This window comes from Thermobia domestica, chromosome 2 (genome assembly GCF_964235325.1).
Source record: "Thermobia domestica chromosome 2, izTheDome1.hap1.1, whole genome shotgun sequence".
Taxonomy (NCBI): Eukaryota; Metazoa; Arthropoda; class Insecta; order Zygentoma; family Lepismatidae; genus Thermobia; species Thermobia domestica.
Genome location: NC_137455.1, coordinates 294,484,034 through 295,490,528, shown reverse-complemented (window position 1 = coordinate 295,490,528; position 1,006,495 = coordinate 294,484,034). Strand labels below are relative to the sequence as shown.

General features: G+C 35.6%; 2 protein-coding genes, 1 long non-coding RNA gene and 1 pseudogene across 9 annotated transcripts; 1 reads left to right on the top strand and 3 right to left on the bottom strand.

Moving 5' to 3' along the window:
* Positions 1 to 64,730: 64,730 nt before the first annotated feature.
* On the top strand, positions 64,731 to 884,831 carry LOC145678589 (uncharacterized). The gene is made up of 12 exons (XM_081748923.1): positions 64,731 to 64,852; positions 400,931 to 401,039; positions 541,938 to 541,966; positions 600,420 to 600,462; positions 620,163 to 620,252; positions 745,611 to 745,801; positions 764,495 to 764,617; positions 796,885 to 797,013; positions 856,619 to 856,769; positions 876,688 to 876,873; positions 879,725 to 879,826; positions 884,442 to 884,831. The coding sequence occupies exons 2-12, from the start codon at positions 400,955 to 400,957 to the stop codon at positions 884,651 to 884,653; spliced, it is 1,341 nt and encodes a 446-aa protein (XP_081605049.1). The 5' UTR covers positions 64,731 to 64,852; positions 400,931 to 400,954; the 3' UTR covers positions 884,654 to 884,831.
* On the bottom strand, positions 313,280 to 318,605 carry LOC145678588 (uncharacterized). Its single transcript, XR_014130408.1, has 3 exons — positions 318,444 to 318,605; positions 316,952 to 317,091; positions 313,280 to 313,497 (listed from the first exon to the last, which is right to left on the bottom strand). It is a non-coding gene; the product is annotated as an uncharacterized LOC145678588 (long non-coding RNA).
* On the bottom strand, positions 747,118 to 755,963 carry LOC145678927 (uncharacterized; annotated as a pseudogene).
* A 28,104-nt stretch (positions 884,832 to 912,935) lies between the features above and the next one.
* LOC145678587 (uncharacterized) lies at positions 912,936 to 956,585 on the bottom strand. Of its 7 annotated transcripts, none has more exons than XM_081748918.1 (12): positions 956,434 to 956,560; positions 947,455 to 947,562; positions 943,596 to 943,675; positions 939,666 to 939,818; positions 937,563 to 937,760; positions 935,094 to 935,258; positions 932,445 to 932,592; positions 927,724 to 927,819; positions 925,001 to 925,141; positions 917,549 to 917,686; positions 915,314 to 915,426; positions 912,936 to 913,168 (listed from the first exon to the last, which is right to left on the bottom strand). In XM_081748918.1, the coding sequence occupies exons 3-12, from the start codon at positions 943,638 to 943,640 to the stop codon at positions 913,007 to 913,009; spliced, it is 1,359 nt and encodes a 452-aa protein (XP_081605044.1). In that variant the 5' UTR covers positions 943,641 to 943,675; positions 947,455 to 947,562; positions 956,434 to 956,560; the 3' UTR covers positions 912,936 to 913,006. The 7 variants fall into 7 exon arrangements, with proteins under 7 accessions (XP_081605044.1, XP_081605045.1, XP_081605042.1 ...); XM_081748919.1 differs by lacking the exon at positions 956,434 to 956,560 and adding an exon at positions 955,988 to 956,266; XM_081748916.1 differs by lacking the exon at positions 947,455 to 947,562 and having other exon boundaries at positions 956,434 to 956,584.
* Positions 956,586 to 1,006,495: the final 49,910 nt, after the last annotated feature.

The window sequence follows — 1,006,495 nt, the reverse complement described above, 5'->3', positions numbered from 1 at the left end:
CCAAGTACTATATATAATGTACCAAGTACTCTATACTATAATGCTAGACTGTACACCAGATATTTCTGGTACAAACAAAGGATCGTTCGTTTTGTACAAATTACATACAGTAATGGAGAATGGCTTGTAAAAATTTGCGAATACTTTCTTGGTTTCGTACCAGTAAAAGACATCACTGGTCTAGAACTGACAGAAGTAATAATTAAACAGCTAAATGAAATGAACTTCTATCGAAGCCATGAAGAGCCAAAGATATGACAATAGTTCCAATATGAAAAGCAAAAATAAATTCCCAAGCCTTCTATGTTAGTAGGGTGGGGTCACTTGGGGGCATTTTTTCCTACTGCGCATGCGCAAACCCTCGACGCTGATTGGCTGGCGCAGGTCACGTGACCCCGCCACGCCCCTTGACGCTGATTGGCTGGCCACGCCCCCGGCCACGCCCCTTGACGCTGATTGGACGGTGCAGGCCACGCCCCCGGCCACGCCCCTTGACGCTGATTGGCTGGTCACGCCCCTTGACGCTGATTGGTCGGTGCAGGCCACGCCCCCGGCCACGCTCTTTTACGACCTCCTATCTACTGCGCCGACTGGCTGGCGCGGGACCCCCGCCGATTGGCTGGCGCAGGAGCCTCCCGCCCCGTTCACGCCGATTGGCTGGTACCGGACCCCTCCCCGGCTCCGCCCACCGTCCAACCACGGTCTTTTAGGAGTGCCGCGCTGATTGGTCGGTGCCGGACCCAGCGTACATGCCACATACCATAGCACGTAATACATAAGATTCGTTCCCTTTTATGAGCACTTTACGAACACATAGCAGATCGATAACACATTCTCTATCCATCTATTTAACATAGCACATATTACATAAGACTATATAGCATAGCAGGGGTGTACTTGTTCTCTTTTATGAATACTTTACAATCACATAGCAGAGCTAATAAAAGACTATGGCTTATTTAACATAACATAGCAAAGATTCGTTCCCTTTTATGAGCACTCTTTTAAACATAGCAGAGAATAATGGGGGTGTATTCGCCCTCCATTTTGAGACCAATTTTTGACCTACTGCGCATATGCGCAAAACTGTTCCGATTCCGCCGGAGCAGAACTGCCGCTCTCTATATCAATGGTACCAGAACACACACGCACACACACACACATCAGACCGCAGACTGTTCCGGTTCAGGGGCAGATTACGGCTATGCGCAGAAACATAAAATAAGACATAACACCCCCGTTCTCTTTTACGACCACTTTATAGCAACATAATAGAGCAGAGAATAAAAAAATAACAACACACACACACACACACACACACACTTGATTGCTAATGCGCAGTAAAATTACATTTCCAATTAATTACACATTGCACGCATGCGCAGAAAAATTACACTAGACTACAGCCTGTTCCAGTTGCAGTGCTGGTTCCGGTTCAATAGAGCAGACTACGTGCAACAAGCAGGTCATAAAAGACTATGACCTATTTTTCATCCCCTAAATAACATAGTATGCACCCACACTTGGTTGCGTATGCCAAATCCGATTTAGTACAAATAACACGCATGCGCAGAAACATTTTACATTTCCGGTTCGACCATGCTGGTAAAGAATACCACACTTATTTCTACCAGGGTCTTATAGTTTTTTTGTGGGATACGCCCTTTCTATGATAATTTTAACCGATTTGGATGAAACTCGGCATATGGGGGTTTTCGACCATGCTGAGTACGAATATCATACTTATTTTTAACTGGGTCTTATGGTTCATGTGGGATACGCCCTTTCTATGACGCTTAAAACCTAATAACACGAAAACGGAGCCACATATTGAGATGGTGTTTCCAAATCTAGTAATTGGTCATCAGGTACTAAAAGTTCCAAAATAATGACCATCGAGGTCAAAGGTCAACATACTTAAAACCTAATAACACGAAAACGGAGCCACATATTGAGATGCTGTTTCCAAATCTGGTAATTGGTCATCAGGTACTACAAGTTCCCAAATAATGACCATCGAGGTCAAAGGTCAACATACTTAAAACCTAATCACTCGAAAACGGGGCCACATATTGAGATGCTGTTTCCACATTTAGAAATTGGTCATCAGGTACTACATGTTCCAAAATAATGACCATCGAGGTCAAAGGTCAACATACTTAAAACCTAATAACGCGAAAACGGGGCCACATATTGAGATGGTGTTTCCAAATCTGGTAATTGGTCATCAGGTACTACATGTTCCAAAATAATGACCATCGAGGTCAAAGGTCAACATACTTAAAACCTAATAACACGAAAACGGGGCCACATATTGAGATGGTGTTTCCAAATCTGGTAATTGGTCATCAGGTACTACAAGTTCCAAAATAATGACCATCGAGGTCAAAGGTCAACATACTTAAAACCTAATAACACGAAAACGGAGCCACATATTGAGGTGCTGTTTCCAAGTCTGGTAATAGGTCATCAGGTACCACAAGTTCCAAAATAGTGGCCATCGAGGTCAAAGGTCAACATACTTAAAACCTAATTACTCGAAAATGGATCCCCATATTGAGGTGGTGTTTCCACATTTAGTAATCGGTCACCGACTACTACAAGTTCCAAAATACCGATCATCGAGGTCAAAGGTCAACATACTTAAAACCTAATAACACGAAAACGGAGCCACATATTGAGATGGTGTTTCCAAATCTAGTAATTGGTCATCAGGTACTAAAAGTTCCAAAATAATGACCATCGAGGTCAAAGGTCAACATACTTAAAACCTAATAACACGAAAACGGAGCCACATATTGAGATGCTGTTTCCAAATCTGGTAATTGGTCATCAGGTACTACAAGTTCCAAAATAATGACCATCGAGGTCAAAGGTCAACATACTTAAAACCTAATCACTCGAAAACGGGGCCACATATTGAGATGCTGTTTCCACATTTAGAAATTGGTCATCAGGTACTACATGTTCCAAAATAATGACCATCGAGGTCAAAGGTCAACATACTTAAAACCTAATAACACGAAAACGGAGCCACATATTGAGGTGCTGTTTCCAAGTCTGGTAATAGGTCATCAGGTACCACAAGTTCCAAAATAGTGGCCATCGAGGTCAAAGGTCAACATACTTAAAACCTAATTGCTCGAAAATGGATCCCCATATTGAGGTGGTGTTTCCACATTTAGCAATTGGTCATCAGGTACTACAAGTTCCAAAATAGTGACCATCGAGGTCAAAGGTCAACATACTTAAAACCTAATAACACGAAAACGGAGCCACATATTGAGATGGTGTTTCCAAATCTAGTAATTGGTCATCAGGTACTAAAAGTTCCAAAATAATGACCATCGAGGTCAAAGGTCAATATACTTAAAACCTAATCACACGAAAACGGAGCCACATATTGAGATGCTGTTTCCAAATCTGGTAATTGGTCATCAGGTACTACAAGTTCCAAAATAATGACCATCGAGGTCAAAGGTCAACATACTTAAAACCTAATCACTCGAAAACGGGGCCACATATTGAGATGGTGTTTCCACATTTAGAAATTGGTCATCAGGTACTACATGTTCCAAAATAATGACCATCGAGGTCAAAGGCCAACATACTTAAAACCTAATCACTCGAAAACGGGGTCACATATTGAGATGGTGTTTCCAAATCTAGTAATTTGTGATCAGGTACTACAAATTCCAAAGATAGATTATTTGTTGAAGAATACGTTGTGTTGAATACGATCGTGAAAACCCGGTGTCACAGCGGCAAAAAATAAGCCGAATATAGATTTTTTTAAAAAATAAGCATTTTTTTAACTTTGTCAAAATTTTCGGTGGTGGTTTTGCAAAGTAAAATTCCGTTTTTTTTCTATTTACAGGTTTAGAAAGAATACGTTATTGGGAAAAACCCTAATTGGTGTTCTATAGTTGGAACAGTCCCAATTACTTTTTTCTTGCAAACACGTGATTTTTCCGAGAAGAATTTTGCAAAATATATATATATATATAAGCATTGCTTTACAGTGAATAATTGTTGATCGTTAAGAATAATACGTTATTGGGAAAAACACTAATTGGTGTTCTATAGTTGGAACAGCCCCAATTACTTTTTTCTTGCAAATACCTGATTTTTCCGAGAAGAATTTTGCAAAAAAAAAAATATATATATATATAAGCATTGCTTTACAGTGAATAATTGTTGAACGTTAAGAATAATAGGTTATTAGAAAAAAACACTAATTGGTGTTCTATAGTTGGAAGACATCAATTAAGATAAAACAGCAAGCATTAACGATTTTACAATATTCTAAAAGTTAGATAAACAGCAAAAAAAATGGAGAGATTTAATATAATATCCGAATCTCAGCAATATTATAGACAGTTTAAAGATAACGGGAATTTACTGACAATTGAATTAACTCCTCCCCCCGAGGGAGAAAACCCCCTTGAATGGGTAGAAAATGGTATTAATGATTTGGTACGGTATGTAATGAGAGGTGTGCTCCCTCATCATCGTGTAGGGTTGACTTTTATAAACCAAAATCACCCAGATAAACCATTCTATTTGTCGTTTCGAACTGCTAATAATATGACCGCTGAAAATGTGTGGGGTGCGTTAGAAAAAGTAATTCAATCCAATACTTCATTCTTATATCAAGATCGCTTTATCCTCTATTTTCACCATGTCGAACTACCTATTGGAATGGGACGGGTGAAACAGAATTTTTCTGACATAAACGAGTACATAAAACATAACAGAGGTATTATAGTCATTAAAAACCCTGAATACTATTGTTTGGGTCAAGCTCTGGTGGTAGCTATAGGGCTTATTGAACATAAAAATGATACAAAAGAAAGAGATAGATATCGCCATCAATGCCCAAAAATTATGTTTCAAAAGGTATCCGAACTAAGTGAAAAGGCTGGTGTTAGCCTAGAGAATGGCGGGGGGATACCGGAATTTAAAAAATTTCAGGCATATTTAGTGGACTATAAAATCACCGTGTATGATGGGTTATCGGGAGAAAAAATATTTTTTGAGGGTCACGGTCATGGCAAACAGATTAATTTGTTATATATTAACAATCATTATAACGTGATCACTAGTCTGACAGCAGTCTTTTCATGTGTTTACTACTGCGAAGAATGCCACAAAAAATTTCAGACCAAAGACAGGCACGTGGGGAAGTGTAAAGCTTTATGCAATAAATGCCAGAACAGACCACCATGCACAATTACGAAAAGTGTAGTATACTGCCGGGAATGCAATAGATGTTTTTATGGGGCTCAGTGTCTCAAAAACCATAAGGCTTCATTGTGCGCTATTCTGAAAGTGTGTCCTCAATGTCGTAAAGCCTACGCCGTGAAAAAAGGGCGGAACCCACACGTCTGTGGGGAGGTATTCTGCACAGGGTGTAATAATATGATGCCGTCAGGGCATTTATGTTATATACAACCATGCCGAACGCGTACCCCACAGAAATGGCTATTAGTGTTTTACGATATTGAGTGCCGCCAAGATAGAGAAGTAGCCGGTGGAATTTTTGAGCATGAGCCCAAACTGTTAGTTAGCCAACAGGTGTGCTACTGTTGTAAAAACAGTGAGACTGAACGGTGTGGTGTATGCGGCGATAGAACACATGTATTTTACGGGGACAAATGCATCGGCGAATTTTTAGACTATTTAGCACAAAGACGTTCTGAAATAAATAAAATAGTCGTTGTAGCTCATAACGCAAAGGGCTACGACGCCCATTTTATTTTACGTGCAATGATGCTTCATAAAGAGTGGACGCCGCGAATAATTATGCGGGGGTGCAAAATTTTATCGCTGGAGTACTTATATTTAAAATTTATCGATAGTCTAAATTTCTTGCCGATGCCTTTGGCCAAATTAGGCGACGCGTTCGATTTGCCCGTCTCGAAGGGTCATTTCCCTCATTTATTCAATGCAAAAGCTAATCAGGAGTATAGGGGTGCTTTACCGGGTATCGAGTATTACGATGTGGGGGGTTTGAAAAAGAAACAGAAAGAGAAGTTTTTGCGTTGGTACAATGAGGAAAAGGAAACACTTGGAGAGACGGGTTTCATTTTAAAAGAACAACTTATAAAATATTGTATGAACGATGTGGACGTGCTGCGCAATGCTTGCGTAAAATTTCTGAACGAGTTTGAGGCTATATCCGGCGTCAACCCGTTCCTCGAGAGTATAAGCATTGCCAGCGCGTGCAACTTAATGTATCGAAAAAAGTTCCTGCGACCAGACACCATTGGTATTATCCCACATAGTGGGTACAGGTGGCGTGATAACCAATCTGTCGGCGCCGTTCAGTGGCTCGTGTACGAGGCCGACAGATTGGAAACACGAATCCAGCATTCTGGTAACGGGCGAGAGGTTGTGGTGAGAGGAGGGTATAAAGTGGATGGATATGCACACTATAACGGAGAAGAACACGTTTGGGAGTACCAAGGGTGTCTATTTCACGGGTGCCGGGAGTGTTACCCCACAGGCCGTGACAACCCCATATATAATGACGCGTACACTACTTTCAATATGCGTTATGAAAGTAGTGTAAACAAAATTAATCGTTTAAAAGAGCTGGGGTATATAGTCCATGAAATGTGGGAATGCCGGTGGCGTGAGTTTTTAAAAGAACACCCACCGGTGAGTATATTTGTAAAAAACCACATCATGACTAAAAAAGCCCCAATTCACCCGCGGGATGCCCTGTATGGTGGTAGAGTCGACAACGTGAAACTCTACAGAAAGACGAAAGAGGGAGAACGTATCATGTATACAGATATAATCTCCCTCTATCCTTACTGTTGTAAGGTGAAAAAATATCCTGTGGGTCATCCGAAAGTTTATGTGGGTGATGACGAGTGTCCCGATATTTCAGCGTTTGAGGGAATAATAAAGTGTTCGGTTTTACCCCCGGCCGATCTCTACCACCCGGTGCTGCCCTATCGGAGTTAGGGATGCATTCGAGTCGAGTCGAGTCGAGATTTAAGCCTGTCTCGACTCGTCTCGAGAAAATGTTGTCTCGACTCGTGTCTCGACTCGAAAATATGTTTCTGTCTCGACTCGTGTCTCGACTCGACAGTCTCTGTCTCGACTCGACTCGAATTCGAGTCGAGACGTCTCGAAATTCGAGTCGAGACAAAATATACGAGTTAAAATATACGCACACATCAGCCAGATCATCATGACTACCTACCTAATTGTCAGTAAGTCGACTTTTGGCATGGATAAAAACGGCGACACGTCTTGGCATACACGCAATGATCCTTGATAGGTCGCTGGAGAGAGCTGGCACCACATGTGCTCACTCAGGTCACCTAATTCCCGTAAATTCCGGGAAGGGGGGCGATGTGTTCTGACGTCACGTTCAATCACATCCCACAAGGGACATCACTCAAATGTCCGGCTCCAATTTCAATGAAACTTTTTTTTGCTGATAGAAGGCAAGTATGCATCATTACTTGTGATGACAAATTTTTGCCATGGTGCGTTTTCTATTTTTTTAAATAACTTTTAAGAATTGTGATATGGTTATTAGAGATTACTACAGAAGTCCCTTACTACCCTTTGTAAACGGAGCGTTAATGAAGAAAAGTGAAGAAAAACCATGTGGATACATATAAGTCCTGGGGGAAAGTCGTATGGTAGTTATGATTTTGATGGCAGCCATCTTGAAATCCGCCATTTTGAATTAAGGTCAAGTTTTCAAAATAGCAATAGGGTAATATGATACAAAATTTCGGGCTAGAATTTAATTAGAAAAATAATGGTGAGGTTAGTTTTAAGATACACCCATTTGGGGGAAAGTTACAGGCATATTAATTGTTTTTACTTACTGTGTGCGTAAGTCCCTTCTTACTTTCGTCTCAAGGCCTGTAAATCGATCGCAACGGCAGAGCCCGGTTTCGCACTAGTGTTTAGAAATCTTTAAACTCACTTGAGGCAATATTTGTGGATTATTGTATTGTATTTTGTCTTTAATTAAATTTGAACCCACTTCATGATCTTGTGTAAAGTATCACTAAAAGAGAATTTCTGTTTTTATGGAGAACGTAAGCATGGCAATTATAAAAGGTGAGTAAGGTGAGTATGTATTTATAAGAAAGTTTATTTTACGAGTCTTTTGTGGTTCCGTCAACCTATTCTTTAGTTGTTTTTTTTAAATACTCATATCTCATAAATAAAAGAGCTATTATAAAATCTCTTACCACTATTCTTTAATACTTATAAAATTTTATTTATTGTAAAAGCACTGGCGAGATATTTCTTATCGCCCACTAAAATTATGGTGGAGCTCCTTCGTGGCTAACGGTTAGCATACTTGCCTTTGGCGTGGGAAACCTGGGCTTGATTCCCGGTGGGAGTTCATGTGGTTCGGATTCCACGTTAATCAGTAGGTCCACGGCTCACATAGCCTCGCTGCTGAACGGGACGTTATCTCAGAATCAATTCAACTCAAAATTATGGTTTTGACTTTATTATGATGTCATTAGTTTAAACGCCCAACTGCCCAGTAATTATAAACATTGACTACATTATAAAATTGTAATTTGTGACGACTAAAATATCAGAAATTAAAGATTATTCTTTGGGTTTTGGAACATTTTGAAAAACGTGAAAAACTGGTACTGCACCGATACAACACACCTTTTGGATTTATCATAACATGTCTTACATAGCTTTGGTTCGATTCTCAACACGGACTGCAACTACCCGTTAAATTGTGCATACGAAAGGCACTCTTTGTTAAACCTCGCTTATCACCGCTCATCTTAATAATATATAACTTCACCGCGAAGCAAATATTGCATTTCTCTCTTTCATCCTAACACAAAACAAAACTAACCACAGCTGTGACACGAAGGAGCTATTTCCAAAAGAAACAAGCTATGCTTCATAGAGATGTGTACCAAATGATAGAAGTATAAAGTATTGTTTTCTTTACTGTTTATTGATATCAGTTGGTGTTCTTAATGAGTTTACTCATTAGTTTAGAAAGAGTATATATGGAATTTGGACATATGTTGTACGTATTCTCCTGAGAAATTGATGAGACCAGAAAAGTTATAAGGACAGATGGAATAGGTTTAAGCGCATCTACGTGACTTTATCAAATATTTATTCCCCATAATGGTACCACGCGGAAAACTTGGTATAGGCCTACTTTTATCTTTGCCTCCCTCTGTTAGCTGTTTCGTATCATATATATCGGATGGTTTTGATATTTCTTCTGATCATTAAAACAACAATGGTACCTGTGTGCGTGCAGAAATGCAAAAGCACAAGGTAACTTCCTATTTGTTTTGGAAACAACAAACCCATTTCACGTGTGCGAGAGAAATTGAGCACAGCGAGATCGGGTGTTTACTTATGGTCAGTTCGCAGCAGGAGTCCATGGTAAAAGATTTGGCTATCTCGAAAGCACTCGCAAAACCTTACAAATACAAAAGACTGCGCTTCAAAGAAAGTTTAGACACAGATGTTTCAATTTTCTTTTAGCATCTTTCTTCAGCAAAAGAGTCGGTTCATTGTATTCGAAAAAGGGAAGGGAGAAAGGGTGAATTTATATTTTATGTGGGGGGTAACGTGGTAAGTAGTATAAACAATACATACCGCTTCCGACTCTGTACTGAAGCACTTCCTTTAGCGGTATACCACTAGATCTATTCTGACCCTCATCCCACCTCAAGTTGTAAAGTAGAAAGGGACAGAAGTATTCAACATGACTGCGCACTTGAGTTTCAGTTCACAATACGAAAACCAGTGAGCAAGTAAACAGTCTTTTGTAGGATCGTGTTTTACTTCTTGAATTTATTTTTGAACATTTCTGTGAATTCAACAACAGAACGCAGTAGAAATACGGACTAGTTTTTACTCCAACCATTACTTTCGCTCCAACCCAGGGATGCCACATTTATGATTTCGTACTAGATTTAGTGATTTTACTATTGAACTAGTGATCTAGTACGTACTTTGGGTAAATAGGCACATTCTAGTGATTTTTTTGCATTTTTTTCTGATGCAGACAAATGAGAAGGAAATGATTCTTAAAATAAAAGGAAGAAGTATATTGCAGTTCAAAACAAATGTAGAAACCTTAAATTATTTTTTCTTTTCCCTCTGACTGAATGAAACCCCTGCTGTGTAACGACCTTAGGTAAACAACGTCTATCTTTGGTCCGCTACCTCCTTTTGTTAGCCGACATGAGATGTTTTTTTTCTGGAAGAAAGTGAAGAAATAATTATCCAGTACATTTACGTTTTGTCAGGCACACAGGCGCAGTCTGCATTTGTTTCCTAACGAATTTTAGCAACATAACATAAATGAAACATATGTACCAGAAAATAGACGCAGTACAAACGGAAATTTTCATCTGTGACACATTTGATGAGAAATATAGTTAGATGTCACGTGCAAGCACTCTAAACATGTCCTATCCTGTAATTCTATTCGTATGTTTATGTAGGTGAGACTGAGAAATCAAGAAACAATAATAACTGGTTTTCTTCCAGGGGAAAAATCTAAATGTGAAGGGGTGTTACACTGGGACTTTAATTGCGTCCTTTGTACAAGATTAATAAGTAATAGCAATTTTTTAATTTATTTTAGTTCTTGGGGAGAGGAAGATGGAAGCGAACCCTCGTAAGGACCTCTGCAAGGAAACATGAATACTATCCGCCACTGTTTGTTACATTACACAAAATAGTTTTATATATATATATTGAGTTTTAGTCAGGGTTTTCATTCTGCAGGAGAGGGGGGGATAGTAATACCTGACGAACATTTTCTATTCTCAGAGTGTTGCAATGATAGCATTTCCTCCATTATAACTTGGCCAAGCTAGTTGCATTATATGTAAGATTAAGTTAGCCTAAAAAGCTTAAATTTCTATGCCTGTTTTACTCTGTGCCATGTTATATCTATGGTTATATGAGGCATGGATCTACAGTTTAAAGTGGGATACCGGTAACAACTTCATGAGCTTCCACCGTAAATCGAAGCAGAGTCTCCCGCGATCAAGGCGTATGTGTTAACCATACAGCCACGAGGAAATTCACATAAGCACACACACATATATATTGTTGAGTTGATTTCGACTTTACCGTCTCTTTCAGCAGGGAGGATATATGAAATGTAGACCTACTGATTAACGTGGAATCCAACTACATGAGCTCGCGCCGGGAATTGAGCCCGAGTCTTCCACGGCAAAGACGCGTACACAAGCCGCGGAGTTCACACACACACACAGAATCAGAGTCCTCACACACCAAGGGTGAGAGCTGTGCCACTGAGTCACAGCGGCCACGGGGCTAGGTCGAGTCCACTTTACGTTCATAGTTTCTTAGTACATAAATGTTACGATTATGAAATAGATTTTCCTTAATGAGCTGCACAAAAACAAGAGCTTTCGAAATGCATTAAACAATTAGCTCGATTTGAGTGTGAACTTAAAGTTATATCAAAGTGTAAATACGGATACGCACCAAAGCTCGAAAACTTAATACACTATTTCTCCTATATAGTCAGCATGTATCAAGCAATCGTTCAGCTTTCATTTGAGAGGATGGAAATCGAAGGCCCCTGAACAACTATGTTACTAATGTGAGGAATGTATTTATCTTACAGTGAACTGCTTTGATGCCAAGTGGCTTAACTCCAAAATTGAAATTTTCCAGGAGTGAAAGTTGAAGTTCAATATCTCATGAACAATCCATATTTCTTTTATGTTGGGAACCAAAACCATAACTACTGTATGTAGTTCATTGTTTTATAACTTAGTGTTTACAAAAATCCTTTTAAAAAATACCTATTCATAGAAGTGAATGATACTTATCTGTACTAGTTCTTGGCATCCAAGCAGTCCATTTATTGTAATACTAGCTTAATATACCCATTCTTCGCATGGGGGCTGTATTTGGAAGTCAACACCTGTGGAAGTATCACCATTCATTTCAGTGACCGCGAAAACTATGGATTTGACACTAGTATCAATCAATATGGGCTATTTATACATGTCTCGGTATTCCTCACCCGCTGACACCCGGCCCGCATACAGTAGTAGCTGAATTAGCAAGTCATCGCTGATGGAAGTGTCACCATTGATCTCAGCGACCGTGAAAACTATGGATTTGACACTAATGTCGATCAATTTGGATTACTTTTACTACATGTCTCGCTAAACGCCCCCCTGACACCCCCTGGTTCCAATTTTGACAAAAACGCTTCGCCTTAGACTGGGGCCTGGACCAAGGTATCCGTGACCAAAATTTGGTAACTCTCGGTCAACTTGTCTGGTCCCCAGGTCGGTCCCAGTAAACGTCCCCCCCGAGACCCCTCTGGTTCGAAATTTAAAAAAAAACGCTTCGTCTTGATCTGGGGCCTGGACTAAGGTATCCGTGACCAAATTTTGGGATCTCTCGGTCCACTCGTCTGGTCCCCAGGTCGCACACAGACAGACAGACAAACACACAAACAAACTCTTTTTTTATTTATATTAGATAAGATATACTATGTAAAATAGTCTCGTAACATAATATGTGATTTACAACAAATGTTACATTATATATTATCCGTAGCTCGTGATATGCTGCAACATATTAAAGCCTCAGAATAGTTGGGCAAGCGAATAATCCAGAAGTTACGTAACCCTATTGCGTTCATGGGAACGAAAACACAATAATTATAACTATGCTAAATTACTATAGACTACCAACTGCTCATTCAGAGAATTTATGAAGTTCACTTTATCGCAATAGTTTTATACAAACTAGATCTAGACTACGGATAATAGTTTTATACAAACTAGATAATCAATTATTATTATTATTATCATTATATTTGCAGTACAACCAAGTACAACGACATTAACTATTAGTTCTAATTAACTGAATTGAGCTGAAAATTAAATCTTGATCTTTAAAGATTAACTATTAATTTTATGCGTTCTGTACCTTTCTGAAGGAATAAAAGCTGGAATTGGTTTCAGGGATGTTTCTGAGTGAATACTTTCTTCAAAATAATCTTAAAAATTATATAAAGATTTTCGAGACATTCGAGTCGAGTCGAGATTTTTAAGAGCCGTCTCGACTCGACTCGTGTCTCGACTCGAAAATTCGAGTCGAGAAATACGTTTGTCTCGACTCGTCTCGAATTTTACAAAGTGTGTCTCGACTCGAATCTCGACTCGAATTCGAGTCGAGTCGAGTCGAGATTCGAGACATGTCTCGACTCGAGCGCATCCCTAATCGGAGTGGTGGAAAATTATTATTCCCCTTATGCCGAACGTGCGTGGACACTCTGAATGAAGAAGAAGAATGCACGCATTCAGAAGGGGAAAGAGCTTTGACTGGAGTGTGGGTTGTAGACGAAGTGCGGGTAGCTGTCGAGAAAGGATATAGAGTGCTAGAAAAACACGAGGTATGGAGCTATGAGGTTGTAATGTATGACGCTGAAAAGAAAGAGGGCGGTCTTTTCACGGAATATATTAACCTGTTTATGAAGATCAAGACTGAGTGTAACGGTTGGCCTGCAGGATGCGTCACCGAACAACAAAAAGACCATTTCATACAGGAGTATTATGAGAAAGAGGGTATCCGATTAGACCGGGAAAAGATTATGCGCAACAAACCTAAGAAACGAATTTCAAAGCTAGGAGTAAACAGCCTGTGGGGTAAGTTCGCACAGAGAGAAAACATGGAGCAAATCGCTATCATTAAAACTCCCGAGGAGTATTTCGATAAATTAACAAATCCAAATATTGAGGTTAATTCGTGTATTCCAATCGGCGACAAATTCCGTGTGCTCAACTGGAGTGTTAATGAGAGCGTTATTGCTCCTGCTAAAAACATTAACATGATAATCGCAGCATACACCACGACACACGCTCGCCTCGAGTTATTTCGTTATTTGGATTTACTTGGCGAGCGTGTGTTATATTATGATACCGATAGTATTATTTACACTCAATCGCCTGGTGAGCCACAGTTAAAAATAGGAGTGCATTTAGGGGAATGGAAGAATGAGTTGGCAGAATATGGTCCGGATGCATATATCGAAGAATTTTGTGCTGGTGGTCCCAAATGTTACGGCTATTCTGTTGTTAACACTCTTAATGGTAAAACAAAGACAATATGTAAAATCAAGGGAATCACACTGAATAATAAAACATTAAAATATGTTAACTTTGAACAAATGAAAGATATGATTTTAAATAATTCGCCTTCTATTAGCGTTCCTCTCGGTCAACAAATTGTACGTACTAAAGATTATAAATTGATTACTAAGCCTGAGGCGCATAAAATCTATCAGGTTACTGCTAGTAAAAGGAAACGAATAGAAAATTTTGATACACTTCCCTACGGGTATAAAAGAAAACGAATAGGGTAAATACAGTATTAGTAGAAACGATAGTTTTTAATTAAGTAGAGATAAGGAGAGAGTAAAAAAATGGATAATCAAATTTTAAATCATTATTATTATTATTTCAATGAACTCGAGGTATGTGTTGGTCTAGCATACGATGATGAGGGAGAATTTTCTGTTATTATCACTTTACATAATTACTATGATCGTATTCGTCTTTCACCTGATGAGTGGTATACTTTTCTATCATATTATTCATATATTGAAAACTACTTTAATGCTGTTACAAATTCTTCATTGCCTACACAATTTTTCATTAGTGAAAATTATAAAATATCATTGTCAGATACTCTTAAAGGTATTCGTCAGTGTTTTATTCACTCGTCAGATGACGATAGTAATGGTCAGGTAAATTTCTGTGTTTGTACATGGCGAAAACTTCAGCTTCATTTGCCGTGCATTCAGCGGACCATAATTACTTGTTCTCAATTATGTAAAGCTGTAAACATGCCTGAAAAGTAATAATAATAATATGTTATTATATTCATAATTATTTTGTGGTGTATTAGAATATGGAGTTTCAACATCCATTTACTTGTATTATAGCTGGCCCCACTGGGTGTGGTAAATCATATTTTGTAAAAGAGTTTTTAAAACATTATGCCGAAAAATGGAAAAATATAGTATGGTGTTATGGTGAGTGGCAACCTCTGTATGAAACTCTATCCTCAGGTTGTACATTTAAAGAAGGGCTCCCCAAAATAGATGATTTTCCAGCACAAGCTGGCCCCCATCTGGTAATTATTGACGATTTAATGCGAGAATGTGATACACGAATTGTTGACTTTTTTACTAAAGGTAGCCACCACCGAGATTTAAGTGTTATTTTTATAACACAAAATGTTTCATCAAGCTAAAGGTATGCGAGACATATCATTAAATTGCCATTATATAATATGTTTTAAAAACCCCAGAGACCAGGCTCAAATTAATTATCTAACACGCCAATTATATCCTGGTAACACAAAATTTGTACAGGAAGCCTATCAGGACGCAACACAAGATCCTCATAGTTATTTGGTTTTTGATTTAAAACAGGGCACTCCCGACGAACATCGTGTTCGAACAAAAATTTTCCCCTCAGATTCTTACAATTATGTTTATGTACCGGTAAAAAAATAATCTCAATAACTGATATGTTTTAATACTCAATTTTAATATAATAGCTACAAAAAGAAAAATGATTAGCAAAGAGAGTGCACATTTACTAAAACTTTTAGCAAAGGCAAAACCCAAAGTACGCCAAGCAATTTTACAAAATGCTGATCCCGAATTAATTCGTTCTATTTGTGAAGTTCCTATAACGTATTACAAGGAAATGTTCCGTTAAATAAAAAAGAGAAAAATAGATTAAAAAGATATAGAAAGGAATTGAGGTATTTAGCGAAAAAAGGTCCATCATTAAAACAAAAGAAAAAACGAATAATTGTACAAAAAGGTGGGTTTCTTACTGCTTTGCTTGCACCTATTATTGGAGGTATACTATCTACTTTAATTAAATAATTATGCAGCATGCACAAAAGCTTGTTTTAATTGCACCAGAAAAATTGCACCAATATCAAACTATATCTAATTTAGATGATGAGATGAAAAATATTTTAAATAATAAAAATATGAGTGTTGAAGAAAAATGGATACGCTATAAAGAGGTGTTACAAAAATATTTACACATTGTGCAAAAATCTACTGCAACAACATTAACTAGTGTTGGAACTAAGAAGGAGAAGGATGAGGACGGGGAGGAAGAGGATGAAATGCTATCTACTCTTCCCGAAAATTGTCTGCGTAAAGCAAGACCTTTATTACGTAGATTAAAACAAAATTCCAACATTCATTGGGATGACAATGGTAATGTTAATATTTATAATAAATTAATTCCTGGAGCTAATATAGTAGATCTAATAGCAGATTTTGTCAGGTATCGCAAGAAAAATATTCCCCCTACAGGTTGGGAACCCTTTGCTGTACTGTTAGCAAAATCCAATATACCTTTAGAGTATATAGGCAACCCACAGCGTATAGAATATATTCGTAAGCTATCATCTGCCGCTGCCGCTGATCCAAAACAGGAAGAAGAAGAGGAGGAGGAGGAGCCACCACGTAAACGTAAAGTTGTCAACAGATGGTGTGATTATAAAATATGAAGAAGCTGGCCGATATTTATTATAACCCTTCACACCCTGCCTCGTTTTCAACCGCAACGTCATTATGGAGAGCTGTGAAGAAATCTATTCCTTTACACAAAGTGCAACAGTGGGTAAAAGAACAGTCGGCTTATACTCTGCATAAGCCAGTACGTAAAAAGTTTCCACGTAATCCCTATTTAGTGTTCAATATTGACGATCAGTGGCAAGCTGATTTAAACGATATGCACAGTCTGCAAAAGTATAATGATGGTAATAGGTATATTTTAACAATGATTAATTTGTTTAGTCGTTACGCGTGGGCTGTGCCTGTACGTACAAAAACTGGTGAAAACATTATAAAAGCATTTAAGCAAATATTTGCATCTACCCGTCGTAGACCCTTACGTCTACAAACAGATAAAGGTACAGAGTTTGTTAATAAACCATTTCAGTTATACTTAAAAAAGCAAAATATTAAATTCTTCACAACACAAAACTCCGAAATTAAGGCAAGTGTGGTGGAACGTTTTAATCGAACTCTTAAAGAACGAATGTGGAAATATTTTACAGCAAAGAAGACTTACCGATGCATAGATGTGCTATCGAAACTTGTTCAGGCATATAATTCTAGACCACATAGAGCTCATCAATTACCACCCGCCAGTGTGAACCAGGACACTTTTCAACAAGTTTGGAATAAATTAATAAAACCGATGCCACATACTAACACTGCAAAATATAAAAAAGGTGATACTGTGCGCATTACTAAAGCAAAACGGCATTTTGAAAAAGGGTACAAGGAAAAGTGGACTGTAGAAATATTTAAAATAAAACAGGTGATACATAAGGAAAAGAAAGTGGTTTATGTGTTGGAGGACTTAAATGGTGAAGTAATTGATGGTACATTTTACGAGGAGGAATTACAAGGAGTGCCTCTGCCTAAAGTTTATGAAATAGATGAAATTTTAGAAGTTAAAGGTAAACGTGTACTTGTTCGTTGGCGGGGATATCCCCCTTCCTTTAATTCATGGATTCCTGTGTCACATTTAAAAAACATTTAGCCACAATACAATATTATAAACATCTGTTATATCTGTGTATATAGGAAAAAATAATAATAATGAATGATCCATACTTTAAATATTATACGCACCAAGCAGGAGGTGGCTATAACGTGTATAGAGGTGCACCATATCAAGAAGGTTATGGTATTGGAAGTTTTTTAGGTGGTTTATTTCGAAGTGTATTTCCGTTAATTAAACAAGGAGCAAAAACTGTTGGTAAAGAATTGTTACGTACAGGAATTAATGTAGCTGGAGATGTATTAGGTGATAATAGACCTATTGACGAAGCTTTAACATCACGTTGGCAAGAAGCTAAAAATAATTTAAAAACTAAAGCTCAAAATAAAATAAATCAAGTGTTGGAAGGATCTGGAAAAAGAAGAAAACGGGGAAAAGTTCATTTTGCAAAGACGACTGGTGGTAAAAAGAAAAGGAAGAGTGATATTTTTGATTAATATGGAACAGACTAGCTTTTATCTTACACTACCGAGTAACAGTTCTATGGAGTATTTTCCACAAAATACTTTGTCATGTTATACTACCAAATTATATCATCCATTGGTGCTAGAGAAAGGTGAGTGGGAGACGGCAGTTGTTGAAGTACATTATACAAATTCATTTCAGAATGTTTCCAAATATACTAATAATATTTATTACCGTCTCATGAATACAGAAAGCTGGAACATAACTAAAATCTTACCAGGACACTATTATAATGTTGATGATATTCTATCTCAAATTAATCATAAAAGTGATATATTAAATTTACAATTAAAAGTTAAAGCATCAGTAAAACGAATTGAAGTCAGTAGAGTAATAAAAGATCAAGAGAGGCGTATAGAAGTACGTCTATCTCCTGAACTAGCCAGAATACTAGGTTTTGATCACATACAACAAGAAGATATTGCAGTTGTGCATCATGCTCGTTATCCACCTGATTTACAAAAATCGCTACCTACACTTATGTATATTTAGTGATATTGTAGAACCACAAATGGTGGGTGACACAGTAGCTCCATTGTTACGTATTATAAATACAAATATTACAGAGTATGGTATTAATAATGTACATATTTTTGACAATCCTCACTATGTCTCCGTGCAACGTAAACAATTTGATCAGATTATTATTGATTTAAGAGATAGTACAGGTAATCCACTTCCTTTCCAACATGGCAGTGTATGTGTAAAATTACATTTTCGCAAACGTAATACGGTATTATAAATTTTACCATGTGTGAATATTAATAGAGAGAAAAATGCAGTGTGAGTGTATGAAATCAGAATTAGATTTATTTGCTGGTTTACCCACTCAAACCAGTATTATAGGTAATAAAATAGTTCCATATAAGCCTGTGGCTTCGATAGCTGATAATGCACCAATAGAATTTGTTGTCCCCGGTCATGGGGATGACTATATTGACTTATCGCACACAATGTTTTATATTAAAGGTAAAATTACTAAATCAGATGGTTCTAATTTAACTTCTGCCGATAAGAAAATCGGCCCTGTAAATGATTTTCTCAATGCAATGTTCAGTGAATTGCAATTATATTTAAATAATCAACTTATTTCCTACTCTTCACACACATATCCATATCGATCGTATATTGAAAAACTACTAAATTATAATGCTGAAGCTAAATCAACGCATCTTCAAACATCAATGTGGTTTAAAGATACTGCAGGACATATGGACAGTGTGACCGATGCTAATGTAGGATTTAAACAACGTTTTCTTCTCACTACTTTAAGTCAGTCATTTGAATTATTGGGTTATATTCATGCTGATATATTTAATCAGGAGAAATTTTACTGAATGGTGTACAACTGCGCATTAAACTAATTCCAGCTAAACCTACATTCTGTCTAATGGGTGACGCAGATGCTGATGGAAAAGTTGTAATAACAGATGCAACATTGCTTGTGAAAAAGGTTGATGTATCACCAGCAGTTAAAATAGCGCAAAATAAAGTATTACAAAATCCTAAATTTAGAGTAAAATATCCTATAACAAAAGTGCAAGTGAAGACTGAAACGCTGCCACAAGGAATTATGGATAGTACACTTCCAGATCTATTTTCAGGCATAGTGCCTAAACGTATTATTATTGGTTTTGTTAGTAATACTGCTTTTAATGGTACTTATCAGACAAATCCGTTCAATTTTCAGCATTTTAATATGTCATTTTTTACACTGTATGTTGATGGAACGCCTGTGCCTTCCAAACCATTACAACCTGATTTTGATAATAAGCTATATATACAAGCATATTCCACTTTATTTACAGGTTCAGGTATTTATTATTCTAATCAAGGTAATAATATTTCACTAGCCGAATATCCTAATGGTTATACTCTGCTGGTGTTTGATTTAACTCCCGATTCTAGTGCTAGTGCTGGATTTCATACTAGCCCACAACGGCAAGGAAGTGTACGCCTAGAGGTTCATTTTAAAGAAGCACTGCCATCTCCTGTAACAACAATTATTTATGGTGAATTCTCTTCAGAATTAGAAATTGATTTCCAGAGAAAAGTATATATTAATTAAAGGGAAAAAATGTTAAATACAATTGAGCTTTATGAAGCATTACAACAAAATTTGCCTAAAGATCATTTTATTGGTGTGTATGCCGCCGATGAGTTACCTTTGTTTATTCATACATTTCCAGCCGCCATAATTATAAATACTGATTCTAGTGATAAGCCTGGTGAACATTGGGTTGCTGTTTATATATCTAATATGTGTGTGGGAGAGTATTTCGATAGCTATGGTATACCTCCCTATATACAACATCATATAAGGTTTTTAAAACGAAACTGTCTGTATTATACATGGAATAATAGACGTATTCAAGATGATTTATCTCGATTTTGTGGACATTACTGTTTTCTATATCTAGCATGTCGTGCATCTGGTTATTCACTGCACGATTTCTTAAACAAATTCTCACTCACCACTATTGATGCTAATGATATTATGCTTTATTCATTTATGAGAGTATGATGGTATTATTTTTTTAAACTCCGCCATTGCCGGTCCCAAGCCCTGGATGAGAAAGGAGGAGGGTTGGGGGTGTTGCTACCCCCGTAAAAGAAAATAAGCCATACTCTGCTATGTGCTAGGATGAAGAATGTGATATCTGCTCTGCTATGTGTTCGTAAAATGTTCATAAAAGGGAACGAGTCTTTGCTGTTTAAAAGAGTGCTCATAAACGGGGGAACGAGTCTCTGTGTAATATGTGCTATGTTAAATAGGCGAATGAAGAATGTGATATCTGCTCTGCTATGTGTTCGTAAAGTGCTCATAAAAGGGAACGAATCTTATATGGCATGTGCGTGGAGGGTGATCCGGTGCCGGTCGTTCTGCGCGGACTGTGCGCGTGGCCGGCCGATCAGCGTCAAGGGGGCGAGGTCCGACGCCAGCCAATCGGCGGGAGTCCCGCGCCAGCCAGTCAGCGCGGTAGATAGGAGGTCGTAAAAGAGCGTGACCAATCAGCGTCAGGGGGCGTGGCCTGCGCCGACCAATCAGCGTGAAGGGGGCGTGGCCGGGGACGTGGCCTGCGCCGACCAATCAGCGTGAAGGGGCGTGGCCAGCCAATCAGCGTCAGGGGGTGTGGCCAAGGGGGCGGGGTCACGTGACCTGCGCCAGTCAATCAGCGTCAAGGGTTTGCGCATGCGCAATAGGAAAAAAAACTGCCCCAAGTGACCCCTATCTACTTATGTTCCTTTACTAAACTTTGTCGTTAACGATGCAGTCACATTATCTCAGTCCACCGTTTCATTTTTTTGTATAGTTAAAAAAAAGTTTATGACTTTTTTCTGCGTCAGTTCAACGTTGGGCCATACTTAAGGAACATATTAGCAGTCTCACTTTAAAACCATTCAGCACCACAAGATGGGAGAGCCGAGTTGATGCTCTGACTCCACTTAGATATCAAATAAAGGTTTATGATACCTTACTTTAAATAAGTAACGACAATAGAATAGATAGAATGATCGCCCATGATGCTCTGTGTATAGCAAACCAGCTGCGTGGCTTTACTTACCTTTGCTCACTCGTTATCTGATATGACTTTTCACTCCGCATAAACATAGTAAACAAAAGTATCCGTGTTGGATGCAGTCGGGTTTCTTCAAAATATATCTAAGTACTTTGAGAGGATCAGAAATTATGCGACGTTCAACTTTACTTAGTTGATGCGATGGAGTTGGCATCAGCATTAGATATGGATGACTCACGGATAGGTAATGCAGTGCAAGCTCGAAGTCGAAAGAAGAAGAGACGATTTCAGTACGAGCCAGAGGATGAAAGATCCACATAACAAAATACAAGATAGATTTTTATTACAAACTTCTAGACGTGATTGTGTTAGCTTTAAGAGAAAGGTTTGAACAACTTAAACATCACTGCCAGTATTTCGATTTTCTTTACGATACAAGTAATCTGAACGATACGCCACCTAAACTTTTGTCTGAAAAGTGTCTGCATTTTAATACGCGAAGAATCGAAAGATATTAACCCGTGATTTGAAAGACGAACTGAAACTATTAACCGCTATAATTAAGCCTAAAAGTTCACCAAAAGAGACTAAAATTAATTAAGGAACATAACTTTGCTCCCAATGTCAGTGTTTCACTTAGAATTTTGTTAACCTTACCGGTAACAGTGGTAAGTAGAGAAACACGTTTTTCGAAACTTAAGCTTATTAAAAACTATCTACGTTCTTCCATATCTGAAACACGTTTAAGTGGTCTAGTGATAATATTAATGGAACATTAATTGGCTGAAACATTGGCCTACGCGAATGTGATAAAGGAATTTTCTCATATCAAAGCAAGAAAAGTTTTTTTTTTTTTTTTAAATTAAAGTATGTTAAATTTGTGTATTTCTATTGTGTTTTAGTACATTATGTCTTAAGCTAAATACTCACTTTTGCCGTAATATTTGATTCACTATATTATCTTTTTGCTCCATACTCTATTGGAAACACCTTTTGATATAAAATAAGCTTAAAAATTAAAATTCTTAGTCGGACTAAAGCATATATTTAATTAAAAAATCTGTATGCCCTGCTGTATATCACGTACAGCGAAATCGAGCATACTGAATATTGTGACATGTATGGAGTCGTTTAAATGTTACGTAAGCATTCGAGAGAGGTAGTTCATTTTTTTGTTTAATTTTCCTTTTCATATATGTTTTTAAATATGATATCTTACTTTTCTTAATACTTGAACGTCTTCTATCAAAATAAGGTTTGCGGATTAAAGGGGCGGCATTTGAAAGTACCGCCCAGGGCGGCAAAACTGCATAGCAGTTACAATTGGTAAATATATTTTTCACGTTACTTTGCATTTTCAAATTTTGTTTAGATGGAGTTGGAATGACGCCGAATGTTAAGTGTAGGAAAGAATTACAAACATGACTATTGAATACTTTTCTTTCAATTGTCACATAATGCATCACAAACACATTTTCTTTCCTTATCACTCATCCTCAAGTAAGGTTTTGGTATTTGAGGATGAAAACAAACTCACAAACTCGTATCAAAGGCTACTAGAAAGAAGGATTGCGATATGAACATAGTCGCTTCTGCCCTCGCTTGCATGATGTCACTATCAAGAAGCGAGTGAGATATTGATACGTAAGAAGGGGCAAAACCAAATATATGTATAGAAGAATTTCTTAATGCGATTTTATTACCGGGAATTAATAATACATTATAATGTTCACTTATTTGTTTTTAATGAAATAAAATAATCTATCATTTTAATTACATTGTTAATTTATTTATATTTGATATGTTAGAAATTACGCATGCAAAATCACAAATTGTTAGGTTACTGTTACCAGGGTCATCCTGGCAATCTGTGAGGCTAGAGGCGAAAATTGTGGGTCAATGATGTAGGCAAGATTCCATATCAAGCTTGATTAAATTCATCTCCACTTATATAATCATAACATAAAATAACAGATTATCAGCACATTCAGATGGGATAAATCCTTTGTTGCCCAATTGTGACAGTTGCCTTATATTCATTTTGTATTTAATTTTAAAAATTAATTTAATTTAATTATGCATGTTATTAAAACAATTTTAACGAATGTCATTTTTAAATTTTGTGTGAAAAAAAGCAAAGCGAACTGAAACAGTATTATTTATTTTCTTTCCCTATCCAAATATAAGATGCTTTTTTTATTCAGTATACCTGTAGTTGCTTCAAGGAATTCAATCTCCCTTCTTCTGTCCCTTAAACAATGCTCTGCCGAAGCTGTTAGCTGCGCGACCACTCACATATACAGAGGGCCGTTCATGAACCCAAGCAAAGAAACAGAAGGGCTTTTAACATCTTTCTGCAAAAGAGGAGAAAAATAGAAAAGTCTGTTCAAATTGAATAGAATCGAAGTGCAAAAAAATTCCTGTGAATTTGTTAGACTCACTTTTCCGTCAAGCTGTCTCCACGTAAAAGTTAGATAACATTTTTGCACAGATTTGTAAGTTGGTCCAAAAGCACGAACCAGGCGAGAAGACCCCAGATGAACTTCCATAAAAATTTTAGATACAACTCGATGAACTCGTGACATTTAAAGAGATCACGTACTTTGGAAAAACGACGCTCGACCACCGTAAATGGGCGGACACGAATAAAAAATAAAATTGAGAACGCAAAATAATTTGACGAACGAGAGAAAAAGGAGGAAATAAAAAAAAACAGTTAAAGGCTTGTCCTAAAAGATCGACGAGAGGAGAATTCAAAATTCCAAATCAGTAGTAGTTAGTTGGAAATAGGCATCGGAAATGCGTCGCAATCATTCAATCATACACCAAATCAAACTCACACTACACACTAAAATATACAACGTGTTAAGTAACACATACCATGACTAGCTAATTTAGAAAACAGCCCAGTGTACCGTGTTAGGCTGCACTAAAGTATAGACATTTATACCCAAATTTTCGGAAACTAGAACTTTAAACTTCGAAAAAACATTAAAGTACGAATGTGGGCTGATAAGTTCTCGGCCCGACCCAGAAGGACTTGAGCTGCAGGCATGAAAGTGTGAGGCTATTCAACATAGTCCCCTCGAAGGTCAACACACTTGACACTTCGATGCTACAACTTCTACAACCCCTCAAAAAAAAAAAAAAAAAAAGATTTTTCAAGGTTTGCAAAAGATTGTTCCGCAGCTGTTATCACCTCTTCATCACGGGAGCATTGTCCTGCAAGAACAAGACACATCGTGTTAACTTTCCCCGGCGCTTTTCTTTAATAGCGTCCTTTACCTTAGCCAGCAGACTGCAGTAATACTCTGCAATTATGGTTTGGCCCTTTGGAAGGTAGTCTGAGAGCAAAACACCATCCTTATCCCAGAATATTGAGGCAAGCACTTTCCTTGCGGACTTTTATGCTTTGCATTTTTTGGGCCTTGGAGATCCTGAGTGGCGCCACTCGCATGACTGCTGTTTGGTTTCCGGATCAAAGTAATGCAACCACGTTTCATCCTGGGTAACAAGCCGATTCAAACATTTCTGAACCACGTTTCTGATCCGCGTTCAAACATTTCGGAATCCATTTCGCAGAAAGATTGCGCATGTCCAACTGATCATGGATTATTGACCCAACACGTTCTTTGGATATGTGCACTTTGTCAGCTATCTCCTGAAGCGAAATCCGTCTGTTGCTCAAAATCAGGTCATGAATCTGGTCCACTTTTTTTCGGAGTTGACACTGACACTGGCCTGCCACACCTGTCACCATCTTCTGTTGAAAATTCACCATGCTTGAAGTTCGTACACCATTTCTTCACAGTGGAGTATGAAGGACACTGTCTACCCAATGGGTCTAGCATGCAATCATGGATTTCCTTGGGCGGCTTCTGTTGCAGGAAGAAGAACTTCATTACACCCTGCAACTCCTCTTTGGTAAATTTGACATCTGGCTCAGGGTAGTACATTCGGAAGGGGGTCGGGTCGAGAACTTATCAGCCGATCCTCTATTTACAGACATTTTGTGTGGGTGATACATTTTCACGCACAAACACTCCAGACAACAAGTGTCAACAGACTTGTTTAACTAAAATTAATAAGGAGTCAGGAAAACAAACTTAAAAGTTGCTTACACATCTGCAGAAAACACTTAGACTAGCCTTAAGAATAGACGATTAGCTTGCATTGCAATGAGCATTTCTTAAAAGCACTTAATAAAAATAGCCCGTGCAACACTACACTCACGATAGAAAGAGTGATGTTTGTGTAGTATGATAATTGGAAGTGCTAGTGCAGAAAAGTGCGTTGTTGAAGAGATGGATCGACCGAAGCCCTGTTCCAATGGACAAGGACAGACCAGAGCGCGCCACCCCTTGCAGATTAGGAGGAAGGCACAAGTCCCATGAGAGAACCCAGGATCCAGGACATTTGTCGCCCAGGCACGAAACAGGGAGACACGAGAAGCTCTGTGTATGTGTGGTCAGCACAGTGGGGCAACAAAAGGTAGGACCCACCTAAATTATTTCTTGATGTTGAAAGGTCGATTTTCGCCATTGAGTAAGGATGCAAGACGTTCGCTATACAGAAATATGAAAGCCAATTTCAAAAACTTAATTTCATCGCATAGAAAATAGGTACTTTATTCCGAACTTTAGATGCCAAAAAGTAAACCTTTTACCTTAAAGTCGGCTTACATTGAAGTATAGAGACACTTTAGCAATTTTATTTACATATTATGTGATATTAGTGATCGCATCTTTCCTATTAAAGAAATATTAATTCCTGTATTTTTTTCTTTTTGTCAGTGATGATTCAAAATTGTGGGTAAAGAAAGATAAACCAAATCTAAATTAAATAACATGTAGACTTTTAGTAGCTCGAATTGTGAATTTTTTGATAAAAGAAGACAATCTAAGTATAACCATTAGAATGTTGAAATTTGCATAGAGTGAAAGTGTGCCATCTACGCTATTGACAGGCACATTTTGGAGGTGCGTGAAGTTGGCAGGACCACTAACAGCTCAAATTCTGAAACTCGGTGCAGAATTTGAGTAGAATTTGAGCTCTCAGAAAAACCAACCCCAGAATTTGACCTTTCAATTTAAAGGCTCTAAGTCCATGTGAAAGGTGGTCCTGCCAACTTCACGCTGCAGAACCACCGAAAGCTCAAATTCTCAAACTCCGTCCAGATATTCAGTAGAATTTGAGCTTTCAAAAAAACCAACTCCCGAAATTTGAGCTTTCAATTTAAAGGGTCTAAGTCCACTTAAAAGCTGCAATTTTGAACACATCGTACCAGGACACCAACAGCTCAAATTCTGAAACTTCGTGCAGATATTGTGTAGAATTTGAGCCCTCAGAAAAACCTACTCCCAGAATTTTACTTTTCAATTTAAAGGCTCTAAGTCCATGTGAATGGTGGTCCTGCCAACTTCACGCTGCAGGACCACCGAAAGCTCAAATTCTCAAACTCTGTTAAGATATTCAGTAGAATTTGAGCTTTAAAAAAACCAAATTCCGGAATTTGAGCTTTCAATTTAAATGGTCTAAGTCCACTTAAATGCTGCAATTTTGAACACATCGTACCAGGACACCAACAGCTCAAATTCTGAAACTTCGTGCAGATATTGAGTAAAATTTGAGCTCTCAGAAAAACCAACTCCCAGCATTTGACCTTTCAATTTAAAGGCTCTAAGTCCATGTGAATGGTGGTCCTGCCAACTTCAAGCTGCAGGACCACCGAATTCTCAAATTCTCAAACTCCGTTCAGATATTCAGTATAATTTAAGCTTTCAAAAAACCAATTACCGGAATTTGAGCTTTCAATTTAAAGGGTCTAAGTCCACTTAAATGCTGTAATTTTGAACACATCGTACCAGGACACCAACAGCTCAAATTCTGAAACTTCGTGCAGATATTGAGTAGAATTTGAGCTCTCAGAAAAAACAACTCCCGGAATTTGAGCTTTCAATTTAAAGGCTCTAAGTCCATGTGAAAGGTGGTCCTGCCAACTTCACGCTGCAGGACCACCGAAAGCTCAAATTCTCAAACTCCGTCCAGATATCCAGTAGAATTTGAGCTTTCAAGAAAATAACTCCCGGAATATGGGCTTTCAATTTAAAGGGTCTAAGTCCACTTAAATGCTGCAATTTTGAACACATCGTACCAGGACACCAACAGCTCAAATTCTGAAACTTCGTGCAGATATTGAGTAGAATTTGAGCTCTCAGTAAAACCAACTCCCAGAATTTGAGCTTTCAATTTAAAGGCTCTAAGTCCATGTGAAAGGAGGTCCTGCCAATTTCACGCTGCAGGACCACGGAAAGCCCAAATTCTCAAACTCAGTCCAGATATTCAGTAGAATTTAACCTTTCAAAAAAACAACTCCCGGAATTTGAGCTTTCAGTTTAAAGGCTCTAAGTCCACTTAAGAGCTGCAATTTTGAACACATCATACCAGAATACCAACAGCACAAATTCTGAAACTTCGTGCAGATATTGAGTAGAATTTGAGCTCTCAGAAAAACCAACTCCCAGAATTTGAGCTTTCAATTTAAAGGCTCTAAGTCCATGTGAAAGGTGGTCCTGCCAACTTCACGCTGCAGGACCACCGAAAACTCAAATTCTCAAACCCCGTCCAGATATTCAGTACAATTTGAACTTTCAAAAAAAAACAACTCCCGGAATATGGGCTTTCAATGTAAAGGGTCTAAGTCCACTTAAATGCTGTAATTTTGAACACATCGTACCAGGACACCAACAGCTCAAATTCTGAAATTTCGTGCAGATATTGAGTAGAATTTGAACTCTCAGAAAAACCAACTCCCGGAATTTGAGCTTTCAATTTAAAGGCTCTAAGTCCATGTGAAAGATGGTCCTGCCAACTTCACGCTGCAGGACCACCGAAAGCTCAAATTCTCAAACTCCGTCCAGATATTCAGTAGAATTTGAGCTTTCAAGAAAATAACTCCCGGAATATGGGCTTTCAATTTAAAGGGTCTAAGTCCACTTAAATGCTGCAATTTTGAACACATCGTACCAGGACACCAACAGCTCAAATTCTGAAACTTCGTGCAGATATTGAGTAGAATTTGAGCTCTCAGAAAAACCAACTCCCAGAATTTGAGCTTTCAATTTAAAGGCTCTAAGTCCATTTGAAAGGTGGTCCTGCCAACTTCACGCTGCAGGACCACCGAAAGCTCAAATTCTCAAACTAAGTCCAGATATTCAGTAGAATTTGAGCTTTCAAAAAAATAACTCCCGGAATATAGGCTTTCAATTTAAAGGGCCTAAGTCCACTTAAATGCTGCAATTTTGAACACATCGTACCAGGACACCAACAGCTCAAATTCTGAAACTTCGTGCAGATATTGAGTAGAATTTGAGCTCTCAGAAAAACCAACTCCCAGAATTTGAGCTTTCAATTTAAAGGCTCTAAGTCCATTTGAAAGGTGGTCCTGCCAACTTCACGCTGCAGGACCACCGAAAGCTCAAATTCTCAAACTAAGTCCAGATATTCAGTAGAATTTGAGCTTTCAAAAAAATAACTCCCGGAATATGGGCTTTCAATTTAAAGGGCCTAAGTCCACTTAAAACTGCAATTTTGAACACATCATACCAGGACACCAACAGCTCAAATTCTGAAACTTCGTGCAGATATTGAGTAGAATTTGAGCTCTCAGGAAAAACAACTCCCAGAATTTGAGCTTTCAATTTAAAGGCTCTAAGTCCATGTGAAAGGTGGTCCTGCCAACTTCAAGCTGCAGGACCACCGAAAACTCAAATTCTCAAACCCCGTCCAGATATTCAGTACAATTTGAACTTTCAAAAAAAAAACTACTCCCGGAATATGGGCTTTCAATTTAAAGGGCCTAAGTCCACTTAAATGCTGCAATTTTGAACACATCGTACCAGGACACCAACAGCTCAAATTCTGAAACTTCGTGCAGATATTGAATAGAATTTGAGCTCTCAAAGAACCAACTCCCAAAATTTGAGCTTTCAACTTAAAGGCTCTAAGTCCATTTGAAAGGTAGTCCTGCCAACTTCACGCTGCAGAACCAATGAAAGCTCAAATTCTCAAACTCCGTTCAGATATTCAGTAGAATTTGAGCTTTCAAAAAAAAGAAGAAAAAGAAGAAAACAATTCCCGGATTTTGAGCTTTCAATTTAAAGGCTCTAAGTCCATGTGAAAGGTGGTGCTGCCAACTTCACGCTGCAGGACCACCGAAAGCTCAAATTCTCAAACTCCGTCCAGATATCCAGTAGAATTTGAGCTTTCAAAAAAAAAACCAACTCCTGGAATTTGAGCTTTAAATTTAAAGGGTCTAAGTCCACAGAAAGCATTTGTGTATTTGTGCTTGTATTTAAGTGTCCATCTATGTGCCGACAATAATACGTCAACGTTAGGTTTTTGTGTTTGGTAAAAGTCTAGCATAGTATATTCATTATTACCTATAAATAGACACAATAGTTTATATCTCTAGACAGAATAATGCGATTCACATGAAATAACATTATTTATTAAGTAGACATAAAACTATGTTTTAGTGCAGTTTCTGTTTCTGTATCACTATATACAAATAGCAAGTTGAGACAAAAAATCTTATAAACTACTACTACTACTACAAGGCGGAGTAAACCTACACAATCGCCATTTTTGGGCCGTGGAAAACCCATATTAAATTGTCGTAGGCCGCCACCAGAGACAATTTAGCGTAAACGTGTGGGCAGGCATAATCGAAAACCAAGTTTTAGGGCCATATTTCTTCCCAGGGAATTTAACTGATGAGCTGTATCTCAATTTTCCACAACTTCTAGAGGATGTACCATTGGAAGTAAGACGTTCCATGTGGTTCATGCACGATGGGGCTCCTCCTCATTTGCAGAGGCAAGTTTGCGAACATCTTGATGTTGCATTCCCAAGCAGATGGATAGGAAGGGGTAGTCGATATGCATGGCCTGCTCGTTCTCCCGATTTAAATCCTTTGGATTTTTATTTGTGGGGACATGTTAAGGAAGTAGTTTACGCAACGGAAATTCATGATATAGACGATCTGAAAGGAAGTATCCAGACTACTTTCCAATCGATTCGTGATACCGGAAATACCGGATAATGTTCGTCAGTCATTGCTGCGTCGTGCCCATGCGTGTGAGCGAGTTGGTGGAGAACATTCAGAACATCACGAGTACACAGGAACGTCTAAGGCGGATATTGGAAACATGGAACAGCAATTTGGCAAATAGAACCTGCTTATGGTGAGTACAATGCAGCTATAGTCTATCCTTATTTATTTAGTTTATTTTGCCACATATTGGATACACATTTCTCTTCATTTTTGTATTTACTACGGTGTTCATGTGCATGTTCGTTTTAATAGCTTCTCATATTCCCTATTTTTTTGGTTACTGCACTTTCTTTTCATTCATGTTCCCACGCCAATTCCTATTGCAGGTATACACACACTGTGCTGCTGCTATTCACCTCGAATGGCCCGCTTCTCTCACTTATGGTAACTAAAGCATATGTTTTTACCTCTTACTGATGTTGCAGTTATGCAAACCCACATAGCTAATTACAAAATTCCCACGCCATGTTGAATTCGTTGAAGATATCACATTGCCAACAACGAATTACTATTTGCTGTTTTTATATTCTTCGAACCACGCTAATGTATACCTCTCTTTCTCAAGGGGAATCCCTTGCGCACGGGTTTCACGATTGCTGCATAAGCATTTTTGGATAGAGCACACTCGATGTCTTTGACTTGACCATACCGCCTTTGCTCTATCGTTTAACACAGCTATGTGCAACAGCCTGCCCGCGGGCCATACCCGGCCCGCTTCAGTCTCTCTTGCGGCCCGCTACAGGGTGTTTCAAAATGAATTTTGGGGTAAAGGGTTTGTAGTACTTATTACATTTAACGTACAATTATAAACAATAAATCAAGTAAAAGAGCAACTCAAACAGTTTTTTCTACAAGTGTTCAGTGTGAGCACCGTTCCTCACACAACACATATCGAATCGATAGGCGAGAAAGGCCCATAGACTTTCCGCCATATGGCACAAAACACATTCAATTTTGGGGAGTCTCGTTGCAACTGACGATCTCCTGAGGATTTACTAACTCCCAGATGCGATCATTATGAGTGTTCATATTAGCACTTAGGTGAAATGTCGATTTATTACAGAAGATGACGTGATCCAGAAAATCTTCATTGCCATGCAGCAATATTTCATTTGCAAAATTGGTACGTAAACCGTTTTCGACAGGCTTTAGTCCTTGTAGCAACTGCAAACGATAGGGACGTAGTTGTAAGCATCTCCTTAAAATTCTTCAGGCAGATGGTTGCACTGTAATTCCAGATTCAGTCTTTGCAAACTTAAAACACGAAAAGCTTTCTGCTCTCTAGTTGCCATATTTGATACTAGCTCTTCCTAACGGCAGACAGAGGAAACAGTGTATGCGCATGCGTGTGTACAAAACTTTTTGAGTTGCTTTTTCATTTGGTATTATTCATAATCGTTACTTAATTGTAATTGATACTACAAAGTTTCAAAACTCTAATATTAATTTTGAAACACCGTGCATTGCTTCAAATTATGTCATCCTATATTCATGTCTTGTATGTACATATCAAGGTCGGCTCTAGGTAATTTGTTGCCCCGTGCAATGGCATCATTTATCGCCTCCCCATTTCTCCAGAAAGTAAACAAATCTTAAAGATCGTGTTCTTAAGAACAACGAAAGGAAGGGAAGTGCACTCGCACTCAGAAAGGTTTAAATACTACAAATACAATCTCGTTGTGTCTGTTTTTTCTTTAAATAATAATCTATTACGTTAGTGAAAGATTAAGCAAACATACCCGACAGATGGTAACCCTTTTTATAGAATTCAATATCAAGCTTCAATCTCAATATATCAGTTTGAAATTCCAGGGCAACTAGCTTTTTTATATTTACTTCTTGATTTTCCTGCTACCCAGGGCAGGATTAAAGGGGGGCTGTATCCCCGGGCCTCCAAATAGACAAGGGCCTCTACTCTGAGCAAGAGATTACAGCACCCGGGGCGAAGTAGAATTCGGCGCCACCTACATTCACCTTACCAAGCTTTTCTTTTTCTTTCTTTCTTTCTTTCTTTCTTTCTTTCTTTCTTTCTTTCTTTCTTTCTTTCTTTCTTTTTCTTTTTTTTTACATATAAGAGAAGCATCTTTTGTTAATTATGCTACCTGAATTTTTTATCAAGCTTATTGGACAGACATTGCAACAGACAAAAGAGATTATGCATTCTTTTACAAATAAGAGCTGTTTTCAAGATTTTTTTCAAGAGTTATAAGAGTTTTTGTTAAACCTGACAAAATTACCTTTGGTTGTATCAGGTCCACTTGGAGAACAGCTATGGAACTTTACAACTATTTACTATGTTACATACTATCGATAAGAAATGACATTTCTAAAATATATATTAGAAACTATATGTTCTTGTTAAATGTTTGAAATAGATGACAGCATTAATTTCCAGTACTAAACTTTTGTAATAATTTTATTTCGAATGTGAGCACAAAAATATCTTTTTAATTTCGATTCTTTTACACTAAAATATATTTGGTGAAATGTAACCGAAATTCAGAAGGAACCTTCTTTGCGAGTTTCTCAATGTTGATCAACGGAGGTGAAGAATATTTTTAGTGTTTGTATTTAAAATCCAAAATATAGTTTGGTTGTTACATAAGTTTGAAATTATACTAATTACTTAATTTCTTAATGAATGGAAGTTCTGAATTTAAGGTTACTTATCTATTACTAATTAATATATTAAAAATACGCTAATACACACACACACACACACACACACAAACACACACACACACACACACACATATATATATATATATATATATATATATATATATATATATATATATATATATATATATATAGATAGATAGATAGATAGATAGATAGATAGATATATAGCCTACGTATAATGTGTGTATATGCTTTGTATGTATGTAGATAGATAAAAATATCACACAACTAAAAACGTATGCACAAAAAAAATATTCTGGCGATACAAGTAGTTTATGGAGAAATGATTCCAATAAATTCCTTCAAAATGGAAGCATTTCATATGTCAATGCAATAAAAAAAATCACTTGTAGTGATCAGTCTTTGGAAAAGACGAAATTCGTTCAGTTAAGTTCTGACCCCTTAAGCCTTTATTCTTAACTGCTTCAAGTTCGAAAATGTTATTACTCTCCTTGTTTATCTTCATTTGTAATATTCCCGTGCAAACAGCAACTTGCGTGTGCTTGTCTCTTTTCACTCCTTTTTTTTCATACCTTCATTCTCACCGTCGTGATTAATCTGATTGAGTAAAAAAGCACGATTGACTGAGCAAACTCTTGAAAATGCTGGTGCGTCCTCTTTAAGTATACTCAGCACCTTATATGTATATCGCATGGTCATTAACATATCATAGCCCTATATAATAACTTCTTTAAGTAATAAGTAAGAATTTGTTGTGACTCTTATTGAAACGTTTGGGCTGGGAGCGAAGCGAGAAGAAAATTTTTACCAAATCAATTTCTTTGCAAACCGACAATAATATTGATTTAATAAGACGCCAATATCTTTTCGGGGATGCACATCGTTACTCATTTCGAACTCTTTTTTTCCTGGGGGGCGCGGTGGCTCAGTGGTAGAGTGTTCACCTCTGGTGCTTGGGGTCCCGGGTTCGATCCCAGCCCCCGCCAAGTGAACTTTGTGGTGGACAAACACCGTGCTCATGGGTTTTCTCGGGGTTCTCCCGTTTCCTCCCACTTTCTTCATTCCACCATTTCACTCATCTCTCATTATCACCGTCTCCTTTAGCCTAATCGGCATAAGCGTGGGACGTAAAACTCAAAGATTTCATTTCATTTTTTCTTTTTTCCTTTCTTGCTCGTTCGGGGCCCTCTTGCTATCAGCGCCCGGGGCAACCTCCCCGCTAGCCCCCCTAGCTACGGCTCTGAGTATGTTACAGACTTTGACTCAAATTGCAAACTATTTACTTTTACAAACAAACTTTGTTGTGTTAATTGCGCTTTTTTGTTGTGCCTATCCCAGCAGGACGTGATTAGGAGCTTGAAACCCATACAACATGAGTTGTAAGACCAAACTGTCAAAGTTTACACGTGCTAACCAAAGTTATTGCAAACCTATCACAATTTTTATTTCTCTATCCTATAAGTAGAGACACGATCTTTTGGTGACACGCGCAAACACGATATGTATAAGTTTTTTTCGAAAACGTTGTATACTTAAAATATATAATTTTTCACCATTTGTTAGGCCATAAAACGCTCGCGATTAAACGCGAAATTCTGTCGAATTAGCGAAATTTGCAACAAGTCCCGATCTTCCACGAAATTTACTCAAAAGTGACAATTTTTCAACGCAATGTGATGAAAATTCTCATTTTTGAGAAAACAGCCCACCATGAATTTTTGAAGTTTTACATGTGAGCTCCAAACGGTATCTACGGGTGAAGTGGATAGGAAGGAAAGAGTGTTGCGCGTTATGTTAAATGAGCATTCAGTAATCGCTGGAAAGTGTGTGCAACTAATGTACACTCCTGTCCAAAATTATTGTCGCATGTCTATAAATATGTTGTTGTAGGAATATAATTTGATAACGAATTTGCCCAGTATTTATTACATTTTTAGTATGTGTATAATCGGCAAAGACATGTATGTGACACATTTCAAGTCAAAAGAGTAGTAAATAAGAACAATAAAACGAAAATAAAACTTTCTTGTCCATTTACCAACATTTTGTTTCACTCATACTAATTTTCCTATTTATAATTGTTTCTCTATGAAATTTTCCACAAATATTAATTTCCCGATTATACACATAGTATCAGTATTAAAAGTATCCTACAAAAGCATTATCAAATTATGTCTTACAAGAAGACAGTTATAGATACACGACAATCAGTTTGGAGTGTACATATCAGTTTTGTTGATCTGGAGAGGGCTCTCTCTTCTTACAATGACATACTTAACGACAGTAGGGTACGCAGGAATTTATTTCGGGGGGGGGGTCCAAACTTAATATGAGGGTATTTTATATTAAAATTCCTAAAATTGCCCCTAAAATTAGGCTAAATTTACACAAAAGTCGAAATTTCGGGGGGGGGTCCGGACCCTCAGGACCCATCCCCTGCGTACGTCCGTGCTTACCGACAAAAGAACAAACTTAACACCAGAGAACATTGATACAATGCTTAAGTGTTATTTGCATAAGTAAACTGTGAACACACAAGTTATTTTTTGTATTAATGTTCTCTCTGTGTGTGTTTTTTCTTTAAATGATACTTTTATTCAGTGAGGATGCTTAGTGTTAGACTATTTTTTAAAAACACAAATATTGTTTGATGTAGTCATGCATAAGCTCATATCATGGTGATTGATGAGTGTAAATTGAGGTGAAATAAAAGGTAACTAATTGTAATTGCTAAGGAAAATAGTGTTCTTACATTGAATTTTTATTCACGATTTTATCCCGCTTTACGCGTATTTTTTTATAATGAAATTGCGAATTTTTATTTACCACAAAATCGTGTCTCTACCTTTAAGCAGTAGTTCCAGTACACAAGATAAGAGACGTGAAGCTTTTCTTGTGCATAAAAAAGTGACAGCCAATATCTTATTGCATTCAAGTGTTAGTGTGCATATACGTATATTACAATACATATACAGGGTAGCCCACAAGTAGGTATACAGTACTGTGCTGATCAACTTATTGCTTTTTATATAATTGTTTACTGTTATCCATTAGGTAGACTTAGTTTCTTTATTATTTGTTCCTAATGTCTTTTTACTTATATCTTAAGCTTGGAACAGCCGAACCAAATAAACCTATAAGCTAGAATGTTATACTTGATCAATGCAGTGGCGTATTCCTACTTTTGGGACACCCTGTATATTATCATGCTCTTGGCATTAAACAGGAACAAAATAATAAATAGTTTATTCGTGCAACAACAGCTAAACTATATTATCATAGTCTTGGAAACAAGACTTCTACCAACTGTTTAGATCATCTAAATTTCACGGTTTAGTCTTTACACGGGAAGAGAAAGTAATAAAGATCTTCAAGCGAGCTACAGTTTGCACTCATCCGAGAGTGAGTGCAATGAAAAACAACAAACAAGGAAGACTAACCCTTTAGCTAACTCTAAAAGGTAAACTTCTGGCAGAAGTTATAAAAATGCATGTTCTGTGTGAATATAGTGTAATGTAAACAGTCAGTGTCCGCTACTTTGGAGTAAATTCACGGTAAGCAACATTCTGGTGTTTGGGTATACTGTGTTTCTGTCTTTGACCAACTAAAGTAAAAGTTACTCTATGTATGTTTCCTTACAAGAACAACCAAGTGTACCGTAATAAATTTGGCATTTATGACGCATCTCCAAAGAGTAGAAGAAATATTTACCCACGACCTTATAATTATGTTAGTCATGAGACAAGTTAAGAGAGGTAATTAAACCTTATATATATATATATATATATATATATATATATATATATATATATATATATATATATATATATATATATATATATATATATATATATATATATATATATATATATACAGGGTGTCTCAAAAGTACCCTGGCATAGGGTAACTCTATTATTATAGGAGTTACAACAAACTATGAGAGAGGAAACCGTCTCCAAATATGATGTTTTCAATCTAAGGTGAAGGATTTTTTTTAAATCGGACGGGCCGTTTGGGCTGCACACTATTTATGCACCCAATGTTGAAAATGAAAATGCAACGTTGCCATTTACCTGGACCCATAACGTAAGTAAATGAAGTTACTGTCTTTTACACTAACGTGTCGATCGCCTGCCCCCATTTCAAACATGCCCCCGTTCACTTTATGCTGTGGTCTAGGTAAATGGCAACGTTACATTTTCATTTAACATTGGACGCATAAAGAATGTACAACCCAAACGGCTCGTCCGATTTAAAAAAAAAAAAAAATCCTTCACTTTAGATAGAAAACGTCATATTTGGAGACGGTTTCCCCTCTTACATTTTGTTGTAACACTGATAATAACAGTTACCCTATGTCAGGGGACTTTGTATATATTAAATAAGGTTTAATTACCTATCTTTCCTGCAACTCCAGAGTAAGTATTCCAGGAGAGAATATTTTTATTTCTTTTATTTTTTAATGATTGTTAATCTCTCCTGTTCTTTCTTAGACCATTCTTAATTTCGTATACAATCTTATGCTTGTTAGCATGATTATTATAAAAAATAACTAATTACCTTATTCATTAAAGTTTCTTTACATATGATTTATCACCTCTCAACGTAGGTGTTCACACAGGGGTTCACATAGGTATCATTTTGAATTATGACATGATGCTGTTATCATGGAACCATTTACGCAACGAAATATGCACAAAATTATAATAGGCATTTCCGTATAACGTTGTCCAAAGAAAGCTCACCCCAAAGAGTGAACTAGCATCCATGATTTTTCTTATGAGGAATGACATATCATGAGTGAACTAGAATAGTAAAGTTAATGAAACAGAATAGGTTCAGTTTATAATATGAATTATAAATTACTTCTATTGTGATACCGAAAACATAAAGAACATCTTCTATAGCACGTTACAATAAGAATATTATATTAAACTTATTAGTAAATAAGTTTAATATAATATTTAAACCTGGCGACATAATTAATTTATTATTATACATAATTTAATTTAAATGTTATAAGAATAGGTCTATCACATTGATTAAATTTTATAAAAATCTACCAATTGAAGTAAACAACACGCATCTTTGAATTAATTGTAGCATATATATTTGTATTTGTTGAATATAAATATATTTGTTGAATATATATGTCTATTGTAATAATAATTGGTGAAGCATGATGGGAAAAAATAAAGAAATATCCAGTTCTAAAGGATGTTAACCTATACAAAAATGAAGTCTGATCTGATGAATTATTCGAAATAAAAGTTTGAGACACATACTACTCGTACCATCTTTAGGTGACATCATCGATTAATCACCTCGTTTGTCTTATTTTTGCCTATTAACAGTGATGCATTGCTGGAATTTTTGGTAGATATAGGCGAAAGTTTTTTTTCAAAATACAGCATATACCACTGTTCTCTCCTCCATTCTACCTTGGTATACCTGATTTAAATAAAGTGAATATAGGCTACGCTGAACTACAAAAAATAATATGCGGGTATATGCAGTATATGCTCCATTACATCCCTAGGAGTAGTTTTGCGGATAGTATCTGTACATTTCCATATATATTTTATATTATAAAAGATGTCATACTAACCACACTTCATGTATAGACCCTAATAAATATCAGGTTTATTTCTCCTAAAAGATTTACAGGTATGCTCCATAGATTACCTACCATGTATATAATAACGAAGTCCGTAACACTGTTCTACTTTTCTAAATAAAAACCCAAAGGCAACTAAATAACCATAGCCACGAATATCAGAATAAAGATCGTGTATCACCGGTGGCACACGTCGGAAAATAAGGAAGAATCGCGTGCGGTGGCGGATCTACCCCCGGGCCTAGGCCCCTAAACTCATGATATATCTATCATAGTCTGGGTTCAGGTTTGCACCCCAGTTCTTACCTTCTAGATCCACCACTGATAGCGTGTACCACCGGTGGCTCAATACGGGATTTTCGAAAAGCATAACGGACTGTCAGATGTCGAGCTGAAAGCGTTAAATACCAAGAAAAGGTTATAATTTATGAATCTTCACAGCTTATATGTAAATACATGTAATTTAAGGCTGCCTTGAGTACAAAATACACCACCTGTTTGAAATGAATGGATTGAAATACGTAGTTTTCTTTCCAAAAGCTAATTCGGCCTATGAAAATTAATTTAAAGCTTATTTTATTCTATAAAAAATGTATATAAATATTCCTAACAAGAAAGTAATAAAAAGAAGCATATTGCATTCCAATTTTTCATACAGAAAAGAGCCCTCTAACTTTAGTGAACTAAACTTCAGTTAACTCTTTGAAGTAAAAACGTTGTGTAATATTAGTATAACTGTGCATCAAAGAGTTAAAGTAACTTGCAGTTCAATTCGTTTATAGTTACGCAAGTTGTGAAGAGGCGGAGCCTTCAAGGCTACTGCAAAACACAATGCAATGTAACTGTCTTTTACATACGTATTACCTTTTCTAACAGTTTTAAATTACTTGACTTGTGTCTAAAGCACAGGTTTTTGTACTCATCATAGTAAAAGCAATTAATAAAAGTTCCTCATCACTCAATTATCAGCTTTATATTATCTTCATATCATTTGGCTTCTCGTAATATTCTGTAAAAAAATTAAATAATATCTGAAATTTAAGTATACCAGCAATCTGAAGTTCCATTCAAAATTAATACTCGAATATTTAGCAGATTTCACAAAATAACATGGTGTTATGTGCTCTAATGAAACTTTGAAACGAATTTCTTGTTATGTAACGTTTTACTTCTTTTTACGTACTTCTTTCGTTTCGTACTATTTATAGCCCACAGTTCGAATACTAGGTATTAGTCCCACTAAGAACTAATGATTGCACAAACATGAAATTAAAATAATCACATACACATCACAATTACCTTTTTATTTTTCAAAATCTCCATTAATTTATTTTCAGTTGTTATAGCAAACAGTTATTTGTAATTACTGCTCCTACGATTACTCATTAATTATAGGCCTCAACAACATATTAACTATTTTTCTTCTTCTTCTTAACAACAGATTGTGCACTATTAAACACCTTTGCCCACAATAGCTAGAAGAAAAATGAAAGTAATTCACATGAAAAATAATGCACAGATATACAATATCGTTGTATATATGACTCCCAACTAGGACTTCTTTAATTGGTTACAATTGAAGAAAGAATCCTGGACCTTTACGTATTTTACATACGTGGTCACCTTACTTTCCGAATATCCCTCACACATAAATTATAATACATATTAATTTCAGTTTTGTCTCAATAATATTCTTACGTTCCTGCTAGTATAAAGTATTCCTGGTAGTATTTATTGGTTACTTACCTTATCTCATTGATCAAGGTATTGAACATTTGTTTTTAAAGAATATTATGGTAGAATTCATGTAATTAGAACACGTAAGCATACTGTAGAGGTTTGATATTAAAATAAAGCCCCTAAACAATGCGGTAGGTAACTTTACTTAAATGGGCCAATAATAATAGAATTTAGTAACATACGCAAATGGACATTTTTTTAAAGGGGCACCTCTAGCTTCCTGCAGCCGAGGGCCCCCAGAGATGCCAGACCGCTCCTGATCCAGATATTAGTTCGACGCGGACTCTTTATAAAAGCCGACTTGTGTATCCCTTTGATGTGATTTGTGAATTCATATGACACACATTTCGGAGATACATTGATCGAATTTGAATTCAACGTGAAGAGTTGAGCCGAAAAAAAATTACAACAGTATGGGAAGCATGTATGAATCTTTTATATTTCCTTGAGCATGAAATTCCATATCCTCCTCTGCTCAAACTTTATTAAAAATACACAGAAACAGTGTCAGTTATTAAACATGTACGGAAGTGGGAAAACTCTTATCAATATCAAAATATGTCATGTCATTGCCCTTGGCACTTTTACGCATCTGGGAAGGAGTTTGACATGTACGTATCTGGGAATGCACGCATCTGGGAGGTAATCCTTGCTGCTCCTCGTTAATAAGCCGTAGATTACAGAGATTATCAACGATCTAATCCTTAGAAAAAATTTGCGCAATGTCGTTGCACCAGATTTAACGGAAGTCTGGTTCACCGAATTTAGAGGGTTCTCTTTTGTGTGAAACATTGGGATGCAATCTAGATGTCTTCGCTAGTTTCTTGTTAGGAAGATTTGTATAGGTCTTAAATATAATATACAAAATAAGCTTTAAACTAATTTTCATATTCCGAATTAAGTTCTGGAAAGAAAACTAATTTAACCCATTCAACTTACACAGTTGGTATTTTTTGTACTAAATACAGCCTTAAATTATTTATGACTTCGATTTTCACTAATATTTATACAAATTAAGATAAGTTAAGGTTTGTAGTTTATGTACTATTTTAATACATTCAGAGTTTCAAAAATGTGTTCAATTTTCAACCACAATCTTCTATTGAAACCGGAAATGGTAGAATTTCCACTAAGGGTTTCAAAGTATTCAATAGTTTCAAAATACGAAAAGAAAACTACTTGCTTTAGATACAGAACGGAAGTAGAGATATCGTTCCTCTAGTTGCTTGTGCGTGTGTCTTTTGTACGCGTGGTACCAGCTTCAATTTCTGGTGTAAGAACACACAAAATTTAACTTCATATTCCTTTATATTCATTAATCATCCATCTCCATTAGCCTAAGGGGAGCAACTGTGGGAGAGGGGGTAGTTGCCATCCTTTGAATTTTGAAAGAGGTTCGGCACTTCGAAACAAATGTCAAGACATATTAGATTTGCTTACTTAACCATTACAACAGGATTCAATTTATGTTGTACGCTTGCCTTAGAGGTGACTGCATTCTCATGGGTTAAATTTTTGGTAGACATCAACTCGTGCGTTTTCAAATATGCAGCGTATATGTATGCTACGTAAATTTAGGGTGAATATATAAAACTGTTAGACGTGCGTGTACTCTTATATTCCCGTACATGTCTCATTAAATCCCTCGGTATGTACGAAGGTAATTAGAGCCTACTCACTCTCTGACTACATTGTAACATTCTCGGGTGTTCATTTTATTGGATTTAAGTGCATGGAAAACTAGATAAAATGTTATTTCAATGAATTGAAGAATTATATCTAACAAATTATAGAATGCATTGCAATTTAAGAAAAAGGAAGCGAACCATTAGGGGATTTACAAAGATCCATTTGGCATATCTAGGACCACGGAAGTCAGGCGCGTTGTATATAACAAAATAATATTGTATTTAGTATGACTGTAGTCCGTTACTCTACACTCCATTTCCTGAACAGAAGCGAATTTTTTAATTCTTTTCTTGCATTTGATGACTAGGGTGATTGTCTAGACTGATTTCGTTAATGTAGTCAACCAGTAATCTTTACAAATACGGTGACCTTAACGGTGGCCATCCACATTACGTTTTCTACCATTGAAACAAAGGTAGTAAAAGTTACATGTCGCTTCGTTAGCAAACGAACTCCAGTGGTTGACATCTACCGGAGGAAATTGAAACTTATAGCGCGTGATCCTTTCTACTGTCTACCAGAGTTTATTTGGAAGTTTAGTTGACTGTAGTTTAGCGTCTATCTTCAGCTATATGAGGCTTTATGAGGCGGATTCTAGTGTTTAAAGTCGTATCCGAATTTCTCTTATTGCTTGTATCCGAAGACTAGTATTTGCAACAAATGGAACTTGCGATCGCGTTAGCCACTTAAAGGACACGATGGTTTAATTATCAAGATAAAGGTTGTATTTTATTTTCAGGCATGTAATGGAGCGTACACGGCATATACCCGCACACCATTTTTGTAGTTCACCGTAGCCTATACACACTTTACTTAAACCAGGTGCACCTAGGTAGAAGGAAAGGGAGAATAGTGGTACACATTGTATTTAAAAAAAAAACTCTCCAACAATACGTCTCTGTTTATAGCCAAAATTAAGACAAACAAGATGATTAGTCGATGATGTCACGCAACGAAGGATATAATTGTCACGTTCCCCGAACTTTCATTTGGAGTTATTCATCAGCTCAGACTTCGTTAGAAATTTTAAGTTAATTTTTGTATGGGTAAACGGCCTTTAGAAGTAACATTTCTTTATTTTTTTCCCCGTCATGCTACGCCAATTATTATTACAATAGACATAGATTCAACAAGTATATTTGATGCTACAATTAATTCAAAGATGCATGTTGTTTACTTCAATTGGTAGGTTTTTTTAAAAATAAAATCCTTGTGATAGGCCTATTCTTAACAAAATTTCTTTTAAATTTAAATTAAGGTATGCATAATTAATAAGAAATTAATTATGTCGCCGGTCGCCGGGTAATAAATAACTTTAGTAGAGTATTTTAATTCTAACGTCATATAGAAGATGTTCTTTATGTTATCGGTATCACAATAGAAGTAATTCACCCCAATATTATAAACTAACCTCTTCTGTTTTATTAATATAACTATAATAAAATGTATAAGTCATTTCTCAGAAGAGAAACCATAGATAATTGTGCACTCTTAAGAGGTGGGATTTCTGCGGACAATGTTATACGGACATATCCACTATAATTTAGTGAATATTTAATCGTATAAATGGTTCAATGATAACAGCATCATGTGATAATTCGATTTGATACCTATATGTGAGGGAGAAAGTTTAGTGTGGTGGTCTCTAACTCTCATTTATTTTGTTTTGTTTCATTGTCAACCTACTTGCATTTTAAAATCTTATTCAGTACTTCCAGGGACCAAACGAATGTTTCATAATTTAAGATTTACGCTTATATCTACTTAAGTGTTAGGCCTACTATTGATATCGCAATATGTACTGTATTTTGCTTCTCAAATCTTCAGCATTTTCCTTGTTTGTTTATTGTTCATTCAAGACCATGAGTGTTCTTGGTTATTTTCATTGTAGTGAAAGTGAAATTTCGAAAATAAGGAAAATTTCACGAATTTCCCCCCGAAAATCCATTCATTTTTTTTTTATTGACAACTCTGTACCTATTCCATAATATATTTTTAGAGTGTTTAATTAGAATAATAACGAGTGTTTAACATAGAATGTTTAATTACAATCATATGTAAAGTGAAATCTTTTAGTTTTACATCCAACGGATTCCCTCGAGACATAATTACCTCCAATCTCCTTTCACTCTCCATTCCCCACTCAAAAACTGCGTTGCCATGGAAATCTTTTTTTTTTTTTTTTTTTTTTTACTACATTCAAAATATTAAAAATAGCGTGATATTTCTACCACTTCCATCTTTAGAAGAGAGTTGAGGAAGATGATATGTATTTTTGGGAACCATAAGCACTTGCAGCAAACCGCTTCTCCCTATATATTACCGTTTTTGCTCTAAAGTGATCAAGGTTGATTCCGACCACTTCCGGTGGATGGAACACCTTCCTCAACGAATTCGATTCCGGTCCTCTATCTTGACCAAAATTGATAATGATCTATCAAGAAGTCTTTGAGATCTTATATCTCCCGGACTAACACACGGACAGACAGAGTAAAGGAAGTTTTGATAAACCAAACTCCTTTAAAATAGCCACTTCGAAAACTAAACAGGTGAAACGTTATTGAAATATATTATCAAATAGTAGAACTAAACCCCAATGACTATTGCTCTAAAATAAAGAGGCCAAAATCCTCACAGTGGCGTATTTATTCTATTTAGTCTTTAAAGGCTAACACTTTTTAAGAGGAAGCGAAATTTTGATATTGGTCCAGAGTAGAAGTGATGGGTCACCAAACCAATGTCTCCATGTTTCTTCTCTGGTTTTATACACAAGATCATTATTATTACATCTGACTCGTCACCTCGACTTTTTTTTTTTCTTTACAAAAATGAAATCTTTAAGCTTTACGTCCCACGGTTATGCCGGCTAGGCTAAAAGAGACGGTGATGATGAGAAATGGCGGAATGAAGAAAGTGGGAGGAAACGGGAGAAATCCAAGAAATCCCACGCTCACGATGTTTGTTCACCACAAAGTTCATTTGGCGTGACCTGAGATCGAACCAAGTACTCGATGCATCAGAGGTGAACGCTCTACCACTAGGCCAGCGTGTCCCTCTTTAAAAAGAATATTTTTCACCAAAATTTGTACTTTAAAATGTGATATGTGAACCAGAGAGGAGATCTTTCTAATTTACGTTGAACAAAGAGATATTTCTATGTACGATGTATTTTTATATTGATATATTTAAATGAGAGAATCAGCGAATTGCTCTGAGGAAACATGAAATGCTTATTTATTATTTTATAACTCATACCATAAAAACCCAGGTACATTTTCAGCTGTCAGCATGTTTGTATTTTAACTTGAGCAGCTACCTTTGTATATTCGCTACCTCTTAATTTGATTAATTATTACACTGAGAAAAAAAATTGTAGGTGGCGTATTTAAAAAGATAGGTTACATGTGTAATTCCTGTAGTTTTTGGACTTAACGTACAGCAGACGTATAACTGAAAACGCATGTTTTACAATACTTTCTGTATAAGTGTTCCATCTATACGCACTTTACGTATGAAACAATGTAGGCGGTCAGGATCTCACATACAAATGGACGTATATAACATATAGCCGACCAAGGTAACATAAGTATATGTAAGTGATATACGGAAAACTGTTAGATGTTAGACATCCTGCAACGACATGATGTAACATCTAAGGGCAGTGCCTATGTAGCATACGGATAACGTATGCTCCGTACTGATTTCTATAGTAAGCAAGAGGATACCGTATATTTGAAGAATATACCGCTGTCCGGAGAACGGATTTTTCTCAGTGTAGTAGTTCCGTTTCGTCAGCCGAAATAGTATTTTAAAAGTTTACATTTATTAGATCTGTCCATGGTGGAAAGACTACAAGGTGGATGCAATGCAGTGCTACATTCTTGTCGCTCTGGCGCATGACGTCATCTTGGTCCCAGACGTGGCCAGCGAGAGTCAGATGAACTTTTAACAAGCGCTTGCTCGCTGCTATCTTACACGCAAACTTCTATTCTATTTATAGTGATCTTCAACGAAGCAAAAATTTTAGTACATACAATAATTATATAAACGTAATGTAATCAATGCTTAAGCTAAGTGAATTCAAAGGAAGATGTTTACAATAGCAAAAGAAACAGCAATATCAGATCATATTAAACAACCTTGAAGCTTGAACAAGCCAATATTACTCACTACATTTTCTGCTTTTTCTTTCTGTCTTTCTTTTCTTTTTTAAACATCTGAAGTAATACACTCGAGTATGTATAGGCCTGAATAATCTATAACACAGTGTGTCGTTAATGCATTTCATTATTATATATTTATGTATGCTCAAGTATGTTTTCGTAACACATCGATCGGTTTTGATTTACTATTATTATTATTTTGCTTTAAAGAGTATTCTTTACTGATTATCCCATATAAATTTTCAGAATATCTCAAGGGAGAATTCATGGTTTTCGTAAACAGAAATGTACGTACGTATATTTTCGTTATGCTTGGACAGTTTTTTAAGAGGTTGCTCCCACGTAAGTTTAGTCAGAATCTCAGGGAGGTTAAAAACTTTATTGAGCACGGACGCACGTATTTAATATTTTAAACGTCGTTTTTATTTTTGAGTTATAAAAATCATCTTATTTGAAGTCGCTGATCGCTTATTTATAGAATTTATATTTAAATTAAAGGTTTGGTGAAACTGACAGTTCTCTGAATATTAGTGTCAAAATTTACGCCATAACAAACTGTATTATTAAACATTTGTACGAAATAAAACGTTACATATACTATTGTGTTCTAAAAATATATAGAAATAAATATGTATATACAAAGCACCTCAAACAAAAAAAATTGCAACTTGACTATTTCAAGCAAGAAACAAAGTACTAGGCGTAGGTGAAGACGATGTAGGGGTGTTACAGCTAGACTAGAAAACATATAAACCATAAAATTACATAATTTTCTTAATTTTCTTGATAAGTTTTCTCTTTTCTGTCCCGTGAACTAAAGAAGACACAAGATAAATGTAAGTGAATGATTATGTGGAATTTGGTTGAATGAGAATGCGGGAGTACCCCGAGAAACTCACGGACACGATGTTGTCCACCACAAACTCACTTGACCGAGAAGCGAACCAGTATCCCTTGCACCAGAGGTGATCCTTCTGCCACTGAGCCACCATGCTTCGTTGATTGGTTGAGAATCTACCATATTTTAAAATTTACTGCAGTCATTCTTAATTTTGTAATTCTGGAGGGACCCCCTAAATATGTATATGTAATTGTCCAAAGTTATGATTAAAATGAACAAAAGTTTCAAAATCTGAGTGTAAAAATGTCCCGACAATGTCGCCCTGGCATGGTAGGTGGATACTGATTCTCTTGATCTAATACATTGTTATATATCTTTGTAACCGTTAATCGTTATTACGAACCTTCCATTCGTTAGTTAATTTGAAGTGCAACGTCCCGTTTTAGCACCGAGGCTACAGGGAATGCAGACCTCCAGAATGAAATGGGACCTGAACTACTTTAACGCGTTCAATGCTCTCCATTTGCGTAACTCGAGGGAGGTAAACCTCCTAGATCATCGTGCCTCTTTTCTCAAGTTACATGCCTGCCTCTGTGAGGAAAATTTTGTTTCAATATCTTATATAGAAGGAAATGATGATAGAAATGATCACCTCTGTCGGTTCCCCTCCCTCATGATTTCGAATCCGGGTCTTGCCTCAAAGTTCGTCTTTATAAATCGTACTTTTGGATTTTTGTATGCAGAATCAATACAAGCTACTGTAGCCCTATATACTATTATTACATACTATTAATACTAAAAAGAGACTACATAATGAAATCGTTTTTTTTATAATTTCATTTAACATTGAATTTATTTATTACTTTTATGTAAAACTTACCATATTTTAGGTTTATTTTGTCCTGTCGCCTGCAAGCTAAAACCATTTCTGGAGACATTCCCCCTCTTTTTGAGAAAATCTAAAGGATTTTATATTAGTTCCCTTAGTTTTTCTGTAATAATTACTACAGCCGTGCACTGCACAGTTAGGCATTCTCGATATCATTTAACTAAACAAAATAACAAAGAATTTCCACTTGTCACTTAAAGCAGCGCCTTTTCCCGTTGTCTCTTGCAAACAAGATGACGTCACAGCCACGACAGCGCTCCAGGCGACATGCGCATGCAACCACCTTGTAGTCTTTCCACCATGGATCTGTCTTTAAAATATCTTGCTGTTTTTTCTTCTTTCGTTTAATATCTAAAAACGAGGAAACTGGATACAAGAAATGTTAATGATCAGCTTTGTATTGTCATTAAAATGAAAAATGTTTATTAAACAGTCAATAGTTGTCCTCAATCAACTAAAACAAACATTATTTTTTTAAAAACTTATATAACTATCTTTGATTCAGATTTTAGAACAATCTATCGCATTTTGAAAGAAATAAATAAGAACTAATTTCAGGAAAGTTTATTTTCGAAAGTTTTCTTTCGCTAACTGAACGTTTTTTTCTTAATATGTGATGATGTATAAAGGGGTAATATGTTTATGTACTGTACTTATAAATTACACATATCACATTGTAACGTACCTACTACCCGATATAAGTTCAGACTTCGGTATCGTTCCTGGGAAAGGGAGTGTTTAAAACTCCCTCCATATTTTATAATTAATAATAAAGGCAGGTATGGGTCTATCAAAAGGAATATATATATTCTAACTGGGTTAACCAATCCCCATAAACTATCGCAAATACGATAAATTCCGTTCTCTTGTAGAGACTGCAAAGTGAATTGATTGTTATACATAAATATATATATAAATCTAAAAACACAATGGATTCTAATTGAGGAAAAAGAAAAACTATATCCATGTGATTTAATAACAAATTTATATGATTAAATATCAAAATTGAGTAGATTCAACAATAACTTTGACGTTATCTTGTTCAAATAGGACCTTACAAAAAGCCTGAAGGGCTGGTTACTACACCTCACTTAAAAAAATATATATACAAATTGGTCCCAATTATCTTACAAATTAAATATTTTAAACAATAGCGATATAATATGTAAATTTTACAACTTACCAATACTGCAGATTAAATAAGTACGTAATATATGAAAACTGTGCCAACTTACTTGCTTCACACTTAACAACACCAAAGATTTTAATTTAAATATCACATCTTTTAATTTTTCCACACATAACTATAACTTTTAAGAAACGTATACCATATGGAACTAGGATGAACTACACATGAGTTGAATACACAAATAAACAACTATACACTTAACTTTTATGCTTATATTGTGTTTTATAAATTTGACTTCCATTCCATATCACAAACGTAGACCCGAAGGTAACCATGAACTAGTACAGTAATTCGACGTAATCCATTATTAAGGTCTGATGTTCCCAGTTTGAAATATAGCTTCATTATGACGCTCGCCTGTTATACACCAGATCATGTACAGGATAGTTCATCATAACGCCGCTAATGGCGCTACTAGTTTTCCACTAATCGTAACAGGAATTTTTTTCTTTTTTTTCCGAATAAACATGTAAGTCATTACATCAACTAACACCCCCCCCTTAAAATCATTATGATTTTCCGGAAGGATGATAGTCTAGTTGTCGACATTAGTCATAATTAACCCAAGAATCTATTCTACTAATACTAATTCCAATTCATTCTACCATTAATTCCAAATAATATATAAAGAAAATAAAAATATCCCCCTAATAATCCATTCACGCAAACATCCATTCATCCTTACATTCTATCTACATCTATACCTAGTATTAGTAAATTCTAAAGTCCCAGGTCAATACCTTCCTAGAAATTCATAACCTTACATGTACAAAATGAAAATAGAATATATATATCCATTAACCAACCATATACATTATAAATAAATAACTTACTTTGAATATCCATAGTAATCCAAACAGGTCATGCATGACGTACATATATTCATAATATGACACATACCAATCTAGGTTACAACTCCAGTATTCATTCCTATTACAATCCATACGTATATCGAAAAATACATATATGATATTTTCCACGATTACAAACATTCAAGGTTTAAGGATTTTTCCAGGCCTGGAATTTAAAAACAGACATTAGCACAAAATAACAAATACATTGACAAAAACATAATAACAATATTTATATTTTCTAATATAATTAAAATTCAAAAACACATTAAAATCCTCTAAAAACCATTCATTTGAAAGAAACTAATTAGAACTGACTATTTATCGCCATAACATCTAGTTGCAATTATTAAATAATAATATAACCAAAATATTATCCATACACACATATATATGTATGTATAATTAGACCAGAATTAAGAATATACCCAAAATTTATTATTGTTTATCGAAATACACTTCATGTTACACCTGCGTTACGAGGTTGACGGTACAGTTTTGTTTGAGAAACATGAGCCTTCCTAATATCCAATGGATCGTCAACAGATTTTAATTGAATTGAGTTAGTCCCCAATAGTCTTTCGATCCGATAAGGGCCCAGCCACCTTGGGCACAATTTCCTGGTTATCTTGTCAGCCAAAGACGACTTATAATGCGACTTTAATAAAACTTGGTCACCCACTGAATATGAAGTAGCAACTTTAGACTTATCATATATACGTTTGCGTCGAGACCAAGCTAGTTCCATGTTCTTCATGGCATTGGCCCATACATTAGGGTCCTTTTTACGTATATCTAACTCATCTATTTTCCAGCGGATATCTAATGGGTCGCACACATTATAATTAAATGTCATCTCCATTGGGGAACATTTTAATTCCGAATGTTCGGCAGAATTTATTGAAAACTCTATTTCATGAATGCCTCTGTCCCACATCGTCTGTTTGTTGGAGAAATAAATTCTAAGACTATCGCCCAATACTCTTAGATATCTTTCAGCATTATTAGAAGCACAATGATATGGAGAACTACGAATATCCTGTATACCATGGCTATACAAGAAATCTTTAAATCTAGCTGATACATATACTGACCCATTATCATGACTGATCGAGTAAGGGAACCCAAACCTACACATGATCTTATATAGCTTATTAATGATCGCTTGACTCGATAATACTCTTAATGGTTCCAGCCAAACTCGTTTAGAACAAGAGTCAACTATGATCAAACAATATATTCCCGATTGGGATTGACATAACGGTCCATAAATATCAGTGTACCATCTTCCATTCACAGTTTTATCGAAAGTGGACACTAATTGACCCATTTTCTTACGATTATCGCTTTTATTGAGCTGACAAGATTTACAACAGTGGACATATTCACGTACCTGATCTACCATCGAAGGCCATGTATATCTAGCTGATATTCTACTGATAGTTTTCCTTGCTCCCGAATGATTTCCCGGCAATATCGAATTATGATAAAATTCTATAATAGGTAATACAAGTTCTTTCGGAATACAAACTTTCCATGGATTCTTTTGCGCTTTAGTTTTCTTACATAATGTACCTTTAATTAATTTATAATCATCAATTTTTTTCTTTCTTTTCTAACCTATCGATTATATTCATCAATTCTACATCTTTTCTTTGGTGCTCATTAATTGACATACAAACATATGGCATATTCCACATATTGACTAACAACAAATTCTTTACCTCATGATCGTGTGTTTGATCTATCTCCATAGGTTCGAACATTTCTCGATCATGGACCCTTGATAGGTAATCTGAAGAAATATTTAAATTAGATGGTACATGTTTGACATCAAAATCGAATGAAAACAATTGATACAATAAACTGCCATATTTCTTAATACGCTTAATATTTCTTATGGCATACATTAACCCTAAATTATCTACTCTCAGTTCGAACTTTGAGTACAAATAGGTACTAAAGCGTTCAATAGTCTCAACAGCTGAAATAAGTTCCAACAGATAGATTGGTTTATTTAAATCATAAGGTTTTAAACGTCTGGAATAAAACCCAACAGGTCTTAATATATTATTCTCATCATATTGTTGTATCGTTCCGCCCAAACTTTTGAGTGTTGCATCCGAACTGACGAAAAACTTAGCATTTAAATCTGGTAATTTCAGAATTACATGAGTCTCAAATAACTCCTTAACTTGATCTAACGCTCTCTGTTCTTCATCACCCCACCTAAATTGTACTTTAGGAGACCTCATTCTATTTAATGGTTCTACTACTTCTTGAAAATGAGGAATAAACTTAGCATGGTATTGTAGAAAACAAAGAAGGCTAATTAATCCCCTTCTATTACGCGGAGCTGGTAACTTTCTAATTACTTCAACCCTGGAAGGATCCAGTGACATATTCCCGTTCTCTAAAATATATCCCAGATAAGATATTTTTGTCTGGAAGAATTTTGATTTATTCAAAGAAATTGTTATACCATACTCTTCAAATTTATTTAAGACCTTATCTAATAGTTTCTTATGACTCTCGACATCGGGAGTGAATAATATTACATCATCGTAGAACCATTCAAGACCTTCATTTTTCAAAGGATATAAAATGTCAGTTAATACCTTGGACAACATAAAACTACCAGAAGATAAACCAAAAGGTAAAAATTTAAATTCCATCAGACCTCGGTGAGTCATAAATGCCGTATATTTATACGAATCTTCTGATAATCGTAAATGTAGATACGCTTTTTTAATATCAATAGCGGAAAATACTTTCCCACCAGATACGTTAGCTAATACATCCTCTATACGGGGGGTAAACTGCGGATTTAAATATAATCTCCGATTAAGACATTGGTAATTAATAACAAGACTTTTCTCTCCAGACTTTCCTTTCACTAAAAAACATGGGAAAGACCAATCACTATTACTCTTTTGAATTATTCCCTGTTTTAACCAATCATCTAAAATGGAATCAAGTTGTTTTTGATCACATCTACTCATAGAATAAGCTTTCTTCCTTATAGGATCCTCATTGTTCACCTTAATTTCATATTGATATCCTTTAATTTCACCTATTTTATCTTTAAACACACTAGGAAATCTATTAGGGAGACCATCAACATACCTTTCCAATGAGGGATCATCTTCAGCTAGCAGTGAATCGACCAATATCTGATTGGGTGGCTCTTTTACTTCCGCAACTTGAAACAAATAATATTCCCTAGGACATTCCATATGGTTGGCAACACTGCTGGTCTGCTCCCTTGTTCCTTGTACCTTATCCCCTCGGTCTGCTATAGAAGACTTTAAATTGCCCATATGACTCGAATAGCTACGGAATAAAAATTTTACGGCAGAATCATTTAATTCTTTAAAGTCACTATTAGGATAATAACTTATGGGAATGACCACTTTCTCACTTGCCAGAACTAATTTGTTCTCGACTAAGTCTATAAATGCACGCATATACTTTAATTGCTGAATTCCAATTATAAAAGTGGGCTCTAACTGGTCCATCAAAAAGAATTTAAGTCTATAAACTTTAGAGCGAAAACGTATTGGAATAATCACATATTGAGTCAATGTTATTGTTTGTCTATTAACACCTGTCCCTGTAAACTTTTCATTCATCACTCTAACAGGCACTTTCAATTTAGTATTCCAATCCAAAAACTTTCCACGATTTATAATCGAAACCGACGCACAAGTATCAATTCCTCCAACATAGTCATTCCCTAAGACGTATACCTTTATAAATACTGCTACCAATTTATCTGAACTGTCCCTCGGTTTGCTAGTCGCATTATTAAGTTTATTTAATGTTGACCCTGAAGCACTAACATCCAAAGGATCATTCAATTGTCCAGTCAGTTTACTATCTTTTTCTCCCTTTAAAGTACTTGTACCTAACCACTGCACCTTTCTCCTCGAGGTAGTCAAGTCTTGTTGTTGTTTTAACCGCCTACGTAAATAACAGTCTTTTTCCCTATGTCTTCCACCGCAGGAATAACATTGAATAGGTTTTTTCTCAGGAATCTGTTCCATTCTAGTAATCGCCTTGTAAACCTCAACATTCTTTTGATATAATTCATAACGCTGCACTTCACTTATTAGTTCATATAAAGTTGCAGGTTTTGAATAACGGAATAGTTCGTGTTGTATTTCCGGTTTAATCCCTTTCCATACATACTCAAGTATGTCTCTATCATTACGTATACCCATACATATAGTATAACTATCTACTATACTGTTAATATAAATAGAGGTCAACTCTGTAGGTGATTGTAACCTATCTACATAACTATGGATTAATTGCCTTTTTGCCAAAGGCGATATAAACTTATCAAATAGTTGACCACATATCTCAATCCAATCATGAGTAATACAGAAAATATTCATTAATTCCTGATGCAAACAATTACTAGTTTTTCCTAATGCAGCTATTAATACAGACTCAACCGGAAATAAGTTCTGTTTTATTATCTTATAAACCTCAATAGCAAACAAAAACAATTTGTGGTGCTCTGTTGCATCACATTCTGGAATTTTATTTATATATTCCTGAAAACTATACTTCGCTGCATCTACGGTCAGTTTAGAAAAAGAAGTGCAAAAAGGAACGAACGGGTTACTAGTATTATGACTTGGAAATTCTTTAGTTTGATTATTTTCAATTCCTGAATTCCTTTTCAATAGACTACCAGAACTAACATTTCCTAACAAGCACCTGCTTTGTTCTTTTTCCTGACCTACCGCAAACAGTATATCACCACCAGCTGTTTCCTGGGTCATCGCCCGCTGAGTCGTACCAGCTAACACCTGCGGGCTGTCGCTCATCGCAGTACTTCTCCCCACCCCTCTTTCTACAAACGAGGTGTTTTCCTGCAAAAATGCTAAATCCCAAACATCGTCTGTTCTATCGACAAACAATCCATGATCACCATTATCGAAATTATTTAAATTCAACTGAGAATGAGCCATAACTAACAATAAACATATAATCTTAACAACCAACATATAAATCTTGATAATTTATACAAAATACAGCTATATTAATATGGATGTTATATACGGCAATCATATATACTACTGTAAATGAAAACTGCAACCGAATGTTGAGCTAGTCTCTTTCTTATTCTTTCAACAAAATGATAATTGATTACTGTCAATCGGTAAGGTATTTCTATACTTTTCCTTCCACTAATGCAAAATCCATATAATAGTATCAAATTCCATATAATGTACCTCATAAAACCCAACCTGCTTCTAACTGCAAAAATGTAAGCAGTATAGAAATATAATGAAGCTATATTTTTATGTAACGTACCTACTACCCGATATAAGTTCAGACTTCGGTATCGTTCCTGGGAAAGGGAGTGTTTAAAACTCCCTCCATATTTTATAATTAATAATAAAGGCAGGTATGGGTCTATCAAAAGGAATATATATATTCTAACTGGGTTAACCAATCCCCATAAACTATCGCAAATACGATAAATTCCGTTCTCTTGTAGAGACTGCAAAGTGAATTGATTGTTATACATAAATATATATATAAATCTAAAAACACAATGGATTCTAATTGAGGAAAAAGAAAAACTATATCCATGTGATTTAATAACAAATTTATATGATTAAATATCAAAATTGAGTAGATTCAACAATAACTTTGACGTTATCTTGTTCAAATAGGACCTTACAAAAAGCCTGAAGGGCTGGTTACTACACCTCACTTAAAAAAATATATATACAAATTGGTCCCAATTATCTTACAAATTAAATATTTTAAACAATAGCGATATAATATGTAAATTTTACAACTTACCAATACTGCAGATTAAATAAGTACGTAATATATGAAAACTGTGCCAACTTACTTGCTTCACACTTAACAACACCAAAGATTTTAATTTAAATATCACATCTTTTAATTTTTCCACACATAACTATAACTTTTAAGAAACGTATACCATATGGAACTAGGATGAACTACACATGAGTTGAATACACAAATAAACAACTATACACTTAACTTTTATGCTTATATTGTGTTTTATAAATTTGACTTCCATTCCATATCACAAACGTAGACCCGAAGGTAACCATGAACTAGTACAGTAATTCGACGTAATCCATTATTAAGGTCTGATGTTCCCAGTTTGAAATATAGCTTCATTATGACGCTCGCCTGTTATACACCAGATCATGTACAGGATAGTTCATCATAACGCCGCTAATGGCGCTACTAGTTTTCCACTAATCGTAACAGGAATTTTTTTCTTTTTTTTCCGAATAAACATGTAAGTCATTACAACATCCACAGCTAATGAACTGTATGATTAAACCTATTTCACTGATTCACCCAGATATCATGGAGGAACGAGAAATAAAACTTAACGAATATTTTAGATGTTACTTGCTTCAATTCAGATTCAAAAGTACGTGCGTTTAATGTGATAAATATGACATGTTTTGTTCATATGTTAATATAATGATATAATACTTAAATATTAGTACAATGAATTACTTATCTTAACTTGTTTCTGCAATATTATAATTATTTGTCCACATGGTTGCTAAACGATCACACATATTGTCTTCGATCACACATAAACTGAGTAGCACTCTAAAACACTGTTAAGAACATGTAAATCTTGTATATTTATTAACATGAGTGTTTTTTTTCTAAAAACTATGAATAAATATACTTTTCTAAAACTATGAATGAATATGCTTGCCTAGTTGCACTTCACAGCACATTGTCGAATGCACAGACACAACTTGAATAGAACACTGAAGGTGAGCTCCCTCGTGGCTAAGCGGTTAGCGTACGCGCCTTTGGCGTGGGAGACCCGGGTTCGATTCCCGGCGGTAGCTCATGTGGTTCGGATTCCACGTTAATCAGTAGGTCCACGTCTCATATAGCCTCGCTGCTGAACGGGACGCTAAACTAAAATCAACTGAACAGAACACTAAAGGCACTGTTACCAGCCAATGCAAACACAACTCACTAAAACTCATCAAAAATCACTAAAAGAATCACACGAATTCACTAAAACCACTAAACTATATACAAAAAATGAAACTAATATGAATAAAAATAATGCACATATGCAAGCTTATCCAATATGTAACAATTTAAAACAGTTTTTAAAAGGAAGTAATAATTATCTTATACTCAATTTTCTTCTTGCAACTTGAGAAGACAAAAAATCCATTTGATCCAATTATTTCGATCTTAAAATTCAATATAAATTAAGAACATATAAAATTCTAAGTGCTTTTCTTCTTGTGTTTGCTATTCATTCATCATACGATTTGTTTTATTACCACGATCTACTAAATCAGATTAAAATAATTTCCAATTTCTTTCAAACAGAAAAAAATTGAAAACAGATTTTTAAACGAAATTAAATTTTCTGTATCGCAATTTTATAATTGGTGCAAATATCTTGTTTTCATGTAGTTAGTTGTTTGCTCATGTGGTTGCGTCTAACACAAAATATCCTCCTAAGAATTTATGTCGTCAGATTGTCGAGGAACAAAGAAAAAAATCATGTTTCGAGAATTGATTTTAAAGTATTAAAAAATATGAATTCTTTGTTTTGAATATATATGATAAATTCAAAGTTTTAATTCTGAAAATGGATCTTCATTTTTTTAAACAGAAAAATTATGAATTCAAGTTTTGAAATTAAAACTATGAATTCTTGTTAAAAACAAAGAATCTAAAACAAGCCTCAATCATAGTAATTGGTGCAGAATCATAACCTCGCCTGGAGGTGAAATTTATCTCTATCCCTTGGTTATTAAATTTGGCACCTCACCTCATCGTGAGGAAAAATATAGGCTATTGTAATGAAAAATGATATTGAAGGAAAAGTTATGTGATAATTTAGATATATTACTGTGTCTGCAATCTTCTAGGCCACTCCTATGGTATGGTATCCGAGAGGTAGAAAAGTTTTATAGAGAAAAATGTGAAGTTCCCATTGATTTATTTTCTTTCTTTCTTTCTTTCTTTTTTATACATGTCATTCTTTCAATTTCTGTTTTTCTTATAATTTGCTATTCGATATTCCCATTCTTATTCCATTCGAATCTTCATTGTATGGTCATCGATCTATTGTTTGGGATTGGAAAGACATATCCATGATTCTCAGCTTCCGATTCCTTGGATCACTATAGTAGTTTGGTCTACGTTTTCCTGAGTCCATTCGAACCGTATATTTGCGGCGACAAAGACATGTTTTTGTATTCCAAAGGTGTTATATCAGTAAAAGCTTTTTAACTGGACAAACCATTTTAGGCATGTCTTCATCCAATAGTCAACAGTAAAGAATAATAGTATTTACACTGCAATAATATCGAATCCTTGTTACAATACTGTTTGTTCAAATCTTGGCAGTCTCCATTTTCCGTAACATTTTTCCATAATATTTTTCCATACTCTATCTGTAGTAGTTGTTAGGGGAATTCAGATCATGGCAGTATTAGGTTAAGTCACACCGGATTACTTCTGGGCACAGGTAGAACCTAGCCAGCTTAGAAACCTTGAACCAATAACTCTAGAATGTTTAGATTTTTAGTGTCGTCTGACTGTTCAGCCGTCTTAATTAAGACAGTTCCAATCAGCTGTCAAAGACTTAATTGATGTTGCTATATCTGAAATCTATGTCGTTAACCTTCAAAGCAACCACGCACCGTATCCAATAGAAACTTCAGTCACTGGGACCGATAAAAGGCACCATGAACCTTTAAACTAATCCTTAAGAGAAGAGCACTTTTACGATTACAAAAAGAGTTACTTCCATAGACAATCTAGCGTCGAATACCAGAATCACAATATAGAATGATAATTTGATCGATTGTTACATTAAGAATGAAGGCTTGTGTGCAATACACAATATTCATAAAGTTTCAGCATGTACTAATATGGAAACGATTTGAAAACTCATTGTTTACTACGTAACTATAACGATATATTTTCTCATGAAAAACACTAAAATGTAAAAAAGGCCAATAAATAACTGAATCAGAATTTACATTGTTGTGTCTATATACTATGCTAGCATATGGCTCCACGTATTACTGGAGAAAATATGTTGCTTCCTTCTTTCTACACCTTTCATTCCTCTAGAGTTCGAAGTGTTGAGCAAAATTCGAACGACTCATATGTTACACCTCTTTTTCTTCTAACCCCTTTTCCTTCCGTAATAGGTCAAAAGTAAAAAAAAAAAAAAGCTAGTTTATTTAATTATTTTATTATTTTAAATAAAAAGTCCAAGTACGAAATTTTATGTCTCTAAACTCAAGGGATTCCGAGATGACAGTATCTTAATATAGTAATTGCTATATCCCACTTTACTTTCTTTTTTCTTCCCTTCTAGGTCAAAATATCAAAGAACACCGAAACACGAATTCCATTATTTTAAGTGAAAAGTCTAAATGTCAAATTTTGTGTTTCTAACCATAAACAATTCCAAGATATGGACATCTTATTATAATAATTGAACCTTCATTGTCCCCTTTCATATCGAATTTACAAAACTCTTTCGTTAGTGATACTTTACGTCACAAATCCTATGTTCTGTACAAATTTCAAGTTTTTAGGTTAAGTAGTTTGTGCTTATCAGTCAAGGGTGATTTTGCGTTATCTTGTTGCAAAAGGCCACGTTTTCGGTTCACCGATGTAGGATATTAATTGACGTAGTGCAACATACTGTACATCTGCTTCAACTGTTTGGAATAAACGCCGGCATTGATGGCAAAATCGTTAAGAATGAACTCGAAGTGAATTACCCATTCGTAGTTCTACTGCACACAGAACATTGACTTCAGTCCTGTTTGACGACCAACTTCTGGAAGTTGGCCCGTGTTTAACCGCTGTTTTTGTATATATATTTGGATTTAAAAAGACATGTTTCGTCGCATCTAACAATCTGTTTCAGGAAACGCATATCACGGTGCTTTTGCAGTACTTGTTGGCACACATCCACTTTCCTTGGTACCTGAGTTAGGGTGAAAGTGACGCATTCCAGTGAACTAGTGTATGCCGAGTTAGTTTGACACTCGTTGAGTATTGGAGAATGCATTTTTCTCAATGGCGTGTACTATGATCTCAGAATCAGTTAACCTCGATTGTCTGGATCTCTGCTGAACTTCGACATTTTTAGAACCTCTACGAAATTTCTGGAACCAACAAGTTGCTGTGCTGTGATACGCTGCACCTTTGGCCTTTTGCATGACAAATGTTTCGGGTTGCTGCCACAGCGTTATGCTCGAGTTTGAACTCATTCAGTGGTTCGCGTACCAGACATGGTTGAGCACTCATCGTCACTGCCACCAAAAACTGACTGAAGATACCAATGGAATGGCGGCCTCCGTACTGAATAGTCCGCTTGCCACGCTACCTCTTGGACCGGTGTGACCTTGTTACGGTCGATTATGTCGTACACACGCACCTGCTTTTTGGACTGTAAAAATATTGCAACACTTACGATTTTTCTTTGTATTAGAACATAATATTATTGTTCAACTTGTTTTCAATCCGGGAAAATTGTTTAATATTCCTCATATATAACAGGAAATCGCAGTACATGGATATTAGTAAGTAGCTATTGACAGTGGTGGATCTAGCCCGGGGCTTGAGGGGTCTAGCCATCTCAGTTTTTTGAGTAAAAAAATAAGCTCTTATTTATATATTTTTGAAATTTTATAATAACATCATGATTTCATAGTTTGGATTCTAGTTCCCCCCCCCCAGTTTTTACTTTGTAGATCAGCCTACACAGAGAAAAATCCGTTCTCCGGACAACAGTATATTGTACAAATATACGGTATCCTCTTGCTTACTCTAGAAATCAGTACGGACCATACGTTATCCGTATGCTACATAGGCACTGCCCTTAGATGTTACATCATGCCATTGCAGGATGTCTGACATCTAACAGTTTTCCGTATATCACATGCATGTACTTATGTTACCTTCGTCAGCTATATGTTATATACGTCCATTTGTATGTGAGATCCTGACCGTCTACATTGTTTCATACGCAAAGTACGTATAGATGGAATACTTATACAGAAAGTATTATAAAACATGCGTTTTGTGTTATACGTCTGCTGTACGTTAAGTCCAAAAACTACAGGAATTACGCATGTAACCTATCTTTTTAAGTACGCAACCTACAATTTTTCTTCTCAGTGTATGGCTATTGACCGGTCGACGTAGAAGTTCAAAGGAAGTGCTCATGATCCATTATTTTTACAATTATTTCTCTTTCCTCATTGTTGGGAACATGTATGGAACTTTCGTTAATGATAGTTCTTCGTAACATTAATGATCACCTATAATGACCTAACATCACTTTTAACGTTTAAACAAGCAATAACATTTTCGTGAACTACTAGATAAAAATGTCAACAGTATAAAAATGTTGAGAAATAATAGTACTTAAGTTTAATAATATACTTTGTAGCAGTTAAATCCCACTTTTAAGTGATTAGGTGGGCAACAAACAAAAACAATTCAAGTGGTTAACGAGAACGCTATTTCTGAAGCCATGTTAGGTCAATAAACGGAATCCATAAATGCAAAAACGAATGAAACTTACGTGTAATTGCTGTGACTGTATTGATACATTGCAAATTAGTCGAGTTTCGGAGTAATCCTTCTGTTTTATGGATTATCTTTTCTTCTGTTTTTGCTTTCAAACGAGTGAAGCTCCACATAACCACAAGAACTTTCCTCCGAAAAGGTTTAACGATATGATCCTTTTATTTTGATTGATCAATTGCGTGTCTTTCAAAGTAATAGGGAGAGAACTTGAAGTGAACAGCAAGGAGTGATTTATAAAATAGTATTTATCGTGTTTAAGTGAAATGTACAATGCTTGGATACCGGGATTTAGAAAATGAAACATTAATTAAAGGGAACAATTACTTCAGAATTTTACCACTATAAACGGATTTTTGGAACGAAAAAGAAGAGAAGAAGAGGGGAGGCAATAATTATATTAGAATTTTTATATATAGGAACTTCTGGAGCTTAGAGATATAAAATTTAGTGTGTGGATTTCTCATTTGAAATAATTACACACGTGTTTTGCGTTTTAAAATATATCTGTCTTAGAAGGGAAGAAGAGAGCTTGCAGTTTACAATTATTATAAGAGTCTGTTACTCAGAATCTCTTAAGTTTAGAGACATAAATAAAACTTTGGTATTTGGACTTTTCATATAAAATAAGAAAGCATGTATTTAAGTGTTTTTTTTTTTTTCATATTTGATCTACCGATACGGATTACCACACTAAAGTTACTCAATTTCATATTTCTCAATAGAATCATATTATGCTGTATTCATTACGAAATACGAACCAAGTTAGGCATTTTCAGAAAATTTGGTCTGAAGAAAACTGAACCTTTAGTAATAAACTACTTTCTTGTGGATTTTTTATGAAAAAATAATTATGTCGATCTGAAGTACAAACAAAATCTAATGAGTCATTTTTGAGAAAATTGTTGAAAAAAGAGAATGACCCCCTTTTCGATACATATATTTTCTATGAGAAAGGTTTTATATCATATTGTAGTGACATTAATGAATCGCTTAATTATGAAATATGAACAAAGTTGAACAATATGCATAGTTTTGAGACAAGTATCTAAAAAAGAACTCATCACAAGAATAAATTACCCTTTTTAATTTCTTTTTCAGAAAAACGCCTTATCTATATCTATATAAATAAATAAATAAAGTACTATGTGACTTAATAACTCTTGAACCGACCGACCAATCTCGATCAAATTTTCCACATAGATGAGGTTCGAGAATGGAATAGATTTTATCGTTTCACTTTGACGGTGTAACTTTGCGGAGGGGGAAAGGGATATGATCAAAAATGACCGATATTAGTGTCGAATCCATTGTTTTCGAGGTAGCTGAGATGTACAATGACACTTCTGCTGTCGTTTAAATTCAAATTCAGCCCCGCAACTTGAGAGAGGGTTAGGATGGATATAAATATAAAACTGATCGAAAATGACTGATATCAGAGAGCGCTTCAATAATAGTAAAAAGTGGCTGACTAACGGAACATATTACTGTCTTTTTTTAACAAAGCGAATCGGGTAATAGACACTAGTAGTATATAATAATGCTGATAATGGATATGAAAATAAAACGAAAATCATAAGATCTATTTTAACGAAGCTAACATTTTTCTTAAACATTCATTTTTCAAGTTTCTTAATGTTCGGGGCTAGGAAGAAAAATTAGAACTCTCCCCTGGGAAAATCTTATAAAAACATTAAGTTTAAGATTTGGACTAGATACACTATATAGTATGACTTCTCGGCAAGTGTTTTTACATTGAGAGAAATGAACACATATCAAAAAATAACTTTTCTGGTATATAGGGGCTATAAAGCATGTAAATCCTTTGAAATCTTGAATTCACTTTTTTCGATCATCGTATTTTCTTTTCGGTCATCATCTCTCAAAAGTGAAAATGAATCATATATTTTACATTTACAAAGAATTAATAAAAAAGATGTAAGTAATTGTTTTGACAAAGCAAATTTAATTAATGAAATGTATGGTTGAACTTGCAAAAAAGTAGGCTAAATATCGTTGTGTTAAAACTGTAGTTAACTAGGTCGCACTAGAGCACTGAGAGAGACAGTTTGGAAAACCCTGTTTTAAACTAATAGCAAAGATAGTAAACTACTAACATTATTATTTTTACTCAAAGGTTTGGGCAAAACTGTGTGCATTATACACGACATATATAGGCTGCTGATTTTTTAAACTGCATGATCTGTGAAATAACGAGTTTTGTACATCCTATAAATTTAAATCTTCTAGTGTTTAACCACTTTATATAATACAGTATTAACATAAGATTATATACCTATTTAATCATACAAACAAAATAACTATTTGGATACTATAGCACATATTGTGGTGTGAAATTATTGTAATGACTTATCGATTTTTCATGGTTGATAAAATGGGTCGATTTACACTTGAGAATTCGCAATTAAACCAGCTGTTTCAATAGTTGCAGGTGAATTGATTACATATTCTCATTTTACACATAAAATATTATGTACATAACTCGTTAATACGTTATCACAGTTTAATATTACAGCTTTTCGAAACAGCAATATGATTACAACTCGTGTCGACGCTATGGGAAACACATGACGTCAAAGATAAACCTTGTCAATCACCTAATACCATTCATGAAATAACTCTTGCTTCGCTGAGCTGCCTAGCGACGCAGACGCCAACCGAATGAATCAATAGTTATTCAACTCGTCGTGGAGCGTCGCCACCGTCTACGTTCGGCGCCAGATTGCACTGAGGACTGCCAGTTCGCTCTGAATTTGTGGCGAGTGGAGCAGTAAGAACAATCGACCCATCTTCACCCTATCGCAGAACTCAACGGGGATAACATCATCTTCTGCTTTGGTATGTACTTTTACAACTTTTATTTTCTCCCTTATGTTTTAAATTATCGAAGGACAATTATAGTAATTGTTAATTCAATGTCTATTTATCATATATATGACGATATAAAATATGTGATTTTGAAATATAAATAAAGAAACGAAGAAAGTATTCAGATTTTGACAGATGTGTAATTTCGAATGAGGCGCTCTAGATACCTTACTAGAACTTGGAATGTTTTTGTAATATGATGAATGAAACTAGATAGATACATTACTGTAAGACAAACAAACGAACTTTTACACATATTTAGGCCTGATCCTCTCACGTGTCCTTACTGTAGTCTCAAATATGGGAGGGCCGCGGCTCGATTCTTGATTCATCTTAATCACTCGAAGCAAATTTCAGGACAATTGTAATAATTAGAGACCGGATGTTAGGCAAAATGCCTATTCTTTAATATTAAATATATGATCAAAAAAACGTTTTAAAGTTTATATGGGGGGTTATAGTTTCAATTTAAGACAATTTTATTTTGCCTATTTCCCCCATTCCTGCCTAAATAACTGCTTTAGTGCCTAATGTTGCCTATCCTATGCATTTTCTTCAAAATAAGATTTTATTGGGGAAAATGTATGTTAGTATTTCAAGAAAGGATTATGTCTCTTTCGAGAAATATAAGTGTTGTTTGTAGTGATAAGATGCCGTAAAACTTTGGGCTGCTATCTGTGCCAATAGAGTGCTGTATAACTTTGGACTGCTGTGTGTACTGATAAGTGTATAAAATTTGGACTGTTATGTGTAGTGATAAAGTGCTGTAGAAAATGTATTTACCAAATATACATGGAATACATGTCAAGTTTCCATTGTATATATACAGTAAAATAATATATTAACAAACAGTTATGTTTCTATATTCTTTAAACATTATCTATAGATATATATGACTTAAATTGATTTTTAATAGTATTGAGTATCTATCTTCATTATTTTGAGTTACATTTTAGTGCCTATTTTCTAAATTTTAAGTGCTTATTTTCCATGTTTTTAATGCCTAAATATCCGGTCTCTAGTAATAACGTTAAACTAAAAACACTATTAGAAAGTTGGTAATTGTTTATACCACAAACAGCGAAAAAGAAGTTTAAAGTCAGGATATGGATCGTTAAAAGTTGATTGTCTTTTCCCTTGAACAAACGCTGAAATTTTAATTGTCGCAAGCTTTATGAATCTATGGTCACTTGCAAAGATGGATATGCATTCCATATTCTTTTCGATCAATTTGTAAGTGATTTTGGATACTATATAAAAATTATATGAAATGAAGGTTATTAGTTTACTGATTGAAATTTAACATTACATTTCTGCGCCGAGACTAAATGAGACGGATCTACACTTTAAATTCGAGTCCGGACGACTCACCGGGAATCGAATCCAGGACCACGTGTATAGAAAATGCCCCGTTAGCCACTCGGCTACGAAAGGACACTAATCCAAAGTTATAGGGGAAATAATACGTATATAGATTCGGATATACACTTTTGCAGTCGACTGTACAATGCATAAAAAATATCGCATCGATTCTTCTAACATCAGTTAAGCTGAGTAACCACACGCAGACACTGGAGTACACATGGAAAGCGAAAATGCTTCCACTACAATTTTGATATTCTACAAAAGTCCAATGAACCAATGCACTATTTTAAGTAAGTCTAAATCTTACTTTTTCTGGAATGGCTAATGGTTGAGGGTTTAATTCCTTCTAATCTGGAAATCTGCACACGGTTATAAGTACACGCAACTCAAGAATGTTAGTAACATATGTGTAGAATATTCCATTAGTTCTGCTGAAATATTATATTGAATTTCTTCAGAATTATGATATATTTGAAGAATTTAATCATTATTCATCCTCATAATATTTGCAAATAAATATAAAACTAATTGTAAATCTAAATGATTAAAATAGAAAATAAACGTAGTCAGTGACGTCATGTGGGTCTTCAAGGGGGGAGGTCTACAAGTCGTCAATTATTTGATGAAGGATCGTATCTCAAAATCTCATTTTTTCAGACACAAAGAAAGAAATAGTATTTACGTGGACAGAAAAACAGTTGTATATGCAATTACTCGTCACCCGATGTAGATAATAATTATGTGGAATTATTGATCAATTATTGCATATTTAACTTTTTTCTCCTCTATGGAATTATATTTCTTTCTTTGTGACTGAAAAAGTGAGATTTTTGAGATACAACCCTTCGTCAAATAGTTGACGAATTGTCCTCCTGAGTTTGATATGTACACAATTTCTGAAGAAATTCGATAACATAATAATCTACGTGTATAAATATATAACGTTTCTATGTTTGCGGGAGTTCTTTCGACAATGAGATCTCTGAATCCACAGTTCTAGAAATGTGCAGTTCTCATTGATCGATAGCAAATTTTGTGTAGATTTGCCAATACTCATTCAACTTTTCAAGAAAGACTATTCCTGTATTTCTCAGTTCAATGTTTTAGGAGTTATCGCTTTTAGGAGACGAAATGCCTTGAAGTTATGCAATTTTGCACGACCATCATGCTGTGCGGGTTGTTGTCGTACAAGGTGTTTGAAAACTTCTCGCAAGTAGATTTATCTTATTAGTGTTCAATTCGTTTCCACAATTATTAGACTTCCAAACTATGCTATGCATAGGTATCGGAATTTTTATAGAATGAGTATGTCCGTCCATCTATCTGTCTGTTTCTTCATTCGTTAGGTATCAGAGAAAAAACGGTAAGAGAAATCGAAAAGAGTTTTTTTTTTTTGGAGTCGATTCAGCGTCCCGAGAACAGATTCCATCTCTTCCATTAGCTCTCTACTCAAACCGGAAGTGGTAGAAATACAATTTCCAGTTTCAACATTGATCACCATAAAAGAAATACTGTAATAGAGACAGACAAGTATTTTTTTTGAATCGATTTAGCGTCTTAAGAAGGATTATCTACACCGTAACACTCTACTGAAACCGGAAGTGACAGATATTTACTAGTACTTCCGGTTTCAATATTGACGCCATATAATAAATACGGTAAGAGATATTAAGAAGTGGGTTTTCGAAATCGATTCAGCACACTAAGAATAGATTCCGTCTCTCCGTCGAAACCATCTACTAAAAGCGGAAGTGGTTAAAATTAACCATTTCCGGTTTTAAATTCGACTATCAAGAACAAAAGTGGTATTAGATAGGAATAGGCGATTTTAATCGATTCAGCGTCGTTAAAGAAAGATATAATCTCCACTGGTATTGCTCTACTATACTATTTCCGTCATCACTAAAGAAGCACGGTGGCTCAGTGGTAGAAATTCTTATCTCTGGAGCGTAGGGTCCGTAGTTCGATCCCCATCCAAGTAAGTTGGTGGTGAACAACATTGTGTTCGTGGGATTTTTGGGAATTCTCATTTCCTCCCAAATTCTTATTCCACCAATTCTTGAATCATCATTCATTTGCCTTCATCATTGTCTTTCTTAGCCTAAAAGGGCATAATCATGATAAACTGAAAGATTTCCTATTTTTCGTCACCACTTGTGCATGTAAAGAGACATGAACAGTTGTAATGAAGAAGTTGCAAAGAAATTCATGCTCATATTAAGAGTGATTTGCTGTGTAGACAGCGCAAGTTTAGCTAGTATACTCATAGAAAACATGAAGATATATCGGAGAGTCTTGAAAACCCAAAACAAAACCTGAAATAATGCTAAAGGTGGTCTCCCTCTTTCGGGTTAGGATATGAAGGTCTACGGGCTGTTTATAGGGGTAAAAGCACTGACAACTTCTTGACTTCTTCACTTAAAAAGCTGATGAAGTCAGAGTCGTGCTCCGGGTTTTTAACCTCTTCAGGTTGTTCCAGATTATCCGCTTCAAAGAAGCTGAGTGAACCTTACATACGCATTAGAACAAAGATAGAATGAGAAAAGCGTCTCGTCGGGGATCAAATCTGAGCCATCAAGATGTCAGATATCGACTACGCCGCCACAGCAATAATAGAAATTACCTAAATAAAAAAGCCGGGAAAAAGATTTCTTAAATGTTTTCTGCGAATATGGTGTTATATAGTGGAGAAGGTTAAGCATTATCAAACAGTGACAAAGAATGGAATGAGCACTTTTAAGTATGGATATTTTTGTTGAAGTTTAGCGTCTCATTTCAGCACAAGACTATACGACAAGTAGGTCTATACTTTAAAGTGGGATCCGAACAACCACTCTTCCACCGCGAATTAAACGTGATATTATGTGCACCAAAGGCACACGTGCTAAGCACTATTAAGGCAGGGAGTGCTATGAATATTGGAAGGAATGAAAAAATATTAACTGAAAGAAACGGGAAATCTTCTAATAAGGAAGTGAAAAATAATGTCAAAAGACTAGTAATGGAATCATCATGACAGCAACAAGAAATTGTATTGCGATAGGAAATGAAATGAAATCTTTCATTTCAACGTCCCATAATTATTATGTTCTTTAGGATAAGGAAGACGATGATTAAATCAAGTAAATTATGATAGAAAAAGTATGGAATGAGAACGTTGGAAGGAACGGGAGTACCCAGAGAAAACCCACAGACACGATGTTTTCCACCATAAACTTACTTAGCGGGGGATCGAACAAGGGATTCCACAAGCCAGAGGTACTACTGAGCCTGAGGTGTCCTTTTATATTGTGTTAGAAGTGGTAGAAAATATGATAGAAGGAAAAGAAAAGACAGAAGAAGAATATAATTCTATCAGTTAAATCGTATGTTATGTGGTATCGATTAGAGGAAAATCGTTTGAAATGATAGTAAGTGACATGGAAGGGGGTCATAATAATGAATACTATTGGTTTAACTTCAAACTAATTCTATGGCCTACGGAAAACGTACGGAAACCATACAATACAATAAGCATAATTATCGTTTTATATATTTTAAGCTTCAAGTTCTTCGACAGAAATCGAGAAAAAGAATATGGACTGAATAATATTGAGTAATTTCTTCGTGAATGTAGTTTTGGTCTCTTAACTTGTGTAACTTTTATTGCTACAAAATACTAATAGAAATTATTATTATTATTATTATTATTATTATTATTATTATTATTATTATTATTATTATTATTATTATTATTATTATTATTATTATTATTATTATTATTATAGACTGAAAAGTAGAAATCACTTCACTTCTAGTGATTCTACATAGATGAAGACAAAGCACTAACATTTACTCATAACTTTGTTCGAAAATAGAATATAATAGAGGTCAACAATAAAAGTTATCTATTGACCCCTATTACTGTATATTCTATTTTTCTATTTTCCTATTATATCCTTTGTAAATCAATATCAACTTTAGGAATACAAAAATGTGATGCTAGCGAACAACTTTTTTTCCGTGCTTTCTTATACAGAAAACAAAAACTAAAAATAAAAATGAAGTGTTTTTGTTATGCCAAAAAGGAATTTTGTTAGGATCTTTATGAAGTGAAAGACTGAAGCAAAATAAATAAGGTAGTAGTATTCAAAATTATCTATGTTTTCGTTTTGAACAGATAGTGTAGATACTCATTCAATTAAAGGTTTAGAATTTGACCTGACAAGCATAGTTGAATAGGTGTATTCACATTTTTCCTAATTCTAATTTCACCTAACGCTGTCATTTACAGATAAAATTCGCGTGTAAGTGCAATTTCGCATTTGACTTAATTTTCATTCTGTCTAACGATATTATCACGATATTTCTTGCCTAAAAGCAATATATTTGGAACTGCTATCACTCTTTACTTCATAACAATTTGTAAGTTCTACGACGTTATTATTCAAATTTTAACATAGTATTCTATTTTGTTTACATTTATTTAGTAAATGCTCTATCACCTGTGAATTTCGCTTTCCTGAACATGTGATAGTTGGGTCATACATCCAAAACCTACATTGCAACACTGGCGTCTCTAGTGGGGGACGAGGGGGACGCGTCCCCCCAATATTTTTAAGTACAAAATATTCAATATTGTATAACTAACTAACTAACTCTATGGCCTATGGAACCCGGAGGTTCAGTGCCGCGTTCACAAAAGCTCTCCACTGACTTCTATCCTTAGCTAATTGGATCCAGTTTCTACTTTGTATTCCTATCTCTGCGAGATCCATCTTAATATTATCCTCCCATCTGCGCCTAGGTCTTCCTAATTGTCGTTTTCCTATGGGTCTACCAGTCAAGACTTTGAAAGCGTTTCTACTTTCTTCCATTCTAGCTACATGACCTGCCCACCTAAGCCTCCTAGACTTGACGACCCTAACAATGTTGGGTAAACCGTATAAACTATGTAGTTCCTCGTTATGAAGTTTCCGCCATTCCCCATTCTCGTTCCTCTTGGGTCCGAATATTCTTCTCAGGATCCTATTCTCAAATACTTTCAGTCTATGTTCTTCCCTCAGAGTAAGCGACCATGTTTCGCAACCATACAGAACAACAGGCATGATTATCGTTTTATATATTTTAAGCTTCAAATTCCTCGACAGAATTCGCGACGACAAGAGATTTTGAACCGAATAGTAACACGAATTCCCTGCTTTTAGTCGACATTTAATTTCTTCGTGAATATGATTTTCGTCTGTTAATATTGATCCTAAATATTTGAAAGTATCCACTTTATCAAAAGTATTATTTAATTCGTATTAAATATTGTATTTTAATTTAATTTACTTACTAACGACAGGTTAACATATAAACAATAATAATTACCGTATATTTATTTGGAATATAATACTCAGGCTGTGAAACGATTATGACAGATTTCTTGATATGTCTCAGGGGGTCCGTAAAGGTAAGCAGAAAGGTAACAAATGGAATCGAAGATTTTTAAACAGGTTGGGCTAGGTACTATCATTTAAATTATTTTCTTTGATGTTCCCCCCGCAAAAACTTTATATGCCAGAGACACCAATGAATTTCAGGAATCTTAAAATTCATGTTTCTATTTGTTTTCCCTTCAGTATCACAAGATATCGTTCGAATATACAATTATTGTTAATAGCTTGTTATTAATATGAACAAACCAGATTATGTTCTACATTTTAAGAGTTAAGATCAGCTGCTTGTCTTTGGTATGGCAAGATTTTACCATATATTTTCCTCTATTCTAAAGCTACCAAAAGTTCACTTGGCGCGAGCTGGGATCGAATTAGGGACTCGATGCACCAGAGGTGAAGGCTCTACCACTGAGCCAGCACGGCCCCTTGGCCTTGTTGTATTTCGTCAACAAGCCTTTCACTAGGTATACATGTATAACTTCTTATACATATAGGGATAAATACACTATAAGATTTAATATATCGAGTGTATTTTCTCCTTGATAAGATCGTTAGACGGAATAAGGATTAGGCAAAATGGAAAGGTGGAAATGGCCAATGTGACTTTTTACTTGTAAATGACAGTTGAAGAAGTGTTAGACGAAGTGAGAATTAGGTGAATTGATGAGTAGGTTGTTGAAATATTAGAGTTCTCACATCGTAATTAGAGCAGATCTCGGTTCGTATCTTGCGGATAACTATTCTGGACGGATTTTTTGTAGGTTTTCCTAGTGTCGAAACAAGCAAAAACTAGACTGAGCCTTTGAATGTAGGTTCTGTCTAAATTTATTTCCCAAATTACTTAATAAACGAAATCTTTCATTTTAACATAGCACGATTATGCTCTGCAGGACAAGGGACATGGATGATTAAGGCAAGTGAATAATGATGAAAACATTGGTAGAGAGAGAATGTGGAAGGAAAAAGAAGCCCTTCGAGCAAACGCACGGACACGATGTTGTCCACCACAAATTTATTTGACCGGAGATCGAACCATGGACCGTACCCACCAGACCTAAGCGCTCTATCACAGAGCTACCGTGCCCCTTTTTCTTAATAAATAAATGTCAACTGTTGGGAAAGACATTGTCTTATCAAAAATAAAATTCGCCTAGCTCTTTTCGTATATTCATAAGGAAATATAGTGATTTTTGCACTAGTGGTGCTGTGTTCTGTGTTAATATTTCTGTCGTTTCCGTTAGAAAGTCAACAGTGTTATAAAAAAATAATATAGATCGCTCAGTTGTGGTGTGAAAAGTTCCCGGTTCGATTCCAGACCATGTTAGTTTCTGGTGGATTTTTAGCTGTTTCTCCTCTCACATTCTCATTTCACTAACTTTTTCATAGACATAATCATTTACTTGCGTTAATTATCCATTTTCTTTAACCTACAGGACATGTGTGGAATATAAAATTAAAATATAAATCATTTACTTTTCCTGTACTCTCATCCATAAATGGAATTAAATAATAATTGAAAATTAAATGAAATGAAATTTTTGAGTTTTACGTCCCACGTTTACGCCGGTTAGGCTAAAGGAGACGGTGATAATGAGAAATGAATGAAATGGTGGAATGAAGAAAGTGGCAGGAGACGGGAGAGCCCCGAGAAAACCCACGCACACGGTGTTTGTCCGCCACAAAGTTCACTTGGCGGGAGCAGGGTTTGAACCCGGGACCCCAATCACCAGAGGTGCGTTTGTTCAAGTGATAATATCCGATAGTCCTCCTCTCCGCTTTATGATCCATAAAAATTACTATATGCTGTGTTATGAAGCAAATAATTCTTGGATGGTTGAGAATTTTATTTTTAAAATGAATAATTTTCGAGAAATTTGGTGAGTCTAACGTAAGGAGGACGTGCTCTTTACTTATATTACGAGTTCAAACTAAATCATTAAAAAAGTTAGGTTCCCATTTAAGAGGAAGGCTAACGGTTTTGATAAAAAAAAATCGAGTGAACTGCTTCTAGTTGCGATTTAGAGAAATCTCGACTATGGGAATTTAGAGAGGAGAGTCAACAATTTTATTGAAACGAGATAAGTATACAGTTTTCGGAGGAAAGAAAGTGATTTAATTAGGTCTTGATTTTGGAAACACTTATTTAGGAGGAAAAAAGGACTAATTAAGCTCATCATTCATTTCTCCCTTTTCCATATCGAGGAAAACTTGATTCTCTAAATGTTAACTTTGTTAATACGAATGAGATAGAGAAAAACAAAGTCTGAATTATAGTCTAAAATTTCGACATTTTTTTGGAGACCAGGAATATCATGCAAATTCCTGCTAAGTCTCTTTTTTACTTTTCTTTTTTTATTCTTTTCTATCTTTCTTTTCTCCCGTTTCCTTTCGTCGTCTAAATCTTCTTTCGTAAATCGTAGTTAAGACAATCAAATTCCCCCATTCTACTATCAATTCATTCTAGAATGGCTATGTAATACAGCATTTATTTTTGTGTATAAATTTTCCATAAATTCTAAATTACGACTAAAGATAGATTTACTTGAAATTCACTATTCATTTATAATTCTGAACATCATATTAATAGTTTTGATTACAGTTGGATAGCTTGGCTTACGGCTTTCATTTCATTACTGACGTGAGTAGAAAAACCCGGAGACAGTCATTCTATTATGTTATCATCGTCATAAGTGAAGTTGACATGTTATTGCATATAAAATGTAACCTTAATAGAATGGTACTTCAGTGAATAATATGGCATTGAACTAGGGGCGTCATTGAGGGGATTCAGAGGGGAAATTACCCCCGTCTGAGTTTAAAATATAAACATTTTAACCAACAGTATAGTAATATACAAATGGAAATCGTAAATATAATTAAGTCGTGAAGAGTCTCACTACCTCCACCGTTACCTTGAAATACAGCTTATATTCGGTGTGGTATTTGAGGTATGGAACAGGTAAATCATTTCCAGAAGAATAGTGAACTACTTTCGTGCGGTGCAACAGTCAATTGGTAAGCAATTCCCCTTGATCTCTCTTATAAAAGGGATCCTAATGGACTGATTGATCGACTCCTAGTCGAAGCTCGTGAAGCCAAAATTTGATATTTTGGACAGGACATAGGATTTGTAACATAAGATACCATTAAGAAAGAATTTTTTGAAAATTTTATGTCAAATGGGGCTAGGAGTTGCAACCATTATAATAATATGTCCATATCTTGGAATTCCTTAAGGTTAGACACTAGAGATTTTTGATTTAGAATTTTCATATAAAATAATTAAACACATCTTTCGGCGTTACTTGATGTTTGTCCTAGAAGGGAAGGAAAAATGTTGGGTACCAAAAGGGCTGGAATTGGCAAATATTGCAATATGACAATCATACCTTGGAATCCCTTAAGATATATGAAATTTTGTATTTGGAATTTCCATTTTAAATAATTAAACGCTTGTTTAAGCGCTTTTAGATATTTCACACCTAGAATTTAATAAAAAGAGGTGAGGGACACTCACCAAGATACTCATATGGTCCAGAGCATACGTATATGTGATCATCCATCATATATATGTAAATCCAGACTATTATTGGAAATAGGCTAAGTAGAAATATGACTTATCAGACAATATTATTTTCTCCCAATAACCGTATTCCATGTTTTATGTTCTAGGCAACATTTTTTGATAGCTTCTAGTGTCACGTTGGCTTCTAGTGTTGCCTATGAGACGCCTAAACTCGAGATGATACTAGAAACATGATAATTTTTGTTGTTTTCGAGAGTAAACGAGAAATTTCATGAGTCTCGTTGGGCAACACTAGTTCTCCCAAGTCTTACTTAGATCTGGAACACTATTTCAGCAGTGCTACATGATTCATTGTATATAAAAACTACAAATTAATTGATTGTATGGACGGAATGAAGAGACTTTACCGACGTTTAATGATATGCAAGCAATTATATGATTTACTTTAATATTAAATATGGTTTGAGTGTCATTATATCCTACTTTTCGTGGGCCTCTCGTGATGCGGAAAGATTCTGTTATCGTCTAGATGAAATTAAGAAGAAATAATTAAAGCATAAACTTTACACATAAATTTACGAAACAAGACAGTAAAAATTCTTCGAAAATCGAGAGGAGAGGATACTTGTACGAGATGAGACAAGAGATCCTTATTTCTCATCTCATGGGCAACATTTATTGAGGAAGGTGATTAGAGGTTTCGAAATCTCAACTCGAATTGCAAATGTCAAAGTGTTACCCTTCTTGTGGGATTGTGATTGTGAAAATAATGTAGGTTGTTTCAGATGGCTGCAATTAGTTTAGCCACACTACCTGTATATTTCTTTGTGACAATCGTGTTCAATGCTTAGCAATTCTTCTCACCAAGGCTTGGTTTCCATCCACTATTCTTCTTCCCTGATAATGTCTTTTTACGAGCGTGCTCACAATCTGTCCCCTTTAAAAATGGGAAAGGTCTCTTCCTTTCCATCACCAGTATCTGGTCTATTGCACACATGAATTCGTACCACTTTCTCTCGCATACTACTCACTATTACTCAACACGAGACTGTTTCAGCAGAATTGCATGTTTTTTTTTTTTTTTTTTTAAAGTATAGACGTACACTTGTGTCCAAAATGGTTGTCGCATATCTTTAACTGTCTTCTTGTAAGAATATAATTTCATAGTCATTCTGCAGGGTATTCTTAATACTGATACAATGTGTATAATTGGGAAATGTGTATTTGTGGTAAATTTCATAGGAAAAGAATTATAAATACGAAAATTAGAATGAGTAATTATAAATACGAAAATTAGAATGAGAAAAACAAAATGTTGCTAAAATGGACAAGAAAGTTTTATTTTCATTTTATTCTCCTTATTTACTGCTCTTTTGACATGAAATTTGCCACATACAGTAGAGCGTCGATTATCCGAAGTAATTGGGGGACATGGGTGTTCGGAAAACTGGTTTGTTCGGATAATCGAACTGTACTGTACTGTACTGTACTGCACTGTATTGGACTGTACTTCTACAGCCAGTGCCAAACCGACAGAAGTTTGCTGATTGTTGAAACACAGTGACTGGCGGCTTGGCCGGTCAGCAGCGCCTTATGAAGGCCCCATTAGAAGCAATGTTCCGCCAGCGGTGGCTCAGTGCGGCGACTACTGTGGGAAACTTGGTTTGGGAGTGAGGGGGATGATGGACGGTAGGGTGGGAGAGTAACAGGTGCGAGCGAGTACACAGTTCGGTTAAGCGGTCGTTCGGTTGACCGACGTTCGGATAATCGACGCTCTACTGTACATGTCTTTGCCGATTATACACATACTAACATTATAAGAAATACCGGGCGAATTCGTTATCAAATTATATTCCTACAACAACATATTTATAGCCATGCGACAATAACTTTGGACATGAAAATGAAATGAAATGAAATTTTTGAGTTTTACGTCCAACGGTTATGCCGGTTAGGCTAAAGCAGAGGGTGATGATGAGAGATGAATGAAATGGTGGAATGAAGAAAGTGGGAGAAAACGGGAGAACCCCGAGAAAACCCACGAACACGGGACTTTGGACATGAGTGTACCTGCTCAGAAAGATGTTGGAAACTTAAAAAACGAAGAATAGAAGAAAAAATCTTTGTAAGTAAAGATCTAAAGAATCATGCCATTAGTAAAAATTGTCAACGGGTAGAAAATTCTCTAATTGTGCTTTTTATACTACGCAATTTGAGAATGCTGAATTATTTTTAAACGTGCGCTCTATGGGGTGCCTAGTAAAGTGATCTCAAATTTTGAGGTATGAATACACAGTATGTCGGAAAAATAACGGAACTTTTTAAATTAAAAAAAAATTAGGTATTTTACCAACTGCAGTTTTTTTTTATTCAAAATACATCCCTTCCGCATCAATACATCGCTGGACACGTTCCATCAATGATAGCAGAGTTTTGAATGTCCTTTTTCGAAACCGCCTCAACGACCCTCGTCACGGCAGATTGGGCGTGTGTAACACTGGCATAAAATGTTCCGTTCATGGTCAATTTTAATTTTGGGAATAGGAAATGGGCACAGCGATAAATCAGGAGAATACGGAGGATGTGGAAGCACACATATTTGGTTTTAACCGAAACGTCACGAACTGCGACGGTTCTGTGACACAGTGTGCGAAACGAATCGAGCACAGATTTTCAGTTTCTTTAAATCCTTTGTCAAGATTTCGAGAATCATGTCTTTTGTCGTATTAAATTCCTCTATTATCCATCTCACAGTCGAATTCACATCGTGGGCGATTATATCAAGCACTTGTCCCACCAACTCATCGCGAATTTTGTTTTTCGATCTGCCTGGCTTTGAGTCATCTTCCAAGGACTCACAATCGTACCGGAATCGCGTATACCACTCGAACACATGTGTACGTCATAAGCACTTATCACCATACACTTGTTTCATCATTTCCAATGTGTGTGTAAATGTTTCACCTAGCATGAAACAAAATTTAATACTGGGTCTTTGCTCCATCGTGCTTTTGTGACGAAGTAAAACCATATACACTCAATTTTCTTGCTATAACTTGACACTCCGTTAATCAGTTCTCATGATTGTTCTCTCGTTTTGTTGAGCAGATATCCATCTTTTCGATCTTTTGTTGCTTCAATAGCTGGAGCTATAGTGGTTATTTGTAAAGGAAAAGAGTGCCGTTACTTTTCCGACGTACTGTGCAGACATAAATATCCCAACTTTGGGGTAATTTTTCCCGTGAATCAATGAACGAACTATGTTGCTGAAATAGTTCAATTAGATGCAGTATCCCTAAATTAGTATAAAAAGCACAATTAAAATTGCATCGAAGCGTGGATACTTTTACTATGAAATAGGCGTTTTCTCAAATATCCTAATTTCGAGGTCATGTTTCTCATGATTTCATGGTCGATATGTTTCAAAATAGTTTTATTGGATTCAGAAACCTGAAATTTGTATGAAAAACACAATTGGAAATTAAACCAATCATAGGTATTTTTTACTAGTGGCATGACCGCTAGTTCTTTCGTTGTCATTTATTTCATTTCGGTACCCTTTCTACAGTTTATTTCTGGATCAAAGTGTGGAGCATTATCCTTATGGTTTCCAACTTCGAGGGCGTGAAGAACTAGGGTGCAAGTTACTAACAGAAATGAACTGTGAAAAATTATAAATAAAGCACACTAATTGCAATGACTATTTACAATTTACTTTAGCATACTTCACAGACGCATCATGTTTGAGATCTTGTCTTTAATACCCCCACATCATCATTATTATTACTGGTACTTCGGGAGGTCAATGCTGTATTTGAAATCACAGAAGGGGGCCAACAAAAAGCACTTATGAAACAACCATCGGCAGGCATGAAATTAGCAGAATTTACGAAGAGAGGTATCAGATAAACAAAGTTAGGAACTTGTAAAAATGCTAGATAATACAATCCGTTTTGGAATTATGATTGTATTTACGTTTACAGTTGCGATTGTTGTCTATTTGGTCCTATGGTAGTTAGTTGCTACCATTGATTAGATTCAGGAAAATGAGCCCTCGCACCAATTTTATTGGAGGATCTAACTGAATATCAACAGGTAACAGTAGACCCTATTAACATTTTCAAAAATGAATTGAAATGAAACTTTCTAGTTGACGTCCCACGAGTATGAACTTTAAGCTAAGGGAGACAAGTGATAATGAAAGTGAACAATTATGAGAGATTTAGTGGAATGAGATTGTAGGAGAAAATGGGAGAACTCCGAAAAATCCACTGACACGATGTTGTCTACCACTAATTTACGTTGCCTGAAATCGAACGAGGGACCTATCACACCAGAGATAAGGGCTGTACCATTGAGTCACAATGTCTTCTCAAAATTTAAAATATAATAAATTTAAAGTAAAATGATAATACAGCAGAACAATCTTCCATTGCCAAATTTTATATATACATACTATAAGGATAAGTAGTGCCCGTTGGATATAAGTGCCCGTATATAAGCGCCATGTAATTTATGTAGTTAGAAGATGAAAAAATATATATTATTCTTTATAAATATAGAGTTTAATTATTGAAATTGAATGGTATGTAAAAACAAATGTAATATCTAAATTATTAATCTAATTTACATATGTTTAGAGGTGGAATATAAATAAATGAATTAACTAAATCTCAAATTGTGTTGTCACGTTTAGTGTTATAAAATAGTGGCCTTGGGAGAAATAATATATAACGAAATTATTATGGATTTGAGACCTGAAGTCTAGATTCTTGGACAGAATCAGACGATTCTACTACTTCCCGTTGATCATTATTTCTATGAAGGGGTGCATCAACTTCGACCTGGTTATTTGTGGTTGACACATGTGTTGTTTGTGCATGTTTCTGATTCCTGACAGTTTCTACTTCATTTCGCAAATCGTAAATATGGCTACGATTATATTCAACTTGCTGCTGAATTTCGTTAACAGTTTTCCTCAAAATTTCCCACATCTTGCTGGAAGGTGTGTTGTGTGGTTTGTAATTTACGGAATACTCGTTCTTCCAATTAATTATTTGATTAGCCAATTCTCTCGTCTATGTACTCCTCTAATCTTCCAAATTTACTATTAACTCATTTCATTTTTTCAAACTGCTTAGCTGAGAGCTCAGTTATCTTGTAAAGATTGGAGGAGGTTTTAAAAATAACTTTCCGTGTGAGTATATGTTCAGGCATTGGATCCTACTGATAATATTTCTGATTCTTCACTTCCATTTGACGATACTCGGTCTGCGACATCCATATTGATATATATTCTTTTCTTTTTATTTCTTAGTAGATGGTAATCCGTGATGTAAGTTATTTGAAACTGTGTTGTCCCTTTAAAAATATGAATATTTGTAATTCTACTAAAATTCGAATCAATACTGTAAACAATTCCTTGGTTATGGCACCATTTTTTAAAAATATAACGTTAATTTCAATATATAATATTTCTTCCAAGTCCACTATTTTATAACATTAAACGTGACAATACAATTTGAGACTTAATTAATTCATTTATTTATATTCCACCTCTAAACATATGTAAATTAGATTAATAATTTAGATATTACACTTGTTTTTATATATCATTCAATTTCCGTAATTAAACTCTATATTTATACAGAATATATTTTTTCATCTTCTAACTACACAAATTACATGGCGCTTATATAGAGACACTTGTAGCCAACGGGCACTACTTATCGTTATAATACATTAACTTACAATATAAATCGGTTTATAAATATACAGTACATTATCTTAAGTTCGTAACTTATTTAGCTCTTTTGAAGAACCAAAGTTCACATTTTAATACTAAAGTTAAGAGTCACATACAAAATTCATTTGCTTAAATGAACCGAACAATTAAAGTACATTGCTTCACATATTTGCGTAATTTACATGACATTGTATACGAATTGCGCTATTAATTTCGAAGTAATAATAATAATAATAATAATAATAATAATAATAATAATAATAATAATAATAATAATAATAATAATAATAATAATAATAATAATAATAATAATAATGTAGAAATTGACATTTGAATAGCTATTTATAAAGTGCACCACACTTTGATAATGAGCTATTCTGAAAATTGCATTATTTTTTTTGTATGAATGAAATAAAAAGTTTTAAACAAATTCCTTTAAAAAAAATCAGAAAAATCAATCTTAAGCTTGGTTTGCATGTTCTTTCGGTATAAATAGGGAAACAAGCTGAATATAACAAAAGCGTTCAACTGGATGATTGACGTTCTACATGGAACGAAACGCAATAACAAAATTCTTGTTTTCCAGAGCGAAAGGACAATGACATTATCAATGCTTGTAAGGGAAATCGAAAGGAACAGTTTACACATGCAATAACAGCATACATAAAAGTTCAATTCTTATTTTAATCAATGTGATACCACTTCTTGTATACAATATATTAAATTCATTTCTGTAACATGTCGTAAGAGATACATATTGTAAAATCTGTGCCAAAAAGAATACAATCTGTACATAATGAATTATATTTTCTTTTGTTAATGAGGTTTTTTAAATGTGCAATTTCATTTCCATCCCAAGATGGGCGAACCGCAGAAGGTAACGCCTTCTCTTGGACCATGATCATAATTATTTTGTAGTTCCATTGGGAGATGGGTGACAGTATTTATTTATTGATTGATGTATTTATCTGATTAGGCATGTAGAAAGTGATCTGGGCATGGTATATAATGAATTGACATACAGAATGATATAGGATGGTAGTTACGACAAGGGTGTTAATCTTCTATTCTGGGAGCTCCTCCGTGGCTAAGCGGTTAGCGTACGCGCCTTTCCCGTGGGAGACCCGGGTTCGATTCCCGGCGGGAGCTCATGTGGTTCGGATTCCACGTTAATCAGTAGGTCCACGTCTCATATAGCCTCGCTGCTGAACGGGACGTTAAACTCAAAATCAACTCAACTCTTCTATTCTGGGGCTATTCAAAGCGGGTTCAGACACTTGGAGTCCTGTAAGTCATCAAACGAAGGAATGTATTACTGAAATTATGTGCAATGCATGAATGGATGGCGACAATATATACGACGACGGTGGTTACAGTGATTAGTGGCCTGACCATGTTCATGAATAGCAAGAAGACGATCTAACGGTGAATATGCGTAACGTGATAGAGCCGGAGTCTGGTCTAAGAGTTTACGAAGAACCAGATGAGCGTCTGCTATGCGGCGTTGAATATAACGAGAGCGAAGACTGTACAGATGTGATAAGAGTGTTGGTATAGGTGTGCAAAGTAGACCTCTTGTGTTGACGTCCATGGTGGTAAGGAATAAGCAATGCGTAACACATGGCGTTCCAGGACTTGTAATTTATCATAAGACTGCAGTGGAGCCGATAACCAGCAACATATCCATGCGTAAGAGCAGAACAAATACTTTATAGGTATGAAGAATGAATTTGGTGTTACAACCCCAATTCGTCTCTTTCAAGCTATGTAATAAGTTGATCCAAAGGCGAATGTTAGCTTGTAAATCGGAAAGCTGAGCATCCTAAAAGAGATGTTTCTCGAAAGTACATCAAGGTATTTGAGGCTATTTTGCAATGGTAGTGTTGAGCATATAATGCAAGATGTAAACGTCCTGGATTTTGTGTTAAGCAATACTTATTTCGTTTAGGCCTAAATAATGTCATTTGAGTTTTAGATGGATCTAATTTAAGTTTTCATTTGAGATACCAACTAACGAGTTTATCAATTGCTGGTTGTAATGTTGCGTTTATTCGGTCAAATGAGGAACATAAAGCTAGACATGCCATATCATCAACAAACTGAAGTTCGTAAATGGGTGGTTCTGGTATTGACATATCAGCAACCTATATGATATATACTGGTGGTGACAAAACAGAACCTTGAGGAACTCCGGTCTGTAGGATGAAGTAATGGGATTGTGCCTGATTTACTTGCATAAAAGCTGAGCAATTATGAAGAAAATTGGCTGTAAGTTGAAGTATGATAATGGCAGAATATGGAGCAATTTGAAGAGATGATCTTGGTGCCAGACTGTGCCAAATGGTGCTCAATATCGATGGAAATAAGGACAGATGGCAATTGTTTATTGAAATGGTTAACAAGATAGCTCAATAATTTAACAGTTAGTTAGTAGTGTTAAATGACGGTCTAAAACCTGATAATGTCAAGATAGATGAGAGGGAAAAACGTTCTTTTACGTATGGACAAAACTAACACTGCTCAACGTTTGCATCGTTTTGAAATGCTGTATCATTATGTATTTCAATGAATGTTATTTCTTTCTACACTTATTAACATTTCAAACGGCGCGGACCCAGGGGGCGATCGGGGCAATCCCCCCAGAAGAGGAAATTTTCTTATTTTATATATAAATAAAACCAATCCCAGAGTGTGGAGCTCTTAAAAGTTGCTCTAAGTAGCACTTTACAACCCACCGCCCCCCAGAAGTTCGTCCTGGATCCGCTCCTGATTTCAAATGTCTTATTGCACTTAAGAAAGCAAAACACATCGGCACAAATTTTTCGCAACGAAAGTTGGCTTGGGGGCTCAAGCCTGGCATCTTTAGTTTGATGTTTACGAAAATACTTAAGTTGGATTTACAGAATTTTCAGCTCAAACAGCGTCAACCTTTTTGAAATAGGATGTACATTAAAGAAATTGGACAATTAGACCTTTTGTCCAGTGGAAGATGAATATTCAAATCTCTCCTGAATTTCGGAAGTTCCATTCCAAGTGGGTTAGGAGGGGCTTATTGAGAAGATGAAAATTTAGATATTAAGTTGGTGCCAATGAAATATCCGCTTTCACAATTGCTGGGAAACTGACGTCAGCAATACAGCACAAGAATGGATTAAGGTCACGTGCCTAATGTCACAAACTCAGTACACATCCAGCAAACTATACATATACCACATTGACTTGATCCCTAGTCTTCTGTTGCAAGCGCTGCTATCGGCTGAAGGAACTCCACTCACTTTCTCTCGCTTAGCAACAGCTGAACCCTTATTGGCTCAACACGAGGGTGTGTGAGGGTGTTAGCTTTAGTTCGCATTTTTGCCACGGCTCAAGACATTTTGGCAGCACAATAGATGTGGTACCCAGAGAGTCAGAAGAGGCATTTCTGAACAGTCATATGAAGTGCACCATGGAGAACACACAATTGGAAATGGGACCCGAGCCCTCCTCCAAACAATATCCTGATTTTCCTAATGAAGTTCGTATGCTATGTGCTTATTAAACTTATCTAATATTTACAGGAAACGAAGAATGTTTGTGATAGAATTTGAAAGAGAACTAGTATAGGCCTAATAGTCTGCATTTGGAATTGTGTATTCACAGTTAAGCAAATGAAAGTAAAAAAATGGATGATCAATTTTATTTGTTTTACTCGTTCTTGTTTTATAAATAATACTAGCTGAAATATCCATTATTCGCATGGGTCATATAAACTATCTAGGTAAACAAACTGAACAAGAAAAGGAAAAAATACCGGTCATTTTCTACTACTTTTACATATTCCGGTAAATCCCCCCTGGATTGAATTTTAAGAAAACACCTCTGGCGCCCAGCCGACGGGGGCTGCATTTGGAAGTCAACGCCTGTGGAAGTATCACCATTCACCTCAACGACCGCGAAAACTATGGATTTGACACTAATGTCGGACATTTTGGATTATTTTTACATGTCTCGGTATCCGCTCCGGTGACCCCCGGCCCACAGCCTAATGGGATGAATTTGGAAGTTAATGCGATCGGAGTTTCACCATTGATCTCAGCGACCGTGAAAACTATGAATTTGACACTAATATCGGTAATTTTCTACTACTTTTATATGTCCCGATAAATGCCTTCCCCTGAGATCCCGCTGGTCGAATTAAAAAAAAACGCCTCGTCTTGGTCTGGGGCCTAAACCAAGGGACCCATGAGCAAAATTTGTAACTCTCGGTACACTCGTCTGGTCTTCAGGCCGCACACAGACATACATACATACAGACAAACACTTTGTTTTATTTATTGCATGATTGCATGATTGCATGATTGCATGATAATATCTGAGTTTGTTCTTATTTTTTTATTCGAGATTTTTAATTTTATTTTTGTCCATTCACACTCATATAAACGCAGGATGAAAGTAACAGATTTTCATAAACAATTTTTGTTTTCTTACGAATAGTTGATTAGCCCTCGTACATTTTCTTCAAATGTGATTCTATCTCTATCCCCTGTCATGAACCATGTTACAATAAGGAAATATACTAAAAATACAGGATAATAATAATAATAATAATAATAATAATAATAATAATAATAATAATAATAATAATAATAATAATAAACATTTTTTAAGTTTAAGATGCTATTATTAGGTACCAAGGCTTAGGGAGACTGTGAAAATGTGATGTATGACAATGATTTTAGAATGAATAAAACAAGAAGAATCCGAGAAAACCTATGTGCATGGCATTTTCAACCACAAAGTGCGCTTGATTGGAACTAAGATCGAACCAGATACTCCCCACGTCTGAGGTAAACGTTCTACCACTGAGCTACCACGGTCTATATGCATGTATGTGATATGTATGTATGGATGTATGGAGACTTATTAAAATTTCGTATTTTGAAAGAAGATTTTTGGTGTGCGTTTAATACTAAAATGTACCCCCCCTAGAAAAGTCATGCTTCCCCCTAGGAGAACATGCTGTTTACACTGTTGTCGTGTTATGACTAGTTTTTCTCTTATTTTCCATTGTACGTTTTGGAAAGTATTGTATAGTTCAAGGTATTCTGATTATAAGTCGCTTCTCTTCTCGGTTATTTTTAGCTACAATAATTTGAAATTACCGTCTTATTTCTTTTGCATATACATACCATCTTTTTTTTTCAGGAAGAAAAAATATGATATGTTTCCCAAAGGCATGTCCATAAAATATCAAATTAAATTCGTTGTCTGCCAGTTTCCTGAATTGCTTCCGAGAAATAATTTCCACACCAGAGGGAATATCTCACTCACATGAACACACACATATTGAAACACAAAACATATTTTACAGAAGTAATTCGAAGTTTATGGTTAGTTCGGGATCTGTTTGAGTCTTATTGACGATTCCAATTGGAAATGAATGGGTTCTGGACTCAGAAATGTCAAAGAAGCAGAAAAATAATATGGATGTCTCTAATAAAGTTGCATATTTAAAGAGATAAGAGAGGTTCTAAAATGCCTACTACGTCAATAGAAGCTGTAAACTTCAAATCGTTTTATTTATTTTTGCCTTTCTTTATTTCCGAGCTGAAGTGCTATGGAATTCCTCTCTTCCATGCGGCTATCGTAGATTATTCCACCCCACCCCCGAAAAAAATCTATTGTTCATAATTTTGAAATCTAAAAGCAATTTTTACCAACAATCACTTCTTCCTCACGCTGTGCTTTGATTTACAGTAGTTTAATTGATTGATTTAGTATTCTGCCATTTTAACAGTAACACGATTATATAGGGCGAGATCTACATAATCACAAGTGGAATCTGCACTAGTGTAGCGCATTCGATGTTCTCCCACGGTGGATCGAAACAGAAATTTGAGAGGAGGTCGATAGTATTGATAAATAGCATTACGCCATTCTATTCATTTATGATATTTATAAAATCACAGGCTAAAAACTATACCTATGTATGAGTATTCTTTTCTTCCTGTTTTTTTTCACCTTTTCTTTTTCTCCTTTTAGCAAACTACTAATTTGAGAATAACTTCAAAATAATAGAGCTTTATACGCTAAAACCCTCTCTCTATATCTTTCCACTAAAGAAATATGACCAAGATTTATCTTTTTCAAACACCACCAGACTGAGTCACGCTAAGTGAACCATTTTATTGTATACTAGCTGAAATGCCCATTCTTTGCATGAATCAGATAAAATATCTATGTAAACAAACCGAACAACGAAAGGTAAAAAAATATCGGTCATTTTCTGCTACTTTTACATATCCCGGTAAACGTCCCCTGAAACCCCTTAGTTCGAAATCTTAAAAAAAAGGAAAAAAAGCCTCTGGCCCCCAGCCGACGGGGCTTATATTTGGAAGTCTATGCCTTTGGGAATAACACCATTCGTCTTAGCGACAGCGAAAACTATGGATTTAACACTAATATATGTCATTTTGGATTATTTTTACATGTCTTGGTATCCTCCCCGGTGAGCCCCGGCCCCCAGATTAATGGGGTGAATTTGGAAGTAAATGCTATCGGAGTTTCACCATTGATCTCAGTGACTGCGAAAACTATGAATTCGACACTAATATCGGTCATTTTCTTCTACTTTTACATGTCCCGGTAAACGCATTCCCCTGAGACCCTCCTTGTTCGAATTAAAGAAAAAAAACGCTTTGTCTTGGTCTGAGACTGGACCGAGGTACCCGTGACCAAAATTTGTAACTCTCGGTACACTCATCTGGATCCCAGGCCGCACACACACACACACACACACAAACAAACAAACAAACAAACAAACAAACAAACAAACAAACTCTTTATTTTTATTTATATTAGATTAGTGATTTTAGATAACGAAAATGAGGATGGTTAAACATATTTACTTCTTGCGTAGTGCATGATATTTATTTCCATCTGATGTTTTCGTAACAGAAAAAGTCTGTGGATGCTTAGAGATTTTAGTAAATTAATGACAGAAAATCAATGAATTTATTCATTTTTGCAATACAAACTGCCATTTTTAATAGTTGTTTTCCCATTTTGTCTGCCATTTTAGGTGTTCTATTTTGTCACAACTTACTTATCAGATACATAGTATCAATGTTGTCTATTTTATTAATCTCCACACGCTTTGAAGCTAAATGCATATGTTGTTTCTAACAAATAGGTTAGATCCGGAGAAATTCAATATATTACATCCCCTTTATGTGGCGAGTTCTGGGTGACAGAGTGTAATTCAGAAAGAGCTGCTGAAGTGCACAATATGGAGGAAGAAAATTGGATTCCGCCAACGCAACTAAAGATCTCATTTTTTAAAATTAATTATTCACGCCAACACTTGTCACTTACAGCCAAGTGTGCATAACTTCTGTGAAAGGACAACTTTATATTTCATAATTCTACATAAAGGAGAAAATAAAAGGGTTTCACGCTTAACTGAAAATTGCTAACATCTGTGTATATAGAGAAAACATTATGATCTTAGTTATTCTATTTTTTCACATCTCTAAGTCCCTGGATGGGTTTGTTTTTCACTGTTTCTATGTATGTTTGTTTTGTTCTAAAGCAGCAGTTCCCAAGCTTGATTATCTAGTGCTTCTCTTCGTGAAATCTCCATACTTCATTTGACCTTTTGCGACTTCAGATGCAGCTTTAAGTTGGCAAATCTTCAACAATAATGATAGTAATTTTTGACCTGTACCAGAGGAAATACAATCTGAATATTCTTGTGAAACCGTCCCGTTCTATTACAGAAGCTTTCTCCCGGAAATGGTACCTCTTAGATGATACATTATTCTTTTTTTTTTTTTTTTTTTTGTTAATATCATTTAAAGTTTATATTTTCCACGTTATGCATTTATTTCTGTTTAAGGTTGGTGTAAAGGGACAAGTTTTGTCAATAGATGTCACTACGGTCTTCGTATCTCTCTTGTGTATTTTTTACCTTTCACGAAAATATACAATTTCTCTTACAGATTTCAACCTAGAGATTTCAAATTTTTAGAGGAGAAACTTCATAACATATTGAAGGCAACAATCAGTGCCGATTTTGTATTTATAATTTTCTTCATTGTTGAGACAGTTCCATTGTTAAAGGTTAGGATATCCATTTCAACAATCAAGCTATTTCAACAACGAAGAAACTACAAATAAAAAATCGGCACCAACTGTTACCTTCGATAGGTTATGAACTTACTTCTCTCGAAGTTTGAACTCTGTAAAGTTGAAATTTATAAGAGAAATCGTGAAATTTTGTGAAAGGTAAAAATTACATGAGAGAAGTACGAAGACTCTGGTGACATCTATCGGCAAAACTTGTCCCTTTACACCTACCTTAATTGTATTATTCTAAAGGGGGCTACGGCGGCTCAGTAGCAAAGTGCTTACCTCTGGTGGATGGGGTCGCTAGTGCAATCCCCGGCCAAGTGAGTTTGTGGGGGACAATATCGTGTACGTGGGTTCTCTCGGGATACTTCCGTTTCCTACCACATTCTCATTCTACCAACCAGTCTCCTTTAGCCTAATGGACATAACGTGAGATGTTAAACTGAAAGATTTCATATCGAAAATTTTGTTATTCTGCAAACGGTTCTAATAATGTATTGTTTTGAATACACTGTATGTGTATCAATGTTGTCATAACTTTAATATACGTGTATATCTACATTGAGTTTTAAACTATGTACTATTGAATTGATCAAAATGGTGGATGTTATGCAATTTTAAGTACCTAAATTACAGAATTTTGACTATTTTATAATTTTTTTAAATCCTGGTTTCTAAGTTTTGGACAAAATGCACTCGTATTGGTGAACATCTAGTTAATGTAACCAAATGTAGCAAGGTATTAAGGTAGGATATCGTGACTGTGTGTCACTGCTAAGATGTGTATATCAATGTTAGAAGAAACCATGATCTATTATTTAACAAACTATTTATTTTACATTATACAGTGCATAAAATATAGTTAAGAACAATCACGCATCCAGAAATTTTTGTTCGTAAAGGTGCAATACTACAAGCCATCTATGTAGTATTGAACGTGCATTACGTATTCTGCACTCAAAAAGACGATAGGTAATTGTATAAATACTTTCCCCTATAGATATTTTCAGAAAAAAAATGATAGAACTAGATTGCTTTTATAAGAGAAAAAAGTACAGATGAAGTGTAAGATCATATTTTCATACTACATCAATCATTTCCCTCTGAAACAATTGTAGTTTTATTAAGAAAGTATATAAATGTATGTTGAGTTTGGAATTTTGGGGGTGTTCGAACCAGGTGCCCCCCTCCCCATGGGTACGTCCCTGGTTAAGAACAATGTTGCAGTGGAACAATAAATTATTATTGGCAATGGACGTCTTGCTTCTTAGCGCCATAAAAGTTTGTTTTTGTCCATTTTCTCGAAAAAAGTATCAGATTTTAATTTTTCCTATATGATCTATTCATTGATGTATATTTTACCTTTGGACAACATGTTAGTCAAATACAAAATAAAGTTCATGAGTTATTTATAATTCCGGGCTTCATCTTAACCATACCATGTACTGTTATGCTCCTGGTGTCTTAATGAAGATCTTCATCAGTGTATATTCCCATCTTAATAGTTTTCGTTCAGTATCAAATTTTAAGTTTACAAAATGTCTGATTTTTCTTCAATTTTCTCGAAAACTACGCATGAGTTTTTGCACTGACGCGTATCATTTTCTTCTACTCAGTGACATCTATCTGTTTATATACGAGGTTGTTAAAAAAGAAACCGAACCTTTGAAAGCGCGTCAGCTGGTACAGGGAGCGCGCTGGGGCTAGTGAGCGCACCTAGCGGCAGGTTTAGACAACAAACTCCTATTTGCCACGTTTCGTTATGACCGTTAATTGGTAAGCTACAGCCACAGAAATGAGGATGCGCGCAAGCTGTTCGTAGGATTAATGATACAGTGGCAATGAAAGGGCTTATAGAAGAACGTGTGAAATTTTGCTACAAATTTGGCAAAAATATTGAGAGAGACATTTCAATTGCTTTTCAATTCATTCATGGTCTCTCCAAAACAAGCACGCATAAGTCGGTCAAAGATCAAGTTGATGTTGGTTGTGCTTTTTGATTGGACAGGCATTATCCATCATGAATTTGTATCACGCAATCAGATGGTAAACAAACAATTGTACCAGGATATTTTAGCGCGGTTCAGGGATGTTATACGCAGGAAGAGGCCTGAATTGTGGGAGAACCAAACTTTGATAGTGCACTATGCCAATGAGCTTACTCATGCTTCGTTCCTCGTCCGCGGTTATCTGGCAAAACTTTGGACTCCTGTATTGCCCCATCCATCCTATTCCCTTGACCTAGCTCCAGCACAATTTTTTCCTTTTTTTCCGGGTTTAAAATCACTTTAAATGTAAGTCGTATTCAAATCATAGAGTAGACGCAGTACAATATGACAAGAGACCTGCCCACCCTCCCAGAAAACACGTTCCGGAAGGCTCTCCAAAAATGGGAATGGTGTATTGCCAGTAGAGCAGGGGTAAAAGTGAGGGGAAACGCGGCGGGACGCCGTCGTCCCACCTCCGAAAAATATGTACGGCGTCTCCCAAGTTCCTAAAAAAATACAATGGCCAAAGATAGGTAAGAGGACAGCGTGACTTCATGCCGGTACCTACCGTCCCCCTTCCTTTTCAGATCCATTTTTACCCCTACAGTAGAGGGAGCTACTTTGAGGAGGAGAGCGCTTAAAATGCTGTACAATGAGCAATAAAGATGTTGTAGTATCAGTTTCTTCTTTGAACACACCTCGTATGTCTTTCAGACATTTTTTCGTTAAACGCTAATAATATTTTGAAATTTAGAGACGATTTCGAGGGATGGGATTGCGGAAAGGTTTCTTTGACAAATTTAGATCAGATTTCGGGATACTCCCCCAAAAATATAAATTTTATCTTAAAAACGAAACTAACGATTATTCTCCTTTTCTATGAGAGAAAGTGGTTCAGCTAGCGACTAAAAAAAGAGTCACTTTGGTGTCACTTGCAGATTTACATAAAACTCTTCGGGAAATTACCTGTGGCACCTTGTTTTATATATATATATTACAGTTTCCAATATAAACATGTGACTGGTATTGGAGTTTGTACTTCTGTAGTATCATAATTCAATATGCATTACGCGACGGTTTTCCTAGTGTAGTCTTATGACAAGAATTACATGATATGATATCTGTTGCTTTGTTTAAAATTCTGATATTGATTAGAGAATTAATATATCTCTGACTAGCTGTCAACTACACGGTGATGATATTGTTGTCAGAAACGACGTCATCTGAGATTAATATTTTATCAGTTGTTAATTAAGGTGTTTCAAACATTATGCTCCGCTATCTAGCTTGTCATTGTATTATTATCAGTGGTGTGAAGAAGAATCAGGTCTCAGCTCTTGACTCCCAAAGTAGTATGTTTCTAACTGACTTTACTAGGAATCAGATTATACATCAAAACAAATTTTAGATATTATTCGTTTGTATAGTTCTTCGACATATGTCTTAAGTGTCACGTGAATTTAAAAATGAAATGAATTGAAATATTTGAGTTTTACGTCCCACGGTTATGCCGGTTAGGCTAAAGGAGACGGTGATGATGAGTAAGGAAGGAAATGGTGGAATGAAGAAAGTGGGAGGAAACGGGAGAACCCCGAGAAAGCCACCCACACGGTGTTTGTCCACCACAAAGTTCACTTGGCGGATTCTTGGATCGAACCCGGGACCCCAAGCACCAGAGGTGAACGCTCTACCACTAAGCCACCGCAGCCCTCATGTGAATTTGAAGTTTTAAGAAATAATATATTTCGAATCCGACGCTTCACATGAAATTCGTTTACTAGAATATTTGTTCCACTATTGTCAGTTTTTAAGAAGGACCAGTAGTGGGTACAGCTAGGATAAGTTAATCCTTTTCCGACTGTCAGGACTTTTAAGTCCCATTTTCTTTGCTCATACATTATTTTTTCTGTGCGCGTTATAATGTCAAAAGGTTATTCGCCTGACGAAACTCCTGAGTCCCTTTCCCGTCAGCATTATTGAGCAACAATAGAAGCAAAATTTATTTTTATATAGTCTGATGTACCCACAATTTACTATCATGTCAAATGATATATTAAGAATCATATTCAGTAGGAAAAGGGTTAAGACCTTAGGTTTAACATTGATCATAAGCATTTTCCATTATACTGTATAAACGAGGAGGATACTATAATGATTTACACTTTCATTTTTTCAGACACATTCATATAGGTTACACAGCAACTGATGTATCCACTTTCTTAATAGTTCTTTGGAGTCCCACGTATCTATGTTTGGACAACTTGTTCAAGTTCATGAGCATTTACAAAGTGACAACCAGGCAGAGCTTTTTTTTTATTGTTCCGAACAGGTGTAACCTCTGGGAGACAAGTCCGGAGAATAGGGAGAGTGTGGCAGCACTGTAAACCCTAGTTGATCAATGACAGCAGGATTTACTGATTGGTGTGAGGACATGCATTATCACGTTCAGGAAGCAGTCCTTTCCCCCATTACCATCTACACTAGTTGTTTCCAATTGCATGTTCTGTAACGTCACAGTGTGCGGCTCGAGTTCTCAGTAATCATACATAGACAGAAAGGAAAAGGCAGCAAACCTAGCATTGGTAAAATACTGCGGTGACAGACAAAAACGTTCTAGTTAATGATTGTGCAGATACACTATTCGTGGATACGTGACTAATCGAACCCTGTCAACACCTGTTTTATTCCATTCCATCTATCTCGTTTTCTCCCTTTCTTTCCTTAACCTGTTCTTTATCATGGTTGTGAATGAAAAAGCCCACTCCTAGGTCGTAGACGGGAAAGTTGGAAATGAGTGGCCTACAAACAAAGTATTTGTGACAGCCGCCGTACAGGGTGTATCAAAAGCACAGAGCCATAGGCCAACCATGTTATGAATAAAGACCGAAAAAATAGAAAGAAAATTAAGTTGTTAAAAATAGATGTTCACTTTGAAATGGTAGAAGTTTTGGGCTTCACACTAGGAAGGTGCCTATGTTAAATAAAACAGCAGTGTTCTAATTTAAGAGGCTGTTCGTTTGGGACCTCACCATACCAGCAATACAACATTATTTTAAGGTCCCTCATACAACAATGCACACATTCCCCGTATCAGTTTTGCGTTATTTTAAGTTCCATTCGAACAGTTTGCTAATCTGGAAACGTTGATTTTAGATTATTATAGGTGGCTTTGCCAGAGCGTGCAAATGGCTGCTGCGATTGGAAAAATTCTATCATTTTAGATTTAAAAACCTGCCTGTTTTTGGCAACTTTCCTATCTATTATTTCGTATCTTTACTAAAAACAGAGTTGGCTTATGGTCCCACACTTCTGATAGGATGGCACAGTGGCTCAGTGGTAGAGGTCTTATCTTTGGTGAGCGCTTATCTTCGGGGGCCCCTGGTTCGAAACCCCAACCAAGTCAATTTGTAGTAGACAACATCGTGTCAGTGGGCTTTCTCAGGGTACTTCCGTTTCCTCCCACATTCTCATTCTACTAAATCTTCCTTCATCATTCACTTGCCTAAAACATCGTCTCCCTTAACTTGAAGATCATAATCGTATAACGTTAAACTGAAAGATTTCATTTGTCATTTTCGCACCTTTGATACACAGTACATTTGCGTAAAACGAAAACAAAATCTACAGCATAATCGTGTATTTATGTTGATGTGTATTTGTGCATTAATCTTAATTTGATACTATTTATGTCATTTGTGTATCATTTAATGTGATTACAAAGAACGGAAAGGTTACCGAAACCATCTAAAGAAGGAAGTTCATTTCACCCCAGGCAAGTTACGGAGAACAACATCGTGTCCTTGAGTTTTTTCGACGTTCTCTTGTTTCTTCGTATTCCACCTTTTTTCTTAAAAAAAAAACAAACAAACAATCTCTTACTTTTATTATAATATCCTATTCAGGATAATGTGTCCTACTAGGCTTTAATCCTGAGTCTTAGGCTATAATTTCAGCTATCTGTGTACGTATAAGAATGCAGTCGACGTTGTCTGCGTCGTCTCGACAGACATATGATCTATTTGAAATGATTTTTTGAACATAGTACTTACCTCGAAGGGCTTTTATATCATTTTAATTAAAATTAGTATCTAAGTGAATGAAAATTTATTTAAAAGTACAGCATTTCAAGAGTGCCTGAAGCTAGAGAGCTGTACTTTTAATACTTTTAATAATATAATCCTACTTGTAAAGGAAGCGATTTTTATAATTTCTTTCTTCGACGTTCAAATCGACAATTTTTTGTCTCGTCGGTGATAGTGAATCGGAGTTTAGAGTCTCATAAGAATGTATGAGACGTGGGATCCTAACACCATAAGCTCCAGCTGGGATTCAAACGCGCGACTCCTTCGAGGAAGACGGGTACACTAACCTTGTAGCCACGATGGAGCTGTTTCTACTTATATCTTACCACCACGGAAAAATAGTAATCTGTTTGAAATAAATTTTGCAACACAGTACTTGACTCGAGGCAGGTTTTTTATATCACTTTCATTAAAATGCATGTTTTAAAGATAGATGGCGGGAAGTTTCAAATTATGCCAAAAATTGAGTCTCTCATTAGGAGCCACTCAAGATAAATACATGAAACTCTGTATTTTATTTAAAAAATAATAGGATACATTTCCTAATATTTTCGAAAAATTCTAAAACGGGACAATTTATACAATACTGTATTTTAATTTCTCATTTTATATTCATATAATAGCAAAATAAATATAAGCTTTTGAACAGCTTAAAATGAATTTTTGAAAATAACACTATGGTTGCAACGTTTTCAGCTGTAGCCAACACGTAGTCAGGATATTACAATATATTTCAAAATTTTTCCTTAAGCCCATTCTTCCTGTACAAAAGACGGGTGTTTCCATTAGTGCTAATAATGAACAGTAAAAGTCTCACTCTGTGTGTCTAGCCCTAGTAATGAATTAGTAGAGATCTCTAACTGCGCTATCGCTTGCCTGCTTGATGCTCATTGATATCACTACTTACGCCATTGGTTGCCTATGTAACGAAGTCCTTCAATACAGTGTGAGTTTTGGGACAAATGTTTGGCAAACTAAAAAGGAAGAAGTACTATATGTAACTAATTAGAGCTTTTAATTATCCATGATTTTTACTTTTAGTACAGCGGAGCAAAAACTAGGGGAAGCAACTAGTTTTAGACTTCCAAACTATGCTAAGCTTAAGTGCTGGAAGTTTTATAGAACGGTTATGTCCGTCTGTCGACGGGTACCAGAGTAAAAACAGTAAAAGTTATCGAAAAGTGGTTATTTGTAATGGATTCAACGTCCCAATGATAAGTACCCTCTCCTCCGATAACTCTCCATTCAAACAGGTTTTCGGTTTCAATGTTCATAGCTATGAAGAAAGAGGGATAATAGATAAGAGACAAGCAGCTTTTTGCAACGTCTTAACAGAACATACGATCACAACTCAAACACTCTACCGAAACCGGAATTTTTACTTCTGGTTTCAATATTGATTATCATAGAGCAGAAATGGAAAGAGATAACTAAAACCTCTATTTTTTTTTCAATCGATTTAGCGTACCAAGAATAGGTTTTGTCTTCTCCGTTAACCTGCTATTCAAAACGGAAGGGTAGAAATCAGCCGTTTTAGTTTTCAGCGTTGGTCGCCATAGAACGAAAACGGCAATAGATGGCGACAAGCTGTTTTTTTAAATCGATTTAATGTTTCAAGGGAACATACCATAACCACCCACAACCCTCTACCAAAACTGGAAGTCATGGAAGTGTATTAGTACGAGTACTTTCGGTTTCAATACTTATTTTCACAGAGCAGAGACAGTAAGAGATATTGAAAAGAATATTTTTTTTTTGTCTTGACTATTATCTATCTGTTCAAACCAAAAGTGGTGAAAATCTACGATCTCCCCTTTTAACACTGATTACATTATGAATAAAACGGAAATAGCGGCAACAAGCAGTTTTCTTATATGTATTCAATACAGTAAGAATACACATGTTTCACCTCTGATTTTATTTCTCTATTGCTATTGGAAGTGATAGACATTAATTAGCACTTCCGGTCTTAATATTAACTCCTTGCGTACCAGTGACATCCATGTGTATATCATAAAATACTTTGTTGCAAAATACCAGTGACATCCATAGGGATGTCATGAAAACGTATCCCTTATTGAGGATCGTATTAATCCTGGAGATGATGAAATTATTTAGTGGATGCAAGGCTAGAGTTAGTTCTACTACCTCTTCTTAGGTGACAGCACCTTACTGACAGAAAGTGTTTTGTCTCAGTAGGTGGCAGGCCTAAGGGAGCATTCAATTACAACACACATGTGTTAGTTTTCACGATGAACAATTAGCAATTTCGAGATTGGAAAAAGAAAAAAAAAACTTTGTTTTTGATCTCCGGTCAGTGTTGCCAACCTGAAGCAGCATAAAACCCATTCAGTACATCAAAATTTCCCTTTTTCAGTCCAAGTGTTCCACAATGCAAACAATTGTTTTTATCAGTAATGTGAATGCTCTCATCAAGCGTGCACAATAACTTTGCCCTATGTAAAAGTTTAGATAGTCTTTTAACAATAAATGAAAACCCTGGTATTATAGCACGCACATTGGAAAGTGATGCCTGGAACAAAAGGGGTTAATCTCCATAGATCAAAAATACTAAGAAATAGCGTGTAATGAGTTTTTGAGCCTAATGGGTTGAGCGTCTGAGGAACAGGTCCTATCTTTGATTTTAATCCTTTATTTCAATCATTAGTTATAGATGTACCACTTCAAATTTGGGTATTGGAATCGCGTAATTTGGAAGCCTACGGTATAGTTTCACACTGTGAAACAAAAATCATTGTTTATATAAAATAATGATCTTATGTAATCGCGAGCTAATTATACTTTAGTTTTTAAAATTTATACTCGTAGATGGGAATTTATTATTAAAGATTAGTTGTTTCTATTGTACTAACAAATCATTTCCTGAATAGAAAAGATTTTTTTTAAGCTTATGTAACAATAATCTACCTTTTTCAGTATTACGTCTTCAACAAGAAGTAGAAAAAGAAGAAGAAAGAATATCTTAAATCAGTAATAATCAGAATAATCTTTCCACAACATTAACACTCCCTATTTTATTCCTTATCCTTCTACTGTTTAACAGTGTGATGTTCATTTGTCAGAATGAGCTCAAGTGAGAAAATTTGTAATAAAAATATTTATTCAAGAAACATTGAATGCTGGCAAAGTTTCTCATAATTATTCAGTAAACTCTGATAAAAAAGCGAGAGAGAGAGAAAAGGGATTTTTAAAGTTCGTGAAATGTCAACCATGATATAAGAAAGTTTTGAAGTGTTGAAGTAGTAAGTAAGTTATGGAAGTAAGACGCCGTCTTCAACCAAAGTGGAAATCAACTTTGCAAGTGCTTCTCATTCTTTACGGATCGATGACTTCTCAGCACCTTCAGTGGAATCAAACTTTCTTTCAAGAAACTTTTGTTTGTTCTTACAAGAAAATTACTTGAGTAAACTTACGAACCTACTCTATACCTTTATTGCCATTTGCAATTTCCAACTAAATTGTTGTAGGTTACAATACATAGGGAGTGGTATGGGTGATCTTCGTGTGTTGCAGGCCAATAAACCTATAGTAGCTTTGGTGGAATAGCGCCACTCGTTACGTCATTCACCTTACTTGCTTATAACAAAAGTAGCGAAGCGAGTGCCATGCCGTGTCTTCACTGTGAGTCTCTACAAGTTTATTGTGCAGTTAGATTATGTGAATGCTGGATGCTGATTGTATTACAGAACAACTTTCGTAATCAATTGGAGGTAAGTGTTAAGAAAAATAGCGTATTTTTAATACTTCTGTCATGTATTCTTTCTTGTTACGCTATGTAGTTTTGTTGGAAGTGCAAAAGTTTCATTTTCTTACCTTCAGGAAGGTTGACTCAAGTTGTTATGACTAACGTGATAATCGTGAAGTATCGTGCATGCATTAACCACACTCCACCAATTCATTCTATCTATCGTCTTATATATAATGGTGATATAAGAATTCGATATTTTTTGTCTCTCTTTCTTATTTCAGATGGGAAATATAAGCGTTAAACACAAATGACTTACAAGAAGCAGTACAAGTTTTTGTCCTGTTGCACAATTGAAATATCTAATAAGGAATCAGAAGTTAACGCTAACAACTCAAGGCCTGCAGAGAAAGAAACGTCTGTAATTACATCTGTGAAAAAAGAGTTGAGTGTATGCCTATGTCTAAGGAGGCAAGCGTTTCTTTCCATGATTTAATACCAACTCTCAAAAAGATTGTTAAAAAAGTATCCAGTAAATCTATACCTAAGCAGCGTGCTGAGATACTAACATTTTTACTGTTCACAAAGCATTATTAGAAAGGGATCGGCAACGTAGAAATCAGTAGTAAGTTCAGAAGACCTGACGGAAGAAAAGAATATGATGAAGATGAAGTAACAAAAATATCAATAAAAACGAAATGATCGTTGGTTTTGCAGCATTTCCTATTACTACCCTTTGTCTTCATCCTTTGGGTACTGGATATGTTGCTACAAGTGCAAAGCGTGATATCATATGCGATGTGTTGAAGGAGAACAAAGGAAAATGTTTGCTTGTGGACGTTGTCTCAGCAATCGAGCAACAGAACGAAATAGAAGTTCCAAATGAAAAGTTTACTGTTTTCTGTTATGCAAACTGAAGTTTTGCTTTTGTGTACTCTTTTCATATATGATATAGGCTAGGCCTATAGACAAGGGTTAATTAACGATTTTTTGCTGATTAAAAAAAAAAGAGAGCGTTCGTGTTATTATTAACAGACTGTTCAAGAATTTTTAGTTTTCATGTGATTATTGTTCTACAAAAAGAAGGTATTAGGGACCACTTATTTGTGTTGTGTTTTCTTAAGATACATTGGAGAGAAACTTGTTCCCACCCATATATAACTATATGACTTTATGAACATGTAAATCTATCGCTTACACCATCTATAATTCTGAAATATTATTTATACGAATTGTACTCTATGTTTTAGTATGACTTTACAATTGTGTGTATCTTCAATTCTCTTAATAGGTGTGGCCCTATTCACCTTACGAATGACCCTATTCACCCAGATATGATAGAATGAATAGGACCATTCGAGGTGAGTGCATATATATATATATATATATATATATATATATATATTTAATATATAACATTACACACTCTTCGAAGAAAATTATTTTATGTGAACTTTGTAGTAGAGATATGGTATATTATAATTCTGTAAAATGTTCTTTAATAAAGCACTAATTATAGCAGTACAAGGTAATTTTCTTGAAAGTGGCCCTACTCACCCTAATCTACTCTAATTGATTTCGTCAATATTGCAGTCATTGGAAATAAGGTTAACTATATAGGTTAACTCAAACAATAAATAAGAGTAATATTATGTTATAACGACAACAAAAGCTCTCACCTTATTTCGGAGCATGACAACTCCCCAAACTGATGGCATGCTCCTCTAAAAGTAGCATGACCTGGGTCTTGGTTTCCATATACTCATACCGAAATAACTTAATGTATTTCTTCTATTTGTAAGTTTGCGTCTTCTAACCACCAACTGCGTACATTGTTAAATTTCCTTAGAGAGCTTAACCCTCAGAACACCAAGATCGAGCTAATTTTGATCCATGGATTTTTCTTGCAACAAATGAATCGTTTTCTAGAATAGCCGCAACATCATTATAACACAACACCCTTACTTCAAGTGGCTTATGAAGAATTAGTGTGGCTATTTAGGAAAATAACTCAGGATTAGGATTAGGAATTAGATTTCTGGGCTTTCGGCATCTAAGGCCATTTAGCTCGTCACGTTTTGAGGGATGACGTTCCTCCGCGAACACACTATCCGGGGAAGGGAAAGGAAGGAAGCAGCCTGGAACCCATATATTAGGTACCATCCCGGCATTTGCCTGGTGTGAATAAGGGAAACCAGGAAAACCTCACTCGAGATGGCTGGCCTGAAAAAGCTGAGTTATACTTTTTCGACCAAGTGCCCCCACCGGGAATCGAACCTGGGACCACTCGCACCAAAGGCAGAAAATAACTCAATCTTGGGTAAATTTCATGGGTAAAAAAATGACTTGATCTTGGTGTTCCGGGAGTAATTAACAGAGGAAATAATTAGATAAATATTATCATGGGAGATTTTAACCAACAAAATAAGACAAAAAGAATCAAATGAAAAATCAATAGGGAATTTCTAAGATATCGTAAACAAGACGAACATTGAAACCCTTTATTAGTATTCACAGAAGCTCAATATATGTATGTAATAAACTTTTTCAAGACAGAGTAGACAGAACATGGAAACAAACAACAGGAAGGACTAGCGAAATTGACACCATGTCAGACAGAAGTTACATGATTGAACACTGAATTGTTCTGAAGAATATTGTAAGTGACCATCAAATGGTAAGGAGTAAATTATACCTGAGATCAAACTGGAAAGAAGTAAGCTTGTAGGACAACAGAAATGTGTAGAAACGAATATTCTCTCAGAGTAATATTACTATTTCAGCTTTTACTGAAATAAATACTGTTGTATAAATTGCTCCTTGAACTCGAAGGGATGGAGACTTCATTCATCGATTTCATCTTTACCACCTTCAAGAGTCCAGCTATACACGGAAACCAAGCCGTCTTCAACATCAAAGCGTTTGATCAATTACCTTGGGGTTCATTGTTGCTTGCAGCAGCATTGATTCCATGACGTCACTCCAAGAATAAACAGCAATTTAATTTTTACCTTTGTTAAAGATTACCGTAAAGAGTTAATTCTGTTGTTACTGAAATTGAAAAAAATCGATAACTGTAAATTACAGTAATAAACTTTAGGATAGCAGCAATTTCCTGGACATAACAAATACCTTGTTTTCCTTATCTACGATAACTCGCACTTATATATTCACGGCCAAGTTAATCACAACTATGCTGCTGCATTGTGTCAAATTATAGGGATGTCCCGTTTGTCGGTAAAACAGCGTATAGTCTGTCCATTTTATTAATTTATCTCTAACATGGTACGCAAGTCAGTAACAGTACTTAAGGTGAGATTAATACGGGAACGATTGTCTACGGAACAAATAGGTAGCTAAACAATCAGATTGCGTTGGAGGAGTTTTTATCTCTGATATACGTAGTTTGAAGACAACGTTGTTCGCGGTGGGGCGAGATTGTGAGATTAATGCAATCTATCAATGATTTTTGTTCAAAGCTCATTGATTCATATACGTTCTTTTAATATTATCTTTCTTACTTCCTTTACTAGAGTTATTTATTACTATGTTTACAAGGCAGTCTAGCGAAATTTTTAGAGTACCATATAAAAATTACACAAAAGAAAAAGGAAATATTATTCCGCATATAACAATATGATAATCCTATCAGTTATTGCGTGACGCCATTTTAAATTTTGTGACAAATAACTAAGAAAAATTTATTGCGTCCCACCTGTCGTTGTTTCAACCACCAGAACACAGCTGGCAATGAGCATCATCACGCAGTGAGCCTTGCTGAATTTAAAATCTGTTCAAATCAACAGCACAGCAATAAAATGATTCTGCAAGAAGTTTCCGGATAGTTTTCCCTCAGAATTGGCTGTCCGATAACATTGAAGCGAAATTTGTGGGAGGAAACGAACAATCGCGTGAAGAACGCCTTTCACTCAGGTAAAAAAAAAAAAAAACTTGTTATGGAACGTTTCGGTCGTCTTTTTCGTTATGAAAAATTATATTATTGACGTAATTTCTCTTGAGAAAGAGCATTTAAACGCATTAGCGACAGAAACAATATACACCCAGAGGACTCTACTGACTGGTTCAGAAGAATGTAACCCTGTATAAATGCTACTGAAATGAAACCATGACAGTCTTGACCTGAGCTTAAATAAAATGGATGACTAATGAAAGTCAATAATTATGGAGGAATTGGTGGAATAAGAATGTAGAAGATTTGGAAAAACCACGAGAAAACCTACGGACAGAATGTTGTTAAACCCAAGTTCACACATGACATGCGATCAAAATAAAGGTCTCTTGTACTTGAGTTGAGCACTCTACCATTGAGTCATCCTGCACTCAAATGCTACCAGGAGATAATGTAAAAGTACAGGTATTATCTCGTAACTTAAGTGACTCCCCAATTGCCTCTCGATGCTAGGCCAATAGCGAAGATTTTGTGTTTCACTAGAAATCGAATCCAGATTGCCCGCACACACGCTAGCCAATCGCCCTCACAGAAACACATGAACTCCTAACATACAGGGTGTTTCAAAACAATACCGACAACGTTTGGGAGGTGATTCCTGAAACCAAGATAAGACAAAAAGTATAGATCAACCTGGGTGCACAAATACTTCCTTTCGAAGTTATAGGCTGCCGAAAACATTAAAAAAAGATGGACTTTTAAAGGTCCATAACTCCAAAACTGGAACCTACCGCAGCCGGATCAAGACTTCACTTAGGAACTAGTATGTACCCTATTAAAATATCCAAGTTTCAGAATTCGGTGGTACTTCAGCAACAATTTTTGTGAAGGTAGTTGATGAGACCTTTAAAGTTCATTAAAAAAAATGGTTTCGGCAGCCTATAACTCCGAAAAGAAGCATTTGTGCACCCAAGTTGGTTTATACTTTTTGTCTTATCTTGGTGTCAGGGATAAATTCCTTACAAACGTTATCGGTGTTGTTTTGAAACACCCTATATAATACATGCAATAGTCCTTTCTTTATTAAATAAATAATCAAATTGGAAGTTTCATTTTATTATAAATAATGGTTAGTATCAGATAGCACTGTTCTTACGATAAACATTTTTAATAGCCTACCAGCTTCCTTTAGACTTTCACAATCGACGTTAGTTTAACCTTTAAGTCAGCTTTCTTTCAGGAATCAATATTTCTTTTTCACGAATGAAAGGCAAAGAATATTGAAACAGAATGATATTTTTTCGTAAGAACTTCCACTACTTTCTGTTTCTATATCCCCGTGGCTAGGGGAGAAAGGCCCTACTTTGCAAGATGATTTCTATTCTGGATTTCGTTACGCATGCGTCATGTCCTCCATTGCTTGAATGTAAATTCCGTTGTTGACCCGGAAACTGTTGAACGTGGGAGAGAAAGAGAAAAAGAGAGAAACGTTCCTGTTGAGACGGAAGCTTCTTCTTGAAATTTCCATACCTTTAGCTGGAAGACGGAAGCAAGAAACTCGAATTTCTATGCATCGTACAAAGGCATTAGAGATAATAACAAGTACTAAAGTTACAAAGAGATTGCTTAAAAGAAAGAACAACACTAGAAAAGACAAATGCTGGAAACAAATAAATATTCAAAAGGTCTTCAAATTACATTAAAAAAATTAAGTGACAGAAATCTGGATAAACTTTTTGACGGATGAATCTGAAATCTTTTAAGTTTTTCATTATGCTGTTATGCCTTATGTCAGATAGCAAGATGCAATGCTCATTCTTTGAACAAAAATAATAGATTTATGGAAAATATTTGAAAGTTGTATTTGAACCCAAATTTCCCCCTTTAGAATGCGTATTTGAATCGAAATAAAATTAATAAAACCTAGATCGATCCAAGTACAAAAATGTGAAATTAAAATAACTAACTAACTATGGCCTATGAAACCCGAAAGGTCAATGTTGCATTCACAAAAGCTCTCAATTTACTTCTGCCCTTAGCCAATCTACTTCGTATTCCTATTTCTGCGCGATACGTCTTAATATTGTCCTTCAATCTGCGCTTAGGTCTTCCTAATGGTCGTTTTCCGATTGTGTTTCCAGTTAAAATTCTGAAAGCGTTTCTACTTTATTTCATTACGGCTACATGACCTGCCCTCCTGAACCTTCTAGATTTGATGACCCTAACAAAGTTTGGTAAACGGTATATATATTATGCAGCTCCTTGTTATGAAATTTCCGCCATTTCCCATTCCCGTTCCTCTTAAGTCGTCTCAGGATTTTATTTTCAAATATTTTCAGTCTGCGTTCTTCCCTCAGAGTAAGCAACCATGTTTCGCAACCATACAGCACAAGAGGAATGATTATCATTTTGTATATTTTAAGTTTCAAATTCCTCGACAGAAATCGCAAAGACAAAAGACTTTGAAATGAATAACATGAATTTTGTATTTTCTGTTAACATCGATCCTACACATTTGAAAGTAGGGTCTATCTACTTTGTCGGAAGTATTATTTGATACTTTGAAGCATGTGAAATTAAAATATTATAGAAATTTTCTTTCTTCTCTTAGAAAGGGGAATTTTCGTAGTCAATTTCACAAATTCCTGCTAATTTTGAACAAGGAGTTTATATGGAGAATTTTATCTTCATAGCTTGAGAGAGTCGCCAGTTCCTCTAATTTTGGCATAAATTTTAAACCCCTCTTCTCTCTTAAGCTACGGATATTAACCAAAATGGCATAATTAAAGCCCAGTTTGAGTTAAGTAATAATTAGATATCGGAGTTTTAGGTAAAGATTTTTTTCCTTAGCTCAGAATGAAAAATAAAGTCGTATATGAAGGTTTTATGAGAAATTAAAACACTAGCACCAAATTTTATTTTGCCTAAAAATGCCTACTTTAACGTTAGATCCTATTTTTGCCTATTTTGCGCAAAGTAAACATGTAAAAATTTTCGAAATTTTAAACATGTTGCGTCGCCACAGCAGGCAGGTGGCAAAGATGGTAGTCTATGGACTAATATAGGTAAGGTGAGTATAATTCGGGGGTACCAGATTTCCTTCAAACCACAATTGTACTCGTACCTGAGAACTGCGAAAAACTGATGGCCGTCTCGGAACGGTAGATTTCAAGATGGCGTCGAACCAAAGATGGTGCCCGAGTCGATTTATAAAACTGGCAATATCTCGGCTCCTAATTATCGAATATAAAAGTATTGTATCCCAACAATCTTCATGAGAAGAAAGTGTTTCTTGCCTATACAGATGCTGCATTATATATGGTTGTTGCAATGAAGTTGCTAAAGGTGTTCTATCCCTCCCTTGTGTATGTTACATGTCTCGTTCATTTTTTAAATTGTGTTGCCGAGGAGATAAGAGTAGAATTTCCAAAGATCAACAAAATGATCTTTACTGTAAAGAAAGTTTTTTTTCTTAAAGTTCCATCAAGAGCAGGGTTCTTTAAAGAATAGCTGCCAGATACCTCTCCGCCACCTGGTTGAATGCTTACACGGTGGGATACCTGGTTGAATGCAGATAAGTACTATAGTGACCATTTTCCCGTAATAAAGGAAGTCGTTGAAAATTTAGTAAAGGATGCTATAGCGTTACTGCTGCGAAAGAGTTAATGAATGATACTACTATCCCTGCTGATTTAGCATACATCCGATCCGCACTACACATTTTTGTTCGGGTTATTGCAGAATTAGAGGGCTCGGGAATACCACTTTCTAAGAATATTGAGCTTATTCAGGAAATTAAGGTAAAACTTGAAAGTGTATTGGGAAAGAACTTGGGACTGAAGAGTTTGTGTACAGCAGCAGATATTTTGGCTGGGAAATAATGTGAATACAAATGCAAAATACCAATCGAACATGTACCCAAGTTGAAGTTTGCCTCGATCATGTCAGTTAATGTGGAAAGTTTATTTTCTGCATACAAGCTCATCCTTACCTCACCAATTGGCAATTGGCCTAACCAACAAACACCACTACTTCACCATAGAAAACCTGGAAAAAGAACTTGTTATTTACTATGAGGCCAATTACGGCTTATGTGATGGAGAAATGTGAAGGTGTTGTATTTTGTACTGAAGAGTTATCTACAAGCATATAGTTTTATTAAAAATTCATAATTTCAGCACTATTTCAATATTCAGTAGGTTAAAATCTAAGGTAACATGACGTGTGTGCGTACATTTTTGTATATTAACGTTTGTATTCAGATCGTAATGCATCATTCCATTCAAAAATGAGTATCTTTTATAAGAACCTATTTTTTTTCATTTTTAATGCCTAATTTAGTATTTTTGGTTCCTATTTTAGGCACCTAAAATATACTTTTTTAGAACCTAAAAATCCGATGTCTGGTAACAACTATATTCTAAAATTCAGTTCAAATGGTTCAGCCATTTTCCCGGGATGCGGTCACAAATAAGGCTACTTTTATTTTTTATTTATAGAAATGGAAATTAGATCTGCCTAAAATCAAAGAGTGAATCACAAACATTAAAGACTACTAAGAAGTCTACGGCTTGGATGCCTCTGGTAGAATGCAGAATACATATATGGACTGCTTGGATGCCAAGTGCCCTAATTCCAAAAATGTTTCTTTTTATATGGACTACTAGATGTTTTTTTATTTACTTCTATAGATTGGTACATTTAAAACAAAATATTTTTGTAAATAGTAAATTATAAAACCATAAATTTCCTAGTTATGGTTTTGTTTGCCAACCCAACAGAAATATGAATTGTTCATGAGATGTCTAACTTCAAATTTCATTACTGGAAAATTTCCATTTTGCAGTTTTACTACGTAGCATTTAAATGGTCCATATGAAGTGCATACGAAATGATTTCCGTGTTTGAAAAGTCATCAACATCTGTTTATTTCCCTTTTTGGAATTTTAGTTGCGTTGTCAGATTCATTTATTGACTTTCTATTTGCAACATATTCATCATAATTACTTTTCTATTTGTTGAATTTTTCAACATTTTATTGGATTGTAATTCCTTTGTACTCGACTTAGGCGTTTCTTTATCAGGATACTCCTCCGAGATGCCTGAACCGTTGTTAACTAATTTGACATGGTGATTCGGTAGCTCGCACGTCCAGATCGAACATACTATTGAGGAATAATCACCGAAAAACTGGATCGCCGAGCCATTCTTCACTTTGATAACTCTTGAACCAAACGACCGATCTTGATCAAATTTTCAACATAAATGAGGTTCGGGTCTGGGATAGGTTTTGTCATTTCACTTTGAGGGGAGGGGGAGATATTTAAAAATGATCGAAAATGACCGATAATAGAGTCGAATCCATATTTTTCGAGATCGCCGAGATGAACAGTGACACTTACGATGCCATTTAAATCCAAATTCAGCCCTGCATCTTGTGGAAGGAGAAAGAGGAGATATATATAACGATGCTCGAAAATGACCGATATTAGTGCCGAATCCATAGTTTTCGGGATCATTGAGATGAACAATGACACATTAGACGCCATTTAGATCCAAATTTAGCCCTTTAGGTCCAAAATGAAACGTATTCTCCCCATGCGAAGAACGAGTATTCTGCTAGTTCTTAATATCTATATATCGATCCATATATTCCTAGAACTGATAAACTCCAAACAAACAAATACAATTTCAGTGATAGGTATTGAAACGTTCCGTTTCACTTGTCAAGGGAAATTGTTAGATGTTCCTTTAGAAAACGCAATTTTGAATACAAACAAGAAAGTTACATTAGTTTGCTTTTCTTCCAATAGATATCGTTCGTGTCGCTGTCGTTCTCTAAACAAAGAGTGCACACGTGTGTTAGATGTGTACAGCAAAGACAAAAGGACTTACAGGAAAAGAGAATTCGAAAAAGATGGGATTGGGGGAAAAATAGAAGGAAGATGAAGCAGAGAAAATGGGGTGATTTTGGTTGAGTACAGCAGCGCCACGACAGTTGTAAATTGGTGGCGGTTTTCGCACACAATCTGTGCAGCGGAGAGAAAACTTTCGGGTGTTAGCAATAAATCCATTTTGTGTGTCAGACAAAGGCATTCTCTTGTAGAGCGAGTTTTATTCAGCCACGAATAGGAAGATAACGGACCCTGAACTACTGGAAGGGAAATATAGTTTATAGAGTTAACCATGAATTGAGGGAAAAGGAGAGAAAAGAAAATAGCTAGAGAATTCGAGGTAGTAGAAATACATCACACGTTACAAAGAACCTCGACAGTTACGAAGAATTGAGAGAAGTTACGCTTTCTTGCGGTTAGAAAGCCATCTTGAAATGGAATTAGCCATTCGCGTAATGCATTCTTTTCACAGTTGTCAAATAGAGAAAAGAAGGTGTCTATCATACCAACTGTAATTTAATCCAAAGAACCCACATAGTTTGAATAACGTTCATACAAGCTTTAGAGAAAATTTGGTCATATTCGCTTCAGTAGTTGCTGGTATTTTTGCAGTGCAATTTTAACTTTAAAGAATGCACGAAATCTTGCCTCCCAATCTACGTATAAATCGCACCAATTCGTCTAAATGTATGTAGGCTATAATTTTTTTTTGTTCTGAAATGAAATCTGAGCTTTACGTCCCATAGTTATGCCTAGTAGGCTAAAGGAAATGGTGAAGATAAATGAATAAAATGGTAGAAAGAAGAAAGTTGAGTTGATTTTGATTTTAACGCTTGTTTCAACAGCGAGGCTATATGAGGCGAGACTTCCTGATTAACATAGAATTCGAACCACAGGAGCTCCCGCCGGAAATCGAACCCGAGTCTCCCACGCCAAAGGCATGAAGAAAGTGACAGGAAACGGGAGAACTCCGCGGAAACCCACGTACATGGTGTTTGTCCACCACAAAGTTCACTTGGCCCGAGCTGCGATCGAACCAGGGATCCCATGCACGAGAGATGAACGCTCTACCACTGAACCACCGCGGGCCCAGTAATTCTTTGTTCTTCTTTCAATTCTCAACCATTGTTACATGATAAATTACTTTGTTCTCTAAGAATTGTTACGGCCGTTAAATTAAATAATAAATAACTTTCAATATATTCCACTTTTAAAGTATGATTCGGAAATATGTAAGTATGTACGGATGACAACAATGTCCTTGCGTATTTCTTAAATATTCTGTGGCTCTCCTTCCCTCCCGTCCTTCCGTATTTAATGTATGTTAGTCGGCGGAGTTAATGTAAATATCACCAAAATATTTCCCTTCCGGACACCAAATGCCATTTTACACAGTGATTATGTACTCCTATAGTCCGGTTTAAATATCATATCTCAATTAACAAACATACTATTATGATGTTTCAATACACCATTTGAAATATCTTGAATTAAGTTACAAAAAGGATTCAGTAAGCTTTTTTATAACACGAGCAATTAAGAAGGTATAGTGGTGAAGATTTGGAATTGAGTGGTATACTGGTGAATATTTCAGGTAAACGCTCTGTAACACGATTTTAACGGCATTTTTGAGACATTTGGGCAACGTGTATTTTTAGGAATATGTAACGAAGCTCTGCTGAACACGAATCCCAATGCTTTTAAGTAGAATTTTGCTTCCTGACGTCCAAAATCAAAAGATGGTGCTAAATGGTTGCTACACAAATTTGTTCTTGAAAATACCTACAAATGTTACCGTGTGATATATCATTTTGTAGATTTTCCATTCTAAGAAATCCACTTGTAACCTTAGCTAAGTAGCTCAAACTACCATGAAAGCTAATATAGTAACCAAATTCGAGGAGAAATAAAGGTGCTGTATATTAGAGTGTGAAGCACGATTTCCCATGTTTCCAGAGTACAGGATCTCGTTGTTGATGCTTAAATTCTGATGCTGACACTGGAAGTGCTTAAAAACTCAAGCTGGTTTCTAAAAGATATTCCAATTTATGGAAAAATTTATGAAAGCTCCAATAGTACAGCTTCCTTCTGAGAATAAACTGAACACATCGCTGATGGTGCACATCTTTCTTCCCTGGCTCCTCTTTCCTTATACTGGGTTGAATTGACTCCCAGACAAAATTCTCGTCTTCCTTGAAGTTACGGGCAAGATATTGTAACGTTTTAATATACCGTTTGTATGATATTGAATTAAGCATTTAACATTATTCTCGCCAGACGAAGGATTTAAGAGAAACTGCGGCTTTCATTTGAAAAGGAGTGAAAAAAAGAAACATACTTTCTATGATTGCGTTTTAACCTCTACATTGAGATGTACAAACGAAAGTTCAATGTAAATCGGTTTTAAGCATCGACAATAATTGTACCTCTCCTTGATTTGCATGGTAGAATTTCTAGGTTTTCTATAATGATCTCGGCGTTAGCTGACCTGAAATCATCTCCGGCTTTTTTCCCATCCTCGCTCACACAGATTCAGAAGGTGAAAATTTCCTTGGAGACAATTTGTCCACAAATTGCACTGGAGGTGGTGCAGCAGAACATTACATGTCGATGGAATATTTTCAATTGACCTATTTTGCTGCGGAAAGAGCAATCGTCTGGCCTCATTTACGGCCCCTATTGGACTTGGGGAATAGTATATTGGAACGACGAAGCGCTGCAGGAGTAAAAATAATTCACCATTTTCAGAGATGTCGGAAACTTTAGAATAGTCTGGAAAAGCTTTGTCTGAGTCTCGCAATGTCATAGACACCGTGACAGCTCCTGTGAAGCAGTACAAAAAACGAAAACAAGAAAGAGAAGAAAAAAAAGAAAACAGAAAAGAAAAAAGAAAAAGGTCTAATCTCCTTGCAGATCCTTGTCCTGAAACAAGTGAATGGGAATGTATTGAAGATGTTTGGAAAGGATGGAAAATTGTCGGAGATAGCTACAAGTCCCTCTTATCAGCTAAGGTCGAGAATACTATACACATGCAAATCAAAGATAGAAGCAATTATTGTCAATGCGTAAAATCTGACTTAAATTGTACTTTGCATTGTAACTGTAAAGCTCAATGTAGAGATTAAAATACAACCATAAAAGGCATGTTTCTTGTTTTAACTGACTTTCAAATTGCTGCCGCAATAACTCTTAAGCAGTTCGAGAGCTATTTTGAGTTTTTGAGCACTTACTGTGTCAGAATCAGAATTAAGCAACATCAATGAGATTCTTGACCCCTAAAACATAGGAAACGATAACTCACACCCTAATATTCAGTACTTTTATTTTCCATCGAATTTGGCCACCATCTTGGATTCGATTATGGTTTGAACCACTTCCAGTGGTCGGATTTTAATTCTAAGGTTACAAATAGGTTTCTTCACCTCGAAAACTCAGCTGTATATATACTGTATCACATAGAAATATTTGTAGTTATTTTTCAAAAATAAATTTATATAGCAAACATTTTGGCATGTACCTTGAATTTCATCATAAGGAAGCAAAATTCAACTTGGAAACATTCACATTCCTAAAAATACACGTTGCTCAAATGTCGTGAAAATGCCGTTAAAAACATTTTAGAGAGTGTTTTCTTGACATTTTCACCAATATACTAGCCTCTTCCAAATTTTCGCCGCTGTAACTTCTTAATCATTCGTCTTACTAAAAAGTTACTGAATCCATTATCAATCACAATATTGTGATATTTCAATGCACCGTTTAAAAGATCTTGAAACATCAGAATATTGTGATTGATAATGGAGATATGACAATTTAAACGGACCAATCGCTTTACAGTATGGCCATTTTGATGACGTCAGCACTGGGGTATACTCTATACCCCACTCTATATACTCTAATACTCTAATGACCTCTTATCAAGTGTTCTTACAGTTTTTATTCTTTGATATGTACACAAGCACTGTGCAAAATGTCTTACTGATATTTGGAAGTGAAATATTTTTGAATTAACTCCACTGGCCATGTAAATTATATTGATATTCTCTGAAGCTAAAGGCTCAAAATACCAGATTTCGTGTACATACTTGCAACTGTTCAAAAGGAACAGTTTAAACCCACACAATAGGTCCTATTGAAATATCTAAAATGTGTATAAATTTCCCATATTCAATGAAATTCGTTTATTAAAGAAAATTCATCGTTAAATGTATTCTTTCTAAAAGGTTAATTCAGCCCTTAACTTGGGTTTAACCTCCAAACAATCATCTCAAACAAAACACACGCCATGTTTTATGGAAACGTGAAAATATTGAAATTTCCACAAAATTTATTGTGAATCGTATATTGTTTTGAATGCAGTAAATTCTTTCTTTTACTCTTGACCGATATCAACATTAACCAATGTAAATTTTAAAAAATAAAAAAATAAATAAAGTACACTGTTTTATTAAATCAACTAGGTTTAATGGAAGTTATCGTGAAACACACATACACACACAAATAGATGGAATGTCACCCACTTAGGCTCGTTTCAAATACATGAAAATATCAAGCGCTATATTGTAAACTTTTAAAAAAAATTCTTTATACTATACATTTTATTTAAAACGAGTGTAAAAATAAATATTATCCTACTATATATTCAAAGATCATAATACAGCGTGTAAAATAAAATTCAGCACTTATAATACACGTTATAAGAATAAAATAAACACGAACCTTTTATAAAATTTGTTAATATTTATTTTTAAAAAATATTCTTAAATTCTAGCTGCGTCTCCTTCATAAGAGAAATTCTTTATTTTCTGTTAATTGTGTCTTCATTTTTCTACTCTGTATAAAATATATGATGAAGTACGGTACTTCAGACCACAGAATAGTTATTGACTAACAAGAATATCATAAAATTGGAATCTGAAGATTAATTAACAAGGTTTTTGGGAGATTTAATTATAGGTTATTCATGAATAATTTTCCTTCTCTATGGAATGCAGTTAATTAATGTTGTTGATCAAAAATGGAAATAGAAAAAGAAAGAAAATTAAAGGGATATTAAGGAAAGATATTAAACGTCTATATAATAGATTGAAAATCATGTGCCGAAACTAACAGAAGAATACATGTTTTGAATACATTGCTAACAAAGATGTTAATCTTTCAGTAAATAATTGAATTCAAATGTTTATTTTATACAAATTATTACAAAAAATATTTAAATATTGTGAATCGTGTTACACATTAAACGAATTATATTTATCGATCTTATAATACCTTCTTATCATTGACGCCCGAAGAAAGTTTCCTAGGGGGAGGAATCTCCAGGCTTGCTATATTAGTCTGATATTTAATATAGCCTACGTGGTGGGGGATGCCCCTTCTTCGGCACCCATGCTTCTTCCCTTTTTTATTATTATTGATTGCTATGGAATGCATTAAATCTCTACATTATTTAGAACTTTTAGCTAGGTATACTCTAATGAATTTGTTTCCATTTCATTAATTACTATGCAGTATCATAAAGTGTAAATACATATGTCTAATTAGTCTTTTGTTGAAAATGAACAAGTTCTAATTAATGCGAATAAATATTTTACATAAACGTACTCTGTTTAGTGGTAGAATAGTAAACGAGTATTTAATTTTCCATATTTTTCTTTCCTTACATTTGACATAGGCATTTGTTAATATTTAATGACTATTATATATATATATATATATATATATATATATATATATATATATATATATATATATATATATATATATATCTTTATCGCTACAAATTTTTTGTAATTAAATTTTGTTTTCGGTTGTTAATTATTAATAATGTTAAATGTATCGTTAATATTAACTTTCAGATTTCAAAATGTTTCTAATTTGGATCATAGTGGCACCTCTCCTTCGGTTCGACAAGTTTATGTCTTAGAACAGAGATTCGCAACTTTCTAGGCTCATCGCGCCCCTGGAGGCATTTCGTTGGAATTTAATTAATATTTTTATTTCATAGTCCTGTGTCCAACCAATAATTTGCTGTCATTTGTCAAACATAATTTAAAGTGTATGTTGGTCAACCAACAATTTGGCTTCATTCATCCAACAGTTTCGATCTTGCACTTCCAATTGCAATTGCACTTCTTTTGGAGCAAGCTGGCAATACTCTGCAGGACCACGTTAGCAATTAGGTTCATTGGTAAATATTCGACAAATGACAAACTACGATGTAGAGCCAACGTTGGCAATCGGTTGGCTCATCGTTTCCCAACGCTAGGCCACTGTCCTTGCTGATAGGGTAATTATAATTATTCCTTCTACTCCAGCTCTTGGTTTGCAGTTGAGCTCCCGTACGCGTCTTTGGCGTGGGAGACCAGGATTCGATTCCCACATTAAAGTGTAGGTCTATGTCTCATATAGCCTCACTGCTGAAAAGAATGCAAAACTCAAAATCAAATTAAATCAAGTTGGTTTTCACTTTACCATTTATATATTTTTCAACCAGTAAAAGGAGCTAGTCTCTTTATTCCTACTTGACTGATTATTAGCTCTCTTTAACTACTTTAGAATAAGCGGACTAACATTCAGTCGGTGAACAATCACTCACTGTAAACACTGATTGGAGAATGTAGATCAATAGAAAGGACAACAGTCTTCTGCATGAGTTAACAGTTAAAACAAGAATAATCAGATTGAATGTATCATAAATATAGCAAACAGCAATTAGTAATTACGGACTTTTTTTACCAAGTGTGTGCATTTTGACTTTTCTCGCATTCTGCTGAAAGCGGCATTCTTCACCAGTGCTGCTGTGGGTGTGATAAGATAATGAGTCACAACTAGAGTAAATAAACAAACTTGAGAGCCTTGACTGGACTAACCATCCATCCTACTTTATTTTACTTCTCAACAACGAATTTCCAGTTGAATTTGTGAACAAAACATTTCCTAGAGTATGACGTCATTCCTTAATACTTTGAGCCTCTTCTGCTCAGAAACACAAAACGCGCTGTTGCGTGTGTTATGATATATTAAAGGAATAACTATTCCCAAAATTTCAGATTTTTTTTAAATCCACACCCATTGGAGATATTGGATAGCGAAATATGCTGAATTGGCATAATTCCTCAACTTCACGATTTTTTCAGGACTTTGGGAGCAGTTACAGTTCTGCAAATTTTTGTGTATAAACTTATGTCCCCTGACTACATGCATACACAAACTCAGACCTCTACGTCAGTTTTTCCTCTTCCCAAACATGTCTTTAATGTCCAAAAAGTTTGCTACTGTAGGCTCTGATTTCACCCCTTTTAAGTGGTTTTAGGAAAATATGTTAAGAGATCAAGGTTTTAGCTCTGCAGAAATTGGAGACGCCAAGCAATTTTCAATATGCTTGAACAAATAGGTGCTGAGATATTCAAAACAACGTAAACGCCTAAAACCGAGAAAACTCATAATGGCTGCAGCCCCTGCATCACCATTGAATGTTGTAAAAAATAATTAATTTAATTGTGGTTTTGAAGAAGTCTCATATCGACTCAACATTACTGAACAAATTCGATTTTTTTGAAAAGGTTGAGAGGCAATTTCTCTTTTTTATCGATAACTTAGCATGGATTAACCCTGTATTGATTTTCATGTACAATTTCTTTATTCACCTGCACAAATAACGTTATTGTTTTGTTCTCGCTATTTTGAAGTACATATTGTATGTTTATCATCATGTTCTCGCTATTTTGAAGTAGACATTGTATGTTTATCATCAATTAAAAAAAGTTTGTTTCATAGGAAAGTAAGAATGAAACGCTAAACGACTATAGGAATATTCAAAGTCTCATAAATATTTTGAATACCATAAATATTGTACTAAATTAGGTTTAAATTAATTTTAAATTAAATATTCCATTTTCGTTTTAAATATTCATATTTGTTCATTTATTTGAAATTAAAGTTTATTATTACAAGTATATACAATATGCTGTCATTTATCTAACGTGGTCTAAAGTATATGTTGGCCAACCAACAATTTCTCGTCATTTATCCAAAGTAATTTTAAGTGTATGTTGGCCAACCAACGATTTCCCGCCACTTATCCATCATAGTTTAAAGTGTATCTTGGCTCAACAACAATATGGCGTCATTTGTCCAACATGGTTTAAAGTGTATGTTGGACAACCAACAATATACTGTCATTTATCCAGCGTAGTCTGAGGTGTATATTGGCTAACTAACAATATGACGTCATTTATCTAACGTAATTTAAAGTGTATGTTGGCTAACCAACAATATGTCATCATTTATCCAACGTAATTTAAAGTGTGTGTTAGCCAATCAACAAAATGCGTCACTATTAAGGATATATACCTATGTATATGTTTCTGTTAAGAGAAGACAAGCAAACATAAATACAATCTATTACTTGTCCATCTTTTTTTTATATATGCTTATACAACAGTCTAGTGTTCTAGCTCCACGCTACTTAATGTATGCATGGAGAGCATGCCCGTGGCTGTTCAGCCTATTTGATGGACAGGTTTCGCCAAACAGGCACCATTTTCGTAGTTACTCTCTCTTGTTCTTAGACCTCGTGCATGAAGTGCACCATCAAGATCTATCTCTCGATCTTGAAGCCTTAGCGTGTAACCCCTATTCTCTAAGGAAGGTGGACAAGCTCACTGCACGACAGAACCGAAGTCCCACCTACGCGTACCAGTTACCTACTGATGGAGGCGGACTGCTAGCGAGCCAGTCCTCCCATATTCTGCAGGTATGATGCCCGAGCGTTAAAAGGCAAGCTCACCTCGCGCCCATGATCACCGTTCCCCAGATTTCTGAGATTGGCTCCCATGAGCTATCGAATCCCACGGTATGAGCAAGCCAGGCAGAGTTCAACCCAATACGGGAGCCCCAGGCATGCCCGAGGGGGCTTGTTCAATCCCGGCCCTGCCTACCTCTAATGTTCAACTGGCAACCGCCTTCACGTGTAAAGGTGTGCAGATTCCACGCACACGTCGATATACTCACTATCTCATCCAGGATCCAATGGTAGTGTTAAATCACCATTGGATCCAGCCCCTCCCTTTGACCGGATCAGCAACCGTTACTAAGAATCTTGGTATTGGAACTTTCTCAGTCGCCGTTCAGTTCCCCTGCAGGCAGGAACCTGACACTCCCATTCCGGTACGATCATCCAAGCAATACGGCACTTCCTCTAATTGCGGTAGAGGTAAACCGTGCATTACCACAGTCAATGACTGATGTAGACCGTCTTCCGTAGCAGACATTGCCATTTGAGAGCAGTGTCTCCCTGGGAAGCTGTGTTTTTCCTGGCAGGCATGTCCAAGCAATACGGCACTTCCTCTAATTACAGTAGAGGTACACTGTACATTACCAGATCTAATGGCTAATTTAAACTGTCTCCCTTTAAAGACAATGGCCATTTAGGAGCGGCGACTTCTCTGGTACGGTCGTGAATTCCAGCACAAAAACTATTCCCGGCCTGGGGCAACTGAATTCACTTCCTCAAATTTTGGTAGAGATATACCGTACATTACCAGACCCAATGGCCGATGTAGACTGTCTCCTTTTAAAAACAATAGCTATTTGGGAGCGGCGGCTCACCTGGTATAGTCGTGAATACTACATCCAGTTAGTGACAACCAGAATGCTGCAATACTACCTCAGCGCTCCTGAGGTACGAGTGTGCGTTAGGATACTAGGTATTCCATCCCGAACACAAGAGCACGCATGATACGCTCTTTGAGGGTACTATCTACATCATCCTCCCGATAGGTGGTTGGATCAGCCTCCTGGACACACCAAATACCCACTCCTTCATACGTGTTGGGGCCAGAGTTGGCGTGGGCCAATGAAAACTTGACCCACGACCCACTGACTCACCACCCACCGTGACCGACTCTGACCCATGACCCACCATGACCCACCACCAACTCTGACCCACTCTGACCCACCACCTACCATGACCCACTCTGACCCACCATGAACCACTCTCATCCACTGTGACCTACTCTGACTCACCAAAATCCATCGTCATCAACTCTGAACACGATCAACGGCCCCTTCTACACTGACTAAAGAGTTTACAGTTGTAATAAAACAAGACTGTGAAATTGTCACTAATCGGAGTTTGAATTTCTAGTCAATCGCTCAAGCACCACTCTGTTACAATAACGGTGGATCTGACCTTTACGATATAAAATGGTAAAGTCTTGGCCAGTGAGGAAATTGAAACAGTTCGAGATGGGGAAAAATTAGTGTGTGCCTAAAATACACTTGCACTAAGAGAGTATTCTTGCAAGTGTTAATTTCTAAACGCATTCCAAAATAAACTTCTATTTGCAGGAAAATATCCCTGTACAATATGGAAAATGTTATGGTTTCTCAGTTCACAGTATTTTTCTCACAAAAGACTTGAAAAATAAGTTTTTCATAGTATAAAGGTGCTCGGGTACCCTATGTGAGAGCATCTCCATAAAGTAAGCTCATAATTGTAATTTGTGTAATCACTAAAACACCATGTTAAATTTAAGTTACAAATATGCATAATTACAATTATTATGAATATTTATTCAAAGTAGTTTACCTAAAGCAAAGAAGAGACTTACTAAAAATTAGGTACAAAGTTGAATAACACAAATAAGCCATTAGTAATACAAGTATACATTTTCCATAACTCGTAATTTTCCACCTTAAAACAAATCTGAAATCGGGTTTATTTCCTGTTGGTAACTTTTTCGTGGTAAATCATCCGCAGCGGAATGATGTCTATCCTTCAGCCAAGAAATAACTAGCTCGTCTACTTGAGCTTGTCTAGCAGTGGGCCATTAACATTGATGAACAAAAAGTTAGATCATCTTTGAGCACTTTGTCTATTTCTAATATCAGTCATCTGTAAATTCATAAGGGGAAATCCCCATTCGCACTCTGTCGTGGAAATTGATAATACTTCTACCCGATTTCTGCAACTTCTCATCGACAATCTACTTGTTAGACTTAAGTCTGATAACGATTTTTCTTGGTCAGTTTTGAAATACTCAGCAAGAAGTATCATCTCTCTATCACCATACAACATCTTTTCCATATCGACCATGTCAGTTAGTAATGTCGACTCATGGAGAACAGAAACTTCATCTACCACGCCTTCGATAGGGAATCTTGTGAATAAATTATCAATTAAAGCCTGATAAACTGATGATTTCTTATTTGTTTATAAATTTAATTTTTGTAATTATACATAAAGGTTTGATGTCATTACCAAGTTCCCTACCCCGTCTAGAAAGCGAAAGGGAACGAGGTTCCTGAAAAGTGTTCAGAGGTGAATGGGAATTTCCCTCCTTCTTCCCCTTCAATTACCACATTGCTGTTTGCCATGTGACAAATTACGATGAATTTCAATTAAATTATCATACTATAATTATTTCCTTGTTGAATCATCGATACTTTTCAGTGGAAAAAAGGATGAAATCTGAAAATTCCAAATCAAGGTAAGTAGACCAACGTAAAAGAGGGAAAAAGTGTAAAATTTTCCATATAATTATGCGTACAATCTAAACTTAAAATTTCCGTGTAATTAAGCTTACAGTACAAATTTTATGCATATTTTTTCTCAACTTTATGGGTTGATTGTCCTGTGCTGTAACCGCTCCATATAATAAATATAAGCTTCAGTAATTATTATAGTAGAAAGCAATGTATATATGAAGCCAAGCACTGTATTTTTTGTTTCTGATTTTTTTCTTATATAACATCGATCATTTTTACAAATCAACTCACTACAAATTCTCCATATATAGAAAGTGCCCCCCATAAAGAAGAATTTAAAAAAATGCTAGGATGTTTATTTTCAATAAAGAGTTAATACACTGAATTTCAGATCCGTAAGTTTAACGGCTTGCGAGATACTAATTTTTTTCCGCCAAAATTCGGATTCTCACTACCTTCTTAGGATATTATGCATTATAATGAAAGCAATATAACATCCCAGTTTGGATTAAGACATAACTATATACCAAAAGTAATTTAATTTGACTTTGCAATTTGACCGTGATGATCAGGCACACATAGTTACATTCATTTTTTAAAATAATTTATATATTACAGTGATTGAAAAATGTATTTTTCCAGTAGTTAGCTCCTCTAAAAACTCTCAGGTCTCGAAAGCCAAGTTGTAGTGTAAGTCCTATTGCTATTATTACAATTAAAAATATCAATATCCAAAAGTGCCTGAAGTTGTTTTTTCACTTGGTTAGATTTACTTACCTCAGGTAAGTAGACAGAAACAAATGGAAAAGGAAGGGAAATGAAGGTCTTGAAAGTAAAACGAAGACAAATTTACCAGTCTTCAGAAGATACTGTCTACAATGCAGTGAGCAGCGTGGGTAGATAGATCATACTGAGTCGATGGGTCACAGTGGGTCATGGTGGGTGGTGGGTCGCAGTGGGTCACAGTGGTGGTGGGTCACAGTGGGTCACATGCTATTGACCCTCGACCCACTGACCCACTCAGAAAACTTGACCCACTTGACCCACTGACCCACTCCTTCTCTGGTTGGGGCAGCACGTAGCTTTATCTCCCGGACCGAAGAGCACGGTTTAGTCGCCCATTTCGGAGGATAGCCGAAGCCTCGCGTTCACCTGTAGGTTGTTATCCTGATACGCACTGACAATTAATTAACGTTGCCAGCTCTTAGCACAGGATATGCAAGAGTTATGCGTGTTCCCATGCAACTCCTGTTACCTATCTCCCCCTGAGGGTTAACCAGGTAACGACAAGGCATGTAAATTGACACAACACAGGAGGTCCCGGCTTGGGACCGGCCATTACGGGTTACTTACTTATATAGTGCATAAATAGGTAAATTATCTCTTCCAGCAGAATAAAACTGGCAATTATTAAAGAGAACGAACGACATACTTTTCTTTAAACGGCATTAAAGTAGTTTTACTATTTTATCGAAAATTATGCATCAGAATTTAGCCTCAAGCAGACACGTAGCCAAGGGTGGGTCCGAGGGGTCCGGACCCCCCCCTTCAGACCAAAAATAAAAAATATTAAGGAAGGATGAAACGAAAAGAAAGAAGAAAAAGAAGAACCAGCGTTAAAAATAAAAAGCCACATCAAGCGTTTGTTACCCTTTGCTATGAGGAGCTTTGCGTAGAGGAAACGAGGAACTTAAGTTAAAAATGGATATTATTATAATGGAACATTCCGAATTCCGTCTAGTTCCATGCCAATCCTATGGACCACAAATGACGATCGATAAACTGGTTTGATCATATAGACTCTCAGGTAGAATTTAAGAAATGCTTCCAATTATCAATGATATGAGCATGGCAACATAGCTTTCAGTAACACTTGTTAAAGAAATGTTCAATTTCGCGGCAACACTAATCTATTTTATAGGATGTGTTAACTGTCGAAAGATATCTCGTCACTATCCTTAAACGAAGATAAGAAAAGAAGAAGAAAGAAGACAAGAAGAACCGAGTTCGAATGACCTCGGAAGGCGATATCTTTTTACTTTTTAAAATATTCTTTTACTCGAGATTTCTTCATAGTTTGTTATTAAAATAATTACTAACATATTCTCATTTTAGTATCCTAATAAACCAATATGGTATGTTGCCAGTAAAGTAGTTTAGATGGATCGAGCCCCTGCCTTGTAACCACAGTATTTCATGTCACGTCCCCCCCTATTACAAAATACTGGCCAAACGAATCAACAGATGTTCCTAGTAAAATAGTTTAGGATGATCGTGCCGGTGATGTGATAACCGCAGTATTTCGTCGCGGACCCCCCCTATTACGAAATCCTGGCTACGTGCCTGACTCAAGCATGTCGGTTTGATTAATACGTTGTGATCTATGTGTTTGATATACAGTATGATTTATCTATGAAAAATATTATATTATAATAACAACAAAAACATTAACTTTAAAAGTTAAATAGGGGGAAAGGGCACGGTGGCTCAGTGGTAGAATGCTTAACCCTGGATACGTGGGGGTCTCTAGTTCGATCTCCAGCGAAGTAAATTTATATGATCAACAACATCGCACCCCATCTTCCATACTCTCGGGTACTCCCATTTTCTCATTCTACAAATTCTAACATCATCATTCACTTGCCTTAATAATCCAACTCGCTTAGTTTAAAAGGCATAATTATGGGATGTTAAACTGAAGATTTCATTTTATTTTCATCTTCATGACTCCTTACATTGGCATAATAAAGAATTAGGCAAGTTTTCTGACATTTAAAGTGTCTTCATCAATTTCAAACTACCATTTTTCTTTGGAGCCTTTAAGGCAATATTATCTAGGCCTATATGTCTATTAAAAAGAAATTTAATAATAATAATAATAATAATAATAATAATAATAATAATAATAATAATAATAATAATAATAATAATAATAATAATAATAATAATAATAATAATAATAATAATCTGTATTATTTGCTCTTTCTTGATCAATTACTGAAGGCATGTTGTACATTGAAATAGCGTTTTGCGCTCATTTTTTAAAATATAATTTGCAAAGAATTTGTATATTATTAGTTTTCGATAACGTAGAAATCTTGAATACGAAAGGAAATACAAAATGTCAAACATATAGCGTCTCTGAAGTTTAATAAAACTGAACCGAAAATGGTCATTGTAGGTGGTGCTTTATTCGTATTTCACATTTTATTTTTGTCAGTAGCTTGTACCCAGGGGTAAAAGTGGGTCTGAAAAAGTAGGAGAACGCATGACGTCAAGCCGTCCCCCGTTCCTATCTTTATCCATTGTAATTTTTTAAGGAAGTGGGAAAACGTCATAGATATTTTTTTTAGAAGTGAAGTAACGACGTCCCCCCATATTCTCCCTCTCTTTTACCCCCTGCTTGTATCTTTTTTACTCGCTTTTCACCCTTCTTTCTCTCTCCACCCGGGTGACACCTTCTAGCTTGGGAACGTGAGAATCAGGGCTTCACTAGTTTGTTTAGAACCACCTACCTATGGCTTAACGTATATATTCCCTTAACAGTGAGCAAGAAATATTAGTTTCTTCTGCTTGAAATGAAGGTTTCAAATAATTGGAGCAAATAGATATTTGTTTGATAGAATTCTCTTTACAGATAAGAATTCAGGGCTTTTTAGAACAGAGGGATAACTACTTCTTTTCTAACGAAACTGTACATTCATAGTGATGAATCTGAACAACTTCTTTTGAAATTGATTAGCCAATTACAGAGCAGCGTTTGTTACCTTATAAAGTTAATTGCTTTTCCTTTCTGAGTCCAAGAAACTTCCAACAAAAATCTTCAGATATGTTTGGCAGTTATTAGGAAAACACTGCAGGAATTATCAAAGGGAATCTACTTATGTATGTTCCTGTACATGCAATTCGGTCTGTTCGAGCAAGTTGAAGCTGTTGGCTGTCCGTAGAATAAATCTAATCGAACGAAAAGTTTACGTACACGAAAAGTGCAGTACATTAACATGAGTTTGTCCATCAAAATTGTCGTGACCGATAGATAATTGTTCACACGTCAAGCAGAAATGTGAATATTGCATGTTTCAGCCTTTTTTGATAGTTCCGATATTCACATTTTTTCCCTCTGACATGAAAATTGTAACTGTGGTTCGATATTTACATAATTTTTATAGAAGAAAAATGTTGTTTTTAAAATTGACAGGACAAAGAAATTGATAGAACACTTCCTTGACACATATTTTCAATTTCTTTGAATGCACGAAATGTCAACGTTCTGTTCTTCCGGACAATTTATCAATGCCATATTTTTCCGTGAATAATGCTTAATTGAGCTTTGGGAATTTGGGGATTGAGTGAAGCTGGCGCCTATATTCAGGTACGTTTTGAAATTTCTTGACATGTTTATCATGTATTACTGTTCTGCATTAGGCTTTCATTGTTGTTATCTGAAGACTTAGGTAAAACCAGTGGCGTATTTAGGGGGGTTCCGGGCTTAAGCCCCCCGACATTTTACTTACTATAGTAAAGTATATGAAATATCTTGCAGTATTTTCACATTTTCAGGCAAAGCACCCCCCCCCCCGAAACAAAATCGTAAATACGCCACTGGGTAAAATAAAATGTTATTAGGCTTATTACTCGCTTAATAGTAAACAATCTTAATGTATAACTAACTTTTGATGATGAGCTAGGGGTTTCACTCTCAGATCCACGACTTTGCTCAGCCTAATGGCCATGCACCTTATATTCCAGTTATTGCTTCTTAATACTTACGAATTACCACGTTATGGATTCTTCACAACTTAAGCAAGTCAAATGGCATTGTGGTAATTCACCATTAACAACAACCACACCTTTCTACAAACTTGTCCAAGTCTCCTCTTCTAACAGAGAAGATTTATTGAATACTTTTTTACTTATGGTTAAAATGATAAACAGAAATTTAGCTAATACAATTTCTACTTTTTCTCTAAAATAATTTTTCTTTTTTTTATTTACGATCAATAAAAGGGAAGTTATTAATGTTTTAAACAATACGTGAAGTTCTATCACCATTCTAATTTTGGTCAAGATAGGATGAGTTCCAGCTCGTGAAGTTCTATCACTATTCCAATTTTACTCAAGATCGGATGAGTTCCAGCTCCTGAAGTTCTATCACCATTTTAATTTTGGTCAAGATCGGATGATTTGCAGCTCGTGAAGTTCTATCACCATTTCAATTTTAGTCAAGATCGGATGAGTTCCAGCTCGTGAAGTTCTATCACCATTCTAATTTTGGTCAGGATCGGATGAGTTCGAGTTTTTGAAGTTCTATTATCATCCCAAGTTTAGTCAAGATCCGATTAGTTTCATCTCGTGAAATTCTATCACCATTCAAATTTTAGTTCAAATCGAAAGAGATCTCGACAAGGTTTCAGAGAATTCCCCGAACTCCTAGTCTTGAGTATTACAGAGAACAGTGTCAGTGTAATTTTAATTGTAAGTATGGTAACATTGCTTTCGTGGTCACAGACAGCACTATATGGTATCCTTGCTTTCAAGTACTTGCCTGGTATTCCTTGCTAAAAGTCATATGGAGCATTTCATTTATGAACCTGTGATTGATATGAACGGTTGCATTTACATAGTTGAGGAACGGTTAACGTGGGTGCACGAACGAGTACACACAGTTCAAACAAGTATACAGGTAACGACTGCGTTTAGAGATCACTTTTGCAAGGACCTACTTCGTAAAGTTCCCTGATTGATTGGAGGAAATGTGGGTTTACTTCAAGATATGTCAAAGGTAGGTCACGCAGTAGCCATAAGAAGATATGTGATGAAACATGTGCGATGTCTCCAATTAAATCGCTTCGCAAAAGAGCAGATGAACTAAATATACCGGTTTAACAATGCATGATCATATTTGAAAAGATCGCTTCCTGTGATACTCAAACCTAGGGACACGAGAAGACTTCTTGAACAGCCTGTAGCAAGCAAGGTGGCTCAGTGGTGGAGCGCTTGCTTCTAATGCGTGGGGTCACTGGTTCAATCCCCTGGCAAGTAGTTTGTGACGGACAAAATCGTGGTTTTTGGATTTTACTAAGGCAGTCGCGTTTCCTCTAACATTATCATTCCACCAAATCTTCCATCGTCAGTTATTTACCTTCGCCACCCTTCTCCTTTACCCCAAAGGCCATAATCGTGAGACCTTAAACTAAATGATAAATTATTTTCGAAGCTTGTAGATTGCGTACGATATATACTGTTCTTGTTGTTAATTTTGTTTTCAGAAAAATCAAAGGACAACAAATAGCAAATATAGGAATCATGGTAAAAATCTTTTCAGAAGGAAAGAAAAATACTTTGTGTGTAATTGACTGATGAGTCCTCTGTGATAAAAAGAATGTCCAGACGAAGAATATTATGCAAGAAGGCAGTAGAGCTTCGAAACTAAACACTATTTTCTTCCAGTTTGCACACAAAAGAGAGAGGAAAAACATGATCTTGCGCAAGGTAAAAAAAAAGGAGAAAAATCCCTTGAGTAAACGTTCCCGAGAAAGATGTATGGAACTGAATGTCTTGGAAAAGACTGTTAATCGGAAGTACAACAACAAGAAAGAAATAAGTGGAAGGTAAAAAAATAAGGAAAAATAAAATATCGAAAATACACACAAAATGTACAGTTTTGTCAAATATCCTGACCACCAATCCCTTTTTGAAATGCCCTGCACTCTCTACAATTGGAATTACACGAATCAAATATGGTGATTTTCAATTGCCAAAGTATTAGAATTCCCTACGTATGCTTATCAAAATGTGACCTTTTAAATGAGGTAGGTGGCCAAGATTTTTTGAACAAGACTACGTATCATTTTATTGTAGGAAAATCAGAACCTTTATAAAGGAAACAATAGTGGTGATGTGTGAAGCAAAACCTAAATAATTTAATGTGCGGGTAATAACAACTAATAATCCGTGCCTAGTAGGAAGATATTTAATTTGTAAGTTTAAAACACCTTATCCTTGAAAGAAGTTATATAACTAAGTCAATAAGATCGTTCGAGAGAACGCCATTTTCATGAAAATAGAAATATTTCTTTTTAGTTTTATTTTACGAGAATTACACTGAAACACGTTCTTACAGTTGGAGGGAGATTGTCTCCCTGGCCCCTAAGTAATAACTCTAAGGAACAGGTTTATTTAGAAAAGAAAATTTAAGAAAGAAATACACCACCATCTGTCATGTAAATATGGCGATTTAAACTTTTCTGTTTGTTTCAAGATGGCGTTAATTTATATTTTTCACTGATTGACCTCAATTACAAGTTCTGGATCCCATTGGGAAATCTGAGAGAAAGCACAAGCCATGCTTCATTTTTTTTTAAAAAGGGTAATTTTAGGGGAGTTATCTTTAAATATGTTCTTTCAAGGTTGTAAATTCATCTCCTCGCCTCTGACTAATCTCAATGTAGATTATTGACAAGGCCTGAAAAAACTGTGCACGATATTGATTCAGAATCGAACAATTTTTTACCCAAGTTATAGTGAAAAACTGTTTTCTTATCGTATTATATATTTAAGTATATCATATGTGCAACGTTGCAATATGGTATTAATTTTACTTCTTTCTACTATCTTACTCCTGACAATTTTCAACTCCAAGCAACATTTTTTTTTTCTCAGGATGGGAGAAGAAACGTGTCAAGTTTTATTAAAACTGAATATATTTTCTAAAATAGAACTGGCAAACAGATAAATTCACAAATATTGGTTGAGTAGAATGATAGAAGTTCGTTTATGTTCGCTTCAATAACCAGCGGTGCCGTGCACTGTGGAAGCGAGCGAAATATTTTCGTTTAAAAATTGGACATTCTCAATGCCTTGTTCCTGAGAAAATTCCTCAGAAAGAAATGAGAGTAAATCGAAACCTCGAAAGAAAGTCACTCCATTTTCACGAAAGAAAGAGGAAAGTTAGGTCGAAATACGTTCTTAAAACTTGCTTGTGGATTGGCTCAAAAACGATTATCACTACTGTTATAACCCCTTGCGTACCAATGATATCCATATGGATGACATGAAAATAATTTCTTATTAAGCATCGTATTATTCCTGGAGATGATGAAACTTGTTAGTGGATGCAAGGAAAGACTTAGTTCTACTATTTCTCGTTAGATGACAGCACCTTACTGACAGGAAAAAAAATGTTCTGTCTCAGTAGATGCAGGCCTAAGGGAGCATTCAATTACAACACATATATGTTTGTTTTGACGATAAACAATTAACAACTTCGTCGGAAAACGGAAACCTTTTTCTTTGATCTCCGGTCAGTGTTGCAAACCTGAAGCAGCATAAAATCTCTTCAGAACATCAACATTTCCCCTTTTCATTCCAAATGTTCAATAATGCAAATAATTGTTTTTATCACTAATGTGAATGCTCCTCTCACGCACGCACAATAACTATGCCCTATGTAAAGATATAGACAGTCTTTTAACAGTAAATGAAACTGGCATTACAGCACTCACATAGGAAAATAACACCTGGAACGCAAGGGGTTAACTCTGATCATCTCTGAACTTCATATAGCATTTATTAAACATTGCACATGGTCCTGAGTTCCATTTCCGGTAGGAAAATAATAATCGCAGTATGGTGGTTCGGATTACACCTGAAACTCCATATTCATGTCTTATGTAGCCATGGTGCTGAAAAGGGAGCTAAATTTTAAAAAGAGGAGAGCACCTGCTTCTGGTGCGAGTGCTCCTGGGTTCGATCACAGAGTATGTGAGTTTGTGGTCGACAATATTGTGTTAGTGGCTTCTCTCGTAGTTCTCGTTTCCTCCCAGATTCTCATTCCACAAATTCTTTCGTAATCGTCCACTTTTATTAAGTTCTCGTCTCCTTTAGCCTAAAGGGCGTAATTATGAGACATAAAATTAAAGTTTTCATTTCTTTTTAAATTAAAAAAACAACAGCAACAAGGTACCTTAATGACTGACATTTTCAAACCTTGTGGATTGTACCAGCCATATGCCGTTATACTTTGACAACCCAATGTCAAAATTAATGAGTGCAGGTTCAATTTGAATGAAATTTCAATTTGCAAAAGCTTCGTACTGGGCTGAGAATAGTAGATTTAGCACCTTCGTGTAGGATATGGGACTAGGGCAGAAAGTGTTTAAGAATATAACACAGACCGTTATGGTAGTTAAGTAAGATAGCATGTGAAAATAGTTAGATTATGCTGAAAGTTCGAATATGATAGGAGTCAGATTATAATAGAAATCAGATTATAATTGAAGTGATTATGAGATATAGTTTATGAGGTTGATGTGTAACAAGATACTTGTGGAGTATTATTAAGATAGATAGATGTATTACAAAACGGCACAGATTAAGAATAAAGATACGGAAGAATTTAAGTGTGTATCTTTGTAGACTTTAGTTAACTAACACTTGGGATGTATGTTATTTGTGTGGTGGTAAGAGAGAATTGTGATTTCAAAACTCCTTGTTTTCTACCTTCAGTGCTCTTGGCCTATGTTTGCGGGTTGCTAGTGAAGTTGAAGAAAGCAGAAGAAGCAAGTAAACCTCCTAAAGCTGTATTTACTTTGAATGTGAAACTTTGGGTTAAGTTACAAAGTTGGGCGTCCATTTCCAGCAAAATTTTTAAAATTTACAAGAAAGAAATGGATACTTTGATCGTTTGTGTGCTTGATAATATATAAAAGTCTCGAAAATCAGTTTATTTGTTATATATAAGCGGTTATAAACATGGGACTATACGGCGAGCGGAGGGAACTACTTGGCAGAAGGTAACCGAACAGTTGCATTGTGGGAAAGAAACGAGCATTTATGTTATTAACATGGCGAATGTACAAGGGCAATGAACTAACAGTTTTAACATTTGTGAAGCAATACCGGTACGTTGATAACGAGCAAAATCTTTTAAAAGTTTGTGAAGAGCGCGGATTAATGAACTTAATAACAAATTGCAGAAAGTGTGGAAAGGAGATAACAGCGAAAAAAACGTGGCGAAAGCGGACGCCCAACTTCCGAATAAATGTCGAAACTTTTTATTCATTCCATACCAAGGTCTGGGACCATCAATATTATTGATACAAAGAAAAAAATGAATTTTTCAGTTGAACGTAGCACAATTATGCCCTTTAGGCTAAGGGAGACGATAGTTAAGACAAGTGAATGATGATGGAAGAATTAGAAATGTGAAATGAGAAAGTGGGAGAAACAGGAATACTTAAAGAAAATCCACGGATGCGATGTTGTCCACCGCAAACTGACTTGGGTGGTCGGGGATTGAACCAGGACTCCACGGACAAGAGATAAGCGCTCTAGCACTGAGCCACCGTGTTCTCCTTATCAATAGAAAGGAACAATAAATTGAGTAATAGGTAATAAATTAATTTGTTTTAAAATATCTTTTCTTTAAAAATATAATAAAACTGAAATCTTACATACACAAATAATGTAAATCATAACATTAAAATATGGTAAGTTTGAAATCAATATTTTACAGAAACAAAAAATTCTCTGTTACTTTATGTTTTCCCTCAAGTGAAAGAAAGTTTTAATATAGCACAGAAGGGATATTTGAATATCTTACAAGACTAGTTCTGGGTCAGAATCAATAGAATCTTTAAATTACTGTAACGATTATCCGCGTATGAAATAATAGAATATTGACGAAGCAATTAGGGTGTGGTTTGGAAACAGTCTTCTTGTTCTTTAGGAGTAAAAATATTTTTAAAATCTTGTCCTTGATTCAGTTATGAACAATAGATTTAACAGAGACCTCAGAAAAATTCCAGTGTAACGTGAAATACAGCCAGGTCCATAAATTGTAGGATTAAGCGAATGAAAATAGATCACAAAAAGTACTAAGATTACTAAAGGTTACCAAATATTAATACAAGAATGTCTATGCCCTCGTCATATGCAACACACATTACATTAGATCAAGACTGGCTGTCTACATTAAGGGGCTTTCGCATCTTCTCATTTTGTCGTACGATTTCAACCTTTCTTCTTCTTTCTTCTTTCTTTCTTTCTTACTTTTATAATACTTACTTTCTTTTAGCAAGTATTTTTTTCAGATTATAAGAAATATATTTATCAAGTTCGCTTGAAATTATCCAAATATTCAACGAATATATACATATATACACGCACGCACACATACACATACATATTTGTATGTAGATTTTGAGTCTAAAGAACTATTAAATTGTAGTTAACCCCCTAGTAGTGCTTTAGCACGTTTGCCGTAAATAGTGTTCAAAACTTTTATTTTAATTCTTTCTTCCCGTTTTTGAGTTATTTAAGTCCTCATTATGGATCCTAAGAAAGAGAGGAAAATTGTTGAGATAAAAGCAATAAAAAGCCGAATCATGTTATTGTGAAATAAAAGAAAGGATATCATAACATACATGTGAATGGCTTCGTGTTTCTGATATCGTTCAGCAGTACAATATGTCGAAATCTACAATGTGTACGATATTAAGTTTGAGGAAAACTTACCTAATGCAAGGAAATTTCATAGGTAAATTTTAGCAAAAGGGGAAAAAGGGAATTTTTCGATAAAACGTGAAAATCAAGGGAAATTTTTGCGCTGACTGATTGGCCAATATAAATGCTTAAATTTTTCTTTGTTCTTCAGAAATAAACGAATATAATAGCAATACTTTGTGTGCGTGTGTGTGTGTTCAAAGTAGTATAATTCACACCTACTGTTGGCTGGGTATATTTGTGACTATTTTTTGTTAAACAAAGTGAAATAGAAGTAAAAAAAAAGAACAGAAACAAAAAGGAAATGAATAAAAACAAATGTGATTGGGACTTCCTCTAACTCACGAAACTTCTGTCATAGGAATTGGACACTCAAAAAACTAGGGAAAATGTACTAAGGTAATGAAACATTTTGTGCCAATCAAGGGAAATGTTCTTAAGAAAAACTACGAACACTGTAAAGACGTAATAAAAGCAACCGATACGACTAAGAAAGTGATTGTGTCAACAAAGTAAAAAGATCTGAAATGATAGGGGAGTAAAGTTTAGAACAACCAAATTTTGTTTCATTTAATTTGTTGTTATTCATTTGGCTTTAATTATGGATAATTTGATTCTCGTTCTACATTATTTATCACAGAAAAACACTTAAAGTGTAATATATATGAGGGAAAAGCGTGTATTGGTATGATTTGTATGAGGGGAAAGCGTGTATTGGTATACAAGCTTTTCCCTCATACCTATTCTGTCTGTCAATACAAAATTTGTTACACACATTTCTTATCCCCTATAGTATTTTTGCGATACATTTGGATTATGTGCTTTTACCCGTGCTCACTCCAGAGGGACCCATATTTGATGGGATTGGTTTCTGGAGGGATTTCTTGCCGACATTCTCCCAATATTTCCTGTTCAAGTACGTTATGGGCTCCAATACATAACACCTCTGGAAAGCTTGATTCATGCTGAAGAGAATGAACTATAAACCATAACTTTCCAATGAACAGTGTTAATGTAATAGCTACAGATGGTGATCAGAAAAATGGAAACACCTGTAGTTGGCAACACGTCAGATGTGGTGGTGTGTTAGGTCGGTCTCCATACTACGTCAGGCGCAGTGGAACAGCAGTGTCCAGTGGCTGCAGCAGACGGAGGTAGTGTAAAATGGGAGACCTCTCATATTTTCAAAGAGGGCAAATTGTTGGTGCGCGGTTATGTGGAGTGAGTGTAACGGCAGGGCTACTGTGTTAGGTGTGTCGCGTGGGACAGTGTCGAAGGTGATGACGGCCTACACAACACACGGGAGAACTACATGGGGGAAGCGGAACAGTGGGCGGAAGAAAATCATGAGTGACAGGTCACGCCGGGTATTAAAGCGCATTGTCACGCAGAACCGTCGTGCCACTGCGGAGCAAGTGACGGAGGAACTCAATCAGCACCTCCCCCACCCTGTTTCGACAATCACAGTCCGCCGCGAATTACATGACATGAACTTACGGGGTCGAGTTGCACGGGCCAAACCGCTCATCAGGGACCATAACGCTTTCGCATGCCGCAAATGGTGCCGCGACCATGCAAATTGGACCGCTGAGGACTGGAAACGTGTGATATAGTCAGATGAGTCATCCTTCACCATATTCCCAACCACGGGCCGTGTTTATGTGTGGAGAACGCCCAAAGAAGCTTATGATCTGCAGTGTCTCCGCCCAACTGTAAAACATGGCGGCGGCTCGGTGATGCTGTGGGCCGCCATATCATGGTTTTCATTGGGTCCTGTGGTCACACTTAGCGGATGAATCACTGCCAACGATTATGTCGCAATTTTAGGAGACCACTTGCATCCTATGGTCCGGATGTTGTTCCCGGACAATGATGCCATCTTCCAGGATGATAATGCACCCATTCACACAGCTGGCGTTGTTGCAGCGTGGTTTGAGGAATATCTGGATGAAGTTCAACACCTCCCCTGGCCCTCCCAATCCCCAGATCTCAACATAATTGAACATCTGTGGACCGTCTTGGAAACCGACTCCGGCGACGATTTCCACCTCCATCCTCTCTCACAGAACTGGCCGATGCCCTGCACGAGGAATGGTGTAAAATTCCACTTGCTACCATTCGCGACCTCTATGCATCCATCCCACGTCACATCAAGGCTGTTTTGAAGGCGAAAGGTGGCCCGACACCATATTAATCTAGTAAGTTGCAATTTTGTTCAGGTGTTTCCATTTTTCTGATCACCATCTGTATTTCACTGTGAGTATACGATTTTCTTTATACTAACAGGGTTAATAGACCCAAGGATTTACTCCGTTGTCAATGGCACCTATTTTTTTTTTTTTTTTTTTTGTGCTTGAACATATCTTTGTTACGTTTATCGAATTTGATTCGGATGTCCGGATGTTCATGTCCGTAAGATATAAATGCGTAATGATTACCAGCGGCGTAGCGTAAGGGAACGCCGGTACGCCCGGCATCCCCTGTTAATAAGAAAAAGTACGTATTTCATTATATATAAATTGTTTGCTTGTAATTATCACAATTATTTCCACTGCAATCTTCTGGCGCGCTCTCTTGACTTACTTTGACAAGAGGAACCTACGCATGCGCGTCGCTCAGATGCACATTTTCTGTCTTTCCTCCTGTCGTATGCTATTTTCCTCGGGCTTCCAGACCTACTGAAAGCATCGGGGTTTTCGTCTGCTTTCTGTTGAATGCGCATGCGCAATACTTCCCTTCTCACTCCTCCTCATCCCTTGCAACCCTACATTTGCTTTAGATATACGCTGGCATATTCAAGTATTTCCAACTGTATATATTTTGAACTAAGCTATAGTTTCTGAACAGAACGTACGAACCCTAATATACAGGAAATAGAACAAAACGGAAATGGTTAGTTCAACGCATTTTTGAAGCATGCCGGTAATGTAAATAATATTATTAAAATAGTTATGCCTTAATCGTAACTAAATGCATCGTAATTGTAATCTTCATCGTAAAGGAGCTCATAGACACAGGCATAAATTTAAAGCATTCTGTAGAATTACGGTCACCGATCTGGTAGGACAAGAGAGCCACCACTCCCCGTCACTCGCAAAGATTGTGCCAGGGCCCTTTAGTCACTGGCACAAATCTCGGGGACATAAGGGGAACATGTTCCCTACAATCTTGTCCCCCCCCAATAATCCGATTTGAGATTGTGATGATGATGATTTCTATCCGACTGCCACAAAGGAAACTGATGTCCTTTGACTTGTTTCATTTTTAAAAAAGAATTGTATTCTTTAATATTTCATTGTCATTAATTATTATTGTCTGTTCACTCTAGGATGGAAGATTGTTTACAAACAACAATTGTAGTGCGAGCGTCAAAACCTTGCTTCTCACCCCTACATGGTTAATTCATGGTTGCCAGGCACATGAATCTCCGAACCGAATGTACATACTTCTGCACAGTCATGGACCAAGTGCTATTACTACATAAATTGCTGCTTTTGAGATGACTGAGATATTAACGTTATGAAAAATTGAGTTAGTTATTATGTAATACAATCTTACATATAATGCACACTCAATTTTGTACAAGTGTTCTTGTTCGAAAGTGTGCGAAAACCTTGTACGCCTGGCAATATTGGAAGATGGCAGTTTGTGTTGTAAACAATAAACAGAGGTAGCGAAGACCGTTAGGTTCGCTGGACAGCGTTGTTTTCATGATAAGGCGACAGAAACATATTGTACTGATTGTAAACAAGGGCTGGGAATTTTGATGCGAGTATAGGTGGAAATATTCTCCCCACATATTGCCTGTTGGTGAAGGTTTGCAATGTTGCAAACTGCTAAGTGTAGAATTTCATACTAATTGAACGAGCTTTGAGAAGGATTAGTATGATGCAATAATTATAAATACTAACAACCATAGACTTAAAGTATTAGGAAATAAACCATGCTGCTGTAAGAAGAATATAATACACATTGAATTAAGTGTTCAAAGTACAGTATAAAGCGAATTTTAACATTTAAACATTTTAAAGCTGTACACATTTGCCCTGTTTGGGTGCCCTTACCAGACACTGTGCAACACGAAAAAAGGCATTAAAATAGGTAGATCGAGCGTGGGCATGAACGCGGCTCTGGCCGGTATTCCTTATTAAGGTTTTCCTCAGTCCCACGAAGTGAATGACTAGATAGTAGCTTCTGTAAGGCAGGGGCGGATCCAGGACGGACTTCTTGAGGGCGGTGGGTTTTAATACACCAAACACCGAGGCCCCAGAATTGGCGGGAAATATATTCCTTCAGAATATTATGTTGTCAACACTTCCACAAATATTATGGTGGTGGGTTCCGACATCCCTTTTTCGTTTATGTGTGTTTAAATTCATTATGAAGTAAATGTAGAAGTGTTTCTTTCATTCTCTTTCTTTCTTTCTTCTCATCTTTCTCATCCTTGCTCTCCTTTCCCCACCTTCTTAAAATATGAATACTATCCTCCTGTAATATTGTTTCTCTCCACGGCCCAAGGTTTAAAGAGACCAACCTGATATAGTTAACTATTAGCAGAAATGTACCAATAAATTCACATTAGAGACAGCGCCGTAACTTGGGGGGCAAGCATTAATATGTGTATTTGGGCCTCCTAGAAAAAGTTGTTTTTCTCATTCTTGGCCCCCCCTCTTTCTAACTTTTTCTTACTATTTATGCCCCCCGGAGCCTGTCGGCCATCCCTCACGGCAAGGTCTGCGGGGCCGTTACTTACGCCCTTGGGCCCATTCCATACATGACAAATTAATTAAGGGGACAACATTGACAAATCTCAAAGCCATACGAATAAATGTTATTTCTAGGGCCCCTAATAATAGACGTTTCTTACTGAAGTGGGCACAAGGCTCACTTTTGTTTTATTTACCTTTTGTGCGCTGCTTTATGTAATGTAGTGAAACTGTTTAATGCTTCATTTATAATTTCATGTTCGTATTGTATATGGATTAAGAAAATTTCGTCTCCAAATGGGCCCCTTCGAACGGCGGGGAACCTCCCTGGGGGGAAGTTGCCCCTCCCCTGTCCCACACAAGTTACGGTCCTGATTAGAGAAGAAGTAAACTCTTTCGAAATTTACGCAACTTGCAAATACCAAACCCTACTAGTGCTAAAATTGATGAGTTAGTTCCACTGTTACAACTGCTATAAGGGGAAAGTAGGGGAAGGACTGCTAAGATTCGCTGGCCAGGTTTTGTGTCAAAACACAGCGCCAATCTACAGTGAACGGACAATAGTAGTCTATTTTCAACTATTTGTTTAATTCCTGTAACAATTCCTATAATGCTATTGTGGTAATCAGTGGCGTATTTACGATTTTGTTTCGGGAGGGGCTTTGTTAACTTTCGGGGGGGGCTTTGCCTGGAAATGTGAAAATTCTGTAAGATATTTCATTTACTTTACTATACTAAGTAAGATTTCGGGGGGGGGGCTTAAGCCCGGAAGCCATCCCCCTAAATACGCCACTGGTGGTAATCATAATTTTGCTCAGATAAGAGTATTGTTGCGCCAAATATAGGCCTGATTGATTTTCTTTCATAGTTTTGGGGAAGTCATTATTTGTATTGTTATAAAACAAATGTCCTAAAATTTTAATGTGGATCATTGTGGATGCGTAAGTAGAAACATGTCAATTATTATTATGCATATATTCAAATTTCAGAATGTGCTCACGGCACTGAGTTGTAATAATGATATATACCACTATTTCATCTACATCATTTGGTATATAATATACGAGTACAACAGATTTACCTCAGAAATCTGATTCATCTACTGTAATATGAGTCTCTTCTCCCCTCCCCCCACAATAAGCCTTAAAATGTGCCCTCCTGCCGATGTTATAGACAACCCTGCTCCCCTAATCCTCCACAGCATTTTTTTCAACTTCATAAATATTTTGAACATCGTTAAAAAAAGGAAAGGATTATGGGAACAGTCTTACCCATCCCACGAACGTTGAAGACAGATTTGCGCTCTTGACTTCAGTATCTGGATACAGAAACAGGCCCCCAGAGTTGGTTTAAGTGCTTTGTATTTACATCTTCAAATGATTTATACACTCAGGCCCATATTCACGAACGGGCGTCTGAGTTCCGGACCCAAGATGACAAATTTTTGGGCGATATATATATATATATATATATATATATATATATATATATATATATATATATATATATATATATATATATATATATATATAAACATATATATTGAAAGAACGAGATTGACGTGTGGTATGTGGAGAAAAAAGCCGCCCACGAGAAAGAAATGAAGGGAACGATACTGGAAACAATGTTCATACAAAAGTGGGGCCTAGTTTTCTCGTCACAACGGTAGTGGCAAGTAGGATCTGAGACAATTGGTTATTAAATTCTAACGTAATCCACGCATTCGCTTCTCTATGGCCCACTAGACCTCCAATTAGTGGGGCTTCCTCCTAAATGTTGTATAACCCTATATTTCCATTCGGAATAGCTATGTATTGCTACTTGCAGTAATACTATATCGTACAAATGACTAACTTTGGCATCCCCCTTTCGGAATATCACGCTACGCTACTGATGATTGCTATTTTGTATTAGAATATCGGTGATTGGTTTTATGTTCTTGAGCAAGATCAGTTTTTTTTTTTTGGAGGGGGGAAAGGCCACGACACATTCTTCATACAAAGGAAAGACCAAATTCACCAATAGGAAATCCCTACGACTCGGCGGGAATAGACACGAAACCTGTTTAGCAGATAGATGCAAGTGTTAGTAACAAAAAGAGAATTGTGTAGCCCATAACCACTTATCGGAAGTTCTGTTAAACCTTGCACGCCTTGGCTTTCTTTTACCGTAAGTTTGACTTAGCTATGGGTAAGGTAGTACGTATTTCTCTTTTGTTAAACCGTTTCATTGATGAAAAAAAAATATCGAAATTTTAATCTTCAAGTACGTGATCACACTGAGAAAAATTCGTTTTCCAGGCAATGGTATATTGTATAAATATACGGGATTCATAAGTTTACTACGGAAATATGTACGGAGTAAACGTTATCCATATTCTACATACGTACTTCCTTTTTCCCGCTTAGATGTTACACCATGCCACTGCGGGATGTTTGACATCTATTAGTCTTCCGTATGTTACATATCTAGATGTATGTTACTTATATTAGGTAGATGTGATATACATCCATCTGCATGTGAGATCCTGACAGCCTATATCCAATTATATCTTTTATAAGGAAAGTACATATAGGTGGAACACTTATACTGAAATTATTATAAAACATACGTTTTCACTTTGCGTTGCATACGTTTCAACATATGTTTGCTGCAGCATGTTACCTATTATTTTATGTTAAGTCGAAAACTACAGGATTTGCGCATATAACCTACGTTTTTACGTATGTCACGTATGTTTTTCTCTCTGCAAACTTCCTTTTTTCAACCCTCTGTCCCTCGTGTCTTTGTATACATTGTAGATGTGTATGTATGTATGTATGTATGTATGTATGCACGTGGAAAGGGGAGATTACGGTTTGCAGCTAGTGGGGGATTGGAGATTTGTGGATTTTTGAGCTGGACCTGTGTTTTAGCCCTGTCATCCAACTTTTATGGAGCCAAGATAGTGCGGTGGAAAATGGTGTATTTTGCGCAAGATGTTCTTGAGGATAATGATCTATGTCTTTGTATTCAAGTCTCAATACTGTTTACGGAAGACATAAATAGTAGGTTCAACACTCGATAATCTAATTATTGGATAATGACGTTAAAATAAATCAATCGTAAATTGTTGGAAACGCTCTCTTCTATATCTTCTATCTGCTTCTACTGTGTTATTCCTGACCATTGCTCACCAGCTTCAATGACATACCTAATTACAATTAAAATGTAGTTGTGTTTAAAATGATCATGAAAATAGCTAAATTATTATTATTCCTCATACACCGTAGCTCAAATACATTTCTATTTAGAATTATATAGAAGTACTTTCTTATAATATTTGAGTTTATTTAGGAAACAACATATCTGTATAAAACCTTGAAAAATTATTACAGTCGATCGATTATATTTTTCACTGAATCTCCATCAACAAAATTGGAAATGTACTGATATATATGTTTCTGATTCTCCAAGTACAGTAGTAGACGCTTACATAATTCATATGAAGATTCCGTATGCCATTTTTCAGCGATGCGTAGGCTATATATTACGAGAGTTTTTCCATTCATTTTCTCTTATTACTATTTTACTTCTTTCTTTCCTTTTTATGAAAGAAAGTAGTTTTCTTGTCACGAGTTTGGGGTCGTGTGTACGTCAGCACCAGCAGTAGCAGCCATCATGGCTCCAGAAAATTTGACAAATGAACGTCACAGCATGTGCAGGAAATTAAGTGGTTTTCTTTCGCGAAAGTTGTCGGTCGGAACGAAAGCTACCAACGGAAAGATAGAAAGAAACAAAAAGAAGCAAGAAAATAGGAAAAAAATAATAATGAGGAAAAATGAAACAGTGAAGCAGGAGAGGGGTGCTAAGACTACTACTTCAGCTCTTGGGGTATTAATGGTAGGAAAAATTTAATGGGAAATGTAGAGAAGAAAGAAAAAAACAGAGGAAAAAAGAGCTAGAGATTCATTTACTTGTACTGCTGCAGCCAGCTCTCGAAATGTAGCTTCATGTCAGAAAAAGCTATTACCCTTCTCGTTCCTATCTTCCAACTTTCTCACTGTTCAGTATGGAATACAAAATTGTAAACTCATACATGCTTCTGCATCTGACATTATCAGTAGCATCATTTTCGAAAATTCTTCAAGGAGAAGAGATGGACGTTAATTGGCTGATTGATCTACATGTAGTTTCATCTTATTGGTTTCGAAAACTGTTGTTTTATCAGAATAAATGAGAATCACGTTCTCTCATAAATATTATCTAAGATTATTCTTCCGAAACCTTCTAATAGAAGATAGGTACGTACAATCTGCAACATGTATTTTGTACGAGGGACTGGAATAAATATTCAGGAACCAAGTTATGTATAACTCCAGGGACTTAACACAGGAGAGGAATTCGCTGATTCCGGAGACCCTAATCTTTCTGTAATTCTTTTCAAGTAATTCTTTGTGATGTATTTTCGATTTTTCCTATTTTCGATTTTAGAGTGAATATATTTTTAACTGTGGAGCCCTTTCGTGAACAAAAATTTCTGGGTGCACGCTTGATTAGTTCCAAGTACATATGATATATAGATGCAACAGGATACCTGCTTTCTAACATTTAAAGCCTTAAACTACATTAGATAGAATTAATAAAACCCTTCTTCAATACCTCTCTTTATTAACACAAATTAATTTTGTAACGACCTCTCTATTGCGATACAGGATCATTATAATAAAACTTCGCTTCATTACAAGTTATTATCCACCAAGCCAAAGCATTACTGTATCATTACATAAATTAGCTTGTCCTCTGTGACAATTCATCCACCAAACTACAAAAAAAAAAAAAAAAAAACAAAAAAAAAAAAAAAAAAAGCGATGCGTGATCTGCATAACAATTAAGACCTCTCGTGTGTATATACTATGTAAACATTAATTAAATATATCAAGACTAATGGTTAAGTCCAATCACCTCACGAATTTTACATAAATAAACTCCGGAATAATGAATAATAACATATTTTCATCTGCTAATAATATAAAGTCATATTTTCAATTTTTATAAACGTTTTAGTTAGCTATTTGCACATTTTAAAAGAAAGGCTGGTCAATCACTTGGAGGGTGTTAATCAAAGATGCCCATTTTCTAAGTTTTAGCAGGGGTCAAAAGCTGTTTCACAATCATCGGAGGAAAATATTTAACGTTTTTAACTCTATGGTGAACTACTACAAATCTTACATGTAAGTGATATTCCAAGGATGCCACCTGGAACTATTCCTTTTGTCTTTGAAGATGATACGGTTCAGCTAGTCTGCGAGACGTCAATGTAAGTAACCACCAACAACATTCAACAGGAAATATATTTGTTTTGTAATTGGTGTATGCTGTACCACTGGAGACACAATGTCCCATGTGGCATAATTAATTACTTCTAATTACCGTAACAAAAGTATGAACTAGATAGAAAATTGTTGTGAAAATATGACCTAAATGCAGAGATCAAGAAAATTGAGACAGAAACTAAGAGTGTATAACGATAATATGTATATTATTATTAAATAATAATATTATGAGCGGCAAGACCTTTTATACGATTTTGAAAGCTTACACTTCTTTTATTCTGAAAGATGACTACACATCACAAAATATTTGTCGAACAAATATATCTTCGTTCCATCAACTATCTGTCTTCATAACAACCATTTCATATTGACAACCACATCAACAACTAATCAACAAACCTTTTCTTTTTCAATATACATAATTCTGTTCAATTATTGCGCCTCTGATCATATACCTAAAACAGGTACAGATTGATAATGTCGTTTACATCGTTATAAGTGACACCAAAAAGATGTTTTCGAATTAGAAAATTTCTTTGAAAACCAGTGCTGCGAAAGACAACGACATGAAATCTGGAAGAGAAAGGGAAAACGTGAAGCAGTGTAGTTAATAATAAACAAAAAAGGAAAATATACGAAAATAAAAAGAGACCTTTACAGAAATAAGAGGCGGTTAGCATTAATGTCATAATAGACTTTCGATTTCTCTGAAGGATATTCCTCTCTCAGCTCGGTGGCGTTATTTAAATGTGCGTGAACCTGGCAGAACCATTGAGCAATCGTGAACAAACGATCTGCATGGTTTATTTTCGATTTCCGAAAATAGGTTCTGGGAGGTTCACGCTTCTATCTCTCGGCTTGAGTGCAATATTATAGTGAGAGAAGACTTATAGTTATCTATTCTTTAGGACAGTCACGGGGTACACTTTAATTTTTATGAAGGTAGGATTATAACTGGCATTTTCAATATTAGAGTAAATATATTTGGTACTCATCACATGGTATCATTATATTTAGTCAGAACTTGATATTGTTTTAAAACAACCCATTCTAAGAGTGGTGATGAGTGACAATCGGTTCTTGTATGTATCAAAATAAACTTATTCTTCACCTAGAATTGGTCAAGAGTAGTTATTTCTATTGTTGCTAAGTTCCTTGTTACCTAAGGTAATAGTGTTAACGCAATTGAAGCAGGTTTTAGCTATTATTAGTCTCAATCATTTCAGTAATTAAATCTCTTCTTATCTCTCTATAAAATTACAATTGCGTACTATTTCAATAATATAACTCCATAATATAATTAGCTTTTAACAAACAAACAAACACACACACACACACACACACACACACACATATATATATATATATATATATATATATATATATATATATATATATATATATATATTCCAAACGTGAGAGATGCACCAGTGGATAGATCTGATTGAGCTGAACAGAATGATATTGGTGAGAGAGAATCGAGAAAAACAAACTTTTGTGTAAACGTAAAAATTTTTATACTTTACAGTAAACACGCCACCAACTATGATGAAATTTATGCATGTACGCAGGAATTTTTTTGCGGGAAGAGACCAAAACTTTCGAAGATGTTCAAATTCAAAAGGATAGTAAATTATTTTAACTTTTGTAAACTGCTTCCTAAAATTAGACTGAGTTTACAGAAAAGTCGGAATCTTCGTCGGGAGGGGATTGGACCCCCAGAACCTACCTCCTGCGTAAGCTTTTGATGAAACTGACGTTAAAGTATACATTTATCATTAATTTTATTATGGCATTAGTAAGATGACAGTACACATCAGTTTGGTTAATGAGATATAGGTCAAAATTATTACTAAAATTTAAACTTTATTTTTTTTATTAGAATGTAATTTTATGTGAAGACGAAACACACATGAATCGATAGACGACTTCGAGCTGAACAAAATGATGTATCTCAGGGTAAATTATCATGAGTAGTTTTCGAGAGAAATGATTGTTAATTGCGCTGAAAAGTATGTCATTGATTGCAAATAATAAATTGGTATTTTAACTTCTACTGAAATACATTGTTTTTCGGAAAAATGTTATGACATATCTCATAGGAAATCCTACCGTTTTGTGCCATACACGTGAGGAGTTTTACTGTCTGACCAAATGACGTTTTTCAATATTATGGAATAATACTATTTAATAAAAGTACAAGATCGATGAATTCCTATTCTAACTACACTGCACAATTATTTAGAGTGGTGCACCAAAAGTAAACCTGTACAATCAGAAGATAAACTAGCAAAACATACCGCATCAGTTGTTTGTTTTCACTTTCTCTCACCTGATGTCGCTTAAATCGAAATCTTACGAATTTTTGAAATAGAGCGTGCTCTAAACAAGATAAATCTCATAGGATCGTTCAGAACACAGGAAATGACATGCTATCTGATGCCATACACGAGAGTTTGACTCTAGGACAAATAGTAAGAGATTTCCTAGGATCTATCCTATAGTGTATAGGAGGCCTTACTGACTGCTTGAATCTTAATAACATTAGGAAAACTATTTGATATTCCACTGGGATCAAACTAACTGAGAGGACAATACTAACCATTCGCACACACCGATGGTGAACACTATATAGTTGTGAAACTGTTGAATGCAAGATTTGGACCTTTATGAGTCAATTTGAACCCTGTAGCGAGTCACAGTTAGGCATGAAAGTTCGAGCTGTAAACTCATTCATTTTTGTGCGATCTGCCTGTATATATGTTTACCTTGTAGAAAATTCTGGTATCATATTTTTAAAGCATGTGTATTGGATTATCATTAAAACCAAATGCTTTTCTTTTGGTGTTATCTTGTGTTTGTTTATCTATGAAACTGTAAATATAATTTCATTCTAATAGTCAATAAAATCGTTCTGTTAGTTACGCTCTACTGGCTAAACCCTCAAGCGTTGTTTCATAAACAATCACAATGTTATTTGCAGGAATTGGATGTTACGGAAAAGTGTTTACATTCAGCGGATAATCCTGTGTTGAATTTAAAGTATAAAAATATCCCTGATTACCTAACAAAATCAAACAAACAAACAGCTTTACACCATGTAGTTTTCCACAAGATTCATTTGCTATACGTTATTTGATACACTTTGTTGTTTGAAAACAGTTCTTTTAAGTTCTGACACATTGCCCGGGTCGGAAGATCCGGGCTCAATTCCCGGCGAGAGTATATGTGGTTCTGATTTGTAGCATAGAGGCCCACGGGATCATTTGGAACGGATGTTAAAATTGAAAACAATCAACTTCTCAGCCACCAAACTGATCTGAATAAAAAAAATACTAATCACAGTTCTCCTGCTAAGGCACCAGGTTCAATTCCCAACGAGAGCTCACATTTCTAGACTCCTAAGTTGGAAAATAGATTTTTATGACTTCTCTTGCCTTGATCCAAACAAGGAAGTTCAAACAAATCTCAACAAACGAACAACTTATAACATATATTTTACCAAAATATCAAAATGGTTGTTATTTGAAACATGTTACTATGTAAAAAAAAAAAAAAAAAAACAATTACATGTTGGGTCCAGTAACCAAAACAAAACCAAAAATTATTCATACAAAAATATTTCAAAATTACTTAGACTTTAATTGTATTACGTTGGTGCAAATGAAATGACCCACCTCAGGTATGTGGTTCGAAATACCAGAAAAATGAAAAGTGTAACACCTGGTTAATCACAATAGTCTCTGCTTGCAACCATATACTCTTGCCATTGCTTAGCCAACGATTAGATTCAATGTCAGAAGTCTGGAATCTATAATACAAAAAAAAAAAAAAAAAATCAACTGGATGTTGAACCTTTTGTTGCCTAGAAGGTGAAACGTCTCTTCTCGTAAATGTTTGTCAAATTCTCGTTTCGTCTCGTTCCCGGAAACTTATTTTTGTCTCGTCTCAATTTCCTCCCTTCTCGTTTTGTAAATTTATGTACAAAATTTACATTTCTTCTTAATTTCATCTAGAAGCTGTCAAATTCATTCCGCGTCATAAGAGATCCAGGAAGGGTGTGATGTAACTACATTTAAACCATTTTCGTATATTGAACTATATTGTTTAATTACTTGCGTATCTCTAAGCGTTGATAAATGCTCTGCAATTTCGACCAATTACTTTATCAATTTATAGCGTTTATAAGTTAAAGCATGTACCGTTGAAACAGTGTTTGAGATCTATCACTTAGCTGAGCTAGTGTTACTCAGAGAACTTGAAAAATTTCTCGTCTCGTCTCATCTCGATTTTGGTCTCGGAACCGAGACGAGAGTTGTGTTGTTGTCCGTCTCGTCTTGAATTTGAAATGAATTTCTTGTCGCGTGAGACGAGACATTTCTCGTCGCGTTGGCAACACTAGTTGCACTGCCTGATCATCAGAGAAGGTTTCTCCACTAAGTAACCAAAATGCCGGAGGGGGAAAATGAAATCAAATGAAATCTGTAAGTTTTACGTCCCACGATTATGCCGACTAGGCTAAAGGAGTTGGTGATGATGAGATATGAATGAAATGGTGGAATAAAGAAAGTGGGAAGAAAAGGGAGAACCCCGAGAAAACCCACGACCACGGTGTTTCTCCACTACAAAGTCCACACGGCGCGAGCTGGGATCGAACCAGAGACCCCAAGCACCGGACATGAACGCTCTACCACTGAGCCACCGCGCTTCCCAAAATGCCGGAGGGGGTAGTCAGTGGGAGAGATATCAGGGAATATGGTGAGTGAGGATTCATACTGTAATTCATAGGGAGCTTGCACCGTTATTAGAGCGACGGGTGGGCGAACATCATCACCCAAATGAGGAGGACCCAATATCTGTTGACAATTGGTGAATACTTGAGCAAAGGTTTGCAGTGCATATCGTGGAGTTGACTAGTCTAACGATCTCCAGTGATGGTTTCATCTCGTTTGAGATAGACGTGATTGATCACTCCCACTATGTGGCTGGAGAGAGACGATCACGATTCAACCACTGTCCTAACCGTCAGCACAGATTCTTTTTCCATTTGAAGTGATACTCCAATGCAGGAACTTTCTCAGTTATTCCTTACACTTGGGAAGCTGTATACCTCTAGATGGCGATTCTTGTTGGACTGAGACAACTCGTATGGTATCCATGAGTCAGCTTTATCACCTACTGATTCCACGAAGTTACCGAACAACACTGGTCTGCTATTAATGTTGCATTTTTTGATAGTAGTAAAACATTACTTTGAAACATGGTTAGGAATTTCAGGAGGTGATTACTTGTAATTTTAAAGTATATTTCACACCGGATAAACATAGTTTTAATTCAGCTCAGTAGACATTACTAAATTCTTCTCGGGGCTGCGCTGGCTCAGTGGTAGAGCGTTCACATGTGGTGCTTGGGGTTCCGGGTTCGATCCCAGCCCGCGCCAAGTGAACTTTGTGGTGGATAAACAGCGTGTGCGTGGGTTTTCTCGGGGTTCAATAGGTAAGGGTTTCACAGAATGCAGAAGTGTTAACCAATTATCCACTAGAGACGTCTTTTCGAGCCAAATAGTACAACATTTGACGCATTTAGCTGTCTTAAACTTTTAACTGATACAATTTTGTGTGTATATAAAATACAAGGGTAAAAGTGGATCTGAAAAGATAGGGAACGCATGCCGTCCTCCGTTCCTATCTTTGCCCATTGTATTTTTTTTAGATAGTGGAGGAACGCCACAGATTTTTTCAGGAAGTGAGGGGACGGCGTTCCCCGCATTTCTCCGCACGTTTACCCCTGTATATGTATATATACAAAAAGTCCTACAAATCGAAACTTTAATTATAATATTGGGGTCATATAAGAAAAGTTGTAAAATCTCTATTTTAGAAAAAGACAAATATGCCAGTTGTCACACTAACTCCAATTTGTTAACAGTCACGTTCATATTTATCTGAAAATTAATTGAAATGAGACTGAACATGAACATGCTTTGCTGTTTGTTATTAAGACAAGGACCGTACTTATATTTAGATTTGACATTAATACGAGGGTTGGAACTTAAATAGTGGCAACACTGCTGTGGAGACACTATGCAATGAAATGTACTAGTGGTGCTGATAGCGCACGTTGTTGACATACCTACCTAACCTCCGAGCAAATTGAATCGCCCGTCCCACGTCACCGGCAGGCGCACAAGCGAGGGAAGCACAGTCACTTGTGAGCGAGCGGTCTAACGTAAAGGTGTCACTATGTTTTCGAAACAGGAACAACGGAGTTGGATCAAGATGAATGTACCAGAGGTCGTACAACACGACAGTGTCATCAAGGGCTTCAAGAGGCGTCTGGGCATTAACGGTCTGCCCTGGAGGAACGTAACGCGTTAGGATAACACCATCACAGTCGTATACGAGAATCACCATAACTTTCACTACACTGGGGCTCTGACGCACTTTCGACTTTCGCGGCGACCCATAATGACGCCATTCGTTGTATTGGCGTTTCAGTGTTGGCTCGTAAGGTCTGACCCATGTCTCATCCAGTGTTACGATACGGCGTAAGAAAGCCTCGCCTTCGCGCTCATAGCGTTCCAAATGCGTCTGAGCAGCGTCGTAATCCATTTCTGCATTTCCGTCAACTCATGCGGAACCCATCGTGACGCTAGGACGACCTGCCCGATACATGTCTGCCACAGTTTGCCAACCTTCGTTGAAGGCTTTTACCTACCATGCTACTGTTCTGTACGGCAATGGCGATTCCCCACATGCCTCTTGAAGCCCTTGATGACACTGTCGTGCTGTACGACCTCTGGCACATTCAATCTTGATCCAACTCCGTTGTTCCTGTTTCGAAAACATAGTGACACCTTTACGTTAGACCGCTCGCTCACAAGTGACTGTGCTTCCCTCGCTTGTGCGCCTGCCGGTGACGTGGGACGGGCAATTCAATTTGCTCGGAAGTTAGGTAGATATGTCAACAACGTGCGCTATCAGCGCCACTAGTACATTTCATTGCATAGTGTCTCCACAGCAGTGTTGCCACTATTTAAGTTCCAACCCTCGTATTTGTGTAACCGAAAGTTACTTGAGTTACTTGGTAAGCAAACTTGGTAAGAAAATGTTAGCTGTAAACAATCAGATCTTTAATTAAACACAATTTTAACCTATATGCACGGCAGAACGAAGGCTTGAGAGCAACAACGACTTCTCTTTAGAAAAGGAAGATATAAAGTAATCAGTGTCAAAGTAACATTGCCAAAGAAACTGAGAAACAGCTATTTTTTGTGTTCATTTCTAATAACCCTACGTTTCAGATACAAGGTCATTTAAAGTTTGAAAATGGAAATTATATAGGTGATAAGAAGGTGACACGATGACATCCAACTGAAAAGTGGGCTGTAGTTGTAATATGCCTTGAAGACGCGGGAACACACGTCGAATAAAAATCGATTTCTTAAAAGCGAGACGCAAGCAGAATAAACGCATTGAACTTCGACATAAAAGACTTTCAGAAGGCGGGCTTATCAGCTTTCAAAAGAAGAAGAAGAAGTTTGTATTCACACAAAACACGCACACACTTAACTTATACACAAACACAAATCAAGAAGGTGTGCATCCTTTTCATATTTCATAGACTATTTTATAATAGTTTCTGCACTTTGGTGTTGTTTTGATTTCGGAGATAGCCAAAACAACGAAATTAAAGAAATTAACAATTCAATACAAGTTTTGCAATTTTTAAAAATGAAGCTTTTATGACAATTATATGAGTTCATATCTTGAAATAAATTATTTTTGTGGGAATATTTATATCGTGTTTATTTTATTATTCATGATTTATTACTGACATTGTTTCTATAACTTTTACTAGTGTTTTCTGGGTTAATCAGTACTTAAAAGTAAATAAACAAATTATAATAATAATCTATTATATATAAAATCGAATGTGAGTTTCTTTTTGGTAGCATCAAGTAATTAGTATTAAATCAATTGAAATGATATATTATGCATCACTATAAACAATATGTCGTCCAAGGAGCATATAATATTAAATCAATTTAAATGCTTATCTTCAGGAGGAGCGAGGAGTAATAAATTATGCGAAAAAATCAGTAGAATCTTCTCATTAGAAATAAGGGGACAAATGTCTCAGCGTTTTTAAAATTTCCATTTTAAAGGTGGTATAGAGGGCATATATACTAGCTGTAAGCACTAGTCGTTGACGGATCTTAATTCATAGCATGGCTGAAAAGAGAAATCATCCATCGTTGCCGACTGTTAATTTAGAACATCGATTAAAGGGAAGAAAAAATATAAGGTTTTTACACCATTCTCCGGTACTTATGATATGATATTATTTGAGCCCACACATCCACAAAGCAATTAGGGTTGCCTACACACAAAAAATACTTAGAAACTGCGCAAAAAGCCCAACCCACGCTAAAATACACTCGGAACGAATCATTCATAAATTAACGATGAGAGAGAAACTTTCCGGGACCTCAATTTGCCATGAGGGCGTGACATATAGGTAAGGGTGACACAAGTATAATATCTACTTTGATTTAACAATATAAGCACTGCTGTAAGCAGAAGGACTAGAAAAATAGGGAGCTATATCTGGTTTTAATTCAAATTTTTTGTAACAAAAGTTTTGGCTGAAAAATGTTTCAACTGCTGTTAAGAACAAATGGCTAGAAATTGGCAACTGTGAACGTAATATTAGACACCAAAATTATAGTTGCTAAATAACATTTTTTCTAATTAGTCAGCACATGAAAATGGCTAGATTTAGCCATAAAATGGCCAAATTGGGGACACCACCCCTCAGCTCTCGTTATCTTCCATAAAAGTGTCTTAAAATATTATTTGTCATTAGTTTTCTTTCTTTCTTTCTTCTTTTCTCTTTCTTGTACATACATACTTCCTACTAAGACGTAGAGCAGTATATTTTATGTCTGCACATAAAACAATTCATTTTATTTTAATCATTGAATTTATGTAATTCAACATTAATTTTTCTATGCAGTGTTCATCCCGACTCGACATTAGGAGTCTATTTTCCAATCAATAAATTACATAATTCACGGAGGAAGAATACTTTTTAAGGAGATTTGTTTACCAAAACTCCTTTATATTTATCCTGTCCGTCTGTCCTGGAAACAAAAAAAAAATCTCACGAATTTCTTCGATCAATCATCACCAAATTTGGTGAAAATGTAGAGGATGAAAAATTAGAAATTGAGTTCATTTTTGTAGCTAATATTCAAAATTAAAGTGGTAGAAATTAACCATTTCCAATTTTAACGTTGATCACTATAGAGCAAAAATGATAATAGATAAAGAGATGCGGTTTTTGCAATCGATTTAGTGTTCCAACTATACATTACATCTCCATCTTTATTAAAACCGGAAGTGGTAGAAATCCATCCTGATTTTTAGTTTCAATATTGTTCTACTACCACTTCCGGTTCCAATATTAATTGAGAAAATGTCACGCCATGCATTCCAAATTTATTCACGGTGCGTAGACGTAACGTTGATACGTGTCTAAATAAACAACATAAAATCTTCTTGCTCCAACAGCAAATTTAGCCGGTATTGAACTGAGTGTGCAACTCGATGCAAATTTTTAATAGAAATACCAGATTTCTTTCTCATCCAATTATATTTTAATTTACACGAAAATTACATTTGTACGTTCCCCTCTCGTTTGTTTTTCTCTCATACAATCACACTTCATACCAAGTCCTTTCAATGCTTTTTGTTTTAGTTTTAGTTATTCATTTTTTTGCTTTCGTTTTAGGTATTTGTCAGTTTAATTAACTACTTTCAGTTTTTTAAAATAAATTTGATTTCCTCTTTTTCATAATTTAACAATTTGTTCCCATGGAATGATGTGGTTATTATTCTATTAAAATGCATTTTAAATTATATCTAGAAACAAAAAAAATATATATATATTTTGTGCATCTATGACAGGGTTTCTCAACCTAGAGATCGGAAGCCCTAGGAAGTTTCGCAAGAGGAGAATATGGATTCACGAATCGAGGTGGAAAATATAAATGTAATTATAATCTGATATTGTAAAAATATTTTTTAAAAAAATATTATAAATTTCTAATTTCGCTAGGCATTTTCATTTTCGTAGTGCATTGACAAATACATCAAAGTACATTAAGAGGCCTCATCACTGCGAAATTAAAATACCGCTATTTTTACAGTAATTATGTGATATCTTCAAATAGATAAAAGATAATCGAAAAGTGGAACAAGACCTCCCTAGACAATGTTATTTTACATGACGTACCGTTATCACGAGTCACCTAGTAGCTTTCCGTTAGCAGTTATTTAGAAACGCGAAAATGAATGCCGATTTTGTAAATGTCTGGAAATCGAAAGCAGATAAATGAGTCATGATACCGGTATCTCAAGCACAATAATATTGTCTAGGGAGGTCTTGTTCCCCTTTTCGATTATATTTTATCTATTTGAAGATATCACATAATTACTGTAAAATTAGCGGTATTTTAATTTCGCAGTGATAGGGACTCTTAAATGAAATTTTAAAGAAATGAAAAGGGACACGGTAGCTCATCATTAGAGTTTGTGTGTGGGGTTCCTGGTTCGATCTCTGATCAAGTATGTTCATGGTGGACAACATCGTGTCTGTGGGTTTTCTCGCAACCTCTTCCTACATTCTCATTCTACTGATTCTTCCATCATTATTCGCTTCCCTTAATCAGCCGTCTCCCTTAACGTAAAGGGCATAATCGTGGGACGTTAAACTAAAAAATCACACAAATAAAGCATCCTTTAGAAAACAATTGAAATAAAAGAGTTGAATTGATTTTAACGTCCCTTTCAGCAGTGAGGCTATATAAGACGGGACCTATTGATTGACGTGGAATCCGAACCACATGAGCTCTCGCCGGGAATGAAATAAAAGAGGAATAAAACTGATAAAAAACTACATATTAAAATAAAATAAAAGTACAAATACTACAAAAACTTCACATAAAGTAATAATTAAGAAGATTATTACAAGCCAGAAGCTACTTATGAGCTTTTCTGGCAAGAAAAAACACTGACTTGTGAGAAAATCCCGTTATCGAGACAGCGGTATAATGTACAAATATACGGGATCCACATGTTTACTACGGAAATCTGTATGCATCATTGGTTTTCCATATGCCGCATATGTACTACCCTTTTCCTGTTTAGATGTTACATCATGCCGCTGCAGGATGTCTGATATCTAAGAGTATTACATATACTAGATAGTATATGCATGTTACATACGCCAGTTATATGTTATATACGTCCATCTGTATGTGAGATTCTGACCGCCTATATATAGTCCTTTCTTTAGTACTGAAAGTACGCACATACAGAACACTTATACGGAAAGTACATATAAAACATAGGTCTATGTTTTCAGTTATATTTTTTCTTCAGGATGTTATATATACGTTAAGTTCAAAAACTGCAGGATTTACGCTTGTAAGTACGTTTTTACGTACATTACATACTTTTATTTTATCTTGCTGGAATATGACAAAAGGATCGTAGAATGAAATAAGTTGAGAAAACCTGATCTATCAGATACGAAATATTCACTTTTGCGCGGAATGCTGTACTCCGCTAGGAAGAAACATGCATATTGCGCAAAAGTGATGAGAATAAATCGGATAAATGATTTTGAAATGTTGATGTGGAAATGATGAAAAATCTAAGTGTTTCATAATTACGTCTGACTGTTGTTCCTTATAGGTTGAAGGAAACGGATAATTAATGAAATTGAATGATTATGAGCTTCTGGAATATAATTACTAGTTTGTTCTTTAGTCTTTGGAGTCAAATGTTTGATTTCTTCTCTTCAAAAATAGACAATGGAAATCATTGAAAAAGGGGAAACAGTTCCCTTATATTTAAGAGGTCACTATTTTTGTCTTTTGTACGAGAATCCAGGGTTCGATTCCTGGTGATAATGTATGTGTTTTGAATCTTACGACAACGAGTTCATGCTCATATACCCTTGACAGTGGAAAGAAACTTCAAAGAAATTCTTAAAAATATGATGTTGTATATAATAATCGAGATGCGAATCTATAATGCAGATCATGATTCATTATAGACCACACCATATGTACTTCATAATATTTGATTTGTCAGTTTTAAAAATAAATGCTCTCATACGAGGAAAGGAAATATTTATTCATTAATAAAAGAGTGAAGTTGTACAAATCTGTTTTGCTATTCATTGCAGTACGTTTCTTGGAAACAGAGATTTGTCATGTTTATTCCAAAACTTCCATTGAACACCTGGCCCGTTTCACCGGATTGCAACACAAATACACACATACATACGTTCACATACATATATCGTTTTGCGTTTTAAAAACGCGGCAGTGCAGATGCAAGAAATGGAGTAAAAATCATAAAGAGATTACATAAAGTACCCGTTTATAACGCGATCACGGGGGAAAGCGGAATTTGAAATCCGATTTTCACGTAATTACTGTTTCTATTCGCGTGAAATGAGATGTGGTCGTATGCAAACCGCTTCTTTCCTTCAGAATGTATGCAGCTGCGAACAAACATTACAAAACCTGTTTCGGTTCATGACATTTTTCTGAATAGAATATACAATGATACGTATTCTAGCAACATTACAACGTTAATAATTTCCCAACGTGTTACTTTTTCATACACGTTAATAAATTTGTACCTGTATTTCCAGATATCAAATACTATTACAGGGATTGTTGTTAGATTTTTCCAGTTGTGACCAAATATTAATCCCTGTCTACAATGCTGGAAATTGGTATAAAGGCAGAGGAACATTTGAAAATAGAAAAAGGCAAGAATGCCGAGGATGAATAAGGATGATATATTTACAAAGTAACATTGTAGATTTTACAAAATCAAAAGGCATATCATTTGCTAATATGTCACTGGCAAACGAAGTTTACACAAAAATATAAATTAGACCATTTTCGGGTGGAAATTAGTATAAAGGCACCCACGGCTTTGACAAAAAAAAATAAATAAATAAAAGTACAGTGTAGGGTACAAAATGGAAAATAGATGTTCAGTACTTGATTAACCCTCTTTTCTTCTGAATGAGTTGGAATATACGCTTCGGCATTGTGTTTATGAGATACGTTAGTTGTTGCAGTGAAATCGCTGACTACTCTTCTCGTATTGTGTTTTTCAAAATCAGCAATCGTCCCAAATTACCGTCCATTGCGATAAACATTGCGCACAAGCATGCCCCATAGGTTTTCCATCGGCTTATGATCCGGGCTTCTCGCTGGCCACTTCATAACTTTGATGCCCTTATCTTCAAACCACAGTCGGGTTGTTGCTGTCCTGTGGATAGCGGCGTTGTCCTGCTGGAAAATCAGATTCTGATCCTCCAACTCTTCATACATCCGCAGCAATTCTATTTCTAGCATTTCTGTGTGCGTCGATGAATTCATTTTGGTGTTGAGTCATGCAATGTTGGATGTACATTTAAAAAACGCTGCGCAAATCGTAACATTTCCTCTACCAAAATTTCTGCTCACTTGCACTTGCTCCTCTTTCCTAAGGTCATGCCAACAGTATTGAAAACCATCCGGACAATCTAAATTGAACTACTTATCATCACTAAACGCAACGTGATTCCATTCAGATGTCCACGACATATGTGTTTCCGCAAACTGGAGTCGCGCCTGCTTGTGCGTCCCACTAAGGGGTGGTTTACACTTCCGTTTCCTGAATATAAGATGTGGATCTTGATTCAAAATTTGACGCAATCCTCTGGATGTGACAGGTAACTTGCAAGCAGCCTCAATTTGGGAATATGACATATTTCCGGCCCTTGCCTTGCGCACAATGAATCGTTTCGCAGCCTCCGAAAGTTTTCTCGTTCTACCATACTTCCTGTCCTTTCCGTATTGTGCGTCCAATGGAACGTAATTATCAACTCACAACTTGAACATTTGACTGCTTTGCAATTTGCCGATTTGGCAGGCCCATGTCCTTGTACGCACAGACACGTGTTTGTTCCTCACTGGATAATAATTTGCCACGAGGCATGGCACACACAACAGCTCACAAACGTTCACCCCCGCGCTTCGCTTATCGCACTGTGTCAGCTGATTCTCAAAAGTACATCAGGAGCAATGCTGAACGTGTAGAGGCCGCCAAACAACAAGTAAACGTGGGTGCCTTTATACCAATTTCCACCCGACAATCGTCTCATTTCTCTTTTTGTGTACACTACGCGTGCCAGTGATATATTAGCAAATTATATGCCTTTTATTTTGTAAAGTCTACAATGTTACTTTGTAAATATATCATCTTTATCCATCCTCGTCATTCTTGCCTCCTCCTATTTTTAAATGTCCCTCTGCCTTTATACTAATTTCCATCACTATATTAATGGCCTTTAGTGTCGGAATGCATGCATATCCGGAAATTTAGTAGAAGCGTAGAAGATGAAAATACACTCTGATAAAGAAAAGAGGGAAATGGAATTACGGCATTTGTTGCTACATCACGGAAACTAAAAATAGTCGTTTGGAAACATAACGAAAAGTAGAAATCTCATTAATACTATTTTTTAAGTTTAACGTTCCATTGGCTAATGGAGACGATGATAATCAGATGAGAGATAATGGTGGAATAACTAAAGCGGGATCAAACGGGGGAATCCCCGAAAAGATCCACACACACACGGTGTTTGTCCACCATAAGACCCATTTGGCGGGAGCTGGGATCGATGCAGGGACCCAATGCACCAGAAGGGAATGTTGTACCAGTGAGCCGCCGCAGCTCCATTAATGCGATTTGTAATTATTGTTTGACTGCAGAAAATCATTATTAGCTTTTATCATTCAAGTATACTAACTACGTTTATAGAGTTTTCACGGTTTAAAGACGGCTTTGATAAATGCTGACATGGAAAGAGTTATATGAACAAAGTTTTCTTTCGTTAAAAAGTCACCCACATCCACTGAACACTTATCTATCAAACCCGACCAAATAAATTACTAGGAATAGTCTACGACGTTCTAACAATGTTCAGTCTGTAGACAAAGTGTCTCTCTTGAGAATTAGTTTTATCAAACATGGTAATTCGTGTACAAGATTAAAATCATTGTAGAGCAGAACTGTAGCAATGCGACAATTCGATGATAGCTGAATCCTTTAGAGACAGGCGTAGGGTATACACACATAGCTGATTGTTCAGTTGAGAACAGATGTGGTATATAAACATACCATCTGGAAGGAGAGAACGGCTGTAGTTCATACATATCATTTGCGTTTGATTTATCAAATAAATCATTCACTGAAGAAGGAATGATAATCCTCACTAAAGGATTAAGTGATCCGACGATTGTGTTCAGCAAAGGCAAAAAGAAAACTGACATAAAGGGTGTCCTGTAAAGAAACCAACTTTAGAAATACCCGCCATTTCTATTCTAGTAAGTTGGCAGTACTGAACGTTACACGAGTTTCATCTATTGTCTTTGTGAGTAGTATAGACACAGAGCGTCGAATAGCGCATGACCATCATCTGTTTTCTGTACGGATAGGAGTAGAGAGTTTCACGGCGAAACAGCGTATTGTCATAGTGCTCCATTCCTACCTATACAGAAAACAGATGACGACCATGTGCTATTCGGCACTCTGTGACTACTGGCCACAAAGGTAACAAGTGGATATCATGTAACGTTCAGTGCTGCCAACTTACTAGAACAGAAATGGCGGGTATTTCAAAAGTTGCGTTCTTTATGGGACACCTTTACATATGCAAACTGGTACCTACAACTGGCATCCATTTTATTTCGCTTGAGGATATTGCCATTAAGAATCCAGATACTAATCTATGTATTAATGTATTTTTTAACTTCTCAAATGGTGACTATCATTACACCACGTTCGCAGGGCCGGATTTCCCAATAGGCCCGGGCCTATGGGCGCAAGCTCCCAGGGGGCGCACGGCCGAGAGAAAAAAAATTAAAATATCTAGAAATAAAAATAAATAGCCATAACTTAAGATATTTTTTGAATTGATTTTAAAAAATCAGGCTAATAAACCATTCTGATTTTGAAGTTCATTGGAACAAATAATTGTTGGTAAAGTTCACCAATCTTTTGTTAATACATTAACGGTATTTTGTTAAGCCCAGAACCAAGTAAATTCCTCAAAAAACTTGCAATGATAAAATTGCATCGTTGAGTGGTGTTTAAGCAATTAACATAGGCCTGATCTAATTTTTTAATAAAGGATTTTAGGAAAGTAACTTTAACCAGACTAGGGGGTGGAAAAATTATTGAGCCTAGGGGCGCCAAAATAATAAATCCGGCCCTGCACATTCGCATAGCAAATGGCCTCTGGGAAGGCTGCAAGCAGGCGCGAGACACGTGTAAACAGCCATGTCATGCACTGGTCCATACTGGTCACTATCATGTTATGTATTATCGATACCGTGTAACGCTAATTACAAATCTAAATACGTAACGACCAGCTTCTTGAGTCAGCTTCTCAACTCCTAACTCAGGGTCCTGGCAACCCTGAGGGAAGCCAAGAAGAGACGATTTGCGCAACGGAATACTTTAGAAAATCCCAGGATCTTACCTCTGGAGAATGCAGTAGGAAGATGAAGTGATTTAAAACACACTAAACCTTTACAACCTCCAAGACTTATTCGCTTGATTTAAGTTACCTTATATTATATCGGATGCAATATTCCAAATAATTCTCTCATTTCACAGGAATATAAATTTATTAACAAAGAAGTAGCTGAGTATCTTAGTCGAGGTTTAAAATAAACAACACTGGTGAACCTGATAACACACTTGGCCTTGCAGATAGTCATTACACATTGAAGAGGACAAAACTGACTTTCACCTGACCGAGCGTCCGCCGGCAGAAGTGCAACCCATTCCTAATTTAATTTAGGTGCCACGACACCACAGAGGGGAAAAAGGAAAACGAAAAAAGGAACGGAGGATTTATTTATTTACTCACCTCCATTTGACAGCTTCACTATATGAGCGCACTTTAATATTACTTTATTATCCTCATGTTAAATCAGAGCCACACCTGAAATCTTAAAGCAACTTCTGCACAATGAAGTACTGCATACCCACTTCGGAAGATAAAGTCACGACCAAGGTTCCGGTGACGTAGCACACCGTTAAAGCACTCGACGAGACGACTACGGCCACAACTATCCAGTTAGTAATCACTAACAACATTCTCTTACGGGCGGACAAAGGAGGATGGAATAGACAAGCGACGTGGAAATATGTGGATATGTTATATTTATATGATGTAACCCAATAAACGTAAAATGACTGGAAATTAGTACTTGATGAATTGGAAATTATATTAATTATTGGTGCTGACAATGTTTAACAAGATTAGCGTAAACTGAATACACATTTATGAATTATATTATAACCACATATAGATATATAGTCGAATACATGAGGGAATGACGTCGACCTCAATCGATATTACCGTCGACTAGACAAGGGCAGAGAATCCTGTCAACCCAGACGTATCCCCTCATTACCATAGCAATATGCTGACCGATTCGCTAAGTGTAGATAAGGCTATATCACCACAAGCTATTTTAAACCTGCACAGTACATACCATAAGTATGCACGACCTGTTTAATATATTTAACACACAACTAATGACCCTGAAACTTTATCTATACACCAATGTGAGAATAACTGAGACATTAAAGCTCTCTGATATTTCATTACAAACATCCGTTGGAATGCAGAGAGAGGGAGAGACATTTTAATTCTATATTACCTACATAATGAGAGACTGGAATTGGACCATTGCGTGGCCCGGCACTAGCCAGGCACCCATGAAAAGGGTTCTCCCATTGGAATGAATTTACCCTAACATGTTGTGATTATTAATGTACCAAGCGAAATTTAACGTTCTTAGATACCACATCTTATTGCATATGAGTTTAAATGTTCAATAGTTTACTCAGATTACGCGTGATCATGCGCAACAGACAATTGAATTTATTCCTAGTGAACTATGACTTCAATTTCGAGTTCTAAATCTTTAACAAATAATAAAATCACTCTTCACGACCATGTGCTAGAAACTCACTCAATTCCAGACTGTGCTAATTCGTTATCCAAATGATAAAATAGGTTCCACTTAACTTTATTTCCGTCTCGGGAGTTCCTGGATTTAGTTTATACTATTTAACTTTACCTTTCACACAGCTACAATAAGCATTTCCACTGGTAACAAACCCGCTCTCAAACAAAAAGATGACGAAACATTATCCTTTCGCCCACACCAGCATTCACCTCTTCATCTTAGAAAACACAGTTCATATTTCCTCCTACCACAACTGTGACTTATTATTTAACGCTCACTTAATCACATGGCTGGTTCATTTAGTGGTGATACTGTAAGATGCTACAGTATTTGTTAGATATTTCTCCATGACAGAGCAATCTCAACCTCTTCCTCCATGTTCTTCTTTTGCTGTACACAGTATACTAGCGCAGTCTAAACACTGCGTAGAAAATTTATACAAAGCTCTCTCCTTTCTCTCCCTGGTCCACGGAAAACTCAGTGCATTCCAATTAAATGTGTTAATAATAATAAAACAACGTGAATATAGATATATCTATGAAACCTGAACATTAAGAAATTAAATATAATTAGGAAAACAATATAATGAGTAATAATATTAATTAGAGATTTAGATTTTGCTGATCTAACTAGTCTTGTTCCATGCCTTCTTCCACTACTGAAAATGCTCAGACTATGCCATTTCTCAACTAATAGAAGAAAAGGAAGACATTTAGGGAATGGCAGCAGGCAAAACCTCATTCCAGATTTACACTTTAATCTAAAAGAAGATCAACTAAGGAAAGTTGTCCCTTAGATTTTGAAGTACACATGAATTACAATGAATAAAAGCGATATATTGTGTTTACTTCTTGATGAGATAATAATAAAACATCAGATTTATACTAAATAAAAGAAAATGCGAGCTAATTTATGTAGCACAACGCAAATAATACGATGTTTGATTCCTGGCGGCTCCTGTGGTTCAGATCCCATATTGAGCTGTAGTTCTCCGTCTCATACAGCCTCACTGGTGATTAGAAGCCAAATTCTAACCCAATCCAATTCAATTCTGTCCCTATAAGACACAACTTAGAAATATACATACGCAAACAAAGGCGTTCTTTTACTTAATTTGATTACAGAAAAAGCCGCAGATCCCTCTCAACATAGCTTTCGCTAAACTTATACGCACTTTGAAAAGGTATTGTAACCAAAAATTCACATAATATGTGAATTTTTTGTGTACTATTCCAGAAGAATGTAAATATTGCAAGATAATTTATTATTATTATGTTGTTAAATCAATTTTTATGAGAAAACCAGAATACAAAAGGGCACACCGGATATTTGCTGTTACCCGGCAGGCTAGTCCAACCTTGTCGCTAATAGTTGTAAAACTGTATACATGAGTCAATCCTTCAATTGAGATGAAAAGAAAGAAGCACTGTGCAGTCTATATATCCAACGTATCATATCGCTGAGATATGTTACACATCTTTGCATAACTTTTATCAATACTTTAAATTGCAAATACTGTTTATTCCATCAGAAATTATGTACTTTTTTTTTCAAATCTCTGTCATTATGCCTAAGGCATGAACATTAAAAGCAGCTGTGCTCACAACTGTGTTACTCTAAATACAACATAAAGTTAATCATTTTCCTTTCCTTTCCTTTCTCTTTTTTTTTTTTTTTAAGTAACAGTCTAATATATACAAATCAAACTGATTTGATGTGGTATCACATTACGGGAAAACATCTGAACGTTTTCAAATGAATTTTGAGATATATCGTAGTAATCACATATCTTAAACTAGGTTTTTGTCACATCACTTTAATTAAAATGAGTATCCTAAAGGGGGATATGGGAAGTCAAAAATATGTGAAAATTGAGTGTGACACGAGAACGTCAATTGAGGAAGACGATACTCGGTGTATAACATGCTTATCAAAAATAAGCTGGCACGCGTCGCAGTGGCTTTGGAAATTCCTGTTTTAAGTAGGGGCAGGGAGAAGGCATTTTCTATATTTTCTTCAGGACATTGGATAGATTTTGTCTGTTAATTGTGATCACTGTTAAAAGGGTGAAACAGTTTGAAAAAAAAAATTGGAACATAGCTACTCTTTACCTTGAGTTGCTTTTTTTTTTTTTATCATATCACTTTGATTAATGAGCACACGTATTCTAACGGAGTAGTCAGTAACGGACCTACCCCGTGATCCGGTGGGCTTAGTCCACCAGTTTTCCTAGCGACAAAAAGAATTGAATCTATTGTTTATAGTTTTTGGAAGTTTATAGTAAGCGTTGCCTTATATTTCTTATTGGAATTTTTTTTGAAACATTAAATATAGTTTCAGTTGCAAATTTTTCTGTTATACAATGTGTAAAACAATACTATGTTGAGGTCCACAATTTCAACGTCCAATTTAGCAATAATATCCATTAGAAGAGGCTTAAGTTGGTAACTTCTGCAGAACCCATCAAAATTTATAAACTCATGATATACCTATTATAGTTTGAATTCTGGTTGCTTGCCTCTAGTTTTAACCTTCTAGATGCACCACTGACCGAGTAGGGAGATTAAAATTCATGCCAGAAAAGATATCATGGTTTTATCATTACCCTGTTTATTGAAATGTGTATTACAAAGGGCGGAGGAAAGAGTTCAAACATTTTCCATAAACCTATTTTACTAGGGCTAAGGGCGTGTATTTCACCAGATCTATACAAATAATAATGAATATACGATGTTTGGCGGCCAACTTATCCTAGATCACGGTCCCAACTTCATTCATTTTTTGGTACATGGGTTGAAAATGGCTTTAATCAGCCTTTCATTACATTAATTTTCCCGAAATAATTCCCTACAAGGAGGCAAGCCCATAGCAATGACATTCCAATGATAAAATATATATATATATGTGTGTGTGTGTTAATGTATAGAATATTTATTTTTTGAACAAGGTTGTACACGTAAATAGGGGCGTTTCGAAGGCTTATAAGATTGGCGTCTGTGGCAAATGGTTAATGCGCCAATGGATAAGTACTTATAATGTACAGAATAATGAGATGCAATATCAGAAGTTTGTTGTATATAGGAAAATCCCGAGTTCGATTCCCAATTCAGCATTTCTGAAGTATTGTCTGCTTGTCTCAATATTATCTTATTGCTTCAATAATGCACAATTTTAGATTACAGATTGAGTTTTCAAATATTTATTCTACAGACTTATACATATGCAACACACCTTTCATAACACCAGTGTTGTATTTAAAAGAAAATTAATATGGCTAATACTTTACGTGATAATTCTTATCACAATAAATTATCGATTTACAAGGGGCATCCCATAAGTTATCTACCTAGACAGGAAGGAATGAAGATAGGCTCACCTGGTCAGCACTGTTTTTCGATGTAGTCTCATGGGGAAGTCTGTGCACCGTCTCCACTTAATGGGCAGAGAAGAAATCCCAGAGAAAAAATAGTCTTTTTCATGGCCTACAAACCACTGGGAAACAGCCTGTTGGACCTCGCTGGTGGACCTGGAAGGATCCTGCTCGCTCTTAGGATCCCAATGGTAGATCCAGGTACCGTCTCCTGTCACCAGTTGAGCCAGGAATTTGTCCTGGTTCTCCTCAAAGAAGTCCAATAACTCCTGAAAGAGTTGCATCCAGCAAACATTCGCTACGCGGCGTAACCCTCTTTTCACTGCCACTGCGTTGCTCCGACTGGCCTCAAATTGCGCAGCGAAATTCCCCACGGTGGCCGTGGTGTGCGTATCAGACGTCATTATACACCACCCCTCTTTTCCTCTCTAGGTAGATAACTTATTGGACGCTCCTCGTATATTTGAAAAAATGCTACTGGAAAGAAATATTTTCATTATACTAACATAGAGATATCTTTATAAAACGTGTATGACAAAAGACACATTTGAAGGACTTACTGGATAAAGAGCTTAGAAAAAAGTATTTTAAATTTGAAGTTTGTAGAAAAACTAATGTTTGACGTAATTATTCTTGCGATTTATAATTTACTTTTCCAGAAACGTTGCTAATACAAAAATATTAATACATACATCAAGGTTGGATAAAACTAAAAGAATGACAATTCTATTTTCAATTTATTATAAACTTTTGATTTGTAAAATATCTTATTCTTGCAGAAGATATACTGCCAACATAAAAACATTTTCAAGAACGAACATCCTATGTTTCTGATGAAATATTCCTAGTGGAAAGAAAAATTGTTACTGTTTGCTCACGTATTAAAGTTACAATAAAAATACTATACTAACAAGCTATCTTGTGTGTGCGAAATTGTGTTTGCTTTTAACTCGTAACTTGCATGTTCTGTAAGTTAATTATAATAACAATAACATACTTCCATTCTCAAAAATGAATTTCGCATTATACAATTGCAGTGAGAGAAGTGTTGTTAGATGAATACATATTCAATCCAATTATTGATCCACACAAGAATTTACGTACCATACGAAGTTTTATTATATCTTACGCTTTAAAAATACAATGTTTTGTTGAAGTCCGATAATAATAATCAAAAAATCATGTTGAAATTATCTGAACACTGCCTATCTGTGAACAATCTGACTTATATCAAGACTATTTCTAATATCATTCGGTAGACAGTATCATCAGGGAATCTAGTCAATAGTCCCTCATTGTCATATGTATGTAATTTTTAACTTGCTTTAACCCTTGCACTACCTAGGTATTTTTTGTAACGGGACTATCAAGGGGGGAATTTTGTACCCACCTGTTAAGATTAAATATATCTCGCAAAAGAAACAAATTAGAAATTCTTTCAAAAATCTACAGGGACTGAAATGAACTGAAAACTCAGGATGAGACTAACAGCTATTTATTATGCTGCCATCTAGGAGTGACCTACTAAATGTCAGTCACATGTCCTATCAATGCGGGGGGGGGATACTTTGTGCTCACTAACTTAAAGTAGCAAATTTTATGTAACACACTAACGTTCAATTTGAACGATCGTAAGGTATACGCTTTAGCTAAATATGTTGAGCAATAATATAGTTCCTTACAATTTTCAAGAAAGAATTAGAAGAGTAATTACAAAAAAAAAAAAAGAAAAGAAAAAAAGAAAAGAAAAGAAAAGAAAAAAAACAGTATACTGCGGTAAGCACAACATACCCCCCGTTGGTAGTCCGATGATTAATTTGCTGAACGTCCTTTCGTTTTAGATATAATTGACACTTGAGCTGCAAGAGCAAGGCGACAAACACTATTTACCAGTGGTAGTACATTTTTCATATTTTCAGCTTTACTCAATACATCTGATAATGATACTTCACTCACACACTAATCACTGAGTATTTCCAACTCCGATAGTACTGCAAAAGTATCAAACTTGACAGTAATCTTAAATGGTCTTCATAAACTCCGACAAACATGTAGATTTACCGAACTATTTTGCAGGGTATGTTAACAAATGAAATGTTTCATAAATTATAGCATGTGTTTGCTGCATTTGGCAATAACACTTTTATACGACTGAATCAAAACAATAACTTTAATTATTCTTGATTCATATCAACTTGATTCTGGCTAAACTTCAAAACGTAGTGTTCGCTTGCATTCAATTTTCCAAAGTTTCCGTATGAAATCCTCCAGAAACCCGAATTTATCGATGTTATTATACCCCATTTCCACATCACTCCTTTATGTTCGTGTTAGCATGTAGATCTCATTAGTGACAGATGAACATTTGATGTGAAAAGAAAGTTACACGGAACAAAAAAGATAAAAAAAAAAAAACAAATTTTTCAGCTTCCAACGGTTTTCTTCTCTTATCAAAAATTAAATCAATCTTCTTTTTAACGCCCCTGTTCGAGACACTTCTTTCCTTTCTTTTTCTCCTTCTTAATTTTTCCTCCCTTTTGCTTCAGTGGAAAAATGTTTTAATTAATTAACAGCTTTGCTTGATTCCTTCCTTTTCTCTTTCTCATCCGTTCTCACGGAATGAGATGAATGTTCTGAAGCGGTTGAAGAACTTTAAATATTTAATGAGAGGTGTTTGGAACTTTCGTAACTTCTGACAATGTCTCTCCGATTTAATGCTTCTTTCTTCATAGTTCTTTATCTTAAATGAAGAGAAATGTACTAAAGAAAACGGTATTTATAATATTTAGTTCTTTTACTTTCCATTTGAATATCTATCTTCATTATATAAATATATATATACAAAACTGAAATCAACGTTCCCTGTTACATAATTAAGGAAAAACGACTGAACCGTTTGAAACGAATTTTTGAATGTGGTTAGTAGTATCTATACCACAAGAAGTGTTTTTTTTTTATCATATCACTTTTATTGAAAGGCGTGTCGTAAACGGGAAGATAGAATGCTTCACGACCCTTAATCTTAGGGACATGACATCACGAGCCCCGAAACTTAGGGAGATGAAGTTTTGTATACAAACTTCTTACTAAAAATAAGTAGTTACATGTTCCGGAACTCTTCAAAATTACTCTTCAAGGAAAATCAATCAATTTTCTCAAAAAAGGAAGAAAAATCAATTTATACAACGTTTTTCTCAATATGTACAAAAGCTCCTTTGTAACTAAGCGGTTAGCGTACGCGCCTTTGGCTGAACCGAACCGAACGCGCCTTTGGCATGGGAGACCCGGCTTCGATTTCCGGCGCGAGCTCATGTGTTTCGGATTCCATTTAATCAGTAAGTCGACGTCTCATATAGCCTCAATGCTGATCGGGATTTTACACTCAAAATTAACTCAACTCAATGTGTAAGAAAATAACATTGATGTAATCTGTCTGATCATCACGGAGAAACGGCTGAACTGTTTGAAATGCATTGTTGAATATCATTAGCACTTACCTTGGGCTGGGTTTTACCATGTTACTGTCATAAAATTCATTTTATAAGGGTAAAAGGGGTTCAAAATTTATAGCAGGAACAGAGTATGTCACGAGCTCCTCAAAGTAAGAAGATGAAGATGGTATCCAATCTCCTTTTTCAAATAATTGAAAGTAGCCTTTTGAAAAAAAAATGGTTTTAAAGAGAGTCAGTTTCCACTGTATTTTAACTTCCTATTTTGTATCCATAAAATGATTAAATTCAGAAAGTAATCAAATTGTCTAAAACCGATGTTTTGAATATATTTAGCAGTTGGGTCAACTTACAGGTTTATTATTTTAATTTGAATTTCGTACTGTAAGGGAAAAAGGTTCGCAAAAAAAAAAAAAAAAGTTGGCGTATTCGAAGTGAGTATTTGAACATAGTTTGTACTAGAGTCGAGTTTTGTGTCATAATTTTATTTCGATTCAAATAAGTATCCTAGAGGAAAAGAGAGTTTCAAATATACCTTTCAAACACTTTGGATAAACCCATTCTTCCCGGCAAAGAACAAGTATTTCAACTATTACATGCATAACGATGAAACTAAACTATGATATTCTAAAGATTTTTGTAAATCGAAAAAAAAAATGTTACTACTTTCGTATAACTTTAATTAATTTCAGTTTTAGTTGTGCTTATTTCGTATTATTATTATTATTATTATTATTATTATTAGTAGTAGTAGTAGTAGTAGTAGTAGTAGTAGTAGTTGTAGTAGTAGTAATAGAAGTAGTAGAAGTAGAAGTAGTAGAAGTGGTAGTGTAAACGTTACTATTCCTACCTCTCCAACCTCTCTTCACAATAATTTACCTTCAAGGATTATTTTTCATGTAACTCCGCAATACTTGCTGAATTCATTACTCTACAGTGTATGAGAATGTTTCCTAATTATCATCTTGTCTCTTGATGTCCAATCAACGAATTGATTTTGCCCAGCGATCGCCATTTCTTCTTAAAACGTTTCCTACTTACAGTCATTTCCTTACATTCACTTTGAAACGTGGTATTTGTTACTCTTGTAACCTTCTTGATCTATTGAATTATTTGTTGATAACTTTTTGTATTCATCTCTCCACTCTTCGATGTGAACTCTGTTTTTTTTCAGTGGGTTGTGTCTACGTCTCCGATTCATATTTCAAATCTAGTGAAATACATTCTTTGAAAATTTTCTACTTCAGAAATATCGGTATTTTGCTTTTGGATATACTTCTGATTACCATAATGAGTCTACTAATTTCTTTTTCTAAGCTAATGAAATCACTTTCCTCAGGCAGCCATAGATTTTCTTTTCTTCTACATTTTGAACTTCTCTCGTTGACTACTTCCTCATGAATTTTTTGACCGTACTTTTCTTCTTTCCCATATTAATATTTAATCCAACTTACTCTTAAATTCTTCTATTCTATCTTGGAATTCTCTAAAGATGTTTACGAAATGAACTAAGTCACCAGTGAGAAGGAGGTGAGTCAAGCAGTCCTCGTTAATATTTACCTATTTGTTTTGCCAGTTAAGTAACCACAATACACACACTCAAATGCATTTGTAAATAGCTTGTTAGAAATAGTATCTGCTTGACGTATTTCGTTCTCGATTATCAGTTTTACTAGCCTGCTCTCTGACTAAGATTCTTTCTTGGTTCTCAATCAGAAGGTGTTCTTCTTTACCACGAAAAATAAATTAAAGGGTGTGTTAGACTTCAAATACACCAAGGCAGTAGTAAAATACAAGGACTGATCAATAAGTAACGTACGTTGTATTTATACTGCGCGCCAACGTATAAACCAACACGCTCGGTCCGTTCTTATGAAGCAGACGAAAGCCGAAGTCCTTGCGCTGAAACTGTGTTTCAATCATCAACTTTTCTTACCAGTGTGTCTGATGTTATTGTAAAGTAGTTTTCTAATGATTGAATTGAAAAAAGAAAATAAGTTTCCATAAAACTAATAGAAAACAAAATATGAAATATTTGACCAAAATTTACGGCACTGTAGTATGAAATTGTATAAAAGTGACATTTATTTCATATGTAAAAGTAATGGACAGATGTGCCTTTTTAGTCTTCTAAGTTCTTAAGTGCTTATAATGAATCTTGCAACGAATGCATGATCTTCAAGATCGGGTCATGGTGGCTCAGTAGTAAAGCGTTCATCTTCTATGTTGTTGGGTCCCTGGTTCGCTTTCAGTTCGCAGTAAGATGGTTTTATGTTGAACAGACGCCAAATGTGGATATTTTCTTGGAGTTTTCTCGATTCGTTCGATGTTCTACTTTCTTCATTCCACCATTTAGATCATTGTCATAATTACAGTCTCCCTTGCCCTCGGAGCATAATCGTTGGATGTTAAACTAAAAACGAATTAACGACCTTGATGAAAAGGGGTGGATGAAGTAGCAATTGAACAGGTTTCATTGTGCAAGGTCTATCTTCTCAACTGCAGCTGATCTCTATGTTACAACATCACACTACAATGAGAGGGGCTGGTTGATTCAAGGCCGGTTTCACTTTATCTACTCATCATTATGTGAGTTCAAGGGTGTCAATTGAGCCCCCTACGAGATGTGTCGTATTCGTTTGTGCGGGTGAAAGTGAGGTTCGACAACACTGTAAAAAAGCAAACTGCTCAGAGGGGAGGGAGCAATATCGAACTTTGTCGAGTCAGAGGTTTCGTAGGTTGCACTTTATAATAAAAGAAAGTAAAACATGTGACACATGAATATACAAAGTAAGGGCTCATATGAAAGCTACTTTTCACCTCATTTTTCTCAACGTAGCACGAGTTGTAAAATATTTTGTGTACAGTCTTCTGGGAGTATATTCATATCACTTGATGGAATTTCAATATGTCATGCACCACATCATATACTGAAGCGTATGAAATGTTGAACATAATTTATAATGTTTGAAGTTAAAATTGACAGTCGTTGCGAATTGCCTCTTGAATTGCCGTGACATTCTGTTCGCTTGATGGTGTTTGAAGATGCCCGCACGTAGCGAACCCACAAGGTTCATGCCCCTCTTCAAAGAGTTTGCACAATCTGAAGATATTAATAAGGTGCATATTGTCCCTGCGAATTTCACTCGAGTTTTACTCCTTTAACTGCAGAAATGAACTATCCTCTCTGCTCTTAACTACTATAATACGCGCAATATTTTCTCAGTAATTCGCAATTTTACCTCTAGAGATACGTCTGATCGAAAAATTGCTGATCACAACGCAACTTCAAAGTACTTCTCTTTCAATTTTCACTCTCTAAATCACTATAATATCGCGTAACAAGTTACCTATTGATCTACCCTCGTATTCAAGTATTTAGAAATACAAACGAATATCTTTAATCACATAGGCACAACTTTATATAAAAGGAATTAAGAAAATGTGGTTCCTATTTAAATTCCGGTGAACATGCAATCATTTTCATTCTGTAGAATATATATATATATATATATATATATATATATATATATATATATATATATATATATATATATATATATATATATATATATATATCATGCAAGTGTAATTAATTTGAATGTAAGAATGTTGATATCATACTGTGTATATAGAGGGCCGTTTGCTCTTTTTGCTTGAGTGCGTTTTATTCCGCTCCAACACTTCACAAATTGCAGTGAAGCTATTCCGTGGGTCTTTTGGTTGCGAATAACGTAACCGCAGTGGCAATATGAGTGCTCGGTATGAGATAGAAATGAGGTGCTCAAAGCGAGAGCTAAAATAGTGCTAGTATAGTTGAAAGTGGAGATTTTTTTTCTTGTAAAGAAAAAAAAAAGGCTTTCACTTCTCTGAAAAGATGAATTATCTAAGAGCATGTAAACAGCGTTCTCCATTTGCGTCCGCTATGCGTACTTTACATTTCTGGTAAAAGTTTAAATACAACATTGGTTTTTTTAAAACATATATGAGCACGCTTATAAATAATATACGTGCAGGGTTTTACTTCTATTGTAAATTATGCAAATTAGTGCATACATAATCGTCTTGTTACCTTTGTTAGAACTGTGCTTTTTTTTTGTAATGTTCACAGCCTTGACATCTAGACAACCAATTACACTTTAATGAAAGTAGAGCTTCCTCGTGGCTAAGCAGTTAGCGTACGCGCATTTGGATTATAGCTTGTCGATTTGAATTATAACTCGATAGTTATATGTCACCATGCCCAAATAAGGGAATCAATAGCTAGATCAATTGTTTAGCTGCCATATGGGTCCGATCGGACCTACTGGAGTGATCTAAGAAAATGTTCTTGTAGGTCCGATCGGACCCACAATTTCTAATTCGTCGAATTGACGTTAGAGTACTTGTATTGTAAAATCCTGTCCCTACTGTTAATGAAATGTAGTGTTTTTATTACACATGTAGGTTTTGGTCTTTGATAATAATTATTAACGCCGCTAGGGGCGCTAAATACCAAATAACAAGCATTTGTTGCTTTTGTAGACCCGATCGGACCTATGGTTTGCTTTTTCAGTGACATGTTAAAAAGTTTAAAAATGGATTCATTATTTATTCTAATTTATTTTCACAAGATATCAGTGTCCCTGTCATTTGCTGAATTTTCAGAAAAGTCTAGATCACTACACTGCTATTACTAATGAGATCGAGTTCTGCGCATATTTCCTCGTTTTTCATTGCACAAAGATATTACTTATTAGCACTAAAAGCAAGATGAATATATCCACACTTCTCACTTCTGCACATGTAGTAATAAACAAATAACTTTCTAACAGAGTTGCCAGTTCAACTGTAATTTATAACATTGCCCATAAACAAAATATACACACGTAGGTCCGATCGGACCCCCAACTTTTATGCACGCGGATTTAATACTTTGCCTTAGATTATGTTTCAATATTAATATTATGTTTAAAAAATATGAACAAAACAAGAATAATGTAAGTAAGTACGCTTGGCACTCTACCGGTGAACAACAAAATTCACCATTGGCAGCTAACGTATTAAATATATGTAAATAGAATGCTTGATTATTTTTTGTATCTTAGAAATGGGAAATTAAGGTAACCGTGCTTATAGAGTTGACTGAAAAGGAGATCACAGTTACATTACGAGAAAAATAAATCATGATGAAACCAATAGTTTGTTTTAAACATTCAACACAATGCTATGAAATTTGTTTTTGATAGAATTCTCTTACACAAGTGCGTCTAACTGCTATTTCAGTTCTAGTTGATTTTTAAGGACTTTGGTTTTCTTGTCTATCCTCAAGACACAAAAACTCAATAACTACTTGATGGACCGCCATTAATTTTGAGCACGCTCTAGAGGATCGAAAATTAGAAACCGAGTTTGTTGGCGAAGGTGATTTATCCATTGGAAGTCGTACTAATCCACTATTTCCGGTTTTAACGTTATTTACTACAAACAAGAACAGTAATAAATAGCAAGAAGTGGTTTTCTCAAATTGATTCGATGTCAGAAATATATTTTCCCCCACCATTAACTTTCTATTAAGACCCGAAGTGATAGAAATGCACGAAACTTCCGGTTTTAATATTGATCTATTGTAAAGAGATCAGAGCTTATTGATCATTGATTGGTATTGATTTCCCACCATCGACCTAGAAATTGATTGAGATCCGAAAATTATTATTTGTCATGAGGAAGTGCCATTAAAGTTGTGATGCTGTTGTTTTTTGCTAATTACATAAAACTGGTTTGTTTGCTCTGAGAATAACAAAAACACGGAAGGACAGTCCTTACTAATGATTTCATCTCAGTCTGAGAATTCAGGATGTGTTTTCTTCCGTATTTTTGTGATTTTCTTGCTGGATTGATGAGATGTTTGTTTAAGCTTATGTAACGAATTATGGCAATGTGAATTTTTATGCAATAATGCTGAGAGAGTTCCTTTCCCCATGATCTTACCTATTTCCGACGTCAAAGTGCCTGTTGAAACTAAGCTCAACTCATCATCGACATGTGGCCCGACTCAGTAACATCACCAGGAAATTTTTATCTTTAAAAACCCAAGCCAACCCGGAAACGGGGTGTGAATTGGTAGAGGAGATTAGTCGCCGACAATTAGTCCTCCGATAGTTTAACGACCTAGTCTTCCAGAGGTTCTAACCCAGTGGCTAGAAAGAAAGACTTCGTAATCAGTACGACAGACCTCCGATTTTACAAACGGTCTGTCAGCATAGCTCCCGTATGAGCTGCATCGCGAGTCTCAAAAATAGCGAACTTTAGGCTAAATTAAATCAGACACATTGGAACCAACACGCCTTCGCTGAAGAAGAAAACCAGATAGGACAACGAGAAGCTAAGAAGAGACCATGGAGAGTCGACAGGTACTGTGATCTCAGAATTCCTTCCTTCCCACTGCCTTTCCCAATAATATTTCATCAATTTTTCTGAAAATTCTCATTTTTATTTCCTTTGTTTTAAAACGGGTATCGTCCAATTCTGGTACCTTAACTACCAATGAGTCACATCCCAAGTAAATCTAGCAGGGGACACAGCTTATTTTTGAATGTTCATTTCAATTTTAGCACCCCGTAAAACCATACAGAGTGGAAACGATAAGAGAAAACGAGAAGTGTTTTCTCTAAAATAGATTTAGGATTCTAAGAGTAGGTAAAATGTTCTTTCTCAAAACTATATTGAAGCCTGAAGTTGACTAGAATCAACCACTTCCGGATTTTTCATAGATCACTATAGACTAAAAACTATAATAGATAGCGAAAATTTTCTTCCTGCAAGAAATAAAGTATGCGAAGATTATATTCTATCTGCAGTCTCTCTAGTAGAACCGAAAGCGATAGAAAACTAACAATATTTCCTGTTTGAATACTAATTAAGGATATATCATACAATGCAAACCAAATTCCTTCAAGTGGTGTACGCGTGACACTAATTTCATTCTTTAAATTAGCATTGCTGATAAATCACTCACAATTTTAAGATGAAGTAATTCGGAAAATACTGATTCGTAAGATTTAAAGACAGCCAATCAGACTAATTGAAACTGCTGCTTTTTTACTTTTAATTAGGAAAATCTACCGCAAAGAAGCAATATGGGCAAAGAACACTTCAATTATAGCCCAAGTTTTCTCGTTAAGTATTCTTTTATTCTTTACCCGTCCCTCATATATCGTATTCTGACATTTTCTGCAGCCTACTCCACCGCAATACTCACGTGTTGGCTGTGTTGCCTGCCTGATCTTTAGTTGTTGCTGGCAAGTTGCCAAACGATTGGTTTCTCCTTCTTGGCTCTTGAACACGTGACATCACATTGGTCCTTCTTCTCCCCTTTTTCCCCTTACTTCCCCATTCCCTTCGTTTTCGTGACTATTTCATGGTTTCCAACTGCATTAGACGGCGACCCAGATAGAATAGATGAAAGTTCTTAGGGAGTAGGACGGTTTATCTTAAGACGTCATCGGAGAACGCTGACTGTTCTCTTTCCCTCGTAAGATAAGCTGTAAGAGAGACGAGTAATAGGGGGGAGATGAGTTATAAGGGCTACTAATAGCAGTTTGCATGAGAAATATTTTTCCTTCTTTACCTCCTCGTTACGACGTTTGCATTAACCATAATAGCTTAGCTGCACGGTAGGTGTGGCCAAACCAAAAAACTGGTTATTACTTGATCAGAGTGCTTATGTGTATGTGTTTATCGTCACAATATAACATAGAATTTCCATAAAACTTTCAAATTGCTATATTCATGAAGAATTCATTTTTATTATCAAATCGAAAATTGTAGATTGAAATATCTATAAATTGTGTATTTTCGTAATGCAATTATCTACAGTTTTTTTTTTTTTTGTTCTTGATTCTTCTGGATTAGTGTAAATGAAACAAAATCCATTTGCACTAATCTTTTAGACTAAGGAAGACAATGATTAAGGCAAATGAATGGTGATGGAAGAATTGGTGGAATGAGAATGCTGGAGAAAATGGAAATACTCCGAGAAAACCCACGAACACGACGTTATCCTCATTTGGATTCGTGACTACTTTCATTTCCGTGTTTTAGCAAAACATTTCATTACGAAGAACTCTGCTGAGAGTCTCTGGTATGTTCAACATATTCTCACTCCTGGTTTCATTTGTGAGATTGCTTAAGGTAGGCATTTACAGAATGTAAAAAATGGAACTGGCTAGAGAAATTGCAATTAAAACAAACAAGAAAGGAGCCGGTACTACGTACCGTTGAGTATTATTTCTTTTACGAAAATGATGTCCAAAAACGAGAGACATATACCAATGCATATATCTCATTGAACTCTACCAAATAATACGGTTTAGTGCTAAAGATTATGTACAGTTTTCGAAAAAGATTTTTTAAAAATCATTTATTTTATGAAGATAAAAAGTAATGCTATATGTAAACCACACCTATTTAGATGGAACTGATACTATTGTATAGTCTCATCAAGCTTTTCATCATGACTAGACGCGCACCCAGAAATTGTTGTTGGGGAAGGGGGGGATCCAAGCTTGGGGGCGATACAGTACTAGAATAAACGTTGTCTATGTGGTTTTGAACGGGTATTATTCTGCACCAGGAAAGATGATAAGTTATTGTAAAATGCTATTTTCAGAAAAAAAAAATGATGTAACTAGACCCTCTCTATTTCAAGTGTGCTCTTACTAGCGCTGCTACCGATGTGTTTTTCCCGTACTTCCCTCGAAAGAGGAGGGAGACACACGTTGCTGTGGCAGACATCCTTCAATAGCTGGATGCAGACAGCATTGCCACATTGGATTATTTTACCCGCTTCGTTTGTATTGTCTTATTTCCTATTCTAAGCAGCCTACGACCTTAACTCGCCAAGACCATACGACTGAATGACAAATTGACAACACAGCCGAGGTTATTTATTTTTTCCTCTAAGCAAAGGGAGGGTTTCCTCCGTAACAGAGAGGCGGGGCTGGGGTACACAGTGTGCTTCACATATTTTTCGAGGGTACACTTGAAATAGGAAGGCTTTAAATTGTTTTTATAAGACATAGAGTACAGATGCAGTGTAAGGTCAAATTTTCATCCTACATCAATCATTTCCCTGTTAAACAAGTATAGGTTTTATTGAGAAACTATACAAATGTATGTTGTTAGGAAGTATTTTTTTTGCGGGGGGGCTCGTACCCGCTTGACCCCCATGGGTGCGCCCCTGGTTGACAGATTATATAAAGCTGAACAAAATGATTTATTTCATGTTAAATTCTCATATGTAGTTGTCGAGAAAATAAAATATTTTTTGTGGCGCTAAAAAGTAAAACAGTCGTTTGTTGCTAATATTAATTGGGAGTTTTTTTTTTAAATTTGTTTTAAAATGTTGTTAAATTATTTATACACTGTACATGTAAAAATGGGCTGATAATAGGCTTTGCCTATTGTTCATTGTGTTATACAATGACGTTAGTACGTCTAACAATGATACAGATACTTCTAACAGTTGCTCCCATACTGCTTGTAACATTTACCGGTAAAGTCAACCTATTAGTGTTGTAAAAATATGCAATCCCTAATTAATGAAAGTAATAAGAATATATATTTTTTTTTGCAGGTGAGTGTTGTCTATTTCTTTATCACCTAATTAAAAAGGGTAAGTGATAATATTTGTATTAATATTACAACTTTTTAGACAGATCAAAAGCTAACAAAGTCTACAGAGTATATTTTACTTAAAATATACTAATCTAATAGTAAACCTTAAGGATCATATGAAGAACATTTAAGAACTTCATAACTATCAGTAATACTTCCTAGTTTAATTACCTTTTGTGATTTAAGTAAGTGTAAGAAAATGGAGGTGTTGATTTACAACAAGAATGCTTTCCATTCTTTCAAATTAGATTACTTACCTATCTTCTGGATTTCGAATTTATTTTCGTTGTAATTAAAATATTCCATATTTGTTAAGAAAAGAATACATAAATTTGTAGATAGTGCTCATATTTGACTATGCATTACACAAATACACAATAATGAGATGCACGGCGCCGGATATCTGGGTTTGATTACCAGTGGGAGCTCATGTAGTTCAGATTCCATGTTAAAAGTAGGTTCACGTCTCATATGCCTACGGTACTGAAAGGGACGTTAAACTTCAATTCAACCAATCAACCATCAATAAACAGATGAGGATTACCGAAGTAGCTCAGTAGTACAGCGTTCATCTCTGTTGCATGGGGTTTCTGGTTCGATCTTAGCTTTCGCCAAGTTGGGTTTATGGTGGACAAACACTGTGTGGTGGGGCCGCGGTGGCTCAGTGGTAGAGCGTTCACCTCTGGTGCTAGGGGTCTCGGGTTCAAACCCTGCTCCCGCCAAGTGAACTTCGTGGTGGACAAACACCGTGTGCGTGGGTTTTCTCGGGGTTTTTCCCGTTTCCTCCCACTTTCTTCATTCCACCATTTCATTCATTACTCATCATCACCGTCTCCTTTAGCCTAACCGGCATAACCATGGGACGTAAATCTCAAAAATTTCATTTCATTTTCATTTTTTCAAACACTGTGTGCATGAGTTTTCTTGTGGTTCTCCTGTTTCTTTCCACTTTCTCAATACAACCATTTCGTTTATTATCATAATCTCAGTCTATTCTAGCTTTGAAAAACAATAGGAAAGTTTTATAGGAAAGTTCTTTCTCTCTTTTTCTATATACAGGATGTTTTAAAACAACACCGACAGCGTTTGGGAGGTGATTCCTGACACCAAGATAAGACAAAAAGTATAGACCAAATGCTTCTTTTCGGAGTTGTAACCTACCGAAAACATGAAAAAATAAAAATAGGTCTATCGCTCCAATACTATGGGACCTACCGTGGTCGGGTCAAGACTTCACTTAGGAACTAATATGTGCACTATCTAAAAATACATGTTTCACAATCTTGCGATATTCACGCAACAATTTTTATACCTAGTTAGAGGGAGTTTGGCTACGGGCATATAATTTGAAGTTCTCACCTACTGCCTCTATACAAATTGTAGCGGAAGTATCGCAGGATTCTGAAACATGGAAATTTGGATAGAGTACATACTGGTTTCTAAGTGAAGTCTTGACCCGACTACGGTAGGCTATAACTCCGAAATGACGGATTTCTGCACACAGGTTGGTCTATACTTTTTGTCTCATCTTGGTGTCAGGAATCACTTCCCAAACGTTGTCGGTGTTGTTTTGAAACATCCTGTATATGACAGAGTTCATAAATTGTGTGTAAACCTTGTTGTAAAGCATTAATGCGCTAAGAATAAGGGTTAGAAAGTAAGAAGGATCCGATTATATCTTGTAAGTAATTGTAGTCAAATCTTGAAACTCTGTTTAAGCCTTCGGTGATGAAAAAAAAACTGTCTCCAGTAGGTTAATCTGTCGACAATCGGCGATAGAAGGTGAAGCTAGTTAATTTACTCATTGATATATGTGTTCTACTTGCAATAAGTACGGTTGATAAAATCAAGGTAACGGTGAGGTTGACAGCGGCTACTTGACCATTTTATTTCTTAAGAGAGGATGAAGTATTATCATTATTATAGCAGCTTATAGTACTTTTAACTATAATTAAAGATAATTGTACAATGTTATTAGCTTTTAACGATAAAAAGTTCAATCGATAAATCTCACTGAGAACAAAATGATATGCATCATTGTAAAAGCTTATGCCTAGTTTTTTTTGAAAAAAAAATAAGAAAACCAAGTTTTTTGTAAACCTAAAAATTGATTTTGAATGAAAACCAAGTCACCTATTAAGGTAAGACCAGTGTTCGAAGTGGAGAAAAAGCAGACGCGGTGTGTTTTATTTCGATTTTGACTATACATACCGGCTATCTAAATGTTGAAATACAGTGATGGTATGTTGCCTGAAAGACTGCATTTCTATTTACATGATTACTAGAAACCATTTTAGAGTTTGTCTGTAGTTACAGGAGGGGAGACATGGACAGACTTTGATCTCCCGTCAATAGAGATTTTTTGATCTCTGAAAAAATAAAAAAGTGTCCTTTTAAGTTGTATTATGAAGAATTATACACGAAAATATTCAAAAACCAAGTTTTTATATTAACAATTTCCTGTGGGAAAACTGCCGAACCCTCCACTCAACTGAAGGGTATTCCAAACACGCGGAAAATTCTCCCCCCACAGCAGACAACCCCTAACTCCGCCAATACTCAAAACACGACATTTATATGAATTAAGGCAAGAAAACACATACATACATAAGAAAGAAACAATTCAATATGGCACATCGAAATATAAACTACATGAACTTCTTTGAAGACACCTCATTTTAAAAGCAAAAGGTAGGAAAAAAGGTAACAAAACTGCTGGTGTTGTCAACTTAAAAATTATTTCTTATTCGTCAATTACTGTGCCTAAAAATGGATTTATTAAAGATATTTAACATCTACTCTCCAGTGACGATATGTCTTGATCACTGAAAAACCAGACGCGGTATGTCTTCTTCACGGAAAAAACTGGCGGTATGGCATACCACCTCATACCGTCTTACTTCGACTACTGGGTAAGACTGATAGTGATGTATATCTCATGAAGCTCTTTATTTTGCCACTACTAGAATATCAATACACTCTGTATGGTTAATGAGATATATCCAGTCCATCTCTTAGAGACCCCAATTAAAAATAAGTAATTGTAGTGTTTCGTACAGTAGTTTTATACAGATACATTTTAAAACAACTTTATTTCTTTATTTCATTGCACTCTTAACTCAGACTGTCATCTTCGACATCACTCACATTATCGTTATCCAAAAGAAACAAAAAAAAAAAAAAACTTAAAGACATCCTCATCAGCTAACGGGCCCAACTACAGCCCAGAATGTAATCTTCTTGGGACTGGTGCTTGCAGTAACAGGCGTTAACCCTTTGAAACTAGAGACTTCGTTATTCACAAGCTATTCAAATATCTAACCAGGTTTTAAGTTATTTATCGCTCTAAATAGCAACCTTAGGAAGAAAGAAATAAGGTCACAAACAATGTAGCGTAAGGTAACTGTCTTTTTGCTACACACCCAACTTACTTTATTATGTCAATAATGAAGTAATTTTCGGAATTGATATATTAATAGTTCCTATCATCTATTGAGCACTATGTAAACTACTAATTTTGCTCGTTTCGTAAAAAGAAACAAACAAACAAAGAGAGAGAGAGAGAGAGAGAGAGAAATAATTGTTATTTACTTGGATATTACCTTGGGGTCATTTTTGACTCCAGTCGCAAACAGTTATCTTTTTACATAAAAGCAAAACAACAGGATGTATTCAATATTTTAAACATATGCAGGAGAGAAAATACAAGAACAGACTTCTAGATACTCACTTTCGTTTAAGAGATATAGTGCATTAAATATCTCTGGGGTCTCAAAAGAACCCCCACGGTAGTACACAAGGATTAATATTCGTTTAATATATCTAAATACGAGACCATATCAGTCAATAGGTCACAATGAGACAAACAAAATTAAATGCTTGTGGTTAAATTCTCATGTGTAGTTTTTTGAGAAAAATGGTAAAACAATTTTCTGTGGCGCTGAAAGGTATGTCGTTCGTTGCCCATATACTTGATAATTCGTATTCTGTTGAAATACAGACTTTTATTTATTTCTGCAATCTATACGTTAAAAAAATACACTGTTAAGTATCAGATTGTAGATATTCTAGTTTGTCTTCTAACTGTGACATAAACACTCCTAACAGTGACACGCATACACCTAATAGTGATACAAATACTTTTCCAGTGATACAAATACTCCTAACAATGACTCAAATGCTCCTAACAGTGACACAGATACTGCTAACAGTGACACACATATTCCTAAGCGTGACACATATACTCTTAACAGTTACACAATTAGTCCTAACAGTGACACAATTACTTCTAACAGTGACACAAATATTACTAACAGTGACAAAAATACTAACAGTGACATAATGGCTTCTAATAATGACACACGTACTCCTAACAGTGACATAATTATTCTTAACAGTGACACAAATACTCCTAGCAGTGACACACATACTCGTAACAGTGACACAATTATTCTTAACAGTGACACAAATACTCCTAATAGTGACACAATTACTACTAACAGTGACAAAAATACTAACAGTGATATAATGGCTTCTAATAATGACACACGTCCTCCTAACAGTGACGCACATACTCCTAACAGTGACACAATTCTTAACAGTGACACAAATACTCCTAACAGTGACACACATACTCATAACAGTAACACAAATACTCCTAACAGTAACACAATTAGTCTTAACATTGGCACAAATACTACTAACAGTGACACAATTTGTCCTAACATTGGCACAAATACTCCTAACAGTGACACAATTACTTCTAACAGTGACACAAATATTACTAACAGTGACAAAAATACTAACAGTGACATAATGGCTTCTAATAATGACACACGTACTCCTAACAGTGACGCACATACTCCTAACAGTGACACAATTATTCTTAACAGTGACACAAATACTCCTAACAGTAACACGAATACTCCTAACAGTGACACAATTAATCCTAACATTGGCACAAATACTCCTAACAGTGACACAATTAGTCCTAACAGTGACACAAATATTTCTAACAGTGACACAATTACTCCAAATAGTTACACAAATAATCCTAGCAGGAACACACATAACCTAACAGTGACAAATATAGTATCTGTAATGATAGTAATATTAAAGAGATTAATTCCCTATGCCAAGATAAAGAAAGTAGATCACAGTGATCGTAGAGTTCTGATTTCTGCCAACTGTTAAAATAGTTATATTTATGTCCAGTATTTTAACATTTTGTGAACAATGAAAACGTTCATAGTTTCTACGACAAGAAACGTAGACTACTTTAATGTTGAAAATGCAACAACTGTAACATGTGGTCTCACGCAAAGTGCTTTGGTCTCTTAACGTTATTGTTACTATTGTGGTTCAATTAAATGAAATTAATGAAGGTTTCCGCATTACTTTTCTTACGCACACCACCACAAAGAAAACATACACATACTCATGCATAAGATACAATGAAACTTACGTTAAATCGAGGCAGTTAATTACTTACTCATTAGTAGTACATGTACATTATTCCACATATTCGTAGTCACTCATGTAAAATATTCTTTCGAGACATTTTTTTTTATTATTCTTTTGTAGTTTAGTCTGCTGCGGGCTATAGTTCCGTGCGAAATCTACACAAGAGAAGGAGAAAGCAGGGGAAAGCAGAGTGCGTAACACAAAACAGTAACAGCGCAAAGCTCCCTTTGTGGGTGCATTACATTAGTCGCTTTAGACAACTTGATGGAAACAACCAACCGCTAAATAGCTCCAAGTTTTCTTCTCCCTTTCCTCTCATTTCACAGCCTCCATCTCATATTATCTTCCTCTTGTGTTTGGAACGCAAAACTAAAGGTGAAATATTCTCCAAGTCTTTCTTTGTACGAGGGTAGTATCACTGGCGCAAATCCCGGGGGGATGAAGGGGACATCCCCTCAATGTTGAAACTGAGGGGGACTGTCACCCCCAATAATCCGATTTGAAATGTATTTTTTTGATAGAAATGTGATGATTTGTGTCCCGCTGCCACTTCATCTACATCCTCTGATATACAACAGGTTCATCTCAGAAATTAGATTCATCTACTATAATATGAGTCTCACTCCCCTCCTTCCTAGAATAAGCCTTAAATCTACCCGCTTCCCAATGTTGAAGACAATTCTGCTCCTGATCCTCCACAACATTGTTTGTCAACTTCATAAATATTTTGAAAATCGCTTAAAAAAAAAGAAATAGTCTTACCCGTCCCCCCTCCCCCCATGTTGAAGGCAGATTTGCGCTGCTGGGTAGTATTGTAAATAACAGCCTCAGTCACCTATAAGTGATATGTCATGATGAAGGATTATATGAATAGATGAAGGATTACAAAAAATACTTGTATACAGGTTAAGTCAAAATAATGACCTAATATCAGAAATTTATTCTGTGAAATCTTATAAACATAGGTTATTGTGAGACATATACCAAAATGTAAGAAAGATAAACCGTCAAAGTTTTCTTCAAACATATCACAAGTGTTCTATGTCAGCATCTCACGTAACACGGCACACATCAAGACAATAGCCTATCTCCTGCAAAATCTTTTGCAGCATGTTGCGGTTAATATAATTATATTAATTATAATCAATTAATCAATTTATAATCAATTTATGTCATGCTCGCTACTGAAAGTGGAAATACTGTGTGGAAACTAAACTTTGAAAATTTTCGAAGCGTATGTTCGACAATGACATATCTTTATTAGATTTCATGGAATAAATTTCTGAATTTTGACTTGCCCTGTAAAAATAGGGTATACACAAAAGATATCCGGAGTTTCATATTCTCATCATACAGTCCACATGAGAAACATTGAGATTGGGAACTAACTCGATGAAAGGATATACCTGATTTTTTTTCATTTAGTAGATTTCTGTATGGTGACCTTGCCCAATCGATATTATATTCCCTGAGATATTCCGTGCGAATATGTCTTATGGAGTGGATGTGATTGTATTCGTTATTCACTGTTTAATGTGATTTAAATCTTGAGTTTTCTCAGCATGCACCACATCTTTTACCTGTACCCGAAGGAAAATGCCCAATGACATCAAATCAGGACTTTGAGGAAGTCGAACAATTAGTCTTCCTCTCCGATCTATCTGCGCAGAAAACCGTTTGCCCATAAGAGGAAGATCGTGACAACTGAAATGGTACTTCTTGTTTCTTTAAGCTTTCAGCCTCCTATCTGTTGGTGGCGATTTCCCATACCGTATTCGAAACGAAAGTGACGTTCTATAGTGATCACTGACTTAGTTTGAATTATCCAAATAACAGCACTGTGCTTTCTCGACTAGTTTTGCCATCAAACTGACTGAGTGACACTATGATGCCCAAAGTTTTAATTGAAGTCAAGTGGAGATCGTAACGCTACAACCTTACTTTCCAGGGAACCCAGAGTTTCTTCATAGCCTCCAGAAAGAAAATGGATTAGTTTTAACACAAAAAAAAGATGACAATTGGAACTCGTCCAAATCTACGTTTATTCGATGAACGTTCGAGGAATAGCTGCTATCTTTGATCTTGTTCCTTTATTGCAATTAGTAGTTAAAGATATACTACTTCAAGTTTGAGTACTGACTTCACACAGTTTGGAAATCTACCTTAATTTTACACTGTGAAACGAAACTCATTTGTTTTCGTTTCGTCAATATATAAAAGTGACTCCGAACTGTCAGTCTCATCATCATGGGAAAACGGATAAAAAGTAGACATTTGAAGTAAAAAACATTTAGCACTTGTGTCGATAAGGGGTTTTTATAATTTTGGTTTGATTGAAAATCATATCAATGTGGAAAGAATTTAAGTTTTCCGCAAAAATAATGCCATAAGCGTATTCTTGCTGTGCGAAGAACGGAAGGAAAGACATAAATATGAGATGCGATGCGATAGTGCGGGGGTTTGGGAGTAAAGTCCCCTGCTAGCCGAAGACTACACAGTAAAAAATGAGGTGTTGAAACAACACAAAATAACTACCACTTTAGAATGTTACTTGTGTGTTAATTCAGCACCAAGCACGTCGCCTTCCGAGGATATCAGAAACAACTCGTTACTTCCTGAGAAAATTTGCATTGGTGTTTACTGTTTGGTATATGCAAAGCTTTGCAAAATATATTTGGCACTTATACCAAGTAACGACGGTCACAATAATATTGTTGTAAACCTGTGAATCATCTGACAACAGTTACACAGATAGCAGTGTTTCCTATTGTTTTCGTTATCTGTTATTCTTGTGTCTTAGCACGTATGAACAGAAGATGGCAGAACTATTGCCTGTGTAACTGTTGTCAGACGATTCACAGGTTTACAACGATATTATTGTGACCGATTACAGAAAACATAGAACATTATTCGTTACTTGGCAGAAATGTCAAATATATTTCGCAAAGCTTTGCTCAAATTAAACGATAAATACTTATGCAAATTCTCTCAGGTAGTAATGAGTTATTTCTGATATGCTCTGAAGGTGATGCGCTTGGTGTTGAAACAACACACAAGTAACACGCTAAAGTGGTAGTCATTTTGTGTTATTTCAACATCCCTTTTTTTACAGGTAGATCTTTTATAAAAACGTTATTTATATCAACAAGGGGAAATAGTTTGATATATTCTACAATACCATCAAATTAACAGTGTTGCCAATCCAATATAAAGTTATACTTTTTCAAACAACACTCGTGTATTTCAAATCTACATGTTAAACAAAAGACTTACAAGACCATATTTAGTGTTACAAACTAAGAACGCAAAACTGCCACAAAGATCCAAACTTTAGAATCCCCTGAAACACTAATAACGCAAGTACAACGGACGAGGCAATGCACTTCAAAAGTATCTTAGTGTCAAAAAATATGATCAATACAAGACGCTTTATAAATAAACTAGCAGCGTTCACCCCGCTTCGCTGCGGTCACCCCGGAACGCAATAAACTTTGTTACTTAGATAATTTTTACTTTTTCGCTTTCAAATTGCAGTAAATGTTAAAATTATAGCGCCTGTCATTTATGTTAACCCGCCGAGTCACATGGTCATGCGGGTTGCATATAAATACGTTTATTTTTACCTATGATGAGCTAATAACAAAGGATTTGTACGTATGGACACTTGAATGGTCAATTATCTCAAGACACTGGTAATTAAAAATTAAAGTGATATGATAAAAACCATCTAGGGTCCAAATCCTAATAACCCCCCAAAAATGAAAGAAATTGGTTCAGCCGTATTAGCGTGATGAGTTCACAAAGGATTTGTGCGTTGGGAAAAAGTTACAATAAAAAAGGCTTTATTTCGAAAAAAGTGCTTATATGAGTATTGCATTCAGTCACATATCTCGTTATTAGTAGGCATAACTCTGATTACGCCTATGCTACACGAGCACTTTTTGAGAGTTTAAGAACAGATAAAAGCTCAAAGATAGTAATTACTCCATTTAATAATAGCGACAACTAGCGTGTTGTTGAATTACAAACATATGAAATAAAAGGTATTATTTTGATGTTTTGCATTTTCTTCTTTCGCTTCTCTTTTCTTCTCTCAGTTGTGGTGTTTTTTCTGCGCATCACCTGTTTTCTCGCATGGCATTATTTGAGAATCTTTGCTCTAACTTCTGGTTCTTAAGCAAGCGTATATCTTATAACGATATAGTTAACACATAGCATAGGGTTATCCCATATTCGTCGAGCGCTACTTGAGTTGATCAGAATGTAATTGAATTATTCTAACGCGGTTATCTTAGTACGAAGTAATTTTAAGGAGGAAAATTCTCGTTTGAGATTTCATTGCTGTTTAGTTGCTATTTTATCCAATTACGACTGGAGCTTGCTGATATACCACAACTTCATGTTTCTTTCACTGCTCTCGCTCAACTCGTGTGACCGTCATTATATCCTATTACAATAATTAGCAAGGTTATGCTATCAATATTTAGTAGTTTTCTGATAATTTGCTATGTTTAGGTACTTCAGTCAGCAATCAATTTAGTAAGAACTTATTATCCTGTCTTACTTATTCATCTTCAGAAAGCATTTGATTCTCTGGCATATTGGATTAATTTATAAAGTCCATTTCTTCCAACTACCAGAGTATTATATTCATCTCATATACAGGGCTGTTATATAAAGTCCTTGCAATAAAACAAATGCTTATAACTTTTTTTAAATAATGATATTGCAGTGAAATAAAAATTAACATCATTAATGAGACTTACATTTTGTATCATCATCCATCGATACTCCGCCGCCATCATCGCCATACCTCCATCTGGACTCCGTTGACATCCATATATTTCTGCAACCTACGGCGAAATCCGTTAATGCTATTCCGTCTGGCATAATCAGAAATGTCATGGATCACTTCACTAATCTTAGCTTTCAAGTCCCGCAAGTCCTTTGATTTTTTTCGCATACACCTGTGTCTTAACGTAATCCCGTAAACCAAAAATCACAGAGTGTCAAATCAGGAAACCTGGGGGCCAAGGGGCGGAACCTCTGCGACCAATCCACCTGCCAGGTAGCTCACTGTCAAGGTGGTCCCTAACGACTTGTGCAAAATGTGGTGGTGGTGGGGCTCCATCTTGCTGGTAGTGGATGCAATCCTTGATTCCCAATCTAACCAATTCGGGCATCAGGAAATTTGTAAGCATTTGATGTTTGTCTCCTCTGACAGTGTTTTCGTCGAAGAAAAACGGATTTATGAGGTGGTCCATTGATACGGCACATCACACATTCACTTTCGGGCTGTCTCTTTCGTGCGTTTCATATTTATGATGACTTTTAGTTCCTCAAACAAGACAATTGTGCCAGTTTAATCTCCCAGAAACATGGAAAGTAGCCTCGTCTGAGAACATGAGTAACTGCTGAAGTTTCCTGTCATCATCTAGTAGTTTCAGCATCAGTTCATAGGACTCCAGTCTAGTGTTTTGATCTTCTTCTGTCAGTTCTTGTACAAATTTAATCTTGTACGGGTTAGCTTTTAAATGTTTAAGCATTATCTTGCACGTTGTTGACTGAGGGATTCCCAACTTCAGCGACCGCCGTGGAATCGATTTTCATTGACTTTTCTCCAAGCTGTCGGCAGCCCTTTGCGCCGTGTTTGGGCTCACTGGCGACCGGCCACTTTCTTGCATATCACAAGTACTCCCGTTAGTCAGAAACTTGCTGTATCATCTATTTATACTCCTGATGTCAGGTGGTACTTTTTGTACACTCACTTAAAGTTTCGCTGCACCAACACGATTTCAGTTTTGTATACCAACATACACACTGTGCTTTCTCTTGTACCATTGCCATTTTCATTGCCTTTGTTGTCACCAGTGCTGACAACCTCATTATTGTGATGGTGTTGCCAACCAAAAATTTACGATCATAGTATAATTTAAAATGTATTTCACTCCAATATCATCATTTTTGAAAAAGTTATAAGCATTTATTTTATAGCAAGGACTTAATAACAACTCTGTATATTCTTAACAATAGAATAGCTCATATGTCGAATAATAAGAGTTTATCCTAATCAATATTTAGATTTCAGTCAGTATCTGTGCTATTGTGTATACTATTATATAGATAATATATTAACAATGTTATCAAATATCTTTGTTTTTAGACTTTCGGGTGACACTGTTCTTCTAGCTTGTCGAACATCAACACAAGCGATTATCACAAGCCTATAAAGGGAAATAGATCTACAATTCGGACTTCACCTCTTAACAAATTTCATATGCGACTAATGCTACTTGAATGCCATGATTTCCCAACAGAGTATCGTGTTTCTCTACGCAATCCCACATGATTCTTACACAATTAAATAGATTTTCCTCACTTGAATACTCCGGTTGCAAAATATATGTATTAACTGCGACGGAAACGAAGCTCAAAAAATATCACTACGACCATATCACAAAATATAAAGACATACTTTTAAAATAGAATAAAAATAATCTATTTTACCTGTTTCAAGTTGTGATATCTGTGATTAAAACTATTGAACGTAATAGCATTGGATTTTCACTTAATACATTTTTTTAAATCAAATAATGCAGTTGGCACTTTCTGGAACTGCACATTTCAATTTGAAGTGTTTGCAATTCTATGGATTATGCCACAGTAAAGTTTTCTATGTGTATACATTATATACATTATGTCATTTAACTTTGTATATGTTCTTTTAAATACAGTACCTTTAAATAAACTAATAATATAAAATTATCATATATAACTACTAAACCTTAAATTTTACATAAAAATACGTTAACCGTTAGGAATTTTATTTCTTCAAATTTTGAGTTACAGATTTGAGAAGGAACAATTTTCTAGAACAATTTTGACGTAGATCATATTCACAATTATATAACAATTAGTGGCGGAAATAAACACTACATAAACCTTGTAACTGATTTCACAGAAATAATGCTTAGAATATAACTAGGTCTATTTCACTCAGCTGCAGCTTCAATATACATAAACATTTTAATAGTTATGACATCATTAATAAAATTATAACTCTCTGTTGTAATACATACATGTATGTAGTTAAGTGTAACAACAAAGTTTTAGTAAAATACACACTTAATAAACATGAGACTGAAATATTAATGTTTGTATGACTTACCATAGCAAATTCTGATGTTTACATTTGTTTCAGGGCCTTTGTGGGTTTTTTTCTTGCCGAGTTTTTGTTTGCTACTAGGTTTTTACCTACAGTTAACTTTATCATATTTTTTATTTACTCAGATATAATTTTGGGTAAATGAAAATTAGAATATTTATTTTAGCATTTTAATGTGTTTTTGGGCAGCTTAATAAAATAATAAAAAAAAAACAATTACAAATCTAAAGACAACTTTTATGAAAATTAATATTTGTCTATCTTTCTGACTCGCGTTAGCTTAAAAAGCACTTTTTTTTTATTATTTTGTAATTCTTTATTTAACTTTTAATAAATATAAATTTTTTTGGAAAGTGCTTAAATTGTAAATAAATTAATATATAAGTTGGCACCTTTATTAAACATGCTAATAATGATTACATATAACTTACACAACAAAAGGGGAAAGAAAATTTTATTTAAACACTAATGAAAGTTTAGATTGAGGGTATAAGAAAATTTGTCGTAAGAGGGCAGATTACTAAAAAGATACAAAAACTACCTATAACGCTGATAAAAGGCAGCGACTAGAAAAATGGACTCAACAGTAATTGATGACTTATTATGTTATTTTGGTTCCTAGTGAACTACTTTTCAAATAATATTTATATTTATTTCGTACTGTTCATTTCAAAATTATTTATTTTGTACTGTTTATTACAAAATAAATACAAATATTATGTAAAAAGTAGTTAACAAGAAACCAAGACAACATAATAAGTCATCAATTACTTTTCGCTGCCTTAACCTAGATTTTTGGGTAATTCATATTCTGGCCACACTGTAATTTCTATGGATGGCAACACTGAATATTTTTTAGATTTGTTTTTCTCGGGTGTAGAATAACATTAAATATTATTGTGGTAAGTTACATTTCATTATGTCTTTCCACTTACGAAAAACTTGCAAAAGAAAGTTTATTAGCTTTTGTGTCATTTTTAGTAGTCCGCCCCTTTAAACATTAATCAAAGGTTAGATTAAGGGCGTGTGTTACTTAGTTTACCAATTTTTTTTATTGATCACCGCCCTCAAATTCAAGTAAACTTAGTCACTTTATCTCCTCGTAGACAACTGTTTATTTGCAGGTCTTTTGCTTTTTACTAAGTTTTTTTTTATCACTATACGTGGCAAGTTTTGTGTTTTAATTTCCATTTGCTAGTCTATTATTGTGTATTAGTGCTTTACTTTTAGCAATCGCGTATGCTCGCCATGAACACATTTTTGCATATTGGAAACGCACTTGGTACAGACTTAAAACTTAGTATTGCTTTTGTGGTTATAGCTTTAAGTGATGGACCATTTATTATCTCATGTTCCATTATTTATTACTTTACAAAATAAAATCTTTAGCTACTGATTCTTTGTTTATAACTTACTGCATTTTTTATTTTACCACTATTTAATTATTTTAATTTTATTTGTTTTTTTACCCACTGATATTTTTATACATTCTGATACACCCCTTTACTAAATCATTTTTTATTTTTTAGAGTGCAATTTAATTTTCATCTGAAGATGAGCGGGCTGTAGCACGTAACGCCTTGCCTTGAGTCATGAATATTCATTTATTTGTAGTTTCATTTGGAGATTGGTAACAGGATTTACTTATATATTGTTGTGTTTGCCTGGGTACAATATAAAATTAGAAAATACAAAATTACAGAACCAAAAAAATATAACAAGTAAATGCATCTTGTAACAAACAAAGAAGTGCTGAAAAAGTTTCTTGTCTTCATGGTAATAGTTCAGAGAAATCATTTATGAGGATTGTAAATTTGCTGAGCAGATCTGGAGCGGCTTTTAACTTTAGCACGTAGTGTGCATAGTGTGTGTACTATGATGGTCAGGTTTAATTTCCTTCAGAAGTTGAAGAAGTTCTTTAATAGTTTGAATGATGTCTTCAGAGGGCGAGTTATCATCAGAAAACGTCTTCGGTGTTGAAGCTGCGATAGTGTGTGATATTGTAGGCTCAGGTCTTGAAATAGATGTAGCAGTGGTGCCTTGAAGAAGTGCTGAATGTGAGATTGTGCTTGTTGCTTTTCTTTTTCCTTGAAGAATTTGTTGTATTCGATGACATTCGGAATAAGTAACAGGATGAGCACCTTTACAGTTGACACATTTCGCTCTTCTGTCTCTGGTCTCCTTTTCGCATTGGTGAGTAGTCCAGTGAGAGCCGGCGCACAACACATCGAGGCAGAGTTTGGCAAGTTGTTTGCGAATGCCCAAATCCTTGGCATTTGAAGCATTGCAAGTAATGTTTCTTTTGTAGTGGTTCTATGCGAACTTTCATGTGGGTATCGTTTAGCTTTTGGCAAAATTTGATGCAATATCGCTGCTCAAGTTTTTCTGTCATTTTACAAAAAAAAATTAAATCTGACGACCTCTCATTACACATCTTCATTCGTTGGCCGACTGCTAGCGACTCACGCTTTCTGCAGGCAGTAAAAGAATGCACGACTGCGCATGAGTCTCCGCTCTACACCCACACTGAAGAAAGTCTCCGGCGTTTCATTGGTTTACGTTTGAAAAATAAAATTCGATAGTTTTTGAACACATCTCGTATAGATTACTTAGAGGCAAAGTTACGGCACATTTCATGGAGCTCAGCACTGTAACAATCCGTAGTGATGGCTTCGTTTCGACGAAGAAAGGCATGATAGATCAACTCTACCATAGATCACCATACGAGCAACAACATCTAGGTGTTTTGGAAACCGTCCTGGACTTTGATCAAGATCTAACTACTGTCCTGACAGTTTACGATTTACACACCAGATCTACTCACATTTAAAGTGACAGTTCGATATAGGAAACCTTTAAGGTTATCTCTTATATTCGGAGAACTATCCAACTCCGGACGAAGATGCTTTTGGCTAGTGTCAACTTGTGTGTCATTCATGAATGCAACTTTTTCACATTACTGGTTGCGTAAATACGCGGTACGACATTTATAACAAAATACTTTGGTTTGTGTAATATTTACCTGTACCTTGGGCAGAAAGTACTCATACATATGCACTATACTTAGTAGAATGTTCATTTTATATTAACAAAAGAAGAATGTTTTTAATATATGTAAGATTATTATGGGATAGTTGTTGATATGGACATGTTTTATGGTTACCTAGTCAGTGAATTTGTGTACTTAACAGTTTTAAGAAAAGGATATTATAAGTTATATCAAATAATAAACCAGTTTAACATCGTTTATAGACGTTGTCAGTTTTATTAAAAAGGTGAGATTAATGGTATTTAAATATCGAAGCTAATATTTTTAATGTCAAAGAAATACTACCACTTCGAATTTTTACCTCAGCAAACGAACCAGGTTTACGACTATCTTTTTGGTAAGTCGTTGTAAAAATTTGGTTTACCTCACCCGGGACTTTGTAAATTCAGTTCCCGAAGAAGAAGAGTAAGGTTGAATTTACTTTTATGAATACGAACTTAACCATATTGCGAAGTGGTAAAGTAATCATTAGAAAAATGGACAACGAAACAATGCAGCAGGAATCAAATACTAGTGACAGTAATGAGACTAGTGTAACACCAGGATTGACATCGGAAGATATCTTGTTAGCTTTACAGCGACAATTAATGCAGATGTCTACCGAGATAAAGAAGCAAAATGAAGAATTAAAGCAGACCATGGAACAGAAGATAGAACTGAAGTTTGACGAAGCTAACAAGCAAAATGAAGAATTAAGCAGACGATTGGAACAGAAGTTTGACGAAATGGAACAGAAGTTTGACCAAGCTAACAAGCAGAATGAAGAATTAAGTAGACGAATGGACCAGAAGTTCGACGAATCTAATAAGCAATATGAAGAATTAAGTAGACGGATAGAACAGAAATCAGATGAAACGAAACAAACAATTGTCCAGGTGGTGAACGACATATCCTCACAGTTCGAGGAAAAGTTAAAAAAGATATCCGATGATTGTCAAGAAAGGCACAATCACCAAAACCAAGAACTTAGTGCAGTAAAAAAAGATTTAGAAGTAATAGAATCTTCCATTAAACAGCAAAAGATCCAGGTCAGCAACAACTCTAATAACATACGTGTAAATACACAGTTGTTAGCTACTATTCAGGAAGAGATTAGAACGTTACAGGCTAAAGACAACATTTACTGTAATAACTTGGGTAGTGATCGCTTTGAGTTTCCCCACTCACCAGAGATGAACTCGCCTTCGCCGGGGTCTGATGAGGATATTATCCTAGAAGAAAGTTGTCCGAAGAGTACTGATGAGCGAAACTTAGATGGTGTCACGACACAGCACGTCACGGATAGGAACTATCACTCAACAAGAACAAGGAATGAGAAAGGGAAGGTAAAATTAAGTGTTAAGATGAGTGAAATTCGAGCTATGAGCAAATTCAGTGGTAAGTGTAATGAGAATGCTACTTCTTTCTTAGAGAAATTCCAAGACGAATGCAATATAATGTGTATCGATCGATCACAATATATGAAATTAATACCCCATGTATTACTCCCACCTTGTTCCTTATGGTTTAAAGCAATACGTGATCACATTAGTTCATATGAGGAATTCAAAGCGGCATTGATCGCAAATTATGAAAATGACTTTTTGCTGGCAAATAGAGATGCCACCCTTAGAAATCAACACTTCAATCCTCGATTGCACAAATCTGTTGTAGAATTTGTTGTAAATGTCTACAACGAACTAAAGGTCGTTAATCCTTTGCAATCGGAATCGAGAATAATAGCATCGATTCGAAATTTGCTTCCATTTAAATTGCAACAGATCTTATTTTCCACACAGTGTATGAGTTTCAGCCATTTATTGATGCTTGTCCAATGCTACGAAACTCAATACCATGCCATGAATCCACAATCAGGAATAGGTAAAAATAAGAATAATTCAGATCATTTGGTGCCTGTTCGGAATTTAAATATTCGGAGTGTGAATAATACAGAACCTAACCTAAGCCGAGTATACTCTAGCAATCAAAATGAGCAAAATAGACAAGGTTATGTAGAGAATACGCCTAACCTAATTAATCGTAACAATTCATATATTAGACCATATAGTCAAAATAGATTTAAAAATCGACGTAATGTATGGCGAAATTCCAGAAATACAGCGAACTACGCGGATAGATATAATGGAAGGACAAGAGATGGCACTTCGTATCAAGATCCAGGCATTGAAGTAATTTCTGTACAGAACAATAATACGGGACATAATCACGATTGTGCTGTACAGTGTACCTTATTGGAACCATACACGAGTATGAATTTAAACTAATCGCGGCTGATGTGGTAGGGGTTAAACCCATGTCAGCTGTAGATTCTCATGAACATTTATCTAAAAATTTAAGCGATAATTCTTACGAACATTTATCTTCCAATTTACATGTTCATGCTAATTATGAAAATGATCTTTTACATGACGTCACGGTAAATAATTATTCTGAAATAGCAATTAATAGGTGTCAGTACCAATTTATACCGGTTGTAAATCGTTGTTGGTTTGAAGATGATACTGTCAATGATGGTTTTAATATTGAAGAAAATTTTGTATTTTTAAAGTCATATAGTACAGCTAAAATACCTATTAAAGTCAATGGGTTAAGTACCGAAGCTCTACTTGATACAGGAGCAAATGCCTCTCTATTATCGTATTCATTGTGGAAAGCAATTACTAGTAATTATTCGAATCCTAAGCTACAAAAGGCTGAGAATCTTATTATAGTTGATTTTACCGGTAAACATAAAAAGAGGGTAGCAGGAATTACTCGTGTGACAATATCTATTCAAGATTTTGAAATATCAATCCCTATTCTGGTGATAAAGGATCTTAACGAGAAATTAATTATGGGCTTAGATTTATTATCCCAGTTACGTGTCATGCTTGATTTCAAAAACCAAACGTTGACGATACCGGGTATACCTCAGGAAATTGTTCAGAAACTGCTTCCAAAATTAGATAATCTTGCTTGTCAATATAATGATATGTCTCCTATAGTGAATAATGTTTCTATTAGTGCAAAAAGTGATAAATTAAATGATCCACGATTGGAAGACAAACAAAATTTGATGAATATAAAGGATGATGTATTATTTATTGAGCATGTTAAATCTCTTGAAAGCAGCCTTGATTTTGCTGATAATACAGTAATAGCCGACTTTAAGAACATTTTATATAAACATCGAAATGTCTTTTCAGAACGTCCTGGACGTTGCAAGGATTTTGTTTATTCTTTTAAAGTTAAAACAGACAAACCCATAGTAACCAAGCCCTATATAATTCCATATAGATACAGGGAGAATGTACGGCAGCAAATTGCAAATATGTTAAGAGATGAGATCATTAGGCCTTCAAGAAGCGTCCACCTTAATCCATTACATGTTGTTCCCAAGAAAAATGGTTCTCTACGTGTGGTATTAGATTTGAGACGTACTAACAGTCACATTGATCTGGAACAAGTGAGGTATCCTCCAGTAGAAGAAATACTAGCTTCTTTACAAGGGAACACTGTATTCGGAAATCTAGATCTAGTGATGGCGTATAATCAGGTCGAGTTACATGAAGATTCAAAATCATACACAGCATTTAGTTTTGAAGGTCACTTGTACGAATACAATCGTGTAGTCTTTGGGCTTATCAATGGTAGTGCAGCATTAGCATCCTGCTTGAACAAAGTTCTAGGTCAAGACTTACGTAGCAACGTGATAACGTATGCTGATGACATCTTAATCATGGGGAAAAATCCACATGAATACCTGAAGTACTTAGATATAGTTTTAGACAGATTGGAAAGTTCCGGCCTTACTATCAATCTACAGAAATCCAAATTTCTGCAGAATTCTATAGAATTTCTTGGGTACCAAATTGATGCCTCTGGTTTACAATTCAGTCAATCTAAAGTTCAAGCCATAGAAGATCTACCTGCGCCAGTAAATGTGAAACAGACACGACAAATATTAGGACTCTTCAATTGGTTTCGCAAAGCCATCCCGCGATTCGCTGAGATAGCCCAGCCTTTATTTATGATCATAAAGAAAGGGGTACCATGGCAATGGGGTCCTATTCAAGAACACAGTTTTAATAAGTTGAAGGAGTGCGTAAAACGAAACATCCATTTGAACCACCCCAGATACGACGTTCCTTTCTATGTACAGTGTGACGGTTCTCAACTTGGAATCTCTGCAGTACTCTGGCAACCTAACCCAACCATTCAGGAACCAGCTGTTATACATTGCGCTAGTCGTACTCTAAAGAAAGCTGAAAAGGGATACACCACGACAGAAATTGAACTTTTGGCTATACGTTTTGCAATACAAAAATTCGCTCCATATCTTAGCGGATGTCATTTTATAGTACTTACCGACCATAATTCCTTGCGATACCTCAATAGCGTACAAGGATATAATAACAGATTACTTCGCTGGTCGTTAGATCTTCAAGCTTATGATTTCGAAGTACAACACATTAAAGGGGTAGATAATGGACCCGTAGATACCTTATCACGTCTGTTTCCTGGAGAAGAGCAACATATTTTGTCCATTAACGAATTTAAGATTTTACAGGATGAAATAGCTACCATTTCAATAGAAGATTTAAGAAAACATCAAATGAAGTATCATGAATATAAACAAATCATGGAACATTTATCTTCATGTGACGAGGGATGTAGTTGTCCCAAACACTGGAATTCCAGATTTAAATTAAATAACGGAATTTTACTTATTAAGGATTTTAAATTCAAATCTAGGAATAAAATTTGCATTCCACCTACATTAACACCACGCATATTAAAGGCCTACCATGATGATTTCGGACATTTTGGGTATGTGAAGGTATGTGCCTTGGTTAATAAATCTTTTTACTGGAAGGGAATGAGAGCTCAGGTCAAAAATTATATCAATGACTGCATTGAGTGTATGCAAATTAAGCATAATTATCAGGCTATACAAAAACCAATGCTCTCAATAACACCTGAGAGACCACATTCATTTCTATCGATTGATTTATATGGACCATTACCCAGAGCAGCTACTGGAGAAGTTTATTTGTTAACAACTATGGATATCTTTTCACGATATGTGGTAGCCTATCCCTTGTGTAAAGCAACCTCCGCTGCTATCGTGAATAAAATTCTGAATGTATATATTCCACATTGTGGCCCTATCGAGCATATATTATGCGATAACGGTTCACAATTCAAAAGTGATGTGTTTCTCAAAGCCATGAACAAGGCCAACATTAAAATTCATTTTGTGACTCCGTACCATCCAAGTAGCTCCGTGGTGGAAAATGTACATCGCAATTTTGGTATGTTGTTTCGGCACTTTTGTAAGGATAAACATACTGAATGGGTTAAGCATGTCAACCAAATTACGTACCTTTTGAACCATTCTATATCAGACACTTTAGGTGTGTCTCCTGCTAATGTTCATAATGGCTCTGATTTGATTTTCCCTGTGGAACAACATTTTGATGTCAAATTGGAAGATTCGACAATTATAGATTCATCCAATCTAGTGAATATGGTAAAGATTCGAAGACATAACAAGTTTTTGAAACGTAATTCGCAAGTAGAGTCTTTACAGGAAGGAAAATATCGGATCAAGGTCAATGACTTAGTTTTTGTTAAACAACATCCGCAAAGTAATATGTTGTTAAAGAAGATTTACAAATTTTGTGACATTTTCTCAGGTCATTATTTATGTTTTAAGGAAATAAATCCTAAAGTTTTCGAATTGTTGAACGCTAAAACGGGGATGTCAATTGGACTTCGCAATATAGATGAGTTAAAGGTTTGGAAACCTACTCCGTATACAAAGGAAAAATGGATGCATCTAGTGAAAGAGTTAGTAGCACCTGACATTCTTGCTCAAATAAATAGGAATGAAAAAAAAATAATAATAATAAAAATGTATTTATATAATAACAAAAGGGTGTCTTTTGTTTCTGTAAAATAGATTTATTTACTTACATGTGCTTATTCAAACGTAGATTGTGTTTAATTTTTGATTTTTGTTCAATTATATTTTCTTTGATTTTCATTCATCAACGATAATTTTTCAATGACTTGAATTCTTTCTTATTAACGTGAAGGATTGTAATTTAATTCATGATTAATCAAGCACAAAAATTGTTTTCATTATATTAATTTGTGTTAAAACTTTATTGTTAAAAATAGGTATTGATGAAGTGTAAGATTTGTTTAATGTATATGTGAAATGTAATGAATAGATATACAGGGTGCGATCAAAATATGATGGACATATACAATGTAAAAACACTAATGTTAACGGACCAGTGGTTCTTGAAGATAAAAGCCAAGCCTACTCATGACTTTTATATTCAGTCCCTTTGTCGAGCGACATTTTTATATAACAAAATACTTTGGTTTGTGTAATATTTACCTGTACCTTGGGCAGAAAGTACTCATACATATGCACTATACTTAGTAGAATGTTCATTTCATATTAACAAAAGAAGAATGTTTTTAATATATGTAAGATTATTATGGGATAGTTGTTGATATGGACATGTTTTATGGTTACCTAGTCAGTGAATTTGTGTACTTAACAGTTTTAAGAAAAGGATATTATAAGTTATATCAAATAATAAACCAGTTTAACATCGTTTATAGACGTTGTCAGTTTTATTAAAAACGTGAGATTAATGGTATTTAAATATCGAAGCTAATATTTTTAATGTCAAAGAAATACTACCACTTCGAATTTTTACCTCAGCAAACGAACCAGGTTTACGACTATCTTTTTGGTAAGTCGTTGTACATTGATATCTTGTATGCTAAGGTATTATTGAGAAAATTAAGAGAAACTGTTGAGACATTGGCTAAGAAGGCACTGTATCATGGAGGACTGCTAGAGGGTACGGTGGCGGGAAAGAGAGGGAGGCGAAGAAGGTGTTGGGAGTGAAAAGTGCTAACGGTTAACGAAAAGTGTAAACAAAAGAAGAACGTAATGAGGTTTAGAAAATAAAAAGGGTAACTAGGTGATTGTTTATATGTGTGTTTAGTTGCTGACGGAAATGAGCCAGATGTGGCTGAAGTTGTTTGTATGTTCAGGAGGTATTATAGCCTAGTGTGGCTATTGATATATTTCAAGTGGTATACGGACAAAATCTCGCGGCCGAAACATCGCCGCCCAAAATCTCGCCGGCCAAAACCTCGCGGGACAAAATCTCGCCGGGCCAAAACCTCGCATGGCCAAAACCTCGCCGCCCAAAACCTCGCGGGACAAAATCTCGCCGGGCCAAAACCTCGCGTGGCCAAAACCTCGCCGCCCAAAACCTCGCGGGACAAAATCTCGCCGGGCCAAAACCTCGCGTGGCCAAAACCTCGCCGCCCAAAACCTCGCGTGGCCAAAACCTCGCCGCCCAAAACCTCGTGGGACAAAATCTCGCCGGGCCAAAACCTCGCCGCCCAAAATCTCGCCGTGCCAAAACCTCGCCGCGAATGAAACTTTTCTTTAAAATTTACCCAATGTGTTTCCTAATATGCAATTCCACATTACAAATAATAATAATAATAATAATAATAATAATAATAATAATAATAATAATAATAATAATATACAAAAAATAATATACAAAACATCGTGTGCGTGGGCTTTCTCGGGTTATTCCCGTTTCCTCCCACTTTCTTTATTCGATCATTTCCTTCATCCTGGTCATCTACGTCTCCTTTAACCTATAGGACATAATCAAGGGACGTCGTAAAAACTCATATATTGTTTCATATTTTCATAAATATTATTAGATTTTTGTTAAAATTTTAAGTTTTGGGATGTTCCAAAGTTCACGAAACTAACCTCGTTAGTTGTCATTACTTTCCTTATGCAGACTTTCTTTCCCTATAACCAGTTTAAAAACATCCTGTTGCCCTACTTTCACATTGAAATCCTCTAATACAGAAATATAATTTTCATATGGTATCGCGGGACTTGGTCAAATACCCGTGATACTTCTTATGAAACAGCGTCTTTTATACCGTCATCCTTATCATCTGTTGGAACATTTACATTTTGGTCAGGCGAGATTTTGGGTATGGCGATATTTTGGGGCGCGAGGTTTTGGCCCGGCGAGGTTTTGGGTGGCGAGGTTTTGGCCAGGCGAGGTTTTGGCCCCGCGAGATTTTGGCCCGCGACGTTTTGGGAGGCGAGGTTTTGGCCAGGCGGGGTTTTGGCCCGGCGAGATTTTGTCCCGCGAGGTTTTGGGCGGCGAGGTTTTGGCCAGGCGAGGTTTCGGCCTGGCGAGATTTTGGGCCGCGAGGTTTTGGGAGGCGAGGTTTTGGCCAGGCGAGGTTTTGGTCCGCGAGGTTGTCGCCGCGAGGTTCTGGCCGCGAGGTTTTGTACCCAAACCATTTCAAGTGTATTGTATAGCCAGGTGTGGCTTACATTACTAGAATGGTTTTCAGAATACAGGAAGGTTCCTGTATAGTGGATGTAGTGGTATAACGGAAGTAAAGATAGACCGGAAGAGAATCTGATATAGTCATTCATTTGTAAAGGCTATTAGTTTAAGAAGTTAATGAATGTAAATACCTTTGCACTAACTAATTTTAAACAACGTAACAAATGGCGCAGTCGAACGGCAAAGAATCTACGGCTAAAGATATGTTACATCAAATGAAAAGTCGAAGTCAAAAAGAGCTTTATGTATGGCTGCTGAACGAGTTCAGGAAACGGGACCTAATAATTTGTCAATTACAGTCAGAAATTAAGGAGTTGAAAGCTAATCAAAATCAACTTAGCTACACATTGAGGGGTCTAGGTAAGCCAAGAGGGTTGAATCAACGAACTGAAGATTCGTCGTCATTTCGCTCTCCGAGTCAGACAAACGAAGGTCCAATTAAGTGCAAAAGATGTAGGAAATCACATATAACAGGACAGTTTCCAGCTTATGGAAAGCGTTGTTTCAGTTGCACCGGGTTACACCATTTGGCAAGAGCTTGCATATTAAGATCAGGACGGACAGAAAAGAAATATTTGAAAGTGGAAGACTTCCTAGAAAGTAGCAGCAAGTCAAGAAGTGAAAATACTAAAACAGCTGATGTTAGAACAGAAGGTTTAGAAGTAAAAAGAGTGGATGACGCTAATCAGGTTTTAAATATAGGGACAATGTTTCTACAATTGGCTGAAGACAGTCAAGAATGTAGTCAAACAAGAGAAAATGGTTCACCAAATTCAAACATAGCAACAGACCATGCCGTAGGAAGGTTTATTAGGGCAGAAAATGGAGGAGTCAGTAGCAGAAACTTAAATAAGGCTGACAGATTTAGAATATATAGACAAAGGGAAAGAGGACAAAAAGCTCAAAATACCAGACAGTGTAAACCAAACGAGAAGAAAGAGGTGGAAAGCTTGAACCCAAAGCAGGAAGTGTTACAGTGTATGTTTATGGAGTTTATGTCTAGGGATCAGGAAATGCAGGCGATGACTAACAAGATTTTGGAAATGGAACAACGGTTGAGAAGATTGGAGAGAAAAAGAAGAAGAAAGAAATTTAATGAGGGATAGTAACACAAAATCTTGATTGTGGACTTGGTTATCATCTTTTGTTATGATTAAATAAGACTTGATTTTTTTTCGGTAATGCACGGAAGGATGTTAGGTTAGGCTTTTTCAGTCGGCGCAATTCATTTTTATGTGTACCCGGGAGGATGTTGGGAGTCTGGTGGTGCAGTTCGTTTTTAGATGATACCAAGGAAGATGTTGGGAGTGAAAAGTGCTAACGGTTAACGAAAAGTGTAAACAAAAGAAGAACGTAATGAGGTTTAGAAAATAAAAAGGGTAACTAGGTGATTGTTTATATGTGTGTTTAGTTGCTGACGGAAATGAGCCAGATGTGGCTGAAGTTGTTTGTATGCTCAGGAGGTATTATAGCCTAGTGTGGCTATTGATATATTTCAAGTGTATTGTATAGCCAGGTGTGGCTTACATTACTAGAATGGTTTTCAGAATACAGGAAGGTTCCTGTATAGTGGATGTAGTGGTATAACGGAAGTAAAGATAGACCGGAAGAGAATCTGATATAGTCATTCATTTGTAAAGGCTATTAGTTTAAGAAGTTAATGAATGTAAATACCTTTGCACTAACTAATTTTAAACAACGTAACAGAAGGCTGCAGTTAATATCAAAACAAAAAATCGTACGTGAAATCGAAGAGGTTAGCGGGAAGATGTGGAGCACGGAAGCTTCTTATTTGCGACAAGTGACCTGCCAATGATGGCAAAATACTTATATGTGATTATGATAACACGTCAACAATGGCACGAACTTTTTTCCGAGGGCCTGCTTCCACGGTATTCCTGAAAAGCTTATGCGAGTATGATTTTGATCGTTACTCACGGGATTCATTTTGCAATGATGTGTCACTGAAACGAAACTTGACAAACCAACGGAGAATGATGTATTCTAACCCAAATGCACTGTTAATGTTCTTTGCGCCTTGCTGTGCGGAATATGTGAGTTTGAAATCGTAAAGAAAAGCCACTCACAATTGTATTCTTTACGATCCACGTTCATATAAACCTGTTCAACACTGTACTAGTTGCCGATTGCCTGAGTACTCCAGCCTATTTGCTAACGTGTACAGAGTTAGTGACATTAGACACGTGACCTTTGTACACCCCTATATTGTGTTAATGAGGTAACATTTTTCATCAGATGTCAAAGCGAACATTTCATTTGTAGCACCCTATTATTATTTCATTTTTCAAGAGATAAACGTGCCGTACCTACATGTTTCACCCTCAGAAATAAAGTGTTTAGTGATGACATTTACAATATACTATGCTTTACGTGGACAAATGGCTACCGCGCGCGTTTTTGGGCAAGTGGTTCTAGGTTCTATCCCGATCGGGGCACTTCCTCGGCGCATAAGCTTACAATGAGCTTATTAGTTCTAGTGGTTCCATCACTTCATATATGAAGTTTTTGTGGTTGGGCTGTACAAATGTCGAACTTTTATACCTAGGGTTTGCACCCTCTCTCCCTCTTGAGGGTTAAATTTGTAAATTATGTTTCTTTCAAAGTTGTATTTCTAAATCTGCTGGATATAAATTTGGCGTTTTGATTAGACCTAGAAACGAACGTAGTCTTTCCTATAATAGATAAAGCTACCATATATAGGTATCTGTAATTGGTTGGGAGTTTAGCATCTCGTTCAGCACCAAAACTATATGAGACGTGAACTTAAAATTTAACGTGGGGTCTTAACCAGGTGAGCTCCCATCAGGGATCGGGGCGTGTATGCCGAGGTATCTGTAGTTATAGGAACAGAATAATATATTGTAATATTTCTAGGATTCAACTATTGATTTTCATAATATTGTATTCTTATATTTTGTTTCTTAATGTTCTTATCAGTTTGTACTTACATCCTTTTCGCCCTTGATTTGATTTTCTAGAAAATAAAAGTCAATCATAAAGTAAGTATACGTTATATGTTCGTGACCTACAGAGCTAAATCGGTCTTGATTAGATTTAACAGGGGGATACATCTTACCTTTCTTAATACGCATGTGAAACATTTTCCTGTGGTGACCTTTGGTTTGTGAGTTATTGCTCATTAAAGTAGAGTTTTGGTTTATTCCAGCTTTTGAAAAGAAAAATCATTAATTGCTATTTATAAGAAGATTTGCGGGAGAATAATGAAACAAGTGTGTTAAACGTCGAGGTTCATAAGCCTTAAATAAATTTAAAGTTTACTTGTTATAAAGATCTGCTAAACCCAATAAAGGACGATTTTTTCGCTATTGGGAAACCTAATCTGTTTATTTCTTCTTCACTTTAACAACATGACAACAACGTAATTAACAACATGACAACAACGTAATTAACAACATGAAATTTGCAATTAAGTTGTTTTTAAAATAAGAATATTGAAATCTACTTTTTGGCAATCAATTGGGGATAATTAAAGAAATAACATTTGTCTAATATCTGTTGGTAGAACTAACTGAGCAGGAAGTATAGGAAGCAAAAGGAATTACGCATTTAGCTTTGTGTTTAAAATAGCATTCTTCATATCTGAGTTGTTTAAAGCAACATTTTTGTTATCTGGGTTGTTTAAAATAATACTTTCCATTTATGAGTTTTTTTAAATAATATTTTTCATACTTGAGTTGTTTAAGATAACATTTCTGATACCTGAGCTGTTTAAAATAACGTTTTTCGTATGAGTTGTTTAAGATAAGAGTTTCCATATTTAAGTTCTTGAAGATAATATTTTTGATATCTGGGTTGTTTAAGATAACAGTGTTCATATCTGAGTGTTTAAGATAACAGTTTTCATATTTGAGTTCTTTAAGATAATATTTGTGATATCTGAATTGTTTAAGCTAGCAGTTTTCATATCTGAGTTGTTTAAGATAACAGTTTTCATGTTTGAGTTCTTTAAGATAATATTTTTGATATCTGAGTTGTTTAAGATAATAGTATTCATATCTGAGTTGTTTATGATAACAGTTTTCATATTTGAGTTCTTTAAGATATTAGTTTTCATATTTGAGTTCTTTAAGGTAATATTTTTCTATCTGAGTTCTGAAAGATAACATTTTTCATATCTGAGTTGATATCATTGACTGTAAAGCGTTTAAAGTAGTATAAAGGGAAAAGGAAAATGTTCTAAGTTTAAACTACTTTTTTTTTTTTGTCTTTGCTTTGCCAGACGCCCATCACACACGTACGAAACTAAACACACTTATAGACATGCGTATAGAGATCGAGGGAGACCAGTTGAATTTTATGTACGGTTGCCTTGTAATCAAGTAATGGGAGTTGATGTCAACCGAGGGAAATTAATTCTGCTGTTTTCCTCCTAAAATGTCTACATGCCTCTCATAAATATAGGTTTGGGAGAAAATGTAGTGACACAATAATTTTGATGGAAACCAGGTCACATGTCTAATATCTGCGTGTTTCTTCATCATTTTGATTGCACATGTGAGTAAGCTCTTATATTATGCACACATGCATTTCGAGGCGCACAGAGACTATTAAATGAATGTTTGACGAAATAAATTTTAATTTGGCAGAAAATTGTTTTCAGCGTTGCAGGTGTTGTATGTTCTTCCGTGATTAACAAGTTTTTCTCATTGGTTCCGAACCAAAATACGTTTTGTAATGGCGAATTAGTAATTTTTTCATTGCGGAATAATTCGTCCATCATTATTGTTTGAAAATAAATCTTTATTTCAAGTACAAATTACATTTTACTGTAACATAGTTAATCAGCCGACTTATCACATATAATTTCTTTTGCTTTCCATGTGTTTTTACTCTAAACTAGCTGTAAACACCCATTGTTGCCGAGTCCTAATTCAGAACTTGGACAAAAGGAGAGAAAGAAGAATGTCTTCAAAGGAATGCCTCCTCAGTTATTCCATTGTCCAAGTATTTATCCTATCCTTTTATGTAAGCCCGTATCAATATGAACAACAAAGAATAAGCTTCGTATTACCCCTGTTATGTAAGCCACCCGCATATTCAAACTGTCATGTGGGCTGCATACAGACAAAGCGTTTCAGACGAATTTGTAAAGGGTCTTTCCTAGTAAGATAGTGAAATCGGCCCTTGATCCAAATTGGGTTGCTATTGACCCAAAAGGTTACCCTTGACCTAAAACTACCTAAAAAAAATGACCCCCTACCCCCTCCCCTTACCAAAATATCGTATCATACATGCTCAAAATTGAATATTTTTTAATTTTGGTGGGGGTGGTCGAAAAATTTTGAAAGGTTTACAGATTATAGATACTGTTTAGATGTAAATGTGCAATTTTCTTTTCAAACCGTCGATGCGTATTTTCTTTATTTTTTTACGTGTTGAAAATTTCAAAAAAAGTGTAGAAAAATCATTTGGGAGGGGCGGACACGTCGCTGATTTTTTGGTTAAAAAATTTGTTATGACCTTAGGTACAACATATATTTTTTTCGGGGCCTGAAAGTGAAGAAATACAACTGAAAACAAACGTGTATTCGCACAGTTTTACCACCATTTTAGGGTACTCAAGTTGAGAACCCCTTCAAACAATCCTTTGCCAAAGTTTTCATTTCTCTTGCTCCCCTTCCGCTTCTGTCGTTCTTCGGCTGGAAGAGAAACGCCAAATATATCTCCGTAACAGTGTTTCTACTTCAACCGACTCTTGAACAACAGTTACACAGCTCGCGGTAGAGGGCGTAACTGTGTATGTGGCCAGTGAAGCAAGCACTGATAGATACGAGGAGCCGACGCGAGGTATGTGTAACTTAGTTGTGCAAGAGTTGGTTGCAGTGAAAGCACTGTTACGCATATATATTTGGTGTTTTTATTCCGAAACGGACACAATCGAAACAACCAAAAAACGGCAGAATCGAAAGGGACGCAATAAAAAGGGAAATTGTGAACTCTGGCAAAGGATTGTTTGAAGGGGCCCTCAGTGAGAAAACTGCGCGAAAAATACGTTTGTTTTCAGTTTTATTTCTTTTTGACAATGTTGCAATCACATTCAGGTCCCGAAAAAAAAGTTGTATCTAAGGGCATAACAAATTTTTTAACCAAAAAATCAGCGATGTGTCCCCCCCAATTTTTTTTTTTAAATTTTCAACACACAACAAATAAAGAAAATACGCATCGATTGGTTTTGAAAAAAAAATGCACATTGTACATCTAGATAGTATCTACAATCTGTGAAACTTTCAAACTTTTTCGACCACCCCCACCAAAATTAAAAAATATTCAATTTTGAGCATGTATGATACGATAATTCGGTAAGGGGAGGGGGTAGGGGGTCAAAATTTTTTTGAGGTAGTTTTAGGTCAAGGGTAACCATTTGGGTCAATAGCAACCCAATTTGGATCAAGGGCCGATTTCACTATCTTACTAGGATAGACCCTTTTCCATCAGAAAAAAAAATGCATAGTTTGTGAGCCGCTCCTGACCCTCCGAGCGGAAAATCGAACAAGTGGCTTCATATGCGATTAGATCTTCACGAGATATATCTGTGTGCTATTTATTTTGACTCGTTTCATTTCTATTTGAAAAGCCGATCACACCCACACACTTCTATTATTATTATTATTATTATTATTATTATTATTATTATTATTATTATTATTATTATTATTATTATTATTATTATTATTATTATTATTAAATTGTAGATTTTATTAAATTTATATTTTAATTTAAATTTATTAAATTATTAAATTATTATTATTATTAAAAATTGTAGATTTTGTGTGTGTGTGAACTAGATTGAGACTAAACCCTAACTTGGATAGCCCATAACTTGGGAACCAAAGCTTGCATAACCATAATATTCCATATATCTAGTACGCTCACAAGGGAACATCTTATATTGATGGTAGCGTTGCCCAATAAAATAATGTGCAATCAAAAGAGGAGTGAAAAAAAAGTGAGAATTCCAAAGTTTTACGGGCCGACATCCAGAAACACAGGAGGTACAGAGGAAAGAAGATAGCAATGCAAAAGTACATTGACACAGAAGGAACTCCAAAATGATTAAAGAAATCAAAATGACATTTACACAACAGTATAACAAGCAAACATTGTACCCACAAACATTCTCAAAAACATCATATGTAATGCAGTGTTGCCAACTAAGCACAAAATAAAAATATATGTTAAATGGCACAGAACACAAGTTATAACGTAGAATATCTAATTATGAGTAGCACCATACATGTGAAGTCATGATGTACAGTGTTGCCAACGTTTGAAGATAGGCCTGTATGAATTCCTATATGAATCTCGGATGTAGAAGAGTAAAATATGAAACCACAAACAAGAATATAATCACGGAAGTATGAAAATAACGGACGAAGCACAATGTCGAAGCAGGTTTGCCCAAGTGGAAAATCAGAATAGTATCAAACACAACACTCAAAACCGAAATGATGCATGCTCTTGGATTGACAATTGATTAGCAGGCTCACTTTTCTGATGCACGTAATATTGTATCAGCTCACACATCATTGATAGTCAATTTTTCAGTGTTGCTGTTGATAAAGCGCTCCGAGATCAGTTGGTACTGTATGTACTCTTCTACATCCGAGATTTATATAGGAATTCATATAGGCCTATCTTCAATCGTTGGCAACAGTGAACATAGTGACTTCACAGGTATGGTTCTACTCATAATTAGATTTTCTACATGTTATAATTTGTGTTCCGTGCCATTTAACGAAACTTCACTTTGTGCTCAGTTGGCAACATTGCATTACATGTAATGTTATTGACCACGTCTGTGGGTACAATGCTTCTTTACTATACTGTTGTGTAAATATCATTTTGATTACTTTTTATCATTTTGAAGTTCTTTCTATATCAATGTATGTATATTGTGCATTGCTATCTTCACATGATTCTAGATTCTTCTTTCCTCTGTGTCTACTGTGTTTCTGGGTGTCGGCCCCTAAAACTTTGGACTTCTTACTTTTTTCACTTCTCTATCGATTGCACATTGTTTAATTGGGCAATGCAACTACCAATATAAGATGTTTCCTTGTCAGGGGTGCACTCTTTGGGGGTCGCCCGGCTCCGGACCCCCCAAAACGTCCTAACTCATAATACATTTGTACATTTTCTCAACAAAACTACACTTGTTTAACAGCGAAATGATTGATGTAGAATGAAAACGTTTGATGTTACACTTCATCTTAGTCCAATGCATTTACCCTCGAACCTGTACAAAACTAATAAAGCGAAACCACTTGGGATATGTTTAGTATGCTGTCCAAAACATGTGCTGAAAATGATCACATTCTTCCACTTTGTTAAAGTCCGCCATGTTGGATTCAATATGGCGACTAGACCAAGACATCAACTTACACTTAAATGACAATATCTACTCACAGAATTAAGCTGGAAACTTCGTTCTTGTGTCAGTTGCAAGATAACAGCACAGATAAAGGAATACAAATTTGTATACTTCTATGTATTGCAGCCATACTGGAAAATAGCAGTCGTTAGGTAATTAAACATACTTATTCTCATTTTACAATAATGTTATATTAGTATATAACTCAGAAACTAATCGAGATATGAAAAAAGGCCTCGAAATAAGCCTGATGCTGCATAATTACAGCTTTCAAACGATACTACTTATGTTAGTCTATCTTAAAACGTAAGGGACCTAGTCAAATTTAGATGACACCGGATGTGTAATTTCCGATATTGCCTGCTATAATAGTTTTGAGTGAACTCAAATGTCTCCTCTGTTTGACTTGTAATGTTTGCTTAAGGTACTTAGAACATTAAAAAAAGTATTTAGTCAGATGACATGAATGTGATCGATAAGGATAACATTTTGGATTCAATATGGCGTCCAGACACAGAGGCCGATGTAACACTTAAGCAGCAATATCTTATTAAAGAAGTAAGCTGGAAACTTCGTTCTTTCTGTCAACTTCTAGATAATAGCTATTTTCTTCTTACTTATCGTTGCCATATTAAAATGTGGCCATTTTGGTTCTAAGAGAGTAACTTTTCTTGTTTCTAAATGCTGTATCAATGGTTCTTCTTTCTGATGCAAAAGACAGTAAAAAACTAAATCAAAGAGTAGTATTCATAACCTTTGGTCAGCCAATTTGTCATAAAAGCTTTGAAATTCTGTTGTCTTCTGCTGCTAAAAGCCCCTTGTCTGTAGTTGAAATCTATCTGGGAGGATTTCATCTCTTAATGTATTTTTTGGGTTCTATCGACGTAATTATGGAGGGGTTGGTTTAGAAGATCTTTGAAATACAGTGTATGTAATGTTCAAATGATGAGTGGTCACCAGTACTGAAGATCGTTATGCGCACATTTTCTCACACAAAAAGTTTTGATTGAACTAATTTTTGAACTATTACCGGAAGAAGACGTTATCAAGCGTCAGCTGGAGGCTATATTTTCTGTTGTTATGGATGAACAATTGGTTCCTAGTTCTGTCACTTAAAATACAAATGTTCAGACAGTTCTTACTGTGTCCCAGCGAAAAGTAGATGAACTGACAACTCACAGTCGAACTACAAAACTATGGGTCCACTCTTGTAGAAATTGTGCGACTTTATATTATGCAGAACGTAATGGTGACTGAAATCTTCACTTGCATTGCATTTAAATGATTTTGCTCTTTTTTCATGCTACAGGACATTTTAATATGCAAAGACAGTACATATTTATTTGGAGTGCATAGTGGCTGTGGATCACAAATGACTTCGTAATGAACTCATGAAGTTTATAGGAACTTACTGTTTTACTATAAGAAGAACAGATAAATTTTGGTCTGCAATTTGGTCAGATATGATAATTGGGCAGTTTCTTATGCGCTATATGAAATTCATTAGTGGACTGATCCATGGACGAGGGTTAAGTGCTTCCAGTGCTGCTAGATGGATAAAGCCTACGCCAGCTATAACTAAGGTTGCTGAATAATTTTGAGGAGTGTTACATTCAACTTCAGATCAACACTGGAACACCTAGATTTAAGAAGAAGCAGGGACAACTTTGATGCTAAGAAGATTATCGAGTAGCTATACATACACAATCCCTTCCGGAAAGATTTTCCTGATCTAGTGTCTCTTGGTAATGGACTGGTCCCTACAATTAGTATAAACTGTGATTCGGCTAAAGAAGTTGGCCTCCAATCAATGAAATCTATGTTTGGCAAATCATTTAACAACCTTAATCTTAAGAGATGGTCAAAACTTTTGCAACTATGACAAAAGGTATCAAACTTAGAGAAGACGTCTCGATGTTAACTCTGACCAAGCATTTAATCGCATGCTCTGTGTTGTGAGTTCTGATGAACAACTTGCAACATATCTTCGATTCGAACTTGCAACCGGCCCGCGTCACATTTTGAGGAATCATTCTCAGAAAAGGATCGGGTAAATATGATATTATTCCGTTGATACAACATTTAGAAACAAGAAATAATACTCTTTTAGGACCATAACTGCCATGTTTTAATATGACAATGATGGGTAAGAAGGAAATAACTATTATCTATAAATTAACAAAGGAAACATAGTTTCCAGCTTATTGCTTTAATAAGATATTGCTGTCTAAGTGTTGCATCTGCCTCTGCAACTGTACGTCATATTGAATCCAAATTTGGCTCTTATCGACTACATTCATGTCATCTGACTAAATATATTTTATGCTCTAAGAACCTTAAGCAAGCATCACAAGTCATACAGAGGATATATATGAGTGCACTCAAAACCATTATATCAGGCACCTGACAATAATGTCATCCCATCGAATATTACTTACCCAGTGTCATCTACATTCGACAAGCTCTCTTATATTTTAAGATATATCAATATAAGTGGCATAGTTTGAAAGCTGCCATTAAGTACCATAACGCTTATTTCCCAGTCATTTTTTCATATCTAGTCTAATTTCTGAGTTACACATCAATAAAACATTATTGTAAAAAGAGAATAACTATATTTCTTACATAATAATAGCTATTTTTCAGAGTGGCTACAATACATAGAAACACGCATACTTGCGTTCATTAACCTGTGCTATTATCTTGCAACTGACACAAGAATAAAGTTTCCAGCTCAGTTCTGTGAGTAGATATTGTAGTTATTTGTATTTCTTCCAGAAAAATCAAATTAAGGGTTACTAAAACTAGGAATGCAATGGATGTACCCGATTGCAATGAAATGAGCTGAGCGAGCTTAAACTACGTAATCATTCCTGGCCATTATGCAATAATAAATGTCATTTTTAATTGTTGACAAAAAAATCGCGTGAAAACTTTTTCCCCATGTTAAGTCTATGCAAGCGTTTTTCGGTCATTATTCCTCGATGGTACATCGGATTTTTGATTTCGACCTATGTTCTCACTCAGCACGACATACTCTATCAGCGTGCTAAGTTTGGTTGAGATCGGCCAAACGGTCTAGGAGGAAGCGTTTTTCGGTCATTATTTCGCGATGGTACATCGGATTTTTGATTTCGACCTATGTTCTCACTCAGCACGACATACTCTATCAGCGTGCTAAGTTTGGTTGAGATCGGCCAAACGGTCTAGGAGGAGTTCGCGTACAACCAAACGGCTAACCCGAGTATAAGAGCTTCGCTTCGCTCAGCTCAACAAGACTTTCAAATTTTGACTTACACGTTTAACCTTTCTGTCATAAATAGTAGAGATAAGAACAATAAATATCTTAAACTCTAGCAAACCTAATATCCAGGCAAACGTATTAGAGACAGAGGACTATTCTACAATACAATGTAAGGATTTTGTCCTATCGTTGGGAGATTTAGTACGAATTAGCAGCCAATGTACGTATAAACAATGTGTTTCGGTGAATTGGTTCTTTCTCAAAATAAAGTAAATTTAAAAGAAATATGCTTAAACTTACTCCATAAAAACTTTATTACAAAGTGTGACATTATAAAATTAAACAAGCACTTCCCTAACATTTGTACGTGTTTTTTAACGGCATTATTAAATTTCGTAGCTATCTTATATAAAACAAAATCTAAACAAAATACTTATATGCAACATTCCTTTCCTTAGCACCTGTGAAATAATTGTAAAATTTATGAACAGATATTCTTGTAAATTTCTTCTAACTTTCTAGTAGTATATCTTTCTGAAGGAAATAACAGAAAAAACTCCAATTATTCTATCACCAAAACGAGGTCTTAGTAAACAGACCCCTCAAAGAGGCATTTGAAGAAAGGAAAAAGGAAAGTTGTACAAAGACTTCCACATCTTTCTGTACAATGTCCAAGATGTGTTTGTTGCAAGAAGAAAAAAGAAAAAAAGAAACAGAGTGAAATTCCAATAATGTAACATTCCTCCTTTCAAAGAGTGTGCTTATTGTCATATTGAAAAATCTTCTGTAACAATATATATGTATACTCGTATATATATATATATATATATATATATAACCTGTTGATGCAGCACCAAAAATGGGTATATACGTACTTTCAATATGTTCGTTGCCAATCAATAGCTTTAGAGTGAGTCAACAGATTGAGATATTTTCATGTCAAGAAAATGTAATTTTCCCTACAATAGTGAAAAATATGTTTAATTTTTCAATTCTTTCTTAAGGTATTGACCAAAGAATATATAGGATTGATTAGCTGGCTGTTTTGAAATTTAGCATATTCTTTCAGCAACGAAGCTGTATGAGATGTGAACATATATCTTAACTTAGAATATTATAAGATCCCTCCGAAAATCGAACTAAGATCATCTGTACCGATTGCTAACAAATTAGCAAAAGAGGGTGGTATGTATATATAGAGTAACCTACACAAGGGGGATTCAGGCTTAAAACCCTTCCTTGTTGAACAAAATATTATGGAAATATAAACATTTACTTTTTTTTACTATAATTATTTAAACCTTTACTAGATTAAGTTATATACGTAAAAATCAAGCTTATCCTGAAAGAAAATGAAATTAAGGGCTTGACAAAATTCTACGTATGACACTGTATGTATATCCTTTTTCTGCTGGTAATTGTAATTAAGACATCAAAACTAACGCTGTATTTATACAAACACTGTACCAAATATTCTTTTGTAAAATTCTCTCATCCACCTCGAACAAATAATTTCTTTCCCTAAAATTCTTTAGTTTGACTATGAAGCAGATATATTTTCGAATTGAAAAATAAATATATTCAGATTTGATTTGATTTTAATTCAGCATCCCTTTCAGTAGCGAGGCTATGAGACGTGAGTATACAGCTTCTTATGGGATCTGAACCACATGAACTGTCGCCGGGAATCTAATTTGGTCTTTCACACCAAAGGAGGGTTCACTAAGTGCTTAGCCACGAGAGAGAGATATTCAGAGATAGAAATGATCAATAATCTTACATATTTCGCACTTTGTGCCTTTCCTGCTGGTCTAGTGGCTAGCGCGTGTGCCTTTGTTTCACGTGGTTCCAGGTTCGACAACTGCCGGAAGATCACTAAGATTTGAACGCATTACGGTATGGTTCGGATTCCACCTTGAACTGAAGGTCCACCTCTTATATAGCCTCGGTGGTAAAAAGGGACGCTAACTTCAATATACAACAAGCAAACAACAATTTTTTATGCATCGTCGTTGATACTACGAAACCTCTTGTATCAACTTCTCAGAAAAGAAAAGAAAATTTCTGCAAAAGAACTAAAGTCTATTTTGACATTGGCTATATTCTCAATGTGGAAATAACTGTCTTGCTTTTGTCGAGACATCGCAAAAATTGACAAAGAGTGGACCATTTATCGTGATACGCCGTTGTAACTTTTAAACTGATAGACAAAGTTGTTGAAATTTTGTACCATGCAAATATCGACAAGGAGACATTTTTTGACGTCTGTGATACCATCAGTTTAACAGTGTTGCAAACTCAACATAGCATTACATTTTTCAAATAGCACTGCGTCAGCTTATACATGTTTCATATCTTAATATCAAATGAAAACTTACAGTATCACTTTTGCAATTCAATATTTCAAACTAAGGACACTATAGTATGAGAAACATCCAAATTTTGTTGACCTCTATAGCAGTATTAAGGCAACTGAAACGAAGGAATCAACGTACATTTAAAATACTTTAGTGTCTTATACTATGATCATGGTATGATGAACTTCGAAAAAATAGGAACAAAGTTACAAAGGATTACAAATTTGACTTTTTCAAAAGCCTTTATTTCAGAAAACTGCTTAGATAAGTACCTAATCTAATCACAGAAATGTTTTTCAATAGATGTAAAGATCATAATGCAGTTTATATTAATTTAATATTTCAAACCGTTCTGGAAACATGATAAATTAGTAAATGTTGAAACACTGCTCAAATATCTGTAATTTCAAATACACGTTATAATTACACCTAAAAAAAACTGTTGTTGGGAATCTATAGAAGCAAAGGAAAGCAACAACAGTTTTAAAAAGTTCCTACGAATGCGCCATTTTAAGCAATATAGCCATTTTCACTACTTTTTTATATCTCCTGGATGGTATGAGATACCAAAATGCTGTAAAGAACATTATGGTTTTTATGTATATTTAGAACGATCTATGTAATTAAATGTGATTCTTACCGAAACATTTTTCCAATATGAAAACCTCTGAACAAAGTCAAATTTTCAATTCTTTATAACTTTATTTATACTTTTTCGAAATATGTCATATGTTAACCATAGTATTCGACAGTAAGGTATTTTAAACATACATTAACCCTTCCTTCTCATTTGCATTATTACTGTTGTAGAATCCTCCAAAATTTGGTAATTTTTGAATGTTTGTCATATTGTAGTGTTGTTAGTTTGCAACACTACATAACAAATGTATTTTAAGTGTTCGTTTAATATATGGATTTGAAATACATAATAACATGTCATAGTGCTATTTGAAAAAATACACTTTCATGTTGGGTTGGAAATACTGTTAATCTAGTTGTATTGCGATGTATGTAAAAGAATGTCCCCTTGTTGACGTTTGCATGGTACGAAATTTCACTGTTGTTTGTCAATTAGTTTAGAAAGCAGAAAAGAGTATCAAGATAAATATGGTCCACCCTATATATATATACCTATCTTTCTATGTGTGTGTGCATATCTATTGGAAACGTTCCTGTGTTCACTCTCATGCCAAATGCCTAGAAGCTATACTATTCAACGGTTACAATCTGAAATTAATATTACGAACTTTTTAAAATATTTTCATTATCATAATTCCACATTGACAAATAACTGCAATGTAGTAATCAACACAAATAAAATTTTTCCGATTTTTGAAAACGTCTCAAACAATTTATAATAATTAATTTCATAAATCAATATATCACTATATGTCTTACTACTATCGCACTATTATGTCATTATTCGTTTTAGTCGAATATATCCAGAAAGCTTCTAATTTACTGGGCAAAGTTAATCTTTGTTAACATGAATTTGGCTCTACAAAGTTTCGATTTTTTAAAAAATGAAGCCATAAATAAGAAAGTTCTTAATAGGCCTAAAATACGGCCCTATTAGTTCGTCTTGAAAAACTCAGATAGAATGCTTTGCCTACAAGTGCAAATATAAAATACTCAAAGGTCTTACTAGTAATTATTGACTGATTTGAATTGGGTAGAGAGGGAGAAAGTTGAATGAGAAAGTTTGTACAAGTACGAGAAACTGAGCAGCAAGAGCATACCCAGAAAAATCAGTTCACCAAAACAAAGAAAGAAACAAAAAAAGTAGGAACGTTTATAGCAGAACATGAATTTTGTTGCTCTAAAAGTGTACAAATAACGACAAAATTCTCTTATATACTCATAAACCTTAAAATCAACGAAACAATAATCTTAATACTTCAAATCGTTAGCTATCTATCTTTCAGAATGCCACTTCTAGCTTTGAAAACACCAAAGTAAACATTTGTTCTTACAAATATGTGTTATAGGTTAACAATATTCTTCATGAAGCACAAAATCCATCTGACACTAACGCTGATGGTTTACCTTCAAGTTCTTTCATTCTCTTTATCCCTCTTCCATTGTCTTGAACTTCTCTCGTTTTCTTTTAAACAAAATATCATATAAGTTGTTCTCTTCTTTTCTCATTTGTTGTTTATATTTCCGTATTTAGTATCTTTACTCCTTTTTCACTATCCACACTATTTCAGTGTCACATTTTTCTCCAAACACTTTCTTAAGAAACATATTTGCTGTTTTCCAGATATCTTCTTTCATCTCCGACCTTTCATGGTTCGGATTCTCTTTCATACTCAAAGGTACCGTAATACAAATCAATTATATATTGTCGGTATTGTAACACAAAATTAGCAATAATAAGTGTTCGTTTCGATCAGAAGTCAATTATATTTTGTTGAAACTGTGACACATGCTAGTGGTAATAAGTGTTCATTTAGATTAGAAGTCAATTGTCTTCTGATATTGTCCAAACTATTCACATATTGTCCAAACTATGACGTATTAATAAGTGTTTCAATCAGAAGTCATATATTGTCGAAACTGTAAGACAGATTAGTAAAAATAAGTATTTGTTTCAATCAGAAGTCAATTATATATTCTCCAAACTGTGAGGTGACAACAAGCGTTCGTTTCAATCAGAAGTCAATTATATATCGTCGAAACTGTAACACAGATTAGTAATAATAAATGTTCGTTTCAATGAGAAGTCAATTATATATTGTCGAAACTGTAACACAGATTAGTATTAATAAGTGTTCGTTTCAATGAGAAGTCAGTTATATATTGTCGAAACTGTAACACAGATTAGTATTAATAAGAGTTCGTTTCAATCAGAAGTCAATTATATATTGTTGAAACTGGAACACATGTTAGTGGTAATAAGTGTTCATTTAGATTAGAAGTCAATTGTCTCCTGATATTGTCCAAACTATTCACATATTGTCCGAATTATGACGTATTAATAAGTGTTTCAATCAGAAGTCATATATTGTCGAAACTGTAACACAGATTAGTATTAATAAGAGTTCGTTTCAATCAGAAGTCAATTATATATTGTCCAAGCTGTAACACAGATTAGTATTAATAAGTGTTCGTTTCAATCAGAAGGAATAATATGTTGTCGAAACTGTAACACAGATTGGTATTGATAAGTGTTCGTTTCAATCAGAAGTCAATTATATATTGTCGAAACTGTAACACAGATTAGTAAAAATAAGTGTTTGTTTCAATCAGAAGTCAATTATATATTCTCCAAACTGTGAGGTGACAACAAGCGTTCGTTTCAATCAGAAGTCAATTATATATCGTCGAAACTGTAACACAGATTAGTAATAATAAATGTTCGTTTCAATGAGAAGTCAATTATATATTGTCGAAACTGTAACACAGATTAGTATTAATAAGTGTTCGTTTCAATGAGAAGTCAGTTATATATTGTCGAAACTGTAACACAGATTAGTATTAATAAGAGTTCGTTTCAATCAGAAGTCAATTATATATTGTCGAATCTGTAACACAGATTAGTATTAATAAGTGTTCGTTTCAATCAGAAGTTAATTATTGTAATGACTTACATGTTTATTCGAAAAAAAAAAGAAAAAAAATCCTGTTACGATTAGTGGAAAACTAGTAGCGCCATTAACGGCGTTATGATGAACTATCCTGTACATGATTTGGTGTATAACAGGCGAGCGTCATAATGAAGCTATATTTCAAACTGGGAACATCAGACTTTGATAATGGATTACGTCGATTTACTGTACTAGTTCTTGGTTACCTTCGGGTTTACGTTTGTGATATGGAATGGAAGTCAAATTTATAAAACACAATATAAGCATAAAAGTTAAGTGTATGGTTTTTTTGGGTGTATTCAACTCATGTGTAGTTCATCCTAGTTCCATATGGTATACGTTTCTTAAAAGTTATAGTTATGTGTTGAAAAATTAAAAGATGTGATATTTAAATTAAAATCTTTGGTGTTGTTAAGTGGGAAGCAAGTAAGTTGGCACAGTTTTCATATATTACGTACTTATTTAATCTGCAGTATTGGTAAGTTGTAAAATTTACATATTATATCGCTATTGTTTAAAATATTTAATTTGTAAGATAATAGGGACCAATTTGCAAATATTTTTTTTTTAAGTGAGATGTAGTAACCAGCCCTTCAGGCTTTTTGTAAGGTCCTATTTGAAGAAGTTAACATCAAAGTTATTGTTGGATCTACTCAATTTTGATATTTAACCATATAAATTGTTATTAAATCACATGGATATAGTTTTTCTTTTTCCCTAATTAGAATCCACTGTGTTTTTTAGATTTATAGATATATTTATGTATAATAATCCATTCACTTTGCAGTCTCTACAAGAGAACGGAATTTATCGTATTTGCGATAGTTTATGGGGATTGGTTAACCCAGTTAGAATATATATATTCCTTTTTGATAGATCCATACCTGCCTTTATTATTAATTATATAATATGAAGGGAGTTTTAAACACTCTCTTTCCCAGGAACGATACCGAAGTCTGAGCTTATATCGGGTAGTAGGTACGTTACATTATATATTGTTGAAACTGTAACACAGATTAGTATTAATAAGTGTTCGTTTCAATCAGAAGTGAATTATATATTGTTGAAACTGTAACACAGATTACTAATAATACATGTTCGTTTCAATGAGAAGTCAATTATATATTGTCGAATCTGTAACACAGATTAGTATTAATAAGTGTTCGTTTCAATCAGAAGTCAATTATATATTGTTGAAACTGTAACACAGATTAGTATTAATAAGTGTTCGTTTCAATCAGAAGTCAATTATATATTGTTGAAACTGGAACACATGTTAGTGGTAATAAGTGTTCATTTAGATTAGAAGTTAATTGTCTCCTGATATTGTCCAAACTATTCACATATTGTCCGAATTATGACGTATTAATAAGTGTTTCAATCAGAAGTCATATATTGTCGAAACTGTAACACAGATTAGTATTAATAAGAGTTCGTTTCAATCAGAAGTCAATTATATATTGTCCAATCTGTAACACAGATTAGTATTAATAAGTGTTCGTTTCAATCAGAAGGAATAATATGTTGTCGAAACTGTAACACAGATTGGTATTGATAAGTGTTCGTTTCAATCAGAAGTCAATTATATATTGTCGAAACTGTAACACAGATTAGTAATAATAAGTGTTTGTTTCAATGAGAAGTCAATTATATACTGTCGGAACTATAACAAAAATTAGTGATAATAAGTGTTCGTTTTGATTAGAAGTAATTTACATATTTTCGAAACTGTAACACGGATTATTATTATTAATAAGTTTTCGTCTCGATCGAATTATATGTATATTTAAGTTTAAAAAATTATGTTTTACGTGAATGCCATGTCACTACTTAATTTAGAATTTCTTAAATATTTATGGCCTAGTCTTAGAAGTGAGTATATAATTGTATAGAGGAAAGAAAAACAATGAAATTATATAAAACAATTTATATTACACTTTAAATTTGTCAAGATATGTCATAAAAGAATTCAGTCAACACAGAAATGGTCATTTCATCTAGAACGACCTGATACAAGCACCTAGTTCATAATACTTTAATATCTACCAATTAACGGTATGTAAATGTGAGCTTAGACTTTGTTTGAAATCCTGATCTTGTCTACAGTTATATGCTTCTGGTGCAATGCCTTCAATATCTAATCAACTTCTTCACAAACGCTTCTTTCCACTTGTCATTATCAATATTTCCTCTGTGAAATGATATTTCTGCTTTGCTGAGAATGCTATTAATACAACAAAATAAAATTAACTGTACTATGTCTAACATGCGCTAATTATTTCGAAGAAATTACATTGTACATCATTGTGGGAGTTGCATCTTCGTGGAAATGAATTATTAATAGCTTGTATTACGGTGTAATTAAAGCACACGGAAACGTTTCCCAGAATTCATTATGCACAGTTGTTAATCAAAGAATTTCTCCTTTGACTTTGTCTTCTGTACGTGTACGTGTGTTGACTTGTTTTTGCTCAGTTTATCCATTGCATTGTACTCTTCATTATTTACTGAAATTCAGCTTTTGTAATGTAGTATCAAAGGCAGAAATAAACAAGCTTTGTTTAAGTTGCTACCGCAACAGAAGCAAAGTCATCATTAAACAATTTATTGTTTCATATACTATTATGTCATATATTGCTTACAGTCCAGTATAAAAGTAGATTTTACATATTGTGAAGTTTAGTGTAAATTAAATTTATTTTGTTTTAAAACTTTCAAACTCTAAAAGAGGGTAGCAGGGTGGGTCAGTGGTAGAGCGCTTACCTGTGGTGCGTGGGGTCCCTGGTTCGATCTCAAGCCAAATAAGTTTGTGGTGGACAACATCGTGTCCATGTGTTTTCGCTGGGTGCTTTCATTTCCTCCCACATTCTGATTCCACTAATTCTCCCATCATAATTCATTTCGCATAATCATCTGTCTCTCTCAGCCTAAAAGACAGAATCGAGGGACATCAAATTGAAGTATTTTCAAACTCTAAATGAGCGAAGATATTTTGGAATGACCAAAAAGAAAATAATTCCTGATTTTTGGATGGATTACGTTATTTTCATACGTAGACCCTACTTAATTACTGTATGTTGTCGATGTGTAAGTCACGCCTTTAAATCATTATTTTAAAAGCAAAACGTCTGAGTCTGCAGCTCACAATCAAGTTAAAAATTAGTTGCCGCTAGCTGCCCTGGCACCCACCTGACCACAAGATATGTTATTAGCTTGAGGGCAATTTTGAAGACAAGTTGAAGAGTTAGATAATAACCGAGTTTCTATATTAACGATTTCCTGCATTAACCTCACTCGATTGAGGAGTATTCCAAACCATTAAAGATCCGCCCTCACAGAACAAAATCTCTAAATCCACTCATGCTGAAAACAAGACATTTGTATGCATTAAGGCAAGAAGACATACACATTCATAAGAAAGAAACAATTCAATATGGCACAAAAAATATAAAGTAGATAAACTTCTTTGAAGACACCTCATTTTTAAAAACAAATGTTAGCAAAAAGATGAAAATATCGGTGTTGTCAACTTACACAAATTATTTCTACGCAAGAAATAAAATCTTATTACGTGCAAAGCTATTCGTCGATTACTGCGTATAAAAATGGATTTATTAAATGTATTCAGCATCTACTCTCCAGTGACGGTATGTCTTAATCACTGAAAAACCAGAGACGGCATGGCATACCACCTCATACCGTCTCACTTTGACCACTGCCTTTTATCTAAATGGCATTCAGTGACCTGAAGCTATCGAGGAACTTACTAGTCTCGTCCATCTTATACATCTCGATCTTACTATAAGCAACGCATTCAATGACCTTCACAAATTAAGTAACATCCAAGTGACACATACTGTCTATTTTAGCCGTTTTGATATTAATATCAGTGTGGCATTTAAGGACCTGTAACTATTGCTCAATTCAGAATTGTGGTGGACAAACATCGTGTGCGTGGGTTTCCTCGGGGTTCTCACGTTTCCTCCCACTTTCTTCACTCCACCATTTCATTCATTATTCATAATCACCGTCTTCTTTAGCTTAACCGGCATAAGCGTGGGAGTAAAACTCAAATGTTTCATTTCATTTTTTCAATTCAGAATTATGTTACTGTTATAAATCCACATTTCTTCGTTCATTTTTGCATTAGATATTTTTCAAACACTCTGGTTTAGATTTTGTGCACATAGCTGACTTTCTATTTTAGAACTTTGGCATTTTACAACTAATACATGTGAGGTTCAATATAATCTATGTTTTAGTCGTTTAGTACTTGTGCATTTTGGAATCACTGCAGCATACTCGATGATACGAATAAATAAAATGTTGCAATGAAGAAACTGTGTAAAAGGGAATAACTCGAGGAAACCCATGCTCACGGTGTTTGTCCACCACAGTTTGTCGAACCGAGAGCCTCACACACCAAAGGTGAGTGTTCTACCACGAAGCCCTTACAGTCCCGAGATGTCGGAATGTAGTGCTGAAAAGCTTCACTTTCTGTAAATGCACTACTTCATCCAGCCCTTGAATCTTGAATGGACGTTGCCCTTTATTTTACCTATTGCCAGTTAATTTATGACTATTACTTTCTGAAGAGGTTTGTATATGTATCTTTCTAAGAGTGATGAGGGTCAAGGTGTACGCCGAAACTAAAAAATGGAATTATTTCTTCAAGGTTTATGGATAGAAAACTCTTTTGAAGTGTTTTTACAGTGCTTTTCAACACTATATTCAACTCAAAAAAATCATTTAAACTTCAATGTTACTTCTACACTTTAATCTTATCAAGTAAGTTAAATGCTTCAAACTTTCTGAAACGGTTGTTCAAGAAACGTGACTGGTAAATAAAGAAACAATGCCAAAAGAAAAGAAAAAAAGGATGATAGAAAAGAAAATGAAAAGAGAGATTACAAGTTTGTTTTTATTTTTTTTTAAAAATACTTATATTTTGTGGAAGCTTAAGATCTTACAATATGTAGTAATAGAAAAAGTAGAAGCAAATTCAAGCATTCATATCTTAGAAAAAAAGAATTTCCTTTTGACTCTTGGAACAGAAAGGATTGTAAACAAGAAGAAAAATATTGTTATCGAGGAGCAAATCTGGTTCTGATAGTTTGTATTTCAAACAAAAAAAGCGAAGAATAAAAACGTTAAGTAGAAAAAAGAAAAACAGAAAAATAAATTCTTGCAGCAGAAGTATCTAGCTTCTTGGAATTACTGTTGGGTTTCATTGGAAGTTGTCATAGGAGAAACGGAAATAGAAAAACAAGGAAAAAGAATACAAATATTGACCGTGGTGAGTGTCAGAATGGTTGGTGGGTTAGGAAGGATGTAGCTAAAGGATGAATAGAAGAACCAGATAGAATTCTCGGTAAGGGGTCTCTCTGCTACGTGGATTTTTTCTCTTTTTTCTTGTTATCTGGCATATTTTTGGTATCCTCCCTCTTTTCTTTCTTTAACAATTCTTTTCTTCTCTTTTCTTTTTTCTCTCTCTCTCTCTTTCTTTTTTCATAAAGAATAAAACTCATGATGTTATTGACATTCTGTATTCGTTTTCTGTTAAGCCACATTCTGAGAGAAATAATCTTGTGTTGTGTACACGGTATTTGCTTTTTTCTTCTTGGGAGATGTGGAAAATTTTTCCTTGACATTTTTGAAAGAAATTCCACATTAAATACAATGTTTGTCGCCCCATTCATATATTGAGTTGTGCGATTGAAATGTCTGAATAACGTGTATGGGGAAACAAATCACTTTGCGTGTAACACAATCAATAGATTGACCGAGGTTGCGCGTACAGCGTCATATTTTCAGAATGTTTAAATCCGTGCATGTTCAGAAATCAGGCTGGGACACTCAGTCAGTCAGGAGGCAGTGTGTTGTTGAACGGAGTATTATAAAAGTACACTATTGACAACACACAGTAGCTAGTGATTTTCTTTTACGAGTTCAAATTGGGACATTTTGCACAATATATATACCCGCTATAAAGATCAACAGTCTATTAGGGCTAAGTCTGGTGATTGAATGTACATACCTTTATTTTGTGCAGCTTTGTGCAAGCGACAAAACACTGAAAATTCAGCCCCATGGTAGCATATCCTGATGAGCTGTAGAGCACGATGAAAGAGAAATCTCAGAAAAGTGTTCGTGCAATTGCAGACGAGTTAGGCATACTTCATTACCTACAGTGTATGGGCAAAATCGCTAAGATGAAAAAGTGGACTCATACGTGCTACATGAGTTTATAAGGTGTCTGAATGTAAGGTATACCCTGGGTATTTTCCTGCATCGAATTGTCACTTCTGATTAAAAATGGATGTCCTATGAAATAACGATTAGTATATGCACCTTTGGTGTTGAAGATCCGGGTTCGATTCCCGGCGGGAGCTCATGAGCTTCAGATCCCACGTTAAACTGTAGGTTCACGTCTTATATAGTCTCGCTGCTGAAAGAAATATTAAAATCAAATTAATCAATCTTATGAAATAATCCAAGATGGCATCTGAAACCGTTCCTCCACACACAGAAGGTCAAGCTTGTCCACAAGCATCCAATAATGATCAACAGGCTTGTCCTTTTGTTGCACGACAATGCACGGCCCTATGTCATTCACAAGACTGCACAGACTTTCCTTCAGTTACGGTATGAAATCCTTTCTCACTCAATGTATTTTCCTACCGTTCTCCCGCTAAATGTAACCTCTTTTGACATCCATTTCATAGCATGGCTTCTCTGATAACCCGTGTAGTGGAGCGTGTAGTTGAGAATTTCTTCTGGTCATAGACCACGTACTTCTTTCACCGTGGTCGGGAGACCCGGGTTCGATTCCCGGTGGGAGCTCATGTGGTTCGGATTCCACGTTAATCAGTAGGTCCACGTCTCATATAGCCGCGCTATTGAAAGGGACGTTAAACTAAAATCAACTCAACTCCTTCGCCTGGAATCCAATTGTTGCCTGAGGGATGGAGAAAGTGTGATATTGCAACCTGAGGGTACACACGGAGAAAAACGTAGGTTACATGCGTAAATCCTGTAGATTCTGGAGTTAACGTATGACTATATGTAAAGTCTTGCAGCAAACGTAAACTGAAAACGTATGTTTTATAATACTTTCCGTATAAATGTTCCATCTCTACGTACTTTCCGTATGAAAGAAAGAATTGTGTATAGGCGGTAAAGATCTCACATACACATAGATGTATACTCGTATAACTTAGAGCTGACGTATGTAACACACGTATACGTATGTAATAAACCCAAGACTGTTAGATGCCAGACATTCTACAGAGGGATGTTGTAACATCTAAGCGGCTAAAGAGCAGCACGTATGTAGCCTATTTATAATGAATACTCCGTACAGATTTCCGTAGTAAACATATGGATAACGTTTATTTGTACAATATACCACTGTTCAGATAACGGATTTTTCTCAGTGCAGTACTTTGGCCAACCAGATAACCTCTGAATATGACACATCGGTCTTATACAACATATTCACCAAAAAAAAAAAAAAAAAAAAAAAAACTACATTATTGATTCCCAAGTGTTCAACGAATGGTATCCTGTATTTCGTGCTCTCTAGATCAGTGGTTCTCAACCTTTTTTGACTGACGACACATGACATCATGACAGACTTGATTGATATTATTATTATTATTATTATTAATAATAATAATAATAATAATAATAATAATAATAATAATAATAATAATAATAATAATAATAACAATATAATTTATAATAATGTAACCCTATAAGTTTTTAAATAAAATTATGACTGTATGTAGCACTGAGTATTATTGCTGCCGCTGGAGATAGTGATACTAAAAATTGATTTTAACTCATTATTATTTAATTCTTCGCACACCCTAGATGACTGAGTGACACACTAATGTATCGCGACACAATGGTTGAGAACTGCTGCTCTAGATCAGTATACGTCGGGAGTTCGTCTGTAAATTGAACCTTGATTCATCTGTAAAGAGATAACCATTGAACAAGAATCCAGCCACGGTGCAGAATACACTTTTTCGAAGGATCTTTCTTTGCGCTAGGGACAATAACACATAAACTATCCATAGTTGGGACACGTTACGTCGTCATTCTGTAGCCCCGCCAATTCTTAAGTGTCATTGTGTGATCTTTCTTCTGTTTGTATCCAGTTATGTCTTTCCAGGTATTGTGCCTTTTGCAAAACACCCATAAAATAAATTTTGTCCCTTTAATGTTTGCCCACGAGTGTATTTATATTTATATAATCTATCTTACTAGTCTAAAAATTATTTTATTTCCATAGATTTTCTTTGCATATGAACATTTTTCTGGGAATACACGTTTGTATTTGACTTATCTAACCATTCGTATATACTGATTGTACTCTAAAATCAACATCGCCTTATGTCAACGATCTGTTTTCATCAGTTGAAGAGTTTCAAAGAAACCAAAGAAAGAAAGGCAGAAGTTACGTGATCTTTCCTTGTTCTAGGAACTCCCCAAGCAATCAATCAAGTTCACTTCCGGAATCTCCTTTCGCTATGCGTGTCACGGTTTTTCTAGCTTCCGCTCTGACTACCACCGATAAATTTTCATTTGCCACTTTAGTGACGGCTGAAGGCTACAAATGCACAATAAAATGCTCTTCGACAAAGGTAGCTGAAAGCTATTACTTTTGAGATAATATGATTATTTTGTTTCCTGTGCGTATTGCTGGACAGGTCATTTTCTAATTCGTAAACTGGATCGAATATTCCTGCAGTCAGAGATACCGAGAAAAAAAATTAGTCCACTTTCAAAGAATATGTCCACTACATAGTTCAAAGAATATGTAGTTGCTATAATCAAACACATTTGTAAACTTCCAATACTGCCAACAACAGAAGTATTTACATTTAGCTGTGTCCATTTATCAATAATTTTAAAACAAATAGAATAGCGATTCCCAAACTAGAAGTCGCGATTCTTATAGATCTGAGAGCTTTTACGTGGCTAAGCGGTTAGCGTACGCTCTTGGGAGACCCGGGTTCGATTCCCAGGGGAGCTCATGTGGTTCGGAAATTAAATGAAATTATTCAGTTGTATATCCTACGGTTATGCCGGCTAAAGGAGAGAGTGATGATGAGAAATGAGTTGAACGGTGAAATTAATAAAGCAGGAGGAAATGAGAGAACCCCAAGAAAACCCACGCACACAGTTTGTCCACCAAAAACTTTACTTGGTTTGGACTGGGATCGAACCACGGAGTCCATGCACCAGAGATGAAGGCTCTACCGCTGAGCCACTGCGGCCCCTCATGTGGTTCGGATTACACGTTAATCAATAGGTTCATCTCTCACGTAGCCTAGCTGCTGAACAGGACGTTAAAATCAAAATCACCTCACCTCTTATAGATCTGATTCTGATATCTGACTAAACACTTACATTACTAACGCTTACTTGTGAGGATGTAGAGATCAATTGAAAGATAAATATAAAGAAATTTTGGATAAGGCACTTTTTCATATAGCTAATGTTGCTTTCCACGATATGTTAAGATGAAATGAGACTATATTCTTATAGAGCTTGGTTATGGCTATATGATTAGAATACGCGTCATTAGTATTGAAGGCCCACATGCGATTCTTGGTGGAAGCACATGTATTTCGATAACAGTTAAATTATAGACGCACGTCTCATATAGCCATAATGTTGAAAAGAGTTGTTGAACTCCAAACTAACCATTGTATTATTGGACTAAAGTAAAAACCGAAAAGAGCTTGATACACTGTAGTATATATGACTTAATAATTACTATTGGACACAATATACCCAGCTTATTAGAAAGAATAACAAGGAAAGCTTCAGAGGTACTTTGGTTCCCTGAATATAAAAGAACGTTTTATTTTAAATTTCATAATTTGATTAATTACAGAAATTTAGTTCCTGGAGTAACAAATGATTTTTTTTTTAACATTTACGGGACTCATTAAGTTTGTTGTTCTCTAGCATGAGTCGTATACTTGAAAAGGTTAAGAAACAATGGAATAAAACTTTTTTTTACATAATATACTCATAGAAATAGTAGTGACTGCTATTTAAACTGAAATGAGATATGGTATTTCAGCAGTAATAACAAACACTAGGATAAGATCATGAGAGAAATTCTATCTCTGCTTTTGTATAAATGTTTCTATATTCCAAACGATTCTAGGAGAATTGCGTTAATATTAAACGGCAACAACTATAGTAAGGACATTGATAAGTTGACAGTTAAGGCTGCGGAAAAGAATTGAAAGAAGTAGTTGGCAAAGTCAGCGAATTGATGGAATGAAATTGCCCTTTTACAACGCCGGGATGCAATAATCCACAGCAGCAGTAGGATCATTCCATCAATTCAGTCCTTTCCGACAGTCTCTTGACTATCGTGCATGATTTTGGTGCACGCGGCACTGGATTTGGTACCCGGTAGGGAGAGTATCGAACGCATTACAATGGTTTCGATACCACCTTAAAGTATTGGCCCACGTCTCATACCGTCTCGATGCTGACAAAAAGTGATACACTTTAACATAATATTCCGCTTTTTCTATCTCACTGTTTTATCTTCAATCATATTAGAACAAATATTGATTGTCATTGCACTATAAATCTCTCATAAATCATGCTGAATCGAAATGTAAGTTGATTTTTCGCAGAAAAGGTCAAAGAGCGACGGAGGATCATACTTAGTGGGGTAGAAATATGGAGGTAGCGCTAAAGAGATAGAAAAAGACTAGAGGGTTTCGTAATGTGAATCTGGAAACGAGTGGAGAAAATTAGCTGGGTCGAACTAAAAGAAACGAATGAGATGTAATTGAAAAGGAGAAGAAAAGCAAGTTGGGATTGGCTGAGAAGGAACTATATCATGAGGGACGGGATAGAAGGTATGATGGCAAGAAAAAGAGGGAGAGGCGTGAGATACTGCAGTTGATGAACGATATTAAAACATAAAATTGGTACGTGAAAACGGAAAGATCAACTGAAGATCGCGGTGCATCGAAGCTTCTAAGTTTACTGCAAGTGACTTATCAATAATGACAGAATTCTTCCTTCTCCTCCTTTGATGATGATGATGATGATGACAGATTAAATAATTTCGTGGCGGTCATTGTTTAAATTATTTGCACTATACTATTAAACAAGAAATCCCCGTTCGTTATACTGGAAGTTTCTTAACTTTAGGAACTTCGGGATATGGTATCTTACTGTTAGTGAACAACCTTAGTTTTTCTGACTTTATAGTATCAATGTTTTTTAACAATCGCAGAAACGCGTGCTTAATTATTTCAAATGAAAAATCTTAGTATCAAAATTCATTTGTCTAAGCTTAACAGATTCGGAGATTATATGGACATCTTCATATAATAATTACAACTCCACCTATTTTCTTGCCGCTAATTCAAATATTTAAAAAAAAAGCCTCCTTCTACACACAAAATATTCTATTATTTTAAATGAAAAGTTTCAATAACAAATTTGATCTCTAATAACTTACAGGATTTCGAAACATGGACATCTCCTTATTGGAATCCCCATTTCCTCACCCGCTTCCATTTCGAATTTCCAAAGAACTTTCTTTAGTGATACTTTACGTTACAAATCCTATGTACTGTTCCAAATTGTAAGTTTCTAGCTTAAGTGGTTTGGTATGAGCGTTGATCAGTCAGTCAGTAAGTCAGGACTTCTTCTTCAATATATAACGACTAGCAGTGTCGCGTGTACACAACAACAAGAAGTTTGGTTTGTATGGTGTGATATTAATATTGAAAGCAGAAGTAGTAGTAGTTCTCTACCACTTCTGGTTTCAGTATTGACCAGAGTGGAAATGGAACATATTCTGGAAACGCTTAATCTATTGCAGAAAACAGCTTCTTGCTGTCTATTACCGTTTTTACTTTATAGTGATCCACGTGGAAAGCGGAAGTGGTTGACTTCTGCCACTTTTGATTTGAATAGAGGGTTAATCCTACATTGCATGAATTAATGTAATTAAGCAAAAAATCAAAAGGTGGCTCAAAATATCTATATTTATGATCTAAAATAATTAGCATTGGAAAAATTGTCCTACCTCATGTGTGTTACGGGGGAGGGGGTTATGACTTCCAGGTAACATCATGCAATAATAGTAGCGACGCAATTAACTATTAAAACAAAAGACGTGATTTCTTCTCTTATTAGTTAAATATAAATCTATATCAAATGACAGTTTACCTTCTTCAAATTCATAGAAATTAACCAAGGTCAACTACACATGTCTTCCAATGGCAAACAGAGCCTTACGCGCTAGCAAGAACAAGTCATATTCCATTAACGCAGTGATAGTTTGACATCTAGTGACGGAAAATGTAATCACAAAAGTTACCTGAGAGTAACGACATGCAATAATGACAATATTTGATTTATACCGGATAATTAGAAACAAAAACACATTTTGTTTCCTGCAAGTAACAATATGCAATGTAGGGTTAACAGAGAAGAGAGTATCTATTCTTAGAATGCTAATTCCATTCTACAAACCGTTTTTCGCAATCTTTTATAATTTTTGTTCTATGTAGACCAGTTAAGAAACCAAAAGTTGTTGAGGTTTTCTAACGTTACAATGTCGAGAAAGAGTTAAGGATGAACTGCATGATTGGGACACTTAATCAATTGAAGAAATCTGGTTCTCACTATCTATTACAGTTTTCGCTCTATAATAATCAATGTTAAAACCGGAAATAGCTTATTTCTACTACTCACGGTGTAAGGATCAGCTCCATAAATGAGATAGAGTCCTAACTTCTTTTCCTCTACATCCTGAGCGTTCGTCGCCCAGTTGTTGAGATTTTTTGTCTCCCTTACGAACAGATACACGAACAGACAGGGTAAATATACTCGTCAAAATTCTTAAAAATTATCCCTAAGTTTAAGCAAAACTTTAACTTCAAAAGGAATACTTCATCTTGAGTAGTCATGAGGGAAAGCAATATGTAGTCTGAGTTATTCTCTTTTTGATTTTAGTTGTGCATATAGAGGGACTGTGGGACATTAGCTATTATGGTTAATAATACGGCAATTTCATTTAACTGATGACGGAATTTTAACATTGTAAGGCATTGGATATCAGATCGAAGGGAACACGAGAAAATGACCTCAAATTAAAAATATAAATATTTGCTATTGATCAGTGATGATTTCAGGGGTAGCTTGTGGTAATTTCTCCTCCAGAGCCACGAAATTTCCCCCTCGGATCATATATCCTAATGTCCTCATTATACATTCCCAGTATTTTCTTAATATTATTTTCCATCCCCAGTGCAATGAAATCCCCCCCCCCTCCAGGAGAAAATCTGAAATTATCATTGCTATTGATCATTAAGAAGAAGGGAATTTCTTGAATATATTATACTATAAACATTATTGAATCATGTATAAATATTTCTTTTCTTATAAGCTTCCTGTTCCTTACTAAGATAATTAATTAAAAGATAATATAGACGTATTATGAACATATGTTTATAATTACCTGTCTGAAATACAAATGTGCTGTGTTGTGCCAACTGTTTTTTAGGTTATCGCTTTTTAAAATTACTTTATGCTAATTATTTCTTACATTATTTCTATTTAAAAAACTAAAAAAATGCAGAAATTGTGCTTAGTTATTATACAATACAAGTTGCTGCCCGCAAGCCTTCAGGTCGCTGTGTGTTATTAGTTAAAATCGTGATTAATTAGAAGTTCTAGCTGTTTACACTTTTCTCCCCGAACTAATTTGCGGTTACACAATATTAATGTTTAATCTAAATATAGTTACAGTCTGTTAATGATAGTATGTTTCCTGAGGGTTAGCAGTAAAGCTTATTAAACATTTAACCGTTTTAAAGGTAAACGGCAACAACTATCTGCTCTTTAGATATTATGTTTATGTCGGATAGTTAATCTATATACATAAATGAAAGTAACTACGTTTGTGACTTAATAACTCTTGAACTACCCGACCGATCTTGATCAAATTTTCAACATATATGAGGTTCGCGCCTGGGATGGTTTTTATCAATTCACTTTGATAGTGTAACTTACGGGAGAGTGAAGAGGGATATTTAAAAATAATCGAAAATGATCGGTATTAGTGCCGAATCCATAGTTTTTCGGGTAGCTGAGACGAATAGTGACAATTCCGATGCCGTTTAAGTCTAAATTTAGATCCGCAACTTTATTCTAAATGAACAAAACAATGTGAGTCAAAAGACAATTTACTTGTACATAGGGATTTATATTATATGTTTAATGTGAATACCATCAGTATGAATGCATGAGTGTAAAGGACCTTTTGAGTTCTCCAGAACCTTTGACAGAACATGCATCATAATCGTGTCCACACATTACTCACGTCAGTGATTTTCTTCAGATGGTGGATATTCTGAGTCTTTAAACTGAATAGACCGACAAATTTAAATTATCCCAATGATAGATATCCATTCTGTGCTGCACCTCTATAACTGCAGCTGTCTGTCAGGAAAATCACCTCCAGCTTTCATCTTGCGGTAGTATCTTCTTTCGCTCATTTAATAGTGCACAGTGATATGAAACGAAAATGAAATATTTCAGTTTAACGTTCCATGATTATGCCCTTTCGGCTAAGGGAGATGATGATTTAGGCAACTGAATGATGATGGGAGGATTGGTGGAATGCGAATGTAGAAGGAAACGGGAGTACCCAGAAAAAACCCTCAGACACAATGTTGTCCACCACAAAGTTATTTGTTCGGGGATCGAATCAGAGACCCCACACACCACTGAGCTAGCGTCCCCCCCCCCCCCTCGAATGTGATCTGAAACGAGAAAAGAAAAGATTACTAGATTATTTTACTTTTGACTCTCTCTGTAATTTAGACTTATTTTAAATATTGACCCTTATCTGTTGCATTTTTGAGCTGTTTGTTGTTCTTAATCATTATTTGTAGATTGAGGGAAACTTTGTAGAAAGAAGTTAGTAGGCAGGGGAAAAAGGAAATCTTTAATATTAAAATACTAAAAATCTAGGAAAATAATTGGATTCAGTTGTAAAGTTAAATTTATGATCCAGTTCGTCTTCTACCTTTTATCGAGAGAACTCAATAAGGTACCTCCTACGGCAGAGGTACTTGGAAGCAATCCCTCGCCCCAATTTACCAGTTTCTCCCCGAAAAAAATAAAGGTTGTGACAAAACAAAAATAACTTAAAATATCATTATGGCATAATTAAATTTCAATTGTCCTATTTGCAATCAAAAATTATGGCCGCCAAAAATCTTATGAGGGCAACTTGTGCTCCAAAACCTGCCTGTGGGCACTCTTGTTCTATGGAACCAAGCATTTAGTATCATTGCGTCTTAGTTATCTTTCCAGAATTAAGACTTGTAAGTGTAGGTGCAGATGAATTGTGGCACTTCCTTTCTCTTTTATGGATGCAAGTGTTTATTCTAGTGAAACTGGGAGCAAAAGACGACATGAAGAAAGTGCTGCAATAACATAAAAGATAGTCAAGCTTTGAGAAGAGCTGCCCAAAGATCAAAAAAGTTTTATGAGAAGGTATTTTTTTTAAAGTTTATCGTCCCACGATTGTGTACCGAGCCTAGGAGACACAATGATAATGAAGGAAATAGTGGAAAAAGGAAACTTGAAGAAACGAGAGAACCCAGAGGAAAGAGTGTTTGCCTATTACAATCACAAAGCCAACTTTTTCGTGAGCTGGGATCTAACCAGGGACACCACATACCAGAGGTGAGTGCTCTACCAGTCCCGTGAACCACCAAGGCCCCAAAGATAGATTTGCAACAGAATAGTCAGATAGCAGAAGTTTCAAGAGTCAGCTTAAGACAGTTGCGGAAAACATCGAAAATTCCTACGCATCATATTATATGTACTTCTAAACTATTGTCGTAGGGGCACAAAGACTAGAATATACAAACTGAATGATTATAATGATTTAGAGTTTAGCATCCCTTTCAGTAGCGAGGCTATATCAGACGTAGATCTGCAACTTAATGTAGGATCTGCATCACATGAGTTCTGACCGGGAATCGAATCCAGATCTTCCACACCAAAGGCACGGACGCTAATCGCTTAACCACGAGCAAGCTCAATTTACTAACTGAAGAAAATTTAAATAAAGAAAACGAAATTTTCATGTCCTTACTGAATAATTTGTCTCAGAAAATTAAAAAAAAAAAAACTATTTATAATAGCCAGAGATTGTTTAGTAAGAATGTTAGCCTTTTGATAGCAAGGGTACCTGAAAACAAACCGCTCATAAATAAATGCTTTCAATGGCTTCAGTGAAAAAGAAATATTATTGTGAAGCAAGAGATCCAAGAACCACTTTTCAGAAACCATACAATTTCCGAATATCTTACTTCAAATATATATATTCTTTTGTTAGAGTTCCCAATACCACTACGAGATGACTCCAATTGCACATAGTTCTAGCAATTTCTATTGAGCACGCAACATGTGATCTTGCTTGATATATATATATACCTATTCAGAATCTTCAGACCATATTGATAAGCTCTGCATGCAATCGAATGCAGGAAAGTCATCCGTTGGAAAAGAGCAGATGGAAAAATAACAGAAAAAATGGAAGATAAAGGAAACCCTCAAAAATGCAGGATGGAATCTGAAATCGAAATCAGCCAGGAGGAATGAACATAACCCATGACATCGAGGTTATATCAGATTTTTTTTTCCTTTTTGTATTTCCAATTCATAGCTGTATCTCCATTTGGCTTCTCGTATAGAATATTTATGAAAGAAATGAACATATCTTTTTTTTCGTTTCTATTATTAGGGGGCTTGTTTCGATGCTTGAATAGCAAGTGGTCGGCCTCTTTTCAAACAGCATGAACACAAAAATAAGTTACATATAGACTAACTTTCTTTATAGTGCTGGTATTACACCTTTTTCTTCTGTATCCCTGTAAGCCATCTTCTATATCCCGCTTTCTAACTCAAAAGTTGCTTATCTTAAGCATGTTCTCTATTTTATGGTGTTCTCGCGTAAAACGCCACTCCTTTAGACTACTGGTAAAGCTTTGATACGTCTCAAAAGAACCGTAACTAATTTAAATTGAGGATAAATTAATTGGAATATCTTTATTTGAAAATATTTATAGGCATGAGGTTGATTTGTAGGTACTTTTTATCTTTTAAATGTTATCAAGTCAACAAATGAAAGGATGTGGCCTTTCTTGAGCAGAATTCCAATAAAATTATTCACTTAAATTCCCACAAATGGATAGTCTAATAGTAAGTAAAATATTTACAATACTAAAGGTCGTTTCAGGTTTATGGTGACGAATTCTCTTGCTGGGTAGCAGCACGTGTGAACATGCCTAAGAAGTTATTGCACGCAACTTGAAAGCTGTTTAAATTCCCGCGTGATTATGTGGTTTATGTACGTACCTTTGATGTCTTCGGAGCGACAATAGGAAGGTCAGTACACGTTCTGCAGGAGCCACAAATCAAACACTTGCACAAGTTTTACCGTTGGTAAAGAAGCATAACAATCAACTGGATTGGATTTGAGTTTAGCATCCCGTTCAACAGCTAGGCTATATGAGACATGGACCTGCAGTTTAACGAGGAAACCGAACCACATGTGCCCTCACTGGCACTTGAACTCGGATCTTCCACAACAAAGACGCGTACCTTATCCACATAGCCATGAGGGAACTCACATAGTTATCGAGTTCATATAACCCGTACCTCACATATCATGGTGAGGAAGATGAATAGTCGAAAGCTGTGCGACCATCATCTTGCAGGAAATAGGTGGAAATTTCTTATGACTCTCGGCGATGCATGTGCGTATCTGACAGAATGTGATAAAAAGCGAGCCATATTCTACCGTCCTCGTGATTCCAGAAGTCGTTCTATGTTATGTAAATGTGCAACAAGTTTCCAACGCTGCGTTATGATTATCGTAAGGAGTTACTAATTTCCACTATGCAGCCTGGAGGAAAAGGTTTAAATCAATCAATTTTATTGCGAGACGAACATTTTGGACCCACTGCATCGCCTTGATATTCCATCCTTATATCGTAATGGTACATCTTTCGTTGTCATCTATTAAGGATAAGGCGTAAAATAATACGACAAAGTCAACAATGACGTACGTAGAGCGGATGGCATGTGGAACAGGAGTTCATGCAGTTCCTTGTACAAACATTCCTGTGAAATTCCTTGACATATTTCTATGTTGTATTTTGTGGGTTTTCGATATTGAAGCAAGCGTTAGGATGTCGACAATCGCTCACGACGTTGTTTAGAAAGTTTTCATGAGGGGTGGAACTGACTTGATCAAACTGTGCTTCAACGAAGTCTCCTTCAGTGGAAACTGAGAAGTAGGGTTATAGATAAAAGACGCATACACGTATAACTGCTATAAGAGTCACGGCATTTTTTAAGATGGTAAGGGTACTAAATTCGTTTCTATAAACCTGAAACGTCCTTCTGTAGATGTAACTCAACTGTATAACAAGGACGAAATCAGATGCTAAGACAGAGTTAAGGTAATGAAAATTATGCTTAAACTTAAATATATTTAGAAAATAAGGCGAGAAGATACAAGATGCAAGCTTTTAGTTTTTCAAATAATTTTAAATTATAACTACGATGAAAAGTCTGCTATTGATAGGTTCTTTCGATGAAGAGAATTTTTTTAACTTTTAAATGAAAATTAAATTATGAGGTTTTAGCAACGCTGTCATATTTGAGTATATAAGTGTAGATAACCATAACAAGGAAATGACAGCATAACTGTCCGAAGCTACCAGAAAGCTTTTGACACAATTTATTTTGTCAAAGCATATAAAAATAGAATAAAAACGTGTATGCTATCAAAGTAGCTAGATTTAAAATTAATTAAAAAATTAATGCGTTTCTGAAAAGAGGAAACTCTTGAATATTTACATAGAATCGAAAAAGTTATATCAATTTGCCTTTGTTTTAATTCTTCTGCTTTTTGTCTTTGTTTAAATATTCAGTTCTAATTCAATTGTATTAATTCACAAATCTCATTCCGTTATCAAGAATTGGAAAGAAGGTAACTACTTTAATTTTGCTTTATTTTTTCCCCTTGACAGTCAGATTTTTTAATCTATCACGCTAAATAAATTAAGCTTTATCTTCCTTTTGTTTAAAGCGTTGAGTCCATTTTCGATTTAACTTTTTCTCTCACGCTATTGAAAGGTTGTGTTAGCTTAAATCTTTGAGCTATACCCCAAGCGAGTAGATCAGTGTTGCCAACTGTTGATTACTTGTAGTGTGTAAAAGAAATTATGGTAGATGCCATTCTCTCTTTTTTTTTTTTTTTTTTTTTTTTGTAATAATCATATTATATGATTGTAGCTAGATGCTTTGAAATAAGTTTTATTCATATTTTTATTTGTTAGACTTCCAAACTATGGTATGTATACCGTTCGAACGCACCTCAATTTACCTTTATGTGCAGAACTGATAACTTTTCATAAACATAAAAACAAAACGGTCTATCTCATCATTTACGCTATTATTTTTGTTTCCTTATGAGAAAACTTGAAGATAACTTGAAGAGGTCAATAATTTCAAATATGGGGGAGGTATTTTGACGAGAGACGCTTACTGCACCAAGAGATGAGGTCAAGAATAGCCATAACCAAAGAAGTATTCAACAAGAAAAGATTACTTTTAACTGGCTGTCTTAACATTGGACTTAAGAAGAAGTTGGTCAAGTGCTATATAGAGAGCATTGGACTGTATGGTTCAGTGACTTGCACATTAGGGAAGTTAGAAAAGAAATATTTAGAGAGCTTCGTAATACAGTGTTGGAATAAAATGGAAAAGATAAAATGGACAGAGAAAGCAACAAAAGAAGATATTTTAAAACCGGTAGAGGAGAGGACAGTTCTAGCCATCATCCTTTGTAGGAATACCAACTGAATTGGACACATCTTGAGAAGAAATTGTCTTCTTCATACCTCCGGAAAGGGAAAAACGGAAGGAAAGCTAGGAATACGAAGAAGAAGAACGCAACTGATCGATGATTTGAAAAATAGAAGAAAATGTTGTGAGTTAAAAATGAAAGCTGAAGATCGAGAAACATGTTAGAAACATTTCCAGGCCCAAATCTAAAATTGAAAAAAAAAAAAAAAAAAAAACTAATTAGTCCCAGGACCTACCAAAAGGCAGATTACTTAATAATAATGATAGGAATATAAGGGAAGATGCGACACGACTCTATGCTCATGTTCTACAGGGTGTCCAATATACAATGCAACCCGGAGTTTGGGATAGTAGAACTTTAGAACCTGAAGCGATAAACAAATAATGGTTATACCAAAATGAAGCCTTGTTCATGCATATATTTTTAAACTAGGATGCAACGATAGAAGTACACTAGGAACCACACAGTGTTGCCAGATGTAACCAAAGGTGTATTTTTTTTTTTTTTTTGCAAAACATGTAAATTGACTCATAAGTCATACGTATGTATTATCTGTCGTTAATTTTCAGTTTGTTTAGTTTGAGTAGCTTGGAAACTATGGAGCAGAAGAAAGAATTTTTCATTTCCACTTATAACTATGAGGCCTCTGTAAGGGACAACTAGTGAAATCGTAGTTTCCATAAATTAACACTCTGAATTGGCAACTCTGCTGATGTTTCAGTGCATCAAAAGGTGTGTTAAAGATCTGTCTACATTATGCAATTTCTGAAAACAATGAAAAAGAAAGTTTGGAATTATCATGATAAAGTTTTTACTTACGTGCACTCGGCAACACTGCTATTCATTTCTATGGGGTTATTTAAAGCAAGAGGAATGCAAGAACAATTCTCGAACTATTGAAGACCTGGAAACGAACATTCGCAGTGCCATTGAGAACATTAACACTTCTAATCATCGTAAAGCTACTGCCAACCTTGTGAAACGTGTGAACCAGTGTTTGAATCAAAACATGGGACACTCGCAACATCCGCTGTAGAGCTGGTAACTCATTTCTGATAGTAGCAGTGTTCCAATAATATTGGGGGTCAGGGGTCAGGTGACAATATGAACTTTTTTTTCGAGTAAATATGTTTATACTTCTTGACACTGATAGTACTATATCCAGCATATTTGTTCTAGATTTATCATAATTTATAATTTTGGTTTATTATCATGATCAAAGAGATAGGTTATTTATATAAATCGATTTTCTGATTTGACCATCTTCAAATCTTAAATATAATTAAAATTAAACTCTTTATAACAAGATGTATTTACTTGTAAAAGTAACACCATTAACATCTGTGCATTGACAAAAAAGTTGAAAATAACTATTGAATATATGTTGTTTGATTTCCATTGATTTACTGTGCGCTCACAGGAGCGTGGCGTGTATAGTACTCGGGTGTTACTAGTTATTATTCACAGAGAATAATCCCCCCTTGCCGGCGGTGAGATTTACCCTCAGAATTTTTAAAAAAGAGTAGAAGTTAATATAGTTAATATAGTTAGTGATCAGTTTTCCCACTAACATAAAAATATGCTCCCAGAACGGATTTTCTGAAAGAAATCCTGGAATTAGAAGCTTTCTGAAAGTTGACTTCTAAGTGTAAGCTATCAGTTAATCGCTCACTAAAATTCATTCTTCGGTCCCAGGCTGTTAAATACAATGCAATTTGTTATAGTATCATGTATATATCATGACAAAATCTTAATATTTGTTAATAACGTAGCAACCTTGAATCTTTTGTGAAAACCGCATGTTCATCATTCAGTGTCTGGTGCCTCAATTAAACGGACTCCTTCGACAATGAAATTTTGTCCTTATATTCAAAACATGTTGATATTTTACTGCCCAGCTAAGCGGTGACAGAACGCTTGAATTGATGTTATGTTTTGAGCTGCAACAGAGCCATGGAATGACAGGATTCAGTATCCTCTATTCGGTTTGTTATTCTCCCTGCCGGTAATAACATTCCCCTTTGATTCCATATGAATCTATTCAACAGGAGCAAGCAAATATTCAGTAATTTTTAATTTTCTTTTGAAATGAAATGAAATGAAATCTTTAAGTTTTACGTCCCACGGTTATGCCGGTTAGGCTAAAGGAGACGGTGATGATGAGAGATGAGTGAAACGGTGGAATGAAGAAAGTGGGAGGAAACGGGAGAACCCCGAGAAAACCCACGAGCACGGTGTTTGTCCACCACAAAGTTCACTTGGCGGGGGCTGGGATCGAACCCGGGACCCCAAGCACCAGAGGTGAACGCTCTACCACTGAGCCACCGCGCCCCCCAATTTTCTTTTGAAATATGATTATGGGTTATGTAAATAACTATAAACTTTAGTAATTTTATTTCGTTTTAGCGTTACCGACAACAATCGGTTACACGAAGGACATGTCTCTGACATTTAGCATACTCCTTTCCAGTGGCGTATTTAGAAGGGTGGCTTCCAGGCTTAAGCCCTCCACGAAATCTTACTTAGTATAGTAAAGTAAATGAAATATCTTGCAAAATTTTCACATTTCCAGGCAAAGCCCCCCCCCCCGAAAGTTAGCAAAGCCCCTCCCGAAACAAAATCGTAAATACGCCACTGCTCCTTTCATTTCGAGATTTAAAAAAAGGAAGATAAAGTGTTAATAAGTTCTTCCTCTTGTAACTTGTCGGTTCTGATTGATACAGTTAAACGAGGTGTAAGTCATAGGAGGGCAATCATAGAAACATTAAGTAGCATTATAAAAGCCTGTACACTTTACAAATTCAAACTGGAAACAAGCCAGCAATGTAAGCAGCAGGCTTTGCTGTGAAAAAAAAAATTTCAGAGGGCCAGGATTTTATATACTAAAAGTGAACCAAAAGTCTTCTTTCAAAATATGATCACTTTAATAAAGGTAAATGAATCCCTTTATACGTACCACATATGGAACGTCCTAAACCATTACAACTATTGAGACCGATAATGAATAAAAATGTAAACATTTGATGGTAGTAAAGAAACCAGATTCGAAAAATCTTTCTATTTCTTTGCTGGCTCGTCATGGAGAGAGACTGATCCATTTCTGGACACACTGGTAACGTGAGATGAAAAGTAGATTCGTCACGATAGGCTATGGTGCCGATAAATTAGTTGGTACTACATTATTCCACCCCAATCAAAACCTCTGCAGTAACAGAAGGTTATGCTATGTGATCGGTGGGTGACCACCCTTTTCGTCCAAAGATATTTCGTCCAGAGACAAAACACATTTGGTCCAGGGACATTTGGTCCAAAGGATAATTCGTCCAAAGTATATTTCGTCCAAAAGACAATTGGAACAAAGGACATTTAGCCCAAAAGACATTTGGTCCAAAGGACATTTCGTTCAAAAGACAATTAGTCCAAAGGACATTTCTTCCGAAAGACAATTGGTCCAAGGGACATTTCATCCAAAAGACATTTGGTTCAAAGGACATTTTGTCCAAAACACAATTGGTCCATGAAACATTTCGTCCAGGGATGTTTAGTTCAAAGCACATTTTGTCCAAATGACATTTGGTCCGGTAATGCTTGGGGATCCGGGGTTTGTTTCTATTAGAAGAGTAAAAAAAAAGTTATGCCTATAACATTATGACTTAGTATAACGCAATTTGTTTTCAGGCGTTTACGTTTTTCTGAATATCTCAGCATATATTTGTTCTATCGAAATGAAAATTGCGGAATAAATCACTATTTCAAATTTCCTTTAGAAATATAAAGCTACTGAGTCATAATGTTATATGCATCACTTTTACTCTTCTAATAGAAACAACCCCCGGGTCCCCAAGCGTTACCGGACCAAATGTCATTTGGACGAAATGTCCCTTGTTCCAATTGTCTCTTGGACGAATGTCCTTTGGACCACTTGTCTTTTGGAAGAAATGTCCTTTGTACCAATAGCCTTTTGGACGAATTGTCCTTTGGACCAAATGTCCCTGGACCAAATGTGTTTGGACTAAATGTCTCTGGACGAAATGTCCTTTGGACGAAATATCTTTGGACGAAACGACCCCCAACCGATCGGGGGATTGTTCTAGTTATTGTGCCTCGCAAACTGCTGAAATCTGTCCTGAAATTCAATTCGGTTATGTACTCGCAGCAACTGGAGCATGTGCATAATAAACTTAGAAACGTGATGCCAGTGCTTGTGAATCACGGATGCGTTACCCTTCAGGGTAACGCTAAGCCACATACATGATGCTAAGATTACACGCGCCTCCCTATTATATGACTTGATTGGGAAATTGTGTAATGCATCACCTATATTTCCCGGACATAGTACATTTGAATTGTTATTTCATATGTTATAGAGCCAATCATCTGTGGTAACGATAATTTCGAATCTTCGATGGGGTGGCTCTCTCTCTGAACAATTCTTTTTGTCTACACTGTTACGTTTTATAACAATGTGGATGTACGCATATTATTAGCCACGCTACTGATGATTGATAAGAAAAAGATTATTTATCAAAGTTTCTAATTTTTACCATTCTTGCAATTCAATATCAGTAAGGTGACAGAGATATCAGTATGGAATTAGGTTTTGATTCATGGCAAGCGTAATGAAACTTGTATTAAAAAAGAATGAATTAAGATGTTCCAAAAATCTAATTACTATATTGGTGCAAATTAAAAATAATCCCACAATTAAAAGTTCCTAATCTTGAACATGAGTCATTTATATTTACAAAATGCCGTAATTCTAATATAATGAAAGTTCTCGTGTATATTGAGAATATGGGGACAACTTCATAAAATTCTTTCACATTATTTTTCTTGCTTTAAATAATATTTTAATGTATTAGAAAGAGTTATTTTCTTCGTGCACGCACAACTAATTGAGCTCAGAGTTGATAAAATGCTTGTAAACTGATATGACATGAAAGCAGAAAGCAGGCAGGTGCACTTGCTCATAAATTAACACTTTCTTACTAAGTAGAGTTCCTACTGATAATTGAACTTGCCTAACATTTATGCTTCTTCATCCGTGTTCCCTTTGTGCAATACCAGATGGAATTAATGAAATGTCCTCGTCACATTCATTATACCTAACACGATCTTTAAGTAGGCTACATTCAAAATGAAATCATCTCATGTAGTCACTGTTCGCGATCCGAAACAATATAAAAACATACATTGGGGACATACTCTCTACCAATAGTGAGTTTTCGTACTATATCTGGTATGCGTAATTTACGTGCGAAACTTTACTTATCACTATCTTATTATGCTCTATTTTACTGAAATTTTTTAAAAATAATTTTTGTAGAATATTCTGTGTTTTTTAATGGGGATTAGAGAATCTCTTATAGTTTGGTATTGGGATGAATAATTGCTCACTTCAACAATGAACAACATCACTAGTTAAGTTAGAATTTAGTGTCCATTTGAACTACGAGGTTATTATCTCTGTATTCATGGAAGGATTAGATTCTTTAGAGAAGCATGAACGTAGTTATGTGGTGTTCTTGATCATATTCTAATAAGATAGTTGTATTCTTTCTTTTCCATTTTCATACTTTCTAAAATTTATTTATTTTTAATTTATTGAAATAATATTTTCTGATTTTTTGAATTTTAATTATCTTTGTGGACACACATATAAAAAGCTCTGCTTTTAGTAGTTGTTTGCACACCATTATGAGTACAAAAAGACGTGGTTTAAATACCTTTGTGCACACTCATATCAAATATATTGCTTTAATTATATTTGTTTTGGCATGAGAGACCCGCATTTGATTCCCGGTGGGAGTTCATGTAGTTGCGATCGCACGTTCAACTGTAGGTTTCATATAGGTTTCACTGTACAGTAAGCTAAACTCTAAATCTAATCCTTTTATCTTTATGCACCATAGGGTGGAACGAAAAAAACAGAATTTTTTTTCTAATAGTGCGGGAAAGTTGCCTTTTGATGTAAAAAGTTAAAAATTATATTTTAAAGGTAAGGAGCATGCTTTGAGGTGCCGCAAGCACGATAAAGTTTCATAAATTTGATATTTCTTGTTCTATTCGATCCTCTTTCACTCTACTTCTATTGCATTATAAAAACCTTGATTGTACTTCTCATATCTTTTAATTGATGAAACATTTTTCGTGGGGGCAAGGAGAAGGGGTTTTAATTAAGTTTTAAAAATTAAACTATAAGCAAAGAAAAAAATGAAATGAAATCTTTCAGTTTTACGTCCCACGGTTCGGATGCGCAAAAAAAAAACGACTTTTTAAAACGAAAATTACTGTAAATTAAGATATAATGATTACTTCTTATTTCTCCTTCCACTCCGCAAAGATTGTTTCTTTAAACATAGCATGTAAAATTAATGTTTTTATAGTGCAAATTAAAGAAGAGTGAAAGAGGTTAAAATAAAACAGGGAATGTCAAATTTATGAAACTTTATCGTACTTGAGGCATCTCAAACCATGCTCCAATTATCCTAAAATTTTACTTCTGTCTTTTTCACATCAAAAGGCAACTTTTCCGCGCTATTACAAATATATTTTTTTAAATGCATTCTTTCATTTCACCCTAGTGCACAACCACATGAAAACTTTTGCTTCAATTACCTGTGTACACACCCATGTGATAACTTCTACTTTAATTACTCTTGTGCGCAGCCATATGAAAACTTTTGCTTTAATTCCTTTGCGCACTCAGATAAGTTTTGCTTTAACTATCTTTGTGCACACCGATATGAAAAAGTTTTGTTTTAATTAACTTTATGCTCACCCATGTCAAAAGTTTAGCTTTAATTACTATTGAGCACATCTATATGAAAATATTTGCTTTAATTATCTTTGTTCACACAAATATAAAAAGCCTTGCTTTAATTGCCTTATTGAATATGGGATTGACTATGGGAATTCTGTATTCTAATTTGGGGCATTTAGCAAGAAGTACAACAATAAAATTTTCATAAATCAAACTTAATAAAGCCTTATTTAGTGTGAATTTAAGTTTTTACTAGTAAATTGTTTTATGTACTGAGTTAAGTCTACCACAAACAGATTTCTTTGATACATACCTGATTGCTTGAGTGTCGGTGATGAGAAATTTCAGTACATAATAAAGATTATTGTTCAGACCCGATCCTGTTAGTTTTGATTGATGGCAGTTAAATATTGCACAGACGAAGTAATGATGGGCTAGTACTCCTTTACTAGTCCCTTTGTAAACCATTCCGATCTCGCACTGTATCGTTGGTAATGATCGTATGGTTAGTACTGTTTCACTTATGAAAGAAATGAACCTACGTCTGATATAGTTTAAAAACTAGGTTTAAAAGAAATAAAATCTAACATTAAATACGAGAAATAAAATCTGAAACATAAATAATAAAATATTTGAAGCTAATATATGAACCATAAAATTATTTGAAGTTAAATTCTGAATATGAAAATAAAAGTGTTTCATTTCGATGTAAATAAGAAATGTCCCTAAACCAGAAATGAAATGTTTTAAAGATTTATTAAAAATATAAATGTCCAAAAATGAAATTCACGATGGCAAAAACGCAATAATTGAATGCGATTCATATAATAGTTCTGTATCCTATAAATTATTGAATGATCTGTTCATAAATTGTTGAGTCAGTCCTTAGAAACAGAAGAAAAATGTTCTGCTATTGGTATTCTGTAGTTGATTGAATGACAATTATAAGGTAAATACAACGTGGGAGTAAAACTAACCCTAGGACTTGAAAAAAAGGTTGAATGTGTACCAATCATTCAAACTCTGTCATATTGGAAAGAGTAAAGTCAGCAAAACTTAAAAACAATGTTCAACAATAAATATCGTAATTTAATTACAGAATTGATTGTGATACTTATAGTAGAAATAAATATTCATTGATCAATTCAATTCGGCTGTATACTAACTAATATGAATCAAGATCTTATTCAGCACTTACTGTAAAATCCATTCATTATTCTTATCTGATCTTTATTTTTCTCTCTCTTTTCAGGTAAGTAATGTCCACATCTATGATTCATTGTCCAATTATATATATATTTGTCTGCAGTACGTGAGTGAGTACTTATAGTTGGCATATATCTATTCTATTTGTAATTTTAAAAGTTAATTCTTAGTTTAATTATGCTATAAAAGGTATAAAATAAACTTTATAACCTAGTTGTTATATTTCTTTTCTTTCTTCGCTGTATGTATTATTTTTAAACTTATACAAGCGTTGGTTTCCTTCTACATGGTTCATGCCATGAATACATGAGTTCGCAATTCAGCTTAGCTGTTAATTTTATTTTCTGGCTTTTACGATTTGTTAAACCTCATAGAGATTATGCATGAGCTATATATTACTTCGTTCATTGAAGTGAATTACGTTCAGCATAAAGGTGTTATACGTATTAGTAGACGGAAATATTATTTCCTTCTTATAATCAAGTCTTAAAGTTAGCGTTAAGTAATAATGAAACGTATTCCTTAACCTATATATACTATATTTATTATAAAGACGCTAAGCTTTTATTGCTTCTTTTATGGTTTAGAACCTAATGTTCAATATATCACTAAAACATATGAATAAAATAATTAAAAGAGTATTTGGTTTTAGGTTCGATGTTAAGTAAATCGAAATTCCATCTTGTGAAAATTAGTTCTGTTTTCTAAGCAGAAACTACAATTTCGTGAATTATATACATTGCGCCAAATCGTCTCCGGGCTTAATTCTAATTAGACTATAATAATCTGGCACCAATAAAAGGTGAACGGTTTGAGTTTTTAAAATAGCCCTACATGTATGCTGAAATAGTCTTGGGAATGATACGCATACAAAATGAGTAAGTCTCACGGTATTCTCAAACTATGTTGAAATATTGGCTATAACTGGGCATAATCCTTATAAAATCATACAGAACAGAGATAACTAACTTAAAGTCTGTAGATTTTTTCTACGATCGAACGGTGGGTGTAAGCTACACGAATAAGCACACACCATGTATGAACTATGTTCAACTATGAGATTTACTCTATTCTAGATTCTAATTTCGTGGTATTTAGCTAGAGATACAACAATACAAATCTCATAAATTAAAGTTACATGGGTATAATTTATAGTGTTTGTTAGTAAATTGTCTTGTGCACTGAGTTAGGACTAGCACAATCATTTTTTTGACACATACCTGGTTGGTTGATTGTCAGTGATAAGAAATTCCATTTCTATGCTAAAAATTATCGTTCAGCTCTGATCCTAATAGAGTCTTGATTAAGGGTAGTTAAGTAAATATTGCGGAGACGAAGTAATAATGGGCTAGCACTCCTTTACTAGTTCCTTTGTAAACCAAGCTGATATCCCACTCTATCGGTAATAATGATCGTAAGATGAATATTGTTTCGCTTATAGCGAAGTAGCTCAAGTGGTAGAGCGTTGGCTTCGCATTCGGGAGGTCGTGGGTTCAAATCCCGCTGCCGACCATCCTGACTGAGGTTTTCCAGGGTTTCCCTCAGTCCTACCAGGCAAATGCCGGGATGGTACCTACTAAAACAGGCCCTGGCCGATACCTTCCCAAATCCTTTCCATTGTTGTTGTTGTTGTTGTTAGATATCCAGTGTAAAATGGCCTCTGAGCTGTATCTGGTGATTGTTAAATAAATAAATAAATAAATAAATAAAATATCAGTCCATGTGTGCTAGTTTAAAAATTAAGTCTGTTAAACGCAGAATATTAAACGTAAGTTATGTCCGTGATGACGAAGGACATAGATCTTGAGTCATTTGTTTTCTGAGTAGCTCTGGACGCCATCTTTAAAATTACCTAAGATTTTATGTAAGGATCTTTGTTCAGCTATAAATAATCTAAAATTCTCATTAACGTGACTTAATGCCGTATAGTTGCCGATTATGTGTTCCAGAAATTCCAGAACCAATTTCGGAATTTAGAAAGAAGCGATTATGTCTATGCCAGTTTTCCGTAATGAGCTAATCAGTTGTGTAAGTGAAGCTGTTATCAGCGCATAGGACGAATTCATAGAAGTGATTGTATAACAGATTGTTTACATTATATTTAAATGCTTTGCATACTTACTTACAAGTGAACTTTGTTCCATATTTTCTGTCGTTTCGTAAACTTATACCACTAAAAAGAATATTAGATTTGAATCAAAATAAAATCTATGGTTAAAACTGTCACCGATACTACCCAGACTACCACCTACTTTATGCACATTCAGTTTCATAATCTATTCATGTACTAAATTTTCTCACAAAGAAATAAGAATAGCATATATAGAACATGTATACCATACACTGAGGTGGCAATTTTATTTATGTTTTAGATTCGAACTGCTTTAGAGTTTAGCAAATTGACATAAAAGTTAGTATGTATTAGTACTCATACATTTATCTATATACATTATCTCACATATTCATATAATTTATCTCAAATTATGTTTATATCATGACTTAATATGCAAGTAGTTTCATAAAAAAATATTCAATAATAATACCTTAATATATAACATCGAAATATATTCAAATTCTACTTATTAATACGTAAAAGTAAATACAAATACGCACTAGTCCAAATAATAAATCCACCTTATGTATTATTCAATAGCTGTTCATGGTAATCAATCTAAACTATTTTCAAGTCAGTTTTAATATACTATATACATATTTGCTTTTCAGATTTCAAGATATGCTTAAAATTGTGGGTAGAAAGTATAAACTGTAATATTATTTGCATTTAAACTATTATCCTTTCAGTTTTCACTAGTATTTGAAGTATGAAAAATCATAGAAAAAAACATGACAATATATAAATTCTAAAATTTATCATACCCACAATACAGGATGTTCCAAAAATTAGAATCAAGCTATCTACTGAGAAAAATACAGCAGGTAGAATTAGTTTGAGACTGTACATACACGACAGAAATGGGGGAACACATGTGAAGATGCTTATCAACTACACCCACCATCTTAGTATTCGCCATATGAACTTAGCTCAAATTTCTTAAATGAATAGGCACTTTTGCGATGCATCAAAAAAAGTTGGAGTTTCCTGAGAAACACAATGATTGAGTTGTTTTTAAAATTCATAGAAATAAAAATTTTATTGCCACTTATATGGTAGAAAATAATTTAAAAAATTGTACGACATGCTTGTGTGACGATAATCATGATTGGTTGAATACCTTACGATCGGAAAACATGGGTAATATGTCCCTGAACTATTGTAAACTAGGGCTACTGGGAAAGTTTTTTTTCATACTACTCCTTCTTATTAATTGAAATTAAATTTTCTTCTTCTTGTTATATTTCAAGAGCTTAGTCATGTTACTTTTTCTTGCAGTCATAACAAAATTTTATTGAGACTGAAGTCTCCCAGGAGCCAAAATATGCTGTTTCCAAGTAGCCCCAAAAGCGGCGCTACTTGGAAAATATATATATTTTCATAGTAGTAAGAGCTGTGTGAAAGATCGGACTATTTGGAAAGAAGCACTTGGAAGATCACACTTTCCTGAGAAGATTTATATGCAACATGCCTGTTTCTTTCATAGTAATGTATTCCTAGGCTGTTTTAAATATATAAAAGACAGATTTTTTTTGCACAACCTTTTAGTTAAACACAATAAATTGTTGAACTACCTGTGGTAACTACAGGTGGTAAACTTGTATTCCTCAAGGCCTACAGGACCAGTAAAAAAAATGTTTTTGCAATATGCTTTTATGAACGGTAGTTTTCAGACAAATCAAGGGAAATTTTGGAAAACGCCAATACACGCGTAAGCTCTTGAGACTTCTTTAAGACATTAAAACATGCCCTACATAATTTTATGAAATTAATGTATGTATAAAGTCAGTAATTACCTTACATTGGTTTACAAAATTTCCTGGTACCATTTTTACAAGTGTACATTTGCGTTAACTCTTTGTAAAAATATCAAATGGTACTGTTATAATAATAATGTAACAAGTACGATAAGGGCAAAAATTCACATATTAAAATTCTTTACTGCAAAGTCATATGGAAAAACAACTTGTTTTCTGCGGTTGTAGGTAGATTTAGGCAAAACTTCAATAATGTCATCGTTGTCTATCCCCTGATCAATACCATCAATTTTAGTAGAAAAAAGGAAGGAAGTAAAAAATGGTCACAGATTGTCACAGAAAGGAAGTGAAAATGTAAGATCAATTTGTCTCAGTAGAAAACTTGTAAAAGCAATGATATTTAGCACAACCAGGTAAAAATCACTTTTCATTACGAAACACAGGGACGATTTAGAGAAAGTTCAAAAAACACAAAAAAAGTATCAATTGCTATGAGATTTTTTTAAAGACCAGTATATAAACAAGACACAGCACTTATTACCATCCATCTTGTTTCTTTCAGGTGTCTACTTGTCATTGGTCTGGAAGAAAACGATGTATCTGTCATAGTTCTCTCATTATTATACCATATAACACAAAAAATGTCAGTTTTACAAGTAGCCCCAGTTTACGGTATATAATGTGTACCACGTTATTCTCTTCGACACGAATACATGTTTGTATCCGACGAGGAAGGTTTACATAAACACATGACAAAAAGTCTGGCGTGACAGATTCATAGACCCAATCTCTGAAAATTGTTGATTGAGCCACTCAGTAGTACAACGTCCATAATGGGAGGAGCTCCACCATGCTGAAAGTACCTCCTCTAACCATTTAACAGCATAAGCATGAGCACATTCTCCAAGATCTATAGATAGTTCGTTGCATTTAGGATTTCGCAGATGAAATGGGAGCACTTAGACGTATAACCCAGATGACACACCAAAAACCTTTTTGCCGAACATTGCTGCATTTTCTCAATAAATAGCGAGGTCTTCACTTTCTGGACACCTGCATACTAATTTGTTAATGGCCTCTCCATTAGTCTAGTGGCTAGCGGGAGTGCCTTTGGTGCACGGCGTTCGGATCTCGGTTTCCGATGGGAGAGCCTTTAACTTTGAATACATTACGGGGATTTAGATTCTACCTGAAACGCCACGTCTTATATAACAACGGTGGTGGAAATGGATGCTAAATTTCAACTAGGCAACTAAACAACTAGTTTGATACAATTGTAATTATACGGTAGTAATTGAAAATTAGGAAAAATATTTAGGTCATATTTCCTAGTTGGAAATCTCTAATTCTGCATATTAAATTTCAGTATCATTAACATAAAAAATCAAATAGTATGCACTTGATAGTTTGTACGTATCATATATTAAAACAACTGTATATTAAATATTATGTACAACAAATTCGATAAAACCTTACCATGAAAACTCCAAAGCTGTTCATGTAGAGCTAACTGTAACAATAACAGTTGCAACCAGGCTATATATATATATATATATATATATATATATATATATATATATATATATATATATATATATATATATATTTGGTCTAGGAATTAATTCGTGCGGTTTTACAAAAGATGGCGTAACTAGCTTATTGTCCCATAGTTTCGTTGATCCAAACATGCGTTGAAAACTACTGTCATTGAGCATCTTGTTTAGTATATGTCAGTTGCTTGAAGCGGAAACAACAACATTTTTTCTTCAACTGAAAATGGCGCATTTTGTGCCTGATAAAGTGTTTTTGCGGGGAGTTATTCTTCATTGCTTTAACATGAAGAAAAGTGCTACCGCAAGTCATCATATTTTAGTGGAAGTGTTTGGTGACCATGCTCTAGCTGAGCGAACGTGTCAGAAGTGGTTTGCACGGTTTAAAGGTGGTGATTTCAGCTTGGAAGCCCAAAAGCAATTTGGACAGCCAAAAGAATTTGAAGATGAAGAATTGAGAGCATTGCTTGATCAGGATTCGTGTCAAACGCAGGACGAACTTGCAGAAGCATTTGGAGTTGAGAAAACAACAGTTTCCAAACGTCTCAAAGCCATAGGAATGATTCAAAAGATGTCTTATTGGGTTTCACATGAATTGAAAAGAAAGACGTTGAAAGAAGAAAAACCGTTTGCGAATTGCTGCTTCAAAGACAGAAAAGGAAGGGATTTTCGCATCGAATTGTAACTGGTGATGAGAAGTGGATTCATTACGAGAATCCTAAACGAAAAAAGGCCTGGGTGAAGCAAGGTGAACCAGGTCCTTCACAACCGAAACGAGATATTCATTGTGCAAAGGTTATGCTGTATATATGGTGGGATTTGAAACGTGTGGTGTACTATGAACTTCTGAAACTTGGTGAAACTATTAATGGACACCGCTATCGACAACAATTAATGCGTTTGAAGCAAGCTCTGGCCTGAAAACGACCAGAATGGAATAACAGGCATAATAAACTTATTTATCAAGATGATAACGCTCGACCACATTTCGCAAAACCGGTCAAAACCTATTTGGAAAATGTCGGATGGAAAGTGTTACTCCACCCGCGATATTCACCAGACACTGGTCCGTCTGACTACTACTTGATCGATTGCATGAATAACGATTTGATTGGACAGCGGTTCACTTCTTCAGAAAATATCGAAAAATGGATCTTTGATTAGATTGCGTCAAAAGATGAGGAATTCTTTCGACACGGAATCCGTAAATTGCCTGAAAGATGGGAGAAAGTAGTGGCTAGCGATGGACAATATTTTTGTTAACGTATTCATTTACTTTGTTTTTGAAATAAAGCTTCAATTTTTATTAAAAACCGCACGAATTAATTCCTAGACCAAATATATATATATATATATATATATATATATATATATATATATATATATATATATATATATATATATATATAACATACATGACTGAACAAGTAATTCAATAAATATACATTAAATAATCCGAATAATACCTTCTGGCATCGCTGTTAGCAGTCGTTTGTGGGAAATATAAAAGATTTTGCATTTTTATAACGTAGATACAAAAATACAAAGGATATACAATGAATAGCAAAGTCATATGTATATGATATATTATGTAAATAAGGCATGAAAATATTCACCATTAAAATTGAGAAAGAAAGAAATATTCATAGGCAAATACAGAAAGTATTATCATACATTCAAAATATCATATCCAATAAGCGTAGCAACCAAATATTTTTGAAGCGTTACAATTTCTTGCTCAGATTGAAATCGGTCCAGGATGAGAAGTAAAACAGGGCATATTTAATGATAAGTTAATGTATATACATAGGGCAACTCAAAAGCATAAAAAGCATAATAAGCATAACACCAATTTATACGTATGGTTGGTACCTTGAACATGGTTTTGGTTCTCTAAGGGTCCAGAAGAAACTAATTTTAAAAGCATAATAAAGCATAATTTTAGAAATAAAGCATCAAGCATAATTTAAAATATATAATACAATTGTTGGAAAATTCTACTTGGAAAATTCTGTTCAACTGCAAGTTTAACATACTGTATCAATGTTTTTTAAAACCAGTATTTACAATGCAAAATCATTGAGAACATAACAATGCAACAATGAAAAGCCTATTTTTATTTCGATGTAATCCTTTGATGTGGAGAAAAGATAAAATGAAGAGAAGAAAATTTTCCGCCAGCAATGAATAGTACATAAGAACTCCATACTATGTTGTTATGTGTACCTCTTGAACTTGAGCACTTTCCGTACTTTTTGGCGGCATCTTTTACTTTCCCTTTTTGTATATATGCACTTTTAAGGCGCCCACAAGTGATGAAAAACTGACTCGAGTAAAGTATATCTCTTTACAGTGCATATATCTTCTCTTAAGTAGAAAGTTCATTAAATATGAAAGAAACTGGTTGCATAAAATATTAATAAATAAATCAAGATATTTAGAATATTTAATGTATAGTAAATATTATACATTATACACGATTAATGTAAAACAATGATAGAAATTAACAATAAAGCATAATAAATCATAATTCGGAAAAAATAAAGCATAATTAAATAAAAAATAAAGCATAATGTGGGTTGCTCTATATATATACATAATGTGAAAATAAATTCACTTTTCGCGGTAATTTCCGTAAAAATTATTCAATTTTGGTAAACATAGGTACGTATATTTCCATTTACATTCAATAACACTGCTTCGGGCGGAAGTCGGTAAAAGATAAATACGTGATGTATTTAGTTCTAAAGGAACTAAAATCCAATCTATAGTAAATAAACTTTTTTGTTTTATGAGTCTATGTGAAAACGGAAATCCGTTATCTAAAGATTTTAAGTGCTTACTTGTAGATCATAGCAACACTTAAAGGTGTCGTTTACTATATGATCATATGGTGAATATAAGTAGTTTTGTAATTTAAATTTGGCACTTATCTCCTAAACTAAACTAAACTTAATACATTCAAATAGACATATTGAACTCGCAATAATATATGTTACGATTTCTTCCACCTAAGTACCATTGTTTATAGCACTAGTATTGAGCGATTTGGGTTCAATTTTTCTCCTCTTTTCCAGATCAGACATTTGAAAGTTAATCTACTCAACTTGAGTGCTATTGTGTTTGTGTAAATGTTCAAGATTTTTAATCTTTAATTAATTGAATCCTGTCATTATAACCACATACATGATAAGTCTATTTAGATTTTCATATGCCAATCGTAGATTCACGAGCTAATAACTGGCACGCCAGAAAAAAAAGCACTAAAATGTTTAATTTTCCTTGGCCCAGACAATTGGATTTGATTACTTGTGAATCTTAAGGAGAGAAAGCAAGCAATTTAAAATATCTTTAATTCCTGGAAAATTTTATCATTATTTACTGTTTATTGGTACTTTCACTGCAGGTAGATTTTCTGACGAACTATGAAACGATTATGTTGTTTTGTTAAAGCTCAAAAAGCATTACTAATACCTAACCAAATTGCCTTACATCCAAGATTATTAAATTTGTTAATGTTCAAGCAACTCAACTGACGATAATATTTTGATCCTAAATCAGAAAAGGCGCCACTGATTTGTATTCAATTTATTTCTAATTCGATGCAGGAGAAAAGCAATGTTCCGCAAAATGAGATAATACATGCATGAATTCAATTGCTTTCAATAATAGTTTAAAGTGACAGGTCGTGAAGGGGAATAATACATTGAATGATTAAATATTGAAGATTTAATAGATATTAGCTTCATTGACACATGTCCTGGTTTAATATTTCAAACAAAGCAAAAGTCGAAATTTTTCACTTTTTAGACTTCGCATTTTTCTTTTTTCGTTCTGTATATTTAACCTTATGTAGAATAAAAAGATATGCGAATTATCTTGAAACTTTATTAATAGCCTAAAATTGTAGTGCGGTGAATCATCATGAAGTAATATTTTAACATGAATAATACTGCAATAACAACTTAATAGCATTACCCGAAAACGAGAAAACATTTTAAAGCGCCTCTTTGTGCCAAATGGCTAATATGTTTGTTTTCTGTGTAGGTAGTCCAGGGTTCGATTCCAAGTAGGTGTTTTTGTTTCGAAAACAAACCAGAATAGGAGTTCGAATCCTAGTTTAGGCGAGTTATTATATATCTACAGTCCTCAAAAGAGACCTTAAACTCCAGTCCATTAATAATACGAGTGCTATAAACTACTAAGTTAAGTGTGCACCACACTGAGAAAAAAATATAGGCGGCGTACTTAAAAAGATAGGTTATATGAGTAATTCCTGTAGTTTTTGGACTTAACGTACAGCAGACGTATAACTGGAAACGCATGTTTTATAATGCTTTCTGTATAAGTGTCCCATCTATATGTACTTTCCGTATGAAACAATATAGGCGGTCAGAATCTCATATACAAATGGACGTATATAACATATAGCTGACGAAGGTAACATAAGTATATGCATGTGATATACGGAAAACTGTTAGATGTCAGACATCCTGCAACGGCATGATGTAACATCCAAGGACAGTGCCTATGTAGCATACGGATAACGTATGTTCCGTACTGATTTCTGTAGTAAGCAAGAGATAATGTATATTTGTACAATATACCACTGTCCGGAGAACGGATTTGTTTTTCAGTGCAGTTTCCAAAAGTGGTACATAATGATTTTAATATTTTAAGTTACACTTGGAAACAACAACTGTTTTATGGCTAAATTATGTATTTTTATATCAATGTATTTACGAAAGCTTTAGAAACAATGTAGATGGCAACGCTGGTGAGACATTCAATTTTCGTTCCACGTGTGATCTTGAAAGCTAGATCAGGGTCGTCGGGTGGAGATGAGTCGAGCTAGCAACCAAGAGAGAGAGAGAGAGAGAATAAAAGGGTTAGGAAAGCGGGTCGTGTGCTTCTCTTTACAAAGGTGGAAGATTAATAGCGAATGCTTCCAGCTAAATAATGCAACACTACAGTTTTTTGCACATGCAAATGGAGTTTTTGCCTTTTGCAACTAACTGTAGAGAAAGAGAGAGTGCATTTTAAAATGCTGAGGCAGGAACACGAAATAAAGGTAATAGCACTTGTTTTCTCCTTTTCCTTTCTGTCTTCTCTACATAGATTCTAGTAGTAGTAGTAGTAGTACCGCTGCACCAACTTGAAAGCAAGCTAATTAAATACAATTCAGGTTCGAAAATGTTTTTCTTTAACATCAGAAACGGTCAGAAATTCAACTAAGAAATAGGGAAAACCAGCGTTATTTAGAGAAATTTTAAACCCATAGCTTTTAAAAATTGGACTACAATTTAGGTAATATAAAAACGTGAGTTAAAATCCAGATAAAATACAGTGCAACATTTACATAAAATTAATGAGAGGGAGTTATTCTTTTCTTTTATATCGATTGTGATGGTTCGTTGGGTTTGAATTTAGTGTCCTTTTCATTATTATACAGGAGCTATATGAGACGTGGATCTCTAGCTTAACGTGGGGTCGGAACATCACCTCCCACCGGGAACTGAATGGCACATTATAACATACAACGGTTTCTGGTTCCGCGTAACGTAGTTCCTAACGCTCTTGTCTTTAGTGCGGGCAGTCTCGGGTTCGCTTACCGATGAGGATACTCGATCGGAAAACTGTAAAAGCTTTTTCAGGTCTGCCATTCTGAGGGAGGTTTTCCTGGGTTTTCCTCATTTGCACCAGGCAAATGCCGTGATGGCATTTAACATACAGTTCCCAGACCGCTTTCTTTTTTCCCCCAATCATTTCTTCCTTCTCTTTAATCGGATAGTATGATTGCCGAGGGTCGTCATCCCTCATACATGACGCGCTAACATGTCCATAGATGACGAAAGCTTAGAAATCTAATTTCTAATCCTCTAATATACAACGGAATATAGAAGCAAGGTAGCTCAGTGGTAGAGCGCACGCTCACCTTTGATGCAAGGGGTTCCTTGTTTCAATCCGAGGTCATGCAGTGCCTCCAGATCAACGCTTCTGTCGTTTCTCTCACAACCAAACAGTTGTTTTCTCACGCAGAGGTTTCTTTTTTCTTTTTTTTATGTGACTGGTTTTCATTTGTATTGTATTAATAACTTTTCTATTTTGTTCTTACTCTTCTCCTCATCATTATTAATTGTGCTTACATGTTTAATACTTATATTCTTGTACATAATTGATGTAATACTTTGGAAATAAATAGACTGTTTAAGAAAAAAGCTATGACTTTGTGGTGGACATTGTTTACATGAATATTCTCGAGATTCATCTTGTTTCCTCGCACATCCTTATTCCACCAATTCTCTCACGATCATTCACTCTCACTGATTCCGTCTCCTTTAGTCTGACGGTCCCTAAAATGAGACATAAAATTAAAGATTCATTTCATTTTACGGGCCAAAAGTTCTGTTTCGTTGAAAGTAACTTCTTTTGTTAGAAACTTAAGCGAGTTTTATGAAAACCTACTAGTTCTGTTGTATCTTATATTGTTCTCGACCTCCTCAAAGGAACCCTTCCTTTGATACTACAAAAAGTATGAGTGACTTAAGTTGGATAATTACTATTGGATAATTAATGTTGGAAAATTAATACAGATAATTACTCAGTTCTCACGCGTGTTATTATTTAATCTATCTCTCACTGAACAAAGTAACTTGCCAAATGTAATCCTTCTTTATTGGATTTGTTACCCCCTTAGGTAAATAGGCTGAATCCTGCTTGAGGTTTGAGCGCTAACAAGACATGATATATAATATTGAGGTAGCTTACGATGAACGATTAACATAAATATTCATTTATGTTACATTAATACGTAGCATGTGTCTCATATCCAACTTGTGTTACCGTTCCCAAAATTTCGGATACCTCTTGGATCAAATCTAAAACTACGCGTATATTAAAGCACTATTATCATAAAACACAAGAACGGAGAAACACTTTTTTAAAATCCATGTGTTTATTGAACAGATACTGAACTCACGTGATTAGTGAAAAGAAGAAAAGTAAAAAGGAAAGTACAGGATGGGCCATAAGTCACGAGGGGATTTCAAACTAGCAGAACTCCTCTCGTATATTAGCAATATGTATGAAAATGTTGGTTTAACATATACTGTATATGGGAAATTTCTATCATCTACATGTGAAACATAATTACAAGTGAATGTTCACCATGATGCAGTTTGCACGCATGAGCTCTTGCCAGAACATTCATCATTACACTTCTCAAAGTTGCTGGAGTTATCGCTTGAATTTCCGTACGGATGTTCCCTTAGAGTTGCTGTATTGTTTAAGGTTTATTGACATAAGGTTTATTTAAGTTCTTTGAGGTTACAACGTCTGGTGCCGTCATCTGACGATCGCTGTGGGCAAGGTATGTATGCGGTTCGTGAAATGATTCGATGCTCAAAACTGGTGGAGCAAAGGCAACAAGAACTAATAAATCTTTGTCTTCACCAATCAAAATAACTCTAAGGCCTTTCTTGGTCTCTGTAATAGCTGTGGTTGCAATCAACATCTGCCTTGGCCTGGAGTACCTTGCATCCTGATTTCTGGAGATGTTACTCCAAAAAGGTCTGAATCTCATTTTGTTGCTGTGATTTAGGGGAAATTCAGTCTACCCTACAGTAACAGTAATATTATCTTCTAATTCTATGTCTTTTCTGAACGTCACAGATGCTCCTCATCTTTTGTTCTTATACCTTCGTTATTTCCATCAAAAACGACGAGGGTTTTTCCGTAATGTGTAACAATGTATGCAGTATATTGGTGACATATTTCTTTGAACGTGGCTGTACACTGCCGTACAACATGATGCAAGAGATGCCCACCATCAACTATGTAGGATACACCTTGTTTTGCGGCATTACTCGTTGTTTTCTGGGTCGAATTTCAGGACAAAACGGCTATCGTCGATGATTTTGTGCCTTTCTTCATTAGACCTCCTTCATCAAATAAGGAGGGAGGATACTCAGATAGTTCATATTTGAATATCTCAGACAAATGTTCTTCAGAGTTAACTGTGCATACCGTGCATTGCAGAAGCTAGTTTGGGTTTAAACAGATTGCTTCATTACGCACAGTTTCTGATCTTGTTAAGTTGCCCAAAAACTTCACACTGGACTTGCGTTTCAGATTAATTTTACTGAATTACTTTTCCTCAATCTTCTTCACCACAGCAAGTCTAGCTTCTAATAATGCTTTATCACAATTTATATTTCCATAAGCTAGCAAATCAGTAGATATTGATGTAAGTTGGGATGATCTCTCGAATGGTTTATGTTCTCGGAGCCAGTTGATGAAGCAGAAACATCTTCGGCGCCACGAGTTTGACGAGACTCTCGCAAGTCAACATGTTGTTCCGAGGAGGCGGAGATAATATCAGTGGATTTCTCCACAGCTTCCACTATTCTTGAATATGCAGGCATGGAATGAACCCATGTAGTAATAATTGAAGCAACATTCCTCGTCCCCAGGTGAGACTACCACTACTTTTATTAGCTCTCATCAAAGCCTGTTCAATTGTCACTCCAAATTTTGCACCGAAACCTCTCACTTTGTCTAACTATGAAGTAGCTTTGTTTTACAAACTTCGGGAATTCTTGTTTTAGTAAAATAGATTCTAGTTTGCAGGATCATTAGCTGAATTGATGATAATGATGATGTAGTGTTCTGCCTGAATGCATGTCTTTGACCCGAACGTCCTGGGGCAAAGTAAACTCATGGTAGTTTACCATTGCCTTCCATAGGATGATGATGACCAAGTGGATGAATAAGCATGCGCTATTTAGGAATTGGATTGACTTTCTGACTAAACAAGAATTAACCAATGCTTGCTGATACACGTTAATTTCTTCTGACTATTCCTACATGCAAGAACTATATATATATATATATATATATATCAAATTATCGGAAATTTCTAGTTCTTCCTTTCTCCAAAGAAGCCAATATTTAGGTTTGTAGAGGTTATTGAGGTTTGCTGAGGCGGAGGCTACCCACTGAAAACTTCACTCAAAACTTGTGGATGCAGAGGCGAAAATCTTACAATATGGATCAAGAGGGAATTTAATGTATTATATGAATCTTCAAAATCCCAGCTTTTAGAAGATATTAATATTAGGGCGTAGCTAAGAATTTAATTAGAGTGTAGGCAATAATTTTGTACATATTTTATGTTTCTTCTCCCTACAATTGTGTAATAAAAATCCCAAAACTCAATTTTTCACTTCTGTTCTGAGAAATTTGGTAGAATTTCCCTTTTTTGCCTTTTGAAAATATGTAAATTTCTTCCATTTTCACACAGTAAGAAACGACTAATTAAATATATTTTCAACGAGGTATAGTTCATATCTCTGTTGTGTTTACAACCTGTATTATAGCCAGTTAAAGTGAATGCTAGGTCCCCACGAAAACTTTTGGCATTGGAAATAGGCTATAAAATATGGCGGTCATAGTGACCAAACCTGACGCGGGATTTTTTTTAATCTTTCTCTGAGTTACTGAATAGAGTATCATGATCATTTTAGAAAAGGTTTCGGCTTGTTTTTTTGAATGTCCGGGATTTTCCCTTTTTTGGTCTAATTGCACTGAGCTATAGCACGGCCAACAAGAGATGGTCTCTGAAGTTTCTTACCACATGCGGTGGGACATTGCAGCCCCTACTTTGATACTAGTGTTACCAACCACGATCACTTTGTCTTATACCATTAATTAAATTGCCACTACAGTTGCACTGAAAAAAACCTTGACACGCGAGTAGTGGCAATGTCACTGCGAGCTGTCAGAGACGTTTTCTTAATGGACGCACTGTAACCAGTGAATAATATATATAGCAATTTACGCCGTAGTTTCAATGAAATTATCCTTTGTGCGTATGCAACCAACTTAACCACAATGAAAGTGTGGTTACATATATTTAAGACTTCATTTGGTAGAGAATACTAGATGTTCGTTGATAGGAATTTAGAATTTCTTTCCGGCACGAACGCTTTATAGTTTTGTTTACCGACTGTTTAAAGTGACATCAGAATCATTACTCATGTCTGTACCGCAGACAAGTATTTCGCGGGAATTGAGCCCTGCACTATGCAAACGGAAAACATGCGCGTTAGTTACTCGGCCGCGAAGAGTCAAGTCTTCACTTGAAAATAAAATCGATGTAGGACATACACCTTATTTTAAACTCGATATTTTACAAGAGTACGCTGTTCTATTGCCTTGTTAAAAACTAATCTAATGACATGTCTTTATAGTTACAATAATAATAAATAATAATAATATTAAGGGGAAGAAAATTACACCCATCCCCTGTTTTAACGGAATAAAAGAGGACATCAGCAACTAGATGTTGCCGATTGTCCGTAATTTCCAATACTATATGTTTTCAGTGGCTAATGTCAGCAATTGCATTATAACAGAAAGAGGAATATCACAGTACTCTCCTTTCAATCTTGCACTCTACTCAATCTCACAGTGTAAAATACTGTAAATATACACTATAATACAGTAAGTTCAACATTTTTACTTCTAGATTCTGTCCTTTGCTTCCGTACTACGTTAAATCGAGGGTGAATGTACTGTCAAAGCTATGAACGGGAAATAATAACCAATTAATAATAATAATAATAATAATAATAATAATAATAATAATAATAATAATAATAATAATAATAATGAATTTTTCAGCTTCACCAATAATCGAATACTAACTGTTCACAACTAAAACTAGTAAGCATTGTGATGTAATTTTCATATTTAACATGTTCTTTTTAAATATGTTTCTGCAAGGATCCTTTCAAAATTGGCTGTAAATCAGATTTACCCTAAAAGAAAATTATCATTCAATATGAACAGCAGAAAATCGTATCCAAATAAATGTTAAGTTTCATTTTGTTAACGCGTTATCTACCATTGTCCCTTTTTTTGGGGGGGGGGGAGACATTTCTATTTTCATGATTAATGACAATGGATATATGCATTGTTGTGTTCACAGTATTGGATGTTGATGTACAGAGGAAAATTATTTAGCACTGTTGGTTGTCATTGTTAAGGTTTAGAATTGATTTACTGTCACCTGTATCTTCTACTTCTTGATGTTATCATTCGAAGTAGAGAATTTGAACTTGCAACTGCGTTTTATTAGTTCTAACTATATCAGTATGAGTATTTTTAGTTGAAAAAAGTAGTGGAATATAACACCCTCAGTTGTTCTTTTTTCAAATCTTGAATAAATGTTAAGTATGTTTTCCTGCAAGGTTCTATTTTTGGGACATTGGCGTAATATGATTGCAACTGTCAAAATATGCATAAAGTGTCATAGCTAACGAGATGTATCCAGGGATAAAAGTGCGAGGGAATACACTCCCTCGCCTGCAAGGAATATGTACGGCGTACCCCAGTTTCTAAGAAATTACAATGGGCAAATATAGGCAGGGGACGGCGTGACGTCATGCCACTACTTACCGTCACCCTAACTTTTCAGATCCACTTTTACCCCTGGGTGTATCAAATTCCTAAAATGGAACGCCCTTTGTAAAGAACCAGAACCCTAAAAAATGACAAAAATGGTGTTTCATTGTAGTATTATAGCACTTATCATCAGTAAGTGAATTAATCATAAAGCTATTGTAAGTAATTTGGCATATATATTTACATAAATTTAAGAAAAAGGACTAAATTTACATAAAATTGCAGTCTAGATCTTAGAAAGTATTACTGAGTGCAGTGATAAGTTTTGGTATATCACGTTTACAGCAGAGAAATATTATGTTATTATGTCATGACATGATCATGACTTGTAAAAATATATCGCTGTAGTACGTTTTAATATATACAAATATCTACCCTTTAAATTGTAATTGAATCTTTTACGTAGTCTCTATATGGTTTTGTAATATAATATCTACTACTGTAGTTGGGAGAAAGAGGAAATTCGATGCTGAGACTAATTCGTTTTTACAATTAATATTTTAAAAAAACAAAAGTTCTTCCCACGACTAAAGGTTTCAGTTCATTAACTCGCAGCTGTAGATATCAAGTTTCACTTTTAAATTCATGCTGTGGAAAATGGGAGAAAATGTAACTTTTAATTTGCGTTTTCTTATGCTTCTGAATCTCCGGTACCTATGCTTGATATCAGTAGAAAGATGATCAAATAGTGTATCTTCGTAAAGAAAGGTAATATATCTGTATTTTTTATCACATCCATTACAAACTTTGGTATATTTAAAATATTAGTGAGCCATAATAAATCTACTGTTAACCCTTCATCCTTTGAATAATAGGCAAATGTTGTATTTTTCATGTATCATAATATGATTGCAGGAACTTTAAATAATTTTCGTGCTACGTTAGGTGTGCAAAACTAACTAACTAAAAACAAAAGGGGTACTCTTTACATGTGTAGAGAGGAACGTCTAGTGTGCGTAACTACGGTATTTTGTCTAGGGCGTATGTGTATGGTGAATGTATTGAGTGAAAGAAGTCCAAAGTTTGGCACACTTGAGTTATTTGGTGTAGTGTGGGGCTAGTGTATGGAATTGGAGGGATGAGTGTGTGGGTCGAGTAATGGTAGAGTTTGTTGGCGGAGAAGCTCGTGCGTAAGTTCTGTTGGAGTAGGGTTATAAGGATAGCTTTTTATTACTAGGTGTGTGAATTTTAAAAAATAAAAGTTGAAGTGCCGTATATGAAAGGAATATTACGCTTAGTTCGCATGCAAGCATTTAACAAATTTGTAGCTAAATAGTTCTTGTATATCTGATATTCTTAGTACTAATTCTCAATCTATACTAAGAGAAAAAAACGTTATCCGGACAGCGGTATATTGTACTGTACAAATATACGGAATCCTACTATTTACTACGGAAGTTAGTAGGAAGCATATGTTATCCACATGCTACGTAATTTTTCCACTTAGATGTTACATCATGCCGTTGCAGGATGTATGGCTCATAACAGTCTTCTGTATATTACATACATATACTATGTTATATACGACAGCCATATATTACATACGTCCATAATAACCGCCTATATATAGTTCTTTCGTTCGTACGGAAAGTGCGTTTATTCGGAATACTTGTACGGAAAGTGCGCATAAAATATAATTTTTCGGTTATATGTTTGCTGTACGTCAAAAAGTTACAGGATTTACGCGTGTAACCTACGATTATACGTATGCCACATACTTTTTTTTTCTCAGTGTATTCCTTCACACAAGGTCATAATCTTCAAGTCTTTAAATACCATTCAGAGATTACGCGAACCTCTCTTTATTGCTTTAGTAGCCCATCTAGCAACATTAGATAAACCAGACTTTGTACTCAGGGATAACACTTAGAGAAGGCATTGATATAAAATTTGGTCACCAGATCGCAGATAAAAAAATAAAAGTAACTGAAATCAAATGTTGTAGGAACAGAAGTTTTACACTGTAACTATTCCAAAATATTTCATGTTGTTTATTATTGTAGACAAATAAGAGTTATTATCTTGATAATAACATGTTACTATGACAACATTCAGTTCTTGTTTTGTAAAACAACATAACATTTCTTGTTTTGCAGGGTTATTTTTAGATATGTAGTTTAGGATGACACATAATAAGAAAAACAATATTGTAATAAAAAATTCTGTGGGTAGACAAAAAGATAAGTATTTGTAGGAGGACAAAATTATAAGCACAGGAAGACAAAAAAAGATGAATATTTGTTTCTTGCGTTTCTGAACGAAAGAACATTTCCTATCATTGAATGAGATTTCTTCTTAGAAAAAAATAACTTTCCAAACTAATAATGAGATTAAAAATAGAAGCAGGAAACAGAAGCGACTTTATTTTTCCTTCCTTTCACTTACAGTCGTAACTAGATTTGGAAAGTTCGGTTTCTTTTCTTTTTTTTTTAAAGCAAACTTTAGTAAACACGATTTAGACGAGGTAAAAAGCTCCTTTTCTTCTTTCGAAACAAGATCAGTCAACTGAAATTGTAGATTTTTTTCTTCCATTGATTTATCTTCCAATCTAAAAATAAATCTTTTATGTTAAGTGGAGTTGCTAGTTTGTGCCCTTGTTAATATTTATTTCAGGATTATTACCAGTTACTTATTTTAACGATTTTATTGATTTTTTTTTTAAAAATTAAACACAAAAAATTGTATTTTGTTTCGTTGACCTGTTGGCGTGCACCTGTTAACATCTTTTTAAGTCAATATTTTAATATAACAACAGATTGTATTCCAAGATTTAGAGTGTCTATGCTACTTCTAAGTGTATGTAAATTTAATCAATAATTGTTGTGACACATGTTGGAAATTATTTGATGAAATCCCGTTTAAAACCTTTAAATTGTTAAAAAAAAGAATGTAAAGTTGTGTATTTTGAAATTTTAGAAAGATAGTGCTCATTAATATTATACTTATACGATCGTACACAGAGAAAAAAAGGCACTGCTGTTCAGTTCCATATGAACCTGCCAAACGTATGGAGATGGCAACTGAACATATTTAATTAAATGTCTGTTGTGAAATGTGCAGTAAGTAGTGTATCGGACGTTATATTTCCTGTGTTACTGGACGCATATAGCCTAACATTATGGCAGGAAGGTGTTTACCAATCAATCTGTCTCAGACACTGGATAAGTTTAGCTAAATACGTTTAACGAAATATGTTCAGTTGTCACCGCCATACGTTTATAAGGTTCATCTGAAACTGAACAGCACTTCCATTTTTCTCTGTGTATGATTTATATGCAGGATGTTTCATTACTAATGTACTTATGCATATTCGTCTTGTGTAACAAACAAGATTTGATTGGTTTGTTGAAGTTTAGCGTTATTTTTCAACATCGAGGCTAAATGAAACGCTTTAGGTGAACCTATAGATTAGCCCCTTCAGACCCAACATTCATTCCAATGGATATGTATTTTACCCCGTTATCAAGCTTACAATGAAATATTTTAGTTTAGAATATCTGGTTCTTTAGGCAGACATCAGATGTTACTGGTAATAAGATAACTTTACATCTGGCGAGGAAATCAGCTGTTATAAAATACCTAGTGCGAATATTTCTAACATGCCAAGAATATGTTTGCTAATTAGGAAAATGAAGAGAAGTCCTCTTTCTTTTAGAGGATACAGACAATTTCTTCAGCTTCAAGATTCGAAATCTACAGGCATTGAAGATGAGAACAGCTGTTATAAAATATCTGGTGCGAATATTTCCAAGATGCCAAGAACATGCTTGTTACTTTGACCTACTGAAAGTTGCAGAGTTCTTTGTTTCTGTTTTTAGTCACAATGCTAGTGTAGACACTAGAAACACTTTTATCTCCATTAAATAGTCAGTGCATAAGAAATTCGTGTTGATTCTGTCAAGGAAATTAGTGTGGAATACAATTATAAAGAATTCGCTTGGAGCACAATTTTCAGATTAGTTGCAAAATAAGAAACTGCTCTTTGAAACTGAAAGATCAAACAAGTATCTAAACAAATCTGAGCTTGATGATTGAGAAAAAGATTGCATTTTGTACTTTTGTTCCATTTGTAGTACTTACTTCCATAAAAGAATTCAACCAGGAGAATGTTGTTTACAAATTTTTAAATATTAAAAAAAAATTAAATATAATTTTTAAATGTTTTAATGTGACTTTAATGTGTAATCGTTTACCTGTTCTATAGTTTAAATATTAAAATTATGAGAGTTACGTTTAAATGAAAGGTATAAATAAATCTCAATTGAAAATTATACGGCAGTAATTGATTTCAAACACAACATTAATATTCTCATAATAGGTATTAAAAAAGTTTGATTGAATAGATTATCTTTTTCTTTTTATGCTATTAAGATACAGTATTTCTCGAGTAATATTTATGGGTATAAGGTGAAACCTAAAAGTATTCTCTGTTTTCAACTCCGTCATATGGTAACCCTACAAACAATATAATTTTGTCGGTTTGAAATATTATTTTAGTTATTAAAATCTCTGTCTATAAAACTTTTCATCATTAGCGTTTAAGAGATAATATATATACGATATTCTTAGTCACTTTATTAGTAAGACATGAATAATAATTAAGAGTGACTAAGATATAAATTGTGTGGTATTTCTAAAATGAAAGAATGCACTTTAAGTCGGCTTTCGTTGTTTATTTGTTTTTTCTTCAGATAAAAATTGGCGGAAATACGGAAAAATGAAAAAATACAAAAAGCTATTTGTAATAATAAGACAGACATCGATATTTTACAAGAGTAAGAAATAGTGTTAGAAATTTGACCAAATGCCTTTGCAATGTCAAAGTATTTACTAGTTCACGTTTATCAGAAGCACAAAACAATTTGTCCATACTTATATAATTTTCGATTCCTGATAATAGAAACGATTTTTTTCAAAGTCCAATTTCCTAAATGATTTTATGAGCAATATTCCAAATACTAGATTTTGTTATACAATGTCTATAAAAGTACTATCATCCTTTAAAGTAAAGTTAGCTTTGAATAATCATATTTAAATGAAGTCGGTCACATTTGAAAGGAAAATTCAAATATTTTTGTGCATGTTAACAATGGACAACAATGTTAATAATGTATGGGATCAAACAAGAAAAAGTAAATTCTCTCATGTTTACTTTGTAAGTAGTCGATATGGGTTCATTGTTGGATATTTAGCAGACAGTTGTTGTTTCTGTTGCAGGACACCTAGAAAGCTTTTAAGTTTCTGTACTGTTATGCCTTAATGTACTAACAAAAATGAATTTCCTTTCATTGTGTTGTTATTAAAGAATACCCCATTTAAGAAGTTATGGCGACCCCACAAGAACAAAGTTTCTGTGTTTTGGAATACCACAACACGCAGAGTCTAGTGCGGGTTCAGCGTGCTTTTAATCGAAGGTTTCAACATCAGGGTGTTACACACACGTCAATTTTGAACTGGAACCGTGATTTTGTGGATCGTGCCTCCTTACTGACATTTACATGTTCGCTAACATCTGAATGAGCGGCTTCCAGGAAAATGGACTGGAGTGCCGGAAATGATGATAACGTCTACAAGTGGTCAATGAGGTCTGACTTCACGGTCTGTGACTTTTTTATAGGGTTACGTAAAGGATTGTGCCTATGTACCCCCATTGCCTCAAAACGTGCAAGAAGTACATGTTCGTATCAGTGCAGCCATCCAGTTCCATTTCATCGGGTATGTTGGAGCGTATGTGGCGTGATTTTAAATATCGTATTAATGTCTGCATCGCCACTCGTGGGGTCCACATTCAATGTATATCAGATATAGTAAAAAGTATTTAAGTTTTTCTTCCAATGAGACAAATTTCATTTAAATACGATTGCCCAAAAGCGATGTAATATCACTTTAAAATATGGTAGAATTTCTATGGATACGCTGTACAAAAATTGCACAATATTGTTGAATAATCTCTTGTCGAAAAGAGTATTGTTTAGTATTGCGTAATGTAATCAAATAATATTCACTGACATTCTAGGTTTCATGTACGTGCAGTTAATCACAAACGTAACGTTTTTAGATGCTTGCACATTAAAACAAAGACAAAATTTAATGTATTATAGGCTACTGTGAAACTGACGAGATGCATGCTAGTCAATCATTGCATACCTGTGCATTCCTCCGTTGCCAATTTACTCTAGAAGACAGGGTCTACAACGCTCATTGCGACTTCCTGTATATTTTTTACTTACGTTCCCCACCACCTCACACATTGCTTGTTGGCTACAGTGCATTATGCTTTAAGCTTTGCGTTTGTCATATGCAAAACCTCTTTTCTTGTAAATTTCTGATATATATATCGAGAGAGAGAGAGAGAGAGAGAGAGAGAGATAAATAAATATATGTGTGTGTGTTTCACATGTAGATCTCCATCCTAGAAGATTTTGTAGCAGGTAAGATTGATCCTGTTTAAAGCAAATACTCATGCATATGACCTTGATAATACAATAAGAAGACCAGATGTTCTGTTACACTCAAATGATTTAATTGCATGGAGAACCCTGATCCTCAAAGGATACGAATTCTGTCCTCTTCTTCATCTCCAATTATCCCTACCTCGATTCGTGTAACCGCTTTGACTCCCACAACGCAAGAACGCCCTTTGTTTCTTGTCGGGGTCGACCGTCACAGCTACTTAATTAACTGCACAGGCTCTGGAATTAATTGGGTAGACTCCAAACGCAAAAGGCGTTGGATGAAGCGAATATAGTGAATATATATATAGAGAGAGAGAGAAGAGAAGAGTTAAGAGCGCCAGCACTGTCATGTTGCGGTCATAAGCACTGGTTCCTACTTATCACTCGTTCTTTGGTATCTAGCCTTGAGATTTTAGAACGAAAGAAAGGCATAGAAAGTAGAAAATATTCGTCCTCTATTATTAAAAGGAAAGAAAGCAGACTAATTAGTTAAACGTCAGAAAAGAAAGGGACTATTTTTTTAAAAGGAAAATATTCTAGTTTTACATCACCGGAATGCTTTTCATTCTATCTGATAATCTGTTAATCTGTCCTTTTTTCTACGTTTCTTTAGAAAATTATTGTTATCTCCAAAGTTGGAGAAGACAAGACTAGAGGGCCGGCCACTTCTTCCTGCAAATGAAAGAGATAGTAGTAATAGATAGTGATAATAGTAATAGTACTAATTACAATTAATAATTATTATCATTACCACATATCTTTTGCCTCCAATTTTGAACTTAATTATGCAACTTTTATACAAATTAAAGCTACATACACCTCCCAAAAGAGCTAGAATGTTAATATACTTTTCAAATGTAGGTGAAAAGTTCTTCCACAATTAATGTTTTTCTGTATTTTGTACTAACTATAAACTAACATAACTAAATTCATAAAAATAGGGAAGAATATTACATTTTCTAGGACAGAAGATAATGATTTATTTGGTGGACAGTTTTAACCTTTTTGATGTGCGGTGTTAACGCGTAACCCTTCGGTGTACGTAAGGTTAATGCATTTCATGCTAAAACTTCGCTTCGTTATGCAGTAAGTTACTATATTAAACACAACAAATAAGTATATTTTATCACAGTAGTACTTACAACATCATTATCGAAAAACCGCTCTTTAAAAAGCAATTTAATGTCTATTATTTGCTTGGACCACCTCTAATTTTTTAATATGCCCAACACCTAAGGCACTTCCTGCCCTAACATTTCCTCTTTCTGTTTCTATCTTTCTAAAACCTATCAATTCCTAAAAAGGCTTCTTTTTTTTATCTCAAATAACTTTCTTGTGAGATTCTTTTCCTCTTTTGAACTATCTCCGACACTGGTTGTCTCTCTTCAAGTTTTATTAACTCTTCACCTTTGATTTTAAGTTCCATCCAGCTATTCCTCATACCACAGCTGAAAACTCTTTGAATTATTTTTTATCCTTCTAGAAATAATACTCACAGACGAAATATTTAATAAATCTCTTTCGCAGATCATTATTCAGCGACCTACAAACACAATTTCCTTCTTCGCAAAGCTTTGAAACTAAATAAGGAAAACAAATTTTCTGGTTTAGAGATATAAATTTTTAGTTTCTTATTCTTCCAAGGACTCTCATTTCATTCCAGAGAACTTGAGTGTGATGGATAAGTAATGAGCTCTTAAACGAAGATTAAATTTACAAGAAAACATGAACGCATCATAAAAGCGTCTGCGATGACACTTAACTGGATCAGACTGCGAATATACAGGACTTCTGAGACGAAATTTCTTGTCTCGTAAAGGTCAGAGATAAAACATTGGCCTCTGAGGATATGATTATTATTCAGATGGTTTGAAGTTAGCTATCTATTAAAAAGAAAGGAATAAATAATTTTTATATTACACACTTGAGGTCACTAGAGCTAATGAATATAAATGAGCAGTGTAATTATTTGCAAGTTATCTGGTATTTTTTTAAAAAAATAACGAAATAAAAATGAAGGTATGTGTCTTAATGATTTGTCCTATGGTAACAATCAATGTACTAATGGTAACTTTATTTTTAAACAGATACAATATTTAAAGGAAATACAAGATGTTACTGAAAAAATGATATGAAATATAAGTTTTACGTCCCATGCTTATGCAGGATAGGCTAAAGGAGACGGTGATGATAAGAAATGAAGGAAATGATGAAATGAAGAATGTGGGAGGAAACGGGAGAAGTACGAGAAAACCCACGCGCAAGGTGTTTGTCCACCACAAAGTTCACTTGGCGCGAACTGGGATCGAACCAAGGATCCCATGTACCAGAAGTGAACGCTCTATCACCACTGAGCCACCGCGGCCCCACAGGATGTTACTGGATACACTTGCACATTACAAGATCATTACCTAGCTCATTCCTATAACGTGGCCAAATTCATCTAACATGGTTGTATCGTCTTGAGCCAGGATCATTCAATGGCGACTCCTGTAGGGAAATCACATTTTTTTTAAAAAAAAAAAATAAATATTGCCTGTGCAAGCTAAGGAAGGAAGTTCACTTAACATATTACTTTTTGTATACAGGAATTAGTACATTAGATATGTTTTCTTTCCATAGATTGTAGCGAAAAATTTGAATTTTTGCTGGTGTGTCTTCCCTCAATCACTATTGGAATCATTCTGTGCAATCTTCTATTCATTGTAATCTTCTATACTTCCGATGTTTGAGATACTTTATTGTATAATTTTTCAAAAAGAAATGGCCAATTGAGACTCATTTCATAGAAGAAGTTTGCTGTAGCAATGAATGAAGACGTATAGGAGTATTCCGCATATTTTTTAAAACACTATAAAAATATACGTACGTACGGTTACGGTTTCTTATAAGAAAATGATTGAGATACCAATGTAAAAATTAATACATACTGTTTTAAACAGCATAAAGTTAATTAAAAAATAATAATTTTAAGAGATGTGGCAAAACATACAAACATAATAACTATTTAAAAATCAATGATTGTTTTAAATTGAATTTTATTCTGTATAAAGCTCTTTCAATGATTGTATCACGTCAGTTAGATTTCTTCTTTCTTTCGTGATGTAATTGTTAATATTAATTACTGCAAACTTAGTATCTAAACATACGGACAATCAGCAACATAAAACTGAAAGACAAGTGTTGAAGAAAACTTCTTGACTAAGAAAATGTACACAAATTCTGCAAGTGAAAATGATAGCACTTTTCAGAAAACGAGGGGAGGGATTGCGTAGCCTCGGGTGAAAATTTCTCTTTGTACCTCTCGAAAAATCATTTCTATTTACACTTCACCAAATTTTCATCCTGTCTCTCAACCACAAAATTCTGGATGAACTATTTACGGCAATGGTTGTGTTTCATGTTGTGATTCATTTCTTTAAAACTTAATATTATTATGCCATGTCTCTTTCATTGTTGAGAAAAACTTTGAAATAGCTCAGATTTAGTTATGCTATATCCCTTTCTAATACTTTAGATTGAATACTTTGGCTAAGGGGCAAAACTGTTTATAAATTACTTCAAGTTTTTATGTTATAATTTTGTAATTGATTTTGAAACTTCACTTTTACATGTATATTGAAGGTACTTTAAATAACAGAATCTTAAGAAATTAATAGAGGTTTGTAATCCCTACACGATTTATTTATGTATTTTTAATTAAATATGTGAGTACAATAATAATTTGCTTTTCATGCCCATTCATGATTATCTACAAATTGTGATGATGGTGGTATCAAATGGTATAAGTCTTGTCTTGGACTAGATGACTTGATGTACAATGTAATGTAAAAGATATGTCTTACTAAAATTAGAAGCTTTTTACAGAGAAAGGAACAGATTCAAAAAACATGTAGGTAGATCCTTCATGATGTCAATCTTTTTCTCGATCTTTTGAATGAGTTTAGCTTATTATAAGCTCAGTGTTGCTTCAAAATGGTATTTCCATTGTATGCGTAACCCCCTAGGACACTGTTCGACCCCTATAATACCGTTGGGTCCAAGGTAAGGTTCTTGTAATTCTAAGAAGTAAGGTACTGTGTTTTTTTTCCTAGCAAAATATGTTAGTGACGCTAATACTGACGTTAATACAATTAAATATCCAAATAGGTTAGAATGTTGTGTACTTAGATGAAGTGTGATTAATCTCAAGTGCCAGGCGGTTAGGTAGAATTTCTACTCACTTTTTTTTTCTAGATTCTTCCTTGTCTGGATGAAGACAATAGTTTGGTTTTTAGTAGCATTTCTATATTCCGAACAGCAATGAGACTAGTCGCATAAAGTATGAGTATTTATATATTTATTTGATTTGTAGACATTTTATTCGTTGAACATTAAGTCCGTCAAGAATGGCAATGTCCGAGATACTGAAATAACTATAATTTTAAGCTAACATAATCTTCTCTATTGACTTGTTTTGAAATGTGTTTACGTTTAGTCACAACCTTTACTTCTTGATATGCTTTGGTATCTGTTCATTATACTCCACTATTTATTATATATACGTATATTTTGATAATATTTTCTAGTAGAGAATTTGTGATGAGTATACATTTAAACCAAATTGAAACCTTACTAAGGAAAGGGCGTAACTTTTGACTCGGTGGGTTTTTAAAGATCAACAACGGTGATTTGATCACTGGCAGAATATAAAATTAAATTTAAAATAGTATAATAATATATCATCAACTGGAAATAGAAGAAAAATTGATGAATATGATTATTTTAGAGAAATTGTTACAAGACTAAAATGTACTTCTAAATTATGTACTACTATGAGCAAAATAAATAACGTGTTTCTTTATTTTGAAGTTTTCTCAAAATATCTCCGTTTTCTTTATAAGTTCGAAATTTTGGAAGGTTTCTCCAGCAGGAAAGGTTAATAACAAACTCATTTTTAATATTTGTGTTAGATATTAGCTTAAAATAAATAAATTAGAAGCGAAAAACATTAAATCGACCGAAATTACAAGAATTACCAAATCTGCTAAAGTGGGAAATTTTCAAGAACGCGAGGGAATTCTGCAGTTCAACACGAAGCAGCGACATCTATGTCATTGAGAGAAATGTGGATTAAACCTACAAATGAAACTTTTAACGAAACATTTCTAATATGTCTTATTACGTGCATTATCTGCAAACTCCAAATATATGAATCTATACTAAGTATTAACGTATAGATAGAGCATAGAGTGGAAATTGCCTGTGGAAAAAGACGAATTGGTAGCACGATCGTAATGAAAAATCATCTTTATCGTAGGACATGTTCAGGTTGCGCATGAAAAACAAATAGCTCAGTTAGTTAAAGAAACGAGTCTGTATGCCGGTGGTAGCGGGTTCGAACCCCAAAGAGGTGCAATTGTCACTTTTATTACTGTGGTTATTATATTTATTTTTTATGTGGGAAAGAATCAAATTGTAACATATGTGTAAAACTCATGACGATACCAAAAAAAGAAAAAAATGTTGTCGCACTTGCATTAGTGTCCCTAATTTTGTTTGCAAACAGTTTCGTAATTATTTTCCCTGTGCTCACTGCTCACAATATGCTCGCTGGTGCATAATGAATGTTTCCCAGTAAACGCTAATTCTAATTTGGAGATTTTTATAAAGTTTCACAATGTTTATCATTAAACTAGCAGCGTTCACCCCGCTTCGCTGGGGTCACCCCGGAACGCAATAAACCTTGTTAATTAGATAATTTTTACTTTTTCGCTTTCAAATTGCAGTAAATGTTAACATTATAGCGCCTGTCATTTATGTTAACCCGCCGAGTGACCCGCTTCGCTGCGGTCACCCCGGAACGCAATAAACTTTGTTACTTAGATAATTTTTACTTTTTCGCTTTCAAATTGCAGTAAATGTTAACATTATAGCGCCTGTCATTTATGTTAACCCGCCGAGTGACACGGTCATGCGGGTTGCATATAAATACGTTTATTTTTATACCTATGATGAACTAACAAAGGATTTGTACGTTATGGACACTTGAATGGTCAATTATCTCAAGACACTGGTAATTAAAAATTAAAGTGATATGATAAAAACCATCTAGGGTCCAAATCCTAATAACCCCCCAAAAATGAAAGAAATTGGTTCAGCCGTATTAGCGTGATGAGCTAACAAAGGATTTGTGCGTTCTCTTTTATATAATAGATAGTCTTCGATCTACTTTTTTTGGACGCTTTGATACCAGATTTCCCTATTAAATTTTTAATTTTCCGTAGATGTTTCATTACGGAAAAGTTTTACAGTGTATTTGTCTTGAATTGAAATTGTTTTGAATTTACCCCATGAGGTAAGTAGCCCGAAGGAGGAGAACTGAAGTAACTGATATTCTACGTAATAGCAACCAATTTTAGATTGATGACGCTTCTAACCTTCAGCACATAATCTTTACGTTAGAGAGTCAGAGAGAAAAATCCTTTTTTTTCCTCCCCTTTGACCACTCATCTTAAAGCTCTACATGTAATGATTCGTGTCACATAATTTCGTCTCTCCAAAGACATTCATATAATAATAATAATAATAATAATAATAATAATAATAATAATAATAATAATAATAATAATAATAATAATAATAATAATAATTATTATTATTATTATTATTATTATTATTATTGCTGAATATGCTACCCTCACATAATGTAGTAACCTTAGACATCTTAGTTTAAAGTGCTTTCTTTAGTAATAATTTGAGCAACCACGTAACAAAAAAATTAAACTGTAGAAGGGGCACAACGTTTTATTTTGCCCCTCTATTTTCAGCACCCTCCCAAAAGAAAGTATTTAATTTCTGACAAGCAGGGCACACAAAATGAATAAGAAATATATTTAGAGCATCCTTTCCTCCGTGAGTGGAATATCACGTGGCATTTTTTATTCTACCGAAGATGACTCTAGGTGGTTATGATTAGGTAACAAAAGAAATACGTAATACATTTATAGCGCCCTTTGGCTGTAATATTACAGCTTCTTTATTTGTTCGAAGGCGCCCTACACAACCAAGGGTGACAAAAAGAATAGGAAAAGTGTCTAAAGATTATAAAACACTTTATATTTTGTCAGAAGCATGGCAGTGTATGCACAGCATTGCTTTCGTTAACAAGTGTTTCACCCTTGAGTCGCTTATAAAATTAGCCAGAATAAACTTTTGCCGATCGTTGCTCTAGAGGGATTTGTCCAGGATGGTTTGGTGTCGGGCTAATAACGATGAGTATGTTTATTTACAACACCGTTAAAGAAATATCAAACTTTCTGAAAGGAACTTTCTTAGGAAATATCAGATCCTTCTTATACTTAGCCAGAGCCCATTCTGAAATATTGATTCTGGTGTTCTGGGTGAAAGTTCTATGGGACTATTAGAAAAATATATATTCCCGTTTCCACGCTGATGGTAAAATTTCTGAAACAGTTATTGAATTACGTTTGAAGCATTGGAGTAAATAGCGCCCCCACAACCCTGTGGCGTGGGGACCGCACAAGCTGCAAAGCCAAAAAATATATAGAAAGTACACAGGGACGGACCAGGCCAAATTTTTACCTGGGCAAAGTGACTTTATGGCGCCCTCCCCCTAGTATTAGCCTATATTTTACATTTTATCCTAGTGTCTTTAATAGTTTAAACCCACTTTTCAAAAAGACATTCATTACCTAGGAAAACTTCACAAAGAATATGGCCTGCTATAAACAATACGAACACCGCCCCCCAGCTTGGTCTAGTGGCTAGCACGCCTGCCTTCTGTGGTCCCGGGTCTAATTCCCGGTGGGTTACTGTTGAACGATAAACGTGGTTCGGATTTCACTATAATCAGTATCCACATCTCCTTTGGCCATTAAGGCATATCCGTGGAACGCTAAACTCAAGCAAAGAAACAAACAATACTTACTCCCCCTCCACTCTTTATTCTACATGCCATCTCTCCATTTGTCAATACAGTCCCCTTAGTGCTATGAAACTCTCTTCTTCCATAGTGAAATGGAAAAAGATTATGTAATTGCCGCTACTTTACAAGAATATAAACCAAAAAGTCAGTAGGAAACACATTATAAAATTTACTTTTTGATGCTCGTTTTGGCGTCCCTCTGACTTTGGCGCCCCGAGCAGTCGCCCGGGTTGCCCGGCCCAAGGTCCGATCTTGAAAGTATGGACGCATAACTAAGGGCTGCGGACGTGAGGTTAACCTTCATGTTATGCCACTGGTGTTTGAAATATTCAGTAACTGATCGGTTAGTGAAATAATTTCGACGGTTACTGATATTTAAAGTTTAGCTAAGACAAAGTTACCTAACCAAATACATTTGATATCGCGATGTTACAATTTGATTTTTCCTCACATAAAAAAAGAGAAAAACAATAGTAATAAAAACTCTTACTCGTATTAGGCTCGAACTAACAACCTAATTCGTACAGACTAGTTGTTCTGACCAACTGAGTTTCGATTTCTAACGCGAAAGAAATCTGTTATATTACGAGTCTTTTCATTATGATCGTGTTGTTAATTTATTCTTTCGATAGGTAATTTCCACTCTTTGCTTTACCTATATAAATAAATGTATGGATTCATATATTCAGTGTCTTTGGGTAATGTGTGTAATATTTTCGCGACAAATATACTTGCTTAAATGTATTGTATGCTATGATTTGCCCTGATTGTCTGTTCATATGGTGGTTGGAAAACACACGTCAAAACTGTTCGAAGTAATACGAACACAGCTTAAGAACAGTGACTGAACTGAATCATCACTCGATTGAAGTTGAGGGCAAAAAACACCAAAGGGTAGCTATAAACGAAAGTTCAGCATGCATTTCTGTGGAGCTCTGTTCAGTATCACGGTTCTCTGGCAAACACATTTGTTCTCATGAGTATATATTACAAACCTAACCTTTCGATAGAGCGCAATGGCAGAGAACCAAAGTAAAGGAATTCTTGCCCTTGTTAAGTTGGGGTACCACCATGTGCAATAAAAAATATCGCGTCTCTAGTGATACTTTATCGAAAATAACTCGTTTTCCTTTATATATTCGAAGTTTCTGAGGGTTTCAAAATGAGGAAACATTACTGACAAACAAGGACGCATTTAGGGGTGGGTTCAGGGGGTCCGGATTCTCTCTGAAATACCAACTTTTCTGTAAATTTAACCTAATTTTGGGGGTTATTTTTTTTAAAAAAATATTATAATTTATCCTAATATTGAAGTCGGACCCCCCAGTTTGGACCCTTCCAGAAATAAATTCCTGCATACATGCCTGCTGACAAATATATTTTCAATATATTCGTTAAATAATAAAGTAAAATAACTAAATTAGAAGCAAAAAGCTTCAACACGGTCCAACTTTTGTCCACTGCCAATATTGTTAGAAGGGATATTAATAGCAAAAACTCCTAGTCAATGCTGAACCTTGGAACTTCATCCCGAACACAAGCATATTTTCGAAACACACTAAGGCCTACCAAGAAAGCATTGTAAGCGAGTTACGTATGGCAACATCGCACGGAAACAAATGAATGCTGAATTGCATTGTAACCCGTTCCTACTACTACTATTTTTACTACTAACTTTGCTATGGATCTGTATAGTACAAGGGCAAACTTATTTTAATGAAATAAGTTTAATGAAAATTTTAAAAAATAATTGTTAAATCACTTTTTGAATATTATTGTAAATTTTTTTTAACGAAAGAAGTGTTATAAACTTTTTAAAAAATAATAAATATATTTCTCTTTAGGAAGGATTTGAACCACGCCAAAACCAATCTTTCTTACTAGCATGCTGCGCTAGCTCACTCAGCTACGAGAGCCGACGGCATTTAGCGTTTACTTTGTGCTATATTCACGTCATGACTCGTGATGTCGCCAACATAGTTAACGCTCTATAATGCTTAAGACAAGTAGTATTTGGTAACTTTGGTACTAATATAATGACACCTGTAGCAAAGGATTCACTAATTACACCATGATGCAATATTTCATTGACAATAGTAGTAAACTCATCTGCTATAATAGGAAACATCTTTTGTTAAAATTCTGCTACTAATCCATCAATTCCAGGAGTTTTATAACGCTGAAAATTGAGTATTACATCATGAATCTCATGTTTGGTATATGGTTGCATTAACATGTCGTTATAATCAGATGTCACTGTATAACCTGGCAGTGGCGTAAATTGCCAAACAGGAGTCGTGTTCTGTGGTACATTATACAAATCTTGGTATGTATTATGAATGTGAGCTCTAATTTCACTCGGATTAGTTGGTACTTGCTGAGTATTAGAGATTAATCGTGAAATTAAAGCTCGATTTTTACGTTTCTTTGTATGAATTAGATGGTATAAGGTCATACGCTCGTTTTCTACCACAGTGTTATCTTTACAATAGTAACGAAATTTTTCAGTACATTCTCTCTGCAAATGTAAAATTTATCTTTATAATACTGCATATCTCGGACGATATGGGGGAAGTAGCCGATAAACCACTAACAGATTGTAAACATTTCATATAAAATTGCATCATATGGTTACTATTGGCATTCCTATCTCGAAAGTGATCGATATATAGCCATTTGATTTTGGGTTTTACATATTGCTCCCACTATTTGAGGCTTGTGGTATACCTGTGGCGGTGGTGAAGCCAGACTGACTAGTGCCGATGAAACTGGTTAAGAAAAGAAGGATCATTTAGACCAAGGGGGGACATTTTCCAGTAGGATCGTCCCCAGACACAGTACGGCGAACCAATATTAAATTCAAGAACTAGACCCAAATGATCAGTAAACGGGGCTAAACAGACATATTTAACAATCAATTTAACCAAGTCTGGATTACAATAGCAACGGTCAATTCTGGACGCCGCATTACTGCGCACGTAAGTAAAGATATGGTCCTTTTTACAGTAGATAGCAGTGTCAACCAGCCTATATTGAGAAGCAAAAAATTGTAGTGCAGGACTATATGATGGGGTCTCGACACAATCATTAGCTCGAAGTACACAATTAAAATCGCCCATGAGCATAATGTTATTAAAGGGTTCAGAAAGCAAATACAACAAATCTTCAGAATATAAGGTCTCTCTACCCGTCTTCCCTTGATGCCCCGAATTCCCATATATATTGACAATTACAGTATTTTTCCAATACAACGCGATCCCTCTGGCATCCACCAACATTTTAAGGGAATCAATTTGTATTCCTTCTTTCACTAATATAGCAGTTCCAAAACCATGTACACAAATAGTAACATGACTCTTAAAACCAGAGATGGAACAGTGTTCATCGGAGATTATTTCCTGAAGACATATAAAATCTGCGTCATAATCATAAACAATTTTTTTAAACAATTCTTTTTTAACACTATTTTGCATAGGGTTTACATTGAGGGAAACAATACGTGTAATTTACAGTGTTAGAAGTAAGAAAACAAAAAAGCAAATGTAAGATTGGAACATATCAACGTATTACTATAAACAGAAGACGAGAACGTCAATATAGTCACACTGAGAACAAAAAAGCAAAAAAAGTGTTTACAAAAATTGAATGTAAGTGAGCACACCTGAGGCAGTATCGTCGTGACGTAAACATTCAGGTATTGAAGCACCACGTCTTTTCTTCTTTCGAGTTGTTATGACATTCACAGGTTGTGAATAAGAACCACGTGAGCCTCGTTTCTTTCGTGAACGTAATTCCCTTGTTGTATCAGGAATGTCTGTTGTTTCACTTTCCAGGTCAAGGTCACTACCGTCTGTATCTGAAGTAGGTGCAATGAATTCCATATCAGTTTTTTGTTTCACAGGTTGGAGGGAGCCCTCAGTACCAACAGGCTGTTTACCAGGGAGACAAGACGGAGTATCGATATTATCAACACTTGCAAGGTCATTAACATTAACACTAGGTGTATGTGTTTCTTCAGCTGCATTATTGATAAGGCCAGATGTGGAATCAGAGTTGTCATCCGTATGAGCAGTATGAGCAGCAATCGTAGTAGAGGTGTCAGTTACTGATTCTGAACTGTTTGGTTGTAATTGCACATGTTGTTCACACGGTTGTTTTGGAATAGTGCCGAGGGATGACATTTGTAAAGGCAGTGGCGGTGCGCTAGATGCGGGGCGGAGTGGGGGGAAAATCGGTAAATCGAATGTCAGACGTTTGAGACGTATGAGGGCCATTCAGTTCTTGTCTTCTTTTCTTATCACAGTCACTAAGTCGGTGAGCCAATGATCGACAGAAAAAACACATTACAGGCTGGCCTTCATATGATATGAAGCCACGAAAGCCGCTGAAGAGTAAACGTGAAGGGATAGGTTTTTTAAGGACAATGTTCACAGTTCGTATTCCATTGAACACTGCAAGGGGATAATTTTGAGACCATGTCTCATTGGTTATATTTTTCACTGTTCCATATTCAGTCAGAATTTGCACAATAACGTTATTATCTAGTTGAATAGGTAAATTAAAGACTCTTACCCTGGTAATATTTTCCATTGCGTTGACAAGTTTGACAAAAGAGGTACTACCGTCACTATGTTTAAATGGTACCGTAGGTTCGAGCTTACTTAACACTTTTTCAAAAATGGCATCAGTATTAAAAGTCACAAACACAGCATATTCATCAGAGTGAAGTTGGAGCGCAATAATGCCATGGCAGTCCTCCTTAAATAAACTTTCGACCATTTATGAATAGCGATGGGTGACGGGCGATTATTACGTTTCTCCTTGTCAGATACACATTTGATACATATTTCTAACGAGCTGAGACATCTTAATATTTTACAATATATAGTCACTTACACAAAAAACCACACGTAGTGGTAAAGCTAAGCACGTCAAACTGCGAACAAACACTGCACCGGACAACATGTCCTACCGCTAGCACAGTTTAACAGCAACCTCTCGGCTACCAGGACCGACAGCATCTGCACTGAGCTATTTGTTTTCTTACAACTGAATCTGTTCTACGGTAAAAATGATTTTTCATTACGATCGTGCTACCAATTCGTCCTTTTCCGTAGATAATTTCAACTATTTGCTCTATCTATACGTTAATACTTGGCATAGATTCATATATTTGAAGTTTGCAGATAATGCACGTAATAAGACATATTAGAAATGTTTCGTTAAAAGTTTCGTTTGTAGATCTAATCCATATTTCTCTCAATGACATAGATGTCGTTGCTTCGTGTTGAACTGCAGAATTCCCTCGCGTTCTTGAAAATTTCCCACTTTAGCAGAGTTCGTAATTCTCGTAATTTCGGTCGATTTAATGTTTTTTGCTTCTAATTTATTTATTTTAAGCTAATATCTAACACAAATATTTAAAACGGGCTTGTTATTAATGTTTCCTGCTGGGGAAACCTTCCGAAATTTCGAACATATAAAGAAAACGGAGATATTTTGAGAAAACTTCGAAATAAAGAGACGCGTCATTTATTTTGCTGATAGTAGTACATATATACATATATGCCAAACCGAAAATCTAACGTAATATTAATATTTTCATGCATCTAATAATGGAGTTACCATTACTTTTGTGCTTGTTTCGTTTTCAATACATAAGTTACTCATAGCTTCATATATACCTACATATGCTGAATTATTTGGATTAGATACAAGATCGTCAATCACTTTGTCGTAATTAAACGTACATAATCTTTCTACGTATAAAAGAAGAAAACTTTTCAACAAATCTTGTGCAACCGAAAAAACAGGTACGATTTTTGATTGCTTCCATAATTGAGAAAATTCAATGACACGATACTTGGATACATGAAAAAAGGAGTTAAAAAATACTTATATTGCTTATACAGTGACAATCACAAATTTAATTCGTGAAGCAGGTGCGGTGCACAAGGTAGATGCACTTTACACTGTTTTCCAGCTTTCCATTTCTATTCATCTTCTTATCATTCCATTTCACTCTCATTATCTTTTTCTTCTTTGTTTCCTTCTTTTTCATTTCTATGATCATATTACCCGTTATCAGCTTCATTATTCATCGGCCTATTATCTTTTTTACCCGTTGGTTTATTATACTTCTTATAATGACTTGCAAATTGGAACAGTTGCTCTCAAATTTTTCTCTTCCTACTTAATATCATACTATCCTTCACGTGGTCTATATTTGTAAGCAACAGCACGTGTTTCTTATTCATAAACAAAACCATGTGCTCTGTTACTGCAACTACTACAAGAAGCAGATGACAGAAACCCTCATCATTGTCAGGACATGTGATAGAAAAGAAGTACTATCGCCACAGCTGTCCAGAAGAGGGTACAGAACACCATATAAGGTCCTCATTGACATCAGTTTCGACTGGTCACTTCTGTTCTCTTAGCTTGCTGAAGCTATGAGAGTTCTAACATAACCCAAGCCACTTAGCTTGCCTGGAGCTCTGAGGTCTCCTGCCCACTTAGCTTGCCTGAGATCTGTGGTATCCTTCCCTTGGCGACTGGGTCTTGGGACATCTATTTACCCAAACTAAATAGAGAACTTTATATTGGTCTTCGGACCAAACTTATAATGACGTTGTGTCTTACATTTGTATATAACAGCAAGTTTATAATAAATAGGCTGTAGAAGAAAACCGAATCTCATCTGCTACATGACTCTACCTACTACCTTATTAATATTAATAATTGCAATATTAATTAGCTAGGGTATTGGGAGCACAAGCTAATAGTTCTAGTGAGCTTGTCTAATGGCAACATAATCTTAGGTAGAATCTAGCCAAGCAATAGCCTTTATTAGTTTCAATGCAGATAAATCGTTAATTTAATTGCCGAATTGCCGTATCTAAAATAAAATTTAAAACATTTATCTCTAAAACATTCTTGATGGAGAATCGAAAATTTCTGCCCCATCGTGACTCAGCTCTGTGGCAACTATCTGTGTTAGCAACGAGGCTGCCCTGCAACTGTGACATAACTCTTGCAATGTTCGAGGACTCGATTATCTATTGAACCTTTAGATAACGATAAAAGCAAATAAGTAAATGTTCTATTTTTCAAATTAAAAAAATAATAACTTCATTACTATTATTGTAAGCAGATAGAAGTCAATGGATACAAGTTAGAAATATTTTTCACGCTAGTCTGTTCTCTGGGGCTTAATGGAGACCATCTCTACCTAAAGTTGTGGTGCAACCTGTATTTGCAGTGTAGCAAGCTGGGGACTGGGCCAACCACCCCTGATTTACAGTGTACATCATTTTATACTTCCTACAATTAACTCGGTGATGCCAATCTAAAACATTATAAAATCCCATCTCAAGAAGTAGAAATTCCCATTTTGCTTTTGAATTTCCCATATTATACTAATTACAAAAGTAATATATAAAAATAGAATAAAAAATGAAGCTATTGTATGCCACACATTTTCTTCAATATGAATCAACTACTAAATTTCGATATTTTACGTTTATCAAGTAGTTATGAATAATTATTGTTCCTTAATGAAACAATCAATTGGAAATGGAGACAACAAATACATTTTATCTTCAAGATTTAGTATTTACGTTATTCTTTTGTGTTATTACATTGTAATGAACGTAAGGATACTAGGAGAACTTTATTCTCCAGTCGTTTTGTTTAGAATGTTTTCGAACTTCATTGTTTCTCATTTTCCATTTTACTTTTTTTTTCTGTTAATTATCCTATATTCTTTGTATTTAGTAAATAACAGAGCATAATTTACATTTCTTGGTGCTTGTTTTTAAAGAATCACTAGTTACTTCTGCACTAGCATGCATGTTCCGGTAACAAAATTTCACAGTTAACACTGATTTCAACATTATTCAGGACTCATTGGTCTACGTTTAATCCAATGAGAATTTTCTTGCTGTCCATGAAAAATCCTATATTTGCTGCCAGTTGCGACGAAAATTCCCTTTATCCCTTTTCGAAAAATTAATGTCAAAAATCCCAAAAAATGGGATTTTCCCACGATTTCTTATCACTGAATTAAGTTAGATATTACAAAACTTATCTTAAAATTAGTACAACATATTTGTTCTTGGATTTGTTTTCGTAATCAAATTTAAAGTGTGCATTACAGTACTAAGCAAACATTTATAAAGTACTGGCCGAAGAGGCCAGAAAATATGAATAAAAGCGAGTTTTTTGTGTACATAATAGTTTTTAATGGTATGAGTGGAGCAGAAAGTAAGAACTAGGGTCTATAGGTTATATCGCTTATCCGACTTTTTTTTTTTGTTATGGTGCCTACCTTCCTTTATCTTAGGCCGGATAATCGGTAGTCTACTGTATTGTTATTAGTAGTAGAAATTACATGCTTGAATGTTACAATAACAAGAAGATATAATAAGACAAGCGAAGGTAACCTTTTCATGTATTTTTTCGATAATTTTCTTAGTGTTATAAATGGGCAATATAATTTAATGGAATATTAATTTATTCCCGCCCAATTAATACATGTTCTACTACAATGTATATAATATAATTAATTGTTGCATATTATAGTAAAATTCTTCATAATACGAAATTTTACAAATATTCTGCGTCCACAATATTTTTAGTCTAAGCTTAACAACACAATAGGTAAATCTATCAAATCCCAAAACTTTTACACTGATGAAAGCAGCAAAACAAAATAAAAAACAAACAAATGGAAAATATTTGAATGGACATAAAATGGTAACATTAAATAAAAACATAATGGAATAAATATATTTTACAGTAGGAATACTTCTTCCAGTTCTCTGCCTTTGGGTATGGTACCCTGTATTGAGGCGACATTGCCTCTTAGAACTGCCATACTTATTATTTGTATGAGAAAGGTGCTTGCTCTGTCATCGCCAGCCTAACTGCGTGATCCATCTGCCTATTTCTTTTATAAAGTTAATACCTTCTCTACCCCATGCACCACTGGATTCAATAGCGATAGTTACAAAATGATATTTCTCCGCAAGATTACTGTATTTTCTCCTTTTTTCCGTTTTATTTCGGCTGTCTATATTTCCCGCCTGAATCGAAGAAAAGGGGAGATTAGAAGGAGCGAATGTATCTGAACACGTAAAGTCCCAAATTAGCTCTTTACCTCTCTTCCACGGTAACAGAGTCATCCCATCTAGTCTTTTTCCATCTGTTCTGCTACACCCAATGGGTCCTCTTATTGTAGGTATGCCGGCTGATATTAGTGCTCTCATTATAATGTCATTAACATTTGAGTGGCGAGAATGTCTACCTGCGTTTTTGGAACATGAAAGGCCCTGTAAACCTTTTTTATTTACTTCGCTCTTACATGCTTGACATTTGTGGTCTTCACATATATCTGTCCCTAGACGTAACGCAATGGCTATTCGGAAGCATTCATTACTTAGGTGAAGGCCGAGTGTGGGCAAAGGCAGGGCTCAAAGCCAAGCACATGCTTCTAAGGAGGAAGCAGAGATTAATCTGGCTTTGTCTTCTAAGTTGTCAGCCGACTTGAGTAAAAAAAAGAGAGGCGTGATTTAATGATAGGCGTATCCCATGTGATTTGTTTTGATCTGGAGTTGATTTCGGGTAATTCTAAGCCTACTAATATTGACCAAGTTGTAGAGCAATCCTCAATCTCAGTAATTTCGTGAGAAATTATATCGTGTTGGAGAAGCGATTCGATTAGGCATTTGGAACCACAGAATGATGCCAAGAAGGCGGGAATAGCCATATCTAAGGCTCGTCGGATGTCTAATCCTCCAAAACTGATCGGAAGAGACGCCTGTAGCCATGCATTATGAGGAAGAAAACAATTAATGATGGATTCCAATCCAGATTTGATGGAGTTATCGTAACGTTCAAGTAGATTTTCTTCTCTCCAAGATGGTGAACATCTTAGAAAATATAGCAACCTTGGCATGGTAAAAGAAGTTCTTAATAAATAGAAAGCTGAGTGTGCCGACATTAATGACAATCCTTGAAAATAATTCTCCAGCTTGGCAGTCTTCTCAATTAATAAAGCTTTCCTTGCTTCAGAAAAAAGTGCAGAATCCAAAAGAAAAGCGTTTGAAGGCGTCATTAATTGAATGCGTGGAGCCGCCTCATTAAACATGGTGAAAAATATATTTGTCTGTTCTGGAGGTGTTTCCAGGAAGCTAATCTCACATTTGGAATAGTTTAGTTGGAGGCCTATTAAAGATGCCTTTGTATCGTTATCATTTAATGTATTTAGTATGATAATCGGGTCTCCAGCTATAGTGCCATCGACCAAGTACCATATATTTAGATATATATTTATAGTGTTGACGATTGGTTATAGCGTTAAGGCAAATAATGCAGAACCTAAAGGGTCTCCTTGCTGAACTCCTCTTTGGTATAAGATAATGTCTGTGCCGTATAATAAATAACTGACTTGAACATAACTCTGGATTACGTAAGGATAGATGGATGGGAAATTGTCCTTAACGGCAGTGAACATTGCATTTCGGTCTATTTCGTTAAAAACATTTTTAAAATCAATCTTTAGAAAGGCTTTAGGCTTCTGATGGGGGTGGGAGTAATACATACGTGCAGCATGTGCTGCAACTTCAGCTCCTTGTTGAATGCGTACTCCTAGTTGGTGTGGAGAAAGGCGTTGAAGTAACTGACTTTTAATTCTCCCACATATTATTTTAGAAGAAAGTCTTCTCCACGTGTTTCCTATGGAACTTGGTCTAATCCTTCCACATTTCTTTTTCAATGTAATAAGAGAAGCTCCAAAGAAAATTGGCCTTATTTCTAAGGGTACGTCTCCTGACAAAATCAGAGAGAGAAACTCGCAAGTGATCTTGGTAAGACGATCTTTAGAGTCATGAATATTGTAAAGAACTAAGTCCTTGAGAACTGAAGTACGTGTGTTGTCTATTCCTCCAGCTGAACCAGAAGGGAAGGATTTGAGGGCTTTTAGAAACTCACTGGACAAAACTTTATTAACTGTAATATGATCTGCTAAATTGGGTGCAGTAAATGTATGCGAGTGCGGAGGATGTTTTTCTTTTAAGTACCTTAAAATAGCAGGATCTGATGGAACAAAAGAACCCTCAGAAATGAGAAGTCTGACAGCACCATGTATGTCGCCATCAGCGAGTTTATTTTTGATATATTTAATGAAGATGTCGTTAGGTGATTTGTTGAGACTTCTGTTGCGTTTGTCTTTGTTCGTCGTAAACTTAAACTTAAACGAGTTCGTTATATCGTCGTGAGAGCTATTTGACCAGAGTTGAACTCTGCTTCACCCATGGATTGGGTAGGCATACAAAGAGTAATATTAGGAGTTCGGTCCAATCCTGAATATTATTTGAAGTTAAATCTTCTGGAGCAGAGGACATCACTTGAATTAAAACTAGTTCCATTATGTGTACAAGATATATGTTTAGATTGATTGATCATTGTATCTTTATTGTTGGAATATTTAAACTTAGACTTGAATGAGAATGTTATTGTTGAAAAATTCGAAACTTTAACTCTTTTTTTTAAACGAACAATAACTGACATTCATTTTGTACTGCGAAACAAACAAATTAAATATCCTGGTTTCTGTTGAACTATCTATTTCCTTTGTTTGTGGTAATTTTATTTGTTTAGCAAACGGTTGCCCTCAATAACGGCTTTTTTAAACTTTGATGATCAACATTATTTTTTATTTATTTAATTACATATTTAGCTTTTTGTTCTTGTTCTTAACCCGTTAATGTTTCAAGAGTTAGCTAGCTGCAGGTTTCTGATCAAACCTAACATTTAATGTCACTGGACAAAAAATAGTTTAATCTTTCATGAGTACGAATCCTTATTTCTGCCATGTAAATGAGACATAAGCAAATAGAGGTACTACAATTATGTAACAGAACAAATAATCCATGACAAAACCAGGTTTAAAAATTAAAATTATTGTTGAATAAGGATTATACTCTGAATAAAGACAATAAAACTCTTGTCAATATGGAATTATCAGGCATGTTAACTATAGCATTTGAGAAGCTATTGTCATCTACTCTAAGGAATATAATTAGACGCAATATAACAATAGCTGTAGCTCAGGAAACAGGTAGTATTTAATTATTATATGCAACTTCAACTGCTGTATTATTTTATAAATCCTTGTAGCTTTATAAATTTTTTGTAGCAATATTAAATCTATGGTGATTGTTCCCTCTCAATCGTTCTTTGAAATAACTAATAAGCTTGTTCCTTAATCCAATTATGTTTTTGTTAAAATAATCGCATTTGTAGGCAGCGACTGCATACTTATAACTACTAATTAATTTCCTTTAGTCTGCTATATCTTTATTTTAATTAATTCTAAACTGAACTACATAGATTTCCGTGTTTCTCTGTTCATGAATAATTAGTATACTAGAGCTAATTGAGCTAATTAAGAATTCATTGATCTCATTGTCTGGGTAAAGAAGCAGAACATATATCATGAGAAACAATGTCAAATAAGTCTGTATCCAGAAAATAAGTTTGGAGAGAATTTTCTAGAGCCCTAGCGTATCGTATACGTAAAAGTTATTAGAAGAGAGACTTGAAATTATTTAAAATGTCATTTTGTTCGTGTAAACTTGATAATTTTGGTGGTTCTGCTTGCTTTGCTCAATATGATCCTTGGATGCGACCGCAATGTAGAATGATTAGTTTACGTAACTGACAGCTGATTATATATTTTAAGGTTTAACCCAAAGATGCATGCATTATACGAAATAATGCTCAAAATTTGTTTAGGTAGGCTTTCTTGCCTTAATGGTTTGGATTGTCACCTTCTATGTAGAAAACTTGCGTTTGATTTCTGGTTAGGATTCCTTAACTATAAATACACGTATTGTTGCCTTCTATGCAGAAAACTCGTGTTTGATGTCCAGTTAGGGCTCCTTAACTACTATAAGTACACGCATAACATTACCTCACTACTAAGAGGAGACGTTAAATCACAACCCAGCAAATCAGTTCCACAACATACCTCATAAGAATCATTAGGCATAGTGTACTAGTGTCTTGCTCCAAATCAACATTTCCAATTCTTTGTTAATGCTGAGAAAAGTTTCGAAAATTTACAAGGGAGTAACTTTTGATATCAGTACCATAACAAATCTCTTCGAGACCCCGGTGTGAGACCACCAATCAGCGAGTTATTTGGAATATGTAATTGATGGTTAACTCCTTGCCGGAAATCATAACAACTAGCTCGTTTGGTGCTGCAGAACCTCGTTCTCATAAGCGCCGATCCAGTAGAACCCGCCTCTCCACAAAGTTTGCTTGAACCTCTCTAGGATTTGGGTATCTTAGCTTGTACCTTTACTCGGTCATCTGAAAACGATATACAGTAGAGCGTCGATTATCCGAACGTCGGTCAACCGAACGACCGCTTAACCGAACTGTGTACTCGCTCGCACCTGTTACTCTCCCACCCTACCGTCCATCATCCCCCTCACTCCCAAACCAAGTTTCCCACAGTAGTCGCCGCACTGAGCCACCGCTGGCGGAACATTGCTTCTAATGGGGCCTTCATAAGGCGCGGCTGACCGGCCAAGCCGCCAGTCGCTGTGTTTCAACAATCAGCACACTTCTGTCGGTTTGGCACTGGCTGTAGAAGTACAGTACAGTACAATACAGTACAGTACAGTTCGATTATCCGAACAAACCACGGTTTTCCTCTTACCTCTACTGATCGATCATCTGGGATAAGTTTGTAGAAGTAATGTAACAATTGTAGTATATCACTTGACTAAGTATCGGCACATTACAGTACAACCATTACTTTTATATATATTTTTGAAATGCATCTTATCGACAACGAAATAGCTTATAAATATCTGACTGCTGTACTGACGAGGTCTCGAATCCAATCTCCAATTTAATGTCTACCAATTGAAGATATATATTATCATAAATATAATATGTACTAATAAATCTCTAAATTTTTATTTATTACTGAAGTACATAATGTAGCACGTGCTTAACCTTGATGGTTTGGTTCGTTTCGTGCCTTCTAGCCATATTGACTTAATCTGGCCCGTAGCTATAACCAGAGCCGTAGTTAGAGATTTCGGCGCCCGGGACAAAGTACAATTCGGCGCTCCCTACAGTCAACTTACCAAGATTTCTTTTAACATATAAGAGAAGCAGATTTTGTTGTTATGCTACGAAGAATTTTCATTAAGCCTGTAGGAGAGCCTATTGCAACAGCCAAAATGAAATCATTATGTATTATTTTACAAATAAGAGCAGTTTTCAGGATGCTTATTTGGAATTTTTGTTAACTTTGACAAAACTCCCTTTGGTTTTTATACAAATCCACTTGGAAAATAATTTGGAAATTTACAACTATTTACAACGTTTCATACTTAGAAACTATGTGCTTTTAAAATGTTTGAAACGAGTGATAACGTTGATTTTCAGTAATAATTGTAAACTTTTGTAATTTTATTCTATATATGACCACAAAAATAGCATTTACTTTCGAATCTTTTCGGTAAAAAATATTTTGTGAAATATAGTGGAAATTCAGAAAGAGGGTTGTTTGCAAATTACTCAATATTGATCAATGGAGCTGAAGAATATGTGTAATGTTTGTATTTAAAATCCAAAATATAGTTTGGCTACAACATATGTTTGAAATAATAGTATTACTTAATCTCTTAGCGAAGTAATCTCTTAATGGCGTATAAATCACTGGTATGATCAGTCTTTGAAAAAGACGAAATCCGTTGGGTTAAGTTCTGACCCCTTTAAGCCACTATTCTTCAACTGCTTCAAGTTTGAAAATGTTATTATTGCCCTTGTTTATCTTCATTTTTAATATTCTCGCGCAAACAGCAGCTTGCGTGTGTCTCTTAACTCCTCTCATTTTCATACCTTCATTTTCACCATTGTGATTAATCTAATTGGGTAGAAAGGCGTGATTAATTAAGTAAACTTATCACCATCGAAACGCCGAACATGTATTTCAGATTTTAACTGTTTCTGATTTATTTTGAAAACGCTCTTGCGTTCACTATAGATCATTAGATTGCACCTTATACATCACATCGTCATTACAAATCATATATTCTCAGTTGTAATAACTTTAAGTAATAAGTAAACACTTGTTGTGACTCTTACTGAAATGTTTGGATTGCGAACGGAGCGAGCAAGAAAATTTTCAATGCAAACCAACAATAATATTTTATAATAGGGCGCCAATACTTTTTAGGGGCGACGCGTCGTTTACTCATTTCCTGCACTTTATCTTTCTTCTTGCTTGTTCAGTGCCCTCTTGCCATCAGCGCCGTCTCCCTAGCTACGACTGTGGCTGTTACCTGGAAAGTATTTACTTCTTCAAAATTCCAGATAATGTCACAACTAGACCCTTCCTTAAAGTTTAATACGGCAAGTCCAATAACATGATTACCTGAAGCCCATATACAGTTATACTCATTGATGGAGGGAGCTCTTTTAGCACATCGAAATTTACCGGTGTCTGCATTTGCAGTGTCGGCGCAGAAGCGTTAGGGCAACTTCACGTCCCTTTTTGGTGCCAGGACACTTCTGATATTGCAATGTACGAACCACACGGTAAGAGCACAAACTATCAGAATCCAAGCCATGATCTGGGAACACCTGGAAACTGTTCTGCCTTCCTTAAATTGTTGCTGAGGTACAAAGTGGAATATCAGAATCAATGGCTCTTGTAGCTCGACGAACCTCTCCTCTCCATGAAGTGCACTTATCTAGTTCTGATTCTTTATCTAAGCAGAAATTCTGTTTCTAAGTTTCAACCTTAAACAAATATATTGTGCTCAGTGTGCCTAAAGTTTAAAGTTAATCATGGATGTCATTTTTATAAACTTTACATCAATATTCACTATCGCTGATTAGATGGAAGATTTAGAGATTGTAGTCCTTATGCAGAGACGTTTCGATATATGATTAGTGCCACACTAAAGACCAACTAGTGCAGGAACCATATGTTAGTTCAACTGTTTAATATTGTGCTAATCACACGTCAGAACGACTCTGCATAAGGCCCTGTATGTTTTTAGGAGCTCGAGATATAAACGCTAAACAAAATACAAAAGAAACACATAAAATCATTTAAAAAAAGTGAAGTGTGCTGTCAAAAAAAAAGATACTGTATGCAGATTTTTCAACGTTGACAAAAAAAATCTTGTTTGGCAGACTGTTAAGTACAGGATGTCAAATATACAATGCAACCCGAGTTCTGGATAGTAGAACTTTTAATTCGAAAGCGGTACACAAATAATGGTTATACCAAAATGAAGCCTTGTTCATGAATATATTTTTAAACTAGGATGCAACGATTGAAATACACTAGGAACCACACAGTGTTGCCAGATGTAACAGAAGGTATGAAATATATATATATATATATATATATATATATATATATATATATATATATATATATACAAATCATATAAATTGACTCGTTACTCATACATATGGGGTTCTGTCGTTAATTTGCAGTTTGTATGGATCGTAGCTGTTTGTAGCTTGGAAACTATGGATCGGAAAAAAGAATTTTTCATTTCCACCAATTGGATGGGGCCTCTGTAAGTGGTAACTAAGGAAATCGTAATTTTCATAAATTAACATTCTGAATTGGCAACATTGCTGATATTTCAGTGCATCAAAAAGTGTATTAAGGATCTTCCTACATTATGCAAGTCCTGAAAACAGTAAAAAAGAAACTTTGAAGTTATCATGATAAAACTTTTACTCACATGCAAATGTCAACACTGCTATTCATTTCTATGGGGCTGCTTAAAGCAAGAGGTATACAAGAACAATCCTCGAACTATACTAGACCTGGAAACAAACATTCGCAGCGGCACTGAGAACATTAACACTTCTAGTCTTCATAAAGATGCTGCCAACATGGTGAAACGTGCAGGCCGGTAGCGAGTACAAAACTGTGAACATGATTATATTCAACAATCTACTGTACAAGCTAAGTAGGGTTAGTTATCTCCCACTTCGTGTACCTGCTACACCATTTTAATGAGCACCTAGGATAAATTGTGGAGTCATATTTAACGAGGAGTTGCTGTTCATAAATAATCTATACCCTATATGAGGTAAGTTCTTGATTTACTTTATAATATTGTATATCATTTTCTCAATAAGAGATATTGATGACATAGGAAGCAAATCCTTATATGTTGTGAGTTCACTTTGAAATCAAAAGACCTAACGTAAGAAGAATAACTGAAATACAGTTTGGTTTTCAAATATTCCATATTTTTTATATTATTATTGGGAAGACGATTCCTTTTAAATTCATAAATTTTCATTTATGCCTGCCGTAAATAACCCCAGGTTACTTGTATAGTTTGATAAATCTTAGGCATAGGAAATAATTCGCATTCCTTACTTATTGGAAGTCTTTGATTTAACACAAAATTGAAATAACGTATGTGAAGTAAAAATTGTACTAGGATTCCTCCCACCTTCTCATTTCACTTTTATTGGAATTAGTTAAACTACGCCTGAGAGTGGGGCCGCGGTGGCTCAGTGGTAGACCTCTGGTGCTAGGGGTCTCGGGTTCAAACCCTGCTCCCGCCAAGTGAACATTGTGGTGGACAAACACCGTGTGCGTGGGTTTTCTCGGGGTTCTCCCGTTTCCTCCCACTTTCTTCATTCCACCATTTCATTCATTACTCATTATCACCGTCTCCTTTAGCCTAACCGGCATAAGCGTGGGACGTACAACTCAAAATTTCATTTTTTCATTTCATACGCCTGAGAGTATTAATTAACAATTGTGTAATGGGCATTTGGGTATTTGTTATCTTCTGCTCATTTGGCCCGGATCAGAATTCGTCTCGTGATGAATTTAGTTACAAAGTGTAAAGGAGATAGCTTCAAAGGGTTTCTCCTCATCCCATTTTCTTTAAACTTGGCACATATATACTAGACCGAAAATAAATCGACACGTATTCTTTGTTTCTTTCGGAGAATAGGTTAAGGGGCAAAGGGCCCCTTTTCGAAAAGGATTCTCTTGATTAAAAGGGCCACATTAATGAAACGAAACTTTGCCGATGCAAAGATGACTTCAAAGTAGGAAATACGTGTTTTGTCGTTTTTGCGAGAATAGGATTCCAGGAGGCAATTGCCCCTTTCGAAATGACAAAGGAAACCTCACAATCCTTACAGAAATCCATTGTGCCCAATGAGGCATTTTCTCAAGATCACAATATCTACAGCATATCACGGTCTCAGTCATTTTTAACAAAATCAAGAATATCGTTATCTTCCGCTGTTTTTTAAAAAGTGACCTTATAGTGGCCCAGTGATTGGTAGTTGTGCTCACTGAGACATTTTCTCAGGATCACAATATCTACAACATATCACGGTTTCAGTTTTTTTTTTTAAACCAAAATCGAGAATATCGTTGTCTTCGGCTGTTTTCAAAAATTTACCCTATAGTGGCCAAATGGTCAGTGATTTGTGGTTGTGCCCATTGAGATTTTTCTCAGGAATACAATACCTACAATCATATCAAGGTTTCAAGCAATTCCACAAAATCAAACTTTCGTAAAGATTGTACGCGGTCGTTTGTCATTTCGAAGAAGAGCATTGCTCCCTGCAACCCTTTTCCTGCAAAAACGACAGAACATGTATATTCTACTTTGAAGTCATCTTTGCATCGACAGAGTTTCGTTTCTTTAATGTGGCCCTTTAATCAAGGATGCCCTTTTTTGAAAAATTGCCTTTTGCCACTTAATCTCTTTTCCCAAAGAAACCAAAAAATACGTGTCGATTTATTTTCGATCTAGTATATGTGTGCCAAGTTTGAAGAAAATGGGATGAGGAGAACCCCATGTGAAGCTATCTCCTTTACACTTTCATTTTTTTATACTAGACGGGTTTTTGCCCCAAAGTCTTCAATTTCTAATATTTGTTCACAATTGTATTTTAGTATGTAGTTTACTTTACACGAATTTAATACGATCTTCACTTTCTACGTTTCCATTTGTACAAAAAAATATGTTTTCGTTTTTAAGAATATATTTCTTCCCGTAATTAGCCATACAGTACATCACGAGATTCTTGTCTACATTTTCTGGTGTCAGTTTGTGATGCTTATAGAAAGAAAATGATCTGTAAACATCAACAGATCATGTGTTGTCGGGCAACATTTATAGAAAATGGCAAGATTAGTGTCTATATTTTCTGCAAAACGAAGATATTTTCGAGTTTCTGGCAAGGAAATCCGGCAATTTCTTTTCCACAGAGCGCCTCGAATTCACCAGGAACTGACTGGAGCTTGTGCTGAAATTCATTAATTAGAACTAAGCATTCACTGAGCAGCATTCCTTGCGTCTCTTGTTTCTGAATTGATGTCGACATGGTAATACAATAAGTCTTAAGAGTCTTCATCCCGGCGAAATTAAAATACCGCAAATTTTACAGTAATTATGTGATATCTTCAAATAGATAAAAGATAATTGAAATATGGAACAAGAGCGCCCTAGAAAATATCATTTTACATGAGAAAATGTTATTACGACTCACTTATCTGCTTTCGATTTCGAGCCATTTTGAAAATCGGCATTTATTTTCGCGTTTCTAAACAGCTGAAAACATAAAGCCACTAGGTGACTTGTGATAACGGTACCCCAAGCAAAATAATATTGTCTAGGGCGCTCTTGTTCCATATTTCAATTATCTTTTATCTATTTGAAGATATCACATAATTACTGTAAAATTAGCGGTATTTTAATTTCGCCGGGATGAAGACCCTTAATCATTATCAGATTTCTGTTAACGTCTTACAATTGAAAGTGTGTTTGCTCTGCTGATCGGTTGCTAATAATATTAGTCCTTTATAAACTATGCATTTCTCCATCCTTCCATGAAATAATTTTTGCATAGACATTTAAATGCACTGAAAATACCATCTAAAATAGGATTTATTGTATGCTGTAAGCGTATATCTGAAATTAAAAAACTTAGAGAATATGCTGAATATGCTCTTAAGCATTAATATGTGCATTGACCTTGGAAATATGCATTTATATGCACTATGAAACTTTCAATTCGGGCAGTATTATTGTTGTTTGAAACACCTACAAAGTTTAACAGAGAGGCATTTGTATTAAAATCCGATGTCTAGGTATAACAACATTGAAACCATATTTATTATTGGAGTATATTGCGTAACGACTTGCGTATATTTAAACGTCGAAAATTGCATTTCATTATAGTCGTACAATCACTAACAATTTATAGTTTTTATACAACAAATAATGCAACACTGAAACAGTGTTAGAAATCTAAGACTTGGATAAACTAATATTAGTATTGTTAATATTGTTAATTAACTAATGTTAATATTGTAATATTAATGTCAAGAGACTCGAGAAATTTCTAATCTCTTTACAAAGGTATTTTTCAGATCGTTGTCAATATTAGTGAGAAATACGTGTTGAAACTAGCAGCAGCAATATTGAATGCAGCAAGGTGTGTAGTGCGCAGTGATAAGTATTTTGTGCACCAGGCAAGCGTCCATCGGAAATCCACCGAGGAATAGTCTGTGTACAAGAACGTAATGCATCGGCGAAATATGGAGAAATGTGTTCCTTCACAGAAGGGCATTATTATATTCACCATGGAAAGAGAAGACATTGACCATCCACCAGAAATTCCTAACCTCGCACCCAGCAACAACCAAATTTCTTGTGCATCTTATTTTCCCTCTATATCCTCACAAACCTCGTATTAACTACGTTCAGTTATATAACAAGAATGTAACTATACATGAATTATATTGTCATAATTCGTAGTTATACGGTTAGCGTACGCGTCTTTAGTTAGGGAGACTCGGGTTCGATTCCCGGTGAGCTCATGTGGTTTGAATCCCACGTTAAGCTGTAGGTCCACATCTCATGTGGTCTCGGTGGTGCAAAAGTAGCTAAACTCTAACTACCCAGAATATTCTTTTAAAAAAATATGCAAGATTTACTTTGAAAACATAAACAAATAAAAAATTTAAAAATAAAATATACTATGAAATTTTTTTAAAAAATGTGTACTCTATTAAAATTTAAATGCTGGTTTATTTAATTACAAATATTCAAGCATTACGTATATTGCACTATCACAGTTTATCATGAACTGAAATAAATAATTTTCTCTCTTTTAAGTACGGATATAATCGTGAGACTTAAACTGAAAGATGTTTTGAATATGTTATAGAATATTACAGTAGCGGTTCGTGGTTTGTAAAACCAGCAGTTGTAGTATCAAAGGTACACGCTTACTTACGCCTACGCGCGACTACCACTCCACCCCCAACCTTGCTTCTCTTGTGTCTTTGCCTCCAAGCTGTACTGCAATGTTTATTGATTTAAGTATATTAACAATTACTGAACTAACATATCTTTTCTGTTGCCTTCCGAATAAGGTAAACAATCACTGTCATTGCACGTTTATACGTTATGCATATATAACACTTTTATAAAGATTTTGATAAACAAGAGATAAATAGAATGTAGCATATGTTGTAATTGTAAGGCACGGAAATAGAAACAGCAGGAGAGCATTACGAAAACATTAAAGAAAAAGAAAGACGGAAATAGAAACAGCAGGAGAGCATTACGGAAACATTAAAGAAAAAGAAAGACGGAAATAGAAACAGCAGGAGAGCATTACGGAAACATTAAAGAAAAAGAAAGACGGAAATAGAAACAGCAGGAGAGCATTACGGAAACATTAAAGAAAAAGAAAGACGGAAATAGAAACAGCAGGAGAGCATTACGGAAACATTAAAGAAAAAGAAAGACGGAAATAGAAACAGCAGGAGAGCATTACGGAAACATTAAAGAAAAAGAAAGACGGGAATAGAAACAGCAGGAGAGCATTACGGAAACATTAAAGAAAAAGAAAGACGGAAATAGAAATAGCAGGAGAGCATTACGGAAACATTAAAGAAAAAGAAAGACGGAAATAGAAATAGCAGGAGAGCATTACGGAAACATTAAAGAAAAAGAAAGACGGAAATAGAAATAGCAGGAGAGCATTACGGAAACATTAAAGAAAAAGAAAGACGGAAATAGAAATAGCAGGAGAGCATTACGGAAACATTAAAGAAAAAGAAAGACGGAAATAGAAACAGCAGGAGAGCATTACGGAAACATTAAAGAAAAAGAAAGACGGAAATAGAAATAGCAGGAGAGCATTACGGAAACATTAAAGAAAAAGAAAGACGGAAATAGAAATAGCAGGAGAGCATTATGGAAACATTAAAGAAAAAGAAAGACGGAAATAGAAACAGCAGGAGAGCATTACGGAAACATTAAAGAAAAAGAAAGACGGAAATAGAAACAGCAGGAGAGCATTACGGAAACATTAAAGAAAAAGAAAGACGGAAATAGAAATAGCAGGAGAGCATTACGGAAACATTAAAGAAAAAGAAAGACGGGAATAGAAACAGCAGGAGAGCATTACGGAAACATTAAAGAAAAAGAAGACGGAAATAGAAACAGCAGGAGAGCATCACGGAAACATTAAAGAAAAAGAAAGAATATACATATACACAAAAATAAAGCTAACCAAAATTATTTAATTAAATAAATCGTACCTCGTACCTTATTTAAAAAGGAAGTCCATCCTTCGTTCTTTTCGAGCTGCAAATTTTTCTATTACTTGTTGATTAAAATCTGGAATGCTGTTCACCAAGTCTCTCTCAATAGATAACATTGCCATCACAGATAGTCTCTCTTGTGTCATGGTATTCCGTAGAAAAGTCTTTATTCTCTTTAAGGTAGAGAAGCATCTCTCTGCCTCCGATGAAGTCATTGGAATAACGAGCAAAACCTTCAGAAGTTTAGTTATTTTAGAAAAGATTCTCTCAATGTTATTGTGCTGGAAAAATTCTAATAAACTAACTGGTCCAGATATTGATGAAAACTCGGCAGTGTTTGTTATATAGTATGGAAAGTTCAAAATGAAGCTGCTTTGCGTTGACAAATGGATAAAAGTTGCAAACGTTTTGAACAATTTCTTCTGGAAATTGCTTCCTGTATTCTCCAAACGTTTCATTACAGAGTAAAGTGCCCGCCACAAGATGGCCAATAAAACTAAATCTTTGTTTAACGTTACTAATAATCGCATCACGTACTTCCTTCGCTTCCATGTTTAGTTGTGTGTTATCAGTTTTTCTTCTTTTCGGTGTCTCCGACAAAACTAAAGACTCAATATCGATTTCTTCATTTCTTATTTTTTCAACACTTTCTACAAAAACTGAAACTTACTTTCGAGCACCTACCACATCAATGTCCTTTCTTTGGAACTGTCCATACAAGATGTCAACATGAGGTAAATTATGTGGAACAGGGTTAGCCAAAACACAAAGCTGCGCCTTGTAAGTGTGTCTATGTGCGCTCTTGCCTCCTCAATTGTGCTCGAAATTTTAATATCTTCATTATTTAGAATATTTCTCAAACATTGATTTTTTCTTTTCTGTACAGATAAATTGTATTAACGCTGCGTGATTGGAAGTTCCATTTCGTAGAAACAGATCGGGGAAGTCTTTTCTTTACGATATTATCAAGTAATTTTGTACGCTGTGGACTTGTTGAGAAGAAAGAACAAACTCCCTGCAAAGTGTCAAAAAATATTCTAACATTTCTTACCACTGAAGCAGCATTGAGCATAATTAGATTCAGCTGGTGGGCATAACAAGGAACGTATTCGGCGCTTGGAAACTGTTGTTTAATAATAGCTTGTACTCCTCCAGACGTTCCGGAAATTACTGATGCGCCATCGTACATCTGTGCAATTAATTTTTGTGGGGTCTCTTCTAACCCATGTTTTTCAAGTTCTTTTAACAGGCATGACGCCAAAGTTTTTGCATTGTGTTTAGGAGGTTCGAGGAAAGTCCAAAATTTTTCAATTGGTTTTCCATTTACTAAATGTCGATAAATGACGGCCATTTGAGAAGTATTAGCCACATCACTAGTTTCGTCTGCAATCACAGCTAAAAATTCTTATTCTTTTGTTTCTTGTGAGATTTTGTTCTGGCAAACTTCTAACATAATACTTAAAAGTTCATTTTGAATTGTTTTAGATGTTCCCTTAAAGACAGTAGCTTTCTCCAAATGAGTTTTCATGGCTGTGTCAAGTGCTGCACTGAAATCAATGAGGCCACGAAAAGCACCTGGGTTTGGAGATCCTTCTGTCACGTCATGACCCCGCAACGCTAATTTAAATACATCACAAAAACTTACACAATTAATTATAATATTTAGAATATAACGATTATGTCTCACTCTTTCGTTATGCAAAGCTATATTTCGCCTATGCTCACTGTTTAACTGCTGAGCTATATTGGCAGTACCAAATAAAGCTAACTGTAATACATTTTTTATATGGGTATTTGTAGCCTGGTGTCCTTTAATTTGTTCAGTCAAATGATTAATATCTTTCATGTTTATTTCAGTCCAAGCACGTTCACCCCAAAGAGTTTCCATCACAACCACAAAGCCAGTCTGTGTTGTTATAATACTTGATTTTAAAAGAACGCTGAAACTGTCTCTTACCTGTTTTGACTGTTTGATTGATTGTTAAAATTGGTGTTGGACGTCCTAACCTTTTTATTTCAACCTTCTCCTCCATCGGCCTACGAGAAAACGGGGTCCTGAGAAGAGTGAAAATTGAATTCATTTTTAGTTTTCTGTTACTGGCGTATATTTTAATATTAAAAATACCACTCACAGGCTAAGAACAGAAACACTATCACATTCTTCAAACACACACTTACAATAAAACAGCACAATGAGATTTTCGATTGTAACAATATTATACGGAAAACCTCGGACACCCTCTGTATATCACTCCCTTTATTCTATTATTATTATTATTATTATTATTATTATTATTATTATTATTATTATTATTATTATTATTATTATTGTGAGTTTGTGGTTTGTTCTTCCAAACTGCCTCTACCCACGCAACACCCACGCCTTTATCGCTGGTGAGTGAAGGAATTCATAATTATTACAGAAACTGAGTGGCAGTTGCCAAGGTGTCTGCAACCGGATGGAGAGAATACAACAGGATAGGAGCAATGCAAGAAGAAATGTGCTTTCCAATGTTAGGTAATAGGAGCTCTCTGCCGTATGCACAATGCTATTGGATCCAGTGGCAACGCTTGTTGCCACTGGATATGCAATTCTCTCTCTTTCTTTCAGTTTTTTGACATGATTTTTAAGAGATGTATCTATACTGTTTTGTGCTAAAGAGCAAAGGATGATTTTTACGAAAACATTATTTTAAAATTTAAAAAAAAAAATCTTTGGAGGTAAAAACCATATACGGTTGCACAACCGTGCAACATATAGTACCAACCGCCACTGGAATATTATGGAAATAGCATAGAATTCAGTTACAGAAACATTAGAAGCAGTGTCACACGTTCCTATGGTGTCATCACTGATTACATTTATCCTCAAATATACTGAAGAACTTGTGAGACGAAGACATGATGTTGGTTGGTTGGATGGAAGTTTAACATTTGTTTCAGCACCGACGTAACCACTGAAATGAATGCTAAACGTACATATGAGACGTCAACGTACAAGTTAACATCGGATCCGAACCACATGAGCCTCCACCAGAAACCGAACCCGGTCTCTAGCGCCAAAGGCGAGAACACTAACCATAATATAGCCACAAGGAAACTCTGAAGACATAGTGTGGATATTCTGTTGTGTACCAAATTATTTTAAAAACAAAAGTATAGCTTGAGTTAGATGCTACACAGTGACAGAATACTTGTAACTGAGAACAAGGTAAATCTAGATGGAAGAAAAGCAGTTAATTTTACCTTACTTTTAAATGCGAATTCAGCAAAAATTCACTGGCAGACTTTAAACTAACGTGATTCATATACCTTAAATTTATGTTCTTTTGCGGAAGAAAAATTAAAACTTTATTATATTTCAAACTAACTTGATGTGACTTACATTTCTGGTTTTCCAATATCTCCCGAAAACCTAGGATCTTTTTTTTCACCTGATTCTGTCATAAATATTTCAAGTATGCTGCGCTGAGATTGAAATTATTTCCACGTAGCTATCTACACGTAGTTAGTTTTCGAAACAACCTGTCAGCTGCCTAAATAAGGAGGTTAATTGCCGTATTCTGACTCGAAGTTAATTGTTCCTCGCAACGAATATTTACTAAGATTAAGTGCTTCTCTATAGTTCAGGTGATAGATTACCTTCTCGCAATCATTAATAATAGTTTAATCTCTTCCTTGCTTTCTCTCTCTCTCCCTTTCTTCCTTCTCAGGAGTGTACTTCGAAAATTAGACGAACACAAAAAGATTAAAGTTTTCAGAATTTGGCGTGAAATAACTTCATAGACGTTTCGAAATTTATCAATAAGTGTCTACAAAGCGAATTCTATATATTTTCAAAGAAAATTCTGGAGTTCATTATATTATAATGCAGTTTTTTAAAGTAGAAATTGTTGATAATTATATTTGTCATGGAATAATGTATTAAAGCAGTGCTATTCAACCGGGGGTACACGCACTCTTGGGGGTACGCGAAGATGTTTTTGGGGGTAATGCTGCTTCTGGGGGTCTACTGGAAATGTCTGTTGACAGTTCACTGCAAATGAAATTCGATAACTTGTCAATTTGTGACTTTTGTATTTATGCTCGAAAAAAGTACAATAAAATAAGTGATAGTGCTATTTCACAACTTCTTCCATTTCCGTCAAGATATTTGTGTGAACAGGGTTTTTCTGCATTGACATCAATAAAAATAAAACACAGAAATTGCTTGAATCCAGAATCAGCTCTGATTCTAGCACTCTCGAAGATTCGACCAAGAATCGAGGAATTGGCATCCCAGAAACAAGCTCAGTCATCTCATTAACAGGTTAGTTCCAAAGTTACTTTTAGTTTTTGAATTTTTAACATTGTTCTCAGTGTATGGATTATCAGGGAGGATGCGGGGAAAATCCACCTCATTAGAACTGGATGTCTCCCATATGTTTTGAAATCTCCCATGTTAATTTTTTCGTATCTGTATTCTATCCCCCTGTAAATAGTCCTTTGATTGGCACACTGGTTGTCCTTCTATTGGGTCTCTATTTGCTCCCCTTTTAAATCGACAGAACATCTGTATTAAGTTTAATAAGTTAATTTCGATTTAATTTCTTTTAAACAGCTTCAGGGGTACATAATTGGATGGCAAACTGTGTCTAGGGGTACGCGAGAAAAAAAGGTTGAATAGCACTGTATTAAAGCATATATAGAGAGGAAAATTAAGGCATGAATTATTAAGTTTAAGATGGAAACAAATTTGTGGATCATAAGGAGCATTTTCTTCCAGATACAACGCCCTAAAATGTCTACTGTATTCAATTTCGCAAAAATTAATAAAAAATAAAATTTTGAATTTAACGTCCCACAGTTCTACCTGTTAGACTAAGGGAAGCGATGATGAAAGCAAATGAATGATAATGGACGAATTGGTGGAATGAGAAAGTGGGAGGAAACGGAAGTAACCCCCAAAACCCACGAGCACGATGTTGTTCACCACAAACTTACTTGGCCGGGGATCGAACCAAGGATTCATGCACCAGAGGTAAGCACTCTACCACTGAGCCACCGTGCCCTCCCAAAAAAATTAACAGAGTTTTAATTTCACGCGACTATACACACTAAATGACACTGTTTCTATACTTATTCCCTTCTGGTATTCGAGTGTCCTGCTCATTGAAGTGTTCATGTTTTTCCAGGTAGAGAAACAGTGAAAACAAATATAATGCAAACATAATATCATAAACTTTAACTTGCTATCTAGTACTGTTTCAGTTCTGTGAGATCAAAATTGAAACCGGAAGTTCAAGTGGATTTCAGTCAATTGTTTTTTTTTTTTTTATGGTTGTTGTTGGGTGGTAAAGCCAAAGATGAGGTATATTCTTGTAACATATCAGAAAACAATTTCTCACTATCTGTTAGCGTTTTTGCTCTATGACAATTAACGTTTGAGCTCAAAGTGCTAGGTCTCTACTATCTGAAGTTACAATAAATTGGTAAGACCATCGGAATCTGAATCCATATGAATAAAAACTATAAAAAAAAAATATTAAACGACTTCAAGAAAAGCGCTAAAGAGCCCAAAATTACTTTAAAAAGCAATTAAAAACAGAAAATATTAATAAAACAGCATTGGAAAGCAGAAAATATTCCTAATACCTAATAAACAATTATAGTTTCGATGTAGAGACACCAGTTTGCTTGAGTTATGACAGATTTCAAAATCTTTTGTATAATAGTAATGAATTACTTTCCACTTTTCAATGCTTCTTTAATATTATTATCTCCTTTCAAGAACTTTTTTTTATTATTTTTTGCTTTTTAGAGCTTTTTTGAAAGTTTATATTGTCTGTTTTATAGTGTTTTTTTTTTTAAATCAGTTATTTGTCTATTGCGTTTCTTTATTATTATTATTATTATTTTTTACTTTATCATTACTCTAGTAGTTTAAGTACTGTAGATATCTAAACTAAAGAAAGAATGCTTCTTATAAAACGTACGCATTACGAAATTAAAGGTGAACATTATTGCATATTATCGTAGTTATTTCATTAGCATATTTTGTTTGTTGTAAATCCATGTTAAACTTTTATTTTATCTATAAAGCGCTTATCAGTTGCCCCTTCCCCTGTACATTTGTACATTTCACCGCCTGAGTAATACCCATCCCACTGTTTACAAAGTATTTTAGCACGTTGTACACCAGTTGTCCTTCTTTATTTCGAAATTTTTCTCCCTTCTTTCTTTTCACTATACTTTCCATATTAAAAAGTACACATTAGAAATAATTGAAGACTCCCACAGAAGCACTGGAAAAGGTCAAAAATGATTATACATTCACGCTGCTGCTATGTTGCAGAAATTTGTATGTACCCACACACTCTTGCCTCTACCTTTTCTTTTAAACTTACAGACAAAAAGGTTGTTGATACTTAATGGCTGATAACCGGAGCCAACTGCCTTTTGGAGAAGTAGCAACGCAGCATGACAGTGGTCGAAGTGAGACGGTATACGGTGGTATGCCATACCACCTCTGGTTTTTCAGTGATGAAGGCATACCGTCTCTGGTTTTTCAATGATTAAAACATACCGTCACTTCAAAGTAGATGCTGGATACCTTTAATAAATCTATTTTTATACACAGTAATTGACGAATAACTGTGCACCTATAACGATTTTATTTCGAATATAGAAATAATTTCTAAGTTAACACCGACATTTTTGTTATCTTTTTCCTATCTTTTGCTTTTAAAATGTGGTGTTTTCAAAGAAGTCCGTCTAGTTTATAATTTGATGTGCCATATTGAGTTTTTTTAAAGTATGTATGTGTGTGTCTTCTTGTCTTAATTCAAATAAATATCTATTTTGAGTATGGGCGGAATTTGGGATTGTCTGCCGTGGGGGTTGATCTTCCAGGGATTTGGAATACCCCTCACTCGAGTAGAGCGGCCTAGAGTTTTCTTTTTTATATATGTGTATGACTTCTTGCCTTAATGCATATAAATGCCGTGGCATGAACAGATTTAGGGGCTGTGGCAGATGGATCTTTCGGGAGTTTGAAATACCCCACAGTCAAGTGGGGGAACCTGGAGTTTTCCCGCAGGAAATCGTTAATACCTTCATTCGGTTTTTGAGTATTTGAATGTATAATTTTCTATAATACAACATATGAGGATATATCTTTTTTTTTATAGAAAGAAGTTGGCGGGGGATCTTTCTCCTTATATCCCCCCTTACTACAGAGAAGCTCTTCAATGGTTTTCGGTCATTATACAAATAGAAATGCAATCTTTTAGACAACATACCCTCATTGCATTTCAACATTTGAATAGCCGGTATGTGGAGTCAAAATTGTAAAACATACCGCCTCTGCTTTTTTTCTACTTCGAACACTGCAGTACGGTGAAGAGAAAGAGAGTGTTATGCGACTTCCCGTGTTTTCCATAAGAGCCCGTACTGTTATGTAAGGGTAGAATGGACTATATAGTCCTTTTAAAGGAAAAGTAGACTGTTACGCTGTAGAGTATTCTTTCCTTTCTTCTTCACCTCTTAAGGGTGTTCCTTTTCACACAAACTGTTGTTCTGGTTCTCTATGACCTGATTTATTTTTCTTTCTTTTTCCTCTATTTTATCTGAGGTCGTTTCAATTTATGACGTGATCTTCTTCTGTAGTACATAGCATATATCGATAGTAAGTTTTAATTACTTTATGTTTTCTTATCTGGATCCTACCCTCAGATAAATAGTTTTAAGTTAACTTTGTTTCTTTCTCTGTCTTGTGTTTTGTTTTAAAGGTTGATTCCTGTTACTAATAACAATTAGACCAAGTCGATTATTGCACTAGTTTTTTTTTTTACAAACTAAAATTGTATGAAATTATATTGTGCTAAATAATATTCATTAGTCACAGCACAAGCTGCAAGCAAAATGGAGGGGGGGGCATATGCCTGAATCCGTCTGCATTAAATGATAAATTGTTACAAAGTAATCGAAAGTAGTAGTGATGATGACACGATGCGTCTACACGTTATAAAAAAGTAATATAAAACAACTACTTCTATTAAATAATATGATTGCATGGAATTGGAGTTCGAAACATTTCGTCAAGGCCTGGCACCATCTTGTAATGTCATTTCAGCTCAACGCACATGATTAATTCTCATACTCTAAAATTCAAGTAGTGGTTAATTTAACTTCTCTCATATTTTGATACACTGAGAATGCCCCTTCATGGTTGAGGCTCTTCACCACGGGCAATCATCAGAGTCGCATAAGTAACTAAACGTAAATCTTTTACAGTCCAGAAGGTTTGATTTGGATAATGTATAGCAGGAGATTTGCTTTCATCACCGTTATGTGTTGTTTTTCAATGACAGCTTAATTTTAGAAGATCGCCAAATATCATGCAATATTGTATTAATACGTAATTCCGTGTACTTACCGGGAACCAATCCCACGACTAGGTGTGTTAAATACTTTTTTAGAGAACAATATTTATAAAAAAGAGTGGATTAACGCTCACAGGGGGTTAATTAAACAATTTATTAAGTTCTTATAAAAATAAATGGAGTTATTCCTGCCGGTTAGAACGTTTTCCTTTTGGCAAAGAAAAATTCTCACTGTCTTGTCATTTTCAAAGTAAGGACAGTTAAAACTTTCACAAGAATTCTCATTAAAGTATTTCAAAACTAGGGTACGTTGTAGTGTTTCCAGACGTACCGCAACCAAACCTCACATATAGGACATAACTCCACATCAAATTAGATAAACTTCTCTTGTGGTAAGCTGTGGAGACACAAAGGGCAAAAGTTGTGAATGTCTGTGTGTGTGTGTAACACATACACATAGAGAGAAATAGATAGGGAGAAAGAGAGAGAGAGAGGAAGGAAGAAATAGTTTTGCGAGAACGTTTCTCATCATCTATGAGTCTGAACTTGGACTGTTGCGGTCAATCATATAAAGTCACAAAGAGGCTATAACTCAGCCTCCACCGGGGTTGTTTTGATGTCGCACTTGGCTTACTACAACAGACCAGAGAATAAAGCGATACAAAAACATGGGTTTGCTCTACTCAGCAGTGTGGAAACCAGATAAACTGCATTTTCCTGGGTGGGGGAGAAAGGCATTGCATTGCCGTTTTATGGTTACTTTTAGGAAAGTTTGATATACTGTTTGCATTCAGCAATGTAGACAAGGTCACAGCAACGACGTTTGTTACATTCTGTCACAAGTATTTATTACAAAGACCTATGAAAAAGTTGGTGGAGTGAAGGTTGTTGAGTTAACTTTTCCTAATATTCTTTCTTCTTATCATTTAGGTATTCAACATCTCTTTTAACGTCATATTTATTGATAGTTAAAGATGCGTTGTGCACCTTAAAATAATTTAAATCAATAAACCTGCTTCAGCCCTCTCCGCTGGTCTATTGGTGCACGGGGTCCCAGGTTAGATCCCTGGTGGTAGAACTTTGAAAATTGTACGTGGTACGAAAGTTTGATTGCACCTTAAACTGCAGATCCCAGTCTCATACAGCCTTGAAGTTGAAAAGGAACGCTCAAATTCAACCAAGTATATAAAGATGAGAACGTAGTATGGGTTACGGACAGTATTGTCAACCTGTACCTAGTATCTATTTTTAGGAACATTTCTTACGTACATTTTTACAAAATCAAAATCTTAGATATACAAAATTAGCGAATGTTTTCGAGGACAGATGTGGCTTTTGTCTTCCAGTCCCATGTCCAACAAAATGGAATTCTTCATTCGACTCGGTCACAAAGATTGTTTCGATCAAAAGTCATCTAGGAGACCTATGCTAGCAATTGAACATAGGCAGGTTCAAAACATCTGACATTGTCTTTTGAGTGAATATACCACAGTTATGAATCCTTTGGCGTCAGCGCTGGACAAACTGCAGGGCGACTACTGTTATTTGGGATTTGTTTTACCTGTAGGTAGGAAATGAAATCGAAATTTCACTCTTTCACATATCTGGAATTCTGTTCTCTTCTTGTAAGCTCTATCTTGGATGACTGAATCAAAAGCCTTCTTCAGACACGCTTTCATCGACAAGTAATACAACCAAAATGTAAGTACTGTCCTATTTGGAGGACAAAAGCAAAGATCTGTCAGTATTAGATTCGTTTCCAAAACAGATCCTTTGTGACACAGATCTTTTTGAAATATAATACAATTTTGTCCTCATCTGCCCGAGTCGGGCGGCTTTTCAGCACCGGAGGAAAATATTTTATATATCGAAAGAGTGAGAAATGAACCAGAAAATACAAATATGTTCACTGAGCGCCAAAATGGATATGCACTCTTAATCTACAAAACTCAACTGCCCTCATCTAATCTACAATAAATCCCTCCCCCCATGATCTGTTACTATACACTCTTAAAAAAATACCGGAATTTTTACGGTGAAATATATGGCAATCGGGGATGCCATATTTTCACCGGAAATTTTGCAGTAATTTCACCGGAATATTCCAGGAATTTCACCTGAGCTTTAGATATTTCACCGGAAAATTTTAGTAATTTCACCGGAATATTTGCATGAATTTCCCCTCATCTTCAGACATTTCACCGGAAAATTTGCAGTAACTTCACCTGGATAATTCCATGAATTTCACCTGACCTGTAGATATTTTACTGAAACATTTACAGTAATTTCACCGGAATAATTCCATAAATTTCGCCTGCACTTTCAAATATTTTAACGGAAATTTTGTAGTAATTTTGCCGGAATATAGATATTAATGAAAGAGGAAACAACCAATTTTTTTAACATACCAGATTCTATGTAGATGTGAATTCTATACCCCACAAACAGTGGAAAAATGACCGACTGGATCGAAACTCGGACCCGGGACCTCTGGCATACCGTATCGATGCGTTAACCATTATATCACCCAGTCCGCCTTCCATAACAGCCACTCACTCTCTCACTCTCGAGGTCAGTGCTCTCCACTCGAAGCACGTGGGTTATACGGAGTCCGAGTGGGAACCCCCGATCTCAAGAGTGAGTAGCTGTTCTGGGAGGCGGCCGGGGTAGCATAGTGGTTAACGCATCGGCACGACATGCCGGAGATCCCGGGTTTGAGTCTTGGCCTAGTGGGTCAGTTTTTCATTCTTTGTGCATTGTAGAATTCACATCTACAAAGGAACTGGTGTGTTAAAAAATATGTTGTTTTTTCTTTCATTAACATCTATATGAAATCACAACCGTCATAGGTGCTCAATGTACGGATACAGGCATTGTCCGAGAACAGCAATGGTTCTCTGGTACAATCCATGGTCTGGGTGTAGAGCATCGACCTCGAGAGTGAGTGACTGTCCTGGGAGACGGACTGGATGACATAGTGGTTAACGCATCGACACGGTATGTCGGAGGTCCCGGGGTCGAGTCTCTGTCCAGTTGGTCACTTTTTCACTCTTTGTGTATTATAGAATTTACGGGAATTATAGCATATACATAACCTCAAGTGCTAGATATTTCACACAAAAATTTACAGATATTTCAACGGATATGTTGCATGAATTTCATTTAACAATTTACAGAAACTTCTCCTGAAAAGTTCCGTAATTTCACCAAAACGTTGGACATCTGTTTTCCACAGCCATTTGAAACTGCCTCACAGATTGAGTGGAAATCATTATGGTTAAAAACTAGATATATTTATGTGATTTCGTGTTCAGTTTAGAGCAACAAATCAGCATGAGAGTATTTTGCACAGCGATGATTTAATGTATTTATTTGCGGTACTCTTCAACAAGCTTTAAAGTTATTGGCGTGTTCATTTAACAAAGAAATATTTTTTATCGGTACTGCTTAAGAGCCCAATTACACTGATGGCCTTAAGACACATTCTTCCTCGTCAAGTTTGCCAACTTACCGGAGCAGCTACGATGTATAAAGGTTGTGTAACTATTATCTGAAAAAAAAAAAAAAAAAACCTACATCGGAGAAGTTAAATGCGATGCAATATGAATTAATCGCTTAAATTCTTATAGACTTTAGTTGAGATTTTTCAACATCAAATTCAAGAAAGCACCTCAAGAAAACAATTTTACAGTGAATAGGCTTAGGCGAGTTCTTCCATAAATTATAAAGTGAAATAGAATCAACTCTTGTTCCTTGGCCGAAAATGCGGGCAAGATACGTTATCAAAAGCAAGAACGGAAATATAGTTCAGTTACTATCAATCAGGAAATTTCAATGTCCTAGATGCTTCTCGCAGCCAAAATGGATTACATTATGGTAAAATTCGAGCAAGATTGACATGTTTGACATCGCTAACGATCTAAACATCCATTTACCCAGATCGACCCCTACTACTAACAACTTGGTTTTCTTTCTGGACAATGTAATACAATGAACAATGCGTTTACGCTCTTTCTTTTCCTATCATCTGCATTTTCACAAGACAGCAAACCAATATTCATATTCTTTAGACAACACTTTCTCTAATGTCTTCGATAACTGAAGTACAAGATTCAACTTTGCAAGCAGGAAAAGGGAAAAAATAATATTAATAAATAATCAATTATTGTGACTATTACTGATAGAGTTACAAGAATATTTTCAAGTGCACTTTTTCACAAGTATGTTAGGATTACTTTAAATTTTATTTCCTCCTGCAAATTCACACATAATTACTAAGACTATATTTTTACCAAAGGATTACACAAATACATCTATAGCACATACAGGACATATTTTCAAAACTACATTAAAAATCAAATCAAATAGAAACCTCACTTACTCTTTCTCATTAGAAGGGTCCACTGGATCAATAGCGTTATTTCAGGTTTTGGCAGGAGGAACAAAACTGTTCACTGACATAAGTTTCACGTTTTTTCATTACAATATTAGTACACAATTTATTAAAAAGCGTCTATTTCTCAAACTAAGTGCTAAGTAGGATGCAATTGCCCCTACTCTCCCCATATGATGCCTCTGCAGTGAATCTTCAAACATTGAAGGCTAAAGCGGTAGTCAAGGAAATGGGTAAATTTATCGTTTAATGGAATCTCGTGATTCTGTTCAGTGAAGAAAAACTCTACATGATATGTCGCAAAAGCAAGACGACTCCATATTTACGGTTACAAAATTGCGGCAAAATACCTAGTCTTGCATTCAGGAATATACAGTAGTTTGTATACAAAAACGTGCATGTATTCACGACACTTTTCCTTCGTAACAGTAATACAAGCAGAGTTAAGTCTACATGTACAGAAAGCAGAAGAAGGTTTTCAGAGAGAGAGAAGCAGGGAATCATTTGGGAAGGGCAAGGAGGATAATTACCCCCCTGGGTTTGAGAATCACATGCTCTTCAATAAATTGTATACTAAAATACTAATTCAAAAGGTAAAACTCTTATGTTGATGGACTAACTTACTCCTACCTGGCAAAGTCTGAAATGACGCTACTGAAAAAAAAAATACTTAAAGATTTAAACATAAATTAACAGGATTTAGTAAAAACCAAATGAAAACAATATATTTTTAAATATCTCATCATATTTAATTCTCTAATGATAGTACATGAAATAAAAAAGAAATGATCAGTCTAGTCAATATTCCGTTTATAAACTGACAATGAGTTATTTCATGGAAGTCAAAAATTTGCTACGGATAATCCTTAGAAGTATCATGTTGCCGTATCTTCCCTCGCTTTCCACGGAATGGATTCAATTTCTGGATTAATTCCAACAAAACACCTGAAATCAGAAACAAATATATTTCGAAGCTAGAGAAAAATAGGCAAAACCTATTTTTATTTCTTTCAAGTTGTAAATTGACTTATGTAACTCTGAGCGCAATATCATGCTTAATGGTGTTTCTCTTATGTCTCTCATACCATTACATTTTCCTTTCCTGTACGATTTTTTTTTTAAAGACAAACTCTTCTCTGTTTCATAAACAATACTATGAATTATTCATATACATTTGCATTAACTATTCTATAAATTTACTTAAGTTTTGATTAACACTAACCATTCTCATTTTGCACTATTTCACATCCGTGAAGCTGGCATAAGAACTGTGGATTAAGATATATAGAAGTATCGAAAACAGGTTTGTATTTGTGGAAAACGATTAACAATTTCGCACCATAAAAGGTAACAAGAAATAGTGTTTTACAGATTTCACCTAATAGTGGTATCAAACACAAGAAGTGTGTTTTTCAGTTACAAAGGGAAACCATATGTGTCTGGGATACATAGATATGGACAATATTCATAATCGTACTAAATGGGTGAGAGAACCGAATGAGTAAAACTGTGCATTTCACGAACGTCAACGTGGTGAGATGGTTGCATGCCACATCTAATGTGTAACTGGTTCAGGATACTTAAACTCTTAAAAAAAAAAAAAAAAAAAAACCAAAGACTTACTTAGGTTGTTGCAGTGAAGAGGAAAAGTGGTGCGACGTTCCTGAACACAAAAGCAGCGAGGACGACCTCGCATTTTGGCCTCCAGAACTGTAGAGCGTTTAAGTGGATTGTTCTGTGGAATTGCAATCATCTATCGCCACGCTCACAGTGTATCAGGTTCTATTCACCGTAAGTGTTCGGCACATGATGTGAAAACTTAGGTCTTATGGCCAAGTAGCTACCCATAAGTAATTTTACTCCGACAAATGTTGTGAAGCCACTTTACTTGGTGTATGGAGCGACGTCACTGGATCACGCAACAAGAGAGAATCGTTATTAACTTGAACTAATCTTGTATACGTCAGTCATATAAGTAACTTGAAATTTTCGATAGGAACTCCCGTCTTCATTAAAACACCAACCACTTAACAAAATTATAAATATGCTGTGTGAAAATAAACCTGTTTTGTGCCATACAATCTTCAAACCTTAAAGTTTGTGCGCCAGATGACAGTTGATTATTTTAACTCGTTTGTTGTTCAAGTGGTCTTTGTCAAGATTCAAACTAGGTCGTTCATTCTTGTATAAAACTATTCATAAACATTCCTCTTAATGAACAAATTTGTTCTGTGTAGCACTTTAATATCATTGACCTTTGTTTGAACGCATGAAAATGTTGTGACAAGTCTGAAAGTACCTTATCATCCTCTTTATCGAATCTGGAATACTCTTTGACCTTAGTGGCTATAGGCTTTTTTTTGTCATATCTATGAAGAACTCTGTTAATACATGTACATTATGAATAACTGTTTTCTGGAACTTCAACTATGAAGTGTATGGGTTGAATGGTACAATACAGGTTTATTTATTTTCACATCACTTTAGTTCAATTTCGATGCAATAACTTACTAAACTGAACCTGCAACAACTTAATAAAATTTCAACCTACTGGTTAAAAAAATGTAATTGGTTAGTTTGTAGTCTTCATTTCTTTAGGGTGTCGCGGTGGCTCAGTGGTAGAGCGTTCACATCTAGTGCATGGGGTCCTTAGATCGATTCCAGCTCGCGGAAAGTGAGATTTGTGTTAGACAAACACCGTATGGGTGGGTTTTCTCGGGATTCTCCCGTTTTCTTCCACATTCTTCATTCCACAATTTCTTTCATTTCTCCTCATTACCGTCTTCTTTAGTCTAGCCGGCATAACCACAGGATGTAAAACTCAAAGATTTCATTTCATTTACTTTTATTTATTTGTTGACTTCTTTGTTCAAATATCAACAAACGACTTCGTTTTAAAAAACCTTTTATTTCATAGAATTATAGGCATAAGTATGGAGAAATTATTGCATACGTATTTTGCAGAAGGCACGCGTGCTGATTATTCGGCTAACCGGAAGCCCTGCCATATTTATTTATTTTAATCTTAAAAAATTGAAGTGAGATCTACTAATGTTAAGACATTTTTCTTATAAAAGCGAATCATCTCCCTACTGAATCATGGTCAATTATATAAACGCACTAAGCAACGCTATACTGTAGAATCAAGATAGATGATAGTTAAAATTAATGGACTTTGATGTTTGCCTCATCTAATATTTCGGCACATATTAACTCTATCTTCAGCGAAAAGTTGTTTATAATGAAACCCTTGAATAAGTGCAAAAAAAAGTAAATCATTAATATATGGTATGGATGTGTGGTGTTTGGTGAGCAAAATAATTATATATAAAAAAAAAGAATGTAAGAAAATATCGCTACAGCATTAGGAATGATTTCAACTTACAGCGTACAGACAGTAATGAAGACAAGCGGATCATAATGTAGCAATTAGTAAACAGAGGTTTTATGTCGACGCAGAGCAAATGGTAACAACTGCCAAGTAGCCACACCATACCATTGTTTCATAATAAGTAAAGAAAAAAAAGTTATCAAAGATGTAGTTCAGTTCAGTATGAGCTGTAAATATTTTAAATAATGTATTCATTTTTATGGATAAATTGCCAATCTTTCCATATTATTTGAAATTTTCAGTCTTTCATGATTTTAAAAATTATTCCTTTATAAATACCTAAAGACAATCATATTTTTAAAAAATCTCGCATTTCATAGAAAAGTATACTCAACTCATAGAAAATTATTTGTTAAAGTTCAAGAGTTGTATTCAAAATGCACACTACCATGCAATCATTTAAGCTTAGATTAAGAATAAGGATTGAAGAGTAATATTTATTGATAAGTTGTGCCATGCAAAATATATGAGAAAATGAAATGAAATCTTTGAGTTTTACGTCCCACGATTATGCCGATTAGGCTAAAGGAGACGGTGATAATGAGAGATGAGTGAAATGGTGGGATGAAGAAAGTGGGAGGAAACGGGAGAACCCCGAGAAAATCCACGAGCACGGTGTTTGTCCACCACAAAGTTCACTTGGCGGGGGCTGGGATCGAACCCGGGACCCCAAGCACCAGAGGTGAACGCTCTACCACTGAGCCACCGCGCCCCCGCAAAATATATGAGATAACTATACATCGGAACATTGAAAATAAGCATGAAACACTTTACGTTAAAGAGAGTTTAACTGTTGCTAAATAACAACAATAATTATAAAAAGCAATAATTATTGTATAAAGCAAATGAAGTTGGTGTGTTTTAGCCAGCAACTCAATATGCTGATTAATTATAAATTTTGAATGTTCAGCAAAGCAGTGTATTAAATTGAAAACTTCTTATCAAAAAAAAGTATGTTTACAGGGCTACTGTAAAATTTGTAAACTTAATTTCCCTAGCCTTACTCACCTTTTTTTCCTTGCAATCAACTGTTGGAGAAAGGCACGAAAGCGAAGTCATATTCCGATCTCCACTATTTTCATTAACTGGTTAAAATGTATAACGAAGCATCCACAGAGAATTTCGAGTTAAGTGCGTGAGGGTAGGACCTGAAATATGAAAAATACGTAAATTTTCAAGGAAAGACACAGTATTTTTTTAATTCACGCTAGATAGTTTAATGTAATATTTTCAGACGTGAAAATCTGCGTGCTGCTGGTACTATTTTCAGTGGATGCATACTGACATGAGACATTAGGGTATAATGAGGAAATTAGTTCGGCGTATTCAAAGATGGCAACTCGATTTTGAGTGTTATAAGAATGTGTGTTGTGAAGAAAAGAGTTATTATATGTTGTGGACCGGTACGTATTATTGAAATTGAGCAGAAAATATGACCAATGTAGAAAAACATTGAAAATAAAGAAATGTAGAAACAGTCATACGTATATTCAAATGTCTTAATGATATGAGAAAAGTGAGTACATGAAAGTTTGAGAGGAATTCAAGTCCTCTACCACCAACCAGTTAGTTGTTTATAATTTCCTAAATGCAGTGTCGGCATTGTGCAAATCGCAAAGGTAAGTAATCGCGTGTTAAGATAATAACCAAATTTGGTTATAGTTAAGGAGCCGTACTTCCCATTTAGGGAAGGACGAGAAACGCCATACTTTCAGGAATTATTCACTGACTATCTAGGATGTTAAAAAGTAGGTAATAGACTGAGTTCTTGCCCTTGTACTTAGGGTGTTTAGGTAGTGCAACAGTAAGATGTATCCTCGTGCACGGGAGATGAGAAGTAGCTGTTCTTAACTATTATCCTAAATTTATCTAAGTGTTTTCAACGACATCCTTGTTTACGCGAATACCTACCATCGCTGACACGCCTGCTACCTACGCACGCACACTTGTTACCACTCGGGCTGCCCTGTCCTGACTCTATTACATGGCATTCGTCCGTTTAGTGGCCACCCAGCACAGGTTACTGCAGTTTTATAGCATATATCCGGACGCAGTATTTACACACAAACGGTGAGGTCCTCTTAAAGTGAATGCGCACCAAGAAACAATTTCTAAGATAGTGACAGTGAATTTCTTGATAAATAATAAAATTTTAACGTTTATAGGCCTGAAAATACTGGATCTACTCTACGGCACAAAGGCCCAATTTTTTCCTTGCACGTAAATTGACGGCACGCATTACTACTTGCACTAGAACAGTTCCGAACGTACTTTTCCTTATGTGATGTTGCATAATATGCGACTTGAACGTCAGTGTGTTATTTGTACACTGAACATGCGATCAAACTTTGGATGCAAAAAACCGAGGTGCTTCACCGGTTAAAACTTTACACAGAAGACGATCATGAAATACTAAAAGAAATTTGAACTCCAATCCGTAAAATATGAGCAATAAGAACCTTATAAATATACTTAAAATAATAGTAATAAATGTACTCACCTATAATGTAAATGAAGAAAATGTATGATCAACAGTTTCTAATGTTGGAATACACACAACAAACAATCTCATTACTGGCGAGATTTTTTTTTTTTTTGTCTTAAATGCTTCAGTTGCGGAAACAACTTTCATTTGTCATAAAAGTATCTTACGACAGTGTCTGCCACCACTAAATATAAGGCTAAAAGTATTTAATAATTCTTCAAATTATTTTGCAATTAAACCAGAAGAAATAATGAAAAACATCTTTGAAAGTTATTTTCTTTCGTATAACTTAATACTCATTCTATTATTCGAAATATGATAACAACTTCAAACAACTCGAAAGAACTTTGGTCAAATGCTGGATACACTGTTCAAAATTTACGGAAATTTCACCTGAAATGTCAATTCTGGTAAAAGACCTGTAAACTTTACGGTGAATTTTCTGCGAAACCACCTGAATTTTTAAGAGTGTACTTAAAAATCATATTCTAACTTAATTTGACAGACGACTGTTAATTTATATATGAAAATTTTTGGGTAGCAACTTATACCTATCAAAGTACCTTAGGTACTCTTATTAGTACATGCACCTATACCTAGGTACACTCATGTCAAAAATGATTGTCGCATATCTATAACTGTCTTCTTGTAAGAATATGATTTGATAATGATTTTGCAGGATACCTTTAATACTGATACTGTGTGTGTAATCGGGGAATGTATATTTGTGGTAAATTTCATAGGATAAGAATTATAAATGTGAAAATTAGAATGAGTAAAAGAAAATGTTAAATGGACAAGAAAGTTTTATTTTCATTTTATTGTTCTTATTTACTGCTCTTTTGACATGAAATTTGGCACATACATGTCTTTGCTGATTATACACATACTTACATTATAAGAAATATCGGGCGAATTCGTTATCAAATTATATTAATACAACAACATATTTATAGACATGCGACAATAATTTTGGACATGAGCGTACATTGGCCAGCTAGTACCTAATACCTGTACCTAGATACAGTTTTTGTCAGTTCCTTGTACCTGTACCTAGATACAAAAAATGAGTACCTAACCCAACATTGGTTACGGAATGTATAGCCTTTCCTTGAGAAAAACCTGGATCTGTGGTAGAAGAATAGTAACTTACGAGCTTTTATAATTAATTCTACTCTACGTTACGCGTGCATCCAGAAAATTTCGTTGAGAGTAGTCCAACTGGTACGTAGCCAAGGGAAGTCCGGGGGGATCTGGACCCCCCTTCGAAACCAGAAATGAAAAATTAAGGAAGGGTGAATCAAAAAGAAACGAGAAAAAGAAGAATCAGCGTTTGTATTACTGTCTGTTACAAATGAGAAGTTAAATTAGCAGTAAATTAACCAATGATACGCAAATTGGGGTAGCGATGTCGGCATGTGTCCTTCTCACTGTTTGAGTATGAAGCGTTGGATGGCAAAGTGTCCTACGTCAGTTTTCAGATATTTTGAGATATCGAGACTTTTATTAGAATCAACATAGAAAAATCGGACAAAACCGGTTCTTTGTGCTGCCATCTTTTAGCCTATGGCTTGGTTCTTTTATCCTGAGATACGCAATTTTGCTATCCGACAGATTATGGTTTCAAGTTCACGGAAATTACTAAATCTTAATTTTAAAAAATGAGTTTCACCACTTTGCCGTACAACGCCTCACATTTCACCTAATAATTCTGCTTTCTGTAAACAAAATTACCGCCTTCATTGAAAGGGATGCTAAGTTTCAAATACAACAAATCAACCAATTGTTAACTTTCTTGATGTGCCGAGACACGGAAAACAGGATACTTAGCCTATATTCCGTCCGTGAGGCATATTTCATTGTCCCGGATAGATAGAATACTTTTACTGTTAACCTTTACTGAAAAGTGAAACTTAACGTACAAAAAATGTAAGAAGTCAATGCAAGAGACATTTGTTCTCGTTAGAAATAAACAAGTTCTACAATATTATTAGCCGCTAACGAGACAAAAATTGCGCTAACGAGACAAAAATTAGACGCTAACGAGACAAAATATTATTAGCTAACGAGACAAAATATTATTAGCTAACGAGACAAAAATTAGCCGCTAACGAGACAAAATATTATTAGCTAACGAGACAAAAAATTGCGCTAACGAGACAAAAATTAGCCGCTAACGACACAAAAATTGCCAAAAGATTAGACATATAATTGATAGATCTTATTCAGCTGAATAAAATGATGTGCTCAAGTTTGAATCCTGACTCGTAGTTTATGAGAAAAATGGACTTTTTTTAAAAACCTAAACACTTATTCTGTACCATAACCACGGTATCTATTCAGATAAAACTGATGCTAAAGTATACAATAATCAAAAGTTTCATAATGATTCTAGCAATACAGCAGAGTATAGCACGATTAATGAGATATTCCCTAAAATTATGATTAACTCTTAAGAGCCTGACATACTAATAAAAATACAAAATTTACCATTTTTTGCTTGTTTTTCATAAGTGAAAGGAGATAATAAAATGCAACTTTTCACAATCATAGATAATGCTATTCTACAACAGAAAATATGAACCTGAAGAATTTTCATTGTTGTCAGAATAACATTTCCCCCAAAATCTAAGTTAAGGCAGCGACTAGAGGAACGCACTCAATTGCATTTGATTACGTATCACGTTGTTTTGGTACCCTGGTAACTAATTTTTTAAATAATAGTTGTACTTGCATTGTTAGTTTGTTACAAACAAAATAGTTTAAACATATAGCTATTAAAATTAAACAATAATGTTATTTAAAAAGTAGTTCACAGGATATAAAAACAACGTGATACGTAATCAAATGCAGTTGAGTTCGTTTCTCTAGTCCCTGCCTTAACTTAGATTTTTGGGGAAATGTTATTCTGGCAACACTGTAAAATCTATGGATTCCAACACTGAAAATTCTTCAGATTTATATTTTCTGTTGTAAAATATCATTATCTATGATTGTGGTAAATTGCACTTTATTATCACTTTTCACTTATGAAAAACAAGCAAAAGAAAAACGGTACATTTTGTATTATTTTTAGTATGCCAGGCTCTTAAATTATATTTCTTGTTTAACCGCAATATTTTCCAAAGATAATGGTTAATTTAGACAAGTGTGTCCAGCAGCCCATATCATTCCTCTGCCATGCTCCGTCCGTGCCACGGCTGCAACTATTCACACATACTCATGCTATGCCGTGCCACTACTGCTTTCTACACCATTTCCCTTGGGTCTAGTCAACTTCGTGTCGCTTCGCTTGCTCCGAAGAAAGCCGAAAGATCGCGGCCGACAAGCCACGGCCGAGTTGGTTTCTCTTCAATGCAGACTGTCGGGGCACTTCATGGGAACGGCGCATTGCGTGTGAATTAACCTTAAGACATATCGAACTGGATAACATTACATACATGAGAGTAAATTCTCATGCTTAGTGTTCGCTAAAATCAAGAAAAAATACTTCATATGGCATTGAAATTGCGTCGTTCGTTTACCAATCTGCTGCCGTTGACAAATTATATTCTGCTGGAGCAAATAGTATCTCTAATTTAATATCTTCCAACAGTGACACACATAAATCTAACAGTGACGCAATAATCCTAACAGTGAACCACGTACATTTTCTTTATAACAAGAAATTCAACAATACTTTCTGGTCTGCTATTTAGTGCAAAATCCAATATATATGATCTGAGAAATTTAGTAAGAATATATACCTGTTTCTGTGTTCTTAGAATAAGAAAAGTGCACTGAGCCTCGAGGAGTGGGGGGGGGGGCAAGGGAGTCTGGGACCTCCGAAAAGGTAGCTGTGGGCCATCTTACGACCTGGTTATCTTTGTATGGATGTCTACTAGTAAATCAGAAAACGAAACACACATACCCGAATGGGAGCTCTCGAAGTTATTCAAAAATCGGCGCCGCTGTCATAAGGTGGTAGAGCTGCGTCTGTGCACAGTTACGCTTTAGATGTTTTTTCTTGTTATTAACCTTTTTGCTATAAACAGCTACTAACACATTTATTACTTTTCTGCTTCATGAAACACGAAGTTCAGTGAGTTTCCTTTATGATAATTCAGTATTCTTGTCAAGATAATAAAAGCTGCTAGAAAAGCATGAATAAACTGGTTTACTTACAAATTATGAATATGCAGAAGGGACCTTTTGTGCTGAGCATAGCAAAGTACTAGTGTAAAGCTCTCGTCTGTAAGCAGGAAAATGCCTGAAGACATTATTTTGAGAAAATGTTTTTACTAAAAGTACAGAAACTCTCTTTAGATACGTATTTCTTAAGGAAATTAAGTATTATCATTTAGTTTCTTCAGATCTGTCTTTTTAAGAATAGAGCCAAGTACGTCGTTTTTGTAAATGCTTTCTTTTTTTCGCTCCCGACGTAAGCATAGGGGAGTTTATACAGTAGTTCAACTCCAAGTATACACATTATATATATATATATATATATATATATATATATATATATATATATATATATATATATATATATATATAGAGAGAGAGAGAGAGAGAGAGAGAGAGAGAGAGAGACAGACAGACAGACAGACAGAGACAGAGATAATGTGTGTGTATGTGTGAGTGTATATGGTACTTTATTTACAGCTAACTACTGGCCGGATCTCTCAACCAAATATGTTGGGCGAATAGCTTATCGTCAAAGAAATAAAGTTTAGGGGTTGTCCACATATTACGTAACGCAGCAAAGGAAGGGGAAGGTTCAGCCTTGCGTTACGAAGTGTGACAATGGGGAGAGGGTTTAGTCTTCGTTACGTAACGCGTTTTTTGCTGTAAATTTTACTTTTATTCTCAAATTTAGGTGCAATCTTTTAAACAAATACTTTTATTAAGTTTTTTTCTTTCTATAGATAAACTAGCAGAATACTCGTTCTTAGCACGAGAAGAATACATTTTGGACATAAAGGACATCAAAAGTGTCACCAATCAACTTAGGGACGCCAAGAACTATGAATTCGCCACTAATATCGGTCATTTTCAATTATTTTTACGTCAACATACTCCCTTAGGAGCACTAATGGGGACTGAATTTTGGATTTAAGCAGCATCGGAAGTATCACTGTTCATCTCCGCGACTTGAAAGTTATGGATTCAGCACTGATATCGATAATTTTCGATCATTTTATATATTTCCTTCTCCTTAAGTTGCGGGGCAAAATTTTAATTTACACGGCGTCGAAAGTATCACTGTTCATCTCAGCCACCACCAAAACTATGCATTCGACACTAATATAGGTCATTTTCGAACATTTTTATGTGTCACCTTTCTCCTTCTCCCAAGTTGCATGGCTGAATTTGGATTTAAACGGCATCGAAAGTGTCACTTTTTTTTTATCTCAGCGACCTCGATAATTATCGATTTGACACTAACATCGGTCACTTTCGATGATTTTTATATACCCTTCCCCTCCCCCAAGTTGCATTTTCGAAGTGAAAATTGAAATGGTAAAGAACATCCCAGGCCCGAACTTCATCTACTTGATAATTTGATCGAGATCGGTCGGGTGGTTCAAGAGTTAAGTTACAAACCTAGTCACTTTCGTTTTTATATATATATATATATATATATATATATATATATATATATATATATATATATATATATGGAGGGAGAGAAATACATATTTCTATTGTTTTGGAAAATTGAGAACTATAGCCTATATAAATTGAATCATACAGAAAGATGACGAACCCTGCTTGTATTACAGTACAATATAACGCCGTTTTGTGGCTAACGCAGCATTGCATTTAAGGAACACGTTTTTTCTGGAGTTGGTTGTAGTGATCGTAACTACCGCTAGAAAATGCCCTCACATTCCCACTTGTATCGCTATTTCTGTGAATATTATTTAAAACCTTTGGTTTGAATCATTACTCACTCTTTTATTCTAAAGAGTTTCGCATGTAAAACCAAAGAAATTATTATTATTTTTTTTTTGTGAAACATTTTCCGCGACGGAACGATGCACGATTTGCAGACCAAAGTAAGAAATTAAAACTTAATTCGCCGAATAATCACCTCTCACTTTTTTATTTGAATATTTCTGAAGAAATCGAGTTTATTCGCATTTTCGCACTGATTCAGGACAAGAACAATTTGAAAAAGCAAACTATAATAGTTCGTTCCTTTCTTCTTCGCTGAAATCCAGGACATTTAAGCGTCCCGAGAAATATTTTCGGGACGCCGGAATGCAGATCTCGATTCCGTGACGGTTCCGGATTTTTCGGGACGAATGGCAACCTTAAGACGAGAATAAATTCTTAAAGTGTGGGCAATCCCCGTCACCGCGTGTGCTTACGTTTTAAAAATTCTTGCTTATTTTCTTACAGTTTCAACATATTTGCAAAATACTATTTTGGCACTCGCACAAAAATAATTACGAAATGTTTTTAAGAAATAGACACATAGGTTATACTGCAGTAAAAATTTCTAAATAAAACACCTTTAAAGTAGAAATCTATGAGCAGCTATTTTCAGAGTGAGGGAATCCCTGCCCCGCGTGTGGTTACGGCAAAAAAATAGGCGCGTGTGCTTAAGCGTTGACTTTGCGAACTCTTTTGGCTGCAAAGGTTTTTACAATGTCCTCAAAAGATAGCTTTGAAGCTAACTTATGCTCTATGGATATGATCCTAAGGCTATTGAGTCATTGTTGTCCTGTTAAGTTTCTGAGGTATTTTTTTTATTATTATTATCTTTCGTTTGCTAGAACTCCTTTTCCTTGCCTTATGGTAAAAATAAACATTTGTTCAGTTTTGCGCCTCTAATCCGGCGCCCGGAGCTAGTGATGAGCGCAAGAGTCTTGGTCTTGCAGTTTTTGCAAGAGTCTTGCATGCAAGACCAAGACCAAGACCAGGAATCCCGATGCAAGACCAAGACCAAGACCAAGGGGTGCAAGACCAAGACTCTTGCGCAAGAGTCTTGCACAAGTATGGTACTACTTGATTTTTTATAGAATGTAAAAAGGAAGGAGGGAAATCATTACATCTTTCACGTGAACTTCTTGGCTCCAGTAAAAATACCGCCGGAGTGAATAAGTTCCCAGTAGTTTGTGCATTCCATGTGAGTAGATCTGCTCCTGTAACATATAGCTACAATATGTCGTTTTTTGAATCGGTTGTTCACGAGACGACCGACAGCATAATTCTATGAATTGTTACAAGCTATAACTTCCGTGTCTGATTTACTTCGGTCATCATTTGATCATTCACGACGGGCCATGATTGGATTTTGGGAAATCGTACGAATAGTTGTGTCCATAAGAAGTGGATAAGCAAAAATAAACTAGAGCATGTTATGGACACGGTAGCTCAGTGGCAGAGCGTTCACCTCTGGCACATGGGGCCCTGGTTCGATTGCAGCTTGTGCTATGTGAGCTTCTTTGGTGAACAAACACCCTGTGCGTTGGTTTTCCCGTTTTCTCGTACTTTCTTCATTCCACCATTTCTCATCATCACTGTTTCCCTTAGCCTCAGTGTAATAATCGTGAGACGTTAAAGTAGATATTTCATTTCATTTTAAAGCATACTAGTGGTGTTCTTCTTCCAAAACTGAAGAGAAATGTAGTATTGAACATCGGCAATTCCGTACACCATAGGTGCCGACTACATAGGTATGGCCTTGGCTCTGAGGTTCAAGCATCCATTAGAAATTTTTAATGTGTACTTATAAAATTAATATTGAAATAACATTTTCATGACATTGACAAAAACTTAGCGCATGTGACCGCGAGTTTGATTTCATAGGTGAATGCCTATACGTTAAATAATTGTTTATCAATATAACTTATAGCCCCCTTAGCTAACGATATAACATTATACTGTACAACAATATATAATCTATATTCACAACTAAGAGTGATTTCGTACTTATTTCAAATAACTTGCAGTTTAATGCCGTTATTATGTATTTCCAATGTAGGTCAAAAGTATTTATATAAATTGAATTACACAAAAGACATAGACAGTTGAGTCGTTTTCAGTTTTCACTCAAATTATTCTAAAATATTGGGGCCGCAGTGGCTCGGTAGTAGAGCGTTCAGCTCTGGTGTTTTGGGTCCCGCATTCGATCCCAGTCCTCGCTAAGTGAACTTTGTGGTGGACAAACACCGTGTGCGTGGGTTTCCTCGGGGTTCTCCAGTTTTCTCCCACTTTCTTCTTTCCACCATTTTCATTCATTTTTCATCATCACTGTCTCCTTTAGCCTAGCCGGCATAATCGTGGGACATAAAACTCAAAGATTTCATTTCATTTCATATTCTAAAATATTAAGAGGTTTAATTATTATTATTTTATTTTTTCTCTCTTTTTTGGTCAATATTGCAAAACATATCATCATGGACATAATAATAGCTATTCTGCCATTATTGGCAGGTCACTTGCTGCAGCTGAGAAGCTTCGATGACTGTGGTCCTCAGTTAGTCTCTTCGTCTTAACGTAGCAATTTTCTGTCTTAATATATTTCTTCAAGTACAATCTCCTTCGCCCCCTCCCTCTAGCACGTCCCTCATTATACAGTTCATCCTCAGCCAATTTCTCCCCTACTGCTAATATTTCTAAAACCTTCGCATTCGTTTTTCGTTCAACCCAGCCGATTCTCTCCTTTTTTCTCCATGCCACAGTTCGAAAGTCTAATTGTTTCATCGTTTTTGCGTAATGTCCTTGTTTAGCTAATCGTGGTTGGGAAGAAAAAAAATCTGATGCCTTTAGAGTGTAAAAATAATCTTGCAATTATGGTATTTGTGCCGTCTTGGTTTTGTTTCATTCGTCTCACTGACAGGGGTACCCTCCCAAGTTTGGGAACCAGTGGAGTATTGGATCTGTTTAAACATATAAAAATATTATGAAATGTTGTGATTTATCTTATAAGTAGTGAAGCGTGATCACCCGTTAAAAAAAAAAAAGTAAAGGTCATCACGTATGTTGTACAATATCATCACACTTACACGAAGGTAAAATATATTACATTTAGAAATATACATTGTATTTCCCTCACTATTGACTCAATGTAGGATTTATTATCTCTTATATCCAGAGTAAAATTTGCTTATGAAAATCATAGATTTTTTAAAAGCAAAACTTGCAAGACTCTTGCAAGCAAGACCAAGACTGGGTGTGCAAGACCAAGACCAAGACCAAGACTAGGTATGCAAGACCAAGACCAAGACCAAGACCGAAGGTTCCAGTGCAAGACCAAGACCAAGACCGCATGTGCAAGACCAAGACCAAGACCAAGACCACCCGGATCTTGGTCTTGGTCTTGCATTTGCTCATCACTACCCGGAGCACAAGCCTCCTTTGTTCCCCCATGCAGTTAAAATCCCCGTTGATTTCAAAGAAAGTAGAAAAAATGTTTGCACATATAAATACATAGATGGAAAAACAAAAGCAGTAAAGGTATTCAACATCCTTAAATCCTCTATGTGTTCAGTTTGTTTGACATCTTGACATAATAGCTTCGATTTAAATAGCATTCTTCCTCTTCTTCTTCTTCTTCTTCTTCTTCTTCTTCTTATTATTATTATTATTATTATTATTATTATTATTATTATTATTATTATTATTATTATTATTATTATTATTATTATTATTATTATTATTATTATTATTATTATTATTTAGATTTAGCATTTTGTTATACTTAATACAAAAGGTTTTAAAACAACATTCTCTTGTATTTTTTTCAGTGTATTAAAATGTGAAGATAACTGTTTAGGGGGACGTGAACTTCTCATATTACTTCTCATACGTGAACTTCTCATATTTATTAACAATTCAGGCATCTTCCGGGAATTTGCCGGGCCTGAAAAGATGCCAATTGATTATATATACACTGAGAAAAATCCATTATCCGGACAGCGGTATATTGTACAAATACAAGGATTCGTTATGTTTACTAAGGAAATCTGTACGGAGCGTACTTTATTCATATACTACAGAGGTACTGCCTTTTACCCGCTTAGATGTTACATCATGTCGCTGCAGGATGTCTGACATCTAACAATCTTCCGTATTTTACATACGTATACGTATGTTAAATACTTCAGCTATACGTTATATACGTCCATCTGTGTGTAAGATCCAGACCGCCTATAGACACTCTTTCTTTCGAAATGGCTGACGTCATTGAACTACCGTCTTTTGCTTGCGAAACGAGGTTGTTTACAAACGGAAAAGAAGAGAGGAAGGAAACAAAAGCCTGGGTAAGTACAATAGTTAACTATTACTTTAGTTAAATATTCCATTAATTATATATTCTTTTAGTGTAACTTGCTTTAATATAGTACTAAGTAAGTAATGTAGTTTATGACTACAATTCTTACTATTGTAACTCGTAAATGATTGAGGAGAATGGAATGGGTGAATCTGAATTTTGAAAAAACTTTGAATATTAATGTTTTGAAACATTTTATGTTTCAAGGTAGCAAAATGAATGTTGTGTGTTTATTCATTCCATTTTATATGTGACGATTTATTACTTGGTGCAGATTTACTACAGAAAACTGCTTAACATAATTGATAAAAAACCGTTTTTAGCGCGAAAATTTCCTTGTGTAGTGAAGATTTAGGATTTAGATTTCTGGGCTTTCGGCATCAATGGCCTTGTTATCCCGTCACATATGAGGGATTACGTCCCTCGGTGAGCTCACTATCCGGGGAAAGGAAGAGAAGAAAGGATTGGGGAAGGAAGAAAACGGCTTGGGATCTATATGTTAGGTACCACTCCGGCATTTGCCTGCTGTGAATGAGGAAAACCCAAGGAAACCTCATTCAGGATTGCTGGACTTAAAATCTTTTGATACTTTTTCGACCGAGTTCCCCACCGGGATCGAACCCGGGACCGTTCGCACCGAAGGCGAGAGCATTAGCGACTTCGTTACGCGGGGCCACTTGTGTAGTCTAGAAAACTCATTTTTACTAGGATATTTACAAGATTTTTTTTTTTTTTTTTTGCTTTTAGTTTAACGCCCCATGATTGTACATCAATGTAAGTGAGAAGGTGACGATGAGATACATGATAATGGTGGAATCAAGAAAATGTAAGGAAACTGGAAAGTCTTAAGAATAACCACACCTACAGTGTTTACCAAAAGCCTATTTGTCGGAAGCAGGAATCGAACCAGGGACCTAACGGGTCAGAGGGAAGCGCTCTACTACAGAGCTTTCTTTTGTTTAAAGAACTTGTTTACATTGAAACATATATATATTACGAAGATATTGACATATTTTACAGCCTCACTGAAATTTAAAAAAAAAGTAGTCATGGAGAGCTTACTTGTCAGCTTTTTATTTTTTTTTTAATTTAATTTTATTTTATTTTTATTTATTTATTTATTTTTGCTTGTTATGTTCCCTAGTTAATTAATGTTTGGGTTACTGAGAATTAAAGCATTTTTAGTATTATTGTTATGTCATCACTTTGGAACCAAAAAAGGTAGAATTTTTTTCTTGTGTTTTCATATAGGAAGTTGGTGAGTTTGTGCCTTAGCATTGGTTTGGTTTCTAGAACGTAATTGAAGGTCATGTTCAGTTGAGTCTTGGCGTGTTTGAGTTCGTGAAGTGTCAGGCACTGCTTGTGTCCCTAGCTTCTGTCTGTGATGTTTCCTGGCTTTGGGCTGTGACGTATTTATGTTGAGGAGTACCAACGCAGGCCGTACCTACAACAAACCTTCAACAGCTACGAGTACCAGGTGTTTGAATTTCTGCTTTCGTTACGGCGTGACTAATGCAGTATAGTACTAGGTTCCAATTCTATGGCTGGTAAAAACGGTATATTACTTTCGTGGTGTGGTAAGAAATACAACATAATAGTTATTAGTTTAATTAGTGTTTCTTCATAGTATTGTTTCACTATTTCTAGAAGGAATTAAGTATTAACAAAGTAATGAATAAGCAAAAACACACTTGACGTTTACTATTTCTCATACTCCATTGAGGGGGGCGCGGTGGCTAAGTGGTAGAGCGTTCACCTCTGGTGCTTGGGGTCCCGGGTTCGATCCCAGCCCCCGCCAAGTGAACTTTGTGGTGGACAAACACCGTGCTCGTGGGTTTTCTCGGGTTCTCCCGTTTCCTCCCACTTTCTTCATTCCACCATTTCACTCATCTCTCATCATCACCGTCTCCTTTAGCCTAACCGGCATATCCGTGGAACGTAAAACTTAAAGATTTCATTTCATTTCATTTCATACTCCATTGAGAATGTTTTGATCCTCAGTTGCGCAAACATCCAGTGTTCTTTTTTTTTTTTTGCTTACACTGCCTTACAGATGAGCTCCCTTTTGGGGCGTGGGACGCCCGTGTTCGATTCCCGGCCGGACCGTATGTGGTTCGGATTCCACGTTAATCTGTAGGTCCCATGTCTCATACAGCCTTGCTGCTGAAAGGGACGTTAAAATCAACTCAGCACTGCTTTACAGATGCAATTGTTAGATTCCGAGTTCGAATGAAGCTTTCTACGGGCAGGGGGCGACTTTTATATATACAATCCAAGCATTTTATTTATCAGTCAGTGATGCAATATATATATATATATTACAAAATTGAAAGTGACTAAGTTTGTGACTCTTCATCTCTTAAGGGCCGCGGTGGCTCAGTGGTAGAGCGTTCACCTCTGCTGCTTGGGGTCCCGGGTTCGATCCCAGCCCCCGCCAAGTGAACTTTGTGGTGGACAAACACCGTGTGCGTGGGTTTCCTCGGAGTTCTCCCGTTTCCTCCCACTTTCTTCATTCCACCATTTCATTCATTGCTCATCATCACCGTCCCCTTTAGCCTAACCGGCATAACCGTGGGACGTAGTAAAATTCAAAGGTTTCATTTCATTTTTACTTAATCACTTGAACCGCCCGACCGATCTCGATCAAATTTCCAACGTAGATGCGGTTCTGGCCTGGGAGTGCTTTTAGCTATTTACTTTGACAGTAGAACTTAGGGGAGGGGGAGGAGGGGGACAGAAAAATAAATAAGACTTAATTTACTTTGAAGTGTAAAAGTGCGGGCGTTTTCTTCTCTCTCTCTCTCTCTCTCTCTCTCTCTTCACTCCTCCAGTCTCCTCTCACTTTGATTTCATGATTTCGCACTCTGATGAAAAGTATTAAATACCGCCAGGAAAAGTACTAATATATAACCTCTCTTTTAGGCGCCCCTCCAACCACGTGCCCGGGGCACGTGCTTTGCTTGCTCGCCCATAGCTGCGGCTCTGTGAGCTACATAAGTAACATACAATGCTTACGTAATACTTTGAGTTATAAATACTATTAAGAAAGGAAGAATTGCATTTTTTTAACTTTTGAAAAGAAGCTACTATGGGATTAAAGATAAGGTAGGAAAAGCAACACGTTTACATGCAAATGAAGTGAAACACATTCCAGTCTATGCTTTCATCCAGCAGACATATTGTTTGGAACCCAAAAAAATGTGACTTTTGGAATCTTGTACTTAGGTTCACAGCGGAAGCGACGAAATAACTTGACTCATCCATTGTAGATCTTCCCGCAACCAGTGTTGCCAAAATGTTGACAATAAGTTTGCGAAACGAGAGGTAACAACTCAAATTTTGGGTGAAAAGTTGCTATAAAAAATAACCGAGAAATTCATTGCCTATAAGCATTGTTTTAAAGTTGTAGATGTAAACTAAACAATATGTTCTACTCACTGGCGCAAATCCCGGGGGGGATGACGGATACATTTCCCCTCCAATCTTGGAACTGATGGGGACTTCTCCCCAGTAATCTGATTTGAAATGTGTTTTTTGGGATAAATTTGATGATTTTTGTCCGATTGCTACAAAGGAACGTGAGATAAAATAGACGTCCTCCAGAATAAGCCTCAAATCTGCAGCCTCCCAATGCTGAAGACAACTCTGATCCTCCACAACATTGATTTTCAACTTCATAAGTATTTTTGAAATCGCAAAATAAATAAATAATAAAGTATGGTAACGGTCTTACCCGTCCCCCCAATGTTGAAGACAAATTTGCGCCGCTGGTTCTACTCACATCTTTGTAAACAGGGCGCAACCAATCCTTTAATTCAGGGATCATTTCAGATTGTTTCGGGTATTTTTGTTCATATTGTGGAGTCAAAATAGTTCCGAAATAATTAACACTACAGTACTTACATTTAGCAATTTTTTGTAAAAGAAAAAGTGCAGAATAATTAAAAGACACCAAAGGACAAATATAACAAACACCCACTTCGCCTTTATTCACGCATATACGGTATAGCTAATCTTGTTGCTATCGGTAATGATGTACTACGTGTATCTCTCAACGAAAACTCTGCGAACTAAAGAACATCAAGTTTGTAGTTGTTCTTCGTTAGAGGGCAAGGGTAACATAACAATGCAGGATTGTGGGGCAGTGAGTACGCTGCATTTCCAAACTCTTCATCACTTGCGCTGACGGAAAAAAAAGACTGTAAAAACTATTTTGAACTAATAATGCTTCTCTACAGATGAACATTTTGTTTGCAGCAAAAAGTCGCTAAATTTGTAAGGAGCTAAATCGTCATTTAAAATCACCCAAAAAATGTCTCCAACCGGAAAAATTATTTTTTGTCGCTATCGTAGGGCGACCATACGTCCCGTTTTGACTGGGACAGTCCCGTTTTAGGGGCGTGTCCCGGCCGTCCCGTCAGTAGATGGAAAAAAGTAGTATTCGTCCCGTTTTATGTAAATGAAAGAAGTAAATAACAAACCCAGTACCTTTACTCCTTTTAAAAGTATTAATAATAACAAAGAGGCAAAAATTGAACTGAAATTCCCTATATTAAACATACTCTATAGTTCGCAGTACTACTCGAAAGGCAGCAGAGGTTTCAGCAGTTGGTTGTATGTTGAACAAACTTCAACGTGTCTTTCCTTTTTCATAAGTACCCGCTCTGTAACAAAGAGAGAGAGGGGGAATACTGATATCAAGGCACTGATAAGAACAAAGGTAGATCTAAAAGTCTAGGGTTGCCAGAACCTGTCCCGTTTTTAACTGAAAATTTTATGGTCACCCTACGCTATCGTTGAGGTCGAATTCCCCTGATTTAGTGACTTTTCCCAAAATTGGCAACATTGACCCCCACCGAACAACACCCCATCATCTTTAGCCTAGCCAGCATAATAGTGGGACGTAAAACTTAAAGATTTCATTTCATTTCGATCAACACCCTCAGAAACCTACTGTTATGCCATTCCCAAAACACCCTTTTGTACAGTTCTCCCTATTCGAAAAAAAATTGTAAATAGCAGGGTTCATACATAAATATGGAACTCAATTTCCCTGAATTTTCCAGGTTTTCCAGGTATTAATTTTGCAATTTCCAGGTCTAGTGTAAGAAACTAATAATACGAGAACACACAAATTTTAAGAGTACTATATTTATATATTTGAGAATGGCCACCCTTCTCCCCAATGCAATTAAATATTGAGTCACAAGAAAATAAATAATTAAAATAAATAAAATTTAAGTTGAAAAATATTAAGTTGTGAAGCCTACTAAGGGAATTAATTAAATACTTTTGTTCCATACTTGAATACATTCAAAATATACAAAAATATTGGGTTGGGGAAGAAAAAAAGGGCCCGCGAGATTTTAACTGATTCTTGTAGTATTCGTCGAGAGAAATCGATTAGTGAAGGAATTTTCAAAATCGGCGCAGGCAAACATGAAGAAAATCTCATTTTCATGTTCCGGTTTAAAATGGGGAAGAAAAAAGAACCGCGAGATTTTAACTGATTCTTGTAGTACTCGTCGAGAGAAATCGATTAGTGAAGGAATTTTCAAAATCGGCGGAGGCAAACATGGAGAAAATTTCATTTTCATGTTCCGGTTCAAAATGGGGAAGAAAAAAGGGCCAGCGAGATTTTAACTTATTCTTGTAGTACTCGTCGAGAGAAATCGATTAGTGACGGAATTTTCAAAATCGGCGCAGGCAAGCATGAAGAAAATCGCATTTTTATGTACCGGTTCAAAGTGGGGAAGAAAAAAGGGCCCGCGAGATTTTAACTGATTCTTGTAGTACTCGTCGAGAGAAATCGATTAGTGAAGGAATTTTCAAAATCGGCGCAGGCAAACATGGAGAAAATCTCATTTTCATGTTCCGGTTCAAAATGGGGAAGAAAAAAGGCCCGCGAGATTTTAACTGATTCTTGTAGTACTCGTCGAGAGAAATCGATTAGTGAAGGAATTTTCCAAATCGGCGCAGGCAAACATGGAGAAAATCTCATTTTCATGTACCGGTTCAAAATGGGGAAGGAAAAAGGTCCCGCGAGTTTGAACCGCTACGATGTATGTTCACGAATGTGCCCGTCTTTTCAAATTTAGTTAATTACTGTGACACCGAAACATGTGACACAGAGTCACATTGTGGATTACTTTGCAATCGGCAACCACTGCACATATACTCCTCCCGCCCCACAGTTTCATTATTTCGATCCATTCCTCACGTGCTAACGGCATGGTTCAACATCTGCAAAAAAGAGGTAAATGTAACGTTCAATTGGCAATAGCTTTTCACCAAATTAAGCTGCATGAAATCTGATTGCATATTTGACATACTGAGAAAATTCTAGCCCGTGGCCATATGTATCACATATCCCACCAGTTCATAATAAAAATTTTGAACAAAAAATTACGGTCGTCCGTGTCACGTACTCCCAAAAGACCTCATGTGTATCACCCACCTCACATTCAATGAAACCACATCCGTGTAGAATTTAGAAAGGAACTTCTTATGATGTATACAGGATTTCTCAAAAATTCCCTGACATAGGGTAACTCTGTTATTATCAGAGTTACAACAAAATGTAAGAGGAAAAACATCTCGAAATATGACGTTTTCAATCTAAATTGAACACTTTTTAGAAAATCGGACGAGATGTTTGTGCTGTATACTCTTTATGCACCCAATTTTAAATGAAAATGCAACGTTGTCATTTACCTGGACCCACAATATAAGTGAATGAAGTTACTGTTTGAAACGGGGGCTGGCCATCGACATGTTAGCGTAAAAGACAGCAACTTCACTCACTTATGTTGTGGGTCCAGGTACATGGCAACGTTGCATTTTCATTTCACATTGGGCGCATAAAGAGTGTACAGCGCAAACGAGTCATCCGATTTTAAAAATTCCTTCACTTTAGATTGAAAACATCATATTTGGAAATGCTTTCCCTTCCTACATTTTGTTGTAACTCTGATAATAACAGAGTTACCCTATGTCAGGAGACTTTTGAGACACCCTGTATATCTTATTTAATGTATGTTTGATGTCACTATAACTGTAGTATAATTTAGTTTGTTTAAATTTACAATTTAATACAAGTAGATTCGGATTTACATGCGTAGGATTTTGTATGCATCTAACTAATGAATTCTTTTATTTTCATGCTTAACTTAGTGACTTGGCTTTGGACTGCAACTGATTATTGTAACCCATTATTGCTTGAGAAGAAACGAGATATCCGAATCTTCATTTGGAGAAATCAAAGGTCTATTGGAAAGCTGGGGATTACAACCATTAATTTCTACATTTCAAGGTGAGTAAATTATATATTCTGTGTTTATTGTTAAATTACTATTACTATTATTGGGTTTAGAATCAATCGAGCACTTCATGATATTTTATGGGGATCAAGATGGGTGCCGGATAGATAAGTATTTGCGCGTCAGGCTCTTATTTCTTTTCAATTTAATATTTAATCAATGATTATTTTTCTCCCTCATTATTCCACAAAATCGTATCCCAAGATCATCAATTTTCATTACTCATTTGTAACCGTCAGCCTACATAGCATATTCGTAGGACGTAAAACAAAGATTTCCTGTTATTTTTTGTTTCTATCTCTTTTCTCCATAGCTGTGAAAAATAACGCCTTCAGCATCATAAATTTGTATGCTACTAGCCTGCTTTCACCTTCAGTCGTCTACTCTTCGGACATCACGAAGCAAAGCAGGTACTTTGCAGTTGGCATAGTTTTGAAAGGATGGACATAACATAATGATATTGGTGTTGCGATGTGCAGTACCATAGATAATTAAACAATGCTCGTAAACAAATCGAGCAGCAATTGTATTTTTTTTAGCTTACATGCCTTTCAGACCGGCCATTTTTTTTACAACATATTGTTATTTCTACTCTATATGAAATATATTCTGAGGTTGTGTTTTGGGGGACGTGGTAGCTCAGTTGTGGAGTGTTCACCTCTCCTGCTTGAAGTTTCTGGATCGATCCCAGCACGTGCTAAATGGGCTTTGTGTTGGAGAAACGCTGTGTGGTTTTTCTCGAGGTTTTCCCGTTTTCTCACACATTTTTCATTCTACTATTCCATTCATTCTCATCATCGTCTCCTTTAGCATACCCGGCATAATCGTGGGACGTAAAACTCAAAGATTTCATTTCATATAAACTTTGTTGCAAAGTAACCTAATAGCTGAAGATACTTTGCAACACATACAAAAAAAAAAAAAGTATTTTCAACATACGAACATAATGTGAAATGAAATGAAATGAAATCTTTGAGTTTTACGTCCCACGGTTATGCCGGTTAGACTAAAGGAGACGGTGATGATGAGTAATGAATGAAATGGTGGAATGAAGAAAGTGGGAGGAAACGGGAGAACCCCGAGAAAACCCACGCACACGGTGTTTGTCCACCATAAAGTTCACTTGGCGGGGGCTGGGATCGAACCCGGGACCCCAAGCACCAGAGGTGAACGCTCTACCACTGAGCCACCGCGGCCCCCACGAACATAATGTTTCTGTGCAATGTTTTCTCTCCTCTATTTATACATTTCACTTCCTACACAATACTGCATGCAGTCTACAAATATTGAGGTTGGACTTACGGTACCGGTGTCAGTGCTTAGTACGAATTATCGATATTTGTAAAGAAAATTATGTATTTTCTGGTACCGACATAGGAACCACATTCTGATAGTTTAGTATGTCCCACAAAAATGGCAACTCAAGAACAGCAAAAATCTCCGAGATCTGATTTGCCTTGGTTGCTCTTTATATCCAAGAATATCATCCCAAATGTAATCAGTGGAAGATTTACGGGATTTGGAGCTTTCAGGCAGAAGCCCACCCAAATTGCAGAATTTCTTTTTAAAAAATCTAATGTTAGTCATTCCTATGTGTCTACGCTTCAAACCCTTCAAATAGTCTAGTCATTTCTAAATAAATTAAATCTTTCTGTGTGAAGTCCCTCTCAAACTATTTTTCTGAGTCCGCCGCTGTTCGTAATTTATTTTCCAACAATAAATCCATTCCGACATCTACCTGAATAGGAAATTTTTCTAAAGTTAGACGGCAGGAGGTACCAGTAATAATAATTTCCTATCTGAGGGGTTACGTTTGATTGGTGCAAAGTAGCCCCGATTAGAGGCTAAAACAGCCTTCTCCCAGTTTTATTTTTCTATGACTTTCAAACGTTTCACACTTAAATTTCAACTATTGTCTCAAAGTCTCATTATACACAGAGTATTCTACGAAACTGACTTGACTTTGACAAAAATTCTTGTAGGTGATATCTTTCAAATTTTGTCGGCCTTTACAGTTACTGCTTTCCATACCTCTACAACAACACACCCTTCACTTAATTAGAACTGACGTTAACCGCCAACATTATAGTCAAAATCCAGTTAGATATTCTATCTTACGGTGGCAGTTGAAACTTTCTCTTTTGTCCATCATTTTACCGACAGAGGACTGTGAAACTTTTGCCGTATTTTGTGCAAAGTTAATCCGGAAGTGCAAAATAATCCCGTCTTGCGGTACTTACAGAAGATAAGTCAGCAATTTACACATTAATTTTGAAGGTGGCAACAGGTGGAGCCTAGGGCTGTGTGATATTTAGATCGAACGATTGATATTTTCAAATATCAAAACATCGATATCGAAATTTTTGATCTCTTTCATATTTCTATATTTTCGATTTTTGATATTGTTTATATTTCGATATTGCTGTATTTTTCGATATTTCGAACAAGTTTCGATAGTTTGTCGATATCGATTATTTATATCTAAATTCGGATATCGCAAAGCCCTATCGAACCCCTTCGGAAATGAAGTTTTTGGCTATGGACCTGATTAGGGATGCACACGAGACAAGACGAGACAGAATTTTTGTTACGAAATTCGAGACGAGATAGAGCTCTTCCAATAGAAACGGATCCAGTTTTCGAGACGATACCTAACTTTCGCGGCACCTTTTCGAGAGGAGACAATCTCAAATCTTTTCTCCAGCGCATCCCTAGACTTGATCATGAGTTATCAAAAAAAAAAAAAAAAAAGAAATGTTAATGAGAAATAACATCTAAATACAATATCGGTAGCTAAAACATTTTTGTTTTCATTCTTCAGTAATGCATTGTTATTAATCTCAGTATTTTATAGTGTATTCTTAAGCTTAAGGTGATGTATAATTAAATTTTGAATTCAGTTAACTTATTTTGTTTCTCAGGTTGTTTTTAAAATGTATGTACAAACGTTTATTTTCACTCTTGAGTGTTTAAAGTGACGTAGTGACGTATAGTTATTAAACATAGTATTTAATATTGTATTCTTAACGTGAAAGTGATATACAGTTAACTTTTGAATTCAGTTAACATTTTTCTTTCTGAAATTGCTTTAAAAAGTATGTAAAAACGTTTTTATTTTCTTTCTTGAGTACTAAAAGTGATGCAAAGTTATTAAGCTTACTACTTTATATTGTATTCTTAACCCTAAACTGATACACAGTGCGTTTTTGAATAAATTATGTCAAGTTATTTGAGAGACGAACACTGGTAGAAAATCCTGAATGGAACATTTTGATTTTAAGGTGACGACTACTGGTGCAAGGATTTTAAAATATTGTTTTTCCTTCAACGACTACTCCTTTTTGAATTCTAGCTACATGGTAATCATAGGAAGGATCAGTGAGTCTTTCCAACTATGGTACAGCTCCGATAGATTCACAACGCTCAGAGAAGAGACAAAATAGTATGTTTTCAACCTTAAAGTGAGAACCACTGGCGTTTTTACCCTGCTATGCAAAAGTAAGTGAGTACTCCAATGGGGTTCCAATGGGGTCCCTAATTTCTGCATTTTAGATATATGGAAATACATGTCTCTAAAATGTAAAGAACTGATTTTTTTTTTAACTGAAAACTGCAATTCGGTAAGCCTTATGGATACCGAGATATGGGAAAATAAAGAGAGATACTATAGGTATGTGGGTCTTGCATACTTGACGCTACAATTCGGAAAATGAATTAAAATATGACTAACGGCCATCAAGATGATGTCAAATAAAGGGGGACCAACACAGTTAAGAGGTTTTCGTGTTAGATTTCGCTAAAATTTCCGAAATCGGTCATGGAAAGTTAATAAACACCAGTAGCAATTTCATCTTAAAGTAATTAGATATCTTCATGGGGTGTTAGAACATCATGGAGTCTACCAAAATTAAATTTTAAAAACTTTTGAAAATATAATGTGACATTTGTAAACAGTATTTGAAATATGTGTTTACCCAAAACTTCCAGCTAGTACATCTAACATCTGGAGAAACACTGTGAAATAAAAGTGTATGAGATCTTGAAATTTCGGAAACAATTATTGGTCGCAACAAAATTAAATAAGATGGTACTTCTATGGGTTAAATAAGTACCTCAGTACAATTTCGATGGAAAGATTAGTTCAGTCCTAGGTTTTCTTCAGGCAATTCCAAGGGTTCATCGAGCTGTACAAAAGAATGAAAATTCGCTGTCAATATCTAAGATAGTAACCAAGATATAAGGAATTATATATTTTATGACGTAAAAATAGAGATCTTTATATATTTGTACTTTTGGGTCTTTCCTATAAGAAAAAAAACATTCAGAAAACTACTGTATATACCTTAATAGACAATTCAATGGGCGGGGACACAGTAGCTTAGTGGTAGGGTGTTTAACTAATCTTTTTTTGCAGAAACTATTGGAGTATTCACTTAACCCATAGAGATACGATCATACTTAACTCCCTATTTAATTTTAAATTAAATAAAAGTCAATATTTCAGTGTAGCGACCCACGATTATGGATTTCAGTCTCAGGGAGATTTTGATTAAAGCAAGTGAATGTTGTTGACAGAATTGATGGAATGCAAAGGTGGGAGGAAAGAGAGAACCCCGAGAAAACCCACGAATACGATGTCCACTACAAACTGACTTGGCCGCGGATCGAACCAAGAACCCAATACACCAGAGATAGGCACTCTACCACTAAGTCACTGTGCCCCCGCCAATTTAATTGTCTATTAAGGTATATACGGTTGTTTTCTGAAATTTCTTCTTACAGCAAAGACTCAAAAGTACAAATCCATGTGGGTCTCTATTTTTTACGACGTCATAAAATACACAATTCCTTATATCTCGCTTGCTATATTAGATATTGACAAAAAATGTTCACTTTATTTCAGAGAACGCTTGGAATTGTCCAAAGAAAATTTAGAACTGAATTAATCTTTCGATCGAAATTGTACTGACGAGTCTGAGGTACTCACTTAACCCATAGAAGTACCATCTTATTCAACTTTTGTTAGGATCAATAATTGTTTTCTGAAATTTCAAGATCTAATACGCTTTTATTGTATGGTGTCTCTAGCTGCTAGATGTACTAGCTGGAAGTTTTAGGTAAATACATATTTCTAATACTCTTTATAAATGTCAAAATATATTTTCCAAAGCTTTTAAAATGTAATCTTGGTAGATCCCATGATGTTCTTAAACTCCATGGAAATACCTAATTACTTTAAGATGAAATTGCTACTGATGCTTATTAACTTTCCATGGCCGGTTTCGGAAATTTTACCACCTAACACGAAAACCCCATAACTGTATGGATCCTCCCTTTATTTGACAATATCTTGATAGTCATATTTTAATTAATTTTCTAAATTGTACTGTCTAATATGGAAGCTCCACGTACCTATGGTGTCACTTTTTATTTCATCATATTTCGGTAACTGTTAGGCGTACTTACTTGCGGTTTCGGTAAACACACACGTCTAAGGTTCTTTAAAACGTAATTAAGACATATTTTAGAATGTTTAGAAATGAGAGTTCTGCGAATATCATGGTACCCGAAAAACCCCCATCAGGGCGTGTGTGTAGTGTATTTAATTGAAACTACTTTTGAGGTGGTTGTAAGCTCTCGTAATTACGTTTCCGAAACTGCCCATCTAGTACGCAAACCCCACATTTCTATGGTGTTGTTCTTTATTTTCCCATATCTCGATATCCATAAGGCTTACCGAGTTGAGGTTTTCAGTAAACAGATGTCAGTTCCTTACATTTTAGAGACATACATTTCCATATATCTAAAAAAATACAGACATTAGGTACCCCATGGTACCCGAACACCATTGGGGTACCCACTTACTTTTGAATGGTAATACATTTTGACTTGTTGTTCAGCATCAATAAACACCTCATAGTTTTTCTACGTGCAACCCAAAAGTCCATACCTAACCGAACAGATTTTTTCCATTTAATCTCAAAAAGGTTAAGATATTTTGTATTGTTAAGTACAACCAAATTAAGCACACTGAATGTAACATTTTAAATATTTTCTGATTTTTGTTGCAGGTATTTCGTGCTTCAAACCAGGATTCTGCTTGAAAGACAGTCAAAAGAAGCAGTGTAGGTTGTGGCTAAAGGTACGTCCTTTCTGAAGACAGACCCAATTGTACTTACATTCTTTTGTACGAATATATAACCCTAATAAAGATACTGTACTACAAATTATTTGTTTCTTCCATAAATTATAATAAAATATTATCTCTAAAGAAAATGATTGTTAATGTTAAGTCATTTTAATTCTTTTTCTCTGTAATAAGAACATTATCCCTCGCAATATTTTTTATCTTTGTGCTATTGCGATTGGATGAAGTAAAATTCTATACGAAGCACTATTATTTCAGACATGCATTAATAACTAATGTATTGTTCTGTATGTAAGACAATGTGTATACTGAACATGTCTAGCGAAGGTGTTGTTTTAATACAGAATCTATAACTCAGCTTTTCAGTAGTCAACTTTATTGGGAATCCGAAGAAAGAAGTAAAAAAAATAAATAAATAAAAATAAAATAAAAAGAAAAATAATGTTGGACTTACCAGCGTGTGTGTGTTCGAATTCTGGACTAATCCAAATTATCCAGAGAAATCATTATATATTTCTTTGTTGCTATTTCAGATGTATCCTTTATCCAAGTCGTATGAAACGGAGACTTCATACATCGCTATACTTTGTATGAACTATGTTCCGTATTTACTTAATCACTTTGTAACTTTCTCTAGTGTTGACAAGGCCGCAGGTGTCAATCGAATAGTTTAGTGTTTCACTCATGTCACCTTGTGACTAAGGTACGTCCTGTCGGTATATATATGGTACTGGGTTCAATTAGCGATAAAATACAGCGTTAAACAAATGCAAAAATCTACACGAAATGAGATACCGTGATCTCTGACTTACGGATAACACCAAGCAACTAATGGTACTGAGTGTGATTGAGTTTACTAATTACTATTTGGCTAAAATCAGTGTTCCTTTATCTATAGTTCTTTTCGTGCTTTGAATTGCAAAGTTTGAAATAACCGTTTTAAATTATTGTGTATATATATCTTCCGAGTAATTCTGAGAATCATTGCTCTTTCTTTAAGCAAGGTATGAGACTGTTAAATTGCTCGTTGCTTAAAATGTTGCACTAAGAAGGATGCATCCAGGAAAGTCCAAATTTGCAGAATGTCTAGAGCAGGGAAGAATAAATATGTTTAGTCGATGGCTGCACAACGCTTCCGCTGTCACCACGTTGTCACACAGCGAATACAGCGAACGTTTAAGAGTATTCTGCACTTACTATTAGGTATCGGCCTGGGAACTTTGGCGCATCTACCCAGTCTCCTTCTTGGTGTTGCATTTTTAATGGCGAGTACTGAGTAGGAATCATCTTGTGAGCGAATACGTTTTCGGCTGACACCACACTTTTAATTATTGCGACATTAAAAAAAAGACATAACTTACCTGTTAATTAAAATGTACAGGGAAGTTATTTCTGGAAAATTCTATTCAGGTCTCTTGTGGTAACAACTGCACTTTAGAAGAAGATACTATTAAGGAAAAGAATGAGGTAAAATAATCTTTATATCGTACAAGCAATGGATGATAACAGCTTAATAAATGATTGTACGTAAATCTTGTTTGAGTTTGAATATAGGATTGTATAAGGCTGTGCATTTTGCATTATTATTGAAGTGCTGCAACTAACTAACTGCAAACCATATGATAAATTCTTACAGTAATATATCACATATTGATTTAATCTGTATGGAAACGAAAATAGTTTAATATATGGTTAACCTCCTTTGTGCCCATAATTTTAAAATTAACACTTGTGTCACTTTTCAACACTTGGCTTTGCAGTAGCTTTCCAACGAATTAGCAGGAAGCCCAAACTTATAGGACACCCTGCAGGTAAATACATTTCTTTGGACAGTTTCACTGCTCCAAACTAAGATTTGAAAAGTGTAGTATTGTTAATTTTATTATTATTGGCACAAAGGAGATCAACCATATTTTAAGCTATTTTTGTTTTCATACAGAGTAAAACAATATTTGACAACATTACAGTAAGAATGTATCATGCACTTTGCAGTATGTTGCAGCACTTTAATAATGGTGCACTATACGTACACTCTAGATCCTGCATATGTCCGATCCATACATTACAAGAAGGCAATACGTATTCGATACAGGTAAAATCTGTATATTTCATATGGACACCCTATTAGCTATATACATCCAATCTATACATTACATATGGCCAACCTGTACGCGACATACGTATAATCTATATGCTGCATGCAGACAGTCTGTAAGCTACATATATGCACTCTGTATGGTGCATACGGATATTCTGTATGCTGTATCTGGACAAGCTGTGTGCGACATAAGGAAAATCTGTATAATACATACGTACAATACGTGTACTGTATCTAGTCGTACGTATGGGGCACAAGTACAATATAGATGCTGTCTCGGGGTTGAACGCAAGAAACATACGTACAGAACGTATATTGCATACTTCTTGAAATCATGCTCCGTCCTGATAGTCAGTGTATGTCGTCATTATTAACCCACATGCTACATACGACCCTGACGTCACAAAGCTAGATATTACCTCCGTATATACTTGTTACTGCAGATGACGTCACACGAATGACGTCATTGCACTTATGCAGACAGTACGTATAATACATACTTTTTCAGCTATACGTTTGCTGCAGGATGTTATATATGGTTGTACGTTAAGTCCAGAAACTACAGGAATTACGAATGTAACCTACGTTTTTAAGTATGCCACCTACATTTTTTTTTCTCAGTGTAGGCCCTCAGCGCCCATGGCCTGCAAATTACAAAGGGGAAAGGAACCTGAGGAAGATACCATTAAGGTAAACAACCGTCGAAGGTTCCTTTTCATAGAGGGTCTTCTTCCAGGGCGCTGTTCCCCTTCCCTCTGTTGCCCCTATGTAATCTTAACAGCCAAGTTACAAACCTGCATATTGATTTAACATTCATGCTTGTTCTTGTATATATGCTGTTCCCTCATTTCTAGTAACGTTTTTAACCTCAACGCCACTAGAAAAAAAAGTGGGGAAATAGAAAAAAATACTTACCTGAATTCACTTTGACACACGAATAACAGAAATTTATTTCTTAGCAAACGTTTGATTGTTGACTTTTTTTTAAATTATGAAGTAACACTGACAATAGTTATTAAAGATTTTGAATATTAAAAAAAATTATCCTTCTCCGTTGTCGGGATTACTCAAACTAGTGGTCGCGAAAGGAGAGGAAAAATACAAATGTAAGAGTGGCGGGAAATATTTTTAAAGAATATATTGAATTTCCTATTTTGATATGTTTTGTGATTCATTTTTGGCAATAATGTCGCTAGTTACCCATTGGTAATCCACCGACGCATGCGTAATGGGGTAAAATTGGTGGCCCCGCAGCTACGAATCCGCGGTGACTCACTTCCGTTTTGAAAATTATTTCACCCGCGGCATATACGCGACGAAACGCAAATGAACCACAAAATTACTCCCCCAAAATATGTTAAATCGCCTATATGCGGGATTTGTTTACTTGAAGGTGAGTCTAAAAAATACTAAAAGAAACTACACCGGGCTTGGTACGAACCACCAACCTTATGATTACTAGCGCGTGTTCTTCAGACTTCGCCACGGGAACTATAAAGAAAGCCTCCCTTGTAGAGGGATAAATCGTTGAGGTCTTTAAATTGGCCAATCAGAGTGCTTCATTCGACGATAACCGTTTGGGATCAGATAAAATCGTTCGCCATGTATTTTTATAACAAAATGACGAGCGTCTATTTACTTTATTTCATGGTTCTTCCATATTCACTTTCAAATGATCCGCGACAGTTGCCATCTAATAAAGTTAATGCGTTTGTTACTTCTAGTACACAATCGCTTAGAAAAAGAAGCAACAAATGCATCAAATGTGGAATATGAATTTAGAAGACCTAAATAGCTCATGCCTAGCACATCTCGTGCTGTTAGGGTATCTGAAACAGTATGTATCTAAAATACGTACCTAGAACATGACAGATATATGTCCCAAGTGACGACGTTAAAACAAATGACTGTTAGAGTGCGAAACTGAGTCAGGTATATAAATGCTATATTTGTGGTACATAGTTGGAAATATCAATTAGGTGTAACAAGTACCTAAAACTGAAGGTAGATGAAGTACATACTTAGCACATGAATATCATATGTGTCAAATGTCGGGTACCTAAAAAGTAGCTGGCACACCTAAATGGTACATGCCTAGCACATCTTGTGCTGTTAGGGTGGGTGAGCGAGTGAGTAGTGGCTCTTCTCTCCGGAGTCAGAGTGTCATTCTTTTGAGAGCCGTTAGATTTACCTTGAAGTTGCACCCCCCGAGCGTGACGTAATGTCACTTGGCATTATCATTGTGATAAAGGGGGAATAAAACGAGCCCTGTGGATCTTCTTATCCTTTCGCTCTCTAACGCTCGCTCAGATATGTTTTATAGTGTAAGTAAATCTAGGTTCACGCCTGTGGCTCACCAGGATGTAGATTGTCAAAAATTAGGAATTGAATTTATTGATTGAGATTATATTCAAACACGAAGGCGTTGATCATTATAGACCAAAGACGGTAATAGCGAAAAGCTGTTTCTTGTGGTCGATTAAATGTTCCCAGAATGCATTTCATCTCCATCCTTAACTCTGTATTAAAAACCAGAAGTGTTAGATATCCATTACAACTTCTGGTTACAGTATTGATCTATACATGGGGTAAGAACGATAAAAAATAACAAAGAAGCAGTTCTTTTCGAATCAGCATTCTAAGAATAGCTACCATCTAAGCTCTTAACCCTCTCTATTCAAATTGGAATTGATAAAAATCGAGTACTTCCGATTTTGATGTAGATCGTTACAGAGTAAAAATGATCACAGATAGCAAGAAGTGGTTTTCTGCAATGAATTTATTGTCCCAAGAATATGTCCGTCTCCACCCTAATATCTCCACTTTTAACAAAAATGGTAGAAATATACTACCACGTTCAGTTTCAATATTGAATGAAAAAATATCACACCATAGAAACCAAACCCCTTCACGAGACGTAGACAAGATACTACAAGTTGTTAGGGTAGGCCTATGCACCAACCTCAGAGAACGAAATTATTAATTTTCGTTTTCAAAATTATAGTATATTACAAAACTATAGTATATTCGTTATGACGTGATAAATGTAGAAACAAGTATAATATTTAAAACTATTCGACTGACCGTGTATAACAATTCACAAATAAGTTGAAAGCTTATAATACGAGATACATCCAAAAAGGAATTCCGAGAATGCCCCAAGATGACACGAGTGGTCGTGAAACGACACACTTGCGCAGGAGTGGGCGAGGTACGTGTAGTCATAATCTGGCATGTGCGTAGTTGTGTCTAGTCAGTGGTAACAGAGTTGGTAAGGTAAAGTGTCCACACATATATAGTCTCCTGTCGAGTGCGAGGAATGCGCATAAGAAATCCACCGATAAGTGTGTGAAGTGTATGGATCGAATGTCATGAGCGAAGGAAAGGTCAGAAGATGGTGCAGAGAATTCACAACAGGCTGCACTGATGTGCACAACGAACACCATAGCGGCCGACTACGTCTGGGTGGGATAACTTTAAATATCCCTCCTTTAATTCCGACCTCGCGGCCAGCGACTTCCACTTGGAGCGATTCCTGGGGCCGCACGATGTTTCGACAATGCAGTTAAATTACGGTCCGTAGCGGCATAATTCTTTAACATACGCATACAAAAGCTCGTGCTGCTTACGATAGATGCCTTAACAAGGATGGTGCGTATGTTGGAACGTATGTTAAGTATTACTAACTCTACAGTAATAAAAAAAAATCTTCTGTTGTTCGTCTTTCATTTTACAGTCTATCGGAACTTACTTTCTGGTTGCGCAGAACAATTTTATAGACTGTTGGCAACACTGATATAGCGTACAGTCCAAGAAGTATTCTGTGTTGTTTTCTTAATTTCTTTCTCTGCCGCACTCTCTCTTTGTGCATCCATATATACCTCTATATATACACATACACAGAATTGTTAATGTTTGTATGTGTGCGCGCGTTTTGTGTCAGTCTTGGAAGTTTAATGAAGCTCGGTGCTTGAATGACAAAGGATCCGCCTGTATCGATCGGAGAACAACCCACATAAGTATACATATATACGTAGAATACAGTCTTCACTATTCCTCTTGCTATGGAAATTTTCACGGTGTTTCGTATTTTGTTCAGCTGCTTCTCACCCGGTCTTTTTCTTCTACTTATTTTTTTTTTTTTCGTACACAGTTGGGAAGGGGGGAAGAGAAGACGAACGACAAGTTAACACAAAACGATTCTAACGTTAACGATGTGGCAAATAGATAGTTGAAGTTGAAAGGAACTTAAGTTTTTTAAAAAAATATATATATGTATAGAAATTTTTACAGCTACACAAAATCAGCTCTTTCTTCAACCGTGGATAATACTAAGCTAAGCATGAATGGCAATCTGTTGAAACAGGAAGACAAAATATTCTTTATTCTTTTCTTCTAGAGGAAAGGAAAGCTACTAGAAATAATCCTTCCTTCAAAATGCCTCTTTCTATTATTATCTCAAAGATGGGACAAAACAATACAAAGAATGGTTTATTTACGTTATAAAAAAATGCTCATTATGACTTGCTGAAGCAACTAAATCTACCTTCAGGCGATTAGTTTATCTTAATTTACTCTCGAGTGCGCATCTGCTCTTGTACGAAAAGATAAGAACACAGTTAATATACGATTTGAATACACAGAAGCTATAGTAATTTTTTTCCTTGTTCTTTAAAATATGAAAATGTGGTTGTTTAGGTTAACCATGAAATTACGCAATAACAATTGTTTTTCAGTAATATTTCAAGAAATCTCAGCCAAACGTATTGTCACCTCATTGATGTTAAATCACGATCATACGTTAATACCCTATAAATAAAGCAAATTCCCCATACTTATAATCCTCGTCCCGAAGAAAGGGCGTAACCCTTTGACCGGCTTAACCCCTCCCCCAAAAAAAATACGTTAATACAAAAAATTAATAATGGATGCACGAGTGAAGCTTTCCTTTCTTACTTGCAGCAGGGGCGCACCGAGTCCGGATGGGTCTAAAATTTCATAACTCAATATACAGTTGTACACTTTTTCAATAAAACTATACTTCTTTAACAGGGAAATGATTGATGTTGCACGAAAATTTAATCTTACACTTCATGTAAACTCTTTCTTTTATAAAAAACATATTTTCTGGAAATATAGATGGAAGTATTTTACAATTACTTATCGTCTTTTGGGATGCAGAATAATACCACATAGACGCAGTTCCTTGTAGTATTGGAGCTATCTCAAAGCTGAATCCTTCTCAAGAGTTAAAGCATTAATTCTTTAGGGAATAGATATATTTACAATCTTACTTCAGTAGACCCAGTCTGTGTGACATAAGCCTCCGTGTCTAATCAACATTTGTGGTATTTATACAGGCACATAATTTGTACTGTACGTATTTCTGGTCCTCGTTCCTAGGGCTGAGTGATACAAGCCTCAAAAGAGCTGTGCAGAACAGCATTGAATGAACAGCTGCAGAAGGGAGGATAAGATGACTCAAACTCTTTGGATTGAAACTTTTTACCTTATCCTTGTATCGCAAAAGGGATAGGGATGGAAAGAGGAATCCGAAGCATAAAATGCGTAATTTCTTTCACGTTGATTACAAGGGCGCCGATTTCTCTGTAAATTTGGGGGGAGGGGGCATCCAGATGCAGAAGGTACCTATGAGGATTTTAAGACAAATTGCATTCAAATTATACCAAATATTGGATATTTTCAAAAATACAATGTGAGAGGGCCCGGCCCCCTCGGCCCTCCAGGATCTGCGCCTTTGATTGATTATAAAAAAAAAAGAAAGAAAGAAAACGGGATGAGCAGTAGAATCTATGGAGCTTCTTAGGAAAACCTTGCGAGTCTGAGATTTCCGGACTGATTGATTAATTTGTGTTTACGAATTTTGTCAGTAACAACGTTATGTAGCACAAGATCTACAATTTCATATACAGGATGGTTAAAAACTATTTGAACAAATTTCGGGAGCTGATTCTCGACACCGAAACCAGCAAAAGAAGTCCTCTGGAACTTTGGTCACCGAGGGATAGCTTCGGCCATATAAGGTGCCGAAAGCGTGGGAAAATGAACTTCAGAGGACTGTAATTCAAAAACAACGCAACATAGAAAGTGTAGTTTAAAACATGACACTCGAAGTCATACCTGCTCGATTGAAAAATGTATGTGTGCGAGGAATTCCCCAAAGAAACGTAGAGATCCCCTATAACCTGGCAAGTAAAACTGGATTGAAATCGTTGTGTATGGAGAGGTTTCCCACTAGGTAACTACCATTCTTCATAATTTTCATGTAGTAAGTCGATATCTCAAACAGATACAAACAGGATGTTTCATAAATGTGTCAGCAAATAATGAAAAATGCCCAGAACATGTCTCGACCAAACATGTGTTTAAAGCGACGAAAATGTAAGGAGTAGCATCAGAAACACATAATTCATACTCGTTCTGCAATAAACCCTTAAACCCATTAAAAATTACGGTGACGTAATAGTATATGTTGTACAAATTGAAGGGGCAAAAATTGCCATACCCAGGGCATGTGTCTGCTCAATGACAATATAAGACATATACAAATAGTCCAAAACTATGGTGAAACAACCAAAGGACGAGTAGAAACTCTAGTGTACAATGTAGTGAGCTTACCTGAATTCCCTTACTGCACATGCTCGAAGTGATTACCATGAGTTGTGATGCACGCATTCCAACGTCGACGCATGGATCGTCTAACCTGCACGAGATCCCAGGGTCCTGGCGAACAGCACGACAGACGTCCTGGAGATATTGCTCTAACACGTTGATATCAGGAGCTGAGGTAGCATATACCACACTCTTCAGATTACCCCAAAGCTAAAAGTGCGGAGGATTGAGATCGAGCTACTGGGGAGGCCATGCAACATGGACTCCCCGCCCGATTCATCGTCCAGGGAATGTGCGATCTAGATAAAGGCGTACATTGGCAAAGAAGTGAGCAGGAGCGCCATCATGAATGAGCCATATGCGTTGTTGCACTGATAAAGTCACATCTTCCAGAAATACGGGAACCAAGAACCGCTCATATACAACACCATTCAGTCTTTGCGGAAGAAGATAGGGCTCCTCCAGATGATCTCCCAGAACAACCGTTCATAAATTAATGCCAAAGCATTTTTGGTGATTGGTGGCGATAGTACCATGGGGATTTTCTTCGGAATACAGATGTGTGTTGCGTAAATTAGAAATGCCATTCCTCCAGAATGTAGGTTCATCAGTAAACAATACAGATGACAGCAATCAAACAGTTTATGTCCTGATCATTGAACCACTGACAAAAGACTTCTTGCGGGCTAAACTCCGCACCGATTAGTCCCTGTACCCTTTGCACATGATACGGATACAACGTATTAGCACGAAGAATAGCTAAAAAATGTCACATGCGAGATATTCGTCTCAGGAGCCACCAGTCTTGAAGGGTTACATGCGTAGGATCGAAACTGCGTAGCATCGAAACAGCGTACGATCAAAACTGCGTACGACCGAAACTGCGTACGATCGAAACTGCGTACGATCGAAACTGCGTACGATCGAAACTGCGTACGATCGAAACTAAAACCGGCGTAGGATCGAAAACAGATAAGGTCTTATGATCGAACAATAAAAAAACAATTATTTTATAATCACAGAATATTAAGTAATAGTATTTTTTTTGAAGTTATATAGGGAAAAATCGGAGTAGGATCAAAACTGTATACGACCGAAACTGCGTAGCGTCGAAACTGCGTACGGTCGAAACTGCGTAGCGTCGAAACTGCGTACGATCGAAACTGCGTACGATCGAAACTGCGTACGGTCGAAACTGCGTAGCGTCGAAACTGCGTAGGATCGAAACTGCGTACGATCGAAACTGCGTACGATCGAAACTGCGTACGGTCGAAACTGCGTACGATCGAAAGTGCATAGATACGAAACTGAGAAATAAAATAGTGACAAATATAATTAAATAATCATACAGGGGTGTACCCAGGAAGTTTTTCTTGGGGGACTATGACTTATTCAGGAGGACCAAAAAAGCTAAGTCTTGTCTCAGCAGGGAGAAAGGAGAATCCTCCCCCCAAAAGCCACTACTTCTGATCAAGTTGGCAAATTCCTTGTTCAGAAGATTGCCGTTAAGTTCAATTGACTTAGCTTAACATTTTCTTAGTTACCTAGTTGCTGTGAATTGTCACTTCTTTTATAGACTTTGCAGGTGGCACAATCGAAGGTTCATGTAATTAGTTCAAGTTTTTGCTAGTTTGGGCTTCGTCCCAAATTTACTAACTTCCAGGGTTGTTTTGTTTAAAACAAAATATTTAAAACAAATGATTAAAACTTTTTTTAAACAATTGATTTTGTTTAAAACAAATTTTGTTTATGTTTTAAACATTTTGTTTTAAACACGTTTATTTTGAAGACTTGTTTTAAACATATGTTTATTTGCATTTTATTTTATGTTCGTAAAAAAAAGAAATCTTCCAGAGCAAGAGAACTGTCCAAAAGTGCCCCCCAATCAGAAGACTATTTTCTTCCCATGTGAATGGTTTGATTTCTCGTGGCTACAGCAGGTCAATGTGGTGATCTACAATTTATTTTCTCTTTTCCCCCTTATTTTTAACGTATATTGTATTGTTTAAATGCTTCTCAGTTAACTTGCGAGAAAGTGTCGTAGTCGAAGGTTGGACTACTTATAGAACTGATATTAAGAAATAAATAAAATAATTATCACGGAAACAAACTGTTGTGTTGTATTCATTGCGACGTTGAGGTTCTGAAATTAAAATATCGCAAGCATTCGTTTGTACAGTACATGTTAGTTCTGTCTCCGTACAACATGGAATCGTTTAACATGGATTATGCGTGAAGAAAAGAAGGACATGATTTGATACAAATTTATTAGAGTAACTCAAACTCAATCAGGTAAGTAAACGATCAAACGAGTTTGTCACAAAACGTGTAAGAAAGAAATGGGTGGTTTAGTTCCAAGAACGAAAATCATTATGAAAAATGCAATGCTTGGTAAAAATGGAAACCCAAACAAATGGTAAAAATGTTGATCCGAAAATTGCTTCTGATGAATCTAACGTCAGTGGTGTGGCTGAGATGCAACTGGAAACTTCAGGTAACAACTAATTTTGTATCAACAATATCTTTTTCATTATATTATGAAAATTTTATTTCGTACCTCTTCCCCACCACAGTTCTAAATTTTCTTTGAAACTTTACAACTTGGCATAGCTTGTATGAAGAGACCAGGTGAGAAACGCAAGGTATGGCAGTCGATCGTGTAACTAACCAAGTGTGATACTTATTATAACGTTAGTGCTGAACGTCGAGGTCTGGGACAATTTGATCTCAATTTGTTTGTTTGTATGTATGTACCACGCTACAGGGTGCAATATTCAGTCTTTTAACATTAATTTTTGAGGATAGAGACACGAGGCGTCGGAATTTGCTGTATAGATTTTGACTGCGATCCCACGTAAAATTTCAAAATTAGTGGGTCAGATCCCACTTTAAACAAAAAGCCCTGTCTAATATAGCCTTGCTACTGATGCAAGATGTAATCAATCAAACTAAACAAACTAATTTTATATGTTTCGAACAAACTTGGGTTGCAGGATAAATTTGGCTTCAACTCAACATTTAGAGCACAAGGGATCCAAGTTTATTTTCAGAAAGGTTCAATTTTGCTCAGCAAACGTAATATCTTCGTAGCATAGGGTATGAAATAAATGAAACAAAAAACACGGGAAAGCGTGTGGACCAGAGTTTCATAGGACAACCGCTAGACAAGGGCGTTGACGGAATGGGGAGGAGGGCTAATTTTCCCTTCCCCCTCCTTGCTCATACATTTAAGATATTAACATTATACTTGTATTGTGTATGTTGCAGCGTTGGAATGATTAACAAGTCAAGCTCCGAATGTCATAGTCAATGATGCATAATTACGTTACATAAATGCAGAATGTGTCCAAAAGAATACATCGACGTAAAATGTCATATTTTCACAACCACGAATCCGAGATGAAAGAAAGAAAAACTACCTGAAAAAAAAGGAATCTAGAATTTTGTATGATTGCCGCTAGATAGGGGCGTTCGTTTAGAAATCATCCGTCTTCTACCCTGAATTTCAGATTTTTGGGGCAGTAATGCAGATTTAGAAACATTTTGCTTAGCAAAGTCCAACATTTAAAAATTGAAGTCCTTGCACCGAATAAATACGGATTTTGATCATTGGCCGTAAGGAGCTATAGGCCTATATTGCTTTCTTGTATATTTTTTTTACCCAAGGATTTCAAAGGTGGCTCTACTTTCGAGTTTCGGGCCTGCTTAAAATTCAGGAAATTGGACCTAAGCAACTTCCCAGTTTTAATCATCTGTATGTTCTTCGTATTTATTCGGTGTAATTACCTCAGGCTTATTCTGTTGGACTTTGCTTATCAAAAGATTTCTAAAACTGTCTTACCGTCCCCAAAATCTGAAATGCAGGGTGCGGATGAGGGTGGTTGCCCTCCTGTTCCACTGACGCCCTTACTAGCGGCTGTCATATGAAACTATCCCACGCCTTTTCGCATGGTTTTAGTTACATTTGTTTTGGATTCTTGACTGCGAAGTATTATTTTTTGAAATAGAATTCATTTGCTGAGGAAAACTGAAGTTTATTGAAAATGGATTTGGATCTATTGTGCTCTGAACGCCCCAAATATTACCTTTCGTCAATAAATTTTTGACTCAAAAAACAACCAATTACATAGACTTGCAGAAAATATAAAGTTAGCACAATATGAAGTGTGCTTCAAACATTACTTTTCGAAAACGTAGCCCTATTATTATAAAATAATTTTATTAGCACCAGTGTTATGAAATAGTAATCAAATTTTGCAACAAAAATCTCACCCGCCTCCACGAAACGCTAGCTTAGCCCCTAAAGGCATAACTACAAAACTTTTAGAAGCGGTAACTCGAAATGATTTTCTTTATGGTTAAAATAACCGCACAATAGCATTTCTGGTAAAATTCTAGCCCTCATGTAACATGACACCATTTGCATTTGAAATTTCGAATACTAAGCACAGATGTTCGCCATGATGCTTGATAGCACCATCTGATGTGTCAGACCACTTCCAAGATTCATCATTCTCCCTCAACCCGTTGTCAACGCACAAGGATGGTGAGGACTTTTGTTTTGCCATGTATATTGATAGATTGTGTGAAACCTCTATAGTTGGTAAATTTTAAAATCTACCTTAAAAGCTTACTATATCCAAGAAAATACTTACTGTATGAGAGTCACTGGCAAGAGGGTGTAATAAAAGGGGTCGTTATATGAAATAAGTTGAAAATTACTAATCTATACGGAAATGTTCTGTACCCAACACTGTGTAGTCTTAAAGAGAATAAAATAAATGAAAAGATCGGTTGAAAGAGCAAAAAGTCTTAATAAATACGTGATTAAACGATTTTGAAATATGTTTAAAATAATATTTTAAACTGTTCAAAATGTTTAAAACATGTACTTTTTTGTGTATTTTTTAAAACATCTTTAAAACATTTTAAACACTTTTTTCATGTTTTAAACACGCGTTTTGTTCTTTTTTTAAAAAAAAAACTGTATTTTTTCCAACCCTGCTAACTTTTGACCAAGTTGGAAAATTAGAATGCGTTGCTGCCAATATTTACTTAAAAGACTTCCGTTTCTTTCAATTGACATTTGGATTAGCATTTTCTTACTTATCCAGTTGCTGTGATTTTCAATTTCTTTATGAACTTGGCAATTGGCAAAATTGAATGTTTATATAATCAGTTTAGTTTTAAGTAGGTGGGAATTTGTCGCCAGATACAAAATTTCTCATCCTACGGCCTCGCGCCTCATAAACCTACTAACATACCAAAATTCCTAGTTTTTATTCCGATTTCAATTACGGTACCTAAAATATGAGATTTTGTACATCCAAAAAGTCTATTTAAATTACACAGTTTTTTTGTCTCTTTAAAGCTGCTAAAAATGAAAAATATTCACTTTTGAAAATTTTCTATATAGTCCCAGGAGGCTAAAAACTATGCCAAATTTAATCCTTGTAGTTCTACTGGAAGTGCCTATACTGTAAAAAATCGTTGTATTATTTCAACGACATGCCTATGTGTTAGCACGATTGTGTTAAAATATAACACAAACAAGTGGTTAGAACAACTCACTCTCCGTTTGGAGTTGTGTGTCAAATGCCGCTAGTTGAAATGACACACAGCCTGTGTGTTAACACAAGTGTAGAATCTTCGGTGTTGTTTTCTGCGTGATTGCCAAATATGTTGGGTATCTAATTATAAAGGCTTATGAACTGAAGCTACAGGCAAACACAGTAGAAAGAAATACTTAAACAAATCCAAGTATACGCAAAATTTCAAAATACAAACCGCGCGATGTGTTTTCAATTGTTTTACAAAATGTTTCTGAAGAAACCCTAACAGCACAAGATGTGCTAGGCATGTACCATTTTGGTGTTCTAAATTCATCTCCCACATTTGATGCATTTATTGCTTCTTTTTCAAAGCGGTTGTGTACTAGAAGCAACAAACGCATCAACTTTATTAGATGACAACTGGCGCCGATCATTTGAAAGTGAATATGGAAGAACTATAAAATAAAGTAAATAGACAGTCGTCATTTTGTAATAAAATTAGGTCTACATGGCGAGCAGATTTTATCCCGAACGGTTATCGTCGAATATACGCGGGTTAAAGGAGCACTCTGATTAGCCAAATTCAAAAGACCTTAAGAATTTATCCCTCTACAAGCGACGGTTTACGTGTTGTAGGCTGCCAAAAACATGAAAAAAGGAATTTTAAAGGTCCATAGCTCCAAAACTATGGGACCTACCGCAGTCGGGTCAAGACTTAACTTAGGAACTAGTATGTGCCATATCCAAAAATGCGTGTGTCAGAATCCTGAGGTGCTTCCACAACAATTTTTATAGAGGGAGTTTAACTACGGGCCTATGATATAAAGCAGCGTTTCCCAACCGGTGTGCCGCGGCACACTGGTGTGCCGTGAATGGGCCGCTGGTGTGCCGCGAGGAATCGAAACAAAATTATTAATTTTATAGCAATCAAATTGCAAAATGTAGGGCAAAATATATATTTGTATTTCACATTACTATGAATTTCTACTATGAATCTAGAATTTTAAGTTTCATGCCGTGTTACTGTTCTGTACATTTCTAATGCTAAAAAAAGTATTTGTTATCATTGTTATGACCATTATTGCTTCTTTATTGTTGCAGATTATTTCGTAACTTGAAAATTTAAAATATCATTCAATCCTTTCGAAAAATTACCTACATTTGTGTTTTAAAAGTAAATGAGATTTGTTTGTTCGTTCGTTATTTAGTGATCTTCCTTCTTAGTAAAAGGTTGGATACTGTATCCGCGAGAATCCAAGTAACACCTGTAGTGTGCCGCAAGTTGAGAAAGGTTGGGAAACGCTGATATAAAGTATTCTCCAACTACCTCCATAAAAAGTGTTGTGGACATCTTAGGTGAATTGAATTTTGGACATCTTAGGTGAACTTTGGACATCTTAGGTGAATTGAATTCTGTATGGAAATGGAAAACATTTCAGTTTTATTTAAATCTTGGAAAAGAAACATTCTCTGTGTGCAAGAGGTTAATCTATACACATGACGATACATCACTCCAAATGTTTTAAACATATTAACTGGCAGAGTATATAGTTATCCTGGGGGCAAGAAAACAAAGGGATTTTTACTGAAATTAAAAATCGTAGTATGGTGGTACGTACCATACGCATGAATTTACTTTGGAGGAGGGGTCCAAATTCAATGCGAAGATAAAGTATTTTCAGATTTGTCAATTTTCGAAGTTTATGTTTATAATTCCGTACCTATACGTCCGAGCGCAAGTGAACTACGTCAGTCAAACATCGGTCCTTACTGAACAAACTTGGGCACAGATCGTTGCAATTGCGTAATTAGGAGGCGCACCATAAATTCGTATTTAGGTTCTAAACATCGTGTGTGTGGGTTTTATCGGGGTTCTCCCGTTTCCTTCCACTTTTTTCATTCTACCATTTCATTCATTTCTCATCATCAGCGTCTACTTTAGCCTAACCGGCATAACCGTAGGACGTGAAACTAAAAGATTTCATTTCATTTCATTTTCGTATTAAGGTTCTAATCCTTGATTTTTCTCACTTTTACCATAATCTATTAATTTTTAATTACTAGCTTCGTTTATTCAATATCGACATGATACTTTCAGGATATATTAGTGGTGGGCTAAGGTTTATTTGAAGATAGTTGCATCTGTCTCTTAGCAGTATTTCCAGCCATAGAACTATTTATTTCCAGACTTTTTTTGGTAAAAATTTCCTTTTTTCCCTTCTAAAATTTGCCTCTTATTTCCTTCTCTTCTATTGGCTACATTGGAACGAACATACCAGATTCTGGAAGCCTCATCCTTGACTTACACAACGCACTATAAAAAGTTTCACTTGGATAATTGGGGACACTACAATTCCGGTCTTACAGTATACCATATTACATAATTTTAAGGATAATAGTGACTTTCTAGGAAAAATGATATACTTTTTAAAATTACATGCTTAATTTGAGAGATATCATCATGATACTAGCTGAATATATTATTGGTGGGCCAAAGATTACTTTAAAATTGTTTGCTTCTGAGTGGTAGCAATGTTGCCAGCTACAGAAAATGTTAATTGTAATTGTTTGTAAAAAATTTGGGAAGTTTATCATTTCCCCCCTATTATTTCAGTGTCCTTGGCTATATTAAAACCAACGAACAACTGTCTGGAATCATTCTTGGCCTACAAAACGCACCATAGAGGAGCACGATTGGATAATTAGGGAAGACGGTGAACCACCATGTATGCTGATTTTTGCTTCTGACGCGTAAGAAGTGCCAAAATTTGATGTGTATTATGAGAGAGTTTTTTTTCTTTCTCTCTTTGTATGCCAGCCAGCGACTTCAGGTTTTTACTGTACCTTGTCAACATACCAGAAAATTCTTTTTAGGTGACTTGAACCCCTGTGGCTTCGGTGTTCCCAGCTAGAAAAAATCATGAAATTCGGCTAGGGATTTTTTTTTAAATTTCACTCCTACATTTTTTCAATAATCCCTCCCGTTAGCAACACTGCAATCTAACTTACACCAAAAAATAGCCATGTCACTCTTCTAAAATACAAGACGTAAACGATATCAATCGGGATAACAGTGTTTGGGCAATAAATCATTAATTGAAAGTCTACCAAAAACCCCAAAATCGATTTTGTCCCGAAAGGGTTAATGAGATATGCGCGCCAAAGATTTCGGGCTCTAATTTAACGTGAGCCCCCCCCCCCCAAAGTTTCTGGGCTGGTCCAGAGAATGAATGGCCTACATAGTACTGTCTACGGGCTGGATAGGCTACCAAATTTCAGCTTTCGTTCTCCCATAGTTAATGTGATATAGGCGCCGAAAATTTGGGGGCTAACTTCACCAGAGCCTCCCAACTTCCTGGGCTAGTCGAGATAAAGATCGATGGGCTAACAAATTTCATCTTTTGGGCCAATATAGTTAATAAGGTGTGAAAATCAAAGTTTTGGGGCGTTAACTTAACGTGAGCCCTTAACTTTTTGGGCAAGTTGAGATAATGAGTGTACCAGGTACTAAACTTCATGGGTCTTCCAACCCATTATTATTTAGCATTTGGGGCACTCAAGGAACACAGATACAGGGTCTCCAAATGTGAAAATGAAAATGCAATCTTTAAGTTTTATGTCCGACTGTCATCCTGGGTAGACTAAAGGAGACGCAGATGATGAGAATAAATGGAATGGTGAAATGAAAGAGTTGTGGGAAAGGAAAACTCCGAGAAAACCCTCACACACGGTGCTTGTTCACCACAAACCCCACTTTGCGCAAGTTGGTATAGAACCAGGGCCCGCAGCATGTGTGAACCCTCTGCCACTAAGCCACTGCGGCCCGGAAGTCCTCGAGACGAGACACATAGGCGTATACCTAACGTGTAATTTGTTCGTAGCGGGAATTTCTGTTATGGTATAGTTAATTACATACAATGAAAAACCGAAAATGTGATGTGGACAATCGCGACCGAAAATGTAATGTGGACAATCTCGAACAAGCAATAAACAATCTGCGTGATTTGTTTTAGATTTCGGAAAATAGGTTCTGCCAGATTTACGCTTATCGACTGTAATCGTTTATTTATTTATTTATTTATTTGGGAGGGAAGCAAAGTATAATACATTTCAGTCATTACACATGCAAAGAGATGTTTTATGGTAATTGTTTTTTGCTGAAATATAACTTCGGTATCTTTTATACGTGTTTAGGAGCTGAGATTATTATCTAATAATTATAAGGAAGATACAAGTTTTTTTTTTTTTTTTTTTTTTTTTTTTTTTTTTTTTACGAAGATACAAGTTTTTCACCTTCGTACAACAATTCATGTTTAATAGGCGTATAGAAGGGGCTCATGCCCAAAACATTGGGACTCCATTTCTGGGGCCCCATGTTGGGGGCCCGGTTCCTGACCACCACTGTGCTGAGGGGAATCGGATCTTTCCAACGTCACCATCTGTATGCAACAACTCCATGCTAAAGAAATAGAGTGGACTCAAGCCCAACATTTCGGAACCACATTTTCTGGAGCTTCGAGGCCAGGGCCCAATTTCTGACATTACCGCTTTCGTTAATCGACCCCGACCTTTCAAACGCTAACACTATAGTACAATACCATGTTAAATAGGCAAATAAAAGAGACCTGAACCCAAACTTTTGGGATCTCATTTCTGGAGTCTCAGGTCCCGGAGCTTTCCAACACCACAATATGTATCCAATAACTCCATTCTTAAAAGAAAAATATAATGAAGCCAAGCTCAAAATTTCGGGACACCATTTTTGGACCTTTGAGACAAGGGCCCAATTTCTGACGTTAACACTGTGCTCAGACGACCCGAACATTTCAAAACTTCACCACCCACCCACATACAATTCCATGTTTAATAGGCGTATAGAAAGAACCCGCGCCCAAAACTTCGGGACCCCATTTTTCTGGAGCCTCATGGCTGGGGCCCGGTTTCTGATATCACCACTGTGCTCGGGAGACCCGGACTTTTCCAATGCCACCATCTGCATCCACTAACTCCATGTCTAACACGGCTTCCCCATTGTAGGAGGATTTTGACGAATTTTCTGCAGGTTCTTTACAACTATTTACAACGTTTCAAACTATTCATAAGAAATGAAATTTCAATACATTAGAAACTATGTTCTTTTAAAATGTTCAAAATGGATGACAGCATTGATTTCCAGTAATAGTTGTAAACTTTCGTAATTTTATTCTCTATTTGAATAGTAGTTTAATTTCGAATCTTTTACGGTTAAAAATATTTTTGTGAAATGTAACGGAATACATTGAAATGCTCCTACCCCCACAGGTACGTGTTCCAATTATAAATCGATTTGAGATTCAGCGTACAAATGAGAAACTCCCAAAGCGAAGTACAATATTGTAACGTTGTTGACATACATATGAATAACTGGTGATTAGGTCCTTAAGCTGTACATAAAATCATATAAATTTTCATTCATATTACGCAGACAAGTACACACAGAACAGCATATGAATTTTTATCTGACTTTTGTTTCTCTAACTTTCTGATAGCCTTTAGAAATAATATCTTTACAATCGAAATATTCGTTAAACATTATTATTATTCTTATCCTTCAATATTCATTATACATCATATTCTTCATTACTTTAAATTCTTCATATTACATAACTATTTTACATTATATTCCGTCGAAGCTGTTTCAAAGTTAGTATTACACTTCTGACATAGTCATCATTACAAATCATAATTGATTCTCAATCCATACGCCTGTAACTTGTCCATCCTACCTGCAGTGTGGATCCTATGCAGTTTCGATCCTACGCAGTTTCGACCGTACGCAGTTTCGATCGTACGCAGTTTCGACGCTACGCAGTTTCGACCGTACGCAGTTTCGATCCTACGCAGTTTCGATGCTACGCAGTTTCGATCCTACGCAGTTTCGACGCTACGCAGTTTCGACCGTACGCAGTTTCGATCCTACGCAGTTTAGGTCGTGTGGAGTCCATGAATATAACCCTAATTTATAGCTGCACAGGTTAAACAAATTAAAGAGAGAGAAAAAAATATATATTTTTTGAGCGCATGATTAAAACTTAAATTATTTCAGGGCAACTGCGTAGGATCGAAACTGCGTAGGATCGAAACTGCGTACGGTCGAAACTGCGTAGCGTCGAAACTGCGTACGATCGAAACTGCGTAGGATCGAAACTGCGTAGGTTTTGAGCTGAATTTTTCGATCGTACGCAGTTTCGATGCTACGCAGTTTCGATCCTACGCCGCATTCCCGTCTTGAACTCGTACCAGTATCGTTTTCCACCATTTGTAACTCACGTTCTTCAAGCTTAGGTGTGCACACTTGACGCAGTCCGCCGATGTTCTGCCGAGGGAATAGTGTGCCGATTTCATATACTGATACACAGCTCCAAATGTCTGATGAATTGGTTGTTGTCAATCTGGGAATCGTTCCTGAAACAATCATGCTGCTGCTCGCCCATTTCCATTTGGCTGCCCATAAATAAATAGCATATCTGCCTCTTCCTGGTATGACTATTGAACCATTTTCCTAACACACCAAGTTCCATTGCACTACCAGACATCAGCACACACATATTTCTATAATTGATGTATCTGCTCTACCACGAACATACGATCATTCATGCATAAGAGAACCGCTATATATTGCCCAAACATAGCTTACGAGGGTGTGAGTTGTCATGTACTAAGTCACTTGTGATCAACAGCCAAAAGTTGCCAATGAGCTGTTTGTATCACTTTCTCCTCTTCCCCCGACTCTCTCGTTTAGTTCCATTGTGTTATAGACCATAACACATCCACAAAGCATCAGTAAATAAAACATAGCTTTTTTCGTAAATGCAATACACAAAAGGAAAATTCAGTATAATGCTTCAGTAGGAGCGAGCCATCGTTCCTCAGGTTTTTACTCTGAAATCTTCCGCACAAGACCATGTTTATTGTGTACCAGGTAGGTTCATCTTCACGTATTTATTAACAGTTCCACCACCGGCGTATAGGTGGCTCAACGTTAGAACTTATTCGTAACCACACATCATTTACCAATTCAGATGTCACGAGTCGCGACCCGGCGGTCAGTGAAGCCGCGGGAACTCAGTATCTGCTACCATGGTACGACCTATACTCCTTCATTATTATTATTATTATTATTATTATTATTATTATTATTATTATTATTATTATTATTATTATTATTATTATTATTATTATTATTATTATTATTATTCGTGATCGAGAAGTAGTAGTAGTACTGTAGTAGTAGTAGTAGTAGTAGTAATAGTCTCGTACTGTGTTTTGTATTATGCTTTGCTACCTCAGCATGTTATACTTTTAGTACTTTGTTTGCGTGAACACATTTGCTATGGTTACCATGACTACATGTGTCAGCTCTAAGTATTCGAGGTATGGGATTCCAGTGATAAGATACAGTTCACTCGGTGTTCTGTGCTTGATTGTGAATAAGCGATCGTCCGTGCACTTGTGGCTTCCTGGTTTCCAATGACATCAATTACAGTCACATTTGCAGTTACATTTTCGCATTTTATGCGATCAGAATGCTTTGTTTTTCTGTATTGAGCCTCTCATTCATGATTGCCCTCATCGACCACCTCCACTCAATGACATTCCAGGACAATTTCAGCACCATACTCTTCCACTGCAACATTTGCATAGAATCTAGACCACACGTATGCCTCCTATTTCCTGACATTTTTCTAATGATCTTACTCCTTGCATAGAATTTTCATAAGCTACTGACATACAGTTAACGGGGCACAACACAAACTGTGAAAATTTGTTTGTTTGCGTTGATGTCCAGACTCATTTGGCGAAGTTACAGGGCTCACGACCTTGTATGCTGTTGATATCCAACTTGTATAGCAAATGTTAAGTCATTCGCCATTTTCAATAGGTTTAAAAGTTTGTTGAAGAACCGACAATGAATTATGTGTTTCTGATGCTACTCCTTACATTTCTGTTTCTTTGAACGCGCGTTTGATCGAGATATTTTATATTCTGGACAATTTCATTACTTGTTTTCCACATTTATGAAACACCCTGTTTGTATCTGTTTGAGACATCGACTTATTACATGAAAATTATGACGAATTATAATTACCAAGTGGGAAACTTCTCCATCCACAACGATTTCAATCAAGCTTTAGTTGCCAGGTTATAGGGAATTCCTATGATCCTTTGGGAAATCCCTCGCACACATTCTGCCGAAGTTTGAAACATACATTATTCAATCGAGCAGGTATGACTTCGAGTGTCATGTTTTAAACCACACTCTCTACGTTGCGTTGTTTTTGAATTCCAGCCCTCTGAAGTTCATTTTCCCTCGCTTTCAGCACCATGTATGCCCGAAACTATCCCTCGGTGACCAAAGTTCCAGAGGACTTATTTTGCTGGTTTCGGTGTCAGGAATTAGCTCCCGAAGTTTGTTCAAATATTTTCTTACCATCCTGTATAAATTACCTACAAGAAAGGTACCATATACATAATTTCTTTCTTATATTTTGAAACTATACAGGATGAACAATTTATCTGGAACATCCGTAATAACGGAGAAACCTAAGAGGGAGAAAAGCGAAACTTTAAACGAAGCAACTATAAGAAGGGGGACATCGTTTTACGTAATAAAACCACCACCCAGTGTACAGTGTTGCCATCTCACTATAATCTATTTTTTTTTCAAATAACACTACGGCAGATTGACATATTTCAAATCGACATGTTAAACGAAAACTTAAAATATCGCATTTATTATTCAGTGTTGCAAACTAATGATGCTATAGTGTCAACAAACACCCAAAATTTGGAAGCCTCTATCACACATACGGCACAACGGAGATGGACAAGGCAATGAACATTGGAAATATCTTAGCGTTGGATACTATGGCCATGGTATGACTTGTTTTGAATGAATAGCAATGAAGTTACACTGGCTTGAAAATTTGAATTTTGTTAAAGACTTTATTTCGAAAAGATGTTAAGGTAAGTATCATATCTAATTACGTGTGCGGTTTGCAATGGGCAAACAAATCACTTTGTCGTTTTCAGCACTTCGATATTTCAAACCGTTTCGTAGATATGATAAACATTGATAAAGTTAGCAACACTGCTGAAAATGGCGTATTTGTGGACAATATTTAAACTGATTTTGGTTTCCTTCTCTTTTGTAGCATTCCAGGAATTACTTTTAGTAGATGTAATTACAACTAGTCCTCCCAATTACATAATTTAAACAGTGTTGCAAACTTCAGAAATGTTTATCGCATCTCTGGACGGTTTGAGAAATCGAAGTACTGTAAACGGCAAAATAATTTACACATCCATTACAAACCACACAAGTAATTAGATATGATACTTACCTAAGCATATTTTCGAAATAAAGTTTCGAAAGAATTCAAATTTTCACGTCCTTGTAACTTCGTTACTATTTATTCAAAACAATTCATACCATGATGATAGTATCCAACGCTAGCGTACTTTTGATGTGCATTGTCTTGTCCATCTCCGTTGTGCCATATGTGTGATAAAGGCTTCCAAACGTTGGATGTTTGTGATACTATAACATCCTTAGTTTGCAATGCTGAATAATAAATGTAGTATTTTAAGTTTTCTTTATCATGTTGATTTGAAATATGTAATAATCTGACGTAGTGCTATTTGAAAAAATATAACTTTATAGTGAGATGGAAACACTGTTCATTGGGTGGTGTTGCTTATTACGTAAAACGATATTCCTCTCCTTAAAGTTGCTTCGTGCAAAGTTTCGCGTTTCTCCCTCTTTTAGATTCTCCGCTACCGCTATCACGTGTGTTCCAGGTAAATCGTCCACTCTGTATATATATCCTTGTTTGTACATGTCGAATTTACTCGAATAAAATGCTTTTGTTTATCAAAATAAAAGATAAAATGGTTACTGAGTGCTTACAACCATATTACACATTTTTAGACAAATAGTGGTAATATCAATACACATTAGTAAATGTTCTTTAATTATTATTTACATAATCAAGACGGCATTTCGGTAGGAGGTAGAATGATTAGACGAATATAATTTGCAGATGATATGGTACTTCTCGAATCTGAAAAGAAAATCAATAAGAAGTTAGAAAACTTGAGGAAGGGCTGTGAAGAATATGGGATGAAAATAAATGTTAGAAAGACAAATGCCATGGTGATTAGAATAAACAGTTGAGAAAAATACATAAAATGGTTCGTGTGGAGTATTGTACTGTATAGGGCTGAAACATGGACATTACGCAAAGGTGATGAAGAACGACTGGAAGCTATCGAAATGTGGGTGTAAAGAAAAATGGAGAGAATTAGTTGGGCGAGCAGAAAACGAATGAAAGCGTGAGAGAAATGTTGGTTTAGAGAAGAACGTGTTTATATAGGTCTAGTAGTGTGAAGAGAAAGAAAAACTAGTTGGAGCATTAACTAAGAAGAAACTGAATCAAGAGAGACATGGTGACAGGATGGAGAGTATACTGACGGGAAGAGAGGGAGGGGACGAAGAAAGCTACAATTGATGGACGATTTCAAGACAGAAAAAATCGTACGTGAGGATGAAGAGATTAGTGGAAGATGGTGGAGCATAGAAGATTCTCAGTTGCATCAAGTAACCTTCCAATAATAGCAGAATAACTATGATAATAATAACAAGTTGTAATATATATATATATATATATATATATATATATATATATATATATATATATATAGAGAGAGAGAGAGAGAGAGAGAGAGATACAGGGTGTTTCAAAACAACAACGGCAACATTTGGGAGGGGATTCCTGACGACAAGATAAGACGAAAAGTATAGACCAACCTGGGTGCACAAATACTTCCCTTCGGAGTTATAGGCTCCCGAAAACATGAGAAAATGAAGTTTAAAGGTCCATAGCTCCAATACTATGGGATCCAGCGTAGTCAGGTCAAGACTTCAGTTAGGAACTAGTACGTGCCCTATTCAAATGTCCATGTTTCAGAATTCTGCGATACTTCCGCAACTATTTTTACAGAGGTAGTTGGTGAGTATTTCAAGTTATATGCCCGTAGCCAAACTCCCACATTTCAAAAATTGTTGCATGAGTTCCTTAGGATTCTGAAACATGTATCTTTGGATAGCGCACATTCTAGTTCCTAAGTGAAGTCTTGACCCGACAACTGTAGGTCCCACAGTTCTGGAGCTATGGACTTTAAAACTCAATTTTTTTTCACGTTTTCGGGAACCTATAGCTCCGAAAGGAAGCATTTGTGCACCCAGGTTGGTCTATACTTTTCGTCTTATCTTTTTGTTAGGAATCACCCCCCAAACGTTGTCGTGTTGTTTTGAAACACCCTGTATATTGATAGTACGTATCAGGTTACAGTTTCCGCTAAGTAACATAGCGAAAACTGTAACACACACACACACACACACACACACACACATATATATATATACTGTTTTGATTAGTTGAGTTTTATTAGCACTTCTATCAGTTTTATACTGTAGCACCTCTTCCGTTTGTTATATTGACTGAAAAAGTATTTTATTTCTGCCGTCAAAATATTTTCTTACTTTTAACGTTTTTCGCTTTGAAGACCAATACATATACTCTCTTGGTTTAGAGAACATGTGTTCTTAGTTACTGTTAAGTGAGGTAAAATAGCATTGAACAGCTGTATACAGTAGTATGCAGATAAACCATTGTAGCATGTGGATTTGTCGATAGAATTTGGATTGGACAAATGGTCCGCAATGGCGACTTGGCTTCAAACATTGATGCTCGATCGGGTGTCCTTTTCTCTGGTTTATCTTTCATGTCACGCACTCAGTCTCCATTGGACCTTTTCCTTCTTCGTCCCAAAGTAGTAGATGCAGACGCTTTCTGTGTTTAAGCAGATGGAAGCAGCGACTGTTCGAAAGCCTAGTACGTACTAATACTTTTTTTCTTTCTCTTTTGCGTCACTTGGTATTGGCTTCGAGTAAGCTACATCTCCCTCTGATTCCGTATTGACTCTCCTACCCAACCCAGCACACAATCAGCATCGATACTCGTATATTAGACCAGGCACAGGAAGAGACCGTATTCATTATTCATGAGTCCTATGGTCATTTGGTACTTGCCAACGGGTATAATTCTTCCCTTCCTACCTTTACAAAGACTAATTTTAACCCTCCATCTATCCTAGCTTTACATGCAAAAGAGAGGCAGCCAAAAACACCACGCAAGGCAAGAATAGAAACAATTTAACTGAATTTTAATTCAACGTATAAATTAACTTTGTTTTTTTTTTTCGTAAAAAAAAGTCAACGTTTTTTTTTTTTAATTCATATGGGAGATTATAGGTAAAATTGCAACAACTCTATGACAAAATGTGCTGTCATAATAACATTAAAGTACATTCAAGCGTAATATGAGTAAGCATAGTAAGATTGATAGTAAAATATTAATGTCAAACAAAAGCGTAGGACAAACCTAATGGCGTTTGAAAGTGAAGCTCCATATTCTCTTTAAACACTGGGAAGGCTGCGATATTCCTACGTCTTTCAGCTGCTCATCTACTCGTGCTGTAGTGCATCTATTATAGGGAGCTGGCTTTAATGCGAGGCTGAGGAATTCAGATTTCATTGACAGGTGAACCACCCCGTCACCAAGAAACGGTCACTCGACGGTCCTGGGCAGGGTTGCCAATGTGTTGTCAAAAAATTCACCTAATACTCATTTAATTCAAAGAGTTTATGCAAATAATGCAATCCCTATCGAAAGATGCTTTTTAAACTCATCATTTACAAATTTGCACAAGCAGTTACCGTATTTGGGTACATTTTGCATATTACTTATCTTCTATGTTTTATAACCGCCCGCGTGGCGGAGCGGTCTAGCACTACTTCTATAGCTTCGCTGTGTATAGTTTGCCCTCTCTTACGCTGTGAAGCCATTGTCAAATGAATAATAAGCAACAAAACTCACACTCTCTTCAGAATGACATTCACGCGACAATTTTCTACCCCTGACAACGCTGACATAGAGAAGGAGGTTAAGGGAGTGTCGCAAGAGTGAGGCAGAAAAAATGTTGAAATTTTTCCCCCTCTGCCTCAGCTCCCGCTGGTAAACAAGCTAGTAGCTCCCTATAATAGTGTACTTGGCAACATCCTTTAACTAAAGCCTTTCAATTTCAACTGTGCGCCTTCTGGTACTACTGTCGACGTGTGTTTTCTCGTATCTCACTCAAAAGAGGAGGGACAAGCTGCTGCAGGCGAGATCTTTTTATTGTTGGATGCGGAAGCGTTTCCACAATGAATTGTTTCACGGACTTTGCTGTGCTCTGTCTTGTTAGCCATTCTAAGTAGTCTACGATCTTCGCTCGTCAAGACCAAACGACTGAATGGCAAATTGGCAACACAGCTGAGATCATTCACTTCCTTTCCCTAAGCAAAGGGAGAGTTTAATTCGTCACAGGCTGGTGAGGGTGGGGCCGAAGCATATTTCGGATATTTTCCGAGGGAACACCTGAAATAGACAGTCTCTTCAAGTCAACGTCGTGTCACATTTATCGTTTCATTCACTTAGCCTACAACGTCATCAAGTTTTCCCATGTTTTAGTGATATAGTACATTGCAAAGTCAGAAATATTGTGTGTATAGTATATAGGTCGATAGCAATGACTTGATGTCTGAGATACTGAAATTGCAATTATAGACTAATACATCGCTCTAATTACATCGATTCAACGAGAGTGGTTCATTTTATATCTATTGCCTATGCAACTATTTTTCAAGGTATATTTAGCAATAATTCTAGTTGGCCCAGCTATCAAATCGTCCTTGTTGGGCTATATTTATATATTAGAGATTTTTGACATCTTACCCTTTATCAACTTCACTATACTTTCCGTGGAACATTTTTTTTAGGAGAGGAATAAATTCACACCTTCATTATTGAATGATTGTGACAAAACCTTATAGAACATATGCATGATATCATATCAAAGTCGAATATCTTTTACGAAAGCTGTTGTAAAATATATTTGCTAAATCGCGGGGATCTGGAGGCGTTAACATTACTTCTTCATTTTCAACTTATTTTAAACCCAAACAGTGTGTACGATTGGGAAATTTCAAAGAAAATACACAGCATCAAAATGGAATCATTTTGGTGAAATTTATAAAGGAAAATTATTGTTATATAGGGTGATTCAAATGTCAATTTCACAGTTTGAGGGGGGATAACTTACCCTGTTTTAAAGGTTTATCCTTGACTGATTTCAATCCAATCACAACCAGTGACAACAATCTGGATGTAAGAAAATATACAATAATTTCTTATTAAAATTAAGGTAAGCACTCTACCACTGAGACATCTTGTCTCTCAAATTAGAGAAAAAAATAACAGATAAAAGACTTCACAAACCTAATGACACCTTCGTAGCATCTGTCACTCCATCTAATGGTGAGTTTTATCCATTTCAAAACCTCCGTTCTCTCTGCCTCACCCTGTATATTAATATGAAGGAGATGCTATTTAAAATTAACCTGGTTTTTCAATCTCAACTCTCGCTTCTCACAATTAAATAAATATCTCTCATTTCCACATGACATTGCTCTATTGTGGACTACAATTAATTAATTAAAGTTTACTTTAGGCCTATATTAAAACTAGTAGATTTCTTTATTTTGCCCAAAAAGTCTTTAAAATAATTTAAATAGTTTATCCCAACTTTAATTAGCAAAAAATGATAATTGTAAGAAAATAAATTAGTATTTCAAAGCTGCAATATATTTTCATTCTTACGACACATTTAAAATTAGAACTGCAGAAGCAATATCGTTAATATTTTTAAAAGTGCTAAAATGTCAAAGAAGTATTGAAAATTACACCAGAAAAAAGTGATTTAAGAGAATCCGTACAAAGAAAAAACTAAATAAAAAGTAAAGAAACACCTTATATTCTGAAATTCTTCTTTGATTGTCCCCTTTGATTTTTAAAGTTCTGGCTTATTGTTATGTGTGGCTTATTGGATCAAAAGATCCAAATATATTTCAATCAAAAATATTCTTGTAGGCCTTATATCTGGAGAACTACATATGGTGTAGCCAAACCCAAACTATCAGTTAACGCAGTATGATATGCTCGTTCCGTAAAAAATACGAAAACTCGATTTAGGGTCCGTTCAAAAATTTTGTTGCTCCTGATCCAAAAGCCAAAAGCAAAGCCCAAATCGCAATCTTCTGTTCCATTTTAGTTTTCCTAAAATTCTTGTTTTTGTCCTAAAACGCAAGGTATTTTAGAAAACACTACCTTCTAGCTAACTAACTAACTAACTAGATATGTCTAACTAATATGACTACAAAACTAACAAGATACGAGTATATCTTGTTAGTTTATCTTGCTCGTATATCTATTTATAGTTGAATAATTTATGCCTATCAAAATTAATATTGTCAGTAGCTCTGATTCCAAAATTAACCTGAATATTTTCTTTCAATATAACTTTTGAAAGTCATACAACACTTCACAAAGATACAAATACTACTAAGCTGATTTGCCTCTACTAATATTACAAATTGAACAAAACTAATGTTTAAGAATTGTATTACAATTCTCTTATAGTATTTCTCCATCCCCAAGAAGTTATTATAGCCAGAGTTTAGTATGCCCCAGCTTGAAATAAGCTGAGAATTTACTGTATTAAATATTTAACGGAACATTTTGTTACTTGTGTATAGTTATGATGTTCCGTTACAAAGGTATTGGTGATGGCTAACCATGAACCTATTTTTCATCCTTTTTTTCTTAGCTGAGATGACAACGTTATCATTAAGAATTTGTTTTCTTTTTTTAAAAAAAAAAGCACCAGACGATGTAAACAATCTAAGACGTTTAGCGAAGAAGTTTGGAGTGAACGCTGCTAGCTAAAAAGACGAAGCAAGGCAAAGAGCTGTGATAAATGACATGTCTTTTGCAACTTTCAGTCGAACGAGCATGGATTTCTTTGGAAAACTTGGCTCACTTTTTATTCCTTTTGTTTCTAGGAAGCGTTAAAAGGACAAGAAAAATGTGTTTTTTTTTAAAGGAAAAATTAGACACCATATTTTGTCTAAAAAGGATGTATCTTGGATGTAAAATAATATTAAAGTATTACTATTAATTTTTAACATATATAATCCCTAATAATGAAAATAAAAGTGAAACAGCAGGTAGCTTTGTTTCTTTTCATTGATTAATAAAAGTGAATTACGGAAAAATTAATGGAATGAGAGGGTGGGAGGAAACAGGAGAACTCCAAGGAAACTCATGGACATTGTTGTTGTCCACAATAAATTCATATGACCTGGGATCGGACCAGAGACCCTTCGGATTAAAGGTTGGAACTCTATTCAGTAGTTCAACGACAGTGCTATTTTTTATTAAAATTAAGGTAAGCACTCTACCACTAAGCCATCTTTAATTTTTCCCTTAATTATTATTCCCTTAATCTTGAAAAGGGATTTTTTTTTAGAGACACTATCCAATTTCCCTTCAAAAGATCACTGCTATATCCCGCAAATCATTTTAAAGGCCATTTGATCGCCATTAAAATGCTCCATGTCTCATCTCACCAAAATTACTACAGGATGAGTAGTCAATACTTTCATACAGCATATGGTGAAAAATGGTTAACAAGATGTAGCTCTAAAAACCATTGAAAATAAGGAACATGGTCATACGATTTTTTTTTTGTTAGAATTTGCTAGATTTTCACCTTCAAAAGGGATTCGATTTCCTCATTGGACACTCTGTGTATGACATTCTTTTAATGTAACTACAGGATTAGGGTCAGTGGTATGTGGTTTAGTGGGCATCGAATGTCTCCAATTGAACCATTTTCCAGAGGAATGGCTACGTCACTACGCAGCTTGAATTCAGGAAATAATATAAGCATCTTTTCAACATCGGATAAAGTCTGTCAAAAAGTTTCAGAATGACTACTCCGGAAACAATCAGACCATCCACAAACAGTGCCAACTCCTGAAAGTAAACAGGATTAGAACAGTAGATAAAAGGGGTGAACCCGGTAAAAAAGGTACAGAAACTATTTATAGCTTGTTTGAAATGTTTACGTTTGTACTACAACATAGCCAAAATCCCCCTTGGGAATATTAAGATATGACGTCATCAAAATAGCCGCCAGCGAATTTCGCCTCAATACATTGAAAAATGCATAAAACCTCTACTGTTCATTAGGAAAGTTAAATTTTCGGTTCATTTCTTAGAGAATACACCAGGAAAGAGCTTCTGTGAAAAATACCGTGCATATATTACGGCCAATTTCTTAAATATGGCGTCTAATATTAAAATAAGACTCGACTTTTCTAAGTGCAGTTTACTCGTATATAAGGAATATTTCTTTACAACGCTACTCACTGCAGAAACCCTCATATCAGAAATTTAGTGAAAAATTCTATGCAATTTTTCTGTTCGTCACGCCCCATGTTTGCTAGGCAGCAAGATCGTATGATAAATTCCAAAATGGCAGAAGTTGAAACTTCTCAAATATTCGTAATTTTCGCAATTATTAACCTACTTCGCAGTTATTAACTAAACCAAACTTAGCATAAAGGTGGGTATATACAATGTCTCATTGTGCTTTAAAATCAGCATGATTCTCCAAATTTTTTAACATGGCAGCTGTTTTAAAAAGATACACCTTTTCTATTCTTGAAGCTTTATGTCAAAATGTTTAAGGGAAATTAACGGAAATATCTACAATAGTTCTTGATTCTACCGAACAAAATGATACAGGATCTTTTAAAAGCTAAAATCAAAGTACTTACGTACTATCAGCAAAGAATATTCAAAATTAGCCAAAATCCATCACGGGTAACGGAATTTATACTGCTCATAAATTTCTTTTTATTCGAGAAACACGTTCAGAAAACTTTTTATCTGCAAATCATAATTACATTTTTATGTTAATCGTCACTCACAATTTCCTCACAATAAGCTCTATTGTATACCAGACACATACATGTTCAATCATTGACACTCATTGCTTACATTCTTTTCATTCTTCTTTTTCTTTAACATTTATATATCTATGAATACTGAAGAAGAAAACATTGATTAACAAAAGGAAAAATTCTGGTAGCTTAATATATAACAAGTAGCACAAAAGGCAAAATAGAGACAAAGTTCTACCTATTTCATTTGAGTCCTCCAGAACTTCATCATGTTCTTCAACTTGTAGAGATTCATCATCCAGGCATCCTTCACCGTTACAATAACCACATGTCACAACACATACGACATGGGCAACCACTTGTTCCACATGACCGTTTGGAGGACATCTTGCATTAACAACGTATGACTTTCAGCAGGTCATCATGAATATATGCTTGGTCAGTCGTAATGGGTGCCAGCTTCCCATGCTCGAGCTTCGAGTCCCATTCCAGCCTCAGGACCTACGGTGAATGTTGCTTGCATGGAACAACTTGAAGTTGCACTTGTAAGCAGTGAAAATACGCTGCTCTTTCTGGGGGCGGCAGTCTTTCGGCTTGAGGTAGAGTACTACTGTTGGAACCACCTTTATATACAGTTTATAATGCAGGACACTGAGAGAGTCTGAGTCGCTTCCACAATATAATTTAACAGGAAATTGGAGGCCACTGGATGCAACAGTCTCTTGGAACAATCTATTCACCGAGGATTTAATGATCCTTTGATCCTGCGAGCATTTTTACCAACTTCCTTTACCACATCCAAAGAGAATGGATGTATCACATTCAGTCATTGCATGGATGAACAACAGATGCGGGTGAATATTTTCTCCCACATTCTGTAACATATGGTGCACACTAATATGTTTAGTTGCATCTTTCCGTGTAGTTTCAGACATGAAGTACGAGGGTAAGTCAACTGAAAACCATAAAAGTAGAAATAAAAATCCGCATATGGCGCCAGTGAGCTGTAAGTTGGCATGCCTGTTTACGATAGTATGCCGGATGTCTCCTAGGTGGCAGCAGCCGGCAGACGCACAAACACCGGCGCAACAACAGTTCCAAAATGGCAGCCCCACTAGCCACATGCACCGTTGAAGCCATCGTTTTGGAAAACCGCCGTGTGACAATAGACGAAATTGCAGCATGTGTACACATGAGTCATGGATCGGCACATCATATTGTGAATGATGTTCTCCAGTTTCATAAGGTGTCTGCAAGATGGGTGCCCCGACAACTGACGCCTGAACTGAAACAGCGACGTGTTGATGCGTGCGAAGACCTTTTGTGGCTTGCTGAACGTGACGGTAATGCCTTCTTGTCACGAATCGTCACTGGTGACGAAACATGGGTGCATTACCATCAGCCTGAAACAAAGCAACCGAGCAAGGAGTGGCGGCAGGAAGTTCCACTCCGATGAAGAGGTACGCAACGCGGTGCACGAGTGGTTGCGCCGTCGCCCAAAAGACTTTTTTTCTGCAGGTATTCAGGCTCTTCCGAAGCGCTGGCGGACTTGCATTGAACGAGGAGGGGACTATGTTGAAAAGTGATTTACTTCTGTACCCTGTGTGACCAATAAATAATATTTAAAAAAAATAATGATGGTTTTCATTTGACTCCCCCTTGTAGATACTAGCCATTTCCGATTTTAAATGATAAATTAACATAATGAAAATATTTGTATCATCAGCAACTACGGCCATTTCATGACCTAAAGCTATCTGAAGTGAGGCTACAACGATTTCGGTGTTCGTGTCACCAGAAGCTTGGATCACATTATGGCCATCATCTGAAAAATGCTTACTGAATATAGAAATGAACTGTCTTTTGTTGTATGGATTTGCGAGGAAAGCATTTTGGGTTGTTCTGATTTTCGTGTCTTCAGTAACTTTTACATTGGCTGACATGACAAGCAGAGCGCCGTTGATGTTCATGGTCTTTAATGGAAGGTTGGTCATCGTAGCCATCAAATACTACTATAATTTGATTCGACCTTCCATATTTGCTGAAAATGTACTGTCTGTACTGTTTGCAGATGTTTAAGTAGGTTCGAGTTATAGGCCATCGAATGCGATGAAGAAGAGCTCTACCATCTAAGACATATCTATCACACACTTTAGGTTGTGGAGCATCAGGCATGTCCGTCGTTAATGTTGTTATTAGATTAGTCTTGTCGGGCTTTCTCATGTAGTCATCTTGGAACAATGCTGCAGTTTCAGCAGTAAACTCATATTTGAGTTGCTCTGCCACATTTCCATTTTGTTCAGTAATGGTAATAAGTGGCAAACATAGTACGGACGGATAAATGTGGAGCACTGTGTGGCCAACATTAATTCCTTCCTACTAAGTTATTACCGTTTGAACTTGGTCTTCTTTACGAATTCATGCTTTGCACACTTTCTTGTTGTCCAACGTCTTCTGTACCGTCAAATGGGGTGAATAGAAACATGGGGGTGAATAGAAACAAAACTCCCAGATTAGTTTTGGATTTATCTGGACGATAAATTAATCAAGAAAACTGAAATTTCTTAACATAGTCTTATACGGCTAAAGTGTCCAGGGCAGAGACAAAATGTTTTACTGAGTTGGGAACACTGAGGTAGACGGCAGTAGCATTAATGTGTTACTGAAATCTTACACGGTATTTTAGCGCTCCTTAAACTTTCTTGGTAAGTATGACATTTTCATATTTGTTGCATTTGAACATATGCCTATTTTGTAGTTTGTTGTTTCATTTACTGGCGTTCATAGTAAAAGTTTTCCTTTTGTAAATTATTTTTAATCAAAATTTAACTTTACTGGGTTATTGTTATGATTTTTAATTAGTGGGGTGAATAGAAACACTTCTTGGGAAATTCTTGAAATTCCTCAAGGAGTGGAAAATTCTTGTGGAGCAGAAAAAAGGACCTGATAGGAATGTATCAACCATCTATAAGAACAAATTTCCAAGTCTTCTGAAAAAAAAAAAAAAGTGTGAAACTGAAGGAGGAAAATATCAGGGCTGGATTTGAAAAGTGTGGAATTTTTCCCCTTTGTCGAGACCAAATACTGAGGATGTTGCCAAGAAAAGACAATGAACGAGAAGAAACAGAACAGCAAAAGTCATCTCAGACTGTAAACCGTTCCCTTATGGATCTTCTCAGGAGCATGAGAGAAGATGATAAGGGAAGAAGAGAGTACGAATAGATGTTTCTGGTAAGAGTTTTGGTTTGTTTTCTGAAAATGATACATTTTCATCAAATCCTAACGAAACTCAACTTACCTTTGTATTGTCGGAAGAGGAGAAAGACAATACTCCAGAAGACAACATTCCAGACGATCACGAACTAGATGATGGTTTTCTAAATCTGGTGATTTTGCTGTGGTAAAATGAGAAGCTAAAACTCGATGAGACTATTCAGCACCCAAGTGCGAAAATGAGAACACGATGCATATGTGGGAGTGTTTTATAAGAGAGCACATAAACAATGAAATTTTCAGAACGAAACTGTTGGGTTTTATTAGGAGTTCGTCAGCACGCTTTAAGTATATGATAACTTTCGGGCCCCTTCGTGGCTAAGCGGTTAGCGTACGCGCCTTTGGCGTGGGAGACCCGGGTTCGATTCCCGGCGGGAGCTCATGTAGTTCTGATTCTACGTTAAACAGTAGGTCCACGTCTCATATAGCCTCGCTGCTGAACGGGACGTAGGCCTAAACCTCAAAATCAACTCAACTCATGATAAGTTTCCCTGATGATTTCAGTGGTTTAAATCTTATTCAAATATCATCAAAACTATATGGTCGTTTATACCTATATTGTGCATTGTATTGTTTTATAAGTTTGTAACTTATGTAATACTGGTCTTATTGAACTAATATCTTGCAGGTATCAAATAAATAGTTCGTTTCAACAAATACGCTGTTTCTTTTTTACCTTTCCAATAGTATAAAAGAAACAACAATGAAAATAAAGTAATTGTTTCTATTCACCCCATAGGTAGGGGTGAATAGAAACATTAAGAAAAATCAAGGTGAAGAAAAGTGGAGTTGATAAATTAATATGACGTTTACTGAAATTCATTAGCATATTAAGACCTTTCTTTTGGAATAATCTGATACGCGAAATCTTTAACATTACCAGACTTATATTCTCATATATCCAAAAATGTGTTTCTATTCACCCCATTTGACGGTATTCTTTAGATTCATCGCAGTTTATCCTATCTCCCAAAACAGCACGAGTATCTGATGACAAATTTCCAACTGAGTCGTCACTGATGTCAAAGGGTTGTGAACTTCAAACCACTCAGATACCTTATTTAGATCAGGTGCATCACGGTTCCTTCTAGTCGTCCTCATTTCAACATATTGTTCTACGGAAATGTCACGATTTCCAGTTAGCGAAGTCGACAGCGGAGCACATATGCATAGTGTGGAAACAAAGCAATCTCACAATGCCAGATTGCTTTGTTTTCATACCACCTTGTTTTGATGCTCCGCATTAGCGTTGGTTCAATGACAAGATCTGGCCATAAACCAGCCCATTCGCGATTCAACCGACGGATTGTACAGGCATTTGACATGACCTGTTTATATAACCAGGGATGAGATGTCGGAAGTTTGTACATGATTCGCAAGTACAGGCGAGCACTTTTTGTGTATTGTATGTGTCAGTTGCTGCAAAGAGATTGAGCATACGACTGACGACAAACAAGTGCAAGTGCCAATCATGCAATACGCTCAGCATATACAAATAATTTCACAGTTTCCACATAGTCGATATACTGCAATCACAATCATTATGTCCGGTAAGTTTCTGCGAGAAATTCTTTGTACTTCGGGAGACGCTGTTTCATTACAAGTACTTTACTGAAGTCATATTCGCTTAATACTTTAAACGAGAAAATACACCTTGCAGTATAAAACAGATTATATCTCTGCCATCTTAACATACATAGTACTGATACTGGGCTCGTTGTTTGAATGTTCATGGTATACTCAAATCCTGATATTTGTGCATATATATATTTCTCTCGGTACGGCGTACCGACACCTTTTTAATAAGAACGTGTCAATCAACTCCCTTTCTCTGTCAAAATCTAATTAGTAGCAAAACTGCACTGCGAATTATAGAAGTTTCTTATAATTAGAAAGAGTGTTTAAGTTTAGAGGAGAAAATAATTTATTCTCATTTGTCTCCTATTATATATTAATGCTCCGAACACTTTCCCTTCTCGCCAAGATATGTACACTAAATCGTTGAAAGCAGAAACATCCCCAGACACTTCTTTCCAAGAGGCCCCAAATTCAGTAAAAATACAATATATAAGATTGGAAAAATACGTCAACAATTATGCACAAATTTACGTAGAAATTAAAATTTTCAGTTAATTCGGACCCTCCAATCCGGATCCCTTCTGATTGCAATAGGAATTGAAAATTCATTTCATTTTGAGTCAAGGTCTGCCAACAGCACTTATCTTTGTTGGCAATTTAAGTTTGATATTCATATGAAAATACAAACACTGGTTCTACAGCTTCTAATCGACAAAACCGAAAGTCTGTACAAAAATTCTGTTGGGACTCCACCTCTGTACTTGCTCCACAGAAAAGCCTTTACTTAGTTCCCGTTTTAATGTATCCATAATTGTTTTTATTCATTATTAGGAAGAGGATTAAATGAAAACATCCTCAAGAATTTTTTGTAATCTTTATCCATTAATTTAGTAGAGGTTTGTAGAACATTTTGGTAGCATGATTAGTACTCTGAAGAACATTATGTGAACAATCTACTTTTGTGTGTTGTTAATGAAATTCAGTACTTGTAGAATTTTTGATGCCTTTTGAAAACAAACAATAACAGCTTATTTTCGCTCGTTTACAGAAAGAGAAAAAACAAATCATTAAATATTGATTGTCATTACGTTTATTGTATTATAAAGTTAAGATGCAAGAATCAGACATATTAAAGCATCTTTATATACTACAGTGATATGTTACTGGACATTATTATTACAGTATTATTATTATTATTATTATTATTATTATTATTATTATTATTATTATTATTATTATTATTATTATTATTATTATTATTATTCATAATACCCGGATTCAGTTGCTGATGGTAGTACATGTGCCTTAGATACCACGTTAAACCATAGGTCCATGCCTCATAGTATTTTGTTCTGAACAGGAATAATAACCAAATCCCAGCAAGCTGAAAATGCTAAATACTTCTTCTGCATTCTGTACACATTACACGTGTACCTGTTTCAAACGCATAAAAAAAAAGAAAGGAAAATAAATAGTACCGTATTTTTTATAAGTACAAATTCCTACATACTTGTGTAGAAAATTTCTTAAATCTATTTTGTGCTGTTCAGGAGTCAATTTTGTCTCATAATAGGCAATATTTGATCTCTTTGTTTAGATTAAATTGAGAGCTCCCATAATTGATTTTCTCTTAATGGACTTTTTTCGTACAAATATTACATTAAAGCTATACGGTAAGTTCATATGTATATACAAGATTGGAAAATAGCAGACAATGTAAATTGAACAATATGATGTCAAAATTACATAGCTTCGGACGCAGATCCATTAACAAAAGCTTTGTGTTGTAATTAATATCACACCAAAGTGGTGTTGCCTTTACACATACGTTACTAAATATACGTACACCACTCTCGTATAGAGGGAATGGGCGAGAGAGAAAGGTCAATCCACTTCACGACAGCAGGAACACTATTTGACTCGCAATAGCAACTGTTGCAAAATGGCCGCTATAAATTTTCATTGATATGTTCAATTGGTTGGCATTCTAATTAATGATAATTACACAGACCATAAGCCACAATATTCCGAGGCAATGAATAGTTGCACTGCATATGCAAAGTAGTATTTTCCTGTGATGTAAAATCATTACTAAGAGGATGCGAAATGGAATATTACTATATATTCCAGTAGTTGTAGCACGTCGTAAATATTTCATTAAGATCTATTTACAGAATAATCGTAATATTCAAAGGAAACAAATAAAATATACATGTTGGAGAAAAAAGCTAAAGAAACTCTTCTAATTGAAGGTATTATACGACTGTATTAACTAATTGATCAAAGAAACCATTCTTGGAACCGAAATTCCTCTTTACTTTTTAGACGAAAAGGAGTAAAACAGTACTCGAAAAGTTTTATTTCTTAATTTCTAATAAAAACATTTAATGAAGTATTTTCAAGACCTTACACAATATTTTTAAAGGATCAAAAATAATATATTTGATCAAAGAGTTGATTTGCATTCTAAAGCTTAACCAACTTATTAATATTTTTTACAGCCAAATCTTGTACGGATGATTACTTGAATTCTTTGAGGCTTCTATTCTGCTGTTATAAATGAAATCCTTTACTTCGAAACCATTCAGTGATGACACGAGCTCTTTGGATCGTTATCTTGCTTGAAGATAGCGTTCTGTTGAGGAAAATTCGAAAGCTACAGCGTATTAAGAAACAGTTGCACTCAAGAAGTTTGGAAGATTAAACGGCGCTTTGTCTATGAAATACTTAAATTCAAAACTAACGGAGTAGTTCTTTGGAAAAGCCTCAAAGTGTTAGGTGTTGGGAGGAACTTAACCATTAACGCAGTTAACTGTACACCAGATGAATTGGACGAATTTTTCTGTCAAAACAAACTCATACAAGATTCAATGGAACGGTAGACAAATAATATTGTAGCCTCGGAAATAAAGTCGTTGTTCTCGTTTTTCCCCACAACCTACACAGGTATTAAAAGTGATCTAAAGAGTTAAATTTCAAGCCATTGGTACAGACGATATTTCAATAATCATGTTCAGAAAGATGCTACCGCATACACTTAATTCGATCATTGAAATAGTTAATTACTTTCTTTTCACAGGTACCTTTCCCACAGTATGGCAACTCGTTAAGGTCCCCAATTTAAAAAAAGAACAAACACAGAATACCGTCCTATCAGTGTTCTTCCTGTGCTTTCTACAGTTTTTTAAAATATATTGTTAAGTGATCAAGTTTTGAAATACTTAACAACAAATAACTTGTTGGATACATTTCAATTTGGTTTTCGATGTAATCATAGCACATACACAACGTTAGTGAACCTAACGAAAGATATGAGATCGACTATTGATGACAAAAAATGGCGATCCTTGCTCTATTTGACTATGGTAAGGCATTTCAAACAATTGATTTCAACATATTGTTCAGCAATTATCATTGTTATTTATTTTTTCAAAACAGTGGTTAAATGGTTTCACTCTTACCTTCACAAAAGTAAACAATAACTAGTGGTCAATCAGGATCATGAATCGAAATGACATTGTATCTACAGTGGAGTGCCACATGGTAGTGTACCAGGCCCTCTTCTCTTTGCCCTTTACATTAATGATCTCCCTACCATATTTACGCGGACGATTTTCAGTTATATTCTTCTTTTCTCCAATAAAATATTAATAGTGCGATTCAGAAAATAAATAGCGATTTAAGTAAAATGAGTGACTCGTTTATGCCTTACAGGTTAAAATTCAATGTAAGAAAATCCCAGTGCATTCTAATTGGCTCCCCAAGAATTCTGTGTTACACTAGTACCTATCAGCTGAATAATATAAATTGTCCAATACTGTTATTTCATTCATCACAACTGTCAAACTTTATGAATCATACTAAATCAAAATCTCTCCTCATCAGATCAAATAAATGTAAGTTTTAAAGAAGTATTTGGTGCCTATCACACATTAAGTCAGCTAAGAAAGGACCCCGCTCAGAGCTTATGGAAATACGGTTTCCGTTAAATTGGCTGATATTGCAATATGTTGTGTATTTTGGTCCCCTGATGAAAAGTCTCAATGGGCACGAAGCTCTAAAACCACACGATTTTTAGATATCGTCACTTCAGGGCATACGCTCCCTCCTAAACTGAAAATAATAATTAGATCTACAGTTTATCTATGAAGTATGAACGAGTCGCACTAGGGTATACTAGGGTTTTTGGGGTCGCTGATTCTGAATCTGTGGTCGGTTAACCTGCATCACGCTAGGTTCAAGGTCATTTGTAGGTCAAAATCAAGAGGGAATGTTGCAAAAATCTGAACAAAAGGTATACGAGTGTTTTTGGAGTCGTCAGTTCCGATTATGTCATTCTCTTGACCCGATAAGACCATTTACACGTCATTGCATAGTCAATTTAAGGTCAAACTTGAAAAGCCGACTGAAAAATTAAAAAAAAACTTCATAGATAGGGTTTTAAGGTAGCTGAAAAACACTTTCAAAGAATCGCAATCACTGCTACTGCAAGGTTTTCAGATCACTGACTTTAACACACACACACACACACACACACACACATATATATATATATATATATATATATATATATATATATATATATATATATATATATATATATATATACTATATACAGGGTGTTAATGAACTATACCGACAAACTGTAAGAGGTGATTCCTCATATCAACATAAGACAAAATGTTCATATTGACCTATGGCAAAAAGTACATAGTTTCAGAGCTAGGGCTGTCCAAAATCGCGAAAAAGCTACATTTTAATAGACCCTATTTCGAATTCCAGAAACTGTGGATGGTGGTTCTTATCAGCGTAAAGGAAGCCATGCATACACAAGTCAAAAGTGAATATTTCGTCAATTGTCAATAGGTGTAGAGAGTATTCCCTACACGGTGCAATTCTCAGATATGTTTTCAATAGAGTTTTCTGATATACCCTGATTTCAAGAAGGGTCCGAAGTAGGCAGGAGGAAAACCTTGACAATAATAGACATAAAATGCTTCTGAAGGAAGGCTGAAGCTTTAGGAACAGGCAGCTCCACGTTTCTTTATGTTCGGAATAATGTGTGATGATATGTATTTCATCACGGTATATTTCACGTTTTCTTCACTTATAAGAATGGAAGAAAATATCGCACCATGCGTTTTCCCGATTAGGAGAGACCGTGCTGCTGCTGATCCTTAACACTTCCGACATCGCGCCAAAGGATTCCGTGTTCACTGCAATCAAGGCTTATCGTTTGCCTGCTTTGGACCAATCATACAGTCAGAGCATATCTCAAAATTCTGTTGATGGCATGTCTGGGAATTTCACCCATTTCACATTAATGAAATATGCATTTTTGTATTGCGAATGCGTGACTTGCTTTACACTAAGAAGGGCCACCATCCACAGTCTCCCGAATTCGAAATAGGGCCTCTCGAAATTTGACATTTTCGCGATTTTGGACAGCCCTAACTCTAAAACTATGCACTTTTTGCCATAGGTCCACATGAACTTTTTCTCTTATTTTGATGTAAGGAATCACCTCTTGCAGTTGTCGGTATAGTTCATTAACACCCTGTATATATATATATATGTTATCTACTTTACCCTTCGTCGGATGCAACAAATACTGGGATAGTTGCTTATTTGATTGTTATTGTCATAATAAATAAACATGATGGTCTTTTATTGATGCTGGATAAAACTGGACAATTTGGCACAGCAAATTCGAGATCGTAATGTCATGCAGGCTAGAATAGAAGCAGGGAATTTAGCAAGGAGAAATGCAATGTGGCAAGACATTATTCAAGCCGATATCCCAGAATTCCCTTAATTAGATTTTATGTTGCTTATTCGAATTAAGTCGGGTGTTTATCAAATTGAATCTTCGTATATACAAGATTATCTAGACCATTAAAGTAATGATATTTTTCAACTTGATAGAAAGAGGTTTAAGCCAGGATTCTTACATTTTAGAGTCTTTTTAAGATTTAAACGATACTCGATATCAGCTTTGGATACGCTTTTCAGTGAATGATGACAAATTACCCTCTATGAAAGTAGAAGGGAATCCGATATTAGGATATTATTGTACTTTGTACTTGTAAGTCCGGTGCTAGGGCATTGGGTTGTTGTGCACATGTAGCCAGTGTCCAATTGTTTTTAGGATGGGCTCCGCATCAACAATTAATCAAGTACTTTACTCGACCTCTACTAGAATACTTACATTATGCTGGTAATCGTAATATGAACAACGCTGGAAATGAAGATGAAATACTGAATGTTGAAGTTCAAGAATGTTGAAATGTGAGATGCAGAACAAATCTTTATTGGAGAAGAAGACACTGCAAATGACTGACTGGAAAACTAAATGGATAATACAAACGGTAAATTCGATTAACAGCGAGCTCGAATTCAAAATCAGCTACTCTAAAAAATTATCTATGATTTCTTTCAGAATTTTTCCTACAGTTTATCAAGTTTGATCTTGAAATGACCTTACAATGACCTTGAAATAATCTTATCTAATCAAGAGAATGACATAACTGGATCCAGCGATTGAAGGAACATTCAAGTACTTTTCGTTCAGATTTTTGCAACATTCTCTGGATTTGACCCTTAAATGACCTTGAACCTAACGTGATGAAGGTTAACCGGCCTCGGATTCGGAATCAGCGACCCAAAAAGCCCTAGCGTACCCTAGTGAGGCTCGTTCATACTTCATAGATAAACTGTAGATCTAAATATTATTTTTAGTTTACGAGGGAGCGAATTCTTTAACTGACGATAATAATCAGAGGATATCTAAAAAATGTGGGCTTTTAGTGCATCGTGCCCATTGAGACTTTTCATCAGGAGACCAAAATACACAACATATTGCAATACCAGTCAATTTAACGGAAACCGTATTTCCATAAGCTCTGAGCGGGTCCTTTCTTATTGATATCTCTAAAGATCAAATTTGTCAAGATACTCACATCCCCATCTTGACTACTGCGACTCAGCCTATTCTGATCTTCCCGATAAAATCAATCAAGCATCGTGACATAAATGAATGCTTGCATTAGATTTATTTTCAATCTAAATTATTACAGTAGGCCTAAAAATCTCATGCCATTTTATAAAAAGCTGTTATGACTTACTTTAATAGAAAGAAGAAATTTACATAATCACACCTTCTTGTACAAAATAGTTACTATGTCAGAACCATCGTATCTAGCACATAGGTTCTTATGTTAATTAGAATTTTACAATAGAAGCTCACGAGATAATTTCTTGCTCTCCATACCCAGTGAATTTGGGTTCATATTCCAAATCATTAACAGTAAGTACTCCATGTTTCTGGAACAGTTTATCTCAATTAACACATAATGTTTCAACAATTGTCAAATTCTAAAAATCTATGAATTCCCTTCTATTAAACAAAGTTAAAGATACTCGTATGAGTGATACGTGAGACATCTTTGTCTCACCAAATTATTAATTATCAATGAATGAACACACACGCACTTAGAAATACTTGTTAATTTCTACAGCTTATACCTATATATTTATATTATTCATACCGCTATATACGATATTTAATTCATGTTTCTCCATTTATTTTTATTTTGGATTCTATTCTTCCAACATAGACGTTTTTTTGTGTTCTCTTCTATTTTATTTCGTTTTATAGACTTTTTCGTGTGGTTGAAATCGGTGGGATGAGATTGTGGGAGGCAGTGGCGGCGGTTGGACGTTAAAAGTGAGGGGGCAAGACATGATCTGAATATTTGTATATAAATGTTAGTTTTCCTGGTTGTTTCTAACATTTTGTTTGACGAAAGGTTGTATAACTAATAGGATACTATAGTTTCAGTTAAAATACCGTATATCGTATATAATAGTTTATTAAGTAAATTGAGAAGAACAACGCAAGTAGATACTAGCCCTTTGTACTCTTAAACAACGAAAGTGTAAGAAGAGATTTGATTCCTTGCTCATGAACATCTTAAAATTCTGTCTGGAAAATTGTGTGATCAGATTATTTAATAAATTTGCAAAACAAATAAATAGAAAGGATAATATTAATCATAGTAATGAATAATGATGCTTGTTTTGCAAAAGTTATATTGAAACTGAGGATTAATGAAAAACTTAATATTTCACACATGCTATTAAATGATGTGTGTTATTACTCTTAGAAAATGAAAGGCAGTAAATACTACAAGCATATGCTACGACATTTAAAGAAATATTTGCTTTTGCAACTTCTTGAAATATGTTCGTTGCCATTAGGTGCAGTTTTCACTTTCTTGGAACACATCAAAACACAACAATACTTAGAATCAATCCACAATTCAGTTATACAAAATAAACTTAAAACCTAGAATTATGTTCAATTTCTAAATTTTATTGTATATACACTCGTACATCCTTAAACACAACACTTCACTCGTATATTACACTACAAAACAATGGAAAAGGTAGAAGTTGTTTCTTATCACGCTCTTTTTAATCGATATTCCTTACTTTAGAAAGAAGAAAAGACATTTTAGGAGCTGTCAATTTTTGTGCAATTAAAGAATAACTTGTCAAATAGGCCCTACTTTTTTGCATAATGTTCTTTCGATTAGCTTCAAAGCATCTCACTAACATATCGAGCCCTTGTAAGAAGAAATGAAAGTATGCTGAAATTGTGCTCCAATAGGTTATTTTTTGGGGTTATTTTCTGTGGCGATTAAAACGCAATTACTGTAGCTTTCTTTACTCCACGGGAAGACAACCAATACGTATTCACGCAACAGCAAATATTATATGGCAGCATTTTTTTCCTATTAATCAGTAACATATACAAAATCGTTACATTTCCAAATGAAACTATATACATTAATTGGTTACTTCAAAAAAGTGCCGGGGCAACTGCCCCCCTTTGCCCCCCCTAATCGCCGCCCATGGTGGGAGGAATCGGAAATAGCTCGAGTAAACCCATGGACACAATGGAAAAAACTCATGGACACAATGTTGTGCACCACACGCGTACTGGCCGGGAATTGAACCAGAAACTTTATGCACTAGAAGTAAGATGTCTACCACTGAGCTAGTGCGCCCCGTATTGAAAATAAATTCGTAAATAAATTCATATTAAAGTGCACTCTCATCAAGCATTTTGTTATGACGGTAGCAAGACGACAGGAAACTCTACAGATAATGAGATGCAGCGCACTATGTGTAAACAAGATGTGACATGCCTCAATTGATACAGATCATATTGAATTGAACAAGTGGACATACTTGAGAGTTGAATTGCATGTGAGTAGTGTTCGAGAAAATCTGGATCTTTCTTCACTACAAAGTATATCGTTGGTTCCCAATAATAGTTTATACTTTTTATTCTCCTCGAACAGGTTATTTATTTATGCATTGTATATGGAAATGAATTTTTTAATGCTTTAGGCATCTATAGTGTGAATGAGGAATTTCTCTGGAAATTCTCAATGTCTGGTCTCGGCAATCGAACCGACGACTTTCCGAATGCAAAGTCAACGTTTCACAAAGTGAGTCATGGAACTTTGTATCGCTATAATTTTCAGTATATAATTAGATCGCTGCTTTAGATCAGGCATTTCTTTAATCATGGACACTTTGAATATTGATGGATACATATATCCTACAGAATCTTTATGATATTGTTGCTGTTTTCACTGTTAGCTTCTTATTTTAGATAGTGTATATTTACATCGAAGGAGGAGGGTACACGTGCATCAGTGCCCCCTAAATCCGGCCCTGATTGTATATATATATTGTTGTTTGTCTTTTCCTCAGGTGACACACACATCTCCCAGGGATACACACACTATTTATAAAAATAAAACTTCAATATTGAATGACTCAAAAAATTGACATAAATTAGGACAGATGTCTTCATGGTTTAGCTTTGATCAAAGTTATGTAAAATATTTGAATTACATAAAGTCCTCTAACATTCCCACAACACTCATTGTTTGTCTGATGCAGGACAATACAATGAAAAAAAAACGCAAAACAAATATATTGTGGCAGTTTGTTTCGTTTTGGATATTGCTATCTTTCAGGCAGTTTTACGAGAAGTGAAGTGTCTTCTGGGAAGACAACGAGGACAAAACCATCCAATCATGTTGCTGGGTTCCAGTCTGTTTCACCCAACAGCATGCGGTCGATGTTCTCCTTGAATACGGCTTTGATCCTTTTTATCGTGGAAGGGTTAAAACCCACTTCTCTCCTCCCTCTCTCTACGTTGTCTGTTTATCCTTCGTGTATTGTTCCTTGTCGCGTCTTTCTTCCATAGGATAAACCACTGTTGTTGTTAAAGAAAAGTTATCTCGGTCAAGCGTTAAATTTTCCCTTATTCAATGGGAAGATAATGATTTTTTTTATCGATTGAACAGTACAATACACTTATTCTTATAAGTTCTTATGAGAAACTACTTGTGATAGTTTATCTTTTATGAAAATGACGCTTTAGTTGCTCTATTAGAATTAATAGTAAAATTGCAACGGATAACTAACAAATATGCTGCCATTGTTAAATGGCAATTATCGTTACGCAAAGATATTAAACCTACAATATTTTTTTTACATATATCGAAAATATGTTCAAAGAGCAGACATAAAGGCCTACCAATTGATAAATCTCATTATGGGTAAGTGTATTAGACATGGGCGCCTCACATTTTGTTTTTATGAGAGCCGCCATCACTTACACTCACGCTCATTTCGATATATTTGAGTGTGAGGACGAGTGAGGTCGAATGTGAAGGAGTCGGCTGAATGTGAGTGTAAGCGAGGGTGAGGGCATTAATAGTATTTGAGAGTGAGGGCGAGTAAGTGTGAGTGGATGACAGTTGATTTAGGGTAGTGTGAGTGAAGCTGAGGGCATCAATAGTATTTGAGTGTGAGTGAGGTCTAATGTGAAGGCGTCGATTGAGGGTGAGTGTAAGCGAGGGTGAGGCATCAATAATATTTGAAAGTGAGGGCGAGTGAGGGGGAGGGCATCAATAATATTTAAGTGCGAGGGTGAGTGAGGTTGAATGTGAACCCAAGTAGCAAGAAAGCTCTCAGCCAATGTGGTACGTGCTTGGTTTCTGGCTCTCTACGCTTGCCCTTTCAACGCGTGCTTTCATACAATCTGCCTTTTGTTGTACGTGCAAGCGATATTTTAGATTCTTTGCAGAGCGTCATAACATCACTGGCCGGATTGACTTGCCACCAGCATAAAACGGTTGCGTCAAGCTTGAATGGAACACTGAATGAAAGGTTGCCCACATGTAACGTCGTTAATGGAATCCAGCTTGCTGCATGCTTGCACGCTATCCAATCAAGCTAGATGTAAGTTGCAAACTTCCAATGCAAGCTTAAAGCAAGCATTTTGCAAGTTGTCTCTGCTAGTAGGGAAGGAGTCGATTGAGGGTAAGTGATAGTGGGGGAGTAATATTTTAGAGTGAGGGCAGGTGAGTATGAATGCGAGAGTTGACTGCGGGCCAGTATGAGTGAGAGTTAGGAGCCATGTCCATCACTGAAATGTATATCCTCATGCGTAGTTTTCTTGACGAAACCGAGAGTTTTTTTTTTTTTGGTAAACCACAAAAATTGATGCTATGCAATAACCGTGTCACCTATTAAAATGAAACGGATCCTGAAGTATAAACTAATCAACCTTTTCTTTTTGACACTAACAAGACAAGAGTACATAGTATGATTAATGAGATATAGTTAGTGTTGCCAGATTTTTCAGAGAGAAAAAGAAGTAGATCTTAAGATATTTAGAGGAAAAAAACGGAATTTGTCTCAAATTTGCAATGTATATATTCCACATACTAATACAGACTGGAAACTGGAGCAGTTTCATTTTTTTAATATTATAATTCACGGTAGGTCATCTTGTGGCTCGAGGAGGCACCGTGTCTCAGTGGTAGAGGACTTGCCTCTAGTATGTATGGTCCCTGGTTCGATCCCCGAACAAGTATGCTTGTGGTGAACATCGTGTCCGTGGGCTTTCTCGGGAAACTCCTGTTTCCTCTCACATGCTCATTCTACCAGTTATTCCATCATCATTCGCTTGTCTTAATCATCCGACTCTCTTAGCTTATCGAGCATAATCATGGAATGTTAAACTGGAAGATTTAACTTCGTTTCCAAAGAAAGAATTTGATCATGTGGCTCGAATTCGAAGTTTAGGTCTTCAGTGCTGAAAGAGACGTTACACTCAAATTCATCCATCCAAGTATATTATACAAATTTTTGTTATCTTTTAACTGTATTTTAATGAAGGTTGCATCTCTTAAAATTCCACATCCTTTTCTATGCGTCCGAAAATACTTCCAAAATATAGACTAGTCTTACATCGCAAATCTTCTGTACTTAGGTACATATTTCAAGTCTCTAACTTAAGCAGTTTGGCCTAAGCGTTGATCAGTTCGTCAGTCAGGACATTTTTTTTCAGTTTCATACATAACGGTTTATCCAATAATATTTCTTCGATCTAGCTGTCAGACATTTTATAGTGTCAATAAAGAATATTGTTGAGATTGGTACACTACAAATTTTAAGATCCGGCAGAAAAACCGGATGGTTTTCAAACTGAAATTGTAAGTACGATGATTACAGAGCCACACATAATAATAATAATAATAATAATAATAATAATAATAATAATAATAATAATAATAATAATAATAATAATAATAATAATATTTGGTCTAGGAATTAATTCGTGCGGTTGGTACGCACACATTGAACCTGTAGTACAAACACAAAATACATAAATACCTTAAGAAAAATATTGTCCATCGCTAGCCACCACTTTCGCCCATCTGTCAGGCAATGTACGGATTCCGTGGCGAAAGAAGTCCTCATCCTTGGAAGCGATCCAGTCAGAGACCCATGTTTCGATATCTTCTGAAGAAGTAAACCGCTGTCCAATCAAATCGTTGTTCATGCAATCGAACAAGTAGTAGTCCGAAGGAGCAACGTCTGGTGAATACGGCGGGTGGGGTAAAACTTCCCATCCGACATTTTCTAAATAGGTTTTGACCGGTTTTGCGACATGTGGGCGAGCGTTATCATGTTGAACAATAAGTTTATCATGTCTGTTCTCCCATTCTGGTCGTGTTCTGGCCAGAGCTTGCTTCAAACGCATTAATTGTCGTCGATAACGTTCTCCATTCATAGTTTCACCCGGTTGCAGCAGCTCATAGTACACCACACCTTTAGATATCCCACCATATGCACAGCATAACCTTTGCACAGTGAATATCTCGTTTTGGTTGTGATGGACCTGGTTCACCTGGTTTCACCCAGGCCTTTTTTCGTTTAGGGTTCTCGTAATGGATCCACTTCTCATCACCCGTAATAATTCGATGCAGAAACCCCTTTCTGCTCTGTCGTTGAAGCAGCAATTCGCAAATGGTTTTTCGTCTTTCAACGTCTCTGTCTTTCAATTCATGTGGAACCCAATGTGACATCTTTTGAATCATTCTCATGGCTTTCAAGCGTTTGGAGACTGTTGTTTGATCAACGCCTAATGCTGCTGCAAGTTGTTCCTGCGTTTGACACGAATCCTGCTCGAGCAATGCTGTCAATTCTTCGTCTTGAAATTTTTTTGGCTGTCCAGCTCGCTCTTGGTCTGCCAAGCCGAAATCACCACTTCTAAACCGTGCAAACCACTTCTGACACGTTCGCTCAGCTAGAGCATGGTCACCATACACTTCCACCAAAATACGATGACTTTCAGTCGCACTTTTCTGCATGTTAAAGTAATGCAGCAGGACACCCCGCAAAAACACTTTATCAGGCACAAATTGCGCCATGTTCACTTAACTACAAACTGGTGTTGTTGACGCTTTAATCCACTGCCCTATACTACGAACGATACGCGATGACAGGGGTTTGCAACACATGTGTGGATATACTCTGTTCACTATCCTCTTATACAGTTTCAGAAACTCAAAGGCATGGTCCCTTTCCCCAAAAAACCGCAAAACAGCACTCAAATAACGTCAGCGGACAACTCTCCTGCTGGCAAAACCGATCCATCAATGCTTGTACGACGTTGCCTTATGTCTTTTCAAATTCTAAGGGATGGTCAGTGACTGTGTTTCCTTCTTCTTTTTTCCTTTTTTTCGGTCGTTTTTTTTAATTCACAACTTACTTTTCTTTTACTTTCCCGATAAAGTAAACTCAGATAAAGTAAACATTTTCCTGGAAACTAGAGCAATGTAACACAACAAGCATAAACGTCCCCCTTGAACACTGATTAAATACTATAGCAATAGAATAATTATAAGCGTTATATGAATAGTAAATATTGACTGTAGCAAAACCTAAGGGACGTACTGTAATAGACGCACTCTCCAATTTTGATAAACACTGAATCCTATTGTGTAACACAGTTCGAATACTATTACCAATATAATAAGAAATACGTCTGATATAGTAGTGTTCACGTGTCGTCACGAGAAATTTGGGTTTCCCTATCTAAATTTTGCAAGTCACATCTCGTCTCTCTTCTCGAAGATTTTTTTCTCTAGTTTCGATGATCGAAAAAGATGTCCTCGTCCCGTTTCATTTTGTAAATTCACATACAAAATTAATGACCTGATTTTTTTAGATTTTCAAACTATGCTATGCATAAGTGTCGGAAGTCTTACAGAACGGGTTTGTCCGTCCGTTCGTCTGTCGTCAGTTATCACAGCCAAAATAATAGGAAATGTCGAGATGCGGATTTTGCAATCGATTTAGCACCCCCAGAAACGGGTCCCGTCTTCTCCATTAACCCTCTATTCAAACCAGAAGTAATTAAAAATAATCATTTCGGGTTTCAACATTTATCGCCATAAAACAAAAATAGTAATAGGCAGCGAGGAACATTTTTCTGCAATCGATTCACGGTCTCAGGAGTATTATATATATATATATATATATATATATATATATATATATATATATATATATATATATATATCACAAACTGCAGCACACTATCGAAACCGGAAGTAATTCAATCTATTCTGGAAGTACTTCTGGTTTCAATACTGATTTTCATAGAGCAAGAACTGGAAAAGATATTGAGAAGCACTTCTTTTACAATCTATTCAGCGTCACTAGAATAGATTCTATACCCTCCCTTAATCCTCTATTCAAACTAAAAATGATCCAAATTAACGATTTTTGGTTTCAACATTTTGCCACTGAACAAAAACAGTAAGGAATAGCGAGAAATGCTTTATATATATATATATGGACTCAGGAACAGGTTCTTTCTTTGATAATATTCCTCTATTACATCCAGTAGTTGTAGATGTAGCCGACTACTTTGAAGTTTTAAGTATTGTATTCGGATGGTTTGAAAGTATTACATAGTTTCAACTGTGAAACAAGATTCAATTGTCTTAATTTCATCTAGAAGTTACCAGAATCCTTAAGCGTAACGAGAGGTTCATGAAGGGAATGATATAACACTCAAACCATATTTATCATTGGAGTATATGGCGTAAGACTTGCGTATCTTTATAAAAATGATAAATGTTCTACACTGTGTTCGTACAATCATTCTATCAACTTATGATTTTATGTTATGATTCATGTATCAATAAAACAAATTTTGAGAACTAAGACTCGGATAAACTAGAATTGCCCATCAGACTCGTGAAATTTATCGCCTCGTCTCGATTCTAGTCTCGAAAATGAGACGAGAATGGTAATTTTTCTAATCTCGTCTCGAATTTAAAAGATATTTCTCATCTCGGGAGCAACACTAGTCTAATACTATATATCCTAACAATAAATTACGCTTAATTAGCCTTGTAGGAAAGACGTAGAATTAAAGCAACACTAGGAAAAAGTCTAGAAATTAGTGAAAAAATATAAAATAAAAAAGTTCCAGTAGCATTTGGCTGAAATATAAATTAGAAATGAACATCTGCGTAAATTCATGTTATTTTGCTTTTGTTATAATTAGGAAGGTTTATTTCCTCGTCTGCACAATTCCAATTGCTTGTTTCTTAAAATCATTACGGATTCACTAGTTAATAAAAGAATCATATGTGCTTATTTAAAACCTACTTAGGGAATCTGTAGGACGAACGTAATACTTAAATATGGATAATAATTATTATTATCAATCGCTAACCACTTCTTTATACATTAGCAGTTTTGCAACCGTTTCCTCGTATACAAAATTCTTAGGTACCGGTATTATGTTTTAATGTAGTTTTATTAAAAAAAAGAAAAAGACCTCTAGAAATAACATAAAAGGGAAAATGTGGCAACAACAGATCTGTCACCCTCACTGACTTTCCTTCGACCAGCCATAAATAAGCCCCCATACTGAGATTGGTGACATCCTACACCACCCACGGTGTGTCGGCATCGGACAGCAACTGTATACCAGGATAGCGGACGTACTATACACGGAACTGTGGGACGCTCCGTTCGTTGCGCCATCTCTTGTCCACCCGCACGAATTAATTCCTAGACCAAATAATAATAATAATAATAAGTTCTGTGCACTGGAGCCTAGGATTTGGATTCAATGTATCTTGTTACACAGAATCCAAATTTCGATACCCCAGGATGATGAACAATCACAAAAAATTGACACAGTCGATCATCCTGGAGTTTCGAAATTTGGATTCTGTGACCAAACCAGTGGCGTATTTACGATTTTGTTTCGGGGTTTTTTGCTAACTTTCGGGGGTGGGGCTTTGCCTGAAAATGTGAAAATTCTGCAAGATATTTCATATACTTTACTATAATTAGTAAGTAAGATTTCGGGAGGGGGGTAAAGCCCGGAAGTCCCCCCTAAATACGCCACTGGTGAGAACATACATCGAATCCATATCCTAGGGTCCGGTGCACTTTTTTTTTTTTTTTTTAATGTTTGGCTATGTTACTTCACAAATGACTTTTTACATCCCACCTGAACTGCAACTCAGTGTTTTGCTCACAACAATTACTAGGTAGGTATGAAACATACTACTCTTACTTTAAAAAAAAAAAAAAAAAAAAAAAAAAAAAAAAAAAAAAAAAAAAAATCAGATAATTTCCTCAATGTTCTCTAGAGTTCGAATAGTACGCGCGGATTTCCGGAAAGGCTCTTCTTCATGGCGCAAGCTTTTCCTCGAAAACTCGTAACCCACAACAATATTCACATGAAAGATGAATTGCAAGCGAAATGTACTCTGAGTAACAATCACCAGCTTTTTTTTTCCTCCACAATAAATGCTCGATGCTCAGCTGATCAACGTTCCATAATGACTGAAATGATGTGAGCTTTTTACAATATCACAGTAAACCTCAACACTCACGTCTGTGCAGAATTGATCTAGAAAAAAAGGAAATAAAAGAGAAACTAAGCTTGGAATCATGCCACAACGTAACATTCAGAAAGGTAGGTGCAGTATGTTTCATGACTGATTGTTGTATGCAAAACACTTTCAGTTATAGTTGAATTGATATGTAAAAGGTCATAAGTGAAATTATCAGCCTGGTCATAATTTCAATTTGGAAATCGTCATGGTTTTTCTGCCGGCCCCTGTATTTTAAACACAAACGTATTTAAAATCGCTTGTTTATTAAAATTTTTTTAAAAAGAGAAAACAAAGCTCTGAAATTTGAATTTGTTGATCAGATTTTGTTTCACTTTCTGTGTCTATGTTTTTTCTAATACTACTTGTGTTGTTTTCGTTTCCTTTACTTTGGGACTAAATTGGGAAAAATCCCTTGAGGGTAAAAGATAGCCTTTTTCTTTTCTTTCTTGTTTTTACTGCTACTAAACACGTAAAAGAAAGCTCCTTTGTAGAGCTAAGAATAAAAATGATTAAATGGAGGAAATGAAAGTTGCAGAAAGAAAAAAAAGACGAACGTTTATTGAAAGAAAAAAGTTACATCAGGCTCTGTAACTGTTTTCTTCTTTTACGAAGCAGAGTACAACAACCCAATGTACCTGAATAGGCTAAAGTAAATGAATGAAAAACTAAAAAGACGTGCGCGGAATGAATTAAATGACAGGGTTGCAATCTATTAACTAAATACCAACTAATGCTCTTCTTCCTGTATTTTTGTGGATATCCAATCCAGCCGCAGGTTCTATGTCGCCAAGTTAACAGTATCAAAGAATGGCTAGTTCCCTATTGTATTTAGTTCACAAGTAGTTAAATAACACCAGCAAATTACCGTGAGCATGGAGATTTAAGTTCTTTTTTAAAGTGTTGCAACTGTCATAAGACTCCGTGGTCCAATCTTGGTAGTTCTGAACAGATGTAACTAGGGATAGATGTGTAAATATTTCTTGTTTGCTATTACGGTGGAAAGCGGGTAAAACAGTGGTACGATTGTGCTTTCTTGGGAGTGGAGTGGGAAGGTATGCGTGGCGTTTGTCTACGTGTGAGAGCGTGCGTGTATGTGAAATTTCAGTTAATTGTCCCTTTCAGCAACGATACTATATGATATGTGGACCTACAGCTTAACGCAGGATCCGTGCACGTGAGTTCCCACTGAGAATCGAATCGACGTTTCTCGCGCCAAGGTTAAGTAAAATGTTGTGTAGATGGGTCTGCAGATATATATTGAAGAGGTCACTGAAAGTAAAAACCAAGCCAAACAAAGCCAAACTTCGGTATTTTTTCTTGTACGGTATCTTTAGAAAAACGTTGGTCTAATGTCTCGCCATTGATTACGCAAGAATACTTCTCATTGGTTAAGTTTAGCAAATATTCTGGTGGAGATTGTTATACCATAATTGTTATTTTAACTTGTAGTGGCTTAACAAGATAGTTTGGAAAGAGCTTGCCGTTTCCGAAAAGTAGCACCACGTTAAAACTCTATAACAGGGTTTCTCAAACTGCGGGTCGCGAGAGGAAAATGAAATGAAATCTTTAAGTTTTACGTCCCACGGTTATGCCGGTTAGGCTAAAGGAGACGGTGATAATGAGAGATGAGTGAAATGGTGGAATGAAGAAAGTGGGAGGAAACGGGAGAACCCCGAGAAAACCCACGACGGGTCGCGAGAGGGTTTCATGTGGGTCGCGAAGATAAGAGGAAGAGATAAATATATTTAGAGTCTAATACTGGAAAATATTTTTAAATATTATTTTGAATTTTGATCTGATATTCACATATTTGTTTTTATACATACTGTTAAGAACTACAAAAAATAGGTCTACTAAACATTAAAGGTTCAAAGTTGTTTAAAAATCAATTTAAATGAAAGAGGTACAATATGAAAGTAACGAGAACTGCATAGAAAATACAAATGCGATAAAACCTGCATATTGAAATACAATTAAAATTGAAAGCTAATGTGATACCTAAGCATGGTGAGATTTCACTAGTGCGGAAATGTCCGGTTCAATCTTCGTGACTCACATTATCAAGTCATTTAAAGTACTTAATAACTTTATTAACAACTTGTCCAAGTCTTTTAAAATCAAAACTAGAAATCACTTTATTGTTTCACCACATGACCCAAAATTAACAGTTATGAAGTTTAAAATTTTCAAACGGCCTCAATTTCGAAACATCATGAACAGTATGTTTGTAATATGTATGAATTGATCAATTTGGTTTTAATCCATTTGCTTTTAGGGAAGTTACTGTATACATTATTTACAAGAAATGGGTTCTACTATTATAGAAATAGATGGATATCATGAAATCTCCACAACAGATATATTAAAAATTCCACACAAGCTTATTACAAACCAGAAACTACAAGGGAATCGCTGGCAAGAGGACGTGATAAAATGGGGGTCATGATAGAAATTAGGTTGAGAACCACTGCTCTATAAGAAATCCTCCTTATTCAAGAAGAAAAATCTTTGCTGTAAATGACATTTGGCACGAAATTAAGTGCTTGAAAAAGCATTAAAAAGAATTACAACGGAAAAAGATCACAGAATTTATCTACTATCTGATTGTATGAGGTTGAAATCTATACAGTATGGGAAGATGATTTCAATATCACTAACTCAGGTGCATGTAGAACCCAAAATAGTTTTAAAATTACATTAATCTAGCAGTACAGTTGCTTATCAATTCAACTGCCACTAACTTAGAGCTCCCAGATGTTTCATTTTATCCGTGCCAGTCTCAGATTAATATTATCTTTTCCCTAACAATTGAAAGTGAATGGCTTTTTTTTTTTTAAATTTACCTATCTACAATTATGCCCTTTAGGCTAAATGACACGAATGAAAAATTTAACTGAATGATTTTGAATTTAAATTTTTTGTGCTCTCCCGCCAGAAATTGATCCTGAGACTATATACACAAAAACACACGCGCTAGCCATTAGACTAGAAATGAATTTCCCTCCTAATTAAAAAAAAAAAAATGTCCGGTTATTCTCGAGAACGTGAGATAAAATCATTCGTGCATTTAAAAAGATCCCTAATTTATCAGTCATTGATATTCAACTAATGTACTCTCTGTTACTCACTTTTGATGAGTGTTGATCTATTATTTAGGAGTAATTAATTCTGATATTTGAATTAAGAGTAAGTCCATATCTTATCACTATACTCTAAATTTTTGTAGGGTGACCCGGTATTTTAGTAGGAAACTCTGGGACCCCGACTGGTTTAAAATTCACGAAGTTTGTGTAAGTGGATTCGAAAAGAAGGAAATAACTGAAATGTTTATTCACCGAGTGACTAGTGTGCTAGATTAAATGAAGTCAAAATTTCCCCTTGAGGCCCTGCAAAGATGAAGTAAATAATATATTTTGATAAACTTTTTTGGCGTTAGTTAATACAAAATGAATATGTTAACGACAGAAGAAACTTTAGAATCTTAGCGAGTGACAAAAACAAGCATATTGGACTTGCCTAAACAACTTCGAGCTTCAGGCTACACGCACGTTATTATTGCAAAATTTAACCATGGTTCTGCTTAAAGACATATCGGTCTCATTCACGGTATAAATTGTGACGATTATCCTTCATCAGTCGACTTCTCACAATTACATTTTTAAAGTACTCCTTCTTGGCTTTTTACGATATAATCAAATACGTCGAGTCCATACGAGTAAAAATAACTAATTGGAGTTACTTTGAGGAACAATTTTTAAAGTATTTACTGGTATTATTATTTTTTTGTCATATCAAATATCGCTTTTTTCGAGCCCAGCAAATTTTCGGGAAAATGAAACAAAAATTATTCACAACGTCGGGGAGAAAAATAATGTTCTATATTCATAAAATGTTCAAACATAGCGAATAAAAATCGTCATAATTCAAGCTCGCACATAGTCTTCCTCATAGCTTCGTGTCTTGAGTAATTTGCAGTACAGGGAACACCTGCAACCCTGTTTTCTGAAACATCACTAAGCAAGCAGTACTGATATATGTGTATATACTGTATGTGTTTGTGAGTAGCCAATCAGTGTGCTTTCCACCTGATCATTCACTCGAAAAAACAAACAGGTTTGTTCTTAAAAAGGGAAAGGAAATATGAAGCTTCATTTAGCATGCGGTATAATAAGGTTCTATTTAAACATTGAGTTTGTTTTGAGTTTTACCTTCTGTTGAAAGGAAAAAGGGGAAGAATGAAACAGCAAAATTTCGGTATAACCGTACTCTAACAGTGATTCTTTTGTAGATATTTGATTGTTCTTCTTATATAATGTATATACATATATACTCTCCAATTTCTGAATTCTGATGATTTTATTTTCTTTCTTTGCAGAACAATAAACATCTGTGAATAAGAATGAATCCGTTACTCGCTGCAATACTTTGCATTTTGGTAGTTAGAAGTAGCTTCGTAGACTCAGCGGCTATAGATGGCAACAAAGGTAAGCTAAGTTCATTGTTATTTTTAGAACCTTTTTGTGATTATTGTTTACTTACCATATAAACAGCCAAAATTTATTTTTGGAGGAGATGACATATGTATAATATAAAATCATACCGAAATATCACCGATAATGTAACATGCCCTTTGCTATATGCTTTTCCAGTATTTATTGGACTTCTATTATTGTCTAGTACAATCATTTCTAGCTTGATGCTCTGTGACGTCACAGTGTGCTGCTCGGATTCTCAGTAAAGCACTCACAGACAGGAAGGAGAAGTTGGCAACCCTAACGTTGATATAAGGCAGTGGTGACAGGGAAAAAGGTGTAGTAGATGCACTACTCGTCAATTCATTACTAGTCATACGCTGTCAACACTTGTTATTCCATTCCAGCTGCCACGCTCTCTCCCTTTCTTTGCACAACCTGTTCTCACTGTCCCGGCTGTGATCGTACAAGCTCCCTCCTGCGTCATACGCTATACTGCGTGTCCATAATTTCAGCGAATCCATGAGACCAATTAGACTGATGCCAGGAAACTACTTTTCTTGCATTACATTGAGTGGGCGTTGTAGTGCATAGAATTCCTGTCTTGGTCGTGCAGTCGTCCAGTTACCATGAAGTGCGGTGTCCAGAAGAATCTTACCGCCGTAATGGCGCTGCACATGCGCGACAAATCATCAACCTAGACTTTGAATCTGCTAAAGTCATTGGAAATTTCTCAAAACTTTGTTTATCCATGCATTAAGCGGTTCAATAAGATATCCTCTGTTTAGATGTGGATCCCGTGCATTTTGAAAACGTCAGCAATCGTGAAACACGTGACAGAACAAATTCATTGAAATTCTCTGCACAAAGGGAAAATCATGGTATGGGAGATGGAAAAATCTACAAGAAATATGTCCCGTATCCAAAAAGACAACCTGAAATTTGAGGCTTACAGAAGAACCACAGGGTAAATGTTGACACCAGCCTTGAGAAAGATACAATCCACAAAATCGAAGGCATTACTCCAACAACAAGAGGCGGGAGACATAAGCGAATCCTCTTCATTGACAAAAGAAAAAAATCAACAGGCAAAACGACAGGGTTTACACCCACAGCTCTCGGAAAGGTGCCGAAAAAGTTCCCAAGGTGGAAATAGGTCACCCCCATTATTTCTTATGCTTTGGTGGATCGTTGCGTACGACGGTGTCACTGAGGTGTATTTTTGCGAACAGGGTGTCAAAACTAAGGCAGCAAACCACCAGAACGACGTTTCAGAGAAGGTATTCAAGCCTTTAAATGACTCGCTGTTTTCTGGAGAGCACTGGGTATTCCAGCAAAACTCAGCCAACACAAAAGGTTTAAACGACTGAGTGCAGATTGGCAAACAAAGTCATTTACTTTATCCTTCCAGAGGATTGGACGGATACTACAGGCCGCTGGAGAAGAAGGCCTACAGTAAATCGAGTCGCTCAAGGCCGCTTTGGTGAAAACATCAGCTTTCATCTTACAAGATGTGATTCATGCTGCTATTGATGAAAGGTATGAAAGTTTGAAAACTGTGTGAAAGCCAAAGCAGGCCATTTTGGGTAATGTATTCATTTTTTAGTTTCGTTTGTTTTGGAAAGCAAATGACAGAAAATATTATGTGTACTTCTGTATATAAAAAAAAGTTTTAATGTGGGCCTTTGTAATAAGGAACAGAACTTATGGCACGACTGCGTAGTTGCTCTAGGATCTTTAAAGTTTTTAAAAGAAGAGCTTACTAATAAATGTCACAGTGTGATTGTCCAAATCGTACTTAGAATATTTCGAAGATTTCGGGATAAGGATAAAACAATCAGGTTTAGATGTAGATATAATTCGTAACAGCTTCGCAAATCTGTCTTCAATATTGGATGGGGGCGGGTAAGACCGTTCCCATAATTTGTTTTGCTAAATGATGTTCAAAATATTTATGAAGTTGAGAAACAATGTTGTGGAGAATCAGAGGAGCAGAGTTGTCTTCAACAATGGGAGGCGGGCATATTTGAGGCTTATTCAGGGGGGACATTAATTTCATCTCACTTTCCTTTGTGGCAACCGGGCATAAATCATCACATTTCTCCCCTAAAAACACATTTCATATCGGATTATTGGGGGGGGGGGGGAAGTTACCCGTTCCAAGATTGGAGGGAACATGTCCCCTCATCGCCTCTGGGATTTGTGCCAGAGATTCGTAACACCTACAACACTTTCTTATTAGCAAATCTGAATTGCCGAGATCTAGAAAGTAAGTAGGGTCTTTTTTATCTGCATGTAAAGCGAAAATTGTTTTATGACTAGATGGCTCTCTTTGTTAACATTCACTGAACTCCAGTATCACACTATAAACGTTGATATACTTGTCTCATTATAATTTTGTTAATTTAATATTTTAATTGTATAAAGTTCTGTAGAATAAAAACAATAAAGATGTATTGTAATATAGAGTATTTCACTTGAACTACATTAACGGAAATTATATTTAACAACTGAGATGCATGCTTAAACATTTTAAAATCCGTGAGGTTATATGGAAATGGAGTTGAATATATTGGGTAGTTAAGTGATCTTATTATGCGGATTACAGTACATTCCAATGCCGAATTACTAACAAGTGTCTTTAATATATCGGACCTGGGATTAGTTTCCGTTGCGGAGTACATGTTTGGTGCTGATGTGGAATCTTGGACCAGATCAAGAATTGCCTTAATTAAGAAGGTGATTTCTGGTCTTGAAAACCAGATGGCCGGAGCAGAGTATATAGATCACACATTGTCCAACTTTAAAGTCTGGCATAATGTTTATCTGTAACGCTAAAAGTTTAGTTATGGCACTGATAAGCATAAATAAGTAGATTATATCTAAGACACTTTCTCTGATCATGCGGTCTATTCCCGCCTGATTCAGGTGCAACTTACACGATAAATGGAATTAGATCACCTATTGCCCTCAGAAAAGCTCTGATAGATGTTGTGAATGGTGGAAAGTGGAATTATTTACCATTCCACATGCGATACATCGTTCAGTTCCTTGAAAGAGAATGGAGGCGAAAATTTGCGCCGGATTCGTGTCTCCAAAACGAACCACAGATGTTGAACTATGTTCAGGTCTGGGGATATTTGTACCCTAGAGGGTATGTTCAATTTCATACCGATGTTCCTCAAACCACGGCATAAGAACTTCAGCAGTGTGAATGGGCGCATTCACGTTCTGAAATATGGCTTCATTGTCCGGAAACAACATCTGGATCATGTGTTGTAAATAGTCTCCTAAAATGGCGACATAATAATGATAAGTGATATTCAAACCTAAATCCAAATGTAGAATCATACCCTTTTTCGTCTAAAAAATATTGTGTAATATGAAATATGACGAAATTCAAGATGGCTTCCACGATGATCACAATTCCAATCAATACAGTTTTTGAAATAATGCCAATTGCAACATTTGCTTTTCCTCCATCCACGTGTGTCTTTACTATGGCTCGTACCAATATTTTTGACTAACCTTATAAAGATCCATATATATGTTCTTACAATAAAATTAAATAACTGTTTCCCACAGAGTATTTTTCATACTAATAAATCGTAAATATTTTCATATTTTGATTCAATTGTGGAAATTCAATTAGAGAACTAAGGGGGACAGTCATTAATAGATATAGTTTGATTGGACTATGCCCATGAAAGTACAAGTCCAGAGAAACGAATCATATTTATTCGAAATATGTCATACCACAATCATAATTTTCGTCGCTAAGTTATTTTGGATGCACATTACTCAGTTCGTCTCAATTGCATTATTACTGCTGTAGGGGTTTCCAAATTTTAGGTTTTGTTATACTGTAGCATCCTTAATTTGTAACACTGAGTGACAAATGTGCTGTTAGAAGTCTTCATTACCTAATTTGTAGTTTTTAAATACGTAGTAATCTGACATAATGCTACTTTTATATATATATATATATTTCGCCTTATCGATATTACTATCATGCAAAATTTCAGTTTTGTTTAATAACCTTAGGGATTCTTAACCTTTTCCACTGGCGTACCATCAAATCATATTAATTATAAGTTGTATGTACCACCAACAGCAGCTCGCACACCACAGTTTTTAGAAACCTTGATCTAGACCCTATTAGTTTAAAAGTTACAAGTTAAGTGAGCCACTCTGTATAATGAACTCTTCAATAGAGGTTAATAATAACTGCATGTATTAAATTATTAAATAATATAATTTTATAATTCAGTCGTTAGTTGCTGTGAAAAGAAAAAACTAAATAATTCCACTTTTGAACATGTAAAATATAAAGACTATGTTTTCCTCAGTTTTGTTCTTTCATACACTTTCGCAAACTAGTATGGCAAAAGCTATTATCAACTCACTGTAAAAATAGTAAAGAAAAATTGTGAAAGTGAAACTCATCTTCTGTATCTCTTCATGAGAAATAAGGTAACTTTTTTAATTAAAAAATATATAGCTTCATTTCTCGTGTAAGCCTCGAACTATCTATCCTTTACCGTCTTCTTTTAACGTTACTGAGTTTTTGCGCCATTCCGGAACTAGCTCCCCTAAGTTTTGTGAAGACGTCATTAGAGAGATTTAGCCACTGGAACACTCGTGGCTGATAGCACCAAAGCTATGGGACTCATCTCGGTTGGTTGACAACGGATGTCGTCTTAATACCGTCTCATTTTTATCCCAATATTCTGGAGAAGAAAACTTCAATCGTTCTTCTGTGTGGGGAATTTTGTTTAGGGAAACTTCTAACACATGCTCTTGCTTTCAGAAACGTTTTCAAGGTTTCTAAGAATTAAATGTTGCTAAAATTATATTTTAGGTTAATAAGTTTTGAAATCGCTTGTTTTTTTTTTTAGAAAGTGTAATTGAAATAATTCACGTCTTAACGTCATGCTCAACTACAATGCCTAAAAATACTAATATGTCCTGAAACCTCATTCCTAATAGAAGGTGAAACACTCACAAAAGCTCTGTCGTAAAAGAAAAATTAATTGAAATATTGGTATAGTGCGACAATCTCCGTTCTAATATGACAATTACAACTGAACAAAAAAATCATCTACTTGAAGACAACAGATTAAATTAAACTCTCTGAAGAACCGATGGAGTCATCTCCGGCAATGAACTTTCCAAGGAAATCGTAGCCCTTGTTCTGACATCACGTCAAATGGTTCAGTAATATTCTCATTCTGTTGTGTCGCTGTTCCTCGGACAAAAACTTGGAGAGCCATTGAGTACAGGCCCTCCGGTAACCAAGTCTATGGCGCACAATTTCATGCACCCTGCCATGGGACACCTGTGCTTGAGCACTAATAGCATCCAAGGAGACCCGTCTATCAGTTTGAATGTAATTGTCAATGGAGCAACTGTCTCATCAGGAATACAATTCGTCACCTGCCCCCACGCATCATCAGTCAATGTCTCCCCCCACCACGAAAACACCTTCACTACTTTCTTACTGTTATGTCTGAAACACACTTCGCACCATACACACCCTGCATTCTTCTGTGTATGTTCGTTGTATGGACACCTTCTGCACAAAGAAAGCGTATCACATTCCGCTATTCTTCCTTGGCAACGTTGGTCACTGGCAACTCGATTGGTGTGTCACACCACATCGTCACGTCTTACCTGGGGGAGAGAAAAGAATACTGATAAGTAACCAACCCCTGCTAGCGTACCACACTCCGCCCAAGCGCAACAAATGTAACATTTATTATGGTCTACACATATGTGGATATAAACAGCAAACAGAACTAACATCTCCTTCACACAAGTTGTCCGGATATTTGCAATTGCACCTTTTCATTTGACTGAACTTTATATTTGATACAAGAATAAAAAATATCAGTTTAAAATATTGACGCTGGGGACCGATTTGCTAACATCGCGTCCCCTAATTCACTGTGCTTCATTTGGCCTAATTGCAGTTCTTCGCGGACTGCAGAGCCATAAAGTTCAAGTTAATTAATATATACGTCAACATTAGTATTGTCAGGATAATATATGTGTATTATGTATATATGTATTATTTTATATATATATACATAATATATATGTATTATTATAATATATATGTATATATAATATATATAATGTATATAATATATATATATTATTATTATCAGGAGTACTCACCAAAAAAAAATATGATGCGAAGTTTGTCACTTAAATTTTAGGAGGGAATTCTATAAAAAAGATTAGAAAAACAGTTGATATGGTTAATTCAATGAGGAACAAAATGAATATATTTTGTACATAATTCCAGATAGTAGATTTAATTTGATTCAAATTTGATGCAAATTAGGCAAGGCAAGTGCGAAAGTTTGATTTAAATTTGAAGGTCAAATTTGCAAATGACCGTAAAAATTTAAATGAAACACACAAATTGGCAGTCGTCGAAATTTCTGCAAATTTGACGTGTTAAAGCTGATTCAAATTTAAATGTCAACAGTGGTTTAGCTTGAAAAATATTTACCGAAACGGCTAAAATCCATACAGTCACAACCCAATTTGTTACTGAGCTACGGAATATTTAAGACTAGTATTTTCAGAAACGACATTCCGGTCCAGCTAAAGTATTACATGTCAACGTCCGTCAAATTTGACGTATTGAACGTGATTCAAATTTCAGCTGTAGCTTTGGTTTAAATTGTAAATCAACTTTAACAGATCATATTTGCAAGAAGGTTTGGAATATGGAAGGCAGTTTAAGCAAGAAGTAAAGAGATTACTGGTTGTATAAACTATATTAGGAGATAGACAGGGTCGATAACGGATGATAAGGATGGATTGATGAAGTGACTGTCCTCTTTTAGGGCGCAAAGGTTCGCATTTAACATTTCAGGCCGAAGAAACTATCAGCACATGCACATACGAGTGCAGCTGACAGTCACGATGGCTGTATTGGAGCTTAGCATCCCTTTTAACACTGAGGCTATATGTGACGTGAACCTCAGCTTAACGTGAAACCCGAATCACATGAGATCCTGTAGGGAATCAAAATCTGTCGTTCCCGCGCCAAAAAATGAGTACATTATGACACCCAATGTCATACACAGAATTTCTTCAAGGGAGTTCAAGCATCCAAGCTCGGGGGGACTTCACAACACGCGCGATTAAAACAGGAAGTGTTTATTTTTCCATAAAATCTTCATGAAGAGGGATAGTTATAATCTATAACTGTAGCGAATGAAACATATCTTCTCTTGAGACACACTTACCTGTGGAAATTACCTTTCTAAAATGTGAAAAAAAATCTATTTATTTTTTCTGGAGATATATTTATTTTCAAAATCCTTATCTTGCGAAAATTTGGAACCGCAAAAGGATCTCTCTTAACCGCCTGTCGGCTTAACCGCTCATCTTCCAAGTGTTCCATTTTCTTATGTGTTTAAAGTATATATATACACGAGGAAATATCAATAAATGTTGTAGGCCTTGATAATCCATTTTATGTCATTAACGTATTCTGTTAGATGCTCATTAGGTATCTCCCCATGTATTGTGATTGTCCGACCTTCATAGGGACTTGAATAGTGAAACACTGAACTTGAATTCCGCTGCTCTGTCTGCGGTGGCTAATCGTTATAGGCTAATCAGCTCAGTTATCTGATAGTCGCTTTCGGTCGATAAGAGGATTTCTGCGCCTATATAAGAAGAAGTTTCGCTACACGAATTACTCTCCTCAATCAAAGCTGTCAGTAGATACGTCCTTGGAAGTTCTTTGCGGCAGCCCATCGAAGACGAGGGGAGCAGTACAAAATGTTAAGTAAATTGAAAATCTAATTTGACTATGCAAGTTAACCTTCTGTCTGGGACATATAGGTTCCAGATATCTGCTGTGCTTATTAGGGTGAGGCTCTGAAGGCCAGAACTTTAAAACCAGCTATCACTTTCAGGAGGTACATATTAGGAGAGAGAGTTTAGGGTCTGTGCCATGAACTATGGGGAGATGGACATATCTGTTTTTAATATTATTATGGTTTTTAAAATAATAACTTCGACAAAGTTTAGTTTTACCTTCCCTTTTCGACATAATATCTTGAATATGCTATTGGTTAAAAAGAAATAGGCCTATGATCAGTAAAATGGGAGTCTTACTTCTAGAATAACGCTGGCATTTAAAAAGGTCAATGTCGATAGACTTGAGATGAGACTTGCAATGTACATAGTTTTTTTTTTTTTTACTCTACTTTTAGTTTAGAAAAATGTTTGCTTTCCTTTGTTTGATATTTGTATGTTTCTCTTTTAAAAGCAAATTACATGTATTGTTCGTACAAACTTGTCCCTATATTTTATGTTGACTTGTTATGCTTCAGCTTATTTACCTTCGTCTCTCTATATTGATTGGTTGATTATTTTGTTCTCCCTTCCCCTCTCTTTTAAAATCGGTCGAGTGGTCCGAATTTGTTCTCTCTCTCTCACGGGTGGCTAAAAGTTAATTGAATTCTGTTGATGACTACATTTTCCTCTTTTTTTTTAACCCTCTCATTTCACTGGAAATTAATTCCAATTCGAATCACGTCTAGTTGAAGAGAGTTTGTAATCGTTTCGATATGACTGTTCCGTATTGTTTTGCTGGATGAGAGATTTGGATATGTCCAAACAACTGTATGGAGCCTGTTGTTGTGCTGAATAGATATGATTCACTTATTTCACCCCTTTCCACACACACATCATCATACACACAGACACACATCATGCATATATATATATATATATATATATATATATATATATATATATAAATGCATGTTATCCATACCCTGTGTTATCAGTTCATCAACTGTGAGCATGAGATATACGTAATACGCACGGATGATGATAAACACTACCACTTTATTGTGTGTGTTTAAATGAGTAGAAACGTATGCTTGGGAGCAGCTGAATTAGTTCCAAATCTATAATTCATTCCATTTTACTGTTTTTTATATGGATAACTCATTACAAGAAAAAACTAATAAATCAGTTGTACTAATTAGCCTATATAGAGAAATATATTATCCTCTAGAAACAGTGTTACTAATATACAGTAGCGTAGCGTGATATTCCGAAAGGGGGATGCCAAAGTTAGTCATTTGTGCGATATAGTACTACTGCAAGCAGCAATACATAGCTATTCCGAATGGAAATATAGGGTTATACAAAATTTAGGAGGAAGCCCCCCTAATTGGAGGTCTAGTGGGGCATAGAGAAACGAATGCGTGGATTACGTTAGAATTTAATAACCAATTGTCTCAGCTCCTTCTTGCCACTACCGTTGTGACGAGAAAACTAGGCCCCACTTTTGTATGAACAATGTTTCCAGTATCGTTCCCTTCATTTCTTTCTCGTGGGCGGCTTTTTTCTCCACATACCACACGTCAATCTCTTTCTTTCAAAAAAAATATATATATCGACCCTAAAAATTTGTCATCTTGGGTCCGGAACTCAGACGCCCGTTCGTGAATATGGGCCTGAGTGTATATATCATTTGAAGATGTAAATACAAAGCACTTAAACCAACTCTGGGGGCCTGGGGCCCAGATACTAAAGTCAAGGGCGCAAATCTGTCTTCAACGTTTGTGGGATGGGTAAGACTGTTCCCATAATCCTTTCCTTTTTTTAACGATGTTCAAAATATTTATGAAGTTGAAAAAAATGCTGTTGAGGATTAGGGGAGCAGAGTTGTCTATAACATCGGCAGGAGGGCACATTTTAAGGCTTATTGTGGGGGGAGGGGAGAAAAGAGACTCATATTACAGTAGATGAATCAGATTTCTGAGGTAAACCTGTTGTACTCGTATATTATATACCAAGTGATGTAGATGAAATAGTGGTACATATCATTATTACAACTCAGTGCCGTGAGCACATTCTGAAATTTGAATATATGCATAATAATAATTGACATGTTTCTACTTACGCATCCACAATGATCCACATTGAAATTTTAGGACATTTGTTTTATAACAATACAAATAATGACTTCCCCAAAACTATGAAAGAAAATCAATCAGGCCTATATTTGGCGCAACAATACTCTTATCTGAGCAAAATTATGATTACCACAATAGCATTATAGGAATTGTTACAGGAAATAAACAAATAGTTGAAAATAGACTACTGATAATTAATGACAATGAAATATTAAAGAATACGATTCTTTTTTAACAATGAAACAAGTCAAAGGACATCAGTTTCCTTTCTGGCAGTCGGATAGAAATCATCATCATCACAATCTCAAATCGGATTATTGGGGGGGACGAGATTGTAGGGAACATGTTCCCCTTGTCCCCGAGATTTGTGGCAGTGACTGAAGGGCCCTGGCATAATCTTTGCGAGTGACGGGTGTTTTGATTTGGTTCTAAATGACATAAGTCATTGTATAAAAAATGTGGACTGTATTTAAATAATGTTACACATTAGCTTCAAATTTTACACAAAAATTGGTTCAGTGCCACCACAAGTCCGCTTTCATGGCCTTACACACCGCCATCGACACACACACACACTCCTTTCTTTTCAGTGTTACCAGATCTTATGTTCTAATGATAGCTAACTTAAACAAAAATTACTAAAATATATAAAACCCAACAACGGGGAGTGGTGGCTCTCTTGTCCTACCAGATCGGTGACCGTAATTCTACAGAATGCTTTAAATTTATGCCTGTGTCTGTGAGCTCCTTTACGATGCATTTAGTTACGATTAAGGTATAACTATTTTAATACTATTATTTACATAACCGGCATGCTTCAAAAATGCGTTGAACTAACCATTTCCGTTTTGTTCTATTTCCTTTATATTAGGGCTCGTACGTTCTGTTCATAAACTATAGCTTAGTGCAAAATATATACAGTTGGAAATACTTGAATATGCCAGCGTATATCTAAAGCGAATGTAGGGTTGCAAGGGATGAGGAGGAGTGAGAAGGGAAGTATTGCGTATGCGCATTCAACAGAAAGCAGACGAAAACCCCGATGCTTTCAGTAGGCCTGGAAGCCCGAGGAAAATAGCATACGACAGGAGGAAAAACAGAAAATCTGCATCTGAGCGACGCGCATGCGTAGGTTCCTCTTGTCAAAGTAAGTCGAGAGAGCGCGCCAGAAGATTGCAGTGGAAATAATTGCGATAATTACAAGCAGACAATTTATATATAATGAAATACGTACTTTTTCTTATTAACAGGGGATGCCGGGCATACCGGCGTTCCCTTACGCTACGCCGCTGCTAATATAGTGTTAAAATTTTTTCCTGTTGGGAGCTTATGTTGTTCGGGTTCCAGATTCAGCTGTACATCCACGTTACTTCTTCACAATCTTTTATCGGGTTTTATGTAAAACGTCGCTGCCCTAAAGCTTTATCGACTATACCACTAAACATTGGCTTGTGCAGAAATTGTGAGTATAAAATTAATTGCTTTTTCTCAATGTTCACTGCAACCAAAATGACAGAGGCTCTACCCAAATTACCTCATTTTTCAGTTGTTATTATCAAAGATTGACATTGAAAGAAATACAAACCACTGTTTACTTGATATTTAACCACCTTGACGCTCGAGTCACAAAGTTTAAATATTTCGCTTGTATATTTTGTTTCGATTTGCTGACTATATGGCGTCCGAAGTGTGGCAACAGCGCAAAGCGTTTGAACGCTAGTATCTCGTGTGTTCACATATGTTGCTTTATAATGCTTCTGTGCTTGGGAGTGAGAGTGACGGTTTAAAAGTCGAGTGACCGTTTGGACAATTATCTTCAGTTGCGTTCTATAATCTCTCGTTGAATTGCAATGAACTAAACCTATAAATGTGTGTTTTATTTAACATATAAAATATAACTTCAAAGCAAAGTAAAAGTTGTTCAAAAATATAAATCTGTTCCAAGTAATAAATAAATAAATTAATAAATAAATAAACGGGATTGCAGAAGTTGGTATCTTGGGAACAAGTGTTTTCGAAAGTTTCCGTTGAAGATCAAAATTATGGCAACAATGTGCACTCCTCTTGCAATCTTATTGCTGTAAACAGACATTAATGTCCTCCGAAGCATCAGCAACAATATCCATATGACCTTGTTGACCCTTTGTTACTAACGCTGCTTTTTGAGTGTACACACTAAACAATAGTGTCTTGCGTTTATACACAATATTGTGCCTGTGGAAGAATGTCAACAGGCAGATTTTAGGGCGCGAGTTGCACTCATAACATTATTCATCATTATCACCATAGGTATTCTGTCATTACCGGTAAGCCACTTGTTACAAATAAGAAGCTTCCATACTCCACAGTTTTCCGCTAACCTCTTTCTCTTCAAGTACGAATTTCCTGTTTTGATGTTATTCATTAATTGTAGTCTTCTTTGTCCCCCTCTCTCTTTCCTGCCGCCATACTTCATTGCGCGTCCCTCATGATACAGGTCCTTCTTACTCAATGTTCCAACCACTGTATCTTCCTCTTAATAATATCTAAAATTGTTCCTTTCTCCCCACCATCAAGCTAATTTTCTCTATTCTTCTCCATACTCATATTTCGAAAGCTTCCACTCGTTTCCCTTAATTTTTGTGTAATGTCCATGTTTCTGACCCATACAGTACAATACTATACACAAAGCATTTTATGAATCTTTTTCTCAACCCTTTATTCAAGGTTCCACAAAATAGTACATATTGTCTTCCTCCTAAAGGCTTCTATCGCCATTCCTATCCTTGCTTTAGTTTCAACTTCACACTTTATATAACAACTAATAATATTACCCAAGTATCGAAAACTAAACACCTGTTCTATTTTCTCCCCTCCAACTTCTATATTTGACACTAACACTTTCGTTCCAATCGTCATGGATTTTGTCTTTCTAATATTTAGTTTCATCCCATATTCTTCACAATCCTTCCTCAAGTTTTCTAATACCTTATTGATTTTCTCTTCAAATTCAGCAACAAGTGGCATATCATCTGCAAACCTGCTACTGAAATGCCGTCTTCATTATGTAGGCTCTTTTGGAGAACAACATTTTTCATTGAAAGTGATACACTCAAACTGGATCATGGTAAGGGAGAGAAAGGAATATTTGGAAGAGAATGATAAATATGGAGAGCAGATTGTTATTTGAGGGGTGGAGAATTTGGGGAGAAAAAATATCTATTTGGGAAGAGCGGAGTTTGGACACTTGGGGAAGCGGACACCCCAGTGTCTGCGGGTTTTCTTAGGCTTTTCCCGTTTCCTCCCAAATTCTAATTGCAACAACTATATCATAATCCTTCACTGTAATAAATAATAGCCGAGCGAGCATAACCGAGGTACGTGAGACAAAGTTTTCATTTCATTTCAAAATTTCATAGCATACATTGCTTAATTAAACCATATCGAGAGTGAGGAGACAAAAGCAAACACCAATAATTTAAAATATGATAAATTTAGGAAAAGTGTCGTGGAACAGCCAGATAGATACAAAGTCTATGACGTGTCCAATAGCAAAACCTCTCTAAACGTTCGCTTCAATTAATCAAATTAAACTGTGTGTTGCCATGCAGAGGAGAATCCAACAAAAGTTTTATTTCTAAAGCGGGAGTGTTTATGCATCGTAACATTGACCGATTTCAACCTCACTTAATTGGAATAATTCTTAAGATTGAAAAGAGGATCATCCCATGTTCCATTGGAATCAAATAATAAAGAAACATTATATGAAAATTGGAGAGTACCTTACTGGCTATATCATTAGTAACATCACTTTTAGATCCAAGTTCGATTCCCAGAATTAGTTCATGTGATTCAGATATGCCACGTAAAGCAGTAGGTTCATGTCTTAGTATATTTTGTGCTGAAAGAAATGCTAAACCATTAAACAACGAATCACACAATTTTCTAAAAATTTGAAGGGAATTGGCCCCTTTGGAACTTACAGGTTTCACTTTCAAGTAATCGCCCTTACGAGGAAGTATTAAGGAAAGCCCACGGTATGTTTTACTATAATAAATACTTTTTAGAAGAAAGTTATCGTTAAAGAAGTCTAGAAAAATGAAAACATAGGACGAAGCATCTCCTTGTTACCGGCCATTATCTTTGTCAAGTGATAACTATGTTCAAAAATGCATTTCGAACGGTTCATCCATTTTCCTGTGATGGTGAGTCAAATAACCTCGATAACATTTTTATATACACTAGCTGAACCTGCGCTCTCTACACAGCGCATCATTCACATATGAGCATAAATCTGTTTGTAATTCCTCACATCTGTGCATGTCCCTTTACAGACACAAGTGAAAGATGTCTTGATAAAAATCGGCAAGATATATCGTAAAGGGAAGATTTCTTCGATTATTTTTTCAATATCTCGCACCGTTTGCAAGATTTGAGCCTACTTCCGGTTGGAGTTTTTAATTAATATATGATCAGTGTTTTCTTTCTTCTTGCATGTAGTATGTAATAAGCAAATACATAACACACACAATTAATTATAATGCCAGTGATATATGGTGTTCATTGGGCAAAGCACTCTAGACAATAGAGATTCAACTTAGACTGGAGAAATGGTTCTCGTTCGTTTTTCATTATCATTTGGCCATGAAAAAAACGCCTGTGTGATATGCAACCTCTGTATACAATAATGTGGTGTTGGAATGTATAGTGCGTAGGATACGATGTTTTAGTTTTTTTTCTAATTTCAACACTTCCAGTGTATCCGTAAAAATGTAATAAAGAAATAATGGCCATGTTTTTTTTTTTTAATATTCAGTTAGAATTGGACAATCTATGCAAAATTTGCAATCGATCAGTGAAAACGTCATCTTTCTAGAGCCTGTAGTTTCCGAGATCTCATTGTCAAAAGGATTGGCCACAAACATATAAACGTCCACAAACGTATAGTTTCAAAGAACACCAAAGATGACAGCACTATTCGTTTGCATTGATTTTGGAGAAGGCTTATTGAAATACAAAGGCTCTGAACAATAATTTTAAAGAGATACATACTTTATGAAAAAGATATTTATACATTTAAATTATTTATTTATAAAGTACACATACTTTAAAATATTTGTTTTTGTTAAACGTGAAATCACAAATAACCGTAAATCAAAAGTTTGAAATCAGAAGTTAGAGGTTGGACCTGTGGCGGCTTTATTGCTTTCGTAGCATTTTAATAGATAGATTAAGAAAAAATATAGAAATTGCCCCATTTATGTCCTTAAAAGTGGAATTTCTGAAAACATTGCAGTAAAGATTCAGTTATTCATACACCAAATTTCACCTCCCTAAATAAGGGGCTCGTAAGATATTCCATTTTCGGCATACATTTCAAACTAGTGATGGGCAGTTTGGTTTCTTTCCCGGAATCAACTTCTTTGAATCCGTTCCGAAGAAGGATTCGTTCCTCTGGACAAAATCCTTTGGTTCCGCAAAGTTAAATGATTCCGTGGTGTTTTCGATTTGATTCCCCCAAACAAGGATTCGTTCCTCTCTGGATTGATGAGTCGGAATAATTCTGAGTTCTCATATGGCTCTCCAATTCGATTCCTCCTTTCACCCAAAGTCGTCAAACCACTCTACTTTTATCGCCTAAGAAGTTGCTGCAGTGTGGTGATATGGGAAATTGGAATGAGTAGAAGCAAAAGGAGGGATTGCGGTGTTTTGAAACATGTTCACAAGGCTCCTTTTTTTTTTCTGATACGACAGAGATAATATTGCACATAGGACAAGAGCAGATACAGATATTGTTTGTTTCTTTGAAGTTTTCTGTTTTATTAAAGCGTGTTGCTAAGAGTGCACGTTGAAACTGTTAAAAGAGTAACAGGTGATCTTCTTTTTCTTCTTCTTCTAATTTTTTACATGACTATTAAACGCAAAACAGTAAATGTTCTGTAATTTTCATTTTTATTATTTATTTAAGTACGTAATACCAGCAACAACAAACGAAGTCTCGGGCTTCCTTGTGTATGGGACAGTCGTTCTTTAAGAAAAAATGTTCCGGGGGGGCACACTTAGTATTCTGGGGGCACTCCTGGTTCTATTCAATTTATTATTAAATTATAGACGTATTATTTTAGTCTCCTCCGGGGTGGAGCACTCTCAGAGCGCCGTGTGGACTTTGTGGTAAACAAACACCATGTGCATGGGTTTCTCCCGGGATTCTCCCGTTTCCTCCCACTTTCTTCATTTCACTTTTCATTCATTACTCATCATCACCATCTCCTTTAGCCTAACCGGCATAATCGTGGGACGTAAAACTCAAAAGATTTCATTTCATTTCTCTTTTCATATTATCTTGGTATTGAAATAAGCATTAAAACCTAATCAAACAACCAATTGCGAATTTTATATTAGTATAGGGTTATCTAGACATTACATCAGAATATCTTGTGTGTTACAGCAAATAGCTTTATTATTCGTCTTGCAACAAAAATCTATAGACCTGGTAACGCTGAACACATGTGAGAAAGTAAAAACAAAAAGAAAGAAAGAAAAAGTAGTGTTAAGACGAGCAACCGCTCTCCCCCTCTCTTCCAGTTGGGAGAACAAGTGCGTTGGTCAGAAAGAATCTTGCAGAAAAGTGACAGGAGAGCGCGTAGGAAAGATTACTTTTTTATATACATGCGCAGTACGTGCATTATTTACTTCTTTGTTGTGCAGTGTCGGTCTATTCTTTACTACTGTTTTTGTTCCATGCATATCAATCCACTCGTCTGTTGTTTGGTTCCGACATCTGGTTCTACCAACCGAATCCATTGATTCAATACGTAAACTTTTTGAGTGAATCCATTCCGTGAGTGAATCCGCCCAAATAAATCCGATTCCTTTCAGAGATTCGTTCCTTTCATTCCTCTGATGAATTCGTTCTTTCGGAACGAATCATTCCGGAACTATCCATCACTATTTCAAATCCTCCTTCAACCTTCTAAGAATGAATTTTAATGAAACTGAGATGATAAAATCTAATTTAAGGACAATGCCAACTATGTTCAATGTTTTATTTTAAATAGTTCATCCGTTTTACCTTGATGAGACATACAACGTTGATTTGAATGGGAAGAAGAAGTATAGTAATTTGGTTCTCCCCTTAAAAAGCGGAACTTACGAGAATATTGGTATTTGTAATTAGGAGTTTATACCGTATATCAAGTTTCATCTCCCTAATTTGAGATGTTTCTAAAATACTTTATTTACGGCATAAGTTTTCAACTTTTCTTTCATCTCCGGATATGCATTGTAATACAAATGACATAATATGAATCCACTTAAAGGTAGATATTAACTATGTTCAAAAGTCATTTCAAACAGTTCAGCCGTTTTTCCGTTATGAAGTAAGACATAACGTCTTATATAATCTTTATAATATAGATAGGCCTGTAGGTGAGCTAAAAAACTAATATGGTGCAGGTCGCCCATAGGAAACCTTAAAGTGGTATCTGAACTCTAAGTAGTACGTGGACATCGATAATGCACGAATAGCCTCAATTTGCAGAACGTAAGCAGCTATAATGATAACTACTTCATATTGATGATATTTATCATTAGGGCAATCCAAAACCATAAAAAACATAACAACAATTTACACATATGGTTGGTACCTTGCAGGGGTGCCCACAAGGGGAGGGGCTATGACGCAAAATGCGTCATTGAAATATTTCGGGGGTTAAAAATCTATATAAATATGTTTGAGGGGATGAAAAATTAATCGAAAAGATTTTTTTCATTGAAGAACACCTACGGATAGACAATTAGGGGGGTGCGTCATGGACATAAGGGGGGGGGGCACCACTGGTACCTTGAACATAGTTGTGGTTGTCTAAGGATTCAGAAGGAACTAATTTTAAAAGCATATTAAAGTGTAATATTAGAAAATAAAGCATAACATATAATTTAAAATGCATAGCACAATTACTGGAAAATTCTGTTTAACTGCAAGTTTAATATTTTCTTAAACCAATATTTACAATGCAAAATCTTTGAAAACATAACAATGCAACAATGAAAACTTATTTTTATTTCTATTGTTATGTGTACCTCTTGAACTGAGCAATTTCTGGAACTTTTGGTGGCATCTTTTACTTTCACTTTCTGTATTTATGCACCTCTAAGGCGCACACAAATGATAACAAGACTGACTCGAGTAAAGCATATATCTCTTTATAATGCATTAAGTAGAAAGTTCGTTAAATATGAAAGAAACTGCATTCATAAGAATTACATAAAATATATTAAATAGGTCAATATATTTAGAATATTTAATTTATAGTAAATATTTTACATTATATATGATTAATGTGAAACAATGATCGAAATTAACAATAAAGCATAATAAATCACAATTTGGAAAAAATAAAGCATAATTGAACAAAAAATAAAGCATAATGTGGGTTGCTGTATTTATGATGATAAGAAAATTACAATTATATATTAAATAATTCTCTATTTTTACCTTTCACGCTAATAATTTAATCAGATTTTTGTTCATAAGTTTACTTGACCTACAACATAGAAAGGCAACATGCTGATCTGAAATGATTTCCTTTCATTTGTATGAATTAGAATCACTCAATATCGTTTCATGTTTGCTAGTCACAGACGCACTATGGTCGGGTTCATAAAACAGATTCAATTAACAGGAATGGCTCATTAATGATTTTCTCCATAATTAAGCTCACGCACACGCTGAAATAACCATTGACAAGATCACTTCTGACACCCATTCATTATTAGCACAAAAGAAGGTTCTAATGCTTCCCGGTATTAGTCAATGTATGAAGAACCATTTCCTAGAAATGTTTAAGCCTCTAATTTATTGGGTACGTTGAAGAGTTCCACATAAAATCATAATAAACTTTTTTTAATTTTATACAATAAGTGCTAAGCAATGAAAGATGTTCCTCATAAAGACGGACCAAACAAGCTCTATCTTTCTCTAAGATGTAATTACAATTAACGACATGATAAATAAGGATAACATAGACGGCTTAAATGAGATATTCTCATCATCCTTATATTCGTGAACTGGTAATGCGTAGCTAAAGCACAGCAAAACGTTTTGGAGATTGGTAAAGCAATGTAGCAACATTTCTTTAAATTTATGTAGGGTCTACGTTTAGATAAAGATACAGATATAGTTAAATTGATTTACACCTGCAAGTATAATGGATTACAGAGTGAGAAGCAAAGGAGGAGCACAAGTACATTTTTTGGACGTAGAAACAAAATGGACTTTTTACCATCAAAAGACTATTTAAAAAGATGGATTGAAAATTGAATAGTATTTATGTTATCTATCAGCAACGAATCTTGGGATCTGAACCACTGTGGTACTTTAGATACTCTATCACCAGGAATCAAACCTAGTATCTTGGGCATCAAAGATACGCGATATAACCATTAGACCAGACAGAGTCCTCCACGCTTGTCTAGTAATTGACTAGAACTCGACTATCTTGACAATCACGTTATCGCAAGTTCGATTCCCGATAAAAGAAAAATGAAAAGAAATCTTTGAGTTTTACGTCCCACGGTTATGCCGGTTAGACTAAAGGAGACGGTGATGATGAATAATGAATGAAATGGTGGAATGAAGAAAGTGGGAGGAAACGGGAGGACCCAGTGGAAACCCACGCATACAGTGTTTGTCCACCACAAAGTTCACTTAGCGGGGGCTGGGATCGAATCCCGATAAAAGAGTATAGAAATTAGAACGTAGTAAGGGAGAGAGGTCTATTTGAGTATAGTGAGAAAAAATGATTTTCCTGATGTCAAAATATTAAAAAAATATAGTACAATATATCAAAGAACTAATGTCCTACTACAGAACAGTCAGGAAAAAGTATTAAAATGAAAATTGTTAGAAATTAATCTTGCAAAAAAAAAAAAAAAAAAAAAAAAAGAGTTATTTGGGTTTTTTGCATAAAAAAGCCTATATGGATCTCTGAAGGGGTTATTTGAGTCATTACTGTACTATACTTTTATTTTATTTTATCGTATTTTTAAAAGTATTGCATATTTAGATCCCGTGTTACTCACTACATGAAAACTACATGAGAATAACTATTTTAGAGAAGAGAATTTTAACTAAATTAGAAAGTTAAGAACACAAATTACCGTACTATCAAAGTTGTTAAAGAAATATTCACTTCACAAATACTTGTCGCACACAAATTGCTTCCTCCTGAAACTCCTACACATATTTCATGATATTAATATTGACATGCTTGGCAGCGAGTCCAATCATACTTTCTGACATATTCATCGGAGATATCCCTAGTATTAACTGTCACTGTTCACATGACACATTTTTTTTTTTTTTCAGATTCGTTTGCATCGTAATTAGTTGACATAGGTCGTTTAAGGATTTTCAACGAACATAAAAACTTCGTTACTCAATTCTCTATTTGTGTGTGTGTGTATGTGTTATATTCGAATTTTTCAATTTTGAGCCCTCCATTCGTCACAGTCAAAAACTACCTGAGAAAGTGATGGAATTTTTCGGGTCACTCTTACCGTTCCCGAGATATTGGCCAGAAAAGTTCGGATTTCGGGAGATTTAAGAAGCCATATCTCGGGAACCGTAAGTCATAGAGAGATGATATTTGGCGAATTTTTTAATCTTGAGCCCTCCAATTTGAGCATGTGTCTTCGTAAAACAACATATCGTAGAGCGTTTTAACAGAATCCTTAAACATAACATATGAAAAAATTTAGTACTCCAAGAAATTATAAATGTATAGATATATTTCAAGAAGTACTTAATGAGTATAATAATAAACTACAAAAATCAATTGGTATAAAGCCTGTAGAAGTTAATAAGAAAAAATAATTCTTTTTAAGTTCGTTCTGGCAATGCTCTTGGAGCATTCGCAAATGGTTTTCTTATATATTATCTTTGTGTTCGAAATAGTTCTGCTTTTCCTTGCAATATAATATGAAATACTTTTCTTTTTTTTTAAATATTTCTTTCGTGACTCTCAATAACTAACTAACTCTATGGCCTATGGAACCCGGAGGTTCAATGCCGTTTTCATAAAAGCTCTCCACTGACTCCTACCCTTAGCTAATTGCATCCAGTTTCTACTTTGTGTTCCTATCTCTGCGAGATCCATCTTAATATTGTCCTCCCATCTGCGATTGGGTCTTCCTAATGGTCGTTTTCCGATGGGTCTTCCAGTCAAGACTTTGAAAGCGTTTCTAATTTCTTCCATTCTAGCTACATGACCTGCCCATCTAAGCCTCCTAGACTTGACGACCCTAACAATATTGGCTAAGCCGTATAAATTATGTAGCTCCTTGTTATGAAGTTTCCGCCATTCCCCATTCCCGTTCCTCTTGGGTCCAAACATTCTTCTCAGGATCCTGTTCTCAAATACTTTCAGTCTATGTTCTTCCCTCAGAGTAAGCGATCATGTTTCGCAACCATACAGAACAACAGGCATGATTATCGTTTTATATATTTTAAGCTTCAAATTCTTTGACAAAATTCGCTACGACAAGAGATTTTGAACCGAATAGTAACACGACTAGTGACTCTCAATATTTAGAAATATTTCATAGCCTCTTGGTGATTAAGTTTTCATTGGATTAAGAAACATCCAGTCTAATATTTGTAATTCTTGGACATTGTACGATGATAAACATACAATTTCAAACTCATACTTCTCTCAAAATTTGATTGACTCAAATAGGCCCGGAATTTGCTTTTGCAAACAAAGATATGTCTCTCGGAGACGTAACGGACAAAAGTGCGAAATGGCATCCGAAGTATACAATACAAGCCTTGTGCCTTTCACACATGCAAATGCTTCAGTAAATATATGTACTTACATAGTTTTGGGACCTCATTTTCTGTATACATAATATCAAATCAGCCCAAGAAAATGGGTGTTGCAAATCATTTTACTAAGAAAATATTCACACTCCAGCACTGTTGAATAATTGAGAGTACAAGTAATATAAACACGAACATTTTACAGGAACAACGAACTCAAAAGTTAAAATTTTTGGAGCTGTTCTGCACACTAAGCCCCGTTATATTGTCAAGCGGAGCTCCGCGCGCAGAGTCCCGCGTGTCAAGGTTGTTACATTGGTTTTTATGGGTGCGTACGTAGTCACACGGAGGCCTCCGCGCGCGGAGGAGTCTCCGTGTGACCCTATCCACGCTCCGCGCTATGTCAGGCGGATAGGGCCATTGAGCAAATGAGTGTTTACATAGTCAAGCGGAACTCCGCGCGCGGAGCTTCCTTATTTTTGATAGTGAGTTGCTAAATAATATTTTATACTGTTCATTATACTATTTTCATATTTTTATAGTGTTATTTTTAATTTAGCTATAATGCCTTCGTCGTTTAATTGGAACTTCCAATTAATTAATGTCTGCTTAATTGGAACTGTACATGTGGTGCCTCTAATGTACCATTGTTAACCGTACATGACTATTGTAATTTTTCGTCTTTCTTTCAATAAATTTCAAATTTTAGTTTCAGTTTCAATTATCACGGAGGTTAAATACCATGTTTATGGGATCCCTCTGGTGAGGAATATAAAAAGCGTGACATTCGTGAACAGGCATGGAACGAGATATGTAAAAGTTTTTTTTTTTTTTTTTTTTTTTGTAAAAATAAAGGTATGGACAATGAAAAAAGATAAATTGAGGGAAATAATTTATCTCTATTATTAAATAGTTGATTGGATGAAAGTGATTGGATGTGATTGAACTTGAAGTTCTAACCAAATGTACAAACATTCGTTATTTTTATTTGTTAAAAAACAGTATCATGACATTTTTAAAGGAAAGCGTTGTATTTTAAGAGCGTGCATATGGATCCTATTTAAACTACATTTTTATAATGGATGGAATTTTTTCAATTAGGTCATCGAACGACTGAATTGGCGTACGGAAATAATTGAAGTACTTCTCGTCTTCTTACAAATCTATATACACAGACACAAAAGCTCCCTTCAGACATTTTTAATAAACTAAGGGATGAATCTTGAGACATTTATTTTTCTGTGTTCGTTTTCTCTCCTTACAGAGATATTAAGATGCCACTACAGTCGTTTCGATCTTGTTCATGTTGACTCGCAACACTGACAGAAGAATCCTGTATATAATCACGTGACGCGTAGCGCGTAGCTAAGGATGACTGTAAGCACACACGCGGAGGGCGGACGGCGGTGCGCGGAGCGGGGAGCTCCGCTTGACTATGTAACGGACCTAAATGCGTAGTAAATAACTTCTTTTTCTTATTTTGACTCACAAGTACAGGGTGGTCCGGAAGTCGGCATACCCGTAATTGATGTTTACTGACGGTTTTAAGTTTTATCTACATTTGTTTGGTTACATTGCTTGGCATTGTCTGATAACATTGCTTGGTATTGCCTGGCAACATTGCTATCCATGTTCATTTGTTTTCTGCTATTTTCTGCTTGGCTGTTTTTTGCCGTTTTCTGGCCGCTGGATTGGAAATTGTTGTGCATCTTCAATAGCTCCTTTTGCCTGGCCTCCAAGAAGTTCCGATCTGACGACACCAGACAATGCCCTCTGTGGTTTCATAAAGCAACAAGCAAGAAACACTCGATATCACACAACGCAGGATTTACGAGCAGCTGTGGAACACGCCTTCACCCTTGTGACTCCGGAGTATCTCAGCAAAACATTTTCGAGAACTTGCGCAGAATTCAGCTGTGTAACGACATGGATGGTGATCATGCCTATGTTTATGACTCTTAAGACTTCAAGATAACTGTGTACACACATTCTACCATAAGTAACACTATACTGTTAAAACTAAAGGGGGGTACGTCCACTTCCGGACTACCCTGTATAGAGTCCAAATGGATGAATCGAGTTGCGGGATGAGAGTGCGCCTAATAGAGGATGTGAAAATATGTATATGTGCAAAGTCATAGCGGCTGAGCGCCTTAAGAAACGGAGGGTGTCAAAGTTGGTGGGAGAAGAGTTAAGAAATGTTATTGAAGTACATCAAATAAACTATTAAATCTTAAAAATAGTGAAAGATAGACAATGCAAACGGTGGTAGTTTCACATATTGGTAAGAGAAGAATGAACAGAGTAAATCAAGAACCTCCACCGCCATCTTGAAATCCACCATTTGAAATCTGTGATTTTTTTGTTTTTAATGGAAAAGTAGTCATGTGATATATCAATTAGGACCAACGTGTTCTTAAAAAGTCAATTATGAACTTCAGTGATTGTTATTTATACTTCACTGTTCGTTTTCTTGGCTTGTGGATATGTTGAACTTACATGTATTTTCATGATAATCCAAACTTTCAACATATGAATATCAGTCTCCTAGATTTTTGTAAATAACTATAAAAATGACCCTAAATCTTCCAAATAAGTATAAATAACGATCACTAATGTTCATAATTGACTTTATGAGAACATACTGTCCCTAATTGATATATTACATGACTACTTTTACATTTCAAAAATTATCACAGATTTTAAAATGGCGGCGAAGGTTCGTAATCTACTCTGCCCATTCTTCTTTTACCAATATGTGAAACTACCACCGTTTACATTGTCCATCTTTGAGTATTTTTACGATTCAACAGTTTATTTGATGTATTTCAATAACATAGCATCCCACCAACTTTGATCCCCTCCGTTTCTTATGGCGCTCAGCCACTATAACTTTGCACATATACATATTTTCACATCCTCTATCAGGCGCATTATGTCTTATTCCGCAACTTGATTCGTCCATTTGGACCCTTTACTTGTCAGCCCCGGTCTAGTGGTTCGGATTAAACTTAAACTGTACTCCCATGTCTCATATAGCCGCAGTAATGAAAAGAGAGCCAAACCTAATCGAAAAGATTATAATAGAACAACGAGGTAAACTTACAACGAAATGAGATTGTGTAACGTGAGATCTGAACCATTAACAAAAACAAACGATCTACATAAGATCAAACCAGATATCTTGGACAATAATATAATCTTCTGGTGTACATAATAATAAAGTCGTGTTCATGAGGTTCCTTAAGATCCTTCTATGTTTTGATCTCTTCATTAATATATGGGTTGTTATGTTGTTTTTCTGCATAAAATGCTATTAGTTTAATCGATCGCTCACAAAAGTTTGGATGTGTCCCCACCCCATGGGTTTGTGCTCTCGTGATGCACACCAAACAGGCTATATCTATTAATGAACGTGCCCTTAGTTCCGGAATTCCATTTCCACCCTTGGTTGCCGCCTTTCGAAAGCTAAATGTAGGCACATTTCATGTAGTTAATAGGGAGAGAAATGAACCAGCGATCTTTTCCTCGTAAGTACGTAATACAATACGTGTCTTTCTAATGAAGAGAGAATCATATTTGTCTAAATGATAAAAGGAAACAGATAATTTAAAACGTATAGCTCCTATTAATAAAAATAGGAAATAATTCAATAGTATGTAACCTATGTATCGGCCCATATGTTATGCATGACTACGATTGTCGTGAAATTTCTTATTCTACATAATGCGGAAACTAAATTCCAATAATAATAATAATAATAATAATAATAATAATAATAATAATAATAGTCATCAACTTAAAAAATAACATGAAACTCGACTGAAGTGTCGTCAGAGCCACGTCGTACAGTAGTCAGTTTTCATTATCTAGCGAGAGAATATTATTTTATTTTGAAGATGTTCATATATATTGATTTGAGTTGAGTTGATTTTGAGTTTTACGTCCCTTTCAGCAACGAGGCTATATGAGACGAGACCTACTGATTAACGTGGAATCTGAACCACATGAGCTCCTGCTGGGAATCGAACCCGGGTCATTCCACAAGATTGATTTCAATAATATAAAAATAATAATGTATCTAGGTAAAGAATCTATTAAGTAGGTCTACACTAGTTTCAAAATGTTATCACTCGTCAGGATTGCTATTTACTGGGAAATTCAGATTTATAAGACAAGAAAATTATAATTTAACTAACCAACGTTATATAATAAAACAAAATTATTTATAAAACAATTGAAAGTTTTATATAAATAAGTGTCCTTTATTGTATGTCGGAACAATTGTCTAAAAGTGAAAAAATTTTTTAAAGGTAAATATATAATTGCCCTAGAGACATTTTGCCACCATAGTGCAAAAACAAGCCTTTTGAAAACAAGATATTCTAAATTTCACAACATTTGTTTATCACAATACTTTAGTTTACATACAGAGAAATAATGTCAAGCAAATTTTGCTTTATCCTCTTTTCTCTAAGGCTACAAATTTTGTATATATTAAAAAAGATTTACAGCTAATAAACGTGAAAATATGGGAACGTTTTTGAATAATTTTGTTTTCACTAGCGATGTTATACACAGATATGTAGCTGTGTAACAACAAACATGAAAAGAATATTTTTTTTTTTAATCTGTTTTTATCTATTTTAAGTGGCCTCTCTTATCACTCTCGACAATACTATCATCGCTTGATTCACGCTGACTTTGAGATACTTCGGCCGTTTTTAACATTAGTATTAATTGTTTGCCAAAGTTCGCTTCGTTTTGCTGTGATAGTTTTCCAAACTATGATTTAGGTATCCGAGGAGATCAGGAGCATATGCATCATGCCTTCCATTGTTTGTTATTGGCTGAAGTTAGAAGTGACGTTGCTGCAAATGTTTAGTGTCCTTGTTGCGCGCTTCTTGGGGCCTCTTCGGACATTTGTCCCATTAGTAACACAACACTGTTTACCAATATTCCTCCGTAAATGAGTATTTTTTTGTAAGCTCTGCGGCATGTACTGCCAGGGATATAGTGTCATATACAGTTGAGCAATGTCCAAGCAGGAATGTTTCGATATTTATCTCACATGCTATAGTAGTGAGTACTACAGATAACGTCTTTGTAAGCGTCTCGTCGATACCGGCCAATAAATATCCTAATTACAAATGTCAGAAGGTCTTGAAGCGTAGTGGTTGTATGGAGTAGGCACATAAATGAAACGCGTGATTTATTTTTGAGTATGTGTACAAGGGTTGGGAGCTTGCGCTGTGAATAATATATGTAACCTACCCCACCCTAAACGGATCTAACCTTTATGAGATGATGCAAGTATATGTCCGCCTAATACTTCAGTAGGTACAAAAATTGCATTCAAATGAAAAATATCTTAATGGGGAAGTATTTTAGCGTATTTCTGCACCCTATTGCGGAATAAAGGATTATAAATTTATTAATTCGAGGTTGTTGCATATTAAATTCATTACAAGTGAAAAACCGATATATACTTTGAATAGTGAGATCGTTATGATTGTCAGTACGAGCCAATAGCAATACTTCGTGTCCATCAAATACAACAAACACTATAATAATTTCATTGTTATTAGAATGTATTTGAAATGCGTTGTTTTAATAATCAAATTTGAATCGCATCAAACTTTCGTACGAAAGGTGAAGTTTATCCACCCATCAATGGCAGATCTAGAAGGTAAAAACTGGGATGGCCAACCAGAACACAGACTCTGATAGGTGTGTCATGAGTTTACTATAAACTTCAAAAATATATAAATAGCTTCAATTATTTTTGTCGGTCAAAAACCTGGGGAAGTCTGGGAGACCTGAGTTCGACTCCCGGCGGCGGATTCCACATTATGTCCCATCTGATATAGCCTCGCTGCTGAAAGGGACGTTAAACTAAACTGAACTAAAAAAACTGTGGGACCTAGCACCCCTGGCCCCGTGCTAGAACCGCCACTGCCACCCATATTATGTTTTGTGAAAGAGAAGACACAACACATTCATTAAACATGTACTCAGCACGCAGCAGAACTCTCTGCAGACGGCCGATTCAAGATGACAAAAACAAACAATGGTTTGGTTTCCATCTGCTCGGAACGGGTTATTGGTTTACGTTATAGACTACTTTTTTCCTACAGTATTTTAAGGGAGTTTGTAAGCACACTTTTCCTCAGGTTACTCAGGTTACAATTGTTTAGTATAAAATATACAGTGGCTCAATAAAGAAGTCGGACATATACATACTTATACATTCCAAGAGGAATAAACATTCCAAGAGTATTCTACAGAGAACAAAAAATATATTTTAATTACTCTATTTTATTTACTTATGAAAAATAGAAACATCAATGACAAAACTCAATTTCACGACTATAAAAAACACAAAAAGTGAAAACATGGCATAAATCCGTGTCAAAAAAGAACTCGGACACTTACTTTGTAGCAAAATTTTAGATTGTTATTAGATATTTTTAATATTTTGTAGTCAATCCTTTAGTTTTCACGATCGCTTTCAATCTTTCTGGCATGAATTTTACAAGCTTTTTACAAGCTTTTTGAATTTTACAAGGAAGCATCACCTTTTGCCCATTCAGTCTGAAGTGCTGATTCCAAGTCTTCGTTTATTCTAATAGTACGATATTTTAACTGGTTTTCCAAATAAGCCCATAAGTGCTCAATAACATGAATATCAGGAGATTGCGGAGGTGTTTCCAGCACGTGCGGACTATTATACAGGAGCCACAAACGCATATTGAGTGCTTTGTGCTTGGGGTCGTTATTCTGGTAGTACTGGAAGTTCTCTATTATTCCCAATGTTTCAGTATTTTGTACCAAATTTTGCTTCAGAATGTTTAAATACTTTGCTTGGTCCATAGTACCATCGATTACACAAAGTTTACTGGACCAGCAGAAGACATACAGCCCCAAACCATTACTGAGACACCTCTAAGTTTCACAGTGGATAGTTGATTATTCGCTCTGAGATTTCCATTAGGTTTTCGCCAGATGTAACATGTATTATCTGAGCGGAACAAATTAAATTTGTTTTCGTCCGCGAATAACACAGTGCTCCTAAACAAAAGCTCTTTATTTTTATAAGCTTTTGCAAAACTAAGTCTCCTTTGTCTATTGCACTTGCTCACGAACGGTATTTTACGGGCTACTCTTGCATGTAGATTGCTTTTCTTAAAACAAATCATATCGTTTCGGGATGCAAACGTTTATTAAGATGTTCTGATACTTCTTTGGCCAGTTTAGGACACTTCTTTTGGAGTTTTTATTAACCTATAGTACAATCCATCACTCGTCTGACTTTGAAAACACTCTAGATCTATCACTTTTTGGTGTATTTTCCACTGATTTTGTTGACTTAAAACGTCTAATAATATCATGAACTGTGGCGGGTGACCTATCTACTATTTCCACAGTATGACGAACTGATTTTCCCTCTTTCTAATGTTTTTGAAAAAGTTATCTTACTGCTAAAGATGTTTGCCCACGTTAACTTCCCATTTTAACTTTTAAACACACAGTTTCATCCACGTAAAAACAGTACGGCTTCAACTCGCTTCATTTGGACGTCTAAAACTGTCAAGTAGACAAACTCTTGGAAATTCGCCTATTAAGCCGAAAAAGAAAGAGAGTGGTGCTACCTGTCCGAGTTCTTTTTTGACATGGATTTTAGCTGTATTTTCATTTTTTGTATTTTTTGTAGTCATGAAATTGAGTTTTGTCATTAGTGTTTCTATTTTCCATAAGTAAATAATATAGAGTACTTAAAAAATATTTTTTGTTCTTTGAAGCGTATTGTTGGAATGTCTATTCTCTCTTGAATGTGTGAATATGTATGTGTCCGACTTCTTTATTGAGCCACTGTATATACAGAGTGGTAGGTAACTCCACCGAAAAACTTTCGGAGGTGATTCCGTATATGAAATGGAAGAAAAAAGCTCTTATAAGCATGGGTCTAAAAACGTCTCCTTTCAGAGTTATGAAATGCGAAAATTCGAAAAATCACGTTTCTAAACACCCTGATTTAGAAACTATAGGACCTATCCCAAGCGGTTTAAGGAATTACACAGGAACTAGTGTGCACTCTATCTAAATATCCATGTTTTACTATCCTCCGTTATAAGCGAAACGAACTGTAAAAAGGAAGTTGAAGTATAGGGATACTCCTTTAAGTACTAACGGTGTGTTGGTTTCGCTGGTACCAGTGAATTCTGAAACATGGGTATTTAGACAGAACGCATATTGGTTCTTGTGTAATTCCTTAAACCGCTTGGGATGGACCCTATAGGTTCTAAGCCAGGCCATTTTGAAACTTGATTTTTTGAATATTTGGCGTTTTATAACTCTAAAAAGGGACGCTTTTCGAGCCATGTTTATTAAAACTTTTTTCCTTCTATTCCATATAAGGAATCACCTCCCAAAGTTTCTCGGTGGAGTTACCTACCACCCTATATATATATATATATATATATATATATATATATATATATATATATATATATATATATATATATATAGTTTTTTGCCACGTCATCGTAAAAATTAACCAATGTGAGTTGGAATGTAGGACACTTTCTTCGAAATCGGAACGGGTAGTAAGCCCACCACGGACATGATGATGTTCACCAGAAACTTCTATACCATGGGCTCAAATTACAGATCTCCCCACACCAGAAGTGAGTATTGTACCACTGATTCAGCGTGTCCAGTGATTTCGTTCTTACTTTAAAAAAAAAAAAAAGTCTTTACTAGTACATGTAAATATTTAAACTTATTCATCTACTACTACAATGTTAATTTTATGTATGTCGTTGTTCCTCTGAATGCACCCGGCTTCTTATCTGTATCCATTTCGGGATTTATTTCATTACAATTTGTCAGGAAGATAATAACTCTTTCTTGAATTGACTCCCACACTATTTCTCCACTTCTCTTATATTTTTATTTCCAAATTTTGATAAATTGATTTACATCTTGAATTACTTTTCTCTGTCACTATTATAGTAGTTTTTGTTTCTCTTTTCGTCAAAGTTCAAAAGCATTTTTTGTCACTATTATTATTGACATTGTCTTACTTCCTGAAAGTTACATTGAAGGGTAAATTGAATTTTATTTAGTGCTGGAAGGAACTGAATTTGTAACGTAGCAACCGGTTATTTATGGTAATAACATATGAATATTCATTCGATTGATGTTTCACAATAGACAAAGGAATGAAGACTAACAATAAGGGACGGAACACTTCTATCATCGGAGCCTTAATATGGACGGAGATTCAATATAACGATTCAGTATGAAGAACGGAGTTATGCATATGCATACATGTAATATAGACAACGCCATATAACTATAGTAGTTAATATGAACATATATTTTTCTTATTTGATTGAATTATTAATAATATAAGCAGTATTGTTTGTAAAGGTACAAACTTTCAAGATGAAGATCTAATTATAAAAGTCAACTTTCAAGAACCGTATTGTCCCGAATATGTATGTGTTCACATTGAAAAGTTTGTGATTTACATACATGTACAGTCCGCAGCAAAGAACGTGCAACATGAGCATGTAAGTTTATTGTGAAACTACGCCTAACAGCGCAAGGAATTAACATAACGCTAAGTGGCACGAAACATGCCAGGAGAAACCTCGTCGTTCTCAACTGCACACTTATTTTGGAGCAAAAGACTTCGTCGTTTCACAATAAACTTACATCCTCATGGTGCAGGTTTTTGCTGCGGATTGTATACCGTATAGTGCAGAAATTTAAAGGCATGGTAATTATCTCATTATCTGTAAGCCCTGATTCCTTGACTATATGGAAATACCTAAAATTATCAATAACTTTGTTTACTGTCATTTTCTCTTTTCTCGTGTGTCCGAACGGAAGAGTAATTGGATTTGTGGTTCGACTCTTGGTAGGTGCACAGAAGTTTTAATGTTATGCAGCCTCATGATGTAATCAAGAAGCTACATCAATCAAAAGATAGCAAACTCCATTTTAGAAATTAATAAGTAAAACATTCTCAATTGAACATACGTCAACTGACTGCCATCGAACTCCGTCTGTAACAGCCAAGAGTTTGATTAAGTTACTATTAGACTAAATTCCTCAGTTCTTAGTATTTGGTGTTATATATTGTGTTTGTGTTATATATTTGTGCTTCCTTGTGGTTTAGTAGCTACTGCGGATGTTTGGTATGTACGTGGGTCTGGGATTACGATTAGGAATTAGATTTCTGGGTTTTCTGTATCTATGGCCATGCTAACCCGTCATACATATGGGGGATGACGTCCCTCCACGATCACGCTGCCAGGGGAATTGGAAAGGAACAAAGGAATGGGGAAGGAAGGAAGCGGCCTGACCATTATGTTAGGCCATCCAGGAATTTGCCTGGGTGAATGAGGAAACGCCTGGGTGAACTCAGAATTGCTGGCCTGAAAAAGCTGTTACACCTTTCCGACCTCATGTCCTCACCGGGAATCGAACCCAGAATCACTCGCACGAAACGCGAGAGCGTTAGCAACTACGCTACGCGGGGCCACTGCATGGTCCTGGGTTTCATTCCCAGTGTAGGTGCAGTTTCTGACGCGGATACAAATCTAAGTAGTGTTTTCGGTCTCATTTTAAAATAGTACGTCGTATCTCGTATTTGCTTTGGTGCTGGAAAAAAATGTTAAACTGGAATCAGTCCAATCCAATATTTGTGTTATTTACAGGTCCCAGTCAATAATGGACCATAATCCTGAAAATTGGGAGGCAGTGAGCATCATGACTGACCAGATTTGGTGACCCTAACAGACTCGTAATCCATGATCCGGAAAGACTAGCAATCCGGACATACCTGCGACCCGGATTGACCCAGTAACTCACTGTGACTTGGAATAACTGAGACACTCATAACCCAGAAAGGCTAGTGATCTGGACAGACTTACAACCCGGAGTGATCCAGTGAGCCAGATGGACTAGTAACTCGGACAGACCTACGACCCGGAGTGACCCAGTGACCCTGTGTGACTTGGAGTGACGCGGAGCCGACGAAACATCGTCATACTGTATAAATGGGAAATATGTGTCAGGTTGTTGACACTATTCTCTTCTCTCTCTCTTCGCTTGTGTGCGTTCTTATGTATCAAAACCTTGCACTGAAATATAACTACAAGGCGTAACAGAGAAACAGGTGACAATTACAGTAGAGATAACCTCCATGAGGGATCCTCAGAGGTTAATAGAGTGAACCGGTAAAACTTGTTTAGATTAAAAAAAATGCTGCTGAGTCTAAAGAGCATTTTGTTAAATCTTTTTTGTATAACTTAATCTATGTTCAAAAATCACTCTATTATTTTTTAGTATGGGAAGATGAATTAACATGAAATTATATTTGAAATATGATACCTTGATTAGGAAACGTCACTCCGGGAATCAAACGAATGAATGTTCGAGCAGAAGTAGTGGACCTCATTAATCCATTATGAAATTATGGAGTAATGCTGCAGAACTGATACATTAACTGCTTCCGGGACACCGGGTCTTTCTGATTCTCCAGGCCTGTGCAGGTCACCGAGCCATACCGAGTCTGAGAAGCGATACCCAGACCTAGATGACCCGGACAAAAGTCATGATCCAAGTGCGATGTCCCTTCCATCAAGTCTTCAAGCAATGCTATGACGTAAAGTACGTCATTGAGACGGTCAGGCGAATGGAATCATTTAAGGCAACTGAATAATGATGTAAATTCTGTATAATTTATAGAACACACACATTAATCACAGTTACATCAAAAGAGGAAAGCATATTGTCGGACAGTTGCACTTAACAAATGTAATAGTAGGTATTACTTCTTTGGGAGAGAGTATATGATATTTTATATGTTGGAAGAATTTCTGCATAATATGGGTCACAGAGGAATGAACACCAGCATAGGGCTCCGAAGTGGAGCAGAGGGCTCGGGCCTCCTGGTTCACGAAAACAAATTTCTTAAGACTTTCTTAATACAAATTTTAAAAAAAATACCAAACGTAATATAGCAAACAAGGAGATCGGGCCCCCTAGAAAGTTTTCTCCTGGCACCCTTGAACACCAATGTGTTAATTACATAAATCAGAAAGGTGAAAGGAAAGAGGAAAAGTTTCTCTCTTCTGGTGTTACATATTGTGAAGTAGCTGTGTATTAGATGTGAAGTGACCATGTGATAATTGTGTAAACTCTTAACTTACTTCACCAAATTCAATTGTTTTATTAAATTACAACTATGTTCTATAAAATTATGAACTCTTTAAAATCCATCGAAACAAAACTTTTATTAATGTTGTACATTGCCAGACAGTTTGAATAAGCATGTATTTGTCAATTGTAACTTTCGAAATTGTTAATAAACACCACTAGTTTCCTTCTTGCCTTTCCGCATATCTTTCCCCACAGCCTGATACTTCCCCATTCATTGAACTCCAGACTCATCATTTTGCAACAGAACAAAACCAAGGAGGACACATTAACAGGGGTATTCGGCACACGGTTAGGATAGGTGCAGGATCGACGAGAGAAACGGATCGCACCATTGGAGAACAACAAACTCCATAACTCAAGAATACAATTCGTTGGTTTATCACCGCAGATACATCGAGCTTAAGTTGAAACTAGTGGAATGAAGGTGTAAGAGAACATAATCGTAAAGACGCATTGTCAAGAGAGAACTCGACGCCCCTTGCAGATCAACAGGATAGAGATCCAGATGTTGACTGATTCCAGTTTATCCAGACTCCTCCAGAGAAAGACATTCATTGTTCCAGATGACCAGAACGACGCCAGCCTCGTTGGATCTCTCAGGCTAGTGCTCATTCCTTTATCTTAGTTAAAACCCTTCTCTTTCTCTTACCTTTTCCACAACTAGTCATTTTTTCAAAATAGAAACATTTGAATTTCATTTAAATTCAAACATAATTTTACAGTTAAGTACCGTGTTGTGCATCAGTTTCATCCCCATTTGGTTGCGTTCATTTAATAAGTATTCTGAGCTACAACTGATAGCACAGCACCGGCACATGGCAGAGATGCTGTGAGGCTTACGCCGTTGTAACGATCCCAAATTTCTAAATATTTTACATGTGCCCAGCGGCACATAGTGGTAGATGCTTTAAAGAAAAGTACAGCTCATAGTTTCGATAGATAAGTCAGGTACATTAGAGATTTTTTAAATGATAAATCCTATTAAGTTGAACATAATAAAAATGCATTTTTAGTATAGTATACAGTGTAATTTATAGTTTTTTTCTGAGAGAAATTGAGTAGAATTACTTTTAACCCACCCGCGCACTTTCGCTACGTTTATGCATTTGCTCAGTTAGAGTAACTTTTGTTTCATTGTATTTGTGGGTGAAAAGGGAAGATTTTGCCAAGTTGTTATATATTTTTTTTTTCTGTTAGTATATAAGAAGTGTCACTCATATTTGGTGTTGGATATATCTTTATATACATAGTAGTGTAAGATATTGATTTATTAGTATGATTAGGAATTGTGACTTAGAAAATAGCTATAATGGAGAATACTTGTGTTATTTCATCTGCGTTAGATCGTTTAGTAGAACCCCCAGATTTTCTGGAAAATTGAACGAGTCAGTTCAGTCATTTTTAAATCATTTTGACTATTTTTCTATCCTTCATAACCTTTGTGATATACAGAAACGCCATTTGTTGCCGTATTGTTTAGAAAATGGAGCTCGCGCCCTTTTGTTAGCTTTACAATCGACTGCAGAATATGATAATCTTATATATGTTCAGATTAAGAAGAAATTAATAGAGGCTTATCAGGATAATATAGTTTCACAAGTTTTGGAGCAAGAAATGTGAAATAGGGAACAGTTAGATTCTGAATCTGTTTTAGATTACATTTTTCATAAGTGGAAATTAATACTAGAGTACGATCCGAAAATGCAATATTAATATACTGTATCTCTTGGATGCCAGAACCTGCTGTATTCTACAATAAACTGAAAATACCTAAGTCACATCCCTTCCATTGAAGACATCGTGTTTATGATTGTTTAAATCGAAAGAAAGAAAATAAAACCATAAGAAATTAAACTTCTAACACGTTATCTGGAGTCCGTGTATTTAATGAAGTGAAAGACATCAAACGTGTACTTATTTCTTTATGTGAGTTGAGGTTTTTACAGTTTGAAGCAAAGGTCGTTCGTAAACAAAGATCTTCCACAAAAGCTTTCCACAACGTCTGTAACTGATGGGAAATGAACTTCTCCCCCCATTCTCCTTTTGCTCCCACTCACAGACACATCCAGAGGCGTCTGTAGAATCTTTCGAGAGACTCCCCGGAGCGATTAAAAGGATTGGAAAGAAAGTGTTTGACCATGTCAACACTCTACTTGATCCACAGCCTTCGTTCGTTGCAACTTCATTTTGACATGGTTCCCTCGAGAGCACTCAGACGGGAAATGGAATGGCGAAAAAAAAAAAAAAAAAAAAGATCGCTTCTGCAGGTGGGAAGACTGCCAACAACTTGTCATGTGAGCACTGCAGTATAAAGTTGCCATGTTATTGCACCAGCTTTCCGCAAATTAACAAGGACAATTCTTTTTATGTTCATCAAGTTTAAATCTCTCACAGCTGATGCGTCATGCACTTATGGAGATGGTGTTCGCTTTATTTATGATTAAGAATATATTATTTTAATTCGTAATATGGAGAAAATTCAAAGTATAACACCCATTCAGTTTTGTCTCTGGAGGCTTCATAAGGAATGAATGATATAATGTCCTTTTATAATGCCTCTGAGATTATTTTTCCTCTCTTTCTGGAAGGAAATGCAATATTATCTTCGGTGGCCCATTTTTAATAGAAAACATTATTTTAAAGGTAAAAATACAAAATTGGGATGGCATTGTGGTATTGGATAATAATAATCTTTTTATATAAATGCATTACATCTAGTTTGGAATTTATATGGGGTCCTTTCGTAAAACAAAATCTTTAAAAACGTGCACACATGTTGAAAATAGGGCGCAAAGGTTGAATAATGTATCTACCATGCTTAACCGTAACATTAGTCAGCCAAAAATGAAGGAGTCAATTAATTAACCCCCTTGCGATATTGTTTACAAAGAACTTCCGCGATATCTTCCCTTAAAAATTATTTGATTTTTATACAATAAAGTGGCTATTTTCTTTTAGTTTTTTTTTTTTTGGATTAAACTTTAAATCAGTGAAGAAGGAAGAATTTATTCTATTGAAGGGTAGCACTAAGTAATCAGTTACATTTGAAAATGTATGTACCATCATCATTTTCGTAAAAAAATCGATTATGTACTATTTGTCGTATATTTCTAGAACTTCATAATTACCACTATTACTTGGGTAGAAAATCAGCCCAAAATGAGGAAGTAATCTCTCTCCCATTTAAAATGAAGTTAGACGGCAAGTATCGTAACAAATATTGGATTTTGGTACAGTATCGTGTATACGTTTGTTGAGTATTTTTCCACAATACATGCTGCTTGGAGTTGAAATCAGTTAAGAGTGAGGGACGAATTCACTTCTCAATAAAATATGTTTTACGCGAACTTTTGTGAAAAACTTGCTCCATGGTCTGCTGCCTAGCACGTACACTTTAGGAGCACGTAGTTCCGAATTCGATTTCCAGTGGAGAACGTTAAAATTTGAACGCATTAAAGTGAAGAACCATGTCTCTAATGTTGAAAAGGCGCATGTGGTAATCATATAACTATAAAGAAGCTCGTGTGTTAATGTGAGCAAAATTTTGCTGAACGTATACGGTACCATTTGCACATTTCTCTCCATGTAGGACAATCCCTCTTACTTTCGACTCCACACACACTAGATTCGCGGGCCAGTGTTTAATAATCTTGATATTCAATACTGCAGAGATGTAACAATGTTCATTGCCGCTGAGCTATTAGCATTGTTATCACATATCAGCTGATGTTTGCCGCTAATCTTAGCAGCATTGCGGGTAGTCTGTCAAGCAAGGTATCCCTATTCACTTCCATAGAAAAACATGGAGAATCCAATTCTAGATTGTCCATATCTGCGGATCACCTCCACCAAAGAAAGCGATTCCCAACCTTTTACCCTTTACGTTATGGCCAAAATTGATAGTGCTCCTTCAAGAAGATATTGAGAATTTTGAGGGTTGCTGACGAAGAGAAACATGGATCGACAGGGTAAATATATAAAGCAGTTTTAATAAACCGAAGTCCTTAAGAAAGAGTTGTGTTGAACATTGTTAAATGAAATAACAAAAGAAAAGACAGAAAGGAAAAAGGAAAATGTTCTATGAATTCGTGTGCTATAAGTAAAACTACTTAAATTTCTCAAGTGAGCGGTTCGGGCGAACATAATAGTAGGCACCACTTCCCCAGTGAAACAGAGTTATTAGGAGGAATGAGTTGGGATTGAATCAAAGAACGGTATGTAGGTAGTTGTATTTCGTAAATATACATGATGGCAGGTTAAGCTTGTTTGGTATGTGTCACTGAATTGAATTGCATGGGAAAGTTGAACCTTCTTTCTCAGTTTAGGAGAAAAATAGAAAATGTGACGTATCATCAGGATTCCCAGGCCGCTTATATAGAGAGTTATTTAATGTTACTTTTAGAACTTATTTTAGATTAACCTTGTACGAAATGTACAAATCATATTTTAATATTGCGATACGTTATTATTCACGTACTCGTATTGTTTTCTGTTCGATCTGTAGGCATTACTAGATGTATGAGATCTTATGCAAGTGATGAATATTGATGTACGTTAAACAATTACCCAAAAACTTAACTGTGAACAGGAACTAAACAACTGTCCTTATAACTGAAGTACTGGAAAATATATCCTAATTATTGCTATAAATTTTTTATAAGAAGGAAAATTAGGATTTACATATTGAATGTTGATACTTAGGGATTTTCTTTTTTACTGGTAAAAGTTATAACTTCCTGAAAGTTCTCAGTTTAGCCTTAATTATTAGAATCAGCTTTCTATTTCAAAATTCTTGTTACTTCGTGTATAGTAACTATGTAATGTGTATTCACCCTGTACTATCAAACATATGAGTTTCAATGGTCGAACTCTATGGGCACATTGTGTACTTTCTATGGAGGGGTTAAAACTGCTGCCATTTAGTTGTTTTAACGTTAATGCTTCCGTCTTTTCTGCAATCCAGGGATAGAAAATACTCTTTCAAATAGCAGTTTGCAGTTTAATGTTTCCCCACCTTTTCATTGTAAAGGCTGAATGACCATAAGTAAAGAAGTTTTCCATGATGAGATCTTTAACTTGTAATGATAACGACCATGATTATTATAAGTATCCTCTCCCTAATGTCTCAGGATTTTGCTGAAGTTTTGTGAAACAGAATGTTGACTTCCGCTATATTGAAACTTCGCGAAAGACACTTGCTTGTTCGTATTTATTTGTTAAAGTTGGTTAAAGGCAATCTCATATTCTTTTCTGGGTACTGCTGCACGACTTTCGCTGATAGTTTCAGTCTTTTCTTTGTCAGCTCGGGATGGAAATTCACAAATATCTTGAAACAATTTCTACCAGATCTTTTCTTGAATGATATTTATTTGCCAGAGTATTTTACTGCATTATGTGGAGGGGATTTGGTAGTTTTGTCTTGAAATTTATCATTTATCTTACATTTTATTCATTGAAAGTTCAGTTCTGCAACATTATTAGCATTTATCAAAAAAACAAGAATGTCTGAAGATAATAGATGATGGATATACGAAGCAATACATCTCATTTATTAGAACAAAATTATGTACGCCAATGTAAGAGATAGTGCATAGTTTTCCAGAAAATTCAGAGAAACTATTTATTTTGTGAACATAAATATTAGGACTGAACGAAAACCGTGCCAGTAATTAAAGTGAAACTCTGAAGTATATCCTTGTAAATCTTTTCAATGTGCTATTAGCAAGATGGCTAATACGATATAGCCCATAGTTATGCTTAACTTTATACTTTCTGGCCTCGCGTAGCATAATCACTAATGTCCTTTTGTGCGGGTAGTTCTGGGTTTGATTTCCAGTGGGGACATTTGTTGGAGAAAGTGTAAGTGCCTTTTCACGTCAGAAATCTTGAGCAAGGTTTTCCCGGGTTTTCCTCATTCACATCACGCTTATCCTGAGATGATATCCCATACAATGACCCTGGGCCACATCCTTCCTTCCCTGTTCTTTTCTTCCTCCCCAATTCCATGGGTAATGTGATCACCGAGGAACGTAATCGTTCATAACTTACCAGCTCACATGGCTATAAATGCCGAAAGCCCGAAACCTAACACGGAATCCTAATTTTACCTTCAAATTTCTTTATATATTTACCCTGTTTGTCCCTGTTTGTCCGTCTGAGAGACAAAAAAAAAAAAAAAAAAAAAAAAAACTACTTAATGGATAACAATCAATTTTGCCCAGGACATACAGAATCAACAGTTAAGAGGGGCCGCGGTGGCTCAGTGGTAAAGCGTTCACCTCTGGTGCATGAGGTCCCGGGTTCAAACCCTGCTCTCGCCAAGTGAACTTCATGGTGGACAAACACCGTGTGTGTGGGTTTCCTCGGGGTTCTCCCGTTTCCTCTCATTTCCTTCATTCCACCATTTCACTCATCTCTCATCATCACCGTCTCCTTTAGTCTAACCGGCATAACCGTGGGACGTAAAATTTAAAGATTTCATTTCATTTTTCAAAAGTTAAGAATCGAGTTCTTTGGTGGAGGTAATACAAATCAACATCTTCCTGTTATAATGTTAATCACTACAGAGAAAAACGTTAGTAAATAGCGAGAAGCGGTTTCCTGCAACCAATTAAAAGAGTCCCAAGAATATATTCCATCTCCATATTTAATTCCCAACTAAGACCGGAAGTGATAGAAATCTACTACAACTTCCGTTTTCCATATTGATCTACATAGAACAAAAACGATAATAGATAGCGAGAAGCGTTTTTTTTTTTTGGATTCGATTTATCGTTCTAAGAACAGGTACCATCTTTTCTCTTAACCCTCTATTCACACCAGAAGTGGCCGAAATCAAGCACTTCCGGTTTAAACATTCATCGCTATAGAGTAAAACAGTACCAGATAACAGAAGCAGTTTTCTGTAATCAATTAAACGTTCCAAGAATATATTCCGTCTCCCTTCTAATCTCTCTATTAAATCCATACAGCTTCCGGTTTCAATATTAAGAAAGGAAATATATACCAAATTCCTTCACGCGGTATACATGTGACACTAGACATTGCTACTTGATTTTTTTAAATATAAGGAACCAATAATATAATTCTGTACATTACTAATAAAAGACAAAGAAATGCCATTCAAAACAATTACAATTAACTTAAAGTGAATTAGGTATGAAGCAAATGGTAGTGTTGATTATGATGAAAGACAAAGTGTGGTGAGCATTGCGTTATAAAATCGGTTCAAGATAAGAGCGCTCGAGTTTAGGAGCTGTTCGATATTTGATTCTTTCATACCAGTTCGTGGTTTCATTTAATTTTCTTAACAACTCTTAAATGTATTATTTACATGACACATCTGATGATATCAAGAGTTCTATGCAAAATATAGTGCATGGCTGATAAGGTCTATAATAGTAAACTGTGGGAGATGGAGACATCGACCAATAAGATGTAATATATTGTTTTGTTTAGATGTATTAGTTCGTTGATTATTTGAATAAATTTTAGTTTTTTTTAAAAAAAAATCAATATATTGTGATTAGGAAAGATGCTTTTTCCTTCTTCTTCCTGGGTAAAAGACCGCTACTGAGTCATTCATCCAGCACGAAATTCCCAAGAAACGCGTAGAAAATTACGTTATTTTCAACAATAATTTGTAGTATTGATCGCTACTACTAAAGGAATGCTACACGTGGTTTCACACGTTAGAAACTCTCTTCAGACTAATTCAGATGGTGACAATTGACATCCAAGTTACAGCTAAGTCTAGGGTAAAATTAAACTTCCTCATTTTAAGCTTTTCATTGTGGGATATGCGCTCAAAGTATGGATTTCCTTTCATGTTACTTCTCCATTTCCAGAAAAAATATTTTCTACATCTTATTTCAAGGTAGTTTTCTCGTTATTTCGCCATGTTGTTTAACACATAAAATTCGGTGCCTCTGCCAGAATAGAACCAGGTATTACAAAGACGGGCTCACTAACCAGTTGATCTCCCTCTTACTTTAATAAATATTTCAGAATTTAATTGATTTTTTTTGTGATCCAACTATATCGTAAACAGGCTTTTCGATCTCGTCAAATGTACGAGTAGATAAAACAAACGCTAGTCAGTTTACCTGTGAAACTCACAAAGAAATAATTATGCAATTTTAAATGTATTGGTCAATATCATTCGGAAATTATTAGAAGAAATGTTTAAGAGAAGAGAGTGCATGTCTGGATTTAGAACACAATTATAGTAGTAAAATTTAGTATTTAGTATAAAATAAGGTAAACAATGAAAATAGTTTTCGTTGAACTTTCTTTTTTTAAAGTTTAACAAGTCCTTTTTGTTCCCAGCTGGACGAATGCGTATGCACACTGTTTAAATAATTCAAGTAATTAATTGTTTGCTGTATCCAGACAGTGGAATTCTTTTAATCGCATCAAATACATATAAACTCATTTGTCTTGATAACAATAAAAGAGGAAAGCTTCAACATTTATCTAAGCTACAATTGTCACTTCTGTCACATATGTATTTCGCTCGTATGTATTTAGCATCCACCATATCAGATATAAGAATTTTAGGATCTTGTTGAAATATTTTAAAAGAGATTTCATTCTTTAGAAAAAGCAGAAATTCATGGATTTGTCAGAGAGTTTGCAGAAAGAATAGCAATTATTTGAAATTTATAAAACATGTTTGGATGAGATCATAATAAGAAATTAAAAAAATAAAGAGACAATCTTTAATACATCTCAAAGTAATCTACACATCATAGTAATTTTAAACATGTGCTTTGTTAAACATAATGACAATAATAAGAATTGATATTTTTCAGGGTAATGTAGAAACTTTTCTCATTTGTTTACGATATTTGTGATGTAGATTTTTCTTTTGTAGTTCTTCCTAATACAATCAATATCGTATACAACAAATTTACTCCAAGCTGCAAAAGCAACTTCCTCGTACACGGAGATTAAGTTTTTCAGTGTATATACATAGTTTCAAACCTGTCCGTGCACTGTTACCAGTACTAAAAGTTGTTTTACTAGTTCTAGATAAAGTTTATGTCTATTATCTAGAAGTTAGGAATTCTTCCAATACGTATACCGTTTTACGTATAATAAATACAGTACAGTGACTTTTAGGTATTAACTTGCCACAAAAGCTTGACAAAACAACTATTAGATGTTTTCAATACAGGGTGGCGCGAAGATGACTGACACATTTCAAAGGTGAATATTTCGTAGGTGCGAAAATTTTGAGTGAGTTGTGGGTGAGGAATTGGAAGAAGATACGATTCATTTCATAAGAACACCATAACATCGTTGGAGCGTTGGACTTCATGTTTTCTGTATTCGTACTTATTACGAAACGAAGTCAGTTATTAAAGTGCAGTGATAAGACTGATTTTCATTGCTTCAAGGATCCATGGTTAGAATTACAGCATTCTTATGTAATTTTATTCAATCCCTTACCCGAAACCCACTTCAAGCTTTCCCGTCTGCGCAATATTCAATTTCAAATGTGTCAGTTGGCTCTGTGTTTCCTATTTGCAAGTGTACACTTATCGTCAGAAACATCCATTTTAGATTTTCAAATTATGCTACGCGTAATTGTGGGAAATTAAATGAAATGGCACTTGCCGTCCATCTGTCTGTCTGTTCATAGGTACCAAAGCAAATGATAACAGATAGCGAGTATACGCTTATATCTATACAATATAGACGATTTAGCTTGATACGCCCTTGTAATTTTTAAACTAATGAACATAAAACGCTGAGATTTTGTACCATGTAAATATCAATAAGGGAACATAGTTTGACATACTTCATTGTAACACAACGTACACAGTGTTGCCAACCCAGCATAAAGTTACATTTTCTCAAATGGCAACAAGTGAACTTAGTAAATACTTCAAATCTACATATTAAACGAATACCTACAACATTACACTTATTATTCAGGTTAGAAAACTGAGCACGCTACAGTATCAAAAACGTTCAAAATTTGGTGGCCTTTACAGCAGTAATAACTGAAGTGAGACAGCTAGAGCAATATACAATCAAAGTGTTTTCGTGTCTAATACTATGATAAAGGTATGACGGATTTTAACTAATACGAACAAAGTTACAAAGGATTCAAAATTTGACTTTTTTCAAAAGCCTTTGTTTACAAAAATGCTTAGATAATTATCTTATCCAATTGCGTAGATGGGTTTCAGTAGATGAAATGATCACAATGCTTTATAGCAATTTTATATCTTAAACCGTTCTGGTAAACACGGCAGAGTTTGTACAGTTGCTTAATATTATGTAGTTCAGAGAATTTGTTGTAATTACACCTACTAAAAGTATTGTTCTAATGTTGTAGCATAAACCAAATCAAAAATTGTTTCAGAAAGCTCCTACAGATATGCCATTCTGAGCAATATATCAAATTTTTACCATTTTTTCATTTCTCCCGAATGGATTGAGATGTCAAATTGCTGTCAAAACGTCAAAACATCATTATGATCTTTATTTCTATTCAAAACCATTTACGTAATTGGACGTCATAGTTATGAAAATACTTTTTCGAAATAACCCTTTGAAAAAGATCAAATTTTCAATTCTTCGTAACTTTCTTTGTACTTTTTCGAAATACGTCATATGATGAGTGTGGTATTGGACACTAAGATACTTTGAAGGAGGGCACTGTGGCTCAGTGGTAGAGTGCTTACCTTTGGTGTCCCCGGGTCGGATCCCAGTCAAGTAAGTTTATGGTGGACAACATCGTGCCCGTGGGTTTTCTCGGGTCCTCCCGTTTCCTTACACTTTTCATTCAACCAATTCGTCCATTATCATTCACTTGCTTTGCGTTAATTGTCGTTTTCCTTAGCCTAACAGGCATAGTCATGGGACGTTAAACTGAAATATTTCATTTTTGTACTAAGATACTTTGAAAGTGCGATATCCGCTCATCTCGCTTGCATTATTACTGTTGTAGAATCCTTCAAAATTTGGTTAATTTTCTATATTTGGGATACTGTAGCGTTCTTAATTTCCAACACTTCATGACAAGTATGTTATTTTAAGTTTTCATTTAATATGTAGATTTGAAATATATTATACCTAGACGTAGTGCCATTTGAAAAAAAAAAAGAACTTCATTTTGAGTTAGCAACACGTTAACCTTAGTGTTATAGTGTATGCCAAACAATGTTTCCCTGTCGATATACGCATGGCATACAATTTCAGCGTGTTTTGTTTAATAGTTTAAAAGTTACAAAAGCGTATGAAGACAAAAGGCCTACCCTGGTATGTATACGTCCACCATGGGAGACCGGGCTGTTTGGGTATAGTAAGAGATTTTTTTTTTGAAAACTAGTGAAGTAGGTGATTTAACTCATGACGTCAAAATGATAAGTTATCATAGTACAATATATCAAAAATGTAAAGTCCTACTATAAAATCAACAGTCAGAAAAAAAATGCTAAACTGCAAATGACAGAAAATGAATTTTGCAAAAAAGATGGTCCTATTTGGGTCTCTGAAAGTTTTACTTGAGTCACTACTGTGCTGTACTTTTATTTTATTTTACTTTATCTTAATGAGTATTGCATATTTATGTCTCATATTAGTTACTACACGTAAACTAAATGAGAATAATTATTTTGTCTTATCCAAACTAGAAGTTTTTCCGTAATACGAAGTTAAAAACACATATCTCATAGTATCATTGTTTACATGCTTAACAGCGAATCTAATCATATTTTCTGATAGATTCATCAGAGATCTCCCTAGAAATTAATTGTCAGAGTTCACATGACACATTTTTCTCAGATTCATTTGCATCGTAACATTCGTTATGGCTATTATTTGTTAACATAGAACGCTTAGGGATTGTTTTTCTGGATTCTTGTTGTCTTCATGATAGTCTTGCTGTACTTTTCAGTATCATATATTTTTAAAACATTTCCTTCGCAACTCTGAATATTGAGAAAATATTTCGTAGCTTCTTGGTGACTAAATGTTTCATCAGTTTAATTAAAAAACAACTTTGTCAAATGTTCGTAATTTATGCGCACTATGCGGTAAACACAAAACTTCAGTTTCATGCTTCAAAATTCGATTGACTCAAATGTCTCCGTTATTTGGTTTTGCAGTTAAGGAAGTGTCACTCGCAGACGTGACGAACAAAGGCAACGAAATGGCGTGCGAAATATACAAACATTACGTCTTACATACAGTATATGGAAACGTTTCAGTAAATATATGCACTCCCATAGCTTTGGTACTTTATTTGCTGTATACATAATGTTATATCAGGATAACAAAATATGTGTTACAAATTATCCTGCTACGAAAATATTCAGATTCCAAGCAACTGTTGAATAAATTGAGAATAATATAAATTTCAACCTGTTACACGAACAACAAACTCAAAATGCACGAAGTTTATGGTGCTGTTGCGCACAGTATACACACAGTGGAATATATACATATTGTGTTCGTTTGTATTCTTGGATGGATTTAGGAATAGGTTCAATTTTCATCTTTTTCCTCTTCCACTTCCAAGCTAGTAAATGGTGGTACATTTATCTCTAACTTCCAAGTTCATTCGCATTATGTGATAAGAAAATAATTTTCGATAGTAACCTTCCTAAAAATTAATGAACTTTTTTAAAGCAATATGGCGTATATTTTCTTCAAATCTTCTTAGTAATCTCTTCTTCGACTTAAAATCTGTGAAGAATTAGAGGCTAAATTTACTCTTTTATCCTTAAAAGAGAAAATTCATAAACAATCATTCACATCCACACCCACAAACACACCCTCATAACACGCTACATATGTATATACAAAGAACGGACACTAACACTGTATTACGGACACTGTTAGACACGAACACGGACAGCCTCCTTTAACCCCCAACGCTTTAATAGTAATCTCTTCATAACGGACAGGAACTATTCTCAATCGTACGTGTATTTAGCACAGAAAATACTTATTGCAATTTGAAAATGATCTTCAATTGATCCCTTCAAATCATCCTGTAGTTACAAGAAAGTTTCATTCTGAAATTAGTATTCTCAAGATTTAGTGGCGTACACAGAATTTCATCAAAGGGAGGATGCAAACACCCAATTTCATATCGTTTGAGGATACACAGGAACAGAAAATGTTTAGTTTACCATATTTTCTGGAATCGAGTGAAGGGTACCAACTTTTGCCTACGCCACTGCCAGAATTACACGGTGGACAATTATTATAGGCTTTTCCGCTAGAAATTTATAGAAAACCATGGTTGGATGCCTCTGTTTACATTTTTAACATTTAATAGAAATGATGCATGGTCATATTCGATTACTTTTATTAAGCAAATTAAGGGCTTTTTATAGTCATGTGAACTGTACTTAGGACGAAAATATTCACATTTTGCGCTACATGTCAATGTTAACACATTCCCCAGTCATACTTTTTTTTTTTTTTGGCAAAGGGGGTTCTCCTAGTTTCTCCCATAATTTGAACATTAAGTGCAGTTAACTAATGAACTTATGTATGCTGCATAAAAATACCACACAAGTTGTGAATAATCAAAATTTGTGCAATCTCTTACTATAGCTTATATAAGTAAATAGTAATATAGTACGTTAAATTCTATAAAATTATAAATTCCAGAAAAAGTGAGAAAATTAAATAAAAATCATGTGCAGAGTATATATAATTTGGGCATAAGTTATCAATTAATCCGTACGAAATTGAATAGTGCAATTAAGAAACAAAGATAAGAAATTGTCTTAAAAGGACTTTTTTGTTTTATATTATCGGTCATTCATATTTTCATTAATTTTTACTTTTATTTTTTTTAATTTATCCATATCGTTTTATTTTTCAAGTAATTAAATAAACAAGAGCTGAATGATGATGTACCATTGTAACATAATTTTAGGAAGACACATGCATTACCATTTGCTGGAATGATTAGATATTAACACGGCAATATGATAGAATTGAAGTGAAATAGAATAGAATTGGTTCATTTTGGGATCAAACAAAGATCCCATGCACCAGAGGTGAACGCTCTACCACTGAGCCACCGTGGTCCAGCAATATGATAGAATGTATGCATTAAACTATGAGCAGTAGCAATATTAACATTCCATTTGTTTACTGAACGGACACCGTTTCAGCTTCTTCCGAGTAGTTTAACTTGAAACTTTAGAATAAATTATGTCTAAATTAAGTACTGTATTTTACTATTAAAAATAAACAATTTCAAAATATTAATTTAGAGCCTCATTTGAGGAGTAATATCAACCCATTTAAATTTGTCTTTTCTAAAAGAAAATTGTAAACTTTCTCTTAGAAAACTTCTACTCCTATTCTAATTATCTAAGTTCCATAGCTGGTATATCATTATCTCTGAAATGAATCAGGCCTTACACTATGCCTCTCGAACGCGAAATCAGACAGAAATTTGGTTATTTTCTAGAATTTTTCAAGAAAATTGAAAACTAGTTGGACTCCTTAAAATTCAGGTAGCTCTACGAAAGGTATCTAGAAAAGTCAGGCATATCTTTACCTCGAGATGTTTTCTGTATTACTGAAATATGGTTATTACCTAGGAAAAAATATTTCGAGCGAAACTTTTAGCACGGAATTTGTAAAAAATAAAAAAAGAGCTCAATAATATCTTTAAGAGGCTCATACTGCACCTTAGATTCATGGTTAGTATGTTATTGTTTTTAGTATGAATCAAACTTTCGAATTATACCAAACAGGCTCAAAATCCATAAATTCGGAAAAAATTGGGAAAAATTTGGAAATATTCCCGGGAAAATGAGTTGTAGAGAATTTGGATGTTCGTACCAAAGACTCATAGGCAGGTACCTGAAACGAATGTAACGAAAAATATTACATGTTCTATACCGCATTCTTGCCACGTCTCATTGACATACGGTTAGTGAGTATGAAGGTTTAGTATAGTAAGGGATAAAAGTGGATCTGGAAAGGTAGGGGAACTCATGACGTCATGTCGTCCCCATGCCTATCTTAGCACATTGTAATATATTTTTTTTTTTTTTTTAGAAAGTTGGGGGACGCCATAGATATTTTGATGGAAATTGGGTAACGGCGTTTCCCCTCACTTTTACCCCTTGGTATAGCAAGTTTTCGAACCAAAACTTAAACTTTTGTAGAAAATATAACTCTTTTTGAGACAGGAGATGAGAAAGAAAGAGGGTATGTTTTCGTTAGTACGTGACCTTAAAGGTAAGAAGGGTTTCACTACCTGAAATTAACAGTGATTGTGTGCATACAAAGAACAAAACACAATCAAATATTTTATTTATTACTTATTTATTCCAACATACAATTTTAAAAGATTTTTAAAAGTGTTGTGGAAGATAAAATCGTTCTGACGCATACTGTTATAGTTTGCAATTAATCATTTTAGAAAATAAGACCTTATTATCAGTTGTCATTATCGTGTTTTTAAATTACAGATAATGTACTACTTTTCAAAGAAAATGTAAATGATAGTAGGTGGTAAAAGGAAATTTTAACAGAGAATTTTCTCTGAGTTTAGTGAGTATCTATTATCCCCTTGTTGTTTATGGTTTTTAACATCTACCGCATCTGCTGTGTCGTGTTATTGTTTTCCAGGGTAACATGCAGATCAATAACATTTTATCACCCCCCAGTGCTCGGAGTGTCAGTTTGCTGTTGCTGTTTTACGAACGTTTTCTTTATGACTTCTAAAAACAAATTAATGCTAAAACCATGCTGACGCTCTTCACGTGACAGAACTGTCATCTTCATCCACAAACATAACTAAAGTTTATTTTATCTGTTTCTTGGAAATATTTTTTTCTGGTACAGTTTTCTTTTTTTAAAAAAGGGTTTTTAATTTCCCTCATAATTGGACGGTTTTCAGAAGGCTACCTTTTTCTTTAAATAAAGTAATGTATGTCATGAGATTTGACAAGACAGTGGAAGTCAATTTCTGAATATTTATTTATTTATTTTTTTGAAACGGTTATGTCATTTCTTCGGCACAAACTTATAGTGTTATAGAGATTCTACAAGTAGTGGTAAAAAATATTGTGTCACAGTTAGGATTGTCAGACGTCCGGTATTTTACTGGACAGTTCGTTTTTTGACCTCCTTGTCCGGTGTCCGATACGACCGCAAAACCGGACATTAAATGTCCAGTAATTTTTCTTCTTTACTAGGCCTATTCTCTTTTTCCATTTTGATTATTTTGAAGTGACGAAAGGAACAAGGTCAATGAACAAGGTTAAAAGCAGAGCTTGTTATCCGCTTTGATATCGTTCTATAGTGCGCGGAATTTGCTGAAGAAGGCAGGAAAATTTATTAAAACTTATAAAAACTGCTAGAAGTAAACAAAGGTATATTTTCAAGAGTGCAGCTAACACTGTTTTATCCTCAGCTACATCTTCCAATTAAATAATGCATCCAGATCCATTTATAAAGTATGTAATCAGTATGAGACATTACTAGCCCCAGCAAAACTGGGAAGACTTATTTTTTCAAATATATTTTGTGCATGCCATAATTATATTGTCAATTATATTTGCCTTTCTGTTTTAAATACGATGTATTATTATTGATGGTAGATTACAAAACTTACATGTGCCAACTCAACAAAAATGCAATAAGTAAGTTTCAGACCCGTATCCAGGGGGGTCTAGGGGGACCGGGCCCCCCCTTAATTTTTGCTGGCTCCCTCGAAAATTTTCCCGATAGGCTTGCAAATGAACTATAATATGGTGATGAACTATAATATTGTTGGATCGGCACCCCCCTAACTTCTGCCGCGCCCCCCCCCTAAATTTTCGGGCTGGCTACCGGCCTGGTAAGTTTAATAAATGCTTCAACGAACTCCAAATTGCTCAATTTTATGTGAGGTAACCACTTTCAGGTTGTTCGCATGTTTAACGAGCGATGATGCCACAATCTTAAGACTAATACGTAGTCCAGGAGAGTGTCCGGTATTTCAATTTTCAAAAGTTGGCAATCCTATTCACAGTAAAAAAAAAAAAAAAAAAAAAAGAGAGAGAGAAACAACAATCTGCTAGTTAGCACATTTTACTCGCTAGTTGCTACATATAGGCTACTTTACATAAATAAATAATAGTGATAATGACAGTAACAATGACGGAAATGTAATTAGTAAATTTAAAATCAAAACAATAATGACTACAATGAGAATATAGGCCTATTTTAATGTTCGGTATTAGCTACGTATGACAAAGTAAAAACATAGACGATCTGCGAGTGTAATATGCTCCCGTATTTTTTTGAATGTCGAATTTGAAAGAAAAAAAAATAACTCGTCTTATAGTCGGATTAATATGATAACTTGAATGTTAACAGGTGTAAAATTCAAATCAATATATAAGTAGAAACACATAACATGCACATACAGTATTACTATGATCTGATAGCTTCGCATGTAAGGCATATTTCCTGAAGAAAATACGAGTGAAAAATACAAGAAACCATGTCATAAAAACTATTTGTTAAATTTGATTTTGATTTTTGTTCGGGAAGTTAGCGTCTCTCTCAGCAGCGAGGCTACATGACACGTAGACCTGCAGTTTAAGGTGGGGTCAGAACCACATGAGCACCCCCTCAAAATCGAACCTGGGTCTCCCACGCCACACATGTGTATGCTAACCGTTTATTCATCCCGGTTTCTAAACTCAAATATATGGTAACTCTACGTGTATCTACAATTTATTATGAATTGTGAACCACAATAATGCGTTCAATATCTTCCACTGGGAACCGAAGTAGGGACCACGTGTTTTCCCCTTTCTGATGTTAACTCTAAGCAATACAAGTTATTCTGTACGGAAAGCCCATGTTATGTATCTTTCTTGGGAATGAAAGGCGTACGAAATATTGTTGACCTTCTCTTGAAAGAGATAGGATATACTTGTATTTTCTTTATTATTTGTGTCCGATTTCAGCTTCAGACGATGGACATGGTTACGAAATCTTAATGAAGGTTTACAGAGATAAAATATAACAATTCTTTGCAATCTTATGTTGCTAAATTATATTGTTATGTGATTGTGAGCAAGCTTCCAAGTTCAAAATTTTTTCTGTATGATTTTCAGGTAATACTTCTGAACCGACGATCGTTTCATTAGCCTTATTGTCAGCTTCCTCATGAAAGGTGGACAACTAAGAACTGATGTTTGCATGGGATCATTACCGTTTGTTTCCTTCAGATTGGTTGGACTGGTCGGTCAATCACAAACTGGTATTTGATACGTCACTTGGTTGCCAGCATAATCTTCCACGTTGATGAATTTTCCCCGTTCCTACTATATTGTTGATCAATTTCTATCTTTCATGTTTTTTAGACTTTAAACAGTAGCTACTGGTAACAGTAGCGAGAATTTGCTTTTTGCAAACGATTTAGTGTCTCGGGGAACCATACCATGATTATTCCACACACACACAACCAAAATCAGGAGTGGTTCAAATTTAATATTATTTCCGGTTTCAATACTGATTTCTTCAGAGCAAGAACGGTAAGAGATATGTGGGTTTCTGTAATCGGCTCAGCGTCCCAAAAATAAGTTCCACCTTTTCTATTAAACCTCTATTCAAACCGAAAGTGGTACAAATTAACCATTTCCGCTTTCTGATATGGATTCAGCTTCAGAGGAGCAGGTTCTCTCTTTGGTTTGGTTTTATTCAACTATTTCAACCAGGAGCGGATCGAAGACGGACTTCTGAGGGAACGATGGGTTATAATACTGCTACTTAGAGCTACTTTTAAGAACTCCAAACTCTGGGATGGGTTTTATTTATATATAAAATAAGAAAGTTTCTCTTCTGGGGGGAAGCGATTTCCCCAGTTACCCCCTGGATCCGCCCCTGATTCCAACCATAGTTACAGATGTATTACTTCAAGTTTGAGTATTGAAATCACTTAGTTTGGATGTCTATCGTAGTTTCACACTGTAAGACGAAACTCTTTGTTTTATAAAATAAAGGACTCTATTTGAGAAGCATCTAAGAAGTTACATGCCCAATTTCATTAAAATCGGACAAATTGTAATTTAAAAATTTTCGCGGAAGAGGTCAGAGCTGTCAGGGTGAAAGAGAGAGAGAGAGAGAGAGAGAGAGACAGGAACACAAATGTTAGAACTCGTTACATTTACTTAAGTAGAATTTTCTTCCGTATTCCATTCCTAGATCCCTGCCCACACATACTCAGCGGGAGAAACTAATATCTTCCTCAGAAAGACTTAAAAGAAATTCCAATAAATTGGCTGCAATATTGTGTTATCACCTGAAGTATCCAGATTATGTTATTTTCTTTCTGTTACCAAGGGAATGGACTTCGTTCTTAGTAATAACAAAAGAAAGAAAACGTAGCATACACCGTTTCGGAGGATACCATTGAATTGACGACAATAATCTCTTGGCAAGACGCTTTATTTTGCTGAGTTTGTTGACTATATACAATATAATAGAATTCTGTTTCCAATTTCACAACCAAAAATATATGTCTATTTTCAGCAATGTTTCCTAGCAATTTCTTGTATCTCTCTCTCCTTTAATAAAACTATTGTTCCCCGAATAACGTTATGTTGCACCCACGTGGAATTTGAAACAGGAACTAAGAGTATTGAAATATATTCTCCATGCTAATGAAGACAAATTCAAGAGAACTGTACATCCTGGTAAACACGTGAAATTTTTAACGGTGTATTTATGCTCTAATAAAACTTGTACAATAGCTTGAAAGATCTAAAATATAAATGAACCAAGTAAAATTTGCACAAACTAATTGAAGAAGTATTTTTAAAAATTTTCAAAGCTATCGTACACGTTTAATGAGATATTGACTTTTATTGTAATTCTTGCGAGATGGCAATGTTAAATACATTATGTAAAACTACCTCATACTTTGTGCAAAACAAGAACAAACTTCTTATATTAGTACTACACTATAAGCCGATAGGAGGTCAAAACAAGTTTTCTTCTCACCATACTCACACATGTGATCTGATAAAACGTGAATTTTGGTTTTCCTCCTTGCACCATCAACCACTGCACGTGAAGGTATACGAGGAGCAATCAAAAAATTCCCGGAATTTCGTTGTAACTGAATTTCGTTTATTCCCACAATATATAGATACATATTCACTTAATGGCCCTCAAAATAGGCTCCTTTGAAAGCACACTTACACTTGCCACCGCTCCTGCCATTGCTGGAAACAATGCTGAAAGTCTTTGTTTGGTTATGTTCCGAAGTTCAGTCGTAGTGTTGGTTTGGATGTTTTCTACACTGGCAAAACGATGTGAAGTTTTTGATTCTGTTCTCAGTTAGAAATTAGATTTCAGGACCATCATTAACTAATTACATTTTACCCATCTCTTACACGAAATCCTTTATTCAATAACAAACATAAAATGAGTTTTGTTTACACATATTAACCGTTTGCGTTTTGTTTCGATTTTATTTTCTGCTGTTCGTGTTGCATATTTATTATTAGTAAGAATGTGTATTAAATATAGATTTGTATGTTCAATTGGTCATTCTTTTTACCTCAATGATGAAGAAAAACTCTCAAAATATTTTAATAATACGTAGTTTTAGTTCTAAATCTTAATTCCCGTCTCGAACCAAAAGTCGGTATCAAAACGAATTATATTATCGCCTTTACAGTTATTCTTTATTTTTGCTAGTGACCTAACAGTTATTTTTCATAATGACTTTCTCTTCTTGGTTTTGGAAGTAACCAAAGAAATTTAGATAAAACCTTTACAGTTGTTTTCCGATTCTCATCAATATTCGAGAGTGAATTCATTTTAATTTTAGGTTTAGCTTCATCATCGTGTGATTTCGATACCGCACTTAGAATTTGCAGAATCTGCAGTTTGTTCTTTCTAGATTCATTTTCAGTTATTCAGTTAATTTACATGTTAACGTATGAATGTTGTAAATGTGGTACTAACCGGAGAGTTTAATATGTGCTTCTGATTTCTTATTTTTGGTTGTGTACGTATTTATAGTTTGATTTGAATATGCCTTCGTATGTATTGCACGGCTATCAATTTTTAATTTCTACAGTAGATATATGAATATAGATAATTTATTCCGATATTATATACTTGTATAGCAAGCGCTTATGCTCTCGTGTCGTGCTTATGTTCTAATATGGCTACTTGACTTAACGAAAAGTTGTGCTTCTCGCTTCCTTGTTATAACGAGGAATAACATGAATATATATTTGTATTTCTTTGTGAGTGTGCATTTATTTGAAGTTACGGTACCACGTCCCACATTTTTAAAAGTTAATTTTGAAATGACGTGGCCATGTCTATATTTAACTCTTTGCAGGTGAGACATGACCGACACCGAGAGAGATGCAATTGTTCAAAACTTCAAATGGCTTTGTTGGTTTGTGATGCACGTATAGTCTCGTATGACTTATTTATTTAATTTTGTTAGTTGTCAGATATTTATTTTGATCGCAGTTCTGAACAGATGCTTGATTCACTGCAGAATAATCAGTCCAGATTATTCGAGTATATACAAATGGAAAAACAGATAAAACCAGAGTGCACTGTAATTTAGCTATTTGCGTAACCCAATTCGATTAATCTTATAATTAAAATCAACGGAAGTATTGGAATATGCTTAAAGCGGATTCCTCATACAAGAATGTTGTTTAAATTTAAGTGCTGAATTATTAATGTTATTGAATTCGGGACCATTCGTATATAAAGGAGCTGTATTGGAACTTAAAATCTATCGTGTGATACAGGTATTGAAGATGGAAATAAAAAGATGAACAAGAGGGTTTACAAGATCGAGGGATAAGTCCGAGGAAATTCCTAGGGAATACAAACGGAAATACAAGATAAGTAGTGAATACACTTCATAATATACGATATTCGTATTATGTAAGGTGCGGAAGTTGCTGTAGCATCTTATTCATTATCAGTATCGGCACCTTTTCTTCGAGAAAAAGAAAACAGTGAAATTTAATTGATTAAAAGAATTATGTTCTCAATGACGAAAATTTATTTGAATTTCCTATAATGCTTCTTACCATTTTTTTTTCTGACGAAATAAAAATTCCACTTAAAAATATGTGTGTGAATTAACTTTCTATTAACTTAAAATAACCAGATTCAAAGAGTTTGTCATTCTTGTATCTATCTTCATAGCTACGTACTACCCTTTCTTTAATACGCAAAGCATAAAACAATGTGCAAACATATTCTTCAAGAAGTAAAAAAGAATAAAAGAAAAAAAGAAAAAAAGAAAGAAAAAACAGAAATCTGCAAATTTCTGTGTGCAGTAATGCATGTCTAGAACGTTAGAGGGGAAGAGAGATTCTAGGAAGACGTCTTCGCAATATAGAGTTGCCCCAAGGGAGATGAAAGAAGCAAGAATATAATTTTAGCTTTCATTCGATGCCTCTGTGTCTTCCCTCTGAAATTTAATGGCTTAAAATTTGCACATATATTATGGCAGAGAGTTCAAATTCTGTGCTACTAAAATTTTTCCTTCAGAGGGAATTCAGAAAAGCGGTAAAAGATTTACCACCATACTGCTGTCCTGGCAAATCTTTTCGCTTACGGTTTTCTCTCTTCTGTATTTCCATTAACTATATACATACAAATGTTTCAAGAAATGCTATTTTTAATAGAACTGAAGCTAATTCTTTTAATTTATACACTGGCGGCTCACCATCCAGCTACAGAGGTATGTAAGACTAAATAATTTTGATCCAATCTTTTCTGCTACACACACACACACACAACACACATACACAACATTACCAAGAATGTTCGCAATACTCTTCAAAGGAACGGTTAAAGATCAACATACAAGTTTAGTCGTGAATACATAATTACCTTAATGTACTTATATGTGTACACCTGATACTACAAGGGTAAATAAAAAATTATCCGAATGTACCTCTAACTTTTCTTACATTGCTCCGTCCTCCTTTATTTAATTGTCATGCTGTTGTGGTTATGCTATCAAAGTTTGACCCTAACTTCTCCATTGTCCCGGCTTCGATTCCCGGTGGGAGCACTCTGTTGAAAAAGTGTAGAAAGCTTTTTCAGGCTAGTCATCCTGAATAACGTTTTCTTGGGTTTTCCTCATTCACACCAGGCAAATGCCGGAGTGGTACCTAACTTATAGGCCAAAACCGCTTCCTTCCTTCCCCGATCCTTTCTTCCTTTCCTTTCCCCGGATAGTGTATTCTCCGATGGACGTCATTTCTCACACGTGACGGATTAAATGGCCTTTGATGCCGAAAGCCCAGAAATCTAAATCCTAAAGTACCTAACTCCTCCATTTATCTTCCTTTTGTTGCAGATAGATTATGGCCGCTCCATTAAAACTTTGCACCGAAGAGAAACAACAAGCAGTGATCCGCTTTTTGTGGTCGGAAGGTGTATCAGAGACCGCAATGCATGAAAGACTTTCGGCACAATACAGGAACAGTGTCTTGCTTCAACGGAGTGTCTACGAAAGGATTGAAAAATTTGTGACTGAAGATGGTCTCGGGCTCCTTCACCGTGTGTAACACTTGTGCGACGCTTCTTGAAGTTTTCAATCCATTCATAGAGACTTCACTCCAGCAAGACACTGTTCCTGTATTGTGCCTAAAGTCTTTGATAAATTGCGGCCCCTGATATACCTTCCGACTACGAAAACTGGATCACTGTTCGTTATTCTTCTTTGGTGCAAACTTCTAGTCGAGCTGCCATGATTTATCTGCAACAAAAGGAAGATAAGGGAGAAATTAGGATCAAACTTTCATAGCATGACCACAACAGCATAACAATAAAATAAAAGAGGACACAGGTGAGTACGAACAATGTAAGAAAAGTTATAGTTACATTGTGGATAATTTTTGACTTACCCTCGTATTGAAACAACATTTTTTTACGCATATTGCATAACAGGGAAAATCAAATGATGGACGAAAAACATCATTGGGATAAAGAGATATGTTCTGTTTTGAGACTAAGTTATTAATTAAAATAAAAGTTATAGCGTGAAGGCACAACTGAATAGACGTTTTCAATCCTCGTTTGTAATGGAAAAAAGTAGGTAAAATTCTTGTTAATAGGTACCTTCCATTTTGATTACAGGCAATGATTTGTGCAAAAATGAATCAACTGAAATGCGAAACCAATTTGTTGAACAATGCAATTTTAGAACAATGTGTACAAACATTGGTTTTGCTCAAAAGTCGTCTGCACAATATCGGTTCATTACAGTACCAGTCACTTGTACACCCAAGTGTTTCAGACAAACCATACCTATTGCACGTAAAAGTGAGGTTCTCATTTGAGATTTTACCATTCATTCTCGATTCATTCACTAAGAATTAGATTTCCTCTTTAGCATTATGTCACTTATACTTTAATAATTTTTTTTCTCCGTTGGATCATTATCAAGGCGTGAAATGATAAATACCCTCTGTGATTTCCTGTACGAGTTTATCCTGTTCATTTATCTCCAAACGTTTACATATTAGTGGTACTGGACGTTTATCTCGTGCAGGTAACATATCTTGGAGCCATTTTGAATATGGTGACCGATATGAAAAATCTTTTGCCACATCGCTTTTTAGTTTTTAAAGATTTATCGAACGAGGTATCACTCGCCCCATATTTCCATTTAAAATTTTAAAGTTTGGCCCCGGGTCCCCTTGAAGAACGGCCCTGGAGGGCACTGCGACATTACCATTCGATTTGCCCCACGATATTTCTCATTTGAGTTTTTGTTTAGATCATTTATGTCCAACCGTTTTTGAGGTATTTCCGTGGAAAGATTAAAATGGGCCACCCCGTATAAACTTTCCGCCAAAGGTTTTACATTTCCATTTAAATGAGCGGCTCGGGCGAACGTAATGATAAGCGCCACTTTCTTTGAAATAGAGGTATTAGGTGGAATCGGTTGGGAGCGTTTTTTGTCATAGTTTTTCGTCTTCACTGTGTTACAAACTTCTCTTCTAAAAATATAAAATAATCAAGAAGGAAGCTCACTAAAACTAGATGTTGAATAAGAATCAGTGAAACAGCTGACTTAGAACTTAGTTCTGACCACGTTAACACAAATCTACAATCAATATTGTTATATAGCTTGCGCACGTGTCTTTGGTGCTCGGGGTTCTGGGTTCGATTTCCGGTGGGAGAGCTTTGAATTTGGAACTTTACCTGTAGGCCCACGTCTCATATAGTCTAGTCCCGATGCCGAGAAGGGACATTAAACTCAGATCCAACATTCTTGCTATATACTTTATAATTATGCAACAGTTTTGCCTTATAATATTTTCGGTATTCATACCGAGTTTTTAATTCGTAAAACATGAATTTTATTGCTTCTTTAAATATAAAATTACTCATATATATATATATATATATATATATATATATATATATATATATATATATATATATATATATATATATTATAAGTGATATGATATGTGCAGAGTCAGGGATGCATAAAATCGTCGCCTGTGGCCATTTTACTCGTTAAAAGAGGTTTCTGTGTATAGATAAAATGTAATGATGCAGTAAATCTGAAATTCAGTTGGAAACACTGCAGGGAATCTCTGGAAATAGGATTACCTTTGAATGACGTAAGCAGAGGCTTTAAACCAAAGAAGTAATCTCTCCTCCCTCTGGAGGCAATATCCGCCTGTCTTTTGGTTGATAATTAGAAGTGAACTTCGGTTGGAACTTATCAAAAGAGAGAGAGAGAAGCAAAAGTTTCCCAAATATCCTCCTGGAAGACATAGAACGCGAATAACAATAAGACCATGTGTTTCCACTTGAGGAATGTCCAATGCACGTGGCAAGCGAAATGTATGAATTCATCTAAGCCCTTCACAGTTTATGTTTGTGGTAAACTACGTGGAGGCTTGCAATCCCCTTTTTTTCGTTTTTTTAAAAAGAAATTCGAAGTTTCACGCTTCCACCTAAATTCACAAATTCGTATGAATTTGAGGATATGGATACTGTCAAAATGATTAAAGATTTCAACTACATAAACTTTTATTAATTTCAGACGATTCACATAAATTTTCAGAACTTATAATTTAAACATACAAGTGCATGGGACTATTTAAAATAGGAGATATTAGCCACTGCACCAAAATTTTTCATTTCCATTTCTTTGTATTGAATGATGTCATTCTGCAGTTACAATGGAAACAGATATTTGCGAAATACGAACAAAACTATAGTGTTCCCAGAATACATCAGAAGAAAATTATCCCAATAGTAAATTATTCCTTGAAGATTTTTCATGATTAATTAATTATGCTATTATAGAGTGGTTAATGTAACATTTATTTACAAAATATGAAGAAAATCGCCTGAGTAGCTTCTGAGAAAATCGTCCGAAAGGCACACAACCCTAAGAATAAGCTACTACTTCTGCTCCCCTCCAAAAACTTTCTTATACCATATTAGAGTGCTGACAACGAAACATCGATTTTTGAAAAATAAATGAACTCGTTGAAGTTGTTTTCAAAAAAATAACATTTTCATATTTTCGCCATCCATTAAACTCCACTTATTTATGCTTTGTGGTGGACAAACACCATGTACGTAAGTTTTCTCGGGGTTCTTCCGTTTCCTCTCACTTTCTTCAGTCTACTATCTCACTAATTTCTCATCATCACCGTCCCCTTTAGCCTAGCCGGCATAATCGTAGGACGTAAAACCAAAATATTTCATTACATTTTCATTTTTCCACTTATTTATGGAAGTAGGAGGAAAATTCGAAATCCCTTTTCTGGAGAATGTTATGAAAACCCAAAAATTAAAAATTTGGTCCGTTTATGTTGAGCGGTATGGCCTCTATACGAGTGTACATATATCAGAATCAACAGACACACATCCAAAACAAACTAGTTTATCTAATATGGAAACAGGATATATGTAGAGATAAATCAAAAATAAAATAAATACCTAAAACCAAATGTAGGAAAGCTTATGGCATGAGTATCTCGCTGAATGCAATACAAATTCATTTCAAAATGAATTAATCCTAAATAATTTACGTCCAACGCAAGAGTTAAGCATGTCTCCTCTCGAGTATTTCGTCTTGTATAATCTCGTGTGCAATCCTATGTCAAAAATCAGAGAGTGTACCAAGCAAGAAACAAGAACTACTCAAATACCACCATTCTATTAAAAGTGAAGTTATCTCTTTACTTACTATCTTCACGTATGCATACACTTTTCAAATGGTAACTAGTAGGAGAGCCACAATAATAACATTAATTTAGAGTAATACACATCATTATTAGAATTTGGGCACCACTTGTTAGTTTCTTAGCGCAAACCTAGGAATTTCTATGCAGGATTACCTACAAGACGAGACGATCAATCTTCGTAACGAACACTCTCTGAGACGAGACATCACTTTCACGACACTTTTTCGCAACTTTTGTTTCGTCAAAAACAACATTTCTACGCATCACAATGTATCGTTTCATATTGAAATTATATGTTTTAATATTGCTTAATGAGTGCAGTCATCCTTCGTTTCCTTCCCAATTAATTTGCCTTTTGAAATCGCTGCTAAAAAGATATTTCTATACATCTAAATCGTAAAGAGGGTACTTCGTGAAATGTATTATTTTTCCTTCCATTGTGCAAGAAAGCAAGAAAGCATCTTCTAAAATTTTCACTTACTATTTTTACAAACTCTTTTCTACGATTGGTGATTGAGTGCTGTATATCCGCATGCATCACCGAAGTTATTAAGGACTTTACTTCGTATTTAATATGATTGAAACCATTATCTCTAAGACATTGAAACCCTGAGGCACTGTACAATCAGAGTTTTAATTTGCGAACATTTATATTGAAAGTAAAGATAAAAACTAACTAACGAACCCGGAGTTTCAATCTGCGTTCGCATAAGCTCTCCATTGACTTCTGTCCTTAGCAAACTGGATCCAGTTTCTACTTTGTATTCCTATTTCTGCGAGATCTATCTTGTCCTCCCATCTGCTCCTAGGTTTTCCTAATGGTTATTTTCCGATTGGATTTTCAATTAAAACTTTGAAAGCGTTTCTACTTTCTTCCATTCTGGCTATATGACCTGCTCATCTAACAATGTTTGGTAAATGATATAAATTATATAGTTCTCTTATGAAGTTTCTACCATTCACCATTCCCGTTCCTCTTCGGTCCAATATGCTATTATTTGTATTGAATGATGTAATTTTGCAGTTACTACGGAAACAGATATTTGCGAAATACGAACAAAATTATAGTGTTTCCGGAATACATCGGAAGAAAATTACCCCGGTCTTAGGATCTTGTTCACAAATACTTTCAGTCTGCGTTGTTCCTCAGAGTAAGCGAACATGTTTCGCAACCATACAGAACAACAAGCATTGAAAGCAAGTATCATATAATTAAATTAGAAAATAAGTTTAGTGAGTTAATGTTCAAAATATTTACAATGATAGAGTGTTTACGTATATTTCATATATAAATATTTCACATTTCTTGTACTAAAACACTTTTCATCCTCATCATTTATCATATATGATATACATTTCTCTTAAGTACCGACAATCACTGTTGCGTATTTTCTGAAAGAAAATTAACATTAGATAAATTAAAGAACACTAATATTAATTATACATTCTTCATTAAAAATACAAAACTACAGTCACAAACGAGTCTATAGAGTTCAAGAATTGTGTTCTCTAATGCAAAATCATCTAAATGTTCTGAATCTACGAAAATGATTCTCTTCCATTCACTAATATCGTGTTTTTCTCGTAAATATTCCTAATCTGGTTTTCAGTCCATTTTAAAACTAGCCTGTTTCTCTATCTCATTTTCTCTGTTCAGTTTGTGATATACGTATATGTAGCATGTGAAAATGCAGGACAGTTGTACGCATGATATGAAGAGACCTACTTTAGTGCTCTGTTGACTTAGTGTCAAGTCAGGAACTGGTTTAATTGGGTGACCTATGAGAACACCAAAAATTGAAACTTTTTGTCAGTGAAAAATGAGTTTGACAAACAAAACCTTCCTCTCACCAATGAACACACACTATTCACTCCACTTCATTCTCTTCCTCGTTTTCTCTCTCTCATTTATTCATTCACCTTATCCTGTGGCTCCCATCCCACAAAGCTTAATTGCATGGTGAAGCGTTTTCCGTTGGGGAAATACAAACTTTCAGAGTGAACTCAATATATGTTCGATAATTAACAACTCAATATATTTGAGTCAGTATTTCTTTTAGCAGATTGAATCGGTGAATATTGCACGGAGTTTGACACAATCAGAATGGCTGAATAGACACTAATTGTGATTTTATATACGTATACAGGGTGTTTCAAAACAACACCGACAACGTTTGGGAGGTGATTCCTGACACCAAGATAAGACAAAAAGTATATACCAATCTGGGTGCACAAACGCTTCCTTTCGGAGTTATAGGCTGCCGAAAACATGAAAAATTGAACTTTAAAGGTCCATAGCTCTAAAACTATGGGACCTACTATAGTCGGGTCAAGACTTCACTTAGAAACTAATATGTGCCCTATCCAAATATCCATGCCTCAGAATCCTGCGGTAGTTCCGCAACAATTTTTATAGAGATAGTTGGTGAGTATTTCAAGTCGTACGCCCGTAGCCAAACTTCCTGTGCAAAAATTGCTACGTGAGTACCTTATGATTCTGAAACATGTATTTTTGGATAGTGCACATATTAGTTCGTAAGTGAAGTCTTGACCCGACCACGATAGGCCCCATAGTTTTGGAGTTATAAACCGTTAAATTTCAATTTTTCATGTTTTCAGTAGCTTATATCTCCGAAAGGAATCATTTATGCACACAGGTTGGTCTATACTTTTTGTCTTATCTTGGTGTCAGGAATCAGCACCTCCCAAACGTTGTCGGTGTTGTTTTGAAACATCCTGTACAACTCGTATATAAGATAGAAAGTTACACTAAATCCAATGATGTAATACTAATTTTTTTGAGAGTTTACTCCAGACCATTTTCAAAATTATGGCTTATTCGCATCCCCGTATAGATCATTCTTTTGTAAATTTTATGTGAGTATAAAAGTGGCGAATCTAGGCCGAGGCCGGGAGGACCTGGGTCCCCAGTTTTTTGAGTGTCATAAGTAATTTAAGCTATTATTTATATATTTTAAAATATATAATAACATTCATGATATACCTATCATAGTCTGGGTTCAGGTTGGTTCCCCTACTTTTTACCTTCTAGATCCGCCCATTGTAGTATACGCGGACTGCAAAAATAATAATAGGTATACGGCGTGTATTCCCATATATGTCCCATTACATCCTTGCCGAAATCTAAGTGCATTAGTAAAACGTTTCTTGACAAATAGAAAACTTGTTCCCCAAAGAAACTTAATTATTGTCGTAATCGAAGAGAAATATCAAAACTTTAGTTTCTCATTATTTCATTCGTAATTAGCCTGTTTTGTAGGATTATGAACATGATATGAAATTAAAATCTAATTTTACGTCCAACGGCAATGCTTTTTTGACTGATTAATTACTATGAAATAGTGGAATGGAAATGTGAGAGGAAACGGAAGAACCTCGAGAAAATCTATGAACACAATGTTGTCCATCACAACCTCACGTAGCTGAGGATGGAACCAGATCCCTCTTATCAGAGATAAGCCGTCTATCGTTGAGCTACCACATTGTGCCACATACGGTATACGGGACAATGAATTTTCCCCTTGTGAGTGAGAGAATTAAACGCTTATGACTATAGCAGACACACAATTAATATAAAATGCATAGTTTCGATCATTGTTTTGTACATTCTTATTACAAGGTGTAACATATAATGGTTCGTCGTTACATTATTATTTACGGTATACAGTTTTTCCTTCAAAATTCAATTCATTAATTATTATTGGTCTGATTGAGGTATGGTACTCTAGAAAACTAGAACTTTATTTTATAGAAAGAAGGAGAATTAGAAACATGTACCACTTGCTGTACTTTTGGATGTTTCGACTTCTATGTTATTTTTAACGGTATTGTGGTAATTTTCATAGATTATTGCCCTCTTTATCGGTGATTGGAATAAAAGTCACGAAATCTATGAGTAGAATGCATAGAGCGTAATTGGAAAAATAGGTTAGTTAAAAATAGGAGTACCCTGCACGTCACAGGATTATTAAAATTCACATGTATAACTTGCTATTCCTTGTGTAATACATCACTGTCAATCATAGTATTTAACAGCGGAAGAACACAAATAATTTTGTATGTAAATGTTTAGAGGTTAGCTGGAAATAATTTTGTAGCTGATTAATTCCATTTTATCATCCATTTTCAGCATCGAGGCTATAGAGGATATTACATAGTGCTTAAATTGTAATCCAGCCACTACTCGGATGTGTATCCGAGGAAAGTATCTTTATCCAAAGTCGAAGCCGGGATCATAATCACGGAATGAACGTGTGCTAGTTACTTAACCATAAAAGGATACACAGTTGTTCTCAAAGTTTCACTAATTTTACCGCATATTTCCATATAAGAACTATGCTGCGTCCTTTACGAACTAAATTCTCTGGTATAAGTTAATAGAAGAAGTATTTCAGTTTACCGTCCCACGTTATGCTCTTAAGCTAAGGGAGATGATGATTAAAGCAAGTGAATGGTGACAGAAGAATTGGTGGGATTATAGTGGGAGGAAACGGAAGTTCCCCAGGAAAACCCATGAACACGATGTTGTCCATCAGAAATTTGCAGGCCGTGGATCGACACAGGGACGCCACGCATCAGAGGTAAGCACTTTACTACTGAGCCACCATGCCACCCATACAACTTAATAAAATATTACATGTTACAAATGTGAATTTGCAAGTGTGTTGAATTCTCTTATACTACTTTTCGGAATCATCGCATTTGTGTTCTGGTTTTTATAGTGCCTATGTAGTTTATTAAGACCGCATTAATGGGCTTTATAAGATTGTACTATTAACACGTACGTACGTTATTGCACACGATAACTTGAGTGAAAGCAAATTTTTGAATTGTGTTTTTTTAAATAATAAACAGCCAAAGCGATTATTTCGGGTAAGTTGGTTAATGAAGTTGGTCCGTAAACATCGCCATGGGTAATGATGTCGACCCATATCCTGTACGTGGAAATACAGATGCTGAGATTAAAGTTTTTGAGAGTAAAATATTTTTGGTGAAATTTGAAAAATATTGGAGCGGTTCAAACCTTACATATTTTGGGGTATGAGAGGGTACATAAAAGGGTATTGTTGTTAGCATCAGTTTATTTAAATATAAGATTTGTTTTCGTTAAAAACAGAGATACACTATTATATTGACAATTTATAATAGTGTTTGTACTAGGGATGGGCAAAACGTTTTTTTTAATAAAAAACAGAAACCGGTTTGTAGAAAAACCGAAATCTCAAAAACCGATATTTCGATTTTCTCCAACACCGATTTGGTTTTTCACCGAAACCGGTTTCGGTTTCCTCCAAAAACCGGCTCGGTTTCCCCGAACACATAAAACTATTTCTGTGGAAACGGTTTCCAGAGAACAACGAAACACTATTCTGGTTAGAAATAGAACCAGTTTTGGAAAAACTGAAACCGGTTTCGATGAAAGACGACCGATTTTGAAGAAAACCTAAACCGAGTTAGGTGAAAAACCGAACCGGTTTTGGAGAAAACCGAAATATCGGTTTCAATTTTCCTGAGAACCGGAAACCGACAAACCGATTTTTGTGTTCACTACTAGTTTGTACCTCTTTAGGACGTTTTTATAAGTTGAGACTTTTAAATCCACCGTCTTCCAATTTAGTATTTAATTTTGAATAGTGATTTACTGAATCAAATAGATCTTAAAAATGTTATACCTCTTTCTTTTTCTTCTGTCTACTTTATCACTTGGAATGAATGTTCTGAGAAATAGGATCAAGAAACGATTTTCAAAAATACGGTGATTTACACTGTCACTGATTGTTATGCTTAGCTTAACGTATCAAGCAAGATATTGATAAATTGAAAATCTGAATCTTATCATAGATGATATTGCACTGAAGCTATGTATTTGATCTATAACTATCGAGAACAACTCCTTATTTGTGTAGTAAAATTGGCAACTCTATTACACATTCTTATGCAACATGTCTACATGCATGTAACACAAACTCTGCAAGACGAAGTTAAGACACTTTTGATGTTCAAGATACATTTTAGCATACAAACATTCCAGTTGATGACTTGTATCAACTCCCAAACTTTCCTCAAGATTCCTTTAACAGTACATAATATAGGATTAATCATGGGAAACTGTTTCTACGGTTACAAATTTTCGTTTATGCATGTTTATTAAAATGTAAATCTCAATGATGACCAGAATCATCATGAAATGTTTATTGAATATTGTTCAAAGATTATGGCAAATGCTGTCTCACCAAAATGTGGGTAGTATAGCAGAAATTATAATAGTATCGCTCAGCTCAATAGTATCATTTGTGTTCAGCATTCCAGAGAGCAAAGAAATTACATTCAATTCTCTGCAACAATTTTTGAAAAATTGTTGAACAATGAATAAGAGCAATATACAGCAAAGTCGTAATTGTTGAACAATGAATAAGAGCAATATACAGCAAAGTCGTAATTGTTGAACAATGAATAAGAGCAATATACAGCAAAGTCGTAATTTTCGAAAAATTGTTGAACAATGAATAAGAGCAATATACAGCAAAGTCGTAATTGTTGAACAATGAATAAGAGCAATATACAGCAAAGTCGTAATTTTCGAAAAATTGTTGAACAATGAATAAGAGCAATATACAGCAAAGTCGTAATTTTCGAAAAATTGTTGAACAATGAATAAGAGCAATATACAGCAAAGTCGTAATTTTTGAAAAATTGTTGAACAATGAATAAGAGCAATATACAGCAAAGTCGTAATTTTTGAAAAATTGTTGAACAATGAATAAGAGCAATATACAGCAAAGTAGTAATTTTTGAAAAATTGTTGAACAATGAATAAGAGCAATATACAGCAAAGTAGTAATTTTTGAAAAATTGTTGAACAATGAATAAGAGCAATATACAGCAAAGTCGTAATTTTTGAAAAATTGTTGAACAATGAATAAGAGCAATATACAGCAAAGTCGTAATTTTCGAAAAATTGTTGAACAATGAATAAGAGCAATATACAGCAAAGTCGTAATTTTTGAAAAATTGTTGAACAATGAATATGAGCAATATACAGCAAAGTCGTAATTTTTGAAAAATTTTTGAACAACGAATAAGAGCAATATACAGCAAAGTCGTAATTTTTGAAAAATTGTTGAACAATGAATAAGAGCAATATACAGCAAAGTCGTAATTTTTGAAAAATTGTTGAACAATGAATAAGAGCAATATACAGCAAAGTCATAAATGAATATGAAAACTATTTCTCATATTATAAACCCTCCAATGTTAATTAAAGAACACCTACAATCCTGAACTCCTTTATTGTCGAATAGTGCCCGAAATAATTAATTTATTCTTGTAATTATCTCTGTGGAAATGCGGCAGAATTAATATGTTAACATCAGTATTACAGAAAATGCAAATGGTGAATCTTCACATAGAATAATATGCCATGATCAACGCGATTGCAAATATTAAATAGCAAATGTCATAATAGAACTAGGAAAGAAGACTCTAACACTCCAGCAAACTAAAAGAATAGTTTTTCTTTAAAACATATCTGAACTTCTATTCAATGCTGTTGAAAAAGTAAATTTGTGCACTATAATTCCACAAATCTTTCTCGCAGTGCTTAGAAATAGTAAAAATAATAAAAATAAATTTGTACACTTAAGCTAAAGCCAAAAGGTTATTGTTAGAATACATGGTAGAAAACACAACTGAAAGATGTTAACATGTGCTTATTTATGGTTGACCAAAACTTGAAATTGTTAACAAATATTTGTTTCTGATTAGCCGTATTACATATACAGAGTGGACCAAAAGTAGGGATGCACCCCTGTATTGATTAAGTATAACATTCTTGTTTATGGGTTTGTTTGCTTCGGCTGTTCCGAGCTTAAAATATAAAAAAGGCATTAAGAACAAATAATAAAGAAACTATGTCTACCTGATAGTTAACAAAAAGAAATGATTCAAAATACAATGAGCTGATCCGTACCGTACTACATACCTACTTTTGGACCACCCTGTATAATTTATTTTTCTCTTATGACAGCTCTTTTTCTGAAATATGATATATCCATTATTCTTTCTCGATTATTTGTTCCAATTAAAGATTTGAGAAAAGCAATTTCAAAAACTTTTTCGAATTTGTTCTGTGTTTTTTGCTTTTCTTGATCTTTACTCAAGTTCAGAGAGAGCTAAGCAGTACTTCACCTTTTAACCCTGACCCATGTCTTTGGGGGTAAAAGCCACAAATGCAAAAGCATTAGGGAGAAAGCCGTGAGGGGGAAACGCCATAAGGGATAAAAGGCTCGTGACATTCTAAACATTTATTCTTTTCGCTGTCACTAGAAATGATGATGCTTAAGCTATTATTTATCTTTGTCTACTATAAAGTTTGTAGAGAAAATAGTAGTAGAACAGGTGACTAGTACTTATGTAGCATTATTATTATTAACCATCTTAAATGTGAAAGGAAAATACAAACAAGGAGAGAAACGACAACAAAACATCAAAACAGAATAAATAACACAGCCACACACACACAAAAAAATAAAAGTTATGTGCCCCGGAGCCTAGGGTATGAATTCAATGTATTTTGTTACACAGATTCCAAATTTCGAAACCCCAGGAAGATCGATAGTGTCAATTTTTTGTTATGAGCGAAAAACTTAAGCGATTTTGAATAGGGAGAACACATGTAATACAACTATGGAAAAAGAAGCAAAAATTCTGTGGAGCGGACCCCAGGGGACGGATCTGATTGTATTTTGTTACACAGAATCCAAATTTCAAAATCCCAGGACTATTGACGTGTCAATTTCTTTTTATGGGCGAAAAACTTGAGCGATTTTGGATAGGGAGGATACACGAAACGCAGCTATACAAAAAATATAATAATAATAATAATAATAATAATAATAATAATAATAATAATAATAATAATAATAATAATAATAATAATAATAATAATAATAATAATAATAATAATTTCTGTACCGAACCCCAGGGTACGAATTCGATGTATTTTGTTGCACAGAATCTAAATTTCAATAACACAGAACAGTTGAATTTGTCAATTCCATTTTATGGGTGAAACATGTGTGTCCTCCCTATCCAAAATCGTTCAAATATTTCGTCCATAAAAAATTCACACGTTCAATTATCCTGGGGTTTCGAAAGTTGAATTCTGTGTAACAAAATACATTGAATCTATACACTGGGTCCACTGAACACCTTTTTTTGTATAACTTTGTTACATGTATCCTTCTTAACCAACATTGCTTAAGTTTTTCGTCCATAACATCGATTTTCCTGGGGTTTAGAAATTTGGATTCTGTGTAACAAAATACACCAAATGCATACTCAGGTTCCGGTGCATATAGCTTTTATTTTTTGATTTGGCTGTGTAATTAATTGCATGCATCGTTGAATAAAGACCGTTGATTTCTTTGGATCGTGGATCGTTGAAAGAAGAATAGCAAACCTGTTATCGAATATTTCATGATTTCTATTGCTTTGAACAGAAAGTTAATTGGTTTAAAGTTTAATGTTCCTTTTCAGCGCAGAGGCTGCATGAGACATGAATCTACAGTTTAACGACAGTATAGAACGAGAGAAGGAAATGCAAGCGTTCGAGAGATGAATGTTGAGAAGAAGGAGGGGAAATTAACTAAGTAGAACGAAAAGCCAGTGAGAATGTGAAAATATTCGGTAGTTACGAATCATGTTACCAAATTAAGCCACACCAATAATTTTATTTAATTATTGTTCCACAGAAACTTTTCTCTTTCTCTCTTCCTAAACGTACTATGCACTAATTATAAGATGTTAAAAATTTGGTCAAGCTTTGGTGGTTCCTTAGCTTACTTTCAGTATTCTGTTCGGCCTGATTGTAGAACAGTAAAATAATGACTATTATATCAGAAGCAGAGGGGATTGTTACCTTAGAAACGAAAGTAAAATAAATTTTAAGTAAGGCCTAAATAAAGTAGTTTAATGTTTTCAATTACTAAAAATGTCTTTTTCTCAATTTTACATAGACATATGTAGTATTATCTTCAAGAAACAAAAAAGAGTGCCCAAGTGAGACTCATATATAGTTTGTGTTTGCAGAAAATAATGGTGCCCATCCACTCGAAGACTTGGGTGCAACTCTTCTAAATTAACAAACCTTCAACAACTTTACCATTGTTTCAACACAGATTCATAGTTTCTGGGGTCCCCTAAGTTGATTGGTAACAGTTTTGATGTCCTGTATGTCCAAAATGAAACGTATTCTCCCCGGGCGAAGAACAGGCAGTCTGCTAGTACCTAATTTAGTACCTAATTTAATAAACCCTAACAGATACTCGTATCATTACTTTTTCCTTCTGTTTGTCAAAGCTTACATTGTACAATTACAATACGTATTGGCAAAACTGATCTTGAGAGAAGTCTCGATATTTGTGACCATCATCTCACAAATTTTCTTAACGCTAATAAAGGGAGAAAAGGGATATCATAAGCGAAATGGAACTTGTTACATCGCTTGAGTTATAAGGTACAAAGTGTTCCGAGCAAACGGCTATTAATGAAAATGGTATCTCTTTGACCTTTTCCTTTGAGATAACTCTTGGGAGAAAGAACGGAGCTAAAATCAGATTCCCACATGATGAACAACAGAGATTAAACATCATGGACTTCAATGTTATCTCTAACATCTCATTCCCTCTCTCTTCGTTTGAGACCTCTTGCAAATCAAATGCCATATGGTAACCTTTCACGCGATATATTTCTTATCGTGTGAAGTATGGAAAGCTCTTTGCAAGTGAAAAAATGAATATATGCCTTTTTTTTACACGGAAACATAGGATTTGTGATTAGAATACAATTAAGGTTGGGATGTAATAATAAACATTTAAAATGTTATACTTTTTTAAAAAAAAAAAAAAAGTGGATACTCTTCCGTTCTCCCTATTTTTTTCTTTTATATAGCAATGTACTATGTTTGTCATACGAAAATACTGTAACATCTATAAGGTATTTCCAGAACAAAGACGAGGTCACGAAAATTCCCTAACAGTAATAAAACGGACAATCTCGATAATAATAATAAAATAATAATAATAATAATAATAATAATAATAATAATGATAATGATAATAATAATAATCTCCTATTGTTATAAGAATGATGAAAGCTTAAATACCCTACGTCATTGTGCTGTCTGATATGAAACCTGATCTCTTAGCAGCTTGTATCTATAAAATATATCGGGTGTTCTAAAAATGACGTCCACGGATCACAAAAATCAATGGTTTAATATCTGTTTTCAGCAGCAAGGCTATATGAGACGTAGAATTACAGCTTAAGGTAGAATTTGAACCACCATGATGCGTTCAAATGATTTTTGATGCTCTCAGACTTGTAATCTAACATGGAACCCCGTGCACCAAAGGCACGCGCGGAAGCCACTAGACCACCGGGGAGGGCTACAACAAACTACAGGTCAAAACATTTTCAAATTTGCTGACTTTATAGTCCAAGATAAGAATAATTAAATGGAGATAGCTGTATACAGAATGCTTAGTCGCAGCCAAAGTCATGTTAAATATTACTGTGTAAGAAACTACCATGTGAGTGTGCAGCAGCAAGTTCTACACCGTATATTTTGTTTGGGGCAGACATTCTGTATAAGATAACTCTGCGAACCTTCAGATGCTACGACCGTCTCAGGATTTAACAATGTGACAATGTCGTAGATAAATTCTGAGTTATATCACTGATCTACAACTCCGTCCAGATGACAGTTATAGCTGCTAGACGTTGGTACTAACCCCATCTATATGATATCAAATCTTCCAGAACTTTGCCTGTCTTCACTTAATTTTTTAGGATTAGGAATTATATTTCTAGAATTTCGGCATTTATAGCCATTTTATCCCTCGATGATCATACTAGCTGGGAAAAATGGGGAAAAACGAAAGGAATGGGGAGGAAAGAAAGCGGTCTGGAACCTATTAGGTACCATCCCGGTATTTGTCTGAATTGAACGAGGAAACCCTAGGAAAACCAAACTCACTCAGGATAGTTGGCTTGAAATGAAACGTGGGATCACTCATATCAAAGACAAGCACTACGCTGGGGCACTCCCGTAATTTTTGTCCATGTACTTCAGAGTAATCTTCTGCTAGTCCCTTTGCGTTATTAGGAAAGAGAGTATTTCTCTCTCTCTCTCTCTCTCTCTATATATATATATATATATATATATATATATATATATATATTAAAAATGGGTTTACACTTTTAGTGTTTTATTGCTGTAGAAATAAGTTTTCTCTCTATATAAGTCTGTAACGAACAACACGTACTTTCGCTAACATTTCAGTTTGTCATATGCTGTAATAGCAAACGTGATCTTGACTGCGGCTGAACATCATGTATATAATTTCCGTATTTAATTAGTCCTATCGTTAGCTATAAGGACGACAAATGTGACATTAGCATTAATGTAAGCCATAGAAATTCATTAGTTATGTAAATTGGAGGGATTTTAAACGCCTTCCCCTCGAAAATCCATAAAGGAAGGAGAAATCATTTCTCTCCCTCTTACTTTCTTTCTCTCTCTCTCTCCCCTCTCTCTCTCTCTCTGGTATGCCTAAATGTATTTTAATTTCGTCTATATTACTTTCTGTAATCAATACTTGGTTATTTCTGGAAGAAAGAAATACTTGTTAGTGTGCATAAAGATGTGTTTGATATATATACAGTATATAATTTTCTAATTATACAGTGTTATTTACAATTTTATCGGGTTCTTTACAGACAGAAAAATAATATTTTTTAAAAATGAAATTACTATCTGGTTAATTATTATTTCCTTCCATTACATCTGGATTACAATCACACACACACACACATACATACTTACACAAGAGAGAGAGAGAGATAAAGATATATGCAAATAAAGTGAGATGTTAGTAGAATCCCGTTACTTGATTAATCCAAAACTTATTATTAATCAGAATCTGGGTTTTGAAATGATCAACGAAGACCAATGTAAATTCGAAATACATAACCCAAAAGTGTATAAAAAATTGTGAAAAACTTATTTTTTTCAGTAATGTAACTGTACTTAACTCCTGCCGCACCAATGCTATCCATGTGGATGTCATAAAACAAGTCCGTTGCAAAATAAAAGTGATGCTCATGGGGATGTCATGACAATTTATCCCTTATTCAGGTTCGTATTAATCTTGGAGATGATGAAATTGTTTAGTAGATGCAAGGCAAGAGTTTGTTCTACTACTTCTCCTTAGGTAGCTGCACCTTACTGCCAGAAAAAAATAAAAAATATTTTGTCTCTGTAGATGGCAAGCCTAACGGAGCATTCAATTAGAACCTACATGTGATTGTTTTGACGATAAACAATTAGCAATTTCGAGATTCTATTTCGAGATCGGAAATAGAAAAAAGAAAAAACTTTGTCTTTGATATCGGATCAGTGCTGCCAACCTGAGGCAGCATAAAATCCCTTCAGAACATCAAAATTTCCCTTTTTAAGTCCAAATGTTCCACAATACAAATAATTGTTTTTATCAGTAGTATCTAGACTGTCTTTTAACAGTAAATGAAAACTTGGTATTACAGCACGCCCATAGGAAAATGACACATGGAACGCAAGGCGTTAACCGAAACACGAAGCTACCATTTTAGAAACAACTTTTAAAATGTTCTGGGTATAAATGTGAAAGATTGTCTTCTTCTTCTTTGCTAATTCATCGTATCATTGTAGCATTACGTCTGTATGAGACTGGACTACAATTTAACTTGGAATTCTATCCACTTAATCAGCACAAGATATCGGATCCGGATTTTCGCACAAAATAAGTGCTTAAAGTGAACCAATAACAGGAATTCAATATGAATAGGATTTTTAAAAACAGTTACAAATACCTTTCCCTTTATTCTAATTTTAATTGATTGCTGTCCCTTAACATTCGTGTGCTCGCAGTGACGCCAAACAAAGAAAAGTTATAATAAAATCAGAAAATAGAATAAAATTGCTATTAAATTTGCCACATTATACTAATTAAAACCAAACTGAACCAAACTACTTGGAATAACAGCCCACTTTGTGAGCCTAAGCCGGCTCTAGCGCCATCCGCTAGCGACCGGCCGAACTATGTCCAGGTTACCGGTGATAGAAACCTCCATGGGCCGAATTTTTCAGCCCGAGCTCAATCCAGCCCGAATGTACCTAGGCCCGGCCCAGCTCGGGCCCGATAAGTTTTGCAGATTTTCGGACCGAGCCGGGCCTGGCCCGATAAGTTTTTTAAAATTCTTAGACCAAGCTCAGCCCGGACCCGATAAATTTTAAAATTTTCATTTTGTAACATTTTTCACGGGCACACTTCTTCAACTTTTGCTTTTATTATAATTATCGTTTAACGAAAGTCAATAATTATTAAAGAATTGCAATTAATCGGCCCCAGCCCGGCCTGACCTGAAGAGAAATCAGTGTCGGCCCGCCCAAGCGCAGCCCGGCCCAAAGAAATAACAGAGTCGGCCCGCCCAAGCCCGGCCCGTGCAGGTCTCTAACCGGTGAGCACGTGGTGAGCACGTTCCGACACCCTATCCCTAACAGGGGCATCAGGAGCTTTCTAGAAACCGAAAATTGGGAAGCACCGATCGGGAATCGAATCCGGGACCACGCAAAAATGAGTCCAACCTTCTAACCAGTAGATACGGTGTTCTCACATTATACTAATTACAAGATAGTAATAGTAGTGATACAGTAACAAAATATGAAGATACAACCATTCGATCTTTCATGTATACAAGATAGTTTGTCAATAAGTATTTCCTTAATCAAAAACGTTTTTTCTTTCTTGGCCAGAAGTGCAGTGTCTTCATCACGCCTTGGTGCAATCACCTCATATTGAGCCTAACGTCACTAGCTTCGTTCCTTACACAGTTTGTGTGGAACGTTTTGAAAGTTGCTTGTTTATCATTTGATACTTTTTATTCTTTCTGTCAGTTAGTCGTTCATTATATTATTATCCTCTTTCTTTAAACACGAGAGTACAATTTTCGTTCCTTGGCGTTTGATTTTTGAGTATCATACACTCCCCAAACCACATCCTCAGTAACATAAATTTTCCTGATTAAAAAAAATCAGTTAAAATGTGACAACACTGATTTCATATTTATTAGTAATTCATTATATCAATTTGTTTGCCTCTAAAAAAAATGTTGGCGTCCATTTGGTATACGTGAAAAATCCAATATACGTTACCAATATCGATAAAAATTCCATTTATCTCTTTTCAAGAAACTAATGTAAAAAAATAATAAAATGGGATTTTTTCCAAGGGGTTGACATTATTGGTCGCTCGCGTGGTAGTGATTTACATCAGCGCTCTTGCGTACTCAGTAATTACTAGAATACCCGTTTTGCACAAAGGGTAGAATACGATTCATTTTGGTACTGAATTCGAATTTAAGCTCATCGAAAGTGTCACTGTTCGTCTTATCGATCCCGGAAACTATGGATTCGACACTTATATTGGTCATTTTCGGTAATTTTTAAATATCTTACCCTCCCGTAAGTTACATCGTCAAAATGAAATGTTAAAAATTATTCCAGGCCCGAACCTCATCTATGTTGAAAATTTGATTGAGATTGGCCGGGTGGTTCAAGAGTTGTTAAGTCACAAACGTAGTCACTTTGATTTTTATTTATTTTATAACTGTCCCTCTTCCCGTAAGCTGCACCGTCAAAGTGAAATGATAAACAACATCCCAGGCCCGAACCTCATCTATGTTGAAAATTTGATCGAAATCGGTGTCGTGGTTCAAGAGGTCTGGAGTCACAAACTAAACATTGTCACTTTCGTTTTTTATAAATATGTGGATTGCAACTCAATAACACGAAAATTATATGGCCACCGCTATCTGTTGAGTGAACAAGAGAAAATTGGCAGTCCTGCCAGTTTAACTTAGCGCATTGAATTCAGACGCGTATTTTTTTCTGATTTTCTAAGAAAGTGGCGTAAATGCCGCCCACACGAGCGTTCAGAGGTTAATGAAATTATCAACAAGACCTATCTTCAATTCTTGGTGGAAGCTTATATGGTTTAGATTTCACATTGAGCTGTTGGTCCATGCCGGTACATTAAGGTGTAGGTCAAAGCAACCAAACAGCTAATACTCTGAAATGAATCTCCTTCACGTTTCTAACTTTTGTGATGGAGGCCAAAAGGGCTTATCTTCACAGTGAAAACTCGCTTTGCTGAAGGAAATTGTTGATTGTAATTTGTGTCAAGTTAGTTAGTTTCCTTAATTTGATTTTATATATTGACACTGAATAATGAGAAAAAATAATTACATTATTGTTAACAAATTGTTTACCCTAAACTTTCGACACAATGTATATTATAGGTTAAAGTCTTACTTCATTGAAAGCTGCAATTCTTTACATTTTCCAAATTTATTTATTTACTTTTTGAATTTTCCGACTAATTACCCCAAACTCCAAATATTCCGCGAATGACTGCATTGCTTTTTGTTTGAAAGAGAATGCTTTCCTGGTAGTTCTACATCAGATTTAACAGGATGTAATGATAGTCTTTGGAACTAGATAATGAAAGTCATCTCAATTGGTGTAGTGTGAAAATTGTAATTAACCTACTTTAACATGCGTATTTCCACGCATAATTTCAACACCGATTTTGATTATTCATTTTTATTTGAAAGACCATTTCCTCCTTAAGCTTCTTAGGGATCTACCACTGATCTTGGGAGCTAGACCATGAAACTTTTCAGTGGCGGACAGTATTTTTATCATAATTGTATATCACGCTAAATTCGACAAAGGTGCACCTATTTTCATGATTTTTTTTTTGAAAGAGTATTCCTTCATTATAGTCTCGTGTAGACTTCACAAGAATCTATGAATAGCCTTCTGAGCTACACCATGAAACTCGTCAATGGCTGATGGTCGCACATAACTTCCCATATATATGTTTGAAAGAATATTCCTTCCTTATGGTCTTATGTAAACTTTGTAAGGATCAGACAATAGTTTTTGAATCATGAGAGCTTTTGATCCATACATGAGGATGAAATTAACCTCCCACCCAGAGAAGGCCTACACTTGCAAATATTTTTGAGATATAAACCGCGAGGCTCCAATTTCCTTATGTTTCGAGGAGACCGTGGGAACCGTGGAGACTCCACGTTCATCCTCCTGAATGCCAGAAACATTCAAAGGTGAAGAATTTCTTTTCATGTAAAATCAAGAAGTTATAGCTTAATTTCTTTTTGTACCAATGGGAATGCTAATGGATAGGCTTGGTAGGAATGTATCGTTCTGAAACAACAATGACTCATTGACAACAAGCGTAAACGTCCCACGGCTGTAATAGTGATGTGTCGTAAATAAAAACACCTGTTTTCCTACGCTATGGTGTAGTATAACAACATTGACGATATCAGACAGTGTCGAAAAATGAAATAGTTAAATAAACTTGAAAGAAAAATAACTTTCACAAACGCACCAAAATAAAATATTAAACAAAAACAATATTAACCGACTTCAACAAAAGTGCTTTAAAAAAGTAGAAAACAATACATACACTAACAAGAATTTTAGGAATGATCCAAAAATGGATCAGAAAATTGCGACCTTGGCCAAGAATTTTAGAAATGATTTTAAAAAATGCATCAAAAGATTGCAATCTTTGCCAATAATTAGTTTTTGGAACAGCGGCCAGTAAATTTTTGAACGGCCCCTATATCGAGTTTTCATATATATATATATATATATATATATATATATATATATATTACGGAATAACCACATACTGAGTTAAGAATACTTTGAGGTTGACTACATTATATGTAGTTCTCCAAATATAAGGCGTAAATGAAAATTTTTGATTGAATGAAATATATTGGATTTTTTGGATCGGGGGCCAGAAAATTTTTGAACGGCCTCTATATCGAGTTTCCGTTTTTTTTTTTTTTTTTTTTTTTTTTTTTTTTTTTTTTTTTTTTTTTTTTTTACAGAATAAGTAAAAAGTGATAGTTTGGATTTGGCTACACTACATGTAGTTCTCCAGATATAAGGCGTACAAGAAAATTTGTGCCTGAAATATTTTGAATCTCCAAGAAAGCAGAAAATAATAAGAATAAATCGCTTAAAAGTAGATTACTATTATCTACAAAAAAAAAAAAAAACATCTGTGTCGAGCCTTACAAATTAATGCCTCATAAAATTACTATGTAAAATAATTGTATATTATGCAGTAATTTCTTTGACTCCATACAGACTTTAAACGTTTTAATAAACAATAGCAATGCATGATCTAATTTTAAACGCTCCATTATTATATTCTGCTTTTTTAGCGCTTTTATTATTATACTCTACTTTTTAGCGCTTTTGTTGGACTCGGTTAATATTGTTGTTTTGTTTCTTATGTGTGTGTCACCAAGGACTTGGAAACTTTCTCTCAGAAATCGATAAAGAAAGAAAGTCTGTGCCATCTCCATTTTGCCACCTCACGCGACGAGAACTGTCTCCTCCCACAGACCAACTGCCTCGTCTTATTTCAACGCACAGCAAATTTTCCACGAACTGCTTCTGTTGAAATAGAATAGACGAGGGGAAAAAATGTCGAAACATGTATTTACCTCATGACAACTCACATTAGATAATGATGACAGAAAGCAATTTTCTCTCCTTTCTTTCACTTTCTTCTTTTCTTTTGAAACTGCAATAAAATATTTTCTAATAAAGTAGAACGACCCATCAGTAAGAGGAAATTGAAAATTAGTATATCTCACAAGAAAATGAATAGTGCATAAGAGGTTGTTAATTAATTATAAAACCAAATCACTGGTAGTTGATATAATTTAAGCCAGATACATCGAAGGTGATTGTTTTCTGCTTATAGTGAGCGTTCGCGTATTCTGCTTTGCGGGTAACATTCAGAGTTAGGGGCGTACCCACGGTGAGAGCAACGGGTCCGGACTCCTCTGAGCTTTGAAAGGGCAGCGGTGGCTCAGTGGTAGAGCGTTCACCTCTGGTGCATGGAGTCCCTGGTTCGATCCCAGGTCGCGCCAAGTGAACTTTGTAGTGGACAAACACCGTGTGCGTGGGTTTCCTCGGGTTTCTCCAGTTTCCTCCTATTTTCTGCATTCCACCATTTCATTCATTACTCATCATCACCGTCTCCTTTAGCCTAGTCTGCATAACCGTGGGACGTAAATCTCAAAGATTTCATTTCATTTCATTTCTAAGCTTTGAAACTCCTTTTGAATACTGTACTTATGTTTTGTCAGCATCAGGGGATCACTCACGGAGAGTCAATCTGGTCCGAACCTCCCTTCAATCTTTGTAGTTCTGAATCCAAAACGACTCCATATTTTTACCAAAGATTACCAGAAAATATATCTACAGCACATTCTGAATGTATTTCCACAATTTACTATAGAACTATACTAAAAATCAAATCAAATAATACAGCCCTTAGTTTTCCTCAATGAAACTGCAAACGTTTAAGGTGAAAACAGAAGACGTTGAGGAGGTAAAGTTAGAGCTTAGTGGAACCTCATAATTCTGTTCATTATAAGAAAAATCCATATCATATTTCGCGAAAAAGAAAATATCTTATATTTTTGGACACGAAAGTAGGGCCAAGAAACCTCGTCTGGATGCAGCAGTATACGGTAATTTTACTAAATTTTATATTTATTTTACCCATAGTAACCATTGATAATCTATACTAATTTGGGTTCGGTTCCTGTTGGAAGAGCACAAGAACTTGATATCATACTCCCTTTCATTTTTCATCTATCTCCTTCATCCTATATTTATTTTTACCAGATCTAATCGTGTATAAACGCAGTTTTGTCGATTTTAGACTCGAAAGTGGATTGTAGGGGATGTCACACGTCCTAGAGCTTGAAAAAGTTTATAGTGTCTCAGAATTCCTTAAGTTAGACAATCCAAACTACTTTAATGTGTTGTAGGTTACACATTATAAAGTCCTGCTAACAACTGGCACTTTTACTAGTATTTCATAAATATCAAACAATTCGACCCTTGTTGAGAGTAAATCAGAATGGTTATAAAAGAGTTAAGATTGTTGGATGGATGGTTTGTGTTATATATATAATAAACGAAAATGAGACACGCAAATTAATCTAATGTTACTCCATGTTAGGAGAATGAAATTTACATCAAACGAATACTTATGGTTTTAGGTAATTCATGTGGTAGGTAGGTGAACAAAGACTTACAGTAACAGAACTGTATTCACTATCACTGCTGCTCTTCTCTCTCTCTCTCTTTGACAGACACACATATGAGTTATATTCGAGAAAAAACAGAACTTTTGAAATAGCGCGCCAACCGGTAGAGGACAGTTGTACAGTTGTACCGGAACTTTATACCAAGGTTGAGAGATGTGCGTTAGAAGAGGCCTAAATTATGGGGAAACCAGACTTGGATGGTGCACTGTGCTAATGTGCTTACCCATGCTTTGCTTCTCACCTGCAGTTATCTGGCAGAACATCAGACTCCTGTTATGCCACCCTATTTTCCGGACCTATCCCTCAGCAGACTTTTTTTTTCCTGTTTCCCAAACTTAAAATAATTTTGAAAGGACGTAGTTTCCAAATCATAGAGGAGATTCAGGACAATGGGACAACAGACCTACGTACCCTCCCAGAAATTGTGTTTCAGGAGGCTTTTCAAAACTCAAGAAACGTTGGGAACGGTGTGTTGCCAGACTATTTTGAGGGAACAGTGCTTTAAGAGTTGTGAAAAGAGTGATACAAATTTTAAAGCACAAGTTCAGTCTTTTTGAGCACACCTCATATATACGTATATACTGTATATAAATACATATATAAAAAAATACAAAATTGAAATAATAAAAGGGGGAAATGGAATGTAATAGAAAGACAAAAATGAAAAATAAAACTTCAGAAGTTTCAGGAAATTGCCAAAACTTAAGAAAACAAAAAGGATAATAAATTTTGAAAAGTAATAATAAAGAAAAAGAGAGAAGGAAGAGTCTAAAGAACAAAACAATGATAAATAATGATGAAAACTTGAACAAATATTTCAACTAACAAAGGAAGAAAAATAATTATAGGAAGCAATATTTTATGAAACAAGGAAGAAAAGCTATTATAAAGTTTTTAATGATGACTTTATTTCTACATTTGAAATTCTAACTAGTAGGATCTTGAATCAAGAGGAAATTGCCGACTTCAATTTAATTAATTGTTTACTTCTGGAAAACTTTTACACAATTTTATATACATATTTCTATCACAATAACATGAACTACTTTATTTGCAATACAAAAACATATATGCAGGGTTAGAAGTGGATCTGAATAGGTAGGGGGTCGGTAGATAGCGGCATGACGTTACGCCATCCTTCTGCCTATCTTTGCCCATTGTAACTTTTTGGTAACTGGGGGACGCCGTACATATTTTTTTGGAGATGGGGTCACACCGTCCCCCCGCGTTCCCTCTCTCTTTTACTCCCGCATCTATGTCATTGGTTGTGTAATCGTCACAATGCATCACATTAATTTCAAATAGTAAACAGTTATGCTTATAGATTTCACTATATACAGGGCGTCTCAAAAAGTCCCCTGATTTAGGGTAACTCTGTTATTATCAGAATTACAACAAAATGTAAGAGGGGAAACAGTTTCCAAATATGATGTTTTCAATCTAAAGTGAAGGATTTTTTTTTAATTGGAGGAGCCGTTTGGGCTGTACGCTCTTTATGCGCCCAATGTTAAATGAAAAAGCAATGTTGCCATTTACCTGACCAATAACATAAGTGAATGAAGTGACTGTCTTTTAAGCTGCGTGTCGATGCCCAACCCCCATTTCAAGCATGCACCCATTCACCATACTCTTACAAAATTTGCCCACCTCCCCGTGAATGGCAACGTTGCATTTTCATTTAACATTGTGGATCCATAAAAAGTGTACAGCTCAAACGGTTAGTCCGATTTAAAAGTTCCTTCACTTTAGATTGAAAACATCATATTTGGAGACGGTTTTACCTTCTTACATTTTGTTGTAACTCTGATAATAACGTAGTTACCCTAAGTCAGGGGACTTTTGAGACACTCTGTACATATATGTGATCATCACAAAATTATTGATGAATAATGTCAGCCATTGACGAGTTTCATGGTGTAACTCCGAAGACTATTGGAAGATCCTTGTGAAGTTTACATGGGACTAGAATAAAGGATTATTCTTTCAAAAAAATCAAAATAGGTGCACCTTTGTCAAATTTAGCGTGATCATACACACAATTACGATATAAATACTGTCAGTCACTGAAACGTTTCATGGTCTAGCTCCCAAGATTATTGATAGATCCCTACGAAGCTTACGTAAGACTACAAGGAGGAAATACTCTTTCAAACAAAAAAACCTTGCACCTATGTTGAAATTATGCGTGGAAATACGCATGTTAAAGTAGCTTAATTACAATTTTCGCACTACACTAGTTGAGATGTTTTTCATTATCTAGTTCCAAAGATTATCATTACATCCTGGTAAATCTTATGTAGGACTACCAGGAAACCCTTCTGTTTCAAACAAAAACCAAATAATCAATATCGGTGCTTCTGTGTCGAGGTTATGCGAGAAAATAAACACAACATATATACAAGTATGTACATAGTATACAAACTAAGGGATGATTCATCACATCAAAATAAGACAAAAATTGCTTGCTTCACTAGTGCTGTCCAAAATTGTGGAAGAGCTAAATTTCAATGCGCACTATTTTCAATTCGAGAAACCGTGCAATGGCAGTCCATACCGACTTAAAGAAAGTGATACATACGCAATCCGAAAATGAATAATTCATCAATGTGCACTGGTTGACCAAGGGATTCCCTACAGAATATAATTCCCAGATATACTTCCAATGGAATTTTCTAGTATGCTATAATTTTAAGGTGGGTCGAAAGTAGTGATGAGCAAATGCAAGACCAAGACCCGGCTGGTCTTGGTCTTGCACATCCAGTCTGGTCTTGGTCTTGCACTGGAATCCTTGGTCTTGGTCTTGGTCTTGCACACCCAGTCTTGGCCTTGGTCTTGGTCTTGCTGCGAGAGTTTTGCAAGTTTTGCTTTTAAGAAATCTTATGCGTTCCATAGGTAAATTTTACTCTGGATAAATTCTACAATATGTCAATAGTAACGGAAATACAATGTATGTTTCTACTCATGCTCCATGCTCTATGCTCAACATGGCGATAACCTTTGTTTTGTTTTCAATGGGTCTCCACGCTTCACTTCTTATAAGATAAATTGCAACGTTTCTTAATCTTTTTATATTTTTTAACATATTCATTACTCCACTGGTTCCCAAAAATTTGGGAGGCCACCCCTTAGACACATGAAAGAAAATCAAGACGGCACAAATACTGAAATAGTATGAACTGCTAAATTATTTTTACATTCTAAAGGCGTCAGATAATTTTTATTTTCAACCAAGATTAGCTAATCTTTGTATTGAACAAACTTCCAATTAAATATTGAGATTTAGTTTTACTGATTCCAATATGTACTCTATGGAACAGAAACATGGACATTACGCAAAAGCGATGAAAAATATATTGGAGGCTTTCGAAAAAATGAGAGAATTAGCTGGGTTGAACGGAAAACGAATGATTAGGTGTTAGAAATAGTAGCAGTAGAGGAGAAGGGAAGAATTTTAGATGTAATTAAGAGGAGGAAAAGGAACTGGTTGGGACATTGGCTGAGGAGGAACTTTATTATGAGGGACATGTTAGAGGGTATGGTGGAAGGGAAGAGAGGGAGGGGGAAAAGGAGACTGTAGTTGAAGGAAGGTATTAAAACAGAAAATTGCTACGTCAAGACGAAGAAACTAGCTGAGGACCATCGTATATCGAAGCTTCTGAGTTGCAAGTGACCTGCCAAAAATGACAAAATAACTATGATGATGATGATGATATGTTAGCAATATTGGCCAAAAAGAAAGAGAAAAAATAAAATAATAATGATTATAATCAAACCTCTTAATATTTTAGAATAATTTGAGTGAAAACTGAAAACTACTCAACTGTCCATGTCTTTTGTGTAATCTCAATTTATACAAATAATTTTGACCTATATTAGAAATACAAAAACGCAGCATCAAACTCCAAGTTATTTGAAATAACGGTACAAAATCACTCTCACATGTGAATGTGGATTGTTTATTGTTGTATAATGTTATGTCGCTCAATCCTCGTGTGCCATATACCTGAGAAGGCTGAAAGTTATATTGATAAACAATTATTCAACATATAAGCACTCGCCCATGAAAATCAAACTTGCGGTCACATACACTAAGTTTTTGTCAATGTAATGGAAATGTTATTTTGATATTAATTTTTTGAGCACACATTAAAAATCTTTAACGGATGCTTGATCCTTGGAGCCAAGGCCATACCCATGTAGTTGGCATTTATTGTTTCGTCTATGTCACAATCTGCATTTTGCTATTACAAGGCACTGTTATGGAGAATATTTAATTTTATTAGATATATAAGTGCCATTAGCTTAAGCAGATATCTCTAAACAAACACACTGATAAATGGGAGACAAATGAGATTAATATTTTTAAAACAAATGTACTAAGTTAACATGATATTGCAAAATTGATAAGTTTGAATGCTTAGTAGTATTAATGGTTAGTGAAGCCTGTCGTTGGAAAACCTTCCAACAATCTGGCATAGCCAATGTCATCGTAACAATAAACAGTAAGGAAAAGGAAGGACAACTTACTGACCAGGAGAGTGTGCTGCTATTCTTGTAAAACTTCGAAGTGCCTATTCAAGATTTAGTAGTTGAAGCTTTTTATGTGATTGTGGCAGGACACTTTCCCTTTCACCAAAAGTTATTTACAATGATTTGCAAGGCTGATAAAATACCTTGCTTCTAAAGAATATTGCTATTGCCTTTTTATGTTTAAAAGTGTATTTTAAAGTTTTAATTATACTCAAATAATATTCTCAATTTATTATTAAACAACACACTATGGTGTACGGAATTACCGATGTTCAATACTACATTTCTCTTTAGTTTTGGAAGAAGAACACCACCAATATGTTTTAAAATTGTATAATATCTAGTTTTACGTGTCATGATTATGCACCGAGACTAAGGGAGATGGTGATGATGAGAAATGAATGAAATGGTGGAATGAAAAAATTAGGAGGAAACGGGAAAATCCCGAGAAAACCTACGCACACGGTCTCTATCCACCAAAAAAGCTCACGTGGTGCCAACTGGGATCGAACAAGGGACTCCAGCACTAGATGTGAACGCTCTACCACTGACCTGTGCTTGTGCAAGACTTTTGCACAAGAGTCTTGGTCTTAGTCTTGCAGGTATCGTCTTGGTCTTGGTCTTGGTCTTGCATGCAAGTCTCTTGCAAAAACTGCAAGACCAAGACTCTTGCGCTCATCACTAGTCGAAAGTAGGCCAAAGGTTAACGTTGACAGCAATGAGCACGGAGTGTTTCGGCGGGAAGTCGGAAGTGTTAGATGCCACCAATCTCACGAGCCTTCGTATTCGGAATAATGCGTACTGTCATATTTTGTTTCAAGTTTAAACTTGTAAAACAAACTACAACATATATCATGAAAAATATATAGCACCACACATTATTCTGAACACGAAGAATCGTTGAGCTCGTGGTCTCTAGTTCTTCCGACTTCCTGCCGAAGCATCCCATGTTCCCTATTATCACGACTTACCTTTTGCCTACATTGGACTTACCTCGAAATCATATTATATATGAGAATTTTGTTGGGAACATTTCTGGGAATTATATCTTACAGAGAACACTTGAATATCCATTGCATATAGACGAACTACTTTTTTTGTGATTGCGTATGTATGATTTCCTTTACGCTGATATGGACCGCCACTCCATGGTTTTTCAAATTCGAAACAGCGCTCGTTGAAATTTAGCTTTTCCATGATTTTGGACAGCCCTAGCTCTGAAACTATGGTCTTTTCCTTCCAGGACCTTTTAACTTTTTCTAATATCTTGACCCTCTTAATGTTACCAACCCTTCAGAAGGAAATTACCCTCCGAAATCGATTAATACTACCCCCTTAAGGTTTGTCGGTATAGTTCATTAACACTCTGTACATACAAACGAGTCATATTAAGAACTTCTCCCTATTTTTGAAATCGATTAAAAATAAGATACAATAGAAAATGTAATTCTGTTCAAAAACGAAAATAATCATTACGTAACTCAGCTACCTGGTACTACGAATACACAGATGTGTCTTCTGGCATACTAGTTTACAGCACAGGAAATATTGTTGTAAATGGTTTTAGGAGGCTTACGATACACTCAGAAGAAAAGAAAAAGAAAAGGAAGAACAAGAAAGACAAATCTATTTCCTAAGGACGCATATAGTCCTGTGAAAATTACAAACATAAATATAACCATTGTTTGGGTAGGTTTTGTTAATACTGTGCTTTTCACGTCAATGTTGGATTCTTCATAGATCTTTCTCCTCTTGTCTGCCCTTTTTCAAATGGTAAAATAACTCAAGACGTAGAATACCTCAAAAGTAGTAGTTTAGTGAAGTTCCCTGGAATTTAACAAGTAGGCCTAGTGCGAGCTTTCATTTAAGTTTTCGTTTGTTTGTTTAAGTTTAGAATAACTTTTCAGTATTGAGGCTCTATGAGACGTGAATCGGCAGTTTAGGGTGGAATCCTAAACCAGCTTAAGGTGCTGAATGATCTTTAATCGGAAATTGATCCTTACCACGTGCATCTAAGGCGCACATTCTAGTCAGTAGATCAGCGAGGACAGTGCTGAAGTATGTATTGGCTTACGGCGTATGTCAATTTAATTTATTTACGGGCTACCAAATAGTTATCTGAAATTTACAAAATACATAGTCAATCCATAGTCGATCTGCAGTCACATCAAGAAGGAAATTGCTGGATTACTCTTACCATCAATTGCTCTGCTTCTATGAATTTTGCCTGTCAAAGCACTTTCATTTTACTACAGATTGCTGGCCTGTCAATGAATGTAAGCCAGCGCATATTCTCTTACTTTACCAGATATGGAGATCTCTCTTCAAACGAAGACATTGTAATGTATTTGTAAACGTGCTTTGCTATCGATTGTAAGTTCATTTTCTTCTATTTTTTTCTTTGCGTTAGGATTGTGAAGTAAAAGCCTGTAACAAGTAGCGAAGTATAGAAAGAAAGTATTAAGTTAGAAAACGTATCATATCCTCTTTCTCACTTTCTTTCTCACATACTTTGTGTATATTCTGTAGTATACTTAAAGAAGAATCTTTCAATATCTCTTCGAAATTTGGTAGTACTTACTAAATATTAGGTAGTTGTTATCCGACTGCGGTAAACCTAGTAGGATATGTTTTAACGTATAGGTTTGTGAGTTATATGCGTTTATTTTGCTTTTAGATAGATCCACAAAGACTTAGACAAAATTTAATAAACTATCTATTGGTAGATATATTATAATATCAAAAGTGACTCTGCGCGTATTGGAATTACATAAAATTTGATCACTGAACACTCAATATTAAATTGCAACTTCATAAGTAAACATCTTAATAATAACATCTGATAAACGAGGCATCAAATTTTTGTTGTTGTGGATGTTTATTAAAATTTAACAAACCTTTTTAGCACCGAAACTATATGAGCCCCCCCCCCCCTCCCTAGGTAGTACTAAGGGGGTATTCACCCCATACGCTAACTGTTATATTCCAGTATTTTGGCTGTTTATTTTATTTTCCTTTGAAACAATTTTGGTATTACAACATGCAGAGGCACTCTGAGGTATTATTCTGGAGCAATGTTGCCAACTGCACATTATAAAAATTTAGTATATATATATATATATATATATATATATATATATATATATATATATATATATATATATATATATATATATATATGGGTATATATATATATATATATATATATATATATATTGGCATCTAAGTATCTTATTTTCTATTAGTATATTCCTTCAAACCTGCTAACACCTAAATATGCCACTTTATATTATAATCACACACACACACACACACACACACACACACACACACATATATATATATATATATAAAGAGAGAAAATCAAGTTTCAATAGTGATCTGAAAGAGCTATGCTGCTGCACCTCTGGTGTTATCAAGTATTTTTAATCATAGAATCTACAAGTAGCAACCTGCAACACTGACTGAAGACGCATATTTCATAGGAAATTATCAGATCGTTATTCTGTAACTGACTGTATGTGAAAATCTGCAGCAGCATTGGAACAATAGCAAATCGTGCTCTTCATCAAAGTTCAATTGAGAAAGAACTTAAAGACCTTTTAAATGAATCTGACATAGAAAGTACTGAGCTCGAATATAGCAACGTGGAAATAACCCAGACAGCTTTTGATGCAAAAGATATTGATTTGAACATTTGATTTTCATAAGGCAAATGGAACAAATTGAAGCAGTGGTACGTTTCTTGCAATGAATCCCTTGTAATATTCATGATACTGCAGTGGTGTTAGTTTACAAAACTGACAAACAAGTCGTAGCTTGTTTGCTTACGTTTTACATATTCATTACGTAGGTGCAAAACCTGACGTTGTGCTACTAGAAAAAAATTGTAACTTACGTTGGTTGGCAACGCTGCTTGTCTGGTGACATCCCCTATAATGTCCAATGAACGTCCCTCACACTGTCTATCTTTTCGCGAAAACAAAATTTGAAAGAATTTCGCCATTCCAAGGATAACCGGGATGGAATTATGAAAGATTAATTCTGAATTCATTGGAATACTGAAGTATACCCCACTGTTCTCCATTCTACCTCACTTTATTACACTACCACCAAAATGCTTTTAGAAGCCGACTTTGTACACATACTACACTCTACTAAGTTGCTATCAATCTGTTTGATAGTTTTTCAACACAAACAAATAAAATAAATAGGTCATAGTTACTGACATAAATAAAAAATAGTAACTTAAACAATTACACACATGCAGTTGGCAACATTGTACTTAGAAACCTAGTAATAATAAAGAATAAAAATATATAATGTCTTAGATATCCCAAGTTCATATCAGACAAGATAAATTATTTTCCGTCAGAAATAATGGCCTTTAAACTGTGGCCCTCAAAGCCCCCTTCCTCCTTCGTTGTTGTTCCACGTAACCCCAAAACACCTTGGTGTTCCTAGGTTAAGACTTCAAGGTAACTGTCTACAGAAATTTCTACCATATCTAACACTATACTGTTGAAACTAAAGAGCAATACGTCCACTTCCGGACCACCGTGTATAGGCATTCAATGTTGGAACCAAAAGTAATATACAGTAAAGCCCCGATTATTCGCTGAATTGGGTCGGAAGGGCACCGCAGATAGCGAAAATAGCGAATAACCCGAAAAAAACATTAAAAGCGAAGTGTAATTTACTACCACGCAAATCACTATTCCCAATTCGCGTTTCTCATACCTTAAACAATCAGCTTCTGCTTATCAGAGATGCAATTTATTTTATGTTTTAGAACATACAGTGACTTATTTGCTGCATGAGGAATGTCAGGCTGCAGTGACTACTTATGAAAAAAAATTGAACGCGCCTTGAGCAGGGTTAAAATTTTTTCGCGGCGCTCATAGATAATCGGTATTTACTGTATATGTCACTTCTGGTTCCAATAGGGATGTAAGAGCAGAAGTGTAACATGTTCTACAGACTCTGAATCCATATCAAAAAGTTTCTCGTTGTCTTTTACACAGGTTGTGGTGTTTTTACTGCTTTCGGTTTCAATAGCCAGAAGAATACGACCTGATGTCGAATCTGTTCTTGTGATTCTCAATCCATTTAAGAGAAAGTTTGTAACTTTTTATTATCACTTTCGACCTATTATAATAAATATTGAAAGCGGAAGTGGTAATACTTACCATTTCCGGTTTTAGTAGAGATATAAGAGAAAAGATAAAACTTATTCTTTGTTAGACACTGAATCCATATCAAACAACCGCTTCTCGATATCTATTGCTGTTTTTGATCCATGGTTAACAACGTTAAAAACAGAGATAGTTTATTTCTATTACTTCCGGTTTTACTAAAAGGATAAGGTTGGAGATAATATCTATTTTCTGGACACTAAAACCATTTCAATGAACTTCTTTTCACTATCTCTCTCTCTCTCTCTCTCTCTCTCTCTCTCTCTCTCTCTCTCTCTCTATATATATATATATATATATATATATATATATATATATATATATACATGTTTTTCTCTATAGTGACCAACGTCGAAACCGGGCTGGTTTCTACGACTTCCAGTTTGAATACCTGGTGCTTATTCTTGACAATAAATGTATATCAGAATCCATTACTTGCCATCTTTTACAGCTTTGCCCTAAGTAATGTAGCCATTCTAAAATGAAATGAAATGAAATCTTTCAGTTTAACATCTGACAATTTTGCCCTTTAGACTAAGGGAGATGTTGCTTAAAGCAAGTGAATGATGATAATGAAAGAATTGGTGGAATGAGAAGGTGCGAGGAAACAGTGGTACCCCGAGAAAACGCACGGACACGATGTTGTCCACCACAAACTTACTTGATAGGGATCGAACCAGGGACTCCATGCACTAGAACTAAGTGCTTTATTACCGAGTCACCGTGACTCCCGCCATTCTGAAAGACTTCTCATATTTTTGCATATCGTAGTGTGGAAGTGTAAAAAAGTAATATGTCCCATAATCGACAATCTATGATAAATTTTACTTATAGTTGTGTGTACAGCTTGTATACCGCCGTAGTTGATGGTGCTATAACAGTGAAATGAGAAGCTTGTGATTTTTTCAGTACCCTTACGAAACGAAATGTCTAGCAATTGAGATAGAGAATAATGGAAAGCAATGTCGATGGAAATTTCTGGAGATGATATTCTATCACCTATATAGTTAATGCAAAGTTACAGATTGAGAAACTTTCTTAATTCACCATTTTATTTGTTTGATGTTCTACCAATTATTTCCACCAAAAACTTTGTTTTCCAAACCCTCCACGGGAAATAACGTTGTGCAATCGAAGTACTAAATATTAATTAGAATTCAAATTGTGTTCAACAACTTTGCCCAGTGAACCTAAATAAAATAATTTCATATATATAATCAAAAACTATCGTGTCACTAAACACATCCTTCAAAGTTCTGCATGGCCAATAACGGTCCACGCTTCACAAACACGCATTCACACGTACATGTGGAGAGATAAACAGACTTGTGCTTGGTTGGATGACCAGATGATGGCAATGTTGTCACATTTCCTCAAGGTCCGACGAGAGTTAATCCTACGTATGTCCCGAGGGTATTGGCTGTAATTTACAGAGCGTCTCGTTCGTGGTGGCCAATCATTGAGGTGGAAATATGTTTCCAGGAAGAAAGAGGGCAGGGGAATGCATCCACGTTCAAATAGCTCACTTCTTCATCCTTTAAAAATAATTGAAGATAGCTTCGTTGAGCCATGGATCCATTGGTCGTCAGGTTTCATCATGCGTTCATTCCTCCGGCTTAAAAAAAGTACGGGAAAAATAAAACTTACGCTTCAAGCATATCGCTCTAGGTTACACACACATGGAAACATTTGAAGAGAAAATATTTTGGAAAAAATAAAAAATAAAATGTGTCAAGGTTATTATATGTAGTCAACCCCTATACTATTCATTTCTGGTATAGTGGTTAGTAATATGTTCCAAACTGGAAGAATGTAGTTCTAATCAGCGTTCTTTTTCTGGAAGAATGGATGCCGGTATTCGCCATGAATATGTTACTACGGCAACGTTTACACTTTCAACATAACGTCCGACATAACCTAGTTTGTATTTTGACCGCTTCCTGCTTTTCGTATCAACTGCAGAATGATTGCATCAAAGTACACAGGTTCAAGTGTGACAATTATAGTATCCTAGTGGCAATAAATTGTTTAGTGTGTCCGTAAAAGCCGAAATGCACAGATCAGATTACTAGAGAGAACTTCCTTTGATATCTGCTAGAAGATTGGCAATTGTGGTCAAAAAGATGTTTTAGAGTATATAGTTTATCCGGGACTTGGATATTCTTGGAGTTATTCACAGAAATCACATACTACTTCATCCTTATTTAAGCGGAATTTTAACGAATGCGAAGGCAAGCGTCGAATCTAAAAATACATAAGAAGTTAGCAAATGCTACAAGTTACTGATCTATTACCATTTAAATGTATACAATACAAGTTGTTGGGTCCGCTATACAGTATATGTTAAATTCGTGTTTAATTAAAGGCTCTCATTCTTTAAACTAATTAACTATGGGATTCGGATTTTCAATGCATCGTTCACCCAAGCCCTTCATTTATTTCTGTCATTCGACTGGGTCCACTTGTACTTTGTATTCCTATTTCTGCGACATCCTTCTTAATAATGTTCTCTCATCTGCGCCTACGTCTTCCTAATAGTCATTTTCCGATTGGATTTCCTGTTAAAATTTTGAAAGGGTTCCTACGTTTTTCATTCTGGCTATATGACCTGGCCTCCTAGATTTGATACCATTAATAATTTGATAAACGGCATAAATTATGCAGTTCCTCATTATGAAATTTCAGCCATTCCCCATTCTCATTCCTCTTGGGTCCTAATCTTCGCCTCAAAATTTTATTTTCTAATACCCTCAGTTTGTATTCTTCCCTCAAAATAAGCGACCATGTTTCGCAATCATACAGCACATTAGGTATAATTATCGTTTATATATTCGAAGCTCAAAATTCCTCGACAGGATTCGCGAAGACAAAAGATTTTGAACTAAATAACAACAAGAAGTGCCTACTTTCTGTCGACATTTAATTTCTTCATGGATATAGTTTTGGTTGATTAACATTGATCTTAGATATTTGAAACTATCCACTTTATGGAAAGTATTTTTTCATATTTTGACTCATCTATAATTTGAAGTATTAGGAACTCGGAGACTTTCCATGTATTTAGCTTTCTCTGCATTTATTTCTAACCTTCTATTTCAGATGTTAAATAAAACCTCTGCATTTTTCAATTGTTGTCCTATCATTCCTCTTCAAATTTACGTCATCAGCATATGCCATATCTTAGTAATGCTGCTCCACAAGTGGTGAACATAAACAGTCACAGTGACATATTTACCGTTGAAGATTCAGTAGATAATTTTCAGAAGAAGTTGTAAAAGGCAAACCCTACAACCTCGAATTGCATTGTACAAGTGACGAATATTGGGGACGAAATTTCTGTTCATGCCAATCAACATGAATACATTACGTAGTTTCTAAAGTCAGTGGTATCACACGAGGCCTTGGTTAGAATATTCCGTCTTAAATGACTGAGCATTATGCTATCCTTGTAGGAAGGTTTTAAGGAACAGTCTACGGGATCAGACTTTTACTGTGACAAGATTTTGCAATTGGAAGTCGGTAAGGAGATGGATAGGATTTGATAAGCACGCTTTCTTTAAAAGCCACATAGAAGCAATTCAATTTGGGGAAGAAGTTAAATTAAGACTCCAGGGGGAAAGATGTGAATATTAATTTAGGTACGGAACAGATAGCAAGAAACAGGTACCATGTTAAGAGAGCTACCGTATCATAGGGATTAAGGATTGTGAACTCATTTATCTGCAAGAATTAAATCCTTATAAATTTCAGAAGGAAATAATAGATGTGTTGGCAGAGATGGTACTGGACAAAATAAGAACGGAATGATTAAAGTGAATCACAATATCTTTGCTTGGAAGTATATGAAACACGAGAATCCTCTGATGCGGGAAATTTGTCAGTGCTTATGAGATTTACGAAAGAAGGAAAGGTGCATGCAGGGACGTACGCAGTGGGTGGGTCCTCGGAGTCCGAACCTCCTCCCGAAATTTCAACTTTTGTGTAAATTTAGCCTAATTTTAGGGGCAATTTCAGGAATTTTAATATAAAATGCTCTCATATTGAGTTTGGACCCCTCCCGAAATAAATTGCTACGTACGCTATTGAGTGCATGAACATTTATTGGGACTTTTTCAGCTACCAGTCTAATCTAAAGGCATACTTTCAAAGAAAAACGTTTGAAGCTTCTTCCAAATCAGGATTTCGAAAAGAAGATATACCTTTCCAGTGTTACACTGATAAAAAATGTAGGTAGGGTACTTAAAAAGGTAAGTTACATGCGTAATTCCTGTAGTTTTTGGACTTAACGTACAGCAGATGTATAACTGAAAACGCATGTTTTATAATCGTTTCTAGGGATGCGCACGAGTCGAGTCGAGTCGAGATTTAAGCCTGTCTCAATTAGTCTCGAAAAAATGTTGTCTTGACTCGTGTCTCGACTCGAAAATGTGTTTCTGTCTCGACTCGAGTCTCAATTCGACATGTTCTGTCTCGACTCGACTCGAATTCGAGACGAGACGTCTCGAAATTCGAGTCTAGACAAAATATACGAGTTAAAATATACTCACACATCAGCCAGAACATTATGACTATCTACTTAATTGTCAGTATGTCCACCTTTGGCACGGATAACAACGGCGACTCGTCTTTGCATGCACGCAATTATCCTTGGTAGGTAGCTGGAGAGAGTTGGACCAGATGTGCACATACAGGTCACCTAATTACCGTAAATTCCGGGATGGGGATGATGCGCCCTAACGTCACGTTCAATCATATACCAGATGAGTTCGATTGGGTTCAGATCCGGCGAGTTGGGGGGCCAGCACATCACTTGGAACTCGCCCCTATGTTCCTCGAATCACTCCATTACACTCCTGGACTTGTGACATGTGCCCTTGTGCATTATCTTGTCAAAAAATTCCACTACCGTTGGGAAACATGGTCGTCATGAAGGGCTGTACGTAGTCTGCAAGCAGTGTGCGATACACCTCGGCGTCATGTTGCCTTGCTCAAGCTCATGGACGCTCACGTGAATGTTCCCCAGAGCTTAATTAAGCCGCCGCCAGTTTGTCTCCGTCCGGCAGTTGCCGATGTCGTTTTGTGAACATTCGCACATGGATGGGTCGTCGGTTGCTTAGGCCCATCGTTGGGAGTGTTCGGTGCACTGTGTGTTCAGACACACTTGTACTTTGCTCAGCATTAAAGTCCGATGTTTGTTCCGCCACAGTTCGCTGCTTGTCCTGTTTTACCAGTCTGGCAGCCTACGATGTCCGACATCTGCAATAAGGTGAGGGGCGCCCAATGATATTTCATAGTACTTCTTACCTGTAAAAATTTGAAAGGCCCGGTAAGTTTGTGTGGGGTAATTAACAAGCACAGAGAAGTACGCACCACACGTTTAAGGAAACTTTGATAAATAAAGCATTTCTACAGTACATTCAGGATATTTTGGTGCTTAAGAATGGTACTCTGATTTGAGAAGAGTTTCTTTAAGTTAACTGTCATGAAATAACAGACCAACTTTTCAGTCCGCAGTGAAGTCGCCTACTTAAGTCTTCATAAAACCATAACTTCAAACCGATTTTCTTTAACGCAGCTAAGTTGTGCTTTAATCATGAGAGAGCAGAACATGTGTTTTCTTACATCATACTCCCTCAACATCTTAAAGACAATTTCATTAATCAGAAAGCTGTCTGGCCTAAAGTCCTAAACATGGAATGGTCTATAAACAGACTCTCCATCAAGAAGGCTAATTCTGTTACTTATAGGATTGAGTTGGTTGAATATAAGAAAATTCCTCTCACCAGAGAAGTGAAGCGCCTTCAGCAGAATCTTCGTTTGAGGTTAAGTTTCTACAAAAACAATCGTCAAGTTCTCGCACCGAAAACTGAGTCCAGTATTTTTTAAGTTCGCACTCAAGTTGAATGCAGTCAGACTGCGGTTTAAAAAAATATTTGAACCTCGTAAACAAGGACCCTCCTTGTTCACGTTTCAAATAAGGCTCTCATTCTAAAATCCCTACGACTTGCTCCATTACTATGGAAACCAGGTATTGCTAGCAATCTTAAATAAACGTAGGAATGTCAATATCCATAAACAGACACCGTCTCCCGTGAAAATGTTAGATGTTACTTGCTAAGAAATAACATAAGAGTAATTTATTTCTCTATCTGGGTATTGATTTACCTAGCCTTAACTAGAAACAAGTCGATTTGACTCAAAATAGTTCTTAATTCCAGTCATACACTCACAAATAACTTACTGCCTGCTTCAAAGCTTGTCATAGAGAATACTGCTCCAACTTGAGACTAGATATCTGATATATAACAGAGAATCCATCTTTCTCGAAGCAAAACCTTTAAGACAGAGTTGCTACACTTGAGACAATCAATGATGCCAAACACGGGTCTGAATTACGATAGATTTTTCTAAATTATGCCAGATTCTTTACTTATCTTTCCACACTAATTTTAAAGACCAGCCACCACTTACTTTCATTAAGAGGAGCTAACTGTATTCATGTACTTGTATTAAAGAATTAACATGACTCTTACACAAACGATAAAAATGAATTAGTAAATGGCACATCATATGTATACATTCAATTTTAGTTTAAAGATATTTGATTGTGACTTAAATTTATATTTGTAAGTTTTTAGGTTATATCCGTATCAAACACCCAGCTTATGATGGATCTACTGCATAAAGTAGGATCCCAAAAATGTCATTGTAATTTGTATCATTCTTCAGTCGAACCAGGAACTAAAACATAGAGAGTGACATTTTCTTTTTAAAGATACTTTATTAAGCTGAGTATTGTGAAAATTTATGTTAGTACCTAGGTAGAACTACTAACATTATACAAGCGCAATTCCACAACTTTATGTACACATTACCAAATATTGAACCCCCTTGTGTCCATATGGTTAGCGTACGCGACTTTGTTGCGGGAGACCCAGGTTCGATTTCCGGTGGGAACTCCTGTGTTTCTGGTCCCACTTTAATTTGTAAGTTCACATCTCATATAGCCTCGATGCTAAAAGGTATACTAAACTCTAATAGAATACTAAATACAAGTATTTAAAGCAAAATTATGACGCACCAAGATGACGTAAATTTGGCTTCAAATCCATCTTGTGTTTTCAGTTATTTTCCAGTAGTATTTTTTTCTAGACATCCTTTCAGAAGACAGTGATGCAAATTTCGTAATTACGAATTCCTATCCGAAGTCATGAAATTTTCCGATTAGACGCAAAATTTTCCACTCACCAAGATAGATACCGTAAATTTACAATATCTAGCAATAAATATGTTTGAAAAATATCGCTTTAGAGGAGCTATGACGTACAGTTGAATTCATTCTTGGTGTATGAAAGGCATTATATTTAATTATGCATGATGAGATCACAAACAAAATTTAAAAATATTAGGTGCACTTTCTTTTAACAAACATTATATTTTCTTTTATGGTGTGGAAGGGGATATTAAGTTCGGCAAAAAGAAAGAAAAACAATATCGGCTTTAACACGATTCTTGTGTTGCTGTGCACCGCATGTTCCTTGCCACAGAAAAGATGCAGTACATTTTGCAATTCCTTTACATTAGCTTGATGTTTCAAGTCTTTTGTGTGTTTCTGAAGTTCACATTTACCACAAAAGAGCTCAGTGTTAACAGGTCTTACATAGATTTGGTTCGATTCTCAACACGGACTGCAACTACACGTTAAATTGTAGATCCCAAAGCCACTCTTTGTTAAACCTCGCTTATCACCGCTATTTCGAAAAGACGTAAGCTACTTATTTGAAAAACAACACTGAGAAAAAAAATGTAGGTGGAGTACTTAAAAACATAGGTTACATGCGTAATTCCTGTAGTTTCTGGATTTAACGTACAGCAGACGTATAACTGAAAACGGATGTTTTATAATACTTTCTGTATAAGTGTTCTATCTATACGTACTTTCTGTCTGAAACAATGTAGGCGGTCAGGATTTCACATACAAATGGACGTATATAACATATAGCTGACGAAGGAAACATAAGTACATGCATGTGATATACGGAAAACTGTTAGATGTCAGACATCCTGCAACGGCATGATGTAACAACTAAGGGCAGAGCCTATGTAGCATACGGATATCGTATGATCCGTACTGATTTCTATACTAAGCAAGAGGATACCGTATATTTGTACAGCGGGGGACACTTCTGGATGGTACAGCCATATGGAGATTTACGGCAAGAGTGCTCCACCAGTTGAGTCCAAAGTATTTGCCGGGAAGTATTGCAACCGAATTAACTTAAAAATAAGGCGGGTGGCATAATCGCCAGGCACTGAAAATTCCCGTACACTTGGGTGAAATTCCCACTACCGTCTACAGCATCATTTTTCCAAAATGAGATGAATCTTAGACGTTTAGTTCTTATGCCAAACATACTACTTGATATTTGTCCTATTCGTGAAGATAAAGTGCAACAACAAATGAAAGCCCAATCCTGTTGCTGTTGGAATGAACTCTCTTTAAGTCGTTTGATCTGAAATGACTTTGCAGAACCTAAATAAATATTCTGTCACTTCAGGAGGGGGGGGTAGGAAGAGCGAATGCTCCCCTCCTACAGTATAAAAACATATACTTTTAATCAAATGCTTAGCGAGAATGAGCCCATTGGTATAGCGCTTTTATGATTTGAAATCTTGCTCCCAAGCCATCTTTTCTCATAACTGACAACATAGGAGAACGGGAGATGCAAATATGATAAAGGAGAAATACACTCACATGTGCAAATTCAGAATTGGAGACAAAATGTTCGGATAGCATCCATATTTTGTCGAAAATTTTGATTTTGTAAGTAGACATGTAAAAGCTCACCCGAACTTGAGAGCATCCCATTACCAGTTGTTGAATTCAAGTGGAGAACTCAGTTGAGAGCATCAGATGATTAATGAGGGGGAGAAACATCTTAAGATATGGGGAACGAACAATGGAAAAAAATACCAACTGGCCTCAACCGGACTCGAACCCTAAACCACATGATTACAATGCCACGCCTTTGCTCACTCATCCACGGAGCCACACAGAGTGAGAGACGGTCATACGTCAAGAAAAAGGTTCGTTACGACAAGTGATTTATTTGTAGGGGGAAGCTAGGGAAATTCTCCGTCTCTAGTTTTTCTTTCCTGGGCACTAACTTAATTACTGTTGTCCCAGCCTGAGAAGAATATTTTCCGCCTCTCTAGAAAATTTCCTAACAATTTGCATACATTTTAAGCAACACAAAACATTTATTCATCGCTGTTCTGCATAATTATACTTACACAAAGGAATTATTTCCAATTCTATGAATTCCCGTACCAAGTAAACAGAAGTACTGAGTATGAAATTCTATATCTCGCGAATAGTTTTGCAGAAAATACCTAAACTAAATTTTCTATTGGGAACAGGGAGAAGCACACACGCGGGGCTTAGGAAGCAGATTGCGCCCATAAGATTTGTTTTGGTCAGTAAGGGACATAAATTTACATTCAAATGGCAAAATCACACGTTTAATTATGCTATAATTTTACTTTTGGTTTTACTTAAACTTTTTCCCGGGGTGAACCCCCGGACACATCCCAAATGAACATTTAGCCAGCGGTCCTCCTGAATTCAAATCCTGGCTACGCCCCTGCTACCAAGTGATATATTCTCTGTCACATAAGAAAATTCATGTTTTCCGTGGGATACTATCTTTTTCCCATTACTATTAGAATGAAATCGCTACACATTCCTTGCTACCGTATCGCGATTTAATTAAATGTTTTAAAAGTTTTTAATGCTCAATCCCTAACCAAATTGATAACTGCATGATCTATCTGTTTGTAGTTCACTTAAAACACTATAGAAATATCGTAAAACTTAATTAAAGGAAAAACAGTTCTTTCACAGCGTGAAGCTTACGATTATTGCCATATACTTATAGCGTAGATGTTTCGTGTAGCTTCTTCCGTAGCTCATTGGATCCGAGCAGAATTCCCATTCTCGCGACCCGGGTTCGAATCTTCGCCTAGTTACTTTTAATTTTTATTTTATTATTGATCAGATAGGACTCCAGTAGAAAGAAACATATGGTTACAGTTCAAGGTGTGATTCGATATTCTGCAAGTATTTATTTACTTTTTTCTTGTCAAGCGAAAAAATGAAGTAGAATTTTAGATGCGTAAAACTTCTAGATTTGATTGTTAATAAGAACTATGAAAAGATTACAGCTCAAAATAAATTGAATTCTCTTCAATTGTAGTCCATAATTAGCTATGGCCAAGGAAATGGATTTAAGCTGTTTTGTGTGTGAACAGCACATTGACTTGGATCATCCCTATTTCTGGAACTAAATATCGCTAATTTTTTTTTTTTCGTTTATATATAAAATTCTCATCCTTAAGTCCTTAACAAAACAGAGATTATTGTTCAAACTGTCACTATGGGATTACATTTCATTATATAAAGAAATGAAATTAACTATATATATATATATATATATATATATATATATATATATATATATATATATATATATATATATATATATATATATACTTAAAAATATCGAAATCGAAAATAATATGACAAATATTATGAACAATTTTATAATAGAACTAAGCAATGTTTTATAATACACTAAATTGAATGAAATACAGGGTATTTGAAGTTAGCGATAATATTGCCAGTAGATTCTGAAATACAAGTTTCTTGAACAGATAGGGACACTTCACCTTGAAATATACACCTTGAATTTGATTCTCGATAGAGTCTGAAATATGTTAAGAACTTTAAACCTTGAATAACGCAACACAAGTTTGAATCCCGTGTTGTAATTGTGTCGTTACAAACTCACTCTTTTTATATAAATCAACCAATCTAAAGCCGGATCTTTGTTCAAAAAGTATTTTCTCCTTTGCGTATATTTCAGGGAGAACATTTAACGTCAACTTTTTATTAGCAAATGTAGCAACTGATCAAATTGAATAATGCTAAAAATAGCCTACTTCGCTTGCTAGAACTTATGTTTGGTAGAAGTTCATACATCAAATATTTTTTTTTGTTTTTTTTTGTTTGTTTCTTGGGTTTTTTGTTTTTGGTTTCTTAGGTTTCTGAATACTTCGGAAGATTTTAACAGAATCCTTGTAATTATACATTTATGTTTGCTCTGTTTGATATAAAAAAAATACTTCTTATGAAGAAAATGGTCTGCAGAGCTCTTTGTAGAATGTCTGTTATTAGTTGTAGTAGTTGCTTTTACTTTAGCGTCCCATTCAGCAGCGAGGCTATATGAGACATGGACTTATAGCTTAACGTGGGATTCGAAACCATAGGCTTCTACTGAGAATCGAGCTCCGTTTTTAGAAAAAAAAATCTAACCACAGTCAGTTCCTACCCGTTGGGGTTAGAACATACCCTATTATTATACTGGTATTTGGAAGCAGTGATAATTGGTTACGGATTTCGCAATCACACTCGTGTCCCGGCATGACCGGAACAGACCTGAAGACGACGACACGTCGTCATACGCACGATGAATTTGTATGATACTGTTAAATATTAAAGTTAATACATCATTTTTATATCAATAAATAACTTAAATAAAAAAGACAGTAACAATACTATTAACGATATCTACATAGTATATAAATTAAAAATACGTTGTCTATCACAGTAGTTGTCAATTAAAAGTGTAGGAAGTGATAGTTCTAAACTCAAGTAGAATATTCACTCTGCTTCATTTAAATAATAGACATTTTACAAAAATTATGATCTTTTGGCTGTATCGTAAATATTTTAGTAAATAAATAAAATACATATTTATAATTTAATCATCGCAACTGGATAGCTGATTCTGTGGGTGAAGATAATGAATATTACTACAAACTGTTACAAAGGTGGGGGCCGCAGTGGCCCAGTGGAAGCCGGTGGGTGTAGCTAAGCAGCCTGTAGTGTTGTCAACGGCTCGAGCGGCTCGGCTTACGACTCAGTCACCTCAACATACCGAGCCGGTTCGAAATCCATAAAAGTGATTAGATGCTAATACAGTATGAAGTATATGTTCTATAAGCCTTTCCCACAATTCTACTGCTTGGGGCTGAAATCAGTCAATACTGAGGAAGTTAATTATTCGTCCCTGACTGAAAACTGTTCCGCGAAGACATCTTTAACAAATCCCATTTTTATGGAACATAGTGAAATTGATCAAAGACAAGCGCTACAATTCGACTCAACTTACATTTGTGTGTATGTGCGGCCGTTTGCCTGTTCCATAACTATCTTTTATTGTTTTGGATTCATTTTAATGAAAATTGGCTTATGGTTTCAACTAATAATCCTATTGTTTGGGATTTAACTCTATCAAGAATAAGGGGTGAAAGCTAAAACACTCACCCTTTGCACATACACATATAAAACAATTTTGTGTTATAGGCAAAACAAATTGAAGATCATTTGATTAGACAAAACATAGGCTATTTTTACTTTAGGCCATCCGCATCATTCGAATTGGTTGCGGGTGAAATTGGCAATGGATAAGCGCGTAAAAGGGACCAAGTTCCTCTGAACTTCGAAACTTGGTTATTTAAATATTATAATAAAATATGTTTAAAAATAACTTCCACCATATTGAGTCAATTTGATTCAATATGGCGTATATTTTCTTTGGGGCTTCTCGATCATCCCTATTAAACGAAGTCAATTGGGGTCAAGAGAAAAATGAAATTAACTTTTTCAGTTTTACGTCCAAAGATTATGCCCTGTAGACAAAGGGAGGCGATGATTGAGGGATGTGAATTATGATGGTAGACTTGGTGGAATGAGAATGTGGGAGGAGACGGAAGTACTCCGGCTATCAAGAATTAGAGGTTGAATTACTTTACCCTGCCGTTTTAAAAAGATCCAGTATAACTTCTGTAAAAAGTATTTAATTTTTAAAGAATATGGTGCGAGTGTAATTTGGAGTTTATGAACAAGCCACACTTTTAGGGGTAAAATCAGTCAAGAATGACCAATCGCCCCCTCCCAATCATGTTCCTTTAGAAAATTCCAAATATTTTGTAGGATTTCAATTAACTCCGCTGTTTGGAATTATAATTGGCCAATAATAAAGGAGTAAATTTCATTCCTCTTGTCATATAAGAAGAAATATTTCGTGCAAATTAGAGTTTTGTGAAACATAATGTGTTTTGTTTGAAATTAGAGGCATAAAGTTGTTTTGAGTTGAAGTTGGAGGAAAAAAAGGTGAATTAATTTCATTTCGTGAAACTGTTAACAACATTTTTTCTCCAAAGTTCCCAATTTTCATGAAATAGTAGGTATTTTTTCTTTCAGGCTGTAGTTAGGTCTATTGTTTATGCTGTTATGCATGAGAGTTGGGGAAATTAAGCCAATTTCAAGATTACATTTTACGATAACTTCCGTGCTTTTGTTAAACCTGATTTCATGAAGCAACATTTTTTTTGAAAGTGTAAGAACTACTATTGTTGGTAGGGACTGAAACTGATGAAGAGAAAGATAATGTAAATGTAAAAGTTGAAAAGAAATCCGCTCGCTTCTTTAACACACAGCACAAGTAGTGGTGATAAAAACGTTATTTTGTAAAGGAGAAATAAAATATGTAATTCTAGCCCCAAATGTCTTTTCGGCATTAATTAGGAAAAAATAAAATTAAAACTAATTTTTCTAAAAACGAAATAAAATATTTAACTTTAGCTCCAAAGGTCTCTTGAACATTAATTGGGATGAAAATAAAATCAAAGTTGAATTTGATGAAGAAAACGTAAGACATTTAATCCAGCTTCAAATGTCTTTTAGGTTAATTGAGAACAAAAATGAAATGTATAAGTTCTTTACCACTGAACAAAAGAAGAAAAGATCAATAAAAGGCAAATATTTGGAAATGAAAGAATTCTAGTATTTTATGTAGTCACCTTCTGCTTCTATAACGTCACCCAAACTATTAGGTATACTAGCTACAAGATTCGAGAATATAGTTGGATGTGGTTGGATATTATTCCAGAGTTCTATTCATGTGCCTCAAGAATTCCTTTGTTACGGTCTTGTCGACGTTCTTCCCATTTTTGAACCATTAACGCCCAAAGATGTTCTATGGGGTTAAGGTTTGGCGATCGAGGAGGCCATTCTATACATATTAGCTCTGGATGATCTTCCAACCATCCTTGAGTTTGCCTCGAGGTATGAACACCGCTGTTGTCTTCCATAAACACGAATTCCTCTTGTTCTGGAAATTTTTCGTGTACAGAAGGAAGCAGTGTATCCTCCAGTACTTGGATATAAGTCGCACTAGTCATTCGTCCAGGAACAGGAACGATCTCGCCCGGACCTTCAGCTGTCATATAGCCCCAAAAATGAGCTGAAACTCGTCTCGAATGTTCGGTGCGAATGACATGTTGTGGAAGTATCGTGTCCCGCGTGGCCTGTATAATATCATTCTCCCTTGCAGATCAGAGAGGAACACCTTCTCGTCAGACCAGATGACGAGATACCATTAGGCTTGTGGAAGACTCACGTTCTTCTTAGCCCATTCTGAACGCCTTTCCTTGTAATCTGTCAAAATAGTTCTCATAGCTGGTTGTGCGTGATGGAGTCCAGCCGCAGTAAACCGTTGCTTACTGTCTTGTGTGAACATCCTAGTTCAACAGCTTTGTCTCTCAACACAGACCGATGACGCAAAGGATGGTTCTGTACTTCTTCAACGAGAGCTTCATCTTGGGTCTTTGATATTGCCCGTGGTCTTCCACTTCTGGGTCTTAACTTAGTCCATTCTCTGTTTCCCTGCTCCCCATGACGATCCAGCCACTTCCTCACGGTTCTAGGATCACACCCAAAATCTTTAGCAATGAGAGACAATTTCTCACCATTAGCAGCACGGCCAATAATTTCGCCTTTTTGAGCGGCAGTTAACTCCAAAGCGTCTTTAGTTCTAGGCACTTTTGCTGACACTAGAATCACAAACGAAATACTCCACAGGATGTATGAATGTGAAGGCGTGTGTTAAGGATCAGAGTAATATTATGTGTTGATTTATTTATTGATGCATGTTCATTGTGAGTATTATTAATTTTATTTTTGTAAAGAAGCAAGTTACTACCCGCAAATATAAATATAACTCTAACTAAACTCTTTTTCTATTTTTGACAAAATAATATGAAGAGTGTGGATCTTTTTATTTGTTTTTGGGTGTGAGACTGTTGACCAGGGTGAAAAAATCATGTTTTTTTAAATATCGTTTTTGTTGATGTTTTAAATTTAAATCGATTGTTTTATTTGAATCAAAACTTTCTCCTCGTATAATACAAGTCGCGAACTACAGAAAAGACATTAGAAATTAGTATTAAATGTTAATTATGTCATTTAGGTGGAAGTATTGGGATTTAATTTTGAATTAATCCCCAATCGTTTACCTATTTCAATCCCAAACAATGTGTCTCAAGCATTAAGGAAAAAACTTACAGCAACGTTTATCAATATGACACTTCTCTTTTTGCGAAAGTTACTGATGTTTGGCAGGACCATATTTAAAAAAAAATCGAAACTAGCTAGCCGCACGAAATACATATAAAGTCCATAAATTTCGCCTAAAATTAACTAACTCTATGGCGTATGGAACCCATAGGATCAATTCCACGTTCACAACAGCTTTCCCTGACTTCTATCCTTAGGCAACTGGATCCAGTTTCTAATTTGTATTCCTATATCTGCGAAATCCATCTAAAAGTTGTCCTCCCATCTGCGCGTAGGTCTTCCTAATGGTCGTTTTCCGATTGGTCTTCCAGTTAAGACTTTGAAAGCGTTCCTACTTTTTTCCATCCTGGCTACATGACCTGCCCACCTGAGTCTCCTAGACTTGATGACCCTAACAATGTTTGGTAAACCGTACAAATTATGTAGTTCCTCGTTATGAAGTTTCCGCCATTCCCCATTCCCGTTCCTGTTAGGTCCGAATATTCGTCTGAGGATCTTGTTCTCAAATACTTTCAGTCTATGCTCTTCCCTCATAGATAGCGACCATGTTTCGCAACCATATAGAGCAACAGGCATGATTATCGTTTTATATATTTTAAGCTTCAAATTTCTCGACAGAATTTGCGACGACAAGAGATTTTGAACTAAATAATAACACGAATTCCCTGCTTTTAGTCGACATTTAATTTCTTCGTGAATATCGTTTTCGTCTGTTAATATTGATCTTAGATATTTGAAAGTAGGTATATTCACTTTATCAAAAGAATTATTATTTTTTTAACGCATCCAAAATTTGCCGTATTACGATCCCAAATAACTTCTATGTATTTAGTACATAAATTTCGCCTGAAGTTTTAAAATCTATTATTTTTTTTCGCAGAGGGGATCGAGCTTTCCTAAATACGACCCTATTACCTGAAAACAAGCAAATAGACGTGGGCACAAAAGAACTTTCGTCTTAAATTTTCATGATGATTTCTCCGTTGGAACAGTTTTAATGATTTGAAAACCTTATGGTACTAAGAGAAGAAAGCAGGATTCACCCGTTACCCGTTCAAAACGGGATTTTCTCTAATCATCCTCTGCATGATACTCGTTTTCATATTGTGCTTACATAATTTGAGTCTCATTGTATTTTCTTATTATCTTCCATAATCGAAATAACAGAACAGAAACGGGATTTTACTTATTTTCACTTTAAATTAATTTATTTCGGATTTTGATTTAAACCAACGACTTTTATTCAAAAAATCAAGTGATTTAAATCTTGGTTAAATTCGTGATTTAAATCACATTGATTTAAATCAATCCACCCTGCTGTTCACCCAATGAAATTTCCTTCAGTAGTAAGCAACTACTTATTCAATGAGTCATCACTAAACGCTAGAGGCAAAGAAAGGCAAAGCAATATCGCCTGAAGGTCGTTTGAAATGCGTGTCTTGTCTTTGGTTTACCTGTGAAGTGAAGCATTTTGCTTCTTCTACTAAGTTCTGACACATTATGTCAATGAAATATTGGTCTGTTTGTGAAAACAAAGAGAGGAAAGAAAAAATATGAGCTATCCGCGTCAGTCTATTAGATCTTTAAGCATGTTGGAAAAATAAACCATGTCCTGTATTTAACCAAAATATGGTTAATAAACTAGTGTTATTATCATTAAAGGCCGTATGTGTCCTGGAACCTTGTATTATACCTGGAAAAGTTCGTGTCAGATTCAGAGGAAATGTAACATTTTATGATTATGCAACGATAAATGAAAAAATGGAAGTACACTCTATCTTAGTGTTCGGTGCGGAAGACCTGGGTTCGATTTCCAGTGTGAGTTTATCTGGTTTGGGATAACACGTTAGGCTGTAGGCCCATGTCTCATATAGTCTTGGTGCTGCAAGTTAAGTTAAAATTCTAACCATTCAATCCATCAGTCTTAGAGCTCATAGGATTATGAGAAAGTGATTGGTGTGATCCGTGATGCGTTGCAATTAAAAAAGCCACAATGAGAATCACAATGCTGGATATAAAAGTTCATTTCTCGCTGAAGCATCGTGACATATAATTAAATTTCAGATTTTTAGCTTCTAAAAATTGGGCCTATGGGTCCCTAATATAAGCTTGGCAAAGTAGTTAATAGGGATGCGCATGAGTCGAGTCGAGACAGAATTTTCCTGAGAAAATTCGAGTCGAGACACAGCTCTTCCAATAGAAAAATATACGTTTTTCTAGTCGAGACATCACTTTTACAGCACATTTTCGAGACGAGATAGCCTCAAATCTTGTCTCGTGCGCATCTCTAGTAGTTAAATATATTCTAAAACTCATGAAATAGAATCAACAATTAATTTAAAATTATTGACTGTGTATAACTGTAAACCCAGGGTTTAAAAAGAAATATGTAAAAATAATTAGACACATAGTTGCATTCGTCTGGATTTTCAAAGCAATAGAATCAACAATTAATTTAAAATTATTGACTGAGTATAATTGTAAACCCAGGGTTTAAAAAGAAATATGTAAAAATAATTAGACACATAGTTGCATTCGTCTGGATTTTCAACTGTTCACGTCAGTTTACAACCAACTAATTACAATTTCCATTCTCCACACGAGAAGAATAAGTGTACGTAAATGTTATTTGGGAAATATTTAAGCCCCTTTCCTCTCCCAGAAAAACAGCGAATGATAAAAGCTATCCCAGTCAATTCACGTGTTAACTACGTATGTTCAAAATTCATTGTAAACAGTTAAATTACTTCCTTGCTTTGACCATTTCAATAGGATCGTGTAGCAATAACCCCCGTTCCCCACCCTGTACATTCTACAAGACAAATTTTACTGGCTCGCTTGACTGAATTTTGACATTCGCTTAACATCAAATAACTTATCTTTTCTGTTATTCTCAAGCGCTTATACTCTTACAGACCTTGCAGTTATCTTTCAATGCAATGTTTTGACACACACAGACGCACTCATCAAACAAGAAAGGCAAATATAAATTTAGTAAGAAGAGAAAGCAGAATCGTGTTGTTATAATTCCACTTAAAACTTAAATGAACATTAATGAAAAAGTAGTTTAACGTTCCACGATAAAGTCCTTTAGGCTAAAGGAGACGGATCATCAACGAAACTAATGTTTCTTGAAGTAAAGTTTTAATGATCTCCTAACGAAAATCGAATCCCAGACTAAACGAACCACAGGCGCACACGCTACCCACTAGATCAACAGAAACTCTTGATCTTGGCTTCTTTAACTCTGTCGTAGGCACTTTCATTTCCATCGTCTCCAGGTTTGTTAGGTCATACCGGATCCAGGTAATGAAATTCTTATCTAGTTTCATTACTGTTTCCCAATAACAAATTAATTTCATTTTTCTCTTGACCCCAATTGACTTCGTTTAATAGGGATGATCGAGAAGCCCCAAAGAAAATATACGCCATATTGAATCAAATTGACTCAATATGGTGGAAGTTATGTTTAAACATATTTTATTATAATATTTAAATAACCAAGTTTCGAAGTTCAGAGGAACTTGGTCCCTTTTACGAGCTTATCCATTGCCAATTTCACCCGCAACCAATTCGAATGATGCGGATGGCCTAAAGTAAAAATAGCCTATGTTTTGTCTAATCGAATGATCTTCAATTTGTTTTGCCTATAACACAAAATTGTTTTATATGTGTATGTGCAAAGAGTGAGTGTTTTAGCTTTCACCCCTTATTCTTGATAGAGTTAAATCCCAAACAATAGGATTATTAGTTGAAACCATAAGCCAATTTTCATTAAAATGAATCCAAAACAATAAAAGATAGTTGTGGAACAGGCAAACGGCCGCACATACACACAAATGTAAGTTGAGTCGAATTGTAGCGCTTGTCTTTGATCAATTTCACTATGTTCCATAAAAATGGGATTTGTTTAAAGATGTCTTCGCGGAACAGTTTTCAGCCAGGGACGACCTCAGTATTTCTCTTCTGTCAACATCCCATAAAATCCTTTCAAATATTCTGTTAGCAAGATTGACCCCATACGCAGATGAAATTATTGAAGATTATCAGTGCGGATTTAGACGAAATCGATCAACTATCGACCAAATATTTACCATTCGGCAAATACTCGAAAAGAAGTGGGAATACAATACCCCGGTACATCAACTATTTATTGATTTTAGAAAGGCTTACGACTCGGTTAGGAGAGAAACATTATACAACGTTCTTACAGAACTTGGAATACCGAGAAAGCTAATTAGATTAATTAAGCTATGTTTAAGTGAATCCCAAAGTAAAGTCCGGGTAGGAAAATTTTTGTCCACGAGCTTCCACGTCGAAAATGGCCTGAAACAAGGAGATGCGTTGTCGCCATTATTATTTAACTTTGTGCTGGAATACGCCATAAGGAAAATCAAAGATAGCAACCAGGGCCTAGAGTTGAACGGCATTCACCAGGTTATGGCATATGCTGATGATGTAAATTTAATAGGGGATGATAGGAGAACAGTAGAAATAAATGAAGAGATCTTATTAAACGCTTGCAGGGACATGGGTTTAGAAGTAAAGGCAGAGAAAACTAAATACATGGAAGTGCGTCGGGACCGTAATACGGCAAATTGTGGAGGCGTTAAAATATTAAATAATGCTTTTGATAAAGTGGATAGTTTAAAATATTTAGGATCAATATTAACAGACGAAAATCATATTCACGAAGAAATTAAATGTCGACTAAAAGCAGGGAATTCGTGTTACTATTCGGTTCAAAATCTCTTGTCGTCGCGAATTCTGTCGATGAATTTGAAGCTTAAAATATATAAAACAATAATCATGCCTGTTGTTCTGTATGATTGCGAAACATGGTCGCTTACTCTGAGGGAAGAACATAGACTGAAAGTATTTGAGAACAGGATCCTGAGAAGAATATTCGGACCCAAGAGGAACGAGAATGGGAAATGGCGGAAGCTTCATAACGAGGAACTACATAGTTTATACGGTCTACCCAACATTGTTAGGGTTGTCAAGTCTAGGAGGCTTAGGTGGGCAGGTCATGTAGCTAGAATGGAAGAAAGTAGAAATGCTTTCAAAGTCTTGACTGGTAGACCCATAGGAAAACGACCATTAGGAAGACCTAGGCGCAGATGGGAGGATAATATTAAGATGGATCTCGCAGAGATAGGAATACAAAGTAGAAACTGGATGCAATTAGCTAAGGATAGAAGTCAGTGGAGAGCTTTTGTGAACGCGGCACTGAACCTCCGGGTACCATAGGCCATAGAGTTAGTTAGTTAGTTCAGTATTGACTGATTTCAGCCCCAAGCAGTAGAATTGTGGGAAAGGCTTATAGAACATATACTTCATATTGTATTAGCATCTAATCACTTTTATGGATTTCGAACCGGCTCGGTATGTTGAGGTGACTGAGTCGTGATCCGAGCCGCTCGAGCCGTTGACAACACTACAGGCTGCTTAGCTACACCCACCGGCTTCCACTGGGCCACTGCGGCCCCCACCTTTGTAACAGTTTGTAGTAATATTCATTATCTTCACCCACAGAATCAGCTATCCAGTTGCGATGATTAAATTATAAATATGTATTTTATTTATTTACTAAAATATTTACGATACAGCCAAAAGATCGTTATTTTTGTAAAATGTCTGTTATTTAAATGAAGCAGAGTGAATATTCTACTTGAGTTTAGAACTATCACTTGCTACACTTTTAATTGACAACTAATATAGTTTATGTTCATTATTTCTGACAATTTTCTACAAATTACTTGCAGAGACTATTCAGAGTAAACGTTTTACTTAGTTTAGTCATATTTTATTTTAATATATTTTAAATATATTTTATTTTATTCTTTTTGTTTAATAAATATAAATATATTTTTCTTTCTTCTTCTATGGGAATTAACAATTCTCATTTTTTCTTTTTATTATGGGAATAAGGAAAAATATTCTGAACAATTTTAAAGCACTTAATGCCAAGGTATAGATAAATATGCTATTTTATTTCGTTATCTGTGTGATATATGAGGTACTATATTTTTCTTTCATATATAGGAGAATTAACGTTTCTCTTTAGTCTCCTAAGGAAATTAGAAAAATGGATATTCATAACAGCATTGGTTTCAAACACTTAATGTCAAGGAGCAGATAGACTATTATATTTTGTTCTCCCCATGAAATAAGCATACCTTTTTCTTTCTTTCTTTCTGCATGGTGGCCCTTAAGACTTACCTAGTCGATAGCCAGAAGTTTGCCTGAAGGCATAACGTCGCGTAGCAAACAACTCGGTTCGACACGTGCCAATATACCTACCTTCTGAATAGAGTTGGAAGTCATTTTTTTTATTTTCATGATTTCATGGAAAGTTATATATATATCTTCGCTTCTGTACTACTACTACCACTACTACTTATCTCCCCAAAAGTAAGCAAATCTCCTTTTTGAGTACTTTTTTCATCATATTTTATTGAAAAAAAGTGTTATGAACGACTTAAAAAAATTTCCTTCGGCCGGATTTGAACTCAAGCCAAAAGCAAGCTTGTATTTACTAGCCTACAATGCTAACGCACACGACCACGAGGACCGATAGCAACAAGCATATGATTTCTGTTATATACATAGAAACAGGATACGTAGCAAGATACGGATAACGCCAACCAATCAGAATCGTGTATTTAGTTACTACTACCGGGAGTACTCTCCCGAGCAAGATCTCAACAACCTAGTCCAAGCTAGAGGTTAACTATGTCAATAAAATTCATTTCAAACGGTTCAGCCATTTTTCGCTATGATAGACAACGTATTTTTAATTTATATACTATGTAGATATACGTTAATAGCATTGTTACTGTCTTTTTTATTTAAGTTATTTATTGATATAAAAATGATGTATTAACTTTAATATTTAACAGTATCATACAAATTCATTGTGCGTATGACGACGTGTCGTCGTCTTCAGGTCTGTTCCGGTCATGCCGGGACACGAGTGTGATTGCGAAATCCGTAACCAATTATCACTGCTTCCAAATACCAGTATAATAATAGGGTATGTTCTAACCCCAACGGGTAGGAACTGACTGTGGTTAGATTTTTTTTCTAAAAACGGAGCTCGATTCTCAGTAGAAGCCTATGGTTTCGGATCCCACGTTTAGCTATAAGTCCATGTCTCATATAGCCTCGCTGCTGAATGGGACGCTAAAGTAAAAGCAACTACTACAACTAATAACAGACATTCTACAAAGAGCTCTGCAGACCATTTTCTTCATAAGAAGTATTTTTTTTAATATCAAACAGAGCAAACATAAATGTATAATTACAAGGATTCTGTTAAAATCTTCCGAAGTATTCAGAAACCTAAGAAACCAAAAACAAAAAACCCAAGAAACAAACAAAAAAAACAAAAAAAAAAAATATTTGATGTATGAACTTCTACCAAACATAAGTTCTAGCAAGCGAAGTAGGCTATTTTTAGCATTATTCAATTTGATCAGTTGCTACATTTGCTAATAAAAAGTTGACGTTAAATGTTCTCCCTGAAATATACGCAAAGGAGAAAATACTTTTTGAACAAAGATCCGGCTTTAGATTGGTTGATTTATATAAAAAGAGTGAGTTTGTAACGACACAATTACAACACGGGATTCAAACTTGTGTTGCGTTATTCAAGGTTTAAAGTTCTTAACATATTTCAGATTCTATCGAGAATCAAATTCAAGGTGTATATTTCAAGGTGAAGTGTCCCTATCTGTTCAAGAAACTTGTATTTCAGAATCTACTGGCAATATTATCGCTAACTTCAAATACCCTGTATTTCATTCAATTTAGTGTATTATAAAACATTGCTTAGTTCTATTATAAAATTGTTCATAATATTTGTCATATTATTTTCGATTTCGATATTTTTAAGTATATATATATATATATATATATAGTTAATTTCATTTCTTTATATAATGAAATGTAATCCCATAGTGACAGTTTGAACAATAATCTCTGTTTTGTTAAGGACTTAAGGATGAGAATTTTATATATAAACGAAAAAAAAAAATTAGCGATATTTAGTTCCAGAAATAGGGATGATCCAAGTCAATGTGCTGTTCACACACAAAACAGCTTAAATCCATTTCCTTGGCCATAGCTAATTATGGACTACAATTGAAGAGAATTCAATTTATTTTGAGCTGTAATCTTTTCATAGTTCTTATTAACAATCAAATCTAGAAGTTTTACGCATCTAAAATTCTACTTCATTTTTTCGCTTGACAAGAAAAAAATAAATAAATACTTGCAGAATATCGAATCACACCTTGAACTGTAACCATATGTTTCTTTCTACTGGAGTCCTATCTGATCAATAATAAAATAAAAATTAAAAGTAACTAGGCGAAGATTCGAACCCGGGTCGCGAGAATGGGAATTCTGCTCGGATCCAATGAGCTACGGAAGAAGCTACACGAAACATCTACGCTATAAGTATATGGCAATAATCGTAAGCTTCACGCTGTGAAAGAACTGTTTTTCCTTTAATTAAGTTTTACGATATTTCTATAGTGTTTTAAGTGAACTGCAAACAGATAGATCATGCAGTTATCAATTTGGTTAGGGATTGAGCATTAAAAACTTTTAAAACATTTAATTAAATCGCGATACGGTAGCAAGGAATGTGTAGCGATTTCATTCTAATAGTAATGGGAAAAAGATAGTATCCCACGGAAAACATGAATTTTCTTATGTGACAGAGAATATATCACTTGGTAGCAGGGGCGTAGCCAGGATTTGAATTCAGGAGGACCGCTGGCTAAATGTTCATTTGGGATGTGTCCGGGGGTTCACCCCGGGAAAAAGTTTAAGTAAAACCAAAAGTAAAATTATAGCATAATTAAACGTGTGATTTTGCCATTTGAATGTAAATTTATGTCCCTTACTGACCAAAACAAATCTTATGGGCGCAATCTGCTTCCTAAGCCCCGCGTGTGTGCTTCTCCCTGTTCCCAATAGAAAATTTAGTTTAGGTATTTTCTGCAAAACTATTCGCGAGATATAGAATTTCATACTCAGTACTTCTGTTTACTTGGTACGGGAATTCATAGAATTGGAAATAATTCCTTTGTGTAAGTATAATTATGCAGAACAGCGATGAATAAATGTTTTGTGTTGCTTAAAATGTATGCAAATTGTTAGGAAATTTTCTAGAGAGGCGGAAAATATTCTTTTCAGGCTGGAACAACAGTAATTAAGTTAGTGCCCAGGAAAGAAAAACTAGAGACGGAGAATTTCCCTAGCTTCCCCCTACAAATAAATCACTTGTCGTAACGAACGCTTTTCCTGACGTATGACCGTCTCTCACTCTGTGTGGCTCCGTGGATGAGTGAGCAAAGGCGTGGCATTGTAATCATGTGGTTTAGGGTTCGAGTCCGGTTGAGGCCAGTTGGTATTTTTTTCCATTGTTCGTTCCCCATATCTTAAGATGTTTCTCCCCCTCCCTAATCATCTGATGCTCTCAACTGAGTTCTCCACTTGAATTCAACAACTGGTAATGGGATGCTCTCAAGTTCGGGTGAGCTTTTACATGTCTACTTACAAAATCAAAATTTTCGACAAAATATGGATGCTATCCGAACATTTTGTCTCCAATTCTGAATTTGCACATGTGAGTGTATTTCTCCTTCATCATATTTGCATCTCCCGTTCTCCTATGTTGTCAGTTATGAGAAAAGATGGCTTGGGAGCAAGATTTCAAATCATAAAAGCGCTATACCAATGGGCTCATTCTCGCTAAGCATTTGATTAAAAGTATATGTTTTTATACTGTAGGAGGGGAGCATTCGCTCTTCCTACCCCCTCCCTCCTGAAGTGACAGAATATTTATTTAGGTTCTGCAAAGTCATTTCAGATCAAACGACTTAAAGAGAGTTCATTCCAACAGCAACAGGATTGGGCTTTCATTTGTTGTTGCACTTTATCTTCACGAATAGGACAAATATCAAGTAGTATGTTTGGCATAAGAACTAAACGTCTAAGATTCATCTCATTTTGGAAAAATGATGCTGTAGACGGTAGTGGGAATTTCACCCAAGTGTACGGGAATTTTCAGTGCCTGGCGTTTATGCCACCCGCCTTATTTTTAAGTTAATTCGGTTGCAATACTTCCCGGCAAATACTTTGGACTCAACTGGTGGAGCACTCTTGCCGTAAATCTCCATATGGCTGTACCATCCAGAAGTGTCCCCCGCTGTACAATATACCGCTGTCCGGAGAACGGATTTTTCTCTGTGAACTTCATAGAGATGTGCACCAAATAATAGAAGTATGAAGTCGGAAAACTTGGTCTATTATAATTTTTGCCTCCCTCTGTTCGCCCTTTCGTATCATGTGTATCGGATGGTTTTGATATTTCTTCTGATCATTAAAACATAGCAATGATACCTGTGTGCGGGGAAATACCCAAAAGCACCAGATAACTTTCTTTCCATTTCTTTTGGAAACAACAAACCCATTTCACGTGTGCGAGAGAAAATGAGCAGAGCGAGATCAGGTGTTTAGTCACGGTCAGTTCGCAGCAGGAGTCCATGGTTAAACATTTGGCTCGCTATCTTTTCATATTGATATGAAAACATACTCGCGAAACCTTACAAATACAAAAGACTGCACTTCAAAGAAAGTTTTAAGATTCAATTTTCTCTTAGCATCTTTCTTCACCAAAAGAGTCGGTTCACTGTATTCTAATAAGGGAAGGGGAGAATGGGTGAATTTATATTTTATAGGGAAGTAACATAAACAATACATACCGCTTCCGACACTGAACCGAAGCATTTCTTTCAGCGGTATATCACTAGATCTATCATGACCCTAATCCCATCTCAAGTTGTAAAGTAAAAGGGGACAGAAGTATCCAAAATAACTGCGCACTTGAGTTTCAGTTCACAATAATAAAACTAGTAGGCAAGTAAACAGTCTTTTGTAAGCTAAAGAAAACGGTGATGTTGAGAATGAATTAAATGGTGGAATGAAATAAGTGGAAGGAAACTAATGAACCACAAGAAAGTCCACACACCCGGTGTTTCTATGCCACAAACCCACTTGGTACCAGCTGGGATCGAATCAGAGTTTCCACATACCAAGGCTGAAATCTGTGCCACTGAGTCACAGCGGTCCCGAGGCTAGGTCGATTCCACTTTTCCTTTATAGTTTCTTAGTATTTAAAGTAATGAATGTTACGATTATGAAATAGATTTTCCTTAATGAGCTGCATAAAAACAAAAGCCTTCGAAATGCATTAAACAATTAGCGCGATTTGATTGTGAACTTAATAGTCTCTGTAAATTTAAAATTGATTACAAAATAAACCCATAATTTTATTAGGTGAATATAAAATATACTCCCAGCACCAAACATAACTATTTGGAATTGTCATGAAAAGAAAGAAAGAAAAAGCAAATAGCGTTGCAAAAAGATTAGTAAGTAAGTGAAATACATTTCAGACTTGAATTTCGGAAAATAAAAATTACTAAACTCATTTCTCCTTCAGCAGTGCGCAGAATCAATGACTAGCGAATGAACACCTCCATGATAACAGAGAGATGTCGGTGTTAAGTCAACAACAAAAGAAAGCTAAATAAATTCATATTAAAAGTTATATTAGTGTGTAAATACGGAGACGCACCAAAGCTCGAAAACTTAATACACTATTACTCCTATGTATCAAGCAATCGTTCAGCTGTCATTTGAGAGGATGGAAATCCTAGGCTCCTGAACAACAATGTTACTAGAGTAAAGTGAGGAGTGTATTTATCTTACAGTGAACTGCTTTGATGCCAAGTGGCCTAACTCCAAAATTGAAATTTTCCAGGAGTGAAGGTTGAAGTTCAATATCTCATGGACAATCCAAGTTTCCTTTATGTTGTCAACCAAAACCGTAACTACTGTATGTAGTTTATTGTTGTATGATTTAGTGTTTACAAAAATCCTTTTTAAAAAATACCTATCTATAGAAGTGAAATGTACCTATCTCTACTAGTTCTTGGAATCCAAGCAGTCCAGTTATTGTAATATACCATGTAAAATAGTCTCGTATCACAATATGTGATGTACAACAAATGTTACATTATATATTATGTACATTACGGAAGTTAGAAAGTTAGAGAAGAAATATTTGGAGAGCTTCGAAATGTGGTGTTGGAGGAAGATGAAGAAGATAAAATGGACAGAGAGAGCAACAAACGGAGATGTTTTAAATAGGAGAGGAGGACACTTCTAGCCACCATTCTTCGTAGAAAAGCCAATTGGATTGCACGCATCTTGCGAAGAAATTGTCTTCTTAACACCGCCATAGAAGGAAAGATGAAAAGGAAGCGAGGAATAGGAAGAAGAAGAACACAGCTGATCCAAGATTTGAAAGATAGGAGAAAATATTGGGAGTTAAAAGAGGAAGCTGAAGATCGACAAAAGTGGAAGAAACATTTCCAGGCCAAAATCTAAAATTGAATTTAAAAAATCCTCATTAGTCACAGGACCTGCCGACAGGCAGAATACATAATAATAATAATAATAATAATAATAATAATAATAATAATAATAATAATAATAATAATAATAATAATAATAATAATAATAATAATAATAATAATATAGTAATAATAATAATATATTATTCGTAACTCGTGATATGCTGCAGCACATTAAAGCCTCAAAATAGTTAGGAAAGCGAATAATCCAGAAGTTATGTAGTCCTATTGCGTTCATCGGAACGAAAACACAATAATTATAACTATGCTAAATTACTAGACTGCCAATTGTTCATTCAGAGAATTTATGAAGTTCACTTTATAGCAATAATTTTATACAAACTACATATAGGGTACGGATAATAGTTTTATACAAAGTAGATAATCAATTATTATTATTAAATTTGAAGTACAATCAATACCACGACATTAGTTTTAATTAACTGAATTGAGCTGAATATTAAATCTAGATCTCGAAAGATTAACTATTAAGTTTATGCGTTCTATAATTTTCTAAAGTAATAAATGCTGCAATTGGTTTCAAGGCTGTTTTTGAGCGAATACTTTCTTCAAAATACTATTAAAAATTATAGAAAGATTTTCGAGACATTCGAGTCGAGTCGAGATTTTTACGAGCAGTCTCGACTCGACTTGTGTCTCGACTCGAAAAATCGAGTCGAGAAATACGTTTGTCTCGACTCGTCTCGAGTTTTACAAAGTTTGTCTCGACTCGAATTCGAGTCGAGTAGAGTCGAGATTCGAGACTGTCTCGACTCGAGCGCATCCCTAATCGTTTCCGTATAAGTGTTCCATCTATATGTGCTTTCCTTATGAAACAATATAGTCAGTCAGGATCTCACATACAAATGGACGTATATAACATATAGATGACGAATGTTACATAAGTATATGCATGTGATATACGGAAAACTGTTAGATGTCAGACATCCTGCAACGGCATGATGTAATATCTAAGGGCAGTGCATATTTAGCATATGGATAACGTATGCTCCATACTGATTTCTGTAATAAGCAAGAGGTTTCTGTATATTTGTACAATATACTGCTGTCCGGAGAACTAATTTTACGCAGTGTATGGCGGTGCTTGTGTGATGCAAGGATATAAGGGATATGTGTTCAAAAACTATTACAAAAAGTTTAAAAACCAGTTCCTTACATTTATTTTTATAATCATCAACTTCATATTGGAGTTAATACTTTTTTAGCGATCCCTAATGTGAAAGTGTTTTGAGTTAGCGAAATTGCTATACAGGGTTTTCAGAAAACATCGAGTGTTACAAATGTACAAATGTTAATGATGGGCTGGACATTTGAAAACAGCGAAAACTATTCAAGAAAATTTTGATTATATGTAGTATCTGTTCTGGAGGGTTTTTTCCCAAGGGGAATTAGGTCATGTAGACAATGAGTTATCTATTGAAGCAACGGGATTTTTTAAATGAAATTATTGTACATTAGTATTCTGTTTAATTATCGTTTTAGTGTTACAAATCCTATCAGCATTTGAGCCAGCTAACAGTGCATTACAAGACAGAGAAATACATATCGGAAGCAATTCAACTAAAGCAAATTTTTAATGAGCATTTGACCATACGATATTAGGAATTAAGAGAGATTTTCAGGGAAGAATGAACAATACTGTTTATTTCCACAGTTTCGAAGGCTGCGTTTTGAACAGTTTCGAAGTATTACCACTGTTGAATCTCCAAGGTTGCATTAAACAAACTTTCAAATTAGAAAAATGAATTGTTAAAGTAAATATTTTATCCAACAAGCGACAGTAACATTTTAAAGATCTTAGATATTGTATTGATACAAAAGTGTTTTTCCTTATGCTTAAAAATTATATGCAGGAGCTGTAACAATTGGTGCTACAACAGAATATGTGAGAATATAGTTTCTTGCCTTGGAAGGGCTCTTACACCATAAAGACAATTAAGACTTCACGATACAAAATCCAAACTCGTTCTGTTGGCATTCGAAAGCCAATACTGGAACACTTTAGATATGGAGCTCTTCGTCAACATACTTCGAAGATGCTCTCGACGATTATAACTGTACAAGGTTTGTGGTGTACGAAAAGCAGGGTTTGAAAAAACCCGGGCTTTTTTGAAAAAGCCCAACCCACCTGGGCCCATATGGGTTTTTTCGGGTATTTTCGGGTTTTTTCGAAATATCTCAATGTCTTTGGGGTAAAAGTGTTAAAATGTGATTTATATTTCAAGATTGTCATTGTCACAACTTGCAACAATTTTCTACTTACTGCTGTTTTGAAACAAATGGCCGCCATTTTGATATTTTACGCCAAAATCTATACAGGAATTTTAGTGTGTCTCGTGCTTGTATTCTGAAAATTTTAACTTAAAAGGCCAAAAGTTGTACCCTGTAGTGTGTGTAGTAGAGGCACACAAACGAGTTGAGTTGATTTTGTGTTTAACATCCCTTTCAGCAGCGAGGCTATATGAGACGGGACCTACTGATTAACGTACAATCCGAACCACATGAGCTCCCTCCGGGAAGCAAACCCGGGTCCCACGCCGAAGACGCGTACACTAACCGCATAGCCATGAAGGAGCTCAGCAGACAAACGAACAAATGTAGATCAAGTCATCCAGAAGCCTGACTGACGATCGCCAAATATGAATACCAAAAGGGGTCTATTAATTTAAAGCAAAGATACAATTCATGTTGTATGAAATAAATAAATGTCTTATATGAAATTAAGATCTTCCAGTGTAAATAAACCTGCCATATTTTCTCCATGAGAATACGGGACACCTCAGATTCCCCCCCCCCCTTTCCTGAACTTTCCAACACAATGCAATGAACTGCAGTCTGGTTATGAACAAAAGTATAGGCCACGGTGGCTCGGTGGTAGAGCGTTCACCTCTAGTGCATGGGGTTCCTAGTTCGATCCTAGCTCCCGCCAAGTGAGCTTTGTGGTGGACAAACACCTTGTGCGTGGGTTTTCTCGAGATTCTCACGTTTCCTCCCACTTTCTTCATTCTGTCATTTCATTCATTTCTCATCATCACCGTCACCTTGAGCATAGCAGGCATAACCGTGAGACTAAAACTAAAAAGTTAATTTATTTTTTTTTTCAATAATATAATGGGCGAAAGTTCATTAAGCAGCAGCTGCTTTTCTCTGTTCGTTCCCAGCAATTAATTGTATAGACTGAAGATGCTTAAAAACTTAAGATGTGCTATAAAAATGCTTTACAGGAAAAAACAATATGCAAATTATTTAAATCAGTGGTACAATCTACTTTCAATTATTTTTCGCGCGTTTAGCAATATTTATTTACATGGCTGTATCTGTCAAAATTACGTTCGTCAGTTTAATCTGATGAAAAGCTTATTTTTCTCCTTGTGTCGTGTGTAATTGTGAGGACCAGGTTTACATTTTTCCAAGACCTGGACCAAAGCATAATTCTGTGCCCCTAACCTCTGAAAAAGATTATAATTCTTGCTAACCTGTGTTTGTAAATGTAGAAGCACTCAAAGTTTTTTATGTTCCGGAGTATCCGAGTTTCCATCAAGTGCAATGGAAAAAGTAGCATTGCAAATTTCGCTCGCTATCAAGTCGAACAGGCAGGTGTTATAACTTCCTCGAAACTGTTACATGCAACAACGTACTGTTCATTCACTAATTACAGGATTCCCAGTCAATGTCAGAATTTTTTGTTTTTCACTTTTCGAATTAGCTGATATTGATAGCAGAAATGGAACGGAGTTAAAATACGGGACATTTTCCTGTTCCGACTAAATTTACGGGGAAGCGGGACACTCGGGTCCAAAAACGGGACACTCCCGTTTTTTACGGGACGTATGGCAGGCTTAAGCGTAAAATAAATAGTTTTATTATTGAAGTATTCATTTCCGATCCTTCTGCGTTTAACTCGGGAATTTCCCGAGCACTTCTTTCACGCGTGTACATCAAAACTTCCACTAGTACGAAAATTTGAACTCAGCACTTGAAATAGTAAGCATTACATAGTCTTTGGAACCCCGAACATTAAGCTTCTTAAATTTGACAAGAATTTTTACGCTATTGCTGGTGTTGATTCTACAGAATAATTATTTGAAGAGTAGCAACAAATGACTGAACTAAACTGTTATTGTTGGAAAACCAAATTTTAGTTGAAGAACCTTGTGTTTTACATCAAAGGTAAGAAATAGTACTAATAGTTTTACTAATGTATTACATATGTACTATTAGTACCGGAACCTATGACCTTAAACCCGTCAAACGTATGAGTGATAATGTCCCTCGGTGTCGCCAAGTGGACGAGCATACTATTCACGGAAAATATTTTCTAAAGTACAGAACTGCTTATTTTACTTCAAATAGGCTATAAGCATAAATTTGTTCTATAACTATCTCGTAAGGTAAGTCTTTTTTTAAATTCATTTAGTGCATTCAGAACTTTATAAAGGTCTTATGTTGAACGTTGTTGTATACCTTAACGTGAAAGCCACTAATTCGCCCAAAGAAAGTCTAAAATCTGATAAAAATCACTTACAATGTGATCACTTTAGTTGTATCAATAATATACTAACAAATAAGTCAAAAACCCAGGTGGGTTTTAAAGTGGGTTTTTTCAGATGGGTCCAACCCGAAAAAAGCCACCGGGTTTTTTCGGGCTGGGCCCACTTGGGCAAACCGTGACGAAAAGTAGTATTCGTCTTACAGCTTCTAACAAATGAAAGAATCTGGGTGGTGTTTGGCTGCAATAAGCATTAGGATATTAACACTTGTGGGAATTAAGTTGCTGTGTTTTTGCCATGTAAAGAAGATTCATTTCATGAGTTACGAAACACCAACTCTATTTCTAGGCTATATTATGGATTCAGGAAAACATCTCCATATGAATATACTCAGAATTAGGTACTATCTTAGGCAATCTGTAGAAAAGCAATATATATGTCTTTACATACAAAGATTGTTTATATTTGTTATTTCATGTCCACTTAAAACAGTAAAATACATAGATAATTTCCTTCAAATTATTTATATGTTATACACAGATATGTAGAATAGACTGGTGTGGAGGTAGAGGCAGTCGGGGAGAAGAATGATGTGATTGGGGTAACGCCCACACCCTTGATTTCCTCTAGCGTCGTCACTGTATCACAGCCGAGATCGTCAGTGATAGACGTATAGCCATCTTTCAAACGCTTGCACCACTTAAATGTCTGATTGCAATTGAATGTCTGTATTGTAATTGAAGTCAGTGCCGGATTTACGTTAAAGCTAAACAAGCTATATCTTAGGGCCCCACTCTCTTGGGGACCCCAAGAATTAAGGAAAAGAGAGCTGGATGTACACTTCCAAAATATACTGTAAGATAAAAATAAAATAATACCTACAAATAGCAACAATAATTTGTGCTATGTAGACTCCTATGATGCAAGTAATGGGATCCCCATACTGCTAGCCTGTTCCCTAAAATATCGCTCGTTTGCTCATTTCTGTATATAGAGTCTTTACATTCTGCAAGGACTGGTTGCACAGCTGGACACACAAAGGGTCCATTACCTTCAATAGCTTAGGGCCTCATCATACTTAAATCCATCTCTGATTGAAGTCGTTTGTAAATTTCAGCTGGTGTTATGCCCTCCTTCACTAAAACCTTCCTCACCATACGTTGTTCTGTGTACACGTTAAGTAGTTCTTGAATAACAATGAACGATCTCCGGCCTTGCATGCGAATTAAATGCCGATTACCAGTAACATGATACAAGTGCCAATTCCTAATGCATAAACTGTCTAGGATTCGATTTAAAACATGTAAAAAAAAGTCCTGGATTGATTTGAATGTCACAAATTATCCGGTTAATCCGAAAAATAAGTTTAGTTATACACTTCATTAAAGATTTAAACAACTAATAAGTCAACTACAAGGTCATGCAATACAATTTATTGTATCAAACCCTATATTTTTATATTACATTATGCTATGCCACGGTGAAACACCGAAATATATTATTTAATAAAGCAAACAATTTCTCTGCTATGAGTATGAAGCCAAGATGAAAATAAATGAAGCCAACATCTATATATAGTACGAAGTTTCATTGTATTTTCATAATTTATATACAATATTTTTGACCAAGTTAACGGATGACTGGAGTTTAGGAAACACTCATATGAACACCATCTCCTGTTATTAATTTTTAATTCTTCCATGTATGGTTTACGTTAATTAAATTTATATAAAGCCGTGTTTTGTTGCTTTACGCTTGATTACATTTTTAATTCTAGTCATACTTCTGTTCGTTATGCGCTTTAGAATGAATAATAGCACCTGTTTACGTTCGTAATTAAAGCAGTTCTTATTGTTTACAAAACAATAACATTTACAAATGTCAAATGTTAGAAACTTCAAGTATAAGGCAATCCATTTGAAAGCTACCTGTGTTAACTTCAAGAGAAATCTACTTTGTTTCAAACTACAACAGCGAGCCAAAGTTAACAGAATTCAGAATATGGCTACGTCATAAATATCTATGTTTTCCTCATTCATAAAGATATCTCCTTTTCACGCTCATAGTTAACAGCTCTCGGTTATAAGCATCGTCATCCACCCACCACGCAGAAACAATTCCATCTTTACCACTAACGAGAATTCACAAACTGTTTAAGTAGGAGGATTCCATTCGGTAGTTGCGGCATCACAAATGTATATATATATAAGTTTATTCTAACGTTTTCTGTAGGTTTATTAAAAAGTAAGTTAAAACGACCAAAAGCACGGATACCAGTTTCATCACGTGACGGTGCATAGATAATAAAGAGAGAGAAGTTTACACAAGTTTACAATAAACAAACAGCGACATAAAACAAGAATTAATATAGCGTTCTTTGGTTTGTGGTTGATTCTTGTGTTGGTGTTCTCAATTGTACTTACTTTGTTTTCAGTCTTCTATCTTTAGAGAAAGATTAAAAAAATTGTTTTCTACAATTATATCTTTTTAATATACTACCAACGCATTTTCTTTTCTTATTTTTATAAATAATTCATTCACTAAAAGTAATATTTCAACTTTATTGTGGTTCTGTCTAGTTAAACGTCTTCCTGACTCGGCCTACGTATCTATCGGTAAGTACCTCGTCTTGTAGGGTTACCCACGAGGTGAGACGAAACAGAATTTTCGTGGCGAGATACGAGACGAACCGATGTTCTGCCAATAGAAACAGATTCACTTTTCGGGGCAAGATATCACTTTCAGTGCACCTTTTCGAGACGAAACAGCCTTAACGCTGTTTAGGATAAGGAAGATCATGATTAAGGTAAATAAATGATTATGGAAGAAATGGTGGAATGAGAAAGTGGGAGGAAACGGTAGTATATAACACATAACTTTGTTGGTGAAAAAGTATTATGAACAAACACACTTTTTCCAATTTTATACCTTTTTTAATTTGATTTCTTTTTGTACTTATGTTACAGGCTTCTTCTTTCCATTTCTTTAACATTATTTTTCCATCCATTTGCTTTAATGTATATATAATTTTCTCTATTATTCTTTTAAGCAATATAATTTTATACTTTAGATAGTTTTCAATTTTTCTGTCATTTTTATAAATCTTTTATTGTCTTTATATCTCTATTCTCGATTGTTATTTCCTTCATGTTTTCAACGATTGTTTCTACAATTGTATTCTGTTATGTTTCTTTATTCTCACATAGTGAAATTTGATTACACCATATGTTTGCCTCTTCCTCTTGTTTCTTTCTTTAAAACACCATCTACTCTCCCAACAACTATAAGTGTTGTTTCTAAATCTTGTAGAAAGTCTATTTACTTGATTTTATATGTATAATTCCACTTTCATAGTCGTTTGTAGAGTAAATTATTTTAAATGGTATTGATGACTTCGCGTAAACTTCGACTTTTTCTATACTTCCTCATTTAAATTTAGTATTATATCCTCCACATAATTTGCATATAATCTATTAATTAATTTTTAAATTCCAATTTATTTAGTGAAAAATGGTAGAACCCTGAGAAAACACACGCACACAGTGTTTGTTCATCACAAAGCTCACTTGACGCTAGCTGTGATCAAACCAAGAATCTCATGCACTAGAGGTGAACGCTCTACCACTAAGCCACCGCGACCTCTTTTAATCTTCTGGTTTTTGTTCTCTTCTATTCTCTTTTACCTGTTCTTATTTTTATGAAGATCTTTGTTTGCTTAGTTTTCATTAACTTATTTACATTATTTTTTTTTGGGGGGGGGGGAATATTTTCATCAACTATAGTGATTGACAAACTCTTTAATCCTAATTCATTTTGGTTGCAATCCTTTCATACATTCGTTCTGTATGGCTAATATTCCTTTCAAACTTCCGCATGTCACTTATTTTTTCTAATGGTGAACGGTGGAATATAAACTTTGTTTTATCTGCTTATATACTCTTTTACCATAAATTATACACTATGTTACCTTTGAAAATCAACGTGTTACAATGTGATTGTAATCTCCATTATATTGGAACTCGCAAGTTATCTTTAATAGTTAACGCCTTATACATAAGTTATCATAAACTAGGCCATTTGCTGTAAACTTTCTTCTTAGTTTTGAACAAACTTCAGGGATAACATGGCATCTAAGTTTGTCGCTCAATCCTCTCATAAAATTTCCTTTCAATATTCACTTTTATTCTTTATATAGTTCTTCTTCAAAGTTCTGCTTTACGACTACTTTCTCTATTTCTTTGTTTGTTTTTTTAAATGTCCAGTGGTAAATTGCAAATTATCATTTGATGATTTGTTTGCTTTTGTTCTTCTAGAAGAAATTCTTCTCGCATTTTCTCGTTGTTCGTAATTTTATTAATTTCCTCTTTTGTAGCTGTTGACAAAATTATAACATCATTTACTGTTCTCATAGACGTCGATTGTACTTTTTTTAAAGTTGAAACCAATTGCTTCACTTAATTTATCTCAACTTCTTCTTTAAGTCTTTCTCTTTTTGTTTTATACTTATCACTGGTTTTAGTTCTTTCAAAGCTTACTTAATCAATTGTTTTTCTTTTCTATGCTCGTATTGCTTTCAAGCCAGCATATCTTTGTATCTGGAGGAGGATAATATTTTATGAATATATTTATTTTCTTCTTGTTGTTGTTCCTGCTACTCTATTTGTTGCTCAAGTTGTCTTCTCAGATGGAGGTATAGTCGTTCAGTCCATTATTTTCTTCCTTTACGTTTCGTCTTCTTCTTAATATTCCGACTTTTCATCTACTCTTGCCTCTTTAAATATCCGTGCGATCAGTTTAAGAGTTTTTAAGATTTTAAGTTTATAAACCAATTTAGTAGAATGTTCGCTTTAAGTAGAACGCTATCTACAAATCTTTAGATATTATACAAATTTCATACTCTCCAAATAATTCTTCATTTTCTGTTTTTCCGTACTCTTTTGTCTTTCCTGCTTACTTACTGAGTCAATTTTCTCCCAACATTTTTTTAAAGTAATTAAGAACGTTTGCATGTTTTTCTTTTTTTTCTACTTATTATAGAATACTTACGGTATAATGATTGTACCTGCAATGCTAGGCAACCAACATTACTCTTAGCTCTTGTGGGTTGCCTACGAATTTGCAGATTCTATTCAAACAAAGAAACACGTTCAAAAATAAATGAAAATTTTCTGTTTACGTTCGAAGTTTGTATGCTATACCCTAAAGCAAACGGATGATTGATGGCTCTGAAAGAATTTGTGGAATGACGATGTGGGAGGAAACCGAAAAAGTCTGAGAAAATGACATGATGTTATTTATCACCAATTCATATGTCCGGGGATCGAACCGGGAGAAGAATAACATCGTTTCAAGTTGGATATCTTAACTATGTATAATAAGACCTTGAAATGTTATGTTATCAATAGAAGAACTCATAAATTGTCCAACATCCTACATGATTTTTCCCTTCCAAAGTTGGGATCAATGACGTACCGCTTACGTTAAAAATAAAAGTGACCTCAAAGTTGGGATAAATGACGTACCGCTTATCTCAATAGTAAAAATGACCTTAAAGTAGTGATCAATAAAATATCGCTTATGTTAATAATAAAAGTGCCCCTCTTGGGTCCATTTCTAATTGCAATTTTTTATATTAATCTGAGGACACTAAATGTAATGGAACTATTTTTAAACATACACTTTTTCACGTTTGTAGAAAAGTATCTTTGTTGTAAGATATTAATAAATATAAATATCCTAACTTCGAGATCACTTTCATTAATCATCCGTCTTCTTTACACTGTTACATTTGTAAATCCTGCAGATTTTGGACTTAACGCACAGCAAAGGTATAACTGAAAACGCCTGTTTTATAATACTTTCTGTGTGTTCCATCTGTACGTACTTTCCGTATGAAATAATATAGGCGGTCAGGACCCCACATACAAATGGACGTATATAATATAGCTGACGAAGCTAACATACATATATGTATGTAATATAAGGAAGCCTATTAGATATCAGACATCCTTCAACGACATGATGTAACATCTAAGGACAGTGCCTGTGTAGCATACGGATAACGTATGCTCTGTACTGATTTCTGTAGTAAGCAAGAGGATTCTGTATATTTGTACAGTATACCGCTGTCCAGAAAAAGGATTTTCCTTAGTTTAGTCTAAAGACTATAATCGTAGAAAAGAAAACTAAGAAATTTCATTCACTCTGTTTCAAATTAATGTGTGCTTTCCGAAACTATTGATATAGAAATGTGTAGGTGTCGAATGTGGAGAAACGAGGACTTTTGCTTTCATCTCGCTGGTCTCGTTCAATTTTCGCCCACATATATTCCCGGCCGTCATCACATTGGATTCCAGAATTTCAAAACAATTACTGAAGTCGCTTGACCACCGAGGCAAATTGGAGGATCAAAATTATGTTTGCAAAATAATGTTAATTATCTTGGCGTCACCTTCGATAAACAGCTCAGTGCGAAAGCTTATCTCTCCAATTTAAAAGTTGATATACGTCAAAGAATCAGTTTGTTCCGCGGTTTACGAAAAACCAACTGGTGTCTTAGTATAACTCATATTTCATACGTACAAGGTCTTTGTTTGTTCTGATCTTACTCATGGACATATCGCCTGGTTATCCGCTTCGCCAAAGTACTATGACAGATTACAGGTCCTCGAATGTCATGTCTACTTTCTACCTGCATGAACTCCGAACCGAACTACAAGAAATCTATCGCCGTATAACTATCCCTACTCTTTTACAGTATTTCTACCGCCTCCACTGTCGCTACATTCAACATCGTATCAACACCGCTCACCCGATCCTTCATGAGCTATTAGATCAGACTCCAGCTGAGTCACGTTACGCATATTCACCAGTCGATCATTTTCTTGTATTCCATGAACGTGATCAGGCCACTCCTTTCTGAATCCCACATCGCCACATTTACCATCACCATCCACACATCTATTGTAAAACACTTCATTATTGCACTCTTTTGTTCTCACTAACAAAGTTCCCATTGTCTCAACCCGCTCTGAGTATCTCCAGAGCAGAAGATTAACTGCTTCGTCTTAACTAACATCATGTGACCTTATGCTATGTGAATAGCATTTCATTGCTATCATCACCTCCTCTCTCACCGCATTCTTATGTATTAAAGACTATAAATCAATAAATAAAAATATCTGGTATTCACTCCTAATACCTTCTTACCACGCTTAAATTTATGTCATTGGCCCAACAGAAGACGATATCTTCTGTGATCTGACCATCATTGATGGGAATAAACTGAATATTTTTTAAAAAGATAGGAAGAACGAAAGTACTTTATTAAAAAGTTCATCTTAGACACTGTTCCTCGAGACAATCCTTAAGGTCGCTAGCTTCTTAAGGAATGTTAAGGGAGCAGTGTCCAAGGTGGTAACGGCCTATAGAACTCACAAGGAGACTTACGGAAGTGTCACTCACCGATTTGAATGAAACTTTGCATACTTGTAGAACATCGAAAAATAATCGACACGTATCTTTTATTTCGGCAATAGCGCGGGTTTAAGGGTAGAAACCACCTTTGAACGTTAGGGGTGGTCTCCAAGCATAGACAGAAAACAATCATTTAATGTAGAAGAAAACATACTTCCAGGGGAATGGGGAGCTGAGCTGATATCAATATTAGGAGCTTAGGATAGCTTATTGAGAATCTGATATCAAAATTAGGAGCTTAGGAGAGCTGATTTAGAATCTGATATCAAGATTACAAAATTCAAAATGACGGATTACAATGATGATTACAATATGGTAATTACAATTACTAAAAATCTTGTTTTGAAATGCTCTGCAGTTAGTCAAGAACAATTATAATTGGCAGAGGTTACTGCGAGAAGGTTGCAGACCGATCTCAAACCCCCTTTGTGTGCTTATTTTAAGGGGATGCTTGATTAAAGTGAGTCTCTGTATCTCTCACTACCCGGGGTGCTTATTTAAAGTTAGCCCTCTCGCCCCTCACTATTAGGGGTGCTTATTTATAGTGATTTATAGTATATCTGAGTTCCGTGAAGAACGCAATAGGCGCTCAATTGGAACAGTAGGTTTAATTTTGATAATACAATACTTTAACTCCGATCACCGAAATTTCCATCTTCACTTTCTTTACCGTTAAAATGGATTGTTGAATATAATAGTGAGGCTGAAAGTTGGTTGAATTAATGTTGAGTTTAACGTCCCTTTCAGTAGGGAGGCTATATGAGTCGGGATCTACTGATTAACATGGAATCTGAATCACACGAGCTCCCGCCGGGAAGGGCTCAAAGAAGGATCACAATTTCGACTCGATTATATAACGACCAATTTAGTCTAACCATCGATTGGTTGAGTATTGTAATGAAAGACAATTTTCGTTGCTTCATGGCCAATACTAGTTCGTCCAGTGAGTGAGAGTTTTGCGATGGGTAGAATTAAAAGATAAGCAAACGTCTTGTTGCGAAATGTCTGCCTGAAAACGAAAGATACTTCAATTATACCCAATGCCAACTGGGGTATATCGTTTGGGGTATGACGTTGTATATTATTACGTAGGTGGTGTTGTATAACTTCATGTGGTGCACGCGAGAGACTTATTTCTACTATAAATAAGTACCCCGAATAGTGAGAGGCGAAGGTACTCACTATAAATAAGCAAATCAGTCAAATCAGTCTGCAACCTTCTCGCAGTAACTCTTGCCAATTATAATTGTTCTTCCTAACTGCAGAGCATTTCAAACCAGAGGACTTTTAGTAATTGTAATCACCATATTGGATCCGCCATTTTGAATTTTGTAATTTTGAGTCAGATTCTGAATTAGCTCTCCTAACCCTCCCTAGCAGTATGTTTTCTTCTACATTAAATGATTGTTTTCTGTCTATGCTTGGAGACCACCCCTAACGTTCAAAGGGTGGTTTCTATCCTTAAACCCACGCCACTGCCAAGATAAAAATTACGTGTCGATTATTTTTCGATGTTCTACAAGTATGCAAAGTTTCATTCAAATCGGTGAATGACACTTCCGTAAGTCTCCTTGTCAGTGCAAAATAGCATCGCCAAAGATTGACCATATACCGAATGCTGCAAACTGATTAAGAAATTCAATCACCTCCTGGAATAGTCCGAAGTACGCCATGTAACCTGAACATCCGTGGTCGAGTTATGATTTTTAAACTGTCGATCACCATCACCACTACCAACGCTTTAGCGAAAATAAAAAGTGCCAGAAAAAAGAAAAGTGGGCTCCTGATGATTGGAAAAGTGTTTTATGTTCTGATCAGTTCTCTTTCACCTTATTTCCTACAACATATCTGATATACAGTATACCCGAACTCCCAAATATTTTTATTGATTACTGATCTTCGTATTCTTATGAATCACATAAGTGGTAATAATGCTTAATGTTGACTAAACTGCCTGAAGAGAGTGAAAAATAGATTACACTAATTACCCAGAGGAATACAAGATAAATGAAAAATAACTAGTTATTAAACAAAATGCAGTGGCGGATCTATCCCGGGGGACTGGAGGGCCAAGGCCCTAAGTTTTTTGAGCGACTAAACTAATTGAAGTATTATTTATATTGGAAAACTCTTGCAACATTAGAGGGGTCGCTGTGGCTCAGTATGCCGGTGGGTGTAGCCGAGTGGTCTGAGGCATTAGGCTGATGATCGTGAGGTGAAACCCATTGGGGGTTCGAGTCCCCCTGTAGTAATAAGGATGGAATTTTAAATGTCTTCGATGTTTGTGTGTTCGTGTCCCTGTTGAATCTAGTAGTTCTGAGAAATGGTTAAAATAGAAAAAATAGTCAGGAAGTTTAAAAAAGTGGTAGAGCGTTCACCTCTGGTGCTTGGGTTCCCGGGTTCAAACCCTGCTCCCGCCAAGTGAACTTTGTGGTTGACAAACACCGTGTGCGTGGGTTTTCTCGGAGTTCTCCCGTTTCCTCAAACTTTCTTCATTCCACCATTTCATTCATCTCTCATCATCACTGTCTCCTTTAGCCTAACCGGCATAATCGTGGGACGTAAAACTCAAAAATTTCATTTCATTTTCTTGCAACATTAGATATTCCTAGTTCCTGTTAACGAAATGCGCAAACGGATTTCAAATTAAAACGATTTACGTAAAAATATGATATACCTATCATAGTCTGGGTTCTGGATGTCCCCTCCCCAGTTTTTACTTTTTAGATCCGCCACTGAGAATCTGTTAGAAATTCTATAATATTGATTCGTAATAATGATTAGAAAAACATGTACACTCATGCCCAAAATTATTGTCGCATGTCTATAAATATGTTGTAGGAATATAATTTGATAACGAATTCTCCCGGTATTTCTTACAATATTAATATGTGTATAGTCAGCAAAGACATGTATGTGGAAAATTTCATGTCAAAAGAGCAGTAAATAAGAACAATAAAACGAAAATAAAACTTTATTCTCCATTTAGCAACATTTCGTTTTACTCGTTCTAATTTTCGTGTTTATAATTCTTTTCCTATGAAATTTACTACAAATATACATTTCCCGATTATTCACATAGTATCAGTATTAAAAGTACCCTGCAAATTCATTAGCACATTATATTCTTACAAGAAGACAGTTATAGATATGCGAGAATCATTTTAGACATGAGTGTGCATGACATTCTTAGAAAACAAAAAAATATGTGATATCTCAAGTTAGGTACCCGTGATGTTAACTATCTTCCTCAAAGGACCAGAGATAAAGTTTATACTTTTTCTGAAGGAAACCAATTAGGATGTTGGCAATAACATTCTGAATTTTTGGTTTCAAATTCCTCCACTGTCTGAGGTTTAGACTTATACGTATTCTCCTTAACGTGGCCCCACAGGAAAAATCACACGAAGTGAGATCTGGACTTCTTCCTAGCCTTTTTTGAGATTCACAGCTTCCAAAGCAACTTCCAGGAAGTTACTTCATAAACAGGTAAGCGGTCCACCGTGTTTGTTTACGTTGCTGCTTCCTGCGGTCAACGATTGAAGTAAGGGAAGCAGATGATGTGAAATCTTAATAAATATTTTGTATTATAGTACAGTCAATTTAGCTGTGAAAAGCAGTGATGAGGGACAAAATTGAAACAGAAATGTTATGAACGATTTTTAAACAATTGAAGTGTGCTGAAAACGAGTACATAAAGCCTACCATTGAATTCCATCTGATAAGGTCTGAAATTCGACATTTAACATGATACCTAACAAAATACTATATAGAGTGTATTAGATGATGAAACAAATGGAATGTGGACGTTTGGCAACCCTTGCAGTCATCATACGGTGACAAAATTATGCTATTGTGTAGCAAACACGCTTACGACAATAATATAAAAAACAGCCATTGCTGCAATACAAGGCGAGATAGAAATTCAGAACGAAATTCCTATAAAAAGGTCTTGTATATTAGTTTTGAAGGGTTGTTGCAGACATTCTCATTGGTGACTCTCCTAATTATCATAGGATCGTGTTTCATACATCGTTGGAAAGTTTATGAAACACCGATCCCAATGAGATAACATTTTTGCAACTCCCGCCATATTTGTAGAAGAAGAGGAAGTGACCGTCCTGAAAATAAACGTAATTTGCGTAAAAAAAAAAAAAAACAGGCTTGAAAAAATTGGCCACTTTGCTCCTGCCTCCTCCTTTATATAAGCAACAAGTGCACATACAGGGTATTACCATATAGTGGACTACTTCATTGTTTCACATACCAATCTTTATGAGTGTGCCCTCAAGGGGGGAAGAGCCCCCATAAACTGATGCAAAAAAAACTTTACCCTTCCCCACTCAGTCGTGGTATTCCCCATAGACATAACATCGAAAAGCTTCAGGAATACATTGCATAGCAAATCTTCATTTTTCAGGAATACATTGATACCAAAATTATCTTCTTAGCTTAATTAGGGGCTGAGCTATTGAGGTTTAAAGCATGAACGCAACAGTTGGGTCAATGAGCGTCTAAGGGTTATGACCTAGCCACTGCTGCACTTAATGGTAGACACGCAGACTGTGTTGCGGGCAAGCATCTTGAGTGTGCTGCAGTACCTCAGGTTTCACGTGAAAAGTATTGGTGGCCACTTTTCTGGTGAACATCCGAATACAACTTTGCTCCAATGTTTCATCTGACTGTCCACCATACAACAGATTTACTTCTGCTTTTCTAGACATAATTATACCTTCCCTCTCAGCCGTCTGTGCTTTGACTATCGATGTATGGTTTCAAAATTCTTAACATTTACCTAATAATTTAAAAGCTTCTGGTTTTCCTATTTTTTATAGTCGTGATGTTGTGTCACATTCCAGAATGCGTGGAAAAACAGCATGTTGTCGCAAACAGTATCACATAATACTTTTGCAACTTTTAATATCATACACTAATACATCTTTCGTATTCTTCTTTGGTTCAGGACATAGGTTCACATTGTGAGGAATGTCTGGTATACAATAAGACAAGAAGATCTGTCTCGTCATCAACAACTGTTGTGTCATTTTGAGCAGCATTGACCGTTCACGAATAATCTGTAAATCAGTATTAGCTGTTTCATAAATAACATTGCACCCAGCACATTGCAAAAAGCGACCTAGAAGTGTAACATACTGGCTTGGCTTTGTATTGGAATTACATTAACGGTTGGAAAAGCAGATTGTGTTTGAATCTGACGATAATGGTGAACTCGGACTTTTGTAGAATAAACTATATTATATCCACCAAACACAAGAGTTGCACTACTATATCATCGCTTCACATATGAGATGTACAAAATACATATTTCTTCAAAAAGTTTCATTACGATTCCATAGAATTCGATGTATTAGAACTCCACCATTAATTACATACTGAGAATTTCCCCTTGGTATTTGGCTATGTGCATTTATTTGTTGTAAATTATGTATGCACTTATATAAGGGCTGCTGCAGCAAGAATAATGTTAGCGTCATCTTCATCAATGTCTGTATGATTCATATTATGACATTCTTTTAACACTATTGCAGTTGTTCTTCGGAAAGTCAAAATATCTTATTTTTTTAACTCATACTACATATCAATAAGATCATCACCAAAATAATCAAGTAGCTTGCATTGAATGGATTTGGTATGAGTATGATTAAACCTGGCTTTCAGATGGTAGGTGCTCTTCCATTTTCTTGATTTAGTTTACTACTGTTAACTCCTCCTCATCGTTTTTTTCTCGGTATTTGGCAGTGCATCACGCTCAATTTTGTCTTTAGGTCGTCAGCATTTCATAGTGACCCCTTCTTGAAATTGTACAGGAATTCCTTTTCCAGTCTGAAAACATACTACCTTTTTTATGATACCACGGATCTGCAGCATGAAGATCTGAAACAGACGGTATACTACTCAGCACAAATTCGCCCCAGTCTTCATTTCTTTCATTACATATCTGCTGTATCCTCTCATCAAAAGTAGTTGTTCTCACAGGAAACACTGCAAATTTCTCTATAACATCGACTTATTTCAATATAATAGAGCACACAGTAATGCTGGGAGTTAAATGTCGGTTCACGAGGTCGTAAACTATGTGATCTCATCTCTGATTCAAATGGTCTGAGCTCAGAAGATGATTTCAAATTTAAAAACTTTGACCGATATTGTTTATGAACACGCGGGCCTACATGCACTTGCAACGGAGAAATCTTCCTCTCCTTACATTTCCTTTTGACTTCTAGTACGGTACGCCTTTAGCCGCTAGGTCTTCTACTTCAGTATAACAGAAAATATTTATTAGAAATATCTGCCATAGCGCAGGATATGAGACTAAACCACACGCGGAGCAAGTTATGCACATGATTTCCTCCTATTCAGGTTCACAATAGCAGTTTAAAATGAAACACAGCTAAACTCCATAACTTCAAATAACATCAATAAAACAAAAGACGTTTTTTTTTGCCAGCTAGCCGACGCTAGCTACTACCCGAAGAGGGTTACGCCCTCTGTAGGGGAAGAGATGTTTAGCATATTGTGCTGTTCAGGAAGCAATGGCTGGGCTATGGGTAGGTACAGAAAACTTTATTATTCAAACTTTAATAGTCATTATGGCCTTTAACCATAATCATGAGGAAAGGTAAATACATACACTGCGGAAAACCATAACTGTAAGTGATATGATGTGGAATGATGAAATGAAGTGCGAAACTCACTACAACACATAGGTTCTGTTAGTTGAACAAATGCTGGTTATCTTCTCGCCTAGGGGCGGCGCTAGGCATCAAGGAGGACAGAGGAGCCCTGTTAGTACAGAAGGTGTCACAGTGCATATGATGGCCATATGTGAGGTAGATGAGCGGCTGTAGTGTATGGCTCGTAGTAGACGGCGTCAGGGTGGTCTGGAGGTAGAGTGTAATGGTACAAAGTGAATAGTAATGAGAGCGGAGTTAACAGAGCGGCAACGGGGGAGGTACTTCGGGCATGATCGTCAAAAGTTTGCTGAAGAAGTAGATGATTGTTGTGCAGGCGCTGGGTGATATATTTAGTGCGTAATGTTTCTAAATGATATAAGATATGCGGAAATGTAAGTCTATGATAGAGCTCTTGAGTGGGACTTGGTAATTTGATACGATAAGCAATTCGCAAGGCATGACGTTCCAAGATGCATAATTTCTCATAGTAAGAGGACGGAGCAGATATCCAAGCTGTAAATCCAAACGTCAGAATCGGGCGGAGGAAAACTTTGTACGTGTTAAGAAGTGTATGAGTATGGAGTCCCCAGGTAGTTCCAGCAAGACCTTTCAGAAGATTGAGGCGAGAGTACGCCTTCTTGGAGATATCTTTCAGATGTGCTTTCCAGGTTAGTTGACGATCGAAGGTTACTCCTAGATATTTTACACTGCGAGTAGGTTTTAGAGGTACATCTTGTACAAAAAGGTTTAAGAGTGTTGGGTTGCGGTGTACACGTGAACGATGCTTCGGGGCAAGAAATACAATACATTGAGTTTTTGCTGGGTTTATTATCAGTCTCCAGTGGGAGCACCAATCAACAAAGGCATTGATAGCATCCTGGAGAGCCAGGTTAAGCTGATGAATTGTTTTGCCCGTCGCAAAAAGTGCAGTGTCATCGGCATACTGAAAGAGCTTAACAGTATCTGGGATTGCTGGGAAGTCGGAAACGAATAGAATATATAGTAAGGGCGACAAAGCCGATCCTTGGGGAACTCCAGAATGAAGAAAAATAGGAAATGAAAAACTAGTGTTGATACAGACATAAGCCAATCGACAGCTAAGAAAATTAAAGATGAATCTAAGGTAAGCAATAGGCAGGCGGAGCTGTTTGAGTTTATAGATGAGAGCGGTATGCCAGACCTTGTCGAAAGCCTTCTCGAGATCAAACAGGACCAAGCAGGACGGGTTGCCTGTGTTAAAGTGAGTATAGATGGAATTTGAGAGGCGGAGCAATTGGTCATTAATGCTGAAAGAAGGCCTGAAACCAGCTTGCTCGAGTGGAATGACGTGGTGATGTGCCAGGTATGAATGAAGACGTTGACAATGATGCGTTCCAGTATTTTACTGAAGGTCGATGTTAGTTGAATAGGACGGTATGAGCTAACAGAAGCAACAGGTTTATGTGGTTTGAGAAACATAAGAGTTTTCGAAGTTTTCCAGTCAGCAGGTACAAAGCCAGTGCGAAGAATAAAGGTAAAGATGTGACAAAGCAGATATAATACTACGTACGGACTTTCTTTAATGTGTCTATATGTAATAGAATCCATGCCAGGGGCTGTATTACGTCTGTGAGCTACAACTGAATTAATGTCAGATATAGAGATCGGTGTAGTAAGAGGATGGTTTTCAGGCAGAGTGTGATTAACATTAGGCTGTAGATGAGGAGAATCCAGATTGAGTTTGTCGACTGGATGAGAACGATGTGGAATTTCAGGTGCGAGAGGCGTAAAGATGTCCTCGAGATATCTTGCAAATGCATTGGCCTTGTCTGTATCAGTGAACAAAAGACGCAAGAAGCACGTGAAATATAAAGTATACGATACGATAATTCAGATGAGACTTTAAGTGTATGATTGTATTATAAACAAAGTATAGTTTTTGACATCAAAATTCAGGTAAATTTCATTGCTGAATTTTATTATTTCAGATTCAGCAAAATAATGAGTAAGCAATAGGAACAATCATAAATTTCCTACCAAAGAGTATAGATGAAGCTCTAACGCCATCTAGTGAGCTTTTTATAAAGTCTGAAATGTCGTTCAATAAGTCATTTGTCACATTTTGAGAGATATCATGTTGAATTTCAGGCCTTATCAAATGGAATTCAATGGTAGATTTTATGCCATTGTTTTCAACATACTTCAATTGTATAGAAAACATTCGTAACGTTTCTCTTTCAATTTTGTCCCGTAAATATCGTAAAATGCCTGTACTATTATGGCAGTTTTCAACATGAAATCGGTAATATTGTATTTTCACTCAGCCGGTAGATGAAGTTATGTCTTAATAATAATAATATAAAATTTTATATGTAAATGATTTTAGTGAAGTTGTAGTCTTATATCGTCGCATGAGAACCAGAGGAACTTAACTCCAAAAATGCGGTTTTAGTTTTCTTCATGTTTGAACATAATTTTGAAAACCTCACTTAGTGTAAATGGAACGTGACTCCATCTCTTCTCCTTGTCGATCATCTGTTGTAATGTAGCTCAATTACCATCTTATTAAAACACATCTTTCTAAGAAAACAATATTTTTGTCTTCTCGCCTGTAAACCTATAAAAATAGAGTTACGTTCCTCTTGTTCTCATGCGACGATATGTATTCAGAGGCGGACCCAGGGGGCGATCGGAGCGATACCCCCAGAAGAGGAAACTTTCTTATTTTATATATAAATAAAACCCATCCCAGAGTTTGGAGCTCTTAAAAGTATCTCTAAGTAGCAGTATTACAACCCATCGACCCTCCACAGAAGTCCCTCCTGGATCCGCCTCTGTATGTATTTTTATTGTACAAAGGAATTATTTCGCTATTTCTGAATGTTACTCATAGATGATACGTAGTTTCAGTTATGCTACATAAATATAATTTCTATTACGTAACGGGGAGTAGATTAGAATACTCTTTCCAAAATATAAAACTAATAAATTCAAATGAACAACAATGCAATTAATTAATTATTCTTTTCTTCTATTTTAGCACGGAAAAGCTCATCTGAAAGTGCGGAGGTAAGTTCCCTTTTTATAGTTTTTATAATAAATTCTTATAAGAATGTGAATGATTTCTTCGCTAATTGTTCATATATTGCTGATTGTGTAGATAGTATTAAGTTTCTTAAGTTGAGTCTGTGTTGAAAGTAAAGCTATTTTATTACTTCCAAATTACTATTATTAGCAGTGGCGTATTTAGGGGAGGTAATCAGGTTCAAACGTCTCCTCCCAAAACAAATTTGTTAGTTTTTCGCATTCCACGTGTAACACTAATCCCTCTTACCATATCTAAGAATTTCATTGACTTTCCATTTTCTTACGCACTTTGTTGAGCAATAATACTGTATTTGTCAAATTTCATTCCATGTAAGAACTATGTTCCTTTTTTCTTTCTTTCGTCCATTCTACGTTTCTGTTTCTTTTTCTTAGTTGTTACTTTCTTTCGTTTCTCTTATCATACTTTCGACCGTTGTTAGTTGCGATTCAAGTCGGCCGTTGTCAGTAACACCAACCGAAGCAAAGCTGATAAGCGAAACTGGTATTCCACACTAACTTGCACGGATATCTACATAACGGCACTTTATTTATTATAAAAAAGGAATATTTATGTCGTTTAGTTATAAAGAAAGGTAAATGTTTGAATTAATGAAAATCAAGAGGGTGAATAAGTAGCTCGGGAAATTAGGTAGGCCAAGAGGATGCTTCCCTTTTCTTCTATGGCAGGAATAAAACGTTAGATTCAGTGCTAAAGTTTTGTGTATATCATATCACATAAGATTCACCAGTCTGCAATTCTTGTCATTAGTTTTCAGTTATTTCTTCCCTCTCCTCACTCTCACTCAATGCTTTCATTCCTCATACCTGGAAGTGTCATTATATAAAGACATCCAAGAAGGTTCTGTTTCTTTTTGTGGAGGTCTGTGCTCAATTGGCCCTCACACAGTGAGTTCAATCACCGCCCGCTGGACGGTAGGTTCGCTCGTCGGTACTGCCCGATCATTCCATGAGTTTTCACGTACACGAGTAACGCCAGATTTCGCCGCTTGGCGTCGCTACTATACCATCCCAGAACTCTAGCTTCGAAATGTTTGAGTATACTTATTTCTTGAACGTTTGTTTAAAGATACACTTCAAAGAAATTTCTGTGAAATTGTTAGGCTACGTCTGACGAAGTATTTATTATTTTGTGTGCTTGTTTCTATTTTCTTTAATAAAATCTAAATTACTAAATGCTAAATTACATACCTTCTTGCGATGCCGTTTCAGACCGGTAATAAGCCTCGCCGTTCATCTACTTATGATGCTATCACTCACACACCAAATATAAAGCAATATCTATACAAACGTTCACATAAAATTCACAACAAAAATTCACATAAGAGTTTCTTGTATACCTAAATAGCAGGGGCGGCTTTAGGAGTGTAATTTTGGGTAGACCCACTCCCTTGGTTATGGATACATATACATATTTAACTGATCAATGCCAGTGGAAAATTTCTTTTACAGTAGTGTTTGATCTTTAATTATCTGCCATTAATATAAGTAGTGGAAAATATATTTACTCTTTATTGTATCATTTAGCGTTTATAATTATATATTTTCAAATTTTTTGGGTAGTTCCGTGCCCACTCGGTCTACTGCTAAAACCACCACTGCTAAATAGACATAACTTGAAACACACTTACACTCGAGAGTATCACTATAATTTCGTGTTCTGATCTCGTGAGAAGAGCTATATGAAGAACAACACTGAACACTTGATTTTCTGTTGTTTCCATAGTGTTTTTTTTAAAATTCATTCTGAAGTTCACAAATCACAATTTAAATATTTTCCGTGAAGAGGTCTTGATCTGAAACGAATTCGTGTCACTTTCTCCGACTGTCTCTTGCCAATGTTTGTAAGAGCAGATTTTTACGAATTTCTGTAGCACTATAGGTACGACTTGAGATGTGTGGGTTGTATCTTTTGGGCATCTGGACGCAGTTGATTGGCATAACGCTGGAGCTATATAATGACTCAAGTTTGGAAAAGGCAGTCTGACGTTTTTGCAATAGGGTAAAACCGCTTCACCAAATGAGTGGATATTTTTTACAATTCGCAGAAAGTGAGAAGTGGGATAACGAAGTCCTCCTCTATCCTGAGTGCATTTCACATCCATTAATCGGTGTTCTAGTTGGTGGCACCGAAATATTTTCGACACGTGCAGTGCAGCCTATTTTTTTCCTCAGCTACGTGCACCAAATATTCTGAAACCAACGCCTGCGCTGCAGTTTCCAGACTTACCTAAAGGGCCGTTCTTGGCTCTTGAATTTCCTCTAAGATTACCAGAAACAAACCTAGTAGTTCAGATATTGGCGGCATTATATTATTCGAATTCAGATTGATGGATTCTGAGGTAGAATCACAGTCTGTTTGGCATGCAATATTTGCATCGTTTGATGCCAGAATAAATTCACATCTTACAATTCTTTTTATGGCATTTTGGACTGTTTTGGCATCAGTCATGTCATTGCTTCCACTCCCCATTTTTACAGCACTAAACAACGCTTGATATTGCTTTCAACCACTTCTGCCTCAGTTCAGTTTCTGAAGGTATTTCACGAAAAGATACACCACGCGTTTCATTGTTTTGATTTACAAAAACAAACACAGCAGTATACAATTTTTTAAATATATTTAGCAAGTAGCAACACATTGTAAAACAACGACAGAAATATATCTCACTCTGTATGGTGATATATGCTGTGAAGTTTGGAGTAGGGTGTGCTTGTGCTGCGCCCTAGCGTCAAACTTCGAAAAACATTTTTTGGGGGAAACAATAGGAAAAAAGGTCTTTGAGCAGGCAGTGAATGACAGCAACGAGCGAACCTTCCGTTCAGCGGGCGGTGGCTCAATGCGAATAGAGATAAGGGGAAGGTCAGTTGTTGGTCTGGGGATATCCAACATACCTTCTGGTTGTAGAAGTTCAGTTGCACCGTGAATTTGCGTAATGACAGAGTGAACATAAGACCTCCACAGAGCGACACAAGGGCGAGTATGCTATACGAGTTCAAACGGGGTCAAACGCCGCTGCAGCGGGGCGGAAGATATGCCAGACCCTTGGTGAGGGTGTCGTGACTACACGTACAGTGCAGCGGTGGTTTAACAAATTTAGGAACTGTGACGAAACACTTGAAGACGCACCACGTGCTGGAAGACCAACACATGTACAAAATGAAGATCTTTAGGTAAAAATTGACGTGAATAGTGACCAGACATGTGAGGAATTGGGACTACAATTCAGTGTGAGTGGAAAAACCATTCGGCAGCACCTTCATCAACTTAGGAAGTAATACAAGTAGTCCAGGAACTTTAGCATTTTTCTTCGGAAAAATTAGAAGCCAAGGTTTTTCTACACAAAAACGTTCATTAGGTCATTCTAAATGACATATCAAAACTCCCCGACTTTCTGCTGTACGCTTCCCGTTTTTTTCGGGGGGTGGATGTGGGGGAGGAAAACGCAATTTAAAATACAATCAAATTCAGCTTATTTCCATGTTAATCTAAATATTCCGAATAAAAAAACAAAATTTACCGGGAACGCTTACCACATTCGCTCGTAAATGTTTCACAGGAAGTCCCAAAGAATATTGGGTCGGGTTTCGGAAAATGACGTCATCAAAATGGCCGACACTAGAATTTGTAGTGTTTTGTGGGAATGGTTATAACTTCCCGCAGAATAGTGGTAAAACCGTCGTTTTTGATTCAGATTCAAGATAATTATTTACCAAATGTACAGAATGAAACGTGCTGTCTGTATCGTTAATTTCTTTCGAGATACAATATAAAAAAAAAACTGGTTTTAAGTGTAAATGCAAATAACTCAGTAATATAAAATATTTCAAAATATATCTTCAAACAATGGTTGTAGAGCATTATAAAACTTTCCAACGGTACCTGTAGCTTCATTTTTTGTATTTTGAAATGTAAGGAAGGTATGTTGTTTTATTTAATAGACCGACTCTTGTAAAGACAATATAATCCTATTTTTTAATTTTAAAAAAAAATGGATATAAGATTCAATATCGCATTAGAATCCGTAAGTCACACACACCCAGATACAAATACAAAAATGAGGATTTACAACGTTCGGCGATAGATCCTTATCGTTTGTAGAATAAGAAATGTAAAATTCAGAGTAATAATGAATAAGAAATGTAAACTATTCAACTTACCTGAAATGGTTTACTTATTGAGTTTCTTTGCTGATTGATAAATAATAATAGTAATTATAGCATGTTCACCTGGTTTGTCACCTCTATTTCTTCGGCGTCCATGAATATTTCACGTTCAGAGATTCCTTCCGTTGGAGTGACATTCAAACAGGATTGTCCCTGACAATTTGCACAAGCAAGAGAGCAGAACAGACCCAGCTTTCGACATCCATACAAATTGCCGCATCCTTTAAATCATGAACAGAAAATCATTTTTAAAATGGACGATGGAGCAGTTGGCTGCGTTGATCGAATTGGTACTAACAAATTGTCTTTCATAACCCCTTCCCACTCCTCAGGATTTAGTTGGTTTCCAAGCCATGTTTGTATGTGGTAATAAATCCGAAACAAATGTTGTTGTGCTGCAGCTGGAGTCGGTGGTAGGGCTTTTAAATCGACAGACTTATTTCTCTTCACTGATTTGGTGATATAATGATAACGGTAATCATTTAGTGAAATGCCATTTGCAGATGCACCGTATAAACCCAAAACAACTGTATGCAATATTCAGTTATTTCTGCATGGGAAACATTACTTCGATTAAAAATTTCTACATGTTTTAAATCTTGACGATTTTGTAATAATTTCAAACAAGCTGATTTCCCCTTCTGAAAAATGGCAGATGTTCCATCACAGCCTGAAAAAGCATGTAGAAATAAAATGTGATTTTTGCATACACCTTCTAAACTCCTTGATGAGTAAATCTTCCGCTCTGTCTGTCCTTTTCCTGGCTTCAAGAAAAAAACTTCTAAATTCGGCGGAGTTCGATCTGTCGTGATCACTAACAAATCAATATCCTCACCAACAATAACTGTAGAATTAGAATTAACTTTTGATATCGTGAGTGCGGTTTCTACAATGAGGACATCAGCATCATTCTCTGCTTGTTTGACATCAATATTGGCAGCCTTGAATTTATCAGTGAACAAACCAATCAACCTACTTTTGTTGTTTGCATTGGAGAGAGTTTTCTTGGCTCGTAGTCGCAATCATGTTTCCATCAAATATAATTGTTGTTGATGCTGCTTTCGAGCACCGTCAAAGTTGCTCCATGCCTTTTACATTTTTTCTGAGGATTACTACCATTTCCATCAAATACGATAACAGTGTTTTGACCGAAGTGTTTTTCCACATATGCCACATATTTATCACAAATATCCATGAAAGAATCGTTTTGAAGCCACACCACTCGATGAACAAGGAACCCTCCATCAACGACGTAGTTTGCGTTTTCGAGATCAGGATAAACATCGATCGGCTTGAAGATGTTGAATAAGGATGATTTCTTCGTTTTTTTTCATTCCAGTTGCATCAAAAAGAGCCATTGGGTAAGGAGCCAGGAGAAAATTTAAACATGTTCGAAGGTCATCATCTGATCTTTTGATTACGCTGAATCGTTGAAACAACAGCAGTGGATCGACAGGCACAGTAACATCATGTACCGTAAGGTGACTGTTCACTGTTTGAAGCGAAAGAACCCTATCAGTATGAGAATATTTTATGTCATGAAAATTGTCACCAACTTTTCTTTCCATCATGGTTGCTCCAATGTTCAGTGCATCGTAGCAGTTTATCTTCTCCACATTACCTGTAACCCCTGTTGCTATAGACATGATCACTTGTACATTTGGAAAAGGGCACTGAACCATTCTGATAATTTCTTAACATCTTCTTGGTCCCGTTTGATTCGAGATTCAAGTGCATCTACATGCTGTTCTTCACTTGCAAACGAAATCCCATTAGCAGAATTGTATGACCTCTGACAGCTCGAGAGTAAGCATGGCCCATCAACATTTTGTCAACAGAATGAGAAGCGTAAATAGTACTCAACACTTCTTTGAGTCCACTGTCAGCCATGATGAAACCAATTGATCCAAGAAAGGACTTGCACATATGAAAACCTCCTAGTCTGACCACTATTTTTGATATCCCAGAATTTTCACCGGATGAAGCAACGATTTCCCTTGCTTTAATATAAAGGGGCTGGTCAAAGGTTATTGCACAAGTATTGTGTCCATACTTGATACTATCTTCGAGAACATATTGTAAAGTGCTGTAAATTGTGTTGTAGTCGCTTGTAGGACTGTTTACAATTGGCAAAACATGATACGTGATTTGTAGTGGTCTTCCTATTGTGTCAACAACTCCATGTCTCCACTCCACCCAGGAATGCGCAGTACTTCCTTATATTTAGTACAAAACCACAAGACATCCGCATTTCGAAGACTAGAGATTAGTATTGGGCTGCAATCAACCTGTTCCACAATAATATTTTCAAGTCCTCGAACACCCCGGTTTTCGTAAACCTTGATTGGTATTTGTGTTGTTTTAGTTATTTCTGAGGCACTTGGGAACTCTTTCAATCTTGGTACATTATCTAAAGAATCATTAACCTTATCATGAGGAGCAACAATTCGGATGATTCCCATTGAATGAAATGTATCCGTGCCATCAATTGTTGCAACATTATGATCTGCGTTTTTACCAACATACTGAATTAAACAGCCTTCTTCAGGGGAAGAGATTGAAGGCTGATGATGCATCACATTGGAACATTCATACAGGACTCTTTCTTTATAAGAAGAAGAGAATCCTAAGGATGATAAAATCTTTATTAGACGTCTAGAGCCAAAGTATCTATGTAAATGAACGGACTCTCCAAGGAGTACAGGTGATATAAAGGACCGAGGACGAACCGCGGACATAATGCTATGACATATGTCAGTTGACTTTCTTTTCAAAAGCTCTGTAGAACCCTTTCTGTTTGTTAAGATGATTTCCTCTATCAGAGAGATTAATGACTCAGGCACACTGGCGTTGACATTAGAGAACAATTCAGTACTGGGAGGATAAGTATCTACATCACATGATGCAGAACGTATATCTTGACGAATGATTTCGGCTGCTTTTTGCACAACTCTCATCCTTTCTTTCTGCAGATCTAATAGTTTATTCTCGTAGGCTTTATAATGTTCTACAATCTTTATTTGAAGATATATTTTGAAATATTTTATGATTACTGAGTTATTTGCATTTACACTTAAAAGCAGGTACTCAAAAACTAGTTTTTTTTGTTATTGTATCTCGAAAGAAATTAACGATACAGACAGCGCGTTTCATTCCGTACATTTGGTAATTAATTATCTTCAATCTGAAACAAAAACGACGGTTTTACCACTATTCTGCGGGAAGTTATAACCATTCCCACAAAACACTACAAATTCTGGTGTCGGACATTTTGATGACGTCATATTTCCGAAACCCGACTCGATATCCTTTGGGACTTCCTGTGAAACATTTACGAACGAATGTGCTAAGCGTTCCCGGTAAATTTTGTTTTTTTATTCGGAATATTTAGGTTAACATGCAAATAAGCTGAATTTGATTGTATTTTAAACTGCGTTTTCCTCCCCCACTTCCACCCCCGAAAAAAGGGGAAGCGTACAGCAGAAAGTCGGGGAGTTTTGATATGTCATTTAGAATGACCTAATGAACGTTTTTGTGAAGAAAAACCTTGGCTTCTAATTTTTCCGAAGAAACACCCATTTTTTGACTAAAGTTCCTGGACTAAAGTTGGGTCAATGGGTACCACATGATTTGACTCTTAAACAGAAGGCAACGCTAGCAAACACCTTTGTTTCTTCCCTGTCTTGTCTGAGGAAGGAGCCATTTCTGGACAGGGTGTTGATATCTGATGAGAAGTAGGTCCTGTACGAAGCTCCACGGCGCCGTCAACATTGGTTAGCGTCCGATGAACCGGTTCCAAAGCAGCCAAAACCAGCCCTGCACCAGAAGAGGATCTTCTTCTGTGTTTGGTGTGCTGCTAGCGGCATCGTGCATTGGGAACTGCTACCAGCCGGTCAGAGCATCAATGCAACCGTGTACTGTCAACAGTTGAGCTGTGTGCAAAAAAAAAAAAAAAAAAACACTCAAAACTCTGGAGCCAAAATTTCTGAACCTCAAAGGAGTCCTCCTGTTACAGGACAACACTAAGCTCTACGTGGTTAGGATGACCCGGGACACCATTCTACGCCTTGGATGGGAAACATTATTGCATACGCCATATTTCCCGGACATTGCACCGTCCAATTATCACCTGTTCCATTCCTTGGACAATCACCTTAGAGAACGCCAGTTCAAATCCCTAGTACGGGTGCAAATTTACTTCATACTTTCTTCGCTTCACGGCCCACCAAGTTCTACCGCGATGTAATTAATTTCCTTTCAGAACGTTGGCAGAAGATCGTCGATGCTGATGGAGACTATATTTGATCTTCCGGTTACATCTTAGGTATCATATCGACATTTAAGGGTGCTGGGTGAAAAAGCAACAGAATTTTCTTGGTTACCTTTATACAAATATTAAAGGAAGGAAAATGAACTTCATTAAAATTTGTCGGCACCCAAAAAGAAAAATATAAGTGCTTATTTACGTGTTGTGCATAGCCCCCCGGAACAAAATCCTAAATACGCCACTGATTTTTAGTATGATAACATTGAATCTTCATGTGTTTACCTTTAATGAAATAATTACATTGTAGTTTGGACAAAAGAAAGAGAAGGCACTTTGAGATCTTACTTCGTATAATATGAAAAAAAAACTAAAATAAACACCTACACGTGGCAAATTCTACAGAATCGATAACATATGGTGAAAAAATGTCCAATGATGAGACATATGTACGCCAATCAATATATCTTATTGATCCGAACAAGATGAAGAGCTCCAAAGAAGAACAACTTATGGAAGAGCATAAGTTCTCAGTTAGAGAAGAAATAGGGAACCTCGAAATGTGATGTTGGAGGAAGATGGAGAAGGTAACATAGGCAGAGAGACAGAGAGTAACAACGAAGATGTTGTGAAACGGTAGTGAGAAGACGACTCTTTTAGCCTGCATCCTTCGTAGGAATCCTAATTGGATTGATCATATCTTGCAAAGAAATTGTCTTCTTCATACCGCCACAGAGGGAAAGATGGATAGAAAATGATATGTAGGAAGATGAGGAACACAAATGATCGATGATTAGAAAAATAGAAGAAAATATTGGGGATTGAAAGAAGAAACTGAAGGACGAGAAACGTGCTAAAAACATTTACACCCCCGAACGTAAGAGAAAAAACTAATTAGTTCTATGACGTGCCAATAGGCTGAATACTTTAATAATAATAATAATAATAATAATAATAATAATAATAATAATAATAATAATAAATTAGCATTTCTAGTTTTGAAGCAAATTGAAAAAAGAAGCGAGATTTATTTTATTTAATACACATAACTTATATTTTTGCAAACTTACTAATTGACGCTGTACGATAACTATACCAACTTTTAGAATGAATACTGAAGTGCATACTTATTAACTTTTTTTTGTTATGACACTAGCAAGACGATAGTACATATTATGGCTAGTGAGGTATAGTTTAAAAAATATTATTAATATTAAAATAGAAATTTTATTTAACTATATAATATTGTGTAAAGATAAGACAGTGATGAATATACTCACCGGAGGTTATGTTTAGCTGAACCAAATAATATGCTTGAGGACAGTTTTTCATGTACAGTTTTTGAGAAAATCTAAAAAAAAAAAAAATATGGCGCTAAAAATACGTCATTAATTGATAATAATAATTAATATTTTTTATTCTGGTGGACAGTGACGTATTCTGCATCCTTAACAGTGACGTACATACTCATAACAGCTACGTACATATTACTTGTAATTTCAAGGCTAAAACAATTTGCGATGCACGATTCCGTTAGCAATCTACCAAACGTAGAGCGTAACATTTTGTTGAAATAGTGGTGATTTTGGTTGTTTTGAAGTGGGTCAGGTAGTACTCTACTAACAGCTCATGGCAGCGCCATCGAGTATTGTAAAGAAGTCATTTCTCACTGCATACTAACACGTTGTCCAGAAACGGATTATTCTTCTGACGAGACAACAAAGGAAAAAAGGCAATTTGTCATCTAGCTTTCTGTGTCGAAGTAAGCTTATGTATGGCCCTTCGTAACAGTTCATATCATTTTCTAACTTGTAAGTTGAAGAAGTGTTGGCAAATTGTTGCTGCCCAACATTTTAATCTTTCTTCCATTGCTACACACGTCTGTTCATTATCGGTTTTAAGAACCTTCTTGGATGTTCTGTATATGGTGGGTCCAGTAAGGGATTTAATATCCGTTTTTACGTTTCTTAACCACTATTATAGTGTCCGTTAGTGGCGGATCTAGAAGGTAAAAGCTGGGGGGACGTCAGATCCCAGACTATAATATGCATATCATAACTTTACAATTTTTCATAAGTCCTGCAGAAGTTCCCAAATTAACTCTCTCCCGATGGGTAGTATGGCTAGCAGGCACGTAGCCAAGGGGTGGGTCCGGGGGGTCCGGACCCCCCTAAAGAACCAGAAATGTAACAAATTAAGGAAGGATGAAACAATAAGAAACGAGAAAAAGAAGAATCAGCGTTAAAAATATAAAGCTACAGCAAGCGTATGGTTACCCTTTCTTATAAGGAGCTTTGTATAGAGGAAACTGTGCATGTGTGTGTGAAGCGGGGGGGGGGGTCAAGTTGAAAATGAATATTATTGTAACGGAGCATTCCAAATTCCATCTAGCTCCATGCTAATCCTATGGACAACAAATGATGATCGAGAAACCGGTTCGATCAGATAGACTCTAAGAAAAACTTAAGAAACTCGGAATATTATATCTTTTTCAATACTTTTTTATATTCTTTTACTCGAGATTTTTTATTCTTTTACTCGAGAGATAGTTCGTTATTGAAATACTTACTAGCATATCCTCATTTTATTGTCCTAACAAACCAATATACGTGTTGTCACTAAAATAGTTTAGATTGATCGAGCCCCTGGTGTGTAACCAGAATATTTCATGTTATCCCTCTCCCCCCCCCCAGCATTACGAAATCCTGGCTAAACGAACCAATATATGTTTACAGTAAAATAGTTCAGATTGATCGAGCCCCTGGTGTGATAACCTCAATATTTCATGACGGACCCCCCCTATTACGAAATCCTGACTACGTGCCTGTGGCTAGGTTGGACAATAACACTGTGAACCTCAAGTATCGTTTTACACATTGCAGAACTGGAAAACTGTAACTGAAACTATATCAAATATCTCAAAAAATCCCAATAAGAATAAAAGGCAACGCTTACTATAGCTAAGCTTTCACAAACACATAAATAATAAGTTGAATTATTTATATCACTCAAAAAACTGAGGAGGAAGACCTAGGTCGTCCTATCCCGGGCCACCTCTGTACCTTATACCTGCAGGGGAGAAAACGATATTGCAATAACACAAACTCAGTGGTTAGAAACTCTTAAGTGTCAAAATCCTGTGCAAATACTTGAAATTATGAGTTGTATTTTATAGTAGTAGATATATTTGATAAAGAGCATCCAATTTGCAAGAAAGATAACTTAAGAATAGTTTGATGCAATAAGGGCGTAAGTCTGAAACATGCAGTTGGAGAAAAACGATGTTGAAAATTTAAGTAGTGTTTTCTTCTTACATAAAACAATGTAATATGAAGCATTTTATTCCGATATTGAATTGAAATGTTACCAGGACGCTAAACAAGCATGGCAAAAACAACAAATGCGTTTGTTGCAAAAAGAACGTAAACTCACTTTCGCCCTTATTACATCAGACTCCTCAATTGTAGATGGGTTGTGATAAAATCTTGAGAGTAAATATGTAAATAAAGAATAAAGGAGGAATATCTATTTTTGCTGAATTTCATTGTTAATACATTTGAGGTCTATTCGATTTCGGTTTTTCTAGTTCTATAGTCTAAGTCAGTTTGCGTTTTAATAATGATTTCTGTATTCTCTATCTTGTCAAAAATCTAGGAAAGAAAATTAGCTCTTCTTGCTTCAAAAGAGTATAATACATAATTTGGTAGAAGTGAAACATATTTTTCATGTCTACTATGTACCTTATCCATGTTTATTAAATAACGCACACATTTGAATTTAATTTTCTCTAGATTGTGTTCATACTTTGTGCATTAGGATTCAAGATTATTAACGCGTATTCTAGTTTGGGACGTACATATGCACTACATAGAATTTTAACTATTAATGTACTCACCTCTCAATCTCATTACAAACCAGAAATTTATGTAAGCCTCATTCATGGTTCAATTCAGATAAGTATCAAACAGCAGATTTGATCTTATTGACACACCAAGTTCAGCTATACGGTCAATTATTTGCAATGTATGCTATTTAAATGACATTCAAATTTCAAGTATATTTTATTTCTTGTATAAGTCTTGCAATATTTTAATACACCACATACTTATACCAGTCTTGGGAAGTAACGTAACGCAAGTAATACAAGTAGCACAAGTAACTCGTTATTTTTTAAGTAACGATTCCTAGTAACGCGTTACATTTTTCGAAAGTAACTGTAACGGTAACTCGTTACAAATTTTTAAGTAACGTACCTAGTTTGCGTTACATTTTGGATGAGTAACTATAATAGAAAAAAATATATGTATATTTTTTCCGAAACAAATATTTCTTTCCTGTAGTAAATTTCTCAGAATGGAGCGATGGAGCACGAACTGTCAGTGACTGACAGTCAGTGGCCGACACACGGAGAAAAAGAAAACAGTGCTCGCTGTTTTTAGAGAGTGAATATCACCTCAAAGAAGTCACGTGTACTGATTGCAAGCACATGGAAGATTTTGTCATAGATTTTGACAGCTCTAAATCAATACATTCAGTGAGTGAACTGCAAATGCAATGGTAGTCTAGTTTACTTTGGTTGGTATTGTTTTTATAAAGATGGAGAACATTTACTTACCGTTTGAACATTTGAAAAAATGCCTTTTCTTTAAAGTTGAGGATGATGGTGGACATTATTTAAATGTAAAGTGTTTGAAATGCACCTTCAGAAAATATTTATCAAGAGCCAGGAGTTCTTTCGCAAATTTGGGAAGGCATCTAAAGCTTTTTTAAAATTTATTTTTAGTTAATTTCTAGAGTAGATTGAAACAGCGCCCACACAAACATTTTGGGTCAAGCTATTGTCCAAATGTTAATAATTTATTTATACGTGTTCTTACAAATATTGTATTAATACTTTCTTGAATACTTCATTCTTGTATAGTGCTATTCTGTTTATACTTATGGAGACCTTAAGTTGCAATTTCTTCGGGGGGAAAATTTAATTGGCAGAAAGTAAGATAAAAAATAAGATTTCATTTTTTCATGAGATTAAATAAATAAATGTATATTGAGGGTAGTTGAAGTAGGAGGTGTTATATGTTAATTGGTTAACGTGACAATGACATAGTGATACATAGTGATTTACTACGATATATTCTTTCAATTTGAATAAGTAGGTTTTAAATTAGACAGCGAAATGTCAAAACTTCGATGTAAAAATATTGAAAACTGTTTTATTGGATATGATTATCTTTATAAATCAATAATTAAGAATCACATATAGCCTACAAACTTCTCAAAATATTTTTTATTTGTCAACAAACATGTTTACAATATGTCACAGTAATTACAAATAGTATAGCACACACACTGTAAAACAATCCTACACTTTTTGTACGCGTAAACTGCAACGACTTATGATCACTTCTTTTACATTTATATACTATATGTGTGCAATAGGACGAGTGCAAAGTGTATAAAATGTGTGAGAAATGTGAAGAAACTTCCAAGAGTGCAAATCGTGCACATTTCTCATACGTTTTGTGCCTCACTTAGCATTCCTCCTGCTGCACACATATATACATGTGAAAGAAGTGATCAAAAGTCACTGCAGTTTACACGTACTAAAAGTGAACCTTTATTTACAGTGCAGTATATCATTTCAATAATAGCACACTGTTTATAGTTGCTATTACTGTGGATATGTTTAATGGTTGCCATAATTAATGATACACAGTAAGGGATTAATATGAATAAATTATTACTGATGAGCAGGCCTTCTTTATTACTAGAAAGTAACTGTACGCATGAAAGGATATAGCAGCTACTATTATCAACCTATAGTTCTAAACATTTACGATGATAAAGGAAAATCAGAATGTGTAATAATAATAATAATAATAATAATAATAATAATAATAATAATAATAATAATAATAATAATAATAATAATAATAATAGTGGTAGTAGTAGTAATAGAGGAGTATTAGTAGGACGAATTGAAATAATAAGAATGTTTTCTTTTTGTATATATATTCAAAGTTTCGGACCTAAAGGTAACGCGATACTTGCGTTACTTTCGAAATAGAGTAACAGTTACTTTTCTGTGTATATAACGCGTTAGTAACGCGTTACATTTTAAGGGAAAGTGAAGTAACTTGTAAAGCGTTACATTTTTACAAGTATTATATTTATTACATTACAATGAAGAACATTCTGAGTGTAGCCCCTAGTGTTGGACATCAAGTTTACCTGCTCGGTGCCATGAAATTGAATTTTTTGTTGAGTTTTTTGAGCCGAGTGTGGTTTTCTGTTATCCTGCTGCAGCACGGTGCACTTTCGGTTTGCAAATACCACATATTTTTAATGTAATACAACATACATTCAATTGTTCGATATAAGGATCTATATTGATGGTATGACCGTTAGGAATGAACTCGAAGTGGATTGCCCCCGTAGTTTCAACACACACGGAGCGTGACTTTATGCTCGAAACGGCCTTATTTAACGACTGATTCTGGAAGTTGGCTCTTGCTCAACCACTGTTTTTACACTTTCGAATTTCGGAAAAGCACGCAATCCACATGTAACAGTCCGTTTCAGGAAACACACATCAAATGGATTTTCCAGTAGTTATCAATACATATACACTCCTCGAGCCTGACTTGGGGGGCGCGGTGGCTCAGTGGTAGAGCATTCATCTCCGGTGCTTGGGGTCCCTGGCTCGATCCCAGCTCGCGCCGTGTGGACTTTGTGGTGGACAAACACCGTGCTCGTGGGTTTTCTCGGGGTTCTCCCGTTTCCTCCCACTCTTTATTCCACCATTTCACTCATTTCTCATTATCACCGTCTCCCTTAGCCTAACCGGCACAACCGTGGGACGTTAAACTTAAGGATTTCATTTCATTTTTCGAGCCTGACTTGGGGCCAACTCATGTGACATAATGCAGCAGTTCCTGATGATATTCCCTAGTTCGTGAAGGTGACGCACTACAGTGGACTGGGGCATTCCGAATTGGTTTGACAGTCGTCGTGTGATGGTGGATGTATTTTCCTTAATGACATGTCGTTTGATCTCAGAATCCATTACCCTTGGGCAGCCGAATTTTGGCTGATATTTTACATTTTTACAACACACGAAATTTCAGGGACCAACGAGTTTCAGTGTTATAGTTAACTATAGTTTCTTCTTTCGCATGACAAATATTTTAAATTGCTGCGGTAGGGTTATATCCGAGTCCGAACTCATAGAACAACAGATCACGTACCAGACGTTGAGCACTCGTCGTCACTGACATTATAAATTGACTTCGTAGTAGCGACCTCTGTGTAGTCCGCTTGCCACACTACCTCTTGGGCCAGTTTGACAAGGGTACTTACGGTCGATGACGCCGTATGCGCCTGCTGTTTGAAATATTACAAGACTTGTAACTTATCTTTGTATAAGATATTACACGACACTCCTCAGCATAGACATGGCCAGAACTTTTCATATGGGTGCGCACACAGGTAATTAAAACAAAATTTTTCATACGGATGTGTATAAAGGTAATTAAAAGAGAACTTTTTATATGGATATTCATCAAGGTTATTAAAGCAGAATTTTTCATATGAATGTGTACAAAGATAAATTAAGCAGAACTGTTTATAGAAGTGTGTACAAAGGCAAATAAAGCAGAAAATTTTATATGGGTGTGCACAAACGTAACTAAACCAGTTTTTCAAATCAGTGTGCACAAAGATAATTAAAACAGAACCTTTTACGTGGGTGTGCACAAAGGTAATTAAAGCAGAACTTTTCATATGGGTATGAACAAAGTAATTAGAACAAAACTTTTCCTACGAATATGCATAGCAGTAATTGAAGTTCAGTTATTCTTTCATTATAACATTTTTACTTGCTCATGTTATTAGGTCTAAAGTGTATTAAAAACAAGTAGAAACGATTTTTAATGAATTGGAGAACTGCAGATTACAAGATTTTAGACTGTATGACAATTGATTAAAGAAAAAAGAATCAAATGGTTTCATCTTCTGTCGATGGTACTCAACATTTGACAGTAGTTTGTTTATTTTGCATCAATTAGAAATTGAGTAAATGTCATTTTGCAAATTGATGCAGTCCCTCTCTGAACCCATGCACAGTAAAGTTTTAAATCATTAGCATGTAACAACTTTTCTGGCTTTATTACATTAAGTAAATCTTTACGATATGGATGGGTAAAAGTTAAAGTGGTGTAAATTATTTTGTCAAAAAATGACAGACACAAAACTCAGATATAGATAAGTCAATCTGTTAACAGAAAATGTAAAGTAAGTCATTTTGAAATATGACATATCAACAGAAGACTGTGAAAATTCTAGTAATAATGGAAACAACTATTTTGTTTATCAGAAAAGAAAATATTATTTACACCACTTTAATTTTCACCTGTTCATACAACAAAAACAGCAGTGGTCCTAAATTTAAATCCTGCGGAATACCTGAATGAACTACAATTCCGAAGTCAGGACATTTCTGTAGCATACACGATATCTACGTTGAGAAGACATAAGGATAGAAATTTAAGTGCGGTGTGTGAAAATTTAAAAGCTACAAGCTTGCTAAGAAGAATATCATGATTTGTGACATCAAACGTTTTACTGAAATCTGTATAAATCTTGTCTCATTATCAATTTATGTTGCTAGTGAGTACCTAAGCCCAGCAAGATAAGTTACCATTGATTGTCTAGGTAGAAAAATATGCTGACTGTGAAATAATTTGATAAAATTGTGAATATATTTTTCAAAATAATAATTTCAAATTTCTTGGGAGGTGTAGAGATTACTGCTACTGGTCTGTAACTTTTTATAACAGTATTATTTCCATTCGCCTTAAGGATTGACAAATATCAGAAACTTTTCAACTCTAGTTGAAAAGTGAGATCTGGCTAACGACTTATAAAATATCGTCTTTAACCCTACAGTGGTAATGTGGAAAAAATCACATGAATGGTAACGCTGGGCCTGCTGGACCCATAAACTTTTTTGCCTGATAAGATGTTTACTGACCTTTAAATCATTATTATATTTAAAATATTAAATACCAAACAACACCAGGGAGTGTCTTGAGGTAGATAACGAACGGATCTTCTGGTTGTGTCCCCACATACACCTCCATATTTTCTGTGTAGTATAATGTTGCATCATCAAAACTAAAAATTTTAGTTCCATCTTTTGCAGGAGTTTTGGTCACATAGTACGAAATCCACATCTTCCTGGAAAACCGACAAGTGTCTTATTCAAAGTTTGCTAACATAGCAATTTGAAAATTGTTTTTGCAATTGTTTACAAATAATTCAAAAAAGTCACGAATTGGGGCTAATTTCAATTTTCTTTCCGTACGTGTATCAACGTCATCAAATCGCAAACAACGAGAGAGAAAACGAAACCTCTGTAAGGACATTCTAACCCTAAATATCTCCACTCCAGTTCCACGTTGCTCCCATTATTTCCCAACATTGAGACGTCCAGCATGCAACACACCACACCAGCCATATATAACAAACCTATTAACGCTTTTATTTCACACACTGATAAGATGTGTAAATCGTTGTTCTGAGTATTTTGCAGTTACTTTCTGTATGTATTTGTTTGTGTTAGTAACAATAATATCAACTATCATTTCGGTTATAAACACAGACCACGTTTCTTGAACAATCTTAGTATTCATTGCTGTTTGGGACACTGCAGGTATACGAACAATCACAATATTACTAGTTTGGGTACGGTCATTTACATTTCGCACTTCTTTTCTCCATTTTGTTTCATTATCTTTACCCACAAAATTTTGACTGCAGTTAGCTTAATCACTGACACAGTTTTCCTCATTGGATTGTGCGTACTATTATATCACGGTATCATATCATACCACAGTATCATGGCCACAGTAAATACATAAATCAGAATCCTCATCATCATCATCTTATTCACAGGATGAAACATCAAGTTACTTTTCTAACATTTGTCTGACTCTCTCAACATTGAATTCGTAATTTTTAGTCTTGTTACTTCACTAAACAAAGTATCTAAACAAACTTGCTGATATTGGTGGAAAAAGTCGTCTGAAATTTATATAATATAAATGTAAACACTACACAAACTATCCCTCAAATAATAACGTGAATAGTAACGTTGGGTTTGACTGGCACAGACTAAGAAAAACACAGACCATCCAACAATGAAAAGCTTTAAACTGAAACTGATAGGGACTACATAAAGTACCGTAGTATTTTAGACTGAAAGGTAGACGGAGTACGAAGCTCGTACATTGTTGCCAACTAAAGATATAATATATAAATAATAATTTATTAGTAGACCCAACATTACCACTGAAGGGTTTATGGATATTTTAATGATTGGGAGCAACCTTGGTAGTATATGGTAGATTTTGTCACGTCCTGGAGAAGTTTAAGAGCTAAGCCTTTTGGTAGCATCTATGATTTATTACACTTCAACATGAGTAAACGTAAACTGATTAAGCAGTTCAGAGTTAACATGGAAAGCTCAAGTTCATACTCAAATTTGTAATGTGAAACCAAAGTGTAGCATAGTTAAATGCATTAGCAACTCTATTTCCGTATTTAATTGACATTTTCCATAAGTTAGAGTACTGCTATCGGGATTTATTATTTCTTTTAAGTAAAACCAAAAGAATTTTGTATTTACAAGAATCCGGATTGGCAATAATTCATGTATCTAACATAAGCACATGAAATTTTCCGTTTGGCTACACCCTTAATTTCATTAAATAATGCGTAACTTTCCCAATTCTTTGTCTCCATTTTTCTTGATGATGCTCTCTGCTCTTTTGAGATTTCATTATTTTGAACCATACAGGATATTTCTGATTAATTTTCTTTCGTGGCACACACTTGTCAAAAATATAATTCATTATTTTATAGAAAGGTTCAACAGTTTCGTTAACCGCAAAACTGCTACCCACCTTTTCCTAATCAACGAATGTCATTTTCCTATATAACTGTGCGTAATTAACCTTATAGAAGTTATAATCTGATTTAGTATGTATTCTTTTAGTTTCGATTCTCCTACTGCAGAGATAGACAGTAAATAAAGCAGTGGTGAACATCTTCATGCACCAATGATTTGTGCTCATGCCTCACTTCAATCTCATTGATATTTGCAATAACTAGATCTAAACGTTTTGCCAAGCTAATTTTAAATATTGTTTTGTGTTTTTAAATTATAGGTTCATAAAGTTAATAGTTCTCGACATTTGTTTGTAGGTCTAAGAAAACCAAAACCAACTCTGGTTATGTAGAATTGATTCCAATAGTCTATTACAAGAATATTACTTTCCTGTTGCAAAATAAATAAATAAATAAAATAAAATAAAATTTAAAAAAAACAATCAATATGATTTTCATGTACAGGGTAGTTAGATGCAGGTGGAAAACATACAAGACTCTTAAATAGAGAAGGGACATTAATTACACTAATTTTATACTTGTATACACATATCAACAAAGAACTGAAATTTTCAGGAGGGCTGAAGATTGTCTCAAGGAGGCTCAGCGCTTCCTGGCCATCCCGTAGCTACGGGCCTAGTATAGAGTATGTGAAAATTACTCCAATAAAATAATTTTGAATCTTGCAACAGAAGGTGTGATATGCATTCCCTGTAACCATGGCAACTAATCGAAAAATAAGATTTTAAATACCGTAGATCTCATTTTACATATTTCGATTATTTCAAAATAAAAATATATATACAGACAATGCAGTTAAAGTATTTTCCGTTGGAATTATTTCTATGGAACACAAAACAAGAAATATGTCAATTCCATTTTCAATTATATTTTGGGGTAAAATTCGTGTGACTTAAGCGTATTTTACTCTAACCTATCAATTGTATAATTTAATTATTCTCTCAATCATTGATGCTATAACCGTATATTGACTCAAAATAACTAATTCTCATATTCAGTGTATCCTTCTTTATTTATCACAATTCACTTTAGGTACGTTTATTAACACAAAAATAGCTAATTATTCTTTTAGCATTAATAAATAAATCTGCGTATATAGAACAGTAGGGTAAATGCGAAATAGCTATTTCTTTTTTTTTTTTCAGAAATCAATGGAAAACGTTTGATGAGAAAGCCGCTGGATTGTGCTTTAATTGTTCTAAAATGTAAAAACCAGTTAAAAGAGAACTGCAATGAAACTTACATAGAAAATGATTGTTCTAGCTCTTGTTCAATACCAATTTCAGACGATTTAACATCATTAAATGTAGTTTTAACTGTATAAAAATGTAAATGTTCCTTTTATCCGCTTTTTTTATTTTCCATGTAGATGGTACGTTTTGAAATAGCAAGACCTTCCTGCTTCACGTTTAGCAAATTACATCATGCCATTACTAACATTTGTGATTTTCTGTTATAAATGATTAACAACCTAATTATGATGTGGACAAATAATTGGCCATAATTTCGAAATGGTCAGTTGTGAACCTACCATCATCCATAACACTACCAGAACCGGAAGTACTTGAAATTTACTACTACTTATTTCCATAGAGCAAAAACGGTAAGAGGTAACAAAAACCGGTTTTCTGACGCAAATTCAGTGTCCCAAAAATGAATTTTGTCTCGAGTTTTTATCTGTTTATTGAAACTGGAAGTTGTCCAAATGCACGATTTCCGATTTCATAAATAAATAAATAAAAATAGAAATTAAAGTGACTATGTTTGTAACTTATTAACTCTTGAACCACTGATCTGGATCAAATTTCAACATAGATGAGGTTCGGTGTTGGGGTGTTTTTTTTTTGTTTTTTTTTTATCATTTCACTTTGACGGTGTAACTTATGAGAGGAGAGGGAAGGTATTTAAAAATGATCAAAAATGGCCTTTATTACTGCCGAATTCATAGTTTTCGGGGTCGCTGAGATGAACAGTAACACTTCCAATGGCGTTTAAATCCAAATTCAGCCCCGCAACTTGGGGGAGGAGAGATGTATGTAATGTGTATAATTATTATATAAAAATGATCAGAAATGACAGATATGAAAGTGCTTCAGTAATAGTAAAAAGTGAGCGACTAACGAAACGTAATACTATTTTTTATTTTAATCCAGCGAGGTGGGTAAATGACGTAAGATAAAATAGAAATTGATACCGACTGCCAGATTTTGATATGTATCCATTACCACAAGAACCTGTTTCACCTCTGATTTTATTCCTCCATTGTAACCGGAAGTGAGACATCAATTGGAACTTCCGGTTTTAATATTAATCTCTGTAGATCAGATACAATAAAAAAATCGCAAATAATGGTTTTTCGATTTGAATTCAGTATACGAGGAATAGGTTCTATCTTTGATCTTATTCCTCTATTGCAACCATAAGTTAGAGCTCCTTCGTGGCTAAGCGGTTCATATGCACCTGTGGCGTGGGAGATCCGGGTTCGATTGCCGGTGTGAGCTTATGTGGTTCGGATTTCACGTTAATCAGTAAGTCCCGTCTCATATAGCCTTGCTGCTGAAAGGGACGTTAAACTCAAATTAACTCTAAGTTATAGATGTACTACTTCAAGTTTTGAGTATTGAAATTGATAGTTTGGAAGTCTGACCTAGTATATGTGTTTTGTTTTAATAATATAACCACATGTTCAACTCAGATTTGAAGTACACAATGTGTATTATCTTTATATTGCATTGTGAATAGCTCTATCTTCAAATGCATTTATTGCGATTTTAAAGTGACTATTCTACAGAATTAGTTACGTAGCTTTAAATGATAGGATCAAGTTCTTTAAAGATACTACTATCATCACGGTTTAGGTTGGGCTCTTCTTTCACAATGAAAAAACCCTCAGCAACTTGTTTGTTACACTTTTGAATTTATGTTTTAGTTTTAATCTGTTAACAAGTGGCTAGACTCACTCAAATGTTTAGTTAGTGATGAAACTGATTTCTGTTCGCCATGTTTAATGTCCCTCGCATATTCCTTTATTATTAAATTATAATCTCGTTTGATTTTACCAATGCATGAACTTCCTACTTATTAATTAGTTTAAAAGGTACTTTTCAGAATCAGGTAGTATTCCGCTTCAGGTAGAGGCTGTTTGTAGTTCATATAACGATAATATTCATAATAATCAAATATAATTTTGCTGAATATTAATTAAAGAGACTTGCTCCAAAACACTAAACACTAGCGTATCCAAACGCACTTTTGATTGATTCCTCTGGGGAATATATAGTGGCCGAATTTAAGAAGTGCACCGATGCATATGCACCCCCTTCGTTGTAAAAATACACTATCTAAAATGAAAAGCTAACAGTGAAAATAACAACACTTTCCGAAAATTTCTGACATCATGTTTCCGTTTGAAGCTTAAAAGAAAGCAAAATTTTGCGAAAGTAATAGTTTAAGTCAATTTTTTGAAGATTGAGGGAAAAGAAAAAGAAAATTTAATGAAATCTTTCAGTTTTACGTCCCACGGTTATGCCGGTTAGGCTAAAGGAGACGGTGATTATGAAAAATGAATGAAATGAAAGTGGGAGAACCCCGAGAAAACCCATGAGCACGGTGTTTGTCCACCACAAAGTCCACATAGCGCGAGCTGGGGTCGAACCAGGGATCCCAAGCACCGGAGGTGAACGCTCTACCACTGAGCTACCGCGTCCCTGAGGGAAAAGAATTCACGAAGCAACACAGTGTTACATTTCTCAAGTAGGGAAGAAAACAGAAGCCAGGGGATAACATTTTTTTCCTGCATGCCACTTACGACCCTCTTTAAAATATACCCCTCCGTTTCATGTATCAGCTTTGTCAGGGGTAAAGAATTGTCACATGTCACTTCGTTGCATTTGGAAGGTCATGGGTTCGATTCCCAAGACCAGGCACAGAATATATATATATGCACAGATGTTTTTTCACATCCATCAATCTTAGTCAGTTCTTCTTCAGATTACTTTGATGTGCTTCTTGCTAACGCCGAATTATTTTCTATGAAGAAATTTCAAAGTTTTTTCTTGGTATCTAGTCGACGGTTGCTTTATATATCGATCATAATTTCTTCTTGCAATATGTCCGCCCTACTGCTCTTTTTCTTTTTATTGTTACTATCCATAAATATCTTCTCTCAGATAGACTTAGATATTCATTTCTGCTAATTCCGGACGTTCAACTGCAATCCTTAGCGGGGCTGCGAAATTATTCTTGTGAACTTCACTTTTGTATTTTACATATTCATTTTTAACCCGACTTCCTTCCTCTTCAAATTAAACTCTTCTATCGCATCTTGCGGTTTTGAATTGTTGTTTGCAAAGAGAACGATATCATCTCTTGAGCTATTGTGAGCCTGATTGATACTAGTAATAGGACGTTCACGCAAACTCAAATGAGTCGTCCTAGTTGCAAAATCAAATTGGTAGAATTAGGTTAAAAATCAATTTCAAAATTTTGACTCAAACAGATTCAGAAATAGAAAAGAAAAGCTGAGTATATCATGCTAGCAAAAGAAAGAAAGAGAAAATAACGTAGAAAGATAACTTCAACAACTTTGTTCGGAAGTAATCTAAAGAAAGTGGTCTAAATATTATATCCGTAAAGAACCATCATATATATCTTTAAAGATGATAAATACTGAACTAAAATAAGAATATGAACTTTGTCCTTTGTCAGTTTGGCTGCAGTTTGATGACCTGGAATGTGTTTCTCTCTCTCTCTCTCTCTCGCTGTATAACTGCTATACATATACGTATAGCTGTTGTCCCCGTATTGGCTATTTGTCAGATGATACTCTATCCCTTAATGCTGTCTCACTGATATGCATATACGAATGTGCTACTGTAATGTGGGTCTGGGCCTGCCAACGAAATCAATATTCGCCTGCCAGATAGATTATTTCTCTCTTCAACGAGTAGAGACAAATGAATAATTGACGTATTTGCAGAATCCGCTTGATGTTTCGTGTCACTTTACACTACCCGAATATTTACGACAAAGGAAGAAAGAAAAAAAATGGACCGTAAAATATCACCATTAACCCCTTAATAACATAGACACAAGAACATTACGAACTTGCTGACTGAAGACTGAAATTATATCCACTTCGTGTGTACTGTACGGTATATTGAAAGAAAGAAAGGAAGGAAGAAACAGTAGAAATTGTGCAAAACTAATTTTTTTATTCAGCTTTGCCCATAGGAGATATTCGTACCAAATGCTTCTGACATCGGTGGATTATTTATATGCATATGACGGAAAAAACTTTGAAAGATGAGACATGTATCCTATGGATGGGTAGATTTCATTGACTGAAGAAAGAGATGTAGAAGAATGTAAATCCTCAATGCAAAGTGTTGAAGAAAATCAACAAAAAGAAATTTTTAGATCACTAGAAAATCGTTCGTTGCTAAAAATATTTATAGTTTTTATTTTACTGGGACAGATTCTTTATTTACTCTTGTACGTACAATATATGTAAGGAAAAAAGATAGATTAATGGACAGCAGATTGTATCTATTGTGGTTATTCTTTTTCTAACGTTAACTTGATACATATTTAACAGTGGACAGTATCAGATGCTCCTAACACTAAGCACATGCTAATATAATGAAACACAACCGACAAACAAATTTAGATCTTATTTAAATTTGTTTCTAATATAAATAAATGTTTAATTAACACTATCAGAATATGGAATGAAGTGTTAAATTTAAAATGTAAAATATCGAACTATAAAAACAAAAATCATCTATTTGCTTTTTATTCGAACGTTTGTCAGTAACGTGAATATTTAGACATTTCTCTGAATGGATTTACGTATGGAAGTTAAAAGTAAAGACGAGTATCTTAATATTCTTTTAGCTGTATGCATATCGCAGACTTAGGTTTGTATTTCGGTGTTATATGAATTATCTTCCACCTACTGGGGAGCAAGGTGGAGTGCGAGGGTTCGCTGTTTAATCCCTGTCCATGTGAGATTGTGGTGGACTACATTGTATCCTGTTCCCTCCACCAATTCTTTCACAATAATTCAGTTTTCACTATTTTTCCATCTTCTTTGTTTTAAAACGCATACCTATGATGGAAAATTCAATTAAATCTTTTATTACATTTCATTTCTTAATACTTCGACATGCCATCAGTTCCATGAGTGAAATTTTACTGTCATAGCGGTATACGCACACATCAATTTTAAGTTCCCAAATTCATATTTCCGTTGGCTGACCGTGGAATCTTAGTTTGAAGCAGACCAACCCTTGCCCACAGTTTGATGTTTGTTTGTACATGCTCCATTGTTTGAGTGTTGTGTTAATTTTCCCTCTTTGCGGCACTAATCTATTCACAGAAGCGAGGTAGTTGCTGGAACAATGCATACATCTGTTGTGAGTCTGAACGCATTCATTCTTTTTGACTGTTCAACTTCCGAAAGAAATAGTGTACATAAGGTTCATTAATATTTGATACTTTCGTGTCGATTATGTGTTTGCTTGTCTCGAAAAGAGTTCTTGTACTGAGAAACTGATTTAAAACCAGTTTGACAACGTGAGTAGGTTGCCTGAAAAGGCTGAAACTCACCATTGATTTATGCGTCTATTCATACTTGGTTCAGAATAATTCAGTAACGAAGAAAACATAATAATTACGAAGTAAAATGTAAATTTGACGAGTATACATGCGTCACCGTTAGAGGAGGATAGAGAATGAAGACATAGATATAATTGATATTTAACAGTATACTATTTACATATCAACTGTATCAGATTTGCAACGTACGATATACCATTTCTCACTATAAAAATTGTTCGTCTCGATTTTTTCAAAAACTGTGCATGTGAATTTACCTATTAGTATCTTATTTTATTCAGCTTGATGTGGTATATCGATTGATATGTGTCTTATCTTTGTAAAATATTATAGTTAAACAAAATTCTACAGTTTAATAGTCAAAATCGTGAGCTATATATAGTGAGACATCGTTAACTCGAAGCTGAAGAGAACAAAAATTTAAGTTATTCAGTCTTTCGAGTAATCAAGGTTCGTTATCAAGATGGCCAAAAAAAATTCGAGATACCGACGTTCCTCATTCCTCATTAAAAGTGACTATACAGGGATGCAAATAACCACTCGCCCGGGGCGAGTGCTTCATCGGTGCGGGCGAGTATTTAATATCATACCGAAGCTAAATAAAGTATTTCTATTGTAGGATGTAGGCTAGTAGCTTGTTTCTTGGTAGAGTAAAATTTTGTTGCTTATTTGCATCCCTGCTATATAACCTCTGTAACTCGAAGTTTTATTCGTACAACCTCCTGAATTGGAAGTTGTGAAGTTCCTTAAGTTAAATAAGACGACTAGTAAAAAATAGAATACTGTACATGCATTGTTTTGAAGGTGTGCTTTCATGTCTAGTCATGTGGACATGAGGAAAACACAATTACTGACACATTAGCAATAATGACAATTACGTAAAAGCATAGAGCAAAGCTATAGTTTCGAGATATCGAGGTCACATCAAGATAATTTCATATTATATACGTAACCTTCGATTTGCAGAGGTTTGCAGATGCGAAAGTACGAGTTACCGAGGTTTTTAAATATGACTATGAAACCCTTAAAATTAGACTTACCGAAGTTGTAATTTTAAATTCAACTTATAGAGGTTATTTTAACATTGAGTGTTATGCAGACTTCAAGGAATATGAAAATAATCAAGTAATCAAGGTATACGACTTACCGAGGTTCGAGTTATCGAGGTCCAACTGTATCAGTAACCATTTTATGTGATGCGATCTTGTCAATGTCATAATGAAAAGCGTCCTAACGCATGTTAATAAATAACGTGTTCATTGTACAGCATCAATTTGTAGGTTTATAAACGAAGTTTTCTCGATTTTCTCGAACATTGCGCATTTTCATTCACCATGCAAGTTTGTTCAACTCAATGACATTTGTACATGCAGCATTTTTTGTTAGACTCAAATAATATTGTACAGTTTCTATACTTAGATTTATCTTGCCTATATTCCATTAACATATTTCTATTTTGCTACCTGGACGAAGAGTAAATCCCAGTAGCAGAGATGATTTGCAAACCGCTTGCTGTAAGCTTGAATTGCAAATCGGCCAAGTTTGGATTCAGCTTGATTGGAAAACGTGCAAGCGTGCTGCAAGCTGGATTCCAGTAACGAAGTTACATGGATGCAACCTTACATTCAATGTTCCTTTCAATTTTGCTTTTTACAAATCAAGTCAAGTCAATAGCCAATAAACGATAAGTGATGGTATGACTCTGTGCGAATGATCTAAAGCATCGTTTGCAAGTAAAACAAAAGGCAGATTGTATGAAAGCATGCGTTTCAAGTGCAAGCGTAGAAAACCAAAAGCCAAGCAAACGTCAACTGGCTGAAAGGTTTCTTGCTACTAGAGCTTTAAATATTGATTTTTGTATCTATATATGTCTTTAATTGATCATTTATAAGTGTTAATTAAACCTATATGTGATTGTTTACGTAACATGTATCTCTATATATGAAATGGTTTACCTCTCGAAAACACACATAACTCAACGAAAACCTTTTTTGTTCTTTGTATTATTGGTATTTTGCATGCAACTGGCTAGGCTTTCAGTGTGCCTACTTTTAACGCCATAGTAGGTAGTGTTATAACCAAGGTGGTCTTATTTCGTGTTTTGTAACTGGTAAAAGAAGATAAAGTGTGTTTTTGTTGAAGCAAAGCAGTCAAGCATGAAAAGCCTTTTATCACCTGTAAGAATAGAAAGAAATGATTGCTGTTCGTGGCCACGTGTTTGTTTAGAATGATTTATTTCAGCACTTGAAACACTGCCTATAATAAACGCTTAATTTGGGATAAAAATAGGTTATTCTTTGTACAGCTATTCTGTGTTTGTGATTTATTATTTAAAAAAGTAGTAATTATCATTGACGTAAAGGAAATGGTATGTGTGTTACGAAAAAACAAAAACAAAAATACACACAATCTCCTGCCTAAGTGTATTTTGCTACATATACAGTACTTAACAAGTAACGGTTTCTTTCAGCAAAATACGAACTGACAATCAGGATTGAACCGTTAGCATGTCATAAAATGTGACTGTGCCAACATTTGTTACTACTAAAAGAGAAGTAAAGGTGACAGAATTGCTTCAAATATGGGGAAGCTTGTATATCTGTTAATTACATTGAGTACCATAGAGTTAGGCTTAGAGCATTCATACAACCTTTAAACATAAATGATACATTGATACATATTGAGTCCTTTATTTTGCGATATTTGCATATTCTATATTGAGTACTTCAATTATCAAAAGAGATCCAACTTAACCACACAATACATCTTAACATAATTAGAGTTTCTACCTACGAGGAAATATTCATGAGAGTCCTAAGAAATATCATGTATATTGTTAGTACAGATTTAATCCTGACCACTAAACATTCGAAATATGGTATGTGCAATGTTCTGTGCCACTTTGAGCCCATTACAATATTCGGTACCATTTTGTGCCTCTTCAAATTCCCAACACAAATAACATGTTTTAGTGCCAAAAAGATTTGTTTCCGATTTTCTCGGAAACTACACATAAGAATTGTACTCTCAAACTCAGGTGCTGGTATTTTGTTTAGCTCAATGTGATTTATTGACTGATATATGTCTATGGACAATATTTTCATTAAACAAAAAAATCAATTTTAAAATTTAATGACAATTATTAGTTTATATTTCATTAACCATGCTATATACTATGAATCTTGATAATGCCACAATAAAATTATTGATGAGGTTATACAGGTTTTTATATTTCAGTGTCAGTTCCACCTCAAGAAGTGGCTTGGTTCTCGTATATCAAATTTTAGGCGTACCAAGAAATTAGTTTATTCCCATTTTCCCGAAAACTACGCATGAGGTTCTGTATTCACGCGTATCATTTTTGCTCAACTCAGTAGATCTTATATTTGTGCACGTTTCATCTTTGGAGAATTCCCACTCACCCTCCCCGTTAAATGCTAATACTACTGTTGTAGAAAATGAATGAAGTCTTTCTGTTTTACGTCCCATGGTCATGCCGTGTACGATAAAGGAGGCGGTGGTGATGAGAATGAAATTGTGCAATGAAGAAAGTGTGAGAAAATAAAAGAACTTTGAGCATATCCGTACACGTGATGTTTATCCACCACAAAATCAACTTAGCGCGACCTAGAATCGAACCGTGGGCAACTTCAACCTGAGATAAACTCTCTACCACTGAGTCACCGCAGCCTCTAATAACATTAAAGAGTTTATAAGTCAAACTCATATGACAGTGTCGTTTGCTATAGATATATTGAGTCTTTAAATTGGAAGGCGCAATGGTCCAGTGATAGAGCGCTCACTCATGCGCGTAGAGTCCTTGGTTTTATTTCAGGTTAACAATATTATGTTCCTTTGCTCCCACATTTTCATTAAAACAAATTATCATGCATTTTAATTTTCATTTGTGTCATTTATCTTATAAAAATAACTGGGCACACTTAAATTTAAAAAATAATATTATGATAATTGATTGTGTTCATCGACGAATTATTTATTTTTTTAATATTCAAGTTTGCTCTCATGACTATAAGGGCAGCATCCACTGTTTAAAGCATGATACGAATCAATACTCTTTCTTTTTAATTTCTGTAAATACCTCTACCTAGATTCGAAGCCAATAATCACTGAGTGACAGAGTTGGTATTAACTGGATTATTAGGGAATATCTCGATCACGTGAAAATTAATCCTGGCATGTATGTCAGAAACGATTTTCTAGTCAGGAACATTTACTTCCTTTCTCTCATGAAGATTATTGTCAGCCTCATACAATTTATGAAATATTAAACCATTCTCTTGGACAAGTGTGATGTTAAATTTTGCATTACTCGTTTTCAAGCTTCAAATGCTTCAGTAAATATATATTGTCAGCATCAGTCATGTCTAAGTGATCTACTCTAATGTAGGTTCTATTTCATTTACTTCTCATAACAGCCAGGAGCAGTAAACCAGTAGTAGAGAAGTGTAGACGGTCAGATACTTTCCCCAGAGTTTTAAAAGTAATGAGTGACCAAAAACCTGGAACCCTGAGTGAAGGAACATATTGAGAGTTAGGATTCTGGATGTATATACCTTCATATCCAAAATATGTATCGCGTGTCTTTAGAAGTACACACATAGAAATGAGAGAAAATTTCATCTCTTCTTCGAAATGTCCGGAAGAAAAAAACTTATCTCCAAAAAGATATTTCATGAAAAATATACACATAAGCAAGCTATAATTAAATATATATATATATCCCTGAAACTTTGATCGCCAATTTCTAAGTCTCTTTTTCTTAAACATGACAAACGAGGGCCAAATTTACAGAGACGGAATGTTATACTTTATTAGAAAAACAACGTAAATCTCTCACAGTGTTAGTTACTTTACATATGACAGTCGTAATATGCATATGCATTAAATATTTGACACGTAAATGAGTCAAAAAATGTGGGAAACGATAAGGTATTTTGTGTTAGCAAATTTTAAGTCACATTCGTATAGTAGTTAATAAGTGTGTACCCGATAGATGTTTCACTTATTCAATGATCATCAGTTCAAGTCTCATAGTTCTACAGTAAATCTTTTCTTAAGTATTGGAATTTTAGTGAATTTCTAACTAGTTCCAGTTTTAATGTAGAAACAAGGTTGAGATGGAAAATATTCATGATACGATAAATCCTGAAGCACCGATGATTCCTGAAGCAGCGGTGGCTCAGTGGTAGAGTGATCACATTAGGCGCGTGGGGTTCCTGGTTCGATCCTGTCTTCCATCAAGTGGTTTGCGCTTTGTACGTCGATTGTCTCGGAATTCTCCCATTTCTTCAAACTTTTGTTATTCCAATAATATAATCCAACTCATCATCATCGTCTCCCTTAGCTTCGATGCATAATTGTGTGACGTTGAACTCCAAAATAAAACAATGCTTAATCGATTCAAAAAATTATCTTCTCGTCATCTATTATCATTTTTCCTCTTTGCTGATCAACAGTGAAACTGGAGATGATTGACTTCTATCAGTGCTGATTTGAACAGAGGATTAATGGAGGAGACAGAATCTATTCTTGGGACTTCGAATCAGTTCCAGAAAACCGTTTGTTCCTATCTATTATCGATTTTCCCTGAGATATTTTTCTTCAGAGAAACGGGTGTACCTGTTGTTCTCATATTTAATCATAGCACTAAACGCTAAAAACAATAGTAAGAATGGGACGTATCTATCATCCCATTCTATCATTTCTGATCTATCCATTCCAGCATTTCACCTACGCTGTTGCTGTTTCTACTTCAAAATATTTTAAGAATGTCTTTTCTTGTTTCAAAGGATGTTTTCATGGTGGCCCGGACTCGATTCCCGGTGGGAGCACATGTGGTTCAGATTCCACGTTAAGCTGTAGGTGCATGTCTCATATAGCATCGCTGCTGAAAGGAACGGTAAATTCCAAACCAATCAATAAATCAAAGGATATATCGCTTTTTGTATCTTTCTTATTTTGTGATTAAATATTTTCTCACGTCCATAGTGCAGTTCATAACCGTAAATGACATGTAAGGATGTCCTGAAGAATTAGAACGACTGTTGAATGTTAAAGGTTTCTTTCTTATTTCCTGTTTCTATTCTCAGGAGAGACACCAATGGATCTTCCATGTGAAAGGTTAAGCGGAAGACAGGAGGCATGGAAAATAAAAAGGAAAAGTCAAAAGGTGTTTTTTTTTCTGAATATGAAAGCGTGCCATCAGATTTACAACATTGAATTTAACTGAGTGAAATCATTTCCTAGATTATTCTTATTTTTACTCGTATTATCCGTGTCTTAGTAATTTCAATAATGGGTTTGAAATACGCCATTAAGAGTAAGATTCTTCTATGTCAGCTTTTAGACATAATGATCCTTTTTGCTTCAGTACTGCCTCGTATCGGTAGGAACTTTAATTTTATCACTTCAAGCTTTGGGAAGAAAACTTACCTAAGGTTTTACTTCTGCTATAGAAAGATAAGGACATAAGGTAAGCGATCTTACCATAGCTTGTAGTCAGGGGGTAAAAGTGATGCGGAACGTGAGGGGACGCCGTTCCTTCACTTCCAAAAAATATACAGGTCGTACCCCACTTCCTAAAAAAATACAATAAGCTATGATAGGCACGGGAAGGGAGTGACGTCATGCGTCCCCTTACCCTTCCAGATCCACTTTTGTTCCTGCTTGTAGCGAAAACTGTATTCTTTTCCGATGCAATATACTTTAACAGTTGCAACTCAGTTATTTATTGATACAGGAAGTTTTATAAGTATTGACTTATTTGGAATAAATTGACTCTACCTAACAACCATATTCAACTTTCAGATTTATCTCAAAAGATTCCGTTTCTAGGTTTCGTAATTAAAACATCGAAATTGCCTTCATTCACCGCCGTTCCTCCTGAAAACAAACAAACAAGATATCTCTACCAATAGGGAATGAACTTCCTTTCAAGAGTTTTGTTGTAACTAGTGTCCTTAATGTCGAAGACCATCAAAAGAAAAAGGAATACTTATTTAATATCTGGACATTAACATTCTGATGTCTAACTATCTAGGGTGTTTGTTTACCTGAGACAATTTTCTATCTACTATGGGATATACTATTGATTTGAAATGGTACAAGGCGCGTTCAAGTCAATCCGGGATTTTATGTTAACACAAGTACTAAAAGAACGAATTCTAAGGAGTGGGAACTGGATTCATTTTCTCATTTAACCCACTGCCACGATTATACATTTATTCCAGGAATTAACACTAGCATGTCCGGTTGCAAGTGTCATTTGACGGTTTGAAATTTAAAAGAAAATATTGCTATCTTTGTTTTCTTTATTTTGATTTGGATTTTTTATATCTTTTAATATTATTATGTATTTTGTGTTTCCTCATTTCTAGGGTTGTTAGTGCGGTAGTTCTCGTCATATTGAAGAATTTGCATATTGAATTCCAAGAATCATCATTTGACAGCGTTTGTAAAAAACACATTCACATTGAGTCCTAATTATTTCATTACAAGAAAACTTTATATACCAAGTTATAATAATAATAATAATACAGTACTAACTAGTACTGGAATAATAATAATAATAATAACAATAATAATACAGTAGTATACAAATTGTAATAGAATTTGTAGACAGAGAGAAAGGTTTTGACAACATAGCTTGGAATATCATGTTCAGAGGGTTGAAGGATCTGAAAGTGGATTACAGAGACAGAAAAGTAATATACAAACTTTACAGGGACCAGAAAGGCAAGGATGTGCACTTTCACCTCTTCTGTTCAACGTCTGTACAGAAGAGGCTATTAAAGAATTCTTAGATAAAAACGAGAAAGGCGTAAAAATAAATCGCCAGGTTTTCAGCACAATAAGGTTTGCTGATGACATAGCACTGATAGCGGAGAACAAAGAGAACTTGCAGGAAGCACTTTCAAACTTGAACGACCAACTGGAAAAAAAAATGCAAAATGAAGATAAATAAGAAGAAATCCAAAGTGATAAAGTGCACAAGAGCAAGACAGGAAGGGGCAAACGTTTTGCTAGATGTAGAGAAAATCGAAGATGTTAAGACGTTCCCCTATTTAGGAAGTCTAATATCTTTGGACGGAAAAAGTGAAAAAGAAAAGTTCTAGAATAGCGCATGCTAAGCAAGTATTAATAGGAAAGAGGACTGCTAACATTAAGAAATGTGTTGTTGGACGTTCGTAAACGATTGATTAAGATCCTGGTAGAGACGTGGACATTGAGAGAAGCTGAAATATCCAAACTGGAAGCATTTGAAATGTAGTGTTGGGGCAAAATGTTGCGCATATCATGGACTGAAAGGAAAAGGAATGTTGACGTACTAAAAGGAGTTAATGAAGGATGACAGATCATGAAGATAATAGGAAAAAGAAGAAACAGGATGCTTAGCCATGTTATTCAGCACTCCGATTGGATCACCGCGTTGATAGAGGATAAGGCTGAAGGAAAACCAGGAAGAGGAAGACCAAGGATAGAATATTTAAATGCAGTTATGAAGAAGAGACCTTATCAAAGTATAAAACAGTTTTCCCAAGGGAAACAAAGTTCTAAAATTTCCATGTTGCCAACCAACGTATGGTTGAGGTGAACAAGAAGAAGTACTAGTTCGCCATAGTTTTTTTTTTTTTTTAATTTCCTTTCTCCAATACGTGTGTAAAGTTATTGAGGTTTGGTGTCAAGCAATTTAAGTTCAGTGTAACAAAGGAAATACCATCAGGGCGTATTGCTGATTATTATTTGCTTGATAGTGTAGGTTGGATCATCTTTGATCAGAAGATAAGAGACAGCGCCGCGCATCAGTGGCGACAATTATTGCTGTTCAATTGTTTTCTGGCTTTCTGCTGGGGTTCACAGTTTTGTACAAATATTGAAGCCAGGGGGTTACTTCCAAATGTCATTTGGTCAGTTTCCTTACAGAAATTCGACTCATTTGTTTCTATTTTGTACGTTCGTGGTGCCTTAGGACTTCGTAGCCTAAGTCCGCCCTTCTTTCTTTAGGCAAACAATGTCAAGAAATAGATTCAAAGAAATTATAAAATTCCTGATGATTCGACGAAAATGCAAACCATGGCACAGAGAAAACAAGGCGACAATTTCTGCTTAGTAACTGATATCTGGAATAAGATTATTAAAAACTGTATTGCTTGCTACAAACCAAGTGAAAATCTGACCGTTGACGAACAGCAGTTTCCCTCTAAATGTAGGTGTCCATTCACTCAGTTCAAGTGAAATAAGTCAGATAAGTTGAGATTACGTTTTGAGCATAAGCCGACGCAGAAGACGGATATGCACTGAATGCAGTCCGTACTTAGGTAAAAGCGATGCTATTTCCACAGTAAAGCAAGTAGGAGAGATTGTGTAATCTTTTCTAAATAACAAACGAAACGTTACAACGAATAACTTTTAAACGCCTTTAAAACTTGCTGGTAACCTATAGAAGCGAAGTAGTGGAACTGTTCAAAGACAAAGACAAGGGGCTCTGTCTTCCTCAGAAATGTTTGTGATCCCCTCCACACAACTCGAGGTTACAAAATCAAAACCGATGATTTCATTTTTATTTCATATCAAGAAAAGGTGTCAAAAAGCATTCTTTGTGCAATTCTTTTAGGTGTTCAAACGGGTAGAAATCAGTTGGAGGTTCTTCAATGTAGTGCGGACTTCGTGCCAGTCAAAAGCAGAAAGCTGTATTGGGACCCAGCTCACTTTTCTGAATAGAAAGTTGTCATTATTATTATTTATTGTTCCTAACGAAATATTACACACATTTGTAATTTAACGACATATAATGCGACGATTGTGAATGATACGCTGTTCAAAGCTCTGAATGTTTTCAGGATTGACTACAGTGGGCTGGGACCTACCGCGACCGGGATTGTCAGTGACAGATATACGGCCATTTTTGAAACGCTTGTGCTATTCAAATCAGGGTTGCAACTTTTCTTAAGAGAAATCGGGACGGGACAATCGGTGTTGGAGCCCCTTCCCCCCTCCCGGAAACGACTACACGTACGACGAAAAAAAATATAAATAACACGAACCTGAATGTATGTGGCAGCACCTTATTTTTTATTTTCCCACCCACTGCTCATCACTAGATATAAGCAATATATGCAACAAATTCCAACCAAAACAACTGCAATTTATTTAATATAAACAAAGTTTAGATAGAAAACTACATATATAGAATTATTTTATCACAAATGAGTGCGTAACATTGTTAAGGAATTACTGACAAAAAGTATTACTAAAATCAAGTCTTATTCTTTGGCTATCATCATACAACAAATTCAAACCAGAACAATTGTAATTTATTTAACATAAACAACGTTAAAAAGAAAACTATATAGAATGTTTTGTTTTTATCACAAACAAATGAGTTTCTTTAAAGAATACCGTAATTGAAACACCATCAACTAAACTAGTATTTTCTTTGGCTTGGTGGCACCCGTTGAAGTGAGCACTAGTGCTATTGCTACTGCGGTAGAAGTCGCTTTTCTATAGAGGTTGCAAAAACAATACTTTTAAGGCTTCATGAAATATACTATCATAATCGGCTGGATTATCAACTCAAAACAATTAGATAATAACTATAAATTAAAGAGGAGCTGCTAAGTATTTTTTTCATGAGGTCAAATTAAAACACAAATTTGTTAAATTGATTCTATACATAAAACTGTGCGTGTAAAAGAATAAGTTATTCCTTTGTAAAAAATGACCCAATAAAATATTAATTAACTTTGAAAATCGATAAAGCGAGACAATATGCTTCCCGACGAGTGTCCAGTCGGGACGCGGGACAAATAAGTCAGAAATCGGTACAGTCTCGACAGAATCGGGACAATTGACAACCCTGATACAAATGTCTTACTGCAGCTGAATCTCTCATCGCCGTATTGTGGCTTAAGTCTTCTGTAAACTTTACCTGCTTTAATGGCTTTCTTTATTAGAAACTTCATCACCACACGCTGCTCTGTGTACAAATTCACACTGTTTTTTACCATCTTGAATAACGGTCTCTGAACTGGTACGCGAAATGAGTGCCACTTACCAGTAATATGACACAGTTCGCAGTTCTTACTGCATACGCTACCTCTACCCTTAGATTCAATTTAAAACTGTAAAAGAAGTTCCAGATTGATTTGAGAAACCTCTCGTACAGTCAGCAACAAAAGTTCTTTCCGTTCTGGGAATAGCGGTGGTATGACTGGAACGTAGAGAAAATTACATTTAAAAAAAACTCAAATTGTCTTTCCATTCTGAAGTTATTTACGAAACTAATTTCATCAAATGGAAACAACTTTTGTAGCTGACTGTACATAGGCTATTTTCATTTAACTTATTAATTAATACTTTTGACTTCTTTCTCGAGACATTGTCTCTACTAGCAGAATTCAATATTTTTAATGATATTCATTTTACATGCTGCTAATATTGATATTTCTAAAAGAAAGGAAAATGTCACTAGACATGTCATCCTATACGCGAACACATGAATTACATTACGTTCCATGTTAAGTACCTTTGAAATTAATTTCAGCAGTATCATAGTGTTTCTGCAGTAATTAGATTATATCCTTTGGCAAAAGACTTATTTTTGCTCTAGTCGGTAAACCAACATTGATCCACTGTCGTTGTGGTAATCCATCATAGCACAGCTGTAATAATTGGCATATGGTCTCTATAGCACAGTGATCCAACCAAGTTCTATTAACTATCAGAATGTATTGAATGAATCGGTTGCATCAACGTGTAAAACCCTCTACACCTTGCTGAAAGGTCTCTCATCTCTTTGGTTGTCCGTGGGCTGTTAATTATTAAACACCAATTACGGAGGTAATTATTTCAACGTTCAGTAAAAGGAACAGTTTGTAATACTGATATATTTAGAATTTTTCACTCTAAATGTAATATTTTCTTGTCAGGTTTCAATTCACCAAAATCTGACTGATCCTAAGATCAAGTTTAGAGATAGGCCTATAAATACGAGGGGGTATACGTAAAGTTTTAATTATCATAGTAAAAAAAAATCAGGATACAGGGATTGTTGTGATTTGTAGTTGTTAACCCCTGTCTATGTAGTCACCACCCAACTTTACACATTTCTCCCACCGTTTCTTCACTTCACGATTAGCGTCATTGTAAAAGTCTACACATTGTGCTTTAACCACTCTTCCACCTATGAATGACGTCATCAAAATGACGACCACGCAACAAGAAAAGTCACTGGGGAAACAAGAAAAGTCCTGGGTGTAAGGTCGGGAGAATAAGGCGGATGCTGCCACACGCTGTTGCTTTGTCGACAACAACTTGAGATGAATGAGCTGCTGCTTCTGAAAAGGCGTCAGCAAACGGAGAACCCAGCGCGCAGATACCTTAGACATGTGAAGTTCATCATGAACAATTTTCCAGACACTACCATAACTGAGATCAGCCTCATTCATAATCGTTTGGATGGTTATACATCTGCCTTCAAGGACTAAACACTCTATTTTGTTCAATGTAGTCGCATCGTCCGTCAGGGATGGTGTTCCAGGTCTTGGGTCGCCTGTGAGGGACATATGACCAGTTTTGAATTTCCTTTTCCACTTTACAATGGTATCATAAGATGGACAATCATCGCCATAGACAGCCTTCATTTCATTTTGAATTTGTCTGCATTATTACCCTTCAAATGCATGAACTTTATCACACTGCGAGTCTCAATCTTATCCGTCTTGCACTTTGGTCACTTTTGGCATACCCTGTAGAAAAATAACAATCATTAGGAGCTAATTTCCTTAACAACATGCACACATAAGAAACAAACATGACACTAACAAAATTTCATCATCATATCTTACTAGCTTCCTGGTGATAATTAAAACTTCACTATACCCTAGTTAATAAATATTAACTGTGTTGTTGATCTCTGTTGCATAAATTAAACCAATTCAATGACTACCAGAAACAATATCCTTTCCTTTCTTTTCGTAAGGAAACTTTACAAATGTTATTGTTTCTGTATGATTATCGCAAGTAAAAAAAAATCATTTTACCAGTGGTTATTGAATTACTATGCTTTTGTAATACAATACAATTAACTAACACTGAGAATAATAATTAAACCTGCAAATTTATATGGTTTTTCGCCATCAAATAAAATTTTACAAAGCAAAATTTCATATAAACTAAATAAGTTTTGTTTGTTTAACCATAAAATACACACATAGCGTTCCTTTGTGTAATTTCCTTTTCAAGGCTTTCTCCTTATGTGGTGAAAACATTTCTCAAGTGAACGATTTAATTTAAACAAACACAATTAGTAAATGAATTCATTAGCGACGCTCTTTCTCTGCTCTTTTGTTGTGTTTTAACCTTTAAATAACAGTAATTTAATGAGCTCGTAATTTGAGGATGTATCTATATAGAGAATTGGAGTTTATTTTTAGAATGTTTGCAAGACGTTCGTTTATTGAAGCCATGTTATTATATTAGTGACGAAAAGAGAGGGAAATTTTCAAAATATTTCATATAAAAGCAGTTGAAATTAACGAAAAGTGGTATTCTAATTATGTCATAATCAAAAGTCTGGCTACATAAAAAACAAAATGTTTGTACATTTTGGTTGTGGGTGGGTGTAATTTATTAAAGGGGAGACCTTGATTGATAAGATTTAGCCTTTTTCCTTAGTAGTAAAACTGCATCAAACGTGAATCTTCATTATAACGTGTCATCCGAACCACCACATTCTTATCTTCGTTGATATGTTTAAAATGCATATATTTTTTTTTAAAATCACGCACGACCCTAGTCATAGGAGCTAAATACGTGCTTCTGATTGGTTGAAATTATCCGTTTCTCGGCCCGTAGCGTATATATAGCAGAAATAAAATGCCTTTAGCTGTTAGCCCTCATGACCGAGTGTAGTAGTGCAACGGGGTCGTAATGACAATCATTTTCGGCGTGAGTTCAAACCCGGCTCGAGGAAAGTTTTTATATATATATTTTTTAATTTTCATAACATTTTTATCATTAAAATAAGATATAAATAATACTCATTTAAACTTGTGTGTAATACGTATATAATGCATAAAAAGTGTCTTATTTACGTTACAAAACATAGTTGAGCGAGCGGCATCGAACGAAGGGAGTTAGAAGCCCCGCAGGGCTCGTTTTGTTACACTTTTATCCCTATGATTATACTACGTGACATTACGTCACACTCGGCTGGTGTAACTTCCAACCTCCTTATGAGCAAAATGCATATATTTTAAGGGTAGCGCTCGAAAAAAAAAAATTCCTTATGTTCTTACTACATGTAACCCAAATATAATTATATTTTTATTTTTATCAACATGCAAAGTGACAATTTTCTTCTATTTCTACAATACACAACGCTTGCACCAAAAGGTTTTGGACAATCGCAAACTACAACCAATCAGAAACATGTATTTAGTCCCTATGGCTAGTGTCGAACGTGAAAAATATATGCGTTTAAAACTGTTAATGACCCAGCGAATATCGTTCTCAATACATGCCACGTGAACTCACTGACGTGGCTTTAGAATTATGTACAGTCTGTGACAAAAGTTCTTTCCGTTTGGTAAATTTTATTTTTTGAATAACGGTGGTATGTCTGGAACGTACAGAAAATTGCATTCTTTTTAATTTACTGAAAGCTGTGCTCAAATTCTCCTTCTATTCTGAAATTATTTACAAAACTAATACATCAAACAAAACTCATTCGAGAAAGTTTTGTCGCTGACTGTACACGTAACACATATCCTAATAATAGACGCGAACGTCTTAGTCTGGACGTCACACTAATCCTAATAATAAACACCAATTAAATAGATGTCGCTACCTGCGCTATAACTTGTTTCCCTGATGCTAATAGATGTCATTATATGCGCTTTCGGGTGTTAAATTCTACAGGCAACTTTCGGATTAAAAACAACTAGTTATTATAATTAACATTAACTCTCTAACTCTGTGAACTGGCTCCCTAAAATGAATAGAACCTATTTTTTTGTTTTCTAAATACAATTGCAGACATTTGCATCCTTACTAATCGCCATTAATCTGTATACAAATCATTTTGAGCTCCCTCGTGAATACATGGGTAGCACATTAGTCTTGGGCGCTGGGAATTTGGGTTCGATTCCTGGTAAGACCTCATATGGGTAGTATCCAACGGTAAGCTGTAGATTCACGTCTCATGTAGCCTCGCTGCTGAAAGAGACACTAAAATCTAATCCAACCAATCAGCTGACAAATTAGCTATCTTCTTCTTCTTAAATATCTCAGAAAGATGTATAAAAACCGGATGATACATCCTTTAGACAAAGTACCAAGTTCACTATTTTCTTGTAAAATAGAAAAATTGAATGAAATAGTACGAGGTAATATGATTAAGTAAATGCAGAGAACAAATGGAAAAAGCTCATAGACGGGACCGTTAAGAACAATGAGAGTTCAAAGTTAGGAAGAAAAGAGTAAAGGTCGAGATTGATCTCGTGAAGTGAAAGAGGGCCAACAATCCAGATAATCAAAAATATTTGGCGATAGTAATATGTTTTCACCAAAAAGTGCATGTTCAATTGTAAATGCTGGATGAGGACTACCATTATTTTATTATCCCTCAAAACTTCACGGTATCATGCACAAAATTGGTGCACCTGTATCAACAGACATGTACATTTAAATGATACTTTGGAAGTAACCTAATCTGTCGTAAGTTACTAAGCTGTGACTGTTATAATCAGTGCTGACAGTGACCTCTCCCAACATCCAAACATCGCTGATCCCACGCGATCATGTTTCCAGAAACACGTCCAAATTCTTGAGTAGGTATACTATATATCGCATTTGTAATACCTTTTCTCAGTTGTTCGATCCAAGGGTTATGAGCATAACTTGTTACCTTCCAAAGCTTCCTGTAAATACAGATCGTGATAAGTCCAGGAGACCGTATGATTTCTGCTGATAAGACTAACTCACCATATACTTTGGTTGGGTGTGTGAGAGGTCGCACCATTTTGTATAAATGTTTAAATACACCATACTACTTTTCATTTTTAATAAATTCTGTGTAGAGCAAATCAAAGATTCCTAAGTCAACTGTTCTGTTGATTGTCTTAGTGGAAAATATAAACCAAAACGTTCAGATTTACGACAAGGGTTACCAAACACCTATTTTCCTCTTCTGAAGTGAGTTTTTTTCGTATGTACAATTTATGGGTATTCTGTTACTAGTACCTGCCATTCTGAAACTTTACATAGCTTGAAAAGGAAACCACATTTGAACTGTCAAAAAAAATGATCAAGTAGCCTATTCAGAGAAGAGCCAGTTGATTACTTACGAAACATTGGGAAGAAATGATGCATCATTGTCAGATAACAAAGTATAGAAATCTTTTCCTTCCTTTCAAATATCTTAAAATCTTTCTTTCTTCTTTGAAAATTCTTATCCACCATTAAGTCAGTGTTTACTTCTCCATGTTAAGAACCTGATACTAACCTGATTTTTCCTTTCTGCATTTTTAATTATGAGATACAGCTACAGTAACCTATGTATTTGTTTTCTCAGAGCAAACTTCAATTCAACTATTCATCATAGATTAAACTTTAAAAAAATCATGTGAAAATATTTGTAAACAGTGAAATATTACATGAAGAAAGAGTGCAAACAAGCCAGATCTGTTCAAACAATTCATCAATTAATCTGTACGTTTACTTTTGCTTTAAGTCTATTGGCTGATCAATCAATACACATAAACATTGCAGAAAACTGGAATTTGAATACGTGATTGGAAATATGAATGTTTCAATATGTATTTTATTTTTATTTCATGTTTCACAGCGTCCTTTTACTGGAAGTGGGATGGTTAGCCCCACAGAAATTCACAGAAATGGTGGCCATATGGTTGTCCTTTGCTGTTAGATTCCATTAAGTTAAGTAATTGATAAAAGCCTGTTAATTCCTCCCCTTGCTGTTGGCATCCCTCTCATTCTTGGTTTCACTGGCTGAATAATGAAATCAATTGCCTGTGTACAGCGTCGGTGCCTCTTTATAAAATGCATTAAAGTAGTGAGGCTTCTAGCTCTAGTTCAGCATAAATGACTCTGTGGTTACGTAAAAGGACAAGATTTATTTTTGGATTTGTATGTGATATATTTATCTTGATGTGAACTATAAATTTGTAATTATAAATTTAAATTTATTTAAGAATCAATCAAAAGTATATGCCTAATAGGAATAAGCTTTTAAATTAAATAACTATGACGTAAGCACAAAACATTTACGTGTAGGTGTTAAATTTAGAAATACCATAAACATTTAATAATTCGTTCTTAAACGACAAGAGAGAAGAAAGCAAACTGATAGTGAAAAAATCAACTTCGAGATTTCAACGGATTTACATGTTCCGTAGTCTCTACATGTCGGAAAAAGAGGTTTTGCATACGCACAGAGAAATAAAACGTATGTGGTGTATGTAAAAACGTAGGTTACATGCGTAAATCCTCTAGTTTTTAACTTAACTTACGACTATATGTACCTAGGTAAGTTCCTGCCGCAAACGTATAACTGAAAATGTATATTTTATTATACTTCTCGTATGAGCGTTCCGTCTATTCGTATTTTCCGTATGAAAGTAAGAATTGTATATATCAGGGAAGGATCTCACATACAGATAGACGTAAATAACATATGGCTGACGTATGTAACAATCATATACGTGGGTAGTATATGGAAGAATGTTAGATGCCACTCATCCTGCTGTGGCATGATGTAACATCTTAGCGAGAAAAAGACACTAAGTATATAATATATGGATAGCATATGCTCCGTACAGATTTACAAAGCAAACATATTGATTCCGCATATATGTATTGTATACCGCTGTCGGGATAACGGATTTTTCTCGCTGTGAGCAGCTCGGGGAGGCATAACGATATGTCACATTTTCTTACTTTCGATGCTATACAATTCAATGCAATGAGACATACTATACCAGAGTATACAGATGCTATATGAGTAATGACACAATAGTCTCTTCTTCTTGTATTATTTCATAAAGAAGTCGAGAATAAGAAGTAGTAGAAAATCATATCAGTTTGCAGATTTTTTTCTGAATGGATTTATATCTGCAACTTTAAAGAATGCTTTTATAGGTAATAAACTTAATTTTTCTTCATTGTGATATATACTGTAGAGCTTCATCTGTGCAGATTGAATAAAATCCGACACACATCGTATTTAAAGAATTCGTTCCCTGCAAAATCCTTCATATTATTAGTGAGTTTCTATTGTTATTAGGTTGACATATTGTCACAAATGAATTTGTTTCTTACCCCAGTCCGGAGCGTTACAATCTGGACAGGACAAGGCAGGTGAGTAGTATACATAGTGAATGTGACATGAGCGGATGGGTTCTATTTGAGGTCAATGTGCCATGTACGTTTTGGGGAAGTGCACCTGTATTGCGTTATTAATATCGTACCACTGCTTCTTTTAGGAAAGATAACAGACTAATCTCCGTGCGGGATTATCGTATGTCGTTAAATTCGAAAAACATATTTTCGTTCACATTCCTTGCTTTACGTGATTCCTAACATGGGAAGTCCTATACAAATACTATGTCCGTCTGTCTCTCTATCTATTGCGTTTTTATACTTCCAAACTATGCTATTTATAAATATTGGGAGTCTTGAAGAACGATTATGTCCATCTATCTAGCTATCTATTGTCTTTTCAAACTTCCAAACTATGCTATTTATAAGTGTAAAAAGTCTTATAGAACGATTGTGTCTGTTTATCTGCCTGCTTATTGTGTTTTAAGATTTCCAGACTTTGCTAAAAATAAATATGAAAAATTTCTATAGAAATTTTATGCCTATATGTCTACTTGTCTATTGTGTTTTTAGACTTCCAAACTATGCTATTTATAAATATGGGAAAAATTTCTATAGAACAACTATATCCGTCTATCTACATATCCATTGTGTTTTTAGACTTCGAAATTATGCTACATATAAATATGAGAAGTCTTGTAGAACGACTATGTCCGTCTGTCTGCATATCTACTACGTTTTTAGATTTCCCAAGTATACTGTGGACAAACATAAAAGTCTTAGCGAATGATTATGAATGTCTATCTGCCTAACTATTGTGTTTCTAGGCTTCAAAATTATCCTATACATAAATAAAGTAAGTCTTATAGAATAACTGTATCCGTCTATTTCAATATCTACTGTTTTTAAACATCCAAGCTGTTATTTATAATGGACAGCGAATTCGTCCGTTTGTCAATTGACAGGTTTAAAAAAAATCAATCTAACGTCTCAAGAATAGTTCACCGTTAATCCTCTGTTCAAACAGGAAGTGGTAGAAATTAACTATTTTGTTTCAACGTTGCTCGTCGTGCAACAGAAACGGACATAGATAGCGGAAAGTAGTTTTCTGGAATTGATTCAGTATCTCAAAAAAGGATATAATCTTCTCTCCCTTCTCTCTACTTAAACCAGAATTGGTATAAGTTTACTACTATTTCCGGTTTCAATATTGATTTCCACAGAGCAAAAGATAAAATATAAAAGAAATTGTTTTTTGATATGGATTGAGAGTACCTAGAATAACTTTTATCTTGACCTTTCTCCATTTATGCAAACTAGAAGTGGTGGAAGAAAGTTTTCCAAATCGAACACTGATTTGCGTAGTGAAAAGTGGTAATTGATAGCGAGAATAAATTATTTTAAATAAGTTTAGTAACACAAAAATAGGTTCCATTTCTGATTTTATTGCACTATAGTAACCAAAACTGGATCCCAAGTCGCAAAAACAGACTTCCTATCATTTTCCTTCTTCTTCCAAAGCCAGAAGTTGTAAGAACTAGTGAAACTTCTGGTTTCAATATTGATTCCTATATATGGATAATACAGGGTGCTCCATATTTATGTATATGATGTTTGACTGACTGTAGTATTTGTAGTTATGAATAAAAAGTTTCAATGCGGAAACACTGTGTAGCCTGAGAGTGATGATAACGGTCACTGGACTTAGAACCATTCGTGTGCCATACCAGTGCGAGAGTGGCTGAACGAAATATTCCCTAACCTCTGGATCGATCGACGGAACTCTATGGACTGGCCAGCTCAATCTTTTGACTATTGCGACTTAGTCTATTTTGATCTAACAGAAAATCAATCAAAGCGCTTGCAAAGAGTGCAAAATGCCTGCATTAGATTAATTTTCAATTTAACATCTTACAGGGAACATCTCACATCATTTTATACAAAACTGCCATGGCTGACGTTAGTTGAAAGAAGAAATTTATATAATCTTACCCTATTGTACAAAATACCTACTACCTCAGAACCATCGTACCTAGCCCGTAGATTTTTATATTTATCAGACTTTCATACTAGAAGCACAAGATCACAAGATAATTTCTTGCTCTCCATATCCAGTCACAATCTGATTCATACTCAAAATCCTTCACAGTAAGTACTACACGCCTGTGGAATAGTTTACCTCAATGAATACACAACGTTTCCACAGTTGCCAAATTTAAATATCTGTAAATTCCCTTCTCTTAAGTAAAGATAAGGGTACTGGTAGCACATGAGGCATCTTCGTTTTACCAGATTATTAATAATCCATATATGAACACACAACCAATGGTAACTTATGTTAATTTGTACAGCTTATATATTCATACCTCTAGTACCGCTATATGCAATATGCAACTTAGGTTTCTCCATGTTATTTTGTTTCCTCTATTGTATATTATTTTCAATTTTTGTTTTTGAAGTGTTAACTATTCTTTTACTTAAGTAGTATATTCTTTTTTATGTGGTTCAATACTTTTCTTTTGTAATTGTTAATATTTTCTATGTATTAGTGCTTTTTTTATTAAATGTATGCACGTGATTAAGTGCTCGGAGAAGGCTGCAGAGCCTTAACATCGCCACGTAAAACAAGTCATAAATAAATACCACCTGACTTTTTGTTATAAGGTGTTTCAAAGAACAAATTGCATCAACTTCACATACGAACTATGGGAAGCTATCACAGAATAACAGTCAGAATACCACGGGTCTGTCAAGCTGTTTGTGACAACGTTACCCTTCATCTCCACACATGTATCGATTTAGGTAGTGCATTGGTTGATCATGCCATAGAGAACAGAGATTAAAATTCTTGTAAAGACATATATGTGAGTAACATTGTTATGTTCAAGTTATGTTGCTAATTTTTTTTTTTATCGCAGTCTTCGAAACATGATATACATAATTATGGGCTACTCTGTAGTAAAAGAAAACGAGAAACTCTTTCTTATGAAGGATTGAGCGTTTGATGAACAGCTTCCATCTCTTATATTATCACTAAAGCCCGGATTTTTATGTAGTACAAAGTACTGAAATATGTACATAAATATGTAACAAAAGTCAATGAAATATGTAAGAAATATGTTAAAAGTATGAAAATATGTAAACATATTTTTTCGTGTTTATTTTGCGTCTGTGCTATTTTCTTCGCTAATAAATATACTGTAACATATTTATGCAATAAAAGTTTAACAAGTGTAAATAGCTTCCTACACATACGTACAAATTTTCAGGAGAAACAAATGAAAATATGTATCAAGAAAGTAAAAAATCACATTATTGAACATTTAAACATAAAAAAAATATTTATTTAAACAAAAGGCACTTACTTTTAGGACGAACAATGAATCACTAAATAATGTTACGCAATGGAAAAACTCTTACCTTTGGAACTTTCAAATTTATAACTGCGCGTTTGAAAACTTCACTAACTTTCGATAGATACGTTCAAGCTTTAATAAGAAACAAATAGACTTTGTAAACACATTATTAAAAACAGCACCACCCGTAAAGGTTGCACATACAAAAAAGGTGAGAAAGCTAGCAAACTGTGTGCGTTTTAGTTTGTTTTGTCGGCACACATCCGAGTGGCGTCTGCTTGCAAAGGCGATAAGCACAAAAATCCTTATATTGTTTTCTTTCTTTATATATATATATATATATATATATATATATATATATATATATATATATATATATATATATATATATAAACATTTTTTTTCTTTTTTTTAGGATTGGAACCGATAACTGACGACGTTTCTTTTCATATTATAGAGTGTACGATTTTTTTTAACGCAGCTTTCCCGCAATGCAAATCGGTTGAACAAAGTGAGAAAAAAAATACAGATAATTAAATAAAGTACTCTTTGAGTTATTATTCCATATATAGGCCTATCTTTATTTGCGTATTATTTGAAGAAAATTAGCGAAAAGGAGCAAGGAAACTGAATTTATGTAAAAATATGTACAGTAGACGGAAAATATGTAACAGACTTCAAAATGTGTAAAAATATGTAACGTGATTTTGGTTTATATGGCCCTTTACTTCGTAATTTGAAAACATTTCATATTTTCCCCAGCGTACATACAAAGGAAAAAATATGTAAAAACATAAAAATCCGGGCCTTAATTATCACTCATTTGCAGACGGAAGTTATGAATCTACTATTTTCGGTTCCCATAGTTTGGAAGTTTACGGTAGGTTCAGCATATGAAACGAATCTTAGCATACTTGTTTATTATTGTTATTATTATTTAATAATAACAACAACAAGAAGAAATTACACAGAGGAAAAAGTATCTGGCGTACGTAACAATGTAGGTTACATGCGTAAATTCTTAGTTTTTGAACTTAACGTACGACTATACACTGAGAAAAAAATTGTAGGTGGCGTACTTAAAAGGATAGGTTACATACGTAATTCCTGTAGTTTTTGGACTTAACGTACAGTAGACGTATAACTGAAAACGCATGTTTTATAATACTTTTTGTATAAGTGTTCAATCTATACGTACTTTCTGTATGAAACAATGTAGGCGGTCAGGATCTCACATACAAACGGACGTATATAACATATAGCTGACGAAGGTAACATAAGTACCGTATATGCATGTGATATACGGAAAACTGTTAGATGTCAAACATCCTTCAAGGCATGACGTAACATCTAAGAGCAGTGCCTATGTAGCATACGGATAACGTATGCTCAGTACTGATTTCTGTAGTAAGCAAGAAGGTACCGTATATTTGTACAATATACCGCTGTCCGGAGAACGGATTTTTCTCTGTGTTTATAACATCGTATGTGTTATAATACTTTCTGTATAAGTGTTCCACCTTTACCTTCTTGACATATAAAAAAAAACCGTATAGGATCTCACATTCAGAAGGACGTATACAATACAGTATATAGCTGACGTATGTAACATACGTAACGGAAGACTGTTAGATGTCAGACATCCTGCAGCGGCATGACGTAATATCTAAGAGGGAAAAAGACAATACGTATGTAGCATATGGATAACACATCCGTACAAATTTCCGTAGTAAACATATGGATTCCGTGTATTTGTACAATATACAGTTGTCTGGATAACGATTTTTTCTTAATGTAATTGATGTAAGTGGAGAGTATTGTTCGAAACAACATACTGTTGTGTAAGAAGTTATATTCTGTGACGTGAATTGTTTTTGTGGTTAACAAGATTTGAATATTGTACGATTGAAGATAGTTGTGTCTATATTATGTTTCCTATCGATCTTCGTAGTCCGATGTTGTTGTAACTTAGTGTTTAGATTACGTTTTCCTTTGTGGTCAGAAAGTCGTGAGAACGCATATAAGTTTAGAGAAAATTCAGCGTTATCCTTGAATACACAGAACGAATGGTGGGAACAACCATTTCATACTATAGTCATTGAGCTCGTAGAAGGAAGAGAATATTTTTCAGTATTAAAAAAGAAAAACTTAAAAATAGGAAAGGGAGAGGAAAATATAGGAAAGAAAAGTAAGAAAAAGAAAAGGAAATAAAGGAAAGGAAAGAAATTAAAATGATGGTGACGAAAGGAAATTAAAGGAAAACAAAAGAAGCAATAAAGTACTTGATTAACCGACGAAGTAATAAACTTTCAAACTCTGTTTATCATCATCACGATGCAAAGTTTGCTCAATGTGGGAAGAGTAAATGTCTGACAGTTTTTTTTTTTTTTTTTTTTTTGAACATGCGATATGAATTATTCTCTCAATCAAATGCAACTGAATACTTTGTATTCTGTCTGTTTGCAGATGTTATATCGTCCAAAAAGATAATCCAAACAGAATCTCTTTACACACAAGACTGTAATTGAAACGAATCATCATTAGTAAAAGCCTTGTAAATACCTCCTTCTTCCTAACATTTCATACCCTTTTGTCCTTTCGTTTCTGGTAGAACTTATATCGAAGGGTTCAAGTTCAACGTTGAACACTTCAAAGGATTAACTCCATCAAATCGATTTTATGTAAACATTTCATGAAATATTCCACGAAGTAAAGATGAAATGGAATTTCAGTCCATACATCCACTCTCACATGTGTAAAAGGACATTTGATGACAAGGTTATTGAGAACGATTGTGCAATAAACATAACCAATATCAACACAGGATAACTGCACTGACAAAGATTCTGCCATAGCCTTGTTGAAAATTGAGTGTAATGTTGAAAGAGTTGCTGATATTTATTTATTTAGAGGAATATTAAGAAAGTATATGGATTTTTTACGAATTATTTGCACTAGTTGTTCTCCCAAGACTTCGGTTCGCTATACACCATAGGTTAAAATCGAGATTAATTAGAAGTTTTAATTACTTATTTACTTAATTAAAAGATTAATTAAAACTTATTAAATTTGTTCAACTCACTTACGATTATACAAATATCAATGTTCTAATCTAAATATGGTTACGATTTGTTAATTCAGTGTTTCTCAACCGATGTGTCGCGACACACTGGTGTGTCTTCGCAGTCCCCTAAGGTATGTCGTGAAATTTTAGCCTCCAGCGATAGCAATAAATGCTCACATGTCAGTGCTATCTAGAGTCATTATAAGAATTCATAAGTTTCACTATTATAATAGATATTATTATTATTATTATTATTATTATTATTATTATTATTATTATTTTATTATTATTATTATTATTATTATTATTATTATTATTATTATTATTATTATTATTATTATTATTATTATTATTATTTATAATAAAAATATCAAACAAGAATGTCACGATGTGTTGGACGTTCAGTAAATTGTGTCGTGAATCAAAAAAGTTTGAGAATCACTAGTATAGTATGCTTCATGTATAGTTGGAGTAAAGCTTGTTATGTACTACACTGTTCTGAAGGTAAACAGTAACAACTGTATACACTGTGCTCATGTTGCTTACTTAATCAATTATATTGCGTCTAACATCTGATAAATACTTGTGGATTTTATGTAATTACAAACCTTTTTTTTTTTTTTTTTTTTTTTTTTTTTACATTTAATTCGACGCTTGATTTCGTGATAAACAGTGAAGCATATTCATGTTTAGTATTATCATTATCCATTTGCAGATAAAGACAAACAGGTAGGCAGCGAACGAAATGTAACTGAGCGGCGACTTTGAACTATTAGAAATTAGCGTTGCTTAAAAACTGAGATTTTTTGTTATTGAATCTCCAATATCACAATTTCATTTTATATTATATAAGATACACCAATGTAATAGAATCATATTAATATGTAATTAATATATTTAAAATTTTATTAAGAAATGGTACTATAAAAAGGAAAATGCACGTAATATAGAAGAAATCATGTATTATATACAAGTATGTTAACGCCCTTTTCCCGGAATGATGGTCTTGGGAACTCCAGAAGACAACCATCCATGCAGATCAGGATGCCATATTCCCCTCACATGTATTATATCAATAACATAATTGAATATGTATAAGTGCTCCTGAAGATTTTTTTAAAAAATGAAATATATTGAATCAGAAAATGAAAATGAAAAAGAAATGCTTAAGAAATCAAACAAAAAAGGAGAATAGAAATAGTAGGAACTTCTGGAAAGAACAAAGAAGTCTTTGGTATATTGTCGACAGACCATATATTGTCCTCTCGATTAAAATCGCTATTCTTCATGATATATTATAGAAAAGTTAAGAAAAATAAGCAAATGCCCCTAAATAATGATTCGAATTAAAATGATCAACATTAATAACGATCAAGCAGTGTCTTTTTATATACTGACTGGACCGAAACTTCTGAAATATTTAAATCTTAAATATATGAGGGCACTCATTTGTGGTTATAGTCCTAGCTTCAACTCCTGGGTTCAACTCCCGGTGGAAGAGCATCAGAGCGTTGCAATGCGCTCAGTACACCAGCTTAGCTGCTGATAAAAGGACGTAGAAATGAATGAATCAATTAATTAAACGTACGATTGACTTGTACGTAAGTAACGTGTACTGTAAAATTCAGCTCTACAAGAAAATGAATCACAGGAAAACGCGGTACCGCTATCGTTGTTAAAATAGTAAAATAGTAAGACTAGAATTGCCGGGTCCTGTCATTTATCTCCACATTCCTTTAAATATCCGCTTATTTTAACCCTATCAACCATATTTTTCGAAATTTTTGCGCCCCTCTGGTCCGGACCTGAGTTCACGTAGGAATCCGATTTTTTTTAAGAATACGATATTATATACACAATACGTGTGCAAAATTTCAATCTCGTATCTTAGAAACTAAGGTTGTGAAAAATTTTTGAAAGTCTAAAGTGACTCGTTTTTTTCATATTATATATAAAACACTACAAAAATGTACTGCATCATTACTATTTGACCTAAAGTCGTGGTTTAAACTCCATTTTCTTCAGTATAACAAGCACTTTCCATCGGTACCACTCACGTGTCCATATCTTATACCTGAACCGGAAAATTCGGGAAAAACCTGGAATACTTTTTGAAAATACAGCCAAAACGCTTTGCCCCTCTATGCCTGGCCTGGGTTCACGTAGGGATATCAGAACATTTGACAAATACCCAAAGGAACACACAATCCGTATGCAAAGTTTCAATCTGATATCTTGAAAACTAAAGGCGTGAGACATTTTTGAAATTTGCCTTAAGAAAGAAAATAAAAAGTCACGCCCCTCCGCCCCCACTTGGAGCCTCCAAGTTGACCATCCGATTCTGAAACGCATCTACGGTGTTCTTTGGTCTGTTCTTGACTTGACCAATAAAAAACCCGGCTTACATATCTGTTATAGCACCTAAATAAGCGATAAAAGACGATAGTACGCCATGGTAACAAAAGTTACCATAATTCCTAAAAGGGTTAAATATTGCAGAAATGTACATATAAGTGTGTGTGTGTGTGGAAACATACGGAATAAATTATCGTTAAAATCAATTTATATACTAAATAAGTGGTCCGTAAGAATTTCAAGGTACAGAACATCTGAAGTGTAGGTGAAATTAAAATATTCTCGTTTCATTATGCAAAGATCGTGCAACATTATGTGGTCTTGTGGACGAAATAGGGGGAAATGGGTCTGCTTAGTGTAAACCGAAGGCACTTGTGATTTTAATCATACTCTGTGAGTCTTTTTAATAAAATAATAATGAATTATTGTCAATTGTCCTTCCGATCTATTATTGTTTAATAACAGAGACGTATGACATGAGGTGTATACATGATGAAAATAAAGTAATAGACAGTACAGTGGGTCAGTGGTAGAGCTATCACCTCTAATGTTAATGGTTTCTAATTCGATTCCAGCCTATGAAAGATTATGAAAGACAACAACGTGTCGGTGGGCTTTCTCGGGGTTATCTCTTTACCTCCAGCATCCTCATTCCACCAATTCTTTTACAATCACCCACTTCCACTAATCATTTGTTTCTTTTAACCTTAAGGGGGTAATCATGGCACGTAAAACTAATAAATAAATAAATAACCCGCTTTCCTGATTTTAATATGAATTTATTTTATAGCAGGGATGCAAATAACTACTCGCCCACTTGCCCGAGGCGAGTGGTTCATCGGTGCGTGTGAGTTTTTAATATCACTATTAAAATACAAAAAACAAATAAATGATTTCTATTGTGGGATGTGGGCTAGTACCTTATTTCTTGGACTAGTAGCTTTTTTCTTGGACTAGTAACATTTTGTTGCTTATTTGCATCCCTGTTTTACAGTATTCATACTCAGAATTTAGTGACAGGATAACGGGAGCACATTTGTCATTCATTCGTTTTAATATTACTGATTTTATAGCATATGGATAATTTTAAGAAGATATATATAATGAGCAGGGTGCGAATTACCGGGGGATGAAGGAGATTTTCCCCCTCAATCACATTTTGTTCCCTCCCAAAGAAGTCAACTGAAATATCCCTACCGGGAATGCTCGTTTCCCCCCAAGCTATGCTTAGTATAATGCTAAATTTCACTAATTTTTGTCATTCCTTGTAAGTTTAATCTGCTAGCTGTATTTCGAAATGAGCGATGTAAACTACTCAGTTTTGGCCATTTCTAATTTACCTACTATTTTCATTGTTATTCAGTTGAATTATATTCCCCATGCTGTAAGCGTCGGTGGACCACCGAGAAGCAACTAGCGACCTCTCGCTAAAAATCGGTGGCCCCATTTCCGTGATGCAAATTATACCACCAGCGGCCCACCAGTGGCAGAAATGCGACGAAACACCAATGAACCACAAAATTACTCCCCCGAAATATATTAAATTACTTATATGTGTGGTTTGTTTACATTAATGTGAGTCTAAAAAACACTCAAAAACTACTAGAAAAAGGACCCCGAAACGGGTGCGAACCACCAAACTTACGATTACTAGGGATGTATTGTTCCGACTTCACCACGGAGGCGATGAAGAAAACTTCGCTTGTAGAGGGATAAATCGTTGAGGTCTTTTTAATTTGGTGAATCAAAGTACTTCCTTAACCGTGTATATTCGACGATAACCGTTTGGGATCAGATAAAACGCGTTCGCCATGTAATTTTCTAACAAAATGACACGCGTCTATTTACCTTATTTCATAGTTCTCTCATATTCACTTTCTAATGATTGGCGACAGTTGCCATCTAAATTTATACAATTATACGCACTTGTCTCAAGATTTTTCACTTCAACATTTGAACACGTTCAAAAAGGTTAGGTATTTTGTGTGTATAGTTATATAACTCGTATATGCATAGTGATTGTCGGTAAATTTATGGAATTAATAACTCTTTTATTTACAGATGTTATGTCATATTTATGTACGTACGAGTTGTGTGTGGGGGGAGGACGTTAGGCATTATTGTCTCATTTTGAATTATTGCACCTTCAGACACTACGTCCTGTTCGCTTAATTTTATCCCCCCCCCAATATAAGTTATCTAATTCGCACACTGATAATGAGTAAGCATAGAATATGAAGCATTTTTAGAAGATATATCATTAAGTCTGTTAATATGTAGTAGTATCTAGCTGCTGTCCAAAAACACGTCAAAAAAATCTTCCATCAGTAAATTACCCTCTTTACATTTATTTCAAGACTATTATATCATATTATTAAATTAAATATTTGTTTACGAAATGCGAAGTAAATAATTGGTGTTCAATATCTGTCAATATAATAGAAACCACAATATCTGTCTGCAACTGAAATACCACTTTCAGAATTCCCTCTCCTCTACTAATGCAATCTGCTGTTCACCACTTCAACTGTACAGTAAACAAATGAAGGATCCTATGTTGGTGATTTAACTATTAAATTACATGTTCTAGAACTCCGAAACTAGGACTGAAACATCAACTTCGCAGTTTTCAAGCGTGAGAGTAATAATTTGAACACGTATGTATAGCTTAGCTTATGGAATATAAGCTTATATTCTTATGTTCTATAAATATTAACTCACAGAATACTACATAGCGTTTAGAAAAAATTTCTAGCGTTTAGAAAAATTTTCGACAGTGATCTTAACGTCTAGCAAAACATGGAGCATTCAGAATATTAGTAAATCTCGTTATATCCAAAGTTGTGAGCAAAATAAACAAAATTTGTACGGAATACTTAATTACAAAAATCAGTTAACATTGTTTTTCATCCTGTAAGAGTTATTTACAATGTCTGCACATGAATCTTTTAAGCTCTGATGTCCTAAGGATGTCCAAAATGACCGAACATGATTCTTTTCTTCACTTAACATGCCATATACCACTCCATAGGACTATTTTTTTTAAAAAAAACTATAGCAACGCTAGTTTATGGGTAAGCATACATGAGGTCTTTAGAATAAGAACGACATAAGTACCAATTGTTAGTATCGAACAGTGGTGGCTCCAGATTTCTGCAAGTAGGGAAGTCACACGGGCAGTGGTGGCAAAACCGACATGTCCTCCTGCTAAATTCCAGCACCCAGCCGACTTTGGGGCCTCCAGTGATACTTCACTGTGAGGACTTTTCCATAAAAGAAAAATAACAAGAACTTGCCATTCAATAGCAATATGTCCAGTATATGTCTTATATATTAGGAGCTAGTGGTCTACTATGCCACGCTTAATTGCATGCATGGGGAGCATGCCCGCGACCGTTCTGTCTATTTAATGGACGGGTACCGCTAAAATGTGTCGCACCCCGCCCGTGGTTCCTCAATATACGCTATTGATCCTCGTGCACTTAGTGCACCGTCAGAATTTGTCCCCTAATTCCGACTCGCCGAAGCGATTAACCCCCATTCTCTGAGGGAGTGGGATACGCCCACTGCGCGGCCAGACCGAAGTCCTGAGTGCCTACCACTAGACCTACTGGTTGAGGCAGACTGGTAGCTAGTCAGTCCTACCATGCTCTGCAGGCATGGCGCCCGAGGGTTATAAGGCAAGCTCACCTCCCGCCCATGTTCACCGTTACCCAGGTTCCTGGGATTGGCTCCCACAAGCTACCGAATCCCACGGTATGACCACAACCCGGCAGAGTCCAACCCAATTCCGGGGCCCCAGGCCATGCCCGAGGGGGCTTGTTCAATCCCGGCCCTACCTACCTCTATCGTTCCACTGGCAACCGCCTTGTCATGTAAAGGTACCACGCACACGTCGAGATACTCTCGTATCTCATCCCGGACCCAATGGTACGTGTTGAGTCACCATTTGAGTTTAGTGCCGGCCCATATCCCACATAGTTTCCTTCCTTTGGCAGGATCAGAACCGTTACCCAGATTCCTGGGATTGGCCCCTCCCCCACATCCGTTTGGTCCCCTGCAGGCAGGAGTCCAACATTCCTCCCCCCCGGTAAGGTCGTCCGAACAATACGGGACTTCCTGTAATTACGGTAGAGGTTAACCGTACATTACCAGACCCAATGGCTGATGTAGACTGTCTACCTTTAAAGACAATGGCCATTTGGAAGCGGCGGTTCCCCTGGTAGGGTCGTGGCTCCTGCACCCAATTGAACGCAGAAGACCTGGGACGAAGGAGTGACCCACTTCCTCAGCACTCCTGAGGTACGAGTATGCGTTAGGATACTCAGTATCCCATCCCGGACCCAAGAGAACGCATTGCACTCTCTTTTAGGGCGACACCAGCCCTCCCGGTAGGGCGCTGGATCCGCCCACACTCTTGGACACCAGCTACCCACTCTTTTTGGCGTGTTGGGGTACCACGCAGCCTTATCTCCCGGACCCAAGGGCACGAGTTAGTCGCCCATTTCGGAGGATGCCCGCTCACCTCCGCCGGTAGGTTGTTGTCCGCCCTTAATCCAGTCCATAAAACAGGACTGGCCGAATCGGTTGGATATCCGAGATGGAGCCTGTTTCCAAGATCCACTCGAACCTATCTCCCCCTCCAGTCGCCAAGGGCCACGATGAGTGCGTTGGTGCGGAGGAGGGGGTCCCTCCCCCTTTCTCAGCACGGGCTTGGGACCGGCCATGGCGGGGTTTAATGTCTTATATATATATATATATATATATATATATATATATATATATATATATAATTAATGAATTTAATTTTAAATAATTTACTTAGCATGAACAATTCAAGCTATTCTAGAAACGGAAAACAATTTATGTTGCCAACATTGCTCAACCTATTTTTTCACTTTGAATTTCGCGATCGATTCTGTAAAATTCATCCTATTACATAATACATGCTTATTAATTAGCAATATAATTTGAAACGGGTACAAAAAATTAACTAATGGTGAAAAGTAATAGCTTCGTCTTTCGTTTGATTATGTAAAATAGGGACACGGTAAGATTTTCAAGATACATTAAAATTCAAATAAGTATTCGATCTTGATCGTTTCTAAAGTAGATCAGTTTTTCGTCTTATATAGTACGTTTATTTTTCTTTTAAGTTTATTTTTCAGGTGCTAAATAATTAGTAAAAAATATTAATATTTACTTTCTAAAATCTGGTTTCGTTCATAATAATTAATGTGGTATCTTTCTCTTTTTCTTTTACAGGATTCGGATGAAGTGCAACAACTGGAACATTTAAAACAAGCTGGTAGGTAAAACTAAATATTTTCTTTATATATAAAAAATGTATGTCTATAGGTCTGTGTGTGTGAGGTTTCCAGCATACCTCAACTCCTAGAGCAATTCTAACCAAACTTGGTGCACATATTACTTATAGTTTGGAAACGGGAAGACTCTTAACACATCTAGAGGGAAGTGGTAGGGAGAGACATAAAAATAATCGGAAGGCCGACATTAGTATGAAATCCATTGTTTTGGGGGTCCATGGAGTAATTGGTGACAGTTCCAATGGTCTTTACGTCGAAGTTTAGCCTTCCAGTGAGGGTTAAACCCACTAGCATACCTAGGGAGGATATTACGGCTGACATAAAAAAAATTATCGAAAACGTGCGATGTTAGTATCGAATCAGTCATTTTCGTGGTAGCTGAGATAAACAACAATACTTCCGATGCAGTTTATATTCATATTCAACCCCCATTAGTACTCCTGAGTGAGCGGATAAGTGGCGTGTAAAAATGATTGAAAATGACTATTTTAGTGTCGAATCCATAGTTTTCAGGATCCCTAAGTTTTGTGGTGATAGCTTTGGTGCCCTTTAAGATAAGGTCAGCTCCCAGTTGGGATAATACCATCAGCACTCCAAGGGCAGGGGAGGGGAGGGGATACATATAAAAATAATCGAAAATGTCTAATATTAGTGTCGAATCCATAGTTTTGAGGTCGCTTAGATAAAGGGCGATAAAGTACCCACTCCCTAAGCAGTTTAAGTCCGATTTAAGCCCCCATTATAGCCCAGGGATGCAAAGATGACAGATAAAAATATCGAAAGCGACATTAGTTTTATTTGTTTCGAATATTAGTTTTCAGCGTCGCTAAGTTAATTGGTAGCAGCCAGTGAGGGTAAAACCCACTTGATGCCCTCTAATTCCAAGTTCAACGCTCAGTTGGGGAATACTTCGTTAGTACTCATAGAGAAAGTGGTGGGACAGACATAATAATGATTTTAAAAAACGACTTATATTAGTGTCGAATCCATAGTTTTTGGGTCGCTTAGGTAAAGAGTGACACTCCAGATGCCATTTAAGACCAAATTCATCCTTCATTAGTACTCTGGGGCTTGTTGTGATATGTGAAAGTATTTGAAAATGACAGATATTATTGACGATTCATAGTTTTCCGAGTTCCTAAGCTATTTGGTGGCATTTCCGATTACATTTAAGTTCAAATTCTATCTCTAGGAGCAGTAACACCCCCTAGCGCATCTAGAGAGAATGGAACTGAGTAACATAAAGTGATGGAAAACTATCAATATTAGTATTGAGTTCATAATTTTCGGGGTTGCTGAGATGAACAGAGACACTTCCGATGCAGTTTAAATCCAAGTTTAGAATCCGTTAGTGCCTCCGGAAGGCAGAAGTGGTGACATGAAGAAATAGTAACAAGCGACCGATATTAGTATCAAATCCATAGTCTTCGAGGTCCCTAAGTTGATTGGCTACACTCTATATACCACTTAAGTCTACGTTTAACGTACAATAGTACCTATATAGGGTGGTAAGAAGGGATTGACATAAAAATAACGGAAAACAACCGACATTAGTGTCGAATCCATAATTCTCAATGTCGCTGAGATTAATAATAATTACACTCCTGATAACTTGAAAGTCTACATTCAGCCTTCATAGCATGAGAGTGAGAAGAGGTGAAAAACAAATGTTTTAAATGACTGAGATTAGTGGTCGTTGAAATGAAGAGTGATGCTTCCAGTGTCGTTTCCGTCTAAGAATATCGGCAGAGAGTAAGAGGCAGGTGAAAAGTAAAATGTAGAAAATGACTGAGATTTTTGTCTAATTCATAGTTTTCAATGTCTGGAAAATGTCTGACAAATTTGAAATGACTTCTGGAAGATACTTAGTACCCACTTCAAGCTAAAGTTTTTTTTTTCTAAATCATATCAATTTGATTAATGTGTTTTATGTAGGGGTAAGATGTTTCAATATTTATGGCAAAAGTAGAATACATGCTGCACTTTTATAAATACACTTTCACTGAAATAAATTTTCAAAGGGAGACTGGGATTCAACTATATCCCATAAATCTACTCTCCCCGTGCAAAGAACAGGTATTTCAGGTACAAAATATTGATAAACAGCCTAGTTCAGTGTTCCAGGCGTGGAAGAAGTAATAAAGATACAACTTGGATAGTTATTTTTTTCTATTCTAGTTTCAAAAATATAGGAGGATTTAGCCACCTCGATAGATAACAGTGGGTGACGGTTCATTTTACGTAGCTGTTTATTTACTCTCTAAGCTGGAGACTATTAGTTCGAAGTTAAATGTGTCTAATTTCTTAGTTCAAATTCTAAATCCAGTAAATAAAATTTTTCGATTGGATTTGATCTAATTAATACAAGAATTTTCAGATTGAAAAATAAACTTTGAAAGAAGAAATGCAGGGATACTTCCTAGTGATCGGTTGAGAAGAGGGAGGTGCATAGAAAATACAGAGGTATGAATACGTTTTGTAGCTCAAAAATCTAGTTTAATGGTATGGAAATAATAGGGATTATTAGACATTCCGAAAACAAACTGATTTGTGCAGTAGTGGGAAAAGAGGATGCTTACCAGGAACGGACATCATCCTGTCAATCGGACATCCGAGTCAAACCTAGTTCATTCGATAAACATAACAAAGATATGTTCTGGTACAAAAAAAGTTAGGTTCCATGTCAACGGAGTCAGTCCCTGGAGCCCATTAACCCTGTTAGTATAAAGAAAATCGTAGACTGGCAGTGAAATAGCTATTGCATCAACACTGTTCATTGGAAAGTCATGATTTGCAGTTCATTCTCTTCAGCATGAAACAAGCTTTCCAGAGGTGGTATGTATTGGTAGCCCATAACGTACTTGTTCAGGAAGAATTGGGTGAATGTTGGGAAAATTCCCTTCAGAAATCCCTCTCATCAATTTTAAACTTCTCTGGAGTGTTCCCATGTACAAGCACACAATCCAAATGTATCTAGGAAAATACTATAAGGGATAAAAAATGTGTGTATCAAGTCTTGTATTGATAGACGGAATAGGAATGAGGGAAAAGCGTGCATTGGTATACAAGCTTTTTCGTCATATCTATTTCGCCTATCAATACAAAACTTGGTACTGTCATTTCTTATCCCCTATTGTATTTTCCGAGATACACTTGGATTGTGTGCTTTTAGCCAGGGACACTCCAGAGAGGCCTAAAGTTGATAGGAGGGAATTTTCCCGACATTTTCCCAATTTTCTCTGTCCAAGTACATTGAGGGCCTCAATATATAACACCTTTGGAAAGCTTGTTTCATGCTAAAGAGAATGAATTATAAACCATGACTTTCCAATGAACAGTGCAATAGCTATTTCACTGCCAGTCTACGATTTTCTTTATGCTGACAGGGTTAATGGGCCCCAGGAACTTACTCCGTTGTCCATGGCACTTTTTTTTTTTTTTTGGTACATGAACATATCTTTGGTATGTTTATCGAATGCACTAGATTTGATTCGGATGTGCGGATGACAGATTCATGTCCGTTCCTTGTTAGTTAGTTGATAGTGCAGAATCCTTAAGGTCTCTGAGTCTGAATCTATGCTTACGGCTCAAGCTTAGAAGTGCGTAAACTCTGTAATCTTCATAGATATGTGGAGAACTTTAAAGACGGCAAGAAGTGAGCCACCGCATTGGAATCTAGTGACAAGGTTTGGAACCCCCACGTGACTCCCGATGGGAGTCACGTTAGATTGTCTAATCCATTTTGTTGCATGGTCATTTCTTTCACATGCCTTCATCCGATGAGTTTGGTCCACCAGTAAGATGGTCAATACTTCAATTGAAAGGGAGAATTGAGTGTCAATTTTCCATTAATAACGGTAACGTTTACAAATTCATTTTCAACCAAATGTTAGCAATATAAAATTGTGTATCAGAACTGTGACGAAGTGTAAGCGCAACATTTGGTATTTTTATGCATTTGATTGTAATTAACTTTTCGTGATTTATATTATCTCTTGTAAAAATATTCTTTGCTTCGTATTCATGAAAATTAAACAAGTGGATTGATGTGTTTACACTATTACTTGACTACTTGTTTTGTAAGTATCTACTTGTTTTTGTTAGCATTTGTTGAATTTTTACTTTGTACGGGCATTGTATTCGTATTTTAGCAGTGAAGAGAACTCTGGATAGGGGGTTTGATGATACTTCCTTTGTGTATGTTTGATGGTCTCTTAAACTGAATAGTGCAGCTGTTAATCATTGTACAATGGTTATTCAGATGTTTTAAAAGCTTTTCCACTTCTACCCGTAGTTTCACATTTTATTTTTCTGTATCTAAGAGGAGAAGTGTTTGCTTTGCTGTTGTGATACGTATGTATGTAAAAAATATAATTTTCAAAATTTAACGTTCGTAAAGCTGGAATTTGCAATTATACAACAAAATTACTAACTTACTTGAAGTTAAAGTTTTGTTACAAATAGACCCCTATTAAATTATATGTATATGAAGCTTCACTAAAAGTAATGATTTTTCCCAATCTATGGAAGGATATGTGTTGTAATTTAGCTAATTTAAGTAAATAACAAGGAGATTTTTTCCCTTTTCTAGTTAAATAATAAACAAATACTTGTATCTGAATCTGGTTCATAAACTAGCCGTGTCTATGTTTCATTCAGTAACATTTTTGATTGTAAACTTTTGTAATCCTCTTAAAGGATAAATAAATGATTACAAATATGTTTTTATTTCTTCCCTGTCAACGTTATGACTTTTTTAATATTTTTTACATCTAATTATATAGTAACGTATCAATGTATGGCATGAAAACCATACAGCATAGATGAATGTACACAGAAATAGAACATTAAATCAATTTAAAGACCAAAAACAACTATATCACAAGTAATATGAATATTATACAGTGAATATGAATATCCACTGTAAGGGAAGGAAAATATGTCAAGAAACATTTTTTATACAATAGAACCTCTGGGACGGAAGTGTTTATTTCTGTTTGCTCTTGTGACGTGTATCACTCTAACGAACAATGTTCCCAACAATAACGAGCTGACATTTTTGACATCATCTTTCCATCACATTGTTTTTGTAATTGTTTCATTATCTTTGTGAAACCTCTCGGAGTGTTCATCTGATAAAAAAAAAGGGCAGTAGTCTAAATGAGAGTCGATCAAGTGAATTTTAAACGACATATTACACCCTAAATCTGCATCTGTGTTAGCTTGCTCATAATTTGCAGCCCTAATTTTGCCCTACGACCCTGAGCTCCGAGTCAAAGAATAAAGAAATTTTATTCTTCGCTTTTTGGTTTCATCTTTTCCATCTACGAGAGCCTAGCTGCATATGGGAGCTTTGTCTCCTTCAAGAAGGAAGCGGATGGTTGTCACTTCGAGTTATCCTGGAGTTCATCGTCGCTTCGAGCTACACCATCAGTGAGTCAACCATAAACGAACTGTCATTACAAGTTTGTTTCTTATTCAATCAAACTCGATACAAATTAATTATTCAGTTGTTAATGAAAACAAGAAAGAATTCAATTAATTATAAATTAAATTATAAACCTGAGGCTGTAGCTATACTTTCCAGATATCATAAATACAACTTTCCTTCAATTGCAACTTTTCCATTTCTAAATAATCTACTGCTTATTAATTTTTAGATAATTGATTTAATTTTTCCTCTCCAGCGATATGTTCTTTACTCATATGTTTCACAAGTCATATTACGTCGTTATGTTTTCCCCTGGGTTTGTGTTTTATCATCTACCAGCACTTCGATTCTAGAGGACGTATTGTGGACAAACTGTAGGCCTACAGACTCGATAAGTTCAAAAGTCTTTTCCAGCTTTGGAATGTGCCACATTGCATGGATTCCTTGCGTCATGTCCATCTTCTGTCTTGATATGAGAACTGTGAATTGTACTTTTTTGGGGTTTTGATTTAATTTGAGCGTATCTTCCAGCAGCGAGGCTATATGAGAAGTAGACCTACAGCTTAACGTGGGACCTGAACCACATGAGCTCCTGCTGGAAATGGGACCTGGGTCTCACGCATACGCTATCCACATAGTCACAAGGAAACTCGTCTAGTCTTGTAGATCACGAATTCACACATGTGCATAAACTCTAACTAGTAAGAAAGCACCTTAGGGTTAATATTAGTATTAATATTATTATTTTTTAATAGACTTGTCAATACAATAAAGGCATATACACCTCGCTATTAATAAAGTAATAAGGTTTAACAAGATTATGCAGATTATTTTATCAATTTTCAATATTCTTCATTGACTTATAATAATAATAATAATAATAATAATAATAATAATAATAATAATAATAATAATAATAATAATAATAATAATAATAATAATGATAATAATAATGATAATAATAATAATAATAACATGATAATTAAGTATCGAAAACTCCCTAACAAAAGTTTCAGCAGTTTCAAAGCGATTACTTAGCAATACTGAATGTTAGGAAACTTATAACATATAATAATAGACAAAGACATTTCAAGACCCTTCATCAGCAATGAGAAATTTGAACATTATCAACCCAGACTAGTATGTAATACAGTATATAATACAAAGACCTTAAATATCACTTTATTCCTTATATGGATGGCCATACCGAAAATAAACGTTGAAACGCATACAAATATTCCTAAATCTAATCTAGTAAATTGAAGCAAATATATGTGACTGATGAGAAAGAATAGACCTAGAATTAAATCTGTAATTTGATTGGTATGTAAGAAAAAGCATGTATATATGTATAAATTATAAGTAGGCTACTTGTTGAATGAAACTTTTTTTAAAATATTACGGTTTATAACGGTGGATTGAGTTATAGGAAAATATAATATGCAGTACGATTCGATATCTCTGAAAGATTGGAGCATATACTTATGTTTGCTGAAGAAAACTTAGAAAACATATAAATTGAATTAGATAGATCGTACATAAAAATGTAGGTCGTACTGAATTTGTAGTCCACTGCATATTTGATTTAGCGAATGGAAGAAAGAAAGAAAATGAAGGAACGGAAACAGCAGCCGTCTTTTATGTATTCATAACTGTGTTAACAGTGGTCCACACAATTTGCAAATATACATATTTATCATGAGAAGCACGAAAACAGGAAGAATATTTTTTATCCGAGACTCATAGAAAACCTAATTCATCATATATTTTCGTCAAGATCGAGTGTTTTCTTCTGGGTCTTCTTCCTCCAACGTTTCATTATTTACTTGCATTTACGAGAGTAGGTCCACATACAAAAAGTACCTTTAAGTGTAAATCAATAGATGAGTGAAACAGATTTATTTTACATATATATTCAAATAGTTTACGTTAAACCTGTATTAGGCACATGCACTCGAGTCTATAAATTGGTTTACGTTAACTTCTATCTTGAAAACTTAGACTTCCCAAATATATGAATTCAAAATATTATAATCTGAAAACGTTATCTCTGTAATCTGCTTCTATTATTTTCTATCTTTGTGAACCTTACACCATACATTTGTAAGTTCTTGTTCAGTGACTTCATATTTAAATACATTATATAATATCAGCGTGCCCACCACACCAACTGGAATTCCATGTCTCTATTTGCTCTTTTATAACCTCTAAGTAAGAACCTACTAAAGAGTCTTTCATTTATAATAATCTGAAAGGATGAGTGTAACGTACTAAATATTCTTTACTATATAACACAGTAAGGACGAAGTGCTAAGAATTCTTTCATTTATTATAACATTTTGGATCCTCTGCCCAAATTTCCTCTATTTAAACCATCGTCATAATAAACAAGCTCTAGAAAGATAAATCATATCAAAATCTATATAAATATAATTACATAAATAAAAATGCATTCCTCAATGTCTATATATATATATATATATATATATATATATATATATATATATATATATATATATATATATATATATATATGTAGATACTGTTACTTTCAACTACATAATAATAATACAAACGCCCACGACAAGGTTCCAACGAAAAGATTTATGTATTATAACGGTAAAGGTTCGATATTTGTCTGTCAATGTTCGTGAACAAGTCATGTATAATGGTATTGGGTCCTCTTTAAAAGGTTTTATTACGCTTTTAAGATCCAAAGAATAGAGCACTGAGGTTCGTATTACGAACATAACAAAACTATAACCACTAACTGACTGCAGTAATACCTTTAGTACAAGTGCAGGCTAATAATGGTTAAGTGTTAAAATCTTGTACCTATATAATTCTAAATGTAACACTATATATATATATATATATATATATATATATATATATATTTAACATAGCGAATATAATGTTGAGGGAGCGTTAAAATGTGTAATAATATTAAAAAGTATCTATAAGAAATACGAATGAACGTATCATTCCTGAAATTTAGTATAAAAATTACCTTACGCTATAGAATCAGTAAATAAAGAGCGTTCAAAAAGTCTCTATACACCTGAATTGTCACATATTCAAAGCAATGAGAAAATTATTTTACTCAAAATGTATTATATTTTATGGCATAAAAGCACTATGTACAGGGCGTAGCATATACACACACATTTTCACAGCAAATGTTGGAAATGTCCTCCATGAGCCTCCAAACATGCTTGCACACGATTCAGTTGTATAGAGACCTTTTGAACACTCTGTATTTATCACAAACAACACTAATATATAAAGAATATGTTGATAATTTTACGTTTTAACATCATATTAGCATTTTTATTCTTGTATGTTTTTATGTATAACCCGTCAATTATCGAATTCTCGTCGCGGATGTGCGATTCAATTTCTGGCGCTTTCACGGACGCAAAATAACAATAAAATCCGAAATTACACTATCCTTGGATTGCATCACATTTTCGCTGCTTTCCAGATGTGATACTTATAGATTGGAATAAATCCCAAACACGATGGTTGAAGATATATTTAATTTCGTATCATGATTAAGTATTGGCATGCATTACAACATGTTCCTTTTTATAAGGTTGACACTTAAATATAGTGGATTGTCACTATAAGTAAATTATATTTTGGACATGTTAAATAATGAGTAAACTTCTTATCACACAGGTATTAGATTATTGGGAATAGAAACTGATTTTGTAAACCAAGGTGCCAGTCCAAGACGTAACAACATCCTTTTGCTGAAACCTATCACTCCAGTCTCTTTGTTCTGTTCAACCACTGAATTGTTCGTCTCTTGAGGACCACACAGGACACAACGGGATGAGGAGAGAGTGAGATATCTTGTCACTAAGAAAGAAAAATCACATGTGCTCACTTTTCACTGTTCTGGAAATACTGATAAGCAGATCTGCGGAAAAAATCATGAAAGGTTGCAGAGAAACTAAGCGTTTATCATTCGACTGTAGCATGACACGTGGAGAAACTAGAAAAGATGAAAAGACAGACAAATTGACCGAAAACCAAAGAAATCGACGCTTTGAATCTGCTGTACACAGTTACTACTTCTGCGCTACTAAAGCGATCCATTTTTCGAATATATTCACGTAGGCAAGGAAAATAAAAATCTTGTACGGCAACCGATATATATTAACAATGTTCGGATGACCATTGACCAGTTGACCTTCCTGTAGAGTTACGATATTTTCAAATATAAGAAGCGGGAGAATCTTAAACAAATGATTTTTGTGACACATTTTCTGCAACTAAAATGTTCCTATTTCAGATACGATATTACCATAATAATCTGCATATGTCATGTGTTTCAAGTTACACAATCATATTTACATCAATTTTACAATGTAATTCAAGTTACGCCACTTGTCTGTCCATTGAACATTTAACCCAATACTATAAGAATTTTTGAACCTGCATTTACAATTCAGATATAGTTATAACCAATGTTCGAAAAATCTTTCTTCAGACTTAAGCGCCAGTTCTAAAAAACCAAGCCTCATAATAATACAAATCTAATTTGATACCTTAGTTTACATATTGTAGATTAATAAGATCCAAGACTCGTATTTCCGGTCGCCATAGCAACCTGGCACCCGGGAGGTTTCAAGCTCTGATTATAACTTTAGTATTCCAACACAAACATTAAGAAAGTTTTGTTAATACATAAGCGACGAAATGTCATTCTAGACTTACAAAAAACTCATATACATGTATATTTGTGGTACAGATTTAATGTAGCACTCCTAGTGACTACAGTCGTATTGCAAAACTGAGAAAACGATTATCTATATCAAGGAGTAAAGTGCAGGTTAACTAGTATATTGAATGATACTAAAGAAGGGTAAGGCTCAGTGGCTCAGTGGTAGAGCGTTCACTTCTAGTGTGTAAGCTCCTTGGTTCGATCCCCGCTCAAGCCAAGTGAACTTTGTGTTGACAAACACCATGTTTCTGGCTTTTCTCGGAGTTCCCTCGTTCCTTCCCACTTTCTTCATTCCACCATTTCATCTAATTCTCATCATCATCGTTTCCTTTAGCCTAATTGGCATAACAGTGGGACGTAAAACTTAAAGATTTCATTTCATATAAAGAAGAGAAAGAGCCTTTAACTGAAGAATCAAAACAATTATTTATTTTTTCTTGTTCCTTGGATGTTTGATTATGTTTGAAATGCAAACCAGTATTCTTGTGTTATATCTAGTGTACAGAGGAACTTAATATTTTTCGAGAATCGAGACGAGACGAGATTTTTTTAAATGATACTTCCCGTCTCATCTCGAAACCGAGAAGAGAGCTGTCTTACTTTTCGTCTCATGTGCAACACTAGTCAGACTAATAATTGGCGCTAGTTGTGCTGTCTCCTACCTGACGCGATTATATGTCAATACGACGTGCAGGCAATTTGCAGACAAACTAAAAGCTTAAAGGAATAACTAGACGGTTTCAGATAGAAACAATTCATTATCTACTTGTGTTTCAGATTTATTTAAAAGTTCATTGTGCAATATGGAAAATAGACTAATGACACTAAATTATTAATGACTCAGAAAATGGCATAAGCTCTAATCATAAATAAGACATAATTTTAATTGTAAGCTGTGTGAAAAACCTACGCCTTCAATAAAAAAAAATCTGGTTACTTCTCTGACAGTCACTGGTTACTCTAATTGACGTAATGAAATCGTTATAGTGTAGTGAAGTTTCATCATTAAAAAAATATACATAAACATTATTTACTGTGTGGAATGTCAACTTCTTTAAACCATCATCTCACATGTCAGACAGCACGGTAAACGCTCAATCTCTACAGTCGTATAGGTATCATGAGGTGCAATTAGCTTTAATACAAGGTAAGGATGGATGAACATAACCGTGAGTTTTAAAACAGTTTCTTCATTTTGTCCTAAATCACACTTTGTATGATGATGTTCGGATTTTTGTCGTTGTTTTGCCTACTTTTTCTCTAGTTATGGATTTTAAATGTGAGAAATAAGCCACATAGATGTATTTGACAAGTTCTGATAGAACAACAATAGCTTGCCATTGTAAAATGTGAGGAATGAGACAGAATGTACCATGAACTCTCTGTTGTGACATCTCAAATATGACAAATATGACTGCGAATAACTAACTGAAGCCTTGAAGGATAAAGGTGAATAAATAAATAAATAAATAAATAAATAGATAAAAATACATACATTTCTGACCTTACGCACTGCGCTACTTTGAAAGTTCGTGGTACAGCAACTCCCTTTTAACATTTCTTGAAATTGATAAAGCTATATGGATTCCCGAAGGATTATCTCTGTTCATAAGGACAATTCGTTCCCATTGTCAGTTTCCAGGACGAAACGCACACCGAACATTCTAGAATCACTTGCAAATAGTAAAGCACGAGTAAGTTAAGTCAAAGTGTACTGTATGTTATGTGGTTACCAGTAGCAAGTTTCTCTTCCTTAAGAATAACGAAATTGTGTGGATTAGTCGACTAGGCTTTCCACATAGGGACCTTTACAAAGACAATTTATGTGTTGAATGGGAAGAATTGTGTGTTGCTTTGAAATTTAGTTAAGTAAAAAATCGTTTGTTAACTCCCGTCTAATGAATAACCTCTCGCGCCGATTTTCTCTAAATACCAGATGAACGTGGAAAAAGTTGGTGGAAATCGGTGGAAAGCAGTTCTTCTAATAGTTGGTGGAAATCGCAAGGAGATTTTGTGGTTGATTGTTGAAGTTCAACGTCTCCCTCATCGAGGCTATATGAGATGTATAACTACAGTTTAAGGCGGAATCCTAACTACTCTTATTCATTCAATGCTCTCCCTCCAGGAATCGAACCCGGAACCATTTGCTCCGAAAACTTACGCATTAGTCCGTAAACCAGACGTGAGGGACCACAGGAATTACACTACAACTTCACGTTAATTCCAGGTGTGGTCTGAGTAATTTTGAAAGGTGTAACAGCGTGATACGAAAAGCAACGGGTAACTACAACACTAGTGGAAAACTGGAAAATATGTACTTACAACGGTTTACATAAGTTAGGGTGACCAGGTTTAAATAAAACAAAAGAAACAGAAGGCAAACTAGTATAATTTGAGAGTCTACCTAGGTATTTTTATTATGTCATTATTCATGTTTATAAAGGTGATGTCTTCAGCTCTCTAAAATAACAAGATTTTATTTATTTATTTGAGCTTATTATAAGTTTAATTTTTATGGTATCTTTTAACATTTAACTGGAAGTAAAATTAGGAATCTATTGAATTTATGTGTGATGAATGACTGATGATGACTGAATTTCTGTTAGAAGGATTTTTTCTTCAAAGTACTGTTAAAATATATACAAGAAGTTACTACTGTGTAACTACGAACTGGAACCGAAAACTGGACGCCATTATTTTTAAGAAAACGGGATATTTTCGTCCATTTTACATTTACGCGTACCTCAGGACATCGGATGACTTTTTGAAAATCATGTTACAAACGAGACATTTGGTCAACTAGTGTAAGGTAAAATATACCAGAGATAAAATATTCAATTATTCTGGGTTTCTAAGAGAGTGTTTTCCGAAAATTCTTCCACACGAGCAAAATAGGTAATGAGAATACTCTTGGTTTTGAGGGAATGTATGTTGACTAGATAGGAAGTTAGTTGAAGTTGAAACTACATTATGTTCTTTTCTGGATATGGAAAACACGAACAAATAGTGGATTATAGGGAAACAACTGAAAGAGAAAGTAATGGAAATATAAATTGTGTATGTAATAAAATAATACTTTCGACAAAGTGGATACTTTCAAATATCTAGGATTAATGTTAACAGACCATATCCGTGAAAAAATTAAATGTCAACTGAAAGCAGGAAATTCGTGTTATTATTAAGTTCAAAATATTCTGTCGTCGCAAATTGTATCGAGGAATTTGAAGTTTAAAATATATAAAACGATAATCATGTCTGTTGTGATGTATGGTTGTGAAACATGTCGCTTACTCCGAATACAGAACTCAGACTAAAAGTATCTGAAAATAAAATTCTGAGGCGAATACTCGGTCCCAAGAGAAACGGGAATGGAGAATGGTAGAAACTTCATAACGAGAAACTGCATAATTTATACCTTCGCCAAACATTGTTAGGGTCATCAAATCTAGGAGACTCAAGTGGGCTGGTCATGTAGGCAGAATGGAAGAAAGTAGAAACACTTTCAAAGTTTTAATCTAAAAATGACATTAGGAAGATCTAGGCGCGAATGAGAGGGAAATATTAAGATGGACCTCACAGAAATAAGTATACAAAGCAGAAACCGGATCCAATTGACTAAGGACAGAAATCAATGCGAAACTTTCGCAAACGAAAAATTGAACCTCCTGTTCCATAGGCCATAGAGTTAGTTATAATATAGGATTATGATAGTCGAGTTTGTCGGGAAGAATAAAGAAGTAATAGTAATATAAACATATGTGCCAACCACTTCGTTCATGACGGAAGAAGTAGATGTAAATTACAAAAAATTGTCACAGATGGAGGGAAAAGGAGTGATTGTAGCGATGTTGTTGAAGGACAAAGAAGTGCTATAGTAGGTAACTACAATTCAGGAGAAAGAAATGAGAGAGAGGAGAGATTGGTAAGTTTCTGAAAATCTCGATTTCATGTAACTCACTAGAAGAAGCCGTTCAACCAGCACATGAGAGGAAGAAATATCTAAGAATCATCAATAGTTGGGCAGAGATATACAAGAAGTCATAAGTTTTGCAATGTTTCTAATACCAAAACAACAGAAGAGTGTATATCCCGTAATCGACGTTAAGTGCAAGGCCCAAGAGGTAGTGTAGCAAGCGGACTATTTTAACACGGTGGCCGCTATCAAGTCATTATCATAGATAAATTTTTAATGGCAGTGACGATGAGTGGTCAACAACGTCTGATATATGAAATGTCATTATAAGACTACGAACATAGGCATAACGTAGCGGTACCTCCTAAAACATTTGTCATGCGAAACGAGAAGTTGCTGTGAACCACAGCACAGCAATTATCTGGTTCCAGAAGTTTCGTGTGTAAAATGTGGAAGATCAGCGCCCAGGGTAACAGAATCTGACTGAGGCCATAAAATAACCAAGTTGAGGAAAATCCATCCACCGGGATACGATAATTGCCAAACAAAGTAGAGTCGAGTCAATGGTATGGCGTTACCGTCACGAACTTGAGGAAACATTAAGAAGTTGCCGCATTCTACAACATGAGTTGTTCCTAGATCAGTTACAGAGGAATGTGGATGTGTACCGACAAGTGTTGCAAAATCCGCGTTGGATTTATTCTAAAATATTACTAGCGTTTAACGAGAACAAAAATCTCCAAAGCTGAGATATACTCTAATCGATAGGATCTCATGGAGCTGAATGAAATGATGTAAGACATTGCAAAAATTTCATGCGTAGTTTTCGAGAATATCAAGAAAGAAACAATTAATTTGTAAACCTAAAAGTTGATGCTATATAAGAATTAAGCTACTCACTGAAATACTGATACTGAAATCCTTATGATACTTGCTGGATGAGCACACATGGTGAGTCTTGTGATCTCTTAAAATTTAATTTCTGCACAATTTAACTAAAATATTGTCCAATATAAGATATATAACAGTCAATAAAACAAGTTGATCTGAAGAAGATAACATACTTGAGGGTAAATTTCATCTATAGTTTTCGAAAACAAAACAATAAAATATCTCTCGTGGCGTCTAAAATGAGTCCTTCGCTACTAATAATAAATTTGCAGTTTATATTTTGCTGGAAGCCATTATTTATTTTCTGTATATGTAGCACAATGAGCTGTTAACCAGCAAATTAATTGTTCTTTTTCTAACTGTGAGAGCCAAAATGATGACCCAATTTCAGATTTTTTTTTCTGTGAAATTTAATAAACCTATGTTATTATGAAAGATGTGCTAAGGTAAACTGTCAAAAGTTTTCTTGGAATATATTCACAAGTGTTCTATGTGAGCACTTCGCGTAACACGGCACACATCAAGCCAATAGTCTATCTCCTGCCAAACCTTTTGTAGCATGTTGCACTCAATATCAGCCAGGCACGTAGCCAAAGGGGGGATCTTATGAGAAGATTTGTATTATTTGAAGTATATGGTGGCGAGGTGAAAGAGATATCCTGGAAGAGTCAGGGAATTTTGAAATTTCTTGAAAAGTTACGGAATTCTCAGAATTTCTACTGCTAGTCAGGGAGATTTCAAGCGTCATTTCAAAGCATAGTGCCGTTGTGTAAGAGTGTGGACATTTTTTATCATAATTTTTCGTCATCGCATCCTTGCAGTATTAAACATGTTATTTCAAAAACAATTTTGTACTGCTCCTTTATTAACTCGTCATTTGGAACATACAGTAGTTGACGGAATAACAAAAACAAAAATTTATGTGGAAAGAAAGTTCTGTTAACATTTGATTCAACACAGAAAGGAACGCAGATATTGTAAAATATTCCACAAGGCATTATTGAGTATGTACTTTTCATAATAGTTGAGGTCATAATGAAAGGAAAATTGTTATATTTGAATGAACAGAGGAACAACTTAAATATTGTAAAATCTTTTTCAATGCGATTTTTTATTCTTTCACTCGAGATTTCTTCATAGTTTCTTATTAAAATACTTACCAGCATATCCTCATTTTATTGTCCTAACAAACCAATACATGTTGATAGTAAAGTAGTTTAGATTGATCGAGCTTCTGGACCTTCAGAATTATATGTCATGCCCGCACCCCCACCCCTCCGTTACGAAATCCTGGCTAAAAGAACCAATATATGTTCCAGTAAAATAGTTTAGAATGGTCGAGCCCCTCGTGTGGTTACCACAGTATTTCATGTCACGGACCCCCCGTCCTTCACGAAATCCTGGCTACATGCCTGTATCAGCAATGGCTGCTGTGATGCGTGCACGCAGGTCATTCAATGTTGTTGGAAGTGGTGGTACGAATGGCCTTCCCCGTATGTAAGTCTCTGCGATATTTGGTATGAGAATGCCGTTGTACACTAATCACAGACTTGTTTACATGATAATCAAGCATGATGAAAGATCTTTGTTCACCAGTCAACGCCATTTTCTGTAACTGTTCCCCGCTGCTGACTCTTAGCAGTACAAATATATCTCACAACAACATATGTTTATTAGATTTCGCAAAAAATAAATTTCTGACACCGGTTCCATCATTTTGGCTTACCCTGTATATATAGAACGGTGGTTGGTGAATGTTGTCAGATGTCCGATATCATTAGGTAGAAGAAGAAACAAGAAAGAGAAAAGGAAAAAAAACAAGTGAGAAATAATGACATAATGTTAACGTTTTTTGTGATAAACTAAAGAAAATAAATCTGGAGAAAAGGACGTTTGGAAACTTCTTTTCCTCTTTCTAAAAGAGGGTCGCTTAATCTCTGTTGACAAGGGACAGAGTTATATGGGTGTCCTCTGCATCTCCAAGAATCGAGACTTTCTTGTTCTGAAACCAGTTTATAAATACATACGTACATATGTATACGACACCAACCCCACTTGTTGATGGGACACTCTTACTAATACTCTCATTAAATTCTTCATTACGACACTAGCATGATGACAATACATTGTGAATTCTAATGATATTTAGTCCAAAATTATAATTAACTCTAAGTTTTAACTGAAATAGTGTTCAAATATAACACATATATCAGTCGATGGATCATGTCGAGCTGAACAAAACAATATACGCTGGTTATCCAGAAAGTAACTCACGTTTTGGAATGAAAAGACGACAAGTGAAAGTAAACTTTTTTATTACTTACAATTTTAAGGGACACTCTTACACTACTTTTCGACATAGTTGCCATCCAAGTTTAGACGCTTATCATAGCCATGATCTAGTTTATGAAGACTACTGTTATACAAAAGTTGCCGCCTGTGATTTCAAACATTACTGCTCGCCAGTTTGAAGGTCTGCATCATCACAAAAGCGCTGCGTTGTTAGCCAGGTTTTAATGTGAGGAAATAAGTGGGGGTTATTTGGTGCGATATCCAGTGTATATTGCGGATGTTCGAAAATCACCCAATGAAATTCCTGTAGAAGTTCCTGAGTCCACTTGTCAGAGTGCTGGTGGGCATTGTCTTAAAACAACAGGACTTCACGGCGTTAGCAATCAATTGCTCTTCGCAATTTCTGTAATGTTTCACAATATTTTTCAGCACCATGTTGCCGAAAGTCGACTAGGAGTACACCTTCCCTATTTTAAAACACAGTAGGCAGAAGTTTTCTTCGAGACATGGTTTGCAACATTTTTCTTTTTTCTGAACTGGTATGATTCTACTCCATGGAGGGTTTTTTTAATATTATTACACAATTAATTTACTTAACCCAAGTCTCTTCCCACTAACGATTTGACCAATTAAGGAATCGCCGTGTTTGTTATAGGCTTCAAGGAATTTCAAGGCGGCTGCCATCCGCAGAGTTTTGTGTTCAACTGCCAACATTTTTAAAACTCATCTTGCATAAAACTTAGAACAAAAATCGTATGACTGATCTTATTTCACAAATGACAGGATTTTCAATCGGAGCGCTCTTGTTAACAATGCATATTACGAACAAAACAGAAGCAATACGAACGTCAAATGTCCACAACTGGATGCACACTGAACGGATAAAAGTCTCTGAAAGAAATGGCGGCGCTTGCCCCGCCCCTAGTGGCTACCCGACGGATACTCTTCGTACTTATATAAATTCACTTGTGTAGTCTTTTTACCAAAACTGAAAAAAAAGAACTTTTGTGGCACTAAAAGTACATCGTTCGTTGCTAATAGTAATTGATAGTTTTTATTTTGCCGGAAGAAATAGTTATTTATTTATTTACTGTATCTGTAGAAAAATGCAGTGTTAACTGGTGAATTGTACTTATTGATGTTTGCCTCTCCCTAACGGTGACACAGAAACTACTTGTAATAAACGCCTGATTTTGGACGGTAATAATCACGGAACATAGGGCATGCCGGCAAATGGGCGTGGCCTAGAGTTTAAGAAAATAGTCGTTAGATGTCAGTCAATGCGTCTTCTCAGTTTGCAATAGTCAGCAGTAAGATGGCATCCGTTCAACAGAAAACGTGTTGTGCTCTGCAGTTTGCAAAAACTGAGTCAGTGATTTCGGTCTAGTGTGCTTTTCGTCGCCGTTTTAGCATTGATTCGTCTGCATCCAAAAGCATTTGTCGTTGGTATCGTCAATTTGAAGAGACAGGATGCTTGTGCGAAAGTAAAAGTCCAGGGTCGGCCTCTCACTTCCAATGAAATGGTGGAATTTAGGTATCGTCTAGATGTTGTTCGTGCTGCTCCTAGTGGATACATAGAGCATTTGTAATAGCATAGCTAAAACTTGAAGATTTTGTATTTTGCAATTTATCTTATATTTGTAGTATGTTTTTATCAATACATATGGACCTTTAAAATTAGGTCATTCTGTTATTAACACTCTGTATAATTTATATTAAAACATATTACAGTTTGTTACAAAGAATGAATAAATAAATAATATTTGGTCTACGAAACAGTTTTGTGTACAAAACCAAAAATCCTGTAATATGTTGTTGACCGTTATTAATGGTATCCCGATATCCAATCTATAGTAAAGTCAGTATTGTCAATCTCCAGTAGAGTAATATCTTACTATCGTAAACATATTCAACACCATTGTGATACTACCAATCTCGAATTGAAGACCTGAATTGTACAACATCCCAAGTCCACCGGAGTACTTTTGTGATTTTAGGAGACAGACAAGAAGATTACACTTGGAATGCTATTCTGTTTAGCTGCAATTATTTTCTATTTTTTTTCCAAAAAAATTTTTGATTTTGATTTACGTATTATTCAAGTAAATAGCCCTTAAAAATAGATGCTAACATAAAAAAACGCAAAATACGAAGAAAAAGAGTGGACTGGGGATTTTATGCAATTTAGGTCTTCAATTTTGTTTTACGTATTTTTCTATGTATCAAGTGTTTTTTTATAGTGTTTTAAGTGTTTACGACACCTCGCAATGTAAGAACTGATTTTTCTTTTCCCGCCAGCATAGAAACTGTTTTTCAAAAGTATTATTATCGCGTAAATTTGATTTAACTCTAATGTAAAACGTAGTAGGATAAAAAGGTTAATATTTCACATTTATTTATTATTGTTTTCATTTTGTTGCAGGAGACTCTGTGTCTATTGTAAAGACACACTCTTCAAGTTACAAAAATATCAATGGACAACAAGAGTCACATTCTGAAACCAGGGAACGAGGTAAGGATTTTAAGTTAAAAATATTTTTCGAAATTAGGAAACTGAACAAAATTATATATTTTTGAAAAATTGGGAATTCCTGTCTACATTTCAATGATACTGTATTCTCTGGAACTGAGATAAGACAAAGAATGAGAAGGAAAATGACATTCATTCCAGATTTTTATCTTAGAAACGAAAAGTTAACTTCTGGTAAGATAAGGTAAAAGAAAACAGCATTTGTATCCCACGAAATTAAACCAAGCTATGATAGTTGCCGTCGAGAACTCTTAAGTTCAAGAAGCCTGTACACGCTCACCGGTAAAATCTCTCAATTCCACCCGCTACACATCAACCTCAGGCTTAGAAAGCGATTTCAAGTTAGGCGGTTGCAAATATTAGGAACTTCGAAATTTAGAGGATATTATGTCACATACAGGGTGTTTCAAAACAACACCGACAACGTTTGGCAGGTGATTCCTGACACCAAGATAAGACAAAAAGTATAGACCAACCTGGGTGCACAAATGATTCCTTTCGGAGTTATGCGAAAATATGAAAAAATGAACTTTAAAGGTCGATAGCTCCAAAACTATGGGACCTGCCGTAGTCGGATCACGACTTCACTTAAGAACTATCCAAAAAAAAAGTCCATGTTTCAGAATCCTGCGGTATTCCCACCAAAATTTTTATAGAGGTAGTTGGTGAGTACTTCAAATTATTTGCCCATAGCCAAACTCCCTCTATAAAAAATGTTACGTGAGTACGTTAGGATTCTGAAACATATATTTTTGGATAGGACACATATTAGTTCCTAAGTGAAGTCTTGACCCGACTACGGTATGTCCCATAGTTTTGGAGCTATGGACCTTTAAAGTTCATTTTTTCTTGTTTTCGGTACCCTGTAACTCAGCAAGGAAGCATTTGTGCACCCAGGTTCGTATATACTTTTCGTCTTATCTTGGCGTCAGGAATCACCTCCCAAACGTTGTCGGTGTTGTTCTGAAACACCCTGTATATTTGCCTTCCTCACGCTCACATGGAGAAAAGAGACAAGCCTAATGAAATATTTCATGTTTTAATTATAATTTTATTGAGAAGAAATAGTGACCAGTATTGATTTAATGTCACATAACTTTACAACATTCATTCATCCTTCTATATTCATCTTCAGGTTCAAGCTAATTTTTAAATTTGTATTATGGTGGTTTATTTGTTCTTCATGGAAGATCATTCATCCATTTGACTTGCAGTGTCTCTTTCTTCATTCTCCTAACTGTGAATATGATCTACAGCGTTGAGAGTTTTAACAAATCAGAGATGGTTCTGGAAATAATATCTCCTCCTACGTGTTTAAATTCTTTTTGTATATTGAATAATTACGGTGTTCGCTGTATTCCACTTAATAATTTCTTTTCCCATTTTAAATATTCCAAGAAATAGTTTACCAAAATGGGCATCCAATATTTTATACTAAGTCTGATGATATCGCCACATTCGGTGGAACTCACACAATGGAAAATTTGAGTTATCACCGCTCAAAAGAGAATTGAGAGAGAGAAGCGAACTCTACCTGGTGGTATTTTCGCAGAAACGTAACGAAACAAATTAATTCCTAGATGGCAGAAATATCAGTATTCCAGGAAGCGATTTTGATAGAATAACAAACTTTAAGAGTCATGTTTCCATAAATGTGTATTTTTGACTTACAACAGTCTTCCACCGGGCGTACGATATAGATTAGCAAGGAATTAAGTTCCAAACGAAACAATCTAGAAAGAGCACAACAGTTGACAAAAATTATTATTTATGGTTCCTTTGTTATTTCAAATTGAACAACGTCGCCGTACAATTTGCGTAGATCAATCTAGCAATTATGCTAACCTTTTCAAAAAGTTGCGTAGGTGTGATTACCAAATACGATAAACCTTTAAAGAAATTGCTTAGACCACATTACCAGTTACGTAACATTTGTTAAAGAAATTATAAATAATTTTAATTATTGTTGCTAAGCAAGAAAATCCATTGTTACATTACTTATGTCAGTGCAATATTTATGTTCCTAAACCAGGAGTATCATTTGGAGTTCCAGGAAGGCAATTGCCCCCTAAGTTTGACATTTGTATACATTTTAATTCATAAGATAATACTACCAATGAAAAACCAGAAAATTCACTGACATCTAGGGTTTTGCTCTCCCCGCTCAAGCAAAATCTGAAATGACGCTGCTGTGTTGAGGTAACGGTTACTAACTTTTAACAACGTCAGTAAAATCCAAACTGAATTAAAAGTAAATTTTCAACATAAAAGGATGATTATTCCTTACAAATGTTCACAGGAAAACAATGCTGAATTTTGGTTGTTTAAACTTGACTGTCCCTTTTATTGCCTAAACTGTAAGAGATCTTGATCTACAACTTACAATGAGAACAGAACACAGTTGTTTACAGACCAAGGGCTTCATTTGGGAAGAGGAGAGGGGAGAAATTACCCTCCCCTTAGTTTTAGAAGTACATATTTTTAATCCATTGTATACTAATACTTCAATAAGAAATGTTGAAACTACTATGTAATTTGAGAATCTTGACCCTGTCAAGCAAAATCTGAAATGACGCTACTGTCGTAGTCAGTAATTTACTTCTTACTCAGGCAACAATTAGGATATTGACTCAGAACTAACTAAGATTTTGGCGTCTCAATTCCATGAATGAAGACTCAATAGCTTATTAGAAGCCATTTTCACTTTAAAAGTGATGTTAATTTTAACACGACAGCATCTTATAGAACTTAGCAGACACAGAATATATTTGAGATATGGTATCCCATGCTCACTGCCCATTTTGACATAACGGGGCAATGGCTGTTGTCGAAGCCCAGCTGGTAGTCGGAGCGTCTTCCCAGAATGTCCCACATATGCACAACAGATTTAGCTCTAGAGACTTGTAGAGCCTACGGTAGAAGGTATATAGATAAGGAACGTTATCCTACTGAAAGATGGAGTGCTGCAAAGTGTTCACATGAGATCTGGAGACACGTTTGAGGACATCAAGAATGTAATCATACTTTTATGAATGAAGGTAAGAAGCAGTGTCTCATCCAGGCATGTTAGAGGGAGAGGATTTTCTCCCAAAGCTCTAGAATTACCCTTAAATCTTTTAAGCTATAAGTGTAACATATAAGTGATAGATATGGTTTGGTCTACCCTAGAGCTTTAGATTCCCCAGTGAAATCGAGAACTCTGGATAAAAACAAGCGACTGTGATATATATATAATGCTAGGTGTAGATCTTGCATGCGAAAATCCTGGATGTTCTCTCTCACGTACACATCTATGGATCTGCCGTGTCGTGACAAAACGCTGTAACTTTGGCGAAGAAGTTTTGCGAAAATGAGCCTTAAAGTTTTCACCCGAAAATGTGATCTGTATCGTGTAGAACCAGTGTATCTTGACTTTGGAAACACGTGGTTACATGTAATGTTACGTAAATGCATGTTGTGTGATTAAATTTGGTGAAAATTGATTGGTTGACCATTATTGCCTAGTTACACTGGTTCTACACGAAACAGATCACATTTTCGGATGAAAACTTTAAGGCTCATTTTCGCAAAACTTCTTCGCCAAAGTTACAGCGTTTTGTCACGACACGGCAGGGATACGTCACGGCCGTCTCTATGTCCGAAACCAAAAATACTATTTATCATCCGGAATACAACTGTTCTGTGTCCTCCGTTCGTCTCGGCACTATAGAAATTTCGATTCTATTATAGAGATCGCTACTATAGAGATTACGTATAATCGTGTGAGTAAAACACCGAAACGCAGAGGTGGTTTAAATAAACAATTATTTAATGTTAGTTCGTTTAAATGAGGACCATAACCACTCGAACACAGTGGCAATCGCTATGTCTGTTAAGGCAATTTTACCAATCCTTCCCTGTACGTTGCAAGGATACTAGTGGGAACGTCTACTGTAGAAATGATCTGTCTCAGTTTGTGTACATTGCCGTTAGATCACTGACACGTCATAATCCATGGTATCAGTAATATTGCTAAACGATCATACGGACTCGCAATCCCACTGTACAGCACACTTGCAGTCACTTAACTGTGAAATAGACGATAAGTGGCATCGCTTTGGCACTGTGATTCACACATAAGTATACTCGTCACACATAAGTGTGGCATGTACTTAACAAACCCTTAATACCCTTTCAATATTTATAGTCTCTCACGGCCGGTGTTTTTGCCAAGAACGCAGGTGCAACGCATCAAAGGATCACACACACAGCCGACTACGAGTGTACACTATGTGATCGAAAGTATCCGGACACCCCCAAAACATACGTTTTTCATATTAGGTGCATTGTGCTGCCACCTACTTCCAGGTACTCATTATCAGCGACCTCAGTAGTCATTAGACATCATGAGAAAGCAGAATGGGGCGCTCCGCGGAACTCACGGACTTTGAACGGAGTCAGGTGATTGGGTGTCACTTGTGTCAGAAGTCTGTACACGAGGTTTCCACACTCCTAAACATCCCTAGGTCCACTGTATCTGATATGATAGTGAAGTGCAAATGTGAAGGGACACGTACAGCACAAAAGCATACAGGCCGACCTCGTCTGTTGACTGACAAAGACCGCCGACAGTTGAAGAGGGTCGTAAAGTGTAATAGGCAGACATCTATCGAGACCATCACACAGGAATTTCAAACTGCATCAGGATCCACTCCAAGTACTATGACAGTTATGCCTGAGGTGATAAAACTTGGATTTCATGGTCGAGAGGCTGCTCATAAGCCACACATCACGCAGGTAAATGCCAAACGACGCCTCGCTTGGTGTAAGAAGCGTAAACATTGGACGATTAAACAGTGGAAAAACGTTGTGTGGAGTGACGAATCACAGTACACAATGTGGCGATCCGATGGCAGGGTGTGGGTATGGCGAATGCCCGGTGAACGTCATCTGTCAGCGTGTGTAGTGCCAACAGTAAAATTCGGAGGTGGTGGTGTTATGGTGTGATCGTGTTTTTCTTGGAAGGGGCTTGCACCCCTTGTTGTTTTGCGTGGCACTCTCACAGCGCAAGCCTACATTGATGTTTTAAGCACCTTCTTGCTTCCCACTGTTGAAGAGCAATTTGGGGATGGCGATTGCATCTTAACACAATCGAGCACCAGTTCATACTGCATGGTCTGGGTGGAGTGGTTACACGACCATAACATCCCTGTAATGAACTGGCCTGCACAAAGTCCTGACTTGGATCCTATAGAACACCTTTGGGATGTTTTGGAACGCCGACTTCGTGCCAGGCCTTACCGACCTACATCGATACCTCTCCTCAGATCATCACTCTGTGAAGAATGGGCTGCCATTCCCCAAGAAACCTTCCATCACCTGATTGAAAGTATGCCTGCGAGAGTGGAAGCTGTCATCAAGGCTCTGGGTGGGCCAACGCCATATTGAATTCCAGCAGTACTGATGGAGGGCGCCACGTACTTGTAAGTCTTTTCAGCCAGGTGTCCAGATACTTTTGATCACATAGTGAATTCAACATATTGATCCTGATTAGAAAAAGAGAAAGAGGTTTGATATGGTTTGATGCCAGAGCACTTCCTTCCCTCCGAATTTCTATCGGGAAATATCTAATTAAAACCTTTGCTTGAAGATTAAGTTTCTAACTTTATTTAGAGTTACTAAAATTTGGAGAAAATCTTAAATTTATTAACTCTTTATTGAAAATTAACATCCTAGCATTTTTTTAAATTCTTCTTTATGGGGGGCACTTTATATATATGGAGAATTTGTTGTGAGTTGGTTTGTAAAAAGGATCGAAAACGATCGATGTTATATAAGAAAAAAATCAGAAACAACAAAAAAACAGTGCTTGGCTTCATATATCCATTGCTTTCTACTATAATAATTGCTGATGCTTATATTTATTATATGGAGCGCTTACAGCACAGAGCAATCAACCCATAAAGTTGTGAGAAAAATAGGCATAAAATTTGTACTGTAAGCTTAATTACACGGAAATTTTAAGTTTGGACTGTTCGTATAATTATATAGAAAATTCTACACTTTTTTTTTCCTTTTACGTTGGTCTACTTACCTTGATTTGGAATTTTCAGATTTCATTCTTTTTTCCACTGAAAACTATCGATAATTCAACAAGGAAATAATTATACTATGATAATTTAATTCAAATTCATCGTAATTTGGCATATGGAAAACAGCAATATGGTAATTGAAGGGGAAGAAGGAGGGAAATTCTCATTCACCTCTGAACACTTTCCAGGAACCTCGTTCCCTTTCGCTTTCTAGACGGTGGAGGGAACTTGGTAATGGCATCAAACCTTTACGTGTAATTACAAAAATTAAATTTATAAACAAATAAGAAATCATCAATTTATCAGGCTTTAATTGATAATTTATTCACAAGATTCCCTATCGAAGGCGTGGTAGATGAAGTTTCTGTTCTCCATGAGTCGGCATTACCAACTGACATGGTCGATATGGAAAAGATGTTGTATGGTGATAGAAAGATAGTACTTCAAAACTTCTACTTTCTTGCTGAGTACTTCAAAACTGACCAAGGAAAATCGTTATCAGACGTAAGTCTAACAAGCAGATTGTCGATGAGGAGTTGCAGACATCGGGTAGAAATATTATTAATTTCCACGACAGAGTGCGAACGGGGATTTCCCCTTATGAATTTACAGATGACTGATATTAGAAATAGACTAAGTGCTCAAAGATTATCTAACTTGTTGTCATCAATGTTAATGGCCCACCGCTAGACAAGCTCAAAGTAGACGAGCTAGTTATTTCTTGGCTGAAGGATAGACATCATTCCGCTGCGGATGATTTACCACGAAAAAGTTACCAACAGGAAATAAACCCGATTTCAGATTTGTTTTAAGGTGGAAAATTACGAGTTATGGAAAATGTATACTTGTATTACTAATGTCTTATTTGTGTTATTCAACTTTGTACCTAATTTTTAGTAAGTCTCTTCTTTGCTTTATATAAACTACTTTGAATAAATATTCATAATAATTCTAATTATGCATATTTGTAACTTAAATTGAACATGGTGTTTTAGTGATTACACAAATTACAATTATGAGCATACTTTATGGAGATGCTCTCACATAGGGTACCCGAGCACCTTTATACACTATGAAAAACTGATTTTTCAAGTCTTTTGTGAGAAAAATACTGTAAAGTGGGTAACCATAGCCTTTTCCGTATTGTACAGGGATATTTTCCTGCAAATAGAAGTTTCTTTTGGAACGCGTTCAGAAATTAACACTTGCAAGAATACTCTTTTAGTACAAGTATATTTTAGGCACATACTAATTTTCCCCCAACTCTAATTATTTCAATTTCCTCACTAACAAGCACTTTACCATTTTATTTCGTAAAGGTTAGATCCACCGTTATTGTAACAGAGTGGTGCTTGAGCGATTGACTAGAAATTCAAACTCCGATTAGTGACAATTTCACAGTCTTGTTTTATTACAAGCGTAAACTCTTTAGTCAATACAGAAGGGGCCGTGGATCGTATTCAGAGTTGATGACGATGGATTTTGGTGAGGCAGAGTAGGTCACAATGGATGAGAGTGGTTCATGGTGGGTGGTGGGTCACGGTGGGTCAGAGTGGGTCACGGTGGGTGGTGGATCATGGTGGATCGTGGGTGGTGGGTCAGTGGGTCGTGGGTCAAGTTTTCATTGAACCATGCCAACTAGTATTTAAAAAGTAAATAAAATAATTGTTTAACTGATATTATGACTGAATATTTGTTGTTTTTCGAAATTTTCAATTCAAAATCATATTTTTTGCAAACATTTTCCTCTTCATGCATTACAAGCATTTTCTTGATTTCTTCTTTCCAACGAGATGTCTGGGAGCATTTCACTCTTCTACTCCCTCTACAGTTGTTTGGGTATTTTTAAGGGAAAATATTAATATGGGATATTTTCATTGGTGAAGTTGAAAAGTCAGCTCATTTAAGTGTTTCGAAAACAACACGGTTCGTCTTGGGTTCGATGGTTCGAAAGAAGATCTACCATACTCTTCGGGCTATTTAGAATCCTATATCTTCTCCGCTCCGTTATCCACTAGGAGAAGACATTGTTCCAACTGGGCTATCACGCGGAAAGGCAGAAGAAGAAAAAGTACGACAGAAATAACTGCAAGTTAAATGAACATTCTCAAAGCAAACATTGTTCAAATTAGTTACAAGTTGTGTTACAATTATTTTAGAAATCTGGTCATCTACAAGCGTCGCTTTCTCGTTTGTTTATTGGAATTTACGTTCTTTGTCAGACGAGATCTACAGTTTGACATAGAACCGAAATCACTGTCATGCGTTCAATGATATCTTATAGGGAATGGAGAACTACCTCGTGAACTAAAAGTACGCAGACTTGCGACTGGACCAGGGAGAAGATGTACCAGCTTTCTTGTTTTAGCTATGATAGTCCCAGTGGCAAGTGAATGCGGACTAAAAAATGAATGTATTGTAAGCCCCATCCGAAACAGTCTGGTTTTAATTAAGATGTTAAAGGCTGACTGCCATTAGACCCAAAAATGCTCTCAAGTAGCAGTCTTCGTAAAGCCGCGATACCAAGTTTCAGGTCTCACCACAATACCTAGTTTGGACCATGATACCCCTATGTGGATTTCACTTGGTATTTATTAACATATGCAAAACAGTTGTTTAGGCTCCTGAATGTTGGCTTATACTTGTAGCCTGGCCTCGCAAAGTGTTTGTTGCTCATACCTTATAGAAATGAATGAATAACCTAACCTTAATTTTGGTCATTTGGCCACACTATATCGCACACATATTTTGACTCTGCAGTCAATTTGTTAAGACGTGTTGTCTGTTTCCAAAACTTCCTTACCGAAACTCATGAATATAAAAGTTACTGTTTCGTCTCCCGTTTCTACCTTCTTCATTCATATCATATTCATCTTAATTTATAATTCTCTGAGGAGCAATTTGTCTTATTTTTGCTTTTCCATTTGTCATCATGCTAAAACTGAGTTCAGCTAATAAAATATCTAAAAGAAAGAGATAGTAAAACAAACCGGTTGAGAGTGCTCCAAGAGCATTGCCAGAACGAATTTAAAAAGAAATAATCTTCTTATATGAAATTTATATGAAATTGTATATTATATTTATTTGATTAAATTCAATAGATAATACACCTACTTATTTGGAACCTTCATATTAGGGGGTCTGTTAAATTACTAGGTACTTATATTTAGCTGTCACTTTATCATCGTATATATACTGAAAAGACATATATAACCCCTGGCCACCGATTACTATTTGGTACCAAACTGTTCACCATCCTCTTAGTTATTGATCAACACCAATATGATCTCTCTACGACTTACCGTTCCTGAGATAGCTCCTTAAATCTCCCGAAATCGGTACTTTTTTGAACAATATCTTCGGAACGGTAAGAGAAGCGAATAATTTAATCACTTCTTTAGATAGTTTTTGGTGCTGTATCTAATGGAGGGCCCAAAATTGAAAAATTCGCAAATTACAGATAGATAGACATAACACACACAGAGACATAGAGAAATCAGTAACGAACTTTTTAAGTTCTTTGAAAATCACCAAGGAAGATAAAGTTTAAAAGAAAAATTGTAGGAAAAAAGTGTCTGCTTCATGTCTCTTTTTCTTTATCTTGTATGCATAATATACATATTTTACATATCGTAATAATTCAGACGTCATTACCGCCATCTAATGTAAGAACAGAATTATATTTTACCTAGATATATTATTAAATTTAACACGTGCTTCAACTACAAATCTGGAGATCGCTCAAACCACATTTTCTTGAATTGAAGATAGATTTATTATTGTAACAGAAAGAGACGTTCTTGTAACAGTTGTTGGTTTCGATTGCCCAAACTTTCCATTTTAGCTACTTCTTAACGCAATATAGCATTGAAATGAAATGCAAGTACTTTTATGTGGTATCACAGTATTGCAAGAAATAGTTTCTTCTTTTATTTGCCAAGATTTTAAATCAAATTAGCTTTGCTCACTGTCATGTAAAGATCAATGTATATTGTTGACTAAAATATTATAGGTTCGCGGGCTGTATTTGCCAGCTGGGTAAGGGTTGGTTACACTTGCCTCTCGATCTTTTCGCCTTGTTACAGATAGGCTCCTTTTCCTAACCTCGGTAGCAGCCTGATTACGAACCTGAATTGTTGGAGTATTAAGAAGGTACCGTAAAATCTTTCAGCAAAAACACAACAAAACAGCACTAAAAACAGCAGCAACAACATAAAAAACAGCACTAAAAACAGCGGGGAAAACATAACAAAACAGCACTAAAAACAGCACTAAAAACAGCAGCAAAAACATAACAAAACAGCACTAAAAACAGCAGCAAAACATAACAAAACAGCACTAAAAACAACAGCAAAAACATACCAAAACAGCACTGTTACAATATCTGTATTAAACTAAAATCTAGCGCGATACTGGAAATACAATAGATGTTATAATAATAGTTAAGATATTGATAAAAATAATATCATAAGGTATTAACGTTGATATTATTGACAGCATATTTGACAACAGTTTGCTGTATACTTACATTTTCTGTAAATCTATCAAATCTATCAGTTGAACGTTCCACGATTATGTCTGTTAGGCTAAGGGAGACGAACGGTATAGGCAAAGATGGTGGAAGATTTGGTAGCATGATAAAGTAAAAGGCAAGGGGAGTATACCGGGAAAACACACGGACACAATGTTGCCCAGCATAAACTTGCTTGGCCAGGAATCGAACCAAGGACCCCACACACCAGAGGAAAGCGCTCTACAACTGAGCCATCGTGCCCCATACATTTTCTGTTTTCTGTAGTTGGAATCTTAACAAGCCCCTATCTAAGGGCTTTCACTGTCCAAACTTTTAACATAACTACGTGTACAATCTTCTTTCAGAAGTTTGGCCTTCACATCACTTTAACCCTTTAGAAACTACCATTTTAAATTGGATTTCCTTAAGAGAAGAAACTGAAAAAAATAGACAACTTTCACACTGAATATTTATTGTATTGCAATATATAGAATGATTTATTTCACACATTAAACGTAAATAAAGCTATAAACCACACCCACTATCTCTCTAAAGGTCTTGTGTTTACTCGTATGTATCAAACCCGTCCAAAACAGAACAATCGACTATGTGTTTATTCGTTTCTAGAGTTTTGAAAGGATTTTTCTCATAACGAAATGCAATATATAAAGTATTGGCGTAAAGTAAAGATTTTAAACCGGCAAAGAAGATTTTCATTTATTTCATTTACTTCCGTTTGTGGACAACTTGCTACAAAGCTCCACAGAGACTTTATAAAGACAAGTTAATGATTTTTTTTAAAATAACACTGTTCACTTCATTTCATTCCGTACTTTCATCTGATCATATAATGGATTTTTTAAAGCAGTCATTTTCAATTAAAAGGTGTATGACGTACGAGTTCACTTCCCTACCCTTTCTCCTTTCTGTGTATCTTGAGGGGGCCACGGTGGTTTAGTGATAGAGTGTTCACCTCTGGTGGTTGGAGTCCCTGATTCGATCCTCGCTCACACCAAGTGAACTTTGTAGTGAACAAATACCATGTGCGTGGCTTTTCTCGGTATTCTACCGTTTTCTCCCACTTTCTTCATTCCACCATTGCATTCATTTCTAATCATCATCGTCTGTCCCTTTTACCCTACACGACATAACTGGGGGACGTAAAACTGAAAGATTGCATTTCATTTTCTTTCCGTGTATCTTGAATAGATAGAAAGAAACAAATTGTGACGTCAGGAGAATATTGGGTTCGGAATTATGGACTTGAAGTGTTGAAGTGAGTCATATTATTAACCACTCTGACCTATTGGTCTCATGGTGGTGGCCCCGTGTACCGTAGTGCGAGCGGTCCCAGGTTCGATTCTCGGTGGGGCGACTCGGCCGAAAGAGTTTAAAAAGCTTTTTTAGCCCAGCCATTCTGAATGTTTTCCTGCGTTTTCCTCATTCACACCAGGCAAATGTCGGGATGCTACCTAACATATAGGTCCAAGACCACTTGCTTCCTTCCATTTCCCCGTGACGTCATCCCTCAAAACGTGACGGGCTAAATGGCCATAGATGCCGAAGGCCCAGAAATATAAAAATCTTCACCCTGGTCTCGTGGTGAATCGACAAAGTCAAGCAGCTCTGGAGTTAATCAATACTTCTCTTGATGATCGTTGTGACGTGTACACAGTGTCATGAGGAGAATTGGGGATCCATTTAGTTGAAAGAAAACTAAGAATATTAGAAATGATCCTTTAAAAAAAAAGTCTCTGTGGAGCTTTGTAGCAAGTAGTTTAGTTTAAAAGTTCTAGCTCAATATATTTCCTTCTTTTATTCCCCACTCTCATTATATGTATTTCCATTTTCATTTGTATATAATGCCTCATTACTCTGTGGTAATGAGAAATTCCACTAGGGAATAATAAAAAAACGTGAAGAAAAGCATGCCTCGACGAGAATTTCGATTTGGGTTAGAAAAAAAGAAATAACTGGTAGCCACTTTTCCAAAAAATGAGTGCCTCGCAAAATGGTAATTACGTTGCAATCGTTGCCTAGCAACGAACACGCATAGAATATATAACACCATATTCCCTAAACCGCTGACATCTGTCGGTGGGGTATTTAAAATGCGACAAGAAATAATTACTCTCTTCTCGTTCTTGGCTCTTTTCAGAAACAGTATTATGTATTTTGGGTTATAACCCAGCAGGGAAGAGGTTTGTAGCTCTTTCTTTTGGTAAAAATACAGGTTTCCTAAGTTTTATAACTAAGACAGGGAACGTAATAAACATGATAGCGTATTGTGGTTAGTAGGTTTGAAAGCGGTGTTTTATGTTGGACTATTTTATTTGAGTTTTGTGAAGAAAATCTGATGGGGAAGAGCAGTGGCGTCTCTTGACATAATTTTTCGGTACTTTTCATTATATTTACACATAATGAAAAGTACCAATTTATAAACAAATGCTCCATTTCATTCGTATATGAAATTACTTCTCATGTTCTTCTGGGTAATTCTGAAGGTTTTTTTTTTTTTTTTTTAACAATTGTTTTCTCTGTTGATACTATAGCTAATGCTCTGAGACTATTTTGAACTACTGTACTCCTTTAAATTCTTTCATATTCTTTAATATGCTAGCACAACTTTTAGTTTCCGAAGTCAACTTTGGATTATTTGCTATGATTTTCACGAATTTTGTTGTATGCCATTCTTTCTACAGACTCACCATCAATTTCACAACATACTAAATGTAACCTCCATTAGTATTAAGACTACAAACGTCTGCTATCTCGTATATTTGAAGAACTCCTTTGTGGCTAAGCGGTTAGCGTACATGCCTTCGGTGTGGGAGACCCAGATTCGATTCCCGGAGGCTCATGTGGTTCGGATTCCACGGTAATCAGTAGGTCCTCTCATATAGCCTCGCTGCTGAAAGGGACGTTAAAGTCAAAATCAACTTAACTTGTATATTTGAATTGCCATGTATGCTCTTTAGTGAACTGTTGACAGCATACACGAAACATGCAATGTATCAAATTATTATGATAGTTGCAGAGGCATTTTTAATTAGGAACGCTTTGTCCATGTACTTTGCATTCTTATTTCAAGACATTTCATTACTGTTCCGCCCCCCTCCAAAGAAAAAAAAACTTTCCGATTACAGCTGAATGTACGTTACTGCAAATCTCAATACTCGCCTTTTTTTATTTTGCATGTGTTAAAGATGAATATTGAAAAAAAAAAAACAATTCCAAAATTTCCTTCAGGTTCCCACAATACAGAAAGTAAGATTTTTGCCATTGTAGCAATATTACCAAGTACAGCATTTTTTGATAAGCTATTCGCTTTTCTTACAAACATTTACTTTATTTAGGTAGAAAAACCCGTAGCCTAAAGAAAAATCAGAGATTATACATATTTAAAATAATTTTGAAAATAAATTAAAATTTAATTTTATTTTGCATTAAGTTAAAAATCTCTGGGGAAGGATTTTAAACCTCCCATTCCCCTTGGTACGACCTCGGAAAGCCGTAGTTTTGTTTGTTCCATTAGTGTATTTTCATTACGAGAAATTGAGATAAACAGAAATGTAGATAACTGATTGAAAGAATGAGTTAAATAGTACTATTAAAGTCTTCTATATATATATATATATATATATATATATATATATATATATATATATATATATATATATATATATATATATATATATATATTTTAAATTGCAGTTCATTGTTTAATTCTGTTTAAAGCGCCGCGTTACTGGAAATTAGTCAACGACAGTGCTATCAACGCTGCTCGTGCAAATCTTGATTTGAACGTCATAGTCCAGTCAACGAAGCTATTTTAGAGAACAAAATTAGTTACAAAACGAAATCTGTTCCATTCGATAGTACTATGTAAGTAGTGTCTATGATGAAAAGTCCCCCCTTCCCCCTCCCGCTTGCCCCCCCGCCAGCCTCCCCCCTAAACCTTACAAAGCGTGTGGCTTTCAAGCCCTCTTTGAGATCTTTTTAAGTACTTACTGATTCAACACTATTCATTATAATTTCATGATATATACATCTTATTCTTCAGAAAAATATAGTCTTTCAAACTCAATATTGACCATGGCACTATGACGTATGAGAAGCGGGATATTTAGAAAAATCGGGAAATTTCATTTCAAAAATTCCCTTTTTGGATGTTTCGAGCTCCGTAGAGCGGCCATGGATGCGAGCACATGATTCTAATGTACCTTATGAACTACTCTAGAACATTGGTAATGTTCATGGCAAGTACCACTTCCATATATTACTTAATGACGTCATTGTAAAATATTTACCTATCCTGTTTGCAAGTGCAATATTCATACAGTGAATAGAGAAAATTACGATGAAAAATTTCAACACAGAGTTCTATTCCTGTTAATTTCATAGTTGATTCGTCATTCTCTGCAGAATGATGTATTCTTTCAAATAATATATTGAGCATATCCCTATGGCGTAAAAAAGGGAAATTTAGGGAAAATCGGGAAATTTTTCTGAAAATCCCTTTTTGATGTTCGGACCCTCCTGGAGTAGACGTGAGTGACCCTTATATGGCTTATAAACTACGCTAGGATATTGGGACTGTTCGTGCCAAGTACCATTTCCATATTTTATACAGGGATGGCATTATAAAATATTCCCCTATCCCGTTTGCAAGTGCAAGTTGAAAACAAGGGAAAATTGATGGATAGAATATTCGTGAGAATTTCACTATTGGTATGTAATTCTCCGCAGAATGGTGTGGGCTTCCAATTCTATATTTACGATGCTTCCATGACGTACGAGGAAAGGAATATTGAGGAAAAATCGACAAGAAATCCTTCAACTTGAAATGCTTTATTCTAACATTGCTGTCATTTATTACTGGTCTATTTCGGTTATATCTTCTAAGTCCGCATCTTGAGCGTCTTGTTGATCGTCAGTTTTTTTCCGAATTTCTGCATGAAATATCATTACAAAAGCGACATATGTTACTGCAAAGGAACCCACGTTTTACACAATAACAATTTTTAGCGCATTCCTTCTTGTAATTGCAGGAAATCACGCGAAGAATTTCAGGTGGTGCAAAAACCGCTTCAGAATGTATTGGTACCAAACGCCGTTACTATGTCTCTACCCCCATTCTGTTGCCAGAATGTCGCCATTCCCAATCCACCGTTGTACTTGGTAGTACGCCCTTAGTGACTGCATATGTGCTGCGCTGGATGTGGGTGGGAGACTGGCCATTTCAAACTTTGATTTCAGGGACATTTTAGCTACTTTGCACATGTAGAAAAAGCATCGACCTTCATCCAAATTTTTGTATTTGCTCAGACCGTACCAATGTAGCACGAACTCTTCACCAACAGCCTTTCCGTGGTAGTAGTAGCCAGGTTGAACTTTTCTGTTTTTTCGCGTAATTCTTTGCTTTTCGTAAGTAAATGCAAGGCACTACTTTTTCCGTGCCCGTAGAATGATGATGTTGTGTCACATCTAGTCATGGCATGTAAAAGTAAAAATATTGATCTTTCATTTTTAAAGTGTGCTTGCAATTTCCTGATATCAAAAAGTTTGGTTGGCATTTTCAGCCCAAGAGAAGTGTTGCAAAATGATACAAACGCAAACATGTTTAGCGTAATAACACATATGCTAGGTCGCTGTTACTGAACACAGAGGCGTCGGATGGAAAGGCAAGATGTATAGCAGACAAGACTACGGTAAGGACGTCTGTGTGAGGTGGCGAGTAACAGAAGAATAATGAGCCGTTTCTAAGTATTGTTTCAGTACGGAAAGGGACAAATCGCGGCATATAAAAAAGATATATCTGTTACTAAAATAGTACGTCGAATTGGGCGGACTGCTTGTGTCATGAACAACTTTCTTGGACTTGGGATGCGGTATGAAGTAAGGGAATCATCAGGAAGGCTGCATAAACTGAAGCCACATCAGGAAAGACAGGTTTTTGAAAACTTAGTTGTGGTGGAATATCCCTTACGAGACCCTAACATTTGTGTACATAAATCTACCCCTATCATGAGCTGTGAAACGCTGCAATCATCTCTGATATAAGAAGGTAAGCATCAGGCACGAATCAACGCGCAGCACAACAAGCATCGGGTGAACTGGGCCGAAACACATGTGACCTGGAAGCAGAACTGGCGTCGTGTCATCTTCAGTGACGAAAGGAAATTTAATTTGGATAGTCCCAATAGATGGTGATACTACTGGCACGATCTGCGGAAGGAGGAACTGATGTTCTCGGTAGCGACAGAAAAGGATGACAGTTCGTAATGGTGTTTTGAGGGCTTTGGTTATTATGGTACAACAAATCTCGCATTTTCTACATCTCGTATGATATCAACCACGTAGCAAACAGTACTTGCAGACAATTTGTTGCCGTTTTCCGCATGAATTGCTGGCCCCGACTGGATCTTCCAACAGGACAATGCCACTATCCATATTACTGAAACCACCAGGAATTGGTTTCGAGAGAAAGACGTGATTGGCCTTGATTGGCCTTCCAATTCCCCAGACATAAACCCGATGGAAAATCTATGAGGAATAATGCCAACGGTACCCAGTACAACAATGTTCGTGTGTTGCAAGATACCATCATTGCTGCATGGAATCAGATAAATGTGACTCTGCTGCAAATGCTAGTAGACAAGTTTAATCGACTGTTCAAGTTGGTGTTACAGAGTGGCTCACTTATTGGCCATTAAACTGGATTTTGTATTGCGTTCGTATCATTTTGCAACAGTCATAATCGTGTTGTTTTTGTTGTTTTTTGTTTTCAATTTTGCTAGCCGTGGAAATGAGTAAACTATCCATGGTCTGTATACATATCTTCCTTGTGCAACTCAACATAAGTATTTCATTCGTGACGTTCATTTACTAAAATTATATCACATATTTGGATCGTTCGTATCATTTTGCAACATACCTGATATATACTGTATATACTAAGAGAGAGAGTAGATGGATAGGTAGGTAGATGGATATAACTCTCTTAGGAAAAAAATACATAGAAAGTAGAGAAAATAATTTTTTTTACTGAATACAAGTGACAAATAGAGACCTACACAGCATCGGAATACAAAGTGGTGTGACGAAATTAGGTAGCACTGCGAATAACTTGGAAAGAACTTATCCAAGATAGATCCTTCTCAAAAAGTATTGAAAAGATCTTAATCCAGCAATGGATCGACAAATGTTGATAAGGATATATATGCATTTCAAATGTAAATAACCATTACCACTACACTCATGTGATCCCAGTTCTCATTCTTGATATTTGAGCATTTGAGATTAAGAAATTAACGCTTATAACTTGTTCTGAGAGATCAATTTTTAACCTTGTAGCTGTAAGGATTTCCAAAATATACTTAAGCTAAAATTTACTGAGCTTGGGTAGGGGAACGTGAGGCATAATGGGGAAGCTAAGATATTTGCCTTTCTAAATTGGTAACCAATATCTCAATTGCAGTAATTTTTCTGCGGTAGACACGTTGGACATTTATTGTGATATTTCAACCAGCAAATCCTTTCAAAAATATTGTTTTGGACCTTTTTGCTTAGCTTATTCCAAAAATGGCTCTTTTCCCCATTATGCCCCCTACGTGGGGCATAATGGAACATTGGATTTCAGTCAACCCCATTATGCCCCTACCCCATACTGCCCCGTACACTATTACATCTATAATATCCAGCTCTAATATAGACTTATCATAAAACAACAATATATGATTACTATTATACAACACAACTTGAATTTTATGAAATATTTATTAGACTCAATAATCAAATATAACAAAAGATGAGTACTCTTTAAAAAAAAAAAATGTTGATAATTACTTCAAAAGGTACATTCTGAATTAGGCATTATTAAGAAAAAGAAAAAAATGTGATCATTGGGAATTGTACTACAAAGTTTATGCAGATTACATCGAATTATTGTCAGTCAAATCTTAATATTTCCTGACATCAAATCAGCATAAAAAAAATTTTGAAAATTCAGCATGAAGAACTTAAACAAAACTGCGCAAATGCAATCCCAGCATTAACAAGAAATGTTTCGAGCTGGATAGTAAACTACACAATCGATACTCTTACGGGGCATAATGGGGTAATGGGGCAATATGGGGTGATTGCAATATTGTTTTGCCCCACCCCGTTTTGCCCCAGATGAGTTGTAGTGTTAAATCAACGAGTATCTCTGTTATAACTTACAGTCCGTAAACCTCAAAAACACACAACAAACACAGAAGAAATATTTTTTCAACATATCAATAGTTTAAAAGTGTGTAATAAATAACTTGCCTTACCTTGACAGAAGTAAAATCCCAATCATTATATGCCATAGCACGAAAACAAAGAACTGACACACAGCACTGTTCCTTTTCAACTGATAAGAACGCTGCTCAAGCGCAACAGTCCTTCGTCCTTGAGAATCTTATTTAGGTATTTATCGCTAGATTGCAGTTAATTACAGATCAAAAAATACCGATACCCCGTTATGCCCCCCTACCCCGTTATGCCCCACGTTCCCCTATAGCAGGGTAAAATTTACTGTCATGTCTGGGTATAATTAACGGATCTGCGAACTGGAAAATTTTTAACAACCGGTTCTAACTAACCGGTGCGAACCGACTGAATAGCACCACTGGGAATGTCTACCAATAATTGGAGCAGCAGGTCATACCAACTATCTTAAATCTGTCCTCTGTTGCTGAAACTCTCTGAAAAGAATTACATATATACAATGCACTTCTAAAGGGAGAATTTGTTGTATACAGAACCTCATGCAGTAGCCTTCGATGTAATCTAACTATTGAACAAATCTTGATGAGGTCACTAAAGACTACTGGCTATCTCACAAGAGGAAACGGATTAACAGAACTTCAGCAAGCGATTTGGGTACTTTCAATGCCAGCAACTTGTGAGTACAACATGGTTGTTCAGAGTCTGGAAAGAGTCGTACTAGTAACTAGATATGACACTTATCTAAGCATTTTTTTCGAAACAGCATTTCATCAAATTTTAAGCCCTAGAAACTTCATTCTTATTCATTCGAAAAAAGTCATACCATGACCGTAGTATCCAACGATAAGGTACTTTCGATGTGTATTATCCTATCCATCTCGGTTGTGCTGAATGTATGTTAGATGCTTCCACACTTTCAATGTTTGTGATAGTATAACATCCTTAGTTTGCAACACTCAAGTAGTATGTTAAAATGAAGTATTTTAAATTTTCTTTTGACATGTTGATTTGAAATATGTAATAATTTGACGTAGTGCCATTTGAAAAATATAACTTTATATTGGGCTGGCAACACTATTCATCCGGTGATGTGACAAATACCTAGGACGTTGTCCTCCTCCCTATAGTTTCTTGGTGAAATTTTCGCTTCTCTGCCTTTTAAGATTTCTGAGATATTTACTACTATCATTACAAATAGATCACCCTGTACACTGATTCGATTTATGTTTATTTGAATATAAGCTGGTAAACTTAATAATTTTGTTTTCAAAGGAGTAAATCTAAATACTGATTCATTAAGTGAACATAATTTACGAGTTGGTATCAATCTAAATGTTGTAACAGTCGAATAATACCAATGGTGTAATTATATCTGAGGAAATTGAGGAGCATCTGGACGGTTATATTCGATCAACAATTTTGGACATTTCCCGTAGACGGATTTTGGCGGATTTTGTGTATGATATACGGGAAGCATATTAGTATACTGTGTCCAAATATTTCTTCTGTTCAAATTAGTTCTAGGTATCACCCTATATCTCTGTATTTCTCCTCCACTAAAACGAAACGACAATATAATATATTCTATATATTGTTAAATATCTTAAGGAGCAACAGAAAGCCCACGATACTTGGTTGTTCACGTGCTCTTGCGAACTGCACAAGGCGACGCTACTGTGGAAGAGATAAATTCAAGTTTCAAAGTTCACCACAAGTATAAAGCGAAGTGTCAGAATAATGTTACAGGGCAATGAATAACTTATCACTAAGGTTAGGATTTTTACGTAAGCACGTTTTTTTAGGTCAAGAAGGAGCTCTTCAAAAGTATCCGATGTTCTAAATGTTGCTTCCACTTGCAAATAGAGAGAATATTCCTACTTTTTTTCTCTCCCTTTATGAGACCTTTACCCCACGCATAGAATGAAATTAAAGCGAGAAAGCTAGAATGCAAATTATGGTGATTCGAATCTCTTATTTAGTACTTCAATTACATCATTGTTTCCATAGCTGACTCTTTTATAAGCAAGGGTGAAAGTGGATTTGAAACGGTAGGGGGAGTAATGAGACGTCACGCCATCCCCCGTGTCTATCTTCGCCCATTGTATACTTTTTATAAAGTGGGGGACGGCACGGATATTTTTTGGAAGCGGAGGGCAACGTCCCCCCGCGTTCCCCTCACTTTTACCCCTGTTTACAAGCACCGTATGTGAGTTACTGTTATGAATATGTTTGTTACTCTTAGAAAGTACTGGTGTCCCTCATAGGTGAAATCAATCAATAGATTCAGTTTACTATTTGATAGTACAGTGGACTCTTTTCAATTCGAAGTCCAAAAGGACACGAAAAAACTTCAAATTATCCAATATTTCGAATTATCCAAGTTCCAATTAACGAGACTCCACTATATATATATATATATATATATATATATATATATATATATATATATAATCTTCTGTAAATACACAAATAATATATTTCAACAGAATAAAAATTGTCTAGTACATTACATTGGCGGCAAAGCCATTTAATCATCATAAAAACAGTTTTGCTGAATTTCCTCGGAAACTACGCATCAGAATATACTCTTAAGCAATGTCATTTCTCTTCAGCTCGATGTCATCTATCAGTTCATATACATCTTATATCTGGACAATATTTTATTTAAACAAAAACTAAAGTTCAAGAATTAATCATGATTTGCTCTGTATCTCATTGATCATATTGTATAAATCTTCTTGCTGGCCTTTAGGTGTTCAAAGTTCCATTTTTTAGCACCAAGGCTAAAGGAGACGGTGGTAATGAGATGAATGATAATGGTGGAATGACGAAAGTGTAAGAAACGGAGAACCCTGTGGAAACTCACCAGTACCGTGCCGAAGGGGGGCGAGCAGGACGATGGCCCCGGGCGCCGAAGTAAAGGGGGCACAAAATTCGGGGAAGAAAAAGGAAAAATGATAGGAAAAATTACTTTTAATATATGTATGGGTTCACCTTCGTATTCTCTCGCCCCGGGTGCTGATTTTCCACGGCACGGTACTGAAACTCACGTAACCGATGTTTGTCCAATGCAAAACGGACGTGTCTGGCGCTGAGATCGAAGCGTATAACATAATGAGAAGTTTTATTTTTCAGTAGAAATTTCAACTCCATAATAAGTGTTGTAGTTACAGCGCAATATCAAATTTAAAGGTTAGGAAACTATCGTTCCTCTTGATTTTCTCGAAAATTTTACATGATTCATACTCACACCGATCCTTTTGTTCAGCTGAATGAGGTCTGTAGATTGGTATATGTCTCATCTTTGGACGTTAATTCCCATTAAACGCTAATATTATTGTAAAGTCAGCTTTTATTCAAGTAGTGTAATATCAAAAGATGGCACAGAACACATTGCAAAACATTAATTTAGCAATCTTAATTGATGGAAGCACAAGTACATCTCAGAGACGAGCATAAGATTGTAAGATTTATTGTTTTGACTGTAATTATTTTTTGTCCTTAAAGTTTATTCGTTTATCAATAACATTTGAAAAGTTAAGCTATCATCTGCAAACTATGATCTTGTATTGGCAAAGAAACACTCTTACAATTTTCTGTTGTTAAATTATAAATTCTTGACTCTCTGGAAATGTTTTCAATGTTTGAGGCCACCTTTTGTCGTCTGAAACATGTTTGAAAGCGTTAAAGTGGATCACCACCCGGGAGTTAATACATATTTTAACTCATTCCCTTAATTACTGCGTAATGAAACGTTACATATTATAAATATTGTAATATAAGATAGAGTTGTGTTTCAGCTACAACACAAGACACTGATTCATTTGGTTGTGTCTTCTGATATCGAAAAAGATAGCAAATAAAAGAAAATATTTGATTCGTTTTACAATGAGCACACAAGATGCCACTTGCTGTTAGATCTAACTAGAAGTGCTCAGTTTTATGAAATGCTCATGTGTGTGGAAAGCATTTTAGAGTAACGATCTTATTATGAAATAAATATATTGTTTGACCGTTTTTCGTGTTATGTTTCACATTTCACTTAAATTTTAATTTACATGTAAGTAAGTTCGAGAAGAAACTTGCGCAGAACGCCATAATTTATTTGCTGCCAAATTGTACGTTTATTGTCGTAGTCGCAATAAGAAGATTCCTAGATTCTAGCGTTGCAGTTCGTAAAGCGGAACTTAGCTGTGAATTGCGGTAAGGTTCGAAAACTAACTTCTCCAATAAATATCCAAGCAGAATTCCATCATTACTTCTTTTATTATCTGACATCAGTGAACATTCGACACTATCTGGAAACGCCGTACTATTCAAGCAGCGTTTAGCATAGCACCGAGGACACCTAGTGACCCACCTTTATTTGTATGTAAGCACGATAAAATACAGCATAGGCATTATTGTATGGCAAGTGCTATAGAAATATAATGGGAGTATGTATTGCTTGTCTACTAAGGAGTGTTATTACATTCTATCTTTAGGGATATTTTCTTCTGAAGGATTTTGAGCTCTTTCGTTTGCAATATACTTGTAAACTTCTTCATACAATGGCTTAATAACATTGAGATCCGGAGACCGGGCAGATCAGACAAAGACGTGAATGTGATGACACCTGAACGATTCCTTTACTGCAGCAGCTTTATACTTCAGGTTATCATGTTGAAATATGAGTCCATGATCAAGAGCGCTTCTTACAAGACAACGTTTTCGAGAATGTCCACATAAAAATTCTCGATTAATCGTGATGGTGGCTCAGTGCTAGAGCGCTTACCTCTTCTGCGCTGGGTCCCTGGTTCGATCCCCGGCAAAGTAAGTTTGTGGTGGACAACCACATCTCTCTGATTTATCTTATATCGTAATCGTGAAGATTTATAGAAAATCGATTCAGAATTGAGGGTTGCCAGATGACTATATTATAACAATAAAATCTATTATATTTATAAACAGAATACATACAATACTAACAGTCGCAAACACGTTATTGGGTTACTGCTCTTATTTCTAACCCTAGTTTTGAATATTCATTAAACATTTCTCTCCAAAGGGATTTTAGCAGTGTTATAGTTTATTCTCAAAATGTAAATTATATCTGATTTTTCCATTTCTGACTTTGACTGTAAGCCATTTTAGCGGATTTATATTTTTGGTCGTTTTACATTAGACGTCACTCGATTGCTTATTAATTTATGTTTTAATGAGTTTGTTTAGGCTGATTCTATTGAGATATATATTTATATTTAAGCACAGTTTGAAAAAATTCAGAAGGATACTGTTACGCTTTTATAGTCATGCCAGGAAATATCTCCATTTCATCTGTTTGAAGTGTGATCTTCCGTTTACATTTATTTTTATTCAGGTTTTCTACATATATTTACTTGCTGTTGTTTCATACTATCAGGCTCTCTGGTCAGATTTCATCTTGCGCGAAGTGGACTTTGTGGTGGGCAAACACCGTGTGCGTGAATTTTCTCGGGGCTCTTCTGCTTTGCTGCCACTTTCTTCAATACACTATTTTTTATTCATTATCATCATCATCATCATCATCATCATCATCATATCCTTTAGTTTACACGGCATAATCGTAAGACGTAAAACAGGCCCGTATCCTCGGGGGGGCTAGGGTGGGGCGGGACCCCCTAAATTTTGACTGCCCCCCTAAAATGTTCACGGTAGGCTTGCAAATGAACTATAATATGGTGATGAACTACATGATTGGGTCGGCCCCCCGTAACTTCTACCGGCCCCCCTTACATTTTTGGACTGTAAGAGCCTATACAAGGTTCTACGTTTTTAATTGATAATATAAACCTTATTAATACCTTAGTTCTACCAAGTAATTATACTTTGCCCTAGAATTAGGAGTGGTTTAAGCAGTTGCTAAATGTCGAAAAATACCTACACTGTAAAATATTAAGTTTCTTCATTTCATATATGCGAACCCTTGTTGGTTGTCACCAATACTTTCGTTACTTTTTTTTATATTGTTTTTATACTAACTTGAGCGTTTGGCTTCTTGCTACAAGACTCCTTGTGTCGCAGGAATAGGAATTAATATGTTCAAATGAACGGCCAGTTGCATGATCTTGTAATCCAGCTGCCTTAGAGGAAATATGGTGCAATGGGGAATGGTCTTTATACAAAGCGTTGATCTTAGATGATGGACCGGATTCAATATTAAGTCGTGGTTCTGAATTCATAGTAATAGTGGGTTCTGTCCTTCATAATCCTGGTGTTCCATAACGATGCATACACAGAAACTCGAATGGAGTTAAATGAGCATTCCAGTTTCGTATCCCACGTTTATGCCCTTTAGGCTAAAGAAGATGGGTGATTAAGGGAAGTGAATTAAGGTATAACTGATGGAATTCCAATATCGAGGAAACGGGAGAACCTGGAGATCTCGTGTCATCATGGAACGAACCAGGGACCCTTTGCACTAGATATTAACTCTCTACCACTGTACCAACATGCTTCCCTCTCCTCCACACGCATATTTTTTTTATTTATAAAAAGGTAAAATACTCATTTCTCAGTTTCCATATACGTGGAATCCCTGATCCTAATTTCTAAGCTATCCCTTGACTTCGAAGTCACAAGCTTCTACTTTCTCGTAGAATCAAATTACTGAGGAACAAACTGACTACGTTAGCCATTCTGTATTTCTCTAATATACCGCCTGACCCCACTCGACAATAGTTATAAAATTTTCCCTCGAGCAGAACACTCATGCACAAACATATAGGGCCTACATTCATAATGTATTGACCTGTCTTCAATATGTTAATATTTTTAGTTTATTCTTTGTTATGTCTAATATAGAACATTGTAAAGCATTGTTGATAGAATTAGTTTCAATTCTTGTACTCACTGTTATCGTTACTAAGAGAATGAAAATTCAGTGCAGTGATATTGATCTTTGTAGCAGACGTACGTTGACATTTTCTCTAAAAAGAAAGCGATGACTGACTGGAAGAAAACTTCTTTTCTTGCAAAATTCGAGCAATCATTTCCTTATATCGACGACACACCTTTAACAATCAGCTGCGAGAGAAGATGTAGAGAATACTAAAGTTACGACAGCAACGGCAACTTAATATATACGTATCGCTTTTATGAAGAAGTTGTAAGACCATCGTTCATATATACTGTGACTGGTTTTGCTGTTTTCTGGTTCTCCCTTGAAGACATGAAGTTTAAAGGAATCCTTCCGTACGTTAGTGTGAGAACTGATCTACGTACATTTCGTGAGCTACATAAGGATCCCTCAATGCAGAGAATAGATTCCGATCTGTCTTCCACCTCATTGAGCGACACACAGAGTGGCTCCACTTGGTATTTAAAAATAGAAAATGATGAAGGAGAAGAACAGAAATTTGACATTTTTCAGTTTTCGAAGCTCGTGTTTGCAGGGATTCATACACACAATTCCCTTACTACCATTGGATCAGATGATGATATTAACCAACTATCAGAAGATGATTTGAGCGATATCCCGGAATCTGAATTTGACGGAATAATCTTCAACTCCAGCACAGAAAGCCTAAGTTCAAGCCAGAAGAAAAGACAGAAGAGACCATGGTGGAAAAGACTGTTGTGTTGCTGTAGTGGTGGTTGTCGTTAAGGAAACGCTTGTTATACGACGAGAGACGTCCAGAAGAACTAGAGACGCCTCCAATAGGGGATAATCTTCGGAAATTGTTAACTACGCCGACAGCAGTAATAATAGAACCCCTATACCAAAGATCAGATTGCACTGTTAATCGTTTTGGAAGATGAAAAGAAAGAAGAAAATTATGAATATAGCTGCCGTGCCTTGGCTCACATAATGGACTTTAGGTGAAATGGAAAATATTTACAAAACTTTTCGGCTACTTGTACAACAATAATGCAGTTCAGTATGTATAAGAATTTGACTGGGGAGTTAACTTGATGAGAATGGATTCAACAGTTCTCCTAGAAATTATTGAACCAACCGAATATCCGGTGCTTAACATGAAATACTACTTTCTTTACTAATGAGGCTACCACAAGTGGACCATAAGCTTTAATTGTATAGCAACTTTCTTGTATAATAATGTTGTGTAAAGAAGTGTTACAACTTCTGTCATTGTTTGATGTATTTAAGGAAGACTTTGTAAATCCATATCCAGATGGTTCAAATGAATTGTAAACACATGGGGATGCCCACGCAATGAAGAAAGTGCTTTAGTTTTAGAAACGAAAACTGCATTTCGAGAAGGATCTGAAAGAGGGCCAAGAATAAGACGAGAACTGGTTGAAAATACGAGAATCGTAACAGCGTTGGAAAAAATGAAACTGGATAAGCATGCTGAGAAACAGTTTAAAAGATTTATTGAAGCACCATATATTTTCTTTCGTATGTTTAGATAAATATTCAAACGTAAAACGAAGACAAAAATTAATAATTGTTTTCCGTAACTACAATCCTGTTACATGGAATAATCTGCGATAAATTTGTCACTTTTATTTTGGATTTTAAAAAGTATTAAAAAACCATACGTTGCATTAACCTGACTTATTATTCATAATACTTTTGAAATTATCAAATACTTTACCAGTCCATTGTATAATATAACAGTAATTCCCAACCTAGGGTTCCCAATCTTTGTTTAGGGGTCGCGGTGGCTCAGTGGTTGAGCGTTCACCTCTGGTGCATGGGGTCCTTGGTTCGATCCTAGCTCGCGCCAAGTGGACATTGAGGTGCACAAACACCGTGTGCATGGGTTTGCTCGGGATTCTCCCGTTTCCTCCCACTTTCTTCATTCATTTCGCGTCACCGCCAACTCTTTTAGCCTAGTCGGCATACCCGTGGAACGTAATACTCAAAGATTTCATTTCAACCTTTGTTGACAATGTTAACAAGATGTCAGTAGAATTTGATTAAAACTTTTAATCACGAATGACGGACAAAGGGTTTCATATGCAACCAGCCCTCACTTAATGTAAATAGGTCGTTCAAGAGCTTTGCGCAATTCGAAATTTACGTAAATCGAATTTCTTTTACCATAACTGCGAGTTGGGGAGTGCCCTTTACGGCGTTTGTAGATCTAGACTCCTAGATTCCTACGCAATGTCTGAGACATGCAGCATGAATACAATCTCGTTTCTTTCGCAATGACACTTTTGATTCCATACGGGATTATTGCAGTCGAGTGTGCATATGTATGTTGAATCTTGTAATGTTGACGTCAGATTCTGCATCAGTTGTTCTAAAATCCCCTGGTAGTATGTCTCTTCTACATTAAATGATTGTTTTCTGTCTATGCTTGAAGAAAACCCTTAACGTTCAAAGGGTGGTTTTTACCCTTAAACCCGCACCATTGCCGAAATAAAAAAATACGTGTCGATCATTTTCAAGTTCTACAAGTATGCAAGGTTTCATTCAAATTGGTGAGTGACACTTCCGTAAATCTCCTTGTGAGACTAATCGTTATACAAATCAATTACTTTCAAATCCTCGCAATGTTCCCAAGTAAATGGAAGGACACAAATATTTGTGAGATAAAGAAATTCCTTGCCATTGTCATATGGATGGGTTTAGATCGGAAACTATCCATGTCTGATTATTGGTCCTCGGACATTCTCTATTGTAATGATTTTTGCTGGAAGTGTAATGTCCAGGAATAGGTTTGAACTGTTGTTGCGTACCCCTCATTTTTCTGACAACACAAAGGCCATTAGAGGTGATAGACTGTATAAGCTGAAGGAGCTCTTGGATATGTTGTTGCAACATTTTCAGTTGACGTACACCCCGGGCAAGAACATTGTTATGATGACAGTATGGTTGCCTTCCGTGGTAAACTAAACTTCGAGCAATATATAAAAGGTAAGCGTCATAGATATGGTGTAAAATTGTTCAAGTCGTGTTCATCTTCAAGATACACATGGAATCTGATAGTGTACTGTGGAAAGGATGACAACGTAGGCGACACAGGACTGGCAGAGAAAGTAGTAATGTCCCTTTCTGAACCTCTGCTTGACTGTGACCGTACAGTGGTAGCTGATCATTTCTACGACTCTGTAACGTTAGCACATTCTTTCCTGGCTCGAAAAACAAATCTGTTTGGCACTTTACGGTCCAACAGAATAGAAGTACCTTCAGAGGCGAAATATGCTGTCCTGAAAAAACGGAGAGATGTCAGGAAAAGAAGACAACCAAGGTGTAATTGCTCTAAAATGGAAAGATGTCAAAGATGTTCTGATGATAATAACAGAATCCTTAGTTGACATGATGGAGACTTCATTTTCTAGAAATCAGAAAAAAATGAAACCTCAAGCTGTTGTAGCACACAACTCCACTAAATTGGGGATAGATTATTCTGTTCAGCTCTCGTCATACAATTCTCCAGTACGCAAAGGTATCAAGTGGTACAGGAAAGTCGCATTTGAAATATTACTTGGAACTAGAGTTGTCTATACTTTTATTCTGTACACAAGCTTATCTAACAAGATGCCTATCACAAAGTTCCGGGAAAGAATTGGTAGCAGTGGGTGATGCCGTTCCCTCCACACCGCGCATTTTGAATAATATGCACATCATGGGAAAAGTTGAAGGTCTGATCAGGAAAAATCGACGAACTTGCACTTTGTGCTATAAGTGAATGTTACAAGAACGTCGAAAAACATTCTCCCGTAACCATCAAAAGAAGGTCGTTACTTTCTATCGTACATGTTCTGGTAAAGTTTTCATGTTCCTTGACTGTTTGAATGCTGATTTGTAAACTGGGGCGGTACGTCAATATATAACACAAATGAAACAGTGAAACCTTTTGTGCGTTCAAGTGATTATTGTTGTAGAATTTTTCTGCTTTATTCAGTTTTATATTTTGGTGTTAGTGTTTTGCGGAAATGTACTATTCCACCAGCTTTAGAAGTAAAAAATGTGTCATATGCAATTTGCATGAATATGTTATAAAACTTTCTTTACCAACACTTCCAATTCTCATACATGCCCTTATGAAGCCAATAATATATATATATATAAATCCAAGGACAGAAATACATGAGACTGTACATTTATTACATAAAACTTTCAAACAATCTTAATTTATTCTGAAAGAAAAAGCAACAGTAATATGGTATACCAATGTTTTATATCTGTAACAAGTGCAAAATATACATACTATTTAATTTGAATGTGATATTTTCCTTATAAACCAATGTTCCCCAGCCCGCTGAGGTTTATTATACTAGCAGGACGGCTAAATGAAACTACCATAAGAAACTAGGTATCGATGCACACGCACCGGAGGCAGCTCGGCCCGAAGAGCAAGATTTCTTTTTGCTCAGATGGCGGTCTGCATATGTTTGGCAAACATTCCAGACACCAGGTTTGAACCAATAGATTTTACATTTTACTCCCTTCCATTATTCCCATTTGTTATGTCTATGCTCTACCTTCCTCACTCAAATGCCGCTATAGAAAGAGTGTTTTCTACAGTAAATTTAGTGAAGACAAAACAAAGAAACAAACTATTTACTCAAACTTTCCAAGGATTGCTACACACAAAAAGGCTCAATTCCAACACCTCATGCTGGAGATTTTCCTGTGGATCACTCTCCCACCAGTAGAGTCAAGTAGACATATACGCAGATGAAGAAGATTAGCTTTTATTAGTAAGTATAATCATTGATGGTTTACTGTTTGCTTTGTTTAAAAAAAAACATAAAGAAAGAAAGAAAGAAAGAAAGAAAGAATCTTCCTAATTAACATCTTTAATGACTGCTACTGTGCTTCTGAGTAGATTCATAGCAAAACAAAAGCTAGTTTTTATTATATTGTTTCAGTTCTTATTAATATGAAAATCTTACAAGAATCCTACTATTCTAAGAAATATAAAAAAGAAAAGGAAAAAGAAAAGATAATTTTATTGGATCCGGTATGAAAATGGTATACAAGTTTGTAGTCTTTCATTCTACTCATTCATCCACAGGGCCTCCGTTGGATGAGCTTTCTACTTTTTACTATACGTTTAGTTTTTTAAGATTCTTCTAGCCGTAGTTAATTGCTTTAAACCTCGAAAGAAGGGCTTTTGTTTGTTTCTATATTGGTGTACGAAATCTTGCAGCAAGATCAAGTCAGAAGTTAATATACGAGGGAGGTTCAATAATTATTGTCCCCGGCATATTTAAAATACTTAAGCTGGAATGGCTGATGGAGGATATTGTAGCTTAATGTCTTAGATGCCTATATGCTTAATTTCAGAACTATAGCTGCTATATTAATATTCTTTTTTGTTGTTTCAGGTGTGAGAGGTGGCACCTAGCCTGAAAAATGGAGAAAACATAACAACGAGCTGTCATCAAGTACCTCCAGGAAAAGGGGTTAAGCTCAAAGGAGATTCATGAGGACATGATCAGTGTGTTGGGTGATGAAGAATCAGGTGGTAAAGAACTGATGCCATGACTTCCGTTGCGGCAGGGAAAGCTGTCAACAGGCCTCTGGTGCTGGTCCTCCAACAACAGGATGCACCCCAGAAAACATTGATCGTGTGCATGATACGATTATAGCAGACAGGACGAATCACGGTACAACAGTTAGCAGACATCATGCACATCTCTGTAGGCTCAGTGGAAACTATTGTGCATGAACACTTAGGATTCAGAAAGGTGTCAGCGCGATGGGTATCCAAAATGTTATCTCGTGAACATCAGAAAGACAGAGTTCGATGTGCAAGGGCTGGTTTGGAGGTTATGGGGGCAAATCTGATACAGTTCTGTGATAGATTTGTGACAGTAGATGAGACGTGGCTCCACCACTATGATCCCGAGTCCAAACGACAGAGCATGGAGTGGCGGTACAGCAGTTCGCCTCCCCCACACAAGTTCAAGGTGCAAGCATCAGCACAATTTTTTGGGATGCGAAGGGTGTACTCCTTATTGACTACCTGGAGGTTGGGCACGCTATCACGGAGGCCTATTATGCAGCCCTAAGTCCTAAGTTACGCGAAGTAATCAAGGAAAAACGGCGAGGGATGTTGCAGTGAACAGTGCTGTTGCATCAAGATAATGCTCCGGCCCACAAAAGCCATCTTACTGGTGCCGCAATTCATGCTGCTGGTTTTGATGTGTTGGAACATCTTCCCTACACACCGACCTCGTCCCTAGCGACTTTCATTTGTTCCCAAAGTTGAAGGAGCACCTCAAGGGGAAGAAGTTTCACTCAAATGCAGCTGTTATTGAAGCTGTGGAGGAATGGCTCACTGTTCAGCCAGAGACTTTCTTTGAAGCTGGCATAGTGCCTTTACAGCATAGGTGGAAGAAGTGCATTACTATGAAAGGAGACTTTTTGGAAAAATAATACTCTTTATAGGTCAAGGACAATAATTATTGAACCAGCCTCGTATGTTTGGCAGACATTCTAGACACCAGGTTTGAACCAACATATTTAACATTTTACTCCCTTCCGTCCTTTATCCTGGACCGTCGCGTGGGTTGTAAGCGCCCGGGGCGTGAATTCCCAGGCTCCCCTTCCCCCAGTGTGTTATGAAAAACAACCAGAGTTTATCCTGTATTCCTAGATTTAAATACAGAATGAAAAATCATAATGTAAGATAAATGAAGTTAGTATGATGTCAATTTTTAAAGTGAATCGCTTTTGTATTTAAAACATAAAAGTTAATGAAAACATGGCTTTTGAATTATTGAAATCGAATGCTATTCTTGCTTATTTTGAATTTGATGCACATTAACATAGTAATAGCATAGAATATACAAATAACGATACAAATATTAAAGCCCAATATGTAAGTGATAACAAAAACTGTAATTCTCTGACTTTCGCTAAAATTCAACAAAATAAACTTTTCTTCCCTTGCAATTAACACATACATTTTTCAGTTATCATATTCGTAGCGTTGGGAAACTAAAGTAACTTTTTCAGGTGACGTTTGTAATTATTTGTGAGTATTTGCTTCAATTCAATCCTACAATTATAATTTACGTTTAAGATCAAAATGTACGGTTTGTTAATATTTATTCTGCAAGACGATGTTAACGATACGTTGTTCTAAAACATGTAGTGTAAAGACCATATACAATAATGATAACGTGAAAATACTAATAAATTACAATAGAAGTAAGCAAAATTAACTGCATAATGACATACACATACTTTATTCAAATACTAAATGGCATTCTCCTGACTTTTCTGTGAGAAAATGGGGACATCTCCTTGAAATCTAACTTCCTTGGTTCATCATTTTTAATAGCTAGTTTGGACAATGTATTAAGTCTTTCCTAGGCCATTGTTGACCCTAAATATGTCTATTACTCGGGATAAAAGTGGATCTGAAAAGGTAGGGGGACGTGGGTTACTTTTGCCTATCTTTGCCCATTGTAATTTCTTAGAAAGTGGGAGGACGTCAAAGATATTCTCTGGCTGTTCGGACACGACGTTCACTCGCGTTCCCCCTCACTTTTATCCCTGCCATTACCTGAGCATTTCTTGGATGGAATAGGAATAGAGAAATGTTATTGAATTCTACTGAAGTATCTTCAATTTATACCAAACTGTCATACAAATAAGAAGTAAGTATTAGCAGATCTTGGTCAGTTTTCTAAGATAAAATCTCTTCTCACAGAGGGCTAGAGAGAGTTTCAGTTGAATAATCCTAGTTGATGTTATACATTACTGGTAATTTTACTTAGCCGCGTCTTGATCATTAATAAATATCTGAATTAACATTAAATTTTAAAAAATCATTTACTAAGATGACAGAAGAATCTGAATTACTTGAATTTTGTATGTTTGTCGTCCCGGCGCACCCCTTGGTCGCGGTGCCCGGGGCAATCGCCCCGGTCGCTCCACTCACGCTACGGCCCTACCCTTACCTATCTCCTTTAAGAGAAATTCTAAATTTCCCTTCACTTCTATAATAATCCCTCGAAGTTACGAGTGTCACGGTTCACTCAATCGAGCTTAATTTTGTTTTATCGCTTATACGTTTATAATATTTTAATATTTTGGAGGGATGGGAGAGACATTTTCTTACAAGGAATGCTTTCTATCATATTCACTTACTAATCACTCAACTTTAGCCAAAGACGAAAAAAATGTAACAAACGCGAAAAATTGTGTATTACAATATACGCGCAAGATTTAGTGTGCATGGGTGTATATTATTGAAAAAAATTCTTATCTTTCAGTGGGTGTATAAAGATTCTCCAATGAGCCTAGTACGAGCCAATCACTTGAGGGAGCCCCTGAAAATGTCCTCCTCTCCACCCTCACGCCACGTTCGGTCTGCGGATTAATTATCGCCGCCACTTCCCTACCTTTTATTAGATTTGTGTGTATGGAAGAAAACTGCATTATTTTAGTGTGCAGTTTTCCAGGGGTGCTTCCGTAATAAGCTTTCTAGGATTGAGCGCCTCATTTCTACAGTTAACCAACGCTTAAGTAGTTTGAAACTTTCTTATAAAAGACTCTCCTTACAACCAGAGATGGAGTGGGTCAAGATTTGTGAATGGATTAGTGGGTCGTCGGTCAACAGGACGTGATCCATCCGACCCACCATGACTCACTGACCCACTTACCTATTCTGACCTACTACGATCCACCAACCCACTCTACTTAGTGCATTGTAGACAGCATCTTCTCATACTGGTCAATTTGTCTACATTTTACTTTCAAGGCCTCCATTTTTCATCCTATTTTCATTTGTTTCTATTTACTTACATGAGATGAGTATATCTAAGTGAAAAAAGAACTTGAGACACTTCTGGATATTGATATTTGTAATTGTAATAATAGATCTAGCAAGAGAACTTACTACTTGGCTTTCCAGAAGCAGCCTATGCGTTTTCAGAGGAGCTGACTACTGGAAAAATATATTTTTGAATCACCTGTAATATAGGAATTATTATATAAAAAATAATGTAACTATGTGTGCATGATCATTACTGCCAAAGCCAAATGAAATGACTTTTGGCATAGGTAGGCTCCAATCCTAACTGGGATGTTACCATATCGCTTTCATTATAATATATATCCTAACAGAGTGGGAATCCGAAGTTTTTCGAAAAATTGAGTACCTCAGGAGCCGTTCAACTTAAGGAGCTGAAGTTCAGTATAATTCACAGCCTTCTTTTCTTACAAGTGGAAAGTCCTTAATCAGTTGACAGAAGGGTGTGGATCATGGGCCGGAGTTGATAATGATGGGTTTTGGTGAGTGGTCGGTCATAGTGGATCATGGTAGATCTTGGGTTACGGTGGATGGTAGGTCAGTAGGTCATGTGTCAAGTTTTATTTAACTCACACCATCTCTGCTCACAACATAAGCGAGTAATGAGCCAGTTAAAAAAATTGTTGCATGAATAATACAAGGCCAGGCCTATTCCATTTTGTCGCCCCCCCCCGTAGCTTCCGGCCCCCCTTTCATTTTTGGACTGGCTACGGGCCTGACGTAAAACGGAAATATTTCATTTCATTTTTCTGAAGGATATAACATCCAGTTCTTTAGTCGCGTATCATAACGAAAAACAGAACATTACGTAACAGGAGATGGTATTAAGAAATCCGTTAAAAGAGAAAATGCATTTATAGAACTATCAATTTACTAAGCTATTGTGATATTAATGATGTTTTGTGTTCATTTGTCTCAAGCTTAAAGTTCTCTTTCAGCAGCGAGTCTAATGAGACCTCTCTCGTTCCAAAGGCGAGAACACTTACCACTAGTTCCAGGGAATCAAAAACGAAATCGTCTGGCAACTCTTCCTTTCACTCCAAGTGTGTGTGTATCTTCACGATAATCAGATCTGATAAGATCAGAATGCAAAATCGTGGCAAACAACACAAAAATCGAGTCGTGGCAAACAACACGCTACCAATTGTGGGACGTTAAACTGAAACATTACATTTCATTTCATCTTCGATTCATCATACCCCCGATTCGGTAGAAGCAAAAGCTTTACACTTGTGCCGCATGGTGGCATTACTATCAGATGTCACCGCAAATGATCCCAGAGTACCTGAGATGGTCCAAAGATTACAGTTCTCGTTTTATTCCAATGGAGGTGCTGTTGTATACCTTCAAAAATGGATAGTTATGTCCATAAATAACGTAAACACACTTTATTCAAAAATTTCGTATTATAAAATGTTAGAATCAAGAATACAATTTGAACTGCAGGACTTGTAGCTTTGTATTTCTTGAAGGATGTATAATTTAGATGAGTGGTTCTCAATCTAATTCCTATCACGATCCCTATTTTATCACATCCCCATGCCAGCGACCCCCTTATATACTAATTTCTGGTTTGTGTGGGAGTTTTAATATACAGATTGCGGAGATCTCACGATATTCATCTACTTCTATAATGCAGTAGTATAATCAATTTATTCTGTATAGTGCATACAGTAAATTCCCTAAAAGCGAATTAATTAAAATCATATTTAGTCAGTTTCATTCATATTACAAATATCGAATCCGATCCGTCATACTGTTTCAAAATGGAGGATGTTTGAAAATTTTAAAACTTCATAAGACCCTTAATTTTGGGTCATATGATAAAAAAAAACTTATTTCCAATTTTGATTTTCAAAACACTTGGAAAGTTGTTAAAAAGGTATTGAGTGTTTTAGTATGACTTGATAATGTGCGTCACGAAGATTAAACCGGACATTACCGCACTATAGTCCACGTCATTCGAATTGGCGTGTGGCATCAGCAAATAAGCTCGCAGTGAGCTATTACTAAACCTTCAGGAAACAATGCGGTAATATTTTGTATGTGCTCTTTTGTTACAAAAGTATAGGCCTAGCTATTGCATTTTCTTTCTTTGTGGAAACTAAAACATATCTTAGTTTCTCTTAGCTACTTTGTGAACAGCGGGAAATAAACTACTTTTCTTGATAGTTCAGTTATTTTAATTACATTTTGAAATAATATGAAGAATTAACCTACACCAAATCATATTAAAACTGACGTGGTTTGATAATCTTGTATCTTTCAATGTCATCACAACCAAGCTAGAATGAAAGAAAGAAGTTTTCATATTTCATAATGCTGGTTCTTTTAAATGTTGTGAATAAAAGTCATTTCAAACTTCAAATAGCCCTCTTCATTGTAATATATATAATAGCATTTAGAAAAATAACGTTTATTTCTAATAAATCCCATTTTTTGTGTTTTGCTATTTTTACAAAGTATGCCAACTAGTCCCACAATATCAGCCAACCAGCCCCTTACTATACGGTTGGCATATTCCTTTTTAAAAGAAATGACATTTTATTTCTCGAAAACTGTAAGCAACAAAACAAAAACAAAAATTGAATTTGTTAGAGAAAACGTTGGTCTGTCCGTACACATCCATTACCTTGCAATACAGTGCACCCTCTGCTCATAATAAAAATAAAGAATGAAAAGTTCGCCAACCAGCCCCGGAATCCCTTATGTATATTAAAACTTCCATGCGCACTGCGCGCTTATTTGCTGATGCCACACGCCATGATCAGGTATTTCATTAGCTTTCAATTTAAATTGTATTTCAATATACAGGTTTTGTTTCATTTGTATTTTTCTGGTATTTCAATATGCAGTTCATATTAATTTCGTAACGTACGTCTTTCATTGAAATTGAATTTTAAGCAACTCTGCACCTGTCGAAACTGTTAAGTAGACATATTTTTTGTTGTTCTTAACACTGCGTATAAACATAAAAATATGCCTATCAGAACAAAATTCAAAATAATATTTAAAAATATTTTCCGGTATTAGATTCTAATTATATTTCTCTCTTCCGCTTATCTTCGCGACCCCTTAGCGGTCGCGACCCCAGGTTGAGAAATCCTAATTTAGATCATTAATGATCAATCTGTATTAACACAGTGAGGAGCAGAAAAATAGAAATAAAAACATATCGCAAATTATAAAGATAGCAATATCCCTTGCACATCAGTTGAAGGAGTTTGGTTTGTATGGCGTGGTAGTTTGTTAATAAAAATCGAAGCCCCAAGTGGTGGTAGATTTTTACCGGTCTTGGTTCCGATCCTCTACACCCCTGCCAAAATAGATGGGAATTCACTATGTAGTTGTTGACACTTTATAGTAGGACACACACATATACATTAGAGTGTACTCTTTTATAAATAGAGTAATTAAAACGTCTAAGATGTGAGAACATTAAAACTACACTGTTAAATGCACAATAAAAGAACGAGCACTCCATTTACATGTACCAAATGTTACAACAAAATACTTTGGTTTGTGTAATATCTACCTGTACCGTGGGCAGAAAGTTCTCATACATATGCACTATACTTAGTAGAATGTTCATTTCATATTAACAAAAGAAGAATGTTTTTAATATATGTAAGTGATTATTATGGGATAGTTGATGATATGGACATGTTTTATGGTTACCTAGTCAGTGAGTTTGTGTACTTAACAGTTTTAAGAAAAGGATATTATAAATTATATCAAATAATAAACCAGTTTAACATCGTTTATAGACGTGGTCAGTTTTATTAAAAAGGTGAGATTAATGGTATTTAAATATCAAAGCTAATATTTTTATGCCAAAGAATTACTACCACTTCGGATTTTTATCTCAGCAAACGAACCAGGTTTACGACTATCTTTTTGATAAGTCGTTGTAAAAATTTGGTTTACCTCACCCGGGATTTTGTAAATTCAATTCCCGAAGAAGAGTAAGGCTGAATTTACTTTCATATTACAGTTAATGAATACGAACTTAACTATTTTGCGAAGTGGTAAAGTAATCATAAGAAAAATGGACAACGAAACAATGCAGCAGGAATCAAATACTAGTGACAGCGATGAGACTAGTGTAACACCAGGATTGGCATCGGAAGATATCTTGTTAGCTTTACAGCGACAAATAATGCAGATGTCTACCGAGATAAAGCAGACCATAGAGCAGAAGTCTGACGAAGCTAACAAGCAAAATGAAGAATTAAGTAGACGAATGGAACAGAAGTTTGACGAAGCTAACAAGCAATATGAAGAATTAAGTAGACGGATAGAACAGAAATCAGATGAAACGAAACAGACAATTGTCCAGGTGGTGAACGATATTTCCTCACAGTTCGAGGAAAAGTTAAAAAGGATATCCGATGATTGTCAAGAAAAGCACAATCAACAAAACCAAGAAATTAGTGCTGTAAAAAAAGATTTAGAAGTAATAGAATCTTCCATTAAACAGCAAAAGATCCAGGTCAGCAACAACTCTAATAACATACGTGTAAATACACAGTTGTTAGCTACTATTCAGGAAGAGATTAGAACGTTACAGGCTAAAGGCAACATTTACCGTAATAACTTGGGTAGTGATCGCTTTGAGATGCCCCACTCACCAGAGATGAACTCGCCTTCGCCCGGATCTGATGAGGATATTATACTAGAAGAAAGTTGTCCGAAGAGCACTGATGAGCGAAACATAGATGGTGTCATGACACAGCACGTCACGGATAGGAACTATCACTCAACAAGAACAAGGAATGAGAAAAAGAAGGTAAAATTAAGTGTTAAAATGAGTGAAATTAGAGCTATGAGCAAATTCAGTGGTAAGTGTAATGAGAATGCTACTTCTTTCTTAGAGAAATTCCAAGACGAATGCAATATAATGTCTATCGATCGATCACAATATATGAAATTAATACCCCATGTATTACTCCCACCTTGTTCCTTGTGGTTTAAAGCAATACGTGATCACATTAGTACCTATGAGGAATTCAAAGCGGCATTGATCGCAAATTATGAAAATGACTTTTTGTTGGCAAATAGAGATGCCACCCTTAGAAATCAACACTTCAATCCTCGATTGCACAAATCTCTTGTAGAGTTTGTTGTAAATGTCTACAACGAATTAAAGGTCGTTAATCCTTTGCAATCGGAATCGAGAATAATAGCATCGATTCGAAATTTGCTTCCATTTAAACTGCAACAGATCTTATTTTCCACACAGTGTATGAGTTTCAGCCATTTATTGATGCTTGTCCAATGCTACGAAACTCAATACCATGCCATGAATTCACAATCAGGAATGGGTAAAAATAAGAATAATTCAGATCATTTGGTGCCTGTTCGGAATTTAAATATTCGGAGTATGAATAATACAGGACCTAACCTAAGCCGAGTATACTCTAGCAATCCAAATGAGCAAAATAGACAAGGTTATGTAGGGAATCCGCTTAACCTAACTAATCATGGTAATTATGATGTCAGATCACTCAACAGCAGTAGATATAAAAATAATCGAAGTACTGAGCGAAATTCCAGAAATGCAGCGAACTACGTGGATAGACGTAATTGGAGATCAAGAGATGGGACTTCATACCAAAGTCAAAAATTATATCAATGACTGCATTGAGTGTATGCAAATTAAGCATAATTATCAGGCTATACAAAAACCAATGCTCTCAATAACACCTGAGAGACCACATTCATTTCTATCGATTGATTTATATGGACCGTTACCCAGAGCAGCTACTGGAGAAGTTTATTTGTTAACAACTATGGATATCTTTTCACGATATGTGGTAGCCTATCCCTTGCGTAAAGCAACCTCCGCTGCTATCGTGAATAAAATTCTGAATGTATATATTCCACATTGTGGCCCTATCGAGCATATATTATGCGATAACGGTTCACAATTCAAAAGTGATGTGTTTCTCAAAGCCATGAACAAGGCCAACATTAAAATTCATTTTGTGACTCCGTACCATCCAAGTAGCTCCGTGGTAGAAAATGTACATCGCAATTTTGGTATGTTGTTTCGGCACTTTTGTAAGGATAAACATGCTGAATGGATTAAGCATGTCAACCAAATTACGTACCTTTTGAACCATTCTATATCAGACACTTTAGGTGTGTCTCCTGCTAATGTGCATAATGGCTCTGATTTGATTTTCCCTGTGGAACAACATTTTGATGTCAAATTAGAAGATTCGACAATTATGGATTCATCCAGTTTAGTGAATATGGTGAAGATACGAAGACATAACAAGTTTTTGAAACGTAATTCGCAAGTAGAGTCTTTGCAAGAAGGAAAATATCGGATCAAGGTCAATGACTTAGTTTTTGTTAAACAACATCCGCAAAGTAATATGTTGTTAAAGAGGATTTATAAATTTTGTGACATTTTCTCAGGTCCTTATTTATGTTTTAAGGAAATAAATCCTAAAGTTTTCGAATTGTTGAACGCTAAAACAGGGATGTCAATTGGACTTCGCAATATAGATGAGTTAAAGGTTTGGAAACCTACTCCGTATACAAAGGAAAAATGGATGCATCTAGTGAAAGAATTAGTAGCACCTGACATTCTTGCTCAAATAAATAAGAATGAAAAATAATAATAATAATGAAAAATGTATTTATATAATACCAAAAGGGTGTCTTTTGTTTCTGTAAAAATAGATTTATTTACTTACATGTGCTTATTCAAACGTATATTGTGTTTAATTTTTGATTTTTGTTCAATTATATTTTCTTTGATTTTCATTCATCAACGATAATTTTTCAATGACTTGAATTCTTTCTTATTAACGTGAAGGATTGTAATTTAATTCATGATTAATCAAGCACAAAAATTGTTTTCATTATATTAACTTGTGTTAAAACTTTCTTGTTAAAGATAAATATTGATGAAATGAAAGAATTGTTATGAATGTATTTATATATATATGTATATGTGAAATATCATGAATAGATATACAAGGTGCGATCAAAATATGATGGACATATATAATATAAGAACACTAATGTAAACGGACCAGTGGTTCTTGAAGATAAAAGCCAAGCCTACTCATGACTTTTATATTCAGTCCCTTTGTCGAGCGACATTTTTATACAACAAAATACTTTGGTTTGTGTAATATCTACCTGTACCGTGGGCAGAAAGTACTCATACATATGCACTATACTTAGTAGAATGTTCATTTCATATTAACAAAAGAAGAATGTTTTTAATATATGTAAGTGATTATTATGGGATAGTTGATGATATGGACATGTTTTATGGTTACCTAGTCAGTGAGTTTGTGTACTTAACAGTTTTAAGAAAAGGATATTATAAATTATATCAAATAATAAACCAGTTTAACATCGTTTATAGACGTGGTCAGTTTTATTAAAAAGGTGAGATTAATGGTATTTAAATATCAAAGCTAATATTTTTATGCCAAAGAATTACTACCACTTCGGATTTTTATCTCAGCAAACGAACCAGGTTTACGACTATCTTTTTGATAAGTCGTTGTAATGTGAGTCAATGAATATGTTTGTTACTCTTAGAAAGTATTGGTGTTCTTGTTGGGAGAAATCAAATAATGGATTCAGTTTACTATTTAATAGTTTATATCTTTCATCTACACAAATAAATACAGTGACTCACATTAATATTCGGACACTTGCATTGTATTAAAAGTAGGGAGGATTATGAAATAAATTAGAACCGTGTGAGTGAAAAAAATAGATATATGGATATCCACATACCTACAGAAAGAAAATAAGTACACATACGGCGTCTTGAACGAAAGAAGCATAAATAAGATACAGATACTGATGACACTGTGTATTTGCAATGTCACTTTAATATTCGGACACCCACTACTTAGATAGTTTGTATCTGTTGTTTCTTGCTCTCAAATCTTAACTAGTACTTAGTAGGAAATCCACGACGTTTCATGACCTCCTGTAAACGGTTGGGCATGCTTGCAACAAGTTTGTTGGTATAATGGGGCGAAATGTCATCCCATGCCGCGCGGAGAGCCCTTTTCAAATCATTTCGCGACGTTACTTGTACGCTTTTGACCTTACGCTGTAGCTCATCCCAGATATGCTCTATAGGGTTAAGGTCGGGACTCTGGGGTGGTGTTTCAAGCACTTTCGGACAATTATAGAGCAACCATTCCCGCACCATATACGCTTTATGCTTCGGGTCATTGTCCTGGTAAAATTTAAAAGTCCCCATAATTCCTAATTTTTCAGCACTTCGGTGGAGATTTTCCCGGAGAATATCCAAATAAACTTCCTTTGTCATAATCCCCTCAATAAACACCAGTTCTCCCACTCCCGATGCAGACATACACCCCCATACCATCACACTTCCTTCTCCATGCTTTAGGGTAGGTTGAAGATTTGCAGGATCTAACTCTGTATTTGGCTTTCGCCACACCATTACCTTGCCATCGGACTCATACAGATTGAATTTAGATTCGTCTGTGAATAACACGTCATTCCACCAAGCTGTGGGCTTCTCAATATAAGCTTTAGCGAACTTAACTCTTTTCCCTTTGTTAATTTTACTAATAAAAGGTTTTTTCCTAGCTATTCTCCCATTGAACCCTTCACTTCGCAATACTCGCCGCACAGTTTCAGGATGAACCGTTTTTCCTGTGTCTTCATACAGCTCTACTGTTAATTTCGGCGCACTTATTCTGGGATTTACCTTCACTTTTCGAATCAATTTGCGTTTCTCTCGATCATTCAGTTTCATAGGTCGACCTTTTTGAGGCACTGATTCGATTCGATCCTCTTTATTATATCTTCGTACAATGTCATAAACTGTGCTTTTGCAAATATTAAGTAGTTTTGCAATTTCCCTGTAAGACAGACCTTTCGCATGGTGAAAAATTACTAACTGCCGTTGCTCAAACGTTGTGTTTGGCCCCTTCCGTCCCATCTTCCTTTTATGCTTTCTCTGGGTCACACTAACCACTAGTAAACTAAGCAGCTACACACCTCCTGTCTTGGAACAACTTAAACTTCAACTGGAACTCCTTTGCTATCGTCGTTTGCGATTGGTAAACAAACGTCAAAACAACTGTCCGAATATTAAAGTCGCGTCCAAAATACAGTATATTACAATTGCGTGCTCATAAAGTGGACTTAGTTTGCATAATTTAATTAACTGATAGCATTTTTTTCTCGACTAAACCATTGCCTTTTTGCTTGTTTTCCGTTGGTTTCCCATTTATATTTTTTTCCATGTACAGCAAGCAAATTATGTGTAATATCAATGGTGTCCGAATATTAATGTGAGTCACTGTAAATAAATAATCTTTTTCAACATAATAGATACTATCATGTGCATTACATTGGCAGCGAAGGCGAAGGCGACGGCATAAAAATAGTTTTTCTGGTTTTCTCTGATAACTACGCATCAGATACTCTCAAGCATGTCATTTCTGTTCAGTTCGATGTCAGCTATCGATTAATCTACTTCTTATATCTGATCAAGATTATATTTAAACAAAAACTAAAAGTTCATTATAATTAATCATGATTTTAGATTGATACAAGTATAGGTTGTCAGGTTTCGTTCAAGTAGCCCGTTGTCAAGAGATGGCAAACTACTCGTTCTGAAACATTAATTTACCAATTTCAAGTGATACAAATACAAGAACATCTCAGAAATCAATGTACAATAGTGAGGTTTATTACTTCAACTGCGATTATTTGTTGTTTGCAAAATCAGTTCGTTCGCTAATAAAATTTCCCAATTTTATATCATTTCCTGCAAACTATTATATTCTACTCACAGGGAAATACCCTGATAAATTTATAACGTTGAAATTAGACAATCTCCACACACAGTCTGAGAATGCTTTCAATGTTTGAAATCAAGTTACCTGGTTTGCAGCAAAACTCAAATACAATAAAATACTGCAAAAGTATAGTAATTGCCTTAACAAAGTAAAGAAAATGTTGATTGTTAACTGGAATTTTATTGCATCCTACAACATTTTTCTGAAGCATTCCAAGCTCTCTTGTTTGCAACATACTTGAAAACTATGTTTCTACCAGACATGTTCTTTGGGGATACTCCTGCCCCCAGGAGCTCTGAGAGTGCCCACCCGGAGAAAACTAAACAAATACGTCTATATTATAATAATAAATACCAGCGATGGGTTATGTGACCCTCCAAATAGTAAGTGTGCCCCTGGGGCATTTTTTTCTGAAAGAAACACTGCTTGTATAATGTTTCCTCCAGGAAAAATGTTCCGGGAGCACACCTGATGGTACTATTCTATTTATTATTACATCATTTACATATCATTTTAGTCTCCTCTGGGAGAAGTATTCTCAGAGCTCCGGGGAAGCAGTGCACCCCTGAAAACATGGCTGGCAGAAAGGCAGAAACACTGCTTGCATAGTTCTTCAGATAAAGGCTTGATATTATTGAGATCCGGGGGAAGATCGGCTGGTTTTTCATGTGATGATGCCTGAGCGATCCTTGCAACACAACAGCTCTTTATGCTTCAATTTGTTAGCGGGTTGTAATGTGAATACACTATCAAGACTACTTCTCACTCATTTTCAAGAATGTCCTCAGAGCATCGTGCCCTCAATTCGATAGAAGCAAAACTCTATAAGTGTGCCGTATGGTCTCACTTCTATCGCAAATAACCGTAAATCATCCAGAGGGATAGTCCAGAGATTACAAATCCCGATTTATTATAACGGAGGCGCTGTTCTATAGTTTCCAAGCAATGAATAGTTATGTAAAAGCTTACTCCTACTCAGAGACGTAGCTAGAGATTTCGGGGCCCGGGGCGAAGTAGAATTCGACGCCCCCTACGCTCACCTTATTGTTATGCTACGCTGAATTTTTATTAATCTTCTTGGAAAGGCCATTCCAAAAATCAAAAAGATCATTATGTACCGGTATCCATTTTCAAATAAGAGCTGTTTTCAAGAGTCTTATTTTGAACTTTTCGTTAAACTTGACAAAAATACCTTTGGTTGTATACAAATTCACTAGGAGAACAGTTATCGAAAGTTACTACTAACATTTATTTACAACGTTTCATACTATCGATAAGAAATGAAATTTCAATACATTAAAAACTGTGTTTGAAATTGTTCCAAATGGGTGACAGTAGTAATTTCCAGTAATAATTGTAAACTTTTTAATTTTATTCTGTATGTGACCACATCAATAGCTTTTTAATTTCGATCTTTTTACGGTAAAGAAATTTTGTGAAATGTAATGGAAATTCAGAAGGAGCTACTACATATGTCTGAAATTATAGTAATTACTTAATTTCTTAATGAATGAAAGTTCCGAATTTAAGGTACTTATTATTAATTAACATATTAAAATACTCTAACACGTACATATATAAAGAATATGTGTACTTATGTTTTGTATGTATATAGATAGATAAAAACATCACACAACTAGAAACGTATGCACAAAATAATATGCTGGCGATACAAAAAGTTGATGAAAAAATGCTCCCAATAAATTCCTCCAAATTGGAAGCATTTGATATGTCAATGGAATTTAAAAAATAAATCATTGGTAGTGAAAAGTGTCTGAAAAAGTCGAACTTCATTGGGCTAATTTCTGATCCCTTAATCCCCTATTCTACAACTGTTTGAAGTTCGAAAATATTATTGTTTACCTTTATTTTTAACATTCCCGCACAAACAGCAGCTTGAATGTGTCTCTTCACTCTTCTCACTTTCATACCTTCATTCTCATCGTCACACAGTGGAGCCAAACCAGGCAAAAAAAAAAAAATGAAATCTTTGAGTTTTACGTCCCACGGTTATGCCGGTTAGGCTAAAGGAGACGGTGATTATGAGAAATGAATGAAATGGTGGAATGAAGAAAGTGGGAGGAAACGGGAGAACCCCGAGAAAACCCACGCACACGGTGTTTGTCCACCACAAAGTTCACTTGGCGGGGGCTGGGATCGAACCCGGAACCCCAAGCACCAGAGGTGAACGCTCTACCACTGAGCCACCGTGGCCCCCCCAAACCAGGCAGTTCTTAGCAAAAACTCGAAAAATGAAGTAAAAGGTTGACTCGATATAATTTGTTATAATAAAACCTTAATAGTGTACACATTAGATAGTGTGCAGAAAAAGAAGTGATAGTAGTTTACAATGAATTCATGGGACGTATAAACTTGGTTATCCACCGAAGCAGGAGAGGCGCTGCTTAGTGATAGAAGGTAGGAAATTGACTTTGAATGCGACTATTCCTGCATTGCGTGTAGATATTCAGTGGCTAGTAAAAATGGTGGCACGACCGATATGTATGTATCGTTTTGTATATTTAGAATGTTGATGTGATGTGTAGTCAATAATCATATTTGAAATGATGCTAATATTATTATCATATCCCTATGATAATCCCCTACTTAATATCATATTTGGAAAATGTTGTGGTGCTGAAAGCATATAAACTGTGGTCAAACGATAGAATGGCATTTTAGCAGAAAATATGGCATAATATGTCTGTGATTTTTTAATATGTCGGAGCGGAAACATTGTTCTTACTGTGTGCAAAGAGAAAACTTGCACATATTTGCACTTTTGAGAAATATAGCGCATGAAAATGTTTGAGGAAAACTGCATTCTGGATACAATGCTGCTTTTAAATTGAGCTGGGATGAATGTGAGAGCAAGTGTTAGGTTATTAGACGTGTGATCCCCATGCACGCAGTGACAAAGTTGAATATAGGTCGATTCTGGAATTTTGAACCCAGATCTCGTTGGGGCTTCGCCCCCAGGACCCATCTTGTTTCTAACATCTAGTCATACTTCTCTGGAAATTCACTAACAGAACTAAACTCTAGTCAAACGTATTTGATTAATGGTGGCGACATTTTGAAACACCAATGCTGAACAATCCATGAACTATAAGGTAGAACCATATTAAAAATGGTGTTGATCAATTCAGTATTGTGTTTTTTGCGTGCACAGTAGTCACATTGGAATCAACTGTAATAAGCCTCCGCTCCCTCCAGCTCAGAGTGTTCTAATCAAGCCCTGACGTGAGCTCACGAAATACACGATGCAATATATGAAACAACCTGAACAGGTTACTGATGCTTGTAAATCATAATATGTTTAATATATCTGATAATATATTCATATCGAGAACTTGTGATGAAATAATTTTTATGTATTGAAGCGTCCTTGCATCTTCATTGTCATAATGAATCCTCCACAACTTTCAAATAATTTTGAGAAGCAAGAACTTCTCTTCAATTTTATTACTCTTCAGTTGTAAAATGAATAAGTACACTTTTTCCTTTCATGCGTAAGAATGTAAGCCAATCGTAAATTGCCAAATTAAAGCATATTGCCCATTCGTTTGTTTATGCCAATCATATACTATGTTATATAATTTAGGAGCGAATATAAGGAATATTTCCTTTTATGATGTAAAACTCTATGTTTTTGATGAAATAATGTCGAAATAACATTATTGCAGCCACTGCACACACCGAAATAATTGGTTTTCTTTCAATTTTCTGCTTCATATTGCGAATTCTTATTTTTTGCCAAGAATTCAGTGCTTTGGCTCCACTGTGCGTCGAGATTAATACGATTGGGTAGAAAAACGTTTTGAACTAAGCAAACTCATCACTGTCAAAACGCCGAACACGACTTCCCTCGTTTCTGATTTTGAAAATGCTCCTGCGTACGGATAGGTGCTGACTGCCACGGGTGCTGACTGCCACAGCCAATTATTGGTGCTGACTGCCACGACTGTCGCTGATTGCAAATATAAAGGTGCTGACTGCCACGACGGCGTGCTGACTGCCACGAGCCTCGGAGAAACTGTATTTGGAAAGAGAGGAATTAATCCCTCATACTAAATTTATGATTATTAATTAATTTAGTAGGGATTAATTTAGTAATCATTACAGCAAATCTATGTGGCATCCTATAAGTTACAAAGTTGCTCACTAAGTGGAACGACATGCACTTGGATGTTTATAAAGGGATTGTCTTTTCTGTAATATGTACAATTTGCACATTTCATTGTTTATATTAATTGTCTTATTGTATTATTTAATGGATATGAGGGTCTGAAGCCAGCTGACAAGGGAAGTTTGGGAGAAGCACTCGCCTGCAGATAAATAAGCATGTCATTTTGGAGGACCAATTCATGCTGATTACAACAGGTAATAAAACTCCTGTACGTTGAGAACTGTTCGAGATATTCAGCTTAGAAGTTTATATGAGAAAATGAGTGGATGCACGTTCCAATGCGTTAAGTATTATCACCCATGACGAAGCCTGATGGTTTGAACTTGCTATTGCCTGATCACTGGGGTCCATTCACAGACAATTTGTGAATTACAAGTTGCATGACGGATGGCAAAGACCTAATGGTTGAGAAGATACCAAAGAATTGCACACGATTTGTCCAACCATTTGATGTGTTTTGATTCCGATCAATCAAAGATTATGGCAGGAGATGTGTACATAGTATGAATCTTCTTCATCTGTACGTTATAATGTACCAACAAAACAATCAAATAAAGTTCGTGTCCATACGAATCACTTCCGATCACCGCGATACATTGGATTGTTTCAGTTTGCGTTCTGCAAGACAGGTTACGAACAAATTATAGGCCTATAACTTTTGAATCCCTTGTCGAATTTGCTTTTTGCTTTGGTCCTGCGAACTGTTCTTTTGACGGATGCAACACAATTGCACATATAAAATGTTCATGGTGCAAGGGAGTATTTTGCCTGCGTCATTTCTTCATAAAACAGAACAACAGTGATCAATTTTCATCTCTAACCTATAATTACTGTGAACAATGTAATGACTAATTGTATCTAACAAACCCGTTAGTTAATGTGAAACACTTTTTCTCTGTTACTTCCGATAGCTTTCAATTCGTATGTCAATATTCGTTACTAATTATGTCGTACTTAACGCGTATAAATGCCTATATCCTCATTTTCTCATATAAACTTCCAAGTTGAATATCTCGAACCATTCTCAACCGTACAGGAATTTTATTAGCTTGTTATAATCAGCATGAATTGGGACTTCAAATAGCATGCTTAGTTTCTTTGCAGGCGAGTGCTTTCTCCTGAACTTCCCTTGTGAGGTACAGCCAGCAGTGCTTTTTTGATGGAACTTTCAAGAGCTGCTCGAAACAATTCGCACAGCTGTACACAGTTCATGCTGACATAGGGAATTCAAGTGAGAACACATAAATCGTACCAATTTTATACGCACCGCTCCCTGACAAATCTGAAAGTACACTCATGTCCAAAATTATTGTCGCATATCTATAACTATCTTCTTGTAAGAATATAATTTGATAATTTTGCAGAGTACTTTTAATACTTATATTATGTGTATAATCAGGAAATTTATATTTGTGATAAATTTCATAGGAAAAGAATTATAAATACGAAAATCATAATGAGTCAAATAAAATGTAATTAAATGAATAAGAAAATTTTATTTTCGTTTTATTGTTCTTATTTACTGCTCTTTTGACATGAAATTTACCACATACTTGACTTTGCCGATTATACACATACTAACATTATAAGAAATACCGGGCGAATTCGTTATCAAATTATATTACTAGGAAAACATATTTATAATCATGTGACAATAATTTTGGACATGAGTGTACATACAGAGACCTGTTTACCTTTGTTAGGTGTTGGTCTGAACAACACGATCCTAAGGATCATCTAGTTTCTTTCATGCTTCTTGGCGTCCGGTAATGTTACGTCTAGCAACTTTCTCTCAGGCTCGTGGCAGTCAGCACCTTGATATTGGGAATCAGAGAGAGTCGTGGCAATCAGCACCATTAATGGGCTGTGGCAGTCAGCACCCGTGGCAGTCAGCACCCCACCCTGCGTACACTATAAGTCATTACTCGGCACTTTGAATACCACATGTCATTCAGAAATGATCAATAATAACTCTTTAAGTAATAAGTAAAAACTTGTGAGTTATTTAAACTCTTGGATTCCGAGCGAAGCGAGCAAGAAAATTTTTAAGAAATCTACGTATTTCATTAATAACAGACAGCAATATTGATCGAATAGAGTGCCAATACTTTCGGGGGCGACTCGTCTTTTACTCATGTCCAACACCACTTTTCTTTCTCCTTGCTCGTTCGGGGCTTCCTTGCTATCAGCGCCCGGGGCGGGCGCCCCGCTGGCCCCCCTTAGCTACAGCTCTGTTCCCACTACAGGATTTGCATTACTTGAAAGATGCATAATTTAGATCATTAATGGTCAATCTATAAGGCTGTGAGGACCAGAAAAAAGAAAAGAAAGAAGGAAAAATACATGAGAAACTTAAAACAAAGCAGTACCTAGTGTATACAACGGGAAGGAGTTTGGTGTATATGGCGTAATATTTTCTTAAGTAATATTGAGTCAAAAGTGGTGGTAGATTTTTACTAGTCTCGGTTTTAGTAGAGAGATTAGAGTGAAGAATATATATATTCTTTGGACGCTTAATTAATTGTGGAAAACCGCTTCACGTTATCTATAACCGTTTATACTCTATAACGTTTATGTTATAACCGAAAATTGTTGATTTCTGTCACTTCCATTTGTTGGGTCACCTCCGTCAACGAGCTCAATTATTAATTTTTGCTCCTGCCGATCTCGGCCAAAAGAAAAGATGGTGATTCACTAAGTAGTTCTTCAGATTTCTTGTCTTCCAGACATACGGAAACATGCGCGCACACACACACACACCGCCATACACACACACACACACACACACACACAATCAGACAGAGAAGCAAAAATTTATAAAGCAGTTTTAGTAAACCAAATCCCTTAATAAACAGATTACTGAACGTTAATCCTTAATAAACAGAGTAAGAAACGAGAGGCATGGATGGGGTGTCAAGTACGCAGGGTTCACGAGCAGGGGCACTGAGTTAACAAGATTGGAACCAATGTTTTTGAGAATCAGAAGCTTTACCATTATATCATGAACAAATCTTCTTATCAACCCTTTAATATGGCATGATGTATTATTTTTGGAAATCTCTCAAATGAACAAGTTATTATAGTAGGGGTGATTTTTCCTTCGACTATTTTTTTCGAAAATAGCGTAATGATTTGTTACCATAATTTATAAAAGATATGTAGCAAAGTTAGTTTATCTCGAAAGAGTACTGTTTAGAAGTAGTTTATTGATAGACTGGAATTTTTGCGTCTATGATAATTCCAAACAAAAAGTGTTATAATTATATTTTTCTCTTATTCTATCAACAAAAACTTAATAAACAATTCTTGAATTATGATTCAACTATCTTATACGTACTCCCATGAACAATATTTTTAATTTCTTCTGTTCCCGGAGTTGTATTCGTCTACGATATTGAATGCAAGTGAATAACAAAAACACTGAACATATAGATAGATAGATAGATAGATAGATAGATAGATAGATAGATAGATAGATAGATCTATATATAAAGGCCCCCATATCTTATTTTCAGCCTAGGGTGCAAGAATAATGTTTATTCAAAATTGCAACGTTCTATGCCGTAGGCCTATAGTTTCAGAGATTTGATGAACGGTAAAATATCATTTCAATCACGTCCTCATTGTAATACACAATTCCCGGGAGATTGTCTTATTTACAGTCTAGGATGTTAGGATAAATTTATACAACACTTCAAGATTCTACATCTATAGTTTTGAAGATCTGAAGAACGGAAAGAAATCATTCAAGGTCTCTACTCCCACCTTAAAATACGCAATTTCCGACACCTACACTTATTTACCTAGGGAGAGTTTTACACATTTTTAAGGTCCTACACCATAGGTTCAGGACACCTAGTGAACAGAAGGAACTAAACTATTTTAGCCCCCTTGCTCTTTTAGGAAATGCAATTCCCAAAACATTCTCGTATTAGTAACCTATAGTGGAGGGAGAATATTTATACAAAATTTCAAGGTGTTAAGCCTTATAATTTCGAAGATCTGTTAAAGGGAAACAAAAAATTATTTTATTCCCTCCTCCAACTTAGCATATGGAATTCCTAATTCATCACTTTATTTGCAACCTAGGATGCAATGGGAATATCTAAACAAAATTTCAAAATTCTATGCGTACCAGTTTCGGAAATCTCTTGATGACTGAATTAGTGAGTCAGTCAGTGGATTTATTCTTTTATGTATGGAAGGAAATTAAAGCGAGAAAGCTAATAGAAATGTGGTGAATCTCTTATTTAGAATCCGATTACATTCGATTACATTTTTTTCTCTTTTTTTAGCCGCATCTTTTACAAATAGCCTACCGTAAATGAGTCACTGTTACGAATATGTATTACTCTTAGGAGAATATTTGTTACTCTAAAAAAAAAGTATGGTTGTTTTTGTTATGAAAAATTAAACAATAGATTCAGTCAGGGGCGGACCCAGGGGGAACGATCGGCGCAATCGCCTGCCCCCAGAAGAGGAAACTTTCTTATTTTATATATAAATAAAACCAATTTCAAAGTTTGGAGGTCTTAAAAGTAGCTCTAAGTAGCAGTATTACAACCCACCGCCCCCAGAAGTCCGTCCTGGATCCGCCCCTGGATTCAGCTTACTGTTTAATATTGTATACATCTCATCTTCTGTAAATAAATAAATAATCTCTTCCAACACAATAAAGACTGTGTAGTACATTACATTGGCAAGGATGACATTTTATAGTCATAAAAAGTTTTTCTGGATATCCTCGAAAACTATGCATCAGAAAGTATTCGTAAGCATTGCATTTCTAATCAGCTTGATGTTGATTGATATACATCTTATCTATGGTGAAGATTATAGTTAAACAAAAACTAAGTTCAAGAATTAATCGTGATTTGCTCATTAACTATATTGTATAATGTCATCTTTCTAGTCTTTTGATTAGTTCCAAGTTTAAGCACCTACTCTAATGAGATGATTGATAATGGTGGAGTAACAAAAATACGGAGGTGACAGGAAATCCCCGAGAAAACCCACGCAACTGATGTTTGTCCAAAACTATGCATAATTGTCAGAAGCTGGGATAAAACCAGGGATCAACTTGCTAGTATCATAATTTTTTAAAAAACTTCATTATTGTGTATTTCAGTAGAAATTTCGACTTATACCAGTAGGTGCTGTGATTACAGTGCATCATCAATTTTAAACCTTAGAAAAAAATGTTTTTTTTTTCTTAATTTTTCAAAAAATACACCTACGGATTCATAGTCACCCTGATCCTTCTGTTCATCTCAATATCTACCAATTGGTATGTCATCTTTGGATGTTACTTCCCATTACACGCTAATATTATTGTAACGTCAGCTTTTGTTCAAGTAGCCTAACATCAAAAGATGGCAGAGTACGCATTGAAAAACGTTATGGTACCAATTTTAGTGACAGAAGCACAAGAATATCTCAAATACCAACACAACATAGTAATGTTTATTGTTTTGACTGCGATTATTTTTCCTCCTTAAAGTTAGTTCTTTTATCAATAACATTTCCAAAATTTAGTCATCGTCTGCAAACCATACTTTTATATTGACAAAGAAATTATCTCACAATTTTCTGTTGCTACGGTCATACTGAGATACGAAGCTGTAGTGCGCGTCACGCGAGTGCCTGTGCTCCTGACATCTTTTCGTGTTTTCGTGAAAATATAAACTGTTATTCCCCACATCTTAAATAAACATTGAAATAAACATTTATTACAGTGTTTGCGAACATTTAAGTGCTGTGACGAACTCTAGTGACTGTGAAAGTGCGGTGCAGTGTGCATGTTGCATGCGTAGCTAGCAGTAGAGTTGGTAGTTAGCAACAAAGCACGGCAGCACTATAACCGCCATTTCCAGTCCAGTCCAGTATATGACGGTTGCAGTACTTGAGTACCGGGTTTCTAAGGAAACCCCTGCCTCGAATGTGAAGTGAAGAAGCATATGACGTAAGTGGCATGTGATGTTAGGCACTGAGACGCGACTGTCGCTGCCTCGACCGGTTTATGGGATGAGCAGTGAGTGTAGCTGTTGTTTGAAGAAGAGGAGCCAGATTGGCTGGTTTAAGTTTTCTAGGATTGTGATTGGCTGTTACGGCGTCCTATCTACGATGAGGAGAGTGGCCCTCATAAGGGTGTGGTCCTGTATGGAGAGTTTTGCACTGTTAGTCTTGAAGTTCTTCTAAGATTTCACAGAAGATGATGAATTTACTAAATACGTCTGGAGCTGACTTGAGTTGGTGGTAACGTCTCTGAATAGCCGGTAGTAGTCTGTGAAGCTGCATATCTTGAAACAGTTGAAATATTTCTTTCCAGTTTGCCGTTGATTCTGTTGGAGGAGATGATGGTTCTGGTAGCGACTTCTTGAATGTTGCGCTTGTTTTTTCAGCATAAGATGTTTGTGGCGTCTTCTTTGGTTCAGGGCCAGCTGCAGTATCTGATGAGAGAGGAGGAAAGTCTTGAGTTGTAGGTATCTTCTGTTGGGTGGAGCGTCTTGACAATATTCTGTAAATGGTAGGGCATCTTGAGTAATTAGCAGGATGGTTACCTCCACAATTTGGGCACTTCACTTCACTGTCTGGAGTTTTGCGCTTGCATTCATATGTAAGATGTCCTCCCGCGCACTTAACACAGCGGGGATGAGCGAAACATGACGATTGGGTATGCCCAAGGCGCTGACATCGGTAACATTGGACATACGGTTTGCCTTGAATGGTTCAATTTTAATTTTATAGAATTCAAGATATTCCAGGTTGAATATATTTTTGCTATTGGGCGTCCGCTCTAAAGTAACAAGGTAGAGGGGAAAGGGGGCTCCCCCGCGACCTTTCATCTGTTGTACGGAGATCGTGGGATATCCTCGGTTTTCCAAATCTTCTTTTATGTTTTTCACAGAAGCATCTATAGGCAACTGCCGAATGACAACTTTCAGCGTTTTGTTCTTCTTGACAGAGTCTAGGGCATATTGTAAGTTGTATTCTTTGCAGAATGCGATTAGTGCCACATAATCGTCTTGATTGTTGCACTGTAATTTGATCCGGTCTGGATAAACAGCACAGGAAGGTATTTCTTTACAGATAGAACTGGCTCCATGAGTTAATTTGTAACCCTTATCTCGAGGGTAGTCATAAATAGTTAATGATTTAATAGTTCTTGGAGTGTTGGCATTGGAGATGTTGCGAGTTTTCTCTGACTGACTAGTAGCGTTTGAGCAATCAGGAGAGGAAGTATCCATAGTTTCTGGACCATACGGCTCAGGTATGTCAGGAGTTGCCAATGGAGTGTAGCTATTAGCTGTTTCAACAAGTGCAGATGTCACCGGTCTTGGTTTCACAGTTCGTTTGGGTTTCTTGAATGACCGTTCATCTTCAATAGGATTTGCGTGGGCCTGAGCAGGGCCAATTTCGTCAGCACTAGTTTGTTGTAGAAATGAAGTACAGATATCATTGTCAATGTCTTGTCCAGATACTTTTTTTAACTCGGATGAGATAGTAAACAAAGCAACTTCTAGGTTGCTGTAAGGCGTTCGAAGATCGTCCGGGAGGTTTAATATATGAACAGCGCAGTTCAGCAAGTTGCGTGGCCCCGAGACGACAGAAACCAAGAACCTGCTTCTGATTGGTCGGAGAGACGCAGGTGCGAGAGCCAATCAGAAGCCAGCATTCGCTAGCAGCACACACAAAAGAGCAGGACCATCGTCAACTAATAGCTAAGATGCAGGAACGATGCAAGGAAACGCCAACCTTCCAACTTATGAAGGGATTCATCAAAATCAAATGCAGAACACAAGAAGATTACACTGCTATACAGGACATCTGTACCAACCAAAGACTTCAATATGCCACTGAACTACGCAAGAAGCAGGATATAATCAAGGCAGTGATCCGCAACCTGCCCACTGATACCAGCATTCAAGACATCAGTCGCACTCTTCAAGACAAGGACTATCCTATCCTATCAGTTACCCAATTGACAACTCGAGATAAATCATCTAACAAGGGGAAGCTCCCTCTCCCCCTTTTTCTAGTAACACTGAGGAAAACGCTCAGAGCGTCTAATATTTTCAAAGAAGACCTCCTCCTACACTGCAAAGTACGTATTGAAGCCTACCAGTCTAAGCAATATCTCCAATGCTACAAATGTCAGCGTTTTGGCCACGGACAAAGTACGTGCCAGGCTAATCCAAGATGTGTAAAGTGCGCCGGTGACCACTGGACGTATGCCTGTACCAAACAAGACCGCAACACCGCAGCTAAATGTGTGAATTGTGCCGGTGAGCATCCAGCGAACTTCTCTGGCTGCCCCCGAATTCAGAGCCTCCTCAAAGGCAAGAAACAACCGACTGTCACCCCAGCCAACAAAGATGCCCAGAAGTCCACGCCACCGATTGGACCGAACCTTACAAAAGAAGACAAGAAGACTTGGCCCTCTCTCCCCCGATCTGAGGAGCCCACTCATTCGCCCGTTCAAGACACCACCGCCTCTATCAAGGAACTCTTGCACCTGTTACAAGATCTCAATCTCTCCAGAATAGTGTCCATTCTGAGACGTCAAGTGCCCAAGTTAAAATCTGAACAAGACATGCTATCGAAGCTGACCATCTTAATAGATACAATCTCCGAGATTTTCTCATAATCCAAGACCAGCACATGTACAGGACCACACCCTTATGAGGGCCACTCCAGGCCGCCTCATTGGATAACCTATCCACCACTCAGAACTCAGAATTCCTTCCAGCGTCAACTCTCCATACAGCCTGCAGCCCCAGACGTTGTTGAATTTCTTCGTGAAAGCCAGCTTTTCAGGCTAAAACCACATACTTCAGTCACTACAACTTCTCCAAGAGGCTAAATTCAACTACCTCACCAGTGGATCTCAAATACCCGTAGCAATCAGCGACAGTTGCTGATTCGGCTGCCACACATGGGGACGCATCTCACATACTTCTTCATCACCTATACGAGGCAGGGGCTTTCAGCCCGGAACTCAGTACCGATCAATTTGTCAAGATCAACCTGGACCTGAACTAGCTCAGTTGCCCGCTGGAGCGGGAGCCCGGCTCATAGGTTGGGGAAAAATAAAAATTAGATCCTGTTCCCATAAATAATAAAAGATCCCAGCAATACGGCTAAAAGAAAAACTGGACGCTAGGAGCTCGTCCAATACGTTCCTAGACAGCGTTTAGACGTCAGCCAAGAAATGAAACAAAACACTCAGGTCGCCCCCCCCCCAAGAAGCAGTGATCCACATACCAACCAAGTGCCTCCCGTCAGGAAACCACCCGCAGGACCGGAAACAAGCCTTGCGAAACAACTAAAAGCTATGAGTTTTAGTAACTTAGGCTCCGTTCAACGCCGCAGAACAACCCGTCAGGCTAAATTGGTTCCTATGAGTCTCGAGGAACTCCACGCCCTCACGGCTCAAACCACTTCTACCCCTCACATGAACGAAACAGCTGACAGTGCAACCGTCCACGCGGATGCCCCCCAGATCCAAGATCAGTCCATCGAGATGGCAGGGTCCAGTGATGAAGAATACGACCCTACCGATAGCGCAGGAGAGTTCCAACACCCCAAGAATAAACCGAAAAGAAGACCAGAAAGTAGCATTACGCCACCTGTTGAATTCAGGAACTCTTTCTCGGCGCTGGACACCACCAACGACCCATCCAACGCTGGGGGTGGTCAAACACCCACCGAATATGAAGAAGAAAATCCGGAGGACACCGTCCGCAGCAGGAAGATACCCCCCCTCTTCATATATGACGTCGAGAAAAGACATACTTTCATAAAAACGCTAACCGCAAACTGCAAGGATCCCTACAAAATTCTGCAACCGAGTGCATACATAAAAATCCACTGCACCACCTGGCGCGACTTTGAAATGATGGAAGCCTTCTGCATCCAGACCGGACAATCATTTGCCACAGAACTTCCGAAACAAACACGCCCAATCAAAGTAGTCATCCGGAAGATGCCACTCGACACTCCAACGGCTGACATACTACAGGACTTGAAGGACCAGGGGTTCACCCCAACCAATGTGGTCCAGATGAGGGGACGCAGTGACCCGTCTGGCAACAGGCCCCTGTTTCCGCTATTCCTTGTTACTTTACCCAAGGACCCAACGAACAACAATATTTACGATCTCAAGTACCTTCTTAGTTACAGAGTGGCAGTGGAACCCTACAAGGGTCAGTCAATTCTCCAATGCTACCGATGCCAACGAGTAGGGCACACCACGCAAACATGCAGGGCGACCCCTCGCTGCATCAAATGCGAAGAATCCCATCTCTCCACGGAATGTCCGAAGAAAACGAGGGACACTCCGGCAAAATGTTGTAACTGCGGAGGCGAACACCCCGCCAACTACATGGGCTGTCCCATGCTCAAGGCGGCCAAAGCCAAGAGGAAACAGCCAACCCAACCACCAGCTAAGTCGGACCCTCCCTCAAAATCTGATACTAGCCGCAGAAGAAACAACGCTACATCTTACGCAGGAGCAGTCACGCCGGAAGACAAGAACAACACCAACCAGAAAACCAGGAGGCCCCCCAACCAAGAAACAAAGAAAAATCAAACAACCCAGGACAACTCCCAATCCAGAGAAGAAGACACCGAGGACAAACGCACTGAACCATCATTGGCAGACACATTCAAAGAGATCCGAGAACTCTTCTCGGGCCTCAATCTTCGTTCAATGCTAGAAAAGCTGCGAGTAGGACTCCGGAAGGTGAAAGAAACGACAGACCCACTAAGCAAAATCACCATCATGTTTGAGGTAGTCGCGTCCATCCTTGACGATGGCACCGACTAAAAGAAGAATCAACAGACAAGTCAAAGTGCTGCACTGGAACGCAGAAGGAATCCAAAAGAAGAAGAACAACCTGGAGGACTTTCTCCGCAGAGAAGAAGTGGACATAGCCCTATTGTCAGAGACCCACCTAAAACCACACCTTACCCTAAAAATCCGCAACTACTCCATCATCCGTACCGACCGTCCCGACCGACCCCTTGGAGGAACAGCAATTCTAATCAAAGACAGTATCCCGTACGACCCTCTCCCTCTACCACCTCTACAATCCCTGGAAGCTACAGGGATAACCCTCCACTCAGCTAATGGACCGATAATAATAATAGCAGCCTACAAGCCTCACAACAACAACCTCAACGCAACAGATCTGCAAGCCCTGCGACAGCTAGGACACCGGATTCTACTAGGGGGAGACCTCAACAGTAAACATCCGGCGTGGAACTCCAATGTGTCAAACGCAAACGGAAGGATCCTCCACCACGCTCTCACCACCATAGACTTCACTCCCACGGCTCCAACGGAACCCACGCATTATCCCAGAAACGGCGGGATGCCTGATGTACTGGACATGGTACTGACAGCGAACCTGGCAATCCTAGGTGTACCTCAGGTTATCCACGGCCTCGACTCGGATCATCTACCCGTTCTACAAACGATCGCAATCAGCTACCACTTCACAACTCGAACCCTTCCAACTCTGCGCACAACAGACTGGGACCACTACAGATCCTTGCTCAGCGACATGTTAGATCCACGCCGGATAATTGAAACAACGGAAGACCTAGAGGCCACCACTGCGTCCCTGACCGCAGCCATCAACTCAGCCATAGCCATCGCCTCAACCACCTCAACAACGACTCATCCATCACACCAGACCACTCCAGAAGAACGACGCACCTCAGCCTTGATCCACTTGAAGCGTTGGGCCCGGAAGCAGTGGCAACGTACCAGAATTCCCCAGTTCAAAACACTTTGGAACCACCTAGTATCCAGAGTCAGGAAAAGGCTCCTTCGAATCAAAATCAGAAACTGGAACCTCCACCTCCAGGAGCTAGATGCACCCAGCAGGCAATTCTGGAAGTTAGTGAAAAACATCACAAGACCAGAAGCAAACTCCAGAACACTCACACTTCAAACTCCACAAGGAACAATACACGAACCGGATGAACAGGCAGAACTTTTCGCCCAGACCCTGGAAACCACCTTCCAGATCAACGCTACCAACACGCCAGCACCCACCACTGCAGCAGTACATAGATCCTACCACCTCTCCCGAATAGAAGACCCACCTCCTCCAGAAGCCCTCACAACACCGCGGGAGATACAAGCAATCATCAAGAGGATCAATGCACACCGGGCTCTAGGTCAAGACCGAGTGACGCCGCAAGCACTGAAGCACCTCCCGAGAAAGGCCCTGGTCCTACTCTGTAAGTTGTGCAACGCCATTATGAGAACCGGATACTACCCAGAAGCCTGGAAAGAAGCAAAAGTCATAATGCTGGCCAAACCAGGAAAGAAAAGATCAAACCCGGCCAACTACCGCCCTATCAGCCTGCTCTCGCATACCAGCAAGGTGTTTGAAAGAGTACTGCAGAGCAGACTTCAGCAATTCATAGAAGATCATGACATCATCCCGGACCACCAGTTCGGCTTCAGGAAAGGACACTGCGCGGATCAGCAGCTGGTACGGGTGGTAGAGAAGATATGTGACAGATTCAACGAGGGAGGCCACACCTTGGGGCTTTTTCTCGACATAGAAAAAGCATTCGACAAGGTGTGGCACGAAGGCCTCTTTCACAAGATGATGCTCCAGGGCACTCCGCACTACCTTCTGAGAATCATCAAATCCTTTCTTCAAGGAAGAACCTTTCGTGTTGCCCATGCAGGACACCTAACACCCTCCAGACCTATCCTAGCAGGAGTCCCCCAAGGATCCTGCCTATCCCCAACCCTCTACGCCATGTACACGGCGGACATTCCCACAACCCCCAACACAGTGGTAGCAACATTCGCAGACGACACGGCAATCTTTGCCAGCCATGGAAACATCAGATACGCTGAACTATACCTCAGACGACACGCCGAACTTCTCCACCGATGGTCTGAAGAGTGGAAGATCAAAGTCAGCGAACAGAAGACCTCAGTAGTAAACTTCACAAGAAACAGAAGAAGGGTTCACGTCAGGATCACTATGGCTGGAACACCCCTCCAGAACCGAGATGATGCCAAATACCTTGGAATAATACTGGACAGGAAACTTACATTTGCCCACCACATACATTCCATCGCCAAGAAAGCCAGTCAACGCCATCAAGCCTTGCTACCGCTACTCCTCTCCCCATCCCTCACCCTGAAAACCAAACGCCATATATATCAGATGAGCATTCGTCCCATCCTGATGTATGCCCACCCTGCATGGCAACACGCAGCAAAAACGCACCTCAGCCAACTACAAGTCATCCAGAACAGAGTAGCCAGGGCTATCACTGGACACTCGAGAGACACTCGCCTCGAGCAAATACATGAAGATTTGGAACTCCCATTTCTACATGACTACAGAATTCACAGATCAGCCAACTTCTGGAGGACAATCAGAGCCTCACCACACCAACACATAGCCACCATAGGAACGGCCAACTCAAGAAGACGAACTTACAAGATGCCGCACCCCTAAAACACACAACCACTAAACTGACATAGGAACAGCAAAAGAGGAGCGCGACAGTTGCGTCCTCTCTCACAACAAATACGCACGCAAAACAAACGACAGTCAACAACACAAATGGAAGGCAAGGGCCCAAGCCCGGTACTTAAATCAACCACAAAAACCGCCAAGAAATCTCTGCTCTGCTCTGCTCTGCTCTCTGTTGCTACATTATTTGGAAACTGATATATTGAATCTTTGGAAATGCTTTCAATGTTTGGGGCTACCTTGTGTGGTTTAGAACTTGTTTGAAAGCATTAATTTGTCCTCAAGTACGATAAAATATAAATCATTAACATTATTCTATTATAAGTGTTATAAAAATATAGTGGGAGTTTTGATTATCGACTGACTAGTATCGTTTCATTCTATCTTAAGCGGTGAAAATTGTTCTGAAGGATTTCGAGATCTTTACAATATACTTGTTCAGTTCTTAACAAAACGGCTTAATAATATTGAGATAGAGGGACTGAGTAGACCAGTTCAACACCTCAGCGTTATAATGCCTGAACGATTCCTTCACCACAGTAGCTTTATACTTCAGGTTGTTATCGTGTTGAAATACCAATCCAGGATTAAGATTCCAAAAAAATATAACGTTTTCAAGACTCTCCGCGTAGAAATTCTCGATTAATCGTATCTTCAATTTGATGGAAACAAAAAAACTTTTCACTTATGCCACGTGGTTTCTTACTATTGGTAGTAAACGTAAATGGTCCAGCGTAACTCAAATAGTCCAGAGGTTACAGTTTCCATTTTATTCCAATGAAGGCGCTGTTTATTGCTCTAGAAACAATGACTGTAAGATGTACCTAGTGAAATAACATAAACACGCTTTATTCAAAAGTTGTATTACAATTTAAGTTAGGATCTAGTACATATTTCATCTGCAGAATTTGTAACTTTGAATATCTAAACTTAAGAAATGCGTAATTTAGATCAATTGTCCATCTATAAGGCAGTGAAGACAAGAAAAAATACATGACAAATTAAGAAAAAAGTAACAGTTCCTCGTGTGCACTACGTGAGAGGCTTTGGTTTGTATTATTTACTTAATATCGAAGCTTTTACTTGTGCTATATTTATTCCCCTCTTGGGTTTAGTAAAGGAATTAGAGTGAAGAAGGAACATATTCTTGGAATGCTTAGTTAGTTGTAGACGACCGTTTATCGTTATTTACTGCCGTTTCTACACTATAGTGGTTATGTTATGAATGAAAATGGTTCATTTCTGTACTTTTTCATTGCCCTTAAAATGATGTTGTGTTACATCGAGTTATGGCATGCAAGAATAAAATATTAATCTTTCATTTTTCAACTCTATGACTCTGTCTGTGTGTGTGTGTGTGTGTGTGTCAGTTATTTGCGATTATTTCAATTTTGAGCTGCCCATTCGATAGTGCATCAAAAACTATCTGAGAAAGAGATGAATTTTTTCGCGTCACTCTTACAGTTCCCGAGATACTGGCCAAAAAAGTTCCGATTTCCGGAGCTTTAAGGAGCCATATCTCAGGAACCGTAAGTCATAGAGACATGATATTGGTCTTGATCAGTACCTAACAAGAGAATAACCGCAAGTGGTGATTGCAATTGCAACAGGTTTGGTCTTTGCATGTAAGAGGGTTACATGTACAGTACAAATATGCGCACAATATTTGCCATCGACAATTACACTGCACTTTACAATCATGTGTATGTTGCTTACCACACAGTCTTCCGAGTCACGCTGCGTTTGAACATCAAAAGTACGTTTGAGCGGTGTTCGAAACCTCTTTGGTCAGAAGTCATCATATCCAGCTACAGTACCGAACAATGTCTGCGCTGGAGAAAAGGGCTGATTATGTAGAACACACACAGCAACGAAATTGAATTCTTTGACGATGTTGTGAACTGATAATCGTGAAGGATAATGTGATCTTTAATCCGCTTCAGCACCGCCTTGAACTGTGGGAAGAACAGTACATCAAGTGACTGAATGTAAGGTGTGCATCTAGGAGGGATGGTCTTGACTCTAGTCACCATGTTTTGTGGTCGGATAACATCGATATCAGTCCTGTCATGATATGTCCCGAGCGAATCAACCAGAGGAAGAGACTCCTACGCTGCATGTGGGAAGTAAACATCTTGAAAGAATTGTGTCAGGATTTGTTTCGTGATTAGGCGGGACTTCGATGCAACTTGAACCAGATTTTGTGGTTTCAATATGTAATGCACTGCTCGCATTCCAAACTGACCTCTAGGTTCCTGGTAAATTACCAGCATCTTTTGAAACACGTATCCACTTACCGACGTAACGGGTTGGATGGTGTAAGAATGAGTTTTCTCATGATAGCTTCACACCGAACTTCTTACCGACTTCTTTCTCTTGAAGTGCAGAGTTCGCGATGAGTGAAGTTCTTTCCGTATACCACTTTGATCGGTATTATAAATCTGTATACATTCCATGGTGTTCATTAAGGACATTATCCCCTTGCGAAACACATCTTTCATGCACGTCACCATCTGTATTTCAGGCTTTAGTGGTTACACATTTTGTTATTGCCCATGAACCAAGATGATGTATCAGTTTAAACCTTGCAATCCAGCCATGGATAGATCCAGTGAATCGTGTCAGGCCTATTTCTCGGGCTTTTTCAGCTACGTAATCGTCAAGCACGTGCAGTTTTCAGCGCTGGCCTGCCTCCATTATATCTACTGTGTGACGTAAGTATCGTAGATGATGTATGTCTTTAACCATACAATATCGTTCCTGTACTGTATTGAACCTTAATTATTAGCCCCACAATCATGGAATGCAATTATCTCCGTTGAATTTTTAAAAGATATTTCAGCGCACTTCTTCCTCTTCAGTGGGTTGGCACATAAGCAGACGACTGGCTTTTATCACTTTGTAACAACTCTTCGTCACTATCAGGTTCTGAATCATCTATATGTCCTTCACAATCAGTCTTCTTCTGCGTATTCATATTCTTCAATATAGTCTATTGTATTCCGTTATGTATATTATTACCATTGGTTGCCATCGTTTTATCTATCACATTGATTATGAATACAGCTGTATTTCTGTCCTCTACTGTAATATCTGTGGATCTTCCTTTGTGTTTGTAATGGCTAACAATAATGCTCACCAGTGGCGTATTTACGATTTTGTTTCGGGAGGGGCTTTGCCTGGAAATGTGAAAATTCTGCAAGATATTTCATTTACTTTACTATACTAAATAAGATTTCGGGGGGGGGCTTAAGCCCGGAAGCCATCCCCCTAAATATGCCTCTGATGCTCACTATATTTGCAGGATCCATTATCACAGGATTGCGTTAACAGTGAGAGTAACGTGACGCTCTACGAAACCGGTAACACCACACATTGACGGATTAACTGTCAGCGTTGAAGCAACATACACGGGGTCACTATCATACTGTATTCCTTGCTTTTATGCGTCATTTCTGTCTGGTTTCCCTAGATGTCGCCTCGCACGCTTTGTTAGGTGACCTTCGCTACGGCGAATATATATATGGATTCTCCTTTCCGTTTGAGGATTCTCGTCTGGTTTTTGAACTGTGCTTGCATTTTCTTGATATCGAAAATTTCTGTTGACACTTTTATGTAAATAGGTAATGACTCCAGTTCTTCCATACCTAATAATAGTATCAATAAATCTGTTTCTGTGCCGGTGCTGTGCCATCAGTTGTAGCTCAGAATACGTAATAAATAAATGCAACCAAATGGGAATGGAACTGATGCACAACACGGTACTTAACTGTAAAATTATGATTGAATTTAATGAAATTCAAATGTTTCTAATTTTGAAAAATGACTAGTTGTGGGAAATATGTGTGTGTGAGAGAAAGGATGTAATTAAGAAATAAAGGAAGAGCATTAGCCTAATAAATCCAACGAGGCTGGAATCGTCCTGGTCATCTGGAACGATGAATGTCTTTCTCTGGAGGAGCCTGGATGTTCTGGTATTAGCCAACAACTGGAACTCAATCTTGTTGGACTGCTAGGGGCGTCGAATCCTCTATGTGATACTCTCTGTGATAATGTTATTCTTCACCTTTATGCCACTACTCTGCTGTCTATCTCAAAAGTAACTGGGACATGGAGTCGGTCGTCCTCCAATGGTGGGATCTGTTTTTCTCCGATGATCCTGCACCTTCCTCAACTTCGTGGCGAATACCCCTTGTTGATGTGTCCTCCTTGGTTTTGTTTGGCTGAAGAATGATGACTTCGGAGTTCAATGAATGGGGAAGTATCAGGCTATGCTTGAAGGTATGCGGAAAGGCAATCAGGAATCTAGTCGAGTTTATTAACAAATATGTGATCACAAAAGCTGTCTGAGAATGTACAATCTTAGTAAAAGTTTTCTTCCGATGAATTTAAAGAGAGTTCCTGATTCTGTAAAACATAGTCGCAATTTAATAAAATAATTGAATTTAGCGAATTAAGTTAAGAGTTTACACAATTATCACATGGTCACTTCACATCTAATGCACAGCTATTTCACAGAATTCCCGAAACCTTGTCTTATTAGTAGCCTATGGTACAATGAAAATATTTATTGAAAGTTAAAGATTTTATTTCTTTTAGTTTCGGAGATCTGGGAAAGACCAGAAAACTGTCTAAGCCCTCTATCACGCCTTAGGATATGCAATTCCCAAAATGTTGCGCCTTATTTGTAGCCTAAAGTGTGATTAGAACTGTTACACAGAATTTCAAGGTTCTATGTCTAATAGTTTCGGAGATCCGGAGAACTGCAAAAATATATATTCACCCTTACAGTACTACTTTCTGGAAACCTCGTCATACTCTAGTCTAGATTGCAAGGAAAATATAGAAAATTTCGAGATTCTACGTCTTATGATCTCCGAGATCTCACAAATGGAAAGGAAAAGCTATTTTGTCCCAAAATCCCTACCGCTTGACACTCATAATTCCAAAAATCTTGTCTTCTTTGGAGTCTAGGATTCAAGGAGAATCTTTATACAAAATTTCAGTTATATATCTAATATTTTCGAAACTCTGGTGAAAGCCACGAAAATTATTTTAACCCCCAACACCTCCTTAAGATATTCAATTTCTAAAACCTTGCTTCATTTGCAGCTTACGGTGCACTGGGAATATCTAAACAACATTTGAAGATTCTATGCGTAGTAGTTTCGTAGATATGTTGATGGGTGAAATCAGTGTGTCAGTGGATTTACTATTTTATATATGGAAGAGAATTAGAGCGAGAAAGCTATTGCAAATGTGGTGGATCTCTTATTTTGTAGTTCGATTACGTCATTGCTTTTCCCTGTTAAGTACCATATTTGAGTCATTGTTACGAATAAGTTTATTACTCTTAGTAGGATGTTTGTTACTCTTAGAAATTATAGGTGTTTCTCTTAGGAGAAATCAAACAATAGATTCAGTTTGCTATTTAATAGTTTACGTATTTCATCTACAGTAAGTAGACTAAATAAATCTCTTTCAACATAACAGAAACTAACAAGTGCATTGCATTGGTATCAAAGTAATTTAGAGTTATAAAAATATTTTTTCTGGTTTTCCTTGGAAAGTACATCATTTCTGTTCAGTTCGATGTCGTGAATCTATTCATATATGTCTTATCTCTGTTTAAAATTGTAGTTAAATAAAAAGTAAAGCTCCAAGAATTAATCGTGATTTTAGTTGTCATATTTTGTTTAAGTGACCTATTGTCAAGAGATGGCAAGCAACTCGTAACAAAACCTTAACTTACCAATCTAAAATGATAGAAACACACGAACATCTCAAATATTTGCGTACAATAGTAAAGTTTATTATTTTGACTGTAATTATTTCTTATCTTTAAAATTACTTCGTTCGTTAATAAAACTTCCCAATTTTATATCATTTTCTGCAAACCATATTTTCTATTGACAAGGAAATACCCTGCCAATTTTATAATGTTGGAAGTTTTGATAAAAGTTGAAAACTGAATCTTTGGCAATGCTTAGACTGTTTGGAATCAACTCGTGTTGTTTAAAACATGTTTGAAAGCATTAATTGATACTCAAATACGATAAATTGCTGAAGTATGATAGGTGCCTTAGAAAGAACAATGAGAATGTTGATTGCTAACTGAGGAATTTTGTTATATTCTACAATTTTCTGAAGCATTCCGAGCTCTCTTGTTTGCGACAAACTTGTATAGTTCTTTAGATAAAGGCTTGATATTATTGAGATGCGGGAGAAAATCGGCTGGACCTTCACGTGACGATGCCTGAGCCATCCTTGCACCACAGCAGCTCTTTATGCTTCAAGTTGTTATGGGTTGTAATATGAATACACTATCAAGACTACTTCTCACTCATTTTCAAGAATGTCCTCAGAGCATCGTGCACTAAATTCGGTGGAAGCAAAACTCTATAAGTGTGCCGTATGGTCTCACTTCTATCACAAATAACCATAAATCATCCAAAGGGATAGTCCAGAGATTACAAATCCCGATTTATTATAACGGAGGCGCTGTTGTATACTTTTCAAGCAATGAATAGTTATGTAAAAGCTTATTCCTACTACAGAATTTGCATTCCTTGAAAGATGCATAATTTTGATCATTAATGGCCAATGTATAAGGCAGTGAGAACCAGAAAGAAGGAAAATTACATGACAAGCTTAAAGCAGTACATAATGTACACTACGGGAAGGAGTTTGGAGTATACGGTATACTGTATTTTCTTAATTAATATTGAAGCCAAAAGTGGTGGTAGATTTTTACCAGTCTCGGTTTTATTAGAGAGTTTAGAGTGAAGATAGTATAAATATTTTTTTCGAACGCTTAATTTATTGTAGAAAACCGCTTCCCGTTATCTATTACCTTTCTTACACTATAGCAATCATGTCACAACCGAAAATTGTTGATTACTGTTACTTCCACTGACTGCATTACCTCCATCAACAAACTCTTTCTCCAGCTTTTGACCCCTTACACCCTGGAAAAAAAAACGATGATCTACTAAGTACTTCTTGAGATTTCTTGTCTTCCACACTTACGAACATACACACACAGAGAAACCCAAATATATATATATATATATATATATATATATATATATATATATATATATATATATATATATATATATATATATATATATGAAGTAGTTTTAGTAAACCAATTTCCTTTATAAATAGAATAATGAAAATTAATCCTTAATAAACCGAGTAAGAAACGAGGGGTATGGAGGGGGTCATCAAGTATGCAGGTTTGACGAGGAGGGGCACAGAGTTAACAATATTGAATCCAGTGTTCTACAGAATCAGAGGCTTTAGCGGTATATCATAAACAAACATGATTCATTATTTTCGGAAATATCTCAAATGGACAATTCACTGTAGTGAAGGTGCTTTTTCCTTCCACGATTGTTTTTCGAAAATAGCTTAATAATTTGTTACCATAATTCATAAAAAATATTTTATTGATAACGGCACAATGTGGTAAAATTAGTTTAACTCGGAAAAGTAGTGTTTAGAAGTAATTTACTGATAGAGTTTTTGTGTCGATGATATTTCCAAAAAGTGGCTATACAAGTAATAATGTTTTTCTTATTTCATCAACAAAAACTTAATGTAAAATTCTTGATTTATTATTCAACTATCTTATGCCCCCTCATGTTACCGCGGACAATATATGTAAAGCCCACATTTATGCTAAGGATATGTAATTTCTGAAACTTCATCTTATTTTCAGCCTAGGGTGTCAGAGGAATGTTTTAACAAAATTGTAATGTTCTATGCCGTAGACCTATAGTTTCGCAGATTTGATGAACGGTAAAAAAATAATTTAAATCACATCCTCATTTTAATATACAATTTCCAGAAGATTGTCTTATTGAGCTGAGCGAAGCGAAGCTCTTATACTCGGGTTAGCCGTTTGGTTGTCCTCGAACTCCTCCTAGACCGTTTGGCCGATCTCAACCAAACTTAGCACGCTGATAAAGTATGTCGTGCTGAGTGACAACATAGGTCGAAATCAAAAATCCGATGTACCATCGAGGAATAATCACCGAAAAACGCTTCCTCCTAGACCGTTTGGCCGATCTCAACCAAACTTAGCACGCTGATAGAGTATGTCGTGCTGAGTGACAACATAGGTTGAAATCAAAAATCCGATGTACCATCGAGGAATAGTCACCGAAAAACGCTTCCTCCTAGACCGTTTGGCCGATCTCAACCAAACTTAGCACGCTGATAGAGTATGTCGTGCTGAGTGACAACATAGGTCGAAATCAAAAATCCGATGTACCATCGAGGAATAATCACCGAAAAACGCTTCCTCCTAGACCGTTTGGCCGATCTCAACCAAACTTAGCACGCTGATAGAGTATGTCGTGCTGAGTGACAACATAGGTCGAAATCAAAAATCCGATGTCCCATCGAGGAATAATCACCGAAAAACGCTTCCTCCTAGACCGTTTGGCCGATCTCAACCAAACTTAGCACGCTGATAGAGTATGTCGTGCTGAGTGACAACATAGGTCGAAATCAAAAATCCGATGTACCATCGAGGAATAATCACCGAAAAACGCTTCCTGATTACGTAGTTTAAGCTCGCTCAGCTCATTTCATTGCAATCGGGTATATCCATGGCATTCCTAGTTTACAGTGTACGACGTTAGGAGAAAATTTATATAACATATTAAGGTTCTACGTCTAATATTTTCGAAGATCTGGCGAACGGCAAAAAAACATTTAAGGTGCAACTCCACACATCTTAAGAGTAGGCAATTTCCGACACCTATTATGCAATGGGAACATCTAAACAAAATTTCAACATTCTATGCGTACCAGCTTCGGGGGTCTGTTGATGATTGAGTCAGTGAGTCAGTCAGTGGATTTACTCTTTTATATATGGAAGGAAATTAAAGCTAGAAAGCTAATGCAAATGTGTTGCTTGGAATCTCTTATGTAGTACATACTCCGATTACGTCATTATTTTGTTTTCCCCTGTTTCCGTAGCTGGATCTTTTACAAGTACCGTAAGTGTATTACTGTTACGAAAATGTGTGACACTTAGAAAGTTATATATATATATATATATATATATATATATATATATATATTTCATATTCTGTAAATAAGTGAATAAATTATAGATAAATTCAAACAGAATAAAAACTGTCTACTGCATTACATTGGCAGGGATGGCATTTTTCGTCATAAAAATAGTTTTTTTCTGGATTTCCTCGAAAGCTACACTGTAAAAAAATCGTTGTGTTATTTCAACGACATGCCTATGTGTTAACACGATTGTGTTAAAATATAACACAAACAAGTGGTTAGAACAACTCACTCTCCATTTGGAGTTGTGTGTCAAATGCTGCAGTTGAAATGACACACAACCTGAAAGTGGTAGTTGAAATGACACACAACCTGTGTGTTAAATTAACACAAGTGAAGAGTCTTCGGTGTTGTTCTCTGCGTGATTGCCAAATATGTTGGGCATCTAATTATAAAGGCTCATCAATTGTAGCTATAGACAAACACAGTAGAAAGAAATACTTAAACAAATCCAGGTATACGCAAAATTTCATCTACCACATTTGATGCATTTCTTGCTTCTTTTTCTAAGCGAATGTGTACTAGAAGTAACAAACGCATCAATTTTATTAGATGGCAACTGTAGCCGATCATTTGAATGTGAATATGGAAGAACAATAAAATAAAGTAAATAGACCTTCGTCATTTTGTTATAAAATTACATGGCGAGCAGATTTCATCTTATCCCGAACGGTTATCATCGAATATACGCGGCTTAAAGGAGCACTGTGATTAGCCAAATTCAAAAGACCTCAATAGTTTATCCCTCTACAAGCGACGTTTTCTTCATCGCCTCCGTGGCCAAGTCGGAAAAGCACGCGGCTAGTAATCGAAAGGTTGGTGTTTCAGGCCCTTCCCCCGCCACTGGAGTATTTTTTTACTTGTTTAAAGTGCTTTTTAGACTCAGCATAATGCAAACACATAACACATATAGGCAATTTAACATATTTTGAGGAAGTAATTTTGTGGTTCATTAACGCTTACACCGGTTATGTGTTAAAGACGTAACACACCTCCTGTGTGAAACGCCAACACCGCGGGGTGTGTGTTGAACTAACACCGCATAGTGGTAGTCACACTGGAAGCACTGCCTTGTGTTAAAATTGAGTTGAATTAACACAACCATTTTTTACTGTGTACGCATCAGAATATACTCGAATATACTCTCAAGTATTGCATTTCTGTTCAGCTTGATGTCATGAATCGATTGATATAAATCTTATCTATGGTGAAGGTTTTAAGTCAAACAAAAACTAAAGTTCAAGAATCAATCGTGATTCGCTCATTAACTATATTGTATACTGTTATGTTGCTAGATTTTCAGTTTAGTTTAAAGTTCCACGTTTAAGCACCGACCTTATGGGATCTCGTGGTAATGAGATGATTGATAATGGTGGAATGACAGTGGGAAGTGGGAAGGAAACTGGACATATCCGAGAGAACCCACGCAAATGAAGTTTGTCCACCACAAAGCGTAATTGCCAGGACATTGGCAAAGGCGCCGATTTCTCTGTAAATATGGGGGGGGACATTTAGATGCAGAAGGTATATATATGAGGATTTTAAGACAAATTGTGCCAAATATTGTATATTCATAAATACAATAGGGGGCCCACATGAGTTTTGGGGGGCTCGCCCCCTCCCGACCCCCAGAATCGGCGCCCTTGGACATGAAATCGAACCAGGGATCAACTAGGTAGTATCATAATGAAAAGCTTCATTATTGTGTATTTCAGTAGAAATTTCAACTTATACACTGTAAAAAGTCGTTATGTTATTTCAACGACATGCCTATGTGTTAACACGATTGTGTTACAATATAACACAAAGAGATGGTTAGAACAACTCACTCTGCATTTGGAGTTGTGTGTTAAATGCCGGTAGTTGAAATGACACACAGCCTGTGTGTTAAATTAACACAAATGTAGAATCTTCGGTGTTGTTTTCTGCGTGATTGCCAAATATGTTGGACATCTAATTATAAAGGCTTATGAATTGAAGCTACAGACAAACACAGTAGAAAGAAATACATAAACAAATCCAGGTATACGCAAAATTTCAACATGTAAACCGTGCGATGTGTTTTCAATTTTTTTACATAATATTTCTGAAGAAATATGTCAACTACGAGAAACAACATCGTATTACTGTGTCACTTCTACACTGCACTATAGAGCTCACGAGTCAACACCGGGGACTGTGCTTCAAAAATGGTGGAAAATAAGTAGAATCACGATTAAGAGGCAAACATATTATAAGGATATAGGTAAGAGTTTCCTATCATTCTTGAACAAGATGTTGGTGAAGGTTGTGTTTTGCACCAGCAAGAAATACTGTGCTTCACAAAAAGTTTTATGAAGATTTTCTAATGAAGTGTTCTGTAGTTTACTATTCTTATTTTAAAATTAGAATCTTCGGTAAGCGTAAGCATGCACACATGGTTTTCCAACACAGAAAGATGGTTACATCAACACCACACAAGGAGTTATTTCAAAACCGAAATAGGTTTCGTAGTAACACAGAAGTGAAGTCGAACTAACACCAAAAATGGTGTTAATCTGGTGGTCTGATCTGGTGGTCTGATCTTGAATTTTAACACAGGAAGTGTTGAATTAACATCAAAACGGTATTACTTACACGGCTTTGACCTTGAATTATGACACAGATTGTATGTTGAAATAATAAGAAAATGATGTTGAAGTAACACAGAGACTGTGTTATATTGATACTTGACATGGTGTAATATTAATACAAAATAATTAACACACTACACACTGTGTTACTTTCTTCGTGTTGGTGCAACACCGTCACAAGTAACACTCAACACTTTTCTCCACACTACCAACCCTGGCATGGTGTCGAATCAACACCGAAAATACTAACACAGATCCGAATTTAACACCGCTCAACACCGGTTGTGTGTTAAAGACGTAACACGCCTCCTACGTTAAATGACAACACCACGGGGTCTGTGTTGTACTAACACTGCATAGTGGTAGTCACACTGGAACCACTGCCCTGTGTTAAAATTGAGTTGAATTAACACAACCATTTTCTACTGTGTAAATACTGTGGTTACAGTACATCAATTTTAAACCTTGGAAAAAGTTACTTTTTTTAATTTTTCCAAAAATACGCCTAAGGATTCATAGTCATCCTGATCTTTGCTTAGCTCAATGACTTCTATCAATTAGTATGTGTCTCATCTTTTTATATTATTTCACATTAAACGCTAATATTATAGACGTCAGCTTTCGTTCAAGTAGATTAATGTCAAGAGATGGCACAGAACACATCAAAAACATTAATTTATCAATCTGAAGTAATGGCAGTACAAGAATATCTCAGGTACCAGCATAAGACAGTACGTTTTATTGTTTTGGCTGCGATTATTTTTTCTCCTTAAAGTTAATTTGTTTATCAAGAACATTTCCAAAATTTAAGCCATCGTCTGCAAACCACACGTTTGGGTTCACAAAGAAATATTCCCACAACCGTCTGTTGTTATCCTACGCTTTCGAACGATCTTGGTGTGGCGTAATGCTCATATTGAATCTTTGACAATGCTTTCAGTGTTTGGGGCTACCTTGTGTGGTTTAGAACAATTTTGAAAGCGTTAATTTGTCCTCACGTACGATAAAATGCAGCAAAACCATTGTATGGTAAGTGCTATAAAAATATAGTGGGAGTGTTGATTGTCGACTGAGGAGTATTGTTTCGTTCTACGTTTAGCTTTATACTTGTGCCGGATGGTATCATTACTATCGGCCCTAACCAAAAATGTTCCAGAGTTAGTGAAATAGTCCAGAGATTACAGTTCCTGTTTTATCCCAATTGAAGTGCTGTCGATTACTCTAGAAACAATGGGTGTATAGTATGTACACTGAGAAAAAAAAATTGTATGTGACATGCGTAAAATCGTAAGTTACTTTTGTAAATCCTGTACTTTTTGGACTTAACGTACAGCAAGCGTATAACAGGAAACGCATGTTTTATAATCCTTTCTGTATGTGTTCTATCTATACGTACTTTCATAATCCTAAGATACTCACGCAACAATTTTTATGGAGGGTGTTTGGCTACGGGCATATAAGGTAAAGTACTCACGAACTACCTCTATAATGCGGAAGTACCGCAGGATTCTGAAACATGGATATTTGAATAGAGAACATACTATTCCTAAGTGATCTTGACCCGACTACGGTAGGTCCCATAGTTTTGGAGCTATGAACCTTTAAAGTTCATTTTTTCATGTTTTCGGCAGCCAATAACTCCGAAAGGAACACTGTAAAAAAAATCGTTGTTATTTCAATGACATGCCTATGTGTTAACACGATTGTGTTAAAATATAACACAAACAATTGGTTAGAACAACTCACTTTCCATTTGGAGTTGTGTCAAATGCCGGTAGTTGAAATGACACAGCCTGTGTGTTAAATTAACATAAGTGTAGAATCTTCGATGTTGTTTTCTGCGTGATTGCCCAATATGTTGGGCATCTACTTATAAAGGCTTATGAATTGAAGCTACAGACAAACACAGTAGAAAGAAATACTTAAACAAATCCAGGTGTACGCAAAATTTCAAAATGCGAACCGCGCAATGTGTTTTCAATTGTTTCACATATTAATGCTTCTCAAGAAACCCTAACAGCACAAGATGTGCTAGGCATGTGCCATTTAAGTGTTCCAAATTCATCTCCCACATTTGATGCATTTATTGCTTTTTTTTCTAAGCAGTTGTGTACTAGAAGCAACAAACGCATCAACTTTATTAGATGTCAACTGTCGCCGATCATTTGAATGTGAATATGGAAGAACAATAAAATAAAGTAAATAGACCTTCGTCATTTTGTTATAAAATTAGGTCTACCTGACGAGCAGATTTTATCTTATCCCGAACGGTTATCGTCGAATATACGCGGCTTAAAGGAGCACTCTGATCAGCCAAATTCATAAAATCTCAACAATTTATCCCTCTACAAGTTACGTTTTCTTCATCGCCTCCGTGGCCAAGTTGGAAGAGCACGCGGCTAATAATTGAAAGGTTGGTGGTTCGTGTTTCCCCTCCGCCAATGGAATACATTTTTTTTTTACTTGTTTAAAGTGTTTTTTTAAGACTCAGCATAATGTAAACACATTACACATATAGGCGATTTAACATATTTTGGGGAAGTAATTTTGTGGTTCATTAACGCTTACGGCATGGTTCAACACCGGTTGTGTGTTAAAGACGTAACACACTCCCTGTGTTAAACGCCAACACCGCGGGGTGTGTGTTGAACTAACACCGCATAGTGGTAGTCACACTGGAACCACTGCCCTGTGTTAAAATTGAGTTGAATTAACACAACCATTTTTTACTGTGAAGCATTTGTGCACCCAGGATGGTCTATACTTTTTGTCTTATCTTGATGTCAGGAATCACATCTCAAAGGTTGTCGGTGTTGTTTTAAAACACCCTGTATAACATATAGCTGACGAAGGTAACATACATATGTAATATAAGGAAGTCTGTTAGATATCAAACATCCTGCAACGGCATGATGTAACATCTAAGGGCAGAGCCTATGTACCATACGGATAACGTATGCTCCGTACTGATTTTTGTAGTAAACAAGAGAATTATGTTTATTTGTACAATATACCGCTGTCCGGAGAACGGATTTTTCTCAGTGTACCCAATGAAATAACTTAAAACACACATTATTCAAAACTTTTGTATTACAATTAAGTTAGAATCTAGTACATATTTGATCTGCAATATTCGTAGCTTTGCATATTTTAAAAGATGTATAATTTAGATAATTAATGGACCATCTATAAGGAAGTGAAGACCAGTGGCGGCTCTAGAAGGTAAAAACTTGGGGAAGGCAACCAGACACCAGACTATGATAGATATATCATGAGTTTACTATAAACTTCCAAAAATATTTAAATAATAGTTTAAATTATTTTGTCACTCAAAAAACTGGGGGGTGTAGATACACCACTGCACTAGTAAAACAAATTTCAAATTAAAAAAGTAGTAGTGTCATGGATTCACCACGTGAGAAGCTCTGGTTCGTGACATTTACTTAACTAATATTGAAGCCACAACTGGTGGTAGATTTTTACCTCTGTTTGTTTTGGTAAAGAAATTAAAATGCAGATGAAATATATTCTTTGGACTTTTAGTTAGTTGTAGAAAACCGTTTATCGTTATTTACTACCCTGTCTACTCTATAGTGATCATGTATCAACGAAAATGGTTGATTTCTGTACACTCCCTTGCCCGTAAAATGATGTGTCACATCCGGTAATGGCAGGCAAGAATAAAAATATTAATCTTTTATTTTTGAACCGCGTTTGCATTTTCCTGCTATCGATGGAGATTACTTCCTTCACTACGTCTACATTAGCGCCATCAGCGGCCACTTTCGTGTTGATCCCACAACAAAGAAGATGTTCTATCAGAAATGCAATTAACCATTTCTTATTCTTATAGTTGCCCAAAAATTCATTCTGAGGGACAGTAGAATACATGGCTGACCCGAGAAGTCTGTCAGGCGATGCTCGCTTAGGTTTTCGTTGGTGCTTCATCTGCATTGTTGTAGAATATTCCGGATATCCATCAAAAACGACTGACACATTTCCTCCCAAAATTATCTAACGTATTTCGAATTTGGAGGGGGGATATCACTGTATGTGGATCGTTTATTCCGAATGGCAGCGAAAATTAAATTTCCACCATTGAGTACATACTTGGGAACAGATGACAAGTCTTCGAATTGAATTAACCTTTTTTCAAATTCATTTACGAAACTGGATTTTGTCCCTTTTCTCAAAGTGTAATTGCTATGAAAATGTTAAGTAGGAAACAGACTTAGTTCGAATTTGAAATAGCTTTCAGTTTCCGACTTCCTTGTGAGACACAAGCAACTTGATTAAAAAGCCAGTCTGTATTAACAAAGACTGTACTTTCAGAGATCAAAATCTCACATTCAACAACAGAAATCGGTTTGATTGTATTCTTGCGCTTCAACTTCACATTATCAAAGGAGCATCTTTATAGATTTCAACGATTTCAAGCCAACTTTGCAAGCTTTTCCACGATTCGCAGTATCATTTGCAACGAGCCCAGTGGCTATGCAAACAAGTGCACTATCGTCAGGGTGGTCGAGTGGAGAATGCGTTCGAATCCACTCAACAAATTTTTTGATATCCTTCAAATCCCTTTCTCTTCGACTTGTTCTTAATTCAGTGTATTGTTTGCTACTACCTCTGAAAATACCAGAGAATAACTGAAAAGATTCACTTATGTTTAAAAACTTAGGAGCACCATGAATGAATTTTAGTAAAGTAATTTCGCTTAAGCTTCTTCCATAAGTGCGATTGATTTAGTATTTCGCATGAGTGTTTGCTCTATGCACATGTCCAGAGCCGTAGCTAGAGATTTCGGCGCCCGGGGCGAAGAATGATTTGGCGCCCCCTACACTCACCACACCAAGTTTTTCCTTCCCTTTATTTTACCTGTAAGAAAAGCAGCAGCTATTGTTATACTACACTGGTTTTTATTATTTTATAAGCTGCTTGGACAGACCATTGCAACAGCCAAAAGCGATCATTATGTATTCTTTTCCAAATAAGAGTTGTTTTCAAAAGACTTATTTTAGACTTTTTGTTAAGCTTGACAAAACTACCTTTGGTTGTACAGAAATCCATTTGAAGAACAGTTACGGAAATTTACAATACAACTATTTGTAACGTTTCATACTATCGATAAGAAATGAAATTTCAATACATTAGAAACCATACACTTTAAAAATGTTCAAAATGGGTGACAGCATTAATTTTCACTAATAATTGTAAACTTTTGTAATTTTATTCTGTATGTGAGCACACAAATATCAGTTTAATTTCGATTCTTTCAATATGAGCAATTAAACGGGTTGAACTTGTTAATGATAAACTTTCTTTTATTACCCGGTGGTATGATACTATTGTTTTAAATGCATATGCCCAGCAGAAGATAAGGATGACGATATAAAATACACTTTTTAAGAAGAAGTATCAGGGTATTCGACAAAATCCCACAATACCATATGAAAATTCTATTAGAGGATTTCAATGCGAAGGTAGGGCGACAGGATGTTTTCAAACCGGTTATAGGGAGTCTTCATAAGGAACGTAACGACAACGGAGTTTCCGGAACTTTAGAACATTTAAAAAGCTTATCGTGAAGAATACAGAATTCCCACATCGCGACGTTCATAAATACACATGGACCTCACCAGATGGAAGAACGCACAATCAAATTGATCACGTTTTAGTAGACAGAAGAAAACAGTCTAGCATAATTGATGTTCGCTCGTTCAGAGAACCTGAATGTGACACTGATCACTACCTGGTAGCAGTGATAACAAGATAAAGAGATTATTGTTGAATAAAGAGAATATTCAATATCTGAAAACCGAGAGGTTTACTTTAAAGAAATTAGAGGAGAACCAGGCGAGAGGGAAATACCAGATTGAAGAGTAATAAATTCTCGTTTCTAGAAGGTTTTGATGGGTAACAGGATTTATTTATTTATTTATGTATTTCACAATAATAAGTATAACAAAATTAAGTCAAATCCTAAAACTGTGAAATGAAGTGCTGAAAAGGTTTCTTGACTGTAAGGTAATAGTTCCACGGGGATGGTGAATTTGCTGAGCAGATCCGGGGCTGCTTTCAGTTTTGGCATGTGGTTGCTTAGCGTGTGTACCATGTTGGTCAGGTTAAACTCCTTCAGAACTTGAAGAAGTTCTTTAATAGTTTAGATGATGTCTTCAAAAGATAAATTATCTCCAGGGAACGTCTTCGGTGTTCAATCTGCAATAGTGCGTGATATTGTAGGCTCAGATCTTGAAGCGAATGTGGCAGCAGTGTCTTGAAGAGGTGTTGAACGTGAGATTGTGCTCGTTGGTGTTCTTTTCCTTTTTGCTTGTAGGATTTGTTGTATTCGCATACATCCGGAATAATTTTCAGGATGAGTACCTTTACACTTGATACATTTTGCAAGTGCGTTTGTGGTCTTTTTTCATTGGTACGTCCAACGAGAGGTAGCGCATTTAACGCGCCCAGGGAGAGCTTGGCAAGTTTCTTGCGAATTCCCAAATCTTTGGCATTTGAAATCTTGCAAGTAGGCCTAATGTTACTTTTGTAGTGGTTTTATGCGAACTTTCATGTGTAGCTATAAGTCTTCTTTGTAGATTCTGATGGCTTGTAGAGTCTTCTTCAATGTAATCAAGAATAGTGGGATGGAGACTTTCCCTTTCCCGCCTCCACGAGCTTGGGTTTGCATTTGTGAAACGGAGAATATTGGGTAATCCTTCTTCTTGAGTGCTGTTGTGATGTCTTCAACATTGGTATCATCGGATAACTGCTTTGATGGTCTCAGTTCAAAATGTTTTGCACGGCTTGTTGTAGGAACAAAAGTTTTGTACGACTTTGTAATCTTTCTGAAGCTCGAAGTTAATTTTTGTGTATCCTTTCATGAATAGAATAGTTAACTTCTTTGCTGCAATCCTTAGATACTAATTGTTGCAATTTTTAGCCCTGGTAGGATGGCAATCATATATGTATATTCAAGTATTGGTCACGTCTGCGGTACTTTCCATATCAACTATTTTCTCATCCTTCTTAAGTTCAGTGCCTGGAGTCGAAGCTTTTTCTGTGTCATCCGTGGATTTGGAAAGGATCTCATAGGTATTTTATGTGGTATAGGCGCAGGCGTCTGTGATGTAATAGGGCGTCGTGGTTTCTTTGTTCGCTTCTGTTAAGGTAATACTGGATAATTCTCAGCCATTTTGTCTCTGTTTCGCAATATTTTCTTTTATTTTATAAAATTCCAGGAAAAATTCTAGACGAGAAGCACAGTTCATTCATGTACTAGGACCCCCTTTTCTTGTCATATAGTACCAATTTTTTCAAAGTGCAATTTCATTCCCATTTCAAGATGGGCGTGCCGAAGAAGGTAACGCTTTCTCTTGCGCCATGAGTATTCATTTATATGTCTTTCATGTGTAGATGGGTAATAAGATTTATTTATTCATTGGTGTATTTGGCTGTTCACAATACAGTATTACAATACAGTTCAATATAATAACAACCATGAGTATTCCATAAAAGTTTTTAACTGTTATATGTACAAAATTTCTTATATGTGCTGCAGTAGATAATTCAGCAAGAACTTTGCATTTATCCTTAGGCTTACTAGGTACGTCTAACTACACATAAACATTCTCATATTTATATAAATCAGTTATAAATCCACACTACAAAACAATTCATTATCGAAATATACCAGTGGACATGTACTTTAATAGCATTTTGTATTCCCACATAACTGATATAAATTATAACATATATATAAAATTAGCTATAAGAACCAATACATTTTATAACTCTGTAGAATATTCAAAAACTACAATATAAACAAGAACATTATATATATATACCAACGAGAGCATTAATGTTATAGTAGGAGTGTTTTCGAAGTTGTTTTGAAGTACCCTGTACGAAACAGGACAGACAGAGCGCTGAGCATCCTCACCCTCGCCATCCTCCCGACAATCGTAATCATATATTTTATATCAAATGAAAGCTTATTACAATTCCTAAAAAAAAAAAAAATCACTTTTTTGGATTAAAAGTTTGCCACTGTTATTTCAATTATAAGTCTATAGTACGACATCAATATTAATATTTTTCTTAATTGAAAATAAAAATTTTCAGCTTTTCCACGGTTGAAATTGAAAAGTAGTCCAAGCTATGATAAGAGCGAGAAATGTAGATTATTTTAGTGGCAGAATGGTTATTGTAGGTGCAATTGTTGATTTTTAATGAATTATTTAAATGAAATCGCTCTTTTTAAACTTTTTGAGGGAAGCTGGTGTTAATCGGAAGGCGGAGGGGAGGGACTTTCTATCGTCAATACTACTTACATAGTACTATCGAATGGGACAAGTTTCATTGAGTAACTATTTTTTTCGTCTAAACCCCTATTTTTTGGCTTCACTGACTGGCCTATAAACAATCAAGATATTGTAAAATTGTCACATTGTAGGGGGGCGCGGTGGCTCAGTGGTATAGCGTTCACCTCCGGTGCTTAGGGTCTCTGGTTCGATCCCAGCTCGCGCCGAGTGGACTTTGTGGTGGACAAACACCGTGCTCGTGGGTTTTCTCGGGGTTCTTCCGTTTCCTCCCACTTTCTTCATTCCACCATTTCACTCATCTCTCATAATCACCGTCTCCTTTAGCCTAACCGGCATAACCGTGGGACATAAAACTCAAAGATTTCATTTCATTTCATTTGTCACATTGTGTTCAAGTAGCCTATTATCAAGAGATGGCAGAGTACGAGCTGCAAAACATTAACTCGCCAATCTGAAGTGATAGAAGTACAAGAACTTTTGAGAGATCAGTACACTACGAGTATAGCGAGATTTATTATTTAACTCATTATTTTTTTGTCCTTAAAGTAAGTCCATACATCAATAAAATTTCCCAATTTTGTATAATTTTCTGCAAATGATAGTTTTCTACTGACACAGAAATATTCTCACAATTTTATTGAGTTGAGTTGATTTTAGTTTAGCGTCCCGTTCAGCAGCGAGGCTATATGAGACGTGGACCTACTGATTAACGTGGAGTCCGAACCACATGAGCTCCCCTCACAATTTTATATTGCTAGTGTTGAAACAAAAGCATTCACATTAAATGATTGGCAATGCTTTTGATATTTGGAATCATTTTGCGTGGTCTAAAACGTTTAAAAGCATTAATTTATACTCAAGTAAGATAAAATATTGCAAAAGCAGTGTATGGTAAGTGGGATGAAAATACAATGGGAAGGTTGATTGTCGACTAAGAAATGTTCCATTCTACAACATTTTTCTGAAGTAGAGTTCTCTTGCTGGCAACATATTTGTACAGTTCTTCACTCAATGGCTTAACAATATTGAGACCGCCTGGATCTTAATGTGATGACACCTCAACGATTCCTGCACCACAGCAGATTTATGTTTCAATTTGTTATCGTGTTGAAATACGAATTCACGATCAAGATTCCTTGTCACAATATAAAGTTTTCAAGAACGTCTGCGTAAAACACCTCCATTTATTGTGCCCTCAAAGCAGTGGAAGCAATAGTTTCACACTTATGCCGCATGGTATCACTACTGTCGGAAGTAACCATAAATCACCCAGAGTAAATACAATAGTCCAGAGATTACAGTTCTCGTTTTGCGCCTATGAAAGAATTGTTGAGTGCCTTAAAAACAATGGATAGTTTAAAACCTAGGGAAGTAATTCAAACACTCTTTCTTCAAAGGTTTTGTACTATAATTAAGTTAGAATCTGGTACTCGTTTGATCTGCAACATTTGTATCTTTGCAATCCTTGAAAGATGCATAATTTAGATCATTAATGGCCAATCTATAAGGCAGTGAGAATAAGAAAAATACTTTGCAAATTGCAAAAGTAGCAGTGTCACGTGCACACCACGTGAAGGAGTTTGATTTGTATGACGTGATATTTTCTTAATAAATATTGAAGCCTGAAATGGTGACAGGTTTTACCAGTTTGAATTACAGGAAAGAGACTACAGATAGAATATATCCTCGAGATGCTTAATTACTTGCAGATAACCGCTTCTCGTTATCTATTACCGTTTCTATTTTATAGCAATCATGTTATAACCGAAAATGGTTGCTGTCTAACACTTATGTTGAGTAGATCACCTTTAACAACGAACTCGATCCCTAACCTCTGACCCTCTACACTTCTTGAGATGGGGGCGCGGTGACTCAATGGTAGAGCGTTCACATCCGGTGCTTGTTGTCCCTGGTTCGATCCCAGCTCGCGCCGTGTAGACTTTATGGTGGTCAAACACCGACCTCGTTGGTTTTCTCGGGGTTCTCCAGTTTCCTCTCACTTTCTTCATTCCACCAATTCATTCATTTCTCATAATCACCGTCTCCTTTAGCCTAACCGGCATAATCGTGGGACGTAAAACTTAAAGATTTCATTTCATTTTACGGTACTTCTTGAGACATGTCGTTTACTAAACGTATCAACGCACGTACTCACACTAACAGATAGACTGGCCTAAATATACTATAAAGTAGTTTAACTAAACCAAATTCCTTTATAAATAGATTAATGAGAGTTAATCCTTAATAAATGGATTAAGAAATGACGGTAAGCAGGGAGACGTTAAGTATGAAGGGTGTACGAATGAGGAAGCAAGTTAACAAGATTGGAACCAGTGTTTTAGAAATGTTACTGATATTTCATAAACAAATATTATTATCAACTCTTTAATATGACATGACGCATTATTTTTGAAAATGTGACAAATGGACTATTTATGTATTAAGGGGTTGGGACCTCCGATTTTTTTTTTTTTTTTTTTTTTTTTTTTTTTTTGTGGAAAAATAACTTAATGATTTGTTAGCATAATTCATAAAAGGTATTTTGTTGATAACGGTACTATGTGGCAAAATTAATCTATCTCGGAAAAGTAGTGTTTAGAAGTAATTTACTAATAGAGTGGAATTTTTGCTTGGACGATGTTTCGAAAAAGCGGTTATAATTTTATTTTTCTTATTTCATTAATGAACAATTAATAAACAATTCTTGATTTATGATTCAACTATCTTATACTCCCGTATGTTACGGCGGACAATATTTTGAGGCGGACAATTTGTCTTTGATATTGAATGCAACTGGATTTCATAAACATCTCAAAGGAAAATTATGGAAGCCCCCATTTGTCCTAAGGACATTCAATTCTCGAACCTTGGTCTTATTTTGAGCCTATGGAGACTATTCTTACAAAAAAATCATGGTTTTACATGTAATAGTTTCGGAGATCTGGCAAACGCCAAAAAATGATTTAAGGCTCCACTACTCACGCTTAGAATAAGCAATTCGAGAAACTTTCACATATTGTACAGTCTGCATTCCAAGAAGAATATCTAAAGAAAATTTGAAGGTGCTATGCCTTAGCCTATAATTACCGAAATCTGGTTAAGGGAAAGAAAAAATTGTTTTATCCTCCTCCCCTTACAATATGCAATTTCCAAAACCTCGTTTTTTTGTTGTTTTTTTTTTCCATCATAGAGTTCAAGCACGATAAATTTCAATGTTATACGTCTAATAATTTAAATATCTGGTAAATGCCGACAAAATTATTTTAGCCCCTTTTATTTTAGCCTTAAGATACACAATTCCTAATACCTTGCCTTATTTGTAACCTAGGATGTAATGGGAACATGTTATCTAAACAAAATTTCAAAATTCAATGCGTAGTAGTTTCGGAAATCTGTTGATGAGTGAATAAATTAAAACGAGAAAGTTAATGCAAATGTAGTGATTCGAATTTCTTATTTAGTACTCCTATTGCATCATGTTTTTCCTTGTTTCCGTAGCTGTATCTCTTACAAACACCGTATGTGAGTCACTGTTACGAATATCTTTGTTACTCTTAGAAAGTACTTGTGTCCCTGTTAGTATCAATCAAACAATAGATTCAGTTTACTAATAGTGTATATATATTTCATCTTCTGTAAGTAAATAAGTAAATTATCTACTCCAACCCAATAAAATTTGTCTAGTACATTAAAGAGGCAGCGAAGGCATTGCAGCTGCATAAAAGTCGTTTTTTCCTGGATATCCTCGAAACACATCAGAATATACTCTCAACCATGTTATTTCTGCTCAGTTTGATGTTATCTATCTATTGATAAATCTTATCTCTGGACAATATTTTAGTTAACCCTTTAACTGGCACTGTTTTCTACAATCTCAGGTGGCAGACGTAGTACTACGTCTAGCCACAATAACCGTAGAACTATGAAACAATGATGTACGTTTCACACAAACAACAATAGCACATAACAATAAAATACGTTACAAAGACGTCCCCACCTCACCAAGACGTTTGCTACTGTGTTGAAATGCAGTTTCTGTTTCTTTTATTACAGTAGTGTTGTTGTTCTTATGAGCAACAATGTGCCATCTGTTATAACAAATGTCAATGTCATAAGCACATTCTGGGCATTCAGAGCCATCTATTGATTTAAATGTAAGAAGAAAAGTTTTCAAGAGAGACCGTCATCGCCACTGAACATTAGTGATTTTCAAGACGTAGTACTACGTCGTAGCCATTTCTACTGCACATATACCATGACGTAGTACTACGTCATAAGCAGTTAAAACGACCCGCTCGGGAGAGTAATACTCCCGGAAGTACGTTTTCTCGCGCGCTACTCTAGCCAGCTGTTTTACGCGCTATCCTAGTCAGTTGTTTTAAATTGGTCACAAAATCTATATCATTTAGTACAAGGGGAACAAAACGAGCCTTATATCATGGAGTACAAGGGCAACAAAACGAGCCCTGCGGGGCTTCTAACCTGTTCCTACTACTACTACTACTTATCTGCACAAAAGTAAGTAAATCACATTTTTGAGTATTATTTTCGTATTATTTTAATTTAAAAAGTGTTATAAAATGTAAAAAAAATGTTTAAAAAAGCTTTCCTCGGGCCGGGTTTGAACTCACGCCAAAAGAGATTTTTGTCACTAGCATAGGTCTATAGCACTAGCCCACTCGGCCACGAGGACCGACAACAACAATCGTCTGAATTCTGCTATTTGAGTGCAACGTGGCAAGACAGATAACGCCAACCAATCAGAACTGTGTTTTTCGTTCCTACTTCCGGGAGCATTACTCTCCTGAGCTAGTCCTCAGTTAAAGGGTTAACAAAAACTATAGTTGAAGAATTAATCGTCTTGCCATCTTCCTAGCTTTAAGTTTAGTTTAAAGTTCCAAGATTAAGCACCGAAGCTAAGGGAGCCAATGGTGATGAGATTATTGATAATGGTGGAATAAAAAAAAATGAGAGGAAACGGGAGATCCCGAAAAAACTCACGCAAACGATGTTTGTTCATCACAAAGCGTAATTATCAGGTACGGGGATGGAACCAGAGATCAACTTGAAATGAAAAGCTTCAGGTATCATAAAGATAAGCTTCATTATTGTGTATTTCAGTAGAAATTTCAACTTATAGGTCCTGTGGTTACAGTGTATCTTCAATTTTAAACTTTTGAAAAAAAATGTTCTATTCTTAATTTTTCGAAAAATACACCTAAAGATTCATAGTCAACCTGATCTTTTTGTTCAACTCAATATCTATTAATTAGTATATGTATCATCTTTGGACATTATTTCCCGTTAAACGCTAAAATATTGTAGTGTTTTTGTTTAAATAGCCTAATGCTAAGAGATGGCAGAGTACGCATTCTAAAACAAATTACCAATCTTAAGTTGCGGAAATAGAAGAAAATCTAAAAAACGAACAAAACATAGTAATATTTATTGTTTTAAGTGTGATTTTTTATCCTTAAAGTTCGTTCTTTTATTAATAAAAGTTCCAAAAGTTAATGCCATCGTCTGTAAACTATAATCGTGTATTGAGAAAGAAATATTCTCAAAATTGACTGTTGATAATTTTAAAAAGCTGACTACTAATATATATTGAATCTTTGAAAACGCTTTCAATGTTTGGTACCACCTTGTGTGGTTTAGAACAATTGAATCGTTGAGTTCAAAAACCGGTCATCTGCATCGAAGCTAAATTGGAGAGGAGTGACAAACAAAACTAAGTTATTCAATATGCATCTGGCATATAGGGCTGTTTTCATTTTCGGACCGTAGCATAGTGGTACGAAATACCTAAAATGTGGCCAAAAATGAAAATGTGAAAGTTCCTTTTTGGTTATTTTTAAGTATCAAGTTGGCTACAGAGACAGTTGGTGTCCTAAACTTCACCCATGGAAACGATTCGCCGTTTATACCAGAACTACTATTGGATGTCAAAGTGAGCCTACTTTTGTGCGTTTCGTAACAGCTGATACGCGTGTGAAATATAGCTCGAGTTTCATATGAAATAGTTTATTGTATACTTTTGCGATCTATGTAAATCAAAATGGATGTTGTTCTAGGAGGTATGCAAAGTATTTTAACATCATGTATTATTCATAATACGTTATTTACTATACATTTAATTTCATTAATATTTATATCAAAAAATTGTTGAAATTATTACAAAGTGAATTAAAAACTGAACTGAAACCTATATATGACGCTCCATTCCGCTAAATTTTGTATTGGCGCATAATCTATGATCGATTTATATATCAATAAGGTTTCGCAATGACATCATTCACGATTTCTGAAGATAAAACTGACTTTGAACTTAACTCTACTGAAATTAACTTTGAATTAAACAAATGAACTTCATTAAACAAATATTCGATAATATTTTGATCCACCACAACTATCATAATAGAAGCTTATACTAGCATATTAGCTCGAACGGAACGAGCATATAGTTAGATTATAGATTAGTTAGTTAGTGTCCCTGTGTTCCCTTCAGCAACGAACCTATATAAGATGTGGACCTACAGCTTATCGTAGGATACGAATCACAAAACTCTGCCAGGAATCTAGCCTGGGACTCCCATGCTAGAGGAGGTGCGTATGATATCCACATACAAGCAAGCCACCATCAATGTTTTAGAACCCTAGTTCGAAAGCTGGGTTGCTCGCAATCCCGGAAGAGGCGTCAAATGAAAGTCAGGGGCCACAAGCTATTGACAGGAATAAACTACATTCGTAATTGCAAATATTGTGAATATTCTAACAAACAACCGTTAAATTAAATAGCGCACAAACTCAAAACAAATCTTGAGTAAAAACAGTACTTTCGTTTAGAACAAAGGTGGTAGAAAATACAACAGTATGCAATTTTTTTTAATTGATATGAATCTAAATTTATTATTATTATTATTATTATTATTATTATTATTATTATTATTATTATTATTATACCTATTATTATTATAAAAAGTTGAGAATTCATTGTTTAATCTGAAATCGCTAAAGAGGTTAGACCAACGAGTGGCACTGAAAAATACGTCGATTATGCAGGGTTTACGAGGGGCGCTCGGTTTACAAAGTTGGGAACAGTGTTTTATAGAATCAGGAGCTTTAGTGGTATTTCATTTTAAAAAAAAAATAATATTATCAACCGTTTAATATGCCATGATCTATTCGGAAATGTCTCAAATGGACAACTCCCTGTAGTAGAGGTGATTTATCCTCCAATATTTTTTTTTCGTAACTAGCTTAAGGGTTTGTTACCACAATTCATAAAAGATGTTTTATTGATAAGGTACAATGTGGCATGGTTGGTTTAGCTCTGAAAAATCCAGGCTGGGAGTAATTTTTGTTAATAGAGTGAAGTCTTTCGTGAATGATGTTTCCGAAAAGTGGTTATTATTATATTTTTCATATTTCATTAGTAAACATAGATTAAACAATTCTTGATTTATGATTCAACATCTTACATCATGTGAGTTATCGCAGACAATATCTGTCATCTTTCTCCTCCTCATGTTCCATTCCTCTTCGATATTGATTGTTAGTGAACAACACAAATATGCCTCCCCCTGCAAACAAAAAGAAAGAAAAAAATGAAAAAAAGAAAAGAGAAGAAAGAAAGAAAGAAAATACAGCACCTTATCTTTCCTAAGGATACTCAAATCTCGAAATTTCATCTTAGTTTCAGCATAGGGTGTACTCAGTCATACAAGGGAGAAAACTTAAAACTGACGAACAGGGATAAAAGGGGCGTGATTTTTTAGATGTTATTTGCGTGGCTTTCATCCCTGACGTAGCACAATACGTCACGAGATTGACAGAGATCTTCTCAGTCAAAGTCCCTTGCACCTCCACAATGGTCAGAATCCGACTCAGGAAATAGTCTCTACATTCTACACGTTGGAGCCAACTGCTCAGCTGACGAGAAAGTCTTGGGGAGAAAGAATCCTGCGGAAATTGTGGACAAGAGTCCGTGAAAACCCGGCGAAGACCTCTTTTGTCCTGTGTGCTCGGGCTCGCAAATTTCCGCTTCTAAACACAACAGGTAGGAGAAGGGAGAAGTTGACACTTGCTTGTAGGGGGTAATGCTCAAAACCTGTTTGAGACTTCTAGCTTCAAGTGTCCATCAGCCTGCAAATCTATCCATACGATACGATTGCCGCTACGCATAGAAAAGCCAGTTCGAGTTGTTCAAACTACGCGAAGAGAAAAGAAGTGTAACTACATTTTATCCTCCCCCAGCAAGGTAATACCCAAGACTCCTCGATCAACATTTTTTGTAGTAGAATCGCAGATAATTTAATTATAACTAGGGCTAGGATGTATATAATTTTGACTTTTTTTATTTGGTAAGTAACAAAATAACAACATGGGACCGCGGTGGCTCAGTGGTAGAGCGTTCACCTCTGGTGCATAGGGTCCTTGGTTCGATCCCAACTCGCGGCAAGTTAGCTTTGTGGTGTACGTAGGTTTTCCCGAGGTTCTCCCCTTTCCTCCCACTCTCTTCATTCCATCATTTCATTCATTTCTCATCATCACCGTCTCCTTTAGCCTAACCACCATAGTGGCGTAAAACAAAGATTTCATTTAATTTCAAAATAACGACGTGTTGGTTTCGGAAACAACAAAATTCTTTAACCGTCCATGTAATGAAAGAAATAACGCTCTTGACCTTCCATCCTAAAAGTATTTTTGCTGTTTTTGATGGACTGGATATTTTATTGCCTTTCTGAAGCTTTTTTGCACATTTTTCGAGCTTTTCAATTTTTCTTTTAAAAATAAGAACGCGGCTACAATTTCCCTATTGTTTCTGCACAAGTTGAGATAACATTCTCTATATGTAAAAATTGCACTATAGTTCAACAATGATCTGCTGTATCAAACATATTATAAAAGTATTGCGTAGGTATAATTTTATGTTGCAAGGTGACGTACTTTAAATCAAACTTATTTTGATGTATTTGTAGTAAATTTCAGCTAAGATATAATGAAAATAGCATATTTTAGTATAATATTTGACGTCATAGTATATTTTAAGGCTCTTTATACTGCATTTTCCACGACGTTTACGACAAGCCTTTTGTACGTGTTTTTTGTTTATCGTATTTTTTAAATGGCGAGTCGAAATTATAGGAAAGCTCTGAGCCCTAATTATAAAAAAGACTGCTATATCCGTGATGTGTAAATGCATACAGTCACTAAAAATTCATGAAATGGAAACCGCTGTGTTGCACACTTTATTCAGTACATGCATTGTTTGCGTTTCCGAAAACTTAGGATTAATCGCTTAGTTTTGCGGCATAGTTGTTACGCACATGGGTGGGGGATGATTGTAGATCGGTTTACATTTCACCAGAAGATTGTGGCGAAAGGGAAATTGTTACAATAATCCCCCGCAGCTCCAAAGCCACTCTCGAGGCTATAGCTGTATTTTATTTATTTATTTATTTATTTTCTTTCCAACTCCACTTCCCCAGTTGTGTGATCGCCGAACCCAGATCCAGAAATATTTCCAAAAGATAATCACTATTGAGTTAGGTATTATTTTTTGTACTTTGATACAAGTACAATGTACTGACTCAAATTTGTATTGGGTACAGGTACTAGGAAAAAGCTAGCCAAAGTACCCAAGATAGGTACCGTACAGGCACTGATCAAAGTACCTAAGATACTATTCTACGTACAAGATCCTATCCAATTATCTCCCATTCTGAAATAAAAGTGATAACAGAATTCGTCAAATTTTACAGAAAAAAGAATATACTTATTTATTCTACTTGTTTATATATTTTTATTTATTGTAACAACACAATAGGCATTCTGCCTATTTACAGTGTTTATATATGGTAAACGATATTATTTTTTTTTACAGAAAAAATACATAATTTTTTACTGTTTCATTAATTCAGCTTATCAGCTTGCAAAGTGTATGATTCCTAAACACTCTTTCAGACATATTGAATAAGTCTATCACTTTACACTTTTCTTCAATATTGTTGTAGTAAGATCTCATTCTCCATAAAGAAGATCTAGGTCTATATACCTAGGTAGGATGTCAATACGTGCTTTCTTACAGTACATGGTACTACTATTGTTCAACCTCGTTTTAGACGTTGGAACTTGCAGAAATATACAGTTTATATTAGAAGTTAATTGTATGCAATCGATTTTATTATTTAATGTTTTATACAGAAAACTTAAATCATTATCAAACCTACGTTGCTCTAATGTCAGTATATTGAAATTGTTTGCTAATTCTACGTATGATATATATGCGCGGTATAATCCAGTTTTATATCTATCTATCTATCTATCTATCTATCTATCTATCTATCTATCTATCTATATATATATATATATATATATATATATATATATATATATATATATATATAAACTAGCAGCGTTCACCCCGCTTCGCTGCGGTCACCCCGGAACGCAATAAACTTTGTTACTTAGATAATTTTTACTTTTCCGCTTTCAAGTGATATGATAAAAACCATAGAAGATTGCAGTAAATGTTAACATTATATCGCCTGTCATTTATGTTAACCCGCCCCGCTTCGCTGCGGTCACCCCGGAACGCAATAAACTTTGTTACTTAGATAATTTTTACTTTTTCGCTTTCAAGTGATATGATAAAAACCATAGTAGATTGCAGTAAATGTTAACATTATATCGCCTGTCATTTATGTTAACCCGCCGAGTGACACGGTCATGCGGGTTGCATATAAATACGTTTATTTTTACCTATGATGAACTAACAAAGGATTTGTACGTTATGGACACTTGAATGGTCAATTATCTCAAGACACTGGTAATTAAAAATTAAAGTGATATGATAAAAACCATCTAGGGTCCAAATCCTAATAACCCCCCAAAAATGAAAGAAATTGGTTCAGCCGTATTAGCGTGATGAGGGAACAAAGGATTTGTGCGTTCTCTTTTATATATAAGATATATATATATATATATATATATATATATATATATATATATATATATATATATATATAGTTTCAAAAACTTGCACTGTACTCTTTCAATCATTTGAGTATATTTTGCATTATGAGGAGACCAAATAACAGAAGCGTATTCTAGTTGGGGTTTTATATAGGAATAATATATAATTTCAAAATCGTCATGTGGCTAAGGAAGTCTTTACTTATACGATTTGTATAAATAATAGTTTCAAATGTATATATGTGTTATTGTTAATTTGATTTCCTTGAAGTACAAATGACTTACACAATTCAAACAAAAAAAGTCAATCTATGCTTAGCTTCTTAAAAAGTAACACATTGTGGAAATCTCCGGAATGGCGTCAAATTTCATCCTTCTGGAATGTCAAGTTTGAAAAACTGGAATGTCAAACGAAGTGACAATTCTTCCGAAGTTTCACTAAATGGGTGTCAATTTGCACTAAACAAAAGTTCAAAAGAACTTGTTTTGTGTGAGAGAGAATAACCTTCCAAAGTTTGTCGTATAGATCTAGTAAGAACCCGTATATTATTACTAATTTAGCTTCCTTCAAGTATAAATGCAATAGAAATAAGACAGTTCTAAGGGGCAAAATATGCTACACTAAACAACAAAAACATTTAAGTCATTAGGTGAATAGTGGTAGAAACACATATATGCAAACATACATATGTTTTTGAAATTCGTAAGAAACGTTCACTATGCAATACAATATTAATAAGTTTAAAGTGTTCCTATCTTTCTCCACATTTCGTTTCTTAAGCTTCATAACATCTTAAAAACAATTTAATAAATTACATGTACATGTATAGAGTGTTACAATACCAACGCGAAAAACCTTTGGGCAAGGGCGCCGATTTCTCTGTAAATTTGGGGGGGGGGGGCATTCATATGCAGAAGGTATATATATGAAGATTTTAAGACAAATTGCACTCAAATTATGCCAAATATTGTATATTCATAAATACAATAAGAGGCCCACATGAGTTTTGGAGGGCCAGGGCCCCCTTGGCCCCCCAGGATCGGTGCCCTTGGCTTTGGGGGCTTATTACGGTAACCACAACAAGAAAAACCTCCCGCAAAGAATACCCGGATAATCTGCCAAGCAAAGATGAGTTCTTTTTGAAATCGCTTGCGCACACAATGGGGAGTTCTGAAAGATTTTTTTTGTTTTTTAAATAGAAAAGATATGACTTCGACGGTGATTTATGAAACTGCACTGTCTACGATGGATAGTTTAAATATATATATATATAATTAGGCCTCTAAAATTTATTTTCCGACACATTCGACATCTTATAGCTCTGAAACTAGTTTCACTAAGCAAAAGTTCAGAAAAGATTTTTCCTGTGTCCGGAATAACATCCCGAAAATTGTTGTATAGGTTTTGTTACACCCTGTAGACCTATAATATTGTCGGTGTTAAAGAAAAAGTCATTAACTGCAATTTTTGTTGATTTTAAGTTATTTGTTATGTTGGATAATTTTCAGTATAAACTTCATGTTGATCATCGAGATTTGCTAATAGTTGGAGGTTGAAACAGATGTAGTTGATGACTTCTTCAACATGAAGTTAATGCTAAAAATGATCCAATATAAGAAATAACTTAAAATCACAAAATTACAGTTAATTACTTTTTCCTTAAGGTCGACGATATTACTAATTTAGCTTCCTTCAAGTACAAGTCACATGGAAATGAGGTAATTCTAACAAAATAAGCAACATATGCTATATTAGAACCAAACAACAATAAGAACATTGAATCATTAGGTTAACAATATGACAAACACATACACGTAACCAGTAAGGTTCTTGAAATTAGTTTACAGAAAACGTTTACTATGCAATGCAGTAAGAATAATTACGCACATACGTATCAACATTTTTTTTTAAAATAAGGATTTCTTATCTTTCTGTATATTTAGTTTTCTAAGCACTATAATACTTCAGGGAGAACTTACATGATACAAGGGTAAGTCATAAGTCTTGTAATATTCTGGTACACGATAATTTGAATACTTTATTTGAAAATAATGTTCTCAACAGGTCGGGTCGAGCCAAGGTACAAGCCGACCTGACCAGTGTCCCGAGATGGTCTGACCTGACCCGTTTGAGAACACTATTTGAAAAAGAAAAAACTAATAAGCGTTTCTTTTCTATAAAGTGGGTTTTGGATTTAGATTTGCAGCAGCAAAATCATTATCACCACAATTTCCTCTGGTGGATAGAATTGGAACTAATTTGCATCCTTACACATCCTTCTGCATGTTCCCAACTATACTCCTACCAAGTTTTGTTCCATTACAACTTCTGGTAATTCCTCCAGAACCTTAAAAGCAATGATACTTTATGTGGAAAACAAGCCAATGTTTCTAACGAGGGAGGCATCTTTAGGTCAAGGTTTGCGAAATAGATATTTGAGCGTCGTTCGATAGAGTGATAGTCGTTTGATTCGTGTTTGCGTTGTCGTGAACTTACAGGGTTCTGAAATTCAACCCAATTCCACACAAAATTACTAAACGTTAAGTATTTCCAAATGTAATCTCCTTAAAACAATGCAAGTAATCAAAACGAAACTTACCCAACGTTACAAAGACTAAAAGCGATATCGAAAACCAGAATCAGTGTTGCTCAGAATATAAATAAATAAAAAGAATGAATGGCACTATTGGCTCATTATTGTGTACTTAGAAAGTACTAACATCCATAATAAACCACTCCATTCTAATGGCAATCGTTGATAATTTCGGAACATATACATGGTAGCAGATCACCATGATGTATCTAAGAAATAGGAGCTAAAGGTAGAAGAGGCAAAGTTAGGAATTTGCTATTAAATGCTCTAATCTTGTAATAATTATGCAGAAACGTACGCAGGGGTGGGTCCTGGGGGTCCGGACCCCCGAAATTTCGACTTTTGTGTAAATTTGGCCTAATTTTAGAGGCACACATTGAATTTGGACCTCACGAAATAAATTCCCGCGTACGCTACTGTAATTATGCAGCATTCAATTACGGTATATAATTTTATCATGAAACCACAGCCGTGGATGCATCCTGGTGATTTTCTGTCATGTACATATTCCGAAGTTTGCAACACTGTACTATTAAATTTCGACTTTATTGTGTCTTGTTAGTAATTTTCACCACACAGTTACAATAGACACCTACCTTCGTCAGAAATAATCAATTCAACTAGCTTTGATACCTCGTTCACCAAGATTCTTGAGGAGTTTTCTTTCCTTTGGTTTTGATGTCTTTAGTTTTTTTTTTTTTTTTTTTTTTTTCTGTTTTGGGCTTGGATAATTCTTGGGGAATTTCGGATTTGCATTGACGATGTGTGTCTCGGATCAACAAGTTCTGGTAAGACACTCAACGTAAAATTGTAGCTGCTTTTCCATATTCTTCATCCAGAATTCATCATCCCTTCGTATATATTTTATTTTATCACTTTTCTATGTCCATAGAGCGAACATACAATACCTTCTCTGTGCATCATGTAGTTGTTCCTGCACTTCGTAGCATGCGCGCCGACTACGTGGGTGCTGCGGAGCTCCAGCACCCACATAAATAATCTTGTGGGTGAGCCACACCCACAAGACTTTTAGTTTGGAGCCGGGTTTGAATCCGTTTCTCTTGCGTGTTACCGACTGAACTAGGGCAGCCCCAACTTATAGTACCGCTATATTTCACTTTATCGCAGCATAGCCCTTTATGACAGTGTTCATAAAAGATTTTAACTGAAAGGAAATCATTCAAAAAGTAGACTATACTGAGACTCCCTGATAACACGTCCCGCCATTGATATGCACCTACATAAATTTTGTAGAGTCGGCTCCGTTGCTTGGTAGTGGTAACTGTGGCTGGTGTTAGGTAGAATAGACTGTGTATTACTGCAGTGTTACGTATAAAATTGTGTTTTATTATATTTATGCCTGTAAATTTCTGCATTAGGGTTAATTCGAAGTTTCTATTCTTTTCTTTTTTCTTTTTTTTTTTTTTTTTTTTTTTTGTAGCCCCTTAAAGTTCGAATTAAATAGAGTGTACTTTGTTATCTGTATTTTGTAGCAAGGAGCTCACATTATATAGATCTATATATTTGTGCAATTTCTTCGTTCGACGGGAAATACTGACGTGAAATTCCATGTCTTTGAACGGAGAATTTGGGTTCACGAATCTGGTAACCCCCAAGGTTATTGCTTCCACAGTTGCCATCAGAGCGAACCGAAGCTCTTTGAAAAATTACTTTTGTTTTAAGCTTGGCAGTGACAATTTTTGTCTAAATACAAAAGAACCTAATTGGGAAGAAACGAAAGCCACTATATGAAGAGAGCGACCAACATAAGAATAAATTATATAATGTATATAGGGTGAACCTGAAAGATGTGCACAAGCTCAGGGAGGTGATTCGTGACATCAAAAGAAGACAATTCCGTGCCGTGTGAGAGTGACAAGGGTGCCAACTTGGAATCAGAACTCGAATCCTGACAATTGGAAAGGAACAGAAAGATGTACACATACTTCGGGAGATTTTTCGTGACACCAAAAGGATACAAAAAGTCCTCTTGCATATTCTCGAATTCCGCGTCATGTACGAGTGACAGGGGTGCCGGATTCGACTTGGAATCAAAGTCGAATCCTGACAATTGGAACGGAATAGAAAGATGTGTACAGCGTACACGACGCGAAATTCGAAAACATGCAACAGAACTTTGTGTCTTCTTTTAATGTCACGAATAACCTCCCGAAGTATATGTACATCTTTCTGATACGTTCCAATTGTCACGATTCGATTTTCGATTCCATATTGGTACCCACCCCTGTCACTCTTACACGACGCAGAATTCGAGAACATGCAAGAGGATTTTTTATCTTCTTTTGATGTCATGAATCACATTTCGGAGTTTCTGCACATATTTCAGGTCCACCCTGTATATATTATTAGAATAGATTTATAAAATAAAAAGTATAAAAGAAATATATATTATTAGGATATATACACACACAATATTATCTTTCCATGTTCTCATCTCCATTGTTGCAGAATGAACATTTTTTCTTACTTTGGACTTGCTTCTGCGCTCATGTAGATACATTTCTACTTTCTTCTGCGGCTTTGTTGGGGACTTCATTGCTCTTGAATGCACACGTCAAAAATTATCACAGCTGTTAACACAATACACAAAATCACGCTGCTTTTCTTTGCCAGCAGACGTCGCTTGTGGATCTTCCCTTGCGAACTATTTTATTGTATCCCTCCGAGTTCAACTGTGGGTGGGGCTTAGGGCCTGTCGAACTTTAAACACAAGGTGTCGCTACAGTGCAGAGCAATTTTAACCTTTTACAAGGGTTTTGTTTTCCACGTACAGTATCAATATATCGAAACTTAGTTTAGAAGTTATATTGCGAATATGAAGTGCAAAGAACAATGCACAATTCCTTCAAAACGGTTTTCCATTAGCATGTAGGGTTCTGGAGATAATTGCATGTGAAAATGACGTTTGTTCCCCATTTTTATACCTAATTTACTCATTAAAAATGATTGTTTTTAAATTTTTGTTCTGAAGGATTTGTGCCGACATGTTTTGTGAAGAATATAAAAAAAACTCGACAGTTCTATCTTTAGTCATAACTGAAAAATCTGTTCAAAACGGAAGGTCTGTACTGCGCGTTTTTCGGGAGGTATGAAGTCCTCTTGAGGTTCTACGCCTTATAATATCAAAGATTATAACGACAAAAAGAAATCATTTCATTATTCTTCTCCTTAGTATATGCAATTCCGGAAACCTTCCCTTATCTACAGTCTAGGTGGTCGTAAAAACATTTATACAAGATTTCAAAATTTTACATATAATAGTTTCGGACATCTGGCGAACGGTAACAAATTATTCAAGGGCCCCGATCTCACGTTAGAATGCACAATTCCCGATACATCGTCTTATTTAGAGTTTATGGTAAAAGGTCTACACCTTATAATTTCACAAATCTGGCAAAAACAAAACTGTTACAGTCCTTCCATCTCCTTTTAGGAAATGGAATTTCGAAAACCTCCCATTATTTGCAACCTAGGATGCAATAAAAATATCTTTAAAATTTTCAGGATTCTCTATGTAGTATAGTTTCGGAGATCTGTTGATTGAATCAGTGAGTCAGTCTGTGGATTTACGCTTTTATATATGAAAGGAAATTTAAGCAAGAAAGCTAACAAAATGTGGTGATTCGAATCTCTTCTTTTGTATTCCGATTACGTCATTGTTACTCCGTGTTTTCTTAGCTGTATCTTTCACAAGTATCCTATGTGAGTCTCAGTTCCGAGTATATTTGTTAGTCTTAGAAAGTATGTTTTTTCCTGTTAGGAGGAATCAAAAAACAGATTCAGTTTACAAATTAATAAACACACCATTTTAAATTAAATAGTGTATATATTTCATCTACAACAAATACGTAATCTAATTCAACAGAATAAGAGCTGTTAAGTATATTATATTGACATGGAAGGCATTGTAGCTACATACAATTTTTTCCTGAATTTTCTCGAAAATTACGCAACAGAATATTGACCCTACTCTGAATCAAGACTTTTCTGTTCAGCGTGATATTATTTATCGATTGATACATCTTATCTCTGGTGAAAATTATAGTCAAACGAGAAATAAAGTTCAAGAATTAATCGTGAATTGCTCTGTATGTCATTAACAATATTGTACGTATAGACCTTAATGTTATCTTACTAGCATTTAGTTCACTTTAAAATTCCTCGTTTAAATCTCGAGCTTAAGGGAGCCGATGCTAATGAGATGATTAATAATAGTGGTATGACGAAAATGGAAGAAAACGGGAGATCCCCGACAAAACCCACTCAAACTATATTTGTCCACCACAAAACGTAATTGTCAGGACCTGGGATTGAATCAGGGACCATCTTGCTAGTGGCAAAATGGAAAGTTCTACTGTATACTTCAGTAGAAATTTGATCTTAATATGTGATGTGGTTACAGTGTGTCATCAGTTCTAAAGCTTAGAATTTGTTTTTATTTTCTCGAACAATACACATAAAGGTTCATATTCACTCTTGTCCTTTTGTTCAGCTCAACAAGGTCAATCTATGAGATTGGTATATGCCTCATTTTTGAAAACATTTTCCGTTAAACGCTAAAAATATTGCAAAATTGTCATTTTCTTTTGAAGTAACGCAATATTAATAGATGGCAGAGTACTCATTTCTAAACATTTACTTACTAACCTGAATGCACAGAAGTACAAGACCAACTCAAAAATCAGCATACAGTAGTAGAATTTATTCTTGCCGCCGTTATTACTTTTTGTGTTTAAAATTTGTTCATTTTTCAATTAAGTTTCCATTTTTATGCTAATTTCTGCAAATCATAATGTTCTATTTACAGGAAAATACAATTTTATATTGAGTTGTTATGTTGTCCTTTTACTGTTTTGCAACAACTCATCAAAACTTGCTATCGACATACGAAACTAATTTTAAAACTTCGTTTCATCACTTCTTAGGTCACTATTGCATCACCTACAGGTCTTTGAATATTCAAGAAATGAACCCATTTTGATCCTCTGTCACTTCATCTTTTGGATTTTAAGTAGAACCAGTACAAATGTCACGCCTGTCTCTGTCGTCCGTACGTCTTTACTATAAAAACGACAAATCAGTTTTGCCGCGATGTTCACGACAAAAGCCGTATGTTTCACGGCACGACTTTTGTATACCTGGCGCGGCGCCATTCACGGCACGGCGTGTAATGTGAAAGAGGCCTAACAATTAGATTAAATCTTTGTTTTCATTGTTTTAACCCAACTTGTATGGTTTAAAACATAGAAAGTGTTAATTATATTCAAGTACGATAAAACAACCAAAAGTAGTGTAAGGTAAGTGACTTAAAAATATAATGAGAGTGTTGATTGTTGTTCTATTCTATCTTTGCCGGCGAAAATTTTTCTGAAGTATTCTCAGATCTTTTGTCTGCAAATTTCTTCATACAACTTCTTTATAATATTGAGATCCGGAGACCGGCTACAACAGAAGACCTTAAGTGAAGACAACTGAACAATTTCCGTACCGCAGCAGCTTTGTGTTTCAAGTTGTTATCGTGTTGAAATACCAATCTAAAGTCAACACTACTTCTCACAACATAACGATTTCAATAATGTCCTCTAGTGTTATGTCGATCGTGAATCAAATGAATTATGACTCTTTTCACAAATGAATCGATTCTTCTAATGAATCATTTGTACTTCACTGAATTGTTAGCCGTGATCGAAATGAATTGAGAATCACAAACTGCCAGCTTGTGTGAGACAATTGGTGAGGTTGCTTCTGCAAATGCGCTTGCAGTTCACGGGGAGTGAAAAAGAAAGAATACCATACGCGCGCCTTTTCTTCCTGCTTTTGTAGATGCGTGCGATTTTTCTTTCTTTCTGCGTGGTAGGGTTGTTTCCTAGGAAGAAAGGAAGCCGCGTTGTTAGATTACTTTCAGAATAAACTTTCTTGTTGCTTGCTTCTTGTCGTGAAGTATGGCAGTGTTGCTAAATTAGATGTAATGTGATTTCGTAGTTAATTTCAACATACTCTTGATGAGCATTTATCCATTTTATTAAGATACTGTACGTGCATTGGATAAAATTAGTTTCATCAGTTTCAACTGCAGTAGCCAAAAAGGTCAATTGAGTACTATATTATATTCAATGTAAATACAGTACTTACACAGAAAAAGTGCACTGTAAATTATTTGTACTGTACATAATTGATTTTAAAAATGTATATGTAGAGAGACGAATAAAGATTCTTTCTGGGAAGACAGTGTATTGCATCTTTCAGTAAAAACACTTGTCCACATGGAACGAAGCTTAGTGGTACCTACTTTTCACTTTATGGTGGACAAACACCATATGTGTGGGTTTTCTCGGGGTTCTCTTGTTTTCGCTCACTTCCTTCATTTCACCATTTCATTCATTCTGATCATTATCGTTTCCTTTAGTCTACACGATGATAATCATGGAACGTAAAACTTTAAAATTCCATTTCGTTTTGCGTTTAGTCATAGTCTCCCCGAGCTAAATCTTCTAAAATTATCACAATAGTTTTAAATATATGTTCATATGTAAACTCTCTCTTTTTCTCTATCTCGAAGATCAGTATCTTTTCCAGTCAAGAATAAAATATAACATATTTTAGAATAAAATAGAAATCTTGCAGTTTAACGTTCCATGTTTATGTCCATTAGCCTAAGGAAAACGAATGATTAAGTCAAGTAAATGACGATGGAAGAATAGCTGGAATGAGAGTGTGGAAGGAAAGGGGGAGTGGGTTTACCCGATAAAACTACGGATATGATGATGTACACCACAAACTTCCTTAGCAGTGGATCAAACCAGGGACCCCGCACAAAGGAGGGAAGAGTTTTATAAATGAGCCACGGTGACCCCTAGGATAGAATAGAATGGACTACGAGATAAAAATTTACTTTAATTAATCATCCACATCTTCTTTAACCTACAGGGTATAACTCTGACTTACAACAACAAAAGAAATCCATTAACATGATGTGTACTTTACAAAGTTTATATGACCTGGGCAAATAATACCCACTAGAAATTAATATAACACTACAGACTCATTGTATAATGTTTTCTGTATTTAAAACCAAAAGCATGAATGTCGCCTATACAGAGCTCTATATTTTTCCCCATATTAATATGTACGACAATAAGAAGTTGAAAATAAGTTGTTATAACTGCTCATATCCCGTGAAAATCTTACGGAGTATATTTCAACAAAATATTTCCTCGAAAAACTGAAATTGGCAGAAAAAACGTGGAGATTGCAACAGTTTTAGTGTTTGTCTCAAGCTCTAATATGAAAGCAGAATACAAAAATAACAACAATGGGAATAGAGCAACAGCATATTATTGAAACTTCGTAATTGCACTGAAGCTTAAGAGTTCCCGAGCCACTCCACTCACCCCAATGCAACGTTGTCCGTGTCATGTGGCAAAGATGATTCACGTGATTGCATTTTCTCACAAGGAATTTATGAAATTGCGCAGAAAAGAAGTGCAGTAGCCCAAGCGATTCATATGATCGAATAATTCCCACTCAATTCATATGATCGAATAACTCATTGCGCAAAAGAGATGAGCGGAAACCTAACTGATTCAATGAGCGAATCATTCCCAACCAATTCACTTGCGCAAAAGGAATGCGCGGACGATCAATTCATATGAACGAATTAAATGATCGAATCATTTTAGTGAATCAAAGTAAATGAATCGATTCTCCGAAATGAATCGTTTTTCCCATCACTAATGTCCTCATAAAAATCCCCGATTCATCGTACCCTCTTTCGGTGGAAACAAGAATTTTACACTTGTTCCGAATGGTGTCACTACTATCGGAAGTAACCTCAAATGATACAGAGTAACTGAAATAATTGAAATTACCATTCCCGTTTTACTCCAATGGAGGCGCTGTTGTATACTTTAGAAACAATGGATAGTTATGTGCCTAGTGAAATAATTTAAACACTTTATTCAAACGTTTCGTATTGTAATTAAATTAGCATTCAGTACACCTTTGAACTGCAGGATTTGCAGTTTTACATTTCTTGAAGGATGCATAATTTAAAGAGCTTGTATGAGACGTGAACCTACAACTTATCGTACGATCTGAACCACATGAATTTCCTCCGGGAATCGAACCCGAATCCTCACGCCAAAGGCACATATCTATATAGCCACGAGAGAGCTCTTCATCAATGTTTTAAAGCAGTGGATCGAAACCTGGGTTGCGCGCACTCCTAGGGAGACGTGAAGAACGAGCAAGGGGGCACAAACTAGAGACAGCAGCAATAAACTATATTCGTAATTAAATATATTATGAATGTTATAACAAACAAGTGTTAAATTAAATACTGTACAAACACAAAATAATTATTGAATAAAAACTGTAGTTTCATTTAGAACAAAGCTGGTAAAAATATATCCCACTACAATAGTAAGGGTAATTTTTCCTCCGATGATGTTTTCGAAAATAGCTTAATGATTTGTTATCACAATTCATAAAAAGATATTTTACTGGTAACGGTACAATGTGGTAGTTTTTTTTTTTTTTTTATCTCGGAAAAGTCCATGTTAAAAGTAATGACAGATAGAGTAGAATTTGTGTGAGATAACTTTTTTTCCGAAAAGTGGTTATGATTATATTTTCTTCTTATTTCATTAATAAAGAATTCTCGATTTATGTTTCAACAGCTTATAATCCAGTATGTTACCAAAGACAATACTTCATACCGCGGAGTTCCATTTGTCTACGATATTCAGTGCGAATGAATAACACAAACACTCAAAAAATATATATGTATTAAAGCCTGCCAATTGTCCAAAGGATACTCATTTCCCTAAACTTCGTTTTATTTTCAGCCTAGAATACAGGGAGAACATTTATACAAAATTTCCATGTACTATGCCTTATACTTTCAGAGATTAGATGAACGACAAAAAAAATCATGTAAACTTAGTCATTATTTTAATATATAATTCCCAGAAACTTGGGTTATTTACAAGCTTAATGTGTTAGGAGAAAATTTGTACAAGATTTCAAGATTCTAGGCCAGCTAGTTTTGAAGATCTGACGAACGGCAAAAAATCATTCAAGCCTCTCATTTTACCTTAAAGTACACAATTTCCGACACCTAGTCTTACTTACAGCCTATGGTACAGGGAGAATATCTTACATAATTTTAAGGTTCTTCTACGTCATATAGTTCCGGAGATGTGGCGAACAGCAGAAATTAAACTATTTTGGGCTTCCATCCTCTTTTAAGAAATGCGATTCATAAAACATTACCTTATTACCAGCTTAAAGTGCTAGAAGAATATTTCTTCAAAATTTCAGGGTTCCATCCCTTATAGTTTCTGAGATTTGCCGAACGACAAGAAAACTATTTAACCTATCCATCCTCTTTTAGGATATGTAATTCCCAATACCTGTTGTCTTTTTTTTTTTTTTAAGTCTAAAGTGTAAGGAGAACAGTTATGAAAAATTTCAAGGTTCTAAGTCTAGTGAACTTGGAGATCTGACGAATGCCAAGAATCTTTTACGGCCCCCTATCAACCTTTAGAATACGCAATTCTCGAAACCTCATCATACTGTGCAGTCTAGATTACAAGAACATTTATAAATATATATCAGGATGCTGCGCCTTATAATTTCGGAGATCTGGCGAAGAACTATTTCAACACCCCCTTCCTCACCGTGAGCATACACAATTCAAAAAATCTTTTGCAACTAGGGTTCAAGAAGAATATTAATATAAAATTTCAAGATTCTATTCCATATAGTTTCGAAGATCTGGTGAACGCTAAGAAAACTATTTTAAATATTCATTCCCGTTAGGATAGGCAATTCCTAAAACTTCGCCTTATTTGCGGCTTATGTTGCATTTGGAACAATCTAAACAACATTTCAAGTTGGTATGTGTAATAGTTTTGGACAACTGTTCATGAGTCAGTCAGTGGATTTAGTCTTTCATATATACAAGGAAATTAAAGTGAGAATTTTAATGTAAATATGGTGATTCAAATCTCCTATTTAGTACTCCGATTACGTCATTCTTTTCCCTATTTCGTTAGCTGTATTTTTTTTTTTTTTTTTACCAGTACTGTATGTGAGTCATTGTTACAAATATGTGTGTCATAATTATGAATATATGTGTGATACTCTTAGAAAGTATGGGTGTTCCTGTTAGGAGAAATCAAACAATGAGTACAATTTAATGTTTAATATACACAGCATTTACTGATAGTATATATACACACTAATATGAAATATATATACACACTATTTTAGATTAAAAATACATAATCAATAATAAATAATCAATTCGAACAAAATAAGAGCTGTTAAATATATCACATTAACAGCGAAGTAATTATAGATGAATAAAAAGGTTTTTCTAGGTTTTCTCGAAAATTACTCATCAGAATTTGCCCTCTAGCATGTATTTTCTGTTCAGATGATGTCATATATCGATTGCTATACATCCTATATTTGGTGAAGATTATAGTCAAGCCAAAACTAAAATTCAAGAATTAATCGTGAATTTCTCTGTATATCATTAACAATATTGTATATACATATAATGTTATGTTACTAGCATTTAGTTTAGTTTAAAATTCCTCGTTTAGGCCCCGAGCATAAAGGGAGACGGTAGTAATGAGATGAATGATAGTGGTGGAATGACGAAAATGGGAAGGAAAAGAAGATTCCTGACAGAAGCCACCCGAACGATGTTTGTTCACCACAAAGGGTAAATATCAGGAGCTGGGATCTAACCAGGGACCATCTTGCTAGTGACGAAATGAAAACTTCATTACTGTATATTTCAGCAGAAATTTTAACTTAATAGGTGCTGTGGTTACAGTGGATCATCGACTTTAAAGCTTTAAAAAATATTTTTTCTAGTTTTCTCGAAAAGTTACCTAAGAATTCATATTCATCTTTATCCTTTTGTTAGCTGAATGAGATATCTCGATTGGTACACATTCCTACTTTGGACATTTTCCTATTAAACGCTAAAAATGTAAAATTGTTAGTTTTTTCTTAAAGCAACCTATTATCATGAGATGTCAGAGTACACATTGCTGAACATTAACTTACGATTTTGAAGTGACAGAAGAACAGAACATTTTAAAAACTAGCGCCTATAGTAAAATTTACTATTTTATTTACGATTATATTTTCTCTTTAAAATTAGTTCGTATATCGGTAACATTTCCCCAAATTTATGACAACTTCTGCAAATAATAATCTTATTATTTACAAACAAATATACTCACTTTTTTTTATTATTGTTAATCTATGGTACGCATGTTGTTTACCAATTGGGAGAGGTTTTAATGTTTGGAACCAACTTCAGGTTTTAAGTATGTTTGGAGGTCTTAAATAATACTGAAATCCAGTAATATATTGCAAACAAGCAGTATATGGTAAATAGCATAACTATAGAATGAGTGGTGTTTCATTTTATCTTTAGCGGACTTTTTTTTAGTATTCCGGTTCTCTTTTGTTTGCAACATACTTGTACAGTTTTTTATAGAACGGCTCAATAATACTCAGATCCATGGACATTCTAAACCAGTCTAAGACCTCAATATGATTATGCCTGAATGATTCCTGTATTGGGGCAGTTTTATGCTTCAGGTTTTATCGTATTGTACTGTAAGTCCACAATCAAAACTTCTCACAACATAACATTTTTAAGAATGTCCTCGATTCAGAGTACCGTCAATTCAGTGGAAACAAAAGCTTTGCATTTGTACCACATGATGTCACTACTATCGGAAGTAACGATAAATGGTCCAAAGAACCAAAATAGCTCAGAAGTCACCCTTCTTGTTTTGTTTCAACGGAGACTCTCCTGTATACTTTAAACAATGGATCACTGGCACAAATCCCTGGGGGGATGAGGGGGACATATCCCCCAGTTTTGGAACTGGGGGACTGTCGCCCCCAATAATTCGATTTGAAATGTGTTTTTGGGGAGAATGGTGATTTGTGTCCGATTGCCATAAAGGAAACTGAGAGGAAATTGATATCCCCCCTGAATATGCCTCAAATATGCCCACCTCCCAATATTGAAGACAACTCTGCTCCCTTGATCTTATTCTTAGAACGTTAAATCGATTTTTTTAAAGCCGCTTCTCGCTCGCTCGTATTGTTCAGCTCTAAGGAGCTCAATATTCAATCCATAAGTTGTATTGGATTTCTATCTCTTTCAGTTTTAGTAGAGAGTTAAGGATGAAGATGGTATGTAATCCCGATTGCTTAATCGATTGCAGAAAAAAAACATTTTTTCTATTACCGTTTCTGTTCTATAGTGTTCATATTATAACCGGAAATGGTTGATTTCTTTCACTTCCGGTAGACGGATTATCGCCATCAACAAACTCGATTTCTAACTTTTGAACCTCAGCACCTTGGTCAAAATTGATGATGATCTCTCGAGATTTTTTTGGCTCTCAGACGGACAGACACAGACATCCCACACATAGATAACACTCGTAGACACACACATGCTCGCAAACATTCCAGTATACCTACGATAATGCACTGGAAAAATAGAGTATGGTAAGTGCCATACAGATTACGAAAAATGTATAAAAACAACCGTGTGCATGAGCTCCCTCATGGCTAAGCGGTTAGCGTACGCGCCTTTGGCGTGGGAGACCCGGGTTCGATTCCCGGTGGGAGCTCATGTGGTTCGGATTCCACGTTAATCAGTAGGTCCACGTCTCATATAGCCTCGCTGCTGAACGGGACGCTAAACTAAAATCAACTAACAACCGTGTGCATCAGTACAATGTGTGCTTACGATTAAATTACAAGATATTTACGATAATTTGATAGAATAGATTTACAACTTTGATTTTGTTCATCACAACTTGAAGATTACCTTCGTTTACGATACTTTTACTTTCCCTTTACAACATTCTGCAGATAGCTGGTACACTTTGGTCACGATAATGTGATTGTAATTTCTTTCTTTTTTTCTTGTTTTTTTAGGCATGCTACTCTTACAATATCGTTCTAATATACGCAAAACATACTTTTCAAATTGGCTTGTGATTTTTTGGCTTTTCAGCCTGATATAAATTGCTTTTTGTTGAGAGTCGAAGATTTGAGAATTCAAAATCTCAAAGGTCAGACCAACAAGCAGCAAGATGGGGGCGCGAAGTATGATTTCCAAAGTGGGCACTAGGTTAACAAGGTTGGGAAAAAGAGTTTTATAGAGTCAGAAACTTTACTGGTATATCATAAACAAATATTAAATTACCGGTACCTTCTATGTATGGCATGATTAATTATTCTGGGAAACGTGTAAAACGGGTAATTTACTATAGCTAGTAGAAGTGATTTTTTTCTCCGACGATTCCCTCATATATATTTTATTGATAGTCGTATAATGTGAAAAAACATGTTTATCCGGGAAAAGTCCAGGTTAGAAGTTAGCTACTTATTGATACAGTGGAGTTTTCTGTACACTGGAAATGTTTATGTTTCTGGAAAATGTTTATGTTTTGATACTTCATTAATAAACATTTAATAAACTATTCTTGATTTATGATTCAATTAAACCAAGAAAGCTACTATGGTGGGTTCATATCTCTTATTATTTCGCCCCCGGAAAGCAGAAAGGTGCTAAGCGCCACTTTCACTGATTTCCAACAAAGTGCATATCGTGATTACCCATTTCATGTTTAATGTTGTGCAGAAAGAAGACAAGTGGCAGGAGACAATAAGAAAGGTCTGCAGTGAAAACTGAATTCTAGAAGAAAGAAAAAATCGAAATTAATTAATGTTTCATTCGTTTTTAATCATCTCCTGAGAAATTGCATTTTGGCGCTTAGCCCCTTTCTGCTTTCTGGGGGCGATTTAGTACTCCGACCACGTCATTATTTTTCCCTTTCTTTAGTTCTATCTTTTACAAGTACGGTATATGCCTCACTGTTACAAATATGTTTGTCACTTTTAGCATTGTACTTGTTACTCTTAGAAAGCATAGATGTGAGAAATAAAAAATAGATACAATTTACTATTTAATCATGTGTATATTTCATCCACAGCAAATAAATAAAATCTCTTCCAAGGCAATAAAGACTGTCTAGTACATTAGATTGGCAGCGAAAGCATTTTATCGTCAAAAAAGTTTCCTCGAGAACTACGCATCAGAATTTAGTCTCAAGCATGTCATTCAGTTCAGATCGATATCCCTTATCGACTGACATATGTCGTATCTTTCAGTAGCAATATATACCGGTAAACTATACTTTTGATTTATTTCTCATTAACCATATTTACTGTAATGATATATAGTTTTTGAATAAAAACTACACAGACAGGATAATTTTGTAAACAATTATGCGCTTAGGTTCCTCTATGAAGCTCCATTTACCGAGGATAATCTTCAAAATGACAATGGATGTCATAAATTAGAAAAAGCTATAACATTACTTAAATAATTTTTTGGAAGATATACAACTCAAAATTTAATGTAAGGCGAGTAATTATGGATTTCTATGAAATAAAACATGACTGCAGTTTTGATTTTATACAAAGGGTGCAGCAGAAAGAGGAAAGTAGAAAGGATGTAGCTAAATAGAATTTTAGCGTATTAGTTTCCTAGACGTCAGCTGAGGTATTATACTTTGATGCTGAGACGAAGGTCCATCTTAAAGCTGAGCGTCGTAACGATATGTCTTTTAGCAAGGGCGTCGATTTCTCTGTGAATTTCGGGGGGAGGCATTCAGATGCAGAAGGCATATATGAGGATTTTAAGACAAATTGCATTCAAATTATGCCAAATATTGTATATTCTTAAATACAATAAGGAGGCCCACATGAGATTTTTGGGGGAGGCCCCTTGCTCCCTCGGCCGCCCCAGGATCGGCGCCCATGTCTCTTAGCGATTCATAATATCCAATTCCCCGAGTCCTCCTCGTCTGAAGAGTTTTGTTCTCTTCTACTCTTCCGAGTGTACATCTTTCATTCCTCCTTTTTTCCATATTTGGTAATCGAATATGGAATCAATGCCTCCTACATTCATTACGAAAGCAGACGTCATATCAGAAGTTCTCAAGGCACATGCTGTGGACCTCTAAACGGTGATAACATAATGATATTCCTCACTTGATGGTATGAGTCGTTGAGGTATTTTGAAGCAGCAGGAATGAAGTAGAAAAATAGGAAGACATGCGGGTGTAGTAACATTGAAGGCAAATTCCCCTCCTAGTAGGAATCACTTACATCTCATTTAATAACGGTGAATGGTGAACACCGACTTGAGGCGAGCTTACACATTAGAAAATGAATGACGATGAAACATAAGGAACTACATGTTCATAGCAGGGTAAGGATGAGGAAAGTCAAGTTGCGAGATTTACGGAAATGTGATGGGGTAAAAAAGGAAGTCTGCAAAAGCACTAAGTTTAATGTTCATAAAAAGTCTAATTTGTTTACAAAGTTATCAAAAGGCCTTTAACTACAAATAATGATTTTAATAAATAAATAAAAAAAAAACGAGATTCCTCTGGAGATGATGAACTACGAAGTCACAGATGATGGAGTCAAACTCAGGACTTGTTGGTACACAATAGTACAATGTAGTCTTGGTAGCTTTTTTTCTGTTTTCTAAGATTAAATGAAATCTGTCAGCGTAACGTCCCATGAACATGCCCTGTTAGGCTAAGGGAGACGATGATTAAATCAAGTGAATGATGCTGGAAGAATTGGTGGAAAGAGAAAGTGGGAGAAAACGAGAGTACCCCGGGAAAACTCACGGACACGGTGTTGTCCACCATAAACTTACTTGACCGGGGATCGAACCAGGGACCCCACGCACCAGAGATAAGTGTTCTACCACTGAGCTACCATCTCCCTCGTTTTACAAGTTGAGTTCCACTTATATGCATAAGGATAAAGGGCACGGTGACAAATGATACTAGTGGAATGATGAAAGTGGAAGGAAACGGAAGAACTCCGAGAAAACCACACAAATGATGTTTGTCCAGTACAAAGCGCACTTGCCAGGAGATGAGATCAAAAATCATCTTGTTAATGTCAAAATGAAAAGCTTCGTTACTGATTATTTCAGTAGAAATTTCAATAGGTGCTGTGGTTACAGTGCATCATCAATTTTAAAGGTTAGAAAAAATCGTTCTACTTGATTTTCTTAAAACGTACACACAAAAATTCATATTCACCCTTATCCTTGTGTGTTCAGCTTAATGAAAGCATCGATTGGTGTGTCTCAACTTTGGACGTTATTTCCCGTTAAACGCTAAATAATATTATAGGATTGTTAGCTTTTGTTCAAGCATCCTATTATCAACAGATGGCAGAGCACGCATTTATAAACAAATATATCAGTCTGGAGTGATACAAGTACAACAACATCTCAGAAACCACCATCTTACATTAGTAAGATTTGTTATTTTAGTTGCGATTAATTTTTGTCTTGAAGAGTTAGTTTACCAATAAAAATTTCCCAAATTTATGCAAACTTCTGCAAACTATAATCTATTGATACAGAAATATATTCACAATTTTCTACTCGCCCATCGTCTGATGGGAATGAAAGACTTGTGAAAAAAAAAAAAAAAAAAAAACTCGCTGACTTAGATTTGAACACTAGTAGGTATCTTTATTTACTATTTGGGAATGCTTTCAATGTTTGGAACCAACTCGTTTGGTTTAAAACATGTTTGAGAGCGTTAATTGACACTGAAATACGATAACGCACTGGGAAAATTGTATGGTAAGTATCATAAAGATTACGGAAAATGTATATAAACAACAGTGTACATCATTACAATCTGCGCTTGCGATGAAATTACAAGATATTTACGATTAATTTGATACAATAGATTTACAACTTTGATTTTATTCATCACAGTTTTGGTATTACCTTCTTTTATGATACTTTTAGTTTCCCTTTACAACATTCTGCAGATATACGATAGGTTTGGTCACAATAATGTGATTGCAATTTCTTTCTTTTCGTGGTTATTAGGCACGCTACTCTTACAATATCGTTCTAATATATGCAAAATATCCCTTTCCAAACTCGCGATATTAATTATGAGTTTTCAGCCTGATATAAATTACTGTTTGTTGAAATTTAGCGTTTCTTTTCAACATCATGGCTATATGAGATGTAGAGCTACAGTGTAAGGTAAAAGCCGAAGCACTGCAATGCGTTTATTGTTTTGCCGCTGGGAATTGATTAAGGAATCATGTTGACCAAAAGCGTGCTCTAGCCATTATACCAGCGAAGAAGACTCCCTATATGAATTATTTAGGTTCTTGCGTAGATGACTTATTTCAATCATATAGGTACACTCATGTCTAAAATTATTGTCGCATGTCTATAAATATGTTGTTGTAGCAATATAATTTGATAACGAATTCGCCCAGTATTTCTTATAATGTTAGTATGTGTGTAATCGGCAAAGACATGTATGTGGCAAATTTCATGTCAAAAGAGCAGTAAATAAGAACAATAAAACGAAAATAAAACTTTCTTGTACATTTAGCAACATTTTGTTCTACTCATTCTAATTTTCGTATTTATAATTCTTTCCCTATGAAATTTACCACAAATATACATTCCCCGATTATACACATAGTATCACTATTAAAAGTACCCTACAAAATCATTATCAAATTATATTCTTACAAGCAGACAGTTATAGATATGCGACAATCATTTTGCCATGAGTGTACATGTTGATTGTGAAGAATTAGGTCATATGGTTCGTCTGGGTCATTAACAATGAAGACAATATATTAATAACTTTTGTTATTATCAAATGTAATCGACTCTGTTAAAAACGACTTGGGCATCATTAGGCTCATTCCAAAGAGTAAGTATATACGTACAGTGTGTATTTTGGTTTATGATATATTTCATATTCCATTCTTCCACCCTCAAATTGAACCGATTCTTTCACACAAGCTAGTAGTTACTGATATCATAATTTAAGACTGATTCACCAAAAGAAAATAATCAGTCGTGAAACAAATCATGAGTGAGAGAACCCCGAGAAAACACACTCATACGATGTTTGTACATCACAAAGCCGATTTGGCGGGAGCTGAGATCAAAACTAAATAAACCTTACGGTGCCAGTTCCACAAGAGAAAACTAGATTTCTTCTGCGTAGAATGTAAGATGGATGGTAATATTTTGGAAAGGATAGCATAAATCAATAATTTAGATGTAATACTCGATCTTAACTTAACTGCCATCTTCCAGAACACTATAGAATGAAAATATTGTATATAATAACTCGTATCATATACTATGTGTTATTGTAACAAATGCAGAGGAATTTAACAATGTAGAAACATTAATAGTTCATTAGAAGGATCCTTTTTACTAGTAGACCCCTACTGTATACGCAAACTACAATTTTTGGTTCAATCCTAGCTCGCGCCAAGTGAGTTTTGTGGTGAACAAACACAGTGTGCGTGGATTCTTTCGAGGTTCTCCCTTTTCTTCCCATTTTCTTCATTCCACCATTTCATTCATTCTCATCATCACCATCTCCTTTAGCCTAGCCGGTATAACCGTGAGACGTAAAACTTAAAGATTTCATTTTCATATTATAATACATAAAAAGTTGATCTGAAGCTGTGTAATCAATTTTCATTCTGTATAAATATGATACAGGGTCACTGTTTTACATTATAATACATTTATACTTTTTGCTCACCTCTCCGAAAGAAGAAGATTTATAGAATAAATAGATGAAAATTAAGGAACGTAGGGTTATTTTTACACTGCTCAACACAGACTCTGTGTCAAGCCGACAATCCGGTCCTGTGTTAACGATAGCACCGGACTATAGGTGTTGAAATAATACTCTAAAATGTAATCATGCTGGGACCACTTCCAGTGTTAAAAGTGAGTTGTATTAACACCGTCATTTTTTTTTTCGTGTTGAAATAACACGCTAAAATGGTTGTGCTGGGACCACTGCCTGTTAAAATTTAGTTCACGGTTTCTCTTACAAATTTCAACGTAGAGACTTTAATTTTTTAGAGAAGGAACTTCATAACCTATCGAAGGCAACAATCCGTGCCGATTTTTTACTTAGAATTTTCTTCATTGTTGAAACAGTTAAATTGTTAAAGGTTTGCATATCCATTTGAACAATCAAGCAATTTCAACAATGAAGAAAATTCTAAATAAAAAATCGACACGGATTGTTGCCTTCGATAGGTTATGAAGTTCCTTCTCTAAAAATTTGAAGTCTCTACATTGAAATGTGTAAGAGAGATCGTGAATTTTCGTGAAAGGTAAAACATACATGAGAGAGATACGAAGACTGTAGTGACATCTACCGGCAAAACTTGTGCCTTTACAGAAACCTTAACACAATATTTTTTTCTCTCTCTGTGTAGCAACCATAGTGATTGGAACAAAAATTCCAGTTTTTGAACCTTGCACTTTCGTCTTCACAGGAAATGACAAAATTATTTGTCTCGCCCATTTCGTTAATGTTTCGTAAAAACCATATCGTTAATCTATCTATACAAATAAAAATGGAAGTGACTATGTTTGTAACTTAATAACTCTTGAACCACCCAACAGAGCTCGATCAAATTTTCAACATAGATGAGGTTTGAGCCTGGGATTTTTTTATCATTTCACTTCGACGGTGCAACTTAGGGGAAGAGGAAGGGTGATATATATATATATATATATATATATATATATATATATAAATTATTAGTATCGAATCCATAATTTTCGGGGTCGCTGAGATGAACAGTGACACTGCCGATGCCGTTTAAATGAAAATTAAGCCCCATTAGTACTCCTAAGGCTAATGGTGATACGTAAACATAATTGAAAATGACCGATATTAGTGTATAGTTTATAGTCTTTGGGCCCCTAAGTTGATTGATGACAGTTCTTGTGCCCTTTATGTCCAAAATGAAATGTATTCTCGTCGTGCGAAGAACGGACATTATGCTAGTTACTCTATAAAACGGGATGGATTCATTATTTATTTAAAAATGCTTCCATTCTGTATAATTATGTATGGTTATTATAGTTAAATTTGTCTAGATTGCAAAATAATGACTATGCTAGTCGAAAAGCCAATCGCAGTGGAACGAAGAACTTAGTGTTAGGCTCTCTATCTTTCATACGTTAGAAAGGCCATAGAAACAAAAGAAAGCTTCCTAAAACTTAAGAAGAGTTAAAAAAAACAAGTCCTTTCACAGAACAGCTTCTTCTTCTTCTATTTGTTTCCTAAAGAAAAAGGCACTTTCGTTAATATCTGTAAATACTTGTTCTTTTTCTTTTTCTTTTAAAAAAGTTTTTGTTTTCTTTGGGTTTCTCCCTTATAATATTATTAATTTTCCCTTTTTTTTTTCCTGTTAGCTGTTCTTCCGTCCTTTCTCACAGCTTTCCTATTTAATAAAAATTTTCATTTAAGTTTTGAACACAAGCAGAATGGTCTTCTTGTTATTTGTTAAAGAAGAGCGCTTCAGATGGATGAAATAATAATTTTTTAAAAAACCTAAGCTGGCCATTATTTCAAGAAATATGCACAAATCTGAAAAAGATTAATTAAAAATATTTAAAATCAAAGTTTAAGAATGAATGATAGTTAATTTTAGGTTATTAAATCTGATTAATAATAATAATAAGATACTTTTCTCTTGGTAATATCGTAATGAAAGGCTCGATAAAGGAATTCAGAGTGAGCCAAAAGTAGCCTTACTTAGGTTAAGAGCCTGACACTAAAAATAATACAAACTTTACCTCTTTTCTTTTGCTTCTTTTTCATAAGCGAAAGGAGATAATTAAATACAACTTACCACAATCATAGATAACGTTATTCTAAAACAGAAAATATGAACCTGAAGAATTTTCAGTGTTGCCATCCATATACATTTCAGTGTTGCAAGAATAACAATTCCCCCAAAATCTAAGTTAAGGCTGGAACTAGAAGTAAGAACTCAACTGCATTTGATTACGTATCGTGTTGTTTTGATATTCTATGAACTATTTTTTAAATAATAGTTGTGTTTAGTTTGTAATAAACAAAATAGTTTTAACGTACAGTTGTTAAAATTAAATAACGGTGTTTAAAAAGTAGTTCACAGGATACCAAAGCAACGTGATACGTAATGAAATGCAGTTGAGTTCGTTCAGCTAGTCGCTGTCTTAACTTAAATTTGGGGGGAATTGTTATTCTGGTGACATTGTAATTTCTATAGATGCTAACACTGAAAATTCTTCAGGTTCATATTTTCTGTTGTAGAATAGCATTATCAATGATTGCAGTAAGTTGCACTTCATTATCTCCTTTCACATATGAATAATCAAGCAAAAGAAAAATAGTAAATTTCGTGTTATTTTTATTGTCAGGTTCTTAAAGTAGTTATTTACTGCCCAAGTATAATGAGGAGGTGTTCCATCTAGATGAAAGAATTTAACTCTAGTGGTGAGTGAGGTATTGCACTGTCACGTCACAAGCATTTCAAGGTAATTCATGCAATCCACAGTTCTACCATGTGATACCAGGCTGGTTCAATTGAGAAATGATGATAACGTGAGGATTGCCATCAGCCCAGTAGGCCTAGACGCAGTCATGTCTCTTCACGTGACCTGACAATATGAAGGAAGCCTTATCTAACCAGGCGATCTTATTCAGAAGGTCTGGCTCGAAATTGACTTGGCCACGCATAAATTCATAGAATTTCAATCGACGTTCAGGGTTATCCTCCAAAAGACCACGTACTAGTCTTGGACGGTATGGTTTTTATTTAAGCAACGTATTTCTAAAATATGGATAAAGGATATAAAATCATTGTTTGAAAAAAATAGGTCCAAAAGGGAAACTAATAGCGAACAATTCTACGGCTACTTTTGGTCTTTTTATATTTTTAGCATCATGCAAAATAGTTTTGTTGAATTTCTCATCAACTACGCATGAGGATTTTTCCTCGTGCATGTCATTTTGTTCACTTCAATAGGGTTTATCAACAGATCTTATCTTGGGATATTTTTCTATACATATAGGGTCTACTATTGCATATACCATTGTAGAATCAGTATTTGACAACCCATTACACTAAATTTCATAAATTAACACTTTCTCTTTTATATAGCCTTCATCTATAAATCAATATTCTATTACAGTATGTATAAAATTCTAAAAGCAATGTAAGCTTTTGTATTTGGGCGTATTGAATTAAAGACTAGTAAATTGGTTTTAATGTAAACGCTATCAATATTATCATTGGAACCTAAGAACGAGTATATTAGATATAATCACGCTTAGGTTATTGAGATCCGACCAATAGGAAGAAAGATGTACTTGATTCTCCGTGTAGAATTGACTCCTTCAAAATTTCATTTTATTTTATTTATTTATTTATTTACTTCCGATTGTCAAATCATTTACTTACCAGTTTTCATGCCAAGAAAGTTATTAAGGTATGTCTTAATTTTGGGAAAAGACATTTGGGTCCGACTTCGAAAAGTTCATTTAAAAGAAGTGTAACGGTTTTAACTAATGAATTATCTGTTTTGCGCTGTTCTCCTGTAGCCTACCGAAATAAGCTTGGAGCAGTCATATGGGTAAGGTGACCCGTTTAGGAAAGTTGTCCCACGTTCTATTTTGCTTGGTTAGTTCTGAGGTGATATAGCAGTGGGGTAGAATATTACCTAATTCAATTATAATGGTGCTGAAATTTAAACCACGGAATTCTTCTTCCACAAGATTCTGTAAATTCAGTATATAGTCTAAATTACTACTTTTTTTGAAAATCCACTAACTTCTTTTTTCAGATTAAATTGGAACACTTTTAAAGAAAAAGTAACTTTAAATAAACACTGAAGATATCACAAATATAGTTCTTTTAACAAAAGTCGAGTAACCGAATTCTCGTTGCATTCGGTATCATAGGAAACATCATTGGACTTACCGAACTCAATTTAAACATTCAACTTCCAGCAAGGTAATCTCCAAATTACACCTACAGTATACCTAGCCTCATTACAAATTTTACTCGGTACACAAAAACACAAAATATACTTAGTTTCCAAAGAATATAATACATAACTCCATTTGTTCACATTCTTCTTAAACAGCCATATTAGATAGCTTTTGATAACTCGTGGATTATACACTCAATCTTGTTACGAGTTTCTACTCTTGCTATTACGAGCTTCAGTATTATTGAAGCCGCACCATTCATGTTAGGCTCAGCTCACAGCGTAGTTCTGCAAACTAACACCTGGCGGCGCTAATAGCTAAATCTATCAAAAGATCTCAGATGCGCTTCATTACGGTATTTAACACATTGGATGATGCGATTCTGTTATTTTATAGCTGCATATCAATTTTCGAAAGTCATTTAGAAAGGCTTTCAAAGTTTAAACTCATATCAATAAATCTGCTAACGTTTATAAAATATTTTTTTGATATTAAATACATACTTTTTTTTCACTGAAAATTACTTAAATGTAATTTCTAGTATTTTTGCTGTTTGTTATGCGGTATAATAAGAGATTATGATTTCTAGTAACATCGTGTATGGAGCGCTTTTCTAATGCGAATTCGCAGTTCTAATTGTCATTAATTCAATAAAATTTTCTCTAAAAACAACGGAGAAGTAGTTCGAGGTTACAAGGAAACATTAAAAATAATATAAATTCCATTATATAGCGCTATTTTCAGTATACTTTTTACATGTAAAATATGGCACAAAGAATTGGTTGAAGGTCGACTTGAGGTGAAATTTCCGACATTAAACAGAGTTCTGTTATGAATCTCATTTTTAAATTTGAGGTTGACTTTTTATCCCCTTATTTTTGAAAGGAGTTGAACCTCCAAATAAAAGACTTACTTACTAAACTACAAAGTAAGCACACGTAAACTTTAATTAAAATATCACAAATATTACGATCGTGGAATGAACAGAGAGGTGAATAGAGAAACGCAGGTTGAGTCGAATGATGGAAATTCTTTTGCGTCTCAATCGATTATTTGTGCTCACAGAATGCAAAAAGTTCGTAAGTGTGCATTTTGTTTTTCAAAAAGTTCGTAAGTGTGCAACTTTTTTAAAGTTCCTCAAGTCCTTCAAAACTGATATGACTAAGTCTCCAAATTCTTCTAACAAATATGGACTTTATTATTTAACTTCATTTTTAATAAAGAAAAAAACATAATTCCAGTTGATTTGAGGCTTCTCCCAGAGTAATTTTTTCTTCGTTTATTAAGTGTGTCAATTATGTGAAAAATATGTGAAAAGACAATTATGTGAAAAATAAATCTTAATATTTCGCCATCCCATTTCCTTCTTTACTTGTGTTTTGACATAGCACTTTTGAAATATCTATATAGAGGAAGCGTGTGTTTGTGTATGTGTGTGACATGCCAGATGAAAAATATTCACCTTTGACACAGAAAGTGGCCCTCATAAATCCCATTCTTTGCATTCTCAGAGCCAAGGAGAGAAATAAGAAAAAAGGAAGAAAGAAAAATGAAGACTTTAAGAATCACCGGCAACACCATCGGATTTTTAAAATGGGAGCAGAATATTTATCATTATGTCACAAAGAATTTATCAACAGCGGCAAAGAAGATGATTTTGTTGACACACAGTTATTCTTTTTCCAGAAATCTTTTTCCTGTTTTCTCATAGCGTGGTAATGTAGGAATGTGCTCTTCATAAATATCTTAAGATATTGATGGTCAAATGGCAGCCTGTGGGCCGCATACGGCCCGCGAATAAAGATGAATAATGTATGATTTATTACCTTTTTTAACTGCAGATGTAGCAGTAAGTGTGTAGCTGGCAATCATAATATACCTGAATTGAGTTTTGATTTTTAACTGGGAAAATATATTCTTAACCTTTTGGTTACAAAGTCTGTTCTGCAAGGTGCATTGGTACATGGCTGATCTTTAGAAAAATGCAAATTTCACGTAGTTACTTCCAAATATTACCTTATGTTCTGATTGACCTAGACATATGAAACAAAATGCAGGACACGGAGAATACAACAAAAATTTAGAATGTCCTGAATTGTACACCTGAAGATAACGGATTTGGCACACCTGCGATGCATACAATTACCCCAATAATGTTGTAGCGTGTGTGTGTTCAAGTGCACCGCGGAGAGATGGCAACTCTGCTTAGATATGGAAGGTCGAACTGCTGTGATTTCGTTGACTTGCAGTATCTTCTTTGATATTATAAACACTTCATTTAAATTCAAGTGATCCTTCCGAAAAATGGTTCGGGACTTCCCGGGCACCCGTTATTTCTTGACAACATATAAAGAAATTGGTCAGTCAAACATTGTAGAGCAGACAACATGCATGATTATAAATCGAGATAGTAACAACGAAAACTACTGAAGTATAATAATAATAATAATAATAATAATAATAATAATAATAATAATAATAATAATAATAATAATAATAATTTTATTTTTCGTGCTGTGAACAGCTCATTGGCAAAAATACAACACTATATTAAAACCATTATAGAATTATTTAAAACAGATCAGAAAATTTGCAGTATAGAATAAATATTAGCAGGTTAAGGTCCTTGTTAGAAGGTTAATATGTTCACATCACAAGATTTAAGCTGATTATAAAACAAGATTAAAATAGGAACAGTCAATATCATAATATACTATTCACAGAACTATGGAAATTAAAGCTTCATTTAACTATCGTTTAAGGTATTAGTCAACTTTGCTTAAAATTTAATATCCGGTATGCAAAAGATCCTCATTACTTGTCATATTTTCACTTAAAAGATTGGTTCTTTGAATAAAATGTTATAACTAAAGATATTCTGAAGATACATAATACCAATAAAATCAAGTACCTTGTCATAAGTTAAAACAGGTTTGTAATATATATATATATATATAATTGCTCTATCGTTTCTCAGAATATATGTTCATTTTAAACTGTTATAAGACATTGCCAGGCTTCTCAATATTTTACATTTTGAATAATAATAATAATAAACACATTTATCTATTATGTGATGTTTCGCGGGACGCTCTACATAAGGAGTGCAGTGTACCTTTAAGGGTTCTTTATCAACAGTAGCTGTATGTATTAGTTGTACAGAACTGTTGTATACAGAACAATAAATAAAATGATTTATCTTTGATGTGGTTTCGCAAGAGTGCCTTGTGTAAAGAACACACTATATCGTTTACGGGTTCTCAATGAAAACCAAACGTCAGTTTGAATATGAAGTCCCTGATGAGCGCATTGCGGATCCCAAAATTTCTTTCCAAAGTAGCTTTTATTTTCATGTTTTGGATCAAACGATAAGCTGACTAGAAGAACGGTCTTCTGAACTAAACCACCATCGTGACCTATTTGGGATTTTATACAGAATCAAAAATGAAGACAAGGATTCCCTGATGAAGAAATGTGCTGATCTTCAAATTGCTTTAACAGATGAAGAGCATTGAGATATTGAGTTACCAACTTCAACAGGAACTATTGGTTTTACTCTCCCTACTACCAGATGAAAATGCTAAATGCCACCTTGAAGAAAGAAAATACTTGACGAGTAACCAGCTGACTGAAAATTTCCCTAATGCACTCGGAATTGCTCTCACTCTTCCTGTCAGCGTGGCTTCAGGCGAAAGGAGCTTCTCAAAATTAAAGTTAATTTAAAAAATTATTTGAGCTCTACCATGTGCTAGGAGCGCCTCATAGGACTCGCCATGATGTCGATTGAGTTCAACATTGTTCTAAACATTGACATAGATGTCGTTGTCAGAGATTTTGCAGACGAAAAAGCTCAAAAGGTCATATTGTAATTGTTGTGAGATGTTGAAACTAAATGTATTTAAAATTGTTTAATTTGTTGCTAATTTTCAGTAATAGTGGAATTTAGTTTTTTTTTTTAAATTTTATTATGGCTTTCATTATCACGCCTGAGGCCAAAGGTTGCAAAATTAGGAAAACGATTTCTGTAAATTATTCTAGATTTTAAGCTACTGTTTATATGGAAGAAAAAGATGTGGACGCTTTCACATAAAGTTCCCCAAATTGACTTTGATATGCTTTACTTACTTATCAAACTTACGAAAGTTGGAGGATTTCTAATACTTGATAAAAACCTGTTATTAAGCTTTAGTTTTGTAGGAGTCTTCAGCTTGTGTACAAATTCATGAGATGTGTTTAATTAATGCTATGGACATCAGTAGCGCAACGCAAAAATACCGACCCACCCCCGCAGAATTAGTTTTGGGCCCCCTTCCAATGCCCATTAACTTCACAATATTATTATGTTCCTGAAGAAGACAATGGTTAATAAATTCATGGAATATAGTAAAATTACAATCAAAATTAATACTCACCGAAAATGGCAAAAATTATTTTCCCTTAACCTTCCAGTGGTAAGATGATTTTTTAAACTGATATTACTAGAATGGATGAATTTTCATCCGGAGCATATTTTTCTTATCTAAAGTAATTAATGTAGTTCAGGGAAATGGAAATTCTGTATTCGGCTCACTTTTTGTAGCCTATAGTTTCTGACATTTGCTTCGCGGAGGAACCCCAAACTCTGCGGCCCCCGCACTGTAAGCCCTGCGGGCCCCTCATTTACGCCACTGACCTACATAAAAAGAGCTGTTTGTATTGCTCTGCTTAAAACATGTTCAACATATGTGAAATGTATTTATTGGAAATGTGGTGAAATGTATTTTTCACATTATTAGAATAGATTGTTACATAGTTGGATATATGGTAGAATGATTCCTGATGCTATTGATACAATATAGCAGTAATCACGTCACGATTAGTAATATTGAATAAATTCTGTTCGATGTTGTTTCTGTTTATAGATATCAATACATAAATAATAATAATAATAATAATAATAATAATAATAATAATAATAATAATAATAATAATAATAATAATAATAATAATACAATTGATACATATGTATTTTTTAAGTACTAAATATACCTATATCTTGTATTTGAGCATTAATTTTTTTTTCTAAAAAATTGGTTTAAAATATTAAAATCACTGTAATAAAAATGTCAAATACAGGCTAGAACTGGTGGGCGCCAAACAGTTACTTGGCCTGGGTGAAAATTTTGCCTTAGTCCGCCCCTGCAAGGACTGTTTATCCATCATCATGACTAGCTTACCGTACTAATGTTACCGAATGTCTAAAATTTATAGTTACTTCTGCAAGCCAGTCTTACCGATAGACCAACAATTGTTGGGCCGAACGCATCCACACATTATAAGGAGTGTAGCACTGTCCATTTTTATGTTTTGTGAAAAGTTCTGAATTGCATAACAAAATGTATTTCTGAAAACAAAATAGTTGAATGTTTATTTTTTTCCTTCACGAATTGGAATGTAAGAAAATATCTTTCTATTGAAGAAATTTCCAAAGTATTATACGAATGTATTGTACCTTTACCAGAGACACATTCTAACATTGAGGAAGATGAAAGCCCGAAGGATGAATTACTCAGCAGAAATGAAACACCAGTATTTGAAGAAACTAATACTAGTCGTAGTCTTGTCAAAAGAAGGCACAAAACCTATACATCTTTCATTGAACGAGTTCCAGATCAAAGTAGCGACTACATTATTGCTCAAAAACAAAACAGAAATCACCCATCTAAAGATTCTCCTCCTACCTAAAATAAACAAAAGATAAAGAAGCCCATCAAACCCAGATCGGATGACGATGCAAGGGTAGATGGTGAGGTCACTTACCAGGCTACAGTTCTGATAAAGGACAGTGTAGGTACTGCACCAAAGGGCAAACATCCGTCATTTGCGTCTCGATTGGGGTGTGAAGTTGTTTTACTAAAAAACGAAACTGTTTCTCTGATTTCCATGCGAAGAAATGACTGTTTTCAAGATCGAAAAAACAAAATTGATGTTGATACCTGTGCTAACAGAATGTATTCTTTTATTTGATATGTATCTAATCTGTATTTAGTGATGTATACTTAGAATGAGTGTAATTGCTTGACTTATATTTACAAAACTTTGTGACTAACTTCCCTTGGCAATGTATCCTATGGGGCACATTACGTCACAGCCTTGTCTAAATAAAACATGTAACTAAAATGTGCAATTATGATTTATTTTTACATTTATTTTACACGAAAATTGCTTGCAATATTTTTTTTAGCAACGCAAGTGTTCTTGCCAAGGAAATGCTTAAACTAAAAAATGTCAATATTTCCAAGCTAAAGGTATAACCTTTCTACTTCTTGTAATACAATTGTGCTTATCTCCTGGAAAAGAGCGTTTTAGCACTCCAAGGATACTCATAACATAAGATTTTCCACAGGGTCGTTTCCGCATTGTCTATAGAGCTTCCTGTTGTAAATATTATTAGAATTATTATTACATTAATATAGAATCATGAACAATATGTCTAAATATAGTTCATTTCAAAGATAAGTATAATTTTTTTCTTTGTGTTCTGGATTTCACATAACAACATTATTCTTTACTACAATATAATTCAGAGCTGTCATCTCCAAGCAGTTGTTTTCAATGTCTGTTTGTTATCATGTTCTATTTTTATCCGCGACACATAATTATAGTAAACAATTTCTGTTTAATGTAAATGAAAATGTTTGTTTGTTTCAGTAAATAAAAACGGGAAACTAGTAGCTTCAGTGGACCAGAAAGTTGACTCCTCCCAGGATACAAATAGTGCTACCCCCGCCACTCACGTTGAAACAGAACTAGACGTTCCTTCTCGAGGTATTCACAGAACTATGGTATCAGGAGATGACGTCACCAGAAATGGAGATAGGCGATCTTCTGTCTCTTCAAATGTGAGTATTGACACTTTATTTTTGATGTTCGAAATGATCAAAGGCTCCTGGAACTAACTCTAAATTAATGGGATTTTTAAACGTAGAAGAGTAACACAAAAACATTAATCTACAACAAGAACTACTAGATTTATAACACAATCATAGACTCATTATATAGCAACAAAATTTAACAATATTACCGATTCGGATAAAAGACGAGCGTAGTATGGAAATTTACAAACGTTTAATCTCACAACAGGTAGAAAATATGACAAATGAACAAGTTGAAACAATGTTACAAAAGTAACGTCCAACTTAAATTTATGTATTAATCAGCTGACTTAAAAAAAAACTAGTTCAAACACAAACTTCCGCTTACGTGAGCACTTATCTTAAGCACAAACATAATTATTTAAATTAGTGTTGTGAGTTACGCTAGCCGGAACTGAAAGATGAGACTTCTGGAAAACCGAAGCCCTACCGTCCTTGGAATACAAGGCATATAAAATAGTATAAAAAATCTGGAACTCCGATTACCTTTAGACAAGGATGAGGAACAATGTCAGCATGTGGAGTTTCCGATATACTTGTGATATTTGTGCTATGTTTAATATAATTTTTCTTTTACTTCTATGGGTTTTCTTTCTTTCGAAAAGCAGGCAAATCGAAATTTCTTGTGTCTCAAATACTATGCAACAATGAACATCACTAAACACTGCTATTATAATTCAGTGTATTACAAAAGAAGAACTTGTTAATAGTACAGTATACCCATGAATTATATTCTAAACAACACGGACAACGTTCAATTGATTCCTGACACCAACATAAGACAAAAAGTTTAGACCAACTTGGGTGTAGAATGAATCCTTTCAGTGCTGTGACCAACCGCAAGTTTGTCGGAAAAATGCAAAAAATAATCGTAACTCAAGAACAAAATGTCCGATAAAAATTGGGTAAAATGGAATGTTCATTAATTTCAGTCATAGATTCCATTAATACACAATTGAACGTGGCGCAGCAGCAGCACAAGGGTTGTTCCCAATAAAAATTGTTCAATTCCTGGTTTGTTTTGTTAAAAGTTCAATGAGAAAAACAAAAACAAAAACAAGGTACAGTATTTAAACGAGCAAAAAACCATAGCACATTGCCGAAATTGAAAGTCCTCTGTTAGAATTCGAAAGAAGTTAGCTCAGCTTAATACTGCATTTCAAATTGATAGATCATCTAATACAGTAATAATAGTATTGGTTTAAATAAAAGGAGATGGGTGAAGTTCGGTCTTTTTTTTTTTTTTTTTTGCCTATGATAGTCATTAAAAATAGGAGTACAGGGTTCATTATCAAAGTAATGAACATTGCTTTAGAAAAACTGTTTTATTATTCCGATTGTTACAAATCTTTAAAATTCCTCAAAATACGCTCCTTCTGCATCGATACACTTCTGGAGACGTATTTTCCACGCCTGGAAAGCATCTTTAAAATCCTCGGCTGGAATGGCTTTTAAAAACCTTGTAACATGGGCTTGAATGTTCTGCACGGAGTCCCAATGTTTTCTTTTGAAGTGTCTCTTCAAACGGGGAAACAAAAAAAAAGTCACTAGGAGCCAGGTCAGGACTATAGGGGGGTGGGGGACCACTGGGGTTCTGCTCCGGGCCAGGAAGTCGATGACGGTGAAGGCGGTGTGACTTGGTGCATTGTCGTGGTGGAGTTTCATTGAGTCTTTGATGTCACTTCGAACGCGGGCGACCCTGCGTTTCAGTCTCTTGAGCACTTCTAGAAAAAATCCTGCGTTGACAGGTTGTCCTGGTGGCACAAACTCGAAATGGATGATTCCTCGAACGTCGAAGAAGACAATGAGCATGGTTTTGATTTGGGATTTGCTCATGCGCGCCTTTTTGGGGCGGGGGGAGGATGAGGTGTGTCACTCCGCACTCTGCCTTTTGGATTCTGGATCGTATTCGAACATCCAGGATTCGTCTTCAGTTACGACCGAGTCTAAAAAGTCCGGATCACTTTCACACAATGCCAACAATTCCTTGCAGCGCAAAACTCGAAGTTCTTTTTGTTCGTTCGTCAACACCTTCGGCACAAGCTTCTCACAGACCTTTCGCATTCGCATTGCGCTATCCCATGTACCGCAAATGTTGTCATGTTTAGGGTGTCCGCGATTTGTTGAATGCTCACACGCCGGTCTCAGCGCAACACTTCACGCACACGGTTAACGTTGTCGTCGGTCCTCGCCGTTGTTGGGCGTCCAGAACGGGGCTCGTCGGCGACCTCCTCCCGACCCTCCTTGAACGACTTGTGCCATTTTCCGACCTGGGATCTTGACAAACACTCCTGCTTGTAGGCCTCTTTCAGCATCTGGTAAGTTTCCGTAGTATTCATACCCAACTTGACGCAAAATTTTATGGCGTAGCGTTGTTGGAGCGAACGCTTCATCGCGCCGTGTTACAACTTGTAAAAACGTGCTACACGCGGATCAACACGCTGTCACTGCTCGCAGCAGACTGACTCCGGGCGCGTTTGGAAGGACATACCACCCATTGCTTTTTCCGCGCCGGCAGCGCGCGCTGCGGTGGGATGTTGAGTCAGGGTAGCATAACGCTCATTACTTTCATAATGAACCTTGCATATAAAAGCCAATATATCGTATCAATATGAAGTTCAAGCATTAAATGTTACATTTCTACAAGCATTAAATGTTATATTTCTACAAGCATTAAATGTTATATTTCTACATAAAAAATATTGTAGTAAGCCACATAAAGAACTTCGCAAAACATTTTTGTTGATATTTCACCAGTTTAGCCGGTTTTTCGAGCTAGCAATAACAACTTCAGTATGAGGCGCTTCATGAACCACACTTCATGCTCATGAATGCTTATTGATAAGTTTATTAACTCTAGTCTCCACAAAAAAAGAAGTATAAAGTTCGTGAAGTGCCTCAAACGTTGAGTTGAGTTGATTTTCAGTTTAACATTCCTTTCAACAGCGAGGTTATATGAGACGGAACCTTCTAATTAACGTGGAATCCGAAAAACATGAGCTCCCGCCGGGAATCGAACCCGGGTCTCCCACGCCAGTGGTGCATACGCTAATTGTTTAGCCACAGAGGAGCCCTGCCTCAACTGTTGTTGCACGTTCGAAAAAAACGTCTAAACTGATAACATCAGCGATGGCAACCTGAAACGTCATAAGAGCCCATCTCGAGAAGAAGAAATTTCCATTTTGCTCTTGAATTTTCCACACTCTACGAAAGTTTCAAAATTTATAAAATATGAGAAAGTAAAGCTAGTTATGTCACTCACCTTCTTTAATATATGAGTGAATTTAGATCTATCTCAACCAAACAGTTTATGAATAAGTAATTAAGAAAGAGAATTAAAAACGATGAAAATTTTGTTGTTACACTGTAAAAAAAATCGTTGTGTTATTTCAACGACATGCCTATGTGTTAACACGATTGTGTTAAAATGTAACACAAACAGGTGGGTACAACAACTCCCTCTCCATTTGGAGTTGTGTGTCAAATGCCGGTAGTTTAAATGCCACACAACCTGTGTGTTAAATTAACACAAGTATAGAATCTTCGGTGTTGTTTTCTGCGTGATTCCCAAATATGTTGAGCATCTAATTATAAAGGCTTATGTACTGAAGGTACAGACAAACACAGTAGATAGGAATACTTAAATAAATCGCAAGATTTCAACGTGCAAACCGACGATGTCTTTTCAATTGTTTTACATAATGTTTCTGAAGAAAAATGTCAACAGCGAGGAACAACACCGTATTACTGTGTCATTTCTACACTGCATTAGAGCTCACTAGTCAACACCTGGGACTGTGCTTCAAAAATGGCGGAAAACAAGTAGAATCACGATTAAGAGGCAAACGTATTATAAGGATATAGATAAGAATTTCCTATCATTCTTGAACAAGATCTTGGTGAAGGTTGCGTTTCGTACAATCAAGAAATACTGTGCTTCACAATAAATGTTGGAGAGGACGACGAAAAAGTTTATGATGATTTTTTAAATTAATGTTATCTGTAGTTTACTATTTTTATTTCAAAATTAGAATCTTCGGCAATCGTAAGCATGCACACCACAAGCTTTTCCAACACAGAAAAATGGTTACATCAACACCGCACACGGAGTAGGTGTCGTGGTAATACAGAAGTGGAGTCGAACTAACACCGAAAGCGGTGTTAATCTGGTGGGCTGACCTTGAACTTTAACACAGGGTGTGTTAAATTAACACCAAAACGGTGTTACTTATACGATTTTGACCTTAAATCATGACACAGGTTGTGTGTTGAAGTAATAAAAAATGTTGTTGAAATAACACAGGGACTGTGTTATATTGATACTTGACATGGTGTAATATTAACCCGACCCTGACATGGTGTCAAATCAACACCGAAAATACTAACACAAATCCAAATTTAACATCGCTCAACACCGGTTGTATTGAAAATGTAACACACACTCTGTGTTAAACGTCAACACCGCGGGGTCTGTGTTGAATTAAGACCGCATAGTGGTAGTCACGCTGAAACTACTGTCCTGTGTTGAATTTGAATTGAATTAACACAACCATTTTTTACTGTGTAGAAATTAGTATTTGCGTCACGCATTTGTGATGTAATCTTCGATGGAACGTAACGAAACTGGATAAACAGCTTCATTCTTTAGTAATTTCATGTGGAAGTTTTGGAAAAAATGAAATCTTTGAGTTTTACGTCCCACGGTTATGCCGGTTAGGCTAAAGGAGACGGTGATGATGAATAATGAATGAAATGGTGGAATGAAGAAAGTGGGAGGAAACGGGAGAACCCCGAGAAAACTCACGCACACGGTGTTTGTCCACCACAAAGTTCACTTGGCGGGGGCTGGGATCGAACCCGGGACCCCAAGCACCAGAGGTGAACGCTCTACCACTGAGCCACCGCGGCCCCCAATGTGGAAGTCTTGGAATTTCGTGTGGGTTATTTCCCATTTGGTATTGTTTTAAGTACTAGATATGCTAATAAGTTTCATGGTGCTTTTCGTTTCTTTTTAGAATTGCAAGTCACTGTATAAATCACTTTAACAATATAATCCATTTTACAGTAACAAAATTTGACAATTAGCCCTGATTTCATGTTTAGTGAGGACTCATTAGCTTGCTTCCCACTCATAGAGAAATTTATTAGCGTCGATGAAGTAAATGTATGAAAAATCCCATATATGCTGCTGATATCTACAAACATTCCCTTTATCAATTGTGGAAAAATTAATAACGAAAAATCCCCCAAAATAGGATTTTTCCCACGGGCTAACATCACTGGACAGAATATCAACAATGTTTTCTCTGTGTTTTTTTATGTGACTTGCTAGAATGTTTTCCAACACAGAAAAATGGTTACATCAACACCGCACACGGAGTAGGTGTCGTGGTAATACAGAAGTGGAGTCGAACTAACACCGAAAGCGGTGTTAATCTGGTGGGCTGACCTTGAACTTTAACACAGGGTGTGTTAAATTAACACCAAAACGGTGTTACTTATACGATTTTGACCTTAAATCATGACACAGGTTGTGTGTTGAAGTAATAAAAAATGTTGTTGAAATAACACAGGGACTGTGTTATATTGATACTTGACATGGTGTAATATTAACCCGACCCTGACATGGTGTCAAATCAACACCGAAAATACTAACACAAATCCAAATTTAACATCGCTCAACACCGGTTGTATTGAAAATGTAACACACACTCTGTGTTAAACGTCAACACCGCGGGGTCTGTGTTGAATTAAGACCACATAGTGGTAGTCACGCTGGAACTACTGTCCTGTGTTGAATTTGAATTGAATTAACACAACCATTTTTTACTGTGTAGAAATTAGTATTTGCGTCACGCATTTGTGATGTAATCTTCGATGGAACGTAACGAAACTGGATAAACAGCTTCATTCTTTAGTAATTTCATGTGGAAGTTTTGGAAAAAATGAAATCTTTGAGTTTTACGTCCCACGGTTATGCCGGTTAGGCTAAAGGAGACGGTGATGATGAATAATGAATGAAATGGTGGAATGAAGAAAGTGGGAGGAAACGGGAGAACCCCGAGAAAACTCACGCACACGGTGTTTGTCCACCACAAAGTTCACTTGGCGGGGGCTGGGATCGAACCCGGGACCCCAAGCACCAGAGGTGAACGCTCTACCACTGAGCCACCGCGGCCCCCAATGTGGAAGTCTTGGAATTTCGTGTGGGTTATTTCCCATTTGGTATTGTTTTAAGTACTAGATATGCTAATAAGTTTCATGGTGCTTTTCGTTTCTTTTTAGAATTGCAAGTCACTGTATAAATCACTTTAACAATATAATCCATTTTACAGTAACAAAATTTGACAATTAGCCCTGATTTCATGTTTAGTGAGGACTCATTAGCTTGCTTCCCACTCATAGAGAAATTTATTAGCGTCGATGAAGTAAATGTATGAAAAATCCCATATATGCTGCTGATATCTACAAACATTCCCTTTATCAATTGTGGAAAAATTAATAACGAAAAATCCCCCAAAATAGGATTTTTCCCACGGGCTAACATCACTGGACAGAATATCAACAATGTTTTCTCTGTGTTTTTTTATGTGACTTGCTAGAATGTTTTCCAGGTATATCTTGCAGAAATGTAACGTGTAATGCTTGAACTTCATATTCATACAATGTATTGGCTTTTATGAACAAACACTTTTACTTTTTATGGCTATCATCAGGGGTAAAAGTGAGAGTGAACGCGGGGGAAGTCGTACACCCACTTCCAAAAAAATATCAATGGCGTCCCCCGCTTCTCACAAAAATTACAATGAGCAAAGATAGGCACGGGGGACGGTGTGACGTCATACGTCCCCCTGCCAGTTCAGATCCACTTTTACCCCTATCATAGGCGGAAAAAGGCCGATCTCTTTGACTACTAACTTCTATTCATATGTGCAGTTGTCCCATTATTGAGTAAGCTTTTGTGTTTTGAGTTTCTTATGCAATACCAAAGTTATGAAGGATGGAACCTACAATTAACGTCGACTCCAAACTCTGATTGCTCCTTGAGATCCGGCAGTTAATGAGTCTGCAAATCATTAGCAAGATCAATTCTCACAGAAAAACAGTTCCCCAGCACGCTATCTTGCCTACAAGATAGCTGAATTAGAGAACTGCGCCACCAGCCTTGACAATATGATTTACAGTATGAAATCAGGGGCGGCCCTAGGCAATTTGTCCCCCGTGCAGTGGCATCATTTGCCAGCTCCTTTCTAAAGAAACAACAAAATTTAAAAGCCACAATTTTAAGCATGCTACCCCATCATAAACAACGAAGGGGAGTGAAAGTGCACTCGCACCCAGAAACGCTTAGACACTACAAATGTCTTTATGACTTCTTTCTCTTTAAATAATAATCTATTATGTTAGTGAAAGATAAAGCAAACACATCCATAGAAGAAAGATAGTAATCTTTTTCATAGAATTCAATATCGAGCGTCAATCTCAATATATCAGATTGTAATATCAGTGCAACTAGCTTTTTATCTTAATTTCTTGATTTTCCTTCCACATCCGTTAAATAAACAAAAACTTGTTTCCACCTTCAATGTTAAGGAACTTGTTTGTGACAAAGATAAGACTACTTTTGGAACCAAAACTGATAACTAACTAAATGGAACCGGTGATGCGACCTAAACATGATTTATGAGGGTAGTATTCAAATAGAAGGTCGGCTTAGTGAATTTAACTACAATCAGTATGAAGTCTGTTTCCAACAAGAAATATTTATCCTAAATAATATAGTTATGACAGATTTTGATACTCTTCGAAACTTGTCGCCTGTTGCACATATGGTAGAACCAGTCCTGTATGAAATATGTAGTATTAGCACATACTGTGGTAGGACTTCCTTTTCCTTATCTTCCAAGCAGAAAAATCAGTTGATACTGCCAGGAGAATCACACAGAATCAGTTAATACTGCCAAGACATATACATTTCATACTTTCTAATCCACAATTACAAGTATGTTAGATCATGTATGAACTTATGCAATTTGTTTCTGTTTGAAATAATGTCTGGCAGACACTCTTCTAGCTCACGAAGAAAACAAGAAAAAATGATAATGTACGGTTAGAGCTGGGAACCTAGTGTCTGCTATCTTTGTGGGCTCAATAATGGATCGAACGAAGGGCTATTTGAAGCTCGTAAAACTTCAGATAAAACCTTTGTGAAATAAAGAAAAAGGAGGGAAGTTTTATCCTATATCTTGCACTAGCACATGCTCAAAAAGAAGAACGAACGACCTGTGATACGCCAGTGCTGCATTCGAGTGGGCAACGTTCCATTTTGGCAGCTTCTTCATACTTGGTTCTGCTTGTGTTAGGTTATATATTTTTATATCCTTCTTTTGCACAGGCTTTATTTTTATTTTCTGCTTTTTCTTTCTTATTTCCCATTCATTTCTTGTTCTTGTTTATTTCTCTTTTTAATTTCTAATATAGGTCAGAGGGGTAGGAGAAGGAAGCTAAACAGAGGAAACAGCAATGTAGGGGGTTACATAGCTTTTCTGTTTTTCTTTTTTTTAAAAAAAGATCAAGACAAAAAATCCTGGTGGTTGCTGTTATTAATTTCCTGTAGATTATGCAATCATCGGTGCAACTTTTTTATAGTTTACAACTTACATTAATAGAAACCAATAGTTTTTGAAAAGGTTCGTTTCTAGATATATTGTAATACTTGAGTAATATCAAATCCAAAAATGGATCTTTAGTACTCTTTTCATGAAATTGTGATAATCAATTTTGGGTTTCACCCTATAGCCGCGACATTCATATATATGCTTTAAGGTTTCGTGTTCTAGATTTATTCCATTTGGCTACAACAACATCAAATAGCTCTGAAATGAAATCACTATTGGTTGTTGTAATAGTTTTGAATTTTACTATTTTTGCAACACCTAATAACAACAAATTCATGCATATTCGAAAAATACTAATACATGGGCTTAAAAAGTTACAAGCACCAATTACTTCTTATCAGTCACAACTGCTAAAATAAATATAGGCTAACCATAAATTTTCAACAATATCATATAACCATACAACCACCATCAGCAAATGTTCATATCTGCTTTTATCTGTAATTTTTTTTGTCTATAACAGAAATTTAAAAACACTAGTAATTTTGACTGCACTTTTCCATAAATTAGGGATTATAACCTTAAACGAAACTATTCTGAAGACAGTTATTTCTATCTGGATCATTTTTGAGATACGTATCGTTCATTCTTGGGTAAACACTGGAAGTGTTGAAATTTTAAAAAAGCATTGTATCCTACAAGTTATACATCGCAACACAACGTGTTTTGTATGCAGGGATTGCATATCCTTCAGGAGTTTGTTTCATGGTCAAATTATAATGAAAAACCAAATATAACCATTTCTCCAGTCGAAGATGAATCTTTATTGTTCGGAATGTTTTGCCAAATGAACATCATATATCATAAACATTATAAGTAATTGTGTGTGTAATGAATTTTCTTATTACATACTACATGCAAGAAGAAAGTATAATGTCCCATCAACTTACATGATGGCATTACAAATACAAAATTTCTTCGTGTTATTAATGTCCAAATAGTCATTTATGTTTTTGCATGATTAAATTTTATTTCATTTCATTCATAATTATTATCTGAATTATTTAGTTTAGTGGCAAATAAAGACTTAAAATCTGCGCCTTAAAAGCTAACGTTGCATGAAGATGAAGAAATTTGTTTGTGAAAAAATGTTTATTAATGAAAATAAGTGTGATATTTACTAAATGTGGAAATTGAATATTAAATATAACAAGAAAAATATTTGTAATTAAATTATACATCAGGGAAAAAACTAATAATAATATTTTACTATCGATTGAAAGTTATAATTTAGTTGAAGACAACAATTGATAGTAAAATTATGTGCTGCTGGATAGCTAATTTCGTCCTTCAGAACCAAATTCGATACAACCTACCGCGTAACAGCCAAATTTAAGGAAATTGCATGTGATTTAATTGATTAAGAATTTTATACATGAAAATATGTTTATGAGCATCGTTTACTTCCTGCATGCATAAGCTGTTTGTTCGTATCTGTTTATGTACCTCATGGCTCTGCACTTACTCTTAAGAGATAATTACTTTTAACTGTAAGCAAGACGTGGAAACTCAGCGTAATAACATAATATAAATAATCACCGGATTCGAGTGATAAAATATCAATCTGTGAAGTGAGATGATTATTATTATATTTACGACGTTATGATATTCAATGAATTATGATAAATAAAAATAATATAATTGTGAAATGAATAATGTTGAATGCTTCGTAAGATATGAATAATAAATTATTAATTAATTAATGTTGCTGTTTACTAGTTGGTCACTACGAATCCTGGTGTGTTTTCTGACTGACTGAGTGAAGTTTCTAAAGCTGTTACAACGGTGTATATAGTATGTAATTGTCCTGTATATGTTCCGTGCTTTTGTTTTGCAGTCCTGTACATTGTGATATTGTGCTTATGACTGTAGACCTGATCACCACTTACCACGTTTACAGTGAGTGCGTGTATTTAGATATTAAACTATATGAAAACAGCTTATACTAGACTGGCTATTGATAACAACTCAATAAACTCTGAGTGAATAAAGGCAATTACTATGGGAAAAATCTTCATTACTTCTCCGAATATTGATCAAAGTTTAATCTGACGGTTAACTTCCAAGGAGGGGTCCTGTCTGGCACGTTCTGACACGAGTCCTGTGATCTTCAGGTTGGGCCAACGAATTCATTAATTCGTTTACAATTAGAACATCAACCTGTACTATCGTCACGAGTCATCTTGAGCAAGTACAGTGTGTTCACAAAACTACATAACATTACCCTTAAAGAAGTGGTGAAAGGGGAGTGTTACAAAAGAAAACACTGATCTGATAACTTTTAGCCTTCACTTCTAACCTCTAATTAATCAAGTCATTTTAAACTTTAGCCACCAAGAGGAAAGAAGAAAGTGAAACTTAACAATAACAAAAATAATAGTTTCATTTGAAGCGCTCCAAACAGCTCATAGGCAAAAATACAGCACTTGTAAAATTCCAATCTATGTATAATTTGATAAAATAGGATACACAATAAAATAATCATAATAGTGAATTATAATAGTGAATCATAATAGTGAATTATAAACTTAGAACGTTAGGACCCTTGTTAGAATGTTAAGATATACAAATTTCTTAAATTCAAAATCGAAAAATGAAAATTCAAGTTCAAAATAAAATTACTTTTACGTAAAAGAAATTTGTTGAATTTTACTTTTTATGCCTGCCAAGCTAAAAATATTGTTTTCACTTTGTTGTAGCATTAGTTAAAATATAATCTTTAATATTGGCAGGTACTTCCTCTCATAAATTTAATACATTTGCTAGTCTATATGACACTACGTGAGGTGTATCTTCTCGTATGGCCAATTTAGCTTATAAGATTTATTTTGGCTCTTTTCAGTAGTTTCAGATCTCGAATTAGATGGTACCAATGTCGATTGATTCCTTATTCTTATCTATGTTATAGTTTCTAAACATTATTCATTACAGCATTTATAGTCAAAAACCTTTTGAATAAATTATTGATAAACGAATTTCATTCTTTCAAACGAACTTTGAAGTCCAAGAATTGTTTCAGAGTATATGATAATAACAATTTGGATTATTTCACTTACGACCAGGAGGATGCATGCGATCGACAACAATTTTCGTAGATAATGAAGGAACTTATGCACAATTCTACATTAATTTGTGTAAAATTTAACTAAAATTTTAATCGAAATTAACAAACAAGGGGGAGAAGTTCGAAGCTACGTTCAGGCTAGATTCCACAGCTAATTTTCTTCCTTTTTGAGTACTGCAAAAAAATAAATACTATAGTATATTGTACTTACTTAAATGTGTTATGAATTAGTTTCTAATATTTACAAAATACTATAAATTAATCTAGGACATGGCATTTTCAAGAAATTTCTAATTGATTAGCAGTACATTTTTAGGTTAATTAAAGTAAGAGCTGCTTGCTTTGAAAAGGAAGATTCTTAAAAAATTGTCTTAGATTATTAGCATTTCCTATTCATTTCTGCGTTTAAGTGATAAATTAACAAGAATACTAGCTTAAATATCTACTTTCAGCTCTACTGGATAAATTTTGAACATATAGACTAATTTGTTGTACAACAATTTTGTACGTTGTTTTGAACATATAATCTGTAGTAAATATAACAATTATATAATCAGCTGTATCTACTGTAGTATTATAAATACGTAAGCAGGAATATTCGTATTTAGTTGTATATAATGTATATATAAACTCATGGAAATGGAAATTAAATTAAACTTCCAGTTTAACGTACCCTGATTATGCTCTTTAGGCTAAAAGAGACGAATAGTTAATGGAAATAAATTATGCTTAGGGCCTATACAATAATTGGTGGAATGCGAATGTTGAAGAAAATAAGAGAACCCGGGAAAATCCATGGACAAGTTGTTCATCGTACACACATGGCCTGAGATCGGCTCAGGAAACCCTTAGATCATAGATAAACGCTCTACCACTGAACCACTGTGCCAATTTGAATCTTTCAATTAAAATCAATTGTATCTACTGCAGTACTGTATAATCCAATGTAGTATTGTAAATATGCAAGAATATTTACATGTATTTGCAGATAATATTTATATAAGCTTGCGTACCATCCATATGTAATACAAAAATTCTTATTGCGGCTTTTCCTAAGAGAGGATGTAATTCTTCACTGGCCGGTAGTAGATATATTCAACAGACAAAATGAAAATTGGTTTATCTGTTAGAGTTCAGTGTTCCTTTTCAGCATCGAAGCTATATGAGACATGGGTCTACATTTTAAGGTGGAAACTGAATCACTGTAATTTGTTGTTGATTTGTGCTTGACATACCGTTCAACAGCGAGGCTGCATGAAACGTGGACCTACCGCTTAAAGTGGGACCAAAACGACATGAATTTCCACCGGGAATCGAACCCGGTTTCCCCATGCCGAAGTAGCGTAAGCTATCTACAGAGCCACGAGGTAGCTCGATCGCAATGCCTTCAAATTTCAAGCCTCTTCCACCGGGAATCGAAGCCAGAAACCGTGAACCAAAGATGCGAACCCTAGCCACTAGACCAACGGGAAAGGCATAAAAGTAGATAATCAGTAGTAAAATACAAATCAATTATCCGTACGAGCTTTTAAGAAAACATATTTGCAAGGAAAAAAATCACTTCCCCGTGGAAAGGTTCGTAGTCCCTTTCTCCCGAGTGAAAATATCTGAATTCTTTAACACTTTGTCAAGTTTTAAAATGCCCTTGACAAAAGGACTTATAAACATGTTCTTGTCTCAATGCATAGTGCAACAGAATTTCTGTGGACATTTTACGGAGAAAGTGCTTCTCATCCAGAATAATCTCTAAATAAACAGGCACAGATAACATCGCAACATTACTTCTTTTGGAATACTAAATGTTACCATTAAAATAGTGTTGTAAAAACGACAAAAAATACAACTTTGTTATATACGAACTTGTACCTTTGGTTAAAATAAACAATGAACCACGAAAAAATCGGATAACTAAAGCAAACTTCATGTACTGTTAAAACGTTGGATTGTTTGTCAACAAACGGTGTTACCACAATGAAATTTGTGCGTAAAGTAATGTTTTTCTTTCTTCCTTTTTGTCATGATAAATATACACTATATTACATAATAAGAGAACACATTTAAGAAATATGTGTGTTTAATCCGTAAAAACATAATCCGTGTAGAATAATCCGGAGTTTGTTACTACAACACATTTATATATTGAATTTAGTGTGAGTACCAGACCCGGATTTTCCAATGTCTGATAACGGCGGAATCAATACCATTTTCAAAGAATACATTTTTGTTGTAAAATACTTCCTATACCACAGTAAAGATTTAGTCCTTAGCGCAGCGGTTTCCAACCTTTTCCATCTTTTGTACTCCTACTTTTTTTAAGATTGTATCATATAGTTTGATAAACAATTATACCTAAGATACTCCTAAAACAACAAGCTCTCTTTAAAAGTTCTGAGGAGATTTGCCATAGTGAGCTGTGTATGAAAATTGGTTCAGGTGGATTTAATGCCACTTGAAAGGTGTTTTAGTTCGGATTAATCATCTCAACTCCCTCCTTCGTCATTACAACTTCACGTCTAATTATATTATTTGTATACGTAATAGAAGATATGGTGCATTAACCACTGCTATTATCAGCTTAGCCTAGAACGATCCAGCCTGTAGAGTCTACTACAGGTTGGAAAGAACTGCCTTAGAGAAGGGAAACTTTCCGTTTTTCTGTTTTTCAAATTTCACTTCTTTTTTAAGAAACTATTCCTCACATCCCAACAGCACTTATGTCTTTTTAAGGATATAAGAGTATATTTCCATTTGATATACATAGTGACGTATCATTGTCTTAGTTCGACGTTTTAAAGGAAAATAAAAGTTTGAAATTATTGCAATTTTAGAATTTCGTGACTAACTTCCTCTAAAATTTATCCATTCCTACACTGTCTAACTTATATATATATATATATATATATATATATATATATATATATATGTGTGTGTGTGTGTGTGTGTGTGTGTTTTAATTTTTATAATTTGATATGTTTAAAACTGTTATGACTGAAGGGTCTTTTGCAACTAGACAAGCAAAAGTTAAGATCTGACCTTAATGGACACATTTAAGCAGTTTCTTCAGGGTTATATCCAGATCAGCATCTTGCCGCAATCAATGTTATGTTACGTTTTCAATCATTGAATTTTTCGTTAATTACAGTTTATTTAACTTGTTGAATCAACTGCAATAGAATGGAGTCCAATTAAAGCAAGTATATGTTATTAGAAGAGTTTCTTCCTGACCAACTTGACAGGTGTCCAGAATTACTTATTTTTGTAGGTTTCTTAAAATATATTTTTTTCTCATCTGTTCCAATTGTGACACGGTATTTTTAGGACAATAAGCGTAGCTCAGGTAATCATTAGTCTTAGCGTAATACTCAGACATTTTCGTATCCTTTTGACTTTTTTTCTGTCAGGTCTTTATACTTACTAATTGTTTTGATCAAATGTTGTACGTCTGTTGTGAGTAAATAGCACTGCTGTAACTATGATGATTATTAAAAATCAAAAATCCAAAAGATACTTCTTGGTTCATTTTATTAATAATAATAAAATCGTGTATGTTTAAAAATATCGTTACATGTGTTTTAATTTCTTGATCTCATTATAGTTTGTATTTATCGTTTACAAGCACTGGTTTTGGCTTATCTTTATAGTATGGTGATTACTTCCATGCTGTGTGCCGAAAACTTGTTAATAATTTTTGAAACATTGTTGTGCATTTTCAGGTAATCGGTAAGGGGCATTATGTGGCATCGGCCTGTAATACGTTCAATTATTTCTCACGTATCTCCACATTTTCTATATTTTTCAACCTTTATTACTTGCCTTAATGTGTATTTATAGTAGTTTTTGGTTGATATTACTGTGTCCTAAGTGGTTATCAAAAATCTTACTGTTCTACAAATGAGTTTAGTTTTCTTGAGTCAGACATTTCGAAGTCTTTTATTTCTATTGCAGTCTTCTCAACTCATAGTCCGTTGTAAGCGGCAACATCGAGAATCCTGAAATTAAGTCTTTTTAAAGTTTTCGATTATCATAAAAATGAAATATAGGAGTTAAGGTATTTGGAAGTTGTTTAATTACATATTAGTGATGGATGTGTAGGTGCTCCATTATGTCCGAAAGAATCTCCAGAATGCCTTTACTGAATAACACATTATGAGCTAAGACTAATCCGTATTTGTTATCTTCTCTCACTATGCTGTAGGATGGTTTCTGCGGCGATTAATCTTCTCTAGCAATATGAGATTACTGTCTTCAATCTCCTTGCCTTATGGTCGTATCGTGGAATGACGTGGACTATCGTGTAAGTCGTGAGGATGTATCGTGGACTGACTAAAAGTTCATTCAATCTGACTCAATGTGCTTCTATCTGTCTGACTGACTGTCTCGCTCTGACTGATTCTGAATGAATTCTTCTGAATCAAAAAACCTCAACCCTATAGCTTAGGTTCAGTATTTATATGGGGTAGTTGCTTAACTCATTGTCCTAATTCACTTGTGGTTTGTTCCCTTCCGCCTTCCTTGTTTCTCAAGCTGAGATTATTCACCTGCGTCTCTGCTCAATATGCATTGATCAGTTAAATTTCGATAACTCGTCGATTCTACTCGGCATTCCATGACAACACCTAAATTTACAAACCTCTGCAATCTTACGACATTTTCACATGTTGATTCTCCTTATTAGTTTTCAGTTTCTTTCTTTCAGTGATGTTGATTAACTTTCTTTTGTGTCTTTGTTCATTTACATTTATTAGTTCTAAATTGAATATCCTCTCTCTAAACTCTACAGTCAATATTCCATTTTATAATTTCGGAAATAACTCTAACTTATACCTCAAGGTGAGCCTTAAAGGTTTCGTGGAGTTTTCTTGCTCTCCATTTTCTTTTCTTTTTTCATCTGATTTAAAGTTTGTGATTATTGTTACTTGGATATTGAAAATAACGCTAATGTTAAATAGAACGCTTTTATTTTTTAAAATTTTATCCAAAGTAATGTACCAATTAAGAAAAAAAATGTGATTTATGCATGTGAAAGGATGTCAACTTTTACGGTGTACAATATAGTCCTAGGAGATTTAGAGACCGACACGTCAATAAGAAGATAAACGAGCTTTTGTCATGTGAATGATCTATAAACTGACAAGTCTTACAATTATATGAAGAAAACATATCCATTGAAAAAAAAAAGTAATTTTGAAACCTGTCATCCCGCAGGCATTGACATTCAATATTCAGTTATCATACTTTGTACTGATATTGTAGTGGTAAAAAGAGTAGGCAACACTGCGCGTAGAGGAACGTTAGCTTTAGGAATGGGAGAGGAAATAGAAGTGAGAATAGAGTGGAAGAGAGAGAAAGAGAATAAGAGACGGAAATTAGTTTGATGATGTGCTTCGTGTGAAAGAGCAAGTGTGTTAATAGGGTGTCCGCTGGTTTGACCTCTTCTTCAGTTCTCATCATTGCCGTTGCTGTGGCTAATAAAATGCAAATCATGTTTCGTCTCTTGGGACTAACTAAAAACATCTACCTCGCTTAAAATTGCATACAGGTTAAGCTTATCTAAATAAAACTAACGTAGTTTCTTTTTAAATAAACTTGTGTTTTTAATATTCTTTAAGCGTACTTTAAATAAAAAAATAATGTGGCGGAAAACCTACAGCTAAAAATTGAACTTAATCACAGGTTCGATCCTAAAACAAAATTAAAAAAAAAAAAAAAAAAAAAAACGTGTACTTGCGTTTAGTGTCTGGTAGGTAAATATACAGATGATAAGTACAAATTATAATGAACAAATCAAAAGGTGATTAGAAGAGTGTTCATATTTAAATAAATGGTTAGAACACTTTAATTCAGAGTGGAAACTCAAAAATTTCAACCTTGAAATGAAATGAAATCTTAAGTTTTACGTCTCACGATTATGCCGGCTGGTCTAGAGGAGACGGTGGTGATGAGAAATAAATGAAAAGGTGGAACGAAGAAACGGGAGAACCCCCAGAAAACCCACGCATACGGTGTTTGTCCATCACAAAGTTCATTTGGTGCAAGCTGGGATCGAACCAAGGACCCCAAACATCAGAGCTGAACGGTCCACTATTGAGCCATCTTGGCCCCAAATTTCAACTTTGATTCAAGCATCAAAATCAGTGATTTATACAGAACTTTCTAGTTGAGAAGGGTGTCATGGAAATTTTATAGAGTGTACAGTTTCCAAATTATAATTACCTTTAGAATATACATTTACTCGCACAGAAAAGAGCTTCTGATTTACGGTGTGTGGTAAAGAAGATATGATTTTCGAATGACATTAAATCGATTGATACTAAAGCAGAGAGAATTTTATTATCACCAAAGAAAAGTATTATAATACAGTTTTTTGTAAACAATAATCACACTGCGAATTATAACTTCTGTCTTCAAAAATTAACGTTGATCAGGGCGGAACTCCATTCTTTTTTATATTTATTTTTTGTATTTAAAACTAATATAATTTTCTTGTTTTCTTCAATAAGCGACATTTACAGCTGTAATTATCAACTTAAGACACGGAAGGAGAAGGACATTGTGAGTCATTTGCCAATATCTCGTTGTCACAGAAGGGATATTTTCTTATATATATATATATATATATATATATATATATATATATATAAAAGGAAAAAAGAATTCAAAGCAAGAAATTCAAATACTAAATTTGAGTATATACCTTATTTACATCGCTCCTAAATCGAGATACTGAAATCTATTTTCATACAAAACCGTGATAGCTATCACTTGATATCAATTTTGCTTTGTAACCTAGGTACATTGAACATCTTGAAATGATTTTTGTGACCTTTATAATTAATTTCCAATTGAAAACTACCACTTTTTAAATGTGTATGACAGAAATGTTCTAAATACTTATTTAAGTTTATTTTATCCTTTCAGCAAGTTCTTTCTCCCTACTCAGGACTTCAATACACCCCTCTAGACATGGCAGAATATGTATTCTGGACAGGCGATGAAAAGGGTGTCACTCTAGCTATAGAAGAATTTCTTCAAGAAGGCTTGGTAAGTATAACTCGTTTGGTTCATCTATGTGTGCTGTAAAGTTACGAGTTAATTTCCTTGTTCATAAATGACGTAAGTCACATGGCATGATTGAAGGTGGTTATACTTGAATCTTTTTTCATATGCAGTTTTTTTTAAGAAAATCAAAAAGATATGCGGAACCGAATCAAATTTAATGGAAACAATTGCGTACATAATTTAAGCGGTTTTGCGCTGAACACATAAAACTACTTAACATAGGATGAAACACTAAATCATGTAGATGACTGCAAACTTAATTTTCCCAAATGGAAATGGAACTTAAACAATATTGATTTGTATCTTTCTTTTCTTTTTTTTTAAAAAAAAAGACATTAATTTAATACTTCTACAGTAGTGGCGAAGTCAGAAAATATCATGGGGCCAATAAACTGTCATTTCGAAGAACCCGATGCACTGACCATGAGTCACCGGTTGAAATGTTCGTCGCATGGCTGCATAGACTTTCATAACCTCTTGTGAAATCACATTAAGAATTTTATTTCAATACACCGACGTGAGACGAATTGCAGTGGAGACAGATAACAAACAAGTCTCATTCTTTTTAGTTTTCTTTAAAGTCGTGCGGGTTTGAAATATTGAAGAAATTAGTTAAGATAGAAAGAAGTACTCAAATCACTGGCGCTACAATCCATGAAAGGCTATGGCTAGCCAGATGTAGCACGTACAACTGGGTGAAGTATCCTCAGTGTATCAGCTCACAGGTGTCATTATTTCTGATTTTTTGGACCTGAATTCACTACGGTATTTCTTAATTCTCGTAGTTTCAAAATGGCTTCATGATGATCAAAATAATGAATAAAATTAAATTTTTCAGTTTTACGACCCATGACTATGCTTTGGAGGCTAAAGGAGATGATGATGATAATAAATGCAATGCTGGAATGAAGAAAGCAGGAGGAAACAGAATAACACATGAAAATCTCCGTAATGGTGATTGTCCATTACGAACCCCACTTAGCGCGAGATGGAATCAAACTAGGACCCCAAGCTCCAGAAGGAAGTCCTCTACCACTGAGCCACCGCGGTCCTTGATGATGATGGGTCGACGCCAGAAAATAGTTGTCCAATTGGGTGTAGAACCAAGGACCTCGCAATGCAAAGTCACGTGCGCTAACAATTCGGCTAAGCAGATCAATATTTAGAAAAAAGAACGAACAACCTATATCTCTTTAGTACTCTTACTCGCACCCGCAGACGGTACGAGAAAGAGCCTCTTTCTCCAAAAGAAGAAAACATAATATAACCAATTTGTTTAATCTTATGTAAGGTTAAAGAAAGCTTCTGGGAAGTAAGTTCTTCGTATTATCAGGAATCATAAATGGAATATACTGTACATTAACAGATTGATATCACTATTCTAAGAGAGGATAAGCTTCTAAGCGCGTCCTTTCGATATGCTACTGGTCTACAGTGTCGGTTTATGTACGTATGTATGTACATGGTTGAATAAAATATGCCAATTTTCAATAGTTCTCACGCTTCTGTATACCGAACAAGCATCTGTTTATGTTGTTTTATTAAACGCAATATGAGTCCACTGTTTTTCTTTCTTTTATAAAGCTTTAACACTTTATATCGGGGATGCAAATAACCACTCGCCCGGGGCGAGTGGTTCATCTGTGCGGGCGAGTATTTAATGTCATACCGAAGGTAAGTAAATGATATCCGTTGTGGAATGTGAACTAGTAGTTTTTTTCCTGGGCTAGTAACATTTTGTTGCTTATTTGCATCCGTGCTTTATATGTAACTCTTGTAATATCGGAATACATTACTTTGAGTGGTGATTTTTTAATTATTATTTTACACTTCAAATCACAACAATCACCTTAACAATAGTATAACACAACAAACCAAGAAGTGAACTGTGTTCAGGGCCGGATCCAGGATTTCCTGCCGGAGGATGTACCAATAATTAATCACTGAAACTCTTAAGGGGACATGTGACAATTCCTTACCCCTGAACACTGAATCGTATTCCCACTCATAGAATGGAGGGGGTATTTTAACCCTCAAATGCATAACATGGGTCTCAGAGACCCGGCCACTTGAAGGAAGTGCATTAATTTGGTCATTTTTCACATTTGCATGCTAAATGTCTCTGACATCTTTGAAAATATATTCAGTACTAGCGTCATACAAGCAATTTATTTAAATTGCCAGAAATAAGACATTTATTGACTATTTTTTATTTATACCCCGTTATTACATAACATGGGTCTCAGAGGCCCGCTAAAGCTTTTACCCTAGTTTGTCTAGCATCTCTCAAGGAAACATCATGTTTTTCCTTTCTTAAATTATACTTAGGTATTTTTCTGCTATAGAAGTGTATGGTATCTTAGAAGAGGAAGATTCTGTGGTTGTGGTATACTGGTGTAACTGTCTGGAGGGGAGTACAGTAAGAATTTATCGTGTTTTATATGTATTATTTTCTGTCATTTTCAGTTATATATAAAATAAGGTTAGCAGTTGTGAACAAAATTACTTGAATGGATGTAGCTATGAAAGGGGAGTTGAAAATAACGGAGACACTTCAGTCCGTGATGTGTCTTATTCTTCTGATAGTAATCCGCACTATCGAACATGTATATCTGTAAGGCGATTTGAAACAATAAGAATGGTGTTTGGTTTGATAATAAAAGGACCAAGAACGAAAGGGTAAGAACAGATCTATGGTTCCTTTTCGATCGTTTCGACCCTTTTTCTTGAATAGGTGTAGAAAAAATACGTCCTGAGTGAATGCATGACTATTGACGAATAGCTTATTCCTTCTAGAAGACGATGCCAATTCAGTCAATACTGCTACATGCATAGTAAATCAGCCAAGTATGGTTGTCTGATACGATTTTGTTTTGATACGAAAACTAGCTATGCACTGGACGGAATTATATACACGAGAGAGAGAGGCAAATAACCCTGTAGCAAAAGATTTGGCCCCAAAAAACGTAGTTCTTGAGTTAGTAAAACACATCTAGAATTCAGGAAGAAAGGTATGATAATTAGTTTTCGTTTCTTTAGCAAAGGAACTCCTTGCGAGAAGTTGACAACAGTTGAAACTATAAAACACAACAAGAGTGAAGTTCCACCTATCATGAAAACAAACAAGGAAAGATCCGGGTCCAAACAAGGAAAGGTCCAGATCAGTCGTCTGAATTTGGCTTTTGTGAAAATATTATAATTGTAAGTTATGACTCCAAACGACACGAAAACGTAGTTTCTGTAAGCACAACTCACAGAGACAAAAATATATTCCAGAGATTTAAAACAAAACGGGAAATAATCATGTATTACAATAACAAGGAAGAAGCAGTAGATTATCTGGACCAGATAACAAGAAACTACACCACAAAACGAAAATCAAAAAGATGGCCATACATTTTGTTTTTCAACATACTAGATGTAGCATGTGTAAACGCTTCCTGGTGTATGAGTCTCATATGCATCTCGTTTCCAAGAATTCATCCAAGAGAAGAATTTTCCTTTTAAAAAAAGCTGACAAAAGAACTTATGTTAGCCTACATGGAAGAAGGAAATAAAATGTCCATATTATGAAAACAACAAGAACTGCACTGGAACTCTGAGGACTCGATTTCCTTAAGGACAGACTCGAACCACTTCCGGGAACGAAAGAGATGCTATAAGTGTCCAACAATTAGAGACAGAAAAAGTGAAATGGTGTGTGTATACTGTAAACGAACTGTATGTGGTGAACGCAATTTAATTCTGTGCAGTGAATGCAAGCAGTAATAGCTCAGCTTCAAAACGAATAATTTACTGGAGATATCACAACGAAAACTATACTAGTTTTATTATATAAGTTGAGTGTAAAAAAAACTGCAAAACTTACATGAAGACTGTAATGTGTATGTTAACGCAAAAGTACTCTGTGTTATAGTTATTAAAAATTTTTCAACCAAAATACTTTTATACGAGGGTTGGGGCAAAAGTCATGGCAACTATTTTTTTTTCTTGAAGATACCAGTCCGGTTGGAAAATCTGACATATACATACGAAAGGACAAGGTGTTACCTACATGTGTGGACAATGAATACCATTGAAATATCGTAATACACTAATTTATTACGGTAGTATACAGGACTATATGGCCTTCACGGTGCAAAAGAATGACAACACAGTACGCATACAGTTGATATGACAAACCTGAGCATTGAGACTCTCAAAGTAGTCCCCTGATACTTGCACCACGCGCTGCCAACGATGTGGGAGGCGTTGAATACCATCCGCCTCAGCATTTGCCACACCATGTGTGAATCGGGTCACCTGTTCGCGCACAGCATTAGCAATGTCCTCGCGTGTTGTAAACCGCCTACCACATGGTGGTTCCTTAATCTTTCGAATGAGATCAAAGTCACGGGACGATATGTCAGGAGAGTACGGTGGGTGGATGACGACACGTGCCACGTCGGTCCGCACACTGACAGGTCGTCCCGAACGTTGCTCATCACTGATTGACACACGTCCTTGCTGAAACTTTCCTACCCACTGTGCTACTGTCCGGTATGGTAGGGCATTATTACCAAGCGCTTCCACTAATTCACTGTGACATTCCATCGCATTTCACCCTCGGAGAACGGCTATTTTGATGTAAGCGCGATGCTCAACACGGGTTACTTCCATCTCGCACGACACTCACCAACTGACTGATTTCACAGGCCTCGCTGTGCTACTACCAGCTATCACAGAGCCATCTGTTGTTCTGTATACACACTATGCCTGCAGAACTTCCACACAACACATAAAAGTTTGTGATCCGCTCACATATCTGCAAGAAAAAAATAGTTGCCATGACTTTTGCCCCAACCCTCGTATTAATACAGTTTGCAAAGAGAGAGAGGGGGGGCAAGAAGCAAAAAATAACAGTCATTTGACTTTTAGCTGTGTTAAACTTTCTTGTAGTTCTGAAATATAACAAAAATTATAGAATAAAAGCATATTTCTTGTTTATTTGAAATGCGGGCCTGAGAGACCCATGTTATGCATTTGTGTAGGAAAAATTGGCCATGCATTAGAGGGTTAAAGAGAATCGCAAATGGCGTACAGGAGAAAAAATGTTCTCTCCTCGTGGCTTCTATTTTCTTCTCTACTTGAGAATTCTTTTTTTTAATCATTTTCCTTCAACCTTCAGAAAATCGACTTAAACTGTTGCTTTTGCAATGCTCCGGCTTCTTTTAAGGCCCCAACGAAAACATGACGACAGAAAATTTCGGTAAGTGTTCACTAGCTTTTCATTTTAGATAGTGTACATTTACAGAGAAGGATAGTGCACGTGCTCCGGTGCACTCCCCTTAAATCCGGCCTTGATTGTGTGTACTGACTTTCAGTGCACTTATGTTTTCTGGCCACCCTGTAAAGTAATGTAGAAAAACACTCATACTCCCCTCCCGACAAACTCCTTCAACCAACAACAGTATATAAAATAGGTCCTCCTCTCAGAACGCCACTGAACGGTTAGCTCATTCATTTGAACGGCTCAGCGGCTCACTCATATTTTTACAACTGCCAGAAGGATGTGGATCTTAAAACTAAAATCGTATTATCAGATTAATTGTGCTTTATGAAACAAATTTCAAAAAAAAAAAAAAAAAAAAAAAAAAAAAAAAAAACAATTTCAATTTTAGACTAAAACGTACCATTCGTAACAAATTCAACTTTATAAATAACAGTATTTACAATTTTAGACTAATGCAAATTATAATTAATGTTCTGTTAATTAGAATTTGTATTTAAAAAAAAGAATGAGGCATTGTTTCCCTATTATGAAAAATATTGTCATTCCCATGTCAGACGCTTTTGTGCTTTACAAATGAATTCAGATTTGATATTTAATTTATTTAGAAACTATCAGATGCAGCTTGAGAGGCCAATTCTCACTAGAATCGTAACAATTGTCAACAACTACAACAATAACAACCTAGAAAAGGACCTAGTTTAAAGAGGTTAATATCCTGGCATATTCTCCTGAGAAAACTAAAAGAAAAACCTCGAAAATTCTTTACTGAAATAACATTGACCTACGCATTACTTGTAAAGATTAGACTGTAGTTGGTCTAGATGTAAGTAAGTTAATCATGGAGGTGTAAAACATTAATGTTACAAATATAGTTTTTCCACAATCAATGCTTTCTTTTGTATAACTAATTTATAGACACGTCGAATCTCCCCTCCAAAGGCGAGTATGCTAACCGCTTAGCCATGAGGGAGTATACCCATTAAAATGTTAATGAATTGAGTTTATTAATGAACTTGAGAGAGACACTCTAACTATCCACTGCAGAAAACAGAATTCAAACATTATCTTTCGTTCACAATTTGTTATAGAGTAACGGATGTTATTACCATTAAGATGTTAACGGGTTGACCCCCATTAATGCACACGCCTGAGATAATCGCTCTAGCTATCTATTGCGAAAAACAGAATTTAAAAAAAGGGATCGCTTTTCTTCAAGAATTATCGTCTAGAATAACAGACGGCGATACCCATTAAGATGTTAATCAATTGACTCCATTAGTGAGCTCGGGCGAGATAATCGCTCTAGCTATCTACTGCGAAAAAAAAAACAGAATTCAAAAAGTCGTTTTTTTCTCAAAAGTTACCGTGTTGAATAAAGGATAATGTTACCTATTAAAATGTTAACGGATTGACTTGAACGAATAACGAACGGTTAACGGATAACAAACTAGATTGAGATAATCACTCTAGCTATCCATTACAGAAAACAGAATTCAAAAATTCAATTTCGTTCAAGAGTTATCATAGAGTAACAGACGTTGTTACCGTTAACTGTTTCACTCCATTAATTAACTCGATCGAAATAATCGCTCTAGTTATTTACTGCAAAACAAAATTTCAAAAAATCGCTTTCTCTGAAGAGTTATCATGCGGAATAACGGATGTCGTTACCCATTAAAATGTTAATGGGTTGACTTCATTAACGAACTTGGCAGAGATAATCACTCTAGCTATCCACTGCAGAAAACAGAATTCAAAAATTATCTTTCGTTTAAAAGTTATCGTAGAATAACGGACGTTCTTACCGTTAAAAAATGTTGAGAGATTGACTCCATTACTCAACACGACTGAGATAATTGCTCTAGCTATAATTGCAAAAAACAGAATTTCAAAAAATCGCTTTTCTTCAAGAGTTATCGTGCGGAATAACGGACGACGTTACCCATTAAGATGTTAACGGATTGATGCCATTAACGAACTTGGCAGAGAGAATCACTCTAGCCATCCATTGGAGAAAACAAAATTCAAAAATTATATTTCGTTAGATTGTCATCATAGAGTAACGAACGTTGTTATCGTTAAGATATTAACAGGTTGACACCATTAATGATTTCGATCAAGATAATCGTTCTAGCTTTCTAATGAAAAAAAAAAACGAATTCAAAAAAATTCTTTCCTTCAAGAGTTATCGTGCGGAATAACGGACATCGTTACCCATTAAGATATTAACGGATCGACGCCATTAACGAACTTGGCAGAGATAATTACTCTAGCTATCCATTGGAGAAAACAGAATTCAAAAAAAGTACAAAACTCTCACATCGCAATGTTCATAAATACACATGGACCTCGCCAGATAGAAGAACACACAATCAAATTGATCACGTTTTAGTAGGTAGAAAGAGACATCCTAGCATAATTGATGTTCAGTCGTTCAGAGGATCTGACTGTGACACTGATCACTATCTGGTAGCAGCGATAATAAGAGAGAGATTATCGTTAAATAAAGGGAATATTCAACATCTAAAAACGAATAGGTTTAGTTTAAAGAAATTAGAAGAGAACCAGGCGAGGGAGAAATACCAGTGTCGAATAGATTCTCGGTTTCAGAAGGTTTTGAGAGCACTAGTGTTGGGGATACTTGGATTCAAATTAGGGATAGCATTAAAATTTCACCAAGATAAAAAAAAATTAGACTCGCAGAAATACATAGGAACAAATCACGGTTCGACCAGGAATGCACCAAACTTGCGGAGAAGGGAAAACAGGCGAAACTGCGTTGGATACAAAATACGAACGATATTACACAAAATTTCGTTGACATCAGATGAGAAACTTCCAAAATGTATAGAAGAAAGACGTGCGAATTGCTGAAGGCTAAAATTAGTGAACTTCGAGGTAATAGTAAAAAAAATCGTGACATGTATAATAGTGCAGTCGCTTGGTACAAATTTCAATAAGAATATTTCTTTTCTGGATACCAGAATAAAATTTGGCATAGTTATTTACATGGTAATACACAATAAAAAACCACCGGGACACAAGTCATAGGAGCTTCTATAAAAGGAGGGGAGGGGGATAATGATTGCAATTAAGTTCTTTGGCAGTAGGGTGATAAATAGAAAGTAAAGGGAGTAAAATAAAATAATATGGGAGCATTTACTAATTATTGCGTTGAATTATTGCGTGTTAAGATAGAATATAGTGTCCCTGGTGGATGAGTGGCTCCACTCGTCGCCTTGCAATCTAGGGGTTCCGAGTGCGATTCCCGGTGGGGACACAAGTGATTCGGATCCTTCGTTAAACTGTAGGAGCCGTCCTTAGAACGTCATCATCATCCCATGGAAGGCAATGGCAAGACCACCATGGGTTCACCTTGTTCAGGGACCTTCGGGCCAACTACCTGCGCTCGGACAGAACACCGATCATCATCATCATCAAGTAGAAAATTAAAAATAAAATTATATGTACAAAAGGGTGTTTCAAATCTACTCTTTTTTATCTCGAAAATTGCTAAAATAAGAATGTAACCTTAATGAATATTCCTTCCTTGCTTTCTTTTTTAAAAGAAATTGCGAACAATTTTAAAGAGTACTATATTTTAATCGTTCTGTACTAGAGATGAAATGCTTGTCTGAGTCTCATCTATCAATTACTCACTCACTGTATACATTGTCCATCACAAGAGCATAAGGAGGTACACTGCATGTTCAAGCTTTGACATTTGCATTTGTTCATACACATTGTTTTGCAGTGGCAGCAGGTTAATTCCGAACATTTCATTGATACTTCTGGAAGAACTATCCATAATGGTGTAAGCCATGGTGGAGAATCTGAGACTTTCCATCCCCAGTCGGTAACATCAGGAATGTCAGGCTGACTCTGTAGACACTGTCTCCAAACGCTGGCTTGAAACATTGTTCTTTTCAAGTGATATCTTAAAACATCTTCAGTAGGGGGTATATTTTCAAGGGATCTATTCTTCTGTGTGAAAAGTATCCTTCTGCATTCATTGACTGTTTTTGTTGCGCTGATTGTATCATACAGAAGCACTGTAAAATACTGTATCATATCAAAATCATCATTAGATAAAATGAATGAGGTAGACAATCGAATAAAGAAGTCCGTTAGTTCTGGCAGTGTCTTCCACACATTCCAAGCTTTAGTTTTACTAATCCCATGAAAAGAAGATGCTGTGTCACAACCCGTGTAAGCATGAAAAAACAGCACTGCTTCACAAGTTTCAGGGCATAAATTTTGTAACATTTCACAGAGTGAAAACTGCTTCTGTTTTTCCCAACACCGTAAATAAAGTACAAGTTCTGCAAATCGAGAGCCTGCAACTCCTTCAGGGCCGCTGCAGCAATTATTATTACATCTGAATCTACTGTTGAAATTACATTTATGTGGCCACATAAAACTGCATCTTTCACATGTAGAAGAATTGTTGTATCTGCTTCTTCATGTGAACAAGGAGACAGTTGGTTGTTGTTATGATAGGATCCTACGCAAATTATGAGGTCTTCATTAGTGCAAATTACAACCTTACATCCAATTTCCAGTGATTCAATTTCAGAAGCAAGTAAGTGGAAAAGTTGCTTTTATTTTCATCAACTTGCAAAAATTTCCTGAACACCCTTGGGAATGGTGTTGATCTTTTGATTAACATTTTTTCTCCAGAACCTCGTTTCAAACGAGTGTCAGCCTTACGACTTCTTGCCAAGTATCTGTCAAATATTACATCAACTCTATCAAATTTCTGCAGGTGAGATTCTACGGCAGGTCGAAATATTTTGGTTGCAAATTCTCCAAATGTTTTAGATGAACCTGGAGTAAGAGAATGTATAAGGGCAGCACCATCTATAACAATAGCCGAGCAAAATGAAATACTACAGTCACTGACATGATTCTCACAAACATCTGAAGATAAACAGGTAATGTCAGACTTTCATAATCTGACAGACTGTAATGACAACAGGTAATGACAGACTGTCATAATAACAGACAGACAGGTCATAATGTCAAACTTTCTTGCTGGTTTGTGAAGTTCGCCGAACTCGCTAATGGAGGGAGGATATGGGTGAGTTTCGTGAGAAACGTCAGGTTGCCTAATCTGACTCGCCACATACAATTTGCATAATATATTTACATCCTTTCTAAGGACTGTTATTTGCATTTGAAGTTTAGATTTCCCCTTTGTCCTTCTGTTGTTAAATAACACTAAATTACACCTTTTAATTACTGTATGAATTGATGTTTTCTCTTCAATCAACCTCTCTTGTACACAATTTTCATACAGACATCTTCCAAGATTCCTGCCTTCTCTGACCGACTTCTCTGCATTTTTTGTTGCACATATTTTCTAACTGCTGTTGTTAATATATCTTCTTCAAATAGATTACCATAGTTTCTAAAGGAAGCTACAACATCTAAAACGTGTTCCTTATATCTCTTTTCAAAAGCTTTGCTGTTTTCCTTATGCTGTACGTCATTTTCATCACCTGCATCTTCTTCACCATCGAAAACTGAAAACTGTCCTTCAAAGTCAGATATCATTTTTACAACATCTGGCCCTGCAACCATCCATTTCAAAAGTGCAGTAGGTTTGTCAAAAAGTCCTATTGCTCCACCAATTCCTTTAACTTGTTTGTTATTTTGCTCATGCAAATGGTCATCCGCTATTGCTGAAAATGCTCGATTGCTCTTATGACTTACGAATTTGCCTTTCATGAATTCTTTATATATAAACGAATGGCCCATCTCCAGTTCTTTCAGTGTTTTGATGAAAACTGGCAACCAGCGGGCATAGTTTGTGTGATCTAAAACAAACATCCAGGGACATATATCTTCCAGAATAGTTTTGAATTGTACAACATTTCCTTCACGCACACTTTGTAAGAAAGAGAGCAATAGAATCTGTAGTTCCGTAGTTATTGACCAGAAAATAAATTGCGGAGATTCTTCATTGCGTAGATTACACCATTCGTTAAAATCTAAATATGACATTCCTTCAGAGACATTGATATATTTATATGCTTCGTATGCTTCTGTTTTCAAAATATATAGTGCAGCCACTGTTACTTGGTGAACGCGCTTGACACGAGAGCACTTTGATATTTCTCTAGCATCAACTAATATATCAGTCCATGAGATTACTGAGTTTACTTAAACAACAAGAGATTACTTAAAAACACATAGTTAACACTTAACTACAATAATACCTTTGGATTTACTTATAAGGTCTGAACACGTCATTTAAAATTTTAAAAACAATTTTTTCGTTGTTATTACAGTAAATAGCATGTTTAATTTTGCATTAAAATTGATGTAAATATGCCATAATTCTTTATATTTGTAAATCTATTACCTTAATATTTTTAAAAGCGCGTTACTTGAATTTAGCATGCCAATGAACATATAAACTGGCCCGAAGAACGTTAAAATTGGAGTATTTTCAGTTTGTGCAGCCATTTTGGACGCCATCTTGAATTCTGTCCGACGGAGTGATCATCGGTTTTGTGTCCCGGCGGATTTTCATTCAACATGTTATAATTAATAAATGTGCCAAGTTTCATACTGGTATCCAGAATAGAAATATTTTTGTGCCAAGCGACTGCACTATAAGGGCATCAATAAATTTAAGAAATGGTATCAACCTTGTGCGTATAATTTAAAGAGAGATGTCGGAACAATTCTCACAAATACAGATAGCATCTTGAATAGATGGAAATATTTCTTAGACGATTTGCTTAACACGCAGTCAAAAACTAATGTTCGTGAGGAAAGGGAAATACACACAGCAGAACCATATATTCCAGAGCCTAGCCGAACAGAAGTAGAAATCGCTATAAAGAAATTAAAGAAACACAAATCTTCTGGTATAGACGAAATTACTAGACTAAGTTAATTTTAACTGGAGGGGAAAAGTTTGGTACAAGATACACAAACTCATTCTCCTTATCTCGAACAAAGACTCGCGGATCAAAAGCAAGATGTGGCGCGGCGCGTTTTCGTGGAGAAGCAAGTCATTTGCCCATTTAATCGGCGGTTAAAATATTCCTCACGGATCCATACGAGATGTTTAGTTCTTTGGAAAGCTCTCGAATAGTCATTCGCCTGTTTGAACAAATCATTTGTGCCACTTTTTGCACGTTTTCATCTGTTTTTGACGTTGAAGGACGTCTCGATTGTTCCTTGTTTTCAGCCGACTCTTTGCCGCATTTGAATCGCTCATTCTACTTGTAAACAGTCTCCAATGCTACCGCTTTATCACCATACACTGATTTTGACATTTAGTGAGCTCCTTTGTCACTTCTTGCAGCTTAGAACAAAACTTAATGTTGGCGCGCGACAGACACTCTTAACATGTCCTCACTCTTCTGCCTCTGGAAGCCAATTAACATGTTACAACTCGTTCAAACTCGACACTGACTGTGCCAATGGTTTACGCTACCGGGCTTACTAATTCAAATTGATACAACATCGATAGATGTCACTGTGTAACTACATTCACCGTACTTTTCGATCACACCTTGTATATCGAGATGCCGAGTACCTATGTTAACTTTGGGGCCTCCAGTCCCTCAACTTCCAAGGATCGGCGCCTATGAGTGCTTCCTTAAGATATGATACCCATCCGAGACATTAGTATTTTCTGCGAGACTTCGAGTTCAGACGAATTCTATATGAAAGTGGCAAAAGAAACAAAACAAAATATTACCACGGTAATAAATGGAGCATTTACTAGTGTTTTAACAATTCTTGAAAGATTCTGTGTTTTGGTGCTGTAGCACTAAAAATCACACCTTAAATGTATTATTATAATAAAGCTTTTTCGTTCAAAGATTTATTTGGATTATTATATATATATTTGTTACTTATTTTAAAATGATGAATGTCAGTGGCGTATTTAGGGGCCATCAGGCTCAACCTCCCTCCGAAGTAAATTTGTTAGTTCTTCGCATTCCTCGTACAACAATAATACTTCTTACCATTTCTAAGAGTGTCATTGACTTTCCATTTTCTTATGCTCTTTGTTCAGGAATAATACTGTATTTGTCAAATTTCATTCCATGTAAGAACTAAGTCCTTTTGTTCTGCCTTTCGTCCTTTCTATTATTCTGTTTATTTTTCTTGATATTACTTTCTTTCGTTTCGCTCATCATACTTTATCGACCGTTGTCACTTGTGATTCAAGTCGATGTCATCAGTAACACCAAAACTAACTAAGAGAAGTTGATAAGCGAAACTGGTGTTCCATACCAACTTCCGCGGATATCAACATGACGGGACTTCAGTTATTATAACAAAGGTAAAATTATATCGTTTAGTTAGATTTAAAAGAAGGAAATGTTTGAATTAAAGAAAATCAAAACGGGGAAATAATCAGCCCAGGAAATTAGGTAGGCCAAGAGGGTGCTTCCTTTTTCTTGTATGCATAAAATAAAGGGTTATATTCACTCCTAAATTTTTGTATCATATCATATAGGATTTATCGGTCTGCAATTCTTGTCATTATAACAATTTATCCATAAATTAAAATATTTTTAATTTTCAAATTCAGGTGGGCATTTGCCCACTTTCTTCCCTGTGTTGGGCATAGCCCCTCGAAACAAAATCCTAAATACGCCATAGTTTGTCTTCAACATTGGGAGGTGGGCAGATTTGAGGCTTATTCTAGGGAAGGGAGTTGAAACTCAGATTTCTGAGGTGAACCTGTTGTAGAGTATATTATATATTAGACGATGTAGATGAGGTAGTAGTACATATCAGCATTACAAATCACTGCCGTGAGCACATTTTGAAATCTGAATATTTATAATTAGTATGTTTCTAATTAGGCATCTACAAAGATCCACGTTAAAACTATTTGATAATAATATAATAATATAAATGATGATTTCCCCAAAACTATGAAGAAAGAATATCAATTATGTATGACACAACAATGCTCTTATTTAAGCAAAATGATAATAATCTCAATAGCATTACAGGAATCGTTACAGAATCTGACGCATGTCATATACTCCTTAGTTAACATACGTAACCTTAAGATTATGGAGAAAAATATTCCAGCAATTGAATTATTTTCTTTGCTTACGAAGTATTCTCTCTCTCTCTCAAAAAAAATGGAACACGCGGAAATACGTATAGGAACAAACCATGATTCGAACCAGCAGAGAAGAGAAAACAGACAAAATTACATTGGCTACAAAATCCGAATGAAATAACTACACAAAATTTCGTAGACATTAGACGGGAAACTTTCAAAACTTTTAGAACAAAGAAACGCGATTTTTTGAAAGCTACATTTAAGGAACTTGAAGATAATAGTAAAAATAAAAACATTCGGGACATGTATAAGGGGATCAACGAATTTAAGGAAGGCTATCAACCTCGTGCTTATATTAACCCTTCAGCACTCGCGCACAGACCGTTACTCAAGAACTCGCACGCGGTCGAAACGACCGCGCTGTAAAATTTGACGTTAAGGAATGAATTACATAATTTTAAATGAATTGTATACTTGCCAAAAGCGGTGGTGTGTTGCAACAATACAGTCTGGGGAAGGATTAGAGGGGGTGAGGGAAAGTTTGTTCAAAGTCACTAAGCAAAATCAAAGGAATATTTATAGGTGCGGTCGAAAAGACCGCGCTGCGAGTTCTCGACGGTTAAAGAGAGCTGACGGAACAGCTCTCCCTGATACAGACAGCATTTTAAATAGATAAACGACTTCCTTAACACGCAGCCAAAAACGAATGTGCGTGGAGAAAGGGAGATACACACCGCAGAACCGTATATTCCAGAACCCAACCAAATAGAAGTAGAAATCGCTATAATGGAATTAAAGAAACACAAATCTTCGGGTTTAAACGAAATTTCGGCTGAGTTAATTTTAGCTGGAGGCGAAATATTGTGGAACAAGATACACAAACTCACCCTCCTTATCTGGAACAAGGAAGAATTGCTACAAGAGTGGAAAGAATCAAACATTGTTCCAATCCACAAGAAAGGCGACAAAACTGATTGTAATAAATATCGAGGCATCTCTCTTTTGTCAACATCCTATAAAATTCTTTCAAACATTCTATTAGCAAGATTGACCCCATACGCAGATGAAATTATTGGGGATTATCAGTGCGGATTTAGACGAAATCGATCAACTATCGACAAAATATTTACCATTCGCCAAATACTCGAGAAGAAGTTGGAATACGATATCCCGATACATCTATTATTTATTGATTTTAGAAAGGCTTACAACTCAATTAGGAGAGAAACATTGTACAACGTTCTTACAGAATTTGGAATATCAAAAGAGTTAATTAAATTAATTAAGGCATGTTTAAATGAATCCCAACGTAAAGTCCGGGTATGAAAATTTTTGTCCACGAGCTTTCACGTCGAGAATGACCTGAAACAAGGAGAGGCGTTGTCGCCATTATTATTCAACTTTTTCCTGGAATACGCTATAAGGAAAATCAAAGATAGCAACCAAGGCCTAGAGTTTAACAGTGTTCACCAAGTTATAGTGTACGCTGATATTGTAAATTTAATAGAGGATGATAGGAGAACAGTAGAAAGAAATACAGAGGTAGGCCTATTATTAAACGCTTGCAGGAGAAATAAATGCAGAGATAACTAAATAGATGGAAGTGCGTTGGGACCGTAATACGGCAAATTATGAATGGGTTAAAATATTAAATAATACTTTTGACAAAGTGAATACTTTCAAATATCTAGGATCAATATTAACCAGGGGTGGATCCAGGAGGGGGGATCGGGGCGATCGCCCCTCCCAGAAGAGGAAACTTTCTTATTTTATATATAAATAAACTCATGCATAAAAAGTTTGGAGCTCTTAAAAGTATCTCTAAGTAGCAGTATTACCACTGACCGCCTCCCCCAGAAGTCCGTCCTGGATCCGCCCCTGATATTAACAAACGAAAATCATATTCACGAAGAAATTAAGTGTCGACTAAAAACAGGGATTTCGTGTTATTATTCAGTTCAAAATCTCTTGTCGTCGCGAATTCTGTCGAGGAATTTAAAGCTTAAAATATCTAAAACGATAATCATGCCTGTTATTCTGTATGGTTACGAAACATGGTAGCTTATTCTGAGGAAGGAACATAGACTGAAAGTATTTGAGAACAAGATCCTGAGACGAATATTCAGACCCAAGAGGAACGGGAATGGGGAATGGCGGAAATTTTACAAGGAGGAACTACTTAATTTATACGGATTACCATACATTGGTAGGGTCATCAAGTCTAGGAGGCTTAGGTGAGCAGGTCATGTTGCTAGGATGGAAGAAAGTAGAAACGCTTTCAAAGTCTTGACTGGAAGACCAATCGGAAAACGACCATTAGGAAGACCAAGGCGCAGATGGGAGGACAATACTAAGATGGATCTCACAGAAATAAGAATACAAATTAGAAACCGGATCCAGTTGGCTAAGGACAGAAGTCAGTGGAGACCTTTTGTGAACGCGGCATTGAACCTTCAGGTTTTATAGGTCAAAGAGTCGGTTAGCTTCAAAGCATGAGTAGATGCCGATACTACATATAAAAATGAAATGCGCATTTACTGAAAAGATGGGTTCTACTGACATTGGGTAGTTTACATACTCTTCGTGTGCTAGGGCCTGGGGGAGAGGAGGAGATAAGATTTCAAATTACGTTACGTCACGCACAGTCGCACACCTTCATTTTCACTAAATATGGAAAAGCCAAGAGAAACCAATTTCATCTCACTTTCCTTTGTGCATACGGACACAAATCATCACATTTATCTGCAAAAAGCACTTTTTAAATCGGATTATTGGGAGAACTTGTTGGGGGGCACTATCCCCCATTTCCCCGGAATATGTGCCCCTACCTACAGCTGAGACAACTTTCCAGCATGAGAAGAGGGGCATATCCTCCTCTGGCATTTATTGCAATTTGTGCCCAAGTAGCGGAAATGGAATTAATACATATTGATGAGACTACTAAACGCACTACAGCACGAAGTTCAGTTTGAAATACTTCAGAATACGATTCTTTTTAGAAAATGAAAAAGCTAAGAGAATTCAATATCATCTTATATTCCTTTGTGGCAGTCAGACACAAATCCCAGTCGGACACTTATCCCAAAAACTACTTTTCACGTCAGATTATTGAGGGGACAGTCCCGCAGGTTCAAGATCGGGGGACATGTCCCTCGTCCCCCGGGATTTGCGCCAGTGTTTAGCAAATAAAGCGAACTAACTGTTGCAATAACTTAATTATACAGGGTTTTCATAAAGTCTGGACGGATTTAATTTGCTTATAATTTTCATAAAAATGCTCATAATGAAATCAAATAAAGTGCAAACGGTAGCGGAAGGATTAAATTTTTAGTTGGCAACACTGTTACCGTATCAAAGATAGCGTCGGTGAAAGAGAAAGCGCAATGCGTTCTGTGGTACGCAGAGCTAAAACCACCAATTCTGGTGTGTCGAAAGTTCACCAAAGAGTTCAAAAAGCTGGCACCGACTGAGAGTGCAATCCGAAAGTGGCATGCTAAGTTCTTGGAGACAGGAAGCGTCCTGGACCGTCCTCGAAGTGGGAGGCCGCCAACATCGCCTGCAACAGTGAGCAGGGTAAGGGAAAGCATCATTCCAGCGCCGCCTTCGCGAATGTGAGGACGTAAATGGCTCCCAGTTGGAGATGTGGCGGTGAATGAACTGAGCTGGTGCAGATTACAGGTAAAAATTTAATCCTTCCGCTACCGTTTGCACTTTATTTGATTTCAATATGAGCATTTTTATGTAAATTATAAGCGAATTAAATCCGTCCATACTTTATGAAAACCCTGTATTAAATTTTAAAAAATCCATTGCAAAATTTGCACTGCAGCAAATAGTCGCTGACATTTTCGATTCTAGTTATACACCAGGGTTTATTATGAATCAAGACATAACACGTTCATTATAGAGAAGCTACCATACACAGCGCTCTCATTAACACGAAAGTAATTATTACTGAGACAAGTCCATAATCAAGTGCTGGTGTTGCAGACATGTCAACTGAGATTAAATATTCAGGGTACAAAATTTTGTAATTAGGTTAATAATGATGCTGTTTACACAAGAGAAAATTATTTCTCTATTGTAGCCGTTGTTTCGCATAATGTTAATGTAACACCCTTTGAACAGCAATTAGCTTCCGACGTTGTACCTTGAGGTACAATATACCACTTTCCTTTTGTTAGTAATTACAATCATGCTAGTGGGACGTATATGATTGTGGTGTTAGTGTGTATGTAACAATATACGTCTGTCTGGCCATTAATCTACACGATCACTCTTGAACGAAATATTTTGAATGTTGCAAAGTTCACGAGTCTAACGCCATTGTCATTACTTTCGTTATGCAGACTTTCATTCCCTATAATCAGTTTGCAAATATCCTCTCGTCCTACCTTTGCATCGAAATCCGTAAGAGAATTTTCATATGATATCGCGGGAGTTGGTCAAATACCCGCTCTACTACTTCTTTTAAAAACTGTCTTTTATATCGTCATCCTAATCTTCTGTTGGGGTATGTACGCTCATGTCCAAAATTATTGTCGCATGTCTACAAATATGTTGTTGTAGGAATATAATTTGATAACGACTTTGCCCGGTATTTCTTATAATGTTAGTATGTGTATAATCAGCAAAGACATGTATGTGGAAAATTTCAAGTCAAAAGAGTAGTAAATAAGAACAATAAAACGAAAATAAAACTTTTTTGTCCATTTAGCAACATTTTGTTTTACTCATTTTAATTTTCGTATTTACAATTCTTTTCCTATGAAATTTACCACAAATATACATTTCCCGATTATACACATAGTATCAGTATTAAAAGTACCCTGCAAAATAATTATCAAATTATTCTTACAAGAAGACAGTTATAGATATACTACAATCATTTTGGACATGAGTGTACTTTTAAAACAATATCACACCACCGACACTTAAGAGTAATAAAAGAAAGTCAGTCAGTAAGAAGTTCATCCTTTAATGCTGGTATTAAACGAATCGAAATCAAAATGTTATTTGTGTGGTTACATACAGAACAAAATTACAAAAGTTTACAATTATTACTAGAAATTAATGCTGTCACCCATTTGGAACATTTTAAAAGCACATAGTTTCTAATGGATTGAAATATCATTTCTTATCGATAATGTAAAACGTTGTAAATACAGAGTTCCTACAGAAGTGTGAAGATAGATTTCCCTGACTTTTCCTGACATTCCCTAACACAAATTCTTGTTTTCCCTGACATTAATTCTTGAATATAAATGAGAAGATATGGAATAAGTTCTATCATACACTTTTTTAAATGGCTTCCTCCATGCCCATACCCGTTCAACACACTCTTTTAATTACCATTTACATATTTCTTATGTTCAATATTAGTAATTCTAATTTACACAAAATTTATCATGTAAGTAGGGGTCTAATAATAATATATGTATGATACAGTACCACATACCTTGACATTGACAATTAGACTTTTTTGCTTGAAAAAACAATAGTAAGAAAAATGAAATGAAATCTTTGAGTTTTACGTCCCACGGTTATGCCGGTTAGGCTAAAGGAGACGGTGATGATGAGTAATGAATGAAATGGTGGAATGAAGAAAGTGGGAGGAAACGGGAGAACCCCGAGAAAACCCACGCACACGGTGTTTGTCCACCACAAAGTTCACTGGGCGGGGGTTGGGATCGAATCCGGGACCCCAAGCACCAGAGGTGAACGCTCTACCACTGAGCCACCGCGGCCCCAACAATAGAAATAATACATTGCATTGCATACATTATATGTCTCTCTGAGACATATAATTATCAGCCCTAAAATGAAATGAAATGAAATCTTTAAGTTTTACGTTCCACGGTTATGCCGTCTAGGCTAAAGGAGACGGTAATGATGAGAAATGAATGAAATTGTGGAATGAAGAGAGAGGGAGGAAATAGGATAACCCCAAGAAAACTCACGCAAACGGTGTTTGTCCACCACAAAGTTTGCCTTGTGCGAGTTGGGATCAACCAAGGACTCCATGAGCCAGAGGTGAACGCTCTACCATTGAGCCACCGTGGCCCACTATCAGTCCTAATATTGCTAACTTTGAGACATGTTAATAATCACATTTACATTTTTTGAACAGAATCTTGTTTTGCTTTCAGATTTTGAATTTGTTCTACGAGAGCGTCTTGTTCTTGTTTGTAAGATAATTCCATTTGATACTTCTTTGCTTCCAATTTCTTAACAACAGCATTTAGTTTTATTTTTTTACCTATGATTTTACTTTCCTCTGCACCTTTGATTTGTTTGTGTGGTATTCATCATAGCGTCTCCAACCTGAACAAACTGAGAGAAGCATTCTTCGATCAACAGGAACAGATTCTACCCCTCCATAATACATAATTGCATCATACATTTGTCTCTGTGCAACCAGAGAATCTTCGATTTGGTTTTCTACAATAAGTGTCTTATTGACTAAGAACCCGCCCTCCACTGAGACAGTGCCGTGGGATGAAATTAAACATTTTCACAACATTCCACAAATCAGAATAATATAGTTTCTTGGACATTACGTTTGCAAAGAGATCATCAGCCCATTTTCTCTTCGTATTCTCTGAAGTCATGAAACCCCTGAATTTCAGTACAAAAAGACCTAAATTGATACTTTGCTTTCTCAGCTACAGAATCAGATTTTCTGTTATGCACATGCAGAGTTTGTAGGATGCGTTTCGTCCTAGTCTAAGCAAATTCTGAATTGTTCTTTTCTAATCTGAGGTCCAAAGCTGACAGAGCACGTACTAGTTTGTACTTCAGAGGGCTCCTTTCCACAGTCTTCTTGATTGTGCCCAGCAAAGAGCTTCGACAATCAAGTCTGGAAGCTAGTTTATCTTTATTTGATATTTTCAGTTCTTTCAATAGTTTTTCTGTCTTAAAACCAATGTCCATGAAGATTACAAGTCATACGTCGATTTACATGATCAATTTTCCTCCTTTCTTTCTTATACACAAATAGACACACACACACACACACACACACACACACACACACACACACACACACACACACACACACACACACACACACACAAACACACACACAAACACAAACATCACTCCCTCAGCACCCAATAGCAACACTGCTTTACTGTCATCATAGGAATGCTGTATTATTGTGGGTCTCTTCACATGTCAATCTATACAACTGATGGAGAGGGAACAATGTTAAATTGGAAAAAAAAAAAAGAATTTTACTCTTGCACGTTTACGTTACCTGACTTTCCCTGACATTTTACGCAAAATCCATGATTTCTCTGACATTCCCTGATTTTCCGTGATTTTCCAGAATGTGGGAACTCTGAAATAGCTGTAAATTTTCCTAACTGTTCTTCAAGTGGATTTGTATGCAACCAACGGTAGTTTTTCGAGTTTAACGAGAGTCCGAAATAAGCCTCTTGAAAATAGCTCTTATTCATAGAAGAATACATAATTATCGTTTTAGGCTGTTACAACAAGCAACTTGATAAAAATTCAGCATAACATAACAACAAAAGCTGCTTCTTTTATATGATAAGAAAGGAGGTGAAAGTTGGGTATAGTGAGTGTAGGGGGGCACCAAATTCTACATAGTCCCGGGCGCAAAAAATCTCTAGCTCCTGAGAGTAAGCGACCAATTTCGCAACCATACAAAAGACAACAGGTATAATTATCGTTTTATACATTTTAAGCTTCAAATTTGTCGACAGAATTCGCGATGACAAAAGATTTTGAACTGAATGATAACACGAATTCCCTGCTTTCAGTCGACATTTAATATCTTCGTAGATATTGTTTTGGTCTCTTAATATTAATCCTAGATATTTGAAAGTGTTGAAATTTTTTGGCATAAATAATTTGCAGTCTTACGATCCGTTTATTTAATTTTCTCTGCATTTACTTATATATATATATATATATATATATATATATATATATATATATATATATATATATATATATATATATATCGGGGCCGGATTTAGGGAGTTGCAAAGGTGCACATGCACCCCCACTTCGTTGCAAATATACACTATCTAAAATGAGAAGCTAGCAGTGGAAATAGCAAGACTTTCCGAAACTTTCTGCCATTATTTTTCTGTTTGGGGTTTGAAAGAAAGCAGAGCTTTGCAAAAGCAATAGTTTAAGTCGATTTTCTAAAGGTTGAAGGAAAAGGGTTCACCAAGAAAAAAAAAAAAAAAAACATGTATTAAGAAGGGAATAAAACAGAAGCGAGGAGGAGAGAAGAACATTTTGTTCCTGCATAACACTTGCGACCCTCTTTAAAATGCTTTCCTTCGTTCTATGCATCAGTGGCTCTTCGTAGCGTAGTCGCTAACGCTCTCGCCTTCGGTGCGAGTGGTCCCGGGTTCGATTCCCAGTAGGGGCACTCAGTCGAAAAAGTGTAAGAGCTTTTTCAGACCAGCCACCTTGAATGAGGTTTTCGTGGGGTTTCCTCATTCACACCAGGCAAATGCCGGGGTGGTGCCTAACTTATAGGTCCCAGGTTATAGGCCCTTCCTCAATCCTTTCTTCCTTCCCTTTCCCCGGATAGTGTGTCATCCCTCAAACGTGACGGGATAAATGGCCATTAGATGCCGAGAGCTCAGAAATCTAAATCCTAAATCCCTAAAATCCCGTTCTAGGCATCAGTGTTGTCAGATGTAAAGAAAAGAATATTGTCACATGTAACTTTGAAGAGTTTCAGTGTGATTGGTTACTTTGGTAGATATTGGTGCACCTCCCCTCAGACAATCCTGGATCCAGCCCTGTATATATATATATATATTCAGTGTGTAAAGAGCAGGTTTCATCCCCTAACTGTATTCTTTTGCAACCGGAAGTTACGGATCTACTACTACTACTGGTCTGGATATTGAATTTGCATAGTTCGAGAGTTCATCGTAGTTTCATAATGTGAAGGAAAAGCCATTTGTTTAAAACCTCCCATTCGTTTCAGTCATTACAAAATTAAAATACGACATGGTTAAATATTAATGTTAAAACTTACCTCTTTCGAGTCCTATTTCTCTTCCACAGGTAATTCTACTTTGTAAGCCTCTGGAATACAGCAAAAGCAAATATTGAACCAGAAAAGTATGCATGGGAGAGAAACAAAGTTTTCCCTTTGTGTGTGTATTTGTTATTTATTCTTAGCGTGTGCGACCTACGTTGATTCATCCTCCTGGAAACTATGCAACACACACACACAAATATAGACAAAGGAAGCTTGCTTGCGAATAGCTCAACGAATCACTCAAGAGCTAGAGGAAGAGTAGAAGGAGATAGAGAAGGGGAGAGAAAAAACATTGTTAGATGCCACATTTAAAAGTCAAATTTTGCGTGAAACAAGATTCTAGCTTTGTCCAGGAATCTGTTTTGAAAATGTATTATTCGATGTGAAGGATACAGAAGAAACAACCCTAAAGAAAACACTAACATGAGAAACTTTAGGTTGAGAATAACATATTCAAGGGAATCTCCAAACTATTGCCATAACTTCGTTTTCTCAGCCTTTGAAAAAGAAATGTGTATTATTATAACAACGAATTTGCATATGTATTTGCATACTGCGATTTACTCTTAATTTTTTAAAATATGAATTGCGAACATCCTAAGACACTTTCACATTTTCTTTAATAAGATCTTATGTTAAAAAACTAAAAATAACCGTATTTCTACATCTTCTTTTTCCTTCCTGAAAATTGATGTAGCTATACATGTATTGTTCACATCTATTACTTCAGCACGGGTTGAACTATAATGGAACCGTTCACATTTATGTTGTCTATCTTGAGGGTCTTTCGAGATACTCTGTAAATCTGGATTACCTTCTGTTTCGTAGAATCCTGTTTCGCAGAATTTATCAGTGTGCAGTGTTGCCAAGTTTACCCATTCCTGTTCTGCAGAAGTGTCCTAGCGATTAAATGTCGACGAGTAATTGACTTGGATTACCTCATGTTTCGCAGAATTGCATGAGGAGGTTTGGTAGCACCTCAATATTAAAAGTATTGGGCGAAAGAAATTAAAACACCAAGATAAATCTAAGAAAGAGATACAGCTCACAATAGAGTCTTGTCGAGTAAGTCCAATCGTAATACATTGTAACAAGAACAACATACATAAACACGTAAATAACAAAAAATCATTTGTATTGAACAATAATGTTATGAACCGTAATAATGTAGTATCCAGGTGCGACTTTTAATATCACCTTGTCTTTATTGGATTATAATTTCAACATTGAGGTTGTATTCAGTTAATCAACATAGGTTTCCAGGTGTTCACACAGTAGTCTAGGAAAACCTGTGCCTTTGAGATGTCGGATGCATCGTTTTGTATACACATACAGAAATGCATCAGGTGTCTTCAAGAGAAACTCCCCTAATCCATTCCCTTACGTCACTATCTGCTTTGTAGAGTGAAGCCAATCCATTATGTTGTATGGTACCTTTCTCAACATAGATTGAGTAAAATAAAACAAACAAAGATGTACTGTCGTTTGCTGAAATGTTTCTCTTGTAGGGTTTATTACCGCTTTTTCGATGTCAGTCAAATTCTTGAACATGAAATTAGAAGCAATGGTCTTCAGTTTTCTTTATTGATTTGCTTAAGCATGCGTGTGTACAACGGCTGACTTTTGCTTGCCAATAAGCAGAACAGAAGTGGAAAGAATCGCCCCAAATACTACCTGTGCAATGTTTGCTGGTCCCTACCAGCCATCTTGACTTTCTCAATAATTTGGGAAATAATTTGTTTTTTACTTGCAATTTGCGTAACTTGCAAGAATCTCTCATTCTTCGAAACAGGACCACACGCATTGTGTTATTTTTCTGTTCTTCAAAACATGGCAACGCTGAGCGTGGAAAACCAGTTTGAACCCTATTCTACGAAACAAGAGCACATGATAAATCTGGAACTCCCTCCTTCCATTAGAATACACACTTAGAAAGTTCTAAATAGTCTACCATCCCTTCCTACAGTTACATATGTCAAACTCCAATGTATCAAGCGAGCGGTATAAATTTGTGTCGAGGACAAACAAAAAATTCAGCTGTATAAGGTGTACAAATTATCATGAAGAGCATCATAATATCCTGTTGTCGATATTTGCATCGTTGAAAATTAAAACATTTTTATTAGTTTAAAAATTATTTTTTAAACTAATAAAAATGTTTTAATTTTCAACGATGCAAATATCGGCAACAGGATATTATTTGACATACTTCCCAGTACCATTAAATTAACACTGTTGGTAACTCAACATAAAATTATACTTTTGTTAAATAGCACTACGTCAAATTATTACATATTTTAAATCTACGTGATAAAACCAAAACTTACAATACTACATTTATTACTTAGTGCTACAAAGCAAAGACTCTGTACAAACCGCCAGAAAAGCCCAAATCTTGGAAGTTCCTAAAACAGTAATCATACCGATAAGGCAGATATGTCAATGCAAATTGAAAGTATCATAGTATCAAATACTATGACACAGGGATGCACCCAAGGGGTGGCCACCGTGTCTGGCCGGACCTCCCAAAACTTCCTAACTCAATGTACATTTTGTACATTTTCCCAGTAAAACTATAGTTCCTGAACAGGCAAATGATTAATGTAGCATGAAAATTTGACTTCATCGTACACTTAATCGGGTATACTCTTTCTCTTATAAAACAATATAGTTTTATCTTTTTTTTTTTTTTTTTTGAAAATGTGGTTGGAAGTATTTTACATTTACTTATCGTCTTTTCAGATGCAGAATAATATCCGTTTAATACCATAGACGTAGTGGTTTCTAGTATTGGAACATCCCGAAAGAATGTATTCCTCCCAACAAAAATTTCTGGATGTGCGCCTGGTATGACAACTATATGACATATTTATTATAAGTAAAAACAAAGTTACAAAGGATTGAAAAGTTTACTTTTATTTCAAAAGGTTTCACTTCGGAAAAGTGCTTAAACAAGTATCGAACCAATCACATACATGGTTTCCAATAAATATAAAGATTATATTGCCGTTTGCATGAATTTGAAATTTCAAACCGTTCCACAGATATGATGAATACTAATAAATGGGGCAACACTGTTTAAAATTATGTAAATTTAGGCGCTTGTTGTTACTACAACTACGGAGAGGAATGCAGCAATCGTTTTTACAATTTCCTGTAACTAAATAATTTTAAGCGGAATACTAATCTCTACTCATGTTTTTCAAATCTCCGGAACGGTTTGAAACATCAAATTGCAATAAAGCGTCATTACGTTTGTTGGAAATCATTTATTAAGTAGATGTGATACTTATCTAAGCATTTTTTTTAAAAAAAAACAAGTAAGATCTTTTGATTCTTCTTAAGTACTCTGCCTTCTGGATATTGATAAAAAAAAAATCAATTCTTTGTAACTTTGTTTCTATGAATCAGAAATAAGACATACCATGAGCATAATATTCGACACAAAAGTACTTTCGGTGTGCATTAACACATCCACTGGTCACCTTGGTACACCACTCCCTATATACTCCCTCAATCTCTATACACCCACAATGCAAGTGATATCAGCAACTTTACTGGCTGTAGTTGTAACCAATAGCATTGTCTGGCAGTAGCTAATTCTATCATTGGTAAATTGCATCAAACTCACGCACTCTGAATGATTTGATTCGTTCTTGTTTTCAGTAGTTCGTACTACCCGAACTGCTTTGAGTGGTGGCGCCACATTCCAGTCACGTGATTTAGTTTCAGCGGGAAGAACAGCTGAAACCTCCTATGCTGCATCGTTACCATGGGCGACCGAAGAAAATTTTCTGGGGGACACCTCCCTGGTTATTATATTACATTTGGTATTTCTTGTGTGTATTAAGAAAATCTTAAAAAATTTAATACATTTTTATGAGCCAGAGGTGCCCGGGCGCCCATGATCGTTACTCTATGAACATCTGTCTCGCTTGCACTGTTACTGTTGTAGAAACTTCCAAAGTCTGAATGTTCTTGATACTGAAGCGTCCTTAGTTTGCAACACTGAATAATAAATGTGGTACTTTTAATTTCCATTCAATATGTTGAACTTAAATATGTAATGATCTTACTTGGTACGATTTAAAAACAATACAGCTCTATGTTGCATTGGCAACAATTTTAATCTGGTAGTATTATAAAGAATCGTAAACAATGTTTCCCTACGGATATTTGCATCGTGCAAAATATCATTGTATTTTTATCAGTTAGTTTAAAAGTCACTAGGGCGTTTGAAGATGAATGGTCCACCCTGTATATAGTTTGCGGTATTACTTCCTTGAGAGGTATTGTAGTTGTCTTGGCCACATAACGAAACAGATTTTATTACATGTATGTGAACACATATGCTTTATGTGAGCTCAATGCGTTCTCTTCCATTTCGCTTTCTATGCATGTCAGAGAATAGATTATTTACCTCTGAAAAAACAGGAATAATGCTTTGGATCCCCTTCAAGCAATAAGCCTCAATTCATATCTTTTGGGATTTAAAAAGAACTGTAATGGTATTTAATAAAGCAAGTAGTAGAAATCATATAAAATGTAAACTTCGGACTGATACTGGTTCTACGTTATTGTAGGAGTCACACATATGTTTCAAAAATAGTGTCCACCCACATAGCACATGTCCATGGAAAGTTTCCGCATGTGTTATACCTGTCGCGGGACATTCAGAATCTCTTTAGAATATTTAAGTATAATGGGTATTTTTCATAGGACAATATTTGCATACTCAGAGATTGTCCTGTGATTATCCCACAAAGAGTTCAAAACTTCTCCATAGAAATCCCGAAGAAAGGCCTGATTCTAGAAGGTTTGGACTTCCACAGAATGTTTACGTCTTATATAGCCTAATTGTTGAACGAGATGCTAAATTCCAAATCAATCGATCAATAAAGAAGCTGTAAATGATATAGAATATGCAGTACTCAATGACGATGCCACCTTTGATTGGTTGGGAAGTAGGGAGAGCAATCGGACGGGCAAGGACATTTTGGGGTGCAGCCTTTTCTTTTTTGTATATCCAAAATAATAGTTTTATATTGCCATATCTACACTAGAATACAAAATCTATGGGGACAGTCGGGGGCGGATGATACCACAAAGATGCACCCATCTCCCTTACTATCTCTCTAGCGTCGCCACTGTTTGTACCATTACACGCAAAACAACATACAGAGTATTGTTACATCTATCTGGCTGCCTTTCCTCGATTTCTCGTTTGTTTATAGAAGAAACTTTGTTTAAAAATCTCATAGCATTATTTTTCGGTTAATTACTTTTATTTTAACAATAGCAATCTCAACTTAAAACAGAGATTTATTTAAATTTTATTTTACTTTCTTTGAGCACCAAGGCTGTACGAGGTAGAGCCTACAGCTTAAAGTTGGGATCCAAGCTTGTCATGGATTCGAACACGGGATCATGGCGCGAAAAGTATTGGCGTTAGCTGGTTGGATTCGACTTTAGGATCCCTTTCAGTACTAAGGCTCCTAGACCTCAGAAATGGACCTACAGCTTAATGTGGGATCCGAACTACATGAGCTTTTACTAGGAGTTGAAGCCGGATCTCCCGCGTCGATGATGTATACGCTAACCAGGTAGCCACCGTGGAGCTTACATTAAAACCTGATATTAACGCGACCTTCATTAAAGGGAAGTATGAGGCATTCAGAGGAACGATATATTTAAAGACATGAAAAAGTTGACTTTTTTTTACATTATGCGTGTTATTTATGATATGTGAAAATGAATCTTCAAATAAAGACCTTACAAATGAAATTTGTTTGATACGACAAAAAAGATAAAAAGAGAAAAGAAAAGTAAGAAAGAAAAACACTTGTGATTCCCTTGTGCACTGAACGAGCAAAAAGTTTATTTTCCTTTGAAGTTTTAAATTGCCACCTATTACTTTTGTCTATATTAAACGGAAATATACATACAACGGTTATAAAAATTATATACGTTACGATTCCGTTCAAAAACAGATTTCGTTCTTGTAGAGACAAGTATGATACAATGACTCAACCATTACAATAATAAGCAAAATGTCATCTTTGGTTACAACCACTCTGCTGACAACTAAAAATAGACCAAGAAAGAGACTGTGGGCGGACTAAACCCAGTGAATGCGGTGGGTAGATAAGTATCCACTGATGCGAGAGATAGCTCCTGCTGCTTCTTTTCTCTTCTTCGTTTTTCCTATATGAAATGAAATCTGTGTAAAAGACGTTCATGTATTGACCGATGCTTAAAGCGACGTGGAATTCCCTGGGGAATACAAAAAAGTAGAACGAGGATCAGGAACAAAGAAAGATAACACACTTTTTTTTATGACAGAGTGAAAAGGAAAGAAAATCAGTGTTCCTTTCTACGTTTCTTATCTTCTGACTGGCGTTTCTAAAGGATAAAGAATAAAAAAAAACTCTTCGCTTTATCTTCTACTTTCTTGATTATGTTTAAAACGAACAAAACGCAACATTTTCATGTAGTATTTCTGTTTAGAAGAGGATGACAAATAACAGTGCTATTTTTATTTTGTTTAACTATAAAACGCTAGATTTGCCTTGGTCATAACAGAAGTGCTTTTTCAGGTATCAACCTTACACCCTTACAACAATATCAAACCTTACCTGGTTTCTTAATCTTATTCATCCACAATCTAAGCCCAGTGACGGAACTATCGCGTGGCCGGGGAAGGCTAGGCCTTCTAGTTGATGGGTAACAAAAGTAATTTAAACTATTATTTATATATTTTTGAAAGTTTAACTAAACTCATGATATATCTATTATAGTCTGGGTTCTGGCTGGCCCCCCAGTTTTTACTTTCTAGATCCGCCACTGTCCGGACCTAACAGTGCTTTTGTGTTTTCAGTCTCATTCAATCTGGATATTCTTTAACTCAATCCAATACAATCTGATAGCATTCTACACTTTTAATAGCCTTACTCAAACTTTCAAGGTCAAGTTTGTAGGTTTGCACAAGCATTTACATGGCAGCCTACCTAACCAAGGCAAACTTGCTAGCTCCTCGAGTGCAAGTTTGTTTCAGACTTGACAATAATACATAATATAAGGCCAGCCTTAAAATTTCTTTAAATTGACACACCTATCAAACATGATTTAAAATTTACATTTGGCAAAGCCGTACACAGAGAGAACCTCTAATTCTAAGTATAATACGCTAGCTTTCATTCTTACATGAGGTCTAAGCATGCACTGGTTTATACGTCAAACCTACCTGGACTACAAGTATGACTTGAAATTTACACTTGACAAAGCTATGCACAGAGAGGATTTCTAAGGTCAAGTCTATCAAGGGAAGTTAAGGGTATACTTAGACTTACTGTAGATGTGCTTGCTTACTGGGATACCAGCTAATGGTGACTCCTTAACTCTATATTCAACCATAGCCTCACATCAACTGGTGAAGCCATAAAACGATACTAAACTTTAGCCTCACATCAGCATAAAGCTTCACAACTTTATATTCAATCTGAGCTTAACACAATCAGTAAAAACTCTTACTTTGTATTCAATCTTAGACTATGGTTGTCAACAGTTCCAAGTTTTAAGAATAGGCCTATACAGATGCCATACGGAAGTTACTAGGTATAGCAAGGTTATAAAAAAGCATGTAATTTTCTCCAGTTATCTCGTTTCAAAATTTCTGACACTGCTTCTGTTTCAGCAGAAACACGTAGCTCAAAACACTCCCTGCATACAGTTAAACAGACTTTCTTCCAATTCTTTTCCGAGAGGGAGCAAAATCGGTTTGAGGGACGGCACTGGGACACTAGACGTACCCTGCATGAGAGTTACATGTAATCGAATTTTAACTTAACTTAGCTTTGATGGGCTAATTGGTCAACACCGGGAGATCTCTAGATTGTATGCCCGGAAGAAACACTACAGCTGAATAGCATTACGCTTGTCCTGTTCTTTAAAACAAATTTTAGAACAGAAGTTATGGAGGAATAAGAAATCAGATCCATGTACGAGTAAATGCACATATTCCCTTTCATTCTTCAAGTCGTATAAAAGTACAACTTATTTTCACTTCATTTCTCAATTTCAATTTTGAAACGTTGGAAAGTTATATGTGTACTTTGCTCAAAATATTTGTACCTTTGAGAGTCTAACGAAAATAGGTATGTCTCTTACTAAATGCTAAATAAAAGGAGGAAAAGGACGAAACAAATGTATTTATTATTATGCAGAAATGTCAGAGGTGATACCGGAACTTGAAGGTTGATATTCCAAGTTGAACTTGAGCAGCATAAATACATACACACACAAGCATATACATGTATATACATTCAACTGCTACAAGTATATATATACGAAAAGTATCTATTTCCAAATCAGCGCCACCCACTCAAGGAAGTTCTGGATCCATCACTTTCCAATGAATTGTCCCAATTTCAATATTCTGTCTTAAACTGTTTAGTCAGGGCATTGACCAGACACTCAGGAGAGAGATATTAACAGAGGTTAGAAGATAATGTTTCTACGTATAATTAAGATGTGTGTACTATACATTTTAACTTACTCTCTTCACAAAGGGTTTTATATTCCAATTATTTAAATAAATATTATTGAATATTAAAATCGCAATATCTATTAGGCTTAACTAATGAACTGATCAGCAAGTAAACATGAAACAGAGCACAGCCATGTTCATTTCTTTGCAGTACTCTTTCAACTTTCTTCCCTCAAACTCGGTAACTAACGTGTAAGCAGGGCCACAACTAGGAAGAAGCGAGCAGGATGTTTCCGTGTTTGCACCGGTTAAATCAAGTCCTAGTTGCGATCCTGCGTGTGTTTTAGAATTGAGGTATATAATATATCGAATGCTGTCTAAAAATTCTCTCGCTTGTTCACAGATGACTCGAGAAGAAGCTATTAACTACTTGCAAGAAATTAAATACAATTTGGAGCTCTTGCAGCAACATTATGCAGAACAAGGATTCCAACCAAAGGAACCACTTAATGCACAACATAAACAGTCACAGGTAAGTGTTTCAAATAATTAAAAATATTACCCAATTGATTTTCACACTGTCAATTTTTCTTTTCTACATAGTTAAAACTCAAGTGTCGGTGGGTGAACATGAGGATGATGCAGTTTGCGCTTGTAGCCAAAAGCTTTTTTTGTTAGCCATAGGGACTTTGAAAACATAAACTTGATGGATGAAATAAAGTCCTCAAAAGTAGTAATATTAGTCAATCACCATATTTCACACTATCCTGATAAATTTGAATTGCAGCTGATACCAATGCTGGTTTCGATTGCTAAATTCAAGTTTCCGAAAAGAATAACAATACCATAAAATATAAGTTGGCCGCTATTTTCTCTATGTTGTCTGACATTAAAATAAAAAACTTAAAATTGGGCTTCTAAATTTACCCACTTCGTTTTAAATTACTTCCTAAAAGTACACACACACACACACACACACACACACACATACTAGAGGTCTGCACGGGCCGGAATTTTTGGCCTGAGCCAGTCCCGCCCCGAGAATTTACAATATGACACTCGACCCGAGTCCAAAATATGTTTTAGCATTTAGGCCCGAGCTCCCGTAATAATCAAATGAGCCCGAAATAAGCCCAAATTACAGAAATATAATAATTAACGCAAGATTGTATTTTTATAGATAGCAATTAGAGGTTTAATTTTGCAGTTGCGCTTTAAAAGTTCTCCAGAAAGAACGGTGCAATATACAGTATGGCGCTAAATTCGTTGTACAAAAGCAGAAGAATGATTCCTAAAATTAAAACAAACAAAACAGTCCCAATAAACATAGGGCGAAAACCGCGCCGTTTACGTGTTATAGGTTGCCGAAAGCGAGGGAAAACAAACTTTAGTTAAATATTGTACAAACTACTGACTGTAGACATGATGCGGCATAGTATCGTCAAATGATCCTGAAAAAAAGCTCTATGTGAAATCTCTTGTCTTCTTTGATTTCTTGTCTAACTTTATCCAACTATCCCTTTAAATAACTTTAGAATAACATAATGGAAGGCAGGAAACAACAGCATGCATAAAGCATTTCTGGTGAGTGAAGAGTTACCTTTTGTAGAGTAAAGCTATGTAAGACGATATTAGTAATGCTATATTCAGTAATGATATTTAAGTCAAAAATTCTCATAGGGGCTTTTCTACCAAAAGTACCGACATTTTCACTTAAGTTGTAGGGACTTTGGCTAAATATTGTTGGCGACACCACTGATGTAGGGTGGTTGAAGAACTGCACAATGCAGTTTATATTTATTTTTTATTTATGTTTATTACGCATACAACATCTATCATCTGTTATATGCTTTACCGTCCCTTAGCTCTATTTATTGTTTACATTAAATCATTCAGCTGAGCCATAATGTATTTGTCAAATCAAGGCTTCAGTCATTTTGCGAGAGAAACAGCGTAACCCTTTACTAGCCAGGATTAGATATTTAATTGGCAAATATCAAATTAAAGGAATATTCAAAAAGAACAGTCAATAAAATAATAAAAACAATAAAGCATTGATTAGTTAAATGTGTTCTCGATACTCCTGTGTTCATCTAATGATCTGTTAAAACTTTCATGTTCTCTGAATACGTATGGCTGTCTAAATGGAAGATTGTCCAGTTTTTTGAGGAGTAAAATCCTTTTTAGTAATAGACTGGTAGGCCTGTAATAATTTCTCGTCACACTAAATTTCTTTAAGACAAGGATGTGTCACTATCTTCCACCAATACGTTTATTTTATTTTTAAAGGGTTTGATTCATCAAAAATTTCTTTATCATATATCCATGTATCCGGAAGGCACAAAATCTCAAAATCTACGTGGTGGGACATCATAATTTTGGCCAGGGTACGGAGGGTCAAAAATTAGGAGACGAGTTCGTTAATAGAGGTGATACATCCAGTTGAGCCAAAGATATGGACAATGAATAATCGCTTCCTTTTGTATTCCAATGTCCTGGTGGGGACACTCGGCTTTTTTTTTTTCTGGAGAGCTATCCTGAGTGAAGTGTTCCTCATTCACACCAGGCAAATGCTGGGATGATACCTAAGATAATGGTCCCAGGCTGCTTTCTCCCTTCCCGATCCCTTTCTTCCTTCCCAATTCCTAAGGTAGTGTGATTCCAGAGGGACGTCATCCCTCAAACATGACGGGCTAACATCAGTGTTGCCAACAAGTTGATACAAAAAGTCGCCAAATAGGAGATGAAATGACTCCAATTTTGGGTGAAAAGTCGCTAAAATTTTCGTGGAGTTTTGCCTCTTTATATATATATATATATATATATATATATATATATATATATATATATATATATATATATATATATATATAACTTTATGATCAATTTTGCTTCAACGAAATCAAAAATAAGTTTAGAAAAACGAACAAAATTCAAGGTCTAGGAAAAATCTTACTTCACTTCTACTCACGCTTCTACAGATAATCTGTTTGCTATCGTTAATGAAATATTTGTGCTTCTAAATGGAAGCTCTGTAAACTAAACGACATTAAAAGCTGGAGTTGGTCCCCGTTAGAAGGTAAGAGATAACAGCAATCAAAGCGAGAATATAGAGATAAATGTTATGTACTTTCCCATCTCGTCAACATCTGCACTGATTCAAATATGCAAAAGGAAAAGAAACATACACCCTCCATTCCAAAAGAAACCGAACTTTTGAAAACAAATAGTACCACTAGTGCCATCTCTTGTAATATTTTACCGGTAGATGGCGTAGTCCCTCATTGACAACTGGTATAAATGTCATGACATTTGGATGCACGGCAACAAAGTTATTGCGTTTCAACTGTCAGTGTGTTGTGTACATCGGTCGGAAAATGAGTTTCAAACAACGAGCTGCAATTGAGTTTTGTGTTAAACTGGGTAAAACTTTTAGTGAAACGCACCAAATGCTACAAAATGCATATGGTGATGAGTGTCTATCCCGTACGCAAGTTTACGAGTGGTTCAGGCGATTCAAATCGAGTAGAGAGACGCTGGATGATGACGAAAGATCAGGCCTCCCAGAAACGGATTATCGAAAGAAAACATCGAAAAAGTGCGTGAATTCATCAAACATAACAAAAAATCGTCGGTGAAAGTTATTGAAATGGAATTAGGCATTCCTCAAACAACCGCATACCGCATTTTGACCGAAGTTTTGGGCCTTAAGAAGGTTAATTCGCGGTTTGTACCACACAAACTCACCGAAGACCAAAAAGTTGATCGAATTGCGCATTGCAAAGACATCGTTAAAAGTGCACGGCAGGATCGAAACTTCTTGAAATCGATTGTAACTGGTGACGAGACGTGGTGTTTTGAATATGAGCCCGAAACAAAGCGGCAAAGTGCTGAATGGAGAGCGCCGGATGAAGGAACACCCCCCAAAAAAAGTCGCTTGGTGAAGTCAAAAGTTAAGGTGATGCTGATTTGTTTTTACGATTCAAAAGGAATTATCCACAAAGAATTTGTTCAGCCCGGCCAGACAGTCACTGGAGAGTTTTACTTGGGCGTCATGAAGCGTTTGCTGGCAAGAATTCGTCGTATTCGGCCCGAATATCGCGAAATCGGCAGTTGGACTCTTTTGGACGATAATGCACCATCACATCGTTCGCGACTTGTAACTGAATTTTTGGTCAAAAATCACATTATTCGGTTGTATCATCCGCCCTATTCACCAGATCTCGCTCCGTGCGATTTCTATCTGTTCCCGAAACTGCATTTGGCGATGAAAGGAAAGTGACACGCATCGATTGATGCCATTGAGAAGGCGACGACCGCCGTCCTAAAGACCATTCCAATAAAGGACATGGAGAAGTCTTTTGACAACTTGTTGGAGCGTGCAAATATGTGTATCGATGCAGAAGGGGAATACATTGATTAATAAAAATGATTTGTTCCAAAATGTACATTGCTTTTTTTTTTAAACGTTCGGTTTCTTTTGGAATGGAGGGTGTATATCTGAACTGATTCGAGCTAATAGTACTTATTTTATGATCATTTGTTCGCAGTACAAAAGTCACTAGATTTGTAAATAAGTCGCCAAATCGTCATTCCAAAATCACCAAAAAAGTGGCTAATCGGAAAAATTATTTTTTGTCGCTATCCTGGAATGTGAATCCCCTAGATTTAGCGACTTTTTCCCCAAATTGGCAACACTAGCCAACATGATCATAGATATCGAAAGCCCAGAAATCTAATTTCTAATCCTAATGTATTTCTAGGGAAGTAATTATGAATATCATTCTTGCTTGATTGACTACCTGCAGTGTTGTTGAGATTGGTGGGTTAGAATAATGTTCAGGATATAAAATACTTATCTGTCTGTGGAATATAAATGCAACTAAATTACTTTCAACTCGACAAATGTAAAGACTTAAATGTTTTATACTTTCAGATATTCATTTGTCTTAAGATATACTTCATTTAAATTGAGGTAAAATACTATATTAAAGCCTAGGCCTAGTAAAATTTTAGTTTGTTAAAGAGTTTAATTTACCAAATAGCTAAACCAAACTTCTTCACGTAGTGAACACTTTGATATTGCTACTTAGTTAACAGTTATGCCATCTCTTTGTTGAATGGAATTCCTTAGTCGTCCATAATAAATAAACTGACCAAGAATTTTTTTTTCAAATTCCGCCGAATGATACAATAAAAGTTTCAGATTCTTATAAATCCGTACTTAAGAAAGGAGGCCTGTTTTCAGAAGAAAAGTTCAGTTGATTTTGAGTTTAACGTCCCGTTCAGCAGCGAGGCTATATGAGACGTGGACCTACTGATTAGCGTGGAATCCGAACCACATGAGCTCCCGCCGGGAATCGAACCCGGGCCTCCCACGCCAAAGGCGCGTACGCTAACCGCTTAGCCACAAAGGAACTCTTTCAGAAGAAAAATATAAAAGATCAATTGTTAGGAGACGATAATATTTCTTTGCACAATATTAACAGTGTTGAATGCGCCATCTTTATTCTTAGACCATTACTCCATATGATTTTTTTTTTTTTTTTTGTATCTCCTCTAAAAGACGTGAAATTATAATGATATGATTTTATGATTTCTTCTTCAAGATATCATTAGGATTAGGAATTAGATTTCTGGGCTGTCGGCATCTAAGGCCATTTAACCACTCACGTATATGAGGGATGACGTCCCTCGGCGAGCAGACTATCCGGGGAAAGGGAAGGAGGAAAGGATTGGGGAAGGAAGGATGCGACCTCGGACTTATAAGTTAGGTACCACCCCGGCATTTGCTTGGTATGAATGAGGAAAATCCAGGAAATCCTCATTTAGGATGGCTAGGCTGAAAAAAACTTTTACACTTTTTCGACCGAGTGTCCCACTGGGAATCGAACCTGGGATCGCTCGCACCAAAGATGAAAGCGTTAACGATTACGCTATGCGTTGCTTCTTTCAAGGTATGAAACTTACAATATTCGAATAAGAGAAAGCGATTCAAATAAAGTATATTAACTGAAATCGATGTTCCAGATATCAATCAATAAAAATATCCTCAGTGTTTTAAAAGTAATAAAACTGAATTGCATATGATACTGATACTTTAAATCTACGTATCATACTGATATATAAAACTCAAAAGAGTAATATATATATTTAGCCATATACAACACTGGCTGACAACTGCTCTAGAACAAGCACATTCTGCGTCTTAATTTTTTGGAACACAGTCGTGGTATAGAAAGTGACCAATGAATGAGTACCACCAATTTTAAGCCATATTTATTGACCAAATATGGCAGGAATTGGCCAAATATGGTGTAAAATTAAAACTTGCATGTTCATGTAAGATTAAGGTTCACTGTAAAGTTAAAGTTTACGAGGCGGTGCAAGGCCAAGGTTGAGTGTAATGTTAAAACTTTGCTGGTGATGTCAGACTAAGATTAAATGTGAAGCTAAGGAATTGGATGCTAGAGTGAAGCTCAAGTTCAGTGTAAAGTTGATAAATTACCAGTTGGAATGAATCTAAGGTAGGGTTGCCATCTTTTGGAAGCCTAAAGCAGGACACACTTATTAACATGTGGTGATCCAGTTCCTCAAACCCAAATTTGAGAGTGAAATAATGTATTAAGAATAATTGAAAGAAATATGATATTCGTGAATAACAAAATGTAAATAAAATTTAAATAAAAAACACACAAGAGAGACAACTCGTGGCATCAATTTGTTGATGGTTAGTTGAACACAAGTTATGAACCATTGGACCAGTTCAAAGAAAGAATAACATCATTGTCCAGAGCCCTCTGTATTCATGATCAACATAATGCTCTTCATATGTTTGTGTGGTTTTCACGTCCTGTTTCTCTCCATAATGGCGAATTCCTGCCACATGTGGTCAATAAAGTTGGTATAATATTGATGGCACTAATATATTGGTCACTTACTTCACCCACAATTTTTTTTAATATATGGCTGAAAATGTGTTTGTTCCCTAGCAATTCTCAACTATTGTAATTCAAGAATCAATGGAATATTCAGATTATTCTCAGAAACAAAAATGGGCCAAGGAATTTCCCAAGAACCGAAACATTTTTTTTATTGAATGGAAAATATGGCATTGGATGGAAAATATGTATTATTATTTTACCAGTATCTTCCAGCAAAATTATTTTCCTTGACTCAATTTTAAAGTCTCTCTTTGAGCATCTAAATAGAGTTGTTGAATTCGCACCTTCTGCTATAAATGAACAAAGGCTTGGCAAACAAGATCAAAAGATTAACGTGCAATATTCCTGCCATAATGGCATTTTGAGAACACGCTTTCTAAAGCCAGTGTCTTCGAGAATAAAAGAAAACTTTATTAGCCTCTAGATTGCTGTGGCCTTGAACTTCTGTTTGACTGTGCTGAAGATTTTCACGATTCATTTCTTGAGATATATTGTTGTTTTAACACAAGGTTTCTTCAACCTTTTCATATCAAGATCTTCGGTTTATCACATCCTTTTGCCAGTGACTCTTGTAAGTAACTTGCGGTTTGTAACAAGTTTTTCGATTATTGCTCATAGTTGTATATAGGCTATATGCGTGTGTAAGCTTTATGTAGGAAGAGAAATAACAGTTTGACAAACTGTATGTGTATGAAAATAAGAAATTCAGAATAGTATTTTAAAAGAATACTTTTCCACTATTAGATCCTAATTACATTTATCTTTTTCATCTCCCTTCGAGACCCCAATATATTCCTCTCGCGTTGAGAAACTTCTTTTTAACGTATAGAAATACAGGTTTATTACAAATGATTGACCCGATTTCACAAATTCACTGTATCTTTATTATTGAATATATTGTCACAAAACTTTGGAGACATATTGAAAAACTCAAAAAGTTGTTAGTGATTTATTACAGGTGTCCCCTGTATGTATCCTCTATATGTATCCCCTAGCAATTGCCCCCCTGCAAATATCAAGTTGATAATCATGTTCTTCCCGCACATGATGTAGCATGTACCTATCAATCCGTTGCAAAGCACTCTCTCTCGCGCCGTTAGGCGCGAGCTCTCAGTTCTGTTAAGTTTGTTGGTGGAGGAGGCGTGAACACTATTTCTTTCACATAACCTCACACAAAAAAAATTGCATAGACCCCTAAGGTTAGGTCCGGGGAACGTCGAAGCCATGACAGCAATAACTGATCATCATCCCTGTTTTTTCAGTCACTGTAGGCAGACCACTTGATTTCCCCTTACAGACACATCCTGAAGCTGTAAAATATGCATACCACCGCCGGATGAACTTGTCACTTGGTGAATCTTTGTTTAACTACGTTCAGAAGTGTCATTGCAGTGTTAGGACAAACTGATGTGAATGAAACTTGAGCACAATATAAGCTTTCTCTGCGAGCCTAACTTAAGTAAATGCTCACTGCTGCACTCTCGTAGCAGAAATCAGAGCGAACCTGCAACACAGAAAAACTTTTTGAGTTTTTCAATAGGTCTGCGAACTTTTGTGATAGTATGCCCAATAATAAACCTACAGCGCATTTATGAAATCGGTTCAATCGTTTGTAATAACCCTTTACATAACCTTGCTGACTATCAGCACCATTTTTATTGTTTCTACGCCATATATTTATTTGGAAATTAGTTCCCTGTTTAACTTGAAATTAATTAGAAGGTTACCTGATTCTACTGATTTCTATTTCAAGTGTAGAAAAATGTGCATTCCTCTTCCAAACTCAGTTTACGTTAAATATAAATTTAATGTTACTTAAATTAAAATTCATATTTAAATGAAATGAAATGAAATCTTTAAGTTTTACGTCCCACAATTATGCCGGTTAGGCTAAAGGAGATGGTGAAGATTAGAAATAACTGAAATGGTGGAATGAAGAAAGTGGAAGGGAACAGGAGAACCCCGAGAAAAGCCACGAGCACGGTCTTTGTCCACCACAAAGTCCATACGGCGCGAGCTGCGATCGAACCAAGGACTCCAAGCACCGGAGGGAACGCTCTACCACTGAGCCACCGCGCCCCCTAAATTGATATTTAAGAGCATTATGTTAAAATCATATATAATAATACTTACTTTTTACTATAATTCGTTCTTATGAATCAAACGCCTCTTTTACCAGATAGGCTAAACGGTGGGATCTTAAACTTGAAAAAAGTCAATAAATTCAAACTATTAAAATTGTGATATTTCAAGGAAAAGAGAAATATAACTCCTCACATAAATACAGGATGCGAGTTATCGGAGGGGGTGACGGGGAATTTCTCTTTCAATGACATGTTGATCCCCAGCAAACAAATTAACGGAACCATCCCTTCCTGCATACTTGCTTATCCACCAAATCATGTTTAGTTGTAAGTTTGAGTATATTGTCAAATTCCATTGGTCCTCTGTGATCTATTGGGCGTAATTTTATCGCATATTATATCAATAGCCTAATTCGCACACTGCATAGGCTCTAAACCTAGGGCTATAAATCAAAGCTGGCAGTATCTTTTTATATATAATTCTTAGATATTTTTAGCTTTGATTACACTTGTTTATAAATGATTTTGTTGTGTTACTTATACGCAAAAAAAAAAAAAAGCAAAAGTTGCTCTTCGTTATCTTTGAAAGTATCATGTTGGCTACGTGATCTGTATGAAACATAAAAGAAAGAAATTCTTAAAGATTTTCCAAATGTGTACAGCCACCAGCAAAAGTATCTCTTCCCTAAGTGCACTAATTACATTACTTGGGGTCCAGCTCATTTGCAGTTCTGAGAACGCCTGGACAGATGCAACCCAACTTACACGAAATTTTTCTCGATACTGGCAGCAGTTGGTAGCCCTTACCAGGGTGTTTATGTAGCTAAAGATGTTAAGTAAGTGACTAACGAAACAGTTCTTCCTTATGAGATGAACTTCTATGGTTCAGAACGTGTTATTATTCTCAATATTCATAATATATTATTCTCAATATTTTTGTGTGTATAATGTATTATTTCGTTACATATGTTCGCAGAAATAAAAATACTGACCACGTATGAATCAGAAAATGCTTGAAAGGAGACGAAAAAATCAAATCTAGAACAACTGCTAAAAATAAGTTTGTAAATCAGTGTTTCTATTGACAGAACTTCTTCAATTCTCTTTATTTTATTTTTTTTCTTTCCGGAGAGATCTTGCTTGTCCCACTGAGTATGCATTTAAATTGAAATTGAAACATTTGAAAAAGTTTCAACTTGACCCGGAATTGAATCCGGATCCGCCGAATAGAAGTTCAATGCACTAACCACTTAACTAATGAGTCACTTCAGCTTCCACTCAAACTTTTAGCAAGTCAAAATCGTTGCATGTAAAACCATACACAAGATACTAATCATCGTTCGAGACGTGCCTTATGTATCACACTGACTTACTCGAGATTTCCTTCCTTAACTCAAAAACAACTTATATAGACCTTCGTCCATGAGGAAAATATCACAACAGGTTCTTCTAGTTGGGGCAACCTCATCGTTACTTGGGGTCCAGATAATTTGCAGTTTGTAAAATTCTTGGGCAAATGCAACCCAACTTACACGCAACTTTTCTTCGCACTGACAGCAGTTGGTAGCACTTAGTTAGGTCTTTATTAAATCAAAATTGTAAGTAGATGACACAAGAAACATTTCTCCATTGTGAGATGAATCTCTATAGTTCAGAGCGTGTTTTGCAATGAGTACCATATATTAATCTCAATATTGCTGTGAACGTAAGGCATTATATCATTACATACTGCATGTTTAAAGAAATACAAACACTGACCACGCATGAATCAGAAAATGCTTGAAAGTAGATGAAAATATCAAATGTAGAGCAACTGATGGCGATAAATTTGTAAACCATTATTTCCATTGACAGAACTTCTCAGATTCTCCTCAATCCAACATCTTTTCCTTTCTGGAGAGAAGATCTTGCTTGTCACACTGAGTATGCATTTAAATTGAAATTGAAACTATAGAAGAAGTTTCAGCTTGGCCAGGATTTGAACCCGGTTCCGCCGAATTGAAGTAATGGAATGGAAATAGAGCACGTAGGGGGGCGATACTTTTGTGGTTCAGTGTACAGATTATGGTGTACTAATCTTTAGTTTCCGAATTATTAGTTATCGGAGTTGGATTTGTATTCAAATCAATCAAGACATTTCCTAAAACCGATTGATGAAACTCATCTGATTTTGATCAAATTTCGCATGGTGACAGACTTACTATTTATGCTTTCATGAGCTTATTACTTATATGAAACATTATGTTGTGCAGATCTTAGGTTCTCGAAATGTCCATCGACTTTGCAGTTTGGACTTACTTGATAGCCAGTAACTCAAGAACCAAATGCCTGCCCACCATGAAATTTTATGCGCATGTTAAATTTGCTAGGATGTACCAAGATTTAAAATTTTGTCAAGTAGAGATTCTTTGTTCCCGAACTATTGGCCACCACTTTTAGAATTTGACTTAACAAACCTGTTAAGTGAAGTAAGTGCAATGTGTATTTATAACCAAGATGTTCTAACAATTCACGAAGGGCAATTTTTCTATTATAGAAAAATTTAGTACAGTGTTATCGTCTCCAAAAGTATTTTAGTGACTATACCATTTCGATATAAAATACTAATTTTCAAACAGTAAAAGGAGAAATCAATTAACTTACAAAATTATCAAGAACCAATTTCTTTTAACAAAGACTCAGAGGTAAAAATATATTTACAAACACTCTTAATGTTATTTGAACTGAAAGAAATAAAGATAAAACGCCAAAACATTATACACTTTTCAATTTCCGTAGTTTATTGACATAGTAAAATTTACATTATTTGAAGTACTGCATGCTTGGTAAGGACGAATGTATTGCCCTAGATAATATTGGCAAACTAAATGATACTTGCGACAAACACAAACGCTGTTCTAATTAGTTCAGTAATTCTTGAGTTGAAATTAATCATTTACATACAAACTATCAGAAATTATCATCGGAATTACACCATTTTGACTTCCATTCTACTATTTTATCGTACCTGAATGGATAGAAGAACCTGATTAAATAACATATATTCTGCTGACATACCAACACATCTACTTTCTTGTTTGGCTCTTATGGTCTATTCACCTTTCTTCAACAATTAGCAAAAAGAAATTTTGAACTCGATATGACGAATCTTGCCATAAATTTATTACTAATTTAATTCTGTTCCAATCCGGTGTCATTTAATTTCTCTTCGCAATTAGTATTTTTGATCATTATTTCCATTAAATTATACATTTTTGTCCTCTCACTGACACTGAAAGTTCCTAAAGATGTTACACACTAAAATATGGGCTTCATTTAACAGAGTATTGACAGAAAATGTTTTGCTCGGTGGATGATGATTACGGGCTCTTCTTGGCATTTTAGCTTTCCTTCCCTTATCAACGAAAATGATTAGAAGATTTTCAGCTGAATTGGCTTAAGATATTATAAAATGAAAATGCCTTGTTCTGAAAGTATTGCTTTTGGAATGGTCTCCACTGCCATTTAAACATCCTATATCCTCTCCAAGAAGAAGAAAGATTAGATTTAGAAGGACTGGCCCAATAATGTTATAGATGAAAGAGATTTTGATTTAAACGCTGCACGCAGGCAAACTCCAACATGTTTCTTGAATTGTGCGTTGGGGATGGCCTCCGCCTCCCCTTAGCCATCCCCTCTCCTCTCCAAGAAGAAGAAACAGTAGATTTAGAAGTAACTGACCCAATGATGTTATAGATGAAAGAGATTTTGATTTAAACACTGTATGCAGGCGAACTCCAACATGTTTCTTGAATTGTGCGTTGGGGATGGCCTCCGCCTCCCCTTAGCCATCCCCTCTCCTCTCCAAGAAGAAGAAACAGTAGATTTAGAAGTGACTGGCCCAATGATGTTATAGATGAAAGAGATTTTGATTTAAACGCTGTACGCAGGCAAACTCCAACATGTTTCTTGAATTGTGCGTTGAGGATGGCCTCCGCCTCCCCTTAGCCATCCCCTCTCCTCTCCAAGAAGAAGAAACAGTAGATTTAGAAGTGACTGGCCCAATGATGTTATAGATGAAAGAGATTTTGATTTAAACGCTGTATGCAGGCGAACTACAACATGTTTCTTGAATTGTGCGTTGGGGATGGCCTCCGCCTCCCCTTAGCCATCCCCTCTCCTCTCCAAGAAGAAGAAACAGTAGATTTAGAAGTGACTGGCCCAATGATGTTATAGATGAAAGAGATTTTGATTTAAACGCTGTATGCAGGCGAACTACAACATGTTTCTTGAATTGTGCGTTGGGGATGGCCTCCGCCTCCCCTTAGCCATCTCCTCTCCTCTCCAAGAAGAAGAAACAATAGATTTAGAAGTGACTGGCCCAATGATGTTATAGATGAAAGAGATTTTGATTTAAACGCTGTATGCAGGCGAACTCCAACATGTTTCTTGAATTGTGCGTTGGGGATGGCCTCCGCCTCCCCTTAGCCATCCCCTCTCCTCTCCAAGAAGAAGAAACAGTAGATTTAGAAGTGACTGGCCCAATGATGTTATAGATGAAAGAGATTTTGATTTAAACGCTGTATGCAGGCGAACTCCAACATGTTTCTTGAATTGTGCGTTGGGGATGGCCTCCGCCTCCCCTTAGCCATCCCCTCTCCTCTCCAAGAAGAAGAAACAGTAGATTTAGAAGTGACTGGCCCAATGATGTTATAGATGAAAGAGATTTTGATTTAAACGCTGTATGCAGGCGAACTCCAACATGTTTCTTGAATTGTGCGTTGGGGATGGCCTCCGCCTCCCCTTAGCCATCCCCTCTCCTCTCCAAGAAGAAGAAACAGTAGATTTAGAAGTAACTGGCCCAATGATGTTATAGATGAAAGAGATTTTGATTTAAACGCTGTATGCAGGCGAACTCCAACATGTTTCTTGAATTGTGCGTTGAGGATGGCCTCCGCCTCCCCTTAGCCATCCCCTCTCCTCTCCAAGAAGAAGAAACAGTAGATTTAGAAGTGACTGGCCCAATGATGTTATAGATGAAAGAGATTTTGATTTAAACGCTGTATGCAGGCGAACTCCAACATGTTTCTTGAATTGTGCGTTGGGGATGGCCTCCGCCTCCCCTTAGCCATCCCCTCTCCTCTCCAAGAAGAAGAAACAGTAGATTTAGAAGTAACTGACCCAATGATGTTATAGATGAAAGAGATTTTGATTTAAACGCTGTATGCAGGCGAACTCCAACATGTTTCTTGAATTGTGCGTTGGGGATGGCCTCCGCCTCCCCTTAGCCACCCCCTCTCCTCTCCAAGAAGAAGAAACAGTAGATTTAGAAGTGACTGACCCAATGATGTTATAGATGAAAGAGATTTTGATTTAAACGCTGTATGCAGGCGAACTCCAACATGTTTCTTGAATTGTGCGTTGGGGATGGCCTCCGCCTCCCCTTAGCCATCCCCTCTCCTCTCCAAGAAGAAGAAACAGTAGATTTAGAAGTGACTGGCCCAATGATGTTATAGATGAAAGAGATTTTGATTTAAACGCTGTACGCAGGCAAACTCCAACATGTTTCTTGAATTGTGCGTTGGGGATGGCCTCCGCCTCCCCTTAGCCATCCCCTCTCCTCTCCAAGAAGAAGAAACAGTAGATTTAGAAGTAACTGACCCAATGATGTTATAGATGAAAGAGATTTTGATTTAAACGCTGTATGCAGGCGAATTCCAACATGTTTCTTGAATTGTGCGTTGGGGATGGCCTCCGCCTCGCCTTAGCCATCCCCTCTCCTCTCCAAGAAGAAGAAACAGTAGATTTAGAAGTGACTGGCCCAATGATGTTATAGATGAAAGAGATTTTGATTTAAACGCTGTATGCAGGCGAACTCCAACATGTTTCTTGAATTGTGCGTTGGGGATGGCCTCCGCCTCCCCTTAGCCATCCCCTCTCCTCTCCAAGAAGAAGAAACAGTAGATTTAGAAGTGACTGGCCCAATGATGTTATAGATGAAAGAGATTTTGATTTAAACGCTGTATGCAGGCGAACTCCAACATGTTTCTTGAATTGTGCGTTGGGGATGGCCTCCGCCTCCCCTTAGCCATCCCCTCTCCTCTCCAAGAAGAAGAAACAGTAGATTTAGAAGTGACTGGCCCAATGATGTTATAGATGAAAGAGATTTTGATTTAAACGCTGTATGCAGGCGAACTACAACATGTTTCTTGAATTGTGCGTTGGGGATGGCCTCCGCCTCCCCTTAGCCATCTCCTCTCCTCTCCAAGAAGAAGAAACAATAGATTTAGAAGTGACTGGCCCAATGATGTTATAGATGAAAGAGATTTTGATTTAAACGCTGTATGCAGGCGAACTCCAACATGTTTCTTGAATTGTGCGTTGGGGATGGCCTCCGCCTCCCCTTAGCCATCCCCTCTCCTCTCCAAGAAGAAGAAACAGTAGATTTAGAAGTGACTGGCCCAATGATGTTATAGATGAAAGAGATTTTGATTTAAACGCTGTATGCAGGCGAACTCCAACATGTTTCTTGAATTGTGCGTTGGGGATGGCCTCCGCCTCCCCTTAGCCATCCCCTCTCCTCTCCAAGAAGAAGAAACAGTAGATTTAGAAGTGACTGGCCCAATGATGTTATAGATGAAAGAGATTTTGATTTAAACGCTGTATGCAGGCGAACTCCAACATGTTTCTTGAATTGTGCGTTGGGGATGGCCTCCGCCTCCCCTTAGCCATCCCCTCTCCTCTCCAAGAAGAAGAAACAGTAGATTTAGAAGTAACTGGCCCAATGATGTTATAGATGAAAGAGATTTTGATTTAAACGCTGTATGCAGGCGAACTCCAACATGTTTCTTGAATTGTGCGTTGAGGATGGCCTCCGCCTCCCCTTAGCCATCCCCTCTCCTCTCCAAGAAGAAGAAACAGTAGATTTAGAAGTGACTGGCCCAATGATGTTATAGATGAAAGAGATTTTGATTTAAACGCTGTATGCAGGCGAACTCCAACATGTTTCTTGAATTGTGCGTTGGGGATGGCCTCCGCCTCCCCTTAGCCATCCCCTCTCCTCTCCAAGAAGAAGAAACAGTAGATTTAGAAGTAACTGACCCAATGATGTTATAGATGAAAGAGATTTTGATTTAAACGCTGTATGCAGGCGAACTCCAACATGTTTCTTGAATTGTGCGTTGGGGATGGCCTCCGCCTCCCCTTAGCCACCCCCTCTCCTCTCCAAGAAGAAGAAACAGTAGATTTAGAAGTGACTGACCCAATGATGTTATAGATGAAAGAGATTTTGATTTAAACGCTGTATGCAGGCGAACTCCAACATGTTTCTTGAATTGTGCGTTGGGGATGGCCTCCGCCTCCCCTTAGCCATCCCCTCTCCTCTCCAAGAAGAAGAAACAGTAGATTTAGAAGTGACTGGCCCAATGATGTTATAGATGAAAGAGATTTTGATTTAAACGCTGTACGCAGGCAAACTCCAACATGTTTCTTGAATTGTGCGTTGAGGATGGCCTCCGCCTCCCCTTAGCCATCCCCTCTCCTCTCCAAGAAGAAGAAACAGTAGATTTAGAAGTGACTGGCCCAATGATGTTATAGATGAAAGAGATTTTGATTTAAACGCTGTATGCAGGCGAACTACAACATGTTTCTTGAATTGTGCGTTGGGGATGGCCTCCGCCTCCCCTTAGCCATCCCCTCTCCTCTCCAAGAAGAAGAAACAGTAGATTTAGAAGTGACTGGCCCAATGATGTTATAGATGAAAGAGATTTTGATTTAAACGCTGTATGCAGGCGAACTACAACATGTTTCTTGAATTGTGCGTTGGGGATGGCCTCCGCCTCCCCTTAGCCATCTCCTCTCCTCTCCAAGAAGAAGAAACAATAGATTTAGAAGTGACTGGCCCAATGATGTTATAGATGAAAGAGATTTTGATTTAAACGCTGTATGCAGGCGAACTCCAACATGTTTCTTGAATTGTGCGTTGGGGATGGCCTCCGCCTCCCCTTAGCCATCCCCTCTCCTCTCCAAGAAGAAGAAACAGTAGATTTAGAAGTGACTGGCCCAATGATGTTATAGATGAAAGAGATTTTGATTTAAACGCTGTATGCAGGCGAACTCCAACATGTTTCTTGAATTGTGCGTTGGGGATGGCCTCCGCCTCCCCTTAGCCATCCCCTCTCCTCTCCAAGAAGAAGAAACAGTAGATTTAGAAGTGACTGGCCCAATGATGTTATAGATGAAAGAGATTTTGATTTAAACGCTGTATGCAGGCGAACTCCAACATGTTTCTTGAATTGTGCGTTGGGGATGGCCTCCGCCTCCCCTTAGCCATCCCCTCTCCTCTCCAAGAAGAAGAAACAGTAGATTTAGAAGTAACTGGCCCAATGATGTTATAGATGAAAGAGATTTTGATTTAAACGCTGTATGCAGGCGAACTCCAACATGTTTCTTGAATTGTGCGTTGAGGATGGCCTCCGCCTCCCCTTAGCCATCCCCTCTCCTCTCCAAGAAGAAGAAACAGTAGATTTAGAAGTGACTGGCCCAATGATGTTATAGATGAAAGAGATTTTGATTTAAACGCTGTATGCAGGCGAACTCCAACATGTTTCTTGAATTGTGCGTTGGGGATGGCCTCCGCCTCCCCTTAGCCATCCCCTCTCCTCTCCAAGAAGAAGAAACAGTAGATTTAGAAGTAACTGACCCAATGATGTTATAGATGAAAGAGATTTTGATTTAAACGCTGTATGCAGGCGAACTCCAACATGTTTCTTGAATTGTGCGTTGGGGATGGCCTCCGCCTCCCCTTAGCCACCCCCTCTCCTCTCCAAGAAGAAGAAACAGTAGATTTAGAAGTGACTGACCCAATGATGTTATAGATGAAAGAGATTTTGATTTAAACGCTGTATGCAGGCGAACTCCAACATGTTTCTTGAATTGTGCGTTGGGGATGGCCTCCGCCTCCCCTTAGCCATCCCCTCTCCTCTCCAAGAAGAAGAAACAGTAGATTTAGAAGTGACTGGCCCAATGATGTTATAGATGAAAGAGATTTTGATTTAAACGCTGTACGCAGGCAAACTCCAACATGTTTCTTGAATTGTGCGTTGGGGATGGCCTCCGCCTCCCCTTAGCCATCCCCTCTCCTCTCCAAGAAGAAGAAACAGTAGATTTAGAAGTAACTGACCCAATGATGTTATAGATGAAAGAGATTTTGATTTAAACGCTGTATGCAGGCGAATTCCAACATGTTTCTTGAATTGTGCGTTGGGGATGGCCTCCGCCTCGCCTTAGCCATCCCCTCTCCTCTCCAAGAAGAAGAAACAGTAGATTTAGAAGTGACTGGCCCAATGATGTTATAGATGAAAGAGATTTTGATTTAAACGCTGTATGCAGGCGAACTCCAACATGTTTCTTGAATTGTGCGTTGGGGATGGCCTCCGCCTCCCCTTAGCCATCCCCTCTCCTCTCCAAGAAGAAGAAACAGTAGATTTAGAAGTGACTGGCCCAATGATGTTATAGATGAAAGAGATTTTGATTTAAACGCTGTATGCAGGCGAACTCCAACATGTTTCTTGAATTGTGCGTTGGGGATGGCCTCCGCCTCCCCTTAGCCAACCCCTCTCCTCTTCAAGAAGAAGAAACAGTAGATTTAGAAGTGACTGGCCCAATGATGTTATAGATGAAAGAGATTTTGATTTAAACGCTGTATGCAGGCGAACTCCAACATGTTTCTTGAATTGTGCGTTGGGGATGGCCTCCGCCTCCCCTTAGCCATCCCCTCTCCTCTCCAAGAAGAAGAAACAGTAGATTTAGAAGTAACTGACCCAATGATGTTATAGATGAAAGAGATTTTGATTTAAACGCTGTATGCAGGCGAACTCCAACATGTTTCTTGAATTGTGCGTTGGGGATGGCCTCCGCCTCCCCTTAGCCATCCCCTCTCCTCTCCAAGAAGAAGAAACAGTAGATTTAGAAGTGACTGGCCCAATGATGTTATAGATGAAAGAGATTTTGATTTAAACGTTGTATGCAGGCGAACTCCAACATGTTTCTTGAATTGTGCGTTGGGGATGGCCTCCGCCTCCCCTTAGCCATCCCCTCTCCTCTCCAAGAAGAAGAAACAGAAGATTTAGAAGTGATTGGCCCAATGATGTTATGAGGAGGAATGCAGACTTGTGTGTGCTGTTCGTGTGCTGTAAAAAATAAAATGTAGGTGTTAATTTTATTAGAAAATACTAAGTGAAGATCATAAGCTTAAAATTTACTAATACGAGTGTTAGCTGTTAAGTTCGCGGCTTAAGATACTTAGCAATGATAGGACTTACTTCGGCACTCTTTGATAGAGAAATAATACCTCATTTCAGTAAAAACCTCGTTACGCTATACACTGTGAAAGGACAAACATCATGTCAGCCGAATTCGCAAATTTTCGTAATTTTGAACACCGAGTCGTGATATTCCTGGCGAAGTACGAAAATTCGCCTAGAGAAATTTTTGTAGATATGTCGTAAATTCTAAAGATTCTGGGCGTTTGTACATCTTGATCAAGCAATTGACCAGCCTATTTGAAGAAAGGCCAGAGAGCTGTAGAGATGACTGCTGCCCAGGCTGTCGTGTGGGTGAGGTTACAAAAAGGTAAAATAAACTAAAAATATCACAAAATTGGTTTCTGAGACCGAGGAATAAAATTGTGGCAAGAGCAGAAGAGTTGCAGATTAATAAAGAATAGGTCGGAAAAAAATTTTCATGAACATTTGAAAAGTGAAAAAGAATTAGCGCGTGCTGCTCGACAAGCACGCCACTCGACAAGTAATGACAACTATAGATGTGTAAAAAAAATTTGGAGCTGCCTGGAGACCATCCCGACGAAATTGCTCCTGAATCCTAATTTTAGATGATCCAAGATTTTTCAATATTATCCAGAGTCGGAACAGGAGCCTATAGAGAAGATTGAAACAGAAGAAAAGCAGCCAAGGAAATTCAAGGTGGAAAAGTCGGCTTCAAATCTTATAACGAGTGTTGTTTGGGACAGCGAAGACTTTTTGCTGGCTGGTTATCTGCTAAAGGGAACTAGGATGGATGGGTAATTTTATGCAAATTTAAGCGTTAGCTTCATAAGGAAATCTTATAGAAGCGACGCGAGAAACTCAGCCCCGGAATGCTGTTTTGACAGGACATCCCGGCTCACACAGTGCGATATTTGAGGCAGACCTTAAATATTACAGGTTTTACAAAGATAAACTTCCCATACTACAGCCGAGATCTGACCCCAAGCGACAATTTTCTTTTATTTCGAATTGGAAAAAGAAATTACGAGGCCGGAGATTTGAAGGTCAGAACGAATTCAAGGCGGCCGTATAAAGCCATTTTGAAAGTTAAGAAAAAGTACATTATTAAAATACTGAATGTTCGATGTCAGAAATGCATGTCATTGGGAAGAGATCGTATTGAAAATTGTTTATTATAAATTTTGTTTTATTTGATGAGGCAGACCTTACTGCAAACTTATCAGCCAACCCTCGTGCATTAACCGAATTTATGTTTGAGTATACAATAGATAAATATACAGAATACTAACTCTGAAACGTTTTAAATTTTAATCTGTTGTGTCTGTATCTAGAGAACAGAGCAACCACATACAGTGATAGATAGTTTGTCAAATTCTAAAAGGCAATCTTTCGTGTGCTGTCTCTCAAGAAAGTGCAGGTACCATTATTATTATTATTATTATTATTATTATTATTATTATTATTATTATTATTATTATTATTATTATTATTATTATTATTAATATTATTATTATTATTATTATTATTATTATTATTATTATTATTATTATTATTATTATTATTATTATTATTTTCCCTGAAGTAACTTGACGGGAAGTTCGTTTCTGGACATGTTAGAAAATCAGTTGTCTCTAGAACTGAATATCTACGTATTATAATGATTGCGTTTTGCACTGAACGAAGTTCATCTTCTTGCTACCTCATTTAACAGTTAGTGATACGAATTCCTATAGCATTTGTAATGGTTTCACAGTAGTAACTATACACATATATACATAAAAGCAGCTTCCATACACTGTATAGAACTTTCTCCGTTTTTTACTCATTCATTTTAACCATATAATTACCATTTCTGTGACAGTCTATTATACATCTGAGCCAGAAAATCAACCGAAACACACACAAACACACATATACACAAAAGAAAAAACATAAGATTATTAATAGTTAATTATGTGGTGACGATCAAGAGCGCCAATCCTGGGGGCCCGGGTTCCCCAATGCTCATGTGGACCCCATGTGTTTTTTATGAATATGTATTTTTATGTGTATTTTTATAGTTACATGTATTTTTTATAAATGTACAACATTTGGCATGATTTGAATTCAATTTGTCTTAAAATCCTCATATATGCCTTCTTAGACCCTTGCCTGCAACCAAACACACATCTGAATGCTCCCTCCCCCGAAGTTACGGAGAAATCGGCGGTTTTGGTGACAATGTATTTTATTCCTGTTTTAGACAGTCCGTTTAGCAATGCCATCTAACACGGATTACGTGAAAGATAATCCAATATTGCGTTGATTCTGTATAATACCTTTCAGTTTTCAATGCTATTCAAGAATCATGTACGAAGATATTCGACTTCATCTAGTTTGAATACTTTTCACCTACTTTGAAGTTATTGTTCAAGTATTTTTGGATCGTGTCCGACTCACGTTCTATAGTAGTTTTATTGGTTTTGTTCTTGGGAAGCCATCACTTGCAAAGTATATTAAGACAGTACCGTGCCGTGGGAGGGGCGAGCGGGCCGACGGCCCCAGGCGCCAAAGTAAACGGGCGAAAAATTCGAGAGAGAAAAAAGTATAAAAGAAAGGGAAAATTACTTGGAATATATGTATGGGAGAGCAATCATATACTCTCGACCCCGGGCGCTGATTTTCCACGCACGGCACTGTATTAAGAGTGTATCTGGTAACAGCAGATTTGTACAGTCACGAACATTAATAAATGGAGGCTAAAGTCATTATTTTTTATGGCTCCAACCTCCATTTATTAATGATCGTGACTGTACCAAAATAATTTTTCTTAGGAGCAAGGCTTTCCCAGGGTGCCGGACCTTTACATACTAGCAAGGTGCGACTCCAAAGACCTGCTTCAGGATGTGAAAGAATGAATAACTTACTATATATATATATATATATATATATATATATATATATATATATATATATATATATATATATATATATATATTACGCATTATTATTATTATTATTATTAGTAGTAGTAGTAGTAGTAGTAGTAGTAGTAGTAGTAGTTGTTGTTGTAGTAGTTGAAACTTAGGTTTAGAAACTAAGCAAAATTAGAAAAACATGCTGTAGAAAATATGCCAATAAACTATTCCTAGAAAAAGAAACATTATTTTATGAAGCCCAATTTTTGTTTTTGCATTTGTGTGTGTGTAAATAAAAGGTACGGACCACCATACTAACCTTTCTTGCTCTGATTTCTTAAGTTAGAAAATATTATCCTGCAGTTATACTGACATTTTTATGAAATACGAATAAATTGTTTTCGAAAAACTTTGTTAGAAAAAAGTTCAGCCTCAAAAGTAAGCTACTGTCTGTAGACTTTTTTAATGACAAATGACTATCATGTATTAGAGTTATCTATAAAACATTTGTTAATGAGATATCAACAAAAATCGCATGAGTCGTATTTGAGGATATTGTAAATAATATTAATAACAAAAAAGGAAAATAGTCTTTTAAACATTTTCGTAACAAGTGCTTTTTGCGTAATATTGTAGATCTATTAATGGCATATAAAAAATCGTCTTAGTCCCTTTTTTTTGGAAAATATCACATTTCGAATTCGATTCTTTTTTTTACCATCAGTATATTTTCTTTTCTCCTATCATAACTTGAAAGCAAAAATGGTAAAAAGAGAAAAATCGAAGAGAAAATAACCTCACTCTCAGACAGTTATGCAGACAGTAGGCTAATAATATAGCGACTGTGTGCATCCAGCTAGGTAAATGAGAGTAATATAATTGATGATTAATGAGTAGCAATGGCTTAGGCAAGTGACTAACACGGCTCATGTACTCTCTTCTTTAATGCAATGATGCCAAAATGGATTCTGCTTTCATGTAGTATGCTCCATTTTTATGATTCCTTACTATAGAAATGTATGTAAATAATTGTTCACGAAAAACAAGCATTACACGACATATTTAATGAAAAAGTTACTTCCTATAAGCTCTATTCTTAATTCTACAGAATATTTCAGTTTTATATACTATATTCTTAATCATGTTTCAAATCTTTTTCGTTACCATAAACATGAAAATATACCATTTGCGGGTAGGAATAGAGAGTATTAAAGAGAAACTGGATGTTTACATTATATTATTATTATTATTATTATTATTATTATTATTATTATTATTATTATTATTATTATTATTATTATTATTATTATTATTATTATTATTATTATTATTAATCTTTGGATTAGATGCATTTTAGTGTGGGGAAACTCGGTGTGCATGTTCCCTAGCTATATTCTCATGGGGAACACTAACATTATCTCGTACTCACCCAGCATCATGAGCCCATTGGAGTAGTGGTTAGATGTTGGCAGCAATGGTAGTGATTCCAACAATTACTTCTCAGTCTATTGTTACTATAACCACTGAAGATTTCACGGGGTTGCTCGGGAATTTCTTCCCCTCTCGTGGACAGGGACGGATCCAGGGGGCGATCAAGGCGATCGCTCCCCTCCCCTCCAGATGAGAAAACTTTCTTATTTTATATGTAAATAAAACCCATCCTAGAGTTTGGAGCTTTTAAAAGTAGCTCTAAGTAACAGTATTACAACTCACTGCCCCCAAAAGTCCGTCCTGGATCCGCCCCTGCTCGTGGAGCTACAAAATTCACTCCCCCCAGCGTGGAAAATCTTCGACCATGATCAATAAGGATTAATAGAATTTTTGCAGTACTACGCAGTTCTACTTTCCTGCGTATTGATATCTCCTCCATGAGAAATCTAAAATCAGACGAACTATAACAAACGTAGTCGATATTCCCTAAGTATTACTTACGGCGGGTAACATTTTTTGTCCCTTCCTAACTGTCCATCCTTTTTCGTAAGACTAGAGAGATATAAACCACCCGAGGCCTAAGCTAATATGCCTATATATAATTCTGTGATGGTGCGCCCCCGTCGTCCCCTGGACACCAAGAACTCTTCACAGACTAAATAGATGTATATATTTAAAAAGGAAACAAGCGAATTCAAATTGAATTACACATTTTTGTTGTTATTATTGTTGTTGTTGAAGTCGTATAAAAATACATTTCTTTCTCCTCCATTTCTTGACTTGAATTCTAGAACATTAAAAAGTATGTATTGCCTAGAGTATTCAAAGTATATTTTCAATGCAATGTATAACGAAACTAGGAATATCTGTTAATACATGCTAACATAGAAAAGAAAAGAGCCAGACAAATTGATTTACTATTATTTATTAATTAATTTATGTAGAACAGTGGGGTCTCGATTGTTTTTATTGTTTATTCAGGGTACAGTCTTCTTTGTTAAGTGTACCCGCGACACACCTACCTACGTGTTGGCAACACCGTGACAGATTATCATTAATAATTAAAAGTACATTCTTGAACATCTCTAGAAAATAAATATTTTTAGACTTTTGGAACATTCTCTTTGTTCCTTTGTTTTCAAGTTTGTGTCGAATTATATAACTTATTTTCATTTCCAACTTCCCTTGTCTCATTGCCTCAAAACTACCACAGAACACACACTTTATCTCGTGGTACACCGGTTGAGAACAACAGATGTAGAAATTCTGATTCAGATCAAATTTTGGAGATCAGATAATTAATGATTCATTTTACCTTGAGGTATTGGAGGGGTACTGCAAAGTATTACATGTGTGAGCCCCGAGTACCGGAATTACGTTCAGTGGAGCCTGCTCCATGACAATGCCCCAAGCCACAAAGCAATGAATGTACAAGACTTTTTGTCCGAAAAGAGATGTGTTGCCCCACTTTCTCTGTTCACCAGTTTTGGCCCCGTGCGATTATTTTCTATTTTCTAAACTCAAGACTGCACTTAAAGGTTCGTACTTAATTGGTGTAACGGCCATCAAGAGTGCCACAACAAGGGTTTGCAACAGCATTCCACCAAAAGGACTTCCAGCAATTCTTCTATGCACTGACGGCTAGGACACAACGATGTACGGATGCAGGAGGAGCTACAGGCTCGATTTCAAATTGTCGCACTATCTATCTATATATATAATAGTGGCAGTGACATGCGCAAGATTTTCTGGATTTTAACTTACGTTTGAGTAAGATACTATGTAAAAATATTCATTACAAACATTTAAATGATATTATGAACTTCTGAGCTTTAACTTTCCACCTTGACGAAACTCTGGGCAGACAATTACTTCCCTCATATATAAACCCGAATAGGTTTTATAAATCCAACAGAACATCTCGTCTCATAGAACCTTTGTGCTCTAAAGAGGCGTTAAACTCACTAATCAAATCAGTCAATTAATTTTCAGTCATTCATATTGACCATCTTTCTTCTTTAAAGTTTAATCATGAGATATTAAGTGAAAATTTAAGATTGTTATTTTATATTAAGCATTTTTCTACTTATAGAAGGATGAAGCACATTCTAATGACTAAAGTCTATATTTCATAGTAACAAGCATAGCTTACCTTCCAGTAGTCTTCACTCTTCAATGTATAAATAATTTTTGAGATTGTGTCAAGGTAACTAGGTTAATTGTTACAATTAAATAATAAAATGTAATAATACGTAGACGTTCTATACTACCTAATAATATACTGTATATAGCAGACTACCATTGAAGAAACTTTAAGAGACAAACGTCTCATACAATCACACAGTCGATCGTTATGTTGAGTGCGGATGTGGTATATGAACACAAGCTCTCAAGGGAGAAGATGGATGTGGTTTATAACCCTCATTTACATTATCAAATAAAGCATTGAATACTCAATCACAAACTTGGATGGCTTTTCGGGTGTTCAAAGATGAGCGTACTAGCCACTAGACCAGCCTGCGGGGAAAGGTATCTGGTTTAAGTGTTTCAAGTAATATTTTGTCAACTCCTTAAAATTTCAATGACGTACATACATTGCATTATGAGCTACCACCATTCTGTAATGATAATCCATATTGCAGTACTATTACCGTATAATGTGTATTTTACCAGCTTTATTGTTATGTAAATAACCGATTGCTCTAATAAACGAAAGGCAGAGACAAATTGAATTACTCAAGCAACATGTTATATTCACAGCCGAGCAAGCTTGTCTCTGCTTATATATTTAAAGAATGATTTTTATTTACTCTGCAATACTTTCTCTTAAATTTGTGAGCTTTCTTCTTAGAAACTTGTTATAGAAAACTGGTAGGCATCACATATTTTATTGATTATTTTGAGATATTGTGATTATTCTCATTAGTGAAGAAAATAGTGCGAAAGGAAATAACTCCTTCCAAAACAGTTTGACAATGAAGAAAAACCGTTTCTGACAATGCACTTATATATAGCCATATGATGAATTCTTTTCAAACTTTCTTGTTTGAACATAGCCTGAAGCTGACAAAAGAACTCGTTCGTTGGGAGTTTGAAGCTTACCGTAAGCACCTTTTCGTTCAACACTTTCATACGAGTGTATCGTTGAAAGTGTCCCCGAGCTATACAAAGAGTATCTCCAGGATTTTTGGACTTTGAAAAATATATACAAAATTCGAAAGAGATGTAGACTATTATTGATCAGCACACGAACCCATTTGAGATGGCAAAAATATTTTTTATAAAGGGGAATAAAACATATGTACACAAGGTGCTCTGCGATTTCAGCTTACTTTGCAGATTAATTCTTCGGAAAATAAACGTGCTTTCCTATGCGTCAATGAGGACGGTAAAAGAATACAGTTTACTCTGTTGAAAATCTTCTGACTTTTATCTTCAAAGTGGAAATTGAAAGAAATACTGAATATTTTACATTATATGATATGCGTTTATATGTGTCTGTCTGTTACAGAACTAATTTCGTAAGCATGATATATGTTTTATTACCTTTCTGGAACATCATATAGGTTTTCTTTGAAGTTTATACCAATCATCTCCCATGTCTTAAGATTCAAATTGATAAAAAAGAATGGGATAATTACATCCACCCGAAAAATGTTCACAGCTCCTGTGCATTGCATCACTGGTAAAATTATTAGCATATGCATAGAATTATTAGCAAGTCATCATCATTATCATCATAGGTATTCTTACTTGCCTCAACTAAGAAACTTCCATGCTCCACGATCTTCAGCTAACCTCTTCGTCTTCATGTTTAGGGTTTTAGGGAATTTCACATAGAAACATTGAAAAATGAAGTGCAAACAACGATTAATCAGAATCAAACTAATATTAATCCATAATAACAAAAGTTATTGTTTCAGTGCAGCGTGTAGAAGTGTTATACATAAAATTTATTGCTAATCTGTGAAATACATATTATTTTATAAACCATTTCATTCGTTAATATACACTGAAGCAGTTCGGCAAATCTACATGTTAGTCAGGACTTAGTGGGATCATATAAAATTACTTCTGTAATACTGCCATGGAGAAACATAAAATACACTACATTCTATAGTAATCCGAATCAGGAAATTTCGCTTGTGTTCATCAAATTGCCTATATAAGATAATATCTCTAACATAATAATTGAAAATAAAACTGCGGAATCACGATTACAGATTAAATTCGGCAAATGAATATTTACTTTTCTTTACTAAAAAGATTTTCTACACGATAAATAAACATTCATTATTTTAGGAATTAGGAATTAGATTTTTTAGGCTTTCGCCATCTATGGTTATGTTAGCCCGTCACGTATAGGGGATGACATTCCTCGGCAATCACACTGTCCGGGGAAAGGGAAGGAAGAAAGGATTGGGGAGTGAAGGAAGCTGCCTGGGACCTGTATGATAAGTATCATCCTGGCACTTGCCTGTTCTGAATGAGGAAAACCCATGAAAACCTCACTCAGGATGGCTGGCCTAAAAAAAAAAGCTTTTACATTTTTTCGACCCAGTGTCCCTACCGGGAATCGAACCTGGGATTAAAGGCGAGAGCGTTAGCAACTACGCCACGCGGGGCCACGTTCATTATTTTGTGGTATAGAAATTGTTTATCGTACTATAAAGGTACTAGAAACATAGAGCTATTCTGTTGCGCCGGAGACGGAAGTACTAAAATGTATTAAGTATGCAGACTGTTTGGATGTTGATGCTGAGATTGTTGTGTTGCACATTACAACGATGAGTCGCAAGTTCATCATAGGCTGGAATATTTTCATTCAAAGGATACTACTGCAATGTTAGGGACATTACTTACTTATCGAAGTGCGTAGAAACACTCAAACCTCTTTTCTCAAGTTTTCAGTACATCCATGAAGAGAGAAAATACTAGTGTGAACTGTGTTAAAGGAGCTGTTTTTTTTTTTTTCATATCCAACAGTATTAAGGAATAATACGTACTTTGCGATGCTACCAAAGTTGCAAATATTCACTGATCAGTGCGTGAGTGAGAGTAAGTAAAATTATCAGATGGAATAAGTAAAGCTCAAAATATGAAAAATGTACTACCATTGGTAAACAACACTATTTGTCACCATGCTCTTGCAGCTCCAGTTCCAGTTACATCTAACGAAAGAGCATTCAAAAAATTAAAGCAAGTTAAAAATTACGTACGTACGACAATGACGCAGAGGCGGATCTAGTAAAAACTGGGCGAGGGGCAGCCAGATCCCAGACTATGATAAATATATCACGAGTTTACTGTACACTTTAAAAATATATAAATCATACCTTAAATTGTTTTTGTCGCTAAAAAACTCGGGGACATAGGCCGTCCGGCCCCGGCCTACATCCGCCACTGCAATAACAGACAATCAACTAGATTCCTTTACGATCCCATGTACAATCACTCACATAAGTACCTGGACCCTTCAGGGCTATAATTCCATTACTTGGGGTCCAGGTAATTTGCAGTTGTGAGAACGCCTGGACAGATGCAACCCAACTTACACGTAACTTTTCTCGGCACTGACAACAGTTGGTAGTACTGCGTCAGGTCTTTATGTAAGTAAAATTGTGAGTAGATGACGCACGAAACATTTCTGCTTCTGAGATCAATCTCTCTCGTTCAGAGTCTGTTGTCCAATGAACATTTTATGTTAATCCCAATATTGCTGTGTATGTAATGTATTATTTCATTATATACTGTATATTCAAAGAAATAAAAACACTGATCATACATGAATCAGAAAATGCTTGAAAGTAGACGAAAATGTCAAATCTAGAACAACTGTTGGAAATAAATGACTGTCTCCATTGACAGACCTTCTCCAATTCTCCTTATTCCAACATCTTTTTCTTTCTAGGGAAGAGAGATCTTGCTTCTCACACTGAGTATGAATTGAAATTGAATAAGTTTCGACCTGCCCGAGATTTGAACCTGGGCCTACCAAATACAAGTTTAATGCGCTAGCCACTCACCTACCGCGCCACTTCATCTTGTACGCAAACTAATTCCTAGTTAAATCGTTTCATGGGAAAATATTTAAAAAAAAATACTAATGCATGTGTGAGTGTCTTAATGACTTACTCGAGATTACCTTGTTAAACTCAAAAACAAGTTATATAGACGTTCCTCAATGAGGAAAATATCACGAAACGTTCTTCAAGTTGAGGCTACGTCATTGGTTTCAGGAATGGTACCGACTAACATTACATTTCTTCTTTAACATAACTTTAACATAACATTTCTTCTACATAACTTCTAATTTCCAAAGAAGAAAAGACGACAGAAATTATTTTCACATTCTTTGAATTGTATCAACACGTGTAGAAATAGACAGTTCTGTTTATGTTCCATTACTACTAGTTTATTTTCTTATATGAGGAATTTGTAGCAAATTGAGCCGGTAGCACTAGCCGAATGATCGCGGGCGTTCCGCTTCTGATCATGAGGCGCAATGCACTAGGGGTTCGAATTCCTCTGAACAGCAAGATCGGAATTTTAACTGTCCTCAGTATTTCTGTGTTCGTGTCCCTGTAATGTTTGGAATACGTCGAAAGGACATGAGGTGCCATTGGTGAACAATACTCCGGTTGGGGCGATTTGTTTAAAAAATATTGTGAAAGCAGGAAACTCCCATTGCAGAGTTGTAGTGGGTCAGTGCGTCAAATAGATCGAGTTTTCTGAGTGGGTCAATGGGTCTTGGGTCAACAGCATGTTACCCACTGCGACCCATCACCCACCGTGACCCACTGCGACCCACCACCCACTACGACTTACTCTGACCCACCGACCCACTCTGCTCACTTCATTGTAGACAGCATCTTCTGAACAGCATATATTTCCAGCCTCGACCCTAGCCATAGAAACTAACAACACATTTCTGATTGGTTGCAGCTTGCGATTGTCCAAACCTTCTGGTGTATGTATTGCGTATTATAGTAGTAATAGAAGAAAATTGACACTTTGTTGGAATTGAAGAGGAAGAAAACTGAAGAAGCAGGTGAGGTTAAATTTATGTTAGGCAGTCAAGATGGAACAAAACGAGCCCTGCGGAGCTTGTAAGCCGTTCGTACTCTTACTATTACTACTACTTCTACTACTACTACTACTACTACTACTACTACTCTTACTACTACTACTACTACTACTTATACTGTGGATTCGTATAATAAAACTGCACACGTTACGTAATCACTTTTTGAGTATTATTTTCATCTTATTTTAATGAAAAAAAGTGTTTTCAACATTTAAAAAATAAAATATAAAATTAAAAAACTTTCCTTGGCCTTGGTTTGAGCCCACACCAAAAGCAATTATAATTACTAGCCTTGCGCTAGTACACACGGCCACGAAGACCGAAAGTAACAGGCACTCGGTTTTTTTATATTCATGCTACCGTGACGAGAAACGGACTACTCCAACTAACCAGAACCATGCATTTAGCTTCCGTGAGTAGAATCGAGCGTGATTTAAAAATATCCTTCTGAACACTGACGAATTTGTCTACGTTTTACTTTCAAGGCCTCCATTTCCCTTTTTCATTTGTTTGTGTTTACTTACCTGAGATCGGTATCTCTAACAAGGAGAAAGCAGACTTTGGTAGATGAACTTAGGAGCCAATTTTTAGAAGCTGATAGTGCACATTTAAAGTGTTCATATCACAAGCTGGGAGAGCGCAATGGCCTAATATACCAGAGAAAAAGCGTCTTAAAATTTTTGGCCTGACGCATGTCGTAAGTTGAGCAAATTTATCAAGTGATGGCGTGGCACAATCAGTAGGATCTGTGACTCACGTGCAAAAGGTACGATTCCCGCTGGAGTAAACTATTTGGCTTTTTGCTTCAACTAATAAAGTAGCCATTTCTAGCTGCAAGTAAAATGTTAATGCACCATATATTTTTAATGAATTTAAGCAGTAGAAATATTCAAATCACTTGTAAAATCTTTTAATGTTCCATGCTAATTAGAAGTTACGATGAGAAGAATAGTAGTAATGTAAATCGGGAGTAGTTAAAAACGATAAGGTAGCCTTAACTTGAAGAACATTTCGTGATATTTTCCTCATTGGCGAAGGTCTATATAACTTGTTTTTGAGTTAAACAAGGAAATCTCGAGTGAATCATTGTGGCACTCATAAGGAACGTTTCCTTATACAAGCATTAGTATTTTGTATAGTCTTAACTATGCAACGATTTTAACTAGCTAATAGTTTAAATGGAGGATGAAGTAACGCAGTAGGTAAGCGGTTAGCATATTGAACTTCTATTCGGTGGACCCGGTTTCGGTTGAAACTTTTTCAAATGTTTCAATTTCAATTTCAATACATACTCAGTGTGACAAGGAAGATCTCTCTTCCAGAAAGAAAAAGATGTTGGAGTGAGGAGAATTGGAGAAGGTCTCTGAATGGAGGCAATCATTTACAAACTTATTTCCAGCAGTTGTTCTAGATTTTATATTTTCAGCTACTTTCAAGCATTCACTGATTCATGCGTGGTAAGTATTTTTATTTCTGTGAACATACAGTATATAAAGAAATAATACATTACATGCACATCAATATTGATATTAATATATGGTGTTATTTGGAAACGCGATCCGACCCATAGAGGTTCATCTTATAATGGAGGACTGTTTCGTTAGTCACTTACTTGAAAAGAGTTCAATGGTTTATCCCTTTATCTATCCTGCGACTCCTCCTTCAACGCCTCCGTGGCGAAGTTGGAAGATTACCCGGATAGTAATCATAAAATTGGTAGTTCGCGCCCACTCTGGAGTACTTTTTAAGGTGTTTTTTAAGACTGATTTTGATGTAAACATATCACACATATAGGTGATGTAGCATATTTCGGTGAGTAATTTTGTGGTTCATTGGCGTTTTGTAGCGCCTGTGCCGCTGGTGGTATAATTTTCAAAACGAAAGTGGGGCCACAGCAGATCGTCGTTCCAGAGATACAATTTTTGTCGAGAGGTCGTTAGTTGATCCACCGATGCTTTCGGCATGGGGTAGCTTGAGTTTCTGGTTGTTTACATTGTAAGTTTTCTTTTTCAACATTTCACAAAAACAAAAGGTCCATACAAAATAACGTAATAAACAGAAAATATGTATAAAAAGTACATTTGAGTGCGCGGGCCAACGGTTAGAGATATTGATTTCTCCAATATCGAGTAGACTGGATAGAATGTTGAACTCGACAATCTGCAATGTGTATTAATGGCTTGTGAAAGAATATAATTATAAAGAAATACCCGAAGACATATACAGGTACATATATGTAAACGTCTCCTTTAGCCTAGCTGGGATAACCGTGAGATGTAAAACTTAAAAATTTCATTTCCTTTCATTTTCGAAGATATATATTTAAACTGTAGTTTCACGTAAGATTTAGTCTCGATGCTCAAGCAGGAGTTAAAGTTCCTCATATCTAAATGCTCCAACAACATCCAATAATACTACTTCTAATACTCATTTTATACAATTAACTTTGGCAATTTAGAATTGAATTTTTTTGACTATTGTTTCTGCATAACACTTTCTATTTCATTATGAAGAGAATAAGAGTTTTACAACATTGGAATTGTAAAAACGTGCACTTTGCTGAAAACACTTAACACCAAGTTTTTCCCCTTAATAAACAGCGATGTCTTAGAATAGTGGGATAAACGTTAGTTTCACATACCATTGGTTCTAGTTCGATTCCCGCTGGGTAATTAAAGGAAATTTTTATCGTTTGTAATATTAATACTTCCAATGTAAGACAACGTGGAAAATATTGAGTTTCTGTCGGTCGTAGTTTTGAGATGAGTTTCTTCAGTGCGCTCGCAATAGAAAAGAAACACAACTACAAGATGTAGTCAGCCGTATTAACCTTCATCCATACTCTCTGGGAATGTAACTTATTTAGCGAACAATAGATGAATACTAAGGCATATTGTTAGTATAGTCAAAGATACGACTGATGAAAAACAAACCCAGCAATTGCTTATAAGTTTGTACTACTTCTTCTACTACTGCTAGAAATATGAATGTTTCCATTCATATGAATGAAGCAATTAACCAGTTCATATGCGTTCCATATACGTCCCATATCAACATAAAAGCTTGAAATCCAAACAAAAATTTCATAAAATATAAAATATGTAGCCAAGTCTCAACTTTCCAATAATAATAATAATAATAATAATAATAATAATAATAATAATAATAATAATAATAATAATACATGAATAAAAAAAATTACAATTACTAATTACGTAAACAACACCTTCCAATAAAGAAAATATAATTGCCACGTCAGAGTTCGAACCCGGGTCACTGCCATACTAGCTCTATACTTAACCACTCTATTACAAATTCCACATACAAAGATAACAAAGTAAACTAGTAGTTACGTAAGATAAAAATAGAACTTGAGAAAATAGAATAAAAATAGAAAGAATGAGAAAATAGTGTCTGCTGTCTTTTCTTCTTTGGAAATTAGAAGTTAAAGTAAGGAAAAATAGCAACGTAAATCGGGACTATCGATAAAAATTATGAGATACTGTCAACTTGAAGAAAGTTTCGTGATATTTTCCTCAGTAATGAAGGTGTATATAACTTGTTTTTGAGTTAAAGAAGGAAATATCGAGTAAGTCATTGTGACACTCACATAATGAACATCTCATTATACGATCATTATTATCTTGTGTATGGTCTTACATGCAACGATTTTAACTAGCTAATAGTTTGTGAGGAATTTGAAGTGGCGCGGTAGTTAAGTGATTGGCGTGTTGAACTTCTATTCGGTGGACCCGGGTTCAAATCCCAACCAGGTTGAAACTTTTTCAAATATTTCAATTTCAGTTTCAATGCATACTCACTTGTCAGTATGACAAGAAAGATTTCCTTTGCAGAAAGAAAAAGATGTTGGAATGAGGAGAATTGGAGAAGTTTTGTCAATGGAGGCAATCATTTACAAACTTATTTACAGCAGTTGTTCTAGATTTGATAGTTTCATCTATTTTCAAAGATTTTCTGATTCATGCGTGGTCCGTATTTTTATTTCTCTGAACATACAGTATGTAACGAAATAATACACTACCCACAGCAATATTGAGAATGATATATGGTGTTCATTGGATAACACGATCCGAACCATAGAGAATCATCTCAAAACTGTTTCGTTAGTCACCTACTTTACAATTTTATCTGCGTAAACACCTAGCTCAGGGCTACCAATTGATGTCAGTGCCGAGAAAATTTCAAGTAAGTTGAGCTGCACCTGTCTACGCGTTCTCACAACTATAAATGACCTGGACCCCAAGTAATGGAATTAGAGCACTTATGGGTATATACTTTTGCTCGTGGCCGTGCATCCTATAGAAATACAAACGATTTATCTATACAACTGAGATGTCACACTATACTGACACGCTTGAATGTGACATTTTTGCATCTGAATCGATTTTTTTTAAAATTCAAGGTTATTTGATGTAAGAAAAAACGGACTCAGAATCCATCTCAATCTTGTTTCAAGGAACATCTTCGTTTAGTTTTGTGTAACTGTACTTATGAAAAGAGTCACAACGCAGGGCTGCTGATTTAAGACATGAGCGCTGCTAATTTACTTGACATTTTTTATTATATACCCCTATAAAGTTTAAGAGTGTAATTATTGTTCCCGAAACCTATGAAAAAATAAAGATTTTGACAATTTCAGAGAAAAAGGATTACAAAGCTGTTGCAGGATTGTATAGCTTTGAATTTGTTCTTTATATTCTGATTTTGAAAATTTAAACGGATTTCGAAAGAGAATTGAAAACACAAATTTCTGAAATTATAACTCTAAGGATAAAATTACGAAACTCTTATATCTTGTTCGTTTGTAAGTAAATTGATTTAAAAATTGAAACAGGCTTAAATAAAGAATTAAAAACACATTTTAGTTTATTCATGGTTGCATAAGTCTAAAGATAAAATTACAAGATGAATCATCTCTCTCTTGTTTATGAATTGAGTTTAAGAATTCATACGAATTTCAATAGAGTATAAAACAAAACATAATATTTTGAACTTATTCATAAATGCATAAGTCTAAGAATACATTTTAAAAATAACATCTCTGCCTCATTTCCGAATGGATAGTGAAAATTTTAACTAATTTCAATCAAAAATTAAATCAATTTTTGAATGAATTAATGCTTAACTGTAAGGACATACGTACAAAAAAATGAATATTTAAGTGTGTGTATGGCTTTTAAACATAAATCGTCAAATATTTATGTAATTATATTTATTTATTTTATTTAATAGGTTTCAGATACAGCACTAGGTCATTTTACACTGAAACATTTTAACATTTAGATAGCATAACAAATGAATAACAATTTGAACTTAAGTTGGTATGCCACAACAGCAACATTAAGAAAATAACTTATTTATAGATCTGAAAGTATACTGATTTGAAAAAACGTCTACAGTTTCTGTTAACTGATAATATAAGTACTGACAATTCGGTTTAGAAGAGACCTTTGGACACTATTTAGCCCCGCCGTTCTAGTGTAAAAGAGATCACTAGACCGTGTTGTTCTAACTGGTACGCGAAAATTGATCTGCCTTAATAATTGATATAAGTACAATATAATACTGGTACAAGTACAATATTAAAAAGTACAAAGTAGAATACTGAAATTTATTTCATTTTTTTGGGTTTAAACGGGAGTTGTTAAATATGATATCCATTCTCAGGAGGCTTCAAACCATCATATCTTACGAACAGCATGTGTTTTTCATATTTTTAAACATTTGCCGTGTGTTTAATATATCTTCGTGATAATAAGGTCTTAAACTTTCCATTCAAATAGACTAACACTCTCTTACCAGTAGTTTTGAGATTTAATCAATTTTCATAAGTTTATTTCATACTGTTTCTCTTTCTATAATTCTTATAATAGAACAAAAACAACACCACATCAGTATTGTCTACATGTTTACGTAGAGTGTGTTTTCTTAATTATTGTATATTTTTTTAAAACAATTTAAAGTGCCAATAATTCAAAATTCTAGAGTTGTATAATCATCTTTCAATCTAGTATATTTAATAAGTTCATCTTTAATACTCATCTATCATTTTATCTGTAAAATGTTTTTAAATCGACGAGAAAGAAGCACTTTGAATTCATTACATTCGACTAAAGTCCTATTCTCAAACCTAGGTTTTATCTTTGTAAGGGGAATGAGATTCGATACTCGTTTGTTCCAGTTCGAGAAGACCAACTAATAATAATATTGGGATCCGAACCTTGGATCTTTTTATGAGTCTTCCTTTACAACATCATTCAAACGCACAAATTAATAAATTGAAGTAAGAGACTGGCAACAAAACAAGTGTCTTCACTCCTCCACGGTCCTCGAATTCGGGCGTTATACAATCTAGAGATGTTAGCCATATACCCACCGTCGCTGATATGTCAGCTCACGATATACTGGTCAATACCTGTAAAAGGAAACAAGGTGGGACAGCAATGCATGATTAACGCCAGACGAGTAGTGGGAGACGAAAGTAATGTTTGACCTCCACTGCTTAGAAGTACCTTACCTGTTTAATTTTGCTCTAAGCCATATACACTATTAGAAGGTAATATCCTCCATTCACTGAGAAAGAGACAATATAGATCACACATGTTGAAATTATTAAAGATTAATTTTCATTTCGTATTAAAGAAAGAACTATTTTGCAAAACATTTATATTTAACTTTTAACTTCAATGAAAATAAAGCATCTACACACGTATAAGAACACAAAACACAAGATTTTACTTAGACAAAAAGGATGGCCCAATCACTGTGGTATACGAACCGATACGATACCGAAATAATACGCGAAGTTTACGACCGAACGAATATGATGAATCGGTTAGTGACTATGCAGTTCACTATAGACACTTCACTTCCATTAGGCTGCAAGGGATTGCAACTGATTATTTTCCATTGTTTTATCTTGTGGTTTTCGTAGTGTGTCCGGTTAAAGTTTAGTGTTACGTTGCTAAAGTCATCTTGTGATGCTTTAATAATTTAAACACTATAATTTTGGAGACTCTTCTAATCTTGGTGGAAACAAATACTTGATACACTCAATTCATGTAGCAACTTTCTGGACTCTCTCTTTTTGAGAACAACTGTAGAACGTTTTTTGCTTGTTCTCAAGGTACAAACGCTCTCACCATCACATCTTGAAAGAAGGAAGTCCTTTCTCCCGATCCTCTTCCTGCGTCGCATAGTTGCCAGTTAGCAGCGCAAGAATACACTAACAAATTAAAATATAGTTCGTAGAAAACATTAAGTTTTTGCTTTATTATATTGTTAATAATATATAATGAATGGTTCATAAGTTAATAGAAATCACATTAAAAACACTGATAGTTTCAATAAGTCGTAGGATTGACGATTATTGATAGATATTACATTGTCACGTAAAAATTTATCATCGTCATGAGGGCTTGATGCGTGGGCGTTTATTTCGAGAGTAGCAAAATTCCTCTTCCTTATATGGGCTGACGGGAAGAAGCAGAGCTGTCTGGAAAAGTGAGGCACCTTTTGGGTGACAAATTCCTGAGCATTGTTCTCCTTCAAATGTTAACTGGTTGCGTATCATTTCTAAGAATTGACGCTGGGGAAATACGAGGGTTGATTTAAAAATCCAAGTCAATCCATACTGTTACATCTTCCCTATCATCTTCTAAATGTTGCATTCTTTATTTTAAATTATTCAAACCACTAATGGGTTAATATTCAATAATTCCACTCTTGTTTAAAAGTTAATGAACCTTGCCAACCATTCTATAGAATTTCTTTATTTATGGCTTTAATGAATATAATTCATAAAAGTCAACATATACAAAACATTACAACATTCTCAATTGGAACTCTTCAATTACATACTTACTCGTTCTCTGAATCATACATAAAAGTTCTTTTGGCCAGTAAAAGAATCGCATAATGAGTTGTATTCTCAGATACAGCTTCTACAAAATCTACAATAATATTTATATTTATTTTTTCATATTCATATAGTTCTTTCATCAACTACAATTACTTACATACATTAGTCTATTTTTAATGAATTTTTCTAGTTCATAATACATTTCCGTGCTTCTACATGATATTATTTTAAATGCAGTGTAGTCTCCATACATCTTGAAAAAATCCTTATAAATTCTAAGTTTCTATTTTCTTCGAGAAAGAATTTATTTCTACCATTTTTCAAATATGTTTTTCACTTCATATTGTAAAATTTATTAACATCTTTAGTATGGCCTTGTTTCTATTACTTTGGAATGTTATAATTACAAAATTAGGCATATCTAATTGTGTTGGATAAAATTTTGTAGATATATCACCCAAAGAATGTGCCTGAGGCACAATATGAGTGATTTTAAATTTGTGATTCAATTTACGTAATTGTTGTCATGCTGGTAATGGACTTTCACTAAAGCTAGGGCGGAACTCTCTGTCCACATTAGCTGTGCTATTATCAAATTTTCACTAGTATTGTAGCATGACGAGGATTCTCTTTTCTCAAATAAACTTACACGTGCTATATCAAACACAAGACAAAGGCTGACTACGTAGTTCGTACGTATATAACAACGGCCATATGCTTACTTAGTTCCTATTGCCAGCACTAGATGTTCACAGTTCAGCAGCCTCTATACAGATGGCGCTAGTGCTTAATAATTTGCCCAGAGGAATTCCCAACAGAATTTTACCTTAAATTCTTAAAATTACATATGCAATTTATCTTAAGGAACTAACTTTTGGAACACCCTGTGTATATATAGACAAAAATCGAGCTATTTGTGAACTATTTGTGAACTGTGTGTTGTAAGTATATTTAATACAGTAAAAAGTTACTTGTGTAATTGAATTATGCAATGACACTCTATACAGTAAAGAAAAGAACAAAAAATATAACGAAATTGTCTAGGGAAAACAGATGAAATTTAAAATTGAATATTAAAATGAAATTTTCTTCCAGCATAAAGATACTAAAAAGAACAAAATTCTTCCGAAAATACAATTTCAAGATCATTTCCTCTTCTAATGCAATATACCGTTTACCTCTTAGATACGTACGTATACTATTACGCCTTCACGTTCATGTAATAAATTGTAAGCGTACGAGTGTGAATCTAAAACTCAAGGTCTTTCTGTTCTTTTCTTTCCCAGAACATAATTACGTTTTTAGTATTCTAACAGAACAGAGGATGAAGGGGATTAAAATTGAATTTCTTCCACATTTTGCTGCTGAATGGAAACATCTTTCTCTTTTTACTGATAAAATAAAAGCGAAGCACAAAAACAGACAATTTTTTGTGAGTTCTTTGATATTTTTCTTCTTTTCTATCGTGTCCAAATGAAGAATGACAAAATAGAAACGAAAGAGAAAAGACAAGTAAGGATTAAAGAGCTGTCGACTCATTTTACTACCTTCATTTTTCTTTTTGAACTGAGCACAGCAGGAGTCATGGTTTTAGTGCGTTTTGGTCTTTTTTTGTCTTTGTTGTATGTTTCATGGTATTTCTTGAATAAGATAATTTAGTGCATTCCGTCTATTTCTTTATATTATCATAATCAATTTTCAGTCGTTATTGACAAGTCACTTGTCGCAAACTAAAAAACTACCATAAAGAACAGTTTTCAGTAAATTTTCTGATTTTATTGTAGCCTCTTTCACCTCCTTCCTCTTTTTCCTGTCTCCACACATCCTCATGATACAGTCCTTCTCAGCTAACGTCCCAACCGGTTTCACTTTCTTTTTTTCATGACATTTAATTTCTTTTCTTCTCTACATTTTCTCCACACACACACATTTCGATAGCCTCTAATCTTTTTCTTATCTTTTGCGTAATGTTCATGTTTCTGAACCATATTGTACAATACTTCACACGAAGAATTTTATGAATCTTTCATCAACTTTTTATTGAAGGATCCACTTTTCTTCTTCCTGATTCTTTCGCATTTCTGTCCTTGCTTTTATTTCACATTCGCACTTCATGTCCTCACTAATAATACCATCAATATACAGAAAACTAGTCGTCTGTTCTACTTTATCTTCTTCTAGTTCCATATTTGATACCGACAGAGTATTACTACTCACCATTACTCTTGTACTTCTATTTATTTTAATTCCATTATATCTAATCTGCTGTTTTTCGGCAAGTTGTTTAAACACTTATGTATGATTTTTCTTCACACAGTACGTATTAATTTTACGGGGCCGCGGTGGCTCAGTGGTAGAGCGTTCACCTCTGGTGCTTGGGGTCCCGGGGTCGATCCCAGCCCCTGCCAAGTGAACTTTGTGGTGGACAAATACCGTGTGCGTGGGTTTCCTCGGGGTTCTCCCGTTTCCTCCCACTTTCTTCATTCCACCATTTCATTCATTACTCATTATCATCGTCTCCTTTGGCATAACCGTGGGACGTAAAACTCAAAGATTTCATTTCATTTCATTTATTAATTTTACATTGTCAACACAGTACTCAGTTGTCAATAAGATATACTGTTAGTTTTCTTATTCGGTTAAGAGGAATCTACTCAGCATTCGTAGGTTTTCGAACACAAATTCCCACAAAAGTTTTTTTCTTTTAGTTAAATTTTCTCTAACTTGTAAGTGCTAGTCCTTCTGCATCTATAACAATACTTTATCTAAATATTTCATGATTCAACAAGAGAATTGAACTTGAGCATGAGAGCAGCGCACAGTGGGGCCGAACACTCGAATTTCTGGCCAAAAAAAAAAAAAAAAACTATGTTTAAGATTTGTTCCTTTTAAGATAGTAATAAATACACGTATGTGCATTAGTAGATACCTTTCATCATTGTTTAAATGTTTAATATAGTTTTACAAAACTTGAACTCCTTTCAAGCTAAAGCTAACTCATTCTCAGTGCTGCTCTCTTGAAATGCATTGACTTCTTGTAACAATAACACCTTGATTACTTCTTTTGGAGCTTGTTTCTTCGGGGTTTTCCACAAGTTTCAAATCATCGTGTAATAATATATGTAATGCCTCTTCTGTCAGTTACTCTATTGGAATCAGTGCGTGTTCAATTACAGCCGGACCATGGATGAGTACCTTGCATACAGTTAGAGACATATTATATGTGCTAGCAAGAGTACTTAAAAAAAGCTGTGACCAGAGTGTAACTGCGAAACTTTTCTACGTCTATTTCGTAACCACTAGAAATAGTTTGTAACACAATTTTAGATCTTCTGATTATATCTACAGCAATGTCACACATATTTACAGACATTTCTTGATTTGCAAAAAAAGTCTGGAGTTTGCGGTCATTGGTATTTCCAAATTCTGGTTTCGGTTTTGTCGACAAGTAAGCCGATTTCCTTCTTGAATTTGTCCTAGCTGCATATCTTCCTTTTGTCCACAATTCATTTTGTTTACTACGAATTTGCCACTTTTTAATATGTAGGTTGTAACTAAGATGTAGAAGACATTCGAAAAATCCGATATGCGCATAAAGTACCGAAAATCCAAATTCCAATGTTGAGGGATCTAGTAATTCTGTACCTAAACCTTCTCAATGACGTTTGTTCTGTATGTGTCAAGCTACAGAATCAAGTACAATGTATCGGAAAAGCGCAGATATGCTCAGACTCTGTTAATACTTTTGGCACAAACGTCTATCATACAAAATGAAATCACTCTTCTTTTAGACATGTGCCCTGATATAAAAGAAATCTCTACAAATGAAAAGACCTACATGTAAACAATGTTCTTCCTTTAATGTTTTATCAATCTGTAAATTGCCAGAGTAAAACACTGGAATGTGATTTACACGATAACTAAAGATGAAAAGGCAGTCTTACTTGAGGGTACTAACGAAATTTTTAAGCTGAAAAAATCTATAAAAGTACTAAAGGAATATGTGCACTTGAACTTCGTCGCGGAGACGGCACTTAAATCTAGTGGTGACTGGTGAACGATAACCGTTCAGAACTCCCATATTTAGACATGTCATGCGAGATGTGTACTTCCTTCCGTTCTTTCAACTAATCAGTGCTGTCTCTTACGGACAGTTAACAATGCATTCCATATGCTACTTCAATGTATTTAGGAAATTTATTGTTCAAGTTTTTGCCAGAAATTCGAACGATTGAACCCACTTGCAGCGTTTGATCTGTAATTCCTGCCCCATTTGAATATTGTTATTCTTCTCCAGTGCAATGACAGGAGAACGAAGATACGGAGGCACCTTTCAAGACGTCTGTTGACATAGTTGCAGATTGTTTTTATGAGTGCCGAAGCCTGGCGGTTCGGTTTACGTTAATTCGCAGAACATTTGGTATTGCGTTGGTATTTAGTTGTTTCCCAACTACATCTAGTTTTTTTCGGAAGGTTGTCTAGTTAGTAAATTTATGTTTTAGTTTCTAGTAGGAAATCTAATTGTTTTAAAATATATAATCAAATTAACTTCCAGTTTTTCTTTTAAATATTTAATACTAAGCTACTTTCAGTATATGTTTTCCTTTTAAAAGTGAATCTTATCTTTTCTTCAAGGAGTTATTTCGGAGATATCCCGTATTGTACAGATATCTAGTAGGGATACTCGTAGTTTCGCAATAAACTATCTTACTCTACTTTATTCTACTTACCTACCCTACTTTACTTTACTAATCTAATCTACTCTACCCTACTGTAGCACATGTTGGTACGTGCTTTTGCATGAATATTAGTTTTCATGATACATCACTTTGCATGCATATTATCAATCTGTAGTCAATTATTTGAGCCTGCACCGGAAAAAAATTAGTGCCGAACGTCTTAGACAATCATTTGAAATCATAAAAGTGAAGTAAAATGTATTTTTAGTGGACGGCCTATTGTAAATTCGCACAGTTGTTATTATTATTTGTTATACTGAATGATGAAGTAAAATCTCATATATTCGATGCTGTTTTTAGATTTTTTAATCAGAATCTGGTAGGAATATCAAATTTATGTTCACAATGCTGACACGGTTTCAACACGCCAGTAGTTGTATTCGAGAAGTCACACTGAGAAAAAAATTGTAGGTGGCGTACTTAAAAAGATAGGTTACATGCGTAATCCCTGTAGTTTTTGGACTTAACGCACAACAGACGTATAACTAAAAACGCATATTTTATAATACTTTCTGAATATGTGTTCTGTCTATACGTACTTCCGTATGAAATAATTTAGGCGGTCAGGACCTTACATACAAATGGACGTATATAACATATAACTGACGAAGGTAAGGAAGACTGTTAGATATCAGACATCCTGCAACGGCATGATAACATCTAAGGGCAGTGCCTATGTAGCACATGGATAACGTATGTTCCATACTGATTTCTGTAGTAAGCAAGAAGATTCCGTATATTTATACAATATACCGCTGTCCGGAGAACGGGTTTTTCTCAGTGCATATACAGTGTTCACGTATCCGTATTGTTGACCTTATTGCCATGCACGTGTAGAAGAATGACGCAAAGATATCATATTGATGATTTCATGCATGGAAGAATCATCGGATGACCGGAGAGGGATTAAACCCGGGTAAAAGTGTTGGATTAACTCGATACCCCACAGAGTATTATCTCAAGGATCTGGCGACGACTCCAACAAGGTGAGAAGGTTTATTCGTCGGAGGTTGTCCAAGTAGTACCATTGCCCAAGAAAATCGTTTATTAAGCCTAAAAGCCAGGTGTAATAAACACAGCACTGCCTCCAATTCGGTATTGATTTGCACAGGGACACTTGTATGCCAAACAAATAGCAAAGTGTGTTTTATTGACTCCTCTGCAAAAAGAACCTTTTTTGATTTGGTGCAGGGAACAATACATAGGAACTTAGGAGCAATGAAGCCATGTCCTGTTCCCAGAAAAATCCCAATTCGCATTGATTCTCAACGTGTATCACGACCGCAACTTGTGGGGGAAAGGGGGCAACTGCCCCTCCAGGGAAGCTCCTTACCGTTCTCCGGGGACCCACTTTAAGACAAAATTTTCTTACTCCATATACGATACGAACATGAAATTATAAATGAAGCATCAAACAGGTTAACTACATACATAAACAAAACAGCACACAAAAGGTAAATAAATAAAAAATGAGTCGTGGGCCCATTTCAGTAAAAAATGTCTACTATTAGGGGCCCTAGAAATAATATTTATCCGTATGGCTTTGATATTTGTCAATGTTGTCCCCTTGATTTGTCATGTATGAAACGGGACCAGGGGCATAACTAACGGCCCCTCAGATCTTGCCGTGAGCGAGGGCCCACAGGCTCTGGGGGACCCGTAAAGGGTAAGATAAAGATGAAAAGAGAGGCACAAGAATTAGAAAAGCAATTTTTTCTAGGGGGCCTAAATACGCGTATTAATGCTTACCCCCCCCCCCCCCAGAAAAATCTAAGCTATGGCGCTGATGTGTATTCATCTGCAGAGAGCCTAGAAAACAGTTTCTTCCAGATAATGTTATCGAATGGGCCGTTACAGAAATGGAGGTATTATAGTGCGGGGTGTGATCATCCTGAAGTTTTGTAAGCTTCGGGGGAACGAACGACCCTTTGCTCCCGTGATCTACCTATGCCTGGCATAGTGGATAAGTACCTTGAGACTCAGAACATACGGTTCAATATGTTCATTATGATCACCATACTTGTGTCCATTAGAGGTCCAGTGGAAGAAGGGCAGGGTATGCTTGGTAGGCAAATTTCACGTCCTCACATGGTTTCACAATCCATTCTCGAACTCACACTGACCCAAGAATGACAAGATGTACACCAACCAGTTATTGATAACCTCATCCTCAGCGTGCAATCACGTTGTGCTGTATGTCTTGCAGGACGGGGCGTTCACATATACTATTGATCTCCCTCTACGTGACCCTTCTTTGTGTGATACCACACAGGCACATTTCTTAATTTTCATATCCACATGCATCTTCGCTTTTTGCCTATACTATGCCTTTTCTCGCACTATTATCAGTATGTTACCATCAGGAAACTACATCCACAAATATATGACTTCTCCGTTTCCTCTGCTATACATCCGCATACCACACTATTCCCTACTTTTGCATATGAATGTATAGATACTTATCAGTTTAACGAAACACCTGAAAAAGTGTATTTTATCAGATTAATATGGCGTCCAGATTAACCTTTCTCCATCAGAACAGCTCTGATGTGATGTGAAATGGACTCATACAGCTAGTGAATAGTAGCGAATGGAATATTACAACATTCCACGTACAGTGCATCAATCAGTTCCGTGAATAAGGATGGAGAGGAAATCTGCACCAAATTCGTGTCTCTAAAGTGTTCCACAGATAATTAATTATGTTCAAGTCCGGGGATGTATTAACATTAATCCCGATGTTCCTCAAATCACGCCGCAACAGCTCCAGCTGTGTGGATGGACGCACTACCATCCAGGAATATGGCATCATTGTCCACAAACTTTTGGACCATAGGATGCACATGATAAAATAGCGACATAATCACGGGGAGTGATTAGAATGGTAAGAGTCAGCACAGGACCCATTGCTAACTAGGATATTAAGACCCACAGTAGTGATGAGCCTCCGTATGTTTCATGTTTAGGCGCAGACATTACGGATCATATGCTTCTTTTGGCGTCCGCCACACATAAATATGGCTCGAGATTTGAAATAACGCATGGACTCATCCGACTATATCATAATTTTCAGTTATCAGCGGTCCGTGTTGCACGTTCGCAGTACCGTTTGCGCTATGGTCTCTTATCAGCGGTTTCACCCGTACAACTCGACTGCGTATGTCCATTCACGTAACTCACGAGGGACTGGGACTGCGATTGCCGACTCAGGCTGTCAGATGCGATGCTTGAGTTCCTCCGACAATTCTAAAGTGGTACAATAGTTCTGAGTGATAATCTGCTTTAATGCTTGGAGGACCTTCCACTGAGGATTTTCTTTCCACTACTTCTCATCTTCGCCGATGTGCTTTATCCGTGAGTTTTGTAGGCTGTCAATACCTTGTACATTGTGCTGGAGACAAATCCACTACACTTGCCACACTCGATACGCACACACCACTCGACAATAATTTGCCTTCTTTGGAAATCACAAGGTTACTCATTTCACGTTATCACCATCTGCTGAATTTTCTACACACTGCCTTTCCGCTCCTCACATAGTACGGAACTTGGCCAAACATAACCCCCAATAGACCGGTGCTGCAGTGGCTGCATGACCATTGTCAACCCAAACATCTGACGTGTTTACAAGTCTAGGTGTTTCTATTATCTTGATTACTATCTGTATATCCTATGCCAATCATAGATGTTCACAAAACCACATATATCTTGTGAAAATTTTAGGACTACAGTACTGCATGCATGAAAGGAGTGTGTGTTAGCTGTTATGTCAACAGAGCGAGCTGAAAGGAAATGTATACACATACTGAGAAACTAAGTGATAACATCAAGAACGCCATCAAAAATGTTACGACAAGAGACTTGACACATGTCTACACAAACCTCTTTAAATGTGCTCAAATCACGGACTCCGATCTTGACCCTGTGGGGTTCAGCCCCACCTTGAAGTTAGTTGAATCCTACGTATTTATATTAAAATCCTCATTCATTTCTTGTTAGATGATGTCTGTAGAAACCTAAAAGGGTTCCCCCAGAAAATCCATACAGAAATCGGTGCCATTAGCTTGAATGTTGGTGGATAACATTTCCAGAATTTATTGTGGAGATTTGTATCTATACTATCGTATTATTCTCACAAGAGAACTGTTTCCGTTCAAGTACAGGGCGGGGTTATTTTTTCTAGCTAAACAAGTATTGATGTTCGCATTACTGGCCCATACGTATACACTAAGTTCCATGCACTTGATTTGTTAATGAGTAAAACCTGTATTTAATTAAGTAATTGTGTCAGATATGAAGATTTCGTTACATTTATCTTCATAATACATAAAGTTTTATGTATAATAAAAAGCATGTTATTTAATAGCCGTTACGATAAAAATAAATTCCTTCTTGCATTTAGGTCTTCGCAATAAAGTGACATTTTTATCACAAGACTGTTTTTATTAGTATTATTTTCGTTTCATTGAAGAAGGCAATCTGAATTTGTGGTTCAGCACCTGTATGCTAAGGGAGACAGATAATAAGACCAGGTGAATAAGGATGGGAAAATTGTTACAATGAAGAAATTTTTAAAAAAAATGAAATATTTAGGTTTTACGTGACATGATTATGCTCTGTAGATAAAAGAAGAGGTATAATTAATGAAAGTGAATGATTATGAAAGATTAGGATTTAGGTTACTGGGTTTTCGGCATCTATGGCCATGTTAGCGCGTCACATATGAGGGATGACGTCTCTCAGCGATCACACTATCTGAGGAAACGGAAGGAATAAAAGATTGGAGAAAGAAAGAAACAGCCTGGAACCAGTTCTGGATTTAGGTTTGACGGGCCCGAAGTTATTGAAAAGGGCCCTTTATACATCAAACTTTCTTTTTTCAACGGCAAAATGTCGTCGTTTTTATTTAAAGTTTGAATAGTCTATATGCTATACACTAATTTATGGACGTAATGTATATCTAAATGGAAACAAGGGTCCATTACAAGCAGAGCTGCGAAACGGGGTCTCCATTATAAGCGGGACTGGAATAAAACCCTATACTTGCTTCATAAAAGCCTAGTACATAACAATACAAAACACCATTGTTGTATGTGCGTTTTATCTCATTTCCTTTTTCTTGTTATTTGGAAATTACATTACAATCAGTTTTTTTTTTTTTTTTAATTTTTGGGTCCTCAAGCGAGTGGGGCCTAAGCTATGGCTTGTTTAGCTTATGCGTAAATTCGTCACTATTTGGAATCTGTATACCTGGTGAATGACGAAATGATTATGAAAGAATTAGTGAAATAAGCATATTGGAGGAAACGGGAGAACCCCAAGAAAACTCATGGATACGACATTGTTCAAACTTACCTTGATTTAGAATCGAACTAGAAATCCTCGCGCAAGAGTTGAACTCTCTACCACTGAGTCTCCCATTGAAGATAGTGATATGAAACTGAATAATCCTGAGAAAAGTTATGAACACGATGTTGTTTATCACAAAATAACGGCTCTGCCTGTTGCTCTAAATGTTGGCGCGTGCACCTTATTTGCACGTACTCCTGGGTTCGATTCTCAGTGGGACAACACAAAAGATTAATGTCATAATTATTTACTTTAATTATTTATAAATTTCCTTTAGCCTAAAGGGTATAATTGTGGGACGTTAAACTAAAGACAAGAAAATAACCTAGCCTGAGACCGCATCAGGGAGCTTTCGCACAAGAGCCCTCTCTATACTCTGTAGAAGTGACTACATCACAACTGAACCATCGTGTTTGCTCAGATTCACATATAGGAAGATGACAAGGGAGCTTGAGTTGAGATAATTTAGATATTCCATACAGAAACTAATTCAGTGTGGCTCCAGTACATCAGAAAGCATCTTTTTTTTTGCTTTCACATTTTTTCTGGAATTAACACTTTCCATCAACAAACGTAACGACTTAAAAGGGATAAAATATTTTAAACCTACTTTCCTGTAAAGCAGGGTGTCTCAACCTGGGGGTCGTGAATCCTAGGAGGGTCGCGAAGACAAGCGGAAGATATAAATATAATTAGAATCTGATACAGGAAAATACTTTTAAATATTATTTTGAATTTTGCTCTGATATGCATATTTTTATTCTTATACATACTGTTAAGAATAACAAAAAATAGGTCTTCTACACATTTTCAACAGGTTCAGAGGTGTTCAAAAATCAATTTAAGTGAATGAGGTACGATATGAAACTAACGAGAATTACAAATCGAAATACCAGAAAATACAAATTCAACAAAACATGTATATTGAAATACAATTAAAATTGAAACCTAACGAGATATCTGAGCGTGATCTGATTTCACTAGTGCGGCAATGTCCGGTTCAATCTTCGTAACGCACATTATCAAATAATTTTCAACTGATAAGGGACTTCTTGTCTTTGTTTTAATGTTTACCATGGAAGAAACACAACTCCGGCCAATGGTATTCATTTTGAAATAGTATGACGGATCGAATTGGATATTTGTAATGTGGTTGAACTGACCAAATTTGGTTTTAATCCATTCGCTTTTAGGGAAGTTACTGTATCTACTATATATAAGCAAGCAGTTACCACAAAGGATTCCACTATTATAGAAATAGATTGATATCGTAAGATCTCCACAATATCTATAAAAAAAATCCCACACAAGCTTAATACAAACCAGAAATTACAAGGAGTCGCTGGCAAGAGAATGTGATAAAATGGGGTTCGTGATAGGAATTAGGTTGAGAACCACTGCTGTAAAGTAAGAAAATAAAAATAAATAAATGCATCCCTTTGTGTAGCATGTGACAGCGTCACATAGTGGATGATATGCGGTAATGTAGTTATCGTACCAGCCCATTGAATTTGATTCGTGGAATAACCACAACAACTAACGTGATGCTCACCTCATGCTGAGAGAGTCAGATGCAAGCGTGTTATAGATAAGTAAACATGACCACAATCCTATGCTCGATTTCCTGTAAGGTGATTTCAGTAGATAGAGAGGTGATACCTCTTTCGGAAGTGGAAAACCACAAAACCTTGCTCTAATACATTTACACACGTTGTGTGTGTTTCGAGTTGAAAATTGTTTTCTCAATGATTACAATTTCTATATTTCTTCAATGACCTATATCTCTAGAAGAAAATAAAAGCTGTCGAAGCGTGACTAGACTCGAGATAGAACATGGAATTTCATTCAATCTAGTCTTCATCCTTCCCGCTTGTCTAGTGGCTAGAACGGCGCCTATGGTGGTCCCGAATTGGATTCTTTGCAGTAGAGCATTAAACTTTGAATGTATTACAGTGGTTCGTTCGTATTTCAGCTTGAATTATAGCCTTGGTGCTGAACTCAACTAACTCTACGGCCTATGAAACCCGGATCCTCAATGTCACTTTCACGAAAGCTCTCCATTGATTTTTGTACTTATAGCCAACTGGATCCAGTTTCTACTTTGTATTCGTATTTCTGCAAGATCCATGTTAATATTGTCGTCCCATCTGCGCGTAGGTCTTCCTGATGGTCGTTTTTCAATTCGATCACCACTTAAAATTTTGAGTGTTCCTACTTTCTTCCATTCTGGCTACATGACCTGTCCACCTGAGCCTCTTAGACTTGACGATTCTAACAGTGTTTGGTAAATATAAATTCAGTATAATTAAATGTAAACAGTTCCTCATTATGAGGTTTCCGCCATTCCCCATTCTTGTTTCTCTTGGGTCCGAATATTAGCCTCAGGATTTTATTCCCAAATACTTTCAATCCGCATTCTTCCCTCAGAGTAAGCAACCATGTTTCGCAATCATATAGCACTACTTGCATGATTATCGTTTTATATATTTTAAGCTTCAGCTTCATTACAGTTCGCAACCCTACTAAGGTGGATCACTAGGTGTTCTCGGTACTATGCTAAAAACTGTTTGAATAATGCAGCATTGTAAGATAATGTCGAGTGTTAACTGATGCCAGATAATAAAAGGAGTAATCATGGAATTCTGCTTGGATGCTTACTGGAGAAATTAGTTTTTGACCTTCACCGCAATTCCTCTTCTCGAACTGCAACTCTAGAATCCAGGAATTTTCTTACTGCGACCATTACAGTAAACGTACAGATTTGGCAACAACGCATTATGGCGTTCTGCGCAAGTTTCGTCTCAAAGTCTATTCTCTTAAATGTAAATTAATATTTAAATAAAATATGAAACATAACACGAAAAACGATCAAACAATATATCTATTTCGTAATAAGATTGTTACTTTAAAATATTTTACATATACAAACAAATATTTCATAAAACAGAGCACTTCTAGTAAGATTTACCAGCAAGTGTCATCTTGTGTGCTCATTGTAAAACGATTCAAATATATTATTTTATTTGTTACATTTTTCGGTATCAGGAGAGACAACCAAATCTTATAGTACAATATTTATAATATGTAACGTTTCATTGCACAGTAGATAAGGGAACGAGCTAAAGTATGTACTGACTTCCGGTTGGTGATCTACCTTAATATTTTTGTATTGTGTAGCTGCAGGGGAGTAAATAAAAAATAAAAATAAACAATTAGAACTTTTAACTAAACAGGATTTTGACCTCTAGTGTATGAATAGGAAGAGATCTGTCTGAGTCTTGGAAAATACATAACAAGCTGAATCGTGGAGATATCTCCATGATTTCTTAATTTTGCTTCAGAAAATTCGACTGAGAAAATTAAGAATAGCGAGAAGAACTAACACTAAAGTCTTATTCAGGTGTTCATATATGCTGACGATGTGGGTTTGATACAAAATAATATCCGGTCAGTTCTAGAAAACGCAGATGTCATTCTGCTAGCATATGGAAGATGGGTGGAGAAATAAAAGAAAACAAGCGCCGTACACACTGACTAATCAAAAAAAATCATATAATTAATGAAAATATAACCAATAATTATGAATAAAAGTAGGTAAGTACCTTTAGATATTTAACATTAATAATTTTAGCAAATAAGAACGGAATATGAGAAATGCTATTTGCGTTATTAATACGGTTTGGAACCATCGTTAACCTGCAGAAGAGCTCTGGTTCATCACGGAATGGAGGCTTGCAAATCATGAATGTCTTCCACCTTCCTCATGCAGCGCAGTACTGTCAGCAATGATAAAAGAGGATATTTGCTCTAGATTCTGAGCTCTAAAACTGATCGCAGATGCTGAATAGCTGATCTCAGCTTTGAGTCTGGGGGTTAGGCAGGTCATGGAATGGGTTACAATTCATTCTAACATCCATGAAGCCACACTTCAACAGTTCCAGTTATGTGAATTCGTGTATTTTCATCTTGAAAAATTGTCATTAGTACTGCCCGGAAACTACATCTGGATCATAGATTGCACGTGATCACCTAAATTATCAACAAACCCACGTGGCAGTAATGTATTTCTTTGAGCGTAATCACAGAACCCATTGAATAACCAGAAAATTGCTGTTCAAGCACAGCAGTCATGTTTCACGGTAGGGAGAAATTAATACGGTTGATTGATATTGTAGTTGAGTCTCCTTCGCTATCGAGATGATATGAGACATGGACGTACAGGTTATCGTGAGATCCGAACTACATGAACAGCTACTGGAAATCAAACCAGCGTGTACTACACCACTCATTGTATAGCCAGGAGGATCCTCAAGACACAGTTGGAATCATAATCTTCTTTGGGTGTCTGCTATTCATAAACACGACTTACTGTTGGAGGTAAGGTGAAAGAGAAATCATGGAACCATATTACGCGTTTTCAATTATTGCCGGTTTACTCTCCATACTCTTAGCACCATTCGAGTCGCGCTAAAGTGTTGTTAGCAATTGTCAAGAATTTGGAGATTGTAACGCGACCGGGGATGTTCAAGTGATGAAACTTGCGTTGGATCGTGATTATTACAATAAGTGGTTAAAGCTGCTGATTGAATTCCACAATCACTCAATATGCTCTACGATTCTAAAATGCTCGGCCTCTCCCGGTCATTGCTCTAGTGGGTAGCATGGTCTTTTGGTGTGCATTGTCCTGGATTTCATTCCCGATGGGAGAGCACAAAAAAAATAATTCCACAATCACTTACTTTTATTACTCATTCGTCTCCTTTAGTCTAAAGAGTGTAACCGTTGGATGTTAAACTAAAATATTCATTTCACTTTTTCTCTTCAATGCTCAGCGATCCTTGGCACTCACAAGGTACTTTCACGAAGAGTCCCCTCGGAATTCGTGTAAAATTGATTCAATTGTAAAGTTCTTCGTGGCCCAATGTGTATTGAACTAATTTTAGCAGCCCATACCGGTAATTTGCATATTTATGGGTCTGCATACATCCGGAATTCAATCATTCACTACTACAACGCTCGGACACAAAATTGCTTTTAGTTTCTTTACATGTAACTGGACATGTATGTGGGAATATGCAAAACAAGTTAGATCAAAAACTGCTTCTTTGACACATGTTTCCCATCCCGGCCGCCATATTGGATTCAACTTTCGTTTTTTTTTTTTTTTTTTTCTTCAAATGGGAATAAGTGCAAGTAATATATCAAATTCATTTACAATTTTCTCGGAAATTCATTGTTGTGATGAGTTTTACCGTAGCTTGTACCGTTTGTAAAAGTATTGCATGTTAAATGTTAGGTAATCCACGAATATTGAACCAAATAGAAAGTTGTCCAGGGCCAGGTGTGTATATGTAATTTTCCACGTGATTTATTGTTGACAAAATATTCTCTGAACGTACATACATACAAACACACAAACGTCAATACGGAAATGGTAGGTCTTCACCCAAATCTGATCGTATCTGTATTTACATTAGGCATTTTGACCGTAATACAATAAATCCTTGTTATAGTATAACATGGAATGAATAACAATCACTCACAGAAATGTAATAAGATTATCACACCAATGTGTTAAAGAGCTTTTTCTTTATACCTACAGTATTTTTCGAGTTAGAAAATGTTCTGATTTGTCAACATCAAAAACGTAAACGTTACTGCTATTACTCTGCAATGTCTATTCGCGAAGTGCCTGGAAGGATTTAACATGCAATACCTTCCAAACGGTACAAGCTACGGTAAAAATTCACTACATCAGTGAATTTCCAAGAAAATTGTACATTAATTTGATTTATTATTTACACCCAGGGGCGGATCCAGGACGGACTTCTGGGGAGAGCGGTGGGTTGTAATACTCCTACTTAGAGCTACTTTTAAGAGCTCCAAACTCTGAGATGGGTTTTATTTTTATATAAAATAAGAAAGCTCCCCTTTCGAGGGAGCGATCGGGCCGATCGCTTCCCGATCGCCCCCTGGATCCGCCCCTACTTGTACCTATTCCCATTTGTAAAACTGAAAGTTAAATTCAATATGGTGGACCCAAGATGGCAGCCGGGACAGGTAACATGTGTGAGTGAAGCAGTACTTGATCCATTTTGTTTCGAATATGTCCACATTCATGTTCATTTAGATCTAAAGAAGTTAAAGCAATTTTGTGTCCGAGCGTTATAGTAGTGTGTGATTGAATTTCGGATATATGAAGGCCCATAAATATGCAAATTACCGGTATGGGCCGCTAAAATGAGTACAATACACATTGGGCCGCGGAGAACTTTGCATTTTAATCAATTTTACACGAATCCCAAGGGGACACTTCGCGAATGTACCTTGTAGAAGAAAAATTTTGAATCTATTCATAAAGTTATTCATAGAATTCTGATAAACTCGTATACAGATGCCTCAAAAACCATTTACTTCAAAATTTTCCGGTAAAACAGCTTTAATAAATATTATAGGGTTTATGAAAAATAGGCTGAAACTTAACCGATTTATTTCGTTTCTTTAGATCTTAACTTTTCATTTCAGCATCTACGTTAAATGATACCTGAACTTATATCTTGTTGATTATAGCTTTGGAAATATTCCACAGTATTAACAAAACAAAACTCACCAAAGCACTAAATATATACTAATAATACTTCTGTAACAGTTTCGTCAATATAACGTTACCTTCATCAGCACGTTATATGTCAGTTGTTATTCTTGGGCTGATCATTTATAACGTAACATGTAAGTTGTTATTCTTAGATTGATCTTCTATAACGTTATATATAAGTTGTTATTCTTGGATTGATCTTTCGTAACGTTATATATAAGTTGTTATTCTTGGATTGATCTCTTATAACGTTATATATAAGTTGTTATTCTTGGATTGATCTTTCATAACGTTATATATAAGTGTTATTCTTGGATTGATCTTTTATAACGCTATATGTAAGTTGTTATTCTTGGATTGATCTTTTATAACATTATATATAAGTTGTTATTCTTGGATTGATCTTTTATAACGCTATATATAAGTTGTTATTTTTGGATTGATCTTTCAAACCGTTATATATAAGTTGTTATTCTTGCACTGATCTTTCAAAGCGTTATATATAAGTTGTTATTCTTGGATTGATCTTTTATAACGCTATATGTAAGTTGTTATTCTTGGATTGATCTTTTATAACATTATATATAAGTTGTTATTCTTGGTTTGATCTTTTATAACGCTATATATAAGTTGTTATTTTTGGATTGATCTTTCAAACCGTTATATATAAGTTGTTATTCTTGCACTGATCTTTCAAATGAAATGAAATGAAATCTTTAAGTTTTACGTCCCACGGTTATGCCGGTTAGGCTAAAGGAGATGGTGATGATGAGTAATGAATCAAATGGTGGAATGAAGAAAGTGGGAGGCAACGGGAGAACCCCGTGAAAACCCACGCACACGGTGTTTGTCTACCACAAAGTTCACTTGGCGGAGGCTGGGATCGAACCCGGGACCCCAAGCACCAGAGGTGAACGCTCTACCACTGAGCCACCGCGGCCCCTCTGATCTTTCAAAACGTTATATATAAGTTGTTATTCTTGGATTGATCTTTTGTAACGTTATAAATAAGTTGTTATTTTTGGATTGATCTCTTATAACGTTATATATAAATTGTTATTCTTGAATTGATCTTTCGTAACGTGTCTGACAAAGGTAATGTTACATTCTCAAAACTGTTACATATGTATTATTAATTTATATTTGATACTTTTGTCAGTTTTGTTTTATTAATACTCTGAACTTACGGTTTTATGTTGGACCTGCAGCACATCAGGAATTGAATCCTGCTCTTCAGTGTCAAAGGCAAGAGTGTTTACAATTAACCACAAATAAAGTCTTAAGAATATGTTTCTGTAAATAGGCCTTGGTGTTAACTTAGTTTTGGAATTCCCTGTATAAAGGAAGTTCGTCTACCTTATATATATTTTTAAACTAGGTGATTATGTTAGCTGTTATAAATATGACCTAGTACAACACCTACTTTTAAAAAATATGTATATATCGTTTCTCCTTATTATTCTTAGTTGTACTCGAATATATTGTGTGGACATAAGAACCATGTGTAAAAACTCTAATTGCAAACGATGTTTCAGAGCAATATAACTGAGCCAATGTCGGAAAATATCCCATTTTCAAGAGCAATAAGACGGAATATACGATCTCAATAACATCTCCTCGCAAGCGAATATGAACTCTAAAATTGTTCACACTAAGGACTGTTTTTGAATATTTCAAGAGATCAACTTAAATTGTAAGAACACTTAAAAGATATTCACGAGCTCTCCTCGTGGTGTCAGATGGTACGTACTGCAGCAAAATGTGGGGAGAAAAGTGCTGTAACTTGCAATAAAAAAGATTTTAAGAGAGTTTTTTTTTGTTTTGTTGTTGTTACAATTCTTTTCTATTATTATCATTTTATTTTAATGATCCAGTTGTGCGCGGAAAGACATTCACCTCAACAAATAGACTGACATTTCTTAAAATGGCGTTGTTTCTAGAGAGAACTTTGCTCAAATAGTTACAATTGACCTAAAAAGGAAACAAAATACAAGAGGAAAATCCTCTTTTTGCTGTATTCTGTGCTTCTTCTAAAGAGAATTTCTTCCTATTATCATTTCCAAGGTTGGGTTCTGTTTGCACATTTCAAGCTTTCATTTTAAGTGCTTCATCATTAAGTGGAAAAAGCTTTGTCGGAGCCTCTCCCCTTCATCCGTCTTAATTGATCAACAAATATTGGAACGAATGTAAAGTCCATTTTTCTAATCAATAGGAATAGGAATAAGAATTAGATTTCTGGGCTGTCGACAGCTAAAGAAAATTCGGCCCGTCACGTATATGAGGGATGTCGTCCCTCGGCGAGCACAATATCCGATGAAAGGGAAGAAAGCGGCCCGAGATCATAATGTTAGGTACCATCCCTGGTGTGAGTGAGGTAAACCCAGGAAAAACCTCACTGAAAAAGCTGTTAACACTTTGCCGACCGAGTGTCACCACCTTGAATCGGACCGCTCCCACCAAAGGCGATAGCGTTAGCGACTGCACCACATGGGGCCACCTTTTCTAATAAATTTTGTTCATATATTTCAAAACTACACCGACAACGTTTGGGATATGATTCCCCACAAGAAAAGACAAAAACTGTAGAACAACCTGGGTGTAGAAATGCTTCCTTTCAGCATTATGACAGGAAGCATTTCTACAAAAATTTATCGGACGTAAATAACAATGAAATACAATATTTCAACGAACAAAATTCATAGTGAATCCGTTTAAGCCAGAAGAACACTGTTGGAGTTCGAAATAAGCAGAGATACATATGTTTGGTTAATCTACTTTGTCTCGAGGGCCGCGGTGGCTCAGTGGTAGAGCGTTCACCTCTGGTGCTTGGGGTCCCGGATTCGATCCCAGTCCCCGCCAAGTGAACTTTTTGGTGGACAAACACCGTGTGCGTAGGTTTTCTCGGGGTTCTCCCGTTTCCTTCCACTTTCTTCATTCGACCATTTCATACATTACTCACCATCACCGTCTCCTTTAGCCTAACTGGCATAACCGTGGGACGTAAAACTCAAAGATTTAATTTAATTTCATTTTCTACTTTGTCTCGGTATAGAATAAACTATCAGAGGAAGAACTGTCACTCCGATGATACATCCTATGAGTGTACGACATCATTTAAGAAAAAATATTGAAATATTAAAACTATAATGCGTGGGAGTAGGTAGCTTAAGAATATATTTTACTTTACGAACAACATACCACTGTAATTTCTTCTCATTTTTTTTTTAAGTGAGAATGTATCCTTGGTGTTTACATTCCTGAACTAATGCACTATTGAACTTCCTATTATACGATATTTTTACCTTCACTACTACCTAACAGTCTCTTTTCCTGTTACCCTTAAAGTTCCCCAAGTTGAAGTGGTGTAGCTAACTTTTCTAACTTCTACGTCACGTCTGATTGTGCATTAGTGGAATCTACGATTAAAAATACTGGATATACCCGGCTTCGATCCGACATTTTGTTCTCGAGATATTGCTGTTTGTGCATTTTTCAGATAAAGTATCGGCTGGTCATAACGCCGAAAAGAAGCATTTCTGCACCAAATTGATGTATACTTTTCATCTGTTCTTGTTAATCACCTTTCAGACAATGTCGGAGTTGTTTTGAAACACACTGTGTATATGTATGTATGTAGATCTATGTGTATGTATGTGTACATTCCACTATAACTCTGGAACTCTTGGAATAATTTTAACCAAACTTGGTACACATTTTACTTACAGTCTGGGTAGGGACATACGCAGGGGGAGAGTTCTGGGGGTCCGAACCTCCCCCCAAATTACGACTTGTATGTAAATTTTGCCTAAATTTAGGGGCAATTTTAGAAATTTTAATATAAAATACCCTCATGTTGAGTTTTGACCCCCCGAAATAAATTACTGCGTACGCAACTGGGAAAGAATACTGTCGGGGTAAGCGCACCTAATAGAAGTGGAAGGAGGGAGCTTACAAAAATGATCGAAAATGATCGATATTAGTGTCGAATTCATAGTTTTCGGAGTCCCTAAGTTGTTTGGTGACAGTTTTAGTACTCTTTAAGACCAAAATCAACTCCCAGTTGAAATAAGAGTCACTAGCAATTCTAGGGGGAAGGAAAGGCGCGTATATAAAATTATAAGAAACGGCCGATATTAAGGTCCAATCCGTAGTTATCGGATTTGCTTAGTAAAATAGTGATAGTGCCGATGTCTTTTAAGTCCTATTTAAGTCCTCATTAGCCCCAGGGGTAGTGAAATCGTGACATTTAAAAATATTTAAAACGAGTCTCGAATCCATATTTTGGAGGTCGCTGAAATGAATAGTGACATTCCAAATGCCGTTTAAATCCAAGTTCATCCTCATTTGCTGAAGCTGGCGCGGGAAGGGGGAAAGTGAAAAATAAAATGTCAAAACTGACTGAGATTTGCGTTGAATTCATAGTTTTCAAGGTGTTTTTTTTATTATTATTATTTAGCATGTTTGACTTGACTTTTGGAAGATGGTTAGTACCCACTTCAAGGTGTGTTTTTAATCAATCAATTTGATTAAAGGTGTATTCTGTGGGGATAGATTGTTTTAATATTTATACCAAAAGTACAGTTTCTTCTATATTTTGATCATTACGCTTTCATTGATATAAATATTCTGAGGAAAGAGATTCAAATATTTCCCATAAACGTATTCTCCCCGAGCAAAAACAGGTATTTCAGCTAGTAACCTAGTAAATATATACAGGAATTTTGAAACATCAAAATCCTGAAAAAAAGCGGGAATTCACTAAGCAACGAGTATCAATTCTTTACGTTACTCGCCATAACGTTCTAGAAATATTACTAAAACTTGTAGCGTAAATAAATTTGTCACTTGTTTCTTTTGATTGCAGGAGCGGGCACAAATGATTCAGAAGGCTCTTCGAATGCACAAAGCATCAGACAACGGAGACAGTAATGATGAGGATAATCGTTCCGATATGAAAGAAATCTCCTCTCTGTCTAAGAAGAGGCTCGCAATAAATGAAGACAAAGAAGAAAAAGGTCAGTAAAACTATCGTATATTTTTAAGGATTCTTATTGTTGTTCTGAATATATCGTAAATACTAGTAAATATACATTGTAAAAACTAACGATCCATTTTATGCGCTTTTCCTAGCAACAGGAACACTTGGCACTTTTCCTACACAGTATTTATTGGCTTCGGAATCTGAATACTCAGAAATCGAACAACTTTGGAGTTGATCAGAAAATTCGAATAAATCCGAACACTGGTTTGGAATGCGAACGTCTAATACAGCCACTTATATAAGTATCTGGATCCCTGACTGTTATGATTCCATTACTTGGGGTCCAGGTAATTTGCAGTTGTGAGAACGCCTAGACAGATGCAACCCAACTTACACGTAACTTTTCTCGGCACTGACAGCAGTTGGTAGCACTGAGTCAAGTCTTTATACAAATAAAATTGTGAGTAGATGACGCACGAAACATTTCTCCATTCTGAGATCAATCTCTCTGTTCAGAACATGATGTCCAATGAACATCAAATGTTAATCTCGATATTGCTGTGTATGTAATGTATCATTTCATTATAATATACTGTATATTCAAAGAAATAAAATCACTGATTACACATGAATCGGAAAATGCTTGAAAGTAGAGGAAAAATTCAAATCTAGAACAACTGTTGGAAATGACTGTCTCCATTGACAGACCTCCAATTCTCCTTATTCCAACATCTTTTACTTTCTACGGAAGATATCTTGCTTGTAACACTAAGTATGCATTGAAATTGAAATTGAAACAGAAACACTTAAAAAAGTTTCAGCCTGACCGGGATTAGAGCCCGGGTCTACCGAATAAAAGTTCAATGCGTTAACCACTCAAATACCGCGCCACTTAACCTTCCACCCAAACTAATACCTAGTTAAAATCATTTCATGGAAAAGTATAAATAAGATGCTAATGCTTGTGTGAGTGTCTTAATGACTTACTCGAGATTTCCTTGTTTAACTCAAAAAAAGTTATATAGACGTCTCTCAATGAGGAAAATTTCACGAAACGTTCTTCAAGTTGAAGCTACGTCATCGATTGCAGGGATGGTCCCGATTTACATTAATTTCGCCTTTACCATATCTTCTAATTTCCAAAGGAAAAAAGACGACATAAAATATTTTCACATTCTTTGAATTGTATCAATACGTGTAGAAATAGATAGTTCTATGTTTATATTCCGTAACTACTAGTTTATTTTCTTACATTCATATGAGGAAGTTGCGGCAAATTGAGCCAGTGGCACTAGCCGAGTGATCGCGGGCGTTCGGCTTCTGATCATGAGGCGCAATCCACTAGGGATTCGAATTCAAGGTCGCAAGATCGGAATTTTAACTCTCCTCAGTATTTCTGTGTTCGTGCCCCTGTAGTGTTTGCAATGGGATACGGACAAAATCTCGCGGCCGAAACATCGCCGCTCAAAATCTCTCGGGCCAAAACCTCGCGTGGCCAAAACCTCGCCGCCCAAAATATCGCGTGACCAAAACCTCGCCGTCCAAAACCGTCCGAGATAAAAACTCGCCGGGCCAAAACCTCGTGTGGCCAAAACCTCGCCGCCCAAAACCTCGTGAGCCAAAATCTCGCCTGGTCAAAACCTCGCCCTCCAAAACCTCGCGGACGAAAATCTCACTTGGGCAAAAACTTGCGGAATGAAACCTTTCCTTAAAGTTTACCCAATGAGTTTTTTAATATGCAATTCCATATTATTATTATTATTATTATTATTATTAATAATAATAATAATAATAATAATAATATACAAAACGTCATGTGTATGTTCTTTCTTTGGGTATTCCCATTTTCTCCCACTTTCTTCATTCCATCATTTCCTTCATTCCGATCGTCTACGTCTCCTTTAACCTACAGGACATAATAGAGGGACGTAAAAACTCAGATATTATTTCAAACTTTCATAAATATTATTCGATTTTGTTAGAATTTCCTGAGATCACCGTCAAAGCGAAATAAAAACTAACCCAGGGTCAAACCTCATCTATGTTGAAAATTTGATCGAGACCGATCGGGTGGTTCAAGAGTTATTAAGTCACAAACGCCGCCACTTTCATTTTTATGATTTTTTTATGTCTCTCCTTTTCCCTCTGCCTTCCCGTCAAAGTGAAAAGATAAAAAATATTCCAGTCGGTAACCTGATCTCTGTGCCAAATTCGATCGATATTGGTTTCGTGCTTCAAGAGTTATTAAGTTTTATTTATTTTTATATATCTCCCTCCTCTTCGTTGTGCCGTCAAAGTGAAATTACAAAAGATATCCCAGGCCCGAACCCCATAAATGTTGAAAATTTAATCGAGATCGGTCGGGTGACTCAAGAGGTATGATGTCACAAGCCTAGTCATTTTCATTTTTACATACCGTATACAGAATTTCAAAGCACGCGTTAGGGTAGAGACATGCCGAAGATACCTAGCGATCGAGGTCGAGGTTTAAGTTGCGGTCGCTTCCTCGATGTCTAGGTCTCGATGGATGAAGGGTGCACATTGCGAGAAGATCTCACCCTCACTGTTAAGTTCTCAGTTTAAGGAGAAACATTGCTGTGACGCATGTAAAATTATTCCGTCAGTGCATAAAAATCACTGCGAAACCACATTTTGAAATTGAAAGGACCAGTTTATAAATAGGGATAGACGTGAGACGAAATATGAGAAATAGTAAAGTCTCGTCTCTTGTTTCGTAAAAATATTTGAGTCTCATCTTTTGTTCATTTCTATCAATATTCTAAATCAGACTTTACCTTTTATTCAATTTTCTGTGAAGAAAATGCCCTCTTTCAGCACTCAGTGAAAGTTTAGTAAATAAATAAATAAATCAGGTGTGTCTTCAGGTTTCGAGGTGGAGGGGGTATTAACTACAGCAAATGAAGTTTCGGCACTGCAATTCCATTATTCGACGTTCCCTCCGTGCGGCGTGCATGTCTGTACAGGTATTTCTTTACCTTATATCAATAACGAATTTAGAAGAAACCCTTTTTATTAATTTCGGAATTGTAGGAGCGTGCAATTTTTTAACATAGATATGATTAACAGTAGCTTCATTTTTCTTTAAAAATTCTACAATTTACGGACTTAAGCCAAAAGCCGGACCCTCACTGTGATCGCTTATATAATACTAAGCTATACAGTATAATTCTCAAATAAATAACTTATCTGACATTCCCATTTCAGTTGCTGTATAGCTTAGTATAGGTTTTGGTCAGTGAGGTTGTCGCCGCGAGATCCTGGCCGCCAGATTTTGTGCCCAAACCGTATTCTCTATTTAAAACGTGTCTATTATGATGTTTTTTGTGTATCTTATTCCATATTGCTGGAACATTCCTCATTAGTTCTATTAATATGTCTTTCATAATCAAATATAATAGTGCAACAAAATCTCTCGAGCATAGACACACACAATCCTCTGTAGCTGAAATTCTAAACAAATCAAGATTTGATTCCATGTAACGCTTAAGGGAAAGCCAATGAGAATACGAGCCACAGCGATGCTTCTGATGTAAAAACTAACTCAGTTGTAAACCATCATCACTATTAATTCACCCTCGCGGTCGACCTCTAGGTCCGAATGTAGCGTACATCTTCGGCATGTGCTTACTCATTTGAATACATGGGTTTGTGCCAGTATTGAGGGTGCGACCGCGACCTAAACCTCGAACTCGAACGCGATTTCATTATGTAGTTTCTTTTTAGTATTAATAGTATGTAATAATAGTATATAAGGCTACAGTAGCTTGTGTTGATTTTGCATACAAAAATTCAATAGTACGATTTAAAAAGACGAACTTTGAGGCAAGACCCGGATTCGAAATCATGATGGAGGGGAACCGACAGAGGAGATCGTTTCTATCATCTTTTCCTTCTACATAAGATATAGAGACAAAATTTTCCCCACAGAGGCAGGCATGTAACTCGAGAAGGGAGGCACGATGATCTAGGAGGCTTACCTCCCTCGAGTTACACAAATGGAGAGCAGTGAACGCGTTAAAGTAGATCAGGTCCCATTTCATTCTGGAGGTCTGCATTCCCTGTAGCCTCGGTGCTAAAACGGGATGTTGCACTTCAAATTAACTAACGAATGGAAGGTTCGTAATAACGGTTAATGGTTACAAAGATATATAACAATGTATTAAATCAAAAGAATAAAGTATCCACCTACCATATCAGGGTGACATTGTCGGGACATTTTTACACTCAGATTTTGAAATTTTTGTTCATTTTAATCATAACTTTGGCTAATTTACTTTGGATACATATTTAGGGGTTCCCTTCAGAATTACAAAATTAAGAATGATTGCAGTAAATTTTAAAATATGGTAGATTCTCAACCAATCAAGGAAGCACGGTGGTTCAGTGGCAGAAAGCTCACCTCTGGTGCAACGGGTACTGGTCCGCTTCTCGGTCAAATGAGTTTCTGGTGGACAACAGAGTGAGTTTCTCGGGGTACTCCCGAATTCTCATTCCACCAAATTCAACATAACCATTCACTTGCATTTATCTTTTGTCTTCTTTAATCCACGGGACAGAAAAGAGAAAACTTATCAAGAAAATTAAGAAAATTATGTAATTTAATGGTTTATATGTTTTCTAGTCTAGCTGTAACACCCCTACATCGTCTTCACCTACGCCTAGTACTTTGTTTCTTGCTTGAAATAGTCATGTTGCAATTTCTTTGTTTGGGATGCTTTGTATATACATATTTATTTATATATATTTTTAGAACACAATAGCATATGTAACGTTTTATTTCGTACTAATACAGTTTGTTATGGCGTAAATTTTGACACTAATATTCAGAGAACTGTCAGTTTCACCAAACCTTTTGTTCAGATTCAAATTCTATAAATAAGCAATCAGCGATTTCAAATAAGATGATTTTTTTTTATAAATCAAAAATAAAAACGATGTTTAAAATATTAAATACGTGCGTCCCTGCTCAATAAAGTTTTTAACCTCCCCTGAGATTCTGAAGAAACTTACATGGGAGCAACCTCTTTTTTTTTTTTTTTTAACTGTCCAAGCATAAGGAAAATATACGTACGTACATTTATGTTTACGAAAACAATGAATTCTCCCTTGAGATATTCTCAAAATTTATATGGTGTCATCAGTAAAGAATTCTCTTTCAAGCAAAATAATAATAATAATAGTAAATCAAAATCGATCAATGCGTTACGAAAATATACTTGAGCATACATAAATATATAATGGTGAAATGCATTAACGACACACTGTGTTATAGATTATTCAGGTTTATACATACTCGAGTGTATTACTTCAGATGTTTAAAAAAGAAAAGAAAAGAAAGAAAGAAAAGAAAAGAAAGAAAAAGCAGAAAATGTAGTGAGTAATATTGGCTTGTTCAAGCTTCAAAGTTGTTTAATATGAACTGATATTGCTGTTTCTTTTGCTATTGTAAATATCTTCCTTTGAATTCACTTAGCTTAAGCATTGATTACATTACGTTTATATAATTATTGTTTGTACTAAGATTTTTACTTCGTTGAAGATCATTATAAATAGAAGAGAAGTTTACGTGTAAGATAGCAACGAGCAAGCGCTTGTTAAAAGTTCATCTGACTCTCGCTGGCCACGTCTGAGACCAAGATGACGTCATGCGCCAGAGCGACAAGAATGTAGCACTGCATTGCATCCACCTTGTAGTCTTTCCACCATGATCAAAACCTTTAGGGTACTTCCCGTAGATACAGAAAGGTGAAATGCAGTATCTGGGCTTGGTGTAGCATGCAAGTAAACAAATAAAAAAGCAGCAGCATAATATTTCCCTCCTCGGAGTGTGTTGATTATTTAACAACAAGACTTGAAAACCAACCAGAAAATTCATAAAATGTATAATATGTAGCCAAGTCTCGACTTTGCAATAATAATAATAATAATAATAATAATAATAATAATAATAATAATAATAATAATAATAATAATAATAATAATAATAATAATAATAATAATAATAATAATAATAATAATAATAATAATAATAATAATAATAAAGGAATAACAGAAATACAATATCAATTACGTAAACAATACCTTTCAATTAAGAAAAGATCATTGCCACGACGGGATTCGAACCCGTGTCTGCCATACGAGTTTCGTAATTTGCCAATTTACCACAAATTCCTCATACAAAGATAAAACAATAAACTAGTAGTTACGAAAGATAAAATTAGAACTTTCTTTTTCTAGGTGTGTTGATTCAATTCAAAGAATGCGAAAATAATGTCTGCCGGGTTGCATTTTCGCGGATTCCAAGAATTTCAGATATCCTCTGATCTTATTGGCCGATGCAAATAGAACATCCAGAGTTATGACCTACATATAGCGGAGAGTAAATCGGCCCTCATAGCCGGGCGGGTTAGCGCAACATCCTAGTAATAAAAATCGTTTTTGGCGTTGGTATAAAACCCTGCGCAAGGATTTTTTATTTTACTTTTTAAATTTTCATAACACTTTTCATTAAAATAGGATTGAAATTAATACTCAAAAAAGTGGTTTACCGATTTTTTTTAAATTTTCGTAACACTTTTTTCATTAAAATAAGCTTCCAGTTTTACTATACGGATTCATAGTAAAAGTAGTAGTAGTAGTAGTAAAAGTAGTAGTAGTAGTAGTAGTAGTAGTAGTAGTAACAATAACAGTAGTAGTAGTAGTAGTAGTAGTAGCAATAATAACAGTAGTAGTAGTAGTAGTAGTAGTAGTAGTAGTAGTAGTAGTAGTAGTAGTAGTAGTCTTAGTAGTAGTAGTAGTAGTAGGAACGAGTTAAAAGCCCCGCAGGGGCTGGTTAATATTTTGTTCTCTTGCTTAAATCTTACTGTACATTTTACATGACCTACTTCAAACAGCTGGCTAGGGTAGCGCGCAAATACTGAAACTCTTGGGATCGGTGTAAATGCTGCCGGCTTTACTTTTTTTAAATTAGAAGTTACGATGAGGAAGAATAATAGTAATGTAAATCGGGAGCACCTAAAAACGATGACGTAGCCTCAACTTGAAGAACGTTTCGTAATATTTTCTTCATTGACGAAGGTCTATATAACTTGTTTACGAGTTAAACAAAAAATCTAGAGTAAGTCATTGTGACACTCATAAGGAACGTCATTTTATACGAGCAGTAGTATTTTGTATAGTCTTACATGCAACGATTTTAACTAGCTAATAGTTTAGATAAAAGGGGAAGTGACGCGGTAGATAAGTGGTTAGCGTATTGAACTTCTATCGGCGGTCCCGAGTTCGAATCCCGGCCAGGTTTAAACTTTTTCAAATGTTTCAATTTCAATTTCAATACATTCTCAGTGTGACAAGCAAGATCTTCTCTCCTCCAAAAAGAAAAAGATGTTGGAATTAGGAGAATTGGAGAAGATATCTCAATGGAGGCAATCATTTAAAACTTATTTCCAGCAGTTGTTCTAAATTTGATATTTTCAGCTACTTTCAAGCATTTCTTGATTTACGCGTGGTCAATATTTTATTTTTCTATACATAGTATATATAAGGAAATAATACATTACATACATAGCAATATTGAGATTAATACATGGTGTTCTTTGGAAAACACGATCCGAACCATAGAGATTCATCTTAGAATGGAGAACTGTTTCGTTAGTCACCTAATTTACAATTTTTCCTGCATAAACACCTGGATCAGGGCTACCAACTGCTGTCAGTGCCGAGAAAAGTTACGTGTAAGTTGGGTTGCATCTGTCTAGGCGTTCTCACAACTTCAAATGACCTGGACCCCAAGTAATGGAATTATAATAGTAAAGGGTCCAGGTACTTATGTGAGCGGCTGTACATTGTTGATATTGTTCAGCATGTGTGTGTGTGTGTTTCCGCAACGCTAGGACTTACTACTCGTTTTCTTCTTCAGTATTAGCCAAACTATCTCATGATTTTTACTTTTTTATGTTTCAAATATAGATTTATTTACATTTTTATTCAAATATTATTATTGTTAGAATTATTTAATATTTTATCTTAAAATCCAGTGTATTTACTGTTAAAATGATTTTGAAAGTTCGAGTTCGTGTGACTCAGGAAGGGATTAATTCAGTTTCTACTAATATAAAGAGGAAAAATTGTTTAGGAACTCGAACGGTTTTGGAACGGATTAAGTTCAGGTTCCAAGATATCACTATATTTCAGGAAAGTTCCAGTTCTGACGAAGAGTTTGTATAAACATAAGCGGAGTAATAACTCTGCGCTAATAGAAAAAGGAAGGAAAGAAAAGTCAAATATGTGCAGATGGCACTGACACCATTGCTAATGGAGACTACTAAAACAAATAGAACAGAAAGTTTTATTAATAAAAAGTACGGTCATCGACGCTAACTTTCTCGCTGTCATTTTTATTTATTTATTTAATATAGAAGACAACAAGCTTAATACGTTGCAGGAGTATTAGGATTAGTTTACTGGAGGTGAAAATTAAAAACCTATACTTTGCGAACAATATTGTGTTTATATTTCATAAATTCAATAATATAGCATATTCGCTCTTCACGAAAATATTTGGAGTTGTTTGCTGATGTTAGTTTTAATTTTTCTTTTTTCGAAAACGGTTTAGTGATTTCGTTTATACTTGTAAACAAATATTTCAATAACAATTCCACAATACTTGAATCGTAATCTCGCTTGAAAAGTGGTAAATCAATAATTTACCTATAAGAAAATAGGTTTCGAACAGTTTTCTTAAAAACGATCTCAAATAAAGTTGTTTATTGTACATACATGACTGGCCACATTATATAATAATAAACAATATATCAAAAGTACTGGCCATTTGATTTACTGTAACGGGGCCGTGGTGGCTCAGTGGTAGAGCTTATATGGTGTTCTCGGTTTGATTCCATCTCGCGGCAAGTGAACTTCGTAGTGGACAAATTCCTTGAGCGTGGGTTTCTTCGGGGTTCCGCGTTTCCTCGCACTTTCTTCATTTCACCATTTCATTCATTTCGTATCATCACCGTCTCCTTTAACCCAGTCGACATAAACGTGGGACGTAAGACAAAAAGAAAGATTTACTATAACTTCTAACTATTAGATAGTTTAGAGGCCCAAACTTTGGTATTGCATTCTGCCCATCCTTGTTTCAATAATTATGGGAAAATTGTAAATAAAAACAGATCATCTTTCCAACAATCACTAAGTATAGAGTCAATCCATTCTAAGTGATCAAGCATGTGCCACTCGACCATCTCAAAAATATCTGATATTTTTCATGAATGTTTATCCTATATCAGGGTACTTCAAAACCACGATCATTGGATTTTTAAAATATCTCGTTTCTACGCAGATGCTGTCGCTATTTTGCGTTTTCCCGATTTCAGGCGTTTACGTTGTTTTGAATATCTCAGCATGTATTTGTCCTACCGAAATAAAAATTGCTGGACATCTCCAACTTGTGCAGAGCTAAAACTTCGTCCTCTTACCATTTTTTCCTAAAACCACTTTAAAGGGGTGAAATCAAGGCCTACATTAGCAATATTTTTGAACATTGAAGGCATGTTTGGGAAGAGAAAACAACTGACGTAGACGTCCGAATTTGTGTGTGCATGTAGTCCAGGGTCATAAGTTTATACATAAAAATTTGCAGACCTGTAGCTGCTCCGAAAGGCCTGAAAAAATCGTAAAATGGGAAATTATGCCAGGTTGGTAAGTTCCACTGCCCAATATCTCAAATGGGCCTGGATTTAAAAACCTAAAATTTTGAGAATAGTTACTAGTTTAGTATACCATAACAGTCAACAAAGTCCGTTTTGTGTTTTTGAGCAGAAAGGGTCAAAGTATTGAGAAATGACGTCGTACTCTAGGCGGTTTGTTCACAAATTCAACTGGAAATTCGTTGTTGTGAAGTAAAATAAAGTAAGATGAATGATTAGTCCAATCAAGGCTCTCAAGCCCGTTTCTTTCCTCTAGTTGTGACTCACTGTCTTATCACATACACAGTAACATTGGTGAAGAATGTCGCTATCAGCAGAAGGCGAGAAAAGTCAAAATGCATACTTGGCAAAAGTCCGTAAGTACTCATTGCTCTTGCTGCTTGCTATGTCAATGATATTCAATCCTGTTTATTCTTGTTTTAATTGTCAATTTATGCAGTAGACTGTTGTCCTTTCGTTTGATCTACATTCCCTGGTCAGTGAACACTCACTCGCTGTAGATAGTAACTGGGGAATGTAGATCAAACGAAAGGACAACAGTTTACTGCATAAATTGACAGTTAAAACAAGAATAAACAGGATTGAATATCATTGATATAGCAAGCAGCAGAGCAATGAGTACTTACGGACTTTTGCCAAGTATGCATTTTGACTTTTCTCGCCTTCCGCTGACAGCAGCATTCTTCATCAGTGCTACTGTGTATGTGATAAGATAGTGAGTCACAACTAGAGGAAAGAAACGAGCTTGAGAGCCTTGACTGGACTAATCATTCATCTTACTTTATTTTACTTCACAACAACGAATTTCCAGTTGAATTTGTGAACAAACCGCCTAGAGTACGACGTCATTTCTCTATACTTTGACGCCTTTCCGTTCAAAAACACAAAACGGGCTTTGTTGTCTGTTATGGTATACTAAACTAGTAACTATTCTCAAAATTTCAGGTTTTTAAACCCAGACCCATTTGAGATATTGGACAGTGAAATATACCAAATTGGTATAATTCCACAATTTTACGATTTTTTCAGGCCTTTAGGAGCAGCTACAGATTTGCAAATTTTTATGTATAAACTTATGACCCTGGACTATATGCACACACAAATTCGGACCTCTACGTCAGTTGTTTTCTCTTCCCAAACATGCCTTCAATGTCCAAAAATGTTGCTACTGTAGGTCCTGATTTCACCACTTTCAAGTGGTTTGAGACAAAAATGTTAAGAGATCAAAGTTTTAGCTGTGGATGAGTTGGAGACGTCCAGTAAATTTCAATTTTGTAGGACAAATACATGTTGAGATATTCGAAACAACATAAACTCCTGAAGTCGAGAAAACGCAAAATGGCGACAGCCGCTGCGTCGCCATGCGATGTGAAAAAATTAATTGTGGTTTTGAAGTACTCTTATATCGACTCAACATTTCTGAATAAATTAGGTCTTTTTGTAAAGGTCGAGCGGCAATTTTCCTGTTCTCTCGATCAGTTTGCATGGACTGACCCTATGGCTTCCTTTGAAACTTATCTCTTTTAAAAATTGATACGGAAAATATCTTCAGAATTTTTAACTCGAAAACGAAGGCCCCATATTTAATACAACTGTTTGATCAAATTGTTTGTTAGAAACCATAATATTCCAAAACCATAGAGGATCTATCATTATCATTCGTAAACATGTTATTTTCTAGCGTCCATAAGAATAAACAGTCTTGGTATCGTGAAAAATACTTGACTGTCGCCTAATGATTTACTGTAGATGAATTTTGAGTTGAAACACGCAAATTCAATAAGAATGTTATTGAAATTGTTATTCTTGCATGAGCACAACACTCATAACCATGTTAGTGGTTAAGATGAGCGTTGATGTCTTATTTCCCTCATTCCACAAATGTTATTTATTTTATTCAAGAAACAAAGCTTTTCGTTATAAAGTAATTTTACTCAGATGTCTACCGTTTCTCTTTCTTCTTGGCTTCAAGGCTCATACCCAGTGGCGGATTTGGACCTGGGCCGGGGGACCCAGGCTACCCCAGTTTTTTGAGTGAAAAAATAATTAAGCTATTATTTATATATTTTGAAAGTTTATAGTATACTCATAATAGTCTGACTTCTGGCTGCCCCCCCCCCAGCTTTTACATTCTGGTCCCGCCACTGCTCATACTGTATAAATAGTATTACTAAAATGATGATGTTTTAGGACTGGCTAATCATACGGTTTATACAATAGTGTAACTGAACTGAATTTAAAACCTAAGTCTATAATTTTACATTTTGTTTTCATCCAGTAAATAACCTGTTTATAAGTCATATTTTTTCCCTCTTCTTATAAAATATTTCAACATCACTTAAACCATCACTAAATGGGTAATAATATAAGCGGTAATAAATCACATCATTACTCATTCAAATGACTGAAAAATAATGTCAACTGCTCTATTGTTTTCAAAAGAATTGACACACGTAAATAATTTCAATGTACTGTCCCATATGTTTGCATATTCACACAATTTTATTCAAGTGTAGGATAGGTCACTTGTTGCGATAGATATGACCCGGTAGGCATGCGTTATCTAGGTAGATGAGGGTGGGTATACGTTATATTTTTGAAAAGGTCGAATTTATACCTACCAAAAATTATGCACTGTGTTTAGATAAAGACATTTAGATAGCTTCAATTCACTTTATGTTTCGAATTAGAACCGAATCGTCAATTAAGGCCAGCGATTAACAGAAAATTCGTCACCTTTACAGTTCTACACAAGAAACTACCGTAAAAATCAGTGGAAAGGTGCAAGCTGGCACTGGCACCGACATCGTTAACCCTTTCCGGTAAAAGCTTCCTGTTTAGTACGCTGTGAACATTCCAAAATCTTGCAGTTTAGTTTAGTTTAGTTTAGTTTTAATCACTTGTAAACATTTTACTTTCAAGCGCCTATACTTTCGAGCACGTGAACAGTCTTGCCATCATGAAGAAGAAGAAAAAAGCACAGCCTAGTGACCTGCAACGAAAATGTAATAACACTACTACTATTATACACAGACATAAACACAACACTAATAGCAGTGCTAGTGATAAGCTAGTATACAATCTTCGTCTCTTTGCACAGTCTCTATATATCAGAGAGTTCATCGTGGCTAAGCGGTTAGCGGCGCATTTTCTGTGTGGGAGATCTGGGTTCGATTCCCGGTGGAAGATCATATAGTTCGGATCCCACGTTAAGCTATAGGTCCACGTCTCATATAGCCTCGCTGCTGAAAGGACGCTAAACCTAAAGTCAAATCAAATCAATCACCGTTTGACAAGAAATGAGGCTTCATCAACTACTTCTAGTGACGAATTGCAACCCTGTTCGTGTCAGATATTCTTGGACACGGTAAACATGTTTTAATGACACAATTTAGTTATTAAGTTGTCATTTGCTTTCTGTCCTTTATTTTATAATAACAACAGAAATTGTCTATATTAATCGATATCATTCATTATTATACGTGCTGCAATTGTGATTATTTATTGACTACCTATAAATTCCTCTACAAATTTCACATTTCCAATGCAACAAACATTTTAATATAGGATTCCGTGAAACATAACCGACAACTATTGAAAAATTCATGAAAGCATTAGCTTTTTTTTACTTTTTCCTTGCTCTTGGTGTTTGATCAACATAAAAGTTTATGCAGGATATATGTAATTTTTTGTCCTTAGTTTATATGAATATTCATACATGTATCATCAGCACAGCTTTATTAGTTTGCATAATCCAAGATTTCAGTAGAATATGGATTAGTTTGTAGCCTATTAATTCAAGCAGGTGTTTTTCAGTGTTATTTCTCTCAATTTATTGCAACAGATTATGCATAACGGTATTATTATTGGAACAGAAACTAATATTATGATCGCATTTGGGCTGGTGTGAGGCATACGTGTAGTAAAACAGCAATCATAGGTATTTTGCCATTATTGGTAGGTCACTTGCTGCAACTCAGAAACTTCAATGCTCCATGGTCTTCTGCTAACCTCTTTGTCTTCACGTACGATTTTTTCTGTTTTGATGTCGTCCATCACTTGTATAGCCTTCTTCGCCCTCTCCCTCTCTTTGCTGCCACCATACACTCCAGTACGTCTCTCATGATACAGTTTTTTCTTAGCCAATGTCCCAACCAGTTTCTCTTCCTCTCCTCAATAATATCCAGAACTGTTCTGTAAAAAACAAAGCAGCTATAAATATTCAATCATACTAGTGTACACTACTTGTTTATGAATTATCTTTCAAAATTGTACAATAAGAAATTTTTATGATATAAGAAGTAGCATTGTTACCAATTTTGTATATGAATACACTCCTATAATAGCTCGAATACCACTGTACGTAAAACAATTGTGAAATTAAGATCACTGTCAAAAAAAAAAAAATGAGTTATGCAAGTATAAATTTATTTCATTCTACTGACTGAAGACTAAGTAATTCAACAAGTAAACTAATAATTAATATGTAAAAGTAAAAGATTTCTCTGAATTTCAAGTTTTTTTTAAAAAAAAATTAAAAGACGTTGGGAAAAATAAAAGAAAAGATATAAAACTTACCAATATATATATATACAAGGGTCGTTCAAGGTTGACCGGGATTTTCGTACGTAAATAATCGATGAATAGTCGGATCATGATGAAACTTTCCAGTGTCTTAATGTATTCCTGCTCGAGTAACTAGAGCCCGTCATGACATATTTGGCGCATGCACAGCAGTTACAGCGAACATGGAGGCAAGCAGTGTGTCTGTGGCTGTGGAGCAGCGGTGTGTAATCAAATTTCTTCTGAAGGACAAAGTTAAACCAGCTGAGATTTCCAGAAGATTGCAAGCATACTATGGTGAACAAACGATGTCACGGACAAGAGTATACGAATGGTGTGAACAGTTTCACGAAGGACTGGAGCTGGTGACAAATGAAGCGCATGGACACATTCGCCCGACTGCAGTCACATCAGGGAATATCGCACATGTTGCGCAAATCATTCTTGAGAACCGGTGAGTAACAGTGCGAGATATTGCTGCCGAGGTGAATATCGGTGTCGGGAGTGTTGAGACAATCATTCACGACCACTTATGCTTCCGCAAAATCTGTTCAAGGTCAGTTCCCCCGCCAGCTGACATTGATCAGAGGTGGACACGCATGGCGGTCTCTGGAGTTCTGTCCCGCCCCCACCCCTACAGTCCAGATTTAGCCCCCAGTGATTATCATTTATTTGCACCCCTTAAAGACCATCTGGAAGGGATGAAATTCGCCACAGATGAAGCACTGCGGAACGATATCCTCCAGTAGCTACGACAACAACCAAGTTCTTTCTACGCCAAAGGAATCAGGAAGCTGCCACAACGACGACAACGGTGCCTTGACGCGCACGGAGAATACTTTGAAAAGCTGACATAATTTGGTACTTCTTTTGCTATCTGTTTTCTCTGAAGAAATAAAAGTCCCGGTCAACCTTGAACGACCCTTGTATATTTATATATTGTGTTTGAAAAAAACACCGACAACGTTTGGTAGGTGATTCCTGACACCAAGATAAGACAAGAAGTATAGATTAACCAGGGTGCGCAAATGCTTCCTTTCGGAGTTATAGGATGCCGAAAACATGAAAAATGAATTTTAAAGGCCCATAGCTCAAAACAAGTTGGACTACGGAGTTGGACTACGTTCATATAATTTGAAGTACTCAGCAACTACCACTATAAATATTGTTGCGGAAGTGCCGCAGGATTCTGAAACATGGATATTTGGATAGGGCACATACTAGTTCCTAAGTGAAGTCTTGATGCGACTACGTTAGGTCCCATAGTATTGGAGCTGTGGACTTTTAAAGTTCATTTTTTCGTGTTTCTGGCCGTCCGAAAGGAAGCATTTATGCACCCAGATTGGTCTATTCTTTTTGTCTTATCTTGGTGTCAGGATTCCCCTCCCGAACTTTGTCGGTGTTGTTTTGAAACACCCTGTATATATCTTATATAGGAACAATACATGGGACTATATATATATGGTGTTTCCAGAAACTTCGCACACATGTTGCTCACATTAAAACAAGAGATAAGTTTGTTTTACACTTCGTTGACAAGTACCTATTTAGGCCGTTTTAAGGAAGTTACCCTTTCACTGTATAAGTCGACTTTTGTCAACGGAAAGATTTTATTGACCAGCGAATGTTGACTATAGTCTAAAAATTATTTTTTGTCCGATCTTGGGCTTGTCGAGAATAGTCGTCAAAAGTATTGCGTGCGCGATTTTTTGCGTTCTATTGTTTTCAATAAACAATAGAACGCAAAAAAATCGCACGGAACACTTTTGGCGACTAGTCCCGACAAACCCAAAATAGGCCCAAAAAAACTAAAAACGTTGACTACCACCATACTCTTTAGTACTATAGTCAACATTCGCTGGTTAGGGAAATTTAATTTCTTTCGACAAAAGTTGGCCTACGCAGTGAAGGGGTTAATGATACGAGTAATAATGTCATCTTGGCTACACTGCGACCATCAACAAACAAACTCAGTGAACGTGTTCCTTACATCGAAACAAGAAAAATGTGTATTTATCTCAACAAACACCGGTACTCGTCAGAAAAAGAAAAGATTTATATCTACCACAAGAATCGTCAGGAGACACGCTAAAAAAAAAAAGAGAGAGATAGAGAGAGAGCAGTCATGGAATTTGACAATGAAATTCGAGTTGACAATGACTTTTCAGGTCTCCCCCGCCCTTCCGCATTACCCAAACTCTTTTTAACAACATGATTGCAATTACAAATCCTTTTCTCACATAACAGGGCATTTTCTTGTCCCGCACCTAGTGCTCCTGTTACTTTCGGCATTAGGAACATTTTTTTCTGTATGTTCCTGTTTGATTTTAAATCGATAGGAATCACCCCGCTCCTATTTACTGCATGAAATAAAAACCGTAATCAATATTCACCAAATTACTTGACAAAATGAAACTTAAATGGAGATAAATGACAATGGTCTCTGTCTTTCGATAAAGGGGTTGCCTATTTTTTAAAAATCGCGAAATGCTTGAAAGATCGAGGAGGTATCGTACGGTTTTGATAAAGTTTGATACAATTGCGTTGAAACGTTAATATGTGTAAATTGTCATGTAGTATTTTTCTATTCATTATTGGTGGCTATTTATCATTCTCGTTTTTTTTGTTTGTTTTGTTTTTTTGTTTTTTAATTATTATTAACGTGATTTTGAGTTAACCATGGATATCTTCCTCTCTGTTACCCCGGTAAATCAGTAGTCAATTGTGTTTCGCTTTTTCTAACACATCTACAAACTCTTTCCTTCTTAAAAATTACAGGCCACCGCACTGAAAGTTCTGTCTCCCATTTCTGAAATGAAACTATGTCTTGCTGAAGTTATGACTAAAGTGTTGTTTATGAAATCGGAACAAAATTTGTCGTTTTCGAGAAGCTACATCCGAAGATACTCGTAATTCACCCGAAGAGTAAACTACTGGATCGTTTTCATAACTTACAGCTTACACCATGCTGTAGGGTTGTTAATGAAATATTTGTTCATAAAATATGAAGAAAATCGCCTGAGTATTAGACAAAATCCACCTGCAAGAGTAAACCACCACCTGTAGATATTTTAGAAGAGAAATAACTCTTGCCACATTGTAGAAATCTTAATGAGAGTCTCCAGAACAGCTTTTGAGAAAATTTCAGAATCAGAAAAAAGAGAAAAAATCGAAAGTAAACTATCATTTGTGAATATTTTGATAAGGAATGACATACTGTATTGTAAGGTTGTAATGAAACATTTAGTATGAAATATTAATAAAATCGCTTGTCTTTTTTTAAAGAAACTGTTTGAAAACAATTTATTCGCCAAGAGTAAACTACAGTACTCCTTGTGGATTTTTTTTTTCGAAAAAATAACTTAAGGTTGTTAATGAAATGTTACTTTCATTAATTTCAAATGATTTAATGTTATAGAGTTGTTGATGATGATTAATATTGATTTACGAAAATTGAGCAAAATCGTTAGAATCGTTTTCGATAATTTAGTTTTTTTTTTTTGTTTAAATTTTTACCCCTCAGCACTACTGTTGTCTTTGGTTTAGGAAGTTAATTCGGCCCTATTGGAATATACATTGTTCCTTTACTCTTGTAAATTGATTACTTACTATAAATAAAAATTTAATTCATCTGGCGACGAGCGTAGATCCAATGAAACCTACAAAAGCAAGTCTGTCAAAAAGACATATCTCTATGTCCCTCCTTTTTAAGTACTTAAATATTTCATTTTAAGTTTCCTAAAATGATCTTTGGAAAAGTGGTTCTTCTATAAAATAATCAGTATTTAATTTTGGAGATACAAGTATTTTACATTCCGAGAGAAAATACGAGGGCTATCCAGAAAGTAGATTACGTTTTGGAATAAAAAATCAACAAAGTATAGGAAACAAATTTTATTATATACAGATGAAAGCCACACACAAATACTACTTTTCGACATAGTCACCATTCAAATTAAGGCATTTATCGTAGCGATGTACGAGCTTGGAAATTCCTTCGTCGAAAAATTCGGCCGCCTGCGACTTCAACCACTTCGTTACCTCTTCTTGCAGCTGTTCGTCGTCATCAAAACGCTGCATAGCCAGCCACTTCTTCATTGCTGGGAATAGGTGGAAGTCGCTCGGTGCCAGGTCGGGACTGTACGGCGGATGAGGAAACAACTCCCACTGAAAAGATTCAAGAACTTCACGCGTGACATTTGCCGTGTGGGGCCGGGCGTTGTCGTGAATCAACAAGATCTTAGAGCTCAACATTCCTCTGCGCTTGTTTTGAATTGCTCTTCTGAGGTTTTGCAGAGTTTGGCAATACCTTTGAGCGTTTATTGTAGTGCCTCTTTCCAGGAAGTCCACCAAAATCACACCTTTTCTGTCCCAAAAAACAGTCGCCATCATATTCCTTGCCGACATTGTTTGCATGCATTTCTTGGGTTTTTGGGGAGAACCTGTGTGCCCCCACTGCATTGATTGCAATTTCGTTTCACATTTCACGTGTTTCACCCATGGTTCGTCACCAGTAACGATGCGATCGAGTAAAGAGTCACCATCCTTATTGTAGGCGTCCAAAAAGTGCAACGCTGCAGCCATTCGCTGATTTTTGTGGTCCTCTGTCAAGATTTTTGGAATCCATCTTGCACAAAACTTGTGGTAACCAAGCTTTTCGCTGATGATTTCGTGCAACAAACTTCGCGAAATTTGTGGAAAACTCAAAGAAAGTTCCGTTATTGTGAACTTTCGATTTTCACGGACTTTAACATCGACTTTTTCGACAAGTTCGGCAGTCACTTTGCTGGGTCTCCCACTTCGATCTTCGTCGTGAACATTGGTTCGGCCATTTTTAAATCTTATGACCCACTGTCGCACTCCACCTTCAGTGATAATGTCCCCATACACTTCACACAGCTGCCGATAGATTTCTATCGGTTTACAGTTTTTTGCTGTCAGAAACCTTATTACTGCACGCACCTCGCAGCTCGCGGGATTTTCAATTAACGCAGACATTTCAAACCGTCACAGTATCTTAACGGAGCACAGCACGAACCTCTCACTAGCACGGCTAGATGCCGACTGAGCTGCGCAACGCTCTGACCCCAAGATGGCCGCGCTAGCCCCGCCCCTAGCGGACACAGACGAAAACGTAATCTACTTTCTGGATAGCCCTCGTATCAAATTACTGTTTTCCTTTAAATAATAATAATAATAATAATAATAATAATAATTTTGTCGTTTACTCCTCTTTGTCATAAAGATGGCGAGAAATCAATATAAAAGATGTTTGAAATATTGCAATTAAAGAATGCATTGATGTTTCATTAATAATACAACTTAATTTTTATTCTGTACGTAAAAGATTAATAATTTAATTTTATTCCTGTTAGAAACTGTATAGACATGCATATAAATATATTTGTACGTTAATATGAATCTTTCACGGTATTTTCTATTAGACATGACTGTGTTATGAGTGAACAGTGTTATAAACTCTAATTTAGGAAGTGAATACTTTTCCAATTACTTGATAATAAGATAGTTCACCTCCAAAAGAAACAAATGTTTATATACTTTCGATATCAGAGAGGGTTGAACTACTGTCACAGAGACCCTCTCAAAATGTTACAAAATGATTCTTAATATATGATACGTATGCTTTATTTCCTGCAGTGCACATTCCATCGTCGTTGAATCGCGAGAAAGAAGAGAATGAAGCAAATCCTTTGGTTCCTGATGAAGATTATGAAGAGCTGTTGGAGAGGTTGAAAATAGCAGACTATCTCTACACGCAATACTCTTTGGAGGAAGTCATTTACCAGCTCGCTAAAGTTATGTTCTCTCAGTCTCTTACAAGAGGTAAATATAAATTAATTCACATAGCATTAACTAAATATTGTTGAAAATAAAATTGTAATATTAAATGAGGTGCAGGTCCTCAGATCTTCATTTAAGGTAGTAAAAGGACAATTCTAACACACAAAAATCCATCAATAACTTTAGAATTACATTTTGGAAAAAAGTGTTTATATTCGAGTAGATATTATGAAGAGCTGTTGGAGAGGTCCTCCCCGATAAACACCACCTTTACTAAGACACTTATGTGTCGGGTGCGGAGGATTGCGGGTGGGAAGAGTGTTCTGGGAGAAGGTAGCAGTTCTCCAGTAACCAAGTTGGCGGAAATCATAGTGATTGATACAGTAACTTGGACATCAGCCCCAGGCGTGGTCAGAGTGACTATAACGGCTGGGATAATGCGGGGTGGAAGGCAACGGAAAACCACCACTCTACTTTCCCTAGTTTGTTGGCAGCAAATAAAAAAAAATGTACAATGGTCTTTCGCAGGTCAAAATATAGTTTCAGAGGTAAAATATCCCCCCCATTCGGATCTCCGGGAGGGTTAGGGCTTGGGAAGGACTATTGGACGAGAAAGTAATAATGGGGGAAGACAGACAGAGAAAGAAAGACAGGGAAGAGCAAAAGGTTAGGATAGGAACATGGAACGTACGTACCATGTTACAGGAAGGAAAATTAGAAAATCTTAAAGAAGAAATGAAACAAAATAGATTTGGTAAGAGTTTGTGAAGATAGATGGGAAGGTAATGGGGTGTTGAAAAGCGAAGGATATACAATGTTTTACTCAGGTAATGAAAAGGGCTGTCATAATGGCGTAGGAATAATTCTTGGAAAGCGCTTAAAGGTAAAGGTAGTGAATTTATTAATGATAGAGTTATGATGTTAAGACTTAAAGGGAAAACGAAGGATCTAGTGGCGATACAGACATATGCATCGACGACTTCGCATGCAACAGAAGTAGAGGAAAATTATGAGAAAATAGAAGAAATTATAGATAAGGAGAACAGGGGTGCATGCGTAATTGTAATGGGAATTTCAATGCAGTTGTGGGAAGAAAACAGGAAGGTAGTATCGTAGGCAAATATAGTTTAGGCGAAAGAAATGAAAGGGGAGACGGACTAGTGAATTTCTGTAGACAGAATGCACTAGTAATTGGGAACACTTGGCTCAATCAGCACAAGAGACGAAGATATACGTTGAAATCACCAATAGATGGCGGAAGATATCAGATAGAGTGTGTTATGATTCAGGACAGGTATCGGAATAGCTTAAAGAACGTGAAGACCCTTCCCGGGGCTTATATTTTCTCTCACCATAATCTTGTGCTGGCCGAAGTATATATTCAACTGGAAAATGTAGGCAGAAGAAAAGTAGGTAACAAAGTGTTGAATACTGTAAGTTGAAAAACGAGGAAATAAGAAATCCTTTCGTTGAAAACTTCGAAGAAAAATATTCAAACCAGGAACGAATAGAGGCAGATAGTAACGCATGGTGGGAACATATTGAACTTTGCTTACAGCATGCTGCAGAAGAAGCAGTTGGTTACCGCGAACACAAAACGGCTAAAAAAAAAAAAAGTATTACAGAGCAGATGTTGCAGAAAATGAGGGAAAGAAAGATGTGGAAACAAGTTGATACAGAAGAGCAGAAAGGTGTACAGAAACTTAAATAATGAATACGAAGAAAAACAGACAGAGAGAGGGAAGAGTTTTACAAGAGAAAATTAGAATGAGTTGGGAAATATGAGGAAATATACAAGGAGGTGTAATCTTGGAACTTCGGAGGAAACAAGGAGTATTACGATGGCAGTAGAAAATAAGAATGGGAAGGTAGTCAGCGAGAGAAATGAGGTCATAGGAAGGAGGAAAGAATACGTTGAAGACTTATATGAGAGTAGGGATAGACCGTGTAGCCTATATGTTGAAGTAGAAAATGAAGTAGACGAGGATGATAAAGGATTTAGTATTCTTCAAGGTGAGTTAGAAAAGGCTATATCTATTAGGAATAGAAAGGCTACTAGATAGATAATATACCAATCAAATTCATTGAAAATATGGGAGATAAAGGAAAGAAAGAATTGTTCCGACTATGCAATAAAATATATGAAACAGGAGAGAGAAGTCGCATTGGTAAAAATCTATAATATCGCAATAAGGTAAGGGAAGAAGGCTTGTCTAAAGTACTAATTGTGGTAGAGCGTTCACATCTGGTGTTTGGGGTCCCGGGTTCAAACGCTGCTCCCGCCAAGTGAACTTTGTGGTGGACAAACACCGTGTGCGTGGGTTTTCTCGGTGTTCTCCCGTTTTCTCCCGTTTCCCGTTTCATTCCACCTTTTCATTCATCTCTCATCATCACCGTCTCCTTTAGCCTAACCGGCATAACCGCGGGACGTAAAACTCAAAAATTTCATTTCATTTCATTTATAAAGTACTAATTTTTGTATACAGCTTTCTGAAGCTGTATGAAGCTTTTCCTTTTACCGTGTAGCGATGAAATTTAAATTTTTACTTCAAGAGCTGTCCCTGTTGAATCAAAGAGGTTTTAGTGAATATATTAAGGGAAGAAAACAATTGCACATATTGGCGGGGAGGGGTCGATGGCAATTACTAGCCTATATTTCAACCCTTTCTTAGTTCACTGCCTTTCCTCTAATAAATCATATGTTTTCTTTACACACAAAGTAGTATTTTCCTTCATAAAATGTAATATAATAAGATTGCACAGTCAGAAATAATATTAAGTATAGGTTGGAGCTATCATTTCGTATACCTCCAACCTATACTTAGTATTGTTTCTGATTGTGCGTATATGGATAGTTTATAACTTACTTTAAAACTTTAATTATGTATTTTAGGAAGCACAGATGCTCAGGAGGCATTGCAAAAATTCACCACATTCCTTGAAGGAGAAGCATCTCAAGGTCACATGTCAAAGAATCTTGAGAAGAAAGTCTTAGGTAAGTATGATGAACAAAATACTTTAGAATTTAAAATTGTAGAACATTTGGATTTCTTTTATCCCTAAATGTGTAGCTGATTTACACTTTCGATTTCATTCTGAGTCATCGTTGATTTTCAAGTTGTATCTCAGACAAAACTAAACTTTTTTGTTACTATATTTTATCTTTGAACCTTTATTGAATGCTGATACTCAGAATGTTTTTTGAGGTATTTATAGGAATTTTTTGACATTATTGATGACGAGTTGTTCAGTATTTACAGAGGTTTTCAATGCCATGTTAACTATGAAATTTCTTAGTCTCAGTAATGATTATTGGGCCCTATCGAAGTCTCTTACAAGCTGTTAATTAAAACCATGTTGTAAGTATCTCAGGCTAATTCAAATACAGAATCTTAGATTCTTGAAAACTCCTTGTTAGTTTTGGATCTATCTGAGACAAACTTAATTAAGTGTGTGTATCCATTTTTTGGTGCTATAGTTGCTATGAACTCCTTTGGGAAACAAAAAATTCTAATTATTAACACTAGTTAAACGAACACTTTTGGTGATGGATCTAAATATGTAGATGCAAGGCAGCGCGAAAGTAAGTTTATCCATATACAAAATTCATGTTTAATTCCAAAGTAAGTTACATCGTGGGATTATACATGAATTACATTGTTGCTCAAAGTGTCCTCCATTCTTTGCAAGACCTAGTGTGTAATGATCAACAATAGCTTAGCATATATGATGCATAAAGTTTTATCACTATTGAGGATATAAAACAGCTTGATAATGTATTATTTCAGTGTATAGTCTGTCGAATTTCCCACAAAACAAAATCTCATTGAATTTAATCACAAGGACACGACGGCCTTTCAACGATACCACGCCTTCCTATCCACTCTTGAAATGTGGCATTCAAAAATCTCGAACATCAACTCCATAACGGGGAGAAGCCACATCTTGCTGCCGTACAAAGAAGTGATCAGAATAAGTGAGGCTGTCTTCAAGTTCAACTAACACAAAATCTTGTAGCTTCTGTAGATAAATTTCCGAAGTAACATACAATTATACCATGATCATAATATAAATGTATTTTTCCGAGAAAGGGGGAAATGATTTTCGCACCTCTTTGTATATAACAATAGCAATTCTTAAATGGTATATTCAAATGGTCAATATATTTTTATCTCCTAGTTTACCTGTAACATGATGTTCATATCTTATCCATTAACAAAAACTTGTTAAGACCAGGAATGTAGCGGAAATGTTGAGTATGGGAGTTCCTTATGTTTGATACTAAAGGAGAAAAGAAGGATAAATAATATTTTCAAGAAAATACAATATTGGACAGAATTATTCTTGAATAAAATTTCCCAAATATAACCAATCACATCTCTGGTTTTGCTTACTTGTTTATTTATAGTTGGGTGATATGTGGTCAGTACATCGGCTAGATCGGAGTTTGATACTTCTATATTTATTTAGCCACCCAATTTATGGTGCTGGGTCAACAGTCAAAAAGTATTTTGTGCCTTCTTCAGGAAGAGAATGTGTAATACTCAACACAATGTGTAATAAAAACGAGAGCTACAGTATATCACCGTTAATTATTATTAATTAAAACAACAATACCCGTTGTGTTTTAATGTATTATAATTATATTACGTGACATTTTGGTATTTCATTATAATGATAATTATGTAACGTTCAAAGTCACTCTCAAACCCAACCTGAAGTGTTGCTCCTCCTTGTCTTCGTTATCTTCTAGATAGGTCATACTTGAACATATTTTCTGTTAATATGAATACTAAAAGAACGATCTTATGTTATTGTTTTAAATAAAACTAAAACCCAACCAAACCAAACACTTATTATTAATAATGTGCTACAGTTTCAGTGCAGATCACATTATCTTATTATCTGATGAATGAAATGATATATTGCCGAAACTGTAACACAGATTACTATTAATAATAAACGTTTGCTTAGTCAGATTTTATTTGTATTGAATTATATATATGTAGTTCAAGCTAGGATGACTAGTGGAGACTACAGATGTTCTAGATTTGACTGACATCCTAGGTTAGAGGCTATTGAGATGGGTTCAGCGACATTGGAAAGTGTATTGAAGCTATCGGAAGAAATAAGCGTTGTAGGGAGAGCAAGAAATTCAGACTTCCTTTGTGTAGGTGAATAGTCAGTTAAAGCAGATGTAAGGACAGGCAGAAGACTGAAAACAAGAAAGCACAGCGAATGATCCACACAGAATTAAAGTTATTGTACGATGAAGAGAACCAAGAAACAGCCATAAGAAAGATTCCAATTAAATCAATGTTACAGCAATGTGAAAAATCACAAAAGTTGAAAGAGAAGATGTTATAGGGAAGGTTCTAGTAGAGTCAACAGTACAACAGTGCAAAGAAAGTGCAGAAGTTAACATGAAAGGTGCCTAGGAAAAAGGAAATAAGAGCCGGACACATAAAAATGTCAATCAAAGGATAAGAAGCACTAATGGGGATCGGGATTTGTTAAAATTGATCCAAAGAGAGTTCCGGTCCAGAGATGAGGTCCTGAATAAGCTGTTAGAGAAAATTATAAAAAATGAAAAGGATAGTGATTGAATAAAGTTTCAAGGTTAAAGCGAAGGAGAATTAAAAAGAGAATCATTTTCTAGTAACCGAAAGTGGATGTTAGGAAGAACAGCCATCTTTTGTTAGGAGTATTGAAGTTCGAATGAGCGCTAATAAAGGAATAGAGCAAAGGATTTAAAAATGGTTATTCTTTTGTTATTATTGCAGCTCAAGTTTTTCGTTAATAATTTCAAAATTTAATCTGCGATACTTAATATATTAATCGAGTTATCATTAAAATTATGAAATTTGTGGTAATTAGAGCATAAAGGCTCTTGTGAGTTGTTGGAATGAAATATTACAACTTGAATGTTAGTAAGTCGATTATAAGAGTAAATACATATAAATGAAAATCTGTATTGGGTAGTTGACAGTTCGTCAAGATAGGTGATATACTACGAGACTTCCTTATAGTTTGCTACAATTGTGATTGAAGGATATAGTGCCTTCCAGAATAAGTTATATTTGTCTCGGCAATTAAGGACAACTAATAGGTCAACGACAACGTATTGATTATTTAGGTTGGGACATATCTCAATCAGTATAAGGACTAAAATCAAACACAAAGAAAATTATAAACTACGATGGTGGATCAAAAAATAATGCCTCCTATAACATAAAAAATGTATTAATGAACATGTAACAGCAGAAGGTACTACAGATAATAGCCTGAACTGTCCTCTACAGAAAACTACCTTTCAACGTAGTCTCCATTATGTTGTACACATTTGCGCCATTGTCAAACCCAAGCACCAAAACCATTTTCGAAAAAAATAATGGATTTACTTCTTGACCCATGACTCTTTTAACCTCATCCAACTCATTGAATTTGAAATCACGTAGATTTTCCTTCATAAGCCCCAACGGCTAAAAGTCAGAAGGAGACAAATAAGGGCTATTGGGTGAGTAAGGCACTACTGACCAACCCATTTTTGCAATCCCCTAAGTTGTGAAAAATGATGTGCGTGGGTGTGCATTATCGTGATGGAGCTTGATGGAACAAATATCTTTTAATGATCTTTCTTATTGCCTTCTTAAGCTCCCTAAGTGCGGTTTCAATTGTGGCACGATGGTTCAGAAAATCAACAGGAATAACATCCTTTGTTTCCCAACACACTGTTGCCATAATTTTCTGGGTTGATCTGAAAGATTTGAATTTTTGGGGACGTGGAGAACCACTATTGTGCCATTCCTTGGATTGCATTTTACTCTGCGCGTCATACGGGGTACACCCACTTCTTATCTCCATAACAACATTTTTAAAGAAGTCTTGATTGTCAGCTTCAAATGCGTCCAGGAGTTCTTGGATAAATTTTCACTCGCCTCCTCCGATTCTCAACAGTCAAATGCTTGGAAATCCACTTAGGACAAACTTTGTGATATCCCAAGTCAGCAATTATTTTTTTAGACAGAGCAGTACAAGACGTTCAATGCATCAGCAACATCCTGAACTTTAGTGCGCCTGTCTCTTCGATTACATTCTCGATTTGCATCTGTGACTGATATTGGTCGGCCACTTTAGAGTTCATCTGCAATTTTTGTTTCTCCGTTGCGAAACTTCTTAACCAAACGCCGCACATTACTGATATCCATTACAGCATTCCCATAAACATTTTTCAAGTGATTATGGATTTCCTGAGGTGTACAACTTTCTTTTGCAAGAAATTCAATGATAACTTTCTTTAAGCTTCAGATCTATGGTTTTAATCAGTCAATTTGTACAAGAAAACACTATACTAGTAAAGTAAGATTACCTCTATAATATCATGCATTGATAGTTCAGTAATTGTAATAGAAACAAAATTATAGCGAGGAAGGTTTCATTTTTTAATTCACCCTCGCATATTTTATAAGTAATTGAATGTAAGCATTTAAAAATTATATTGCATTTGACAATGAAAGTCCTGAATATTGTATTATCATGATTAGAATAATCAAAATGTCACTTCGAAGTAAAAATTGGAAATTAATACCTAAATTATTTTATCTTTACAGATGTTCTTATTGCCTCGTTAATGGACACATTGAATGAACATCCCGAATTAACTACGTCAGCTCCTGGCCAATCTGGAAGCGATTTCCTTCAACAGTTACTTAACCCGAAAATAAATGGAAAGTCGACGGAGACAGAAGCTCAACAGTCCACATTTCCTAAAGGCGGAACCAGTAACTTTAACAAAAGTCCGAAACAAGCACAATCACCTTAAAGTACAAAAATAAATTTGAAGGGGAAAAATTCCTAACCTAACCTATTATATTAAACTTCTATCTTAATAATCGGTTTCAAAAATGTACAGAAAAGAAATATATTTCCACTCAAACTGTACATACTATTTACGAAAATCTACATTCCCAGTTTCTGACATTTTTCTTTAATAAATTTAACTTGAATGGATTTTCACCTCAAATAGGAAAGGGATATCAACGCACTTTCAGAATCAAGAAAGAAAGAACTTTTGTTTGATTTTTCAATAGTGATACAGTATTTGCAACTATACTTAGATAAATGAAGAAGTAAATACAATGATTATCTTCAACATAAGTTCGGATAATTTATGTGGTAACACAGTAAAGTATTTACACTCAGCAGCAAACGTGAGTATTTAAACCTTACATGCTATTTTGTTAGTAGTCTGGAATGAATCTAGCAACCTTCTGGGATTCGTAATTCTTTGTATAGTATTGAAACTGTATAAAAATTGGTCAATTTATTCGGAAGCTATTAAAAAAATAATATATAAATTGTATATATATCCTATTTCATTAGCGTTTGTATGAACAGTATATAGGCCTATATTCAAAAATAGGTATCAAAATCATTTAAACGTGAAAAATCTATAAAAATCATATTGCCAAAATTTTGATCCCAATTTCCTGTAACTAAGATAAGTTTACTGATATCAGACCAAAGTAGAGAGTACACTACGTAAGCATGTATGCAGTATTTCACAAAGTTCATGTTACTTTACTATGAGATAAACCTAGTAACAAAAACGAACAACAATATATCTTAAATTCTCATCCATGAAACTTGCGTTATTTTGTACAAGTGTTTGTTACTATTGTTCCACTGTAAAAGTAAAAACTAAAACCTATTTGAGCCTGTATGATTGTATGGAATAAATATGAATTTTTGAAAGAAAGTAGGAAAGAATCAAGATTTGGACTGAAAATGTGGCTAGTTATGATCTAAATGAGTGCAATGAGCTGTGAGATATTTGTTTAATGAGTGTACATTTATACATGTTTTTTAAAAAATAATAAAATATGTATGAAGTATGAAAATATTAAGAAATATGTTTTAAAAGGATGTACTAATGATATATATATATATATATAATATATATATATATATATATATATATATATATATATATATATATATATATATATATATATACTCTAATATTACAATATTTAGGCACTATTTACCCAACATTTCACTAGAAAAGTTAAAAGGAAAAATATATTAACAAACATAAGTATCTACCATTCCAAAATATGATTTATTTGTAACATACAAGACCTATAATGTGAATTAATACTAGGAAAGAATTTTTAAATCGATACTGCTGCAGTCCTGATAATAATACTTTATTAACGTACAAAATAGGATCCCAAGATCAAGGCAAGTACATTTGCGTCGTTCGTTTATCCATATATTAAAAATAAAATTCCAAACACTTCAATATTAACAAAATCATAAGGTTTTCAAGGAAATCATATTAAGATTCGTACTTAATAGATATTTGGCGATACTGTAGCAAGTCAGTAAAACCAAAAACAAGTACCGTTACTAACTGGAATATATTACACCTCGTACATAGGCATCCCACTTGTTTAAAATTGAGAATATGCGCTAATTATATACGCACAATGTTTACAGATACATACAAAAAAGAATCTAATATCTACAAAAGATTTTTGAAAACTCGTTTGGAAGTTGTTTTATCGTATTTTGCGCAAGTTTGAAGACAAAATGATAAAAACGACTGGCAATATGTATACTACTTCTTAATAATATCAATCAATATTGTACATTTTGAACAGAACACATCCGAAATACTTTGAATACTCATAGATATTCACAAAACAGCATATTCTCATTACCTTTAAAATTTATCATAAATATTAAGGCAAAATTTTCTTCAGAAAAGAGTAGTAAAGTGCTTTCATACAGATCGCGACAGTACGCAAGTACATCAAATTAGGAACGTTCAAGTGGAATGAATATTCTTCAGAATCCGTAAAAATAATAATGTTGCAATCAGTGAACTGGTTAGATCACATTATATGAAACCATATGATTTTAAATAAGAAAGGTAATTAAACTGTATTCAAAGATATTCTTTAGGGAAACTATACATAAGTGTTTCCGAAATTTGAAAGAAGGGAGCACATGTTAATTCTTTTAGGATTGACTATTCTTTCTTGATTCTGAAAGTATGTGAAGTTAAGTTCAAAGGCTTGTGAAAAAAATTATATAAAAAAATAAAGCGAAGAAAGTATATTCTAAATTTAACTTTTTCCTAATATTTTGTTTTGGACAGAACTTAATTATTAACATTAAATTTGAACTGTAATACATTTAATAAATACATAAAATAAATAAACAACTAATAATATGGCTGTATTGTTTCAGTCTCAATATCTTTGTACATATTTTCGTCTATGTCTTTGTTCAGGATAAAGTAACATTTGTGTACAGCATATCTTTGAAAAAAATAGTTTCGTTATCCAATGTTTTTGTACATTCCACTAAAGACAGTGATGAACAACTAAAAATTAATTGTTTTCAGGCATAACTCCCTGAAACTATTGAAAGAAAACAACGAAAAATGTCAAATCAATTTGTCAAAAAAAGTATAAGCATTAGTAACAAATCAAAATTTAAAAATTAAATCAATTATTATGACTGTAAGTATTGAAAACGTTTCCTTCGATCCTGTAGGCACAAAATTTACTTGACAACCAATAACGCATTTATAAATAACATAGTAAAATTATATATTATGTTATTTGCCAGGTGTGCATTAATTATTATGTTTTCACTGTTTGTCTAGGTGTTTCTTAAACACAACATTAAATAGTTTCTATATAAATTTAACAGTAGTATAACTAACACTTTGCACAACTTTTAATAGTAATTATAGAGGGTATTGATAAATTTTCACACATTTCTACTACATGCTATAACTATTAGCAAGAAATTAAAAATGTTGATAACATTTTTATTTCTAACCCAACTGCCTTCTTAAATCAATTTCTAGATAACTTGTTATATATACGTCTTACAGGCACTATATTTATTTTATTATGGAGAGAGACAGTTTTGTATCACTAGTCATAAGCAAAGGAGATCAAATATCAATTACACCTCATACTTTTAATTTTGAATATTCTAGTGAACTGTATCATATGTTCAACATGGTGCGAGCTATTAATAAATTTGAAATCTATTTATCAGAGCCTTCGATGCTATGTGGATTTTTCAAAATTGTTTCTAACGTTTAGTTATATTAATATTACATACCACCACATGTGCAAATCTGCATTTGTTTCAGACTAAGATCTCGCGGTTAACTTTTGGAATACTACGAACTACATTGTGTATATATATGTAATGTTCCAATATTTTTTCCCTTCTGATATAAACAAAATTTATCTTCATGTTTCACAAATGACTAAAGGTTTGTCATAGTTTTTATAGTTAAAATGTTTATGTTATCTTAATAGCAATAATTTTAATTAGACATTCATTCTTGCAAATTATCTAATAATGATAAAAAATAGGATTACGCTACATAATCCGATGATTGAATACATACAATTTAGTTTTTCCAATGCACTGTGCATTTCTATCATAAGCTCTAACGTTTGTCTTAAACTGCAAACACTACTTCAGAAAACTTCACGTCATATCATATGTATTTAAAATCTATTACGCTTTCAACTCTGTGTATTTTGTTCTGTCGCGATGTCCGCACTGTAAACATTACAGAATCTAATTCGACGATAAATTGATTAGGAATACAACACAAAACAAATATAGTAAATGAAAACAATCATTGTCATATTGAAATTTCTATAATATGCCTTTCGAAAATTTATTGCATTACTGAATTATTATTTAGTATTTAAAATAGTTATAATTATAAAGATAAAATCTCAGCAAAATCATTCTCAAAATGTTCGTTCAATTTCTTTAATTTGAAGATTTTGAAAGAAATATTGAATGGATCTCCTGTTCGAAATTAAGTATTTTTTATTATCAGTATAATAATAGCAACCTTCTACAGTTTGATATCATTAACACTGTGTTGAGAAAAAATACGTATTTGCAATCTGAACCATACATAGCGATATCCTTAAAACCAGTGGAAAATATCGTAGGTAATCTAAGTATGCTTTTCCCGACGTAAAATGTACAACTTACAACTGGAAGATAATGTTTAGTACAGACAAAATATTTCAGAATTTGTCAAAAGTTCTGTATTGTCATTCTCAATTAAAAACAATAGTTAGTCCCTGCTTAAGAGTATCTTCTGAAATTTTATCCGATCCATAATCTACATATTGAAATAAATTTATTTACGTTGCAAAACTATTGCCTTCCAATCTATCAAGATCACAAATATATTCATGGTTCCTGTATAATGAAAACACTAATGCGAGCACTTAAAAATGACAAACACAAAATTTCTACATTTACATGCAATCTGTGTTTTCAATATACCCACAATTTATAAACGACAAGTGACTCTATTTTTTCACAAATACTTTATTACATTATTAGTTTAACTTTCTTATCCAATAATTCCTTAATTCGCTGTTTCTCAGAAAGTTAAAATACGAAGAATTCAATCTAATTAAAAAAGAACGTTATAGAACTAGAAAGTTGTGACTTAATAAAGACTGAAGTTCTTAATAATGTCTATTATGTTTGAATTTGTGTTTATTCATAAATAATTCGTTTTCGGTTTATAATTGGTTTAATAAATAAGGTGAAGTTTATCAACAAATTTTATCTATAAGTCATTTGACAATAGAACTAATTTATATTTTAAGAAAAATATATGTTTTGTGATGTTCATCAGGGAGGTCTACAAATACAATTCTTACGTAGATTAAACAAAATATATGCATATATATATAAATATTGTCTTAATCTAGTCTAGTTTATGTTATATTTTGTGATAACAAGAAACCATGCTGTTAATGTATACTTGTAGATTTTCATTCAACTACCGATATTAAGCTTAATATCAAAACTAGTTATAGTCATTTGCTCTTGCACTCAGAGAGTCTTTGAAAATTCCTACACGGCAAACTGGTTTAAACAATTGTATGTGTTCAAAATTTGCTTTCGGTCAACAAATTATGACATGGACCATCTTTTTCAACACAGATGAATATAAATGTAATATAATAACAACAAGTAAAAAAATATTTGGTAACCATATCAAAATTAATGTCAAAAAGTCTGAAATTAGTAAAAAAAATTTCAAAATAAATATTCAACAAATTATTTGTGTTTTATTTGATTGTATAATTAAACATGTTTAATTGTAGAAAGTACATAAACCATTTGCTTTTGCAAAATTACTCTGATTTATGTAGCTTCAGGGGTGTACACATTTTTGTATACATTTTACAGTCTTCAAAATACCAAACGAGGGAATACATGACAAAGTTGTTTGCTGAGACGTTTAAAATGCATTAAAGATTGTGTTTTTCTTTAATATCGCTATATACTGAAAGACAGTTATGTTAATTGTTTCAATTGTTGATTCAGTATTTTAGTGTCGCACTCTGTAACATTAAACTATCAACAGGAAACAATATGTTGTAAAAATCAAGCCAGCAATGCAGAATCACCTTGCACTTTGCGTAGCCGTAGTAGTAGATTTCGGTAACTGCTAGATCTAAGGTAATCAATTCGAGTTCCTAATTCAGTTAGTTAGAATTCCAATCATTTTAATGCACAAAACTAACCCCAAATTCTGGTTATGACTTCAGTATTGAGGTAAGCCAAAATATTAGTTAAAAATACACATTCACGACATTCTTATGCAAAGTATCACCAAAAAAAAAAAAAAACTATCAGGATAATTCCAAAGTAGTGAAAACAGGGTTACACATTTGCCTTTCTCGAAAATGGGTGATGTGAAGTGCATTTTCTCTGCGTTCATGGTTTTCGTTTCAGAATCATAGTCGTGTATTTAATACACTCTATGTTACTATTCTTTAAAAAATTGTATCACTATTCTCCTTATACATTGTCAACATGGCACATGGACAATCCATTCTTTCTATCCTTTGAAATGGATCTTAAAATGGTTACGAATTTCGATATGTCCCTCAAGGATTTTTTCTGTTTGACATTTAAAAAAAGATGTGGATCAGTTACGAGCAGCAGTGTCATTTAAGGTTTCGTTTGGAATTGGAGGGGGAGAAAGAGTCTTCAATATAAGTATAATTTAACAATTTTCATGACTATATTATTGAGTGAATTTATGCAAATGGTAACGATCCCATTTCACATAGACCTGAAATTTCAATATTTGAGAAAGGCATCGCTAAATTTACATTTAAAAAGAATTACTTAATACATTTCTTTTAGCTGGCATAAAGCTTATGCATTTTTTTCACAATATTAAGTATTTGAAAGAGCAACTTGCACATCAATTTTTCAATTCCGTCACACGATTGAAAAGATCTGAACAAAACAAAACGTGACATATACAACCCTATAACAGGCACGTAGCCAAGTGAGAGGGGGTCCGGACCCCCCCCCCCCTTCGAGACCAGAAATGAAAAAAATTAAGGAAGAATGAAACAAAATGAAATGAGAAAAAGAAGGATCAGCGTTAAAACTAAAAAGCTACAGGAAGCTTTTGGTTACTTTTTCTTATGAGGAGATTTGTATTATTTGCAATACATGGTGGCGAGGTGAGCGAGATATCCTGGAAAAGTCAGGGAATTTGAAATTTCTAGAAAAGTTACGAAATTGTCAGAATTTCTGGTACTAGTGAGGGAGATTTCAAGCTTCCGAAAGCATAGTGCTTTTGTATAATAGCGTGGACATTTTTTATCATAATTTTTCGTCATCGCATCCTTCCAGTATCAAACATATTATTTAAAAAAGAATTTCTGCTTCTCCTTTAACCTGTCATTTGCAACAGACAGTAGTTGACGGAAAAATAAAAACAAAAATTTATGTGGAAAGAAAGTTCTGTTAACATTTGATTCAACAGAGAAAGGGGCGCAGATATATTTCACAATATATTATTGAGTATGTACTTTTCATAATAGTGAATATGAACTTTTTATAATAGTTGAGGTCATAATGAAAGGAAAATTGTTATATTTGAATGAACAGAGGAAGGACGTAAATATTGTAAAATCTTTTCCAATACTTTTTTTATATTCTTTCACTCGAGATTTCTTAATAGCTTGTTATTAAAATACTTACCAACATCCTCATTTTATTGTCCTAACAAACCAATATATGTTGATAGTAAAGTAGTTTAGATTGATCGAGCTCCTGAGCCTTCAGAATTTCATATCACGCCCCCTCCCCCGCTCCTCCCGAAATCCTGGCTAAACGAACCAATATATGTTCCAGTAAAATAGTTTAGAATAATCGAGCCCCTGGTGTGATGACAACAATATTTCATGTCACGGGCTTCCCCCCCTTCACGAAATCCTGGCTACGTGCCTGTCTATAATAAAATATAATGAAGAAAAATCATATATTTGTTTTATTTCTAATTAAGGAGTTGGATATTTTGTTTTAATAACGCAAAAATAAAAGAAAATTTTCAATACAAAATGGTAAAGCCAAAATTCAAACCTATTTTTTTTACTAAATTTTACTTAAAGATATTTAACTTTTTAAAGAACCCCTTCTTGAAAGAAACAGCATATTTATATATGGTATACATAGTTGTGATAAATTTGTAAACAAAATATCTCATAAAATAAAATATTTTTGTTTGTGACGGAGTTGATAGGTTGGAATATTCAATGTTGTTTATATGTATATTTCAGGTTTTCATTAGTTACACCACGCACATATACATATAGTGAAAAACACACTACATACTAACAGTTTAAAGATTAATTCAAAGATTTATGTGAGTTACCGAACACATTCGAAAATAAGAAACCAACTTCATACGCCAAGATTATTTTCTTCACTCCAAAGATTTCGTTTAGTTGCACCACACACGAAACACACACATACAGAGACCAACAGCTTAAATAATTAAATTTACATTTCTTCAATTAAAATATTAGTTATTGAACAATTTCGAAAATAGGCCCAATTTATTCTCAAAATTATCCTCTTCATTTTAAAGAATTCTAAATGTACTTTATGGTTGATTTCAAGATAAAATTTCTTTTAAGCAGAATCATAAATGGTGAATCTGCTATGTCCTCGTTTGCCTTCTCATAATTTAGTTGTGATACTTAACCTTGATCTGTGTTAAAATGATGGAAATCTGGATCCCAGCAGTTCCGTTTTCGGGACGAGCATGGAACTGAAGTTGCGGTTTCTCAGCTTGCCATGATTTCCAAATTGTATATAGTGGATTTTCATTTTGGATTTGATTGCTTTTAGGATGTATCTACACATTTCAACAGATTATCCGTATCATTTATATCTTTATCTTCCGTGAAGTAGAGCTCGATAGTGGTCCGATTTCTTAAATATTCCAAGAATGTCTGGACGTCGGCAATGTTGATTACTTTTGTCACTATGTCACCATCTGTTCTTTTGAGAACTGCTTTCAAGCGATTGATCGTACCATAGCCGTGACCTCCCTCGAAAATGTCCCTTGAAAAATCAATAAATCTTATTTTGCCAAGTACGTTGGAAAGAGAAAGAAATAGATTTTGTTCCTGTAGTGGGTTGTAGGACCATTGCTGAAAAAATAGATGCTTTTCAAGCCTGGCTTTTTAACCCAGGAAAATTTGACTTTTAACTTCAAAAAAGTTCCGAACAAGATGGATTGAAAGAGGAAATTTATTTTTATAATAATTTCAAAAAATATAATTTTTTCGATGAAAATGGTTGAGAAAAAACATAACTCATAAAATTCTACACAAAAACATCCTTACACTTCTTTTCTCGTAGAATCAATTGTTTCAAAGATATAAACTGAATTATATCTGAACAAAATTAGCACGCACCACTATCTAATATATATATATATAAAGATGAATGTTTGTCCGGTATATAAATCCAAGCCGCGTGCTTGACAGATTTTTGAGAGAGAATAACATGGGGCTATTGTTTAACGAAGAGACCGTGGTCTGAAAGAGACCATAGGCTATTTAGAATTTTTTGATGCGTGTCCTAAAGGGGGAGGAGATGGACTCATAAGAGGTTTATATATATATATATATATAGGGGAAACCGGGGCTGGTTGACGAACTGCATATAACTATTTCATTAATTAACATAATGAGCTGTTGTGCTGCTGTCATAAAAGAGCGACCTATGGATACAGCTGCCACCTTCATATGGAATTTGTAACTTGCGGATTATGGCGTCTATTAGATAAAGAGTGTTTACTTTTTGCCAGTCTGAAGTATTTTTTTCAGTTCTCCGTTACATCATCACAGACTCGTCACTACTTGGAGTGCAGAGGTAAGTAATATAGCATTAGTTAGATCTGAACTTTGTTTTTATGGATATTCAAACAATAAAACGTAAATGCCAAACAATTGTTGAGTAATTACGACTTTGTTGCACAACATGGGCTTGGGGTTAGTTGGCGTATAGCATTTGGGGTTGATTGGCAAGTGCGCCAAACAACCTCGTGTGAAATTTTATTTAATTTTACTTTTATTGTTACATTGTTATGTAGTTTACAGTTCTACCAATCTTTTACTTCAATGTTATGAATAGCATGCACGTATTGGATTACTGTCAAAATTTAGAAATCGAGATAAGACTGTATACCGGACTCTGAATTTTCTGAATAGGCCTAATTCTCAGGATCAAGAATATTTTGTATGTGCTCTTTCGTTACAAAAATAGAGGCCTAGCTATTGCTTTTTCTTTCTTTGTGGAAAGTAGGGAATAAACTGCATTTCACGATAATTCAGCTAAAACATATCTTAGTTTCTCTTAGCTACTTTGTAAACAGCGTGAAATAAACTACCTTTCTTGATAGTTCAGTTATTTTAATTACATTTTGAAATAATATGAAGAATTAACCTACACCAAATCATATTAAAACTGATGTGATTTGATCATCTTGTAGCTTTCAATGTCATGACAACCAAGCTAGAATGAAAGAAAGAAGTTTTCATGCTTCATAATGCTGATTCTTTTTATGTTGTGAATAAAAGTCATTTCAAACTTCAAATAGCGTACGTCATTGCAATATATATAATAGAATTTAGAAAAATACCGTTTATTTCTAATAAATCCAATTTTTGTTTGTGTTTTGCTATTTTTAAAAAGTATACCAATTAGCCCCACAATATCAGCCAACCAGCCCCTTACTAGGGGTCGGTTGGCATACTCCGCTTTAAAAGAAAGAAAACTTTATTTCTCGAAAACTGTAAGCAACAAAACAAAAACAAAAATTGAATTTATTAGAGGAAACATTGGTCTGTCCGTACACATCCATTACATTGCAATACAGTGCACCATCTGCTCATAAAAAAAATAAAGACTGAAAAGTTCGCCAACCAGCCCCGGTCTCCCCTATATATATAAAGGAATGTTCGTTTGTTTGTTTGTCTGGTATACAAACCCACACCGTTTGTTTCAAGGTTTTCCCACTGGGAATCGAATTCGGAACTTCATGTGCCAAAGACTCTTGAGCTAATAATGGATATCATCCGACAAATGAACAAAAGGGAGAGAAAATATTGTGCACCAAATAAGCTGTTTGTATATTCGAATTACCGACTAATCCACTCAAATACAGTACATAACTTAATTAAAGAATGGCATCTTTAAATCATTTTAGAGCAGCATGAATTCAAGAATTGGGATATGATCAGAAAATGGAACATTGTAATCACTGAAACATCACTTTATCGGAAATGTAAGCTTAACATGAACATTTTATGCCTCCATAGAATTTTCAATAGTGTTCATTTCTCTTATATTGAGAGAACTATGACTTTTCACAATAACTACTACTGACTAAAAAGTCTGCAACCTGAGCTCTGAGGACCCGAGATTGTGCCATTATGTGAAAGATAACGTGAAAAATATGACAATCATTTACAATAATCAAAGCTATATATGTGTACAGAAAGTTATGCTGCAACTTTGCACAAGCGGTAAGTCGCTATTTCGAGGAATAAACATAAAATATGAGTTCAAAACATATTGAATATATTTCTGTTGTTGGCTTGAAATACTTCAGCACATGAACAAATTTAACAAACTCAACAATGAAATTTTAGAAATATTTTCTATTCTTTATTCTCCCATATTTCTATATGATAACAATCAGAACTATTTTTATCGTTTCGCTACTCATAAACCTAATTGGCTAGTGATGAAAATAATGAAATCTATAACGTCCCATGGAGACTATGAAAGGAGGAGAAGAGATGGCGCTGTGAAGAAGAAGTGTAGGCGAGCTTTGCTCTCATTATTTTCTCAAAATTTTACTGTTTACAATTTTTACTTTTAATAATTTAAAGGTTTGAAACAATTTTTATACAATGTGTTATATTTTGCACGAGTACATGCGCCGCTTCTTCCGTTTATTTACAGTGACAGTGTGAAAAACATTTTTACTTAAAACAGGCAATTTCGGCCATCTTGGCACGTGCCATTTTAGTACATATATTTATTTAAGACAAATTTTAGAGACATAGTCGACCAGGCTGCGGCTTATATACCTACATAATAATACCGCATAAGAGATTCAAGACAAACCAAGACAAGACTATGAAAGAACCAGGAGGAAACGGATAATTCCGGGAAGATTCAAGTTTCCCACCGCAAGTCACATGTTCCGGAATCAAAACCAGGAACCTAGAGGTTAGAAGTCTACCACTGAAAACATTTCAACGTATTAAATTTTTACGTAGGGCTACTATAATTTGTGATTATTCTATTTCGAGGATAGTGGTGACGAGTTATTGATCAGGGGCGTCATTTAGGGAGGGCAGGAGGGGGCAATTGCCCCCCCAAGAGTTTGAGAAATACATATACTTTAATCGATTGTCTACTAATATACTAGTACAAAACCGGAAAGTCTTATGTCTGTGGTGCTTTTGCCCCCCCTCAAGCGAAGTCTGAAATGACGCTCCTGTTATTGACTAATACAAAGTCATCTTATTTCTATGCATATACACACATGCACACATACCAAAAAGATGCATTAACGATGGACTGAAAAACTGGAAACTGGACATACCGGTACTAATTTCGAGTATGTCCTTTTGTACTATCCATGGATATTCAAATGGCTGAAATCCGCATATCAGCAGTGTTGAGTCAAGTACAATTTTATTTTGCACCGAAGTATATACTCCTAGCAAATATACCGGTACCTAGTTTCAGTACAACCTAAACTGAATTTTAGGCTGAACTAATTAATTTTCCAGAACTTAACTAAATAGTAAGCACAGATGAAGTATTTCTGGTATTTTTTTCCAAAAAGAGAAAGGCTAAAGTAAATATAAGTACTTAAGTGAATTCCACATATAATTTTGAAGCAAATGTCATAACGAATGCAAAAAAAAAAAAAAAAAAAAAAAAGATGTTTTTAAGAATAATATTTTTTTCTTACAAATATCCGATAATTTACTAAATTAGGGTGCATCTGCCATTAAGTCATGTACACGATCTCAATTATTCACTCTGATGATGCAGAGCAGCTCTTATATGGCACATTAAGTCAATAAATAACGTGAGTGGCTCAATTCCAAAATGTTTCTGCCAACTTTTGTGGAATGTGTGTGTCTTCATTGTTTATGATTTGTTAATACCTAATTTCAGCTTAAATTAATCCATTTAATGCGTTCAGGTATTTATTTTATATTTTACAAAATTTACTTTGCTTATTTTCAGGTGAAGAAATTAATATAACAAAGAGGACTTGACTTCCCGAAAGTTTTGTAAAGTGAATAAGAAGTGTTTTGAAATTGCGCAACTCACATGAAGTTATGCAATGTCTAAGTCCTAGAATCTGTACCTTGCGCACCGTTTTTTTTTCTATTTTTTTAAGTCTCTTCTGTTTTCATCTAAAAGAAGGAAATGAAAATGAAGATAAACATGTAAGAAAATAAAACGAAAAAATGGCACATTTGTCGTGTGCCTCCATCAGCTGTAATTTGGGTGCTTTCTACATTCCGATGTATGAGGAACAGTTAGCTGGGAGTGGAATGGAAATACTAAAGGAAACAACCATCATGTAAATCAGCGCTACTCAACCTTTTTTTCCTCGCGTACCCCCTAGACACAGTTCGCCATCCAGTTGTGTACCACTGAAGCTGTTTAAAAGAAATCGAAATTAACTTATTACACTTAATACACGTTCTGTTGACTAAAAGGGGACAAAGAGAGACCCAACAAAAGGACAATCAGTGTGCCAATCAAAAGACTCGTAGAGGAGAATATAGTGCACATCCGAAAAAAATACCGAGGGAAGTTTCAAGACATATGGGAGTCATCCAGTTCTACTGACGGGGATTTTCACCTCATCCTCGCTGATAATTCGCAGACTGAGGACAATGTTAACAATTCAAAAACTAAAAGTAACTTTAGAGCTAATCTGTTAATGAGATGACTGAGTTTGTTTCAGGGACGCCAACTCCTCGATCCTTGCTCGAATCTTCGAGAGTGCAAAAATCAGAGCTGATTCTGAATTCAAACAATTTCTGTGCTTCGTTTTTATTGATGTTAACGCAGAGAAACCATTGGAAGGCGAAAATTCTCCAATTATAATAATTCAATAATTATTAGAAATATTCTTATTTTAGGATTATGTACCCCCAGACACCTCTTCGAGTACCACCAGGGGTACGCGTACACCCGGTTGAATAGCACTGTTGTAAATACGACGGAGCACGTCTCATAACAGTAAGACGTGTTATGCACTTTCTCAGTAGCACAGCTTCTATGTATTTCTTCTTGTGGATCCAAGAGTGATAACACAGACTGGAAAATCGGCTAATTCCTCATCGCAACCCGAAACTATCCAGACTAAATGGAGTGATGGAGATGGTAGATTTGATGTACAGCGTGGATCATAAGTTGCTTGATACTAGCAGTTATTCAGTTCTCAGTTTCTAGAGTGGCTGTAATTGATAGACGTAAACATACGTTACGGTCTAGTTCGTAAATAATACGTTGTAAGAAGTGATATTATAAAGGAAAGAAACTTTGTTACATTTGTAATAAAGTAAATTTATAATGAACAGAAAGACATCAAAGGATGCATGTTTGTACGTTCTTCAAATATGGTGGTTACACGATAACAATTACACTGGCTTACAGTGGTTTTGGTGCCGGGTGTTTCTTAGCTGATTTGAAGTAGAATTGGGACGCTGAATCCAAATATGGCGTTAGTTTTCCCCTAACAGCTTTAGTTTTTGAGATATAGGAATTGCAAGACTGACCTGCTACAACGTTGAAAATTGCATAGGTGCTGTTTTACTGTAAGTGAAAAGAAAACTATGACATTTAAATCTGTTATTTGGAACACTTTGAAAATAATGAAAACCATATAAACACAAACATCAAGTACATAATAACTCTGTAACTACATTTTATAATAGTTTTTATGAATAAAAAATCAAATAATTTGTTCAAAACGATCTATTCAACACTTTGGAAGCTTCGTTTTCGTGACATCCTTGAATGTTTCTTTGCACAGTCTCTTTTTAGGTTCCAGCAGTAATCTGCCATCATATGGGCATCCCATCTTCCTTGGTAGCGGTCCTCCATTGTTTTAATATCTTGGTGAAATCTTTCACCTTGTTCTTCACTCAGACTGCCTACGTTGTCTGGGAAACGGTCCAAATGGCTGTGCAGGTAATGAATTTTGATACTCATATTACATCCAAGTTTTTGGAATGCATTAAGCATCTGGTTCACTAGCTCAACATAGTTATCAGCTTTATTATTGCCAAGGAAATTCTTGATAACTTCTACAAATGAGGTCCAAGCTCTACGTTCAGTCTCATTCATGGACTCCACGAAAGCCGGATCTTTCATGAGTTGTCTTATTTGGGGACCATCAAATATTCCAGCTTTTAATTTTTCTGTGCTGATCTGAGGTAGCTTGTTTCCCATGTAAGCAAAGCACGGCCCGTCCTTATTTAGCGCCTTTACAAACTGCTTCATCAAACCGAGCTTGAGATGTAGAGGTGGCAAAATGATTTTGTCACACTCAACAATAGGCATGTTAATAATATTTTTCTTACCAACAACCATGTCGTCTCTCTGCGGCCACTCTTTTTTTGACCAATGGTTTGCTTTGTCTCTGCTATCCCACAGACATAGAAAACAAGGATATTTTGTGTAGCCACTTTGCTGTCCAAGAAGAAAGTTCACAATCTTTAAATCCACACAAATCACCCACTGATGGTCCTGATATTTAATTTTTTCCATAACCAAAGCAATTGCTTCATATTCTTCTTTCAGTCGTGTTGAATGAGCGATTGGAATTGAGCCATATTTATTGCCATTGTGTAGAAGGACGCATTTTAAACTTCGCTTGGAGCTATCAATAAACAGGCGCCAATCATCTGGATTGTATTCTGGAAGACCCATGTGTTCTAGGAGACCTCTAACATCGTGACAGAATACGAGATTTGTGTCTTCAGTGAAAAATGGTAAAAACTCCTTTTCCCTTGTTCGGTAGAATGTGATTTTAGTTCCTTGTTCTAGTACGTTTTTCTCCTTCAATCTGGAAGCAAGTAATTCAGACGATTCTTTTGAAAGATTAAGGTCCCTAACTAGATCATTTAGCTCATCTTGATTAAACTGTTGAGGAATTGTTGACATTCCCTCATAATCACTGTCACTTCCATCATCCATGTCACAAGAATGTTCACTACGTTCGTTTTCAGTCTCACAAAGCTCTGGCAAGTGGTGAAACGTTGGGATTGGTATTTCATCGGAATGAACAACTGGACGTCTTGCTGAAGGCAGATCAGGATATGTCCACTTGTTCCGGTTATTTCTATTCATACCCGTAACATTTACCAGGCAGAAATAACAGTCATCAACATGGTTTGTGGGTTCCCTCCAAACCATTGGAACACCAAACTTAAGACTTTTTCTTTTTCCAGTTGTCCACTGTCGCAAGTGTTCAGTACACATTTTACACACAATATGTGGAGCCCACGTTTTATCTTGGTCCCCTAGGCGTACACCAAAATATGCATGATATGCTTTTTTTACAAAGTCACTGATATGTTTTCTATTGTCTTTAAATGTGTACTCACCACATATGTAGCAAAACACATCAGGATGGTTAACACAACTTCTTCGACTTGAACTCATTTTATGTTCAGGCCACTAACACGGATGTTAAATATAAAGCCTTAGTATACGCGATACAAGTTATGATTTCAGAACAAAACTCACATGTTCCAACATGTCACTCCACCTGCAAGACAACAACTACGATCCACTAGCCAAGTAGAATACCAATGCAATCTAGTGGACGTTCCTGGAACTACTATATGACTAGTTTCCGTTTAGTACCGACAGATAGCAGCACTAATGAGAAAAGAGCGCCGTTCTTCCAAATAGAAATCTCTATAGAGCACAGTAGGATTTATTTGAGTTGCAGAGTTTATAAGATCATATTCAAACTTGTTATTACGAGAATATTTGTATTTCTTTTGCTTATTTTGTATACTATTGCAAGAAGCATGCAGAAATAGTGGTTACATCATTTATAATTTACATATTTATTTTGGATTGTAATATTTCTTCCACATACATTGTAACGTAAAATAACACTACTAGTACAGTAGCCTGTATCTACCAAAGTAGAGCTGATAGAATAAAACTAATTTAGAATAATTTACTGATAGAATAATTTTGGTGCAAGGAAAAAGTAGTATAGGAAAATTTGACTCCAAAAAGATAAGTTCCACAAAAAAATGTAATATGATAAGAATGATTTTTTTGACTGAATTTTGAAGCCCATATCGAAAATTTCATGAAAAAGTTTCATTGGCACCGTTTTGCTTGTCAGGTCATAATACAAGTTTTTATTTAACTGATGGGTTCAGTTCGTTGTTCTTCTGAGAAATGTGTTCAATAGGATTCAAATCTTTACAGAATTTTGTAAATTTAATATACAATAGTTCTCTCACAGAAAACTCATGGCTACAAGCATCTCTCCTAGTGGATCACGGACGTCTAGGAATTCGTGGAGCCCTTGACTTGGCTACTCTATCTTTCCTTTCATCCATGTATAGCTCTATGCTTTTGATCACTTCTTTTCTTCGCCGGATATTCATCAGGATTCAGAAGTTGAGATAAATGATTGTATTTCCCAGTGGGTATCGTGCGGCGGACTCGATCTACCTGATCTTGACAAGAGAAGTTTTCAATCTTCATGGGACGCTCCTCTTACAGACTCCAGATTATCTTCTATTCTTCAGTGCTCCACCAATCCTGAAGATAAGGCACGTCTTCTTGCTATTTCTTCCCCTGAAGCAGGTGACTGGTTACAAGCTATCCCATCTTCATCCCTAGGGCTGCATCTTCCGACGAAAGTTTTCGAATAGCTTGTGCGTTACGTTTGGGAGCAGACGTCTGTAAACAACACCAGTGCCCTGTTTGCGGAAGTTTAGTAGATAAGAAAGGTATACATGGCCTATCATGTGTTCACAGTGCTGGCAGATACTCTCAACGCTCCACTGTTAGCGATCTCATTATGAGAGCCCTCATCTCCTCTGGAACGCCTTCCGTGAGAAAGCCAATGGGGTGTAGTCGCTCTGGTGGCAAGAGACCTTGGTGCCTTGGAAACGAGGGAAGGCTTTAATATGGGATTTCACTTGTACCGATACCCTAGCCCCCTCTAATCTTCCTTCTTCTTCCACAAAAGTTGGGACGGTTGCAACTCGCTGAGAATATGAAAAGAGACGAAAATATAACAACATCTTGGACAAATACCACTTCGTCACCATAGCCATTGAAACTTGTGGCTCCTGGGGTCAGGAAGGTCTAAACTTCATTAATGAAGTTGGATATCGCATAACTCTTTAACACAGGCGACACCAGAGCTTCATCCTATCTTATACAAAGAATAAGTATGACTGTACAAAGAGGGAATGTAGCAGTGATGCTAGGAACTCTCCCCTCGGGAAAATCCTTGGATGAAATTTTCCTTTTGTAATCACTCTCCTCTCACCAAACTCTCGCAATTGCTACTAGACGAAGAATCAACCATTTTCATATATTTAAAATATTTGAAATGTAATTGGCCCTAGGACCTTCCTTGTAGCATTCACTTCAAAAGTTTCCAATTTTGGACAGTATATTTTATGTTACCTAAATAGCTACATTCCTCAAGCTTATATAGCAGAATTTTGTGCTTAAAAAAAGAATAATTTGTTTCTGCAAAGAAAGATATGTATATATTCACTGCTATACGTATATGTTTCATATTGTTGACAGTTTGTAATGAATATACTGTTTATAATGAATATATATATATATATATATATATATATATATATATATATTTTACCAATTCAATAGTTGTGATGCCTTCCACTTCTAGTACATCGTCAGAAGAGTAAGGAATACTTACTAATGTTTTTTGCACTTACTTTTCTTTATGTTGTCTGAAGAAAACTGTTTGCATTTTTTTTTTAATAAATATTTCCGAGACTAATCGGTCTTTTTTTTCTGACAACAACTTACAAGTTTGATATGCCTGACTAGCTAGCTTATGAACACACATTATTATTTTTAAGCAGGGATAAAGGCCAGTGGGTTGGTCTTGGGGGTCCAGACCTCCCCCGAAATTTCAACTTTTCTGTAAATTTAATATAATTTTAGGGACGATTTTACCAATTTTAATACAACTTATCCTCATTTTGAATTTGGGAAACAAAAAGCTTTGGACCTCTTCCAAATAAATTCCTGCGTACGTGCCTGGTTTTAAGTGTATCTCAATAAATAACAGCTTTCCATATAGGAAAAAATCACCTTTACTATATACAAAAACCAGTTGATAAAACTAGACATTTAAAATTATAAAGATGGAAGACACGCAACATATCCCGCCATTATCATTATTAGTTCTTACTTATTTCTATATCACAGACGCTAATTAATACGTAGACTTTTTTGTACGTAAGTACAAATATACACAAATTTAGAAAGTGTGTAACTATATATAAAATAACAGCACAATAATACGGAAGTACTTTTACAAAATACCAAAAGAAAGAAAAAAACAAGATTTCTTACGGGAAATTGGCTAAACCAAACTTTATTTATTTACATTGTTCTCTATCCTTATCTAAAGGAAATCCGAGTTCCAGATTTCCTATATTGTTTAACATACCTGATATTACAAGGATGATAGGATTTCGGATTTCCTGAAGTCCCATCTTTTGGTCCCGGGCAGTGTAATTTACAATATATTAATTCGAATATTTGTCCTTCTGTGTGAAATAAATGGTCACATAAGGAGATGCTTGTATGAGTTAATTTCTTTAAGTCAGCTAATTAATACATACATTTACGTTAGACGTTACTTCTGTAATACTGCTTCAATTTGCTCAATTGTCATATTTTCTGCCCATTGTAAAATTAAATGTTTGTAGATTTTCATATTATTCTCGTGTTTTATCCGAATCGGTAATTTATTGTAACTTTTTGTTGATATATGATGAGTCTCATATTGAGCTAGATCTAGTTGTTCTTATTGAGAATAAATGTTTTGGCGTTCAAAAAGTCTCTATACACCTGAATTGTCACATATTCAAAGCAACGAGAAAATTATTTTACTCAAAATTTATTATATTTTATGGCATAAAAGCACTATGTACAGGGCGTAGCATATACATTCACATTTTAACACACATTTTCACAGCAAATGTTGGAAATGTTCCCCATGAGCCTCCAAACATGCTTGCACACGATTGCTGTATAATCAATTGTTTGCTATTCATTTATATTATTTTTCAGATAAATTAAAACAGACTTTTTATATACAATTTTTTAATGGATAAAACTGAAAATTATACATATTGTTTCTGAATTTACTCTTTAACTCTGAAAGAATTTACTCTTTCATTGTTTCTTAAGATATATTTTCAAAATATTATTTTGCTAAAGAAATAATAAACACTTCTGACCAGAGTATATACACTTGTTTATTAAAAACTAAATTCCAGTGTAACAGTTTCGACAACTTAACGTTGTCTTCATCAGACACTAACATTATGCTGTACAAATATTAATATTATTTTGCTGTACAAATATTAATATTACGTGTGTGGAGTAAGCAGCATACCGAAATTTAATATGCTCTGTACAAGAGCATGCTACACCCATACTTAATGTTTCCAAATTAACAATATTTCTCAGTTGAACAAATTTGTATGACAAGTTACTTAAAACTTTAATACAGTATTGACAATGGTAATTTCACTTTAAATGTTTACCTATGCTTTTTCCTAAATAATTTATATAGTATTTTCTTCTCTACTCTTGTTTTTACATTGACACCTTGTAGTACTTTCACAATTATGCAATTTCAGTGATTCATTCGTTGGCTGTCCAACAGAATTAGGTGAGAATGTCAAATATTTAAGTTTTATCAGCATTTAGCACTAAAAGATTATTATTGAACCATAAACTGAATTTTTTCGATTCTAATTTAACTTTTAAGAATGTTCTATCCCATGTCTTGCCAACAGTAGTAAGGGAAGTATCATTAGCCAAAGATTGTATATTCCTCATTATTTCAAATTTCTCAAGTTCATATGACAGAATTCTGTACGATATTGTCAAATGTTTTAGCTAGTCTAAAGATACCGTAATTATTTTCTTATTATTATCCATGTTTTTACTAATAAATTCTGTTAATGTAAATATAGCATCTGATATATTTCTTTCTATCACTTCAGAAACCATATTTATTCATTGAAAAAACATAATTTTGTTCCATTCTATTTTTATACATTTTTCAAATAGTTTGGCACATTTACTGAGTAATGAAATTGGTGTGTAGCTATTTACCTCAGCTTTTCACTCTTTTTGCATGACTGAAATTTTGAGTTCATCCAGGAACGTTTCGTTTCTATACTTAGCTTAAATATATATTGAAGTGATTTAAGGATATGTTGTTTACTTTTCTTTAATACATTTAGTTATTTAACCTATTCTAGACATTGTTTTTGACTTTAATTAAGTAATTAATTCCTCTATTTCTTGCTCAATGATGGCAGTAAATAAGATTGAGTCAATTACCTTTATTTTTCTAGTATTTTTCCATTTAATTTTTCACCCACACTTGAAAAGTCTTCATTGAGCGTATTTACTAATATCAACATAGGATTTTGTTCAAATTTTATCAATTCTTTTTCTATATATATTTCACTATTTCTTTTTTATCATTCTTATCGATATCAGATGCTTTTGTTTTTTCCTTTCTTCTTTTAACGTATTTCAATCAGAAATAAATCGAAAATATATATAAAGTTTCACTGCTCATCATAGCTTCTCATCTAATGCTCAAATTTCCTTTCTCTGTATTAACTCCAGGTTTTTTCGTCCCTATGTGAAAAGTTTCAACCATATGGTATATAAAGGTTAAAAAAATTAGAAGAAATCACTAATTCTATGCAGCATTATGAGGTTTTTCTATGCAGGTCTTATTAGCAAGCAGCCATCTTCTGCAATGGCATGTACTCCTTCCCGCTTTTATCTCGAAGCCCCGCTCACGAGTCTGGAACCCAGGTGTGAAACCCTTGTTTCATACAAATTTTTACTCATTTCGTCTGCACATACACTGTCATTGGTTGGAGCATTATCATGACGTATAAGCAAAGTCTCTGAGAATATGTTATCGCTCCGGTTCCCACGGATGAGGTTTAAACGTAAATAGAGAATCACTGTAACGTAAAATGAAAAAATACAGGAATGAAAACTAAATGCACCTCTCCAAGTTTATTGCACAAAATAAAATAAAATGAATATCCTAAAAAATTGGTTCATAATAAAGATCACTATACTTTCTGTTTGTGAAGGAAAACGGTCCGAAATTTTAATACCTTCAATCTTGTGATTGGAATTTTGAAGCATAGAAAGACTACATCTACAAAATTTCAATCACAATGTTTGCTATATTTTCGTTCTTTATAATTTTAAATGTGTAAACACATAGTATAACAACCAAATTATAAATCCGTAGTATAATCAACAGTTTCGTACATTACAGGTTGTTTCTGCTGTAAGGAGAGCTGTTCTGTATTGAAATGAATTTAAACATAACTAGTTTTTAAGCTATCTAGTCAAGTATATTAAACTTGCTATTCTATAGATTTCTTTACGTTAATTTTCTTTCAAGTTTATGACGATTTATTCGTTAAGTTTAAAAGAAGATACACGCTTCTAAGGATTTTTAGTGAAACGAAAACGTAAAAAAAATTGAAGCATATAAAATTTGCAATATTTGGTACAGAAGACAACGATTAGTCCTTAAACCATAGTAGATGATTATTTATAAATACCTGTCCTCAGTAAACATGGAAGTGAATGTTAAAAAATGATACAGGTGTATTCGAAATATTTGAAATATTGTCAAGTATATATAGTCCTCGAAAATAATTCGTGCTTGTGCCAAATTTTGTCATTGCACGATGCTAAGGAATACGAGGTGCCAACAATCTGAAATCTCGAAAATTGGCTACCCTGTGAATTGGTTTTGGTATTTGCGCAAAATCTTTTTAGAAATTCTGCAAGTGTGGTTTATTGTTGTCTGCAATCATTTTTGATCAATTTCATCGTTTTACGGTGTGTGGAAATATAATATACCCAACATCTCAAATCTCAGGAATTGGTAAAAGTTGATTTAAGGGTGTTCAAAGAACATGAAATTTAGTTAGTCTTGAAGGTAATCTGTGTCAAATTTCATTATTCCAAATGTTTTTCCTATCAGCATCGGCAAATTCCCTCTCCTTCTTCCTTTATATCTCATCTTCTGTTTCTGATATTACGTTACTAATTTGATTTGAATTTAGTGTCTGTTTCCACAGCGAGGCTATATAAGACCTGGACCTATAGCTTAACATGAGATCCGAATTATATGAGTTTCCGCTGTGAATGGAACAGGTATCTCCCACGCCAAACGCGCGTATGCTAACCGCTTTGCCACGAGAAAGCTCTACATCACTAGTTAATTGCATTCATTAATGTCTACACCAAACTTTCCGTACACTAATATCTACATGCTGCAAATTTTCTTCGCACAAAAAATTCGACTCCTGTAGAATGGGAGTAGGCTATTCCGTTGGCCTTATTCACGTACTATATGTACTTTTTATGTTATTGTTTTCAATGAGAAGATGTTTCAGTACATTTCCGTTATTGTGTAATGCCCTTCCGCTGGTGATCTGTATCTGCTTGTAGATGTATACATATTTTAAGCCTGTCGTACCACATCAAATCATCTTCACACGTGCATGCACTTGCTCATGTGTGTTCTAACTCTATACGCAAAGTTCATCAGCTTTCTCTGTCTTGCAAGCGCCGTGCTACAGCCATGAATCACTTTTCCAAATTCAATTTTTCAACGGCTTCAACAGACTTACACGATTTCCATTGTATTTGAGTATTATGTATATTAGTAATTTCAGAGGTTTGCTTGACATACACTTCCACATTTGCAACATATCCAAATTGACTGCAACTTTGACATACTTTAAAACCAAACCTCTCTCCTTTCTTGAATAAAGATTCTTTGACCAGAACACTTTCCTTGAAAAGATTTTCCTCTTCTCTCCCAAAAAGATAAACGGTAAAGAACCGAAAGATATATATATTGTTGCGTTACAACTTCTGCAGTCATACTGGATTCTTTTGCTGTTACAGCCACTGTCATACATAAATTGGTCGCATCCACTAGTATTTCAAGATCATATTGCCTTTGAGCAATTTGTTTGGACTTCCATTCGGTGTTCTCGTAAATGAAGGAACACTAGGTCATCTTTCAATTGGGTAACGCGATCTCCAGTTTTATCCTGATTTTCTTTCCCTCCGGTTTCCGATTTTTTTTCTTTACCATAGCCGTCTCCTAGTTCCGTTTAATCTACATCAGACTCAAGTTCGATCACGGAATATGTAACAGAATACAGGGCTCCTGGATATCTGCATCCAACATAGCTTCTTTGGAAAATACCATTTTGTAGAAAACACCGATTTGGATCCCCGACCATCATTTGCACTCTGTCAGTAAACAACTTTTGTTAGTGATAGATGCCTTCGATATGATACTTATGTAATGTTATTCTGAAATATATATTTAGAGAACCGAGCTTAGTGACCCTTATGAAACTACCATTTCAACGAAGAAATATTTGCTTCTTTTTTCGTAAATGCTCCTCTGACGTTAGACGTCACGAAAAAAGTCGAAGCAACACAACTTTTCTAAACAAAGCAATTCGCAACCAAGCTTCTCAAAGAAAATCGTGTAGTTTATCTACATAAGTCTCCCTTCTCTTCCTTAATCCTCAACTTCATTTTTTATTTCTTTTTAATATAAAATTCAGCCGGAACTTAGTGTTTATTGTTTTATTAAATTTTTCATGAGCTTTTTAGTGTTTTATTAAATTTTTCAAGAGCTTTTTGGAAGACACAATCCTGCTTTATGTTGTATTTTTCTCCTATTTCTTACGAGGAATAATTAGGGAAGCCTTTAGAAGGGAGAGGAAATATATGATTTACATTTCAACATGAGAGTAACGGCGAGCGTTGTTCCATTAAGTGGCAGCTTGATAATCTAGTGAAAAACATTGCTTATAAACTTCAGGAGTAATGGAAGTTCAACTATATGTAAATTTGTGACAAACTATTGATTAATAGTGTAAAAGTTAAAATGAAGATGCCATCACAGTGCACCCATCCGAATTCGCTAACTCAGTATGGTGGTGCTTTTTTTCGTTAAACATTGTATTTTACCTCTAATCTTATAGTATTTATCCAGCATTTTTATTCTTTCGAGAAAGTACCATGTCGAGACCCGAAAATCAAGAATACACTCAGCCTATGGAGCAGCAGTACTTTTTATTCAACCAATATATATAAGGGTGGTCCAAAACCAAATGCAAACAAATCAACTTGTTCAAAATAATCCTCCACAAGGCTTATTTTTTCCTCGAGTCATAAGCTACTTACCTGCAAAATTTCAGCCCTATTGTTCAATATTTACAGGTCGCTCCTATTTTTTCCTCGAGTCATAAGCTACTTACCTGCAAAATTCCAGCCCTATTGCTCAATATTTACAGGTCGCTCCATTTATATATGTTTGTCCACTGAATCTGCAGAAGCGTTGTTCAAGCCATGAGTTATGCAACAGAGTCAAAGATTGTGTGACTTAGGCATGAGTTTATTTTTCGGTTGATAAATAATAAGAATTAAGATCCCGCTAATGTGCGTGAGGATCTGGAGTGATTATTGACAGTCTTCCGAAAGTTTCATAGATAAGATTTCTTGCTTTTTTTCTTCACATATACAGACGTGTGCAAATTATTAAACTAAGAGTCGTTTTCGTACGATTTTTATTAATTTCTTTTGTTTCACCATTTGTATTGTTTACCGTTTTCCGTTTTTATCCACTTTCTTCATTCCACCATTTCATTCATTTCTCATCATCACCGTCTCCTTTGGCCTAACCGGCATAACCGTGGGACGTAAAATTCACAAAGATTTCATTTGTTTTCTTTTCTTTAAAAAAAAACTGTTGGATGTTGTAAATCTTTGTATCTCGACAAAGAAAAGTAATGCATTATATTACTTCCTTCTGGCAAGAGTGGTTAAGCAATTTCTTTTTTCTGGTATCATTAGTTATTCGTGTTAGTACACGATCTTGAGTTGCTAGTCTCAATATATATCGTCTGTGGTTTCTTTTGTGTGTTACTGTGGTGTTTAGCGTTGCGAATAAGATTTTCATTTGTATTATGTGCACAACACAGACTTTTGTCGTTTTAAGTGTTATTTTTAGCTTAAACTTTCCATAAAACGAGTACTAAAATGTATTTTGTTACGTACTCGTAGTTTTTGTGTGACAATTTTGAGAAAAAGCAATTAATCATCACCATGGAAAATTGCCTTAACTAAGTAGTTTGTAAGAGAAAAACGTTACAAACAGTAATAATTTAGAAAATACCTCTTCCTTAATAATAACAATAACAATAAATCAGTAGAATGATTCAGATAAATGTGGCCGTAATCGCTCAGATAAATCTAGCCGTAAATCGAAAATTGGCTCTCGTGTTCAAAGGAAACTACAGTAGTACAGATGTATAATACAATAGAACTACAAGCGAAGATCTGCCAAATCAGTTGAAGGCGTATGGACCTGCCTCCCTCTACAGTGCGAAGAACATTATGCGCAGTAGGCTTACCAAAAGGTCCCGTAAAAGGGCGAAATTAACCCCAGCAATGGCAAAGAACAGGTCAGAATGGGTTACGAAATGAGAAATAAATTCAAGGATGTCTGGAGCAAGGCAATGCACAGAATATTTCATACTTATTCTACATATTTTGTCAACTGGGACATATTTAGAAGTATTGTGTTGTGATTGACTTAGTATTGTACTACTATGTACAAGTACAGAGTGTATATTCGTATGGGTGATACAATGAGATCAGTCTTCGTGGTTATTCCTTCTGTTTCATTTTCTTTTTTACAATAGCCAACGAATTTTCTATAGGGTTCAAATCGGAACTATATCCGGCCATGGGAGTACCTCAGAAAGTTGCTTACAGTCTGTTTTATAACATAGAGCCATATCATACATAACAACGAAGTTCCTATCAGAAAACTATTCTGTCATTTGTGGAAAAAGTGCAGTTTCTAGCACTTTTTAATGTTGTTTTTGATTCGTCATCCCTTTCACAAGATCCAGGACCATGCAGAGATATACAGCTCCAGATCATTGACTGCCGTTGGATTTTTCATTGTTTGGGAAGCACAGTTTCGAGAAAATGTTTCTTTTGGTGGGTACTTTCTTCACTTACGGAAAATATCGATATATTTTCTGTAAAGAAAAAATAGCGACACCTCAATTTGCAAGGTAACTTACACAGAAAACCGTAGTTACAGCCCGCTAGAATAGGAATAGAAGGAAACGAAAAGTGGGATATTTCATTTGCGTTATCTGTGACACCTGTGGTGTACAACTACGCTTGCCAATCGTCTGTGTATCAGTAATACTCGTCTGTGTATCAGATGGCACTGAGAGCGCCTCGCAAGTTATTGTAGTGAGAATTATGCATTGCATTTGTGATATGTATGTCCAGGTAAATATAATTTTGTGATTGTCCCTTGCTTTCTAATTGTTTGGACAGTGCCAAGTGATAGTATTGTTGTTTTTGTGAGATATTGTTGCTACAGTGGACTGAAAGCAAGTACGATGGGTAATAAATGTGACTTTTCGCTATGTGAACAAGATATAATTCTTGCTTTGCACAGCTATGGTAAATTTCTAAGGGAGATGGGTGGAATAGTAAAAATCTACCATTCGACAGCAGGATGAATAAAAAAACATTACCCAGAGCAGATCGTCAAATAGTCAATAGCACTGAAGATCCAAGGATTTCCCGACAACTCGCTTCTATAATTTGAGATGACCTTAGAACTACAGTTACTCGTACAACTGTATTGTTTTCACTGTTTGAAGAAGATATTACGAAGAAGAAATAGCGTAGAAAGTCGAAGCTGACAAAAGTACAGAGGGTATCAACATGTAGATTTGTGAGCCGATATGCAACTTGGACTTATGACAACTGGAAGCACGTCGTTTTCTCCGTTGAAAAGAAGTTTAGAATCTTTTACTTTTATGTATTTTATGTATAACTCTTTCTACAAACGATAAAAAAAAAAAAAAAAAAAACTACTTATAAGAACTTATGTGCATATAAATTCATTTTACTCATATTAATAACCTAAAACTGTGGCGCAAGTATCATGGATGAACTGCTCAATGAGAATACGCATTGTAATATTATCAAGAATTTACGATATATATATATATATTGGTTAATGTATGTTGTCAATACCTTATCCGAGCAAGTGTCGCTATTTTTTCTTTTCAGAGTGTAGAAAATGAATGATTTGTTGAAGATTGTATTTTTTTCTTTCTTCATTTTTTCCACCTTTAATCTAATAATTTGCACACGTCTGTATATATCTTTATTTTTTACTATCCAATAGTATTGTCTCATAACATCCTATGTTATTTTTCCAAGAATCCATAATGAGAATCGTGTAATATATAAGAAAATATATCTAGTTTAACAAGCTACAACAATGATTTATTTATACAAGTAAAATACAACAGTTGCATGATATAAAAATTAATATTTATTTACTAGGACTTCCAGTTATAGATTGAAGTTGCTTTTTGTACTGTTCTGCTTCGAATTCTTTGCGGCGTAACTGCTCCTTGTATTCTTCAGCTTCTCGTCTCGCCTGCTCCAATTGCTGAGTTATAGCTGCCAAATCACTTGGGATCATAGTCACCGTCTGAAAATATACAAATCAGATTGTATCCGGCTAAATAAATAAAATAAATAATACTATTAAATTCCAACACTAAAAAATCTATGCACACACAATTGTTGAATATTTGTACGATGAGGTGCCAGCTTTTCTGTTTGGGTAATATTTTACAATCAATATGGTATTCATTTTTACTGAGCACATTTTTTACTAAATTTGGCATTTACGCTTATCTTCAATGACAATATAATATTTTATCAATTCTGACCCGTGTTCTATAAAAGATCTGTATTTATGTTCTGCCTGAAGGCAATTTTATAAAGCCATTTTTGAAGGGGGACAATAAGGTCAATAGGTAAGGTTGCCGTGGCCCATTCCCTTCACCTGTGATTTACAAGTATATCTAAAAACTAGGACTGGCTAGGAATTAGAATTAAGCATATCATATATATAAGAATTGAATAGTAATAACTACATTACCAAATAATCTCTTGGAATAATGAGTTATTCTTATATAAAGTTCTGTGACATCAAGAAGCCAGATTCTTTACAGAAGGTAAGTCAAAAATAAATTAATAGTTATGTAAATGGTTGTTATTTCCACAAGACTCTCAGCTGACAAAAGAATCTCTATTCTTTGATTCTGAAGACTGATTTAAGGGGTTTTCGTTTGGTTATATTTTGGGCTAATTAACAAGCAGCGATTAAAAATAAAAAAAATAAAAAAATAAAAAAAGATTATAAAAGAAAAAAAGGAAAAAAAATAGGTCCGTTGCAAGCAAACAAAAGCTGGACAGATTGCTGTATGATAGATCACACACGAAGGATCAGAACCACTACAGACATGTAAATTGGTGAAACAAGCAAAAGTGAGGTGCAGGTTGTATTAACGTGTGTTGCACTCTCTATGCATGGAGTCTACAGAATTACCTATGTCCAAGCAAACGAAAGGAAAAATGTGTGTGTGTTTTCTTGAAATAATTGGAAATAGGTTTCTTGTGCTGTATCTCATCTCTAATAGAGCTTGAACCCATCCATCAGGACATAGAGGTTTTCAAAACACACGATACTGGTTAGTAGCCTATCTCCATATATTACATCAAGAGCCCATTCACAATCAAAAACTCTAAGTCTCATGTGCGATATCCGTAACACAAATTGTGGACTTCACATTTTTTGACAAAACAGTAATATTTCCTGTGCATATGGGCATCTCTGAGGAATTCTACATATAACTGATGCCCTCTAAAACGTGCACACAGTCTTTCAATAATGTAAAGCTACTTTCTCACTCCTCACGAGTAATTGAATTAAATATTCACGATTTATTCACAGAAAAATGAACAATTAGCATACATTTGTGACATCTTGTCTCTTTTATATGTGGAGCAATTTTAAGAAAAAAGTGTTAGCAAATAATCTACAAACATTGGAATATACTCAGACTGAATTGACACTGCTGAGCTGCATCGCATGTAAAAAATACATTACGTGTATTGACGAATAATACTACTTTTTCCCGACTTCCTCTAATCTGTAAGCACATATATATTTGCATCTACATTTGTTTAATCCGACATCTATCCCCAACTGGGCTTACGAAACGGCAGCCTGTTTTTCGTAATTTACCTTGTAGATGCCCAAAAAAATGTTATGTAATAAAGGCGTTATTATTAATTAAAAATCATCAGATATTTTTGCTGCACTCTATACAAATGTGTTTTTGAGACATTGTAATAATCAAATAGAAAAAAAAAAAAAAAACGAAAAAAGAATGAACACATACCTAGTTGAAACTTACGCATGGTTGTAAAGAATCATCCTTCATTTGATTTTTGTTATCTGTATAACGTATTAATCAAACGTTTGCACATGTAACAAGCTTCAATAGCAGATCAAGGTCTACCACCAAGCCGAGTTTGATCCAGATCGGATACGTTACGTTGATCTTGTTCAATATACATATACATATATAGCGTCTTTATGATTGACTTTCAGGGGAAAGTCAAATGAAGGACGAAAACAAGCACAATTTTTTTTCCCTCACTACAAAGCTTACAATGATTTATATGAACCTTCCATAAAATCATAAGTTAGAATGCCATTCACAAATATGAATGAAATAAACAAGAAAGAAAGAAATGTGCTAAATGCCCATCGTACACTTACCTGACTGGTAGAAGCAGCAGTTGTTGTGGACGACGATGGCGTGGCGACTGCGATTTCTTTTACAATAGTTGGTGTGACTTTCGTTATATTTTTCACTTTCAACGCATTCGCCGCTTTAAAAAGGACAGTAAGATATATTAATGAGAAGCCAAAAACATTTTTTTCTCATTTTCCTACTTCTACAGTAAGTTTTAGTTATACATCTTCTCATAATATAATATACAAAGTATTTCAGTTACAATGCATGGCATGCATTGCATGCTACGTTTCTCAAAGCATAATTATTCCATACCAGATAATAAATTTGATACACAGTAGGAATATATATCAAACCAGTCTTTATTATGTAATTATGTAATATTTATGTCTTATTACATTAAGTTATACTTTCTTTTACATCTTTCATTTCGCTTCATTTCTTTGTGTCACGTTTAAATTTCGCGTTTATTTCCGGTAAGCTAACAGAGATCACATATCTACAGAAAATCGAACCCTGTGCCACACCACATACATATAATCAGCCACTATACTAATGGGATGTTTGTGATACTTATGAGTACTTATTTAAATTTAACCTCCATAGGCCGGTTTAAATGTCTATGCTCTACTATTAAGGAGACACTCAAATTGCACAAGCAGGGAAGTTTCTGACAATATGCTATAAAATTCTTTATATCCAGAAAATTATTTAAGATAAGATCAGATTTTTCTTATGCACTCCACAGGCCATAAAGGTGTACGTTGCGCCACCATTTGGAATGTTTCATCCGAATGTCCGGCCTCAAGGGTTAAAAGTTACGTGACAACTGCCTTCTATGACTTTAAACTGAACTTGAATGCAAAGAGGGAATTATTCTTTGTCACTCTCACTGTGTATCTCATATCAAAAGTATCAAGTAAAAATCTGAACCATGATAACCTGTAACGTTGAAAGATTCGAATGATGCCGTAATTCATACGGCACAGCTTCAACATCTGAAATACTCATCAGTAAAAATATATTTCGTTAGCAAATGTGATTTCTAAGTTCGGAATTCATACAGCCACATACGTAGTTACTCCTGTATCCACTTTGTTCTCCCTCCTGCTGAAACTTCAGCACGACTGAACGTGATTATTTTGAGAGTACAAATACGGATAACATATAAACTAGTTCGACAAAACTTTCGCTATGAGAGTATGATGATCGTATGGTCTTTATATCTTCTGTACTTATCTACTGTGCAGTTTAACTGATATAGTCAAACTGTCGGTTGGTGTAAATGTCAGAGTGTCTATAACAGTGTATGGTAACACAACAAATCACGTAATATGAATTAAGTGTACAAAAGGACATGATCTAAAATAATAATTTTAAAGGGAAAATCTCATGACAAAATTTGAAGTGAAAGTTCATAAAACCCGAAGTGAAAGGTTTATACTTTCAGAAAGGAAAAAAAGTATATGAATAAAAACCATATATATATATATCCAATATTCATAATGCTGTTAACTAATAAATCACGAAAGAAAATACAAATTGAGGAACAAAAAGTACAGATGTCTAAAGTCTTAATCGTATTTCAAAGTGTTATAGTTTGAAAACAGCTAATCGTATTTCAATGAAACCTATGGTTCGACTGTCTACATTAATTTAGTGGTTAGAGAGGGGCCTTGTGTGCACATCGTTCCGGGTCCGATTGCCGGAGGGAGAACACTGAAATTTGAACGCATTATGGTTATTCGGATTTCACGTTAAATTACAAGTCCACGTCTTATATAGCACTGGTGTTGAAAAGGAACGCTAAACTTCAATACATCTACAGTTCGAAACAGAGAGCGTTCAAGTTTATACACATGTTACGTTCATACACATATCAAATTTCAAAGTGCTACATTGGCTTTTAATACAATAATACACTCGTTACAAAATACAAAACAATTGTAATTACATCTTGTTTCAGTTCACAAATGTCCAATATGATTCCTCCAACCGTACGGCACACACTACGTCGATTATCCAACCCGTCCCATACTTTGAACTCTCCCCGGAGTTGACGAGTTTACTGATGGATGGCGAAAGAGTCTTCCTACACACTAGTAACATTTCTTGTTAACCAAACGAAACTAAAACATTCCCTCTTTTGAGTTGTGGTTGTTCTATTTTAATACGATTAGCCGGTTTTAAGCTATAACTTTTTGACATTGGATGAAGATTTTAGAAACATCCTGTACTATAATTACCCATCAATTTACCTGAAACAGGAATAATGTGTTCGGGAACTATAGTAATAACTTTCTTCCTTCCATCGACAAGAGGTGCTTTGTTAGCTAATACTACGCTTGCGGGTTGCGACTTGTTCCTCGTTAGGTTCAGAGCCAACTTTCCAGCTTCTGTGAATGAAAGAAACACGGAATCTATTTGCTGATAATTAACTCAAGACAGCTTAGAGTTTTAACCCCTTTACCAGTGCCTTATGCACCAATTAAGACAGTGATATCGTGTAACAAAAAGTCAGAGATCTTATATGCAGAATATTTGGTAAAATTTTATAGTAGACCTTATCTACGTTGGCCACATCATTACAAATAAAAAATTGGGCACTTACAGAAAATGTGTGTTATGAAGCAAAAACTGATATCGAGTGAAATATGTGTATTTCTAATGTAGAATTTATTATCTACTTTATTAGTTAGTATTTTAAAAAAGAAACATAATAGTAACAATTATTTCTAAAATATAGAAAGATCGTAAGAAATATCTTAGTTTGCAATTCATACATTATGATTTACATATTGTAATTTCAGCATTCTAATCACTACACTTTTTTTTACTCTTTTTGCCTATGACAATAAATGCAGATAAGGTTATCAGTTCCATGATACATTTTGAACATACATACTATCCCACTTCTCTACGTAGCCTAATACGAAAAGCTGCTCTTACTTGTGAATTATGTAATAGTTTGTCAATCAAAAAGCAACAGATAGAATTGTATAGACATCAATGAATTAGTCTCCTATATAATTGCGATAAGTCTGACTGTAATGCTGTAGTAGTAGTAGTAGTAGTAGTAGTAGTAGTAAAAAAAAAAAAAAGAAGAAGAAGGAACTAAATTAGAGTTTTCCATTGTAAATAATTGTGATTTTGTGTTTTATGTTTCAGTTACGAAACAGGAATCAAATTGGTCAGAATTAAATTGATAATATTAAGTTAATGAGAAGTATCTTAAAAGTTGTGCTTAAAGAAAAATGATAGTACAATTGTCCGCGTGTGTATTGAAGGTAAATTTGTTGAAAGTGGTAGATGCCAGTATATGCTGTATTGGAGAGTTAGTTATACATATATGAAATACATATTCTTGAAATGGATTGTTTAAGTGACAGTTCTATGAACATATATTGTTTCTAAATTATGTTGTAACAGTTAGTCAAAGAGAGCTTTGGTTAGCTTCAACTATTGTAATCCATTATAAGCCGATTAATTTTATGGCAATAAAAAGTACAGTAATTGTTTCAGGATTAGAAACTACATTTGTAATTCTTTATTCAATCATTAATCTTTGAAGCCGTTATATTGTTGTTATCTGTTGCATTTGAGGAAGATTTATATAAATAGTATTGAACTGAATTTTGCTTTTTCATTTCACCTTGCTGATTTTTCAAATTAAGAGAGTAATTATATAATTGTGATTTTGAGAATATATATATATATATAGGGTGTCCGGAATGGGACTGACGGTTTTTAAAAGTCTGACGGTATAATTTTAATATGGTCAGAGATACAGAAACAAAAAAAAAAAAAAAAAAAAAAAAAATCATATTGAAGGAAAACTCAAGAACAACTACCGGTGACGGCGCTAGTATCGCCGATAAACAGAAATGGCGTCGGCAGTTGAAAAGGCGCAATACAAGTGGTTGTTTGCAGAGACAAAAAGTGTGCCCTTAGACTTCTTTCTGTGGAGGTATGTGAAATACCTTTTGTATTCTGGTGAAAAGGTGCGTAATCTTGGTGAACTGAAGAACCATATTCAGAATGCGATTATTTCAGTAACACCTCAGATGTTACAGAATACGTGGAGAGAGATTGAGTTCACGTTAGATATTGTAAGAGTTACAAATGGAGCTCGTGTGGAGTTACACTGAGTTAGAATGACTTGTAAGACGAAATAAACTTGAGTTCTCCTTTAAAACGCATGTTTTTCTTTCTTCTGTATCTCTGACCATATTAAAACTATACATTTTTAAAAACCGTCAGTCCCATTCCGTACACCCTGTATATATATATATATGACTATTCTTAGCTTCTCATTAATTATTGAAAGAATATTTATGTGGAGAGGGATAATTTTTCCTCCTCGATCAGTGACGTTGCGATGTTCGATTTTGATACTAAACGTTCGTTACAATTAAGAAACAAGCTATATTCCCTTTCTAATATGAGTTCACCAGCGAGCAGTGAGACGAAACAATGATTTAAGAATTCTTTTTTCTTTCTTTCTTTCTTTCTTAGACTTCCAAACTATGTTATGTATAAGTATTGGAAATCTTATAGAAAGCCTATGTTATTCAATCAGTCTGTCGATAGGTACCAAAGACAAACGCTCAAAAATATCAGAAAGCGGTCAGTAGCGGCCAGTTCTTCCATCTCATACATTAACTTTCTATTCGAACCGGAAGTTGTTGAAATTAATCATTTTCCGTTTCAATGTTCATCGCCATAGAATGAAAGAGGTAGCGGCAAGCGGTTTTCTAGAATCAATTCAACATCCGAAAGAAGGATACTATTTTTATTCACATCTCTCTATTGAAACCGAAACTAGTAGAAATTTATTATTACTTCCGGTTTCAATATAATCTCCGTGAAGCAAAAACAGTAAAGAGATACTGACAAGTGGTTTTTCTGAATCGATTTCTAAATCGGTGTCCCAACAATAAGTTCCATCTACTCCATTAACTCTCTATTCAAAGCGGAAGCGCTAGAAATTAACTATTTCTGGTTTGAATGTTGATCTCTACAAAGCAACAAGAGTAAGAGATAGCAACAAGCACTTTCTGGAATCGATTCAGCGTCTCAACAATAGATTACATCTACTCCGTTAACTCTCTATTCAAAGCAAAAGTGGTAGAAATTAATCATTTCCGATTTTAATTGCCAAACACCAAAAAACGATAATAGATAACGAGAAGCAGTTTTCTGCAACCGATTAAGCATCTCAAGAATATATTTCATCTTCAGCTTATTCCTTTTACTAAGACCGGAAGTGGTAGAAATTTACTATACTTTCGGTTCCAACATTATTCTTCAGAGTAGACACTTTTTTAAAGCGATTCATTGCTCTAAGAATAGATCTTGTCACTTCCTTAACAATCTATTCAAACGGAAGTGGTAGCAATAAACCACTTTCGATTTTCACTTTGCTCGCCGAGGAGCAAAAGCTGTAAGAGACAGCGAGTAGCAATACGAATTCAATACCGAAGAATATGTTCCATCTACGAATTTAATCCTCTCTTGCAACTGGGATTTGTAGAAATTACTACCACTTCTAATCTGAATATTAATTTTCCCAAAAACAGTAAAACACAGCGAGAAATGATTTTCTGAAATGGCTTTAATATCCCAAGTAGTAAGTTCTGCTTTAACATCCCAAGTAGTAAGTTCTATCTTTAACCTTATCCCTGTATTACAACTGGAAGTTATTGATCTAGTACGTCCCATACCATAGTTTTAAGCTTACCTTAACTTCATAATCTGAAACGAAACATTTTCGTTTAAATTCTTTGCAACACCAATCCGATTGAAATTTGTTAGTGTGGCCGTCCTGCATGTCTCTAGAAAAAATATCCTTCAAACGCAGTGAAGAAAACAATCATTGTTCAATAAACACTTCTGGCCTAAACTATCAACTGTTTGGGAATTGTAGAATACGAATGGAACGCCTTAATGGTATTGATCTATTTATACACTTGCCAACAAGTATAAAAAGCAACAACAGGACCACTGCCTCTTGTATTTTTGGGACAAGTCATTCTCAATGGACAAGTTCGTCCGTTTTTCCCTTGGGTTTATTTACATGTTGAAACGAAAAAAGATCACTCATGAAATATATGCTATCGAAGATACAGTTACATGTAACATTAGTAGCTGTAATGCGGCAAAACCCCAAGATAAAACAGGTAGTAACCAAAGAATAAGTAGTAGTTTCTTGGCTTGAAAAAAGTGCAAGTTAAAAAAAAAAAAAAAAGTTAGGCTGGTGCTCAATTTAAAGACATGACCAAGTTAGAAAGTTCTAAAATAGAGCATTATGCTTCAGAAAGAATAAATGAATTGCACAAAACGAAATATAATATTCACTATCAACACAATACGTACTTGAAACGATTTACTTATTATAATCGAACTAGTATCACAGTCCTTCAACATTCAAATATTTTGTTAACGAATTGTTAGGATCACCAAGAATAAACATATACTCTGAACGAAGAAAAAGAGAAAAAATGCACTAAATATTAAAACCTGGCGGTTTTAAACCTTTTATTTATTTTTTAATGCACTGGCATATACGTTTTCTGGAAATTAAAAGGTTCACAGGGTGGCTAAAACCGGAATTTTACTTTTCTGAAAATATATATATATATACACCACAAACCCCAACCCGAAATAAATAAATACATTTTTCGAGTTTGAGTCTGTAGTAGTTAAATCGCTCTATAATTTACGTACGAGAACTTCTATTATACAAGACGCAGCTGTAATTTCTAAAGCCCATTCTCTCGTGTTTTTGACTGGCAGCAAAAGGAACTTCTTAAAATATTAAGTGGCAAACTGTTAAAGTGTTAAGTAATCAATTTTGAATAATTATTTTAGCTTTTTGGTTAGTAATGCTAGAAACATGTGGAAATGGTATTATGGAATGTATCGTTACGCTTTTTCACACGATACGTGGGAAGTAACAAACTTCGTCAGGGATAATAATAAAATGCGATCCGAAAAGTATTAATTCTTTATACGAAAATAATATGCATTATGGATAGATTCTAGTTGCATGATATACACATTAAATCGTTGATAATGTTTCATCCCCCATATAATATTTCACATGATTTTGCTTTCTTCTTCGTGCTAATAACCCATAAAGGAAGAATAAAAAATCATATATTTTTCGCTATCTTTTGAAGAATAAAAAGAAATGAAAATTGCGATAATCTACTTTTGAATACTTCCTGCCCTTGAAAAATAATTCCACAACCACGCAAGAGAAATATACATATTTATATCATTTAATGGCACGGATTACACCTCTTCTTGTCACCTGACAATTTTTGTATGTTATCTGCTTTATTCGGTCATATTAACAGACAGTACAGGTATAATTTTAAACTTTAGCTGACGAATAAATTTTGGAAGTCACTTCGATAAGGCCGAGTTGACAAGTATCTGTTTGTAGTTATTCTGTCTTTGACGCATTTAAAACGTCATTTTCTTACGTTTTGTACAACACCCTGTTCTTAGTGTTTATTTTCATATTTATTTAATCATTTTCCGTAACTTTTTAAAACATGCTTCTACTTATAATTATTGTTTTATGTAATAACAATTACAAGGAATACGAGAAGTTGTATTTTATTCAGAAAATAAATGTGCTTTAACAAATGTTATCTACTTTTTTTTTATCTACTTTTGGTCATTGCAAATTATTTCTTTCTTTAGTAGTGCTTATTTACATTCATTATTGTTGAATGGCATGCTTTGATGGTTGGAATGGAACGAGGAGAGGGAAATAATCTAAGTTGGCTGGGAACTTGAGGTCGACCAAAATTATTCTCAATTAAGCCTCGCACTTCCTAAGGCTGGTCCAGATGCAGCCATGAAGGAAAAATTTTATAGTCCGTGAAGGAAAACTATTTTCATGATAAAAGCATTATAATTTAGTGACAAGACAGAGAAAGAGAGGGGGGGGGGGCAGGAATAGGCTGTACAATGTATGGTGGCAGGACAGTGGAATACAAGAAATACCATTTACGAGAGAAAGAGGCGAGATCAATTCGAAAATATTAACTACGAGTACGTAGGAAATAGGGCAAAATGTAGTTACATTTAGATTAAATATTAAATTCTACAAAACGTAAAAACCTACTGTATATAAATTTAGTGAAGTTTCTAATTTTCCACATTTTCGACTTCATCCCCCTCACGTACAATTTCCTGTACGTCATCGTGTTTCAATAACTAATAAATTCTCTAATTGCGATTTTAGGACTTACTGTACAGACCGCATTTCCTAAGTTATTTACGATGGACGAAGTAAATAACGTCATATTTGTCAACTCCCAATTATGAACCGTATCTGTCGAGCCGTAGGCAATATCGAAATAGATTTATTCACAAAGTTGCATGTTTGGTGCTTTCAACACCCTTTCCCAGTTAGCTGATTTAATATTTTCGTTTATCTGGATTAAGGTTCGTACTTGAAACTTTTTCTTACCATTTCAAAATGACCATCACTACGAAAATAAATAAATAAATAAATAAATAAATAAATAAAATATAATAAAATAAAATAAAATCTAGATTGACTAATTGAACGAGTTAAATAACAACACAAGATTAAACTATTTTAAAATCCAACTTTTTTTTCTTTCTTCAGAGAAAGGGAAATACGAGGGTGACTAGGACAGTTTTGAGATACTCCCAAACGGGACACTGCAGGAATAAAATTTTGCTTACATGAGAAGCATCCCTTCTTTTCACCCAGCATGCGACGATTATGCTATATAACATGGTGAGCGGCGTTACCAAGTAGTCAGAGGTGCAATCATTTGCACCACAGCAATGGAGTTGGAAAGAATGGATTTGCGAACCATGATTCTGTACGACTTTAAATGTGGTTGAAATGAATCGAAGCAGCTGGAAAAGTTGACACGAGCCTTTGGAGAGAGTGCACCTTTACGTGTAACAGCGTTTCGTTGGTTTTCAGAATTTAAACGTGGCCGGACTTCATTAGAAGATTAGAGGTGCAGTGGAAGGCCATCAACAGCACTGACAGAAGAAAACACTGATGCCGTAGAACGGATGATTAGAGACGATCTGCGAGTGACATCACAGTGACGTCGAGTGTGCCCTTGGGATTACTGCGCCGAGTGTTTCAACCATCCTGCACACACCTGCGTGTGAGAAAGGTTTCATCTCGGTGGATGCTATACAATTTGGTTGAAAATCGAAAACAGATAAGAGTGGAATGGTGTGAAGACATGCTTCAGAAATTTCTAAATGGAAACTTTAGGAACATCAGACTCTGGGAGGTGATGAAATGTTGATTTACCAGTTTGATCCAGAGACAAAGTGCTAGTCATCTGTTTGGGTATCGGTTTTCCAGCCCTTGAAGATGCTATGAATGCCTACAAAGAACAGTTAGATGCAGTGCAAGAAACTCAGTAGCACCAGTGTTCCCGGGATTGGTTTAGGAGGATGAGATGTTGTGTGGAATGTCGGGGAGAATACTTCGTTATAGAAAAGTTATAATAGTTGAAAGTAAGATACGTACACAGAGCTGCATGTTTCAAAACTTTTCTAGTCATCCTCGTAAATAACCAAAATTACGTTACAAAATCTTATACGATCTGACAAAAATACATTCACCTGTGTTGTTCTATTAAAATGTGAGTGTTTGTTCGATATAAGCAACATATAAATAGAAATATCATTACCTGTTAAAACAATAGTTTGTCCACTTTGAACAGCAGACGCTACTATCGTTGAGTTATCCGATGGCAACATTGTAATGCCGTGTGCTTGTAAAAGCCTCATTGTTGGCAGACTAGAGGTTGTAACTGGAAAGATATTAAATCCTGTTTACAAATACAGGAGAAAAAGTAATCAGTTGATTAGTTATATTATTATATATATTAAAGTATACTATGTACATTAAATTATACTATAAGTTATTAAAATGTATTCATATACGTTAATTACTATATGCATTAAAATTACTTCAAACAACTTACCATATTTCCAACGCGCTATACTGAATGACATAATATGTGTAATAACGTGTTCTTCAGGTACTGGGAATGTCTCACTAATCATGTATCTACGGTTTTCTATGTACATTCTTTTTCGATTCCATAAATCTGAAAATGATATATTACGTACTAATAATATTGCTTTATGTATGTCCCTTTTACTCACAAGAAACCATGTTCTACCAGTTCGCACCCTCAGATTTCCTTGTAAAGTTGCTGATATCCGAAATTACTAAAGTTGAATCTTTCAGTTACCTATCTTTAATAATATCAGACACAGTTAATATAACAGCAAGAGAAAAAGTCACAGATATTTTATACAAGCAACAGTATCACGTTCTTACACAAGTTGCACAACTTACTTCCTACTCTCTCATCACTCTTCTAAATGAAGCATTCCTTATATATATATATATATATATATATATATATATATATATATATATTATTTTGCGTCTTACGGTTATATTCTGTAGGCTAAAGGAGACGATGAATAATGAAAACGATTATGAGGAATTGGTTGAATAGAATCTGAAAGGAAAAGGAGCAACCCTAAGAAAATCCACTTACACGATGTTCTCCACCACAAACTCACATAATTTAGTTTGAGATCGAACCAGAGACCCCTCCCACTAGAGGTGAACGCTCTATCACTGAACCACCATGCTCCACATTATTCTCTTTCTCATCAGCTGTCATCTGTCTTCTGCACAAGGAATTCTGCCATTCCCTTTCTCATCAGGTATAAAATACTTAACAGTCTTCCAACTACAAGCAGAAAATTTCTTTCGAAGTCTCAGAAAACCTTTTGTTTGTGTGAAATTATTTCATATTTGTGAAGCATATTACGAATAACGGAGAAATTTCCTTAAATATCAGATATTAGAAAATAAATACGAGTCTCTCAACTACCTTCTAGTTAAAGAACTTCTATCATAACGTAACTTCGTGTTTACGACAATCTCTAAACCAAGTAAATAATTACAGGCTCACAAGTCTGTTTCAATCTCCTTTTGTACCCACGATTAGAAAAATATATAAAGTGCATATTGTATTACGCTTTATTCCTGTATAAAGAGTCGATTGTTTAATTAGAAAAGTTTGCCTCTATAGCGGCGTTTTCTTTCTTTTTTTTATTTGTACTGTTTAATATTATTTTGAGTATATTTGACAACTTGTCACTTAGAAGAATGATAATTTATGTATGATGTAAACTTGAGAAATATTGTCAAGGAATATATAAAAAATGTGGTAATTAAATAGAAATTCTCACAAAACTATTATTAAGGAGATTAACCCTAGAAGTACGAAGGTACGCCAATTCTGTATTTTTTTAAGGGTAAAGTGTTTCCTATGATCTCTTGGTTTTTTTTTACAGAGTTCCTTTGAATGTATATTTACTTTTGCTAGTTTCATATTATATACCATCTATTTTATTTTTATATAAAAAAATCCATTCGACGCAGAATGATTTGGCCTCCCTTGAGTTTAGCCCTTTTTGTTTTCGCAGGTTTTTTTTTTTTAAGTTTATGTTTAATTAGCACCAAGGCTACATGAGATGCGGAACTAAAGTTTAAGGTGGAATCCGAAAATGCTCTCTGATCGGGAATCAAACCTGGGGCATTTGACCGACGAGGAGTCTTATTTGAGTATTGTTTTTGTACTAAATATATTTATTTACTTTACTGAGCACGTGGTTGAAAAAAAATCTCAAAGTGGAAATAAAAAAATAATTACAAGAAAATAGTTCTGATTATGTTTTCATTATTTTCTCGTAAGGAAATATCGTCGGCGTTCAGAAATACACAAGGTGAAACAATACACAAGGTGAAATACACGACGTTTTAATATTGTAAGGTTACATGTAACAAGTGAAATTATGATGCTAAGCGTGGTTATCCTTAGCATAACAATATCTGCTATATCTAGCCTTATAATACGTATTAGAACGTTGTATTATGACGCTATATGAGGATATATGAGGTTGTATATTTCACCTTGTATTGGAAGAAGTATGTTTTTGGAGTTAGTAACTTTTGCCTGAAAGCCAATATATATAACGAACATTATATATAAGGACATTTATCCCGTAAGTTTCGACTCGCCGAATGTTAAATATTCATAGAAATGATACTCTGTCACCTACATATAATTTTTCTGAAATAATGAATGTCTAAGAAACAAAAATCCTTTTTAAAAAATGCATTTAATTTCTCGTCCTCTATTAAGCCTCGCAGAATTATATAAGAATGGTATATGGTTGGTACTGTTACATAATTGGTCACTGATAATTAATGAACACTCACCAGGGCTACTTTGCATGAAAACATTTTTTTTAATTTAACGAAAAAATAATTGTTTTAATTTAGATTGATCTAGTGAAATAGTACTAACAAACAAAATCATACCTTCATCTTTCTGAGGCAATTCTGGGGTTTTATTTAGGTCAACTGAATCTTCTTCATATAAAATTTCCTGAGGTTGCGTCTCCCCCTTTATGGCCACTGGAACATATCAGAAAATCATTGAAATGCATCAACACAAATTGAAGATTTTAAAATATTCCATTCTCCCTCTCTCTCTGTATGTTTCTTGTCTTGACTTCTCTTTTGCCTGTTTAGCATGTTTTATAGAATTTGAAAACTTTATAATCGAAACAACTTGTAGCTTTCTTGAAGTGTAACGTAGCAACGTAGCAACTTTGTAACACACAGTATTTTCTAGACGTTTTCTAGCATAAAGTTACAACCAAATTCTGTATTTTGTCACTAAGAGAGTAAATCCTTTAAAAAATTCTTTGTTCAATCACGAATGAAAGAATGACCGATTTCAGTAGCTGGTTGGTTGATCAAGTTTAGCTTCGTTCTCGACACCGACATTTATGAGACAATGAAGTACAGTTTAAACATAAGATCTCAACTACACGTGCTATTAGTTTAGTTATAAATCTGCTGTACCGCATGGAATACTACAATAACAATAACAATAATAATAATAATAATAATAATAATAATAATAATAATAATAATAATAATGCCTTATCAATACGCCGAAGTACTTTCTTTTCCATGTAATTTGGAGTGCACCTGGCATTTCTTCTATAGTGACTAGATGGCGTAATTACCAATATTCTGATTGTAAATTTTACCTTCGGAGTAACTGCGAGTCCACGGTCTTCTCACCAGCAGCGAAGGGCATCTCTAGCATTATGAATTCAGAAGTCGATTGATGAAAAAAAGATGTGGACTCGCGAAATTATTTTGAAGATATCTACACGCACAACATCGTCAAGAAGAAAAGTCAGTCTGGGTTCTTGAATAGAGTTAAGAATAAGCTTCATAAAATGTTGTGTGTGCAGTATTGCACACTGTGTGGCAAAAATATGGACACTATCGAATCGCGATTAAAAAAGATTGGAGGCTTTCGAAATGTGTGTAGAGAAGAATTAAAATAATTAGCTGAGTCGAACGGAAAACGAATTAGGAAGTGTTAGAAACAATAGGATAGCACAATTTTAGATGTACTGAAAATGGGAAGCAAACTGGTTCGGGTATTTACTGAGAAGGTATTATTATGGGGGGACGTAATAGAAGGTATAGTGACAGGAATAAAAGGAAGAAATGAAAGAGGCTACATTGATGAAATGTATTAAAACAAAAAAATCCTACGTGAAGACAAAGATATTAGCTGAAAATCATAGTACATGGAAGTTTCTCAGTTTGCAACAATTGATCTGCCACTAAAGGCAAAATACCGATGAAGATGATTATTATTATTATTATTTTCTACAACAGGTAAAAGAGGTGAGTATTTCGCATACTCATCTTTTTATTTACACTGCTATGACTAATACTCATAGAATGCTTTTTAACATTTTCAACTTTATTATTACTTTATATTTCAGTGAGAAGTTTCAGAAACGGCTTTCCTCAGTTTACCAATCCTATTTTCGTCTTTCATATCCCCTTCACGAATTACAAAGCTCAGTCTAAAATTTTACAGTAATTTCACAACCTTAACAGCAGATGTGTGCATACGCCATTATCGCCGTAGGTACACTGGTCCAAGAAATAGTGTGGCAAGCGGACTATTTAACACGAAGGCCGCCAATCCGTCAGTATTTTCAGTTAGTTTTAGTGGCAGTAACGATAAGTGCTCAACAACGTATGATACGTGAACTGTTACAATAATTTCGAACTCGGGCATAACGCCACGGCAGCAACCTAAAACATTTGTCATGTGAGCAGTCATGTGTCAAGGGGGAGGTGCAGTTAACCACTGCAGAGCAACTCGTTGGTTCCAGAGATTTTGTGCAGGTTGCAAAAATGTCGGAGATCGTTAAGGTCCGTCTACCCCAGGATAATAGTTTCTCAGCCATACGACACACTATTGAGCAAAATCCATTCACCAGCACACGATGAGTGTCAAATCAAATTGGTATGCCCCAGTTCTCTGTAGCACGCTACCTTCAAGAACTCGGAAAATGATCACGAGATGAAGCAATGTCACATGAGTTGACCCGGCTCAAGCTCAAGACCTGAAGAAGAGTGGATGTATACCGACAACTGCTCAAATGGATTATCACATGCAATGAGAAGTGGGTGCTCTTCTGAAATATACATGTGCGAACTAAGTGTTTAGCAAAAGCAAACTTCCAGAACCGGTCGTCAAATAGGATCGTTTAAAGCATATACAGTTATGATGTGTGTGTGATGGAAGTACGAGAGCAGTAATTCACTTTTGAGTTCGTTCCTAACCGTCGTATCATCGATGATGATTTTATTCCGAATAGTTAGAGCCGGTACACGCTGCACTACCCCAAAAATATCCTGCGTTGATGAATCGAAAGCGCGCCCTGCTGCAGAAGGGTAACACAAAACCAAACTTGGTTCGAGAAACGCAACAAGAAATTCTGGAATTTGATGGTATTTGATGGCGCTTTCTGAAATCACGACGATTCACTAATCAGCAGGAGGTAGAAACAGCAATTTCTAATTTCTTTGTCTCTGAGGACAAAACATGGTATCGAAGTGGAGGAAGGTGGCTTTAGACAGTCCAATAAGAGGGGCTATAATTTGAATGTTACCCCACTTTCATTATACTATAATAAGTACAGCTATGTTGCGTGTCAGAATATTGAAAGACCTGTAGCTCACCTTATATAAATAAAAAAAAAAAAAAAAAAAAAAAAAAAAAAAAAAAAAAAAAAACAGAGGTAAAGTGCCAAGAAATGATTTTTGAACATTCGATGAGGAAGGACAGAATTTGAGGGTGCAATTACTATAGTAGAATGTTCATATATATGCGAATTTCTGAACGGCAAACACACGAAATTTGGTATATGGACTTCCCATTTAACTCTTCAGAGACGAGTGTGGCATATAAATAGCCGATTGTTCCATTGACTACATGTGTGATATATAAACACAATATCTGGACAGAGAAGTCAGGTGTGGTAAATAGTGCTCGTTGCGTTTAATTTGCTCAATAAATCACTAACTCAATCAAAAAATTGAATGGCATTTAGGGAGTTAATTGTTTGCGTCCCAAAAGAATTAAAAATAATTAGATACGTGTTTCGACGTTTATACATACATACATACATATATATATCCTAGAAGGGAACAAAAAAGTTGGGGTTGCAATTGTTATAATGGTTAATGGCTTTATATGCCAAGAGAAATGAAATGAAATCTTTTGAGTTTTACGTCCTGCGGTTATGCTGGTTAGGCTAAAGGAAACGGTGATGATGAATAATGAATGAAATGGTGGAATGAAGAAAGTGGGAGGAAACGGAAGAACCCCGAGAAAACCCACGCACACGGTGTTTGTCCAACACAAAGTTCACTTGGCTGGGACTGAACCCGGGACCCCAAGCACCAGAGGTAAACGCTCTACCACAGAGCCTATCTGCCAAGAGTTCACACGTCTATAAACCAGTGTACTAACGAGTTCTATCTGAGGATCGATTAATAATAATAATAACTATAAACTTTACTTTTCAGTCTGGTATAATTACATTTAGAATGACAATACAGTTTCTGCGTCTTTTATCGCCTTGGCGAAATGTTCTCAGCACCAGACTTCGGGAAGAAAAGTTCTCTGTTAGCTAATGTTTCGCTCTCATGACAAAACCTGTTCTACAAAATAGATCTTATAACCGATAAGGGCCTTTACTAAATTTTCGGGTGATTTGAAGGCAACTTGGGAACCAAAGTATTTAGCTATTTTCTGTGGTTTGCAAGTTAATTCTAGCCATAACGGGAACTGGTATCAATTTTTAAGTGGATTTGTTTTGTGATTTTTTTTTTTTTTTTTTTTTTATTTGCCAGAAAATTCAAATTATTACTTATTCCAACACTCCAACAGTACCTTTTTCTGTTCTTAGATCAAATATTGCCTTCAATCAGTCTTACTCTGCTTTAAAGAAACTACTCTGTACGTGTTTAAGAAGCTAATCCAGACATTACACTTATTTTTGTACGAGACGAGTGTAACAGTTTGTTACGAGTATACATGTTGCAAGTATTAATTTAGGATTTAGATTTCTGGGTTTTCGGTAGCTATAGCCATTTAGCCCGTCACGTATGAGGGATGATGTCCCTCGGTGAGCACACTATCCGGAGAAGAAAGGATTGGGGAAGGAAGGAAGCGGCCTGGGACCCATAAGTTAGGTACTACCCCGGCATTTCCCTGGTGTGAATGAGGAAAACCCACTGAAACCTCAGTCAGGATCGCTGGCCTGAAAAACTTTTTACACTTTTTTGACCGAGTGCCCCCACTGTGAATCGAACCCGGGACCGCTTGCACCGAATCGCAAGTACTACGTTTTCAGCATAATTCTGTTTTTTTTATTATTATTATTATTATTTTATTTATTTACTCTGGTAACGGTTAGATCTAAAAAACCTATGCTGCTATTACTTCCTAGTTCTGTGGTGAATTTGATTATCAAATGAAGTTCGTTAAAAGTCGTCTGCTAAATTCTGTTAAGTCTTAGTCCTTTTTGTACACGTATTAACACATAATCAACAAATCTAAAATACCTGAAAAATCTGAATTGTTTATTTTGGAAAATTATTTAAATTTAAATTTTGGAATAACCTCTTTGGGTACCTGAGAAACTCACCTGTATTTTCCGTTCCCGATGTCTCGACTTCCTCCTGATGAGTAACAGCAGGCACCTGTGTGAGTTCCACTGCCAAGCTTTCAGAGGCTGCCAACGTCGCAGACTCCAAATCCCGTCTCGATGCTTGGTTACCAAAAAGTGAGCTCGCCTGTAAAGATCGCAGACGAAATCATTTAAATTCAGCAACCTACTGCTATAAAAATATGACGACCAAAGAAATAAATGCATATTAGAGTGCACAAAAGTATTTTCGTTTTATAATCACATCTTCCTTACACCGCAACGGAACAAATATACGAAAAGAATATTACACATCAAAACATAAGTAACCAATTAATTTAAAAAATAAAAATCATAATATGCTGTCTCTAGACAATCGAAATGCTGCCCACGGAAAAATGACGCCATGGATCGGAACCTGTAACTAGATTTTATTCATTAAGCTATAAAATACTTTAGAGTTAGCTGATAAAGGGAAAACTTCATTTTGCTATACCTTCATTCTAACAACATCGAAATTTGTAGCTGAATTTCGGATTCTTACTCATCATCATTGGTATGCTGTCATTACTGGCAGGTCATTTGCCGCAGTCGAGAAGTTTCTATACACCAAGATCTTCAGCTAACCTTTTCCTCTTCACATGATTTTTTTTTTTATAACGTTAATCAACTGTAGCCACCTTCCGCCCCTCTCTCTCTCTCTCTCTCTTACTGTCACCAGTATCATCTAGCGTATCCCTCATGATACAGTTCCTTCCCAGCCAATGTCTTGACCAGTTTCTCTTCCTTTTTTTAATTCTATCTGATATTGTCCTCTTCTCCTCAGTTAACACACGATTATGATTAGAGAAAATGCCGGCCCCAGGAAGGCTTTTCCCGTTATTCAAGTTATTCCAACACCTGTCCTGAATCATAACTTAGTCTATTTGATACCTGCGGCTGTCTATTGAGGATTTCCATGTATCTTCTTATGCTGAATGAACCACGTTCTTCCAATTACTATTGAAATATGTCTACAGAAATAGTCCAGTCCCTCTCCTTTTTCATTTCTTTCGCCTAAACCACATTTGCCTACGATTAGGTTTTAGATTAGATTTTGAGCTTAGCGTCCTTTTCAGCAATGAGGCCATATGAGACATGGACCTACAGTTTAACGTGGGATCCGAACATAAAGCTCCTGATGGAAATCATACCCAGGTCTCTTACGCCGAAGGTACACACGCTGATCACTTAGTCACGAGGGAGCTCATATTTGTATACTATATTACCGTCCTGCACTTCTCCCACAACTGCATTAAAATCTCCCATTACAATTATACACATGTACCCCTCATCCCTGTCGATAATTTCTTTTATGTTTACATAATTTTCCTCTACTTCTTCAGTTGTATGAGAAGTGATCGGTGTGTATGCCTGTGTTCCATCTAATCCTTCTTTTAATAACGGGAAAAGTCTTAACTTCATTACTGTCATTAATAAATTCTATACGGCCACGGTGGCTCAGTGGTACAGCGTTCATCTCAGGTGCATGGGGTTTCTAGTTCGATCCCAGCTCGCGCCAAGTGGACACTGTGGTGAACAAACACCATGTGCGTGGGCTTTCTTGGGGTTCTCCCATTTCCTCCCACTTTGTTCATTTCACAATTTCATTTGTTCTCATCACGACAGTCTCCTTAAGAGTACAGGGCATAAAAGTGGGACATAAAACTTCAAATATTTTCAAACAACAAAAAATTTCAAATATTTCAACAAATTCTACTTTCAATACATTCTTTTTTAAGCGCTTACCCAAACATATTCCTACAGTACGATCACCCTTTTCATTACCTAAATAAAACTATATCCTTGCTTCCTATATCCTATTACCTATATCCTTGCTTCTCAATTCTCCATTATATGCCTATCTAAGTTCACAAATTCCTACCAAGTCTAGATTATATTGTTTCATTTCTTCTTTAAGATTTTCTAATTTCCCCACCTGTAACATGGTAAGTACGTTTCATGTCCTTATCCTAAACTTTTTGCTCTTTGTAGTCTTCTACCTCTAGTGCTTTTTCCCACACTGCTATTCTCTCGCCCAATAGTCCTTCCTAAGACATTCTCCTGCCGGAGATCCGAATGGGGGATATTTTACTTTCGAAACTATATTTTGACCTACGAAAGACCACTGTACACATGTTCTCTTTCTTTCTGTTACCAACAAATTAGGGCAAAGCAGAGTGGTGGTTTCTCGTTGGCCTCCGCGCCGAAATACCCCAGCAGTTGAAGTCACTTTGATAGTGCCTGGGACTTATTTTCAGCGGTTAAAGTCACTTTAACATTGCCTGGGACTTAATTCCAAGTTGCTGTACAAATCATTATGATTTCCGCTAGTTTGACTACTGGAATAATAATAAATTAACTGCTGTCTCAACTTAAAATAAGAAACGTCAATTCTGTGTCAAAGATTTGTTCGGATGAAATTGTCTTTGCTACTTAGTAGTGAAACAGCTTTTAGATGTTATGATGAATGTCTGTGAATGCGTATGGCACTGCTAATAAAACGAATGATAAAAAGTAAGATGACCTAATATTCTTAAAAAAAAGTAAAATATAACAATAAATTAACTAGTAAATACACGAATGAGTTAACTGATGATCTTTTCTTACCTGTAGCACTTCCAGAATATCAGTCCTATTATTGTCTAACGCAATATTAAAAGGTGTTTTGTCAAACTTGCTTAATGCACATGGATTCGCCCCATGTCGTAAGAGTACCTCAACCGTCTCAAGGTGCTCCCTCTCTACTGCCCAATGCAATGGAGTCATTTTAAGCTGCAAGAATGAACATAAACAGCAATTTTTAAATATTAACTAATAACACTGTTTCGAGAAAATTAAGAGTTCTGTTAAATTATGAAATCTGACTAAACACAACATAACAAAGAAAATCAAAAGAATTATAAAATTGAACTATAGAACAAAGAACCACAATTGTCATGTACAATATACATTCAAATGAATACAAAATCAGTACGTACAGGTGTCAGAAGTAATTACTGTGTAGAAGACACTAGTAAGCTAACTGCCATGCTTCTGCTGATGTAACTTTACATTATTTGTGCAATATTTTACTTACAAAATATGTACTTCTATCGTAAGGCAAAAAATATTAAAATAATATTAACACCTCAGAGTAATCAGAGCTGTACTCTGATAATGAACGCATTCAATGCATTTGAAACGTAAGTTAAAATGAATAAAACATGGATGGAATATCAACAATTGAATTTATTTAATTACAGATTCATGAAAATTACGTGATTATATGAAAATTACGTACAATATATAAGGGAGTTACCGTTCTTTACTATTGATCATTATCACAGTTTTATATAGGCAATCCGAATTGCTCAGATTGATATCTGAGGAGACATAGTATCTTCATCGGGATTAAAAAAGAAAAACATATCAGAAAGTATGTGCTTTAGCCTTGGTCACGAGGGGATTCGGGAAGAATAGTTCACCTTATTTGACACAAGAAAATATGACTATATATCGTAAGAAGAAAAAATGAAAATATAAAGAACAGAGAAAGAGCAGGCTCTACTGTAACATGGTGCCTAGTTGAGCGTTTCGTTACATCTTTTGTTTCCTCCCTGCTTCTTCTTTTCACAATTTTATGAAGCATTTATCACAGAACTTCAACTTTACTTTAGTTTGTGTGATTCTTTTGAATATCTTTATGTAATTTATTTTCTATGTATTTATTTATTTATTTCTCCATAATAGATAGACCTACTCACTTTATAATCGGTGTAACCAGTACGAGGGGTTTCCCAGGCAGATAGCAGTCGTACAGACTTTGAATGACTTTCTGAGGTATGGTACTTCAAGGCCACTGAATATCTTGGTATAGCTGGGCGATGGTAATTGCCACAGGCAGGCTGGTGGTCGGACGCCGTCCAGACCACGCATCCACAGAAAGATGTATACTAAGTACGGCATCTTGGGTGTCCTGGTAGTGTGGGAAGGGCGAAGGACATGACTGAGGATGTCAGGAATTTACGACGACTAGTCATATTCCTGTGAATGAAGACCAGAAGTGTGCGGCATGTATTTAACTCACACCAGAATGCCTAATTGTATATCCCATGGCGAGTGCGAACACATACTGGATTTTTCCGCTGACATGCATGTCTACAGACACGTACATGAAGGTACTTTCTAAAAAACACCTCCTCCGTGGCTAAGCGGTTAGCGTAAGCGCCTTTGGCGTGGGAGACCCGGGTTCGATTCCTGGCGGGAGCTCATGTGGTTCGGATTCCACGTTAATCGGTAGGTCCACGTCTCATATAGCCTCGATGCTGAAAGGGACGTTAAACTTAAAATCAACTCAATTAAAAAAAACCGCTATTGCTGAATACCACTAACCTTCATCCGCCTCGTCACAACATTCTCCTTTACTTCATCTTAATGAGCAGGTGTCAAACTAATCATGCGAGAGGACTACAGTAACATACTGCTGCTTCCGACAATCAACTGTTAAGTGTTCATGCACTCAAGTATGCATGTGGGGGAAGGGGTGGAAAGAGCACGGTAGATCTGATTAAATTGGCAGTTGCTGTCTTGTCAGTTAGGATGGTTTGACGAAGAGGAGGGGGAAGAGTCTACTGTAAGAACCTTCCGCCTTCAAGTATTTCAAATATTTTGTGACTCATGCAACGACAATTCTGCGGGGTGACCATCTGGCGGAGCTCAAAGTCATGTATTTGCACTACAGGTGCTCGATGGCGTCTTACAAGTGTTGTAAATTTGAAAGGATTCGCGCAAATTACACTCGTGTTGTCCGAAGACCACTAAACTATCAGCAGCATGCTCTATACCGATACACATTCTGTTGTGAGAATTTCGTTCGAATAGAGCGATGTATAAATGGTGTTCTTAAATACGTTTCCACCATACAATCTAACATTTACCAACTTGAAATTCATTGGAACCTGTTTAGTTAACACAGTACACCGATTTACAGGGCAATTCCTATATATCTTTCAAACTCTAGAAAATATCACCCAACTTAAGCAGATGGCTAGTTTTCTAAACTGAGTATTATGTAGTGAATGCTAAAAATTTCCTTACCATATCTTTGGCTTCAATATCTGCTCCGTGAGATAATAAAAGTTCGACAATGGCTGTATGGCCCTCCTGCGCGGCAATATGAAGCGGAGTCCGATCCACTTTCGTTCTAGCATCTCGAGATATTCCTGCACGCAGAAGAACTTCTGCTGTAGATAAATGACCATACTGAGCAGCCAAGTGTAATGGACTTGTTCCTAGCTGGAAGAGAAAAAAATTACAATCACCAGATACGAATGATACAGTTTCCACAGAATTTTTCTTACAATTTTATTAATGATTTCAAACATTAATTCACTTTTGTTGTTCTTAGTAATTTAAATTGAAATACCAGACCAGACGGCGAAAGAAAAATATCTATTCTCTTTCCCTCAATACTAATTAATGGATCACTTTTATTTTCGAAAACATATATCTCATTTATGAGATAAGCATGGATGGGTTTTTAGACGTACTCCGGAGATAACTAAAGATCTTCAGTGCTCACATCTTTTTGCTACATGATCAGGGTTCCCATTTATTTGACAAGCACGACTTCGAATTCCTTGATTTTTCCAGATTTTCCAGGTCAGTTAAAAATTTCCACATCTATATATAATGCAGAAAAACAACAAAATTTTCCCACCATGATGTTCATCTACTATACATGTACAATAGGGTAAATCGGAAAAATGATTTCTCGAGAATCGAGAATAACATCGAGAAAGTGCATAATATGGTATTGGACGATAGGGGATTTAAAGTGTTTCATACAGCTGATGCCATAGGCAGATTAGAAGAAAGAGTACCGTACATTTTGCATGAAAAGTTAAATATGAGAAAGCTTTATGAAAGATGGGTGCTGCCTTTGTTGAATGGTGACTGAAAACTGATTTCTCAGCCATGTCTGAACCGTTTTGAAAAATTTCCAACTGGTTTTGTACATCGATTTGTTACTTTGGATGAGATGTCGGTCCATGTTTGCACATAAGAAACGGAACAGTAATCAAAGTAGTGAGTGGAAGTCGGTAGCTCTGCACCAAGAAAAGGGAAGTCGATTTCACCTACTGGAAAGTCGGCAAGTGTTTTTTTGGGATGCAAATGGGGTTCTTCCTATAGATTACCTTGTAAAGGATAAAACCAACAACTGGCGAATAAAACGCAGGTTTTCCGGACCAATTGAATGGGAAAAATAAGTGAGAAGAGGCCTCGATTGCAAAAGAAAAAGAAAACAGCCTTCATCACCCAAAACAAGGTGCTTTGGCTATGAGCAAGCAACTGTGGATTGGAAATGAATTACTGGAATATCCATCCTACTCACTAAACTTGGCACCCTCTGATATTCATCTACTTTTATGTCTTAAAAAAAATGTTCGATTGGAATCGTTTTGAATTAATGAAGAGACTGTGAGGGAGAAAGATGGGTGTTTTGCTGATCTTCCAGAATCGCACTTGAGGATGGAATCTACTTCCTGGAAGAACGTTGGACTAAAAGAAGCTACGTATGAAAGTAAGCGCGTTTTTGATCTAAAAGCACAGTTTTCACTGTCAAACTTGTCCAGTACTCGCTTTTGCTGACAAGCGTACAGAGATAATGCAGATGGTTATTCCAAAGAAACAATAAGGCTGCAGTGCTTAATAATCCAAACGTTGTTCATATTTTAATTAATACCTCCTGGGGTAAACATAATAAACATATGATTTTCTCAGGAGTCTGGAATATTCACGCTTCTATGAAGAGCTGGAATATTATCTGTCAATATACATACTCATTATATTGTTTTTCTGGCTATCTTAATAACAAGAAATAATTTCTTAAAGTATCATTATGAAGAGGAAAGGCAGACTTTATTCCTATTGGTATGATGTGTGTCCTTGTTGTCAAACAATATGAAATAACAATATGCACTATACATTATAAATGGAGGAAATAATAAATTTTGTAACACCAATTGCTGTATAGGTGCAAATTCAATGAAAAATGCACAACTACATGAATTTCAACTTCTGTATATTATAATAATTGTAATTCTACTATTTAGGTGTTATATAATATATATATATATATATATATATATATATATATATATATATATATAACGTAGTTCCTAATTAAATTACATTTACCCAATCAGTGGTGAAAGGAGCTCCTTTTGTCATAAGATTTCTAACTTGCTCTGTATCACCTTGCTTGGCACTGTCAAGTAACTTCTTCCCGAGCTCCACCAATGACATTGTGGTGACAGTTCGAGCTGTTGTCAAGGTGCCTGTCACCTGGATCTAAAATTTAAAGTAAATAAGGCAAAAGATGAGATAGAAGAATAGGCTCTAAACAACTAAAACTAAGTTATAGACACTTATTTAAATAGAGAATAAAGATATAAATGAAATCTCGATTAGAAAGCTTAAATGCAAACTGACAGATGCATTAATAATAACATAGTAATTTGTTACTTACAAACACATCGAACTTTAGTATTAACAGAAGAGAGGGTGTAATTTTAATTTTCCACAGCAATGTTCTTCTAATCAAGGCTATTTCTTTTCTTTTCTTTTTAAACTATTTCTTTCAATTTTTATAGTAAAATGTTACTTTTAAATTTACGTATATAGCTCTTTATCATTTAAAGTTGCATTCTCAATTAAACATAACTCGTCGTCAGTTTTTTTGTATGTCCCTGTGTGGACTTTGCTGCTTTTATGGTATATTTGAAAATAAAAATAAATAAATAAAATAAACTAGCTATTTATTTATTTCTCAACTTTGATTATTTGCTATGTATTAAGACAAAGTTTAAAGTAAAACAAGTTTATTTTAATTTTCATAAATGAATTATACTTTATTCATATATCTATAATACCTCCTAACTTCTGAAATAGGATCTCTGAGAAACATGCATTTAAATTGATGGAGTACATTATTAACAAGAACGGGATAACGGATTTCAACTGCAAATCCATCTTGTTGGACACTAAGCTTTTCTTTCAATTTAAAATAGTTATACTTTACATAAATGTCAAAAATTCAATATTTTGCAGAAATACATACTTCATATTTCTTTGACAAGTGAAAAACGACTCCCACAAACAAAATTATCTCCCATAAGGAGAACGAGTGTCAGTATCCTTCCCTCTCTAAGTTAGCCGGTGCCAAGATTGTGGTCCTGTAACACTGGCCAATATGAGCTTCGTAGCATGGATGAAAATTGTTTATTCTTATTGTATTTTTTGCAGATACATAAGTACAAAATTTCCACCACTTATCAATTGTCTGTATTTTGTCTTAAGAGGTTCCAAACGAGTGAGGTTTGAACCATATGATATTTTGCTTGCATATTGGCAACACTGGAAACGTCCCACAATACTTTGACTAGCAGTTTTGTTGCAATATTTAATATACAAGGGCATATTCAACTTCAATAAAATAAAATTATAAAGATTTAAAATGCCAACGGGTCTTTTAAATGAATGAAGGTCCCGTTATAAAAGTAGCAAATCAGTTATTAATAACAAATTTACTCATGGTGGTTCATTCTAGACGTATGTCTTTTATTCTTTTTGGCATATATGCACATTCTAATTTTGTAGTTAACTATCTTTTGTTAATGAGCTACAAGTGTTTTTCTTGAACAAAAGATGTTTTGGGAAAATCTTAAGGGAATTCATATCTCAAAACCTCCGCTCCCTTTCGACAAGCTGTCAGGTGCCAATAGGTGACAATTGAGATGGTTAGCTTTAAAACCTTGATAATTTTCCGGAATTACTAAAGCTCCCCACTGATGAAAGGAGCCGATATAGCTAATGGTTTTACCAAAACAGACAGAGTAAACAAATACGTACAGCCATTTCCTGAATTCCTGTACATGCTTTTCCTTATTCACATCTTCCTTTTCCACCTCTTTGTCAGGGTAGTGTTCTGGCATTGACCTCCAAGAACAAATCGTGCGAATCTATGCTTCTCTGTCTCCAGTCACAAATACAGAGCATCTGCCTCTCATATGAAAATACGAAATAGTTAAGAAAAATAATAAAACGGTATTTTGCGTGGCCAAGATACGCAGGTAAATTTATCATTATCATCATAGGATAAACATTGCTTCAATGTCGCCAACTTCCAAGATAGACAGGTGGCCAACTTACAGCGTAATAAGTAGCGAATGTCTTATGGGAAAATGCAAGTTTAAGACGAATCAGGCCAAGATAAGCAGTGGCCAACTTAGAGAGGAGGCCAAATTGACAGGTTTTACTGTCTATCCTAAACCTTGTTTAACACGGAGTTCATATTATTTCCACTTCGAGGGGTATGTAGGTTGACTGAAAGGTTTTCCATTGCTATTACTAATTTCTTTTAGAGTTCAGCATACAGCCATGAAATTTGTATATTATATAGTTGGCGTACAGAATATGAATATCGCTTGCGAGAGGTAGATTTGGCTAAGGTTCAAAACTGCGAACAGACATTAAGGGAAAATATATTAAGAAGCGACTGTGTGAGAGTTTATGTAACTTCAGTGGAATCAAACTTACATCAAGAAATACTTCGAAAACAGAAAATTTTGTATTTATCTTTCAAGTATTTCTATCAACCTCATTCTTCCCATGCGAAGAATGGGTATTCTGCTAGCTTAAAATAAAAAATACATTTTTACGCCCTACTTCACGAAATATCTCTCTTCTGATTTTCTGCATATTATACATAGGATATCCAGGATTTCTGTTACGTAATTTCCTAGTTAAATAGTTTTAGTAAGGTGAGCTGACATCCTCACCTCAGCGCATATTAGTGACAGTAACAAAATGAAGAGTTCCGCATACTTCTGTTTTTAAGGCCTCACATTTTGGGGAATTAAAACTTCTATCTCCTTCCTTTTTGTGAATTTCTTTTAAATTACAAGCATTAAAAATAATTCTTGTAATTACTTACAAAAGAGACAACCACTTTATTTTATTTTCTACAACTTATTAGAACATACAATACGAACTGTATACACTATAAAAGAAAGCGAAGAAGTAATAAATATTACTTATGACGTAAAGAGGCTATATTCCCACACAACTATATAAACTTTCATAATATACAACAGTCTTGGCTCTGAATGGTTCTCATTGACGTGTCTCAAAACAGTCCTGTTTGATTTCGTTGTAATAATATATGGTATAATTTAGATGTCTAAACGTTTGTTCAAGCAGCTGTAATAGTTCGTTGGTTGGTTGGATTAGAGTCCCTTTCAGCACGGAGACTATATGGGACGTGAACCTATAGAGAACTCTCCCCGGGAGTCAAAACCGAGACTTCCATGCCGAAGACGTGAAAGCTAACCATATATATATCCACGAGGGAGCTCGTAAACTGTAAGTGTATAATTTGTACTAAGTAGAAAAGAAGAGAGGATGAGGAAATCGATTATGAACTAGTTAAACGTCAAATGCGATGCGAAAGAGCTTGCATTGTCAACAATGGGTAGAGAAGTGTTCGTTTTAAAACTGTTTTACAGAAGAACGAGATTATTATTTTTTTTTTTCTCTAAACTACTCGTACATATGGAAATGTAAGATATGCAGTTGCTTATGCATCTACTGCAAGTAAGCTATTTTCCTTACCAGCCTGTAATATGGTTCAATTTCCTATGTGGAAATGTTGAATGAAAACTCAAACCAAACTTGAAGTTATGAACAAGACCTAATATACGCTATTTTTTTCAAAATGACTGTGTATAAAATATTTGAAAGTTTCTATCATGACTCTAACTGAAATAAAAACATGTGGTTTGCAGGTATGAGTCCATAATTATTTTTGTTATTTGCCAAAGTAACTACAATTGACGTATTAATATGATGGTTTTAGAAAGTGCGATTAGTACCAACAACATTCGCAGGAGTACGACAATCAATACACATTACCGTGTACCGCAAATTGATAACACCGCGTAAACACAGTTGGATGAAGTAGAAAACCTAGACAAGTAACTTGACATTGGAGAAATATTGAATGTCATCATTTCCATATTTGATCTTTTCTGACATACTATAAAGCAAATAAAAAGAATATGTACTTACCAACGCAGGTGCTTGGTCGTTCGTACATGTCAACGCCTGCATCATTCTTCTGCTATATCATCCGATTTCCATAATCTTACCTTTGAAATATAAAAAAAGCTTAAAATTAATACTATTAAGGAAAAGAAAATTCACAGCTAATACGGGTTAACCTTTTTATTTGTCAAACGGTTATTGCATGTTATTGAATTTTATGTAGAATATTATCTTCGAAGATAACAAGACAAATGCAAACGGTTTTAACAAATGGAAAAGCATTAAATTCTAACTCATTATACAATTTTCAGAGTTTAATTTAATGAATCTTGAATCATGATTAAACTATTCATCAAAAAAAGAAAAACTCCCTTTTCCTCTGTATGTATCTACATGACAAGCTTTATTAATATTACAAGATCTGTCTTATAAAGAAAGAATTCATCTACTGCGTTTACCCAAATTAGACATTAAAAATCGCTCCAGAAAACGTTATTTATATTACGTTGAAACCGGAAATGGCTAATTATAACCACGTTCGGTGAAAGTTAACGGAGATGGAATCTATCCTTAAGACGCTGAATTGTTTGGAAAAAAAAAAAAAAAAAAAAAAAGCATCTTGATATCTCTCATCATTTTTTGCTCTGATATCTATCGACAGACGGACAAAGCCGTTCTGTAAGACTTCCGACACTTACAAATGGCATAGTTTGGAAGTCCAAAATTAAGTTAGTTCTTTGTCTTGTGAATAAAGAATAATGGCAAATATGACACTGTAGAGTTACTCCTCGCCTCCCTGCTTCATGCGGTTTGCCAACGTTCGCGGGATATTAGTAACCAGGGGAACATGTAATCGATCCCAGTTTATGCTAATATATTATTTGTAAGACGATGTATGTATCTTATCAGTAGTTATTCACGTACATTAGTCAATCTCGATTTGAGCCTAACGCGTAATTGTAAAAATGCTGATATATGATAATGTAAAAGAGATCGTTGTGCAAGACCTATACTTGACATTAGTGTAGTCAGGAAAAGTAAAACTTTGTTTAATTAAAATAAATGTATATACAATGCAAATATAGATTATATTCAAAGCAATGGGTATAATGGGATAATATGAATCAGTATAATGATAAATGCACTTACGTAATTCAAGATTATGATGGAGAAGCAGAAAGAAGTATACATGAAATACGTCGTACATGGAACGTAAACTATTCCCGACTTCCTTATGTAATGAAATCATGAACTAAGAATTTTAAAAAATCATCATTTTTATTCATAAAAATGGCAATTTGGTAGGTGAAAATGGAACGAAGTTTTTTGTAATATCTTAACTGTTGGATACGTGCATAACTTATTTTTAAAAATTCACAAGGACAGTATTTGTAATCAAGAAATCGTTGGAAGCAGAAGCAAAATAGTCAAGAATCACCTGTAGCCAAATAACAATGTTTTTCAATAGTAATTAACATTTGGCTAAAATCACGAAAACGACGAAAGCAAACCTCAAGGTAAATTAAAGTTCAAAAATACTTATTTTTACATCATTAGATACCGGTAACAATATTTTTCAGAAAATGTAATTAGGACTTTCCTAAGATTTTGTAAATTTTTACATTGGCTTTTGGCAAAGTAAAAAGGAAAAATAATTACGGCAAACAAGGACAATAGTCCATATAAAATGACCAAGTTTGCAAGTAAAAAATCATTCTGTATTCTGCATTCTGGGTCCCGCATCCAGCATCGGAATGGAATGGTCTATACGAAATTACAAATACCGCAAGAGAGATCATTGTCTGGTCAAAACCAAGCGAAATATGCAATAAGGTAAAGTATGACTAGAGAGAACTTGAACTGTCTATTTTGCATGTAACACGATATTAGGAGGTCTCTGAAAATGACAGGCAAATTTGAATGTTTAAATATTTAACTTATTTCTGTTGTAATTGGCTTAGCATTGAGTGAATTTATAAGGTGTTTATTATGCAGTTACGATAACATACTATGTCTGGTGTTGAACTCAATACTTTTGAATGTTCACAGATGAACAATTAAATTATCACAAAAAATAGCCACTTTACTACCATTGTAAGCTAATTGGGTCATCAATAAAATATTGTTATTTGTGACATTAAGAGATTGCAACCAAATTCGCTTAATTTCACTCTCTTATTTTGATGTACGAATTCGCTATTCCTTTTGTAATTTATATATCACAATTTACGATATAATAATTTTAATTTTGATTTTTTTTTTTTTTTTTTTTTTTTTTTTTTTTTTTTAACTTATGGTACACTTATATGAGTTATCTTCAAAAGCAAAAAGCACAATGCAAGTAAAATTAAGCTTACGTGACACCGTATATTGTTGGTCAGACTTCATAGAATTAGTGGACTTGATGTACATGATCCTCAGTATAGCACAATCCAAATGAATGAATGAACCATGATCCGGTTACTTCCTTACGTTTGTTTAACTTCATATCCTTATAGCTGTTCATTAACTGTTAAGACTCATACTAATGAAAGAACTTGTTTTCTAAACGAGCATTTGCTGTAATTCTTTGAAATATCAATGTTCTAGCCTTAGTGAACGTACGTTACAAGTCGCCACAGAAAACATATGCAGATCTCGAAATTGAACATCCTCAACCATCTTGTAAACACAATCCGCAAATGGCCGGCTGAGTTAATTAATTAATTAAAAAGTGAAATTATTACGATTTTAAGGTTTAGTTTCAAGCAAATACCAACTATGTTGTATCATGCAAAACAGCGATTATAATATAATCTAACTATTTATAGAGAAATAGGGCTACAGGAAGTGCAGGTAACGAAGAATCCCACACGACTAAATCTTATGAGTACTAAAATTTAAAAAAGAAAAAAAAAGTTTTCGTTATATAACGATGAGACCATCATTAAATGCTCCTTCTTCATGTGAGAGAAAATATTTTCATCTATCCTCCGTAACTGTGCAACTGCCCAATCTTATGTAATGGAGAAAGTCTACCACGAGGAAATTTAGACTAGGTCTAGCAATTTCTTGCTGATTCATTGTGTACGGTACAGCAAAAATTTTTCACAGTTAGAACTACTCTTACAATTAACTAAATAAGCACTAATCTTAAAAATGTAATGAAGAAACGAATAATATCTCAAGACTGATTCTTATTCAGTTCTGATATTATTGTACGTATTTGAATTATGCTGATGAGTAGTTGTTCATTTTTCATTATTTCTGTCTTTCGTTATCCAATTCACGCGTTTTATAATCAAGCCTATAGTTTAAATTCCTCAACGGATTTTCGTAGAAAAACAACATATGATGTCCATATGTCTTAAAAGAAAAAGTGTACCAACGTTATCCCCCAGCATGCAAATGTACTTTGGTTACCCGAAATAGTGCTTGTGGACGGCACCATTTGTTCCTAAAGGTTGAAGTAAAAGGTTTTTAAATCAAACAATAGACTGTATGCAGCAAAAGTCATATTGCTAAGCATTGGATGATTCAAAAATTTTCTTTCATTATATGTTCCTTCTTCACTTCAATAAATAAAATCTACACTATGACCAATATTTGCGCTTCTGAAATAATTAATTTCACATTCCATTTTTCATTTCAGGTACAATATAGAAAAAACAATATATACTATTGAATATAACCTCTTAAGCTCCTTAAAAATCTTCCGTCACCAAAAGTTTCAGACTAATTTTTCGTCCATCCCTGTACGTTAATTATATAGGCTGAGATATACTTTATTTATAGTGTAACGTACCGATGAATGATCTATCTACCTTCGTTACGGCAATTAGAGACGATGGACCTATTTCACGACAAAAGAAGGTAGATATAAATACGGAAACTGCTCACTTACCTAAGTAAGCAATTTGTTTTCATAAAAAACACTACTTCACCACTTCTGTTATACGTTCGTTTTATCTTATTTCTTCACCGCTGTCAGATCATATATATAACTGGACATCTGTTGAAAAAAGTATGTGGATTTTAATTGTACATTAATAAAACTATATCAATCACAATATAGTTTCTACCCTATCGCTTGTTCAAGTTTCTTCTACTTACTATATATATGCGTGTGTGTGTACAGAATATTTATTTAAAGAAAGTAATTAGAGTATTTTAATGACATTGTAAAACATAGTAGCGTGGTTCTAGCTCGTTTATAGCATCTTTAATAGGTTTCCTCAACAGTTTCAGTTACCTATCTTGTTAATTAACTTTTTCAACGGGTGAAGTCAGTCAAATGAAGATCGAATCACTTTGCGAAAACATCATGCTCTTCAGGTTTAAGGCTTTTAACTAAAAAACCGAGCAACTGTCCTCTTGATAAAGTGTTGCTTTGTGGGAAAAAAAATCTTGATTGAAGATTTTAATAATCTTCTATAGAACGAATTATGTATGAGTATCACTTGGGCATTTCTTCATTTCTTTCACATTATTTTACACATAGCATACATCTGTGCAAAAATTAAAGGAAATAGTGTTATACTAGAAAAAAAAGAAAAAGAGAGAGAAAAAAGAAAAAGAAAAAAAGCGCAGGTAACTAGCACATAGTTTGTGTCTATAGATTAGTAAAATCTCCCGTGTTTTCAAGAAATTTCTGCAATTTTTTTTTCTACAAAATCAAAAAGTACGGTATATCGGGAACTTAGTTGCTCAATTTTTCAATTTTAGAATTCCTGCATCTAAAGAACACGAGGTTTCATAAAGCCGTCACGTGAGTGACATAACTTGTTGAAGAAGGTCACAGAATAAATGACTGAAATATCAGAAAAAATTCTAAGACGCGATGAACAAGGCAGATCCACATTACTATTGTTTGAAGTATTATATATTTACAAGTTTAAAATTTAATCTTGATATATTTAACCGAGATTAAATGGTGTGGGATATCGGCTTCTACACTTATAATTGGAAGGATAAAGTCAAACACAATCTTTTCAGCTTGTAAGGTTCATGACACATGAAATTCCGTTGAAATCTTCTTTCTTTCACGATCAGAAAACTATCACCACTCGAAAATAAAAATAACGTGCAACACTGTTGGTAGGTATATGTGCTGTACACTTTCATAGGTCGGCAGACTCATACGAACTGAAGAGAAAGTGTCTGCTAAAGCACCATCACGTACAGCTACTTTTAAATGTGAGCATCCTGAACTCCCTTCTACGCCCAGCACAGTTTTAACCAGGTAGGAAAAGTGAACAGAAGCCTGAAGATACTAATTGGAAAGTTCGGTGTTCTGAAGAATACTATAGACTCTTTCGACGACTCCGCAGCTTATTAGATACGAATAGCACACGAAATACTAGCCTTACCGCACGTTGAAGGTAAGTTTGTGTACACTACGTCTAAGTCTGGTTTGAAAAGCAGTTAACAGCAATTCAGATTATGAAAAACACAACCAAGAATTAGACAATGATAGTGGAGAAGATTGTTAAATATATTTAAAAGAAAAGAAAAGAATACGTACTACACAGAACAAAGGTTATCATGCAATGTGTTCCTCACCAGGTGTTCCTTCAGGCACAAAGTTTCCACTTCCTCAACTTGAAATAGAACTAGCAATAAGTGATCTTGTGGATTTCAAGTATTCTCCTGTTATGTTTGTTGAAACAGAAAGAACATTTTCAATGCATAACTTTGGGTTTGCTGACAATCGCCATGCATTTCTATTCGACTATCTGAACATGGCATTTCTTGTATATTGTAAGTTTGCTTTAAATACCGCACACAAATAATAATAAAAAGGGTAATGAATCGATCTGAAGTAGCTATATACATATTTCTTTTACATCTCTGAAAATAAAAACAGTACTATGAAGAATATGCTTTTTTTTTCTTTCTTCAAGGCTCAATATGACTTTCTAGAATATTTTAGAAAATGTTTTAGGGTATTGTAATGAGGGCTTCTTGAAAAGGATAGCAATCAACTAAAAAGTACGAAGTCTTCGTGCACTCTTCTGAGCACAGGCATGTGTCAGGGTTTGGAATTAGATTTCTGGGCTTTTGGCATCTATGGCTATGTTAGCCCGTCACACATATGAGAGATGGCATCCCTCGGCGATTACACTGCCCGAAGAATTGGAGAGGAAGAAAAGAATAGGGAAGTAAGGAAGAGGCCTGGGACTATTATGTTAGGTACCATCCCGGCATTTGCCTGGTTTGAATGAGGAAAACACAAGAAAATCTCTCAGGACGGTTGGCCTGAAAAAACTGTTACATCTTTTTGACCGAATGTCCCTCGAATCGAACCCAGGACCAATCGCAGCAAACGCGAGAGTGTTAGCGACTACGCTACGAGGGGTTATCACAGGCATGTATTATGTGTGCTGCAGTTCACGGACGCTGTAAATTTTGACTTGGTACAATACGGCTTTTACCTCCCATGGGTAAAATTCTAAAAGCATGGCGTCTCGGGATCGCGATGGCCAATGGCCGCAGTGATTTGAGCTCGGCAGCGATTACTCGGGTACTGTGCCCACCACTTATTAACACAATGTCAATCCATGCTGAAGGATTAGCGTCGTTCTGGTTTACTTTCAATAAAAACTGGAGCCCTTGGTTCGATCACAAGCCACGAGAATTTGTTGTGAACAAAATCGTGTTCGTGGGGTTTCCCAGACTTCTCCCGTTTTCTCCCACATTATCATTCAATCATTTACTTCAAAATTATTTACTTTCATGAACCATCAATCTCCTTTAAAATGCAACGCAAAAATGACGAAGACATTAACACGATGATATCTTACATTGGCATGTGAATTACTCTTATATCTCTTATACCTAGGTAGAAGTAGTTAGGGTGAAAAAGATAATGTGTTTGTTTCCTGGCGACTTTCTAGCCTCAAGCGACATATCATATGTCCTCTCCCTATTGACCACAATAATGGACGTATGTCACTTAGGTAACACCCCACTCTTAAGGAATTAGGGAGGAATGAATAAAAATAGTGTGATTTTCTTATTTCTTAAAAAAAAAAAAAAATTAAACTCTTTTTAATACAACATCAGTTCTCGATAACTGGTAATAAATTATAAATTTGTGTGCACAATAATGAAGAAATGATTCCAATGATTCCACTAAATTTTCGAAATGTTCCTTATTGTTGAAAAATTGTTCAAAAATGATATCGAAATGACTAAGTAAAAAAGCAAGATTTACGAAAATTGACGAGAAATATATAAAAGAGATATGTTTTGTATCAGATTCGCTGTTTTCATTGTGGCTTGGAGATCTCTGGTCAGTACCAGATGTCCGCTATAAGAGAAAGAGAGCACGCAACATTAATTATATCACCTTATACTAACTTTCCCAGGATATTTACAGTACAGTGGTTTTAAACATTCGTTTGCCCCATGCATTCCGAGACCTTTGGTCCTACGCTACTTGACTGCCTTTGCATCTAACTTCACGTATACGCTACTTTCTATGAGTACAAATTTTTAAGCCCTTAGAAGTCGATTTCTAGCAGAGCTTGTGTAGGTTGTCAACTATTTGCACCACCTAAAATATTATAAATCAACGTTTGTATCCTTCTATGGTTTATTTCCTGATATAGAAATTAGTACATGATTTCGAAAACAATTACGAAAAATTTGGAACGTCACACATTAAAGGATTTTCAATTTTAATAAGTGTACCTACATAAGGAGATTCGTTTCATTAATCCATCGGGAAAACAAGAACTTGAGCGAGTGAAGCCGTAAGAACAGCATGAAACATTAATTCTGAACACGAAGTAAAACACTTAGTTCTCTTTACTAATGTGACGCCTACATTAACTGTTTTTCAAAATTATAGGTATGTCAGAGAATTCTCTCCTTTTGAACTCCATATAGGCCTATTATTATTCCAGTATAGGAAATATGAATACTGTATCACGCAATCTCTTCTCTCTTTCTTGTATAACATTATAATAGAACAGAAAATCTAGTAACAAAAAATTTCTATTGACTGTTCCAGAAATCAACCTATTCTATGGACGATATGCTTATATTATGGGTTTATCTAACTTCCTTCTCTTCTACTACTTTCATTATTGCATGTTATAGATATATGTGCACCAATTGGTTCTTCATTGTTAAAATTCTGGGTTAAATGTCAATAGCGGGATTGTCTTTACGTGACTGTGATTAAAGGTTTAAGTATTATTACCTCTTAAGTTTTCTGGCGTTATTTACTCGTTCCAATTGATATCTTTACGTATATATAAGAAGTATGACAGGCTTAGAAGTGTTTTATAACAAACGGCGTTGCTGTATCTTTATAGATACGCACGACTCGAATTTTCTGATAGCGTTGATAACTAATATTGTGGTTTAGCGATAAGCACTTGATCTTTGTTTGACAAATTCCAAATGGCGACACAATTATCTGATCTGGCTACTGAATTGTGAATTCAGACATGAAACTTCCTTCCTTGAGATAAAGCATTTTCAGTACGACAAACAGTCACCAATCTATGCTAGCTGCTTAATACGAGCTACCGTACCGTTGTATCTAATCCAAATCAGAGCAGGGCAAATCACGAATGCCCGAGCAGCTGATTCATTTTAGAGCTTGGTCATTGGTATAAGCACAGCACGCAGACATATGCCTTAACACGATAGTGCAAAAACTATCAACCAATCTGTGCTAAATGAGCACTAAAAAGCACGAACTGTATCCAATCCGTATAAGGGTACGACGAAGCTGATAAGCCCGCATGGCACGAGAGTGCGTCCGTAGATTGCAGGAGTGTCAGTGACGGCAAGTATGTGTGTAAGCAACGACAGACACTGTTTTTCCTGTTACTAGTAGATGCCTTACGGGTCAGAGACATTTATCGCTACAATCATGACTTAACACAAGCTGTATTGACATAGGAAATCATGGCTTCCGTATGGACTATTACACCTTGGATTATATTTTTTAACATCAGGGATGCAAGAGGTAAGATTTCCATATACATATATTTTGATTACTTGCACATTCTTCTTCTGAAATAACATTAGATAATTCAATCTTAAATTTTTGGGTTAAATTCCGATAGGCCCCGCCGCGACAAATCTATGTACCAACAGGATGCTGTTTTATTTTTGGCACATCACATTTTGAGGGATTTACAGGTAAAAGTCAACACTGCATGAAATAACATATTTCTGCAAGCGATAGAGGTAAATACGAAGTAATACACCTGTAATTTAGGTTTACAAGTGTAAAATCATTACAAGTGCTTTACGACGGACAAAATAAGTGAATGCATATAAAAGATGACTGTATTAGATAATATTTTCCACAGGCGGTGTATTTCCGCACTTTGTACAGAAGCTGTATATTGTGTTTACAAGTGGAGTGGTACTAATATGAAACCAATACAACTGCTATTGAAATTCTATCAGTACCTTGCTTCCCCTTGGGTCCCCCAGCTTCGATCTGCTCAGACTCGGTTTGATAGCATTCGTGCTTTTAGTAGCCACCTAGCACGGGCTGGTTTGTTTTGCACTTTAGTTTTAATGTTGTACATCCGCAAATCGTAACAGAATTGTAATTTTTCAATAACTACTTATGGTGGCGCCATTAAATTTTATCTATGCCAAATGAGATATTTACATGTTGCCCAGTGAAAATTAGGGGGAAATAAGGAAATTAGTGAAAGAATTATAATTTTTCAACAATTATTGCGACTTGCGAGTGGAGTGCCAAAAGTAAACCTGCACAAGTAAATAAGCAAAACCTAACTTATTGATGTCATTATTGATATGTTAAAAAGCTGGCAGGGTTAAAGGAATAAATGCTACTGGATTATCTTTACAATATCCACTCCGACTAGTATACTAACCCAGAAACGAGAAGTTACAGGGAAGGTTCTAGAACACAGGTCCCCCTATATAGATTAGTAGCTAGGTTGGTTCCTTTCTGTACAAAACTTTAATATTTAATTCACACAATATTGCCGAGCGAGCGTTAGCGAGTGAAGGCGGATTAGAGCCTCGCAGGGCAAGTTATTTTTTGTCTTTATTACAGCTGAATAGGAAGGGGGGGGACCTGTGTTCTAGAACCTTACCGAAGTTACACTCTATTTATTTTATGAAAAAGGAATCAAAACTTCTCGAACCTTAAGCTAACCCGTTTCTACCCCTACCCTACTTGTCCCCATTATACTCTACACCACATGCAGCCCCCTCTTAGGGAGCTGCTATTAATATTTGTAATTATTACCTTGTTTATTATTCTTGTATTATTAGTTAATATAGAGTGAAATCCCGGCCGGGTAAATTATTATTACAGTTCATATAATATATATTTTTATTCTTATCTTTGTATAATTTTGTTTCTATGGCTTGTTAACTAACAGCAGTTTCCTTCTGTTCCCAACAGGATTTCTTTCTTTCTTTTTTTTTTAACAGCTCACTTACGGGAGAGCCAGAAACGAATGCTAATCTTGCCCGTTTATATTTTTTGTTCGTTAATTTTAAAATATTTAAACCAAGCGTCTGGCTGGTGACCGTTGGTTGTATCTTCTATATAAGAGGAGGAGAGTCATAGGTGGGGGAGGATTCCAGCTCGACCGTCTAAAGAGGTAGATGGTTAGGGTTCTGTCCAAAGAGCGGATGGGATCTCTTTTCTGGAATTCTCAGATTCTCGGTCGAAGAGGCGGCTAGAGATTGACATGGTGCAGCAAGAGCGGTGTATCGCCGTGATGAAAAAAGTATAGTTTGACATAATTTCAGACCACAACTCTCTTAAGAGGATGAGAGTCTGGGGGACTACGGAGATCGTTGGTCTTAAACTGTACCACACAGCAAGAGGGTTGTGTGAAGGGGGATGCGAATTAAGTCGCTGAACCGTTTTTCTTTTTTTCTTTTTAGCTGGCTTTGGGGCCATGCCACTCCTTTAGAGGGAGGAGAGGCTAGGAATTCTAGTCCCGATTGACACCTCACTTAGGAGGCAAAATTAGATAATTTTTTCGTTAAAATAACAATTCGTTGAATATTCTTCGGCATATTTTGGGAGATATGCGCGATAATGGTTCTTTCCTATAAAGGGCTGGATTCTTTTACTTCCTAGTAAACGATTCGGGATTTTTTTTATTAGTATGAATAAAGATTTAATATAGGTTAATCCTTGGGCGTTTTCCTTATATTAACTTCCCATTAGGATTTTTTGGATCTACCTATTCTGATTGTTGTTTTCGGTGTGTTGAAGTTTTGTTTAAATCTGATACTTCTGAACCGGACTCGGTACATTGCTTAGAGAGAGAGATTTTTGGGGGGCTCGTTTATTTATTTTTTCTGTTTTATTCAACTATGCTATTCCTCCTGGGTGCACAGATGTTAAATGGGCAGCGTGTAATCTGAGGACACAAGTTCGGTTCTCGGGATGATTCCTTAAAACGAGGAATGGTGAATTAGTAATTGGGGGACGAACTTTGGAGGTAGCACACCTTACCCTACTACTATACCGTTGGGTTACTTCTAATTGCGGGGGACCAACACAAACCATGAAGGTACATCCGGGCTCCAGAATCGACTACCTTGTCTGTCTAAATCGTGGTAAAGGTAGAAAACAACGAACCCTGTGGGGTTTTCAACCACGTTCGCTGGTTCAGAAATACATTACATATTTTTTCTGAAATATGTAATGCTTCCCCCTCCCTCCCACAATTGTAATTTATCCTATTCTTTTAAAGCGGCCCAACTTATCGACTTGCAGCTGGAGTGTATATTATAAAGTTTACCCATGCCAACCTTACAAATCTATGGTTACCCAAACTGGGATAGCTCTGCGTGTGAAGCAAGCTTCAGCTAGTATCCGTATGTAGACACAAATTACAAACGGAAGAAAACTGGTCCAATCTTCCCTAATCTTAAGCTAGCCCGACCTTACTCTATCCTATTTCATTCTACCCAACCCTCTATACTATAATCTTTTAATGTGGTACTACTTATCCATGCTGAGCTTGAGCATATAAGATGCCCTTTATGCACCACTGTTGTTAATCTCAAAGCGAAGTGTAAAGTTTTAAATTTCCACATTCCCTAACAATATATAACCCTTTACGGAGTGGGAAAGCAATTCTCCGTGCAGTTTTACTATACAGACCCACAATATAAGTAGCAGCAGTAGTAGTAGAAACGGGTTTGGTTGGGTTCTGTTCTCGACAAAAAAAAAAAAAAAAAAAAAAAAATGGGCAAATTAGACTTGCCCAAATTTTTCTGTATATTTTACAATCTGAGTATGCGTATAGTAAAACTGCAACCAATTCTCAACACTAACAATGTTTTGTACTCGTTATTATGTGTGATCTGATCTCCACGTGGATGTTGTTATACCTGAAACTTGAGGTTCGGGGTTTAAGTTGTAATACAACTTGAACGAAAATATAAAATACAATACTGACCTTCCACACTAAGACGTTTAGGGCAACAACTGGTTTTACGTTTTCTTTCTAATGCGTTTATTTGAAATAACACAATGTACGTTTTGTTTTCGTGCATAACTGCAGTAAAAGCAGAATAACCTGTGCTAAAAATATGTATTTTAATTACTCCTAAACTACAAGGGAAAATTTTGAAGACTTCATCAGTCTTTGTAAATCATATTTTCTATTGTCATGTAGTGGAATCCTAATTAGCATTCTAGTATATTAAAAGTTTTCTCAACGAATAATGTAACACCACATGTAACTAACAAAATATTTCATAAATAAACAGGATGTTTTCATTAACGCCATCTTGAAGTGCTACTTCCTGTTCCTGTTCTAAAACGGAAGTGGTACATAATGTGCATTTACAGTGCTGTATTCAGTTTCTTAGTAAGTTATGAAAAATAATTATAAATACCTACATGATCATATATAATTTTTACCACCTCTTTAAGCCTTCTTTAAGGTGGCTCAATACTCCTTACGTTCCCCAGCATACACTTCTGGACTATATGATAATCGATATACAGATATCGATTCACAACTTCCGCATTTCGATTCGAGGTTTGTTTTCAGCTACGAACAAGTATGCACATTGACACAATACCTTGTTCTACATTTGTAAGCGTTGTGAGTGGTTCTATGTTTTTTTAAAAAGGCCACTCAATAAGGAATGTGCATACAGATAGGCGTATTTTGTTCAGAATCGACAGCGTTTTCTCACTGTAACAGCCTTCCTAAAAATTGTGGAATGTAGTGCAACCGAGTCGCGACTACAAATCCTAAAATGGTTGTATATCAACAGATATTAATTACATATCACTTTTCAAGTTATAAATTTGAATGTCAGATTCCTATCTACCAGTTGGTTAATAAATTTCGGGAGAGGGTCAGGATTTAAACTGTGATAAACTTAATATATGAACAATTTTTCAACCAAAAATTTCCAATGAATTTTAATTTTTTTGAGTTATCGAAAACATTTATAAAACCAAAATTTTCAACTGATCGCAAAATGTACTACTCAAACTAAAAAGAAAAGAAAAAAGAAAAATTATGGAACATTTTAAACCAAAATTTCTTAAGTAATCAGCAACGAAAACTTCTCATCAATTACCTTAGACTGTGAGTCGCGACTACAAATCCGAAGGTTCAGAGTGGGAAGTTGTTAATGTATATCAATACTTAGAAGACAAAATATGGGGATGTGAAGCCAGAACATATGAATCAGATTACAAAAATGTATCAATACTTCGTTCCATGTTTAACACTTTCAGATATACAGCTTAAGCTCATAACATTCTTATAAGGTATATAGCCTACCGTATTTTACGGATTATAAGACCAACGATAATTTTTAAGGGGTTGTCCACATATTACGTAACGCGGTAAAGGGGGAGGGGGTTCGGCTTTGCGTTTACGAAGTATGACAAGGGGAGGAAGGGGTTTACATCTTCGTTACGTAACGCTTATTTTTGCTATAATTTTTATTTTTATTCTCAGACTTATATGCAATCTTTTTTTTTTTTTTTTTAATATTCAGTTCTTTTTTTTTAATAAATAAACAGGGATGTAATGGAACGTATACGGCGTACGCGGGTATACGCTACATTCGATCCAAAGTATACTCACTTCATTGGAACAAACAACAACTTCTTTTCATGTACTGTTTTTCAAAACCAGAAAAGCTCACTAAACAGCTGATCGTCATGATATTGCCTCGAATGATGTCTAAATTCTTTTAAAATGTTGCGGTTTCTGGGTGTGGGAATCGAGTTTTCCGAGAACCCCTTCTATAATGCAAAACAGCACTCTGAACCTGCAGTGATTTCTCCTCAAGATGTCAGATGCGCTGTCCGTAAAAAGCAGTGTAGAATTATTTCGTTTCTAAAGATCACTAGGAGATAGACTTCAGGGTAAAGAGTCGGGCATATATTCTTGCGATGACATTCAAATATTTCTATTTTGACACTGGAATGTTCATAGTTTTCACGCCCTCTTCGATCCAAATTCAAAGACTGCGAATTGGATATAATTTTAGCGAGGCAATGTGGAACGGAACCAGCTCCTTTCTAATCGCGGAAAGAGGTTACGAAGAAATGTGTTCTTTATTTTCGTTCAAAGGTTAAGAGGAAATTAAATGAATATATTTACGATAAGAAATCGTTGACCTCCACAAAAAGAACAACACATGTATTTTAGTAAGAAGTCGATTGTAGGGATGGCCACAATGCTCAGGTTCCACCGGGAACCGGTTCTTGGAGATTCGGCTTTCAGAACCGGTTCCAGAACTGGATCTCAGAACCGGTTCCAGAACTGGATCTCAGAACCAGTTCCAGACCTGAATCTGAAAGCCCCTAAAGACGTAAATTAGGAACAAAGTTCACCTTTAAAGCAATGCAAAGAGGACCACGCGCTTGTGCCCTCCCTACCCAGACCCGCTTGTGCCCCCCAGAAAGTTTTTTTTTTTTTTTGTTCAACCAGTGGATGTTTAACCAAATGAGTTTGCCTGTTTAGCCAATGATTTCACCAGTTACCCAGTTCGTTTAGCCAAATGAGACCTGCTGCTTCCACCATGTCATCTAACACACTCTGTTCACAGCCTGCCAGCAGCTCGGTTTAGCGTAGGGATGGCAACAAAGTTCCGGACAGACCTGGATCCAAAAACCCGGTTCCGGAAGTGGATCTTCTAGAATCGGATCCGTTCAGATGGCCATCCCTAGTCGATTGTACCCTTAACTTATGAATTAAGCGGTATGTTTAACAATAAAAATGTGCGTAGATCATACCCTCTTCCCCCACCCAAGAAAAATGTATTCTGTATTGCTATAGAAAATAGGTACATCTACAGTAAATCTACAAACTTGGCAACGCTTGAGACAAATAGAAAACCCAAGACCTTGACTTTCTAAACAACGCCTTAGATCACAGAAGCACGAGCTGACATGACAAACACGAAGCGCATGCGCAATATGAGCCTTCTAAAGCAGTGAAATTGAAGCCAAAGCGTTGCCAACGACTTACTCGCAGAGTGATGCCAATTGAGGGGAAATTTCGTTTGGCGCAGGGAAATTTTGAGTAAATTTTGGAGTTTAGGGAGAAAGGGAAATTGCTTGTAATCTCTCAATATTGCAGGGAAATTTAAACCTCTCTTCAATTATTTATTGATTGAATGTATTTACGTATCTGATTAATCTCATTAAAATTCAGTATAAATTCAACATCCTATTTGTTCCAAACATAATCCGTTGCACATATTTCACATAAATTCTCACAAGTTATCTTGCTTTGCATTCGCTAATATTTATCAACATTACACATCGATCAACATATTCAGTTAATTTCGAAACATTACAACAATGCTTATTTAAAATATTTTATCAAAATTAATCTTCCCATTGTTGAGTTAAATGCAATGCAATAAGATGAAATATTTCTCAATTAAATTATCATTGCAACTATTATAAGAGTTTGGTTTGGATTCGTGTTCGGGACGTGTTGTGTTGGTGAGTTTGCAGTTTAGTCCGTAGCTATGGCTTACGTTTCTTACAACTGTTAAAACGATCTGAAGTGTTATATCAATAGCATACCATACTGTTAAGTGGTGACAGAATGGAAGACGGCAGTCGTTCGCGTGAAACTGCAGGAACTCCAGTGAAAAAACGGGCATTCCTCGTAAGCAGTTCAAAAAATTTAGACCTTGAATGGATGCAAGACGCGCAATTTCAAAATTGGCTGCAGCCAGTGAGGGATTGTGATCTGAAGTGCCGATGTTGCAATGTTGTGCTAAACTGTGGGAAAAGTGATCTTGAAAAACATTCTCGGGGACAAAAATATGCATCTAATATGAAAAGTTTGCGCTCCGTGCAATCGTTGAAAGATTTTGTGCGAACATCAAAGCCAAACGATACATCTGAAGCCGTGAAAATTGCGGAAATTAAAATTGCAGCATTTTTCGCTGAGCACAACGTTGCCTTCAAGGTGGTTGACCATTTTGTACCACTTCTGAAGGATGTGTTTCATGTCTCCGGAATTGCGAAAAACATTAAATTAAGGAGGTCAAAATGTACTACGATAGTAAAAAATGTGTTGGCCCGGGCCGAAACAGAACGGATTGCTGAAAACTTAAAGCAAGTTCCCTTTTCTCTTCTCGTGGATGAAAGCAGTGATTTTCGTGCCAAAAAACGTTGTGTGTTATGGCCCAATAAGTTTCATCATTTAATGATTGAGTCCAAACCCAGTTACTGGAATTAGTGAAGTTGGACGCTAAAGATTGTTCAGTAAATGCCATTTATTCCGCTTTCTGTGAATGTTTGCGGGAGAAAGATATCCCACTAAAGAACATTATCGGCTTGGCGTGCAATGGTGCAAACATGATGATGGGTACGAACTAGGGATGTTCGGAATTAAGATTTCAATTCCGGAATTCGGAATGTCGATAATTCCGGAATTTTTCGGAATTCCGTTTTACGGAATCTCGGAATTTTCGATGGAGTTTTGAGATTCCGGAATTCCGACCTTCCGAAATTTAGTATCGTGTTCTGGATTCCGGAATTCCGATCTTCGAAATTTCAGATCTTGTTTCGAGATTCCGGAATTCCTATCTTTCGAAATTTCGGATCGTGTTCCAAGATACCGGAATTCCGAATTTCCGAAATTTGCGATGAAGTTCCGGAATTCCGATTTTTAGAAATCAAATCTATTAGAGGCTTTAAATTTTAGTATAGATATGTGGGAAATATCAACTGAAAATGTTCATTGTGTAACAACAGTAGTGCCAATATTGTAAAGGTCATTGTTGACTTGAGCGATTTCCAACATTTGAGTTGTTTCAACCATACTTTGAATATTAGAGTAAACAAAGTCCTTGAGCTACAGGGACCTTTGGAAACAGACAAATTATGAGTCAAAGCAGGAAAATGAGACATGCGCTCCAAGAAGAGTAAGATGCATTAGGCCTCCTGCGTAAAATACTTCCGTCATGCACGCCAACAAGATGATTGTTTACTTTCCCTTTGATGCTGGTAGTTTTAACACACCAAAAAGAAATAGCAAAAGTTCTGTCTCAAACAATACATAAAAATCTTATCCTTCAGAACGAAGAAACGCTGATTATGTTTCTATTATCGTCCTTACAAATACTTTGTGACAGTATGTCAGTAGAAACATCTGTTACAGCGTCGGACATATGGCCATCGTATGAACAAATTTCAAAAGATTTTCAAGTTGAAGAACCTCAACAGATAGACGATATATCAGAACAAGATGAAGCAAGTACGCAGGAAACACATTTCTCACTATGTCTTTTTGACTGAAGAGGGAGATAGTGAACAGATCTTAGAAGCAGCACTCAAAGATGAAAGAAGCATGAAAATGGAAATTTTATCTCCTCTGAAATCGCGATTCGAGAAGGATGAAGGAAGCAGAATTCTGTTGAAAATGTGTACTTTAAGAAAATAATTTGGGTACAAATATTGAGATAACAAAAGATAGAGTACTGTATAAGTTGAGACTTATTCCAGCAGGAAATCCTGAAAAAGATAACCGAGGGAATGTTGGTACTAAAAGATTAGGCACTTGCCTAAAACGAAGGAAATTTGGTAACAGGATAAAGAAGGCAGTCAAATAGAATAATTGAATCTGTATCTAAGCCTTCCGGATGCAGATTTGGAGAAAGAGCCACTACTTTAATGGAATAACCATTCCCACCATTTTTCAAGATTAACAAAATTAGCGAGAAAATATTTATGTAGACAAATAATCTTACCGCTGAGCATGCTAGATAGTTAATTTTTTCTGTCCATGAAAAAAGCTATTGTTCCAAAACATTTTAAAATACTATTGAATATAAGCTAAATTTTCTCATTCTTTCACATCGCTGGCTTAGTATACAGGGTTTGTCCGGGAAGTAATAGGACTGATTTTATTCCGCCATGACTTACTTCGGAGCGTGCGCGCACCGACTGGATCCGCTAGAGGGCGTTCCTAGCTAACGAACGAGCGGCTGGTCAGTTGTCTCCGAGCACACGTAGAGTCAGGACAGGCTTTTTCACGCGACGTGTTTCTGTGAGTGGTGCAAGCCGAAAATGCAGCGTTCGTTAGAGCAGAGGTACGCGATTAAATTCTGTGTTAAATTCGGTAAATCTGCAACAGAGACGTTTGATATGATCAAGCAGGCTTACACAGATGATGCTTTAGCAAGAAGTGGTGTGTTTCGGTGGCACAAGGCCTTTTCGGAGGGTCGGGAAGAGGTCGCCGATGAAGACCGTGCTGGAAGACCTTCGACTTCGACAAACACCGACAATGTGACTCGTGTGCGAGAGGTTTTGAACTCAGACCGTCGACTAAGTATTCGTTTAATTGCCCAGATGTTAAATTTACCAAAAACTGTGGTTCATGAAATTGTGATGGAGCATTTGAACATGCGCAAGGTGTGCGCGAAGATTGTCCCAAAAGTGCTCACTGACGACCAGAAATTGCGGCGAGTGGAATTGTGCCAAAAAATTTGAACATGTGTGAAAGTGACCTACAATTTTTGAATAACGTAATCACAGGTGACGAATCATGGATCTTTGAGTATGATCCCGAGACAAAGAGGCAATCTTCCGAGTGGCACACGCCGGCGTCTCCTCGCCCAAAAAAGGAAAGAATGAGCAAATCAAAAGTGAAAACGATGCTCATTGTCTTTTTTGACATCAAAGGCATCGTCCACCATGAATTTGTTCCTCCTGGACAAACTGTCAACGCCAAGTTTTACGTGGAAGTGCTCAAGAGACTCAAACGAAGGGTCAATCGGGTTCGACCAGACATCGGAGCCGACTGGAAGCTGCACCACGACAACGCCCCGGCTCACACCGCTACCTGTCCAAGGCCGGCATCCCAACGCTTCCGCAGCCGCCCTACAGCCCAGATGTGGCCCCCCGGACTTCTTTTTGTTTCCTCGCCTGAAACGCCCGATGAAAGGCAAGCATTTTGAGACGACAGAGGGGATCCAAGCAGTTTGCACCGCGGCTCTCTCAAGGCTATTCCGGAGAATGACTTCCGTGACGCCTTCAATGCTTGGAAATCGCGCTGGCAGCGCTGCATCGAGGCAGAAGGAGCCTATTTTGAAAGTTTTTAAAGAATTGTAACGATTGGCTCAATAATTTTTTAAAAATCGACTCAGTCCTATTACTTTCCGGACAAACCCTGTAACAGGGGATTCATAAATCAACACGAAATACAGAGTCCGACATAATTATTCTAACATAAACATGTTTACTAGGTTTATCATTTTTATAGGTATGCAAAGAAAGTAGACAAAAATACAACTGCTACAAAATAAAGTTGTCTTCTACTAAAAATATAAACTCATAAAAAGCATCGGATACTTATTTCCACTACCAGAAGGGATTAAAATAGTTTGTTTACATCTGGATATCAACATTCAACAGAGAATAGCTAGTAATTAGTCATGTTCCCTTTTCTATGGATTACTACGATAATTTTTTTTAACATGAATGTATTTTTTTGTGGTGACTGCAGAGTTCATATTTCTCCACTTTGAAGAAATTCTTTCAGATGGTCCTTACTTCTAATGTGATTTTTCCTAACACGATCTTCGAGATATTCTCTATATGATTTAAATCTGGTAATTGGGTCGGTATCTTCAAAGTGTGAGGAGTGTTATACACCATCCAAAGCCTCATAATTTCCGCAGTATATTTTGGATCATTGTCATGATGAAAGTAATAACATTTCCCAATTCTAGCTTCTGTGCACCCCTCTTAAGATTGTTTTCAAGAATCCTCTTGTATTCAAACTTGTCCATGATTCCATCTATGAGCGCCAGTTCCCCAACGCTTGATGAAACCATACAGCCCCATACCATCACACTGTTGCCTCCATGTTTCACTGTAGCTACCATGTTCTTAGCTGTATTTGATAGCGTCCACACTGTAACACGTCCATCACCCTTGTATAAGCAGAATTTGTTTTTATCTGACAAGAGAACGTGATCCCAGAATTCTGTTGGCTTCCCCTATACAGGTTAACAAATTTTAGACCCTTATTCTGATTCACACAATTGACATATGGTTTCCTCCTAGGAACACTGGCATTGTAACTGCACTATGTAAAACCCGTCCAACTGTTCTTGTGTGCATCACAGTGCCAGAATATTGTTCAAGGCTTCCTCCAAATCTCAGATGCTGGATTCGGCTTGTTTGGCTCCTGTCTCTGGTAGTAAGTTTGAAAGGAGCGGCAGATCTCGGATTATTCACAACACTATTAGTCTGTTTGAAGCGCTGAATGATGGAGAACACCGTGGTTTTGCTTCTCTTGACTGCACTATTAATTTCGGAGAGGGGTTTGTGTTGTTTGTACAGATTAATTACATTTCTCTCTTTGACTGTTGTCTCCTTACCTTTACACCCCATGTCACTTGTGAATGCTTAGCTCTACACCACAATTGCGAGCTGCTGTTGCGAGGCACAGTATGAATACAACGACTGTGTGGTGGGGGCATAAAACATACATCCAGTCACGTGTCTGCTCGTTTGGAGACGTTGTGTCGTCCTATAAGTGAGACCGCAGGATAAATATAGTAGACTCTATAGATTGTATGCTAAATACAAGCATTATGATATTTTAAATATAGTTTCGAAGACACGCAATGGTAACGTTTATATGTTTACAAATTCAACACTACTAAGTAAATATGATGTATGTTGTTTATAATACAAACAATGTAAATAAAGGATTAATTATATTATTCCAATACTTCTATCGGTCTTTGTATCTGTTTTTTCTTATTTTCAAAGGTACGGTAAATTTAAGCTATTGCGCAGGGTATACTTACCAGTGTAATTATCACTGCATAGATGTATCTGTATATTATTGAAATAACATTTCCTTAGATTTCATAATGTTAATACATTGTTTGAATATAATATTTCAATTAATATATTTCTTAAGTTTCATAATATTTCGTATTTAAAATGTTGTTTGTACAGTATAACATTTTCTTAGTTTTCTAGTGTTACGTATTAAATATGCGTAATATATATTGTTATTATGTTATTTGTATAACATTTCCTTATGTTTCATCATGATAAATACTTTTTATTTTAATTTGTAGTTAATGTACATTTCCATTCTGCCTTTTATATATGTCCTAGTAAAACTAACCAGACTGAAAAGGATAAAAGAATTTTCAAAAGTAAAATTTTGTAGTAGAAATAATTTACACATACAATCAGGTTTTATGGCATCCATGAAATATATAGGATATTATTTCTAATTTTTAAAACATTTATTCTTTTGAAAATTGTCGCGAACATAACTATCCTCTCACGAGTCGGGATCGAAGAACTGATTTTATACATCAGAGTTCGACGATATAAAGGTTGTTCTATCACTGAGTACCGTGTTCAGAAAAGTATTAAATATGTTGTATATACAATGATAGTATTGGATTTGAGGTAATGTGTATTTTTTTTAGTTTTTATAAATTAATTGTAATGATGTATACTCTAATCTATGAAAATTTATTGTTTATAATTTATATTGCATTAACCAATATCTTTAAACACAATATGGTATTTTTTGTTTGCTTATTTTATTGATCTTATGAGCACGTAGCCTAAATTATAAGAGTAAGAATCCGCTATTATGTAAAGCTCTGATAGAAAAATTTACGGTAGAAACTAAAATTGTAGGTTTCCTTTAAATTAAAGAAATATGAGAGGATTAACATTCTATTGATATGGCATTTCATTATTACTTTGTGTTGAAATCTAGATTGATTGTATATTTCTCCATTGTTTTTACAAATATTAAATACAGTTATTATAAATATATTACATTGTATTTCCAATTTTTCCGCAGTCCAGATCTATCATATTTTTACTTCTTCTTTATATTAAGGGAAACTGCATTTGACATTAAGGAAAGTTTCATTTTGTGTATTAAAAAAGATATAGTATAATTGAATTAATTTTGTGCCATATCTACAAACATTACATAATTATTAGAGACCGGATGTTTAGGCACTAAAAACCTGGAAAATAGGCATGCAAATAGGCACTTAAAATTTAAAAAATAGACAGTAAAATAGGCACTAAAATGTAACTCGAAATAATGAAGATAAATACTCAATACCATTAAAAAATAGATTCAAGTCATATATAATGTTCAAAGAATATAGAAACATACTTGTTTGTTAAATAATATTTTCTTTTACTGCATATACAAAAACGAGGCATGTTATGCATTGCACATACTGGGTGAATCTGAAAGATGTGCACGTACTTCGGGAGGTGATTCGTGACATGAAAAGAAGACAAAAAGTGCTGTTGCATGTTGTCGAATTCTGCGTCGTGTTCGAGTGACAGGGGTGCCAAATTGGAATCGAAATTGAATCCTGACAATTGGAACGGGACATGAAGGTGCGCACATACTTCAAATGATGATTCGTGAAATTCAAGAGGACTTTAATCTTCTTTTCATGTCACGAATCACCTCCCGAAGTATGTGAACATCTTTGTTCATCCTGTATATATATTGTAACGTACCACGAGCTTGTGTTTACAAACACATAATATAAGTAAATATGTGTGTATTATGTTACGTAAACTATGTATTTTCCCAATGAAGGCTTATTTTGAAGAAAATGCATAGAAAATGCAATATTATTCAATAAAGCAATTATTTAGGTAGTAAAGGTCGAAATAGGCAAAATAGGCAAAATAAAATTGGCTTAAATCGAAACTATAATCCCCCATATAAACTTTAAAACGTTACTTTTGATCATATCTTGAATATTAAAGAATAGGCATTTTGCCTAACATCCGGTCTCTAATAATTATGGTACAGCATTATGCAAAAACCTACGTTATGAAAAACTATTTGCTATCAGCTAGTTACAGGACCAACTACGTATGTGAGCTCCGAACCACATGTTTTGGTTGAAAAGTTGTTTTCCTAATACAAGAAATTAAAAACTAAGAAAAGTATGAGGGAGAAGAGCTAGATGCTTTGTCTTCTAAAAATGGAAGTATGTTTGTTCCAGCATAATTCTGGAAAACCTGAAGCAATTTCAACCAAACTTGGTACACATATGACTACAACTTGGAAACAAATTGTGACTGTAAGACCCCCTAGCTCCACAAAGAGGTAGATTGAAATAGGGTAACATGTAAAAATAGTTAGAAACGACTTATATTAATTCGGAATTCATAGTTTTCTCGGCCGCTGAGATGAACACTGACACTCTCGATTCCATTTAAGTTGAAGTTTAGCTCTCAAGACCCCCTAGCACCTATGGTTCGAATGGGAAGAGGTGGCATGTAACAATAGGGTCTAATTGAAAACTATCGATATTAGTGTCGAATCCATAGTTTTCGAGATAAACTGTGAAATCAATCGTTGAAATGTGTATCTTAAGGGGAGTTGGGGATTCCAATATTTTTGATAAACTTAATCCCCCCGTGCGCAGAACGAGCATTTCAGCTACGTGTCCAGAACCTGACTTCTAAACATTAAGGAGTACGAGGGTGAAATAATAGCAGAGGAATATCGGCTCAAGTGTGCAAGTAAATATATAGTAATGAATACTCGAAATCTATGGCTTCGCCCTGGTTCTAAATTTTTCATTTTCTATATGTCATTTTGAAGCCACGCAGGGAAGAAACTGGTCGATACTCTATCTGTATTGCACTAGTGGCTCAGCTAGCAACGATGTATAAACATGTTAGAGCCTGCCCTTGGGTAGAACATTAGAACAAGACAACAACCAGTAAATGAAGTCTTTACACTTTGTTCAATGAGTCCTTCTGCTCAGCACTTTTCGTTCAGCAGAAAGATGGAGTATTGCCGCCTCTGGCAATGAGTAAAAGGGAGTAAGTTTCATCATCATTACATTGTCTGTGTGTTGATGTCTATTTCATAATGTTACCTGAAGATTTCAGATTCTGACATTTCAGCATTCCGAGATTCCAATATGCTGGATCGACGTACCGTTATTGGACATGCCGAATTTAAAAGATTCAGAAGTGCTGAACCGAAATCCTCATATTCTGGAATTCGGACATTTCTAGTTGAAGTTTCGAGATTCCGGAGTTTCGGGTTTTCGAAATTCCAAAATTTTTAGCTGAAGTTCCGAGATTCTGGAATTCCGAGTTTTAGAAATTCCGAAATTTCTGACTGAGGTTCCGGAATTCCGATATTCGGGGTGAATTTTCGGAATTCTGAAATTCCGGAATTTAGAGATTTCGAATTTTGGAGTGAATTTCCGGGATTCCGAAATTCCGGAATTTAGAGATTCCGAAATTTTGGAGTAAACTTCCGGGGTTCCGAGATTTCGGAATTCCGGAATAAGTAAATTTTTAATTCCGATTCCGGAATTAAGATTTTCATCCGGAATCCGGAACACCCTTAGTACGAACAATTCGTTTTCCTCATTGTTAAAGAATGACTGCCCGAAGTTAATAATGATAAAGTGCATTTGTCACTCTGCTGCACTAGTTGCTAGCAAGGCATGCGAAAAATTACCGCGAACTCCGGAGGAATTGCTTCGCGCTATTTCTACACATATATCTGGAAGTTCGAAGCGATGCGCAGTGTTGGCCGAGTTTCAGTACATGAATGTTAAGATAAAAATATTTTGAAAGTGTCCGGAACCAGGTGGTTATCCCTTCATCAGTGCGCTGTAAGGCTACTGGAAAATTGGTCAGTGCTTCAAAATTACTTCCAACTAGCTGTAATCGAGGATAAACTAAAGAGTTCCGAATTTATTTTAAATGAACTGAACAATATTTATACGAAAGCATACTTCTTCTTTCTAAAATATGCTCTAAAGTTTTTCAACTCCTTTAATGCACTTTTTCAATCCCGGAAGGTTTTGGTACCATTTCTTGCAGAAAACTCAAGGAAATTACTTCGAACACTAGGCCAAAATTTTTTGCAAGTTGAATTAGTACATCAATATAACATAAATGTTTCAAACCCAATAAATCTTCTGCCGTTAGATGAAGTATTTCTTGGGTAAGAATGCGAAGATTTTTTGCTTGAATTACCTGAAGGAGGTGTGAAACCTATTAGGCTTCGCTGTCTTGATTTTTATATTGAGGCTGCAACAGATATACAAACACGGCATCCACTTGACTCGCCACTGTTTAATGAAATGGAATTTTTGAGCGCAGATGTAGCTCTCGATTCAAAAACCAAAAAAAAAAAAAAAAAAAAAAAAAAGCCAGTAGATATCGGGCATCTTCGAAGTCATTTTTCTGAATATCTTAATGGCAACGATTTGATTGCAGAATGGAGGCGTCTCCGGCATGAATTAAACAATGAAGGAAAGAGCGCTCTAAAGGATAAACCAACAGACGAAATGTGGTTTCGTTTTTCCCAAATCAAAAATTTTGAAGGCAATCTACAATTTGCAAACCTTGCAAAATTGGCATCATTAGTATTAACATTGCCGCATTCAAATGCGAAAGCTGAGCGTGTGTTCAGCATTGTAACAGACGTAAAATGTAAAATAAGGAAAAAGCTAAGCTCAGAAGTCATGAACGCAGTAGCCGTAGTACGTTCTTCTTTCGAAGGTAATGGCATTGATTGTTCCTCTTTCAAAGTTATAGAAGAACATAGAAGAATGGATGTTTTTCCCAACCAGAAAATTGATTGTGAAGAGGATTAATCGATGTAAGAGAAGAAAATCTGCGTGCCGTGAATGTAAATATGCATATATGGGCGAATACTGGGTCATTAGTGTATGTGTGTTTGAAATGAAATCTTTGAGTTTTACGTCCCACGGTTATGCCGGTTAGGCTAAAGGAGACGGTGATGATGAGAGATGAGTGAAATGGTGGAATGAAGAAAGTGGGAGGAAACGGGAGAACCCCGAGAAAACCCACGAGCACGGTGTTTGTCCACCACAAAGTTCACTTGGCGGGGGCTGGGATCGAACCCGGGACCCCAAGCACCAGAGGTGAACGTGTATGTGTGTTTGTGTAAGTTTACAAATTTTCTGGTGACTGTGCGCACAGAATTATAAATTCTTAAGAATTCCGCATCTCTAAACTTTGATTTAGTTTGTATTGTGCTTACGAACATTCCTCGTGTACTGCCAAAGACAGTAGCAGCTAGAGTTTTCTTTGTAACTGTTCGTATTCGTTTCACTAAATATGGGAGTGCTGTTCTTAAGTAAGTACATACCAAATATATACTTAATATTTTCTTTGTACCTTAGGTTACATTAATATTAAAATCTATCATGATATCTAGGATAAAAATTAAATTTACATAATATTGTAATGATCACCTAGGATCAGGACAATATACACTGGAAGAATTAAAAATATATAAAAACTTTATTTTTAATATTAAACAAAATAAACCTGTTTTTTCATACAAGTTAACAAAAAAACCGTTAAAAATGTTTCCGTGGCTGCATTCAAACACGAAACACAAGCTAAAAATTAACTTTTTAAGTAAAATTTAGTTACAAAAAGTAGCTCATGACCTGAAAGCCAAAAACAGCAAGCAGTATTTAAAGTTCGGGTTTTGAGGTCACAAAGGTCGTTTTCAAATGGTAGGCAAAGGTGCTGCACGTTCGCCAATAAATTCTTAATTAACAGGCTGCCTCAATTTCAAAAAAGAGAGGTCCTAAGTTTAAGCCAGTTTTATTTAGCTTCATAAGCCACGCAAAAAGGTTTGCTGTGGACTACCACTAATACTATTCTTAAAAGTTTAAAGTTCAATCTCAACTTCGTAGCCACCCAAAAGGTTTGTTGTGGGCTTCCAATCTAATCGCTATTCTAAGCTTTAAAAAAAATGTATCTAATAATTTATAGTGCCCATAATTAATGCGTAATTATTGTGTGGTATGAATATAAGACCAGAAGTTGACTTTTAAGACGAGGCCAAAACTTGTAAGTAGCTATTAATAAAATTTAATGCATAAATAATAATTATCCACTCTCAAGGCAGTTCTAAACGATATAGCCCAAGGCTTATTTTATGCCTGGCGTATTATCTTAAATCACCTTGCTAATATAATAAATTTCTTTATAGGTTAGACAGAATCTATATTATTTAATTCAACTCTATTAAACTAACTTTTATGACACGATGGGCCTTATTCAGAGTCGTTTTGAAGCGCGATTAGTGCCATAGTAGTAACTGCCCCACCTGATCGCGTTTTGGACTTTGACCCCGGCATTTGTGACTTCATAGGTCAAAGGTCAATGACCTTGGCCCGAGATCAATGACCTAGGGGTACTTAGGACCACCACCTCTAGATTTTGGCATGGGTACCTTGGTCCACCCCCTAAAATTTGGCAGGGATACATAGGACCACTACCCTTAAATTTTGGAAATTTCCAAATCTAAAAATTTGGTATTGTAGCTTAGAACCAGAGTTAGTACCTCTATTACTATTGAGGGTCCACCTCGTTCCCTTTTACGGGTAAAAAATTGCAAAAAAAATCAAATTTCGGGTTTTTTTTTACCTAATTTAACCCCTTTGATGAGGTTTTATTACCCTATATAGTTATATGGGCGTATACAGAGGTCCATTCCCTTTCATAAGGTAGGGGTATATTGATGCATACCTTTAAATTTTTGGGAGGGGTACCTTGGCCCACCCCTTCAGTTTTGGAAATTGCCCAATTTAAACATTTGGTATAATAGTATAGGACCCTAATATAGATTACAATAAATTTGGGTGGTCCACCTTGTTCCCTTTCATGGGTACAAAATTGCCAAATTTAGTACAACCACGGGTTTGGTTTTTGGCCCATTTTATCCCGTTTGATGAGGTCCTAATTTCTTATATGGTTATATGGTCATGTATAGGTGTTCATTCCCTATCATAAAACATAAGTACATTGATGCACCCCTTTAATTTTTTGGGAAGGGTACATTGGCCCACCCTTTAAATTTTGGTAATTGCCCGATTTAAGCATTTGGTATTATAGTACAGGACCTCAATATGTATCATGATAAATTTGGATGGTCCACCTCGTTCCCTTTCATGGGTAAAAGATTGTCGAAAATTGGTACGACCACGTGTTTGGTTTTGACCTAAGTTATCCCCTTTTTTGAGATCCTATTATTTTATATGATTATATGGGCATGTATAGGGGTTAATTATCTTACATAAGATATAGGTATATTAGTGCACCCTTTTTAAAATTTGGGAGGGGTACATGGCCCACCCCTTAAATTTTGGAAATAGTTTAATATAAGCATTTGGTATTATAGTATAGGACATCAATATGTATCACTATAAATTTGGGTGATCTATCACTTTCCCTTTCATGGATAAAGAACTACCAAAAATCAGATTTCGGAGGTTATTGACCCATTTTATTTCATTTGATGAGGTCTTATTACGTTATATGATTATATGGGCATGTATAGGGATCTACTCTATTTCTTAAGATATAGATACATTGGTGCATCCGTTGAAAAATTTGAAGGAATACATTGGCCCCCACCTTAAATTTTGGAAATTGCCAAATGTAAACATTTAATATAGTACAATAGGACCCTAATAAATCATAATGTATTAGTATAAATTTGGGTGGTCCATTTTTGTTCTCTTTTATGGATAAAAATGTTAAAAATTCAAATTTCGGAGGTTATTGACCCCCTTTGATGCGGTTTTATAACCTTATATGAACATATGAACGTGTTCAGGGGTCTATTTTCTTTTATAAGGCATGAGAACATCGATGCTTTCATTACGTCATTAGTTTAGATTATTCCCGCCTATGGACCAAATATAAACGTAAGCAATACGATGTACCACGTGATTGACCTTGATGAGGTAGTGTAACGGAATTCATTTCCTTTGTTGTGATACTTCTTAAGTTTGAGTACACACTTCTAGAAAACAGTTGGTTCTGCTAAGGTAAACAATTGACAGAGATTATTGACCTTATTGAACATAGGGATATATAATGATGTTGTTAATTCTAAGACTTGGATATATCGAGAGAGGTACGTAGGACCATTCTTTAAATTTGGGAATTGTGATAAACAGAATTTTAACATAAGGCGCGAAATTTGAAACAATACTTTGAACTTGAGTCACAACTCATAGTCTAAGATCATTGGTAGTGGTTGATTTTTCCTTGAGCTTTAGAAATCTTATAGCTAACCTTATTGAACCTTATGACTCATAATCTAAAGGCAATACATGCTACAACACTGAAATTTAGTCACAAGGTGATGTAATATGACACTGGCAAAGTTATTGTTGATGCAATTTGATTGGATGATCACTATCTTTCGTGCAATCTGATTGGTTGATCACTATCTTTCGCGAAATCTGATTGGTTGATGAATTTCAAATCTTTGCTACATTCAGTTTTAAGTTTTGTTTAACATTTATCGATTACTGTTTAAAAATCTTGGTTTGAACATTTTTGTTCAACATTTTGCACTCACTGATAAATACACGGTGTATGATCAAAACCGTTTATTTGTTAATCGAATAGTTAAAAACCGGATAAAGTTTGACGGTTAACCGTGAAACGTAAAATTATTTGTTTGAAAATTTTGTTTAAAATGTTTTTTGAAATTTTTTATGAAAATTTTTTCGTTTCAAAATTGTGTTTGAAAATTTTGTTTGGAATTTTTTGTTTCAGTTTTCCGTTTCAAAATTTTGTTTGAAAAATTTTTGTTTGATGTTTTTTGTTTGAAATATTTGGTTTCAAAATTTTTAGTTAAAAAATTTTGTTCGATCTCTTTTGTTTAAAAATTTTTGTTTCAAAAGTTTTGTTTGAAATTTTTGTTTGGAAAATTTTGGTTTCAAATTTTTAACTTCGTGCACTCATTGATAAAGAACCGGAACTGTTGGAACAAAAACATCTGGCAACACTGTTTATCATGATGCAATAGTACAAGTCAGAACATGGGATTGTACTTGGAATGGAAAACACAAATCATTGAAATGGATCGTTTTATTTCACTGCAGTGATTAATCACATACATCCATACCAGATAAAGGATCTGGATATTGTCGATACAATGTATTTTGAACTATTTGCACTAGTTTGTCTTTAGCATATATTTTTAATTGCAACTGAAGTCTTTTAAGGTCTATTGCAATGTCAATTGGTGGAAACTCAATGTATATTTGATCACAAATAAACTGTTTATCAATACATGTATGCACCCACGAACGATGTTGACAACCATCAACATCTAGATACATGTTGTACAATATGCATGACACATTTCTCAAAATAGTACTTTTTCAGAAATATACTTATTTTGTTGCACACTTCCACTGCATGTTTAACACACTGAAATACGTTGATGAATTTGTTTCATTCCGTTTGCGTTAGATACACCACGTTGCGAGGGACGTGCAAAGTACTCTGTTTACGTAACAGCACCATCTTCTCTTCGAGGACTGTACGCAGCACCACTTCATGATTTGAGCCTAATGATTTGACTATGGTCACATTTAGCTCATCATGAAAATAATCATTCATTTGGTCGTTTCGTGAACATAATATTTGCCACTCTTCAAAGTTCAGTTGTACAGTCCGCGGCATTAAATTTGTTACAAAAATTCCAAGTCCAAATTAATAACAAACTCTTGCCCAGTTTTCTTATGCATTCCCGCAATACATGTATCAATCGATTAGTTGCTTCTAGTATTTATTCCAACTCCTCCCCGTCCTCCACCTCTCCTTGTCTAAAGCAGTGTGTGTGACGTAGTACACTCTTTCCATTCAGCTGAAAAAGAAACAGGAATCAAGTTTACAACGTTATAGCTTTAAAACAGTCTTTTCCATTCGTTTGTTCTGAAATATTTTTAAGAGCCTAAATTAAAGGAAAGTCACACAATCTTCCCAGAGCTTAATAAATATCTTTAGTTTCATTCTTTTCTTTCTTTAAAGAGTGCAAGCTAGTAAGATGCTCCCTAAGAAATCTATGGAAATTGCCAAGAGCTCTAAAATATCTACGGACAGAAACGAGTTTTATTCAATGGTTCATTTAATTTATTTTCAGTAAGTGCAAGCAAATGTTTCAGGGGCGTCATTTGGGCAGGACAGGAGGGTGTAATTCCCCCTCTCTTGAGCTTCATAAATACGTATTTTTTGATCAAATGTATAGTAATACGCTAATAAAAAGTGAAAATCTTATGTCGCCGGAGAATCTCTTCCTTCTCCCCCCCCCCCCCCCCGAAAAAGTCTAAAAGACACTGGTTTTAACAACAAACCTATAGAGCTACGATAGCACATTGCTAAAGAGCTTACATTTGATTTCAAGAGTCGAAGGTTTTCTCAAGCCATATGACTTCCTGGGTGACATTGAGAGAGAGAGAGAGAGAGAGAGAGAGAGGGATTCACGTATGGAGACAGAGAGGGATGATTTGTATACACAGATTTAGAATTGGGACAGCATTCGTATTATGACGAAAATTCTGATTTTGTGAAAGATAAGAAGGGAAGTTGTCGAACTGCGAGGATCACATTAGGCAGTTGTCGAATTAATGTGGAGAACTCGTTTTAGAGCATCAGATGATTACGAAAGGAGAGAAAGATCTTCAGAACTGAGGAATTAAGATTTTAAAAACTCTGATTTCGGCGACGGGTTTCGAACCACGAAGCTTGTGGTTATCGAACCATGACTTTATCCATTCTGCTACGATGAATTCTATTACTGGTTCACATACGTTTTCCTTAGCTTCGTTGAAAGCTACCTTAAGGGGATATTCCAAAAGTTGACTCGGTGGATGCGCCGTTCAGATAGGACGTAAACCTCTTGTAACTTAGTTACAATGTGCAAAATGAACTTCCTCTTCTTCAGGACACTTTTTAAAGCTTTAAAATTTGTTACTATTGTATTAATTAAGTTACATTTGATAGAACCATCTGATAAAGTAGTGCCAAGCCCTGTGCGTCATTGTCTGTTAGGTGAATGGTTAATGTAAGTTACTCCTACGTGGATGGTCCGAGCTTCCAATCAAGACCATTCTTATTGATTATTTTATTTGAGCTACGCTCATACTGTATATTCCACAAGTTCAATTTTGAAGTAATGTAGTCACAGCTAGTTTAATTCGAAATAATTTTCCAATATTATATTTGTTACTAAATTTACATGGCACTCCTCACTGTTTGTAGCCCTGCATAAATGCAAAATTGTTTTAAAAGTAATTTTACTTTCAAGTTTTATTGTTTTTTTAAATTGTCCTTCAGCTTTATTTTATAATTATTTTCTATTTCTTAATTATAACGTATTTTCTATTTATATTGTATTCTATGTTACACGTTTATTATTTATATTGTATGTCTTACCTTTGAAGAGGAGCTTTTGACAATTCAGAGCAGCAGAGACATACACAGAATGCAGGCCTTTGCAATCAAGAGCTTTTGCCCCCACGAAATCACTACTTTTTTGGTAAATTATATCTAATTTTAGAGATGATGATAGCAGGGGCGGATTCAGGGGAGTGCGTTCGGGCGATCACATCCCCCAGAATAGGCAACTTTTTAAACTTTTTATTTTAAAAATAAAACATATCCTAAGTATTTTTCATCTTTGTATTATAAACTTAAATTAAAACCTAAAGTAGATAGGCCCTACTTTCTTTTTCTTTCTTTCTTTCTTTTTTTGTTTTTTTTTTTTTGCAATCCGCTCTTACCTTGATTTGACTTCGAACAACCGCCCCTCCCAAACAATCATCCTGGATCCGCCCCTGGATGATAGACATTTTAGTAAAATATGCCCTCAATCGCTGAAATAAATTCCTGTCAAGCTTTCGATCGCTGAAATAAATTTCTGTCTACGGCCCTGCAAAACAGTGGCGATTTTAGGGAGTGATCAGTTAGTAATGCCTCCCTGGAGCAACGACACTTCCCCAGAAGTCATATCTCCGATAATTCAGAATGTGATTTGTGCATTATCACTTTTCACTCTCAGTGTCTTGAAACGCAACAAAAAGGAACTGTTCCTAAGTATTTCTGGTTCTCCCTATGACCCCGTTTCAATATGGCCAACCTTGGGCATATACACATCTGAAATATCACCTTTTATGTCAGTGATCCCGAAAACTATCCATTCGACACAAATATAGGATATTTTCGATTCTTTATTCCTGTCACCCTCCCATTGTCAACTCGAAGCCAACCAAGGCTTATTTTGGACTTACGCAGCATCCACAATGTCACTTTTCATTTTTGCCCATGAATTCGACACTAATTTCGTTCGTATTTGACTACTTTTACATGTCACCTTCACCTCTTGGTAGGGATTTTTTCAGTATCTCGCCCCCACAACTATGGAGAAATTTCAACCAACTAAGTATAATTATAAATTATCATCTGAAACACAACAGTACGGGTGATCTTTTTCGCAGAGGAATTCGTTAACTACTGTTTCAATATCAATGTATTGACTTCTTTTGCTGTCCATGCTGAAGATTGCCAAAGGGCTAAACTTCATCTGCACTATTGTGCAATGAATATAGGTTTTAGTGGTTTAATTTACTGAATACTCGCTTAGATGTTGCTCTCGTCACAGAAAAAGTGATATACAGTTATAAAAGGAAACAAAACGAGATATTTAAGTTTTACGTCCCACGTTATGCCGACTACGCTGATGGAGACAGTGATGGTGAGAAACGAATGAAATCGTTTAATGAAGAAAGTAGGAGAACACTGGAGAAACCCGAGAAAACTCATGCACATGGTGTTTGTCCATAATAAAGTTCATTCAGCGCGAGCTGGGATCTAACCAACAACTCCATGCACCATAGGTAAAGTTATAGGAGAATAGGCGTCTAAACAAACACGGAACACTACTATCAATGAGAGTTGTATAAGATCAGATTTTTATTTATTTCATTCTAAGTTGAAATTTCAATCAATCTTGATCTTCATTACTGTTCGAAATCCGGACCAACCAGTATTCCCTACTAGGGTAAAGATTAATTCATCGCCAACAGAAATCCAAAATCCTCTGTATAACCCCACGTTCCATTATTCCATATACACAATTAAGAGTCCAGCGTAACCTACCAGTTAATAAGTTTTCTTCTTATTAATATTATTTTAACACCTCAAAAGTATAGGCTCATAATTGAACCACTGATTGGAAAAAGGGAATAAGTACGTAAAAATATTTTTTCCACTTGTAAGCTTTTCTCATCAATTGCAGTGCTACAATACAAGATTCTTCTTCTTGTCTTAGAGTTTGTCAGTTCTTTAGCTGCAATTAATCAGTTATACACGTGTTGAAACAAATACAAATACGCCTCGGGAAGGTTTTTTAGCGTTTCTGAAAACTTAGGTCTGATGTACTTATTCCCTTTTGCTGGAAATAGTTGCTGCAAATAGTTGCTGCAAGGACGTGATAAATCTTTTCGGTAGACTTCACAGTCTATAGCTCCTTCACAACTTCCTTTTCATCTAAGGCTAAGTAGTTACATTTTAGACATTGAGGAAAAAGTGTGAAATTAATTAAAACCCTTCAAAATGGAGTTACGAATCTTCAATGGACCCCATTTTGCTGTTGGCCTCGCTCAACGCACTCCCGTCACTGTTCAGGGTGCACGATGGAGTTTCTTCTTTAGGAATACTTTCTAAGACAGTACTAGTTTTTTTTACAGCTGTTTCAATTGAGTTGTATTTGCTAGAACTGTCGGTTAAAGGAAACAAAAGATCCTATACTCAAACACAAATCATCTCTCTAGAAGCTCTAATGGAAAACGAAACGAATCGTCGTAAACATGTCACGTTCTTGAAGAGGAAAACAGCAAAACATTGATTGCACAAACGTATAATGGTATCATTTGCTTGCAAATTTAAAACTTATAGAAGTTGATGGCTTGTTAGGTGAGGGGTTAGTGAACAGGATTTTTGTACTGTTGGTCCAGGGTTCGAATTTCGTCCGTTCTTCTTACATTTTGTTTCTTTAAGCTACACTGAGTTTGTTCATTCCAATTCTTTAAGCTTGAATTAAATCTAATACCAGTTAGTGAATTAAAAGTAGCTAACATTATTTTCAAATACGAGACGTTATTACATGCTTGTCACTAGCTCACAATACTCAACTTTGATATAAACTCTTGCAGCCTTCATTTAACTCATTTCTTGACGTGTTTTGTTACAAAACTCATGAATCGTGGCGAACAAAATTGCTTTACCAGATAATGGTGACTGCTTTGAAACCAAATAACAAGTATGAGAATTAAACGTATCATATCTGTAGTTTGGTGTGGAGAAGAAACCAAATAGCGAACGAAAGGTTTAAGAACAACCACGTTATTAATATAAACTATGCCAAAGATTATTGACTTATATGATTTTAAAAAATCGAAAGAAATTTTGAAAGAACGAAAAATACTAACTTAGAATTTTGTAACTGGAGGCAATGAAATCTAATTTAAACATACTAAAACATACCATTTAGCGCATATAGAGCGTGGATCTGTGCTCAAGGCGCTAGCTAATAATCTGGAGGTTCTCAAGTCGGAACCATGTGTGAATATTTTGTTTAAATTTAGAATTTTTGGTGATCATTAGTCGGCGATGACACACGTTTATTTTGTCTTAAGGTATTTGAATATTTTGATCTTTCAATATTTGAATGATCAAATCTTCAATACTACTACTACTACTACTACTACTACTACTACTAATAATAATAATAATAATAATAATAATAATAATAATAATAATAGTTATTATTATTATTATTATTATTATTATTATTAGCAAAGTAATTCAATAACACGTTAATATCTTTAATTATTTCTCGATAACTACTCGAACTTAAGACGTCCTCGAATCTTAGTCGCACCCCGATTTCGCTGGGCTAAATTAAAGAAAAATAGTAATATGTTATGGTTTTACTATTACTAAAGCACTCTTTGATATTGGTCATTTTCGATGATTTTATGTATCCCTCTCCCCTCTCCATGTTGGGGGCACGGTATGACAAAAATTATCCCAGGCCCGAATGTCATGTACGTTGAAAATTTGATCGAAATCTGTTGGATGGTTCAAGAGTTGTTCTATTTATTTTTATATATTAATCTCCCCTTCTCTTATCCTCTCCTATGTTTTACCGTCAAAGTGAAAATATTAAAACACAAGTTTCTAGGCCCGAACGTCGTCTATGTTGAAAATTAGATCGAGATCGGTCAGGTGGTTCAAGAGTTGTTAAGTATTATTCATTTTTATAGATATCTCCCCTTCCCTCCTCCTACCCTACGTTCTATTATCAAAGGGATATGATAAAAACCACCCCAGGTCCGAACCTCATCTATGTTGATAATTTGATTAAGATCAGTTCGGTGGTTTAAGCGTGATGAAGTCACCAAGACAGCATTTTTATTTTTATTTTTTTACGTAGTCCCCCCTTCCCCTCCCCTACATTGTGCCGTCAAGGCAAAAAATGAAAACATCCCAGGTCCGAACCTTATCTATATTGAATGTTTGATTGATTGGGATCAGTCGGATTGTTCATGAGTTACTAAGTTTTATTCATTTTCATATATTTACCCTCCCCTCCTCTTCCGCAAGTTCTAATATCAAAATGAAATAACAAAAAGCTTCCCAGGTTCGAATTTCATCTATGTTCAAAATGTGATTGAGAACGATCGGGTAGTTCAAGAGTTATTCACCACCGAACATTGTCACCTTTATTTTTATATTTATAACTGTTATGTATCTTCCCCCTCCTCTCCATCCTCTACGTTATTCCGTCAAAGTGAAATGGTAAAATCCATCCCTCGCGTTAATCGAGACGGGGACATATAGCCTCATTGCTGACGTCCCCATTAATCCCCCTACTCATACCCTTTAGTGTGTTGAAGTTAGTTTTTTTTGTCTTCAGTTGCAAATTTCTAAGTTATTTTTCTTTGTTTCAAAATTCTCGCATTTCTTGTATGATAATACAAGTTAATAATCTTTGACTTGTTTTATATTAATAATCTGAGTTGTTCTTAAACCTTTGGTTTCCAATTTTGTTTTGTCTCTACACCAAACTACATATATGACAAATTTAATTCTCATACTTTACATTTGATTTCAAAGCGGTCGCCATGAACTGCTTAAAAGCAATTTTTCCGTCACGAAACACCCAGCAGAGGGCGTACGATATCGTCTACAGCAATGAGAGGAAACTCCACCTTGTTGCGTGACGCCACATGAAGCACGTTCTGTTCAAACACCTAAGCAAAGCTATCATTTTGCTTCTGGTGTGAAAATGTCTCACTACGAAGCTTCTGTTAAAAGCAGCGTGATTACTTTAATTGAGCATGCGGGCATGAACTATAGCGAGGTAGGCGCGAGATATGGCGTTAACCGTGCTACAGCACGGAGGTGGTGGAGGAGATATGAGGAAACAGGAGATGTAAGACGTAAAAGAGGAAGTGGGCGACAAAGAGTTTCCTCTGCCGAAGAAGACCAGAGTTTAATTGACCATTGCCGTGAGCACCCTTTCATGTCTGCCCGACAGTTACTAGAGGAAACCAATTTCCCAGGCGATGTTACGACTGTCCGTCGTAGACTCAAATCCTTTGATTTGAAATCATACAGGGCAGCTGTTAAGGAGCGACTAACAGAAGGCCACATGGTTGACCGTCTGGCGTTTGCACAGTTAAATATTGCACGTGTGTGGGACGAGGTCGTTTTCACAGACGAAAAAATATTTTCCATTGCAAACTTCGGGCCGAAGCGTGTTTACCGCCCCCTTGGAAAAAGGTATGCCTCTGAATACGTTTCCCGTTCTGGTCGAATGGGACATGTAACTGTCCACTGTTGGGCATGGATATGCCTGGCTGCAAATTTCGGAGGAATCTACAGGATTCCTGGTCGCCTAAACGCCCACAAGTATGTGGAACATCTGGATGAAACGCTTCCGGAAATAAAAGCTCATGTAGGTGACGGCATATTATATTTGCAACAGGACAATAGCTCGATACATAATTCAAATGTGGTTCAGACATGGTTGCAGAGGCAACCTGATGTCGAAATAGTTGACTGGGTTCCTCATGGAGCAGATATGAACCCTATTGAAAATATGTGGGCCTCTGTTGCAAGAACATTGCGGGAAACCTGGTCGAACAATCCTCCACGAACATCTAATGATCTTTAGGAGCGTGTTGAAGATGCGTGGTCGATCTGTTGCACCCAACGCTATATCTCTCGCCTGGTGGATTCAATGCCACGGCGTATGGCAGCTGTAATCGAGTCCCAAGGGGACTATACACACTATTAATAAACGCTCCCCCACAACACCATCAGCCCTCTAGAGGGCTACCTAATTCGACCCACTTATTAACAAAATGTTATGAAATACATTACGCGACACCAGTGAATGTAAGTGTCTCAGTATGTTCTGCATTAATAAAGAGGCTAACGTGCGAGACTTGGTGGCCGAGTGGTATTATGCTTGCTATGTAAACCAAAACCGCCTGTAACAGTGGTTCGAATCTAGTGAAGAAGACCTCTACTTTTTATCACCAGGGATATTTGCAATACGCCTTCTGCTATGTCCGCCTTCGTACGGTCTATTGTATGACACATAATGTGGACCGCCATGAGTTTTTACTTAGTAAACAATTTATAAATATATGAACAAATACCTATGTATATTAGAGTAACAATGGAATATAGTACTTTCGTCCGACAAACGTCGCTCTGCAAATGTTCATTGTATTACACCGGGAGATGAATTAAATAAAGACTGGAAAATTTGATATAAAATTGATACGTAATAAGTTAAAGACAAAATATGTAATTATAATCTCATATTTGAAACTAATTTCGACTACAATTAATTCTCTACCTGCTTTCATAAATAATCCAAACCAAACTTCGAGGTTTGGAATGCAGAAACTAAGTGTAACTAAGAGAAAAAAGTAACAAGAAGAGCAGAGATTCGAACCCACGACCACCAGCGTAAGAATGACTTTTACTAACCCTTCGTCTATCAAACCATGACGTGAACATGACTTTTGTAAGTTATAAATTTGTATCCAAGAAACACCATTAAGCGTATGTGCAACTACTGCCTTGCTCTTTTTCTCTTCAAAAGCGTAACATGTGTAGGACGATTCGTTTCATTTTCCATTAGTTTCGAAAGAGATTATTTGTGTTTGAGTGTAGGATCTTTAGTTTCCTTTAACCGACACTTCTAGCAAATACAACTTAATTCACACAGCAGTTAAAAAAAACTCGTACTGCCTTAGAAAGTATTCCTAAAAGTAGAAGCTGCATCATGCATCCTGAACAGTGACGTAACTAACGGCAGTGAGTTGAGGGAGCCCACAGTAAAACGGGGCCCATTGAAAATTCGTAATTCCACTATTTTTCCTCGATGTCTAAAATGAGACTACGTTAGCCTTACATGAAAAAGAAGCTGTGGAGGGGACTGCGAAGTCTACTGAAAAGATTTATCACGTCCTTGCAGCAACAACTTTAAGTTTTCGAACAGTAATGAAGAACAAGATTGATTGAAATTTTAACTTTGAATGAAATAACTAAAAATCTAATCTTATATAACTCTAATTGATAGTAGTGTTCCGTATTTGTTTAGACGCCTATTCTTTTATAACTTTACCTATGGTGCATGGAGTTCTCGGTTAGATCCCAGCTCGCGCCGAATGAACTTTATTATGGACAAACACCGTATGCATGAGTGTCCTCGGGTTTCTCCCGTTTCCTCCCACTTTTTTCATTAAACAATTTCATTTATTTCTCACCATTACTCTCTCCATTAGCATAGTCGGCATAATCGTGGGACGTAAAAATTAGATATTTCATTTCATTTTTCTTTTATAACTGTATATCACTTTTTCTGTGACGAGAGCAACATCTAAGCGAGTATTCAGTAAATTAAACCACTAAAACCTATATTCACTGCACAATAGTGCAGATGAAGTTTAGCCCTTTGGCAATCTTCAGCATGGACAGCAAAAAAAGCCAATACATTGATATTGAAACAGTAGTTAACGAATTCCTCTGCGAAAAAGATCACCTATACTGTTGTGTTTCAGATGATAATTTATAATTATACTTAGTTGGTTGAAATTTCTCCATAGTTGTGGAGGCGAGATACTGAAAAAATCCCTACCAAGAGGTGAAGGTGACATGTAAAAGTAGTCAAATACGAACGAAATTAGTATCGAATACATGTGCAAAAATGAAAAGTGACACTGTGGATGCTGCGTAAGTCCAAAATAAGCCTTGGTTGGCTTCGAGTTGACAATGGGAGGGTGACAGGAATAAAGAATCGAAAATATCCTATATTTGTGTCGAATGGATAGTTTTCGGGATCACTGACATAAAAGGTGATATTTCAGATGTGTATATGTCCAAGGTTGGCCATATTGAAATGGGGTCATAGGAAGAACTAGTAAATACTTCAGAACAGTTCCTTTTTGGTGCGTTTCAAGACACTGAGAGTGAAAAGTGATAATGCACAAATCACATTCTGAATTATCGGAGATATGACTTCTGGGGAAGTGTCGTTGCTCCAGGGAGGCATTACTAACTGATCACTCCCTAAAATCGCCACTGTTTTGCAGGGCCGTAGACAGAAATTTATTTCAGCGATCGAAAGCTTGACAGGAATTTATTTCAGCGATTGAGGGCATATTTTACTAAAATGTCTATCATCCAGGGGCGGATCCAGGATGATAGTTTGGAAGGGGCGGTCGTTCAAAGTCAAATCAAGGTAAGAGCGGATTGCAAAAGAAAGAAAAGAAAAGAAAAAACACATTTAGAAAAGGAGAAGTAGCTCTTCTGCAGAATTAACTTTCTTAAGAAAGTAAGGCCTATCTACTTTAGGTTTTAATTTAAGTTTATAATACAAAGATGAAAAATACTTAGGATATGTTTTATTTTTAAAATAAAAAGTATAAAATGTTCCCTATTCTGGGGGATGTGATCGCCCGAACGCACTCCCCTGAATCCGCCCCTGCTATCATCATCTCTAAAATTAGATATAATTTACCAAAAAAGTAGTGATTTCGTGGGGGCAAAAGCTCTTGATTGCAAAGGCCTGCATCCTGTGTATGTCCCTGCTGCTCTGAATTGTCAAAAGCTCCTCTTCAAAGGTAAGATATACAATATAAATAATAAACGTGTATCATAGAATACAATATAAATAGAAAATATGTTATAATTAAGAAATAGAAAATAATTATAAAATAAAGCTGAAGGACAATTTAAAAAAAACAATAAAACTTGAAAGTAAAATATACTTTTAAAACAATTTTGCATTAATGCAGGGCTACAAACAGTGAGGAGTGCCATGTAAATTTAATAACAAATATAATATTGGAAAATTATTTCGAATTAAACTAGCTGTGACTACATTACTTCAAAATTGAACTTGTGGAATATACAGTATGAGCGTAGCTCAAATAAAATAATCAATAAGAATGGTCTTGATTGGAAGCTCGGACCATCCACGTAGGAGTAACTTACATTAACCATTCACTTAACAGACAATGACGCACAGGGCTTGGCACTACTTTATCAGATGGTTCTATCAAATGTAACTTAATTAAAACAATAGTAACAAATTTTAAAGCTTTAAAAAGTGTCCTGAAGAAGAGGAAGTTCATTTTGCACATTGTAACTAAGTTACAAGAGGTTTACGTCCTATCTGAACGGCGCATCCACCGAGTCAACTTTTGGAATATCCCCTTAAGGTAGCTTTCAACGAAGCTAAGGAAAACGTATGTGAACCAGTAATAGAATTCATCGTAGCAGAATGGATAAAGTCATGGTTCGATAACCACAAGCTTCGTGGTTCGAAACCCGTCGCCGAAATCAGAGTTTTTAAAATCTTAATTCCTCAGTTCTGAAGATCTTTCTCTCCTTTCGTAATCATCTGATGCTCTAAAACGAGTTCTCCACATTAATTCGACAACTGCCTAATGTGATCCTCGCAGTTCGACAACTTCCCTTCTTATCTTTCACAAAATCAGAATTTTCGTCATAATACGAATGTTGTCCCAATTCTAAATCTGTGTATACAAATCATCCCTCTCTGTCTCCATACTTGAATCCCTCTCTCTCTCTCTCTCTCTCTCTCTCTCAATGTCACCCAGGAAGTCATATGGCTTGAGAAAACCTTCGACTCTTGAAACCAAATGTAAGCTCTTTAGCAATGTGCTATCGTAGCTCTATAGGTTTGTTGTTAAAACCAGTGTCTTTTAGACTTTTTTCGGGGGGGGGGGGGGGGGAAGAAGGAAGAGATTCTCCGGCGACATAAGATTTTCACTTTTTATTAGCGTATTACTATACATTTGATCAAAAAATACGTATTTATGAAGCTCAAGAGAGGGGGAATTACACCCTCCTGTCCTGCCCAAATGACGCCCCTGAAACATTTGCTTGCACTTACTGAAAATAAATTAAATGAATCATTGAATAAAACTCGTTTCTGTCCGTAGATATTTTAGAGCTCTTGGCAATTTCCATAGATTTCTTAGGGAGCATCTTACTAGCTTGCACTCTTTAAAGAAAGAAAAGAATGAAACTAAAGATATTTATTAAGCTCTGGGAAGATTGTGTGACTTTCCTTTAATTTAGGCTCTTAAAAATATTTCAGAACAAACGAATGGAAAAGACTGTTTTAAAGCTATAACGTTGTAAACTTGATTCCTGTTTCTTTTTCAGCTGAATGGAAAGAGTGTACTACGTCACACACACTGCTTTAGACAAGGAGAGGTGGAGGACGGGGAGGAGTTGGAATAAATACTAGAAGCAGCTAATCGATTGATACACGTATTGCGGGAATGCATAAGAAAACTGGGCAAGAGTTTGTTATTAATTTGGACTTGGAATTTTTGTAACAAATTTTATGCCGCGGACTGTACATACCCTGGTCCTAAGCTACCATTCCAAATTTTTAGATTTAGAAATTTCCAAAATTAAGGGTAGTGGTCCTATGTATCCCTGCCAAATTTTAGAGGATGGGCCAAGGTACTTATGCCAAAATCTAGAGGTGGTGGTCCTAAGTACCCCTAGGTCATTGACCCCGGGCGAAGGTCATTGCCCTTTGACCTATGACGTCAGAAAATTCGGGGTCAAAGTCCAAAACGCGATCAGGTGGGGCAATTACTACTGCCATACTAAAGAGTTCGGCTAACATAAGTCTCCTGCAGTAGTCAGTGGTTTAGTATGACGCTAGTCATACGTCGTAACGACTCTGCATACTGCGGACAGAGTTTAACGCTAGTTTAACAAATAAACAATAATAACCAACAAATTTCCTTTTATTATATGTATAGCTTATGTAAATAAACAATCATCATCCTTGTATGTTTTCTCTCTTATTCCATTTTGCAATTCTTAAATAAATTTAACAAAAGGTTATAAAAACTAACATTATATTAACAAAGGTTCACCAATTAATTTATAAAATAATTACGTCCTTATTTATAATAAAATTGCAGGGGCTTATCGCCCTGCCTAATTTAAAAAAAAACATATACGGTTTATTATATTACAAATAGCATACCCTACAAAAAAATCAAATCATAAATCACACTCTATCACTGTACTACCACACCAACACTAATAAAAATAATATTCTAAAACAAAAACCATTATCTTGTTGTAATATTTATTTTACATTTTTATGATTTATTTAGGTTGTCCGTCCTGACTGAGGTATTTATAGGGTTTTTCCTCAGTCACACCAGGTAAATGCAGAGATTGCACCTTTAACATAGGTGCGGACATACACCTTTCCCCTCCTCTATCGCGACGCCTTAGTTACCTAAACAACAAATCAAGTTCAAATTCTGCGTAAGCTTAAAGGAAGGCTGTCAGGTTTAAAAATACGTTTCCTAAATACAGTACTTGAACGGTTTAGACGAAGGGAAATTTGTCCGGAAAAGGAAAATTCTGAAGCTTGTGAAGGGAAAACGGTTCTGAAGGAATTGGCATCACTGCTCGCAGAGGTGCCCCCTCAATACATGACGGAGATTGCACAGCACTTCTCTGTTTTTTCTGCACTTCAGCAGTTGATTCTGTCTCGTTGAAAGTTTAAAAAAAATCCCTAGTTCTGACGATCCGTTTAATTAACTTAAAATACTCTTTTCTTCATTTTTCGTCGGGCGTTAACACATGACTTGCACACCCAGAGAAGAAGCTACTGTTTACAATATAGTGTCATATTTAGTCAACATCATAGTTGAACAAAAATTAGAGTTAATCATAATTTTAGGGTTATATTTCATTAACCATACGTTATACTGTTGTTTTGTTAGTATCATAATAATTTGATGAAGGTATACTATAGCCTCAGTTCAATCTTAATAGGTGGCGTGGCCATCATACATGAACTTAAATTCAACTCTAAGCAGTGTTAGAATACAGCTAAGAAAGTTCTTTAAAATAATTTGGTAGTTTTTTGTTTAACTCAATAAGAAAAATAAAATTTTGACTAATTTTAAACATTTTATGATACATTAAATGTTATTTGTGTTATTAGTTTGTCGGGCCTACCCTACTTGTGGGATTACGCTTCGCCACTGACATGGGTGAGTGATTTGTCAACAGACCAGCGTTTTATTATTTTTATCACACTTATTACTTTATTATTTTAATTCTATCATGATGAGAAATACAGATTAAATCCTTGTATTCATAATAGAACTGATTATTCGTACGCACCTTCTAGATTTATAAATGATAAAGGAAAATACAGAATTAGTCTGCGATTAGTAGCCTACATCGATTTATTTTTGTCAAATGCGTTATGCTTATTACGAATGAGCATCAACGTCAAGAGTGAAGATGTTTAGCTTGTCTGGAAGTGGACTGAGTAATATAGTGGTTAGAGCAACAAACTGGAGACTCCGATTCGATTCTCAGTTCAGTAGAACATTTTTCACGCTTTGAATTATATTAGATTCCCAGCTATAGAGGATATAGTGTAGTATTCACTAGTTGTTTGTTTCCTTCATCTATCATATAAGTTGACTCTAGTTTGTTTAATTCTGTGTGAACAAATTTAAAATATCCAAGTATCTTTAACCCTGACAATAACACTAAATTATCGCTTCAGGTAGGTAAACCACATGATTTCAAGACGTGTTATAAAATGTTGCATTTCGATCAGCATTATTATTTAGAATTAATTCGTGCCAATAGCAATCTTTTTGAATTCGGTTACTTCAATTTACGATAAAACGGAATGATTTAAATAAGTAGAAAATTGCTTTTGGTAGCTAATTTTATTAGCACCGTGGTAAAAGGAATTCCGAGACAGCTCATCTCAAAAGAGTTCACGATCATTACAACCTGCATCAACAATCATTTGCTTTCTTCCTTCTCTGTTGTTATACATAGACCTATTTGTGTATTTCAGTTTCATCAGTCCATTAATTATTTTAAAAAAATCATTGTTATAAATGGCTATAATAAGTCTGAACCATTCAGATAATATAATGACCTATAGGTGCCTTCATGCGAGATCTTTGATGATATCGAACTCGCATATATCGAATCGATCCACCATATTGGAAATGGAAAAAGAGGCATTTTCACATAACACTCCATAGTAATTTATGTCTGTTTTATTGTTGGTTGTCTGTGTTCCTAGAAAAAATGGTACTACAAAAATAAAATCAACGTTCTTTGGAATTTCATAATATGTCGAAGATAAGTCATTTTCTTTCTTCTTTTACCTTATAATAGTCAATAATATAATGTGGTTGTATATTTGTTGTAACATTGAATGAATGAGAATGTGCATTGAAATTGCACTGTCAAAAGGCTCGTAAAGACTACTACATAGAGAATTGTCAAACTATTACTAAGTTTGCTTGTTTATTGATCTATATGTTTATGAGCTGTTGGAAATTTTGCAAAATTATGTAACGCACAAGTGTTCTGTGACACCTTGGCAAGGCAACTGTTTGGTTGTGGGGGTAGTAGGCATACTTTGCCTACGTTAAAAATTGCTAACCCTAACAGCACAATTACATAGCAGGCATATGGCTATCATGTTCCCTCAGGTACATGGGAATGTGTCCAGTATGTGCCTTATGTACCTCAGAGAGAAATCACATGGGTAGCAAGTGATAGTCACAGTCTATGTCCGCCCCTGGGCACATGCCTGACATGTATTTGGGGAACGTGCCTAGTATGTTCTAGGTATGTTCCCATGCCGTAAGCGTCAATGAACAACAAAATTACTTCCCCAAAATATGTTAAATCGCCTATATGCATAATGTGTTTACATTAAGGTGAGTCTAAACAACACTTTAAACAAGAAAAAATGTAGAGCTAGCCTAGAGTGGGCGCAAACCACCAACCTTTCAAATACTAGCCACGTGCTCTTCCGACTTGGCCACATTAAAAAAAAAGATCTACCGATCATACCTCAGTTTCCTGAGCAACCCGAGTTTCCTCGTATACAAGGCCTCTTTGACCTTTACCATATTCGACAGGGACACGAACACACACATATCCAGGACAGTTAAATTTCCAAAGGCTCTCCCGCCGGGAATCGAACCTGGGACCCCGTACACCAAAGGTGGTAGACCAGCGGGGAAGGCACGGCCACAGAGGCGATGAACAGAATGTGACTTGTAGAGGGATAAATTATTGAGGTTTTTTGCATTCGGCTAATCAGAGTGCTCCTTTAACCGCATATATTCGACTATAACCGTTTGAGATCAGATAAAATCTGCTCGTCATATAATTTTATAACAAATTGACGAGTGTCTATTTACTTTATTTCATGGTTCTTCCATATTCACTTTCAAATTATCGGCGACAGTTGCCATCTAATAAAGTTGATGTGTTTATTGCTTCTAGTGCACAATCGCTTAGAAAAAGAAGCAACAAATGCATCAAATTTGGGAGATGAATTTAGAACACCTAAATGGCAAATGCCTAGCTCATCTTGTGCTGTTAGGGAATGATGGCAATTACTACATAAAATAATTCTCACTCACTGTTAAAAGGAACAATAGGCCTATCTTTCATACAAGTCGCATGTTATTTATCAATATTCTGTACAAAAAATTGTAAATGGGTTCACGTTCACTTTAGCAGACGGTTTTACCTAATTGAAAATTTATATTAACATTACTCAAGCAGACAGTTCTACCACATTTTGACACATTTCTTACGTCTTCAGGGTAGGTTAGAGCTTTATATTTCTTTTAGCAGAGCATGCACTAAATGAGGAGCTTCATTACTACTTGCAAATTGGCTTCAAAAAGGGCTCTGTATAAATTCAGTGTGGACGTATGACATAAAAACTACCGTGCATAAAATATGAAACAATTTACCTGTGATAATCGAATTGGATACACTAACACTATTTTGGTTAACCAATTTTTATTAAATCTTATCTGATGCTTGTATATTGCAGACAAATGGAGTTCTTATATGTGTGTTTTGTTTGTTTACATATATCAGTTGACTGAAACTTGCGGAATACGCCATCTTGGGACGGGATATCTCGAATCGAACGTTACAATCGAGACCACGCTCGAACCAATACTACGACATAGGGAAGGGCTCCTCTAGGTCTTTATATTATCTCAATGGTCTGAACCTATATTAGGCAAACAAAACATAATTTCAAAAATATAAACAAAGCAAATTATCATGGCTAGTTGGTTAGAAATATTAGAAGTAATCTAATCTAACAGACAAGGAATACCAGTAGAGGTGAGGACTCCATTCCCCTCGCTTTGATTCTGGAAAGAGTTAATTGACGCAACACGTCAGAAAAACGTAGGGTGTTTCGTCAGGGTTAAATGAAATTTGACAACAGATGCAACTGAACCAATGATTACAGAAAGGACACGAGTCACATTTCTTTCTTTCTTCCTCTCTCTTTTAATTTGGTTTATGAACTTTTCCGATGCTCGAGGGTACATGCAAGGCCGAGTACATACAAGGGAAGGTGTAAAAGGTGCTACCATGGTCTAATGCAACAATGAACAACAGGTTGAGGGCAAGAAAGATCTACAGTCCTGAATTTTAAGTTTTTCTTTAATACCACAAAGCTACACAAAATAGACTCAGGTACTTTCTGCAATCATGTATTTCGTTTTGAGTAATATCACTTCTAAAATGAGTATTCTAAAATGATGCATATTGACACCTGAGATTCAACACCGCGTATCTCCTTGGCGAATTTGAGTTTTTAATACCATTAGATGGCGCACAATCTGGTTAAGTAATACATCTATATCAGGACAAATGGCTCTGTTATTCCCTCAAAGTAATGCCGCGTATATTGAGGCTGAAGCTAGTTTATATTTTTTTTTTTTTTTTGTCTCTCCTGCAAAATTGGGGAAATGTTACTGACGCGCTATTGACTCTCAGACGACGATATGCTACTTAGGTAGAGGACCTGCAGTGGCTCAGTGGTAGAGTGTTCACATCCGGTGCATCGGGTCCCTGGTTCGATCCCAGTTCGCGCCAAGTGAACTTTGTGGTAGACAAACACCGTGTGCGTGGGTTTCCTCCTACTTTCTTCATTACACCATTTCATTCATGTCTTATCATCACCGTCTCCTTTAGCCTACATGGCATAATCGTAGGACGTAAAACTGAAAGTTTTATATTCATTTCTTACTTAGGTAGTTCAGTGTTCAAATGGTCAGCATTTCTGCCTGTAGTTCATAAAGTAATTTACGAGACTTGGATTCTACGTTATACTATACAGAATGTCGTTTCAGGTTTATGGTATTGAATTTGGCGTCATTACCAGTTTAGGAAATACCGCAATACCACTTGTGGTTGTACTCAATGTGCAAGTCACTCTGTCAGCTATCGCTCTGTATCTCCGTTTCCACTGAAGGAGACCAGGAGGAGCTCCTAATGCAAAGCGAAGATCCATTTTAAATTACTGCTATGCGCATGGCGTCACGATAGGAGCAGGCCTGTATTCTATAACAAAGATTAAAAGGAATTTGGTTGTTTTTTTCAAGAGAAAATAATTGAACCAATTGAAATGAATTCTTGAATTTATTTAACATTCGGCTCGCGTAGCATTTGTATCATTTTTATTCAAATGTGTATCTTAAGGCGGGACAAAGAGGGTTCAAATTGTGTGCAAAAAGTATCTTATTAGCATTTTAAGTTAGGGAGTTGAAACTTCATATACAAACTCCTAATTACACGTAAGTACACACGTGTCTCAGCGTTTGCGAAAATACCACTTCTAAAGGGGGGAAGGGGAAATTTATATACAATTATCCTGTGCGATCTGTAATTATAAAATGTCAGGAAACAGGGAACCGTTTGAAATTAAATTTTGAAAGTACTGTAGCTAGCTCTAAAGTTGATTTCACGTCAGCGCGCTTGTTTTCCGTGAGTTCTAACATGAGCTAGCTCACTTTCAAAAAGGTAAGCGTTACTTGTGTTTAGCTTGAAACATACGCGAGTTTGAGCGCAAAACCATGCTCAACTTTACTCTCAGTTCAGGTTTTAGCTATTTTCATATCAAATGTTAATGGTTACTTGCCAGGTTACTGTGTCTCGACTTCTAGGAAGGCACTAATAGAAATATGCTTACATGACAATAACAAGTGACATACAATTTTGGAGACTAACAGATCAAAACGGCAAGAAACGTCCTTTCCATTCACAATGAATCTTCCCGTTGGACTTTATGTTAAGCTCAGATGGACATAGTTTGAAAAAAATAATATGGGGAAAAGACCGTGTTGTTGCTTCAATATTGTATTCATTACTTAAATTAATCCGAATTCAAGTTCCAGACAAAGAAATACGGAAAACTAGTTTTTCTAAGAGATCAGGGATGTATTTATTATTAAGCAATACATACATAAGAAAACCTTCAGAAAAGCGTGCCCAGAACTACTCAAAATATGACTTGACTTGGCAATTATTGAAATTTCAAAATTCAAACTATCGTACTTAAAGCAAAGATGATTTATTGATGATATATTCCTATTCGAAATACATTAAACGATAAAATTAACTATATTTATTTCTGAACAAAGAACCATTTTAAACAGCCTCATTCAATATCACTAGATTACAACAAAATCCTGTTTTATTGCAATAGAGCTATATTTATAATCTAGTTTACGCTTCCCGTTCTAGGGTTCAGTAGTAATTGCATGACTTGAGGCAAATTTTTCCGTCCCATGGAGCATGGCGCCCGTCGCCGCCGCCAAATTTTGCGCCTCGGGCGCCCGGCGCCCATTTTTCGGGTTACGTGGCCCGGGGTCAATGACCTAGGGGGCGCCGCCGTCGCCAAAATTTTGCGCCCCGGGCGCCCGGCGCCCATTTTGGGGTTACGTGGCCCGGGGTCAATGATCTAGGGGTACTTAGGACCACCCCTTTTAGATTTTGGCAGGGGTACCATGGCCCACCCCCTAAATTTTGGCAGGGGTACCTAGGACCATCCCCCTTAAATTTTGGAAATTGCCAAATCTAAAAATTTTGGTGTGGTAGCCTAGGACCATAGTATGTACCTTAATCAGTATTGGGGGTCTATATCGTTCCTTTTATGGGTAAAAATTGCCAAAAAGTCAAATTTCGGGGGTTTTGACCTAATTTATCCCCTTTGATGAAGTGTTATTATCCTATATGGTTATATGGGCGTATATAAGGGTCCATTACCTTTCATAAGATATGGGTACATTTGTGCACCCCTTTAAAAATTTGGGAGGGGTACCTTGGCCCACCCCTTAACTTTTGGAAATTGCCCAATTTAAACATTTGGTATTATAGTACTGGACCCTAATATGTATTATGATAAATTTGGGTGGTCCACCTCATTCCCTTTTAGGGTACAAAATTGTCAAAATATAAACGTAAGCAATACGTTGTACCACGTGTTTGGTCTTTTGGCCCAATTTATCCTCTTGGATGAGGTCCTATTACCTTATATGGTTATATGGTTATGTATAGGGGTCTATTACCTTTCATAAGACATAGGTACGTTTGTGCACCCCTTTAAAAATTTGGGAGGGGTACCTTGGCCCACCCCTTAAATTTTGGAAATTGCCCAATTTAAACATTTGGTATTATAGTACCGGCCCTAACATGTATGATGATAAATTTGGGTGGTCCACCTCGTTCCCTTTTAGGGATACAAAATTGCCAAAATATAAACGTAAGCAATACGTTGTACCTTGTGTTTGGTCCTTTGGACCAATTTATCCTCTTGCATGAGGTCCTACTACCTTATATGGTTATATGGTTATGTATGGGGGTCTATTCCCTATCATAAGACATAGGTACATTTGTGCACCCCTTTAAAAATTTGGGAGGGGTACCTTGGCCCACCCCTTAAATTTTGGAAATTGCCCAATTTAAACATTGGGTATTATAGTACTGGATCCTAACATGTATTATGATAAATTTGGGTGGTCCACCTCGTTCCGTTCTAGGGGTACAAAATTGCCAAAATATAAACGTAAGCAATACGTTGTACCACGTGTTTGGTCTTTTGGCCCAATTTATCCTCTTGGATGAGGTCCTACTACCTTATATGGTTATATGTATGGGTGTCTATTCCCTATCATAAGAAATAGGTACATTTGTGCATCCCTTTAAAAATTTGGGAGGGGTACCTTGGCCCACCCCTTAAATTTTAGAAATTGCCCAATTTAAACATTTGGTATAATTGTATAAGACCCTAATATATATTACTATAAATTTTTGTGGTCCATCTCGTTCCCTTTTATGGGTACGAAATTGCCAAATTTTAGTACAACCACGTGTTTCGTTTTGACCTAATTTATTCCCTTGGATGAGGTCCTATTACCTTATATGATTATATGGTCATGTATAGAGGCCCATTTCCTATCATAAGACATAGGTAGATTGATACACCCCGGGAGGGGTACCATAGCCAATCCCTTAAATTTTGGAATTTTTCCAATTTAAGCATTCGCTATCATAGTACATGACCTCAATATGTATCATGATAAATTTGGGTGGTCCACATCGTTCCCTTTCATGGGTAAAAAAAATTGCCAAAATATAAACATAAGCAATATGTTGTACCACGTGTTTGGTTTTTGGCCCAATTTATCCCGTTTGATGCGGTCTTATTACCGTATATGGTTATATGGTCATGCATATAGGTTCATTTCCTATCATAAGACATTGGTACATTGATGCACCGTTTAAAATTTGAGAGGGGTATCTTGGCTCATTCACTCAGTTTTAGAAAATTGTTTAATATAAGCATTTGGTATCTTCGTACAGGTCTTCAATATGTACCACTATAAATTTGGATGGTCCACATCGTTCCCTTTCATGGGTAAAGAACTACCAAAAATCAAATTTCGGAGGTTATTGACCCCTATTTAATACGTTATATGGTTTATTACCTTTATATGTTTATGTGCCCTTTTAAATTTGGGAATTATCAAATAACAAAATTCGGTAAACGTTTTTCTAGGACCCATTGGTGTTCCTCTTATGGCCAAATATTCAAAATTTAAAGGTTATTGACCTATCTTTTGATACGGCTTTATTATTGAATAACTACAGGATTTATTACTTTTTCATAAGACACAGGTGTATTTGTGTACTAATCTTAAATTTTGGGAGGGGTACATTTCTTATTGTGATATTAATAATTGGTAATTGTTCTTAAAATTGGATAGTATCTCATTCATTGGGTAAATCATTGTCAAATATGAGTATGATCACGTGATCAGTTATTGACCTATGATGGGATTAGGAGTCCAGGACATTGGTACGTTTAAACTTTGTAGGATAATTTGAGAATTGTCAAATGAAATTGCGTCATTGGTTTCGATTATTACAACCTATGGACCAAATATAAACGTAAGCAATACGATGTACCACGTGATTGACCTTGATGAGGTAGTGTACAGGGATACATAACTAACCTTATTGAATCTTATGACTCATAGTCTTAAGGGAATACATGCTACAACACTGGCAAAGTTATTGTTGATGCAATTTGATTGGTTGATCACTATCTTTCGTGCAATCTGATTGGTTGCTGATTTTCAAATCTTTGCTGCATTCAGTTTTAAGTTTTGTTTAACATTTAAAGTTTTTGAAATTTTTGTTTGAAACTTTGGTTTGACATTTTTTCGTTTGATATTTTTAGTTTGAAAATTTTTGTTTCGAAGTTTTTGTTTGAAATTTGTTTTGAAATTTTTGTTTCAAAATTTTTTTGTTTGAAACTGGTTTGAAATTTTTTGTTTGAAAAATTTGTTTCGAAAGTTTTGTTTAAAAAATTTTTGTTTGAAATTTTTGTTTCAAAATTTTTTTTGAAATTTTTTGTTTGAAATTTTTGTTTCAAAGTTTGATTTGACATTTTAAAAGTTTGTGCACTCATTTCAAAGGAATGTGCTGACGTTTGAATTCATGATTTCATCACAATTGCTGACGAATCTGGCTGTGTACTAAATTCAAATTGATGACTTCGACCCAAGAATCCTTTGTAACATAAAGATACAGATCCAGTATTTAAGAAACGCAGCAGTTCTTCTTGTTTTGATGCTTCCATGGGAAAATATCTTGCTGGTAAAATTATATTCTTATCATTTTCAAGCTTCACTACGATTCTTAATCCAAACTTTGTAGGGATCATTTGGCTAGCTAAGATTCTATAAGGTACATTCTGTTGTAAATCAGTAATCTTGGTAAATGATTTCATCACATCACGTGTTTAGAAACTGCAGACAAGTAGCCATGATGATGTTATTATGAATATTAACTCGAACGATACTTATATATGGTGCAAAACTGATGACGTTGCATCATGTTCTGACGTGTACTATTGCACCACAATGTTGCCAGAGGTATTTTGTTCTAAACAGTTCCGGTTCTTTACTAGTGAGTGCACAAACTTTTAAAATGTCAAATCAAACTTTGAAACAAAAATTTCAAACAAAAAATTTCGAAACAAAAATTTCAAAACAAAATATTTCAAACAAAAAATTTTGAAACAAAAATTTCAAACAAAAAATTTTGAAAAAAATTTCAAACAAAAATTTTTTAAACAAAACTTTCGAAACAAATTTTTCAAACTAAAAAAATTTCAAACCAGTTTCAAACAAAAAAATTTTGAAACAAAAATTTCAAAACAAATTTCAAACAAAAACTTCGAAACAAAAATTTTCAAACTAAAAATATCAAACGAAAAAATGTCAAACCAAAGTTTCAAACAAAAATTTCAAAAACTTTAAATGTTAAACAAAACTTAAAACTGAATGCAGCAAAGATTTGAAAATCAGCAACCAATCAGATTGCACGAAAGATAGTGATCAACCAATCAAATTGCATCAACAATAACTTTGCCAGTGTTGTAGCATGTATTCCCTTAAGACTATGAGTCATAAGATTCAATAAGGTTAGTTATGTATCCCTGTACACTACCTCATCAAGGTCAATCACGTGGTACATCGTATTGCTTACGTTTATATTTGGTCCATAGGTTGTAATAATCGAAACCAATGACGCAATTTCATTTGACAATTCTCAAATTATCCTACAAAGTTTAAACGTACCAATGTCCTGGACTCCTAATCCCATCATAGGTCAATAACTGATCACGTGATCATACTCATATTTGACAATGATTTACCCAATGAATGAGATACTATCCAATTTTAAGAACAATTACCAATTATTAATATCACAATAAGAAATGTACCCCTCCCAAAATTTAAGATTAGTACACAAATACACCTGTGTCTTATGAAAAAGTAATAAATCCTGTAGTTATTCAATAATAAAGCCGTATCAAAAGATAGGTCAATAACCTTTAAATTTTGAATATTTGGCCATAAGAGGAACACCAATGGGTCCTAGAAAAACGTTTACCGAATTTTGTTATTTGATAATTCCCAAATTTAAAAGGGCACATAAACATATAAAGGTAATAAACCATATAACGTATTAAATAGGGGTCAATAACCTCCGAAATTTGATTTTTGGTAGTTCTTTACCCATGAAAGGGAACGATGTGGACCATCCAAATTTATAGTGGTACATATTGAAGACCTGTACGAAGATACCAAATGCTTATATTAAACAATTTTCTAAAACTGAGTGAATGAGCCAAGATACCCCTCTCAAATTTTAAACGGTGCATCAATGTACCAATGTCTTATGATAGGAAATGAACCTATATACATGACCATATAACCATATACGGTAATAAGACCGCATCAAACGGGATAAATTGGGCCAAAAACCAAACACGTGGTACAGCGGTGGACACTTCTAAATGGTACAGCCATATGGAGATTTACGGCTAAGGTGTACCATTTAGAAGTGTCCACCGCTGTACAACATATTGCTTATGTTTATATTCTGGCAATTTTTTTACCCATGAAAGGGAACGATGTGGACCACCCAAATTTATCATGATACATATTGAGGTCATGTACTATGATAGCAAATGCTTAAATTGGAAAAATTCCAAAATTTAAGGGATTGGCTATGGTACCCCACCCGGGGTGTATCAATCTACCTATGTCTTATGATAGGAAATGGGCCCCTATACATGACCATATAATCATATAAGGTAATAGGACCTCATCCAAGGGAATAAATTAGGTCAAAACGAAACACGTGGTTGTACTAAAATTTGGCAATTAATAGTATAAGGGAACGAGATGGACCACAAAAATTTATAGTAATATATATTAGGGTCTTATACAATTATACCAAATGTTTAAATTGGGCAATTTCTAAAATTTAAGGGGTGGGCCAAGGTACCCCTCCCAAATTTTTAAAGGGGTGCACAAATGTACCTATTTCTTATGATATGTAATGGACCCCTATACATAACCATATAAGGTAGTAGGACCTCATCCAAGAGGATAAATTGGTCCAAAAGACCAAACATGTGGCACAACGTATTGCTTACGTTTATATTTTGGCAATTTTGTACCCCTAAAAGGGAACGAGGTGGACCACCCAAATTTATCATAATACATGTTAGGGCCGGTACTATAATACCAAATGTTTAAATTGGGCAATTTCCAAAATTTAAGGGGTGGGCCAAGGTACCCCTCCCAAATTTTTAAAGGGGTGCACAAACGTACCTATGTCTTATGAAAGGTAATAGACCCCTATACATAACCATATAACCATATAAGGTAGTAAGACCTCATCCAAGAGGATAAATTGGGCCAAAAGACCAAACACGTGATACAACGTATTGCTTGCGTTCATATTTTGGCAATTTTGTACCCTAAAAGGGAATGAGGTGGACCACCCAAATTTATCATAATACATATTAGGGTCCAGTACTATAATACCAAATGTTTAAATTGGGCAATTTCCAAAAGTTAAGGGGTGGGCCAAGGTACCCCTCCCAAATTTTTAAAGGGGTGCACAAATGTACCCATATCTTATGAAAGGTAATGGACCCTTATATACGCCCATATAACCATATAGGATAATAACACTTCATCAAAGGGGATAAATTAGGTCAAAACCCCCGAAATTTGACTTTTTGGCAATTTTTACCCATAAAAGGAACGACATAGACCCCCAATACTGATTAAGGTACATACTATGGTCCTAGGCTACCACACCAAAATTTTTAGATTTGGCAATTTCCAAAATTTAAGGGGGATGGTCCTAGGTACCCCTGCCAAAATTTAGGGGGTGGGCCATGGTACCCCTGCCAAAATCTAAAAGGGGTGGTCCTAAGTACCCCTAGGTCATTGACCCCGGGCCACGTAACCCCAAAATGGGCGGCGGGCGCCCAGGGCGCAAAATTTTGGCGGCGGCGGCGCCCCCTAGGTCATTGACCCCGGGCCGCGCAAAATTTGGCGGCGGCGGCGGGCGCCATGCTCCAGGGGGCGGAAAAATTTGCCTCAAGTCATGCAATTACTACTGGTTCGTAATTTTGGATCTCCAATGGTATAATTTATATTAACATTTTGTAGAAATGGAAAGGAATTTTACAATGGAGGATAATATTTATATCATCTCTTCTCGCTTAGCATCTTGGTACGTATCACGTTTGATTCCCGGGATAAGAACACAGAACACATTAAAATGATTCGAGTTCCACTCAAAATTTGGTTTATCTGTTAATGTAAGCATTTTGTAATTATATGTTTTTATGTCAACACACACACGTTTCGTCAGATAGCATAATATCTATGTTAAATTCTAAGTAATGACGTGATGCTCAATCTTTAAAAAGTACCTTTCCAGCCCGAATTTTTGTGTGTGATGGAAAAACATATGTTCACAGTATTTCCTGTTGCAATGATGCCACGTCCTATTCCCTGTTCAGCGTAAGCTCTAAACTCAGATAAACAAAATATTTATATCCTTCCGCTCGTCACAAATACGATTGGCTAGTGATGTATCACTCCCACTCCCCAGGGGGAGGAGCAAATTATACACATGCATTTTGACAATACTGTCTTGTGTTGCCCAGATACTTAGGGCAGCAGCAGAAAAGAAAGAAAAATACTTGAAAGATTTTTTTAAAAAGTTTAAATTAAGCTGGTAAGCAATTGTTGCTTAGTGAGGGAAGGTTTCTCTTGTTGGTGTTCCACCAGAACACTCGCGGAACCGGGATTCGTGTGAGACATCTTTCAGGCTAGAAAGCAGAACATGCTTCCGCAGTTGAATTGGCGCCATAATTACTGCGCATGCTTAGTGTTTATTTCTATTGTTACATTAAACACACTCGATTGCAGTCTTATTAGATAATCCGTATTATATTTTTGCCATTTATAATAATGAAGTAGTTTTATATGGAGCTTCATAGTGAAAGTAATAACCAAATCATATGAACTATTTTGCGGACGAGTACAAGCGTCGGTAGGCCAACAGCAAATCAGCGAGATTTAGATTCACGTGGCTTTGTTTATCACAGTTTAGAGAGTAGTATTGGCCCCACTTTGCCGAACTTTTTGGCCCCTGGGTCCCTGCCCCAGGACCCATGGTCCCTGGCCCGGGGTCAAGGACCTAGGGGTACATAGGACCACCCCCTAAAATTTGGCAGGGGTACATAGGACCACCCCCCAGGACCCATGGTCCCTGGCCTGTGTCAATGACCTAGGGGTACTTAGGACCACCCCTCTAGATTTTGGCAGGGGTACATAGGACCACCCCCTTAAATTTTGGAAATTGCCAAATCTAAAAATTTGGTATGGTAGCCTGGGACCATAGTATGTACCTCTATCAGTATTGGGTGTCTATGTCGTTCCCTTTCATGGGTAAAAAATTGCCAAAAAAATTCAAATTTCGGAGGTTTTTGACCTAATTTATCCCCTTTGATGAGGTATTATTATCCTATATGGTTATATGTGCATATACAGGGGTTCATTACCTTTCATAAGACATGGGTATATTGGTGCACCCCGGGAGGTGTACCTTGGCCCACCCCTTCAATTTTTGGAAATTGCCCAATTTAAACATTTTGGTACAATAGTATAGAACCCTAGTATGTATTACTATAAATTTGGGTGGTCCACTTCGTTCCCTTTTAGGGGGTACAAAAATTGCCAAATTTTAGTACAACCACATGTTTGGTTTTTTGGCTCATTTTATTCCCTTGGATGAGTTCCTATTACCTTATATAGTTATATGGGTGTATACAGGTGTTTATTTCCTATTGTAAGACATAGGTACATTTGTGCACCCCTTTAAAAATTTGGCAGGAGTGCCTTGGCCCACCCCTTAAATTTTGGAAATTGCCCAATTTAAACATTTGGTATAATAGTATAGAACCCTAATATAGATCACTATAAATTTCGGTGGTCTACCTCGTTCCCCTTTTAGGGGTATAAAATTGCCAAAATATAAACGTAAGCAATACGTTGTACCACGTATTTGGTTTTGACCTAATTCATTTCCTTGGATGAGGTCCTATTACCTTATATGGTTATATGGCCATGTATAGGAGTCCATCCCCTATTATGAAACATAAGTACATATGTGCACACCCCGGGAATGGTACCTTGGCCCGCCCCTTAAGTTTTAGAAATTGCCAAATTTAAACATTTGGTATCATAGTACTGGACCCTAATATATATGACTACAAATTTGGGTGGTCCACCTCGTTCCCTTTTAGGGGGCATTTTGTTCCGCTTTAGGAGTGAACATGGATACCTTGGAATCGTCCCGAGTTCGATTCTTGGAAATGTTGAGTTTAACGTCCCCTTGAAACGATGATGAAAAATGATAGGAGGAAACATGAACTTACTTCGTTGTGGATTGAAGCAGGAACCTCACTCGTTAGGGACAAGCGCTGAGCCGCCGTACTCCATTCAGTGCGAACAGTTTCGCGTATGAAAAGAAGACGAGCAGATTATGTTACATTACACATTTCAGTGCGAGCAGTTTACACTAGGTTTATGTTTCATATAGAAAGATAGAAGATCTGTGTTGTCATCTTTTTACTTCGTGTGCAACTTTGACCTTGAAGAAAACATTGCTGACTCAGTGCTAGCATTGACGTATACACACAATCTTATTGTTTAGTTGGCTGTATTTAGAGATGAATCAGACATTTAAGGTTGTTGGTTCGAATCTAGTTGTGTTCGCTGTAACTCAGTGCCTGAGCGATACTTACCGAAATTTTTCCAGTGTTGCCAACACTATCAGAATGAATCGATTCATTTAGTCGGAGCAGTTTCGTGATGAAAACTGATTTTTGTTTTGTACACAATTTTTTTTCTGAAACAGAATTTTGTTTGTACATAAATTTTTTTTCTGAAACAGAATTTTGTTTGTACATAAAAATTTTTCTGAAACAGTTTTTGTTTTGTACACACAAAAAAATTTCTGAAACAGAATTTTGTTTTTCGTACACAAAAATTTTTTTCTGAAAACATTTTTTTTTTCGTACACAAAAATTTTCTGAATCAGTTTTTTTTCGTACACTAAAAATTTTCTGAAACAAAAATTTAGTTTGATTTTTTTCCCGCAAAACATTGATTTATTTTATCGGTAAACTGATTCAGAAAAAAGAAATTGAAATCGCAGTACAGGAAAAAGAATTTGATTTTAGGATGTGAAATAAAACACAGAATCATGTTTTTTGTACATTTATTTTTAGCATGTGAAAATGAATACAGAATTTCTTTTTTCTTCAAAGGAAGACGTGTCCGTGACGGGTACAAATTCTGTAAAGAGAAAATAAAACATATGAATATACATGGTAATATTTATTTTGTTTCCTGTGAAAGAAGAAAAACAGATTATTAACATCGAACTAACTGATCAAGAGAGAGTGAGGTGAGAAAAAGAAACGCAAATGTGACGTACCTGAATTCCTTTTTTTTCTCCACTGGTTTCTGCAAGGTGATGTCATCTGAGTTTTTGTCTTCGCTCGTGCATCGTTGAAGCATGTCCCGGGTTGCGTTGATTCTTTGCCCCGTCTTTGGGAAGTGATGTTGGTGGAATTAGGGAAAAATTATGGCTGTTATTCTGTTCTGGCTTTTTTATACCCATAGGGCAATGTCTCGTATGTTTCTGGTATTAATCGGCGTTTTTTATAGTTGAAACTGTACTTCTTTTCTTCAGGTTTTGTGACAAGATGATGATCGTGGGTTCTGTAAATTTTGTGCGGCGTGCTAATGGAGATTTTTTCACTGGATTGATTTATGATCATTTGCTCCAGACTATTGAAATTTAGCTTTTGACTTGCAGTATAATTGAGTGTGAATCCACGAATTTTGCATACATAACTGGTTGATTTCGTGTCGGGGTTGTAGATTTCCAAGGCGTACTGTTTTGGGCCACCAGACACGAATTTTTTAATGTATGCTTTTGGTCCAATTGATTCCAGTTCATTTGACATTGAACCAAGAAATACTTCTGGTTCTATTGTGGGCTGTGATGGTCGCTGCGTGAATATTACGGAATCTGTATCGAAATATAGTACTCTTTCTTGCAGCAGTTCTAAATATTTGTAGAGTTCCAGACGAGCTTGACACGTTGTAAATGCTCCAAGGACAACATTAGCATTGTGATTTTGTACTGGAACATCATCTTCATACTGCCAATAAAGGTATAACATCGAATCGTTAACAGGTAAAATTTGGTTGACTTTTATGTCTGGAGCAGTTAATTTTTGATACAGTTCTTTGGGGTCGTTAATGATGGTCGTTTGGCTGAAATTGTCTCTTATAGCGAGTCGTCCCCAGAAGGCATTCAAACAGAGCTTTGCAAGACTACGACGTGCTGAATTTGTCATTATATTTGCTGCATCCAAAGTTATGCCTTCCTGTTGTTGTACCACTTGGATATACTGCTGCTTTTCTTCTTCGGTGACGCAATTGGCAGGCCAACCAGAAGCTTCCAGCTTAGATTTCAAAAATGTGTTAATGTATTCGCTGAATAATCCGCCAGTCTTGGTTTCTGGATCATATACGGTGATGTCGTAATCCCAAATTTCGTAAATTTCAATGACTTGATACCCAAGTTCAATGGCTTTTTGAATTTCATAGGACACCCATGTTCCTGTTAGACTTCGTTCACTGTCCGAATGTGTACATTCAGAATCTTGATTTAATGCTGTGGCACAGGCAGCACAAAGTGGAAACAACAACTTCTTATTTTAGCGAAATGGCAGCACTGGATGAAACACATTTCTGCTAGGCAAAATCTTCAACTTGACCAATCCGTTGACATCTTGAATGTCGGGCATTTCTGGATCTCCCTGTAGATATATTCGTGGGTGCCCTATTGGATACCGTCCACATTTATTCACATAAGGATACAGGGAAACGATATCCAAGAATTTTATTTCTTCGCCTTCATTTTCATTTGCGACGTGATACAATTTAATGGCATTAACACGGCCACCATAGAAGCTGTCTCTTGGATTTAATGGTGTCTTATTAGTATAAGGATGTGTGCTTAAAGAAGAGGCCAATGCTGGATTGGATTTTAACACTTGACGAAATTCACATTCCCACATTTCATGTACTTTATATCCCATGGATCGTAATAACTTCATTTTACGCTGTGTTCTCTCGTAGCGATAGTTCATTGTTTCTTCGGAGTTCTCATAAATGGGTTGATCACGGCCTGTAGGGACACATAGAGGACATCCATGGAATTTGCACCCTTCAAATTCATACACGTGTTCCTCTTTAGTGTCGGGATCTTGGTAGTAGCCGTCCAGATGAAAACCAGCAACATAAACTTCTTTGCCTCTGGCCGCATGTTGAATTGAATGACCCTCTTTTTCTTCCATGTAGGCAAGCCACTGCAAAGCAATCCGTGACTGATTGTTTCTGTGACGATATCCTCGTGCAGGAAGAATGCTAATAGTATTAGGTTTTAAGAAATTTCGTCGAAATACTAAATTGCACGCACTCGCCAAAGTGATAGCCTCCAGGAAAGGATTGACGTGAGTTTCTTGTTCAAAAGTGGTCATGAAAGATATACAAGCCAATCGAAGTACGTTGACGTCCTGGACACAATAGTTTACCAATTCTTTTTGGAAAATAAACGTATCGTTCTGGTGTTCGTTGTACCATGTCATGAATTTCTCTCGTTCATCCACTTTCATTTCATCTGC

What these genes read in the sequence shown, in the direction of transcription:
- LOC145678589 (XM_081748923.1), top strand. Translation starts at nt 400,955, where the DNA reads ATGAATCCGTTACTCGCTGCAATACTTTGCATTTTGGTAGTTAGAAGT. An exon ending in GCTCATCTGAAAGTGCGGAG is followed by an intron (nt 541,967 to 600,419) that starts GTAAGTTCCCTT and finishes TTTCTTTTACAG; the next exon opens with GATTCGGATGAAGTGCAACA. An exon ending in TCTTGAGAAGAAAGTCTTAG is followed by an intron (nt 879,827 to 884,441) that starts GTAAGTATGATG and finishes TTATCTTTACAG; the next exon opens with ATGTTCTTATTGCCTCGTTA.
- LOC145678587 (XM_081748916.1), bottom strand. Translation starts at nt 943,640, where the DNA reads ATGATGCAGGCGTTGACATGTACGAACGACCAAGCACCTGCGTTG. An exon ending in ACGACCAAGCACCTGCGTTG is followed by an intron (nt 939,819 to 943,595) that starts GTAAGTACATAT and finishes TTTAAATTTTAG; the next exon opens with ATCCAGGTGACAGGCACCTT. An exon ending in CTCCTTTCACCACTGATTGG is followed by an intron (nt 937,761 to 939,665) that starts GTAAATGTAATT and finishes TTTCTCTTCCAG; the next exon opens with CTAGGAACAAGTCCATTACA.